Source organism: Apteryx mantelli, chromosome 2 (genome assembly GCF_036417845.1).
Source record: "Apteryx mantelli isolate bAptMan1 chromosome 2, bAptMan1.hap1, whole genome shotgun sequence".
Taxonomy (NCBI): Eukaryota; Metazoa; Chordata; class Aves; order Apterygiformes; family Apterygidae; genus Apteryx; species Apteryx mantelli.
In genome coordinates this window covers 168560598-169521448 of record NC_089979.1, presented here as the reverse complement: position 1 = coordinate 169521448, position 960851 = coordinate 168560598, and the positions used below count along the sequence as shown (strand labels likewise).

The 960851-nt window shown below is 44.3% G+C and overlaps 13 protein-coding genes across 14 annotated transcripts; 5 read left to right on the top strand and 8 right to left on the bottom strand.

Annotated features, from left to right (window-relative positions):
• Window positions 1-127820: 127820 nt before the first annotated feature.
• On the bottom strand, window positions 127821-153108 carry LOC136991307 (5-beta-cholestane-3-alpha,7-alpha-diol 12-alpha-hydroxylase-like). 2 transcript variants are annotated; one of them, XM_067292024.1, is made up of 2 exons: window positions 151162-152884; window positions 127821-128017 (listed from the first exon to the last, which is right to left on the bottom strand). In XM_067292024.1, exon 1 carries the CDS (start codon window positions 152816-152818, stop codon window positions 151286-151288), a length of 1533 nt encoding a protein of 510 aa, XP_067148125.1. In that variant the 5' UTR covers window positions 152819-152884; the 3' UTR covers window positions 127821-128017; window positions 151162-151285. The 2 variants fall into 2 exon arrangements, with proteins under 2 accessions (XP_067148125.1, XP_067148126.1); XM_067292025.1 differs by lacking the exon at window positions 127821-128017 and adding an exon at window positions 149739-150221 and having other exon boundaries at window positions 151162-153108.
• A 1285-nt stretch (window positions 153109-154393) lies between these two features.
• LOC136991353 (obscurin-like) lies at window positions 154394-293441 on the top strand. Its single transcript, XM_067292220.1, is given in 106 exon segments — window positions 154394-154420; window positions 155101-155248; window positions 157533-157796; window positions 158086-158361; window positions 159835-160110; window positions 161979-162254; window positions 163065-163409; window positions 164566-164835; window positions 165055-165318; window positions 178732-178998; window positions 179545-179657; window positions 180421-180574; window positions 182187-182348; window positions 182909-183013; window positions 183697-183963; window positions 184597-184866; window positions 185976-186242; window positions 187560-187826; window positions 191032-191298; window positions 192232-192501; window positions 193386-193652; window positions 194152-194418; window positions 196302-196574; window positions 197971-198237; window positions 198965-199228; window positions 199733-199996; window positions 200571-200837; window positions 201235-201498; window positions 202430-202696; window positions 203563-203829; window positions 205041-205304; window positions 206054-206320; window positions 207157-207420; window positions 210028-210291; window positions 210638-210901; window positions 211216-211479; window positions 212042-212305; window positions 213756-214019; window positions 214524-214790; window positions 215765-216031; window positions 216729-216995; window positions 218358-218624; window positions 219814-220086; window positions 220535-220801; window positions 222343-222609; window positions 223155-223424; window positions 224387-224653; window positions 224998-225264; window positions 226049-226315; window positions 227027-227299; window positions 230220-230486; window positions 232523-232795; window positions 234843-235115; window positions 236012-236299; window positions 237837-238109; window positions 240154-241509; window positions 242122-242400; window positions 243201-243279; window positions 243662-243780; window positions 244714-244911; window positions 245628-245660; window positions 245767-245865; window positions 246320-246538; window positions 246864-246930; window positions 247802-247830; window positions 248139-248273; window positions 249098-249237; window positions 249955-250155; window positions 250498-250580; window positions 251329-251502; window positions 251913-252072; window positions 252455-252571; window positions 253927-254091; window positions 254848-255006; window positions 256287-256464; window positions 256904-257017; window positions 257770-257937; window positions 258207-258309; window positions 258928-259057; window positions 260218-260323; window positions 265518-265775; window positions 267716-267839; window positions 268145-268278; window positions 268623-268735; window positions 270970-271138; window positions 271623-271704; window positions 272524-272724; window positions 273328-273388; window positions 274453-274530; window positions 274672-274844; window positions 275667-275693; window positions 276209-276375; window positions 277145-277188; window positions 277791-277868; window positions 279762-283440; window positions 284138-284260; window positions 285565-285675; window positions 285813-285980; window positions 286712-286834; window positions 288816-288986; window positions 289894-290014; window positions 290410-290649; window positions 291322-291545; window positions 292397-292472; window positions 292924-293073; window positions 293210-293441. Coding segments are annotated over 106 exon segments (25614 nt in total). The 3' UTR covers window positions 293388-293441.
• A 6407-nt stretch (window positions 293442-299848) lies between these two features.
• On the bottom strand, window positions 299849-301398 carry LOC136991317 (5-beta-cholestane-3-alpha,7-alpha-diol 12-alpha-hydroxylase-like). Its single transcript, XM_067292037.1, has one exon. It carries the CDS (start codon window positions 301379-301381, stop codon window positions 299849-299851), a length of 1533 nt encoding a protein of 510 aa, XP_067148138.1. The 5' UTR covers window positions 301382-301398.
• Window positions 301399-306534: 5136 nt separating this feature from the next.
• On the bottom strand, window positions 306535-307808 carry LOC136991313 (atypical chemokine receptor 2-like). The gene has a single exon (XM_067292032.1). It carries the CDS (start codon window positions 307672-307674, stop codon window positions 306592-306594), a length of 1083 nt encoding a protein of 360 aa, XP_067148133.1. The 5' UTR covers window positions 307675-307808; the 3' UTR covers window positions 306535-306591.
• A 1774-nt stretch (window positions 307809-309582) lies between these two features.
• On the top strand, window positions 309583-456622 carry LOC136991352 (obscurin-like). The gene is given in 106 exon segments (XM_067292219.1): window positions 309583-309793; window positions 313317-313580; window positions 313870-314145; window positions 315621-315896; window positions 317766-318041; window positions 318853-319197; window positions 320354-320623; window positions 320843-321106; window positions 341053-341319; window positions 341867-341979; window positions 342744-342897; window positions 344510-344671; window positions 345232-345336; window positions 346020-346286; window positions 346920-347189; window positions 348302-348568; window positions 349881-350147; window positions 353353-353619; window positions 354553-354822; window positions 355707-355973; window positions 356473-356739; window positions 358626-358898; window positions 360295-360561; window positions 361289-361555; window positions 362060-362323; window positions 362898-363164; window positions 363563-363826; window positions 364756-365022; window positions 365889-366155; window positions 367369-367632; window positions 368382-368648; window positions 369485-369748; window positions 372356-372619; window positions 372966-373229; window positions 373553-373816; window positions 374379-374642; window positions 376095-376358; window positions 376868-377134; window positions 378105-378371; window positions 379071-379337; window positions 380700-380966; window positions 382157-382429; window positions 382881-383147; window positions 384689-384955; window positions 385501-385770; window positions 386516-386782; window positions 387127-387393; window positions 388178-388444; window positions 389156-389428; window positions 392102-392368; window positions 394401-394673; window positions 396721-396993; window positions 397890-398177; window positions 399715-399987; window positions 402032-403387; window positions 404000-404278; window positions 405079-405157; window positions 405540-405658; window positions 406592-406789; window positions 407506-407538; window positions 407645-407743; window positions 408198-408416; window positions 408742-408808; window positions 409678-409706; window positions 410015-410149; window positions 410974-411113; window positions 411831-412031; window positions 412374-412456; window positions 413205-413378; window positions 413791-413950; window positions 414333-414449; window positions 415805-415969; window positions 416723-416881; window positions 418162-418339; window positions 419600-419713; window positions 420466-420633; window positions 420903-421005; window positions 421624-421753; window positions 422915-422996; window positions 422999-423019; window positions 428239-428496; window positions 430445-430568; window positions 430874-431007; window positions 431352-431464; window positions 433699-433867; window positions 434351-434432; window positions 435252-435452; window positions 436056-436116; window positions 437182-437259; window positions 437401-437573; window positions 438397-438423; window positions 438939-439091; window positions 439872-439917; window positions 440520-440597; window positions 442467-446145; window positions 446843-446965; window positions 448270-448380; window positions 448518-448685; window positions 449417-449539; window positions 451520-451690; window positions 452602-452722; window positions 453117-453356; window positions 454030-454253; window positions 455105-455180; window positions 455632-455781; window positions 455918-456622. Coding segments are annotated over 106 exon segments (25638 nt in total). The 3' UTR covers window positions 456096-456622.
• Window positions 456623-462579: 5957 nt separating this feature from the next.
• LOC136991318 (5-beta-cholestane-3-alpha,7-alpha-diol 12-alpha-hydroxylase-like) lies at window positions 462580-464129 on the bottom strand. The gene has a single exon (XM_067292038.1). The coding sequence runs from the start codon at window positions 464110-464112 to the stop codon at window positions 462580-462582; it is 1533 nt and encodes a 510-aa protein (XP_067148139.1). The 5' UTR covers window positions 464113-464129.
• Window positions 464130-465696: 1567 nt separating this feature from the next.
• Window positions 465697-611708, top strand: LOC136991351 (obscurin-like). The gene is given in 107 exon segments (XM_067292218.1): window positions 465697-465723; window positions 466404-466551; window positions 468836-469099; window positions 469389-469664; window positions 471138-471413; window positions 473283-473558; window positions 474370-474714; window positions 475871-476140; window positions 476360-476623; window positions 496582-496848; window positions 497396-497508; window positions 498272-498425; window positions 500038-500199; window positions 500760-500864; window positions 501548-501814; window positions 502448-502717; window positions 503830-504096; window positions 505409-505675; window positions 508853-509119; window positions 510058-510327; window positions 511212-511478; window positions 511978-512244; window positions 514131-514403; window positions 515800-516066; window positions 516794-517060; window positions 517565-517828; window positions 518403-518669; window positions 519065-519328; window positions 520259-520525; window positions 521392-521658; window positions 522873-523136; window positions 523886-524152; window positions 524989-525252; window positions 527860-528123; window positions 528470-528733; window positions 529057-529320; window positions 529883-530146; window positions 531599-531862; window positions 532372-532638; window positions 533609-533875; window positions 534575-534841; window positions 536204-536470; window positions 537661-537933; window positions 538385-538651; window positions 540191-540457; window positions 541003-541272; window positions 542018-542284; window positions 542629-542895; window positions 543680-543946; window positions 544658-544930; window positions 547604-547870; window positions 549903-550175; window positions 552223-552495; window positions 553392-553679; window positions 555216-555488; window positions 557533-558888; window positions 559501-559779; window positions 560580-560658; window positions 561041-561159; window positions 562093-562290; window positions 563007-563039; window positions 563146-563244; window positions 563699-563917; window positions 564243-564309; window positions 565180-565208; window positions 565517-565651; window positions 566476-566615; window positions 567333-567533; window positions 567876-567958; window positions 568707-568880; window positions 569291-569450; window positions 569833-569949; window positions 571305-571469; window positions 572226-572384; window positions 573665-573842; window positions 575103-575216; window positions 575969-576136; window positions 576406-576508; window positions 577127-577256; window positions 578417-578498; window positions 578501-578521; window positions 583751-584008; window positions 585949-586072; window positions 586378-586511; window positions 586856-586968; window positions 589203-589371; window positions 589855-589936; window positions 590756-590956; window positions 591560-591620; window positions 592686-592763; window positions 592905-593077; window positions 593901-593927; window positions 594443-594595; window positions 595376-595421; window positions 596024-596101; window positions 597971-601649; window positions 602347-602469; window positions 603774-603884; window positions 604022-604189; window positions 604922-605044; window positions 607025-607195; window positions 608107-608227; window positions 608622-608861; window positions 609535-609758; window positions 610610-610685; window positions 611137-611286; window positions 611423-611708. Coding segments are annotated over 107 exon segments (25602 nt in total). The 3' UTR covers window positions 611601-611708.
• Window positions 611709-618084: 6376 nt separating this feature from the next.
• Window positions 618085-619633, bottom strand: LOC136991316 (5-beta-cholestane-3-alpha,7-alpha-diol 12-alpha-hydroxylase-like). Its single transcript, XM_067292036.1, has one exon. It carries the CDS (start codon window positions 619615-619617, stop codon window positions 618085-618087), a length of 1533 nt encoding a protein of 510 aa, XP_067148137.1. The 5' UTR covers window positions 619618-619633.
• A 1569-nt stretch (window positions 619634-621202) lies between these two features.
• Window positions 621203-779008, top strand: LOC136991350 (obscurin-like). Its single transcript, XM_067292217.1, has 106 exons — window positions 621203-621229; window positions 621910-622057; window positions 624342-624605; window positions 624895-625170; window positions 626646-626921; window positions 628766-629041; window positions 629853-630128; window positions 631354-631623; window positions 631843-632106; window positions 652067-652333; window positions 652883-652995; window positions 653760-653913; window positions 655526-655687; window positions 656248-656352; window positions 657036-657302; window positions 657936-658205; window positions 659321-659587; window positions 660901-661167; window positions 664373-664639; window positions 665578-665847; window positions 666732-666998; window positions 667498-667764; window positions 669651-669923; window positions 671320-671586; window positions 672314-672580; window positions 673085-673348; window positions 673923-674189; window positions 674585-674848; window positions 675779-676045; window positions 676912-677178; window positions 678394-678657; window positions 679407-679673; window positions 680510-680773; window positions 683381-683644; window positions 683991-684254; window positions 684569-684832; window positions 685395-685658; window positions 687113-687376; window positions 687886-688152; window positions 689123-689389; window positions 690086-690352; window positions 691715-691981; window positions 693163-693435; window positions 693887-694153; window positions 695699-695965; window positions 696511-696780; window positions 697742-698008; window positions 698352-698618; window positions 699403-699669; window positions 700381-700653; window positions 703326-703592; window positions 705623-705895; window positions 707941-708213; window positions 709110-709397; window positions 710935-711207; window positions 713251-714606; window positions 715220-715498; window positions 716299-716377; window positions 716760-716878; window positions 717812-718009; window positions 718726-718758; window positions 718864-718962; window positions 719417-719635; window positions 719961-720027; window positions 720901-720929; window positions 721238-721372; window positions 722197-722336; window positions 723063-723263; window positions 723606-723688; window positions 724437-724610; window positions 725021-725180; window positions 725563-725679; window positions 727043-727207; window positions 727961-728119; window positions 729400-729577; window positions 730840-730953; window positions 731707-731874; window positions 732144-732246; window positions 732865-732994; window positions 734153-734258; window positions 751034-751291; window positions 753232-753355; window positions 753661-753794; window positions 754139-754251; window positions 756486-756654; window positions 757138-757219; window positions 758039-758239; window positions 758843-758903; window positions 759968-760045; window positions 760187-760359; window positions 761179-761205; window positions 761718-761870; window positions 762651-762696; window positions 763299-763376; window positions 765270-768948; window positions 769646-769768; window positions 771073-771183; window positions 771321-771488; window positions 772221-772343; window positions 774326-774496; window positions 775408-775528; window positions 775923-776162; window positions 776835-777058; window positions 777910-777985; window positions 778437-778585; window positions 778722-779008. Exons 1-106 carry the CDS (start codon window positions 621203-621205, stop codon window positions 778898-778900), a joined length of 25536 nt encoding a protein of 8511 aa, XP_067148318.1. The 3' UTR covers window positions 778901-779008.
• A 6358-nt stretch (window positions 779009-785366) lies between these two features.
• On the bottom strand, window positions 785367-787208 carry LOC136991310 (5-beta-cholestane-3-alpha,7-alpha-diol 12-alpha-hydroxylase-like). The gene has a single exon (XM_067292029.1). The coding sequence runs from the start codon at window positions 786916-786918 to the stop codon at window positions 785386-785388; it is 1533 nt and encodes a 510-aa protein (XP_067148130.1). The 5' UTR covers window positions 786919-787208; the 3' UTR covers window positions 785367-785385.
• Window positions 787209-788381: 1173 nt separating this feature from the next.
• LOC136991349 (obscurin-like) lies at window positions 788382-946211 on the top strand. Its single transcript, XM_067292216.1, has 106 exons — window positions 788382-788417; window positions 789201-789348; window positions 791633-791896; window positions 792184-792459; window positions 793934-794209; window positions 796053-796328; window positions 797139-797414; window positions 798640-798909; window positions 799129-799392; window positions 819354-819620; window positions 820170-820282; window positions 821047-821200; window positions 822813-822974; window positions 823535-823639; window positions 824323-824589; window positions 825223-825492; window positions 826608-826874; window positions 828188-828454; window positions 831660-831926; window positions 832865-833134; window positions 834019-834285; window positions 834785-835051; window positions 836938-837210; window positions 838607-838873; window positions 839601-839867; window positions 840372-840635; window positions 841210-841476; window positions 841872-842135; window positions 843066-843332; window positions 844199-844465; window positions 845681-845944; window positions 846694-846960; window positions 847797-848060; window positions 850669-850932; window positions 851279-851542; window positions 851857-852120; window positions 852683-852946; window positions 854401-854664; window positions 855174-855440; window positions 856411-856677; window positions 857374-857640; window positions 859003-859269; window positions 860451-860723; window positions 861175-861441; window positions 862987-863253; window positions 863799-864068; window positions 865030-865296; window positions 865640-865906; window positions 866691-866957; window positions 867669-867941; window positions 870614-870880; window positions 872911-873183; window positions 875229-875501; window positions 876397-876684; window positions 878220-878492; window positions 880528-881883; window positions 882496-882774; window positions 883576-883654; window positions 884037-884155; window positions 885088-885285; window positions 886002-886034; window positions 886141-886239; window positions 886694-886912; window positions 887238-887304; window positions 888189-888217; window positions 888526-888660; window positions 889485-889624; window positions 890351-890551; window positions 890894-890976; window positions 891725-891898; window positions 892309-892468; window positions 892851-892967; window positions 894323-894487; window positions 895241-895399; window positions 896681-896858; window positions 898121-898234; window positions 898989-899156; window positions 899426-899528; window positions 900147-900276; window positions 901437-901542; window positions 918311-918568; window positions 920510-920633; window positions 920939-921072; window positions 921417-921529; window positions 923764-923932; window positions 924416-924497; window positions 925317-925517; window positions 926121-926181; window positions 927246-927323; window positions 927465-927637; window positions 928458-928484; window positions 929000-929152; window positions 929933-929978; window positions 930581-930658; window positions 932528-936206; window positions 936904-937026; window positions 938331-938441; window positions 938579-938746; window positions 939478-939600; window positions 941584-941754; window positions 942666-942786; window positions 943181-943420; window positions 944093-944316; window positions 945168-945243; window positions 945695-945844; window positions 945981-946211. The coding sequence occupies exons 1-106, from the start codon at window positions 788382-788384 to the stop codon at window positions 946156-946158; spliced, it is 25545 nt and encodes an 8514-aa protein (XP_067148317.1). The 3' UTR covers window positions 946159-946211.
• A 6420-nt stretch (window positions 946212-952631) lies between these two features.
• Window positions 952632-954454, bottom strand: LOC136991309 (5-beta-cholestane-3-alpha,7-alpha-diol 12-alpha-hydroxylase-like). The gene has a single exon (XM_067292028.1). The coding sequence runs from the start codon at window positions 954162-954164 to the stop codon at window positions 952632-952634; it is 1533 nt and encodes a 510-aa protein (XP_067148129.1). The 5' UTR covers window positions 954165-954454.
• A 4840-nt stretch (window positions 954455-959294) lies between these two features.
• Window positions 959295-960475, bottom strand: LOC136991315 (atypical chemokine receptor 2-like). The gene has a single exon (XM_067292035.1). The coding sequence runs from the start codon at window positions 960432-960434 to the stop codon at window positions 959352-959354; it is 1083 nt and encodes a 360-aa protein (XP_067148136.1). The 5' UTR covers window positions 960435-960475; the 3' UTR covers window positions 959295-959351.
• Window positions 960476-960851: the final 376 nt, after the last annotated feature.

Here is a 960851-nt window from a genome sequence, read left to right as displayed (position 1 = left end):
CATCATTGCCCCACTTCTTTCCTTGCCCACTTCTGTTTCTAGTGTTAAAGGATCCCCTGCTATCTATTTTAACTTCCTTCGCAAGCCTGGATCCAGCCTGACTTTTGGCAAATCTTGCTTTACCGCTACAGTTCTTGACCTCAGAGACGTAGTTTTTTTGCAGAGCTGTGCTTTCTTCCATTCCTTATTTGTGTTTTGCCTTATAAAGGATTTTAGAGGATAGTTCAGCGACTTTTTAGCCGGCCAGTCCTTTCCTTTCTGTTCTTCCACTGCGATGAAGATTTCAAGGATATCAGATCCCGCATTGAGTCTTGAACAAATAGCTCTTTTCTTCACTGATCAGTTCTCATAATTCAACCAAGTTTGCCACTTTTAAATAAGTGTATTATAAAGATATTTTTGTTAATCCCTCCGTTCACTTTAAAGTAGATGGTCTTATGGTCACTAGATCCAAGGTTATTTCCTATGCCCAACTTTTAAAATGATGTCCTTAGGATATACCAAAACCAAGACTAAAATCAAATTACTTTTGTTAATTCAATGTCTGCTTGGTAGAGAAATTTGCCAGTTATTACATCAGGAAATCCAAAAGGCTGTTGGAGCAACTCCAGTGGAAGCCTCCATGATAATAGGGGGTTGGAGCACATGACATATGAGGAGAGGCTGAGGGAACTGGATTTGTTCAGCTTGGAGAGGTGGAGGCCAAAGGGGAGATCTTATTCTCTAGTCATGTAATGGGAGGATGTAGAGACCATGAGTCCAGACTCTTCTCAAAGGTGCACCGTGATAGGACAGGAGGCAAAGTACACAAGCTGGAACATGGGTTGTTCCGATAAGATATTAGGGAAAACCTTTTCACCATGGGAGTGGTCAAGCACTGAAATGGGAGCCCAGAGACGTTGCGGAGTCTCCATTCTTGGAGATACTCAGAACTTGACAGGGCCCTGAGCAGCTTGAGCTAATTTGGCCTGCTTTGAGTGGGGAAATTGGCCTGGATGACCTCCAGAGATTGCTACCAACCTGAATTATTCTATGACTCTCTGATTTTATCCTGTTGTTAGTAGCACACATTTTGTAGAATATATCCTGGAAGTTACGCTGTTCCGTAAGGACACAACTCCATATAAATCTTTGTGAAGGTAGTCCAGATGTTATGCAGCTATTTCATAACCCTTACCATTTTTTCCAAAAACAATTTAGACCCAGGTAGGGGGACAGCGTTGGCAAATGAATGATCCTGTCTGCAGCAGGTGCTGTTTGCTGTGAACATGCAGCCTGGTCTCTTCTGCAAGTGAACAGAATGTGTCGTTCTTCCCAAGAGTGCCCACCCTGCTTGGCTTGCGGAGACTGACCCTGCACAGCATGTGCAGGAAAGCTGGTGTACACCTAGCGATCAGGCACCGTAATTCTGCTGGCAGCCTGCTTGCTGTCCAAGTGAGCAGCAGCCAGGAACTGTGCTGTTTGGAAGCAAACTGTTCCTGCCAGTGTTTCCACAAGCATTTTCTTAATAAGCCTTTTTTTCGTTTTACAGTTGGTTTATTTAAATCATAATCTACCAGACAATCTCCCATTGAAAACCCCATACAACAGGAACCTGGAGACAAAGCTTTAAAGCATCATAGGTTTCTTAAAATCTACCTGCAGCTTCACTGAAATTGTTTGGAAACATGTCTAACCTTGCATGAACTCTGTTCCAAGGTGAAAATGAAACTTGAAAGACCATCCTGTCATTCTTTTATGCAGCCCTGATGGCCTGGGTGTAATTTTTCCTTCTTTGCAATCTTGCAGATGATGTGTTTGAAGATAAAATGCAGAATGAGGTGAAGGCTGTCCTGAAAGAGAATGCCTTGATGAGCTGTGATGTGACCCAGGAGAAGGCTGAGGTGAAATGGTACAAGGAGGGGAAGCTGATCACCTCAAGTGAGAAGTTCAGGGTAGAGTCGGAGGGCAAAGCACGGTGGCTGGTGGTGCATCAGGTGGAAAAGACAGACGCTGGCGAGTACACCTGTGAGGCTGCTGGCCAGAAAGTGGTCTTCCAGATGGTTGTCACAGGTGAGAGAAAGTTCTTTGGTCCATCCTTCCTATTTCTTGAATATTTAGGAAACTGATATAGATATATATATATTTTATATATATATATAAAATCTTTGTGTGATTAATGACAAAGCAGCTAAAAGATTCTTTAAAAAAAAAAAAAATCACAATCCACATGTCCTTCCGATAGGTTTAGATGGATATCGTCAAGCCAGAGAGGTGGTTTCCAGTATTCCCTGTGAGCTATGATACAGAGTTTAGGAAACTTCAGCTCAGGGATGCACTTTGAATTAATCTCTCTTTTCAGAGCCAGAAGTTGTGTTTACAAACAAGGACAGGGTGCAGAAGGAGGTGCAGGCAGCCCTGAAAGAGAAGGCCACGCTGAGCTGCGAGGTGGCCCAGAGGGGGACCGAGGTGAAATGGTACAAGGAGGGGAAGCTGATCACCTCAAGCAAGAAGTTCAAGGTGGAGTCAGAGGGCAAATTGCGGCAGCTGGTGGTGGAGCAGGTGGAAGAGAAAGATGCTGGCGAGTACACCTGCGAGGCTGCTGGCCAGAAACTGACCTTCAAGATTAACGTCACAGGTGAGAGAAAATTCTTTGGTCCATCCTTCCTATTTCTTGAATATTTAGGAAACTGAATATCTTTCCATAAGAATCTTTCCTATTAGGGTTTAAATTTTTGGAGAAAATCATTGGGACGGCCTAGCTCTGGTAGGAAAATGGGCCAAGGAGTTAGGAATACAGTTCTCTTCATATTGTTTATATAAAACATTCTACAATCTTTAGGAGAGGAAGCTCCATCCTTTAAAACGTTTGGGAGCTAGCCATCACTGTGCAAACAGGGCCATAAAAAGTACTGATTTTTCCTCTCCATCCCTGTGAGGGATCTTGGGAAACTGCGTAGACAAAGATATTTGCATGAGAAGCGGTAGAGTAGGCGTAGCGGAAGATCACGCGGTGTGACGCGCAGACTAGGGGTGGGAACGAATTGCAACTGTAGGTAAGCTTGAGTGTAGCTCACAATAAACGCCGTTTTAGCATCTCTCACATTGAGGTCTGTGCTTTGTGGCCCTGCAGCAGGAAGCTGCAGTGCTCCCCTGGTGGCGCCATGGGACCGAGCGAGAGCGCGGCAACACATCCCCACACCCTGGTACAGCTAGGACAGCTCTGCAACTCGGCTGATTCTCAGGAAGTTTCAGAGCAAGGGCGTAGTGGAGAGCCAGAGGGTATCTGCGGGGTGCACCTTTTGTTCCTCTTGAAAGTGCTCATTTCAGCCTGGAGGGGAGGGTAGGAGACAACAGAGGAATGTAACAGTAAGCTTTTATGGAAGTTCAGGTCTCTAAGGCATCGGGCAAATGGCAGATAGGGGAAGAAAGTGGCATGGAGACTCATTCAAGGCGAATCCCTGCACTGGGACTCCAGAATGAGGGGATGGATTCAGTTTTCCAGCTCGCTCCCTACCTCCTAATCCTCTTGCTAGCAGCCTAAAGTAATGGACCTTCTGTAGGGGAAGGGATTTCACCAGTTGGATGTAAGGATGAGAGGTGGGCTGGGATTTTCTCAAGGTCGCATTGGAGATAATGCGCAGTCTTGAACACTTAAGTCCTGGTCCAGTGCCCTAAGTACTGTATGAAATGACCTAGTGCCAAGCCTGTGGGACAGCAGAGGCAGCAATCTGGAACAAAAGAAATCAGAGATATGGGGCTTTGACACAGCAGGAGGCAGTTGCTGCCGCTAAGAATTCATATGCTTTTACTCAACTTCAACCAAAAGAAATCTTCCCTTGGCTGGGGCCTGCCATCTAATGCTACTATGAACCATCCATCCAAAGTCCTAGCTTGCTGACACAGATATTATTAATCTTTGTGTGATTAATGACAAAGCAGCTAAAAGATTCTTTAAAAAAAAAAAAAATCACAATCCACATGTCCTTCCGATAGCTTTAGATGGATATCGTCAAGCCAGAGAGGTGGTTTCCAGTATTCCCTGTGAGCTATGATACAGAGTTTAGGAAACTTCAGCTCAGGGATGCACTTTGAATTAATCTCTCTTTTCAGAGCCAGAAGTTGTGTTTACAAACAAGGACAGGGTGCAGAAGGAGGTGCAGGCAGCCCTGAAAGAGAAGGCCACGCTGAGCTGCGAGGTGGCCCAGAGGGGGACCGAGGTGAAATGGTACAAGGAGGGGAAGCTGATCACCTCAAGCAAGAAGTTCAAGGTGGAGTCAGAGGGCAAATTGCGGCAGCTGGTGGTGGAGCAGGTGGAAGAGAAAGATGCTGGCGAGTACACCTGCGAGGCTGCTGGCCAGAAACTGACCTTCAAGATTAATGTCATGGGTAAGACTGATACTCTTTTCAAAATTTCAGTAGAGGATAATAAAATAATAATTGTGATTCCATATTACACAATGACCCAATTGCAATAGTCTGGGCTCTACTGCAGTCTGTAAAGTTTATCTGATTTGCTGTGTGCTGGGTCTGGTATATACTGAAATATTTGGTTTTATCATGTCACAAAGGCTTGTCACATTCTTAAGTAGTCTATATAATAATAATTGCAGAAATGAATAGAATAGAAATAATAGTCAGCATGTTGTTCAAATCTTTCCCATTCCTGGGATCCCAAAGGGTGATTCTTGTGCACTGAACCTCTTGACAAAGACAAGCACGTGTGATAGGAGTGTGCATTTTGCATGAAGCATGTCAAGGGAGGAGTAACATGAGCTCCACCAAGCAGCACGTTACCCCATTTACAATGCCGTTGAGTAGGAAGTCACAATCAGATAAGTGAGTCTGACATTCATTGTGTGAGGCTTGATCGGTCTGTATTGGAACTGCAAGTAAAACAGACTATCTGTAAAACACGCAAGGAATAAAGGATTGGCTTTGCCAGCCAAGAAAAGGAGGAATAACTTAAGAACCATCAGTGTGAGGACTAAAGACTTTCAGAATTTTCAAAAGAAATTTGGAAAGAGAGTGATGAAGAGGTACTCACCTGGGCTGTTCCAGCCACAGGCATTTCTGAGCGTAGTGCTGGACTAGCAGTGGTGAGCCTGAAACCAGTTGAACTGTGAGAGGAATTGCTGAGGCTTGATGAGTGTTAATCAGTAAAAAAGTACAGATTAAATGAAAACTAGCCCAGACTGTTAGAAAACAAGGTGGCTAGTTAGATAGCAATTAAATAGGTTTTTTTTCTGCATTCTGCTTCATCTGTTTCTTCTGCATCCAGCTGTAAAGCCTCTAGTTACCACAACAAAGTTCTCCTCAGAAACATATTTTCTGGAAAACACAGAAGTACTTGGTCATGTGCTTTTCTGTTGTAGTATTTCAATCCTGAAATGAAATTCGTTCAAAAATCCTTTCCTTGTTAGATTTCCACACCCAGTTCTAAAAACTGAGAGGTTGGAATGTGCTCTGCCATTTGCAGTTTTAACAGCAGAATTTATAGAGATGGACTGAAAACTCAGCACTTTTTTGAACTCATGCTATTGTGTATTTGAGGTCCTAACCTTCTGAGATGCTTGTAACACTTCTGCTAGATGCTAAATGCCCCTTTGTCTTGAAAGATTCCTAGTACTTGGTCTTTTAGAACTGGATTCAGAAGGTTCCCAAACTGTTCTAAGCGTGTGATGTTGAAGGGAGTGTTGAAGTTGTAGACATGCTTGAGTACCTTGCCGCCCACAGTCCTGGGCTAACTGACTGCTGTAGGGAAATTGTATTCCTTTGTCATTTTGACCGTCACATTTGTGACAGTGGAAGAGACTATGAAGAGTGTTCCAGAAGCCAACAGTACTGTGTTGGGTTAGGATGGACAAGTGAACCAGGAGACCATCATTTCTGCTATGACATGTTACAGTTGTGTCCTTGATAATTCACTGTAGGTCTTAATGAAAAGATATTGGGGGGGGGGGGTTGGTGATGTGCAGGAAAGATATTCTGTGGAAGTTTCTGAATTTGACATTTTTTGCATGCTTGCAGTCGTGGGAGTGGTATCAAGGACCCTTTGGTCCTTTCCATTCCTGGACTCTTACTCCCCTAATTTCCACGTTGCAGTTTGCTCACACAGAAGGGTAGATACTGTCCAATGAAGACATTTGGTTTTAACATAAGTGGTAACCTTGATGTTTTCCAGGCCTGTGCACACAGATGGGTAAGATGGCCTCATTTGAATCCCTCTGTCAATATTCTCTCCTTTTTCTGCACTCAGAGCCGACACCTGTGTTTATAGACCAGGAGAAGGTCCAGAAGGAGGTGCATGCTGTCCTGACAGAAAGTGCCAGCCTCAGCTGTGAGGTAGCAGAGGACACAACTGAAGTGAAATGGTACAAGGATGGAAAACTGCTCATTTCCTCTAGAAAATTCCAAATCGAGACTCTGGGCAAAACCCGTCGTCTGCTTATAGAGCGGCTGGAGAAGAAAGATGCTGGCGAATACATCTGTGAGGCTGCAGGCCAGAAGCTGACCTTCAAGCTTGGAGTTACTGGTGAGTTTTCACTTTGGGCATGTTATGCAGCTTTGCTGGGTGGCTAAGATGAATAGTGATTATTCTGTACCTAATGGCCACGGTGCAGCTACGATCTCTCCTGGAGCAATACCTGTGAACCATGCTGCACATGAATTTGGCCATTTGAATTTAGCAGTGTTGAGGAGGAGAAACTGGTTGGAGACTCCTTGGCTAAAGCGATGCTAAATAGTTTTTTTTTTGTTTGTTTATCATCTCCTTCACACACGTTATCATACAACCTTTTCCAGTGATGGGTAGCTGAAAATGAGCTGGAAGTGGGAAGTTTTAAAGCACAGAAATAGAGCTGTGGGGAAAGGCTGCTAAGAAAAACTAGATTGCCACTGTGTGCGCCCTGTTCTGGGGCAAAGCATTGTACAAGGTAGAGGAGAATGGGAGTAAAGCAAACAGATAAGAAAAGAGGCTGTAAATTCAGGATTAGCATATTAATATTTCTTCTTAATTAGATCTAGAATCATCCAAATAAGAGAAGAAAGATTATATAGGTAATTTTACCACTAAGAAAGAAGCATTTTATGAGTGGCAGATAAAATGTATATTTGCATTTCCTTTTCTTGGCTCCTCTTATAAGCAGAAGCTCTGAGTTACCTGACAGATTATTTTCTCAGCAAAAGTTTATACCAGTCACAAATATTCATCCATATTTCCTGGGTTGTTACAGATTATGCCATGAACTGGAACCCTATTGTGAGAAGAGACAGTAACTGAATATTGCTGGGTTAAGGACCTGGAAATGAAGCTAATAGTTTGTCTTTTTTAATGCCTTTCCTAGAACCAGAGGCCAAATTTGAAAAGAAGGTTGTCCAGAAAGAGCCCCTCATTGTTCAAGAACATGAAAACATCACTCTGACTACTTCAGTAACGCCTGAAACTGCTTCAGTCAAGTGGCTGAAGGATGGAATAGAAATCAAGGCGAGCAAGAAGTATGAGATCAAGAGTGAGGGGGCTTCCCGGACCCTGACGGTGAACCTGGCTAAGAGCACGGACACTGCTGTGTACACCTGCTGCACAAAGAATGACAAGCAGGAATTCCAAGTGAAAGTGCAAGGTGAGCAGGCAGCTGCCCCCAGGTCATGTCCCTGCCTAACAGCTCCATTTCCCTCGCGGGAGGATGGAGGTGAAGGAGTCCAAACTCCCCCTAAAACTGCTCTAGGCTCAAGACCTGAACTGCTGTTGCTGCTACTGTGGCTCCCATGCCATGGGCTAGCAAAGCTCCTCCTGCCTCTAAAGACCCAGTTGATGTCCTTTGCTGGGCTTTCGCTCAAGGGAACAAGAAGGCCTCCGATGGGTGCTTTTCCTGGTGTTTGCTTTCCACAGTCATCACAGCATTCCTGTCACCTCCTAGCCTAGTGGCTGGGGAGCGGGCAGGGCTTTAGCTCTTCCCCACTCTGTCCTCCAGCATGACAAAGCTGATGAGGAAGATGTACAGGGATGTTGTGTGAGGGTAACGTTTGTAAGCTGGTCCTGTGGGAGGACCTAAGCAGGGCCTAAACTGTCGCCTCTGTTCCTGGGACAGTGCACAGGGTTGCTGCTCCCTCATCAAGGCTAAGGCTCTAAATTGACTGTCTCATCAGAAGGATGGGGTGCAGCTGGTGCTCACACAGAGAGGAGAGGGTTGATGTCCAGGACCAAAGGGCTAATTGGGCCCACTGCTGCAGTATCTGCCCCCAGGCAATAACTCTGTATCCCTTTACTGTCCCCAACAGCAGAGCATCATAAAGTCCAGCCAAAGAAAGGAAGGTGCTGTGCAGTGCAGTGGCAGGGAGACACACAGGCTAGGGTTCATCTCCTTTCTCCTCAGACATCCACACAAGATGTCTACAGCTGGGATGCACCCCCTCAGCTCTCTTTGGAGTCAGCGGAGAGGAACGGTTGCTAGTAGGTCAGAATTCGTCCGACCTATTGAAACATCTACTTCAGGATGAGATGAATCACGCCCTGGATTCGTTTAACTCCACTGTCTGTGTCTCCAGGGACGGAAGAGACAAAGGTGGATGGGGCTTATGCCTCTACAGATTTTTTTATCTAGTCAGGCAAATGAAGCTCTGATGTGAAAGAACAGATGATCTCATTTGGTAAAAGATGAGAAAGAAAGAAAGGCAAAACCAAAGCCTGTTTAAGGCACTGTTATTGCTCTACAGAATAATATTAATAATAACAAAATTCCATGTCAGAGGAATCTCCCTAAGTTTCCACATCTCTGGTTTGTCTCACACCATGTTCACACCATGTCTCAAAGACATGCTCCTAAGTGTTTTCTTCCTTTCCATCAGCTCCCCGAGTGGTGAAATTCATTACGAGTCTCAACAGCGTGGTCTCTGAAGAAGGAAAAGAGGCTGTGTTCAAGTGTACCGTCTCTCCCAGTGATGCTGTGGTTACATGGCACACGAATGGTGTCAAGATTGAAGCCAGCAAGAAGTATGTGATCTCGCAGAGTGACACCAACCACAGCCTGACGATCACTGATCTGACGGTGGAAGACGCAGCTGAAATCTCTGCCAATGCTGAGGGTGTAGAAAGCAGTGCCAACCTCAGGGTGCGAGGTAAGAGACAATAATGTCCCTTTGACAGGCTATCACTGATGCTGTGATCTCTGCTTTATATGGCCTTCCCCTTGACGGATTATATTCGTAGTAGGGGATTGCTGCTTTCAGTTTATTAAATAAAGATGCCCAGAATGCATGGGCCACTATTTTAATTCCTCCCGATAGCCCGTTTTCTGGATCCTGCACGTTTTTGCTAATATCTTTCTCCTTTGGCAGAGGCCCCAGTCTCATTCAAGAAGAAACTGGAGCCCAGAACAGTTGAAGAGAGGGACACAGTGATCCTGGAGGTTGAGCTGACCAAGGCTGCAGAGGTGAAGTGGATGAGGAACAAAACTGTGCTGAAGCCCAGTGAAAACATAGAGATCAAAGCTGAGGGAACGAAGCATATCCTCGTGGTTAAGAACATCTCCTTCGCAGAAAGGGGCTTCTACTGCTGTGAGAGTCCTGATGACAAGACCCAAGCCAAGATCAATGTGGAAAGTAAGTTGAACGGTTTCCCATTCTGTAATTCCCCTGGATAGGGTTTGGAGATGGATTCTGGTCTCTTCCATGACAATTACCCGTCAAATGACTGAGAGAAGGTGGAAGCAAGGGCAGTACAAAAGGAACAACTGGCTGCTTTTTGTTGCCTCCATCTCATTGCACCGGCTTTCAGTCATGCTGTCGACCATTAAGCCTCCTAGCTCATTCTTCTCCCTCCTCTGAAATTTCTCCCTCTCTGGTTGACTCTGTTTTCTCCATCTTAGGGCTTTTAGCAAGCCATTCCCTGTTCAGCCATCTGTTGCCCTAATTCTCCTCTGTAAAGCACCTCTTTCAGAATGTCTCTTTATAGTCAGTCAGGGTTAGAAAAACTACAAGAGTAAATCTTCTATCCGTGGGTGCTGCCCTTTCAAGTAAACGAATGGTCTCTTGGCTGTAGCTCTGTACTTGTATCCTCTTTCCTACATCCTTTTGTCATGTTTGTTACAGGATAAATGAAGACAGGATTTAAGCACTTAAGGGCTCTCTAATTTTGTCTTTAAAGCCCCTGCCACCAATTGGTGCTAAGTCATAAATAATAGGTAAGGAAGGACTTGATAACAGACTTCAAGTACCTAAAAGGCTGTTGTAAAGTGGAAGGGAACAATCTGTTCTCCATGCGGAAATAATGACAGGAAATAATGGGCTTCAATTGCAATGAGAAGGATCCAGGTTGTACAGTAAAAAAGCTTTCTGTTGGTTGGATGACTGAATAGAATCATCTGAAGAGGTTTTGGAGCCTCCATCATGGGCTTAAGAAAAGGTTAGTGAAATATCTGTCTGGAATTACATAAAGAGCTGAGCATGTCCTAGAGCAGGGGAGAAGGGCTGGATGATCTTTCTAGGTCTTTCCAGCCTCATGTTTTTGTGATTTTTTTTTTTTTTTTGGATGGTGTGAGTACATACCTTTACACAAGATGAAGAGACTGATTTGATGCATTGGTTCAGATCTTTGTTTTAGATTTTCATCAGTGCACAGAGGTCTAGGGCAAGGTTAAAATAGGTTAAGTTCTGAGTAATTGTGACTTTGCACTGAAATAATGGGGAATTTTTGGATTTGGGTGATTCAGCATCATCTTTTTGTTGTTTTGGATGTGGTTAGACCCAGATGAACAGGAATCTGAGCCCAGGAAAATATAAGCAAAAACTTCTGCAAAGTAAGCAAACTCTTGTAACTCATCTCTAATCTGCTTAGCTCTAGAATAGCCTTATGGTTCCCCTCTCTAAGATTTCTTGTACATACCGACTGCTTAATTTTAACTCCTGCTGCAGGACTTCTCGTGAAATAATTGGTAAGAGTCTCTCATGAGGCTGGAATCTTTGCCGTTGTCCTTTGCTTCGTGACTCTGTGCAGCTGCATGTGCCCTATAGCTAAAAGCTGCTTTTCCTCGAGGACACCTGTGATTTCCTGTCATTCCTCAAGTTAATCCACCTTAGTCTTTCTGCTAGTACAGATGTATTTTGGTTATGCCCCTGCTGTGAAGTGTCTTTCTCTACTGGCTATTTGAGGAACCACGGGGGACTGAGATCCTGATTTAGAACTAGACTTAGGCTTACTGTTTCTGTTAAATGGGATGAACTGGGATTGTAGAGCGTAGAGCAGTGTAGCACTTCCATGTTCACAATGTCTTACTCCATCCTCTTTCACATGTTGCACCCCAAAGCATTTTTTCCGACTCTGGGTGATATCCAGTTTCCTCCCAGCAAGGTGTTTCATCACCACTAGCTGTAGCTTCAGTTACTCCTGTTTGTAGGCACTGGCTGTTGCTATAGCCAAGTGTAAAAATGAAAGTGATGGAAGAGTGTTTGTACAGAAAGGAATTGGTTAATCCTGATTGCTACCAACAGTGTTTTACACTGTTTTGGATAAGGTGAGTCGTGTAAGCATAAATGGGTATCTGACTCTGGTTTAGAAACTTCCCACTCTGAGGGAGGAAGGGGGAATTGGTACCAGATCATTCTGGGTCTTGTGCTTCCCAGACTTTCTTATCCCTTATGCTTAGTGTCACTATAAAAGGTAGCTCCACTGATCGACTGAGACTGTTTTGTGCAGTGACTGAAACTCAAGGTGATCTGAGATGAACCGTGAACACCTCATTGCATCAGGGAATGTTCCTGTCTAATTAATTTTATGTCGGGGACAAAGAAGTCCACGGTAATGGGCAAAAGAGATTCTTTTTGTGGATGCAACAGGAAAGGTGGCCATATGCAAGAATATCATTAGAACATATGCATTCTATATCCAAGTCCTCCAGAGCTCTCGCTCTGCTTTACAGCACAAGCAAAACTCTAAAAAGTATGAGTTTAAAATTATGTTCCATTTTTTGGCATTTAAGACCATGGCCTGTTTTTTTTAGATGAATACATAAGAGCTTATATTGAGGTCAGCAGAAGCTTTTTAAATGCTCACAATCTGGGGAACTGGGCTACTATTACTTGGTGCTTGGCTTTGGACTGAGAAGCCTGATTTTGGATGACCTTTTTTTAAACACCAGACTGGACTGATACTCTTTGGCTTGAGCCTGCGTACAGTGCTAGGTAAACAAGGAATAATTATGTGAAACTATGTTGATTTACTCCAGTATAAAAGATGCTCAATCAAAAAATAAGGCTCTGTCCTGATCTTAGGATGTCAGGAGAGCCTAAAAACAACTGAGCTGATCAAACCAACAGCCTGTCTGTGTGAATACTTTATTTTCAACTGTGACAAGGAGGAGATGTTTGAGGAAGGCTTCAGTATGTAAGTCATGGGTAAAGTGATCCTTCCTCTGATATACCTATAAACATTCAGCAGGGAAAAGCATAATTAGGTTAGTTAATTACAGCAGAAATTATACTGAGAACATGGGTATGAAATTTCAAATCCCTTGACATGAAATACAGTCTATTAAATCCGGTAAAAATTCCATCATTCCCCAACTGTCTGCTACTTTATAAAAGACAGACCTTTGCAAAAATGATTTTTTTTCAGTCCTATATACAATACAAGCTGAGGCTATGCCTAGGAGGTAACTTACTGAGTTAGGAATTGCTATTTATTTACTTGACGTTTTTGAAAATCACTTTCCCTTCCTCTCCAGAATAACTGCAGTTTGATTCGCAGCCCATTCACTGTTTGAAAGGTTGGAATATCTGTTAACCGAGATGAAAGGTTAGACTGTCACAGGTAGACTGTGTTTAGTTTGGTGAGCAAGGTAACCGGGAAGGGTTAGGGACCGGCTGCTAACTGAGATGAGAAATCGGGAATGGATGCAACTTCAAAGAGAAAAGCCGGGAGAGTTGGTGTCTTAGTTCGGGAAGGAAAGAACGAGCTTCTTCCCGCATTTGTGAGGTTCCAAACACGTTCTTGGGGCAAATTTGTGCTTATGCAGTTGAGGCCCGGGAGGGGACCGTGAACGGGGAGCCAGTGTGGTTTCCTTGGGAGAGGAGTTGGATAGGATCCCGCATGTGGAAGAATGGTTAAGTGAAAAGGGGCATGATCTCTTAGAAGTGAGCAATCCTGTCTTCACGATGGAGGGAGGATCCCACGGCTGTGTGAACTGTCCTTGAACATTCCTAGACCATTACAAAAGGGGAAGGCAAGTAGTGGTAAACAAGTCAAGGAGGGGGCCGACAAGCCCCTTCACGTGAACAGCAACTTTGCACCAATCATGTATTCGCTTTAGGCGCGTGAACAGAGACTGTAAACCAATCATACAGCTGTTGCTAGCGCATGCTCTATCGCCTGTCTATATATACTCTGTGTAAGCTCTAATAAAGGGAGAACGACCATACTCATATTGAGACTCATCATTACTCCGGGCCCGTCCCCCCACTCCGACATCTGGTAGCAGAGGATGGTTTACTTCCGTGACTACCGATAAGAGCTCCGAGACTGCGGTAAGCAGCGAGAGGACGGGAGTGGGGATTGTACGGCTGAGAGGAGTGCTGGTTGTATGCCGCTAGCCAACCAGACACTGGTCTTCGGGGTCGCTCCCCGCCTCTCAGGAAGCAGCAACGGAGGCTGATGCTGCTGCCACCTTGCTCGCCGGGATACTCTCTAAGAGAGGGATTGACGCCCCGGTAAAGCAGTTGCACCGATTGATTAAGCTAGGGCAAAAATGGGGTCATTTTTCCGACACCCATATGCTATTTTCCGTATCGGAATGGCGAGATTTCGGAGAGACAATGTGGCAGAAGACGATTGGGGGAGGCGAGAAGGAGGAGAGGGCAATAAGAGCTGTTTGCGCACTTTGGAACACCGTACTAGAGACTTTAACGGCAATGAGCCGGTCTGTCGGGGAGGCACTGCAAAGGGTGCGGGAGAACTCTGAGGGGGAGGCATCGACAGCGCCGTCACCCGCTGCGTCCCAGAAAGCGGAGGTTTCCTCAGAGCCGGCCGGTCCGAGCTCCGAGGCGAACGCGGAAGTGCACCCGGAGGAGGCTCAAAGAGGGGCGGTGGCCACGCCCCTTGCTGACCTCATAGACTCGGGCGGGAAGGAGTGCCGACCCCCTCCTAGCGCTCCTCCCCCGCCGCTGCCTAGCAACAGTCCCCTGTACCCACCGTTGCCGCTGCGTACGCCACCTCAGCGGCCGCCTCTACCCTCCTTCAACGAGACCACCCGCTCACGCCAGACTCCATCAGAGCACCCCCCACTGCTTTCGTCCAGCGAGTCTTCGGGGGACAACACGCCTGGCACCAGAAATAAAGTACCGCCGTCACCAGAAGAAACCGTAAGAGTGCTACAGGAGCTATCGGAACGCCTGAAAAAAGTGGAGCTGCAGGCGCAAGAGAAAGAGGGAGGAGTACCTCCCTGCTTAATGAATCCCCTCGCCGGACCTCCAAGGGAGTCCTGCTGGAGTGGTATTATCAAGGACGCTATAATAGAAGGACAATGGAAGCCTGTTGCGGGGTCCGAGGGCCCCACAGCACTGGCGTTCCCCGTGCTACAACAGAATGGTCAGGGGAAATGGGAACCACACGACTGGAAAATTTTACAACAAGCCGCCAAGGGTTGGGAGCCTGTAAGGCTCCGGCGGGGGCGACGCCTGGACTCCCAGCAGGAACAGATACACAAACACAAGGCACACTAAGGTCAATGCTGAGCGTTTATTACCTCTGCGTCTGAGCGGGGGTTCCCCAGCGATTTCCCGATCGAGGCAATAAAGGAGCGGGAGAGTCCCTGGCACCGCTGAGCGTCGGTCCATGGCGAGGAACACCGGGGGGGGGGCACTATACGTGGGTTTTGTGTACTACACACATGCGCAGTGGGCACATTGAGCTCATCGCTAATCTCGAGTCAAAGCCCAGGTGCACACCACACTGGCATAGGCCCAGCTACATGGCTATGGGTCAACATGTCCTGTTGATGCTCCTTTTCCCACGGAACGGTCTGGCTAGCTTCCATCGCCTATCTCCTCGACATTCTTCCGCACTTTCCCATACACTCCACCCCTGCGATGGAGAGCTGGTTACAGGCCCTTCCAGTCTTCAGAAGGGCGTGTGGTATGAGGGCAAGGGAATTTACAAAGTAATGAAATCAAAACATAACATAATATAATGCGAAAGATAAACAAGAGTTCTCCTTGTATGAGGTGGCCCGGCCATCCCCTTAGGGAGCCAAACCAATTAGCCAGCCAGGCATCTCCGCCATTCTGCCAGGTATGTTGGATAATGCTCTGTAAGTGGCTGATATCAGTCTCAGTAGATGCTGATTCTTCAGTGATGGTAAAGCAGCACATCCCGGCAAAGTCAGGACATCTATGGTTGTAACACAGTAGGAGATAGTCAATCACTAGATGGTCTTGCAGTGTTTCTTGCCGTACTGCTCCCAACTATTTATTTAAAAGAGGCAATGGCTCTAGATGTCCAATTTAAGCCTTGAGCTAAAGCACAGACAACATGCTCTAACCGTTTACAATCATGCGCCACCACCCCCGGGATCCCAACTAGGCTTAGCAATAGGCCTAGGGCTTCCGCATGACAAAATAAACTTACATGGAGGTTACAAATGGCATCTAGGATATGTCACGGGGTCCTTCGCTGCTCCATCATAAAGGGAAGGATGCTTAGAGTAACACAATCTACAGTGCATGGGCCACCTGTGGCGTTGGCTGGCACATATGTATATGCTGTAGTGACACACAGAAGGAACCAACCTAAGGGTAGTATAATGTGAGCAGATGCATAAGCAATATTTATAGTGTCATTACAAATTAACTGTGTATTGGTTACATACCGCAGAACAGAGGTAGCATTTACAAAGCGAAAGCAAATATATGCTTTAGACATGTTAGCTATACAAAAAGAGTAAGTCCAAGGTGTCATCTTTTGGGAAACAATACCCAAATTGTATGAATTCATGGGAGTAACAGAAATACCCTTTTTTTGTATATAACTCTGTAGTACCATGAGTGGAGCTGGTACACCTATGTAACACATGGTTAAGACATCATCCACTGATCGTCCTCCTGCAATACAGAAAGCAGAGAGGTTAGCTGATCTTTGTGTGAGCCAAATCCATGTATTTACATGGGAAGCTGGATGGTCTTGTAGATTAACGGCATCTGTCGTGGTCAACAAGAGGCAACATCTCAACAGTAGCTTACAGATGCCGGCGTGATAACCTGTTGATGGGAAGATAGAAAGGCATAGTATCACCATCAGGAAGAACTAGAGCAGTGGCTCCTGGACCATCTGCTAGAACAGTGCCAGGCCGCTTTTCCTTTTGAGGAGTTAGTATCCACACACTGGCTAAAGAGTGTGTTGAGGGTGTTTGCTGAACTTGAGGCACTCCGGCACTGTGGATCAGAATTCCTCGCAGTATCGGTGCTCCCTGTGCAATATTCACTGGCGTGGATACGGATACCTGGAAAGATAAATCTTGAGAAGAGGTCAATAAGAGTGGGGCTATTTGGACAGGTATCAAAGGTGTAAACAGCCATACACACTGTGAAGGGCAGTCAAGTCTTAAATGTAAGCTTATAACCCTTTGTTCAGTAATCGTGAGTTGCTCCGGTGTATAGAATCCTACCTCCCCGGAGGCGAGTATGCAGGGGGCAATTCCCCCTTCCATTACGGATATCCGAGCAGGAGTTGCTAGAGTCGGTTTGGCTTGTACTCGCTCATAGGGAGTAAGCATTCCAACACGCCTGTTGTTAAGCATAAACAGCGCTTGTGGGAGCATGCTCATCCACCCCCTTAAGGTTTGCGTGGTGGTAAGCTTTCGAATTTGTTCTTTTAGCAGGCCATTCATTCTCTCTATTAATCCACTATCTTGAGGGTGGTATGGTATATGCAAGACCCAGGTGATCCCCAAGTCCTTTGCCCATTCTTGTACTACATGGCCTGCAAAGTGGGTACCTTGGTCACTCTGTATTTCTTTTGGTATACCATAAGTATACATGAGCTGCTCTAAGCCCCGTACAGTAGAGGATTGATTCGCATGGGAGGTAGGATATGCATACATAAGGCCTGTGTAAGTGTCTGCAGCAGTCGATATATACTTTCGCCCCTGTGAGGGGGGTAACGGGCCTACATAATCTACCTGCCAGGTCGCAAAGGGTTGTTCGCCTCGCTTGATGCGACCATATGTGCTGGTGAAAGGCACTTTTGTTATCTTCATACAAACGGGACAGTTAGCACGGGCTGTCTTATACCAATGTAGGGCTAACATGGGATGGCCTTGTGATAGATCCCAAGCCTGAGCTGTGATGGGGCCACGATGCCCTGATCGTTCATGCGCTTGCCAAGCTTGCTTTAACTCTGAGGGAGTTGCCATCTGGTCGACTGCTGTATTATGCTGAGTTTCGAGGGTCTCCTGCTTCTGATGGGCATCGACATGTCGCACAGACACAGCTTTAGTTTGCACAATGTCCCAAATCCTTTCCCACAAGGGGCTCCCCCAGAGTTCCTTATCATGTATCTTCCACTGTGCAGCGGCCCATGTTGGTAACCAGGTTCGCAGACCCTTGTATACTACCCAGCTATCCGTATAGAGGTAGCGTGCATCTCCCTCATCGAGAGCTATAGCTGCAGCCTTTAGTTCAGCCCACTGACTTGAGTATCCCGTTCCTGAGGCAAAACAGATAGTATCTATGGCAGGATTATATGCTACAGAGCGCCACACTCGCTCTCCTGCCCAGGAATACACCGCACTGCCATCAGAAAACCAGGCCCACTCTCGTTGCTCAGGAGATAACGTCTCAAAAGGAGGGGCCTCTTGGACAGGCGATGGCTCTATTGGGGGAGCAAGGGGGGGCAGCCCCTCTGGCTCTGACAAGAGAGGCACGTGCTCAAAACGTACCTCCCCTAACAAGGTTGCATGCGGGGTGCTCATGTCCTTTCTCCCTGCCTTAAACCGGGCTTGTAAATAGTGTTTCCATTTCCACTGAGTTGCAGCTTGGGCCACCCCCACATGGGCCCTGATGGTATCATCTGTCACCCATGCCTGAATGGGGATGGGGGTGTGTACGGTCACTGGGTCACGTCCTGTAACTTGTTCGGTATCCTGCAAAGCCCACACCACAGCCAAGAGCTGTTTTTCTAAAGGTGTATAATTTGCTGTGGCCCCTTGCAGGGAACGGGACCAGAAACCTATAGGTTCCCGCCTTGCGTGGGCACATTGCTGCCACAACCCCCAAGACACCGTATCCCCCATGACCGTTACCTCCAGCTCGAAAGGTCGTCCCTCATATGGAGTGAATAGTTCGCAATGTTGGACCACCGCCTCCTTGCACAGGTCGAAGGCTTGCTGGTGTTCTTTAGTCCGTTGCCACTGGCTACTTTTTTTGGTCAAACGCTGTAGCGGCCGCATTAAATATGCTAAGTGGGGTATAAAGGTCCTCCAGAACCCCAAAAGGCCCAAAAAAGCTTGTAGTTGTCTCACAGTAGTGGGGACAGGGTACTGTTGAATGGTATTGCGCACTTTCTCAGGGATAGCTTTCGTCTGCCCCCTCCAGACTATCCCTAAGAATTGCACACTGATGTCTGGCCCCTGTACCTTCTTAGGGTTTACAGCCCACCCCCGCTCCTGTAGGGTCTGTACCAGCAATGATAACTGCTCACGGACTTGTTCTTCAGAAGGTCCCATTATCAAAATATCATCGATATAATGATGGATGGTACACTCTGTAAGTGGGGGGGGAAGATCAGCTGAGATCATCTGGTGGCAAATAGTGGGGCTATGTTTATAGCCCTGAGGAAGGACTTGAAATGTATATTGCTTATTATCCCATGTAAACGCAAATTGGTCTTGCGATTGCGGGGATATAGCGATAGAGAAGAATGCATTTGCCAAATCAATGACAGCTTTCCATTCTTGCAGATGTTTCCCTATGCCTTCCAGCAGAGTTACCATGTCAGGTACTACGGCTGCTAATGGTGGGGCGACTTTATTTAGCTCCCTATAATCCACAGTCATACGCCATGAGCCATCAGGCTTCCGAACAGGCCAAATAGGACTATTGAAAGCCGACAGGGCAGGGCGTATTATTTGGGTATGCAATAAAGCATCTATAGTTTCCTGAATTTCCTGTTCCCCACCAGGAATTCTGTATTGCTTCACTTGCACTACAGTGGGGGGAACCGGTAGATCCACTGGGTCCCATTTTGGATACCCTCTAATCAAAGTAATGGATCGCAACTGCGGTAACGCAGAACTTTTTCCAAAGGAGAACAATCCTTACAGGGTCTGAATATCTCTGCCCAGTAGCACATCGATCCCCAAGATACACTCGTGAATCAGTGCTAATAAAACAGTGGCAGAAAATGGGGGGGTTTTGCCAATTGCTAACGTAACTACAGCCTGTCTCGCCGGGGTGGCTGATCCTCCCAACCCACATATATGGGTAGTGGCCTTCCCCGGAGCTACCGCACTATGTAGTGCAGTAGCTTCTGCCCCAGTATCTACTAAAGCAAGCACAGCAATTTCTCCTCCAGAGCGCCAGCGAATTCGCAAGGGTACATAAGGGCATCGGTCCCCCCGATGGTAAGCCGCAACTGACGCTCGTATTGCAGGGGACCCGCCTCCCCCTCATTGTCTTTTGGCCGGCAGCTTCCACGCTGTGGCTGGAGCAGGGGGGGCGGTAGGCTGTGTTCGATATTGCTGATTAGCAGGTAGCCGCTGCCACCGCTTGAATAAGTCAGCAGTAGAAAGACCATTTATCTCATCACGTAATACCCTTGCCTGCAGCAAATCAGTCCACATCTGCCGCCTCGTTACCTTTCCACTCAATTTAGTAGTCCCTGCCAATTTTCTTCCTTTGGAATTCCGAACTGCTCTCGCTTGCTTAGTATCTGGTTCACCAACAAGTGTCAAATCCCTTATATTGTGTATTAAAGCCCCCACTGTTCCAGTTGCAGGCATTACTATGCCAAATAGTAAGGGCTTTAAGGCACTTGGAGCCCCCCTTAATAACTGGGTCTTCATCTGCCGCGTTATTTCCACACCGTCCGGTCCTTCTCCATCTGCTAATCCGATTGCTACCCCTAGCCGCCGCAACACGTTGATCCCTTCCTCCAAAGTACGCCACGCTCCCACTGTGGCGACTAACTCATCGGTGGACGGATAAGCACCTAGCACAGCAGCACATAACCATTGATATAATGTTGGAGCTACGATAATATTTCCTGCCCCGTCCCACGGAGCAGTTAATTGGGTAAGATAATACTGAACTTGAGCATCGGTTGATAAGGGGCTCATTAAATTCAGCTCCTCTCTTACGAGACTAAGCGATCCGGCACCTGCATCCCATGCTCTCACTAACCAGGCTAACAAAGACTCCCCGTGCTGCTGCTGGAAAGCAGTTAAAAACTCACGCAATTCCTTCGGGGTATACGTCCTAGATTGCTCCACTGTATTCCCGTCTACTTGCCTCTCCCCCTTCAGTTGCACAAGAGGTCAGACCTGGGGAGTAGCCGATTCTCCTTCTAATCCAAATTCAATCTCCGAGTCAGATGAAGTACTCCAAATATTACCATCCCACTCCTCTGGGTCCCAGGAAGGTCTAGTTATTATTGCTCTCACCTGTGCAACTGTAGCTGGGGCTTTACCATAGCGCACACGGCGCTTGTTAGCCATTCGTAAAGCTAATCGCTCTACCCTATGGGTTAATTCCTGACTCTTTTCAGCTTGGCTCGTGATCAACTCCTGTGCTACCGCCCTCGCATCACGCAAATCTCCATTCTCCTTCTCCAGATCTTTTACTCGTTGCTGCAAAGATGATACCTCATTATCTAAGGCTCGAATGCCCGTCAACAGCGCCCACCCTAATTGTCCGGCGAGCTTCCGAGCTGCTTCCGAAGCAGCACGAAAGGGCATAGCCTGTAAAGCGGATTCAACCGCCTTCGGGGTAACATTTTCCCCCTGTGCCAACTCTGGCCAGTCCTGGGGGACTGCCAGAGCGGCAAGCAATGCAGCTACCGGCCCCCACCGCTCAGTCTGGGGCCATCCTGGCAGCCGCAGGCGAGCAGTCCCTCCGTGGCTCTCGCCCTCCCCCTTCGCTCTCCTTGGCCACGGCATTGTCGTTTGTGTATCCTGCCGACTACGCCAGTTGTAAGGGTCCGGCGGGGGCGACGCCTGGACTCCCGGCAGGAACAGATACACAAACACAAGGCACACTAAGGTCAATGCTGAGCGTTTATTACCTCTGCGTCTGAGCGGGGGTTCCCCAGCGATTTCCCGATCGAGGCAATGAAGGAGCGGGAGAGTCCCTGGCACCGCTGAGCGTCGGTCCATGGCGAGGAACGCCGGGGGGGCACTATACGTGGGTTTTGTGTACTACACACATGCGCAGTGGGCACATTGAGCTCATCGCTAATCTCGAGTCAAAGCCCAGGTGCACACCACACTGGCACAGGCCCAGCTACATGGCTATGGGTCAACATGTCCTGTTGATGCTCCTTTTCCCACGGAACGGTCTGGCTAGCTTCCATCGCCTATCTCCTCGACATTCTTCCGCACTTTCCCATACACATGCATATTTGGCCCTGTGATAAATTAATACCTAATGTAGATATAAGTGTATGTATTTATTCGTGTCCACACAATTCCTCAAAGCACTGTGTGTCCGTATTTTGTTTCAGCACTTGCAACTTTCATAAATAAAGAGAAAACTGGAGGAATTATCAGAGTCATCACTGGAAAACAGGCTGAATTTGTTTCTGAGACCTCTGAAGCCAACATCATGGTTAAGTGGTACAAAGATGGCAAAGAAATCACAGCAAGCAAGAAATTCACTTTGGAAGATAAGGGCAAACTGCATAAGCTTGTGGCTTCAGCTGTGGCGAAAGAAGATGAGGGAACATACACCTGCAAAACTGGAGATGACACTCTTATTTTTGATTTAAAAGTCTCAGGTAAGTTCATGATCAAAATTTGGGATCAGGTTGTATTACACACTCAGGACTTGGCTCATTATACCTGTTACTTCTTAGATTACCAGTTTTTGGGGCCAGGATTGCATAGTACTATTTCAGAGGCTCTAACCCTATTCAAATCCACAATGCAGGCAAATAATATAACCATGCTGTTATGTATTCAGGTCAGCTCAAGGCTTTACTAGGGTTGGATTCATGACTCAAACCACCTCACTTGTTGGACAGGCTGAGAGCCATGTCTGGCCTGTATTCTTTCAGTTTAACAATTGCTCCACCATTTACGCTGTCTTTGAACCTCCTGACTGAAGTGGTACTAAAGTCTTACTGTGAAAGTCCTGTGTCCTCCTTTGACAAGCTTAACTTCTGATGCAGACAGTCAAGCACCTCCTGTTATTCCTAAAGGACACTGTGATCTCTGAGACAGCTACGTATGCTCCCTTAGGTACTGCAAGTGAAGCCATTAGCTGATGGCACGTGCCCATCAGCATAAAGCACGTGTAAAGCACGTGCCTATCAGGTCAAGTCCAAAAGGGAAATGCCTGCCACTGATGTATTCCAGTGCAGGACAGAGCCGGAGTATAAGATGGCACAAGAAATTCTTTGAAATGCAGTATCTGTGAAATTCAGCTGATTCAATTTGCGTAGCCTGGTGGGAACCTCTCCTCTAAAAGTAGTGTTCTGGCTTACGTTTTCAGCCTAATTTTTACCAAGTCTCAAGATACACATTGAAACACCAGTGAAACTTTCTCACAGTGTGTCTACGTGCTGCAATGCAATACAATTTAAGAGAAGTAACGGTTGAGTGTCATGCAAAGCTACGTGCTTGTGACCTGTACATCCATATTACTATGATGTTCTCCATAGATTAATTAGAAACTCAGCAGGGCTGATTGATCTAGCAAAGCACTGGACTTGAGGGATTGCTAGAGGGTGTACTGAGCTAGAGGAATTGCTTCCAGTTTCCAGCTGTTGTTTGCTCAAGTATTCACGTTGCATCATGCCTCCAGTTCTCTTTGGTTGAGAATCCAATACTTTGCAATTTCACTTTGGGTGTAATTCATAGTCCTTGACTTTACTTATTGGAAAATTGCTCTAAAATAGTCAGCTAGGATCCATCTGAACTGGTTGATGCAGAGTAAAGGTACCCCCAGAGGACAATGTTTATGATCTGATGAGAGGTATTTAGGACAGATTAAAAAATATATATATTTTCTGGAACTGCCTTTACACATCAAGTGTAGAAGGAGTTTGCATGATTACCTGAAACAGGGTACCTAAATTTTTGATGGCTGAATGTAGGTTCAGTGGATCCCCCCTATAGCTCCCATTACAACACATCACGTGGTTCAGACAAATAAAATCAATATCTGCAAAATATCTGTGAATCCCTGTGAACTTCTTGGTGAACAGGGGTTGAACTACAGCCTGTTAACAACACTAGCTAGGACAACTTCCACCTTGTTTCATATTTCACCACAAAAAGTTTCCAGAGTGCTGATAAGAAGCACTGCACAATCAAGGAAGGAAATTAGGGCAGGGAAGTAATCTGCCTTTTATGGTAATGAGTTATCCCATTAATCTTGAACAGCAGGACTCTGGAGGGACTATCCTTCCTTGGTAATCTAATTTTTTAAAATAGATTGCTCCTAGTGATTACAATTTTTAATGAAATATTTGTTCCCTGATGCCACATGCCTGGCATGGGTGCAGCATACCAGTTGTCCTTGGGATACTTCTTAGCGACTGAAAACAACAGTTGCTGCAAAAAGAGATGCAATACTAAGCTAAGGTTGCTTATAACTGATAGCCTTCAGCTTGCTCTTCAGGCAAGCGCTGGTGTGGTGGAGTCAAGCGTATGAAATACCTGACATGCTCATCAGATACTGCTCGTTAGTGAGTGGCAAGGTGTGTTGGATACACTTTCTCACATTTCACAGACAAAGTACCTGTCTCCGCTTAGTTGCCTTCGCTTCTACCTTGAGAAATACATTGGCAAAAAATTAAATGGATAAAAGTGCTGTATCGTTGCTGCATACATGATGCATGCTGTTTGTGTGTGCATATGCACAGCTCATATATATGAGCGCCAGCCTATGCAGCCAGCAGGATGTGAGCTGAGGTATCAAAGCAGGAATCTCTACCGCTGGAGCTAAATGAGTTGTGAGCAGTTGCGAGTTCTCTGCTGTGAGGATCAGTTTCAGCAGGCAGATGTGACTCACATATTACTTGGTCCTCTTGAAAGTGGAGAATGTCTTATCAATGAGATTACCCACATGTACCCTGATCTGGTCTGGGGAAGAATTTATCCAGTGGGACAGGTCATGTGAACGAGGGGTTGCAGATATGGGCTCCGAAATACGTAAAAGAAGGTTTTTCGTCACTTTTAACAAGCTTCTCAGAGACTTCTTAGATCTTCTCAAAACTGTCTGTGGACTCGAACGTCAACACATGTTCCCTAAAGCTTACTTGAAATCAGAAACAGTGAGCGGTGATTAAAGTGTCAGTAACCTGAATGCATCTCAGCTTGATTTGAAAGAGCCGGGAAGCGGGACAGAGGAACGAGACTGAGCTGTTACTGAGAGCAGTTGTCTAAAGATGAGAGAAGGAGCTTGTAGCATCTGTCAGAAAGTTGGGGCATCAACATTTATGTTTGTGATGACACAGGAGCTGTGAAATAAAGCAGAGAGACTTCACCTGTGAGGCTTTATGATCTCGTGATGTTGGGCCAGATTCTGCTCATGGCTATGTGTAGATACGGTTCTGTTAGTAGAAACCACCTTGTCTATGCTCTGTAGCAGCATGCATGCCTGATTCCCAGACAGGAGGCAAGAAATGACCGCACATTAGTTAGGTGGATTTTGGTTATGACTACAGATAGGAATAGATCCACATCTATCTAGAAGCTATTCTCTTCTGACATAGGGCTAAGTATTAATGTCACAGTGTGCACCTGGTAGGCTGATAGCTTGTCAGGGTAGACAGGAGCAGGGTATCAGGAAGTCCACTTGCACTGTAGCTAATCACCACTTCAGAAGAATGAAAATACAATTACAAGCATTTTCCAATTCCGTGTATTTGACCAAAGCGTATTGAGTGTTATTTGTATGAAATTACATGTCGAGGACTGATTCTCCTGCCATTTTACTCATGGAAACAGTCACACTGAATGCGGTGAGGTTTATCATTGTTAATAAAGTATTCTCATATATATATATATATATATATGTGTGTGTGTGTGTGAGAGAGGGATACACACACATATATATGATAGAATAGTTTATTCATATGTATACATATATTAAAGGCCCTAAAGAGACTATGAGCGTGAATTTCTGTATCCCAGACTTCTTTTTTATCAAGGCTTGAGGCAGCTTTTTTGCCTGGATTCATCCATACCCAGCTCCCAAACAGGAAACCAACAGATACCAACTCTCTGGATGATTTAGAACTTGGACAGTGAGTTTCCTAGTGCAGACACCTCTGCTGTAACTTGGAGAGGATTTTTCTGGCTGGTAACCGTAGTTCGTTGTCATCATCACGCTCAGTGACATCATCACGCTCAGCGTCATCGATGACAGACACACTGTCACAATTATGTTGCAACAGCACCTCCCCGCCACCCGTGCCTATATACATTTACTCCTCCGGCGCTGAGCAGTCAGCACGGTGATGTGACTAGCAGAGGAGTAACATCTTTCTTAGCCTTGTGCTGAGTAAGGCTGAGTAAGCCTGAGTCAAAGCAGAAGATGTTTTCTGCTTTGTTTCTTCTTCTTCTTATTATTTTCTTACTTCTTTCAGAGGAACCTAGGAAATTTGTAAACAAGCCCCAAGCGACTCTAGAACTAATAGTCAGTGCTTATGAGAACCTTGAGCTGCTATGTGAGGTGTCAGCAGCAAATGGAGCTGTGGTATGGAAGAAGAACCAAACTGAGATTAAGCAGGACCAGAAATTAGTAGTCACCTCTCAGGGAACACAGTGTAAGCTCACGATCTTGAACGTGACTCAGCAGGACCAAGGGAGCTATAGCTGTGAAACAGAGGATGAAAAACTAACATTCCAAGTCAAAGTCAGAGGTGAGAAAATGTTAGAAATGGCAAAGATAAAGGAATGCGCCGTTTTGGATAGCACCTTACCTTCAGGGGGTCATTTCACCGCCTCTCTGGGGTGAAATATTTCAGCTGTAGTTACTTGATTTTCAGCCAAGTGTCATACCAACATGTGTTTGCTTTTTTTTTTTATACACACATTTTTTTCTTTCATGACTAACTGCAACTGCAGCAAATGGTGGGCATGGAGGCTAATATCTGCACCTCTCGCAATCACCTGATGTGTCTGCAGAAGCACTCCTGCAGAACTACAGTGAAAGGCCATAGCAGCGATAGAGGGGTAGATAAAAAGGGAGGGGGAGGTGAAGAACTCTGGAGGGGGAATCACTGAATTTGAGTGACCCAAATAGGTAGAGGGGACAGCTGGACTATCAATGAAGAATTTTGTTTCGACATAAATTAAAATCTGATAGAGCACAAGTGGTAGATTCTGCAATTAGCAGAGAGAGATTGAACCTCGGAAACAGGTTGGGTCTGGTACATGGGAGAGCCATCTGAAGCATGGTCCTTGAGTAGCCTGGTACTTGAGGTCATAAACACATTGAACAGTTACAGACATGTTCAACTGGATTTGGGTTGAATTTAACAGCCTTTCATCCAACTCTTCCCCAAACATTTCTTTCATCAGAAGCTGTCACTGGCTATGGAACTGTAGTTTTCAAGCCGCGATAAGTGGTCCAACGCTGGTCTACTGAGTGATATTTACGCAGCAGCATTTAGAGGAACCTTATTTCGTTGTGTCTGTACTGAGAAAGTTGGGGAGTTGATAGGGGTGTACTGTCCTAAAAATTTTGAAATAGCTGCGCTAGATGTATCCGTGGCCTGTCGAATCCAAAGGTGATGACTGTTCATTGCGAGTACTGTGTTTGTAATGACCAGTAGTGCGTCCAAAAATGCTTCTTTGTATTTTCATTATTCTCTTTAAACAACTTGATTTGGAGTCAGAGGATTTAGGCCTTTCACTCTGACTACAGTGGAGTTTCCTTTTGTCTCAGTATATTTTTTGCAAGATGTTCAGAGGTGCAGTAAACTTTATCTTAGGCTCCAGATGGCTATGGGCATGTCAGATACGTTCTGAGTGGTCATTTCTGAATTGGCTGATAAGAAGGGCTTTTTGTTTGTTTTATTCAAAGTAATAATACTGTGCTGCCTTTGTTTGTAGGCCAGATGCCTCCCTGTAAACTTTACAGTTCTTGTCTCCAATTCTGACGGAACAGGGAATCTGTTCTCTCTTCTGCTTTCCTATGGCATCAGGCACACTGGGAGCCTAATCCTGGCAGAGGTCTGGCACTTTATCAGCTATGTAGAGGAGCAACCGCACTGGGAATCTATTGACTTTCCTGCTTGCCCGCATGCTAGAGACCTGAAGTCCTTGCAGGACGTAGCTCGCGTTCTGTTCTCTTGTAAAGGTTGCAGTCTTTACTGCTCTCTTAGTGCCTTGGGGCATCCTGCTCTCCTCGGTCTTCTGTGAGCAATATGCAATTGCTCCTGTAGCATAATGCTTTGCTGCTCCCCGTAGCATATGCTATAAACCATCAGCTGTTAGGTGTCCCCACACTGTGCGCTATAGACAGACTGTGAGTTGGGGACCTCAGGCTGTTTCTCCTGAGTTGCACAGCTCATGCTTTTGGCTCTGGAAATTGCCAGCTTCAATGCAGGATGGATAACAGCGAGGATAGGCTTGAGAGACGTCATTCAGAGAAAACGCAAAATGGGCATTAATAGAAAGAGCACGGCACGGTTTGGAGGGAGCTAGGTTCACGCTCAGCTGTTGATGCCAACTTGTCCATTAGTCCAGAGGTGTAGGGGAATTCAGGGTTGTTAGATTTGAATTTCTCTATCTGAGGGCTATTCTTAGCTGTCTGCCTCAGAAACCAAAGGTTTTCAGTTCTCTTTCAAACTGGATGACTTCATGGCTGCGCAGGGTAATGTAACACCTTTCCCCCTCTGTCGTAAGCGGAGAGTGCTTGCCTAGCTACAGTTGCTGTATTTCTCATGTGTACGACTGTAACATGACATGCGAGTCCCGCAGCTCATTGGAAAATGATCTAGTGTGAAAATCAAGAGGGATTATGAGTACTCTTTGAGTGGCTGGCTCCTTCATGCAGAAATCCTCATCTTACCAGGTTATCCCAAAGTGCTGTGGCTTTCCGAATCTTAATTTATCCTGTTACCATTGCGCTCGGAGAGCTTTTCAGAGCTCCTGTGCTCCAGTGTTCCACTGGTAGCACAAAACCTTCCCTTTTAAAGGACAGCTTGAAGGTTAGATGCTCAGTATTGAGTGCTGGGGGTAGCTACTGGCCCTTTGATTTAATGTAGGAAGAAGTGAATGCTGCACACCTTGTGGGCTGAATTAAATATGTGGCTGAAAGAGCTGATTCTGCAAGCTCATTATCTTGAACGTTCACTGCATGCAGTGAATTGCTTTTAAAATCCTTATATGAAGCGGGCCAAAGCTCTGGGGTTTGAAATCCTTTTTTCTCAGTGTTAGTGGAACTTCGTTAACCACTCCCACCTAAGACTTGGAAGTGTCATCTGCAGTGAATACTTGCTTAGCTTGAAAATAGATTTCTGAGGCAAATTAATGATTAGTGGCAGTCATTTGAAGTCAGTCGTTGTTATCTTTGAGATCAGTTTGAATCCAGAAGAACTACTAATCACAAGTCAGACTGATTAAGCTGATTAAAAGATTTAGTCGCATTTTCTCTCATTATAAAAATGTTTAATATTAAAGGAGGAGAATGCAGAACACAAGCAAGTAGCCTATCTGGAATATTCCTGCCCTGCTAATCTGTCATTTTAAACACAACACCCATTTACGCAGACTGATTTGGAACTCATTTGGTTAGTGTGCCATACATGTTCGTGGTCCAATTTGTAGACTGAGGCTGAAATGTTAATATTTTTGCAGCCAGTTTTGCATGCAAACCATGGTGTGCGCTTGAGGTCTTTTAGATGTCTGAATGCTGCTTGAATCTACAAGTCAGCTGAAATGTCCCTTTGGGGAGTTTCACATCACCCACCACAGGCCACGTACTCTTGCCTGTTAATGAGCAAGCCTTGTGGTCTCCAACAGTCCTCCTACAGTCAATGCCAACAGAGGAACTCCTCCGGTTCAGAGCACGTAAGCTGGCTTCCTGCTGCGGCATGCTCCCTGCAGGACCCGTCCCTCTCTGCGGACGGTGCGATATTGTCAGTAAGCCTATGGCGTGGATCCCGGGGTTGCATGTACTGCCGTGGTCAGCAGCATAGGAGCTTGACCTGAACTTACCCCACTCCTTACCCTCCCAGGCAGCTGCTGCCACTCAGAGTGCAGACATGATAGAGACAGCGTGCAGAGAAGTGAAAGTCATCAAGGAGAAGAAGAGGATGGTGCTAGGAGGCTGCAGAGAGTGGCTGGGGGGAGGAAGGCAGTGGCAAAGGTTATTATTGTTTTCCAGTGAGGAAGATCAACCTGATAAAAGGTCTTCAGCCTGTCAAAGTGTGTGAGAAAGGGACCGTCACCTTTGAGGTGGAGGTGTCGCACGAGGACGTGGAAGGAATCTGGCAGAAAGATGGTGTTCGGCTGAAGCCTTCCCCAAATGTCCGTATTGATGTCGTGGGGAAGAAACATTCACTGACTCTCTCTTCTGTGAACCTTGAAGATGCAGGGCTCATCTCCTTCAAGGCAGACGGCATTCATTCATCAGGGAGGCTTGATGTGACAGGTACACAGACCCCAAAGTCTCAGGCTCTGATTGGTGTGGGAAGTGGGTCATTAGCCACAGTGGGATCCCTTTGGACACGTCTGCGATAACGGGTGACTACAAGATGTTTCTGAAGCTATGCACATCAGTGTGTTCTGCAACATTACCACATTTTCCTTCGTGCATTGTACCTGTTGTTTGTAATCTATTACCTGTTATAAAACCCTAAAAATTTTCTCAGTACTGAACGATCAAAAAAAAAAAAGGAAAGGTACAGGTCCTGTCTTTCATGAAGAAGCTGCTCTAGCTGTGCTTTCTTCAAATGCCTTCTGAGGCCTCACGTTTCCATTGGCAACTACATAACAGTCCCTCTGTTATTAACAGGATTGTTGTAATGTAATTGTCAACAGCACAACCAATGATAATGTGCTCAAAAGAACAGGATTTTGTTTTTCACTTAGAAGTTACGTTAAGCATGTAAGATAGGCTGTTATTCCTTGTGCCAGATGCTTCTAGCAAATCTAATTCCCCATTAACTGGACTTCCTTTTCTTTTTGCAGAACTGCCTGTGAAAATCAGCAAGCCTTTGTCAAGCATGAGTGTAACTCAGAAGGACAAGGTCACATTTGAGTGTGAGCTGTCCAGGCCCAATGTGGATGTTAAGTGGTTCAAGGTACAGCACTTAATGGACAGTGACATTTTCACTTCTAATGTCCCTGGAAGTCAATGAGAGCCTTTTATTTCACTTCCAAGAGACGTGGGGCTGAGCCTTTGCTATTTAGCTCTTAATGTGGCTCTCTTGTCCTTATATTCCTTTACTTGCACAGTTTATCTCTCTGTGGGTTATTTATTTACCAGATCATTTTGAGTGCATTTATCAGGTTAAAAGTTAAGCTCCTCTTGAATTTATAGTGAACTCCTGAACTGTTGTTGCACAGAGTGGGAGGCCTGCTGTCGACAGAAGCACAGTCTTGGGATTCACTTCACACGTAGCAGTTCTCACCCAGGATTTTTAGCCAAGTTGGGAATTGAGGTTTAAGGTGAAGCCTTGATTCCTTTTGCACCTGACAGTCTGGAGATGAGCTCAGGCATTACACGTACCTTCCTTGTAGCTCAGCTGATTCTTTGTTTGAGTGGAGATAATAGCATTTCTTCAAAGTAATGTCTTAAGGGGCTAATTGCCAACCCTGTACAGTGCCGTGAGCCTGCAAACAGGTATTTCAGATCAACCAATAATTGATGCATGTTCTCTAACCATTCGTGGTTCTTGAAAAATTTGCACCATGCTTAAATTTTGGCATATGCTGAAGTTACATTAAGCACAATCCCACTAAGTCCCTTGAGACAGGTGAATTAGGCAAAGATCTGAATGCTTGCTTTGCTCAGCGCAGACATGGAATAGTTGATGGTGATTTGGTTTGGCCTTTTCCCTTCTAGGATGGGAAGCAGCTTCAGCAAAGTAAAAACGTGGGGATTATTTCCCAGGGAACTAAGAGAAGCCTTATTATTCACAAGTGCGAATATGAAGACCAAGGAACATATGTATGTGAAGCAGCTGACGACAAGATGTCAGCTACGCTACAGGTTCACGGTATGTTTGACTGAATGAGGAAATGACCCCTAATGCAATATTCGCCTTCACAGCAAGAAATGCTTCATGGGCAGTTTGTGCATTTCTCTGTTACTCGTTATGAGTAATGTTCTCTTCCTAGTGCGAAAATATTGACAGAACTGTCGTGTGCTTGTTTTATCCCTGGATGAGTGTTTTTGGAAGAGATGCTAACATAGTTTTACACTTGTCGTAAGTGTGTTCTACTCTCTGGTTTTAAGTTGTTTCTAGATTGGCAAGTTAACAAATAATAGACGGCCTGGCACAAAGCAGGGATCCGAGGGCTGGCATGCACACAGTTTGGTTCAGCTTCTGCCGCTGTCACACCTGAGTAGGAACTGGACAAGCTCTGGGTATGATCTCAAGATCTGCCCCAGTTTTTATGCTGTAAATGCTAAGGTAGAGTAGGAAAGTGTCACGATTTCTTACTGCATCTCTGCTTTATGCTCAAGACACTTTTCCCTCTGTGTACTGTGCTGTGCAGCTGTTTAGGCACCAGATGGATTTTCTCACCAGCCTCTGAAGCGCCAGAGACAAGCCAGTGCTGAAGGCCAGTTCCTGAATGGATAGGTCTGGTATTCCCTGGCAGATGTTACTTTCCAGGGAGACATCTGAAAATATAGACCAGCTCTTTCCTATTCCTTGCTAGATGCTGTCCTCCTGTGGCCACTTGGGTACAGCGTGAGCAGTATCTTCATGAATGTCCTGTCCTGTTCCATTGCTCTGCTAAACTCCCTTTTTCTCCCTGCCTTTGTGGTTGGGATGGGTTGCTGTTTGAGTGCTGTCTGGTTTACGTCCCGTTGCTGATCCAGGGTTTATCAGGGCCTTCCTTTCCGAAAGGGGAGGGCTGCAGTAACAAACAGAGGCTGGATCGGTTCTGACACAAGTAAGTGCAGGGCTGTGGAGTTAAAGGGGATCATGCCCAGCTGAAGGCGCTCTGAAGCAAAGCATCTCATGCTGTACAACACCTGGTTGAGGTCTCTGTGGCCCTAGGAGATCCAGGTACACTGGAGAAGGTGTGAGAGGGCAGCATGCAGAGAAGGACCGAAACCACGCTGCCGAGGGCAGATAAAACCTCAAAGCGATTGCGCTAAAACATCCTGAGCTGCTTTAAGCCCCATATCCAGTTATCTGCCACTCTCTGCTCTATGAAAAGTGCAGTTGCTGTTTTTAAGAAGATAACAGAAGAGCAGCTTCAACCATCAGCCCAGCAACCAGTTCCCAGTAGTGGCCCGTGGTAGATGCCTAGGAGAAAGCATAAGGTTTGTAGTAACACCAGAGGTTGTAGGCTTGTGTTTAATTTTCCTTGGTGATTATCTTCCATGAATGTGTTTAATTTCTTTTAAAACCCATATAAGTTCTGGCATCCCCAAAATCCTGTTGCAGCAAGCTCCACTGTAGCTGGTAACTCTACCTGCAGATTCAAGGGTAAAATGTATTTACTGTGTTGCAGAGAGAAACCATCCGGGAAAGGAAGTCGGTTTAGAATAAAACACAAGTTGTTATCCCATTTTTCCAAGCAAGCGTGCAGAAGTTAAACATGCTGCACTCAGTTATGGACATGCCGCAATAAATATTTGTCACTATTTCACAGCCCGAGATATCAAGATTATTAAACCACTGGAAGACGTGGAAGTGAATGAATACGAGAGTGCCTCTTTTGTCTGTGAGATTTCACACGATGAGGTCCAAACCCAGTGGTACAAAGATGACAACAAGCTGAAGGCTGCTGACAATATTAAAATGCGTCAAGATGGTAGGGAGTAAAAGGGGGGTGTCATTTTTGAGTGGAGGGGATTGGGGTGGGTGCTGGAAAACACTGAGAAAAGAACTTTTGGTGTTGGATGCTAAGCACAAAGGGCTGACCTTCAAAATCCAGTTAAGAAGGTCCAGCAGGGAGTTGTCCTGTGTTTTAGGGCTGCAGCTAAGCTGGACCTCTGACGCAGTGGGAGCTTTAATGAAGGGAAACCTGACATTAAATAAATAATTAGTGTGTGCACAAGAAAAGAAAAAGGCTCCTGGTCGGTCAGTTCGATCTCTCTAAGGCACAGGAATTTGTATTTGCTGACAGTGGGAGGGGTCCCTCTGTTTCAAGTACTTTCCAGATGGTGGCAACCACAGTCAGTCCATCCTTGGTGGAGCAGAGGCTCGGTTACTCTTTGATGCGGGCTTAGAGGAAGCGGTCAGCCTCGCTGCCGTGAAAACAGGTGGTGATGCACTGAAACCAGACGGGCAGTGCTCGAGCTCGCGGCATGCCTCGGAGGATGGCGTGGCTTCCTCAGAGGAGGATACATGTGCTTGTGTGTCTGTTCTCAGGAAAGACCTATTCGCTGACTTACATGCGTGTCCAAGTCGAGGACGCCGCAGAGATCAAATTTGTAGCGGGAAAGGCAGAATCTTGCGCCCACCTTACGGTGAAAGGTAATTGTACTTTTGATGACAATGGTGCTTAAACTGTCTCTTGTTACAAACTAAGCAATTTCCCTCACTTTTAATGGAAAGAAAATTGAGCATCACCTAGAGTTTTCAGGGAAAGAAGAACCCTTACCTACCATTTTGCGTATGAAATATCAGCCTCACTGTTGGGGATTTCCTTTGGCTAAATAACACAGAATTTATTTTATCAGAAAGGAGATGGTGTTTTTCTACCTTTAGACATTAGGAGTCATGTTTAAACTCTGAGGGAAAACACTGCAGTTTGTCTTTCTCTTGCATTCTCTCTTTTTTATGTTTAAATAGAATACAGCATTTTTTGTGTTTAACTTAGCATAATAAAAAGAGAGAGAACAAACACTTTTAAATTAATACACTGAAGAGCAACCCAGGAAATCTGAGATCAGTCCCTGGCTTTGCTGCAGCACTGCCGTGTAATGTTGAATAAAAGTGTCTCTGCAGTTCAGCCCTCCAAGTGGTAAAACAGAGATAACAAAGACTTCCTTTCCTGAGCTCTTTACTTACTGTGTGTTAGTTCAGGGCTTGATAAAGTGGGGATTCCTGCCATCATCCAAATAACTGATCAGAAAAGAAATATTGCTAATGAGTTTTCATTTGGCAGCCTTCAGTACAACTGCACTGACTATTGCGTATTTTTTAATTCCTTTTAGAGCTGCCTGTAAAAATTGTGAGGCCTTTGCGAGATAAGATTGCTCTTGAAAAGCACCGTGGATTCCTAGAGTGCCAAGTGTCTCGTGCAAGTGCCAAAGTCAGATGGTATAAGAAGGATGTTGAAATTCACCCTGGTGACAAATATGAAATTGTCAGCGATGGTGTCTATCGGAAACTCATCATCAATGATGCAGATTATGAAGATGAGGACACGTACACTTGCGATGCCTTCGATGACAAAAGCAGTGCTCACTTCTTTGTTGAAGGTAGTAAACCATTTTTTCCCTCCAGGATACATTGGAAGAAAAATTGGTTGGTCCAGAAAGCCTTCTTCACTTACCCTAAAACAGGCACTAATTAAAAGTATTTTAATTAAGTGGTGATTTTTTTTCTGAAGTCCATTGGTATTGCTTCCTTTTAGAATTATGAGAGCAGGAACATCCTGAAAAATGAATATATAGTACCTAAGAAAAGTGATGAAATTCCTGTTCCGGAGAACTTTACCAGATGTACTGGAGAAAGTCTGTTGTTCAGAGAAATGTTGCTGTAGCTAACCAAAGACTTTCTTGTTATCAACATCTGCACTTCAGTGAACTTTCTATTCCATCTTCTAATGCCTCGTGTTTGATATCAGGATAGGAAGGTGGCATTCTGTTTTACAAATAGGACGGGGAATCAGGAGATCTGGATTCTCTGGATGCTGTGTCACAGTCTTACAGTCTGATCTGTGACCAGCCCTATATGTTTCTTTAGCTAAAAATGGATGTTTTAAGGCTTATTGAGGTGATAAGTGCAGTATTCAAGTGAAGTAAAGATGATATGAGCATGCAGGATGATCATGAAAGAGTCCTTTCACGACTCCTAAATCCCCTTTTTCTCTTGTTCCCTCCTTCATCCAGAGCAATCCATTAGTATTGTAAAGGAGTTGTGTGATGAGGATGTGACTGAGCCTGAAGAAGCCAGATTTGAATGTGAGATATCCATTCCATCTGTGAAACCCCCGAAATGGTCTCTGTGTGGAGAAGTCTTGCAGGCTAGCAGAAACATTATCATGCAGCAAGAAGGCACCATCCACCGGCTGGCCCTGCTGAAAACCTCTGCTGATATGACAGGCACCATTCAGTTCTCAATTGGCAAATCAAAATCCACAGCAAACCTGCTTGTCAGAGGTAATATGTCCTAGTTTGAATTAGATCATGAGAGATCCCTCCTTCTCCCAGTCCCTGGAAAATAATTGTTCAGGCTTACTGTTTAATGTGCACGCTTCACTGCTTGGGGGCTTGGAAATGTATGTATACCTGGACGATCTGCTTAGTCCCCAGCTGGTTGTTGGACGCAATGTCGGATGCTCTAAATGAGACGACAGTGTCTCAGGAAGTGTCTTAGATTAGATGATGAGTTTGATGTGCTTGGTTTTCAAATCTCTTGAGCTAAGACTAGTTGAGTCACAATAAGATACCATAAAATTAAAGACAAAAGAAGTGCCTCAGGTAGCAGGGAACTGACTTTTGAGACTTTTGGTTGTTGTTTTTTATAATATTCTAAATTGTAGCATTAAAAAATATAGAATTTGTAAGTTTATTAATACCTCTAAAATCAAATCACCGTAAAATCAAGGAAGAAATACCTTAAAGAGTTTGCTCCTTAAAGGGAGCAATCATAATTCAGTTGAGTGCTATCTTTTTGTTCCTTGCTCTATTATTTCTAATTTTTACTCACTAAAAGTGGTTTCCGCTTTTTTTATTATTATTATTATTAACTATACCAAAGTATTCAGAGCAGATTAAATTTGCCAGGAGAGTTTCTTTTGTCCCATTTCTGAACTAGAAATGTTTGATAGCACATTTACTGAATCCATTTTGTCATTGATTTGATCTGAGACAAAGCTTAAAGTCTTTCTGTCTTCTGCTGTCACCGTGGTAAATATCTCCAGTCACCTCCTGTAGTTCTTGTTTTGATTTTAATTCATTCCTATTTGAATAAAATCCTCAATTAGAGAGAAGCTGAATAAACACAGAACGAGAACTTGACCATGCATTTGATAGTTAATATACAGTATTTTCTTATAGAAGTATCATCAGCAGCATTCCCTATAGATTATCATGTCCCTGTAGCTTCAAACTGGCCTCTCAGCAAATCAGCCCTGTGACAGGAACTTGTAGCATCATCTGAACGGTCCCAAAACAGTGGCCTTTGTATTAATTGACATGAAACAGAGATTTGAAACTTTTCTTCAGCTTGCCCTCATCCGTTCTTCTTTTCCAACCCTGCTTTGCAGATTGCAATATACAGATCACCAGGAAGATGGAAGATAAGATAGTTTTGGAACGTCGTTCAGTCATCCTATCATGTGACTTCAAGCCTTCTCCAAAGGCTGTGAAATGGTTCAAGGGCCAAACAGCCATTGAGCCCTCTGAGAAGTACAAAATCAAGCGGGAGAAGCATTCAGCAGAGCTCAAGATTCTCAAGGTGAAGCCTGAGGATGCTGGTGTGTACATGTGCAGGGCGGGAAACGCAGAGACCGAAGCCATGCTGACCGTTGAAGGTACGAGCAGTTTGCAGCAAGCAGGCTGGCCTGTTGCATGTCCTTTCTGATTTAGTATTTCACTCTACGTTTCTCTTCTTGAATTGTGGTCGATTCCCACAGTTCTCTTCTAATTTTATATGAATGTAATGTTTTAAGTGCACTGACTATTTCTGATGTGCACTGTGCTGATATTCCAAGATCCTGAAGTCCAGCACTTACCTGTCAAAGGGATTATGCGTGTGGAAAGGCAGTATTTGGGAGAGGTTTTGGCAGTAGACAGAAGTTCAGGCATCTTTCTCAAGACTTTATTTATTAGTCTCAAGGCTTTCTTTATCTCAAGATTCTTTCTCAAGACTTTATTTTCCATTTCATGCTAGGAACTAGTACACTCTGGTAATTCTAGCTAAAAATGTTCTTTTTTTTTTTTTTTTGAGCTGCTACAGGCCTCTGGTTTTGATGCAAATGCTTGTGGTTTTCATTCAGACCACTGTAGTCATTCGCTGACCACAGTGGTATCTTTTATCACCGCTATATGTTTATTAATCCTAATGGTGTTCTGCCTCATCCTGGTATGGCAGTATTGTTTAGCCAGTTTTTGACCTCTGGAAAAGCTATAAGGAAAGATGATCATAGTGTCACTTTCCACAAGACTTGTAGGTAAGCCTCAGCATCGTTTCCAGAAGTCCATTGAGCATCTCTTGCTAATAGTTTGGCCTAGAAGAGATTCATTCAAATGACCAAATGATTTAATATTCCCAAAGCCTCCTGAGTCAGTTGGTCCTATGAAAAACAGCATTTTTTAAATAGAGTAATTGCAAAGACAAACCTGTGGCCAGTGACTGGAAAAGAAAATAATTCAGTTCTTGTTTCTCCTTAAACCTGAGCAAATTGCTTAATCTCTTTATGCTATCTACTTGTGACTGAAAACATAGTCTTCCCCTCATCCTCCGTAACTATTTCACTGGTGGCAGAGTCAGAGACAATTTAGTTATAACGTGTATACGTGCGTTCAGTGACTAGCACGCAGGGACTTGGAGCTCTGTGGGATATTTCGAGGTCACTGTAATGTTGTTAGCATTTTAGAAAGAATTATTTATTTTTAAATTTAAAAAAAAAGAACCGTTTTATGTGGAAAAGAGAATAGAGGGGGCCGGGCAGCATAGTCTTTTGTAGTGGATGCTTTTTTGCTGGACTGTGAAATGTAATGAGCTGTGATGCACAGGAGATCAGACTAGACCGTCTAATAAACTCTCAACACTATGAAATCTAGCTGTGGAAAGAGTACTGATTCATGATAACACTGATGATGGTGCATTTTGGTTTCCTACAGCCCGCAATGTCGAAATAATCAAACACCTGCAGGATGTGGAAATTGAAGAAGAGAGTTCTGCCGTCTTCTCATGCGAACTGTCCCACGATGACGAGGATGTGGAATGGTTCCTGAATGGCAACCTCCTCTATACCAACAATTTCAATGACATCAAGAGTGTTGGCAATTGCTACACGCTGACCATGAAGCAAGTCAAGCCTGAGGATGCTGGCACAGTGATGATGAAGTCAGACAAGGTGTCAGAGAGTGTGTGTCTGAAGGTGATAGGTGAGTCATGACCACGTTCCTTCTGAAAGCAAACAAGAGATGGAAGGGAGGCTATGGTGTTATTTACCATACCCATGCCGCGGTCCTGCCTCTAAGCTTCACCTCTCTGGGGCGAAGTAATAAGGGTTCAGTTGCTTTCTTCCAGTGTAAGTTTCTACTATAGCTGACGATTTTTCTAAGGAAAATTGTTTTGGTGTCCTGCCAAAATTTTCCATAAATTATCATCGTCCTTTTACTTGTTGTATGGACAGTTTCAAGGGCAATTTCCTTTACTTGTAGCTCTCTTCAGTAGTATATTGTCTATATAGTGTTATTACTAAAGATTTTGATTGCAAGGAGCTGAACTTCAGTGTAGCTTTAAGGGTAGCACATACCTTTCAATGCATCTGTTCCGAGTTAGATGGATTAGACAATAAGAACACACTTCGTTACTGTCCTTAATATGTCTTAGAGCTTCATCACACAGCTGAGTTACTGTGCTTTAACACATTCTCGTGCATCAGCTGAGTAAGTCATGTGAATTATTTTAGGGATGTTAAAAACTTTAGGTAGAACTCTCTTATCAGAGTTTCAGTGAATGCATTTTCTTTTGCCACACACGTGTACATGCATGCTCAAGTAATGCTCAAGTAATTCACCCTGTCCACTCAGAGAGCCCGAAGGATTTGCTCTTCCTGCTGTCTCTGATATCTGGTCAAAATTTTTGCCTCTATACACAAAGAACAAATGTCTTCTGGATCAAATATATGTTAAATTTTATAAAGGGAAGCAACAAAGCAAAGAGACGAGAGGCAAAATGTTTAAGAGAGAGTGTACAGCATGTCCTTTTATTGCCGCTGCCCACTCTGGTGAATTCTGCTTCATGAAATGGCAGTGCTGGCTGTCCAGCTTTGGAAGAGCTACATCCCAATTACTTCCCTTCACGCATTTTTCTTACAACTACCTGAACCCTTTTCAGTTTTAGACTGCTGCGAGGAGAGAGGACATCCCTAATGAACCTTCTCTGCTTCTGTGGCATTATGCACGCAAGTGCTCCCAGAACGCAGCTCCCAGAGGCAGCGAACAGACGCAGCAGTGTTTGGGCTCTGACTAGAACCTGAGGATCTTGCTGGAAGTTGTGGGCTTTCTGAGGACCCCCGAGGAACTAGAACTAGAAGGTGATTGCTGTGAAGAGGAAAGGGGAAGCTAGGCAAGGACAACTGCAGGAGGCCTTGACTTCTCCTGGGAAAAGCTCTAGCTAGGAGTGGCTGCTGCTAACGAGCTCTCTTGGTTGCCCCTGACCAGAGGGAGTTGGGGCCTTTGGTCCCGGTGGCCCTTGATTAGGGCGGTCAAGCACCCTCTCAGCCAGTGCTAGGGAGAGGCCTATATAAGAGCCAGGCCTAAAGCACAGCTCCCAGAGCGCAGTGAACAGAGGCAGCAAAGAGACGCAGCAGTTTGCGCAGAAGGGACGCGCGAAGGTACCTTCGTTTCTGTTCCCTGTGGTGTACGCTTCCTCAAGTATGGTCGTGACACGCCGCACAGCGCGTTCCCCAGTGGCTGTTGGAGTTGCTGTGTCAGAGGCTGGGACCCAGACTGACCCTCTGACGGCAGATGCAGCCCTCCAGGTCTCAGGCCGCAGGGAGTGCTTGGGGCCTCTCCGGGAGGCCTGGGCTGGCAGCCAGCTCTCCTGCAGGAGGTGTGCTGCTGTTGGCGAGCTGTGTCGTCAGCTAAGGGAGTTACGGGAGGAGGTCAGTAGGCTGCGCAGCATCCGAGAAGCGGAGCAAGTGATAGACAGGGTATTTTTGGAGACTGTGCAGCTTCGGGAGTCCCAACCCCCCACAGCAGTGGAGTTGCCGGAGGGCTCTGTGCCGTGTGAAACGGTACATCATAACATCGTAGAAGAAGGCTGGAAACTGGTCACTGCTCGTGGGAGGAGAAAGGCTCCTACTCCTCCCGAAGACCTGAAGCTGAAGAACAGGTTTAGTGCCCTCCAGGATGAGGAGGAGATGGGCATGGCTGCAAGAGAAGTACCTGGGACAACAGACCCTGTGCCTTGCCGGAACGCCCGGAAGAAGCGGCGGGTGATTGGTGGACACCAGGTTAACCATGAGGCAGCAACGTGCCCTTGTGGCCAAGAAGGCCAATGGTATGCTGGGCTGCATCAGGAAGAGTGTTGCCAGCAGGTCGAGGGAGGTGATCCTGCCCCTCTACTCAGCCCTGGTGAGGCCACACCTGGAGTGCTGTGTCCAGTTCTGGGCTCCCCAGTACAAGAGGGATGTGGCACTACTGGAGCAAGTGCAGCGAAGGGCTACAAACATGATTAGGGGACTGGAGCATCTCTCTTATGAGGAAAGGCTGAGAGAGCTGGGCCTGTTCAGCCTGGAGAAGAGAAGGCTGAGAGGAGATCTTATCAACGTGTACAAGTATCTGAAGGGAGGGTGTCGAGAGGATGGGACCAGACTCTTTTCAGTGGTGCCGAGCGACAGGACGCGAGGCAACGGGCACAAACTGAAACACAGACAATTCCATCTGAACATGAGGAAAAACTTCTTCACTGTGAGGGTGGCAGAGCACTGGCACAGGTTGCCCAGAGAGGTTGTGGAGTCTCCTTCTCTGGAGATATTCAAAACCTGCCTGGACGCGATCCTGTGCAACGTGCTCTAGGTGACCCTGCTTGAGCAGGGGGGTTGGACTAGATGATCTCCAGAGGTCCCTTCCAACCTCGGCGATTCTGTGCTTCCTTAAACCTAGTCTGTCTTGTTGAGTATCTGTGCCTCAGAAGTATGAAGTTGTCCCTCTGGCCTTCGCTAAGACTCTTCATGCTTGCCCTCGGCCCTATTCTCTGTGACTACATCTCCCATGGGATGCCAAGACCCTGTATCTGAGAGATGCTGCAACGTAGAGAAAAAAGGAGTCCTCGCAGTCTCATAGCTGCACAGTCATAAATTACAGCACTGCACCACGATTACAGTGCTGAATATCGCTCCCACTCCATGGCCATGCAGGAGGCCTTTCCTGATCCCTGTATCCTCCCATTAATGAATTCTGCTTTCCCCCAAACTCATTCAAATCATGAGGTATGAGAGGTCCTGTACTGGTGTCATCTGCTCTGGTAGGAGTTTACTTAAGCCCTCTTTAAATGCCTGGTAGCAGCTGAAAACGTCTCAACTTAAATATCCTGATCGTTCTCTATTTTGTTCCTGTTAACCTTCAGAGAAGCCTGCTGTCTTCATGAAGTCCTTGGACGATGTTTTTGGTGAGGAGCGAGGTGTGGTTAAACTGGAATGTGAAGTCTCCAAAGAGAAGGTCAAACCCGTTTGGAAAAAGGATGGTGTGGAGCTCACTTCTAGCAACAAATATGAGCAGACGCAGTCTGGGAAGACCCTGTGCCTCCTTATCTGTGACCTCGAAAAGACAGATGCAGGTTTATACACGTGTGATATCGGCACTGATGTTGCCAAGTCAAAGGTTGGCGTTCAGGGTAAGTACTGTAGTCAATGGTGGCCAGTCGAGGGGCGCTGGGAATACGTATGGGTTTGGTCACTTTGTCTCACACCTATTCTTCCATGAGCCTCAAGGGTCTCCACTGTAAACCGGTGTTGCCAGAATTATTATACAACACAATGACGTCTGAACACCCCTTGTTATTCTTCTTTTGTAAGTGTGCCTGGTGTTTTAATGAAAATCACTGGACATATCAAGAACATGCCAATTACGTTTCTTTCCTGAACACCCCTAAAATGGAGAAATGCTCCCAAGAAGAGCTACTAATTTCTTAAAATAAAAGAACCTTGTGTTTCACATGTTTCAGCTATTAGTTCAGTCAGTTGTGGGAATGTAAAAGTCAGAACATTGTCTGTTAAAGACCCGAATAATTCCTCCGGTCCTTTAATCCTTGTGGCTGCCTGTTGGAAGGAGGAGTGTTCAAGGCTTTCAAACTCCTGTTTGGTATTTTTTGAATTCCAGTTTTGAATTCCAGTCCATTTTGAACACCAGGAGGGGTTGGACAGTGAGAAAATAACAAACACAAACATCCCATTTCTCGGATCAGCATGGGCAAAAGCCTTTGTTTCACACAGCATCCCAAAGGCTTCCTAGGTCTGATAGCTTTTCCCCTCTCTAGCCTATTGAATCTTGACTCTGTTCCCCGGAGCAGGCTGTTCTCCACACAGTCATTCCAGAGTGAAGCCAGGAGATTCACATGGTTCTTTTCCTATAGCCTTGCGGTGACTCTGAGGGGAAAGTGTCGGAAAAACTCTTCCCCACGTCGAATGCATCAGTAAGGAATGCAGTGCTGTCCTGCAAATCCTGTAGATAAACGAGCCAGATGAGCTAAAAATGATAACACCACTACTCATGTCAGTCTTTAAAGCCTTTTCTCGTTATAATCATTGTATTAACCTACTTTTTGCCTTCCAGAATTAAACATTGGCATAACCAAACGGCTGAAGAATACTGAAATCCAGGAGGGAGAAGATTGCACTTTTGAGTGTATTTTGTCCCATGAAAGCATCGATGACTTCCACTGGACACTGAATGGGAGCAAAGTGGCAAGCGGTGGGCAATTTGAAGTATTTAACATGGGTCGGAAATATACACTCAATATCAAAAGTGCGACTGTTGCTGATACTGGAGAAGTCATTTTCACTGCCCGTGGTCTAACCTCCAAGGCCTCTCTGGTTGTGAAAGGTAATGAGATCAAACTGATTATGGGGTCTGAGTGTTTTCTTTTCATAGCGTATCTCAGTAAACCATGAGGGCAAACTCCTGACGTGATGGAAGTGAACAGCAACCTTCCCTGTGAGCCCAGAGGCACTGAGAATTTCCCTGAAAAACAAGCGAAAGGCTGAAACTTTTTATAGATGTTTGAAGAGTTGCAGAATGCATTGATTAGTGTTGCAAGTGCACTTCTCTCTACCTCTAGCTCCATTAATAATGGACCAAGAATGATCTGTTCAAATAACTGTAAATGCAAATATCCTTTAAGTCTAAGCTGAAGGGATGGTCTTCATCATATCTAACTGTACACACAGCTGCTACCTAGAATGTGTGCATCTGAAATAGTCCCCCAAGGCTCCCTGGGTAGCCAGCAGAGAGAAGAAATGGGTAGCTTTCGGACATGGTTCCTCTGCCACAGTTGGACATATTTAGGACAGAATGAACTGTTGCCTGAACACCATTGCCTGTACTGAGTAGATCACTGCTGGCTATAAAGGGGACCTGGAGTGGTTGCCTCCACAACATATCTCCATACGGTTGATGTCTGCATTTGGTGAGGTAAATCGCACCCTAAATGCACATGCCAGTAAAGACAAAACGACAGCCTCTGATGTGAATGCCATCCAGACAAGTCTGCAATTCCTATAAATGATCACTACTGTTCACTGAGAGCCCATAACTGCAATGAATGTGCACTAAACAAGAACGCTTCTATTTCCCTCTGTTCCCATCATAACCTGAATCATTCATTGGGCAACATGAAAATTTATTGTATATTTTAGTTGAAAAAACAACAAAACTCCCTATATTGATCATGATTGTAGATTTTTATTCAGGACTCTTTTCTCCTTCAGAAAAACCTACAGAGTTTACAAAACAACTGGAGGATAAAACAGCAGCAGCAGGGCAGGACATCTGCCTGAGCTGCGAATTGTCAAAACCCGATGCAAGCATTCGGTGGTACAAGGATGGCAAAGCAATCCGAAAAAGCCAGAAATACGACTTGCAGCAAGAGGGAACACAAGCCGTTCTGATCATCCATGACTCCACAGTCAAGGACAGCGGGGAGTACACCTGTGAGACAGAGGTCTCAAAAACGAAAGCCAGGATCACGGTGCAAGGTCAGCAGAAGGGCACGCAGGGGCTGGAAAGTATAAAAGTTGGGGTAAAAATTTGCAACCTGCGGGAGATGTTCTTCTCTCCTGTTTCCCTAAACAGGACCAAATTTGGTTTTCAAAGATTTCTATGGATTAATTTTTTTAAAAAAAATCTGCAAAAAAACCTTCTAGGTCCTGAAGAATCTTTTGCATTAATTGATGAGCTAATCAAAAATGTCAATTTGTATTAATTTTTTTTGAATATGGGCATCAAACATTATATGCAGCTTGCCAGATGAGATCTCACGATCACCTGTACAATGTCATTAAGCTTTCCAGATATCTGATAATATTTTACCTGGTACATCCTATGGCAGGAAGTGGGCTTGGTGATCTTCTGAGATCCTTTCCATCTCTGTTTTCTGTGATTCTACTAGTTGGGGACAGAGGAGAGTCAAGATTGCGCTGTTTATGCTGAGGACTTGTCGGGTGACAAATTCTCTCTTTTATTTTCTTCCTGCAGAAAAACCCAATTACTTTGTCAAGGAACTTTCAGATCTGAAAGTCAATGAAAATGGAGTTGCAGTTTTTGTGTGCCAGAGTGAGAAAGCCGCATCCTCTGTGGTCTGGAGGAAAGGCATAGCAGAACTCAGGGCAAGCAGGAAATACGAGATCACCCAGAAAGGCAAACTCCTGCAGCTGACCATAAATAACTTGGAGAAAAATGACAATGACACTTACACCTGCGACATTGGGGATGCCCAGTCCAGAGCGAAGCTAGTCGTACAAGGTAAAATGGGAGGAACATGACTATACAGCCTGTTTCTCCAGCAGGAAGTGTTACCTTGGTGGAACTTGTACATTTATGCCAGATCTCTGAAACTCCAGCAGTCTGGTCTCACCAGCAGCTCTGTGCATGACCTGTGTTGACAGACATGCGGAGGGCAAAACACCCTGGGAGGGAAGGAACTATACAAACTAGCCCAGTGCTTCTGGGTGGCTGCATGGCCAGATGTCTAAGTGCTGCCACCTATGCGTAGGCAGATCTATTTCTCAGCGTACGGCCACTGATTCCTGGCTATATCTGACTCATGGTGTGTATATACAGTGCAGGACGTATGGGCAAAATCTTAGCAACACTGAGAACTGCACTTGCAGAGCAACCTGTTGATCTGAAGCGTTCACACTGGGAATACTTTAGGTCTGATTTAAAAAACAAAATGCTGATGTGAGGAGGTGCTGGTGTTTCTTTCTGGATATATGATTCATAAGATTCGTGGTGCCTGCTGCTGGACAAGGGAAAACTTATTCTGCCTCTAGGCTTTTTTCTCCATGTCTCTTGATGCCCCTTTCCAGTAGTGGCCTCTCAAAGACGATGAGTAGATGAGTGGTCCGGTGCTCGTTGTATGTTTTTAGCATCCCTCTGTGCCTTAGAGGCGAATTGCAGCCTCCACCTGAAAAGCACAGCCCAAGCAGGTTTTGTTTGATGTTACAGGCAGCAAACAAACTGAGGAAGGGGTGAGGTGGCCAGTGCAGATGGCAGGGCAGTACGTACAGGGAATAAATGAAGTTTGGTTGTTACTGCTTCTCACAGTCCACTCGTCACAGCCCCATTTGGGAGAAACTCTTGAGATGAGATAGATGAAGCAATGAAGAGAATAGGAGGAACAATCTGAGAACAGTCACACGGAGCTGCAGTGGCAGCGTGCTGTGAAGTTATTAAAGACTTGGGGGATAAGGCTGAGTCCTGCACCTCTGACCATCTGCCACTGCAGCTTTGAGAAGCAAGGAGGTGTGCTTAATCCCCCTTGTTGCCTCAGGATTTGAGCCGTCTGAATTTGGTTTGAGGTTTCTGACACTTACTTTTTTGAGTGAAAAAACCACTCATCTCTGTCACAGAGCTCAAGATTATTTGGCTCGAAGAGGTAACATGTAAAAAAAACATAAGTCGTGAAGAATATGGCAGCATCGTACTTACGGTTCAGTAAAAACTCCGTCTACTGGTTTTGTAACTAGGAGCAGCATTAGGTATGTCTTTGTGTACAGTGATAACCTTTTATATGTACACACACCCACACACATTATATATATGTATATATATACACACATACACACAGTTTTTCAGGGCTGTTTTGTATTTCCTTTTATTAAAGCTGCACCCAGACAGACGCTCCATTTCCCACTGTGTTTGTGTTCGGGCTGAGCTCAAAGAAGTGGGGAGCTGAGTGGTCATATCCCATAGAGAGAAAGCTATATTTGCTCCAGAAAAATACAATAAGCAGAGGTAGTTCTCATAGGCTCACTGATGTCTAGGACACAGTGGCACTCAGAGCTTCACTTTGTCCCTGTTCCAGGTAGTTCCTTTAGGAGAAAGGTTATAATACTGGGTTTACAATGTACTGAGTACTTGTTCTACTATACGTGTTTTATTATTTTGAAGTTGTCTTCATCCTATTTTGGTGTGTGTCCTGTAAATATGTATATTATCTTCCTGTGAATAATTGTTTTGTTCAGTAACAAGAGAGTTATATTTCAGACTTCTTTATCATGATTCTGTTGTTGTTGTTGTTGTTGTTATGAAATACTCGTGCAAGAAGTCTTGGAATTTTCCGTACCAATTTTCATGCTAGAAGCTGGAGATTCCAGTAATAGATGTATCTATGTTCCTTTCAGGCCAGAAAGTGCTAATAACAGAAGACCTGGAAGATGTCAATGTGTTAGAAGGAGAATCTGCCGTGTTCAAATGCAGAATCTCTCCTGTAGACTATAGCAAAGTGCAGTGGTTTTTGGATAAAACCCCACTCCATACCAATGAACTTAATGACATCCAGTCTCAGCCTGGTGGATATCACTTGCTAACCTTGAAAAAACTCTCACTGAAGGACTCGGGGGTCATTACTTTTGAAGCTGGTGATACGAAAACATCCGCCAGTTTGGTTGTTAAAGGTAATTCAAGCATCAAAACTGCAGGAGAGTTTAGACTAAGTAGAAATAACTGCTAGATAATGTGGATAGGTGAAAAAAAGAGCAAAAATGCTACAAATTAGGCCTCATTGTGCGTTTACCTGTGTATGTTCAAGAATAGTGTTAGGTGTATAATAAAGCTAGAGTTAGGGAATTAATGTTTTGTAATCCTGGAGAACTGCCAGTGTGTTTGTTGGACCTTAGATGGGAATATTATAGTATGGGGATGGTTCACTGCATACCTCCGCTGGTTTTCCTTGAGCAGAGATAGGATGGCACGGCGATGATCAGGGAGAAGACTTGCGCGTTCATAAGCCTGTACTAGAAGACAGCAGAAGACAGCAAGAAACTGTTCTTTCTTTTCACGACCTCAGTAGAGGTTTCTTCCTCCTTCCTCTTCCACAATAAGTGCCTGCTCTACACTAACTCATCTTAAAGCCTGGAATCCCAGGCTGGGATAGAGCCTGAATGGGAATCTCCACCAGGATCCTTTCACTGGCAGCTCTGCTTTCCTCTCTGTGTCTGTTCTGTGCTGGTTTTTAAGCTTGTCCTTCATGTCTGTTAAAAATATGTTGTTGGTTCTCATGATGAGAAATTAGTACCACTGGTCGTGTCAGAAGATGCTTTGTCGTTTCTTTGTGTCCTCCGTGTTATGCATGAGATCGCCTCGGTAAGGTTTTGCAGCTTTTTGTGTCTGTGGTCCAGTTCCAACCAGCAATCCGCAACTCAGTTCAGTGTCTCCCATCCCTGACCAACTTCTGAGAATTGTATCACCAGGAGCTTCTCCAGAAGTTGGTTCGCTGATGGCACTGACCTTTGTTGTTCTGTGTCTTCTCTGCCTCGCTCCATGGATCTGGCTGTCATCCCGGAATGATATGTGGAAGCTGAAGGAGGAAATTTTCTCTTAACGCCTGGGCCCTGGCAGAGTCTCTGCGTTATATTACACCATTTCTGTTTTCCTTTCACTGCTGAGGGCACAGGGAATCAAAATTCAAATAACTAAGTAACTGGCCACTGCTTAAGATCTTTGAGGGCTGAAATTTCACGCTATTCTTTGGAGTGCTGAAACCAATTCCATACTGTTTGTGTCATTAGTAGCAACAGCAGTGTTTAACGCTAGTGCTTACAGTAACAACAGTAATAGTGGCAATGTCTTGAATAGTCCAAATAGTAGTTAAAAGAAAAAAGTATATGGTCTTAAGCATTTTTTTGCTGCTGTGGAGTGCTGAATTGTAAAAAAAATCTATTTAGTTTGCTTGCTAGTTTTTTTTTTTGTTTCTGTAGTTTTGTATCTGAACAAAAAGGGTTGAAACAAAAAGGAAAAAGGTGATTTCCAAGCTCATGCATTTCCTTAAACATTTGCAATATTCCCTTTCAGAGCAACCTGTTCTTTTCAAGCAAGAGCTCCAAAATGAAGAGGCTAAAGAAGGAAAACAAGTCAAGCTGACCTGTGAGCTCAGCAAACCTGATATGCCAGTGAAATGGATGAAGGGAGACACTGTTCTCTATGCCAGCGAGAAGTATGAGTTTAAACAGCACGGTACTGTGGCAGAACTCATTATTCGAGATGTCGAGTCAGTAGACGCTGGGATCTATACCTGCAGCGCTGGGGAACTGAAGACCACTGCTCGGGTGAAAGTAAATGGTAGGCAGACTAGATACGTGGCAACACTTTCCTAATGCATTGTGTAATAGAGTTGCTATAAAGAAACAGCACTTCTTTATTGCAGCAGTGCCATCTGTGAATTCATGGTTAAAATTTAACAATAATATGTATACTTGTAAGTACATTTATGTATTTCTTGAATGTGGTTTCACATTATGTTTCTGGGATTTTAGGCCTGTAACTTCCCACTGAGGTGGAAATAAATGTTAAGGTTTCATGTTCTATACGCTGCATGCCAGAGTTCCCAAACTATTAGCTATTTTACATGGCTGTGGTTAAGACTGGAATTAGAATTGGAGACCTTGAAAAGTAGTACAGGCCACAGAGGAAAGCAGGAGAGAGAGAGGGCGTGAGTACTGTCACAGAGCCCTGCAGCGGCTGGGGATTTGATAGGTGAGGATGCGCAGAGGACCGTGAAGTAGTCCCTACAAAAGATAAGAGAAACTTCTCTCATACCCCAAGGAATCCCTAATGATCTGATAATACCTGGGAGAGAGTTTTCTTCCTGCTCCCAAACAGAGTGACATGGTTGGGAAGAAAACTCTCTGCTGCTGCCTATCCCACTGCTCTGCTCTTATGAAAGAGGACTGGCTGGAAGTGTGTTAGTTTTAAGGAGTGACAGCTGCCCTGGAGTGCTTATTGCACAGCGGGAGAAGAACAGGAGAAGGTACGTGCCATACCTGATCTCTGTGTTTCTGTGCTCTAGCTGTGCCTGTCCTCTTCAAACAAACCCTGGAGAGCACGGAAATGGAAGAGGGGAAAACTGTCTCTTTGCGCTGTGAACTCACAAAACCTGACGCACCTGTGATGTGGAAGAAGGGAGGAGAGACGATCCAGGCAAGTGCCAAATATGAAATGAAGCAGAAGGGGACAGTGGCGGAGCTGGTGATTCATAATGCAGAGGCAGAAGATGCAGGAAGATACACCTGTGACACTGGAGACCAGCAGACCACAGCCCAAGTCAAAATCCATGGTAAGAATAAGATACCGGCTTGTGACTATTTGTTGTTGTTTTTGCCATGGTCCTGCTAGGTCCTGCCAATCAAATATTCCTGGTCTGGTAAAATATCTATCCTTGCTTCTGAAATAACTATTCTGTTTTCTGCTCTGGACAGAGACACTTGTCTGAGCTCTAAGCCAGGAGGTAAGAATGGCCTCGGCTATTTTGTTAGAGACTGTGCAGTTCTTTCCTTCAGCTACTGAGCCATTTTTTTCATGTGTCTGTGACCAACAGTATTTGGGCAACAGAGGAGTTCTTACTTTGATATCAAATTATTGTAAAATAATTATCTTGTTTTTATTTCCCTTGATTTCATGGTGTGCTAATATAAATGCAACTAAAGTCCTGGAAGTGCAGGTGAGTCGCAGTTAATTAGCTGTATACCAAGGGAATTGTTTTTGGCACTGTTTAAGTCCCTTATGAGGTAACCGATTGGTACCGATGCCCCTTAAATAAAATGAACGCTTCATCCCTCAGCCATCTGTGCACTCATCAAAGAAGATCTTAAGAGCTTGGAAGCTTTGGAAGGGGGGACAGCCAGCCTACGCTGCGAGCTGAGCAGGGAGGCCCCCGTGGAGTGGAGGAAGGGGCACACTGTTCTCAGACCAAGTAAGAAGTACAGGATGAAACGAGAGGGTGCTGTGGCTGAGCTGCTGATCCACGATCTGGACTCAAAGGATGCTGGAGACTATACCTGTGTTGTGGGAAACGAAAAAACCACAGCAGCCTTATCAGTGAATGGTAAAAAGTCAGAAATGACCCGTGAAACTCTGGAACGTTTTTGTCCATCCCCTCCATCCTCCTTTCTGCGTAGTTCCTAACAACACCTATCTTTATGTCTCGCTTCTACTTTTTTCATCCTTATTTTTCATGTTACCATGTCACTGCTTTCTCCATTCCCCATCCACCATCAGCGTTCAGTGTGCTCTGTGTTGCATGTATGTGTGTTGTGCTGTCTTCCCGGAGACCTTTCTCAAATGAATGCTGCTGACGTGCTTGTGTGTTTTATTGAATTAGTATGGAAACATAAGACACCTTGGGATTTTCTGTTAAGGAGGGCTTAGCACCCTTAATGATGAGGATAAGTTTGTCAATAATATGTGTGATCCAAACCGAATCAGAGGCTTTGATTCCCAAAGAACAGTTCATTTAAGGGTTTTTTTCTTCCAGCCAGAGAAATGGCAGGATGTGTTTGAGGATAAGAGTGGTGGAATAAGGCCTGGGTAGTTACGTGATAAATCACAGTTCAGCCTTTTACCGGAGGTGCTGGGGTAAGGCTTTGAGTTGCAATGCCTATTCATTGTGCGTCTCTCAGCCCTGCCAGTTCGTTTCAAAAAAGAACTGAAGAACGAGGAAGGCACAGAGAGCGGAACGGCCACTCTGCAGTGCGAGCTGAGCAAGGCGGTTGACTCGGTCGAGTGGAGGAAGGACGAGAAGGTGCTGATGCCAAGCGGCAAATACAAAATGAGACAGGAAGGCCATTTTGCCGAGCTGGTAATCCAGGATCTAGAATTGACGGATGCTGGGAATTACACTTGCGTGTGCGAAGACCAGAAGACAACAGCTGCTTTGCGAGTGAACGGTAAACGTTCTACCCCTGTTTATCATTTAGCCCTTCCCTGAAACTTCGTGTGTTGGACGCTCGGTGTTTTCTGATCTTCTGAGGACCTGCCAGTATGGTTTCTTGGAGAGGTTTCATGTTCTTAGCTCTGTGATGACTATGAGTCACCCTGCTAAAGGACATTTCCCTGTGCTTTTTTGCTTTGACGCAGCATAGCTAGGTTCTGTGCTGTTTTCTCTCATTTCTTTTCCTTTACTGTAGGAGTTCTTCCCCCCCCCCCCCCAAACTTACCACTCTATTCATCTAGCAGTAACGCATGTTTAACTAAATGTATATGCTGCAGTCTGGTAGCTCACGGAAAAGTCCAGGTCATTTCATTCTAGCTCTGATTCCATCTCTGTTGGTATTGCGTCCTTCAGCCTTGCCTATCCTCTTCCAAGAAGAACTGGTGAACAAGAAAGCTGCGGAGGGAGAGGCAGTCGCTTTGCAGTGTAAACTCAGCAAGTCAGCCCCGGCCGAATGGAGAAAGGGGCGTCAGGTTCTCAAGCCAAGTGAGAAATACAAAATAAAACAGGAAGGCCCCTTTGTGGAGCTGATGATCCAGGATTTGGATTTGACAGACGCTGGCGATTACAGCTGCGCGTGTGGAGATCAACAGACTACAGCTGCGTTGATAGTAAATGGTAAAAAGAAATCTGAGGCGCATGCCCCAAGTAAACCTGTATATTCCAGACACTCTTCCTCTTTTTCTCCTATTGCATCTTTTTCCTGTATATTTTCCAGCTCCTCCATTGCTGATTGATTTTCCTTTCCTGTTTTCCTTCTCTCTCTTTTTACCCGATCTCTTCTTGATGTGCTGTTTGTCTTCCTAGATGCTATGTTTAAACAGCAAATGGAGTACAGGTTCCCAACTCAGTACAATCTCCTAGTCCAGTGTAGCTGCTTGTTTAAAAGTTTTCCCACAGGAATTGTCCTAAAAGTGGGACTAATATTTGCTTTGTGTTACTTAGAACGTTGCTCCCAAGACGAGCAAGCTTTTGTCGGTATATGATGCTACACACTGACTGTCTTAATGAAAACGCAGCCTTTTTATGCTCCTGCAGTTCCCACCCCTTTTTTGTTGATTGTTTTTTTAGTCTCCCAAAGCACGTATTTTATCTCTGCAGAAAGCTGGCAGCCTGTTTGTAACTGTTTTATTTGAAGGAGCCCTGTTTATAGAAGTACAGACAGTGCAATAAATCAGGCATTTCTGTAGAACCGCTGGTTCTCTCAAAGGAAACAAAAAGCTTTAGGCCTCGCATTGAAATGTGGCCTCTGGTTTTATGCCTATACTTCTGTTGATGCATATAATAAAGGGTGATGACTCGATCTTGTCAACTAAGGCTGCAGATAGAAAGACAGGCTTTTGAAGCAGATTTTAAAGGGTGAGGACAGGAAATTAAAAGGCAAACTGAAATCTCTTGAAATGCTAGAGATTTTAACACAGTCCTGAAATGTAAAGGTTTTATGGCATCAGTGACATGCAGCTGCAGAGAAATAAGAAAAGAGAGTAAGTTCATGGGTCAGACTTTCTCAGCTTTGATGCCATGTCCATATTGCATTTACTCTACAGTCCTACCTACTCTTTTCATCAAAGAACTGGTGGATGAAGAAGCTACGGAAGGTAAAAGCGTCTCTCTGCGCTGCGAGCTGAACAAGGCTGCCGCTAACGTGGAGTGGAAAAAGGGACTCAAGACCCTCAAATCAAGTGACAAGTATAGAATGAAACGAGAAGGTGTCGTTGCTGAGCTCATAATCCAAAACGTAGACACGGCGGATGCTGGAAATTATTGCTGTGTGTGCGGAGACCAGCAGACTATGGCTGTTTTAACAGTACATGGTAAAACACGCAAACCCAGAAACGTGCTTAAAGTAACTGTAGTGTTTCCTCCGTTCATTTGGATGGGCACCCAGTGCGCCCTGCCACCTCCTTCACTGTGACTTAGCGATTTTTAGGTTTCCAAAAATTCCTAGAAATTAGGTTATTCCCCGATAAGCTTTTTTCAGGGAACTTGCAATCTTACTCCCATACTTCATTCCTGGGACAACAAGGTGCTTTTATACATACGGGCCAGTTGTCATTGTATTCAGTTAGTCTCATGTGTAAAGCAAGCTGAAACCTTCTAGCTGCCAGTCATTCTCAGTGAGAACTTTGATTTTTGCTGAAACGGATGTGTTTGAAAGAGAATGTCAGTTCAGGTAAAAATGTTAGTTTTCCCACCATGTACTGAAATGAATATTTTCATTTCAAACTGACATTTTAGAATGAAACTTCAGTGTTTCATTTTTTATGTCGAATGTCTTTTCATTTGCTTAAATATGTGAAGGCAGAGCGAACATCCTCCTTTCATTTCAGTTTAAAAGTTCATATGAGAAAACCAATTTTTTTTCAAAAATTTCAAATTAAGATTTATTTTTTGCTTGAAATTTTACAGGAAAAAATTGGGTTTTCTACTGATGTTTTCTACTTCTGTCTGTATTGATCTGTGACTCTAAGTACATGTAAAATATCTCTGTGTATTACTGCAACTATTGAGTCCTTGCCTGGTGATACGATTTCTTTCCTCATACTGATTCCTGGAGGCTTGTGACAGTTTATGTTCTTGTATTGGCATATCAGTTCAAGATAATAGGGACAAGGAGGAGGATGTTTAATTTTAACTCTTTGGAGCATTACGTCTCACTGCCCATCTTGCTGTCTCTCAGCTTTGCCTGCGTTTTTCAAAGAAGGGCTGAAGAACAGAGAAGCCACAGATGGTGCAACAGCCACTCTGCGCTGTGAGCTAAGCAAAGTCGGTGTCCCGGTGGAGTGGAAAAAAAGGGACAAGCTTCTCAAACCGAGTGATAAGTGTAGGATGAGACAGGAAGATACTTCTGCAGAACTACTGATACGAGACCTGGAGGTAGAAGATACAGGAGAATATATGTGTGTGTGTGGAGATCAGAAGACCTCGGCTGTATTGACAGTCCATGGTAAAGAAACCAATTCTCGCTTATGGTAGCGGTATCTCAGAGATCCCCCTTTTCTTTGAGATGTCCCTTTCTTGCCTGTTTTGATGTTTTGATTCTGCAGCCTTTTCTTGGTCTGCTGGCTCATTTTAAAGCGAAAAAAGCACCCATATGTAAGGCCAGAAGTGACTAGGCCTCTCACAACATGTTTGTTTTCAGAGAATTTGGCACTCACGTCTCACTTGCATCAGTGGATTTCAATGCTTAACTTGAAGGAAAGTTTGTTTTAAAAATGCTGAGCTCAGTTAGGAAGAGGTGGGTTTTTTTTTCGTTCAGGAATGGATGACTGTGCTTCTTCCTTGCAGGACTGTGATACATCCTGCTGATGGGGAAGAAAAAACCCAAACCATTTTTCTGAAGGTCCTGATTTAAGGAGTAGTGAGAGAAATTTTGTTCCTCCCTCTGCCATGGTGAATAGTGTGACAGTCTTGGTTATGCTTTAGCGGAGGCAATTCACATGTAGTTCCAGTAAATGAAAGAATTGTTTTCATTTGAGATATACCTTAATGCTGAAATGCTTTTAAGGACATGGACAAAACTATGGAGGCAAAACTCTGTCTTCTCTCAGATTTCTCTGCATGCTTTTCCTTCCTCTTCTTTATCCTGATCAAATACACTTCTGTTTTTCCCTTCTTCTAAACTAGCATTTTCTTCCCTGTGCCAGTCACTTGCTGAAAAACCTCCCCCTGCCCCCAGTTCCTGATATTAGAGCCATTATGCCCTTGGAAATTATGGCTTAAAGGTGCACCTAAAGTTAGTTTGCCAGTTTTTTTCTGATCAAGAAAGGGAAATTATGATATCGGGGAAGGTATTTCCTGTAGAGATCTGCAAAAAACAAGGCTGTCATCAAGGGCAATGACTTTCAGTCAAGTGATTAGTGTTCAGGACAGATGGACTCACATGGCAGTAGATACAGAGGACTATTGGAATCAGCTGGGAAATGGTGAGCATGCCGCATAAGTCAACATTAGAAGAAGGTTATTGTGACAATTATCCCTCTAAGGTCCCGCAGTAGTTTTCTAATAGATGCAATTTTCAAGATAGTGCAGGATCACTGTTGAAGGAGACTGTGATTTAGTTTGCTCTAATAGCGAAGGACAGGGCTCAGAACCTAGTCCTGTGCTCCTCAAGGTCTGATTAATGGTTTTGATGGACTCTTTGTTTATATTACATCCCTTAGCTTTGCCTGCATTATTCAAAAAAGAACTCATTAATATGGAAGCCACAGAAGACGGAACAGCTACTCTACGCTGTGAGCTAACTAAATCCGCTCCAGTGGAGTGGAGGAGAGGGCAAGAAGTCCTCAAGCCTAGTGACAAGTACAAAATGAGATTGAAGGATTCCATTGCGGAGTTGACAGTCCATGGCTTGGAGGAGCAAGATGCGGGAGATTACACATGTGTGTGCGGAGACAAGACGACGACTGCGTCATTGACAGTGCATGGTAAAATACATGGGTTTAATAGGGATTTTCTGCATTGTCATCTGTGATCTCAAGCAGGATCACAAACTGATCTTGATTCCATCTATTATTTTAAATTTTATGACAGCTGTACCAAGCGCTGGGGATATCTTTCCCTCACTTGGGGCTGATAAATAGCATCATACAGTCTTTTTAGTCCCTGATTTTTCTTGTTAATACAATCTGGAGGTAGATAATGAAGACCTTGGTGAAGTCATAAATAACACTTTACGTATTTCCAGAGAATTAATTTCTCTAGGTGTATCACTGAGATTTCATTTATTTTTTCTTGAATGGAATTAAAAGGTGATTATCCGTTGTGATAAAATAGAGAAAGACAGGTAGGAATGATACACTGTGTCTTGGAGGTTAAGTAACGGATCGTGTTCATTTTAAGTATTCATCTAATCTTAGCACAGGCTAGAGCTGTGCGTAGTTCCTTGAAAGTTCAGGGTCAGCTTTCTACTATTTATATCTTAAAATGCCTTTAAAGCATATCTTCTGATACTGAGTTTTGCAACACTGATTTCCAGTTCAGTTGTGACAATGCCAAATGTGGCCTATTGCAAAGCAAAAGGCAGGGATGCCCCTGAAATCACTGTAATTTGCCACTCAGGTACTGTATATTTTAATCAAAATTTTTAGAGCTTAAGGGTTTTAATCCGGTGGAGCAATCAAGATGCAGTATTTCCTCATTTTTAAAGTGCTCTCTCTTAACCTATGATCTTCAGCCCTTCCTCCACATTTTAAGAAAGAATTGAAGAACATGGAAGCCACAGAAAGTGGCATGGCCACTTTATGCTGTGAACTGAACAAGCCTGCAGCTTCCGTGGAATGGAGAAAAGGTGACAGAGTCCTGAAGCCAGATGAGAAGTTCACCATAAAACTTGAGGGCTCAATTGCCGAGCTGATGATTCGTGATTTAGATCTGAGAGATGCTGGAGATTACACATGCCGCTATGGAGATCAGGAAACCACAGCTGCACTAAAAGTGAACGGTAAAAAATATATTCCCATTTCAGTGCATTATTTTCAACCATCTGTTTTTTAAAAGCATGGTAGTATCAGCTTTGAAATTGGAACCCTGTTTCTGATCAGTTTAGAAAACTGGATGGACATAGAAATAAGGGCCTGAATGTGCTGGTCAGTATCAGGTACTGGTCAAGCATTCACTGCAAAAATTCCAGGTTCCGTTGGGATATTCGTCTTGGTTCCAACTCACTTTGATGTTCATGTTCAGTAGTAGTTCCTAAAAAAGGACTATCATATGTCATCACTATGTTGATTGTAATGACGTTACAATCCTAAGGCAGAGAATATTACGATTTAATGATGGGATATTTTTGAGATAGTTTTCAGCCTGGTATTAAACATTCTTTGAGAATAATATGACAGTTAAGGTCTACTTAACCGTGTTCTGAGGAGACATCTCATGGAAAAGTGAGATTGATGCCTCAGAGAGCTATCATTTACAAACCTTTTTAGAAATGATTTGCATTGCGATAGAACAGACGTTCCAGTTAGGCTTTATTTTCTGTTTTGCTAGGCAATAGCCAAAGTAATGCAGGACTCAGTCCTGCAGAGTTTGAAGAAATCGAGACTGGTGTGGTTCTCTATTTTCCTTCCACAGAGCAGTCTGTAAGAAAAACCTCTGCCTTGTGAGCAAGGTGTTCTCCACCTTTCTCAAGTCACCATCATGTGGTTCTCAGAGTGATCATTAATCCTGCGTTATTAGGGAAAGCTTTGCTTGTCACATGTAGTCCATGGACCACAGATAAATAGTTATTTGGATAGCTGCTATGGTCATGCATTCTGTTCATTTTGAATTCCTCAGCATTGCCTGTACACTTCAAGGAAGAAATGAAGAATGAGGAAGCCACAGAAGGTGAAACAGCCACACTCCAATGTGAGCTATCTAGGGCTGCCTCTGTGGAGTGGAAAAAGAAGCACAAAGTGCTCAAATCAAGTGAAAAATACACTATGAGACAGGAAGGTACCACTACACAACTGCTGATCCATGCTTTAGAAGTCAAGGATGCTGGGGACTATACCTGCGTGTGTGGAGACAAGAAGACTACTGCAGCACTGATAGTGCATGGTAAAATACCTGAATCAGAAAGTCAGATTTTAATGTGTGACATTTCTCTTACCTCCTCTAGAAGCCTCAATACTGACTCAAAATGAATTCTTTCTCTTGCCATCATTAATTGTTTTTATAATGTGTTTTCTTGCCTTTTTTTTCTGATTTTCATCCATTTCTAACTAGAATTCTAGTTTCATTGGTTATACTAATATTCTTCTCTGTTTTCCTCTTCCTGCTCTGGTTGATGCATGGTTACACTGCTTTATATCACACTTAAAGCTGAAGGATTCCACTTGCTTGCATTTTTTGTTTTGCTTTACCTGCTTTGGACTTGAGCGGGGAGAGATGGAGTAGCTGGTGCATTCATTTTTCTTCACTTGAAATCTAAGATCACTTTATGTTAAGATTTGACAGATAATTTTAAATAACACAAACAGAACTTGATTCTTGAACTTGACAGCGAGGACAGCAAGCAGTAGAGTTACATCCATCTTTCTCACCTGGAAAGTCAACGAATCAGTTTCTTTGCTCTGCTACCAAGACCTTTTCATCTTGATATTTACCAATAAAAAGGATGATTTCAGTCTTGAACCCCCAGTTTAACTATAGAAAATAGAACTGGAAAGGATTCTGCAGATTATCTAGTCCACCCTTGAGCCCCAAGGCACCTCTGCCTAGCCTGTGCTTAAAAACCTCCAGTGGTAAAGAATCCACAATACCTTCAATAACTCACTCCACTGCCTGACTATCATTATTGCTGGAAAGTTCTTCCCAGTGCCAAACCAAAATCTTTCTTAGGTTGGCTTAAGTCATTACTTCTTGTCCCATTTTCTGTGGACATGGAGAAATATTTATTATCATTCTCTTTCTGAAACTCTTCTACAGATTTGAAAACTTTTGTCATGTCTCCATTTTATCTTCTCTTTTCTGGCCTAAGCAACTTCAAGTCTTTTACTTTTTCTGCATAAGTCATGTTTTCTAGACTTTGGCCCACCCTTGTTGCTTTCTGGACCATCTTCAGTTGATCCACATCTTTCTAGAAGTGTGGTGCCCCAAAATGGACAAAAATGCTCCATCCGAGGTTTTACCAGAGTGGAGTAGGATGAAGGAACTTCGTATGTCTTGCATATGACACTCCCGTTTATATATCCTATTATGATGATTGCTTTATTCACATCGAAATTGCACTTTTGACTTGAATTTGCTATGTGATCTCTTGTTAACCCCAAATCCCTCTCTGCAGATCTGCTCCCTATTGCTCCCCATCTTGTACTTGTGTTGCTGACTGCTCCTGAATATATTTTGCACCTGCTCTTGCTGAATTGCAGCCTATTTTTCACACCACTGTTTTGTCAAGATCCTCTTCATCCTAATCCTCTCGCAAAGTGCTTTGAGCTTCTCTTCCTTCCCAGCTTTGTATCATCTGCAAATTTAATAAGACTACTCTGAATTTCATTGTCCACATCACTAAAGAAAATCCTGAATAGTACTGAACTCCAGACAGAGTCTTGAGGAACTTTGCTCAATTCATTCTTCCACTGTGAGTTTCTCCCTCCCTTTGCCCATCAGATGACAGAGCCCAGGAATGAGGGACTGCCCCTGAACTTCTTGAGACATGCAGGGTACCTGGCCTTTCTCATTTTGGCCCTATGTTCTGTAATAATTACTTCACGCTCATTAATATCTCTCGCATTTTATAGGTCTCTTGAGTTTCAGGCCATTGAAGAATTTGTGATTTAGGCAGGCTATTCCTGATGTTTCCTTGAGGAGGGATAGTTTGTAGTTAATATTGTAATTATTGCCCTTGATATTGTTTCTTCAAGAAGTTACCACTTTGTCACACTGCCTTGTCCTGTAAGTTTGTTTCTGCTTGGTCATAAATAACAATTCTTGCATTTATTTAATCTTGCTTTCTTGCTGCAAACAGAAGTTTCCTTTTGTTCTTCTCCATTATTGCTATTTCTAAAAACCATGAGCTCTTCTGCTTCATAATTGGTGTGAGCCCAGTTATCCTCTTCATCCGTAGTCTCAAATATTTATTTCTTACTAGTCAGAGTCAGAACTTGGAGAGCCTTCTCTCCTGTTCTTTCCTACACATTCTATGTACAAAAGTGGTCTTCACGCCATTCCAAAGATTTAGCAGACATTGTCCCATCCTATTGCTTCCCCAACTAATATTACCACATTACCATCCAGTCTTATGCTCCGAATGATTGTTAGCTGTTTCAAAAGGGGGATAGGTATGAGGATACACCTGAACTTCCTGCTGTGATGGCCTTTATCAGATGTCCACAATGGAGACACCCTTCCTCTTCTTTTTCTTTTTTATTATTACCCAAGCACTTTCGAGAGGTCAGTCCAATTCTGCTCCTCAGCTTCATTCTGACTCTTGGGCTAGTTGTGTAGGTATCCTTAGCACATAAGGCAAAACCTTATATATTTTTTCTTTAGCTTTTCTTCCTGACCATGGTGTAACCGGCTATGTTATTTTCTCAGACTGAATTATACTGAGGAAATTAGAGCTTTGTCTATACGTGAAGACTTCCTCCCATTCCTGCTGTTTATTCTTTTTGTTTTGGTGACCAAGTACAGCATGTCATGAAAATGTTTGCTTTGTTCTTAGCCCTTCCTGCTCTCTTCAAAGAAGAATTAAGAAATGAAGAAGCTACTGAGGGTGGAGTAGTCACTCTGCGCTGTGAGTTGACCAAAACGGCTTCAGTGGAGTGGAAAAAGGGATGTACGTTACTCAAACCTAGTGAGAAATACAAAATGAGGCAGAAGGATGCCACTGCAGAACTGGTGATCCATAATCTAAATGAGAATGATGCTGGTGATTATACTTGCGTGTGTGGGGACAAGCAGTGCACAGCTTCCTTAGCAGTATACGGTAATAACCATTATCATGTAGATGTCCTAATTATCAGGCTTATGGGTTGGATTTGTTTTGTTGCCTGTGTCCGTTGTCATCTCTGCATAGTTTCTCTGAGTCTGACTTTACATGTCATGGTCATGAGAATTAATTCACATTTTATGGTTTATTTGGAAAGACCTGCACCCCAACTCCTAATGCAATACATATATTTAGGACCTGATCCTCTTGTGAAGTACATGCAAGATCAGGCCCTAAGGCAGCTCGCCACTCTTCCTCTAGCTTTTCCTTCCCCCACCCCTGCCCTTCACCTGGAGGTTGTGTTTGCTGCTCCATTTTAACACTCTGTCCATTACATCCTCAGCTCTGCCTGCAGGCATCAAGGAAAGCCTGAAGGACGAGGAAGTAACAGAAGGTCAAACAGCCACTCTGCACTGTGAGCTGACCAAAGTCGCTCAAGTAGAGTGGAGAAAGGGGAGCAGTTTGCTTAAAGTCAGCGACAAATACAAAATGAGACAGGAGGGCACGGTCACAAAGCTGCTTATCCATGACGTAGAATTGAAGGATGCTGGAGAATACACTTGCGTGTGTGGAGAACAGGAGACAACAGCTGCCTTGACAGTGCATGGTAAAAACCATATACATCTATCTGTATTGTCAACACCGTGTATTTCTCTACCAGCTCATCTGCTATTTGTTGTGTGTTCACCTGTGGTTGAATTTGTTTCATTTAACTTGTAAGCTGTCTCTAAGATCTGGTTGCATCCAGGCTGATTTTCTTCTTTGTCTATTGGTTTGTTTAATGTCCTAGAATTATGCGGAAACTGTTCCCACCGTAAAGTGTTCTCTGCTTCTGTACCTTAGCAAACTTCTCCCTCTCCCTACCATCAGCTGTGTGGATTTTGTCGTTTTTAATGTCTTTGTCCGTTCTGTGACCTTCAGCCCTGCCTGCAATATTCAAAGAAGAACTGAAGAACCTGGAGGCCATAGAATGCCAAACAGCAACTCTGCACTGCGAGCTGACCAAGGCTGCATCTGTGTCATGGAAGAAAGGGAACAAAATACTCAGAGCAAGTGAAAAATACATCATGCGACAGGATGATGCCGTTGCTGAGCTCGAAATTCGTGAGCTAGATCTGCAGGATGCGGGAGACTACACGTGTGTGTGTGGGAACCAATGCACCACTGCTTCTCTGACAGTGAATGGTAAATTCACCTTGCAGATGTGTGTTTATTTTAATTTGCTTCTCTGAAGGATACTAGTACTGTGTAAATCATTCAGCTACCAGCTTTAGACTTTTTCCTAGGAATTCGTGTGTGCAGGAAAGGAGAACTTCTTGTTCTGCCATCTTAATTTGGTCTGATATCCCTGCAAAGGGAGTAGAGGAAATGGCTGTTTCTCCATGCGGACAAGCTGCTATCCTGTAAATTTAAAGGAATAGTGCCTAGGAATGCTGGTGTTCGACCAGCTGAGATATCCTGCCCCCATGGAGGGTGGCCCTGAGATACATTCTCTAGGTTACATCTTGAATCCATCCAGCCACTTGTATTTTGACACAGTTCTTCTTTCAGCACAGTTCTTCTTTTCCTGCTGTTACTGCTGGGTTCAGTTTTCCAGATCATCGTAGTGATAACCTCAACCTGAATGGCTAGACTAAAGTCCCTGACTTGGCAAGATTTAAACATAAATTAAAAGGGTTCTTGATGCCAACTGCAAACTGCAGAGGTCTTAGTTTAAATACGCTGTGTATTGACTTTCCATTCCCAGCCCTGCCGGCGCTTTTCAAGGAAGAATTGAAAAATGAAGAAGTTACAGAAGGAGCATCAGTTTCTCTGTGTTGTGAACTAAGCAAAGCAGCTCCCGTGCAGTGGAAAATAGGGTCCAAAGTGCTCAAAGCAAGTGACAAATATCAAATGAGACAACTTGGCACTACTGCAGAGCTGGTCATTCATGACCTAGAAGTCAAAGACGCTGGAGATTACACCTGTGTTTGTGGTGACCGGAAGACAACAGCAACCTTAACAGTCCATGGTAAAAAGGCACTATTAAATTAATAACTAGCTCTATGGATAGATATCACTCTGAAATTCAGCTCTTTCAGCCCTGGATCAGTAGCCTGCCTTTGCTTTTTCCCTTTGTCTTCTCTTGTTCTATGCATAGCTCATTTCTTTCTGAAAAAGATTTGCTCAACACAAATTCGGGGGCATTATTAATCCCTCTCCCCCCAAAAGGAGGAAATGAGATGGGTTTTTTTCTTTTCTTCTCAAGCTTCCTGTTCTTGGGCACTTACATTTTCTAGCTTGTTTCCCCCTCATCTCCTTTGTTTCACTTCCTCACTGTTCAAACAAGTAGTGAGGGATGGGGAAGCCCAAGAGGGAGGAGAGGTCACTCTGCTCTGTGACCTGGCCATGGCTGTTCCTGGGGACTGGCAGAAAGGGCACCAGATTTTTAAAATCATAAATGCAAAATGTGATAAGAGGTGCTATTTCAGAGCACTTTATGCTATTTCATAACCTAGGTTTGAAGGATGTGGGGGACTAAACCTCTATGTGGGGACCAGCAAAGTAGAAACTACCTTGACAGTTAGGAATTAAAAAAAAAAAAGACAGGTTTTCAGCAGTTACACTCTTCTTTGTTCTACCAGCTCCCAATAAACCAAATCAGAAATAAATCCTTGTTTTATGTTAATAATCTCATTACCTGATGTTCTGCTCTCCTCTCATTAATGGGCATGTGTTTTAGTGCAGGAACCTTCCTTGGCTTTGAGGAACTGTGGTCAAAGGGACCCAGTTCTGTCCCCACCAGCTTTTTCCAGCAACTTCTAACTCTCTCCTGGGCTTTCCTGAAACATGCTTTTTTTCTGACCTGTCTGAGAAGTGGTCTGTGTTTGCACTCCCTCCCCATTAATATTAGCTGTGCACAAGGCAGGTTTGTGGCTTAGATGTTAAGAATTAGTTTCTTTGAGGTTAATGTTCCTGTAGTTTGTTCTTCCTTCGGCTCAGATTTCCAAAATGGGAAAGTGAGAACCTGAAATTCTCCCGTTGCATGTTATGGCCCTTCAGACTTCAATTTCAAAACAGAAATAGGTTTCTTTTGAACTCTGGATGCTTTCATGTATATAGTTTTCAGTCAAACAAACAAAATCGCTCTACCAGCCTCCTGGAAATCATACCTATCTAAGTAAAATCATACCTATGTAAGTAAAATGCTACTGTATCCAGTAGAACTGTGTATCTCTGTATTGCTTTTTCCCTATGAAAAGCAGCAGACAGTCAGGGAATTAATTGTTGATGGTAAGTGAAACCATGCTCGCATCACGCTTGAAGAAGGATCCTTTCAGAGTTTCTGAACTTGGCTATTGCTAAGCAAGTTTAGAATAGGATGAAAAAGGGAGGCATAAGGGGAAATAATCCCAAGTACCAAAAAGAAATTGGGATTTGAATTCTGCTTTTCTGATGACCACTTGTCCGTGTTGCATCCTTTAGCCCTGCCACCACTTTTTAAGGACGAGCTAATGAACAAGGAAGCAAAAGAAGGTGAAGATGTTGTTCTGCACTGTGAGCTTACCAAAGCTGCTCCTGTGGAGTGGAGGAAAGACCAGCGGATCCTCAAAGCAAGTGAGAAATACAAAATGAGGCAGGAAGGGACCAAGACAGAGCTGATGATTCGTGAAATAGCTGAGAAGGATGCAGGAGACTACATCTGTGTGTGTGGAGAGCACCAGTCTACAGCTGTGTTAACAGTCCAGGGTAAAAATTATCTCCTCTTTCCTGACTAGAAAAGTCTGTCCTCTCCTATCAGGTGTTCTGTTTTCTATCTCTGTTTGTCCAACCTTATTAACTGAAGTTCCATTTATTTGAAATAGTATTCCTTGTCTTTGATGATCTCCAGGCTGTGTATACCTGAAAATATTGTTCTGTATTCTCCTGTGCCCTCCTGCAGATCTGTAGAAGACCTCTTCAGTGATCAGGACACGTCAATTACTTTTATAGTTGGCAAAATCTTCTGCTGCCTTTAGGTCTTAGATTAGATGAAGCCTGTACATACTTGCTGGCCAACGTGACTTCTTGAAATCAACAACTTTGTTCTGCAGATATTCCTATTACCTCTCAGGGAAAATAACCTTGTAGTTTGGATTTAGAGCTTTGATGTTTAGATCCATCTGCAAAAAGCTATTTTGGTGTTTGCAATTTCTTTCTATTTTTTCTTTCCCAAAACCAATTTGCAGTATGTTGCAAGTTATGTTTCTATTTCATAGCCCTGCCGGCACTTTTTAAACAAGAGCTTCAAGATGCCAGTACAGAAGAAGGTGGTACAGTAACACTGAAGTGTGAGCTTACCAAACCCAATGCTCTAGTGGAGTGGAGGAAAGGAGATATTATTCTCTACCCTGGTTTGAAATACGAGATGAAGCAGCAGGGCTCCACTACGGAGCTGGTCATTCATGACTTAGAACTGAAAGATTCAGGAAAGTACACCTGTGACTCTGGACATCAGCAGACAACGGCTGCAGTCACTGTGCATGGTAGGCAGGCAGAGTGCTGACCCTTGACTCAGTAAACACGGAGTGAAAGGAGCGTCTCTCAATGATCCCTACTGCTGTTTATTTGCTTTGTTGCTGGTCTTCGATAGCAGCATACATATTCGACTTGAGCCTGACACATGGTCAGGGTAGAAGGGTTCTGCTTATAGTATCTGGAATGATTAATCAGCATCAAAGCAATTAAACCTTGCCAGGATGTCAAAATATAATGAATCCTTATGCCCTCTGAGTGCAGGGAGTTTGGCTGCATATGGGAATTTGGGGAATGATTGTTCATGGCTTTGGTAGGCCTAAGGGATGCGACGATTGGGCAGAGCTGTGGCTAAAGGATTTCTGTAACATGTTCTGAATGCGCAGTATTATTACTTGAGGCTTTGAGCCTCACGTATGAACTTTGAGTGTAAACTGCTGTGTCCTCATGGGTTTTCCTCAGCCCTTTCTTCCAAATTGAGCAAGACCTTTTCTGAAGTCTGAATTTCCCCTTCCTCTTCCATTTGTTGTCTTATTTTCATCTTACTGTACTATCTATTCCTGTTCTTGAGTGCTGACTTGGTCTTTTAGATGTTGGCAGAAGTTTTATTTGGGGATCAAGTCTGTCAGCCAAATATTGCAAACTCACAGATGTTTATTAAGGAAGAACAAGGGTCCATGTAAGAGAAAGAGCATCCCGCTGTGTCCCCGTGTTCTTTGACTAAACCATCCCTAGCTGGCATGGAGACACTGGCGTGGAGACCGTTCCGTGGACCACTTTGTGAGACCAACTGTGTCCCTAATTTCACAATCTGTCCTCGCCTCTTGTTTCACCTAATGATTCAAGAAGGATGCTACCAAGAAAGAGAGCTGCAGCCCAAGGATTGTGGAATCAGGAGAACAGACCGTTTCTGAAGAACGATGGTAGGATTGGGTCCGTTCAGGAGTAAAGCACTGTTAAAACATTTACCTCTCACATTTTGCAGCCCTGCCTGTCACATTTAAACAACCCCTTCAAAATAAGGAAACTGAGGAAGGAAGTACAGCTACGTTCTGTTGTGAGCTGTCAAAACCCAGTGCCGCAGTGGAATGGAAGAAAGGAGGAGTGGAGCTGCAGCCCAGCCAGAAATATGAAATGAGGCAGAGGGAGTGCTTGGTAGAGCTCTTAATACATAATCTCAAATTAGAAGATACAGGAGAATACAGCTGTGATAGTGGGGATCAGGAAACAAAGGCATCTTTAAATGTGAAAGGTAGGTGGTGTGAGCTGATTCATAAAGCAGTAGATATCATCCCACACAAAGCAACAGCTTGAATATGATTATTTTGAAGTGCATAATATTTTGCCCATAAATACTTCCCTTTGCATCTGATGCACCCGGTTTTTGTTTGTTTTTTTTTTTTAAACGAGAATGGAAGAGGAAGATACTTTGTTATTCCAGTGCTGCATTGGTGTGTTGGGTTATAAGAAGAAACACTTTTTAGCCTTACAGCTTGGGAGAGATTAAAGGAAGAACAAGGCTTTAGCATAATGTCTGGACATTTCACGTGACATGTGACTTATGTATTTAAAAAAGGATTTTCTTCCAAATCCTGGAAAGAGACTCCTAACTACCTTTCTGATTTCTCAAGGCTGTCCGTGGAGTTTTCTGTATTTTTTTTTCTTTTGAGATCTTTGAGATCAACCAAAGGATAAGTTCATTCAAATAATTCAGCCCTGGAAAGGATTTGACCCAAGGAATACAGGAAAGAAACTTTTTAGGTGCAGATGTCTGCTTCTGGTGCAGCAAGATCTGTTACCAGCTCCAGGCAAACTAGAAAACGTGGATCCTGCCTGGGAATGTAGCGCTTGAAAATCACAGTAACTTTGTTCCCCTGAAAGTCAGTCTAGACATGGTAAGCAGGACATGACTCAGGCTCCTGTTTTTTCTTTTTTTCCCCTTCTTTTAGCCTTGCCAGTCCTTTTCAAAAAGGAGCTCAAGGACAAGGATGTGGAAGAAGGAGCTGCAGTGAAATTCCAGTGTGAGCTGACAAAGGATAAGGCAACTGTGGAGTGGAGGAAAGGCACCATGGAGCTCTTCCCATGTGCCAAATATGACATTAGTTTAAACGGTCGCATAGCAGAACTCGTGATCCACAATGTAGAACCAGAAGATGCCTCCGATTATACGTGTGATACAGGAGACCAGCAGAGCACAGCAGTCCTCAGAGTGAATGGTTAGCATTGCACCAAAATGGAGCAGAGGCTAGAAGGGTTTTGTGCAATTGTGTGGTTGATATTCTGTTAAGTCCTTCCAAAAGTAAGATAAAGAGCCAAGCAGGTGCTCAGTGATAAATCAGAAGATGGAGAAATGAATTTTATTGGAAGGGATTCAGAGAATGTCTATTTAAGTCTATAAGGCACAGTATCTAGGCTCATTCCTCTACTATTAATAAAAGCAAGAAACTTTGCATCATGGGGATTTTGAAATTCTAATAGATCTTTATTTTTGGCGCTTTGCATTAATTACTGGTTCAGCTGGATCAATAATTAATCATAGGCCAGTTACAAAAGTGTGTTGTTTTGTATTGCTTTCTGTTTTTCATTGTCCTCTCATGAAAATCCTGAAAACATCGTGCATTTAAACAAACCAGGAATAATGTGTGTTGCTAATCATGGTCTGTGAAAGGTTTGTGACTGTCTCATTTGTTGGCTGGAACTTGTGTTTTCGATCTGAGCCACAGCTTTTCAAACTCCTGGTGGCTGAATCTGAGCCATGAAAGCAGCTGCTGGCTCACCTAGGAGTCCTGTGCTTGCTTTAGATATATCGCAACAGGAGCTAGATAGGAGAACCACAAGCACTGAAATTCCCCTTTTCTCAACTGCTCATGCACATGGGATGGATATTCCCTTCTCGCTTTTGTTGATGACAAGCTGTTGTCTGAGCCTGGTTTGAATGAGCGCGGTGCATTTATTTGTCCATGCGCTGGAAGGACTTACTGTTGACAGTCTAGGGTCTTGGAAAGACAGCAGCGAAATAAAGCATTTGCTTACATTGTTTATAGTGTTGGAAGTGAGGAGTATCTCCATAACATCAACAGATTTAGACTAGTTTTAGTCTAAATTCGTTTTAGTCATCAAGTACCAGATTCTGCTTAGACATGATCTTGATGATCTTCTCTGGAGATATTCAAAAGCCGCCTGGACGCGATCCTGTGCAACATGCTCTAGGTGACCCTGCTTGAGCAGGGGGGTTGGACTCGATGATCTCCAGAGGTCCCTTCCAACCTCAACCATTCTGTGATTCTGTGATTGATCCATTTGAGAATTTTCAGGATCAAGATAAGTTGTGTGAAAGGTACTGTTACAAGGTGGATGCCCTTGCCTTTGAGAAGTGAACACATCTGAGGAGCTGTCTGATCCGCTCCTTTTCTAGATATACAGAATAAAAAAAATTTTTTTTGTCATTATCACGTAATCACCAAATGCACATTTGTTCTGCAGCTTCAGACCCCAGGTTCCTTGTGCTGAGCTGGGCAGAAGCCACATTCGTACATTCAAGCTAATGGGTTGTGCATTAATTGCTCTCAACTTTGCAGCCATCAAACCTCGGCTGAAGCAACAGCTGAAGAGCGAGCAAGTGGAAATGGGAGGAACGGCCAGGCTGCGCTGTGAGATCACCGTAGGCAAAGCAGCGGTGGAGTGGAGCAAAGATGGAGTCGTGCTTCGCCCAAGTTCCAAGTATGAAATGTGGCAGGACGGCACCCTCCGCGAACTGCGTATCCACCACTTGGAGCCTAGCGACGTCGGAGAGTATTCCTGCAAGGCTGGGGATGAGACAACCTCTGCAAAGCTGACTGTGAAAGGCAAGAGCCGTTCACTGGGGCAAGGGGATTTTCAGTTCAACGTGCTAAGATTTTGCAACATGTTACTGTTGTAATACATGCACCCAGAGTACAGGAAGGGTATCATGAAGCCATACAAAATCTTATTATGATCAGTGAATAAATGCACTGGTTTGCTTGGGGGCCCGGAGAGGATGAGGCAGCTGTAAGTTTCTGCTCATGTGGCTTTGAGCGTTTGCTCGACATCATGTGAGTGATCAGATGGGTCGTCCCCAGCTTCCAGTCACCTGCCAACTGCATCTGGCCCTAATTCATTACAGACAGAGCTGTCTTTCAGACTGGGTCACTAGTGTGGAACAATCACTTCTAGCCACTCTATAGGCTGCTCTATATATTATGGATGCTCTATATACTATGCCCAACTGCACCCCTTTTCACACGTAGGGTGACCTCCGTTGTATAAATCTCTATTGTATTTGCTCAAGTGAGGACTGTGTTTCTTCCCCTTCAGTATTGCCCACGAGATTCAGGGTGTAGCTTCTGCCTCGTTGCAGGCTGTGCGATCTTTGCACAGATCTGCAAGTGCCCAGCTGTGATAGAAGCAGGATGCAAACTGAAATGCAAAAGCCCGTTGCTCCTGCTAACCCTGTTGGCCCTGCTGAGGGCACGGTGCCTCCCTGATACCCAGCCAGACTGGAGCACCAGCACAGTGGGATCAGTTTTTGATGTGATTTTAATGTGTTTAACGTAATCTGAAGATGCCTGAGTGCAAACAACAGATATCCAAATCCTGAACTTGGAAGCTGGTATTCAAGGTCTATTCGCCCAATTACAGGATCAAACAATAAGTAATTAAAAAAATTAACGAATGGAACGAATCTCTGAGAGAGAGGAAGAAAGAGTGAGAAAACCACTCCTGAAAGATATTGGCTATGTCACTGAACCCCCTGGCTGAAAGTGGTCACACATCAGAGTTCAAAATATGTAATTTGAGAAGCTGTGATCTCTCCATCCTTGGAGATACTTAAAACTCTGCTGGTCGAGGCCCTGAGCAACCTCCTCTAAGTTGGCCCTGCTTTGAGCAGTGGTTGGATCAGGTGACCTCCAGAGGTCCCTTCCAGCCTAGGTTATTTTATAATTCTATGATTTGGTCCACACTTTGGCTTTCGTGGCTTGACTACTGAACCCTGGACTTTTTGCAGAGCCTGACGTGACCATTGTGAGTGGCCTAAAGGACATGGTGGTGTTTGAGGGGGACGACGTGACTTTTCAGTGCCAAGTTTTTCATGAGAACGCAAGGGACGTTGAATGGAAGCTGCAGGATGTTGCTCTGCAAAACAATGAAATGAATGAAATCTCCGTGGAAAAGGGGAAGATTCACACCCTGACGTTAAGGAAGGTGACTGAGCAGGACATTGGGGCTGTTGCTTTCCGAGTGGGACCACACACATCTACAGCAATGCTCACAGTAAAAGGTAAGAGAGAGGAACAGGACTGGAGAGAATAGGCAGCAATTTGATTTTGCGCGTGCTGGCAGTACAAGGCCCATCCTGTCCATCGTTCACTCCTTGCTAACTGACCGTAGTCAGGTGCTCGTGCTTGAGCTCCAGAGTGATTTGGAGGCAGAAGAAATTCTCAAACGTCCTTCTCCTTCCCTTTTCGAAACTGCTTGCCTGGTCAAAGTCCCCATGCCATCTGAACTAGACAAAATATGTGCAAAATTTTTTATTAGTATTTCCTTAACTTCTAGAAACATCTGCCAATGGCTTTCATTCAAAATCCGTTCACTTGTTTTAACCACCCCAGTATCTTACACAGAAGTTAAAGCTTTTTTTTAATACTTAACTGTTCAACTGTAAGTTGCAACTGTAGGGAAGCAAGATATGGGTGACTGTAAATTCACCTCTGCTGTGTTTGTAATTTCAGTGCCACCTCCAGTCTTTAAGGAGAAATTACAGGACACAGAATTGCAGGAAGAAGAATCGGCCATCCTTCACTGCGAGGTCTCCCAGCCTAATGTCGCGGTGGAATGGAAGAAGGGCTCCCAAGTGATTTCCCCAGGCTCCAAGTATGAAATTAGGCAAGAGGGAACAATCCATACTTTAAAAATTTATCATTTAAAACCAGAAGACTCGGGCAAATACATCTGTGATAATGGAAACCAGCAAACAGCAGCCACTTTAACTGTTAAAGGTAAGCTGTTTTGTTTTGTTTTGAAGAAAGACTTATTCCACTTTCATAACTTAGTACTAGCGTGTGGATGTTATCTACTGTCCTTGACTTCCGATGAACTTTGCTGGCATACAGCAGCTGAGGATGCAGTCTTTTTGCTTTCAGAAGTTGTTTTAAATCCTCTAGTAAGTGTCTTCAGCAATGAACATGGAGAGATGCAGGTGTAATAACTGCTTGCACAGTTCTAGACCCCAGGGGCTTCTGTCTGAGTGACCAGACAGACAATTTTGATCCTTAACCACCTCTGTCCTTTGAGCTGCAGTCCCGCCTGGGCAAATGGTGCTCCAGAGTCCAAGTGCTCAAACTTACCAGGGCACTCAGCTGCAGCTGAGAAGTGAGCCACCAAAGTACTTTCAGTGTCTAGGCTCCTAAAAACAGGTGTAACGTGTCAGTTTGTCTGCTTTTAAAAATCCACCCCGATCCAAATACAACGTTAACGTAGCTTTTCCTGAGATAGAAGATCGACTAATGTAAATAGGGGCCATGAAATTAATGTGAAATGCTGTCTTTTAAAATATCCCATGAGGTCTCTCTCGTGAAGGGCTTGTACCTGCCTGCTCTCACACTAGCTCCAGGATCTAGCAGTGCCTGAATATTTGTCCTATAAGCAGCTGTACTGAGCGTATCTGTCCTTTTGTGTCTCTGTGTGTGGTCCCAGCCATTCCAGCAGTCTTTGTAAAAAAGCTCCAAAACCAGGAAGCCAAGGAAGGCTCTACGGTGACCCTTCATGCTGAACTCTCAAAACATGATGCACCAGTGAGATGGAAAAAAGGGTCGGTCTTGCTCCAAGCCAGCAACAAATACGAGATGAAGCAGATGGGCTCTGTTGTAGGGCTACTCATCCACGAGCTACAGCTGAAGGATGCTGGGGACTACGTCTGTGATTCTGGCGATGAGCAAACTATGGCATCCTTGGTGGTGAAAGGTGACAAAAGGCTTTCACTTCACCTTTTTGGTAGCTCTGTGTTAGTTTAAACGTTCCATAATGTACGTTTCAAGGACAGGGTGGCAGAGAGACTGGTCCTGTTCTGTGATGAGGATTTCAGGCACTTGGATGCTTAAGAATCCATACCAGTGACGGCTCCTGCATAAAATGGAACTCATTTCCAGAGATGCTCGGGGTGTGCAGTCAGTGCCCAGAGATCAGTGGGGAGCACGAAGTGCTTAGTACTCCTGGAAATCCAGCACTTTCTATCATTGCTTGTTTGGGTTTTAAAGACCTTGTAACTGAGATTTGGAATGGTGCTACAGTTTTACTACATGTACCACTTAGGGCTTTAGCAGCCTTTCTGCTTACTAATACTAAAGATGGTACAGAATTAATTCACTTGGTATGGTCACATGTTATCAATATGTCCCGAAAAAAGACTCATATATTCAGAAGCATAGAGGGAAAAGAGCAAATCAGATTACAACTGTGAAGCAGGATCAAGTTCACATGAGTGAATTGGTGAGATACAGTCAGCAATGAAACTTAAACATCTTCCTCTGATTATCTTGGTTTAGCTTTGCCGGTGATCTTTACGCAACCCCTGCAGAACCAGCAAGCAGAAGAAGGAGGTACTATCACTCTGAGCTGTGAAATCTCAAAAGCAAATGCCACTGTGCAGTGGAAGAAGGCTGGGACAGTGCTGTGGCCAAGTGACAAATACAAAATGTGCCAAGATGGTTCTGTGGCTGAGCTGACAATTCGCAACTTGAGCAAAGCTGATGCTGGAGAGTACCTGTGCGACACAGGGGACCAGCAAACCACGGCGGCTGTGCTTGTGAAAGGTGGGACTTCAAGCAGGGAAGGGCTGAACAGAGTTTGTTTCCATGGGAGTGGCACACGATTAAGTAATTTGACACCTAGAGTATGTCCTGTGCCCAGACAGAACGATGGGGATTTCAAAGAGATCAGAGTGATTTCAGAGACATCGGAACCGGGCCTTAAGTCAATGATTCTGTGGTTTAATATTAATATCACCCACTACAAGCTGTTGGCAACGTTTCCACAATATATATATTGCCTTTCAATGTTGTGTATTAGGTATTTCTCCTGTGTGCACACAGTACAGTATAGCATGCATACTTTATAGACTCTCACATGTATTGTGTATGTGCCTAATGTGTGTATATGCACACACATTATGCATCTGTAAGTATGCAACATCACAAATTATGCATGCACATAGATATAGTGTTTAGTGCTTTGTGGACATAAGTTCTTTCAGATAATGCAGTATTGTCAAGAATGAGCATAACAAAATGTTTAATCCAGGAAAATAGGAGACATCATTTGAAAGTATTTATCAAACTCTTTTGACCTTTCCATAAAGAACCAGCAGCAACCATAGTGGAGACACTGAAGGACGTCACTTCATATGAAGGAGAAGATGCAGTCTTTGAATGCAAGCTGTCCCGGGAGACAACTGAAGATGCCCAGTGGTTCCTGGGGGATGTTCCCCTGCAGTCTAATGAAATGAATGAGATCAGAGTTCAAGGGAAGTGTCACACCTTGGTCCTGAGGAAGGTGACACTAGAAGACTGCGGGCCCATCAGTTTCAAAGTCGGGCAGCATACCTCGGGGGCACAGCTAACGGTCAAAGGTGAGCAATCCCCTAGAAAGAAGGGTTTAGGAGGTACTGGTAAGCCCTGCCAATACTGCTTGAGTTACCGGAGAGTGTACGTGGGAGGAAGGGCCTCTGGAAATCTTGTGTGAGATTCAGATAACTTAACTGAGGCAAGAGTTAGATATTTATGTCTGAGCTAGTCGTTTTAGTCCTTTTTATAGTCTGTGGAGTGAAACAGGCTCTCTTTGAAGACTATACATCTCATCCTGAAACAAGCATCCAAGATATGTCAGAATCAGTGCCAAAGAGTGTGTCAAGAATATGCTCTGAATTAATCTCCCATTTATGATGTTTTGGGGATCATCTTTGCTTTTCTTTTAGAAATTCTGAAAAAACATCCATTAAGCTCTATAGAATGATTTTAAAAGATTGGCCAGAACAATAGCTTATATTGTTTCTTCCTCTCTGATCTGGTTCAAAATGTAGATATGTAGATATAAATTAAATGTAGACATGTAGATACGTAGATATAAATTAATACTGCTTTTCAGTGCTGTATGTGTATAAACAATTCAACATGATACTGTTTGGGTGGTCAGAGGTTCTTCCAAACATTACGTTTCATCGAATCAGTGATGTATTAAATATTTTTACTCTGCATTGGCTTAAAAGCTTACTAAGTCATTAAATCAGGCCCATTCGGATGTCCAGAGAGCCAGCCAGTGATATATATGTGCTGCAGACTAGAAACTGTTACCATGTGGCAGGACTGATCCTGCAGACGTTAGAACAAACTGAAGTGACGCTGGAGTTGCCCTGGCACCTGCATGAGATCTAAATTTGTCCTGGCCTTTCTTCTAGCAACGGAACAAAAAAAAAAAATCTGACAATTTGACTGTGACATGTTACGATTTCTTATGGTCACCTGTCAGAGAGCATTTGGGAGTGATGCTGGATTATGCAGCTGCATCACTGTTTGTGTGCTTTTTCCCCGCAGTTGCTCCCGTCACATTTGTAAAGGAGCTCCGCAGCTTGGATCTGCAGGAGGGTGGCACAGCTCACTTGTCCTGTGAGGTCTCCAAGCCTGACATCCCGGTGGAGTGGAAGAAAGGCACGTCTGCAATCCACTCCAGCAAGAAGTGCAGCATCAAGCAGGAGGGGAATGTGCACACACTGGTCATTTACGATTTGAACCGCGAGGACTCAGGGGACTATAGCTGCCATACAGCTGATGGGAAGACCACTGCCAGACTAGAGGTTAAAGGTATGATTTCCTCTTTGCTCAGCAGTTGTGAGATCACAGCTGGAGTACTGTATCCATTTTGGGGGCTCCTCAGTACTAGAAAGACATTGAGGTACTAGAGTGAGTCCGTGGACACCACGCAGTTTGTCAAGGGTGCTGGAGCCCATGTAGTATGAGCAATTCCACCTGGCTTAGACCTAGACATTCCTGCCCCCAGCAGCTGTCCTTCAGGAAAATACAGCAGAATTGTACGTGAACTTCATGAATGCCGTTACCATTTTGGTTCTTAGCAGTACCTTAAAAATAAAACTTTCCTCCACTTTCTGTTTTTGTTTTACACTTTCTTTTCCTCTTTGCACTTCAAGCGGTGCCTGTGCTTTTCAAACACTGGCTGAAAAATGAAGAAGTGGAGGAAGGCCGCACGGCCATGCTGCACTGTGAGCTGACAAAACCTAATGCTCCTGTGGAGTGGAGGAAAGGAGATAAGGTGTTGCAAGCAAGTGACAAGTATGAGATGAGGCAAGAGGGGACATGTGTTGAGCTCTTTATCTGTGGTGCTGAGGCTCAGGATGCTGGCGAATACACGTGTGACTCAGGGGATCAGCAGACCTCTGCATCGTTGCAAGTCAAAGGTAAGAAGATGACCCTTGCTTGGGGGCAGAGAAGTTTTGTCTGTGGCTGTCCTCCACAAAGGTGAAATGGAAGCCTTATTACTGCATTATCGTTAATGCTCTGTGCCTGGGAATTACAACAGGACAGGGTTTGATCCACAATCCGTTCTTCAAAGAATCTAGTGTCTTTTAAACCCAGTTCAATTTCTGCAGTTGCGATTTTGATCTCACTGTGAGAGTTGGGAACAAAACTGCAGCTGCTGCTCATGGAGGGTATGTACAAGAGCATTTAGGAAACTTGCCTGCCACCTGATAATAAGAGAGACTGGAGTATTTCTCTATGCTTAGAATGGGCTTTTATATAGTTTTATTAGGTTTATACTAAGAGTACGGTGTCTTTTAACTCAGGCGACAAGATCTTGCTTTTAGACCCTGTGTTGAGCTGTCACAGCCGGTGTTCTGCTCAGAATGAGTGGTTTCAGCAATTAAATGTCCAAACACTGTGATTTGTGCTGTTGTCCCTCTAACTGGTTACACTGAAAATTGTGGGTGTGCGCACATGAAGCCCTTTAGATGGCCTGTGACCCACAGCGATCCTAGATGAAGCAGCAATGGTGTCCCATCACGGTGTCAGCGGCTGATCTCCATGAGCGTTTGGCCGCGGCAGAACTCAAAAGCCCTGCCGCAGACGTGGCGTTCCCAGCGGGCAAGCTGTGGTTCAGAAAGTTGGGACCTGCCAAGCCGGAGGAGTTGCAAGCGTGTCGCTTAGCCCTGAGTCACTGCTGTGTCTGCTTCTCCATTGCAGTGCTACCGGTGCTGTTTAAGGAGGAGCTGAAAAACGTGGAATCCGAAGAAGGGGGAACGGCTGTCCTGCACTGCGAGATCTCCAAGCCGGACGCACCTGTTGAGTGGAGAAAAGGAGGGACGGTCATTCAGCCCAGTGACAAATATGAGATGAAACTGAAAGGCAGCATCGCTGAGCTAATCATTCACGGCGTGGAGCCTGACGACTGCGGGGATTACACTTGTAGCACCGGATGCGAGATCACCACAGGTTCTGTGTATGTACAAGGTAAGACGAAATGGGATGAAAATGCTCCGACTTCTCTGCCAGAATTTCTCACTCCGGTATCTTTGACAGTAACAGACCAAACTTGTCTCAGGTGGAAACAGCTGAAACTCCATTCTTTTCTCTCCTGATTTCAGGGAAGATGTAAATATTTACGTCCATGCTGAGGTTGGACCAGCGTTTATAAGTGAATGCGGTTCAAAGCACTGACCATACTGTGTACAATAGCAGATGGTGCTGTTGAAATACTATTTGTTTGGAGTAACTGTTATGAAAAATACTGAATTTCTTGTTATGCTTGATTATGGCTTCAATTGTTGTTGATATTTCTGTTAATCTTTTAAAGCAGTTTAAATAAATACCCCATTTAAATCTTAAGCTAGCTTTCTGCCTGCGACTGCATACAATGTCAATGCAGATGGCTGCAACACACAGGACAGTCAGGTATGAACTAGTCATGAAATATAGTGTTCTTTCAATGAAACAGTGTTTGCAGACAAACAAACATACTTCATTTGCAAGCGGGTGAAGGATGGAAGGTGTTTTTTAAACCCTTGAAAGAAATGTAAGGTCTTTTTTTCCCCAGAACAAGCATTACAAATTTAATTTTCCTGGACAACTTGCACTGTCACTTAGGTTATTTCTGCTGGAAGGAACGTGTGTATGTTTATGCTTTTGTTTTCCTTTGGCACCTTCTCTTGCTCTGTTATACAGAAGAAGCAGCAGTCATAGTTTCTGATTTAAAGAACACAGACGTCTTTGTGGGTGAGACAGCCACGTTCACCTGCGAGCTCTCACGCCCGGGCGTGAAGAATGTACAGTGGTGGCTTGATGGATCTCCCCTTCACAACAACTTTGTGACAGAAATCTCTGAGCAGGACGGGACAGTCCACACTCTAACCCTAAAGGATGTGGCATGCCATGACTCAGGCACTGTCACCTTCAGAGCGGGGTCCCTTATATCTTCAGCTAAATTATTAGTCAAAGGTATTTCATTGTGAGAAGACACAAATGGCCACCTCCACAATTGCTCAGTGTGCTAGTGCTTCTGCCTTCCTGGCTACCCTTACTAAATGTCTCCAAAATTCCTCTTTGACACAGCAGTCCTGCAGCCTTCCACCCATACTCATGTCTTGTAGGTACAACCACATCTGCTTTTTGGATGATGCAGGTGAGGAAAGGTTGCAGGGTCAGGGCTGTTGCTTTCACCTGACATCTCAGTAGAGCTGGACCTATTCAGGAGAAGAGGCTGTGCTTTGGTCACTGTGCAGCTACCTGATTCTCCCACCAAGCTGTTTTTATAATACCACAAAACACATGGCCAGAAGTTCACATAATTCGCTATTGTGCTGTACCATAGCTTGGATACTGTCACTATATACTAAGCTCAACATATTCCCAAGTCAAGGTCTTGGGCTCATGCACTGGTGGCTCCAGAGCTCCTCTGGAAGCCGCTGGTATGACCGCGGAGTAGCACGGTGGCAAAGTGGGCCCCAGCAGTTGATTGCTAATGGTTGAATACTAACAGTTAGCGCTGTGCTGGCAAAGCTTTGTTGTCTGTTGAATGAATATTTTCCTCATTTGGTAAGGGTAGCCACAAACTGCAAATAACACTGAGCTCCAGACTTTATGGTAAAGCAAGTTACTTCACATCCAGTCCTTTTATAGCCATCTGGAAAAGCTGTTATTTTTCAGACCAAAATAGCACTTATTCCTCACTTGGGAAAGGGATTTGTATATTAGGTTTAGTATGTAAGGAGGCGTAAAGGATGAAATGTTCTCTTTGTTCAGGTCTTCCTCTGTGTTATAATTATTCACCGTAGCATGGATTGTCCACAATGTGGAATTGTAGTCAGGAATTGTTATCTGCTTCTCTGTCAGTCTGATGTGTCCCTTGTTGGACCTTCAGAAAATTTTGCTCTCTGAGGAGAAGAAATGCCAGATCATTTATATCTGATATCAGAATGGTGCAGCAGCGAGACAGTGTGTAAATATGAGAAATCACATGTCCATTTGCCATCAAATTTGACTTCAGTATTTCCAGAGACAGAATCTAGTTCTGAGCGCTGTAGGCAAAGAGCTCCAGTGGATGTAGAAAATAAATTAAAAATAAATGCGCTGTTAGATATTCAGCCAGATAAAGGGCTCCTGAGAAGTTTTAATTTCATAGAATCACAGAATTGTAGAGGTCTAACACCCAAAGCTCATGCTAGTACAAACATGTATGTGGATATATTGTGCTTCTGCTGAAGTAAAGATTTTTTTTTTTTTTAATGTGAACCGAGTCACAGTATTATATGACTCTAACTGGATTAGGATGAGGAAGGCCTTTTAAAAAACACCCCAGTTATGGTGCTCTGCTCAATAACACTTGATTTAATAGGAAAGTAAAGCACTAGTGAAATTCTAACTGTGCTTGTATTAACAGTCAATTTTCTGCATGGCTGGGCAGCGGGGGGAATGGAGAAGGTTGGAAGAGCTGCCCTCTCCTTCTGACCCCCTTGAGCAGGGGTGAGGATTACAGGCCCCAGTGTACCCCAAGGCCCAGGGTGCTTCCTGTCATGCTGAGGGGGAGACCAGGGCCACCAAGCTCTTAGCTCAGCGGTGGGGCAGTGAGAAAAGGACAGTCTCCTTCTTTTGGAACCAGTGGTGACACTGACTGTGAGGAGCATATTTCTCCATCTTATGGGGATGGTGGTGTAGTCCCCCAATTGCACAGAGATCTTCTTGCTTCTTCAGTCCTTCCTGGAGTCCTTCAGTCTCCAGGATCTGCCATCGATGCCTCCTCTCCATACACACACACGCACACACACAGGGTGGCAGAGGGAGCCTTAGAGAGCAGGATCAAGCCTTGCAACGAAATGCCGAGAGACGTTTCCCAAGCTATCTTTGCTTCCCAAGGTCTGCCAGTAACATTGGAAATCCCTCAGCCCAATGCACAGAGCTTCAGGAGGAGCATTCCAGACAGATGTCTGATCTACAGATCAGCTGGTGAAAAGGAAAAGCTTCTTATTTTTCCCAAACCTATGCCTCTGGCAGAGGGCTAATTAAAAGAGCAAGTACCTCCTCCCTGTGCAGTGCCCTTCCTTGTTAGAGCTGTCCAGGAGCTTTGCTCCGCATGCTGCTGTGAGTGGGCTCTCCGCTGGAGCTTGCCTTTTCAAGCCCCTTCCCCCAGTCCCACTGAACAATGCTGATGTCTTTCTTTTGCCCAAATCAGTCAAGGCAGCCCATCATCCACTGCGCTCCTCCATCTCAGACTTGCGCTCTTGAAATGTTCTGGGAAGCAGAAGTGTTTCACATCCAGCACTGCTTAGGCTAGAGAGTCTCACCAGGGCCGAGAGGAAAACGAATGATGGCAGGAGTGCCAGCAGATGTTCTGCACAGAAGTTCGTGGTCAGGACTGTTAAAGTGCAGGCCTTAACTGCTGCTGGTCCATTTTCCGGTGTGCTAGTTACATTCTAATGCACCAGTTTTGCTTTATCCTGCTTGCTGCTGACCCAAGCAAAGACTAAACCGCTAATCCCTGGTGTGCCCGGTCGGCTTCTTGCTTGCACTCTCCCTCGGCCTGCTTCCTCCAACTCTGTACTTGTCAAAAATCTCCAGGTTGCTATTTCCTTGAGGATCCGCTAATGCATGTCCCTCCTGACGTGTTGGTTGACAGATCCAACCATTGAAGTGGTCAGTCCCATGCAGGATATAACTGTTGATGAAGATGGCACAGCAGAGTTCATATGCCAATATTCTAGGCCAGTGCACGCCATATGGAAGAAAAATGATCAGGAAATACATGCAGATGGGCAGCGAGTCCTTATCGTGCAGGACTGGAATGTAAGCATGCTAAAAATTAAACCTACGGTACCAGAAGACACTGGCATCTATTCTTGTGAAGCTGAAGGCACTAAAGTGGTGGCTGCACTTGATGTTCAAGGTGAGGTCTTCCAGACAAAGAGGAAGACTATCATGGGTCCCAAATATAAAAGGTGGAAAAAATCATGGAAGCGTCTCACAATAAGCTACACATCAGAACCCGTTCTTTGGTGTTCGCTCCAGTGTTGATAGCAGTGCTAAAAATGGATGGGAGTTAATGGGAACTGAATAGGAAACTGCGACACTTCACAGAAGCTTAGTTCTAATTAATGCTCGCTTATTATATCGATTATGTATCTTACCTCCTCTCCGATGAACCGCATTTGGCTCCATCCTCAGTGCAATGGGATGTCTTGCTGAGTTACTGTGATATCGCAGATATAATGCTGGTCCAAAGGAATAGTGAGAATACTTTTTGCTGTTACAGAGTGGTTTTTACATGCACTGCACTTTAAAACCAGTCACTAATGGAGAGAGGGGAATTTAATGTTATTTTCAGTTATTGTCAACTGCAGCTAATCTAGTTCGGTATTTTACTTATTTCAAACACTGATCACTCAGGAAATACCTTCCCACTTGTAAACAGCATTTGTGAGGGCCCCGGAAACAGCAAATAAAAAAATAACAATAGTTATATATTTTATACGGGTGTCTAATAATTCACTTCTGATGTCTGCATAAGGAATTTTTATTTTCAGTCACCAGGTGAACTAATATGATCAGCAGTCATAGTGGTTCTGGTCTGATTTCTGAATTATCATGGTTTGTTAGGCAAAATTGTTCTTTCTGCCTAATTGATTGTGAGTGTAGGAGCAGAGTATTATTTATTATAGTATTTTGTACTTTGATAAGCGCCTTCCATTTTAGGAATTAAAAACAGCTAGCAGATATTAATGAGTATAATCCAAAAGAGGAGATAGGATCCACTTTTTATGCATAGGGAAACTAGGACTCAGAAAGTACTCGAAGAAACAGCTTGGATTGATCCTAACATACTTTATACATTCTGCAAGGGGTTGAAAAACCTTTATTGTTCTCCCTAAGTATTATAAAATATGGAAATCTTTTTAGTAACTCATACATTTTTTTATTTTTTATTTTTTTTTTTGCTAGGGAATAGTTCAGCATTAATTTTCTATGTTTCAAACAGTTCCAGACAGTGGTTGTAGAGATCCTGAGCAGGACTATCTCCGAGTGTTGGTTTATATTATCGATCATGACCATTTTATGGTGTTTGTGTCAGTTATATTTATATGCACATAATCTGTGCATGTGCTTGGTGTGGCACAAATTTTATCCAGGTGCAGCAGCCCACATTTAGTTGTGCCCCAGGCTGATTGCTTATGTACAAATGCCAACCAATGCATGCAATTGCAGTGACTGTGCATGTTTCTGGCCACACGATTCGCCTCACACGTGCAGGAGAAAATAAACCTAATATATTGTCATAAGGCTTTTGTAATAATTCAGAAAATACAGTTTACATAGATGTTGATTTTTCATGTGTTTCCTAGAAGCGGACTGGCGAAATGGTTTGTTAACTTAGTTGGCAGTCCCTATAGCTTTGCAAGCTGTAATATTCTCTTGATGCGTTTATTTTGCATGAAAGGTAGGAAGAATTTATCATAAGCTGTCAGTTGATTCAAATTTCCCCAGTTACGATGTTAATTGTGCCTGCCTGGGAGACCTGAGGGAAATGTTTCCTGTTTGGGGACGGAAGGAATCTGATTATGTCCCCGTACTATCACTTCCTATTGAATATTGGCTTGATTCGTATAAACACCAACATTTTTTTTCTTTATTCATAAAGACAGAAGTCAGGTTTCTGGAGGAAGCCTAGATGAAGCGCTAGAGCTTCTAGAGGTTTTTCATTATTTTTAAACTACCTCACAACTGAAAACGGTTTTGAATATAGCACTGTGTTAGAGCATGGTTGAAATTAGCAGCTAAAGCCGCAAGCATACTTTATCACATCCATATCCTTTCCATCAGCTTTCCAGCAATGGGAATCAGCAGTGCTCCAAGGCTTGTCAATATTCAGCTATGCATAGCCACACAATTAATATTGTTGATGGTTCTCCTTCTCCACTAGCCAAGAACAGCATCGTCCAGGGCCTGGAGAATGTGGAAGCAGTGGAAGGAGGTGAAGCCCTCTTTGAATGCTACCTTTCCAAACCCGAGTGCTACAATTACAACTGGCTGATCGATGATGAGCCTGCCAAAACTACAGAAAACACGGAGATGGTTTACTTTGAAAATGGGCGCAGGCATCTTCTCTTGCTGAAGAACCTAACTCCCCAGGACAGCTGCCGGGTGACTTTTATGTGCAGCGACGCGGTGACCTCCGCCTTCCTGACTGTGAAAGGTAACGGAAGCGGTCTTATGGGGAATCCTAAATTTTTGATTTGCAAGGGCAAATGAACTGGAGAAATGCGATGAGTGGCAGAGAGGAAAAGCTGCATAAGCTGCTTGCTTCATACCCAACTTCTTATTCCCACCCAATGAATGGTTGGTGGTTTATATTTTCCTTTTTTCTTATTGTTCTTTTTGTCATGACCCGGATATAAAGAGCATCATTTAGCAATGAGTTAGAAGCATATGACTGTCTTACAGTAGTGGTGGAGTTGACTTTTCTAGGAACTTACGTTGACTAAGAGAAGCAGCACTCTGCGTTTTTCTCGGCTCTTGACTAGAGACGAATCCTTCTCGGATGTGCTGATAGCTTCTTGTGTCTGCCTCTCATTTGCATTCCCATCTTTCTGACTTGCCATATGTGCAAGCATTACATATCCTATTTAATATGGCCTAATCACAGAATCGGAAAAAACCACACTCCTGTTTCCACTTCCTTTCCATTGTACTGCTTTCTGGGATGTTTTCTAATTGTTCCCACCTTATGCTCAGAAGAGTCTCTTGACAAGGATTTTCATTCTCAAGGAATATTTCCATTTTTTGGCATAAAAGATAACTTCCCATACTTTTGATATCAGTTGCAGAATACTGGAGGTTTGGCTTGGGCTTTCTGCTTAGTCACATTTTATTAAATCTATCGTTTCATTAAACCCATCTGCTTGTACTGATAATTCTGAGATCAAATGGAGGCTTGCTATGAACAAATGTAAATCTTGTCAAACCTTCGCAGTTGCATCTGATTGCATCAGGAGTAGATTTAGCTCCGTTATTTCTTGATGTTTTTGTTATGGTCTATTCTCCAGTGCCGGTGACTGGGGCGCACACCCATATATACACTTCGGCACTAGTTATCCAACAAGAGCACACTGCACAGGCAGCATGAATATTCTCTGCCTCTGTGGTGCTGCAGTCTCTGTCAAATCCACTTACCTCATTTACTTCCTTAAAAAGCATTGCCAAATTAGGTACAAAACCAATAGCAATTTGTCTTAGACCTCTCCTGTTTAACTTAGTTCCAAAAAGAAGCTGGTTTGTGATACAGACATTCTGGTGACCCTTGGGAGTTCATGCAAATGATAGACACATTCTGGTAACTCTTGGGATTTCATGCAAAAAAGTGATAGCTAGAGAATCTGGGTTTAAAAAGGAAACCAATTGAAATGCCTTTCATGACTCAGAAATGTGCAAAGCGGCAGGCTGAGGACCTAGTGTTCTAGGGTCTCGGGAGAGTTTGGACTCTGGTTTGACTAGCACTTGAGCTCTGAGGACCAAATCCATCTTTGAGTTAGTATTTTATTCCATTTGATTTTATAACTATGGTTACTTCATGGTGCTATTTTTACTTTGTGTTATTTTTGTATTTTTGGAGAAAGGGGGAGGTAGCTCTTCCTTTATGACCCTTTATGGGGGTCAGTTGTTTCAGTGCTTCTGGGTTATGCATTTACCATTTACATCAAGGAATGAGAACCAGGATTCACCTTAGGTAATTGCAGGCAATTCTGTGAACTGCATAAATCTACTTGTCCTCGATTCCTCTTGTACTCTGTAAGGAAGAGAGGCATCTTCGGAGTGTTTGCAAATGCTTATCTCACTGAGATACTGAATCTAAAGGGCAAAGGCTGCCCTGTTCCCAGCATTTTTGTGGCAGTGTTCACAAATTGTTCAGTAAAGAAAACACAGGAAAGCAGTGGTTTCCAGTCAGAGATATGTGACTCTCAGTAATGAAAGCTCTGTAAGTTCATTTAAGTTTCTCCAATGTATTTTTCTGCTACTTGGAAAAGGAAGACATTTCTGGATTGGTTTTCACTCCTGAAAGTATCGGAAAGTTGCAGTCCCCAAGGATACCATCTGTTGTAGTGACATATGTAGCCTCTCTATTAATGGTCTCCTTGGTCTTGGAGGCCTGGCTGCCCAGAGATTCAAAACAAATATTCATAATACCTCTTACCAGCATTTATGTCAGTACCTGAGGGCTTGATTACCTGTTTTTATCTGCAGGGTGGCGCTTACGGATCTTGCAGCCTCTCAGAGATGTGGAAGTCTCTCCAGGGGACAAAGCTACGTTTAGCTGCGTCCTGAGTGAAGCGGTGCCGATTAATGAAGTTACCTGGTATTCCAATGACACAGAAATCCAAACAAATGAGGACTGGGAGGTACAAGCAGATGGAAATAAATACGAACTTATTCTGAAAAAAGCCCAACCACATCATTCTGGAGAGGTGACCTTTGCTTCCAGAGAAGCAATTGCATCCGCCAAGTTGGCTGTGATCGGTAAGTTCATACATTGTTTCTGTCTTTCTAGCCCAACGGCACTTGAAATCTCAGACTTTGGTATTGAGGTACTGCATCAAATTTTCTAAGCTTTGCACTGATTTGTTTCTCATGTCCCAAGCTAGCATTCTTAGGCTGAGAAGATGCTGCTCCTGGGCAACTCTGTTCTTCAAACAGAAAAAGTTCACCTCATCACATGAAAATTAGATCAGGCTAGAGATGATCACCAGGTTTCCTTAGCTGCAGTCTTTCATAAAATGTAACATAGAATCTCATGAAAATCAGATTACTGAGAGTTCAGCACCACCCTCTGCAAACATGTGGGTGCTGGAGGGAGCTGAACTAGAGTTCATGTGTATGGAAAATTATCAGGGGCAGCAGAGAACCCTTTGAGGTGTGCTAATCTACTCAAGTAGAGATTTGACTGTAAATAGAGACAGGAAGCTGTGCACCCAAGGTTTGCATGGGGAAAGAAATGTTTGGGGTCTCCAAAATTAAAAAATAAAAATAAAGAAGGACAGCTGTTGACCTTACTTCCCCATAATTTGTTGGATCATTATAGTATATGATGGCAGGTCATTTACTCAGTAAATGCCATACACACATCTTGTTTTCAGCTGGGTGGGAAAAAGTAGTGGGAAAGTATCATAATAACATGTGACATAAGTATCTGAGATGGCTCTTGGAAAATGACTATTTGTCATTAGTAGCATAGATAGATCGGTCCAGCGCAGGTGTGTCGTGGTCACAGGCAGGTAGCCACTCAGCTTCATACTGAGACGGGTGCCGAATGCGTTGCACTTCCTTCTTGTGGCTTGCAGAAGCCTCTCAGTTTGTTGTAGCGTAAAGCACTATCGCTCATGTTATACATCCCTGGAACTTTGTTGTGCCCTCAGCCCACCCTGACCCCCCCGAAGAACCAGAAGTTTTAAGTAAGAACAGTCACTCTGTAACTCTGTCTTGGTACAAGCCGCTGAGCGACGGTGGTTGTGACATCCTAGGCTACAACGTTGAAAGGAAAATCCCAGGTGTTGGCTGGCAGTCATGCAGCGAGGGCATGATTCCAAACACGGAGTTTGTGGTGGACCATCTCACCCCGGGCGAAGCCTACAGATTCCGCGTCTCGGCTGTAAACAAAGTCGGGGCCAGTGAGCCGGTGCACTTCCCTCAAATGGTGCAGCTAGGTGAGAAGGAGAGGTGCCCCCAGGAGGACTGAGAGCTGCTGTAGACCTGTGTTTCGCATGGCATGCCTGCTTCACCCGCTCCAGGGATCTCCTGGAAGAGTCCACTCTGCAACGTGTTTCAGTGCTTTGCTGCCAGCACAGTATAGGAGAACTAGCTTGGAAAAATTGTTCTGGGCTGCTGCGAAGCAAAACTTGCTGCGTTGTTAGGGCTCAAAATTTATTTTCTCCAGACTGCATCAAGCTGTCGTGTGGCCTGCACTGCATCCGTGTTTTGTCTGGTGACCATGAGTTTCTTTTCTGGTGGAGGTCAGATGGAATGAGGCAGAAGGGGCATGCTGGAATGCGTCTGGTGCAGCTGAGGCCCTGGGTGCCTACACAGTGGGTGGGTGGTGTTGTCTTCTTCACCCATCTTTCTCTCTCGTTCTACTATTTGCATATCTTTATATAATAACCCCCATGAAGGAGAGTGCTGGAGGAGACAGTTCCTTTGGTGGCTGTTGGCGAGACTTTGGAAGCCACAGTGAGATGGAGAGCCACTCTTCCAATGTTTCTTTTCTTTTCTTGCGATGCCATCTGTGATAGCAGAGTCCCCAGCAAGTACCTCAAAGGGAAGAGATTATATTAATAAAATAAATAAATAAATAAAATCCCTTTTGCTTGGAGCTCAGGCACACGGTGATGTTTTTGCAACATAACAGCTTCCAGGGTGTCAGCTGCAACCTGATAACTCTGCATACGCTCACTTTGTCTACAACAACTCCAAGGCGTTTTGGGCAATGATCCCCTCACCCCGGTGAAACGTGCAGAGGGGCAGGTGACGTTCAGGACTGTGCTCCTTCTTGGGAGCTCAGCTGTGTGCTTTAGGTCCCCATCAATGGCAGCTGAACATCTGCACGTTTCATGGATTTGTCTTGGCTTCATTTGGAATATCACTGTCATACAAACAGCACATCATTGGCAGGACTCCTTCCAAAGTAAAGAAGATAGAAAAAAAATTTAGAGAAAATCTTTACACTTTTTGAGAATTTTTAATTCTTCAGGAACGAGAGCAAATACTGTTTTCTTTTACTTTCAAGATTGGGATGAAGTCAGCTTTTAATAATCTCTTTTATTCTTTTTATTTTTTTTCTTTATTGTGTCACTTCTTCAAAACTTCCTCATTCTAAACATTATGATCTTCTAGGATATCTAGGGCTGCTTGAATGTTCATTGTGCTGGATAAATGAAGATCACCAAATACAGAAGTAGGAAAAGTGAAACAACTTCTGCATGTATATATTTATCTGAAGTTGGTTTAACCTCTGGGAGAGCTTGTGCAATTAATTTGGTATTATCTTTGGAAGTTGTGAACTTTGGATGCTGCCAGTCACGTTCTTTGATTGTCTGCAACAGTCAAAGAATCTATAAGTTAAGGATGGGATATTTAGTTATTCTACAGAGTGATCTGGAGCACCTTAAAGCCAGTTTATGATATATTGTGTTAATTCTTGTCCCTTCTTTTCTTTTTTTTTTTTTTTTTTTTTTTTTTTGTAATTATAGAGCCTCCACTTACAGTCACTCATCCTTTGGTGGGAGGATCAGTATCAGAAGGGGAGGTGGCTCGCTTGGAGTGCAAGTTATCAAGTGAAATCCAAGAGACAGCGACATGGCTCAAAGGAGAAGAACAAATACAAGCTGGAGGGAGATACGAAATCCTCTCTGATGGAAAAAAGCAGATACTCATTATTCATGAATTTAAACGTGAAGATCAGGACACGTACACCTGCATGGTTTCTCCAGAAGTCAAATCTGTTACCAGCCTGTGTCTTGGAGGTACAGAGTGCATTCCTGTGACCTTAAATCAGTTCTGCTCAGGGACATCTCAGCAGTTTGGTCTTGAATTCATTTTCCTTTACAAGTTGTCTCTCAAATCCACAAAGAATCGTTATCCCTGTTTTGTGTTGCCCAGTATGTTTCTGAATCTGTAATAGCTTTGAGCTGTTCAGATAAGATTTTCCTGATATTTTCCACCTTAACAAATACCCATTGTCACCAAAGTCCTCAACACTTCCTAGCTTAGAATAAAAACAAAACTTTGAAAGAAGAGAGAAAATTGCGTTAAGTTGGAATAATACAGTCTTTTTATAATGCACTGGGCTGAACTCTGACCAAAACTAATCACTACGATTGTTTTGTATAGCTCTTTGTTTCCGTAAGCTTAATAATGATCACTAGATCATTATTGCTATAAGCTCACTGGGAGGCAATTTTTTCCCCCCCCGATGTTTAGGCAACTCACTGTGTCCCAGAGAGTGAGTCAGACTTAGACATTTGAGCATAGGTATCTCCAGGCAGATGTTTCCATGTGAGATGGATGTCTCAGCTCCCATTACAACCAGTGGAGAACTGTTCAAGACAGTCAGTGGAGCCCTGTCTAACTTTAAAATAGGGTGAGCTGAATTGCTTTCTGTGCTCCACTGACTGTCCTAACTAGATACTCAGCAATTGCAACAGGAGCATAGGTGTGAGCTCGTGGGAGACACTTGCAGTTATACATCTTTTTCTACACGCTGGATCTTCTTTCTCCTTTGGCTACAAAAGGAACCAAGAAAATTGGCTTATACTAAATGTCTGGTTTTTAGTTGGCTACAGTTAGGTTAAGTGAATCACACTAATCTCACTACGAAGAGAAAGACCTGACAGTACTGGATAGATTGTGAATGCAGCTGTTTGTTCATTCTTTACAAAATGAGTTTAATTGGTTAAAATGCATGGGCAGATTAAGATACCTGAGGAAGAAACAGTGATGGGTAGATTTCTTAAAAAACAAAAGCAAAAATCTATGTATTTCTGTCGTGCCCTCACTTGAGATCAAGAACTTATTGAGGTCTCCCATTGAAAGACTATCAGTGTTAATCTAGTTGTGTGTGTTATTTTCCATATCCAAGTGTGAATCATACTCTTTTGGGCTGGATGATTATTATTTTTAGCAAAAGCTTTGGCACTTTGCTTCTATTGTTCTCCATGAGAGTGTTTATGTATTTCACAAATAAAAGACAGCTGCAACAGAAAGGACAAAGCCACTGTTTTTTTACGCAGAGGCTTTAGAGATCAAAAACTTTACTATGTGGTAATTCAGACAATACACAATCAACATCGCATTTCCCTGGAGGCATTAGTAAAACTGAGAACTCATCAGGAGATTAAAAAATAGTGTTTGTTTATGTCTTTGAAATTGAAATATTTTTCTGCAGCCCTGGGCAGATGTGTAGAGTAGAATGAGGGAAAAGACATGGAACTCCATTCACTTCTCTGCCTCACCTTGTAGCTTGTGCACTTCCGTGGGTTTTCCAAGGCCAAATTGCAAGCTCTTGTTTTCAAAACATGAGTCTAGCCAAATGCTGGATAGCTTACAGTTTTGGACTATGACTGCATATAAGAAATGGAATTAGACATGAACATAAAGAGTGACAGAATTTGGTTTACTGGGTTCAAATGCATGAGGAAGAAAAAAAAAGTTGATATTTGGCCATATTTTATGTACATGCATAGAATCATAAGATAGTTGAGGTTGGAAGAAGGGTCATCTCTAGATAGCCTAGTCCAATCCACCTGCTCAAAGCAGAGTCAGCTAGAGCAGGTTGCTCAGGACCTTGTACAGTAGGGTTTTGAATGTCTCCAAAGGTGGAGACTCCACAACCTCTCTGAGCAACCTGTTCCAGTATATTAAATTTGTATTTTGTTCTCAATTTAATGTTTAATTAAGTGCCACTGATATTCTTCTGTTGAGACTTTAGTATGATATTTCCATGTGCTTTCTCAGGGCTTAATCATAGACTTTGTCTTTTAACATCTCACCAATCTAATTCTCCTCAGTTCCTACTGTAGCATTGCTAAAAGAGATCGCCAGGGAAGCACCCAGCGCAAGCCAACCGGAAGAGCTGGTGGATGGACATGTCCAGCCCAGCTTGCCCCCTGAGGCTGCTCAGGAGGGAGACCTTCACCTGCTGTGGGAAGCTCTGGCCAAGAAACGCCGGATGAGCCGGGAGCCCACCTTGGATTCCATCAGCGAGGTGCCTGAAGAGGATGAGAAACTTCAGGAACTGAAGAAGGAAGAAGCGGAGATGTCTCACTATTACTCAGAGGAATACTCCACATGTGACGAGCTGGCTAGGACTGGAGAAGCAGATTTCTCTTTCACAAGTTCAGATGATGAGTCTAGAGCTGGGACTCCTTCACTAGTCAACTACCTCAAGAAAGCTGGGAAGACAAGTGTCAGCGTTACTAGCAAGGTTCAATCGGGCTCCACAGGCAAGTTATGGAAGCAGTGGGAGAAATCCAGTGTGGAGACTGCTGTGGCAGTCCCAGCTGCTAAGCCAGCTGAACCAGAAATAACGGATTTAGATGATCCTTCCATGAACAAGGCAGCTGTAAAGATCCAGGCTGCTTTCAAAGGCTACAAAGTCAGGAAGGAGATGAAGCAACAGGAGTGCCCAGTGTTTGCTGAGACCTTCAAAGATTTCTCTGGTGAGCCTGGAAGCACTCTCCACCTTGAGTGTGTGGCCCACAGCAAAAGTGACATGAAAGTCTGTTGGCTGAAAGACGGGGAAGAGCTTTCAGATGGTCGCTACTATCACATAGACAATTACAGTGATGGGACCTGCTCTTTGATTATCACTGGCCTGGATATGAAAGATGCGGGTAAATACACGTGCGAGGCATCTAATAAATTTGGCAAAGTTTCACACAGTGCTAAGGTGACGATCGGCAGTCAGGAACCTCAACTTATTCGTAAAGAGAAGCAAGTTAAACATACCACTGACAGTGAGACTGAGAGCTCGTCTGGCAGTGAGCTGGATGATGCTTTCCGTAAAGCAGGAAGGAGGCTTCACAGACTCTTCAAGGCCAAGATCTCAACGGAGATATCTGACGTGGAGGAAGAGCTCTTTGTCAGTGCAGATGAAGGGGACGTAGAGGTGGTGGACCATCAGACGTATCGTGAGGATGACCAGTACATCTACATCAAGTTTGAAATCTTGTCTGAGGCAAAAACTGCAGCCACTCGATTCAGAGAGATGTTTGGTGCCCTGGGAATCCCTGTGGAAATTGACATTTTGGAACAAGGCCCTAAAAAAATGGAATTGCGTATTGGGAAAGCAACACCACCCGCCGTCGGGAAGTTTGTACCACCAGTAGCAAGACCTCCCCCGCCTTTACTGACTTCTGATACAGGTGAGTAAAGCAAGCTCGTTCTTTCTTTGAAAAAGGTATCTGGAGCAGGTCAGGATGTTATTTTTTTAACTTGTGAATAACTTAAACCTTTGTTTTTCATTTCATGCAGATATTTTCTGGAAATCTTTGCACTTTTGAAAAAATAGATGAAATTTTTCTTTCTTTTTCATTTTTGGGGAGAGGAGGGAGGTCAGTGCTGGAGCAGGGGGTTGCAAAATTCTCACTTTTCTGTAAAGATGCTTTTGTAGTAGCAATTTCCACTATTATAATAATATAGCTATAAATGCTTTTATTGCTATACTTAAGTTAATTAAACAGTTTTCAGAACAGCCCTTAAAGAGGGACAAAAGACATTTTGTCAAGGGGAAGAACTGAGGTGATATATAGTTTGCAGCTGTGAGATTTCAATACTTTTGGCAGTCCAGGGGAATTTTTTCTTAGTGTTTGTCAGGGAGTTTCTACTTGACCTTTATTGTCATGGAGAAAAGATATCACTCTGTTATTTAAAAACCTGCGAAGCAGAAGTCTTCTGGCACTGGGCAGAAGCGCTCCTAAAATACATCTAACGCAACCCAATTTTTCCTTTCTTCTCCCCTAACTACCCTGGATTTAGCGCCCATGTTCATGACTGAGCTTCAAAACCAAGAGGTCCAAGACGGATATCCAGTCAGCTTTGACTGTATTGTCATTGGCAAACCTCTCCCCACGGTTCGCTGGTTCAAGGATGGGAAAGCAATTGAAGAAAATGACCATTACATGATCAGCGAGGACCAGGAAGGGTGCCATCAGCTGATCATCACGGCTGTGGTCCCTGCTGACATGGGTGTTTACCGTTGTCTTGCTGAAAACAACATGGGTGTTGCTTCAACCAAAGCTGAGCTTCGAGTGGACTGTAAGTCTCAAAATAACTGTAGGAAAGCCAGAGGGAAGGGGTCATGCTTAGAGGGGGATAAATATTTTTTAAGAAAAATGCTATTTACATTTTTTTTAAAAATGAACCTCTTGGGTTCCCCCCAACAAATGGGGGGGAAAAGCCTCCAAAATTTTCTTTGCACCAGAAATGCAGCTTTTCAACTGAGTCTGGTTCTTAGAGTGCTGTGGATGCCCTTTTACTAAAGAGCATATATTATTCTAGATTGGCTGACTGAACAGTTTCTACAAGCAAAATGAAGAAATATGGAAGTGCTATCAAACTACTTTTTAAAATGTTTCTGCTAGGATATTGTAAATGTGTTAATAAAATGATAATGATGGTACAAGTGTTAATTATAAGGACAACGTGGATGTCACTAGTATGGGTGAGCTGCTCAGTTGCAGAGCAGAGCTCAGTTATTCCTAAAGGTCAGAGAAACATCTTACTATAGACCATACCCAGTTCGCTGGGATTTCTCTGAGGCTCTGAACACCAGAGAGGCGACAGAGAAGGTGGCCTGGATGTTCCCCTTAGGAAGCCCTTCTGACTATCTCCTGAAGCATCCGTGTTGGATCTTGAAAGGAGCGATAGTTAGCTACCTTTGGAAACACCGCCATGGTGCAACGGTTGTGTAGGTGAAATAACGGATTTTTAATAAGGGAGATCAGCAAAAACTATTCCTCCGAGTTTGGAAACTGTTAGCTCTAGTTGCTGTAATTATTATAAGATGAAATAATTTCAAACTTCAGATTATCTAAAATATTTTTTCTCTTTAACAGTGACCAGCACTGACTATGAGACAGCAGCAGATGCAACAGAGACTTCCTCCTACTACAGTGCCAAAGAGTATATTTCAAGGTAAATCTAACTCTAGTTCTTTGTAACTTCTGACTCGGTAAGATCAATATATTTCTGTAATGTTGCTTTCTGTGTGGAAATACTGAGTCTGTTTTTGCTGTACCTGGCAGGGCCAGTTTAATGTAATAAGGAACAGTCAGATGAGATGAGATTCCAGTTAGAGTAACTACTGCAGCTGGACATTTATCATGGGCTAATTTGCCCTGCTGCTTTCAAGCGAGCCTGGGGATTTCTCCACTGCTTTTAATGATATATAGTACTGCATGTGCTGTTGTGATGACAAAACGCACAGAATGAATTAACCTGAAATAGGTGATCCTGATTTCCTTAACCCTTTGCTGTCTCGGTGACTTTCTTCTTTCTACCTCTAATTGCTTCTTAGCCGCGAGCAGGAGGAGTCTACCACTGAAGAGGAGCAACTGCCTCAGATCCTCGATGAGCTTCATGATATTCACGTGGCACCTGGAGCATCTTTGGCAAAATTTCACCTGAAAGCGAAAGGTGAGGGGAGGCCACAACACTTTGTGTTGTTCCAGGTTTGCTGTCGGAGCGAAGTGCTGGACAAGGTTTTCTTATGTGCTCTTCCACAGTTGTGCTCCCAGTCTGTTCATCTTGCACCATTTTTGCATAAGCCAGCTAGAAGATGATGTATGTGCTGATGAACCTTGGGTTCTGCAGCAGACACAGGCAGATAAAGTGGCCTATTTTGTGCCCATATCTGCAGGCATAATTACAGGCATATGGTGCTGAAAACTGAGTCCTGTAATTCTCTGAGCACACTAGTTATGCAGAAGCAATAAGGAATGAAAAAGCGAGAATATCTCTTTATTCACTTTAATAAATGAAACAGTCCTGGGCTAGGAACTAGTGATGAGTCCTAGACTCATCTTCCCTCTCTGCAGCATTGTCTTACCCTGTTATGAGGGAGTCGCTGCTACAGGCTAAAAACTGCAAAAACTTCTTTCTGCTCTCAGTGGTAGGGAGAGGTAGGGATTCTCCTGCTTTTCCTATTGCTGCCTATTAAAATGGCGAGAGCTGTTTTGCCTTCAGTGTCCTTGGAGCGGGTGTTGAAGTTGTGATACAAACCAAGGGTGACTTAGGTCCACATTTTGCTTCGCTAGGGATTTCAGTGTTTGGCTTTGTGTATGTTGCAAATCGGGCCTGAGCATTACCTTTCGAACCTGGAAGGTATTTGGATATGCAGCAAGTACAGGGAGTGTCAGAAAATGAAGAGAAAGGAAAAAAACCTTCAACAAACAAATAGAATTGAATAAATTTGGCAGTGATTTCTAACGGGGTGAACCCTCAAAACGATAGCACTGGGCAGATCTGAGGTTTCCTCGACTGTTCTGAAGCATGTGGTTGGGTGGAGATGCTCCAAAATGGTCACTGCTAATACGTTCCGTTCTCTGCATCTGTAATTGCTGCCTGCAGGGTACCCAGAGCCTCGCCTCTATTGGTTCAAAGATGGACAGCCGCTAAGTGCCTCGGACCGTATCCTGAAGATTGATAAAAGAGAATTCCACTCCCTGGAAATTCTCAATGTCACCAAGGCTGATGCTGGCCAATACTCAATATTTGTCATTAACTCTGCTGGTTCCGCATATTCATCAGCCAGGCTGGTAGTCAAAGGTAGATTTTTTTGACATGTCCTGGCTCCTGATTATCTTTATTCCAATGACTCACTCTGTTTTATATGGTGGTTGTTCTTGAAAAAGCCTACCAATGTAAGTCAAGGGAGATGAGGAAGTCTGTGGTTAAAACATGATGTATCTTATTCTTAGTTCACCTGTAAGTTTACAGTGTACCCCTAAGGTTAGACATGTCGCTTCTCCAAGGCCTGATTGTGGTCTCAAGTACATAGATTTCATTCCTGCCTAACTTCACCAACTTTAACGGTTAATTTTACTAAAACTGAGGGCCTTCTGCGAATCAAACTTGTGGCTGTTCCAGTAAGACACTGCAGCAATACTAACAAATTTTGAGAGTTGTGGAAGTAGGTGTTTGCAGAGATGATTATGTGTATTTGTATTTATTAGCATAATTCTTCTGGAATTACTAATTAGGTGAGCTTGGTAGGGATGAGTTGTAGTTTATGAAAATTATCCATATAAGCGTGTGTAATATTAGTAATGGAAAACTGAAACAAAATCCATTCCCATGCTATATGACTATTCTTGACATTTTTATTAATAAATATACTTTAGAAAAAGCCTAACATTTTAACAGAACTAATATTTCTGTGCAGTGTGTCCTGCGGTTAGTAATCCCCTGGAATCACGTTTTTTTCTTTGAAACTCATGGACAGAAACATATTTGTAGTTTTGTCTTTCTTCCCTGTTTCACAGGACCTGATGAGAAAGAAGAACCACCAGAAACAGGTGAGAGGCTCCATAGCAGATGGTAACAGAACCCCTGGAAATTTTTCAGTAGTCTCAACTCACACAGAAGGTGTAACCATGTTTCACCAATAATGTCGTTTTCAGATGCCCATGAGCAGCTGATACCACCAAGGTTCCTGGAAAGATTTACTAATAAAAAGGTTAAGAAAGGTGCAAGCATCACATTTTCTGTAAAAGTTGAAGGTAAGTGGTCTAGCTACATAACAATTAAATTGCATAGTTTCATGACGCATTCTTGTCTCTCTTTGGGCCAATTCACTGTAACTTGATCTAGCGTATTGAATCTGAAGTCCGGGGAGCTAGTCCCGACTTTATAAGAGACTTCATGTGCCTCATAGCAAAGCATCCAACTCAACTTCACTTCCATTTTCCTATCTATAAAAACAGGCATAATAATAGTTACTAGTCTTACGAAGATATGTTGGTTAACTGGTTTTATACAGTGCTTTAATGTCCTTAGAGGAGTGTGCTGTAGAAAGGTATGTGTTCCTTCCTTGTATATGGTGACTGTTACTGCTGTAAAAGGATCACAAAACAGGTCAAAAGCAGCGTTCATTACAGCATGGCTCTTGAGGCTTGTAAGAAAGGAGTAACACTGTTAGGAAAATTAGAGCTCCTTGTATTCGTTTTCCTTTAGGATATCCACTGCCAACTATCACTTGGCTGAAAGAAGAGTCTCAGGAAGACATCCTTTGGATCAAACCCGACACTCCTGGGTATAAACTCGCCAGTTCAAACATGCATCACAGTCTAATCCTGTTGGATGTTAAGAAGAAGTACAGTGGGCCGTACACGTGCATTGCTACCAACAAGGCTGGCCAGTCCATCTGCACTGCCACCCTAGAAGTTGCAGATGGTAAGTCTTTCTTGTAGTAGAAGCACATTTTCTGCGTTGCCTTTCATGCAGTGGCTAAGAGAAAAATAAATGTGACTGATAAGGAAATGACACAAATCGTAACCTAGCAGGGTGGAGAAATGCATCTGTATGGACAGGGAGGGGAACGAAGTGTGTTTGCATCATATGAGTGGGAGTTTGTGCCCTGGGTCAGGAGCTGCTAGCAGGACAGCTTCACTACTCTGGTATTTCCAGGAACCCATGTCCAGAAAATGTGCCCCACAGTAAATACATAAAAAAATACTCTTTGTTTTCTGTCCTCTAACGATAAACCCTGATCTTGCAGTGAAAGAGGCTGAAGTTCTGACCCAGGAGCGCGTGATGGTATCAGAAGCCATAATGACCACCCTGGGGTAAGTGTTTTTCTGCCCAGCTTGAAGCACGTTCTGAAGAGTGGGATCCACTTAAGCACACTTTCACTTCTAGAATATATCCAGCCTAAAAGACTTGACCGGACTTCTGGAGCCAATGGAGAGCGATGGGCACTCCCAGAGGATGAATTTCCCTTCCTAAGGGTCTGTTTGCTCTCTGGAAATGTCCGTCTGTCTCTCTCTCCATTGCCTACAAAAGGATCTTAAGTGAAAACCAGAGGAAATTAGTCCTACTTGGCCTAATTGGCACTAGTCTGTACTTACCAAGGGTTTATAGCCGGTATTACACTACAAATGTTCTGTTTGCTACAGTCTTGATAAAACTTGGTAGCTTTCAACTGAAACATTATTTTATTAAAGCATCAAGCTTGCCTGTTAACATTGGAGTTTTATGGCTGATTTGGGGGACTGTCTGCACGGGGAATTTGCTATGAAGAAAGCTCCAGTGTGAAATCAGCTCTTCCACTGCAATCTCGCACATGGATGTACCTGGCCTTTATTAGGCATATTTGGAGATATGCAATTTATTGCTTTGTGAAAGTGGAGTGAGCTTCCTCGTGCTTCCTGTGTACTGACAGCATTGTGCAGAGATTTAGGGCAGATAGCTTGTACTATGAAAATTTATACCCTTGCTGACTTTGTAGTAGTTTCTTCACGTAAACAAGCTCAGATGTCCTAATCCTTCTCTGAAAGTTAACAAAAAAAAAAAAAAAAAAAAAGCGCTCAGATTCTATTTCCTTAAAGGCCTGATATAAATAAATAATTTTTAAAGGTCATAAATCCCACCCAAATTGCCATGATTTTTCATTTTAACTTCTAATCCTGCTTTACTCTTTTTTTTTTTTCCTTTTTCCAGAGCTGTTCATCCCTCTGAAGCAAGAATAGGTAAGAGAAGCTATTTTATATGAACTACTCCTACCTTCCATATCTGCAGCTCGGATTGTCTACATATTTCATTATCACCACCTATTTTTGTTCTTTTTCCTCTTATAAGTTCCTGAAATATTGGAACTTTTCAGGACTGGTCTCTGTTCAGGGGTGAATTATTTGGAGGAAATATGAGCAAACACAGGTTTAGAAGCAGGAGAAGTGAAGAAAATTAGACTTTCCTTCTAGAGAAGCTTTTGTTATTTAAAGAAGCTGACTTTTCAGTGAAGTATTGCATGCTTAATAGAAAGTTCTTTCTTTCCCAGGAGATCTTGATGGTGTAGCTGGTAAAGAAGGTGTACCCCAAAGCCCTGTTTCCTTAGCCGATGTTGGGACAGAAGAGTTCTTCCAGAAACTCACCTCCCGTATCTCAGAAATGGTATCTGCAAAAATAAGTCAAGGTAAGTGACCTGGCAAATGCAATTGAAGTAATACAGAAAATGATGCAAGCTCTTTTTAGGTTTCATTTGATCTTTAAATATCAGTGAGATTTGTGAAGCGGGTTCTGAGACAGTCATCCTGCATAAGTATTTGTGAATGTTTAGGTCTGAGAATTTTTAGCCAGAACCTATCCAAGCTGCTACATCTTCATCCACAATTTTGAACGAAAAAAAAAAGCTCTTAAAATAAACTGACAAGGCTAATGTTCTTTTTAAACATATAGTATTTAATTAAATAAGCAGGAGTAAATGTGAACTTGAGGTGGAGGGCAACTGTAAAAATGGAAGTGCGTTTTGTGCATCTTGGGTGTTTCGAGTTGTTAAGTTAATGCATCACTGCTGAATCTGAAAGCAATCCTGCTTTGCAGGCTTTCCCCATCTTAATTTGAGTTGTAGTTCACAATGGGATTTTAAAATCAAGTCCAGGCTGAAAACTGTGTGTATAGCTGTGCAGTGAACTAATGATTTGTTAAATTAAAATGAAAAATTCCGGTTTGTTTCGTATATCGTAGATTGATTCTCTTGTAGTAGGATTTTATCTTGAAGCAAAGATGAAGTCATACCTCTTGTACAGATATTTTTACTGCGATAAGCATGTAACCTCATGCATTAAAGCATTCTAATTGCTTATGCAGTCCTAAATATTGGTAGGCAATAGCACTAAATGCCGCAAGTTCTCTTCTCGGCAAATATTTAATTTTATTAAATTAAAAGTTAGTATAGATCTGACTCATGTTCAAATACAAGAGCTGCATTTCACACTTCCCTGTCGCTCTGCTTTTCAGCCACACTTCGAGTGCCAGGTGCAGATAGTGACGATGAATCCAAAACTCCCTCTGCATCTCCTCGCCATGGTCGATCCAGGCCTTCATCCATTGCTCAGGAGTCCTCCTCTGAATCTGAAGATGGGGATTCCCGAGGGGAGGTATGTTATCTTTATGGACCAGTTTGATACCAGGAAAAACAGTTATTTAGAATGCTCAATCGCTTGTGTTTCCATACTACTTTATGGGATCTATCTCACTTTAGTAGAGACTGGTATTTAAGTATGGGCCCTGTGATACAGAGCACAGACCTAGCACTGGAGAACAAGATTCTGATGCTCACTATGTGATCTTGAACAAATTGTTCAAGTCAATATGGTCAAAACAGAGCCATTATTCAGCAGTTGTTTCTTTTTTTCATGGCTTAGCTTCAGAAAGTCAGAGCTTGATTTTCTGCAGCCTCAGATAGAGTTTGTCAGAAGAATTTTATTGAGAAGTTGTTCCTGTGAAAAATGACTATTTGGTGGAAATCTGAACTTTTTTAGGTGTTCATTTCAAACAGTTTTTTTTTTTAAATTAAACCTTTAGCAATGTTGACCTATTCTGACATTTTCAGGACCACTGTTTGTTTTGACTTGGGAGCAAAATTCACTGTTTCATGATGTAAATCCAAGATACTGCAGAATGTTTTGAAAATATGTCCAGAGCCTTTCTGAGACTTAGTTTGCCACCTTGTAAAAAGTAAACAGTGATTCTCTGCCGTACAAGGGTTGGAGAATAAAACATTAAACGCAGATGAGCACACTTAGGTTCTGAAGGCGGTATGGTATTGTATTCCCTTTTCAGAGCTCAAAATAACTGTCATTTCATGCGTGCAGATCTTTGACGTCTACATGGTCACCGCTGACTTTGTGCCTGCTGCTCCTGACAAGGAGGCCATCACTTTGAAGGAAGGGCAATATGTGGAAGTCCTTGATTCAGCTCATCCACTGAAGTGGCTAGTCAGGACTAAACCCACAAAATCGAGCCCCTCCCGACAGGGCTGGGTATCTCCAGCTTATCTGGACAAGAAATTAAAGGTAATTGATCGTCCTATGTTTATTTTTCATGTAAAATTGCTTCTTTCTCCTGCAGTTTAGAGCCATCCCTCTAAACTGAAGTGAAGGGTGAGGAGGTCATTGAAGGGGTCTGTAACATGATGGGGCTTTTTCATGTTTTGATTAGACTATGTTTTTGTGTGTGTGGAGGGGTGCCTGGGCTTGAAAGACCTAATCAGTCTCCAGCAAGCAAGAAAGAAGTTTCACACTGCTGCATTAGGGATTGCTGAGGGATTAGGGGTCTTTGAGGGATATTCCTCTGTGCGTATTGGCAAAAGCACTGTTAACCGAGAAGAATAACATGTCCTTTCTCTTGTATTGTAGTTGTCACCAGAGTGGGGATCAACAGAAGCTCCCGAATTCCCTGGAGAATGCGTTTCTGAAGATGAATACAAAAGGAAGCTGACGTAAGCACTTGTCGGATTGTACAGGCACCGCTTAGCCTTGCTGCTGTTTGAACTAACATGAATGTTGGTGTCTAGGTCCCGCCTGAGTCACCCTTTCTGTATCACTGAGGCCTGCCATCTCCCTTTTCCCTCACTTGATTCTCGCAACTTTTGCTTTGCCAGTGATTTCAGCTTGGAAAAATTTCAGCCAATTGAAATCATACTGGAAGGTGGGCTTGAAAGGAGGATTTTCCGTGATGTCCTTCTGGAGGCTCTCCGATTTCACAAAAATCTTAAACTTGTGTTGTCTCTTTTAAGTACCTCTGTACTTTGGGATGCTCTGGATTTGAGCACGATGTCTAAAGAGGGAGTGGAAGTGCTCTAGGAAGACCAGCTACAAACTTGTATTGCTCAGCTGTGTATTACTCCCTTGCAGTGCAGCGCACTACTGAGTGTGCTGTCATAGAGATATTTGCCTCTGTAACATCTTGCTGGTTCCATAACGTGCCATCTAAGTTGCTGCTGTCTACTCTGCACAGGTCCTCCTGTTGCTCGCACTCAGTTTCATCTGGCCCAGCTGTAGATGTCTGTAATGTAGGTGCCTATCTGTAAGCAGAGTGTCTAAAATCCCTTTATAGTCCAGGGAGATCTAGTCAACCTACTCAAAGGAGTCCTCTGACCAAATGTTCATCTCTGTTTTAGAGACATGTCAAAAATAATTGTGCTGATTGTTCTGCGCTTTCTTATCACCTGTTTGTCTCCCCTTCAGCATTGTTATTCAGGAGTTGCTGATCTCAGAAGAGGATTACATTCAAGATTTACAGTTCTTCCAGACTCATCACCTCAAGTACACTGAGACCTGTCGCAACGTCCCAGGAGCTGTTTCCAGTCAGAAATCCACCATCTTCAGAAACATCGATGATATTGCTCGTTTCCATTCCAGGTGGGCATCTCTTCATTTGAGACAGAAGGATAGCTTCTGTACCTGGTGTCAGAGCTACAGTAACTATGGAGGCTATAAAGGATGTGGAGCACTGACAGTTTTGGGGTGTAAAAGAGTCGATGGGCATTTTAGGATGAGATATGATGGCATTGCTTAAGTCAGAGCACAGGGCTGGGACTCCTGTAAGAGTCCCCAGGGCTTCAAGACTTCTCATGTCCTGCTTATTTCTTACCCTTTTGAGTGAATTTAATTGAGAAGTGTTAAACACGGCAATATCCTTCATTCCCTCAGTCCTTCCTTTAATCTGTATTAACCTGAGATTGCCTGGTTTAAAAGTCTGGCTGCTGGGACGGTGTGCTAGCCTTATTCCATCACCTGATCCTCAGAGGTCTTTTTTTTCCCCTCTGCAGTGTCTACCTCCGAGACTTGCAGAAATGTGACACTGATGATGACGTGGCCATGTGCTTTATTAAGCACGAGGCAGAGTTTGATAAGTACATCCAGTACCTGGTGGGGCGGATACAGGCTGAGTCAGTTGTTGTCAGCAAAGCTGTCCAGGATTTCTACAAGGTAAAACAGTAGCCCAAGTACCTACCGAACGTGCATCCGATAACCCACTGTATCGTGAAATATAGGCATTAATTCAAATATGATCCCAAAGAGGATTATTAAATATTTTCATGGGAAATCATTGTCAAATACAGTAGTTTTGTATTTACTGTCTAGCTCTTCCTAGTAGACACAATCAGTATGTCCTTATGAATATTATAAAGATTATATAGATATGAATATGTACATGATTATGTCACTGTTAACAGTATATGATGAAAGTTATATTAAATATAGGAACTTGAGGAAATGCTATTAGTCATATAAAAAAGTCAAACTCTAAATTTTATTTTCTCTAAAACTTTATCTCAATCTTTCCTCATTCTTGTATATATTTCTTTAGAGATATACAGATGAAATTTTAGCTACGGAAGATCCTTCGCAGCCACTTGTCCCACCACTGCAGCACTACCTGGAAAAACCCATAAATAGGATCCAGCAGTATCAGACTATTATCAAGGTAGGAGCTTTTGTTACACACTTTTATCTAATAGGCTTATGTTCTGCTTGGTGTAGCCTCTGAGGAAGAAGACTTCATTCTCCTTTCATATTCTCTGCGTTCATCCTGTTGTAACTCCGCTTGAAAGATGCTTGAGTGAGAAGGACTGTAATTTGGACCAGTGATGGTGATCTCTAAAGCATTCTGTAAATATGAATTCAGGGAGAGGTTCACAGTTTCCAACTCCATAAAGATCAACAAGCTTTATCCGAATGATCTTTAAATATATGTACATGTGCGCGCGCAAATGCACATACACATAAAATGTTTATACACGTAGGTATGGATATGTGCATACATATACACCCATGTGTATATATATATATATATATATGTATGTATGTATATATCCATAACAAGGAGAAATTGCTACACACTCAGCAACAGATCTGTTATAAAAATAAGCAATTTCCAAACTGTAAGATACTGACTTAGCAGTTCCCTCCTTGTATTTCATATACACATTATGGTAAGATTAGACAAAGTTCTGTTTTCTGAAAAGCTTTACACCATTTTACCGTCATGAACTGTTTCACCTCTCACAGCTTTCATCTGTCCTACAGTTTCAGGTTCTGGCCCGTACCACAAAAAAACATTTTTCAAAATAACATTTTTATAGTATTTTTCATGGGAAATAGCATTAGGATATCCAAATATTGGAAAAGTGCCAAAATTGTTACGTGTTCTAACTTGGATCATTTGAAGAAGGTTCAAATTAATTTTCTAATTTTGAACCCCTGCCCCTGAGCACAAACACCAAAGTTTTAATGGTCTCTTGGAAATGAGAGCGAGCATGGGAGCTTCCCATGTCGCCATTGCTGAGAGAGGACAGTAGGAACAAATGTGAGAAGAAATAATGCCGTTTCCTATTTTTTCCATCCTTTCTTAATTTTACCAAATATCTATTGTGTTTTTAGCACTGCCACATGAGTTGCATGCCTCGTATCATTGGCAGGGTAAGGGCAAGACAAATACAATAGATACATTTAGGATTGCTTTGGGGGTTTTATTTATTTATTTATTTTTTCAGTCACTGAAGCATGTCTGGTATATGCTTCAGCTTTGTCTTTGTTCAGTATCAATTGGTGCAGGGAAAAGCTAGGATGGATAGTCAGGGAGGCCCCAGAATGGGCTGGAAAAGAGAGGATTTGGTAGCTAAAGAGCACACAGTGAGAGAATGGGGTAAAAGTTGCTCAGATGCAAGAGCTGGAGGACAGTTTGATATCTGGGAACCTCTTCTGGTATCAAGGAAATGCTCCCCCCTGCCCCTTTTTTTTAAAAAGAAACATCTGCCCTGTAACATCGACTCCATTCATCTACAGGAATTAATCCGAAACAAAGCAAGAAATAGCCAAAACTGTGCCTTGCTGGAGCAGGCTTATGCCATTGTATCTGCACTCACCCGAAGAGCGGAAAACAACCTCCATGTCTCGCTCATTGAGAATTATCCAGGGACCTTGGAAAGCCTTGGTGAACCTATCCGACAGGTACTTGGAATTTCTCACTCAGTTTTATTGCTGCATGTGCCTTCAGTAATTTCCAAGTAGCCTTTGGTCCTAAAAGAAGCTCCTTTATGAATTATATCTGAACAGAGTATTTCCTTATTGCCTTTTTTATTGTTCAATATGTGACACATCCCTGTGCATGTGAGAGATGGGCCTACTGGTTTGATGAAGTTTTGAAGTACCAGAGCTTATGGGCCACTTCACACATAATGTAGTTATTTGCCTTTGCGAGCCACTCACCCGACAGGAGGAGATTTGGTTTGGTCCATATGTGATTTTTAAGCATTTTATTTATTGCCCCTTCTCTCCCCTTATGGGCCAGGTACATGGTCCAACTCCTGAGCTTACTGGCATCAGTGGGGTTTTTTGTGTTGATTGCTGAGGAGTTAGATGCTCACTAGGCATTTTCAGTATAAATTTTCCGTTAGTATCAGTACTGGAGGAGTCTGCCTACCTGAGACAACTGGACTTGAGTTCTGTATTTATCTGACAGGAAAGAATATCATTTAAAGGCCAATGTAGTGATGACCACTGTGTGCCCATGTCTCAGTGCTGTCAGTCTCATGCATCACCCTTAGCATTAGAAACAATCTGCTGTGTTGTAATGAAAATAAAGTGCTTAAGATGAGGATGTAACAGTAAACATTTGTTATCTGTTGGCTGGAAGATGATGGTGAGCCACCGCGGTAATTATTCCAGTTATGGCTAAGCGGTCTTCCTTCTTTTTCCCATCAGGGCCACTTCATTGTGTGGGAAGGAGCTCCAGGAGCCAGAATGGCTTGGAAAGGACACAAAAGACATGTCTTCCTCTTCAAGAATTATATAGTGATCTGCAAACCAAAGCGGGACACGAAAACAGACACGTACAGTTACATCTTCAAGAACATAATGAAGGTCTGTTCCTTACTTCCTCACCTAGTGCATCTCTCTGTCATTGAGGACTTTTATGTCCAGCTTCTGGTCATCTAAAACTAGAACATTTCACTAATTCTTTCAAACTATGTCTTTGTTTCTGAAAGCCTGTGAAGCGCAAGTAAAATCTCTGTCTGTCCCCAAATCCCTCAGTTAGCACTGTTGGAAACATGTCAGACATCATCAGAAGCCCAGGCAGATTTTTACTGTGCAGCAATGAGTTTACAGCTAAAGTGTGTTAATTAATTACATGAAATTGATGTGAATTTTGGTTGGGGTGCTGTCTATAGCATTTGCTAGAGTTCGTAGATCTTTGGTATTCGCAGTCTGTAGGATTGGTAGTAAACTGGAGAAAACGTTGTTTCAATTATATGCTACATTTCCACTAGCTCCTCTCTGCTGGTTACGTCCTTTCCTGAAGCCAATTCCTGTTTAGAAGTCAATGCGACCAACTCATCTTCAAAAATTCAGGGCCCAGATTAAAACTGTACGAAATTGCACATAGAGTTTCCCTAGGGCATTAGATGCTCAGCTCCAGTTAAAACAAACAAAAAAAAAAAGTGGATTTCTGGACCTAGCCCCAGTCAGGGCCTTCTAAAAATACTTACCACTGTCATCACTGATATTCACAGGCTGTTCCTCCCGTCCCCCCTGCAAAAAAGGACGCTTTGTCCAGAGTGCAACTGCTGTGTAATTTCTTTTCATGTAGTGCCCGACTGTGGTGTTCCTTGGTGCTGATGTCAGCCCAACAGCGCTGTGCTCTTGGAATACCCTTTAATTCTGGCTGTTGTTTTCCTGAAATGTGATAATTACTCCCAGACGGAAAATGGGAGAATGTCTGTTTGCTATTCGGAAAGCCAGGTATACTGGAAAAAGGATTGCAAAGAAATCCTGATTGCTCTTCGGCCACTGCCACTTTGCATCGCTCGTGCAGTCTGAAGAATCTTTAAAAGCAGTGTAAATTATCACTATTTCCCCTTTTGCTGTTGGAGCATCTAATATAACTTTAATGGGATTTAGGCATGACTCAAGTCCACTGAAGGGAATATATTCTGGAAGCAGGAGACTTGCTGGTGTCAAATAGTTATTTCCATTTTAAACTTTTATTGAAGATGGTTGTGGTCCACAAAGACTAGGTCCAGATCTGAACTTTCCTGAACTCTGGGATTACTGTGGGGAGCGAGGTAGTGGCCAAAAATCATCTCTAAGTAAAAAGAAAAAAAAAAAGGTGTTGACGTTCTTATGCTCCTGTTGTTACACAGCTGAACAACATAGACGTGAATGACTTTGTGGAAGGAGATGACCGGGCATTTGAAATCTGGCACGAACGAGAAGACTCAGTCCGCAAGTACCTCCTTCAGGCGCGTACAGTGAACATCAAGAATTCCTGGGTGAAGGAAATCTGTGGCATCCAGGAGCGGATCAGTCAGCCTGTCTGGAGTGAGTACAGCCCGAGATGGCCTGAACCTCCCAGTGCTACCTTGGGGATGTCTCCCTGACTCAGGAAGGCGATTTTGTTGCTAGGAGGGAGAGAACCTTCTAGGGTCATCTGCCACCTCAAAAACTAAACTAGGGTTAGAGGTTTTCCTTCAGTCACATCACAGACTGCCATAAATAACAACTCACATGACTAGGCAGCGAGTGTGCTTCAGGTGGAACGATCATAGCTGCTTCACCTGAGCTGGGGCAGGCATCTTTGTCAGCATAGGACAACAGTGTGTTTTAGAAGTTTTAACAAATTGCAGAGTTGGCACTAGAGAGGCATTTGATCTGGCAGGGATTGCAGAAGGGTAACTGACGACAGAATTTGGGGACAAAACCACAGTCCCACTCCATGAAAAGCATCAGACTCCAGTGGGAAGAGTCCCGAGACGTGACCCAGAGACCTACTGGTACCAGTGTGATTTTGTTGGGTATTGAGTCCTCCATTCCAGAGTTCTGGCTTACTTTGTTTTATCGGGACACATGGCTTTGCTTTGGATTTTTATTTTGTCATCCAGGCTGCTTCATCCTCACTGTCATTTAATACTACGCCAATTTTGTGTCCGCAGAATTTATCAGGAGGATATTAAATCCATATTGTCCAGATAGGAGCTAGAAATTATGTCCTTTACTGCATAAGTCAGTCTGGCTTCTTAGAAATCTGAAACAGATCTGTTTTTGGTGTATATGCACTGAAAACAAGTCTGGGCAGTTTATTTTTAAGCTCTTAGTGCGGTGTTCTAATTAGGAAGACTATCAAAATAATTTTACATAGCTTCTTGTGGTAGGAATAAATCAAAAGTCTCTTAACAAAGCATAGACTTTGCTGCATACAGAGCAACAGAATATTGGTTTCGTTATCAGCGGTGCACATTAACTGGGGAATTAACTTAACTGTGACAGCTGTGTGGTGTCTGAATAATGGATGTGCTTATTAAAATCATGGCCTAAAATACTTCCAGATCAGCAACAAATCCAGGATTTTTACGTCCCATCTCTAAAGCCAACAAGCAACTTTTGGCAGGCTCAACTTATTCTCAAATAAGCAAGAACAGCACGTCACCTTGAAAGTCATTACTTGCTAAAATTTTCTTTTCTGGTTCCCATTCTGAACCTCACAGTTCTGCAAAAATTCTGCCTATTGTTACTTTATTTTGCAATAGGCATTCTGTGGACGGAGCCCCCTCCTCAGGCCTGACATGCTTATTCTGATGTTTCAGTACCGCCGGACTTTGAGGAAGAACTGGCAGACTGTACAGCTGAGCTGGGAGAGACAGTCAAGCTGGCTTGCAAAGTTACAGGAGCTCCCAAGCCATCCGTCTGCTGGTATAAAGGTATAAGCAGCAAGTCATATTGCCACGAAATGCGTATTCCAAGACTGTGCTCTGTGCATATTGCTCTTTGTGAAGTTGTCAGTGGATAATCTGTAAGCTGATCACTGGGAGACACCTGAGTCTGGCTTTAAAGAAGTTAGCTACTAGGCAACCAAGCTGCAGTAGCATGGACCTGCCTGTGACTTAATGTACCCTGCTTTTCAGGTTTGCAGATAAGTCCCTACGAAGCCACATCTTGTTGCAGTTAAACAACTTCTTGGAAATGAGTAACTTGTTACACTAGCTCGGACCCTTCTATGTGATAACACAGGCAGCTCTGTGGACACGTTCCTTTTCTCAGCGTAACTATATTGCAGGGGAAACAGCTTTGCAATAAGTTCACACCTCGTAAAAATATGTTCTGCGTGCTTGCAGTCTCTTTATAAGTGTTTCTTTTACTGCACTTGGTAGCAAGTAAGAGCTTCAACTGCACAGCACATACTTTGGGAGAGTTTCATTTTTAAATGAGGATTGATGATGAATGAGATCCCCCAACAGAGCAGAGTGTGACTTGGAGCAGTGCTTTGTTCACAGGATGTACTGCAGAGAGCTGGAGGAGGATGAGCTCGTTGCTCAACTACCAGGTTCAGCTGCAGAAAACAAATACAGCTCTTGGACCTCTGACAAAAGAGCTGGATGCAATTCCTAGGGAGAAAACGTAATTGATACCAAACTATTTACTAAGACTTTTTTTTTCCCCCTGTGTCTTTAAGATGGGAAGCCAGTGGAGGTGGATCCCCATCACATTATAATAGAAGATCCTGATGGTTCGTGCACACTGATCTTGGACAACCTAGCAGGCAGTGACTCAGGACAGTACATGTGCTTTGCTTTCAGTCCTGCTGGAAGTACCAGTACGTTAGGAAAGATCCTTGTTCAAGGTAAAATCCTGCACAGATGCATTGTTTCCAAGGGGTCTGTTATGTAATCCCCTAAACATGAATATTAAGGCAATGAAGAAGTTCGGTATAATATATGCAGTATACTCCCTTGAGAAAGTTCTTTGATGGTACAGTAGTGAATTGTTCCTAGAAAATGGGGTCTTTAGGGTCTTGTGTGGAAGAATTATCTGGTCAGGGACACATCCCTTGCATCTGTCAGGGTGTTGTCATAGTTCCAGCTGTTGGCTACATTTATCCTTGCTTTGCAGTGCCACCACGGTTTGTGAACAAGGTTAGAAATGCTTATTACATTGACGGCGAAGATGCTCAATTTACCTGTACTATTGAAGGAGCACCTAGGCCTCAAATCAGGTCAGTTCTTTAGAAGTCGCTTTGGAACAAATTCTCTTTTCCCATTTTCGGTGGTCAGAACAGTCTCCTGCCCTGTCCTTCAAGGTTATGAACCCTTCATCTCTGTGTCCTCCAGCTTGTCCCCATCCCAATCCTGGCTTTTCCTGGTCCCAACCTTCTTGGCATTCTCATGCAATTTATTCCAGCAAGCACCTGAAAAGAAACACCTACAGAAAATACCTGATATAGGACTGTATCAGATCTAATGCCTTGACAACATTTTATGAATCCTTCATGTTCCCTGCCCTACACTTGAGTTGATTCTATCAGCAACCAGTCTGGGGTATTCAGATAAAAAGCTCAATATAGCTTCTCGGGATTGGGACCACTGCTCCCTGCATTGGCTAATGAGATTTCTTGAGCGGTATCTCATAGGCCTGATGAGTACAAGTATCCATGTGTGATCTATCTGTAGCTCTGTCTGCCAGGAAATTAAAGCCAATGTGGGATCCAGACTTTTCTCTAATGGTTGACTCTTGAGATGTTTGCCTACTGGCCTGATAGGTGGATGAGTGAGCTGGGGACTCCTTGACACTGCATATTTTCTCCTGGTTTACATTCAGTATTTTCCCCATGCAGGTGGTACAAAGATGGTGCGCAGCTGTTGGACACATGTAAATACCAGACTTTCAGTGAACCACGGAGTGGCATGTTAGTCCTGGTGATCAAGAACCCTGCCAGGGAAGATATGGGATACTATGAATGTGAAGTAAGTTCAAAGAGATGTAAAGATCTGCTGTCTGACATGTCATAAATAGGAGAATTCCTTTTCCTCGGAGAGATTGTATGAGATTAGTGGCTGATTAATTGTTGTTGCATGTCATGTCAGAAAAGCTCATCATAAAAGTGAGGTTCTCCTGAAGTGGGCCTGGTCTGTGATCATCCCAAAGCTTCAGAATATTCTGATCTGAGATTTTGGTTGTTCAAATAAGAACAGCTTATTCTGGAGCTTAAAGACAGATCCAGACCTCTAGGGCTACCTCTGTGCAAAGTTTAGGAGCAATTGGACATGAAGTTTTGTTTCTGGACCATTTTTAAATTAAGAACAGATTCATGCTGCTGCAAAGAAAGCATCCAAACCCCAAAGAAAAAATTAGGTTTCAATACAAGTGAAAACCACTGGAATTCCTGTTTATTTAAAAAGTATACCTGGAAGCATCTAAGAGATTAAAATATTTTAAATGTAATACAAAAAAATCTTTTAAAAGTTAGTCACAAGTTATGCATTCATTGTAATAAAATACGAACAAGCTCTCAGGGCTCAGGTATAATAACAGTTGACCATAATTTATGAACTTATCATGGGTCAGCTGAACGATGGTAAATGGCTCTTAGCTCACAGCAGCTTCAGTTATTCTGCATAAATTGCTAGGTAATCTGATATAATTTAATGACTTCTACTAAAAGTTTAGCAAAATTACATTACTTTGCATTTGTGGTAAGCTAAGATCCCCAAATCCCTTATTTCCTGGGCTGAATAAGACTTGGTGGACAAATGGCTGATAAACAAAAACCCCTGTTTGACTACCATTTAAATGGCAGAAGATAGGAATATGTGTCTGTTGGTGGAGATAGAGCCACCTCAGGGCAGAGCCACAGGCTGCAGAGCAACCTGCAAGTAACTGTAGGTTAGCCTATGTGCTGTAACTTGTCTGTGCACACGAGTCATTTGTGCTAAAGCATTATAATGAACTCCGCTGAGCAGCAACGTCTTCATTCAGACCCTAGCTTAGGTTTTGGGGTCACGTCTTCCTCCCTTTCTGCTGAGAGTTGCAATGAATTTCCTAACTTAGCTGCAGTATCGTATAGAAGAGTTGTATCGTATAAAACCATCCTGCATTTTATTCAGTACTGCATGATTCTCTTTAGCTGGTGAACAGATTAGGGTCAGCGAAAAGCGGAGCAGACCTTTACCACCACAGTGCAGCAGCCCTGACTCAGGAGAGGAGAGGAGATCAAGCCATTACCATAGAAGGTATGATCCTTGACCAGCTCTGTGAGTATGTCAGTGATTTACTCGAAAACCATCTCACTGAGGATCGAATATGTTTGCCATCTTATCCATGTTGATTGTCGGTGTACACGTATCTGTATGTCTATCGAGAGGTGCATGGGTATGTTGCAGCTCAGCTCTACAGCCATCACCATCTGTTGATTTCTAAACCTGGCAAATCAACTTCATCATATAATGCTCAAAAGTGCATTATATGGAAAAAGAGGAGCAAGTGAAGGGTATGTCACACCACCACTAATGCAAGAAAATGTTTCTCTTCCCGTTGGAGTACTTGAAAAGGTGTGGGTCAGTTTGGCAGAACATGAGTTAAGGGTTGCTGACAAAAAAACCAGGGTCCTGTAAGTAAAGCTGCAGGTGTATTGTGATCTCTTCCTGAAATACCACTGAGCAGCATCTGGAATGATTGAGAAAGCAGAACTAATAGCTGTATGTCCTGAGCAATATTACTTCACCCGTTAGCAAGGGCTGTTCAGGTATTACACCCCACATAGTCGTAGAACCTATTCCCTTTTTTTCTGCATTTTTTTTTCCAATTGAATTGATAGGGTGATGTGGACTGATCTTACACCCATCCAGTGAGGCATCTCTTTCTTAGCACTTTTACGGTGCGACTGCTTGAAGTTATCTTCTTATTCAGCGTGAATTCAGACTGAGTTTAGATGAGAGGCTTCATCTGAGTAAGGACTGTTCACCGACATGGGAAGCTGGTTGCTGATACTAGTTAGAAGTATGCTTGGCCTACTGGGCATGGGCACAAGCACTGTCCTTGCAGTCCTTTATCAGAAAACCATCAAAAGTTCAAAAGCATTGCAGGGAGAATGGTGTTAGTACAGCAATACCGTAACCGTCTCAGTAGGATAAACCTTGAAGTATTTGAATGCTTTGTCCTTGCTGTGACCTAAAGAGAGAAAAATAAGTTGCACGCAAGACGTAGAGGAACACAGACAAATTACTGTTAGGGCAGCATGTCTTGATGAAGTTTTCTTGTACGGAGGCAGAAGATGTTATAAAAATGAACAAGGGTTGTAAAACAGCGTTAGAAGCATTGCTCAGCTCTCGGGGTTTTAAATATATACATTCAGCCCTGAATTACTCATATGCTGTAATACCCACAGCGATAAAAGATTTTGTGAGGTTGATTGAAGAAACGTGATCTGGAGATTGCCTGGAGGCTGTGGAAGTGTTAGGAAGTCGTTTGTGATCGGTGCTGTGCTGTTGCCCAGACTTGGCTATAGGGAAGGAAATGACTCATCTTCGCAGAGGAATCAAGAGCGAGCTGGTTCAGGACGAAGGGAGCAAAGAGTAGTGCTGAGCCAGGCTCACCCATGAGACAAGATGATTGTTTTGAACAGAATCACGTCAGGGATGAATCTGGCATAATGCCCTTGACCGAAGAGGGATTTTGCCGCTTTCTTGACAACCAAGAACCAGCCTCGATCTAGCTATCGAGGAAATCAGGTTCATCTGGCAGAGAAAAGGAGGACAGATGGATCTCACGAAGGCTTTCTCTTTCCATCTTTATAATCCTTGATTGATTGATCCATTGATTGATGCTCATTTTTTGTTTTTTGTTTTTTGTTTTTTTGTTTTTAAAACAAGCTGGAAAATTGTAGTTCAGATGTCATAGAAGAAATAACTATATTTCAGTTCATTAGTCCAAAGCAATTAACATCTGTTTACATTTTCTTTTGAAATTTAAGCAAAAGAGAATTAATTTAAAGGAATTTTTAAAATCTTGTGTAAGCCTGTTCAAAACCTGAAAGGTTTATGAAAAGTCTCTTACATTTATTTTCAAAATATTTTCCTAGAGGTTAATAATTATGCTTGTAAGTGATTAAACTGTGTAGATAACTAATGAGATGTGTGGGAATTTATTTCGTGTAGATGAAAACATACAGTTGTATTAAAAATTTTAATACAAAGAATGTTTTACTATAATTCCTGCAGATAAATTAAAGAAGTGGAAAGCTCGGTTGGCTTGAGATACAAAACAGCAGGACAAAAAAATCTGAATGCAAGATCTGTTAGCTGCTGACTTAATATCAATAAATGTTCTGTATCACCGGGTTTCTGTGTTTTTGTTTATTAACGGCACTCAGTGCTCCACCAGCTAGTCCACTTCTCCCATTGACTTCAGCAGGAGTTGGGTTGCAACCCAAGAACGTGACTCTAGGTGGGCTCTAGCTGCAGTTTTTAGGGACAGTTTCAGAAGCGTTGAAGCAAAAGAACCTATTTTTAGGGATGCTTCCAACTCAGATTTCAGACTGGATAATTCTGAGCAATGCTCATCCCCTTGCATGCTTCTTCAAGGTTGAACTGGAACTTCAAAACATGTGTCGGTGTTGTGTTCCTGGTTTTTGGCCTGAGAGAGAGAGCGTGGGCCAAAAGGTTCCCATATAACATTTTGGAACCGGGAAAATACCTGTCTGCCACAGGGGTGTCCTCACCGCAGCGTTAGTTTGACTTAACCTCAGCTCAAATTCAAACTCCTCATTTTGGTAGCTTGATTCTGTGTGCCATCACTAAACAGGGAGGAAAGGGGCTGGATGAGCAGCATGGAGGAGCTCTGAATGCCGCAGTAGCTCGCGAGCCAGAAGTGTTGGAGAACCTCTGCCTCAGCAGTCCTCTTAACTTGAGCTTAAAGCACCACTGGTTCGAGCTAGAGGTGCACGCGTGTGACGCAGGGTTGACTTTGAACGAAGCTGTGCTAGCCCCGCGGCCACCACATGTTAACAACTGTCAGGGTCATCCTGCAGGCTCGCATCTATTCCATGTAAAACATCATTGCCCAGTTCTGGTCACGTTATACCTGTTTGCCCAGGGGACGAAGGGCGAGTATATTCATTTGCAAAAAGAGCGTTTAATTGATTTGACCATGATACCATAATTAAATTAAGCCTGGTTAAACTGAAATATATTTTCTCCCCAAGAGATACTAAGAGTGCTTCCTTTATTTCCAAATAGTTCACTTATTGGCAGCTGCCCAGCTCATAGGACAGCACCAGGTGGTGGCAATCGCAGCAGGAACATCAAGGAATCGCAAGATTTATCTAGAGAAACATTTAAGCATCTTCCATCCAGATCAGTGCTGATGAACAATGATGGGTTGGTGGGACATGGAGTGAGCAAGACTTGCTTCTTCCCTCAACAAACCCGGAACTGAAATCTTGCTCATGGGAAGGATATTAAAAACAAAAATCCAGTGAGATGTCTTCAAAGGGGGCTGATGCAAATGCAGGCTTCAACTTTCGCCTGCTGAGGTCTGTCACGAGAATTTATTTTCTCAAGGATGGGAAAGGAGCAGAATGAAAACAGCTACAGGACTTTCCTCTGTGTGAATGACATCAAACAAGTCAGGGCCAAACCTAAAATCAGGCAAAGGCTGAGGGAATCAAGCCCATTTTTGAGGCAGAATTTCTTTTGTTTTTTCATTTCGAGCTTTCCTTTGCTCTGACAAATCCTGCCAAGGAAGAACATCTGATTTTTTGTCTTTATTAAAAAATCCCAACTTCAGGGAAGATGTCTGAGCTTCCCACAGGGTAAGGATGGACAAACAGGAAAAATAAAAAACAAGGAGAAGCACATGTTTTCTGAGATAGTTCTGTGTAGGTTTGGACTTGCAGTATAGTCATCATGGCTATTTGCTGCTAATTATCATTGCTCCTAACAGCTGGAAACTCACTTTATGGGCATTTCAGTGGACATCTGCAAAGTGGGAATTTCCTCATTTGTATGCAAGTGCTCTTATTTTTTCTGTCAGCATGATACCTGCTAACTCTCCTTGCGAATTGGCTCAAAAGGTTGCAGAGCTGGGCCTTTTGGCACATGCTCAACCCTGGGGCAAGGGATTTTATAGGCTGCCAAAAAAACAATCAGAATGCTTTTTTACTACCCACGGGGGTAGTATTTGTTTCTTATTCCTATGGGAAACATTTTTAAAATACTGAAGGTTTAGGCACCAAAACAGGGTGTTTTAAAATGGAGCTTTTTAGCCAGTTTTGTCGTGGCCCAAATTATGGTTTGGGTTGGCACTCTTGCTTTGCAAGCCACATCAGGGACATGAGGAAAAGTCTTAATCTGGCACAGATTTTGTCTATCTTGATAAGTAGTTGAGGATATTGCTAGATATTGTCTGTGCCTTTGTTGTACCTTGTCGAGATTAGTGGAAAGAGTCTTGGGCAGGAGATTGGACTAGATTACCTCTTGAGGTCCTTTCCAATCCAAATTATCCTATCCTATCCTATCCTATCCTATCCTATCCTATCCTGTCCTGTCCTATCCTATCCTCTCCTGCCAGCGCTGACTGGGAATGAAACCATGTTATTTGTCTACGGGGTAGTTGTTCTGCAAGGACATGAGCTTGAGAAGCCATTTATATGTATGAAAAGCTTTTGTCTTCTCTCTGCCCTCAAGACTTTGAGTTGTCTTGAGGTCGGAGTTGCGTCTTCCTCTGTGTAATGCTTCTCTGTGTACAACCTCTGTACATTACTTCATCTGTACCCACCAGCTGACCTAGCCTCTACAGTGCCTTGCAGTGGCACAGTCCTGTACAAATATTTAAATTTCAGCTAGTTTCCAGTGCAGGGCCCAGCAAATCTGGTATTGCAAAGTAGGACAAATAATACATTATTCTGTAAGTGGTAGCTTCACGGTCTCTTCTGCCGTCCTCTCAGGTTTATAAGCTCATTATCAGCCCTGTCATCCTTCCCCCTCCCTTCTCCAGAAGCGCTGGTCAGTCTGGTACCTGCTCACTCCCCTTCCCCTTCTCTGCAGGAATAACATCATTCTTGCACATAAGGCTCCGTATCGGCACAACAGGGCACAGCTGGGTTCATCTCGCTGGTCTTAAGAGAGGTGTTTTTGTCAGAGCAGCCCACGTAGAGTTGAGCTTGGAGCTGGCCTCCTTCGTTCGTTGTTACCGCCCATGTTCTGCAGGTCATCTGATGGGAGGCTGAGTGTGTGCGCAGTGCGGTGCAGTGATTGCAGCATGGTGAGAAACGTCTGCCAGGAGCTCGGTGTGCCGAGCTCCTTATTGCGAGTCCTAGCTAGGGTCCCTCCTGCTGGGATTTCGGCATCAACTCCCTGCTCTAGGGCTGGGGAGAAGGACGCAACTGCAAATGTCTCCTTTGGTTGTGGTGGGTGGGGTGACACTGACACGTTCCTTTTACCTTGAAGAGAGAAAAGCTGTTCTTCTTGTCTATAGGAGAGACTTCCCCACAGTCAGAGACGGAGACTTCTGTCCAGGCCTCACTTGAACGCGCCGATAAGGAGATCAAGACGGCTCTAAGGAAGCTTGTGGATTCAGCGTCACTGCTTGTGACTCTTCCGCCAGGCGCGAGAGGAGGAGCTGGTGGTCTCGGCCTTCTCGAGTCCGTGCCTTCTGCCTGCTCAGAAAGGGGAACTGGGCCTCCTCTGATAGCTCACGAAGCCAGTACCCAAACCCAAATTGCTGCAGGGCATGGTAGGTCTGGAATTAAGCGGGAAAATGTCCTATGGAGTCAAGAGAGACAAAATTGCTGAACTCACCAATAATGATTTTTTCCTAAGTTTTTTTGTTCCTTTGTATTCTGAACAGTTGCAGGTTAAGAGAGAACATTCAGACACCACGACACCTGGGGCTATAGGCTGGGGACACAAGCTTAGCTTCATATCTAAGCAGAGTTTTTAGTCTGCCGCCTCTCCAAAGTGGAGGCATAGAGGATTTTTCCAGTTCTGGACTTGTTTTAATGTTTTGAGGGTATTTTTTTTCCATTGCAATTTCAGAAGTTATTTGGTTTTGGATTTGCTGAGATGGGGGAAGGAAGGTTGCTTCTTTTTTCCTTTTCTATCTCTCTTTCTCTCTCTCTCTTTTTATTTATTCATTTATTTATTTTTTAACTCTTTGCCATTAGCAAGCTGGAAATTTCTTTAACACCCCCTTACCGGCTGCTGTGGATTTTCTAGGATCTTGGGCATGACAACTTCACTTGCGTTTCACTGGCACTGGAGACTTAATAGATTACTCAGCAGTTGCCCTGTGATTAAAACCAATGCTGTGCGTGATTACGTCTTGCTAGGAGAATCTGGCTTTCATGCGTGCGTTGTTTTTAAAAATATGAGTGGGCTGCAGTCCTTCTTCTGCTTCTCCTTATGCTTGCTGCCATAACAACTTGTCTGAGTGGTCGCTGTGTCAAGTCAGAATAACTGTCCTTAAACCAGTGTGACCTAAAAAGGACACTGTCAAGCAGCCTTCAGCCTGCAGACTCCAGATGCTGTTTAAAAAATGGGATCTTTTTGTCTAAAACTTAACAAGAAAAGATGGATTTCATGGAATCAGACCCCAAAATCCAACATGAGAAATGAATGGGCTTTAAAGCCTCTTCTCCTTTTTAGGGGAAAATTATCCATGAAAATAACCTCTGGTAAAGCAGGATGACTCAAAAATCATCAGAAGCAGATGCCAAATAGGACAGATTATTTACTTAGCTGTAACTAAAGAAACGATGGAGCAGTGAATAGCAAATGGAATAGTTTTTCAGTCCTTTAAACAATTGAAGGTGTTATTAACATGGGGAATTATTTTAATAAATTGGAGACTTGACAGCTGTCCCTTTTATCACGCACTTTGATTAAAAAAGAGGCAAATATTTCAACAGTGCTGGCTATAGGAAAGCACAAGTACGTTTCCTATCCACCTGTGCTCTCTGATCCTACCAGTAATGCTGTGAATAACCATGTTTTCCGTCCTGGGAGAGCTGTCCTATGCCGTTCCTGAAAGCTGCTGCTTTTTTTCCAAAACCAGCCATCATTAAACATTCCCAGAGCGCTCCGCCAAAGACCTTTCCTGCTGGGAAGATGATGTCTCTCAATTTGACATTTGACTCCTCAGATGAAAAAGGGGCTGACGCTCTTTATCCTAGGAGGTAGCTCAAACAGTCAATATCAAAGGACAATTGGTTACTTTTGGAATGGAAGATCAAACCAATTTTTGAGGATGCATCTGGTAAAATAATAATGAAAGAATAAGACTATCTAAACTGCCATCGAGCACTGGGCATTTCATCATATCCACATGGTGGAAGTCAAACACACTTAAATTATCTAGTAAAATGGATGCATTGAATAGACATTTTCCTTTCAGTTATCATGTTTCTTGTTGCGTCCCTATTGGCTGCCTTTCCTATTTGTGCCTGTGTGTGTTTCCTCAAAAAAAAGTTAGTTTTGCCCAGTCACCGGTGTTCCATCATTCAGCGTCTCAGATGTTATTCAATCCCTTTGCTGCATGTTGTCTTCTCAAAAGGGCCAAATCCTCCTCTTAGCTTCAGCGATTGCTCTTGGCTGAAGTCAGATGGACTCGATCGGAGACTGGTTTCAGGTGTGCCTTCATCAGTGACGTGTCTAACTTGCCTTATTTCTGCTGCCAGACAAAGCACGAAGCCAAATTCCAACTGAAGAACCAAGTGCAACAAAACCCAGGCCTGGTCCTTCCCGCAAAGAGACGGCTGCTGGAGCGGAAAGGGCTCAGGAACGCACAGTTCCCATCACCAGGTAAATACAGATCCTGCACACAGATTTCTGAACACGGCAGACTTTGTCGTAAGAGAAACAAGTTCTAGTTAAGGAAGTAGGTGGTGACTCAAAGTGATTCTTGTGGGTTTAGTGGAATCCTTAGAGTCCTGTTAACTTGTGTGTCGTGCAAGAAGGATGGAAAAAGTTGGGGAGAAATTAATTCCCCAAACAAAATCTTCTTGTATTAAGTTTAAGTAAATAATGGTAAACTTGAGAGTCTAATCCTATATCTCCGTAGTTGTGTGTGACTGTGTAATGATATTTACTCTTGGTCTTCATGAAAGAACATCACCAGCCATGGAGGCAGGAGACTGGTATAGAAGAGAAGGAGATGTGGTCTGGGATGTGCACAGTGAAGTTTATATTGAGACCACGGAAAGAACTCGTGTGTATAAGACTGAGGAGAAGACCCCAACAAGTAAGGAACAACCTTGTTTTCCTCTCCCTGATCCCATGATTGTCCCGTTGTCTTCTCCTTCGGTGATATCTCTCGGTGTCTGTTTTCTGAAGTACTTGTATTTCTCGAGCAGTAACTATTAAACAAAAAATAACGCATAAGCCAGCAAACAGGAGGGCTAAAGGTAATGCCAGTGAAAATAAACCCATATATGATGCTGTGATATCTCTTGATTTGACATTCAACCAATGTCACATCCTAAATGGCCAGTCCTGGAAATCCCATTTGAGCAACTCAGCTTTCATCAGCAGACCATGAATAAATTTATGGTATCGTGATGGCCGCAAACCCTTGTGTCTCACCAGGTGCACCCTACATGCAAGTGACAATCGAGGATGTGCAGGTGAATTCTGGGGAGCCTGCCAAATTTCAGGCAGTTATTGAAGGAAACCCTCAGCCTACTGTTTTGTGGTTTAAGGTGAGTGAAGATGTTTCCCTGACAGGGAATAAGGACCACAGAAAGGATTACAGAGCAGTATTTTTGTGGGGAATTTCTTTTATTCTTTTATCCTATGCCTCTTACACTGATTCGGGGTCACGTCTATAGACTGTGATACAGAGATTGTCAAATCAGCTTCAGCTGTCTCTGGGACCCGCAAATGCCTGTTGGGTGTTGGAGATATTTTTTCTACCTTCTCTTTCATGTTATCACAGAATAGTTGAGGTTCAAAGGAACCTCTGGAAATCGTCTAGTCCAACCCCACGGCTCAAGAGCTAGAGCAGGTTGCCCAGGACTCTGTCCAGTTGGGTTTTGAATATCTTCAAGGATGGAGAATCCAGAACTTCTCTGGACAATCTTTTCCAATGTTCAACCACCCCCACAGTAAAGAAAGTGTTTTTTTCTTATGTTCAGACAGAATTTCCTGTGTTTCAATTTGTGCCCAGAAGTGCCTTTTCATGAGAGGACAATGTAGGAACAGCTGTACTGGTTCACCACAACCATGCACCTTGACCTGTGTTGTCTCCAGTGTCACTGTAGCCCCTTCAGCAGGGAGGGGCAACCAAGACGGTTTAGGAGACCAAGATGCGCAGAAAGTGGGATCGGTGGCTGCCGGAGACCCACCAAGATGTGTACTGTAGTTTTGGGGTCAGGGATGGGCTCAAGAACGGTTTGTCAACATGACTTCCACGTACTGTATCTTTTCTATAGCAAGTTAGTAAAAAAAACCAGTGACTAATGACCTTGAGTATCCCATGGAAAGGAAAGAGAAATCATTTATTATTCCTCAGAATACTGATGTGCCCCTGAAGTGAGCAAGCATTTTTCAGTAATGATTGCCTGTAACTCTCCTGTCCAACAAACTGGTTTTGTACACATAAGTTTTATTCCAGTTTTTTCTATCTTCCGTCTGGAAAGTGCAAGGATGAGCTACTCAGAGAAGTAAATAAAATACAAAAAAACCCTTAAAAAACAAACAACAAACCAAGAACCTCCCCCTCACACACGCACACACACACACACACGGACAGCTAGGAAAGAATAGCACAAGGCAAGAATATATGATATACCCTCTTAATGCTCTCCCAATCTCTGACATTTTCAGCTCAGAGATATCCTGAACTAGCTGAATTTTATCTATTTACTGACCCACAGTGAAGCTCCCTTCCACATGTTTATGTAGACTCCCCGTGGAGCCACGTAAGCTTCTTGCAAGTACAATCTTCTTTGGCAAAGAGTTCGATCCATCTACAATGTGTTGTGTCCTTCTGGTTGTTCTGTGCATATCTGCCACGAGCTTCACGTGGTGGCCCTTAGTTCTTCCACCAGAAGCAGTTAATCCCTGCCCACTCTCTCCAGGCTATTTGTGATTTTGTAGAGCTCTGTAATATCGTATTGTATCATAGAGCTTCCTTCCAGGCTGAAGAGTCCCAGCTTGCTCCATCAGTCCTCACGTGGAAGCAATTACAGAAAGTGCATTGCCACATCAAGCACCCGTGGCAAACCAAGGATTTACAAGATGATGTTTTCAATCTGATTCTTCATTTCTCCCCTAATAACTTGTAACCTGTGGTATACTTCTGACTACCACCAAGCACTGAGCTGATGTTGCCACGGAGCTACTGTAGCCCAAAATTTTGTTCCAGTGTAATAAGGATCAGCTGTGAGCCCAACATTTCATACGGGAAAATAACGTAGCGTCACTTTACATTTATCTGTATTAAATTTCATCTGGAATTTTATTTCCCACTCAGGCAGTCTAATAGGATCCTTCTGCAAATTGTCATAATCTGCTGTGTAAATTGTGTCATGCACGCCCTCCTTTCAGATCATATATGACTATATTAAGCAGCAGACGAGCCAGCACAAGCTGGAGACCAGGCAGGAGTTAAGCAGATGTTCTTTGGGCTCCCCTGGGCTGACTGCCTCTTGCCTAGGAGAACTGAAGGGAAAACCAGCCCTGGTGATCTCTCCCAAGCCTTTTTCCCTATGAATGGGATGTTAAACAAAAAATGCTAATGAATAGCGTAGAAGCTGAAAAACATTTAGTCGTGGGGGACTTTGTCAGCCAGCGTTTTATTATTGAGGTTTGCTAGCCTAAATGCTTAAAGGGTTTGTGTTTTAGCCCTGCTGGTGTATCTCATTCCTTGAAGAGAAGGAACATCTATTTCTGTCTTGATTTTCAGTGCCACAATATCATTTCTTTCCCTCAGGGCACTTCCTTGTTGACAGACAGCCACAGGCTCCATCAAGTGAAGGAAGGAACAACATATTTCTTAGTCCTGGACAATGTTGTCTCAGAAGACGGTGGTGTTTATACCTGTGTTGCCAAAAACGCTGGAGGAGAGGTTTTGTGCAAAGCAGAGCTTATTGTACATGAAGGTAACTTAATTTTTTCAGCTCCATGAGTTGCTTTCAGTGCCATTGCAAAATATATTCTGTTGCAGTCTTTTTCTGGTATGGTATCTCCCCTGTATTCCTGCTTGGCATTTGCATGCTACCAACATGGTAGGATCCCGTGAGGGTAAATGGTCTAATGAACTACATCTATGAAGAAATAAGCTGGTTTTTTTTCGAGACTAGATGATGAACTGATGCAATGGACCACAGAAGGGGGGGCCATACTTCCGATGGTGTTCCGCTCTTTAGCATGGCTCTTCTGATGTATGTCAGATGAAGATACAGCCCCAAAGTCCATGTTGGCAGGCTCTTTCATCAAACAGCTACACCTAATTGTGTGCAGAAGCTTAGAGAAGGACCCTGATAATTTTCCCTGCCTTAAGTTGTCCTGTGATAGTTTTGCGCATTATTTGCAAGGCATTGTAATCTGAATATTAATCCTTACCTTTTCTTTCATTGCCAAAGCTAAGAAAGACCAAGCAGCGAAGAAAGTGGCCACCCGGAGAAAGCTCCATTCCCTCTATGAGGTTAAGCAGGAGATCGGAAGGTAAATAATTTTCCAGCTTTATAGCGTCCTTGCAGGGAATATCTAACTGCCCGTCTGAGCTGCTGCTTCGGTACAGAGCAAGTCGCTGTCTAAAGAGTCTGAAAGTAAGGAGGACCCATCCCAGCTTTCTGAGCAGCTTGTGAAACAGTGCTGATGCTATCTAGGCAAAGCAATACCCAAAGGGTACCCAGGGAAGGGTGCCCAAGACATGGACCTTAAGTACTGCCACTGGGAAAACCCAGCAGCTTCCTTGGAATACCTGCATTTGCCTGGTGGGACAGCAGCACCCGTTCCCCACCATAACAGATACCTGGTGGCCTGCACAGATGAGGCCAGCATCTGACCCCTCCTCTGATTTCCAGCCTCAATGGGAATAAACAGCAGCTAGAGCCTGGCAAGACAGCTTCTGTACTCGGGGACAGCCCTGTGACCAGCAGGCTGCCTTATCTGCTGGTACCAAACGTGTTCCAGTGGGTCTCTGGGTTGTGATGGACCCACAGCTGCACCCTTGGGTGATATCAGCGTCACAGCCCCATGGCGACGTACGTACAAGCCCCACGTCCATCCCAAGGATCCAGCAGCAAGCCTGCATCACCTGGAACAGCTTTTCACTCCGTGGAAGTTGGTTGTTTAGTTTTGGAGGCAGCCAGGAGAGGGCAATATCACCTCGCACAGAGGAAAATCAGCTTGTGATGTTGGAGAGTTTAAGACCTGAGCAGTAGGCAGCCGTCAAAGGCTGGGACCTGGAAAGGTCTGCAGCTGCTGCGCAGAGGGCTTTGAACCAAGCCTGAGCAGGGCTTGTCCTTTGATTTTGCACAGGGGCTGCTTCAGCTTTGTGAAACGAGTTGTGCACAAAGGGAACAGAGTGTCCTGTGCTGCCAAATTCATACCTCTGCGAAGCAAAACGAAGGCTCGAGCACATCAGGAGAGGGATATTCTTGCCCCCCTGTCCCATGATAGAATTACCAGGCTGCTGGATCAGTTTGAAACACGGAAAACCCTGATTTTGATCCTGGAGTTGTATCCTTTTCTGTGCTGCTTTTCTGAGGAGGCTGGGAAGTACTGGGCAGACCTCGCTGGTAACTAACTGAACAAATAACGATATTTAGTTTTTGCCTGAGGTGAACAAACACCCAGTCTTCCTCCACACTGCAGCATAGCATGGCTCTGTGAGCTCCTCAGGCATTATGGTCACAGCGGTCACTGAAGTATCATGTTCCAGCAAAAGTCCGGGCACTTGTGTGCACAGTGTGAGTGAGTTGTTAAGCACCAAAGCTCTTTTCTGAAATGTCCGGGAGTGAAGGGCTCTGTCCCAGTGAGATCCAGTCTGGGTGAGCACCGGGGAAAAGCCCATACTCAACAGGTACGTTGTAGCACGTGTCTCATCCCTACCATGCCCTGCCTGTGGGGAGCACCAGTTTAGAGCAGGCCAATGCCATTGCACTTCTGGGAGGACACTTCTGCAATAGAGGCCTTCAGGGATCATGTGCGTGTCGCGCTGCCTGAGATACCTTGTGAATTCTGCTCACTCTTACTTCAAACTGTCTCGGTTGGGTGGAGATGGATGCAAAACACAAGTGAGAATTTAACCGTAGCTGCATTTTCCCTTAATGCCACTGCAAGATGCTCCAGCGAAGAGCTCCTCGACCGTTTGTTCAAGAAGGGTGTTGTCACTGAAGCAGAGGTAATCTTTCTCTCTCCTTTCAAAGTCCCAAATTGGTGGGTACCACCTTGCTTCTCCTTCAGCAAAGAGTAGCTTCCCGCTGCATTTTGACTATCAGGAATATCTTTATGAACCAGTGATAATCTATCAAAACAGGGTCGATATTTAAAATGTATCCCCGGCAGCTTTCATTACTAAGTAGAGTGTCTTCAGGCAGTGACTAGAAACAGCCAGAGGTTTTGAACACCAGCCTTGCATCCAGCCTAACGTAGACTGTACTTGTTCTATCAATATTACCATTTCCTTGCCCTCTGTCAGCTGGAGCTCCTGTATCTTGGCTTTTTTTTGATAATGCTCTGTCCCCTTGTGACTTTACTTGTGTCTGGTCCTTTGCAGTCTCCAAACCAAGGGCTGAGATGGTTGTTTCTAAAGTTTTTCAAGATCCTGTGTGCTCAAAGAGCAAAAGGCTTCGCATGGCCCAAGGTCTAGTGGCCAGCTCTCCCATAGTTACTGCTAAAATGGATTTTTCTCAGAAATACTCTGGGAAAATGTCGGTTAACACTATAAAATGTCAAAGCTAGAGGAATGTCAGAGTTGAAGCGAGCTGTGAATCTTCACACCTCGTTCAGGTTTATTTGTATTTGCTCTACACGTGGTCAAGAAAAATGGGTTTACAACACAGTTTTAAAATGTATTTGCTTTTTAAGTCTGTTTGCCTGATTCATATCAAGCCAGAGATGAGTCTGAAATCTAAAGGTAAGGTTCATCAAAGCTGGGAATTTCTGTATCTCTTTTTAGCATGTTTCTATTTTTTTAAGCAAGGGCTTCCTCATATATAAATGGCTCCAGCAGGATAGTGTGGTTGCACACTGGGCACAGCTTCATTCAGCACGGTAATATTTGGTTCACATTTTATTTCACCTACAAGGGCTAATGTAAGAAGTTCATTCCAATTTTAAAAATATTTCTAGTTCAACCTCTGCTTCCTCACACTTATGAAAGATGGCTGGAATCAGGAACCTTCTTTAATTTTAATTATTTAATTGTTTAATGATTAATTGTTGAATAATTGATTTAATTTTTAGGTCAAATTGTATATCAAGCAAATTTTGGAAGGAATCAAGTACCTTCATGACAACAACATCCTTCATTTGGACATTAAGGTAATGTGCAGCGGCACGTCTAGTTTATAGCAGCCACTCAGTCAGGGAACGTGTGTTCTTTATTTGAATTATTCTTATTTACAACATAAAAGATTGCCCTCTTTCAAGGGCAATTGCCCTCCTTTTTGTTTTATTTAATAGCCTCTGAATATCCTCATGGTTTATCCTGAAAGGGAAGACCTCAAGATCTGTGACTTCGGATTTGCTCAGAAGATCACGCCATATGAGCCTCAGATCAGCAAATACGGGTCTCCAGAGTTTGTTGCCCCAGAAATCGTCTCTCAGTCACCAGTCTCAAAAGCGACTGATATCTGGTAACGGGCATCTTTGAAAATAAATTTTGTGCTAAATAGCATGAATTTGAAGCCTCCAGGTTAAAACAGATGTTTCCTTAGGAATATGGCATTGCATTGCATTGCATGTGCGTTCAGCCTTAGGGTAATTTACTGTAGTGTGGTACAGAGAGTCTGTTGTGCAGAAATATTTCTACTGATCATATCCATAATGTTTGCAATACACCACATTCTTACAGGTATAAAAATGGCATTAATGATTGAATTATGCTGTAGGCTGATAAAGCTGGTGCAATTAATAAAGCAGTCTCCATTTATCATTTCATAGATAAATGGAATAGTGATAATAACTGGAAACTGAAAGTGAACATTGGGAATCCAAGACCCATCAGGGCTCTTTAAAGCTCCTTCTGTCTGTTCTGATCAACCGTTATTGAACTCTGACAGCTAATTAATGCCAAGGAGCATCTTAGAGAAGGTGATCTTTGTTGCAGAGGCACCAACTAGAGAGGCTGTTCCTAAGAGTTTTTTTTTTTTAAAAAAAAGCCAAACAAACTCCAAAAATACATTCCAAGTCTTTTATGTGTACTTTGAAAACAGAGGAGTACTCGAGACCAATTTTTAAAAATGCTGTTCTGATCACAGTGAAATGTTTAATGCTATATAGGTGCAATTTCAGCTAAAGGGGAAAAAAAACAAAGCCAGGGTTAAAGCAACAGCTTTGGGGATTTATTTTCCTTTGAAAGATGGGCAAGTGGCAGGAAAAGGGGGCTGTGTGTTTGCAAAGGAGGGAGAAGCAGTGACTGACATCTGACATCAGTGTTCCCTTTCTCCTCAGGGCTGTTGGAGTCATCACATACTTAAGGTAAATAAACCTGCTTGGAGAGACTCATTCAATATCCCTTAGTCCCGCATCAGTCAGAGCCTCCAGCACCTTCAAATGAGGGATTGGAGTGAGTGACGCATGGAGTCCTTCCACGACGAGGGCAATTTCTCTTGTCGTTTTTTCCTTAACTCTTTCCCGTTTGGCAAGGACTTTGGTGATTGTCTCTGCTTAGAGACTTCACGGCCACTCTCATGGGTTGGCTTCAGTCTTCTCCTTGCCCATTCGAGCAACCATCCTCCGGTAGCTGTGCAAAATCAAGCCCTTAATTCCTTACGTGCAAAACAGGAATAAATAATTCGGTCAAGTGCCTTGTCATGCTGGGCTGAAAGATGCTTGGGAGGTGAACGCGCCATTCGCCAGCATTGTGTGTCCCATGCATGAGTCCCTCAGGCATTTTAAAGCTCTGTGTAAGCATTTGTGCTTCAGTCAGCTGAACAGCAAATATGAGTCTAAAATCTATATCTGTTTTTATTTTATGGTGTTAAATAAATAAGCCTAACATGCAAGTCTCCATTTGCTGGAGAGAACGACAGAGGAACCCTTCTAAATATCCAGAACGGTGAAATTTCATGGACCCTTCCTGATTTCGTTCACTTGAGTGAAGACGCAAAGGATTTTATAAAACGGATCCTACAGCAGCGCCCCGCATAAGTGCCTTTTTGTGCTTCCTACGGACAGGGTGCAAAGACGGTGTCTCGGCAGCCAGGCCTGAGCTCAGCGGAGCTGCAGTGGTTTTAAAAAGTGAAAAGCTGAGTGAGATGAGCTGCTTTATGCCCTGATTCCAGCTCTTCTTTATTCGTTACGTGAAAAACACTTGCCTGTAGTTTCCAAAACAGGTCTGCTTCTAGTATGGTGATCGCCTTACTCCCAAGCCCCTCCAGGCAGATGAGTTTCTGAAATGTTTTGGAGAAGTGGGGAGAGCATTAGCAAATACCTGAAGTCGAGGGAGTTTTGCAGGAATTAAATAATATGAGCCACATTGGTTAAGCACTTTCAAGTGCAGAAGGAGGCTTGAAAGCAGGAATGCAGGCGCTCACCTTTTAATTTCATTTATATCCTTTTTGCCTGGTGCCAAAGCTATTTTTGCTCTGGTCACCTGGGGAGTCAAGCTCACTCCTAGGGCTGCTCTTGACTCCCTTAAAGAGGCTCTCTGCGAAGGGGGCCATGGGATCCTTCCAGGCAGGGAGCCTCAGCGCAAGAAACCTTTCCAAGACTGAAAAAGAAGGGTTGTTCTACCTCATGGGAAGAAAACGTTGGATTGAAAGAGTCTTTCTGTCTGGCTTTTTGGTTCCAAAACAGCAGCAAAAAGTCATACCTAGATGTAGGTGTGTGTGCATGCGTCCACGCAATGCAGGCACTCTCAGGAGAATCTTGCCGTGGTGGTTTAAAGTGCCTTGCTCCTAAAAGATCATCTTTTCTCTTACCAGAGCCAGGCCTAGTGCTTTGGACTGTCTGTCCCACAAGTGGTTCATGGTAAGTTTGTCCTGCTTCTTTATTAGAATCATCAAATAATTGAGGTTGGAGGAGACCTCTGGAGGGGCAGCTCTCAAGGCTACGCACCCTGGTTGTTAACCATTTCCTGTTTTATTTTTTCTCTTGATCTCCTACCTCTGTCCTACACAGAAGCTCAGGCCTGGCTCTCCGGAAGTAAAAGACACCTCGATGTTTTCTTGTTAGGATGTCTTTCCTTTCAAAAGATAAAGATTCCTACTGGCATGAGCAGATATAATACGTCTGTGTTGAGAGGAAACTGTGGCTTTGCAGAGAAAATTTGTGGTTTATATTCAAATGCCTGGAATCTCTAATGAAGGATAGGAGTTTAAAAAAAATGAACTGAATTCACATATGTATTGGACAGGGTTTGCTTTTATTGCTGAGAAGCTGTTTGATGTTGTCTTCAGTTTAGCTATGAGGGGATTGTGGGATTGGTCTATTATAATGAAACAAGTGAGTACTTCCCTAAATTAAACAATTCCAGAGTGAGGGAATCCTAAAAACTTCTCAGGATATGAAGTCAGGATTTTTTAATCAAATTTTTTTTTTGCTCATTCTACTTTTAATTTCATTTTTGACAGCATAATCTCCCCCTTGATGCAGCTCATTTCATTAATACCAAGCAGCTCAAATTCATTGTGGCTCGGAGCAAGTGGCAGGTGAGTAGACCTAAACCTATGTTATTTGGTCCTTCTAGTTGTATTTTTTTTTTAACTACATTTGCATCTTTTGAAGTCTACTGGGGTAGGACAGTGAGTGCAGCAGAGATCTTCTCAGGTTGGCTCTGAAGGAGGAATAAGCCCAGGGCAGAGTGGTCAATGGATGTGGCAGAAGGAGATTATCCAGGCTCTTACTGCAGTCGTGGGTTGTGTACTGAGGTCTTCCAGCAGGCGCTGAAAGAGGACTAAGACACCTGCATTTAGGTGTGTACATGTAAGCTAAGTGGGTAAAGTCCTGCTGACATCAGTGAGACCAGTGTAGTCAGCAGAGCCTTGGAAGGGTTCAGCTCACCCAAAAGCAGATGCCTACTGCCAAGGAGCTCAGTGCCTGTATTAGCCACCTCTCCATTGACTATTCTGGAGGCTGTCTCACCTGCAGACAAGTCTGTGTAGACACAAACAAGTGCCTTCATGAGCAAGCTGGATCTCACCCCATGTTCAGCTGACTCATGATAACCATTTGGATGTCCCTTGGCTTAGCCCTCTTCCTCTGAGTGGACTAGGAGTCCTCCCTCTACACTATTAGCAGCACACCCATGGACCCAGCGTGGTCGTGTCTCGGCTGACATGCACTAGCTTGTAAAGTCATGGTAAGTCGATCGTGTGTCACAACTCTCAGTGCACGGGGCACAGGATTCTGTGCCAGTGATTTGAATCTTGGCATTTTAAAGTTTCTGTAAGTTTGGTGTGAGAGTAAGGCTGCAACTCGCATATCCATGCACGCAAATCCTTTCTCTGAGTTAGTATCTCATTGTCAGAGTCCTTGACTCTCCTCAGTTATCAGATGTCCTCAGATAACACCAGTCCTTTTGCCTACTGTGGATAACTCTGGTAAGGTCATGAGCTAACGTTTATAAAAGTCCTCTTATGTGGTAAGTGCTACCAAGATACTTGTTATTTATAGAAAGCGCCCATAAACTTGTCATGAAAATTTGGCTTTTCTTCTGTTTTTTGGTATTTTTATGACGTTCATGGACTGTGCCACTTTTCTTTTTAAGCATTTTGTTTCCTTTCTAATTCCTATAATAAGTACTCATATGAGAGCAGAGGGATTTCACAGAAATATGCCAGTAGAGTGTAAAGTAGGATTTTGAAGTCAAAACGACTGAAGAACATACATGGACAAAATCATCTGTCCTAATGAAAGTGCCCATAGGATACCTGGTTGTGTCTATGTTAGCTAGCCTAGTCTGTCCTTGTAATCAGTAATGAATTATAGACAGGTCCTAAGAAGATTCCTCTTTTCCTGAAAGTTGTCTAAAACAACCAGGTTTATTGCCTTCTGAAGATGCCTGTTTCTCTCTGTTGGCTGTGAAGGAAGACCAGCTGCTCAATTTCAGCTGAGATGTCTTATACCTCAGAAGTTAGAGCAGATGAATCCTACCTCCTCCAGTGTATCAGGTCTTCTGTTGGCCTAAGTCATTATAGGTCATGCTGCAGTCAGTGGAACTAAGGCCGTTCACTCCAAGTAGGCTCTCATCTGATGTGTTCAGTTAAAACTCAGATAGTTATGTCTCATCTTTTCCCATCTGCTTTGAATGGCCAAATATTCTTTGAAAATCTCAGGCAGGATCCTGATTCTCCATTCACAACAGGAAGTATGTTCCCTAAAGATAATATAATATGTCCCCCTAAAGATAATATAGTTTCATCTTTGTGAATAAGAGAAGGGGCAGATTCAGAGAGCAAATAAGGCCTAAACCTACTCTATGTGTTATTAAACTAGTCTGTGTGGTCTTCAAGAATGCAGAAGATAATTTTTGTATGTTTGCTTTTACCATACTCACACCATGCTTCCATCTGATTGTGCTGTATTTTGTTGTGCTTTTTCAGCGGTCTCTGATGTGCTATAAATCCATCCTGGTAATGCGATCCATTCCAGAAATCCTAGAAAGGACTCACGACAACACCTCCCTGGCCATCTCCCGACATCTTATTGAAGAAAGCACTTCCTCCAGTACGAGCGGTTCCTCTTCAGACAATGAGAACTCACACTTCCCCAAGAAGAGACACTTCGGCTCTACCCCTGAACTGCACTTGTCCATCTTTGATGCACCAAGCAGCCAGGAACCTCCAAAACATGCAAGTGAAGAGAAGCACTCCAAAATCTTGGTGCCTCCAGTAAAACCCATGAGGAGGAAGTATGCTTCAGTGAAGAGTGAGGTGGGGGACAAATCACCTACGGAAAGCAAAGAGCTCATGGCAAGTACCGCAGGACAGAAGGAGGAGGAACTCCATCCCAAAATTCGAGATGAAGGAGCAGAGCAGTCCCCAAAAAGCAATGCAGCTGAACCTTCGTCAGTGAAGATTTCCGTAGATGACACATTGGATCTACATCAGAAAGAAAAAACAGACACATTTTTATCTGATAAGGACAAAACTGAAAAGGTTGGGGATGGGACAGAAAAACCACCTATATGTGTTCCTAGAGAGAGTGTCATTAAAAGCACTTTCTACAGCCAAGCAGCTGAGCTTCCTGCACGGGGCTCTTCCTCTCCGGGCAGAGAGCTCAGAAGGCACTTGGACAGAGCCAGGAGGACTTTCCGGAAAGCTGGATATTCAAAAGTGCCCCTCAGTGGTCTCCGTGAACCCCTTCTAGAACAGTTTGAGCTGGAAGAAGAAGAAGAAAGCAAGTCTGATGATGGAGGGCACAGGGAAAGTCTCCTTGGTCCCTTGACCAAATCAGCTTCATTTGACACTGCAAGGAAACCACCGCATCCTGCCATTGCTGGTTCTAGCCGAAGCCGTTCACTGGACGATTACAGGCTGAGGGCCTCAAGGTCAGTGTTGGAACAAGAAATTTTGGAAGAAGACTATGATACAATATCACAGGAAAGTTGCCCTGAAGGCAGTCACCACTGCGACATTTCCGCTGAGCCGGGCAAGGGATGTTCTGTAGATATTTCAAAGCAAGAGGATGCTAGCAGAACCAGAAGGAATTGTTCAGGAGAACAACTCTCTGCTTCCATGCAATGTGAGGGTAATGGATGCCCAGCTGTTACTGTGCAAAGGTTATAGAGACTTCCAGTATCACCTCATAGGAGTGAGAATAGGAAGCATTTACTTAAGAAGTCAAAAGCTGCTCACATGGAGGAGGAAGCTGATGATTTAGAAGGCAAAAGCCCCATTCTGACTGCTCAGCGATCAGATATACCCGCATCCTCAGTTCAAAAGCATGAAGGCATTCAGGCTAAATCTCTCCCTGGGAGTGCTTCTGAGACAGCTCTTCAGGGGGGCGAGCAGTCCATTTCAGCTCTTCCACAGTCAGCGACCACCTCCAAGTCAGCCCCCACAAGTAAGGGAGAAGTGCATCTGCAACAGGAGTCAAAGCCCTCTGCTGACAGCACTGACAGCCATCCTGATCTAAAAGGTGAAAGCTTCCTTATTAAAAGGACTGCTTCAATTCCACCCTGTAAAGACAAAAGCCAGCAGCATTCACTTCAGAAACCTTCTGCTCACAGTGACGCTAAGTCTCATCTCATGGAGCACGATAGGCCTGCTGTTTTAACAAGCCCACAGACAGAAACAGATTCACCTCCAGTATGTAAGGACAAAAGTCCGGAACTTTTTGATCAAAGCGTTCCAGCCACTACTGTCTTGGAGAGCAAAGAGCCAGGTTTCCGAACCGCTCTGCAAACAACTGACAAAGATACTCACCAGAAGCTGAAGACCTATAAAGATGTGCGATCTGCTGTCTTGGAGGATGAAGGACCAGGGATTGCAGGGATTGCTCCAGTATCAGACAGTGATGGCGAAGGCCAAGTGCACAAAAGGCCCTCTGTTCATGTAGGCACAGCATCAGCAGCTCTGAAGGGAAAGAGTCCCGTCGTCCTGGAAGTCCCACCACCGAAACCAACGCCAACTTCCATCTCCGACAGAGCACACCAAGCAGCAAGGAAACGGCCGGCTTATAGCAAGGAGAGGCTTGCTGCTCTGAAGGGCGAAGGTTCAGCCCTTGCAGAGGCTGTTCCCGTTTTGGTCCATGAGGCTGAAATCAAGGGAGCTGTGCACTGGAAGGCTTCTCGGAGCAGTGGCACGGTGCCTGCTGTTCTGGAGGGCAGACCCCCAGCTGCAACTGTTTCGCCACAAGATATTCGCCTCCCTTCAGTGTGTGAGAGTGAAAAGCAAGAACATCCACAGCTAGCACTTCGTAGTGAGGTGAGATCTGTTGTCTCAGGAAGTGGAAGCCCAACTGCTGGGCAGCCTATGCCTGCTTCTTTCTCCAAGACCGAAGGTCAGGCATATGAGCAGCACAAGGCTGCATATCACAGTGGCAAAGCTTCTGCTGCTCTGGAGGGCATGCATCCAGGTATTTTAACTGCTTCGCAGCCAGAAGGTGCCCCAACTTCAGTCTATGAGCAAGAACATGAGGAACACCCAAAGGTTTATGGTGAAGGAAGAGGTGCTGCTTCAGTGAGTGGAAGCTCTGATGCTAGAAAACCTGTCCCACCGTTGCTCCGTGGGAATCAAAGTCAGGAGCTCTCACATCACAGGTCTTCTTTTTACAGTGATGAGGAGTCTGCTGCCCTGGAGGGCTTAGTGGATGAAATGGTTTCGCTGTCTGAAGAGATGGATGTTTGGGCAGAGTCAGTTTCTGCTCAGGAGGAATGCAGAAAGCACATCTCTTCTCCCACAGAAATGTTCTACAAAGAGCCTGGTGGCCAAGCACCCATGGAAAGTCCCTTTCCTTCTGGTCAAAGCAGTAGAGGAGGAGAAGTCTCTGAGCTGGATGATATCACAGAACCCTACCTTGCTGTGCATGAGGAGTCAGATTTACTGAAAGGACAGGAAACACAAATGGCTCCTCATGAATGTGAGCATCTGGAGGACTTAGCGTTTGAAAGCCCCAGTTCTGAACAAGTAAGCATTTCCCAGACTGATAGCTTGGATTCTGGAAAAAAAGCCAGTCAAGTGTCAGTGAACAAAGACACTGGTAAACAGCCAGAAGTGTCTTTAGTGAAAATCAAAGATCTGTCAGATGAAGCACCCAGTCTTGGCAGTGGAACTCCAAAACTTGACATATCAGAGGTAGAGCCCGCCTATTTGAATTTCTCGGATTTGTATGACATTGTCTATTTTCCATTTGAATTTATGAACTTTAGGAAGCCTCCACCCAAAGCAACTGGCAGGCGATTTATACCTTTTAGTGAAAGGGCAAGGTCACCTCCTGCAGGACATTTGCATCAGGATAAAAGACTGTGCATCAGAGAAGAGGCAGACGAGAGGAACAAGCAAAACCATTTGAAACTATCTGAGAATTCAAAGGCAACTAACCTCTTAGCCATGGGGAAAGGGTCAGAGAGTCATAAGGAAATGTACAGCTCCCAAAAGGAGCCGAGCGGTAAGCAGAAAAGCTCCTACAGCAAGCCAGGACTCTTTAAACCCTACGGCAGATCTCATTCAGCAGAGCGGTCAGTGGAGCAAAGTCTGAAGAAGAAAGTTAAAGCTTCTGTTGCCCATATTTCAAGAATGCTGAAAGGAAAGACAGCTGCTGAGCAAGAGACAGAGGAAGGTAAATATTTCATTTTGTACCTTCATAGATCTGCTGGTATAACTGGGCTCCGCTAAACCTGTCTTTTACGTTTTCTGCAGCGTATCTGAGGCCCTGGCTAGACAGTAACTGCAAAACTGGCAGTGGCAGGTTTGGAAATCAGCTGTCCTCAGGCTGTCCCCTAGCTCCCTGTTACTGCCCCTCTTCAGGGCAAAGTCAGCTGAGAGCTCATGGAAGCGGCTTGAATTCACCTGCCTTAATTCGCACAAAAGCAGAGCAGGGCTGGATGACCCAATGTCCCAGCTTCTACCCCACTGACAGAAGAGCAGCAACGTGCGAAGGTTGGGAGATAAAACACTGCAGTTACTTCTGCTGTTGTTGTCTGACCGTGGCCTTAATGACAAATCTTTAAAGCTAAAGAGACTGGGTGAAGTCGGTGAAATTACCGCAGGATGTATACCTAAGTTAATGGTATTCAGGTCTGGACAATACAATCTGTCCTTACTTCTCTGCCTCCCCTAGATATGCCCTGTTCTCCCGTTACATCGTTCTGTTTGTAAAAGCTGTCACAACTTTTTGTGTTGACTAAAGGCTCATTAATAAGGAGGCCTGTGACTGCCGAAATATTTATATGTGAAGTGCAGAACTGTTTGCTGTAAACGTATGCCACGGGGAGAATAGTGGACTTGAATAACTTCTTGTCCTTTCTTTGTAACAGAGATTGGTGTGCTGGGAAGTGAAGCAGTAGAAAAAGAACCATTAACAGGAGCTGAAGGATCTTTGAAGAGGAAACCGGGACTCTCTTCATTCAAGTTATCAAGCCTCATGCCAAAGGAGAAAGGTATTCTTCATTGCCTAAGTCATCAGCTAATTTTATCATGAGATATCACTATGAATACAGCTGCGCAGCTTGAGGCCAGTAGCTAAGGATGGATCTGCATAGCTGTCCTGAGATAGTCCTGGACCAACCCGTACAAAGCGAGCCAGACTCCTCTGTTTATATCATTACTAGTGTCCCTGCTAAAACTCTTCTTGTGGCCATGCTTGCAAATTGGAGCCATTCTAGGAAGCTACTGCAGAGGACTAAACTCGACTTGTACGCTATAAAGAGAAGAAGTGGAGTGTCCAAACACCAGACAGCAGAAGAGGGAATAGTGAAGCTGATATTGGGGAGTTTCCTAGGCTCCAGTCCCGTGTGCACGTGTAAGGGCCAAACAAGCTGTTGCAGGAGACAGAGCTGTGAAGTGAGCAATGTGGGGGCAGCCCCCCTCAGATGTGGCTGCTCAGTGCTGGCTTTTCCTCCGAGGTCTGTCTCTCCAACTAGTCAGGGATCGTGGGCATTTCCAGCCACTGCCTCGACCCTGTTCCTGCAGTCTCACTCGCATTCCCTTTATTCAAGCAGTATTCGGCCAGAGCCCCGACAAGCCCTGGGAAGGGCAGGTGTGTGAAGATGGCAATTAATCCTGGGCACTGTGGATTAACAGCACCACAGAGACACGGAAGAAACCCTGAAGTCTCCCTTTGCCATGGACACAGCAGATTTCATGCTCTAGGGCTGTTTTCTCCTTCCACCTCCAGCTTTTCCCTCCTCCTCTCTCTTCCTGTGTTGTCTTGGTCTGATCCCCTCATCCTTGGGCTGTCATCACTCAGTTTTGCCCACATATATAAGCTAGGCCAGTAGAAAACTCCTGCTGTGGCATATATCTCCTCTGAGGAACTCTGCTGCCTTTGCTGTACCAGCAGGGCTGTGCAATGCAGATGTTCCTCAAGTGCCTTTCAAGGGTCAAATCTGCCCTACTGTCCAAAAACAGTTAAATACATAGTGAGCAATAAAATTCCCAGAGGAAGAGCGTGGTGCCTAGTGTCCGCAGGAAAGTTTGGGACATCAGAGAGAGAGCCGTCTTGGTCATAGTGTATGGGCAGTCATGCTGTGTACGTGGGACTGAAGGGGCCTTCTTTATTTAAACGGAGCCCATATGTTAAATGTCCAGGGGATTCTCGAGAAAACAGTGGTCAAATGAATGCCAGAGCATGAACAAAATGTCCTCAGACTGGTCAAAAATGTTTTTTGATGTTTTGCATGTAACTATTATCAACATAGCTCTGCTGGCCTCTCTGAATAGCTGCTGCTCCTCTTCTTTGCAGCACCTTCATTTGTTGAAGAGCTCATAAACCAGGCTACTGCCGTAGGACAGTGCGTAACTCTGTCGTGCCGGACGGCGGCTCACTCCTCCCTGCACATCAACTGGTTCAGAGGTGACTTTGACACTCCTTTAGAGAGGTCCTAGCCTCCGGGGTAGGCTGGGACGAGGGCGGCTGAACGCAGGAAAATGTTTTAGCCTCCTCAGTATAAATTTGCACGGTTCTTAATTTTCATATCCTCTGCCTTTCAGATGGGATACCCATCCACAGCAGCAGTCGGATCCTCATCTCAGCCACACTCAAAAACTTCCAGCTGTTAACTATTCTCTCTGTTAATGCTGATGATTTTGGTATTTACACCTGTGTGGCCACCAACTCCCTGGGCTCAGCATCCACCTCTTGCATCATAAGAAAAGCTGGTAAGAGAGGAAGTAGCTAGATTTTTTTTTTTTTTTCTGCTTGTGGTAAGTGGTGTATGCAGAATTGGTCAACTCTTGAGGATTTGTTCCTTGGTTTTCCCCCCTGTGCTAGCTGTGAGAACCCAAGTGAAATCAGGAGACCTTGGGACTTGACAGTCAGAAGCAGAGTGGATTTTAAACAAGAGGACCACTGTGATAGCTAATGCAGCTGGCATTCAGGGGCAGGCACAGCAAGATAGATGCTGAAGGTTAACAGAGTTAGCAGACCTAGTTCAGTCTGGCAAGCAGGTTTGGAAGCTGAAGGTTGCCCCAGGTTTGGAAAACAACAGTACTTCTGGCCCTGGAAAAACGTGACTCCCTTCCATGCACTTGGGAGTAGGGTATCTCACCTGAGCTTTCTGTAGATAGGTTCAGGGGAAAGTTTCTCCTTTGCCTGCTCTAGTCCACATCCACAGCCCTTGCCGTTTGGTAGCAGGGCACATTTTGCACTGTGTTCATTCCCTCTTTTCCACTTTTTAGTCTCTCTCCTAGATTCAGAGCCAGTCAAGTAACACTGCAGTTAGAACCAGGTTTTAAAATCTTTGCTGTGTTTAAACTAGGCACAGTTAAGTTACTGTTCCAATAGGAATCATTTTTTAGAAATAGATTATCTGTAACAAAAAATGCCGGGTGTGCAGGAATATGTCACAGCAGTGCTATAGATAACAGTCATTTTCGTGCCTCCTCTCGACAGAAGTTCCTCCAAGCCCTCCACCCCCTGACATCGTGGAGGTCTACAAGGATGGAGTGCAGGTGGTCTGGAAACCTGTGGAAACCAACACCCCCGTCCTCTACACTCTGCAGTGCAAGAGCGAAGGTAAAGTGGAGCCTTATGCCTTACAGAGAACATCTCAGTCTGTATGATCTCTCCACCAGCTGGGTATTTTTTTTTTTTTTCTGAGAAACAACTATTCCTCATTTTAGCATTCTAGTTTAGAGTTAGGAATGAAAATCATACTGCCATGCTTTAGCCACGTAAAAGTTCGATGCTGTGCTGGCTAGCCCTGCATGCAATATGTATACTTATGCATATACTTAAAAGGCTTTGCTAAGGTGTGAATCAAAGTAGGTCTCATGGAAACGGTGACCAAAAAGTGAACTGTCCGTGCAAGAATACGCATGGTTGCACAGGTGGTGCCAAACACGTAGTCCTGAGTAATCCTCTCAAATTGCAGTTACGACGGCATTATACATAATAGCACCCAGCAGCAGTGATTAGCAGTCACTATCATCCTTTACCTGGGTTTTCTTTGCAGTCAGTGGAGAAAGATGGCATCTCAAGAAGGCAATCACCCTCTACTAAATAGGCATACGTTCTTTCTCCATTGACTACAAAGAAAGTTTAGGGTGAACAGCCAGGACAAGATGACAAAAGTTCGGCAAGACTGCGTGCCATCCTTTTGATGCTCTCTTCCAAGGCTTGCTCCAGAATCTGCTGAAGTCAGTGGATGTTTTTGCACTTAATTCCATGAACTTTGATTCAAAGCCCTAAGCCTGTTCTCTCTCATGGGACTGCTTTTGCAGTGCTTATTATGAATACCGCTACTAATAGTCCTTTCTATTGCAGTCCTGCATACACAGTCATTTGAATTGAATGGTTCCATGTTGTTTCTTTTAATTCTCCTAACAGACATGCACTTCATTCTCGATTAACATGAGCATGGGCAGAAGCTTTCTGCCCGTTTACTCTGTGCTTGATGTCAGATGCTTTTCCTCCAACACAGTCTTCTTTATTGTTACTTCTTTTGAAATAACTGAAATAACACAGGCAAGACTTTGGGCAAGATGTTCCTATTAGGAAGAAAAAACAAGAAACAGCATCTGCTATCTTCACTCACATTCTGTGTATTTGGCAGGAACGTGCAAAGTCGTGCTTTTCCATATGCAGGCGGATTAAGATAAACAGAAAACAATTCATTCTCTTGTCCTTTATCTGACAATAGGTTTTTACGCACTGCCTCCGCAGGCATGTCTCTGATTCTGAGCCATGGCTGCTCCTTCTTACACGTGCACACACCATAATTCAATCAGTACCCAGCTAAGTCCTTGACACCTTTGTTGTGGGTGGTGAAATATTGCCTGTGTTACGGCTTGAGATACTCTGTTGTTTTCAGTGTTTATTTGAATGAAAGCATGGGCTTCACCTCAGTCGTGGTCAGGAAGTTTGAGTTCAGCCTTGAGCACGGTGCCAATGTCAACGTGCGGGACACAGCAGCGAGTGAAATGTTTGCAGGGATTTTCCAGCTCCCACCTTAGTCCCATGGGTAATGACTCCAGGACAAACCGTCAATTTTATTTTCTTGAGAAATCACTTGAGCTTCATAACAGTGGAGTGAGCTTGGCCCTGGTTTCAAATACTGGGTTTCCTAGGAGGATGTTAATGGATGGTTCTTTTGTGAAATCCTGCACTTCATGGTTTCAACAGGATTCAAGATAGGACCAAAGGGGAAATACAATGCTTTTTGTCAGGGTTTTGTCTGGAGTTCTTCATGTATGTTTGCACTTGAGGTTGGTGGTATGAATTAGAGAAACAGAAACTGTACAAGCAAGTTGCATCATTCCTCTGTGACAACATTGCCACACCTTGGACTGATTAAATATAAAACAGCTGGCTTCAGAAGAGAGGAGGTTGCCACATGCACAGCTAGTTAAAACATCTGCAGAAGAGGGCCATAACACACGTTTTCCTTCACTTAAAGATTGCACTGCTTTTCCATATTTCTGGCACGTGAATAAAGTTGACGCAAAGAAAGAGTGGCATGACCGTCCTAACCTCTTTCCCTCTTCCCTTGGCCAAGATGGGGAGTGGAAGACCCTTGCTACGGACATTGCTGACTGCTGCTACTACGCAAATAATCTCTCCAGGGGGTTCGTTTACTGCTTCAGGATTGCCTGCATCAGTAAAGCAGGAATGGGCCCTTACAGCGACCCATCTGGCAAAGTGAAGATCAGTGAGCAAGATGAAATGGGTAAGCTACTTGGTTATTGGAAAGCATTTTGCTTTTGCTGCATCGAGACAATTGCACCTTTTTAAATACGGCTTCAGAAGTCAAGGGGGAGCGAATCAAGACCAGTTGCACTTGGCTCAGGGTGTTTTGAGACCTTGGCCTCTTTGGCTGTCTTATTCACAAGTAAATTCTTTCCTAATTCTGGACAGAATTAGCAGAATATCTGTGTAAGGCATCTAGAAACTGTAGATCACGCACTGAAGATAATATGCTTGCTAGGCCTTTGGATACCACTCTGTTTTGAGGTGAGATCATGAGGAAACAGGCCTGGGACAAGAAACTTGTTTCTTGAGGCATTAATCTAATAATACGTGTCTGCCTTCAAGTCACCTATTGTCAAATTCCTTTTTGCAAACGTGTCCAGCATTTCCAAACAGATGCTTTAACGTGTCAGGGAATGTTTTAATATTTCCAGGGAGCCCTCAGATAGAATTGCATGCCAGGACCAGAGCAACTTGTTTCAGCTGATGCCCTGAAATACCCAGCTGAAACAAATTTCTGTTCCTTTGGCAGCATCTTATCATGCACTGATGACTGGTTATGTGAGAAGACAAGAACCAGTAGCTGAATCAATAGTCAGCAATTGCAATGAAAGGTTTGATATCATAGTCATAGGACACAACATACAGTCAGTCTCATATGGTCTGGAGTGATGACACCAGGGAACTGCTGTGTGGTCAGTCCAGGATTTGTTTGCATTAAAATAGGATTTGGTGTCACAAGTGGGAGACAACATGCAAACTTGCCTGGAGAAAGCTCTGCTATTGTAGTTATCTTTGTTCATAAAGAGATAGTGGAGAATGGCTCAGAGAGGCTGTAGTTTCCACACAGAGGTGTTTTGCTGTGTAATCCACATCATTTTTTATCTGCAGAGTTTCATGCTACAATGCAGGACTTCCCATCAACTGCTACTGAAGAAGAGAGTGAAATAATAGCACCGTCCGAACCTTTCCCAACCTACCAAACCTATGCCTTCCAAACAGAGATCAAAAGGTAGGTAACTTAACTGAGTGCTCAACTAACCAGAGTGAAATGCTTCATGTAGCTAGAACTTAGAAAAGTGACTTTTATAAAAGCCCTGCTCAACTACTAGTATGGTATTTTGATGAAAACGCCTCCAGCAGCAATGACATTGGACATAGAAACCTGAGATCATTGGCTGAGCAATCTTTGTTGTGGTTTACTAGGATTCACTCCTGCAATAGAGTGGCTGTACAATTTAGAGGCAGAGGAAGGAAGTGCCGACTGTGACAATAGTTGCGATAACCCAGCATAGGGCATGGATGAAAAATATGCAGTGGGATCCTGTTGACTTTAAAATACAGAAGCTCCTGGCTCTTCCAGAAATAGCAGAAGTTTAACTTGCCTTTGTGTTCCTTTGTACCAGGGGGCGTTTCAGCATCGTCCGACAGTGCAGGGAAAAAGTAAGCGGCAAGACATTAGCTGCTAAAATCATCCCTTACTGGCAAGAAGACAAACAGGCTGTGCTCCTGGAGTACCAAGTCCTGAGGAAGCTTCATCACACAAACATAGCTCAGCTGAAGGGAGCCTATGTCAGCCCACGGCACTTGGTGTTGATCCAGGAGATGTGCGTGGGACCAGAACTACTCCATTCTTTGGCGCTCCGGTAATAACACATGGAGGAACTCCTGGAGGGAAGGGTTTCTGGTCGGGGCTGGTGTCGGCAGCAAAACAGCTGTTGTTTTCATTTGTCATCTTCGATTATCTCTTTCCATCTGTTCCAGTGGGCTGTCATTGCTAGATTTGTAGTGCATTTGTTCTGCGACTTCTTATGACACAAGAAGGTGCTTAACTTCCCTGCCTGGTTGGGGCAGAGGACAATTCAGGGCCATCCAGTTTAGAGGTTGAAAGCATCGTACGGTAGTTGATATGAAACTCTCTCTCCCATAACAAGGAGATTACTGTGGCTCAGGAAGCCTTGTTTCCCCTCCAGATCGTTTCTCATGATGGCTGCAAACAAATCTGCTGAAATCCTCTGATTAAAGGAGTGGGAATGGTGGGCATCAAATCTGCATTTTTATCTCTGCACCACCACTGCTTTCTCTGTAGTGCTGTTCACACAAGCCTCTGAACCTCTTGCATCCATAAACCAGACTCAAAAGAGGGACCAGCCTCTCCATATGTAGTAGATTCCCTAAAATGAGTAGAGTTGCTTTTGCTGGGCTTGCAAGGACCTCATGGGATTAGACTTCCAGGGGAGGATGACAGTGAGTGGAGAGTAGAGCTCTTGAGCATGCAAATAGGACACCTCTGGTTTCTATCCCCTTTCTTCTACCAGGCCCTTCTACTCAGAAGTGGAGGTCCGAGATTACCTGTGGCAGATCCTCAGTGCGGTTGAGTACCTCCATGCCCACAGCATCCTGCACTTGGATCTCAGGTCTGAAAACATGATCATCACTGAGCCCAACCTGCTGAAACTCCTGGACTTTGGCAATGCACAGTTCTACACACAAGACAAAGTTATTACCATGGACAAGTGCATGGACTATGTTGAAACCATGGGTAAGTACAGAGTTGAGTCAGAGCAACCTTGGCCTTTATGCAGTCCATGGTAAATAGAGTCAGACTGGGCAGTTGGCCACGGTGACAGTTTACAGCTGGTCCCAGCAAGCAAGGTCTCCCTGGTGCTGCCTTCTGATAAAAGTCTGTGTCTGCAGGAATGGCTGGCGGTGACAGCTTTGTCACTTGCTGACCATGGGGAACACAGCCAGAGGTCATGGCCAGCACCACTCTGACTGCAATCCATGTGCCCTGAGTTGATGGGTGTAGTGCCACCGTCCTCGCTTTGCCTGGCTGCCGTATGTAGGGCTCAGGAGGAACCACAGACAGCCTGGCATACCCAGGCCTGAGACTCGACTGGCAAACCACAAAGCTGACATCAGGGATGTCCCTGAAAGCCACAGAACCCCTTGTGAACATATGCTATATCCATAGGAATATTCATGCTCTAGCCCTCATATTCCCATTGGTGTCATGGGGTTGATAGGAGAGAAGAGACATCTGTTTTTTACCAGTGAGGAGGAGACCGGGCCCTCAGCATCCCCCGTGGGAAACGTACATGATACATAAAATGGGAAGTAGTAAACCAGCCAGATCAGGAGGTGCAAGAAACCCCAAAAAACAAAGCCCCTTAGAAATGAGCTCAGAGGTGCCCATTGGTTTTATGTTCTCAAAGTTTCATTGCATTTATGACCCATGGAGATGTCCTACCTCGAGCACCTCCCTGTGCTAGATGGTTTTTTTCTCCATCCTTTGGGGAATGTAGCAAAGTACCGAAGTACCTACTGCTTTTGTGCTGATCGTAGTGCTGGAGTGTGGAACAGAGCTTGGTTCACTCGCATTTGCTTTTCTAGCTCCAGAACTGCTGACAGAGCAAGGAGCCCTCCCTCAGACTGACCTCTGGTCCATTGGAATCACAGCATTCATCATGTAAGTCAGTCTGCCACAGTAGTCACTTTAAAAGTGCAATTTCAGAGTCATCAAGCAGGGGTGATGCATTGACTTGGATACCTCAACCTCAGTTATGTCTTTTCTCCTTGGCGATGCCACAGAAGGGTGATGGAGGGTGTGCAGCTGGCTGCCCCGTGCCAGGATGCTCATGGCCCAGAGATGTCTCCAGATGGAGCAACGAGCTGCCTGTATAGCTCCTTTATTCTAAAAGTAGACCCAGCAGCTGCTTGTGTTTCTCACTCAACTTCATTTCAAAAGCCCCAACTTTAACTGGAAAATTTGAATTACACCAAATGGCTAAGCATCCAAAGTCATAAAACCCACTGAAGAACACTGCATGACCTTCCTCTCACTGCTGGGTGGGAATTCCTGGGAGCAGAAGCATCTCTGGAGTGGCCTTTCATGCTGATTAGTTGTTCTTTTGGGTTAGGTTGAGTGCCAACTACCCCATCAGCTCTGACATAGCCTGTGAATTCCTGAGAACGACCAGGAAGGGGAAAGTGAAGCTCACGCGATGCTATGCCGGTCTCTCGGGAGGGGCAGTGTCGTTTCTCCAGAGCACGCTGTGTGCAAATCCCTGGTAAGGCAGTGTCTCCTTTCCCAACAGGACAGTTTATGCAGATCCTGGTTATTGCCCCTTCTTTCTCTCCATTTCTTAGGAGCTTCCTCACCCAGCATGGCTCCTTGACTGATGTTCTCACATTTTTGTGTCCTGGGGGAAGGCCATCAGCCTCAGAGTGCCTTCAGAGCCCATGGCTCCAAGAGACAGGTTTGGACAACAGACAGCAAGCGCTGGTTACCTTTCCCACCACCAAATTGAGGAATTTCCTCATGGAACGGGAAAAGAAAAGGGGCCTGCTGTGCTCCAAGTACGGCCTGATGATTGCACAGTGAAGCAGATGAGAAGACGCCGGTGAATTGTCTCCCTCCCCGCTTCTGCATTTAGTGTTTGGCACTAAAGGATACTGTCAAGTTACTGTGCATCAGCTGAGTTAGGGTAACTGCCTGGAGTTGTGCATTTAGCTCTCTGTGAACGCAGTTTAGCATAACTGTGAACAAATCCAATTCTTGCATTTGCCACAGGGTAGGAATGAATGCCTGGACTGTTAGTATGGCTCATCTGACTGATGGTAACTTGACAGTATGTGTGTCACTTGGCTCCAAGCTTCCTGGAATAACCAGGACGGATTTGTCTAGCCAGTTCTGAATGGGACTAGCTACCATCCCCGAGTAGCTTTGCAAATCCTTCCCTGAAGTCAGGAAAACTCCACGCATGCGAACACAAAGACTTCTGCCCCTTGTCCCAGGACGCGGCACCAGACACCCTTTCAGATGTTACTGCGCTGCTCGTCCCACAGTAACAACCGCAGCAAGGTTTGAGTGATGGATGGGCTTTCTCACCTGCCTGCAATCCAAAAGAAGTCAATAAACAGTTATGATCAGAAAATAGCCCTGAGGCAAGGAGGAGTTAGAGAAGGTGATAATTAGACTGTAGGATGAAATCAGAGTAAATATCAGAAAGCTTCGCCAAGGGGAAATAGTACGAAGTGTAGCACCTGCCTCTTTCTGAGCTGATGGTGAATAGCAGCGTATCTAAGGGCTTTGGACAGAAAGGCCCAACCGGATAAAGCTCTGAGCAGCCTGGTCTGAGCTGATAGCTGACCCTGCTTTGAGCAAAAGATTGGACTGGAGAGCTCCTGAGGTCCCTTCCAACCTGACTTACCCCGTGATCCTATGTATTTGCCAAGTACCAGACAAAAGGGTGAAGTGGTGGGACTCTGCCAGCATCCGTGGGCGGCTGGGCTCAGCATGTTGCTTGCCTGGCCAAGTACACAACCAGACAGCACTGTCCTCACAGGGCCTGACCCCGGCTTAAACACAGGGCTTTGCCACCCAAGCTAGAGGAGAATACTTCTAGCTGTGAAGAAGAACCTCCCTGCAAAGTGTACCTCCCTTTGCAGGAGGAGTAATTAAGCGTTATGTGTGTGACAGTGTTAGCGTAGATGGGGGCTTTCCAGTAACTGATGAGTTGCATCTCTTCCTTTTCCTGATCCTGCAAGTGGCGATAGCTTGCTTGGCTTTGAGCAGAGTTACTGTTCTCCATGAACGCCCAATGTTCATGGTTTGTAAAACCATGAAGCTCTGCTTTTCTTTGGACAGGCATTTGAAGTCTCCCACTAGACCTTGAAGTAGACTTGCCTGTCACATGAGATCTTAAAGCAACCCCTCCCCTGTCTTTCTTTGTCTGCATCCATTGTCTTAGAAGTGTGTTAAAGAGCAAATGTGCAAACCTGTGAAAAAGCAGCTTTGCCAAGCTGTGACTTGGAGTATGGGCTTCTCTAGGAAAGAAGTTCCCAGAGGAGGCGGATGGAGAATTTTAGTTGTGTGGCCTCCCTCACAAGCAGGCTAAAAAGGGCCTGTGCAGCAAGCCCTTTCTGAGCACATCCGAGGCCGTTAGGCAGCTGCCAAGCCTGGAAAGCAGTGTGTGAGTGGGTTGCTGCTGTGAAGTCCCTGCCTTGCTTGGCTCCCCGTAGAAAACGCACTGTTGCACTGTTTCGGATCTGTGCATTCAGCCTGCCGCAGGATATTTCCACATGTGGTGTGACAGGGTGGAAGGAGCTTGGCCACAGGACAAATGCCTGTTCCCAGGCTTGTGGGAGATGTGGCAAAGCCAGGGAATCTCAGTGACATGGTTACGGTCATTTTGCTAAATGCCTGCACATTAAAAGCCGCCCTCTACTAGGGTAATTACCTAGAGCGTTATAAATTTTCAGCACAGCAACCGTGTTGTTGAATGAACTGAAGATCTCTGGCTAGAGGAAACCTGTTTTGACCTGTGTGGTCCAGGTGGTATCTGGATAGAACGTACTCGCTCTGCCATAGCATGTACAGCAACTCTTCTACCGACACGAGCAAAGAGAAATTGGGGCTGGGACTGACCAGCAATTGCACTCAATCACGTAGTAGTGCAGTTCTCACCTTTGCAGGCCACAGACAATAACGTGCCACAGATAACTTTACACTTCACTCTTCCTGTCAGCCTCGGTTTTAGATGCTGAGATTCCTGGAGTCTCAGGGGGGGACATCAAAGACGCTTGCAGGCCGTGTGAACAGTGCGTTGGAGAAAAGTGGGTTAGACGGTGCTTTCGCTTAGGATGGCTTTAAATGTAATTGCACAGCAGTAAAGGCATCAGACGCAATAATGACCACGACCTCGTTATGCGCCGAAGATTTATGGCTAAGAGACCTTGGTAGTTCGAAGCGCAGCGGCTGTTTTCTGGGGGGTGCACAGGCACACCTATCCAGAGACGTGAAAGCAGTGCCGTGGGCAAATGCCGTATGCTTTGATTCTTCAGAAAAATCCAAAGCATCCTCAAGTTTCATGTACCTCTTTGTTCTTCAGAAGCTGCTGAAAGGCACTGCTTTCCTTTACCATGGGTGGTATCAGCTGTATAATTTCTTTGTACTTATAACCTCTGTGTTCCTTTGCGTTTCTGTGAAGTGAAGGATGTATCTGTTGGTTCTGCTGAGTTCCTTGAGTTTTCCTTAGGAGCAGCGTGTGATAGGATGCTTTCTCAGAGCAGCAGCTGGCTGCGTCGAGAGGGAGGAGAACCGGAAATCGGTTCCTGATGTATTACGGTTTAATACCGTCGTGTAGAAGTGACGCTGTTTAAACAGCGGCAGCGCTTTCCATCACATTCAACCCCATACTGTTCGAAACCCAAAGCGTACAGCATTACGAGTCCTCTGGTATAGTACAGAAAGAGTAACTGAGATTAGAGGAGCTTTCACTGTGCTGCGCAGAGCAGACACGGATTAGACTGTAAAGCTTTGAATGTCAAAGTTATCTTGCCTTCATGGTGCACGAAAGAAGAGAAACCAAAGGTTTCAGGGCCAGACTCCATGCCCGATTCTCTGGGGGGCAGAGACATTATGGGAGATGGGCACTGTTATGAGATCCGGCCCATTAAACTTTTCAGAACCCCGGATTCCTTCGGATTTAACTTATTTTACGAATTCAAGGAGGTTTCCGTTGGCACAGCCTCGTTCTTTACTCTTGCTGGAGCACTTTGGGTTGGAAAGCTCAATGTCGGGGGACAACCTGCCTACGCGTAAAACTTGGATTGCCGATTAACTCACCTGGAGCTTTGACGCTCCTCTTTCTTGTATGACTCCAATTAAGTGATTTTTTGCTTCTCACATTTGCATGCACCTGAGCATGTCTGAAGTCTTTTATAGACTCAATATTGTTTTGTTAACTAATGCTAAATAAACCGTTCTGACAAAGAGGTAAAGCTAGATTTTTCTGCGGAACCGTTGTCGTTGTCATTATTTTTATATCCTTCCACAGTATTGTTGTACTGTGTTGCTGCCAGAGACCTTGGGGGTGTGAAACTGCACCCTCGCTATGTAGCTTCTGAATGGCCCAGAAAAAGCTCCTGCCTCATTAGAAATAGAGACTAGCTCTGGATACCGCTGCCAAAGGTACCGGGGTGGTTCTCTTTACAGCGTTTAAAAGGTTCTCTTTAAAGCGGCCATCTGAAAGTTCCCACGTTGCTGCGGTGTTGGAGCTCCCTGAGTCCTTCAGGTCATCGCCCAGCTCTGGGTCACCTCTCCCGGCCTTACCCCAGGGAGCTGCCAGGAGGGGAAGGCCCAGTCGTGCACTGCTAATGTGCCCTCATGGGGAATATGCCTAAGGAAAATGCAACGTATTATGTTGCCTCCATTTCCCAAACTCAGTCCGTGTTTGCTCAGGACCTGTCCAACTCACCCCGACCCAAGCGAGGAGACCCTATGCCATGCAAGTAATGCCGGCATGTATGCACCAGGCCCTAGCCATTTATGACCCTCATGCAAGCCAGCTGCACAAAAAATCCTCTCTAAAGCGTGCCTTGAGGTGGGGATGTCACTTCGTCTTCCCTTCATAACCAGGACCCATATGGGGCTCCCGCACGTGTCTCCTGGTGAGTGAGAGGCTGGAGCAGTCACCAAAGGCTTTGATGCAGCCAGCGCTGGTGGCTGAGCGATGTGGAGTGGTGGGAGAGGTTGGTGAGCTGGCTCGAGCGCTTGGGACGTGTCACCTAACGGCACAACAGCCTCAGCTGGATGCCCACGGTGGCGTGATACGTCTGCCTGTTTCGCCCGGGGGCAGGTGTACAGGAGCTCTGAGGGTTTGAAGAACCCCCATCAAGACCAGAAGGTGCTTCCAGTCTCCCTGAGGTTCTTGCCGTCACTCCTGTCTTACGTGGACGTGTTTTCCTTCTCCCTATCTAATTTTCCTCTCTTTCCTCCACAACAGCCTGAAGATAATGCCAAAGGAAGGGCACCCACTAAGCGATACTTGAAGACAGCGGTGGGACAGAAGGCATCGCAGCCAGCCAACTTCTGCGCCAGTGCCACCTCGCAAGCACGGCTCTGCTTTCTGCCCCTCGCTCGGCATAACCGGATGGGTGCCAGCTCATTGCTGCGAGAGCGTCAGGCCAGTTTTTTGGATAACAGCATTAGCTTCAGGGCCTGACTCTACTGGGAAACGGGGCATTTTTATTTATCCTAGTGGTGCCCCAGGTGCTTGACCACTTCTCTCTGAATTTTCCAGCGCTATAAGGCCTGTAGTTTGCCCTCGAGATGCAGTTACAACATAACTCTGGCCTCCGGAGAATAAAGCCAAATTTGGCTTTGATGTTTTGACACACCTGAAAATGTTTGAGTTGGGTTCCTCGGTCATATGTAATCGCCAAAGTCCAAGGTTAGCATCGGGGTAAAACCAGTCTGCTGTCCCCCGGCAAGGCTGTGCTTTAACTCTTGTAAGAGCTGCTGTGACCGCGGAAGGGAAGAAGCAAAGCAATATTTGCAAGGCAAAGTTTTAGCTTTTATTGGGCTGGCTGTTACAGGTGCATAAAGCAGGGATGTTTTGTGGCCCAGAGGTAGCTGTGGCTGCAGCCCACGGGTGATCGAGGTTGTTATGGTCCTCGCTCCTGCCCCAGTCCTGTCTTCTCCTCCACCACTCCCCGACCGCCACAGCCCCCTCCGGCCGTTGTGGGCTGCTCCGCTGCTGGAGCATGCTGGGGGAAAGAGGGGCCAACGGGAAGCGGGGTCGATGCACCCTGGTGTCCCCCGCTGTCCCCAAGGGCCCGGAGCCCTGGGATGAACCCAGTGTCTGCCCTTGCCATCGCCTTCCCCAAGCGGGACTGGCAAGAGGACAAGAGAACGGGGGCTGAGTTTGGCAGGGGGGAAGCCCTTGCCAGGAAGCATCTTCTGGGCAATGCCACCAGCCCATGGGGCTCAAGACCAGCTCTGCTGGTTAAAACCTTGACCTGGAGAAAATAAAATAAAATTTAATTTTAGCTACACTCTCTTTTCTCTCGCAGGAGGGCAGATCTGCTCCTGGCCAGCCTGCAGACTCGGACATTTCTGGGCACGTTCAACGAGCTGGACTGAACCAGTGATTTGGTTCGGTGCTGTGGGGGAACGAACCCAGCTGTAGGTAGCCACGCTCCAGCCGCGTTACAGCAGGTGGGATGAATCCAAACACACACACACAGATGCAAATACCCTTTTTATCCCCAGCAGCTGTGCACAAGACACTGGGCTTGAACGTGCACCCGCTCGCAGCCCTGGAAAGGCTTAAATCCACGTCTTAAATCATGCAGATGCATGAAAATGGTACCTTAGGTTATTACTGATGTTTGCAACTCCCTTTGCCTCCCAGTAATGTAGCAAATGAGACCAGCAAGCTCTCTCCTCTTCTTAGGTGTGAGCAGTTGTGTGTTGTGGGGGTGTCTGTGGTCAGTAGGTCCTACCTCTGCTCTGAGGGGCGTCTGTCTGGGGACCTCAGGGGAATGCATTTTAACCTGATGCCGAAAGGAGATGACAGGCCAGACAGTGCTAAGCCCACGATGAAACCCTTGCAGCTGCAGAGAGCATATTTATCGTTCTCCAACCTTTCAGTGCCTTTCTGAACGCAGTGAGACGTTTCGGATTGACAAGGGGAAAAGTGGGGAGGAGGGAGACAAATCCCCAGCGTGCGGGCTGATGCCATTCTGCCGCGGATATGCTTCACGCGGAAAATATGCTAGGATCTCTGCTTGCTTCATTTCATTTCAATACATCGTTAAGAGTCTGATAACAAAATAACACAGTCCCAAGGCTAAACTGAAGTAAAAACAATACAATAACCATAGACACAGAGCAGTGAAACGTGCAATGGAAATAAAGAGAAAAGCCACAATAACTGTTAAACAAGCAAGGTCATACCAGCATTCGCTCTCACGAAAGCGCTCTGCACGGATCCGATACCCGTGGGAGGAGTTTTGTGCAGTTTATTTCACCAACAGCTCCTAAACAAGCCAGGAGGCCGAACGTAACGAGGCTTTTCAAATTAAAAGCGCGGCCGGTATCTGAAGCGAACGTCACGAATGGGCTGCATCGTTCCAAATCCCCAGCGGCTGCTGTCTATCGGCGGGATCTCCTCTTCTCCGTCAAGCAGCTCCAAGTCATAGTAAGTCAGCATCAAGAACACAAACAGTTTCATTTCATTGGTCGCGAAGAACCGCCCAGGACAGATGGATATCCCTGCTCCCCAAGGCATGCTGAAATACTTCAGCTTTTTCCCATTCTTGTAGAAATCTTTCCTGGTGCCATCTGGGTTTAGGAACCGGTCATATTTAAATCGGTGAGGCTCGGGATGGATTTCTGGGTCCATCTGCACAGAGGCATGTGGGAACAAAGCCACCCTGTCTGCTTTGCGGAGAGCGTACTCTGTCCCGTCGCTCGTCTTAAGGGTCATGTCCTGCAGGACGGCTCTGATAAGGATTGGGGCTGCAACCAGCCGCAGGGTCTCCTCTAGAGCACTGTCCAGAAGAGGGGTCTGGTTTAACATGTCCCTAGTGACGTTAATTGGTGGCCTACCTGGCTTCACTTCCTGGCCGCTCTCCCTGGAGACTTTATCCACTTCTTCCTTCACAGCCTTCATAGCTTCTGGATGTTTCATTAGATAGAAGAGGAGCCAGAAGGCAGCTGGGCCAGTATTGCCTTGGGATGCCCAGAGGAGCAGAAACATGAAACGATCCCTCATGTACTCGGGAACCCCGTTTTCTGCCAGGGACTGCTCTTGGTCACTTACCCACCCACTGATGTTGTCCTTCTGTCGGCTCTTCTTCACAGACAGCATGCTCCAGAAGAGCCTCTTGAGCCGCTCAGCTTCAGTTTTGTCTTTGGGAGGCAACACGGCATAGGCCAGGCGAGGGAAGAGGCGGTCGTACTTCCGGAATTCATAGAACAGCTCATCAGAGTGAACACGATCGTGCTCGTTAGCTTTCTCCTTGTTGTCTGCCCCTTGGTGTGGCTCACTGCCGTACAAAGCCAGGTACCCAGCTCTGAAGATGATGTTGTAGCAGTAGTTGAAGAGACTGTCCTCTTGCCACGTTCGCTCCCTCTCTCCTGAGTTCATCTTGAAAAGCATCAGCTTCTGCAAGTTCTCCATCATGGCTTGTGTCATGACAACGAGTCCATCCCCCATCAGATGCTTCGTGCTTGATAGCTGAATAATCTTGTGGCTGGCTTCAACGGACTGGTATCCAAAAACCCGGCGGACCAGTTCGGATGCAAACTTCTTAAAGTCTAGTTTGGCTCGCGATTCCTTCACTATGGCGCCAAAGCAAAAGGGGTCCATCACGAAGGTGAAGTAATAGCCTCCGAGTAGCACTGTGAAAATATCCCCGTGTTTTCTCTGCATCCTCTTTAGAAACTCTGAACTGTCCTTTCTGAAATCCAGGGCGTAACCCAGCCACGGGATGTGACCCTTGTCCAGAGGGGGCTCATTGGCTCTCCTCCTTCGAAACGCTCCCAGGAGGTAGAGGCCACCAAGCAGCGATGCTACCAGGGAACAAAGAAGAGTTACCCAGAGAGCCATGAGAGCTCTGCGCCCGTCCGGGGTTTTGACCTGGCCTGGGGCAGGAGAAGGCTCTTTATTCACATCTGGTCGCTGATAAGCTGAGGCACAGCTGACAACCTCAGTCCCTATTGGTGGCAAGTATTTACCCTTCCCCTGCAAAGCTCTGCCGCTTATACCTGCCTTTCCTTTCACTGAAGACAGATGTTTTTGAGCATGGAAAGAGCAGGTACAATCAGGGCAAAGGTACGTTACAGTCACGTTGGAGTGACTGGGCTGCTGAGCGAGGTTGATGGGTTTCAGCGTGTGCTTTGCGGGAACTTAAATTACTTTTTCCAGGCTAAAAGCTGCACCTGCATTGAGCCCTGCTTTTTGAAAAAGAAAAAAAACAGGGGGCAGAGAATTTCACTCTGTGATTGCTGCCCTTAACACCAGGCTATGGGCTGCTGGCTGAATAAAAGAGACTAAGAGATTGGAAATGCTGCTGTCAATGAGTTCAGGAGAGAGGAAGAGGGGTTAAAAACTGAACTGATTCGGTCTTGAAAGCCAAGAGGAGGAAAGAGCGCCAACATTTTGAGGTTCTCCAAAACCCAGTGCCCCATAAGTGTTCTTTTGGCTGTGCGAGCACTGCTAATCCGTACAAGGGCAAAGCAACGCAGGTTCACCTTCCCCAGGGTTGAGGAGGGTTTAAATCAACCACTGACCCAGCTCTGCCCTCCCAGTCCTGGCTCCCTCCCAGCCCCGATCTCTCGCTCGCGCTGCGCAGGCTTGGTCCCCTCTGTGGGTGTCCAGTCCCTGCTGATGTCCCTCTGCCCTCCTCCTCGCTCTGCGCCCCGCAGCCCCCATCCCACCCCATGTCCTGTGCTTTTACCCATTTTCCTTGTGCTTTTACCCATTTTCCCTGTGCTTTTCGGTCTCTCCTGCTCCCCATTCACCCTCCAGACTTTTCTGGGCTCCTTCCTTGCTAGCTCGGATTTTAGCCGCCCCAACTCCACGTCCCCTGCACCCTCCTCTGGCCCGTGCTGGTGGCGGGGGATTTTCCTCCCACGAACCATGTGTGTCGCTGGTTACCCTGCCCAGATTAGAGGGCCAGCGCCTGGCACCGCACGCTGGGACACGCACGGTCCGTCCCCTTGCCTTCCCGTCCAGCCCTGCTCCCCAGGGAGCCGCAGGCTGCACGCCTCCACTGCGTTAGGCTGCAGCACCCGGGAGCCCCAATTCGGCAAAAATTGCTTTTCTCTTTAACCCTTTTTATGCTCCAGGGAAGCTTTTTTTTTTTTCCTTTCTCCAGCTTTCTCAGGCAAATAGTCCACCAGACACACATGGACCATCAGGCAAATATTTCACCCCCAAGCTCTCGGCTGGAGGATGGAGGTATCTCTGTTTTCCTTAGCACTGCTGCAAGCAGGGGAGCAGCCAGCTGCAGATGAAGGAGGGTTTTTGGAGACGTCCCAGTGGGGCTGACGTGTTCAGTAACGGGGAACGTGCATCAACGCAGCTCTCCGGCGTGTCAAGCCGAGGTAGGTCACCCCCCTCTCAGGCTGGGAGAGGAGCACGAGGAGTGTGAAGGGATGAACGGGGACACCCGTGGCCAACATGGGTGATGGGGAGGATGCCACCACCGTAACGGAGCCTACGGCGGTGCGGTTACCCTTGGCAAAGCGGGCAACCAGCTCCGGAGCTGATGATTTTGTCCTCTCGCCTTGTCCTTCCCCTTTCCTCCCAGCCGTCCCACTGCTTTTGCCTCCACCCACAGCTCTTCCTCTTCTGTTTTACCCCAAACTCTCAGTTCCCCACTCCCTGCCTCTTTGTGCCTCCCGGGTTTTTACCCATTTTCCTTCTGCTTTTCTGTGTCTTCTGCCCACAGTGTCCTCCAGACTTGTCTGGGATCCTTGCCTTCTAGCTAGGATTTTAGCCACCACCGAACTTTTGCATGCAAACCATGGTGTGCGCTTGAGGTCTTTTAGATGTCTGAATGCTGCTTGAATCTACAAGTCAGCTGAAATGTCCCTTTGGGGAGTTTCACATCACCCACCACAGGCCACGTACTCTTGCCTGTTAATGAGCAAGCCTTGTGGTCTCCAACAGTCCTCCTACAGTCAATGCCAACAGAGGAACTCCTCCGGTTCAGAGCACGTAAGCTGGCTTCCTGCTGCGGCATGCTCCCTGCAGGACCCGTCCCTCTCTGCGGACGGTGCGATATTGTCAGTAAGCCTATGGCGTGGATCCCGGGGTTGCATGTACTGCCGTGGTCAGCAGCATAGGAACTTGACCTGAACTTACCCCACTCCTTACCCTCCCAGGCAGCTGCTGCCACTCAGAGTGCAGACATGATAGAGACAGCGTGCAGAGAAGTGGAAGTCATCAAGGAGGAGAAGAGGATGGTGCTAGGAGGCTGCAGAGAGTGGCTGGGGGGAGGAAGGCAGTGGCAAAGGTTATGGAAGAGGCTATGTATTGGCTATTTTAAAAGGAGAAGTGTTGGGACCTTGAGGCTCTTGCCCAAGACCGCAGAGGAAGTGTGCTCTAGAACCAGAACTGGAAAATGGATCTTCTGACCCTCTTCTGACCCTCAGAGTTCTGTGATCTCAGATCACCTGTCTTTTTGCCCTGCTGCTAATTAAAGATACAACCGAGTGAGAGCACCAACTAGACTTTGTGTGAACAAGTAGTATTCACCCAAGGGAAAGTCAAATGAGAAACTGAAACCTCACACTGAAGGCAGTTGTCTGCAATGGAACCATAACATGTGAACTTAGGAGTCACTCGTTTAATTAGTAGCTCTATAACCTCTATTGGTTTGTTTCTGCAGGCAAAATATCTACCATAGGCTGAGGGTGAGGTCCAGAGGGAACAAATTAGCCTATAGGAGAATATTTTCTAGGAATTTGCTAGTTGTCTTCAGAGGTGTGATACAAAGAGCTCTGAAACCTGAAGCCCAGCCTCTTTGCATCATTGCCCCACTTCTTTCCTTGCCCACTTCTGTTTCTAGTGTTAAAGGATCCCCTGCTATCTATTTTAACTTCCTTCGCAAGCCTGGATCCAGCCTGACTTTTGGCAAATCTTGCTTTACCGCTACAGTTCTTGACCTCAGAGACGTAGTTTTTTTGCAGAGCTGTGCTTTCTTCCATTCCTTATTTGTGTTTTGCCTTATAAAGGATTTTAGAGGATAGTTCAGCGACTTTTTAGCCGGCCAGTCCTTTCCTTTCTGTTCTTCCACTGTGATGAAGATTTCAAGGATATCAGATCCCGCATTGAGTCTTGAACAAATAGCTCTTTTCTTCACTGATCAGTTCTCATAATTCAACCAAGTTTGCCACTTTTAAATAAGTGTATTATAAAGATATTTTTGTTAATCCCTCCGTTCACTTTAAAGTAGATGGTCTTATGGTCACTAGATCCAAGGTTATTTCCTATGCCCAACTTTTAAAATGATGTCCTTAGGATATACCAAAACCAAGACTAAAATCAAATTACTTCTGTTAATTCAATGTCTGCTTGGTAGAGAAATTTGCCAGTTATTACATCAGGAAATCCGAAAGGCTGTTGGAGCAACTCCAGTGGAAGCCTCCATGATAATAGGGGGTTGGAGCACATGACATATGAGGAGAGGCTGAGGGAACTGGATTTGTTCAGCTTGGAGAGGTGGAGGCCAAAGGGGAGATCTTATTCTCTAGTCATGTAATGGGAGGATGTAGAGACCATGAGTCCAGACTCTTCTCAAAGGTGCACCGTGATAGGACAGGAGGCAAAGTACACAAGCTGGAACATGGGTTGTTCCGATAAGATATTAGGGAAAACCTTTTCACCATGGGAGTGGTCAAGCACTGAAATGGGAGCCCAGAGACGTTGCGGAGTCTCCATTCTTGGAGATACTCAGAACTTGACAGGGCCCTGAGCAGCTTGAGCTAATTTGGCCTGCTTTGAGTGGGGAAATTGGCCTGGATGACCTCCAGAGATTGCTACCAACCTGAATTATTCTATGACTCTCTGATTTTATCCTGTTGTTAGTAGCACACATTTTGTAGAATATATCCTGGAAGTTACGCTGTTCCGTAAGGACACAACTCCATATAAATCTTTGTGAAGGTAGTCCAGATGTTATGCAGCTATTTCATAACCCTTACCATTTTTTCCAAAAACAATTTAGACCCAGGTAGGGGGACAGCGTTGGCAAATGAATGATCCTGTCTGCAGCAGGTGCTGTTTGCTGTGAACATGCAGCCTGGTCTCTTCTGCAAGTGAACAGAATGTGTCGTTCTTCCCAAGAGTGCCCACCCTGCTTGGCTTGCGGAGACTGACCCTGCACAGCATGTGCAGGAAAGCTGGTGTACACCTAGCGATCAGGCACCGTAATTCTGCTGGCAGCCTGCTTGCTGTCCAAGTGAGCAGCAGCCAGGAACTGTGCTGTTTGGAAGCAAACTGTTCCTGCCAGTGCTTCCACAAGCATTTTCTTAATAAGCCTTTTTTTCGTTTTACAGTTGGTTTATTTAAATCATAACCTACCAGACAATCTCCCATTGAAAACCCCATACAACAGGAACTTGGAGACAAAGCTTTAAAGCATCATAGGTTTCTTAAAATCTACCTGCAGCTTCACTGAAATTGTTTGGAAACATGTCTAACCTTGCATGAACTCTGTTCCAAGGTGGAAATGAAACTTGAAAGCCCATCCTGTCATTCTTTTATGCAGCCCTGATGGCCTGGGTGTAATTTTTCCTTCTTTGCAATCTTGCAGATGATGTGTTTGAAGATAAAATGCAGAATGAGGTGAAGGCTGTCCTGAAAGAGAATGCCTTGATGAGCTGTGATGTGACCCAGGAGAAGACTGAGGTGAAATGGTACAAGGAGGGGAAGCTGATCACCTCAAGTGAGAAGTTCAGGGTAGAGTCGGAGGGCAAAGCACGGTGGCTGGTGGTGCATCAGGTGGAAAAGACAGACGCTGGCGAGTACACCTGTGAGGCTGCTGGCCAGAAAGTGGTCTTCCAGATGGTTGTCACAGGTGAGAGAAAGTTCTTTGGTCCATCCTTCCTATTTCTTGAATATTTAGGAAACTGATATAGATATATATATATATTTTATATATATATATAAAATCTTTGTGTGATTAATGACAAAGCAGCTAAAAGATTCTTTAAAAAAAAAAAATCACAATCCACATGTCCTTCCGATAGGTTTAGATGGATATCGTCAAGCCAGAGAGGTGGTTTCCAGTATTCCCTGTAAGCTATGATACAGAGTTTAGGAAACTTCAGCTCAGGGATGCACTTTGAATTAATCTCTCTTTTCAGAGCCAGAAGTTGTGTTTACAAACAAGGACAGGGTGCAGAAGGAGGTGCAGGCAGCCCTGAAAGAGAAGGCCACGCTGAGCTGCGAGGTGGCCCAGAGGGGGACCGAGGTGAAATGGTACAAGGAGGGGAAGCTGATCACCTCAAGCAAGAAGTTCAAGGTGGAGTCAGAGGGCAAATTGCGGCAGCTGGTGGTGGAGCAGGTGGAAGAGAAAGATGCTGGCGAGTACACCTGCGAGGCTGCTGGCCAGAAACTGACCTTCAAGATTAACGTCACAGGTGAGAGAAAATTCTTTGGTCCATCCTTCCTATTTCTTGAATATTTAGGAAACTGAATATCTTTCCATAAGAATCTTTCCTATTAGGGTTTAAATTTTTGGAGAAAATCATTGGGATAGCCTAGCTCTGGTAGGAAAATGGGCCAAGGAGTTAGGAATACAGTTCTCTTCATATTGTTTATATAAAACATTCTACAATCTTTAGGAGAGGAAGCTCCATCCTTTAAAACGTTTGGGAGCTAGCCATCACTGTGCAAACAGGGCCATAAAAAGTACTGATTTTTCCTCTCCATCCCTGTGAGGGATCTTGGGAAACTGCGTAGACAAAGATATTTGCATGAGAAGCGGTAGAGTAGGCGTAGCGGAAGATCACGCGGTGTGACGCGCAGACTAGGGGTGGGAACGAATTGCAACTGTAGGTAAGCTTGAGTGTAGCTCACAATAAACGCCGTTTTAGCATCTCTCACATTGAGGTCTGTGCTTTGTGGCCCTGCAGCAGGAAGCTGCAGTGCTCCCCTGGTGGCGCCATGGGACCGAGCGAGAGCGCGGCAACACATCCCCACACCCTGGTACAGCTAGGACAGCTCTGCAACTCGGCTGATTCTCAGGAAGTTTCAGAGCAAGGGCGTAGTGGAGAGCCAGAGGGTATCTGCGGGGTGCACCTTTTGTTCCTCTTGAAAGTGCTCATTTCAGCCTGGAGGGGAGGGTAGGAGACAACAGAGGAATGTAACAGTAAGCTTTTATGGAAGTTCAGGTCTCTAAGGCATCGGGCAAATGGCAGATAGGGGAAGAAAGTGGCATGGAGACTCATTCAAGGCGAATCCCTGCACTGGGACTCCAGAATGAGGGGATGGATTCAGTTTTCCAGCTCGCTCCCTACCTCCTAATTCTCTTGCTAGCAGCCTAAAGTAATGGACCTTCTGTAGGGGAAGGGATTTCACCAGTTGGATGTAAGGATGAGAGGTGGGCTGGGATTTTCTCAAGGTCGCATTGGAGATAATGCGCAGTCTTGAACACTTAAGTCCTGGTCCAGTGCCCTAAGTACTGTATGAAATGACCTAGTGCCAAGCCTGTGGGACAGCAGAGGCAGCAATCTGGAACAAAAGAAATCAGAGATATGGGGCTTTGACACAGCAGGAGGCAGTTGCTGCCGCTAAGAATTCATATGCTTTTACTCAACTTCAACCAAAAGAAATCTTCCCTTGGCTGGGGCCTGCCATCTAATGCTACTATGAACCATCCATCCAAAGTCCTAGCTTGCTGACACAGATATTATTAATCTTTGTGTGATTAATGACAAAGCAGCTAAAACATTCTTAAAAAAAAAAAAATCACAATCCACATGTCCTTCCGATAGGTGTAGATGGATATCGTCAAGCCAGAGAGGTGGTTTCCAGTATTCCCTGTGAGCTATGATACAGAGTTTAGGAAACTTCAGCTCAGGGATGCACTTTGAATTAATCTCTCTTTTCAGAGCCAGAAGTTGTGTTTACAAACAAGGACAGGGTGCAGAAGGAGGTGCAGGCAGCCCTGAAAGAGAAGGCCACGCTGAGCTGCGAGGTGGCCCAGAGGGGGACCGAGGTGAAATGGTACAAGGAGGGGAAGCTGATCACCTCAAGCAAGAAGTTCAAGGTGGAGTCAGAGGGCAAATTGCGGCAGCTGGTGGTGGAGCAGGTGGAAGAGAAAGATGCTGGCGAGTACACCTGCGAGGCTGCTGGCCAGAAACTGACCTTCAAGATTAATGTCATGGGTAAGACTGATACTCTTTTCAAAATTTCGGTAGAGGATAATAAAATAATAATTGTGATTCCATATTACACAATGACCCAATTGCAATAGTCTGGGCTCTACTGCAGTCTGTAAAGTTTATCTGATTTGCTGTGTGCTGGGTCTGGTATATACTGAAATATTTGGTTTTATCATGTCACAAAGGCTTGTCACATTCTTAAGTAGTCTATATAATAATAATTGCAGAAATGAATAGAATAGAAATAATAGTCAGCATGTTGTTCAAATCTTTCCCATTCCTGGGATCCCAAAGGGTGATTCTTGTGCACTGAACCTCTTGACAAAGACAAGCACGTGTGATAGGAGTGTACATTTTGCATGAAGCATGTCAAGGGAGGAGTAACATGAGCTCCACCAAGCAGCACGTTACCCCATTTACAATGCCGTTGAGTAGGAAGTCACAATCAGATAAGCGAGTCTGACATTCATTGTGTGAGGCTTGATCGGTCTGTATTGGAACTGCAAGTAAAACAGACTATCTGTAAAACACGCAAGGAATAAAGGATTGGCTTTGCCAGCCAAGAAAAGGAGGAATAACTTAAGAACCATCAGTGTGAGGACTAAAGACTTTCAGAATTTTCAAAAGAAATTTGGAAAGAGAGTGATGAAGAGGTACTCACCTGGGCTGTTCCAGCCACAGGCATTTCTGAGCGTAGTGCTGGACTAGCAGTGGTGAGCCTGAAACCAGTTGAACTGTGAGAGGAATTGCTGAGGCTTGATGAGTGTTAATCAGTAAAAAAGTGCAGATTAAATGAAAACTAGCCCAGACTGTTAGAAAACAAGGTGGCTAGTTAGATAGCAATTAAATAGGTTTTTTTTCTGCATTCTGCTTCATCTGTTTCTTCTGCATCCAGCTGTAAAGCCTCTAGTTACCACAACAAAGTTCTCCTCAGAAACATATTTTCTGGAAAACACAGAAGTACTTGGTCATGTGCTTTTCTGTTGTAGTATTTCAATCCTGAAATGAAATTCGTTCAAAAATCCTTTCCTTGTTAGATTTCCACACCCAGTTCTAAAAACTGAGAGGTTGGAATGTGCTCTGCCATTTGCAGTTTTAACAGCAGAATTTATAGAGATGGACTGAAAACTCAGCACTTTTTTGAACTCATGCTATTGTGTATTTGAGGTCCTAACCTTCTGAGATGCTTGTAACACTTCTGCTAGATGCTAAATGCCCCTTTGTCTTGAAAGATTCCTAGTACTTGGTCTTTTAGAACTGGATTCAGAAGGTTCCCAAACTGTTCTAAGCGTGTGATGTTGAAGGGAGTGTTGAAGTTGTAGACATGCTTGAGTACCTTGCCGCCCACAGTCCTGGGCTAACTGACTGCTGTAGGGAAATTGTATTCCTTTGTCTTTTGACCGTCACATCTGTGACAGTGGAAGAGACTATGAAGAGTGTTCCAGAAGCCAACAGTACTGTGTTGGGTTAGGATGGACAAGTGAACCAGGAGACCATCATTTCTGCTATGACATGTTACAGTTGTGTCCTTGATAATTCACTGTAGGTCTTAATGAAAAGATATTGGGGGGGGGGGTTGGTGATGTGCAGGAAAGATATTCTGTGGAAGTTTCTGAATTTGACATGTTTTGCATGCTTGCAGTCGTGGGAGTGGTATCAAGGACCCTTTGGTCCTTTCCATTCCTGGACTCTTACTCCCCTAATTTCCACGTTGCAGTTTGCTCACACAGAAGGGTAGATACTGTCCAGTGAAGACATTTGGTTTTAACATAAGTGGTAACCTTGATGTTTTCCAGGCCTGTGCACACAGATGGGTAAGATGGCCTCATTTGAATCCCTCTGTCAATATTCTCTCCTTTTTCTGCACTCAGAGCCAACACCTGTGTTTATAGACCAGGAGAAGGTCCAGAAGGAGGTGCATGCTGTCCTGACAGAAAGTGCCAGCCTCAGCTGTGAGGTAGCAGAGGACACAACTGAAGTGAAATGGTACAAGGATGGAAAACTGCTCATTTCCTCTAGAAAATTCCAAATCGAGACTCTGGGCAAAACCCGTCGTCTGCTTATAGAGCGGCTGGAGAAGAAAGATGCTGGCGAATACATCTGTGAGGCTGCAGGCCAGAAGCTGACCTTCAAGCTTGGAGTTACTGGTGAGTTTTCACTTTGGGCATGTTATGCAGCTTTGCTGGGTGGCTAAGATGAATAGTGATTATTCTGTACCTAATGGCCACGGTGCAGCTACGATCTCTCCTGGAGCAATATCTGTGAACCATGCTGCACATGAATTTGGCCATTTGAATTTAGCAGTGTTGAGGAGGAGAAACTGGTTGGAGACTCCTTGGCTAAAGCGATGCTAAATAGTTTTTTTTTGTTTGTTTATCATCTCCTTCACACACGTTATCATACAACCTTTTCCAGTGATGGGTAGCTGAAAATGAGCTGGAAGTGGGAAGTTTTAAAGCACAGAAATAGAGCTGTGGGGAAAGGCTGCTAAGAAAAACTAGATTGCCACTGTGTGCGCCCTGTTCTGGGGCAAAGCATTGTACAAGGTAGAGGAGAATGGGAGTAAAGCAAACAGATAAGAAAAGAGGCTGTAAATTCAGGATTAGCATATTAATATTTCTTCTTAATTAGATCTAGAATCATCAAAATAAGAGAAGAAAGATTATATAGGTAATTTTACCACTAAGAAAGAAGCATTTTATGAGTGGCAGATAAAATGTATATTTGCATTTCCTTTTCTTGGCTCCTCTTATAAGCAGAAGCTCTGAGTTACCTGACAGATTATTTTCTCAGCAAAAGATTATACCAGTCACAAATATTCATCCATATTTCCTGGGTTGTTACAGATTATGCCATGAACTGGAACCCTATTGTGAGAAGAGACAGTAACTGAATATTGCTGGGTTAAGGACCTGGAAATGAAGCTAATAGTTTGTCTTTTTTAATGCCTTTCCTAGAACCAGAGGCCAAATTTGAAAAGAAGGTTGTCCAGAAAGAGCCCCTCATTGTTCAAGAACATGAAAACATCACTCTGACTACTTCAGTAACGCCTGAAACTGCTTCAGTCAAGTGGCTGAAGGATGGAATAGAAATCAAGGCGAGCAAGAAGTATGAGATCAAGAGTGAGGGGGCTTCCCGGACCCTGACGGTGAACCTGGCTAAGAGCACGGACACTGCTGTGTACACCTGCTGCACAAAGAATGACAAGCAGGAATTCCAAGTGAAAGTGCAAGGTGAGCAGGCAGCTGCCCCCAGGTCATGTCCCTGCCTAACAGCTCCATTTCCCTCGCGGGAGGATAGAGGTGAAGGAGTCCAAACTCCCCCTAAAACTGCTCTAGGCTCAAGACCTGAACTGCTGTTGCTGCTACTGTGGCTCCCATGCCATGGGCTAGCAAAGCTCCTCCTGCCTCTAAAGACCCAGTTGATGTCCTTTGCTGGGCTTTCGCTCAAGGGAACAAGAAGGCCTCCGATGGGTGCTTTTCCTGGTGTTTGCTTTCCACAGTCATCACAGCATTCCTGTCACCTCCTAGCCTAGTGGCTGGGGAGCGGGCAGGGCTTTAGCTCTTCCCCACTCTGTCCTCCAGCATGACAAAGCTGATGAGGAAGATGTACAGGGATGTTGTGTGAGGGTAACGTTTGTAAGCTGGTCCTGTGGGAGGACCTAAGCAGGGCCTAAACTGTCGCCTCTGTTCCTGGGACAGTGCACAGGGTTGCTGCTCCCTCATCAAGGCTAAGGCTCTAAATTGACTGTCTCATCAGAAGGATGGGGTGCAGCTGGTGCTCACACAGAGAGGAGAGGGTTGATGTCCAGGACCAAAGGGCTAATTGGGCCCACTGCTGCAGTATCTGCCCCCAGGCAATAACTCTATATCCCTTTACTGTCCCCAACAGCAGAGCATCATAAAGTCCAGCCAAAGAAAGGAAGGTGCTGTGCAGTGCAGTGGCAGGGAGACACACAGGCTAGGGTTCATCTCCTTTCTCCTCAGACATCCACACAAGATGTCTACAGCTGGGATGCACCCCCTCAGCTCTCTTTGGAGTCAGCGGAGAGGAACGGTTGCTAGTAGGTCAGAATTCGTCCGACCTATTGAAACATCTACTTCAGGATGAGATGAATCACGCCCTGGATTCGTTTAACTCCACTGTCTGTGTCTCCAGGGACGGAAGAGACAAAGGTGGATGGGGCTTATGCCTCTACAGATTTTTTTATCTAGTCAGGCAAATGAAGCTCTGATGTGAAAGAACAGATGATCTCATTTGGTAAAAGATGAGAAAGAAAGAAAGGCAAAACCAAAGCCTGTTTAAGGCACTGTTATTGCTCTACAGAATAATATTAATAATAACAAAATTCCATGTCAGAGGAATCTCCCTAAGTTTCCACATCTCTGGTTTGTCTCACACCATGTTCACACCATGTCTCAAAGACATGCTCCTAAGTGTTTTCTTCCTTTCCATCAGCTCCCCGAGTGGTGAAATTCATTACGAGTCTCAACAGCGTGGTCTCTGAAGAAGGAAAAGAGGCTGTGTTCAAGTGTACCGTCTCTCCCAGTGATGCTGTGGTTACATGGCACAGGAATGGTGTCAAGATTGAAGCCAGCAAGAAGTATGTGATCTCGCAGAGTGACACCAACCACAGCCTGACGATCACTGATCTGACGGTGGAAGACGCAGCTGAAATCTCTGCCAATGCTGAGGGTGTAGAAAGCAGTGCCAACCTCAGGGTGCGAGGTAAGAGACAATAATGTCCCTTTGACAGGCTATCACTGATGCTGTGATCTCTGCTTTATATGGCCTTCCCCTTGACGGATTATATTCGTAGTAGGGGATTGCTGCTTTCAGTTTATTAAATAAAGATGCCCAGAATGCATGGGCCACTATTTTAATTCCTCCCGATAGCCCGTTTTCTGGATCCTGCACGTTTTTGCTAATATCTTTCTCCTTTGGCAGAGGCCCCAGTCTCATTCAAGAAGAAACTGGAGCCCAGAACAGTTGAAGAGAGGGACACAGTGATCCTGGAGGTTGAGCTGACCAAGGCTGCAGAGGTGAAGTGGATGAGGAACAAAACTGTGCTGAAGCCCAGTGAAAACATAGAGATCAAAGCTGAGGGAACGAAGCATATCCTCGTGGTTAAGAACATCTCCTTCGCAGAAAGGGGCTTCTACTGCTGTGAGAGTCCTGATGACAAGACCCAAGCCAAGATCAATGTGGAAAGTAAGTTGAACGGTTTCCCATTCTGTAATTCCCCTGGATAGGGTTTGGAGATGGATTCTGGTCTCTTCCATGACAATTACCCGTCAAATGACTGAGAGAAGGTGGAAGCAAGGGCAGTACAAAAGGAACAACTGGCTGCTTTTTGTTGCCTCCATCTCATTGCACCGGCTTTCAGTCATGCTGTCGACCATTAAGCCTCCTAGCTCATTCTTCTCCCTCCTCTGAAATTTCTCCCTCTCTGGTTGACTCTGTTTTCTCCATCTTAGGGCTTTTAGCAAGCCATTCCCTGTTCAGCCATCTGTTGCCCTAATTCTCCTCTGTAAAGCACCTCTTTCAGAATGTCTCTTTATAGTCAGTCAGGGTTAGAAAAACTACAAGAGCAAATCTTCTATCCGTGGGTGCTGCCCTTTCAAGTAAACGAATGGTCTCTTGGCTGTAGCTCTGTACTTGTATCCTCTTTCCTACATCCTTTTGTCATGTTTGTTACAGGATAAATGAAGACAGGATTTAAGCACTTAAGGGCTCTCTAATTTTGTCTTTAAAGCCCCTGCCACCAATTGGTGCTAAGTCATAAATAATAGGTAAGGAAGGACTTGATAACAGACTTCAAGTACCTAAAAGGCTGTTGTAAAGTGGAAGGGAACAATCTGTTCTCCATGCGGAAATAATGACAGGAAATAATGGGCTTCAATTGCAATGAGAAGGATCCAGGTTGTACAGTAAAAAAGCTTTCTGTTGGTTGGATGACTGAATAGAATCATCTGAAGAGGTTTTGGAGCCTCCATCATGGGCTTAAGAAAAGGTTAGTGAAATATCTGTCTGGAATTACATAAAGAGCTGAGCATGTCCTAGAGCAGGGGAGAAGGGCTGGATGATCTTTCTAGGTCTTTCCAGCCTCATGTTTTTGTGATTTTTTTTTTTTTTTTGGATGGTGTGAGTACATACCTTTACACAAGATGAAGAGACTGATTTGATGCATTGGTTCAGATCTTTGTTTTAGATTTTCATCAGTGCACAGAGGTCTAGGGCAAGGTTAAAATAGGTTAAGTTCTGAGTAATTGTGACTTTGCACTGAAATAATGGGGAATTTTTGGATTTGGGTGATTCAGCATCATCTTTTTGTTGTTTTGGATGTGGTTAGACCCAGATGAACAGGAATCTGAGCCCAGGAAAATATAAGCAAAAACTTCTGCAAAGTAAGCAAACTCTTGTAACTCATCTCTAATCTGCTTAGCTCTAGAATAGCCTTACGGTTCCCCTCTCTAAGATTTCTTGTACATACCGACTGCTTAATTTTAACTCCTGCTGCAGGACTTCTCGTGAAATAATTGGTAAGAGTCTCTCATGAGGCTGGAATCTTTGCCGTTGTCCTTTGCTTCGTGACTCTGTGCAGCTGCATGTGCCCTATAGCTAAAAGCTGCTTTTCCTCGAGGACACCTGCGATTTCCTGTCATTCCTCAAGTTAATCCACCTTAGTCTTTCTGCTAGTGCAGATGTATTTTGGTTATGCCCCTGCTGTGAAGTGTCTTTCTCTACTGGCTATTTGAGGAACCACGGGGGACTGAGATCCTGATTTAGAACTAGACTTAGGCTTACTGTTTCTGTTAAATGGGATGAACTGGGATTGTAGAGCGTAGAGCAGTGTAGCACTTCCATGTTCACAATGTCTTACTCCATCCTCTTTCACGTGTTGCACCCCAAAGCATTTTTTCAGACTCTGGGTGATATCCAGTTTCCTCCCAGCAAGGTGTTTCATCACCACTAGCTGTAGCTTCAGTTACTCCTGTTTGTAGGCACTGGCTGTTGCTATAGCCAAGTGTAAAAATGAAAGTGATGGAAGAGTGTTTGTACAGAAAGGAATTGGTTAATCCTGATTGCTACCAACAGTGTTTTACGCTGTTTTGGATAAGGTGAGTCGTGTAAGCATAAATGGGTATCTGACTCTGGTTTAGAAACTTCCCACTCTGAGGGAGGAAGGGGGAATTGGTACCAGATCATTCTGGGTCTTGTGCTTCCCAGACTTTCTTATCCCTTATGCTTAGTGTCACTATAAAAGGTAGCTCCACTGATCGACTGAGACTGTTTTGTGCAGTGACTGAAACTCAAGGTGATCTGAGATGAACCGTGAACACCTCATTGCATCAGGGAATGTTCCTGTCTAATTAATTTTATGTCGGGGACAAAGAAGTCCACGGTAATGGGCAAAAGAGATTCTTTTTGTGGATGCAACAGGAAAGGTGGCCATATGCAAGAATATCATTAGAACATATGCATTCTATATCCAAGTCCTCCAGAGCTCTCGCTCTGCTTTACAGCACAAGCAAAACTCTAAAAAGTATGAGTTTAAAATTATGTTCCATTTTTTGGCATTTAAGACCATGGCCTATTTTTTTTAGATGAATACATAAGAGCTTATATTGAGGTCAGCAGAAGCTTTTTAAATGCTCACAATCTGGGGAACTGGGCTACTATTACTTGGTGCTTGGCTTTGGACTGAGAAGCCTGATTTTAGATGACCTTTTTTTAAACACCAGACTGGACTGATACTCTTTGGCTTGAGCCTGCGTACAGTGCTAGGTAAACAAGGAATAATTATGTGAAACTATGTTGATTTACTCCAGTATAAAAGATGCTCAATCAAAAAATAAGGCTCTATCCTGATCTTAGGATGTCAGGAGAGCCTAAAAACAACTGAGCTGATCAAACCAACAGCCTGTCTGTGTGAATACTTTATTTTCAACTGTGACAAGGAGGAGATGTTTGAGGAAGGCTTCAGTATGTAAGTCATGGGTAAAGTGATCCTTCCTCTGATATACCTATAAACATTCAGCAGGGAAAAGCATAATTAGGTTAGTTAATTACAGCAGAAATTATACTGAGAACATGGGTATGAAATTTCAAATCCCTTGACATGAAATACAGTCTATTAAATCCGGTAAAAATTCCATCATTCCCCAACTGTCTGCTACTTTATAAAAGACAGACCTTTGCAAAAATGATTTTTTTTCAGTCCTATATACAATACAAGCTGAGGCTATGCCTAGGAGGTAACTTACTGAGTTAGGAATTGCTATTTATTTACTTGACGTTTTTGAAAATCACTTTCCCTTCCTCTCCAGAATAACTGCAGTTTGATCCGCAGCCCATTCACTGTTTGAAAGGTTGGAATATCTGTTAACCGAGATGAAAGGTTAGACTGTCACAGGTAGACTGTTTAGTTTGGTGAGCAAGGTAACCGGGAAGGGTTAGGGACCGGCTGCTAACTGAGATGAGAAATCGGGAATGGATGCAACTTCAAAGAGAAAAGCCGTGAGAGTTGGTGTCTTAGTTCGGGAAGGAAAGAACGAGCTTCTTCCCGCATTTGTGAGGTTCCAAACACGTTCTTGGGGCAAATTTGTGCTTATGCAGTTGAGGCCCGGGAGGGGACCGTGAACGGGGAGCCAGCGTGGTTTCCTTGGGAGAGGAGTTGGATAGGATCCCGCATGTGGAAGAATGGTTAAGTGAAAAGGGGCATGATCTCTTAGAAGTGAGCAATCCTGTCTTCACGATGGAGGGAGGATCCCACGGCTGTGTGAACTGTCCTTGAACATTCCTAGACCATTACAAAAGGGGAAGGCAAGTAGTGGTAAACAAGTCAAGGAGGGGGCCGACAAGCCCCTGCACGTGAACAGCAACTTTGCACCAATCATGTATTCGCTTTAGGCGCGTGAACAGAGACTGTAAACCAATCATACAGCTGTTGCTAGCACATGCTCTATCGCCTGTCTATATATACTCTGTGTAAGCTCTAATAAAGGGAGAACGACCATACTCATATTGAGACTCATCGTTACTCCAGGCCCGTCCCCCCACTCCGACATCTGGTAGCAGAGGATGGTTTACTTCCGTGACTACCGATAAGAGCTCCGAGACTGCGGTAAGCAGCGAGAGGACGGGAGTGGGGATTGTACGGCTGAGAGGAGTGCTGGTTGTATGCCGCTAGCCAACCAGACACTGGTCTTCGGGGTCGCTCCCCGCCTCTCAGGAAGCAGCAATGGAGGCTGATGCTGCTGCCACCTTGCTCGCCGGGATACTCTCTAAGAGAGGGATTGACGCCCCGGAAAAGCAGTTGCACCGATTGATTAAGCTAGGGCAAAAATGGGGTCATTTTTCCGACACCCATATGCTATTTTCCGTATCGGAATGGCGAGATTTCGGAGAGACAATGTGGCAGAAGACGATTGGGGGAGGCGAGAAGGAGGAGAGGGCAATAAGAGCTGTTTGCGCACTTTGGAACACCGTACTAGAGACTTTAACGGCAATGAGCCGGTCCGTCGGGGAGGCACTGCAAAGGGTGCGGGAGAACTCTGAGGGGGAGGCATCGTCAGCGCCGTCACCTGCTGCGTCCCAGAAAGCGGAGGTTTCCTCAGAGCCGGCCGGTCCGAGCTCCGAGGCGAACGCGGAAGTGCACCCGGAGGAGGCTCAAAGAGGGGCGGTGGCCACGCCCCTTGCTGACCTCATAGACTCGGGCGGGAAGGAGTGCCGACCCCCTCCTAGCGCTCCTCCCCCGCCGCTGCCTAGCAACAGTCCCCTGTACCCACCGTTGCCGCTGCCTGTGCCACCTCAGCGGCCGCCTCTACCCTCCTTCAACGAGACCACCCGCTCACGCCAGACTCCATCAGAGCACCCCCCACTGCTTTCGTCCAGCGAGTCTTCGGGGGACAACACGCCTGGCACCAGAAATAAAGTACCGCCGTCACCAGAAGAAACCGTAAGAGTGCTACAGGAGCTATCGGAACGCCTGAAAAAAGTGGAGCTGCAGGCGCAAGAGAAAGAGGGAGGAGTACCTCCCTGCTTAATGAATCCCCTCGCCGGACTTCCAAGGGAGTCCCGCTGGAGTGGTATTATCAAGGACGCTATAATAGAAGGACAATGGAAGCCTGTTGCGGGGTCCGAGGGCCCCACAGCACTGGCGTTCCCCGTGCTACAACAGAATGGTCAGGGGAAATGGGAACCACATGACTGGAAAATTTTACAACAAGCCGCCGAGGGTTGGGAGCCTGTAAGGCTCCGGCGGGGGCGACGCCTGGACTCCCAGCAGGAACAGATACACAAACACAAGGCACACTAAGGTCAATGCTGAGCGTTTATTACCTCTGCGTCTGAGCGGGGGTTCCCCAGCGATTTCCCGATCGAGGCAATAAAGGAGCGGGAGAGTCCCTGGCACCGCTGAGCGTCGGTCCATGGCGAGGAACACCGGGGGGGGGCACTATACGTGGTTTTGTGTACTACACACATGCGCAGTGGGCACATTGAGCTCATCGCTAATCTCGAGTCAAAGCCCAGGTGCACACCACACTGGCATAGGCCCAGCTACATGGCTATGGGTCAACATGTCCTGTTGATGCTCCTTTTCCCACGGAACGGTCTGGCTAGCTTCCATCGCCTATCTCCTTGACATTCTTCCGCACTTTCCCATACACATGCATATTTGGCCCTGTGATAAATTAATACCTAATGTAGATATAAGTGTATGTATTTATTCGTGTCCACACAATTCCTCAAAGCACTGTGTGTCCGTATTTTGCTTCAGCACTTGCAACTTTCATAAATAAAGAGAAAACTGGAGGAATTATCAGTCATCACTGGAAAACAGGCTGAATTTGTTTCTGAGACCTCTGAAGCCAACATCATGGTTAAGTGGTACAAAGATGGCAAAGAAATCACAGCAAGCAAGAAATTCACTTTGGAAGATAAGGGCAAACTGCATAAGCTTGTGGCTTCAGCTGTGGCGAAAGAAGATGAGGGAACATACACCTGCAAAACTGGAGATGACACTCTTATTTTTGATTTAAAAGTCTCAGGTAAGTTCATGATCAAAATTTGGGATCAGGTTGTATTACACACTCAGGACTTGGCTCATTATACCTGTTACTTCTTAGATTACCAGTTTTTTGGGCCAGGATTGCATAGTACTATTTCAGAGGCTCTAACCCTATTCAAATCCACAATGCAGGCAAATAGTATAACCATGCTGTTATGTATTCAGGTCAGCTCAAGGCTTTACTAGGGTTGGATTCATGACTCAAACCACCTCACTTGTTGGACAGGCTGAGAGCCATGTCTGGCCTGTATTCTTTCAGTTTAACAATTGCTCCACCATTTACGCTGTCTTTGAACCTCCTGACTGAAGTGGTACTAAAGTCTTACCGTGAAAGTCCTGTGTCCTCCTTTGACAAGCTTAACTTCTGATGCAGACAGTCAAGCACCTCCTGTTATTCCTAAAGGACACTGTGATCTCTGAGACAGCTACGTATGCTCCCTTAGGTACTGCAAGTGAAGCCATTAGCTGATGGCACGTGCCCATAAGCATAAAGCACGTGTAAAGCACGTGCCTATCAGGTCAAGTCCAAAAGGGAAATGCCTGCCACTGATGTATTCCGGTGCAGGACAGAGCCGGAGTATAAGATGGCACAAGAAATTCTTTGAAATGCAGTATCTGTGAAATTCAGCTGATTCAATTTGCGTAGCCTGGTGGGAACCTCTCCTCTAAAAGTAGTGTTCTGGCTTACGTTTTCAGCCAAATTTTTAACCAAGTCTTAAGATACACATTGAAACACCAGTGAAACTTTCTCACAGTGTGTCTACATGCTGCAATGCAATACAATTTAAGAGAAGTAACGGTTGAGTGTCATGCAAAGCTACGTGCTTGTGACCTGTACATCCATATTACTATGATGCTCTCCATAGATTAATTAGAAACTCAGCAGGGCTGATTGATCTAGCAAAGCACTGGACTTGAGAGATTGCTAGAGGGTGTACTGAGCTAGAGGAATTGCTTCCAGTTTCCAGCTGTTGTTTACTCAAGTATTCACTTTGCATCATGCCTCCAGTTCTCTTTGGTTGAGAATCCAATACTTTGCAATTTCACTTTGGGTGTAATTCATAGTCCTTGACTTTACTTATTGGAAAATTGCTCTAAAATAGTCAGCTAGGATCCATCTGAACTGGTTGATGCAGAGTAAAGGTACCCCCAGAGGACAATGTTTATGATCTGATGAGAGGTATTTAGGACAGATTAAAAAATATATATATTTTCTGGAACTGCCTTTACACATCAAGTGTAGAAGGAGTTTGCATGATTACCTGAAACAGGGTACCTAAATTTTTGATGGCTGAATGTAGGTTCAGTGGATCCCCCCTATAGCTCCCATTACAACACATCACGTGGTTCAGACAAATAAAATCAATATCTGCAAAATATCTGTGAATCCCTGTGAACTTCTTGGTGACCAGGGGCTGAACTACAGCCTGTTAACAACACTAGCTAGGACAACTTCCACCTTGTTTCATATTTCACCACAAAAAGTTTCCAGAGTGCTGATAAGAAGCACTGCACAATCAAGGAAGGAAATTAGGGCAGGGAAGTAATCTGCCTTTTATGGTAATGAGTTATCCCATTAATCTTGAACAGCAGGACTCTGGAGGGACTATCCTTCCTTGGTAATCTAATTTTTTAAAATAGATTGCTCCTAGTGATTACAATTTTTAATGAAATATTTGTTCCCTGATGCCACATGCCTGGCATGGGTGCAGCATACCAGTTGTCCTTGGGATACTTCTTAGCGACTGAAAACAACAGTTGCTGCAAAAAGAGATGCAATACTAAGCTAAGGTTGCTTATAACTGATAGCCTTCAGCTTGCTCTTCAGGCAAGCGCTGGTGTGGTGGAGTCAAGGGTATGAAATACCTGACATGCTCATCAGATACTGCTCGTTAGTGAGTGGCAAGGTGTGTTGGATACACTTTCTCACATTTCACAGACAAAGTACCTGTCTCCGCTTAGTTGCCTTCGCTTCTACCTTGAGAAATACATTGGCAAAAAATTAAATGGATAAAAGTGCTGTATCGTTGCTGCATACATGATGCATGCTGTTTGTGTGTGCATATGCACAGCTCATATATATGAGCGCCAGCCTATGCAGCCAGCAGGATGTGAGCTGAGGTATCAAAGCAGGAATCTCTACCGCTGGAGCTAAATGAGTTGTGAGCAGTTGCGAGTTCTCTGCTGTGAGGATCAGTTTCAGCAGGCAGATGTGACTCACATATTACTTGGTCCTCTTGAAAGTGGAGAATGTCTTATCAGTGAGATTACCCACATGTACCCTGATCTGGTCTGGGGAAGAATTTATCCAGTGGGACAGGTCATGTGAACGAGGGGTTGCAGATATGGGCTCCGAAATACGTAAAAGAAGGTTTTTCGTCACTTTTAACAAGCTTCTCAGAGACTTCTTAGATCTTCTCAAAACTGTCTGTGGACTCGAACGTCAACACATGTTCCCTAAAGCTTGCTTGAAATCAGAAACAGTGAGCGGTGATTAAAGTGTCAGTAACCTGAATGCATCTCAGCTTGATTTGAAAGAGCCGGGAAGCGGGACAGAGGAACGAGACTGAGCTGTTACTGAGAGCAGTTGTCTAAAGATGAGAGAAGGAGCTTGTAGCATCTGTCAGAAAGTTGGGGCATCAACATTTATGTTTGTGATGACACAGGAGCTGTGAAATAAAGCAGAGAGACTTCACCTGTGAGGCTTTATGATCTCATGATGTTGGGCCAGATTCTGCTCATGGCTATGTGTAGATACGGTTCTGTTAGTAGAAACCACCTTGTCTATGCTCTGTAGCAGCATGCATGCCTGATTCCCAGACAGGAGGCAAGAAATGACCGCACATTAGTTAGGTGGATTTTGGTTATGACTGCAGATAGGAATAGATCCACATCTATCTAGAAGCTATTCTCTTCTGACATAGGGCTAAGTATTAATGTCACAGTGTGCACCTGGTAGGCTGATAGCTTGTCAGGGTAGACAGGAGCAGGGTATCAGGAAGTCCACTTGCACTGTAGCTAATCACCACTTCAGAAGAATGAAAATACAATTACAAGCATTTTCCAATTCTGTGTATTTGACCAAAGCGTATTGAGTGTTATTTGTATGAAATTACATGTCGAGGACTGATTCTCCTGCCATTTTACTCATGGAAACAGTCACACTGAATGCGGTGAGGTTTATCATTGTTAATAAAGTATTCTCATATATATATATATATATATATATATATGTGTGTGTGTGTGTGTGAGAGAGGGATACACACACATATATATGATAGAATAGTTTATTCATATGTATACATATATTAAAGGCCCTAAAGAGACTATGAGCGTGAATTTCTGTATCCCAGACTTCTTTTTTATCAAGGCTTGAGGCAGCTTTTTTGCCTGGATTCATCCATACCCAGCTCCCAAACAGGAAACCAACAGATACCAACTCTCTGGATGATTTAGAACTTGGACAGTGAGTTTCCTAGTGCAGACACCTCTGCTGTAACTTGGAGAGGATTTTTCTGGCTGGTAACCGTAGTTCGTTGTCATCATCACGCTCAGTGACATCATCACGCTCAGCGTCATCGATGACAGACACACTGTCACAATTATGTTGCAACAGCACCTCCCCGCCACCCGTGCCTATATACATTTACTCCTCCGGCGCTGAGCAGTCAGCACGGTGATGTGACTAGCAGAGGAGTAACATCTTTCTTAGCCTCGTGCTGAGTAAGGCTGAGTAAGCCTGAGTCAAAGCAGAAGATGTTTTCTGCTTTGTTTCTTCTTATTATTATTATTTTCTTACTTCTTTCAGAGGAACCTAGGAAATTTGTAAACAAGCCCCAAGCGACTCTAGAACTAATAGTCAGTGCTTATGAGAACCTTGAGCTGCTATGTGAGGTGTCAGCAGCAAATGGAGCTGTGGTATGGAAGAAGAACCAAACTGAGATTAAGCAGGACCAGAAATTAGTAGTCACCTCTCAGGGAACACAGTGTAAGCTCACGATCTTGAACGTGACTCAGCAGGACCAAGGGAGCTATAGCTGTGAAACAGAGGATGAAAAACTAACATTCCAAGTCAAAGTCAGAGGTGAGAAAATGTTAGAAATGGCAAAGATAAAGGAATGCGCCGTTTTGGATAGCACCTTACCTTCAGGGGGTCATTTCACCGCCTCTCTGGGGTGAAATATTTCAGCTGTAGTTACTTGATTTTCAGCCAAGTGTCATACCAACATGTGTTTGTTTTTTTTTTTTATACACACATTTTTTTCTTTCATGACTAACTGCAACTGCAGCAAATGGTGGGCATGGAGGCTAATATCTGCACCTCTCGCAATCACCTGATGTGTCTGCAGAAGCACTCCTGCAGAACTACAGTGAAAGGCCATAGCAGCGATAGAGGGGTAGATAAAAAGGGAGGGGGAGGTGAAGAACTCTGGAGGGGGAATCACTGAATTTGAGTGACCCAAATAGGTAGAGGGGACAGCTGGACTATCAATGAAGAATTTTGTTTCGACATAAATTAAAATCTGATAGAGCACAAGTGGTAGATTCTGCAATTAGCAGAGAGAGATTGAACCTCGGAAACAGGTTGGGTCTGGTACATGGGAGAGCCATCTGAAGCATGGTCCTTGAGTAGCCTGGTACTTGAGGTCATAAACACATTGAACAGTTACAGACATGTTCAACTGGATTTGGGTTGAATTTAACAGCCTTTCATCCAACTCTTCCCCAAACATTTCTTTCATCAGAAGCTGTCACTGGATATGGAACTGTAGTTTTCAAGCCATGATAAGTGGTCCAACGCTGGTCTACTGAGTGATATTTACGCAGCAGCATTTAGAGGAACCTTATTTCGTTGTGTCTGTACTGAGAAAGTTGGGGAGTTGATAGGGGTGTACTGTCCTAAAAATTTTGAAATAGCTGCGCTAGATATATCCGTGGCCTGTCGAATCCAAAGGTGATGACTGTTCATTGCGAGTACTGTGTTTGTAATGACCAGTAGTGCGTCCAAAAATGCTTCTTTGTATTTTCATTATTCTCTTTAAACAACTTGATTTGGAGTCAGAGGATTTAGGCCTTTCACTCTGACTACAGTGGAGTTTCCTTTTGTCTCAGTATATTTTTTGCAAGATGTTCAGAGGTGCAGTAAACTTTATCTTAGGCTCCAGATGGCTATGGGCATGTCAGATACGTTCTGAGTGGTCATTTCTGAATTGGCTGATAAGAAGGGCTTTTTGTTTGTTTTATTCAAAGTAATAATACTGTGCTGCCTTTGTTTGTAGGCCAGATGCCTCCCTGTAAACTTTACAGTTCTTGTCTCCAATTCTGACGGAACAGGGAATCTGTTCTCTCTTCTGCTTTCCTATGGCATCAGGCACACTGGGAGCCTAATCCTGGCAGAGGTCTGGCACTTTATCAGCTATGTAGAGGAGCAACCGCACTGGGAATCTATTGACTTTCCTGCTTGCCCGCATGCTAGAGACCTGAAGTCCTTGCAGGACGTAGCTCGCGTTCTGTTCTCTTGTAAAGGTTGCAGTCTTTACTGCTCTCTTAGTGCCTTGGGGCATCCTGCTCTCCTCGGTCTTCTGTGAGCAATATGCAATTATGCATAATGCTTTGCTGCTCCCCGTAGCATATGCTATAAACCATCAGCTGTTAGGTGTCCCCACGCTGTGCGCTATAGACAGACTGTGAGTTGGGGACCTCAGGCTGTTTCTCCTGAGTTGCACAGCTCATGCTTTTGGCTCTGGAAATTGCCAGCTTCAATGCAGGATGGATAACAGCGAGGATAGGCTTGAGAGACGTCATTCAGAGAAAACGCAAAATGGGCATTAATAGAAAGAGCACGGCACGGTTTGGAGGGAGCTAGGTTCACGCTCAGCTGTTGATGCCAACTTGTCCATTAGTCCAGAGGTGTAGGGGAATTCAGGGTTGTTAGATTTGAATTTCTCTATCTGAGGGCTATTCTTAGCTGTCTGCCTCAGAAACCAAAGGTTTTCAGTTCTCTTTCAAACTGGATGACTTCATGGCTGCGCAGGGTAATGTAACACCTTTCCCCCTCTGTCGTAAGCGGAGAGTGCTTGCCTAGCTACAGTTGCTGTATTTCTCATGTGTACGACTGTAACATGACATGCGAGTCCCGCAGCTCATTGGAAAATGATCTAGTGTGAAAATCAAGAGGGATTATGAGTACTCTTTGAGTGGCTGGCTCCTTCATGCAGAAATCCTCATCTTACCAGGTTATCCCAAAGTGCTGTGGCTTTCCGAATCTTAATTTATCCTGTTACCATTGCGCTCGGAGAGCTTTTCAGAGCTCCTGTGCTCCAGTGTTCCACTGGTAGCACAAAACCTTCCCTTTTAAAGGACAGCTTGAAGGTTAGATGCTCAGTATTGAGTGCTGGGGGTAGCTACTGGCCCTTTGATTTAATGTAGGAAGAAGTGAATGCTGCACACCTTGTGGGCTGAATTAAATATGTGGCTGAAAGAGCTGATTCTGCAAGCTCATTATCTTGAACGTTCACTGCATGCAGTGAATTGCTTTTAAAATCCTTATATGAAGCGGGCCAAAGCTCTGGGGTTTGAAATCCTTTTTTCTCAGTGTTAGTGGAACTTCGTTAACCACTCCCACCTAAGACTTGGAAGTGTCATCTGCAGTGAATACTTGCTTAGCTTGAAAATAGATTTCTGAGGCAAATTAATGATTAGTGGCAGTCATTTGAAGTCAGTCGTTGTTATCTTTGAGATCAGTTTGAATCCAGAAGAACTACTAATCACAAGTCAGACTGATTAAGCTGATTAAAAGATTTAGTCGCATTTTCTCTCATTATAAAAATGTTTAATATTAAAGGAGGAGAATGCAGAACACAAGCAAGTAGCCTATCTGGAATATTCCTGCCCTGCTAATCTGTCATTTTAAACACAACACCCATTTACGCAGACTGATTTGGAACTCATTTGGTTAGTGTGCCATACATGTTCGTGGTCCAATTTGTAGACTGAGGCTGAAATGTTAATATTTTTGCAGCCAGTTTTGCATGCAAACCATGGTGTGCGCTTGAGGTCTTTTAGATGTCTGAATGCTGCTTGAATCTACAAGTCAGCTGAAATGTCCCTTTGGGGAGTTTCACATCACCCACCACAGGCCACGTACTCTTGCCTGTTAATGAGCAAGCCTTGTGGTCTCCAACAGTCCTCCTACAGTCAATGCCAACAGAGGAACTCCTCCGGTTCAGAGCACGTAAGCTGGCTTCCTGCTGCGGCATGCTCCCTGCAGGACCCGTCCCTCTCTGCGGACGGTGCGATATTGTCAGTAAGCCTATGGCGTGGATCCCGGGGTTGCATGTACTGCCGTGGTCAGCAGCATAGGAGCTTGACCTGAACTTACTCCACTCCTTACCCTCCCAGGCAGCTGCTGCCACTCAGAGTGCAGACATGATAGAGACAGCGTGCAGAGAAGTGAAAGTCATCAAGGAGAAGAAGAGGATGGTGCTAGGAGGCTGCAGAGAGTGGCTGGGGGGAGGAAGGCAGTGGCAAAGGTTATTATTGTTTTCCAGTGAGGAAGATCAACCTGATAAAAGGTCTTCAGCCTGTCAAAGTGTGTGAGAAAGGGACCGTCACCTTTGAGGTGGAGGTGTCGCACGAGGACGTGGAAGGAATCTGGCAGAAAGATGGTGTTCGGCTGAAGCCTTCCCCAAATGTCCGTGTTGATGTCGTGGGGAAGAAACATTCACTGACTCTCTCTTCTGTGAACCTTGAAGATGCAGGGCTCATCTCCTTCAAGGCAGACGGCATTCATTCATCAGGGAGGCTTGATGTGACAGGTACACAGACCCCAAAGTCTCAGGCTCTGATTGGTGTGGGAAGTGGGTCATTAGCCACAGTGGGATCCCTTTGGACACGTCTGCGATAACGGGTGACTACAAGATGTTTCTGAAGCTATGCACATCAGTGTGTTCTGCAACATTACCACATTTCCCTTCGTGCATTGTACCTGTTGTTTGTAATCTATTACCTGTTCTAAAACCCTAAAATTTTTCTCAGTACTGAACGATCAAAAAAAAAAAAAAAAAAAGGAAAGGTACAGGTCCTGTCTTTCATGAAGAAGCTGCTCTAGCTTTGCTTTCTTCAAGTGCCTTCTGAGGCCTCACGTTTCCATTGGCAACTACATAACAGTCCCTCTGTTATTAACAGGATTGTTGTAATGTAATTGTCAACAGCACAACCAATGATAATGTGCTCAAAAGAACAGGATTTTGTTTTTCACTTAGAAGTTACGTTAAGCATGTAAGATAGGCTGTTATTCCTTGTGCCAGATGCTTCTAGCAAATCTAATTCCCCATTAACTGGACTTCCTTTTCTTTTTGCAGAACTGCCTGTGAAAATCAGCAAGCCTTTGTCAAGCATGAGTGTAACTCAGAAGGACAAGGTCACATTTGAGTGTGAGCTGTCCAGGCCCAATGTGGATGTTAAGTGGTTCAAGGTACAGCACTTAATGGACGGTGACATTTTCACTTCTAATGTCCCTGGAAGTCAATGAGAGCCTTTTATTTCACTTCCAAGAGACGTGGGGCTGAGCCTTTGCTATTTAGCTCTTAATGTGGCTCTCTTGTCCTTATATTCCTTTACTTGCACAGTTTATCTCTCTGTGGGTTATTTATTTACCAGATCATTTTGAGTGCATTTATCAGGTTAAAAGTTAAGCTCCTCTTGAATTTATAGTGAACTCCTGAACTGTTGTTGCACAGAGTGGGAGCCCTGCTGTCGACAGAAGCACAGTCTTGGGATTCACTTCACACGTAGCAGTTCTCACCCAGGATTTTTAGCCAAGTTGGGAATTGAGGTTTAGGGTGAAGCCTTGATTCCTTTTGCACCTGACAGTCTGGAGATGAGCTCAGGCATTACACGTACCTTCCTTGTAGCTCAGCTGATTCTTTGTTTGAGTGGAGATAATAGCATTTCTTCAAAGTAATGTCTTAAGGGGCTAATTGCCAACCCTGTACAGTGCCGTGAGCCTGCAAACAGGTATTTCAGATCAACCAATAATTGATGCATGTTCTGTAACCATTCGTGGTTCTTGAAAAATTTGACCATGCTTAAATTTTGGCATATGCTGAAGTTACATTAAGCACAATCCCACTAAGTCCCTTGAGACAGGTGAATTAGGCAAAGATCTGAATGCTTGCTTTGCTCAGCGCAGACATGGAATAGTTGATGGTGATTTGGTTTGGCCTTTTCCCTTCTAGGATGGGAAGCAGCTTCAGCAAAGTAAAAACGTGGGGATTATTTCCCAGGGAACTAAGAGAAGCCTTATTATTCACAAGTGCGAATATGAAGACCAAGGAACATATGTATGTGAAGCAGCTGACGACAAGACGTCAGCTACGCTACAGGTTCACGGTATGTTTGACTGAATGAGGAAATGACCCCTAATGCAATATTCGGCTTCACAGCAAGAAATGCTTCATGGGCAGTTTGTGCATTTCTCTGTTACTCGTTATGAGTAATGTTCTCTTCCTAGTGCGAAAATATTGACAGAACTGTCCTGTGCTTGTTTTATCCCTGGATGAGTGTTTTTGGAAGAGATGCTAACATAGTTTTACACTTGTCGTAAGTGTGTTCTACTCTCTGGTTTTAAGTTGTTTCTAGATTGGCAAGTTAACAAATAATAGACGGCCTGGCACAAAGCAGGGATCCGAGGGCTGGCATGCACACAGTTTGGTTCAGCTTCTGCCGCTGTCACACCTGAGTAGGAACTGGACAAGCTCTGGGTATGATCTCAAGATCTGCCCCAGTTTTTATGCTGTAAATGCTAAGGTAGAGTAGGAAAGTGTCACGATTTCTTACTGCATCTCTGCTTTATGCTCAAGACACTTTTCCCTCTGTGTACTGTGCTGTGCAGCTGTTTAGGCACCAGATGGATTTTCTCACCAGCCTCTGAAGCGCCAGAGACAAGCCAGTGCTGAAGGCCAGTTCCTGAATGGATAGGTCTGGTATTCCCTGGCAGATGTTACTTTCCAGGGAGACATCTGAAAATATAGACCAGCTCTTTCCTATTCCTTGCTAGATGCTGTCCTCCTGTGGCCACTTGGGTACAGCGTGAGCAGTATCTTCATGAATGTCCTGTCCTGTTCCATTGCTCTGCTAAACTCCCTTTTTCTCCCTGCCTTTGTGGTTGGGATGGGTTGCTGTTTGAGTGCTGTCTGGTTTACGTCCCGTTGCTGATCCAGGGTTTATCAGGGCCTTCCTTTCCGAAAGGGGAGGGCTGCAGTAACAAACAGAGGCTGGATCGGTTCTGACACAAGTAAGTGCAGGGCTGTGGAGTTAAAGGGGATCATGCCCAGCTGAAGGCGCTCTGAAGCAAAGCATCTCATGCTGTACAACACCTGGCTGAGGTCTCTGTGGCCCTAGGAGATCCAGGTACACTGGAGAAGGTGTGAGAGGGCAGCATGCAGAGAAGGACCGAAACCACGCTGCCGAGGGCAGATAAAACCTCAAAGCGATTGCGCTAAAACATCCCGAGCTGCTTTAAGCCCCATATCCAGTTATCTGCCACTCTCTGCTCTATGAAAAGTGCAGTTGCTGTTTTTAAGAAGATAACAGAAGAGCAGCTTCAACCATCAGCCCAGCAACCAGTTCCCAGTAGTGGCCCATGGTAGATGCCTAGGAGAAAGCATAAGGTTTGTAGTAACACCAGAGGTTGTAGGCTTGTGTTTAATTTTCCTTGGTGATTATCTTCCATGAATGTGTTTAATTTCTTTTAAAACCCATATAAGTTCTGGCATCCCCAAAATCCTGTTGCAGCAAGCTCCACTGTAGCTGGTAACTCTACCTGCAGATTCAAGGGTAAAATGTATTTACTGTGTTGCAGAGAGAAACCATCCGGGAAAGGAAGTCGGTTTAGAATAAAACACAAGTTGTTATCCCATTTTTCCAAGCAAGCGTGCAGAAGTTAAACATGCTGCACTCAGTTATGGACATGCCGCAATAAATATTTGTCACTATTTCACAGCCCGAGATATCAAGATTATTAAACCACTGGAAGACGTGGAAGTGAATGAATACGAGAGTGCCTCTTTTGTCTGTGAGATTTCACACGATGAGGTCCAAACCCAGTGGTACAAAGATGACAACAAGCTGAAGGCTGCTGACAATATTAAAATGCGTCAAGATGGTAGGGAGTAAAAGGGGGGTGTCATTTTTGAGTGGAGGGGATTGGGGTGGGTGCTGGAAAACACTGAGAAAAGAACTTTTGGTGTTGGGTGCTAAGCACAAAGGGCTGACCTTCAAAATCCAGTTAAGAAGGTCCAGCAGGGAGTTGTCCTATGTTTTAGGGCTGCAGCTAAGCTGGACCTCTGACGCAGTGGGAGCTTTAATGAAGGGAAACCTGACATTAAATAAATAATTAGTGTGTGCACAAGAAAAGAAAAAGGCTCCTGGTCGGTCAGTTCGATCCCTCTAAGGCACAGGAATTTGTATTTGCTGACAGTGGGAGGGGTCCCTCTGTTTCAAGTACTTTCCAGATGGTGGCAACCACAGTCAGTCCATCCTTGATGGAGCAGAGGCTCGGTTACTCTTTGATGCGGGCTTAGAGGAAGCGGTCAGCCTCGCTGCCGTGAAAACAGGTGGTGATGCACTGAAACCAGACGGGCAGTGCTCGAGCTCGCGGCATGCCTCGGAGGATGACGTGGCTTCCTCAGAGGAGGATACATGTGCTTGTGTGTCTGTTCTCAGGAAAGACCTATTCGCTGACTTACATGCGTGTCCAAGTCGAGGACGCCGCAGAGATCAAATTTGTAGCGGGAAAGGCAGAATCTTGCGCCCACCTTACGGTGAAAGGTAATTGTACTTTTGATGACAATGGTGCTTAAACTGTCTCTTGTTACAAACTAAGCAATTTCCCTCACTTTTAATGGAAAGAAAATTGAGCATCACCTAGAGTTTTCAGGGAAAGAAGAACCCTTACCTACCTTTTTGCGTATGAAATATCAGCCTCACTGTTGGGGATTTCCTTTGGCTAAATAACACAGAATTTATTTTATCAGAAAGGAGATGGTGTTTTTCTACCTTTAGACATTAGGAGTCATGTTTAAACTCTGAGGGAAAACACTGCAGTTTGTCTTTCTCTTGCATTCTCTCTTTTTTATGTTTAAATAGAATACAGCATTTTTTGTGTTTAACTTAGCATAATAAAAAGAGAGAGAACAAACACTTTTAAATTAATACACTGAAGAGCAACCCAGGAAATCTGAGATCAGTCCCTGGCTTTGCTGCAGCACTGCCGTGTAATGTTGAATAAAAGTGTCTCTGCAGTTCAGCCCTCCAAGTGGTAAAACAGAGATAACAAAGACTTCCTTTCCTGAGCTCTTTACTTACTGTGTGTTAGTTCAGGGCTTGATAAAGTGGGGATTCCTGCCATCATCCAAATAACTGATCGGAAAAGAAATATTGCTAATGAGTTTTCATTTGGCAGCCTTCAGTACAACTGCACTGACTATTGCGTATTTTTTAATTCCTTTTAGAGCTACCTGTAAAAATTGTGAGGCCTTTGCGAGATAAGATTGCTCTTGAAAAGCACCGTGGATTCCTAGAGTGCCAAGTGTCTCGTGCAAGTGCCAAAGTCAGATGGTATAAGAAGGATGTTGAAATTCACCCTGGTGACAAATATGAAATTGTCAGCGATGGTGTCTATCGGAAACTCATCATCAATGATGCAGATTATGAAGATGAGGACACGTACACTTGCGATGCCTTCGATGACAAAAGCAGTGCTCATTTCTTTGTTGAAGGTAGTAAACCATTTTTTCCCTCCAGGATACATTGGAAGAAAAATTGGTTGGTCCAGAAAGCCTTCTTCACTTACCCTAAAACAGGCACTAATTAAAAGTATTTTAATTAAGTGGTGATTTTTTTTCTGAAGTCCATTGGTATTGCTTCCTTTTAGAATTATGAGAGCAGGAACATCCTGAAAAATGAATATATAGTACCTAAGAAAAGTGATGAAATTCCTGTTCCGGAGAACTTTACCAGATGTACTGGAGAAAGTCTGTTGTTCAGAGAAATGTTGCTGTAGCTAACCAAAGACTTTCTTGTTATCAGCATCTGCATTTCAGTGAACTTTCTATTCCATCTTCTAATGCCTCGTGTTTGATATCAGGATAGGAAGGTGGCATTCTGTTTTACAAATAGGACGGGGAATCAGGAGATCTGGATTCTCTGGATGCTGTGTCACAGTCTTACAGTCTGATCTGTGACCAGCCCTATATGTTTCTTTAGCTAAAAATGGATGTTTTAAGGCTTATTGAGGTGATAAGTGCAGTATTCAAGTGAAGTAAAGATGATATGAGCATGCAGGATGATCATGAAAGAGTCCTTTCACGACTCCTAAATCCCCTTTTTCTCTTGTTCCCTCCTTCATCCAGAGCAATCCATTAGTATTGTAAAGGAGTTGTGTGATGAGGATGTGACTGAGCCTGAAGAAGCCAGATTTGAATGTGAGATATCCATTCCATCTGTGAAACCCCCGAAATGGTCTCTGTGTGGAGAAGTCTTGCAGGCTAGCAGAAACATTATCATGCAGCAAGAAGGCACCATCCACCGGCTGGCCCTGCTGAAAACCTCTGCTGATATGACAGGCACCATTCAGTTCTCAATTGGCAAATCAAAATCCACAGCAAACCTGCTTGTCAGAGGTAATATGTCCTAGTTTGAATTAGATCATGAGAGATCCCTCCTTCTCCCAGTCCCTGGAAAATAATTGTTCAGGCTTACTGTTTAATGTGCACGCTTCACTGCTTGGGGGCTTGGAAATGTATGTATACCTGGACGATCTGCTTAGTCCCCAGCTGGTTGTTGGACGCAATGTCGGATGCTCTAAATGAGACGACAGTGTCTCAGGAAGTGTCTTAGATTAGATGATGAGTTTGATGTGCTTGGTTTTCAAATCTCTTGAGCTAAGACTAGTTGAGTCACAATAAGATACCATAAAATTAAAGACAAAAGAAGTGCCTCAGGTAGCAGGGAATTGACTTTTGAGACTTTTGGTTGTTGTTTTTTATAATATTCTAAATTGTAGCATTAAAAAATATAGAATTTGTAAGTTTATTAATACCTCTAAAATCAAATCACCGTAAAATCAAGGAAGAAATACCTTAAAGAGTTTGCTCCTTAAAGGGAGCAATCATAATTCAGTTGAGTGCTATCTTTTTGTTCCTTGCTCTATTATTTCTAATTTTTACTCACTAAAAGTGGTTTCTGCTTTTATTATTATTATTATTATTAACTATACCAAAGTATTCAGAGCAGATTAAATTTGCCAGGAGAGTTTCTTTTGTCCCATTTCTGAACTAGAAATGTTTGATAGCACATTTACTGAATCCATTTTGTCATTGATTTGATCTGAGACAAAGCTTAAAGTCTTTCTGTCTTCTGCTGTCACCGTGGTAAATATCTCCAGTCACCTCCTGTAGTTCTTGTTTTGATTTTAATTCATTCCTATTTGAATAAAATCCTCAATTAGAGAGAAGCTGAATAAACACAGAACGAGAACTTGACCATGCATTTGATAGTTAATATACAGTATTTTCTTATAGAAGTATCATCAGCAGCATTCCCTATAGATTATCATGTCCCTGTAGCTTCAAACTGGCCTCTCAGCAAATCAGCCCTGTGACAGGAACTTGTAGCATCATCTGAACGGTCCCAAAACAGTGGCCTTTGTATTAATTGACATGAAACAGAGATTTGAAACTTTTCTTCAGCTTGCCCTCATCCGTTCTTCTTTTCCAACCCTGCTTTGCAGATTGCAATATACAGATCACCAGGAAGATGGAAGATAAGATAGTTTTGGAACGTCGTTCAGTCATCCTATCATGTGACTTCAAGCCTTCTCCAAAGGTTGTGAAATGGTTCAAGGGCCAAACAGCCATTGAGCCCTCTGAGAAGTACAAAATCAAGCGGGAGAAGCATTCAGCAGAGCTCAAGATTCTCAAGGTGAAGCCTGAGGATGCTGGTGTGTACATGTGCAGGGCGGGAAACGCAGAGACCGAAGCCATGCTGACCGTTGAAGGTACGAGCAGTTTGCAGCAAGCAGGCTGGCCTGTTGCATGTCCTTTCTGATTTAGTATTTCGCTCTACGTTTCTCTTCTTGAATTGTGGTCGATTCCCACAGTTCTCTTCTAATTTTATATGAATGTAATGTTTTAAGTGCACTGACTATTTCTGATGTGCACTGTGCTGATATTCCAAGATCCTGAAGTCCAGCACTTACCTGTCAAAGGGATTATGCGTGTGGAAAGGCAGTATTTGGGAGAGGTTTTTGGCAGTAGACAGAAGTTCAGGCATCTTTCTCAAGACTTTATTTATTAGTCTCAAGGCTTTCTTTATCTCAAGATTCTTTCTCAAGACTTTATTTTCCATTTCATGCTAGGAACTAGTACACTCTGGTAATTCTAGCTAAAAATGTTCTTTTTTTTTTTTTTTTTTTTGAGCTGCTACAGGCCTCTGGTTTTGATGCAAATGCTTGTGGTTTTCATTCAGACCACTGTAGTCATTCGCTGACCACAGTGGTATCTTTTATCACCGCTATATGTTTATTAATCCTAATGGTGTTCTGCCTCATCCTGGTATGGCAGTATTGTTTAGCCAGTTTTTGACCTCTGGAAAAGCTATAAGGAAAGATGATCATAGTGTCACTTTCCACAAGACTTGTAGGTAAGCCTCAGCATCGTTTCCAGAAGTCCATTGAGCATCTCTTGCTAATAGTTTGACCTAGAAGAGATTCATTCAAATGACCAAATGATTTAATATTCCCAAAGCCTCCTGAGTCAGTCGGTCCTATGAAAAACAGCATTTTTTAAATAGAGTAATTGCAAAGACAAACCTGTGGCCAGTGACTGGAAAAGAAAATAATTCAGTTCTTGTTTCTCCTTAAACCTGAGCAAATTGCTTAATCTCTTTATGCTATCTACTTGTGACTGAAAACATAGTCTTCCCCTCATCTTCCGTAACTATTTCACTGGTGGCAGAGTCAGAGACAATTTAGTTATAACGTGTATACGTGCGTTCAGTGACTAGCACGCAGGGACTTGGAGCTCTGTGGGATATTTCGAGGTCACTGTAATGTTGTTAGCATTTTAGAAAGAATTATTTATTTTTAAATTTAAAAAAAAAGAACCGTTTTATGTGGAAAAGAGAATAGAGGGGGCCGGGCAGCATAGTCTTTTGTAATGGATGCTTTTTTGCTGGACTGTGAAATGTAATGAGCTGTGATGCACAGGAGATCAGACTAGACCGTCTAATAAACTCTCAACACTATGAAATCTAGCTGTGGAAAGAGTACTGATTCATGATAACACTGATGATGGTGCATTTTGGTTTCCTACAGCCCGCAATGTCGAAATAATCAAACACCTGCAGGATGTGGAAATTGAAGAAGAGAGTTCTGCCGTCTTCTCATGCGAACTGTCCCACGATGACGAGGATGTGGAATGGTTCCTGAATGGCAACCTCCTTTATACCAACAATTTCAATGACATCAAGAGTGTTGGCAATTGCTACACGCTGACCATGAAGCAAGTCAAGCCTGAGGATGCTGGCACAGTGATGATGAAGTCAGACAAGGTGTCAGAGAGTGTGTGTCTGAAGGTGATAGGTGAGTCATGACCACGTTCCTTCTGAAAGCAAACAAGAGATGGAAGGGAGGCTATGGTGTTATTTACCATACCCATGCCGCGGTCCTGCCTCTAAGCTTCACCTCTCTGGGGCGAAGTAATAAGGGTTCAGTTGCTTTCTTCCAGTGTAAGTTTCTACTATAGCTGACGATTTTTCTAAGGAAAATTGTTTTGGTGTCCTGCCAAAATTTTCCATAAATTATCATCGTCCTTTTACTTGTTGTATGGACAGTTTCAAGGGCAATTTCCTTTACTTGTAGCTCTCTTCAGTAGTATATTGTCTATATAGTGTTATTACTAAAGATTTTGATTGCAAGGAGCTGAACTTCAGTGTAGCTTTAAGGGTAGCACATACCTTTCAATGCATCTGTTCCGAGTTAGATGGATTAGACAATAAGAACACACTTCGTTACTGTCCTTAATATGTCTTAGAGCTTCATCACACAGCTGAGTTACTGTGCTTTAACACATTCTCGTGCATCAGCTGAGTAAGTCATGTGAATTATTTTAGGGATGTTAAAAACTTTAGGTAGAACTCTCTTATCAGAATTTCAGTGAATGCATTTTCTTTTGCCACACACGTGTACATGCATGCTCAAGTAATGCTCAAGTAATTCACCCTGTCCACTCAGAGAGCCCGAAGGATTTGCTCTTCCTGCTTTCTCTGATATCTGGTCAAAATTTTTGCCTCTATACACAAAGAACAAATGTCTTCTGGATCAAATATATGTTAAATTTTATAAAGGGAAGCAACAAAGCAAAGAGACGAGAGGCAAAATGTTTAAGAGAGAGTGTACAGCATGTCCTTTTATTGCCGCTGCCCACTCTGGTGAATTCTGCTTCATGAAATGGCAGTGCTGGCTGTCCAGCTTTGGAAGAGCTACATCCCAATTACTTCCCTTCACGCATTTTTCTTACAACTACCTGAACCCTTTTCAGCTTTAGACTGCTGCGAGGAGAGAGGACATCCCTAATGAACCTTCTCTGCTTCTGTGGCATTATGCACGCAAGTGCTCCCAGAGCGCAGCTCCCAGAGGCAGCGAACAGATGCAGCAGTTTGCGCAGCAGTGTTTGGGCTCTGACTAGAACCTGAGGATCTTGCTGGAAGTTGTGGGCTTTCTGAGGACCCCTGAGGAACTGATTGCTGTGAAGAGGAAAGGGGAAGCTAGGCAAGGACAACTGCAGGAGGCCTTGACTTCTCCTGGGAAAAGCTCGTGGGAAAAGCTCTAGCTAGGAGTGGCTGCTGCTAATGAGCTCTCTTGGTTGCCCCTGACCAGAGGGAGTTGGGGCCTTTGGTCCCGGTGGCCCTTGATTAGGGCGGTCAAGCACCCTCTCAGCCAGTGCTAGGGAGAGGCCTATATAAGAGCCAGGCCTAAAGCACAGCTCCCAGAGCGCAGTGAACAGAGGCAGCAAAGAGACGCAGCAGTTTGCGCAGAAGGGACGCGCGAAGGAACCTTCGTTTCTGTTCCCTGTGGTGTACGCTTCCTCAAGTATGGTCGTGACACGCCGCACAGCGCGTTCCCCAGCGGCTGTTGGAGTTGCTGTGTCAGAGGCTGGGACCCAGACTGACCCTCTGAGGGCAGATGCAGCCCTCCAGGTCTCAGGCCGCAGGGAGTGCTTGGGGCCTCTCCGGGAGGCCTGGGCTGGCAGCCAGCTCTCCTGCAGGAGGTGTGCTGCTGTTGGCGAGCTGTGTCGTCAGCTAAGGGAGTTACGGGAGGAGGTCAGTAGGCTGCGCAGCATCCGGGAAGCGGAGCAAGTGATAGACAGGGTATTCTCGGAGACTGTGCAGCTTCAGGAGTCCCAACCCCCTGCAGCAGTGGAGTTGCCAGAGGGCTCTGTGCCGTGTGAAACGGTACATCATAACATCATAGAAGAAGGCTGGAAACTGGTCACTGCTCATGGGAGGAGAAAGGCTCCTACTCCTCCCGAAGACTTGCAGCTGAAGAACAGGTTTAGTGCCCTCCAGGATGAGGAGGAGATGGGCATGGCTGCCAGGGAAGTACCTGGGACAACAGACCCTGTGCCTTGCCGGAACGCCCGGAAGAAGCGGCGGGTGATTGGTGGACACCAGGTTAACCATGAGGCAGCAACGTGCCCTTGTGGCCAAGAAGGCCAATGGTATCCTGGGCTGCATCAGGAAGAGTGTTGCCAGCAGGTCGAGGGAGGTGATCCTGCCCCTCTGCTCAGCCCTGGTGAGGCCACACCTGGAGTGCTGTGTCCAGTTCTGGGCTCCCCAGTACAAGAGGGATGTGGCACTACTGGAGCAAGTCCAGCGAAGGGCTACAAACATGATTAGGGGACTGGAGCATCTCTCTTATGAGGAAAGGCTGAGAGAGCTGGGCCTGTTCAGCCTGGAGAAGAGAAGGCTGAGAGGAGATCTTATCAATGTGTACAAGTATCTGAAGGGAGGGTGTCGAGAGGATGGGACCAGACTCTTTTCAGTGGTGCCGAGCGACAGGACGCGAGGCAACGGGCACAAACTGAAACACAGACAATTCCATCTGAACATGAGGAAAAACTTCTTCACTGTGAGGGTGACAGAGCACTAGACCAGGTTGCCCGGAGAGGTTGTGGAGTCTCCTTCTCTGGAAATATTCAAAACGCGCCTGGATGCGATCCTGTGCAACGTGCTCTAGGTGACCCTGCTTGAGCAGGGGGGTTGGACTAGATGATCTCCAGAGGTCCCTTCCAACCTCGGCGATTCTGTGCTTCCTTAAACCTAGTCTGTCTTGTTGAGTATCTGTGCCTCAGAAGTATGAAGTTGTCCCTCTGGCCTTCGCTAAGACTCTTCATGCTTGCCCTCGGCCCTATTCTCTGTGACTACATCTCCCATGGGATGCCAAGACCCTGTATCTGAGAGATGCTGCAACGTAGAGAAAAAAGGAGTCCTCGCAGTCTCATAGCTGCACAGTCATAAATTACAGCACTGCACCACGATTACAGTGCTGAATATCGCTCCCACTCCATGGCCATGCAGGAGGCCTTTCCTGATCCCTGTATCCTCCCATTAATGAATTCTGCTTTCCCCCAAACTCATTCAAATCATGAGGTATGAGAGGTCCTGTACTGGTGTCATCTGCTCTGGTAAGAGTTTACTTAATCCCTCTTTAAATGCCTGGTAGCAGCTGAAAACGTCTCAACTTAAATATCCTGATTGTTCTCTATTTTGTTCCCGTTAACCTTCAGAGAAGCCTGCTGTCTTCATGAAGTCCTTGGACGATGTTTTTGGTGAGGAGCGAGGTGTGGTTAAACTGGAATGTGAAGTCTCCAAAGAGAAGGTCAAACCCGTTTGGAAAAAGGATGGTGTGGAGCTCACTTCTAGCAACAAATATGAGCAGACGCAGTCTGGGAAGACCCTGTGCCTCCTTATCTGTGACCTCGAAAAGACAGATGCAGGTTTATACACGTGTGATATTGGCACTGATGTTGCCAAGTCAAAGGTTGGCGTTCAGGGTAAGCACTGTAGTCAATGGTGGCCAGTCGAGGGGCGCTGGGAATACGTATGGGTTTGGTCACTTTGTCTCACACCTATTCTTCCATGAGCCTCAAGGGTCTCCACTGTAAACCGGTGTTGCCAGAATTATTATACAACACAATGACGTCTGAACACCCCTTGTTATTCTTCTTTTGTAAGTGTGCCTGGTGTTTTAATGAAAATCACTGGACATATCAAGAACATGCCAATTACGTTTCTTTCCTGAACACCCCTCAAATGGAGAAATGCTCCCAAGAAGAGCTACTAATTTCTTAAAATAAAAGAACCTTGTGTTTCACATGTTTCAGCTATTAGTTCAGTCAGTTGTGGGAATGTAAAAGTTAGAACATTGTCTGTTAAAGACCCGAATAATTCCTCCGGTCCTTTAATCCTTGTGGCTGCCTGTTGGAAGGAGGAGTGTTCAAGGCTTTCAAACTCCTATTTGACAATGAGACACGTTTTGAATTCCAGTCCATTTTGAACACCAGGAGGGGTTGGACAGTGAGAAAATAACAAACACAAACATCCCATTTCTCGGATCAGCATGGGCAAAAGCCTTTGTTTCACACAGCATCCCAAAGGCTTCCTAGGTCTGATAGCTTTTCCCCTCTCTAGCCTATTGAATCTTGACTCTGTTCCCCGGAGCAGGCTGTTCTCCACACAGTCATTCCAGAGTGAAGCCAGGAGATTCACATGGTTCTTTTCCTATAGCCTTGCGGTGACTCTGAGGGGAAAGTGTCGGAAAAACTCTTCCCCACGTCAAATGCATCAGTAAGGAATGCAGTGCTGTCCTGCAAATCCTGTAGATAAACGAGCCAGATGAGCTAAAAATGATAACACCACTACTCATGTCAGTCTTTAAAGCCTTTTCTCGTTATAATCATTGTATTAACCTACTTTTTGCCTTCCAGAATTAAACATTGGCATAACCAAACGGCTGAAGAATACTGAAATCCAGGAGGGAGAAGATTGCGCTTTTGAGTGTATTTTGTCCCATGAAAGCATCGATGACTTCCACTGGACACTGAATGGGAGCAAAGTGGCAAGCGGTGGGCAATTTGAAGTATTTAACATGGGTCGGAAATATACACTCAATATCAAAAGTGCGACTGTTGCTGATACTGGAGAAGTCATTTTCACTGCCCGTGGTCTAACCTCCAAGGCCTCTCTGGTTGTGAAAGGTAATGAGATCAAACTGATTATGGGGTCTGAGTGTTTTCTTTTCATAGCGTATCTCAGTAAACCATGAGGGCAAACTCCTGACGTGATGGAAGTGAACAGCAACCTTCCCTGTGAGCCCAGAGGCACTGAGAATTTCCCTGAAAAACAAGCAAAAGGCTGAAACTTTTTATAGATGTTTGAAGAGTTGCAGAATGCATTGATTAGTGTTGCAAGTGCACTTCTCTCTACCTCTAGCTCCATTAATAATGGACCAAGAATGATCTGTTCAAATAACTGTAAATGCAAATATCCTTTAAGTCTAAGCTGAAGGGATGGTCTTCATCATATCTAACTGTACACACAGCTGCTACCTAGAATGTGTGCATCTGAAATAGTCCCCCAAGGCTCCCTGGGTAGCCAGCAGAGAGAAGAAATGGGTAGCTTTCGGACGTGGTTCCTCTGCCACAGTTGGACATATTTAGGACAGAATGAACTGTTGCCTGAACACCATTGCCTGTACTGAGTAGATCACTGCTGGCTATAAAGGGGACCTGGAGTGGTTGCCTCCACAACATATCTCCATACGGTTGATGTCTGCATTTGGTGAGGTAAATCGCACCCTAAATGCACATGCCAGTAAAGACAAAATGACAGCCTCTGATGTGAATGCCATCCAGACAAGTCTGCAATTCCTATAAATGATCACTACTGTTCACTGAGAGCCCATAACTGCAATGAATGTGCACTAAACAAGAACGCTTCTATTTCCCTCTGTTCCCATCATAACCTGAATCATTCATTGGGCAACATGAAAATTTATTGTATATTTTAGTTGAAAAAACAACAAAACTCCCTATATTGATCATGATTGTAGATTTTTATTCAGGACTCTTTTCTCCTTCAGAAAAACCTACAGAGGTTACAAAACAACTGGAGGATAAAACAGCAGCAGCAGGGCAGGACATCTGCCTGAGCTGCGAATTGTCAAAACCCGATGCAAGCATTCGGTGGTACAAGGATGGCAAAGCAATCCGAAAAAGCCAGAAATACGACTTGCAGCAAGAGGGAACACAAGCCGTTCTGATCATCCATGACTCCACAGTCAAGGACAGCGGGGAGTACACCTGTGAGACAGAGGTCTCAAAAACGAAAGCCAGGATCACGGTGCAAGGTCAGCAGAAGGGCACGCAGGGGCTGGAAAGTATAAAAGTTGGGGTAAAAATTTGCAACCTGTGGGAGATGTTCTTCTCTCCTGTTTCCCTAAACAGGACCAAATTTGGTTTTCAAAGATTTCTATGGATTAAAATTTTTTTAAAAATTCTGCAAAAAAACCTTCTAGGTCCTGAAGAATCTTTTGCATTAATTGATGAGCTAATCAAAAATGTCAATTTGTATTAATTTTTTTTGAATATGGGCATCAAACATTATATGCAGCTTGCCAGATGAGATCTCACGATCACCTGTACAATGTCATTAAGCTTTCCAGATATCTGATAATATTTTACCTGGTACATCCTATGGCAGGAAGTGGGCTTGGTGATCTTCTGAGATCCTTTCCATCTCTGTTTTCTGTGATTCTACTAGTTGGGGACAGAGGAGAGTCAAGATTGCGCTGTTTATGCTGAGGACTTGTCGGGTGACAAATTCTCTCTTTTATTTTCTTCCTGCAGAAAAACCCAATTACTTTGTCAAGGAACTTTCAGATCTGAAAGTCAATGAAAATGGAGTTGCAGTTTTTGTGTGCCAGAGTGAGAAAGCCGCATCCTCTGTGGTCTGGAGGAAAGGCATAGCAGAACTCAGGGCAAGCAGGAAATACGAGATCACCCAGAAAGGCAAACTCCTGCAGCTGACCATAAATAACTTGGAGAAAAATGACAATGACACTTACACCTGCGACATTGGGGATGCCCAGTCCAGAGCGAAGCTAGTCGTACAAGGTAAAATGGGAGGAACATGACTATACAGCCTCTTTCTCCAGCAGGAAGTGTTACCTTGGTGGAACTTGTACATTTATGCCAGATCTCTGAAACTCCAGCAGTCTGGTCTCACCAGCAGCTCTGTGCATGACCTGTGTTGACAGACATGCGGAGGGCAAAACACCCTGGGAGGGAAGGAACTATACAAACTAGCCCAGTGCTTCTGGGTGGCTGCATGGCCAGATGTCTAAGTGCTGCCACCTATGCGTAGGCAGATCTATTTCTCAGCGTACGGCCACTGATTCCTGGCTATATCTGACTCATGGTGTGTATATACAGTGCAGGACGTATGGGCAAAATCTTAGCAACACTGAGAACTGCACTTGCAGAGCAACCTGTTGATCTGAAGCGTTCACACTGGGAATACTTTAGGTCTGATTTAAAAAACAAAATGCTGATGTGAGGAGGTGCTGGTGTTTCTTTCTGGATATATGATTCATAAGATTCGTGGTGCCTGCTGCTGGACAAGGGAAAACTTATTCTGCCTCTAGGCTTTTTTCTCCATGTCTCTTGATGCCCCTTTCCAGTAGTGGCCTCTCAAAGACGATGAGTAGATGAGTGGTCCGGTGCTCGTTGTATGTTTTTAGCATCCCTCTGTGCCTTAGAGGCGAATTGCAGCCTCCACCTGAAAAGCACAGCCCAAGCAGGTTTTGTTTGATGTTACAGGCAGCAAACAAACTGAGGAAGGGGTGAGGTGGCCAGTGCAGATGGCAGGGCAGTACATACAGGGAATAAATGAAGTTTGGTTGTTACTGCTTCTCACAGTCCACTCGTCACAGCCCCATTTGGGAGAAACTCTTGAGATGAGATAGATGAAGCAATGAAGAGAATAGGAGGAACAATCTGAGAACAGTCACACGGAGCTGCAGTGGCAGCGTGCTGTGAAGTTATTAAAGACTTGGGGGTTAAGGCTGAGTCCTGCACCTCTGACCATCTGCCACTGCAGCTTTGAGAAGCAAGGAGGTGTGCTTAATCCCCCTTGTTGCCTCAGGATTTGAGCCGTCTGAATTTGGTTTGAGGTTTCTGACACTTACTTTTTTGAGTGAAAAAACCACTCATCTCTGTCACAGAGCTCAAGATTATTTGGCTCGAAGAGGTAACATGTAAAATAAACATAAGTCATGAAGAATATGGCAGCATCGTACTTACGGTTCAGTAAAAACTCCGTCTACTGGTTTTGTAACTAGGAGCAGCATTAGGTATGTCTTTGTGTACAGTGATAACCTTTTATATGTACACACACCCACACACATTATATATATGTATATATATACACACATACACACAGTTTTTCAGGGCTGTTTTGTATTTCCTTTTATTAAAGCTGCACCCAGACAGACGCTCCATTTCCCACTGTGTTTGTGTTCGGGCTGAGCTCAAAGAAGTGGGGAGCTGAGTGGTCATATCCCATAGAGAGAAAGCTATATTTGCTCCAGAAAAATACAATAAGCAGAGGTAGTTCTCATAGGCTCACTGATGTCTAGGACACAGTGGCACTCAGAGCCTCACTTTGTCCCTGTTCCAGGTAGTTCCTTTAGGAGAAAGGTTATAATACTGGGTTTACAATGTACCGAGTACTTGTTCTACTATACGTGTTTTATTATTTTGAAGTTGTCTTCATCCTATTTTGGTGTGTGTCCTGTAAATATGTATATTATCTTCCTGTGAATAATTGTTTTGTTCAGTAACAAGAGAGTTATATTTCAGACTTCTTTATCATGATTCTGTTGTTGTTGTTGTTGTTGTTATGAAATACTCGTGCAAGAAGTCTTGGAATTTTCCGTACCAATTTTCATGCTAGAAGCTGGAGATTCCAGTAGTAGATGTATCTATGTTCCTTTCAGGCCAGAAAGTGCTAATAACAGAAGACCTGGAAGATGTCAATGTGTTAGAAGGAGAATCTGCCGTGTTCAAATGCAGAATCTCTCCTGTAGACTATAGCAAAGTGCAGTGGTTTTTGGATAAAACCCCACTCCATACCAATGAACTTAATGACATCCAGTCTCAGCCTGGTGGATATCACTTGCTAACCTTGAAAAAACTCTCACTGAAGGACTCGGGGGTCATTACTTTTGAAGCTGGTGATACGAAAACATCCGCCAGTTTGATTGTTAAAGGTAATTCAAGCATCAAAACTGCAGGAGAGTTTAGAATAAGTAGAAATAACTGCTAGATAATGTGGATAGGTGAAAAAAAGAGCAAAAATGCTACAAATTAGGCCTCATCGTATGTTTACCTGTGTATGTTCAAGAATAGTGTTAGGTGTATAATAAAGCTAGAGTTAGGGAATTAATGTTTTGTAATCCTGGAGAACTGCCAGTGTGTTTGTTGGACCTTAGATGGGAATATTATAGTATGGGGATGGTTCACTGCATACCTCCGCTGGTTTTCCTTGAGCAGAGATAGGATGGCACGGCGATGGTCAGGGAGAAGACTTGCACGTTCATAAGCCTGTACTAGAAGACAGCAGAAGACAGCAAGAAACTGTTCTTTCTTTTCACGACCTCAGTAGAGGTTTCTTCCTCCTTCCTCTTCCACAATAAGTGCCTGCTCTACACTAACTCATCTTAAAGCCTGGAATCCCAGGCTGGGATAGAGCCTGAATGGGAATCTCCACCGGGACCCTTTCACTGGCAGCTCTGCTTTCCTCTCTGTGTCTGTTCTGTGCTGGTTTTTAAGCTTGTCCTTCATGTCTGTTAAAAATATGTTGTTGGTTCTCATAATGAGAAGTTAGTACCACTGGTCGTGTCAGAAGATGCTTTGTCGTTTCTTTGTGTCCTCCGTGTTATGCATGAGATCGCCTCGGTAAGGTTTTGCAGCTTTTTGTGTCTGTGGTCCAGTTCCAACCAGCAATCCGCAACTCAGTTCAGTGTCTCCCATCCCTGACCAACTTCTGAGAATTGTATCACCAGGAGCTTCTCCAGAAGTTGGTTCGCTGATGGCACTGACCTTTGTTGTTCTGTGTCTTCTCTGCCTCGCTCCATGGATCTGGCTGTCATCCCGGAATGATATGTGGAAGCTGAAGGAGGAAATTTTCTCTTAACGCCTGGGCCCTGGCAGAGTCTCTGCGTTATATTACACCATTTCTGTTTTCCTTTCACTGCTGAGGGCACAGGGAATCAAAATTCAAATAACTAAGTAACTGGCCACTGCTTAAGATCTTTGAGGGCTGAAATTTCACGCTATTCTTTGGAGTGCTGAAACCAATTGCATACTGTTTGTGTCATTAGTAGCAACAGCAGTGTTTAACGCTAGTGCTTACAGTAACAACAGTAATAGTGGCAATGTCTTGAATAGTCCGAATAGTAGTTAAAAGAAAAAAGTATATGGTCTTAAGCATTTTTTTGCTGCTGTGGAGTGCTGAATTGTAAAAAAAATCTATTTAGTTTGCTTGCTAGTTTTTTTTTTTGTTTCTGTAGTTTTGTATCTGAACAAAAAGGGTTGAAACAAAAAGGAAAAAGGTGATTTCCAAGCTCATGCATTTCCTTAAACATTTGCAATATTCCCTTTCAGAGCAACCTGTTCTTTTCAAGCAAGAGCTCCAAAATGAAGAGGCTAAAGAAGGAAAACAAGTCAAGCTGACCTGTGAGCTCAGCAAACCTGATATGCCAGTGAAATGGATGAAGGGAGACACTGTTCTCTATGCCAGCGAGAAGTATGAGTTTAAACAGCACGGTACTGTGGCAGAACTCATTATTCGAGATGTCGAGTCAGTAGACGCTGGGATCTATACCTGCAGCGCTGGGGAACTGAAGACCACTGCTCGGGTGAAAGTAAATGGTAGGCAGACTAGATACGTGGCAACACTTTCCTAATGCATTGTGTAATAGAGTTGCTATAAAGAAACAGCACTTCTTTATTGCAGCAGTGCCATCTGTGAATTCATGGTTAAAATTTAACAATAATATGTATACTTGTAAGTACCTTTATGTATTTCTTGAATGTGGTTTCACATTATGTTTCTGGGATTTTAGGCCTGTAACTTCCCACTGAGGTGGAAATAAATGTTAAGGTTTCATGTTCTATACGCTGCATGCCAGAGTTCCCAAACTATTAGCTGTTTTACATGGCTGTGGTTAAGACTGGAATTAGAATTGGAGACCTTGAAAAGTAGTACATGCCACAGAGGAAAGCAGGAGAGAGAGAGGGCGTGAGTACTGTCACAGAGCCCTGCAGCGGCTGGGGATTTGATAGGTGAGGATGCGCAGAGGACCGTGAAGTAGTCCCTACAAAAGATAAGAGAAACTTCTCTCATACCCCAAGGAATCCCTAATGATCTGATAATACCTGGGAGAGAGTTTTCTTCCTGCTCCCAAACAGAGTGACATGGTTGGGAAGAAAACTCTCTGCTGCTGCCTATCCCACTGCTCTGCTCTTATGAAAGAGGACTGGCTGGAAGTGTGTTAGTTTTAAGGAGTGACAGCTGCCCTGGAGTGCTTATTGCACAGCGGGAGAAGAACAGGAGAAGGTACGTGCCATACCTGATCTCTGTGTTTCTGTGCTCTAGCTGTGCCTGTCCTCTTCAAACAAACCCTGGAGAGCACGGAAATGGAAGAGGGGAAAACTGTCTCTTTGCGCTGTGAACTCACAAAACCTGACGCACCTGTGGTGTGGAAGGGAGGAGAGACGATCCAGGCAAGTGCCAAATATGAAATGAAGCAGAAGGGGACAGTGGCGGAGCTGGTGATTCATAATGCAGAGGCAGAAGATGCAGGAAGATACACCTGTGACACTGGAGACCAGCAGACCACAGCCCAAGTCAAAATCCATGGTAAGAATAAGATACCGGCTTGTGACTATTTGTTGTTGTTTTTGCCATGGTCCTGCTAGGTCCTGCCAATCAAATATTCCTGGTCTGGTAAAATATCTATCCTTGCTTCTGAAATAACTATTCTGTTTTCTGCTCTGGACAGAGACACTTGTCTGAGCTCTAAGCCAGGAGGTAAGAATGGCCTCGGCTATTTTGTTAGAGACTGTGCAGTTCTTTCCTTCAGCTACTGAGCCATTTTTTTCATGTGTCTGTGACCAACAGTATTTGGGCAACAGAGGAGTTCTTACTTTGATATCAAATTATTGTAAAATAATTATCTTGTTTTTATTTCCCTTGATTTCATGGTGTGCTAATATAAATGCAACTAAAGTCCTGGAAGTGCAGGTGAGTCGCAGTTAATTAGCTGTATACCAAGGGAATTGTTTTTGGCACTGTTTAAGTCCCTTATGAGGTAACCGATTGGTACCAATGCCCCTTAAATAAAATGAACGCTTCATCCCTCAGCCATCTGTGCACTCATCAAAGAAGATCTTAAGAGCTTGGAAGCTTTGGAAGGGGGGACAGCCAGCCTACGCTGCGAGCTGAGCAGGGAGGCCCCCGTGGAGTGGAGGAAGGGGCACACTGTTCTCAGACCAAGTAAGAAGTACAGGATGAAACGAGAGGGTGCTGTGGCTGAGCTGCTGATCCACGATCTGGACTCAAAGGATGCTGGAGACTATACCTGTGTTGTGGGAAACGAAAAAACCACAGCAGCCTTATCAGTGAATGGTAAAAAGTCAGAAATGACCCGTGAAACTCTGGAACGTTTTTGTCCATCCCCTCCATCCTCCTTTCTGCGTAGTTCCTAACAACACCTATCTTTATGTCTCGCTTCTACTTTTTTCATCCTTATTTTTCATGTTACCATGTCACTGCTTTCTCCATTCCCCATCCACCATCAGCGTTCAGTGTGCTCTGTGTTGCATGTATGTGTGTTGTGCTGTCTTCCCGGAGACCTTTCTCAAATGAATGCTGCTGACGTGCTTGTGTGTTTTATTGAATTAGTATGGAAACATAAGACACCTTGGGATTTTCTGTTAAGGAGGGCTTAGCACCCTTAATGATGAGGATAAGTTTGTCAATAATATGTGTGATCCAAACCGAATCAGAGGCTTTGATTCCCAAAGAACAGTTCATTTAAGGTTTTTTTTCTTCCAGCCAGAGAAATGGCAGGATGTGTTTGAGGATAAGAGTGTTGGAATAAGGCCTGGGTAGTTACGTGATAAATCACAGTTCAGCCTTTTACCGGAGGTGCTGGGGTAAGGCTTTGAGTTGCAATGCCTATTCATTGTGCGTCTCTCAGCCCTGCCAGTTCGTTTCAAAAAAGAACTGAAGAACGAGGAAGGCACAGAGAGCGGAACGGCCACTCTGCAGTGTGAGCTGAGCAAGGCGGTTGACTCGGTCGAGTGGAGGAAGGACGAGAAGGTGCTGATGCCAAGCGGCAAATACAAAATGAGACAGGAAGGCCGTTTTGCCGAGCTGGTAATCCAGGATCTAGAATTGACGGATGCTGGGAATTACACTTGCGTGTGCGAAGACCGGAAGACAACAGCTGCTTTGCGAGTGAACGGTAAACGTTCTACCCCTGTTTATCATTTAGCCCTTCCCTGAAACTTCGTGTGTTGGACGCTCGGTGTTTTCTGATCTTCTGAGGACCTGCCAGTATGGTTTCTTGGAGAGGTTTCATGTTCTTAGCTCTGTGATGACTATGAGTCACCCTGCTAAAGGACATTTCCCTGTGCTTTTTTGCTTTGACGCAGCATAGCTAGGTTCTGTGCTGTTTTCTCTCATTTCTTTTCCTTTACTGTAGGAGTTCTCCCCCACCCCCCCCAAACTTACCACTCTATTCATCTAGCAGTAACGCATGTTTAACTAAATGTATATGCTGCAGTCTGGTAGCTCACGGAAAAGTCCAGGTCATTTCATTCTAGCTCTGATTCCGTCTCTGTTGGTATTGCGTCCTTCAGCCTTGCCTATCCTCTTCCAAGAAGAACTGGTGAACAAGAAAGCTACGGAGGGAGAGGCAGTCGCTTTGCAGTGTAAACTCAGCAAGTCAGCCCCGGCCGAATGGAGAAAGGGGCGTCAGGTTCTCAAGCCAAGTGAGAAATACAAAATAAAACAGGAAGGCCCCTTTGTGGAGCTGATGATCCAGGATTTGGATTTGACAGACGCTGGCGATTACAGCTGCGCGTGTGGAGATCAACAGACTACAGCTGCGTTGATAGTAAATGGTAAAAAGAAATCTGAGGCGCATGCCCCAAGTAAACCTGTATATTCCAGACACTCTTCCTCTTTTTCTCCTATTGCATCTTTTTCCTGTATATTTTCCAGCTCCTCCATTGCTGATTGATTTTCCTTTCCTGTTTTCCTTCTCTCTCTTTTTACCCGATCTCTTCTTGATGTGCTGTTTGTCTTCCTAGATGCTATGTTTAAACAGCAAATGGAGTACAGGTTCCCAACTCAGTACAATCTCCTAGTCCAGTGTAGCTGCTTGTTTAAAAGTTTTCCCATAGGAATTGTCCTAAAAGTGGGACTAATATTTACTTTGTGTTACTTAGAACGTTGCTCCCAAGACGAGCAAGCTTTTGTCGGTATATGATGCTACACACTGACTGTCTTAATGAAAACGCAGCCTTTTTATGCTCCTGCAGTTCCCACCCCTTTTTTGTCGATTGTTTTTTTTTAGTCTCCCAAAGCACGTATTTTATCTCTGCAGAAAGCTGGCAGCCTGTTTGTAACTGTTTTATTTGAAGGAGCCCTGTTTATAGAAGTACAGACAGTGCAATAAATCAGGCATTTCTGTAGAACCGCTGGTTCTCTCAAAGGAAACAAAAAGCTTTAGGCCTCGCATTGAAATGTGGCCTCTGGTTTTATGCCTATACTTCTGTTGATGCATATAATAAAGGGTGATGACTCGATCTTGTCAACTAAGGCTGCAGATAGAAAGACAGGCTTTTGAAGCAGATTTTAAAGGGTGAGGACAGGAAATTAAAAGGCAAACTGAAATCTCTTGAAATGCTAGAGATTTTAACACAGTCCTGAAATGTAAAGGTTTTATGGCATCAGTGACATGCAGCTGCAGAGAAATAAGAAAAGAGAGTAAGTTCATGGGTCAGACTTTCTCAGCTTTGATGCCGTGTCCATATTGCATTTACTCTACAGTCCTACCTACTCTTTTCATCAAAGAACTGGTGGATGAAGAAGCTACGGAAGGTAAAAGCGTCTCTCTGCGCTGCGAGCTGAACAAGGCTGCCGCTAACGTGGAGTGGAAAAAGGGACTCAAGACCCTCAAATCAAGTGACAAGTATAGAATGAAACGAGAAGGTGTCGTTGCTGAGCTCATAATCCAAAACGTAGACATGGCGGATGCTGGAAATTATTGCTGTGTGTGCGGAGACCAGCAGACTATGGCTGTTTTAACAGTACATGGTAAAACACGCAAACCCAGAAACGTGCTTAAAGTAACTGTAGTGTTTCCTCCGTTCATTTGGATGGGCACCCAGTGCGCCCTGCCACCTCCTTCACTGTGACTTAGCGATTTTTAGGTTTCCAAAAATTCATAGAAATTAGGTTATTCCCCGATAAGCTTTTTTCAGGGAACTTGCAATCTTACTCCCATACTTCATTCCTGGGACAACAAGGTGCTTTTATACATACGGGCCAGTTGTCATTGTATTCAGTTAGTCTCATGTGTAAAGCAAGCTGAAACCTTCTAGCTGCCAGTCATTCTCAGTGAGAACTTTGATTTTTGCTGAAACGGATGTGTTTGAAAGAGAATGTCAGTTCAGGTAAAAATGTTCGTTTTCCCACCATGTACTGAAATGAATATTTTCATTTCAAACTGACATTTTAGAATGAAACTTCAGTGTTTCATTTTTTATGTCGAATGTCTTTTCATTTGCTTAAATATGTGAAGGCAGAGCGAACATCCTCCTTTCATTTCAGTTTAAAAGTTCATATGAGAAAACCAATTTTTTTTCAAAAATTTCAAATTAAGATTTATTTTTTGCTTGAAATTTTACAGGAAAAAATTGGGTTTTCTACTGATGTTTTCTACTTCTGTCTGTATTGATCTGTGACTCTAAGTACATGTAAAATATCTCTGTGTATTACTGCAACTATTGAGTCCTTGCCTGGTGATACGATTTCTTTCCTCATACTGATTCCTGGAGGCTTGTGACAGTTTATGTTCTTGTATTGGCATATCAGTTCAAGATAATAGGGACAAGGAGGAGGATGTTTAATTTTAACTCTTTGGAGCATTACGTCTCACTGCCCATCTTGCTGTCTCTCAGCTTTGCCTGCGTTTTTCAAAGAAGGGCTGAAGAACAGAGAAGCCACAGATGGTGCAACAGCCACTCTGCGCTGTGAGCTAAGCAAAGTCGGTGTCCCGGTGGAGTGGAAAAAAGGGGACAAGCTTCTCAAACCGAGTGATAAGTATAGGATGAGACAGGAAGATACTTCTGCAGAACTACTGATACGAGACCTGGAGGTAGAAGATACAGGAGAATATATGTGTGTGTGTGGAGATCAGAAGACCTCGGCTGTATTGACAGTCCATGGTAAAGAAACCAATTCTCGCTTATGGTATCGGTATCTCAGAGATCCCCCTTTTCTTTGAGATGTCCCTTTCTTGCCTGTTTTGATGTTTTGATTCTGCAGCCTTTTCTTGGTCTGCTGGCTCATTTTAAAGCGAAAAAAGCACCCATATGTAAGGCCAGAAGTGACTAGGCCTCTCACAACGTGTTTGTTTTCAGAGAATTTGGCACTCACGTCTCACTTGCATCAGTGGATTTCAGTGCTTAACTTGAAGGAAAGTTTGTTTTAAAAATGCTGAGCTCAGTTAGGAAGAGGGTTTTTTTTTGTTCAGGAATGGATGACTGTGCTTCTTCCTTGCAGGACTGTGATACATCCTGCTGATGGGGAAGAAAAACCCAAACCATTTTTCTGAAGGTCCTGATTTAAGGAGTAGTGAGAGAAATTTTGTTCCTCCCTCTGCCATGGTGAATAGTGTAACAGTCTTGGTTATGCTTTAGCAGAGGCAATTCACATGTAGTTCCAGTAAATGAAAGAATTGTTTCCATTTGAGATGTATCTTAATGCTGAAATGCTTTTAAGGACATGGACAAAACTGTGGAGGCAAAACTCTCTCTTCTCTCAGATTTCTCTGCATGCTTTTCCTTCCTCTTCTTTATCCTGATCAAATACACTTCTGTTTTTCCCTTCTTCTAAACTAGCATTTTCTTCCCTGTGCCAGTCACTTGCTGAAAAACCTCCCCCTGCCCCCAGTTCCTGATATTAGAGCCATTATGCCCTTGGAAATTATGGCTTAAAGGTGCACCTAAAGTTAGTTTGCCAGTTTTTTTCTGATCAAGAAAGGGAAATTATGATATCGGGGAAGGTATTTCCTGTAGAGATCTGCAAAAAACAAGGCTGTCATCAAGGGCAATGACTTTCAGTCAAGTGATTAGTGTTCAGGACAGATGAACTCACATGGCAGTAGATACAGAGGACTATTGGAATCAGCTGGGAAATGGTGAGCATGCCGCATAAGTCAACATTAGAAGAAGGTTATTGTGACAATTATCCCTCTAAGGTCCCGCAGTAGTTTTCTAATAGATGCAATTTTCAAGATAGTGCAGGATCACTGCTGAAGGAGACTGTGATTTAGTTTGCTCTAATAGCGAAGGACAGGGCTCAGAACCTAGTCCTGTGCTCCTCAAGGTCTGATTAATGGTTTTGATGGACTCTTTGTTTATATTACATCCCTTAGCTTTGCCTGCATTATTCAAAAAAGAACTCGTTAATATGGAAGCCACAGAAGACGGAACAGCTACTCTACGCTGTGAGCTAACTAAATCCGCTCCAGTGGAGTGGAGGAGAGGGCAAGAAGTCCTCAAGCCTAGTGACAAGTACAAAATGAGATTGAAGGATTCCATTGCGGAGTTGACAGTCCATGGCTTGGAGGAGCAAGATGCGGGAGATTACACATGTGTGTGCGGAGACAAGACGACGACTGCGTCATTGACAGTGCATGGTAAAATACATGGGTTTAATAGGGATTTTCTGCATTGTCATCTGTGATCTCAAGCAGGATCACAAACTGATCTTGATTCCATCTATTATTTTAAATTTTATGACAGCTGTACCAAGCGCTGGGGATATCTTTCCCTCACTTGGGGCTGATAAATAGCATCATACAGTCTTTTTAGTCCCTGATTTTTCTTGTTAATACAATCTGGAGGTAGATAATGAAGACCTTGGTGAAGTCATAAATAACACTTTACGTATTTCCAGAGAATTAATTTCTCTAGGTGTATCACTGAGATTTCATTTATTTTTTCTTGAATGGAATTAAAAGGTGATTATCCGTTGTGATAAAATAGAGAAAGACAGGTAGGAATGATACACTGTGTCTTGGAGGTTAAGTAACGGATCGTGTTCATTTTAAGTATTCATCTAATCTTAGCACAGGCTAGAGCTGTGCGTAGTTCCTTGAAAGTTCAGGGTCAGCTTTCTACTATTTATGCTTTAAAGGCATTTTAAGATATATCTTCTGATACTGAGTTTTACAACACTGATTTCCAGTTCAGTTGTGACAATGCCAAATGTGGCCTATTGGAAAGCAAAAGGCAGGGATGCTCCTGAAATCATTATAATTTGCCACTCAGGTACCGTATATTTTAATCAAAATTTTTAGAGCTTAAGGGTTTTAATCCAGTGGAGCAATCAAGATGCAGTATTTCCTCATTTTTAAAGTGCTCTCTCTTAACCTATGATCTTCAGCCCTTCCTCCACATTTTAAGAAAGAATTGAAGAACATGGAAGCCACAGAAAGTGGCATGGCCACTTTATGCTGTGAATTGAACAAGCCTGCAGCTTCCGTGGAATGGAGAAAAGGTGACAGAGTCCTGAAGCCAGATGAGAAGTTCACCATAAAACTTGAGGGCTCAATTGCCGAGCTGATGATTCGTGATTTAGATCTGACAGATGCTGGAGATTACACATGCCGCTATGGAGATCAGGAAACCACAGCTGCACTAAAAGTGAACGGTAAAAAACATATTCCCATTTCAGTGCATTATTTTCAACCATCTGTTTTTTAAAAGCATGGTAGTATCAGCTTCGAAATTGGAACCCTGTTTCTGATCAGTTTAGAAAACTGGATGGACATAGAAATAAGGGCCTGAATGTGCTGGTCAGTATCAGGTACTGGTCAAGCATTCACTGCAAAAATTCCAGGTTCCGTTGGGATATTCGTCTTGGTTCCAACTCACTTTGATGTTCATGTTCAGTAGTAGTTCCTAAAAAAGGACTATCATATGTCATCACTATGTTGATTGTAATGACGTTACAATCCTAAGGCAGAGAATATTACGATTTAATGATGGGATATTTTTGAGATAGTTTTCAGCCTGGTATTAAACATTCTTTGAGAATAATATGACAGTTAAGGTCTACTTAACCATGTTCTGAGGAGACATCTCATGGAAAAGTGAGATTGATGCCTCAGATAGCTATCATTTACAAACCTTTTTAGAAATGATTTGCATTGCGATAGAACAGACATTCCAGTTAGGCTTTATTTTCTGTTTTGCTAGGCAATAGCCAAAGTAATGCAGGACTCAGTCCTGCAGAGTTTGAAGAAATCGAGACTGGTGTGGTTCTCTATTTTCCTTCCAAAGACCAGTCTGTAAGAAAAACCTCTGCCTTGTGAGCAAGGTGTTCTCCACCTTTCTCAAGTCACCATCATGTGGTTCTCAGAGTGATCATTAATCCTGCGTTATTAGGGAAAGCTTTGCTTGTCACATGTAGTCCATGGACCACAGATAAATAGTTATTTGGATAGCTGCTATGGTCATGCATTCTGTTCATTTTGAATTCCTCAGCATTGCCTGTACACTTCAAGGAAGAAATGAAGAATGAGGAAGCCACAGAAGGTGAAACAGCCACACTCCAATGTGAGCTATCTAGGGATGCCTCTGTGGAGTGGAAAAAGAAGCACAAAGTGCTCAAATCAAGTGAAAAATACACTATGAGACAGGAAGGTACCACTTCACAACTGCTGATCCATGCTTTAGAAGTCAAGGATGCTGGGGACTATACCTGCGTGTGTGGAGACAAGAAGACTACTGCAGCACTGATAGTGCATGGTAAAATACCTGAATCAGAAAGTCAGATTTTAATGTGTGACATTTCTCTTACCTCCTCTAGAAGCCTCAATACTGACTCAAAATGAATTCTTTCTCTTGCCATCATTAATTGTTTTTATAATGTGTTTTCTTGCCTTTTTTTCTGATTTTCATCCATTTCTAACTAGAATTCTAGTTTCATTGGTTATACTAATATTCTTCTCTGTTTTCCTCTTCCTGCTCTGGTTGATGCATGGTTACACTGCTTTATATCACACTTAAAGCTGAAGGATTCCACTTGCTTGCATTTTTTGTTTTGCTTTACCTGCTTTGGACTTGAGCGGGGAGAGATGGAGTAGCTGGTGCATTCATTTTTCTTCACTTGAAATCTAAGATCACTTTATGTTAAGATTTGACAGATAATTTTAAATAACACAAACAGAACTTGATTCTTGAACTTGACAGCGAGGACAGCAAGCAGTAGAGTTACATCCATCTTTCTCACCTGGAAAGTCAACGAATCAGTTTCTTTGCTCTGCTACCAAGACCTTTTCATCTTGATATTTACCAATAAAAAGGATGATTTCAGTCTTGAACCCCCAGTTTAACTATAGAAAATAGAACTGGAAAGGATTCTGCAGATTATCTAGTCCACCCTTGAGCCCCAAGGCACCTCTGCCTAACCTGTGCTTAAAAACCTCCAGTGGTAAAGAATCCACAATACCTTCAATAACTCACTCCACTGCCTGACTATCATTATTGCTGGAAAGTTCTTCCCAGTGCCAAACCAAAATCTTTCTTAGGTTGGCTTAAGTCATTACTTCTTGTCCCATTTTCTGTGGACATGGAGAAATATTTATTATCATTCTCTTTCTGAAACTCTTCTACAGATTTGAAAACTTTTGTCATGTCTCCATTTTATCTTCTCTTTTCTGGCCTAAGCAACTTCAAGTCTTTTACTTTTTCTGCATAAGTCATGTTTTCTAGACTTTGGCCCACCCTTGTTGCTTTCTGGACCATCTTCAGTTGATCCACATCTTTCTAGAAGTGTGGTGCCCCAAAATGGACAAAAATGCTCCATCCGAGGTTTTACCAGAGTGGAGTAGGATGAAGGAACTTCGTATGTCTTGCATATGACACTCCCGTTTATATATCCTATTATGATGATTGCTTTATTCACATCGAAATTGCACTTTTGACTTGAATTTGCTATGTGATCTCTTGTTAACCCCAAATCCCTCTCTGCAGATCTGCTCCCTATTGCTCCCCATCTTGTACTTGTGTTGCTGACTGCTCCTGAATATATTTTGCACCTGCTCTTGCTGAATTGCAGCCTATTTTTCACACCACTGTTTTGTCAAGATCCTCTTCATCCTAATCCTCTCGCAAAGTGCTTTGAGCTTCTCTTCCTTCCCAGCTTTGTATCATCTGCAAATTTAATAAGACTACTCTGAATTTCATTGTCCACATCACTAAAGAAAATCCTGAATAGTACTGAACTCCAGACAGAGTCTTGAGGAACTTTGCTCAATTCATTCTTCCACTGTGAGTTTCTCCCTCCCTTTGCCCATCAGATGACAGAGCCCAGGAATGAGGAACTGCCCCTGAACTTCTTGAGACATGCAGGGTACCTGGCCTTTCTCATTTTGGCCCTATGTTCTGTAATAATTACTTCACGCTCATTAATATCTCTCGCATTTTATAGGTCTCTTGAGTTTCAGGCCATTGAAGAATTTGTGATTTAGGCAGGCTATTCCTGATGTTTCCTTGAGGAGGGATAGTTTGTAGTTAATATTGTAATTATTGCCCTTGATATTGTTTCTTCAAGAAGTTACCGCTTTCTCACACTGCCTTGTCCTGTAAGTTTGTTTCTGCTTGGTCATAAATAACAATTCTTGCATTTATTTAATCTTGCTTTCTTGCTGCAAACAGAAGTTTCCTTTTGTTCTTCTCCATTATTGCTATTTCTAAAAACCATGAGCTCTTCTGCTTCATAATTGGTGTGAGCCCAGTTATCCTCTTCATCCGTAGTCTCAAATATTTATTTCTTACTAGTCAGAGTCAGAACTTGGAGAGCCTTCTCTCCTGTTCTTTCCTACACATTCTATGTACAAAAGTGGTCTTCACGCCATTCCAAAGATTTAGCAGACATTGTCCCATCCTATTGCTTCCCCAACTAATATTACCACATTACCATCCAGTCTTATGCTCCGAATGATTGTTAGCTGTTTCAAAAGGGGGATAGCTATGAGGATACACCTGAACTTCCTGCTGTGATGGCCTTTATCAGATGTCCACAATGGAGACACCCTTCCTCTTCTTTGTCTTTTTTATTATTACCCAAGCACTTTCGAGAGGTCAGTCCAATTCTGCTCCTCAGCTTCATTCTGACTCTTGGGCTAGTTCTGTAGGTATCCTTAGCACATAAGGCAAAACCTTATATATTTTTTCTTTAGCTTTTCTTCCTGACCATGGTGTAACCGGCTATGTTATTTTCTCAGACTGAATTATACTGAGGAAATTAGAGCTTTGTCTATACATGAAGACTTCCTCCCATTCCTGCTGTTTATTCTTTTTGTTTTGGTGACCAAGTACAGCATGTCATGAAAATGTTTGCTTTGTTCTTAGCCCTTCCTGCTCTCTTCAAAGAAGAATTAAGAAATGAAGAAGCTACTGAGGGTGGAGTAGTCACTCTGCGCTGTGAGTTGACCAAAACGGCTTCAGTGGAGTGGAAAAAGGGATGTACGTTACTCAAACCTAGTGAGAAATACAAAATGAGGCAGAAGGATGCCACTGCAGAACTGGTGATCCATAATCTAAATGAGAATGATGCTGGTGATTATACTTGCGTGTGTGGGGACAAGCAGTGCACAGCTTCCTTAGCAGTATACGGTAATAACCATTATCATGTAGATGTCCTAATTATCAGGCTTATGGGTTGGATTTGTTTTGTTGCCTGTGTCCGTTGTCATCTCTGCATAGTTTCTCTGAGTCTGACTTTACATGTCATGGTCATGAGAATTAATTCACATTTTATGGTTTATTTGGAAAGACCTGCACCCCAACTCCTAATGCAATACATATATTTAGGACCTGATCCTCTTGTGAAGTACATGCAAGATCAGGCCCTAAGGCAGCTCGCCACTCTTCCTCTAGCTTTTCCTTCCCCCACCCCTGCCCTTCACCTGGAGGCTGTGTTTGCTGCTCCATTTTAACACTCTGTCCATTACATCCTCAGCTCTGCCTGCAGGCATCAAGGAAAGCCTGAAGGACGAGGAAGTAACAGAAGGTCAAACAGCCACTCTGCGCTGTGAGCTGACCAAAGTCGCTCAAGTAGAGTGGAGAAAGGGGAGCAGTTTGCTTAAAGTCAGCGACAAATACAAAATGAGACAGGAGGGCACGGTCACAAAGCTGCTTATCCATGACGTAGAATTGAAGGATGCTGGAGAATACACTTGCGTGTGTGGAGAACAGGAGACAACAGCTGCCTTGACAGTGCATGGTAAAAACCATATACATCTATCTGTATTGTCAACACCGTGTATTTCTCTACCAGCTCATCTGCTATTTGTTGTGTGTTCACCTGTGGTTGAATTTGTTTCATTTAACTTGTAAGCTGTCTCTAAGATCTGGTTGCATCCAGGCTGATTTTCTTCTTTGCCTATTGGTTTGTTTAATGTCCTAGAATTATGCGGAAACTGTTCCCACCGTAAAGTGTTCTCTGCTTCTGTACCTTAGCAAACTTCTCCCTCTCCCTACCATCAGCTGTGTGGATTTTGTCGTTTTTAAAGTCTTTGTCCGTTCTGTGACCTTCAGCCCTGCCTGCAATATTCAAAGAAGAACTGAAGAACCTGGAGGCCATAGAATGCCAAACAGCAACTCTGCACTGCGAGCTGACCAAGGCTGCATCTGTGTCATGGAAGAAAGGGAACAAAATACTCAGAGCAAGTGAAAAATACATCATGCGACAGGATGATGCCGTTGCTGAGCTCGAAATTCGTGAGCTAGATCTGCAGGATGCGGGAGACTACACGTGTGTGTGTGGGAACCAATGCACCACTGCTTCTCTGACAGTGAATGGTAAATTCACCTTGCAGATGTGTGTTTATTTTAATTTGCTTCTCTGAAGGATACTAGTACTGTGTAAATCATTCAGCTACCAGCTTTAGACTTTTTCCTAGGAATTCGTGTGTGCAGGAAAGGAGAACTTCTTGTTCTGCCATCTTAATTTGGTCTGATATCCCTGCAAAGGGAGTAGAGGAAATGGCTGTTTCTCCATGCGGACAAGCTGCTATCCTGTAAATTTAAAGGAATAGTGCCTAGGAATGCTGGTGTTCGACCAGCTGAGATATCCTGCCCCCATGGAGGGTGGCCCTGAGATACATTCTCTAGGTTACATCTTGAATCCATCCAGCCACTTGTATTTTGACACAGTTCTTCTTTCAGCACAGTTCTTCTTTTCCTGCTGTTACTGCTGGGTTCAGTTTTCCAGATCATCGTAGTGATAACCTCAACCTGAATGGCTAGACTAAAGTCCCTGACTTGGCAAGATTTAAACATAAATTAAAAGGGTTCTTGATGCCAACTGCAAACTGCAGAGGTCTTAGTTTAAATACGCTGTGTATTGACTTTCCATTCCCAGCCCTGCCGGCGCTTTTCAAGGAAGAATTGAAAAATGAAGAAGTTACAGAAGGAGCATCAGTTTCTCTGTGTTGTGAACTAAGCAAAGCAGCTCCCGTGCAGTGGAAAATAGGGTCCAAAGTGCTCAAAGCAAGTGACAAATATCAAATGAGACAACTTGGCACTACTGCAGAGCTGGTCATTCATGACCTAGAAGTCAAAGACGCTGGAGATTACACCTGTGTTTGTGGTGACCGGAAGACAACAACAACCTTAACAGTCCATGGTAAAAAGGCACTATTAAATTAATAACTAGCTCTATGGATAGATATCACTCTGAAATTCAGCTCTTTCAGCCCTGGATCAGTAACCTGCCTTTGCTTTTTCCCTTTGTCTTCTCTTGTTCTATGCATAGCTCATTTCTTTCTGAAAAAGATTTGCTCAACACAAATTCGGGGGCATTATTAATCCCTCTCCCCCCAAAAGGAGGAAATGAGATGGGTTTTTTTCTTTTCTTCTCAAGCTTCCTGTTCTTGGGCACTTACATTTTCTAGCTTGTTTCCCCCTCATCTCCTTTGTTTCACTTCCTCACTGTTCAAACAAGTAGTGAGGGATGGGGAAGCCCAAGAGGGAGGAGAGGTCACTCTGCTCTGTGACCTGGCTATGGCTGTTCCTGGGGACTGGCAGAAAGGGCACCAGATTTTTAAAATCATAAATGCAAAATGTGATAAGAGGTGCTATTTCAGAGCACTTTATGCTATTTCATAACCTAGGTTTGAAGGATGTGGGGGACTAAACCTCTATGTGGGGACCAGCAAAGTAGAAACTACCTTGACAGTTAGGAATTAAAAAAAAAAAGACAGGTTTTCAGCAGTTACACTCTTTATTCTACCAGCTCCCAATAAACCAAATCAGAAATAAATCCTTGTTTTATGTTAATAATCTCATTACCTGATGTTCTGCTCTCCTCTCATTAATGGGCATGTGTTTTAGTGCAGGAACCTTCCTTGGCTTTGAGGAACTGTGGTCAAAGGGACCCAGTTCTGTCCCCACCAGCTTTTTCCAGCAACTTCTAACTCTCTCCTGGGCTTTCCTGAAACATGCTTTTTTTCTGACCTGTCTGAGAAGTGGTCTGTGTTTGCACTCCCTCCCCATTAATATTAGCTGTGCACAAGGCAGGTTTGTGGCTTAGATGTTAAGAATTAGTTTCTTTGAGGTTAATGTTCCTGTAGTTTGTTCTTCCTTCGGCTCAGATTTCCAAAATGGGAAAGTGAGAACCTGAAATTCTCCCGTTGCATGTTATGGCCCTTCAGACTTCAATCTCAAAATAGAAATAGGTTTCTTTTGAACTCTGGATGCTTTCATGTATATAGTTTTCAGTCAAACAAACAAAATTGCTCTACCAGCCTCCTGGAAATCATACCTATCTAAGTAAAATCATACCTATGTAAGTAAAATGCTACTGTATCCAGTAGAACTGTGTATCTCTGTATTGCTTTTTCCCTATGAAAAGCAGCAGACAGTCAGGGAATTAATTGTTGATGGTAAGTGAAACCATGCTCGCATCACGCTTGAAGAAGGATCCTTTCAGAGTTTCTGAACTTGGCTATTGCTAAGCAAGTTTAGAATAGGGTGAAAAAGGGAGGCATAAGGGGAAATAATCCCAAGTACCAAAAAGAAATTGGGATTTGAATTCTGCTTTTCTGATGACCACTTGTCCGTGTTGCATCCTTTAGCCCTGCCACCACTTTTTAAGGACGAGCTAATGAACAAGGAAGCAAAAGAAGGTGAAGATGTTGTTCTGCACTGTGAGCTTACCAAAGCTGCTCCTGTGGAGTGGAGGAAAGACCAGCGGATCCTCAAAGCAAGTGAGAAATACAAAATGAGGCAGGAAGGGACCAAGACAGAGCTGATGATTCGTGAAATAGCTGAGAAGGATGCAGGAGACTACACCTGTGTGTGTGGAGAGCACCAGTCTACAGCTGTGTTAACAGTCCAGGGTAAAAATTATCTCCTCTTTCCTGACTAGAAAAGTCTGTCCTATCAGGTGTTCTGTTTTCTATCTCTGTTTGTCCAACCTTATTAACTGAAGTTCCATTTATTTGAAATAGTATTCCTTGTCTTTGATGATCTCCAGGCTGTGTATACTGGAAAATACTGTGCTATATTCTTCTGCGCCCTCCTGCAGATCTGTAGAAGACCTCTTCAGTGATCAGGACACGTCAATTACTTTTATAGTTGGCAAAATCTTCTGCTGCCTTTAGGTCTTAGATTAGATGAAGCCTGTACATACTTGCTGGCCAATGTGACTTCTTGAAATCAACAACTTTGTTCTGCAGATATTCCTATTACCTCTCAGGGAAAATAACCTTGTAGTTTGGATTTAGAGCTTTGATGTTTAGATCCATCTGCAAAAAACTATTTTGGTGTTTGCAATTTCTTTCTATTTTTTCTTTCCCAAAACCAATTTGCAGTATGTTGCAAGTTATGTTTCTATTTCATAGCCCTGCCGGCACTTTTTAAACAAGAGCTTCAAGATGCCAATACAGAAGAAGGTGGTACAGTAACACTGAAGTGTGAGCTTACCAAACCCAATGCTCTAGTGGAGTGGAGGAAAGGAGATATTATTCTCTACCCTGGTTTGAAATACGAGATGAAGCAGCAGGGCTCCACTACGGAGCTGGTCATTCATGACTTAGAACTGAAAGATTCAGGAAAGTACACCTGTGACTCTGGACATCAACAGACAACGGCTGCAGTCACTGTGCATGGTAGGCAGGCAGAGTGCTGACCCTTGACTCAGTAAACACGGAGTGAAAGGAGCGTCTCTCAATGATCCCTACTGCTGTTTATTTGCTTTGTTGCTGGTCTTCGATAGCAGCATACATATTCGACTTGAGCCTGACACATGGTCAGGGTAGAAGGGTTCTGCTTATAGTATCTGGAATGATTAATCAGCATCAAAGCAATTAAACCTTGCCAGGATGTCAAAATATAATGAATCCTTATGCCCTCTGAGTGCAGGGAGTTTGGCTGCATATGGGAATTTGGGGAATGATTGTTCATGGCTTTGGTAGGCCTAAGGGATGCAACTACTGGGCAGAGCTGTGGCTAAAGGATTTCTGTAACATGTTCTGAATGCGCAGTATTATTACTTGAGGCTTTGAGCCTCACGTATGAACTTTGAGTGTAAACAGCTGTGTCCTCATGGGTTTTCCTCAGCCCTTTCTTCCAAATTGAGCAAGATCTTTTCTGAAGTCTGAATTTCCCCTTCCTCTTCCATTTGTTGTCTTATTTTCATCTTACTGTGCTATCTATTCCTGTTCTTGAGTGCTGACTTGGTCTTTTAGATGTTGGCAGAAGTTTTATTTGGGGATCAAGTCTGTCAGCCAAATATTGCAAACTCACAGATGTTTATTAAGGAAGAACAAGGGTCCATGTAAGAGAAAGAGCATCCCGCTGTGTCCCCGTGTTCTTTGACTAAACCATCCCTAGCTGGCATGGAGACACTGGCGTGGAGACCATTCGGTGGACCACTTTGTAAGACCAACTGTGTCCCTAATTTCACAATCTGTCCTCGCCTCTTGTTTCACCTAATGATTCAAGAAGGATGCTACCAAGAAAGAGAGCTGCAGCCCAAGGATTGTGGAATCAGGAGAGCAGACCGTTTCTGAAGAACGATGGTAGGATTGGGTCCGTTCAGGAGTAAAGCACTGTTAAAACATTTACCTCTCACATTTTGCAGCCCTGCCTGTCACATTTAAACAACCCCTTCAAAATAAGGAAACTGAGGAAGGAAGTACAGCTACGTTCTGTTGTGAGCTGTCAAAACCCAGTGCCGCAGTGGAATGGAAGAAAGGAGGAGTGGAGCTGCAGCCCAGCCAGAAATATGAAATGAGGCAGAGGGAGTGCTTGGTAGAGCTCTTAATACATAATCTCAAATTAGAAGATACAGGAGAATACAGCTGTGATAGTGGGGATCAGGAAACAAAGGCATCTTTAAATGTGAAAGGTAGGTGGTGTGAGCTGATTCATAAAGCAGTAGATATCATCCCACACAAAGCAACAGCTTGAATATGATTATTTTGAAGTGCATAATATTTTGCCCATAAATACTTCCCTTTGCATCTGATGCACCCGGTTTTTGTTTGTTTTTTTTTTTTAAACGAGAATGGAAGAGGAAGATACTTTGTTATTCCAGTGCTGCATTGGTGTGTTGGGTTATAAGAAGAAACACTTTTTAGCCTTACAGCTTGGGAGAGATTAAAGGAAGAACAAGGCTTTAGCATAATGTCTGGACATTTCACGTGACATGTGACTTATGTATTTAAAAAAGGATTTTCTTCCAAATCCTGGAAAGAGACTCCTAACTACCTTTCTGATTTCTCAAGGCTGTCCGTGGAGTTTTCTGTATTTTTTTTTCTTTTGAGATCTTTGAGATCAACCAAAGGATAAGTTCATTCAAATAATTCAGCCCTGGAAAGGATTTGACCCAAGGAATACAGGAAAGAAACTTTTTAGGTGCAGATGTCTGCTTCTGGTGCAGCAAGATCTGTTACCAGCTCCAGGCAAACTAGAAAACGTGGATCCTGCCTGGGAATGTAGCGCTTGAAAATCACAGTAACTTTGTTCCCCTGAAAGTCAGTCTAGACATGGTAAGCAGGACATGACTCAGGCTCCTGTTTTTTCTTTTTTTCCCCTTCTTTTAGCCTTGCCAGTCCTTTTCAAAAAGGAGCTCAAGGACAAGGATGTGGAAGAAGGAGCTGCAGTGAAATTCCAGTGTGAGCTGACAAAGGATAAGGCAACTGTGGAGTGGAGGAAAGGCACCATGGAGCTCTTCCCATGTGCCAAATATGACATTAATTTAAACGGTCGCATAGCAGAACTCGTGATCCACAATGTAGAACCAGAAGATGCCTCCGATTATACGTGTGATACAGGAGACCAGCAGAGCACAGCAGTCCTCAGAGTGAATGGTTAGCATTGCACCAAAATGGAGCAGAGGCTAGAAGGGTTTTGTGCAATTGTGTGGTTGATATTCTGTTAAGTCCTTCCAAAAGTAAGATAAAGAGCCAAGCAGGTGCTCAGTGATAAATCAGAAGATGGAGAAATGAATTTTATTGGAAGGGATTCAGAGAATGTCTATTTAAGTCTATAAGGCACAGTATCTAGGCTCATTCCTCTACTATTAATAAAAGCAAGAAACTTTGCATCATGGGGATTTTGAAATTCTAATAGATCTTTATTTTTGGCGCTTTGCATTAATTACTGGTTCAGCTGGATCAATAATTAATCATAGGCCAGTTACAAAAGTGTGTTGTTTTGTATTGCTTTCTGTTTTTCATTGTCCTCTCATGAAAATCCTGAAAACATCGTGCATTTAAACAAACCAGGAATAATGTGTGTTGCTAATCATGGTCTGTGAAAGGTTTGTGACTGTCTCATTTGTTGGCTGGAACTTGTGTTTTCGATCTGAGCCACAGCTTTTCAAACTCCTGGTGGCTGAATCTGAGCCATGAAAGCAGCTGCTGGCTCACCTAGGAGTCCTGTGCTTGCTTTAGATATATCGCAACAGGAGCTAGATAGGAGAACCACAAGCACTGAAATTCCCCTTTTCTCAACTGCTCATGCACATGGGATGGATATTCCCTTCTCGCTTTTGTTGATGACAAGCTGTTGTCTGAGCCTGGTTTGAATGAGCGCGGTGCATTTATTTGTCCATGCGCTGGAAGGACTTACTGTTGACAGTCTAGGGTCTTGGAAAGACAGCAGCGAAATAAAGCATTTGCTTACATTGTTTATAGTGTTGGAAGTGAGGAGTATCTCCATAACATCAACAGATTTAGACTAGTTTTAGTCTAAATTCGTTTTAGTCATCAAGTACCAGATTCTGCTTAGACATGATCTTGATGATCTTCTCTGGAGATATTCAAAAGCCGCCTGGACGCGATCCTGTGCAACATGCTCTAGGTGACCCTGCTTGAGCAGGGGGGTTGGACTCGATGATCTCCAGAGGTCCCTTCCAACCTCAACCATTCTGTGATTCTGTGATTAATCCATTTGAGAATTTTCAGGATCAAGATAAGTTGTGTGAAAGATCCTGTTACAAGGTGGATGCCCTTGCCTTTGAGAAGTGAACACATCTGAGGAGCTGTCTGATCCGCTCCTTTTCTAGATATACAGAATAAAAAAAATTTTTTTTGTCATTATCACGTAATCACCAAATGCAAATTTGTTCTGCAGCTTCAGAGCCCAGGTTCCTTGTGCTGAGCTGGGCAGAAGCCACATTCGTACATTCAAGCTAATGGGTTGTGCATTAATTGCTCTCAACTTTGCAGCCATCAAACCTCGGCTGAAGCAACAGCTGAAGAGCGAGCAAGTGGAAATGGGAGGAACGGCCAGGCTGCGCTGTGAGATCACCGTAGGCAAAGCAGCGGTGGAGTGGAGCAAAGATGGAGTCGTGCTTCGCCCAAGTTCCAAGTATGAAATGTGGCAGGACGGCACCCTCCGCGAACTGCGTATCCACCACTTGGAGCCTAGCGATGTCGGAGAGTATTCCTGCAAGGCTGGGGATGAGACAACCTCTGCAAAGCTGACTGTGAAAGGCAAGAGCCGTTTACTGGGGCAAGGGGATTTTCAGTTCAACGTGCTAAGATTTTGCAACATGTTACTGTTGTAATAAATGCACACAGAGTACAGGAGGGGTATCATGAAGCCATACAAAATCTTAATATGATCAGTGAATAAATGCACTGGTTTGCTTGGGGGCCCGGAGAGGATGAGGCAGCTGTAAGTTTCTGCTCATGTGGCTTTGAACGTTTGCTCGACATCATGTGAGTGATCAGATGGGTCGTCCCCAGCTTCCAGTCACCTGCCAACTGCATCTGGCCCTAATTCATTACAGACAGAGCTGTCTTTCAGACTGGGTCACTAGTGTGGAACAATCACTTCTAGCCACTCTATAGGCTGCTCTATATATTATGGATGCTCTATATACTATGCCCAACTGCACCCCTTTTCACACGTAGGGTGACCTCCGTTGTATAAATCTCTATTGTATTTGCTCAAGTGAGGACGTGTTTCTTCCCCTTCAGTATTGCCCACGAGATTCAGGGTGTAGCTTCTGCCTCGTTGCAGGCTGTGCGATCTTTGCACAGATCTGCAAGTGCCCAGCTGTGATAGAAGCAGGACGCAAACTGAAATGCAAAAGCCCGTTGCTCCCGCTGACCCTGTTGGCCCTGCTGAGGGCACGGTGCCTCCCTGATACCCAGGCAGACTGGAGCAGCAGCACAGAGTATATGCAGTTCTGTTTGAAAACAGGCAGTGGTGGGGATCAGTTTTGAATGTGTTTAACATAATCTGAAGTGCAAACACAGCAGGTTTCCAGATCCTGAACTTGGAAGCTGGTATTCAATCTCTATTCGCCCGATTACAGCATACAGGATTACAATAAGTAATTAAAAAAATAAATATGGAGCATATTTCTGAGAGAGAGAAAGAAAGAGTGATCCTGAAAGATATTGGCTGTCACTGAAGCCCCTGGCTGAAAGTGGTCACACATCAGAGTTCAAAATATGTAATTTGAGAAGCTGTGATCTCTCCATCCTTGGAGATACTTAAAACTCTGCTGGTCGAGGCCCTGAGCAACCTCCTCTAAGTTGGCCCTGCTTTGAGCAGTGGTTGGATCAGGTGACCTCCAGAGGTCCCTTCCAGCCTATGTTATTTTATAATTCTATGATTTGGTCCACATTTTGGCTTTCGTGGCTTGACTACTGAACCCTGGACTTTTTGCAGAGCCTGACGTGACCATTGTGAGTGGCCTAAAGGACATGGTGGTGTTTGAGGGGGACGACGTGACTTTTCAGTGCCAAGTTTCTCATGAGAACGCAAGGGACGTTGAATGGAAGCTGCAGGATGTTGCTCTGCAAAACAATGAAATGAATGAAATCTCCGTGGAAAAGGGGAAGATTCACACCCTGACGTTAAGGAAGGTGACTGAGCAGGACATTGGGGCTGTTGCTTTCCGAGTGGGACCACACACATCTACAGCAATGCTCACAGTAAAAGGTAAGAGAGAGGAACAGGACTGGAGAGAGTAGGCAGCAATTTGATTTTGCGCGTGCTGGCAGTACAAGGCCCAACCTGTCCATCGTTCACTCCTTGCTAACTCGCCGTAGTCGGGTGCTTGTGCTTGAGCTCCAGAGTGATTTGGAGGCAGAAGAAATTCTCAAACGTCCTTCTTCCCTTTTCGAAACTGCTTGCCTGGTCAAAGTCCCCATGCCATCTGAACTAGACAAAATATGTGCAAAATTTTTTATTAGTATTTCCTTAACTTCTAGAAACATCTGCCAATGGCTTTCATTCAAAATCCATTCACTTGTTTTAACCACCCCAGTATCTTACACAGAAGTTAAAGCTTTTTTTTAATACTTAACTGTTCAACTGTAAGTTGCAACTGTAGGGAAGCAAGATATGGGTGACTGTAAATTCACCTCTGCTGTGTTTGTAATTTCAGTGCCACCTCCAGTCTTTAAGGAGAAATTACAGGACACAGAATTGCAGGAAGAAGAATCGGCCATCCTTCACTGTGAGGTCTCCCAGCCTAATGTCGCGGTGGAATGGAAGAAGGGCTCCCAAGTGATTTCCCCAGGCTCCAAGTATGAAATTAGGCAAGAGGGAACAATCCATACTTTAAAAATTTATCATTTAAAACCAGAAGACTCGGGCAAATACATCTGTGATAATGGAAACCAGCAAACAGCAGCCACTTTAACTGTTAAAGGTAAGCTGTTTTGTTTTGTTTTTAAGAAAGACTTATTCCACTTTCATAACTTAGTACTAGCGTGCGGGTGTTATCTACTGTCCTTGACTTCCGATGAACTTTGCTGACAGACAGCAGCTGAGGATGCAGTCTTTTTGCTTTCAGAAGTTATTTTAAATCCTCTAGTAAGTGTCTTCAGCAATGAACATGGAGAGATGCAGGTGTAATAACTGCTTGCACAGTTCTAGACCCCAGGGGCTTCTGTCTGAGTGACCAGACAGACAATTTTGATCCTTAACCACCTCTGTCCTTTGAGCTGCAGTCCCGCCTGGGCAAATGGTGCTCCAGAGTCCAAGTGCTCAAACTTACCAGGGCACTCAGCTGCAGCTGAGAAGTGAGCCATCAAAGTACTTTCAGTGTCTAGGCTCCTATAAACAGGTGTAACGTGTCAGTTTGTCTGCTTTTAAAAATCCACCCTGATCCAAATACAATGTTAATGTAGCTTTTCCTGAGATAAAAAATCGACTAATGTAAATAGGGGCCATGAAATTAATGTGAAATGCTGTCTTTTAAAATATCCCATGAGGTCTCTCTCGTGAAGGGCTTGTACCTGCCTGCTCTCACACTAGCTCCAGGATCTAGCAGTGCCCGAATATTTGTCCTGTAAGCAGCTGTACTGAGCGTATCTGTCCTTTTGTGTCTCTGTGTGTGGTCCCAGCCATTCCAGCAGTCTTTGTAAAAAAGCTCCAAAACCAGGAAGCCAAGGAAGGCTCTACGGTGACCCTTCATGCTGAACTCTCAAAACATGATGCGCCAGTGAGATGGAAAAAAGGGTCGGTCTTGCTCCAAGCCAGCAACAAATACGAGATGAAGCAGATGGGCTCTGTTGTAGGGCTACTCATCCACGAGCTACAGCTGAAGGATGCTGGGGACTACGTCTGTGATTCTGGCGATGAGCAAACTATGGCATCCTTGGTGGTGAAAGGTGACAAAAGGCTTTCACTTCACCTTTTTGGTAGCTCTGTGTTAGTTTAAACGTTCCATAATGTACGTTTCAAGGACAGAGTGGCAGAGAGACTGGTCCCGTTCTGTGATGAGGATTTCAGGCACTTGGATGCTTAAGAATCCATACCAGTGACAGCTCCTGCATAAAATGGAACTCATTTCCAGAGATGCTCGGGGTGTGCAGTGCCCAGAGATCAGTGGGGAGCACGAAGTGCTTAGTACTCCTGGAAATCCAGCACTTTCTATCATTGCTTGTTTGGGTTTTAAAGACCTTGTAACTGAGATTTGGAATGGTGCTACAGTTTTACTACATGTACCACTTAGGGCTTTAGCAGCCTTTCTGCTTACTGATACTAAAGATGGTACAGAATTGATTCACTTGGTATGGTCACATGTTATCAATATGTCCCGAAAAAAGATTCATATATTCAGAAGCATAGAGGGAAAAGAGCAAATCAGATTACAACTGTGAAGCAGGATCAAGTTCACATGAGTGAATTGGTGAGATAGAGTCAGCAATGAAACGTAAACATCTTCCTCTGATTATCTTGGTTTAGCTTTGCCGGTGATCTTTACGCAACCCCTGCAGAACCAGCAAGCAGAAGAAGGAGGTACTATCACTCTGAGCTGTGAAATCTCAAAAGCAAATGCCACTGTGCAGTGGAAGAAGGCTGGGACAGTGCTGTGGCCAAGTGACAAATACAAAATGTGCCAAGATGGTTCTGTGGCTGAGCTGACAATTCGCAACTTGAGCAAAGCTGATGCTGGAGAGTACCTGTGCGACACAGGGGACCAGCAAACCACGGCGGCTGTGCTTGTGAAAGGTGGGACTTCAAGCGGGGAAGGGCTGAACAGAGTTTGTTTCCATGGGAGTGGCACACGATTAAGTAATTTGACACCTAGAGTATGTCCTGTGCCCAAACAGAACGATGGGGATTTCAAAGAGATCAGAGTGATTTCAGAGACGTCGGAACCGGGCCTTAAGTCAATGATTCTGTGGTTTAATATTAATATCACCCACTACAAGCTGTTGGCAACGTTTCCACAATATATATATTGCCTTTCAATGTTGTGTATTAGATATTTCTCCTGTGTGCACACAGTACAGTATAGCATGCATGCTTTATAGACTCTCACATGTAATGTGTATGTGCCTAATGTGTGTATAGGCACACACATTATGCATCTGTAAGTATGCAACATTACAAATTATGCATGCACATAGATATAGTGTTTAGTGCTTTGTGGACATAAGTTCTTTCAGATAATGCAGTATTGTCAAGAATGAGCATAACAAAATGTTTAATCCAGGAAAATAGGAGACATCATTTGAAAGTATTTATCAAACTCTTTTGACCTTTCCGTAAAGAACCAGCAGCAACCATAGTGGAGACACTGAAGGACGTCACTTCATATGAAGGAGAAGATGCAGTCTTTGAATGCAAGCTGTCCCGGGAGACAACTCAGGATGCCCAGTGGTTCCTGGGGGATGTTCCCCTGCAGTCTAATGAAATGAATGAGATCAGAGTTCAAGGGAAGTGTCACACTTTGATCCTGAGGAAGGTGACACTAGAAGACTGCGGGCCCATCAGTTTCAAAGTCGGGCAGCATACCTCGGGGGCACAGCTAACAGTCAAAGGTGAGCAATCCCCTAGAAAGAAGGGTTTAGGAGGTACTGGTAAGCCCTGCCAATACTGCTTGAGTTACTGGAGAGGTGTACGTGGGAGGAAGGGCCTCTGGAAATCTTGTGTGAGATTCAGATAACTTAACTGAGGCAAGAGTTAGATATTTATGTCTGAGCTAGTCGTTTTAGTCCTTTTTATAGTCTGTGGAGTGAAACAGGCTCTCTTTGAAGACTATACATCTCATCCTGAAACAAGCATCCAAGATATGTCAGAATCAGTGCCAAAGAGTGTGTCAAGAATATGCTCTGAATTAATCTCCCATTTATGATGTTTTGGGGATCATCTTTGCTTTTCTTTTAGAAATTCTGAAAAAACATCCATTAAGCTCTATAGAATGATTTTAAAAGATTGGCCAGAACAATAGCTTATATTGTTTCTTCCTCTCTGATCTGGTTCAAAATGTAGATATGTAGATATAAATTAAATGTAGACATGTAGATACATAGATATAAATTAATACTGCTTTTCAGTGCTGTATGTGTATAAACAATTCAACATGATACTGTTTGGGTGGTCAGAGGTTCTTCCAAACATTACGTTTCATCGAATCAGTGATGTATTAAATATTTTTACTCTGCATTGGCTTAAAAGCTTACTAAGTCATTAAATCAGGCCCATTCTGATGTCCAGAGAGCCAGCCAGTGATATATATGTGCTGCAGACTAGAAACTGTTACCATGTGGCAGGACTGATCCTGCAGACGTTAGAACAAACTGAAGTGACGCTGGAGTTGCACTGGCACCTGCATGAGATCTAAATTTGTCCTGGCCTTTCTTCTAGCAACGGAACAAAAAAAAAAAATCTGACAATTTGACTGTGACATGTTACGATTTCTTATGGTCACCTGTCAGAGAGCTTTTGGGAGTGATGCTGGATTATGCAGCTGCATCACTGTTTGTGTGCTTTTTCCCCGCAGTTGCTCCCGTCACATTTGTAAAGGAGCTCCGCAGCTTGGATCTGCAGGAGGGTGGCACAGCTCACTTGTCCTGTGAGGTCTCCAAGCCTGACATCCCGGTGGAGTGGAAGAAAGGCACATCTGCAATCCACTCCAGCAAGAAGTGCAGCATCAAGCAGGAGGGGAATGTGCACACACTGGTCATTTACGATTTGAACCGCGAGGACTCAGGGGACTATAGCTGCCATACAGCTGATGGGAAGACCACTGCCAGACTAGAGGTTAAAGGTATGATTTCCTCTTTGCTCAGCAGTTGTGAGATCACAGCTGGAGTACTGTATCCATTTTGGGGGCTCCTCAGTACTAGAAAGACATTGAGGTACTAGAGTGAGTCCGTGGACACCACGCAGTTTGTCAAGGGTGCTGGAGCCCATGTAGTATGAGCAATTCCACCTGGCTTAGACCTAGACATTCCTGCCCCCAGCAGCTGTCCTTCAGGAAAATACAGCAGAATTGTACGTGAACTTCATGAATGCCGTTACCATTTTGGTTCTTAGCAGTACCTTAAAAATAAAACTTTCCTCCACTTTCTGTTTTTGTTTTACACTTTCTTTTCCTCTTTGCACTTCAAGCGGTGCCTGTGCTTTTCAAACACTGGCTGAAAAATGAAGAAGTGGAGGAAGGCCGCACGGCCATGCTGCACTGTGAGCTGACAAAACCTAATGCTCCTGTGGAGTGGAGGAAAGGAGATAAGGTGTTGCAAGCAAGTGACAAGTATGAGATCAGGCAAGAGGGGACATGTGTTGAGCTCTTTATCTATGGTGCTGAGGCTCAGGATGCTGGCGAATACACGTGTGACTCAGGGGATCAGCAGACCTCTGCATCGTTGCAAGTCAAAGGTAAGAAGATGACCCTTGCTTGGGGGCAGAGAAGTTTTGTCTGTGGCTGTCCTCCACAAAGGTGAAATGGAAGCCTTATTACTGCATTATCGTTAATGCTCTGTGCCTGGGAATTACAACAGGACAGGGTTTGATCCACAATCCGTTCTTCAAAGAATCTAGTGTCTTTTAAACCCAGTTCAATTTCTGCAGTTGCGATTTTGATCTCACTGTGAGAGTTGGGAACAAAACTGCAGCTGCTGCTCATGGAGGGTATGTACAAGAGCATTTAGGAAACTTGCCTGCCACCTGATAATAAGAGAGACTGGAGTATTTCTCTATGCTTAGAATGGGCTTTTATATAGTTTTATTAGGTTTATACTAAGAGTACGGTGTCTTTTAACTCAGGCGACAAGATCTTGCTTTTAGACCCTGTGTTGAGCTGTCACAGCCGGTGTTCTGCTCAGAATGAGTGGTTTCAGCAATTAAATGTCCAAACACTGTGATTTGTGCTGTTGTCCCTCTAACTGGTTACACTGAAAATTGTGGGTGTGCGCACACGAAGCCCTTTAGATGGCCTGTGACCCACAGCGATCCTAGATGAAGCAGCAATGGTGTCCCATCACGGTGTCAGCGGCTGATCTCCATGAGCATTTGGCCGCGGCAGAACTCAAAAGCCCTGCCGCAGACGTGGCGTTCCCAGCGGGCAAGCTGTGGTTCAGAAAGTTGGGACCTGCCAAGCCGGAGGAGTTGCAAGCGTGTCGCTTAGCCCTGAGTCACTGCTGTGTCTGCTTCTCCATTGCAGTGCTACCGGTGCTGTTTAAGGAGGAGCTGAAAAACGTGGAATCCGAAGAAGGGGGAACGGCTGTCCTGCACTGCGAGATCTCCAAGCCGGACGCGCCTGTTGAGTGGAGAAAAGGAGGGACGGTCATTCAGCCCAGTGACAAATATGAGATGAAACTGAAAGGCAGCATCGCTGAGCTAATCATTCACGGCGTGGAGCCTGACGACTGCGGGGATTACGCTTGTAGCACCGGATACGAGATCACCACAGGTTCTGTGTATGTACAAGGTAAGATGAAATGGGATGAAAATGCTCCGACTTCTCTGCCAGAATTTCTCGCTCCGGTATCTTTGACAGTAACAGACCAAACTTGTCTCAGGTGGAAACAGCTGAAACTCCATTCTTTTCTCTCCTGATTTCAGGGAAGATGTAAATATTTACATCCATGCTGAGGTTGGACCAGCGTTTATAGGTGAATGCGGTTCAAAGCACTGACCATACTGTGTACAATAGCAGATGGTGCTGTTGAAATACTATTTGTTTGGAGTAACTGTTATGAAAAATACTGAATTTCTTGTTATGCTTGATTATGGCTTCAATTGTTGTTGATATTTCTGTTAATCTTTTAAAGCAGTTTAAATAAATACCCCATTTAAATCTTAAGCTAGCTTTCTGCCTGCGACTGCATACAATGTCAATGCAGATGGCTGCAACACACAGGACAGTCAGGTAGGAACTAGTCATGAAATATAGTGTTCTTTCAATGAAACAGTGTTTGCAGACAAACAAACATACTTCATTTGCAAGCGGGTGAAGGATGGAAGGTGTTTTTTAAACCCTTGAAAGAAATGTAAGGTCTTTTTTTCCCCAGAACAAGCATTACAAATTTAATTTTCCTGAACAACTTGCACTGTCGCTTAGGTTATTTCTGCTGGAAGGAACGTGTGTATGTTTATGCTTTTGTTTTCCTTTGGCGCCTTCTCTTGCTCTGTTATACAGAAGAAGCAGCAGTCATAGTTTCTGATTTAAAGAACACAGACGTCTTTGTGGGTGAGACAGCCACGTTCACCTGCGAGCTCTCACGCCCGGGCGTGAAGAATGTACAGTGGTGGCTTGATGGATCTCCCCTTCACAACAACTTTGTGACAGAAATCTCTGAGCAGGACGGGACAGTCCACACTCTAACCCTAAAGGATGTGGCGTGCCATGACTCAGGCACTGTCACCTTCAGAGCGGGGTCCCTTATATCTTCAGCTAAATTATTAGTCAAAGGTATTTCATTGTGAGAAGACACAAATGGCCACCTCCACAATTGCTCAGTGTGCTAGTGCTTCTGCCTTCCTGGCTACCCTTACTAAATGTCTCCAAAATTCCTCTTTGACACAGCAGTCCTGCAGCCTTCCACCCGTACTCATGTCTTGTAGGTACAACCACATCTGCTTTTTGGATGATGCAGGTGAGGAAAGGTTGCAGGGTCAGGGCTGTTGCTTTCACCTGACATCTCAGTAGAGCTGGACCTATTCAGGAGAAGAGGCTGTGCTTTGGTCACTGTGCAGCTACCTGATTCTCCCACCAAGCTGTTTTTATAATACCACAAAACACATGGCCAGAAGTTCACGTAATTCGCTATTGTGCTGTACCATAGCTTGGATACTGTCACTATATACTAAGCTCAACATATTCCCAAGTCAAGATCTTGGGCTCATGCACTGGTGGCTCCAGAGCTCCTCTGGAAGCCGCTGGTATGACCGCGGAGTAGCACGGTGGCAAAGTGGGCCCCAGCAGTTGATTGCTAATGGTTGAATACTAACAGTTAGCGCTGTGCTGGCAAAGCTTTGTTGTCTGTTGAATGAATATTTTCCTCATTTGGTAAGGGTAGCCACAAACTGCAAATAACACTGAGCTCCAGACTTTATGGTAAAGCAAGTTACTTCACGTGCAGTCCTTTTATAGCCATCTGGAAAAGCTGTTATTTTTCAGACCAAAATAGCACTTATTCCTCACTTGGGAAAGGGATTTGTATATTAGGTTTAGTATGTAAGGAGGCGTAAAGGATGAAATGTTCTCTTTGTTCAGGTCTTCCTCTGTGTTATAATTATTCACCGTAGCATGGATTGTCCACAATGTGGAATTGTAGTCAGGAATTGTTATCTGCTTCCCTGTCAGTCTGATGTGTCCCTTGTTGGACCTTCAGAAAATTTTGCTCTCTGAGGAGAAGAAATGCCAGATCATTTATATCTAATATCAGAATGGTGCAGCAGTGAGACAGTGTGTAAATATGAGAAATCACATGTCCATTTGCCATCAAATTTGACTTCAGTATTTCCAGAGACAGAATCTAGTTCTGAGCGCTGTAGGCAAAGAGCTCCAGTGGATGTAGAAAATAAATTAAAAATAAATGCGCTGTTAGATATTCAGCCAGATAAAGGGCTCCTGAGAAGTTTTAATTTCATAGAATCACAGAATTGTAGAGGTCTAACACCCAAAGCTCATGCTAGTACAAACATGTATGTGGATATATTGTGCTTCTGCTGAAGTAAAGATTTTTTTTTTTTAATGTGAACCGAGTCACAGTATTATATGACTCTAACTGGATTAGGATGAGGAAGACCTTTTAAAAAACACCCCAGTTATGGTGCTCTGCTCAATAACACTTGATTTAATAGGAAAGTAAAGCACTAGTGAAATTCTAACTGTGCTTGTATTAACAGTCAATTTCCTGCACTTTACTTTGTCCAGAAATTTAAAGATCCATCCTCAAGCTATGTGTGTTTCAGTCTATCTAGCTGTCTGTGGCTGGTTCTTCATCAGGCAACAGGTCGTCTCTCTTAGTGCCGTGGTTCTAACCCTATTCTCCTGGCGTGCTTATAACGGGATATCTATTCTATGATGACCAAGATCTCATGACAGCTTTTCTTCTTTGGCCTTCACAATGCCGTTGTCCTACAATTGCATCTGTTCGCTGTCCCAGCATGGCTGGGCAGCGGGGGAATGGAGAAGGTTGGAAGAGCTGCCCTCTCCTTCTGACCCCCTTGAGCAGGGGTGAGGATTACAGGCCCCAGTGTACCCCAAGGCCCAGGGTGCTTCCTGTCATGCTGAGGGGGAGAACAGGGCCACCAAGCTCTTAGCTCAGCGGTGGGGCAGTGAGAAAAGGACAGTCTCCTTCTTTTGGAACCAGTGGTGACACTGACTGTGAGGAGCATATTTCTCCATCTTATGGGGATGGTGGTGTAGTCCCCCAATTGCACAGAGATCTTCTTGCTTCTTCAGTCCTTCCTGGAGTCCTTCAGTCTCCAGGATCTGCCATTGATGCCTCCTCTCCATACACACACACGCACACACACAGGGTGGCAGAGGGAGCCTTAGAGAGCAGGATCAAGCCTTGCAACGAAATGCCGAGAGACGTTTCCCAAGCTATCTTTGCTTCCCAAGGTCTGCCAGTAACATTGGAAATCCCTCAGCCCAATGCACAGAGCTTCAGGAGGAGCATTCCAGACAGATGTCTGATCTACAGATCAGCTGGTGAAAAGGAAAAGCTTCTTATTTTTCCCAAACCTATGCCTCTGGCAGAGGGCTAATTAAAAGAGCAAGTACCTCCTCCCTGTGCAGTGCCCTTCCTTGTTAGAGCTGTCCAGGAGCTTTGCTCCGCATGCTGCTGTGAGTGGGCTCTCCGCTGGAGCTTGCCTTTTCAAGCCCCTTCCCCCAGTCCCACTGAACAATGCTGATGTCTTTCTTTTGCCCAAATCAGTCAGGGCAGCCCATCATCCACTGCGCTCCTCCATCTCAGACTTGCGCTCTTGAAATATTCTGGGAAGCAGAAGTGTTTCACATCCAGCACTGCTTAGGCTAGAGAGTCTCACCAGGGCCGAGAGGAAAACGAATGATGGCAGGAGTGCCAGCAGATGTTCTGCACAGAAGTTCGTGGTCAGGACTGTTAAAGTGCAGGCCTTAACTGCTGCTGGTCCATTTTCCGGTGTGCTAGTTACATTCTAATGCACCAGTTTTGCTTTATCCTGCTTGCTGCTGACCCAAGCAAAGACTAAACCGCTAATCCCTGGTGTGCCCGGTCGGCTTCTTGCTTGCACTCTCCCTTGGCCTGCTTCCTCCAACTCTGTGCTTGTCAAAAATCTCCAGGTTGCTATTTCCTTGAGGATCCGCTAATGCATGTCCCTCCTGACGTGTTGGTTGACAGATCCAACCATTGAAGTGGTCAGTCCCATGCAGGATATAACTGTTGATGAAGATGGCACAGCAGAGTTCATATGCCAATATTCTAGGCCAGTGCACGCCATATGGAAGAAAAATGATCAGGAAATACATGCAGATGGGCAGCGAGTCCTTATCGTGCAGGACTGGAATGTAAGCATGCTAAAAATTAAACCTACGGTACCAGAAGACACTGGCATCTATTCTTGTGAAGCTGAAGGCACTAAAGTGGTGGCTGCACTTGATGTTCAAGGTGAGGTCTTCCAGACAAAGAGGAAGACTATCATGGGTCCCAAATATAAAAGGTGGAAAAAAACATGGAAGCGTCTCACAATAAGCGACACGTCAGAACCCGTTCTTTGGTGTTCGCTCCAGTATTGATAGCAGTGCTAAAAATGGATGGGAGTTAATGGGAACTGAATGGGAAACTGCGACACTTCACAGAAGCTTAGTTCTAATTAATGCTCGCTTATTATATCGATTATGTATCATACCTCCTCTCCGATGAACCGCATTTGGCTCCATCCTCAGTGCAATGGGATGTCTGCTGAGTTACTGTGATATCGCAGATATAATGTTGGTCCAAAGGAATAGTGAGAATACTTTTTGCTGTTACAGAGTGGTTTTTACATGCACTGCACTTTAAAACCAGTCACTAATGGAGAGAGGGGAATTTAATGTTATTTTCAGTTATTGTCAACTGCAGCTAATCTAGTTCGGTATTTTACTTATTTCAAACACTGATCACTCAGGAAATACCTTCCTACTTGTAAACAGCATTTGTGAGGGCCCCAGAAACAGCAAGTAAAAAAATAACAATAGTTATATATTTTATACGGGTGTCTAATAATTTACTTCTGATGTCTGCATAAGGAATTTTTGTTTTCAGTCACCAGGTGAACTAATATGATCAGCAGTCATAGTGGTTCTGGTCTGATTTCTGAATTATCATGGTTTGTTAGGCAAAATTGTTCTTTCTGCCTAATTAATTGTGAGTGTAGGAGCAGAGTATTATTTATTATAGTATTTTGTACTTTGATAAGCGCCTTCCATTTTAGGAATTAAAAACAGCTAGCAGATATTAATGAGTATAATCCAAAAGAGGAGATAGGATCCACTTTTTATGCATAGGGAAACTAGGACTCAGAAAGTACTCGAAGAAACAGCTTGGATTGATCCTAACATACTTTATACATTCTGCAAGGGGTTGAAAAACCTTTATTGTTCTCCCTAAGTATTATAAAATATGGAAATCTTTTTAGTAACTCATACATTTTTTTTATTTTTTATTTTTATTTTTTGCTAGGGAATAGTTCAGCATTAATTTTCTATGTTTCAAACAGTTCCAGACAGTGGTTGTAGAGATCCTGAGCAGGACTATCTCCGAGTGTTGGTTTATATTATCGATCATGACCATTTTATGGTGTTTGTGTCAGTTATATTTATATGCACATAATCTGTGCATGTGCTTGGTGTGGCACAAATTTTATCCAGGTGCAGCAGCCCACATTTAGTTGTGCCCCAGGCTGATTGCTTATGTACAAATGCCAACCAATGCATGCAGTTGCAGTGACTGTGCATGTTTCTGGCCACACGATTCGCCTCACACGTGCAGGAGAAAATAAACCTAATATATTGTCATAAGGCTTTTGTAATAATTCAGAAAATACAGTTTACATAGATGTTGATTTTTCATGTGTTTCCTAGAAGCGGACTGGCGAAATGGTTTGTTAACTTAGTTGGCAGTCCCTATAGCTTTGCCAGCTGTAATATTCTCTTGATGCGTTTATTTTGCATGAAAGGTAGGAAGAATTTATCATAAGCTGTCAGTTGATTCAAATTTCCCCAGTTAGTTACGATGTTAATTGTGCCTGCCTGGGAGACCTGAGGGAAATGTTTCCTGTTTGGGGACGGAAGGAATCTGATTATGTCCCCGTACTATCACTTCCTATTGAATATTGGCTTGATTCATATAAACACCAACGTTTTTTTTCTTGATTCATAAAGACAGAAGTCAGGTTTCTGGAGGAAGCCTAGATGAAACGCTAGAGCTTCTAGAGGTTTTTCATTATTTTTAAGCTACCTCACAACTGAAAACGGTTTTGAATATAGCACTGTGTTAGAGCGTGGTTGAAATTAGCAGCTAAAGCCGCAAGCATACTTTATCACATCCATATCCTTTCCATCAGCTTTCCAGCAATGGGAATCAGCAGTGCTCCAAGGCTTGTCAATATTCAGCTATGCATAGCCACACAATTAATATTGTTGATGGTTCTCCTTCTCCACTAGCCAAGAACAGCATCGTCCAGGGCCTGGAGAATGTGGAAGCAGTGGAAGGAGGTGAAGCCCTCTTTGAATGCTACCTTTCCAAACCCGAGTGCCACAATTACAACTGGCTGATCGATGATGAGCCTGCCAAAACTACAGAAAACACGGAGATGGTTTACTTTGAAAATGGGCGCAGGCATCTTCTCTTGCTGAAGAACCTAACTCCCCAGGACAGCTGCCGGGTGACTTTTATGTGCAGTGACGCAGTGACCTCCGCCTTCCTGACTGTGAAAGGTAACGGAAGCGGTCTTATGGGGAATCCTAAATTTTTGATTTGTAAGGGCAAATGACCCGGAGAAATGCGATGAGTGGCAGAGAGGAAAAGCTGCATAAGCTGCTTGCTTCATACCCAACTTCTAATTCTCAACCAATGAATGAATGGTGGCTTATATTTTCCTTTTTTCTTATTGTTCTTTTTGTCATGACCCGGATATAAAGAGCATCATTTAGCAATGAGTTAGAAGCATATGACTGTCTTACAGTAGTGGTGGAGTTGACTTTTCTAGGAACTTACGTTGACTAAGAGAAGCAGCACTCTGCGTTTTTCTCGGCTCTTGACTAGAGACGAATCCTTCTCGGATGTGCTGATAGCTTCTTGTGTCTGCCTCTCATTTGCATTCCCATCTTTCTGACTTGCCATATGTGCAAGCATTACATATCCTATTTAATATGGCCTAATCACAGAATCGGAAAAAACCACACTCCTGTTTCCACTTCCTTTCCATTGTACTGCTTTCTGGGATGTTTTCTAATTGTTCCCACCTTATGCTCAGAAGAGTCTCTTGACAAGGATTTTCATTCTCAAGGAATATTTCCATTTTTTGGCATAAAAGATAACTTCCCATACTTTTGATATCAGTTGCAGAATACTGGAGGTTTGGCTTGGGCTTTCTGCTTAGTCACATTTTATTAAATCTATCATTTCATTAAACCCATCTGCTTGTACTGATAATTCTGAGATCAAATGGAGGCTTGCTATGAACAAATGTAAATCTTGTCAAACCTTCGCAGTTGCATCTGATTGCATCAGGAGTAGATTTAGCTCCGTTATTTCTTGATGTTTTTGTTATGGTCTATTCTCCAGTCCCGGTGACTGGGGCGCACACCCATATATACACTTCGGCACTAGTTATCCAACAAGAGCACACTGCACAGGCAGCATGAATATTCTCTGCCTCTGTGGTGCTGCAGTCTCTGTCAAATCCACTTACCTCATTTACTTCCTTAAAAAGCATTGCCAAATTAGGTACAAAACCAATAGCAATTTGTCTTAGACCTCTCCTGTTTAACTTAGTTCCAAAAAGAAGCTGGTTTGTGATACAGACATTCTGGTGACCCTTGGGAGTTCATGCAAATGATAGACACATTCTGGTAACTCTTGGGATTTCATGCAAAAAAGTGATAGCTAGAGAATCTGGGTTTAAAAAGGAAACCAATTGAAATGCCTTTCATGACTCAGAAATGTGCAAAGCGGCAGGCTGAGGACCTAGTGTTCTAGGGTCTCGGGAGAGTTTGGACTCTGGTTTGACTAGCACTTGAGCTCTGAGGACCAAATCCATCTTTGAGTTAGTATTTTATTCCATTTGATTTTATAACTATGGTTACTTCATGGTGCTATTTTTACTTTGTGTTCTTTTTGTATTTTTGGAGAAAGGGGGAGGTAGCTCTTCCTTTATGACCCTTTATGGAGGTCAGTTGTTTCAGTGCTTCTGGGTTATTCATTTACCATTTACATCAAGGAATGAGAACCAGGATTCACCTTAGGTAATTGCAGGCAATTCTGTGAACTGCATAAATCTACTTGTCCTCGATTCCTCTTGTACTCTGTAAGGAAGAGAGGCATCTTCGGAGTGTTTGCAAATGCTTATCTCACTGAGATACTGAATCTAAAGGGCAAAGGCTGCCCTGTTCCCAGCATTTTTGTGGCAGCGTTCACAAATTGTTCAGTAAAGAAAACACAGGAAAGCAGCGGTTTCCAGTCAGAGATATGTGTGACTCTCAGTAATGAAAGCTCTGTAAGTTCATTTAAGTTTCTCCAATGTATTTTTCTGCTACTTGGAAAAGGAAGACATTTCTGGATTGGTTTTCACTCCTGAAAGTATCGGAAAGTTGCAGTCCCCAAGGATACCATCTGTTGTAGTGACATATGTAGCCTCTCTATTAATGGTCTCCTTGGTCTCGGAGGCCTGGCTGCCCAGAGATTCAACACAAATACTCATAATACCTCTTACCGGCATTTATGTCAGTACCCGAGGGCTTGATTACCTGTTTTTATCTGCAGGGTGGCGCTTACGGATCTTGCAGCCTCTCACAGATGTGGAAGTCTCTCCAGGGGACAAAGCTACGTTTAGCTGCGTCCTGAGTGAAGCGGTGCCGATTAATGAAGTTACCTGGTATTCCAATGACACAGAAATCCAAACAAATGAGGACTGGGAGGTACAAGCAGATGGAAATAAATACGAACTTATTCTGAAAAAAGCCCAACCACATCATTCTGGAGAGGTGACCTTTGCTTCCAGAGAAGCAACTGCATCCGCCAAGTTGGCTGTGATCGGTAAGTTCATACATTGTTTCTGTCTTTCTAGCCCAACGGCACTTGAAATCTCAGACTTTGGTATTGAGGTACTGCATCAAATTTTCTAAGCTTTGCACTGATTTGTTTCTCATGTCCCAAGCTAGCATTCTTAGGCTGAGAAGATGCTGCTCCTGGGCAACTCTGTTCTTCAAACAGAAAAAGTTCACCTCATCACATGAAAATTAGATCAGGCTAGAGATGATCACCAGGTTTCCTTAGCTGCAGTCTTTCATAAAATGTAACATAGAATCTCATGAAAATCAGATTACTGAGAGTTCAGCACCACCCTCTGCAAACATGTGGGTGCTGGAGGGAGCTGAACTAGAGTTCATGTGTATGGAAAATTATGAGGGGCAGCAGAGAACCCTTTGAGGTGTGCTAATCTACTCAAGTAAAAATTTGACTGTAAATAGAGACAGGAAGCTGTGCACCCAAGGTTTGCATGTGGAAAGAAATGTTTGGGGTCTCCAAAATTAAAAAATAAAAATAAGGAAGGACAGCTGTTGACCTTATTTCCCCATAATTTGTTGGATTGTTATAGTATATGATGGCAGGTCATTTACTCAGTAAATGCCATACACACATCTTGTTTTCAGCTGGGTGGGAAAAAGTAGCGGGAAAATGTCATAATAACGTGTGACATAAGTATCTGAGATGGCTCTTGGAAAATGACTATTTGTCATTAGTAGCATAGATAGATCGGTCCAGCGCAGGTGTGTCGTGGTCACAGGCAGGTAGCCACTCAGCTTCATACTGAGACGGGTGCCGAATGCGTTGCACTTCCTTCTTGTGGCTTGCAGAAGCCTCTCAGGTTGTTGTAGCGTAAAGCACTATTGCTCATGTTATACATCCCTGGAACTTTGTTGTGCCCTCAGCCCACCCTGACCCCCCCGAAGAACCAGAAGTTTTAAGTAAGAACAGTCACTCTGTAACTCTGTCTTGGTACAAGCCACTGAGCGACGGTGGTTGTGACATCCTAGGCTACAACGTTGAAAGGAAAATCCCAGGTGTTGGCTGGCAGTCATGCAGCGAGGGCATGATTCCAAACACGGAGTTTGTGGTGGACCATCTCACCCCGGGCGAAGCCTACAGATTCCGCGTCTCGGCTGTAAACAAAGTCGGGGCCAGTGAGCCGGTGCACTTCCCTCAAATGGTGCAGCTAGGTGAGAAGGAGAGGTGCCCCCAGGAGGACTGAGAGCTGCTGTAGACCTGTGTTTCGCATGGCATGCCTGCTTCACCCGCTCCAGGGATCTCCTGGAAGAGTCCACTCTGCAACGTGTTTCAGTGCTTTGCTGCCAGCACAGAATAGGAGAACTAGCTTGGAAAAATTGTTCTGGGCTGCTGCAAAGCAAAACTTGCTGCGTTGTTAGGGCTCAACGTTTATTTTCCCCAGACTGCATCAAGCTATCGTGTGGCCTGCACTGCATCCGTGTTTTGTCTGGTGACCATGAGTTTCTTTTCTGGTGGAGGTCAGATGGAATGAGGCAGAAGGGGCATGCTGGAATGCGTCTGGTGCAGCTGAGGCCCTGGGTGCCTACACAGTGGGTGGGCGGTGTTGTCTTCTTCACCCATCTTTCTCTCTCGTTCTACTATTTGCATATCTTTATATAATAACCCCCATGAAGGAGAGTGCTGGAGGAGACAGTTCCTTTGGTGGCTGTTGGTGAGACTTTGGAAGCCACAGTGAGATGGAGAGCCGCTCTTCCAATGTTTCTTTTCTTTTCTTGCGATGCCATCTGTGATATCAGAGTCCCCAGCAAGTACCTCAAAGGGAAGAGACTATATTAATAAAAAAATAAATAAATAAAATCCCTTTTGCTTGGGGCTCAGGCACACGGTGATGTTTTTGCAACATAACAGCTTCCAGGGTGTCAGCTGCAACCTGATAACTCTGCATACGCTCACTTTGTCTACAACAACTCCAAGGCGTTTTGGGCAATGATCCCCTCACCCCGGTGAAACGTGCAGAGGGGCAGGTGACGTTCGGGACTGTGCTCCTTCTTGGGCGCTCAGCTGTGTGCTTTAGGTCCCCATCAATGGCAGCTGAACATCTGCACGTTTCATGGATTTGTCTTGGCTTCATTTGGAATATCACTGTCATACAAACAGCACATCATTGGCAGGACTCCTTCCAAAGTAAAGAAGATAGAAAAAAATTTTAGAGAAAATCTTTACACTTTTTGAGAATTTTTAATTCTTCAGGACCGAGAGCAAATACTGTTTTCTTTTACTTTCAAGATTGGGATGAAGTCAGCTTTTAATAATCTCTTTTATTCTTTTTATTTTTTTTCTTTATTGTGTCACTTCTTCAAAACTTCCTCATTCTAAACATTACGATCTTCTAGGATATCTAGGGCTGCTTGAATGTTCATTGTGCTGGATAAATGAAGATCACCAAATACAGAAGTAGGAAAAGTGAAACAACTTCTGCATGTATATATTTATCTGAAGTTGGTTTAACCTCTGGGAGAGCTTGTGCAATTAATTTGGTATTATCTTTGGAAGTTGTGAACTTTGGATGCTGCCAGTCACGTTCTTTGATTGTCTGCAACAGTCAAAGAATCTATAAGTTAACGATGGGATGTTTGGTTATTCTACAGAGTAATCTGGAGCATCTTAAAGCCAGTTTATGATATATTGTGTTAATTCTTGTCCCTTCTTTTCTTTTTTTTTTTTTTTTTTTTTTTTTTGTGATTATAGAGCCTCCACTTACAGTCACTCATCCTTTGGTGGGAGGATCAGTATCAGAAGGGGAGGTGGCTCGCTTGGAGTGCAAGTTATCAAGTGAAATCCAAGAGACAGCGACATGGCTCAAAGGAGAAGAACAAATACAAGCTGGAGGGAGATATGAAATCCTCTCTGATGGAAAAAAGCAGATACTCATTATTCATGAATTTAAACGTGAAGATCAGGACACGTACACCTGCATGGTTTCTCCAGAAGTCAAATCTGTTACCAGCCTGTGTCTTGAAGGTACAGAGTGCATTCCTGTGACCTTAAATCAGTTCTGCTCAGGGACATCTCAGCAGTTTGGTCTTGAATTCATTTTCCTTTGCAAGTTGTCTCTCAAATCCACAAAGAATTGTTATCCCTGTTTGGTGTTGCCCAGTATGTTTCTGAATCTGTAATAGCTTTGAGCTGTTCAGATAAGATTTTCCTGATATTTTCCACCTTAACAAATACCCATTGTCACCAAAGTCCTCAACACTTCGTAGCTTAGAATAAAAACAAAACTTTGAAAGAAGAGAGAAAATTACGTTAAGCTGGAATAATACAGTCTTTTTATAATGCACTGGGCTGAACTCTGACCAAAACTAATCACTACGATTGTTTTGTATAGCTCTTTGTTTCCGTAAGCTTAATAATGATCACTAGATCATTATTACTATAAGCTCACTGGGAGGCAATGTTTTTCCCCCCCCGATGTTTAGGCAACTCACTGTGTCCCAGAGAGTGAGTCAGACTTAGACATTTGAGCATAGGTATCTCCAGGCAGATGTTTCCATGTGAGATGGATGTCTCAGCTCCCATTACAACCAGTGGAGAACTGTTCAAGACAGTCAGTGGAGCCCTGTCTAACTTTAAAATAGGGTGAGCTGAATTGCTTTCCGTGCTCCACTGATTGTCCTAACTAGATACTCAGCAATTGCAACAGGAGCATAGGTGCGAGCTCGTGGGAGACACTTGCAGTTATACATCTTTTTCTACACGCTGGATCTTCTTTCTCCTTTGGCTACAAAAGGAACCAAGAAAATTGGCTTATACTAAATGTCTGGTTTTTAGTTGGCTACAGTTAGGTTAAGTGAATCACACTAATCTCACTATGAAGAGAAAGACCTGACAGTACTGGATAGATTGTGAATGCAGCTGTTTGTTCATTCTTTACAAAATGAGTTTAATTGGTTAAAATGCATGGGCAGATTAAGATACCTGAGGAAGAAACAGTGATGGGTAGATTTCTTAAAAAACAAAAGCAAAAATCTACGTATTTCTGTCGTGCCCTCACTTGAGATCAAGAACTTATTGAGGTCTCCCATTGAAAGACTATCAGTGTTAATCTAGTTGTGTGTGTTATTTTCCATATCCAAGTGTGAATCATACTCTTTTGGGCTGGATGATTATTATTTTTAGCAAAAGCTTTGGCACTTTGCTTCTATTGTTCTCCATGAGAGTGTTTATGTATTTCACAAATAAAAGACAGCTGCAACAGAAAGGACAAAGCCACTGTTTTTTTACGCAGAGGCTTTAGAGATCAAAAACTTTACTATGTGGTAATTCAGACAATACACAATCAACATCGCATTTCCCTGGAGGCATTAGTAAAACTGAGAACTCATCAGGAGATTAAAAAATAGTGTTTGTTTATGTCTTTGAAATTGAAATATTTTTCTGCAGCCCTGGGCAGATGTGTAGAGTAGAATGAGGGAAAAGACATGGAACTCCATTCACTTCTCTGCCTCGCCTTATAGCTTGTGCACTTCCGTGGGTTTTCCAAGGCCAAATTGCAAGCTCTTGTTTTCAAAACATGAGTCTAGCCAAATGCTGGATAGCTTACAGTTTTGGACTATGACTGCATATAAGAAATGGAATTAGACATGAACATAAAGAGCGACAGAATTTGGTTTACTGGGTTCAAATGCATGAGGAAGAAAAAAAATGTTGCTGTTTGGCCATATTTTATGTACATGCATAGAATCCTAAGATAGTTGAGGTTGGAAGAAGGGTCATCTCTGGATAGCCTAGTCCAACCCACCTGCTCAAAGCAGAGTCAGCTAGAGCAGGTTGCTCAGGACCTTGTACAGTAGGGTTTTGAATGTCTCCAAAGGTGGAGACTCCACAACCTCTCCGAGCAACCTGTTCCAGTATATTAAATTTATATTTTGTTCCCAACTTAATGTTTAATTAAGTGCCACTGATATTCTTCTGTCGAGACTTTAGTATGATATTTCCATGTGCTTTCTCAGGGCTTAATCATAGACTTTGTCTTTTAACATCTCACCAATCTAATTCTCCTCAGTTCCTACTGTAGCATTGCTAAAAGAGATCGCCAGGGAAGCACCCAGCGCAAGCCAACCGGAAGAGCTGGTGGATGGACATGTCCAGCCCAGCTTGCCCCCTGAGGCTGCTCAGGAGGGAGACCTTCACCTGCTGTGGGAAGCTCTGGCCAAGAAACGCTGGATGAGCTGGGAGCCCACCTTGGATCCCATCAGCGAGGTGCCTGAAGAGGATGAGAAACTTCAGGAACTGAAGAAGGAAGAAGCAGAGATGTCTCACTATTACTCAGAGGAATACTCCACATGTGACGAGCTGGCTAGGACTGGAGAAGCAGATTTCTCTTTCACAAGTTCAGATGATGAGTCTAGAGCTGGGACTCCTTCACTAGTCAACTACGTCAAGAAAGCTGGGAAGACAAGTGTCAGCGTTACTAGCAAGGTTCAATCGGGCTCCACAGGCAAGTTATGGAAGCAGTGGGAGAAATCCAGTGTGGAGACTGCTGTGGCGGTCCCAGCTGCTAAGCCAGCTGAACCAGAAATAACGGATTTAGATGATCCTTCCATGACCAAGGCAGCTGTAAAGATCCAGGCTGCTTTCAAAGGCTACAAAGTCAGGAAGGAGATGAAGCAACAGGAGTGCCCAGTGTTTGCTGAGACCTTCAAAGATTTCTCTGGTGAGCCTGGAAGCACTCTCCACCTTGAGTGTGTGGCCCACAGCAAAAGTGACATGAAAGTCTGTTGGCTGAAAGACGGGGAAGAGCTTTCAGATGGTCGCTACTATCACATAGACAATTACAGTGATGGGACCTGCTCTTTGATTATCACTGGCCTGGATATGAAAGATGCGGGTAAATACACGTGCGAGGCATCTAATAAATTTGGCAAAGTTTCACACAGTGCTAAGGTGACGATCGGCAGTCAGGAACCTCAACTTGTTCGTAAAGAGAAGCAAGTTAAACATACCACTGACAGTGAGACTGAGAGCTCGTCTGGCAGTGAGCTGGATGATGCTTTCCGTAAAGCGGGAAGGAGACTTCACAGACTCTTCAAGGCCAAGATCTCAACGGAGATATCTGACGTGGAGGAAGAGCTCTTTGTCAGTGCAGATGAAGGGGACGTAGAGGTGGTGGACCATCAGACGTATCGTGAGGATGACCAGTACATCTACATCAAGTTTGAAATCTTGTCTGAGGCAAAAACTGCAGCCACTCGATTCAGAGAGATGTTTGGTGCCCTGGGAATCCCCGTGGAAATTGACATTTTGGAACAAGGCCCTAAAAAAATGGAATTGCGTATTGGGAAAGCAACACCACCCGCCGTCGGGAAGTTTGTACCACCAGTAGCAAGACCTCCCCCGCCTTTACTGACTTCTGATACAGGTGAGTAAAGCAAGCTCGTTCTTTCTTTGAAAAAGGTATCTGGAGCAGGTCAGGATGTTATTTTTTTACTTGTGAATAACTTAAACCTTTGTTTTTCATTTCATGCAGATATTTTCTGGAAATCTTTGCACTTTTGAAAAAATAGATGAAATTTTTCTTTCTTTTTCATTTTTGGGGAGAGGAGGGAAGTCAGTGCTGGAGCAGGGGGTTGCAAAATTCTCACTTTTCTGTAAAGATGCTTTTGTAGTAGCAATTTCCACTATTATAATAATATAGCTATAAATGCTTTTATTGCTATACTTAAGTTAATTAAACAGTTTTCAGAACAGCCCTTAAAGAGGGACAAAAGACATTTTGTCAAGGGGAAGAACTGAGGTGATATATAGTTTGCAGCTGTGAGATTTCAATACTTTTGGCAGTCCAGGGGAATTTTTTCTTAGTGTTTGTCAGGGAGTTTCTACTTGACCTTTATTGTCATGGAGAAAAGATATCACTCTGTTATTTAAAAACCTGCGAAGCAGAAGTCTTCTGGCACTGGGCAGAAGCGCTCCTAAAATACATCTAACGCAACCCAGTTTTTCCTTTCTTCTCCCCTAACTACCCTGGATTTAGCGCCCATGTTCATGACTGAGCTTCAAAACCAAGAGGTCCAAGACGGATATCCAGTCAGCTTTGACTGTATTGTCATTGGCAAACCTCTCCCCACGGTTCGCTGGTTCAAGGATGGGAAAGCAATTGAAGAAAATGACCATTACATGATCAGCGAGGACCAGGAAGGGTGCCATCAGCTGATCATCACGGCTGTGGTCCCTGCTGACATGGGTGTTTACCGTTGTCTTGCTGAAAACAACATGGGTGTTGCTTCAACCAAAGCTGAGCTTCGAGTGGACTGTAAGTCTCAAAATAACTGTAGGAAAGCCAGAGGGAAGGGGTCATGCTTAGAGGGGGATAAATATTTTTTAAGAAAAATGCTATTTACATTTTTTTTAAAAATGAACCTCTTGGGTTCCCCCCAACAAATGGGGGGGAAAAGCCTCCAAAATTTTCTTTGCACCAGAAATGCAGCTTTTCAACTGAGTCTGGTTCTTAGAGTGCTGTGGATGCCCTTTTACTAAAGAGCATATATTATTCTGGATTGGCTGACTGAACAGTTTCTACAAGCAAAATGAAGAAATATGGAAGTGCTATCAAACTACTTTTTAAAATGTTTCTGCTAGGATATTGTAAATGTGTTAATAAAATGATAATGATGGTACAAGTGTTAATTATAAGGACAACGTGGATGTCACTAGTATGGGTGAGCTGCTCAGTTGCAGAGCAGAGCTCAGTTATTCCTAAAGGTCAGAGAAACATCTTACTATAGACCATACCCAGTTCGCTGGGATTTCTCTGAGGCTCTGAACACCAGAGAGGCGACAGAGAAGGTGGCCTGGATGTTCCCCTTAGGAAGCCCTTCTGACTATCTCCTGAAGCATCCGTGTTGGATCTTGAAAGGAGCGATAGTTAGCTACCTTTGGAAACACCGCCATGGTGCAATGGTTGTGTAGGTGAAATAATGGATTTTTAATAAGGGAGATCAGCAAAAACTATTCCTCCGAGTTTGGAAACTGTTAGCTCTAGTTGCTGTAATTATTATAAGATGAAATAATTTCAAACTTCAGATTATCTAAAATATTTTTTCTCTTTAACAGTGACCAGCACTGACTATGAGACAGCAGCAGATGCAACAGAGACTTCCTCCTACTACAGTGCCAAAGAGTATATTTCAAGGTAAATCTAACTCTAGTTCTTTGTAACTTCTGACTCAGTAAGATCAATATATTTCTGTAATGTTGCTTTCTGCGTGGAAATACTGAGTCTGTTTTTGCTGTACCTGGCAGGGCCAGTTTAATGTAATAAGGAACAGTCAGATGAGATGAGATTCCAGTTAGAGTAACTACTGCAGCTGGACATTTATCATGGGCTAATTTGCCCTGCTGCTTTCAAGCGAGCCTGGGGATTTCTCCACTGCTTTTAATGATATATAGTACTGCATGTGCTGTTGTGATGACAAAACGCACAGAATGAATTAACCTGAAATAGGTGATCCTGATTTCCTTAACCCTTTGCTGTCTCGGTGACTTTCTTCTTTCTACCTCTAATTGCTTCTTAGCCGCGAGCAGGAGGAGTCTACCACTGAAGAGGAGCAATTGCCTCAGATCCTCGATGAGCTTCATGATATTCACGTGGCACCTGGAGCATCTTTGGCAAAATTTCACCTGAAAGTGAAAGGTGAGGGGAGGCCACAACACTTTGTGTTGTTCCAGGTTTGCTGTCGGAGCGAAGTGCTGGACAAGGTTTTCTTATGTGCTCTTCCACAGTTGTGCTCCCAGTCTGTTCATCTTGCACCATTTTTGCATAAGCCAGCTAGAAGATGATGTATGTGCTGATGAACCTTGGGTTCTGCAGCGGACATAGGCAGATAAAGTGGCCTATTTTGTGCCCATATCTGCAGGCATAATTACAGGCATATGTTGCTGAAAACTGAGTCCTGTAATTCTCTGAGCACACTAGTTATGCAGAAGCAATAAGGAATGAAAAAGCGAGAATATCTCTTTATTCACTTTAATAAATGAAACAGTCCTGGGCTAGGAACTAGTGATGAGTCCTAGACTCATCTTCCCTCTCTGCAGCATTGTCTTACCCTGTTATGAGGGAGTCGCTGCTACAGGCTAAAAACTGCAAAAACTACTTTCTGCTCTCAGTGGTAGGGAGAGGTAGGGATTCTCCTGCTTTTCCTATTGCTGCCTATTAAAATGGCGAGAGCTGTTTTGCCTTCAGTGTCCTTGGAGCGGGTGTTGAAGTTGTGATACAAACCAAGGGTGACTTAGGTCCACATTTTGCTTCGCTAGGGATTTCAGTGTTTGGCTTTGTGTATGTTGCAAATCGGGCCTGAGCATTACCTTTCGAACCTGGAAGGTATTTGGATATGCAGCAAGTACAGAGAGTGTCAGAAAATGAAGAGAAAGGAAAAAAACCTTCAACAAACAAATAGAATTGAATAAATTTGGCAGTGATTTCTAACGGGGCGAACCCTCAAAACGATAGCACTGGGCAGATCTGAGGTTTCCTCGACTGTTCTGAAGCATGTGGTTGGGTGGAGATGCTCCAAAATGGTCACTGCTAATACGTTCCGTTCTCTGCATCTGTAATTGCTGCCTGCAGGGTACCCAGAGCCTCGCCTCTATTGGTTCAAAGATGGACAGCCACTAAGTGCCTCGGACCGTATCCTGAAGATTGATAAAAGAGAATTCCACTCCCTGGAAATTCTCAATGTCACCAAGGCTGATGCTGGCCAATACTCAATATTTGTCATTAACTCTGCTGGTTCCGCATATTCATCAGCCAGGCTGGTAGTCAAAGGTAGATTTTTTTGGCATGTCCTGGCTCCTGATTATCTTTATTCCAATGACTCACTCTGTTTTATATGGTGGTTGTTCTTGAAAAAGCCTACCAATGTAAGTCAAGGGAGATGAGGAAGTCTGTGGTTAAAACATGATGTATCTTATTCTTAGTTCACCTGTAAGTTTACAGTGTACCCCTAAGGTTAGACATGTCGCTTCTCCAAGGCCTGATTGTGGTCTCAAGTACACAGATTTCATTCCTGCCTAACTTCACCAACTTTAACAGTTGATTTTACTAAAACTGAGGGCCTTCTACGAATCGAACTTGTGGCTGTTCCAGTAAGACACTGCAGCAATACTAACAAATTTTGAGAGTTGTGGAAGTAGGTGTTTGCAGAGATGATTATGTGTATTTGTATTTATTAGCATAATTCTTCTGGAATTACTAATTAGGTGAGCTTGGTAGGGGTGAGTTGTAGTTTATGAAAATTATCTTTGTAAGCATGTGTAATATTAGTAATGGAAAACTGAAACAAAATCCATTCCCATGCTATATGACTATTCTTAGCATTTTTATTCATAAATATACTTTAGAAAAAGCATAACTTTTTAACAGAACTAATATTTCTGTGCAGTGTGTCCTGCGGTGAGTAATCCCCTGGAATCACGTTTTTTTCTTTGAAACTCATGGACAGAAACATATTTGTAATTTTGTTTTTCTTCCCTGTTTCACAGGACCTGATGAGAAAGAAGAACCACCAGAAACAGGTGAGAGGCTCCATAGCAGATGGTAACAGAACCCCTAGAAATTTTTCAGGTAGTCTTAACTCACACAGAAGGTGTAACCATGTTTCACCAATAATGTCGTTTTCAGATGCCCATGAGCAGCTGATACCACCAAGGTTCCTGGAAAGATTTACTAATAAAAAGGTTAAGAAAGGTGCAAGCATCACATTTTCTGTAAAAGTTGAAGGTAAGTGGTCTAGCTACATAACAATTAAATTGCATAGTTTCATGACGCATTCTTGTCTCTCTTTGGGCCAATTCACTGTAACTTGATCTAGCGTATTGAATCTGAAGTCCGGGGCGCTAGTCCCGACTTTGTAAGAGACTTCGTGTGCCTCATAGCAAAGCATCCAACTCAACTTCACTTCCATTTTCCTATCTATAAAAACAAGCATAATAATAGTTACTAGTCTTACGAAGATATGTTGGTTAACTGGTTTTATACAGTGCTTTAATGTCCTTAGAGGAGTGTGCTGTAGAAAGGTCTGTGTTCCTTCATTGTATATTGCGACTGTTACTGCTGTAAAAGGATCACAAAACAGGTCAAAAGCAGCATTCGTTACAGCATGGCTCTTGAGGCTTGTAAGAAAGGAGTAACACTGTTAGGAAAATTAGAGCTCCTTGTATTCGTTTTCCTTTAGGATATCCACTGCCAACTATCACTTAGCTGAAAGAAGAGTCTCAGGAAGACATCCTTTGGATCAAACCCAACGCTCCTGGGTATAAACTCGCCAGTTCAAACATGCATCACAGTCTAATCCTGTTGGATGTTAAAAAGAAATACAGTGGGCTGTACACATACATTGCTACCAACAAGGCTGGCCAGTCCATCTGCACTGCCACCCTAGAAGTTGCAGATGGTAAGTCTTTCTTGCAGTAGAAGCACATTTTCTGCGTTGCCTTTCATGCAGTGGCTAAGAGAAAAGTAAATGTGACTGATAAGGAAATGACACAAATCGTAACCTAGCAGGGTGGAGAAATGCATCTGTATGGACAGGGAGGGGAACGAAGTGTGTTTGCATCATATGAGTGGGAGTTTGTGCCCTGGGTCAGGAGCTGCTAGCAGGACAGCTTCACTACTCTGGTATTTCCAGGAATCCATGTCTAGAAAATGTGCCCCACAGTAAATACATAAAAAAATACTCTTTGTTTTCTGTCCTCTAACGATAAACCCTGATCTTGCAGTGAAAGAGGCTGAAGTTCTGACCCAGGAGCGCGTGATGGTATCAGAAGCCATAATGACCACCCTGGGGTAAGTGTTTGTCTGCCCAGCTTGAAGCACGTTCTGAAGAGTGGGATCCACTTAAGCACACTTTCACTTCTAGAATATATCCAGCCTAAAAGACTTGACCGGACTTCTGGAGCCAATGGAGAGCGATGGGCACTCCCAGAGGATGAATTTCCCTTCCTAAGGGTCTGTTTGCTCTCTGGAAGTGTCCGTCTGTCTCTCTCTCCATTGCCTACAAAAGGATCTTAAGTGAAAACCAGAGGAAATTAGTCCTACTTGGCCTAATTGGCACTAGTCTGTACTTACCAAGGGTTTATAGCTGATATTACTCTACAAATGTTCTGTTTGCTACAATCTTGATAAAACTTGGTAGCTTTCAACCGAAACGTTATTTATTACAGCATCAAGCTTGCCTGTTAACATTCGAGTTTTATGGCTGATTTGGGGGACTGTCTGCACGGGGAATTTGCTATGAAGAAAGCTCCAGTGTGAAATCAGCTCTTCCATTGCAATCTCGCACATGGATGTACCTGGCCTTTATTAGGCATATTTGGAGATATGCAATTTATTGCTTTGTGAAAGTGGAGTGAGCTTCCTCGTGCTTCCTGTGTACTGACAGCATTGTGCAGAGATTTAGGGCAGATAGCTTGTACTATGAAAATTTATACCCTTGCTGACTTTGTAGTAGTTTCTTCACGTAAACAAGCTCAGATGTCCTAATCCTTCTCTGAAAGTTAAAGAAAAAAAAAAAAAAAAAGAGCGCTCAGATTCTATTTCCTTAAAGGCCTGATATAAATAAATAATTTTTAAAGGTCATAAATCCCACCCAAATTGCCATGATTTTTCATTTTAACTTCTAATCCTGCTTTACTCTTTTTTTTTTTCCTTTTTCCAGAGCTGTTCATCCCTCTGAAGCAAGAATAGGTAAGAGAAGCTATTTTATATGAACTACTCCTACCTTCCATATCTGCAGCTCGGATTGTCTACATATTTCATTATCACCACCTATTTTTGTTCTTTTTCCTCTTATAAGTTCCTGAAATATTGGAACTTTTCAGGACTGGTCTCTGTTCAGGGGTGAATTATTTGGAGGAAATATGAGCAAACACAGGTTTAGAAGCAGGAGAAGTGAAGAAAATTAGACTTTCCTTCTAGAGAAGCTTTTGTTATTTAAAGAAGCTGACTTTTCAGTGAAGTATTGCATGCTTAATAGAAAGTTCTTTCTTTCCCAGGAGATCTTGATGGTGTAGCTGGTAAAGAAGGTGTACCCAAAAGCCCTGTTTCCTTAGCCGATGTTGGGACAGAAGAGTTCTTCCAGAAACTCACCTCCCATATCTCAGAAATGGTATCTGCAAAAATAAGTCAAGGTAAGTGACCTGGCAAATGCAATTGAAGTAATACAGAAAATGATGCAAGCTGTTTTTAGGTTTCATTTGATCTTTAAATATCAGTGAGATTTGTGAAGCGGGTTCTGAGACAGTCATCCTGCATAAGTATTTGTGAATGTTTAGGTCTGAGAATTTTTAGCCAGAACCTATCCAAGCTGCTACATCTTCATCCACAATTTTGAACGAAAAAAAAAAGCTCTTAAAATAAACTGACAAGGCTAATGTTCTTTTTAAACATATAGTATTTAATTAAATAAGCAGGAGTAAATGTGAACTTGAGGTGGAGGGCAACTGTAAAAATGGAAGTGTGTTTTGTGCATCTTGGGTGTTTCGAGTTGTTAAGTTAATGCATCACTGCTGAATCTGAAAGCAATCCTGCTTTGCAGGCTTTCCCCATCTTAATTTGAGTTGTAGTTCACAATGGGATTTTAAAATCAAGTCCAGGCTGAAAACTGTGTGTATAGCTGTGCAGTAAACTAATGATTTGTTAAATTAAAATGAAAAATTCTGGTTTGTTTTGTATGTGGTAGATTGATTCTCTTGTAGTAGGATTTTATCTTGAAGCAAAGATGAAGTCATACCTCTTGTACAGATATTTTTACTGCGATAAGCATGTAACCTCATGCATTAAAGCATTCTAATTGTTTATGCAGTCCTGAATATTGATAGGCAGTCGCACTAAATGCTGCAAGTGCTCTTCTCGACAAATATTTAATTTTATTAAATTAAAAGTTAGTATAGACCTGACTCATGTTCAAATACAAGAGCTGCATTTCACACTTCCCTGTCGCTCTGCTTTTCAGCCCCACTTCGAGTGCCAGGTGCAGATAGTGACGATGAATCCAAAACTCCCTCTGCATCTCCTCGCCATGGTCGATCCAGGCCTTCATCCATTGCTCAGGAGTCCTCCTCTGAATCTGAAGATGGGGATTCCCGAGGGGAGGTATGTTATCTTTATGGACCAGTTTGATACCAGGAAAAACAGTTATTTAGAATGCTCAATCGCTTGTGTTTCCATCCTACTTTATGGGATCTATCTCACTTTAGTAGAGACTGGTATTTAAGTATGGGCCCTGTGATACAGAGCACAGACCTAGCACTGGAGAACAAGATTCTGATGCTCACTATGCGATCTTGAACAAATTGTTCAAGTCAATATGGTCAAAACAGAGCCATTATTCAGCAGTTGTTTCTTTTTTTCATGGCTTAGCTTCAGAAAGTCAGAGCTTGATTTTCTGCAGCCTCAGATAGAGTTTGTCAGAAGAATTTTATTGAGAAGTTGTTCCTGTGAAAAATGACTATTTGGTGGAAATCTGAACTTTTTTAGGTGTTCATTTCAAACAGTTTTTTTAAAAAAATTAAACCTTTAGCAATGTTGACCTATTCTGACATTTTCAGGACCACTGTTTGTTTTGACTTGGGAGCAGAATTCACTGTTTCATGATGTAAATCCAAGATACTGCAGAATGTTTTGAAAATATGTCCAGAGCCTTTCTGAGACTTAGTTTGCCACCTTGTAAAAAGTAAACAGTGATTCTCTGCCGTACAAGGGTTGGAGAATAAAACATTAAACGCAGATGAGCACACTTAGGTTCTGAAGGCGGTATGGTATTGTATTCCCTTTTCAGAGCTCAAAATAACTGTCATTTCATGCGTGCAGATCTTTGACGTCTACATGGTCACCGCTGACTTTGTGCCTGCTGCTCCTGACAAGGAGGCCATCACTTTGAAGGAAGGGCAATATGTGGAAGTCCTTGATTCAGCTCATCCACTGAAGTGGCTAGTCAGGACTAAACCCACAAAATCGAGCCCCTCCCGACAGGGCTGGGTATCTCCAGCTTATCTGGACAAGAAATTAAAGGTAATTGATCGTCCTATGTTTATTTTTCATGTAAAATTGCTTCTTTCTCCTGCAGTTTAGAGCCATCCCTCTAAACTGAAGTGAAGGGTGAGGAGGTCATTGAAGGGGTCTGTAACATGATGGGGCTTTTTCATGTTTTGATTAGACTATGTTTTTGTGTGTGTGGAGGGGTGCCTGGGCTTGAAAGACCTAATCAGTCTCCAGCAAGCAAGAAAGAAGTTTCACACTGCTGCATTAGGGATTGCTGAGGGATTAGGGGTCTTTGAGGGATATTCCTCTGTGCGTATTGGCAAAAGCACTGTTAACCGAGAAGAATAACATGTCCTTTCTCTTGTATTGTAGTTGTCACCAGAGTGGGGATCAACAGAAGCTCCCGAATTCCCTGGAGAATGCGTTTCTGAAGATGAATACAAAAGGAAGCTGACGTAAGCACTTGTCGGATTGTACAGGCACCGCTTAGCCTTGCTGCTGTTTGAACTAACATGAATGTTGGTGTCTAGGTCCCGCCTGAGTCACCCTTTCTGTATCACTGAGGCCTGCCATCTCCCTTTTCCCTCACTTGATTCTCGCAACTTTTGCTTTGCCAGTGATTTCAGCTTGGAAAAATTTCAGCCAATTGAAATCATACTGGAAGGTGGGCTTGAAAGGAGGATTTTCCGTGATGTCCTTCTGGAGGCTCTCCGATTTCACAAAAATCTTAAACTTGTGTTGTCTCTTTTAAGTACCTCTGTACTTTGGGATGCTCTGGATTTGAGCACGATGTCTAAAGAGGGAGTGGAAGTGCTCTAGGAAGACCAGCTACAAACTTGTATTGCTCAGCTGTGTATTACTCCCTTGCAGTGCAGCGCGCTACTGAGTGTGCTGTCATAGAGATATTTGCCTCTGTAACATCTTGCTGGTTCCATAACGTGCCATCTAAGTTGCTGCTGTCTACTCTGCACAGGTCCTCCTGTTGCTCGCACTCAGTTTCATCTGGCCCAGCTGTACATGTCTGTAATGTAGGTGCCTATCTGTAAGCAGAGTGTCTAAAATCCCTTTATAGTCCAGGGAGATCTAGTCAACCTACTCAAAGGAGTCCTCTGACCAAATGTTCATCTCTGTTTTAGAGACATGTCAAAAATAATTGTGCTGATTGTTCTGCGCTTTCTTATCACCTGTTTGTCTCCCCTTCAGCATTGTTATTCAGGAGTTGCTGATCTCAGAAGAGGATTACATTCAAGATTTACAGTTCTTCCAGACTCATCACCTCAAGTACACTGAGACCTGTCGCAACGTCCCAGGAGCTGTTTCCAGTCAGAAATCCACCATCTTCAGAAACATCGATGATATTGCTCGTTTCCATTCCAGGTGGGCATCTCTTCATTTGAGACAGAAGGATAGCTTCTGTACCTGGTGTCAGAGCTACAGTAACTATGGAGGCTATAAAGGATGTGGAGCACTGACAGTTTTGGGGTGTAAAAGAGTCGATGGGCATTTTAGGATGAGATATGATGGCATTGCTTAAGTCAGAGCACAGGGCTGGGACTCCTGTAATAGTCCCCAGGGCTTCAAGACTTCTCATGTCCTGCTTATTTCTTACCCTTTTGAGTGAATTTAATTGAGAAGTGTTAAACACGGCAATATCCTTCATTCCCTCAGTCCTTCCTTTAATCTGTATTAACCTGAGATTGCCTGGTTTAAAAGTCTGGCTGCTGGGACGGTGTGCTAGCCTTATTCCATCACCTGATCCTCAGAGGTCTTTTTTTTCCCTTCTGCAGTGTCTACCTCCGAGACTTGCAGAAATGTGACACTGATGATGACGTGGCCATGTGCTTTATTAAGCACGAGGCGGAGTTTGATAAGTACATCCAGTACCTGGTGGGGCGGATACAGGCTGAGTCAGTTGTTGTCAGCAAAGCTGTCCAGGATTTCTACAAGGTAAAACAGTAGCCCAAGTACCTACCGAATGTGCATCCGATAACCCACTGTATCGTGAAATATAGGCATTAATTCAAATATGATCCCAAAGAGGATTATTAAATATTTTCATGGGAAATCATTGTCAAATACAGTAGTTTTGTATCTACTGTCTAGCTCTTCCTAGTAGACACAATCAGTATGTCCTTATGAATATTATAAAGATTATATAGATATGAATATGTACATGATTATGTCACTGTTAACAGTATATGGTGAAAGTTGTATTAAATATAGGAACTCGAGGAAATGCTATTAGTCATATAAAAAAGTCAAACTCTAAATTTTAGTTTCTCTAAAACTTTATCTCAATCTTTCCTCATTCTTGTATATATTTCTTTAGAGATACACAGAGGAAATTTTAGCTACTGAAGATCCTTCGCAGCCACTTATCCCACCACTGCAGCACTACCTGGAAAAACCCATAAATAGGATCCAGCGGTATCAGACTATTATCAAGGTAGGAGCTTTTGTTACACACTTTTATCTAATAGGCTTATGTTCTGCTTGGTGTAGCCTCTGAGGAAAAAGACTTCATTCTCCTTTCATATTCTCTGCGTTCATCCTGTTGTAACTCCGCTTGAAAGATGCTTGAGTGAGAAAGACTGTAATTTTGACCAGTGATGGTGATCTCTAAAGCGTTCTGTAAATATGAATTCAGGGAGAGGTTCACAGTTTCCAACTCCATAAAGATCAACAAGCTTTATCCGAATGAACTTTAAATATATGTATGTGTGCGCGCGCAAACGCACATACACGTAAAATGTTTATACATGTAGGTATGGATATGTACATACATATACATATACACACACATATATATGTGTGTGTATGTATATATCCATAACAAGGAGAAATTGCTACACACTCAGCAACAGATCTGTTATAAAAATAAGCAATTTCCAAACTGTAAGATACTGACTTAGCAGTTCCCTCCTTGTATTTCATATACACGTTATGGTAAGATTAGACAAAGTTCTGTTTTCTGAAAAGCTTTACACCATTTTACCGTCATGAACTGTTTCACCTCTCACAGCTTTCATCTGTCCTACGGTTTCAGGTTCTGGCCCATACCACAAAAAAAAATTTTGGCACTTATCCAAAATTTGGATATCCTAATGCTATTTCCCAAGAAAAATACTATAAAAATGTTATTTTGAAAAATGTTTATGTGTTCTAACTTGGATCATTTGAAGAAGGTTCAAATTAATTTTCTAATTTTGAACCCCTGCCCCTGAGCACAAACACCAAAGTTTTAATGGTCTCTTGGAAATGAGAGAGAGCATGGGAGCTTCCCATGTCGCCATTGCTGAGAGAGGACAGTAGGAACAAATGTGAGAAGAAATAACTGCCGTTTCCTATTTTTTCCATCCTTTCTTAGTTTTACCAAATATCTATTTTTTTTTTTAGCACTGCCACATGAGTTGCATGCCTCGTATCATCGGCAGGGTAAGGGCAAGACAAATACAATAGATACATTTAGGATTGCTTTGGGGGTTTTATTTATTTATTTATTTTTTCAGTCACTGAAGCGTGTCTGGTATATGCTTCAGCTTTGTCTTTGTTCAGTATCAATTGGTGCAGGGAAAAGCTAGGATGGATAGTCAGGGAGGCCGCAGAATGGGCTGGAAAAGAGAGGATTTGGTAGCTAAAGAGCACACAGTGAGAGAATGGGGTAAAAGTTGCTCAGATGCAAGAGCTAGAGGACAGTTTGATATCTGGGAACCTCTTCTGGTATCAAGGAAATGCTCCCCCCTGCCCCTTTTTTTTAAAAAGAAACATCTGCCCTGTAACATCGACTCCATTCATCTACAGGAATTAATCCGAAACACAGCAAGAAATAGCCAAAACTGTGCCTTGCTGGAGCAGGCTTATGCCGTTGTATCTGCACTCACCCGAAGAGCGGAAAACAACCTCCATGTCTCGCTCATTGAGAATTATCCAGGGACCTTGGAAAGCCTTGGTGAACCTATCCGACAGGTACTTGGAATTTCTCACTCCGTTTTATTGCTGCATGTGCCTTCAGTAATTTCCAAGTAGCCTTTGGTCCTAAAAGAAGCTCCTTTACGAATTATATCTGAACAGAGTATTTCCTTATTGCCTTTTTTATTGTTCAATATGTGACGCATCCCTATACGTGTGAGAGATGTCAAACCTACTGGTTTGATGAAGATTTGAAGTACCAGAGCTTATGGGCCACTTCACACATAATGTAGTTATTTGCCTTTGCGAGCCACTCACCCGACAGGAGGAAATTTGGTTTGGTCCATACGTGATTTTTAAGCATTTTATTTATTGCCCCTTCTCTCCCCTTATGGGCCAGGTACATGGTCCAACTCCTGAGCTTACTGGCATCAGTGGGGTTTTTTGTGTTGATTGCTGAGGAGTTAGATGCTCACTAGGCATTTTCAGTATAAATTATCCGTTAGTATCAGTACTGGAGGAGTCTGCCTACCTGAGACAACTGGACTTGAGTTCTGTATTTATCTGACAGGAAAGAATATCATTTAAAGGCCAATGCAATGATGACCACTGTGTGCCCATGTCTCAGTGCTGTCAGTCTCATGCATCACCTTTAGCATTAGAAACACTCTGCCGTGTTGTAATGAAAACAAAGTGCTTAAGATGAGGATGTAACAGTAAACATTTGTTATCTGTTGGCTGGAAGATGATGGTGAGCCACCGCGGTAATTATTCCAGTTATGGCTAAGTGGTCTTCCTTCTTTTTCCCATCAGGGCCACTTCATTGTGTGGGAAGGAGCTCCAGGAGCCAGAATGGCTTGGAAAGGACACAAAAGACATGTCTTCCTCTTCAAGAATTATATAGTGATCTGCAAACCAAAGCGGGACACGAAAACAGACACCTACAGTTACATCTTCAAGAACATAATGAAGGTCTGTTCCTTACCTCCTCACCTAGAGCATCTCTCTGTCATTGAGGACTTTTATGTCCAGCTTCTGGTCATCTAAAACTAGAACATTTCACTAATTCTTTCAAACTATGTCTTTGTTTCTGAAAGCCTGTGAAGCGCAAGTAAAATCTCTGTCTGTCCCCAAATCCCTCAGTTAGCACTGCTGGAAACATGTCAGACATCATCAGAAGCCCAGGCAGATTTTTACTGTGCAGCAATGAGTTTACAGCTAAAGTGTGTTAATTAATTACATGAAATTGATGTGAATTTTGGTTGGGGTGCTGTCTATAGCATTTGCTAGAGTTCGTAGATCTTTGGTATTCGCAGTCTGTAGGATTGGTAGTAAACTGGAGAAAACGTTGTTTCAATTATATGCTACATTTCCACTAGCTCCTCTCTGCTGGTTACGTCCTTTCCTGAAGCCAATTCCTGTTTAGAAGTCAATGCGACCAACTCATCTTCAAAAATTCAGGGCCCAGATTAAAACTGTACGAAATTGCACATAGAGTTTCCCTAGGGCATTAGATGCTCAGCTCCAGTTAAAACAAACAAACAAAAAAGTGGATTTCTGGACCTAGCCCCAGTCAGGGCCTTCTAAAAATACTTACCACTGTCATCACTGATATTCACAGGCTGTTCCTCCCGTCCCCCCTGCAAAAAAGGACGCTTTGTCCAGAGTGCAACTGCTGTGCAATTTCTTTTCATGTAGTGCCCGACTGTGGTGTTCCTTGGTGCTGATGTCAGCCCAACAGCGCTGTGCTCTTGGAATACCCTTTAATTCTGGCTGTTGTTTTCCTGAAATGTGATAATTACTCCCAGACGGAAAATGGGAGAATGTCTATTTGCTATTCGGAAAGCCAGGTGTACTGGAAAAAGGATTGCAAAGAAATCCTGATTGCTCTTCGGCCACTGCCACTTTGCATCGCTCGTGCAGTCTGAAGAATCTTTAAAAGCAGTGTAAATTATCACTATTTCCCCTTTTGCTGTTGGAGCATCTAATATAACTTTAATGGGACTTACGCGTGACTCAAGTCCACTGAAGGGAATATATTCTGGAAGTAGGAGACTTGCTGGTGTCAAATAATTATTTCCATTTTAAACTTTTATTGAAGATGGTTGTGGTCCACAAAGACTAGGTCCAGATCTGAACTTTCCTGAACTCTGGGCTTACTGTGGGGAGCGAGGTAGTGGCCAAAAATCATCTCTAAGTAAAAAGAAAAAAAAAAAAGGTGTTGACGTTCTTATGCTCCTGTTGTTACACAGCTGAACAACATAGACGTGAATGACTTTGTGGAAGGAGATGACCGGGCATTTGAAATCTGGCACGAACGAGAAGACTCAGTCCGCAAGTACCTCCTTCAGGCGCGTACAGTGAACATCAAGAATTCCTGGGTGAAGGAAATCTGTGGCATCCAGGAGCGGATCAGTCAGCCTGTCTGGAGTGAGTACAGCCCGAGATGGCGTGAACCTCCCAGTGCTACCTTGGGGATGTCTCCCTGACTCAGGAAGGCGATTTTGTTGCTAGGAGGGAGAGAACCTTCTAGGGTCATCTGCCACCTCAAAAACTAAACTAGGGTTAGAGGTTTTCCTTCAGTCACATCACAGACTGCCATAAATAACAACTCGCATGACTAGGCAGCAAGTGTGCTTCAGGTGGAACGATCGTAGCTGCTTCACCTGAGCTGGGGCAGGCACCTTTGTCAGCATAGGACAACAGTGTGTTTTAGAAGTTTTAACAAATTGCAGAGTTGTCACTAGAGAGGCATTTGATCTGGCAGGGATTGCAGAAGGGTAACTGACGACAGAATTTGGGGACAAAACCACAGTCCCACTCCATGAAAAGCATCAGACTCCAGTGGGAAGAGGTTCTGATGTTTCAGTACCGCTGGACTTTGAGGAAGAACTGGCAGACTGTACAGCTGAGCTGGGAGAGACAGTCAAGCTGGCTTGCAAAGTTACAGGAGCTCCCAAGCCATCCGTCTGCTGGTATAAAGGTATAAGCAGCAAGTCATATTGCCACGAAATGCGTATTCCAAGACTGTGCTCTGTGCATATTGCTCTTTGTGAAGTTGTCAGTGGATAATCTGTAAGCTGATCACTGGGAGACACCTGAGTCTGGCTTTAAGGAAGTTAGCTACTAGGCAACCAAGCTGCAGTAGCATGGACCTTCCTGTGACTTAATGCACCCTGCTTTTCAGGTTTGCAGATAAGTCCCTACGAAGCCACATCTTGTTGCAGTTAAACAACTTCTTGGAAATGAGTAACTTGTTACACTAGCTCGGACCCTTCTATGCGATAACACAGGCAGCTCTGTGGACACATTCCTTTTCTCAGCGTAACTATATTGCAGGGGAAACAGCTTTGCAATAAGTTCACACCTCGTAAAAATATGTTCTGCGTGCTTGCAGTCTCTTTATAAGTGTTTCTTTTACTGCACTTGGTAGCAAGTAAGAGCTTCAACTGCACAGCACATACTTTGGGAGAGTTTCATTTTTAAATGAGGATTGATGATGAATGAGATCCCCCAACAGAGCAGAGTGTGACTTGGAGCAGTGCTTTGTTCACAGGATGTACTGCAGAGAGCTGGAGGAGGATGAGCTCGTTGCTCAACTACCAGGTTCAGCTGCAGAAAACAAATACAGCTCTTGGACCTCTGACAAAAGAGCTGGATGCAATTCCTAGGGAGAAAACGTAATTGATACCAAACTATTTACTAAGACTTTTTTTTCCCCCCTGTGTCTTTAAGATGGGAAGCCAGTGGAGGTGGATCCCCATCACATTATAATAGATGATCCTGATGGTTCGTGCACACTGATCTTGGACAACCTAGCAGGCAGTGACTCAGGACAGTACATGTGCTTTGCTTCCAGTCCTGCTGGAAGTACCAGTACGTTAGGAAAGATCCTTGTTCAAGGTAAAATCCTGCACAGATGCATTGTTTCCAAGGGGTCTGTTATGTAATCCCCTAAACATGAATATTAAGGCAATGAAGAAGTTCTATATAACATATGCAGTATACTCCCTTGAGAAAGTTCTTTGATGGTACAGTAGTGAATTGTTCCTAGAAAATGGGGTCTTTAGGGTCTTGTGTGGAAGAATTATCTGGTCAGGGACACATCTCTTGCATCTGTCAGGGTGTTGTCATAGTTCCAGCTGTTGGCTACATTTATCCTTGCTTTGCAGTGCCACCACGGTTTGTGAACAAGGTTAGAAATGCTTATTACATTGACGGCGAAGATGCTCAGTTTACCTGTACTATTGAAGGAGCACCTAGGCCTCAAATCAGGTCAGTTCTTTAGAAGTCGCTTTGGAACAAATTCTCTTTTCCCATTTTCGGTGGTCAGAACAGTCTCCTGCCCTGTCCTTCAAGGTTATGAACCCTTCATCTCTGTGTCCTCCAGCTTGTCCCCATCCCAATCCTGGCTTTTCCTGGTCCCAACCTTCTTGGCATTCTCATGCAATTTATTCCAGCAAGCACCTGAAAAGAAACACCTACAGAAAATACCTGATATAGGACTGTATCAGATCTAATGCCTTGACAACGTTTTATGAATCCTTCATGTTCCCTGCCCTACACTTGAGTTGATTCTATCAGCAACCAGTCTGGGGTATTCAGATAAAAAGCTCAATATAGCTTCTCGGGATTGGGACCACTGCTCCCTGCATTGGCTAATGAGATTTCTTGAGCGGTATCTCATAGGCCTGATGAGTACAAGTATCCATGTGTGATCTATCTGTAGCTCTGTCTGCCAGGAAATTAAAGCCAATGTGGGATCCAGACTTTTCTCTAATGGTTGACTCTTGAGTTGTTTGCCCGCTGGCCTGATAGGTGGATGAGTGAGCTGGGGACTCCTTGACACTGCGTATTTTCTCCTGGTTTACATTCAGTATTTTCCCCATGCAGGTGGTACAAAGATGGTGCGCAGCTGTTGGACACAAGTAAATACCAGACTTTCAGTGAACCACAGAGTGGCATGTTAGTCCTGGTGATCAAGAACCCTGACAGGGAAGATATGGGATACTATGAATGTGAAGTAAGTTCAAAGAGATGTAAAGATCTGCTGTCTGACATGTCATAAATAGGAGAATTCCTTTTCCTTGGAGAGATTGTATGAGATTAGTGGCTGATTAATTGTTGTTGCATGTCATGTCAGAAAAACTCATCATAAAAGTGAGGTTCTCCTGACCTGGGCCTGGTCTGTGATCATCCCAAAGTTTCAGAATATTCTGATCTGAGATTTTGGTTGTTCAAATAAGAACAGCTTATTCTGGAGCTTAAAGACAGATCCAGACCTCTAGGGCTACCTCTGTGCAAAGTTTAGGAGCAATTGGACATGAAATTTTGTTTCTGGACCGTTTTTAAATTAAGAACAGATTCATGCTGCTGCAAAGAAAGCATCCAAACCCCAAAGAAAAAATTAGATTTCAATACAAGTGAAAACCACTGGAATTCCTGTTTATTTAAAAAGTATACCTGGAAGCATCTAAGAGATTAAAATAATTTAAATGTAATATAAAAAAATCTTTTAAAAGTTAGTCAGAAGTTATGCGTTCATTGTAATAAAATACGAACAAGCTCTCAGGGCTCAGGTATAATAACAGTTGACCATAATTTATGAACTTATCCTGGGTCAGCTGAACGATGGTAAATGGCTCTTAGCTCACAGCAGCTTCAGTTATTCTGCATAAATTGCTAGGTAATCTGATATAATTTAATGACTTCTACTAAAAGTTTAGCAAAATTACATTACGTTGCATTTGTGATAAGCTAAGATCCCCAAATCCCGTATTTCCTGGGCTGAATAAGACTTGGTGGACAAATGGCTGATAAACAAAAACCCCTGTTTGACTACCATTTAAATGGCAGATGATAGGAATATGTGTCTGTTGGTGGAGATAGAGCCACCTCAGGGCAGAGCCACAGGCTGCAGAGCGACCTGCAAGTAACTGTAGGTTAGCCGACGTGCTGTAACTTGTCTGTGCACATGAGTCATTTGTGCTAAAGCATTATAATGAACTCCGCTGAGCAGCAACGTCTTCATTCAGACCCTAGCTTAGGTTTTGGGGTCACGTCTTCCTCCCTTTCTGCTGTGAGTTGCAATGAATTTCCTAACTTAGCTGCAGTATCGTATAGAAGAGTTGTATCGTATAAAACCATCCTGCATTTTATTCAGTACTGCATGATTCTCTTTAGCTGGTGAACAGATTAGGGTCAGCGAAAAGCGGAGCAGACCTTTACCACCACAGTGCAGCAGCCCTGACTCAGGAGAGGAGAGGAGATCAAGCCATTACCATAGAAGGTATGATCCTTGACCAGCTCTGTGAGTATGTCAGTGATTTACTCGAAAACCATCTCACTGAGGATCGAATATGTTTGCCATCTTATCCATGTTGATTGTCGGTGTACACGTATCTGTATGTCTATCGAGAGGTGCATGGGTATGTTGCAGCTCAGCTCTACAGCCATCACCATCTGTTGATTTCTAAACCTGGCAAATCAACTTCATCATATAATGCTCAAAAGTGCATTATATGGAAAAAGAGGAGCAAGTGAAGGGTATGTCACACCGCCACTAATGCAAGAAAATGTTTCTCTTCCCGTTGGAGTACTTGAAAAGGTGTGGGTCAGTTTGGCAGAACATGAGTTAAGGGTTGCTGACAAAAAACCAGGGTCCTGTAAGTAAAGCTGCAGGTGTATTGTGATCTCTTCCTGAAATACCACTGAGCAGCATCTGGAATGATTGAGAAAGCAGAACTAATAGCTGTATGTCCTGAGCAATATTACTTCACCCGTTAGCAAGGGCTGTTCAGGTATTACACCCCACATAGTCGTAGAACCTATTCCCTTTTTTTCTGCATTTTTTTTTCCAATTGAATTGATAGGGTGATGTGGACTGATCTTACACCCATCCAGTGAGGCATCTCTTTCTTAGCACTTTTACGGTGCGACTGCTTGAAGTTATCTTCTTATTCAGCGTGAATTCAGACTGAGTTTAGATGAGAGGCTTCATCTGAGTAAGGACTGTTCACCGACATGGGAAGCTGGTTGCTGATACTAGTTAGAAGTGTGCTTGGCCTACTGGGCATGGGCACAAGCACTGTCCTTGCAGTCCTTTATCAGAAAACCATCAAAAGTTCAAAAGCATTGCAGGGAGAATGGTGTTAGTACAGCAATACCGTAACCGTCTCAGTAGGATAAACCTTGAAGTATTTGAATGCTTTGTCCTTGCTGTGACCTAAAGAGAGAAAAATAAGTTGCACGCAAGACGTAGAGGAACACAGACAAATTACTGTTAGGGCAGCATGTCTTGATGAAGTTTTCTTGTACGGAGGCAGAAGATGTTATAAAAATGAACAAGGGTTGTAAAACAGCGTTAGAAGCATTGCTCAGCTCTCGGGGTTTTAAATATATACATTCAGCCCTGAATTACTCATATGCTGTAATACCCACAGCGATAAAAGATTTTGTGAGGTTGATTGAAGAAACGTGATCTGGAGATTGCCTGGAGGCTGTGGAAGTGTTAGGAAGTCGTTTGTGATCGGTGCTGTGCTGTTGCCCAGACTTGGCTATAGGGAAGGAAATGACTCATCTTCGCAGAGGAATCAAGAGCGAGCTGGTTCAGGACGAAGGGAGCAAAGAGTAGTGCTGAGCCAGGCTCACCCATGAGACAAGATGATTGTTTTGAGCAGAATCACGTCAGGGATGAATCTGGCATAATGCCCTTGACCGAAGAGGGATTTTGCTGCTTTCTTGACAACCAAGAACCAGCCTCGATCTAGCTATCGAGGAAATCAGGTTCATCTGGCAGAGAAAAGGAGGACAGATGGATCTCACGAAGGCTTTCTCTTTCCATCTTTATAATCCTTGATTGATTGATCCATTGATTGATGCTCTTTTTTTTTTTTTTTTTTTTTTTAAACAAGCTGGAAAATTGTAGTTCAGATGTCATAGAAGAAATAACTATATTTCAGTTCATTAGTCCAAAGCAATTAACATCTGTTTACATTTTCTTTTGAAATTTAAGCAAAAGAGAATTAATTTAAAGGAATTTTTAAAATCCTGTGTAAGCCTGTTCAAAACCTGAAAGGTTTGTGAAAAGTCTCTTACATTTATTTTCAAAATATTTTCCTAGAGGTTAATAATTATGCTTGTAAGTGATTAAACTGTGTAGATAACTAATGAGATGTGTGGGAATTTATTTCGTGTAGATGAAAACATACAGTTGTATTAAAAATTTTAATACAAAGAATGTTTTACTATAATTCCTGCAGGTAAATTAAAGAAGTGGAAAGCTCGGTTGGCTTGAGATACAAAACAGCAGGACAAAAAAATCTGAATGCAAGATCTGTTAGCTGCTGACTTAATATCAATAAATGTTCTGTATCACCGGGTTTCTGTGTTTTTGTTTATTAACGGCACTCAGTGCTCCACCAGCTAGTCCACTTCTCCCATTGACTTCAGCAGGAGTTGGGTTGCAACCCAAGAATGTGACTCTAGGTGGGCTCTAGCTGCAGTTTTTAGGGACAGTTTCAGAAGCGTTGAAGCAAAAAAACCTATTTTTAGGGATGCTTCCAACTCAGATTTCAGACTGGATAATTTTGAGCAATGCTCATCCCCTTGCATGCTTCTTCAAGGTTGAACTGGAACTTCAAAACATGTGTCGGTGTTGTGTTCCTGGTTTTTGGCCTGAGAGAGAGAGAGTGGGCCGAAAGGTTCCCATATAACATTTTGGAACCGGGAAAATACCTGTCTGCCACAGGGGTGTCCTCACTGCAGCGTTAGTTTGACTTAACCTCAGCTCAAATTCAAACTCCTCATTTTGGTAGCTTGATTCTGTGTGCCATCACTAAACAGGGAGGAAAGGGGCTGGATGAGCAGCGTGGAGGAGCTCTGAATGCCGCAGTAGCTCGCGAGCCAGAAGTGTTGGAGAACCTCTGCCTCAGCAGTCCTCTTAACTTGAGCTTAAAGCACCACTGGTTCGAGCTAGAGGTGCACGCGTGTGACGCAGGGTTGACTTTGAACGAAGCTGTGCTAGCCCCGCGGCCACCACATGTTAACAACTGTCAGGGTCATCCTGCAGGCTCGCATCTATTCCATGTAAAACATCATTGCCCAGTTCTGGTCACGTTATACCTGTTTGCCCAGGGGACGAAGGGCGAGTATATTCATTTGCAAAAAGAGCGTTTAATTGATTTGACCATGATACCATAATTAAATTAAGCCTGGTTAAACTGAAATATATTTTCTCCCCAAGAGATACTAAGAGTGCTTCCTTTATTTCCAAATAGTTCACTTATTGGCAGCTGCCCAGCTCATAGGACAGCACCAGGTGGTGGCAATCGCAGCAGGAACATCAAGGAATCGCAAGATTTATCTAGAGAAACATTTAAGCATCTTCCATCCAGATCAGTGCTGATGAACAATGACGGGTTGGTGGGACATGGAGTGAGCAAGACTCGCTTCTTCCCTCAACAAACCCGGAACTGAAATCTTGCTCATGGGAAGGATATTAAAAACAAAAATCCAATGAGATGTCTTCAAAGGGGGCTGATGCAAATGCAGGCTTCAACTTTCGCCTGCTGAGGTCTGTCACGAGAATTTATTTTCTCAAGGATGGGAAAGGAGCAGAATCAAAACAGCTACAGGACTTTCCTCTGTGTGAATGACATCAAACAAGTCAGGGCCAAACCTAAAATCAGGCGAAGGCTGAGGGAATCAAGCCCGTTTTTGAGGCAGAATTTCTTTTGTTTTTTCATTTCGAGCTTTCCTTTGCTCTGACAAATCCTGCCAAGGAAGAACATCTGATTTTTTGTCTTTATTAAAAAATCCCAACTTCAGGGAAGATGTCTGAGCTTCCCACAGGGTAAGGATGGACAAACAGGAAAAATAAAAAACAAGGAGAAGCACATGTTTTCTGAGATAGTTCTGTGTAGGTTTGGACTTGCAGTATAGTCATCATGGCTATTTGCCGCTAATTATCATTGCTCCTAACAGCTGGAAACTCACTTTATGGGCATTTCAGTGGACATCTGCAAAGTGGGAATTTCCTCATTTGTATGCAAGTGCTCTTATTTTTTCTGTCAGCATGATACCTGCTAACTCTCCTTGCGAATTGGCTCAAAAGGTTGCAGAGCTGGGCCTTTTGGCACATGCTCAACCCTGGGGCAAGGGATTTTATAGGCTGCCAAAAAAACAATCAGAATGCTTTTTTACTACCCACGGGGGTAGTATTTGTTTCTTATTCCTATGGGAAACATTTTTAAAATACTGAAGGTTTAGGCACCAAAACAGGGTGTTTTAAAATGGAGCTTTTTAGCCAGTTTTGTCGTGGCCCAAATTATGGTTTGGGTTGGCACTCTTGCTTTGCAAGCCACATCAGGGACATGAGGAAAAGTCTTAATCTGGCACAGATTTTGTCTATCTTGATAAGTAGTTGAGGATATTGCTAGATATTGTCTGTGCCTTTGTTGTACCTTGTCGAGATTAGTGGAAAGAGTCTTGGGCAGGAGATTGGACTAGATTACCTCTTGAGGTCCTTTCCAATCCAAATTATCCTATCCTATCCTATCCTATCCTCTCCTGCCAGCGCTGACTGGGAATGAAACCATGTTATTTGTCTACGGGGTAGTTGTTCTGCAAGGACATGAGCTTGAGAAGCCATTTATATGTATGAAAAGCTTTTGTCTTCTCTCTGCCCTCAAGACTTTGAGTTGTCTTGAGGTCGGAGTTGCGTCTTCCTCTGTGTAATGCTTCTCTGTGTACAACCTCTGTACATTACTTCATCTGTACCCACCAGCTGACCTAGCCTCTACAGTGCCTTGCAGCGGCACAGTCCTGTACAAATATTTAAATTTCAGCTAGTTTCCAGTGCAGGGCCCAGCAAATCTGGTATTGCAAAGTAGGACAAATAATACATTATTCTGTAAGTGGTAGCTTCACGGTCTCTTCTGCCATCCTCTCAGGTTTATAAGCTCATTATCAGCCCTGTCATCTTTCCCCCTCCCTTCTCCAGAAGCGCTGGTCAGTCTGGTACCTGCTCACTCCTCCTTCCCCTTCTCTGCAGGAATGACATCGTTCTTGCACATAAGGCTCCGTATCGGCACAACAGGGCACAGCTGGGTTCATCTCGCTGGTCTTAAGAGAGGTGTTTTTGTCAGAGCAGCCCACGTAGAGTTGAGCTTGGAGCTGGCCTCCTTCGTTCGTTGTTACCGCCCATGTTCTGCAGGTCATCTGATGGGAGGCTGAGTGCGTGCGCAGTGCGGTGCAGTGATTGCAGCATGGTGAGAAACGTCTGCCAGGAGCTCGGTGTGCCGAGCTCCTTATTGCGAGTCCTAGCTAGGGTCCCTCCTGCTGGGATTTCGGCATCAACTCCCTGCTCTAGGGCTGGGGAGAAGGACGCAACTGCAAATGTCTCCTTTGGTTCTGGTGGGTGGGGTGACACTGATACGTTCCTTTTACCTTGAAGAGAGAAAAGCTGTTCTTCTTGTCTATAGGAGAGACTTCCCCACAGTCAGAGACGGAGACTTCTGTCCAGGCCTCACTTGAACGCGCCGATAAGGAGATCAAGACGGCTCTAAGGAAGCTTGTGGATTCAGCGTCACTGCTTGTGACTCTTCCGCCAGGCGCGAGAGGAGGAGCTGGTGGTCTCGGCCTTCTCGAGTCCGTGCCTTCTGCCTGCTCAGAAAGGGGAACTGGGCCTCCTCTGATAGCTCACGAAGCCAGTACCCAAACCCAAATTGCTGCAGGGCATGGTAGGTCTGGAATTAAGCGGGAAAATGTCCTATGGAGTCAAGAGAGACAAAATTGCTGAACTCACCAATAATGATTTTTTCCTAAGTTTTTTTGTTCCTTTGTATTCTGAACAGTTGCAGGTTAAGAGAGAACATTCAGACACCACGACACCTGGGGCTATAGGCTGGGGACACAAGCTTAGCTTCATATCTAAGCAGAGTTTTTAGTCTGCCACCTCTCCAAAGTGGAGGCATAGAGGATTTTTCCAGTTCTGGACTTGTTTTAATGTTTTGAGGGTATTTTTTTTCCATTGCAATTTCAGAAGTTATTTGGTTTTGGATTTGCTGAGATGGGGGAAGGAAGGTTGCTTCTTTTTTCCTTTTCTATCTCTCTTTCTCTCTCTCTTTTTATTTATTCATTTATTTATTTTTTAACTCTTTGCCATTAGCAAGCTGGAAATTTCTTTAACACCCCCTTACCGGCTGCTGTGGATTTTCTAGGATCTTGGGCATGACAACTTCACTTGCGTTTCACTGGCACTGGAGACTTAATAGATTACTCAGCAGTTGCCCTGTGATTAAAACCAATGCTGTGCGTGATTACGTCTTGCTAGGAGAATCTGGCTTTCATGCGTGCGTTGTTTTTAAAAATATGAGTGGGCTGCAGTCCTTCTTCTGCTTCTCCTTATGCTTGCTGCCATAACAACTTGTCTGAGTGGTCGCTGTGTCAAGTCAGAATAACTGTCCTTAAACCAGTGTGACCTAAAAAGGACACTGTCAAGCAGCCTTCAGCCTGCAGACTCCAGATGCTGTTTAAAAAATGGGATCTTTTTGTCTAAAACTTAACAAGAAAAGATGGATTTCATGGAATCAGACCCCAAAATCCAACATGAGAAATGAATGGGCTTTAAAGCCTCTTCTCCTTTTTAGGGGAAAATTATCCATGAAAATAACCTCTGGTAAAGCAGGATGACTCAAAAATCATCAGAAGCAGATGCCAAATAGGACAGATTATTTACTTAGCTGTAACTAAAGAAACGATGGAGCAGTGAATAGCAAATGGAATAGTTTTTCAGTCCTTTAAACAATTGAAGGTGTTATTAACATGGGGAATTATTTTAATAAATTGGAGACTTGACAGCTGTCCCTTTTATCACGCACTTTGATTAAAAAAGAAGCAAATATTTCAACAGTGCTGGCTATAGGAAAGCAGAAGTACGTTTCCTATCCACCTGTGCTCTCTGATCCTACCAGTAATGCTGTGAATAACCATGTTTTCCGTCCTGGGAGAGCTGTCCTATGCCGTTCCTGAAAGCTGCTGCTTTTTTTCCAAAACCAGCCATCATTAAACATTCCCAGAGCGCTCCGCCAAAGACCTTTCCTGCTGGGAAGATGATGTCTCTCAATTTGACATTTGACTCCTCAGATGAAAAAGGGGCTGACGCTCTTTATCCTAGGAGGTAGCTCAAACAGTCAATATCAAAGGACAATTGGTTACTTTTGGAATGGAAGATCAAACCGATTTTTGAGGATGCATCTGGTAAAATAATAATGAAAGAATAAGACTATCTAAACTGCCATCGAGCACTGGGCATTTCATCATATCCACATGGTGGAAGTCAAACACACTTAAATTATCTAGTAAAATGGATGCATTGAATAGACATTTTCCTTTCAGTTATCATGTTTCTTGTTGCGTCCCTATTGGCTGCCTTTCCTATTTGTGCCTGTGTGTGTTTCCTCAAAAAAAAGTTAGTTTTGCCCAGTCACCGGTGTTCCATCATTCAGCGTCTCAGATGTTATTCAATCCCTTTGCTGCATGTTGTCTTCTCAAAAGGGCCAAATCCTCCTCTTAGCTTCAGCGATTGCTCTTGGCTGAAGTCAGATGGACTCTACTGGAGACTGGTTTCAGGTGTGCCTTCATCAGTGACGTGTCTAACTTGCCTTATTTCTGCTGCCAGACAAAGCACGAAGCCAAATTCCAACTGAAGAACCAAGTGCAACAAAACCCAGGCCTGGTCCTTCCCGCAAAGAGACGGCTGCTGGAGCGGAAAGGGCTCAGGAACGCACAGTTCCCATCACCAGGTAAATACAGATCCTGCACACAGATTTCTGAACACGGCAGACTTTGTCGTAAGAGAAACAAGTTCTAGTTAAGGAAGTAGGTGGTGACTCAAAGTGATTCTTGTGGGTTTAGTGGAATCCTTAGAGTCCTGTTAACTTGTGTGTCGTGCAAGAAGGATGGAAAAAGTTGGGGAGAAATTAATTCCCCAAACAAAATCTTCTTGTATTAAGTTTAAGTAAATAATGGTAAACTTGAGAGTCTAATCCTATATCTCCGTAGTTGTGTGTGACTGTGTAATGATATTTACTCTTGGTCTTCATGAAAGAACATCACCAGCCACGGAGGCAGGAGACTGGTATAGAAGAGAAGGAGATGTGGTCTGGGATGTGCACAGTGAAGTTTATATTGAGACCACGGAAAGAACTCGTGTGTATAAGACTGAGGAGAAGACCCCAACAAGTAAGGAACAACCTTGTTTTCCTCTCCCTGATCCCATGATTGTCCCGTTGTCTTCTCCTTCGGTGATATCTCTCGGTGTCTGTTTTCTGAAGTACTTGTATTTCTCGAGCAGTAACTATTAAACAAAAAATAACGCATAAGCCAGCAAACAGGAGGGCTAAAGGTAATGCCAGTGAAAATAAACCCATATATGATGCTGTGATATCTCTTGATTTGACATTCAACCAATGTCACATCCTAAATGGCCAGTCCTGGAAATCCCATTTGAGTAACTCAGCTTTCATCAGCAGACCATGAATAAATTTATGGTATCGTGATGGCCGCAAACCCTTGTGTCTCACCAGGTGCACCCTACATGCAAGTGACAATCGAGGATGTGCAGGTGAATTCTGGGGAGCCTGCCAAATTTCAGGCAGTTATTGAAGGAAACCCTCAGCCTACTGTTTTGTGGTTTAAGGTGAGTGAAGATGTTTCCCTGACAGGGAATAAGGACCACAGAAAGGATTACAGAGCAGTATTTTTGTGGGGAATTTCTTTTATTCTTTTATCCTATGCCTCTTACACTGATTCGGGGTCACGTCTATAGACTGTGATACAGAGATTGTCAAATCAGCTTCAGCTGTCTCTGGGACCCGCAAATGCCTGTTGGGTGTTGGAGATATTTTTTCTACCTTCTCTTTCATGTTATCAGAGAATAGTTGAGGTTCAAAGGAACCTCTGGAAATCGTCTAGTCCAACCCCACGGCTCAAGAGCTAGAGCAGGTTGCCCAGGACTCTGTCCAGTTGGGTTTTGAATATCTTCAAGGATGGAGAATCCAGAACTTCTCTGGACAATCTTTTCCAATGTTCAACCACCCCCACAGTAAAGAAAGTGTTTTTTTCTTATGTTCAGACAGAATTTCCTGTGTTTCAATTTGTGCCCAGAAGTGCCCTTTCATGAGAGGACAATGTAGGAACAGCTGTACTGGTTCACCACAACCATGCACCTTGACCTGTGTTGTCTCCAGTGTCACTGTAGCCCCTTCAGCAGGGAGGGGCAACCAAGACGGTTTAGGAGACCAAGATGCGCAGAAAGTGGGATCGGTGGCTGCCGGAGACCCACCAAGATGTGTACTGTAGTTTTGGGGTCAGGGATGGGCTCAAGAACGGTTTGTCAACATGACTTCCACGTACTGTATCTTTTCTATAGCAAGTTAGTAAAAAAAACCAGTGACTAATGACCTTGAGTATCCCATGGAAAGGAAAGAGAAATCATTTATTATTCCTCAGAATACTGATGTGCCCCTGAAGCGAGCAAGCATTTTTCAGTAATGATTGCCTGTAACTCTCCTGTCCAACAAACTGGTTTTGTACACATAAGTTTTATTCCAGTTTTTTCTATCTTCCGTCTGGAAAGTGCAAGGATGAGCTACTCAGAGAAGTAAATAAAATACAAAAAAACCCTTAAAAAACAAACAACAAACCAAGAACCTCCCCCTCACACATGCACACACACACACACACGGACAGCTAGGAAAGAATAGCACAAGGCAAGAATATATGATATACCCTCTTAATGCTCTCCCAATCTCTGACATTTTCAGCTCAGAGATATCCTGAACTAGCTGAATTTTATCTATTTACTGACCCACAATGAAGCTCCCTTCCACATGTTTATGTAGACTCCCCTTGGAGCCACGTAAGCTTCTTGCAAGTACAATCTTCTTTGGCAAAGAGTTCGATCCATCTACAATGTGTTGTGTCCTTCTGGTTGTTCTGTGCATATCTGCCACGAGCTTCACGTGGTGGCCCTTAGTTCTTCCACCAGAAGCAGTTAATCCCTGCCCACTCTCTCCAGGCTATTTGTGATTTTGTAGAGCTCTGTAATATCGTATTGTATCATAGAGCTTCCTTCCAGGCTGAAGAGTCCCAGCTTGCTCCATCAGTCCTCACGTGGAAGCAATTACAGAAAGTGCATTGCCACATCAAGCACCCGTGGCAAACCAAGGATTTACAAGATGATGTTTTCAATCTGATTCTTCATTTCTCCCCTAATAACTTGTAACCTGTGGTATACTTCTGACTACCACCAAGCACTGAGCTGATGTTGCCACGGAGCTACTGTAGCCCAAAATTTTGTTCCAGTGTAATAAGGATCAGCTGTGAGCCCAACATTTCATACGGGAAAATAACGTAGCGTCACTTTACATTTATCTGTATTAAATTTCATCTGGAATTTTATTTCCCACTCAGGCAGTCTAATAGGATCCTTCTGCAAATTGTCATAATCTGCTGTGTAAATTGTGTCATGCACGCCCTCCTTTCAGATCATATATGACTATATTAAGCAGCAGACGAGCCAGCACAAGCTGGAGACCAGGCAGGAGTTAAGCAGATGTTCTTTGGGCTCCCCTGGGCTGACTGCCTCTTGCCTAGGAGAACTGAAGGGAAAACCAGCCCTGGTGATCTCTCCCAAGCCTTTTTCCCTATGAATGGGATGTTAAACAAAAAATGCTAATGAATAGCGTAGAAGCTGAAAAACATTTAGTCGTGGGGGACTTTGTCAGCCAGCGTTTTATTATTGAGGTTTGCTAGCCTAAATGCTTAAAGGGTTTGTGTTTTAGCCCTGCTGGTGTATCTCATTCCTTGAAGAGAAGGAACATCTATTTCTGTCTTGATTTTCAGTGCCAAAATATCATTTCTTTCCCTCAGGGCACTTCCTTGTTGACAGACAGCCACGGGCTCCATCAAGTGAAGGAAGGAACAACATATTTCTTAGTCCTGGACAATGTTGTTTCAGAAGACGGTGGTGTTTATACCTGTGTTGCCAAAAACGCTGGAGGAGAGGTTTTGTGCAAAGCAGAGCTTATTGTACATGAAGGTAACTTAATTTTTTCAGCTCCATGAGTTGCTTTCAGTGCCATTGCAAAATATATTCTGTTGCAGTCTTTTTCTGGTATGGTATCTCCCCTGTATTCCTGCTTGGCATTTGCATGCTACCAACATGGTAGGATCCCGTGAGGGTAAATGGTCTAATGAACTACATCTATGAAGAAATAAGCTGGGTTTTTTTCCGAGACTAGATGATGAACTGATGCAATGGACCACAGAAGGGGGGGCCATACTTCCGATGGTGTTCCGCTCTTTAGCATGGCTCTTCTGATGTATGTCAGATGAAGATACAGCCCCAAAGTCCATGTTGGCAGGCTCTTTCATCAAACAGCTACACCTAATTGTGTGCAGAAGCTTAGAGAAGGACCCTGATAATTTTCCCTGCCTTAAGTTGTCCTGTGATAGTTTTGCGCATTATTTGCAAGGCATTGTAATCTGAATATTAATCCTTACCTTTTCTTTCATTGCCAAAGCTAAGAAAGACCAAGCAGCGAAGAAAGTGGCCACCCGGAGAAAGCTCCATTCCCTCTATGAGGTTAAGCAGGAGATCGGAAGGTAAATAATTTTCCAGCTTTATAGCGTCCTTGCAGGGAATATCTAACTGCCCGTCTGAGCTGCTGCTTCGGTACAGAGCAAGTCGCTGTCTAAAGAGTCTGAAAGTAAGGAGGACCCGTCCCAGCTTTCTGAGCAGCTTGTGAAACAGTGCTGATGCTATCTAGGCAAAGCAATACCCAAAGGGTACCCAGGGAAGGGTGCCCAAGACATGGACCTTAAGTACTGCCACTGGGAAAACCCAGCAGCTTCCTTGGAATACCTGCATTTGCCTGGTGGGACAGCAGCACCCGTTCCCCACCATAACAGATACCTGGTGGCCTGCACAGATGAGGCCAGCATCTGACCCCTCCTCTGATTTCCAGCCTCAATGGGAATAAACAGCAGCTAGAGCCTGGCAAGACAGCTTCTGTACTCGGGGACAGCCCTGTGACCAGCAGGCTGCCTTATCTGCTGGTACCAAACGTGTTCCAGTGGGTCTCTGGGTTGTGATGGACCCACAGCTGCACCCTTGGGTGATATCGGCGTCACAGCCCCATGGCGACGTACGTACAAGCCCCACGTCCATCCCAAGGATCCAGCAGCAAGCCTGCATCACCTGGAACAGCTTTTCACTCCGTAGAAGTTGGTTGTTTAGTTTTGGAGGCAGCCAGGAGAGGGCAATATCACCTCGCACAGAGGAAAATCAGCTTGTGATGTTGGAGAGTTTAAGACCTGAGCAGTAGGCAGCCGTCAAAGGCTGGGACCTGGAAAGGTCTGCAGCTGCTGCGCAGAGGGCTTTGAACCAAGCCTGAGCAGGGCTTGTCCTTTGATTTTGCACAGGGGCTGCTTCAGCTTTGCGAAACGAGTTGTGCACAAAGGGAACAGAGTGTCCTGTGCTGCCAAATTCATACCTCTGCGAAGCAAAACGAAGGCTCGAGCACATCAGGAGAGGGATATTCTTGCCCCCCTGTCCCATGATAGAATTACCAGGCTGCTGGATCAGTTTGAAACACGGAAAACCCTGATTTTGATCCTGGAGTTGTATCCTTTTCTGTGCTGCTTTTCTGAGGAGGCTGGGAAGTACTGGGCAGAGCTCGCTGGTAACTAACTGAACAAATAACGATATTTAGTTTTTGCCTGAGGTGAACAAACACCCAGTCTTCCTCCACACTGCAGCATAGCATGGCTCTGTGAGCTCCTCAGGCATTATGGTCACAGCGGTCACTGAAGTATCATGTTCCAGCAAAAGTCCGGGCACTTGTGTGCACAGTGTGAGTGAGTTGTTAAGCACCAAAGCTCTTTTCTGAAATGTCCGGGAGTTAAGGGCTCTGTCCCAGTGAGATCCAGTCTGGGTGAGCACCGGGGAAAAGCCCATACTCAACAGGTACGTTGTAGCACGTGTCTCATCCCTACCATGCCCTGCCTGTGGGGAGCACCAGTTTAGAGCAGGCCAATGCCATTGCACTTCTGCGAGGACACTTCTGCAATAGAGGCCTTCAGGGATCATGTGCGTGTCGCGCTGCCTGAGATACCTTGTGAATTCTGCTCACTCTTACTTCAAACTGTCTCGGTTGGGTGGAGATGGATGCAAAACACAAGTGAGAATTTAACCGTAGCTGCATTTTCCCTTAATGCCACTGCAAGATGCTCCAGCGAAGAGCTCCTCGACCGTTTGTTCAAGAAGGGTGTTGTCACTGAAGCAGAGGTAATCTTTCTCTCTCCTTTCAAAGTCCCAAATTGGTGGGTACCACCTTGCTTCTCCTTCAGCAAAGAGTAGCTTCCCGCTGCATTTTGACTATCAGGAATATCTTTATGAACCAGTGATAATCTATCAAAACAGGGTCGATATTTAAAATGTATCCCCGGCAGCTTTCATTACTAAGTAGAGTGTCTTCAGGCAGTGACTAGAAACAGCCAGAGGTTTTGAACACCAGCCTTGCATCCAGCCTAACGTAGACTGTACTTGTTCTATCAATATTACCATTTCCTTGCCCTCTGTCAGCTGGAGCTCCTGTATCTTGGCTTTTTTTTGATAATGCTCTGTCCCCTTGTGACTTTACTTGTGTCTGGTCCTTTGCAGTCTCCAAACCAAGGGCTGAGATGGTCGTTTCTAAAGTTTTTCAAGATCCTGTGTGCTCAAAGAGCAAAAGGCTTCGCATGGCCCAAGGTCTAGTGGCCAGCTCTCCCATAGTTACTGCTAAAATGGATTTTTCTCAGAAATACTCTGGGAAAATGTCGGTTAACACTATAAAATGTCAAAGCTAGAGGAATGTCAGAGTTGAAGCGAGCTGTGAATCTTCACACCTCGTTCAGGTTTATTTGTATTTGCTCTACACGTGGTCAAGAAAAATGGGTTTACAACACAGTTTTAAAATGTATTTGCTTTTTAAGTCTGTTTGCCTGATTCATATCAAGCCAGAGATGAGTCTGAAATCTAAAGGTAAGGTTCATCAAAGCTGGGAATTTCTGTATCTCTTTTTCGCATGTTTCTGTTTTTTTAAGCAAGGGCTTCCTCATATATAAACAGCTCCAGCAGGATAGTGTGGTTGCACACTGGGCACAGCTTCATTCAGCACGGTAATATTTGGTTCACATTTTATTTCACCTACAAGGGCTAATGTAAGAAGTTCATTCCAATTTTAAAAATATTTCTAGTTCAACCTCTGCTTCCTCACACTTATGAAAGATGGCTGGAATCAGGAACCTTCTTTAATTTTAATTATTTAATTGTTTAATGATTAATTGTTGAATAATTGATTTAATTTTTAGGTCAAATTGTATATCAAGCAAATTTTGGAAGGAATCAAGTACCTTCATGACAACAACATCCTTCATTTGGACATTAAGGTAATGTGCAGCGGCACGTCTAGTTTAGAGCAGCCACTCAGTCAGGGAACGTGTGTTCTTTATTTGAATTATTCTTATTTACAACATAAAAGATTGCCCTCTTTCAAGGGCAATTGCCCTCCTTTTTGTTTTATTTAATAGCCTCTGAATATCCTCATGGTTTATCCTGAAAGGGAAGACCTCAAGATCTGTGACTTCGGATTTGCTCAGAAGATCACGCCATATGAGCCTCAGATCAGCAAATACGGGTCTCCAGAGTTTGTTGCCCCAGAAATCGTCTCTCAGTCACCAGTCTCAAAAGCGACTGATATCTGGTAACAGGCATCTTTGAAAATAAATTTTGTGCTAAATAGCATGAATTTGAAGCCTCCAGGTTAAAACAGATGTTTCCTTAGGAATATGGCATTGCATTGCATTGCATGTGCGTTCAGCCTTAGGGTAATTTACTGTAGTGTGGTACAGAGAGTCTGTTGTGCAGAAATATTTCTACTGATCATATCCATAATGTTTGCAATACACCACATTCTTACAGGTATAAAAATGGCATTAATGATTGAATTATGCTGTAGGCTGATAAAGCTGGTGCAATTAATAAAGCAGTCTCCATTTATCATTTCATAGATAAATGGAATAGTGATAGTAACAACTGGAAACTGAAAGTGAACATTGGGAATCCAAGACCCATCAGGGCTCTTTAAAGCTCCTTCTGTCTGTTCTGATCAACCGTTATTGAACTCTGACAGCTAATTAATGCCAAGGAGCATCTTAGAGAAGGTGATCTTTGTTGCAGAGGCACCAACTAGAGAGGCTGTTCCTAAGAGTTTTTTTTTTTTTTTAAAAAAAGCCAAACAAACTCCAAAAATACATTTCAAGTCTTTTATGTGTACTTTGAAAACAGAGGAGTACTCGAGACCAATTTTTAAAAATGCTGTTCTGATCACAGTGAAATGTTTAATGCTATATAGGTGCAATTTCAGCTAAAGGGGAAAAAAAACAAAGCCAGGGTTAAAGCAACAGCTTTGGGGATTTATTTTCCTTTGAAAGATGGGCAAGTGGCAGGAAAAGGGGGCTGTGTGTTTGCAAAGGAGGGAGAAGCAGTGACTGACATCTGACATCAGTGTTCCCTTTCTCCTCAGGGCTGTTGGAGTCATCACATACTTAAGGTAAATAAACCTGCTTGGAAAGACTCATTCAATATCGCTTAGTCCCGCATCAGTCAGAGCCTCCAGCACCTTCAAATGAGGGACTGGAGTGAGTGACGCATGGAGTCCTTCCACGACGAGGGCAATTTCTCTTGTCGTTTTCTCCTTTACTCTTTCCCGTTTGGCAAGGACTTTGGTGATTGTCTCTGCTTAGAGACTTCACGGCCACTCTCATGGGTTGGCTTCAGTCTTCTCCTTGCCCATTCGAGCAACCATCCTCCGGTAGCTGTGCAAAATCAAGCCCTTAATTCCTTACGTGCAAAACAGGAATAAATAATTCGGTCAAGTGCCTTGTCATGCTGGGCTGAAAGATGCTTGGGAGGTGAACGCACCGTTCGCCAGCATTGCGTGTCCCATGCATGAGTCCCTCAGGCATTTTAAAGCTCTGTGTAAGCATTTGTGCTTCAGTCAGCTGAACAGCAAATATGAGTCTAAAATCTATATCTGTTTTTATTTTATGGTGTTAAATAAATAAGCCTAACATGCAAGTCTCCATTTGCTGGAGAGAACGACAGAGGAACCCTTCTAAATATCCAGAACGGTGAAATTTCATGGACCCTTCCTGATTTCGTTCACTTGAGTGAAGACGCAAAGGATTTTATAAAACGGATCCTACAGCAGCGCCCCGCATAAGTGCCTTTTTGTGCTTCCTACGGACAGGGTGCAAAGACGGTGTCTCGGCAGCCAGGCCTGAGCTCAGCGGAGCTGCAGTGGTTTTAAAAAGTGAAAAGCTGAGTGAGATGAGCTGCTTTATGCCCTGATTCCAGCTCCTCTTTATTCATTATGTGAAAAACACTTGCCTGTAGTTTCCAAAACAGGTCTGCTTCTAGTATGGTGATCGCCTTACTCCCAAGCCCCTCCAGGCAGATGAGTTTCTGAAATGTTTTGGAGAAGTGGGGAGAGCATTAGCAAATACCTGAAGTCGAGGGAGTTTTGCAGGAATTAAATAATATGGGCCACATTGGTTAAGCACTTTCAAGTGCAGAAGGAGGCTTGAAAGCAGGAATGCAGGCGCTCACCTTTTAATTTCATTTATATCCTTTTTGCCTGGTGCCAAAGCTATTTTTGCTCTGGTCACCTGGGGAGTCAAGCTCACTCCTAGGGCTGCTCTTGACTCCCTTAAAGAGGCTCTCTGCGAAGGGGGCCATGGGATCCTTCCAGGCAGGGAGCCTCAGCGCAAGAAACCTTTCCAAGACTGAAAAAGAAGGGTTGTTCTACCTCATGGGAAGAAAACGTTGGATTGAAAGAGTCTTTCTGTCTGGCTTTTTGGTTCCAAAACAGCAGCAAAAAGTCATACCTAGATGTAGGTGTGTGTGCATGCGTCCACGCAATGCAGGCACTCTCAGGAGAATCTTGCCGTGGTGGTTTAAAGTGCCTTGCTCCTAAAATGATCATCTTTTCTCTTACCAGAGCCAGGCCTAGTGCTTTGGACTGTCTGTCCCACAAGTGGTTCATGGTAAGTTTGTCCTGCTTCTTTATTAGAATCATCAAATAATTGAGGTTGGAGGAGACCTCTGGAGGGGCAGCTCTCAAGGCTACGCACCCTGGTTGTTAACCATTTCCTGTTTTATTTTTTCTCTTGATCTCCTACCTCTGTCCTACACAGAAGCTCAGGCCTGGCTCTCCGGAAGTAAAAGACACCTCGATGTTTTCCTGTTAGGATGTCTTTCCTTTCAAAAGATAAAGATTCCTACTGACATGAGCAGATATAATACGTCTGTGTTGAGAGGAAACTGTGGCTTTGCAGAGAAAATTTGTGGTTTATATTCAAATGCCTGGAATCTCTAATGAAGGAAAGGAGTTTAAAAAAAATGAACTGAATTCACATATGTATTGGACAGGGTTTGCTTTTGTTGCTGAGAAGCTGTTTGATGTTGTCTTCAGTTTAGCTATGAGGGGATTGTGGGATTGGTCTATTATAATGAAACAAGTGAGTACTTCCCTAAATGAAACAATTCCAGAGTGAGGGAATCCTAAAAACTTCTCAGGATATGAAGTCAGGATTTTTTAATCAAATTTTTTTTTTGCTCATTCTACTTTTATTTTCATTTTTGACAGCATAATCTCCCCCTCGATGCAGCTCATTTCATTAATACCAAGCAGCTCAAATTCATTGTGGCTCGGAGCAAGTGGCAGGTGAGTAGACCTAAACCTATGTTGTTTGGTCCTTCTAGTTGTATTTTTTTTTTAACTACATTTGCATCTTTTGAAGTCTACTGGGGTAGGACAGTGAGTGCAGCAGAGATCTTCTCAGGTTGGCTCTGAAGGAGGAATAAGCCCAGGGCAGAGTGGTCAATGGATGTGGCAGAAGGAGATTATCCAGGCTCTTACTGCAGTCGTGGGTTGTGTACTGAGGTCTTCCAGCAGGTGCTGAGAGAGGACTAAGACACCTTCATTTAGGTGTGTACATGTAAGCTAAGTGGGTAAAGTCCTGCTGACATCAGTGAGACCAGTGTAGTCAGCAGAGCCTTGGAAGGGTTCAGCTCACCCAAAAGCAGATGCCTACTGCCAAGGAGCTCAGTGCCTGTATTAGCCACCTCTCCATTGACTATTCTGGAGGCTGTCTCACCTGCAGACAAGTCTGTGTAGACACAAACAAGTGCCTTCATGAGCAAGCTGGATCTCACCCCATGTTCAGCTGACTCATGATAACCATTTGGATGTCCCTTGGCTTAGCCCTCTTCCACTGAGTGGACTAGGAGTCCTCCCTCTACACTATTAGCAGCACACCCATGGACCCAGCGTGGTCGTGTCTCGGCTGACATGCACTAGCTTGTAAGGTCATGGTAAGTCGATCGTGTGTCACAACTCTCAGTGCACGGGGCACAGGATTCTGTGCCAGTGATTTGAATCTTGGCATTTTAAAGTTTCTGTAAGTTTGGTGTGAGAGTAAGGCTGCAACTCGCATATCCATGCACGCAAATCCTTTCTCTGAGTTAGTATCTCATTGTCAGAGTCCTTGACTCTCCTCAGTTATCAGATGTCCTCAGATAACACCAGTCCTTTTGCCTACTGTGGATAACTCTGGTAAGGTCATGAGCTAACGTTTATAAAAGTCCTCTTATGTGGTAAGTGCTACCAAGATACTTGTTATTTATAGAGAGCGCCCATAAACTTGTCATGAAAATTTGGCTTTTCTTCTGTTTTTTGGTATTTTTATGACGTTCATGGACTGTGCCACTTTTCTTTTTAAGCATTTTGTTTCCTTTCTAATTCCTATAATAAGTACTCATATGAGAGCAGAGGGATTTCACAGAAATATGCCAGTAGAGTGTAAAGTAGGATTTTGAAGTCAAAACGACTGAAGAACATACATGGACAAAATCATCTGTCCTAATGAAAGTGCCCATAGGATACCTGGTTGTGTCTATGTTAGCTAGCCTAGCCTGTCCTTGTAATCAGTAATGAATTATAGACAGGTCCTAAGAAGATTCCTCTTTTCCTGAAAGTTGTCTAAAACAACCAGGTTTATTGCCTTCTGAAGATGCCTGTTTCTCTCTGTTGGCTGTGAAGGAAGACCAGCTGCTCAATTTCAGCTGAGATGTCTTATACCTCAGAAGTTAGAGCAGATGAATCCTACCTCCTCCAGTGTGTCAGGTCTTCTGTTGGCCTAAGTCATTATAGGTCATGCTGCAGTCAGTGGAACTAAGGCCGTTCACTCCAAGTAGGCTCTCATCTGATGTGTTCAGTTAAAACTCAGATAGTTATGTCTCATCTTTTCCCATCTGCTTTGAATGGCCAAATTTTCTTTGAAAATCTCAGGCAGGATCCTGATTCTCCATTCACAACAGGAAGTATGTCCCCTAAAGATAATATAATATGTCCCCCTAAAGATAATATAGTTTCATCTTTGTGAATGAGAGAAGGGGCAGATTCAGAGAGCAAATAAGGCCTAAACCTACTCTATGTGTTATTAAACTAGTCTGTGTGGTCTTCAAGAATGCAGAAGATAATTTTTGTATGTTTGCTTTTACCATACTCACACCATGCTTCCATCTGATTGTGCTGTATTTTGTTGTGCTTTTTCAGCGGTCTCTGATGTGCTATAAATCCATCCTGGTAATGCGATCCATTCCAGAAATCCTAGAAAGGACTCATGACAACACCTCCCTGGCCATCTCCCGACATCTTATTGAAGAAAGCACTTCCTCCAGTACGAGCGGTTCCTCTTCAGACAATGAGAACTCACACTTCCCCAAGAAGAGACACTTCGGCTCTACCCCTGAACTGCACTTGTCCATCTTTGATGCACCAAGCAGCCAGGAACCTGCAAAACATGCAAGTGAAGAGAAGCACTCCAAAATCTTGGTGCCTCCAGTAAAACCCATGAGGAGGAAGTATGCTTCAGTGAAGAGTGAGGTGGGGGACAAATCACCTACGGAAAGCAAAGAGCTCATGGCAAGTACCGCAGGACAGAAAGAGGAGGAACTCCATCCCAAAATTCGAGATGAAGGAGCAGAGCAGTCCCCAAAAAGCAATGCAGCTGAACCTTCGTCAGTGAAGATTTCCGTAGATGACACATTGGATCTACATCAGAAAGAAAAAACAGACACATTTTTATCTGATAAGGACAAAACTGAAAAGGTTGGGGATGGGACAGAAAAACCACCTATATGTGTTCCTAGAGAGAGTGTCATTAAAAGCACTTTCTACAGCCAAGCAGCTGAGCTTCCTGCACGGGGCTCTTCCTCTCCGGGCAGAGAGCTCAGAAGGCACTTGGACAGAGCCAGGAGGACTTTCCGGAAAGCTGGATATTCAAAAGTGCCCCTCAGTGGTCTCCGTGAACCCCTTCTAGAACAGTTTGAGCTGGAAGAAGAAGAAGAAAGCAAGTCTGATGATGGAGGGCACAGGGAAAGTCTCCTTGGTCCCTTGACCAAATCAGCTTCATTTGACACTGCAAGGAAACCACCGCATCCTGCCATTGCTGGTTCTAGCCGAAGCCGTTCACTGGATGATTACAGGCTGAGGGCCTCAAGGTCAGTGTTGGAACAAGAAATTTTGGAAGAAGACTATGATACAATATCACAGGAAAGTTGCCCTGAAGGCAGTCACCACTGCGACATTTCCGCTGAGCCGGGCAAGGGATGTTCTGTAGATATTTCAAAGCAAGAGGATGCTAGCAGAACCAGAAGGGATTGTTCAGGAGAACAACTCTCTGCTTCCGTGCAATGTGAGGGTAATGGATGCCCAGCTGTTACTGTGCAAAGGTTAGAGAGACTTCCAGTATCACCTCCAAGGAGTGAGAATAGGAAGCATTTACTTAAGAAGTCAAAAGCTGCTCACATGGAGGAGGAAGCTGATGATTTAGAAGGCAAAAGCCCCATTCTGACTGCTCAGCGATCAGATATACCCGCATCCTCAGTTCAAAAGCATGAAGGCATTCAGGCTAAATCTCTCCCTGGGAGTGCTTCTGAGACAGCTCTTCAGGAGGGCGAGCAGTCCATTTCAGCTCTTCCACAGTCAGCGACCACCTCCAAGTCAGCCCCCACAAGTAAGGGAGAAGTGCATCTGCAACAGGAGTCAAAGCCCTCTGCTGACAGCACTGACAGCCATCCTGATCTAAAAGGTGAAAGCTTCCTTATTAAAAGGACTGCTTCAATTCCACCCTGTAAAGACAAAAGCCAGCAGCATTCACTTCAGAAGCCTTCTGCTCACAGTGACGCTAAGTCTCATCTCATGGAGCACGATAGGCCTGCTGTTTTAACAAGCCCACAGACAGAAACAGATTCACCTCCAGTACGTAAGGACAAAAGTCCGGAACTTTTTGATCAAAGCGTTCCAGCAACTACTGTCTTGGAGAGCAAAGAGCCAGGTTTCCGAACCGCTCTGCAAACAGCTGACAAAGATACTCACCAGAAGCTGAAGACCTATAAAGATGTGAGATCTGCTGTCTTGGAGGATGAAGGACCAGGGATTGCAGGGATTGCTCCAGTATCAGACAGTGATGGTGAAGGCCAAGTGCACAAAAGGCCCTCTGTTCATGTAGGCACAGCATCAGCAGCTCTGAAGGGAAAGAGTCCCGTCGTCCTGGAAGTCCCACCACCGAAACCAACGCCAACTTCCATCTCCGACAGAGCACACCAAGCAGCAAGGAAACGGCCGGCTTATAGCAAGGAGAGGCTTGCTGCTCTGAAGGGCGAAGGTTCAGCCCTTGCAGAGGCTGTTCCCGTTTTGGTCCATGAGGCTGAAATCAAGGGAGCTGTGCACTGGAAGGCTTCTCGGAGCAGTGGCACGGTGCCTGCTGTTCTGGAGGGCAGACCCCCAGCTGCAACTGTTTCGCCACAAGATATTCGCCTCCCTTCAGTGTGTGAGAGTGAAAAGCAAGAACATCCACAGCTAGCACTTCGTAGTGAGGTGAGATCTGTTGTCTCAGGAAGTGGAAGCCCAACTGCTGGGCAGCCTATGCCTGCTTCTTTCTCCAAGACCGAAGGTCAGGCATATGAGCAGCACAAGGCTGCATATCACAGTGGCAAAGCTTCTGCTGCTCTGGAGGGCATGCATCCAGGTATTTTAACTGCTTCGCAGCCAGAAGGTGCCCCAACTTCAGTCTATGAGCAAGAACATGAGGAACACCCAAAGGTTTATGGTGAGGGAAGAGGTGCTGCTTCAGGGAGTGGAAGCTCTGATGCTAGAAAACCTGTCCCACCGTTGCTCCGTGGGAATCAAAGTCAGGAGCTCTCACATCACAGGTCTTCTTTTTACAGTGATGAGGAGTCTGCTGCCCTGGAGGGCTTAGTGGATGAAATGGTTTCGCTGTCTGAAGAGATGGATGTTTGGGCAGAGTCAGTTTCTGCTCAGGAGGAATGCAGAAAGCACATCTCTTCTCCCACAGAAATGTTCTACAAAGAGCCTGGTGGCCAAGCACCCATGGAAAGTCCCTTTCCTTCTGGTCAAAGCAGTAGAGGAGGAGAAGTCTCTGAGCTGGATGATATCACAGAACCCTACCTTGCTGTGCATGAGGAGTCAGATTTACTGAAAGGACAGGAAACACAAATGGCTCCTCATGAATGTGAGCATCTGGAGGACTTAGCGTTTGAAAGCCCCAGTTCTGAACAAGTAAGCATTTCCCAGACTGATAGCTTGGATTCTGGAAAAAAAGCCAGTCAAGTGTCCGTGAACAAAGACACTGGTAAACAGCCAGAAGTGTCTTTAGTGAAAATCAAAGATCTGTCAGATGAAGCACCCAGTCTTGGCAGTGGAACTCCAAAACTTGACATATCAGAGGTAGAGCCCGCCTATTTGAATTTCTCGGATTTGTATGACATTGTCTATTTTCCATTTGAATTTATGAACTTTAGGAAGCCTCCACCCAAAGCAACTGGCAGGCGATTTATACCTTTTAGTGAAAGGGCAAGGTCACCTCCTGCAGGACATTTGCATCAGGATAAAAGACTGTGCATCAGAGAAGAGGCAGACGAGAGGAACAAGCAAAACCATTTGAAACTATCTGAGAATTCAAAGGCAACTAACCTCTTAGCCATGGGGAAAGGGTCAGAGAGTCATAAGGAAATGTACAGCTCCCAAAAGGAGCCGAGCGGTAAGCAGAAAAGCTCCTACAGCAAGCCAGGACTCTTTAAACCCTACGGCAGATCTCATTCAGCAGAGCGGTCAGTGGAGCAAAGTCTGAAGAAGAAAGTTAAAGCTTCTGTTGCCCATATTTCAAGAATGCTGAAAGGAAAGACAGCTGCTGAGCAAGAGACAGAGGAAGGTAAATATTTCATTTTGTACCTTCATAGATCTGCTGGTATAACTGGGCTCCGCTAAACCTGTCTTTTACGTTTTCTGCAGCGTATCTGAGGCCCTGGCTAGACAGTAACTGCAAAACTGGCAGTGGCAGGTTTGGAAATCAGCTGTCCTCAGGCTGTCCCCTAGCTCCCTGTTACTGCCCCTCTTCAGGGCAAAGTCAGCTGAGAGCTCATGGAAGCGGCTTGAATTCACCTGCCTTAATTCGCACAAAAGCAGAGCAGGGCTGGATGACACAATGTCCCAGCTTCTACCCCACTGACAGAAGAGCAGCAACGTGCCAAGGTTGGGAGATAAAACACTGCAGTTACTTCTGCTGTTGTTGTCTGACCGTGGCCTTAATGACAAATCTTTAAAGCTAAAGAGACTGGGTGAAGTCGGTGAAATTACCGCAGGATGTATACCTAAGTTAATGGCATTCAGGTCTGGACAATACAATCTGTCCTTACTTCTCTGCCTCCCCTGGATATGCCCTGTTCTCCCGTTACATCGTTCTGTTTGTAAAAGCTGTCACAACTTTTTGTGTTGACTAAAGGCTCATTAATAAGGAGGCCTGTGACTGCCGAAATATTTATATGTGAAGTGCAGAACTGTTTGCTGTAAATGTATGCCGCGGGGAGAATAGTGGACTTGAATAACTTCTTGTCCTTTCTTTGTAACAGAGACTGGTGTGCTGGGAAGTGAAGCAGTAGAAAAAGAACCATTAACAGGAGCTGAAGGATCTTTGAAGAGGAAACCGGGACTCTCTTCATTCAAGTTATCAAGCCTCATGCCAAAGGAGAAAGGTATTCTTCATTGCCTAAGTCATCAGCTAATTTTATCATGAGATATCACTATGAATACAGCTGCGCAGCTTGAGGCCAGTAGCTAAGGATGGATCTGCATAGCTGTCCTGAGATAGTCCTGGACCAACCCGTACAAAGCGAGCCAGACTCCTCTGTTTATATCATTACTAGTGTCCCTGCTAAAACTCTTCTTGTGGCCTTGCTTGCAAATTGGAGCCATTCTAGGAAGCTACTGCAGAGGACTAAACTCGACTTGTACGCTATAAAGAGAAGAAGTGGAGTGTCCAAACACCAGACAGCAGAAGAGGGAATAATGAAGCTGATACTGGGGAGTTTCCTAGGCTCCAGTCCCGTGTGCACGTGTAAGGGCCAAACAAGCTGTTGCAGGAGACAGAGCTGTGAAGTGAGCAATGTGGGGGCAGCCCCCCTCAGATGTGGCTGCTCAGTGCTGGCTTTTCCTCCGAGGTCTGTCTCTCCAACTAGTCAGGGATCGTGGGCATTTCCAGCCACTGCCTCGACCCTGTTCCTGCAGTCTCACTCGCATTCCCTTTATTCAAGCAGTATTCGGCCAGAGCCCCGACAAGCCCTGGGAAGGGCAGGTGTGTGAAGATGGCAATTAATCCTGGGCACTGTGGATTAACAGCACCACAGAGACACAGAAGAAACCCTGAAGTCTCCCTTTGCCATGGACACAGCAGATTTCATGCTCTAGGGCTGTTTTCTCCTTCCACCTCCAGCTTTTCCCTCCTCCTCTCTCTTCCTGTGTTGTCTTGGTCTGATCCCCTCATCCTTGGGCTGTCATCACTCAGTTTTGCCCACATATATAAGCTAGGCCAGTAGAAAACTCCTGCTGTGGCATATATCTCCTCTGAGGGACTCTGCTGCCTTTGCTGTACCAGCAGGGCTGTGCAATGCAGATGTTCCTCAAGTGCCTTTCAAGGGTCAAATCTGCCCTACTGTCCAAAAACAGTTAAATACATAGTGAGCAATAAAATTCCCAGAGGAAGAGCGTGGTGCCTAGTGTCTGCAGGAAAGTTTGGGACATCAGAGAGAGAGCCGTCTTGGTCATAGTGTATGGGCAGTCATGCTGTGTACGTGGGACTGAAGGGGCCTTCTTTATTTAAACGGAGCCCATACGTTAAATGTGCAGGGGATTCTCGAGAAAACAGTGGTCAAATGAATGCCAGAGCATGAACAAAATGTCCTCAGACTGGTCAAAAATGTTTTTTGATGTTTTGCATGTAACTATTATCAGCATAGCTCTGCTGGCCTCTCTGAATAGCTGCTGCTCCTCTTCTTTGCAGCACCTTCATTTGTTGAAGAGCTCATAGACCAGGCTACTGCCGTAGGACAGTGTGTAACTCTGTCGTGCCGGACGGCGGCTCACTCCTCCCTGCACATCAACTGGTTCAGAGGTGACTTTGACACTCCTTTAGAGAGGTCCTAGCCTCCGGGGTAGGCTGGGACGAGGGCGGCTGAACGCAGGAAAATGTTTTAGCCTCCTCAGTATAAATTTGCACGGTTCTTAATTTTCATATCCTCTGCCTTTCAGATGGGATACCCATCCACAGCAGCAGTCGGATCCTCATCTCAGCCACACTCAAAAACTTCCAGCTGTTAACTATTCTCTCTGTTAATGCTGATGATTTTGGTATTTACACCTGTGTGGCCACCAACTCCCTGGGCTCAGCATCCACCTCTTGCATCATAAGAAAAGCTGGTAAGAGAGGAAGTAGCTAGATTTTTTTTTTTTTCTGCTTGTGGTAAGTGGTGTATGCAGAATTGGTCAACTCTTGAGGATTTGTTCCTTGGTTTTCCCCCCTGTGCTAGCTGTGAGAACCCAAGTGAAATCAGGAGACCTTGGGACTTGACAGTCAGAAGCAGAGTGGATTTTAAACAAGAGGACCACTGTGATAGCTAATGCAGCTGGCATTCAGGGGCAGGCACAGCAAGATAGATGCTGAAGGTTAACAGAGTTAGCAGACCTAGTTCAGTCTGGCAAGCAGGTTTGGAAGCTGAAGGTTGCCCCAGGTTTGGAAAACAACAGTACTTCTGGCCCTGGAAAAACGTGACTCCCTTCCATGCACTTGGGAGTAGGGTATCTCACCTGAGCTTTCTGTAGATAGGTTCAGGGGAAAGTTTCTCCTTTGCCTGCTCTAGTCCACATCCACAGCCCTTGCCGTTTGGTAGCAGGGCACATTTTGCACTGTGTTCATTCCCTCTTTTCCACTTTTTAGTCTCTCTCCTAGATTCAGAGCCAGTCAAGTAACACTGCAGTTAGAACCAGGTTTTAAAATCTTTGCTGTGTTTAAACTAGGCACAGTTAAGTTACTGTTCCAATAGGAATCATTTTTTAGAAATAGATTATCTGTAACAAAAAATGCCGGGTGTGCAGGAATATGTCACAGCAGTGCTATAGATAACAGTCATTTTCGTGCCTCCTCTCGACAGAAGTTCCTCCAAGCCCTCCACCCCCTGACATCGTGGAGGTCTACAAGGATGGAGTGCAGGTGGTCTGGAAACCTGTGGAAACCAACACCCCCGTCCTCTACACTCTGCAGTGCAAGAGCGAAGGTAAAGTGGAGCCTTATGCCTTACAGAGAACATCTCAGTCTGTATGATCTCTCCACCAGCTGGGTATTTTTTTTTTTTTTCTGAGAAACAACTATTCCTCATTTTAGCATTCTAGTTTAGAGTTAGGAATGAAAATCATACTGCCATGCTTTAGCCACGTAAAAGTTCGATGCTGTGCTGGCTAGCCCTGCATGCAATATGTATACTTATGCATATACTTAAAAGGCTTTGCTAAGGTGTGAATCAAAGTAGGTCTCATGGAAACGGTGACCAAAAAGTGAACTGTCCGTGCAAGAATACGCATGGTTGCACAGGTGGTGCCAAACACGTAGTCCTGAGTAATCCTCTCAAATTGCAGTTACGACGGCATTATACATAATAGCACCCAGCAGCAGTGATTAGCAGTCACTATCATCCTTTACCTGGGTTTTCTTTGCAGTCAGTGGAGAAAGATGGCATCTCAAGAAGGCAATCACCCTCTACTAAATAGGCATACATTCTTTCTCCATTGACTACAAAGAAAGTTTAGGGTGAACAGCCAGGACAAGATGACAAAAGTTCGGCAAGACTGCGTGCCATCCTTTTGATGCTCTCTTCCAAGGCTTGCTCCAGAATCTGCTGAAGTCAGTGGATGTTTTTGCATTTAATTCCATGAACTTTGATTCAAAGCCCTAAGCCTGTTCTCTCTCATGGGACTGCTTTTGCAGTGCTTATTATGAATACCGCTACTAATAGTCATTTCTATTGCAGTCCTGCATACACAGTCATTTGGATTGAATGGTTCCATGTTGTTTCTTTTAATTCTCCTAACAGACATGCACTTCATTCTCGATTAACATGAGCATGGGCAGAAGCTTTCTGCCCGTTTACTCTGTGCTTGATGTCAGATGCTTTTCCTCCAACACAGCCTTCTTTATTGTTACTTCTTTTGAAATAACTGAAACAACACAGGCAAGACTTTGGGCAAGATGTTCCTATTAGGAAGAAAAAACAAGAAACAGCATCTGCTATCTTCACTCACATTCTGTGTATTTGGCAGGAACGTGCAAAGTCGTGCTTTTCCATATGCAGGCGGATTAAGATAAACAGAAAACAATTCATTCTCTTGTCCTTTATCTGACAATAGGTTTTTACGCACTGCCTCCGCAGGCACGTCTCTGATTCTGAGCCATGGCTGCTCCTTCTTACACGTGCACACACCATAATTCAATTAGTACCCAGCTAAGTCCTTGACACCTTTGTTGTGGGTGGTGAAATATTGCCTGTGTTACGGCTTGAGATACTCTGTTATTTTCAGTGTTTATTTGAATGAAAGCATGGGCTTCACCTCAGTCGTGGTCAGGAAGTTTGAGTTCAGCCTTGAGCACGGTGCCAATGTCAACGTGCGGGACACAGCAGCGAGTGAAATGTTTGCAGGGATTTTCCAGCTCCCACCTTAGTCCCATGGGTAATGACTCCAGGACAAACCATCAATTTTATTTTCTTGAGAAATCACTTGAGCTTCATAAAAGTGGAGTAAGCTTGGCCCTGGTTTCAAATACTGGGTTTGCTAGGAGGATGTTAACAGATGGTTCTTTTGTGAAATCCTGCACTTCGTGGTTTCAACAGGATTCAAGATAGGACCAAAGGGGAAATACAGTGCTTTTTGTCAGGGTTTTGTCTGGAGTTCTTCATGTATGTTTACACTTGAGGTTGGTGGTATGAATTAGAGAAACAGAAACTGTACAAGCAAGTTGCATCATTCCTCTGCGACAACATTGCCACATCTTGGACTGATTAAATATAAAACAGCTGGCTTCAGAAGAGAGGAGGTTGCCACATGCACAGCTAGTTAAAACATCTGCAGAAGAGGGCCATAACACACGTTTTCCTTCACTTAAAGATTGCACTGCTTTTCCGTATTTCTGGCACGTGAATAAAGTTGACGCAAAGAAAGAGTGGCATGACCGTCCTAACCTCTTTCCCTCTTCCCTTGGCCAAGATGGGGAGTGGAAGACCCTTGCTACGGACATTGCTGACTGCTGCTACTACGCAAATAATCTCTCCAGGGGGTTCGTTTACTGCTTCAGGATTGCCTGCATCAGTAAAGCAGGAATGGGCCCTTACAGCGACCCATCTGACAAAGTGAAGATCAGTGAGCAAGATGAAATGGGTAAGCTACTTGGTTATTGGAAAGCATTTTGCTTTTGCTGCATCGAGACAATTGCACCTTTTTAAATACGGCTTCAGAAGTCAAGGGGGAGCGAATCAAGACCAGTTCCACTTGGCTCAGGGTGTTTTGAGACCTTGGCCTCTTTTACTTGTGAATAAGACAGCCAATTCTTTCCTAATTCTGGACAGAATTAGCAGAATATCTGTGTAAGGCATCTAGAAACTGTAGATCACGCACTGAAGATAATATGCTTGCTAGGCCTTTGGATACCACTCTGTTTTGAGGTGAGATCATGAGGAAACAGGCCTGGGACAAGAAACTTGTTTCTTGAGGCATTAATCTAATAATACGTGTCTGCCTCCAAGGCACCTATTGTCAAATTCCTTTTTGCAAACGTGTCCAGCATTTCCAAACAGATGCTTTAACGTGTCAGGGAATGTTTTAATATTTCCAGGGAGCACTCAGATAGAATTGCATGCCAGGACCAGAGCAACTTGTTTCAGCTGATGCCCTGAAATACCCAGCTGAAACAAATTTCTGTTCCTTTGGCAGCATCTTATCGTGCACTGATGACTGGTTATGTGAGAAGACAAGAACCAGTAGCTGAATCAATAGTCAGCAATTGCAATGAAAGGTTTGATATCATAGTCATAGGACACAACAGTCAGTCTCATACGGTCTGGAGTGATGACACCAGGGAACTGCTGTGTGGTCAGTCCAGGATTTGTTTGCATTAAAATAGGATTTGGTGTCACAAGTGGGAGACCACATGCAAACTTGCCTGGAGAAAGCTCTGCTATTGTAGTTATCTTTGTTCATAAAGAGATAGTGGAGGATGGCTCAGAGAGGCTGTAGTTTCCACACAGAGGTGTTTTGCTGTGTAATCCACATCATTTTTTATCGGCAGAGTTTCATGCTACAATGCAGGACTTCCCATCAACTGCTACTGAAGAAGAGAGTGAAATAATAGCACCGTCCGAACCTTTCCCAACCTACCAAACCTATGCCTTCCAAACAGAGATCAAAAGGTAGGTAACTTAACTGAGCGCTCAACTAACCAGAGTGAAATGCTTCATGTAGCTAGAACTTAGAAAAGTGACTTTTATAAAAGCCCTGCTCAACTACTAGTATGGTATTTTGATGAAAACGCCTCCAGCAGCAATGACATTGGACATAGAAACCTGAGATCATTGGCTGAGCAATCTTTGTTGTGGTTTACTAGGATTCACTCCTGCAATATAAAGTGGCTGTACAATTTAGAGGCAGAGGAAGGAAGTGCCGACTGTGACAATAGTTGCGATAACCCAGCATAGGGCATGGATGAAAAATATGCGTGGGATCCTGTTGACTTTAAAATGCAGAAGCTCCTGGCTCTTCCAGAAATAGCAGAAGTTTAACTTGCCTTTGTGTTCCTTTGTACCAGGGGGCGTTTCAGCATTGTCCGACAGTGCAGGGAAAAAGTAAGCGGCAAGACTTTAGCTGCTAAAATCATCCCTTACTGGCAAGAAGACAAACAGGCTGTGCTCCTGGAGTACCAAGTCCTGAGGAAGCTTCATCACACAAACATAGCTCAGCTGAAGGGAGCCTATGTCAGCCCACGGCACTTGGTGTTGATCCAGGAGATGTGCGTGGGACCAGAACTACTCCATTCTTTGGCGCTCCGGTAATAACACATGGAGGAACTCCTGGAGGGAAGGGTTTCTGGTCGGGGCTGGTGTCGGCAGCAAAACAGCTGTTGTTTTCATTTGTCATCTTCGATTATCTCTTTCCATCTGTTCCAGTGGGCTGTCATTGCTAGATTTGTAGTGCATTTGTTCTGCGACTTCTTGTGACACAAGAAGGTGCTTAACTTCCCTGCCTGGTTGGGGCAGAGGACAATTCAGGGTCATCCAGTTTAGAGGTTGAAAGCATCGTACAGTAGTTGATATGAAACTCTCTCTCCCATAACAAGGAGATTACTGTGGCTCAGGAAGCCTTGTTTCCCCTCCAGATCGTTTCTCATGATGGCTGCAAACAAATCTGCTGAAATCCTCTGATTAAAGGAGTGGGAATGGTGGGCATCAAATCTGCATTTTTATCTCTGCACCACCACTGCTTTCTCTGTAGTGCTGTTCACACTAGCCTCTGAACCTCTTGCATCCATAAACCAGACTCAAAAGAGGGACCAGCCTCTCCATATGTAGTAGATTCTCTAAAATGAGTAGAGTTGCTTTTGCTGGGCTCGCAAGGACCTCATGGGATTAGACTTCCAGGGGAGGATGACAGTGAGTGGAGACTGGAGCTCTTGAGCATGCAAGTAGGACACCTCTGGTTTCTATCCCCTTTCTTCTACCAGGCCATTCTACTCAGAAGTGGAGGTCCGAGATTACCTGTGGCAGATCCTCAGTGCGGTTGAGTACCTCCATGCCCACAGCATCCTGCACTTGGATCTCAGGTCTGAAAACATGATCATCACTGAGCCCAACCTGCTGAAACTCCTGGACTTTGGCAATGCACAGTTCTACACACAAGACAAAGTTATTACCATGGACAAGTGCATGGACTATGTTGAAACCATGGGTAAGTACAGAGTTGAGTCAGAGCAACCTTGGCCTTTATGCAGTCCATGGTAAATAGAGTCAGACTGGGCAGTTGGCCACGGTGACAGTTTACAGCTGGTCCCAGCAAGCAAGGTCTCCCTGGTGCTGCCTTCTGATAAAAGTCTGTGTCTGCAGGAATGGCTGGCGGTGACAGCTTTGTCACTTGCTGACCATGGGGAACACAGCCAGAGGTCATGGCCAGCGCCACTCTGACTGCAATCCATGTGCCCTGAGTTGATGGGTGTAGTGCCACCGTCCTCGCTTTGCCTGGCTGCCGTATGTAGGGCTCAGGAGGAACCACAGACAGCCTGGCATACCCAGGCCTGAGACTCGACTGGCAAACCACAAAGCTGACATCAGGGATGTCCCTGAAAGCCACAGAACCCCTTGTGAACATATGCTATATCCATAGGAATATTCATGCTCTAGCCCTCATATTCCCATTGGTGTCATGGGGTTGATAGGAGAGAAGAGACATCTGTTTTTTACCAGTGAGGAGGAGACCGGGCCCTCAGCATCCCCCGTGGGAAACGTACATGATACATAAAATGGGAAGTAGTAAACCAGCCAGATCAGGAGGTGCAAGAAACCCCAAAAAACAAAGCCCCTTAGAAATGAGCTCAGAGGTGCCCATTGGTTTTATGTTCTCAAAGTTTCATTGCATTTATGACCCATGGAGATGTCCTACCTCGAGCACCTGCCTGTGCTAGATGGTTTTTTTCTCCATCCTTTGGGGAATGTAGCAAAGTACAGAAGTACCTGCTGCTTTTGTGCTGATCGTAGTGCTGGAGTGTGGAACAGAGCTTGGTTCACTCGCATTTGCTTTTCTAGCTCCAGAACTGCTGACAGAGCAAGGAGCCCTCCCTCAGACTGACCTCTGGTCCATTGGAATCACAGCATTCATCATGTAAGTCAGTCTGCCACAGTAGTCACTTTAAAAGTGCAATTTCAGAGTCATCAACCAGGGGTGATGCATTGACTTGGATACCTCAACCTCAGTTATGTCTTTTCTCCTTGGCGATGCCACAGAAGGGTGATGGAGGGTGTGCAGCTGGCTGCCCCGTGCCAGGATGCTCATGGCCCAGAGATGTCTCCAGATGGAGCAACGAGCTGCCTGTATAGCTCCTTTATTCTAAAAGTAGACCCAGCAGCTGCTTGTGTTTCTCACTCAACTTCATTTCAAAAGCCCCAACTTTAACTGGAAAATTTGAATTACACCAAATGGCTAAGCATCCAAAGTCATAAAACCCACTGAAGAACACTGCATGACCTTCCTCTCACTGCTGGGTGGGAATTCCTGGGAGCAGAAGCATCTCTGGAGTGGCCTTTCATGCTGATTAGTTGTTCTTTTGGGTTAGGTTGAGTGCCAACTACCCCATCAGCTCTGACATAGCCTGTGAATTCCTGAGAACGACCAGGAAGGGGAAAGTGAAGCTCACGCGATGCTATGCCGGTCTCTCGGGAGGGGCAGTGTCGTTTCTCCAGAGCACGCTGTGTGCAAATCCCTGGTAAGGCAGTGTCTCCTTTCCCAACAGGACAGTTTATGCAGATCCTGGTTATTGCCCCTTCTTTCTCTCCATTTCTTAGGAGCTTCCTCACCCAGCATGGCTCCTTGACTGATGTTCTCACATTTTTGTGTCCTAGGGGAAGGCCATCAGCCTCAGAGTGCCTTCAGAGCCCATGGCTCCAAGAGACAGGTTTGGACAACAGACAGCAAGCGCTGGTTACCTTTCCCACCACCAAATTGAGGAATTTCCTCATGGAACGGGAAAAGAAAAGGGGCCTGCTGTGCTCCAAGTACGGCCTGATGATTGCACAGTGAAGCAGATGAGAAGACGCCGGTGAATTGTCTCCCTCCCCGCTTCTGCATTTAGTGTTTGGCACTAAAGGATACTGTCAAGTTACTGTGTATCAGCTGAGTTAGGGTAACTGCCTGGAGTTGTGCATTTAGCTCTCTGTGAACGCAGTTTAGCATAACTGTGAACAAATCCAATTCTTGCATTTGCCACAGGGTAGGAATGAATGCCTGGACTGTTAGTATGGCTCATCTGACTGATGGTAACTTGACAGTATGTGTGTCACTTGGCTCCAAGCTTCCTGGAATAACCAGGACGGATTTGTCTAGCCAGTTCTGAATGGGACTAGCTACCATCCCCGAGTAGCTTTGCAAATCCTTCCCTGAAGTCAGGAAAACTCCACGCATGCGAACACAAAGACTTCTGCCCCTTGTCCCAGGACGCGGCACCAGACACCCTTTCAGATGTTACTGCGCTGCTTGTCCCACAGTAACAACCGCAGCAAGGTTTGAGTGATGGATGGGCTTTCTCACCTGCCTGCAATCCAAAAGAAGTCAATAAACAGTTATGATCAGAAAATAGCCCTGAGGCAAGGAGGAGTTAGAGAAGGTGATAATTAGACTGTAGGATGAAATCAGAGTAAATATCAGAAAGATTCGCCAAGGGGAAATAGTACGAAGTGTAGCACCTGCCTCTTTTTGAGCTGATGGTGAATAGCAGCGTATCTAAGGGCTTTGGACAGAAAGGCCCAACCGGATAAAGCTCTGAGCAGCCTGGTCTGAGCTGATAGCTGACCCTGCTTTGAGCAAAAGATTGGACTGGAGAGCTCCTGAGGTCCCTTCCAACCTGACTTACCCCGTGATCCTTTGTATTTGCCAAGTACCAGACAAAAGGGTGGAGTGGTGGGACTCTGTCAGCATCCGTGGGCGGCTGGGCTCAGCATGTTGCTTGCCTGGCCAAGTACACAACCAGACAGCACTGTCCTCACAGGGCCTGACCCCGGCTTAAACACAGGGCTTTGCCACCCAAGCTAGAGGAGAATGCTTCTAGCTGTGAAGAAGAACCTCCCTGCAAAGGGAGGTACAATTAAGCGTTATGTGTGTGACAGTGTTAGCGTAGATGGGGGCTTTCCAGTAACTGATGAGTTGCATCTCTTCCTTTTCCTGATCCTGCAAGTGGCGATAGCTTGCTTGGCTTTGAGCAGAGTTACTGTTCTCCATGAACGCCCAATGTTCATGGTTTGTAAAACCATGAAGCTCTGCTTTTCTTTGGACAGGCATTTGAAGTCTCCCACTAGACCTTGAAGTAGACTTGCCTGTCACATGAGATCTTAAAGCAACCCCTCCCCTGTCTTTCTTTGTCTGCATCCATTGTCTTAGAAGTGTGTTAAAGAGCAAACGTGCAGACCTGTGAAAAACCAGCTTTGCCAAGCTGTGACTTGGAGTATGGGCTTCTCTAGGAAAGAAGTTCCCAGAGGAGGCAGATGGAGAATTTTAGTTGTGTGGCCTCCCTCACAAGCAGGCTAAAACGGGCCTGTGCAGCAAGCCCTTTCCGAGCACATCCGAGGCCGTTAGGCAGCTGCCAAGCCTGGAAAGCAGTGTGTGAGTGGGTTGCTGCTGTGAAGTCCCTGCCTTGCTTGGCTCCCCGTAGAAAACGCACTGTTGCACTGTTTCGGATCTGTGCATTCAGCCTGCCGCAGGATATTTCCACATGTGGTGTGACAGGGTGGAAGGAGCTTGGCCACAGGACAAATGCCTGTTCCCAGGCTTGTGGGAGATGCGAGGGATCCTCAGTTACGTAGTTACGGTCATTTTGCTAAATGCCTGCACATTAAAAGCCTTCCTTTACTAGGGTAATTACCTAGAGCGTTATAAATTTTCAGCACAGCAACCGTGTTGTTGAATGAACTGAAGATCTCTGGCTAGAGGAAACCTGTTTTGACCTGTGTGGTCCAGGTGGTATCTGGACAGAACGTACTCGCTCTGCCATAGCATGTACAGCAACTCTTCTACCAACACGAGCAAAGAGAAATTGGGGCTGGGACTGACCAGCAATTGCACTCAATCATGTAGTAGTGCAGTTCTCACCTTTGCAGGCCACAGACAATAACGTGCCACGGATAACTTTACACTTCACTCTCCCTGTCAGCCTCGGTTTTAGATGCTGAGATTCCTGGAGTCTCGGGGGGGGGACATCAAAGACGCTTGCAGGCCGTGTGAACAGTGCGTTGGAGAAAAGTGGGTTAGACGGTGCTTTCGCTTAGGATGGCTTTAAATGTAATTGCACAGCAGTAAAGGCATCAGACGCAATAATGACCACGACCTCGTTATGCGCCGAAGATTTATGGCTAAGAGACCTTGGCAGTTGGAAGCGCAGCGGCTGTTTTCTGGGGGGTGCACAGGCACACCTATCCAGAGACGTGAAAGCAGTGCCGTGGGCAAATGCCGTATGCTTTGATTCTTCAGAAAAATCCAAAGCATCCTCAAGTTTCATGTACCTCTTTGTTCTTCAGAAGCTGCTGAAAGGCACTGCTTTCCTTTACCATGGGTGGTATCAGCTGTATAATTTCTTTGTACTTATAACCTCTGTGTTCCTTTGCGTTTCTGTGAAGTGAAGGATGTATCTGTTGGTTCTGCTGAGTTCCTTGAGTTTTCCTTAGGAGCAGCGTGTGATAGGATGCTTTCTCAGAGCAGCAGCTGGCTGCGTCGAGAGGGAGGAGAACCGGAAATCGGTTCCTGATGTATTACGGTTTAATACCGTCGTGTAGAAGTGACGCTGTTTAAACAGCGGCAGCGCTTTCCATCACATTCAACCCCATACTGTTCGAAACCCAAAGCGTACAGCATTACGAGTCCTCTGGTATAGTACAGAAAGAGTAACTGAGATTAGAGGAGCTTTCACTGTGCTGCGCAGAGCAGACACGGATTAGACTGTAAAGCTTTGAATGTCAAAGTTATCTTGCCTTCATGGTGCACGAAAGAAGAGAAACCAAAGGTTTCAGGGCCAGACTCCATGCCCGATTCTCTGGGGGGCAGAGACATTATGGGAGATGGGCACTGTTATGAGATCCGGCCCATTAAACTTTTCAGAACCCTGGATTCCTTCGGATTTAACTTATTTTACGAATTCAAGGAGGTTTCCGTTGGCACAGCCTCGTTCTTTACTCTTGCTGGAGCACTTTGGGTTGGAAAGCTCAATGTCGGGGGACAACCTGCCTACGCGTAAAACTTGGATTGCCGATTAACTCACCTGGAGCTTTGACGCTCCTCTTTCTTGTATGACTCCAATTAAGTGATTTTTTGCTTCTCACATTTGCATGCACCTGAGCATGTCTGAAGTCTTTTATAGACTCAATATTGTTTTGTTAACTAATGCTAAATAAACCGTTCTGACAAAGAGGTAAAGCTAGATTTTTCTGCGGAACCGTTGTCGTTGTCATTATTTTTATATCCTTCCACAGTATTGTTGTACTGTGTTGCTGCCAGAGACCTTGGGGGTGTGAAACTGCACCCTCGCTATGTAGCTTCTGAATGGCCCAGAAAAAGCTCCTGCCTCATTAGAAATAGAGACTAGCTCTGGATACCGCTGCCAAAGGTACCGGGGTGGTTCTCTTTACAGCGTTTAAAAGGTTCTCTTTAAAGCGGCCATCTGAAAGTTCCCACGTTGCCGTGGTGTTGGAGCTCCCTGAGTCCTTCAGGTCATCGCCCAGCTCTGGGTCACCTCTCCCGGCCTTACCCCAGGGAGCTGCCAGGAGGGGAAGGCCCAGTCGTGCACTGCTAATGTGCCCTCATGGGGAATATGCCTAAGGAAAATGCAACGTATTATGTTGCCTCCATTTCCCAAACTCAGCCCGTGTTTGCTCAGGACCTGTCCAACTCACCCCGACCCAAGCGAGGAGACCCTATGCCATGCAAGTAATGCCGGCATGTATGCACCAGGCCCTAGCCATTTATGACCCTCATGCAAGCCAGCTGCACAAAAAATCCTCTCTAAAGCATGCCTTGAGGTGGGGATGTCACTTCGTCTTCCCTTCATAACCAGGACCCATATGGGGCTCCCGCACGTGTCTCGTGGTGAGTGAGAGGCTGGAGCAGTCACCAAAGGCTTTGATGCAGCCAGCGCTGGTGGCTGAGCGATGTGGAGTGGTGGGAGAGGTTGGTGAGCTGGCTCGAGCGCTTGGGACGTGTCACCTAACGGCACAACAGCCTCAGCTGGATGCCCACGGTGGCGTGATACGTCTGCCTGTTTCGCCCGGGGGCAGGTGTACAGGAGCTCTGAGGGTTTGAAGAACCCCCATCAAGACCAGAAGGTGCTTCCAGTCTCCCTGAGGTTCTTGCCGTCACTCCTGTCTTACGTGGACGTGTTTTCCTTCTCCCTATCTAATTTTCCTCTCTTTCCTCCACAACAGCCTGAAGATAATGCCAAAGGAAGGGCACCCACTAAGCGATACTTGAAGACAGCGGTGGGACAGAAGGCATCGCAGCCAGCCAACTTCTGCGCCAGTGCCACCTCGCAAGCACGGCTCTGCTTTCTGCCCCTCGCTCGGCATAACTGGATGGGTGCCAGCTCATTGCTGCGAGAGCGTCAGGCCAGTTTTTTGGATAACAGCATTAGCTTCAGGGCCTGACTCTACTGGGAAACGGGGCATTTTTATTTATCCTAGTGGTGCCCCAGGTGCTTGACCACTTCTCTCTGAATTTTCCAGCGCTATAAGGCCTGTAGTTTGCCCTCGAGATGCAGTTACAACATAACTCTGGCCTCCGGAGAATAAAGCCAAATTTGGCTTTGATGTTTTGACACACCTGAAAATGTTTGAGTTGGGTTCCTCGGTCATATGTAATCGCCAAAGTCCAAGGTTAGCATCGGGGTAAAACCAGTCTGCTGTCCCCCGGCAAGGCTGTGCTTTAACTCTTGTAAGAGCTGCTGTGACCGCGGAAGGGAAGAAGCAAAGCAATATTTGCAAGGCAAAGTTTTAGCTTTTATTGGGCTGGCTGTTACAGGTGCATAAAGCAGGGATGTTTTGTGGCCCAGAGGTAGCTGTGGCTGCAGCCCACGGGTGATCGAGGTTGTTATGGTCCTCGCTCCTGCCCCAGTCCTGTCTTCTCCTCCACCACTCCCCGACCGCCACAGCCCCCTCCGGCCGTTGTGGGCTGCTCCGCTGCTGGAGCATGCTGGGGGAAAGAGGGGCCAATGGGAAGCGGGGTCGATGCACCCTGGTGTCCCCCGCTGTCCCCAAGGGCCCGGAGCCCTGGGATGAACCCAGTGTCTGCCCTTGCCATCGCCTTCCCCAAGCGGGACTGGCAAGAGGACAAGAGAACGGGGGCTGAGTTTGGCAGGGGGGAAGCCCTTGCCAGGAAGCATCTTCTGGGCAATGCCACCAGCCCATGGGGCTCAAGACCAGCTCTGCTGGTTAAAACCTTGACCTGGAGAAAATAAAATAAAATTTAATTTTAGCTACACTCTCTTTTCTCTCGCAGGAGGGCAGATCTGCTCCTGGCCAGCCTGCAGACTCGGACATTTCTGGGCACGTTCAACGAGCTGGACTGAACCAGTGATTTGGTTCGGTGCTGTGGGGGAACGAACCCAGCTGTAGGTAGCCACGCTCCAGCCGCGTTACAGCAGGTGGGATGAATCCAAACACACACACACAGATGCAAATACCCTTTTTATCCCCAGCAGCTGTGCACAAGACACTGGGCTTGAACGTGCACCCGCTCGCAGCCCTGGAAAGGCTTAAATCCACGTCTTAAATCATGCAGATGCATGAAAATGGTACCTTAGGTTATTACTGATGTTTGCAACTCCCTTTGCCTCCCAGTAATGTAGCAAATGAGACCAGCAAGCTCTCTCCTCTTCTTAGGTGTGAGCAGTTGTGTGTTGTGGGGGTGTCTGTGGTCAGTAGGTCCTACCTCTGCTCTGAGGGGCGTCTGTCTGGGGACCTCAGGGGAATGCATTTTAACCTGATGCCGAAAGGAGATGACAGGCCAGACAGTGCTAAGCCCACGATGAAACCCTTGCAGCTGCAGAGAGCATATTTATCGTTCTCCGACCTTTCAGTGCCTTTCTGAACGCAGTGAGACGTTTCGGATTGACAAGGGGAAAAGTGGGGAGGAGGGAGACAAATCCCCAGCGTGCGGGCTGATGCCATTCTGCCGCGGATATGCTTCACGCGGAAAATATGCTAGGATCTCTGCTTGCTTCATTTCATTTCAATACATCGTTAAGAGTCTGATAACAAAATAACACAGTCCCAAAGTTAAACTGAAGTAAAAACAATACAATAACCATAGACACAGAGCAGTGAAACGTGCAATGGAAATAAAGAGAAAAGCCACAATAACTGTTAAACAAGCAAGGTCATACCAGCATTCGCTCTCACGAAAGCGCTCTGCACGGATCCGATACCCGTGGGAGGAGTTTTGTGCAGTTTATTTCACCGACAGCTCCTAAACAAGCCAGGAGGCCGAACGTAATGAGGCTTTTCAAATTAAAAGCGCAGCCGGTATCTGAAGCGAACGTCACGAATGGGCTGCATCGTTCCAAATCCCCAGCGGCTGCTGTCTATCGGCGGGATCTCCTCTTCTCCGTCAAGCAGCTCCAAGTCATAGTAAGTCAGCATCAAGAACACAAACAGTTTCATTTCATTGGTCGCGAAGAACCGCCCAGGACAGATGGATATCCCTGCTCCCCAAGGCATGCTGAAATACTTCAGCTTTTTCCCATTCTTGTAGAAATCTTTCCTGGTGCCATCTGGGTTTAGGAACCGGTCATATTTAAATCGGTGAGGCTCGGGATGGATTTCTGGGTCCATCTGCACAGAGGCATGTGGGAACAAAGCCACCCTGTCTCCTTTGCGGAGAGCGTACTCTGTCCCGTCGCTCGTCTTAAGGGTCATGTCCTGCAGGACGGCTCTGATAAGGATTGGGGCTGCAACCAGCCGCAGGGTCTCCTCCAGAGCACTGTCCAGAAGAGGGGTCTGGTTTAACATGTCCCTAGTGACGTTAATTGGTGGCCTACCTGGCTTCACTTCCTGGCCGCTCTCCCTGGAGACTTTATCCACTTCTTCCTTCACAGCCTTCATAGCTTCTGGATGTTTCATTAGATAGAAGAGGAGCCAGAAGGCAGCTGGGCCAGTATTGCCTTGGGATGCCCAGAGGAGCAGAAACATGAAACGATCCCTCATGTACTCGGGAACACCGTTTTCTGCCAGGGACTGCTCTTGGTCACTTACCCACCCACTGATGTTGTCCTTCTGTCGGCTCTTCTTCACAGACAGCATGCTCCAGAAGAGCCTCTTGAGCCGCTCAGCTTCAGTTTTGTCTTTGGGAGGCAACACGGCATAGGCCAGGCGAGGGAAGAGGCGGTCGTACTTCCGGAATTCATAGAACAGCTCATCAGAGTGAACACGATCGTGCTCGTTAGCTTTCTCCTTGTTGTCTGCCCCTTGGTGTGGCTCACTGCTGTACAAAGCCAGGTACCCAGCTCTGAAGATGATGTTGTAGCAGTAGTTGAAGAGACTGTCCTCTTGCCACGTTCGCTCCCTCTCTCCTGAGTTCATCTTGAAAAGCATCAGCTTCTGCAAGTTCTCCATCATGGCTTGTGTCATGACAACGAGTCCATCCCCCATCAGATGCTTCGTGCTTGATAGCTGAATAATCTTGTGGCTGGCTTCAACGGACTGGTATCCAAAAACCCGGCGGACCAGTTCGGATGCAAACTTCTTAAAGTCTAGTTTGGCTCGCGATTCCTTCACTATGGCGCCAAAGCAAAAGGGGTCCATCACGAAGGTGAAGTAATAGCCTCCGAGTAGCACTGTGAAAATATCCCCGTGTTTTCTCTGCATCCTCTTTAGAAACTCTGAACTGTCCTTTCTGAAATCCAGGGCGTAACCCAGCCACGGGATGTGACCCTTGTCCAGAGGGGGCTCATTGGCTCTCCTCCTTCGAAACGCTCCCAGGAGGTAGAGGCCACCAAGCAGCGATGCTACCAGGGAACAAAGAAGAGTTACCCAGAGAGCCATGAGAGCTCTGCGCCCGTCCGGGGTTTTGACCTGGCCTGGGGCAGGAGAAGGCTCTTTGTTCACATCTGGTCGCTGATAAGCTGAGGCACAGCTGACAACCTCAGTCCCTATTGGTGGCAAGTATTTACCCTTCCCCTGCAAAGCTCTGCCGCTTATACCTGCCTTTCCTTTCACTGAAGACAGATGTTTTTGAGCATGGAAAGAGCAGGTACAATCAGGGCAAAGGTACGTTACAGTCACGTTGGAGTGACTGGGCTGCTGAGCGAGGTTGATGGGTTTCAGCGTGTGCTTTGCGGGAACTTAAATTACTTTTTCCAGGCTAAAAGCTGCACCTGCATTGAGGCTTGCTTTTTGAAAAAGAAAAAAAACAGGGGGCAGAGAATTTCACTCTGTGATTGCTGCCCTTAACACCAGGCTATGGGCTGCTGGCTGAATAAAAGAGACTAAGAGATTGGAAATGCTGCTGTCAATGAGTTCAGGAGAGAGGAAGAGGGGTTAAAAACTGAACTGATTCGGTCTTGAAAGCCAAGAGGAGGAAAGAGCGCCAACATTTTGAGGTTCTCCAAAACCCAGTGCCCCATAAGTGTTCTTTTGGCTGTGCGAGCACTGCTAATCCGTACAAGGGCAAAGCAACGCAGGTTCACCTTCCCCAGGGTTGAGGAGGGTTTAAATCAACCACTGACCCAGCTCTGCCCTCCCAGTCCTGGCTCCCTCCCAGCCCCGATCTCTCGCTCGCGCTGCGCAGGCTTGGTCCCCTCTGTGGGTGTCCAGTCCCTGCTGATGTCCCTCTGCCCTCCTCCTCGCTCTGCGCCCCGCAGCCCCCATCCCACCCCATGTCCTGTGCTTTTACCCATTTTCCTTGTGCTTTTACCCATTTTCCCTGTGCTTTTCGGTCTCTCCTGCTCCCCATTCACCCTCCAGACTTTTCTGGGCTCCTTCCTTGCTAGCTCGGATTTTAGCCGCCCCAACTCCACGTCCCCTGCACCCTCCTCTGGCCCGTGCTGGTGGCGGGGGATTTTCCTCCCACGAACCATGTGTGTCGCTGGTTACCCTGCCCAGGTTAGAGGGCCAGCGCCCGGCACCGCACGCTGGGACATGCACGGTCCGTCCCCTTGCCTTCCCGTCCAGCCCTGCTCCCCAGGGAGCCGCAGGCTGCACGCCTCCACTGCGTTAGGCTGCAGCGCCCGGGAGCCCCAATTCGGCAAAAATTGCTTTTCTCTTTAACCCTTTTTATGCTCCAGGGAAGCTTTTTTTTTTTTTTTTTTTTTCCTTTCTCCAGCTTTCTCAGGCAAATAGTCCACCAGACACACATGGACCATCAGGCAAATATTTCACCCCCAAGCTCTCGGCTGGAGGATGGAGGTATCTCTGTTTTCCTTAGCACTGCTGCAAGCAGGGGAGCAGCCAGCTGCAGATGGAGGAGGGTTTTTGGAGACGTCCCAGTGGGGCTGACGTGTTCAGTAACGGGGAACGTGCATCAACGCAGCTCTCTGGCGTGTCAAGCCGAGGTAGGTCACCCCCCTCTCAGGCTGGGAGAGGAGCACGAGGAGTGTGAAGGGATGAACGGGGACACCCGTGGCCAACATGGGTGATGGGGAGGATGCCGCCACCGTAACGGAGCCTACGGCGGTGCGGTTACCCTTGGCAAAGCGGGCAACCAGCTCCGGAGCTGATGATTTTGTCCTCTCGCCTTGTCCTTCCCCTTTCCTCCCAGCCGTCCCACTGCTTTTGCCTCCACCCACAGCTCTTCCTCTTCTGTTTTACCCCAAACTCTCAGTTCCCCACTCCCTGCCTCTTTGTGCCTCCCGGGTTTTTACCCATTTTCCTTCTGCTTTTCTGTGTCTTCTGCCCACAGTGTCCTCCAGACTTGTCTGGGATCCTTGCCTTCTAGCTAGGATTTTAGCCACCACCGAACTTTAACTGTGATTAATCTATAGTGTGTTAGACCTCACTTATAGCTCATCTCAGGGAGGCGTAGAGCAGGTTGTTTATCTGAGGGGTCCCTGCTAAGGCACAAATTGTGACTTTGGTAGAGATAAGCCTTCTGGTTCACTTTAAAATATAATTCTACAGAGTGATCTTTTAATTAGCTGGTGTGTCACCATCAGGCTTCAAATTTGTCTGGCCAAAAATGAAACTCATTTCTGTGGCAGAGGCAGATCGCAGTGAATACCAGGCAGGTCAAGGTCTCTGTGCAAGGCAGACACAACAGAGGTTGGCCAATAAACCAGATATCTCAGGCCAAAGTAGCACCATCACTTCAGTCAGGTGTTAATCTGGACTGCCACCAAGAAGTAAGTACACTCCTGCCACCCGTCGCCTTCCAGCCCCTCGTTTTTGCTGAGTCCCTCCGCCAGCACCAGCTTTTGTGAGCTGGACTGGGGAGCCCTCCAGGCCGAAAACTAGTCCTCCCTTCCCATTCCCTGCTCGGCAATGGCAATTCGTGTCTTGCACCAATGCTGCAGATCCCTTCTGCTGTGCAGGACTGTGCTGTGACCTGCTACGCCGTGGGCAGGGTGTCTCCTAGGAGGGCTCCTTTGAAAGCCCCACGGCCCAGCCGTTCCTGCGTCCTCTTTCCCACCCCCATGGACAACGCGCCTGAGCTGCCTCCTGTCAGTTTAGCAGGATGAGCAGCTCTGCAGCCACCCCCAGCCCCACTCCCGTTGCTGCCACTTAGACCTCGCAGCACGCACCTGTAGGGCAGAGAGTGATATTACACAGCAAGGTGGTTAAGAAAAAGGATTTCATAAGGAGATGGGCTAGACTGTTGTGGTCGTGCACAGGACTCAGACAAGCGTGCAGCCTGGCGGCTGCTCACACGCAACCGGCTCCTTTTTTTGCTTCCTCCTCTCTATTTTCCCACACTTGCTCTTCCCTGATCTCCCCTCCCCGCTTTCCCCTCCTTTGGCCCTTCCCCTAAGCATCCCATAGTCAGTTTTGCACAGTCCCACAGGCCACCCTCAGCTACCCCATAATGCTCATATTAGTCCTGTTTCCTGCTTCTTATGAGTTGCAGAATTCAGACTGGCCCTCCCCAAGGTGCTGCTGGGTAGTTCCTTAATGGTCCATCAGTCAGTGGCTGAAGAGATTTGGTCTTCATTACCATCTCCGTTATCACCTGCTCCTTAGTGTTTATGTATCTGTGTGTTTAATTTAGCAATTTCCTTGTTACTTGTTATTTCCTTTATGCTGAATAGTCCTTACTCAGATAACGAAATGAAGCAGATGCCCTTTCCTCATTCCCTCATGATCAGATCTGTTGAGTGACATCCATACCAGATCATCACCTGAATAATTATTCTGTTTTATTTCTAAACAAAGAAGTCCCAGCCTCATCATTTTGCAAACACACCTGAGGAATGATGAGAAGAAAAATAACTGCTGCAAAAACAAATCTACCTTTCCAGATTAACTCAAAACCCCTCTCTGTCCTACCAGTAACTCTGTCCTACCAGTAGCTCAGTTCAGCAATAAAACTGAAAGAGTGATGAGGGTTTTCTTTCTAATTCTTAATTTAGTTTTGCACATTTCTAGTCAAAGTTTAACTGGTTTCCAGGCTAGAAAAGGTCCAGATAAGGTTTGACAGTGTTTGTGATGAATAGCATCTTTAAAGGCCAGCCAACTAATAAGCTTGAACTTTAAAACTACACTGGTTAATCAGAATTGGCTAATAGCTGACAGAGCTACTCTATTCAAGGCCATGCTGTCACTAGGTGATGATACAAAGCCAATATTTACAGTATCCACAGCTCTTTTTTATCTTGTCAAAACGTGTCCATAGGAACACAAAATACCTCTGCTCCTGTTCTGCTGAGAACATGTTTTTACTGTTTCTCTCTTTCTCGCTGGTTGTTACTGGTTTAACCTCTATTGCTTTGATGGTCAAACTGATCTTGAAACAAGGAGCTCTGCCTCTCCAGAGGTCATCATCTGATTTCAAAATGCAGCCCTCTGGTTACTGACATCCAGGGTGGAACCGAGCTCACGGAGGAAGGCATTTACTTTTTGGTGGCCCCAGGCGAGCTGGGTGTCTGAGCTCTTCCCATAGTCATCACAGAGCGGTGGGATTCCCGGAGCTGTTGGGTTCACCCAAGAGCAGACACCTATGTTTAGTCATCTGACTTGCTTCCTCGGCTCCACTGACTGCATTGACTAGATCCACGGTGTAATGGAGCTTGCACCTAGATCACTAGGAGATACCTAGAGACAAATGTCTCAGGCTGCAAGCTTAAACCCGCTGCTGAAATTTCAGTCTATCAATTAATTGTTCCCATTGTGAATCACTTCACGTCTTTTGCGTGAGTTGTGTCGAAGCAATATTTTATGCAGCATTGCAAGGCTGAACACCTGCTCATACTGGCCAGACTGTGTCCCCATCAGACTTGCACCCCATTTCTTTCCCCTAAAGTACTCTGTGTGTCTCCCTTTTCTTCTCTTCTGTTTCTGAGATCCAGCCTCCTTCCTTCCTTCCTAGTTAAATCCTCCCCTCGCCAAAGATGCTGAGGGCTTGATTTACCACCCCTCAGACACGCAATATCCTGCTCAATAGATTTGAGTGTGGCGCAGCTCATCCTAATGGAGAAACCCATAACTGGTTGGATGACTCAGAACTTAAAAGTGCCTAATTCCTCCCAAGGTGTCTATTGGTAGACAAAGGGATCAGCTCAGTTGAACACATCTATCTGGCAGATGCCAAAAGCCAGGGGAAACCCCCCTAGATTGGGCTTCTGGCCACCTGTGTTTGGCCTGATGGATGGCCACTGGAAATCCTTCCCCGCCACCTGTACCACGAGCAGTGGGCATCATGAAATTGCTCTCCTTGATCAGTCACTTCGCGATCTATGAGTGAGAATTTCTGCACAAGGTCTCAGGTCTGCAGGTTTCAGTGCACATGGTCTACATAAAATACTCCTTCATTCACTAATGCTTCACCTTTGACATACCCCTGACAGAAAATGGGCTTCTTCCATGACCATAAATGCTGGACAATCCTTTTATAATAACTCTGGTTACAACAAAAAAACCGCACACTTTTAGTTTTCCATTCTGAATGTGGGCAATCCTCATCCTGATGCTGGCTCTAGGATGAGATTTCTGGTTACCCAGTGCTGTGGGCTCACACCAACTCCATCGCATGGCCGGGACCAGTAAAATACATCACAGAGGACATACATGTTCATGCATTTCTTTCAGTGTAATGTAAACATTTATCATGCATTTGTGATACTCAACATTTCTATCTGAGCAGCATATCTGCTACAAGACTGACTTGTTTCTGAAAGCTGCATGTCGAGGAAACCACTTCTTCTCATAATGGCCCTAGGGATCTTCCATAAGTACAACCGAAATCGTTTCTTCACAAAAGCGTAGAGCAAGGGGTTGAGACAGCAATGGACCAAGGACAAACTTTCCGTGATCTGCGTGGCATAGTCCAGTTGCCTACTCCTTTCGCAGTTGCTGATCACACCGACATCTTGCAGGGAGTGAAGGATGAGGACAATGTTGTAAGGGGACCACAGAAGAAAGAAAACACCCACCAGAGTAAAGACTAAGCAGAGTGCTCTCCTTGATCTGGGAATGGCAGAAGTGGTGAGGACACACACTATGCGGGAATAGCAGAACACCATGAAAAGGAACGGAACAAGGAAGCCCAGGATGTTTTGAATGGCCTGAGAAACAACTTTCCAAAATAAGTGTTTCTGACCATAATCATGAGTGCACACGACAGTTTTGTTGTGGATTTGCTTGATGTTTGTGAAGATGCCATCAGGAACAGAGAGAAGTATGGAAAGGATCCAAACCACTGACAAGATAAGGATGGACTTCCTCTGCGTCATTGAGTTGCGAGGAGAGCAAGCATAGACTATCTGCAGGTACATGTCCAGACTCATGCAGCTCACCAAAAAGACACCACTGTAGAAATTCACAGTGTACATGGTGTTTAAGAGCGGGCACAACAGGTCCCAGGTCACCCACTGAGAAATGTATAGGGCCCAAAAAGGAAGGGTTATTAGGAGAAGGAAGTCTGAAATCACCAGGTTCAGGGGATACACCTCAGTCGTCTTCTTTTTCTTCTTGATGTACATAATCAGGACAATAAACAGGAGGCCATTCCCAGCCAACCCAACCAGGAAAACCACAGTGTAAAATGCTGGCAAGAATACTCTGCTAAATGAGAGCGCTTCTTCCTTCGTGCATAGGCCATACAGCATGTAATCTGCCTCGTCCAAGTACTCATAAGAATAGTCGCTCGAATTGGCAGGATAATCTCCGGTATCCAGCAAGGTTGCCATGGGTGTTGTTGCCACATTTGAAGTCACATTTGACAAGTGGCTGCCTGGGAACAAAAAGCAAGCAAAAGGGATCACTGAGGCATTTCCAAGCGTCGTTGCAAATCACATGTGAAAAGCAATCTTCATATGTTAAGTATTCATCATGGAGGCTTTTCCTCTAGTTGGTAGGTATAAATCTCTTTGAGCCTGACAGTCAAGGAACTCTGTCACCTTCTGATAACTATTTCATGTCCTGCACTCCTTGGGCTTTGTCTATGGCCTGGGGAGAGCTGTCTACATTAAAAAAAAAAAAAAAAAATCACTGCTGGCTAGTTTCTGAACAGGAGGTTTAGTGTTCAATAGCCCTGAAGAAAGAGATCTCTCTTGACTAAGCTCAGGTAGCCTGAGACCTTGTGGGAAAGTCTCCTGCTTTACATGCTCTGCTTGAAAAGCACTTGAGACCTGAGCATGGTCCCTTGGCTGAGTGCTGTAATCATCAGACCACAGGGGTATATGGTTAATTCTCTCCTGGCTCAGACACACAGAGAGTTGGTGCGGAGATAATAAATTACTGTATGATAGCTGACCCTCCAGTGGATGCAAGCTACTTTCATCAGAAAATCAGACTCTTCAGTGGTGCCCAGCAACAGGACACGAGGCAACGGGCACAAACTGAAACACAGACAATTCCATCTGAACATAAGGAAAAACTTCTTCACTGTGAGGGTGACAGAGCACTGGAACCGGTTGCCCAGAGAGGTTGTGGAGTCTCCTTCTCTGGGGATATTCAAAAGCCGCCTGGACGTGATCCTGTGCAACGTGCTCTAGGTGACCCTGCTTGAGCAGGGGGGTTGGACTAGATGATCTCCAGAGGTCCCTTCCAACCTCAACCATTCTGTGATTCTGTGATTCTATCTTGTATCTCTGAAATGTCCCAGTTGTACGATGTTTAGCTGACCTCTGTTTAAATCTGTTGAGGATCTGCGCTGAAATGTTTCAGTATAGTGTTGGGGCGGGTTCTTGGTAAGAAATGGAGCAGATGGACTCCTGGCACCAGGTACCTTTTAGGGAGTAGATTTATATTGCTGCACAGGATGCCACATCAGTGTGTAAAGCATTGCAAAATATCGTTACACTCCTCCTTGATACGAAGATGCGTGTGCCACAGGTTGGTTCTTACAGGCACATCTACATTCTTGACTGCAGGGACTTATACCGTTGAAATTCTGGCAGAAGGTTAATACCAGGAGACTTGCAGTATTAGTGCAGATCTGTTCTTTGCAACTATCCCTGTGCAATGATGTCTAGTAAGCAGGTGGATGAAGGGTTTACTCTGCCAAAGTAAGCCCACTGATGTCTCTTGTTTTAGCCTGGATTCACACCGGGGAACTGGAACAGCAGTTTGGTGCATAGAATTCTGAACACCCTCTGATGGTGGCTTACCTGTTGTCCGAGTGAATATATCACATTGAATGTTAATCTGCTTTGCCCAGGAGCCAAACAGGAAGTGGTATGGGTCTGTATTTAGCGCTGAAAAATTAAGCCTATGAGTTGTTCACAGTAAACTCTTTGTGCAGACAATCAGTAAAGCTGTCTAGGAATCACATATGTTTAGCTATTAAGAATATTGTACGTCTTTGTGTAAGGGGTATAATGCAGTCTGGAACTACCTTTTACGGATTCCTTTGCTTTTCCATCTCGCATCAAGGTTTTCCTGAGGTTCATTAACCCTCAATGTCCTTTAGACCCGTGCAAGCTCAGATGATTTTCTTCTGTGAGATACAGTGGATTTTCAACTCTGACACAAATTTCTTGTCCTCTTTTTATTCCTGTGCAGCTCCCAAAAAACCTCCCACGCAACCCCCAGTTGACCCTGTGGTGAAAAATAAAACAGAAACCTCAGTGATGCTAGCATGGTCCCCTCCAAAGATGGACCGTCCCCTTCCAATCGATGGCTACGTAGTGGAACGCAAGAAGCTAACTGGCTTTACCTGGGTGAGGTGTCATGAGTCTCCTGTGCCTGTCCCCGAGTTCACGGTGAGCAACCTGTCAGAAGAGGCTGACTATCAGTTCTGGGTATCTGCAGTCAACACGTATGGACAGAGCCCATATGTGGAATTCCCAGGAAGCATGCACCTTGGTGAGCACAACGCCCCCTAAAAATGGACGGGTCCGTGCTGATTTGCCATGCCAACTCTTTAAAGATATGACCATGACCATGACCATGAGGAGGAGAGAGCAGTAGCATTCAAAAAACTCTTTGCCTTTACTGGTAGTTCTCCTGTCTCATTTCAACCACTGACCACGCATAACAAAAGGGATGCAGGGTGGGGTTGTGTGCTACAACCATGAGGATGCTTATACTCGTCTCTCGCATCAGACTGTGAAAGGCAGAGTACTTCACAATGAATCTTGAGCTTGCAAGTGCTTCTTCCAAAGCTGCTGTGAAAGGAGAAAAAGAGACACGCATTGTGGAGGAATGGTTAAGCGAGAGAGGGCATGATCTGATTGGGATGAGCAATCCCGTTCTCAGGGTAAGGGAAGGAATGTAGGCCAAGGCGAGCGAGCCTTGCAGCGGCCGAGCGAGCCTTGCAGCGACCTTGAGCACTACAAAAGAAGGTATTCACAAAACTGGTAAACAAGTCTGGACGGAACCAGGTTCCATAAATGTCGACGGAGCGCGGACAGCAACCTTGCACCAATCATATATCCGCTTTATGCGCGTGGACAGAAACTGTAACCAATCATGTAACTGTTGCTAGCGCATGCGTATTGCTTGTCGATATATATACTTTGTGTAAGCTCTAATAAAGGGAGAATGACCATACTCATATTGAGACTCCGTCGTTACTCCGGGCCCGTCCCCCCACTCCGACAATGGTGTGCGCTTGAGGTCTTTTAGATGTCTGAATGCGGCTACAAGTCAGCTGAAATGTCCCTTTGGGGAGTTTCACATCACCCACCACAGGCCACGTACTCTTGCCTGTTAATGAGCAAGCCTTGTGGTCTCCAACAGTCCTCCTACAGTCAATGCCAACAGAGGAACTCCTCCGGTTCAGAGCACGTAAGCTGGCTTCCTGCTGCGGCATGCTCCCTGCAGGACCCGTCCCTCTCTGCGGACGGTGCGATATTGTCAGTAAGCCTATGGCGTGGATCCCGGGGTTGCATGTACTGCCGTGGTCAGCAGCATAGGAACTTGACCTGAACTTACCCCACTCCTTACCCTCCCAGGCAGCTGCTGCCACTCAGAGTGCAGACATGATAGAGACAGCGTGCAGAGAAGTGGAAGTCATCAAGGAGGAGAAGAGGATGGTGCTAGGAGGCTGCAGAGAGTGGCTGGGGGGAGGAAGGCAGTGGCAAAGGTTATGGAAGAGGCTATGTATTGGCTATTTTAAAAGGAGAAGTGTTGGGACCTTGAGGCTCTTGCCCAAGACTGCAGAGGAAGTGTGCTCTAGAACCAGAACTGGAAAATGGATCTTCTGACCCTCTTCTGACCCTCAGAGTTCTGTGATCTCAGATCACCTGTCTTTTTGCCCTGCTGCTAATTAAAGATACAACCGAGTGAGAGCACCGACTAGACTTTGTGTGAACAAGTAGTATTCACCCAAGGGAAAGTCAAATGAGAAACTGAAACCTCACACTGAAGGCAGTTGTCTGCAATGGAACCATAACATGTGAACTTAGGAGTCACTCGTTTAATTAGTAGCTCTATAACCTCTATTGGTTTGTTTCTGCAGGCAAAATATCTACCATAGGCTGAGGGTGAGGTCCAGAGGGAACAAATTAGCCTATAGGAGAATATTTTCTAGGAATTTGCTAGTTGTCTTCAGAGGTGTGATACAAAGAGCTCTGAAACCTGAAGCCCAGCCTCTTTGCATCATTGCCCCACTTCTTTCCTTGCCCACTTCTGTTTCTAGTGTTAAAGGATCCCCTGCTATCTATTTTAACTTCCTTCGCAAGCCTGGATCCAGCCTGACTTTTGGCAAATCTTGCTTTACCGCTACAGTTCTTGACCTCAGAGACGTAGTTTTTTTGCAGAGCTGTGCTTTCTTCCATTCCTTATTTGTGTTTTGCCTTATAAAGGATTTTAGAGGATAGTTCAGCGACTTTTTAGCCGGCCAGTCCTTTCCTTTCTGTTCTTCCACTGCGATGAAGATTTCAAGGATATCAGATCCCGCATTGAGTCTTGAACAAATAGCTCTTTTCTTCACTGATCAGTTCTCATAATTCAACCAAGTTTGCCACTTTTAAATAAGTGTATTATAAAGATATTTTTGTTAATCCCTCCGTTCACTTTAAAGTAGATGGTCTTATGGTCACTAGATCCAAGGTTATTTCCTATGCCCAACTTTTAAAATGATGTCCTTAGGATATACCAAAACCAAGACTAAAATCAAATTACTTTTGTTAATTCAATGTCTGCTTGGTAGAGAAATTTGCCAGTTATTACATCAGGAAATCCAAAAGGCTGTTGGAGCAACTCCAGTGGAAGCCTCCATGATAATAGGGGGTTGGAGCACATGACATATGAGGAGAGGCTGAGGGAACTGGATTTGTTCAGCTTGGAGAGGTGGAGGCCAAAGGGGAGATCTTATTCTCTAGTCATGTAATGGGAGGATGTAGAGACCATGAGTCCAGACTCTTCTCAAAGGTGCACCGTGATAGGACAGGAGGCAAAGTACACAAGCTGGAACATGGGTTGTTCCGATAAGATATTAGGGAAAACCTTTTCACCATGGGAGTGGTCAAGCACTGAAATGGGAGCCCAGAGACGTTGCGGAGTCTCCATTCTTGGAGATACTCAGAACTTGACAGGGCCCTGAGCAGCTTGAGCTAATTTGGCCTGCTTTGAGTGGGGAAATTGGCCTGGATGACCTCCAGAGATTGCTACCAACCTGAATTATTCTATGACTCTCTGATTTTATCCTGTTGTTAGTAGCACACATTTTGTAGAATATATCCTGGAAGTTACGCTGTTCCGTAAGGACACAACTCCATATAAATCTTTGTGAAGGTAGTCCAGATGTTATGCAGCTATTTCATAACCCTTACCATTTTTTCCAAAAACAATTTAGACCCAGGTAGGGGGACAGCGTTGGCAAATGAATGATCCTGTCTGCAGCAGGTGCTGTTTGCTGTGAACATGCAGCCTGGTCTCTTCTGCAAGTGAACAGAATGTGTCGTTCTTCCCAAGAGTGCCCACCCTGCTTGGCTTGCGGAGACTGACCCTGCACAGCATGTGCAGGAAAGCTGGTGTACACCTAGCGATCAGGCACCGTAATTCTGCTGGCAGCCTGCTTGCTGTCCAAGTGAGCAGCAGCCAGGAACTGTGCTGTTTGGAAGCAAACTGTTCCTGCCAGTGTTTCCACAAGCATTTTCTTAATAAGCCTTTTTTTCGTTTTACAGTTGGTTTATTTAAATCATAACCTACCAGACAATCTCCCATTGAAAACCCCATACAACAGGAACCTGGAGACAAAGCTTTAAAGCATCATAGGTTTCTTAAAATCTACCTGCAGCTTCACTGAAATTGTTTGGAAACATGTCTAACCTTGCATGAACTCTGTTCCAAGGTGGAAATGAAACTTGAAAGACCATCCTGTCATTCTTTTATGCAGCCCTGATGGCCTGGGTGTAATTTTTCCTTCTTTGCAATCTTGCAGATGATGTGTTTGAAGATAAAATGCAGAATGAGGTGAAGGCTGTCCTGAAAGAGAATGCCTTGATGAGCTGTGATGTGACCCAGGAGAAGACTGAGGTGAAATGGTACAAGGAGGGGAAGCTGATCACCTCAAGTGAGAAGTTCAGGGTAGAGTCGGAGGGCAAAGCACGGTGGCTGGTGGTGCATCAGGTGGAAAAGACAGACGCTGGCGAGTACACCTGTGAGGCTGCTGGCCAGAAAGTGGTCTTCCAGATGGTTGTCACAGGTGAGAGAAAGTTCTTTGGTCCATCCTTCCTATTTCTTGAATATTTAGGAAACTGATATAGATATATATATATTTTATATATATATATAAAATCTTTGTGTGATTAATGACAAAGCAGCTAAAAGATTCTTTAAAAAAAAAAAAAATCACAATCCACATGTCCTTCCGATAGGTTTAGATGGATATCGTCAAGCCAGAGAGGTGGTTTCCAGTATTCCCTGTGAGCTATGATACAGAGTTTAGGAAACTTCAGCTCAGGGATGCACTTTGAATTAATCTCTCTTTTCAGAGCCAGAAGTTGTGTTTACAAACAAGGACAGGGTGCAGAAGGAGGTGCAGGCAGCCCTGAAAGAGAAGGCCACGCTGAGCTGCGAGGTGGCCCAGAGCGGGACCGAGGTGAAATGGTACAAGGAGGGGAAGCTGATCACCTCAAGCAAGAAGTTCAAGGTGGAGTCAGAGGGCAAATTGCGGCAGCTGGTGGTGGAGCAGGTGGAAGAGAAAGATGCTGGCGAGTACACCTGCGAGGCTGCTGGCCAGAAACTGACCTTCAAGATTAACGTCACAGGTGAGAGAAAATTCTTTGGTCCATCCTTCCTATTTCTTGAATATTTAGGAAACTGAATATCTTTCCATAAGAATCTTTCCTATTAGGGTTTAAATTTTTGGAGAAAATCATTGGGACGGCCTAGCTCTGGTAGGAAAATGGGCCAAGGAGTTAGGAATACAGTTCCCTTCATATTGTTTATATAAAACATTCTACAATCTTTAGGAGAGGAAGCTCCATCCTTTAAAACGTTTGGGAGCTAGCCATCACTGTGCAAACAGGGCCATAAAAAGTACTGATTTTTCCTCTCCATCCCTGTGAGGGATCTTGGGAAACTGCGTAGACAAAGATATTTGCATGAGAAGCGGTAGAGTAGGCGTAGCGGAAGATCACGCGGTGTGACGCGCAGACTAGGGGTGGGAACGAATTGCAACTGTAGGTAAGCTTGAGTGTAGCTCACAATAAACGCCGTTTTAGCATCTCTCACATTGAGGTCTGTGCTTTGTGGCCCTGCAGCAGGAAGCTGCAGTGCTCCCCTGGTGGCGCCATGGGACCGAGCGAGAGCGCGGCAACACATCCCCACACCCTGGTACAGCTAGGACAGCTCTGCAACTCGGCTGATTCTCAGGAAGTTTCAGAGCAAGGGCGTAGTGGAGAGCCAGAGGGTATCTGCGGGGTGCACCTTTTGTTCCTCTTGAAAGTGCTCATTTCAGCCTGGAGGGGAGGGTAGGAGACAACAGAGGAATGTAACAGTAAGCTTTTATGGAAGTTCAGGTCTCTAAGGCATCGGGCAAATGGCAGATAGGGGAAGAAAGTGGCATGGAGACTCATTCAAGGCGAATCCCTGCACTGGGACTCCAGAATGAGGGGATGGATTCAGTTTTCCAGCTCGCTCCCTACCTCCTAATTCTCTTGCTAGCAGCCTAAAGTAATGGACCTTCTGTAGGGGAAGGGATTTCACCAGTTGGATGTAAGGATGAGAGGTGGGCTGGGATTTTCTCAAGGTCGCATTGGAGATAATGCGCAGTCTTGAACACTTAAGTCCTGGTCCAGTGCCCTAAGTACTGTATGAAATGACCTAGTGCCAAGCCTGTGGGACAGCAGAGGCAGCAATCTGGAACAAAAGAAATCAGAGATATGGGGCTTTGACACAGCAGGAGGCAGTTGCTGCCGCTAAGAATTCATATGCTTTTACTCAACTTCAACCAAAAGAAATCTTCCCTTGGCTGGGGCCTGCCATCTAATGCTACTATGAACCATCCATCCAAAGTCCTAGCTTGCTGACACAGATATTATTAATCTTTGTGTGATTAATGACAAAGCAGCTAAAACATTCTTAAAAAAAAAAAAAAATCACAATCCACATGTCCTTCCGATAGGTTTAGATGGATATCGTCAAGCCAGAGAGGTGGTTTCCAGTATTCCCTGTGAGCTATGATACAGAGTTTAGGAAACTTCAGCTCAGGGATGCACTTTGAATTAATCTCTCTTTTCAGAGCCAGAAGTTGTGTTTACAAACAAGGACAGGGTGCAGAAGGAGGTGCAGGCAGCCCTGAAAGAGAAGGCCACGCTGAGCTGCGAGGTGGCCCAGAGCGGGACCGAGGTGAAATGGTACAAGGAGGGGAAGCTGATCACCTCAAGCAAGAAGTTCAAGGTGGAGTCAGAGGGCAAATTGCGGCAGCTGGTGGTGGAGCAGGTGGAAGAGAAAGATGCTGGCGAGTACACCTGCGAGGCTGCTGGCCAGAAACTGACCTTCAAGATTAAAGTCATGGGTAAGACTGATACTCTTTTCAAAATTTCGGTAGAGGATAATAAAATAATAATTGTGATTCCATATTACACAATGACCCAATTGCAATAGTCTGGGCTCTACTGCAGTCTGTAAAGTTTATCTGATTTGCTGTGTGCTGGGTCTGGTATATACTGAAATATTTGGTTTTATCATGTCACAAAGGCTTGTCACATTCTTAAGTAGTCTATATAATAATAATTGCAGAAATGAATAGAATAGAAATAATAGTCAGCATGTTGTTCAAATCTTTCCCATTCCTGGGATCCCAAAGGGTGATTCTTGTGCACTGAACCTCTTGACAAAGACAAGCACGTGTGATAGGAGTGTGCATTTTGCATGAAGCATGTCAAGGGAGGAGTAACATGAGCTCCACCAAGCAGCACGTTACCCCATTTACAATGCCGTTGAGTAGGAAGTCACAATCAGATAAGCGAGTCTGACATTCATTGTGTGAGGCTTGATCGGTCTGTATTGGAACTGCAAGTAAAACAGACTATCTGTAAAACACGCAAGGAATAAAGGATTGGCTTTGCCAGCCAAGAAAAGGAGGAATAACTTAAGAACCATCAGTGTGAGGACTAAAGACTTTCAGAATTTTCAAAAGAAATTTGGAAAGAGAGTGATGAAGAGGTACTCACCTGGGCTGTTCCAGCCACAGGCATTTCTGAGCGTAGTGCTGGACTAGCAGTGGTGAGCCTGAAACCAGTTGAACTGTGAGAGGAATTGCTGAGGCTTGATGAGTGTTAATCAGTAAAAAAGTACAGATTAAATGAAAACTAGCCCAGACTGTTAGAAAACAAGGTGGCTAGTTAGATAGCAATTAAATAGGTTTTTTTTCTGCATTCTGCTTCATCTGTTTCTTCTGCATCCAGCTGTAAAGCCTCTAGTTACCACAACAAAGTTCTCCTCAGAAACATATTTTCTGGAAAACACAGAAGTACTTGGTCATGTGCTTTTCTGTTGTAGTATTTCAATCCTGAAATGAAATTCGTTCAAAAATCCTTTCCTTGTTAGATTTCCACACCCAGTTCTAAAAACTGAGAGGTTGGAATGTGCTCTGCCATTTGCAGTTTTAACAGCAGAATTTATAGAGATGGACTGAAAACTCAGCACTTTTTTGAACTCATGCTATTGTGTATTTGAGGTCCTAACCTTCTGAGATGCTTGTAACACTTCTGCTAGATGCTAAATGCCCCTTTGTCTTGAAAGATTGCTAGTACTTGGTCTTTTAGAACTGGATTCAGAGGGTTCCCAAACTGTTCTAAGCGTGTGATGTTGAAGGGAGTGTTGAAGTTGTAGACATGCTTGAGTACCTTGCCGCCCACAGTCCTGGGCTAACTGACTGCTGTAGGGAAATTGTATTCCTTTGTCATTTTGACCGTCACATTTGTGACAGTGGAAGAGACTATGAAGAGTGTTCCAGAAGCCAACAGTACTGTGTTGGGTTAGGATGGACAAGTGAACCAGGAGACCATCATTTCTGCTATGACATGTTACAGTTGTGTCCTTGATAATTCACTGTAGGTCTTAATGAAAAGATATTGGGGGGGGGGGTTGGTGATGTGCAGGAAAGATATTCTGTGGAAGTTTCTGAATTTGACATTTTTTGCATGCTTGCAGTCGTGGGAGTGGTATCAAGGACCCTTTGGTCCTTTCCATTCCTGGACTCTTACTCCCCTAATTTCCACGTTGCAGTTTGCTCACACAGAAGGGTAGATACTGTCCAATGAAGACATTTGGTTTTAACATAAGTGGTAACCTTGATGTTTTCCAGGCCTGTGCACACAGATGGGTAAGATGGCCTCATTTGAATCCCTCTGTCAATATTCTCTCCTTTTTCTGCACTCAGAGCCGACACCTGTGTTTATAGACCAGGAGAAGGTCCAGAAGGAGGTGCATGCTGTCCTGACAGAAAGTGCCAGCCTCAGCTGTGAGGTAGCAGAGGACACAACTGAAGTGAAATGGTACAAGGATGGAAAACTGCTCATTTCCTCTAGAAAATTCCAAATCGAGACTCTGGGCAAAACCCGTCGTCTGCTTATAGAGCGGCTGGAGAAGAAAGATGCTGGCGAATACATCTGTGAGGCTGCAGGCCAGAAGCTGACCTTCAAGCTTGGAGTTACTGGTGAGTTTTCACTTTGGGCATGTTATGCAGCTTTGCTGGGTGGCTAAGATGAATAGTGATTATTCTGTACCTAATGGCCACGGTGCAGCTACGATCTCTCCTGGAGCAATACCTGTGAACCATGCTGCACATGAATTTGGCCATTTGAATTTAGCAGTGTTGAGGAGGAGAAACTGGTTGGAGACTCCTTGGCTAAAGCGATGCTAAATAGTTTTTTTTTTGTTTGTTTATCATCTCCTTCACACACGTTATCATACAACCTTTTCCAGTGATGGGTAGCTGAAAATGAGCTGGAAGTGGGAAGTTTTAAAGCACAGAAATAGAGCTGTGGGGAAAGGCTGCTAAGAAAAACTAGATTGCCACTGTGTGCGCCCTGTTCTGGGGCAAAGCATTGTACAAGGTAGAGGAGAATGGGAGTAAAGCAAACAGATAAGAAAAGAGGCTGTAAATTCAGGATTAGCATATTAATATTTCTTCTTAATTAGATCTAGAATCATCCAAATAAGAGAAGAAAGATTATATAGGTAATTTTACCACTAAGAAAGAAGCATTTTATGAGTGGCAGATAAAATGTATATTTGCATTTCCTTTTCTTGGCTCCTCTTATAAGCAGAAGCTCTGAGTTACCTGACAGATTATTTTCTCAGCAAAAGTTTATACCAGTCACAAATATTCATCCATATTTCCTGGGTTGTTACAGATTATGCCATGAACTGGAACCCTATTGTGAGAAGAGACAGTAACTGAATATTGCTGGGTTAAGGACCTGGAAATGAAGCTAATAGTTTGTCTTTTTTAATGCCTTTCCTAGAACCAGAGGCCAAATTTGAAAAGAAGGTTGTCCAGAAAGAGCCCCTCATTGTTCAAGAACATGAAAACATCACTCTGACTACTTCAGTAACGCCTGAAACTGCTTCAGTCAAGTGGCTGAAGGATGGAATAGAAATCAAGGCGAGCAAGAAGTATGAGATCAAGAGTGAGGGGGCTTCCCGGACCCTGACGGTGAACCTGGCTAAGAGCACGGACACTGCTGTGTACACCTGCTGCACAAAGAATGACAAGCAGGAATTCCAAGTGAAAGTGCAAGGTGAGCAGGCAGCTGCCCCCAGGTCATGTCCCTGCCTAACAGCTCCATTTCCCTCGCGGGAGGATGGAGGTGAAGGAGTCCAAACTCCCCCTAAAACTGCTCTAGGCTCAAGACCTGAACTGCTGTTGCTGCTACTGTGGCTCCCATGCCATGGGCTAGCAAAGCTCCTCCTGCCTCTAAAGACCCAGTTGATGTCCTTTGCTGGGCTTTCGCTCAAGGGAACAAGAAGGCCTCCGATGGGTGCTTTTCCTGGTGTTTGCTTTCCACAGTCATCACAGCATTCCTGTCACCTCCTAGCCTAGTGGCTGGGGAGCGGGCAGGGCTTTAGCTCTTCCCCACTCTGTCCTCCAGCATGACAAAGCTGATGAGGAAGATGTACAGGGATGTTGTGTGAGGGTAACGTTTGTAAGCTGGTCCTGTGGGAGGACCTAAGCAGGGCCTAAACTGTCGCCTCTGTTCCTGGGACAGTGCACAGGGTTGCTGCTCCCTCATCAAGGCTAAGGCTCTAAATTGACTGTCTCATCAGAAGGATGGGGTGCAGCTGGTGCTCACACAGAGAGGAGAGGGTTGATGTCCAGGACCAAAGGGCTAATTGGGCCCACTGCTGCAGTATCTGCCCCCAGGCAATAACTCTGTATCCCTTTACTGTCCCCAACAGCAGAGCATCATAAAGTCCAGCCAAAGAAAGGAAGGTGCTGTGCAGTGCAGTGGCAGGGAGACACACAGGCTAGGGTTCATCTCCTTTCTCCTCAGACATCCACACAAGATGTCTACAGCTGGGATGCACCCCCTCAGCTCTCTTTGGAGTCAGCGGAGAGGAACGGTTGCTAGTAGGTCAGAATTCGTCCGACCTATTGAAACATCTACTTCAGGATGAGATGAATCACGCCCTGGATTCGTTTAACTCCACTGTCTGTGTCTCCAGGGACGGAAGAGACAAAGGTGGATGGGGCTTATGCCTCTACAGATTTTTTTATCTAGTCAGGCAAATGAAGCTCTGATGTGAAAGAACAGATGATCTCATTTGGTAAAAGATGAGAAAGAAAGAAAGGCAAAACCAAAGCCTGTTTAAGGCACTGTTATTGCTCTACAGAATAATATTAATAATAACAAAATTCCATGTCAGAGGAATCTCCCTAAGTTTCCACATCTCTGGTTTGTCTCACACCATGTTCACACCATGTCTCAAAGACATGCTCCTAAGTGTTTTCTTCCTTTCCATCAGCTCCCCGAGTGGTGAAATTCATTACGAGTCTCAACAGCGTGGTCTCTGAAGAAGGAAAAGAGGCTGTGTTCAAGTGTACCGTCTCTCCCAGTGATGCTGTGGTTACATGGCACAGGAATGGTGTCAAGATTGAAGCCAGCAAGAAGTATGTGATCTCGCAGAGTGACACCAACCACAGCCTGACGATCACTGATCTGACGGTGGAAGACGCAGCTGAAATCTCTGCCAATGCTGAGGGTGTAGAAAGCAGTGCCAACCTCAGGGTGCGAGGTAAGAGACAATAATGTCCCTTTGACAGGCTATCACTGATGCTGTGATCTCTGCTTTATATGGCCTTCCCCTTGACGGATTATATTCGTAGTAGGGGATTGCTGCTTTCAGTTTATTAAATAAAGATGCCCAGAATGCATGGGCCACTATTTTAATTCCTCCCGATAGCCCGTTTTCTGGATCCTGCACGTTTTTGCTAATATCTTTCTCCTTTGGCAGAGGCCCCAGTCTCATTCAAGAAGAAACTGGAGCCCAGAACAGTTGAAGAGAGGGACACAGTGATCCTGGAGGTTGAGCTGACCAAGGCTGCAGAGGTGAAGTGGATGAGGAACAAAACTGTGCTGAAGCCCAGTGAAAACATAGAGATCAAAGCTGAGGGAACGAAGCATATCCTCGTGGTTAAGAACATCTCCTTGGCAGAAAGGGGCTTCTACTGCTGTGAGAGTCCTGATGACAAGACCCAAGCCAAGATCAATGTGGAAAGTAAGTTGAACGGTTTCCCATTCTGTAATTCCCCTGGATAGGGTTTGGAGATGGATTCTGGTCTCTTCCATGACAATTACCCGTCAAATGACTGAGAGAAGGTGGAAGCAAGGGCAGTACAAAAGGAACAACTGGCTGCTTTTTGTTGCCTCCATCTCATTGCACCGGCTTTCAGTCATGCTGTCGACCATTAAGCCTCCTAGCTCATTCTTCTCCCTCCTCTGAAATTTCTCCCTCTCTGGTTGACTCTGTTTTCTCCATCTTAGGGCTTTTAGCAAGCCATTCCCTGTTCAGCCATCTGTTGCCCTAATTCTCCTCTGTAAAGCACCTCTTTCAGAATGTCTCTTTATAGTCAGTCAGGGTTAGAAAAACTACAAGAGTAAATCTTCTATCCGTGGGTGCTGCCCTTTCAAGTAAACGAATGGTCTCTTGGCTGTAGCTCTGTACTTGTATCCTCTTTCCTACATCCTTTTGTCATATTTGTTACAGGATAAATGAAGACAGGATTTAAGCACTTAAGGGCTCTCTAATTTTGTCTTTAAAGCCCCTGCCACCAATTGGTGCTAAGTCATAAATAATAGGTAAGGAAGGACTTGATAACAGACTTCAAGTACCTAAAAGGCTGTTGTAAAGTGGAAGGGAACAATCTGTTCTCCATGCGGAAATAATGACAGGAAATAATGGGCTTCAATTGCAATGAGAAGGATCCAGGTTGTACAGTAAAAAAGCTTTCTGTTGGTTGGATGACTGAATAGAATCATCTGAAGAGGTTTTGGAGCCTCCATCATGGGCTTAAGAAAAGGTTAGTGAAATATCTGTCTGGAATTACATAAAGAGCTGAGCATGTCCTAGAGCAGGGGAGAAGGGCTGGATGATCTTTCTAGGTCTTTCCAGCCTCATGTTTTTGTGATTTTTTTTTTTTTTTTTGGATGGTGTGAGTACATACCTTTACACAAGATGAAGAGACTGATTTGATGCATTGGTTCAGATCTTTGTTTTAGATTTTCATCAGTGCACAGAGGTCTAGGGCAAGGTTAAAATAGGTTAAGTTCTGAGTAATTGTGACTTTGCACTGAAATAATGGGGAATTTTTGGATATGGGTGATTCAGCATCATCTTTTTGTTGTTTTGGATGTGGTTAGACCCAGATGAACAGGAATCTGAGCCCAGGAAAATATAAGCAAAAACTTCTGCAAAGTAAGCAAACTCTTGTAACTCATCTCTAATCTGCTTAGCTCTAGAATAGCCTTATGGTTCCCCTCTCTAAGATTTCTTGTACATACCGACTGCTTAATTTTAACTCCTGCTGCAGGACTTCTCGTGAAATAATTGGTAAGAGTCTCTCATGAGGCTGGAATCTTTGCCGTTGTCCTTTGCTTCGTGACTCTGTGCAGCTGCATGTGCCCTATAGCTAAAAGCTGCTTTTCCTCGAGGACACCTGTGATTTCCTGTCATTCCTCAAGTTAATCCACCTTAGTCTTTCTGCTAGTACAGATGTATTTTGGTTATGCCCCTGCTGTGAAGTGTCTTTCTCTACTGGCTATTTGAGGAACCACGGGGGACTGAGATCCTGATTTAGAACTAGACTTAGGCTTACTGTTTCTGTTAAATGGGATGAACTGGGATTGTAGAGCGTAGAGCAGTGTAGCACTTCCATGTTCACAATGTCTTACTCCATCCTCTTTCACATGTTGCACCCCAAAGCATTTTTTCCGACTCTGGGTGATATCCAGTTTCCTCCCAGCAAGGTGTTTCATCACCACTAGCTGTAGCTTCAGTTACTCCTGTTTGTAGGCACTGGCTGTTGCTATAGCCAAGTGTAAAAATGAAAGTGATGGAAGAGTGTTTGTACAGAAAGGAATTGGTTAATCCTGATTGCTACCAACAGTGTTTTACACTGTTTTGGATAAGGTGAGTCGTGTAAGCATAAATGGGTATCTGACTCTGGTTTAGAAACTTCCCACTCTGAGGGAGGAAGGGGGAATTGGTACCAGATCATTCTGGGTCTTGTGCTTCCCAGACTTTCTTATCCCTTATGCTTAGTGTCACTATAAAAGGTAGCTCCACTGATCGACTGAGACTGTTTTGTGCAGTGACTGAAACTCAAGGTGATCTGAGATGAACCGTGAACACCTCATTGCATCAGGGAATGTTCCTGTCTAATTAATTTTATGTCGGGGACAAAGAAGTCCACGGTAATGGGCAAAAGAGATTCTTTTTGTGGATGCAACAGGAAAGGTGGCCATATGCAAGAATATCATTAGAACATATGCATTCTATATCCAAGTCCTCCAGAGCTCTCGCTCTGCTTTACAGCACAAGCAAAACTCTAAAAAGTATGAGTTTAAAATTATGTTCCATTTTTTGGCATTTAAGCCCATGGCCTGTTTTTTTTAGATGAATACATAAGAGCTTATATTGAGGTCAGCAGAAGCTTTTTAAATGCTCACAATCTGGGGAACTGGGCTACTATTACTTGGTGCTTGGCTTTGGACTGAGAAGCCTGATTTTGGATGACCTTTTTTTAAACACCAGACTGGACTGATACTCTTTGGCTTGAGCCTGCGTACAGTGCTAGGTAAACAAGGAATAATTATGTGAAACTATGTTGATTTACTCCAGTATAAAAGATGCTCAATCAAAAAATAAGGCTCTGTCCTGATCTTAGGATGTCAGGAGAGCCTAAAAACAACTGAGCTGATCAAACCAACAGCCTGTCTGTGTGAATACTTTATTTTCAACTGTGACAAGGAGGAGATGTTTGAGGAAGGCTTCAGTATGTAAGTCATGGGTAAAGTGATCCTTCCTCTGATATACCTATAAACATTCAGCAGGGAAAAGCATAATTAGGTTAGTTAATTACAGCAGAAATTATACTGAGAACATGGGTATGAAATTTCAAATCCCTTGACATGAAATACAGTCTATTAAATCCGGTAAAAATTCCATCATTCCCCAACTGTCTGCTACTTTATAAAAGACAGACCTTTGCAAAAATGATTTTTTTTCAGTCCTATATACAATACAAGCTGAGGCTATGCCTAGGAGGTAACTTACTGAGTTAGGAATTGCTATTTATTTACTTGACGTTTTTGAAAATCACTTTCCCTTCCTCTCCAGAATAACTGCAGTTTGATTCGCAGCCCATTCACTGTTTGAAAGGTTGGAATATCTGTTAACCGAGATGAAAGGTTAGACTGTCACAGGTAGACTGTGTTTAGTTTGGTGAGCAAGGTAACCGGGAAGGGTTAGGGACCGGCTGCTAACTGAGATGAGAAATCGGGAATGGATGCAACTTCAAAGAGAAAAGCCGGGAGAGTTGGTGTCTTAGTTCGGGAAGGAAAGAACGAGCTTCTTCCCGCATTTGTGAGGTTCCAAACACGTTCTTGGGGCAAATTTGTGCTTATGCAGTTGAGGCCCGGGAGGGGACCGTGAACGGGGAGCCAGTGTGGTTTCCTTGGGAGAGGAGTTGGATAGGATCCCGCATGTGGAAGAATGGTTAAGTGAAAAGGGGCATGATCTCTTAGAAGTGAGCAATCCTGTCTTCACGATGGAGGGAGGATCCCACGGCTGTGTGAACTGTCCTTGAACATTCCTAGACCATTACAAAAGGGGAAGGCAAGTAGTGGTAAACAAGTCAAGGAGGGGGCTGACAAGCCCCTTCACGTGAACAGCAACTTTGCACCAATCATGTATTCGCTTTAGGCGCGTGAACAGAGACTGTAAACCAATCATACAGCTGTTGCTAGCGCATGCTCTATCGCCTGTCTATATATACTCTGTGTAAGCTCTAATAAAGGGAGAACGACCATACTCATATTGAGACTCATCATTACTCCGGGCCCGTCCCCCCACTCCGACATCTGGTAGCAGAGGATGGTTTACTTCCGTGACTACCGATAAGAGCTCCGAGACTGCGGTAAGCAGCGAGAGGACGGGAGTGGGGATTGTACGGCTGAGAGGAGTGCTGGTTGTATGCCGCTAGCCAACCAGACACTGGTCTTCGGGGTCGCTCCCCGCCTCTCAGGAAGCAGCAACGGAGGCTGATGCTGCTGCCACCTTGCTCGCCGGGATACTCTCTAAGAGAGGGATTGACGCCCCGGTAAAGCAGTTGCACCGATTGATTAAGCTAGGGCAAAAATGGGGTCATTTTTCCGACACCCATATGCTATTTTCCGTATCGGAATGGCGAGATTTCGGAGAGACAATGTGGCAGAAGACGATTGGGGGAGGCGAGAAGGAGGAGAGGGCAATAAGAGCTGTTTGCGCACTTTGGAACACCGTACTAGAGACTTTAACGGCAGTGTGCCGGTCCGTCGGGGAGGCACTGCAAAGGGTGCGGGAGAACTCTGAGGGGGAGGCATCGACAGCGCCGTCACCCGCTGCGTCCCAGAAAGCGGAGGTTTCCTCAGAGCCGGCCGGTCCGAGCTCCGAGGCGAACGCGGAAGTGCACCCGGAGGAGGCTCAAAGAGGGGCGGTGGCCACGCCCCTTGCTGACCTCATAGACTCGGGCGGGAAGGAGTGCCGACCCCCTCCTAGCGCTCCTCCCCCGCCGCTGCCTAGCAACAGTCCCCTGTACCCACCGTTGCCGCTGCGTACGCCACCTCAGCGGCCGCCTCTACCCTCCTTCAACGAGACCACCCGCTCACGCCAGACTCCATCAGAGCACCCCCCACTGCTTTCGTCCAGCGAGTCTTCGGGGGACAACACGCCTGGCACCAGAAATAAAGTACCGCCGTCACCAGAAGAAACCGTAAGAGTGCTACAGGAGCTATCGGAACGCCTGAAAAAAGTGGAGCTGCAGGCGCAAGAGAAAGAGGGAGGAGTACCTCCCTGCTTAATGAATCCCCTCGCCGGACCTCCAAGGGAGTCCTGCTGGAGTGGTATTATCAAGGACGCTATAATAGAAGGACAATGGAAGCCTGTTGCGGGGTCCGAGGGCCCCACAGCACTGGCGTTCCCCGTGCTACAACAGAATGGTCAGGGGAAATGGGAACCACATGACTGGAAAATTTTACAACAAGCCGCCGAGGGTTGGGAGCCTGTAAGGGTCCGGCGGGGGCGACGCCTGGACTCCCGGCAGGAACAGATACACAAACACAAGGCACACTAAGGTCAATGCTGAGCGTTTATTACCTCTGCGTCTGAGCGGGGGTTCCCCAGCGATTTCCCGATCGAGGCAATAAAGGAGCGGGAGAGTCCCTGGCACCGCTGAGCGTCGGTCCATGGCGAGGAACACCGGGGGGGGGGCACTATACGTGGTTTTGTGTACTACACACATGCGCAGTGGGCACATTGAGCTCATCGCTAATCTCGAGTCAAAGCCCAGGTGCACACCACACTGGCATAGGCCCAGCTACATGGCTATGGGTCAACATGTCCTGTTGATGCTCCTTTTCCCACGGAACGGTCTGGCTAGCTTCCATCGCCTATCTCCTCGACATTCTTCCGCACTTTCCCATACACTCCACCCCTGCGATGGAGAGCTGGTTACAGGCCATTCCAGTCTTCAGAAGGGCGTGTGGTATGAGGGCAAGGGAATTTACAAAGTAATGAAATCAAAACATAACATAATATAATGCGAAAGATAAACAAGAGTTCTCCTTGTATGAGGTGGCCCGGCCATCCCCTTAGGGAGCCAAACCAATTAGCCAGCCAGGCATCTCCGCCATTCTGCCAGGTATGTTGGATAATGCTCTGTAAGTGGCTGATATCAGTCTCAGTAGATGCTGATTCTTCAGTGATGGTAAAGCAGCACATCCCGGCAAAGTCAGGACATCCATGGTTGTAACACAGTAGGAGATAGTCAATCACTAGATGGTCTTGCAGTGTTTCTTGCCGTACTGCTCCCAACTCTTTATTTAAAAGAGGCAATGGCTCTAGATGTCCAATTTAAGCCTTGAGCTAAAGCACAGACAACATGCTCTAACCGTTTACAATCATGCGCCACCACCCCCGGGATCCCAACTAGGCTTAGCAATAGGCCTAGGGCTTCCGCATGAGAAAATAAACTTACATGGAGGTTACAAATGGCATCTAGGATATGTCACGGGGTCCTTCGCTGCTCCATCATAAAGGGAAGGATGCTTAGAGTAACACAATCTACAGTGCATGGGCCACCTGTGGCGTTGGCTGGCACATATGTATATGCTGTAGTGACACACAGAAGGAACCAACCTAAGGGTAGTATAATGTGAGCAGATGCATAAGCAATATTTATAGTGTCATTACAAATTAACTGTGTATTGGTTACATACCGCAGAACAGAGGTAGCATTTACAAAGCGAAAGCAAATATATGCTTTAGACATGTTAGCTATACAAAAAGAGTAAGTCCAAGGTGTCATCTTTTGGGAAACAATACCCAAATTGTATGAATTCATGGGAGTAACAGAAATACCCTTTTTTTGTATATAACTCTGTAGTACCATGAGTGGAGCTGGTACACCTATGTAACACATAGTTAAGACATCATCCACTGATCGTCCTCCTGCAATACAGAAAGCAGAGAGGTTAGCTGATCTTTGTGTGAGCCAAATCCATGTATTTACATGGGAAGCTGGATGGTCTTGTAGATTAACGGCATCTGTCGTGGTCAACAAGAGGCAACATCTCAACAGTAGCTTACAGATGCCGGCGTGATAACCTGTTGATGGGAAGATAGAAAGGCATAGTATCACCATCAGGAAGAACTAGAGCAGTGGCTCCTGGACCATCTGCTAGAACAGTGCCAGGCCGCTTTTCCTTTTGAGGAGTTAGTATCCACACACTGGCTAAAGAGTGTGTTGAGGGTGTTTGCTGAACTTGAGGCACTCCGGCACTGTGGATCAGAATTCCTCGCAGTATCGGTGCTCCCTGTGCAATATTCACTGGCGTGGATACGGATACCTGGAAAGATAAATCTTGAGAAGAGGTCAATAAGAGTGGGGCTATTTGGACAGGTATCAAAGGTGTAAACAGCCATACACACTGTGAAGGACAGTCAAGTCTTAAATGTAAGCTTATAACCCTTTGTTCAGTAATCGTGAGTTGCTCCGGTGTATAGAATTCTACCTCCCCGGAGGCGAGTATGCAGGGGGCAATTCCCCCTTCCATTACGGATATCCGAGCAGGAGTTGCTAGAGTCGGTTTGGCTTGTACTCGCTCATAGGGAGTAAGCATTCCAACACGCCTGTTGTTAAGCATAAACAGCGCTTGTGGGAGCATGCTCATCCACCCCCTTAAGGTTTGCGTGGTGGTAAGCTTTCGAATTTGTTCTTTTAGCAGGCCATTCATTCTCTCTATTAATCCACTATCTTGAGGGTGGTATGGTATATGCAAGACCCAGGTGATCCCCAAGTCCTTTGCCCATTCTTGTACTACATGGCCTGCAAAGTGGGTACCTTGGTCACTCTGTATTTCTTTTGGTATACCATAAGTATACATGAGCTGCTCTAAGCCCCGTACAGTAGAGGATTGATTCGCATGGGAGGTAGGATATGCATACATAAGGCCTGTGTAAGTGTCTGCAGCAGTCGATATATACTTTCGCCCCTGTGAGGGGGGTAACGGGCCTACATAATCTACCTGCCAGGTCGCAAAGGGTTGTTCGCCTCGCTTGATGCGACCATATGTGCTGGTGAAAGGCACTTTTGTTATCTTCATACAAACGGGACAGTTAGCACGGGCTGTCTTATACCAATGTAGGGCTAACATGGGATGGCCTTGTGATAGATCCCAAGCCTGAGCTGTGATGGGGCCACGATGCCCTGATCGTTCATGCGCTTGCCAAGCTTGCTTTAACTCTGAGGGAGTTGCCATCTGGTCGACTGCTGTATTATGCTGAGTTTCGAGGGTCTCCTGCTTCTGATGGGCATCGACATGTCGCACAGACACAGCTTTAGTTTGCACAATGTCCCAAATCCTTTCCCACAAGGGGCTCCCCGAGAGTTCCTTATCATGTATCTTCCACTGTGCAGCGGCCCATGTTGGTAACCAGGTTCGCAGACCCTTGTATACTACCCAGCTATCCGTATAGAGGTAGCGTGCATCTCCCTCATCGAGAGCTATAGCTGCAGCCTTTAGTTCAGCCCACTGACTTGAGTATCCCGTTCCTGAGGCAAAACAGATAGTATCTGTGGCAGGATTATATGCTACAGAGCGCCACACTCGCTCTCCTGCCCAGGAATACACCGCACTGCCATCAGAAAACCAGGCCCACTCTCATTGCTCAGGAGATAACGTCTCAAAAGGAGGGGCCTCTTGGACAGGCGATGGCTCTATTGGGGGAGCAAGGGGGGGCAGCCCCTCTGGCTCTGACAAGAGAGGCACGTGCTCAAAACGTACCTCCCCTAACAAGGCTGCATGCGGGGTGCTCATGTCCTTTCTCCCTGCCTTAAACCGGGCTTGTAAATAGTGTTTCCATTTCCACTGAGTTGCAGCTTGGGCCACCCCCACATGGGCCCTGATGGTATCATCTGTCACCCATGCCTGAATGGGGATGGGGGTGTGTACGGTCACCGGGTCACGTCCTGTAACTCGTTCGGTATCCTGCAAAGCCCACACCACAGCCAAGAGCTGTTTTTCTAAAGGTGTATAATTTGCTGTGGCCCCTTGCAGGGAACGGGACCAGAAACCTATAGGTTCCCGCCTTGCGTGGGCACATTGCTGCCACAACCCCCAAGACACCGTATCCCCCATGACCGTTACCTCCAGCTCGAAAGGTCGTCCCTCATATGGAGTGAATAGTTCGCAATGTTGGACCACCGCCTCCTTGCACAGGTCGAAGGCTTGCTGGTGTTCTTTAGTCCGTTGCCACTGGCTACTTTTTTTGGTCAAACGCTGTAGCGGCCGCATTAAATATGCTAAGTGGGGTATAAAGGTCCTCCAGAACCCCAAAAGGCCCAAAAAAGCTTGTAGTTGTCTCACAGTAGTGGGGACAGGGTACTGTTGAATGGTATTGCGCACTTTCTCAGGGATAGCTTTCGTCTGCCCCCTCCAGACTATCCCTAAGAATTGCACACTGATGTCTGGCCCCTGTACCTTCTTAGGGTTTACAGCCCACCCCCGCTCCTGTAGGGTCTGTACCAGCAATGATAACTGCTCACGGACTTGTTCTTCAGAAGGTCCCATTATCAAAATATCATCGATATAATGATGGATGGTACACTCTGTAAGTGGGGGGGGAAGATCAGCTGAGATCATCTGGTGGCAAATAGTGGGGCTATGTTTATAGCCCTGAGGAAGGACTTGAAATGTATATTGCTTATTATCCCATGTAAACGCAAATTGGTCTTGCGATTGCGGGGATATAGCGATAGAGAAGAATGCATTTGCCAAATCAATGACAGCTTTCCATTCTTGCAGATGTTTCCCTATGCCTTCCAGCAGAGTTACCATGTCAGGTACTACGGCTGCTAATGGTGGGGCGACTTTATTTAGCTCCCTATAATCCACAGTCATACGCCATGAGCCATCAGGCTTCCGAACAGGCCAAATAGGACTATTGAAAGCCGACAGGGCAGGGCGTATTATTTGGGTATGCAATAAAGCATCTATAGTTTCCTGAATTTCCTGTTCCCCACCAGGAATTCTGTATTGCTTCACTTGCACTACAGTGGGGGGAACCGGTAGATCCACTGGGTCCCATTTTGGATACCCTCTAATCAAAGTAATGGATCGCAACTGCGGTAACGCAGAACTTTTTCCAAAGGAGAACAATCCTTACAGGGTCTGAATATCTCTGCCCAGTAGCACATCGATCCCCAAGATACACTCGTGAATCAGTGCTAATAAAACAGTGGCAGAAAATGGGGGGGTTTTGCCAATTGCTAACGTAACTACAGCCTGTCTCGCCGGGGTGGCTGATCCTCCCAACCCACATATATGGGTAGTGGCCTTCCCCGGAGCTACCGCACTATGTAGTGCAGTAGCTTCTGCCCCAGTATCTACTAAAGCAAGCACAGCAATTTCTCCTCCAGAGCGCCAGCGAATTCGCAAGGGTACATAAGGGCATCGGTCCCCCCGATGGTAAGCCGCAACTGACGCTCGTATTGCAGGGGACCCGCCTCCCCCTCATTGTCTTTTGGCCGGCAGCTTCCACGCTGTGGCTGGAGCAGGGGGGGCGGTAGGCTGTGTTCGATATTGCTGATTAGCAGGTAGCCGCTGCCACCGCTTGAATAAGTCAGCAGTAGAAAGACCATTTATCTCATCACGTAATACCCTTGCCTGCAGCAAATCAGTCCACATCTGCCGCCTCGTTACCTTTCCACTCAATTTAGTAGTCCCTGCCAATTTTCTTCCTTTGGAATTCCGAACTGCTCTCGCTTGCTTAGTATCTGGTTCACCAACAAGTGTCAAATCCCTTATATTGTGTATTAAAGCCCCCACTGTTCCAGTTGCAGGCATTACTATGCCAAATAGTAAGGGCTTTAAGGCACTTGGAGCCCCCCTTAATAACTGGGTCTTCATCTGCCGCGTTATTTCCACACCGTCCGGTCCTTCTCCATCTGCTAATCCGATTGCTACCCCTAGCCGCCGCAACACGTTGATCCCTTCCTCCAAAGTACGCCACGCTCCCACTGTGGCGACTAACTCATCGGTGGACGGATAAGCACCTAGCACAGCAGCACATAACCATTGATATAATGTTGGAGCTACGATAATATTTCCTGCCCCGTCCCACGGAGCAGTTAATTGGGTAAGATAATACTGAACTTGAGCATCGGTTGATAAGGGGCTCATTAAATTCAGCTCCTCTCTTACGAGACTAAGCGATCCGGCACCTGCATCCCATGCTCTCACTAACCAGGCTAACAAAGACTCCCCGTGCTGCTGCTGGAAAGCAGTTAAAAACTCACGCAATTCCTTCGGGGTATACGTCCTAGATTGCTCCACTGTATTCCCGTCTACTTGCCTCTCCCCCTTCAGTTGCACAAGAGGTCAGACCTGGGGAGTAGCCGATTCTCCTTCTAATCCAAATTCAATCTCCGAGTCAGATGAAGTACTCCAAATATTACCATCCCACTCCTCTGGGTCCCAGGAAGGTCTAGTTATTATTGCTCTCACCTGTGCAACTGTAGCTGGGGCTTTACCATAGCGCACACGGCGCTTGTTAGCCATTCGTAAAGCTAATCGCTCTACCCTATGGGTTAATTCCTGACTCTTTTCAGCTTGGCTCGTGATCAACTCCTGTGCTACCGCCCTCGCATCACGCAAATCTCCATTCTCCTTCTCCAGATCTTTTACTCGTTGCTGCAAAGATGATACCTCATTATCTAAGGCTCGAATGCCCGTCAACAGCGCCCACCCTAATTGTCCGGCGAGCTTCCGAGCTGCTTCCGAAGCAGCACGAAAGGGCATAGCCTGTAAAGCGGATTCAACCGCCTTCGGGGTAACATTTTCCCCCTGTGCCAACTCTGGCCAGTCCTGGGGGACTGCCAGAGCGGCAAGCAATGCAGCTACCGGCCCCCACCGCTCAGTCTGGGGCCATCCTGGCAGCCGCAGGCGAGCAGTCCCTCCGTGGCCCTCGCCCTCCCCCTTCGCTCTCCTTGGCCACGGCATTGTCGTTTGTGTATCCTGCCGACTACGCCAGTTGTAAGGCTCCGGCGGGGGCGACGCCTGGACTCCCGGCAGGAACAGATACACAAACACAAGGCACACTAAGGTCAATGCTGAGCGTTTATTACCTCTGCGTCTGAGCGGGGGTTCCCCAGCGATTTCCCGATCGAGGCAATAAAGGAGCGGGAGAGTCCCTGGCACCGCTGAGCGTCGGTCCATGGCGAGGAACACCGGGGGGGGGGCACTATACGTGGTTTTGTGTACTACACACATGCGCAGTGGGCACATTGAGCTCATCGCTAATCTCGAGTCAAAGCCCAGGTGCACACCACACTGGCATAGGCCCAGCTACATGGCTATGGGTCAACATGTCCTGTTGATGCTCCTTTTCCCACGGAACGGTCTGGCTAGCTTCCATCGCCTATCTCCTCGACATTCTTCCGCACTTTCCCATACACATGCATATTTGGCCCTGTGATAAATTAATACCTAATGTAGATATAAGTGTATGTATTTATTCGTGTCCACACAATTCCTCAAAGCACTGTGTGTCCGTATTTTGTTTCAGCACTTGCAACTTTCATAAATAAAGAGAAAACTGGAGGAATTATCAGAGTCATCACTGGAAAACAGGCTGAATTTGTTTCTGAGACCTCTGAAGCCAACATCATGGTTAAGTGGTACAAAGATGGCAAAGAAATCACAGCAAGCAAGAAATTCACTTTGGAAGATAAGGGCAAACTGCATAAGCTTGTGGCTTCAGCTGTGGCGAAAGAAGATGAGGGAACATACACCTGCAAAACTGGAGATGACACTCTTATTTTTGATTTAAAAGTCTCAGGTAAGTTCATGATCAAAATTTGGGATCAGGTTGTATTACACACTCAGGACTTGGCTCATTATACCTGTTACTTCTTAGATTACCAGTTTTTTGGGCCAGGATTGCATAGTACTATTTCAGAGGCTCTAACCCTATTCAAATCCACAATGCAGGCAAATAATATAACCATGCTGTTATGTATTCAGGTCAGCTCAAGGCTTTACTAGGGTTGGATTCATGACTCAAACCACCTCACTTGTTGGACAGGCTGAGAGCCATGTCTGGCCTGTATTCTTTCAGTTTAACAATTGCTCCACCATTTACGCTGTCTTTGAACCTCCTGACTGAAGTGGTACTAAAGTCTTACCGTGAAAGTCCTGTGTCCTCCTTTGACAAGCTTAACTTCTGATGCAGACAGTCAAGCACCTCCTGTTATTCCTAAAGGACACTGTGATCTCTGAGACAGCTACGTATGCTCCCTTAGGTACTGCAAGTGAAGCCATTAGCTGATGGCACGTGCCCATAAGCATAAAGCACGTGTAAAGCACGTGCCTATCAGGTCAAGTCCAAAAGGGAAATGCCTGCCACTGATGTATTCCAGTGCAGGACAGAGCCGGAGTATAAGATGGCACAAGAAATTCTTTGAAATGCAGTATCTGTGAAATTCAGCTGATTCAATTTGCGTAGCCTGGTGGGAACCTCTCCTCTAAAAGTAGTGTTCTGGCTTACGTTTTCAGCCAAATTTTTAACCAAGTCTTAAGATACACATTGAAACACCAGTGAAACTTTCTCACAGTGTGTCTACATGCTGCAATGCAATACAATTTAAGAGAAGTAACGGTTGAGTGTCATGCAAAGCTACGTGCTTGTGACCTGTACATCCATATTACTATGATGCTCTCCATAGATTAATTAGAAACTCAGCAGGGCTGATTGATCTAGCAAAGCACTGGACTTGAGAGATTGCTAGAGGGTGTACTGAGCTAGAGGAATTGCTTCCAGTTTCCAGCTGTTGTTTACTCAAGTATTCACTTTGCATCATGTCTCCAGTTCTGTTTGGTTGAGAATCCAATACTTTGCAATTTCACTTTGGGTGTAATTCATAGTCCTTGACTTTACTTATTGGAAAATTGCTCTAAAATAGTCAGCTAGGATCCATCTGAACTGGTTGATGCAGAGTAAAGGTACCCCCAGAGGACAATGTTTATGATCTGATGAGAGGTATTTAGGACAGATTAAAAAATATATATATTTTCTGGAACTGCCTTTACACATCAAGTGTAGAAGGAGTTTGCATGATTACCTGAAACAGGGTACCTAAATTTTTGATGGCTGAATGTAAGTTCAGTGGATCCCCCCTATAGCTCCCATTACAACACATCACGTGGTTCAGACAAATAAAATCAATATCTGCAAAATATCTGTGAATCCCTGTGAACTTCTTGGTGAACAGGGGTTGAACTACAGCCTGTTAACAACACTAGCTAGGACAACTTCCACCTTGTTTCATATTTCACCACAAAAAGTTTCCAGAGTGCTGATAAGAAGCACTGCACAATCAAGGAAGGAAATTAGGGCAGGGAAGTAATCTGCCTTTTATGGTAATGAGTTATCCCATTAATCTTGAACAGCAGGACTCTGGAGGGACTATCCTTCCTTGGTAATCTAATTTTTTAAAATAGATTGCTCCTAATGATTACAATTTTTAATGAAATATTTGTTCCCTGATGCCACATGCCTGGCATTGGTGCAGCATACCAGTTGTCCTTGGGATACTTCTTAGCGACTGAAAACAACAGTTGCTGCAAAAAGAGATGCAATACTAAGCTAAGGTTGCTTATAACTGATAGCCTTCAGCTTGCTCTTCAGGCAAGCGCTGGTGTGGTGGAGTCAAGGGTATGAAATACCTGACATGCTCATCAGATACTGCTCGTTAGTGAGTGGCAAGGTGTGTTGGATACACTTTCTCACATTTCACAGACAAAGTACCTGTCTCCGCTTAGTTGCCTTCGCTTCTACCTTGAGAAATACATTGGCAAAAAATTAAATGGATAAAAGTGCTGTATCGTTGCTGCATACATGATGCATGCTGTTTGTGTGTGCATATGCACAGCTCATATATATGAGCGCCAGCCTATGCAGCCAGCAGGATGTGAGCTGAGGTATCAAAGCAGGAATCTCTACCGCTGGAGCTAAATGAGTTGTGAGCAGTTGCGAGTTCTCTGCTGTGAGGATCAATTTCAGCAGGCAGATGTGACTCACATATTACTTGGTCCTCTTGAAAGTGGAGAATGTCTTATCAATGAGATTACCCCCATGTACCCTGATCTGGTCTGGGGAAGAATTTATCCAGTGGGACAGGTCATGTGAACGAGGGGTTGCAGATATGGGCTCCGAAATACGTAAAAGAAGGTTTTTCGTCACTTTTAACAAGCTTCTCAGAGACTTCTTAGATCTTCTCAAAACTGTCTGTGGACTCGAACGTCAACACATGTTCCCTAAAGCTTGCTTGAAATCAGAAACAGTGAGCGGTGATTAAAGTGTCAGTAACCTGAATGCATCTCAGCTTGATTTGAAAGAGCCGGGAAGCGGGACAGAGGAACGAGACTGAGCTGTTACTGAGAGCAGTTGTCTAAAGATGAGAGAAGGAGCTTGTAGCATCTGTCAGAAAGTTGGGGCATCAACATTTATGTTTGTGATGACACAGGAGCTGTGAAATAAAGCAGAGAGACTTCACCTGTGAGGCTTTATGATCTCGTGATGTTGGGCCAGATTCTGCTCATGGCTATGTGTAGATACGGTTCTGTTAGTAGAAACCACCTTGTCTATGCTCTGTAGCAGCATGCATGCCTGATTCCCAGACAGGAGGCAAGAAATGACCGCACATTAGTTAGGTGGATTTTGGTTATGACTGCAGATAGGAATAGATCCACATCTATCTAGAAGCTATTCTCTTCTGACATAGGGCTAAGTATTAATGTCACAGTGTGCACCTGGTAGGCTGATAGCTTGTCAGGGTAGACAGGAGCAGGGTATCAGGAAGTCCACTTGCACTGTAGCTAATCACCACTTCAGAAGAATGAAAATACAATTACAAGCATTTTCCAATTCCGTGTATTTGACCAAAGCGTATTGAGTGTTATTTGTATGAAATTACATGTCGAGGACTGATTCTCCTGCCATTTTACTCATGGAAACAGTCACACTGAATGCGGTGAGGTTTATCATTGTTAATAAAGTATTCTCATATATATATATATATATGTGTGTGTGTGTGTGTGTGTGTGAGAGAGAGAGAGGGATACATACACATATATATGATAGAATAGTTTATTCATATGTATACATATATTAAAGGCCCTAAAGAGACTATGAGCGTGAATTTCTGTATCCCAGACTTCTTTTTTATCAAGGCTTGAGGCAGCTTTTTTGCCTGGATTCATCCATACCCAGCTCCCAAACAGGAAACCAACAGATACCAACTCTCTGGATGATTTAGAACTTGGACAGTGAGTTTCCTAGTGCAGACACCTCTGCTGTAACTTGGAGAGGATTTTTCTGGCTGGTAACCGTAGTTCGTTGTCATCATCACGCTCAGTGACATCATCACGCTCAGCGTCATCGATGACACACTGTCACAATTATGTTGCAACAGCACCTCCCCGCCACCCGTGCCTATATACATTTACTCCTCCGGCGCTGAGCAGTCAGCACGGTGATGTGACTAGCAGAGGAGTAACATCTTTCTTAGCCTTGTGCTGAGTAAGGCTGAGTAAGCCTGAGTCAAAGCAGAAGATGTTTTCTGCTTTGTTTCTTCTTCTTCTTATTATTTTCTTACTTCTTTCAGAGGAACCTAGGAAATTTGTAAACAAGCCCCAAGCGACTCTAGAACTAATAGTCAGTGCTTATGAGAACCTTGAGCTGCTATGTGAGGTGTCAGCAGCAAATGGAGCTGTGGTATGGAAGAAGAACCAAACTGAGATTAAGCAGGACCAGAAATTAGTAGTCACCTCTCAGGGAACACAGTGTAAGCTCACGATCTTGAACGTGACTCAGCAGGACCAAGGGAGCTATAGCTGTGAAACAGAGGATGAAAAACTAACATTCCAAGTCAAAGTCAGAGGTGAGAAAATGTTAGAAATGGCAAAGATAAAGGAATGCGCCGTTTTGGATAGCACCTTACCTTCAGGGGGTCATTTCACCGCCTCTCTGGGGTGAAATATTTCAGCTGTAGTTACTTGATTTTCAGCCAAGTGTCATACCAACATGTGTTTGCTTTTTTTTTTTATACACACATTTTTTTCTTTCATGACTAACTGCAACTGCAGCAAATGGTGGGCATGGAGGCTAATATCTGCACCTCTCGCAATCACCTGATGTGTCTGCAGAAGCACTCCTGCAGAACTACAGTGAAAGGCCATAGCAGCGATAGAGGGGTAGATAAAAAGGGAGGGGGAGGTGAAGAACTCTGGAGGGGGAATCACTGAATTTGAGTGACCCAAATAGGTAGAGGGGACAGCTGGACTATCAATGAAGAATTTTGTTTCGACATAAATTAAAATCTGATAGAGCACAAGTGGTAGATTCTGCAATTAGCAGAGAGAGATTGAACCTCGGAAACAGGTTGGGTCTGGTACATGGGAGAGCCATCTGAAGCATGGTCCTTGAGTAGCCTGGTACTTGAGGTCATAAACACATTGAACAGTTACAGACATGTTCAACTGGATTTGGGTTGAATTTAACAGCCTTTCATCCAACTCTTCCCCAAACATTTCTTTCATCAGAAGCTGTCACTGGCTATGGAACTGTAGTTTTCAAGCCGTGATAAGTGGTCCAACGCTGGTCTACTGAGTGATATTTACGCAGCAGCATTTAGAGGAACCTTATTTCGTTGTGTCTGTACTGAGAAAGTTGGGGAGTTGATAGGGGTGTACTGTCCTAAAAATTTTGAAATAGCTGCGCTAGATGTATCCGTGGCCTGTCGAATCCAAAGGTGATGACTGTTCATTGCGAGTACTGTGTTTGTAATGACCAGTAGTGCGTCCAAAAATGCTTCTTTGTATTTTCATTATTCTCTTTAAACAACTTGATTTGGAGTCAGAGGATTTAGGCCTTTCACTCTGACTACAGTGGAGTTTCCTTTTGTCTCAGTATATTTTTTGCAAGATGTTCAGAGGTGCAGTAAACTTTATCTTAGGCTCCAGATGGCTATGGGCATGTCAGATACGTTCTGAGTGGTCATTTCTGAATTGGCTGATAAGAAGGGCTTTTTGTTTGTTTTATTCAAAGTAATAATACTGTGCTGCCTTTGTTTGTAGGCCAGATGCCTCCCTGTAAACTTTACAGTTCTTGTCTCCAATTCTGACGGAACAGGGAATCTGTTCTCTCTTCTGCTTTCCTATGGCATCAGGCACACTGGGAGCCTAATCCTGGCAGAGGTCTGGCACTTTATCAGCTACGTAGAGGAGCAACCGCACTGGGAATCTATTGACTTTCCTGCTTGCCCGCATGCTAGAGACCTGAAGTCCTTGCAGGACGTAGCTCGCGTTCTGTTCTCTTGTAAAGGTTGCAGTCTTTACTGCTCCCTTAGTGCCTTGGGGCATCCTGCTCTCCTCGGTCTTCTGTGAGCAATATGCAATTATGCATAATGCTTTGCTGCTCCCCGTAGCATATGCTATAAACCATCAGCTGTTAGGTGTCCCCACGCTGTGCGCTATAGACAGACTGTGAGTTGGGGACCTCAGGCTGTTTCTCCTGAGTTGCACAGCTCATGCTTTTGGCTCTGGAAATTGCCAGCTTCAATGCAGGATGGATAACAGCGAGGATAGGCTTGAGAGACGTCATTCAGAGAAAACGCAAAATGGGCATTAATAGAAAGAGCACGGCACGGTTTGGAGGGAGCTAGGTTCACGCTCAGCTGTTGATGCCAACTTGTCCATTAGTCCAGAGGTGTAGGGGAATTCAGGGTTGTTAGATTTGAATTTCTCTATCTGAGGGCTATTCTTAGCTGTCTGCCTCAGAAACCAAAGGTTTTCAGTTCTCTTTCAAACTGGATGACTTCATGGCTGCGCAGGGTAATGTAACACCTTTCCCCCTCTGTCGTAAGCGGAGAGTGCTTGCCTAGCTACAGTTGCTGTATTTCTCATGTGTACGACTGTAACATGACATGCGAGTCCCGCAGCTCATTGGAAAATGATCTAGTGTGAAAATCAAGAGGGATTATGAGTACTCTTTGAGTGGCTGGCTCCTTCATGCAGAAATCCTCATCTTACCAGGTTATCCCAAAGTGCTGTGGCTTTCCGAATCTTAATTTATCCTGTTACCATTGCGCTCGGAGAGCTTTTCAGAGCTCCTGTGCTCCAGTGTTCCACTGGTAGCACAAAACCTTCCCTTTTAAAGGACAGCTTGAAGGTTAGATGCTCAGTATTGAGTGCTGGGGGTAGCTACTGGCCCTTTGATTTAATGTAGGAAGAAGTGAATGCTGCACACCTTGTGGGCTGAATTAAATATGTGGCTGAAAGAGCTGATTCTGCAAGCTCATTATCTTGAACGTTCACTGCATGCAGTGAATTGCTTTTAAAATCCTTATATGAAGCGGGCCAAAGCTCTGGGGTTTGAAATCCTTTTTTCTCAGTGTTAGTGGAACTTCGTTAACCACTCCCACCTAAGACTTGGAAGTGTCATCTGCAGTGAATACTTGCTTAGCTTGAAAATAGATTTCTGAGGCAAATTAATGATTAGTGGCAGTCATTTGAAGGCAGTCGTTGTTATCTTTGAGATCAGTTTGAATCCAGAAGAACTACTAATCACAAGTCAGACTGATTAAGCTGATTAAAAGATTTAGTCGCATTTTCTCTCATTATAAAAATGTTTAATATTAAAGGAGGAGAATGCAGAACACAAGCAAGTAGCCTATCTGGAATATTCCTGCCCTGCTAATCTGTCATTTTAAACACAACACCCATTTACGCAGACTGATTTGGAACTCATTTGGTTAGTGTGCCATACATGTTCGTGGTCCAATTTGTAGACTGAGCCTGAAATGTTAATATTTTTGCAGCCAGTTTTGCATGCAAACCATGGTGTGCGCTTGAGGTCTTTTAGATGTCTGAATGCTGCTTGAATCTACAAGTCAGCTGAAATGTCCCTTTGGGGAGTTTCACATCACCCACCACAGGCCACGTACTCTTGCCTGTTAATGAGCAAGCCTTGTGGTCTCCAACAGTCCTCCTACAGTCAATGCCAACAGAGGAACTCCTCCGGTTCAGAGCACGTAAGCTGGCTTCCTGCTGCGGCATGCTCCCTGCAGGACCCGTCCCTCTCTGCGGACGGTGCGATATTGTCAGTAAGCCTATGGCGTGGATCCCGGGGTTGCATGTACTGCCGTGGTCAGCAGCATAGGAACTTGACCTGAACTTACCCCACTCCTTACCCTCCCAGGCAGCTGCTGCCACTCAGAGTGCAGACATGATAGAGACAGCGTGCAGAGAAGTGAAAGTCATCAAGGAGAAGAAGAGGATGGTGCTAGGAGGCTGCAGAGAGTGGCTGGGGGGAGGAAGGCAGTGGCAAAGGTTATTATTGTTTTCCAGTGAGGAAGATCAACCTGATAAAAGGTCTTCAGCCTGTCAAAGTGTGTGAGAAAGGGACCGTCACCTTTGAGGTGGAGGTGTCGCACGAGGACGTGGAAGGAATCTGGCAGAAAGATGGTGTTCGGCTGAAGCCTTCCCCAAATGTCCGTATTGATGTCGTGGGGAAGAAACATTCGCTGACTCTCTCTTCTGTGAACCTTGAAGATGCAGGGCTCATCTCCTTCAAGGCAGACGGCATTCATTCATCAGGGAGGCTTGATGTGACAGGTACACAGACCCCAAAGTCTCAGGCTCTGATTGGTGTGGGAAGTGGGTCATTAGCCACAGTGGGATCCCTTTGGACACGTCTGCGATAACGGGTGACTACAAGATGTTTCTGAAGCTATGCACATCAGTGTGTTCTGCAACATTACCACATTTCCCTTCGTGCATTGTACCTGTTGTTTGTAATCTATTACCTGTTATAAAACCCTAAAAATTTTCTCAGTACTGAACGATCAAAAAAAAAAAAAAAAAAAAGGAAAGGTACAGGTCCTGTCTTTCATGAAGAAGCTGCTCTAGCTGTGCTTTCTTCCAGTGCCTTCTGAGGCCTCACGTTTCCATTGGCAACTACATAACAGTCCCTCTGTTATTAACAGGATTGTTGTAATGTAATTGTCAACAGCACAACCAATGATAATGTGCTCAAAAGAACAGGATTTTGTTTTTCACTTAGAAGTTACGTTAAGCATGTAAGATAGGCTGTTATTCCTTGTGCCAGATGCTTCTAGCAAATCTAATTCCCCATTAACTGGACTTCCTTTTCTTTTTGCAGAACTGCCTGTGAAAATCAGCAAGCCTTTGTCAAGCATGAGTGTAACTGAGAAGGACAAGGTCACATTTGAGTGTGAGCTGTCCAGGCCCAATGTGGATGTTAAGTGGTTCAAGGTACAGCACTTAATGGACGGTGACATTTTCACTTCTAATGTCCCTGGAAGTCAATGAGAGCCTTTTATTTCACTTCCAAGAGACGTGGGGCTGAGCCTTTGCTATTTAGCTCTTAATGTGGCTCTCTTGTCCTTGTATTCCTTTACTTGCACAGTTTATCTCTCTGTGGGTTATTTATTTACCAGATCATTTTGAGTGCATTTATCAGGTTAAAAGTTAAGCTCCTCTTGAATTTATAGTGAACTCCTGAACTGTTGTTGCACAGAGTGGGAGCCCTGCTGTCGACAGAAGCACAGTCTTGGGATTCACTTCACACGTAGCAGTTCTCACCCAGGATTTTTAGCCAAGTTGGGAATTGAGGTTTAGGGTGAAGCCTTGATTCCTTTTGCACCTGACAGTCTGGAGATGAGCTCAGGCATTACACGTACCTTCCTTGTAGCTCAGCTGATTCTTTGTTTGAGTGGAGATAATAGCATTTCTTCAAAGTAATGTCTTAAGGGGCTAATTGCCAACCCTGTACAGTGCCGTGAGCCTGCAAACAGGTATTTCAGATCAACCAATAATTGATGCATGTTCTCTAACCATTCGTGGTTCTTGAAAAATTTGCACCATGCTTAAATTTTGGCATATGCTGAAGTTACATTAAGCACAATCCCACTAAGTCCCTTGAGACAGCTGAATTAGGCAAAGATCTGAACGCTTGCTTTGCTCAGCGCAGACATGGAATAGTTGATGGTGATTTGGTTTGGCCTTTTCCCTTCTAGGATGGGAAGCAGCTTCAGCAAAGTAAAAACGTGGGGATTATTTCCCAGGGAACTAAGAGAAGCCTTATTATTCACAAGTGCGAATATGAAGACCAAGGAACATATGTATGTGAAGCAGCTGACGACAAGACGTCAGCTACGCTACAGGTTCACGGTATGTTTGACTGAATGAGGAAATGACCCCTAATGCAATATTCGGCTTCACAGCAAGAAATGCTTCATGGGCAGTTTGTGCATTTCTCTGTTACTCGTTATGAGTAATGTTCTCTTCCTAGTGCGAAAATATTGACAGAACTGTCCTGTGCTTGTTTTATCCCTGCATGAGTGTTTTTGGAAGAGATGCTAACATAGTTTTACACTTGTCGTAAGTGTGTTCTACTCTCTGGTTTTAAGTTGTTTCTAGATTGGCAAGTTAACAAATAATAGACGGCCTGGCACAAAGCAGGGATCCGAGGGCTGGCATGCACACAGTTTGGTTCAGCTTCTGCCGCTGTCACACCTGAGTAGGAACTGGACAAGCTCTGGGTATGATCTCAAGATCTGCCCCAGTTTTTATGCTGTAAATGCTAAGGTAGAGTAGGAAAGTGTCACGATTTCTTACTGCATCTCTGCTTTATGCTCAAGACACTTTTCCCTCTGTGTACTGTGCTGTGCAGCTGTTTAGGCACCAGATGGATTTTCTCACCAGCCTCTGAAGCGCCAGAGACAAGCCAGTGCTGAAGGCCAGTTCCTGAATGGATAGGTCTGGTATTCCCTGGCAGATGTTACTTTCCAGGGAGACATCTGAAAATATAGACCAGCTCTTTCCTATTCCTTGCTAGATGCTGTCCTCCTGTGGCCACTTGGGTACAGCGTGAGCAGTATCTTCATGAATGTCCTGTCCTGTTCCATTGCTCTGCTAAACTCCCTTTTTCTCCCTGCCTTTGTGGTTGGGATGGGTTGCTGTTTGAGTGCTGTCTGGTTTACGTCCCGTTGCTGATCCAGGGTTTATCAGGGCCTTCCTTTCCAAAAGGGGAGGGCTGCAGTAACAAACAGAGGCTGGATCGGTTCTGACACAAGTAAGTGCAGGGCTGTGGAGTTAAAGGGGATCATGCCCAGCTGAAGGCGCTCTGAAGCAAAGCATCTCATGCTGTACAACACCTGGTTGAGGTCTCTGTGGCCCTAGGAGATCCAGGTACACTGGAGAAGGTGTGAGAGGGCAGCATGCAGAGAAGGACCGAAACCACGCTGCCGAGGGCAGATAAAACCTCAAAGCGATTGCGCTAAAACATCCTGAGCTGCTTTAAGCCCCATATCCAGTTATCTGCCACTCTCTGCTCTATGAAAAGTGCAGTTGCTGTTTTTAAGAAGATAACAGAAGAGCAGCTTCAACCATCAGCCCAGCAACCAGTTCCCAGTAGTGGCCCGTGGTAGATGCCTAGGAGAAAGCATAAGGTTTGTAGTAACACCAGAGGTTGGAGGCTTGTGTTTAATTTTCCTTGGTGATTATCTTCCATGAATGTGTTTAATTTCTTTTAAAACCCATATAAGTTCTGGCATCCCCAAAATCCTGTTGCAGCAAGCTCCACTGTAGCTGGTAACTCTACCTGCAGATTCAAGGGTAAAATGTATTTACTGTGTTGCAGAGAGAAACCATCCGGGAAAGGAAGTTGGTTTAGAATAAAACACAAGTTGTTATCCCATTTTTCCAAGCAAGCGTGCAGAAGTTAAACATGCTGCACTCAGTTATGGACATGCCGCAATAAATATTTGTCACTATTTCACAGCCCGAGATATCAAGATTATTAAACCACTGGAAGACGTGGAAGTGAATGAATACGAGAGTGCCTCTTTTGTCTGTGAGATTTCACACGATGAGGTCCAAACCCAGTGGTACAAAGATGACAACAAGCTGAAGGCTGCTGACAATATTAAAATGCATCAAGATGGTAGGGAGTAAAAGGGGGGTGTCATTTTTGAGTGGAGGGGATTGGGGTGGGTGCTGGAAAACACTGAGAAAAGAACTTTTGGTGTTGGATGCTAAGCACAAAGGGCTGACCTTCAAAATCCAGTTAAGAAGGTCCAGCAGGGAGTTGTCCTATGTTTTAGGGCTGCAGCTAAGCTGGACCTCTGACGCAGTGGGAGCTTTAATGAAGGGAAACCTGACATTAAATAAATAATTAGTGTGTGCACAAGAAAAGAAAAAGGCTCCTGGTCGGTCAGTTCGATCCCTCTAAGGCACAGGAATTTGTATTTGCTGACAGTGGGAGGGGTCCCTCTGTTTCAAGTACTTTCCAGATGGTGGCAACCACAGTCAGTCCATCCTTGGTGGAGCAGAGGCTCGGTTACTCTTTGATGCGGGCTTAGAGGAAGCGGTCAGCCTCGCTGCCGTGAAAACAGGTGGTGATGCACTGAAACCAGACGGGCAGTGCTCGAGCTCGCGGCATGCCTCGGAGGATGGCGTGGCTTCCTCAGAGGAGGATACATGTGCTTGTGTGTCTGTTCTCAGGAAAGACCTATTCGCTGACTTACATGCGTGTCCAAGTCGAGGACGCCGCAGAGATCAAATTTGTAGCGGGAAAGGCAGAATCTTGCGCCCACCTTACGGTGAAAGGTAATTGTACTTTTGATGACAATGGTGCTTAAACTGTCTCTTGTTACAAACTAAGCAATTTCCCTCACTTTTAATGGAAAGAAAATTGAGCATCACCTAGAGTTTTCAGGGAAAGAAGAACCCTTACCTACCTTTTTGCGTATGAAATATCAGCCTCACTGTTGGGGATTTCCTTTGGCTAAATAACACAGAATTTATTTTATCAGAAAGGAGATGGTGTTTTTCTACCTTTAGACATTAGGAGTCATGTTTAAACTCTGAGGGAAAACACTGCAGTTTGTCTTTCTCTTGCATTCTCTCTTTTTTATGTTTAAATAGAATACAGCATTTTTTGTGTTTAACTTAGCATAATAAAAAGAGAGAGAACAAACACTTTTAAATTAATACACTGAAGAGCAACCCAGGAAATCTGAGATCAGTCCCTGGCTTTGCTGCAGCACTGCCGTGTAACGTTGAATAAAAGTGTCTCTGCAGTTCAGCCCTCCAAGTGGTAAAACAGAGATAACAAAGACTTCCTTTCCTGAGCTCTTTACTTACTGTGTGTTAGTTCAGGGCTTGATAAAGTGGGGATTCCTGCCATCATCCAAATAACTGATCAGAAAAGAAATATTGCTAATGAGTTTTCAGTTGGCAGCCTTCAGTACAACTGCACTGACTATTGCGTATTTTTTAATTCCTTTTAGAGCTACCTGTAAAAATTGTGAGGCCTTTGCGAGATAAGATTGCTCTTGAAAAGCACCGTGGATTCCTAGAGTGCCAAGTGTCTCGTGCAAGTGCCAAAGTCAGATGGTATAAGAAGGATGTTGAAATTCACCCTGGTGACAAATATGAAATTGTCAGCGATGGTGTCTATCGGAAACTCATCATCAATGATGCAGATTATGAAGATGAGGACACGTACACTTGCGATGCCTTCGATGACAAAAGCAGTGCTCACTTCTTTGTTGAAGGTAGTAAACCATTTTTTCCCTCCAGGATACATTGGAAGAAAAATTGGTTGGTCCAGAAAGCCTTCTTCACTTACCCTAAAACAGGCACTAATTAAAAGTATTTTAATTAAGTGGTGATTTTTTTTCTGAAGTCCATTGGTATTGCTTCCTTTTAGAATTATGAGAGCAGGAACATCCTGAAAAATGAATATATAGTACCTAAGAAAAGTGATGAAATTCCTGTTCCGGAGAACTTTACCAGATGTACTGGAGAAAGTCTGTTGTTCAGAGAAATGTTGCTGTAGCTAACCAAAGACTTTCTTGTTATCAACATCTGCATTTCAGTGAACTTTCTATTCCATCTTCTAATGCCTCGTGTTTGATATCAGGATAGGAAGGTGGCATTCTGTTTTACAAATAGGACGGGGAATCAGGAGATCTGGATTCTCTGGATGCTGTGTCACAGTCTTACAGTCTGATCTGTGACCAGCCCTATATGTTTCTTTATCTAAAAATGGATGTTTTAAGGCTTATTGAGGTGATAAGTGCAGTATTCAAGTGAAGTAAAGATGATATGAGCATGCAGGATGATCATGAAAGAGTCCTTTCACGACTCCTAAATCCCCTTTTTCTCTTGTTCCCTCCTTCATCCAGAGCAATCCATTAGTATTGTAAAGGAGTTGTGTGATGAGGATGTGACTGAGCCTGAAGAAGCCAGATTTGAATGTGAGATATCCATTCCATCTGTGAAACCCCCGAAATGGTCTCTGTGTGGAGAAGTCTTGCAGGCTAGCAGAAACATTATCATGCAGCAAGAAGGCACCATCCACCGGCTGGCCCTGCTGAAAACCTCTGCTGATATGACAGGCACCATTCAGTTCTCAATTGGCAAATCAAAATCCACAGCAAACCTGCTTGTCAGAGGTAATATGTCCTAGTTTGAATTAGATCATGAGAGATCCCTCCTTCTCCCCGTCCCTGGAAAATAATTGTTCAGGCTTACTGTTTAATGTGCACGCTTCACTGCTTGGGGGCTTGGAAATGTATGTATACCTGGACGATCTGCTTAGTCCCCAGCTGGTTGTTGGATGCAATGTCGGATGCTCTAAATGAGACGACAGTGTCTCAGGAGGTGTCTTAGATTAGATGATGAGTTTGATGTGCTTGGTTTTCAAATCTCTTGAGCTAAGACTAGTTGAGTCACAATAAGATACCATAAAATTAAAGACAAAAGAAGTGCCTCAGGTAGCAGGGAATTGACTTTTGAGACTTTTGGTTGTTGTTTTTTATAATATTCTAAATTGTAGCATTAAAAAATATAGAATTTGTAAGTTTATTAATACCTCTAAAATCAAATCACCGTAAAATCAAGGAAGAAATACCTTAAAGAGTTTGCTCCTTAAAGGGAGCAATCATAATTCAGTTGAGTGCTATCTTTTTGTTCCTTGCTCTATTATTTCTAATTTTTACTCACTAAAAGTGGTTTCCGCTTTTTTTATTATTATTATTATTATTAACTATACCAAAGTATTCAGAGCAGATTAAATTTGCCAGGAGAGTTTCTTTTGTCCCATTTCTGAACTAGAAATGTTTGATAGCACATTTACTGAATCCATTTTGTCATTGATTTGATCTGAGACAAAGCTTAAAGTCTTTCTGTCTTCTGCTGTCACCGTGGTAAATATCTCCAGTCACCTCCTGTAGTTCTTGTTTTGATTTTAATTCATTCCTATTTGAATAAAATCCTCAATTAGAGAGAAGCTGAATAAACACAGAACGAGAACTTGACCATGCATTTGATAGTTAATATACAGTATTTTCTTATAGAAGTATCATCAGCAGCATTCCCTATAGATTATCATGTCCCTGTAGCTTCAAACTGGCCTCTCAGCAAATCAGCCCTGTGACAGGAACTTGTAGCATCATCTGAACGGTCCCAAAACAGTGGCCTTTGTATTAATTGACATGAAATAGAGATTTGAAACTTTTCTTCAGCTTGCCCTCATCCGTTCTTCTTTTCCAACCCTGCTTTGCAGATTGCAATATACAGATCACCAGGAAGATGGAAGATAAGATAGTTTTGGAACGTCGTTCAGTCATCCTATCATGTGACTTCAAGCCTTCTCCAAAGGTTGTGAAATGGTTCAAGGGCCAAACAGCCATTGAGCCCTCTGAGAAGTACAAAATCAAGCGGGAGAAGCATTCAGCAGAGCTCAAGATTCTCAAGGTGAAGCCTGAGGATGCTGGTGTGTACATGTGCAGGGTGGGAAATGCAGAGACCGAAGCCATGCTGACCGTTGAAGGTACGAGCAGTTTGCAGCAAGCAGGCTGGCCTGTTGCATGTCCTTTCTGATTTAGTATTTCACTCTACGTTTCTCTTCTTGAATTGTGGTCGATTCCCACAGTTCTCTTCTAATTTTATATGAATGTAATGTTTTAAGTGCACTGACTATTTCTGATGTGCACTGTGCTGATATTCCAAGATCCTGAAGTCCAGCACTTACCTGTCAAAGGGATTATGTGTGTGGAAAGGCAGTATTTGGGAGAGGTTTTGGCAGTAGACAGAAGTTCAGGCATCTTTCTCAAGACTTTATTTATTAGTCTCAAGGCTTTCTTTATCTCAAGATTCTTTCTCAAGACTTTATTTTCCATTTCATGCTAGGAACTAGTACACTCTGGTAATTCTAGCTAAAAATGTTCTTTTTTTTTTTTTTTTGAGCTGCTACAGGCCTCTGGTTTTGATGCAAATGCTTGTGGTTTTCATTCAGACCACTGTAGTCATTCGCTGACCACAGTGGTATCTTTTATCACCGCTATATGTTTATTAATCCTAATGGTGTTCTGCCTCATCCTGGTATGGCAGTATTGTTTAGCCAGTTTTTGACCTCTGGAAAAGCTATAAGGAAAGATGATCATAGTGTCACTTTCCACAAGACTTGTAGGTAAGCCTCAGCATCGTTTCCAGAAGTCCATTGAGCATCTCTTGCTAATAGTTTGACCTAGAAGAGATTCATTCAAATGACCAAATGATTTAATATTCCCAAAGCCTCCTGAGTCAGTCGGTCCTATGAAAAACAGCATTTTTTAAATAGAGTAATTGCAAAGACAAACCTGTGGCCAGTGACTGGAAAAGAAAATAATTCAGTTCTTGTTTCTCCTTAAACCTGAGCAAATTGCTTAATCTCTTTATGCTATCTACTTGTGACTGAAAACATAGTCTTCCCCTCATCTTCCGTAACTATTTCACTGGTGGCAGAGTCAGAGACAATTTAGTTATAACGTGTATATGTGCGTTCAGTGACTAGCACGCAGGGACTTGGAGCTCTGTGGGATATTTCGAGGTCACTGTAATGTTGTTAGCATTTTAGAAAGAATTATTTATTTTTAAATTTAAAAAAAAAGAACCGTTTTATGTGGAAAAGAGAATAGAGGGGGCCGGGCAGCATAGTCTTTTGTAATGGATGCTTTTTTGCTGGACTGTGAAATGTAATGAGCTGTGATGCACAGGAGATCAGACTAGACCGTCTAATAAACTCTCAACACTATGAAATCTAGCTGTGGAAAGAGTACTGATTCATGATAACACTGATGATGGTGCATTTTGGTTTCCTACAGCCCGCAATGTCGAAATAATCAAACACCTGCAGGATGTGGAAATTGAAGAAGAGAGTTCTGCCGTCTTCTCATGCGAACTGTCCCACGATGACGAGGATGTGGAATGGTTCCTGAATGGCAACCTCCTTTATACCAACAATTTCAATGACATCAAGAGTGTTGGCAATTGCTACACGCTGACCATGAAGCAAGTCAAGCCTGAGGATGCTGGCACAGTGATGATGAAGTCAGACAAGGTGTCAGAGAGTGTGTGTCTGAAGGTGATAGGTGAGTCATGACCACGTTCCTTCTGAAAGCAAACAAGAGATGGAAGGGAGGCTATGGTGTTATTTACCATACCCATGCCGCGGTCCTGCCTCTAAGCTTCACCTCTCTGGGGCGAAGTAATAAGGGTTCAGTTGCTTTCTTCCAGTGTAAGTTTCTACTATAGCTGACGATTTTTCTAAGGAAAATTGTTTTGGTGTCCTGCCAAAATTTTCCATAAATTATCATCGTCCTTTTACTTGTTGTATGGACAGTTTCAAGGGCAATTTCCTTTACTTGTAGCTCTCTTCAGTAGTATATTGTCTATATAGTGTTATTACTAAAGATTTTGATTGCAAGGAGCTGAACTTCAGTGTAGCTTTAAGGGTAGCACATACCTTTCAATGCATCTGTTGCGAGTTAGATGGATTAGACAATAAGAACACACTTCGTTACTGTCCTTAATATGTCTTAGAGCTTCATCACACAGCTGAGTTACTGTGCTTTAACACATTCTCGTGCATCAGCTGAGTAAGTCATGTGAATTATTTTAGGGATGTTAAAAACTTTAGGTAGAACTCTCTTATCAGAGTTTCAGTGAATGCATTTTCTTTTGCCACACACGTGTACATGCATGCTCAAGTAATGCTCAAGTAATTCACCCTGTCCACTCAGAGAGCCCGAAGGATTTGCTCTTCCTGCTTTCTCTGATATCTGGTCAAAATTTTTGCCTCTATACACAAAGAACAAATGTCTTCTGGATCAAATATATGTTAAATTTTATAAAGGGAAGCAACAAAGCAAAGAGACGAGAGGCAAAATGTTTAAGAGAGAGTGTACAGCATGTCCTTTTATTGCCGCTGCCCACTATGGTGAATTCTGCTTCATGAAATGGCAGTGCTGGCTGTCCAGCTTTGGAAGAGCTACATCCCAATTACTTCCCTTCACGCATTTTTCTTACAACTACCTGAACCCTTTTCAGTTTTAGACTGCTGCGAGGAGAGAGGACATCCCTAATGAACCTTCTCTGCTTCTGTGGCATTATGCACGCAAGTGCTCCCAGAGCGCAGCTCCCAGAGGCAGCGAACAGATGCAGCAGTTTGCGCAGCAGTGTTTGGGCTCTGACTAGAACCTGAGGATCTTGCTGGAAGTTGTGGGCTTTCTGAGGACCCCTGAGGAACTGATTGCTGTGAAGAGGAAAGGGGAAGCTAGGCAAGGACAACTGCAGGAGGCCTTGACTTCTCCTGGGAAAAGCTCGTGGGAAAAGCTCTAGCTAGGAGTGGCTGCTGCTAATGAGCTCTCTTGGTTGCCCCTGACCAGAGGGAGTTGGGGCCTTTGGTCCCGGTGGCCCTTGATTAGGGCGGTCAAGCACCCTGTGAGTCAGTGCTAGGGAGAGGCCTATATAAGAGCCAGGCCTAAAGCACAGCTCCCAGAGCGCAGTGAACAGAGGCAGCAAAGAGACGCAGCAGTTTGCGCAGAAGGGACGCGCGAAGGTACCTTCGTTTCTGTTCCCTGTGGTGTACGCTTCCTCAAGTATGGTCGTGACACGCCGCACAGCGCGTTCCCCAGTGGCTGTTGGAGTTGCTGTGTCAGAGGCTGGGACCCAGACTGACCCTCTGAGGGCAGATGCAGCCCTCCAGGTCTCAGGCCGCAGGGAGTGCTTGGGGCCTCTCCGGGAGGCCTGGGCTGGCAGCCAGCTCTCCTGCAGGAGGTGTGCTGCTGTTGGCGAGCTGTGTCGTCAGCTAAGGGAGTTACGGGAGGAGGTCAGTAGGCTGCGCAGCATCCGAGAAGCGGAGCAAGTGATAGACAGGGTATTTTTGGAGACTGTGCAGCTTCGGGAGTCCCAACCCCCTGCAGCAGTGGAGTTGCCAGAGGGCTCTGTGCCGTGTGAAACGGTACATCATAACATCATAGAAGAAGGCTGGAAACTGGTCACTGCTCATGGGAGGAGAAAGGCTCCTACTCCTCCCGAAGACTTGCAGCTGAAGAACAGGTTTAGTGCCCTCCAGGATGAGGAGGAGATGGGCATGGCTGCCAGGGAAGTACCTGGGACAACAGACCCTGTGCCTTGCCGGAACGCCCGGAAGAAGCGGCGGGTGATTGGTGGACACCAGGTTAACCATGAGGCAGCAACGTGCCATTGTGGCCAAGAAGGCCAATGGTATGCTGGGCTGCATCAGGAAGAGTGTTGCCAGCAGGTCGAGGGAGGTGATCCTGCCCCTCTGCTCAGCCCTGGTGAGGCCACACCTGGAGTGCTGTGTCCAGTTCTGGGCTCCCCAGTACAAGAGGGATGTGGCACTACTGGAGCAAGTGCAGCGAAGGGCTACAAAGATGATTAGGGGACTGGAGCATCTCTCTTATGAGGAAAGGCTGAGAGAGCTGGGCCTGTTCAGCCTGGAGAAGAGAAGGCTGAGAGGAGATCTTATCAATGTGTACAAGTATCTGAAGGGAGGGTGTCGAGAGGATGGGACCAGACTCTTTTCAGTGGTGCCGAGCGACAGGACGCGAGGCAATGGGCACAAACTGAAACGCAGACACTTCCATCTGAACATGAGGAAAAACTTCTTCACTGTGAGGGTGGCAGAGCACTGGCACAGGTTGCCCAGAGAGGTTGTGGAGTCTCCTTCTCTGGAGATATTCAAAACCTGCCTGGACGCGATCCTGTGCAACGTGCTCTAGGTGACCCTGCTTGAGCAGGGGGGTTGGACTAGATGATCTCCAGAGGTCCCTTCCAACCTCGGCGATTCTGTGCTTCCTTAAACCTAGTCTGTCTTGTTGAGTATCTGTGCCTCAGAAGTATGAAGTTGTCCCTCTGGCCTTCGCTAAGACTCTTCATGCTTGCCCTCGGCCCTATTCTCTGTGACTACATCTCCCATGGGATGCCAAGACCCTGTATCTGAGAGATGCTGCAACGTAGAGAAAAAAGGAGTCCTCGCAGTCTCATAGCTGCACAGTCATAAATTACAGCACTGCACCACGATTACAGTGCTGAATATCGCTCCCACTCCATGGCCATGCAGGAGGCCTTTCCTGATCCCTGTATCCTCCCATTAATGAATTCTGCTTTCCCCCAAACTCATTCAAATCATGAGGTATGAGAGGTCCTGTACTGGTGTCATCTGCTCTGGTAGGAGTTTACTTAAGCCCTCTTTAAATGCCTGGTAGCAGCTGAAAACGTCTCAACTTAAATATCCTGATTGTTCTCTATTTTGTTCCTGTTAACCTTCAGAGAAGCCTGCTGTCTTCATGAAGTCCTTGGACGATGTTTTTGGTGAGGAGCGAGGTGTGGTTAAACTGGAATGTGAAGTCTCCAAAGAGAAGGTCAAACCCGTTTGGAAAAAGGATGGTGTGGAGCTCACTTCTAGCAACAAATATGAGCAGACGCAGTCTGGGAAGACCCTGTGCCTCCTTATCTGTGACCTCGAAAAGACAGATGCAGGTTTATACACGTGTGATATTGGCACTGATGTTGCCAAGTCAAAGGTTGGCGTTCAGGGTGAGTACTGTAGTCAATGGTGGCCAGTCGAGGGGCGCTGGGAATACGTATGGGTTTGGTCACTTTGTCTCACACCTATTCTTCCATGAGCCTCAAGGGTCTCCACTGTAAACCGGTGTTGCCAGAATTATTATACAACACAATGACGTCTGAACACCCCTTGTTATTCTTCTTTTGTAAGTGTGCCTGGTGTTTTAATGAAAATCACTGGACATATCAAGAACATGCCAATTACGTTTCTTTCCTGAACACCCCTCAAATGGAGAAATGCTCCCAAGAAGAGCTACTAATTTCTTAAAATAAAAGAACCTTGTGTTTCACATGTTTCAGCTATTAGTTCAGTCAGTTGTGGGAATGTAAAAGTTAGAACATTGTCTGTTAAAGACCCGAATAATTCCTCCGGTCCTTTAATCCTTGTGGCTGCCTGTTGGAAGGAGGAGTGTTCAAGGCTTTCAAACTCCTATTTGACAATGAGACACGTTTTGAATTCCAGTCCATTTTGAACACCAGGAGGGGTTGGACAGTGAGAAAATAACAAACACAAACATCCCATTTCTCGGATCAGCATGGGCAAAAGCCTTTGTTTCACACAGCATCCCAAAGGCTTCCTAGGTCTGATAGCTTTTCCCCTCTCTAGCCTATTGAATCTTGACTCTGTTCCCCGGAGCAGGCTGTTCTCCACACAGTCATTCCAGAGTGAAGCCAGGAGATTCACATGGTTCTTTTCCTATAGCCTTGCGGTGACTCTGAGGGGAAAGTGTCGGAAAAACTCTTCCCCACGTCAAATGCATCAGTAAGGAATGCAGTGCTGTCCTGCAAATCCTGTAGATAAACGAGCCAGATGAGCTAAAAATGATAACACCACTACTCATGTCAGTCTTTAAAGCCTTTTCTCGTTATAATCATTGTATTAACCTACTTTTTGCCTTCCAGAATTAAACATTGGCATAACCAAACGGCTGAAGAATACTGAAATCCAGGAGGGAGAAGATTGCGCTTTTGAGTGTATTTTGTCCCATGAAAGCATCGATGACTTCCACTGGACACTGAATGGGAGCAAAGTGGCAAGCGGTGGGCAATTTGAAGTATTTAACATGGGTCGGAAATATACACTCAATATCAAAAGTGCGACTGTTGCTGATACTGGAGAAGTCATTTTCACTGCCCGTGGTCTAACCTCCAAGGCCTCTCTGGTTGTGAAAGGTAATGAGATCAAACTGATTATGGGGTCTGAGTGTTTTCTTTTCATAGCGTATCTCAGTAAACCATGAGGGCAAACTCCTGACGTGATGGAAGTGAACAGCAACCTTCCCTGTGAGCCCAGAGGCACTGAGAATTTCCCTGAAAAACAAGCGAAAGGCTGAAACTTTTTATAGATGTTTGAAGAGTTGCAGAATGCATTGATTAGTGTTGCAAGTGCACTTCTCTCTACCTCTAGCTCCATTAATAATGGACCAAGAATGATCTGTTCAAATAACTGTAAATGCAAATATCCTTTAAGTCTAAGCTGAAGGGATGGTCTTCATCATATCTAACTGTACACACAGCTGCTACCTAGAATGTGTGCATCTGAAATAGTCCCCCAAGGCTCCCTGGGTAGCCAGCAGAGAGAAGAAATGGGTAGCTTTCGGACGTGGTTCCTCTGCCACAGTTGGACATATTTAGGACAGAATGAACTGTTGCCTGAACACCATTGCCTGTACTGAGTAGATCACTGCTGGCTATAAAGGGGACCTGGAGTGGTTGCCTCCACAACATATCTCCATACGGTTGATGTCTGCATTTGGTGAGGTAAATCGCACCCTAAATGCACATGCCAGTAAAGACAAAATGACAGCCTCTGATGTGAATGCCATCCAGACAAGTCTGCAATTCCTATAAATGATCACTACTGTTCACTGAGAGCCCATAACTGCAATGAATGTGCACTAAACAAGAACGCTTCTATTTCCCTCTGTTCCCATCATAACCTGAATCATTCATTGGGCAACATGAAAATTTATTGTATATTTTAGTTGAAAAAACAACAAAACTCCCTATATTGATCATGATTGTAGATTTTTATTCAGGACTCTTTTCTCCTTCAGAAAAACCTACAGAGGTTACAAAACAACTGGAGGATAAAACAGCAGCAGCAGGGCAGGACATCTGCCTGAGCTGCGAATTGTCAAAACCCGATGCAAGCATTCGGTGGTACAAGGATGGCAAAGCAATCCGAAAAAGCCAGAAATACGACTTGCAGCAAGAGGGAACACAAGCCGTTCTGATCATCCATGACTCCACAGTCAAGGACAGCGGGGAGTACACCTGTGAGACAGAGGTCTCAAAAACGAAAGCCAGGATCACGGTGCAAGGTCAGCAGAAGGGCACGCAGGGGCTGGAAAGTATAAAAGTTGGGGTAAAAATTTGCAACCTGTGGGAGATGTTCTTCTCTCCTGTTTCCCTAAACAGGACCAAATTTGGTTTTCAAAGATTTCTATGGATTAAAATTTTTTTAAAAATTCTGCAAAAAAACCTTCTAGGTCCTGAAGAATCTTTTGCATTAATTGATGAGCTAATCAAAAATGTCAATTTGTATTAATTTTTTTTGAATATGGGCATCAAACATTATATGCAGCTTGCCAGATGAGATCTCACGATCACCTGTACAATGTCATTAAGCTTTCCAGATATCTGATAATATTTTACCTGGTACATCCTATGGCAGGAAGTGGGCTTGGTGATCTTCTGAGATCCTTTCCATCTCTGTTTTCTGTGATTCTACTAGTTGGGGACAGAGGAGGGTCAAGATTGCGCTGTTTATGCTGAGGACTTGTTGGGTAACAAATTCTCTCTTTTATTTTCTTCCTGCAGAAAAACCCAATTACTTTGTCAAGGAACTTTCAGATCTGAAAGTCAATGAAAATGGAGTTGCAGTTTTTGTGTGCCAGAGTGAGAAAGCCGCATCCTCTGTGGTCTGGAGGAAAGGCATAGCAGAACTCAGGGCAAGCAGGAAATACGAGATCACCCAGAAAGGCAAACTCCTGCAGCTGACCATAAATAACTTGGAGAAAAATGACAATGACACTTACACCTGCGACATTGGGGATGCCCAGTCCAGAGCGAAGCTAGTCGTACAAGGTAAAATGGGAGGAACATGACTATACAGCCTGTTTCTCCAGCAGGAAGTGTTACCTTGGTGGAACTTGTACATTTATGCCAGATCTCTGAAACTCCAGCAGTCTGGTCTCACCAGCAGCTCTGTGCATGACCTGTGTTGACAGACATGCGGAGGGCAAAACACCCTGGGAGGGAAGGAACTATACAAGCTAGCCCAGTGCTTCTGGGTGGCTGCATGGCCAGATGTCTAAAGTGCTGCCACCTATGCGTAGGCAGATCTATTTCTCAGCGTACGGCCACTGATTCCTGGCTATATCTGACTCATGGTGTGTATATACAGTGCAGGACGTATGGGCAAAATCTTAGCAACACTGAGAACTGCACTTGCAGAGCAACCTGTTGATCTGAAGCGTTTACACTGGGAATACTTTAGGTCTGATTTAAAAAACAAAATGCTGATGTGAGGAGGTGCTGGTGTTTCTTTCTGGACATATGATTCATAAGATTCGTGGTGCCTGCTGCTGGACAAGGGAAAACTTATTCTGCCTCTAGGCTTTTTTCTCCATGTCTCTTGATGCCCCTTTCCAGTAGTGGCCTCTCAAAGACGATGAGTAGATGAGTGGTCCGGTGCTCGTTGTATGTTTTTAGCATCCCTCTGTGCCTTAGAGGCGAATTGCAGCCTCCACCTGAAAAGCACAGCCCAAGCAGGTTTTGTTTGATGTTACAGGCAGCAAACAAACTGAGGAAGGGGTGAGGTGGCCAGTGCAGATGGCAGGGCAGTACGTACAGGGAAAAAATGAAGTTTGGTTGTTACTGCTTCTCACAGTCCACTCGTCACAGCCCCATTTGGGAGAAACTCTTGAGATGAGATAGATGAAGCAATGAAGAGAATAGGAGGAACAATCTGAGAACAGTCACACGGAGCTGCAGTGGCAGCGTGCTGTGAAGTTATTAAAGACTTGGGGGTTAAGGCTGAGTCCTGCACCTCTGACCATCTGCCACTGCAGCTTTGAGAAGCAAGGAGGTGTGCTTAATCCCCTTGTTGCCTCAGGATTTGAGCCGTCTGAATTTGGTTTGAGGTTTCTGACACTTACTTTTTTGGGTGAAAAAACCACTCATCTCTGTCACAGAGCTCAAGATTATTTGGCTCGAAGAGGTAACATGTAAAATAAACATAAGTCATGAAGAATATGGCAGCATCGTACTTACGGTTCAGTAAAAACTCCGTCTACTGGTTTTGTAACTAGGAGCAGCATTAGGTATGTCTTTGTGTACAGTGATAACCTTTTATATGTACACACACCCACACACATTATATATATGTATATATATACACACATACACACAGTTTTTCAGGGCTGTTTTGTATTTCCTTTTATTAAAGCTGCACCCAGACAGACGCTCCATTTCCCACTGTGTTTGTGTTCGGGCTGAGCTCAAAGAAGTGGGGAGCTGAGTGGTCATATCCCATAGAGAGAAAGCTATATTTGCTCCAGAAAAATACAATAAGCAGAGGTAGTTCTCATAGGCTCACTGATGTCTAGGACACAGTGGCACTCAGAGCTTCACTTTGTCCCTGTTCCAGGTAGTTCCTTTAGGAGAAAGGTTATAATACTGGGTTTACAATGTACTGAGTACTTGTTCTACTATACGTGTTTTATTATTTTGAAGTTGTCTTCATCCTATTTTGGTGTGTGTCCTGTAAATATGTATATTATCTTCCTGTGAATAATTGTTTTGTTCAGTAACAAGAGAGTTATATTTCAGACTTCTTTATCATGATTCTGTTGTTGTTGTTGTTGTTGTTGTTATGAAATACTCGTGCAAGAAGTCTTGGAATTTTCCGTACCAATTTTCATGCTAGAAGCTGGAGATTCCAGTAATAGATGTATCTATGTTCCTTTCAGGCCAGAAAGTGCTAATAACAGAAGACCTGGAAGATGTCAATGTGTTAGAAGGAGAATCTGCCATGTTCAAATGCAGAATCTCTCCTGTAGACTATAGCAAAGTGCAGTGGTTTTTGGATAAAACCCCACTCCATACCAATGAACTTAATGACATCCAGTCTCAGCCTGGTGGATATCACTTGCTAACCTTGAAAAAACTCTCACTGAAGGACTCGGGGGTCATTACTTTTGAAGCTGGTGATACGAAAACATCCGCCAGTTTGGTTGTTAAAGGTAATTCAAGCATCAAAACTGCAGGAGAGTTTAGAATAAGTAGAAATAACTGCTAGATAATGTGGATAGGTGAAAAAAAGAGCAAAAATGCTACAAATTAGGCCTCATCGTATGTTTACCTGTGTATGTTCAAGAATAGTGTTAGGTGTATAATAAAGCTAGAGTTAGGGAATTAATGTTTTGTAATCCTGGAGAACTGCCAGTGTGTTTGTTGGACCTTAGATGGGAATATTATAGTATGGGGATGGTTCACTGCATACCTCCGCTGGTTTTCCTTGAGCAGAGATAGGATGGCACGGCGATGGTCAGGGAGAAGACTTGCGCGTTCATAAGCCTGTACTAGAAGACAGCAGAAGACAGCAAGAAACTGTTCTTTCTTTTCACGACCTCAGTAGAGGTTTCTTCCTCCTTCCTCTTCCACAATAAGTGCCTGCTCTACACTAACTCATCTTAAAGCCTGGAATCCCAGGCTGGGATAGAGCCTGAATGGGAATCTCCACCGGGACCCTTTCACTGGCAGCTCTGCTTTCCTCTCTGTGTCTGTTCTGTGCTGGTTTTTAAGCTTGTCCTTCATGTCTGTTAAAAATATGTTGTTGGTTCTCATAATGAGAAATTAGTACCACTGGTCGTGTCAGAAGATGCTTTGTCGTTTCTTTGTGTCCTCCGTGTTATGCATGAGATCGCCTCGGTAAGGTTTTGCAGCTTTTTGTGTCTGTGGTCCAGTTCCAACCAGCAATCCGCAACTCAGTTCAGTGTCTCCCATCCCTGACCAACTTCTGAGAATTGTATCACCAGGAGCTTCTCCAGAAGTTGGTTCGCTGATGGCACTGACCTTTGTTGTTCTGTGTCTTCTCTGCCTCGCTCCATGGATCTGGCTGTCATCCCGGAATGATATGTGGAAGCTGAAGGAGGAAATTTTCTCTTAACGCCTGGGCCCTGGCAGAGTCTCTGCGTTATATTACACCATTTCTGTTTTCCTTTCACTGCTGAGGGCACAGGGAATCAAAATTCAAATAACTAAGTAACTGGCCACTGCTTAAGATCTTTGAGGGCTGAAATTTCACGCTATTCTTTGGAGTGCTGAAACCAATTCCATACTGTTTGTGTCATTAGTAGCAACAGCAGTGTTTAACGCTAGTGCTTACAGTAACAACAGTAATAGTGGCAATGTCTTGAATAGTCCAAATAGTAGTTAAAAGAAAAAAGTATATGGTCTTAAGCATTTTTTTGCTGCTGTGGAGTGCTGAATTGTAAAAAAAATCTATTTAGTTTGCTTGCTAGTTTTTTTTTTTGTTTCTGTAGTTTTGTATCTGAACAAAAAGGGTTGAAACAAAAAGGAAAAAAGTGATTTCCAAGCTCATGCATTTCCTTAAACATTTGCAATATTCCCTTTCAGAGCAACCTGTTCTTTTCAAGCAAGAGCTCCGAAATGAAGAGGCTAAAGAAGGAAAACAAGTCAAGCTGACCTGTGAGCTCAGCAAACCTGATATGCCAGTGAAATGGATGAAGGGAGACACTGTTCTCTATGCCAGCGAGAAGTATGAGTTTAAACAGCACGGTACTGTGGCAGAACTCATTATTCGAGATGTCGAGTCAGTAGACGCTGGGATCTATACCTGCAGCGCTGGGGAACTGAAGACCACTGCTCGGGTGAAAGTAAATGGTAGGCAGACTAGATACGTGGCAACACTTTCCTAATGCATTGTGTAATAGAGTTGCTATAAAGAAACAGCACTTCTTTATTGCAGCAGTGCCATCTGTGAATTCATGGTTAAAATTTAACAATAATATGTATACTTGTAAGTACATTTATGTATTTCTTGAATGTGGTTTCACATTATGTTTCTGGGATTTTAGGCCTGTAACTTCCCACTGAGGTGGAAATAAATGTTAAGGTTTCATGTTCTATACGCTGCATGCCAGAGTTCCCAAACTATTAGCTATTTTACATGGCTGTGGTTAAGACTGGAATTAGAATTGGAGACCTTGAAAAGTAGTACATGCCACAGAGGAAAGCAGGAGAGAGAGAGGGCGTGAGTACTGTCACAGAGCCCTGCAGCGGCTGGGGATTTGATAGGTGAGGATGCGCAGAGGACCGTGAAGTAGTCCCTACAAAAGATAAGAGAAACTTCTCTCATACCCCAAGGAATCCCTAATGATCTGATAATACCTGGGAGAGAGTTTTCTTCCTGCTCCCAAACAGAGTGACATGGTTGGGAAGAAAACTCTCTGCTGCTGCCTATCCCACTGCTCTGCTCTTATGAAAGAGGACTGGCTGGAAGTGTGTTAGTTTTAAGGAGTGACAGCTGCCCTGGAGTGCTTATTGCACAGCGGGAGAAGAACAGGAGAAGGTACGTGCCATACCTGATCTCTGTGTTTCTGTGCTCTAGCTGTGCCTGTCCTCTTCAAACAAACCCTGGAGAGCACGGAAATGGAAGAGGGGAAAACTGTCTCTTTGCGCTGTGAACTCACAAAACCTGACGCACCTGTGGTGTGGAAGAAGGGAGGAGAGACGATCCAGGCAAGTGCCAAATATGAAATGAAGCAGAAGGGGACAGTGGCGGAGCTGGTGATTCATAATGCAGAGGCAGAAGATGCAGGAAGATACACCTGTGACACCGGAGACCAGCAGACCACAGCCCAAGTCAAAATCCATGGTAAGAATAAGATACCGGCTTGTGACTATTTGTTGTTGTTTTTGCCATGGTCCTGCTAGGTCCTGCCAATCAAATATTCCTGGTCTGGTAAAATATCTATCCTTGCTTCTGAAATAACTATTCTGTTTTCTGCTCTGGACAGAGACACTTGTCTGAGCTCTAAGCCAGGAGGTAAGAATGGCCTCGGCTATTTTGTTAGAGACTGTGCAGTTCTTTCCATCAGCTACTGAGCCATTTTTTTCATGTGTCTGTGACCAACAGTATTTGGGCAACAGAGGAGTTCTTACTTTGATATCAAATTATTGTAAAATAATTATCTTGTTTTTATTTCCCTTGATTTCATGGTGTGCTAATATAAATGCAACTAAAGTCCTGGAAGTGCAGGTGAGTCGCAGTTAATTAGCTGTATACCAAGGGAATTGTTTTTGGCACTGTTTAAGTCCCTTATGAGGTAACCGATTGGTACCGATGCCCCTTAAATAAAATGAACGCTTCATCCCTCAGCCATCTGTGCACTCATCAAAGAAGATCTTAAGAGCTTGGAAGCTTTGGAAGGGGGGACAGCCAGCCTACGCTGCGAGCTGAGCAGGGAGGCCCCCGTGGAGTGGAGGAAGGGGCACACTGTTCTCAGACCAAGTAAGAAGTACAGGATGAAACGAGAGGGTGCTGTGGCTGAGCTGCTGATCCACGATCTGGACTCAAAGGATGCTGGAGACTATACCTGTGTAGTGGGAAACGAAAAAACCACAGCAGCCTTATCAGTGAATGGTAAAAAGTCAGAAATGACCCGTGAAACTCTGGAACGTTTTTGTCCATCCCCTCCATCCTCCTTTCTGCGTAGTTCCTAACAACACCTATCTTTATGTCTCGCTTCTACTTTTTTCATCCTTATTTTTCATGTTACCATGTCACTGCTTTCTCCATTCCCCATCCACCATCAGCGTTCAGTGTGCTCTGTGTTGCATGTATGTGTGTTGTGCTGTCTTCCCGGAGACCTTTCTCAAATGAATGCTGCTGACGTGCTTGTGTGTTTTATTGAATTAGTATGGAAACATAAGACACCTTGGGATTTTCTGTTAAGGAGGGCTTAGCACCCTTAATGATGAGGATAAGTTTGTCAATAATATGTGTGATCCAAACCAAATCAGAGGCTTTGATTCCCAAAGAACAGTTCACTTAAGGGTTTTTTTCTTCCAGCCAGAGAAATGGCAGGATGTGTTTGAGGATAAGAGTGTTGGAATAAGGCCTGGGTAGTTACGTGATAAATCACAGTTCAGCCTTTTACCGGAGGTGCTGGGGTAAGGCTTTGAGTTGCAATGCCTATTCATTGTGCGTCTCTCAGCCCTGCCAGTTCGTTTCAAAAAAGAACTGAAGAACGAGGAAGGCACAGAGAGCGGAACAGCCACTCTGCAGTGCGAGCTGAGCAAGGCGGTTGACTCGGTCGAGTGGAGGAAGGATGAGAAGGTGCTGATGCCAAGCAGCAAATACAAAATGAGACAGGAAGGCCGTTTTGCCGAGCTGGTAATCCAGGATCTGGAATTGACGGATGCTGGGAATTACACTTGCGTGTGCGAAGACCAGAAGACAACAGCTGCTTTGCGAGTGAACGGTAAACGTTCTACCCCTGTTTATCATTTAGCCCTTCCCTGAAACTTCGTGTGTTGGACGCTTGGTGTTTTCTGATCTTCTGAGGACCTGCCAGTATGGTTTCTTGGAGAGGTTTCATGTTCTTAGCTCTGTGATGACTATGAGTCACCCTGCTAAAGGACATTTCCCTGTGCTTTTTTGCTTTGATGCAGCATAGCTAGGTTCTGTGCTGTTTTCTCTCATTTCTTTTCCTTTACTGTAGGAGTTCTTCCCCCCCCCCCCCCAAACTTACCACTCTATTCATCTAGCAGTAACGCATGTTTAACTAAATGTATATGCTGCAGTCTGGTAGCTCACGGAAAAGTCCAGGTCATTTCATTCTAGCTCTGATTCCGTCTCTGTTGGTATTGCGTCCTTCAGCCTTGCCTATCCTCTTCCAAGAAGAACTGGTGAACAAGAAAGCTACGGAGGGAGAGGCAGTCGCTTTGCAGTGTAAACTCAGCAAGTCAGCCCCGGCCGCATGGAGAAAGGGGCATCAGGTTCTCAAGCCAAGTGAGAAATACAAAATAAAACAGGAAGGCCCCTTTGTGGAGCTGATGATCCAGGATTTGGATTTGACAGACGCTGGCGATTACAGCTGCGCGTGTGGAGATCAACAGACTACAGCTGCGTTGATAGTAAATGGTAAAAAGAAATCTGAGGCGCATGCCCCAAGTAAACCTGTATATTCCAGACACTCTTCCTCTTTTTCTCCTATTGCATCTTTTTCCTGTATATTTTCCAGCTCCTCCATTGCTGATTGATTTTCCTTTCCTGTTTTCCTTCTCTCTCTTTTTACCCGATCTCTTCTTGATGTGCTGTTTGTCTTCCTAGATGCTATGTTTAAACAGCAAATGGAGTACAGGTTCCCAACTCAGTACAATCTCCTAGTCCAGTGTAGCTGCTTGTTTAAAAGTTTTCCCACAGGAATTGTCCTAAAAGTGGGACTAATATTTGCTTTGTGTTACTTAGAACGTTGCTCCCAAGATGAGCAAGCTTTTGTCGGTATATGATGCTACACACTGACTGTCTTAATGAAAACGCAGCCTTTTTATGCTCCTGCAGTTCCCACCCCTTTTTTGTCGATTGTTTTTTTAGTCTCCCAAAGCACGTATTTTATCTCTGCAGAAAGCTGGCAGCCTGTTTGCAACTGTTTTATTTGAAGGAGCCCTGTTTATAGAAGTACAGACAGTGCAATAAATCAGGCATTTCTGTAGAACCGCTGGTTCTCTCAAAGGAAACAAAAAGCTTTAGGCCTCGCATTGAAATGTGGCCTCTGGTTTTATGCCTATACTTCTGTTGATGCATATAATAAAGGGTGATGACTCGATCTTGTCAACTAAGGCTGCAGATGGAAAGACAGGCTTTTGAAGCAGATTTTAAAGGGTGAGGACAGGAAATTAAAAGGCAAACTGAAATCTCTTGAAATGCTAGAGATTTTAACAGAGTCCTGAAATGTAAAGGTTTTATGGCATCAGTGACATGCAGCTGCAGAGAAATAAGAAAAGAGAGTAAGTTCATGGGTCAGACTTTCTCAGCTTTGATGCCATGTCCATATTGCATTTACTCTACAGTCCTACCTACTCTTTTCATCAAAGAACTGGTGGATGAAGAAGCTACGGAAGGTAAAAGCGTCTCTCTGCGCTGCGAGCTGAACAGGGCTGCCGCTAACGTGGAGTGGAAAAAGGGACTCAAGACCCTCAAATCAAGTGACAAGTATAGAATGAAACGAGAAGGTGTCGTTGCTGAGCTCATAATCCAAAACGTAGACACGGCGGATGCTGGAAATTATTGCTGTGTGTGCGGAGACCAGCAGACTATGGCTGTTTTAACAGTACATGGTAAAACACGCAAACCCAGAAACGTGCTTAAAGTAACTGTAGTGTTTCCTCCGTTCATTTGGATGGGCACCCAGTGCGCCCTGCCACCTCCTTCACTGTGACTTAGCGATTTTTAGGTTTCCAAAAATTCATAGAAATTAGGTTATTCCCCGATAAGCTTTTTTCAGGGAACTTGCAATCTTACTCCCATACTTCATTCCTGGGACAACAAGGTGCTTTTATACATATGGGCCAGTTGTCATTGTATTCAGTTAGTCTCATGTGTAAAGCAAGCTGAAACCTTCTAGCTGCCAGTCATTCTCAGTGAGAACTTTGATTTTTGCTGAAACGGATGTGTTTGAAAGAGAATGTCAGTTCAGGTAAAAATGTTAGTTTTCCCACCATGTACTGAAATGAATATTTTCATTTCAAACTGACATTTTAGAATGAAACTTCAGTGTTTCATTTTTTATGTCGAATGTCTTTTCATTTGCTTAAATATGTGAAGGCAGAGCGAACATCCTCCTTTCATTTCAGTTTAAAAGTTCATATGAGAAAACCAATTTTTTTTCAAAAATTTCAAATTAAGATTTATTTTTTGCTTGAAATTTTACAGGAAAAAATTGGGTTTTCTACTGATGTTTTCTACTTCTGTCTGTATTGATCTGTGACTCTAAGTACATGTAAAATATCTCTGTGTATTACTGCAACTATTGAGTCCTTGCCTGGTGATACGATTTCTTTCCTCATACTGATTCCTGGAGGCTTGTGACAGTTTATGTTCTTGTATTGGCATATCAGTTCAAGATAATAGGGACAAGGAGGAGGATGTTTAATTTTAACTCTTTGGAGCATTACGTCTCACTGCCCATCTTGCTGTCTCTCAGCTTTGCCTGCGTTTTTCAAAGAAGGGCTGAAGAACAGAGAAGCCACAGATGGTGCAACAGCCACTCTGCGCTGTGAGCTAAGCAAAGTCGGTGTCCCGGTGGAGTGGAAAAAAGGGGACAAGCTTCTCAAACCGAGTGATAAGTATAGGATGAGACAGGAAGATACTTCTGCAGAACTACTGATACGAGACCTGGAGGTAGAAGATACAGGAGAATATATGTGTGTGTGTGGAGATCAGAAGACCTCGGCTGTATTGACAGTCCATGGTAAAGAAACCAATTCTCGCTTATGGTATCGGTATCTCAGAGATCCCCCTTTTCTTTGAGATGTCCCTTTCTTGCCTGTTTTGATGTTTTGATTCTGCAGCCTTTTCTTGGTCTGCTGGCTCATTTTAAAGCGAAAAAAGCACCCATATGTAAGGCCAGAAGTGACTAGGCCTCTCACAACGTGTTTGTTTTCAGAGAATTTGGCACTCACGTCTCACTTGCATCAGTGGATTTCAATGCTTAACTTGAAGGAAAGTTTGTTTTAAAAATGCTGAGCTCAGTTAGGAAGAGGTGGTTTTTTTTTTCGTTCAGGAATGGATGACTGTGCTTCTTCCTTGCAGGACTGTGATACATCCTGCTGATGGGGAAGAAAAAACCCAAATCATTTTTCTGAAGGTCCTGATTTAAGGAGTAGTGAGAGAAATTTTGTTCCTCCCTCTGCCATGGTGAATAGTGTGACAGTCTTGGTTATGCTTTAGCGGAGGCAATTCACATGTAGTTCCAGTAAATGAAAGAATTGTTTCCATTTGAGATGTATCTTAATGCTGAAATGCTTTTAAGGACATGGACAAAACTGTGGAGGCAAAACTCTCTCTTCTCTCAGATTTCTCTGCATGCTTTTCCTTCCTCTTCTTTATCCTGATCAAATACACTTCTGTTTTTCCCTTCTAAACTAGCATTTTCTTCCCCGTGCCAGTCACTTGCTGAAAAACCTCCCCCTGCCCCCAGTTCCTGATATTAGAGCCATTATGCCCTTGGAAATTATGGCTTAAAGGTGCACCTAAAGTTAGTTTGCCAGTTTTTTTCTGATCAAGAAAGGTAAATTATGATATCGGGGAAGGTATTTCCTGTAGAGATCTGCAAAAAACAAGGCTGTCATCAAGGGCAATGACTTTCAGTCAAGTGATTAGTGTTCAGGACAGATGGACTCACATGGCAGTAGATACAGAGGACTATTGGAATCAGCTGGGAAATGGTGAGCATGCTGCATAAGTCAACATTAGAAGAAGGTTATTGTGACAATTATCCCTCTAAGGTCCCGCAGTAGTTTTCTAATAGATGCAATTTTCAAGACAGTGCAGGATCACTGTTGAAGGAGACTGTGATTTAGTTTGCTCTAATAGCGAAGGACAGGGCTCAGAACCTAGTCCTGTGCTCCTCAAGATCTGATTAATGGTTTTGATGGACTCTTTGTTTATATTACATCCCTTAGCTTTGCCTGCATTATTCAAAAAAGAACTCATTAATATGGAAGCCACAGAAGACGGAACAGCTACTCTACGCTGTGAGCTAACTAAATCCGCTCCAGTGGAGTGGAGGAGAGGGCAAGAAGTCCTCAAGCCTAGTGACAAGTACAAAATGAGATTGAAGGATTCCATTGCGGAGCTGACAGTCCATGGCTTGGAGGAGCAAGATGCGGGAGATTACACATGTGTGTGCGGAGACAAGACGACGACTGCGTCATTGACAGTGCATGGTAAAATACATGGGTTTAATAGGGATTTTCTGCATTGTCATCTGTGATCTCAAGCAGGATCACAAACTGATCTTGATTCCATCTATTATTTTAAATTTTATGACAGCTGTACCAAGCGCTGGGGATATCTTTCCCTCACTTGGGGCTGATAAATAGCATCATACAGTCTTTTTAGTCCCTGATTTTTCTTGTTAATACAATCTGGAGGTAGATAATGAAGACCTTGGTGAAGTCATAAATAACACTTTACGTATTTCCAGAGAATTAATTTCTCTAGGTGTATCACTGAGATTTCATTTATTTTTTCTTGAATGGAATTAAAAGGTGATTATCCGTTGTGATAAAATAGAGAAAGACAGGTAGGAATGATACACTGTGTCTTGGAGGTTAAGTAACGGATCGTGTTCATTTTAAGTATTCATCTAATCTTAGCACAGGCTAGAGCTGTGCGTAGTTCCTTGAAAGTTCAGGGTCAGCTTTCTACTATTTATATTTTAAAATGCCTTTAAAGCATATCTTCTGATACTGAGTTTTGCAACACTGATTTCCAGTTCAGTTGTGACAATGCCAAATGTGGCCTATTGCAAAGCAAAAGGCAGGGATGCCCCTGAAATCACTGTAATTTGCCACTCAGGTACCGTATATTTTAATCAAAATTTTTAGAGCTTAAGGGTTTTAATCCAGTGGAGCAATCAAGATGCAGTATTTCCTCATTTTTAAAGTGCTCTCTCTTAACCTATGATCTTCAGCCCTTCCTCCACATTTTAAGAAAGAATTGAAGAACATGGAAGCCACAGAAAGTGGCATGGCCACTTTATGCTGTGAACTGAACAAGCCTGCAGCTTCCGTGGAATGGAGAAAAGGTGACAGAGTCCTGAAGCCAGATGAGAAGTTCACCATAAAACTTGAGGGCTCAATTGCCGAGCTGATGATTCGTGATTTAGATCTGACAGATGCTGGAGATTACACATGCCGCTATGGAGATCAGGAAACCACAGCTGCACTAAAAGTGAACGGTAAAAAATATATTCCCATTTCAGTGCATTATTTTCAACCATCTGTTTTTTAAAAGCATGGTAGTATCAGCTTCGAAATTGGAACCCTGTTTCTGATCAGTTTAGAAAACTGGATGGACATAGAAATAAGGGCCTGAATGTGCTGGTCAGTATCAGGTACTGGTCAAGCATTCACTGCAAAAATTCCAGGTTCCGTTGGGATATTCGTCTTGGTTCCAACTCACTTTGATGTTCATGTTCAGTAGTAGTTCCTAAAAAAGGACTATCATATGTCATCACTATGTTGATTGTAATGACGTTACAATCCTAAGGCAGAGAATATTACGATTTAATGATGGGATATTTTTGAGATAGTTTTCAGCCTGGTATTAAACATTCTTTGAGAATAATATGACAGTTAAGGTCTACTTAACCGTGTTCTGAGGAGACATCTCATGGAAAAGTGAGATTGATGCCTCAGATAGCTATCATTTACAAACCTTTTTAGAAATGATTTGCATTGCGATAGAACAGACATTCCAGTTAGGCTTTATTTTCTGTTTTGCTAGGCAATAGCCAAAGTAATGCAGGACTCAGTCCTGCAGAGTTTGAAGAAATCGAGACTGGTGTGGTTCTCTATTTTCCTTCCAAAGACCAGTCTGTAAGAAAAACCTCTGCCTTGTGAGCAAGGTGTTCTCCACCTTTCTCAAGTCACCATCATGTGGTTCTCAGAGTGATCATTAATCCTGCGTTATTAGGGAAAGCTTTGCTTGTCACATGTAGTCCATGGACCACAGATAAATAGTTATTTGGATAGCTGCTATGGTCATGCATTCTGTTCATTTTGAATTCCTCAGCATTGCCTGTACACTTCAAGGAAGAAATGAAGAATGAGGAAGCCACAGAAGGTGAAACAGCCACACTCCAATGTGAGCTATCTAGGGCTGCCTCTGTGGAGTGGAAAAAGAAGCACAAAGTGCTCAAATCAAGTGAAAAATACACTATGAGACAGGAAGGTACCACTACACAACTGCTGATCCATGCTTTAGAAGTCAAGGATGCTGGGGACTATACCTGCGTGTGTGGAGACAAGAAGACTACTGCAGCACTGATAGTGCATGGTAAAATACCTGAATCAGAAAGTCAGATTTTAATGTGTGACATTTCTCTTACCTCCTCTAGAAGCCTCAATACTGACTCAAAATGAATTCTTTCTCTTGCCATCATTAATTGTTTTTATAATGTGTTTTCTTGCCTTTTTTTCTGATTTTCATCCATTTCTAACTAGAATTCTAGTTTCATTGGTTATACTAATATTCTTCTCTGTTTTCCTCTTCCTGCTCTGGTTGATGCATGGTTACACTGCTTTATATCACACTTAAAGCTGAAGGATTCCACTTGCTTGCATTTTTTGTTTTGCTTTACCTGCTTTGGACTTGAGCGGGGAGAGATGGAGTAGCTGGTGCATTCATTTTTCTTAACTTGAAATCTAAGATCACTTTATGTTAAGATTTGACAGATAATTTTAAATAACACAAACAGAACTTGATTCTTGAACTTGACAGCGAGGACAGCAAGCAGTAGAGTTACATCCATCTTTCTCACCTGGAAAGTCAACGAATCAGTTTCTTTGCTCTGCTACCAAGACCTTTTCATCTTGATATTTACCAATAAAAAGGATGATTTCAGTCTTGAACCCCCAGTTTAACTATAGAAAATAGAACTGGAAAGGATTCTGCAGATTATCTAGTCCACCCTTGAGCCCCAAGGCACCTCTGCCTAACCTGTGCTTAAAAACCTCCAGTGGTAAAGAATCCACAATACCTTCAATAACTCACTCCACTGCCTGACTATCATTATTGCTGGAAAGTTCTTCCCAGTGCCAAACCAAAATCTTTCTTAGGTTGGCTTAAGTCATTACTTCTTGTCCCATTTTCTGTGGACATGGAGAAATATTTATTATCATTCTCTTTCTGAAACTCTTCTACAGATTTGAAAACTTTTGTCATGTCTCCATTTTATCTTCTCTTTTCTGGCCTAAGCAACTTCAAGTCTTTTACTTTTTCTGCATAAGTCATGTTTTCTAGACTTTGGCCCACCCTTGTTGCTTTCTGGACCATCTTCAGTTGATCCACATCTTTCTAGAAGTGTGGTGCCCCAAAATGGACAAAAATGCTCCATCCGAGGTTTTACCAGAGTGGAGTAGGATGAAGGAACTTCATATGTCTTGCATATGACACTCCCGTTTATATATCCTATTATGATGATTGCTTTATTCACATCGAAATTGCACTTTTGACTTGAATTTGCTATGTGATCTCTTGTTAACCCCAAATCCCTCTCTGCAGATCTGCTCCCTATTGCTCCCCATCTTGTACTTGTGTTGCTGACTGCTCCTGAATATATTTTGCACCTGCTCTTGCTGAATTGCAGCCTATTTTTCACACCACTGTTTTGTCAAGATCCTCTTCATCCTAATCCTCTCGCAAAGTGCTTTGAGCTTCTCTTCCTTCCCAGCTTTGTATCATCTGCAAATTTAATAAGACTACTCTGAATTTCATTGTCCACATCACTAAAGAAAATCCTGAATAGTACTGAACTCCAGACAGAGTCTTGAGGAACTTTGCTCAATTCATTCTTCCACTGTGAGTTTCTCCCTCCCTTTGCCCATCAGATGACAGAGCCCAGGAATGAGGGACTGCCCCTGAACTTCTTGAGACATGCAGGGTACCTGGCCTTTCTCATTTTGGCCCTATGTTCTGTAATAATTACTTCACGCTCATTAATATCTCTCGCATTTTATAGGTCTCTTGAGTTTCAGGCCATTGAAGAATTTGTGATTTAGGCAGGCTATTCCTGATGTTTCCTTGAGGAGGGATAGTTTGTAGTTAATATTGTAATTATTGCCCTTGATATTGTTTCTTCAAGAAGTTACCGCTTTCTCACACTGCCTTGTCCTGTAAGTTTGTTTCTGCTTGGTCATAAATAACAATTCTTGCATTTATTTAATCTTGCTTTCTTGCTGCAAACAGAAGTTTCCTTTTGTTCTTCTCCATTATTGCTATTTCTAAAAACCATGAGCTCTTCTGCTTCATAATTGGTGTGAGCCCAGTTATCCTCTTCATCCGTAGTCTCAAATATTTATTTCTTACTAGTCAGAGTCAGAACTTGGAGAGCCTTCTCTCCTGTTCTTTCCTACACATTCTATGTACAAAAGTGGTCTTCACGCCATTCCAAAGATTTAGCAGACATTGTCCCATCCTATTGCTTCCCCAACTAATATTACCACATTACCATCCAGTCTTATGCTCCGAATGATTGTTAGCTGTTTCAAAAGGGGGATAGCTATGAGGATACACCTGAACTTCCTGCTGTGATGGCCTTTATCAGATGTCCACAATGGAGACACCCTTCCTCTTCTTTTTCTTTTTTATTATTACCCAAGCACTTTCGAGAGGTCAGTCCAATTCTGCTCCTCAGCTTCATTCTGACTCTTGGGCTAGTTCTGTAGGTATCCTTAGCACATAAGGCAAAACCTTATATATTTTTTCTTTAGCTTTTCTTCCTGACCATGGTGTAACCGGCTATGTTATTTTCTCAGACTGAATTATACTGAGGAAATTAGAGCTTTGTCTATACATGAAGACTTCCTCCCATTCCTGCTGTTTATTCTTTTTGTTTTGGTGACCAAGTACAGCATGTCATGAAAATGTTTGCTTTGTTCTTAGCCCTTCCTGCTCTCTTCAAAGAAGAATTAAGAAATGAAGAAGCTACTGAGGGTGGAGTAGTCACTCTGCGCTGTGAGTTGACCAAAACGGCTTCAGTGGAGTGGAAAAAGGGATGTACGTTACTCAAACCTAGTGAGAAATACAAAATGAGGCAGAAGGATGCCACTGCAGAACTGGTGATCCATAATCTAAATGAGAATGATGCTGGTGATTATACTTGCGTGTGTGGGGACAAGCAGTGCACAGCTTCCTTAGCAGTATACGGTAATAACCATTATCATGTAGATGTCCTAATTATCAGGCTTATGGGTTGGATTTGTTTTGTTGCCTGTGTCCGTTGTCATCTCTGCATAGTTTCTCTGAGTCTGACTTTACATGTCATGGTCATGAGAATTAATTCACATTTTATGGTTTATTTGGAAAGACCTGCACCCCAACTCCTAATGCAATACATATATTTAGGACCTGATCCTCTTGTGAAGTACATGCAAGATCAGGCCCTAAGGCAGCTCGCCACTCTTCCTCTAGCTTTTCCTTCCCCCACCCCTGCCCTTCACCTGGAGGTTGTGTTTGCTGCTCCATTTTAACACTCTGTCCATTACATCCTCAGCTCTGCCTGCAGGCATCAAGGAAAGCCTGAAGGACGAGGAAGTAACAGAAGGTCAAACAGCCACTCTGCGCTGTGAGCTGACCAAAGTCGCTCAAGTAGAGTGGAGAAAGGGGAGCAGTTTGCTTAAAGTCAGCGACAAATACAAAATGAGACAGGAGGGCACGGTCACAAAGCTGCTTATCCATGATGTAGAATTGAAGGATGCTGGAGAATACACTTGCGTGTGTGGAGAACAGGAGACAACAGCTGCCTTGACAGTGCATGGTAAAAACCATATACATCTATCTGTATTGTCAACACCGTGTATTTCTCTACCAGCTCATCTGCTATTTGTTGTGTGTTCACCTGTGGCTGAATTTGTTTCATTTAACTTGTAAGCTGTCTCTAAGATCTGGTTGCATCCAGGCTGATTTTCTTCTTTGTCTATTGGTTTGTTTAATGTCCTAGAATTATGCGGAAAAAAAATTATGTGTTCCCACCGTAAAGTGTTCTCTGCTTCTGTACCTTAGCAAACTTCTCCCTCTCCCTACCATCAGCTGTGTGGATTTTGTCGTTTTTAATGTCTTTGTCCGTTCTGTGACCTTCAGCCCTGCCTGCAATATTCAAAGAAGAACTGAAGAACCTGGAGGCCATAGAATGCCAAACAGCAACTCTGCACTGCGAGCTGACCAAGGCTGCATCTGTGTCATGGAAGAAAGGGAACAAAATACTCAGAGCAAGTGAAAAATACATCATGCGACAGGATGATGCCGTTGCTGAGCTCGAAATTCGTGAGCTAGATCTGCAGGATGCGGGAGACTACACGTGTGTGTGTGGGAACCAATGCACCACTGCTTCTCTGACAGTGAATGGTAAATTCACCTTGCAGATGTGTGTTTATTTTAATTTGCTTCTCTGAAGGATACTAGTACTGTGTAAATCATTCAGCTACCAGCTTTAGACTTTTTCCTAGGAATTCGTGTGTGCAGGAAAGGAGAACTTCTTGTTCTGCCATCTTAATTTGGTCTGATATCCCTGCAAAGGGAGTAGAGGAAATGGCTGTTTCTCCATGCGGACAAGCTGCTATGCTGTAAATTTAAAGGAATAGTGCCTAGGAATGCTGGTGTTCGACCAGCTGAGATATCCTGCCCCCATGGAGGGTGGCCCTGAGATACATTCTCTAGGTTACATCTTGAATCCATCCAGCCACTTGTATTTTGACACAGTTCTTCTTTCAGCACAGTTCTTCTTTTCCTGCTGTTACTGCTGGGTTCAGTTTTCCAGATCATCGTAGTGATAACCTCAACCTGAATGGCTAGACTAAAGTCCCTGACTTGGCAAGATTTAAACATAAATTAAAAGGGTTCTTGATGCCAACTGCAAACTGCAGAGGTCTTAGTTTAAATATGCTGTGTATTGACTTTCCATTCCCAGCCCTGCCGGCGCTTTTCAAGGAAGAATTGAAAAATGAAGAAGTTACAGAAGGAGCATCAGTTTCTCTGTGTTGTGAACTAAGCAAAGCAGCTCCCGTGCAGTGGAAAATAGGGTCCAAAGTGCTCAAAGCAAGTGACAAATATCAAATGAGACAACTTGGCACTACTGCAGAGCTGGTCATTCATGACCTAGAAGTCAAAGACGCTGGAGATTACACCTGTGTTTGTGGTGACCGGAAGACAACAGCAACCTTAACAGTCCATGGTAAAAAGGCACTATTAAATTAATAACTAGCTCTATGGATAGATATCACTCTGAAATTCAGCTCTTTCAGCCCTGGATCAGTAACCTGCCTTTGCTTTTTCCCTTTGTCTTCTCTTGTTCTATGCATAGCTCATTTCTTTCTGAAAAAGATTTGCTCAACACAAATTCGGGGGCATTATTAATCCCTCTCCCCCCAAAAGGAGGAAATGAGATGGGTTTTTTTCTTTTCTTCTCAAGCTTCCTGTTCTTGGGCACTTACATTTTCTAGCTTGTTTCCCCCTCATCTCCTTTGTTTCACTTCCTCACTGTTCAAACAAGTAGTGAGGGATGGGGAAGCCCAAGAGGGAGGAGAGGTCACTCTGCTCTGTGACCTGGCCATGGCTGTTCCTGGGGACTGGCAGAAAGGGCACCAGATTTTTAAAATCATAAATGCAAAATGTGATAAGAGGTGCTATTTCAGAGCACTTTATGCTATTTCATAACCTAGGTTTGAAGGATGTGGGGGACTAAACCTCTATGTGGGGACCAGCAAAGTAGAAACTACCTTGACAGTTAGGAATTAAAAAAAAAAAAAGACAGGTTTTCAGCAGTTACACTCTTTATTCTACCAGCTCCCAATAAACCAAATCAGAAATAAATCCTTGTTTTATGTTAATAATCTCATTACCTGATGTTCTGCTCTCCTCTCATTAATGGGCATGTGTTTTAGTGCAGGAACCTTCCTTGGCTTTGAGGAACTGTGGTCAAAGGGACCCAGTTCTGTCCCCACCAGCTTTTTCCAGCAACTTCTAACTCTCTCCTGGGCTTTCCTGAAACATGCTTTTTTTCTGACCTGTCTGAGAAGTGGTCTGTGTTTGCACTCCCTCCCCATTAATATTAGCTGTGCACAAGGCAGGTTTGTGGCTTAGATGTTAAGAATTAGTTTCTTTGAGGTTAATGTTCCTGTAGTTTGTTCTTCCTTCGGCTCAGATTTCCAAAATGGGAAAGTGAGAACCTGAAATTCTCCCGTTGCATGTTATGGCCCTTCAGACTTCAATCTCAAAATAGAAATAGGTTTCTTTTGAACTCTGGATGCTTTCATGTATATAGTTTTCAGTCAAACAAACAAAATTGCTCTACCAGCCTCCTGGAAATCATACCTATCTAAGTAAAATCATACCTATGTAAGTAAAATGCTACTGTATCCAGTAGAACTGTGTATCTCTGTATTGCTTTTTCCCTATGAAAAGCAGCAGACAGTCAGGGAATTAATTGTTGATGGTAAGTGAAACCATGCTCGCATCACGCTTGAAGAAGGATCCTTTCAGAGTTTCTGAACTTGGCTATTGCTAAGCAAGTTTAGAATAGGGTGAAAAAGGGAGGCATAAGGGGAAATAATCCCAAGTACCAAAAAGAAATTGGGATTTGAATTCTGCTTTTCTGATGACCACTTGTCCGTGTTGCATCCTTTAGCCCTGCCACCACTTTTTAAGGACGAGCTAATGAACAAGGAAGCAAAAGAAGGTGAAGATGTTGTTCTGCACTGTGAGCTTACCAAAGCTGCTCCTGTGGAGTGGAGGAAAGACCAGCGGATCCTCAAAGCAAGTGAGAAATACAAAATGAGGCAGGAAGGGACCAAGACAGAGCTGATGATTCGTGAAATAGCTGAGAAGGATGCAGGAGACTACACCTGTGTGTGTGGAGAGCACCAGTCTACAGCTGTGTTAACAGTCCAGGGTAAAAATTATCTCCTCTTTCCTGACTAGAAAAGTCTGTCCTCTCCTGTCAGGTGTTCTGTTTTCTATCTCTGTTTGTCCAGCCTTATTAACTGAAGTTCCATTTATTTGAAATAGTATTCCTTGTCTTTGATGATCTCCAGGCTGTGTATACTGGAAAATGCTGTGCTATATTCTTCTGCGCCCTCCTGCAGATCTGTAGAAGACCTCTTCAGTGATCAGGACACGTCAATTACTTTTATAGTTGGCAAAATCTTCTGCTGCCTTTAGGTCTTAGATTAGATGAAGCCTGTACATACTTGCTGGCCAATGTGACTTCTTGAAATCAACAACTTTGTTCTGCAGATATTCCTATTACCTCTCAGGGAAAATAACCTTGTAGTTTGGATTTAGAGCTTTGATGTTTAGATCCATCTGCAAAAAGCTATTTTGGTGTTTGCAATTTCTTTCTATTTTTTCTTTCCCAAAACCAATTTGCAGTATGTTGCAAGTTATGTTTCTATTTTATAGCCCTGCCGGCACTTTTTAAACAAGAGCTTCAAGATGCCAATACAGAAGAAGGTGGTACAGTAACACTGAAGTGTGAGCTTACCAAACCCAATGCTCTAGTGGAGTGGAGGAAAGGAGATATTATTCTCTACCCTGGTTTGAAATACGAGATGAAGCAGCAGGGCTCCACTACGGAGCTGGTCATTCATGACTTAGAACTGAAAGATTCAGGAAAGTACACCTGTGACTCTGGACATCAGCAGACAACGGCTGCAGTCACTGTGCATGGTAGGCAGAGTGCTGACCCTTGACTCAGTAAACACGGAGTGAAAGGAGCGTCTCTCAATGATCCCTACTGCTCTTTATTTGCTTTGTTGCTGATCTTCGATAGCAGCATACATATTCGACTTGAGCCTGACACATGGTCAGGGTAGAAGGGTTCTGCTTATAGTATCTGGAATGATTAATCAGCATCAAAGCAATTAAACCTTGCCAGGATGTCAAAATATAATGAATCCTTATGCCCTCTGAGTGCAGGGAGTTTGGCTGCATATGGGAATTTGGGGAATGGTTGTTCATGGCTTTGGTAGGCCTAAGGGATGCAACGACTGGGCAGAGCTGTGGCTAAAGAATTTCTGTAACATGTTCTGAATGCGCAGTATTATTACTTGAGGCTTTGAGCCTCACGTATGAACTTTGAGTGTAAACAGCTGTGTCCTCATGGGTTTTCCTCAGCCCTTTCTTCCAAATTGAGCAAGATCTTTTCTGAAGTCTGAATTTCCCCTTCCTCTTCCATTTGTTGTCTTATTTTCATCTTACTGTGCTATCTATTCCTGTTCTTGAGTGCTGACTTGGTCTTTTAGATGTTGGCAGAAGTTTTATTTGGGGATCAAGTCTGTCAGCCAAATATTGCAAACTCACAGATGTTTATTAAGGAAGAACAAGGGTCCATGTAAGAGAAAGAGCATCCCGCTGTGTCCCCGTGTTCTTTGACTAAACCATCCCTAGCTGGCGTGGAGACACTGGCGTGGAGACCATTCGGTGGACCACTTTGTGAGACCAACTGTGTCCCTAATTTCACAATCTGTCCTCGCCTCTTGTTTCACCTAATGATTCAAGAAGGATGCTACCAAGAAAGAGAGCTGCAGCCCAAGGATTGTGGAATCAGGAGAACAGACCGTTTCTGAAGAACGATGGTAGGATTGGGTCCGTTCAGGAGTAAAGCACTGTTAAAACATTTACCTCTCACATTTTGCAGCCCTGCCTGTCACATTTAAACAACCCCTTCAAAATAAGGAAACTGAGGAAGGAAGTACAGCTACGTTCTGTTGTGAGCTGTCAAAACCCAGTGCCGCAGTGGAATGGAAGAAAGGAGGAGTGGAGCTGCAGCCCAGCCAGAAATATGAAATGAGGCAGAGGGAGTGCTTGGTAGAGCTCTTAATACATAATCTCAAATTAGAAGATACAGGAGAATACAGCTGTGATAGTGGGGATCAGGAAACAAAGGCATCTTTAAATGTGAAAGGTAGGTGGTGTGAGCTGATTCATAAAGCAGTAGATATCATCCCACACAAAGCAACAGCTTGAATATGATTATTTTGAAGTGCATAATATTTTGCCCATAAATACTTCCCTTTGCATCTGATGCACCCAGTTGTTTTTTGTTTGTTTTTTTTTTAAACGAGAATGGAAGAGGAAGATACTTTGTTATTCCAGTGCTGCATTGGTGTGTTGGGTTATAAGAAGAAACACTTTTTAGCCTTACAGCTTGGGAGAGATTAAAGGAAGAACAAGGCTTTAGCATAATGTCTGGACATTTCACGTGACATGTGACTTATGTATTTAAAAAAGGATTTTCTTCCAAATCCTGGAAAGAGACTCCTAACTACCTTTCTGATTTCTCAAGGCTGTCCGTGGAGTTTTCTGTATTTTTTTTTCTTTTGAGATCTTTGAGATCAACCAAAGGATAAGTTCATTCAAATAATTCAGCCCTGGAAAGGATTTGACCCAAGGAATACAGGAAAGAAACTTTTTAGGTGCAGATGTCTGCTTCTGGTGCAGCAAGATCTGTTACCAGCTCCAGGCAAACTAGAAAACGTGGATCCTGCCTGGGAATGTAGCGCTTGAAAATCACGGTAACTTTGTTCCCCTGAAAGTCAGTCTAGACATGGTAAGCAGGACATGACTCAGGCTCCTGTTTTTTCTTTTTTTCCCCTTCTTTTAGCCTTGCCAGTCCTTTTCAAAAAGGAGCTCAAGGACAAGGATGTGGAAGAAGGAGCTGCAGTGAAATTCCAGTGTGAGCTGACAAAGGATAAGGCAACTGTGGAGTGGAGGAAAGGCACCATGGAGCTCTTCCCATGTGCCAAATATGACATTAGTTTAAACGGTCGCATAGCGGAACTCGTGATCCACAATGTAGAACCAGAAGATGCCTCCGATTATACGTGTGATACAGGAGACCAGCAGAGCACAGCAGTCCTCAGAGTGAATGGTTAGCATTGCACCAAAATGGAGCAGAGGCTAGAAGGGTTTTGTGAAATTGTGTGGTTGATATTCTGTTAAGTCCTTCCAAAAGTAAGATAAAGAGCCAAGCAGGTGCTCAGTGATAAATCAGAAGATGGAGAAATGAATTTTATTGGAAGGGATTCAGAGAATGTCTATTTAAGTCTATAAGGCACAGTATCTAGGCTCATTCCTCTACTATTAATAAAAGCAAGAAACTTTGCATCATGGGGATTTTGAAATTCTAATAGATCTTTATTTTTGGCGCTTTGCATTAATTACTGGTTCAGCTGGATCAATAATTAATCATAGGCCAGTTACAAAAGTGTGTTGTTTTGTATTGCTTTCTGTTTTTCATTGTCCTCTCATGAAAATCCTGAAAACATCGTGCATTTAAACAAACCAGGAATAATGTGTGTTGCTAATCATGGTCTGTGAAAGGTTTGTGACTGTCTCATTTGTTGGCTGGAACTTGTGTTTTCGATCTGAGCCACAGCTTTTCAAACTCCTGGTGGCTGAATCTGAGCCAGGAAAGCAGCTGCTGGCTCACCTAGGAGTCCTGTGCTTGCTTTAGATATATCGCAACAGGAGCTAGATAGGAGAACCACAAGCACTGAAATTCCCCTTTTCTCAACTGCTCATGCACATGGGATGGATATTCCCTTCTCGCTTTTGTTGATGACAAGCTGTTGTCTGAGCCTGGTTTGAATGAGCGCGGTGCATTTATTTGTCCATGCGCTGGAAGGACTTACTGTTGACAGTCTAGGGTCTTGGAAAGACAGCAGCGAAATAAAGCATTTGCTTACATTGTTTATAGTGTTGGAAGTGAGGAGTATCTCCATAACATCAACAGATTTAGACTAGTTTTAGTCTAAATTCGTTTTAGTCATCAAGTACCAGATTCTGCTTAGACATGATCTTGATGATCTTCTCTGGAGATATTCAAAAGCCGCCTGGACGCGATCCTGTGCAACATGCTCTAGGTGACCCTGCTTGAGCAGGGGGGTTGGACTCGATGATCTCCAGAGGTCCCTTCCAACCTCAACCATTCTGTGATTCTGTGATTAATCCATTTGAGAATTTTCAGGATCAAGATAAGTTGTGTGAAAGGTACTGTTACAAGGTGGATGCCCTTGCCTTTGAGAAGTGAACACATCTGAGGAGCTGTCTGATCCGCTCCTTTTCTAGATATACAGAATAAAAAAATTTTTTTTTGTCATTATCACGTAATCACCAAATGCAAATTTGTTCTGCAGCTTCAGAGCCCAGGTTCCTTGTGCTGAGCTGGGCAGAAGCCACATTCGTACATTCAAGCTAATGGGTTGTGCATTAATTGCTCTCAACTTTGCAGCCATCAAACCTCGGCTGAAGCAACAGCTGAAGAGCGAGCAAGTGGAAATGGGAGGAACGGCCAGGCTGCGCTGTGAGATCACCGTAGGCAAAGCAGCGGTGGAGTGGAGCAAAGATGGAGTCGTGCTTCGCCCAAGTTCCAAGTATGAAATGTGGCAGGACGGCACCCTCCGCGAACTGCGTATCCACCACTTGGAGCCTAGCGACGTCGGAGAGTATTCCTGCAAGGCTGGGGATGAGACAACCTCTGCAAAGCTGACTGTGAAAGGCAAGAGCCGTTTACTGGGGCAAGGGGATTTTCAGTTCAACGTGCTAAGATTTTGCAACATGTTACTGTTGTAATAAATGCACACAGAGTACAGGAGGGGTATCATGAAGCCATACAAAATCTTATTATGATCAGTGAATAAATGCACTGGTTTGCTTGGGGGCCCGGAGAGGATGAGGCAGCTGTAAGTTTCTGCTCATGTGGCTTTGAACGTTTGCTCGACATCATGTGAGTGATCAGATGGGTCGTCCCCAGCTTCCAGTCACCTGCCAACTGCATCTGGCCCTAATTCGTTACAGACAGAGCTGTCTTTCAGACTGGGTCACTAATGTGGAACAATCACTTCTAGCCACTCTATAGGCTGCTCTATATATTATGGATGCTCTATATACTATGCCCAACTGCACCCCTTTTCACACGTAGGGTGACCTCCGTTGTATAAATCTGTATTGTATTTGCTCAAGTGAGGACTGTGTTTCTTCCCCTTCAGTATTGCCCACGAGATTCAGGGTGTAGCTTCTGCCTCGTTGCAGGCTGTGCGATCTTTGCACAGATCTGCAAGTGCCCAGCTGTGATAGAAGCAGGACGCAAACTGAAATGCAAAAGCCCGTTGCTCTCGCTGACCCTGTTGGCCCTGCTGAGGGCACGGTGCCTCCCTGATACCCAGGCAGACTGGAGCAGCAGCACAGAGTATATGCAGTTCTGTTTGAAAACAGGCAGTGGTGGGGATCAGTTTTGAATGTGTTTAACATAATCTGAAGTGCAAACACAGCAGATTTCCAGATCCTGAACTTGGAAGCTGGTATTCAATCTCTATTCGCCCAATTACAGGATACAGGATTACAATAAGTAATTAAAAAAATAAATATGGAGCATATTTCTGAGAGAGAGAAAGAAAGAGTGATCCTGAAAGATATTGGCTGTCACTGAAGCCCCTGGCTGAAAGTGGTCACACATCAGAGTTCAAAATATGTAATTTGAGAAGCTGTGATCTCTCCATCCTTGGAGATACTTAAAACTCTGCTGGTCGAGGCCCTGAGCAACCTCCTCTAAGTTGGCCCTGCTTTGAGCAGTGGTTGGATCAGGTGACCTCCAGAGGTCCCTTCCAGCCTATGTTATTTTATAATTCTATGATTTGGTCCACATTTTGGCTTTCGTGGCTTGACTACTGAACCCTGGACTTTTTGCAGAGCCTGACGTGACCATTGTGAGTGGCCTAAAGGACATGGTGGTGTTTGAGGGGGACGACGTGACTTTTCAGTGCCAAGTTTCTCATGAGAACGCAAGGGACGTTGAATGGAAGCTGCAGGATGTTGCTCTGCAAAACAATGAAATGAATGAAATCTCCGTGGAAAAGGGGAAGATTCACACCCTGACGTTAAGGAAGGTGACTGAGCAGGACATTGGGGCTGTTGCTTTCCGAGTGGGACCACACACATCTACAGCAATGCTCACAGTAAAAGGTAAGAGAGAGGAACAGGACTGGAGAGAATAGGCAGCAATTTGATTTTGCGCGTGCTGGCAGTACAAGGCCCAACCTGTCCATCGTTCACTCCTTGCTAACTCACCGTAGTCGGGTGCTCGTGCTTGAGCTCCAGAGTGATATGGAGGCAGAAGAAATTCTCAAACGTCCTTCTCCTTCCCTTTTCGAAACTGCTTGCCTGGTCAAAGTCCCCATGCCATCTGAACTAGACAAAATATGTGCAAAATTTTTTATTAGTATTTCCTTAACTTCTAGAAACTTCTGCCAATGGCTTTCATTCAAAATCCGTTCACTTGTTTTAACCACCCCAGTATCTTACACAGAAGTTAAAGCTTTTTTTTAATACTTAACTGTTCAACTGTAAGTTGCAACTGTAGGGAAGCAAGATATGGGTGACTGTAAATTCACCTCTGCTGTGTTTGTAATTTCAGTGCCACCTCCAGTCTTTAAGGAGAAATTACAGGACACAGAATTGCAGGAAGAAGAATCGGCCATCCTTCGCTGTGAGGTCTCCCAGCCTAATGTCGCGGTGGAATGGAAGAAGGGCTCCCAAGTGATTTCCCCAGGCTCCAAGTATGAAATTAGGCAAGAGGGAACAATCCATACTTTAAAAATTTATCATTTAAAACCAGAAGACTCGGGCAAATACATCTGTGATAATGGAAACCAGCAAACAGCAGCCACTTTAACTGTTAAAGGTAAGCTGTTTTGTTTTGTTTTTAAGAAAGACTTATTCCACTTTCATAACTTAGTACTAGCGTGTGGATGTTATCTACTGTCCTTGACTTCCGATGAACTTTGCTGGCATACAGCAGCTGAGGATGCAGTCTTTTTGCTTTCAGAAGTTATTTTAAATCCTCTAGTAAGTGTCTTCAGCAATGAACATGGAGAGATGCAGGTGTAATAACTGCTTGCACAGTTCTAGACCCCAGGGGCTTCTGTCTGAGTGACCAGACAGACAATTTTGATCCTTAACCACCTCTGTCCTTTGAGCTGCAGTCCCGCCTGGGCAAATGGTGCTCCAGAGTCCAAGTGCTCAAACTTACCAGGGCACTCAGCTGCAGCTGAGAAGTGAGCCACCAAAGTACTTTCAGTGTCTAGGCTCCTAAAAACAGGTGTAACGTGTCAGTTTGTCTGCTTTTAAAAATCTACCCCGATCCAAATACAACGTTAACGTAGCTTTTCCTGAGATAAAAGATCGACTAATGTAAATAGGGGCCATGAAATTAATGTGAAATGCTGTCTTTTAAAATATCCCATGAGGTCTCTCTCGTGAAGGGCTTGTACCTGCCTGCTCTCACACTAGCTCCAGGATCTAGCAGTGCCTGAATATTTGTCCTGTAAGCAGCTGTACTGAGCGTATCTGTCCTTTTGTGTCTCTGTGTGTGGTCCCAGCCATTCCAGCAGTCTTTGTAAAAAAGCTCCAAAACCAGGAAGCCAAGGAAGGCTCTACGGTGACCCTTCATGCTGAACTCTCAAAACATGATGCACCAGTGAGATGGAAAAAAGGGTCGGTCTTGCTCCAAGCCAGCAACAAATACGAGATGAAGCAGATGGGCTCTGTTGTAGGGCTACTCATCCACGAGCTACAGCTGAAGGATGCTGGGGACTACGTCTGTGATTCTGGCGATGAGCAAACTATGGCATCCTTGGTGGTGAAAGGTGACAAAAGGCTTTCACTTCACCTTTTTGGTAGCTCTGTGTTAGTTTAAACGTTCCATAATGTACGTTTCAAGGACAGAGTGGCAGAGAGACTGGTCCCGTTCTGTGATGAGGATTTCAGGCACTTGGATGCTTAAGAATCCATACCAGTGACAGCTCCTGCATAAAATGGAACTCATTTCCAGAGATGCTCGGGGTGTGCAGTGCCCAGAGATCAGTGGGGAGCACGAAGTGCTTAGTACTCCTGGAAATCCAGCACTTTCTATCATTGCTTGTTTGGGTTTTAAAGACCTTGTAACTGAGATTTGGAATGGTGCTACAGTTTTACTACATGTACCACTTAGGGCTTTAGCAGCCTTTCTGCTTACTGATACTAAAGATGGTACAGAATTGATTCACTTGGTATGGTCACATGTTATCAATATGTCCCGAAAAAAGATTCATATATTCAGAAGCATAGAGGGAAAAGAGCAAATCAGATTACAACTGTGAAGCAGGATCAAGTTCACATGAGTGAATTGGTGAGATAGAGTCAGCAATGAAACTTAAACATCTTCCTCTGATTATCTTGGTTTAGCTTTGCCGGTGATCTTTACGCAACCCCTGCAGAACCAGCAAGCAGAAGAAGGAGGTACTATCACTCTGAGCTGTGAAATCTCAAAAGCAAATGCCACTGTGCAGTGGAAGAAGGCTGGGACAGTGCTGTGGCCAAGTGACAAATACAAAATGTGCCAAGATGGTTCTGTGGCTGAGCTGACAATTCGCAACTTGAGCAAAGCTGATGCTGGAGAGTACCTGTGCGACACAGGGGACCAGCAAACCACGGCGGCTGTGCTTGTGAAAGGTGGGACTTCAAGCAGGGAAGGGCTGAACAGAGTTTGTTTCCATGGGAGTGGCACACGATTAAGTAATTTGACACCTAGAGTATGTCCTGTGCCCAAACAGAACGATGGGGATTTCAAAGAGATCAGAGTGATTTCAGAGACGTCGGAACCGGGCCTTAAGTCAATGATTCTGTGGTTTAATATTAATATCACCCACTACAAGCTGTTGGCAACGTTTCCACAATATATATATTGCCTTTCAATGTTGTGTATTAGATATTTCTCCTGTGTACACACAATACAATATAGCATGCATACTTTATAGACTCTCACATGTAATGTGTATGTGCCTAATGTGTGTATAGGCACACACATTATGCATCTGTAAGTATGCAACATCACAAATTATGCATGCACATAGATATAGTGTTTAGTGCTTTGTGGACATAAGTTCTTTCAGATAATGCAGTATTGTCAAGAATGAGCATAACAAAATGTTTAATCCAGGAAAATAGGAGACATCATTTGAAAGTATTTATCAAACTCTTTTGACCTTTCCGTAAAGAACCAGCAGCAACCATAGTGGAGACACTGAAGGACGTCGCTTCATATGAAGGAGAAGATGCAGTCTTTGAATGCAAGCTGTCCCGGGAGACAACTCAGGATGCCCAGTGGTTCCTGGGGGATGTTCCCCTGCAGTCTAATGAAATGAATGAGATCAGAGTTCAAGGGAAGTGTCACACTTTGATCCTGAGGAAGGTGACACTAGAAGACTGCGGGCCCATCAGTTTCAAAGTCGGGCAGCATACCTCGGGGGCACAGCTAACGGTCAAAGGTGAGCAATCCCCTAGAAAGAAGGGTTTAGGAGGTACTGGTAAGCCCTGCCAATACTGCTTGAGTTACTGGAGAGGTGTACGTGGGAGGAAGGGCCTCTGGAAATCTTGTGTGAGATTCAGATAACTTAACTGAGGCAAGAGTTAGATATTTATGTCTGAGCTCCTGATTTTAAAAGATTGGCCAGAACAATAGCTTATATTGTTTCTTCCTCTCTGATCTGGTTCAAAATGTAGATATGTAGATATAAATTAAATGTAGACATGTAGATACGTAGATATAAATTAATACTGCTTTTCAGTGCTGTATGTGTATAAACAATTCAACATGATACTGTTTGGGTGGTCAGAGGTTCTTCCAAACATTACGTTTCATCGAATCAGTGATGTATTAAATATTTTTACTCTGCATTGGCTTAAAAGCTTACTAAGTCATTAAATCAGGCCCATTCTGATGTCCAGAGAGCCAGCCAGTGATATATATGTGCTGCAGACTAGAAACTGTTACCATGTGGCAGGACTGATCCTGCAGACGTTAGAACAAACTGAAGTGACGCTGGAGTTGCACTGGCACCTGCATGAGATCTAAATTTGTCCTGGCCTTTCTTCTAGCAACGGAACAAAAAAAAAAATCTGACAATTTGACTGTGACATGTTACGATTTCTTATGGTCACCTGTCAGAGAGCTTTTGGGAGTGATGCTGGATTATGCAGCTGCATCACTGTTTGTGTGCTTTTTCCCCGCAGTTGCTCCCGTCACATTTGTAAAGGAGCTCCGCAGCTTGGATCTGCAGGAGGGTGGCACAGCTCACTTGTCCTGTGAGGTCTCCAAGCCTGACATCCCGGTGGAGTGGAAGAAAGGCACATCTGCAATCCACTCCAGCAAGAAGTGCAGCATCAAGCAGGAGGGGAATGTGCACACACTGGTCATTTACGATTTGAACCGCGAGGACTCAGGGGACTATAGCTGCCATACAGCTGATGGGAAGACCACTGCCAGACTAGAGGTTAAAGGTATGATTTCCTCTTTGCTCAGCAGTTGTGAGACCACAGCTGGAGTACTGTATCCATTTTGGGGGCTCCTCAGTACTAGAAAGACATTGAGGTACTAGAGCGAGTCCGTGGACACCACGCAGTTTGTCAAGGGTGCTGGAGCCCATGTAGTATGAGCAATTCCACCTGGCTTAGACCTAGACATTCCTGCCCCCAGCAGCTGTCCTTCAGGAAAATACAGCAGAATTGTACGTGAACTTCATGAATGCCGTTACCATTTTGGTTCTTAGCAGTACCTTAAAAATAAAACTTTCCTCCACTTTCTGTTTTTGTTTTACACTTTCTTTTCCTCTTTGCACTTCAAGCGGTGCCTGTGCTTTTCAAACACTGGCTGAAAAATGAAGAAGTGGAGGAAGGCCGCACGGCCATGCTGCACTGTGAGCTGACAAAACCTAATGCTCCTGTGGAGTGGAGGAAAGGAGATAAGGTGTTGCAAGCAAGTGACAAGTATGAGATCAGGCAAGAGGGGACATGTGTTGAGCTCTTTATCTATGGTGCTGAGGCTCAGGATGCTGGCGAATACACGTGTGACTCAGGGGATCAGCAGACCTCTGCATCGTTGCAAGTCAAAGGTAAGAAGATGACCCTTGCTTGGGGGCAGAGAAGTTTTGTCTGTGGCTGTCCTCCACAAAGGTGAAATGGAAGCCTTATTACTGCATTATCGTTAATGCTCTGTGCCTGGGAATTACAACAGGACAGGGTTTGATCCACAATCCGTTCTTCAAAGAATCTAGTGTCTTTTAAACCCAGTTCAATTTCTGCAGTTGCGATTTTGATCTCACTGTGAGAGTTGGGAACAAAACTGCAGCTGCTGCTCATGGAGGGTATGTACAAGAGCATTTAGGAAACTTGCCTGCCACCTGATAATAAGAGAGACTGGAGTATTTCTCTATGCTTAGAATGGGCTTTTATATAGTTTTATTAGGTTTATACTAAGAGTACGGTGTCTTTTAACTCAGGCGACAAGATCTTGCTTTTAGACCCTGTGCTGAGCTGTCACAGCCGGTGTTCTGCTCAGAATGAGTGGTTTCAGCAATTAAATGTCCAAACACTGTGATTTGTGCTGTTGTCCCTCTAACTGGTTACACTGAAAATTGTGGGTGTGCGCACATGAAGCCCTTTAGATGGCCTGTGACCCACAGCGATCCTAGATGAAGCAGCAATGGTGTCCCATCACGGTGTCAGCGGCTGATCTCCATGAGCGTTTGGCCGCGGCAGAACTCAAAAGCCCTGCCGCAGACGTGGCGTTCCCAGCGGGCAAGCTGTGGTTCAGAAAGTTGGGACCTGCCAAGCCGGAGGAGTTGCAAGCGTGTCGCTTAGCCCTGAGTCACTGCTGTGTCTGCTTCTCCATTGCAGTGCTACCGGTGCTGTTTAAGGAGGAGCTGAAAAACGTGGAATCCGAAGAAGGGGGAACGGCTGTCCTGCACTGCGAGATCTCCAAGCCGGACGCGCCTGTTGAGTGGAGAAAAGGAGGGACGGTCATTCAGCCCAGTGACAAATATGAGATGAAACTGAAAGGCAGCATCGCTGAGCTAATCATTCACGGCGTGGAGCCTGACGACTGCGGGGATTACACTTGTAGCACCGGATACGAGATCACCACAGGTTCTGTGTATGTACAAGGTAAGACGAAATGGGATGAAAATGCTCCGACTTCTCTGCCAGAATTTCTCACTCCGGTATCTTTGACAGTAACAGACCAAACTTGTCTCAGGTGGAAACAGCTGAAACTCCATTCTTTTCTCTCCTGATTTCAGGGAAGATGTAAATATTTACATCCATGCTGAGGTTGGACCAGCGTTTATAGGTGAATGCGGTTCAAAGCACTGACCATACTGTGTACAATAGCAGATGGTGCTGTTGAAATACTATTTGTTTGGAGTAACTGTTATGAAAAATACTGAATTTCTTGTTATGATTGATTATGGCTTCAATTGTTGTTGATATTTCTGTTAATCTTTTAAAGCAGTTTAAATAAATACCCCATTTAAATCTTAAGCTAGCTTTCTGCCTGCGACTGCATACAATGTCAGTGCAGATGGCTGCGACACACAGGACAGTCAGGTATGAACTAGTCATGAAATATAGTGTTCTTTCAATGAAACAGTGTTTGCAGACAAACAAACATACTTCATTTGCAAGCAGGTGAAGGATGGAAGGTGTTTTTTAAACCCTTGAAAGAAATGTAAGGTCTTTTTTTCCCCAGAACAAGCATTACAAATTTAATTTTCCTGGACAACTTGCACTGTCACTTAGGTTATTTCTGCTGGAAGGAACGTGTGTATGTTTATGCTTTTGTTTTCCTTTGGCACCTTCTCTTGCTCTGTTATACAGAAGAAGCAGCAGTCATAGTTTCTGATTTAAAGAACACAGACGTCTTTGTGGGTGAGACAGCCACGTTCACCTGCGAGCTCTCACGCCCGGGCGTGAAGAATGTACAGTGGTGGCTTGATGGATCTCCCCTTCACAACAACTTTGTGACAGAAATCTCTGAGCAGGATGGGACAGTCCACACTCTAACCCTAAAGGATGTGGCGTGCCATGACTCAGGCACTGTCACCTTCAGAGCGGGGTCCCTTATATCTTCAGCTAAATTATTAGTCAAAGGTATTTCATTGTGAGAAGACACAAATGGCCACCTCCACAATTGCTCAGTGTGCTAGTGCTTCTGCCTTCCTGGCTACCCTTACTAAATGTCTCCAAAATTCCTCTTTGACACAGCAGTCCTGCAGCCTTCCACCCGTACTCATGTCTTGTAGGTACAACCACATCTGCTTTTTGGATGATGCAGGTGAGGAAAGGTTGCAGGGTCAGGGCTGTTGCTTTCACCTGACATCTCGGTAGAGCTGGACCTATTCAGGAGAAGAGGCTGTGCTTTGGTCACTGTGCAGCTACCTGATTCTCCCACCAAGCTGTTTTTATAATACCACAAAACACATGGCCAGAAGTTCACATAATTCGCTATTGTGCTGTACCATAGCTTGGATACTGTCACTATATACTAAGCTCAACATATTCCCAAGTCAAGATCTTGGGCTCATGCACTGGTGGCTCCAGAGCTCCTCTGGAAGCCGCTGGTATGACCGCGGAGTAGCACGGTGGCAAAGTGGGCCCCAGCAGTTGATTGCTAATGGTTGAATACTAACAGTTAGCGCTGTGCTGGCAAAGCTTTGTTGTCTGTTGAATGAATATTTTCCTCATTTGGTAAGGGTAGCCACAAACTGCAAATAACACTGAGCTCCAGACTTTATGGTAAAGCAAGCTACTTCACATCCAGTCCTTTTATAGCCATCTGGAAAAGCTGTTATTTTTCAGACCAAAATAGCACTTATTCCTCACTTGGGAAAGGGATTTGTATATTAGGTTTAGTATGTAAGGAGGCGTAAAGGATGAAATGTTCTCTTTGTTCAGGTCTTCCTCTGTGTTATAATTATTCACCGTAGCATGGATTGTCCACAATGTGGAATTGTAGTCAGGAATTGTTATCTGCTTCTCTGTCAGTCTGATGTGTCCCTTGTTGGACCTTCAGAAAATTTTGCTCTCTGAGGAGAAGAAATGCCAGATCATTTATATCTAATATCAGAATGGTGCAGCAGTGAGACAGTGTGTAAATATGAGAAATCACATGTCCATTTGCCATCAAATTTGACTTCAGTATTTCCAGAGACAGAATCTGGTTCTGAGCGCTGTAGGCAAAGAGCTCCAGTGGATGTAGAAAATAAATTAAAGATAAATGCGCTGTTAGATATTCAGCCAAATAAAGGGCTCCTGAGAAGTTTTAATTTCATAGAATCACAGAATTGTAGAGGTCTAACACCCAAAGCTCATGCTAGTACAAACATGTATGTGGATATATTGTGCTTCTGCTGAAGTAAAGATTTTTTTTTTTTTTAATGTGAACCGAGTCACAGTTTTATATGACTCTAACTGGATTAGGATGAGGAAGGCCTTTAAAAAACACCCCAGTTATGGTGCTCTGCTCAATAACACTTGATTTAATAGGAAAGTAAAGCACTAGTGAAATTCTAACTGTGCTTGTATTAACAGTCAATTTCCTGCATGGCTGGGCAGCGGGGGGAATGGAGAAGGTTGGAAGAGCTGCCCTCTCCTTCTGACCCCCTTGAGCAGGGGTGAGGATTACAGGCCCCAGTGTACCCCAAGGCCCAGGGTGCTTCCTGTCATGCTGAGGGGGAGAACAGGGCCACCAAGCTCTTAGCTCAGCGGTGGGGCAGTGAGAAAAGGACAGTCTCCTTCTTTTGGAACCAGTGGTGACACTGACTGTGAGGAGCATATTTCTCCATCTTATGGGGATGGTGGTGTAGTCCCCCAATTGCACAGAGATCTTCTTGCTTCTTCAGTCCTTCCTGGAGTCCTTCAGTCTCCAGGATCTGCCATCGATGCCTCCTCTCCATACACACACACGCACACACACAGGGTGGCAGAGGGAGCCTTAGAGAGCAGGATCAAGCCTTGCAACGAAATGCCGAGAGACGTTTCCCAAGCTATCTTTGCTTCCCAAGGTCTGCCAGTAACATTGGAAATCCCTCAGCCCAATGCACAGAGCTTCAGGAGGAGCATTCCAGACAGATGTCTGATCTACAGATCAGCTGGTGAAAAGGAAAAGCTTCTTATTTTTCCCAAACCTATGCCTCTGGCAGAGGGCTAATTAAAAGAGCAAGTACCTCCTCCCTGTGCAGTGCCCTTCCTTGTTAGAGCTGTCCAGGAGCTTTGCTCCGCATGCTGCTGTGAGTGGGCTCTCCGCTGGAGCTTGCCTTTTCAAGCCCCTTCCCCCAGTCCCACTGAACAATGCTGATGTCTTTCTTTTGCCCAAATCAGTCAGGGCAGCCCATCATCCACTGCGCTCCTCCATCTCAGACTTGCGCTCTTGAAATATTCTGGGAAGCAGAAGTGTTTCACATCCAGCACTGCTTAGGCTAGAGAGTCTCACCAGGGCCGAGAGGAAAACGAATGATGGCAGGAGTGCCAGCAGATGTTCTGCACAGAAGTTCGTGGTCAGGACTGTTAAAGTGCAGGCCTTAACTGCTGCTGGTCCATTTTCCGGTGTGCTAGTTACATTCTAATGCACCAGTTTTGCTTTATCCTGCTTGCTGCTGACCCAAGCAAAGACTAAACCGCTAATCCCTGGTGTGCCCGGTCGGCTTCTTGCTTGCACTCTCCCTTGGCCTGCTTCCTCCAACTCTGTGCTTGTCAAAAATCTCCAGGTTGCTATTTCCTTGAGGATCCGCTAATGCATGTCCCTCCTGACGTGTTGGTTGACAGATCCAACCATTGAAGTGGTCAGTCCCATGCAGGATATAACTGTTGATGAAGATGGCACAGCAGAGTTCATATGCCAATATTCTAGGCCAGTGCACGCCATATGGAAGAAAAATGATCAGGAAATACATGCAGATGGGCAGCGAGTCCTTATCGTGCAGGACTGGAATGTAAGCATGCTAAAAATTAAACCTACGGTACCAGAAGACACTGGCATCTATTCTTGTGAAGCTGAAGGCACTAAAGTGGTGGCTGCACTTGATGTTCAAGGTGAGGTCTTCCAGACAAAGAGGAAGACTATCATGGGTCCCAAATATAAAAGGTGGAAAAAATCATGGAAGCGTCTCACAATAAGCGACACGTCAGAACCCGTTCTTTGGTGTTCGCTCCAGTATTGATAGCAGTGCTAAAAATGGATGGGAGTTAATGGGAACTGAATGGGAAACTGCGACACTTCACAGAAGCTTAGTTCTAATTAATGCTCGCTTATTATATCGATTATGTATCATACCTCCTCTCCGATGAACCGCATTTGGCTCCATCCTCAGTGCAATGGGATGTCTGCTGAGTTACTGTGATATCGCAGATATAATGTTGGTCCAAAGGAATAGTGAGAATACTTTTTGCTGTTACAGAGTGGTTTTTACATGCACTGCACTTTAAAACCAGTCACTAATGGAGAGAGGGGAATTTAATGTTATTTTCAGTTATTGTCAACTGCAGCTAATCTAGTTCGGTATTTTACTTATTTCAAACACTGATCACTCAGGAAATACCTTCCTACTTGTAAACAGCATTTGTGAGGGCCCCAGAAACAGCAAGTAAAAAAATAACAATAGTTATATATTTTATACGGGTGTCTAATAATTTACTTCTGATGTCTGCATAAGGAATTTTTGTTTTCAGTCACCAGGTGAACTAATATGATCAGCAGTCATAGTGGTTCTGGTCTGATTTCTGAATTATCATGGTTTGTTAGGCAAAATTGTTCTTTCTGCCTAATTAATTGTGAGTGTAGGAGCAGAGTATTATTTATTATAGTATTTTGTACTTTGATAAGCGCCTTCCATTTTAGGAATTAAAAACAGCTAGCAGATATTAATGAGTATAATCCAAAAGAGGAGATAGGATCCACTTTTTATGCATAGGGAAACTAGGACTCAGAAAGTACTCGAAGAAACAGCTTGGATTGATCCTAACATACTTTATACATTCTGCAAGGGGTTGAAAAACCTTTATTGTTCTCCCTAAGTATTATAAAATATGGAAATCTTTTTAGTAACTCATACATTTTTTTTATTTTTTATTTTTATTTTTTGCTAGGGAATAGTTCAGCATTAATTTTCTATGTTTCAAACAGTTCCAGACAGTGGTTGTAGAGATCCTGAGCAGGACTATCTCCGAGTGTTGGTTTATATTATCGATCATGACCATTTTATGGTGTTTGTGTCAGTTATATTTATATGCACATAATCTGTGCATGTGCTTGGTGTGGCACAAATTTTATCCAGGTGCAGCAGTCCACATTTAGTTGTGCCCCAGGCTGATTGCTTATGTACAAATGCCAACCAATGCATGCAATTGCAGTGACTGTGCATGTTTCTGGCCACACGATTCGCCTCACACGTGCAGGAGAAAATAAACCTAATATATTGTCATAAGGCTTTTGTAATAATTCAGAAAATACAGTTTACATAGATGTTGATTTTTCATGTGTTTCCTAGAAGCGGACTGGCGAAATGGTTTGTTAACTTAGTTGGCAGTCCCTATAGCTTTGCCAGCTGTAATATTCTCTTGATGCGTTTATTTTGCATGAAAGGTAGGAAGAATTTATCATAAGCTGTCAGTTGATTCAAATTTCCCCAGTTACGATGTTAATTGTGCCTGCCTGGGAGACCTGAGGGAAATGTTTCCTGTTTGGGGACGGAAGGAATCTGATTATGTCCCCGTACTATCACTTCCTATTGAATATTGGCTTGATTCATATAAACACCAACGTTTTTTTTCTTGATTCATAAAGACAGAAGTCAGGTTTCTGGAGGAAGCCTAGATGAAACACTAGAGCTTCTAGAGGTTTTTCATTATTTTTAAGCTACCTCACAACTGAAAACGGTTTTGAATATAGCACTGTGTTAGAGCGTGGTTGAAATTAGCAGCTAAAGCCGCAAGCATACTTTATCACATCCATATCCTTTCCATCAGCTTTCCAGCAATGGGAATCAGCAGTGCTCCAAGGCTTGTCAATATTCAGCTATGCATAGCCACACAATTAATATTGTTGATGGTTCTCCTTCTCCACTAGCCAAGAACAGCATCGTCCAGGGCCTGGAGAATGTGGAAGCAGTGGAAGGAGGTGAAGCCCTCTTTGAATGCTACCTTTCCAAACCCGAGTGCTACAATTACAACTGGCTGATCGATGATGAGCCTGCCAAAACTACAGAAAACACGGAGATGGTTTACTTTGAAAATGGGCGCAGGCATCTTCTCTTGCTGAAGAACCTAACTCCCCAGGACAGCTGCCGGGTGACTTTTATGTGCAGTGACGCAGTGACCTCCGCCTTCCTGACTGTGAAAGGTAACGGAAGCGGTCTTATGGGGAATCCTAAATTTTTGATTTGTAAGGGCAAATGACCCGGAGAAATGCGATGAGTGGCAGAGAGGAAAAGCTGCATAAGCTGCTTGCTTCATACCCAACTTCTAATTCTCAACCAATGAATGAATGGTGGCTTATATTTTCCTTTTTTCTTATTGTTCTTTTTGTCATGACCCGGATATAAAGAGCATCATTTAGCAATGAGTTAGAAGCATATGACTGTCTTACAATAGTGGTGGAGTTGACTTTTCTAGGAACTTACGTTGACTAAGAGAAGCAGCACTCTGCGTTTTTCTCGGCTCTTGACTAGAGACGAATCCTTCTCGGATGTGCTGATAGCTTCTTGTGTCTGCCTCTCATTTGCATTCCCATCTTTCTGACTTGCCATATGTGCAAGCATTACATATCCTATTTAATATGGCCTAATCACAAAATTGGAAAAAAACACACTCCTGTTTCCACTTCCTTTCCATTGTACTGCTTTCTGGGATGTTTTCTAATTGTTCCCACCTTATGCTCAGAAGAGTCTCTTGACAAGCATTTTCATTCTCAAGGAATGTTTCCATTTTTTGGCATAAAAGATAACTTCCCATACTTTTGATATCAGTTGCAGAATACTGGAGGTTTGGCTTGGGCTTTCTGCTTAGTCACATTTTATTAAATCTATCATTTCATTAAACCCATCTGCTTGTACTGATAATTCTGAGATCAAATGGAGGCTTGCTATGAACAAATGTAAATCTTGTCAAACCTTCGCAGTTGCATCTGATTGCATCAGGAGTAGATTTAGCTCCGTTATTTCTTGATGTTTTTGTTATGGTCTATTCTCCAGTCCCGGTGACTGGGGCGCACACCCATATATACACTTCGGCACTAGTTATCCAACAAGAGCACACTGCACAGGCAGCATGAATATTCTCTGCCTCTGTGGTGCTGCAGTCTCTGTCAAATCCACTTACCTCATTTACTTCCTTAAAAAGCGTTGCCAAATTAGGTACAAAACCAATAGCAATTTGTCTTAGACCTCTCCTGTTTAACTTAGTTCCAAAAAGAAGCTGGTTTGTGATACAGACATTCTGGTGACCCTTGGGAGTTCATGCAAATGATAGACACATTCTGGTAACTCTTGGGATTTCATGCAAAAAAGTGATAGCTAGAGAATCTGGGTTTAAAAAGGAAACCAATTGAAATGCCTTTCATGACTCAGAAATGTGCAAAGCGGCAGGCTGAGGACCTAGTGTTCTAGGGTCTCGGGAGAGTTTGGACTCTGGTTTGACTAGCACTTGAGCTCTGAGGACCAAATCCATCTTTGAGTTAGTATTTTATTCCATTTGATTTTATAACTATGGTTACTTCATGGTGCTATTTTTACTTTGTGTTATTTTTGTATTTTTGGAGAAAGGGGGAGGTAGCTCTTCCTTTATGACCCTTTATGGAGGTCAGTTGTTTCAGTGCTTCTGGGTTATGCATTTACCATTTACATCAAGGAATGAGAACCAGGATTCACCTTAGGTAATTGCAGGCAATTCTGTGAACTGCATAAATCTACTTGTCCTCGATTCCTCTTGTACTCTGTAAGGAAGAGAGGCATCTTCGGAGTGTTTGCAAATGCTTATCTCACTGAGATACTGAATCTAAAGGGCAAAGGCTGCCCTGTTCCCAGCATTTTTGTGGCAGCGTTCACAAATTGTTCAGTAAAGAAAACACAGGAAAGCAGCGGTTTCCAGTCAGAGATATGTGTGACTCTCAGTAATGAAAGCTCTGTAAGTTCATTTAAGTTTCTCCAATGTATTTTTCTGCTACTTGGAAAAGGAAGACATTTCTGGATTGGTTTTCACTCCTGAAAGTATCGGAAAGTTGCAGTCCCCAAGGATACCATCTGTTGTAGTGACATATGTAGCCTCTCTATTAATGGTCTCCTTGGTCTCGGAGGCCTGGCTGCCCAGAGATTCAACACAAATACTCATAATACCTCTTACCGGCATTTATGTCAGTACCCGAGGGCTTGATTACCTGTTTTTATCTGCAGGGTGGCGCTTACGGATCTTGCAGCCTCTCAGAGATGTGGAAGTCTCTCCAGGGGACAAAGCTACGTTTAGCTGCGTCCTGAGTGAAGCGGTGCCGATTAATGAAGTTACCTGGTATTCCAATGACACAGAAATCCAAACAAATGAGGACTGGGAGGTACAAGCAGATGGAAATAAATACGAACTTATTCTGAAAAAAGCCCAACCACATCATTCTGGAGAGGTGACCTTTGCTTCCAGAGAAGCAATTGCATCCGCCAAGTTGGCTGTGATCGGTAAGTTCATACATTGTTTCTGTCTTTCTAGCCCAACGGCACTTGAAATCTCAGACTTTGGTATTGAGGTACTGCATCAAATTTTCTAAGCTTTGCACTGATTTGTTTCTCATGTCCCAAGCTAGCATTCTTAGGCTGAGAAGATGCTGCTCCTGGGCAACTCTGTTCTTCGAACAGAAAAAGTTCACCTCATCACATGAAAATTAGATCAGGCTAGAGATGATCACCAGGTTTCCTTAGCTGCAGTCTTTCATAAAATGTAACATAGAATCTCATGAAAATCAGATTACTGAGAGTTCAGCACCACCCTCTGCAAACATGTGGGTGCTGGAGGGAGCTGAACTAGAGTTCATGTGTATGGAAAATTATGAGGGGCAGCAGAGAACCCTTTGAGGTGTGCTAATGTACTCAAGTAGAGATTTGACTGTAAATAGAGACAGGAAGCTGTGCACCCAAGGTTTGCATGTGGAAAGAAATGTTTGGGGTCTCCAAAATTAAAAAATAAAAATAAGGAAGGACAGCTGTTGACCTTATTTCCCCATAATTTGTTGGATTGTTATAGTATATGATGGCAGGTCATTTACTCAGTAAATGCCATACACACATCTTGTTTTCAGCTGGGTGGGAAAAAGTAGCGGGAAAATGTCATAATAACGTGTGACATAAGTATCTGAGATGGCTCTTGGAAAATGACTATTTGTCATTAGTAGCATAGATAGATCGGTCCAGTGCAGGTGTGTCGTGGTCACAGGCAGGTAGCCACTCAGCTTCATACTGAGACGGGTGCCGAATGCGTTGCACTTCCTTCTTGTGGCTTGCAGAAGCCTCTCAGGTTGTTGTAGCGTAAAGCACTATTGCTCATGTTATACATCCCTGGAACTTTGTTGTGCCCTCAGCCCACCCTGACCCCCCCGAAGAACCAGAAGTTTTAAGTAAGAACAGTCACTCTGTAACTCTGTCTTGGTACAAGCCACTGAGCGACGGTGGTTGTGACATCCTAGGCTACAACGTTGAAAGGAAAATCCCAGGTGTTGGCTGGCAGTCATGCAGCGAGGGCATGATTCCAAACATGGAGTTTGTGGTGGACCATCTCACCCCGGGCGAAGCCTACAGATTCCGCGTCTCGGCTGTAAACAAAGTCGGGGCCAGTGAGCCGGTGCACTTCCCTCAAATGGTGCAGCTAGGTGAGAAGGAGAGGTGCCCCCAGGAGGACTGAGAGCTGCTGTAGACCTGTGTTTCGCATGGCATGCCTGCTTCACCCGCTCCAGGGATCTCCTGGAAGAGTCCACTCTGCAACGTGTTTCAGTGCTTTGCTGCCAGCACAGAATAGGAGAACTAGCTTGGAAAAATTGTTCTGGGCTGCTGCAAAGCAAAACTTGCTGCGTTGTTAGGGCTCAACGTTTATTTTCCCCAGACTGCATCAAGCTATCGTGTGGCCTGCACTGCATCCGTGTTTTGTCTGGTGACCATGAGTTTCTTTTCTGGTGGAGGTCAGATGGAATGAGGCAGAAGGGGCATGCTGGAATGCGTCTGGTGCAGCTGAGGCCCTGGGTGCCTACACAGTGGGTGGGCGGTGTTGTCTTCTTCACCCATCTTTCTCTCTCGTTCTACTATTTGCATATCTTTATATAATAACCCCCATGAAGGAGAGTGCTGGAGGAGACAGTTCCTTTGGTGGCTGTTGGTGAGACTTTGGAAGCCACAGTGAGATGGAGAGCCGCTCTTCCAATGTTTCTTTTCTTTTCTTGCGATGCCATCTGTGATATCAGAGTCCCCAGCAAGTACCTCAAAGGGAAGAGACTATATTAATAAAAAAATAAATAAATAAAATCCCTTTTGCTTGGGGCTCAGGCACACGGTGATGTTTTTGCAACATAACAGCTTCCAGGGTGTCAGCTGCAACCTGATAACTCTGCATACGCTCACTTTGTCTACAACAACTCCAAGGCGTTTTGGGCAATGATCCCCTCACCCCGGTGAAACGTGCAGAGGGGCAGGTGACGTTCGGGACTGTGCTCCTTCTTGGGCGCTCAGCTGTGTGCTTTAGGTCCCCATCAATGGCAGCTGAACATCTGCACGTTTCATGGATTTGTCTTGGCTTCATTTGGAATATCACTGTCATACAAACAGCACATCATTGGCAGGGCTCCTTCCAAAGTAAAGAAGATAGAAAAAAATTTTAGAGAAAATCTTTACACTTTTTGAGAATTTTTAATTCTTCAGGAACGAGAGCAAATACTGTTTTCTTTTACTTTCAAGATTGGGATGAAGTCAGCTTTTAATAATCTCTTTTATTCTTTTTATTTTTTTTCTTTATTGTGTCACTTCTTCAAAACTTCCTCATTCTAAACATTACGATCTTCTAGGATATCTAGGGCTGCTTGAATGTTCATTGTGCTGGATAAATGAAGATCACCAAATACAGAAGTAGGAAAAGTGAAACAACTTCTGCATGTATATATTTATCTGAAGTTGGTTTAACCTCTGGGAGAGCTTGTGCAATTAATTTGGTATTATCTTTGGAAGTTGTGAACTTTGGATGCTGCCAGTCACGTTCTTTGATTGTCTGCAACAGTCAAAGAATCTATAAGTTAACGATGGGATGTTTGGTTATTCTACAGAGTAATCTGGAGCATCTTAAAGCCAGTTTATGATATATTGTGTTAATTCTTGTCCCTTCTTTTCTTTTTTTTTCTTTTTTTTTTTTTTTTGTGATTATAGAGCCTCCACTTACAGTCACTCATCCTTTGGTGGGAGGATCAGTATCAGAAGGGGAGGTGGCTCGCTTGGAGTGCAAGTTATCAAGTGAAATCCAAGAGACAGCGACATGGCTCAAAGGAGAAGAACAAATACAAGCTGGAGGGAGATACGAAATCCTCTCTGATGGAAAAAAGCAGATACTCATTATTCATGAATTTAAACGTGAAGATCAGGACACGTACACCTGCATGGTTTCTCCAGAAGTCAAATCTGTTACCAGCCTGTGTCTTGGAGGTACAGAGTGCATTCCTGTGACCTTAAATCAGTTCTGCTCAGGGACATCTCAGCAGTTTGGTCTTGAATTCATTTTCCTTTGCAAGTTGTCTCTCAAATCCACAAAGAATTGTTATCCCTGTTTGGTGTTGCCCAGTATGTTTCTGAATCTGTAATAGCTTTGAGCTGTTCAGATAAGATTTTCCTGATATTTTCCACCTTAACAAATACCCATTGTCACCAAAGTCCTCAACACTTCGTAGCTTAGAATAAAAACAAAACTTTGACAGAAGAGAGAAAATTACGTTAAGTTGGAATAATACAGTCTTTTTATAATGCACTGGGCTGAACTCTGACCAAAACTAATCACTACGATTGTTTTGTATAGCTCTTTGTTTCCGTAAGCTTAATAATGATCACTAGATCATTATTACTATAAGCTCACTGGGAGGCAATTTTTTTCCCCCCCTGATGTTTAGGCAACTCACTGTGTCCCAGAGAGTGAGTCAGACTTAGACATTTGAGCATAGGTATCTCCAGGCAGATGTTTCCATGTGAGATGGATGTCTCAGCTCCCATTACAACCAGTGGAGAACTGTTCAAGACAGTCAGTGGAGCCCTGTCTAAATTTAAAATAGGGTGAGCTGAATTGCTTTCCGTGCTCCACTGATTGTCCTAACTAGATACTCAGCAATTGCAACAGGAGCATAGGTGCGAGCTCGTGGGAGACACTTGCAGTTATACATCTTTTTCTACACGCTAGATCTTCTTTCTCCTTTGGCTACAAAAGGAACCAAGAAAATTGGCTTATACTAAATGTCTGGTTTTTAGTTGGCTACAGTTAGGTTAAGTGAATCACACTAATCTCACTACGAAGAGAAAGACCTGACAGTACTGGATAGATTGTGAATGCAGCTGTTTGTTCATTCTTTACAAAATGAGTTTAATTGGTTAAAATGCATGGGCAGATTAAGATACCTGAGGAAGAAACAGTGATGGGTAGATTTCTTAAAAAACAAAAGCAAAAATCTATGTATTTCTGTCGTGCCCTCACTTGAGATCAAGAACTTATTGAGGTCTCCCATTGAAAGACTATCAGTGTTAATCTAGTTGTGTGTGTTATTTTCCATATCCAAGTGTGAATCATACTCTTTTGGGCTGGATGATTATTATTTTTAGCAAAAGCTTTGGCACTTTGCTTCTATTGTTCTCCATGAGAGTGTTTATGTATTTCACAAATAAAAGACAGCTGCAACAGAAAGGACAAAGCCACTGTTTTTTTACGCAGAGGCTTTAGAGATCAAAAACTTTACTATGTGGTAATTCAGACAATACACAATCAACATCGCATTTCCCTGGAGGCATTAGTAAAACTGAGAACTCATCAGGAGATTAAAAAATAGTGTTTGTTTATGTCTTTGAAATTGAAATATTTTTCTGCAGCCCTGGGCAGATGTGTAGAGTAGAATGAGGGAAAAGACATGGAACTCCATTCACTTCTCTGCCTCGCCTTATAGCTTGTGCACTTCCGTGGGTTTTCCAAGGCCAAATTGCAAGCTCTTGTTTTCAAAACATGAGTCTAGCCAAATGCTGGATAGCTTACAGTTTTGGACTATGACTGCATATAAGAAATGGAATTAGACATGAACATAAAGAGTGACAGAATTTGGTTTACTGGGTTCAAATGCATGAGGAAGAAAAAAAATGTTGCTGTTTGGCCATATTTTATGTACATGCATAGAATCCTAAGATAGTTGAGGTTGGAAGAAGGGTCATCTCTGGATAGCCTAGTCCAACCCACCTGCTCAAAGCAGAGTCAGCTAGAGCAGGTTGCTCAGGACCTTGTACAGTAGGGTTTTGAATGTCTCCAAAGGTGGAGACTCCACAACCTCTCCGAGCAACCTGTTCCAGTATATTAAATTTATATTTTGTTCCCAACTTAATGTTTAATTAAGTGCCACTGATATTCTTCTGTCGAGACTTTAGTATGATATTTCCATGTGCTTTCTCAGGGCTTAATCATAGACTTTGTCTTTTAACATCTCACCAATCTAATTCTCCTCAGTTCCTACTGTAGCATTGCTAAAAGAGATCGCCAGGGAAGCACCCAGCGCAAGCCAACCGGAAGAGCTGGTGGATGGACATGTCCAGCCCAGCTTGCCCCCTGAGGCTGCTCAGGAGGGAGACCTTCACCTGCTGTGGGAAGCTCTGGCCAAGAAACGCTGGATGAGCTGGGAGCCCACCTTGGATCCCATCAGCGAGGTGCCTGAAGAGGATGAGAAACTTCAGGAACTGAAGAAGGAAGAAGCAGAGATGTCTCACTATTACTCAGAGGAATACTCCACATGTGACGAGCTGGCTAGGACTGGAGAAGCCGATTTCTCTTTCACAAGTTCAGATGATGAGTCTAGAGCTGGGACTCCTTCACTAGTCAACTACCTCAAGAAAGCTGGGAAGACAAGTGTCAGCGTTACTAGCAAGGTTCAATCGGGCTCCACAGGCAAGTTATGGAAGCAGTGGGAGAAATCCAGTGTGGAGACTGCTGTGGCGGTCCCAGCTGCTAAGCCAGCTGAACCAGAAATAACGGATTTAGATGATCCTTCCATGACCAAGGCAGCTGTAAAGATCCAGGCTGCTTTCAAAGGCTACAAAGTCAGGAAGGAGATGAAGCAACAGGAGTGCCCAGTGTTTGCTGAGACCTTCAAAGATTTCTCTGGTGAGCCTGGAAGCACTCTCCACCTTGAGTGTGTGGCCCACAGCAAAAGTGACATGAAAGTCTGTTGGCTGAAAGACGGGGAAGAGCTTTCAGATGGTCGCTACTATCACATAGACAATTACAGTGATGGGACCTGCTCTTTGATTATCACTGGCCTGGATATGAAAGATGCGGGTAAATACACGTGCGAGGCATCTAATAAATTTGGCAAAGTTTCACACAGTGCTAAGGTGACGATCGGCAGTCAGGAACCTCAACTTATTCGTAAAGAGAAGCAAGTTAAACATACCACTGACAGTGAGACTGAGAGCTCGTCTGGCAGTGAGCTGGATGATGCTTTCCGTAAAGCAGGAAGGAGGCTTCACAGACTCTTCAAGGCCAAGATCTCAACGGAGATATCTGACGTGGAGGAAGAGCTCTTTGTCAGTGCAGATGAAGGGGACGTAGAGGTGGTGGACCATCAGACGTATCGTGAGGACGACCAGTACATCTACATCAAGTTTGAAATCTTGTCTGAGGCAAAAACTGCAGCCACTCGATTCAGAGAGATGTTTGGTGCCCTGGGAATCCCTGTGGAAATTGACATTTTGGAACAAGGCCCTAAAAAAATGGAATTGCGTATTGGGAAAGCAACACCACCCGCCGTCGGGAAGTTTGTACCACCAGTAGCAAGACCTCCCCCACCTTTACTGACTTCTGATACAGGTGAGTAAAGCAAGCTCGTTCTTTCTTTGAAAAAGGTATCTGGAGCAGGTCAGGATGTTATTTTTTTACTTGTGAATAACTTAAACCTTTGTTTTTCATTTCATGCAGATATTTTCTGGAAATCTTTGCACTTTTGAAAAAATAGATGAAATTTTTCTTTCTTTTTCATTTTTGGGGAGAGGAGGGAAGTCAGTGCTGGAGCAGGGGGTTGCAAAATTCTCACTTTTCTGTAAAGATGCTTTTGTAGTAGCAATTTCCACTATTATAATAATATAGCTATAAATGCTTTTATTGCTATACTTAAGTTAATTAAACAGTTTTCAGAACAGCCCTTAAAGAGGGACAAAAGACATTTTGTCAAGGGGAAGAACTGAGGTGATATATAGTTTGCAGCTGTGAGATTTCAATACTTTTGGCAGTCCAGGGGAATTTTTTCTTAGTGTTTGTCAGGGAGTTTCTACTTGACCTTTATTGTCATGGAGAAAAGATATCACTCTGTTATTTAAAAACCTGCGAAGCAGAAGTCTTCTGGCACTGGGCAGAAGCGCTCCTAAAATACATCTAACGCAACCCAATTTTTCCTTTCTTCTCCCCTAACTACCCTGGATTTAGCCCCCATGTTCATGACTGAGCTTCAAAACCAAGAGGTCCAAGACGGATATCCAGTCAGCTTTGACTGTATTGTCATTGGCAAACCTCTCCCCACGGTTCGCTGGTTCAAGGATGGGAAAGCAATTGAAGAAAATGACCATTACATGATCAGCGAGGACCAGGAAGGGTGCCATCAGCTGATCATCACGGCTGTGGTCCCTGCTGACATGGGTGTTTACCGTTGTCTTGCTGAAAACAACATGGGTGTTGCTTCAACCAAAGCTGAGCTTCGAGTGGACTGTAAGTCTCAAAATAACTGTAGGAAAGCCAGAGGGAAGGGGTCATGCTTAGAGGGGGATAAATATTTTTTAAGAAAAATGCTATTTACATTTTTTTTAAAAATGAACCTCTTGGGTTCCCCCCAACAAATGGGGGGGAAAAGCCTCCAAAATTTTCTTTGCACCAGAAATGCAGCTTTTCAACTGAGTCTGGTTCTTAGAGTGCTGTGGATGCCCTTTTACTAAAGAGCATATATTATTCTGGATTGGCTGACTGAACAGTTTCTACAAGCAAAATGAAGAAATATGGAAGTGCTATCAAACTACTTTTTAAAATGTTTCTGCTAGGATATTGTGAATGTGTTAATAAAATGATAATGATGGTACAAGTGTTAATTATAAGGACAACGTGGATGTCACTAGTATGGGTGAGCTGCTCAGTTGCAGAGCAGAGCCCAGTTATTCCTAAAGGTCAGAGAAACATCTTACTATAGACCATACCCAGTTCGCTGGGATTTCTCTGAGGCTCTGAACACCAGAGAGGCGACAGAGAAGGTGGCCTGGATGTTCCCCTTAGGAAGCCCTTCTGACTATCTCCTGAAGCATCCGTGTTGGATCTTGAAAGGAGCGATAGTTAGCTACCTTTGGAAACACCGCCATGGTGCAACGGTTGTGTAGGTGAAATAATGGATTTTTAATAAGGGAGATCAGCAAAAACTATTCCTCCGAGTTTGGAAACTGTTAGCTCTAGTTGCTGTAATTATTATAAGATGAAATAATTTCAAACTTCAGATTATCTAAAATATTTTTTCTCTTTAACAGTGACCAGCACTGACTATGAGACAGCAGCAGATGCAACAGAGACTTCCTCCTACTACAGTGCCAAAGAGTATATTTCAAGGTAAATCTAACTCTAGTTCTTTGTAACTTCTGACTCGGTAAGATCAATATATTTCTGTAATGTTGCTTTCTGCGTGGAAATACTGAGTCTGTTTTTGCTGTACCTGGCAGGGCCAGTTTAATGTAATAAGGAACAGTCAGATGAGATGAGATTCCAGTTAGAGTAACTACTGCAGCTGGACATTTATCATGGGCTAATTTGCCCTGCTGCTTTCAAGCGAGCCTGGGGATTTCTCCACTGCTTTTAATGATATATAGTACTGCATGTGCTGTTGTGATGACAAAACGCACAGAATGAATTAACCTGAAATAGGTGATCCTGATTTCCTTAACCCTTTGCTGTCTCGGTGACTTTCTTCTTTCTACCTCTAATTGCTTCTTAGCCGCGAGCAGGAGGAGTCTACCACTGAAGAGGAGCAACTGCCTCAGATCCTCGATGAGCTTCATGATATTCACGTGGCACCTGGAGCATCTTTGGCAAAATTTCACCTGAAAGTGAAAGGTGAGGGGAGGCCACAACACTTTGTGTTGTTCCAGGTTTGCTGTCGGAGCGAAGTGCTGGACAAGGTTTTCTTATGTGCTCTTCCTCAGTTGTGCTCCCAGTCTGTTCATCTTGCACCATTTTTGCATAAGCCAGCTAGAAGATGATGTATGTGCTGATGAACCTTGGGTTCTGCAGCGGACATAGGCAGATAAAGTGGCCTATTTTGTGCCCATATCTGCAGGCATAATTACAGGCATATGTTGCTGAAAACTGAGTCCTGTAATTCTCTGAGCACACTAGTTATGCAGAAGCAATAAGGAATGAAAAAGCGAGAATATCTCTTTATTCACTTTAATAAATGAAACAGTCCTGGGCTAGGAACTAGTGATGAGTCCTAGACTCATCTTCCCTCTCTGCAGCATTGTCTTACCCTGTTATGAGGGAGTCGCTGCTACAGGCTAAAAACTGCAAAAACTACTTTCTGCTCTCAGTGGTAGGGAGAGGTAGGGATTCTCCTGCTTTTCCTATTGCTGCCTATTAAAATGGTGAGAGCTGTTTTGCCTTCAGTGTCCTTGGAGCGGGTGTTGAAGTTGTGATACAAACCAAGGGTGACTTAGGTCCACATTTTGCTTCGCTAGGGATTTCAGTGTTTGGCTTTGTGTATGTTGCAAATCGGGCCTGAGCATTACCTTTCGAACCTGGAAGGTATTTGGATATGCAGCAAGTACAGAGAGTGTCAGAAAATGAAGAGAAAGGAAAAAAACCTTCAACAAACAAATAGAATTGAATAAATTTGGCGGTGATTTCTAACGGGGCGAACCCTCAAAACGATAGCACTGGGCAGATCTGAGGTTTCCTCGACTGTTCTGAAGCATGTGGTTGGGTGGAGATGCTCCAAAATGGTCACTGCTAATACGTTCCGTTCTCTGCATCTGTAATTGCTGCCTGCAGGGTACCCAGAGCCTCGCCTCTATTGGTTCAAAGATGGACAGCCACTAAGTGCCTCGGACCGTATCCTGAAGATTGATAAAAGAGAATTCCACTCCCTGGAAATTCTCAATGTCGCCAAGGCTGATGCTGGCCAATACTCAATATTTGTCATTAACTCTGCTGGTTCCGCATATTCATCAGCCAGGCTGGTAGTCAAAGGTAGATTTTTTTGGCATGTCCTGGCTCCTGATTATCTTTATTCCAATGACTCACTCTGTTTTATATGGTGGTTGTTCTTGAAAAAGCCTACCAATGTAAGTCAAGGGAGATGAGGAAGTCTGTGGTTAAAACATGATGTATCTTATTCTCAGTTCACCTGTAAGTTTACAGTGTACCCCTAAGGTTAGACATGTCGCTTCTCCAAGGCCTGATTGTGGTCTCAAGTACACAGATTTCGTTCCTGCCTAACTTCACCAACTTTAACAGTTAATTTTACTAAAACTGAGGGCCTTCTGCGAATCGAACTTGTGGCTGTTCCAGTAAGACACTGCAGCAATACTAACAAATTTTGAGAGTTGTGGAAGTAGGTGTTTGCAGAGATGATTATGTGTATTTGTATTTATTAGCATAATTCTTCTGGAATTACTAATTAGGTGAGCTTGGTAGGGGTGAGTTGTAGTTTATGAAAATTATCTTTGTAAGCATGTGTAATATTAGTAATGGAAAACTGAAACAAAATCCATTCCCATGCTATATGACTATTCTTAGCATTTTTATTCATAAATATACTTTAGAAAAAGCATAACTTTTTAACAGAACTAATATTTCTGTGCAGTGTGTCCTGCGGTGAGTAATCCCCTGGAATCACGTTTTTTTCTTTGAAACTCATGGACAGAAACATATTTGTAATTTTGTTTTTCTTCCCTGTTTCACAGGACCTGATGAGAAAGAAGAACCACCAGAAACAGGTGAGAGGCTCCATAGCAGATGGTAACAGAACCCCTAGAAATTTTTCAGGTAGTCTTAACTCACACAGAAGGTGTAACCATGTTTCACCAATAATGTCGTTTTCAGATGCCCATGAGCAGCTGATACCACCAAGGTTCCTGGAAAGATTTACTAATAAAAAGGTTAAGAAAGGTGCAAGCATCACATTTTCTGTAAAAGTTGAAGGTAAGTGGTCTAGCTACATAACAATTAAATTGCATAGTTTCATGACACATTCTTGTCTCTCTTTGGGCCAATTCACTGTAACTTGATCTAGCGTATTGAATCTGAAGTCCGGGGCACTAGTCCCGACTTTGTAAGAGACTTCGTGTGCCTCATAGCAAAGCATCCAACTCAACTTCACTTCCATTTTCCTATCTATAAAAACAAGCATAATAATAGTTACTAGTCTTACGAAGATATGTTGGTTAACTGGTTTTATACAGTGCTTTAATGTCCTTAGAGGAGTGTGCTGTAGAAAGGTATGTGTTCCTTCATTGTATATTGCGACTGTTACTGCTGTAAAAGGATCACAAAACAGGTCAAAAGCAGCATTCGTTACAGCATGGCTCTTGAGGCTTGTAAGAAAGGAGTAACACTGTTAGGAAAATTAGAGCTCCTTGTATTCGTTTTCCTTTAGGATATCCACTGCCAACTATCACTTGGCTGAAAGAAGAGTCTCAGGAAGACATCCTTTGGATCAAACCCAACGCTCCTGGGTATAAACTCGCCAGTTCAAACATGCATCACAGTCTAATCCTGTTGGATGTTAAAAAGAAATACAGTGGGCTGTACACATACATTGCTACCAACAAGGCTGGCCAGTCCATCTGCACTGCCACCCTAGAAGTTGCAGATGGTAAGTCTTTCTTGCAGTAGAAGCACATTTTCTGCGTTGCCTTTCATGCAGTGGCTAAGAGAAAAATAAATGTGACTGATAAGGAAATGACACAAATCGTAACCTAGCAGGGTGGAGAAATGCATCTGTATGGACAGGGAGGGGAACGAAGTGTGTTTGCATCATATGAGTGGGAGTTTGTGCCCTGGGTCAGGAGCTGCTAGCAGGACAGCTTCACTACTCTGGTATTTCCAGGAATCCATGTCTAGAAAATGTGCCCCACAGTAAATACATAAAAAAATACTCTTTGTTTTCTGTCCTCTAACGATAAACCCTGATCTTGCAGTGAAAGAGGCTGAAGTTCTGACCCAGGAGCGCGTGATGGTATCAGAAGCCATAATGACCACCCTGGGGTAAGTGTTTTTCTGCCCAGCTTGAAGCACGTTCTGAAGAGTGGGATCCACTTAAGCACACTTTCACTTCTAGAATATATCCAGCCTAAAAGACTTGACCGGACTTCTGGAGCCAATGGAGAGCGATGGGCACTCCCAGAGGATGAATTTCCCTTCCTAAGGGTCTGTTTGCTCTCTGGAAGTGTCCGTCTGTCTCTCTCTCCATTGCCTACAAAAGGATCTTAAGTGAAAACCAGAGGAAATTAGTCCTACTTGGCCTAATTGGCACTAGTCTGTACTTACCAAGGGTTTATAGCCGGTATTACACTACAAATGTTCTGTTTGCTACAATCTTGATAAAACTTGGTAGCTTTCAACCGAAACGTTATTTATTACAGCATCAAGCTTGCCTGTTAACATTCGAGTTTTATGGCTGATTTGGGGGACTGTCTGCACGGGGAATTTGCTATGAAGAAAGCTCCAGTGTGAAATCAGCTCTTCCACTGCAATCTCGCACATGGATGTACCTGGCCTTTATTAGGCATATTTGGAGATATGTAATTTATTGCTTTGTGAAAGTGGAGTGAGCTTCCTCGTGCTTCCTGTGTACTGACAGCATTGTGCAGAGATTTAGGGCAGATAGCTTGTACTATGAAAATTTATACCCTTGCTGACTTTGTAGTAGTTTCTTCACGTAAACAAGCTCAGATGTCCTAATCCTTCTCTGAAAGTTAAAGAAAAAAAAAAAAAAACAGCGCTCAGATTCTATTTCCTTAAAGGCCTGATATAAATAAATAATTTTTAAAGGTCATAAATCCCACCCAAATTGCCATGATTTTTCATTTTAACTTCTAATCCTGCTTTACTCTTTTTTTTTTTCCTTTTTCCAGAGCTGTTCATCCCTCTGAAGCAAGAATAGGTAAGAGAAGCTATTTTATATGAACTACTCCTACCTTCCATATCTGCAGCTCGGATGGTCTACATATTTCATTATCACCACCTATTTTTGTTCTTTTTCCTCTTATAAGTTCCTGAAATATTGGAACTTTTCAGGACTGGTCTCTGTTCAGGGGTGAATTATTTGGAGGAAATATGAGCAAACACAGGTTTAGAAGCAGGAGAAGTGAAGAAAATTAGACTTTCCTTCTAGAGAAGCTTTTGTTATTTAAAGAAGCTGACTTTTCAGTGAAGTATTGCATGCTTAATAGAAAGTTCTTTCTTTCCCAGGAGATCTTGATGGTGTAGCTGGTAAAGAAGGTGTACCCCAAAGCCCTGTTTCCTTAGCCGATGTTGGGACAGAAGAGTTCTTCCAGAAACTCACCTCCCGTATCTCAGAAATGGTATCTGCAAAAATAAGTCAAGGTAAGTGACCTGGCAAATGCAATTGAAGTAATACAGAAAATGATGCAAGCTGTTTTTAGGTTTCATTTGATCTTTAAATATCAGTGAGATTTGTGAAGCGGGTTCTGAGACAGTCATCCTGCATAAGTATTTGTGAATGTTTAGGTCTGAGAATTTTTAGCCAGAACCTATCCAAGCTGCTACATCTTCATCCACAATTTTGAACGAAAAAAAAAAGCTCTTAAAATAAACTGACAAGGCTAATGTTCTTTTTAAACATATAGTATTTAATTAAATAAGCAGGAGTAAATGTGAACTTGAGGTGGAGGGCAACTGTAAAAATGGAAGTGTGTTTTGTGCATCTTGGGTGTTTCGAGTTGTTAAGTTAATGCATCACTGCTGAATCTGAAAGCAATCCTGCTTTGCAGGCTTTCCCCATCTTAATTTGAGTTGTAGTTCACAATGGGATTTTAAAATCAAGTCCAGGCTGAAAACTGTGTGTATAGCTGTGCAGTAAACTAATGATTTGTTAAATTAAAATGAAAAATTCCGGTTTGTTTCGTATATCGTAGATTGATTCTCTTGTAGTAGGATTTTATCTTGAAGCAAAGATGAAGTCATACCTCTTGTACAGATATTTTTACTGCGATAAGCATGTAACCTCATGCATTAAAGCATTCTAATTGTTTATGCAGTCCTGAATATTGATAGGCAGTCGCACTAAATGCTGCAAGTGCTCTTCTCAGCAAATATTTAATTTTATTAAATTAAAAGTTAGTATAGACCTGACTCATGTTCAAATACAAGAGCTGCATTTCACACTTCCCTGTCGCTCTGCTTTTCAGCCACACTTCGAGTGCCAGGTGCAGATAGTGACGATGAATCCAAAACTCCCTCTGCATCTCCTCGCCATGGTCGATCCAGGCCTTCATCCATTGCTCAGGAGTCCTCCTCCGAATCTGAAGATGGGGATTCCCGAGGGGAGGTATGTTATCTTTATGGACCAGTTTGATACCAGGAAAAATGGTTATTTAGAATGCTCAATCGCTTGTGTTTCCATCCTACTTTATGGGATCTATCTCACTTTAGTAGAGACTGGTATTTAAGTATGGGCCCTGTGATACAGAGCACAGACCTAGCACTGGAGAACAAGATTCTGATGCTCACTATGTGATCTTGAACAAATTGTTCAAGTCAATATGGTCAAAACAGAGCCATTATTCAGCAGTTGTTTCTTTTTTTCATGGCTTAGCTTCAGAAAGTCAGAGCTTGATTTTCTGCAGCCTCAGATAGAGTTTGTCAGAAGAATTTTATTGAGAAGTTGTTCCTGTGAAAAATGACTATTTGGTGGAAATCTGAACTTTTTTAGGTGTTCATTTCAAACAGTTTTTTTAAAAAAATTAAACCTTTAGCAATGTTGACCTATTCTGACATTTTCAGGACCACTGTTTGTTTTGACTTGGGAGCAAAATTCACTGTTTCATGATGTAAATCCAAGATACTGCAGAATGTTTTGAAAATATGTCCAGAGCCTTTCTGAGACTTAGTTTGCCACCTTGTAAAAAGTAAACAGTGATTCTCTGCCGTACAAGGGTTGGAGAATAAAACATTAAACGCAGATGAGCACGCTTAGGTTCTGAAGGCGATATGGTATTGTATTCCCTTTTCAGAGCTCAAAATAACTGTCATTTCATGCGTGCAGATCTTTGACGTCTACATGGTCACCGCTGACTTTGTGCCTGCTGCTCCTGACAAGGAGGCCATCACTTTGAAGGAAGGGCAATATGTGGAAATCCTTGATTCAGCTCATCCACTGAAGTGGCTAGTCAGGACTAAACCCACAAAATCGAGCCCCTCCCGACAGGGCTGGGTATCTCCAGCTTATCTGGACAAGAAATTAAAGGTAATTGATCGTCCTATGTTTATTTTTCATGTAAAATTGCTTCTTTCTCCTGCAGTTTAGAGCCATCCCTCTAAACTGAAGTGAAGGGTGAGGAGGTCATTGAAGGGGTCTGTAACATGATGGGGCTTTTTCATGTTTTGATTAGACTATGTTTTTGTGTGTGTGGAGGGGTGCCTGGGCTTGAAAGACCTAATCAGTCTCCAGCAAGCAAGAAAGAAGTTTCACACTGCTGCATTAGGGACTGCTGAGGGATTAGGGGTCTTTGAGGGATATTCCTCTGTGCGTATTGGCAAAAGCACTGTTAACCGAGAAGAATAACATGTCCTTTCTCTTGTATTGTAGTTGTCACCAGAGTGGGGATCAACAGAAGCTCCCGAATTCCCTGGAGAATGCGTTTCTGAAGATGAATACAAAAGGAAGCTGACGTAAGCACTTGTCGGATTGTACAGGCACCGCTTAGCCTTGCTGCTGTTTGAACTAACATGAATGTTGGTGTCTAGGTCCCGCCTGAGTCACCCTTTCTGTATCACTGAGGCCTGCCATCTCCCTTTTCCCTCACTTGATTCTCGCAACTTTTGCTTTGCCAGTGATTTCAGCTTGGAAAAATTTCAGCCAATTGAAATCATACTGGAAGGTGGGCTTGAAAGGAGGATTTTCCATGATGTCCTTCTGGAGGCTCTCCGATTTCACAAAAATCTTAAACTTGTGTTGTCTCTTTTAAGTACCTCTGTACTTTGGGATGCTCTGGATTTGAGCACGATGTCTAAAGAGGGAGTGGAAGTGCTCTAGGAAGACCAGCTACAAACTTGTATTGCTCAGCTGTGTATTACTCCCTTGCAGTGCAGCGCGCTACTGAGTGTGCTGTCATAGAGATATTTGCCTCTGTAACATCTTGCTGGTTCCATAACGTGCCATCTAAGTTGCTGCTGTCTACTCTGCACAGGTCCTCCTGTTGCTCGCACTCAGTTTCATCTGGCCCAGCTGTACATGTCTGTAATGTAGGTGCCTATCTGTAAGCAGAGTGTCTAAAATCCCTTTATAGTCCAGGGAGATCTAGTCAACCTACTCAAAGGAGTCCTCTGACCAAATGTTCATCTCTGTTTTAGAGACATGTCAAAAATAATTGTGCTGATTGTTCTGCGCTTTCTTATCACCTGTTTGTCTCCCCTTCAGCATTGTTATTCAGGAGTTGCTGATCTCAGAAGAGGATTACATTCAAGATTTACAGTTCTTCCAGACTCATCACCTCAAGTACACTGAGACCTGTCGCAACGTCCCAGGAGCTGTTTCCAGTCAGAAATCCACCATCTTCAGAAACATCGATGATATTGCTCGTTTCCATTCCAGGTGGGCATCTCTTCATTTGAGACAGAAGGATAGCTTCTGTACCTGTGGTGTCAGAGCTACAGTAACTATGGAGGCTATAAAGGATGTGGAGCACTGACAGTTTTGGGGTGTAAAAGAGTCGATGGGCATTTTAGGATGAGATATGATGGCATTGCTTAAGTCAGAGCACAGGGCTGGGACTCCTGTAATAGTCCCCAGGGCTTCAAGACTTCTCATGTCCTGCTTATTTCTTACCCTTTTGAGTGAATTTAATTGAGAAGTGTTAAACACGGCAATATCCTTCATTCCCTCAGTCCTTCCTTTAATCTGTATTAACCTGAGATTGCCTGGTTTAAAAGTCTGGCTGCTGGGACGGTGTGCTAGCCTTATTCCATCACCTGATCCTCAGAGGTCTTTTTTTTCCCTTCTGCAGTGTCTACCTCCGAGACTTGCAGAAATGTGACACTGATGATGACGTGGCCATGTGCTTTATTAAGCACGAGGCAGAGTTTGATAAGTACATCCAGTACCTGGTGGGGCGGATACAGGCTGAGTCAGTTGTTGTCAGCAAAGCTGTCCAGGATTTCTACAAGGTAAAACAGTAGCCCAAGTACCTACCGAATGTGCATCCGATAACCCACTGTATCGTGAAATATAGGCATTAATTCAAATATGATCCCAAAGAGGATTATTAAATATTTTCATGGGAAATCATTGTCAAATACAGTAGTTTTGTATTTACTGTCTAGCTCTTCCTAGTAGACACAATCAGTATGTCCTTATGAATATTATAAAGATTATATAGATATGAATATGTACATGATTATGTCACTGTTAACAGTATATGGTGAAAGTTGTATTAAATATAGGAACTCGAGGAAATGCTATTAGCCATATAAAAAAGTCAAACTCTAAATTTTAGTTTCTCTAAAACTTTATCTCAATCTTTCCTCATTCTTGTATATATTTCTTTAGAGATACACAGAGGAAATTTTAGCTACTGAAGATCCTTCGCAGCCACTTATCCCACCACTGCAGCACTACCTGGAAAAACCCATAAATAGGATCCAGCAGTATCAGACTATTATCAAGGTAGGAGCTTTTGTTACACACTTTTATCTAATAGGCTTATGTTCTGCTTGGTGTAGCCTCTGAGGAAAAAGACTTCATTCTCCTTTCATATTCTCTGCGTTCATCCTGTTGTAACTCCGCTTGAAAGATGCTTGAGTGAGAAAGACTGTAATTTTGACCAGTGATGGTGATCTCTAAAGCGTTCTGTAAATATGAATTCAGGGAGAGGTTCACAGTTTCCAACTCCATAAAGATCAACAAGCTTTATCCGAATGAACTTTAAATATATGTATGTGTGCGCGCGCAAACGCACATACACGTAAAATGTTTATACATGTAGGTATGGATATGTACATACATATACATATACACACATATATATATGTGTGTGTATGTATACATCCATAACAAGGAGAAATTGCTACACACTCAGCAACAGATCTGTTATAAAAATAAGCAATTTCCAAACTGTAAGATACTGACTTAGCAGTTCCCTCCTCGTATTTCATATACACGTTATGGTAAGATTAGACAAAGTTCTGTTTTCTGAAAAGCTTTACACCATTTTACCGTCATGAACTGTTTCACCTCTCACAGCTTTCATCTGTCCTACGGTTTCAGGTTCTGGCCCGTACCACAAAAAAAAATTTTGGCACTTATCCAAAATTTGGATATCCTAATGCTATTTCCCAAGAAAAATACTATAAAAATGTTATTTTGAAAAATGTTTATGTGTTCTAACTTGGATCATTTGAAGAAGGTTCAAATTAATTTTCTAATTTTGAACCCCTGCCCCTGAGCACAAACACCAAAGTTTTAATGGTCTCTTGGAAATGAGAGAGAGCATGGGAGCTTCCCATGTCGCCATTGCTGAGAGAGGACAGTAGGAACAAATGTGAGAAGAAATAACTGCCATTTCCTATTTTTTCCATCCTTTCTTAGTTTTACCAAATATCTATTTTTTTTTTTAGCACTGCCACATGAGTTGCATGCCTCGTATCATCGGCAGGGTAAGGGCAAGACAAATACAATAGATACATTTAGGATTGCTTTGGGGGTTTTATTTATTTATTTATTTATTCAGTCACTGAAGCGTGTCTGGTATATGCTTCAGCTTTGTCTTTGTTCAGTATCAATTGGTGCAGGGAAAAGCTAGGATGGATAGTCAGGGAGGCCCCAGAATGGGCTGGAAAAGAGAGGATTTGGTAGCTAAAGAGCACACAGTGAGAGAATGGGGTAAAAGTTGCTCAGATGCAAGAGCTGGAGGACAGTTTGATATCTGGGAACCTCTTCTGGTATCAAGGAAATGCTCCCCCCTGCCCCTTTTTTTTAAAAAGAAACATCTGCCCTGTAACATCGACTCCATTCATCTACAGGAATTAATCCGAAACAAAGCAAGAAATAGCCAAAACTGTGCCTTGCTGGAGCAGGCTTATGCCGTTGTATCTGCACTCACCCGAAGAGCGGAAAACAACCTCCATGTCTCGCTCATTGAGAATTATCCAGGGACCTTGGAAAGCCTTGGTGAACCTATCCGACAGGTACTTGGAATTTCTCACTCAGTTTTATTGCTGCATGTGCCTTCAGTAATTTCCAAGTAGCCTTTGGTCCTAAAAGAAGCTCCTTTACGAATTATATCTGAACAGAGTATTTCCTTATTGCCTTTTTTATTGTTCAATATGTGACACATCCCTGTGCATGTGAGAGATGGGCCTACTGGTTTGATGAAGTTTTGAAGTACCAGAGCTTATGGGCCACTTCACACATAATGTAGTTATTTGCCTTTGCGAGCCACTCACCCGACAGGAGGAAATTTGGTTTGGTCCATACGTGATTTTTAAGCATTTTATTTATTGCCCCTTCTCTCCCCTTATGGGCCAGGTACATGGTCCAACTCCTGAGCTTACTGGCATCAGTGGGGTTTTTTGTGTTGATTGCTGAGGAGTTAGATGCTCACTAGGCATTTTCAGTATAAATTATCCGTTAGTATCAGTACTGGAGGAGTCTGCCTACCTGAGACAACTGGACTTGAGTTCTGTATTTATCTGACAGGAAAGAATATCATTTAAAGGCCAATGCAATGATGACCACTCTGTGCCCATGTCTCAGTGCTGTCAGTCTCATGCATCACCTTTAGCATTAGAAACACTCTGCCGTGTTGTAATGAAAACAAAGTGCTTAAGATGAGGATGTAACAGTAAACATTTGTTATCTGTTGGCTGGAAGATGATGGTGAGCCACCACGGTAATTATTCCAGTTATGGCTAAGTGGTCTTCCTTCTTTTTCCCATCAGGGCCACTTCATTGTGTGGGAAGGAGCTCCAGGAGCCAGAATGGCTTGGAAAGGACACAAAAGACATGTCTTCCTCTTCAAGAATTATATAGTGATCTGCAAACCAAAGCGGGACACGAAAACAGACACGTACAGTTACATCTTCAAGAACATAATGAAGGTCTGTTCCTTACCTCCTCACCTAGAGCATCTCTCTGTCATTGAGGACTTTTATGTCCAGCTTCTGGTCATCTAAAACTAGAACATTTCACTAATTCTTTCAAACTATGTCTTTGTTTCTGAAAGCCTGTGAAGCGCAAGTAAAATCTCTGTCTGTCCCCAAATCCCTCAGTTAGCACTGTTGGAAACATGTCAGACATCATCAGAAGCCCAGGCAGATTTTTACTGTGCAGCAATGAGTTTACAGCTAAAGTGTGTTAATTAATTACATGAAATTGATGTGAATTTTGGTTGGGGTGCTGTCTATAGCATTTGCTAGAGTTCGTAGATCTTTGGTATTCGCAGTCTGTAGGGTTGGTAGTAAACTGGAGAAAACGTTGTTTCAATTATATGCTACATTTCCACTAGCTCCTCTCTGCTGGTTACGTCCTTTCCTGAAGCCAATTCCTGTTTAGAAGTCAATGCGACCAACTCATCTTCAAAAATTCAGGGCCCAGATTAAAACTGTACGAAATTGCACATAGAGTTTCCCTAGGGCATTAGATGCTCAGCTCCAGTTAAAACAAACAAACAAAAAAGTGGATTTCTGGACCTAGCCCCAGTCAGGGCCTTCTAAAAATACTTACCACTGTCATCACTGATATTCACAGGCTGTTCCTCCCGTCCCCCCTGCAAAAAAGGACGCTTTGTCCAGAGTGCAACTGCTGTGCAATTTCTTTTCATGTAGTGCCCGACTGTGGTGTTCCTTGGTGCTGATGTCAGCCCAACAGCGCTGTGCTCTTGGAATACCCTTTAATTCTGGCTGTTGTTTTCCTGAAATGTGATAATTACTCCCAGACGGAAAATGGGAGAATGTCTATTTGCTATTCGGAAAGCCAGGTGTACTGGAAAAAGGATTGCAAAGAAATCCTGATTGCTCTTCGGCCACTGCCACTTTGCATCGCTCGTGCAGTCTGAAGAATCTTTAAAAGCAGTGTAAATTATCACTATTTCCCCTTTTGCTGTTGGAGCATCTAATATAACTTTAATGGGACTTACGCATGACTCAAGTCCACTGAAGGGAATATATTCTGGAAGTAGGAGACTTGCTGGTGTCAAATAATTATTTCCATTTTAAACTTTTATTGAAGATGGTTGTGGTCCACAAAGACTAGGTCCAGATCTGAACTTTCCTGAACTCTGGGATTACTGTGGGGAGCGAGGTAGTGGCCAAAAATCATCTCTAAGTAAAAAGAAAAAAAAAAAAGGTGTTGACGTTCTTATGCTCCTGTTGTTACACAGCTGAACAACATAGACGTGAATGACTTTGTGGAAGGAGATGACCGGGCATTTGAAATCTGGCACGAACGAGAAGACTCAGTCCGCAAGTACCTCCTTCAGGCGCGTACAGTGAACATCAAGAATTCCTGGGTGAAGGAAATCTGTGGCATCCAGGAGCGGATCAGTCAGCCTGTCTGGAGTGAGTACAGCCCGAGATGGCGTGAACCTCCCAGTGCTACCTTGGGGATGTCTCCCTGACTCAGGAAGGCGATTTTGTTGCTAGGAGGGAGAGAACCTTCTAGGGTCATCTGCCACCTCAAAAACTAAACTAGGGTTAGAGGTTTTCCTTCAGTCACATCACAGACTGCCATAAATAACAACTCGCATGACTAGGCAGCAAGTGTGCTTCAGGTGGAACGATCGTAGCTGCTTCACCTGAGCTGGGGCAGGCACCTTTGTCAGCATAGGACAACAGTGTGTTTTAGAAGTTTTAACAAATTGCAGAGTTGTCACTAGAGAGGCATTTGATCTGGCAGGGATTGCAGAAGGGTAACTGACGACAGAATTTGGGGACAAAACCACAGTCCCACTCCATGAAAAGCATCAGACTCCAGTGGGAAGAGTCCCGAGACGTGACCCAGAGACCTACTGGTACCAGTGTGATTTTGTTGGGTATTGAGTCCTCCATTCCAGAGTTCTGGCTTACTTTGTTTTATCGGGACACATGGCTTTGCTTTGGATTTTTATTTTGTCATCCAGGCTGCTTCATCCTCACTGTCATTTAATACTACGCCAATTTTGTGTCCGCAGAATTTATCAGGAGGATATTAAATCCATATTGTCCAGATAGGAGCTAGAAATTATGTCCTTTACTGCATAAGTCAATCTGGCTTCTTAGAAATCTGAAACAGATCTGTTTTTGGTGTATATGCACTGAAAACAAGTCTGGGCAGTTTATTTTTAAGCTTTTAGTGGTGTTCTAATTAGGAAGACTATCAAAATAATTTTACATAGCTTCTTGTGGTAGGAATAAATCAAAAGTCTCTTAACAAAGCATAGACTTTGCTGCATACAGAGCAACAGAATACTGGTTTCGTTATCAGCGGTGCACATTAACTGGGGAATTAACTTAACTGTGACAGCTGTGTGGTGTCTGAATAATGGATGTGCTTATTAAAATCATGGCCTAAAATACTTCCAGATCAGCAACAAATCCAGGATTTTTACGTCCCATCTCTAAAGCCAACAAGCAACTTTTGGCAGGCTCAACTTATTCTCAAATAAGCAAGAACAGCACGTCACCTTGAAAGTCATTACTTGCTAAAATTTTCTTTTCTGGTTCCCATTCTGAACCTCACAGTTCTGCAAAAATTCTGCCTATTGTTACTTTATTTTGCAATAGGCATTCTGTGGACGAAGCCCCCTCCTCAGGCCTGACATGCTTATTCTGATGTTTCAGTACCGCCGGACTTTGAGGAAGAACTGGCAGTCTGTACAGCTGAGCTGGGAGAGACAGTCAAGCTGGCTTGCGAAGTTACAGGAGCTCCCAAGCCATCCGTCTGCTGGTATAAAGGTATAAGCAGCAAGTCATATTGCCACGAAATGCGTATTCCAAGACTGTGCTCTGTGCATATTGCTCTTTGTGAAGTTGTCAGTGGATAATCTGTAAGCTGATCACTGGGAGACACCTGAGTCTAGCTTTAAAGAAGTTAGCTACTAGGCAACCAAGCTGCAGTAGCATGGACCTGCCTGTGACTTAATGTACCCTGCTTTTCAGGTTTGCAGATAAGTCCCTACGAAGCCACATCTTGTTGCAGTTAAACAACTTCTTGGAAATGAGTAACTTGTTACACTAGCTCGGACCCTTCTATGCGATAACACAGGCAGCTCTGTGGACACATTCCTTTTCTCAGCGTAACTATATTGCAGGGGAAACAGCTTTGCAATAAGTTCACACCTCGTAAAAATATGTTCTGCGTGCTTGCAGTCTCTTTATAAGTGTTTCTTTTACTGCACTTGGTAGCAAGTAAGAGCTTCAACTGCACAGCACATACTTTGGGAGAGTTTCATTTTTAAATGAGGATTGATGATGAATGAGATCCCCCAACAGAGCAGAGTGTGACTTGGAGCAGTGCTTTGTTCACAGGATGTACTGCAGAGAGCTGGAGGAGGATGAGCTCGTTGCTCAACTACCAGGTTCAGCTGCAGAAAACAAATACAGCTCTTGGACCTCTGACAAAAGAGCTGGATGCAATTCCTAGGGAGAAAACGTAATTGATACCAAACTATTTACTAAGACTTTTTTTTCCCCCCTATGTCTTTAAGATGGGAAGCCAGTGGAGGTGGATCCCCATCACATTATAATAGAAGATCCTGATGGTTCGTGCACACTGATCTTGGACAACCTAGCAGGCAGTGACTCAGGACAGTACATGTGCTTTGCTTCCAGTCCTGCTGGAAGTACCAGTACGTTAGGAAAGATCCTTGTTCAAGGTAAAATCCTGCACAGATGCATTGTTTCCAAGGGGTCTGTTATGTAATCCCCTAAACATGAATATTAAGGCAATGAAGAAGTTCTATATAACATATGCAGTATACTCCCTTGAGAAAGTTCTTTGATGGTACAGTAGTGAATTGTTCCTAGAAAATGGGGTCTTTAGGGTCTTGTGTGGAAGAATTATCTGGTCGGGGACACATCCCTTGCATCTGTCAGGGTGTTGTCATAGTTCCAGCTGTTGGCTACATTTATCCTTGCTTTGCAGTGCCACCACGGTTTGTGAACACGGTTAGAAATGCTTATTACATTGACGGCGAAGATGCTCAGTTTACCTGTACTATTGAAGGAGCACCTAGGCCTCAAATCAGGTCAGTTCTTTAGAAGTCGCTTTGGAACAAATTCTCTTTTCCCATTTTCCGTGGTCAGAACAGTCTCCTGCCCTGTCCTTCAAGGTTATGAACCCTTCATCTCTGTGTCCTCCAGCTTGTCCCCATCCCAATCCTGGCTTTTCCTGGTCCCAACCTTCTTGGCATTCTCATGCAATTTATTCCAGCAAGCACCTGAAAAGAAACACCTACAGAAAATACCTGATATAGGACTGTATCAGATCTAATGCCCTGACAACATTTTATGAATCCTTCATGTTCCCTGCCCTACACTTGAGTTGATTCTATCAGCAGCCAGTCTGGGGTATTCAGATAAAAAGCTCAATATAGCTTCTCGGGATTGGGACCACTGCTCCCTGCATTGGCTAATGAGATTTCTTGAGCGGTATCTCATAGGCCTGATGAGTACAAGTATCCATGTGTGATCTATCTGTAGCTCTGTCTGCCAGGAAATTAAAGCCAATGTGGGATCCAGACTTTTCTCTAATGGTTGACTCTTGAGTTGTTTGCCCGCTGGCCTGATAGGTGGATGAGTGAGCTGGGGACTCCTTGACACTGCGTATTTTCTCCTGGTTTACATTCAGTATTTTCCCCATGCAGGTGGTACAAAGATGGTGCGCAGCTGTTGGACACAAGTAAATACCAGACTTTCAGTGAACCACAGAGTGGCATGTTAGTCCTGGTGATCAAGAACCCTGACAGGGAAGATATGGGATACTATGAATGTGAAGTAAGTTCAAAGAGATGTAAAGATCTGCTGTCTGACATGTCATAAATAGGAGAATTCCTTTTCCTCGGAGAGATTGTATGAGATTAGTGGCTGATTAATTGTTGTTGCATGTCATGTCAGAAAAGCTCATCATAAAAGTGAGGTTCTCCTGAAGTGGGCCTGGTCTGTGATCATCCCAAAGCTTCAGAATATTCTGATCTGAGATTTTGGTTGTTCAAATAAGAACAGCTTATTCTGGAGCTTAAAGACAGATCCAGACCTCTAGGGCTACCTCTGTGCAAAGTTTAGGAGCAATTGGACATGAAATTTTGTTTCTGGACCGTTTTTAAATTAAGAACAGATTCATGCTGCTGCAAAGAAAGCATCCAAACCCCAAAGAAAAAATTAGATTTCAATACAAGTGAAAACCACTGGAATTCCTGTTTATTTAAAAAGTATACCTGGAAGCATCTAAGAGATTAAAATAATTTAAATGTAATATAAAAAAATCTTTTAAAAGTTAGTCACAAGTTATGCGTTCATTGTAATAAAATACGAACAAGCTCTCAGGGCTCAGGTATAATAACAGTTGACCATAATTTATGAACTTATCATGGGTCAGCTGAACGATGGTAAATGGCTCTTAGCTCACAGCAGCTTCAGTTATTCTGCATAAATTGCTAGGTAATCTGATATAATTTAATGACTTCTACTAAAAGTTTAGCAAAATTTACATTACGTTGCATTTGTGGTAAGCTAAGATCCCCAAATCCCTTATTTCCTGGGCTGAATAAGACTTGGTGGACAAATGGCTGATAAACAAAAACCCCTGTTTGACTACCATTTAAATGGCAGAAGATAGGAATATGTGTCTGTTGGTGGAGATAGAGCCACCTCAGGGCAGAGCCACAGGCTGCAGAGCGACCTGCAAGTAACTGTAGGTTAGCCTATGTGCTGTAACTTGTCTGTGCATGTGAGTCATTTGTGCTAAAGCATTATAATGAACTCCGCTGAGCAGCAACGTCTTCATTCAGACCCTAGCTTAGGTTTTGGGGTCACGTCTTCCTCCCTTTCTGCTGTGAGTTGCAATGAATTTCCTAACTTAGCTGCAGTATCGTATAGAAGAGTTGTATCGTATAAAACCATCCTGCATTTTATTCAGTACTGCATGATTCTCTTTAGCTGGTGAACAGATTAGGGTCAGCGAAAAGTGGAGCAGACCTTTACCACCACAGTGCAGCAGCCCTGACTCAGGAGAGGAGAGGAGCCAAGCCATTACCATAGAAGGTATGATCCTTGACCAGCTCTGTGAGTATGTCAGTGATTTACTCGAAAACCATCTCACTGAGGATCGAATATGTTTGCCACCTTATCCATGTTGATTGTCGGTGTACACGTATCTGTATGTCTATCGAGAGGTGCATGGGTATGTTGCAGCTCAGCTCTACAGCCATCACCATCTGTTGATTTCTAAACCTGGCAAATCAACTTCATCATATAATGCTCAAAAGTGCATTATATGGAAAAAGAGGAGCAAGTGAAGGGTATGTCACACCGCCACTAATGCAAGAAAATGTTTCTCTTCCCGTTGGAGTACTTGAAAAGGTGTGGGTCAGTTTGGCAGAACATGAGTTAAGGGTTGCTGACAAAAATCAGGGTCCTGTAAGTAAAGCTGCAGGTGTATTGTGATCTCTTCCTGAAATACCACTGAGCAGCATCTGGAATGACTGAGAAAGCAGAACTAATAGCTGTATGTCCTGAGCAATATTACTTCACCCGTTAGCAAGGGCTGTTCAGGTATTACACCCCACATAGTCGTAGAACCTATTCCCTTTTTTTCTGCATTTTTTTTTCCAATTGAATTGATAGGGTGATGTGGACTGATCTTACACCCATCCAGTGAGGCATCTCTTTCTTAGCACTTTTACGGTGCGACTGCTTGAAGTTATCTTCTTATTCAGCGTGAATTCAGACTGAGTTTAGATGAGAGGCTTCATCTGAGTAAGGACTGTTCACCGACATGGGAAGCTGGTTGCTGATACTAGTAAGAAGTGTGCTTGGCCTACTGGGCATGGGCACAAGCACTGTCCTTGCAGTCCTTTATCAGAAAACCATCAAAAGTTCAAAAGCATTGCAGGGAGAATGGTGTTAGTACAGCAATACCGTAACCGTCTCAGTAGGATAAACCTTGAAGTATTTGAATGCTTTGTCCTTGCTGTGACCTAAAGAGAGAAAAATAAGTTGCACGCAAGACGTAGAGGAACACAGACAAATTACTGTTAGGGCAGCATGTCTTGATGAAGTTTTCTTGTACGGAGGCAGAAGATGTTATAAAAATGAACAAGGGTTGTAAAACAGCGTTAGAAGCATTGCTCAGCTCTCGGGGTTTTAAATATATACATTCAGCCCTGAATTACTCATATGCTGTAATACCCACAGCGATAAAAGATTTTGTGAGGTTGATTGAAGAAACGTGATCTGGAGATTGCCTGGAGGCTGTGGAAGTGTTAGGAAGTCGTTTGTGATCGGTGCTGTGCTGTTGCCCAGACTTGGCTATAGGGAAGGAAATGACTCATCTTCGCAGAGGAATCAAGAGCGAGCTGGTTCAGGACGAAGGGAGCAAAGAGTAGTGCTGAGCCAGGCTCACCCATGAGACAAGATGATTGTTTTGAACAGAATCACGTCAGGGATGAATCTGGCATAATGCCCTTGACCGAAGAGGGATTTTGCCGCTTTCTTGACAACCAAGAACCAGCCTCGATCTAGCTATCGAGGAAATCAGGTTCATCTGGCAGAGAAAAGGAGGACAGATGGATCTCACGAAGGCTTTCTCTTTCCATCTTTATAATCCTTGATTGATTGATCCATTGATTGATGCTCATTTTTTGTTTTTTTTTTGTTTTTTTTGTTTTTAAAACAAGCTGGAAAATTGTAGTTCAGATGTCATAGAAGAAATAACTATATTTCAGTTCATTAGTCCAAAGCAATTAACATCTGTTTACATTTTCTTTTGAAATTTAAGCAAAAGAGAATTAATTTAAAGGAATTTTTAAAATCCTGTGTAAGCCTGTTCAAAACCTGAAAGGTTTATGAAAAGTCTCTTACATTTATTTTCAAAATATTTTCCTAGAGGTTAATAATTATGCTTGTAAGTGATTAAACTGTGTAGATAACTAATGAGATGTGTGGGAATTTATTTCGTGTAGATGAAAACATACAGTTGTATTAAAAATTTTAATACAAAGAATGTTTTACTATAATTCCTGCAGGTAAATTAAAGAAGTGGAAAGCTCGGTTGGCTTGAGATACAAAACAGCAGGACAAAAAAATCTGAATGCAAGATCTGTTAGCTGCTGACTTAATATCAATAAATGTTCTGTATCACCGGGTTTCTGTGTTTTTGTTTATTAACGGCACTCAGTGCTCCACCAGCTAGTCCACTTCTCCCATTGACTTCAGCAGGAGTTGGGTTGCAACCCAAGAACGTGACTCTAGGTGGGCTCTAGCTGCAGTTTTTAGGGACAGTTTCAGAAGCGTTGAAGCAAAAGAACCTATTTTTAGGGATGCTTCCAACTCAGATTTCAGACTGGATAATTTTGAGCAATGCTCATCCCCTTGCATGCTTCTTCAAGGTTGAACTGGAACTTCAAAACATGTGTCGGTGTTGTGTTCCTGGTTTTTGGCCTGAGAGAGAGAGCGTGGGCCAAAAGGTTCCCATATAACATTTTGGAACCGGGAAAATACCTGTCTGCCACAGGGGTGTCCTCACCGCAGCGTTAGTTTGACTTAACCTCAGCTCAAATTCAAACTCCTCATTTTGGTAGCTTGATTCTGTGTGCCATCACTAAACAGGGAGGAAAGGGGCTGGATGAGCAGCATGGAGGAGCTCTGAATGCCGCAGTAGCTCGCGAGCCAGAAGTGTTGGAGAACCTCTGCCTCAGCAGTCCTCTTAACTTGAGCTTAAAGCACCACTGGTTCGAGCTAGAGGTGCACGCGTGTGACGCAGGGTTGACTTTGAACGAAGCTGTGCTAGCCCCGCGGCCACCACATGTTAACAACTGTCAGGGTCATCCTGCAGGCTCGCATCTATTCCATGTAAAACATCATTGCCCAGTTCTGGTCACGTTATACCTGTTTGCCCAGGGGACGAAGGGCGAGTATATTCATTTGCAAAAAGAGCGTTTAATTGATTTGACCATGATACCATAATTAAATTAAGCCTGGTTAAACTGAAATATATTTTCTCCCCAAGAGATACTAAGAGTGCTTCCTTTATTTCCAAATAGTTCACTTATTGGCAGCTGCCCAGCTCATAGGACAGCACCAGGTGGTGGCAATCGCAGCAGGAACATCAAGGAATCGCAAGATTTATCTAGAGAAACATTTAAGCATCTTCCATCCAGATCAGTGCTGATGAACAATGACGGGTTGGTGGGACATGGAGTGAGCAAGACTTGCTTCTTCCCTCAACAAACCCGGAACTGAAATCTTGCTCATGGGAAGGATATTAAAAACAAAAATCCAATGAGATGTCTTCAAAGGGGGCTGATGCAAATGCAGGCTTCAACTTTCGCCTGCTGAGGTCTGTCACGAGAATTTATTTTCTCAAGGATGGGAAAGGAGCAGAATGAAAACAGCTACAGGACTTTCCTCTGTGTGAATGACATCAAACAAGTCAGGGCCAAACCTAAAATCAGGTGAAGGCTGAGGGAATCAAGCCCATTTTTGAGGCAGAATTTCTTTTGTTTTTTCATTTCGAGCTTTCCTTTGCGCTGACAAATCCTGCCAAGGAAGAACATCTGATTTTTTGTCTTTATTAAAAAATCCCAACTTCAGGGAAGATGTCTGAGCTTCCCACAGGGTAAGGATGGACAAACAGGAAAAATAAAAAACAAGGAGAAGCACATGTTTTCTGAGATAGTTCTGTGTAGGTTTGGACTTGCAGTATAGTCATCATGGCTATTTGCCGCTAATTATCATTGCTCCTAACAGCTGGAAACTCACTTTATGGGCATTTCAGTGGACATCTGCAAAGTGGGAATTTCCTCATTTGTATGCAAGTGCTCTTATTTTTTCTGTCAGCATGATACCTGCTAACTCTCCTTGCGAATTGGCTCAAAAGGTTGCAGAGCTGGGCCTTTTGGCACATGCTCAACCCTGGGGCAAGGGATTTTATAGGCTGCCAAAAAAACAATCAGAATGCTTTTTTACTACCCACGGGGGTAGTATTTGTTTCTTATTCCTATGGGAAACATTTTTAAAATACTGAAGGTTTAGGCACCAAAACAGGGTGTTTTAAAATGGAGCTTTTTAGCCAGTTTTGTCGTGGCCCAAATTATGGTTTGGGTTGGCACTCTTGCTTTGCAAGCCACATCAGGGACATGAGGAAAAGTCTTAATCTGGCACAGATTTTGTCTATCTTGATAAGTAGTTGAGGATATTGCTAGATATTGTCTGTGCCTTTGTTGTACCTTGTCGAGATTAGTGGAAAGAGTCTTGGGCAGGAGATTGGACTAGATTACCTCTTGAGGTCCTTTCCAATCCAAATTATCCTATCCTATCCTATCCTATCCTATCCTATCCTCTCCTCTCCTGCCAGCGCTGACTGGGAATGAAACCATGTTATTTGTCTACGGGGTAGTTGTTCTGCAAGGACATGAGCTTGAGAAGCCATTTATATGTATGAAAAGCTTTTGTCTTCTCTCTGCCCTCAAGACTTTGAGTTGTCTTGAGGTCGGAGTTGCGTCTTCCTCTGTGTAATGCTTCTCTGTGTACAACCTCTGTACATTACTTCATCTGTACCCACCAGCTGACCTAGCCTCTACAGTGCCTTGCAGTGGCACAGTCCTGTACAAATATTTAAATTTCAGCTAGTTTCCAGTGCAGGGCCCAGCAAATCTGGTATTGCAAAGTAGGACAAATAATACATTATTCTGTAAGTGGTAGCTTCACGGTCTCTTCTGCCGTCCTCTCAGGTTTATAAGCTCATTATCAGCCCTGTCATCCTTCCCCCTCCCTTCTCCAGAAGCGCTGGTCAGTCTGGTACCTGCTCACTCCTCCTTCCCCTTCTCTGCAGGAATAACATCGTTCTTGCACATAAGGCTCCGTATCGGCACAACAGGGCACAGCTGGGTTCATCTCGCTGGTCTTAAGAGAGGTGTTTTTGTCAGAGCAGCCCACGTAGAGTTGAGCTTGGAGCTGGCCTCCTTCGTTCGTTGTTACCGCCCATGTTCTGCAGGTCATCTGATGGGAGGCTGAGTGTGTGCGCAGTGCGGTGCAGTGATTGCAGCATGGTGAGAAATGTCTGCCAGGAGCTCGGTGTGCCGAGCTCCTTATTGCGAGTCCTAGCTAGGGTCCCTCCTGCTGGGATTTCGGCATCAACTCCCTGCTCTAGGGCTGGGGAGAAGGACGCAACTGCAAATGTCTCCTTTGGTTGTGGTGGGTGGGGTGACACTGATACGTTCCTTTTACCTTGAAGAGAGAAAAGCTGTTCTTCTTGTCTATAGGAGAGACTTCCCCACAGTCAGAGACGGAGACTTCTGTCCAGGCCTCACTTGAACGCGCCGATAAGGAGATCAAGACGGCTCTAAGGAAGCTTGTGGATTCAGCGTCACTGCTTGTGACTCTTCCGCCAGGCGCGAGAGGAGGAGCTGGTGGTCTCGGCCTTCTCGAGTCCGTGCCTTCTGCCTGCTCAGAAAGGGGAACTGGGCCTCCTCTGATAGCTCACGAAGCCAGTACCCAAACCCAAATTGCTGCAGGGCATGGTAGGTCTGGAATTAAGCGGGAAAATGTCCTATGGAGTCAAGAGAGACAAAATTGCTGAACTCACCAATAATGATTTTTTCCTAAGTTTTTTTGTTCCTTTGTATTCTGAACAGTTGCAGGTTAAGAGAGAACATTCAGACACCACGACACCTGGGGCTATAGGCTGGGGACACAAGCTTAGCTTCATATCTAAGCGGAGTTTTTAGTCTGCCACCTCTCCAAAGTGGAGGCATAGAGGATTTTTCCAGTTCTGGACTTGTTTTAATGTTTTGAGGGTATTTTTTTTCCATTGCAATTTCAGAAGTTATTTGGTTTTGGATTTGCTGAGATGGGGGAAGGAAGGTTGCTTCTTTTTTCCTTTTCTATCTCTCTTTCTCTCTCTCTTTTTATTTATTCATTTATTTATTTTTTAACTCTTTGCCATTAGCAAGCTGGAAATTTCTTTAACACCCCCTTACCGGCTGCTGTGGATTTTCTAGGATCTTGGGCATGACAACTTCACTTGCGTTTCACTGGCACTGGAGACTTAATAGATTACTCAGCAGTTGCCCTGTGATTAAAACCAATGCTGTGCGTGATTACGTCTTGCTAGGAGAATCTGGCTTTCATGCGTGCGTTGTTTTTAAAAATATGAGTGGGCTGCAGTCCTTCTTCTGCTTCTCCTTATGCTTGCTGCCATAACAACTTGTCTGAGTGGTCGCTGTGTCAAGTCAGAATAACTGTCCTTAAACCAGTGTGACCTAAAAAGGACACTGTCAAGCAGCCTTCAGCCTGCAGACTCCAGATGCTGTTTAAAAAATGGGATCTTTTTGTCTAAAACTTAACAAGAAAAGATGGATTTCATGGAATCAGACCCCAAAATCCAACATGAGAAATGAATGGGCTTTAAAGCCTCTTCTCCTTTTTAGGGGAAAATTATCCATGAAAATAACCTCTGGTAAAGCAGGATGACTCAAAAATCATCAGAAGCAGATGCCAAATAGGACAGATTATTTACTTAGCTGTAACTAAAGAAACGATGGAGCAGTGAATAGCAAATGGAATAGTTTTTCAGTCCTTTCACTTTAAACAATTGAAGGTGTTATTAACATGGGGAATTATTTTAATAAATTGGAGACTTGACAGCTGTCCCTTTTATCACGCACTTTGATTAAAAAAGAGGCAAATATTTCAACAGTGCTGGCTATAGGAAAGCACAAGTATGTTTCCTATCCACCTGTGCTCTCTGATCCTACCAGTAATGCTGTGAATAACCATGTTTTCCGTCCTGGGAGAGCTGTCCTATGCCGTTCCTGAAAGCTGCTGCTTTTTTGCCAAAACCAGCCATCATTAAACATTCCCAGAGCGCTCCGCCAAAGACCTTTCCTGCTGGGAAGATGATGTCTCTCAATTTGACATTTGACACTCCTCAGATGAAAAAGGGGCTGACGCTCTTTATCCTAGGAGGTAGCTCAAACAGTCAATATCAAAGGACAATTGGTTACTTTTGGAATGGAAGATCAAACCAATTTTTGAGGATGCATCTGGTAAAATAATAATGAAAGAATAAGACTATCTAAACTGCCATCGAGCACTGGGCATTTCATCATATCCACATGGTGGAAGTCAAACACACTTAAATTATCTAGTAAAATGGATGCATTGAATAGACATTTTCCTTTCAGTTATCATGTTTCTTGTTGCGTCCCTATTGGCTGCCTTTCCTATTTGTGCCTGTGTGTGTTTCCTCAAAAAAAAGTTAGTTTTGCCCAGTCACCGGTGTTCCATCATTTAGCGTCTCAGATGTTATTCAATCCCTTTGCTGCATGTTGTCTTCTCAAAAGGGCCAAATCCTCCTCTTAGCTTCAGCGATTGCTCTTGGCTGAAGTCAGAGGGACTCGATCGGAGACTGGTTTCAGGTGTGCCTTCATCAGTGACGTGTCTAACTTGCCTTATTTCTGCTGCCAGACAAAGCACGAAGCCAAATTCCAACTGAAGAACCAAGTGCAACAAAACCCAGGCCTGGTCCTTCCCGCAAAGAGACGGCTGCTGGAGCGGAAAGGGCTCAGGAACGCACAGTTCCCATCACCAGGTAAATACAGATCCTGCACACAGATTTCTGAACACGGCAGACTTTGTCGTAAGAGAAACAAGTTCTAGTTAAGGAAGTAGGTGGTGACTCAAAGTGATTCTTGTGGGTTTAGTGGAATCCTTAGAGTCCTGTTAACTTGTGTGTCGTGCAAGAAGGATGGAAAAAGTTGGGGAGAAATTAATTCCCCAAACAAAATCTTCTTGTATTAAGTTTAAGTAAATAATGGTAAACTTGAGAGTCTAATCCTATATCTCCGTAGTTGTGTGTGACTGTGTAATGATATTTACTCTTGGTCTTCATGAAAGAACATCACCAGCCACGGAGGCAGGAGACTGGTATAGAAGAGAAGGAGATGTGGTCTGGGATGTGCACAGTGAAGTTTATATTGAGACCACGGAAAGAACTCGTGTGTATAAGACTGAGGAGAAGACCCCAACAAGTAAGGAACAACCTTGTTTTCCTCTCCCTGATCCCATGATTGTCCCGTTGTCTTCTCCTTCGGTGATATCTCTCGGTGTCTGTTTTCTGAAGTACTTGTATTTCTCGAGCAGTAACTATTAAACAAAAAATAACGCATAAGCCAGCAAACAGGAGGGCTAAAGGTAATGCCAGTGAAAATAAACCCATATATGATGCTGTGATATCTCTTGATTTGACATTCAACCAATGTCACATCCTAAATGGCCAGTCCTGGAAATCCCATTTGAGTAACTCAGCTTTCATCAGCAGACCATGAATAAATTTATGGTATCGTGATGGCCGCAAACCCTTGTGTCTCACCAGGTGCACCCTACATGCAAGTGACAATCGAGGATGTGCAGGTGAATTCTGGGGAGCCTGCCAAATTTCAGGCAGTTATTGAAGGAAACCCTCAGCCTACTGTTTTGTGGTTTAAGGTGAGTGAAGATGTTTCCCTGACAGGGAATAAGGACCACAGAAAGGATTACAGAGCAGTATTTTTGTGGGGAATTTCTTTTATTCTTTTATCCTATGCCTCTTACACTGATTCGGGGTCACGTCTATAGACTGTGATACAGAGATTGTCAAATCAGCTTCAGCTGTCTCTGGGACCCGCAAATGCCTGTTGGGTGTTGGAGATATTTTTTCTACCTTCTCTTTCATGTTATCAGAGAATAGTTGAGGTTCCAAGGAACCTCTGGAAATCGTCTAGTCCAACCCCACGGCTCAAGAGCTAGAGCAGTTTGCCCAGGACTCTGTCCAGTTGGGTTTTGAATATCTTCAAGGATGGAGAATCCAGAACTTCTCTGGACAATCTTTTCCAATGTTCAGCCACCCCCACAGTAAAGAAAGTGTTTTTTTCTTATGTTCAGACAGAATTTCCTGTGTTTCAATTTGTGCCCAGAAGTGCCTTTTCATGAGAGGACAATGTAGGAACAGCTGTACTGGTTCACCACAACCATGCACCTTGACCTGTGTTGTCTCCAGTGTCACTGTAGCCCCTTCAGCAGGGAGGGGCAACCAAGACGGTTTAGGAGACCAAGATGCGCAGAAAGTGGGATCGGTGGCTGCCGGAGACCCACCAAGATGTGTACTGTAGTTTTGGGGTCAGGGATGGGCTCAAGAACGGTTTGTCAACATGACTTCCACGTACTGTATCTTTTCTATAGCAAGTTAGTAAAAAAAACCAGTGACTAATGACCTTGAGTATCCCATGGAAAGGAAAGAGAAATCATTTATTATTCCTCAGAATACTGATGTGCCCCTGAAGTGAGCAAGCATTTTTCAGTAATGATTGCCTGTAACTCTCCTGTCCAACAAACTGGTTTTGTACACATAAGTTTTATTCCAGTTTTTTCTATCTTCCATCTGGAAAGTGCAAGGATGAGCTACTCAGAGAAGTAAATAAAATACAAAAAAACCCTTAAAAAACAAACAACAAACCAAGAACCTCCCCCTCACACACGCACACACACACACACACGGACAGCTAGGAAAGAATAGCACAAGGCAAGAATATATGATATACCCTCTTAATGCTCTCCCAATCTCTGACATTTTCAGCTCAGAGATATCCTGAACTAGCTGAATTTTATCTATTTACTGACCCACAATGAAGCTCCCTTCCACATGTTTATGTAGACTCCCCTTGGAGCCACGTAAGCTTCTTGCAAGTACAATCTTCTTTGGCAAAGAGTTCGATCCATCTACAATGTGTTGTGTCCTTCTGGTTGTTCTGTGCATATCTGCCACGAGCTTCACGTGGTGGCCCTTAGTTCTTCCACCAGAAGCAGTTAATCCCTGCCCACTCTCTCCAGGCTATTTGTGATTTTGTAGAGCTCTGTAATATCGTATTGTATCATAGAGCTTCCTTCCAGGCTGAAGAGTCCCAGCTTGCTCCATCAGTCCTCACGTGGAAGCAATTACAGAAAGTGCATTGCCACATCAAGCACCCGTGGCAAACCAAGGATTTACAAGATGATGTTTTCAATCTGATTCTTCATTTCTCCCCTAATAACTTGTAACCTGTGGTATACTTCTGACTACCACCAAGCACTGAGCTGATGTTGCCACGGAGCTACTGTAGCCCAAAATTTTGTTCCAGTGTAATAAGGATCAGCTGTGAGCCCAACATTTCATACGGGAAAATAACGTAGCGTCACTTTACATTTATCTGTATTAAATTTCATCTGGAATTTTATTTCCCACTCAGGCAGTCTAATAGGATCCTTCTGCAAATTGTCATAATCTGCTGTGTAAATTGTGTCATGCACGCCCTCCTTTCAGATCATATATGACTATATTAAGCAGCAGACGAGCCAGCACAAGCTGGAGACCAGGCAGGAGTTAAGCAGATGTTCTTTGGGCTCCCCTGGGCTGACTGCCTCTTGCCTAGGAGAACTGAAGGGAAAACCAGCCCTGGTGATCTCTCCCAAGCCTTTTTCCCTGTGAATGGGATGTTAAACAAAAAATGCTAATGAATAGCGTAGAAGCTGAAAAACATTTAGTCGTGGGGGACTTTGTCAGCCAGCGTTTTATTATTGAGGTTTGCTAGCCTAAATGCTTAAAGGGTTTGTGTTTTAGCCCTGCTGGTGTATCTCATTCCTTGAAGAGAAGGAACATCTATTTCTGTCTTGATTTTCAGTGCCAAAATATCATTTCTTTCCCTCAGGGCACTTCCTTGTTGACAGACAGCCACAGGCTCCATCAAGTGAAGGAAGGAACAACATATTTCTTAGTCCTGGACAATGTTGTCTCAGAAGACGGTGGTGTTTATACCTGTGTTGCCAAAAACGCTGGAGGAGAGGTTTTGTGCAAAGCAGAGCTTATTGTACATGAAGGTAACTTAATTTTTTCAGCTCCATGAGTTGCTTTCAGTGCCATTGCAAAATATATTCTGTTGCAGTCTTTTTCTGGTATGGTATCTCCCCTGTATTCCTGCTTGGCATTTGCATGCTACCAACATGGTAGGATCCCGTGAGGGTAAATGGTCTAATGAACTACATCTATGAAGAAATAAGCTGGGTTTTTTTCGAGACTAGATGATGAACTGACGCAATGGACCACAGAAGGGGGGGCCATACTTCCGATGGTGTTCCGCTCTTTAGCATGGCTCTTCTGATGTATGTCAGATGAAGATACAGCCCCAAAGTCCATGTTGGCAGGCTCTTTCATCAAACAGCTACACCTAATTGTGTGCAGAAGCTTAGAGAAGGACCCTGATAATTTTCCCTGCCTTAAGTTGTCCTGTGATAGTTTTGCGCATTATTTGCAAGGCATTGTAATCTGAATATTAATCCTTACCTTTTCTTTCATTGCCAAAGCTAAGAAAGACCAAGCAGCGAAGAAAGTGGCCACCCGGAGAAAGCTCCATTCCCTCTATGAGGTTAAGCAGGAGATCGGAAGGTAAATAATTTTCCAGCTTTATAGCGTCCTTGCAGGGAATATCTAACTGCCCGTCTGAGCTGCTGCTTCGGTACAGAGCAAGTCGCTGTCTAAAGAGTCTGAAAGTAAGGAGGACCCATCCCAGCTTTCTGAGCAGCTTGTGAAACAGTGCTGATGCTATCTAGGCAAAGCAATACCCAAAGGGTACCCAGGGAAGGGTGCCCAAGACATGGACCTTAAGTACTGCCACTGGGAAAACCCAGCAGCTTCCTTGGAATACCTGCATTTGCCTGGTGGGACAGCAGCACCCGTTCCCCACCATAACAGATACCTGGTGGCCTGCACAGATGAGGCCAGCATCTGACCCCTCCTCTGATTTCCAGCCTCAATGGGAATAAACAGCAGCTAGAGCCTGGCAAGACAGCTTCTGTACTCGGGGACAGCCCTGTGACCAGCAGGCTGCCTTATCTGCTGGTACCAAACGTGTTCCAGTGGGTCTCTGGGTTGTGATGGACCCACAGCTGCACCCTTGGGTGATATCAGCGTCACAGCCCCATGGCGACGTACGTACAAGCCCCACGTCCATCCCAAGGATCCAGCAGCAAGCCTGCATCACCTGGAACAGCTTTTCACTCCGTAGAAGTTGGTTGTTTAGTTTTGGAGGCAGCCAGGAGAGGGCAATATCACCTCGCACAGAGGAAAATCAGCTTGTGGTGTTGGAGAGTTTAAGACCTGAGCAGTAGGCAGCCGTCAAAGGCTGGGACCTGGAAAGGTCTGCAGCTGCTGCGCAGAGGGCTTTGAACCAAGCCTGAGCAGGGCTTGTCCTTTGATTTTGCACAGGGGCTGCTTCAGCTTTGTGAAACGAGTTGTGCACAAAGGGAACAGAGTGTCCTGTGCTGCCAAATTCATACCTCTGCGAAGCAAAACGAAGGCTCGAGCACATCAGGAGAGGGATATTCTTGCCCCCCTGTCCCATGATAGAATTACCAGGCTGCTGGATCAGTTTGAAACACGGAAAACCCTGATTTTGATCCTGGAGTTGTATCCTTTTCTGTGCTGCTTTTCTGAGGAGGCTGGGAAGTACTGGGCAGACCTCGCTGGTAACTAACTGAACAAATAACGATATTTAGTTTTTGCCTGAGGTGAACAAACACCCAGTCTTCCTCCACATTGCAGCATAGCATGGCTCTGTGAGCTCCTCAGGCATTATGGTCACAGCGGTCACTGAAGTATCATGTTCCAGCAAAAGTCCGGGCACTTGTGTGCACAGTGTGAGTGAGTTGTTAAGCACCAAAGCTCTTTTCTGAAATGTCCGGGAGTGAAGGGCTCTGTCCCAGTGAGATCCAGTCTGGGTGAGCACTGGGGAAAAGCCCATACTCAACAGGTACGTTGTAGCACGTGTCTCATCCCTACCATGCCCTGCCTGTGGGGAGCACCAGTTTAGAGCAGGCCAATGCCATTGCACTTCTGCGAGGACACTTCTGCAATAGAGGCCTTCAGGGATCATGTGCGTGTCGCGCTGCCTGAGATACCTTGTGAATTCTGCTCACTCTTACTTCGAACTGTCTCGGTTGGGTGGAGATGGATGCAAAACACAAGTGAGAATTTAACCGTAGCTGCATTTTCCCTTAATGCCACTGCAAGATGCTCCAGCGAAGAGCTCCTCGACCGTTTGTTCAAGAAGGGTGTTGTCACTGAAGCAGAGGTAATCTTTCTCTCTCCTTTCAAAGTCCCAAATTGGTGGGTGCCACCTTGCTTCTCCTTCTGCAAAGAGTAGCTTCCCGCTGCATTTTGACTATCAGGAATATCTTTATGAACCAGTGATAATCTATCAAAACAGGGTCGATATTTAAAATGTATCCCCGGCAGCTTTCATTACTAAGTAGAGTGTCTTCAGGCAGTGACTAGAAACAGCCAGAGGTTTTGAACACCAGCCGTGCATCCAGCCTAACGTAGACTGTACTTGTTCTATCAATATTACCATTTCCTTGCCCTCTGTCAGCTGGAGCTCCTGTATCTTGGCTTTTTTTTGATAATGCTCTGTCCCCTTGTGACTTTACTTGTGTCTGGTCCTTTGCAGTCTCCAAACCAAGGGCTGAGATGGTCGTTTCTAAAGTTTTTCACGATTCTGTGTGCTCAAAGAGCAAAAGGCTTCGCATGGCCCAAGGTCTAGTGGCCAGCTCTCCCATAGTTACTGCTAAAATGGATTTTTCTTCAGAAATACTCTGGGAAAATGTCGGTTAACACTATAAAATGTCAAAGCTAGAGGAATGTCAGAGTTGAAGCGAGCTGTGAATCTTCACACCTCGTTCAGGTTTATTTGTATTTGCTCTACACGTGGTCAAGAAAAATGGGTTTACAACACAGTTTTAAAATGTATTTGCTTTTTAAGTCTGTTTGCCTGATTCATATCAAGCCAGAGATGAGTCTGAAATCTAAAGGTAAGGTTCATCAAAGCTGGGAATTTCTGTATCTCTTTTTAGCATGTTTCTATTTTTTTAAGCAAGGGCTTCCTCATATATAAATGGCTCCAGCAGGATAGTGTGGTTGCACACTGGGCACAGCTTCATTCAGCACGGTAATATTTGGTTCACATTTTATTTCACCTACAAGGGCTAATGTAAGAAGTTCATTCCAATTTTAAAAATATTTCTAGTTCAACCTCTGCTTCCTCACACTTATGAAAGATGGCTGGAATCAGGAACCTTCTTTAATTTTAATTATTTAATTGTTTAATGATTAGTTGTTGAATAATTGATTTAATTTTTAGGTCAAATTGTATATCAAGCAAATTTTGGAAGGAATCAAGTACCTTCATGACAACAACATCCTTCATTTGGACATTAAGGTAATGTGCAGCGGCACGTCTGGTTTATAGCAGCCACTCAGTCAGGGAACGTGTGTTCTTTATTTGAATTATTCTTATTTACAACATAAAAGATTGCCCTCTTTCAAGGGCAATTGCCCTCCTTTTTGTTTTATTTAATAGCCTCTGAATATCCTCATGGTTTATCCTGAAAGGGAAGACCTCAAGATCTGTGACTTCGGATTTGCTCAGAAGATCACGCCATATGAGCCTCAGATCAGCAAATACGGGTCTCCAGAGTTTGTTGCCCCAGAAATCGTCTCTCAGTCACCAGTCTCAAAAGCGACTGATATCTGGTAACAGGCATCTTTGAAAATAAATTTTGTGCTAAATAGCATGAATTTGAAGCCTCCAGGTTAAAACAGATGTTTCCTTAGGAATATGGCATTGCATTGCATTGCATGCGCGTTCAGCCTTAGGGTAATTTACTGTAGTGTGGTACAGAGAGTCTGTTGTGCAGAAATATTTCTACTGATCATATCCATAATGTTTGCAATACACCACATTCTTACAGGTATAAAAATGGCATTAATGATTGAATTATGCTGTAGGCTGATAAAGCTGGTGCAATTAATAAAGCAGTCTCCATTTATCATTTCATAGATAAATGGAATAGTGAGAGTAACAACTGGAAACTGAAAGTGAACATTGGGAATCCAAGACCCATCAGGGCTCTTTAAAGCTCCTTCTGTCTGTTCTGATCAACCGTTATTGAACTCTGACAGCTAATTAATGCCAAGGAGCATCTTAGAGAAGGTGATCTTTGTTGCAGAGGCACCAACTAGAGAGGCTGTTCCTAAGAGTTTTTTTTTTTTGAAAAAAAAGCCAAACAAACTCCAAAAATACATTCCAAGTCTTTTATGTGTACTTTGAAAACAGAGGAGTACTCGAGACCAATTTTTAAAAATGCTGTTCTGATCACAGTGAAATGTTTAATGCTATATAGGTGCAATTTCAGCTAAAGGGGAAAAAAAAAACAAAGCCAGGGTTAAAGCAACAGCTTTGGGGATTTATTTTCCTTTGAAAGATGGGCAAGTGGCAGGAAAAGGGGGCTGTGTGTTTGCAAAGGAGGGAGAAGCAGTGACTGACATCTGACATCAGTGTTCCCTTTCTCCTCAGGGCTGTTGGAGTCATCACATACTTAAGGTAAATAAACCTGCTTGGAGAGACTCATTCAATATCCCTTAGTCCCGCATCAGTCAGAGCCTCCGGCACCTTCAAATGAGGGATTGGAGTGAGTGACGCATGGAGTCCTTCCACGACGAGGGCAATTTCTCTTGTCGTTTTCTCCTTTGCTCTTTCCAGTTTGGCAAGGACTTTGGTGATTGTCTCTGCTTAGAGACTTCACGGCCACTCTCATGGGTTGGCTTCAGTCTTCTCCTTGCCCATTCGAGCAACCATCCTCCGGTAGCTGTGCAAAATCAAGCCCTTAATTCCTTACGTGCAAAACAGGAATAAATAATTCGGTCAAGTGCCTTGTCATGCTGGGCTGAAAGATGCTTGGGAGGTGAACGCGCCATTCGCCAGCATTGCGTGTCCCATGCATGAGTCCCTCAGGCATTTTAAAGCTCTGTGTAAGCATTTGTGCTTCAGTCAGCTGAACAGCAAATATGAGTCTAAAATCTATATCTGTTTTTATTTTATGGTGTTAAATAAATAAGCCTAACATGCAAGTCTCCATTTGCTGGAGAGAACGACAGAGGAACCCTTCTAAATATCCAGAACGGTGAAATTTCATGGACCCTTCCTGATTTCGTTCACTTGAGTGAAGACGCAAAGGATTTTATAAAACGGATCCTACAGCAGCGCCCCGAGTAAGTGCCTTTTTGTGCTTCCTACGGACAGGGTGCAAAGACGGTGTCTCAGCAGCCAGGCCTGAGCTCAGCGGAGCTGCAGTGGTTTTAAAAAGTGAAAAGCTGAGTGAGATGAGCTGCTTTATGCCCTGATTCCAGCTCTTCTTTATTCGTTACGTGAAAAACACTTGCCTGTAGTTTCCAAAACAGGTCTGCTTCTAGTATGGTGATCGCCTTACTCCCAAGCCCCTCCAGGCAGATGAGTTTCTGAAATGTTTTGGAGAAGTGGGGAGAGCATTAGCAAATACCTGAAGTCGAGGGAGTTTTGTAGGAATTAAATAATATGAGCCACATTGGTTAAGCACTTTCAAGTGCAGAAGGAGGCTTGAAAGCAGGAATGCAGGCGCTCACCTTTTAATTTCATTTATATCCTTTTTGCCTGGTGCCAAAGCTATTTTTGCTCTGGTCACCTGGGGAGTCAAGCTCACTCCTAGGGCTGCTCTTGACTCCCTTAAAGAGGCTCTCTGCGAAGGGGGCCATGGGATCCTTCCAGGCAGGGAGCCTCAGCTCAAGAAACCTTTCCAAGACTGAAAAAGAAGGGTTGTTCTACCTCATGGGAAGAAAACGTTGGATTGAAAGAGTCTTTCTGTCTGGCTTTTTGGTTCCAAAACAGCAGCAAAAAGTCATACCTAGATGTAGGTGTGTGTGCATGCGTCCACGCAATGCAGGCACTCTCAGGAGAATCTTGCCGTGGTGGTTTAAAGTGCCTTGCTCCTAAAAGATCATCTTTTCTCTTACCAGAGCCAGGCCTAGTGCTTTGGACTGTCTGTCCCACAAGTGGTTCATGGTAAGTTTGTCCTGCTTCTTTATTAGAATCATCAAATAATTGAGGTTGGAGGAGACCTCTGGAGGGGCAGCTCTCAAGGCTACGCACCCTGGTTGTTAACCATTTCCTGTTTTATTTTTTCTCTTGATCTCCTACCTCTGTCCTACACAGAAGCTCAGGCCTGGCTCTCCGGAAGTAAAAGACACCTCGATGTTTTCCTGTTAGGATGTCTTTCCTTTCAAAAGATAAAGATTCCTACTGACATGAGCAGATATAATACGTCTGTGTTGAGAGGAAACTGTGGCTTTGCAGAGAAAATTTGTGGTTTATATTCAAATGCCTGGAATCTCTAATGAAGGAAAGGAGTTTAAAAAAAATGAACTGAATTCACATATGTATTGGACAGGGTTTGCTTTTATTGCTGAGAAGCTGTTTGATGTTGTCTTCAGTTTAGCTATGAGGGGATTGTGGGATTGGTCTATTATAATGAAACAAGTGAGTACTTCCCTAAATTAAACAATTCCAGAGTGAGGGAATCCTAAAAACTTCTCAGGATATGAAGTCAGGATTTTTTAATCAAATTTTTTTTTTGCTCATTCTACTTTTAATTTCATTTTTGACAGCATAATCTCCCCCTCGATGCAGCTCATTTCATTAATACCAAGCAGCTCAAATTCATTGTGGCTCGGAGCAAGTGGCAGGTGAGTAGACCTAAACCTATGTTATTTGGTCCTTCTAGTTGTATTTTTTTTTTAACTACATTTGCATCTTTTGAAGTCTACTGGGGTAGGACAGTGAGTGCAGCAGAGATCTTCTCAGGTTGTCTCTGAAGGAGGAATAAGCCCAGGGCAGAGTGGTCAATGGATGTGGCAGAAGGAGATTATCCAGGCTCTTACTGCAGTCGTGGGTTGTGTACTGAGGTCTTCCAGCAGGCGCTGAGAGAGGACTAAGACACCTGCATTTAGGTGTGTACATGTAAGCTAAGTGGGTAAAGTCCTGCTGACATCAGTGAGACCAGTGTAGTCAGCAGAGCCTTGGAAGGGTTCAGCTCACCCAAAAGCAGATGCCTACTGCCAAGGAGCTCAGTGCCTGTATTAGCCACCTCTCCATTGACTATTCTGGAGGCTGTCTCACCTGCAGACAAGTCTGTGTAGACACAAACAAGTGCCTTCATGAGCAAGCTGGATCTCACCCCATGTTCAGCTGACTCATGATAAGCATTTGGATGTCCCTTGGCTTAGCCCTCTTCCACTGAGTGGACTAGGAGTCCTCCCTCTACACTATTAGCAGCACACCCATGGACCCAGCGTGGTCGTGTCTCGGCTGACATGCACTAGCTTGTAAAGTCATGGTAAGTCGATCGTGTGTCACAACTCTCAGTGCACGGGGCACAGGATTCTGTGCCAGTGATTTGAATCTTGGCATTTTAAAGTTTCTGTAAGTTTGGTGTGAGAGTAAGGCTGCAACTCGCATATCCATGCACGCAAATCCTTTCTCTGAGTTAGTATGTCATTGTCAGAGTCCTTGACTCTCCTCAGTTATCAGATGTCCTCAGATAACACCAGTCCTTTTGCCTACTGTGGATAACTCTGGTAAGGTCATGAGCTAACGTTTATAAAAGTCCTCTTATGTGGTAAGTGCTACCAAGATACTTGTTATTTATAGAGAGCGCCCATAAACTTGTCATGAAAATTTGGCTTTTCTTCTGTTTTTTGGTATTTTTATGACGTTCATGGACTGTGCCACTTTTCTTTTTAAGCATTTTGTTTCCTTTCTAATTCCTATAATAAGTACTCATATGAGAGCAGAGGGATTTCACAGAAATATGCCAGTAGAGTGTAAAGTAGGATTTTGAAGTCAAAACGACTGAAGAACATACATGGACAAAATCATCTGTCCTAATGAAAGTGCCCATAGGATACCTGGTTGTGTCTATGTTAGCTAGCCTAGTCTGTCCTTGTAATCAGTAATGAATTATAGACAGGTCCTAAGAAGATTCCTCTTTTCCTGAAAGTTGTCTAAAACAACCAGGTTTATTGCCTTCTGAAGATGCCTGTTTCTCTCTGTTGGCTGTGAAGGAAGACCAGCTGCTCAATTTCAGCTGAGATGTCTTATACCTCAGAAGTTAGAGCAGATGAATCCTACCTCCTCCAGTGTGTCAGGTCTTCTGTTGGCCTAAGTCATTATAGGTCATGCTGCAGTCAGTGGAACTAAGGCCGTTCACTCCAAGTAGGCTCTCATCTGATGTGTTCAGTTAAAACTCAGATAGTTATGTCTCATCTTTTCCCATCTGCTTTGAATGGCCAAATTTTCTTTGAAAATCTCAGGCAGGATCCTGATTCTCCATTCACAACAGGAAGTATGTCCCCTAAAGATAATATAGTTTCATCTTTGTGAATGAGAGAAGGGGCAGATTCAGAGAGCAAATAAGGCCTAAACCTACTCTATGTGTTATTAAACTAGTCTGTGTGGTCTTCAAGAATGCAGAAGATAATTTTTGTATGTTTGCTTTTACCATACTCACACCATGCTTCCATCTGATTGTGCTGTATTTTGTTGTGCTTTTTCAGCGGTCTCTGATGTGCTATAAATCCATCCTGGTAATGCGATCCATTCCAGAAATCCTAGAAAGGACTCACGACAACACCTCCCTGGCCATCTCCCGACATCTTATTGAAGAAAGCACTTCCTCCAGTACGAGCGGTTCCTCTTCAGACAATGAGAACTCACACTTCCCCAAGAAGAGACACTTCGGCTCTACCCCTGAACTGCACTTGTCCATCTTTGATGCACCAAGCAGCCAGGAACCTCCAAAACATGCAAGTGAAGAGAAGCACTCCAAAATCTTGGTGCCTCCAGTAAAACCCATGAGGAGGAAGTATGCTTCAGTGAAGAGTGAGGTGGGGGACAAATCACCTACGGAAAGCAAAGAGCTCATGGCAAGTACCGCAGGACAGAAAGAGGAGGAACTCCATCCCAAAATTCGAGATGAAGGAGCAGAGCAGTCCCCAAAAAGCAATGCAGCTGAACCTTCGTCAGTGACGATTTCCGTAGATGACACATTGGATCTACATCAGAAAGAAAAAACAGACACATTTTTATCTGATAAGGACAAAACTGAAAAGGTTGGGGATGGGACAGAAAAACCACCTATATGTGTTCCTAGAGAGAGTGTCATTAAAAGCACTTTCTACAGCCAAGCAGCTGAGCTTCCTGCACGGGGCTCTTCCTCTCCGGGCAGAGAGCTCAGAAGGCACTTGGACAGAGCCAGGAGGACTTTCCGGAAAGCTGGATATTCAAAAGTGCCCCTCAGTGGTCTCCGTGAACCCCTTCTAGAACAGTTTGAGCTGGAAGAAGAAGAAGAAAGCAAGTCTGATGATGGAGGGCACAGGGAAAGTCTCCTTGGTCCCTTGACCAAATCAGCTTCATTTGACACTGCAAGGAAACCACCGCATCCTGCCATTGCTGGTTCTAGCCGAAGCCGTTCACTGGACGATTACAGGCTGAGGGCCTCAAGGTCAGTGTTGGAACAAGAAATTTTGGAAGAAGACTATGATACAATATCACAGGAAAGTTGCCCTGAAGGCAGTCACCACTGCGACATTTCCGCTGAGCCGGGCAAGGGATGTTCTGTAGATATTTCAAAGCAAGAGGATGCTAGCAGAACCAGAAGGGATTGTTCAGGAGAACAACTCTCTGCTTCCGTGCAATGTGAGGGTAATGGATGCCCAGCTGTTACTGTGCAAAGGTTAGAGAGACTTCCAGTATCACCTCATAGGAGTGAGAATAGGAAGCATTTACTTAAGAAGTCAAAAGCTGCTCACATGGAGGAGGAAGCTGATGATTTAGAAGGCAAAAGCCCCATTCTGACTGCTCAGCGATCAGATATACCCGCATCCTCAGTTCAAAAGCATGAAGGCATTCAGGCTAAATCTCTCCCTGGGAGTGCTTCTGAGACAGCCCTTCAGGGGGGCGAGCAGTCCATTTCAGCTCTTCCACAGTCAGCGACCACCTCCAAGTCAGCCCCCACAAGTAAGGGAGAAGTGCATCTGCAGCAGGAGTCAAAGCCCTCTGCTGACAGCACTGACAGCCATCCTGATCTAAAAGGTGAAAGCTTCCTTATTAAAAGGACTGCTTCAATTCCACCCTGTAAAGACAAAAGCCAGCAGCATTCACTTCAGAAGCCTTCTGCTCACAGTGACGCTAAGTCTCATCTCATGGAGCACGATAGGCCTGCTGTTTTAACAAGCCCACAGACAGAAACAGATTCACCTCCAGTATGTAAGGACAAAAGTCCGGAACTTTTTGATCAAAGCGTTCCAGCAACTACTGTCTTGGAGAGCAAAGAGCCAGGTTTCCGAACCGCTCTGCAAACAGCTGACAAAGATACTCACCAGAAGCTGAAGACCTATAAAGATGTGCGATCTGCTGTCTTGGAGGATGAAGGAGCAGGGATTGCAGGGATTGCTCCAGTATCAGACAGTGATGGTGAAGGCCAAGTGCACAAAAGGCCCTCTGTTCATGTAGGCACAGCATCAGCAGCTCTGAAGGGAAAGAGTCCCGTCGTCCTGGAAGTCCCACCACCGAAACCAACGCCAACTTCCATCTCCGACAGAGCACACCAAGCAGCAAGGAAACGGCCGGCTTATAGCAAGGAGAGGCTTGCTGCTCTGAAGGGCGAAGGTTCAGCCCTTGCAGAGGCTGTTCCCGTTTTGGTCCATGAGGCTGAAATCAAGGGAGCTGTGCACTGGAAGGCTTCTCGGAGCAGTGGCACGGTGCCTGCTGTTCTGGAGGGCAGACCCCCAGCTGCAACTGTTTCGCCACAAGATATTCGCCTCCCTTCAGTGTGTGAGAGTGAAAAGCAAGAACATCCACAGCTAGCACTTCGTAGTGAGGTGAGATCTGTTGTCTCAGGAAGTGGAAGCCCAACTGCTGGGCAGCCTATGCCTGCTTCTTTCTCCAAGACCGAAGGTCAGGCATATGAGCAGCACAAGGCTGCATATCACAGTGGCAAAGCTTCTGCTGCTCTGGAGGGCATGCATCCAGGTATTTTAACTGCTTCGCAGCCAGAAGGTGCCCCAACTTCAGTCTATGAGCAAGAACATGAGGAACACCCAAAGGTTTATGGTGAGGGAAGAGGTGCTGCTTCAGGGAGTGGAAGCTCTGATGCTAGAAAACCTGTCCCACCGTTGCTCCGTGGGAATCAAAGTCAGGAGCTCTCACATCACAGGTCTTCTTTTTACAGTGATGAGGAGTCTGCTGCCCTGGAGGGCTTAGTGGATGAAATGGTTTCGCTGTCTGAAGAGATGGATGTTTGGGCAGAGTCAGTTTCTGCTCAGGAGGAATGCAGAAAGCACATCTCTTCTCCCACAGAAATGTTCTACAAAGAGCCTGGTGGCCAAGCACCCATGGAAAGTCCCTTTCCTTCTGGTCAAAGCAGTAGAGGAGGAGAAGTCTCTGAGCTGGATGATATCACAGAACCCTACCTTGCTGTGCATGAGGAGTCAGATTTACTGAAAGGACAGGAAACACAAATGGCTCCTCATGAATGTGAGCATCTGGAGGACTTAGCGTTTGAAAGCCCCAGTTCTGAACAAGTAAGCATTTCCCAGACTGATAGCTTGGATTCTGGAAAAAAAGCCAGTCAAGTGTCCGTGAACAAAGACACTGGTAAACAGCCAGAAGTGTCTTTAGTGAAAATCAAAGATCTGTCAGATGAAGCACCCAGTCTTGGCAGTGGAACTCCAAAACTTGACATATCAGAGGTAGAGCCCGCCTATTTGAATTTCTCGGATTTGTATGACATTGTCTATTTTCCATTTGAATTTATGAACTTTAGGAAGCCTCCACCCAAAGCAACTGGCAGGCGATTTATACCTTTTAGTGAAAGGGCAAGGTCACCTCCTGCAGGACATTTGCATCAGGATAAAAGACTGTGCATCAGAGAAGAGGCAGACGAGAGGAACAAGCAAAACCATTTGAAACTATCTGAGAATTCAAAGGCAACTAACCTCTTAGCCATGGGGAAAGGGTCAGAGAGTCATAAGGAAATGTACAGCTCCCAAAAGGAGCCGAGCGGTAAGCAGAAAAGCTCCTACAGCAAGCCAGGACTCTTTAAACCCTACGGCAGATCTCATTCAGCAGAGCGGTCAGTGGAGCAAAGTCTGAAGAAGAAAGTTAAAGCTTCTGTTGCCCATATTTCAAGAATGCTGAAAGGAAAGACAGCTGCTGAGCAAGAGACAGAGGAAGGTAAATATTTCATTTTGTACCTTCATAGATCTGCTGGTATAACTGGGCTCCGCTAAACCTGTCTTTTACGTTTTCTGCAGCGTATCTGAGGCCCTGGCTAGACAGTAACTGCAAAACTGGCAGTGGCAGGTTTGGAAATCAGCTGTCCTCAGGCTGTCCCCTAGCTCCCTGTTACTGCCCCTCTTCAGGGCAAAGTCAGCTGAGAGCTCATGGAAGCGGCTTGAATTCACCTGCCTTAATTCGCACAAAAGCAGAGCAGGGCTGGATGACACAATGTCCCAGCTTCTACCCCACTGACAGAAGAGCAGCAACGTGCGAAGGTTGGGAGATAAAACACTGCAGTTACTTCTGCTGTTGTTGTCTGACCGTGGCCTTAATGACAAATCTTTAAAGCTAAAGAGACTGGGTGAAGTCGGTGAAATTACTGCAGGATGTATACCTAAGTTAATGGCATTCAGGTCTGGACAATACAATCTGTCCTTACTTCTCTGCCTCCCCTGGATATGCCCTGTTCTCCCATTACATCGTTCTGTTTGTAAAAGCTGTCACAACTTTTTGTGTTGACTAAAGGCTCATTAATAAGGAGGCCTGTGACTGCCGAAATATTTATATGTGAAGTGCAGAACTGTTTGCTGTAAACGTATGCCACGGGGAGAATAGTGGACTTGAATAACTTCTTGTCCTTTCTTTGTAACAGAGATTGGTGTGCTGGGAAGTGAAGCAGTAGAAAAAGAACCATTAACAGGAGCTGAAGGATCTTTGAAGAGGAAACCGGGACTCTCTTCATTCAAGTTATCAAGCCTCATGCCAAAGGAGAAAGGTATTCTTCATTGCCTAAGTCATCAGCTAATTTTATCATGAGATATCACTATGAATACAGCTGCGCAGCTTGAGGCCAGTAGCTAAGGATGGATCTGCATAGCTGTCCTGAGATAGTCCTGGACCAACCCGTACAAAGCGAGCCAGACTCCTCTGTTTATATCATTACTAGTGTCCCTGCTAAAACTCTTCTTGTGGCCATGCTTGCAAATTGGAGCCATTCTAGGAAGCTACTGCAGAGGACTAAACTCGACTTGTACGCTATAAAGAGAAGAAGTGGAGTGTCCAAACACCAGACAGCAGAAGAGGGAATAGTGAAGCTGATATTGGGGAGTTTCCTAGGCTCCAGTCCCGTGTGCACGTGTAAGGGCCAAACAAGCTGTTGCAGGAGACAGAGCTGTGAAGTGAGCAATGTGGGGGCAGCCCCCCTCAGATGTGGCTGCTCAGTGCTGGCTTTTCCTCCGAGGTCTGTCTCTCCAACTAGTCAGGGATCGTGGGCATTTCCAGCCACTGCCTCGACCCTGTTCCTGCAGTCTCACTCGCATTCCCTTTATTCAAGCAGTATTCGGCCAGAGCCCCGACAAGCCCTGGGAAGGGCAGGTGTGTGAAGATGGCAATTAATCCTGGGCACTGTGGATTAACAGCACCACAGAGACACGGAAGAAACCCTGAAGTCTCCCTTTGCCATGGACACAGCAGATTTCATGCTCTAGGGCTGTTTTCTCCTTCCACCTCCAGCTTTTCCCTCCTCCTCTCTCTTCCTGTGTTGTCTTGGTCTGATCCCCTCATCCTTGGGCTGTCATCACTCAGTTTTGCCCACATATATAAGCTAGGCCAGTAGAAAACTCCTGCTGTGGCATATATCTCCTCTGAGGAACTCTGCTGCCTTTGCTGTACCAGCAGGGCTGTGCAATGCAGATGTTCCTCAAGTGCCTTTCAAGGGTCAAATCTGCCCTACTGTCCAAAAACAGTTAAATACATAGTGAGCAATAAAATTCCCAGAGGAAGAGCGTGGTGCCTAGTGTCCGCAGGAAAGTTTGGGACATCAGAGAGAGAGCCGTCTTGGTCATAGTGTATGGGCAGTCATGCTGTGTACGTGGGACTGAAGGGGCCTTCTTTATTTAAACGGAGCCCATATGTTAAATGTCCAGGGGATTCTCAAGAAAACAGTGGTCAAATGAATGCCAGAGCATGAACAAAATGTCCTCGGACTGGTCAAAAATGTTTTCTGATGTTTTGCGTGTAACTATTATCAGCATAGCTCTGCTGGCCTCTCTGAATAGCTGCTGCTCCTCTTCTTTGCAGCACCGATATTTGTTGAAGAGCTCATAGACCAGGCTACTGCCGTAGGACAGTGTGTAACTCTGTCGTGCCGGACGGCGGCTCACTCCTCCCTGCACATCAACTGGTTCAGAGGTGACTTTGACACTCCTTTAGAGAGGTCCTAGCCTCCGGGGTAGGCTGGGACGAGGGCGGCTGAACGCAGGAAAATGTTTTAGCCTCCTCAGTATAAATTTGCACGGTTCTTAATTTTCATATCCTCTGCCTTTCAGATGGGATACCCATCCACAGCAGCAGTCGGATCCTCATCTCAGCCACACTCAAAAACTTCCAGCTGTTAACTATTCTCTCTGTTAATGCTGATGATTTTGGTATTTACACCTGTGTGGCCACCAACTCCCTGGGCTCAGCATCCACCTCTTGCATCATAAGAAAAGCTGGTAAGAGAGGAAGTAGCTAGATTTTTTTTTTTTTCTGCTTGTGGTAAGTGGTGTATGCAGAATTGGTCAACTCTTGAGGATTTGTTCCTTGGTTTTCCCCCCTGTGCTAGCTGTGAGAACCCAAGTGAAATCAGGAGACCTTGGGACTTGACAGTCAGAAGCAGAGTGGATTTTAAACAAGAGGACCACTGTGATAGCTAATGCAGCTGGCATTCAGGGGCAGGCACAGCAAGATAGATGCTGAAGGTTAACAGAGTTAGCAGACCTAGTTCAGTCTGGCAAGCAGGTTTGGAAGCTGAAGGTTGCCCCAGGTTTGGAAAACAACAGTACTTCTGGCCCTGGAAAAAAGTGACTCCCTTCCATGCACTTGGGAGTAGGGTATCTCACCTGAGCTTTCTGTAGATAGGTTCAGGGGAAAGTTTCTCCTTTGCCTGCTCTAGTCCACATCCACAGCCCTTGCCGTTTGGTAGCAGGGCACATTTTGCACTGTGTTCATTCCCTCTTTTCCACTTTTTAGTCTCTCTCCTAGATTCAGAGCCAGTCAAGTAACACTGCAGTTAGAACCAGGTTTTAAAATCTTTGCTGTGTTTAAACTAGGCACAGTTAAGTTACTGTTCCAATAGGAATCATTTTTTAGAAATAGATTATCTGTAACAAAAAATGCCGGGTGTGCAGGAATATGTCACAGCAGTGCTATAGATAACAGTCATTTTCGTGCCTCCTCTCGACAGAAGTTCCTCCAAGCCCTCCACCCCCTGACATCGTGGAGGTCTACAAGGATGGAGTGCAGGTGGTCTGGAAACCTGTGGAAACCAACACCCCCGTCCTCTACACTCTGCAGTGCAAGAGCGAAGGTAAAGTGGAGCCTTATGCCTTACAGAGAACATCTCAGTCTGTATGATCTCTCCACCAGCTGGGTATTTTTTTTTTTTTCTGAGAAACAACTATTCCTCATTTTAGCATTCTAGTTTAGAGTTAGGAATGAAAATCATACTGCCATGCTTTAGCCACGTAAAAGTTCGATGTTGTGCTGGCTAGCCCTGCATGCAATATGTATACTTATGCATATACTTAAAAGGCTTTGCTAAGGTGTGAATCAAAGTAGGTCTCATGGAAACGGTGACCAAAAAGTGAACTGTCCGTGCAAGAATACGCATGGTTGCACAGGTGGTGCCAAACACGCAGTCCTGAGTAATCCTCTCAAATTGCAGTTACGACAGCATTAGACATAATAGCACCCAGCAGCAGTGATTAGCAGTCACTATCATCCTTTACCTAGGTTTTCTTTGCAGTCAGTGGAGAAAGATGGCATCTCAAGAAGGCAATCACCCTCTACTAAATAGACATACGTTCTTTCTCCATTGACTACAAAGAAAGTTTAGGGTGAACAGCCAGGACAAGATGACAGGAGTTCGGCAAGACTGCGTGCCATCCTTTTGATGCTCTCTTCCAAGGCTTGCTCCAGAATCTGCTGAAGTCAGTGGATGTTTTTGCACTTAATTCCATGAACTTTGATTCAAAGCCCTAAGCCTGTTCTCTCTCATGGGACTGCTTTTGCAGTGCTTATCATGAATACCGCTACTAATAGTCATTTCTATCGCAGTCCTGCATACACAGTCATTTGGATTGAATGGTTCCATGTTGTTTCTTTTAATTCTCCTAACAGACATGCACTTCATTCTCGATTAACATGAGCATGGGCAGAAGCTTTCTGCCCGTTTACTCTGTGCTTGATGTCAGATGCTTTTCCTCCAACACAGCCTTCTTTATTGTTACTTCTTTTGAAATAACTGAAACAACACAGGCAAGACTTTGGGCAAGATGTTCCTATTAGGAAGAAAAAACAAGAAACAGCATCTGCTATCTTCACTCACATTCTGTGTATTTGGCAGGAACGTGCAAAGTCGTGCTTTTCCATATGCAGGCGGATTAAGATAAACAGAAAACAATTCATTCTCTTGTCCTTTATCTGACAATAGGTTTTTACACACTGCCTCCGCAGGCACGTCTCTGATTCTGAGCCATGGCTGCTCCTTCTTACACGTGCACACACCATAATTCAATCAGTACCCAGCTAAGTCCTTGACACCTTTGTTGTGGGTGGTGAAATATTGCCTGTGTTACGGCTTGAGATACTCTGTTGTTTTCAGTGTTTATTTGAATGAAAGCATGGGCTTCACCTCAGTCGTGGTCAGGAAGTTTGAGTTCAGCCTTGAGCACGGTGCCAATGTCAACGTGCGGGACACAGCAGCGAGTGAAATGTTTGCAGGGATTTTCCAGCTCCCACCTTAGTCCCACGGGTAATGACTCCAGGACAAACCGTCAATTTTATTTTCTTGAGAAATCACTTGAGCTTCATAAAAGTGGAGTGAGCTTGGCCCTGGTTTCAAATACTGGGTTTCCTAGGAGGATGTTAATGGATGGTTCTTTTGTGAAATCCTGCACTTCATGGTTTCAACAGGATTCAAGATAGGACCAAAGGGGAAATACAATGCTTTTTGTCAGGGTTTTGTCTGGAGTTCTTCATGTATGTTTGCACTTGAGGTTGGTGGTATGAATTAGAGAAACAGAAACTGTACAAGCAAGTTGCATCATTCCTCTGTGACAACATTGCCACACCTTGGACTGATTAAATATAAAACAGCTGGCTTCAGAAGAGAGGAGGTTGCCACATGCACAGCTAGTTAAAACATCTACAGAAGAGGGCCATAACACATGTTTTCCTTCACTTAAAGATTGCACTGCTTTTCCATATTTCTGGCACGTGAATAAAGTTGATGCAAAGAAAGAGTGGCATGACCGTCCTAACCTCTTTCCCTCTTCCCTTGGCCAAGATGGGGAGTGGAAGACCCTTGCTACGGACATTGCTGACTGCTGCTACTACGCAAATAATCTCTCCAGGGGGTTCGTTTACTGCTTCAGGATTGCCTGCATCAGTAAAGCAGGAATGGGCCCTTACAGCGACCCATCTGACAAAGTGAAGATCAGTGAGCAAGATGAAATGGGTAAGCTACTTGGTTATTGGAAAGCATTTTGCTTTTGCTGCATCGAGACAATTGCACCTTTTTAAATACGGCTTCAGAAGTCAAGGGGGAGCGAATCAAGACCAGTTCCACTTGGCTCAGGGTGTTTTGAGACCTTGGCCTCTTTGGCTGTCTTATTCACAAGTAAATTCTTTCCTAATTCTGGACAGAATTAGCAGAATATCTGTGTAAGGCATCTAGAAACTGTAGATCACGCACTGAAGATAATATGCTTGCTAGGCCTTTGGATACCACTCTGTTTTGAGGTGAGATCATGAGGAAACAGGCCTGGGACAAGAAACTTGTTTCTTGAGGCATTAATCTAATAATACGTGTCTGCCTTCAAGTCACCTATTGTCAAATTCCTTTTTGCAAACGTGTCCAGCATTTCCAAACAGATGCTTTAACGTGTCAGGGAATGTTTTAATATTTCCAGGGAGCACTCAGATAGAATTGCATGCCAGGACCAGAGCAACTTGTTTCAGCTGATGCCCTGAAATACCCAGCTGAAACAAATTTCTGTTCCTTTGGCAGCATCTTATCATGCACTGATGACTGGTTATGTGAGAAGACAAGAACCAGTAGCTGAATCAATAGTCAGCAATTGCAATGAAAGTTTTGATATCATAGTCATAGGACACAACATACAGTCAGTCTCATATGGTCTGGAGTGATGACACCAGGGAACTGCTGTGTGGTCAGTCCAGGATTTGTTTGCATTAAAATAGGATTTGGTGTCACAAGTGGGAGACAACATGCAAACTTGCCTGGAGAAAGCTCTGCTATTGTAGTTATCTTTGTTCATAAAGAGATAGTGGAGAATGGCTCAGAGAGGCTGTAGTTTCCACACAGAGGTGTTTTGCTGTGTAATCCACATCATTTTTTATCTGCAGAGTTTCATGCTACAGTGCAGGACTTCCCATCAACTGCTACTGAAGAAGAGAGTGAAATAATAGCACCGTCCGAACCTTTCCCAACCTACCAAACCTATGCCTTCCAAACAGAGATCAAAAGGTAGGTAACTTAACTGAGTGCTCAACTAACCAGAGTGAAATGCTTCATGTAGCTAGAACTTAGAAAAGTGACTTTTATAAAAGCCCTGCTCAACTACTAGTATGGTATTTTGATGAAAACGCCTCCAGCAGCAATGACATTGGACATAGAAACCTGAGATCATTGGCTGAGCAATCTTTGTTGTGGTTTACTAGGATTCACTCCTGCAATAGAGTGGCTGTACAATTTAGAGGCAGAGGAAGGAAGTGCCGACTGTGACAATAGTTGCGATAACCCAGCATAGGGCATGGATGAAAAATATGCAGTGGGATCCTGTTGACTTTAAAATACAGAAGCTCCTGGCTCTTCCAGAAATAGCAGAAGTTTAACTTGCCTTTGTGTTCCTTTGTACCAGGGGGCGTTTCAGCATCGTCCGACAGTGCAGGGAAAAAGTAAGCGGCAAGACATTAGCTGCTAAAATCATCCCTTACTGGCAAGAAGACAAACAGGCTGTGCTCCTGGAGTACCAAGTCCTGAGGAAGCTTCATCACACAAACATAGCTCAGCTGAAGGGAGCCTATGTCAGCCCACGGCACTTGGTGTTGATCCAGGAGATGTGCGTGGGACCAGAACTACTCCATTCTTTGGCGCTCCGGTAATAACACATGGAGGAACTCCTGGAGGGAAGGGTTTCTGGTCGGGGCTGGTGTCGGCAGCAAAACAGCTGTTGTTTTCATTTGTCATCTTCGATTATCTCTTTCCATCTGTTCCAGTGGGCTGTCATTGCTAGATTTGTAGTGCATTTGTTCTGCGACTTCTTATGACACAAGAAGGTGCTTAACTTCCCTGCCTGGTTGGGGCAGAGGACAATTCAGGGTCATCCAGTTTAGAGGTTGGAAAGCATCGTACAGTAGTTGATATGAAACTCTCTCTCCCATAACAAGGAGATTACTGTGGCTCAGGAAGCCTTGTTTCCCCTCCAGATCGTTTCTCATGATGGCTGCAAACAAATCTGCTGAAATCCTCTGATTAAAGGAGTGGGAATGGTGGGCATCAAATCTGCGTTTTTATCTCTGCACCACCACTGCTTTCTCTGTAGTGCTGTTCACACAAGCCTCTGAACCTCTTGCATCCATAAACCAGACTCAAAAGAGGGACCGGCCTCTCCATATGTAGTAGATTCCCTAAAATGAGTAGAGTTGCTTTTGCTGGGCTTGCAAGGACCTCATGGGATTAGACTTCCAGGGGAGGATGACAGTGAGTGGAGAGTAGAGCTCTTGAGCATGCAAATAGGACACCTCTGGTTTCTATCCCCTTTCTTCTACCAGGCCCTTCTACTCAGAAGTGGAGGTCCGAGATTACCTGTGGCAGATCCTCAGTGCGGTTGAGTACCTCCATGCCCACAGCATCCTGCACTTGGATCTCAGGTCTGAAAACATGATCATCACTGAGCCCAACCTGCTGAAACTCCTGGACTTTGGCAATGCACAGTTCTACACACAAGACAAAGTTATTACCATGGACAAGTGCATGGACTATGTTGAAACCATGGGTAAGTACAGAGTTGAGTCAGAGCAACCTTGGCCTTTATGCAGTCCATGGTAAATAGAGTCAGACTGGGCAGTTGGCCACGGTGACAGTTTACAGCTGGTCCCAGCAAGCAAGGTCTCCCTGGTGCTGCCTTCTGATAAAAGTCTGTGTCTGCAGGAATGGCTGGCGGTGACAGCTTTGTCACTTGCTGACCATGGGGAACACAGCCAGAGGTCATGGCCAGCACCATTCTGACTGCAATCCATGTGCCCTGAGTTGATGGGTGTAATGCCACCGTCCTCGCTTTGCCTGGCTGCCGTATGTAGGGCTCAGGAGGAACCACAGACAGCCTGGCATACCCAGGCCTGAGACTCGACTGGCAAACCACAAAGCTGACATCAGGGATGTCCCTGAAAGCCACAGAACCCCTTGTGAACATATGCTATATCCATAGGAATATTCATGCTCTAGCCCTCATATTCCCATTGGTGTCATGGGGTTGATAGGAGAGAAGAGACATCTGTTTTTTACCAGTGAGGAGGAGACCGGGCCCTCAGCATCTCCCGTGGGAAACGTACATGATACATAAAATGGGAAGTAGTAAACCAGCCAGATCAGGAGGTGCAAGAAACCCCAAAAAACAAAGCCCCTTAGAAATGAGCTCAGAGGTGCCCATTGGTTTTATGTTCTCAAAGTTTCATTGCATTTATGACCCATGGAGATGTCCTACCTCGAGCACCTCCCTGTGCTAGATGGTTTTTTTCTCCATCCTTTGGGGAATGTAGCAAAGTACAGAAGTACCTACTGCTTTTGTGCTGGTCGTAGTGCTGGAGTGTGGAACAGAGCTTGGTTCACTCGCATTTGCTTTTCTAGCTCCAGAACTGCTGACAGAGCAAGGAGCCCTCCCTCAGACTGACCTCTGGTCCATTGGAATCACAGCATTCATCATGTAAGTCAGTCTGCCACAGTAGTCACTTTAAAAGTGCAATTTCAGAGTCATCAACCAGGGGTGATGCATTGACTTGGATACCTCAACCTCAGTTATGTCTTTTCTCCTTGGCGATGCCACAGAAGGGTGATGGAGGGTGTGCAGCTGGCTGCCCCGTGCCAGGATGCTCATGGCCCAGAGATGTCTCCAGATGGAGCAACGAGCTGCCTGTATAGCTCCTTTATTCTAAAAGTAGACCCAGCAGCTGCTTGTGTTTCTCATTCAACTTCATTTCAAAAGCCCCAACTTTAACTGGAAAATTTGAATTACACCAAATGGCTAAGCATCCAAAGTCATAAAACCCACTGAAGAACACTGCATGACCTTCCTCTCACTGCTGGGTGGGAATTCCTGGGAGCAGAAGCATCTCTGGAGTGGCCTTTCATGCTGATTAGTTGTTCTTTTGGGTTAGGTTGAGTGCCAACTACCCCATCAGCTCTGACATAGCCTGTGAATTCCTGAGAACGACCAGGAAGGGGAAAGTGAAGCTCACGCAATGCTATGCCGGTCTCTCGGGAGGGGCAGTGTCGTTTCTCCAGAGCACGCTGTGTGCAAATCCCTGGTAAGGCAGTGTCTCCTTTCCCAACAGGACAGTTTATGCAGATCCTGGTTATTGCCCCTTCTTTCTCTCCATTTCTTAGGAGCTTCCTCACCCAGCATGGCTCCTTGACTGATGTTCTCACATTTTTGTGTCCTAGGGGAAGGCCATCAGCCTCAGAGTGCCTTCAGAGCCCATGGCTCCAAGAGACAGGTTTGGACAACAGACAGCAAGCGCTGGTTACCTTTCCCACCACCAAATTGAGGAATTTCCTCATGGAACGGGAAAAGAAAAGGGGCCTGCTGTGCTCCAAGTACGGCCTGATGATTGCACAGTGAAGCAGATGAGAAGACGCCGGTGAATTGTCTCCCTCCCCGCTTCTGCATTTAGTGTTTGGCACTAAAGGATACTGTCAAGTTACTGTGCATCAGCTGAGTTAGGGTAACTGCCTGGAGTTGTGCATTTAGCTCTCTGTGAACGCAGTTTAGCATAACTGTGAACAAATCCAATTCTTGCATTTGCCACAGGGTAGGAATGAATGCCTGGACTGTTAGTATGGCTCATCTGACTGATGGTAACTTGACAGTATGTGTGTCACTTGGCTCCAAGCTTCCTGGAATAACCAGGACGGATTTGTCTAGCCAGTTCTGAATGGGACTAGCTACCATCCCCGAGTAGCTTTGCAAATCCTTCCCTGAAGTCAGGAAAACTCCACGTATGCGAACACAAAGACTTCTGCCCCTTGTCCCAGGACGCGGCACCAGACACCCTTTCAGATGTTACTGCGCTGCTCGTCCCACAGTAACAACCGCAGCAAGGTTTGAGTGACGGATGGGCTTTCTCACCTGCCTGCAATCCAAAAGAAGTCAATAAACAGTTATGATCATAAAATAGCCCTGAGGCAAGGAGGAGTTAGAGAAGGTGATAATTAGACTGTAGGATGAAATCAGAGTAAATATCAGAAAGCTTCACCAAGGGGAAATAGTACGAAGTGTAGCACCTGCCTCTTTTTGAGCTGATGGTGAATAGCAGCGTATCTAAGGGCTTTGGACAGAAAGGCCCAACCGGATAAAGCTCTGAGCAGCCTGGTCTGAGCTGATAGCTGACCCTGCTTTGAGCAAAAGATTGGACTGGAGAGCTCCTGAGGTCCCTTCCAACCTGACTTACCCCGTGATCCTATGTATTTGCCAAGTACCAGACAAAAGGGTGGAGTGGTGGGACTCTGCCAGCATCCGTGGGCGGCTGGGCTCAGCATGTTGCTTGCCTGGCCAAGTACACAACCAGACAGCACTGTCCTCACAGGGCCTGACCCCGGCTTAAACACAGGGCTTTGCCACCCAAGCTAGAGGAGAATACTTCTAGCTGTGAAGAAGAACCTCCCTGCAAAGTGTACCTCCCTTTGCAGGAGGAGTAATTAAGCGTTATGTGTGTGACAGTGTTAGCGTAGATGGGGGCTTTCCAGTAACTGATGAGTTGCATCTCTTCCTTTTCCTGATCCTGCAAGTGGCGATAGCTTGCTTGGCTTTGAGCAGAGTTACTGTTCTCCATGAACGCCCAACGTTCATGGTTTGTAAAACCATGAAGCTCTGCTTTTCTTTGGACAGGCATTTGAAGTCTCCCACTAGACCTTGAAGTAGACTTGCCTGTCACATGAGATCTTAAAGCAACCCCTCCCCTGTCTTTCTTTGTCTGCATCCATTGTCTTAGAAGTGTGTTAAAGAGCAAATGTGCAGACCTGTGAAAAACCAGCTTTGCCAAGCTGTGACTTGGAGTATGGGCTTCTCTAGGAAAGAAGTTCCCAGAGGAGGCGGATGGAGAATTTTAGTTGTGTGGCCTCCCTCACAAGCAGGCTAAAACGGGCCTGTGCAGCAAGCCCTTTCTGAGCACATCCGAGGCCGTTAGGCAGCTGCCAAGCCTGGAAAGCAGTGTGTGAGTGGGTTGCTGCTGTGAAGTCCCTGCCTTGCTTGGCTCCCCGTAGAAAACGCACTGTTGCACTGTTTCGGATCTGTGCATTCAGCCTGCCGCAGGATATTTCCACATGTGGTGTGACAGGGTGGAAGGAGCTTGGCCACAGGACAAATGCCTGTTCCCAGGCTTGTGGGAGATGTGGCAAAGCCAGGGAATCTCAATGACATGGTTACGGTCATTTTGCTAAATGCCTGCACGTTAAAAGCCGCCCTCTACTAGGGTAATTACCTAGAGCGTTATAAATTTTCAGCACAGCAACCGTGTTGTTGAATGAACTGAAGATCTCTGGATAGAGGAAACCTGTTTTGACCTGTGTGGTCCAGGTGGTATCTGGATAGAACGTACTCGCTCTGCCATAGCATGTACAGCAACTCTTCTACCGACACGAGCAAAGAGAAATTGGGGCTGGGACTGACCAGCAATTGCACTCAATCACGTAGTAGTGCAGTTCTCACCTTTGCAGGCCACAGACAATAACGTGCCACAGATAACTTTACACTTCACTCTTCCTGTCAGCCTCGGTTTTAGATGCTGAGATTCCTGGAGTCTCAGGGGGGGACATCAAAGACGCTTGCAGGCCGTGTGAACAGTGCGTTGGAGAAAAGTGGGTTAGACGGTGCTTTCGCTTAGGATGGCTTTAAATGTAATTGCACAGCAGTAAAGGCATCAGACGCAATAATGACCACGACCTCGTTATGCGCCGAAGATTTATGGCTAAGAGACCTTGGTAGTTCGAAGCGCAGCGGCTGTTTTCTGGGGGGTGCACAGGCACACCTATCCAGAGACGTGAAAGCAGTGCCGTGGGCAAATGCCGTATGCTTTGATTCTTCAGAAAAATCCAAAGCATCCTCAAGTTTCATGTACCTCTTTGTTCTTCAGAAGCTGCTGAAAGGCACTGCTTTCCTTTACCATGGGTGGTATCAGCTGTATAATTTCTTTGTACTTATAACCTCTGTGTTCCTTTGCGTTTCTGTGAAGTGAAGGATGTATCTGTTGGTTCTGCTGAGTTCCTTGAGTTTTCCTTAGGAGCAGCGTGTGATAGGATGCTTTCTCAGAGCAGCAGCTGGCTGCGTCGAGAGGGAGGAGAACCGGAAATCGGTTCCTGATGTATTACGGTTTAATACCGTCGTGTAGAAGTGACGCTGTTTAAACAGCGGCAGCGCTTTCCATCACATTCAACCCCATACTGTTCGAAACCCAAAGCGTACAGCATTACGAGTCCTCTGGTATAGTACAGAAAGAGTAACTGAGATTAGAGGAGCTTTCACTGTGCTGCGCAGAGCAGACACGGATTAGACTATAAAGCTTTGAATGTCAAAGTTATCTTGCCTTCATGGTGCACGAAAGAAGAGAAACCAAAGGTTTCAGGGCCAGACTCCATGCCCGATTCTCTGGGGGGCAGAGACATTATGGGAGATGGGCACTGTTATGAGATCCGGCCCATTAAACTTTTCAGAACCCCGGATTCCTTCGGATTTAACTTATTTTACGAATTCAAGGAGGTTTCCGTTGGCACAGCCTCGTTCTTTACTCTTGCTGGAGCACTTTGGGTTGGAAAGCTCAATGTCGGGGGACAACCTGCCTACGCGTAAAACTTGGATTGCCGATTAACTCACCTGGAGCTTTGACGCTCCTCTTTCTTGTATGACTCCAATTAAGTGATTTTTTGCTTCTCACATTTGCATGCACCTGAGCATGTCTGAAGTCTTTTATAGACTCAATATTGTTTTGTTAACTAATGCTAAATAAACCGTTCTGACAAAGAGGTAAAGCTAGATTTTTCTGCGGAACCGTTGTCGTTGTCATTATTTTTATATCCTTCCACAGTATTGTTGTACTGTGTTGCTGCCAGAGACCTTGGGGGTGTGAAACTGCACCCTCGCTATGTAGCTTCTGAATGGCCCAGAAAAAGCTCCTGCCTCATTAGAAATAGAGACTAGCTCTGGATACCGCTGCCAAAGGTACCGGGGTGGTTCTCTTTACAGCGTTTAAAAGGTTCTCTTTAAAGCGGCCATCTGAAAGTTCCCACGTTGCCGCGGTGTTGGAGCTCCCTGAGTCCTTCAGGTCATCGCCCAGCTCTGGGTCACCTCTCCCGGCCTTACCCCAGGGAGCTGCCAGGAGGGGAAGGCCCAGTCGTGCACTGCTAATGTGCCCTCATGGGGAATATGCCTAAGGAAAATGCAACGTATTATGTTGCCTCCATTTCCCAAACTCAGTCCGTGTTTGCTCAGGACCTGTCCAACTCACCCCGACCCAAGCGAGGAGACCCTATGCCATGCAAGTAATGCCGGCATGTATGCACCAGGCCCTAGCCATTTATGACCCTCATGCAAGCCAGCTGCACAAAAAATCCTCTCTAAAGCGTGCCTTGAGGTGGGGATGTCACTTCGTCTTCCCTTCATAACCAGGACCCATATGGGGCTCCCGCACGTGTCTCGTGGTGAGTGAGAGGCTGGAGCAGTCACCAAAGGCTTTGATGCAGCCAGCGCTGGTGGCTGAGCGATGTGGAGTGGTGGGAGAGGTTGGTGAGCTGGCTCGAGCGCTTGGGACGTGTCACCTAACGGCACAACAGCCTCAGCTGGATGCCCACGGTGGCGTGATACGTCTGCCTGTTTCGCCTGGGGGCAGGTGTACAGGAGCTCTGAGGGTTTGAAGAACCCCCATCAAGACCAGAAGGTGCTTCCAGTCTCCCTGAGGTTCTTGCCGTCACTCCTGTCTTACGTGGACGTGTTTTCCTTCTCCCTATCTAATTTTCCTCTCTTTCCTCCACAACAGCCTGAAGATAATGCCAAAGGAAGGGCACCCACTAAGCGATACTTGAAGACAGCGGTGGGACAGAAGGCATCGCAGCCAGCCAACTTCTGCGCCAGTGCCACCTCGCAAGCACGGCTCTGCTTTCTGCCCCTCGCTCGGCATAACTGGATGGGTGCCAGCTCATTGCTGCGAGAGCGTCAGGCCAGTTTTTTGGATAACAGCATTAGCTTCAGGGCCTGACTCTACTGGGAAACGGGGCATTTTTATTTATCCTAGTGGTGCCCCAGGTGCTTGACCACTTCTCTCTGAATTTTCCAGCGCTATAAGGCCTGTAGTTTGCCCTCGAGATGCAGTTACAACATAACTCTGGCCTCCGGAGAATAAAGCCAAATTTGGCTTTGATGTTTTGACACACCTGAAAATGTTTGAGTTGGGTTCCTCGGTCATATGTAATCGCCAAAGTCCAAGGTTAGCATCGGGGTAAAACCAGTCTGCTGTCCCCCGGCAAGGCTGTGCTTTAACTCTTGTAAGAGCTGCTGTGACCGTGGAAGGGAAGAAGCAAAGCAATATTTGCAAGGCAAAGTTTTAGCTTTTATTGGGCTGGCTGTTACAGGTGCATAAAGCAGGGATGTTTTGTGGCCCAGAGGTAGCTGTGGCTGCAGCCCACGGGTGATCGAGGTTGTTATGGTCCTCGCTCCTGCCCCAGTCCTGTCTTCTCCTCCACCACTCCCCGACTGCCACAGCCCCCTCCGGCCGTTGTGGGCTGCTCCGCTGCTGGAGCATGCTGGGGGAAAGAGGGGCCAACGGGAAGCGGGGTCGATGCACCCTGGTGTCCCCCGCTGTCCCCAAGGGCCCGGAGCCCTGGGATGAACCCAGTGTCTGCCCTTGCCATCGCCTTCCCCAAGCGGGACTGGCAAGAGGACAAGAGAACGGGGGCTGAGTTTGGCAGGGGGGAAGCCCTTGCCAGGAAGCATCTTCTGGGCAATGCCACCAGCCCATGGGGCTCAAGACCAGCTCTGCTGGTTAAAACCTTGACCTGGAGAAAATAAAATAAAATTTAATTTTAGCTACACTCTCTTTTCTCTCGCAGGAGGGCAGATCTGCTCCTGGCCAGCCTGCAGACTCGGACATTTCTGGGCACGTTCAACGAGCTGGACTGAACGAGTGATTTGGTTCGGTGCTGTGGGGGAACGAACCCAGCTGTAGGTAGCCACGCTCCAGCCGCGTTACAGCAGGTGGGATGAATCCAAACACACACACACAGATGCAAATACCCTTTTTATCCCCAGCAGCTGTGCACAAGACACTGGGCTTGAACGTGCACCCGCTCGCAGCCCTGGAAAGGCTTAAATCCACGTCTTAAATCATGCAGATGCATGAAAATGGTACCTTAGGTTATTACTGATGTTTGCAACTCCCTTTGCCTCCCAGTAATGTAGCAAATGAGACCAGCAAGCTCTCTCCTCTTCTTAGGTGTGAGCAGTTGTGTGTTGTGGGGGTGTCTGTGGTCAGTAGGTCCTACCTCTGCTCTGAGGGGCGTCTGTCTGGGGACCTCAGGGGAATGCATTTTAACCTGATGCCGAAAGGAGATGACAGGCCAGACAGTGCTAAGCCCACGATGAAACCCTTGCAGCTGCAGAGAGCATATTTATCGTTCTCCAACCTTTCAGTGCCTTTCTGAACGCAGTGAGACGTTTCGGATTGACAAGGGGAAAAGTGGGGAGGAGGGAGACAAATCCCCAGCGTGCGGGCTGATGCCATTCTGCCGCGGATATGCTTCACGCGGAAAATATGCTAGGATCTCTGCTTGCTTCATTTCATTTCAATACATCGTTAAGAGTCTGATAACAAAATAACACAGTCCCAAGGCTAAACTGAAGTAAAAACAATACAATAACCATAGACACAGAGCAGTGAAACGTGCAATGGAAATAAAGAGAAAAGCCACAATAACTGTTAAACAAGCAAGGTCATACCAGCATTCGCTCTCACGAAAGCGCTCTGCACGGATCCGATACCCGTGGGAGGAGTTTTGTGCAGTTTATTTCACCGACAGCTCCTAAACAAGCCAGGAGGCCGAACGTAACGAGGCTTTTCAAATTAAAAGCGCGGCCGGTATCTGAAGCGAACGTCGCGAATGGGCTGCATCGTTCCAAATCCCCAGCGGCTGCTGTCTATCGGCGGGATCTCCTCTTCTCCGTCAAGCAGCTCCAAGTCATAGTAAGTCAGCATCAAGAACACAAACAGTTTCATTTCATTGGTCGCGAAGAACCGCCCAGGACAGATGGGTATCCCTGCTCCCCAAGGCATGCTGAAATACTTCAGCTTTTTCCCATTCTTGTAGAAATCTTTCCTGGTGCCATCTGGGTTTAGGAACCGGTCATATTTAAATCGGTGAGGCTCGGGATGGATTTCTGGGTCCATCTGCACAGAGGCATGTGGGAACAAAGCCACCCTGTCTCCTTTGCGGAGAGCGTACTCTGTCCCGTCGCTCGTCTTAAGGGTCATGTCCTGCAGGACGGCTCTGATAAGGATTGGGGCTGCAACCAGCCGCAGGGTCTCCTCCAGAGCACTGTCCAGAAGAGGGGTCTGGTTTAACATGTCCCTAGTGACGTTAATTGGTGGCCTACCTGGCTTCACTTCCTGGCCGCTCTCCCTGGAGACTTTATCCACTTCTTCCTTCACAGCCTTCATAGCTTCTGGATGTTTCATTAGATAGAAGAGGAGCCAGAAGGCAGCTGGGCCAGTATTGCCTTGGGATGCCCAGAGGAGCAGAAACATGAAACGATCCCTCATGTACTCGGGAACACCGTTTTCTGCCAGGGACTGCTCTTGGTCACTTACCCACCCACTGATGTTGTCCTTCTGTCGGCTCTTCTTCACAGACAGCATGCTCCAGAAGAGCCTCTTGAGCCGCTCAGCTTCAGTTTTGTCTTTGGGAGGCAACACGGCATAGGCCAGGCGAGGGAAGAGGCGGTCGTACTTCCGGAATTCATAGAACAGCTCATCAGAGTGAACACGATCGTGCTCGTTAGCTTTCTCCTTGTTGTCTGCCCCTTGGTGTGGCTCACTGCCGTACAAAGCCAGGTACCCAGCTCTGAAGATGATGTTGTAGCAGTAGTTGAAGAGACTGTCCTCTTGCCACGTTCGCTCCCTCTCTCCTGAGTTCATCTTGAAAAGCATCAGCTTCTGCAAGTTCTCCATCATGGCTTGTGTCATGACAACGAGTCCATCCCCCATCAGATGCTTCGTGCTTGATAGCTGAATAATCTTGTGGCTGGCTTCAACGGACTGGTATCCAAAAACCCGGCGGACCAGTTCGGATGCAAACTTCTTAAAGTCTAGTTTGGCTCGCGATTCCTTCACTATGGCGCCAAAGCAAAAGGGGTCCATCACGAAGGTGAAGTAATAGCCTCCGAGTAGCACTGTGAAAATATCCCCGTGTTTTCTCTGCATCCTCTTTAGAAACTCTGAACTGTCCTTTCTGAAATCCAGGGCGTAACCCAGCCACGGGATGTGACCCTTGTCCAGAGGGGGCTCATTGGCTCTCCTCCTTCGAAACGCTCCCAGGAGGTAGAGGCCACCAAGCAGCGATGCTACCAGGGAACAAAGAAGAGTTACCCAGAGAGCCATGAGAGCTCTGCGCCCGTCCGGGGTTTTGACCTGGCCTGGGGCAGGAGAAGGCTCTTTGTTCACATCTGGTCGCTGATAAGCTGAGGCACAGCTGACAACCTCAGTCCCTATTGGTGGCAAGTATTTACCCTTCCCCTGCAAAGCTCTGCCGCTTATACCTGCCTTTCCTTTCACTGAAGACAGATGTTTTTGAGCATGGAAAGAGCAGGTACAATCAGGGCAAAGGTACGTTACAGTCACGTTGGAGTGACTGGGCTGCTGAGCGAGGTTGATGGGTTTCAGCGTGTGCTTTGCGGGAACTTAAATTACTTTTTCCAGGCTAAAAGCTGCACCTGCATTGAGGCTTGCTTTTTGAAAAAGAAAAAAAACAGGGGGCAGAGAATTTCACTCTGTGATTGCTGCCCTTAACACCAGGCTATGGGCTGCTGGCTGAATAAAAGAGACTAAGAGATTGGAAATGCTGCTGTCAATGAGTTCAGGAGAGAGGAAGAGGGGTTAAAAACTGAACTGATTCGGTCTTGAAAGCCAAGAGGAGGAAAGAGCGCCAACATTTTGAGGTTCTCCAAAACCCAGTGCCCCATAAGTGTTCTTTTGGCTGTGCGAGCACTGCTAATCCGTACAAGGGCAAAGCAACGCAGGTTCACCTTCCCCAGGGTTGAGGAGGGTTTAAATCAACCACTGACCCAGCTCTGCCCTCCCAGTCCTGGCTCCCTCCCAGCCCCGATCTCTCGCTCGCGCTGCGCAGGCTTGGTCCCCTCTGTGGGTGTCCAGTCCCTGCTGATGTCCCTCTGCCCTCCTCCTCGCTCTGCGCCCCGCAGCCCCCATCCCACCCCATGTCCTGTGCTTTTACCCATTTTCCTTGTGCTTTTACCCATTTTCCCTGTGCTTTTCGGTCTCTCCTGCTCCCCATTCACCCTCCAGACTTTTCTGGGCTCCTTCCTTGCTAGCTCGGATTTTAGCCGCCCCAACTCCACGTCCCCTGCACCCTCCTCTGGCCCGTGCTGGTGGCGGGGGATTTTCCTCCCACGAACCATGTGTGTCGCTGGTTACCCTGCCCAGGTTAGAGGGCCAGCGCCCGGCACCGCACGCTGGGACATGCACGGTCCGTCCCCTTGCCTTCCCGTCCAGCCCTGCTCCCCAGGGAGCCGCAGGCTGCACGCCTCCACTGCGTTAGGCTGCAGCGCCCGGGAGCCCCAATTCGGCAAAAATTGCTTTTCTCTTTAACCCTTTTTATGCTCCAGGGAAGCTTTTTTTTTTTTTTTTTTTTTCCTTTCTCCAGCTTTCTCAGGCAAATAGTCCACCAGACACACATGGACCATCAGGCAAATATTTCACCCCCAAGCTCTCGGCTGGAGGATGGAGGTATCTCTGTTTTCCTTAGCACTGCTGCAAGCAGGGGAGCAGCCAGCTGCAGATGGAGGAGGGTTTTTGGAGACGTCCCAGTGGGGCTGACGTGTTCAGTAACGGGGAACGTGCATCAACGCAGCTCTCTGGCGTGTCAAGCCGAGGTAGGTCACCCCCCTCTCAGGCTGGGAGAGGAGCACGAGGAGTGTGAAGGGATGAACGGGGACACCCGTGGCCAACATGGGTGATGGGGAGGATGCCGCCACCGTAACGGAGCCTACGGCGGTGCGGTTACCCTTGGCAAAGCGGGCAACCAGCTCCGGAGCTGATGATTTTGTCCTCTCGCCTTGTCCTTCCCCTTTCCTCCCAGCCGTCCCACTGCTTTTGCCTCCACCCACAGCTCTTCCTCTTCTGTTTTACCCCAAACTCTCAGTTCCCCACTCCCTGCCTCTTTGTGCCTCCCGGGTTTTTACCCATTTTCCTTCTGCTTTTCTGTGTCTTCTGCCCACAGTGTCCTCCAGACTTGTCTGGGATCCTTGCCTTCTAGCTAGGATTTTAGCCACCACCGAACTTTTGCATGCAAACCATGGTGTGCGCTTGAGGTCTTTTAGATGTCTGAATGCTGCTTGAATCTACAAGTCAGCTGAAATGTCCCTTTGGGGAGTTTCACATCACCCACCACAGGCCACGTACTCTTGCCTGTTAATGAGCAAGCCTTGTGGTCTCCAACAGTCCTCCTACAGTCAATGCCAACAGAGGAACTCCTCCGGTTCAGAGCACGTAAGCTGGCTTCCTGCTGCGGCATGCTCCCTGCAGGACCCGTCCCTCTCTGCGGACGGTGCGATATTGTCAGTAAGCCTATGGCGTGGATCCCGGGGTTGCATGTACTGCCGTGGTCAGCAGCATAGGAACTTGACCTGAACTTACCCCACTCCTTACCCTCCCAGGCAGCTGCTGCCACTCAGAGTGCAGACATGATAGAGACAGCGTGCAGAGAAGTGGAAGTCATCAAGGAGGAGAAGAGGATGGTGCTAGGAGGCTGCAGAGAGTGGCTGGGGGGAGGAAGGCAGTGGCAAAGGTTATGGAAGAGGCTATGTATTGGCTATTTTAAAAGGAGAAGTGTTGGGACCTTGAGGCTCTTGCCCAAGACCGCAGAGGAAGTGTGCTCTAGAACCAGAACTGGAAAATGGATCTTCTGACCCTCTTCTGACCCTCAGAGTTCTGTGATCTCAGATCACCTGTCTTTTTGCCCTGCTGCTAATTAAAGATACAACCGAGTGAGAGCACCGACTAGACTTTGTGTGAACAAGTAGTATTCACCCAAGGGAAAGTCAAATGAGAAACTGAAACCTCACACTGAAGGCAGTTGTCTGCAATGGAACCATAACATGTGAACTTAGGAGTCACTCGTTTAATTAGTAGCTCTATAACCTCTATTGGTTTGTTTCTGCAGGCAAAATATCTACCATAGGCTGAGGGTGAGGTCCAGAGGGAACAAATTAGCCTATAGGAGAATATTTTCTAGGAATTTGCTAGTTGTCTTCAGAGGTGTGATACAAAGAGCTCTGAAACCTGAAGCCCAGCCTCTTTGCATCATTGCCCCACTTCTTTCCTTGCCCACTTCTGTTTCTAGTGTTAAAGGATCCCCTGCTATCTATTTTAACTTCCTTCGCAAGCCTGGATCCAGCCTGACTTTTGGCAAATCTTGCTTTACCGCTACAGTTCTTGACCTCAGAGACGTAGTTTTTTTGCAGAGCTGTGCTTTCTTCCATTCCTTATTTGTGTTTTGCCTTATAAAGGATTTTAGAGGATAGTTCAGCGACTTTTTAGCCGGCCAGTCCTTTCCTTTCTGTTCTTCCACTGCGATGAAGATTTCAAGGATATCAGATCCCGCATTGAGTCTTGAACAAATAGCTCTTTTCTTCACTGATGAGTTCTCATAATTCAACCAAGTTTGCCACTTTTAAATAAGTGTATTATAAAGATATTTTTGTTAATCCCTTCGTTCACTTTAAAGTAGATGGTCTTATGGTCACTAGATCCAAGGTTATTTCCTGTGCCCAACTTTTAAAATGATGTCCTTAGGATATACCAAAACCAAGACTAAAACCAAATTACTTTTGTTAATTCAATGTCTGCTTGGTAGAGAAATTTGCCAGTTATTACATCAGGAAATCCAAAAGGCTGTTGGAGCAACTCCAGTGGAAGCCTCCATGATAATAGGGGGTTGGAGCACATGACATATGAGGAGAGGCTGAGGGAACTGGATTTGTTCAGCTTGGAGAGGTGGAGGCCAAAGGGGAGATCTTATTCTCTAGTCATGTAATGGGAGGATGTAGAGACCATGAGTCCAGACTCTTCTCAAAGGTGCACCGTGATAGGACAGGAGGCAAAGTACACAAGCTGGAACATGGGTTGTTCCGATAAGATATTAGGGAAAACCTTTTCACCATGGGAGTGGTCAAGCACTGAAATGGGAGCCCAGAGACGTTGCGGAGTCTCCATTCTTGGAGATACTCAGAACTTGACAGGGCCCTGAGCAGCTTGAGCTAATTTGGCCTGCTTTGAGTGGGGAAATTGGCCTGGATGACCTCCAGAGATTGCTACCAACCTGAATTATTCTATGACTCTCTGATTTTATCCTGTTGTTAGTAGCACACATTTTGTAGAATATATCCTGGAAGTTACGCTGTTCCGTAAGGACACAACTCCATATAAATCTTTGTGAAGGTAGTCCAGATGTTATGCAGCTATTTCATAACCCTTACCATTTTTTCCAAAAACAATTTAGACCCAGGTAGGGGGACAGCGTTGGCAAATGAATGATCCTGTCTGCAGCAGGTGCTGTTTGCTGTGAACATGCAGCCTGGTCTCTTCTGCAAGTGAACAGAATGTGTCGTTCTTCCCAAGAGTGCCCACCCTGCTTGGCTTGCGGAGACTGACCCTGCACAGCATGTGCAGGAAAGCTGGTGTACACCTAGCGATCAGGCACCGTAATTCTGCTGGCAGCCTGCTTGCTGTCCAAGTGAGCAGCAGCCAGGAACTGTGCTGTTTGGAAGCAAACTGTTCCTGCCAGTGCTTCCACAAGCATTTTCTTAATAAGCCTTTTTTTCGTTTTACAGTTGGTTTATTTAAATCATAACCTACCAGACAATCTCCCATTGAAAACCCCATACAACAGGAACTTGGAGACAAAGCTTTAAAGCATCATAGGTTTCTTAAAATCTACCTGCAGCTTCACTGAAATTGTTTGGAAACATGTCTAACCTTGCATGAACTCTGTTCCAAGGTGGAAATGAAACTTGAAAGACCATCCTGTCATTCTTTTATGCAGCCCTGATGGCCTGGGTGTAATTTTTCCTTCTTTGCAATCTTGCAGATGATGTGTTTGAAGATAAAATGCAGAATGAGGTGAAGGCTGTCCTGAAAGAGAATGCCTTGATGAGCTGTGATGTGACCCAGGAGAAGACTGAGGTGAAATGGTACAAGGAGGGGAAGCTGATCACCTCAAGTGAGAAGTTCAGGGTAGAGTCGGAGGGCAAAGCACGGTGGCTGGTGGTGCATCAGGTGGAAAAGACAGACGCTGGCGAGTACACCTGTGAGGCTGCTGGCCAGAAAGTGGTCTTCCAGATGGTTGTCACAGGTGAGAGAAAGTTCTTTGGTCCATCCTTCCTATTTCTTGAATATTTAGGAAACTGATATAGATATATATATATTTTATATATATATATAAAATCTTTGTGTGATTAATGACAAAGCAGCTAAAAGATTCTTTAAAAAAAAAAAAAATCACAATCCACATGTCCTTCCGATAGGTTTAGATGGATATCGTCAAGCCAGAGAGGTGGTTTCCAGTATTCCCTGTGAGCTATGATACAGAGTTTAGGAAACTTCAGCTCAGGGATGCACTTTGAATTAATCTCTCTTTTCAGAGCCAGAAGTTGTGTTTACAAACAAGGACAGGGTGCAGAAGGAGGTGCAGGCAGCCCTGAAAGAGAAGGCCACGCTGAGCTGCGAGGTGGCCCAGAGGGGGACCGAGGTGAAATGGTACAAGGAGGGGAAGCTGATCACCTCAAGCAAGAAGTTCAAGGTGGAGTCAGAGGGCAAATTGCGGCAGCTGGTGGTGGAGCAGGTGGAAGAGAAAGATGCTGGCGAGTACACCTGCGAGGCTGCTGGCCAGAAACTGACCTTCAAGATTAACGTCACAGGTGAGAGAAAATTCTTTGGTCCATCCTTCCTATTTCTTGAATATTTAGGAAACTGAATATCTTTCCATAAGAATCTTTCCTATTAGGGTTTAAATTTTTGGAGAAAATCATTGGGATGGCCTAGCTCTGGTAGGAAAATGGGCCAAGGAGTTAGGAATACAGTTCCCTTCATATTGTTTATATAAAACATTCTACAATCTTTAGGAGAGGAAGCTCCATCCTTTAAAACGTTTGGGAGCTAGCCATCACTGTGCAAACAGGGCCATAAAAAGTACTGATTTTTCCTCTCCATCCCTGTGAGGGATCTTGGGAAACTGCGTAGACAAAGATATTTGCATGAGAAGCGGTAGAGTAGGCGTAGCGGAAGATCACGCGGTGTGACGCGCAGACTAGGGGTGGGAACGAATTGCAACTGTAGGTAAGCTTGAGTGTAGCTCACAATAAACGCCGTTTTAGCATCTCTCACATTGAGGTCTGTGCTTTGTGGCCCTGCAGCAGGAAGCTGCAGTGCTCCCCTGGTGGCGCCATGGGACCGAGCGAGAGCGCGGCAACACATCCCCACACCCTGGTACAGCTAGGACAGCTCTGCAACTCGGCTGATTCTCAGGAAGTTTCAGAGCAAGGGCGTAGTGGAGAGCCAGAGGGTATCTGCGGGGTGCACCTTTTGTTCCTCTTGAAAGTGCTCATTTCAGCCTGGAGGGGAGGGTAGGAGACAACAGAGGAATGTAACAGTAAGCTTTTATGGAAGTTCAGGTCTCTAAGGCATCGGGCAAATGGCAGATAGGGGAAGAAAGTGGCATGGAGACTCATTCAAGGCGAATCCCTGCACTGGGACTCCAGAATGAGGGGATGGATTCAGTTTTCCAACTCGCTCCCTACCTCCTAATCCTCTTGCTAGCAGCCTAAAGTAATGGACCTTCTGTAGGGGAAGGGATTTCACCATTTGGATGTAAGGATGAGAGGTGGGCTGGGATTTTCTCAAGGTCGCATTGGAGATAATGCGCAGTCTTGAACACTTAAGTCCTGGTCCAGTGCCCTAAGTACTGTATGAAATGACCTAGTGCCAAGCCTGTGGGACAGCAGAGGCAGCAATCTGGAACAAAAGAAATCAGAGATATGGGGCTTTGACACAGCAGGAGGCAGTTGCTGCCGCTAAGAATTCATATGCTTTTACTCAACTTCAACCAAAAGAAATCTTCCCTTGGCTGGGGCCTGCCATCTAATGCTACTATGAACCATCCATCCAAAGTCCTAGCTTGCTGACACAGATATTATTAATCTTTGTGTGATTAATGACAAAGCAGCTAAAAGATTCTTTAAAAAAAAAAAATCACAATCCACATGTCCTTCCGATAGGTTTAGATGGATATCGTCAAGCCAGAGAGGTGGTTTCCAGTATTCCCTGTGAGCTATGATACAGAGTTTAGGAAACTTCAGCTCAGGGATGCACTTTGAATTAATCTCTCTTTTCAGAGCCAGAAGTTGTGTTTACAAACAAGGACAGGGTGCAGAAGGAGGTGCAGGCAGCCCTGAAAGAGAAGGCCACACTGAGCTGCGAGGTGGCCCAGAGGGGGACCGAGGTGAAATGGTACAAGGAGGGGAAGCTGATCACCTCAAGCAAGAAGTTCAAGGTGGAGTCAGAGGGCAAATTGCGGCAGCTGGTGGTGGAGCAGGTGGAAGAGAAAGATGCTGGCGAGTACACCTGCGAGGCTGCTGGCCAGAAACTGACCTTCAAGATTAATGTCATGGGTAAGACTGATACTCTTTTCAAAATTTCAGTAGAGAATAATAAAATAATAATTGTGGTTCCATATTACACAATGACCCAATTGCAATAGTCTGGGCTCTACTGCAGTCTGTAAAGTTTATCTGATTTGCTGTGTGCTGGGTCTGGTATATACTGAAATATTTGGTTTTATCATGTCACAAAGGCTTGTCACATTCTTAAGTAGTCTATATAATAATAATTGCAGAAATGAATAGAATAGAAATAATAGTCAGCATGTTGTTCAAATCTTTCCCATTCCTGGGATCCCAAAGGGTGATTCTTGTGCACTGAACCTCTTGACAAAGACAAGCACGTGTGATAGGAGTGTACATTTTGCATGAAGCATGTCAAGGGAGGAGTAACATGAGCTCCACCAAGCAGCACGTTACCCCATTTACAATGCCGTTGAGTAGGAAGTCACAATCAGATAAGCGAGTCTGACATTCATTGTGTGAGGCTTGATCGGTCTGTATTGGAACTGCAAGTAAAACAGACTATCTGTAAAACACGCAAGGAATAAAGGATTGGCTTTGCCAGCCAAGAAAAGGAGGAATAACTTAAGAACCATCAGTGTGAGGACTAAAGACTTTCAGAATTTTCAAAAGAAATTTGGAAAGAGAGTGATGAAGAGGTACTCACCTGGGCTGTTCCAGCCACAGGCATTTCTGAGCGTAGTGCTGGACTAGCAGTGGTGAGCCTGAAACCAGTTGAACTGTGAGAGGAATTGCTGAGGCTTGATGAGTGTTAATCAGTAAAAAAGTACAGATTAAATGAAAACTAGCCCAGACTGTTAGAAAACAAGGTGGCTAGTTAGATAGCAATTAAATAGGTTTTTTTTCTGCATTCTGCTTCATCTGTTTCTTCTGCATCCAGCTGTAAAGCCTCTAGTTACCACAACAAAGTTCTCCTCAGAAACATATTTTCTGGAAAACACAGAAGTACTTGGTCATGTGCTTTTCTGTTGTAGTATTTCAATCCTGAAATGAAATTCATTCAAAAATCCTTTCCTTGTTAGATTTCCACACCCAGTTCTAAAAACTGAGAGGTTGGAATGTGCTCTGCCATTTGCAGTTTTAACAGCAGAATTTATAGAGATGGACTGAAAACTCAGCACTTTTTTGAACTCATGCTATTGTGTATTTGAGGTCCTAACCTTCTGAGATGCTTGTAACACTTCTGCTAGATGCTAAATGCCCCTTTGTCTTGAAAGATTCCTAGTACTTGGTCTTTTAGAACTGGATTCAGAGGGTTCCCAAACTGTTCTAAGCGTGTGATGTTGAAGGGAGTGTTGAAGTTGTAGACATGCTTGAGTACCTTGCCGCCCACAGTCCTGGGCTAACTGACTGCTGTAGGGAAATTGTATTCCTTTGTCTTTTGACCGTCACATCTGTGACAGTGGAAGAGACTATGAAGAGTGTTCCAGAAGCCAACAGTACTGTGTTGGGTTAGGATGGACAAGTGAACCAGGAGACCATCATTTCTGCTATGACATGTTACAGTTGTGTCCTTGATAATTCACTGTAGGTCTTAATGAAAAGATATTGGGGGGGGGGGGTTGGTGATGTGCAGGAAAGATATTCTGTGGAAGTTTCTGAATTTGACATGTTTTGCATGCTTGCAGTCGTGGGAGTGGTATCAAGGACCCTTTGGTCCTTTCCATTCCTGGACTCTTACTCCCCTAATTTCCACGTTGCAGTTTGCTCACACAGAAGGGTAGATACTGTCCAGTGAAGACATTTGGTTTTAACATAAGTGGTAACCTTGATGTTTTCCAGGCCTGTGCACACAGATGGGTAAGATGGCCTCATTTGAATCCCTCTGTCAATATTCTCTCCTTTTTCTGCACTCAGAGACGACACCTGCGTTTATAGACCAGGAGAAGGTCCAGAAGGAGGTGCATGCTGTCCTGATAGAAAGTGCCAGCCTCAGCTGTGAGGTAGCAGAGGACACAACTGAAGTGAAATGGTACAAGGATGGAAAACTGCTCATTTCCTCTAGAAAATTCCAAATCGAGACTCTGGGCAAAACCCGTCGTCTGCTTATAGAGCGGCTGGAGAAGAAAGATGCTGGCGAATACATCTGTGAGGCTGCAGGCCAGAAGCTGACCTTCAAGCTTGGAGTTACTGGTGAGTTTTCACTTTGGGCATGTTATGCAGCTTTGCTGGGTGGCTAAGATGAATAGTGATTATTCTGTACCTAATGGCCACGGTGCAGCTACGATCTCTCCTGGAGCAATATCTGTGAACCATGCTGCACATGAATTTGGCCATTTGAATTTAGCAGTGTTGAGGAGGAGAAACTGGTTGGAGACTCCTTGGCTAAAGCGATGCTAAATAGTTTTTTTTTTGTTTGTTTATCATCTCCTTCACACACGTTATCATACAACCTTTTCCAGTGATGGGTAGCTGAAAATGAGCTGGAAGTGGGAAGTTTTAAAGCACAGAAATAGAGCTGTGGGGAAAGGCTGCTAAGAAAAACTAGATTGCCACTGTGTGCGCCCTGTTCTGGGGCAAAGCATTGTACAAGGTAGAGGAGAATGGGAGTAAAGCAAACAGATAAGAAAAGAGGCTGTAAATTCAGGATTAGCATATTAATATTTCTTCTTAATTAGATCTAGAATCATCCAAATAAGAGAAGAAAGATTATATAGGTAATTTTACCACTAAGAAAGAAGCATTTTATGAGTGGCAGATAAAATGTATATTTGCATTTCCTTTTCTTGGCTCCTCTTATAAGCAGAAGCTCTGAGTTACCTGACAGATTATTTTCTCAGCAAAAGATTATACCAGTCACAAATATTCATCCATATTTCCTGGGTTGTTACAGATTATGCCATGAACTGGAACCCTATTGTGAGAAGAGACAGTAACTGATTATTGCTGGGTTAAGGACCTGGAAATGAAGCTAATAGTTTGTCTTTTTTAATGCCTTTCCTAGAACCAGAGGCCAAATTTGAAAAGAAGGTTGTCCAGAAAGAGCCCCTCATTGTTCAAGAACATGAAAACATCACTCTGACTACTTCAGTAACGCCTGAAACTGCTTCAGTCGAGTGGCTGAAGGATGGAATAGAAATCAAGGCGAGCAAGAAGTATGAGATCAAGAGTGAGGGGGCTTCCCGGACCCTGACGGTGAACCTGGCTAAGAGCACGGACACTGCTGTGTACACCTGCTGCACAAAGAATGACAAGCAGGAATTCCAAGTGAAGGTGCAAGGTGAGCAGGCAGCTGCCCCCAGGTCATGTCCCTGCCTAACAGCTCCGTTTCCCTCGCGGGAGGATGGAGGTGAAGGAGTCCAAACTCCCCCTAAAACTGCTCTAGGCTCAAGACCTGAACTGCTGTTGCTGCTACTGTGGCTCCCATGCCATGGGCTAGCAAAGCTCCTCCTGCCTCTAAAGACCCAGTTGATGTCCTTTGCTGGGCTTTCGCTCAAGGGAACAAGAAGGCCTCCGATGGGTGCTTTTCCTGGTGTTTGCTTTCCACAGTCATCACAGCATTCCTATCACCTCCTAGCCTAGTGGCTGGGGAGCGGGCAGGGCTTTAGCTCTTCCCCACTCTGTCCTCCAGCATGACAAAGCTGATGAGGAAGATGTACAGGGATGTTGTGTGAGGGTAACGTTTGTAAGCTGGTCCTGTGGGAGAACCTAAGCAGGGCCTAAACTGTCGCCTCTGTTCCTGGGACAGTGCACAGGGTTGCTGCTCCCTCATCAAGGCTAAGGCTCTAAATTGACTGTCTCATCAGAAGGATGGGGTGCAGCTGGTGCTCACACAGAGAGGAGAGGGCTGATGTCCAGGACCAAAGGGCTAATTGGGCCCACTGCTGCAGTATCTGCCCCCAGGCAATAACTCTATATCCCTTTACTGTCCCCAACAGCAGAGCATCATAAAGTCCAGCCAAAGAAAGGAAGGTGCTGTGCAGTGCAGTGGCAGGGAGACACACAGGCTAGGGTTCATCTCCTTTCTCCTCAGACATCCACACAAGATGTCTACAGCTGGGATGCACCCCCTCAGCTCTCTTTGGAGTCAGCGGAGAGGAACGGTTGCTAGTAGGTCAGAATTCGTCCGACCTATTGAAACATCTACTTCAGGATGAGATGAATCACGCCCTGGATTCGTTTAACTCCACTGTCTGTGTCTCCAGGGACGGAAGAGACAAAGGTGGATGGGGCTTATGCCTCTACAGATTTTTTTATCTAGTCAGGCAAATGAAGCTCTGATGTGAAAGAACAGATGATCTCATTTGGTAAAAGATGAGAAAGAAAGAAAGGCAAAACCAAAGCCTGTTTAAGGCACTGTTATTGCTCTACAGAATAATATTAATAATAACAAAATTCCATGTCAGAGGAATCTCCCTAAGTTTCCACATCTCTGGTTTGTCTCACACCATGTTCACACCATGTCTCAAAGACATGCTCCTAAGTGTTTTCTTCCTTTCCATCAGCTCCCCGAGTGGTGAAATTCATTACGAGTCTCAACAGCGTGGTCTCTGAAGAAGGAAAAGAGGCTGTGTTCAAGTGTACTGTCTCTCCCAGTGATGCTGTGGTTACATGGCACAGGAATGGTGTCAAGATTGAAGCCAGCAAGAAGTATGTGATCTCGCAGAGTGACACCAACCACAGCCTGACGATCACTGATCTGACGGTGGAAGACGCAGCTGAAATCTCTGCCAATGCTGAGGGTGTAGAAAGCAGTGCCAACCTCAGGGTGCGAGGTAAGAGACAATAATGTCCCTTTGACAGGCTATCACTGATGCTGTGATCTCTGCTTTATATGGCCTTCCCCTTGACGGATTATATTCGTAGTAGGGGATTGCTGCTTTCAGTTTATTAAATAAAGATGCCCAGAATGCATGGGCCACTATTTTAATTCCTCCCGATAGCCCGTTTTCTGGATCCTGCACGTTTTTGCTAATATCTTTCTCCTTTGGCAGAGGCCCCAGTCTCATTCAAGAAGAAACTGGAGCCCAGAACAGTTGAAGAGAGGGACACAGTGATCCTGGAGGTTGAGCTGACCAAGGCTGCAGAGGTGAAGTGGATGAGGAACAAAACTGTGCTGAAGCCCAGTGAAAACATAGAGATCAAAGCTGAGGGAACGAAGCATATCCTCGTGGTTAAGAACATCTCCTTCGCAGAAAGGGGCTTCTACTGCTGTGAGAGTCCTGATGACAAGACCCAAGCCAAGATCAATGTGGAAAGTAAGTTGAACGGTTTCCCATTCTGTAATTCCCCTGGATAGGGTTTGGAGATGGATTCTGGTCTCTTCCATGACAATTACCCGTCAAATGACTGAGAGAAGGTGGAAGCAAGGGCAGTACAAAAGGAACAACTGGCTGCTTTTTGTTGCCTCCATCTCATTGCACCAGCTTTCAGTCATGCTGTCGACCATTAAGCCTCCTAGCTCATTCTTCTCCCTCCTCTGAAATTTCTCCCTCTCTGGTTGACTCTGTTTTCTCCATCTTAGGGCTTTTAGCAAGCCATTCCCTGTTCAGCCATCTGTTGCCCTAATTCTCCTCTGTAAAGCACCTCTTTCAGAATGTCTCTTTATAGTCAGTCAGGGTTAGAAAAACTACAAGAGCAAATCTTCTATCCGTGGGTGCTGCCCTTTCAAGTAAACGAATGGTCTCTTGGCTGTAGCTCTGTACTTGTATCCTCTTTCCTACATCCTTTTGTCATGTTTGTTACAGGATAAATGAAGACAGGATTTAAGCACTTAAGGGCTCTCTAATTTTGTCTTTAAAGCCCCTGCCACCAATTGGTGCTGTCTAAGTCATAAATAATAGGTAAGGAAGGACTTGATAACAGACTTCAAGTACCTAAAAGGCTGTTGTAAAGTGGAAGGGAACAATCTGTTCTCCATGCGGAAATAATGACAGGAAATAATGGGCTTCAATTGCAATGAGAAGGATCCAGGTTGTACAGTAAAAAAGCTTTCTGTTGGTTGGATGACTGAATAGAATCATCTGAAGAGGTTTTGGAGCCTCCATCATGGGCTTAAGAAAAGGTTAGTGAAATATCTGTCTGGAATTACATAAAGAGCTGAGCATGTCCCAGAGCAGGGGAGAAGGGCTGGATGATCTTTCTAGGTCTTTCCAGCCTCATGTTTTTGTGATTTTTTTTTTTTTTTTTGGATGGTGTGAGTACATACCTTTACACAAGATGAAGAGACTGATTTGATGCATTGGTTCAGATCTTTGTTTTAGATTTTCATCAGTGCACAGAGGTCTAGGGCAAGGTTAAAATAGGTTAAGTTCTGAGTAATTGTGACTTTGCACTGAAATAATGGGGAATTTTTGGATTTGGGTGATTCAGCATCATCTTTTTGTTGTTTTGGATGTGGTTAGACCCAGATGAACAGGAATCTGAGCCCAGGAAAATATAAGCAAAAACTTCTGCAAAGTAAGCAAACTCTTGTAACTCATCTCTAATCTGCTTAGCTCTAGAATAGCCTTATGGTTCCCCTCTCTAAGATTTCTTGTACATACCGACTGCTTAATTTTAACTCCTGCTGCAGGACTTCTCGTGAAATAATTGGTAAGAGTCTCTCATGAGGCTGGAATCTTTGCCGTTGTCCTTTGCTTCGTGACTCTGTGCAGCTGCATGTGCCCTATAGCTAAAAGCTGCTTTTCCTCGAGGACACCTGTGATTTCCTGTCATTCCTCAAGTTAATCCACCTTAGTCTTTCTGCTAGTACAGATGTATTTTGGTTATGCCCCTGCTGTGAAGTGTCTTTCTCTACTGGCTATTTGAGGAACCACGGGGGACTGAGATCCTGATTTAGAACTAGACTTAGGCTTACTGTTTCTGTTAAATGGGATGAACTGGGATTGTAGAGCGTAGAGCAGTGTAGCACTTCCATGTTCACAATGTCTTACTCCATCCTCTTTCACGTGTTGCACCCCAAAGCATTTTTTCAGACTCTGGGTGATATCCAGTTTCCTCCCAGCAAGGTGTTTCATCACCACTAGCTGTAGCTTCAGTTACTCCTGTTTGTAGGCACTGGCTGTTGCTATAGCCAAGTGTAAAAATGAAAGTGATGGAAGAGTGTTTGTACAGAAAGGAATTGGTTAATCCTGATTGCTACCAACAGTGTTTTACACTGTTTTGGATAAGGTGAGTCGTGTAAGCATAAATGGGTATCTGACTCTGGTTTAGAAACTTCCCACTCTGAGGGAGGAAGGGGGAATTGGTACCAGATCATTCTGGGTCTTGTGCTTCCCAGACTTTCTTATCCCTTATGCTTAGTGTCACTATAAAAGGTAGCTCCACTGATCGACTGAGACTGTTTTGTGCAGTGACTGAAACTCAAGGTGATCTGAGATGAACCGTGAACACCTCATTGCATCAGGGAATGTTCCTGTCTAATTAATTTTGTGTCGGGGACAAAGAAGTCCACGGTAATGGGCAAAAGAGATTCTTTTTGTGGATGCAACAGGAAAGGTGGCCATATGCAAGAATATCATTAGAACATATGCATTCTATATCCAAGTCCTCCAGAGCTCTCGCTCTGCTTTACAGCACAAGCAAAACTCTAAAAAGTATGAGTTTAAAATTATGTTCCATTTTTTGGCATTTAAGCCCATGGCCTATTTTTTTTAGATGAATACATAAGAGCTTATATTGAGGTCAGCAGAAGCTTTTTAAATGCTCACAATCTGGGGAACTGGGCTACTATTACTTGGTGCTTGGGTTTGGACTGAGAAGCCTGATTTTAGATGACCTTTTTTTAAACACCAGACTGGACTGATACTCTTTGGCTTGAGCCTGCGTACAGTGCTAGGTAAACAAGGAATAATTATGTGAAATTATGTTGATTTACTCCAGTATAAAAGATGCTCAATCAAAAAATAAGGCTCTGTCCTGATCTTAGGATGTCAGGAGAGCCTAAAAACAACTGAGCTGATCAAACCAACAGCCTGTCTGTGTGAATACTTTATTTTCAACTGTGACAAGGAGGAGATGTTTGAGGAAGGCTTCAGTATGTAAGTCATGGGTAAAGTGATCCTTCCTCTGATATACCTATAAACATTCAGCAGGGAAAAGCATAATTAGGTTAGTTAATTATAGCAGAAATTATACTGAGAACATGGGTATGAAATTTCAAATCCCTTGACATGAAATACAGTCTATTAAATCCGGTAAAAATTCCATCATTCCCCAACTGTCTGCTACTTTATAAAAGACAGACCTTTGCAAAAATGATTTTTTTTCAGTCCTATATACAATACAAGCTGAGGCTATGCCTAGGAGGTAACTTACTGAGTTAGGAATTGCTATTTATTTACTTGACGTTTTTGAAAATCACTTTCCCTTCCTCTCCAGAATAACTGCAGTTTGATCCGCAGCCCATTCACTGTTTGAAAGGTTGGAATATCTGTTAACCGAGATGAAAGGTTAGACTGTCACAGGTAGACTGTGTTTAGTTTGGTGAGCAAGGTAACCGGGAAGGGTTAGGGACCGGCTGCTAACTGAGATGAGAAATCGGGAATGGATGCAACTTCAAAGAGAAAAGCCGGGAGAGTTGGTGTCTTAGTTCGGGAAGGAAAGAACGAGCTTCTTCCCGCATTTGTGAGGTTCCAAACACGTTCTTGGGGCAAATTTGTGCTTATGCAGTTGAGGCCCGGGAGGGGACCGTGAACGGGGAGCCAGTGTGGTTTCCTTGGGAGAGGAGTTGGATAGGATCCCGCATGTGGAAGAATGGTTAAGTGAAAAGGGGCATGATCTCTTAGAAGTGAGCAATCCTGTCTTCACGATGGAGGGAGGATCCCACGGCTGTGTGAACTGTCCTTGAACATTCCTAGACCATTACAAAAGGGGAAGGCAAGTAGTGGTAAACAAGTCAAGGAGGGGGCCGACAAGCCCCTTCACGTGAACAGCAACTTTGCACCAATCATGTATTCGCTTTAGGCGCGTGAACAGAGACTGTAAACCAATCATACAGCTGTTGCTAGCGCATGCTCTATCGCCTGTCTATATATACTCTGTGTAAGCTCTAATAAAGGGAGAACGACCATACTCATATTGAGACTCATCGTTACTCCGGGCCCGTCCCCCCACTCCGACATCTGGTAGCAGAGGATGGTTTACTTCCGTGACTACCGATAAGAGCTCCGAGACTGCGGTAAGCAGCGAGAGGACGGGAGTGGGGATTGTACGGCTGAGAGGAGTGCTGGTTGTATGCCGCTAGCCAACCGGACACTGGTCTTCGGGGTCGCTCCCCGCCTCTCAGGAAGCAGCAATGGAGGCTGATGCTGCTGCCACCTTGCTCGCCGGGATACTCTCTAAGAGAGGGATTGACGCCCCGGAAAAGCAGTTGCACCGATTGATTAAGCTAGGGCAAAAATGGGGTCATTTTTCCGACACCCATATGCTATTTTCCGTATCGGAATGGCGAGATTTCGGAGAGACAATGTGGCAGAAGACGATTGGGGGAGGCGAGAAGGAGGAGAGGGCAATAAGAGCTGTTTGCGCACTTTGGAACACCGTACTAGAGACTTTAACGGCAGTGTGCCGGTCCGTCGGGGAGGCACTGCAAAGGGTGCGGGAGAACTCTGAGGGGGAGGCATCGTCAGCGCCGTCACCTGCTGCGTCCCAGAAAGCGGAGGTTTCCTCAGAGCCGGCCGGTCCGAGCTCCGAGGCGAACGCGGAAGTGCACCCGGAGGAGGCTCAAAGAGGGGCGGTGGCCACGCCCCTTGCTGACCTCATAGACTCGGGCGGGAAGGAGTGCCGACCCCCTCCTAGCGCTCCTCCCCCGCCGCTGCCTAGCAACAGTCCCCTGTACCCACCGTTGCCGCTGCCTGTGCCACCTCAGCGGCCGCCTCTACCCTCCTTCAACGAGACCACCCGCTCACGCCAGACTCCATCAGAGCACCCCCCACTGCTTTCGTCCAGCGAGTCTTCGGGGGACAACACGCCTGGCACCAGAAATAAAGTACCGCCGTCACCAGAAGAAACCGTAAGAGTGCTACAGGAGCTATCGGAACGCCTGAAAAAAGTGGAGCTGCAGGCGCAAGAGAAAGAGGGAGGAGTACCTCCCTGCTTAATGAATCCCCTCGCCGGACCTCCAAGGGAGTCCTGCTGGAGTGGTATTATCAAGGACGCTATAATAGAAGGACAATGGAAGCCTGTCGCGGGGTCCGAGGGCCCCACAGCACTGGCGTTCCCCGTGCTACAACAGAATGGTCAGGAGAAATGGGAACCACATGACTGGAAAATTTTACAACAAGCCGCCAAGGGTTGGGAGCCTGTAAGGCTCCGGCGGGGGCGACGCCTGGACTCCCGGCAGGAACAGATACACAAACACAAGGCACACTAAGGTCAATGCTGAGCGTTTATTACCTCTGCGTCTGAGCGGGGGTTCCCCAGCGATTTCCCGATCGAGGCAATAAAGGAGCGGGAGAGTCCCTGGCACCGCTGAGCGTCGGTCCATGGCGAAGAACACCGGGGGGGGCACTATACGTGGGTTTTGTGTACTACACACATGCGCAGTGGGCACATTGAGCTCATCGCTAGTCTCGAGTCAAAGCCCAGGTGCACACCACACTGGCACAGGCCCAGCTACATGGCTATGGGTCAACATGTCCTGTTGATGCTCCTTTTCCCACGGAACGGTCTGGCTAGCTTCCATCGCCTATCTCCTCGACATTCTTCCGCACTTTCCCATACACTCCACCCCTGCGATGGAGAGCTGGTTACAGGCCATTCCAGTCTTCAGAAGGGCGTGTGGTATGAGGGCAAGGGAATTTACAAAGTAATGAAATCAAAACATAACATAATATAATGCGAAAGATAAACAAGAGTTCTCCTTGTATGAGGTGGCCCGGCCATCCCCTTAGGGAGCCAAACCAATTAGCCAGCCAGGCATCTCCGCCATTCTGCCAGGTATGTTGGATAATGCTCTGTAAGTGGCTGATATCAGTCTCAGTAGATGCTGATTCTTCAGTGATGGTAAAGCAGCACATCCCGGCAAAGTCAGGACATCCATGGTTGTAACACAGTAGGAGATAGTCAATCACTAGATGGTCTTGCAGTGTTTCTTGCCGTACTGCTCCCAACTCTTTATTTAAAAGAGGCAATGGCTCTAGATGTCCAATTTAAGCCTTGAGCTAAAGCACAGACAACATGCTCTAACCGTTTACAATCATGCGCCACCACCCCCGGGATCCCAACTAGGCTTAGCAATAGGCCTAGGGCTTCCGCATGAGAAAATAAACTTACATGGAGGTTACAAATGGCATCTAGGATATGTCACGGGGTCCTTCGCTGCTCCATCATAAAGGGAAGGATGCTTAGAGTAACACAATCTACAGTGCATGGGCCACCTGTGGCGTTGGCTGGCACATATGTATATGCTGTAGTGACACACAGAAGGAACCAACCTAAGGGTAGTATAATGTGAGCAGATGCATAAGCAATATTTATAGTGTCATTACAAATTAACTGTGTATTGGTTACATACCGCAGAACAGAGGTAGCATTTACAAAGCGAAAGCAAATATATGCTTTAGACATGTTAGCTATACAAAAAGAGTAAGTCCAAGGTGTCATCTTTTGGGAAACAATACCCAAATTGTATGAATTCATGGGAGTAACAGAAATACCCTTTTTTTGTATATAACTCTGTAGTACCATGAGTGGAGCTGGTACACCTATGTAACACATGGTTAAGACATCATCCACTGATCGTCCTCCTGCAATACAGAAAGCAGAGAGGTTAGCTGATCTTTGTGTGAGCCAAATCCATGTATTTACATGGGAAGCTGGATGGTCTTGTAGATTAACGGCATCTGTCGTGGTCAACAAGAGGCAACATCTCAACAGTAGCTTACAGATGCCGGCGTGATAACCTGTTGATGGGAAGATAGAAAGGCATAGTATCACCATCAGGAAGAACTAGAGCAGTGGCTCCTGGACCATCTGCTAGAACAGTGCCAGGCCGCTTTTCCTTTTGAGGAGTTAGTATCCACACACTGGCTAAAGAGTGTGTTGAGGGTGTTTGCTGAACTTGAGGCACTCCGGCACTGTGGATCAGAATTCCTCGCAGTATCGGTGCTCCCTGTGCAATATTCACTGGCGTGGATACGGATACCTGGAAAGATAAATCTTGAGAAGAGGTCAATAAGAGTGGGGCTATTTGGACAGGTATCAAAGGTGTAAACAGCCATACACACTGTGAAGGGCAGTCAAGTCTTAAATGTAAGCTTATAACCCTTTGTTCAGTAATCGTGAGTTGCTCCGGTGTATAGAATTCTACCTCCCCGGAGGCGAGTATGCAGGGGGCAATTCCCCCTTCCATTACGGATATCCGAGCAGGAGTTGCTAGAGTCGGTTTGGCTTGTACTCGCTCATAGGGAGTAAGCATTCCAACACGCCTGTTGTTAAGCATAAACAGCGCTTGTGGGAGCATGCTCATCCACCCCCTTAAGGTTTGCGTGGTGGTAAGCTTTCGAATTTGTTCTTTTAGCAGGCCATTCATTCTCTCTATTAATCCACTATCTTGAGGGTGGTATGGTATATGCAAGACCCAGGTGATCCCCAAGTCCTTTGCCCATTCTTGTACTACATGGCCTGCAAAGTGGGTACCTTGGTCACTCTGTATTTCTTTTGGTATACCATAAGTATACATGAGCTGCTCTAAGCCCCGTACAGTAGAGGATTGATTCGCATGGGAGGTAGGATATGCATACATAAGGCCTGTGTAAGTGTCTGCAGCAGTCGATATATACTTTCGCCCCTGTGAGGGGGGTAACGGGCCTACATAATCTACCTGCCAGGTCGCAAAGGGTTGTTCGCCTCGCTTGATGCGACCATATGTGCTGGTGAAAGGCACTTTTGTTATCTTCATACAAACGGGACAGTTAGCACGGGCTGTCTTATACCAATGTAGGGCTAACATGGGATGGCCTTGTGATAGATCCCAAGCCTGAGCTGTGATGGGGCCACGATGCCCTGATCGTTCATGCGCTTGCCAAGCTTGCTTTAACTCTGAGGGAGTTGCCATCTGGTCGACTGCTGTATTATGCTGAGTTTCGAGGGTCTCCTGCTTCTGATGGGCATCGACATGTCGCACAGACACAGCTTTAGTTTGCACAATGTCCCAAATCCTTTCCCACAAGGGGCTCCCCCAGAGTTCCTTATCATGTATCTTCCACTGTGCAGCGGCCCATGTTGGTAACCAGGTTCGCAGACCCTTGTATACTACCCAGCTATCCGTATAGAGGTAGCGTGCATCTCCCTCATCGAGAGCTATAGCTGCAGCCTTTAGTTCAGCCCACTGACTTGAGTATCCCGTTCCTGAGGCAAAACAGATAGTATCTGTGGCAGGATTATATGCTACAGAGCGCCACACTCGCTCTCCTGCCCAGGAATACACCGCACTGCCATCAGAAAACCAGGCCCACTCTCGTTGCTCAGGAGATAACGTCTCAAAAGGAGGGGCCTCTTGGACAGGCGATGGCTCTATTGGGGGAGCAAGGGGGGGCAGCCCCTCTGGCTCTGACAAGAGAGGCACGTGCTCAAAACGTACCTCCCCTAACAAGGTTGCATGCGGGGTGCTCATGTCCTTTCTCCCTGCCTTAAACCGGGCTTGTAAATAGTGTTTCCATTTCCACTGAGTTGCAGCTTGGGCCACCCCCACATGGGCCCTGATGGTATCATCTGTCACCCATGCCTGAATGGGGATGGGGGTGTGTACGGTCACCGGGTCACGTCCTGTAACTCGTTCGGTATCCTGCAAAGCCCACACCACAGCCAAGAGCTGTTTTTCTAAAGGTGTATAATTTGCTGTGGCCCCTTGCAGGGAACGGGACCAGAAACCTATAGGTTCCCGCCTTGCGTGGGCACATTGCTGCCACAACCCCCAAGACACCGTATCCCCCATGACCGTTACCTCCAGCTCGAAAGGTCGTCCCTCATATGGAGTGAATAGTTCGCAATGTTGGACCACCGCCTCCTTGCACAGGTCGAAGGCTTGCTGGTGTTCTTTAGTCCGTTGCCACTGGCTACTTTTTTTGGTCAAACGCTGTAGCGGCCGCATTAAATATGCTAAGTGGGGTATAAAGGTCCTCCAGAACCCCAAAAGGCCCAAAAAAGCTTGTAGTTGTCTCACAGTAGTGGGGACAGGGTACTGTTGAATGGTATTGCGCACTTTCTCAGGGATAGCTTTCGTCTGCCCCCTCCAGACTATCCCTAAGAATTGCACACTGATGTCTGGCCCCTGTACCTTCTTAGGGTTTACAGCCCACCCCCGCTCCTGTAGGGTCTGTACCAGCAATGATAACTGCTCACGGACTTGTTCTTCAGAAGGTCCCATTATCAAAATATCATCGATATAATGATGGATGGTACACTCTGTAAGTGGGGGGGGAAGATCAGCTGAGATCATCTGGTGGCAAATAGTGGGGCTATGTTTATAGCCCTGAGGAAGGACTTGAAATGTATATTGCTTATTATCCCATGTAAACGCAAATTGGTCTTGCGATTGCGGGGATATAGCGATAGAGAAGAATGCATTTGCCAAATCAATGACAGCTTTCCATTCTTGCAGATGTTTCCCTATGCCTTCCAGCAGAGTTACCATGTCAGGTACTACGGCTGCTAATGGTGGGGCGACTTTATTTAGCTCCCTATAATCCACAGTCATACGCCATGAGCCATCAGGCTTCCGAACAGGCCAAATAGGACTATTGAAAGCCGACAGGGCAGGGCGTATTATTTGGGTATGCAATAAAGCATCTATAGTTTCCTGAATTTCCTGTTCCCCACCAGGAATTCTGTATTGCTTCACTTGCACTACAGTGGGGGGAACCGGTAGATCCACTGGGTCCCATTTTGGATACCCTCTAATCAAAGTAATGGATCGCAACTGCGGTAACGCAGAACTTTTTCCAAAGGAGAACAATCCTTACAGGGTCTGAATATCTCTGCCCAGTAGCACATCGATCCCCAAGATACACTCGTGAATCAGTGCTAATAAAACAGTGGCAGAAAATGGGGGGGTTTTGCCAATTGCTAACGTAACTACAGCCTGTCTCGCCGGGGTGGCTGATCCTCCCAACCCACATATATGGGTAGTGGCCTTCCCCGGAGCTACCGCACTATGTAGTGCAGTAGCTTCTGCCCCAGTATCTACTAAAGCAAGCACAGCAATTTCTCCTCCAGAGCGCCAGCGAATTCGCAAGGGTACATAAGGGCATCGGTCCCCCCGATGGTAAGCCGCAACTGACGCTCGTATTGCAGGGGACCCGCCTCCCCCTCATTGTCTTTTGGCCGGCAGCTTCCACGCTGTGGCTGGAGCAGGGGGGGCGGTAGGCTGTGTTCGATATTGCTGATTAGCAGGTAGCCGCTGCCACCGCTTGAATAAGTCAGCAGTAGAAAGACCATTTATCTCATCACGTAATACCCTTGCCTGCAGCAAATCAGTCCACATCTGCCGCCTCGTTACCTTTCCACTCAATTTAGTAGTCCCTGCCAATTTTCTTCCTTTGGAATTCCGAACTGCTCTCGCTTGCTTAGTATCTGGTTCACCAACAAGTGTCAAATCCCTTATATTGTGTATTAAAGCCCCCACTGTTCCAGTTGCAGGCATTACTATGCCAAATAGTAAGGGCTTTAAGGCACTTGGAGCCCCCCTTAATAACTGGGTCTTCATCTGCCGCGTTATTTCCACACCGTCCGGTCCTTCTCCATCTGCTAATCCGATTGCTACCCCTAGCCGCCGCAACACGTTGATCCCTTCCTCCAAAGTACGCCACGCTCCCACTGTGGCGACTAACTCATCGGTGGACGGATAAGCACCTAGCACAGCAGCACATAACCATTGATATAATGTTGGAGCTACAATAATATTTCCTGCCCCGTCCCACGGAGCAGTTAATTGGGTAAGATAATACTGAACTTGAGCATCGGTTGATAAGGGGCTCATTAAATTCAGCTCCTCTCTTACGAGACTAAGCGATCCGGCACCTGCATCCCATGCTCTCACTAACCAGGCTAACAAAGACTCCCCGTGCTGCTGCTGGAAAGCAGTTAAAAACTCACGCAATTCCTTCGGGGTATACGTCCTAGATTGCTCCACTGTATTCCCATCTACTTGCCTCTCCCCCTTCAGTTGCACAAGAGGTCAGACCTGGGGAGTAGCCGATTCTCCTTCTAATCCAAATTCAATCTCCGAGTCAGATGAAGTACTCCAAATATTACCATCCCACTCCTCTGGGTCCCAGGAAGGTCTAGTTATTATTGCTCTCACCTGTGCAACTGTAGCTGGGGTTTTACCATAGCGCACACGGCGCTTGTTAGCCATTCGTAAAGCTAATCGCTCTACCCTATGGGTTAATTCCTGACTCTTTTCAGCTTGGCTCGTGATCAACTCCTGTGCTACCGCCCTCGCATCACGCAAATCTCCATTCTCCTTCTCCAGATCTTTTACTCGTTGCTGCAAAGATGATACCTCATTATCTAAGGCTCGAATGCCCGTCAACAGCGCCCACCCTAATTGTCCGGCGAGCTTCCGAGCTGCTTCCGAAGCAGCACGAAAGGGCATAGCCTGTAAAGCGGATTCAACCGCCTTCGGGGTAACATTTTCCCCCTGTGCCAACTCTGGCCAGTCCTGGGGGACTGCCAGAGCGGCAAGCAATGCAGCTACCGGCCCCCACCGCTCAGTCTGGGGCCATCCTGGCAGCCGCAGGCGAGCAGTCCCTCCGTGGCTCTCGCCCTCCCCCTTCGCTCTCCTTGGCCACGGCATTGTCGTTTGTGTATCCTGCCGACTACGCCAGTTGTAAGGCTCCGGCGGGGGCGACGCCTGGACTCCCGGCAGGAACAGATACACAAACACAAGGCACACTAAGGTCAATGCTGAGCGTTTATTACCTCTGCGTCTGAGCGGGGGTTCCCCAGCGATTTCCCGATCGAGGCAATAAAGGAGCGGGAGAGTCCCTGGCACCGCTGAGCGTCGGTCCATGGCGAAGAACACCGGGGGGGGCACTATACGTGGGTTTTGTGTACTACACACATGCGCAGTGGGCACATTGAGCTCATCGCTAGTCTCGAGTCAAAGCCCAGGTGCACACCACACTGGCACAGGCCCAGCTACATGGCTATGGGTCAACATGTCCTGTTGATGCTCCTTTTCCCACGGAACGGTCTGGCTAGCTTCCATCGCCTATCTCCTCGACATTCTTCCGCACTTTCCCATACACATGCATATTTGGCCCTGTGATAAATTAATACCTAATGTAGATATAAGTGTATGTATTTATTCGTGTCCACACAATTCCTCAAAGCACTGTGTGTCCGTATTTTGTTTCAGCACTTGCAACTTTCATAAATAAAGAGAAAACTGGAGGAATTATCAGAGTCATCACTGGAAAACAGGCTGAATTTGTTTCTGAGACCTCTGAAGCCAACATCATGGTTAAGTGGTACAAAGATGGCAAAGAAATCACAGCAAGCAAGAAATTCACTTTGGAAGATAAGGGCAAACTGCATAGGCTTGTGGCTTCAGCTGTGGCGAAAGAAGATGAGGGAACATACACCTGCAAAACTGGAGATGACACTCTTATTTTTGATTTAAAAGTCTCAGGTAAGTTCATGATCAAAATTTGGGATCAGGTTGTATTACACACTCAGGACTTGGCTCATTATACCTGTTACTTCTTAGATTACCAGTTTTTGGGGCCAGGATTGCATAGTACTATTTCAGAGGCTCTAACCCTATTCAAATCCACAATGCAGGCAAATAATATAACCATGCTGTTATGTATTCAGGTCAGCTCAAGGCTTTACTAGGGTTGGATTCATGACTCAAACCACCTCACTTGTTGGACAGGCTGAGAGCCATGTCTGGCCTGTATTCTTTCAGTTTAACAATTGCTCCACCATTTACGCTGTCTTTGAACCTCCTGACTGAAGTGGTACTAAAGTCTTACCGTGAAAGTCCTGTGTCCTCCTTTGACAAGCTTAACTTCTGATGCAGACAGTCAAGTACCTCCTGTTATTCCTAAAGGACACTGTGATCTCTGAGACAGCTACGTATGCTCCCTTAGGTACTGCAAGTGAAGCCATTAGCTGATGGCACGTGCCCATCAGCATAAAGCACGTGTAAAGCACGTGCCTATCAGGTCAAGTCCAAAAGGGAAATGCCTGCCACTGATGTATTCCAGTGCAGGACAGAGCCGGAGTATAAGATGGCACAAGAAATTCTTTGAAATGCAGTATCTGTGAAATTCAGCTGATTCAATTTGCGTAGCCTGGTGGGAACCTCTCCTCTAAAAGTAGTGTTCTGGCTTACGTTTTCAGCCTAATTTTTACCAAGTCTTAAGATACACATTGAAACACCAGTGAAACTTTCTCACAGTGTGTCTACATGCTGCAATGCAATACAATTTAAGAGAAGTAATGGTTGAGTGTCATGCAAAGCTACGTGCTTGTGACCTGTACATCCATATTACTATGATGCTCTCCATAGATTAATTAGAAACTCAGCAGGGCTGATTGATCTAGCAAAGCACTGGACTTGAGAGATTGCTAGAGGGTGTACTGAGCTAGAGGAATTGCTTCCAGTTTCCAGCTGTTGTTTGCTCAAGTATTCACGTTGCATCATGCCTCCAGTTCTCTTTGGTTGAGAATCCAATACTTTGCAATTTCACTTTGGGTGTAATTCATAGTCCTTGACTTTACTTATTGGAAAATTGCTCTAAAATAGTCAGCTAGGATCCATCTGAACTGGTTGATGCAGAGTAAAGGTACCCCCAGAGGACAATGTTTATGATCTGATGAGAGGTATTTAGGAGAGATTAAAAAATATATATATTTTCTGGAACTGCCTTTACACATCAAGTGTAGAAGGAGTTTGCATGATTACCTGAAACAGGGTACCTAAATTTTTGATGGCTGAATGTAGGTTCAATGAATCCCCCCTATAGCTCCCATTACAACACATCACGTGGTTCAGACAAATAAAATCAATATCTGCAAAATATCTGTGAATCCCTGTGAACTTCTTGGTGAACAGGGGTTGAACTACAGCCTGTTAACAACACTAGCTAGGACAACTTCCACCTTGTTTCATATTTCACCACAAAAAGTTTCCAGAGTGCTGATAAGAAGCACTGCACAATCAAGGAAGGAAATTAGGGCAGGGAAGTAATCTGCCTTTTATGGTAATGAGTTATCCCATTAATCTTGAACAGCAGGACTCTGGAGGGACTATCCTTCCTTGGTAATCTAATTTTTTAAAATAGATTGCTCCTAGTGATTACAATTTTTAATGAAATATTTGTTCCCTGATGCCACATGCCTGGCATGGGTGCAGCATACCAGTTGTCCTTGGGATACTTCTTAGCGACTGAAAACAACAGTTGCTGCAAAAAGAGATGCAATACTAAGCTAAGGTTGCTTATAACTGATAGCCTTCAGCTTGCTCTTCAGGCAAGCGCTGGTGTGGTGGAGTCAAGGGTATGAAATACCTGACATGCTCATCAGATACTGCTCGTTAGTGAGTGGCAAGGTGTGTTGGATACACTTTCTCACATTTCACAAACAAAGTACCTGTCTCCGCTTAGTTGCCTTCGCTTCTACCTTGAGAAATACATTGGCAAAAAATTAAATGGATAAAAGTGCTGTATCGTTGCTGCATACATGATGCATGCTGTTTGTGTGTGCATATGCACAGCTCATATATATGAGCGCCAGCCTATGCAGCCAGCAGGATGTGAGCTGAGGTATCAAAGCAGGAATCTCTACCGCTGGAGCTAAATGAGTTGTGAGCAGTTGCGAGTTCTCTGCTGTGAGGATCAGTTTCAGCAGGCAGATGTGACTCACATATTACTTGGTCCTCTTGAAAGTGGAGAATGTCTTATCAATGAGATTACCCACATGTACCCTGATCTGGTCTGGGGAAGAATTTATCCAGTGGGACAGGTCATGTGAACGAGGGGTTGCAGATATGGGCTCCGAAATACGTAAAAGAAGGTTTTTCGTCACTTTTAACAAGCTTCTCAGAGACTTCTTAGATCTTCTCAAAACTGTCTGTGGACTCGAACGTCAACACATGTTCCCTAAAGCTTACTTGAAATCAGAAACAGTGAGCGGTGATTAAAGTGTCAGTAACCTGAATGCATCTCAGCTTGATTTGAAAGAGCCGGGAAGCGGGACAGAGGAACGAGACTGAGCTGTTACTGAGAGCAGTTGTCTAAAGATGAGAGAAGGAGCTTGTAGCATCTGTCAGAAAGTTGGGGCATCAACATTTATGTTTGTGATGACACAGGAGCTGTGAAATAAAGCAGAGAGACTTCACCTGTGAGGCTTTATGATCTCATGATGTTGGGCCAGATTCTGCTCATGGCTATGTGTAGATACGGTTCTGTTAGTAGAAACCACCTTGTCTATGCTCTGTAGCAGCATGCATGCCTGATTCCCAGACAGGAGGCAAGAAATGACCGCACATTAGTTAGGTGGATTTTGGTTATGACTACAGATAGGAATAGATCCACATCTATCTAGAAGCTATTCTCTTCTGACATAGGGCTAAGTATTAATGTCACAGTGTGCACCTGGTAGGCTGATAGCTTGTCAGGGTAGACAGGAGCAGGGTATCAGGAAGTCCACTTGCACTGTAGCTAATCACCACTTCAGAAGAATGAAAATACAATTACAAGCATTTTCCAATTCCGTGTATTTGACCAAAGCGTATTGAGTGTTATTTGTATGAAATTACATGTCGAGGACTGATTCTCCTGCCATTTTACTCATGGAAACAGTCACACTGAATGCGGTGAGGTTTATCATTGTTAATAAAGTATTCTCATATATATATATATATATGTGTGTGTGTGTGTGTGTGTGTGTGTGTGTGAGAGAGAGGGATACACACACATATATATGATAGAATAGTTTATTCATATGTATACATATATTAAAGGCCCTAAAGAGACTATGAGCGTGAATTTCTGTATCCCAGACTTCTTTTTTATCAAGGCTTGAGGCAGCTTTTTTGCCTGGATTCATCCATACCCAGCTCCCAAACAGGAAACCAACAGATACCAACTCTCTGGATGATTTAGAACTTGGAGAGTGAGTTTCCTAGTGCAGACACCTCTGCTGTAACTTGGAGAGGATTTTTCTGGCTGGTAACCGTAGTTCGTTGTCATCATCACGCTCAGTGACATCATCACGCTCAGCGTCATCGATGACACACTGTCACAATTATGTTGCAACAGCACCTCCCCGCCACCCGTGCCTATATACATTTACTCCTCCGGCGCTGAGCAGTCAGCACGGTGATGTGACTAGCAGAGGAGTAACATCTTTCTTAGCCTTGTGCTGAGTAAGGCTGAGTAAGCCTGAGTCAAAGCAGAAGATGTTTTCTGCTTTGTTTCTTCTTCTTATTATTATTTTCTTACTTCTTTCAGAGGAACCTAGGAAATTTGTAAACAAGCCCCAAGCGACTCTAGAACTAATAGTCAGTGCTTATGAGAACCTTGAGCTGCTATGTGAGGTGTCAGCAGCAAATGGAGCTGTGGTATGGAAGAAGAACCAAACTGAGATTAAGCAGGACCAGAAATTAGTAGTCACCTCTCAGGGAACACAGTGTAAGCTCACGATCTTGAACGTGACTCAGCAGGACCAAGGGAGCTATAGCTGTGAAACAGAGGATGAAAAACTAACATTCCAAGTCAAAGTCAGAGGTGAGAAAATGTTAGAAATGGCAAAGATAAAGGAATGCGCCGTTTTGGATAGCACCTTACCTTCAGGGGGTCATTTCACCGCCTCTCTGGGGTGAAATATTTCAGCTGTAGTTACTTGATTTTCAGCCAAGTGTCATACCAACATGTGTTTGCTTTTTTTTTTTATACACACATTTTTTTCTTTCATGACTAACTGCAACTGCAGCAAATGGTGGGCATGGAGGCTAATATCTGCACCTCTCGCAATCACCTGATGTGTCTGCAGAAGCACTCCTGCAGAACTACAGTGAAAGGCCATAGCAGCGGTAGAGGGGTAGATAAAAAGGGAGGGGGAGGTGAAGAACTCTGGAGGGGGAATCACTGAATTTGAGTGACCCAAATAGGTAGAGGGGACAGCTGGACTATCAATGAGGAATTTTGTTTCGACATAAATTAAAATCTGATAGAGCACAAGTGGTAGATTCTGCAATTAGCAGAGAGAGATTGAACCTCGGAAACAGGTTGGGTCTGGTACATGGGAGAGCCATCTGAAGCATGGTCCTTGAGTAGCCTGGTACTTGAGGTCATAAACACATTGAACAGTTACAGACATGTTCAACTGGATTTGGGTTGAATTTAACAGCCTTTCATCCAACTCTTCCCCAAACATTTCTTTCATCAGAAGCTGTCACTGGCTATGGAACTGTAGTTTTCAAGCCGTGATAAGTGGTCCAATGCTGGTCTACTGAGTGATATTTACGCAGCAGCATTTAGAGGAACCTTATTTCGTTGTGTCTGTACTGAGAAAGTTGGGGAGTTGATAGGGGTGTACTGTCCTAAAAATTTTGAAATAGCTGCGCTAGATGTATCCGTGGCCTGTCGAATCCAAAGGTGATGACTGTTCATTGCGAGTACTGTGTTTGTAATGACCAGTAGTGCGTCCAAAAATGCTTCTTTGTATTTTCATTATTCTCTTTAAACAACTTGATTTGGAGTCAGAGGATTTAGGCCTTTCAATCTGACTACAGTGGAGTTTCCTTTTGTCTCAGTATATTTTTTGCAAGATGTTCAGAGGTGCAGTAAACTTTATCTTAGGCTCCAGATGGCTATGGGCATGTCAGATACGTTCTGAGTGGTCATTTCTGAATTGGCTGATAAGAAGGGCTTTTTGTTTGTTTTATTCAAAGTAATAATACTGTGCTGCCTTTGTTTGTAGGCCAGATGCCTCCCTGTAAACTTTACAGTTCTTGTCTCCAATTCTGACGGAACAGGGAATCTGTTCTCTCTTCTGCTTTCCTATGGCATCAGGCACACTGGGAGCCTAATCCTGGCAGAGGTCTGGCACTTTATCAGCTATGTAGAGGAGCAACCGCACTGGGAATCTATTGACTTTCCTGCTTGCCCGCATGCTAGAGACCTGAAGTCCTTGCAGGACGTAGCTCGCGTTCTGTTCTCTTGTAAAGGTTGCAGTCTTTACTGCTCTCTTAGTGCCTTGGGGCATCCTGCTCTCCTCGGTCTTCTGTGAGCAATATGCAATTGCTCCTGTAGCATAATGCTTTGCTGCTCCCCGTAGCATATGCTATAAACCATCAGCTGTCAGGTGTCCCCACGCTGTGCGCTATAGACAGACTGTGAGTTGGGGACCTCAGGCTGTTTCTCCTGAGTTGCACAGCTCATGCTTTTGGCTCTGGAAATTGCCAGCTTCAATGCAGGATGGATAACAGCGAGGATAGGCTTGAGAGACGTCATTCAGAGAAAACGCAAAATGGGCATTAATAGAAAGAGCACGGCACGGTTTGGAGGGAGCTAGGTTCACGCTCAGCTGTTGATGCCAACTTGTCCATTAGTCCAGAGGTGTAGGGAAATTCAGGGTTGTTAGATTTGAATTTCTCTATCTGAGGGCTATTCTTAGCTGTCTGCCTCAGAAAACAAAGGTTTTCAGTTCTCTTTCAAACTGGATGACTTCATGGCTGCGCAGGGTAATGTAACACCTTTCCCCCTCTGTCGTAAGCGGAGAGTGCTTGCCTAGCTACAGTTGCTGTATTTCTCATGTGTACGACTGTAACATGACATGCGAGTCCCGCAGCTCATTGGAAAATGATCTAGTGTGAAAATCAAGAGGGATTATGAGTACTCTTTGAGTGGCTGGCTCCTTCATGCAGAAATCCTCATCTTACCAGGTTATCCCAAAGTGCTGTGGCTTTCCGAATCTTAATTTATCCTGTTACCATTGCGCTCGGAGAGCTTTTCAGAGCTCCTGTGCTCCAGTGTTCCACTGGTAGCACAAAACCTTCCCTTTTAAAGGACAGCTTGAAGGTTAGATGCTCAGTATTGAGTGCTGGGGGTAGCTACTGGCCCTTTGATTTAATGTAGGAAGAAGTGAATGCTGCACACCTTGTGGGCTGAATTAAATATGTGGCTGAAAGAGCTGATTCTGCAAGCTCCTTATCTTGAACGTTCACTGCATGCAGTGAATTGCTTTTAAAATCCTTATATGAAGCGGGCCAAAGCTCTGGGGCTTGAAATCCTTTTTTCTCAGTGTTAGTGGAACTTCGTTAACCACTCCAACCTAAGACTTGGAAGTGTCATCTGCAGTGAATACTTGCTTAGCTTGAAAATAGATTTCTGAGGCAAATTAATGATTAGTGGCAGTCATTTGAAGTCAGTCGTTGTTATCTTTGAGATCAGTTTGAATCCAGAAGAACTACTAATCACAAGTCAGGCTGATTAAGCTGATTAAAAGATTTAGTTGCATTTTCTCTCATTATAAAAATGTTTAATATTAAAGGAGGAGAATGCAGAACACAAGCAAGTAGCCTATCTGGAATATTCCTGCCCTGCTAATCTGTCATTTTAAACACAACACCCATTTACGCAGACTGATTTGGAACTCATTTGGTTAGTGTGCCATACATGTTCGTGGTCCAATTTGTAGACTGAGGCTGAAATGTTAATATTTTTGCAGCCAGTTTTGCATGCAAACCATGGTGTGCGCTTGAGGTCTTTTAGATGTCTGAATGCTGCTTGAATCTACAAGTCAGCTGAAATGTCCCTTTGGGGAGTTTCACATCACCCACCACAGGCCACGTACTCTTGCCTGTTAATGAGCAAGCCTTGTGGTCTCCAACAGTCCTCCTACAGTCAATGCCAACAGAGGAACTCCTCCGGTTCAGAGCACGTAAGCTGGCTTCCTGCTGCGGCATGCTCCCTGCAGGACCCGTCCCTCTCTGCGGACGGTGCGATATTGTCAGTAAGCCTATGGCGTGGATCCCGGGGTTGCATGTACTGCCGTGGTCAGCAGCATAGGAACTTGACCTGAACTTACCCCACTCCTTACCCTCCCAGGCAGCTGCTGCCACTCAGAGTGCAGACATGATAGAGACAGCGTGCAGAGAAGTGGAAGTCATCAAGGAGGAGAAGAGGATGGTGCTAGGAGGCTGCAGAGAGTGGCTGGGGGGAGGAAGGCAGTGGCAAAGGTTATTATTGTTTTCCAGTGAGGAAGATCAACCTGATAAAAGGTCTTCAGCCTGTCAAAGTGTGTGAGAAAGGGACCGCCACCTTTGAGGTGGAGGTGTCGCACGAGGACGTGGAAGGAATCTGGCAGAAAGATGGTGTTCGGCTGAAGCCTTCCCCAAATGTCCGTATTGATGTCGTGGGGAAGAAACATTCACTGACTCTCTCTTCTGTGAACCTTGAAGATGCAGGGCTCATCTCCTTCAAGGCAGACGGCATTCATTCATCAGGGAGGCTTGATGTGACAGGTACACAGACCCCAAAGTCTCAGGCTCTGATTGGTGTGGGAAGTGGGTCATTAGCCACAGTGGGATCCCTTTGGACACGTCTGCGATAACGGGTGACTACAAGATGTTTCTGAAGCTATGCACATCAGTGTGTTCTGCAACATTACCACATTTCCCTTCGTGCATTGTACCTGTTGTTTGTAATCTATTACCTGTTATAAAACCCTAAAAATTTTCTCAGTACTGAACGATCAAAAAAAAAAAAAAAAAAAAGGAAAGGTACAGGTCCTGTCTTTCATGAAGAAGCTGCTCTAGCTGTGCTTTCTTCAAGTGCCTTCTGAGGCCTCACGTTTCCATTGGCAACTACATAACAGTCCCTCTGTTATTAACAGGATTGTTGTAATGTAATTGTCAACAGCACAACCAATGATAATGTGCTCAAAAGAACAGGATTTTGTTTTTCACTTAGAAGTTACGTTAAGCATGTAAGATAGGCTGTTATTCCTTGTGCCAGATGCTTCTAGCAAATCTAATTCCCCATTAACTGGACTTCCTTTTCTTTTTGCAGAACTGCCTGTGAAAATCAGCAAGCCTTTGTCAAGCATGAGTGTAACTGAGAAGGACAAGGTCACATTTGAGTGTGAGCTGTTCAGGCCCAATGTGGATGTTAAGTGGTTCAAGGTACAGCACTTAATGGACGGTGACATTTTCACTTCTAATGTCCCTGGAAGTCAATGAGAGCCTTTTATTTCACTTCCAAGAGACGTGGGGCTGAGCCTTTGCTATTTAGCTCTTAATGTGGCTCTCTTGTCCTTATATTCCTTTACTTGCACAGTTTATCTCTCTGTGGGTTATTTATTTACCAGATCATTTTGAGTGCATTTATCAGGTTAAAAGTTAAGCTCCTCTTGAATTTATAGTGAACTCCTGAACTGTTGTTGCACAGAGTGGGAGCCCTGCTGTCGACAGAAGCACAGTCTTGGGATTCACTTCACACGTAGCAGTTCTCACCCAGGATTTTTAGCCAAGTTGGGAATTGAGGCTTAGGGTGAAGCCTTGATTCCTTTTGCACCTGACAGTCTGGAGATGAGCTCAGGCATTACACGTACCTTCCTTGTAGCTCAGCTGATTCTTTGTTTGAGTGGAGATAATAGCATTTCTTCAAAGTAATGTCTTAAGGGGCTAATTGCCAACCCTGTACAGTGCCGTGAGCCTGCAAACAGGTATTTCAGATCAACCAATAATTGATGCATGTTCTCTAACCATTCGTGGTTCTTGAAAAATTTGACCATGCTTAAATTTTGGCATATGCTGAAGTTACATTAAGCACAATCCCACTAAGTCCCTTGAGACAGGTGAATTAGGCAAAGATCTGAATGCTTGCTTTGCTCAGCGCAGACATGGAATAGTTGATGGTGATTTGGTTTGGCCTTTTCCCTTCTAGGATGGGAAGCAGCTTCAGCAAAGTAAAAACGTGGGGATTATTTCCCAGGGAACTAAGAGAAGCCTTATTATTCACAAGTGCGAATATGAAGACCAAGGAACATATGTATGTGAAGCAGCTGACGACAAGATGTCAGCTACGCTACAGGTTCACGGTATGTTTGACTGAATGAGGAAATGACCCCTAATGCAATATTCGCCTTCACAGCAAGAAATGCTTCATGGGCAGTTTGTGCATTTCTCTGTTACTCGTTATGAGTAATGTTCTCTTCCTAGTGCGAAAATATTGACAGAACTGTCGTGTGCTTGTTTTATCCCTGGATGAGTGTTTTTGGAAGAGATGCTAACATAGTTTTACACTTGTCGTAAGTGTGTTCTACTCTCTGGTTTTAAGTTGTTTCTAGATTGGCAAGTTAACAAATAATAGATGGCCTGGCACAAAGCAGGGATCCGAGGGCTGGCATGCACACAGTTTGGTTCAGCTTCTGCCGCTGTCACACCTGAGTAGGAACTGGACAAGCTCTGGGTATGATCTCAAGATCTGCCCCAGTTTTTATGCTGTAAATGCTAAGGTAGAGTAGGAAAGTGTCACGATTTCTTACTGCATCTCTGCTTTATGCTCAAGACACTTTTCCCTCTGTGTACTGTGCTGTGCAGCTGTTTAGGCACCAGATGGATTTTCTCACCAGCCTCTGAAGCGCCAGAGACAAGCCAGTGCTGAAGGCCAGTTCCTGAATGGATAGGTCTGGTATTCCCTGGCAGATGTTACTTTCCAGGGAGACATCTGAAAATATAGACCAGCTCTTTCCTATTCCTTGCTAGATGCTGTCCTCCTGTGGCCACTTGGGTACAGCGTGAGCAGTATCTTCATGAATGTCCTGTCCTGTTCCATTGCTCTGCTAAACTCCCTTTTTCTCCCTGCCTTTGTGGTTGGGATGGGTTGCTGTTTGAGTGCTGTCTGGTTTACGTCCCGTTGCTGATCCAGGGTTTATCAGGGCCTTCCTTTCCGAAAGGGGAGGGCTGCAGTAACAAACAGAGGCTGGATCGGTTCTGACACAAGTAAGTGCAGGGCTGTGGAGTTAAAGGGCATCATGCCCAGCTGAAGGCGCTCTGAAGCAAAGCATCTCATGCTGTACAACACCTGGTTGAGGTCTCTGTGGCCCTAGGAGATCCAGGTACACTGGAGAAGGTGTGAGAGGGCAGCATGCAGAGAAGGACCGAAACCACGCTGCCGAGGGCAGATAAAACCTCAAAGCGATTGCGCTAAAACACCCTGAGCTGCTTTAAGCCCCATATCCAGTTATCTGCCACTCTCTGCTCTATGAAAAGTGCAGTTGCTGTTTTTAAGAAGATAACAGAAGAGCAGCTTCAACCATCAGCCCAGCAACCAGTTCCCAGTAGTGGCCCGTGGTAGATGCCTAGGAGAAAGCATAAGGTTTGTAGTAACACCAGAGGTTGGAGGCTTGTGTTTAATTTTCCTTGGTGATTATCTTCCATGAATGTGTTTAATTTCTTTTAAAACCCATATAAGTTCTGGCATCCCCAAAATCCTGTTGCAGCAAGCTCCACTGTAGCTGGTAACTCTACCTGCAGATTCAAGGGTAAAATGTATTTACTGTGTTGCAGAGAGAAACCATCCGGGAAAGGAAGTTGGTTTAGAATAAAACACAAGTTGTTATCCCATTTTTCCAAGCAAGCGTGCAGAAGTTAAACATGCTGCACTCAGTTATGGACATGCCGCAATAAATATTTGTCACTATTTCACAGCCCGAGATATCAAGATTATTAAACCACTGGAAGACGTGGAAGTGAATGAATACGAGAGTGCCTCTTTTGTCTGTGAGATTTCACACGATGAGGTCCAAACCCAGTGGTACAAAGATGACAACAAGCTGAAGGCTGCTGACAATATTAAAATGCGTCAAGATGGTAGGGAGTAAAAGGGGGGTGTCATTTTTGAGTGGAGGGGATTGGGGTGGGTGCTGGAAAACACTGAGAAAAGAACTTTTGGTGTTGGATGCTAAGCACAAAGGGCTGACCTTCAAAATCCAGTTAAGAAGGTCCAGCAGGGAGTTGTCCTATGTTTTAGGGCTGCAGCTAAGCTGGACCTCTGACGCAGTGGGAGCTTTAATGAAGGGAAACCTGACATTAAATAAATAATTAGTGCGTGCACAAGAAAAGAAAAAGGCTCCTGGTCGGTCAGTTCGATCCCTCTAAGGCACAGGAATTTGTGTTTGCTGACAGTGGGAGGGGTCCCTCTGTTTCAAGTACTTTCCAGATGGTGGCAACCACAGTCAGTCCATCCTTGGTGGAGCAGAGGCTCGGTTACTCTTTGATGCGGGCTTAGAGGAAGCGGTCAGCCTCGCTGCCGTGAAAACAGGTGGTGATGCACTGAAACCAGACGGGCAGTGCTCGAGCTCGCGGCATGCCTCGGAGGATGGCGTGGCTTCCTCAGAGGAGGATACATGTGCTTGTGTGTCTGTTCTCAGGAAAGACCTATTCGCTGACTTACATGCGTGTCCAAGTCGAGGACGCCGCAGAGATCAAATTTGTAGCGGGAAAGGCAGAATCTTGCGCCCACCTTACGGTGAAAGGTAATTGTACTTTTGATGACAATGGTGCTTAAACTGTCTCTTGTTACAAACTAAGCAATTTCCCTCACTTTTAATGGAAAGAAAATTGAGCATCACCTAGAGTTTTCAGGGAAAGAAGAACCCTTACCTACCTTTTTGCGTATGAAATATCAGCCTCACTGTTGGGGATTTCCTTTGGCTAAATAACACAGAATTTATTTTATCAGAAAGGAGATGGTGTTTTTCTACCTTTAGACATTAGGAGTCATGTTTAAACTCTGAGGGAAAACACTGCAGTTTGTCTTTCTCTTGCATTCTCTCTTTTTTATGTTTAAATAGAATACAGCATTTTTTGTGTTTAACTTAGCATAATAAAAAGAGAGAGAACAAACACTTTTAAATTAATACACTGAAGAGCAACCCAGGAAATCTGAGATCAGTCCCTGGCTTTGCTGCAGCACTGCCGTGTAATGTTGAATAAAAGTGTCTCTGCAGCTCAGCCCTCCAAGTGGTAAAACAGAGATAACAAAGACTTCCTTTCCTGAGCTCTTTACTTACTGTGTGTTAGTTCAGGGCTTGATAAAGTGGGGATTCCTGCCATCATCCAAATAACTGATCAGAAAAGAAATATTGCTAATGAGTTTTCATTTGGCAGCCTTCAGTACAACTGCACTAACTATTGCGTATTTTTTAATTCCTTTTAGAGCTACCTGTAAAAATTGTGAGGCCTTTGCGAGATAAGATTGCTCTTGAAAAGCACCGTGGATTCCTAGAGTGCCAAGTGTCTCGTGCAAGTGCCAAAGTCAGATGGTATAAGAAGGATGTTGAAATTCACCCTGGTGACAAATATGAAATTGTCAGCGATGGTGTCTATCGGAAACTCATCATCAATGACGCAGATTATGAAGATGAGGACACGTACACTTGCGATGCCTTCGATGACAAAAGCAGTGCTCACTTCTTTGTTGAAGGTAGTAAACCATTTTTTCCCTCCAGGATACATTGGAAGAAAAATTGGTTGGTCCAGAAAGCCTTCTTCACTTACCCTAAAACAGGCACTAATTAAAAGTATTTTAATTAAGTGGTGATTTTTTTTCTGAAGTCCATTGGTATTGCTTCCTTTTAGAATTATGAGAGCAGGAACATCCTGAAAAATGAATATATAGTACCTAAGAAAAGTGATGAAATTCCTGTTCCGGAGAACTTTACCAGATGTACTGGAGAAAGTCTGTTGTTCAGAGAAATGTTGCTGTAGCTAACCAAAGACTTTCTTGTTATCAACATCTGCATTTCAGTGAACTTTCTATTCCATCTTCTAATGCCTCGTGTTTGATATCAGGATAGGAAGGTGGCATTCTGTTTTACAAATAGGACGGGGAATCAGGAGATCTGGATTCTCTGGATGCTGTGTCACAGTCTTACAGTCTGATCTGTGACCAGCCCTATATGTTTCTTTATCTAAAAATGGATGTTTTAAGGCTTATTGAGGTGATAAGTGCAGTATTCAAGTGAAGTAAAGATGATATGAGCATGCAGGATGATCATGAAAGAGTCCTTTCACGACTCCTAAATCCCCTTTTTCTCTTGTTCCCTCCTCCATCCAGAGCAATCCATTAGTATTGTAAAGGAGTTGTGTGATGAGGATGTGACTGAGCCTGAAGAAGCCAGATTTGAATGTGAGATATCCATTCCATCTGTGAAACCCCCGAAATGGTCTCTGTGTGGAGAAGTCTTGCAGGCTAGCAGAAACATTATCATGCAGCAAGAAGGCACCATCCACCGGCTGGCCCTGCTGAAAACCTCTGCTGATATGACAGGCACCATTCAGTTCTCAATTGGCAAATCAAAATCCACAGCAAACCTGCTTGTCAGAGGTAATATGTCCTAGTTTGAATTAGATCATGAGAGATCCCTCCTTCTCCCAGTCCCTGGAAAATAATTGTTCAGGCTTACTGTTTAATGTGCACGCTTCACTGCTTGGGGGCTTGGAAATGTATGTATACCTGGACGATCTGCTTAGTCCCCAGCTGGTTGTTGGACGCAATGTCGGATGCTCTAAATGAGACGACAGTGTCTCAGGAGGTGTCTTAGATTAGATGATGAGTTTGATGTGCTTGGTTTTCAAATCTCTTGAGCTAAGACTAGTTGAGTCACAATAAGATACCATAAAATTAAAGACAAAAGAAGTGCCTCAGGTAGCAGGGAACTGACTTTTGAGACTTTTGGTTGTTGTTTTTTATAATATTCTAAATTGTAGCATTAAAAAATATAGAATTTGTAAGTTTATTAATACCTCTAAAATCAAATCACCGTAAAATCAAGGAAGAAATACCTTAAAGAGTTTGCTCCTTAAAGGGAGCAATCATAATTCAGTTGAGTGCTATCTTTTTGTTCCTTGCTCTATTATTTCTAATTTTTACTCACTAAAAGTGGTTTCCGCTTTTTTTATTATTATTATTATTATTAACTATACCAAAGTATTCAGAGCAGATTAAATTTGCCAGGAGAGTTTCTTTTGTCCCATTTCTGAACTAGAAATGTTTGATAGCACATTTACTGAATCCATTTTGTCATTGATTTGATCTGAGACAAAGCTTAAAGTCTTTCTGTCTTCTGCTGTCACCGTGGTAAATATCTCCAGTCACCTCCTGTAGTTCTTGTTTTGATTTTAATTCATTCCTATTTGAATAAAATCCTCAATTAGAGAGAAGCTGAATAAACACAGAACGAGAACTTGACCATGCATTTGATAGTTAATATACAGTATTTTCTTATAGAAGTATCATCAGCAGCATTCCCTATAGATTATCATGTCCCTGTAGCTTCAAACTGGCCTCTCAGCAAATCAGCCCTGTGACAGGAACTTGTAGCATCATCTGAACGGTCCCAAAACAGTGGCCTTTGTATTAATTGACATGAAACAGAGATTTGAAACTTTTCTTCAGCTTGCCCTCATCCGTTCTTCTTTTCCAACCCTGCTTTGCAGATTGCAATATACAGATCACCAGGAAGATGGAAGATAAGATAGTTTTGGAACGTCGTTCAGTCATCCTATCATGTGACTTCAAGCCTTCTCCAAAGGCTGTGAAATGGTTCAAGGGCCAAACAGCCATTGAGCCCTCTGAGAAGTACAAAATCAAGCGGGAGAAGCATTCAGCAGAGCTCAAGATTCTCAAGGTGAAGCCTGAGGATGCTGGTGTGTACATGTGCAGGGCGGGAAACGCAGAGACCGAAGCCATGCTGACCGTTGAAGGTACGAGCAGTTTGCAGCAAGCAGGCTGGCCTGTTGCATGTCCTTTCTGATTTAGTATTTCACTCTACGTTTCTCTTCTTGAATTGTGGTCGATTCCCACAGTTCTCTTCTAATTTTATATGAATGTAATGTTTTAAGTGCACTGACTATTTCTGATGTGCACTGTGCTGATATTCCAAGATCCTGAAGTCCAGCACTTACCTGTCAAAGGGATTATGCGTGTGGAAAGGCAGTATTTGGGAGAGGTTTTGGCAGTAGACAGAAGTTCAGGCATCTTTCTCAAGACTTTATTTATTAGTCTCAAGGCTTTCTTTATCTCAAGATTCTTTCTCAAGACTTTATTTTCCATTTCATGCTAGGAACTAGTACACTCTGGTAATTCTAGCTAAAAATGTTCTTTTTTTTTTTTTTTTGAGCTGCTACAGGCCTCTGGTTTTGATGCAAATGCTTGTGGTTTTCATTCAGACCACTGTAGTCATTCGCTGACCACAGTGGTATCTTTTATCACCGCTATATGTTTATTAATCCTAATGGTGTTCTGCCTCATCCTGGTATGGCAGTATTGTTTAGCCAGTTTTTGACCTCTGGAAAAGCTATAAGGAAAGATGATCATAGTGTCACTTTCCACAAGACTTGTAGGTAAGCCTCAGCATCGTTTCCAGAAGTCCATTGAGCATCTCTTGCTAATAGTTTGACCTAGAAGAGATTCATTCAAATGACCAAATGATTTAATATTCCCAAAGCCTCCTGAGTCAGTCGGTCCTATGAAAAACAGCATTTTTTAAATAGAGTAATTGCAAAGACAAACCTGTGGCCAGTGACTGGAAAAGAAAATAATTCAGTTCTTGTTTCTCCTTAAACCTGAGCAAATTGCTTAATCTCTTTATGCTATCTACTTGTGACTGAAAACATAGTCTTCCCCTCATCTTCCGTAACTATTTCACTGGTGGCAGAGTCAGAGACAATTTAGTTATAACGTGTATATGTGCGTTCAGTGACTAGCACGCAGGGACTTGGAGCTCTGTGGGATATTTCGAGGTCACTGTAATGTTGTTAGCATTTTAGAAAGAATTATTTATTTTTAAATTTAAAAAAAAAGAACCGTTTTATGTGGAAAAGAGAATAGAGGGGGCCGGGCAGCATAGTCTTTTGTAATGGATGCTTTTTTGCTGGACTGTGAAATGTAATGAGCTGTGATGCACAGGAGATCAGACTAGACCGTCTAATAAACTCTCAACACTATGAAATCTAGCTGTGGAAAGAGTACTGATTCATGATAACACTGATGATGGTGCATTTTGGTTTCCTACAGCCCGCAATGTCGAAATAATCAAACACCTGCAGGATGTGGAAATTGAAGAAGAGAGTTCTGCCGTCTTCTCATGCGAACTGTCCCACGATGACGAGGATGTGGAATGGTTCCTGAATGGCAACCTCCTTTATACCAACAATTTCAATGACATCAAGAGTGTTGGCAATTGCTACACGCTGACCATGAAGCAAGTCAAGCCTGAGGATGCTGGCACAGTGATGATGAAGTCAGACAAGGTGTCAGAGAGTGTGTGTCTGAAGGTGATAGGTGAGTCATGACCACGTTCCTTCTGAAAGCAAACAAGAGATGGAAGGGAGGCTATGGTGTTATTTACCATACCCATGCCGCGGTCCTGCCTCTAAGCTTCACCTCTCTGGGGCGAAGTAATAAGGGTTCAGTTGCTTTCTTCCAGTGTAAGTTTCTACTATAGCTGACGATTTTTCTAAGGAAAATTGTTTTGGTGTCCTGCCAAAATTTTCCATAAATTATCATCGTCCTTTTACTTGTTGTATGGACAGTTTCAAGGGCAATTTCCTTTACTTGTAGCTCTCTTCAGTAGTATATTGTCTATATAGTGTTATTACTAAAGATTTTGATTGCAAGGAGCTGAACTTCAGTGTAGCTTTAAGGGTAGCACATACCTTTCAATGCATCTGTTCCGAGTTAGATGGATTAGACAATAAGAACACACTTCGTTACTGTCCTTAATATGTCTTAGAGCTTCATCACACAGCTGAGTTACTGTGCTTTAACACATTCTCGTGCATCAGCTGAGTAAGTCATGTGAATTATTTTAGGGATGTTAAAAACTTTAGGTAGAACTCTCTTATCAGAGTTTCAGTGAATGCATTTTCTTTTGCCACACACGTGTACATGCATGCTCAAGTAATGCTCAAGTAATTCACCCTGTCCACTCAGAGAGCCCGAAGGATTTGCTCTTCCTGCTTTCTCTGATATCTGGTCAAAATTTTTGCCTCTATACACAAAGAACAAATGTCTTCTGGATCAAATATATGTTAAATTTTATAAAGGGAAGCAACAAAGCAAAGAGACGAGAGGCAAAATGTTTAAGAGAGAGTGTACAGCATGTCCTTTTATTGCCGCTGCCCACTATGGTGAATTCTGCTTCATGAAATGGCAGTGCTGGCTGTCCAGCTTTGGAAGAGCTACATCCCAGTTACTTCCCTTCACGCATTTTTCTTACAACTACCTGAACCCTTTTCAGTTTTAGACTGCTGCGAGGAGAGAGGACATCCCTAATGAACCTTCTCTGCTTCTGTGGCATTATGCACGCAAGTGCTCCCAGAGCGCAGCTCCCAGAGGCAGCGAACAGATGCAGCAGTTTGCGCAGCAGTGTTTGGGCTCTGACTAGAACCTGAGGATCTTGCTGGAAGTTGTGGGCTTTCTGAGGACCCCTGAGGAACTGATTGCTGTGAAGAGGAAAGGGGAAGCTAGGCAAGGACAACTGCAGGAGGCCTTGACTTCTCCTGGGAAAAGCTCGTGGGAAAAGCTCTAGCTAGGAGTGGCTGCTGCTAATGAGCTCTCTTGGTTGCCCCTGACCAGAGGGAGTTGGGGCCTTTGGTCCCGGTGGCCCTTGATTAGGGCGGTCAAGCACCCTGTGAGTCAGTGCTAGGGAGAGGCCTATATAAGAGCCAGGCCTAGAGCGCAGCGAACAGACGCAGCAGTTTGTGCAGAAGGGCGCGCGAAGGAACCTTCGTTTCTGTTCCCTGTGGTGTACGCTTCCTCAAGTATGGTCGTGACACGCCGCACAGCGCGTTCCCCAGCGGCTGTTGGAGTTGCTGTGTCAGAGGCTGGGACCCAGACTGACCCTCTGACGGCAGATGCAGCCCTCCAGGTCTCAGGCCACAGGGAGTGCTTGGGGCCTCTCCGGGAGGCCTGGGCTGGCAGCCAGCTCTCCTGCAGGAGGTGTGCTGCTGTTGGCGAGCTGTGTCGTCAGCTAAGGGAGTTACGGGAGGAGGTCAGTAGGCTGCGCAGCATCCGAGAAGCGGAGCAAGTGATAGACAGGGTATTCTCGGAGACTGTGCAGCTTCGGGAGTCCCAACCCCCCACAGCAGTGGAGTTGCCGGAGGGCTCTGTGCCGTGTGAAACGGTACATCATAACATCATAGAAGAAGGCTGGAAACTGGTCACTGCTCATGGGAGGAGAAAGGCTCCTACTCCTCCCGAAGACCTGAAGCTGAAGAACAGGTTTAGTGCCCTCCAGGATGAGGAGGAGATGGGCATGGCTGCAAGAGAAGTACCTGGGACAACAGACCCTGTGCCTTGCCGGAACGCCCGGAAGAAGCGGCGGGTGATTGGTGGACACCAGGTTAACCATGAGGCAGCAACGTGCCCTTGTGGCCAAGAAGGCCAATGGTATGCTGGGCTGCATCAGGAAGAGTGTTGCCAGCAGGTCGAGGGAGGTGATCCTGCCCCTCTACTCAGCCCTGGTGAGGCCACACCTGGAGTGCTGTGTCCAGTTCTGGGCTCCCCAGTACAAGAGGGATGTGGCACTACTGGAGCAAGTGCAGCGAAGGGCTACAAACATGATTAGGGGACTGGAGCATCTCTCTTATGAGGAAAGGCTGAGAGAGCTGGGCCTGTTCAGCCTGGAGAAGAGAAGGCTGAGAGGAGATCTTATCAACGTGTACAAGTATCTGAAGGGAGGGTGTCGAGAGGATGGGACCAGACTCTTTTCAGTGGTGCCCAGCGACAGGACGCGAGGCAACGGGCACAAACTGAAACACAGACACTTCCATCTGAACATGAGGAAAAACTTCTTCACTGTGAGGGTGACAGAGCACTAGACCAGGTTGCCCGGAGAGGTTGTGGAGTCTCCTTCTCTGGAAATATTCAAAACGCGCCTGGATGCGATCCTGTGCAACGTGCTCTAGGTGACCCTGCTTGAGCAGGGGGGTTGGACTAGATGATCTCCAGAGGTCCCTTCCAACCTCGGCGATTCTGTGCTTCCTTAAACCTAGTCTGTCTTGTTGAGTATCTGTGCCTCAGAAGTATGAAGTTGTCCCTCTGGCCTTCGCTAAGACTCTTCATGCTTGCCCTCGGCCCTATTCTCTGTGACTACATCTCCCATGGGATGCCAAGACCCTGTATCTGAGAGATGCTGCAACGTAGAGAAAAAAGGAGTCCTCGCAGTCTCATAGCTGCACAGTCATAAATTACAGCACTGCACCACGATTACAGTGCTGAATATCGCTCCCACTCCATGGCCATGCAGGAGGCCTTTCCTGATCCCTGTATCCTCCCATTAATGAATTCTGCTTTCCCCCAAACTCATTCAAATCATGAGGTATGAGAGGTCCTGTACTGGTGTCATCTGCTCTGGTAGGAGTTTACTTAAGCCCTCTTTAAATGCCTGGTAGCAGCTGAAAACGTCTCAACTTAAATATCCTGATTGTTCTCTATTTTGTTCCTGTTAACCTTCAGAGAAGCCTGCTGTCTTCATGAAGTCCTTGGACGATGTTTTTGGTGAGGAGCGAGGTGTGGTTAAACTGGAATGTGAAGTCTCCAAAGAGAAGGTCAAACCCGTTTGGAAAAAGGATGGTGTGGAGCTCGCTTCTAGCAACAAATATGAGCAGACGCAGTCTGGGAAGACCCTGTGCCTCCTTATCTGTGACCTCGAAAAGACAGATGCAGGTTTATACACGTGTGATATTGGCACTGATGTTGCCAAGTCAAAGGTTGGCGTTCAGGGTGAGTACTGTAGTCAATGGTGGCCAGTCGAGGGGCGCTGGGAATATGTATGGGTTTGGTCACTTTGTCTCACACCTATTCTTCCATGAGCCTCAAGGGTCTCCACTGTAAACCGGTGTTGCCAGAATTATTATACAACACAATGACATCTGAACACCCCTTGTTATTCTTCTTTTGTAAGTGTGCCTGGTGTTTTAATGAAAATCACTGGACATATCAAGAACATGCCAATTACGTTTCTTTCCTGAACACCCCTAAAATGGAGAAATGCTCCCAAGAAGAGCTACTAATTTCTTAAAATAAAAGAACCTTGTGTTTCACATGTTTCAGCTATTAGTTCAGTCAGTTGTGGGAATGTAAAAGTTAGAACATTGTCTGTTAAAGACCCGAATAATTCCTCCGGTCCTTTAATCCTTGTGGCTGCCTGTTGGAAGGAGGAGTGTTCAAGGCTTTCAAACTCCTATTTGGTATTTTTTGAATTCCAGTTTTGAATTCCAGTCCATTTTGAACACCAGGAGGGGTTGGACAGTGAGAAAATAACAAACACAAACATCCCATTTCTCGGATCAGCATGGGCAAAAGCCTTTGTTTCACACAGCATCCCAAAGGCTTCCTAGGTCTGATAGCTTTTCCCCTCTCTAGCCTATTGAATCTTGACTCTGTTCCCCGGAGCAGGCTGTTCTCCACACAGTCATTCCAGAGTGAAGCCAGGAGATTCACATGGTTCTTTTCCTATAGCCTTGCGGTGACTCTGAGGGGAAAGTGTCGGAAAAACTCTTCCCCACGTCAAATGCATCAGTAAGGAATGCAGTGCTGTCCTGCAAATCCTGTAGATAAACGAGCCAGATGAGCTAAAAATGATAACACCACTACTCATGTCAGTCTTTAAAGCCTTTTCTCGTTATAATCATTGTATTAACCTACTTTTTGCCTTCCAGAATTAAACATTGGCATAACCAAACGGCTGAAGAATACTGAAATCCAGGAGGGAGAAGATTGCACTTTTGAGTGTATTTTGTCCCATGAGAGCATCGATGACTTCCACTGGACACTGAATGGGAGCAAAGTGGCAAGCGGTGGGCAATTTGAAGTATTTAACATGGGTCGGAAATATACACTCAATATCAAAAGTGCGACTGTTGCTGATACTGGAGAAGTCATTTTCACTGCCCGTGGTCTAACCTCCAAGGCCTCTCTGGTTGTGAAAGGTAATGAGATCAAACTGATTATGGGGTCTGAGTGTTTTCTTTTCATAGCGTATCTCAGTAAACCATGAGGGCAAACTCCTGACGTGATGGAAGTGAACAGCAACCTTCCCTGTGAGCCCAGAGGCACTGAGAATTTCCCTGAAAAACAAGCGAAAGGCTGAAACTTTTTATAGATGTTTGAAGAGTTGCAGAATGCACTGATTAGTGTTGCAAGTGCACTTCTCTCTACCTCTAGCTCCATTAATAATGGACCAAGAATGATCTGTTCAAATAACTGTAAATGCAAATATCCTTTAAGTCTAAGCTGAAGGGATGGTCTTCATCATATCTAACTGTACACACAGCTGCTACCTAGAATGTGTGCATCTGAAATAGTCCCCCAAGGCTCCCTGGGTAGCCAGCAGAGAGAAGAAATGGGTAGCTTTCGGACATGGTTCCTCTGCCACAGTTGGACATATTTAGGACAGAATGAACTGTTGCCTGAACACCATTGCCTGTACTGAGTAGATCACTGCTGGCTATAAAGGGGACCTGGAGTGGTTGCCTCCACAACATATCTCCATACGGTTGATGTCTGCATTTGGTGAGGTAAATCGCACCCTAAATGCACATGCCAGTAAAGACAAAATGACAGCCTCTGATGTGAATGCCATCCAGACAAGTCTGCAATTCCTATAAATGATCACTACTGTTCACTGAGAGCCCATAACTGCAATGAATGTGCACTAAACAAGAACGCTTCTATTTCCCTCTGTTCCCATCATAACCTGAATCATTCATTGGGCAACATGAAAATTTATTGTATATTTTAGTTGAAAAAACAACAAAACTCCCTATATTGATCATGATTGTAGATTTTTATTCAGGACTCTTTTCTCCTTCAGAAAAACCTACAGAGGTTACAAAACAACTGGAGGATAAAACAGCAGCAGCAGGGCAGGACATCTGCCTGAGCTGCGAATTGTCAAAACCCGATGCAAGCATTCGGTGGTACAAGGATGGCAAAGCAATCCGAAAAAGCCAGAAATACGACTTGCAGCAAGAGGGAACACAAGCCGTTCTGATCATCCATGACTCCACAGTCAAGGACAGCGGGGAGTACACCTGTGAGACAGAGGTCTCAAAAACGAAAGCCAGGATCACGGTGCAAGGTCAGCAGAAGGGCACGCAGGGGCTGGAAAGTATAAAAGTTGGGGTAAAAATTTGCAACCTGTGGGAGATGTTCTTCTCTCCTGTTTCCCTAAACAGGACCAAATTTGGTTTTCAAAGATTTCTATGGATTAAAATTTTTTTAAAAATTCTGCAAAAAAACCTTCTAGGTCCTGAAGAATCTTTTGCATTAATTGATGAGCTAATCAAAAATGTCAATTTGTATTAATTTTTTTTGAATATGGGCATCAAACATTATATGCAGCTTGCCAGATGAGATCTCACGATCACCTGTACAATGTCATTAAGCTTTCCAGATATCTGATAATATTTTACCTGGTACATCCTATGGCAGGAAGTGGGCTTGGTGATCTTCTGAGATCCTTTCCATCTCTGTTTTCTGTGATTCTACTAGTTGGGGACAGAGGAGGGTCAAGATTGCGCTGTTTATGCTGAGGACTTGTTGGGTAACAAATTCTCTCTTTTATTTTCTTCCTGCAGAAAAACCCAATTACTTTGTCAAGGAACTTTCAGATCTGAAAGTCAATGAAAATGGAGTTGCAGTTTTTGTGTGCCAGAGTGAGAAAGCCGCATCCTCTGTGGTCTGGAGGAAAGGCATAGCAGAACTCAGGGCAAGCAGGAAATACGAGATCACCCAGAAAGGCAAACTCCTGCAGCTGACCATAAATAACTTGGAGAAAAATGACAATGACACTTACACCTGCGACATTGGGGATGCCCAGTCCAGAGCGAAGCTAGTCGTACAAGGTAAAATGGGAGGAACATGACTATACAGCCTGTTTCTCCAGCAGGAAGTGTTACCTTGGTGGAACTTGTACATTTATGCCAGATCTCTGAAACTCCAGCAGTCTGGTCTCACCAGCAGCTCTGTGCATGACCTGTGTTGACAGACATGCGGAGGGCAAAACACCCTGGGAGGGAAGGAACTATACAAGCTAGCCCAGTGCTTCTGGGTGGCTGCATGGCCAGATGTCTAAGTGCTGCCACCTATGCGTAGGCAGATCTATTTCTCAGCGTACGGCCACTGATTCCTGGCTATATCTGACTCATGGTGTGTATATACAGTGCAGGACGTATGGGCAAAATCTTAGCAACACTGAGAACTGCACTTGCAGAGCAACCTGTTGATCTGAAGCGTTTACACTGGGAATACTTTAGGTCTGATTTAAAAAACAAAATGCTGATGTGAGGAGGTGCTGGTGTTTCTTTCTGGATATATGATTCATAAGATTCGTGGTGCCTGCTGCTGGACAAGGGAAAACTTATTCTGCCTCTAGGCTTTTTTCTCCATGTCTCTTGATGCCCCTTTCCAGTAGTGGCCTCTCAAAGACGATGAGTAGATGAGTGGTCCGGTGCTCGTTGTATGTTTTTAGCATCCCTCTGTGCCTTAGAGGCGAATTGCAGCCTCCACCTGAAAAGCACAGCCCAAGCAGGTTTTGTTTGATGTTACAGGCAGCAAACAAACTGAGGAAGGGGTGAGGTGGCCAGTGCAGATGGCAGGGCAGTACGTACAGGGAATAAATGAAGTTTGGTTGTTACTGCTTCTCACAGTCCACTCGTCACAGCCCCATTTGGGAGAAACTCTTGAGATGAGATAGATGAAGCAATGAAGAGAATAGGAGGAACAATCTGAGAACAGTCACACGGAGCTGCAGTGGCAGCGTGCTGTGAAGTTATTAAAGGCTTGGGGGTTAAGGCTGAGTCCTGCACCTCTGACCATCTGCCACTGCAGCTTTGAGAAGCAAGGAGGTGTGCTTAATCCCCCTTGTTGCCTCAGGATTTGAGCCGTCTGAATTTGGTTTGAGGTTTCTGACACTTACTTTTTTGAGTGAAAAAAACACTCATCTCTGTCACAGAGCTCAAGATTATTTGGCTCGAAGAGGTAACATGTAAAATAAATATAAGTCATGAAGAATATGGCAGCATCGTACTTACGGTTCAGTAAAAACTCCGTCTACTGGTTTTGTAACTAGGAGCAGCATTAGGTATGTCTTTGTGTACAGTGATAACCTTTTATATGTACACACACCCACACACATTATATATATGTATATATATACACACATACACACAGTTTTTCAGGGCTGTTTTGTATTTCCTTTTATTAAAGCTGCACCCAGACAGACGCTCCATTTCCCACTGTGTTTGTGTTCGGGCTGAGCTCAAAGAAGTGGGGAGCTGAGTGGTCATATCCCATAGAGAGAAAGCTATATTTGCTCCAGAAAAATACAATAAGCAGAGGTAGTTCTCATAGGCTCACTGATGTCTAGGACACAGTGGCACTCAGAGCTTCACTTTGTCCCTGTTCCAGGTAGTTCCTTTAGGAGAAAGGTTATAATACTGGGTTTACAATGTACTGAGTACTTGTTCTACTATACGTGTTTTATTATTTTGAAGTTGTCTTCATCCTATTTTGGTGTGTGTCCTGTAAATATGTATATTATCTTCCTGTGAATAATTGTTTTGTTCAGTAACAAGAGAGTTATATTTCAGACTTCTTTATCATGATTCTGTTGTTGTTGTTGTTGTTGTTGTTATGAAATACTCGTGCAAGAAGTCTTGGAATTTTCCGTACCAATTTTCATGCTAGAAGCTGGAGATTCCAGTAATAGATGTATCTATGTTCCTTTCAGGCCAGAAAGTGCTAATAACAGAAGACCTGGAAGATGTCAATGTGTTAGAAGGAGAATCTGCCATGTTCAAATGCAGAATCTCTCCTGTAGACTATAGCAAAGTGCAGTGGTTTTTGGATAAAACCCCACTCCATACCAATGAACTTAATGACATCCAGTCTCAGCCTGGTGGATATCACTTGCTAACCTTGAAAAAACTCTCACTGAAGGACTCGGGGGTCATTACTTTTGAAGCTGGTGATACGAAAACATCCGCCAGTTTGGTTGTTAAAGGTAATTCAAGCATCAAAACTGCAGGAGAGTTTAGAATAAGTAGAAATAACTGCTAGATAATGTGGATAGGTGAAAAAAAGAGCAAAAATGCTACAAATTAGGCCTCATCGTATGTTTACCTGTGTATGTTCAAGAATAGTGTTAGGTGTATAATAAAGCTAGAGTTAGGGAATTAATGTTTTGTAATCCTGGAGAACTGCCAGTGTGTTTGTTGGACCTTAGATGGGAATATTATAGTATGGGGATGGTTCACTGCATACCTCCGCTGGTTTTCCTTGAGCAGAGATAGGATGGCACGGCGATGGTCAGGGAGAAGACTTGCGCGTTCATAAGCCTGTACTAGAAGACAGCAGAAGACAGCAAGAAACTGTTCTTTCTTTTCACGACCTCAGTAGAGGTTTCTTCCTCCTTCCTCTTCCACAATAAGTGCCTGCTCTACACTAACTCATCTTAAAGCCTGGAATCCCAGGCTGGGATAGAGCCTGAATGGGAATCTCCACCGGGACCCTTTCACTGGCAGCTCTGCTTTCCTCTCTGTGTCTGTTCTGTGCTGGTTTTTAAGCTTGTCCTTCATGTCTGTTAAAAATATGTTGTTGGTTCTCATAATGAGAAATTAGTACCACTGGTCGTGTCAGAAGATGCTTTGTCGTTTCTTTGTGTCCTCCGTGTTATGCATGAGATCGCCTCGGTAAGGTTTTGCAGCTTTTTGTGTCTGTGGTCCAGTTCCAACCAGCAATCCGCAACTCAGTTCAGTGTCTCCCATCCCTGACCAACTTCTGAGAATTGTATCACCAGGAGCTTCTCCAGAAGTTGGTTCGCTGATGGCACTGACCTTTGTTGTTCTGTGTCTTCTCTGCCTCGCTCCATGGATCTGGCTGTCATCCCGGAATGATATGTGGAAGCTGAAGGAGGAAATTTTCTCTTAACGCCTGGGCCCTGGCAGAGTCTCTGCGTTATATTACACCATTTCTGTTTTCCTTTCACTGCTGAGGGCACAGGGAATCAAAATTCAAATAACTAAGTAACTGGCCACTGCTTAAGATCTTTGAGGGCTGAAATTTCACGCTATTCTTTGGAGTGCTGAAACCAATTCCATACTGTTTGTGTCATTAGTAGCAACAGCAGTGTTTAACGCTAGTGCTTACAGTAACAACAGTAATAGTGGCAATGTCTTGAATAGTCCAAACAGTAGTTAAAAGAAAAAAGTATATGGTCTTAAGCATTTTTTTGCTGCTGTGGAGTGCTGAATTGTAAAAAAAATCTATTTAGTTTGCTTGCTAGTTTTTTTTTTTGTTTCTGTAGTTTTGTATCTGAACAAAAAGGGTTGAAACAAAAAGGAAAAAAGTGATTTCCAAGCTCATGCATTTCCTTAAACATTTGCAATATTCCCTTTCAGAGCAACCTGTTCTTTTCAAGCAAGAGCTCCGAAATGAAGAGGCTAAAGAAGGAAAACAAGTCAAGCTGACCTGTGAGCTCAGCAAACCTGATATGCCAGTGAAATGGATGAAGGGAGACACTGTTCTCTATGCCAGCGAGAAGTATGAGTTTAAACAGCACGGTACTGTGGCAGAACTCATTATTCGAGATGTCGAGTCAGTAGACGCTGGGATCTATACCTGCAGCGCTGGGGAACTGAAGACCACTGCTCGGGTGAAAGTAAATGGTAGGCAGACTAGATACGTGGCAACACTTTCCTAATGCATTGTGTAATAGAGTTGCTATAAAGAAACAGCACTTCTTTATTGCAGCAGTGCCATCTGTGAATTCATGGTTAAAATTTAACAATAATATGTATACTTGTAAGTACATTTATGTATTTCTTGAATGTGGTTTCACATTATGTTTCTGGGATTTTAGGCCTGTAACTTCCCACTGAGGTGGAAATAAATGTTAAGGTTTCATGTTCTATACGCTGCATGCCAGAGTTCCCAAACTATTAGCTATTTTACATGGCTGTGGTTAAGACTGGAATTAGAATTGGAGACCTTGAAAAGTAGTGCATGCCACAGAGGAAAGCAGGAGAGAGAGAGGGCGTGAGTACTGTCACAGAGCCCTGCAGCGGCTGGGGATTTGATAGGTGAGGATGCGCAGAGGACCGTGAAGTAGTCCCTACAAAAGATAAGAGAAACTTCTCTCATACCCCAAGGAATCCCTAATGATCTGATAATACCTGGGAGAGAGTTTTCTTCCTGCTCCCAAACAGAGTGACATGGTTGGGAAGAAAACTCTCTGCTGCTGCCTATCCCACTGCTCTGCTCTTATGAAAGAGGACTGGCTGGAAGTGTGTTAGTTTTAAGGAGTGACAGCTGCCCTGGAGTGCTTATTGCACAGCGGGAGAAGAACAGGAGAAGGTACGTGCCATACCTGATCTCTGTGTTTCTGTGCTCTAGCTGTGCCTGTCCTCTTCAAACAAACCCTGGAGAGCACGGAAATGGAAGAGGGGAAAACTGTCTCTTTGCGCTGTGAACTCACAAAACCTGACGCACCTGTGGTGTGGAAGAAGGGAGGAGAGACGATCCAGGCAAGTGCCAAATATGAAATGAAGCAGAAGGGGACAGTGGCGGAGCTGGTGATTCATAATGCAGAGGCAGAAGATGCAGGAAGATACACCTGTGACACTGGAGACCAGCAGACCACAGCCCAAGTCAAAATCCATGGTAAGAATAAGATACCGGCTTGTGACTATTTGTTGTTGTTTTTGCCATGGTCCTGCTAGGTCCTGCCAATCAAATATTCCTGGTCTGGTAAAATATCTATCCTTGCTTCTGAAATAACTATTCTGTTTTCTGCTCTGGACAGAGACACTTGTCTGAGCTCTAAGCCAGGAGGTAAGAATGGCCTCGGCTATTTTGTTAGAGACTGTGCAGTTCTTTCCTTCAGCTGCTGAGCCATTTTTTTCATGTGTCTGTGACCAACAGTATTTGGGCAACAGAGGAGTTCTTACTTTGATATCAAATTATTGTAAAATAATTATCTTGTTTTTATTTCCCTTGATTTCATGGTGTGCTAATATAAATGCAACTAAAGTCCTGGAAGTGCAGGTGAGTCGCAGTTAATTAGCTGTATACCAAGGGAATTGTTTTTGGCACTGTTTAAGTCCCTTATGAGGTAACCGATTGGTACCGATGCCCCTTAAATAAAATGAACGCTTCATCCCTCAGCCATCTGTGCACTCATCAAAGAAGATCTTAAGAGCTTGGAAGCTTTGGAAGGGGGGACAGCCAGCCTACGCTGCGAGCTGAGCAGGGAGGCCCCCGTGGAGTGGAGGAAGGGGCACACTGTTCTCAGACCAAGTAAGAAGTACAGGATGAAACGAGAGGGTGCTGTGGCTGAGCTGCTGATCCACGATCTGGACTCAAAGGATGCTGGAGACTATACCTGTGTAGTGGGAAACGAAAAAACCACAGCAGCCTTATCAGTGAATGGTAAAAAGTCAGAAATGACCCGTGAAACTCTGGAACGTTTTTGTCCATCCCCTCCATCCTCCTTTCTGCGTAGTTCCTAACAACACCTATCTTTATGTCTCGCTTCTACTTTTTTCATCCTTATTTTTCATGTTACCATGTCACTGCTTTCTCCATTCCCCATCCACCATCAGCGTTCAGTGTGCTCTGTGTTGCATGTATGTGTGTTGTGCTGTCTTCCCGGAGACCTTTCTCAAATGAATGCTGCTGACGTGCTTGTGTGTTTTATTGAATTAGTATGGAAACATAAGACACCTTGGGATTTTCTGTTAAGGAGGGCTTAGCACCCTTAATGATGAGGATAAGTTTGTCAATAATATGTGTGATCCAAACCGAATCAGAGGCTTTGATTCCCAAAGAACAGTTCACTTAAGGGTTTTTTTCTTCCAGCCAGAGAAATGGCAGGATGTGTTTGAGGATAAGAGTGTTGGAATAAGGCCTGGGTAGTTACGTGATAAATCACAGTTCAGCCTTTTACCGGAGGTGCTGGGGTAAGGCTTTGAGTTGCAATGCCTGTTCATTGTGCGTCTCTCAGCCCTGCCAGTTCGTTTCAAAAAAGAACTGAAGAACGAGGAAGGCACAGAGAGCGGAACGGCCACTCTGCAGTGCGAGCTGAGCAAGGCGGTTGACTCGGTCGAGTGGAGGAAGGACGAGAAGGTGCTGATGCCAAGCAGCAAATACAAAATGAGACAGGAAGGCCGTTTTGCCGAGCTGGTAATCCAGGATCTGGAATTGACGGATGCTGGGAATTACACTTGCGTGTGCGAAGACCAGAAGACAACAGCTGCTTTGCGAGTGAACGGTAAACGTTCTACCCCTGTTTATCATTTAGCCCTTCCCTGAAACTTCGTGTGTTGGACGCTCGGTGTTTTCTGATCTTCTGAGGACCTGCCAGTATGGTTTCTTGGAGAGGTTTCATGTTCTTAGCTCTGTGATGACTATGAGTCACCCTGCTAAAGGACATTTCCCTGTGCTTTTTTGCTTTGACGCAGCATAGCTAGGTTCTGTGCTGTTTTCTCTCATTTCTTTTCCTTTACTGTAGGAGTTCTCCCCCCCCCCCCAAACTTACCACTCTATTCATCTAGCAGTAACGCATGTTTAACTAAATGTATATGCTGCAGTCTGGTAGCTCACGGAAAAGTCCAGGTCATTTCATTCTAGCTCTGATTCCGTCTCTGTTGGTATTGCGTCCTTCAGCCTTGCCTATCCTCTTCCAAGAAGAACTGGTGAACAAGAAAGCTACGGAGGGAGAGGCAGTCGCTTTGCAGTGTAAACTCAGCAAGTCAGCCCCGGCCGAATGGAGAAAGGGGCGTCAGGTTCTCAAGCCAAGTGAGAAATACAAAATAAAACAGGAAGGCCCCTTTGTGGAGCTGATGATCCAGGATTTGGATTTGACAGATGCTGGCGATTACAGCTGCGCGTGTGGAGATCAACAGACTACAGCTGCGTTGATAGTAAATGGTAAAAAGAAATCCGAGGCGCATGCCCCAAGTAAACCTGTATATTCCAGACACTCTTCCTCTTTTTCTCCTATTGCATCTTTTTCCTGTATATTTTCCAGCTCCTCCATTGCTGATTGATTTTTCTTTCCTGTTTTTCTTCTCTCTCTTTTTACCCGATCTCTTCTTGATGTGCTGTTTGTCTTCCTAGATGCTATGTTTAAACAGCAAATGGAGTACAGGTTCCCAACTCAGTACAATCTCCTAGTCCAGTGTAGCTGCTTGTTTAAAAGTTTTCCCACAGGAATTGTCCTAAAAGTGGGACTAATATTTGCTTTGTGTTACTTAGAACGTTGCTCCCAAGACGAGCAAGCTTTTGTCAGTATATGATGCTACACACTGACTGTCTTAATGAAAACGCAGCCTTTTTATGCTCCTGCAGTTCCCACCCCTTTTTTGTCAATTATTTTTTTTAGTCTCCCAAAGCACGTATTTTATCTCTGCAGAAAGCTGGCAGCCTGTTTGTAACTGTTTTATTTGAAGGAGCCCTGTTTATAGAAGTACAGACAGTGCAATAAATCGGGCATTTCTGTGGAACCGCTGGTTCTCTCAAAGGAAAGAAAAAGCTTTAGGCCTCACGTTGAAATGTGGCCTCTGGTTTTATGCCTATACTTCTGTTGATGCATATAATAAAGGGTGATGACTCGATCTTGTCAACTAAGGCTGCAGATAGAAAGACAGGCTTTTGAAGCAGATTTTAAAGGGTGAGGACAGGAAATTAAAAGGCAAACTGAAATCTCTTGAAATGCTAGAGATTTTAACAGAGTCCTGAAATGTAAAGGTTTTATGGCATCAGTGACATGCAGCTGCAGAGAAATAAGAAAAGAGAGTAAGTTCATGGGTCAGACTTTCTCAGCTTTGATGCCATGTCCATATTGCATTTACTCTACAGTCCTACCTACTCTTTTCATCAAAGAACTGGTGGATGAAGAAGCTACGGAAGGTAAAAGCGTCTCTCTGCGCTGTGAGCTGAACAAGGCTGCCGCTAACGTGGAGTGGAAAAAGGGACTCAAGACCCTCAAATCAAGTGACAAGTATAGAATGAAACGAGAAGGTGTCGTTGCTGAGCTCATAATCCAAAACGTAGACACGGCGGATGCTGGAAATTATTGCTGTGTGTGCGGAGACCAGCAGACTATGGCTGTTTTAACAGTACATGGTAAAACACGCAAACCCAGAAACGTGCTTAAAGTAACTGTAGTGTTTCCTCCGTTCATTTGGATGGGCACCCAGTGCGCCCTGCCACCTCCTTCACTGTGACTTAGCGATTTTTAGGTTTCCAAAAATTCATAGAAATTAGGTTATTCCCCGATAAGCTTTTTTCAGGGAACTTGCAATCTTACTCCCATACTTCATTCCTGGGACAACAAGGTGCTTTTATACATACGGGCCAGTTGTCATTGTATTCAGTTAGTCTCATGTGTAAAGCAAGCTGAAACCTTCTAGCTGCCAGTCATTCTCAGTGAGAACTTTGATTTTTGCTGAAACGGATGTGTTTGAAAGAGAATGTCAGTTCAGGTAAAAATGTTAGTTTTCCCACCATGTACTGAAATGAATATTTTCATTTCAAACTGACATTTTAGAATGAAACTTCAGTGTTTCATTTTTTATGTCGAATGTCTTTTCATTTGCTTAAATATGTGAAGGCAGAGCGAACATCCTCCTTTCATTTCAGTTTAAAAGTTCATATGAGAAAACCAATTTTTTTTCAAAAATTTCAAATTAAGATTTATTTTTTGCTTGAAATTTTACAGGAAAAAATTGGGTTTTCTACTGATGTTTTCTACTTCTGTCTGTATTGATCTGTGACTCTAAGTACATGTAAAATATCTCTGTGTATTACTGCAACTATTGAGTCCTTGCCTGGTGATACGATTTCTTTCCTCATACTGATTCCTGGAGGCTTGTGACAGTTTATGTTCTTGTATTGGCATATCAGTTCAAGATAATAGGGACAAGGAGGAGGATGTTTAATTTTAACTCTTTGGAGCATTACTTCTCACTGCCCATCTTGCTGTCTCTCAGCTTTGCCTGCGTTTTTCAAAGAAGGGCTGAAGAACAGAGAAGCCACAGATGGTGCAACAGCCACTCTGCGCTGTGAGCTAAGCAAAGTCGGTGTCCCGGTGGAGTGGAAAAAAGGGGACAAGCTTCTCAAACCGAGTGATAAGTATAGGATGAGACAGGAAGATACTTCTGCAGAACTACTGATACGAGACCTGGAGGTAGAAGATACAGGAGAATATATGTGTGTGTGTGGAGATCAGAAGACCTCGGCTGTATTGACAGTCCATGGTAAAGAAACCAATTCTCGCTTATGGTATCGGTATCTCAGAGATCCCCCTTTTCTTTGAGATGTCCCTTTCTTGCCTGTTTTGATGTTTTGATTCTGCAGCCTTTTCTTGGTCTGCTGGCTCATTTTAAAGCGAAAAAAGCACCCATATGTAAGGCCAGAAGTGACTAGGCCTCTCACAACGTGTTTGTTTTCAGAGAATTTGGCACTCACGTCTCACTTGCATCAGTGGATTTCAATGCTTAACTTGAAGGAAAGTTTGTTTTAAAAATGCTGAGCTCAGTTAGGAAGAGGTGGTTTTTTTTTTTCGTTCAGGAATGGATGACTGTGCTTCTTCCTTGCAGGACTGTGATACATCCTGCTGATGGGGAAGAAAAAACCCAAATCATTTTTCTGAAGGTCCTGATTTAAGGAGTAGTGAGAGAAATTTTGTTCCTCCCTCTGCCATGGTGAATAGTGTGACAGTCTTGGTTATGCTTTAGCGGAGGCAATTCACATGTAGTTCCAGTAAATGAAAGAATTGTTTCCATTTGAGATGTATCTTAATGCTGAAATGCTTTTAAGGACATGGACAAAACTGTGGAGGCAAAACTCTCTCTTCTCTCAGATTTCTCTGCATGCTTTTCCTTCCTCTTCTTTATCCTGATCAAATACACTTCTGTTTTTCCCTTCTAAACTAGCATTTTCTTCCCCGTGCCAGTCACTTGCTGAAAAACCTCCCCCTGCCCCCAGTTCCTGATATTAGAGCCATTATGCCCTTGGAAATTATGGCTTAAAGGTGCACCTAAAGTTAGTTTGCCAGTTTTTTTCTGATCAAGAAAGGTAAATTATGATATCGGGGAAGGTATTTCCTGTAGAGATCTGCAAAAAACAAGGCTGTCATCAAGGGCAATGACTTTCAGTCAAGTGATTAGTGTTCAGGACAGATGGACTCACATGGCAGTAGATACAGAGGACTATTGGAATCAGCTGGGAAATGGTGAGCATGCTGCATAAGTCAACATTAGAAGAAGGTTATTGTGACAATTATCCCTCTAAGGTCCCGCAGTAGTTTTCTAATAGATGCAATTTTCAAGATAGTGCAGGATCACTGTTGAAGGAGACTGTGATTTAGTTTGCTCTAATAGCGAAGGACAGGGCTCAGAACCTAGTCCTGTGCTCCTCAAGATCTGATTAATGGTTTTGATGGACTCTTTGTTTATATTACATCCCTTAGCTTTGCCTGCATTATTCAAAAAAGAACTCATTAATATGGAAGCCACAGAAGACGGAACAGCTACTCTACGCTGTGAGCTAACTAAATCCGCTCCAGTGGAGTGGAGGAGAGGGCAAGAAGTCCTCAAGCCTAGTGACAAGTACAAAATGAGATTGAAGGATTCCATTGCGGAGCTGACAGTCCATGGCTTGGAGGAGCAAGATGCGGGAGATTACACATGTGTGTGCGGAGACAAGACGACGACTGCGTCATTGACAGTGCATGGTAAAATACATGGGTTTAATAGGGATTTTCTGCATTGTCATCTGTGATCTCAAGCAGGATCACAAACTGATCTTGATTCCATCTATTATTTTAAATTTTATGACAGCTGTACCAAGCGCTGGGGATATCTTTCCCTCACTTGGGGCTGATAAATAGCATCATACAGTCTTTTTAGTCCCTGATTTTTCTTGTTAATACAATCTGGAGGTAGATAATGAAGACCTTGGTGAAGTCATAAATAACACTTTACGTATTTCCAGAGAATTAATTTCTCTAGGTGTATCACTGAGATTTCATTTATTTTTTCTTGAATGGAATTAAAAGGTGATTATCCGTTGTGATAAAATAGAGAAAGACAGGTAGGAATGATACACTGTGTCTTGGAGGTTAAGTAACGGATCGTGTTCATTTTAAGTATTCATCTAATCTTAGCACAGGCTAGAGCTGTGCGTAGTTCCTTGAAAGTTCAGGGTCAGCTTTCTACTATTTATATTTTAAAATGCCTTTAAAGCATATCTTCTGATACTGAGTTTTGCAACACTGATTTCCAGTTCAGTTGTGACAATGCCAAATGTGGCCTATTGCAAAGCAAAAGGCAGGGATGCCCCTGAAATCACTGTAATTTGCCACTCAGGTACCGTATATTTTAATCAAAATTTTTAGAGCTTAAGGGTTTTAATCCAGTGGAGCAATCAAGATGCAGTATTTCCTCATTTTTAAAGTGCTCTCTCTTAACCTATGATCTTCAGCCCTTCCTCCACATTTTAAGAAAGAATTGAAGAACATGGAAGCCACAGAAAGTGGCATGGCCACTTTATGCTGTGAACTGAACAAGCCTGCAGCTTCCGTGGAATGGAGAAAAGGTGACAGAGTCCTGAAGCCAGATGAGAAGTTCACCATAAAACTTGAGGGCTCAATTGCCGAGCTGATGATTCGTGATTTAGATCTGACAGATGCTGGAGATTACACATGCCGCTATGGAGATCAGGAAACCACAGCTGCACTAAAAGTGAACGGTAAAAAATATATTCCCATTTCAGTGCATTATTTTCAACCATCTGTTTTTTAAAAGCATGGTAGTATCAGCTTCGAAATTGGAACCCTGTTTCTGATCAGTTTAGAAAACTGGATGGACATAGAAATAAGGGCCTGAATGTGCTGGTCAGTATCAGGTACTGGTCAAGCATTCACTGCAAAAATTCCAGGTTCCGTTGGGATATTCGTCTTGGTTCCAACTCACTTTGATGTTCATGTTCAGTAGTAGTTCCTAAAAAAGGACTATCATATGTCATCACTATGTTGATTGTAATGACGTTACAATCCTAAGGCAGAGAATATTACGATTTAATGATGGGATATTTTTGAGATAGTTTTCATCCTGGTATTAAACATTCTTTGAGAATAATATGACAGTTAAGGTCTACTTAACCGTGTTCTGAGGAGACATCTCATGGAAAAGTGAGATTGATGCCTCAGATAGCTATCATTTACAAACCTTTTTAGAAATGATTTGCATTGCGATAGAACAGACATTCCAGTTAGGCTTTATTTTCTGTTTTGCTAGGCAATAGCCAAAGTAATGCAGGACTCAGTCCTGCAGAGTTTGAAGAAATCGAGACTGGTGTGGTTCTCTATTTTCCTTCCACAGAGCAGTCTGTAAGAAAAACCTCTGCCTTGTGAGCAAGGTGTTCTCCACCTTTCTCAAGTCACCATCATGTGGTTCTCAGAGTGATCATTAATCCTGCGTTATTAGGGAAAGCTTTGCTTGTCACATGTAGTCCATGGACCACAGATAAATAGTTATTTGGATAGCTGCTATGGTCATGCATTCTGTTCATTTTGAATTCCTCAGCATTGCCTGTACACTTCAAGGAAGAAATGAAGAATGAGGAAGCCACAGAAGGTGAAACAGCCACACTCCAATGTGAGCTATCTAGGGCTGCCTCTGTGGAGTGGAAAAAGAAGCACAAAGTGCTCAAATCAAGTGAAAAATACACTATGAGACAGGAAGGTACCACTACACAACTGCTGATCCATGCTTTAGAAGTCAAGGATGCTGGGGACTATACCTGCGTGTGTGGAGACAAGAAGACTACTGCAGCACTGATAGTGCATGGTAAAATACCTGAATCAGAAAGTCAGATTTTAATGTGTGACATTTCTCTTACCTCCTCTAGAAGCCTCAATACTGACTCAAAATGAATTCTTTCTCTTGCCATCATTAATTGTTTTTATAATGTGTTTTCTTGCCTTTTTTTCTGATTTTCATCCATTTCTAACTAGAATTCTAGTTTCATTGGTTATACTAATATTCTTCTCTGTTTTCCTCTTCCTGCTCTGGTTGATGCATGGTTACACTGCTTTATATCACACTTAAAGCTGAAGGATTCCACTTGCTTGCATTTTTTGTTTTGCTTTACCTGCTTTGGACTTGAGCGGGGAGAGATGGAGTAGCTGGTGCATTCATTTTTCTTAACTTGAAATCTAAGATCACTTTATGTTAAGATTTGACAGATAATTTTAAATAACACAAACAGAACTTGATTCTTGAACTTGACAGCGAGGACAGCAAGCAGTAGAGTTACATCCATCTTTCTCACCTGGAAAGTCAACGAATCAGTTTCTTTGCTCTGCTACCAAGACCCTTTCATCTTGATATTTACCAATAAAAAGGATGATTTCAGTCTTGAACCCCCAGTTTAACTATAGAAAATAGAACTGGAAAGGATTCTGCAGATTATCTAGTCCACCCTTGAGCCCCAAGGCACCTCTGCCTAGCCTGTGCTTAAAAACCTCCAGTGGTAAAGAATCCACAATACCTTCAATAACTCACTCCACTGCCTGACTATCATTATTGCTGGAAAGTTCTTCCCAGTGCCAAACCAAAATCTTTCTTAGGTTGGCTTAAGTCATTACTTCTTGTCCCATTTTCTGTGGACATGGAGAAATATTTATTATCATTCTCTTTCTGAAACTCTTCTACAGATTTGAAAACTTTTGTCATGTCTCCATTTTATCTTCTCTTTTCTGGCCTAAGCAACTTCAAGTCTTTTACTTTTTCTGCATAAGTCATGTTTTCTAGACTTTGGCCCACCCTTGTTGCTTTCTGGACCATCTTCAGTTGATCCACATCTTTCTAGAAGTGTGGTGCCCCAAAATGGACAAAAATGCTCCATCCGAGGTTTTACCAGAGTGGAGTAGGATGAAGGAACTTCATATGTCTTGCATATGACACTCCCGTTTATATATCCTATTATGATGATTGCTTTATTCACATCGAAATTGCACTTTTGACTTGAATTTGCTATGTGATCTCTTGTTAACCCCAAATCCCTCTCTGCAGATCTGCTCCCTATTGCTCCCCATCTTGTACTTGTGTTGCTGACTGCTCCTGAATATATTTTGCACCTGCTCTTGCTGAATTGCAGCCTATTTTTCACACCACTGTTTTGTCAAGATCCTCTTCATCCTAATCCTCTCGCAAAGTGCTTTGAGCTTCTCTTCCTTCCCAGCTTTGTATCATCTGCAAATTTAATAAGACTACTCTGAATTTCATTGTCCACATCACTAAAGAAAATCCTGAATAGTACTGAACTCCAGACAGAGTCTTGAGGAACTTTGCTCAATTCATTCTTCCACTGTGAGTTTCTCCCTCCCTTTGCCCATCAGATGACAGAGCCCAGGAATGAGGAACTGCCCCTGAACTTCTTGAGACATGCAGGGTACCTGGCCTTTCTCATTTTGGCCCTATGTTCTGTAATAATTACTTCACGCTCATTAATATCTCTCGCATTTTATAGGTCTCTTGAGTTTCAGGCCATTGAAGAATTTGTGATTTAGGCAGGCTATTCCTGATGTTTCCTTGAGGAGGGATAGTTTGTAGTTAATATTGTAATTATTGCCCTTGATATTGTTTCTTCAAGAAGTTACCACTTTGTCACACTGCCTTGTCCTGTAAGTTTGTTTCTGCTTGGTCATAAATAACAATTCTTGCATTTATTTAATCTTGCTTTCTTGCTGCAAACAGAAGTTTCCTTTTGTTCTTCTCCATTATTGCTATTTCTAAAAACCATGAGCTCTTCTGCTTCATAATTGGTGTGAGCCCAGTTATCCTCTTCATCCGTAGTCTCAAATATTTATTTCTTACTAGTCAGAGTCAGAACTTGGAGAGCCTTCTCTCCTGTTCTTTCCTACACATTCTATGTACAAAAGTGGTCTTCACGCCATTCCAAAGATTTAGCAGACATTGTCCCATCCTATTGCTTCCCCAACTAATATTACCACATTACCATCCAGTCTTATGCTCCGAATGATTGTTAGCTGTTTCAAAAGGGGGATAGGTATGAGGATACACCTGAACTTCCTGCTGTGATGGCCTTTATCAGATGTCCACAATGGAGACACCCTTCCTCTTCTTTTTCTTTTTTATTATTACCCAAGCACTTTCGAGAGGTCAGTCCAATTCTGCTCCTCAGCTTCATTCTGACTCTTGGGCTAGTTGTGTAGGTATCCTTAGCACATAAGGCAAAACCTTATATATTTTTTCTTTAGCTTTTCTTCCTGACCATGGTGTAACCGGCTATGTTATTTTCTCAGACTGAATTATACTGAGGAAATTAGAGCTTTGTCTATACATGAAGACTTCCTCCCATTCCTGCTGTTTATTCTTTTTGTTTTGGTGACCAAGTACAGCATGTCATGAAAATGTTTGCTTTGTTCTTAGCCCTTCCTGCTCTCTTCAAAGAAGAATTAAGAAATGAAGAAGCTACTGAGGGTGGAGTAGTCACTCTGCGCTGTGAGTTGACCAAAACGGCTTCAGTGGAGTGGAAAAAGGGATGTACGTTACTCAAACCTAGTGAGAAATACAAAATGAGGCAGAAGGATGCCACTGCAGAACTGGTGATCCATAATCTAAATGAGAATGATGCTGGTGATTATACTTGCGTGTGTGGGGACAAGCAGTGCACAGCTTCCTTAGCAGTATACGGTAATAACCATTATCATGTAGATGTCCTAATTATCAGGCTTATGGGTTGGATTTGTTTTGTTGCCTGTGTCCGTTGTCATCTCTGCATAGTTTCTCTGAGTCTGACTTTACATGTCATGGTCATGAGAATTAATTCACATTTTATGGTTTATTTGGAAAGACCTGCACCCCAACTCCTAATGCAATACATATATTTAGGACCTGATCCTCTTGTGAAGTACATGCAAGATCAGGCCCTAAGGCAGCTCGCCACTCTTCCTCTAGCTTTTCCTTCCCCCACCCCTGCCCTTCACCTGGAGGTTGTGTTTGCTGCTCCATTTTAACACTCTGTCCATTACATCCTCAGCTCTGCCTGCAGGCATCAAGGAAAGCCTGAAGGACGAGGAAGTAACAGAAGGTCAAACAGCCACTCTGCGCTGTGAGCTGACCAAAGTCGCTCAAGTAGAGTGGAGAAAGGGGAGCAGTTTGCTTAAAGTCAGCGACAAATACAAAATGAGACAGGAGGGCACGGTCACAAAGCTGCTTATCCATGATGTAGAATTGAAGGATGCTGGAGAATACACTTGCGTGTGTGGAGAACAGGAGACAACAGCTGCCTTGACAGTGCATGGTAAAAACCATATACATCTATCTGTATTGTCAACACCGTGTATTTCTCTACCAGCTCATCTGCTATTTGTTGTGTGTTCACCTGTGGCTGAATTTGTTTCATTTAACTTGTAAGCTGTCTCTAAGATCTGGTTGCATCCAGGCTGATTTTCTTCTTTGTCTATTGGTTTGTTTAATGTCCTAGAATTATGCGGAAAAAAAATTATGTGTTCCCACCGTAAAGTGTTCTCTGCTTCTGTACCTTAGCAAACTTCTCCCTCTCCCTACCATCAGCTGTGTGGATTTTGTCGTTTTTAATGTCTTTGTCCGTTCTGTGACCTTCAGCCCTGCCTGCAATATTCAAAGAAGAACTGAAGAACCTGGAGGCCATAGAATGCCAAACAGCAACTCTGCACTGCGAGCTGACCAAGGCTGCATCTGTGTCATGGAAGAAAGGGAACAAAATACTCAGAGCAAGTGAAAAATACATCATGCGACAGGATGATGCCGTTGCTGAGCTCGAAATTCGTGAGCTAGATCTGCAGGATGCGGGAGACTACACGTGTGTGTGTGGGAACCAATGCACCACTGCTTCTCTGACAGTGAATGGTAAATTCACCTTGCAGATGTGTGTTTATTTTAATTTGCTTCTCTGAAGGATACTAGTACTGTGTAAATCATTCAGCTACCAGCTTTAGACTTTTTCCTAGGAATTCGTGTGTGCAGGAAAGGAGAACTTCTTGTTCTGCCATCTTAATTTGGTCTGATATCCCTGCAAAGGGAGTAGAGGAAATGGCTGTTTCTCCATGCGGACAAGCTGCTATGCTGTAAATTTAAAGGAATAGTGCCTAGGAATGCTGGTGTTCGACCAGCTGAGATATCCTGCCCCCATGGAGGGTGGCCCTGAGATACATTCTCTAGGTTACATCTTGAATCCATCCAGCCACTTGTATTTTGACACAGTTCTTCTTTCAGCACAGTTCTTCTTTTCCTGCTGTTACTGCTGGGTTCAGTTTTCCAGATCATCGTAGTGATAACCTCAACCTGAATGGCTAGACTAAAGTCCCTGACTTGGCAAGATTTAAACATAAATTAAAAGGGTTCTTGATGCCAACTGCAAACTGCAGAGGTCTTAGTTTAAATACGCTGTGTATTGACTTTCCATTCCCAGCCCTGCCGGCGCTTTTCAAGGAAGAATTGAAAAATGAAGAAGTTACAGAAGGAGCATCAGTTTCTCTGTGTTGTGAACTAAGCAAAGCAGCTCCCGTGCAGTGGAAAATAGGGTCCAAAGTGCTCAAAGCAAGTGACAAATATCAAATGAGACAACTTGGCACTACTGCAGAGCTGGTCATTCATGACCTAGAAGTCAAAGACGCTGGAGATTACACCTGTGTTTGTGGTGACCGGAAGACAACAGCAACCTTAACAGTCCATGGTAAAAAGGCACTATTAAATTAATAACTAGCTCTATGGATAGATATCACTCTGAAATTCAGCTCTTTCAGCCCTGGATCAGTAACCTGCCTTTGCTTTTTCCCTTTGTCTTCTCTTGTTCTATGCATAGCTCATTTCTTTCTGAAAAAGATTTGCTCAACACAAATTCGGGGGCATTATTAATCCCTCTCCCCCCAAAAGGAGGAAATGAGATGGTTTTTTTTCTTTTCTTCTCAAGCTTCCTGTTCTTGGGCACTTACATTTTCTAGCTTGTTTCCCCCTCATCTCCTTTGTTTCACTTCCTCACTGTTCAAACAAGTAGTGAGGGATGGGGAAGCCCAAGAGGGAGGAGAGGTCACTCTGCTCTGTGACCTGGCCATGGCTGTTCCTGGGGACTGGCAGAAAGGGCACCAGATTTTTAAAATCATAAATGCAAAATGTGATAAGAGGTGCTATTTCAGAGCACTTTATGCTATTTCATAACCTAGGTTTGAAGGATGTGGGGGACTAAACCTCTATGTGGGGACCAGCAAAGTAGAAACTACCTTGACAGTTAGGAATTAAAAAAAAAAAAAGACAGGTTTTCAGCAGTTACACTCTTTATTCTACCAGCTCCCAATAAACCAAATCAGAAATAAATCCTTGTTTTATGTTAATAATCTCATTACCTGATGTTCTGCTCTCCTCTCATTAATGGGCATGTGTTTTAGTGCAGGAACCTTCCTTGGCTTTGAGGAACTGTGGTCAAAGGGACCCAGTTCTGTCCCCACCAGCTTTTTCCAGCAACTTCTAACTCTCTCCTGGGCTTTCCTGAAACATGCTTTTTTTCTGACCTGTCTGAGAAGTGGTCTGTGTTTGCACTCCCTCCCCATTAATATTAGCTGTGCACAAGGCAGGTTTGTGGCTTAGATGTTAAGAATTAGTTTCTTTGAGGTTAATGTTCCTGTAGTTTGTTCTTCCTTCGGCTCAGATTTCCAAAATGGGAAAGTGAGAACCTGAAATTCTCCCGTTGCATGTTATGGCCCTTCAGACTTCAATCTCAAAATAGAAATAGGTTTCTTTTGAACTCTGGATGCTTTCATGTATATAGTTTTCAGTCAAACAAACAAAATTGCTCTACCAGCCTCCTGGAAATCATACCTATCTAAGTAAAATCATACCTATGTAAGTAAAATGCTACTGTATCCAGTAGAACTGTGTATCTCTGTATTGCTTTTTCCCTATGAAAAGCAGCAGACAGTCAGGGAATTAATTGTTGATGGTAAGTGAAACCATGCTCGCATCACGCTTGAAGAAGGATCCTTTCAGAGTTTCTGAACTTGGCTATTGCTAAGCAAGTTTAGAATAGGGTGAAAAAGGGAGGCATAAGGGGAAATAATCCCAAGTACCAAAAAGAAATTGGGATTTGAATTCTGCTTTTCTGATGACCACTTGTCCGTGTTGCATCCTTTAGCCCTGCCACCACTTTTTAAGGACGAGCTAATGAACAAGGAAGCAAAAGAAGGTGAAGATGTTGTTCTGCACTGTGAGCTTACCAAAGCTGCTCCTGTGGAGTGGAGGAAAGACCAGCGGATCCTCAAAGCAAGTGAGAAATACAAAATGAGGCAGGAAGGGACCAAGACAGAGCTGATGATTCGTGAAATAGCTGAGAAGGATGCAGGAGACTACACCTGTGTGTGTGGAGAGCACCAGTCTACAGCTGTGTTAACAGTCCAGGGTAAAAATTATCTCCTCTTTCCTGACTAGAAAAGTCTGTCCTCTCCTGTCAGGTGTTCTGTTTTCTATCTCTGTTTGTCCAGCCTTATTAACTGAAGTTCCATTTATTTGAAATAGTATTCCTTGTCTTTGATGATCTCCAGGCTGTGTATACTGGAAAATGCTGTGCTATATTCTTCTGCGCCCTCCTGCAGATCTGTAGAAGACCTCTTCAGTGATCAGGACACGTCAATTACTTTTATAGTTGGCAAAATCTTCTGCTGCCTTTAGGTCTTAGATTAGATGAAGCCTGTACATACTTGCTGGCCAATGTGACTTCTTGAAATCAACAACTTTGTTCTGCAGATATTCCTATTACCTCTCAGGGAAAATAACCTTGTAGTTTGGATTTAGAGCTTTGATGTTTAGATCCATCTGCAAAAAGCTATTTTGGTGTTTGCAATTTCTTTCTATTTTTTCTTTCCCAAAACCAATTTGCAGTATGTTGCAAGTTATGTTTCTATTTTATAGCCCTGCCGGCACTTTTTAAACAAGAGCTTCAAGATGCCAATACAGAAGAAGGTGGTACAGTAACACTGAAGTGTGAGCTTACCAAACCCAATGCTCTAGTGGAGTGGAGGAAAGGAGATATTATTCTCTACCCTGGTTTGAAATACGAGATGAAGCAGCAGGGCTCCACTACGGAGCTGGTCATTCATGACTTAGAACTGAAAGATTCAGGAAAGTACACCTGTGACTCTGGACATCAGCAGACAACGGCTGCAGTCACTGTGCATGGTAGGCAGAGTGCTGACCCTTGACTCAGTAAACACGGAGTGAAAGGAGCGTCTCTCAATGATCCCTACTGCTCTTTATTTGCTTTGTTGCTGATCTTCGATAGCAGCATACATATTCGACTTGAGCCTGACACATGGTCAGGGTAGAAGGGTTCTGCTTATAGTATCTGGAATGATTAATCAGCATCAAAGCAATTAAACCTTGCCAGGATGTCAAAATATAATGAATCCTTATGCCCTCTGAGTGCAGGGAGTTTGGCTGCATATGGGAATTTGGGGAATGGTTGTTCATGGCTTTGGTAGGCCTAAGGGATGCAACGACTGGGCAGAGCTGTGGCTAAAGAATTTCTGTAACATGTTCTGAATGCGCAGTATTATTACTTGAGGCTTTGAGCCTCACGTATGAACTTTGAGTGTAAACAGCTGTGTCCTCATGGGTTTTCCTCAGCCCTTTCTTCCAAATTGAGCAAGATCTTTTCTGAAGTCTGAATTTCCCCTTCCTCTTCCATTTGTTGTCTTATTTTCATCTTACTGTGCTATCTATTCCTGTTCTTGAGTGCTGACTTGGTCTTTTAGATGTTGGCAGAAGTTTTATTTGGGGATCAAGTCTGTCAGCCAAATATTGCAAACTCACAGATGTTTATTAAGGAAGAACAAGGGTCCATGTAAGAGAAAGAGCATCCCGCTGTGTCCCCGTGTTCTTTGACTAAACCATCCCTAGCTGGCGTGGAGACACTGGTGTGGAGACCATTCGGTGGACCACTTTGTGAGACCAACTGTGTCCCTAATTTCACAATCTGTCCTCGCCTCTTGTTTCACCTAATGATTCAAGAAGGATGCTACCAAGAAAGAGAGCTGCAGCCCAAGGATTGTGGAATCAGGAGAACAGACCGTTTCTGAAGAACGATGGTAGGATTGGGTCCGTTCAGGAGTAAAGCACTGTTAAAACATTTACCTCTCACATTTTGCAGCCCTGCCTGTCACATTTAAACAACCCCTTCAAAATAAGGAAACTGAGGAAGGAAGTACAGCTACGTTCTGTTGTGAGCTGTCAAAACCCAGTGCCGCAGTGGAATGGAAGAAAGGAGGAGTGGAGCTGCAGCCCAGCCAGAAATATGAAATGAGGCAGAGGGAGTGCTTGGTAGAGCTCTTAATACATAATCTCAAATTAGAAGATACAGGAGAATACAGCTGTGATAGTGGGGATCAGGAAACAAAGGCATCTTTAAATGTGAAAGGTAGGTGGTGTGAGCTGATTCATAAAGCAGTAGATATCATCCCACACAAAGCAACAGCTTGAATATGATTATTTTGAAGTGCATAATATTTTGCCCATAAATACTTCCCTTTGCATCTGATGCACCCAGTTGTTTTTTGTTTGTTTTTTTTTTAAACGAGAATGGAAGAGGAAGATACTTTGTTATTCCAGTGCTGCATTGGTGTGTTGGGTTATAAGAAGAAACACTTTTTAGCCTTACAGCTTGGGAGAGATTAAAGGAAGAACAAGGCTTTAGCATAATGTCTGGACATTTCACGTGACATGTGACTTATGTATTTAAAAAAGGATTTTCTTCCAAATCCTGGAAAGAGACTCCTAACTACCTTTCTGATTTCTCAAGGCTGTCCGTGGAGTTTTCTGTATTTTTTTTTCTTTTGAGATCTTTGAGATCAACCAAAGGATAAGTTCATTCAAATAATTCAGCCCTGGAAAGGATTTGACCCAAGGAATACAGGAAAGAAACTTTTTAGGTGCAGATGTCTGCTTCTGGTGCAGCAAGATCTGTTACCAGCTCCAGGCAAACTAGAAAACGTGGATCCTGCCTGGGAATGTAGCGCTTGAAAATCACGGTAACTTTGTTCCCCTGAAAGTCAGTCTAGACATGGTAAGCAGGACATGACTCAGGCTCCTGTTTTTTCTTTTTTTCCCCTTCTTTTAGCCTTGCCAGTCCTTTTCAAAAAGGAGCTCAAGGACAAGGATGTGGAAGAAGGAGCTGCAGTGAAATTCCAGTGTGAGCTGACAAAGGATAAGGCAACTGTGGAGTGGAGGAAAGGCACCATGGAGCTCTTCCCATGTGCCAAATATGACATTAGTTTAAACGGTCGCATAGCGGAACTCGTGATCCACAATGTAGAACCAGAAGATGCCTCCGATTATACGTGTGATACAGGAGACCAGCAGAGCACAGCAGTCCTCAGAGTGAATGGTTAGCATTGCACCAAAATGGAGCAGAGGCTAGAAGGGTTTTGTGCAATTGTGTGGTTGATATTCTGTTAAGTCCTTCCAAAAGTAAGATAAAGAGCCAAGCAGGTGCTCAGTGATAAATCAGAAGATGGAGAAATGAATTTTATTGGAAGGGATTCAGAGAATGTCTATTTAAGTCTATAAGGCACAGTATCTAGGCTCATTCCTCTACTATTAATAAAAGCAAGAAACTTTGCATCATGGGGATTTTGAAATTCTAATAGATCTTTATTTTTGGCGCTTTGCATTAATTACTGGTTCAGCTGGATCAATAATTAATCATAGGCCAGTTACAAAAGTGTGTTGTTTTGTATTGCTTTCTGTTTTTCATTGTCCTCTCATGAAAATCCTGAAAACATCATGCATTTAAACAAACCAGGAATAATGTGTGTTGCTAATCATGGTCTGTGAAAGGTTTGTGACTGTCTCATTTGTTGGCTGGAACTTGTGTTTTCGATCTGAGCCACAGCTTTTCAAACTCCTGGTGGCTGAATCTGAGCCATGAAAGCAGCTGCTGGCTCACCTAGGAGTCCTGTGCTTGCTTTAGATATATCGCAACAGGAGCTAGATAGGAGAACCACAAGCACTGAAATTCCCCTTTTCTCAACTGCTCATGCACATGGGATGGATATTCCCTTCTCGCTTTTGTTGATGACAAGCTGTTGTCTGAGCCTGGTTTGAATGAGCGCGGTGCATTTATTTGTCCATGCGCTGGAAGGACTTACTGTTGACAGTCTAGGGTCTTGGAAAGACAGCAGCGAAATAAAGCATTTGCTTACATTGTTTATAGTGTTGGAAGTGAGGAGTATCTCCATAACATCAACAGATTTAGACTAGTTTTAGTCTAAATTCGTTTTAGTCATCAAGTACCAGATTCTGCTTAGACATGATCTTGATGATCTTCTCTGGAGATATTCAAAAGCCGCCTGGACGCGATCCTGTGCAACATGCTCTAGGTGACCCTGCTTGAGCAGGGGGGTTGGACTCGATGATCTCCAGAGGTCCCTTCCAACCTCAACCATTCTGTGATTCTGTGATTAATCCATTTGAGAATTTTCAGGATCAAGATAAGTTGTGTGAAAGGTACTGTTACAAGGTGGATGCCCTTGCCTTTGAGAAGTGAACACATCTGAGGAGCTGTCTGATCCGCTCCTTTTCTAGATATACAGAATAAAAAAAATTTTTTTTGTCATTATCACGTAATCACCAAATGCAAATTTGTTCTGCAGCTTCAGAGCCCAGGTTCCTTGTGCTGAGCTGGGCAGAAGCCACATTCGTACATTCAAGCTAATGGGTTGTGCATTAATTGCTCTCAACTTTGCAGCCATCAAACCTCGGCTGAAGCAACAGCTGAAGAGCGAGCAAGTGGAAATGGGAGGAACGGCCAGGCTGCGCTGTGAGATCACCGTAGGCAAAGCAGCGGTGGAGTGGAGCAAAGATGGAGTCGTGCTTCGCCCAAGTTCCAAGTATGAAATGTGGCAGGACGGCACCCTCCGCGAACTGCGTATCCACCACTTGGAGCCTAGCGACGTCGGAGAGTATTCCTGCAAGGCTGGGGATGAGACAACCTCTGCAAAGCTGACTGTGAAAGGCAAGAGCCGTTTACTGGGGCAAGGGGATTTTCAGTTCAACGTGCTAAGATTTTGCAACATGTTACTGTTGTAATAAATGCACACAGAGTACAGGAGGGGTATCATGAAGCCATACAAAATCTTATTATGATCAGTGAATAAATGCACTGGTTTGCTTGGGGGCCCGGAGAGGATGAGGCAGCTGTAAGTTTCTGCTCATGTGGCTTTGAACGTTTGCTCGACATCATGTGAGTGATCAGATGGGTCGTCCCCAGCTTCCAGTCACCTGCCAACTGCATCTGGCCCTAATTCGTTACAGACAGAGCTGTCTTTCAGACTGGGTCACTAATGTGGAACAATCACTTCTAGCCACTCTATAGGCTGCTCTATATATTATGGATGCTCTATATACTATGCCCAACTGCACCCCTTTTCACACGTAGGGTGACCTCCGTTGTATAAATCTGTATTGTATTTGCTCAAGTGAGGACTGTGTTTCTTCCCCTTCAGTATTGCCCACGAGATTCAGGGTGTAGCTTCTGCCTCGTTGCAGGCTGTGCGATCTTTGCACAGATCTGCAAGTGCCCAGCTGTGATAGAAGCAGGACGCAAACTGAAATGCAAAAGCCCGTTGCTCCCGCTGACCCTGTTGGCCCTGCTGAGGGCACGGTGCCTCCCTGATACCCAGGCAGACTGGAGCAGCAGCACAGAGTATATGCAGTTCTGTTTGAAAACAGGCAGTGGTGGGGATCAGTTTTGAATGTGTTTAACATAATCTGAAGTGCAAACACAGCAGATTTCCAGATCCTGAACTTGGAAGCTGGTATTCAATCTCTATTCGCCCAATTACAGGATACAGGATTACAATAAGTAATTAAAAAAATAAATATGGAGCATATTTCTGAGAGAGAGAAAGAAAGAGTGATCCTGAAAGATATTGGCTGTCACTGAAGCCCCTGGCTGAAAGTGGTCACACATCAGAGTTCAAAATATGTAATTTGAGAAGCTGTGATCTCTCCATCCTTGGAGATACTTAAAACTCTGCTGGTCGAGGCCCTGAGCAACCTCCTCTAAGTTGGCCCTGCTTTGAGCAGTCGTTGGATCAGGTGACCTCCAGAGGTCCCTTCCAGCCTATGTTATTTTATAATTCTATGATTTGGTCCACATTTTGGCTTTCGTGGCTTGACTACTGAACCCTGGACTTTTTGCAGAGCCTGACGTGACCATTGTGAGTGGCCTAAAGGACATGGTGGTGTTTGAGGGGGACGACGTGACTTTTCAGTGCCAAGTTTCTCATGAGAACGCAAGGGACGTTGAATGGAAGCTGCAGGATGTTGCTCTGCAAAACAATGAAATGAATGAAATCTCCGTGGAAAAGGGGAAGATTCACACCCTGACGTTAAGGAAGGTGACTGAGCAGGACATTGGGGCTGTTGCTTTCCGAGTGGGACCACACACATCTACAGCAATGCTCACAGTAAAAGGTAAGAGAGAGGAACAGGACTGGAGAGAATAGGCAGCAATTTGATTTTGCGCGTGCTGGCAGTACAAGGCCCAACCTGTCCATCGTTCACTCCTTGCTAACTCACCGTAGTCGGGTGCTCGTGCTTGAGCTCCAGAGTGATATGGAGGCAGAAGAAATTCTCAAACGTCCTTCTCCTTCCCTTTTCGAAACTGCTTGCCTGGTCAAAGTCCCCATGCCATCTGAACTAGACAAAATATGTGCAAAATTTTTTATTAGTATTTCCTTAACTTCTAGAAACTTCTGCCAATGGCTTTCATTCAAAATCCGTTCACTTGTTTTAACCACCCCAGTATCTTACACAGAAGTTAAAGCTTTTTTTTAATACTTAACTGTTCAACTGTAAGTTGCAACTGTAGGGAAGCAAGATATGGGTGACTGTAAATTCACCTCTGCTGTGTTTGTAATTTCAGTGCCACCTCCAGTCTTTAAGGAGAAATTACAGGACACAGAATTGCAGGAAGAAGAATCGGCCATCCTTCACTGTGAGGTCTCCCAGCCTAATGTCGCGGTGGAATGGAAGAAGGGCTCCCAAGTGATTTCCCCAGGCTCCAAGTATGAAATTAGGCAAGAGGGAACAATCCATACTTTAAAAATTTATCATTTAAAACCAGAAGACTCGGGCAAATACATCTGTGATAATGGAAACCAGCAAAGAGCAGCCACTTTAACTGTTAAAGGTAAGCTGTTTTGTTTTGTTTTTAAGAAAGACTTATTCCACTTTCATAACTTAGTACTAGCGTGTGGATGTTATCTACTGTCCTTGACTTCCGATGAACTTTGCTGGCATACAGCAGCTGAGGATGCAGTCTTTTTGCTTTCAGAAGTTATTTTAAATCCTCTAGTAAGTGTCTTCAGCAATGAACATGGAGAGATGCAGGTGTAATAACTGCTTGCACAGTTCTAGACCCCAGGGGCTTCTGTCTGAGTGACCAGACAGACAATTTTGATCCTTAACCACCTCTGTCCTTTGAGCTGCAGTCCCGCCTGGGCAAATGGTGCTCCAGAGTCCAAGTGCTCAAACTTACCAGGGCACTCAGCTGCAGCTGAGAAGTGAGCCACCAAAGTACTTTCAGTGTCTAGGCTCCTAAAAACAGGTGTAACGTGTCAGTTTGTCTGCTTTTAAAAATCTACCCCGATCCAAATACAACGTTAACGTAGCTTTTCCTGAGATAAAAGATCGACTAATGTAAATAGGGGCCATGAAATTAATGTGAAATGCTGTCTTTTAAAATATCCCATGAGGTCTCTCTCGTGAAGGGCTTGTACCTGCCTGCTCTCACACTAGCTCCAGGATCTAGCAGTGCCTGAATATTTGTCCTGTAAGCAGCTGTACTGAGCGTATCTGTCCTTTTGTGTCTCTGTGTGTGGTCCCAGCCATTCCAGCAGTCTTTGTAAAAAAGCTCCAAAACCAGGAAGCCAAGGAAGGCTCTACGGTGACCCTTCATGCTGAACTCTCAAAACATGATGCACCAGTGAGATGGAAAAAAGGGTCGGTCTTGCTCCAAGCCAGCAACAAATACGAGATGAAGCAGATGGGCTCTGTTGTAGGGCTACTCATCCACGAGCTACAGCTGAAGGATGCTGGGGACTACGTCTGTGATTCTGGCGATGAGCAAACTATGGCATCCTTGGTGGTGAAAGGTGACAAAAGGCTTTCACTTCACCTTTTTGGTAGCTCTGTGTTAGTTTAAACGTTCCATAATGTACGTTTCAAGGACAGAGTGGCAGAGAGACTGGTCCCGTTCTGTGATGAGGATTTCAGGCACTTGGATGCTTAAGAATCCATACCAGTGACAGCTCCTGCATAAAATGGAACTCATTTCCAGAGATGCTCGGGGTGTGCAGTGCCCAGAGATCAGTGGGGAGCACGAAGTGCTTAGTACTCCTGGAAATCCAGCACTTTCTATCATTGCTTGTTTGGGTTTTAAAGACCTTGTAACTGAGATTTGGAATGGTGCTACAGTTTTACTACATGTACCACTTAGGGCTTTAGCAGCCTTTCTGCTTACTGATACTAAAGATGGTACAGAATTGATTCACTTGGTATGGTCACGTTATCAATATGTCCCGAAAAAAGATTCATATATTCAGAAGCATAGAGGGAAAAGAGCAAATCAGATTACAACTGTGAAGCAGGATCAAGTTCACATGAGTGAATTGGTGAGATAGAGTCAGCAATGAAACTTAAACATCTTCCTCTGATTATCTTGGTTTAGCTTTGCCGGTGATCTTTACGCAACCCCTGCAGAACCAGCAAGCAGAAGAAGGAGGTACTATCACTCTGAGCTGTGAAATCTCAAAAGCAAATGCCACTGTGCAGTGGAAGAAGGCTGGGACAGTGCTGTGGCCAAGTGACAAATACAAAATGTGCCAAGATGGTTCTGTGGCTGAGCTGACAATTCGCAACTTGAGCAAAGCTGATGCTGGAGAGTACCTGTGCGACACAGGGGACCAGCAAACCACGGCGGCTGTGCTTGTGAAAGGTGGGACTTCAAGCAGGGAAGGGCTGAACAGAGTTTGTTTCCATGGGAGTGGCACACGATTAAGTAATTTGACACCTAGAGTATGTCCTGTGCCCAAACAGAACGATGGGGATTTCAAAGAGATCAGAGTGATTTCAGAGACGTCGGAACCGGGCCTTAAGTCAATGATTCTGTGGTTTAATATTAATATCACCCACTACAAGCTGTTGGCAACGTTTCCACAATATATATATTGCCTTTCAATGTTGTGTATTAGATATTTCTCCTGTGTACACACAATACAATATAGCATGCATACTTTATAGACTCTCACATGTAATGTGTATGTGCCTAATGTGTGTATAGGCACACACATTATGCATCTGTAAGTATGCAACATCACAAATTATGCATGCACATAGATATAGTGTTTAGTGCTTTGTGGACATAAGTTCTTTCAGATAATGCAGTATTGTCAAGAATGAGCATAACAAAATGTTTAATCCAGGAAAATAGGAGACATCATTTGAAAGTATTTATCAAACTCTTTTGACCTTTCCGTAAAGAACCAGCAGCAACCATAGTGGAGACACTGAAGGACGTCGCTTCATATGAAGGAGAAGATGCAGTCTTTGAATGCAAGCTGTCCCGGGAGACAACTCAGGATGCCCAGTGGTTCCTGGGGGATGTTCCCCTGCAGTCTAATGAAATGAATGAGATCAGAGTTCAAGGGAAGTGTCACACTTTGATCCTGAGGAAGGTGACACTAGAAGACTGCGGGCCCATCAGTTTCAAAGTCGGGCAGCATACCTCGGGGGCACAGCTAACGGTCAAAGGTGAGCAATCCCCTAGAAAGAAGGGTTTAGGAGGTACTGGTAAGCCCTGCCAATACTGCTTGAGTTACTGGAGAGGTGTACGTGGGAGGAAGGGCCTCTGGAAATCTTGTGTGAGATTCAGATAACTTAACTGAGGCAAGAGTTAGATATTTATGTCTGAGCTCCTGATTTTAAAAGATTGGCCAGAACAATAGCTTATATTGTTTCTTCCTCTCTGATCTGGTTCAAAATGTAGATATGTAGATATAAATTAAATGTAGACATGTAGATACGTAGATATAAATTAATACTGCTTTTCAGTGCTGTATGTGTATAAACAATTCAACATGATACTGTTTGGGTGGTCAGAGGTTCTTCCAAACATTACGTTTCATCGAATCAGTGATGTATTAAATATTTTTACTCTGCATTGGCTTAAAAGCTTACTAAGTCATTAAATCAGGCCCATTCTGATGTCCAGAGAGCCAGCCAGTGATATATATGTGCTGCAGACTAGAAACTGTTACCATGTGGCAGGACTGATCCTGCAGACGTTAGAACAAACTGAAGTGACGCTGGAGTTGCACTGGCACCTGCATGAGATCTAAATTTGTCCTGGCCTTTCTTCTAGCAACGGAACAAAAAAAAAAATCTGACAATTTGACTGTGACATGTTACGATTTCTTATGGTCACCTGTCAGAGAGCTTTTGGGAGTGATGCTGGATTATGCAGCTGCATCACTGTTTGTGTGCTTTTTCCCCGCAGTTGCTCCCGTCACATTTGTAAAGGAGCTCCGCAGCTTGGATCTGCAGGAGGGTGGCACAGCTCACTTGTCCTGTGAGGTCTCCAAGCCTGACATCCCGGTGGAGTGGAAGAAAGGCACATCTGCAATCCACTCCAGCAAGAAGTGCAGCATCAAGCAGGAGGGGAATGTGCACACACTGGTCATTTACGATTTGAACCGCGAGGACTCAGGGGACTATAGCTGCCATACAGCTGATGGGAAGACCACTGCCAGACTAGAGGTTAAAGGTATGATTTCCTCTTTGCTCAGCAGTTGTGAGACCACAGCTGGAGTACTGTATCCATTTTGGGGGCTCCTCAGTACTAGAAAGACATTGAGGTACTAGAGCGAGTCCGTGGACACCACGCAGTTTGTCAAGGGTGCTGGAGCCCATGTAGTATGAGCAATTCCACCTGGCTTAGACCTAGACATTCCTGCCCCCAGCAGCTGTCCTTCAGGAAAATACAGCAGAATTGTACGTGAACTTCATGAATGCCGTTACCATTTTGGTTCTTAGCAGTACCTTAAAAATAAAACTTTCCTCCACTTTCTGTTTTTGTTTTACACTTTCTTTTCCTCTTTGCACTTCAAGCGGTGCCTGTGCTTTTCAAACACTGGCTGAAAAATGAAGAAGTGGAGGAAGGCCGCACGGCCATGCTGCACTGTGAGCTGACAAAACCTAATGCTCCTGTGGAGTGGAGGAAAGGAGATAAGGTGTTGCAAGCAAGTGACAAGTATGAGATCAGGCAAGAGGGGACATGTGTTGAGCTCTTTATCTATGGTGCTGAGGCTCAGGATGCTGGCGAATACACGTGTGACTCAGGGGATCAGCAGACCTCTGCATCGTTGCAAGTCAAAGGTAAGAAGATGACCCTTGCTTGGGGGCAGAGAAGTTTTGTCTGTGGCTGTCCTCCACAAAGGTGAAATGGAAGCCTTATTACTGCATTATCGTTAATGCTCTGTGCCTGGGAATTACAACAGGACAGGGTTTGATCCACAATCCGTTCTTCAAAGAATCTAGTGTCTTTTAAACCCAGTTCAATTTCTGCAGTTGCGATTTTGATCTCACTGTGAGAGTTGGGAACAAAACTGCAGCTGCTGCTCATGGAGGGTATGTACAAGAGCATTTAGGAAACTTGCCTGCCACCTGATAATAAGAGAGACTGGAGTATTTCTCTATGCTTAGAATGGGCTTTTATATAGTTTTATTAGGTTTATACTAAGAGTACGGTGTCTTTTAACTCAGGCGACAAGATCTTGCTTTTAGACCCTGTGCTGAGCTGTCACAGCCGGTGTTCTGCTCAGAATGAGTGGTTTCAGCAATTAAATGTCCAAACACTGTGATTTGTGCTGTTGTCCCTCTAACTGGTTACACTGAAAATTGTGGGTGTGCGCACATGAAGCCCTTTAGATGGCCTGTGACCCACAGCGATCCTAGATGAAGCAGCAATGGTGTCCCATCACGGTGTCAGCGGCTGATCTCCATGAGCGTTTGGCCGCGGCAGAACTCAAAAGCCCTGCCGCAGACGTGGCGTTCCCAGCGGGCAAGCTGTGGTTCAGAAAGTTGGGACCTGCCAAGCCGGAGGAGTTGCAAGCGTGTCGCTTAGCCCTGAGTCACTGCTGTGTCTGCTTCTCCATTGCAGTGCTACCGGTGCTGTTTAAGGAGGAGCTGAAAAACGTGGAATCCGAAGAAGGGGGAACGGCTGTCCTGCACTGCGAGATCTCCAAGCCGGACGCGCCTGTTGAGTGGAGAAAAGGAGGGACGGTCATTCAGCCCAGTGACAAATATGAGATGAAACTGAAAGGCAGCATCGCTGAGCTAATCATTCACGGCGTGGAGCCTGACGACTGCGGGGATTACACTTGTAGCACCGGATACGAGATCACCACAGGTTCTGTGTATGTACAAGGTAAGATGAAATGGGATGAAAATGCTCCGACTTCTCTGCCAGAATTTCTCACTCCGGTATCTTTGACAGTAACAGACCAAACTTGTCTCAGGTGGAAACAGCTGAAACTCCATTCTTTTCTCTCCTGATTTCAGGGAAGATGTAAATATTTACATCCATGCTGAGGTTGGACCAGCGTTTATAGGTGAATGCGGTTCAAAGCACTGACCATACTGTGTACAATAGCAGATGGTGCTGTTGAAATACTATTTGTTTGGAGTAACTGTTATGAAAAATACTGAATTTCTTGTTATGCTTGATTATGGCTTCAATTGTTGTTGATATTTCTGTTAATCTTTTAAAGCAGTTTAAATAAATACCCCATTTAAATCTTAAGCTAGCTTTCTGCCTGCGACTGCATACAATGTCAGTGCAGATGGCTGCGACACACAGGACAGTCAGGTATGAACTAGTCATGAAATATAGTGTTCTTTCAATGAAACAGTGTTTGCAGACAAACAAACATACTTCATTTGCAAGCAGGTGAAGGATGGAAGGTGTTTTTTAAACCCTTGAAAGAAATGTAAGGTCTTTTTTTCCCCAGAACAAGCATTACAAATTTAATTTTCCTGGACAACTTGCACTGTCACTTAGGTTATTTCTGCTGGAAGGAACGTGTGTATGTTTATGCTTTTGTTTTCCTTTGGCGCCTTCTCTTGCTCTGTTATACAGAAGAAGCAGCAGTCATAGTTTCTGATTTAAAGAACACAGACGTCTTTGTGGGTGAGACAGCCACGTTCACCTGCGAGCTCTCACGCCCGGGCGTGAAGAATGTACAGTGGTGGCTTGATGGATCTCCCCTTCACAACAACTTTGTGACAGAAATCTCTGAGCAGGACGGGACAGTCCACACTCTAACCCTAAAGGATGTGGCGTGCCATGACTCAGGCACTGTCACCTTCAGAGCGGGGTCCCTTATATCTTCAGCTAAATTATTAGTCAAAGGTATTTCATTGTGAGAAGACACAAATGGCCACCTCCACAATTGCTCAGTGTGCTAGTGCTTCTGCCTTCCTGGCTACCCTTACTAAATGTCTCCAAAATTCCTCTTTGACACAGCAGTCCTGCAGCCTTCCACCCGTACTCATGTCTTGTAGGTACAACCACATCTGCTTTTTGGATGATGCAGGTGAGGAAAGGTTGCAGGGTCAGGGCTGTTGCTTTCACCTGACATCTCGGTAGAGCTGGACCTATTCAGGAGAAGAGGCTGTGCTTTGGTCACTGTGCAGCTACCTGATTCTCCCACCAAGCTGTTTTTATAATACCACAAAACACATGGCCAGAAGTTCACATAATTCGCTATTGTGCTGTACCATAGCTTGGATACTGTCACTATATACTAAGCTCAACATATTCCCAAGTCAAGATCTTGGGCTCATGCACTGGTGGCTCCAGAGCTCCTCTGGAAGCCGCTGGTATGACCGCGGAGTAGCACGGTGGCAAAGTGGGCCCCAGCAGTTGATTGCTAATGGTTGAATACTAACAGTTAGCGCTGTGCTGGCAAAGCTTTGTTGTCTGTTGAATGAATATTTTCCTCATTTGGTAAGGGTAGCCACAAACTGCAAATAACACTGAGCTCCAGACTTTATGGTAAAGCAAGCTACTTCACATCCAGTCCTTTTATAGCCATCTGGAAAAGCTGTTATTTTTCAGACCAAAATAGCACTTATTCCTCACTTGGGAAAGGGATTTGTATATTAGGTTTAGTATGTAAGGAGGCGTAAAGGATGAAATGTTCTCTTTGTTCAGGTCTTCCTCTGTGTTATAATTATTCACCGTAGCATGGATTGTCCACAATGTGGAATTGTAGTCAGGAATTGTTATCTGCTTCTCTGTCAGTCTGATGTGTCCCTTGTTGGACCTTCAGAAAATTTTGCTCTCTGAGGAGAAGAAATGCCAGATCATTTATATCTAATATCAGAATGGTGCAGCAGTGAGACAGTGTGTAAATATGAGAAATCACATGTCCATTTGCCATCAAATTTGACTTCAGTATTTCCAGAGACAGAATCTGGTTCTGAGCGCTGTAGGCAAAGAGCTCCAGTGGATGTAGAAAATAAATTAAAGATAAATGCGCTGTTAGATATTCAGCCAAATAAAGGGCTCCTGAGAAGTTTTAATTTCATAGAATCACAGAATTGTAGAGGTCTAACACCCAAAGCTCATGCTAGTACAAACATGTATGTGGATATATTGTGCTTCTGCTGAAGTAAAGATTTTTTTTTTTTTTAATGTGAACCGAGTCACAGTTTTATATGACTCTAACTGGATTAGGATGAGGAAGGCCTTTAAAAAACACCCCAGTTATGGTGCTCTGCTCAATAACACTTGATTTAATAGGAAAGTAAAGCACTAGTGAAATTCTAACTGTGCTTGTATTAACAGTCAATTTCCTGCATGGCTGGGCAGCGGGGGGAATGGAGAAGGTTGGAAGAGCTGCCCTCTCCTTCTGACCCCCTTGAGCAGGGGTGAGGATTACAGGCCCCAGTGTACCCCAAGGCCCAGGGTGCTTCCTGTCATGCTGAGGGGGAGAACAGGGCCACCAAGCTCTTAGCTCAGCGGTGGGGCAGTGAGAAAAGGACAGTCTCCTTCTTTTGGAACCAGTGGTGACACTGACTGTGAGGAGCATATTTCTCCATCTTATGGGGATGGTGGTGTAGTCCCCCAATTGCACAGAGATCTTCTTGCTTCTTCAGTCCTTCCTGGAGTCCTTCAGTCTCCAGGATCTGCCATCGATGCCTCCTCTCCATACACACACACGCACACACACAGGGTGGCAGAGGGAGCCTTAGAGAGCAGGATCAAGCCTTGCAACGAAATGCCGAGAGACGTTTCCCAAGCTATCTTTGCTTCCCAAGGTCTGCCAGTAACATTGGAAATCCCTCAGCCCAATGCACAGAGCTTCAGGAGGAGCATTCCAGACAGATGTCTGATCTACAGATCAGCTGGTGAAAAGGAAAAGCTTCTTATTTTTCCCAAACCTATGCCTCTGGCAGAGGGCTAATTAAAAGAGCAAGTACCTCCTCCCTGTGCAGTGCCCTTCCTTGTTAGAGCTGTCCAGGAGCTTTGCTCCGCATGCTGCTGTGAGTGGGCTCTCCGCTGGAGCTTGCCTTTTCAAGCCCCTTCCCCCAGTCCCACTGAACAATGCTGATGTCTTTCTTTTGCCCAAATCAGTCAGGGCAGCCCATCATCCACTGCGCTCCTCCATCTCAGACTTGCGCTCTTGAAATGTTCTGGGAAGCAGAAGTGTTTCACATCCAGCACTGCTTAGGCTAGAGAGTCTCACCAGGGCCGAGAGGAAAACGAATGATGGCAGGAGTGCCAGCAGATGTTCTGCACAGAAGTTCGTGGTCAGGACTGTTAAAGTGCAGGCCTTAACTGCTGCTGGTCCATTTTCCGGTGTGCTAGTTACATTCTAATGCACCAGTTTTGCTTTATCCTGCTTGCTGCTGACCCAAGCAAAGACTAAACCGCTAATCCCTGGTGTGCCCGGTCGGCTTCTTGCTTGCACTCTCCCTCGGCCTGCTTCCTCCAACTCTGTACTTGTCAAAAATCTCCAGGTTGCTATTTCCTTGAGGATCCGCTAATGCATGTCCCTCCTGACGTGTTGGTTGACAGATCCAACCATTGAAGTGGTCAGTCCCATGCAGGATATAACTGTTGATGAAGATGGCACAGCAGAGTTCATATGCCAATATTCTAGGCCAGTGCACGCCGTATGGAAGAAAAATGATCAGGAAATACATGCAGATGGGCAGCGAGTCCTTATCGTGCAGGACTGGAATGTAAGCATGCTAAAAATTAAACCTACGGTACCAGAAGACACTGGCATCTATTCTTGTGAAGCTGAAGGCACTAAAGTGGTGGCTGCACTTGATGTTCAAGGTGAGGTCTTCCAGACAAAGAGGAAGACTATCATGGGTCCCAAATATAAAAGGTGGAAAAAATCATGGAAGCGTCTCACAATAAGCGACACGTCAGAACCCGTTCTTTGGTGTTCGCTCCAGTATTGATAGCAGTGCTAAAAATGGATGGGAGTTAATGGGAACTGAATGGGAAACTGCGACACTTCACAGAAGCTTAGTTCTAATTAATGCTCGCTTATTATATCGATTATGTATCATACCTCCTCTCCGATGAACCGCATTTGGCTCCATCCTCAGTGCAATGGGATGTCTGCTGAGTTACTGTGATATCGCAGATATAATGTTGGTCCAAAGGAATAGTGAGAATACTTTTTGCTGTTACAGAGTGGTTTTTACATGCACTGCACTTTAAAACCAGTCACTAATGGAGAGAGGGGAATTTAATGTTATTTTCAGTTATTGTCAACTGCAGCTAATCTAGTTCGGTATTTTACTTATTTCAAACACTGATCACTCAGGAAATACCTTCCTACTTGTAAACAGCATTTGTGAGGGCCCCAGAAACAGCAAGTAAAAAAATAACAATAGTTATATATTTTATACGGGTGTCTAATAATTTACTTCTGATGTCTGCATAAGGAATTTTTGTTTTCAGTCACCAGGTGAACTAATATGATCAGCAGTCATAGTGGTTCTGGTCTGATTTCTGAATTATCATGGTTTGTTAGGCAAAATTGTTCTTTCTGCCTAATTAATTGTGAGTGTAGGAGCAGAGTATTATTTATTATAGTATTTTGTACTTTGATAAGCGCCTTCCATTTTAGGAATTAAAAACAGCTAGCAGATATTAATGAGTATAATCCAAAAGAGGAGATAGGATCCACTTTTTATGCATAGGGAAACTAGGACTCAGAAAGTACTCGAAGAAACAGCTTGGATTGATCCTAACATACTTTATACATTCTGCAAGGGGTTGAAAAACCTTTATTGTTCTCCCTAAGTATTATAAAATATGGAAATCTTTTTAGTAACTCATACATTTTTTTTATTTTTTATTTTTATTTTTTGCTAGGGAATAGTTCAGCATTAATTTTCTATGTTTCAAACAGTTCCAGACAGTGGTTGTAGAGATCCTGAGCAGGACTATCTCCGAGTGTTGGTTTATATTATCGATCATGACCATTTTATGGTGTTTGTGTCAGTTATATTTATATGCACATAATCTGTGCATGTGCTTGGTGTGGCACAAATTTTATCCAGGTGCAGCAGTCCACATTTAGTTGTGCCCCAGGCTGATTGCTTATGTACAAATGCCAACCAATGCATGCAATTGCAGTGACTGTGCATGTTTCTGGCCACACGATTCGCCTCACACGTGCAGGAGAAAATAAACCTAATATATTGTCATAAGGCTTTTGTAATAATTCAGAAAATACAGTTTACATAGATGTTGATTTTTCATGTGTTTCCTAGAAGCGGACTGGCGAAATGGTTTGTTAACTTAGTTGGCAGTCCCTATAGCTTTGCCAGCTGTAATATTCTCTTGATGCGTTTATTTTGCATGAAAGGTAGGAAGAATTTATCATAAGCTGTCAGTTGATTCAAATTTCCCCAGTTACGATGTTAATTGTGCCTGCCTGGGAGACCTGAGGGAAATGTTTCCTGTTTGGGGACGGAAGGAATCTGATTATGTCCCCGTACTATCACTTCCTATTGAATATTGGCTTGATTCATATAAACACCAACGTTTTTTTTCTTGATTCATAAAGACAGAAGTCAGGTTTCTGGAGGAAGCCTAGATGAAACGCTAGAGCTTCTAGAGGTTTTTCATTATTTTTAAGCTACCTCACAACTGAAAACGGTTTTGAATATAGCACTGTGTTAGAGCGTGGTTGAAATTAGCAGCTAAAGCCGCAAGCATACTTTATCACATCCATATCCTTTCCATCAGCTTTCCAGCAATGGGAATCAGCAGTGCTCCAAGGCTTGTCAATATTCAGCTATGCATAGCCACACAATTAATATTGTTGATGGTTCTCCTTCTCCACTAGCCAAGAACAGCATCGTCCAGGGCCTGGAGAATGTGGAAGCAGTGGAAGGAGGTGAAGCCCTCTTTGAATGCTACCTTTCCAAACCCGAGTGCTACAATTACAACTGGCTGATCGATGATGAGCCTGCCAAAACTACAGAAAACACGGAGATGGTTTACTTTGAAAATGGGCGCAGGCATCTTCTCTTGCTGAAGAACCTAACTCCCCAGGACAGCTGCCGGGTGACTTTTATGTGCAGTGACGCAGTGACCTCCGCCTTCCTGACTGTGAAAGGTAACGGAAGCGGTCTTATGGGGAATCCTAAATTTTTGATTTGTAAGGGCAAATGACCCGGAGAAATGCGATGAGTGGCAGAGAGGAAAAGCTGCATAAGCTGCTTGCTTCATACCCAACTTCTAATTCTCAACCAATGAATGAATGGTGGCTTATATTTTCCTTTTTTCTTATTGTTCTTTTTGTCATGACCCGGATATAAAGAGCATCATTTAGCAATGAGTTAGAAGCATATGACTGTCTTACAATAGTGGTGGAGTTGACTTTTCTAGGAACTTACGTTGACTAAGAGAAGCAGCACTCTGCGTTTTTCTCGGCTCTTGACTAGAGACGAATCCTTCTCGGATGTGCTGATAGCTTCTTGTGTCTGCCTCTCATTTGCATTCCCATCTTTCTGACTTGCCATATGTGCAAGCATTACATATCCTATTTAATATGGCCTAATCACAAAATTGGAAAAAAACACACTCCTGTTTCCACTTCCTTTCCATTGTACTGCTTTCTGGGATGTTTTCTAATTGTTCCCACCTTATGCTCAGAAGAGTCTCTTGACAAGGATTTTCATTCTCAAGGAATATTTCCATTTTTTGGCATAAAAGATAACTTCCCATACTTTTGATATCAGTTGCAGAATACTGGAGGTTTGGCTTGGGCTTTCTGCTTAGTCCCATTTTATTAAATCTATCATTTCATTAAACCCATCTGCTTGTACTGATAATTCTGAGATCAAATGGAGGCTTGCTATGAACAAATGTAAATCTTGTCAAACCTTCGCAGTTGCATCTGATTGCATCAGGAGTAGATTTAGCTCCGTTATTTCTTGATGTTTTTGTTATGGTCTATTCTCCAGTCCCGGTGACTGGGGCGCACACCCATATATACACTTCGGCACTAGTTATCCAACAAGAGCACACTGCACAGGCAGCATGAATATTCTCTGCCTCTGTGGTGCTGCAGTCTCTGTCAAATCCACTTACCTCATTTACTTCCTTAAAAAGCGTTGCCAAATTAGGTACAAAACCAATAGCAATTTGTCTTAGACCTCTCCTGTTTAACTTAGTTCCAAAAAGAAGCTGGTTTGTGATACAGACATTCTGGTGACCCTTGGGAGTTCATGCAAATGATAGACACATTCTGGTAACTCTTGGGATTTCATGCAAAAAAGTGATAGCTAGAGAATCTGGGTTTAAAAAGGAAACCAATTGAAATGCCTTTCATGACTCAGAAATGTGCAAAGCGGCAGGCTGAGGACCTAGTGTTCTAGGGTCTCGGGAGAGTTTGGACTCTGGTTTGACTAGCACTTGAGCTCTGAGGACCAAATCCATCTTTGAGTTAGTATTTTATTCCATTTGATTTTATAACTATGGTTACTTCATGGTGCTATTTTTACTTTGTGTTATTTTTGTATTTTTGGAGAAAGGGGGAGGTAGCTCTTCCTTTATGACCCTTTATGGGGGTCAGTTGTTTCAGTGCTTCTGGGTTATGCATTTACCATTTACATCAAGGAATGAGAACCAGGATTCACCTTAGGTAATTGCAGGCAATTCTGTGAACTGCATAAATCTACTTGTCCTCGATTCCTCTTGTACTCTGTAAGGAAGAGAGGCATCTTCGGAGTGTTTGCAAATGCTTATCTCACTGAGATACTGAATCTAAAGGGCAAAGGCTGCCCTGTTCCCAGCATTTTTGTGGCAGCGTTCACAAATTGTTCAGTAAAGAAAACACAGGAAAGCAGCGGTTTCCAGTCAGAGATATGTGTGACTCTCAGTAATGAAAGCTCTGTAAGTTCATTTAAGTTTCTCCAATGTATTTTTCTGCTACTTGGAAAAGGAAGACATTTCTGGATTGGTTTTCACTCCTGAAAGTATCGGAAAGTTGCAGTCCCCAAGGATACCATCTGTTGTAGTGACATATGTAGCCTCTCTATTAATGGTCTCCTTGGTCTCGGAGGCCTGGCTGCCCAGAGATTCAACACAAATACTCATAATACCTCTTACCGGCATTTATGTCAGTACCCGAGGGCTTGATTACCTGTTTTTATCTGCAGGGTGGCGCTTACGGATCTTGCAGCCTCTCAGAGATGTGGAAGTCTCTCCAGGGGACAAAGCTACGTTTAGCTGCGTCCTGAGTGAAGCGGTGCCGATTAATGAAGTTACCTGGTATTCCAATGACACAGAAATCCAAACAAATGAGGACTGGGAGGTACAAGCAGATGGAAATAAATACGAACTTATTCTGAAAAAAGCCCAACCACATCATTCTGGAGAGGTGACCTTTGCTTCCAGAGAAGCAATTGCATCCGCCAAGTTGGCTGTGATCGGTAAGTTCATACATTGTTTCTGTCTTTCTAGCCCAACGGCACTTGAAATCTCAGACTTTGGTATTGAGGTACTGCATCAAATTTTCTAAGCTTTGCACTGATTTGTTTCTCATGTCCCAAGCTAGCATTCTTAGGCTGAGAAGATGCTGCTCCTGGGCAACTCTGTTCTTCGAACAGAAAAAGTTCACCTCATCACATGAAAATTAGATCAGGCTAGAGATGATCACCAGGTTTCCTTAGCTGCAGTCTTTCATAAAATGTAACATAGAATCTCATGAAAATCAGATTACTGAGAGTTCAGCACCACCCTCTGCAAACATGTGGGTGCTGGAGGGAGCTGAACTAGAGTTCATGTGTATGGAAAATTATCAGGGGCAGCAGAGAACCCTTTGAGGTGTGCTAATCTACTCAAGTAGAGATTTGACTGTAAATAGAGACAGGAAGCTGTGCACCCAAGGTTTGCATGTGGAAAGAAATGTTTGGGGTCTCCAAAATTAAAAAATAAAAATAAGGAAGGACAGCTGTTGACCTTATTTCCCCATAATTTGTTGGATTGTTATAGTATATGATGGCAGGTCATTTACTCAGTAAATGCCATACACACATCTTGTTTTCAGCTGGGTGGGAAAAAGTAGCGGGAAAATGTCATAATAACGTGTGACATAAGTATCTGAGATGGCTCTTGGAAAATGACTATTTGTCATTAGTAGCATAGATAGATCGGTCCAGCGCAGGTGTGTCGTGGTCACAGGCAGGTAGCCACTCAGCTTCATACTGAGACGGGTGCCGAATGCGTTGCACTTCCTTCTTGTGGCTTGCAGAAGCCTCTCAGGTTGTTGTAGCGTAAAGCACTATTGCTCATGTTATACATCCCTGGAACTTTGTTGTGCCCTCAGCCCACCCTGACCCCCCCGAAGAACCAGAAGTTTTAAGTAAGAACAGTCACTCTGTAACTCTGTCTTGGTACAAGCCACTGAGCGACGGTGGTTGTGACATCCTAGGCTACAACGTTGAAAGGAAAATCCCAGGTGTTGGCTGGCAGTCATGCAGCGAGGGCATGATTCCAAACACGGAGTTTGTGGTGGACCATCTCACCCCGGGCGAAGCCTACAGATTCCGCGTCTCGGCTGTAAACAAAGTCGGGGCCAGTGAGCCGGTGCACTTCCCTCAAATGGTGCAGCTAGGTGAGAAGGAGAGGTGCCCCCAGGAGGACTGAGAGCTGCTGTAGACCTGTGTTTCGCATGGCATGCCTGCTTCACCCGCTCCAGGGATCTCCTGGAAGAGTCCACTCTGCAACGTGTTTCAGTGCTTTGCTGCCAGCACAGAATAGGAGAACTAGCTTGGAAAAATTGTTCTGGGCTGCTGCAAAGCAAAACTTGCTGCGTTGTTAGGGCTCCACGTTTATTTTCCCCAGACTGCATCAAGCTATCGTGTGGCCTGCACTGCATCCGTGTTTTGTCTGGTGACCATGAGTTTCTTTTCTGGTGGAGGTCAGATGGAATGAGGCAGAAGGGGCATGCTGGAATGCGTCTGGTGCAGCTGAGGCCCTGGGTGCCTACACAGTGGGTGGGCGGTGTTGTCTTCTTCACCCATCTTTCTCTCTCGTTCTACTATTTGCATATCTTTATATAATAACCCCCATGAAGGAGAGTGCTGGAGGAGACAGTTCCTTTGGTGGCTGTTGGTGAGACTTTGGAAGCCACAGTGAGATGGAGAGCCGCTCTTCCAATGTTTCTTTTCTTTTCTTGCGATGCCATCTGTGATATCAGAGTCCCCAGCAAGTACCTCAAAGGGAAGAGACTATATTAATAAAAAAATAAATAAATAAAATCCCTTTTGCTTGGGGCTCAGGCACACGGTGATGTTTTTGCAACATAACAGCTTCCAGGGTGTCAGCTGCAACCTGATAACTCTGCATACGCTCACTTTGTCTACAACAACTCCAAGGCGTTTTGGGCAATGATCCCCTCACCCCGGTGAAACGTGCAGAGGGGCAGGTGACGTTCGGGACTGTGCTCCTTCTTGGGCGCTCAGCTGTGTGCTTTAGGTCCCCATCAATGGCAGCTGAACATCTGCACGTTTCATGGATTTGTCTTGGCTTCATTTGGAATATCACTGTCATACAAACAGCACATCATTGGCAGGGCTCCTTCCAAAGTAAAGAAGATAGAAAAAAATTTTAGAGAAAATCTTTACACTTTTTGAGAATTTTTAATTCTTCAGGAACGAGAGCAAATACTGTTTTCTTTTACTTTCAAGATTGGGATGAAGTCAGCTTTTAATAATCTCTTTTATTCTTTTTATTTTTTTTCTTTATTGTGTCACTTCTTCAAAACTTCCTCATTCTAAACATTACGATCTTCTAGGATATCTAGGGCTGCTTGAATGTTCATTGTGCTGGATAAATGAAGATCACCAAATACAGAAGTAGGAAAAGTGAAACAACTTCTGCATGTATATATTTATCTGAAGTTGGTTTAACCTCTGGGAGAGCTTGTGCAATTAATTTGGTATTATCTTTGGAAGTTGTGAACTTTGGATGCTGCCAGTCACGTTCTTTGATTGTCTGCAACAGTCAAAGAATCTATAAGTTAACGATGGGATGTTTGGTTATTCTACAGAGTAATCTGGAGCATCTTAAAGCCAGTTTATGATATATTGTGTTAATTCTTGTCCCTTCTTTTCTTTTTTTTTCTTTTTTTTTTTTTTTGTGATTATAGAGCCTCCACTTACAGTCACTCATCCTTTGGTGGGAGGATCAGTATCAGAAGGGGAGGTGGCTCGCTTGGAGTGCAAGTTATCAAGTGAAATCCAAGAGACAGCGACATGGCTCAAAGGAGAAGAACAAATACAAGCTGGAGGGAGATACGAAATCCTCTCTGATGGAAAAAAGCAGATACTCATTATTCATGAATTTAAACGTGAAGATCAGGACACGTACACCTGCATGGTTTCTCCAGAAGTCAAATCTGTTACCAGCCTGTGTCTTGGAGGTACAGAGTGCATTCCTGTGACCTTAAATCAGTTCTGCTCAGGGACATCTCAGCAGTTTGGTCTTGAATTCATTTTCCTTTGCAAGTTGTCTCTCAAATCCACAAAGAATTGTTATCCCTGTTTGGTGTTGCCCAGTATGTTTCTGAATCTGTAATAGCTTTGAGCTGTTCAGATAAGATTTTCCTGATATTTTCCACCTTAACAAATACCCATTGTCACCAAAGTCCTCAACACTTCGTAGCTTAGAATAAAAACAAAACTTTGACAGAAGAGAGAAAATTACGTTAAGTTGGAATAATACAGTCTTTTTATAATGCACTGGGCTGAACTCTGACCAAAACTAATCACTACGATTGTTTTGTATAGCTCTTTGTTTCCGTAAGCTTAATAATGATCACTAGATCATTATTACTATAAGCTCACTGGGAGGCAATTTTTTTCCCCCCCTGATGTTTAGGCAACTCACTGTGTCCCAGAGAGTGAGTCAGACTTAGACATTTGAGCATAGGTATCTCCAGGCAGATGTTTCCATGTGAGATGGATGTCTCAGCTCCCATTACAACCAGTGGAGAACTGTTCAAGACAGTCAGTGGAGCCCTGTCTAAATTTAAAATAGGGTGAGCTGAATTGCTTTCCGTGCTCCACTGATTGTCCTAACTAGATACTCAGCAATTGCAACAGGAGCATAGGTGCGAGCTCGTGGGAGACACTTGCAGTTATACATCTTTTTCTACACGCTAGATCTTCTTTCTCCTTTGGCTACAAAAGGAACCAAGAAAATTGGCTTATACTAAATGTCTGGTTTTTAGTTGGCTACAGTTAGGTTAAGTGAATCACACTAATCTCACTACGAAGAGAAAGACCTGACAGTACTGGATAGATTGTGAATGCAGCTGTTTGTTCATTCTTTACAAAATGAGTTTAATTGGTTAAAATGCATGGGCAGATTAAGATACCTGAGGAAGAAACAGTGATGGGTAGATTTCTTAAAAAACAAAAGCAAAAATCTATGTATTTCTGTCGTGCCCTCACTTGAGATCAAGAACTTATTGAGGTCTCCCATTGAAAGACTATCAGTGTTAATCTAGTTGTGTGTGTTATTTTCCATATCCAAGTGTGAATCATACTCTTTTGGGCTGGATGATTATTATTTTTAGCAAAAGCTTTGGCACTTTGCTTCTATTGTTCTCCATGAGAGTGTTTATGTATTTCACAAATAAAAGACAGCTGCAACAGAAAGGACAAAGCCACTGTTTTTTTACGCAGAGGCTTTAGAGATCAAAAACTTTACTATGTGGTAATTCAGACAATACACAATCAACATCGCATTTCCCTGGAGGCATTAGTAAAACTGAGAACTCATCAGGAGATTAAAAAATAGTGTTTGTTTATGTCTTTGAAATTGAAATATTTTTCTGCAGCCCTGGGCAGATGTGTAGAGTAGAATGAGGGAAAAGACATGGAACTCCATTCACTTCTCTGCCTCGCCTTATAGCTTGTGCACTTCCGTGGGTTTTCCAAGGCCAAATTGCAAGCTCTTGTTTTCAAAACATGAGTCTAGCCAAATGCTGGATAGCTTACAGTTTTGGACTATGACTGCATATAAGAAATGGAATTAGACATGAACATAAAGAGTGACAGAATTTGGTTTACTGGGTTCAAATGCATGAGGAAGAAAAAAAATGTTGCTGTTTGGCCATATTTTATGTACATGCATAGAATCCTAAGATAGTTGAGGTTGGAAGAAGGGTCATCTCTGGATAGCCTAGTCCAACCCACCTGCTCAAAGCAGAGTCAGCTAGAGCAGGTTGCTCAGGACCTTGTACAGTAGGGTTTTGAATGTCTCCAAAGGTGGAGACTCCACAACCTCTCCGAGCAACCTGTTCCAGTATATTAAATTTATATTTTGTTCCCAACTTAATGTTTAATTAAGTGCCACTGATATTCTTCTGTCGAGACTTTAGTATGATATTTCCATGTGCTTTCTCAGGGCTTAATCATAGACTTTGTCTTTTAACATCTCACCAATCTAATTCTCCTCAGTTCCTACTGTAGCATTGCTAAAAGAGATCGCCAGGGAAGCACCCAGCGCAAGCCAACCGGAAGAGCTGGTGGATGGACATGTCCAGCCCAGCTTGCCCCCTGAGGCTGCTCAGGAGGGAGACCTTCACCTGCTGTGGGAAGCTCTGGCCAAGAAACGCTGGATGAGCTGGGAGCCCACCTTGGATCCCATCAGCGAGGTGCCTGAAGAGGATGAGAAACTTCAGGAACTGAAGAAGGAAGAAGCAGAGATGTCTCACTATTACTCAGAGGAATACTCCACATGTGACGAGCTGGCTAGGACTGGAGAAGCCGATTTCTCTTTCACAAGTTCAGATGATGAGTCTAGAGCTGGGACTCCTTCACTAGTCAACTACCTCAAGAAAGCTGGGAAGACAAGTGTCAGCGTTACTAGCAAGGTTCAATCGGGCTCCACAGGCAAGTTATGGAAGCAGTGGGAGAAATCCAGTGTGGAGACTGCTGTGGCGGTCCCAGCTGCTAAGCCAGCTGAACCAGAAATAACGGATTTAGATGATCCTTCCATGAACAAGGCAGCTGTAAAGATCCAGGCTGCTTTCAAAGGCTACAAAGTCAGGAAGGAGATGAAGCAACAGGAGTGCCCAGTGTTTGCTGAGACCTTCAAAGATTTCTCTGGTGAGCCTGGAAGCACTCTCCACCTTGAGTGTGTGGCCCACAGCAAAAGTGACATGAAAGTCTGTTGGCTGAAAGACGGGGAAGAGCTTTCAGATGGTCGCTACTATCACATAGACAATTACAGTGATGGGACCTGCTCTTTGATTATCACTGGCCTGGATATGAAAGATGCGGGTAAATACACGTGCGAGGCATCTAATAAATTTGGCAAAGTTTCACACAGTGCTAAGGTGACGATCGGCAGTCAGGAACCTCAACTTATTCGTAAAGAGAAGCAAGTTAAACATACCACTGACAGTGAGACTGAGAGCTCGTCTGGCAGTGAGCTGGATGATGCTTTCCGTAAAGCAGGAAGGAGGCTTCACAGACTCTTCAAGGCCAAGATCTCAACGGAGATATCTGACGTGGAGGAAGAGCTCTTTGTCAGTGCAGATGAAGGGGACGTAGAGGTGGTGGACCATCAGACGTATCGTGAGGACGACCAGTACATCTACATCAAGTTTGAAATCTTGTCTGAGGCAAAAACTGCAGCCACTCGATTCAGAGAGATGTTTGGTGCCCTGGGAATCCCTGTGGAAATTGACATTTTGGAACAAGGCCCTAAAAAAATGGAATTGCGTATTGGGAAAGCAACACCACCCGCCGTCGGGAAGTTTGTACCACCAGTAGCAAGACCTCCCCCACCTTTACTGACTTCTGATACAGGTGAGTAAAGCAAGCTCGTTCTTTCTTTGAAAAAGGTATCTGGAGCAGGTCAGGATGTTATTTTTTTACTTGTGAATAACTTAAACCTTTGTTTTTCATTTCATGCAGATATTTTCTGGAAATCTTTGCACTTTTGAAAAAATAGATGAAATTTTTCTTTCTTTTTCATTTTTGGGGAGAGGAGGGAAGTCAGTGCTGGAGCAGGGGGTTGCAAAATTCTCACTTTTCTGTAAAGATGCTTTTGTAGTAGCAATTTCCACTATTATAATAATATAGCTATAAATGCTTTTATTGCTATACTTAAGTTAATTAAACAGTTTTCAGAACAGCCCTTAAAGAGGGACAAAAGACATTTTGTCAAGGGGAAGAACTGAGGTGATATATAGTTTGCAGCTGTGAGATTTCAATACTTTTGGCAGTCCAGGGGAATTTTTTCTTAGTGTTTGTCAGGGAGTTTCTACTTGACCTTTATTGTCATGGAGAAAAGATATCACTCTGTTATTTAAAAACCTGCGAAGCAGAAGTCTTCTGGCACTGGGCAGAAGCGCTCCTAAAATACATCTAACGCAACCCAGTTTTTCCTTTCTTCTCCCCTAACTACCCTGGATTTAGCGCCCATGTTCATGACTGAGCTTCAAAACCAAGAGGTCCAAGACGGATATCCAGTCAGCTTTGACTGTATTGTCATTGGCAAACCTCTCCCCACGGTTCGCTGGTTCAAGGATGGGAAAGCAATTGAAGAAAATGACCATTACATGATCAGCGAGGACCAGGAAGGGTGCCATCAGCTGATCATCACGGCTGTGGTCCCTGCTGACATGGGTGTTTACCGTTGTCTTGCTGAAAACAACATGGGTGTTGCTTCAACCAAAGCTGAGCTTCGAGTGGACTGTAAGTCTCAAAATAACTGTAGGAAAGCCAGAGGGAAGGGGTCATGCTTAGAGGGGGATAAATATTTTTTAAGAAAAATGCTATTTACATTTTTTTTAAAAATGAACCTCTTGGGTTCCCCCCAACAAATGGGGGGGAAAAGCCTCCAAAATTTTCTTTGCACCAGAAATGCAGCTTTTCAACTGAGTCTGGTTCTTAGAGTGCTGTGGATGCCCTTTTACTAAAGAGCATATATTATTCTGGATTGGCTGACTGAACAGTTTCTACAAGCAAAATGAAGAAATATGGAAGTGCTATCAAACTACTTTTTAAAATGTTTCTGCTAGGATATTGTAAATGTGTTAATAAAATGATAATGATGGTACAAGTGTTAATTATAAGGACAACGTGGATGTCACTAGTATGGGTGAGCTGCTCAGTTGCAGAGCAGAGCCCAGTTATTCCTAAAGGTCAGAGACGCATCTTACTATAGACCATACCCAGTTCGCTGGGATTTCTCTGAGGCTCTGAACACCAGAGAGGCGACAGAGAAGGTGGCCTGGATGTTCCCCTTAGGAAGCCCTTCTGACTATCTCCTGAAGCATCCGTGTTGGATCTTGAAAGGAGCGATAGTTAGCTACCTTTGGAAACACCGCCATGGTGCAATGGTTGTGTAGGTGAAATAATGGATTTTTAATAAGGGAGATCAGCAAAAACTATTCCTCCGAGTTTGGAAACTGTTAGCTCTAATTGCTGTAATTATTATAAGATGAAATAATTTCAAACTTCAGATTATCTAAAATATTTTTTCTCTTTAACAGTGACCAGCACTGACTATGAGACAGCAGCAGATGCAACAGAGACTTCCTCCTACTACAGTGCCAAAGAGTATATTTCAAGGTAAATCTAACTCTAGTTCTTTGTAACTTCTGACTCGGTAAGATCAATATATTTCTGTAATGTTGCTTTCTGCGTGGAAATACTGAGTCTGTTTTTGCTGTACCTGGCAGGGCCAGTTTAATGTAATAAGGAACAGTCAGATGAGATGAGATTCCAGTTAGAGTAACTACTGCAGCTGGACATTTATCATGGGCTAATTTGCCCTGCTGCTTTCAAGCGAGCCTGGGGATTTCTCCACTGCTTTTAATGATATATAGTACTGCATGTGCTGTTGTGATGACAAAACACACAGAATGAATTAACCTGAAATAGGTGATCCTGATTTCCTTAACCCTTTGCTGTCTCGGTGACTTTCTTCTTTCTACCTCTAATTGCTTCTTAGCCGCGAGCAGGAGGAGTCTACCACTGAAGAGGAGCAACTGCCTCAGATCCTCGATGAGCTTCATGATATTCACGTGGCACCTGGAGCATCTTTGGCAAAATTTCACCTGAAAGTGAAAGGTGAGGGGAGGCCACAACACTTTGTGTTGTTCCAGGTTTGCTGTCGGAGCGAAGTGCTGGACAAGGTTTTCTTATGTGCTCTTCCTCAGTTGTGCTCCCAGTCTGTTCATCTTGCACCATTTTTGCATAAGCCAGCTAGAAGATGATGTATGTGCTGATGAACCTTGGGTTCTGCAGCGGACATAGGCAGATAAAGTGGCCTATTTTGTGCCCATATCTGCAGGCATAATTACAGGCATATGGTGCTGAAAACTGAGTCCTGTAATTCTCTGAGCACACTAGTTATGCAGAAGCAATAAGGAATGAAAAAGCGAGAATATCTCTTTATTCACTTTAATAAATGAAACAGTCCTGGGCTAGGAACTAGTGATGAGTCCTAGACTCATCTTCCCTCTCTGCAGCATTGTCTTACCCTGTTATGAGGGAGTCGCTGCTACAGGCTAAAAACTGCAAAAACTTCTTTCTGCTCTCAGTGGTAGGGAGAGGTAGGGATTCTCCTGCTTTTCCTATTGCTGCCTATTAAAATGGTGAGAGCTGTTTTGCCTTCAGTGTCCTTGGAGCGGGTGTTGAAGTTGTGATACAAACCAAGGGTGACTTAGGTCCACATTTTGCTTCGCTAGGGATTTCAGTGTTTGGCTTTGTGTATGTTGCAAATCGGGCCTGAGCATTACCTTTCGAACCTGGAAGGTATTTGGATATGCAGCAAGTACAGAGAGTGTCAGAAAATGAAGAGAAAGGAAAAAAACCTTCAACAAACAAATAGAATTGAATAAATTTGGCGGTGATTTCTAACGGGGCGAACCCTCAAAACGATAGCACTGGGCAGATCTGAGGTTTCCTCGACTGTTCTGAAGCATGTGGTTGGGTGGAGATGCTCCAAAATGGTCACTGCTAATACGTTCCGTTCTCTGCATCTGTAATTGCTGCCTGCAGGGTACCCAGAGCCTCGCCTCTATTGGTTCAAAGATGGACAGCCACTAAGTGCCTCGGACCGTATCCTGAAGATTGATAAAAGAGAATTCCACTCCCTGGAAATTCTCAATGTCGCCAAGGCTGATGCTGGCCAATACTCAATATTTGTCATTAACTCTGCTGGTTCCGCATATTCATCAGCCAGGCTGGTAGTCAAAGGTAGATTTTTTTGGCATGTCCTGGCTCCTGATTATCTTTATTCCAATGACTCACTCTGTTTTATATGGTGGTTGTTCTTGAAAAAGCCTACCAATGTAAGTCAAGGGAGATGAGGAAGTCTGTGGTTAAAACATGATGTATCTTATTCTCAGTTCACCTGTAAGTTTACAGTGTACCCCTAAGGTTAGACATGTCGCTTCTCCAAGGCCTGATTGTGGTCTCAAGTACACAGATTTCGTTCCTGCCTAACTTCACCAACTTTAACAGTTAATTTTACTAAAACTGAGGGCCTTCTGCGAATCGAACTTGTGGCTGTTCCAGTAAGACGCTGCAGCAATACTAACAAATTTTGAGAGTTGTGGAAGTAGGTGTTTGCAGAGATGATTATGTGTATTTGTATTTATTAGCATAATTCTTCTGGAATTACTAATTAGGTGAGCTTGGTAGGGGTGAGTTGTAGTTTATGAAAATTATCTTTGTAAGCATGTGTAATATTAGTAATGGAAAACTGAAACAAAATCCATTCCCATGCTATATGACTATTCTTAGCATTTTTATTCATAAATATACTTTAGAAAAAGCATAACTTTTTAACAGAACTAATATTTCTGTGCAGTGTGTCCTGCGGTGAGTAATCCCCTGGAATCACGTTTTTTTCTTTGAAACTCATGGACAGAAACATATTTGTAATTTTGTTTTTCTTCCCTGTTTCACAGGACCTGATGAGAAAGAAGAACCACCAGAAACAGGTGAGAGGCTCCATAGCAGATGGTAACAGAACCCCTAGAAATTTTTCAGGTAGTCTTAACTCACACAGAAGGTGTAACCATGTTTCACCAATAATGTCGTTTTCAGATGCCCATGAGCAGCTGATACCACCAAGGTTCCTGGAAAGATTTACTAATAAAAAGGTTAAGAAAGGTGCAAGCATCACATTTTCTGTAAAAGTTGAAGGTAAGTGGTCTAGCTACATAACAATTAAATTGCATAGTTTCATGACACATTCTTGTCTCTCTTTGGGCCAATTCACTGTAACTTGATCTAGCGTATTGAATCTGAAGTCCGGGGCACTAGTCCCGACTTTGTAAGAGACTTCGTGTGCCTCATAGCAAAGCATCCAACTCAACTTCACTTCCATTTTCCTATCTATAAAAACAAGCATAATAATAGTTACTAGTCTTACGAAGATATGTTGGTTAACTGGTTTTATACAGTGCTTTAATGTCCTTAGAGGAGTGTGCTGTAGAAAGGTATGTGTTCCTTCATTGTATATTGCGACTGTTACTGCTGTAAAAGGATCACAAAACAGGTCAAAAGCAGCATTCGTTACAGCATGGCTCTTGAGGCTTGTAAGAAAGGAGTAACACTGTTAGGAAAATTAGAGCTCCTTGTATTCGTTTTCCTTTAGGATATCCACTGCCAACTATCACTTGGCTGAAAGAAGAGTCTCAGGAAGACATCCTTTGGATCAAACCCAACGCTCCTGGGTATAAACTCGCCAGTTCAAACATGCATCACAGTCTAATCCTGTTGGATGTTAAAAAGAAATACAGTGGGCTGTACACATACATTGCTACCAACAAGGCTGGCCAGTCCATCTGCACTGCCACCCTAGAAGTTGCAGATGGTAAGTCTTTCTTGCAGTAGAAGCACATTTTCTGCGTTGCCTTTCATGCAGTGGCTAAGAGAAAAATAAATGTGACTGATAAGGAAATGACACAAATCGTAACCTAGCAGGGTGGAGAAATGCATCTGTATGGACAGGGAGGGGAACGAAGTGTGTTTGCATCATATGAGTGGGAGTTTGTGCCCTGGGTCAGGAGCTGCTAGCAGGACAGCTTCACTACTCTGGTATTTCCAGGAATCCATGTCTAGAAAATGTGCCCCACAGTAAATACATAAAAAAATACTCTTTGTTTTCTGTCCTCTAACGATAAACCCTGATCTTGCAGTGAAAGAGGCTGAAGTTCTGACCCAGGAGCGCGTGATGGTATCAGAAGCCATAATGACCACCCTGGGGTAAGTGTTTTTCTGCCCAGCTTGAAGCACGTTCTGAAGAGTGGGATCCACTTAAGCACACTTTCACTTCTAGAATATATCCAGCCTAAAAGACTTGACCGGACTTCTGGAGCCAATGGAGAGCGATGGGCACTCCCAGAGGATGAATTTCCCTTCCTAAGGGTCTGTTTGCTCTCTGGAAGTGTCCGTCTGTCTCTCTCTCCATTGCCTACAAAAGGATCTTAAGTGAAAACCAGAGGAAATTAGTCCTACTTGGCCTAATTGGCACTAGTCTGTACTTACCAAGGGTTTATAGCCGGTATTACACTACAAATGTTCTGTTTGCTACAATCTTGATAAAACTTGGTAGCTTTCAACCGAAACGTTATTTATTACAGCATCAAGCTTGCCTGTTAACATTCGAGTTTTATGGCTGATTTGGGGGACTGTCTGCACGGGGAATTTGCTATGAAGAAAGCTCCAGTGTGAAATCAGCTCTTCCACTGCAATCTCGCACATGGATGTACCTGGCCTTTATTAGGCATATTTGGAGATATGTAATTTATTGCTTTGTGAAAGTGGAGTGAGCTTCCTCGTGCTTCCTGTGTACTGACAGCATTGTGCAGAGATTTAGGGCAGATAGCTTGTACTATGAAAATTTATACCCTTGCTGACTTTGTAGTAGTTTCTTCACGTAAACAAGCTCAGATGTCCTAATCCTTCTCTGAAAGTTAAAGAAAAAAAAAAAAAAAACAGCGCTCAGATTCTATTTCCTTAAAGGCCTGATATAAATAAATAATTTTTAAAGGTCATAAATCCCACCCAAATTGCCATGATTTTTCATTTTAACTTCTAATCCTGCTTTACTCTTTTTTTTTTTCCTTTTTCCAGAGCTGTTCATCCCTCTGAAGCAAGAATAGGTAAGAGAAGCTATTTTATATGAACTACTCCTACCTTCCATATCTGCAGCTCGGATGGTCTACATATTTCATTATCACCACCTATTTTTGTTCTTTTTCCTCTTATAAGTTCCTGAAATATTGGAACTTTTCAGGACTGGTCTCTGTTCAGGGGTGAATTATTTGGAGGAAATATGAGCAAACACAGGTTTAGAAGCAGGAGAAGTGAAGAAAATTAGACTTTCCTTCTAGAGAAGCTTTTGTTATTTAAAGAAGCTGACTTTTCAGTGAAGTATTGCATGCTTAATAGAAAGTTCTTTCTTTCCCAGGAGATCTTGATGGTGTAGCTGGTAAAGAAGGTGTACCCCAAAGCCCTGTTTCCTTAGCCGATGTTGGGACAGAAGAGTTCTTCCAGAAACTCACCTCCCGTATCTCAGAAATGGTATCTGCAAAAATAAGTCAAGGTAAGTGACCTGGCAAATGCAATTGAAGTAATACAGAAAATGATGCAAGCTCTTTTTAGGTTTCATTTGATCTTTAAATATCAGTGAGATTTGTGAAGCGGGTTCTGAGACAGTCATCCTGCATAAGTATTTGTGAATGTTTAGGTCTGAGAATTTTTAGCCAGAACCTATCCAAGCTGCTACATCTTCATCCACAATTTTGAACGAAAAAAAAAAGCTCTTAAAATAAACTGACAAGGCTAATGTTCTTTTTAAACATATAGTATTTAATTAAATAAGCAGGAGTAAATGTGAACTTGAGGTGGAGGGCAACTGTAAAAATGGAAGTGTGTTTTGTGCATCTTGGGTGTTTCGAGTTGTTAAGTTAATGCATCACTGCTGAATCTGAAAGCAATCCTGCTTTGCAGGCTTTCCCCATCTTAATTTGAGTTGTAGTTCACAATGGGATTTTAAAATCAAGTCCAGGCTGAAAACTGTGTGTATAGCTGTGCAGTAAACTAATGATTTGTTAAATTAAAATGAAAAATTCCGGTTTGTTTCGTATATCGTAGATTGATTCTCTTGTAGTAGGATTTTATCTTGAAGCAAAGATGAAGTCATACCTCTTGTACAGATATTTTTACTGCGATAAGCATGTAACCTCATGCATTAAAGCATTCTAATTGTTTATGCAGTCCTGAATATTGATAGGCAGTCGCACTAAATGCTGCAAGTGCTCTTCTCGACAAATATTTAATTTTATTAAATTAAAAGTTAGTATAGACCTGACTCATGTTCAAATACAAGAGCTGCATTTCACACTTCCCTGTCGCTCTGCTTTTCAGCCACACTTCGAGTGCCAGGTGCAGATAGTGACGATGAATCCAAAACTCCCTCTGCATCTCCTCGCCATGGTCGATCCAGGCCTTCATCCATTGCTCAGGAGTCCTCCTCCGAATCTGAAGATGGGGATTCCCGAGGGGAGGTATGTTATCTTTATGGACCAGTTTGATACCAGGAAAAACAGTTATTTAGAATGCTCAATCGCTTGTGTTTCCATCCTACTTTATGGGATCTATCTCACTTTAGTAGAGACTGGTATTTAAGTATGGGCCCTGTGATACAGAGCACAGACCTAGCACTGGAGAACAAGATTCTGATGCTCACTATGTGATCTTGAACAAATTGTTCAAGTCAATATGGTCAAAACAGAGCCATTATTCAGCAGTTGTTTCTTTTTTTCATGGCTTAGCTTCAGAAAGTCAGAGCTTGATTTTCTGCAGCCTCAGATAGAGTTTGTCAGAAGAATTTTATTGAGAAGTTGTTCCTGTGAAAAATGACTATTTGGTGGAAATCTGAACTTTTTTAGGTGTTCATTTCAAACAGTTTTTTAAAAAAAATTAAACCTTTAGCAATGTTGACCTATTCTGACATTTTCAGGACCACTGTTTGTTTTGACTTGGGAGCAGAATTCACTGTTTCATGATGTAAATCCAAGATACTGCAGAATGTTTTGAAAATATGTCCAGAGCCTTTCTGAGACTTAGTTTGCCACCTTGTAAAAAGTAAACAGTGATTCTCTGCCGTACAAGGGTTGGAGAATAAAACATTAAACGCAGATGAGCACGCTTAGGTTCTGAAGGCGATATGGTATTGTATTCCCTTTTCAGAGCTCAAAATAACTGTCATTTCATGCGTGCAGATCTTTGACGTCTACATGGTCACCGCTGACTTTGTGCCTGCTGCTCCTGACAAGGAGGCCATCACTTTGAAGGAAGGGCAATATGTGGAAGTCCTTGATTCAGCTCATCCACTGAAGTGGCTAGTCAGGACTAAACCCACCAAATCGAGCCCCTCCCGACAGGGCTGGGTATCTCCAGCTTATCTGGACAAGAAATTAAAGGTAATTGATCGTCCTATGTTTATTTTTCATGTAAAATTGCTTCTTTCTCCTGCAGTTTAGAGCCATCCCTCTAAACTGAAGTGAAGGGTGAGGAGGTCATTGAAGGGGTCTGTAACATGATGGGGCTTTTTCATGTTTTGATTAGACTATGTTTTTGTGTGTGTGGAGGGGTGCCTGGGCTTGAAAGACCTAATCAGTCTCCAGCAAGCAAGAAAGAAGTTTCACACTGCTGCATTAGGGATTGCTGAGGGATTAGGGGTCTTTGAGGGATATTCCTCTGTGCGTATTGGCAAAAGCACTGTTAACCGAGAAGAATAACATGTCCTTTCTCTTGTATTGTAGTTGTCACCAGAGTGGGGATCAACAGAAGCTCCCGAATTCCCTGGAGAATGCGTTTCTGAAGATGAATACAAAAGGAAGCTGACGTAAGCACTTGTCGGATTGTACAGGCACCGCTTAGCCTTGCTGCTGTTTGAACTAACATGAATGTTGGTGTCTAGGTCCCGCCTGAGTCACCCTTTCTGTATCACTGAGGCCTGCCATCTCCCTTTTCCCTCACTTGATTCTCGCAACTTTTGCTTTGCCAGTGATTTCAGCTTGGAAAAATTTCAGCCAATTGAAATCATACTGGAAGGTGGGCTTGAAAGGAGGATTTTCCATGATGTCCTTCTGGAGGCTCTCCGATTTCACAAAAATCTTAAACTTGTGTTGTCTCTTTTAAGTACCTCTGTACTTTGGGATGCTCTGGATTTGAGCACGATGTCTAAAGAGGGAGTGGAAGTGCTCTAGGAAGACCAGCTACAAACTTGTATTGCTCAGCTGTGTATTACTCCCTTGCAGTGCAGCGCGCTACTGAGTGTGCTGTCATAGAGATATTTGCCTCTGTAACATCTTGCTGGTTCCATAACGTGCCATCTAAGTTGCTGCTGTCTACTCTGCACAGGTCCTCCTGTTGCTCGCACTCAGTTTCATCTGGCCCAGCTGTACATGTCTGTAATGTAGGTGCCTATCTGTAAGCAGAGTGTCTAAAATCCCTTTATAGTCCAGGGAGATCTAGTCAACCTACTCAAAGGAGTCCTCTGACCAAATGTTCATCTCTGTTTTAGAGACATGTCAAAAATAATTGTGCTGATTGTTCTGCGCTTTCTTATCACCTGTTTGTCTCCCCTTCAGCATTGTTATTCAGGAGTTGCTGATCTCAGAAGAGGATTACATTCAAGATTTACAGTTCTTCCAGACTCATCACCTCAAGTACACTGAGACCTGTCGCAACGTCCCAGGAGCTGTTTCCAGTCAGAAATCCACCATCTTCAGAAACATCGATGATATTGCTCGTTTCCATTCCAGGTGGGCATCTCTTCATTTGAGACAGAAGGATAGCTTCTGTACCTGGTGTCAGAGCTACAGTAACTATGGAGGCTATAAAGGATGTGGAGCACTGACAGTTTTGGGGTGTAAAAGAGTCGATGGGCATTTTAGGATGAGATATGATGGCATTGCTTAAGTCAGAGCACAGGGCTGGGACTCCTGTAATAGTCCCCAGGGCTTCAAGACTTCTCATGTCCTGCTTATTTCTTACCCTTTTGAGTGAATTTAATTGAGAAGTGTTAAACACGGCAATATCCTTCATTCCCTCAGTCCTTCCTTTAATCTGTATTAACCTGAGATTGCCTGGTTTAAAAGTCTGGCTGCTGGGACGGTGTGCTAGCCTTATTCCATCACCTGATCCTCAGAGGTCTTTTTTTTCCCTTCTGCAGTGTCTACCTCCGAGACTTGCAGAAATGTGACACTGATGATGACGTGGCCATGTGCTTTATTAAGCACGAGGCAGAGTTTGATAAGTACATCCAGTACCTGGTGGGGCGGATACAGGCTGAGTCAGTTGTTGTCAGCAAAGCTGTCCAGGATTTCTACAAGGTAAAACAGTAGCCCAAGTACCTACCGAATGTGCATCCGATAACCCACTGTATCGTGAAATATAGGCATTAATTCAAATATGATCCCAAAGAGGATTATTAAATATTTTCATGGGAAATCATTGTCAAATACAGTAGTTTTGTATTTACTGTCTAGCTCTTCCTAGTAGACACAATCAGTATGTCCTTATGAATATTATAAAGATTATATAGATATGAATATGTACATGATTATGTCACTGTTAACAGTATATGGTGAAAGTTGTATTAAATATAGGAACTCGAGGAAATGCTATTAGCCATATAAAAAAGTCAAACTCTAAATTTTAGTTTCTCTAAAACTTTATCTCAATCTTTCCTCATTCTTGTATATATTTCTTTAGAGATACACAGAGGAAATTTTAGCTACTGAAGATCCTTCGCAGCCACTTATCCCACCACTGCAGCACTACCTGGAAAAACCCATAAATAGGATCCAGCAGTATCAGACTATTATCAAGGTAGGAGCTTTTGTTACACACTTTTATCTAATAAGCTTATGTTCTGCTTGGTGTAGCCTCTGAGGAAAAAGACTTCATTCTCCTTTCATATTCTCTGCGTTCATCCTGTTGTAACTCCGCTTGAAAGATGCTTGAGTGAGAAAGACTGTAATTTTGACCAGTGATGGTGATCTCTAAAGCGTTCTGTAAATATGAATTCAGGGAGAGGTTCACAGTTTCCAACTCCATAAAGATCAACAAGCTTTATCCGAATGAACTTTAAATATATGTATGTGTGCGCGCGCAAACGCACATACACGTAAAATGTTTATACATGTAGGTATGGATATGTACATACATATACATATACACACATATATATATGTGTGTGTATGTATACATCCATAACAAGGAGAAATTGCTACACACTCAGCAACAGATCTGTTATAAAAATAAGCAATTTCCAAACTGTAAGATACTGACTTAGCAGTTCCCTCCTCGTATTTCATATACACGTTATGGTAAGATTAGACAAAGTTCTGTTTTCTGAAAAGCTTTACACCATTTTACCGTCATGAACTGTTTCACCTCTCACAGCTTTCATCTGTCCTACGGTTTCAGGTTCTGGCCCGTACCACAAAAAAAAATTTTGGCACTTATCCAAAATTTGGATATCCTAATGCTATTTCCCAAGAAAAATACTATAAAAATGTTATTTTGAAAAATGTTTATGTGTTCTAACTTGGATCATTTGAAGAAGGTTCAAATTAATTTTCTAATTTTGAACCCCTGCCCCTGAGCACAAACACCAAAGTTTTAATGGTCTCTTGGAAATGAGAGAGAGCATGGGAGCTTCCCATGTCGCCATTGCTGAGAGAGGACAGTAGGAACAAATGTGAGAAGAAATAACTGCCGTTTCCTATTTTTTCCATCCTTTCTTAGTTTTACCAAATATCTATTTTTTTTTTTAGCACTGCCACATGAGTTGCATGCCTCGTATCATCGGCAGGGTAAGGGCAAGACAAATACAATAGATACATTTAGGATTGCTTTGGGGGTTTTATTTATTTATTTATTTTTTCAGTCACTGAAGCGTGTCTGGTATATGCTTCAGCTTTGTCTTTGTTCAGTATCAATTGGTGCAGGGAAAAGCTAGGATGGATAGTCAGGGAGGCCCCAGAATGGGCTGGAAAAGAGAGGATTTGGTAGCTAAAGAGCACACAGTGAGAGAATGGGGTAAAAGTTGCTCAGATGCAAGAGCTAGAGGACAGTTTGATATCTGGGAACCTCTTCTGGTATCAAGGAAATGCTCCCCCCTGCCCCTTTTTTTTAAAAAGAAACATCTGCCCTGTAACATCGACTCCATTCATCTACAGGAATTAATCCGAAACAAAGCAAGAAATAGCCAAAACTGTGCCTTGCTGGAGCAGGCTTATGCCGTTGTATCTGCACTCACCCGAAGAGCGGAAAACAACCTCCATGTCTCGCTCATTGAGAATTATCCAGGGACCTTGGAAAGCCTTGGTGAACCTATCCGACAGGTACTTGGAATTTCTCACTCCGTTTTATTGCTGCATGTGCCTTCAGTAATTTCCAAGTAGCCTTTGGTCCTAAAAGAAGCTCCTTTACGAATTATATCTGAACAGAGTATTTCCTTATTGCCTTTTTTATTGTTCAATATGTGACGCATCCCTATACGTGTGAGAGATGTCAAACCTACTGGTTTGATGAAGATTTGAAGTACCAGAGCTTATGGGCCACTTCACACATAATGTAGTTATTTGCCTTTGCGAGCCACTCACCCGACAGGAGGAGATTTGGTTTGGTCCATACGTGATTTTTAAGCATTTTATTTATTGCCCCTTCTCTCCCCTTATGGGCCAGGTACATGGTCCAACTCCTGAGCTTACTGGCATCAGTGGGGTTTTTTGTGTTGATTGCTGAGGAGTTAGATGCTCACTAGGCATTTTCAGTATAAATTATCCGTTAGTATCAGTACTGGAGGAGTCTGCCTACCTGAGACAACTGGACTTGAGTTCTGTATTTATCTGACAGGAAAGAATATCATTTAAAGGCCAATGCAATGATGACCACTCTGTGCCCATGTCTCAGTGCTGTCAGTCTCATGCATCACCTTTAGCATTAGAAACACTCTGCCGTGTTGTAATGAAAACAAAGTGCTTAAGATGAGGATGTAACAGTAAACATTTGTTATCTGTTGGCTGGAAGATGATGGTGAGCCACCACGGTAATTATTCCAGTTATGGCTAAGTGGTCTTCCTTCTTTTTCCCATCAGGGCCACTTCATTGTGTGGGAAGGAGCTCCAGGAGCCAGAATGGCTTGGAAAGGACACAAAAGACATGTCTTCCTCTTCAAGAATTATATAGTGATCTGCAAACCAAAGCGGGACACGAAAACAGACACGTACAGTTACATCTTCAAGAACATAATGAAGGTCTGTTCCTTACCTCCTCACCTAGAGCATCTCTCTGTCATTGAGGACTTTTATGTCCAGCTTCTGGTCATCTAAAACTAGAACATTTCACTAATTCTTTCAAACTATGTCTTTGTTTCTGAAAGCCTGTGAAGCGCAAGTAAAATCTCTGTCTGTCCCCAAATCCCTCAGTTAGCACTGCTGGAAACATGTCAGACATCATCAGAAGCCCAGGCAGATTTTTACTGTGCAGCAATGAGTTTACAGCTAAAGTGTGTTAATTAATTACATGAAATTGATGTGAATTTTGGTTGGGGTGCTGTCTATAGCATTTGCTAGAGTTCGTAGATCTTTGGTATTCGCAGTCTGTAGGATTGGTAGTAAACTGGAGAAAACGTTGTTTCAATTATATGCTACATTTCCACTAGCTCCTCTCTGCTGGTTACGTCCTTTCCTGAAGCCAATTCCTGTTTAGAAGTCAATGCGACCAACTCATCTTCAAAAATTCAGGGCCCAGATTAAAACTGTACGAAATTGCACATAGAGTTTCCCTAGGGCATTAGATGCTCAGCTCCAGTTAAAACAAACAAACAAAAAAGTGGATTTCTGGACCTAGCCCCAGTCAGGGCCTTCTAAAAATACTTACCACTGTCATCACTGATATTCACAGGCTGTTCCTCCCGTCCCCCCTGCAAAAAAGGACGCTTTGTCCAGAGTGCAACTGCTGTGTAATTTCTTTTCATGTAGTGCCCGACTGTGGTGTTCCTTGGTGCTGATGTCAGCCCAACAGCGCTGTGCTCTTGGAATACCCTTTAATTCTGGCTGTTGTTTTCCTGAAATGTGGTAATTACTCCCAGATGGAAAATGGGAGAATGTCTATTTGCTATTCGGAAAGCCAGGTATACTGGAAAAAGGATTGCAAAGAAATCCTGATTGCTCTTCGGCCACTGCCACTTTGCATCGCTCGTGCAGTCTGAAGAATCTTTAAAAGCAGTGTAAATTATCACTATTTCCCCTTTTGCTGTTGGAGCATCTAATATAACTTTAATGGGACTTACGCGTGACTCAAGTCCACTGAAGGGAATATATTCTGGAAGTAGGAGACTTGCTGGTGTCAAATAATTATTTCCATTTTAAACTTTTATTGAAGATGGTTGTGGTCCACAAAGACTAGGTCCAGATCTGAACTTTCCTGAACTCTGGGATTACTGTGGGGAGCGAGGTAGTGGCCAAAAATCATCTCTAAGTAAAAAGAAAAAAAAAAAAGGTGTTGACGTTCTTATGCTCCTGTTGTTACACAGCTGAACAACATAGACGTGAATGACTTTGTGGAAGGAGATGACCGGGCATTTGAAATCTGGCACGAACGAGAAGACTCAGTCCGCAAGTACCTCCTTCAGGCGCGTACAGTGAACATCAAGAATTCCTGGGTGAAGGAAATCTGTGGCATCCAGGAGCGGATCAGTCAGCCTGTCTGGAGTGAGTACAGCCCGAGATGGCGTGAACCTCCCAGTGCTACCTTGGGGATGTCTCCCTGACTCAGGAAGGCGATTTTGTTGCTAGGAGGGAGAGAACCTTCTAGGGTCATCTGCCACCTCAAAAACTAAACTAGGGTTAGAGGTTTTCCTTCAGTCACATCACAGACTGCCATAAATAACAACTCGCATGACTAGGCAGCAAGTGTGCTTCAGGTGGAACGATCGTAGCTGCTTCACCTGAGCTGGGGCAGGCACCTTTGTCAGCATAGGACAACAGTGTGTTTTAGAAGTTTTAACAAATTGCAGAGTTGTCACTAGAGAGGCATTTGATCTGGCAGGGATTGCAGAAGGGTAACTGACGACAGAATTTGGGGACAAAACCACAGTCCCACTCCATGAAAAGCATCAGACTCCAGTGGGAAGAGTCCCGAGACGTGACCCAGAGACCTACTGGTACCAGTGTGATTTTGTTGGGTATTGAGTCCTCCATTCCAGAGTTCTGGCTTACTTTGTTTTATCGGGACACATGGCTTTGCTTTGGATTTTTATTTTGTCATCCAGGCTGCTTCATCCTCACTGTCATTTAATACTACGCCAATTTTGTGTCCGCAGAATTTATCAGGAGGATATTAAATCCATATTGTCCAGATAGGAGCTAGAAATTATGTCCTTTACTGCATAAGTCAATCTGGCTTCTTAGAAATCTGAAACAGATCTGTTTTTGGTGTATATGCACTGAAAACAAGTCTGGGCAGTTTATTTTTAAGCTTTTAGTGGTGTTCTAATTAGGAAGACTATCAAAATAATTTTACATAGCTTCTTGTGGTAGGAATAAATCAAAAGTCTCTTAACAAAGCATAGACTTTGCTGCATACAGAGCAACAGAATACTGGTTTCGTTATCAGCGGTGCACATTAACTGGGGAATTAACTTAACTGTGACAGCTGTGTGGTGTCTGAATAATGGATGTGCTTATTAAAATCATGGCCTAAAATACTTCCAGATCAGCAACAAATCCAGGATTTTTACGTCCCATCTCTAAAGCCAACAAGCAACTTTTGGCAGGCTCAACTTATTCTCAAATAAGCAAGAACAGCACGTCACCTTGAAAGTCATTACTTGCTAAAATTTTCTTTTCTGGTTCCCATTCTGAACCTCACAGTTCTGCAAAAATTCTGCCTATTGTTACTTTATTTTGCAATAGGCATTCTGTGGACGAAGCCCCCTCCTCAGGCCTGACATGCTTATTCTGATGTTTCAGTACCGCCGGACTTTGAGGAAGAACTGGCAGTCTGTACAGCTGAGCTGGGAGAGACAGTCAAGCTGGCTTGCGAAGTTACAGGAGCTCCCAAGCCATCCGTCTGCTGGTATAAAGGTATAAGCAGCAAGTCATATTGCCACGAAATGCGTATTCCAAGACTGTGCTCTGTGCATATTGCTCTTTGTGAAGTTGTCAGTGGATAATCTGTAAGCTGATCACTGGGAGACACCTGAGTCTAGCTTTAAAGAAGTTAGCTACTAGGCAACCAAGCTGCAGTAGCATGGACCTTCCTGTGACTTAATGTACCCTGCTTTTCAGGTTTGCAGATAAGTCCCTACGAAGCCACATCTTGTTGCAGTTAAACAACTTCTTGGAAATGAGTAACTTGTTACACTAGCTCGGACCCTTCTATGCGATAACACAGGCAGCTCTGTGGACACATTCCTTTTCTCAGCGTAACTATATTGCAGGGGAAACAGCTTTGCAATAAGTTCACACCTCGTAAAAATATGTTCTGCGTGCTTGCAGTCTCTTTATAAGTGTTTCTTTTACTGCACTTGGTAGCAAGTAAGAGCTTCAACTGCACAGCACATACTTTGGGAGAGTTTCATTTTTAAATGAGGATTGATGATGAATGAGATCCCCCAACAGAGCAGAGTGTGACTTGGAGCAGTGCTTTGTTCACAGGATGTACTGCAGAGAGCTGGAGGAGGATGAGCTCGTTGCTCAACTACCAGGTTCAGCTGCAGAAAACAAATACAGCTCTTGGACCTCTGACAAAAGAGCTGGATGCAATTCCTAGGGAGAAAACGTAATTGATACCAAACTATTTACTAAGACTTTTTTTTCCCCCCTATGTCTTTAAGATGGGAAGCCAGTGGAGGTGGATCCCCATCACATTATAATAGAAGATCCTGATGGTTCGTGCACACTGATCTTGGACAACCTAGCAGGCAGTGACTCAGGACAGTACATGTGCTTTGCTTCCAGTCCTGCTGGAAGTACCAGTACGTTAGGAAAGATCCTTGTTCAAGGTAAAATCCTGCACAGATGCATTGTTTCCAAGGGGTCTCTTATGTAATCCCCTAAACATGAATATTAAGGCAGTGAAGAAGTTCTGTATAATATATGCAGTATACTCCCTTGAGAAAGTTCTTTGATGGTACAGTAGTGAATTGTTCCTAGAAAATGGGGTCTTTAGGGTCTTGTGTGGAAGAATTATCTGGTCGGGGGCGCATCCCTTGCATCTGTCAGGGTGTTGTCATAGTTCCAGCTGTTGGCTACATTTATCCTTGCTTTGCAGTGCCACCACGGTTTGTGAACACGGTTAGAAATGCTTATTACATTGACGGCGAAGATGCTCAGTTTACCTGTACTATTGAAGGAGCACCTAGGCCTCAAATCAGGTCAGTTCTTTAGAAGTCGCTTTGGAACAAATTCTCTTTTCCCATTTTCCGTGGTCAGAACAGTCTCCTGCCCTGTCCTTCAAGGTTATGAACCCTTCATCTCTGTGTCCTCCAGCTTGTCCCCATCCCAATCCTGGCTTTTCCTGGTCCCAACCTTCTTGGCATTCTCATGCAATTTATTCCAGCAAGCACCTGAAAAGAAACACCTACAGAAAATACCTGATATAGGACTGTATCAGATCTAATGCCCTGACAACATTTTATGAATCCTTCATGTTCCCTGCCCTACACTTGAGTTGATTCTATCAGCAACCAGTCTGGGGTATTCAGATAAAAAGCTCAATATAGCTTCTCGGGATTGGGACCACTGCTCCCTGCATTGGCTAATGAGATTTCTTGAGCGGTATCTCATAGGCCTGATGAGTACAAGTATCCATGTGTGATCTATCTGTAGCTCTGTCTGCCAGGAAATTAAAGCCAATGTGGGATCCAGACTTTTCTCTAATGGTTGACTCTTGAGTTGTTTGCCCGCTGGCCTGATAGGTGGATGAGTGAGCTGGGGACTCCTTGACACTGCGTATTTTCTCCTGGTTTACATTCAGTATTTTCCCCATGCAGGTGGTACAAAGATGGTGCGCAGCTGTTGGACACAAGTAAATACCAGACTTTCAGTGAACCACAGAGTGGCATGTTAGTCCTGGTGATCAAGAACCCTGACAGGGAAGATATGGGATACTATGAATGTGAAGTAAGTTCAAAGAGATGTAAAGATCTGCTGTCTGACATGTCATAAATAGGAGAATTCCTTTTCCTCGGAGAGATTGTATGAGATTAGTGGCTGATTAATTGTTGTTGCATGTCATGTCAGAAAAGCTCATCATAAAAGTGAGGTTCTCCTGAAGTGGGCCTGGTCTGTGATCATCCCAAAGCTTCAGAATATTCTGATCTGAGATTTTGGTTGTTCAAATAAGAACAGCTTATTCTGGAGCTTAAAGACAGATCCAGACCTCTAGGGCTACCTCTGTGCAAAGTTTAGGAGCAATTGGACATGAAATTTTGTTTCTGGACCGTTTTTAAATTAAGAACAGATTCATGCTGCTGCAAAGAAAGCATCCAAACCCCAAAGAAAAAATTAGATTTCAATACAAGTGAAAACCACTGGAATTCCTGTTTATTTAAAAAGTATACCTGGAAGCATCTAAGAGATTAAAATAATTTAAATGTAATATAAAAAAATCTTTTAAAAGTTAGTCACAAGTTATGCGTTCATTGTAATAAAATACGAACAAGCTCTCAGGGCTCAGGTATAATAACAGTTGACCATAATTTATGAACTTATCATGGGTCAGCTGAACGATGGTAAATGGCTCTTAGCTCACAGCAGCTTCAGTTATTCTGCATAAATTGCTAGGTAATCTGATATAATTTAATGACTTCTACTAAAAGTTTAGCAAAATTACATTACGTTGCATTTGTGGTAAGCTAAGATCCCCAAATCCCTTATTTCCTGGGCTGAATAAGACTTGGTGGACAAATGGCTGATAAACAAAAACCCCTGTTTGACTACCATTTAAATGGCAGAAGATAGGAATATGTGTCTGTTGGTGGAGATAGAGCCACCTCAGGGCAGAGCCACAGGCTGCAGAGCGACCTGCAAGTAACTGTAGGTTAGCCTATGTGCTGTAACTTGTCTGTGCATGTGAGTCATTTGTGCTAAAGCATTATAATGAACTCCGCTGAGCAGCAACGTCTTCATTCAGACCCTAGCTTAGGTTTTGGGGTCACGTCTTCCTCCCTTTCTGCTGTGAGTTGCAATGAATTTCCTAACTTAGCTGCAGTATCGTATAGAAGAGTTGTATCGTATAAAACCATCCTGCATTTTATTCAGTACTGCATGATTCTCTTTAGCTGGTGAACAGATTAGGGTCAGCGAAAAGTGGAGCAGACCTTTACCACCACAGTGCAGCAGCCCTGACTCAGGAGAGGAGAGGAGCCAAGCCATTACCATAGAAGGTATGATCCTTGACCAGCTCTGTGAGTATGTCAGTGATTTACTCGAAAACCATCTCACTGAGGATCGAATATGTTTGCCACCTTATCCATGTTGATTGTCGGTGTACACGTATCTGTATGTCTATCGAGAGGTGCATGGGTATGTTGCAGCTCAGCTCTACAGCCATCACCATCTGTTGATTTCTAAACCTGGCAAATCAACTTCATCATATAATGCTCAAAAGTGCATTATATGGAAAAAGAGGAGCAAGTGAAGGGTATGTCACACCGCCACTAATGCAAGAAAATGTTTCTCTTCCCGTTGGAGTACTTGAAAAGGTGTGGGTCAGTTTGGCAGAACATGAGTTAAGGGTTGCTGACAAAAATCAGGGTCCTGTAAGTAAAGCTGCAGGTGTATTGTGATCTCTTCCTGAAATACCACTGAGCAGCATCTGGAATGACTGAGAAAGCAGAACTAATAGCTGTATGTCCTGAGCAATATTACTTCACCCGTTAGCAAGGGCTGTTCAGGTATTACACCCCACATAGTCGTAGAACCTATTCCCTTTTTTTCTGCATTTTTTTTTCCAATTGAATTGATAGGGTGATGTGGACTGATCTTACACCCATCCAGTGAGGCATCTCTTTCTTAGCACTTTTACGGTGCGACTGCTTGAAGTTATCTTCTTATTCAGCGTGAATTCAGACTGAGTTTAGATGAGAGGCTTCATCTGAGTAAGGACTGTTCACCGACATGGGAAGCTGGTTGCTGATACTAGTAAGAAGTGTGCTTGGCCTACTGGGCATGGGCACAAGCACTGTCCTTGCAGTCCTTTATCAGAAAACCATCAAAAGTTCAAAAGCATTGCAGGGAGAATGGTGTTAGTACAGCAATACCGTAACCGTCTCAGTAGGATAAACCTTGAAGTATTTGAATGCTTTGTCCTTGCTGTGACCTAAAGAGAGAAAAATAAGTTGCACGCAAGACGTAGAGGAACACAGACAAATTACTGTTAGGGCAGCATGTCTTGATGAAGTTTTCTTGTACGGAGGCAGAAGATGTTATAAAAATGAACAAGGGTTGTAAAACAGCGTTAGAAGCATTGCTCAGCTCTCGGGGTTTTAAATATATACATTCAGCCCTGAATTACTCATATGCTGTAATACCCACAGCGATAAAAGATTTTGTGAGGTTGATTGAAGAAACGTGATCTGGAGATTGCCTGGAGGCTGTGGAAGTGTTAGGAAGTCGTTTGTGATCGGTGCTGTGCTGTTGCCCAGACTTGGCTATAGGGAAGGAAATGACTCATCTTCGCAGAGGAATCAAGAGCGAGCTGGTTCAGGACGAAGGGAGCAAAGAGTAGTGCTGAGCCAGGCTCACCCATGAGACAAGATGATTGTTTTGAACAGAATCACGTCAGGGATGAATCTGGCATAATGCCCTTGACCGAAGAGGGATTTTGCCGCTTTCTTGACAACCAAGAACCAGCCTCGATCTAGCTATCGAGGAAATCAGGTTCATCTGGCAGAGAAAAGGAGGACAGATGGATCTCACGAAGGCTTTCTCTTTCCATCTTTATAATCCTTGATTGATTGATCCATTGATTGATGCTCATTTTTTGTTTTTTTTTTGTTTTTTTTGTTTTTAAAACAAGCTGGAAAATTGTAGTTCAGATGTCATAGAAGAAATAACTATATTTCAATTCATCAGTCCAAAGCAATTAACATCTGTTTACATTTTCTTTTGAAATTTAAGCAAAAGAGAATTAATTTAAAGGAATTTTTAAAATCCTGTGCAAGCCTGTTCAAAACCTGAAAGGTTTATGAAAAGTCTCTTACATTTATTTTCAAAATATTTTCCTAGAGGTTAATAATTATGCTTGTAAGTGATTAAACTGTGTAGATAACTAATGAGATGTGTGGGAATTTTTTTCGTGTAGATGAAAACATACAGTTGTATTAAAAATTTTAATACAAAGAATGTTTTACTATAATTCCTGCAGGTAAATTAAAGAAGTGGAAAGCTCGGTTGGCTTGAGATACAAAACAGCAGGACAAAAAAATCTGAATGCAAGATCTGTTAGCTGCTGACTTAATATCAATAAATGTTCTGTATCACCGGGTTTCTGTGTTTTTGTTTATTAACGGCACTCAGTGCTCCACCAGCTAGTCCACTTCTCCCATTGACTTCAGCAGGAGTTGGGTTGCAACCCAAGAACGTGACTCTAGGTGGGCTCTAGCTGCAGTTTTTAGGGACAGTTTCAGAAGCGTTGAAGCAAAAGAACCTATTTTTAGGGATGCTTCCAACTCAGATTTCAGACTGGATAATTTTGAGCAATGCTCATCCCCTTGCATGCTTCTTCAAGGTTGAACTGGAACTTCAAAACATGTGTCGGTGTTGTGTTCCTGGTTTTTGGCCTGAGAGAGAGAGCGTGGGCCAAAAGGTTCCCATATAACATTTTGGAACCGGGAAAATACCTGTCTGCCACAGGGGTGTCCTCACCGCAGCGTTAGTTTGACTTAACCTCAGCTCAAATTCAAACTCCTCATTTTGGTAGCTTGATTCTGTGTGCCATCACTAAACAGGGAGGAAAGGGGCTGGATGAGCAGCATGGAGGAGCTCTGAATGCCGCAGTAGCTCGCGAGCCAGAAGTGTTGGAGAACCTCTGCCTCAGCAGTCCTCTTAACTTGAGCTTAAAGCACCACTGGTTCGAGCTAGAGGTGCACGCGTGTGACGCAGGGTTGACTTTGAACGAAGCTGTGCTAGCCCCGCGGCCACCACATGTTAACAACTGTCAGGGTCATCCTGCAGGCTCGCATCTATTCCATGTAAAACATCATTGCCCAGTTCTGGTCACGTTATACCTGTTTGCCCAGGGGACGAAGGGCGAGTATATTCATTTGCAAAAAGAGCGTTTAATTGATTTGACCATGATACCATAATTAAATTAAGCCTGGTTAAACTGAAATATATTTTCTCCCCAAGAGATACTAAGAGTGCTTCCTTTATTTCCAAATAGTTCACTTATTGGCAGCTGCCCAGCTCATAGGACAGCACCAGGTGGTGGCAATCGCAGCAGGAACATCAAGGAATCGCAAGATTTATCTAGAGAAACATTTAAGCATCTTCCATCCAGATCAGTGCTGATGAACAATGACGGGTTGGTGGGACATGGAGTGAGCAAGACTTGCTTCTTCCCTCAACAAACCCGGAACTGAAATCTTGCTCATGGGAAGGATATTAAAAACAAAAATCCAATGAGATGTCTTCAAAGGGGGCTGATGCAAATGCAGGCTTCAACTTTCGCCTGCTGAGGTCTGTCACGAGAATTTATTTTCTCAAGGATGGGAAAGGAGCAGAATGAAAACAGCTACAGGACTTTCCTCTGTGTGAATGACATCAAACAAGTCAGGGCCAAACCTAAAATCAGGTGAAGGCTGAGGGAATCAAGCCCATTTTTGAGGCAGAATTTCTTTTGTTTTTTCATTTCGAGCTTTCCTTTGCGCTGACAAATCCTGCCAAGGAAGAACATCTGATTTTTTGTCTTTATTAAAAAATCCCAACTTCAGGGAAGATGTCTGAGCTTCCCACAGGGTAAGGATGGACAAACAGGAAAAATAAAAAACAAGGAGAAGCACATGTTTTCTGAGATAGTTCTGTGTAGGTTTGGACTTGCAGTATAGTCATCATGGCTATTTGCCGCTAATTATCATTGCTCCTAACAGCTGGAAACTCACTTTATGGGCATTTCAGTGGACATCTGCAAAGTGGGAATTTCCTCATTTGTATGCAAGTGCTCTTATTTTTTCTGTCAGCATGATACCTGCTAACTCTCCTTGCGAATTGGCTCAAAAGGTTGCAGAGCTGGGCCTTTTGGCACATGCTCAACCCTGGGGCAAGGGATTTTATAGGCTGCCAAAAAAACAATCAGAATGCTTTTTTACTACCCACGGGGGTAGTATTTGTTTCTTATTCCTATGGGAAACATTTTTAAAATACTGAAGGTTTAGGCACCAAAACAGGGTGTTTTAAAATGGAGCTTTTTAGCCAGTTTTGTCGTGGCCCAAATTATGGTTTGGGTTGGCACTCTTGCTTTGCAAGCCACATCAGGGACATGAGGAAAAGTCTTAATCTGGCACAGATTTTGTCTATCTTGATAAGTAGTTGAGGATATTGCTAGATATTGTCTGTGCCTTTGTTGTACCTTGTCGAGATTAGTGGAAAGAGTCTTGGGCAGGAGATTGGACTAGATTACCTCTTGAGGTCCTTTCCAATCCAAATTATCCTATCCTATCCTATCCTATCCTATCCTGTCCTATCCTATCCTATCCTCTCCTGCCAGCGCTGACTGGGAATGAAACCATGTTATTTGTCTACGGGGTAGTTGTTCTGCAAGGACATGAGCTTGAGAAGCCATTTATATGTGTGAAAAGCTTTTGTCTTCTCTCTGCCCTCAAGACTTTGAGTTGTCTTGAGGTCGGAGTTGCGTCTTCCTCTGTGTAATGCTTCTCTGTGTACAACCTCTGTACATTACTTCATCTGTACCCACCAGCTGACCTAGCCTCTACAGTGCCTTGCAGTGGCACAGTCCTGTACAAATATTTAAATTTCAGCTAGTTTCCAGTGCAGGGCCCAGCAAATCTGGTATTGCAAAGTAGGACAAATAATACATTATTCTGTAAGTGGTAGCTTCACGGTCTCTTCTGCCGTCCTCTCAGGTTTATAAGCTCATTATCAGCCCTGTCATCCTTCCCCCTCCCTTCTCCAGAAGCGCTGGTCAGTCTGGTACCTGCTCACTCCTCCTTCCCCTTCTCTGCAGGAATAACATCGTTCTTGCACATAAGGCTCCGTATCGGCACAACAGGGCACAGCTGGGTTCATCTCGCTGGTCTTAAGAGAGGTGTTTTTGTCAGAGCAGCCCACGTAGAGTTGAGCTTGGAGCTGGCCTCCTTCGTTCGTTGTTACCGCCCATGTTCTGCAGGTCATCTGATGGGAGGCTGAGTGTGTGCGCAGTGCGGTGCAGTGATTGCAGCATGGTGAGAAACGTCTGCCAGGAGCTCGGTGTGCCGAGCTCCTTATTGCGAGTCCTAGCTAGGGTCCCTCCTGCTGGGATTTCGGCATCAACTCCCTGCTCTAGGGCTGGGGAGAAGGACGCAACTGCAAATGTCTCCTTTGGTTGTGGTGGGTGGGGTGACACTGATACGTTCCTTTTACCTTGAAGAGAGAAAAGCTGTTCTTCTTGTCTATAGGAGAGACTTCCCCACAGTCAGAGACGGAGACTTCTGTCCAGGCCTCACTTGAACGCGCCGATAAGGAGATCAAGACGGCTCTAAGGAAGCTTGTGGATTCAGCGTCACTGCTTGTGACTCTTCCGCCAGGCGCGAGAGGAGGAGCTGGTGGTCTCGGCCTTCTCGAGTCCGTGCCTTCTGCCTGCTCAGAAACGGGAACTGTGCCTCCTCTGATAGCTCACGAAGCCAGTACCCAAACCCAAATTGCTGCAGGGCATGGTAGGTCTGGAATTAAGCGGGAAAATGTCCTATGGAGTCAAGAGAGACAAAATTGCTGAACTCACCAATAATGATTTTTTCCTAAGTTTTTTTGTTCCTTTGTATTCTGAACAGTTGCAGGTTAAGAGAGAACATTCAGACACCACGACACCTGGGGCTATAGGCTGGGGACACAAGCTTAGCTTCATATCTAAGCGGAGTTTTTAGTCTGCCACCTCTCCAAAGTGGAGGCATAGAGGATTTTTCCAGTTCTGGACTTGTTTTAATGTTTTGAGGGTATTTTTTTTCCATTGCAATTTCAGAAGTTATTTGGTTTTGGATTTGCTGAGATGGGGGAAGGAAGGTTGCTTCTTTTTTCCTTTTCTATCTCTCTTTCTCTCTCTCTTTTTATTTATTCATTTATTTATTTTTTAACTCTTTGCCATTAGCAAGCTGGAAATTTCTTTAACACCCCCTTACCGGCTGCTGTGGATTTTCTAGGATCTTGGGCATGACAACTTCACTTGCGTTTCACTGGCACTGGAGACTTAATAGATTACTCAGCAGTTGCCCTGTGATTAAAACCAATGCTGTGCGTGATTACGTCTTGCTAGGAGAATCTGGCTTTCATGCGTGCGTTGTTTTTAAAAATATGAGTGGGCTGCAGTCCTTCTTCTGCTTCTCCTTATGCTTGCTGCCATAACAACTTGTCTGAGTGGTCGCTGTGTCAAGTCAGAATAACTGTCCTTAAACCAGTGTGACCTAAAAAGGACACTGTCAAGCAGCCTTCAGCCTGCAGACTCCAGATGCTGTTTAAAAAATGGGATCTTTTTGTCTAAAACTTAACAAGAAAAGATGGATTTCATGGAATCAGACCCCAAAATCCAACATGAGAAATGAATGGGCTTTAAAGCCTCTTCTCCTTTTTAGGGGAAAATTATCCATGAAAATAACCTCTGGTAAAGCAGGATGACTCAAAAATCATCAGAAGCAGATGCCAAATAGGACAGATTATTTACTTAGCTGTAACTAAAGAAACGATGGAGCAGTGAATAGCAAATGGAATAGTTTTTCAGTCCTTTAAACAATTGAAGGTGTTATTAACATGGGGAATTATTTTAATAAATTGGAGACTTGACAGCTGTCCCTTTTATCACGCACTTTGATTAAAAAAGAGGCAAATATTTCAACAGTGCTGGCTATAGGAAAGCACAAGTACGTTTCCTATCCACCTGTGCTCTCTGATCCTACCAGTAATGCTGTGAATAACCATGTTTTCCGTCCTGGGAGAGCTGTCCTATGCCGTTCCTGAAAGCTGCTGCTTTTTTTCCAAAACCAGCCATCATTAAACATTCCCAGAGCGCTCCGCCAAAGACCTTTCCTGCTGGGAAGATGATGTCTCTCAATTTGACGTTTGACTCCTCAGATGAAAAAGGGGCTGACGCTCTTTATCCTAGGAGGTAGCTCAAACAGTCAATATCAAAGGACAATTGGTTACTTTTGGAATGGAAGATCAAACCAATTTTTGAGGATGCATCTGGTAAAATAATAATGAAAGAATAAGACTATCTAAACTGCCATCGAGCACTGGGCATTTCATCATATCCACATGGTGGAAGTCAAACACACTTAAATTATCTAGTAAAATGGATGCATTGAATAGACATTTTCCTTTCAGTTATCATGTTTCTTGTTGCGTCCCTATTGGCTGCCTTTCCTATTTGTGCCTGTGTGTGTTTCCTCAAAAAAAAGTTAGTTTTGCCCAGTCACCGGTGTTCCATCATTCAGCGTCTCAGATGTTATTCAATCCCTTTGCTGCATGTTGTCTTCTCAAAAGGGCCAAATCCTCCTCTTAGCTTCAGCGATTGCTCTTGGCTGAAGTCAGATGGACTCGATCGGAGACTGGTTTCAGGTGTGCCTTCATCAGTGACGTGTCTAACTTGCCTTATTTCTGCTGCCAGACAAAGCACGAAGCCAAATTCCAACTGAAGAACCAAGTGCAACAAAACCCAGGCCTGGTCCTTCCCGCAAAGAGACGGCTGCTGGAGCGGAAAGGGCTCAGGAACGCACAGTTCCCATCACCAGGTAAATACAGATCCTGCACACAGATTTCTGAACACGGCAGACTTTGTCGTAAGAGAAACAAGTTCTAGTTAAGGAAGTAGGTGGTGACTCAAAGTGATTCTTGTGGGTTTAGTGGAATCCTTAGAGTCCTGTTAACTTGTGTGTCGTGCAAGAAGGATGGAAAAAGTTGGGGAGAAATTAATTCCCCAAACAAAATCTTCTTGTATTAAGTTTAAGTAAATAATGGTAAACTTGAGAGTCTAATCCTATATCTCCGTAGTTGTGTGTGACTGTGTAATGATATTTACTCTTGGTCTTCATGAAAGAACATCACCAGCCACGGAGGCAGGAGACTGGTATAGAAGAGAAGGAGATGTGGTCTGGGATGTGCACAGTGAAGTTTATATTGAGACCACGGAAAGAACTCGTGTGTATAAGACTGAGGAGAAGACCCCAACAAGTAAGGAACAACCTTGTTTTCCTCTCCCTGATCCCATGATTGTCCCGTTGTCTTCTCCTTCGGTGATATCTCTCGGTGTCTGTTTTCTGAAGTACTTGTATTTCTCGAGCAGTAACTATTAAACAAAAAATAACGCATAAGCCAGCAAACAGGAGGGCTAAAGGTAATGCCAGTGAAAATAAACCCATATATGATGCTGTGATATCTCTTGATTTGACATTCAACCAATGTCACATCCTAAATGGCCAGTCCTGGAAATCCCATTTGAGTAACTCAGCTTTCATCAACAGACCATGAATAAATTTATGGTATCGTGATGGCCGCAAACCCTTGTGTCTCACCAGGTGCACCCTACATGCAAGTGACAATCGAGGATGTGCAGGTGAATTCTGGGGAGCCTGCCAAATTTCAGGCAGTTATTGAAGGAAACCCTCAGCCTACTGTTTTGTGGTTTAAGGTGAGTGAAGATGTTTCCCTGACAGGGAATAAGGACCACAGAAAGGATTACAGAGCAGTATTTTTGTGGGGAATTTCTTTTATTCTTTTATCCTATGCCTCTTACACTGATTCGGGGTCACGTCTATAGACTGTGATACAGAGATTGTCAAATCAGCTTCAGCTGTCTCTGGGACCCGCAAATGCCTGTTGGGTGTTGGAGATATTTTTTCTACCTTCTCTTTCATGTTATCAGAGAATAGTTGAGGTTCCAAGGAACCTCTGGAAATCGTCTAGTCCAACCCCACGGCTCAAGAGCTAGAGCAGGTTGCCCAGGACTCTGTCCAGTTGGGTTTTGAATATCTTCAAGGATGGAGAATCCAGAACTTCTCTGGACAATCTTTTCCAATGTTCAGCCACCCCCACAGTAAAGAAAGTGTTTTTTTCTTATGTTCAGACAGAATTTCCTGTGTTTCAATTTGTGCCCAGAAGTGCCTTTTCATGAGAGGACAATGTAGGAACAGCTGTACTGGTTCACCACAACCATGCACCTTGACCTGTGTTGTCTCCAGTGTCACTGTAGCCCCTTCAGCAGGGAGGGGCAACCAAGACGGTTTAGGAGACCAAGATGCGCAGAAAGTGGGATCGGTGGCTGCCGGAGACCCACCAAGATGTGTACTGTAGTTTTGGGGTCAGGGATGGGCTCAAGAACGGTTTGTCAACATGACTTCCACGTACTGTATCTTTTCTATAGCAAGTTAGTAAAAAAAACCAGTGACTAATGACCTTGAGTATCCCATGGAAAGGAAAGAGAAATCATTTATTATTCCTCAGAATACTGATGTGCCCCTGAAGTGAGCAAGCATTTTTCAGTAATGATTGCCTGTAACTCTCCTGTCCAACAAACTGGTTTTGTACACATAAGTTTTATTCCAGTTTTTTCTATCTTCCATCTGGAAAGTGCAAGGATGAGCTACTCAGAGAAGTAAATAAAATACAAAAAAACCCTTAAAAAACAAACAACAAACCAAGAACCTCCCCCTCACACACGCACACACACACACACACGGACAGCTAGGAAAGAATAGCACAAGGCAAGAATATATGATATACCCTCTTAATGCTCTCCCAATCTCTGACATTTTCAGCTCAGAGATATCCTGAACTAGCTGAATTTTATCTATTTACTGACCCACAATGAAGCTCCCTTCCACATGTTTATGTAGACTCCCCTTGGAGCCACGTAAGCTTCTTGCAAGTACAATCTTCTTTGGCAAAGAGTTCGATCCATCTACAATGTGTTGTGTCCTTCTGGTTGTTCTGTGCATATCTGCCACGAGCTTCACGTGGTGGCCCTTAGTTCTTCCACCAGAAGCAGTTAATCCCTGCCCACTCTCTCCAGGCTATTTGTGATTTTGTAGAGCTCTGTAATATCGTATTGTATCATAGAGCTTCCTTCCAGGCTGAAGAGTCCCAGCTTGCTCCATCAGTCCTCACGTGGAAGCAATTACAGAAAGTGCATTGCCACATCAAGCACCCGTGGCAAACCAAGGATTTACAAGATGATGTTTTCAATCTGATTCTTCATTTCTCCCCTAATAACTTGTAACCTGTGGTATACTTCTGACTACCACCAAGCACTGAGCTGATGTTGCCACGGAGCTACTGTAGCCCAAAATTTTGTTCCAGTGTAATAAGGATCAGCTGTGAGCCCAACATTTCATACGGGAAAATAACGTAGCGTCACTTTACATTTATCTGTATTAAATTTCATCTGGAATTTTATTTCCCACTCAGGCAGTCTAATAGGATCCTTCTGCAAATTGTCATAATCTGCTGTGTAAATTGTGTCATGCACGCCCTCCTTTCAGATCATATATGACTATATTAAGCAGCAGACGAGCCAGCACAAGCTGGAGACCAGGCAGGAGTTAAGCAGATGTTCTTTGGGCTCCCCTGGGCTGACTGCCTCTTGCCTAGGAGAACTGAAGGGAAAACCAGCCCTGGTGATCTCTCCCAAGCCTTTTTCCCTATGAATGGGATGTTAAACAAAAAATGCTAATGAATAGCGTAGAAGCTGAAAAACATTTAGTCGTGGGGGACTTTGTCAGCCAGCGTTTTATTATTGAGGTTTGCTAGCCTAAATGCTTAAAGGGTTTGTGTTTTAGCCCTGCTGGTGTATCTCATTCCTTGAAGAGAAGGAACATCTATTTCTGTCTTGATTTTCAGTGCCAAAATATCATTTCTTTCCCTCAGGGCACTTCCTTGTTGACAGACAGCCACAGGCTCCATCAAGTGAAGGAAGGAACAACATATTTCTTAGTCCTGGACAATGTTGTCTCAGAAGACGGTGGTGTTTATACCTGTGTTGCCAAAAACGCTGGAGGAGAGGTTTTGTGCAAAGCAGAGCTTATTGTACATGAAGGTAACTTAATTTTTTCAGCTCCATGAGTTGCTTTCAGTGCCATTGCAAAATATATTCTGTTGCAGTCTTTTTCTGGTATGGTATCTCCCCTGTATTCCTGCTTGGCATTTGCATGCTACCAACATGGTAGGATCCCGTGAGGGTAAATGGTCTAATGAACTACATCTATGAAGAAATAAGCTGGTTTTTTTTCGAGACTAGATGATGAACTGACGCAATGGACCACAGAAGGGGGGGCCATACTTCCGATGGTGTTCCGCTCTTTAGCATGGCTCTTCTGATGTATGTCAGATGAAGATACAGCCCCAAAGTCCATGTTGGCAGGCTCTTTCATCAAACAGCTACACCTAATTGTGTGCAGAAGCTTAGAGAAGGACCCTGATAATTTTCCCTGCCTTAAGTTGTCCTGTGATAGTTTTGCGCATTATTTGCAAGGCATTGTAATCTGAATATTAATCCTTACCTTTTCTTTCATTGCCAAAGCTAAGAAAGACCAAGCAGCGAAGAAAGTGGCCACCCGGAGAAAGCTCCATTCCCTCTATGAGGTTAAGCAGGAGATCGGAAGGTAAATAATTTTCCAGCTTTATAGCGTCCTTGCAGGGAATATCTAACTGCCCGTCTGAGCTGCTGCTTCGGTACAGAGCAAGTCGCTGTCTAAAGAGTCTGAAAGTAAGGAGGACCCGTCCCAGCTTTCTGAGCAGCTTGTGAAACAGTGCTGATGCTATCTAGGCAAAGCAATACCCAAAGGGTACCCAGGGAAGGGTGCCCAAGACATGGACCTTAAGTACTGCCACTGGGAAAACCCAGCAGCTTCCTTGGAATACCTGCATTTGCCTGGTGGGACAGCAGCACCCGTTCCCCACCATAACAGATACCTGGTGGCCTGCACAGATGAGGCCAGCATCTGACCCCTCCTCTGATTTCCAGCCTCAATGGGAATAAACAGCAGCTAGAGCCTGGCAAGACAGCTTCTGTACTCGGGGACAGCCCTGTGACCAGCAGGCTGCCTTATCTGCTGGTACCAAACGTGTTCCAGTGGGTCTCTGGGTTGTGATGGACCCACAGCTGCACCCTTGGGTGATATCAGCGTCACAGCCCCATGGCGACGTACGTACAAGCCCCACGTCCATCCCAAGGATCCAGCAGCAAGCCTGCATCACCTGGAACAGCTTTTCACTCCGTAGAAGTTGGTTGTTTAGTTTTGGAGGCAGCCAGGAGAGGGCAATATCACCTCGCACAGAGGAAAATCAGCTTGTGGTGTTGGAGAGTTTAAGACCTGAGCAGTAGGCAGCCGTCAAAGGCTGGGACCTGGAAAGGTCTGCAGCTGCTGCGCAGAGGGCTTTGAACCAAGCCTGAGCAGGGCTTGTCCTTTGATTTTGCACAGGGGCTGCTTCAGCTTTGTGAAACGAGTTGTGCACAAAGGGAACAGAGTGTCCTGTGCTGCCAAATTCATACCTCTGCGAAGCAAAACGAAGGCTCGAGCACATCAGGAGAGGGATATTCTTGCCCCCCTGTCCCATGATAGAATTACCAGGCTGCTGGATCAGTTTGAAACACGGAAAACCCTGATTTTGATCCTGGAGTTGTATCCTTTTCTGTGCTGCTTTTCTGAGGAGGCTGGGAAGTACTGGGCAGACCTCGCTGGTAACTAACTGAACAAATAACGATATTTAGTTTTTGCCTGAGGTGAACAAACACCCAGTCTTCCTCCACATTGCAGCATAGCATGGCTCTGTGAGCTCCTCAGGCATTATGGTCACAGCGGTCACTGAAGTATCATGTTCCAGCAAAAGTCCGGGCACTTGTGTGCACAGTGTGAGTGAGTTGTTAAGCACCAAAGCTCTTTTCTGAAATGTCCGGGAGTGAAGGGCTCTGTCCCAGTGAGATCCAGTCTGGGTGAGCGCCGGGGAAAAGCCCATACTCAACAGGTACGTTGTAGCACGTGTCTCATCCCTACCATGCCCTGCCTGTGGGGAGCACCAGTTTAGAGCAGGCCAATGCCATTGCACTTCTGCGAGGACACTTCTGCAATAGAGGCCTTCAGGGATCATGTGCGTGTCGCGCTGCCTGAGATACCTTGTGAATTCTGCTCACTCTTACTTCAAACTGTCTCGGTTGGGTGGAGATGGATGCAAAACACAAGTGAGAATTTAACCGTAGCTGCATTTTCCCTTAATGCCACTGCAAGATGCTCCAGCGAAGAGCTCCTCGACCGTTTGTTCAAGAAGGGTGTTGTCACTGAAGCAGAGGTAATCTTTCTCTCTCCTTTCAAAGTCCCAAATTGGTGGGTGCCACCTTGCTTCTCCTTCTGCAAAGAGTAGCTTCCCGCTGCATTTTGACTATCAGGAATATCTTTATGAACCAGTGATAATCTATCAAAACAGGGTCGATATTTAAAATGTATCCCCGGCAGCTTTCATTACTAAGTAGAGTGTCTTCAGGCAGTGACTAGAAACAGCCAGAGGTTTTGAACACCAGCCTTGCATCCAGCCTAACGTAGACTGTACTTGTTCTATCAATATTACCATTTCCTTGCCCTCTGTCAGCTGGAGCTCCTGTATCTTGGCTTTTTTTTGATAATGCTCTGTCCCCTTGTGACTTTACTTGTGTCTGGTCCTTTGCAGTCTCCAAACCAAGGGCTGAGATGGTCGTTTCTAAAGTTTTTCACGATTCTGTGTGCTCAAAGAGCAAAAGGCTTCGCATGGCCCAAGGTCTAGTGGCCAGCTCTCCCATAGTTACTGCTAAAATGGATTTTTCTTCAGAAATACTCTGGGAAAATGTCGGTTAACACTATAAAATGTCAAAGCTAGAGGAATGTCAGAGTTGAAGCGAGCTGTGAATCTTCACACCTCGTTCAGGTTTATTTGTATTTGCTCTACACGTGGTCAAGAAAAATGGGTTTACAACACAGTTTTAAAATGTATTTGCTTTTTAAGTCTGTTTGCCTGATTCATATCAAGCCAGAGATGAGTCTGAAATCTAAAGGTAAGGTTCATCAAAGCTGGGAATTTCTGTATCTCTTTTTAGCATGTTTCTATTTTTTTAAGCAAGGGCTTCCTCATATATAAATGGCTCCAGCAGGATAGTGTGGTTGCACACTGGGCACAGCTTCATTCAGCACGGTAATATTTGGTTCACATTTTATTTCACCTACAAGGGCTAATGTAAGAAGTTCATTCCAATTTTAAAAATATTTCTAGTTCAACCTCTGCTTCCTCACACTTATGAAAGATGGCTGGAATCAGGAACCTTCTTTAATTTTAATTATTTAATTATTTAATGATTAATTGTTGAATAATTGATTTAATTTTTAGGTCAAATTGTATATCAAGCAAATTTTGGAAGGAATCAAGTACCTTCATGACAACAACATCCTTCATTTGGACATTAAGGTAATGTGCAGCGGCACGTCTGGTTTATAGCAGCCACTCAGTCAGGGAACGTGTGTTCTTTATTTGAATTATTCTTATTTACAACATAAAAGATTGCCCTCTTTCAAGGGCAATTGCCCTCCTTTTTGTTTTATTTAATAGCCTCTGAATATCCTCATGGTTTATCCTGAAAGGGAAGACCTCAAGATCTGTGACTTCGGATTTGCTCAGAAGATCACGCCATATGAGCCTCAGATCAGCAAATACGGGTCTCCAGAGTTTGTTGCCCCAGAAATCGTCTCTCAGTCACCAGTCTCAAAAGCGACTGATATCTGGTAACAGGCATCTTTGAAAATAAATTTTGTGCTAAATAGCATGAATTTGAAGCCTCCAGGTTAAAACAGATGTTTCCTTAGGAATATGGCATTGCATTGCATTGCATGCGCGTTCAGCCTTAGGGTAATTTACTGTAGTGTGGTACAGAGAGTCTGTTGTGCAGAAATATTTCTACTGATCATATCCATAATGTTTGCAATACACCACATTCTTACAGGTATAAAAATGGCATTAATGATTGAATTATGCTGTAGGCTGATAAAGCTGGTGCAATTAATAAAGCAGTCTCCATTTATCATTTCATAGATAAATGGAATAGTGAGAGTAACAACTGGAAACTGAAAGTGAACATTGGGAATCCAAGACCCATCAGGGCTCTTTAAAGCTCCTTCTGTCTGTTCTGATCAACCGTTATTGAACTCTGACAGCTAATTAATGCCAAGGAGCATCTTAGAGAAGGTGATCTTTGTTGCAGAGGCACCAACTAGAGAGGCTGTTCCTAAGAGTTTTTTTTTTTTGAAAAAAAAGCCAAACAAACTCCAAAAATACATTCCAAGTCTTTTATGTGTACTTTGAAAACAGAGGAGTACTCGAGACCAATTTTTAAAAATGCTGTTCTGATCACAGTGAAATGTTTAATGCTATATAGGTGCAATTTCAGCTAAAGGGGAAAAAAAAAACAAAGCCAGGGTTAAAGCAACAGCTTTGGGGATTTATTTTCCTTTGAAAGATGGGCAAGTGGCAGGAAAAGGGGGCTGTGTGTTTGCAAAGGAGGGAGAAGCAGTGACTGACATCTGACATCAGTGTTCCCTTTCTCCTCAGGGCTGTTGGAGTCATCACATACTTAAGGTAAATAAACCTGCTTGGAGAGACTCATTCAATATCCCTTAGTCCCGCATCAGTCAGAGCCTCCGGCACCTTCAAATGAGGGATTGGAGTGAGTGACGCATGGAGTCCTTCCACGACGAGGGCAATTTCTCTTGTCGTTTTCTCCTTTGCTCTTTCCAGTTTGGCAAGGACTTTGGTGATTGTCTCTGCTTAGAGACTTCACGGCCACTCTCATGGGTTGGCTTCAGTCTTCTCCTTGCCCATTCGAGCAACCATCCTCCGGTAGCTGTGCAAAATCAAGCCCTTAATTCCTTACGTGCAAAACAGGAATAAATAATTCGGTCAAGTGCCTTGTCATGCTGGGCTGAAAGATGCTTGGGAGGTGAACGCGCCATTCGCCAGCATTGCGTGTCCCATGCATGAGTCCCTCAGGCATTTTAAAGCTCTGTGTAAGCATTTGTGCTTCAGTCAGCTGAACAGCAAATATGAGTCTAAAATCTATATCTGTTTTTATTTTATGGTGTTAAATAAATAAGCCTAACATGCAAGTCTCCATTTGCTGGAGAGAACGACAGAGGAACCCTTCTAAATATCCAGAACGGTGAAATTTCATGGACCCTTCCTGATTTCGTTCACTTGAGTGAAGACGCAAAGGATTTTATAAAACGGATCCTACAGCAGCGCCCCGAGTAAGTGCCTTTTTGTGCTTCCTACGGACAGGGTGCAAAGACGGTGTCTCAGCAGCCAGGCCTGAGCTCAGCGGAGCTGCAGTGGTTTTAAAAAGTGAAAAGCTGAGTGAGATGAGCTGCTTTATGCCCTGATTCCAGCTCTTCTTTATTCGTTACGTGAAAAACACTTGCCTGTAGTTTCCAAAACAGGTCTGCTTCTAGTATGGTGATCGCCTTACTCCCAAGCCCCTCCAGGCAGATGAGTTTCTGAAATGTTTTGGAGAAGTGGGGAGAGCATTAGCAAATACCTGAAGTCGAGGGAGTTTTGTAGGAATTAAATAATATGAGCCACATTGGTTAAGCACTTTCAAGTGCAGAAGGAGGCTTGAAAGCAGGAATGCAGGTGCTCACCTTTTAATTTCATTTATATCCTTTTTGCCTGGTGCCAAAGCTATTTTTGCTCTGGTCACCTGGGGAGTCAAGCTCACTCCTAGGGCTGCTCTTGACTCCCTTAAAGAGGCTCTCTGCGAAGGGGGCCATGGGATCCTTCCAGGCAGGGAGCCTCAGCGCAAGAAACCTTTCCAAGACTGAAAAAGAAGGGTTGTTCTACCTCATGGGAAGAAAACGTTGGATTGAAAGAGTCTTTCTGTCTGGCTTTTTGGTTCCAAAACAGCAGCAAAAAGTCATACCTAGATGTAGGTGTGTGTGCATGCGTCCACGCAATGCAGGCACTCTCAGGAGAATCTTGCCGTGGTGGTTTAAAGTGCCTTGCTCCTAAAAGATCATCTTTTCTCTTACCAGAGCCAGGCCTAGTGCTTTGGACTGTCTGTCCCACAAGTGGTTCATGGTAAGTTTGTCCTGCTTCTTTATTAGAATCATCAAATAATTGAGGTTGGAGGAGACCTCTGGAGGGGCAGCTCTCAAGGCTACGCACCCTGGTTGTTAACCATTTCCTGTTTTATTTTTTCTCTTGATCTCCTACCTCTGTCCTACACAGAAGCTCAGGCCTGGCTCTCCGGAAGTAAAAGACACCTCGATGTTTTCCTGTTAGGATGTCTTTCCTTTCAAAAGATAAAGATTCCTACTGACATGAGCAGATATAATACGTCTGTGTTGAGAGGAAACTGTGGCTTTGCAGAGAAAATTTGTGGTTTATATTCAAATGCCTGGAATCTCTAATGAAGGAAAGGAGTTTAAAAAAAATGAACTGAATTCACATATGTATTGGACAGGGTTTGCTTTTATTGCTGAGAAGCTGTTTGATGTTGTCTTCAGTTTAGCTATGAGGGGATTGTGGGATTGGTCTATTATAATGAAACAAGTGAGTACTTCCCTAAATTAAACAATTCCAGAGTGAGGGAATCCTAAAAACTTCTCAGGATATGAAGTCAGGATTTTTTAATCAAATTTTTTTTTTGCTCATTCTACTTTTAATTTCATTTTTGACAGCATAATCTCCCCCTCGATGCAGCTCATTTCATTAATACCAAGCAGCTCAAATTCATTGTGGCTCGGAGCAAGTGGCAGGTGAGTAGACCTAAACCTATGTTATTTGGTCCTTCTAGTTGTATTTTTTTTTTAACTACATTTGCATCTTTTGAAGTCTACTGGGGTAGGACAGTGAGTGCAGCAGAGATCTTCTCAGGTTGTCTCTGAAGGAGGAATAAGCCCAGGGCAGAGTGGTCAATGGATGTGGCAGAAGGAGATTATCCAGGCTCTTACTGCAGTCGTGGGTTGTGTACTGAGGTCTTCCAGCAGGCGCTGAGAGAGGACTAAGACACCTGCATTTAGGTGTGTACATGTAAGCTAAGTGGGTAAAGTCCTGCTGACATCAGTGAGACCAGTGTAGTCAGCAGAGCCTTGGAAGGGTTCAGCTCACCCAAAAGCAGATGCCTACTGCCAAGGAGCTCAGTGCCTGTATTAGCCACCTCTCCATTGACTATTCTGGAGGCTGTCTCACCTGCAGACAAGTCTGTGTAGACACAAACAAGTGCCTTCATGAGCAAGCTGGATCTCACCCCATGTTCAGCTGACTCATGATAAGCATTTGGATGTCCCTTGGCTTAGCCCTCTTCCACTGAGTGGACTAGGAGTCCTCCCTCTACACTATTAGCAGCACACCCATGGACCCAGCGTGGTCGTGTCTCGGCTGACATGCACTAGCTTGTAAAGTCATGGTAAGTCGATCGTGTGTCACAACTCTCAGTGCACGGGGCACAGGATTCTGTGCCAGTGATTTGAATCTTGGCATTTTAAAGTTTCTGTAAGTTTGGTGTGAGAGTAAGGCTGCAACTCGCATATCCATGCACGCAAATCCTTTCTCTGAGTTAGTATGTCATTGTCAGAGTCCTTGACTCTCCTCAGTTATCAGATGTCCTCAGATAACACCAGTCCTTTTGCCTACTGTGGATAACTCTGGTAAGGTCATGAGCTAACGTTTATAAAAGTCCTCTTATGTGGTAAGTGCTACCAAGATACTTGTTATTTATAGAGAGCGCCCATAAACTTGTCATGAAAATTTGGCTTTTCTTCTGTTTTTTGGTATTTTTATGACGTTCATGGACTGTGCCACTTTTCTTTTTAAGCATTTTGTTTCCTTTCTAATTCCTATAATAAGTACTCATATGAGAGCAGAGGGATTTCACAGAAATATGCCAGTAGAGTGTAAAGTAGGATTTTGAAGTCAAAACGACTGAAGAACATACATGGACAAAATCATCTGTCCTAATGAAAGTGCCCATAGGATACCTGGTTGTGTCTATGTTAGCTAGCCTAGTCTGTCCTTGTAATCAGTAATGAATTATAGACAGGTCCTAAGAAGATTCCTCTTTTCCTGAAAGTTGTCTAAAACAACCAGGTTTATTGCCTTCTGAAGATGCCTGTTTCTCTCTGTTGGCTGTGAAGGAAGACCAGCTGCTCAATTTCAGCTGAGATGTCTTATACCTCAGAAGTTAGAGCAGATGAATCCTACCTCCTCCAGTGTGTCAGGTCTTCTGTTGGCCTAAGTCATTACAGGTCATGCTGCAGTCAGTGGAACTAAGGCCGTTCACTCCAAGTAGGCTCTCATCTGATGTGTTCAGTTAAAACTCAGATAGTTATGTCTCATCTTTTCCCATCTGCTTTGAATGGCCAAATTTTCTTTGAAAATCTCAGGCAGGATCCTGATTCTCCATTCACAACAGGAAGTATGTCCCCTAAAGATAATATAGTTTCATCTTTGTGAATGAGAGAAGGGGCAGATTCAGAGAGCAAATAAGGCCTAAACCTACTCTATGTGTTATTAAACTAGTCTGTGTGGTCTTCAAGAATGCAGAAGATAATTTTTGTATGTTTGCTTTTACCATACTCACACCATGCTTCCATCTGATTGTGCTGTATTTTGTTGTGCTTTTTCAGCGGTCTCTGATGTGCTATAAATCCATCCTGGTAATGCGATCCATTCCAGAAATCCTAGAAAGGACTCACGACAACACCTCCCTGGCCATCTCCCGACATCTTATTGAAGAAAGCACTTCCTCCAGTACGAGCGGTTCCTCTTCAGACAATGAGAACTCACACTTCCCCAAGAAGAGACACTTCGGCTCTACCCCTGAACTGCACTTGTCCATCTTTGATGCACCAAGCAGCCAGGAACCTCCAAAACATGCAAGTGAAGAGAAGCACTCCAAAATCTTGGTGCCTCCAGTAAAACCCATGAGGAGGAAGTATGCTTCAGTGAAGAGTGAGGTGGGGGACAAATCACCTACGGAAAGCAAAGAGCTCATGGCAAGTACCGCAGGACAGAAAGAGGAGGAACTCCATCCCAAAATTCGAGATGAAGGAGCAGAGCAGTCCCCAAAAAGCAATGCAGCTGAACCTTCGTCAGTGACGATTTCCGTAGATGACACATTGGATCTACATCAGAAAGAAAAAACAGACACATTTTTATCTGATAAGGACAAAACTGAAAAGGTTGGGGATGGGACAGAAAAACCACCTATATGTGTTCCTAGAGAGAGTGTCATTAAAAGCACTTTCTACAGCCAAGCAGCTGAGCTTCCTGCACGGGGCTCTTCCTCTCCGGGCAGAGAGCTCAGAAGGCACTTGGACAGAGCCAGGAGGACTTTCCGGAAAGCTGGATATTCAAAAGTGCCCCTCAGTGGTCTCCGTGAACCCCTTCTAGAACAGTTTGAGCTGGAAGAAGAAGAAGAAAGCAAGTCTGATGATGGAGGGCACAGGGAAAGTCTCCTTGGTCCCTTGACCAAATCAGCTTCATTTGACACTGCAAGGAAACCACCGCATCCTGCCATTGCTGGTTCTAGCCGAAGCCGTTCACTGGACGATTACAGGCTGAGGGCCTCAAGGTCAGTGTTGGAACAAGAAATTTTGGAAGAAGACTATGATACAATATCACAGGAAAGTTGCCCTGAAGGCAGTCACCACTGCGACATTTCCGCTGAGCCGGGCAAGGGATGTTCTGTAGATATTTCAAAGCAAGAGGATGCTAGCAGAACCAGAAGGGATTGTTCAGGAGAACAACTCTCTGCTTCCGTGCAATGTGAGGGTAATGGATGCCCAGCTGTTACTGTGCAAAGGTTAGAGAGACTTCCAGTATCACCTCATAGGAGTGAGAATAGGAAGCATTTACTTAAGAAGTCAAAAGCTGCTCACATGGAGGAGGAAGCTGATGATTTAGAAGGCAAAAGCCCCATTCTGACTGCTCAGCGATCAGATATACCCGCATCCTCAGTTCAAAAGCATGAAGGCATTCAGGCTAAATCTCTCCCTGGGAGTGCTTCTGAGACAGCCCTTCAGGGGGGCGAGCAGTCCATTTCAGCTCTTCCACAGTCAGCGACCACCTCCAAGTCAGCCCCCACAAGTAAGGGAGAAGTGCATCTGCAGCAGGAGTCAAAGCCCTCTGCTGACAGCACTGACAGCCATCCTGATCTAAAAGGTGAAAGCTTCCTTATTAAAAGGACTGCTTCAATTCCACCCTGTAAAGACAAAAGCCAGCAGCATTCACTTCAGAAGCCTTCTGCTCACAGTGACGCTAAGTCTCATCTCATGGAGCACGATAGGCCTGCTGTTTTAACAAGCCCACAGACAGAAACAGATTCACCTCCAGTATGTAAGGACAAAAGTCCGGAACTTTTTGATCAAAGCGTTCCAGCAACTACTGTCTTGGAGAGCAAAGAGCCAGGTTTCCGAACTGCTCTGCAAACAGCTGACAAAGATACTCACCAGAAGCTGAAGACCTATAAAGATGTGCGATCTGCTGTCTTGGAGGATGAAGGAGCAGGGATTGCAGGGATTGCTCCAGTATCAGACAGTGATGGTGAAGGCCAAGTGCACAAAAGGCCCTCTGTTCATGTAGGCACAGCATCAGCAGCTCTGAAGGGAAAGAGTCCCGTCGTCCTGGAAGTCCCACCACCGAAACCAACGCCAACTTCCATCTCCGACAGAGCACACCAAGCAGCAAGGAAACGGCCGGCTTATAGCAAGGAGAGGCTTGCTGCTCTGAAGGGCGAAGGTTCAGCCCTTGCAGAGGCTGTTCCCGTTTTGGTCCATGAGGCTGAAATCAAGGGAGCTGTGCACTGGAAGGCTTCTCGGAGCAGTGGCACGGTGCCTGCTGTTCTGGAGGGCAGACCCCCAGCTGCAACTGTTTCGCCACAAGATATTCGCCTCCCTTCAGTGTGTGAGAGTGAAAAGCAAGAACATCCACAGCTAGCACTTCGTAGTGAGGTGAGATCTGTTGTCTCAGGAAGTGGAAGCCCAACTGCTGGGCAGCCTATGCCTGCTTCTTTCTCCAAGACCGAAGGTCAGGCATATGAGCAGCACAAGGCTGCATATCACAGTGGCAAAGCTTCTGCTGCTCTGGAGGGCATGCATCCAGGTATTTTAACTGCTTCGCAGCCAGAAGGTGCCCCAACTTCAGTCTATGAGCAAGAACATGAGGAACACCCAAAGGTTTATGGTGAGGGAAGAGGTGCTGCTTCAGGGAGTGGAAGCTCTGATGCTAGAAAACCTGTCCCACCGTTGCTCCGTGGGAATCAAAGTCAGGAGCTCTCACATCACAGGTCTTCTTTTTACAGTGATGAGGAGTCTGCTGCCCTGGAGGGCTTAGTGGATGAAATGGTTTCGCTGTCTGAAGAGATGGATGTTTGGGCAGAGTCAGTTTCTGCTCAGGAGGAATGCAGAAAGCACATCTCTTCTCCCACAGAAATGTTCTACAAAGAGCCTGGTGGCCAAGCACCCATGGAAAGTCCCTTTCCTTCTGGTCAAAGCAGTAGAGGAGGAGAAGTCTCTGAGCTGGATGATATCACAGAACCCTACCTTGCTGTGCATGAGGAGTCAGATTTACTGAAAGGACAGGAAACACAAATGGCTCCTCATGAATGTGAGCATCTGGAGGACTTAGCGTTTGAAAGCCCCAGTTCTGAACAAGTAAGCATTTCCCAGACTGATAGCTTGGATTCTGGAAAAAAAGCCAGTCAAGTGTCCGTGAACAAAGACACTGGTAAACAGCCAGAAGTGTCTTTAGTGAAAATCAAAGATCTGTCAGATGAAGCACCCAGTCTTGGCAGTGGAACTCCAAAACTTGACATATCAGAGGTAGAGCCCGCCTATTTGAATTTCTCGGATTTGTATGACATTGTCTATTTTCCATTTGAATTTATGAACTTTAGGAAGCCTCCACCCAAAGCAACTGGCAGGCGATTTATACCTTTTAGTGAAAGGGCAAGGTCACCTCCTGCAGGACATTTGCATCAGGATAAAAGACTGTGCATCAGAGAAGAGGCAGACGAGAGGAACAAGCAAAACCATTTGAAACTATCTGAGAATTCAAAGGCAACTAACCTCTTAGCCATGGGGAAAGGGTCAGAGAGTCATAAGGAAATGTACAGCTCCCAAAAGGAGCCGAGCGGTAAGCAGAAAAGCTCCTACAGCAAGCCAGGACTCTTTAAACCCTACGGCAGATCTCATTCAGCAGAGCGGTCAGTGGAGCAAAGTCTGAAGAAGAAAGTTAAAGCTTCTGTTGCCCATATTTCAAGAATGCTGAAAGGAAAGACAGCTGCTGAGCAAGAGACAGAGGAAGGTAAATATTTCATTTTGTACCTTCATAGATCTGCTGGTATAACTGGGCTCCGCTAAACCTGTCTTTTACGTTTTCTGCAGCGTATCTGAGGCCCTGGCTAGACAGTAACTGCAAAACTGGCAGTGGCAGGTTTGGAAATCAGCTGTCCTCAGGCTGTCCCCTAGCTCCCTGTTACTGCCCCTCTTCAGGGCAAAGTCAGCTGAGAGCTCATGGAAGCGGCTTGAATTCACCTGCCTTAATTCGCACAAAAGCAGAGCAGGGCTGGATGACCCACTGTCCCAGCTTCTACCCCACTGACAGAAGAGCAGCAACGTGCGAAGGTTGGGAGATAAAACACTGCAGTTACTTCTGCTGTTGTTGTCTGACCGTGGCCTTAATGACAAATCTTTAAAGCTAAAGAGACTGGGTGAAGTCGGTGAAATTACTGCAGGATGTATACCTAAGTTAATGGCATTCAGGTCTGGACAATACAATCTGTCCTTACTTCTCTGCCTCCCCTGGATATGCCCTGTTCTCCCATTACATCGTTCTGTTTGTAAAAGCTGTCACAACTTTTTGTGTTGACTAAAGGCTCATTAATAAGGAGGCCTGTGACTGCCGAAATATTTATATGTGAAGTGCAGAACTGTTTGCTGTAAACGTATGCCACGGGGAGAATAGTGGACTTGAATAACTTCTTGTCCTTTCTTTGTAACAGAGATTGGTGTGCTGGGAAGTGAAGCAGTAGAAAAAGAACCATTAACAGGAGCTGAAGGATCTTTGAAGAGGAAACCGGGACTCTCTTCATTCAAGTTATCAAGCCTCATGCCAAAGGAGAAAGGTATTCTTCATTGCCTAAGTCATCAGCTAATTTTATCATGAGATATCACTATGAATACAGCTGCGCAGCTTGAGGCCAGTAGCTAAGGATGGATCTGCATAGCTGTCCTGAGATAGTCCTGGACCAACCCGTACAAAGCGAGCCAGACTCCTCTGTTTATATCATTACTAGTGTCCCTGCTAAAACTCTTCTTGTGGCCATGCTTGCAAATTGGAGCCATTCTAGGAAGCTACTGCAGAGGACTAAACTCGACTTGTACGCTATAAAGAGAAGAAGTGGAGTGTCCAAACACCAGACAGCAGAAGAGGGAATAGTGAAGCTGATATTGGGGAGTTTCCTAGGCTCCAGTCCCGTGTGCACGTGTAAGGGCCAAACAAGCTGTTGCAGGAGACAGAGCTGTGAAGTGAGCAATGTGGGGGCAGCCCCCCTCAGATGTGGCTGCTCAGTGCTGGCTTTTCCTCCGAGGTCTGTCTCTCCAACTAGTCAGGGATCGTGGGCATTTCCAGCCACTGCCTCGACCCTGTTCCTGCAGTCTCACTCGCATTCCCTTTATTCAAGCAGTATTCGGCCAGAGCCCCGACAAGCCCTGGGAAGGGCAGGTGTGTGAAGATGGCAATTAATCCTGGGCACTGTGGATTAACAGCACCACAGAGACACGGAAGAAACCCTGAAGTCTCCCTTTGCCATGGACACAGCAGATTTCATGCTCTAGGGCTGTTTTCTCCTTCCACCTCCAGCTTTTCCCTCCTCCTCTCTCTTCCTGTGTTGTCTTGGTCTGATCCCCTCATCCTTGGGCTGTCATCACTCAGTTTTGCCCACATATATAAGCTAGGCCAGTAGAAAACTCCTGCTGTGGCATATATCTCCTCTGAGGAACTCTGCTGCCTTTGCTGTACCAGCAGGGCTGTGCAATGCAGATGTTCCTCAAGTGCCTTTCAAGGGTCAAATCTGCCCTACTGTCCAAAAACAGTTAAATACATAGTGAGCAATAAAATTCCCAGAGGAAGAGCGTGGTGCCTAGTGTCCGCAGGAAAGTTTGGGACATCAGAGAGAGAGCCGTCTTGGTCATAGTGTATGGGCAGTCATGCTGTGTACGTGGGACTGAAGGGGCCTTCTTTATTTAAACGGAGCCCATATGTTAAATGTGCAGGGGATTCTCGAGAAAACAGTGGTCAAATGAATGCCAGAGCATGAACAAAATGTCCTCAGACTGGTCAAAAATGTTTTTTGATGTTTTGCATGTAACTATTATCAACATAGCTCTGCTGGCCTCTCTGAATAGCTGCTGCTCCTCTTCTTTGCAGCACCTTCATTTGTTGAAGAGCTCATAGACCAGGCTACTGCCGTAGGACAGTGCGTAACTCTGTCGTGCCGGACGGCGGCTCACTCCTCCCTGCACATCAACTGGTTCAGAGGTGACTTTGACACTCCTTTAGAGAGGTCCTAGCCTCCGGGGTAGGCTGGGACGAGGGCGGCTGAACGCAGGAAAATGTTTTAGCCTCCTCAGTATAAATTTGCACGGTTCTTAATTTTCATATCCTCTGCCTTTCAGATGGGATACCCATCCACAGCAGCAGTCGGATCCTCATCTCAGCCACACTCAAAAACTTCCAGCTGTTAACTATTCTCTCTGTTAATGCTGATGATTTTGGTATTTACACCTGTGTGGCCACCAACTCCCTGGGCTCAGCATCCACCTCTTGCATCATAAGAAAAGCTGGTAAGAGAGGAAGTAGCTAGATTTTTTTTTTTTTTCTGCTCGTGGTAAGTGGTGTATGCAGAATTGGTCAACTCTTGAGGATTTGTTCCTTGGTTTTCCCCCCTGTGCTAGCTGTGAGAACCCAAGTGAAATCAGGAGACCTTGGGACTTGACAGTCAGAAGCAGAGTGGATTTTAAACAAGAGGACCACTGTGATAGCTAATGCAGCTGGCATTCAGGGGCAGGCACAGCAAGATAGATGCTGAAGGTTAACAGAGTTAGCAGACCTAGTTCAGTCTGGCAAGCAGGTTTGGAAGCTGAAGGTTGCCCCAGGTTTGGAAAACAACAGTACTTCTGGCCCTGGAAAAACGTGACTCCCTTCCATGCACTTGGGAGTAGGGTATCTCACCTGAGCTTTCTGTAGATAGGTTCAGGGGAAAGTTTCTCCTTTGCCTGCTCTAGTCCACATCCACAGCCCTTGCCGTTTGGTAGCAGGGCACATTTTGCACTGTGTTCATTCCCTCTTTTCCACTTTTTAGTCTCTCTCCTAGATTCAGAGCCAGTCAAGTAACACTGCAGTTAGAACCAGGTTTTAAAATCTTTGCTGTGTTTAAACTAGGCACAGTTAAGTTACTGTTCCAATAGGAATCATTTTTTAGAAATAGATTATCTGTAACAAAAAATGCCGGGTGTGCAGGAATATGTCACAGCAGTGCTATAGATAACAGTCATTTTCGTGCCTCCTCTCGACAGAAGTTCCTCCAAGCCTTCCACCCCCTGACATCGTGGAGGTCTACAAGGATGGAGTGCAGGTGGTCTGGAAACCTGTGGAAACCAACACCCCCATCCTCTACACTCTGCAGTGCAAGAGCGAAGGTAAAGTGGAGCCTTATGCCTTACAGAGAACATCTCAGTCTGTATGATCTCTCCACCAGCTGGGTATTTTTTTTTTTTTCTGAGAAACAACTATTCCTCATTTTAGCATTCTAGTTTAGAGTTAGGAATGAAAATCATACTGCCATGCTTTAGCCACGTAAAAGTTCGATGTTGTGCTGGCTAGCCCTGCATGCAATATGTATACTTATGCATATACTTAAAAGGCTTTGCTAAGGTGTGAATCAAAGTAGGTCTCATGGAAACGGTGACCAAAAAGTGAACTGTCCGTGCAAGAATACGCATGGTTGCACAGGTGGTGCCAAACACGGAGTCCTGAGTAATCCTCTCAAATTGCAGTTACGACGGCATTATACATAACAGCACCCAGCAGCAGTGATTAGCAGTCACTATCATCCTTTACCTGGGTTTTCTTTGCAGTCAGTGGAGAAAGATGGCATCTCAAGAAGGCAATCACCCTCTACTAAATAGACATACGTTCTTTCTCCATTGACTACAAAGAAAGTTTAGGGTGAACAGCCAGGACAAGATGACAAAAGTTCGGCAAGACTGCGTGCCATCCTTTTGATGCTCTCTTCCAAGGCTTGCTCCAGAATCTGCTGAAGTCAGTGGATGTTTTTGCACTTAATTCCATGAACTTTGATTCAAAGCCCTAAGCCTGTTCTCTCTCATGGGACTGCTTTTGCAGTGCTTATCATGAATACCGCTACTAATAGTCATTTCTATCGCAGTCCTGCATACACAGTCATTTGGATTGAATGGTTCCATGTTGTTTCTTTTAATTCTCCTAACAGACATGCACTTCATTCTCGATTAACATGAGCATGGGCAGAAGCTTTCTGCCCGTTTACTCTGTGCTTGATGTCAGATGCTTTTCCTCCAACACAGCCTTCTTTATTGTTACTTCTTTTGAAATAACTGAAACAACACAGGCAAGACTTTGGGCAAGATGTTCCTATTAGGAAGAAAAAACAAGAAACAGCATCTGCTATCTTCACTCACATTCTGTGTATTTGGCAGGAACGTGCAAAGTCGTGCTTTTCCATATGCAGGCGGATTAAGATAAACAGAAAACAATTCATTCTCTTGTCCTTTATCTGACAATAGGTTTTTACGCACTGCCTCCGCAGGCACGTCTCTGATTCTGAGCCATGGCTGCTCCTTCTTACACGTGCACACACCATAATTCAATCAGTACCCAGCTAAGTCCTTGACACCTTTGTTGTGGGTGGTGAAATATTGCCTGTGTTACGGCTTGAGATACTCTGTTGTTTTCAGTGTTTATTTGAATGAAAGCATGGGCTTCACCTCAGTCGTGGTCAGGAAGTTTGAGTTCAGCCTTGAGCACGGTGCCAATGTCAACGTGCGGGACACAGCAGCGAGTGAAATGTTTGCAGGGATTTTCCAGCTCCCACCTTAGTCCCACGGGTAATGACTCCAGGACAAACCGTCAATTTTATTTTCTTGAGAAATCACTTGAGCTTCATAAAAGTGGAGTGAGCTTGGCCCTGGTTTCAAATACTGGGTTTCCTAGGAGGATGTTAATGGATGGTTCTTTTGTGAAATCCTGCACTTCATGGTTTCAACAGGATTCAAGATAGGACCAAAGGGGAAATACAATGCTTTTTGTCAGGGTTTTGTCTGGAGTTCTTCATGTATGTTTGCACTTGAGGTTGGTGGTATGAATTAGAGAAACAGAAACTGTACAAGCAAGTTGCATCATTCCTCTGTGACAACATTGCCACACCTTGGACTGATTAAATATAAAACAGCTGGCTTCAGAAGAGAGGAGGTTGCCACATGCACAGCTAGTTAAAACATCTACAGAAGAGGGCCATAACACATGTTTTCCTTCACTTAAAGATTGCACTGCTTTTCCATATTTCTGGCACGTGAATAAAGTTGATGCAAAGAAAGAGTGGCATGACCGTCCTAACCTCTTTCCCTCTTCCCTTGGCCAAGATGGGGAGTGGAAAACCCTTGCTACGGACATTGCTGACTGCTGCTACTACGCAAATAATCTCTCCAGGGGGTTCGTTTACTGCTTCAGGATTGCCTGCATCAGTAAAGCAGGAATGGGCCCTTACAGCGACCCATCTGACAAAGTGAAGATCAGTGAGCAAGATGAAATGGGTAAGCTACTTGGTTATTGGAAAGCATTTTGCTTTTGCTGCATCGAGACAATTGCACCTTTTTAAATACGGCTTCAGAAGTCAAGGGGGAGCGAATCAAGACCAGTTCCACTTGGCTCAGGGTGTTTTGAGACCTTGGCCTCTTTGGCTGTCTTATTCACAAGTAAATTCTTTCCTAATTCTGGACAGAATTAGCAGAATATCTGTGTAAGGCATCTAGAAACTGTAGATCACGCACTGAAGATAATATGCTTGCTAGGCCTTTGGATACCACTCTGTTTTGAGGTGAGATCATGAGGAAACAGGCCTGGGACAAGAAACTTGTTTCTTGAGGCATTAATCTAATAATACGTGTCTGCCTTCAAGTCACCTATTGTCAAATTCCTTTTTGCAAACGTGTCCAGCATTTCCAAACAGATGCTTTAACGTGTCAGGGAATGTTTTAATATTTCCAGGGAGCACTCAGATAGAATTGCATGCCAGGACCAGAGCAACTTGTTTCAGCTGATGCCCTGAAATACCCAGCTGAAACAAATTTCTGTTCCTTTGGCAGCATCTTATCATGCACTGATGACTGGTTATGTGAGAAGACAAGAACCAGTAGCTGAATCAATAGTCAGCAATTGCAATGAAAGTTTTGATATCATAGTCATAGGACACAACATACAGTCAGTCTCATATGGTCTGGAGTGATGACACCAGGGAACTGCTGTGTGGTCAGTCCAGGATTTGTTTGCATTAAAATAGGATTTGGTGTCACAAGTGGGAGACAACATGCAAACTTGCCTGGAGAAAGCTCTGCTATTGTAGTTATCTTTGTTCATAAAGAGATAGTGGAGAATGGCTCAGAGAGGCTGTAGTTTCCACACAGAGGTGTTTTGCTGTGTAATCCACATCATTTTTTATCTGCAGAGTTTCATGCTACAATGCAGGACTTCCCATCAACTGCTACTGAAGAAGAGAGTGAAATAATAGCACCGTCCGAACCTTTCCCAACCTACCAAACCTATGCCTTCCAAACAGAGATCAAAAGGTAGGTAACTTAACTGAGTGCTCAACTAACCAGAGTGAAATGCTTCATGTAGCTAGAACTTAGAAAAGTGACTTTTATAAAAGCCCTGCTCAACTACTAGTATGGTATTTTGATGAAAACGCCTCCAGCAGCAATGACATTGGACATAGAAACCTGAGATCATTGGCTGAGCAATCTTTGTTGTGGTTTACTAGGATTCACTCCTGCAATAGAGTGGCTGTACAATTTAGAGGCAGAGGAAGGAAGTGCCGACTGTGACAATAGTTGCGATAACCCAGCATAGGGCATGGATGAAAAATATGCAGTGGGATCCTGTTGACTTTAAAATACAGAAGCTCCTGGCTCTTCCAGAAATAGCAGAAGTTTAACTTGCCTTTGTGTTCCTTTGTACCAGGGGGCGTTTCAGCATCGTCCGACAGTGCAGGGAAAAAGTAAGCGGCAAGACATTAGCTGCTAAAATCATCCCTTACTGGCAAGAAGACAAACAGGCTGTGCTCCTGGAGTACCAAGTCCTGAGGAAGCTTCATCACACAAACATAGCTCAGCTGAAGGGAGCCTATGTCAGCCCACGGCACTTGGTGTTGATCCAGGAGATGTGCGTGGGACCAGAACTACTCCATTCTTTGGCGCTCCGGTAATAACACATGGAGGAACTCCTGGAGGGAAGGGTTTCTGGTCGGGGCTGGTGTCGGCAGCAAAACAGCTGTTGTTTTCATTTGTCATCTTCGATTATCTCTTTCCATCTGTTCCAGTGGGCTGTCATTGCTAGATTTGTAGTGCATTTGTTCTGCGACTTCTTATGACACAAGAAGGTGCTTAACTTCCCTGCCTGGTTGGGGCAGAGGACAATTCAGGGTCATCCAGTTTAGAGGTTGGAAAGCATCGTACAGTAGTTGATATGAAACTCTCTCTCCCATAACAAGGAGATTACTGTGGCTCAGGAAGCCTTGTTTCCCCTCCAGATCGTTTCTCATGATGGCTGCAAACAAATCTGCTGAAATCCTCTGATTAAAGGAGTGGGAATGGTGGGCATCAAATCTGCGTTTTTATCTCTGCACCACCACTGCTTTCTCTGTAGTGCTGTTCACACAAGCCTCTGAACCTCTTGCATCCATAAACCAGACTCAAAAGAGGGACCGGCCTCTCCATATGTAGTAGATTCCCTAAAATGAGTAGAGTTGCTTTTGCTGGGCTTGCAAGGACCTCATGGGATTAGACTTCCAGGGGAGGATGACAGTGAGTGGAGAGTAGAGCTCTTGAGCATGCAAATAGGACACCTCTGGTTTCTATCCCCTTTCTTCTACCAGGCCCTTCTACTCAGAAGTGGAGGTCCGAGATTACCTGTGGCAGATCCTCAGTGCGGTTGAGTACCTCCATGCCCACAGCATCCTGCACTTGGATCTCAGGTCTGAAAACATGATCATCACTGAGCCCAACCTGCTGAAACTCCTGGACTTTGGCAATGCACAGTTCTACACACAAGACAAAGTTATTACCATGGACAAGTGCATGGACTATGTTGAAACCATGGGTAAGTACAGAGTTGAGTCAGAGCAACCTTGGCCTTTATGCAGTCCATGGTAAATAGAGTCAGACTGGGCAGTTGGCCACGGTGACAGTTTACAGCTGGTCCCAGCAAGCAAGGTCTCCCTGGTGCTGCCTTCTGATAAAAGTCTGTGTCTGCAGGAATGGCTGGCGGTGACAGCTTTGTCACTTGCTGACCATGGGGAACACAGCCAGAGGTCATGGCCAGCACCATTCTGACTGCAATCCATGTGCCCTGAGTTGATGGGTGTAATGCCACCGTCCTCGCTTTGCCTGGCTGCCGTATGTAGGGCTCAGGAGGAACCACAGACAGCCTGGCATACCCAGGCCTGAGACTCGACTGGCAAACCACAAAGCTGACATCAGGGATGTCCCTGAAAGCCACAGAACCCCTTGTGAACATATGCTATATCCATAGGAATATTCATGCTCTAGCCCTCATATTCCCATTGGTGTCATGGGGTTGATAGGAGAGAAGAGACATCTGTTTTTTACCAGTGAGGAGGAGACCGGGCCCTCAGCATCCCCCGTGGGAAACGTACATGATACATAAAATGGGAAGTAGTAAACCAGCCAGATCAGGAGGTGCAAGAAACCCCAAAAAACAAAGCCCCTTAGAAATGAGCTCAGAGGTGCCCATTGGTTTTATGTTCTCAAAGTTTCATTGCATTTATGACCCATGGAGATGTCCTACCTCGAGCACCTCCCTGTGCTAGATGGTTTTTTTCTCCATCCTTTGGGGAATGTAGCAAAGTACAGAAGTACCTACTGCTTTTGTGCTGATCGTAGTGCTGGAGTGTGGAACAGAGCTTGGTTCACTCGCATTTGCTTTTCTAGCTCCAGAACTGCTGACAGAGCAAGGAGCCCTCCCTCAGACTGACCTCTGGTCCATTGGAATCACAGCATTCATCATGTAAGTCAGTCTGCCACAGTAGTCACTTTAAAAGTGCAATTTCAGAGTCATCAACCAGGGGTGATGCATTGACTTGGATACCTCAACCTCAGTTATGTCTTTTCTCCTTGGCGATGCCACAGAAGGGTGATGGAGGGTGTGCAGCTGGCTGCCCCGTGCCAGGATGCTCATGGCCCAGAGATGTCTCCAGATGGAGCAACGAGCTGCCTGTATAGCTCCTTTATTCTAAAAGTAGACCCAGCAGCTGCTTGTGTTTCTCATTCAACTTCATTTCAAAAGCCCCAACTTTAACTGGAAAATTTGAATTACACCAAATGGCTAAGCATCCAAAGTCATAAAACCCACTGAAGAACACTGCATGACCTTCCTCTCACTGCTGGGTGGGAATTCCTGGGAGCAGAAGCATCTCTGGAGTGGCCTTTCATGCTGATTAGTTGTTCTTTTGGGTTAGGTTGAGTGCCAACTACCCCATCAGCTCTGACATAGCCTGTGAATTCCTGAGAACGACCAGGAAGGGGAAAGTGAAGCTCACGCAATGCTATGCCGGTCTCTCGGGAGGGGCAGTGTCGTTTCTCCAGAGCACGCTGTGTGCAAATCCCTGGTAAGGCAGTGTCTCCTTTCCCAACAGGACAGTTTATGCAGATCCTGGTTATTGCCCCTTCTTTCTCTCCATTTCTTAGGAGCTTCCTCACCCAGCATGGCTCCTTGACTGATGTTCTCACATTTTTGTGTCCTAGGGGAAGGCCATCAGCCTCAGAGTGCCTTCAGAGCCCATGGCTCCAAGAGACAGGTTTGGACAACAGACAGCAAGCGCTGGTTACCTTTCCCACCACCAAATTGAGGAATTTCCTCATGGAACGGGAAAAGAAAAGGGGCCTGCTGTGCTCCAAGTACGGCCTGATGATTGCACAGTGAAGCAGATGAGAAGACGCCGGTGAATTGTCTCCCTCCCCGCTTCTGCATTTAGTGTTTGGCACTAAAGGATACTGTCAAGTTACTGTGCATCAGCTGAGTTAGGGTAACTGCCTGGAGTTGTGCATTTAGCTCTCTGTGAACGCAGTTTAGCATAACTGTGAACAAATCCACTTCTTGCATTTGCTACAGGGTAGGAATGAATGCCTGGACTGTTAGTATGGCTCATCTGACTGATGGTAACTTGACAGTATGTGTGTCACTTGGCTCCAAGCTTCCTGGAATAACCAGGACGGATTTGTCTAGCCAGTTCTGAATGGGACTAGCTACCATCCCCGAGTAGCTTTGCAAATCCTTCCCTGAAGTCAGGAAAACTCCACGTATGCGAACACAAAGACTTCTGCCCCTTGTCCCAGGACGCGGCACCAGACACCCTTTCAGATGTTACTGCGCTGCTCGTCCCACAGTAACAACCGCAGCAAGGTTTGAGTGACGGATGGGCTTTCTCACCTGCCTGCAATCCAAAAGAAGTCAATAAACAGTTATGATCATAAAATAGCCCTGAGGCAAGGAGGAGTTAGAGAAGGTGATAATTAGACTGTAGGATGAAATCAGAGTAAATATCAGAAAGCTTCACCAAGGGGAAATAGTACGAAGTGTAGCACCTGCCTCTTTTTGAGCTGATGGTGAATAGCAGCGTATCTAAGGGCTTTGGACAGAAAGGCCCAACCGGATAAAGCTCTGAGCAGCCTGGTCTGAGCTGATAGCTGACCCTGCTTTGAGCAAAAGATTGGACTGGAGAGCTCCTGAGGTCCCTTCCAACCTGACTTACCCCATGATCCTATGTATTTGCCAAGTACCAGACAAAAGGGTGGAGTGGTGGGACTCTGCCAGCATCCGTGGGCGGCTGGGCTCAGCATGTTGCTTGCCTGGCCAAGTACACAACCAGACAGCACTGTCCTCACAGGGCCTGACCCCGGCTTAAACACAGGGCTTTGCCACCCAAGCTAGAGGAGAATACTTCTAGCTGTGAAGAAGAACCTCCCTGCAAAGTGTACCTCCCTTTGCAGGAGGAGTAATTAAGCGTTATGTGTGTGACAGTGTTAGCGTAGATGGGGGCTTTCCAGTAACTGAGGAGTTGCATCTCTTCCTTTTCCTGATCCTGCAAGTGGCGATAGCTTGCTTGGCTTTGAGCAGAGTTACTGTTCTCCATGAACGCCCAATGTTCATGGTTTGTAAAACCATGAAGCTCTGCTTTTCTTTGGACAGGCATTTGAAGTCTCCCACTAGACCTTGAAGTAGACTTGCCTGTCACATGAGATCTTAAAGCAACCCCTCCCCTGTCTTTCTTTGTCTGCATCCATTGTCTTAGAAGTGTGTTAAAGAGCAAATGTGCAGACCTGTGAAAAACCAGCTTTGCCAAGCTGTGACTTGGAGTATGGGCTTCTCTAGGAAAGAAGTTCCCAGAGGAGGCGGATGGAGAATTTTAGTTGTGTGGCCTCCCTCACAAGCAGGCTAAAACGGGCCTGTGCAGCAAGCCCTTTCTGAGCACATCCGAGGCCGTTAGGCAGCTGCCAAGCCTGGAAAGCAGTGTGTGAGTGGGTTGCTGCTGTGAAGTCCCTGCCTTGCTTGGCTCCCCGTAGAAAACGCACTGTTGCACTGTTTCGGATCTGTGCATTCAGCCTGCCGCAGGATATTTCCACATGTGGTGTGACAGGGTGGAAGGAGCTTGGCCACAGGACAAATGCCTGTTCCCAGGCTTGTGGGAGATGTGGCAAAGCCAGGGAATCTCAATGACATGGTTACGGTCATTTTGCTAAATGCCTGCACGTTAAAAGCCGCCCTCTACTAGGGTAATTACCTAGAGCGTTATAAATTTTCAGCACAGCAACCGTGTTGTTGAATGAACTGAAGATCTCTGGATAGAGGAAACCTGTTTTGACCTGTGTGGTCCAGGTGGTATCTGGATAGAACGTACTCGCTCTGCCATAGCATGTACAGCAACTCTTCTACCGACACGAGCAAAGAGAAATTGGGGCTGGGACTGACCAGCAATTGCACTCAATCACGTAGTAGTGCAGTTCTCACCTTTGCAGGCCACAGACAATAACGTGCCACAGATAACTTTACACTTCACTCTTCCTGTCAGCCTCGGTTTTAGATGCTGAGATTCCTGGAGTCTCAGGGGGGGACATCAAAGACGCTTGCAGGCCGTGTGAACAGTGCGTTGGAGAAAAGTGGGTTAGACGGTGCTTTCGCTTAGGATGGCTTTAAATGTAATTGCACAGCAGTAAAGGCATCAGACGCAATAATGACCACGACCTCGTTATGCGCCGAAGATTTATGGCTAAGAGACCTTGGTAGTTCGAAGCGCAGCGGCTGTTTTCTGGGGGGTGCACAGGCTCACCTATCCAGAGACGTGAAAGCAGTGCCGTGGGCAAATGCCGTATGCTTTGATTCTTCAGAAAAATCCAAAGCATCCTCAAGTTTCATGTACCTCTTTGTTCTTCAGAAGCTGCTGAAAGGCACTGCTTTCCTTTACCATGGGTGGTATCAGCTGTATAATTTCTTTGTACTTATAACCTCTGTGTTCCTTTGCGTTTCTGTGAAGTGAAGGATGTATCTGTTGGTTCTGCTGAGTTCCTTGAGTTTTCCTTAGGAGCAGCGTGTGATAGGATGCTTTCTCAGAGCAGCAGCTGGCTGCGTCGAGAGGGAGGAGAACCGGAAATCGGTTCCTGATGTATTACGGTTTAATACCGTCGTGTAGAAGTGACGCTGTTTAAACAGCGGCAGCGCTTTCCATCACATTCAACCCCATACTGTTCGAAACCCGAAGCGTACAGCATTACGAGTCCTCTGGTATAGTACAGAAAGAGTAACTGAGATTAGAGGAGCTTTCACTGTGCTGCGCAGAGCAGACACGGATTAGACTGTAAAGCTTTGAATGTCAAAGTTATCTTGCCTTCATGGTGCACGAAAGAAGAGAAACCAAAGGTTTCAGGGTCAGACTCCATGCCCGATTCTCTGGGGGGCAGAGACATTATGGGAGATGGGCACTGTTATGAGATCCGGCCCATTAAACTTTTCAGAACCCCGGATTCCTTCGGATTTAACTTATTTTACGAATTCAAGGAGGTTTCCGTTGGCACAGCCTCGTTCTTTACTCTTGCTGGAGCACTTTGGGTTGGAAAGCTCAATGTCGGGGGACAACCTGCCTACGCGTAAAACTTGGATTGCCGATTAACTCACCTGGAGCTTTGACGCTCCTCTTTCTTGTATGACTCCAATTAAGTGATTTTTTGCTTCTCACATTTGCATGCACCTGAGCATGTCTGAAGTCTTTTATAGACTCAATATTGTTTTGTTAACTAATGCTAAATAAACCGTTCTGACAAAGAGGTAAAGCTAGATTTTTCTGCGGAACCGTTGTCGTTGTCATTATTTTTATATCCTTCCACAGTATTGTTGTACTGTGTTGCTGCCAGAGACCTTGGGGGTGTGAAACTGCACCCTCGCTATGTAGCTTCTGAATGGCCCAGAAAAAGCTCCTGCCTCATTAGAAATAGAGACTAGCTCTGGATACCGCTGCCAAAGGTACCGGGGTGGTTCTCTTTACAGCGTTTAAAAGGTTCTCTTTAAAGCGGCCATCTGAAAGTTCCCACGTTGCTGCGGTGTTGGAGCTCCCTGAGTCCTTCAGGTCATCGCCCAGCTCTGGGTCACCTCTCCCGGCCTTACCCCAGGGAGCTGCCAGGAGGGGAAGGCCCAGTCGTGCACTGCTAATGTGCCCTCATGGGGAATATGCCTAAGGAAAATGCAACGTATTATGTTGCCTCCATTTCCCAAACTCAGCCCGTGTTTGCTCAGGACCTGTCCAACTCACCCCGACCCAAGCGAGGAGACCCTATGCCATGCAAGTAATGCCGGCATGTATGCACCAGGCCCTAGCCATTTATGACCCTCATGCAAGCCAGCTGCACAAAAAATCCTCTCTAAAGCGTGCCTTGAGGTGGGGATGTCACTTGGTCTTCCCTTCATAACCAGGACCCATATGGGGCTCCCGCACGTGTCTCCTGGTGAGTGAGAGGCTGGAGCAGTCACCAAAGGCTTTGATGCAGCCAGCGCTGGTGGCTGAGCGATGTGGAGTGGTGGGAGAGGTTGGTGAGCTGGCTCGAGCGCTTGGGACGTGTCACCTAACGGCACAACAGCCTCAGCTGGATGCCCACGGTGGCGTGATACGTCTGCCTGTTTCGCCTGGGGGCAGGTGTACAGGAGCTCTGAGGGTTTGAAGAACCCCCATCAAGACCAGAAGGTGCTTCCAGTCTCCCTGAGGTTCTTGCCGTCACTCCTGTCTTACGTGGACGTGTTTTCCTTCTCCCTATCTAATTTTCCTCTCTTTCCTCCACAACAGCCTGAAGATAATGCCAAAGGAAGGGCACCCACTAAGCGATACTTGAAGACAGCGGTGGGACAGAAGGCATCGCAGCCAGCCAACTTCTGCGCCAGTGCCACCTCGCAAGCACGGCTCTGCTTTCTGCCCCTCGCTCGGCATAACTGGATGGGTGCCAGCTCATTGCTGCGAGAGCGTCAGGCCAGTTTTTTGGATAACAGCATTAGCTTCAGGGCCTGACTCTACTGGGAAACGGGGCATTTTTATTTATCCTAGTGGTGCCCCAGGTGCTTGACCACTTCTCTCTGAATTTTCCAGCGCTATAAGGCCTGTAGTTTGCCCTCGAGATGCAGTTACAACATAACTCTGGCCTCCGGAGAATAAAGCCAAATTTGGCTTTGATGTTTTGACACACCTGAAAATGTTTGAGTTGGGTTCCTCGGTCATATGTAATCGCCAAAGTCCAAGGTTAGCATCGGGGTAAAACCAGTCTGCTGTCCCCCGGCAAGGCTGTGCTTTAACTCTTGTAAGAGCTGCTGTGACCGCGGAAGGGAAGAAGCAAAGCAATATTTGCAAGGCAAAGTTTTAGCTTTTATTGGGCTGGCTGTTACAGGTGCATAAAGCAGGGATGTTTTGTGGCCCAGAGGTAGCTGTGGCTGCAGCCCACGGGTGATCGAGGTTGTTATGGTCCTCGCTCCTGCCCCAGTCCTGTCTTCTCCTCCACCACTCCCCGACCGCCACAGCCCCCTCCGGCCGTTGTGGGCTGCTCCGCTGCTGGAGCATGCTGGGGGAAAGAGGGGCCAACGGGAAGCGGGGTCGATGCACCCTGGTGTCCCCCGCTGTCCCCAAGGGCCCGGAGCCCTGGGATGAACCCAGTGTCTGCCCTTGCCATCGCCTTCCCCAAGCGGGACTGGCAAGAGGACAAGAGAACGGGGGCTGAGTTTGGCAGGGGGGAAGCCCTTGCCAGGAAGCATCTTCTGGGCAATGCCACCAGCCCATGGGGCTCAAGACCAGCTCTGCTGGTTAAAACCTTGACCTGGAGAAAATAAAATAAAATTTAATTTTAGCTACACTCTCTTTTCTCTCGCAGGAGGGCAGATCTGCTCCTGGCCAGCCTGCAGACTCGGACATTTCTGGGCACGTTCAACGAGCTGGACTGAACGAGTGATTTGGTTCGGTGCTGTGGGGGAACGAACCCAGCTGTAGGTAGCCACGCTCCAGCCGCGTTACAGCAGGTGGGATGAATCCAAACACACACACACAGATGCAAATACCCTTTTTATCCCCAGCAGCTGTGCACAAGACACTGGGCTTGAACGTGCACCCGCTCGCAGCCCTGGAAAGGCTTAAATCCACGTCTTAAATCATGCAGATGCATGAAAATGGTACCTTAGGTTATTACTGATGTTTGCAACTCCCTTTGCCTCCCAGTAATGTAGCAAATGAGACCAGCAAGCTCTCTCCTCTTCTTAGGTGTGAGCAGTTGTGTGTTGTGGGGGTGTCTGTGGTCAGTAGGTCCTACCTCTGCTCTGAGGGGCGTCTGTCTGGGGACCTCAGGGGAATGCATTTTAACCTGATGCCGAAAGGAGATGACAGGCCAGACAGTGCTAAGCCCACGATGAAACCCTTGCAGCTGCAGAGAGCATATTTATCGTTCTCCGACCTTTCAGTGCCTTTCTGAACGCAGTGAGACGTTTCGGATTGACAAGGGGAAAAGTGGGGAGGAGGGAGACAAATCCCCAGCGTGCGGGCTGATGCCATTCTGCCGCGGATATGCTTCACGCGGAAAATATGCTAGGATCTCTGCTTGCTTCATTTCATTTCAATACATCGTTAAGAGTCTGATAACAAAATAACACAGTCCCAAAGTTAAACTGAAGTAAAAACAATACAATAACCATAGACACAGAGCAGTGAAACGTGCAATGGAAATAAAGAGAAAAGCCACAATAACTGTTAAACAAGCAAGGTCATACCAGCATTCGCTCTCACAAAAGCACTCTGCACGGATCCGATACCCGTGGGAGGAGTTTTGTGCAGTTTATTTCACCGACAGCTCCTAAACAAGCCAGGAGGCCGAACGTAATGAGGCTTTTCAAATTAAAAGCGCAGCCGGTATCTGAAGCGAACGTCACGAATGGGCTGCATCGTTCCAAATCCCCAGCGGCTGCTGTCTATCGGCGGGATCTCCTCTTCTCCGTCAAGCAGCTCCAAGTCATAGTAAGTCAGCATCAAGAACACAAACAGTTTCATTTCATTGGTCGCGAAGAACCGCCCAGGACAGATGGATATCCCTGCTCCCCAAGGCATGCTGAAATACTTCAGCTTTTTCCCATTCTTGTAGAAATCTTTCCTGGTGCCATCTGGGTTTAGGAACCGGTCATATTTAAATCGGTGAGGCTCGGGATGGATTTCTGGGTCCATCTGCACAGAGGCATGTGGGAACAAAGCCACCCTGTCTCCTTTGCGGAGAGCGTACTCTGTCCCGTCGCTCGTCTTAAGGGTCATGTCCTGCAGGACGGCTCTGATAAGGATTGGGGCTGCAACCAGCCGCAGGGTCTCCTCCAGAGCACTGTCCAGAAGAGGGGTCTGGTTTAACATGTCCCTAGTGACGTTAATTGGTGGCCTACCTGGCTTCACTTCCTGGCCGCTCTCCCTGGAGACTTTATCCACTTCTTCCTTCACAGCCTTCATAGCTTCTGGATGTTTCATTAGATAGAAGAGGAGCCAGAAGGCAGCTGGGCCAGTATTGCCTTGGGATGCCCAGAGGAGCAGAAACATGAAACGATCCCTCATGTACTCGGGAACACCGTTTTCTGCCAGGGACTGCTCTTGGTCACTTACCCACCCACTGATGTTGTCCTTCTGTCGGCTCTTCTTCACAGACAGCATGCTCCAGAAGAGCCTCTTGAGCCGCTCAGCTTCAATTTTGTCTTTGGGAGGCAACACGGCATAGGCCAGGCGAGGGAAGAGGCGGTCGTACTTCCGGAATTCATAGAACAGCTCATCAGAGTGAACACGATCGTGCTCGTTAGCTTTCTCCTTGTTGTCTGCCCCTTGGTGTGGCTCACTGCCGTACAAAGCCAGGTACCCAGCTCTGAAGATGATGTTGTAGCAGTAGTTGAAGAGACTGTCCTCTTGCCACGTTCGCTCCCTCTCTCCTGAGTTCATCTTGAAAAGCATCAGCTTCTGCAAGTTCTCCATCATGGCTTGTGTCATGACAACGAGTCCATCCCCCATCAGATGCTTCGTGCTTGATAGCTGAATAATCTTGTGGCTGGCTTCAACGGACTGGTATCCAAAAACCCGGCGGACCAGTTCGGATGCAAACTTCTTAAAGTCTAGTTTGGCTCGCGATTCCTTCACTATGGCGCCAAAGCAAAAGGGGTCCATCACGAAGGTGAAGTAATAGCCTCCGAGTAGCACTGTGAAAATATCCCCGTGTTTTCTCTGCATCCTCTTTAGAAACTCTGAACTGTCCTTTCTGAAATCCAGGGCGTAACCCAGCCACGGGATGTGACCCTTGTCCAGAGGGGGCTCATTGGCTCTCCTCCTTCGAAACGCTCCCAGGAGGTAGAGGCCACCAAGCAGCGATGCTACCAGGGAACAAAGAAGAGTTACCCAGAGAGCCATGAGAGCTCTGCGCCCGTCCGGGGTTTTGACCTGGCCTGGGGCAGGAGAAGGCTCTTTGTTCACATCTGGTCGCTGATAAGCTGAGGCACAGCTGACAACCTCAGTCCCTATTGGTGGCAAGTATTTACCCTTCCCCTGCAAAGCTCTGCCGCTTATACCTGCCTTTCCTTTCACTGAAGACAGATGTTTTTGAGCATGGAAAGAGCAGGTACAATCAGGGCAAAGGTACGTTACAGTCACGTTGGAGTGACTGGGCTGCTGAGCGAGGTTGATGGGTTTCAGCGTGTGCTTTGCGGGAACTTAAATTACTTTTTCCAGGCTAAAAGCTGCACCTGCATTGAGGCTTGCTTTTTGAAAAAGAAAAAAAACAGGGGGCAGAGAATTTCACTCTGTGGTTGCTGCCCTTAACACCAGGCTATGGGCTGCTGGCTGAATAAAAGAGACTAAGAGATTGGAAATGCTGCTGTCAATGAGTTCAGGAGAGAGGAAGAGGGGTTAAAAACTGAACTGATTCGGTCTTGAAAGCCAAGAGGAGGAAAGAGCGCCAACATTTTGAGGTTCTCCAAAACCCAGTGCCCCATAAGTGTTCTTTTGGCTGTGCGAGCACTGCTAATCTGTACAAGGGCAAAGCAACGCAGGTTCACCTTCCCCAGGGTTGAGGAGGGTTTAAATCAACCACTGACCCAGCTCTGCCCTCCCAGTCCTGGCTCCCTCCCAGCCCCGATCTCTCGCTCGCGCTGCGCAGGCTTGGTCCCCTCTGTGGGTGTCCAGTCCCTGCTGATGTCCCTCTGCCCTCCTCCTCGCTCTGCGCCCCGCAGCCCCCATCCCACCCCATGTCCTGTGCTTTTACCCATTTTCCTTGTGCTTTTACCCATTTTCCCTGTGCTTTTCGGTCTCTCCTGCTCCCCATTCACCCTCCAGACTTTTCTGGGCTCCTTCCTTGCTAGCTCGGATTTTAGCCGCCCCAACTCCACGTCCCCTGCACCCTCCTCTGGCCCGTGCTGGTGGCGGGGGATTTTCCTCCCACGAACCATGTGTGTCGCTGGTTACCCTGCCCAGATTAGAGGGCCAGCGCCCGGCACCGCACGCTGGGACACGCACGGTCCGTCCCCTTGCCTTCCCGTCCAGCCCTGCTCCCCAGGGAGCCGCAGGCTGCACGCCTCCACTGCGTTAGGCTGCAGCGCCCGGGAGCCCCAATTCGGCAAAAATTGCTTTTCTCTTTAACCCTTTTTATGCTCCAGGGAAGCTTTTTTTTTTTTTTTTTTTTTTCCTTTCTCCAGCTTTCTCAGGCAAATAGTCCACCAGACACACATGGACCATCAGGCAAATATTTCACCCCCAAGCTCTCGGCTGGAGGATGGAGGTATCTCTGTTTTCCTTAGCACTGCTGCAAGCAGGGGAGCAGCCAGCTGCAGATGAAGGAGGGTTTTTGGAGACGTCCCAGTGGGGCTGACGTGTTCAGTAACGGGGAACGTGCATCAACGCAGCTCTCCGGCGTGTCAAGCCGAGGTAGGTCACCCCCCTCTCAGGCTGGGAGAGGAGCACGAGGAGTGTGAAGGGATGAACGGGGACACCCGTGGCCAACATGGGTGATGGGGAGGATGCCACCACCGTAACGGAGCCTACGGCGGTGCGGTTACCCTTGGCAAAGCGGGCAACCAGCTCCGGAGCTGATGATTTTGTCCTCTCGCCTTGTCCTTCCCCTTTCCTCCCAGCCGTCCCACTGCTTTTGCCTCCACCCACAGCTCTTCCTCTTCTGTTTTACCCCAAACTCTCAGTTCCCCACCCCCTGCCTCTTTGTGCCTCCCGGGTTTTTACCCATTTTCCTTCTGCTTTTCTGTGTCTTCTGCCCACAGTGTCCTCCAGACTTGTCTGGGATCCTTGCCTTCTAGCTAGGATTTTAGCCACCACCGAACTTTTGCATGCAAACCATGGTGTGCGCTTGAGGTCTTTTAGATGTCTGAATGCTGCTTGAATCTACAAGTCAGCTGAAATGTCCCTTTGGGGAGTTTCACATCACCCACCACAGGCCACGTACTCTTGCCTGTTAATGAGCAAGCCTTGTGGTCTCCAACAGTCCTCCTACAGTCAATGCCAACAGAGGAACTCCTCCGGTTCAGAGCACGTAAGCTGGCTTCCTGCTGCGGCATGCTCCCTGCAGGACCCGTCCCTCTCTGCGGACGGTGCGATATTGTCAGTAAGCCTATGGCGTGGATCCCGGGGTTGCATGTACTGCCGTGGTCAGCAGCATAGGAACTTGACCTGAACTTACCCCACTCCTTACCCTCCCAGGCAGCTGCTGCCACTCAGAGTGCAGACATGATAGAGACAGCGTGCAGAGAAGTGGAAGTCATCAAGGAGGAGAAGAGGATGGTGCTAGGAGGCTGCAGAGAGTGGCTGGGGGGAGGAAGGCAGTGGCAAAGGTTATGGAAGAGGCTATGTATTGGCTATTTTAAAAGGAGAAGTGTTGGGACCTTGAGGCTCTTGCCCAAGACCGCAGAGGAAGTGTGCTCTAGAACCAGAACTGGAAAATGGATCTTCTGACCCTCTTCTGACCCTCAGAGTTCTGTGATCTCAGATCACCTGTCTTTTTGCCCTGCTGCTAATTAAAGATACAACCGAGTGAGAGCACCGACTAGACTTTGTGTGAACAAGTAGTATTCACCCAAGGGAAAGTCAAATGAGAAACTGAAACCTCACACTGAAGGCAGTTGTCTGCAATGGAACCATAACATGTGAACTTAGGAGTCACTCGTTTAATTAGTAGCTCTATAACCTCTATTGGTTTGTTTCTGCAGGCAAAATATCTACCATAGGCTGAGGGTGAGGTCCAGAGGGAACAAATTAGCCTATAGGAGAATATTTTCTAGGAATTTGCTAGTTGTCTTCAGAGGTGTGATACAAAGAGCTCTGAAACCTGAAGCCCAGCCTCTTTGCATCATTGCCCCACTTCTTTCCTTGCCCACTTCTGTTTCTAGTGTTAAAGGATCCCCTGCTATCTATTTTAACTTCCTTCGCAAGCCTGGATCCAGCCTGACTTTTGGCAAATCTTGCTTTACCGCTACAGTTCTTGACCTCAGAGACGTAGTTTTTTTGCAGAGCTGTGCTTTCTTCCATTCCTTATTTGTGTTTTGCCTTATAAAGGGTTTTAGAGGATAGTTCAGCGACTTTTTAGCCGGCCAGTCCTTTCCTTTCTGTTCTTCCACTGTGATGAAGATTTCAAGGATATCAGATCCCGCATTGAGTCTTGAACAAATAGCTCTTTTCTTCACTGATGAGTTCTCATAATTCAACCAAGTTTGCCACTTTTAAATAAGTGTATTATAAAGATATTTTTGTTAATCCCTCCGTTCACTTTAAAGTAGATGGTCTTATGGTCACTAGATCCAAGGTTATTTCCTATGCCCAACTTTTAAAATGATGTCCTTAGGATATACCAAAACCAAGACTAAAACCAAATTACTTTTGTTAATTCAATGTCTGCTTGGTAGAGAAATTTGCCAGTTATTACATCAGGAAATCCAAAAGGCTGTTGGAGCAACTCCAGTGGAAGCCTCCATGATAATAGGGGGTTGGAGCACATGACATATGAGGAGAGGCTGAGGGAACTGGATTTGTTCAGCTTGGAGAGGTGGAGGCCAAAGGGGAGATCTTATTCTCTAGTCATGTAATGGGAGGATGTAGAGACCATGAGTCCAGACTCTTCTCAAAGGTGCACCGTGATAGGACAGGAGGCAAAGTACACAAGCTGGAACATGGGTTGTTCCGATAAGATATTAGGGAAAACCTTTTCACCATGGGAGTGGTCAAGCACTGAAATGGGAGCCCAGAGACGTTGCGGAGTCTCCATTCTTGGAGATACTCAGAACTTGACAGGGCCCTGAGCAGCTTGAGCTAATTTGGCCTGCTTTGAGTGGGGAAATTGGCCTGGATGACCTCCAGAGATTGCTACCAACCTGAATTATTCTATGACTCTCTGATTTTATCCTGTTGTTAGTAGCACACATTTTGTAGAATATATCCTGGAAGTTACGCTGTTCCGTAAGGACACAACTCCATATAAATCTTTGTGAAGGTAGTCCAGATGTTATGCAGCTATTTCATAACCCTTACCATTTTTTCCAAAAACAATTTAGACCCAGGTAGGGGGACAGCGTTGGCAAATGAATGATCCTGTCTGCAGCAGGTGCTGTTTGCTGTGAACATGCAGCCTGGTCTCTTCTGCAAGTGAACAGAATGTGTCGTTCTTCCCAAGAGTGCCCACCCTGCTTGGCTTGCGGAGACTGACCCTGCACAGCATGTGCAGGAAAGCTGGTGTACACCTAGCGATCAGGCACCGTAATTCTGCTGGCAGCCTGCTTGCTGTCCAAGTGAGCAGCAGCCAGGAACTGTGCTGTTTGGAAGCAAACTGTTCCTGCCAGTGCTTCCACAAGCATTTTCTTAATAAGCCTTTTTTTCGTTTTACAGTTGGTTTATTTAAATCATAACCTACCAGACAATCTCCCATTGAAAACCCCATACAACAGGAACTTGGAGACAAAGCTTTAAAGCATCATAGGTTTCTTAAAATCTACCTGCAGCTTCACTGAAATTGTTTGGAAACATGTCTAACCTTGCATGAACTCTGTTCCAAGGTGGAAATGAAACTTGAAAGACCATCCTGTCATTCTTTTATGCAGCCCTGATGGCCTGGGTGTAATTTTTCCTTCTTTGCAATCTTGCAGATGATGTGTTTGAAGATAAAATGCAGAATGAGGTGAAGGCTGTCCTGAAAGAGAATGCCTTGATGAGCTGTGATGTGACCCAGGAGAAGACTGAGGTGAAATGGTACAAGGAGGGGAAGCTGATCACCTCAAGTGAGAAGTTCAGGGTAGAGTCGGAGGGCAAAGCACGGTGGCTGGTGGTGCATCAGGTGGAAAAGACAGACGCTGGCGAGTACACCTGTGAGGCTGCTGGCCAGAAAGTGGTCTTCCAGATGGTTGTCACAGGTGAGAGAAAGTTCTTTGGTCCATCCTTCCTATTTCTTGAATATTTAGGAAACTGATATAGATATATATATATTTTATATATATATAAAAAATCTTTGTGTGATTAATGACAAAGCAGCTAAAAGATTCTTTAAAAAAAAAAAAAATCACAATCCACATGTCCTTCCGATAGCTTTAGATGGATATCGTCAAGCCAGAGAGGTGGTTTCCAGTATTCCCTGTGAGCTATGATACAGAGTTTAGGAAACTTCAGCTCAGGGATGCACTTTGAATTAATCTCTCTTTTCAGAGCCAGAAGTTGTGTTTACAAACAAGGACAGGGTGCAGAAGGAGGTGCAGGCAGCCCTGAAAGAGAAGGCCACGCTGAGCTGCGAGGTGGCCCAGAGGGGGACCGAGGTGAAATGGTACAAGGAGGGGAAGCTGATCACCTCAAGCAAGAAGTTCAAGGTGGAGTCAGAGGGCAAATTGCGGCAGCTGGTGGTGGAGCAGGTGGAAGAGAAAGATGCTGGCGAGTACACCTGCGAGGCTGCTGGCCAGAAACTGACCTTCAAGATTAACGTCACAGGTGAGAGAAAATTCTTTGGTCCATCCTTCCTATTTCTTGAATATTTAGGAAACTGAATATCTTTCCATAAGAATCTTTCCTATCAGGGTTTAAATTTTTGGAGAAAATCATTGGGATGGCCTAGCTCTGGTAGGAAAATGGGCCAAGGAGTTAGGAATACAGTTCTCTTCATATTGTTTATATAAAACATTCTACAATCTTTAGGAGAGGAAGCTCCATCCTTTAAAACGTTTGGGAGCTAGCCATCACTGTGCAAACAGGGCCATAAAAAGTACTGATTTTTCCTCTCCATCCCTGTGAGGGATCTTGGGAAACTGCGTAGACAAAGATATTTGCATGAGAAGCGGTAGAGTAGGCGTAGCGGAAGATCACGCGGTGTGACGCGCAGACTAGGGGTGGGAACGAATTGCAACTGTAGGTAAGCTTGAGTGTAGCTCACAATAAACGCCGTTTTAGCATCTCTCACATTGAGGTCTGTGCTTTGTGGCCCTGCAGCAGGAAGCTGCAGTGCTCCCCTGGTGGCGCCATGGGACCGAGCGAGAGCGCGGCAACACATCCCCACACCCTGGTACAGCTAGGACAGCTCTGCAACTCGGCTGATTCTCAGGAAGTTTCAGAGCAAGGGCGTAGTGGAGAGCCAGAGGGTATCTGCGGGGTGCACCTTTTGTTCCTCTTGAAAGTGCTCATTTCAGCCTGGAGGGGAGGGTAGGAGACAACAGAGGAATGTAACAGTAAGCTTTTATGGAAGTTCAGGTCTCTAAGGCATCGGGCAAATGGCAGATAGGGGAAGAAAGTGGCATGGAGACTCATTCAAGGCGAATCCCTGCGCTGGGACTCCAGAATGAGGGGATGGATTCAGTTTTCCAGCTCGCTCCCTACCTCCTAATCCTCTTGCTAGCAGCCTAAAGTAATGGACCTTCTGTAGGGGAAGGGATTTCACCAGTTGGATGTAAGGATGAGAGGTGGGCTGGGATTTTCTCAAGGTCGCATTGGAGATAATGCGCAGTCTTGAACACTTAAGTCCTGGTCTAGTGCCCTAAGTACTGTATGAAATGACCTAGTGCCAAGCCTGTGGGACAGCAGAGGCAGCAATCTGGAACAAAAGAAATCAGAGATATGGGGCTTTGACACAGCAGGAGGCAGTTGCTGCCGCTAAGAATTCATATGCTTTTACTCAACTTCAACCAAAAGAAATCTTCCCTTGGCTGGGGCCTGCCATCTAATGCTACTATGAACCATCCATCCAAAGTCCTAGCTTGCTGACACAGATATTATTAATCTTTGTGTGATTAATGACAAAGCAGCTAAAAGATTCTTTAAAAAAAAAAAAAATCACAATCCACATGTCCTTCCGATAGCTTTAGATGGATATCGTCAAGCCAGAGAGGTGGTTTCCAGTATTCCCTGTGAGCTATGATACAGAGTTTAGGAAACTTCAGCTCAGGGATGCACTTTGAATTAATCTCTCTTTTCAGAGCCAGAAGTTGTGTTTACAAACAAGGACAGGGTGCAGAAGGAGGTGCAGGCAGCCCTGAAAGAGAAGGCCACGCTGAGCTGCGAGGTGGCCCAGAGGGGGACCGAGGTGAAATGGTACAAGGAGGGGAAGCTGATCACCTCAAGCAAGAAGTTCAAGGTGGAGTCAGAGGGCAAATTGCGGCAGCTGGTGGTGGAGCAGGTGGAAGAGAAAGATGCTGGCGAGTACACCTGCGAGGCTGCTGGCCAGAAACTGACCTTCAAGATTAATGTCATGGGTAAGACTGATACTCTTTTCAAAATTTCAGTAGAGAATAATAAAATAATAATTGTGATTCCATATTACACAATGACCCAATTGCAATAGTCTGGGCTCTACTGCAGTCTGTAAAGTTTATCTGATTTGCTGTGTGCTGGGTCTGGTATATACTGAAATATTTGGTTTTATCATGTCACAAAGGCTTGTCACATTCTTAAGTAGTCTATATAATAATAATTGCAGAAATGAATAGAATAGAAATAATAGTCAGCATGTTGTTCAAATCTTTCCCATTCCTGGGATCCCAAAGGGTGATTCTTGTGCACTGAACCTCTTGACAAAGACAAGCACGTGTGATAGGAGTGTACATTTTGCATGAAGCATGTCAAGGGAGGAGTAACATGAGCTCCACCAAGCAGCACGTTACCCCATTTACAATGCCGTTGAGTAGGAAGTCACAATCAGATAAGCGAGTCTGACATTCATTGTGTGAGGCTTGATCGGTCTGTATTGGAACTGCAAGTAAAACAGACTATCTGTAAAACACGCAAGGAATAAAGGATTGGCTTTGCCAGCCAAGAAATGGAGGAATAACTTAAGAACCATCAGTGTGAGGACTAAAGACTTTCAGAATTTTCAAAAGAAATTTGGAAAGAGAGTGATGAAGAGGTACTCACCTGGGCTGTTCCAGCCACAGGCATTTCTGAGCATAGTGCTGGACTAGCAGTGGTGAGCCTGAAACCAGTTGAACTGTGAGAGGAATTGCTGAGGCTTGATGAGTGTTAATCAGTAAAAAAGTACAGATTAAATGAAAACTAGCCCAGACTGTTAGAAAACAAGGTGGCTAGTTAGATAGCAATTAAATAGGTTTTTTTTTCTGCATTCTGCTTCATCTGTTTCTTCTGCATCCAGCTGTAAAGCCTCTAGTTACCACAACAAAGTTCTCCTCAGAAACATATTTTCTGGAAAACACAGAAGTACTTGGTCATGTGCTTTTCTGTTGTAGTATTTCAATCCTGAAATGAAATTCATTCAAAAATCCTTTCCTTGTTAGATTTCCACACCCAGTTCTAAAAACTGAGAGGTTGGAATGTGCTCTGCCATTTGCAGTTTTAACAGCAGAATTTATAGAGATGGACTGAAAACTCAGCACTTTTTTGAACTCATGCTATTGTGTATTTGAGGTCCTAACCTTCTGAGATGCTTGTAACACTTCTGCTAGATGCTAAATGCCCCTTTGTCTTGAAAGATTCCTAGTACTTGGTCTTTTAGAACTGGATTCAGAAGGTTCCCAAACTGTTCTAAGCGTGTGATGTTGAAGGGAGTGTTGAAGTTGTAGACATGCTTGAGTACCTTGCCGCCCACAGTCCTGGGCTAACTGACTGCTGTAGGGAAATTGTATTCCTTTGTCTTTTGACCGTCACATCTGTGACAGTGGAAGAGACTATGAAGAGTGTTCCAGAAGCCAACAGTACTGTGTTGGGTTAGGATGGACAAGTGAACCAGGAGACCATCATTTCTGCTATGACATGTTACAGTTGTGTCCTTGATAATTCACTGTAGGTCTTAATGAAAAGATATTGGGGGGGGGGGGTTGGTGATGTGCAGGAAAGATATTCTGTGGAAGTTTCTGAATTTGACATGTTTTGCATGCTTGCAGTCGTGGGAGTGGTCCTTTCCATTCCTGGACTCTTACTCGCCTAATTTCCACGTTGCAGTTTGCTCACACAGAAGGGTAGATACTGTCCAGTGAAGACATTTGGTTTTAACATAAGTGGTAACCTTGATGTTTTCCAGGCCTGTGCACACAGATGGCCTCATTTGAATCCCTCTGTCAATATTCTCTCCTTTTTCTGCACTCAGAGCCGACACCTGCGTTTATAGACCAGGAGAAGGTCCAGAAGGAGGTGCATGCTGTCCTGACAGAAAGTGCCAGCCTCAGCTGTGAGGTAGCAGAGGACACAACTGAAGTGAAATGGTACAAGGATGGAAAACTGCTCATTTCCTCTAGAAAATTCCAAATCGAGACTCTGGGCAAAACCCGTCGTCTGCTTATAGAGCGGCTGGAGAAGAAAGATGCTGGCGAATACATCTGTGAGGCTGCAGGCCAGAAGCTGACCTTCAAGCTTGGAGTTACTGGTGAGTTTTCACTTTGGGCATGTTATGCAGCTTTGCTGGCTGGCTAAGATGAATAGTGATTATTCTGTACCTAATGGCCACGGTGCAGCTACGATCTCTCCTGGAGCAATATCTGTGAACCATGCTGCACATGAATTTGGCCATTTGAATTTAGCAGTGTTGAGGAGGAGAAACTGGTTGGAGACTCCTTGGCTAAAGCGATGCTAAATAGTTTTTTTTTTGTTTGTTTATCATCTCCTTCACACACGTTATCATACAACCTTTTCCAGTGATGGGTAGCTGAAAATGAGCTGGAAGTGGGAAGTTTTAAAGCACAGAAATAGAGCTGTGGGGAAAGGCTGCTAAGAAAAACTAGATTGCCACTGTGTGCGCCCTGTTCTGGGGCAAAGCATTGTACAAGGTAGAGGAGAATGGGAGTAAAGCAAACAGATAAGAAAAGAGGCTGTAAATTCAGGATTAGCATATTAATATTTCTTCTTAATTAGATCTAGAATCATCCAAATAAGAGAAGAAAGATTATATAGGTAATTTTACCACTAAGAAAGAAGCATTTTATGAGTGGCAGATAAAATGTATATTTGCATTTCCTTTTCTTGGCTCCTCTTATAAGCAGAAGCTCTGAGTTACCTGACAGATTATTTTCTCAGCAAAAGATTATACCAGTCACAAATATTCATCCATATTTCCTGGGTTGTTACAGATTATGCCATGAACTGGAACCCTATTGTGAGAAGAGACAGTAACTGAATATTGCTGGGTTAAGGACCTGGAAATGAAGCTAATAGTTTGTCTTTTTTAATGCCTTTCCTAGAACCAGAGGCCAAATTTGAAAAGAAGGTTGTCCAGAAAGAGCCCCTCATTGTTCAAGAACATGAAAACATCACTCTGACTACTTCAGTAACGCCTGAAACTGCTTCAGTCAAGTGGCTGAAGGATGGAATAGAAATCAAGGCGAGCAAGAAGTATGAGATCAAGAGTGAGGGGGCTTCCCGGACCCTGACGGTGAACCTGGCTAAGAGCACGGACACTGCTGTGTACACCTGCTGCACAAAGAATGACAAGCAGGAATTCCAAGTGAAGGTGCAAGGTGAGCAGGCAGCTGCCCCCAGGTCATGTCCCTGCCTAACAGCTCCGTTTCCCTCGCGGGAGGATGGAGGTGAAGGAGTCCAAACTCCCCCTAAAACTGCTCTAGGCTCAAGACCTGAACTGCTGTTGCTGCTACTGTGGCTCCCATGCCATGGGCTAGCAAAGCTCCTCCTGCCTCTAAAGACCCAGTTGATGTCCTTTGCTGGGCTTTCGCTCAAGGGAACAAGAAGGCCTCCGATGGGTGCTTTTCCTGGTGTTTGCTTTCCACAGTCATCACAGCATTCCTGTCACCTCCTAGCCTAGTGGCTGGGGAGCGGGCAGGGCTTTAGCTCTTCCCCACTCTGTCCTCCAGCATGACAAAGCTGATGAGGAAGATGTACAGGGATGTTGTGTGAGGGTAACGTTTGTAAGCTGGTCCTGTGGGAGGACCTAAGCAGGGCCTAAACTGTCGCCTCTGTTCCTGGGACAGTGCACAGGGTTGCTGCTCCCTCATCAAGGCTAAGGCTCTAAATTGACTGTCTCATCAGAAGGATGGGGTGCAGCTGGTGCTCACACAGAGAGGAGAGGGTTGATGTCCAGGACCAAAGGGCTAATTGGGCCCACTGCTGCAGTATCTGCCCCCAGGCAATAACTCTGTATCCCTTTACTGTCCCCAACAGCAGAGCATCATAAAGTCCAGCCAAAGAAAGGAAGGTGCTGTGCAGTGCAGTGGCAGAGAGGCACACAGGCTAGGGTTCATCTCCTTTCTCCTCAGACATCCACACAAGATGTCTACAGCTGGGATGCACCCCCTCAGCTCTCTTTGGAGTCAGTGGAGAGGAACGGTTGCTAGTAGGTCAGAATTCATCTGACCTATTGAAACATCTACTTCAGGATGAGATGAATCACGCCCTGGATTCATTTAACTCCACTGTCTGTGTCTCCAGGGACGGAAGAGACAAAGGTGGATGGGGCTTATGCCTCTACAGATTTTTTTATCTAGTCAGGCAAATGAAGCTCTGATGTGAAAGAACAGATGATCTCATTTGGTAAAAGATGAGAAAGAAAGAAAGGCAAAACCAAAGCCTGTTTAAGGCACTGTTATTGCTCTACAGAATAATATTAATAATAACAAAATTCCATGTCAGAGGAATCTCCCTAAGTTTCCACATCTCTGGTTTGTCTCACACCATGTTCACACCATGTCTCAAAGACATGCTCCTAAGTGTTTTCTTCCTTTGCATCAGCTCCCCGAGTGGTGAAATTCATTACGAGTCTCAACAGCGTGGTCTCTGAAGAAGGAAAAGAGGCTGTGTTCAAGTGTACCATCTCTCCCAGTGATGCTGTGGTTACATGGCACAGGAATGGTGTCAAGATTGAAGCCAGCAAGAAGTATGTGATCTCGCAGAGTGACACCAACCACAGCCTGACGATCACTGATCTGACGGTGGAAGACGCAGCTGAAATCTCTGCCAATGCTGAGGGTGTAGAAAGCAGTGCCAACCTCAGGGTGCGAGGTAAGAGACAATAATGTCCCTTTGACAGGCTATCACTGATGCTGTGATCTCTGCTTTATATGGCCTTCCCCTTGACGGATTATATTCGTAGTAGGGGATTGCTGCTTTCAGTTTATTAAATAAAGATGCCCAGAATGCATGGGCCACTATTTTAATTCCTCCCGATAGCCCGTTTTCTGGATCCTGCACGTTTTTGCTAATATCTTTCTCCTTTGGCAGAGGCCCCAGTCTCATTCAAGAAGAAACTGGAGCCCAGAACAGTTGAAGAGAGGGACACAGTGATCCTGGAGGTTGAGCTGACCAAGGCTGCAGAGGTGAAGTGGATGAGGAACAAAACTGTGCTGAAGCCCAGTGAAAACATAGAGATCAAAGCTGAGGGAATGAAGCATATCCTCGTGGTTAAGAACATCTCCTTCGCAGAAAGGGGCTTCTACTGCTGTGAGAGTCCTGATGACAAGACCCAAGCCAAGATCAATGTGGAAAGTAAGTTGAACGGTTTCCCATTCTGTAATTCCCCTGGATAGGGTTTGGAGATGGATTCTGGTCTCTTCCATGACAATTACCCGTCAAATGACTGAGAGAAGGTGGAAGCAAGGGCAGTACAAAAGGAACAACTGGCTGCTTTTTGTTGCCTCCATCTCATTGCACCGGCTTTCAGTCATGCTGTCGACCATTAAGCCTCCTAGCTCATTCTTCTCCCTCCTCTGAAATTTCTCCCTCTCTGGTTGACTCTGTTTTCTCCATCTTAGGGCTTTTAGCAAGCCATTCCCTGTTCAGCCATCTGTTGCCCTAATTCTCCTCTGTAAAGCACCTCTTTCAGAATGTCTCTTTATAGTCAGTCAGGGTTAGAAAAACTACAAGAGCAAATCTTCTATCCGTGGGTGCTGCCCTTTCAAGTAAACGAATGGTCTCTTGGCTGTAGCTCTGTACTTGTATCCTCTTTCCTACATCCTTTTGTCATGTTTGTTACAGGATAAATGAAGACAGGATTTAAGCACTTAAGGGCTCTCTAATTTTGTCTTTAAAGCCCCTGCCACCAATTGGTGCTGTCTAAGTCATAAATAATAGGTAAGGAAGGACTTGATAACAGACTTCAAGTACCTAAAAGGCTGTTGTAAAGTGGAAGGGAACAATCTGTTCTCCATGCGGAAATAATGACAGGAAATAATGGGCTTCAATTGCAATGAGAAGGATCCAGGTTGTACAGTAAAAAAGCTTTCTGTTGGTTGGATGACTGAATAGAATCATCTGAAGAGGTTTTGGAGCCTCCATCATGGGCTTAAGAAAAGGTTAGTGAAATATCTGTCTGGAATTACATAAAGAGCTGAGCATGTCCTAGAGCAGGGGAGAAGGGCTGGATGATCTTTCTAGGTCTTTCCAGCCTTATGTTTTTGTGATTTTTTTTTTTTTTTGGATGGTGTGAGTACATACCTTTACACAAGATGAAGAGACTGATTTGATGCATTGGTTCAGATCTTTGTTTTAGATTTTCATCAGTGCACAGAGGTCTAGGGCAAGGTTAAAATAGGTTAAGTTCTGAGTAATTGTGACTTTGCACTGAAATAATGGGGAATTTTTGGATTTGGGTGATTCAGCATCATCTTTTTGTTGTTTTGGATGTGGTTAGACCCAGATGAACAGGAATCTGAGCCCAGGAAAATATAAGCAAAAACTTCTGCAAAGTAAGCAAACTCTTGTAACTCATCTCTAATCTGCTTAGCTCTAGAATAGCCTTACGGTTCCCCTCTCTAAGATTTCTTGTACATACCGACTGCTTAATTTTAACTCCTGCTGCAGGACTTCTCGTGAAATAATTGGTAAGAGTCTCTCATGAGGCTGGAATCTTTGCCGTTGTCCTTTGCTTCGTGACTCTGTGCAGCTGCATGTGCCCTATAGCTAAAAGCTGCTTTTCCTCGAGGACACCTGTGATTTCCTGTCATTCCTCAAGTTAATCCACCTTAGTCTTTCTGCTAGTGCAGATGTATTTTGGTTATGCCCCTGCTGTGAAGTGTCTTTCTCTACTGGCTATTTGAGGAACCACGGGGGACTGAGATCCTGATTTAGAACTAGACTTAGGCTTACTGTTTCTGTTAAATGGGATGAACTGGGATTGTAGAGCGTAGAGCAGTGTAGCACTTCCATGTTCACAATGTCTTACTCCATCCTCTTTCACGTGTTGCACCCCAAAGCATTTTTTCAGACTCTGGGTGATGTCCAGTTTCCTCCCAGCAAGGTGTTTCATCACCACTAGCTGTAGCTTCAGTTACTCCTGTTTGTAGGCACTGGCTGTTGCTATAGCCAAGTGTAAAAATGAAAGTGATGGAAGAGTGTTTGTACAGAAAGGAATTGGTTAATCCTGATTGCTACCAACAGTGTTTTACACTGTTTTGGATAAGGTGAGTCGTGTAAGCATAAATGGGTATCTGACTCTGGTTTAGAAACTTCCCACTCTGAGGGAGGAAGGGGGAATTGGTACCAGATCATTCTGGGTCTTGTGCTTCCCAGACTTTCTTATCCCTTATGCTTAGTGTCACTATAAAAGGTAGCTCCACTGATCGACTGAGACTGTTTTGTGCAGTGACTGAAACTCAAGGTGATCTGAGATGAACCGTGAACACCTCATTGCATCAGGGAATGTTCCTGTCTAATTAATTTTATGTCGGGGACAAAGAAGTCCACGGTAATGGGCAAAAGAGATTCTTTTTGTGGATGCAACAGGAAAGGTGGCCATATGCAAGAATATCATTAGAACATATGCATTCTATATCCAAGTCCTCCAGAGCTCTCGCTCTGCTTTACAGCACAAGCAAAACTCTAAAAAGTATGAGTTTAAAATTATGTTCCATTTTTTGGCATTTAAGCCCATGGCCTATTTTTTTTAGATGAATACATAAGAGCTTATATTGAGGTCAGCAGAAGCTTTTTAAATGCTCACAATCTGGGGAACTGGGCTACTATTACTTGGTGCTTGGCTTTGGACTGAGAAGCCTGATTTTAGATGACCTTTTTTTAAACACCAGACTGGACTGATACTCTTTGGCTTGAGCCTGCGTACAGTGCTAGGTAAACAAGGAATAATTATGTGAAACTATGTTGATTTACTCCAGTATAAAAGATGCTCAATCAAAAAATAAGGCTCTATCCTGATCTTAGGATGTCAGGAGAGCCTAAAAACAACTGAGCTGATCAAACCAACAGCCTGTCTGTGTGAATACTTTATTTTCAACTGTGAGAAGGAGGAGATGTTTGAGGAAGGCTTAAGTATGTAAGTCATGGGTAAAGTGATCCTTCCTCTGATATACCTATAAACATTCAGCAGGGAAAAGCATAATTAGGTTAGTTAATTACAGCAGAAATTATACTGAGAACATGGGTATGAAATTTCAAATCCCTTGACATGAAATACAGTCTATTAAATCCGGTAAAAATTCCATCATTCCCCAACTGTCTGCTACTTTATAAAAGACAGACCTTTGCAAAAATGATTTTTTTTCAGTCCTATATACAATACAAGCTGAGGCTATGCCTAGGAGGTAACTTACTGAGTTAGGAATTGCTATTTATTTACTTGACGTTTTTGAAAATCACTTTCCCTTCCTCTCCAGAATAACTGCAGTTTGATCCGCAGCCCATTCACTGTTTGAAAGGTTGGAATATCTGTTAACCGAGATGAAAGGTTAGACTGTCACAGGTAGACTGTGTTTAGTTTGGTGAGCAAGGTAACCGGGAAGGGTTAGGGACCGGCTGCTAACTGAGATGAGAAATCGGGAATGGATGCAACTTCAAAGAGAAAAGCCGTGAGAGTTGGTGTCTTAGTTCGGGAAGGAAAGAACGAGCTTCTTCCCGCATTTGTGAGGTTCCAAACACGTTCTTGGGGCAAATTTGTGCTTATGCAGTTGAGGCCCGGGAGGGGACCGTGAACGGGGAGCCAGTGTGGTTTCCTTGGGAGAGGAGTTGGATAGGATCCCGCATGTGGAAGAATGGTTAAGTGAAAAGGGGCATGATCTCTTAGAAGTGAGCAATCCTGTCTTCACGATGGAGGGAGGATCCCACGGCTGTGTGAACTGTCCTTGAACACTCCTAGACCATTACAAAAGGGGAAGGCAAGTAGTGGTAAACAAGTCAAGGAGGGGGCCGACAAGCCCCTTCACGTGAACAGCAACTTTGCACCAATCATGTATTCGCTTTAGGCGCGTGAACAGAGACTGTAAACCAATCATACAGCTATTGCTAGCACATGCTCTATCGCCTGTCTATATATACTCTGTGTAAGCTCTAATAAAGGGAGAACGACCATACTCATATTGAGACTCATCGTTACTCCAGGCCCGTCCCCCCACTCCGACATCTGGTAGCAGAGGATGGTTTACTTCCGTGACTACCGATAAGAGCTCTGAGACTGCGGTAAGCAGCGAGAGGACGGGAGTGGGGATTGTACGGCTGAGAGGAGTGCTGGTTGTATGCCGCTAGCCAACCGGACACTGGTCTTCGGGGTCGCTCCCCGCCTCTCAGGAAGCAGCAATGGAGGCTGATGCTGCTGCCACCTTGCTCGCCGGGATACTCTCTAAGAGAGGGATTGACGCCCCGGAAAAGCAGTTGCACCGATTGATTAAGCTAGGGCAAAAATGGGGTCATTTTTCCGACACCCATATGCTATTTTCCGTATCGGAATGGCGAGATTTCGGAGAGACAATGTGGCAGAAGACGATTGGGGGAGGCGAGAAGGAGGAGAGGGCAATAAGAGCTGTTTGCGCACTTTGGAACACCGTACTAGAGACTTTAACGGCAATGAGCCGGTCTGTCGGGGAGGCACTGCAAAGGGTGCGGGAGAACTCTGAGGGGGAGGCATCGACAGCGCCGTCACCCGCTGCGTCCCAGAAAGCGGAGGTTTCCTCAGAGCCGGCCGGTCCGAGCTCCGAGGCGAACGCGGAAGTGCACCCGGAGGAGGCTCAAAGAGGGGCGGTGGCCACGCCCCTTGCTGACCTCATAGACTCGGGCGGGAAGGAGTGCCGACCCCCTCCTAGCGCTCCTCCCCCGCCGCTGCCTAGCAACAGTCCCCTGTACCCACCGTTGCCGCTGCCTGTGCCACCTCAGCGGCCGCCTCTACCCTCCTTCAACGAGACCACCCGCTCACGCCAGACTCCATCAGAGCACCCCCCACTGCTTTCGTCCAGCGAGTCTTCGGGGGACAACACGCCTGGCACCAGAAATAAAGTACCGCCGTCACCAGAAGAAACCGTAAGAGTGCTACAGGAGCTATCGGAACGCCTGAAAAAAGTGGAGCTGCAGGCGCAAGAGAAAGAGGGAGGAGTACCTCCCTGCTTAATGAATCCCCTCGCCGGACCTCCAAGGGAGTCCTGCTGGAGTGGTATTATCAAGGACGCTATAATAGAAGGACAATGGAAGCCTGTTGCGGGGTCCGAGGGCCCCACAGCACTGGCGTTCCCCGTGCTACAACAGAATGGTCAGGGAAAATGGGAACCACATGACTGGAAAATTTTACAACAAGCCGCCAAGGGTTGGGAGCCTGTAAGGGTCCGGCGGGGGCGACGCCTGGACTCCCGGCAGGAACAGATACACAAACACAAGGCACACTAAGGTCAATGCTGAGCGTTTATTACCTCTGCGTCTGAGCGGGGGTTCCCCAGCGATTTCCCGATCGAGGCAATAAAGGAGCGGGAGAGTCCCTGGCACCGCTGAGCGTCAGTCCATGGCGAGGAACGCCGGGGGGGGCACTATACGTGGGTTTTGTGTACTACACACATGCGCAGTGGGCACACTGAGCTCATCGCTAATCTCGAGTCAAAGCCCAGGTGCACACCACACTGGCACAGGCCCAGCTACATGGCTATGGGTCAACATGTCCTGTTGATGCTCCTTTTCCCACGGAACGGTCTGGCTAGCTTCCATCGCCTATCTCCTCGACATTCTTCCGCACTTTCCCATACACTCCACCCCTGCAATGGAGAGCTGGTTACAGGCCATTCCAGTCTTCAGAAGGGCGTGTGGTATGAGGGCAAGGGAATTTACAAAGTAATGAAATCAAAACATAACATAATATAATGCGAAAGATAAACAAGAGTTCTCCTTGTATGAGGTGGCCCGGCCATCCCCTTAGGGAGCCAAACCAATTAGCCAGCCAGGCATCTCCGCCATTCTGCCAGGTATGTTGGATAATGCTCTGTAAGTGGCTGATATCAGTCTCAGTAGATGCTGATTCTTCAGTGATGGTAAAGCAGCACATCCCGGCAAAGTCAGGACATCCATGGTTGTAACACAGTAGGAGATAGTCAATCACTAGATGGTCTTGCAGTGTTTCTTGCCGTACTGCTCCCAACTCTTTATTTAAAAGAGGCAATGGCTCTAGATGTCCAATTTAAGCCTTGAGCTAAAGCACAGACAACATGCTCTAACCGTTTACAATCATGCGCCACCACCCCCGGGATCCCAACTAGGCTTAGCAATAGGCCTAGGGCTTCCGCATGAGAAAATAAACTTACATGGAGGTTACAAATGGCATCTAGGATATGTCACGGGGTCCTTCGCTGCTCCATCATAAAGGGAAGGATGCTTAGAGTAACACAATCTACAGTGCATGGGCCACCTGTGGCGTTGGCTGGCACATATGTATATGCTGTAGTGACACACAGAAGGAACCAACCTAAGGGTAGTATAATGTGAGCAGATGCATAAGCAATATTTATAGTGTCATTACAAATTAACTGTGTATTGGTTACATACCGCAGAACAGAGGTAGCATTTACAAAGCGAAAGCAAATATATGCTTTAGACATGTTAGCTATACAAAAAGAGTAAGTCCAAGGTGTCATCTTTTGGGAAACAATACCCAAATTGTATGAATTCATGGGAGTAACAGAAATACCCTTTTTTTGTATATAACTCTGTAGTACCATGAGTGGAGCTGGTACACCTATGTAACACATAGTTAAGACATCATCCACTGATCGTCCTCCTGCAATACAGAAAGCAGAGAGGTTAGCTGATCTTTGTGTGAGCCAAATCCATGTATTTACATGGGAAGCTGGATGGTCTTGTAGATTAACGGCATCTGTCGTGGTCAACAAGAGGCAACATCTCAACAGTAGCTTACAGATGCCGGCGTGATAACCTGTTGATGGGAAGATAGAAAGGCATAGTATCACCATCAGGAAGAACTAGAGCAGTGGCTCCTGGACCATCTGCTAGAACAGTGCCAGGCCGCTTTTCCTTTTGAGGAGTTAGTATCCACACACTGGCTAAAGAGTGTGTTGAGGGTGTTTGCTGAACTTGAGGCACTCCGGCACTGTGGATCAGAATTCCTCGCAGTATCGGTGCTCCCTGTGCAATATTCACTGGCGTGGATACGGATACCTGGAAAGATAAATCTTGAGAAGAGGTCAATAAGAGTGGAGCTATTTGGACAGGTATCAAAGGTGTAAACAGCCATACACACTGTGAAGGACAGTCAAGTCTTAAATGTAAGCTTATAACCCTTTGTTCAGTAATCGTGAGTTGCTCCGGTGTATAGAATTCTACCTCCCCGGAGGCGAGTATGCAGGGGGCAATTCCCCCTTCCATTACGGATATCCGAGCAGGAGTTGCTAGAGTCGGTTTGGCTTGTACTCGCTCATAGGGAGTAAGCATTCCAACACGCCTGTTGTTAAGCATAAACAGCGCTTGTGGGAGCATGCTCATCCACCCCCTTAAGGTTTGCGTGGTGGTAAGCTTTCGAATTTGTTCTTTTAGCAGGCCATTCATTCTCTCTATTAATCCACTATCTTGAGGGTGGTATGGTATATGCAAGACCCAGGTGATCCCCAAGTCCTTTGCCCATTCTTGTACTACATGGCCTGCAAAGTGGGTACCTTGGTCACTCTGTATTTCTTTTGGTATACCATAAGTATACATGAGCTGCTCTAAGCCCCGTACAGTAGAGGATTGATTCGCATGGGAGGTAGGATATGCATACATAAGGCCTGTGTAAGTGTCTGCAGCAGTCGATATATACTTTCGCCCCTGTGAGGGGGGTAACGGGCCTACATAATCTACCTGCCAGGTCGCAAAGGGTTGTTCGCCTCGCTTGATGCGACCATATGTGCTGGTGAAAGGCACTTTTGTTATCTTCATACAAACGGGACAGTTAGCACGGGCTGTCTTATACCAATGTAGGGCTAACATGGGATGGCCTTGTGATAGATCCCAAGCCTGAGCTGTGATGGGGCCACGATGCCCTGATCGTTCATGCGCTTGCCAAGCTTGCTTTAACTCTGAGGGAGTTGCCATCTGGTCGACTGCTGTATTATGCTGAGTTTCGAGGGTCTCCTGCTTCTGATGGGCATCGACATGTCGCACAGACACAGCTTTAGTTTGCACAATGTCCCAAATCCTTTCCCACAAGGGGCTCCCCCAGAGTTCCTTATCATGTATCTTCCACTGTGCAGCGGCCCATGTTGGTAACCAGGTTCGCAGACCCTTGTATACTACCCAGCTATCCGTATAGAGGTAGCGTGCATCTCCCTCATCGAGAGCTATAGCTGCAGCCTTTAGTTCAGCCCACTGACTTGAGTATCCCGTTCCTGAGGCAAAACAGATAGTATCTGTGGCAGGATTATATGCTACAGAGCGCCACACTCGCTCTCCTGCCCAGGAATACACCGCACTGCCATCAGAAAACCAGGCCCACTCTCGTTGCTCAGGAGATAACGTCTCAAAAGGAGGGGCCTCTTGGACAGGCGATGGCTCTATTGGGGGAGCAAGGGGGGGCAGCCCCTCTGGCTCTGACAAGAGAGGCACGTGCTCAAAACGTACCTCCCCTAACAAGGTTGCATGCGGGGTGCTCATGTCCTTTCTCCCTGCCTTAAACCGGGCTTGTAAATAGTGTTTCCATTTCCACTGAGTTGCAGCTTGGGCCACCCCCACATGGGCCCTGATGGTATCATCTGTCACCCATGCCTGAATGGGGATGGGGGTGTGTACGGTCACCGGGTCACGTCCTGTAACTCGTTCGGTATCCTGCAAAGCCCACACCACAGCCAAGAGCTGTTTTTCTAAAGGTGTATAATTTGCTGTGGCCCCTTGCAGGGAACGGGACCAGAAACCTATAGGTTCCCGCCTTGCGTGGGCACATTGCTGCCACAACCCCCAAGACACCGTATCCCCCATGACCGTTACCTCCAGCTCGAAAGGTCGTCCCTCATATGGAGTGAATAGTTCGCAATGTTGGACCACCGCCTCCTTGCACAGGTCGAAGGCTTGCTGGTGTTCTTTAGTCCGTTGCCACTGGCTACTTTTTTTGGTCAAACGCTGTAGCGGCCGCATTAAATATGCTAAGTGGGGTATAAAGGTCCTCCAGAACCCCAAAAGGCCCAAAAAAGCTTGTAGTTGTCTCACAGTAGTGGGGACAGGGTACTGTTGAATGGTATTGCGCACTTTCTCAGGGATAGCTTTCGTCTGCCCCCTCCAGACTATCCCTAAGAATTGCACACTGATGTCTGGCCCCTGTACCTTCTTAGGGTTTACAGCCCACCCCCGCTCCTGTAGGGTCTGTACCAGCAATGATAACTGCTCACGGACTTGTTCTTCAGAAGGTCCCATTATCAAAATATCATCGATATAATGATGGATGGTACACTCTGTAAGTGGGGGGGGAAGATCAGCTGAGATCATCTGGTGGCAAATAGTGGGGCTATGTTTATAGCCCTGAGGAAGGACTTGAAATGTATATTGCTTATTATCCCATGTAAACGCAAATTGGTCTTGCGATTGCGGGGATATAGCGATAGAGAAGAATGCATTTGCCAAATCAATGACAGCTTTCCATTCTTGCAGATGTTTCCCTATGCCTTCCAGCAGAGTTACCATGTCAGGTAACTACGGCTGCTAATGGTGGGGCGACTTTATTTAGCTCCCTATAATCCACAGTCATACGCCATGAGCCATCAGGCTTCCGAACAGGCCAAATAGGACTATTGAAAGCCGACAGGGCAGGGCGTATTATTTGGGTATGCAATAAAGCATCTATAGTTTCCTGAATTTCCTGTTCCCCACCAGGAATTCTGTATTGCTTCACTTGCACTACAGTGGGGGGAACCGGTAGATCCACTGGGTCCCATTTTGGATACCCTCTAATCAAAGTAATGGATCGCAACTGCGGTAACGCAGAACTTTTTCCAAAGGAGAACAATCCTTACAGGGTCTGAATATCTCTGCCCAGTAGCACATCGATCCCCAAGATACACTCGTGAATCAGTGCTAATAAAACAGTGGCAGAAAATGGGGGGGTTTTGCCAATTGCTAACGTAACTACAGCCTGTCTCGCCGGGGTGGCTGATCCTCCCAACCCACATATATGGGTAGTGGCCTTCCCCAGAGCTACCGCACTATGTAGTGCAGTAGCTTCTGCCCCAGTATCTACTAAAGCAAGCACAGCAATTTCTCCTCCAGAGCGCCAGCGAATTCGCAAGGGTACATAAGGGCATCGGTCCCCCCGATGGTAAGCCGCAACTGACACTCGTATTGCAGGGGACCCGCCTCCCCCTCATTGTCTTTTGGCCGGCAGCTTCCACGCTGTGGCTGAAGCAGGGGGGGCGGTAGGCTGTGTTCGATATTGCTGATTAGCAGGTAGCCGCTGCCACCGCTTGAATAAGTCAGCAGTAGAAAGACCATTTATCTCATCACGTAATACCCTTGCCTGCAGCAAATCAGTCCACATCTGCCGCCTCGTTACCTTTCCACTCAATTTAGTAGTCCCTGCCAATTTTCTTCCTTTGGAATTCCGAACTGCTCTCGCTTGCTTAGTATCTGGTTCACCAACAAGTGTCAAATCCCTTATATTGTGTATTAAAGCCCCCACTGTTCCAGTTGCAGGCATTACTATGCCAAATAGTAAGGGCTTTAAGGCACTTGGAGCCCCCCTTAATAACTGGGTCTTCATCTGCCGCGTTATTTCCACACCGTCCGGTCCTTCTCCATCTGCTAATCCGATTGCTACCCCTAGCTGCCGCAACACGTTGATCCCTTCCTCCAAAGTACGCCACGCTCCCACTGTGGCGACTAACTCATCGGTGGACGGATAAGCACCTAGCACAGCAGCACATAACCATTGATATAATGTTGGAGCTACGATAATATTTCCTGCCCCGTCCCACGGAGCAGTTAATTGGGTAAGATAATACTGAACTTGAGCATCGGTTGATAAGGGGCTCATTAAATTCAGCTCCTCTCTTACGAGACTAAGCGATCCGGCACCTGCATCCCATGCTCTCACTAACCAGGCTAACAAAGACTCCCCATGCTGCTGCTGGAAAGCAGTTAAAAACTCACGCAATTCCTTCGGGGTATACGTCCTAGATTGCTCCACTGTATTCCCGTCTACTTGCCTCTCCCCCTTCAGTTGCACAAGAGGTCAGACCTGGGGAGTAGCCGATTCTCCTTCTAATCCAAATTCAATCTCCGAGTCAGATGAAGTACTCCAAATATTACCATCCCACTCCTCTGGGTCCCAGGAAGGTCTAGTTATTATTGCTCTCACCTGTGCAACTGTAGCTGGGGCTTTACCATAGCGCACACGGCGCTTGTTAGCCATTCGTAAAGCTAATCGCTCTACCCTATGGGTTAATTCCTGACTCTTTTCAGCTTGGCTCGTGATCAACTCCTGTGCTACCGCCCTCGCATCACGCAAATCTCCATTCTCCTTCTCCAGATCTTTTACTCGTTGCTGCAAAGATGATACCTCATTATCTAAGGCTCGAATGCCCGTCAACAGCGCCCACCCTAATTGTCCGGCGAGCTTCCGAGCTGCTTCCGAAGCAGCACGAAAGGGCATAGCCTGTAAAGCGGATTCAACCGCCTTCAGGGTAACATTTTCCCCCTGTGCCAACTCTGGCCAGTCCTGGGGGACTGCCAGAGCGGCAAGCAATGCAGCTACCGGCCCCCACCGCTCAGTCTGGGGCCATCCTGGCAGCCGCAGGCGAGCAGTCCCTCCGTGGCCCTCGCCCTCCCCCTTCGCTCTCCTTGGCCACGGCATTGTCGTTTGTGTATCCTGCCGACTACGCCAGTTGTAAGGCTCCGGCGGGGGCGACGCCTGGACTCCCGGCAGGAACAGATACACAAACACAAGGCACACTAAGGTCAATGCTGAGCGTTTATTACCTCTGCGTCTGAGCGGGGGTTCCCCAGCGATTTCCCGATCGAGGCAATAAAGGAGCGGGAGAGTCCCTGGCACCGCTGAGCGTCGGTCCATGGCGAAGAACACCGGGGGGGGGGCACTATACGTGGGTTTTGTGTACTACACACATGCGCAGTGGGCACATTGAGCTCATCGCTAATCTCGAGTCAAAGCCCAGGTGCACACCACACTGGCACAGGCCCAGCTACATGGCTATGGGTCAACATGTCCTGTTGATGCTCCTTTTCCCACAGAACGGTCTGGCTAGCTTCCATCGCCTATCTCCTTGACATTCTTCCGCACTTTCCCATACACATGCATATTTGGCCCTGTGATAAATTAATACCTAATGTAGATATAAGTGTATGTATTTATTCGTGTCCACACAATTCCTCAAAGCACTGTGTGTCCGTATTTTGTTTCAGCACTTGCAACTTTCATAAATAAAGAGAAAACTGGAGGAATTATCAGAGTCATCACTGGAAAACGGCTGAATTTGTTTCTGAGACCTCTGAAGCCAACATCATGGTTAAGTGGTACAAAGATGGCAAAGAAATCACAGCAAGCAAGAAATTCACTTTGGAAGATAAGGGCAAACTGCATAAGCTTGTGGCTTCAGCTGTGGCGAAAGAAGATGAGGGAACATACACCTGCAAAACTGGAGATGACACTCTTATTTTTGATTTAAAAGTCTCAGGTAAGTTCATGATCAAAATTTGGGATCAGGTTGTATTACACACTCAGGACTTGGCTCATTATACCTGTTACTTCTTAGATTACCAGTTTTTTGGGCCAGGATTGCATAGTACTATTTCAGAGGCTCTAACCCTATTCAAATCCACAATGCAGGCAAATAATATAACCACGCTGTTATGTATTCAGGTCAGCTCAAGGCTTTACTAGGGTTGGATTCATGACTCAAACCACCTCACTTGTTGGACAGGCTGAGAGCCATGTCTGGCCTGTATTCTTTCAGTTTAACAATTGCTCCACCATTTACGCTGTCTTTGAACCTCCTGACTGAAGTGGTACTAAAGTCTTACTGTGAAAGTCCTGTGTCCTCCTTTGACAAGCTTAACTTCTGATGCAGACAGTCAAGCACCTCCTGTTATTCCTAAAGGACACTGTGATCTCTGAGACAGCTACGTATGCTCCCTTAGGTACTGCAAGTGAAGCCATTAGCTGATGGCACGTGCCCATCAGCATAAAGCACGTGTAAAGCACGTGCCTATCAGGTCAAGTCCAAAAGGGAAATGCCTGCCACTGATGTATTCCAGTGCAGGACAGAGCCGGAGTATAAGATGGCACAAGAAATTCTTTGAAATGCAGTATCTGTGAAATTCAGCTGATTCAATTTGCGTAGCCTGGTGGGAACCTCTCCTCTAAAAGTAGTGTTCTGGCTTACGTTTTCAGCCAAATTTTTAACCAAGTCTTAAGATACACATTGAAACACCAGTGAAACTTTCTCACAGTGTGTCTACATGCTGCAATGCAATACAATTTAAGAGAAGTAACGGTTGAGTGTCATGCAAAGCTACGTGCTTGTGACCTGTACATCCATATTACTATGATGCTCTCCATAGATTAATTAGAAACTCAGCAGGGCTGATTGATCTAGCAAAGCACTGGACTTGAGAGATTGCTAGAGGGTGTACTGAGCTAGAGGAATTGCTTCCAGTTTCCAGCTGTTGTTTACTCAAGTATTCACTTTGCATCATGTCTCCAGTTCTGTTTGGTTGAGAATCCAATACTTTGCAATTTCACTTTGGGTGTAATTCATAGTCCTTGACTTTACTTATTGGAAAATTGCTCTAAAATAGTCAGCTAGGATCCATCTGAACTGGTTGATGCAGAGTAAAGGTACCCCCAGAGGACAATGTTTATGATCTGATGAGAGGTATTTAGGACAGATTAAAAAATATATATATTTTCTGGAACTGCCTTTACACATCAAGTGTAGAAGGAGTTTGCATGATTACCTGAAACAGGGTACCTAAATTTTTGATGGCTGAATGTAGGTTCAGTGGATCCCCCCTATAGCTCCCATTACAACACATCACGTGGTTCAGACAAATAAAATCAATATCTGCAAAATATCTGTGAATCCCTGTGAACTTCTTGGTGAACAGGGGTTGAACTACAGCCTGTTAACAACACTAGCTAGGACAACTTCCACCTTGTTTCATATTTCACCACAAAAAGTTTCCAGAGTGCTGATAAGAAGCACTGCACAATCAAGGAAGGAAATTAGGGCAGGGAAGTAATCTGCCTTTTATGGTAATGAGTTATCCCATTAATCTTGAACAGCAGGACTCTGGAGGGACTATCCTTCCTTGGTAATCTAATTTTTTAAAATAGATTGCTCCTAGTGATTACAATTTTTAATGAAATATTTGTTCCCTGATGCCACATGCCTGGCATGGGTGCAGCATACCAGTTGTCCTTGGGATACTTCTTAGCGACTGAAAACAACAGTTGCTGCAAAAAGAGATGCAATACTAAGCTAAGGTTGCTTATAACTGATAGCCTTCAGCTTGCTCTTCAGGCAAGCGCTGGTGTGGTGGAGTCAAGCGTATGAAATACCTGACATGCTCATCAGATACTGCTCGTTAGTGAGTGGCAAGGTGTGTTGGATACACTTTCTCACATTTCACAGACAAAGTACCTGTCTCCGCTTAGTTGCCTTCGCTTCTACCTTGAGAAATACATTGGCAAAAAATTAAATGGATAAAAGTGCTGTATCGTTGCTGCATACATGATGCATGCTGTTTGTGTGTGCATATGCACAGCTCATATATATGAGCGCCAGCCTATGCAGCCAGCAGGATGTGAGCTGAGGTATCAAAGCAGGAATCTCTACCGCTGGAGCTAAATGAGTTGTGAGCAGTTGCGAGTTCTCTGCTGTGAGGATCAGTTTCAGCAGGCAGATGTGACTCACATATTACTTGGTCCTCTTGAAAGTGGAGAATGTCTTATCAATGAGATTACCCACATGTACCCTGATCTGGTCTGGGGAAGAATTTATCCAGTGGGACAGGTCATGTGAACAAGGGGTTGCAGATATGGGCTCCGAAATATGTAAAAGAAGGTTTTTCATCACTTTTAACAAGCTTCTCAGAGACTTCTTAGATCTTCTCAAAACTGTCTGTGGACTCGAACGTCAACACATGTTCCCTAAAGCTTGCTTGAAATCAGAAACAGTGAGCGGTGATTAAAGTGTCAGTAACCTGAATGCATCTCAGCTTGATTTGAAAGAGCCAGGAAGCGGGACAGAGGAACGAGACTGAGCTGTTACTGAGAGCAGTTGTCTAAAGATGAGAGAAGGAGCTTGTACCATCTGTCAGAAAGTTGGGGCATCAACATTTATGTTTGTGATGACACAGGAGCTGTGAAATAAAGCAGAGAGACTTCACCTGTGAGGCTTTATGATCTCGTGATGTTGGGCCAGATTCTGCTCATGGCTATGTGTAGATACGGTTCTGTTAGTAGAAACCACCTTGTCTATGCTCTGTAGCAGCATGCATGCCTGATTCCCAGACAGGAGGCAAGAAATGACCGCACATTAGTTAGGTGGATTTTGGTTATGACTACAGATAGGAATAGATCCACATCTATCTAGAAGCTATTCTCTTCTGACATAGGGCTAAGTATTAATGTCACAGTGTGCACCTGGTAGGCTGATAGCTTGTCAGGGTAGACAGGAGCAGGGTATCAGGAAGTCCACTTGCACTGTAGCTAATCACCACTTCAGAAGAATGAAAATACAATTACAAGCATTTTCCAATTCCGTGTATTTGACCAAAGCGTATTGAGTGTTATTTGTATGAAATTACATGTCGAGGACTGATTCTCCTGCCATTTTACTCATGGAAACAGTCACACTGAATGCGGTGAGGTTTATCATTGTTAATAAAGTATTCTCATATATATATATATATATATATGTGTGTGTGTGTGTGTGTGTGTGTGAGAGAGAGAGGGATACACACACATATATATGATAGAATAGTTTATTCATATGTATACATATATTAAAGGCCCTAAAGAGACTATGAGCGTGAATTTCTGTATCCCAGACTTCTTTTTTATCAAGGCTTGAGGCAGCTTTTTTGCCTGAATTCATCCATACCCAGCTCCCAAACAGGAAACCAACAGATACCAACTCTCTGGATGATTTAGAACTTGGACAGTGAGTTTCCTAGTGCAGACACCTCTGCTGTAACTTGGAGAGGATTTTTCTGGCTGGTAACCGTAGTTCGTTGTCATCATCACGCTCAGTGACATCATCACGCTCAGTGACATCATCACGCTCAGCGTCATCGATGACACACTGTCACAATTATGTTGCAACAGCACCTCCCCGCCACCCGTGCCTATATACATTTACTCCTCCGGCGCTGAGCAGTCAGCATGGTGATGTGACTAGCAGAGGAGTAACATCTTTCTTAGCCTTGTGCTGAGTAAGGCTGAGTAAGCCTGAGTCAAAGCAGAAGATGTTTTCTGCTTTGTTTCTTCTTCTTCTTTTCTTACTTCTTTCAGAGGAACCTAGGAAATTTGTAAACAAGCCCCAAGCGACTCTAGAACTAATAGTCAGTGCTTATGAGAACCTTGAGCTGCTATGTGAGGTGTCAGCAGCAAATGGAGCTGTGGTATGGAAGAAGAACCAAACTGAGATTAAGCAGGACCAGAAATTAGTAGTCACCTCTCAGGGAACACAGTGTAAGCTCACGATCTTGAACGTGACTCAGCAGGACCAAGGGAGCTATAGCTGTGAAACAGAGGATGAAAAACTAACATTCCAAGTCAAAGTCAGAGGTGAGAAAATGTTAGAAATGGCAAAGATAAAGGAATGCGCCGTTTTGGATAGCACCTTACCTTCAGGGGGTCATTTCACCGCCTCTCTGGGGTGAAATATTTCAGCTGTAGTTACTTGATTTTCAGCCAAGTGTCATACCAACATGTGTTTTTTTTTTTTATACACACATTTTTTTCTTTCATGACTAACTGCAACTGCAGCAAATGGTGGGCATGGAGGCTAATATCTGCACCTCTCGCAATCACCTGATGTGTCTGCAGAAGCACTCCTGCAGAACTACAGTGAAAGGCCATAGCAGCGATAGAGGGGTAGATAAAAAGGGAGGGGGAGGTGAAGAACTCTGGAGGGGGAATCACTGAATTTGAGTGACCCAAATAGGTAGAGGGGACAGCTGGACTATCAATGAAGAATTTTGTTTCGACATAAATTAAAATCTGATAGAGCACAAGTGGTAGATTCTGCAATTAGCAGAGAGAGATTGAACCTCGGAAACAGGTTGGGTCTGGTACATGGGAGAGCCATCTGAAGCATGGTCCTTGAGTAGCCTGGTACTTGAGGTCATAAACACATTGAACAGTTACAGACATGTTCAACTGGATTTGGGTTGAATTTAACAGCCTTTCATCCAACTCTTCCCCAAACATTTCTTTCATCAGAAGCTGTCACTGGAAATGGAACTGTAGTTTTCAAGCCGTGATAAGTGGTCCAACGCTGGTCTACTGAGTGATATTTACGCAGCAGCATTTAGAGGAACCTTATTTTGTTGTGTCTGTACTGAGAAAGTTGGGGAGTTGATAGGGGTGTATTGTCCTAAAAATTTTGAAATAGCTGCGCTAGATGTATCCGTGGCCTGTCGAATCCAAAGGTGATGACTGTTCATTGCGAGTACTGTGTTTGTAATGACCAGTAGTGCGTCCAAAAATGCTTCTTTGTATTTTCATTATTCTCTTTAAACAACTTGATTTGGAGTCAGAGGATTTAGGCCTTTCACTCTGACTACAGTGGAGTTTCCTTTTGTCTCGGTGTATTTTTTGCAAGATGTTCAGAGGTGCAGTAAACTTTATCTTAGGCTCCAGATGGCTATGGGCATGTCAGATACGTTCTGAGTGGTCATTTCTGAATTGGCTGATAAGAAGGGCTTTTTGTTTGTTTTATTCAAAGTAATAATACTGTGCTGCCTTTGTTTGTAGGCCAGATGCCTCCCTGTAAACTTTACAGTTCTCGTCTCCAATTCTGACGGAACAGGGAATCTGTTCTCTCTTCTGCTTTCCTATGGCATCAGGCACACTGGGAGCCTAATCCTGGCAGAGGTCTGGCACTTTATCAGCTATGTAGAGGAGCAACCGCACTGGGAATCTATTGACTTTCCTGCTTGCCCGCATGCTAGAGACCTGAAGTCCTTGCAGGACATAGCTCGCGTTCTGTTCTCTTGTAAAGGTTGCAGTCTTTACTGCTCTCTTAGTGCCTTGGGGCATCCTGCTCTCCTCGGTCTTCTGTGAGCAATATGCAATTATGCATAATGCTTTGCTGCTCCCCGTAGCATATGCTATAAACCATCAGCTGTCAGGTGTCCCCACGCTGTGCGCTATAGACAGACTGTGAGTTGGGGACCTCAGGCTGTTTCTCCTGAGTTGCACAGCTCATGCTTTTGGCTCTGGAAATTGCCAGCTTCAATGCAGGATGGATAACAGCGAGGATAGGCTTGAGAGACGTCATTCAGAGAAAACGCAAAATGGGCATTAATAGAAAGAGCACGGCACGGTTTGGAGGGAGCTAGGTTCACGCTCAGCTGTTGATGCCAACTTGTCCATTAGTCCAGAGGTGTAGGGGAATTCAGGGTTGTTAGATTTGAATTTCTCTATCTGAGGGCTATTCTTAGCTGTCTGCCTCAGAAACCAAAGGTTTTCAGTTCTCTTTCAAACTGGATGACTTCATGGCTGCGCAGGGTAATGTAACACCTTTCCCCCTCTGTCGTAAGCGGAGAGTGCTTGCCTAGCTACAGTTGCTGTATTTCTCATGTGTACGACTGTAACATGACATGCGAGTCCCGCAGCTCATTGGAAAATGATCTAGTGTGAAAATCAAGAGGGATTATGAGTACTCTTTGAGTGGCTGGCTCCTTCATGCAGAAATCCTCATCTTACCAGGTTATCCCAAAGTGCTGTGGCTTTCCGAATCTTAATTTATCCTGTTACCATTGCGCTCGGAGAGCTTTTCAGAGCTCCTGTGCTCCAGTGTTCCACTGGTAGCACAAAACCTTCCCTTTTAAAGGACAGCTTGAAGGTTAGATGCTCAGTATTGAGTGCTGGGGGTAGCTACTGGCCCTTTGATTTAATGTAGGAAGAAGTGAATGCTGCACACCTTGTGGGCTGAATTAAATATGTGGCTGAAAGAGCTGATTCTGCAAGCTCATTATCTTGAACGTTCACTGCATGCAGTGAATTGCTTTTAAAATCCTTATATGAAGCGGGCCAAAGCTCTGGGGTTTGAAATCCTTTTTTCTCAGTGTTAGTGGAACTTCGTTAACCACTCCCACCTAAGACTTGGAAGTGTCATCTGCAGTGAATACTTGCTTAGCTTGAAAATAGATTTCTGAGGCAAATTAATGATTAGCGGCAGTCATTTGAAGTCAGTCGTTGTTATCTTTGAGATCAGTTTGAATCCAGAAGAACTACTAATCACAAGTCAGACTGATTAAGCTGATTAAAAGATTTAGTCGCATTTTCTCTCATTATAAAAATGTTTAATATTAAAGGAGGAGAATGCAGAACACAAGCAAGTAGCCTATCTGGAATATTCCTGCCCTGCTAATCTGTCATTTTAAACACAACACCCATTTACGCAGACTGATTTGGAACTCATTTGGTTAGTGTGCCATACATGTTCGTGGTCCAATTTGTAGACTGAGGCTGAAATGTTAATATTTTTGCAGCCAGTTTTGCATGCAAACCATGGTGTGCGCTTGAGGTCTTTTAGATGTCTGAATGCTGCTTGAATCTACAAGTCAGCTGAAATGTCCCTTTGGGGAGTTTCACATCACCCACCACAGGCCACGTACTCTTGCCTGTTAATGAGCAAGCCTTGTGGTCTCCAACAGTCCTCCTACAGTCAATGCCAACAGAGGAACTCCTCCGGTTCAGAGCACGTAAGCTGGCTTCCTGCTGCGGCATGCTCCCTGCAGGACCCGTCCCTCTCTGCGGACGGTGCGATATTGTCAGTAAGCCTATGGCGTGGATCCCGGGGTTGCATGTACTGCCGTGGTCAGCAGCATAGGAACTTGACCTGAACTTACCCCACTCCTTACCCTCCCAGGCAGCTGCTGCCACTCAGAGTGCAGACATGATAGAGACAGCGTGCAGAGAAGTGGAAGTCATCAAGGAGGAGAAGAGGATGGTGCTAGGAGGCTGCAGAGAGTGGCTGGGGGGAGGAAGGCAGTGGCAAAGGTTATTATTGTTTTCCAGTGAGGAAGATCAACCTGATAAAAGGTCTTCAGCCCGTCAAAGTGTGTGAGAAAGGGACCGTCACCTTTGAGGTGGAGGTGTCGCACGAGGACGTGGAAGGAATCTGGCAGAAAGATGGTGTTCGGCTGAAGCCTTCCCCAAATGTCCGTATTGATGTCGTGGGGAAGAAACATTCGCTGACTCTCTCTTCTGTGAACCTTGAAGATGCAGGGCTCATCTCCTTCAAGGCAGACGGCATTCATTCATCAGGGAGGCTTGATGTGACAGGTACACAGACCCCAAAGTCTCAGGCTCTGATTGGTGTGGGAAGTGGGTCATTAGCCACAGTGGGATCCCTTTGGACACGTCTGCGATAACGGGTGACTACAAGATGTTTCTGAAGCTATGCACATCAGTGTGTTCTGCAACATTACCACATTTCCCTTCGTGCATTGTACCTGTTGTTTGTAATCTATTACCTGTTATAAAACCCTAAAAATTTTCTCAGTACTGAACGATCAAAAAAAAAAAAAAAAAAAAAAGGAAAGGTACAGGTCCTGTCTTTCATGAAGAAGCTGCTCTAGCTGTGCTTTCTTCAAGTGCCTTCTGAGGCCTCACGTTTCCGTTGGCAACTACATAACAGTCCCTCTGTTATTAACAGGATTGTTGTAATGTAATTGTCAACAGCACAACCAATGATAATGTGCTCAAAAGAACAGGATTTTGTTTTTCACTTAGAAGTTACGTTAAGCATGTAAGATAGGCTGTTATTCCTTGTGCCAGATGCTTCTAGCAAATCTAATTCGCCATTAACTGGACTTCCTTTTCTTTTTGCAGAACTGCCTGTGAAAATCAGCAAGCCTTTGTCAAGCATGAGTGTAACTGAGAAGGACAAGGTCACATTTGAGTGTGAGCTGTCCAGGCCCAATGTGGATGTTAAGTGGTTCAAGGTACAGCACTTAATGGACGGTGACATTTTCACTTCTAATGTCCCTGGAAGTCAATGAGAGCCTTTTGTTTCACTTCCAAGAGACGTGGGGCTGAGCCTTTGCTATTTAGCTCTTAATGTGGCTCTCTTGTCCTTATATTCCTTTACTTGCACAGTTTATCTCTCTGTGGGTTATTTATTTACCAGATCATTTTGAGTGCATTTATCAGGTTAAAAGTTAAGCTCCTCTTGAATTTATAGTGAACTCCTGAACTGTTGTTGCACAGAGTGGGAGGCCTGCTGTCGACAGAAGCACAGTCTTGGGATTCACTTCACACGTAGCAGTTCTCACCCAGGATTTTTAGCCAAGTTGGGAATTGAGGTTTAGGGTGAAGCCTTGATTCCTTTTGCACCTGACAGTCTGGAGATGAGCTCAGGCATTACACGTACCTTCCTTGTAGCTCAGCTGATTCTTTGTTTGAGTGGAGATAATAGCATTTCTTCAAAGTAATGTCTTAAGGGGCTAATTGCCAACCCTGTACAGTGCCGTGAGCCTGCAAACAGGTATTTCAGATCAACCAATAATTGATGCATGTTCTCTAAGCATTCGTGGTTCCTGAAAAATTTGCACCATGCTTAAATTTTGGCATATGCTGAAGTTACATTAAGCACAATCCCACTAAGTCCCTTGAGACAGGTGAATTAGGCAAAGATCTGAATGCTTGCTTTGCTCAGCGCAGACATGGAATAGTTGATGGTGATTTGGTTTGGCCTTTTCCCTTCTAGGATGGGAAGCAGCTTCAGCAAAGTAAAAACGTGGGGATTATTTCCCAGGGAACTAAGAGAAGCCTTATTATTCACAAGTGCGAATATGAAGACCAAGGAACATATGTATGTGAAGCAGCTGACGACAAGACGTCAGCTACGCTACAGGTTCACGGTATGTTTGACTGAATGAGGAAATGACCCCTAATGCAATATTCGGCTTCACAGCAAGAAATGCTTCATGGGCAGTTTGTGCATTTCTCTGTTACTCGTTATGAGTAATGTTCTCTTCCTAGTGGGAAAAAATTGACAGAACTGTCCTGTGCTTGTTTTATCCCTGGATGAGTGTTTTTGGAAGAGATGCTAACATAGTTTTACACTTGTCGTAAGTGTGTTCTACTCTCTGGTTTTAAGTTGTTTCTAGATTGGCAAGTTAACAAATAATAGACGGCCTGGCACAAAGCAGGGATCCGAGGGCTGGCATGCACACAGTTTGGTTCAGCTTCTGCCGCTGTCACACCTGAGTAGGAACTGGACAAGCTCTGGGTATGATCTCAAGATCTGCCCCAGTTTTTATGCTGTAAATGCTAAGGTAGAGTAGGAAAGTGTCACGATTTCTTACTGCATCTCTGCTTTATGCTCAAGACACTTTTCCCTCTGTGTACTGTGCTGTGCAGCTGTTTAGGCACCAGATGGATTTTCTCACCAGCCTCTGAAGCGCCAGAGACAAGCCAGTGCTGAAGGCCAGTTCCTGAATGGATAGGTCTGGTATTCCCTGGCAGATGTTACTTTCCAGGGAGACATCTGAAAATATAGACCAGCTCTTTCCTATTCCTTGCTAGATGCTGTCCTCCTGTGGCCACTTGGGTACAGCGTGAGCAGTATCTTCATGAATGTCCTGTCCTGTTCCATTGCTCTGCTAAACTCCCTTTTTCTCCCTGCCTTTGTGGTTGGGATGGGTTGCTGTTTGAGTGCTGTCTGGTTTACGTCCCGTTGCTGATCCAGGGTTTATCAGGGCCTTCCTTTCCGAAAGGGGAGGGCTGCAGTAACAAACAGAGGCTGGATCGGTTCTGACACAAGTAAGTGCAGGGCTGTGGAGTTAAAGGGGATCATGCCCAGCTGAAGGCGCTCTGAAGCAAAGCATCTCATGCTGTACAACACCTGGTTGAGGTCTCTGTGGCCCTAGGAGATCCAGGTACACTGGAGAAGGTGTGAGAGGGCAGCATGCAGAGAAGGACCGAAACCACGCTGCCGAGGGCAGATAAAACCTCAAAGCGATTGCGCTAAAACATCCTGAGCTGCTTTAAGCCCCATATCCAGTTATCTGCCACTCTCTGCTCTATGAAAAGTGCAGTTGCTGTTTTTAAGAAGATAACAGAAGAGCAGCTTCAACCATCAGCCCAGCAACCAGTTCCCAGTAGTGGCCCGTGGTAGATGCCTAGGAGAAAGCATAAGGTTTGTAGTAACACCAGAGGTTGGAGGCTTGTGTTTAATTTTCCTTGGTGATTATCTTCCATGAATGTGTTTAATTTCTTTTAAAACCCATATAAGTTCTGGCATCCCCAAAATCCTGTTGCAGCAAGCTCCACTGTAGCTGGTAACTCTACCTGCAGATTCAAGGGTAAAATATATTTACTGTGTTGCAGAGAGAAACCATCCGGGAAAGGAAGTTGGTTTAGAATAAAACACAAGTTGTTATCCCATTTTTCCAAGCAAGCGTGCAGAAGTTAAACATGCTGCACTCAGTTATGGACATGCCGCAATAAATATTTGTCACTATTTCACAGCCCGAGATATCAAGATTATTAAACCACTGGAAGACGTGGAAGTGAATGAATACGAGAGTGCCTCTTTTGTCTGTGAGATTTCACACGATGAGGTCCAAACCCAGTGGTACAAAGATGACAACAAGCTGAAGGCTGCTGACAATATTAAAATGCGTCAAGATGGTAGGGAGTAAAAGGGGGGTGTCATTTTTGAGTGGAGGGGATTGGGGTGGGTGCTGGAAAACACTGAGAAAAGAACTTTTGGTGTTGGATGCTAAGCACAAAGGGCTGACCTTCAAAATCCAGTTAAGAAGGTCCAGCAGGGAGTTGTCCTATGTTTTAGGGCTGCAGCTAAGCTGGACCTCTGACGCAGTGGGAGCTTTAATGAAGGGAAACCTGACATTAAATAAATAATTAGTGTGTGCACAAGAAAAGAAAAAGGCTCCTGGTCGGTCAGTTCGATCCCTCTAAGGCACAGGAATTTGTATTTGCTGACAGTGGGAGGGGTCCCTCTGTTTCAAGTACTTTCCAGATGGTGGCAACCACAGTCAGTCCATCCTTGGTGGAGCAGAGGCTCGGTTACTCTTTGATGCGGGCTTAGAGGAAGCGGTCAGCCTCGCTGCCGTGAAAACAGGTGGTGATGCACTGAAACCAGACGGGCAGTGCTCGAGCTCGCGGCATGCCTCGGAGGATGGCGTGGCTTCCTCAGAGGAGGATACATGTGCTTGTGTGTCTGTTCTCAGGAAAGACCTATTCGCTGACTTACATGCGTGTCCAAGTCGAGGACGCCGCAGAGATCAAATTTGTAGCGGGAAAGGCAGAATCTTGCGCCCACCTTACGGTGAAAGGTAATTGTACTTTTGATGACAATGGTGCTTAAACTGTCTCTTGTTACAAACTAAGCAATTTCCCTCACTTTTAATGGAAAGAAAATTGAGCATCACCTAGAGTTTTCAGGGAAAGAAGAACCCTTACCTACCTTTTTGCGTATGAAATATCAGCCTCACTGTTGGGGATTTCCTTTGGCTAAATAACACAGAATTTATTTTATCAGAAAGGAGATGGTGTTTTTCTACCTTTAGACATTAGGAGTCATGTTTAAACTCTGAGGGAAAACACTGCAGTTTGTCTTTCTCTTGCATTCTCTCTTTTTTATGTTTAAATAGAATACAGCATTTTTTGTGTTTAACTTAGCATAATAAAAAGAGAGAGAACAAACACTTTTAAATTAATACACTGAAGAGCAACCCAGGAAATCTGAGATCAGTCCCTGGCTTTGCTGCAGCACTGCCGTGTAATGTTGAATAAAAGTGTCTCTGCAGTTCAGCCCTCCAAGTGGTAAAACAGAGATAACAAAGACTTCCTTTCCTGAGCTCTTTACTTACTGTGTGTTAGTTCAGGGCTTGATAAAGTGGGGATTCCTGCCATCATCCAAATAACTGATCAGAAAAGAAATATTGCTAATGAGTTTTCAGTTGGCAGCCTTCAGTACAACTGCACTGACTATTGCGTATTTTTTAATTCCTTTTAGAGCTACCTGTAAAAATTGTGAGGCCTTTGCGAGATAAGATTGCTCTTGAAAAGCACCGTGGATTCCTAGAGTGCCAAGTGTCTCGTGCAAGTGCCAAAGTCAGATGGTATAAGAAGGATGTTGAAATTCACCCTGGTGACAAATATGAAATTGTCAGCGATGGTGTCTATCGGAAACTCATCATCAATGATGCAGATTATGAAGATGAGGACACGTACACTTGCGATGCCTTCGATGACAAAAGCAGTGCTCACTTCTTTGTTGAAGGTAGTAAACCATTTTTTCCCTCCAGGATACATTGGAAGAAAAATTGGTTGGTCCAGAAAGCCTTCTTCACTTACCCTAAAACAGGCACTAATTAAAAGTATTTTAATTAAGTGGTGATTTTTTTTCTGAAGTCCATTGGTATTGCTTCCTTTTAGAATTATGAGAGCAGGAACATCCTGAAAAATGAATATATAGTACCTAAGAAAAGTGATGAAATTCCTGTTCCGGAGAACTTTACCAGATGTACTGGAGAAAGTCTGTTGTTCAGAGAAATGTTGCTGTAGCTAACCAAAGACTTTCTTGTTATCAACATCTGCATTTCAGTGAACTTTCTATTCCATCTTCTAATGCCTCGTGTTTGATATCAGGATAGGAAGGTGGCATTCTGTTTTACAAATAGGACGGGGAATCAGGAGATCTGGATTCTCTGGATGCTGTGTCACAGTCTTACAGTCTGATCTGTGACCAGCCCTATATGTTTCTTTATCTAAAAATGGATGTTTTAAGGCTTATTGAGGTGATAAGTGCAGTATTCAAATGAAGTAAAGATGATATGAGCATGCAGGATGATCATGAAAGAGTCCTTTCACGACTCCTAAATCCCCTTTTTCTCTTGTTCCCTCCTTCATCCAGAGCAATCCATTAGTATTGTAAAGGAGCTGTGTGATGAGGATGTGACTGAGCCTGAAGAAGCCAGATTTGAATGTGAGATATCCATTCCATCTGTGAAACCCCCGAAATGGTCTCTGTGTGGAGAAGTCTTGCAGGCTAGCAGAAACATTATCATGCAGCAAGAAGGCACCATCCACCGGCTGGCCCTGCTGAAAACCTCTGCTGATATGACAGGCACCATTCAGTTCTCAACTGGCAAATCAAAATCCACAGCAAACCTGCTTGTCAGAGGTAATATGTCCTAGTTTGAATTAGATCATGAGAGATCCCTCCTTCTCCCAGTCCCTGGAAAATAATTGTTCAGGCTTACTGTTTAATGTGCACGCTTCACTGCTTGGGGGCTTGGAAATGTATGTATACCTGGACGATCTGCTTAGTCCCCAGCTGGTTGTTGGACGCAATGTCGGATGCTCTAAATGAGACGACAGTGTCTCAGGAGGTGTCTTAGATTAGATGATGAGTTTGATGTGCTTGGTTTTCAAATCTCTTGAGCTAAGACTAGTTGAGTCACAATAAGGTACCATAAAATTAAAGACAAAAGAAGTGCCTCAGGTAGCAGGGAATTGACTTTTGAGACTTTTGGTTGTTGTTTTTTATAATATTCTAAATTGTAGCATTAAAAAATATAGAATTTGTAAGTTTATTAATACCTCTAAAATCAAATCACCGTAAAATCAAGGAAGAAATACCTTAAAGAGTTTGCTCCTTAAAGGGAGCAATCATAATTCAGTTGAGTGCTATCTTTTTGTTCCTTGCTCTATTATTTCTAATTTTTACTCACTAAAAGTGGTTTCCGCTTTTTTTATTATTATTATTATTATTATTAACTATACCAAAGTATTCAGAGCAGATTAAATTTGCCAGGAGAGTTTCTTTTGTCCCATTTCTGAACTAGAAATGTTTGATAGCACATTTACTGAATCCATTTTGTCATTGATTTGATCTGAGACAAAGCTTAAAGTCTTTCTGTCTTCTGCTGTCACCGTGGTAAATATCTCCAGTCACCTCCTGTAGTTCTTGTTTTGATTTTAATTCATTCCTATTTGAATAAAATCCTCAATTAGAGAGAAGCTGAATAAACACAGAACGAGAACTTGACCATGCATTTGATAGTTAATATACAGTATTTTCTTATAGAAGTATCATCAGCAGCATTCCCTATAGATTATCATGTCCCTGTAGCTTCAAACTGGCCTCTCAGCAAATCAGCCCTGTGACAGGAACTTGTAGCATCATCTGAACGGTCCCAAAACAGTGGCCTTTGTATTAATTGACATGAAACAGAGATTTGAAACTTTTCTTCAGCTTGCCCTCATCCGTTCTTCTTTTCCAACCCTGCTTTGCAGATTGCAATATACAGATCACCAGGAAGATGGAAGATAAGATAGTTTTGGAACGTCGTTCAGTCGTCCTATCATGTGACTTCAAGCCTTCTCCAAAGGCTGTGAAATGGTTCAAGGGCCAAACAGCCATTGAGCCCTCTGAGAAGTACAAAATCAAGCGGGAGAAGCATTCAGCAGAGCTCAAGATTCTCAAGGTGAAGCCTGAGGATGCTGGTGTGTACATGTGCAGGGCGGGAAACGCAGAGACCGAAGCCATGCTGACCGTTGAAGGTACGAGCAGTTTGCAGCAAGCAGACTGGCCTGTTGCATGTCCTTTCTGATTTAGTATTTCACTCTACGTTTCTCTTCTTGAATTGTGGTCGATTCCCACAGTTCTCTTCTAATTTTATATGAATGTAATGTTTTAAGTGCACTGACTATTTCTGATGTGCACTGTGCTGATATTCCAAGATCCTGAAGTCCAGCACTTACCTGTCAAAGGGATTATGCGTGTGGAAAGGCAGTATTTGGGAGAGGTTTTGGCAGTAGACAGAAGTTCAGGCATCTTTCTCAAGACTTTATTTATTAGTCTCAAGGCTTTCTTTATCTCAAGATTCTTTCTCAAGACTTTATTTTCCATTTCATGCTAGGAAATAGTACACTCTGGTAATTCTAGCTAAAAATGTTCTTTTTTTTTTTTTTTTTGAGCTGCTACAGGCCTCTGGTTTTGATGCAAATGCTTGTGGTTTTCATTCAGACCACTGTAGTCATTCGCTGACCACAGTGGTATCTTTTATCACCGCTATATGTTTATTAATCCTAATGGTGTTCTGCCTCATCCTGGTATGGCAGTATTGTTTAGCCAGTTTTTGACCTCTGGAAAAGCTATAAGGAAAGATGATCATAGTGTCACTTTCCACAAGACTTGTAGGTAAGCCTCAGCATCGTTTCCAGAAGTCCATTGAGCATCTCTTGCTAATAGTTTGGCCTAGAAGAGATTCATTCAAATGACCAAATGATTTAATATTCCCAAAGCCTCCTGAGTCAGTCGGTCCTATGAAAAACAGCATTTTTTAAATAGAGTAATTGCAAAGACAAACCTGTGGCCAGTGACTGGAAAAGAAAATAATTCAGTTCTTGTTTCTCCTTAAACCTGAGCAAATTGCTTAATCTCTTTATGCTATCTACTTGTGACTGAAAACATAGTCTTCCCCTCATCTTCCGTAACTATTTCACTGGTGGCAGAGTCAGAGACAATTTAGTTATAACGTGTATATGTGCGTTCAGTGACTAGCACGCAGGGACTTGGAGCTCTGTGGGATATTTCGAGGTCACTGTAATGTTGTTAGCATTTTAGAAAGAATTATTTATTTTTAAATTTAAAAAAAAAGAACCGTTTTATGTGGAAAAGAGAATAGAGGGGGCCGGGCAGCATAGTCTTTTGTAGTGGATGCTTTTTTGCTGGACTGTGAAATGTAATGAGCTGTGATGCACAGGAGATCAGACTAGACCGTCTAATAAACTCTCAACACTATGAAATCTAGCTGTGGAAAGAGTACTGATTCATGATAACACTGATGATGGTGCATTTTGGTTTCCTACAGCCCGCAATGTCGAAATAATCAAACACCTGCAGGATGTGGAAATTGAAGAAGAGAGTTCTGCCGTCTTCTCATGCGAACTGTCCCACGATGACGAGGATGTGGAATGGTTCCTGAATGGCAACCTCCTTTATACCAACAATTTCAATGACATCAAGAGTGTTGGCAATTGCTACACGCTGACCATGAAGCAAGTCAAGCCTGAGGATGCTGGCACAGTGATGATGAAGTCAGACAAGGTGTCAGAGAGTGTGTGTCTGAAGGTGATAGGTGAGTCATGACCACGTTCCTTCTGAAAGCAAACAAGAGATGGAAGGGAGGCTATGGTGTTATTTACCATACCCATGCCGCGGTCCTGCCTCTAAGCTTCACCTCTCTGGGGCGAAGTAATAAGGGTTCAGTTGCTTTCTTCCAGTGTAAGTTTCTACTATAGCTGACGATTTTTCTAAGGAAAATTGTTTTGGTGTCCTGCCAAAATTTTCCATAAATTATCATCGTCCTTTTACTTGTTGTATGGACAGTTTCAAGGGCAATTTCCTTTACTTGTAGCTCTCTTCAGTAGTATATTGTCTATATAGTGTTATTACTAAAGATTTTGATTGCAAGGAGCTGAACTTCAGTGTAGCTTTAAGGGTAGCACATACCTTTCAATGCATCTGTTGCGAGTTAGATGGATTAGACAATAAGAACACACTTCGTTACTGTCCTTAATATGTCTTAGAGCTTCATCACACAGCTGAGTTACTGTGCTTTAACACATTCTCGTGCATCAGCTGAGTAAGTCATGTGAATTATTTTAGGGTTGTTAAAAACTTTAGGTAGAACTCTCTTATCAGAGTTTCAGTGAATGCATTTTCTTTTGCCACACACGTGTACATGCATGCTCAAGTAATGCTCAAGTAATTCACCCTGTCCACTCAGAGAGCCCGAAGGATTTGCTCTTCCTGCTTTCTCTGATATCTGGTCAAAATTTTTGCCTCTATACACAAAGAACAAATGTCTTCTGGATCAAATATATGTTAAATTTTATAAAGGGAAGCAACAAAGCAAAGAGACGAGAGGCAAAATGTTTAAGAGAGAGTGTACAGCATGTCCTTTTATTGCCGCTGCCCACTATGGTGAATTCTGCTTCATGAAATGGCAGTGCCGGCTGTCCAGCTTTGGAAGAGCTACATCCCAATTACTTCCCTTCACGCATTTTTCTTACAACTACCTGAACCCTTTTCAGTTTTAGACTGCTGCGAGGAGAGAGGACATCCCTAATGAACCTTCTCTGCTTCTGTGGCATTATGCACGCAAGTGCTCCCAGAGCGCAGCTCCCAGAGGCAGCGAACAGATGCAGCAGTTTGCGCAGCAGTGTTTGGGCTCTGACTAGAACCTGAGGATCTTGCTGGAAGTTGTGGGCTTTCTGAGGACCCCTGAGGAACTGATTGCTGTGAAGAGGAAAGGGGAAGCTAGGCAAGGACAACTGCAGGAGGCCTTGACTTCTCCTGGGAAAAGCTCGTGGGAAAAGCTCTAGCTAGGAGTGGCTGCTGCTAATGAGCTCTCTTGGTTGCCCCTGACCAGAGGGAGTTGGGGCCTTTGGTCCCGGTGGCCCTTGATTAGGGCGGTCAAGCACCCTCTCAGCCAGTGCTAGGGAGAGGCCTATATAAGAGCCAGGCCTAAAGCACAGCTCCCAGAGCGCAGTGAACAGAGGCAGCAAAGAGACGCAGCAGTTTGCGCAGAAGGGACGCGCGAAGGTACCTTCGTTTCTGTTCCCTGTGGTGTACGCTTCCTCAAGTATGGTCGTGACACGCCGCACAGCGCGTTCCCCAGCGGCTGTTGGAGTTGCTGTGTCAGAGGCTGGGACCCAGACTGACCCTCTGACGGCAGATGCAGCCCTCCAGGTCTCAGGCCGCAGGGAGTGCTTGGGGCCTCTCCGGGAGGCCTGGGCTGGCAGCCAGCTCTCCTGCAGGAGGTGTGCTGCTGTTGGCGAGCTGTGTCGTCAGCTAAGGGAGTTACGGGAGGAGGTCAGTAGGCTGCGCAGCATCCGGGAAGCGGAGCAAGAGATAGACAGGGTATTCTCGGAGACTGTGCAGCTTCGGGAGTCCCAACCCCCTGCAGCAGTGGAGTTGCCAGAGGGCTCTGTGCCGTGTGAAACGGTACATCATAACATCATAGAAGAAGGCTGGAAACTGGTCACTGCTCATGGGAGGAGAAAGGCTCCTACTCCTCCCGAAGACTTGCAGCTGAAGAACAGGTTTAGTGCCCTCCAGGATGAGGAGGAGATGGGCATGGCTGCCAGGGAAGTACCTGGGACAACAGACCCTGTGCCTTGCCGGAACGCCCGGAAGAAGCGGCGGGTGATTGGTGGACACCAGGTTAACCATGAGGCAGCAACGTGCCATTGTGGCCAAGAAGGCCAATGGTATCCTGGGCTGCATCAGGAAGAGTGTTGCCAGCAGGTCGAGGGAGGTGATCCTGCCCCTCTGCTCAGCCCTGGTGAGGCCACACCTGGAGTGCTGTGTCCAGTTCTGGGCTCCCCAGTACAAGAGGGATGTGGCACTACCGGAGCAAGTCCAGCGAAGGGCTACAAACATGATTAGGGGACTGGAGCATCTCTCTTATGAGGAAAGGCTGAGAGAGCTGGGCCTGTTCAGCCTGGAGAAGAGAAGGCTGAGAGGAGATCTTATCAATGTGTACAAGTATCTGAAGGGAGGGTGTCGAGAGGATGGGACCAGACTCTTTTCAGTGGTGCCGAGCGACAGGACGCGAGGCAACGGGCACAAACTGAAACACAGACAATTCCATCTGAACATGAGGAAAAACTTCTTCACTGTGAGGGTGACAGAGCACTAGACCAGGTTGCCCGGAGAGGTTGTGGAGTCTCCTTCTCTGGAAATATTCAAAACGCGCCTGGATGCGATCCTGTGCAACGTGCTCTAGGTGACCCTGCTTGAGCAGGGGGGTTGGACTAGATGATCTCCAGAGGTCCCTTCCAACCTCGGCGATTCTGTGCTTCCTTAAACCTAGTCTGTCTTGTTGAGTATCTGTGCCTCAGAAGTATGAAGTTGTCCCTCTGGCCTTCGCTAAGACTCTTCATGCTTGCCCTCGGCCCTATTCTCTGTGACTACATCTCCCATGGGATGCCAAGACCCTGTATCTGAGAGATGCTGCAACGTAGAGAAAAAAGGAGTCCTCGCAGTCTCATAGCTGCACAGTCATAAATTACAGCACTGCACCACGATTACAGTGCTGAATATCGCTCCCACTCCATGGCCATGCAGGAGGCCTTTCCTGATCCCTGTATCCTCCCATTAATGAATTCTGCTTTCCCCCAAACTCATTCAAATCATGAGGTATGAGAGGTCCTGTACTGGTGTCATCTGCTCTGGTAGGAGTTTACTTAAGCCCTCTTTAAATGCCTGGTAGCAGCTGAAAACGTCTCAACTTAAATATCCTGATTGTTCTCTATTTTGTTCCTGTTAACCTTCAGAGAAGCCTGCTGTCTTCATGAAGTCCTTGGACGATGTTTTTGGTGAGGAGCGAGGTGTGGTTAAACTGGAATGTGAAGTCTCCAAAGAGAAGGTCAAACCCGTTTGGAAAAAGGATGGTGTGGAGCTCGCTTCTAGCAACAAATATGAGCAGACGCAGTCTGGGAAGACCCTGTGCCTCCTTATCTGTGACCTCGAAAAGACAGATGCAGGTTTATACACGTGTGATATTGGCACTGATGTTGCCAAGTCAAAGGTTGGCGTTCAGGGTGAGTACTGTAGTCAATGGTGGCCAGTCGAGGGGCGCTGGGAATACGTATGGGTTTGGTCACTTTGTCTCACACCTATTCTTCCATGAGCCTCAAGGGTCTCCACTGTAAACCGGTGTTGCCAGAATTATTATACAACACAATGACGTCTGAACACCCCTTGTTATTCTTCTTTTGTAAGTGTGCCTGGTGTTTTAATGAAAATCACTGGACATATCAAGAACATGCCAATTACGTTTCTTTCCTGAACACCCCTAAAATGGAGAAATGCTCCCAAGAAGAGCTACTAATTTCTTAAAATAAAAGAACCTTGTGTTTCACATGTTTCAGCTATTAGTTCAGTCAGTTGTGGGAATGTAAAAGTTAGAACATTGTCTGTTAAAGACCCGAATAATTCCTCCGGTCCTTTAATCCTTGTGGCTGCCTGTTGGAAGGAGGAGTGTTCAAGGCTTTCAAACTCCTATTTGGTATTTTTTGAATTCCAGTTTTGAATTCCAGTCCATTTTGAACACCAGGAGGGGTTGGACAGTGAGAAAATAACAAACACAAACATCCCATTTCTCGGATCAGCATGGGCAAAAGCCTTTGTTTCACACAGCATCCCAAAGGCTTCCTAGGTCTGATAGCTTTTCCCCTCTCTAGCCTATTGAATCTTGACTCTGTTCCCCGGAGCAGGCTGTTCTCCACACAGTCATTCCAGAGTGAAGCCAGGAGATTCACATGGTTCTTTTCCTATAGCCTTGCGGTGACTCTGAGGGGAAAGTGTCGGAAAAACTCTTCCCCACGTCGAATGCATCAGTAAGGAATGCAGTGCTGTCCTGCAAATCCTGTAGATAAACGAGCCAGATGAGCTAAAAATGATAACACCACTACTCATGTCAGTCTTTAAAGCCTTTTCTCGTTATAATCATTGTATTAACCTACTTTTTGCCTTCCAGAATTAAACATTGGCATAACCAAACGGCTGAAGAATACTGAAATCCAGGAGGGAGAAGATTGCACTTTTGAGTGTATTTTGTCCCATGAAAGCATCGATGACTTCCACTGGACACTGAATGGGAGCAAAGTGGCAAGCGGTGGGCAATTTGAAGTATTTAACATGGGTCGGAAATATACACTCAATATCAAAAGTGCGACTGTTGCTGATACTGGAGAAGTCATTTTCACTGCCCGTGGTCTAACCTCCAAGGCCTCTCTGGTTGTGAAAGGTAATGAGATCAAACTGATTATGGGGTCTGAGTGTTTTCTTTTCATAGCGTATCTCAGTAAACCATGAGGGCAAACTCCTGACGTGATGGAAGTGAACAGCAACCTTCCCTGTGAGCCCAGAGGCACTGAGAATTTCCCTGAAAAACAAGCGAAAGGCTGAAACTTTTTATAGATGTTTGAAGAGTTGCAGAATGCATTGATTAGTGTTGCAAGTGCACTTCTCTCTACCTCTAGCTCCATTAATAATGGACCAAGAATGATCTGTTCAAATAACTGTAAATGCAAATATCCTTTAAGTCTAAGCTGAAGGGATGGTCTTCATCATATCTAACTGTACACACAGCTGCTACCTAGAATGTGTGCATCTGAAATAGTCCCCCAAGGCTCCCTGGGTAGCCAGCAGAGAGAAGAAATGGGTAGCTTTCGGACGTGGTTCCTCTGCCACAGTTGGACATATTTAGGACAGAATGAACTGTTGCCTGAACACCATTGCCTGTACTGAGTAGATCACTGCTGGCTATAAAGGGGACCTGGAGTGGTTGCCTCCACAACATATCTCCATACGGTTGATGTCTGCATTTGGTGAGGTAAATCGCACCCTAAATGCACATGCCAGTAAAGGCAAAATGACAGCCTCTGATGTGAATGCCATCCAGACAAGTCTGCAATTCCTATAAATGATCACTACTGTTCACTGAGAGCCCATAACTGCAATGAATGTGCACTAAACAAGAACGCTTCTATTTCCCTCTGTTCCCATCATAACCTGAATCATTCATTGGGCAACATGAAAATTTATTGTATATTTTAGTTGAAAAAACAACAAAACTCCCTATATTGATCATGATTGTAGATTTTTATTCAGGACTCTTTTCTCCTTCAGAAAAACCTACAGAGGTTACAAAACAACTGGAGGATAAAACAGCAGCAGCAGGGCAGGACATCTGCCTGAGCTGCGAATTGTCAAAACCCGATGCAAGCATTCGGTGGTACAAGGATGGCAAAGCAATCCGAAAAAGCCAGAAATACGACTTGCAGCAAGAGGGAACACAAGCCGTTCTGATCATCCATGACTCCACAGTCAAGGACAGCGGGGAGTACACCTGTGAGACAGAGGTCTCAAAAACGAAAGCCAGGATCACGGTGCAAGGTCAGCAGAAGGGCACGCAGGGGCTGGAAAGTATAAAAGTTGGGGTAAAAATTTGCAACCTGCGGGAGATGTTCTTCTCTCCTGTTTCCCTAAACAGGACCAAATTTGGTTTTCAAAGATTTCTATGGATTAAAATTTTTTTAAAAATTCTGCAAAAAAACCTTCTAGGTCCTGAAGAATCTTTTGCATTAATTGATGAGCTAATCAAAAATGTCAATTTGTATTAATTTTTTTTGAATATGGGCATCAAACATTATATGCAGCTTGCCAGATGAGATCTCACGATCACCTGTACAATGTCATTAAGCTTTCCAGATATCTGATAATATTTTACCTGGTACATCCTATGGCAGGAAGTGGGCTTGGTGATCTTCTGAGATCCTTTCCATCTCTGTTTTCTGTGATTCTACTAGTTGGGGACAGAGGAGAGTCAAGATTGCGCTGTTTATGCTGAGGACTTGTTGGGTAACAAATTCTCTCTTTTATTTTCTTCCTGCAGAAAAACCCAATTACTTTGTCAAGGAACTTTCAGATCTGAAAGTCAATGAAAATGGAGTTGCAGTTTTTGTGTGCCAGAGTGAGAAAGCCGCATCCTCTGTGGTCTGGAGGAAAGGCATAGCAGAACTCAGGGCAAGCAGGAAATACGAGATCACCCAGAAAGGCAAACTCCTGCAGCTGACCATAAATAACTTGGAGAAAAATGACAATGACACTTACACCTGCGACATTGGGGATGCCCAGTCCAGAGCGAAGCTAGTCGTACAAGGTAAAATGGGAGGAACATGACTATACAGCCTGTTTCTCCAGCAGGAAGTGTTACCTTGGTGGAACTTGTACATTTATGCCAGATCTCTGAAACTCCAGCAGTCTGGTCTCACCAGCAGCTCTGTGCATGACCTGTGTTGACAGACATGCGGAGGGCAAAACACCCTGGGAGGGAAGGAACTATACAAACTAGCCCAGTGCTTCTGGGTGGCTGCATGGCCAGATGTCTAAGTGCTGCCACCTATGCGTAGGCAGATCTATTTCTCAGCGTACGGCCGCTGATTCCTGGCTATATCTGACTCATGGTGTGTATATACAGTGCAGGACGTATGGGCAAAATCTTAGCAACACTGAGAACTGCACTTGCAGAGCAACCTGTTGATCTGAAGCGTTTACACTGGGAATACTTTAGGTCTGATTTAAAAAACAAAATGCTGATGTGAGGAGGTGCTGGTGTTTCTTTCTGGATATATGATTCATAAGATTCGTGGTGCCTGCTGCTGGACAAGGGAAAACTTATTCTGCCTCTAGGCTTTTTTCTCCATGTCTCTTGATGCCCCTTTCCAGTAGTGGCCTCTCAAAGACGATGAGTAGATGAGTGGTCCGGTGCTCGTTGTATGTTTTTAGCATCCCTCTGTGCCTTAGAGGCGAATTGCAGCCTCCACCTGAAAAGCATAGCCCAAGCAGGTTTTGTTTGATGTTACATGCAGCAAACAAACTGAGGAAGGGGTGAGGTGGCCAGTGCAGATGGCAGGGCAGTACGTACAGGGAATAAATGAAGTTTGGTTGTTACTGCTTCTCACAGTCCACTCGTCACAGCCCCATTTGGGAGAAACTCTTGAGATGAGATAGATGAAGCAATGAAGAGAATAGGAGGAACAATCTGAGAACAGTCACACGGAGCTGCAGTGGCAGCGTGCTGTGAAGTTATTAAAGGCTTGGGGGTTAAGGCTGAGTCCTGCACCTCTGACCATCTGCCACTGCAGCTTTGAGAAGCAAGGAGGTGTGCTTAATCCCCCTTGTTGCCTCAGGATTTGAGCCGTCTGAATTTGGTTTGAGGTTTCTGACACTTACTTTTTTGGGTGAAAAAACCACTCATCTCTGTCACAGAGCTCAAGATTATTTGGCTCGAAGAGGTAACATGTAAAATAAACATAAGTCATGAAGAATATGGCAGCATCGTACTTACGGTTCAGTAAAAACTCCGTCTACTGGTTTTGTAACTAGGAGCAGCATTAGGTATGTCTTTGTGTACAGTGATAACCTTTTATATGTACACACACCCACACACATTATATATATGTATATATATACACACATACACACAGTTTTTCAGGGCTGTTTTGTATTTCCTTTTATTAAAGCTGCACCCAGACAGACGCTCCATTTCCCACTGTGTTTGTGTTCGGGCTGAGCTCAAAGAAGTGGGGAGCTGAGTGGTCATATCCCATAGAGAGAAAGCTATATTTGCTCCAGAAAAATACAATAAGCAGAGGTAGTTCTCATAGGCTCACTGATGTCTAGGACACAGTGGCACTCAGAGCTTCACTTTGTCCCTGTTCCAGGTAGTTCCTTTAGGAGAAAGGTTATAATACTGGGTTTACAATGTACTGAGTACTTGTTCTACTATACGTGTTTTATTATTTTGAAGTTGTCTTCATCCTATTTTGGTGTGTGTCCTGTAAATATGTATATTATCTTCCTGTGAATAATTGTTTTGTTCAGTAACAAGAGAGTTATATTTCAGACTTCTTTATCATGATTCTGTTGTTGTTGTTGTTGTTGTTGTTATGAAATACTCGTGCAAGAAGTCTTGGAATTTTCCGTACCAATTTTCATGCTAGAAGCTGGAGATTCCAGTAATAGATGTATCTATGTTCCTTTCAGGCCAGAAAGTGCTAATAACAGAAGACCTGGAAGATGTCAATGTGTTAGAAGGAGAATCTGCCATGTTCAAATGCAGAATCTCTCCTGTAGACTATAGCAAAGTGCAGTGGTTTTTGGATAAAACCCCACTCCATACCAATGAACTTAATGACATCCAGTCTCAGCCTGGTGGATATCACTTGCTAACCTTGAAAAAACTCTCACTGAAGGACTCGGGGGTCATTACTTTTGAAGCTGGTGATACGAAAACATCCGCCAGTTTGGTTGTTAAAGGTAATTCAAGCATCAAAACTGCAGGAGAGTTTAGAATAAGTAGAAATAACTGCTAGATAATGTGGATAGGTGAAAAAAAGAGCAAAAATGCTACAAATTAGGCCTCATCGTATGTTTACCTGTGTATGTTCAAGAATAGTGTTAGGTGTATAATAAAGCTAGAGTTAGGGAATTAATGTTTTGTAATCCTGGAGAACTGCCAGTGTGTTTGTTGGACCTTAGATGGGAATATTATAGTATGGGGATGGTTCACTGCATACCTCCGCTGGTTTTCCTTGAGCAGAGATAGGATGGCACGGCGATGGTCAGGGAGAAGACTTGCGCGTTCATAAGCCTGTACTAGAAGACAGCAGAAGACAGCAAGAAACTGTTCTTTCTTTTCACGACCTCAGTAGAGGTTTCTTCCTCCTTCCTCTTCCACAATAAGTGCCTGCTCTACACTAACTCATCTTAAAGCCTGGAATCCCAGGCTGGGATAGAGCCTGAATGGGAATCTCCACCGGGACCCTTTCACTGGCAGCTCTGCTTTCCTCTCTGTGTCTGTTCTGTGCTGGTTTTTAAGCTTGTCCTTCATGTCTGTTAAAAATATGTTGTTGGTTCTCATAATGAGAAATTAGTACCACTGGTCGTGTCAGAAGATGCTTTGTCGTTTCTTTGTGTCCTCCGTGTTATGCATGAGATCGCCTCGGTAAGGTTTTGCAGCTTTTTGTGTCTGTGGTCCAGTTCCAACCAGCAATCCGCAACTCAGTTCAGTGTCTCCCATCCCTGACCAACTTCTGAGAATTGTATCACCAGGAGCTTCTCCAGAAGTTGGTTCGCTGATGGCACTGACCTTTGTTGTTCTGTGTCTTCTCTGCCTCGCTCCATGGATCTGGCTGTCATCCCGGAATGATATGTGGAAGCTGAAGGAGGAAATTTTCTCTTAACGCCTGGGCCCTGGCAGAGTCTCTGCGTTATATTACACCATTTCTGTTTTCCTTTCACTGCTGAGGGCACAGGGAATCAAAATTCAAATAACTAAGTAACTGGCCACTGCTTAAGATCTTTGAGGGCTGAAATTTCACGCTATTCTTTGGAGTGCTGAAACCAATTCCATACTGTTTGTGTCATTAGTAGCAACAGCAGTGTTTAACGCTAGTGCTTACAGTAACAACAGTAATAGTGGCAATGTCTTGAATAGTCCAAACAGTAGTTAAAAGAAAAAAGTATATGGTCTTAAGCATTTTTTTGCTGCTGTGGAGTGCTGAATTGTAAAAAAAATCTATTTAGTTTGCTTGCTAGTTTTTTTTTTTGTTTCTGTAGTTTTGTATCTGAACAAAAAGGGTTGAAACAAAAAGGAAAAAAGTGATTTCCAAGCTCATGCATTTCCTTAAACATTTGCAATATTCCCTTTCAGAGCAACCTGTTCTTTTCAAGCAAGAGCTCCGAAATGAAGAGGCTAAAGAAGGAAAACAAGTCAAGCTGACCTGTGAGCTCAGCAAACCTGATATGCCAGTGAAATGGATGAAGGGAGACACTGTTCTCTATGCCAGCGAGAAGTATGAGTTTAAACAGCACGGTACTGTGGCAGAACTCATTATTCGAGATGTCGAGTCAGTAGACGCTGGGATCTATACCTGCAGCGCTGGGGAACTGAAGACCACTGCTCGGGTGAAAGTAAATGGTAGGCAGACTAGATACGTGGCAACACTTTCCTAATGCATTGTGTAATAGAGTTGCTATAAAGAAACAGCACTTCTTTATTGCAGCAGTGCCATCTGTGAATTCATGGTTAAAATTTAACAATAATATGTATACTTGTAAGTACATTTATGTATTTCTTGAATGTGGTTTCACATTATGTTTCTGGGATTTTAGGCCTGTAACTTCCCACTGAGGTGGAAATAAATGTTAAGGTTTCATGTTCTATACGCTGCATGCCAGAGTTCCCAAACTATTAGCTATTTTACATGGCTGTGGTTAAGACTGGAATTAGAATTGGAGACCTTGAAAAGTAGTGCATGCCACAGAGGAAAGCAGGAGAGAGAGAGGGCGTGAGTACTGTCACAGAGCCCTGCAGCGGCTGGGGATTTGATAGGTGAGGATGCGCAGAGGACCGTGAAGTAGTCCCTACAAAAGATAAGAGAAACTTCTCTCATACCCCAAGGAATCCCTAATGATCTGATAATACCTGGGAGAGAGTTTTCTTCCTGCTCCCAAACAGAGTGACATGGTTGGGAAGAAAACTCTCTGCTGCTGCCTATCCCACTGCTCTGCTCTTATGAAAGAGGACTGGCTGGAAGTGTGTTAGTTTTAAGGAGTGACAGCTGCCCTGGAGTGCTTATTGCACAGCGGGAGAAGAACAGGAGAAGGTACGTGCCATACCTGATCTCTGTGTTTCTGTGCTCTAGCTGTGCCTGTCCTCTTCAAACAAACCCTGGAGAGCACGGAAATGGAAGAGGGGAAAACTGTCTCTTTGCGCTGTGAACTCACAAAACCTGACGCACCTGTGGTGTGGAAGAAGGGAGGAGAGACGATCCAGGCAAGTGCCAAATATGAAATGAAGCAGAAGGGGACAGTGGCGGAGCTGGTGATTCATAATGCAGAGGCAGAAGATGCAGGAAGATACACCTGTGACACTGGAGACCAGCAGACCACAGCCCAAGTCAAAATCCATGGTAAGAATAAGATACCGGCTTGTGACTATTTGTTGTTGTTTTTGCCATGGTCCTGCTAGGTCCTGCCAATCAAATATTCCTGGTCTGGTAAAATATCTATCCTTGCTTCTGAAATAACTATTCTGTTTTCTGCTCTGGACAGAGACACTTGTCTGAGCTCTAAGCCAGGAGGTAAGAATGGCCTCGGCTATTTTGTTAGAGACTGTGCAGTTCTTTCCTTCAGCTGCTGAGCCATTTTTTTCATGTGTCTGTGACCAACAGTATTTGGGCAACAGAGGAGTTCTTACTTTGATATCAAATTATTGTAAAATAATTATCTTGTTTTTATTTCCCTTGATTTCATGGTGTGCTAATATAAATGCAACTAAAGTCCTGGAAGTGCAGGTGAGTCGCAGTTAATTAGCTGTATACCAAGGGAATTGTTTTTGGCACTGTTTAAGTCCCTTATGAGGTAACCGATTGGTACCGATGCCCCTTAAATAAAATGAACGCTTCATCCCTCAGCCATCTGTGCACTCATCAAAGAAGATCTTAAGAGCTTGGAAGCTTTGGAAGGGGGGACAGCCAGCCTACGCTGCGAGCTGAGCAGGGAGGCCCCCGTGGAGTGGAGGAAGGGGCACACTGTTCTCAGACCAAGTAAGAAGTACAGGATGAAACGAGAGGGTGCTGTGGCTGAGCTGCTGATCCACGATCTGGACTCAAAGGATGCTGGAGACTATACCTGTGTAGTGGGAAACGAAAAAACCACAGCAGCCTTATCAGTGAATGGTAAAAAGTCAGAAATGACCCGTGAAACTCTGGAACGTTTTTGTCCATCCCCTCCATCCTCCTTTCTGCGTAGTTCCTAACAACACCTATCTTTATGTCTCGCTTCTACTTTTTTCATCCTTATTTTTCATGTTACCATGTCACTGCTTTCTCCATTCCCCATCCACCATCAGCGTTCAGTGTGCTCTGTGTTGCATGTATGTGTGTTGTGCTGTCTTCCCGGAGACCTTTCTCAAATGAATGCTGCTGACGTGCTTGTGTGTTTTATTGAATTAGTATGGAAACATAAGACACCTTGGGATTTTCTGTTAAGGAGGGCTTAGCACCCTTAATGATGAGGATAAGTTTGTCAATAATATGTGTGATCCAAACCGAATCAGAGGCTTTGATTCCCAAAGAACAGTTCACTTAAGGGTTTTTTTCTTCCAGCCAGAGAAATGGCAGGATGTGTTTGAGGATAAGAGTGTTGGAATAAGGCCTGGGTAGTTACGTGATAAATCACAGTTCAGCCTTTTACCGGAGGTGCTGGGGTAAGGCTTTGAGTTGCAATGCCTGTTCATTGTGCGTCTCTCAGCCCTGCCAGTTCGTTTCAAAAAAGAACTGAAGAACGAGGAAGGCACAGAGAGCGGAACGGCCACTCTGCAGTGCGAGCTGAGCAAGGCGGTTGACTCGGTCGAGTGGAGGAAGGACGAGAAGGTGCTGATGCCAAGCAGCAAATACAAAATGAGACAGGAAGGCCGTTTTGCCGAGCTGGTAATCCAGGATCTGGAATTGACGGATGCTGGGAATTACACTTGCGTGTGCGAAGACCAGAAGACAACAGCTGCTTTGCGAGTGAACGGTAAACGTTCTACCCCTGTTTATCATTTAGCCCTTCCCTGAAACTTCGTGTGTTGGACGCTCGGTGTTTTCTGATCTTCTGAGGACCTGCCAGTATGGTTTCTTGGAGAGGTTTCATGTTCTTAGCTCTGTGATGACTATGAGTCACCCTGCTAAAGGACATTTCCCTGTGCTTTTTTGCTTTGACGCAGCATAGCTAGGTTCTGTGCTGTTTTCTCTCATTTCTTTTCCTTTACTGTAGGAGTTCTCCCCCCCCCCCCAAACTTACCACTCTATTCATCTAGCAGTAACGCATGTTTAACTAAATGTATATGCTGCAGTCTGGTAGCTCACGGAAAAGTCCAGGTCATTTCATTCTAGCTCTGATTCCGTCTCTGTTGGTATTGCGTCCTTCAGCCTTGCCTATCCTCTTCCAAGAAGAACTGGTGAACAAGAAAGCTACGGAGGGAGAGGCAGTCGCTTTGCAGTGTAAACTCAGCAAGTCAGCCCCGGCCGAATGGAGAAAGGGGCGTCAGGTTCTCAAGCCAAGTGAGAAATACAAAATAAAACAGGAAGGCCCCTTTGTGGAGCTGATGATCCAGGATTTGGATTTGACAGATGCTGGCGATTACAGCTGCGCGTGTGGAGATCAACAGACTACAGCTGCGTTGATAGTAAATGGTAAAAAGAAATCCGAGGCGCATGCCCCAAGTAAACCTGTATATTCCAGACACTCTTCCTCTTTTTCTCCTATTGCATCTTTTTCCTGTATATTTTCCAGCTCCTCCATTGCTGATTGATTTTTCTTTCCTGTTTTTCTTCTCTCTCTTTTTACCCGATCTCTTCTTGATGTGCTGTTTGTCTTCCTAGATGCTATGTTTAAACAGCAAATGGAGTACAGGTTCCCAACTCAGTACAATCTCCTAGTCCAGTGTAGCTGCTTGTTTAAAAGTTTTCCCACAGGAATTGTCCTAAAAGTGGGACTAATATTTGCTTTGTGTTACTTAGAACGTTGCTCCCAAGACGAGCAAGCTTTTGTCAGTATATGATGCTACACACTGACTGTCTTAATGAAAACGCAGCCTTTTTATGCTCCTGCAGTTCCCACCCCTTTTTTGTCAATTATTTTTTTTAGTCTCCCAAAGCACGTATTTTATCTCTGCAGAAAGCTGGCAGCCTGTTTGTAACTGTTTTATTTGAAGGAGCCCTGTTTATAGAAGTACAGACAGTGCAATAAATCGGGCATTTCTGTGGAACCGCTGGTTCTCTCAAAGGAAAGAAAAAGCTTTAGGCCTCACGTTGAAATGTGGCCTCTGGTTTTATGCCTATACTTCTGTTGATGCATATAATAAAGGGTGATGACTCGATCTTGTCAACTAAGGCTGCAGATAGAAAGACAGGCTTTTGAAGCAGATTTTAAAGGGTGAGGACAGGAAATTAAAAGGCAAACTGAAATCTCTTGAAATGCTAGAGATTTTAACAGAGTCCTGAAATGTAAAGGTTTTATGGCATCAGTGACATGCAGCTGCAGAGAAATAAGAAAAGAGAGTAAGTTCATGGGTCAGACTTTCTCAGCTTTGATGCCATGTCCATATTGCATTTACTCTACAGTCCTACCTACTCTTTTCATCAAAGAACTGGTGGATGAAGAAGCTACGGAAGGTAAAAGCGTCTCTCTGCGCTGTGAGCTGAACAAGGCTGCCGCTAACGTGGAGTGGAAAAAGGGACTCAAGACCCTCAAATCAAGTGACAAGTATAGAATGAAACGAGAAGGTGTCGTTGCTGAGCTCATAATCCAAAACGTAGACACGGCGGATGCTGGAAATTATTGCTGTGTGTGCGGAGACCAGCAGACTATGGCTGTTTTAACAGTACATGGTAAAACACGCAAACCCAGAAACGTGCTTAAAGTAACTGTAGTGTTTCCTCCGTTCATTTGGATGGGCACCCAGTGCGCCCTGCCACCTCCTTCACTGTGACTTAGCGATTTTTAGGTTTCCAAAAATTCATAGAAATTAGGTTATTCCCCGATAAGCTTTTTTCAGGGAACTTGCAATCTTACTCCCATACTTCATTCCTGGGACAACAAGGTGCTTTTATACATACGGGCCAGTTGTCATTGTATTCAGTTAGTCTCATGTGTAAAGCAAGCTGAAACCTTCTAGCTGCCAATCATTCTCAGTGAGAACTTTGATTTTTACTGAAACGGATGTGTTTGAAAGAGAATGTCAGTTCAGGTAAAAATGTTAGTTTTCCCACCATGTACTGAAATGAATATTTTCATTTCAAACTGACATTTTAGAATGAAACTTCAGTGTTTCATTTTTTATGTCGAATGTCTTTTCATTTGCTTAAATATGTGAAGGCAGAGCGAACATCCTCCTTTCATTTCAGTTTAAAAGTTCATATGAGAAAACCAATTTTTTTTCAAAAATTTCAAATTAAGATTTATTTTTTGCTTGAAATTTTACAGGAAAAAATTGGGTTTTCTACTGATGTTTTCTACTTCTGTCTGTATTGATCTGTGACTCTAAGTACATGTAAAATATCTCTGTGTATTACTGCAAATATTGAGTCCTTGCCTGGTGATACGATTTCTTTCCTCATACTGATTCCTGGAGGCTTGTGACAGTTTATGTTCTTGTATTGGCATATCAGTTCAAGATAATAGGGACAAGGAGGAGGATGTTTAATTTTAACTCTTTGGAGCATTACGTCTCACTGCCCATCTTGCTGTCTCTCAGCTTTGCCTGCGTTTTTCAAAGAAGGGCTGAAGAACAGAGAAGCCACAGATGGTGCAACAGCCACTCTGCGCTGTGAGCTAAGCAAAGTCGGTGTCCCGGTGGAGTGGAAAAAAGGGGACAAGCTTCTCAAACCGAGTGATAAGTGTAGGATGAGACAGGAAGATACTTCTGCAGAACTACTGATACGAGACCTGGAGGTAGAAGATACAGGAGAATATATGTGTGTGTGTGGAGATCAGAAGACCTCGGCTGTATTGACAGTCCATGGTAAAGAAACCAATTCTCGCTTATGGTATCGGTATCTCAGAGATCCCCCTTTTCTTTGAGATGTCCCTTTCTTGCCTGTTTTGATGTTTTGATTCTGCAGCCTTTTCTTGGTCTTCAGGCTCATTTTAAAGCGAAAAAAGCATCCATATGTAAGGCCAGAAGTGACTAGGCCTCTCACAACATGTTTGTTTTCAGAGAATTTGGCACTCACGTCTCACTTGCATCAGTGGATTTCAATGCTTAACTTGAAGGAAAGTTTGTTTTAAAAATGCTGAGCTCAGTTAGGAAGAGGGTTTTTTTTTTTTCGTTCAGGAATGGATGACTGTGCTTCTTCCTTGCAGGACTGTGATACATCCTGCTGATGGGGAAGAAAAACCCAAACCATTTTTCTGAAGGTCCTGATTTAAGGAGTAGTGAGAGAAATTTTGTTCCTCCCTCTGCCATGGTGAATAGTGTGACAGTCTTGGTTATGCTTTAGCGGAGGCAATTCACATGTAGTTCCAGTAAATGAAAGAATTGTTTTCATTTGAGATATACCTTAATGCTGAAATGCTTTTAAGGACATGGACAAAACTGTGGAGGCAAAACTCTCTCTTCTCTCAGATTTCTCTGCATGCTTTTCCTTCCTCTTCTTTATCCTGATCAAATACACTTCTGTTTTTCCCTTCTTCTAAACTAGCATTTTCTTCCCTGTGCCAGTCACTTGCTGAAAAACCTCCCCCTGCCCCCAGTTCCTGATATTAGAGCCATTATGCCCTTGGAAATTATGGCTTAAAGGTGCACCTAAAGTTAGTTTGCCAGTTTTTTTCTGATCAAGAAAGGTAAATTATGATATCGGGGAAGGTATTTCCTGTAGAGATCTGCAAAAAACAAGGCTGTCATCAAGGGCAATGACTTTCAGTCAAGTGATTAGTGTTCAGGACAGATGGACTCACATGGCAGTAGATACAGAGGACTATTGGAATCAGCTGGGAAATGGTGAGCATGCTGCATAAGTCAACATTAGAAGAAGGTTATTGTGACAATTATCCCTCTAAGGTCCCGCAGTAGTTTTCTAATAGATGCAATTTTCAAGATAGTGCAGGATCACTGTTGAAGGAGACTGTGATTTAGTTTGCTCTAATAGCGAAGGACAGGGCTCAGAACCTAGTCCTGTGCTCCTCAAGGTCTGATTAATGGTTTTGATGGACTCTTTGTTTATATTACATCCCTTAGCTTTGCCTGCATTATTCAAAAAAGAACTCATTAATATGGAAGCCACAGAAGACGGAACAGCTACTCTACGCTGTGAGCTAACTAAATCCGCTCCAGTGGAGTGGAGGAGAGGGCAAGAAGTCCTCAAGCCTAGTGACAAGTACAAAATGAGATTGAAGGATTCCATTGCGGAGTTGACAGTCCATGGCTTGGAGGAGCAAGATGCGGGAGATTACACATGTGTGTGCGGAGACAAGACGACGACTGCGTCATTGACAGTGCATGGTAAAATACATGGGTTTAATAGGGATTTTCTGCATTGTCATCTGTGATCTCAAGCAGGATCACAAACTGATCTTGATTCCATCTATTATTTTAAATTTTATGACAGCTGTACCAAGCGCTGGGGATATCTTTCCCTCACTTGGGGCTGATAAATAGCATCATACAGTCTTTTTAGTCCCTGATTTTTCTTGTTAATACAATCTGGAGGTAGATAATGAAGACCTTGGTGAAGTCATAAATAACACTTTACGTATTTCCAGAGAATTAATTTCTCTAGGTGTATCACTGAGATTTCATTTATTTTTTCTTGAATGGAATTAAAAGGTGATTATCCGTTGTGATAAAATAGAGAAAGACAGGTAGGAATGATACACTGTGTCTTGGAGGTTAAGTAACGGATCGTGTTCATTTTAAGTATTCATCTAATCTTAGCACAGGCTAGAGCTGTGCGTAGTTCCTTGAAAGTTCAGGGTCAGCTTTCTACTATTTATATCTTAAAATGCCTTTAAAGCATATCTTCTGATACTGAGTTTTGCAACACTGATTTCCAGTTCAGTTGTGACAATGCCAAATGTGGCCTATTGGAAAGCAAAAGGCAGGGATGCCCCTGAAATCACTGTAATTTGCCACTCAGGTACCGTATATTTTAATCAAAATTTTTAGAGCTTAAGGGTTTTAATCCAGTGGAGCAATCAAGATGCAGTATTTCCTCATTTTTAAAGTGCTCTCTCTTAACCTATGATCTTCAGCCCTTCCTCCACATTTTAAGAAAGAATTGAAGAACATGGAAGCCACAGAAAGTGGCATGGCCACTTTATGCTGTGAACTGAACAAGCCTGCAGCTTCCGTGGAATGGAGAAAAGGTGACAGAGTCCTGAAGCCAGATGAGAAGTTCACCATAAAACTTGAGGGCTCAATTGCCGAGCTGATGATTCGTGATTTAGATCTGACAGATGCTGGAGATTACACATGCCGCTATGGAGATCAGGAAACCACAGCTGCACTAAAAGTGAACGGTAAAAAATATATTCCCATTTCAGTGCATTATTTTCAACCATCTGTTTTTTAAAAGCATGGTAGTATCAGCTTCGAAATTGGAACCCTGTTTCTGATCAGTTTAGAAAACTGGATGGACATAGAAATAAGGGCCTGAATGTGCTGGTCAGTATCAGGTACTGGTCAAGCATTCACTGCAAAAATTCCAGGTTCCGTTGGGATATTCGTCTTGGTTCCAACTCACTTTGATGTTCACGTTCAGTAGTAGTTCCTAAAAAAGGACTATCATATGTCATCACTATGTTGATTGTAATGACGTTACAATCCTAAGGCAGAGAATATTACGATTTAATGATGGGATATTTTTGAGATAGTTTTCAGCCTGGTATTAAACATTCTTTGAGAATAATATGACAGTTAAGGTCTACTTAACCGTGTTCTGAGGAGACATCTCATGGAAAAGTGAGATTGATGCCTCAGATAGCTATCATTTACAAACCTTTTTAGAAATGATTTGCATTGCGATAGAACAGACATTCCAGTTAGGCTTTATTTTCTGTTTTGCTAGGCAATAGCCAAAGTAATGCAGGACTCAGTCCTGCAGAGTTTGAAGAAATCGAGACTGGTGTGGTTCTCTATTTTCCTTCCAAAGACCAGTCTGTAAGAAAAACCTCTGCCTTGTGAGCAAGGTGTTCTCCACCTTTCTCAAGTCACCATCATGTGGTTCTCAGAGTGATCATTAATCCTGCGTTATTAGGGAAAGCTTTGCTTGTCACATGTAGTCCATGGACCACAGATAAATAGTTATTTGGATAGCTGCTATGGTCATGCATTCTGTTCATTTTGAATTCCTCAGCATTGCCTGTACACTTCAAGGAAGAAATGAAGAATGAGGAAGCCACAGAAGGTGAAACAGCCACACTCCAATGTGAGCTATCTAGGGCTGCCTCTGTGGAGTGGAAAAAGAAGCACAAAGTGCTCAAATCAAGTGAAAAATACACTATGAGACAGGAAGGTACCACTACACAACTGCTGATCCATGCTTTAGAAGTCAAGGATGCTGGGGACTATACCTGCGTGTGTGGAGACAAGAAGACTACTGCAGCACTGATAGTGCATGGTAAAATACCTGAATCAGAAAGTCAGATTTTAATGTGTGACATTTCTCTTACCTCCTCTAGAAGCCTCAATACTGACTCAAAATGAATTCTTTCTCTTGCCATCATTAATTGTTTTTATAATGTGTTTTCTTGCCTTTTTTTCTGATTTTCATCCATTTCTAACTAGAATTCTAGTTTCATTGGTTATACTAATATTCTTCTCTGTTTTCCTCTTCCTGCTCTGGTTGATGCATGGTTACACTGCTTTATATCACACTTAAAGCTGAAGGATTCCACTTGCTTGCATTTTTTGTTTTGCTTTACCTGCTTTGGACTTGAGCGGGGAGAGATGGAGTAGCTGGTGCATTCATTTTTCTTCACTTGAAATCTAAGATCACTTTATGTTAAGATTTGACAGATAATTTTAAATAACACAAACAGAACTTGATTCTTGAACTTGACAGCGAGGACAGCAAGCAGTAGAGTTACATCCATCTTTCTCACCTGGAAAGTCAACGAATCAGTTTCTTTGCTCTGCTACCAAGACCTTTTCATCTTGATATTTACCAATAAAAAGGATGATTTCAGTCTTGAACCCCCAGTTTAACTATAGAAAATAGAACTGGAAAGGATTCTGCAGATTATCTAGTCCACCCTTGAGCCCCAAGGCACCTCTGCCTAGCCTGTGCTTAAAAACCTCCAGTGGTAAAGAATCCACAATACCTTCAATAACTCACTCCACTGCCTGACTATCATTATTGCTGGAAAGTTCTTCCCAGTGCCAAACCAAAATCTTTCTTAGGTTGGCTTAAGTCATTACTTCTTGTCCCATTTTCTGTGGACATGGAGAAATATTTATTATCATTCTCTTTCTGAAACTCTTCTACAGATTTGAAAACTTTTGTCATGTCTCCATTTTATCTTCTCTTTTCTGGCCTAAGCAACTTCAAGTCTTTTACTTTTTCTGCATAAGTCATGTTTTCTAGACTTTGGCCCACCCTTGTTGCTTTCTGGACCATCTTCAGTTGATCCACATCTTTCTAGAAGTGTGGTGCCCCAAAATGGACAAAAATGCTCCATCCGAGGTTTTACCAGAGTGGAGTAGGATGAAGGAACTTCGTATGTCTTGCATATGACACTCCCGTTTATATATCCTATTATGATGATTGCTTTATTCACATCGAAATTGCACTTTTGACTTGAATTTGCTATGTGATCTCTTGTTAACCCCAAATCCCTCTCTGCAGATCTGCTCCCTATTGCTCCCCATCTTGTACTTGTGTTGCTGACTGCTCCTGAATATATTTTGCACCTGCTCTTGCTGAATTGCAGCCTATTTTTCACACCACTGTTTTGTCAAGATCCTCTTCATCCTAATCCTCTCGCAAAGTGCTTTGAGCTTCTCTTCCTTCCCAGCTTTGTATCATCTGCAAATTTAATAAGACTACTCTGAATTTCATTGTCCACATCACTAAAGAAAATCCTGAATAGTACTGAACTCCAGACAGAGTCTTGAGGAACTTTGCTCAATTCATTCTTCCACTGTGAGTTTCTCCCTCCCTTTGCCCATCAGATGACAGAGCCCAGGAATGAGGGACTGCCCCTGAACTTCTTGAGACATGCAGGGTACCTGGCCTTTCTCATTTTGGCCCTATGTTCTGTAATAATTACTTCACGCTCATTAATATCTCTCGCATTTTATAGGTCTCTTGAGTTTCAGGCCATTGAAGAATTTGTGATTTAGGCAGGCTATTCCTGATGTTTCCTTGAGGAGGGATAGTTTGTAGTTAATATTGTAATTATTGCCCTTGATATTGTTTCTTCAAGAAGTTACCACTTTGTCACACTGCCTTGTCCTGTAAGTTTGTTTCTGCTTGGTCATAAATAACAATTCTTGCATTTATTTAATCTTGCTTTCTTGCTGCAAACAGAAGTTTCCTTTTGTTCTTCTCCATTATTGCTATTTCTAAAAACCATGAGCTCTTCTGCTTCATAATTGGTGTGAGCCCAGTTATCCTCTTCATCCGTAGTCTCAAATATTTATTTCTTACTAGTCAGAGTCAGAACTTGGAGAGCCTTCTCTCCTGTTCTTTCCTACACATTCTATGTACAAAAGTGGTCTTCACGCCATTCCAAAGATTTAGCAGACATTGTCCCATCCTATTGCTTCCCCAACTAATATTACCACATTACCATCCAGTCTTATGCTCCGAATGATTGTTAGCTGTTTCAAAAGGGGGATAGGTATGAGGATACACCTGAACTTCCTGCTGTGATGGCCTTTATCAGATGTCCACAATGGAGACACCCTTCCTCTTCTTTTTCTTTTTTATTATTACCCAAGCACTTTCGAGAGGTCAGTCCAATTCTGCTCCTCAGCTTCATTCTGACTCTTGGGCTAGTTGTGTAGGTATCCTTAGCACATAAGGCAAAACCTTATATATTTTTTCTTTAGCTTTTCTTCCTGACCATGGTGTAACCGGCTATGTTATTTTCTCAGACTGAATTATACTGAGGAAATTAGAGCTTTGTCTATACATGAAGACTTCCTCCCATTCCTGCTGTTTATTCTTTTTGTTTTGGTGACCAAGTACAGCATGTCATGAAAATGTTTGCTTTGTTCTTAGCCCTTCCTGCTCTCTTCAAAGAAGAATTAAGAAATGAAGAAGCTACTGAGGGTGGAGTAGTCACTCTGCGCTGTGAGTTGACCAAAACGGCTTCAGTGGAGTGGAAAAAGGGATGTACGTTACTCAAACCTAGTGAGAAATACAAAATGAGGCAGAAGGATGCCACTGCAGAACTGGTGATCCATAATCTAAATGAGAATGATGCTGGTGATTATACTTGCGTGTGTGGGGACAAGCAGTGCACAGCTTCCTTAGCAGTATACGGTAATAACCATTATCATGTAGATGTCCTAATTATCAGGCTTATGGGTTGGATTTGTTTTGTTGCCTGTGTCCGTTGTCATCTCTGCATAGTTTCTCTGAGTCTGACTTTACATGTCATGGTCATGAGAATTAATTCACATTTTATGGTTTATTTGGAAAGACCTGCACCCCAACTCCTAATGCAATACATATATTTAGGACCTGATCCTCTTGTGAAGTACATGCAAGATCAGGCCCTAAGGCAGCTCGCCACTCTTCCTCTAGCTTTTCCTTCCCCCACCCCTGCCCTTCACCTGGAGGTTGTGTTTGCTGCTCCATTTTAACACTCTGTCCATTACATCCTCAGCTCTGCCTGCAGGCATCAAGGAAAGCCTGAAGGACGAGGAAGTAACAGAAGGTCAAACAGCCACTCTGCACTGTGAGCTGACCAAAGTCGCTCAAGTAGAGTGGAGAAAGGGGAGCAGTTTGCTTAAAGTCAGCGACAAATACAAAATGAGACAGGAGGGCACGGTCACAAAGCTGCTTATCCATGACGTAGAATTGAAGGATGCTGGAGAATACACTTGCGTGTGTGGAGAACAGGAGACAACAGCTGCCTTGACAGTGCATGGTAAAAACCATATACATCTATCTGTATTGTCAACACCGTGTATTTCTCTACCAGCTCATCTGCTATTTGTTGTGTGTTCACCTGTGGTTGAATTTGTTTCATTTAACTTGTAAGCTGTCTCTAAGATCTGGTTGCATCCAGGCTGATTTTCTTCTTTGTCTATTGGTTTGTTTAATGTCCTAGAATTATGCGGAAACTGTTCCCACCGTAAAGTGTTCTCTGCTTCTGTACCTTAGCAAACTTCTCCCTCTCCCTACCATCAGCTGTGTGGATTTTGTCGTTTTTAATGTCTTTGTCCGTTCTGTGACCTTCAGCCCTGCCTGCAATATTCAAAGAAGAACTGAAGAACCTGGAGGCCATAGAATGCCAAACAGCAACTCTGCACTGCGAGCTGACCAAGGCTGCATCTGTGTCATGGAAGAAAGGGAACAAAATACTCAGAGCAAGTGAAAAATACATCATGCGACAGGATGATGCCGTTGCTGAGCTCGAAATTCGTGAGCTAGATCTGCAGGATGCGGGAGACTACACGTGTGTGTGTGGGAACCAATGCACCACTGCTTCTCTGACAGTGAATGGTAAATTCACCTTGCAGATGTGTGTTTATTTTAATTTGCTTCTCTGAAGGATACTAGTACTGTGTAAATCATTCAGCTACCAGCTTTAGACTTTTTCCTAGGAATTCGTGTGTGCAGGAAAGGAGAACTTCTTGTTCTGCCATCTTAATTTGGTCTGATATCCCTGCAAAGGGAGTAGAGGAAATGGCTGTTTCTCCATGCGGACAAGCTGCTATCCTGTAAATTTAAAGGAATAGTGCCTAGGAATGCTGGTGTTCGACCAGCTGAGATATCCTGCCCCCATGGAGGGTGGCCCTGAGATACATTCTCTAGGTTACATCTTGAATCCATCCAGCCACTTGTATTTTGACACAGTTCTTCTTTCAGCACAGTTCTTCTTTTCCTGCTGTTACTGCTGGGTTCAGTTTTCCAGATCATCGTAGTGATAACCTCAACCTGAATGGCTAGACTAAAGTCCCTGACTTGGCAAGATTTAAACATAAATTAAAAGGGTTCTTGATGCCAACTGCAAACTGCAGAGGTCTTAGTTTAAATACGCTGTGTATTGACTTTCCATTCCCAGCCCTGCCGGCGCTTTTCAAGGAAGAATTGAAAAATGAAGAAGTTACAGAAGGAGCATCAGTTTCTCTGTGTTGTGAACTAAGCAAAGCAGCTCCCGTGCAGTGGAAAATAGGGTCCAAAGTGCTCAAAGCAAGTGACAAATATCAAATGAGACAACTTGGCACTACTGCAGAGCTGGTCATTCATGACCTAGAAGTCAAAGACGCTGGAGATTACACCTGTGTTTGTGGTGACCGGAAGACAACAGCAACCTTAACAGTCCATGGTAAAAAGGCACTATTAAATTAATAACTAGCTCTATGGATAGATATCACTCTGAAATTCAGCTCTTTCAGCCCTGGATCAGTAGCCTGCCTTTGCTTTTTCCCTTTGTCTTCTCTTGTTCTATGCATAGCTCATTTCTTTCTGAAAAAGATTTGCTCAACACAAATTCGGGGGCATTATTAATCCCTCTCCCCCCAAAAGGAGGAAATGAGATGGGTTTTTTTCTTTTCTTCTCAAGCTTCCTGTTCTTGGGCACTTACATTTTCTAGCTTGTTTCCCCCTCATCTCCTTTGTTTCACTTCCTCACTGTTCAAACAAGTAGTGAGGGATGGGGAAGCCCAAGAGGGAGGAGAGGTCACTCTGCTCTGTGACCTGGCCATGGCTGTTCCTGGGGACTGGCAGAAAGGGCACCAGATTTTTAAAATCATAAATGCAAAATGTGATAAGAGGTGCTATTTCAGAGCACTTTATGCTATTTCATAACCTAGGTTTGAAGGATGTGGGGGACTAAACCTCTATGTGGGGACCAGCAAAGTAGAAACTACCTTGACAGTTAGGAATTAAAAAAAAAAAAGACAGGTTTTCAGCAGTTACACTCTTCTTTGTTCTACCAGCTCCCAATAAACCAAATCAGAAATAAATCCTTGTTTTATGTTAATAATCTCATTACCTGATGTTCTGCTCTCCTCTCATTAATGGGCATGTGTTTTAGTGCAGGAACCTTCCTTGGCTTTGAGGAACTGTGGTCAAAGGGACCCAGTTCTGTCCCCACCAGCTTTTTCCAGCAACTTCTAACTCTCTCCTGGGCTTTCCTGAAACATGCTTTTTTTCTGACCTGTCTGAGAAGTGGTCTGTGTTTGCACTCCCTCCCCATTAATATTAGCTGTGCACAAGGCAGGTTTGTGGCTTAGATGTTAAGAATTAGTTTCTTTGAGGTTAATGTTCCTGTAGTTTGTTCTTCCTTCGGCTCAGATTTCCAAAATGGGAAAGTGAGAACCTGAAATTCTCCCGTTGCATGTTATGGCCCTTCAGACTTCAATTTCAAAACAGAAATAGGTTTCTTTTGAACTCTGGATGCTTTCATGTATATAGTTTTCAGTCAAACAAACAAAATCGCTCTACCAGCCTCCTGGAAATCATACCTATCTAAGTAAAATCATACCTATGTAAGTAAAATGCTACTGTATCCAGTAGAACTGTGTATCTCTGTATTGCTTTTTCCCTATGAAAAGCAGCAGACAGTCAGGGAATTAATTGTTGATGGTAAGTGAAACCATGCTCGCATCACGCTTGAAGAAGGATCCTTTCAGAGTTTCTGAACTTGGCTATTGCTAAGCAAGTTTAGAATAGGGTGAAAAAGGGAGGCATAAGGGGAAATAATCCCAAGTACCAAAAAGAAATTGGGATTTGAATTCTGCTTTTCTGATGACCACTTGTCCGTGTTGCATCCTTTAGCCCTGCCACCACTTTTTAAGGACGAGCTAATGAACAAGGAAGCAAAAGAAGGTGAAGATGTTGTTCTGCACTGTGAGCTTACCAAAGCTGCTCCTGTGGAGTGGAGGAAAGACCAGCGGATCCTCAAAGCAAGTGAGAAATACAAAATGAGGCAGGAAGGGACCAAGACAGAGCTGATGATTCGTGAAATAGCTGAGAAGGATGCAGGAGACTACATCTGTGTGTGTGGAGAGCACCAGTCTACAGCTGTGTTAACAGTCCAGGGTAAAAATTATCTCCTCTTTCCTGACTAGAAAAGTCTGTCCTCTCCTATCAGGTGTTCTGTTTTCTATCTCTGTTTGTCCAACCTTATTAACTGAAGTTCCATTTATTTGAAATAGTATTCCTTGTCTTTGATGATCTCCAGGCTGTGTATACCTGAAAATATTGTTCTGTATTCTCCTGTGCCCTCCTGCAGATCTGTAGAAGACCTCTTCAGTGATCAGGACACGTCAATTACTTTTATAGTTGGCAAAATCTTCTGCTGCCTTTAGGTCTTAGATTAGATGAAGCCTGTACATACTTGCTGGCCAATGTGACTTCTTGAAATCAACAACTTTGTTCTGCAGATATTCCTATTACCTCTCAGGGAAAATAACCTTGTAGTTTGGATTTAGAGCTTTGATGTTTAGATCCATCTGCAAAAAGCTATTTTGGTGTTTGCAATTTCTTTCTATTTTTTCTTTCCCAAAACCAATTTGCAGTATGTTGCAAGTTATGTTTCTATTTCATAGCCCTGCCGGCACTTTTTAAACAAGAGCTTCAAGATGCCAATACAGAAGAAGGTGGTACAGTAACACTGAAGTGTGAGCTTACCAAACCCAATGCTCTAGTGGAGTGGAGGAAAGGAGATATTATTCTCTACCCTGGTTTGAAATACGAGATGAAGCAGCAGGGCTCCACTACGGAGCTGGTCATTCATGACTTAGAACTGAAAGATTCAGGAAAGTACACCTGTGACTCTGGACATCAGCAGACAACGGCTGCAGTCACTGTGCATGGTAGGCAGAGTGCTGACCCTTGACTCAGTAAACACGGAGTGAAAGGAGCGTCTCTCAATGATCCCTACTGCTCTTTATTTGCTTTGTTGCTGGTCTTCGATAGCAGCATACATATTCGACTTGAGCCTGACACATGGTCAGGGTAGAAGGGTTCTGCTTATAGTATCTGGAATGATTAATCAGCATCAAAGCAATTAAACCTTGCCAGGATGTCAAAATATAATGAATCCTTATGCCCTCTGAGTGCAGGGAGTTTGGCTGCATATGGGAATTTGGGGAATGATTGTTCATGGCTTTGGTAGGCCTAAGGGATGCAACGACTGGGCAGAGCTGTGGCTAAAGGATTTCTGTAACATGTTCTGAATGCGCAGTATTATTACTTGAGGCTTTGAGCCTCACGTATGAACTTTGAGTGTAAACAGCTGTGTCCTCATGGGTTTTCCTCAGCCCTTTCTTCCAAATTGAGCAAGATCTTTTCTGAAGTCTGAATTTCCCCTTCCTCTTCCATTTGTTGTCTTATTTTCATCTTACTGTGCTATCTATTCCTGTTCTTGAGTGCTGACTTGGTCTTTTAGATGTTGGCAGAAGTTTTATTTGGGGATCAAGTCTGTCAGCCAAATATTGCAAACTCACAGATGTTTATTAAGGAAGAACAAGGGTCCATGTAAGAGAAAGAGCATCCCGCTGTGTCCCCGTGTTCTTTGACTAAACCATCCCTAGCTGGCGTGGAGACACTGGCGTGGAGACCATTCGGTGGACCACTTTGTGAGACCAACTGTGTCCCTAATTTCACAATCTGTCCTCGCCTCTTGTTTCACCTAATGATTCAAGAAGGATGCTACCAAGAAAGAGAGCTGCAGCCCAAGGATTGTGGAATCAGGAGAACAGACCGTTTCTGAAGAACGATGGTAGGATTGGGTCCGTTCAGGAGTAAAGCACTGTTAAAACATTTACCTCTCACATTTTGCAGCCCTGCCTGTCACATTTAAACAACCCCTTCAAAATAAGGAAACTGAGGAAGGAAGTACAGCTACGTTCTGTTGTGAGCTGTCAAAACCCAGTGCCGCAGTGGAATGGAAGAAAGGAGGAGTGGAGCTGCAGCCCAGCCAGAAATATGAAATGAGGCAGAGGGAGTGCTTGGTAGAGCTCTTAATACATAATCTCAAATTAGAAGATACAGGAGAATACAGCTGTGATAGTGGGGATCAGGAAACAAAGGCATCTTTAAATGTGAAAGGTAGGTGGTGTGAGCTGATTCATAAAGCAGTAGATATCATCCCACACAAAGCAACAGCTTGAATATGATTATTTTGAAGTGCATAATATTTTGCCCATAAATATTTCCCTTTGCATCTGATGCACCCGGTTTTTGTTTGTTTTTTTTTTAAACGAGAATGGAAGAGGAAGATACTTTGTTATTCCAGTGCTGCATTGGTGTGTTGGATTATAAGAAGAAACACTTTTTAGCCTTACAGCTTGGGAGAGATTAAAGGAAGAACAAGGCTTTAGCATAATGTCTGGACATTTCACGTGACATGTGACTTATGTATTTAAAAAAGGATTTTCTTCCAAATCCTGGAAAGAGACTCCTAACTACCTTTCTGATTTCTCAAGGCTGTCCGTGGAGTTTTCTGTATTTTTTTTTTCTTTTGAGATCTTTGAGATCAACCAAAGGATAAGTTCATTCAAATAATTCAACCCTGGAAAGGATTTGACCCAAGGAATACAGGAAAGAAACTTTTTAGGTGCAGATGTCTGCTTCTGTTGCGGCAAGATCTGTTACCAGCTCCAGGCAAACTAGAAAACGTGGATCCTGCCTGGGAATGTAGCACTTGAAAATCACAGTAACTTTGTTCCCCTGAAAGTCAGTCTAGACATGGTAAGCAGGACATGACTCAGGCTCCTGTTTTTTCTTTTTTTCCCCTTCTTTTAGCCTTGCCAGTCCTTTTCAAAAAGGAGCTCAAGGACAAGGATGTGGAAGAAGGAGCTGCAGTGAAATTCCAGTGTGAGCTGACAAAGGATAAGGCAACTGTGGAGTGGAGGAAAGGCACCATGGAGCTCTTCCCATGTGCCAAATATGACATTAATTTAAACGGTCGCATAGCGGAACTCGTGATCCACAATGTAGAACCAGAAGATGCCTCCGATTATACGTGTGATACAGGAGACCAGCAGAGCACAGCAGTCCTCAGAGTGAATGGTTAGCATTGCACCAAAATGGAGCAGAGGCTAGAAGGGTTTTGTGCAATTGTGTGGTTGATATTCTGTTAAGTCCTTCCAAAAGTAAGATAAAGAGCCAAGCAGGTGCTCAGTGATAAATCAGAAGATGGAGAAATGAATTTTATTGGAAGGGATTCAGAGAATGTCTATTTAAGTCTATAAGGCACAGTATCTAGGCTCATTCCTCTACTATTAATAAAAGCAAGAAACTTTGCATCATGGGGATTTTGAAATTCTAATAGATCTTTATTTTTGGCGCTTTGCATTAATTACTGGTTCAGCTGGATCAATAATTAATCATAGGCCAGTTACAAAAGTGTGTTGTTTTGTATTGCTTTCTGTTTTTCATTGTCCTCTCATGAAAATCCTGAAAACATCGTGCATTTAAACAAACCAGGAATAATGTGTGTTGCTAATCATGGTCTGTGAAAGGTTTGTGACTGTCTCATTTGTTGGCTGGAACTTGTGTTTTCGATCTGAGCCACAGCTTTTCAAACTCCTGGTGGCTGAATCTGAGCCAGGAAAGCAGCTGCTGGCTCACCTAGGAGTCCTGTGCTTGCTTTAGATATATCGCAACAGGAGCTAGATAGGAGAACCACAAGCACTGAAATTCCCCTTTTCTCAACTGCTCATGCACATGGGATGGATATTCCCTTCTCGCTTTTGTTGATGACAAGCTGTTGTCTGAGCCTGGTTTGAATGAGCGCGGTGCATTTATTTGTCCATGCGCTGGAAGGACTTACTGTTGACAGTCTAGGGTCTTGGAAAGACAGCAGCGAAATAAAGCATTTGCTTACATTGTTTATAGTGTTGGAAGTGAGGAGTATCTCCATAACATCAACAGATTTAGACTAGTTTTAGTCTAAATTCGTTTTAGTCATCAAGTACCAGATTCTGCTTAGACATGATCTTGATGATCTTCTCTGGAGATATTCAAAAGCCGCCTGGACGCGATCCTGTGCAACATGCTCTAGGTGACCCTGCTTGAGCAGGGGGGTTGGACTCGATGATCTCCAGAGGTCCCTTCCAACCTCAACCATTCTGTGATTCTGTGATTGATCCATTTGAGAATTTTCAGGATCAAGATAAGTTGTGTGAAAGGTACTGTTACAAGGTGCATGCCCTTGCCTTTGAGAAGTGAACACATCTGAGGAGCTGTCTGATCCGCTCCTTTTCTAGATATACAGAATAAAAAAAATTTTTTTTGTCATTATCACGTAATCACCAAATGCACATTTGTTCTGCAGCTTCAGACCCCAGGTTCCTTGTGCTGAGCTGGGCAGAAGCCACATTCGTACATTCAAGCTAATGGGTTGTGTATTAATTGCTCTCAACTTTGCAGCCATCAAACCTCGGCTGAAGCAACAGCTGAAGAGCGAGCAAGTGGAAATGGGAGGAACGGCCAGGCTGCGCTGTGAGATCACCGTAGGCAAAGCAGCGGTGGAGTGGAGCAAAGATGGAGTCGTGCTTCGCCCAAGTTCCAAGTATGAAATGTGGCAGGACGGCACCCTCCGCGAACTGCGTATCCACCACTTGGAGCCTAGCGACGTCGGAGAGTATTCCTGCAAGGCTGGGGATGAGACAACCTCTGCAAAGCTGACTGTGAAAGGCAAGAGCCGTTCACTGGGGCAAGGGGATTTTCAGTTCAACGTGCTAAGATTTTGCAACATGTTACTGTTGTAATACATGCACCCAGAGTACAGGAAGGGTATCATGAAGCCATACAAAATCTTATTATGATCAGTGAATAAATGCACTGGTTTGCTTGGGGGCCCGGAGAGGATGAGGCAGCTGTAAGTTTCTGCTCATGTGGCTTTGAGCGTTTGCTCGACATCATGTGAGTGATCAGATGGGTCGTCCCCAGCTTCCAGTCACCTGCCAACTGCATCTGGCCCTAATTCATTACAGACAGAGCTGTCTTTCAGACTGGGTCACTAGTGTGGAACAATCACTTCTAGCCACTCTATAGGCTGCTCTATATATTATGGATGCTCTATATACTATGCCCAACTGCACCCCTTTTCACACGTAGGGTGACCTCCGTTGTATAAATCTGTATTGTATTTGCTCAAGTGAGGACTGTGTTTCTTCCCCTTCAGTATTGCCCACGAGATTCAGGGTGTAGCTTCTGCCTCGTTGCAGGCTGTGCGATCTTTGCACAGATCTGCAAGTGCCCAGCTGTGATAGAAGCAGGACGCAAACTGAAATGCAAAAGCCCGTTGCTCCTGCTAACCCTGTTGGCCCTGCTGAGGGCACGGTGCCTCCCTGATACCCAGCCAGACTGGAGCACCAGCACAGTGGGATCAGTTTTTGATGTGATTTTAATGTGTTTAACGTAATCTGAAGATGCCTGAGTGCAAACAACAGATATCCAAATCCTGAACTTGGAAGCTGGTATTCAAGGTCTATTCGCCCAATTACAGGATCAAACAATAAGTAATTAAAAAAATTAACGAATGGAACGAATCTCTGAGAGAGAGGAAGAAAGAGTGAGAAAACCACTCCTGAAAGATATTGGCTATGTCACTGAACCCCCTGGCTGAAAGTGGTCACACATCAGAGTTCAAAATATGTAATTTGAGAAGCTGTGATCTCTCCATCCTTGGAGATACTTAAAACTCTGCTGGTCGAGGCCCTGAGCAACCTCCTCTAAGTTGGCCCTGCTTTGAGCAGTCGTTGGATCAGGTGACCTCCAGAGGTCCCTTCCAGCCTAGGTTATTTTATAATTCTATGATTTGGTCCACACTTTGGCTTTCGTGGCTTGACTACTGAACCCTGGACTTTTTGCAGAGCCTGACGTGACCATTGTGAGTGGCCTAAAGGACATGGTGGTGTTTGAGGGGGACGACGTGACTTTTCAGTGCCAAGTTTCTCATGAGAACGCAAGGGACGTTGAATGGAAGCTGCAGGATGTTGCTCTGCAAAACAATGAAATGAATGAAATCTCCGTGGAAAAGGGGAAGATTCACACCCTGACGTTAAGGAAGGTGACTGAGCAGGACATTGGGGCTGTTGCTTTCCGAGTGGGACCACACACATCTACAGCAATGCTCACAGTAAAAGGTAAGAGAGAGGAACAGGACTGGAGAGAATAGGCAGCAATTTGATTTTGCGCGTGCTGGCAGTACAAGGCCCATCCTGTCCATCGTTCACTCCTTGCTAACTGACCGTAGTCAGGTGCTCGTGCTTGAGCTCCAGAGTGATTTGGAGGCAGAAGAAATTCTCAAACGTCCTTCTCCTTCCCTTTTCGAAACTGCTTGCCTGGTCAAAGTCCCCATGCCATCTGAACTAGACAAAATATGTGCAAAATTTTTTATTAGTATTTCCTTAACTTCTAGAAACATCTGCCAATGGCTTTCATTCAAAATCCGTTCACTTGTTTTAACCACCCCAGTATCTTACACAGAAGTTAAAGCTTTTTTTTAATACTTAACTGTTCAACTGTAAGTTGCAACTGTAGGGAAGCAAGATATGGGTGACTGTAAATTCACCTCTGCTGTGTTTGTAATTTCAGTGCCACCTCCAGTCTTTAAGGAGAAATTACAGGACACAGAATTGCAGGAAGAAGAAACGGCCATCCTTCACTGTCAGGTCTCCCAGCCTAATGTCACGGTGGAATGGAAGAAGGGCTCCCAAGTGATTTCCCCAGGCTCCAAGTATGAAATTAGGCAAGAGGGAACAATCCATACTTTAAAAATTTATCATTTAAAACCAGAAGACTCGGGCAAATACATCTGTGATAATGGAAACCAGCAAAGAGCAGCCACTTTAACTGTTAAAGGTAAGCTGTTTTGTTTTGTTTTTAAGAAAGACTTATTCCACTTTCATAACTTAGTACTAGCGTGTGGATGTTATCTACTGTCCTTGACTTCCGATGAACTTTGCTGGCATACAGCAGCTGAGGATGCAGTCTTTTTGCTTTCAGAAGTTGTTTTAAATCCTCTAGTAAGTGTCTTCAGCAATGAACATGGAGAGATGCAGGTGTAATAACTGCTTGCACAGTTCTAGACCCCAGGGGCTTCTGTCTGAGTGACCAGACAGACAATTTTGATCCTTAACCACCTCTGTCCTTTGAGCTGCAGTCCCGCCTGGGCAAATGGTGCTCCAGAGTCCAAGTGCTCAAACTTACCAGGGCACTCAGCTGCAGCTGAGAAGTGAGCCACCAAAGTACTTTCAGTGTCTAGGCTCCTAAAAACAGGTGTAACGTGTCAGTTTGTCTGCTTTTAAAAATCCACCCCGATCCAAATACAACGTTAACGTAGCTTTTCCTGAGATAAAAGATCGACTAATGTAAATAGGGGCCATGAAATTAATGTGAAATGCTGTCTTTTAAAATATCCCATGAGGTCTCTCTCGTGAAGGGCTTGTACCTGCCTGCTCTCACACTAGCTCCAGGATCTAGCAGTGCCTGAATATTTGTCCTATAAGCAGCTGTACTGAGCGTATCTGTCCTTTTGTGTCTCTGTGTGTGGTCCCAGCCATTCCAGCAGTCTTTGTAAAAAAGCTCCAAAACCAGGAAGCCAAGGAAGGCTCTACGGTGACCCTTCATGCTGAACTCTCAAAACATGATGCACCAGTGAGATGGAAAAAAGGGTCGGTCTTGCTCCAAGCCAGCAACAAATACGAGATGAAGCAGATGGGCTCTGTTGTAGGGCTACTCATCCACGACCTACAGCTGAAGGATGCTGGGGACTACGTCTGTGATTCTGGCGATGAGCAAACTATGGCATCCTTGGTGGTGAAAGGTGACAAAAGGCTTTCACTTCACCTTTTTGGTAGCTCTGTGTTAGTTTAAACGTTCCATAATGTACGTTTCAAGGACAGAGTGGCAGAGAGACTGGTCCCGTTCTGTGATGAGGATTTCAGGCACTTGGATGCTTAAGAATACATACCAGTGACGGCTCCTGCATAAAATGGAACTCATTTCCAGAGATGCTCGGGGTGTGCAGTCAGTGCCCAGAGATCAGTGGGGAGCACGAAGTGCTTAGTACTCCTGGAAATCCAGCACTTTCTATCATTGCTTGTTTGGGTTTTAAAGACCTTGTAACTGAGATTTGGAATGGTGCTACAGTTTTACTACATGTACCACTTAGGGCTTTAGCAGCCTTTCTGCTTACTAATACTAAAGATAGTACAGAATTAATTCACTTGGTATGGTCACATGTTATCAATATGTCCCGAAAAAAGACTCATATATTCAGAAGCATAGAGGGAAAAGAGCAAATCAGATTACAACTGTGAAGCAGGATCAAGTTCACATGAGTGAATTGGTGAGATACAGTCAGCAATGAAACTTAAACATCTTCCTCTGATTATCTTGGTTTAGCTTTGCCGGTGATCTTTACGCAACCCCTGCAGAACCAGCAAGCAGAAGAAGGAGGTACTATCACTCTGAGCTGTGAAATCTCAAAAGCAAATGCCACTGTGCAGTGGAAGAAGGCTGGGACAGTGCTGTGGCCAAGTGACAAATACAAAATGTGCCAAGATGGTTCTGTGGCTGAGCTGACAATTCGCAACTTGAGCAAAGCTGATGCTGGAGAGTACCTGTGCGACACAGGGGACCAGCAAACCACGGCGGCTGTGCTTGTGAAAGGTGGGACTTCAAGCGGGGAAGGGCTGAACAGAGTTTGTTTCCATGGGAGTGGCACACGATTAAGTAATTTGACACCTAGAGTATGTCCTGTGCCCAAACAGAACGATGGGGATTTCAAAGAGATCAGAGTGATTTCAGAGACATCGGAACCGGGCCTTAAGTCAATGATTCTGTGGTTTAATATTAATATCACCCACTACAAGCTGTTGGCAACGTTTCCACAATATATATATTGCCTTTCAATGTTGTGTATTAGGTATTTCTCCTGTGTGCACACAGTACAGTATAGCATGCATACTTTATAGACTCTCACATGTATTGTGTATGTGCCTAATGTGTGTATATGCACACACATTATGCATCTGTAAGTATGCAACATCACAAATTATGCATGCACATAGATATAGTGTTTAGTGCTTTGTGGACATAAGTTCTTTCAGATAATGCAGTATTGTCAAGAATGAGCATAACAAAATGTTTAATCCAGGAAAATAGGAGACATCATTTGAAAGTATTTATCAAACTCTTTTGACCTTTCCATAAAGAACCAGCAGCAACCATAGTGGAGACACTGAAGGACGTCACTTCATATGAAGGAGAAGATGCAGTCTTTGAATGCAAGCTGTCCCGGGAGACAACTCAAGATGCCCAGTGGTTCCTGGGGGATGTTCCCCTGCAGTCTAATGAAATGAATGAGATCAGAGTTCAAGGGAAGTGTCACACCTTGGTCCTGAGGAAGGTGACACTAGAAGACTGCGGGCCCATCAGTTTCAAAGTCGGGCAGCATACCTCGGGGGCACAGCTAACGGTCAAAGGTGAGCAATCCCCTAGAAAGAAGGGTTTAGGAGGTACTGGTAAGCCCTGCCAATACTGCTTGAGTTACTGGAGAGGTGTACGTGGGAGGAAGGGCCTCTGGAAATCTTGTGTGAGATTCAGATAACTTAACTGAGGCAAGAGTTAGATATTTATGTCTGAGCTAGTCGTTTTAGTCCTTTTTATAGTCTGTGGAGTGAAACAGGCTCTCTTTGAAGACTATACATCTCATCCTGAAACAAGCATCCAAGATATGTCAGAATCAGTGCCAAAGAGTGTGTCAAGAATATGCTCTGAATTAATCTCCCATTTATGATGTTTTGGGGATCATCTTTGCTTTTCTTTTAGAAATTCTGAAAAAACATCCATTAAGCTCTATAGAATGATTTTAAAAGATTGGCCAGAACAATAGCTTATATTGTTTCTTCCTCTCTGATCTGGTTCAAAATGTAGATATGTAGATATAAATTAAATGTAGACATGTAGATACGTAGATATAAATTAATACTGCTTTTCAGTGCTGTATGTGTATAAACAATTCAACATGATACTGTTTGGGTGGTCAGAGGTTCTTCCAAACATTACGTTTCATCGAATCAGTGATGTATTAAATATTTTTACTCTGCGTTGGCTTAAAAGCTTACTAAGTCATTAAATCAGGCCCATTCTGATGTCCAGAGAGCCAGCCAGTGATATATATGTGCTGCAGACTAGAAACTGTTACCATGTGGCAGGACTGATCCTGCAGACGTTAGAACAAACTGAAGTGACGCTGGAGTTGCACTGGCACCTGCATGAGATCTAAATTTGTCCTGGCCTTTCTTCTAGCAACGGAACAAAAAAAAAAATCTGACAATTTGACTGTGACATGTTACGATTTCTTATGGTCACCTGTCGGAGAGCATTTGGGAGTGATGCTGGATTATGCAGCTGCATCACTGTTTGTGTGCTTTTTCCCCGCAGTTGCTCCCGTCACATTTGTAAAGGAGCTCCGCAGCTTGGATCTGCAGGAGGGTGGCACAGCTCACTTGTCCTGTGAGGTCTCCAAGCCTGACATCCCGGTGGAGTGGAAGAAAGGCACGTCTGCAATCCACTCCAGCAAGAAGTGCAGCATCAAGCAGGAGGGGAATGTGCACACACTGGTCATTTACGATTTGAACCGCGAGGACTCAGGGGACTATAGCTGCCATACAGCTGATGGGAAGACCACTGCCAGACTAGAGGTTAAAGGTATGATTTCCTCTTTGCTCAGCAGTTGTGAGATCACAGCTGGAGTACTGTATCCATTTTGGGGGCTTCTCAGTACTAGAAAGACATTGAGGTACTAGAGCGAGTCCGTGGACACCACGCAGTTTGTCAAGGGTGCTGGAGCCCATGTAGTATGAGCAATTCCACCTGGCTTAGACCTAGACATTCCTGCCCCGGCAGCTGTCCTTCAGGAAAATACAGCAGAATTGTACGTGAACTTCATGAATGCCGTTACCATTTTGGTTCTTAGCAGTACCTTAAAAATAAAACTTTCCTCCACTTTCTGTTTTTGTTTTACACTTTCTTTTCCTCTTTGCACTTCAAGCGGTGCCTGTGCTTTTCAAACACTGGCTGAAGAATGAAGAAGTGGAGGAAGGCCGCACGGCCATGCTGCACTGTGAGCTGACAAAACCTAATGCTCCTGTGGAGTGGAGGAAAGGAGATAAGGTGTTGCAAGCAAGTGACAAGTATGAGATGAGGCAAGAGGGGACATGTGTTGAGCTCTTTATCTATGGTGCTGAGGCTCAGGATGCTGGCGAATACACGTGTGACTCAGGGGATCAGCAGACCTCTGCATCGTTGCAAGTCAAAGGTAAGAAGATGACCCTTGCTTGGGGGCAGAGAAGTTTTGTCTGTGGCTGTCCTCCACAAAGGTGAAATGGAAGCCTTATTACTGCATTATCGTTAATGCTCTGTGCCTGGGAATTACAACAGGACAGGGTTTGATCCACAATCCGTTCTTCAAAGAATCTAGTGTCTTTTAAACCCAGTTCAATTTCTGCAGTTGCAATTTTGATCTCACTGTGAGAGTTGGGAACAAAACTGCAGCTGCTGCTCATGGAGGGTATGTACAAGAGCATTTAGGAAACTTGCCTGCCACCTGATAATAAGAGAGACTGGAGTATTTCTCTATGCTTAGAATGGGCTTTTATATAGTTTTATTAGGTTTATACTAAGAGTACGGTGTCTTTTAACTCAGGCGACAAGATCTTGCTTTTAGACCCTGTGTTGAGCTGTCACAGCCGGTGTTCTGCTCAGAATGAGTGGTTTCAGCAATTAAATGTCCAAACACTGTGATTTGTGCTGTTGTCCCTCTAACTGGTTACACTGAAAATTGTGGGTGTGCGCACATGAAGCCCTTTAGATGGCCTGTGACCCACAGCGATCCTAGATGAAGCAGCAATGGTGTCCCATCACGGTGTCAGCGGCTGATCTCCATGAGCGTTTGGCCGCGGCAGAACTCAAAAGCCCTGCCGCAGACGTGGCGTTCCCAGCGGGCAAGCTGTGGTTCAGAAAGTTGGGACCTGCCAAGCCGGAGGAGTTGCAAGCGTGTCGCTTAGCCCTGAGTCACTGCTGTGTCTGCTTCTCCATTGCAGTGCTACCGGTGCTGTTTAAGGAGGAGCTGAAAAACGTGGAATCCGAAGAAGGGGGAACGGCTGTCCTGCACTGCGAGATCTCCAAGCCGGACGCGCCTGTTGAGTGGAGAAAAGGAGGGACGGTCATTCAGCCCAGTGACAAATATGAGATGAAACTGAAAGGCAGCATCGCTGAGCTAATCATTCACGGCGTGGAGCCTGACGACTGCGGGGATTACACTTGTAGCACCGGATACGAGATCACCACAGGTTCTGTGTATGTACAAGGTAAGACGAAATGGGATGAAAATGCTCCGACTTCTCTGCCAGAATTTCTCACTCCGGTATCTTTGACAGTAACAGACCAAACTTGTCTCAGGTGGAAACAGCTGAAACTCCATTCTTTTCTCTCCTGATTTCAGGGAAGATGTAAATATTTACGTCCATGCTGAGGTTGGACCAGCGTTTATAAGTGAATGCGGTTCAAAGCACTGACCATACTGTGTACAATAGCAGATGGTGCTGTTGAAATACTATTTGTTTGGAGTAACTGTTATGAAAAATACTGAATTTCTTGTTATGCTTGATTATGGCTTCAATTGTTGTTGATATTTCTGTTAATCTTTTAAAGCAGTTTAAATAAATACCCCATTTAAATCTTAAGCTAGCTTTCTGCCTGCGACTGCATACAATGTCAGTGCAGATGGCTGCGACACACAGGACAGTCAGGTATGAACTAGTCATGAAATATAGTGTTCTTTCAATGAAACAGTGTTTGCAGACAAACAAACATACTTCATTTGCAAGCGGGTGAAGGATGGAAGGTGTTTTTTAAACCCTTGAAAGAAATGTAAGGTCTTTTTTTCCCCAGAACAAGCATTACAAATTTAATTTTCCTGGACAACTTGCACTGTCACTTAGGTTATTTCTGCTGGAAGGAACGTGTGTATGTTTATGCTTTTGTTTTCCTTTGGCGCCTTCTCTTGCTCTGTTATACAGAAGAAGCAGCAGTCATAGTTTCTGATTTAAAGAACACAGACGTCTTTGTGGGTGAGACAGCCACGTTCACCTGCGAGCTCTCACGCCCGGGCGTGAAGAATGTACAGTGGTGGCTTGATGGATCTCCCCTTCACAACAACTTTGTGACAGAAATCTCTGAGCAGGACGGGACAGTCCACACTCTAACCCTAAAGGATGTGGCGTGCCATGACTCAGGCACTGTCACCTTCAGAGCGGGGTCCCTTATATCTTCAGCTAAATTATTAGTCAAAGGTATTTCATTGTGAGAAGACACAAATGGCCACCTCCACAATTGCTCAGTGTGCTAGTGCTTCTGCCTTCCTGGCTACCCTTACTAAATGTCTCCAAAATTCCTCTTTGACACAGCAGTCCTGCAGCCTTCCACCCGTACTCATGTCTTGTAGGTACAACCACATCTGCTTTTTGGATGATGCAGGTGAGGAAAGGTTGCAGGGTCAGGGCTGTTGCTTTCACCTGACATCTCAGTAGAGCTGGACCTATTCAGGAGAAGAGGCTGTGCTTTGGTCACTGTGCAGCTACCTGATTCTCCCACCAAGCTGTTTTTATAATACCACAAAACACATGGCCAGAAGTTCACGTAATGCGCTATTGTGCTGTACCATAGCTTGGATACTGTCACTATATACTAAGTTCAACATATTCCCAAGTCAAGATCTTGGACTCATGCACTGGTGGCTCCAGAGCTCCTCTGGAAGCCGCTGGTATGACCGCGGAGTAGCACGGTGGCAAAGTGGGCCCCAGCAGTTGATTGCTAATGGTTGAATACTAACAGTTAGCGCTGTGCTGGCAAAGCTTTGTTGTCTGTTGAATGAATATTTTCCTCATTTGGTAAGGGTAGCCACAAACTGCAAATAACACTGAGCTCCAGACTTTATGGTAAAGCAAGTTACTTCACATCCAGTCCTTTTATAGCCATCTGGAAAAGCTGTTATTTTTCAGACCAAAATAGCACTTATTCCTCACTTGGGAAAGGGATTTGTATATTAGGTTTAGTATGTAAGGAGGCGTAAAGGATGAAATGTTCTCTTTGTTCAGGTCTTCCTCTGTGTTATAATTATTCACCGTAGCATGGATTGTCCACAATGTGGAATTGTAGTCAGGAATTGTTATCTGCTTCCCTGTCAGTCTGATGTGTCCCTTGTTGGACCTTCAGAAAATTTTGCTCTCTGAGGAGAAGAAATGCCAGATCATTTATATCTGATATCAGAATGGTGCAGCAGTGAGACAGTGTGTAAATATGAGAAATCACATGTCCATTTGCCATCAGATTTGACTTCAGTATTTCCAGAGACAGAATCTAGTTCTGAGCGCTGTAGGCAAAGAGCTCCAGTGGATGTAGAAAATAAATTAAAAATAAATGCGCTGTTAGATATTCAGCCAGATAAAGGGCTCCTGAGAAGTTTTAATTTCATAGAATCACAGAATTGTAGAGGTCTAACACCCAAAGCTCATGCTAGTACAAACATGTATGTGGATATATTGTGCTTCTGCTGAAGTAAAGATTTTTTTTTTTTAATGTGAACCGAGTCACAGTATTATATGACTCTAACTGGATTAGGATGAGGAAGACCTTTTAAAAAACACCCCAGTTATGGTGCTCTGCTCAATAACACTTGATTTAATAGGAAAGTAAAGCACTAGTGAAATTCTAACTGTGCTTGTATTAACAGTCAATTTTCTGCATGGCTGGGCAGCGGGGGGAATGGAGAAGGTTGGAAGAGCTGCCCTCTCCTTCTGACCCCCTTGAGCAGGGGTGAGGATTACAGGCCCCAGTGTACCCCAAGGCCCAGGGTGCTTCCTGTCATGCTGAGGGGGAGAACAGGGCCACCAAGCTCTTAGCTCAGCGGTGGGGCAGTGAGAAAAGGACAGTCTCCTTCTTTTGGAACCAGTGGTGACACTGACTGTGAGGAGCATATTTCTCCATCTTATGGGGATGGTGGTGTAGTCCCCCAATTGCACAGAGATCTTCTTGCTTCTTCAGTCCTTCCTGGAGTCCTTCAGTCTCCAGGATCTGCCATCGATGCCTCCTCTCCATACACACACACGCACACACACAGGGTGGCAGAGGGAGCCTTAGAGAGCAGGATCAAGCCTTGCAACGAAATGCCGAGAGACGTTTCCCAAGCTATCTTTGCTTCCCAAGGTCTGCCAGTAACATTGGAAATCCCTCAGCCCAATGCACAGAGCTTCAGGAGGAGCATTCCAGACAGATGTCTGATCTACAGATCAGCTGGTGAAAAGGAAAAGCTTCTTATTTTTCCCAAACCTATGCCTCTGGCAGAGGGCTAATTAAAAGAGCAAGTACCTCCTCCCTGTGCAGTGCCCTTCCTTGTTAGAGCTGTCCAGGAGCTTTGCTCCGCATGCTGCTGTGAGTGGGCTCTCCGCTGGAGCTTGCCTTTTCAAGCCCCTTCCCCCAGTCCCACTGAACAATGCTGATGTCTTTCTTTTGCCCAAATCAGTCAGGGCAGCCCATCATCCACTGCGCTCCTCCATCTCAGACTTGCGCTCTTGAAATGTTCTGGGAAGCAGAAGTGTTTCACATCCAGCACTGCTTAGGCTAGAGAGTCTCACCAGGGCCGAGAGGAAAACGAATGATGGCAGGAGTGCCAGCAGATGTTCTGCACAGAAGTTCGTGGTCAGGACTGTTAAAGTGCAGGCCTTAACTGCTGCTGGTCCATTTTCCGGTGTGCTAGTTACATTCTAATGCACCAGTTTTGCTTTATCCTGCTTGCTGCTGACCCAAGCAAAGACTAAACCGCTAATCCCTGGTGTGCCCGGTCGGCTTCTTGCTTGCACTCTCCCTCGGCCTGCTTCCTCCAACTCTGTACTTGTCAAAAATCTCCAGGTTGCTATTTCCTTGAGGATCCGCTAATGCATGTCCCTCCTGACGTGTTGGTTGACAGATCCAACCATTGAAGTGGTCAGTCCCATGCAGGATATAACTGTTGATGAAGATGGCACAGCAGAGTTCATATGCCAATATTCTAGGCCAGTGCACGCCGTATGGAAGAAAAATGATCAGGAAATACATGCAGATGGGCAGCGAGTCCTTATCGTGCAGGACTGGAATGTAAGCATGCTAAAAATTAAACCTACGGTACCAGAAGACACTGGCATCTATTCTTGTGAAGCTGAAGGCACTAAAGTGGTGGCTGCACTTGATGTTCAAGGTGAGGTCTTCCAGACAAAGAGGAAGACTATCATGGGTCCCAAATATAAAAGGTGGAAAAAATCATGGAAGCGTCTCACAATAAGCTACACATCAGAACCCGTTCTTTGGTGTTCGCTCCAGTATTGATAGCAGTGCTAAAAATGGATGGGAGTTAATGGGAACTGAATAGGAAACTGCGACACTTCACAGAAGCTTAGTTCTAATTAATGCTCGCTTATTATATCGATTATGTATCATACCTCCTCTCCGATGAACCGCATTTGGCTCCATCCTCAGTGCAATGGGATGTCTTGCTGAGTTACTGTGATATCGCAGATATAATGCTGGTCCAAAGGAATAGTGAGAATACTTTTTGCTGTTACAGAGTGGTTTTTACATGCACTGCACTTTAAAACCAGTCACTAATGGAGAGAGGGGAATTTAATGTTATTTTCAGTTATTGTCAACTGCAGCTAATCTAGTTTGGTATTTTACTTATTTCAAACACTGATCACTCAGGAAATACCTTCCCACTTGTAAACAGCATTTGTGAGGGCCCCGGAAACAGCAAATAAAAAAATAACAATAGTTATATATTTTATACGGGTGTCTAATAATTCACTTCTGATGTCTGCATAAGGAATTTTTGTTTTCAGTCACCAGGTGAACTAATATGATCAGCAGTCATAGTGGTTCTGGTCTGATTTCTGAATTATCATGGTTTGTTAGGCAAAATTGTTCTTTCTGCCTAATTAATTGTGAGTGTAGGAGCAGAGTATTATTTATTATAGTATTTTGTACTTTGATAAGCGCCTTCCATTTTAGGAATTAAAAACAGCTAGCAGATATTAATGAGTATAATCCAAAAGAGGAGATAGGATCCACTTTTTATGCATAGGGAAACTAGGACTCAGAAAGTACTCGAAGAAACAGCTTGGATTGATCCTAACATACTTTATACATTCTGCAAGGGGTTGAAAAACCTTTATTGTTCTCCCTAAGTATTATAAAATATGGAAATCTTTTTAGTAACTCATACATTTTTTTATTTTTTATTTTTTTTTTTTGCTAGGGAATAGTTCAGCATTAATTTTCTATGTTTCAAACAGTTCCAGACAGTGGTTGTAGAGATCCTGAGCAGGACTATCTCCGAGTGTTGGTTTATATTATCGATCATGACCATTTTATGGTGTTTGTGTCAGTTATATTTATATGCACATAATCTGTGCATGTGCTTGGTGTGGCACAAATTTTATCCAGGTGCAGCAGCCCACATTTAGTTGTGCCCCAGGCTGATTGCTTATGTACAAATGCCAACCAATGCATGCAATTGCAGTGACTGTGCATGTTTCTGGCCACACGATTCGCCTCACACGTGCAGGAGAAAATAAACCTAATATATTGTCATAAGGCTTTTGTAATAATTCAGAAAATAGTTTACATAGATGTTGATTTTTCATGTGTTTCCTAGAAGCGGACTGGCGAAATGGTTTGTTAACTTAGTTGGCAGTCCCTATAGCTTTGCCAGCTGTAATATTCTCTTGATGCGTTTATTTTGCATGAAAGGTAGGAAGAATTTATCATAAGCTGTCAGTTGATTCAAATTTCCCCAGTTACGATGTTAATTGTGCCTGCCTGGGAGACCTGAGGGAAATGTTTCCTGTTTGGGGACGGAAGGAATCTGATTATGTCCCCGTACTATCACTTCCTATTGAATATTGGCTTGATTCGTATAAACACCAACATTTTTTTTCTTTATTCATAAAGACAGAAGTCAGGTTTCTGGAGGAAGCCTAGATGAAGCGCTAGAGCTTCTAGAGGTTTTTCATTATTTTTAAACTACCTCACAACTGAAAACGGTTTTGAATATAGCACTGTGTTAGAGCGTGGTTGAAATTAGCAGCTAAAGCCGCAAGCATACTTTATCACATCCATATCCTTTCCATCAGCTTTCCAGCAATGGGAATCAGCAGTGCTCCAAGGCTTGTCAATATTCAGCTATGCATAGCCACACAATTAATATTGTTGATGGTTCTCCTTCTCCACTAGCCAAGAACAGCATCGTCCAGGGCCTGGAGAATGTGGAAGCAGTGGAAGGAGGTGAAGCCCTCTTTGAATGCTACCTTTCCAAACCCGAGTGCTACAATTACAACTGGCTGATCGATGATGAGCCTGCCAAAACTACAGAAAACACGGAGATGGTTTACTTTGAAAATGGGCGCAGGCATCTTCTCTTGCTGAAGAACCTAACTCCCCAGGACAGCTGCCGGGTGACTTTTATGTGCAGCGACGCGGTGACCTCCGCCTTCCTGACTGTGAAAGGTAATGGAAGCGGTCTTATGGGGAATCCTAAATTTTTGATTTGCAAGGGCAAATGAACTGGAGAAATGCGATGAGTGGCAGAGAGGAAAAGCTGCATAAGCTGCTTGCTTCATACCCAACTTCTTATTCCCACCCAATGAATGGTTGGTGGTTTATATTTTCCTTTTTTCTTATTGTTCTTTTTGTCATGACCTGGATATAAAGAGCATCATTTAGCAATGAGTTAGAAGCATATGACTGTCTTACAGTAGTGGTGGAGTTGACTTTTCTAGGAACTTACGTTGACTAAGAGAAGCAGCACTCTGCGTTTTTCTCGGCTCTTGACTAGAGACGAATCCTTCTCGGATGTGCTGATAGCTTCTTGTGTCTGCCTCTCATTTGCATTCCCATCTTTCTGACTTGCCATATGTGCAAGCATTACATATCCTATTTAATATGGCCTAATCACAGAATCGGAAAAAACCACACTCCTGTTTCCACTTCCTTTCCATTGTACTGCTTTCTGGGATGTTTTCTAATTGTTCCCACCTTATGCTCAGAAGAGTCTCTTGACAAGGATTTTCATTCTCAAGGAATATTTCCATTTTTTGGCATAAAAGATAACTTCCCATACTTTTGATATCAGTTGCAGAATACTGGAGGTTTGGCTTGGGCTTTCTGCTTAGTCCCATTTTATTAAATCTATCATTTCATTAAACCCATCTGCTTGTACTGATAATTCTGAGATCAAATGGAGGCTTGCTATGAACAAATGTAAATCTTGTCAAACCTTCGCAGTTGCATCTGATTGCATCAGGAGTAGATTTAGCTCCGTTATTTCTTGATGTTTTTGTTATGGTCTATTCTCCAGTCCCGGTGACTGGGGCGCACACCCATATATACACTTCGGCACTAGTTATCCAACAAGAGCACACTGCACAGGCAGCATGAATATTCTCTGCCTCTGTGGTGCTGCAGTCTCTGTCAAATCCACTTACCTCATTTACTTCCTTAAAAAGCGTTGCCAAATTAGGTACAAAACCAATAGCAATTTGTCTTAGACCTCTCCTGTTTAACTTAGTTCCAAAAAGAAGCTGGTTTGTGATACAGACATTCTGGTGACCCTTGGGAGTTCATGCAAATGATAGACACATTCTGGTAACTCTTGGGATTTCATGCAAAAAAGTGATAGCTAGAGAATCTGGGTTTAAAAAGGAAACCAATTGAAATGCCTTTCATGACTCAGAAATGTGCAAAGCGGCAGGCTGAGGACCTAGTGTTCTAGGGTCTCGGGAGAGAGTGGACTCTGGTTTGACTAGCACTTGAGCTCTGAGGACCAAATCCATCTTTGAGTTAGTATTTTATTCCATTTGATTTTATAACTATGGTTACTTCATGGTGCTATTTTTACTTTGTGTTATTTTTGTATTTTTGGAGAAAGGGGGAGGTAGCTCTTCCTTTATGACCCTTTATGGGGGTCAGTTGTTTCAGTGCTTCTGGGTTATGCATTTACCATTTACATCAAGGAATGAGAACCAGGATTCACCTTAGGTAATTGCAGGCAATTCTGTGAACTGCATAAATCTACTTGTCCTCGATTCCTCTTGTACTCTGTAAGGAAGAGAGGCATCTTCGGAGTGTTTGCAAATGCTTATCTCACTGAAATACTGAATCTAAAGGGCAAAGGCTGCCCTGTTCCCAGCATTTTTGTGGCAGTGTTCACAAATTGTTCAGTAAAGAAAACACAGGAAAGCAGTGGTTTCCAGTCAGAGATATGTGACTCTCAGTAATGAAAGCTCTGTAAGTTCATTTAAGTTTCTCCAATGTATTTTTCTGCTACTTGGAAAAGGAAGACATTTCTGGATTGGTTTTCACTCCTGAAAGTATCGGAAAGTTGCAGTCCCCAAGGATACCATCTGTTGTAGTGACATATGTAGCCTCTCTATTAATGGTCTCCGTGGTCTCGGAGGCCTGGCTGCCCAGAGATTCAAAACAAATATTCATAATACCTCTTACCAGCATTTATGTCAGTACCTGAGGGCTTGATTACCTGTTTTTATCTGCAGGGTGGCGCTTACGGATCTTGCAGCCTCTCAGAGATGTGGAAGTCTCTCCAGGGGACAAAGCTATGTTTAGCTGCGTCCTGAGTGAAGCGGTGCCGATTAATGAAGTTACCTGGTATTCCAATGACACAGAAATCCAAACAAATGAGGACTGGGAGGTACAAGCAGATGGAAATAAATACGAACTTATTCTGAAAAAAGCCCAACCACATCATTCTGGAGAGGTGACCTTTGCTTCCAGAGAAGCAATTGCATCCGCCAAGTTGGCTGTGATCGGTAAGTTCATACATTGTTTCTGTCTTTCTAGCCCAACGGCACTTGAAATCTCAGACTTTGGTATTGAGGTACTGCATCAAATTTTCTAAGCTTTGCACTGATTTGTTTCTCATGTCCCAAGCTAGCATTCTTAGGCTGAGAAGATGCTGCTCCTGGGCAACTCTGTTCTTCGAACAGAAAAAGTTCACCTCATCACATGAAAATTAGATCAGGCTAGAGATGATCACCAGGTTTCCTTAGCTGCAGTCTTTCATAAAATGTAACATAGAATCTCATGAAAATCAGATTACTGAGAGTTCAGCACCACCCTCTGCAAACATGTGGGTGCTGGAGGGAGCTGAACTAGAGTTCATGTGTATGGAAAATTATCAGGGGCAGCAGAGAACCCTTTGAGGTGTGCTAATCTACTCAAGTAGAGATTTGACTGTAAATAGAGACAGGAAGCTGTGCACCCAAGGTTTGCATGGGGAAAGAAATGTTTGGGGTCTCCAAAATTAAAAAATAAAAATAAAGAAGGACAGCTGTTGACCTTACTTCCCCATAATTTGTTGGATCATTATAGTATATGATGGCAGGTCATTTACTCAGTAAATGCCATACACACATCTTGTTTTCAGCTGGGTGGGAAAAAGTAGTGGGAAAGTATCATAATAACATGTGACATAAGTATCTGAGATGGCTCTTGGAAAATGACTATTTGTCATTAGTAGCATAGATAGATCGGTCCAGCGCAGGTGTGTCGTGGTCACAGGCAGGTAGCCACTCAGCTTCATACTGAGATGGGTGCCGAATGCGTTGCACTTCCTTCTTGTGGCTTGCAGAAGCCTCTCAGGTTGTTGTAGCGTAAAGCACTATTGCTTATGTTATACATCACTGGAACTTTGTTGTGCCCTCAGCCCACCCTGACCCCCCCGAAGAACCAGAAGTTTTAAGTAAGAACAGTCACTCTGTAACTCTGTCTTGGTACAAGCCGCTGAGCGACGGTGGTTGTGACATCCTAGGCTACAACGTTGAAAGGAAAATCCCAGGTGTTGGCTGGCAGTCATGCAGCGAGGGCATGATTCCAAACACGGAGTTTGTGGTGGACCATCTCACCCCGGGCGAAGCCTACAGATTCCGCGTCTCGGCTGTAAACAAAGTCGGGGCCAGTGAGCCGGTGCACTTCCCTCAAATGGTGCAGCTAGGTGAGAAGGAGAGGTGCCCCCAGGAGGACTGAGAGCTGCTGTAGACCTGTGTTTCGCATGGCATGCCTGCTTCACCCGCTCCAGGGATCTCCTGGAAGAGTCCACTCTGCAACGTGTTTCAGTGCTTTGCTGCCAGCACAGAATAGGAGAACTAGCTTGGAAAAATTGTTCTGGGCTGCTGCGAAGCAAAACTTGCTGCGTTGTTAGGGCTCAAAATTTATTTTCTCCAGACTGCATCAAGCTGTCGTGTGGCCTGCACTGCATCCGTGTTTTGTCTGGTGACCATGAGTTTCTTTTCTGGTGGAGGTCAGATGGAATGAGGCAGAAGGGGCATGCTGGAATGCGTCTGGTGCAGCTGAGGCCCTGGGTGCCTACACAGTGGGTGGGTGGTGTTGTCTTCTTCACCCATCTTTCTCTCTCGTTCTACTATTTGCATATCTTTATATAATAACCCCCATGAAGGAGAGTGCTGGAGGAGACAGTTCCTTTGGTGGCTGTTGGCGAGACTTTGGAAGCCACAGTGAGATGGAGAGCCACTCTTCCAATGTTTCTTTTCTTTTCTTGCGATGCCATCTGTGATAGCAGAGTCCCCAGCAAGTACCTCAAAGGGAAGAGATTATATTAATAAAATAAATAAATAAATAAAATCCCTTTTGCTTGGAGCTCAGGCACACGGTGATGTTTTTGCAACATAACAGCTTCCAGGGTGTCAGGTGCAACCTGATAACTCTGCATACGCTCACTTTGTCTACAACAACTCCAAGGCGTTTTGGGCAATGATCCCCTCACCCCGGTGAAACGTGCAGAGGGGCAGGTGACGTTCAGGACTGTGCTCCTTCTTGGGAGCTCAGCTGTGTGCTTTAGGTCCCCATCAATGGCAGCTGAACATCTGCACGTTTCATGGATTTGTCTTGGCTTCATTTGGAATATCACTGTCATACAAACAGCACATCATTGGCAGGACTCCTTCCAAAGTAAAGAAGATAGAAAAAAAATTTAGAGAAAATCTTTACACTTTTTGAGAATTTCTAATTCTTCAGGACCGAGAGCAAATACTGTTTTCTTTTACTTTCAAGATTGGGATGAAGTCAGCTTTTAATAATCTCTTTTATTCTTTTTATTTTTTTTCTTTATTGTGTCACTTCTTCAAAACTTCCTCATTCTAAACATTACGATCTTCTAGGATATCTAGGGCTGCTTGAATGTTCATTGTGCTGGATAAATGAAGATCACCAAATACAGAAGTAGGAAAAGTGAAACAACTTCTGCATGTATATATTTATCTGAAGTTGGTTTAACCTCTGGGAGAGCTTGTGCAATTAATTTGGTATTATCTTTGGAAGTTGTGAACTTTGGATGCTGCCAGTCACGTTCTTTGATTGTCTGCAACAGTCAAAGAATCTATAAGTTAAGGATGGGATATTTAGTTATTCTACAGAGTGATCTGGAGCACCTTAAAGCCAGTTTATGATATATTGTGTTAATTCTTGTCCCTTCTTTTCTTTTTTTTTTTTTTTTTTTTTTTTTGTAATTATAGAGCCTCCACTTACAGTCACTCATCCTTTGGTGGGAGGATCAGTATCAGAAGGGGAGGTGGCTCGCTTGGAGTGCAAGTTATCAAGTGAAATCCAAGAGACAGCGACATGGCTCAAAGGAGAAGAACAAATACAAGCTGGAGGGAGATACGAAATCCTCTCTGATGGAAAAAAGCAGATACTCATTATTCATGAATTTAAACGTGAAGATCAGGACACGTACACCTGCATGGTTTCTCCAGAAGTCAAATCTGTTACCAGCCTGTGTCTTGGAGGTACAGAGTGCATTCCTGTGACCTTAAATCAGTTCTGCTCAGGGACATCTCAGCAGTTTGGTCTTGAATTCATTTTCCTTTACAAGTTGTCTCTCAAATCCACAAAGAATCGTTATCCCTGTTTTGTGTTGCCCAGTATGTTTCTGAATCTGTAATAGCTTTGAGCTGTTCAGATAAGATTTTCCTGATATTTTCCACCTTAACAAATACCCATTGTCACCAAAGTCCTCAACACTTCCTAGCTTAGAATAAAAACAAAACTTTGAAAGAAGAGAGAAAATTGCGTTAAGTTGGAATAATACAGTCTTTTTATAATGCACTGGGCTGAACTCTGACCAAAACTAATCACTACGATTGTTTTGTATAGCTCTTTGTTTCCGTAAGCTTAATAATGATCACTAGATCATTATTGCTATAAGCTCACTGGGAGGCAATTTTTTCCCCCCCCGATGTTTAGGCAACTCACTGTGTCCCAGAGAGTGAGTCAGACTTAGACATTTGAGCATAGGTATCTCCAGGCAGATGTTTCCATGTGAGATGGATGTCTCAGCTCCCATTACAACCAGTGGAGAACTGTTCAAGACAGTCAGTGGAGCCCTGTCTAACTTTAAAATAGGGTGAGCTGAATTGCTTTCTGTGCTCCACTGACTGTCCTAACTAGATACTCAGCAATTGCAACAGGAGCATAGGTGCGAGCTCGTGGGAGACACTTGCAGTTATACATCTTTTTCTACACGCTGGATCTTCTTTCTCCTTTGGCTACAAAAGGAACCAAGAAAATTGGCTTATACTAAATGTCTGGTTTTTAGTTGGCTACAGTTAGGTTAAGTGAATCACACTAATCTCACTATGAAGAGAAAGACCTGACAGTACTGGATAGATTGTGAATGCAGCTGTTTGTTCATTCTTTACAAAATGAGTTTAATTGGTTAAAATGCATGGGCAGATTAAGATACCTGAGGAAGAAACAGTGATGGGTAGATTTCTTAAAAAACAAAAGCAAAAATCTATGTATTTCTGTCGTGCCCTCACTTGAGATCAAGAACTTATTGAGGTCTCCCATTGAAAGACTATCAGTGTTAATCTAGTTGTGTGTGTTATTTTCCATATCCAAGTGTGAATCATACTGTTTTGGGCTGGATGATTATTATTTTTAGCAAAAGCTTTGGCACTTTGCTTCTATTGTTCTCCATGAGAGTGTTTATGTATTTCACAAATAAAAGACAGCTGCAACAGAAAGGACAAAGCCACTGTTTTTTTACGCAGAGGCTTTAGAGATCAAAAACTTTACTATGTGGTAATTCAGACAATACACAATCAACATCGCATTTCCCTGGAGGCATTAGTAAAACTGAGAACTCATCAGGAGATTAAAAAATAGTGTTTGTTTATGTCTTTGAAATTGAAATATTTTTCTGCAGCCCTGGGCAGATGTGTAGAGTAGAATGAGGGAAAAGACATGGAACTCCATTCACTTCTCTGCCTCACCTTGTAGCTTGTGCACTTCCGTGGGTTTTCCAAGGCCAAATTGCAAGCTTTTGTTTTCAAAACATGAGTCTAGCCAAATGCTGGATAGCTTACAGTTTTGGACTATGACTACATACAAGAAATGGAATTAGACATGAACATAAAGAGTGACAGAATTTGGTTTACTGGGTTCAAATGCATGAGGAAGAAAAAAAAAGTTGATATTTGGCCATATTTTATGTACATGCATAGAATCATAAGATAGTTGAGGTTGGAAGAAGGGTCATCTCTAGATAGCCTAGTCCAATCCACCTGCTCAAAGCAGAGTCAGCTAGAGCAGGTTGCTCAGGACCTTGTACAGTAGGGTTTTGAATGTCTCCAAAGGTGGAGACTCCACAACCTCTCTGAGCAACCTGTTCCAGTATATTAAATTTGTATTTTGTTCTCAATTTAATGTTTAATTAAGTGCCACTGATATTCTTCTGTTGAGACTTTAGTATGATATTTCCATGTGCTTTCTCAGGGCTTAATCATAGACTTTGTCTTTTAACATCTCACCAATCTAATTCTCCTCAGTTCCTACTGTAGCATTGCTAAAAGAGATCGCCAGGGAAGCACCCAGCGCAAGCCAACCGGAAGAGCTGGTGGATGGACATGTCCAGCCCAGCTTGCCCCCTGAGGCTGCTCAGGAGGGAGACCTTCACCTGCTGTGGGAAGCTCTGGCCAAGAAACGCCGGATGAGCCGGGAGCCCACCTTGGATTCCATCAGCGAGGTGCCTGAAGAGGATGAGAAACTTCAGAAACTGAAGAAGGAAGAAGCGGAGATGTCTCACTATTACTCAGAGGAATACTCCACATGTGACGAGCTGGCTAGGACTGGAGAAGCAGATTTCTCTTTCACAAGTTCAGATGATGAGTCTAGAGCTGGGACTCCTTCACTAGTCAACTACCTCAAGAAAGCTGGGAAGACAAGTGTCAGCGTTACTAGCAAGGTTCAATCGGGCTCCACAGGCAAGTTATGGAAGCAGTGGGAGAAATCCAGTGTGGAGACTGCTGTGGCGGTCCCAGCTGCTAAGCCAGCTGAACCAGAAATAACGGATTTAGATGATCCTTCCATGAACAAGGCAGCTGTAAAGATCCAGGCTGCTTTCAAAGGCTACAAAGTCAGGAAGGAGATGAAGCAACAGGAGTGCCCAGTGTTTGCTGAGACCTTCAAAGATTTCTCTGGTGAGCCTGGAAGCACTCTCCACCTTGAGTGTGTGGCCCACAGCAAAAGTGACATGAAAGTCTGTTGGCTGAAAGACGGGGAAGAGCTTTCAGATGGTCGCTACTATCACATAGACAATTACAGTGATGGGACCTGCTCTTTGATTATCACTGGCCTGGATATGAAAGATGCGGGTAAATACACGTGCGAGGCATCTAATAAATTTGGCAAAGTTTCACACAGTGCTAAGGTGACGATCGGCAGTCAGGAACCTCAACTTGTTCGTAAAGAGAAGCAAGTTAAACGTACCACTGACAGTGAGACTGAGAGCTCGTCTGGCAGTGAGCTGGATGATGCTTTCCGTAAAGCAGGAAGGAGGCTTCACAGACTCTTCAAGGCCAAGATCTCAACGGAGATATCTGACGTGGAGGAAGAGCTCTTTGTCAGTGCAGATGAAGGGGACGTAGAGGTGGTGGACCATCAGACGTATCGTGAGGATGACCAGTACATCTACATCAAGTTTGAAATCTTGTCTGAGGCAAAAACTGCAGCCACTCGATTCAGAGAGATGTTTGGTGCCCTGGGAATCCCTGTGGAAATTGACATTTTGGAACAAGGCCCTAAAAAAATGGAATTGCGTATTGGGAAAGCAACACCACCCGCCGTCGGGAAGTTTGTACCACCAGTAGCAAGACCTCCCCCGCCTTTACTGACTTCTGATACAGGTGAGTAAAGCAAGCTCGTTCTTTCTTTGAAAAAGGTATCTGGAGCAGGTCAGGATGTTATTTTTTTAACTTGTGAATAACTTAAACCTTTGTTTTTCATTTCATGCAGATATTTTCTGGAAATCTTTGCACTTTTGAAAAAATAGATGAAATTTTTCTTTCTTTTTCATTTTTGGGGAGAGGAGGGAGGTCAGTGCTGGGGCAGGGGGTTGCAAAATTCTCACTTTTCTGTAAAGATGCTTTTGTAGTAGCAATTTCCACTATTATAATAATATAGCTATAAATGCTTTTATTGCTATACTTAAGTTAATTAAACAGTTTTCAGAACAGCCCTTAAAGAGGGACAAAAGACTTTTTGTCAAGGGGAAGAACTGAGGTGATATATAGTTTGCAGCTGTGAGATTTCAATACTTTTGGCAGTCCAGGGGAATTTTTTCTTAGTGTTTGTCAGGGAGTTTCTACTTGACCTTTATTGTCATGGAGAAAAGATATCACTCTGTTATTTAAAAACCTGCGAAGCAGAAGTCTTCTGGCACTGGGCAGAAGCGCTCCTAAAATACATCTAACGCAACCCAATTTTTCCTTTCTTCTCCCCTAACTACCCTGGATTTAGCCCCCATGTTCATGACTGAGCTTCAAAACCAAGAGGTCCAAGATGGATATCCAGTCAGCTTTGACTGTATTGTCATTGGCAAACCTCTCCCCACGGTTCGCTGGTTCAAGGATGGGAAAGCAATTGAAGAAAATGACCATTACATGATCAATGAGGACCAGGAAGGGTGCCATCAGCTGATCATCACGGCTGTGGTCCCTGCTGACATGGGTGTTTACCGTTGTCTTGCTGAAAACAACATGGGTGTTGCTTCAACCAAAGCTGAGCTTCGAGTGGACTGTAAGTCTCAAAATAACTGTAGGAAAGCCAGAGGGGAGGGGTCATGCTTAGAGGGGGATAAATATTTTTTAAGAAAAATGCTATTTACATTTTTTTTAAAAATGAACCTCTTGGGTTCCCCCCAACAAATTGGGGGGAAAAGCCTCCAAAATTTTCTTTGCACCAGAAATGCAGCTTTTCAACTGAGTCTGGTTCTTAGAGTGCTGTGGATGCCCTTTTACTAAAGAGCATATATTATTCTAGATTGGCTGACTGAACAGTTTCTACAAGCAAAATGAAGAAATATGGAAGTGCTATCAAACTACTTTTTAAAATGTTTCTGCTAGGATATTGTAAATGTGTTAATAAAATGATAATGATGGTACAAGTGTTAATTATAAGGACAACGTGGATGTCACTAGTATGGGTGAGCTGCTCAGTTGCAGAGCAGAGCTCAGTTATTCCTAAAGGTCAGAGAAACATCTTACTATAGACCATACCCAGTTCGCTGGGATTTCTCTGAGGCTCTGAACACCAGAGAGGCGACAGAGAAGGTGGCCTGGATGTTCCCCTTAGGAAGCCCTTCTGACTATCTCCTGAAGCATCCGTGTTGGATCTTGAAAGGAGCGATAGTTAGCTACCTTTGGAAACACCGCCATGGTGCAACGGTTGTGTAGGTGAAATAACGGATTTTTAATAAGGGAGATCAGCAAAAACTATTCCTCCGAGTTTGGAAACTGTTAGCTCTAGTTGCTGTAATTATTATAAGATGAAATAATTTCAAACTTCAGATTATCTAAAATATTTTTTCTCTTTAACAGTGACCAGCACTGACTATGAGACAGCAGCAGATGCAACAGAGACTTCCTCCTACTACAGTGCCAAAGAGTATATTTCAAGGTAAATCTAACTCTAGTTCTTTGTAACTTCTGACTCGGTAAGATCAATATATTTCTGTAATGTTGCTTTCTGCGTGGAAATACTGAGTCTGTTTTTGCTGTACCTGGCAGGGCCAGTTTAATGTAATAAGGAACAGTCAGATGAGATGAGATTCCAGTTAGAGTAACTACTGCAGCTGGACATTTATCATGGGCTAATTTGCCCTGCTGCTTTCAAGCGAGCCTGGGGATTTCTCCACTGCTTTTAATGATATATAGTACTGCATGTGCTGTTGTGATGACAAAACGCACAGAATGAATTAACCTGAAATAGGTGATCCTGATTTCCTTAACCCTTTGCTGTCTCGGTGACTTTCTTCTTTCTACCTCTAATTGCTTCTTAGCCGCGAGCAGGAGGAGTCTACCACTGAAGAGGAGCAACTGCCTCAGATCCTCGATGAGCTTCATGATATTCACGTGGCACCTGGAGCATCTTTGGCAAAATTTCACCTGAAAGCGAAAGGTGAGGGGAGGCCACAACACTTTGTGTTGTTCCAGGTTTGCTGTCGGAGCGAAGTGCTGGACAAGGTTTTCTTATGTGCTCTTCCACAGTTGTGCTCCCAGTCTGTTCATCTTGCACCATTTTTGCATAAGCCAGCTAGAAGATGATGTATGTGCTGATGAACCTTGGGTTCTGCAGCAGACACAGGCAGATAAAGTGGCCTATTTTGTGCCCATATCTGCAGGCATAATTACAGGCATATGGTGCTGAAAACTGAGTCCTGTAATTCTCTGAGCACACTAGTTATGCAGAAGCAATAAGGAATGAAAAAGCGAGAATATCTCTTTATTCACTTTAATAAATGAAACAGTCCTGGGCTAGGAACTAGTGATGAGTCCTAGACTCATCTTCCCTCTCTGCAGCATTGTCTTACCCTGTTATGAGGGAGTCGCTGCTACAGGCTAAAAACTGCAAAAACTTCTTTCTGCTCTCAGTGGTAGGGAGAGGTAGGGATTCTCCTGCTTTTCCTATTGCTGCCTATTAAAATGGCGAGAGCTGTTTTGCCTTCAGTGTCCTTGGAGCGGGTGTTGAAGTTGTGATACAAACCAAGGGTGACTTAGGTCCACATTTTGCTTCGCTAGGGATTTCAGTGTTTGGCTTTGTGTATGTTGCAAATCGGGCCTGAGCATTACCTTTCGAACCTGGAAGGTATTTGGATATGCAGCAAGTACAGGGAGTGTCAGAAAATGAAGAGAAAGGAAAAAAACCTTCAACAAACAAATAGAATTGAATAAATTTGGCAGTGATTTCTAACGGGGCGAACCCTCAAAACGATAGCACTGGGCAGATCTGAGGTTTCCTCGACTGTTCTGAAGCATGTGGTTGGGTGGAGATGCTCCAAAATGGTCACTGCTAATACGTTCCGTTCTCTGCATCTGTAATTGCTGCCTGCAGGGTACCCAGAGCCTCGCCTCTATTGGTTCAAAGATGGACAGCCACTAAGTGCCTCGGACCGTATCCTGAAGATTGATAAAAGAGAATTCCACTCCCTGGAAATTCTCAATGTCACCAAGGCTGATGCTGGCCAATACTCAATATTTGTCATTAACTCTGCTGGTTCCGCATATTCATCAGCCAGGCTGGTAGTCAAAGGTAGATTTTTTTGACATGTCCTGGCTCCTGATTATCTTTATTCCAATGACTCACTCTGTTTTATATGGTGGTTGTTCTTGAAAAAGCCTACCAATGTAAGTCAAGGGAGATGAGGAAGTCTGTGGTTAAAACATGATGTATCTTATTCTTAGTTCACCTGTAAGTTTACAGTGTACCCCTAAGGTTAGACATGTCGCTTCTCCAAGGCCTGATTGTGGTCTCAAGTACATAGATTTCATTCCTGCCTAACTTCACCAACTTTAACGGTTAATTTTACTAAAACTGAGGGCCTTCTGCGAATCAAACTTGTGGCTGTTCCAGTAAGACACTGCAGCAATACTAACAAATTTTGAGAGTTGTGGAAGTAGGTGTTTGCAGAGATGATTATGTGTATTTGTATTTATTAGCATAATTCTTCTGGAATTACTAATTAGGTGAGCTTGGTAGGGATGAGTTGTAGTTTATGAAAATTATCCATATAAGCGTGTGTAATATTAGTAATGGAAAACTGAAACAAAATCCATTCCCATGCTATATGACTATTCTTGACATTTTTATTAATAAATATACTTTAGAAAAAGCCTAACATTTTAACAGAACTAATATTTCTGTGCAGTGTGTCCTGCGGTTAGTAATCCCCTGGAATCACGTTTTTTTCTTTGAAACTCATGGACAGAAACATATTTGTAGTTTTGTCTTTCTTCCCTGTTTCACAGGACCTGATGAGAAAGAAGAACCACCAGAAACAGGTGAGAGGCTCCATAGCAGATGGTAACAGAACCCCTGGAAATTTTTCAGTAGTCTCAACTCACACAGAAGGTGTAACCATGTTTCACCAATAATGTCGTTTTCAGATGCCCATGAGCAGCTGATACCACCAAGGTTCCTGGAAAGATTTACTAATAAAAAGGTTAAGAAAGGTGCAAGCATCACATTTTCTGTAAAAGTTGAAGGTAAGTGGTCTAGCTACATAACAATTAAATTGCATAGTTTCATGACGCATTCTTGTCTCTCTTTGGGCCAATTCACTGTAACTTGATCTAGCGTATTGAATCTGAAGTCCGGGGAGCTAGTCCCGACTTTATAAGAGACTTCATGTGCCTCATAGCAAAGCATCCAACTCAACTTCACTTCCATTTTCCTATCTATAAAAACAGGCATAATAATAGTTACTAGTCTTACGAAGATATGTTGGTTAACTGGTTTTATACAGTGCTTTAATGTCCTTAGAGGAGTGTGCTGTAGAAAGGTATGTGTTCCTTCCTTGTATATGGTGACTGTTACTGCTGTAAAAGGATCACAAAACAGGTCAAAAGCAGCGTTCATTACAGCATGGCTCTTGAGGCTTGTAAGAAAGGAGTAACACTGTTAGGAAAATTAGAGCTCCTTGTATTCGTTTTCCTTTAGGATATCCACTGCCAACTATCACTTGGCTGAAAGAAGAGTCTCAGGAAGACATCCTTTGGATCAAACCCGACACTCCTGGGTATAAACTCGCCAGTTCAAACATGCATCACAGTCTAATCCTGTTGGATGTTAAGAAGAAGTACAGTGGGCCGTACACGTGCATTGCTACCAACAAGGCTGGCCAGTCCATCTGCACTGCCACCCTAGAAGTTGCAGATGGTAAGTCTTTCTTGTAGTAGAAGCACATTTTCTGCGTTGCCTTTCATGCAGTGGCTAAGAGAAAAATAAATGTGACTGATAAGGAAATGACACAAATCGTAACCTAGCAGGGTGGAGAAATGCATCTGTATGGACAGGGAGGGGAATGAAGTGTGTTTGCATCATATGAGTGGGAGTTTGTGCCCTGGGTCAGGAGCTGCTAGCAGGACAGCTTCACTACTCTGGTATTTCCAGGAACCCATGTCCAGAAAATGTGCCCCACAGTAAATACATAAAAAAATACTCTTTGTTTTCTGTCCTCTAACGATAAACCCTGATCTTGCAGTGAAAGAGGCTGAAGTTCTGACCCAGGAGCGCGTGATGGTATCAGAAGCCATAATGACCACACTGGGGTAAGTGTTTTTCTGCCCAGCTTGAAGCACGTTCTGAAGAGTGGGATCCACTTAAGCACACTTTCACTTCTAGAATATATCCAGCCTAAAAGACTTGACCGGACTTCTGGAGCCAATGGAGAGCGATGGGCACTCCCAGAGGATGAATTTCCCTTCCTAAGGGTCTGTTTGCTCTCTGGAAATGTCCGTCTGTCTCTCTCTCCATTGCCTACAAAAGGATCTTAAGTGAAAACCAGAGGAAATTAGTCCTACTTGGCCTAATTGGCACTAGTCTGTACTTACCAAGGGTTTATAGCCGGTATTACACTACAAATGTTCTGTTTGCTACAGTCTTGATAAAACTTGGTAGCTTTCAACTGAAACATTATTTTATTAAAGCATCAAGCTTGCCTGTTAACATTCGAGTTTTATGGCTGATTTGGGGGACTGTCTGCACGGGGAATTTGCTATGAAGAAAGCTCCAGTGTGAAATCAGCTCTTCCACTGCAATCTCGCACATGGATGTACCTGGCCTTTATTAGGCATATTTGGAGATATGCAATTTATTGCTTTGTGAAAGTGGAGTGAGCTTCCTCGTGCTTCCTGTGTACTGACAGCATTGTGCAGAGATTTAGGGCAGATAGCTTGTACTATGAAAATTTATACCCTTGCTGACTTTGTAGTAGTTTCTTCACGTAAACAAGCTCAGATGTCCTAATCCTTCTCTGAAAGTTAACAAAAAAAAAAAAAAAAAAAAGCGCTCAGATTCTATTTCCTTAAAGGCCTGATATAAATAAATAATTTTTAAAGGTCATAAATCCCACCCAAATTGCCATGATTTTTCATTTTAACTTCTAATCCTGCTTTACTCTTTTTTTTTTTTCCTTTTTCCAGAGCTGTTCATCCCTCTGAAGCAAGAATAGGTAAGAGAAGCTATTTTATATGAACTACTCCTACCTTCCATATCTGCAGCTCGGATTGTCTACATATTTCATTATCACCACCTATTTTTGTTCTTTTTCCTCTTATAAGTTCCTGAAATATTGGAACTTTTCAGGACTGGTCTCTGTTCAGGGGTGAATTATTTGGAGGAAATATGAGCAAACACAGGTTTAGAAGCAGGAGAAGTGAAGAAAATTAGACTTTCCTTCTAGAGAAGCTTTTGTTATTTAAAGAAGCTGACTTTTCAGTGAAGTATTGCATGCTTAATAGAAAGTTCTTTCTTTCCCAGGAGATCTTGATGGTGTAGCTGGTAAAGAAGGTGTACCCCAAAGCCCTGTTTCCTTAGCCGATGTTGGGACAGAAGAGTTCTTCCAGAAACTCACCTCCCGTATCTCAGAAATGGTATCTGCAAAAATAAGTCAAGGTAAGTGACCTGGCAAATGCAATTGAAGTAATACAGAAAATGATGCAAGCTCTTTTTAGGTTTCATTTGATCTTTAAATATCAGTGAGATTTGTGAAGCGGGTTCTGAGACAGTCATCCTGCATAAGTATTTGTGAATGTTTAGGTCTGAGAATTTTTAGCCAGAACCTATCCAAGCTGCTACATCTTCATCCACAATTTTGAACGAAAAAAAAAAGCTCTTAAAATAAACTGACAAGGCTAATGTTCTTTTTAAACATATAGTATTTAATTAAATAAGCAGGAGTAAATGTGAACTTGAGGTGGAGGGCAACTGTAAAAATGGAAGTGTGTTTTGTGCATCTTGGGTGTTTCGAGTTGTTAAGTTAATGCATCACTGCTGAATCTGAAAGCAATCCTGCTTTGCAGGCTTTCCCCATCTTAATTTGAGTTGTAGTTCACAATGGGATTTTAAAATCAAGTCCAGGCTGAAAACTGTGTGTATAGCTGTGCAGTGAACTAATGATTTGTTAAATTAAAATGAAAAATCCCGGTTTGTTTCGTATATCGTAGATTGATTCTCTTGTAGTAGGATTTTATCTTGAAGCAAAGATGAAGTCATACCTCTTGTACAGATATTTTTACTGCGATAAGCATGTAACCTCATGCATTAAAGCATTCTAATTGCTTATGCAGTCCTAAATATTGGTAGGCAATAGCACTAAATGCCGCAAGTTCTCTTCTCGGCAAATATTTAATTTTATTAAATTAAAAGTTAGTATAGATCTGACTCATGTTCAAATACAAGAGCTGCATTTCACACTTCCCTGTCGCTCTGCTTTTCAGCCACACTTCGAGTGCCAGGTGCAGATAGTGACGATGAATCCAAAACTCCCTCTGCATCTCCTCGCCATGGTCGATCCAGGCCTTCATCCATTGCTCAGGAGTCCTCCTCTGAATCTGAAGATGGGGATTCCCGAGGGGAGGTATGTTATCTTTATGGACAAGTTTAATACCAGGAAAAACGGTTATTTAGAATGCTCAATCGCTTGTGTTTTAAGGATCTCCATCCTACTTTATGAGATCTATCTCACTTTAGTAGAGACTGGTATTTAAGTATGGGCCCTGTGATACAGAGCACAGACCTAGCACTGGAGAACAAGATTCTGATGCTCACTATGTGATCTTGAACAAATTGTTCAAGTCAATATGGTCAAAACAGAGCCATTATTCAGCAGTTGTTTCTTTTTTTCATGGCTTAGCTTCAGAAAGTCAGAGCTTGATTTTCTGCAGCCTCAGATAGAGTTTGTCAGAAGAATTTTATTGAGAAGTTGTTCCTGTGAAAAATGACTATTTGGTGGAAATCTGAACTTTTTTAGGTGTTCATTTCAAACAGTTTTTTTTTTTAAATTAAACCTTTAGCAATGTTGACCTATTCTGACATTTTCAGGACCACTGTTTGTTTTGACTTGGGAGCAAAATTCACTGTTTCATGATGTAAATCCAAGATACTGCAGAATGTTTTGAAAATATGTCCAGAGCCTTTTTGAGACTTAGTTTGCCACCTTGTAAAAAGTAAACAGTGATTCTCTGCCGTACAAGGGTTGGAGAATAAAACATTAAACGCAGATGAGCACACTTAGGTTCTGAAGGCGGTATGGTATTGTATTCCCTTTTCAGAGCTCAAAATAACTGTCATTTCATGCGTGCAGATCTTTGACGTCTACATGGTCACCGCTGACTTTGTGCCTGCTGCTCCTGACAAGGAGGCCATCACTTTGAAGGAAGGGCAATATGTGGAAGTCCTTGATTCAGCTCATCCACTGAAGTGGCTAGTCAGGACTAAACCCACAAAATCGAGCCCCTCCCGACAGGGCTGGGTATCTCCAGCTTATCTGGACAAGAAATTAAAGGTAATTGATCGTCCTATGTTTATTTTTCATGTAAAATTGCTTCTTTCTCCTGCAGTTTAGAGCCATCCCTCTAAACTGAAGTGAAGGGTGAGGAGGTCATTGAAGGGGTCTGTAACATGATGGGGCTTTTTCATGTTTTGATTAGACTATGTTTTTGTGTGTGTGGAGGGGTGCCTGGGCTTGAAAGACCTAATCAGTCTCCAGCAAGCAAGAAAGAAGTTTCACACTGCTGCATTAGGGATTGCTGAGGGATTAGGGGTCTTTGAGGGATATTCCTCTGTGCGTATTGGCAAAAGCACTGTTAACCGAGAAGAATAACATGTCCTTTCTCTTGTATTGTAGTTGTCACCAGAGTGGGGATCAACAGAAGCTCCCGAATTCCCTGGAGAATGCGTTTCTGAAGATGAATACAAAAGGAAGCTGACGTAAGCACTTGTCGGATTGTACAGGCACCGCTTAGCCTTGCTGCTGTTTGAACTAACATGAATGTTGGTGTCTAGGTCCCTCCTGAGTCACCCTTTCTGTATCACTGAGGCCTGCCATCTCCCTTTTCCCTCACTTGATTCTCGCAACTTTTGCTTTGCCAGTGATTTCAGCTTGGAAAAATTTCAGCCAATTGAAATCATACTGGAAGGTGGGCTTGAAAGGAGGATTTTCCGTGATGTCCTTCTGGAGGCTCTCCGATTTCACAAAAATCTTAAACTTGTGTTGTCTCTTTTAAGTACCTCTGTACTTTGGGATGCTCTGGATTTGAGCACGATGTCTAAAGAGGGAGTGGAAGTGCTCTAGGAAGACCAGCTACAAACTTGTATTGCTCAGCTGTGTATTACTCCCTTGCAGTGCAGCGCACTACTGAGTGTGCTGTCATAGAGATATTTGCCTCTGTAACATCTTGCTGGTTCCATAACGTGCCATCTAAGTTGCTGCTGTCTACTCTGCACAGGTCCTCCTGTTGCTCGCACTCAGTTTCATCTGGCCCAGCTGTACATGTCTGTAATGTAGGTGCCTATCTGTAAGCAGAGTGTCTAAAATCCCTTTATAGTCCAGGGAGATCTAGTCAACCTACTCAAAGGAGTCCTCTGACCAAATGTTCATCTCTGTTTTAGAGACATGTCAAAAATAATTGTGCTGATTGTTCTGCGCTTTCTTATCACCTGTTTGTCTCCCCTTCAGCATTGTTATTCAGGAGTTGCTGATCTCAGAAGAGGATTACATTCAAGATTTACAGTTCTTCCAGACTCATCACCTCAAGTACACTGAGACCTGTCGCAACGTCCCAGGAGCTGTTTCCAGTCAGAAATCCACCATCTTCAGAAACATCGATGATATTGCTCGTTTCCATTCCAGGTGGGCATCTCTTCATTTGAGACAGAAGGATAGCTTCTGTACCTGGTGTCAGAGCTACAGTAACTATGGAGGCTATAAAGGATGTGGAGCACTGACAGTTTTGGGGTGTAAAAGAGTCGATGGGCATTTTAGGATGAGATATGATGGCATTGCTTAAGTCAGAGCACAGGGCTGGGACTCCTGTAATAGTCCCCAGGGCTTCAAGACTTCTCATGTCCTGCTTATTTCTTACCCTTTTGAGTGAATTTAATTGAGAAGTGTTAAACACGGCAATATCCTTCATTCCCTCAGTCCTTCCTTTAATCTGTATTAACCTGAGATTGCCTGGTTTAAAAGTCTGGCTGCTGGGACGGTGTGCTAGCCTTATTCCATCACCTGATCCTCAGAGGTCTTTTTTTTCCCCTCTGCAGTGTCTACCTCCGAGACTTGCAGAAATGTGACACTGATGATGACGTGGCCATGTGCTTTATTAAGCACGAGGCAGAGTTTGATAAGTACATCCAGTACCTGGTGGGGCGGATACAGGCTGAGTCAGTTGTTGTCAGCAAAGCTGTCCAGGATTTCTACAAGGTAAAACAGTAGCCCAAGTACCTACCGAACGTGCATCCGATAACCCACTGTATCGTGAAATATAGGCATTAATTCAAATATGATCCCAAAGAGGATTATTAAATATTTTCATGGGAAATCATTGTCAAATACAGTAGTTTTGTATTTACTGTCTAGCTCTTCCTAGTAGACACAATCAGTATGTCCTTATGAATATTATAAAGATTATATAGATATGAATATGTACATGATTATGTCACTGTTAACAGTATATGATGAAAGTTATATTAAATATAGGAACTTGAGGAAATGCTATTAGTCATATAAAAAAGTCAAACTCTAAATTTTATTTTCTCTAAAACTTTATCTCAATCTTTCCTCATTCTTGTATATATTTCTTTAGAGATATACAGATGAAATTTTAGCTACGGAAGATCCTTCGCAGCCACTTGTCCCACCACTGCAGCACTACCTGGAAAAACCCATAAATAGGATCCAGCAGTATCAGACTATTATCAAGGTAGGAGCTTTTGTTACACACTTTTATCTAATAGGCTTATGTTCTGCTTGGTGTAGCCTCTGAGGAAGAAGACTTCATTCTCCTTTCATATTCTCTGCGTTCATCCTGTTGTAACTCCGCTTGAAAGATGCTTGAGTGAGAAGGACTGTAATTTGGACCAGTGATGGTGATCTCTAAAGCGTTCTGTAAATATGAATTCAGGGAGAGGTTCACAGTTTCCAACTCCATAAAGATCAACAAGCTTTATCCGAATGATCTTTAAATATATGTACATGTGCGCGCGCAAATGCACATACACATAAAATGTTTATACACGTAGGTATGGATATGTGCATACATATACACCCATGTGTATATATATATATATATATATATGTATGTATGTATATATCCATAACAAGGAGAAATTGCTACACACTCAGCAACAGATCTGTTATAAAAATAAGCAATTTCCAAACTGTAAGATACTGACTTAGCAGTTCCCTCCTTGTATTTCATATACACATTATGGTAAGATTAGACAAAGTTCTGTTTTCTGAAAAGCTTTACACCATTTTACCGTCGTGAACTGTTTCACCTCTCACAGCTTTCATCTGTCCTACAGTTTCAGGTTCTGGCCCGTACCACAAAAAAACATTTTTCAAAATAACATTTTTATAGTATTTTTCATGGGAAATAGCATTAGGATATCCAAATATTGGAAAAGTGCCAAAATTGTTACGTGTTCTAACTTGGATCATTTGAAGAAGGTTCAAATTAATTTTCTAATTTTGAACCCCTGCCCCTGAGCACAAACACCAAAGTTTTAATGGTCTCTTGGAAATGAGAGAGAGCATGGGAGCTTCCCATGTCGCCATTGCTGAGAGAGGACAGTAGGAACAAATGTGAGAAGAAATAATGCCGTTTCCTATTTTTTCCATCCTTTCTTAATTTTACCAAATATCTATTGTGTTTTTAGCACTGCCACATGAGTTGCATGCCTCGTATCATCGGCAGGGTAAGGGCAAGACAAATACAATAGATACATTTAGGATTGCTTTGGGGGTTTTATTTATTTATTTATTTTTTCAGTCACTGAAGCATGTCTGGTATATGCTTCAGCTTTGTCTTTGTTCAGTATCAATTGGTGCAGGGAAAAGCTAGGATGGATAGTCAGGGAGGCCCCAGAATGGGCTGGAAAAGAGAGGATTTGGTAGCTAAAGAGCACACAGTGAGAGAATGGGGTAAAAGTTGCTCAGATGCAAGAGCTAGAGGACAGTTTGATATCTGGGAACCTCTTCTGGTATCAAGGAAATGCTCCCCCCTGCCCCTTTTTTTTAAAAAGAAACATCTGCCCTGTAACATCGACTCCATTCATCTACAGGAATTAATCCGAAACAAAGCAAGAAATAGCCAAAACTGTGCCTTGCTGGAGCAGGCTTATGCCATTGTATCTGCACTCACCCGAAGAGCGGAAAACAACCTCCATGTCTCGCTCATTGAGAATTATCCAGGGACCTTGGAAAGCCTTGGTGAACCTATCCGACAGGTACTTGGAATTTCTCACTCAGTTTTATTGCTGCATGTGCCTTCAGTAATTTCCAAGTAGCCTTTGGTCCTAAAAGAAGCTCCTTTATGAATTATATCTGAACAGAGTATTTCCTTATTGCCTTTTTTATTGTTCAATATGTGACACATCCCTGTGCATGTGAGAGATGGGCCTACTGGTTTGATGAAGTTTTGAAGTACCAGAGCTTATGGGCCACTTCACACATAATGTAGTTATTTGCCTTTGCGAGCCACTCACCCGACAGGAGGAGATTTGGTTTGGTCCATATGTGATTTTTAAGCATTTTATTTATTGCCCCTTCTCTCCCCTTATGGGCCAGGTACATGGTCCAACTCCTGAGCTTACTGGCATCAGTGGGGTTTTTTGTGTTGATTGCTGAGGAGTTAGATGCTCACTAGGCATTTTCAGTATAAATTTTCCGTTAGTATCAGTACTGGAGGAGTCTGCCTACCTGAGACAACTGGACTTGAGTTCTGTATTTATCTGACAGGAAAGAATATCATTTAAAGGCCAATGTAGTGATGACCACTGTGTGCCCATGTCTCAGTGCTGTCAGTCTCATGCATCACCCTTAGCATTAGAAACAATCTGCTGTGTTGTAATGAAAATAAAGTGCTTAAGATGAGGATGTAACAGTAAACATTTGTTATCTGTTGGCTGGAAGATGATGGTGAGCCACCGCGGTAATTATTCCAGTTATGGCTAAGCGGTCTTCCTTCTTTTTCCCATCAGGGCCACTTCATTGTGTGGGAAGGAGCTCCAGGAGCCAGAATGGCTTGGAAAGGACACAAAAGACATGTCTTCCTCTTCAAGAATTATATAGTGATCTGCAAACCAAAGCGGGACACGAAAACAGACACGTACAGTTACATCTTCAAGAACATAATGAAGGTCTGTTCCTTACTTCCTCACCTAGTGCATCTCTCTGTCATTGAGGACTTTTATGTCCAGCTTCTGGTCATCTAAAACTAGAACATTTCACTAATTCTTTCAAACTATGTCTTTGTTTCTGAAAGCCTGTGAAGCGCAAGTAAAATCTCTGTCTGTCCCCAAATCCCTCAGTTAGCACTGTTGGAAACATGTCAGACATCATCAGAAGCCCAGGCAGATTTTTACTGTGCAGCAATGAGTTTACAGCTAAAGTGTGTTAATTAATTACATGAAATTGATGTGAATTTTGGTTGGGGTGCTGTCTATAGCATTTGCTAGAGTTCGTAGATCTTTGGTATTCGCAGTCTGTAGGGTTGGTAGTAAACTGGAGAAAACGTTGTTTCAATTATATGCTACATTTCCACTAGCTCCTCTCTGCTGGTTACGTCCTTTCCTGAAGCCAATTCCTGTTTAGAAGTCAATGCGACCAACTCATCTTCAAAAATTCAGGGCCCAGATTAAAACTGTACGAAATTGCACATAGAGTTTCCCTAGGGCATTAGATGCTCAGCTCCAGTTAAAACAAACAAAAAAAAAAAGTGGATTTCTGGACCTAGCCCCAGTCAGGGCCTTCTAAAAATACTTACCACTGTCATCACTGATATTCACAGGCTGTTCCTCCCGTCCCCCCTGCAAAAAAGGACGCTTTGTCCAGAGTGCAACTGCTGTGTAATTTCTTTTCATGTAGTGCCCGACTGTGGTGTTCCTTGGTGCTGATGTCAGCCCAACAGTGCTGTGCTCTTGGAATACCCTTTAATTCTGGCTGTTGTTTTCCTGAAATGTGATAATTACTCCCAGACGGAAAATGGGAGAATGTCTGTTTGCTATTCGGAAAGCCAGGTATACTGGAAAAAGGATTGCAAAGAAATCCTGATTGCTCTTCGGCCACTGCCACTTTGCATCGCTCGTGCAGTCTGAAGAATCTTTAAAAGCAGTGTAAATTATCACTATTTCCCCTTTTGCTGTTGGAGCATCTAATATAACTTTAATGGGATTTAGGCATGACTCAAGTCCACTGAAGGGAATATATTCTGGAAGCAGGAGACTTGCTGGTGTCAAATAGTTATTTCCATTTTAAACTTTTATTGAAGATGGTTGTGGTCCACAAAGACTAGGTCCAGATCTGAACTTTCCTGAACTCTGGGATTACTGTGGGGAGCGAGGTAGTGGCCAAAAATCATCTCTAAGTAAAAAGAAAAAAAAAAAGGTGTTGACTTTCTTATGCTCCTGTTGTTACACAGCTGAACAACATAGACGTGAATGACTTTGTGGAAGGAGATGACCGGGCATTTGAAATCTGGCACGAACGAGAAGACTCAGTCCGCAAGTACCTCCTTCAGGCGCGTACAGTGAACATCAAGAATTCCTGGGTGAAGGAAATCTGTGGCATCCAGGAGCGGATCAGTCAGCCTGTCTGGAGTGAGTACAGCCCGAGATGGCGTGAACCTCCCAGTGCTACCTTGGGGATGTCTCCCTGACTCAGGAAGGCGATTTTGTTGCTAGGAGGGAGAGAACCTTCTAGGGTCATCTGCCACCTCAAAAACTAAACTAGGGTTAGAGGTTTTCCTTCAGTCACATCACAGACTGCCATAAATAACAACTCACATGACTAGGCAGCGAGTGTGCTTCAGGTGGAACGATCGTAGCTGCTTCACCTGAGCTGGGGCAGGCATCTTTGTCAGCATAGGACAACAGTGTGTTTTAGAAGTTTTAACAAATTGCAGAGTTGGCACTAGAGAGGCATTTGATCTGGCAGGGATTGCAGAAGGGTAACTGACGACAGAATTTGGGGACAAAACCACAGTCCCACTCCATGAAAAGCATCAGACTCCAGTGGGAAGAGTCCCGAGACCTGACCCAGAGACCTACTGGTACCAGTGTGATTTTGTTGGGTATTGAGTCCTCCATTCCAGAGTTCTGGCTTACTTTGTTTTATCGGGACACATGGCTTTGCTTTGGATTTTTATTTTGTCATCCAGGCTGCTTCATCCTCACTGTCATTTAATACTACGCCAATTTTGTGTCCGCAGAATTTATCAGGAGGATATTAAATCCATATTGTCCAGATAGGAGCTAGAAATTATGTCCTTTACTGCATAAGTCAGTCTGGCTTCTTAGAAATCTGAAACAGATCTGTTTTTGGTGTATATGCACTGAAAACAAGTCTGGGCAGTTTATTTTTAAGCTCTTAGTGCGGTGTTCTAATTAGGAAGACTATCAAAATAATTTTACATAGCTTCTTGTGGTAGGAATAAATCAAAAGTCTCTTAACAAAGCATAGACTTTGCTGCATACAGAGCAACAGAATATTGGTTTCGTTATCAGCGGTGCACATTAACTGGGGAATTAACTTAACTGTGACAGCTGTGTGGTGTCTGAATAATGGATGTGCTTATTAAAATCATGGCCTAAAATACTTCCAGATCAGCAACAAATCCAGGATTTTTACGTCCCATCTCTAAAGCCAACAAGCAACTTTTGGCAGGCTCAACTTATTCTCAAATAAGCAAGAACAGCACGTCACCTTGAAAGTCATTACTTGCTAAAATTTTCTTTTCTGGTTCCCATTCTGAACCTCACAGTTCTGCAAAAATTCTGCCTATTGTTACTTTATTTTGCAATAGGCATTCTGTGGACGGAGCCCCCTCCTCAGGCCTGACATGCTTATTCTGATGTTTCAGTACCGCCGGACTTTGAGGAAGAACTGGCAGACTGTACAGCTGAGCTGGGAGAGACAGTCAAGCTGGCTTGCAAAGTTACAGGAGCTCCCAAGCCATCCGTCTGCTGGTATAAAGGTATAAGCAGCAAGTCATATTGCCACGAAATGCGTATTCCAAGACTGTGCTCTGTGCATATTGCTCTTTGTGAAGTTGTCAGTGGATAATCTGTAAGCTGATCACTGGGAGACACCTGAGTCTGGCTTTAAAGAAGTTAGCTACTAGGCAACCAAGCTGCAGTAGCATGGACCTGCCTGTGACTTAATGTACCCTGCTTTTCAGGTTTGCAGATAAGTCCCTACGAAGCCACATCTTGTTGCAGTTAAACAACTTCTTGGAAATGAGTAACTTGTTACACTAGCTCGGACCCTTCTATGTGATAACACAGGCAGCTCTGTGGACACGTTCCTTTTCTCAGCGTAACTATATTGCAGGGGAAACAGCTTTGCAATAAGTTCACACCTCGTAAAAATATGTTCTGCGTGCTTGCAGTCTCTTTATAAGTGTTTCTTTTACTGCACTTGGTAGCAAGTAAGAGCTTCAACTGCACAGCACATACTTTGGGAGAGTTTCATTTTTAAATGAGGATTGATGATGAATGAGATCCCCCAACAGAGCAGAGTGTGACTTGGAGCAGTGCTTTGTTCACAGGATGTACTGCAGAGAGCTGGAGGAGGATGAGCTCGTTGCTCAACTACCAGGTTCAGCTGCAGAAAACAAATACAGCTCTTGGACCTCTGACAAAAGAGCTGGATGCAATTCCTAGGGAGAAAACGTAATTGATACCAAACTATTTACTAAGACTTTTTTTTTTCCCCCTGTGTCTTTAAGATGGGAAGCCAGTGGAGGTGGATCCCCATCACATTATAATAGAAGATCCTGATGGTTCGTGCACACTGATCTTGGACAACCTAGCAGGCAGTGACTCAGGACAGTACATGTGCTTTGCTTCCAGTCCTGCTGGAAGTACCAGTACGTTAGGAAAGATCCTTGTTCAAGGTAAAATCCTGCACAGATGCATTGTTTCCAAGGGGTCTGTTATGTAATCCCCTAAACATGAATATTAAGGCAATGAAGAAGTTCGGTATAATATATGCAGTATACTCCCTTGAGAAAGTTCTTTGATGGTACAGTAGTGAATTGTTCCTAGAAAATGGGGTCTTTAGGGTCTTGTGTGGAAGAATTATCTGGTCAGGGACACATCCCTTGCATCTGTCAGGGTGTTGTCATAGTTCCAGCTGTTGGCTACATTTATCCTTGCTTTGCAGTGCCACCACGGTTTGTGAACAAGGTTAGAAATGCTTATTACATTGACGGCGAAGATGCTCAATTTACCTGTACTATTGAAGGAGCACCTAGGCCTCAAATCAGGTCAGTTCTTTAGAAGTCGCTTTGGAACAAATTCTCTTTTCCCATTTTCGGTGGTCAGAACAGTCTCCTGCCCTGTCCTTCAAGGTTATGAACCCTTCATCTCTGTGTCCTCCAGCTTGTCCCCATCCCAATCCTGGCTTTTCCTGGTCCCAACCTTCTTGGCATTCTCATGCAATTTATTCCAGCAAGCACCTGAAAAGAAACACCTACAGAAAATACCTGATATAGGACTGTATCAGATCTAATGCCTTGACAACATTTTATGAATCCTTCATGTTCCCTGCCCTACACTTGAGTTGATTCTATCAGCAACCAGTCTGGGGTATTCAGATAAAAAGCTCAATATAGCTTCTCGGGATTGGGACCACTGCTCCCTGCATTGGCTAATGAGATTTCTTGAGCGGTATCTCATAGGCCTGATGAGTACAAGTATCCATGTGTGATCTATCTGTAGCTCTGTCTGCCAGTAAATTAAAGCCAATGTGGGATCCAGACTTTTCTCTAATGGTTGACTCTTGAGATGTTTGCCTACTGGCCTGATAGGTGGATGAGTGAGCTGGGGACTCCTTGACACTGCATATTTTCTCCTGGTTTACATTCAGTATTTTCCCCATGCAGGTGGTACAAAGATGGTGCGCAGCTGTTGGACACAAGTAAATACCAGACTTTCAGTGAACCACGGAGTGGCATGTTAGTCCTGGTGATCAAGAACCCTGCCAGGGAAGATATGGGATACTATGAATGTGAAGTAAGTTCAAAGAGATGTAAAGATCTGCTGTCTGACATGTCATAAATAGGAGAATTCCTTTTCCTCGGAGAGATTGTATGAGATTAGTGGCTGATTAATTGTTGTTGCATGTCATGTCAGAAAAGCTCATCATAAAAGTGAGGTTCTCCTGAAGTGGGCCTGGTCTGTGATCATCCCAAAGCTTCAGAATATTCTGATCTGAGATTTTGGTTGTTCAAATAAGAACAGCTTATTCTGGAGCTTAAAGACAGATCCAGACCTCTAGGGCTACCTCTGTGCAAAGTTTAGGAGCAATTGGACATGAAGTTTTGTTTCTGGACCATTTTTAAATTAAGAACAGATTCATGCTGCTGCAAAGAAAGCATCCAAACCCCAAAGAAAAAATTAGGTTTCAATACAAGTGAAAACCACTGGAATTCCTGTTTATTTAAAAAGTATACCTGGAAGCATCTAAGAGATTAAAATATTTTAAATGTAATACAAAAAAATCTTTTAAAAGTTAGTCACAAGTTATGCATTCATTGTAATAAAATACAAACAAGCTCTCAGGGCTCAGGTATAATAACAGTTGACCATAATTTATGAACTTATCATGGGTCAGCTGAACGATGGTAAATGGCTCTTAGCTCACAGCAGCTTCAGTTATTCTGCATAAATTGCTAGGTAATCTGATATAATTTAATGACTTCTACTAAAAGTTTAGCAAAATTACATTACTTTGCATTTGTGGTAAGCTAAGATCCCCAAATCCCTTATTTCCTGGGCTGAATAAGACTTGGTGGACAAATGGCTGATAAACAAAAACCCCTGTTTGACTACCATTTAAATGGCATATGATAGGAATATGTGTCTGTTGGTGGAGATAGAGCCACCTCAGGGCAGAGCCACAGGCTGCAGAGCGACCTGCAAGTAACTGTAGGTTAGCCTATGTGCTGTAACTTGTCTGTGCACGAGTCATTTGTGCTAAAGCATTATAATGAACTCCACTGAGCAGCAACGTCTTCATTCAGACCCTAGCTTAGGTTTTGGGGTCACGTCTTCCTCCCTTTCTGCTGAGAGTTGCAATGAATTTCCTAACTTAGCTGCAGTATCGTATAGAAGAGTTGTATCGTATAAAACCATCCTGCATTTTATTCAGTACTGCATGATTCTCTTTAGCTGGTGAACAGATTAGGGTCAGCGAAAAGCGGAGCAGACCTTTACCACCACAGTGCAGCAGCCCTGACTCAGGAGAGGAGAGGAGATCAAGCCATTACCATAGAAGGTATGATCCTTGACCAGCTCTGTGAGTATGTCAGTGATTTACTCTAAAACCATCTCACTGAGGATCGAATATGTTTGCCATCTTATCCATGTTGATTGTCGGTGTACATGTATCTGTATGTCTATCGAGAGGTGCATGGGTATGTTGCAGCTCAGCTCTACAGCCATCACCATCTGTTGATTTCTAAACCTGGCAAATCAGCTTCATCATATAATGCTCAAAAGTGCATTATATGGAAAAAGAGGAGCAAGTGAAGGGTATGTCACACCGCCACTAATGCAAGAAAATGTTTCTCTTCCCGTTGGAGTACTTGAAAAGGTGTGGGTCAGTTTGGCAGAACATGAGTTAAGGGTTGCTGACAAAAAACCAGGGTCCTGTAAGTAAAGCTGCAGGTGTATTGTGATCTCTTCCTGAAATACCACTGAGCAGCATCTGGAATGATTGAGAAAGCAGAACTAATAGCTGTGTGTCCTGAGCAATATTACTTCACCCGTTAGCAAGGGCTGTTCAGGTATTACACCCCACATAGTCGTAGAACCTATTCCCTTTTTTTCTGCATTTTTTTTTCCAATTGAATTGATAGGGTGATGTGGACTGATCTTACACCCATCCAGTGAGGCATCTCTTTCTTAGCACTTTTACGGTGCGACTGCTTGAAGTTATCTTCTTATTCAGCGTGAATTCAGACTGAGTTTAGATGAGAGGCTTCATCTGAGTAAGGACTGTTCACCGACATGGGAAGCTGGTTGCTGATACTAGTTAGAAGTGTGCTTGGCCTACTGGGCATGGGCACAAGCACTGTCCTTGTAGTCCTTTATCAGAAAACCATCAGAAGTTCAAAAGTATTGCAGGGAGAATGGTGTTAGTACAGCAATACCGTAACCGTCTCAGTAGGATAAACCTTGAAGTATTTGAATGCTTTGTCCTTGCTGTGACCTAAAGAGAGAAAAATAAGTTGCACGCAAGACGTAGAGGAACACAGACAAATTACTGTTAGGGCAGCATGTCTTGATGAAGTTTTCTTGTACGGAGGCAGAAGATGTTATAAAAATGAACAAGGGTTGTAAAACAGCGTTAGAAGCATTGCTCAGCTCTCGGGGTTTTAAATATATACGTTCAGCCCTGAATTACTCATATGCTGTAATACCCACAGCGATAAAAGATTTTGTGAGGTTGATTGAAGAAACGTGATCTGGAGATTGCCTGGAAGCTGTGGAAGTGTTAGGAAGTCATTTGTGATCGGTGCTGTGCTGTTGCCCAGACTTGGCTATAGGGAAGGAAATGACTCATCTTCGCAGAGGAATCGAGAGCGAGCTGGTTCAGGACGAAGGGAGCAAAGAGTAGTGCTGAGCCAGGCTCACCCATGAGACAAGATGATTGTTTTGAACAGAATCACGTCAGGGATGAATCTGGCATAATGCCCTTGACCGAGGAGGCCTTGACCTTGACCGATTTGCTGCTTTCTTGACAACCAAGAACCAGCCTCGATCTAGCTATCGAGGAAATCAGGTTCATCTGGCAGAGAAAAGGAGGACAGATGGATCTCACGGAGGCTTTCTCTTTCCATCTTTATAATCCTTTCTATTTTTGAAAATAGGATTATTGGTAGCTTCGCCAAGAAGACAACGTTACTGCTGCATGGTATTATTCCATTAGAAAATAGTAATACTGTGTCTGTTTTGTAGCTCACCTGCTAGACCTTAGTGGGTCTAAGTTTTACCTGATTTCTCCTTGGTTCTATGAAGTGGTTACTGCTGGAGCCTCTTGAGGCCCCCAAGGGGCTTCAGTTGCAATTATTTTAGTTTTTCGTCTCTTGTCTTTCTGTGCTGTTTATTATGCTGAGCAAAACCTATGGGCACAATTTGAAATATCGTATTAGTCCAGTGGTTTACAGGCCCCGACCTGCAGTCAGTGGCAGGGTTTTCATGTCCCGTCACCATGAGTCTGCAAAACAAACCTGTTGTCATTAGATTTAAATTCACGGTATGGGAATTTGGACACCCACTGGAAGAACCAAACCCCAAAAGGATGAAAACCACTGGACTAAGGAATCCCTTTTGTGAGCAGCTGGCAACTCAGGCTGCAAGCCTGAAACGCGGAGGTCTGCCTTCAGGTACGCCTGGTCGCTGCGCTGAAGTCAATGGAGAGTTGCTTTAAAAATCCGCTTTTGGTGGATATTGGAAGGACTTTAGACACTTTAAAAAAAAAAAAAGTAACTGAAAGAAGATCCATCTCTTTGACTTCAAGTTGAGTACGTGCTTTGTGGGCAACCGTCTTGCTGCTTCATCTGCATACGGCAGATCTGTCCTGACATGGGCTGGCTTGCGGTGGCTCTGGCATTCCTTTTTTAACGTATTAACATTGTGATCGAGTACGCCAGGTTCACTAACTTGTGAAAGTCCTGCATTCCTGAAAGGTGTTGAATTCTCATCCAGGCTGGCATGTCCTGGCCGTACAACGAGACAGTCAATGGTGAGGGAATGGGTTGGCACCACAAGTGGAGATGAGCAGAAGCTTAGAGAAGAGAGATGCCCAGAATATACCATTTAGAGCAGGGAAACAGGAATCTCTTTGTAGTTCTGCCTTAGTTCTCCTTGCAGAGCTTTGGACAAGTTACTTAGGACCTTATACCTCCGACTTTTGGTAATATCGGTCTCGCAGGATAAAGCTAAATATTCTGAGGCTTTCAAATACAACATTTCTTTAAGAGCTAGAGAGACATTGTATCTCTTAGTGCTACCCTCTTACTGAAGAAATGGGGAATATGAGTTTGTCCCCCTGACCTTTTTAAAGTTCCCTGGTCGGGGTGATGATTAGGATAGTTTCCTCATTGCTTTTATTCTGTTATCGTTCTTGGTTAGTCTCAATTTTTGGCTGGTCGTATGTTTTTCAGTGCATAACGTGAGTGAGCACAGTCTGTCTTTAGGATCGTCTTGGTCACTGCAAGAGTGAAACATTTTTTTTCCCTTTCCAGAAAGTGCAAAACATTGACATTTCTTTCATGCAATTTAGAAAACTGCAGTGTGTCCACAAGTTGTTCAAATTGAAAATAGCTTCAGCAGTTGATGCTGGATTAAATATATCGGCCATCGCACGTTAAGCACTGAAATGTAGCAGAAGAGGGGTGAAAGCAGAGCAGCGTTCCTGTGGTTTCCGCAAAGGAAAAATAGATTTAGGCTTCTGTGAGGGGAGAAAGTGGAAGGTAGAGTTTGTAGTAAGGGCCGTGCTGGAAACTGCATTTCATCCGTTCACATCCACCAAGAGTCGACTTTCATTCAGAGTTACCCTAAATGTTTCATAACTTGTGAGTCGATCATTTAATGCATTAACCAAAGAAGAGTCTGGTCCTGCAGAAGCACTGGCTGATCCTAATGCTTACAGCTTTTAACCTGCTTATCAGGAGCTCCTGCTTTGCAAAGCTGTTTTCCTAAAATGCTCTCAAACAAGTTGAAATGATAAATCCGGTGCAAAAACCGATGCAGGGTGTTTTTCTCTCGGAAGAGGCAACCCAAATTACTCTCATCCTACTTTCGTGTGGTTCTGTCCTTCACATAGGATTGCTTAAATCCTCTCTCATACCTTGGGTCGTACATATAAAATTCCTCTGTCATGCACTAAACTGCAGGTCCTCAGGACGCCTTTACTCTGTGCCGTTTACAGCTTTCTCGTGCCCAGGGCTGCTGAACTTTTGCATACTGAATCCCTTTGACATCCGCTGCATATGGAAATACTGCAATTGATGTCATTTGGATGGACGGCAAGAACAGGCATTAATAAAGCAAGGCATGCAAGAGAATTCCTCTTACAGACACTGAGGAAGTTCATTAAATACATATTTAATTATCAGCTACGTGTAGCTGCTGTTAAAACAACCCTCTAAAAGCCCTTTGTTTATGTATGTAATCAAATTAATGAATGCCCTATTTACAGCAGGACTGATTCTCTTGCTGCTTATGGATTCATCTCGTTACGTTATTTGATGAGATTTTCTAAAAGTTATGTTGTGTATAAGTTGCACAATATTGATTTAAAGGTTTAAAAATTCAGTGAAAATTTCTAACTTGGGTGCAGTGAGTTATTCGAGCGCTCAGCTCATCTTCCATCACTGAGCAATACTCATTTCATAATTAAAAAGAGATGTTTTAAAGTGTTTTAAAATTATGATCTAATGATAGGTAAAAAAGGCTATATTGTACTTGCATTCAGAGATAAACATTTGAAAACAATCTTGTCCTTTACTTACCTGATAAACTCTAATTCCCCAGATTATTTTGTTTAAACCTACGTAACTCTGGAGTGACATGCCTGAGTCTATTGGGTTTGTTCCAGATTTGTACACACGTAAATAAGACAAGGCTCTGCAAAGAAAACTTCAAGCTCTAGGTCAGATATTAACATCAATATTTGCACAAAATTCTCCGTAGTCATGGTGGGATTTCCAGTTTTACTTAGTGGTAGCAGAGAGCCCTTGGAAGTTAAGTTATATCTAATACTGTAAGTATTTTTAATTTCCAGTCAGTGCAGTTTTTGGCCAGTACTGCAAACATCAGCATTTACCATAAGCTCTATCAGAGAAAACACAGATACTACAAGTTCCCTCTGCAATAACTATGATTTTATGGAAACAGCACAATAGCAAGTTTGGTAAATGTTACTTTTTTGATGGCCATAGCTGTTATCAGAGTGAGAAAGACTAGGGACTGCAAACAGATTTCTTCTATTTTTTTTGTTTAAGCTGCATTTCACTTTTAATTGTACCAACTAAAAATTTTATTTACTATATAGGGTGGTCTGGAAGATTGCAAAACAATTGCTGGAAAAACACTTTGAGATTAAATTAATTTTTTTTAGGAACTTTACTAACTTAGAATTAAATAAAAAGTGGGTCATGCTGCTGTTTTTTTCCTAGGTCCCAAATAGACTCAGCTGTTCAGAACATAATCAAAACAGTCTGGTTCAAATGGTGCCTTAATTTTAGGCCAGCAGATAGGTTGGGAAACTGCTGAAAATCTTTATGAAGCCTTCAAATGTTACCTTTCTTATTTTTAAAATGTCCATTTTAAGAGATGTATGAAAAATCATTACTTTTTTTTTTATTTTTTTGGTCTTGATATGCCTCAAGAACTTCCAGTTCTTTATGAGACAAGAGCTAGAAAAAATTGTAAATGATAGCAAAAGCCAGCTGCAGTAGACGTAAATATATTACCAAGCTGCCCCTGGATTTCCTAGGGATTTTGTGATGCTGATTTTTCTGTGCTGATGATAATGATTTTAGTTTTCATTGTTATCAGTATGGGGTTTGCATCTAGTCTGCAAAAGCCTGGAAGCTGACTGTTGAGTGTTTTGGGGCAACTCTTTTTCTGATAAAAGCTTCGCAGCTTAAAGGATTTCAGCTCTCCAGGATTTTCCATAGCAATGTTTCTTAAACCATCACCATCTTATTACAGGGGGAAAAAAAAAGGGGCAGAAAAACCCCTCCTTGTTTTCTAGCTTTGATGTTTCAAACAAAAATGTCAGGATCTCATGGTAGAAAAAACAGTATTTGCAATATGGATAGCCACAAAACAAAAAACCTGTGCAAATCTAAATTCTTCATTATTCAGGCAGCACCCTGAATGCTCATTCTTGGTCAGAAACACGAAAGGTGATGCTGGAAGTAACCACAGAAAGCATGGATGGGATGGTACAGGTGTTTTTCTTCACTCAAGTTTATTCTGATTAACTAAAAAAGTTAATTTAATCATTTCAGCTTTTGCCTTATTTAACCCCATGCTGTTCATACTGTTTTCTTTGTAGTCACTGAGCAAGAGACTAAAGTGCCCAAGAAAACCATCATCATGTAAGTGCTGACTTTTTTTTTTTTTTTTTTTTTTTTTGGTAACTTCTGTGTTTTGCCTTGCTGCCTATGCATGATCCAATAACAAGCTTGTGTTTATTGGCCATGCAAGTGTGTTCATTCCCATCCCACCAGATCTCATGTTATTTTGTGTTACGCAAAGTCACAAGCTGAAAAATCTTACCGTCCCTTTCCAAAAATAGCAACACTGGTGTTAGACACAGCCTGGGCCAGTTTTTTTATGATATTATGTGAGAATAAATTACAGTGAAACCTGCAGGAGTCGCATAAGAGCTCGAGAAAGGCAGGACCTGTCCCAGTCTTGAAAGGAAGCTGCTTCTGAGCTCTGCCCGCTCAAAAGATGCACAAATACAACGAATATCTCATAGCTTACGAGTATTTCCTCCTGCTTCCTGTTTTAAATTCTTAAGAAAAGCCTTTTATGATGAAGCAGGAGGAAGTTTAATAATGTTGCGCATTTCTCCTCTCTGTGGGTCTATATTTCTAATATGAAGTATCATCCTGGTAGCGACTTGGGATTTTTGGATACTTTCAGCCTGGTTTATGTTGGGTGCCTGTAATATATAAAGATAAATCAGAGCAAAATGAGTACTTTCTCAGTCATATGTAGACCAGAAGCTAATCGGCCATTGAAATCTTACAGTATCTTCTTAAGTATCATAAATAAATACGTAGTAGAATTGTTTTATGTGCTGGAAGGGGGACATTGTCTTTCCATGTTAGGCCTCCAAGCAGAGCTATACAGACCACATCCTAATGGTGAAAGGTGCTTATGCAATGATATTTTGGGGAGACACATTCCCACAAGAGTCATAACTTTGCTACAACCACTTCTCGACTTTGACATGATTCTGATAGTTGACTGTTTTTTAAATTTTTTTAACCTTTGTTAAGTGATGAGGAGGATGCGTGAAATGACAGCTGAGATATGTTTAAGCAACGGCTCTACCTTTCATCTCTTACTATTTTTTATGATGATTATTAGTTATTATCTGTGCCCTTTGCCCATTTTGAGCTAACAGTCTATAAGAACACGTCCCTCCTCCTAGCAGCCCCGAGGGAGGTTGGTACATTTATGAGTAGGATCACAAAACAACAGAAATTCGCCTCCTTTTGCTCTGGGGTCATGAACTCAGTAGAGTGGACCTCAGCTTGAAGTGGGACAGTGATGGGATACAGTTTGGGAACGAGTGTGAAAGGGCACATTTCAGCTCTCCTTCAAATGAAGCAAGCTGAGCAACAGAAGCAGCTTTGAAACTTTACCAGCAGAGTATAAATTCATGAATAATTTAGAGACGGGGGTGACCAAAGTCTAGATATGCAAATCCTAGACCTTAGGAACACACCAAAAAAGCATTTTAACCTTGCAACGTAAAACAAAGTCTTTAGTGCAGCTATATTCTCATCTTTTTCAGCAGTGATTTACTCTCATGTAATTCAAAATGGCACCATGGTAGTTATAAAGGCTGTAAAAAAGCCTTCAAGCCTTAAAGCTCTGTAGCAGTCAGACAGCAGACAAGCCCAACGTGGGCTGGAGGAGTAGAAAAGTGCTGATAACTTGGAGGAAAGAGTGAAGCAGTAGCAGTTCTGGGAAGGGAGTGCTCTGGATTAAAGATAGTCTCACCGTAGCTGATCCAGTCCTGGACTTTACTGCATCCTCAAAGGGATGGATTGACAGTGAAAAGAAGTCTGGTCTCCATAGGAGAAGACAATACCAGGCTGGGTCTAGTCTCCAAAGATGAGAATGATAAATGAGAAAGGTTACAAGATCTCTAAGACAATTTGTCTTCCAGCCTGGTTAGACAATGGCAAGAGGACAAAGAGGTTGTCCTTTCACAAGGACTCTTTCCGCCCTGCCCTGTAGCTCTGCTCTGGAGCCAAAGCAGAGATGGCTGGAGAGCAGAGCTCTTGGCTTTCAGTGGCAGAGTGGTCAGACTAGAGCATGAGGTTGATGAGGAAACGGAGAGAAAGAGAGGAATGAAAAAGCAGCTATTTTGATTCGTAAATGTTCCTTCTTGATTCAGGCCACTGTCTTTTTATCCTTTAGTTATTCCACTTTTTTTATTCTCTGTGGCTTAGAGTTAGAAGCAGAATCTCAACACAGAAACAAAATTGGCTTTACCTGTTATTTTCACTGAACCAATTACCTCTGCTGTAGAGCATCCGCTTCCATCTACGTCCAAAGCAAATACCATCTTTCCCTTTGACTTTTTCCGTGAAAAAAACATTGAAAAATCTGTATGAAAACCTGTGTGTTAAACATGTAAATTAAGATTAGTGTAGTCTGGGTTCACAGACGTTCCTGTCCCCAAATTTTAAAGCCGTTTAATGCAGTTTCATCTCTAGCTCACTTAAAGTCCCAGCTTGTCCTGGGATGGGAGCAGAAGTTGTGTATATCTATACAGGGATGCTGAGAAATCCCAGCTGCTTTGGATACCCCCAGAAATCTAAAGAAAGACCAACAGAATTATTCTGAGAAATAGTTATCATGCATATCAGACCAATCTGGTGCTCCCGTATCAATTGCTGGTAGCAGGATCAGGCTGTGTCTGCAATAACAATATTATGGCAAGTAAGAACAGGTACATTTTGGCATGGGTGACTTCTGCAGGAAAATCTTCTAACTCTCTTTTCCTGGCTTCCACAAATGCTTAATGCCCTTTTAATATAACTGTTCTGTGTGTGAAAATGCAGTTCTCTGCTTCTCAGAAACACAGATAATACTTCCTCTCAAAATACTCGTTTTAATCAATAAAATAGAAATATAGATAGATACATTTATTAAAAAAGAGGGGTAAGCTACTGACCCTTCTGAAATAAAGGGCATTTTGCCATTAAGTTGGATAAAACTGGGGTTTTAGCCAAGAAGACTCAGGAAAAGATTAAACTCCTTGAGTGTTGAAGATCTTCGGGTGAAACTGCTATATGGGTCCGAAGTAGCATAGCAAATGGTCAACACAGGCAAATGATATATAGCAGCATCCAGAAGAACATTTCCCAGCTGGACATACTCATGGTGTGTCCATGCACTCAAGGAGGCTAGTGGCACTTGGATCCATGTGGGAGGAATGGCTTTGAGGTTTTGCCTGATTCAGAAAGTAAGCTGGAGATGGGCATGTGGGTGTGCGTGTGGGTGTGCGTGTGGGTGTGTACCCCTTCCAAAATGACACGCTCTTCACAACAAGCTGAAGTGCTTACAAAACTAACACCACTGTAGTGCCTTGATCAACCATGGCATGTGCTGACACGGAGTGTGGCTCCCAGAAAAGTCTTGTCTTCCTGCCAACTCCATTTCAACCATTTCTGTCATCAGAGAGGAAACAATAACCACTGTGGTGAAGAGCCCAAGACAAAAGGGAAGGGTTTCTCCTGCACGTCCTTCTTCAGGTTATTCGCCTTCCCGCTCGCCAAGAGCGGAGCCAACTCCAGAACCAGTTTATGTTTCAAAGATCAGACAGCCAGTCCACAGACACGAGCAGGAGGCAACGCCAAAGTCTGCTGTCCCCGTGCTTTTTGTAACAGAACCAGAGGACAGGCAAGGAGCAGCAGCTAGAGATATCGTCATAGAGACCCAGGTGGAAGAGCAAAAGCCCAAATGGGTTGAAGTCGAAGAAATAATTGAATTCAAGATGAAAAAATCACCAAAACCTATGAGGAGAAGAGGGTCTTCCCCAGCAAAACAAGAAAAAGATGACTCGGGGGTGTTAACATTCACTTTTCCCAGCTCTAGGCCTAGGCGTTCCCCAGAAGATGATCCAAACACAAACAACTCCAACAATAAATTAGTGGAACAGCCAAAATCTTCTTTGCCCAAAGACAGTCTCTCTGATGTTGATATCCAGCCCCGGCATATGCAACCGATCAGGAAGGACCTCCAGTCAGCAGTGAAGACAGGAGTTCTCCGTGTGGATCTGAACAGCTAGGAAGCAATTCATTTATCGATTATGGAACTGAAGGAAGGGGATACACTCAGGAAACAAGTGCTAACTATGTTTCAGAAGTCACTTCCCCGTTGCTTGCCTGTGGGGGTGAGCCTTTGGTCTTCAGTTTTGAGACAGCTGCTGCAGACAAGCCTGAACTTCTGTTCTCACCAATGAGTGCAGAGGTTAAAGAAGAGGCAGACGAATTAGACGCGTCTTGGCCTGCTGGAGAAGAGGTACCAGAAGTAACGCAAGATATGCTTCCGGAAGAGGATAATGTCATTATAGTTGATGAACCAGAGGAACTACAGACAGATGACATTAGCACCCGGGACCGCAAAATCCTAACCCACAATGGAAAAGTACTAACTTTGGAGGATCTTGAAGATTATGTTCCTGAAGAAGGTGAGACCTATGGGTGTGATGATCAGAGCCATACGGCAGACAAACCCTGCGAAATCTCTGTGCTCCAGACAGAGATTAATGAGCCAACGATTGGGAAGCCAGTGCTGCTGAATCTGGGGAGACGTGTTGTTTCCAAGCCAAGGCAGAGATTTTTCAGCAAGTTTGAGGAGCACGTTCCGGGAGGCGTGTTTGTGTCAGCCTCCAGAGTAACTGGCGTGCAGTCTGTAGGCCCCTCAAACATCTCTTTCCACGTCAGCGATACCTGCATGGCAGTGACGCCTGGAGCGCATGCAGCAGCAGCAGCAGCAGCGGCTCCTGGTCCCTCCTTCACAGTGAAACCGTCATTCTGCACCGAAGTCCAGCTCTCGGCAGACAACGGGCAGTCAAGCTTTAAAACTGAAGTTTCCACAAGAACCCTCAGCTATGGGACGATTGGCGAGCCTGTTACGTTGCATATCAGCACAGAAGACCTCTCCCAGAGCTGAACAGATACAAGCATAATTTTAAAAACAAAAGAAAGCAGCATTTAAAAAAAAAAAAAGAAAAGAAAAAGAAAATGTTCTAGGTGAAGGGAATTGGTGGTGAGGATTGCAAGGAAACATGTGCGAGGCAATACCTTTGAGAAAATGTATTTAAATATGACATGTAGAGCTTTTCCAGTCTTAAAGGGAACATGTGTGTCAGATCAGTTTATAATTTTAAAAGCTTTGATCAAGGTGAACATATATCATTCCATAGTGAAACAGTGATGGTAGGTTTAGGAAAAGCCTGATTCTCCTGCCTGTGACGAAAATATAAATGACAGTTTTGTCCATGAACTTAAAAATGATTTAAAGTGCTAATTTGTAAATTATGGTGTAGCAAGAAGGTGAAAGTATCTAAGCTTTTCAACATCTTTCAGCAGCCAGGGTGGGAGAAGTGTTTTCACCTAAAGCAATCTCCCGTCACTGTGTATGCCAGAAGGTCATGAAGCTTCACACTGCTTTGACTTTACTGTACACTTTTGACACCAATTAGCTCTACCAAAAATTCCTTCATAAACCTTTCAACATGCACAGTCTGGTTAAAATTATTCTAAACTTCTACTGCAGAATGAAACATAGAGAAAATACTGCGTTTACTAGGAATGTAAAGGGCTGCTCAAACCTTTTGGTTGAAATCCTGATTTGACTGAAGTCAGTGGTCAAAGTCCCACTGACTTGAGGAAGACAAGGATTTCACTACTCTTTTCCAATTTAAGTAAAAAAAAAAAAAAAAAAAAGCTTTTTAAAATTACTCCTATTTTCAAGTCCACTTCCTAGTTGTCTAAAGATAGAGGTTTCATTATTCTGCATTTGAGCATTGTGGATTTATAAACCGTACCTGTTAAGATACAGATTTGCCTAATGTGCGCCAAAAGGCTAAAGGACAGCACAAAATGCTTACTGCATCTATAATCAGAAGCTAATACACATAAAGAATGACAAATGTGGTCTTTGTGACGAAACATTAGAAGGATAAACCAGAGTATTTGATCTCCTGTACATGCCAGTGGTTAAACGGTACTGTTAACGGTTTGATGGTTAATGTCTCCTAAATTTGCTAAAAGGAATCTGCCACTGAGCTACAGCAAAATACAGGAGCACAAAGACAATAAAAAAAGAAAAAGAAAGAAGAGAGAACTTTACCACAAATATCTGGTTGAAAAATACACCTGGTTGTAACGTTATAATGAATTGGGCTGCTTGGAAGCACTGCCAGTTGCAATTGCATCGTATTACTGTAGCCATGTGTGTTTAGCTGTGTCGTAGAGGTCACCCCTCCCGTGCTGGGTTGGGTTGTCTTGGAGCTTTGCCACGGGAGTGCCAAATGCACGGGGAAGGCTAGGAATATGGTTAAGAACACGGTCCTTCAAGGGACTGAATGCCACTGAGATATGCTGAGCATGGCCCATTCCTGTTGGCTTCACCGAAAACAGGTGTTGCACAGACCTTCCAAAAGTCGCTCAGTCCTGGAAAGAAATGGGCTCATAGGTCCTAGTATTGGCTCATAGGCCCAGCCAAATATTGGTTGAAGTCAGCTGGAGTTTGTCATTGCTCTCAACAGGAGCAAGCGCTGGCCCTGTCTATCTGACGGAGGTATGAGGCGAGAAGTCCAACGTCTTTTCCCAGCTGAGCTGTGTGCAACAAATGTTTTCTTTTGGAAGGTGCAGGAAAACCAGAAATGCTCAGGCACGGTTGAATTTCTAACTAGCCTGAAGGGGTTTGAGTGAGTTTTTGCCTTGGAAATGTTGGTGTGTGATGGTCTGTCTCGGTGTTTCCCAGCTAGGTAATATCGTGAAACTTGTTCTAGAGTCCTCCGGGGGATATTGCCCCTAACGGGGATTGAATTTAAGAAAGGTGCTTGTAGAAAAGAATACTTTTTTTTTTTTCCCCTCTCTCCTGTGGCTGCACCTTGATTGTGTGGTGACTGAAATGAATGCATTAATTTTGCAGCCTTTTTCATTGCAATATCTGGACAGAATATTATGTGTAATAACATGTGCACTACCCTCATGATACAGGACACTTTTCCAGTGATTACATGTGGTGAAAGAAATCAAGCCTCTTTAGTGTTACTCTTCTGTTTTTGATAGCAACTCTTTGGTTTATACTGTTCATTTTATAATTAAGCAATACAATGGATATATATTAGTGCTTTTTCATATATTGCACTGTATATGGGAAAGTAGCAGACATACAACACGGAAATCCCTTTGAAACTGAAAATATTTCTTTCTTATTGGGACTGATTCTGATCTCAGGTATTCCATTATCAATCCCGAATAATTCCACAGGACTAAGTGGATTTGATTCAGATTTACATAGATGCTGCTGAGAAAAGAATTTGTCCTTTAATAGTCTTTAAAAATAGAATATTCATCCATAAGGCTGATCCAGATGTATAAAGGAATGTAGAGGTTTCCTCCTGATCTGATTGATGCTCATTTTTTGTTTTTTTGTTGTTTTTTGTTTTTAAAACAAGCTGGAAAATTGTAGTTCAGATGTCATAGAAGAAATAACTATATTTCAATTCATCAGTCCAAAGCAATTAACATCTGTTTACATTTTCTTTTGAAATTTAAGCAAAAGAGAATTAATTTAAAGGAATTTTTAAAATCCTGTGCAAGCCTGTTCAAAACCTGAAAGGTTTATGAAAAGTCTCTTACATTTATTTTCAAAATATTTTCCTAGAGGTTAATAATTATGCTTGTAAGTGATTAAACTGTGTAGATAACTAATGAGATGTGTGGGAATTTATTTCGTGTAGATGAAAACATACAGTTGTATTAAAAATTTTAATACAAAGAATGTTTTACTATAATTCCTGCAGGTAAATTAAAGAAGTGGAAAGCTCGGTTGGCTTGAGATACAAAACAGCAGGACAAAAAAATCTGAATGCAAGATCTGTTAGCTGCTGACTTAATATCAATAAATGTTCTGTATCACCGGGTTTCTGTGTTTTTGTTTATTAACGGCACTCAGTGCTCCACCAGCTAGTCCACTTCTCCCATTGACTTCAGCAGGAGTTGGGTTGCAACCCAAGAACGTGACTCTAGGTGGGCTCTAGCTGCAGTTTTTAGGGACAGTTTCAGAAGCGTTGAAGCAAAAGAACCTATTTTTAGGGATGCTTCCAACTCAGATTTCAGACTGGATAATTCTGAGCAATGCTCATCCCCTTGCATGCTTCTTCAAGGTTGAACTGGAACTTCAAAACATGTGTCGGTGTCGTGTTCCTGGGTTTTGGCCTGAGAGAGAGAGAGTGGGCCGAAAGGTTCCCATATAACATTTTGGAACCGGGAAAATACCTGTCTGCCACAGGGGTGTCCTCACCGCAGCGTTAGTTTGACTTAACCTCAGCTCAAATTCAAACTCCTCATTTTGGTAGCTTGATTCTGTGTGCCATCACTAAACAGGGAGGAAAGGGGCTGGATGAGCAGCGTGGAGGAGCTCTGAATGCCGCAGTAGCTCGCGAGCCAGAAGTGTTGGAGAACCTCTGCCTCAGCAGTCCTCTTAACTTGAGCTTAAAGCACCACTGGTTCGAGCTAGAGGTGCACGCGTGTGACGCAGGGTTGACTTTGAACGAAGCTGTGCTAGCCCCGCGGCCACCACATGTTAACAACTGTCAGGGTCATCCTGCAGGCTCGCATCTATTCCATGTAAAACATCATTGCCCAGTTCTGGTCACGTTATACCTGTTTGCCCAGGGGACGAAGGGCGAGTATATTCATTTGCAAAAAGAGCGTTTAATTGATTTGACCATGATACCATAATTAAATTAAGCCTGGTTAAACTGAAATATATTTTCTCCCCAAGAGATACTAAGAGTGCTTCCTTTATTTCCAAATAGTTCACTTATTGGCAGCTGCCCAGCTCATAGGACAGCACCAGGTGGTGGCAATCGCAGCAGGAACATCAAGGAATCGCAAGATTTATCTAGAGAAACATTTAAGCATCTTCCATCCAGATCAGTGCTGATGAACAATGACGGGTTGGTGGGACATGGAGTGAGCAAGACTTGCTTCTTCCCTCAACAAACCCGGAACTGAAATCTTGCTCATGGGAAGGATATTAAAAACAAAAATCCAATGAGATGTCTTCAAAGGGGGCTGATGCAAATGCAGGCTTCAACTTTCGCCTGCTGAGGTCTGTCACGAGAATTTATTTTCTCAAGGATGGGAAAGGAGCAGAATGAAAACAGCTACAGGACTTTCCTCTGTGTGAATGACATCAAACAAGTCAGGGCCAAACCTAAAATCAGGCGAAGGCTGAGGGAATCAAGCCCGTTTTTGAGGCAGAATTTCTTTTGTTTTTTCATTTCGAGCTTTCCTTTGCTCTGACAAATCCTGCCAAGGAAGAACATCTGATTTTTTGTCTTTATTAAAAAATCCCAACTTCAGGGAAGATGTCTGAGCTTCCCACAGGGTAAGGATGGACAAACAGGAAAAATAAAAAACAAGGAGAAGCACATGTTTTCTGAGATAGTTCTGTGTAGGTTTGGACTTGCAGTATAGTCATCATGGCTATTTGCCGCTAATTATCATTGCTCCTAACAGCTGGAAACTCACTTTATGGGCATTTCAGTGGACATCTGCAAAGTGGGAATTTCCTCATTTGTATGCAAGTGCTCTTATTTTTTCTGTCAGCATGATACCTGCTAACTCTCCTTGCGAATTGGCTCAAAAGGTTGCAGAGCTGGGCCTTTTGGCACATGCTCAACCCTGGGGCAAGGGATTTTATAGGCTGCCAAAAAAACAATCAGAATGCTTTTTTACTACCCACGGGGGTAGTATTTGTTTCTTATTCCTATGGGAAACATTTTTAAAATACTGAAGGTTTAGGCACCAAAACAGGGTGTTTTAAAATGGAGCTTTTTAGCCAGTTTTGTCGTGGCCCAAATTATGGTTTGGGTTGGCACTCTTGCTTTGCAAGCCACATCAGGGACATGAGGAAAAGTCTTAATCTGGCACAGATTTTGTCTATCTTGATAAGTAGTTGAGGATATTGCTAGATATTGTCTGTGCCTTTGTTGTACCTTGTCGAGATTAGTGGAAAGAGTCTTGGGCAGGAGATTGGACTAGATTACCTCTTGAGGTCCTTTCCAATCCAAATTATCCTATCCTATCCTATCCTATCCTATCCTATCCTATCCTATCCTCTCCTGCCAGCGCTGACTGGGAATGAAACCATGTTATTTGTCTACGGGGTAGTTGTTCTGCAAGGACATGAGCTTGAGAAGCCATTTATATGTATGAAAAGCTTTTGTCTTCTCTCTGCCCTCAAGACTTTGAGTTGTCTTGAGGTCGGAGTTGCGTCTTCCTCTGTGTAATGCTTCTCTGTGTACAACCTCTGTACATTACTTCATCTGTACCCACCAGCTGACCTAGCCTCTACAGTGCCTTGCAGTGGCACAGTCCTGTACAAATATTTAAATTTCAGCTAGTTTCCAGTGCAGGGCCCAGCAAATCTGGTATTGCAAAGTAGGACAAATAATACATTATTCTGTAAGTGGTAGCTTCACGGTCTCTTCTGCCGTCCTCTCAGGTTTATAAGCTCATTATCAGCCCTGTCATCCTTCCCCCTCCCTTCTCCAGAAGCGCTGGTCAGTCTGGTACCTGCTCACTCCTCCTTCCCCTTCTCTGCAGGAATAACATCGTTCTTGCACATAAGGCTCCGTATCGGCACAACAGGGCACAGCTGGGTTCATCTCGCTGGTCTTAAGAGAGGTGTTTTTGTCAGAGCAGCCCACGTAGAGTTGAGCTTGGAGCTGGCCTCCTTCGTTCGTTGTTACCGCCCATGTTCTGCAGGTCATCTGATGGGAGGCTGAGTGCGTGCGCAGTGCGGTGCAGTGATTGCAGCATGGTGAGAAACGTCTGCCAGGAGCTCGGTGTGCCGAGCTCCTTATTGCGAGTCCTAGCTAGGGTCCCTCCTGCTGGGATTTCGGCATCAACTCCCTGCTCTAGGGCTGGGGAGAAGGACGCAACTGCAAATGTCTCCTTTGGTTGTGGTGGGTGGGGTGACACTGATACGTTCCTTTTACCTTGAAGAGAGAAAAGCTGTTCTTCTTGTCTATAGGAGAGACTTCCCCACAGTCAGAGACGGAGACTTCTGTCCAGGCCTCACTCGAACGCGCCGATAAGGAGATCAAGACGGCTCTAAGGAAGCTTGTGGATTCAGCGTCACTGCTTGTGACTCTTCCGCCAGGCGCGAGAGGAGGAGCTGGTGGTCTCGGCCTTCTCGAGTCCGTGCCTTCTGCCTGCTCAGAAAGGGGAACTGGGCCTCCTCTGATAGCTCACGAAGCCAGTACCCAAACCCAAATTGCTGCAGGGCATGGTAGGTCTGGAATTAAGCGGGAAAATGTCCTATGGAGTCAAGAGAGACAAAATTGCTGAACTCACCAATAATGATTTTTTCCTAAGTTTTTTTGTTCCTTTGTATTCTGAACAGTTGCAGGTTAAGAGAGAACATTCAGACACCACGACACCTGGGGCTATAGGCTGGGGACACAAGCTTAGCTTCATATCTAAGCAGAGTTTTTAGTCTGCCACCTCTCCAAAGTGGAGGCATAGAGGATTTTTCCAGTTCTGGACTTGTTTTAATGTTTTGAGGGTATTTTTTTTCCATTGCAATTTCAGAAGTTATTTGGTTTTGGATTTGCTGAGATGGGGGAAGGAAGGTTGCTTCTTTTTTCCTTTTCTATCTCTCTTTCTCTCTCTCTTTTTATTTATTCATTTATTTATTTTTTAACTCTTTGCCATTAGCAAGCTGGAAATTTCTTTAACACCCCCTTACCGGCTGCTGTGGATTTTCTAGGATCTTGGGCATGACAACTTCACTTGCGTTTCACTGGCACTGGAGACTTAATAGATTACTCAGCAGTTGCCCTGTGATTAAAACCAATGCTGTGCGTGATTACGTCTTGCTAGGAGAATCTGGCTTTCATGCGTGCGTTGTTTTCAAAAATATGAGTGGGCTGCAGTCCTTCTTCTGCTTCTCCTTATGCTTGCTGCCATAACAACTTGTCTGAGTGGTCGCTGTGTCAAGTCAGAATAACTGTCCTTAAACCAGTGTGACCTAAAAAGGACACTGTCAAGCAGCCTTCAGCCTGCAGACTCCAGATGCTGTTTAAAAAATGGGATCTTTTTGTCTAAAACTTAACAAGAAAAGATGGATTTCATGGAATCAGACCCCAAAATCCAACATGAGAAATGAATGGGCTTTAAAGCCTCTTCTCCTTTTTAGGGGAAAATTATCCATGAAAATAACCTCTGGTAAAGCAGGATGACTCAAAAATCATCAGAAGCAGATGCCAAATAGGACAGATTATTTACTTAGCTGTAACTAAAGAAACGATGGAGCAGTGAATAGCAAATGGAATAGTTTTTCAGTCCTTTAAACAATTGAAGGTGTTATTAACATGGGGAATTATTTTAATAAATTGGAGACTTGACAGCTGTCCCTTTTATCACACACTTTGATTAAAAAAGAGGCAAATATTTCAACAGTGCTGGCTATAGGAAAGCACAAGTACGTTTCCTATCCACCTGTGCTCTCTGATCCTACCAGTAATGCTGTGAATAACCATGTTTTCCGTCCTGGGAGAGCTGTCCTATGCCGTTCCTGAAAGCTGCTGCTTTTTTTCCAAAACCAGCCATCATTAAACATTCCCAGAGCGCTCCGCCAAAGACCTTTCCTGCTGGGAAGATGATGTCTCTCAATTTGACATTTGACTCCTCAGATGAAAAAGGGGCTGACGCTCTTTATCCTAGGAGGTAGCTCAAACAGTCAATATCAAAGGACAATTGGTTACTTTTGGAATGGAAGATCAAACCAATTTTTGAGGATGCATCTGGTAAAATAATAATGAAAGAATAAGACTATCTAAACTGCCATCGAGCACTGGGCATTTCATCATATCCACATGGTGGAAGTCAAACACACTTAAATTATCTAGTAAAATGGATGCATTGAATAGACATTTTCCTTTCAGTTATCATGTTTCTTGTTGCGTCCCTATTGGCTGCCTTTCCTATTTGTGCCTGTGTGTGTTTCCTCAAAAAAAAGTTAGTTTTGCCCAGTCACCGGTGTTCCATCATTCAGCGTCTCAGATGTTATTCAATCCCTTTGCTGCATGTTGTCTTCTCAAAAGGGCCAAATCCTCCTCTTAGCTTCAGCGATTGCTCTTGGCTGAAGTCAGATGGACTCGATCGGAGACTGGTTTCAGGTGTGCCTTCATCAGTGACGTGTCTAACTTGCCTTATTTCTGCTGCCAGACAAAGCACGAAGCCAAATTCCAACTGAAGAACCAAGTGCAACAAAACCCAGGCCTGGTCCTTCCCGCAAAGAGACGGCTGCTGGAGCGGAAAGGGCTCAGGAACGCACAGTTCCCATCACCAGGTAAATACAGACCCTGCACACAGATTTCTGAACACGGCAGACTTTGTCGTAAGAGAAACAAGTTCTAGTTAAGGAAGTAGGTGGTGACTCAAAGTGATTCTTGTGGGTTTAGTGGAATCCTTAGAGTCCTGTTAACTTGTGTGTCGTGCAAGAAGGATGGAAAAAGTTGGGGAGAAATTAATTCCCCAAACAAAATCTTCTTGTATTAAGTTTAAGTAAATAATGGTAAACTTGAGAGTCTAATCCTATATCTCCGTAGTTGTGTGTGACTGTGTAATGATATTTACTCTTGGTCTTCATGAAAGAACATCACCAGCCACGGAGGCAGGAGACTGGTATAGAAGAGAAGGAGATGTGGTCTGGGATGTGCACAGTGAAGTTTATATTGAGACCACGGAAAGAACTCGTGTGTATAAGACTGAGGAGAAGACCCCAACAAGTAAGGAACAACCTTGTTTTCCTCTCCCTGATCCCATGATTGTCCCGTTGTCTTCTCCTTCGGTGATATCTCTCGGTGTCTGTTTTCTGAAGTACTTGTATTTCTCGAGCAGTAACTATTAAACAAAAAATAACGCATAAGCCAGCAAACAGGAGGGCTAAAGGTAATGCCAGTGAAAATAAACCCATATATGATGCTGTGATATCTCTTGATTTGACATTCAACCAATGTCACATCCTAAATGGCCAGTCCTGGAAATCCCATTTGAGTAACTCAGCTTTCATCAGCAGACCATGAATAAATTTATGGTATCGTGATGGCCGCAAACCCTTGTGTCTCACCAGGTGCACCCTACATGCAAGTGACAATCGAGGATGTGCAGGTGAATTCTGGGGAGCCTGCCAAATTTCAGGCAGTTATTGAAGGAAACCCTCAGCCTACTGTTTTGTGGTTTAAGGTGAGTGAAGATGTTTCCCTGACAGGGAATAAGGACCACAGAAAGGATTACAGAGCAGTATTTTTGTGGGGAATTTCTTTTATTCTTTTATCCTATGCCTCTTACACTGATTCGGGGTCACGTCTATAGACTGTGATACAGAGATTGTCAAATCAGCTTCAGCTGTCTCTGGGACCCGCAAATGCCTGTTGGGTGTTGGAGATATTTTTTCTACCTTCTCTTTCATGTTATCAGAGAATAGTTGAGGTTCAAAGGAACCTCTGGAAATCGTCTAGTCCAACCCCACGGCTCAAGAGCTAGAGCAGGTTGCCCAGGACTCTGTCCAGTTGGGTTTTGAATATCTTCAAGGATGGAGAATCCAGAACTTCTCTGGACAATCTTTTCCAATGTTCAACCACCCCCACAGTAAAGAAAGTGTTTTTTTCTTATGTTCAGACAGAATTTCCTGTGTTTCAATTTGTGCCCAGAAGTGCCTTTTCATGAGAGGACAATGTAGGAACAGCTGTACTGGTTCACCACAACCATGCACCTTGACCTGTGTTGTCTCCAGTGTCACTGTAGCCCCTTCAGCAGGGAGGGGCAACCAAGACGGTTTAGGAGACCAAGATGCGCAGAAAGTGGGATCGGTGGCTGCCGGAGACCCACCAAGATGTGTACTGTAGTTTTGGGGTCAGGGATGGGCTCAAGAACGGTTTGTCAACATGACTTCCACGTACTGTATCTTTTCTATAGCAAGTTAGTAAAAAAAACCAGTGACTAATGACCTTGAGTATCCCATGGAAAGGAAAGAGAAATCATTTATTATTCCTCAGAATACTGATGTGCCCCTGAAGTGAGCAAGCATTTTTCAGTAATGATTGCCTGTAACTCTCCTGTCCAACAAACTGGTTTTGTACACATAAGTTCTATTCCAGTTTTTTCTATCTTCCGTCTGGAAAGTGCAAGGATGAGCTACTCAGAGAAGTAAATAAAATACAAAAAAACCCTTAAAAAACAAACAACAAACCAAGAACCTCCCCCTCACACACGCACACACACACACACACGGACAGCTAGGAAAGAATAGCACAAGGCAAGAATATATGATATACCCTCTTAATGCTCTCCCAATCTCTGACATTTTCAGCTCAGAGATATCCTGAACTAGCTGAATTTTATCTATTTACTGACCCACAATGAAGCTCCCTTCCACATGTTTATGTAGACTCCCCTTGGAGCCACGTAAGCTTCTTGCAAGTACAATCTTCTTTGGCAAAGAGTTCGATCCATCTACAATGTGTTGTGTCCTTCTGGTTGTTCTGTGCATATCTGCCACGAGCTTCACGTGGTGGCCCTTAGTTCTTCCACCAGAAGCAGTTAATCCCTGCCCACTCTCTCCAGGCTATTTGTGATTTTGTAGAGCTCTGTAATATCGTATTGTATCATAGAGCTTCCTTCCAGGCTGAAGAGTCCCAGCTTGCTCCATCAGTCCTCACGTGGAAGCAATTACAGAAAGTGCATTGCCACATCAAGCACCCGTGGCAAACCAAGGATTTACAAGATGATGTTTTCAATCTGATTCTTCATTTCTCCCCTAATAACTTGTAACCTGTGGTATACTTCTGACTACCACCAAGCACTGAGCTGATGTTGCCACGGAGCTACTGTAGCCCAAAATTTTGTTCCAGTGTAATAAGGATCAGCTGTGAGCCCAACATTTCATACGGGAAAATAACGTAGCGTCACTTTACATTTATCTGTATTAAATTTCATCTGGAATTTTATTTCCCACTCAGGCAGTCTAATAGGATCCTTCTGCAAATTGTCATAATCTGCTGTGTAAATTGTGTCATGCACGCCCTCCTTTCAGATCATATATGACTATATTAAGCAGCAGACGAGCCAGCACAAGCTGGAGACCAGGCAGGAGTTAAGCAGATGTTCTTTGGGCTCCCCTGGGCTGACTGCCTCTTGCCTAGGAGAACTGAAGGGAAAACCAGCCCTGGTGATCTCTCCCAAGCCTTTTTCCCTGTGAATGGGATGTTAAACAAAAAATGCTAATGAATAGCGTAGAAGCTGAAAAACATTTAGTCGTGGGGGACTTTGTCAGCCAGCGTTTTATTATTGAGGTTTGCTAGCCTAAATGCTTAAAGGGTTTGTGTTTTAGCCCTGCTGGTGTATCTCATTCCTTGAAGAGAAGGAACATCTATTTCTGTCTTGATTTTCAGTGCCAAAATATCATTTCTTTCCCTCAGGGCACTTCCTTGTTGACAGACAGCCACAGGCTCCATCAAGTGAAGGAAGGAACAACATATTTCTTAGTCCTGGACAATGTTGTCTCAGAAGACGGTGGTGTTTATACCTGTGTTGCCAAAAACGCTGGAGGAGAGGTTTTGTGCAAAGCAGAGCTTATTGTACATGAAGGTAACTTAATTTTTTCAGCTCCATGAGTTGCTTTCAGTGCCATTGCAAAATATATTCTGTTGCAGTCTTTTTCTGGTATGGTATCAACCCTGTATTCCTGCTTGGCATTTGCATGCTACCAACATGGTAGGATCCCGTGAGGGTAAATGGTCTAATGAACTACATCTATGAAGAAATAAGCTGGTTTTTTTTCGAGACTAGATGATGAACTGACGCAATGGACCACAGAAGGGGGGGCCATACTTCCGATGGTGTTCCGCTCTTTAGCATGGCTCTTCTGATGTATGTCAGATGAAGATACAGCCCCAAAGTCCATGTTGGCAGGCTCTTTCATCAAACAGCTACACCTAATTGTGTGCAGAAGCTTAGAGAAGGACCCTGATAATTTTCCCTGCCTTAAGTTGTCCTGTGATAGTTTTGCGCATTATTTGCAAGGCATTGTAATCTGAATATTAATCCTTACCTTTTCTTTCATTGCCAAAGCTAAGAAAGACCAAGCAGCGAAGAAAGTGGCCACCCGGAGAAAGCTCCATTCCCTCTATGAGGTTAAGCAGGAGATCGGAAGGTAAATAATTTTCCAGCTTTATAGCGTCCTTGCAGGGAATATCTAACTGCCCGTCTGAGCTGCTGCTTCGGTACAGAGCAAGTCGCTGTCTAAAGAGTCTGAAAGTAAGGAGGACCCATCCCAGCTTTCTGAGCAGCTTGTGAAACAGTGCTGATGCTATCTAGGCAAAGCAATACCCAAAGGGTACCCAGGGAAGGGTGCCCAAGACATGGACCTTAAGTACTGCCACTGGGAAAACCCAGCAGCTTCCTTGGAATACCTGCATTTGCCTGGTGGGACAACAGCACCCGTTCCCCACCATAACAGATACCTGGTGGCCTGCACAGATGAGGCCAGCATCTGACCCCTCCTCTGATTTCCAGCCTCAATGGGAATAAACAGCAGCTAGAGCCTGGCAAGACGGCTTCTGTACTCGGGGACAGCCCTGTGACCAGCAGGCTGCCTTATCTGCTGGTACCAAACGTGTTCCAGTGGGTCTCTGGGTTGTGATGGACCCACAGCTGCACCCTTGGGTGATATCAGCGTCACAGCCCCATGGCGACGTACGTACAAGCCCCACGTCCATCCCAAGGATCCAGCAGCAAGCCTGCATCACCTGGAACAGCTTTTCACTCCGTAGAAGTTGGTTGTTTAGTTTTGGAGGCAGCCAGGAGAGGGCAATATCACCTCGCACAGAGGAAAATCAGCTTGTGATGTTGGAGAGTTTAAGACCTGAGCAGCAGGCAGCCGTCAAAGGCTGGGACCTGGAAAGGTCTGCAGCTGCTGCGCAGAGGGCTTTGAACCAAGCCTGAGCAGGGCTTGTCCTTTGATTTTGCACAGGGGCTGCTTCAGCTTTGTGAAACGAGTTGTGCACAAAGGGAACAGAGTGTCCTGTGCTGCCAAATTCATACCTCTGCGAAGCAAAACGAAGGCTCGAGCACATCAGGAGAGGGATATTCTTGCCCCCCTGTCCCATGATAGAATTACCAGGCTGCTGGATCAGTTTGAAACACGGAAAACCCTGATTTTGATCCTGGAGTTGTATCCTTTTCTGTGCTGCTTTTCTGAGGAGGCTGGGAAGTACTGGGCAGACCTCGCTGGTAACTAACTGAACAAATAACGATATTTAGTTTTTGCCTGAGGTGAACAAACACCCAGTCTTCCTCCACATTGCAGCATAGCATGGCTCTGTGAGCTCCTCAGGCATTATGGTCACAGCGGTCACTGAAGTATCATGTTCCAGCAAAAGTCCGGGCACTTGTGTGCACAGTGTGAGTGAGTTGTTAAGCACCAAAGCTCTTTTCTGAAATGTCCGGGAGTGAAGGGCTCTGTCCCAGTGAGATCCAGTCTGGGTGAGCACCGGGGAAAAGCCCATACTCAACAGGTACGTTGTAGCACGTGTCTCATCCCTACCATGCCCTGCCTGTGGGGAGCACCAGTTTAGAGCAGGCCGATGCCATTGCACTTCTGCGAGGACACTTCTGCAATAGAGGCCTTCAGGGATCATGTGCGTGTCGCGCTGCCTGAGATACCTTGTGAATTCTGCTCACTCTTACTTCAAACTGTCTCGGTTGGGTGGAGATGGATGCAAAACACAAGTGAGAATTTAACCGTAGCTGCATTTTCCCTTAATGCCACTGCAAGATGCTCCAGCGAAGAGCTCCTCGACCGTTTGTTCAAGAAGGGTGTTGTCACTGAAGCAGAGGTAATCTTTCTCTCTCCTTTCAAAGTCCCAAATTGGTGGGTACCACCTTGCTTCTCCTTCAGCAAAGAGTAGCTTCCCGCTGCATTTTGACTATCAGGAATATCTTTATGAACCAGTGATAATCTATCAAAACAGGGTCGATATTTAAAATGTATCCCCGGCAGCTTTCATTACTAAGTAGAGTGTCTTCAGGCAGTGACTAGAAACAGCCAGAGGTTTTGAACACCAGCCTTGCATCCAGCCTAACGTAGACTGTACTTGTTCTATCAATATTACCATTTCCTTGCCCTCTGTCAGCTGGAGCTCCTGTATCTTGGCTTTTTTTTGATAATGCTCTGTCCCCTTGTGACTTTACTTGTGTCTGGTCCTTTGCAGTCTCCAAACCAAGGGCTGAGATGGTCGTTTCTAAAGTTTTTCACGATTCTGTGTGCTCAAAGAGCAAAAGGCTTCGCATGGCCCAAGGTCTAGTGGCCAGCTCTCCCATAGTTACTGCTAAAATGGATTTTTCTCAGAAATACTCTGGGAAAATGTCGGTTAACACTATCAAATGTCAAAGCTAGAGGAATGTCAGAGTTGAAGCGAGCTGTGAATCTTCACACCTCGTTCAGGTTTATTTGTATTTGCTCTACACGTGGTCAAGAAAAATGGGTTTACAACACAGTTTTAAAATGTATTTGCTTTTTAAGTCTGTTTGCCTGATTCATATCAAGCCAGAGATGAGTCTGAAATCTAAAGGTAAGGTTCATCAAAGCTGGGAATTTCTGTATCTCTTTTTAGCATGTTTCTATTTTTTTAAGCAAGGGCTTCCTCATATATAAATGGCTCCAGCAGGATAGTGTGGTTGCACACTGGGCACAGCTTCATTCAGCACGGTAATATTTGGTTCACATTTTATTTCACCTACAAGGGCTAATGTAAGAAGTTCATTCCAATTTTAAAAATATTTCTAGTTCAACCTCTGCTTCCTCACACTTATGAAAGATGGCTGGAATCAGGAACCTTCTTTAATTTTAATTATTTAATTGTTTAATGATTAATTGTTGAATAATTGATTTAATTTTTAGGTCAAATTGTATATCAAGCAAATTTTGGAAGGAATCAAGTACCTTCATGACAACAACATCCTTCATTTGGACATTAAGGTAATGTGCAGCGGCACGTCTAGTTTATAGCAGCCACTCAGTCAGGGAACGTGTGTTCTTTATTTGAATTATTCTTATTTACAACATAAAAGATTGCCCTCTTTCAAGGGCAATTGCCCTCCTTTTTGTTTTATTTAATAGCCTCTGAATATCCTCATGGTTTATCCTGAAAGGGAAGACCTCAAGATCTGTGACTTCGGATTTGCTCAGAAGATCACGCCATATGAGCCTCAGATCAGCAAATACGGGTCTCCAGAGTTTGTTGCCCCAGAAATCGTCTCTCAGTCACCAGTCTCAAAAGCGACTGATATCTGGTAACAGGCATCTTTGAAAATAAATTTTGTGCTAAATAGCATGAATTTGAAGCCTCCAGGTTAAAACAGATGTTTCCTTAGGAATATGGCATTGCATTGCATTGCATGCGCGTTCAGCCTTAGGGTAATTTACTGTAGTGTGGTACAGAGAGTCTGTTGTGCAGAAATATTTCTACTGATCATATCCATAATATTTGCAATACACCACATTCTTACAGGTATAAAAATGGCATTAATGATTGAATTATGCTGTAGGCTGATAAAGCTGGTGCAATTAATAAAGCAGTCTCCATTTATCATTTCATAGATAAATGGAATAGTGATAATAACTGGAAACTGAAAGTGAACATTGGGAATCCAAGACCCATCAGGGCTCTTTAAAGCTCCTTCTGTCTGTTCTGATCAACCGTTATTGAACTCTGACAGCTAATTAATGCCAAGGAGCATCTTAGAGAAGGTGATCTTTGTTGCAGAGGCACCAACTAGAGAGGCTGTTCCTAAGAGTTTTTTTTTTTTGAAAAAAAAAGCCAAACAAACTCCAAAAATACATTTCAAGTCTTCTATGTGTACTTTGAAAACAGAGGAATACTCGAGACCAATTTTTAAAAATGCTGTTCTGATCACAGTGAAATGTTTAATGCTATATAGGTGCAATTTCAGCTAAAGGGGAAAAAAAACAAAGGCAGGGTTAAAGCAACAGCTTTGGGGATTTATTTTCCTTTGAAAGATGGGCAAGTGGCAGGAAAAGGGGGCTGTGTGTTTGCAAAGGAGGGAGAAGCAGTGACTGACATCTGACATCAGTGTTCCCTTTCTCCTCAGGGCTGTTGGAGTCATCACATACTTAAGGTAAATAAACCTGCTTGGAGAGACTCATTCAATATCCCTTAGTCCCGCATCAGTCAGAGCCTCCGGCACCTTCAAATGAGGGATTGGAGTGAGTGACGCATGGAGTCCTTCCACGACGAGGGCAATTTCTCTTGTCGTTTTCTCCTTTACTCTTTCCCGTTTGGCAAGGACTTTGGTGATTGTCTCTGCTTAGAGACTTCACGGCCACTCTCATGGGTTGGCTTCAGTCTTCTTGCCCATTCGAGCAACCATCCTCCAGTAGCTGTGCAAAATCAAGCCCTTAATTCCTTACGTGCAAAACAGGAATAAATAATTCGGTCAAGTGCCTTGTAATGCTGGGCTGAAAGATGCTTGGGAGGTGAACGCACCGTTCGCCAGCATTGCGTGTCCCATGCATGAGTCCCTCAGGCATTTTAAAGCTCTGTGTAAGCATTTGTGCTTCAGTCAGCTGAACAGCAAATATGAGTCTAAAATCTATATCTGTTTTTATTTTATGGTGTTAAATAAATAAGCCTAACATGCAAGTCTCCATTTGCTGGAGAGAACGACAGAGGAACCCTTCTAAATATCCAGAACGGTGAAATTTCATGGACCCTTCCTGATTTCGTTCACTTGAGTGAAGACGCAAAGGATTTTATAAAACGGATCCTACAGCAGCGCCCCGAGTAAGTGCCTTTTTGTGCTTCCTACGGACAGGGTGCAAAGACGGTGTCTCAGCAGCCAGGCCTGAGCTCAGCGGAGCTGCAGTGGTTTTAAAAAGTGAAAAGCTGAGTGAGATGAGCTGCTTTATGCCCTGATTCCAGCTCTTCTTTATTCGTTACGTGAAAAACACTTGCCTGTAGTTTCCAAAACAGGTCTGCTTCTAGTATGGTGATCGCCTTACTCCCAAGCCCCTCCAGGCAGATGAGTTTCTGAAATGTTTTGGAGAAGTGGGGAGAGCATTAGCAAATACCTGAAGTCAAGGGAGTTTTGCAGGAATTAAATAATATGAGCCACATTGGTTAAGCACTTTCAAGTGCAGAAGGAGGCTTGAAAGCAGGAATGCAGGCGCTCACCTTTTAATTTCATTTATATCCTTTTTGCCTGGTGCCAAAGCTATTTTTGCTCTGGTCACCTGGGGAGTCAAGCTCACTCCTAGGGCTGCTCTTGACTCCCTTAAAGAGGCTCTCTGCGAAGGGGGCCATGGGATCCTTCCAGGCAGGGAGCCTCAGCTCAAGAAACCTTTCCAAGACTGAAAAAGAAGGGTTGTTCTACCTCATGGGAAGAAAACGTTGGATTGAAAGAGTCTTTCTGTCTGGCTTTTTGGTTCCAAAACAGCAGCAAAAAGTCATACCTAGATGTAGGTGTGTGTGCATGCGTCCACGCAATGCAGGCACTCTCAGGAGAATCTTGCCGTGGTGGTTTAAAGTGCCTTGCTCCTAAAAGATCATCTTTTCTCTTACCAGAGCCAGGCCTAGTGCTTTGGACTGTCTGTCCCACAAGTGGTTCATGGTAAGTTTGTCCTGCTTCTTTATTAGAATCATCAAATAATTGAGGTTGGAGGAGACCTCTGGAGGGGCAGCTCTCAAGGCTACGCACCCTGGTTGTTAACCATTTCCTGTTTTATTTTTTCTCTTGATCTCCTACCTCTGTCCTACACAGAAGCTCAGGCCTGGCTCTCCGGAAGTAAAAGACACCTCGATGTTTTCCTGTTAGGATGTCTTTCCTTTCAAAAGATAAAGATTCCTACTGACATGAGCAGATATAATACGTCTGTGTTGAGAGGAAACTGTGGCTTTGCAGAGAAAATTTGTGGTTTATATTCAAATGCCTGGAATCTCTAATGAAGGAAAGGAGTTTAAAAAAAATGAACTGAATTCACATATGTATTGGACAGGGTTTGCTTTTGTTGCTGAGAAGCTGTTTGATGTTGTCTTCAGTTTAGCTATGAGGGGATTGTGGGATTGGTCTATTATAATGAAACAAGTGAGTACTTCCCTAAATGAAACAATTCCAGAGTGAGGGAATCCTAAAAACTTCTCAGGATATGAAGTCAGGATTTTTTAATCAAATTTTTTTTTTGCTCATTCTACTTTTAATTTCATTTTTGACAGCATAATCTCCCCCTTGATGCAGCTCATTTCATTAATACCAAGCGGCTCAAATTCATTGTGGCTCAGAGCAAGTGGCAGGTGAGTAGACCTAAACCTATGTTGTTTGGTCCTTCTAGTTGTATTTTTTTTTTAACTACATTTGCATCTTTTGAAGTCTACTGGGGTAGGACAGTGAGTGCAGCAGAGATCTTCTCAGGTTGTCTCTGAAGGAGGAATAAGCCCAGGGCAGAGTGGTCAATGGATGTGGCAGAAGGAGATTATCCAGGCTCTTACTGCAGTCGTGGGTTGTGTACTGAGGTCTTCCAGCAGGCGCTGAAAGAGGACTAAGACACCTTCATTTAGGTGTGTACATGTAAGCTAAGTGGGTAAAGTCCTGCTGACATCAGTGAGACCAGTGTAGTCAGCAGAGCCTTGGAAGGGTTCAGCTCACCCAAAAGCAGATGCCTACTGCCAAGGAGCTCAGTGCCTGTATTAGCCACCTCTCCATTGACTATTCTGGAGGCTGTCTCACCTGCAGACAAGTCTGTGTAGACACAAACAAGTGCCTTCATGAGCAAGCTGGATCTCACCCCATGTTCAGCTGACTCATGATAACCATTTGGATGTCCCTTGGCTTAGCCCTCTTCCACTGAGTGGACTAGGAGTCCTCCCTCTACACTATTAGCAGCACACCCATGGACCCAGCGTGGTCGTGTCTCGGCTGACATGCACTAGCTTGTAAAGTCATGGTAAGTCGATCGTGTGTCACAACTCTCAGTGCACGGGGCACAGGATTCTGTGCCAGTGATTTGAATCTTGGCATTTTAAAGTTTCTGTAAGTTTGGTGTGAGAGTAAGGCTGCAACTCGCATATCCATGCACGCAAATCCTTTCTCTGAGTTAGTATGTCATTGTCAGAGTCCTTGACTCTCCTCAGTTATCAGATGTCCTCAGATAACACCAGTCCTTTTGCCTACTGTGGATAACTCTGGTAAGGTCATGAGCTAACGTTTATAAAAGTCCTCTTATGTGGTAAGTGCTACCAAGATACTTGTTATTTATAGAAAGCGCCCATAAACTTGTCATGAAAATTTGGCTTTTCTTCTGTTTTTTGGTATTTTTATGACGTTCATGGACTGTGCCACTTTTCTTTTTAAGCATTTTGTTTCCTTTCTAATTCCTATAATAAGTACTCATATGAGAGCAGAGGGATTTCACAGAAATATGCCAGTAGAGTGTAAAGTAGGATTTTGAAGACAAAACGACTGAAGAACATACATGGACAAAATCATCTGTCCTAATGAAAGTGCCCATAGGATACCTGGTTGTGTCTATGTTAGCTAGCCTAGTCTGTCCTTGTAATCAGTAATGAATTATAGACAGGTCCTAAGAAGATTCCTCTTTTCCTGAAAGTTGTCTAAAACAACCAGGTTTATTGCCTTCTGAAGATGCCTGTTTCTCTCTGTTGGCTGTGAAGGAAGACCAGCTGCTCAATTTCAGCTGAGATGTCTTATACCTCAGAAGTTAGAGCAGATGAATCCTACCTCCTCCAGTGTGTCAGGTCTTCTGTTGGCCTAAGTCATTATAGGTCATGCTGCAGTCAGTGGAACTAAGGCCGTTCACTCCAAGTAGGCTCTCATCTGATGTGTTCAGTTAAAACTCAGATAGTTATGTCTCATCTTTTCCCATCTGCTTTGAATGGCCAAATTTTCTTTGAAAATCTCAGGCAGGATCCTGATTCTCCATTCACAACAGGAAGTATGTCCCCTAAAGATAATATAATATGTCCCCCTAAAGATAATATAGTTTCATCTTTGTGAATGAGAGAAGGGGCAGATTCAGAGAGCAAATAAGGCCTAAACCTACTACATGTGTTATTAAACTAGTCTGTGTGGTCTTCAAGAATGCAGAAGATAATTTTTGTATGTTTGCTTTTACCATACTCACACCATGCTTCCATCTGATTGTGCTGTATTTCGTTGTGCTTTTTCAGCGGTCTCTGATGTGCTATAAATCCATCCTGGTAATGCGATCCATTCCAGAAATCCTAGAAAGGACTCACGACAACACCTCCCTGGCCATCTCCCGACATCTTATTGAAGAAAGCACTTCCTCCAGTACCAGCGGTTCCTCTTCAGACAATGAGAACTCACACTTCCCCAAGAAGAGACACTTCGGCTCTACCCCTGAACTGCACTTGTCCATCTTTGATGCACCAAGCAGCCAGGAACCTCCAAAACATGCAAGTGAAGAGAAGCACTCCAAAATCTTGGTGCCTCCAGTAAAACCCATGAGGAGGAAGTATGCTTCAGTGAAGAGTGAGGTGGGGGACGAATCACCTACGGAAAGCAAAGAGCTCATGGCAAGTACCGCAGGACAGAAAGAGGAGGAACTCCATCCCAAAATTCGAGATGAAGGAGCAGAGCAGTCCCCAAAAAGCAATGCAGCTGAACCTTCGTCAGTGAAGATTTCCGTAGATGACACATTGGATCTACATCAGAAAGAAAAAACAGACACATTTTTATCTGATAAGGACAAAACTGAAAAGGTTGGGGATGGGACAGAAAAACCACCTATATGTGTTCCTAGAGAGAGTGTCATTAAAAGCACTTTCTACAGCCAAGCAGCTGAGCTTCCTGCACGGGGCTCTTCCTCTCCGGGCAGAGAGCTCAGAAGGCACTTGGACAGAGCCAGGAGGACTTTCCGGAAAGCTGGATATTCAAAAGTGCCCCTCAGTGGTCTCCGTGAACCCCTTCTAGAACAGTTTGAGCTGGAAGAAGAAGAAGAAAGCAAGTCTGATGATGGAGGGCACAGGGAAAGTCTCCTTGGTCCCTTGACCAAATCAGCTTCATTTGACACTGCAAGGAAACCACCGCATCCTGCCATTGCTGGTTCTAGCCGAAGCCGTTCACTGGATGATTACAGGCTGAGGGCCTCAAGGTCAGTGTTGGAACAAGAAATTTTGGAAGAAGACTATGATACAATATCACAGGAAAGTTGCCCTGAAGGCAGTCACCACTGCGACATTTCCGCTGAGCCGGGCAAGGGATGTTCTGTAGATATTTCAAAGCAAGAGGATGCTAGCAGAACCAGAAGGGATTGTTCAGGAGAACAACTCTCTGCTTCCATGCAATGTGAGGGTAATGGATGCCCAGCTGTTACTGTGCAAAGGTTAGAGAGACTTCCAGTATCACCTCATAGGAGTGAGAATAGGAAGCATTTACTTAAGAAGTCAAAAGCTGCTCACATGGAGGAGGAAGCTGATGATTTAGAAGGCAAAAGCCCCATTCTGACTGCTCAGCGATCAGATATACCCGCATCCTCAGTTCAAAAGCATGAAGGCATTCAGGCTAAATCTCTCCCTGGGAGTGCTTCTGAGACAGCTCTTCAGGGGGGCGAGCAGTCCATTTCAGCTCTTCCACAGTCAGCGACCACCTCCAAGTCAGCCCCCACAAGTAAGGGAGAAGTGCATCTGCAGCAGGAGTCAAAGCCCTCTGCTGACAGCACTGACAGCCATCCTGATCTAAAAGGTGAAAGCTTCCTTATTAAAAGGACTGCTTCAATTCCACCCTGTAAAGACAAAAGCCAGCAGCATTCACTTCAGAAGCCTTCTGCTCACAGTGACGCTAAGTCTCATCTCATGGAGCACGATAGGCCTGCTGTTTTAACAAGCCCACAGACAGAAACAGATTCACCTCCAGTATGTAAGGACAAAAGTCCGGAACTTTTTGATCAAAGCGTTCCAGCAACTACTGTCTTGGAGAGCAAAGAGCCAGGTTTCCGAACCGCTCTGCAAACAGCTGACAAAGATACTCACCAGAAGCTGAAGACCTATAAAGATGTGAGATCTGCTGTCTTGGAGGATGAAGGACCAGGGATTGCAGGGATTGCTCCAGTATCAGACAGTGATGGTGAAGGCCAAGTGCACAAAAGGCCCTCTGTTCATGTAGGCACAGCATCAGCAGCTCTGAAGGGAAAGAGTCCCGTCGTCCTGGAAGTCCCACCACCGAAACCAACGCCAACTTCCATCTCCGACAGAGCACACCAAGCAGCAAGGAAACGGCCGGCTTATAGCAAGGAGAGGCTTGCTGCTCTGAAGGGCGAAGGTTCAGCCCTTGCAGAGGCTGTTCCCGTTTTGGTCCATGAGGCTGAAATCAAGGGAGCTGTGCACTGGAAGGCTTCTCGGAGCAGTGGCACGGTGCCTGCTGTTCTGGAGGGCAGACCCCCAGCTGCAACTGTTTCGCCACAAGATATTCGCCTCCCTTCAGTGTGTGAGAGTGAAAAGCAAGAACATCCACAGCTAGCACTTCGTAGTGAGGTGAGATCTGTTGTCTCAGGAAGTGGAAGCCCAACTGCTGGGCAGCCTATGCCTGCTTCTTTCTCCAAGACCGAAGGTCAGGCATATGAGCAGCACAAGGCTGCATATCACAGTGGCAAAGCTTCTGCTGCTCTGGAGGGCATGCATCCAGGTATTTTAACTGCTTCGCAGCCAGAAGGTGCCCCAGCTTCAGTCTATGAGCAAGAACATGAGGAACACCCAAAGGTTTATGGTGAGGGAAGAGGTGCTGCTTCAGGGAGTGGAAGCTCTGATGCTAGAAAACCTGTCCCACCGTTGCTCCGTGGGAATCAAAGTCAGGAGCTCTCACATCACAGGTCTTCTTTTTACAGTGATGAGGAGTCTGCTGCCCTGGAGGGCTTAGTGGATGAAATGGTTTCGCTGTCTGAAGAGATGGATGTTTGGGCAGAGTCAGTTTCTGCTCAGGAGGAATGCAGAAAGCACATCTCTTCTCCCACAGAAATGTTCTACAAAGAGCCTGGTGGCCAAGCACCCATGGAAAGTCCCTTTCCTTCTGGTCAAAGCAGTAGAGGAGGAGAAGTCTCTGAGCTGGATGATATCACAGAACCCTACCTTGCTGTGCATGAGGAGTCAGATTTACTGAAAGGACAGGAAACACAAATGGCTCCTCATGAATGTGAGCATCTGGAGGACTTAGCGTTTGAAAGCCCCAGTTCTGAACAAGTAAGCATTTCCCAGACTGATAGCTTGGATTCTGGAAAAAAAGCCAGTCAAGTGTCCGTGAACAAAGACACTGGTAAACAGCCAGAAGTGTCTTTAGTGAAAATCAAAGATCTGTCAGATGAAGCACCCAGTCTTGGCAGTGGAACTCCAAAACTTGACATATCAGAGGTAGAGCCCGCCTATTTGAATTTCTCGGATTTGTATGACATTGTCTATTTTCCATTTGAATTTATGAACTTTAGGAAGCCTCCACCCAAAGCAACTGGCAGGCGATTTATACCTTTTAGTGAAAGGGCAAGGTCACCTCCTGCAGGACATTTGCATCAGGATAAAAGACTGTGCATCAGAGAAGAGGCAGACGAGAGGAACAAGCAAAACCATTTGAAACTATCTGAGAATTCAAAGGCAACTAACCTCTTAGCCATGGGGAAAGGGTCAGAGAGTCATAAGGAAATGTACAGCTCCCAAAAGGAGCCGAGCGGTAAGCAGAAAAGCTCCTACAGCAAGCCAGGACTCTCTAAACCCTACGGCAGATCTCATTCAGCAGAGCGGTCAGTGGAGCAAAGTCTGAAGAAGAAAGTTAAAGCTTCTGTTGCCCATATTTCAAGAATGCTGAAAGGAAAGACAGCTGCTGAGCAAGAGACAGAGGAAGGTAAATATTTCATTTTGTACCTTCATAGATCTGCTGGTATAACTGGGCTCCGCTAAACCTGTCTTTTACGTTTTCTGCAGCGTATCTGAGGCCCTGGCTAGACAGTAACTGCAAAACTGGCAGTGGCAGGTTTGGAAATCAGCTGTCCTCAGGCTGTCCCCTAGCTCCCTGTTACTGCCCCTCTTCAGGGCAAAGTCAGCTGAGAGCTCATGGAAGCGGCTTGAATTCACCTGCCTTAATTCGCACAAAAGCAGAGCAGGGCTGGATGACCCAATGTCCCAGCTTCTACCCCACTGACAGAAGAGCAGCAACGTGCGAAGGTTGGGAGATAAAACACTGCAGTTACTTCTGCTGTTGTTGTCTGACCGTGGCCTTAATGACAAATCTTTAAAGCTAAAGAGACTGGGTGAAGTCGGTGAAATTACCGCAGGATGTATACCTAAGTTAATGGCATTCAGGTCTGGACAATACAATCTGTCCTTACTTCTCTGCCTCCCCTAGATATGCCCTGTTCTCCCGTTACATCGTTCTGTTTGTAAAAGCTGTCACAACTTTTTGTGTTGACTAAAGGCTCATTAATAAGGAGGCCTGTGACTGCCGAAATATTTATATGTGAAGTGCAGAACTGTTTGCTGTAAACGTATGCCACGGGGAGAATAGTGGACTTGAATAACTTCTTGTCCTTTCTTTGTAACAGAGATTGGTGTGCTGGGAAGTGAAGCAGTAGAAAAAGAACCATTAACAGGAGCTGAAGGATCTTTGAAGAGGAAACCGGGACTCTCTTCATTCAAGTTATCAAGCCTCATGCCAAAGGAGAAAGGTATTCTTCATTGCCTAAGTCATCAGCTAATTTTATCATGAGATATCACTATGAATACAGCTGCGCAGCTTGAGGCCAGTAGCTAAGGATGGATCTGCATAGCTGTCCTGAGATAGTCCTGGACCAACCCGTACAAAGCGAGCCAGACTCCTCTGTTTATATCATTACTAGTGTCCCTGCTAAAACTCTTCTTGTGGCCATGCTTGCAAATTGGAGCCATTCTAGGAAGCTACTGCAGAGGACTAAACTCGACTTGTACGCTATAAAGAGAAGAAGTGGAGTGTCCAAACACCAGACAGCAGAAGAGGGAATAGTGAAGCTGATATTGGGGAGTTTCCTAGGCTCCAGTCCCGTGTGCACGTGTAAGGGCCAAACAAGCTGTTGCAGGAGACAGAGCTGTGAAGTGAGCAATGTGGGGGCAGCCCCCCTCAGATGTGGCTGCTCAGTGCTGGCTTTTCCTCCGAGGTCTGTCTCTCCAACTAGTCAGGGATCGTGGGCATTTCCAGCCACTGCCTCGACCCTGTTCCTGCAGTCTCACTCGCATTCCCTTTATTCAAGCAGTATTCGGCCAGAGCCCCGACAAGCCCTGGGAAGGGCAGGTGTGTGAAGATGGCAATTAATCCTGGGCACTGTGGATTAACAGCACCACAGAGACACAGAAGAAACCCTGAAGTCTCCCTTTGCCATGGACACAGCAGATTTCATGCTCTAGGGCTGTTTTCTCCTTCCACCTCCAGCTTTTCCCTCCTCCTCTCTCTTCCTGTGTTGTCTTGGTCTGATCCCCTCGTCCTTGGGCTGTCATCACTCAGTTTTGCCCACATATATAAGCTAGGCCAGTAGAAAACTCCTGCTGTGGCATATATCTCCTCTGAGGAACTCTGCTGCCTTTGCTGTACCAGCAGGGCTGTGCAATGCAGATGTTCCTCAAGTGCCTTTCAAGGGTCAAATCTGCCCTACTGTCCAAAAACAGTTAAATACATAGTGAGCAATAAAATTCCCAGAGGAAGAGCGTGGTGCCTAGTGTCCGCAGGAAAGTTTGGGACATCAGAGAGAGAGCCGTCTTGGTCATAGTGTATGGGCAGTCATGCTGTGTACGTGGGACTGAAGGGGCCTTCTTTATTTAAACGGAGCCCATATGTTAAATGTGCAGGGGATTCTCGAGAAAACAGTGGTCAAATGAATGCCAGAGCATGAACAAAATGTCCTCAGACTGGTCAAAAATGTTTTTTGATGTTTTGCATGTAACTATTATCAACATAGCTCTGCTGGCCTCTCTGAATAGCTGCTGCTCCTCTTCTTTGCAGCACCTTCATTTGTTGAAGAGCTCATAGACCAGGCTACTGCCGTAGGACAGTGCGTAACTCTGTCGTGCCGGACGGCGGCTCACTCCTCCCTGCACATCAACTGGTTCAGAGGTGACTTTGACACTCCTTTAGAGAGGTCCTAGCCTCCGGGGTAGGCTGGGACGAGGGCGGCTGAACGCAGGAAAATGTTTTAGCCTCCTCAGTATAAATTTGCACGGTTCTTAATTTTCATATCCTCTGCCTTTCAGATGGGATACCCATCCACAGCAGCAGTCGGATCCTCATCTCAGCCACACTCAAAAACTTCCAGCTGTTAACTATTCTCTCTGTTAATGCTGATGATTTTGGTATTTACACCTGTGTGGCCACCAACTCCCTGGGCTCAGCATCCACCTCTTGCATCATAAGAAAAGCTGGTAAGAGAGGAAGTAGCTAGATTTTTTTTTTTTTTCTGCTCGTGGTAAGTGGTGTATGCAGAATTGGTCAACTCTTGAGGATTTGTTCCTTGGTTTTCCCCCCTGTGCTAGCTGTGAGAACCCAACTGAAATCAGGAGACCTTGGGACTTGACAGTCAGAAGCAGAGTGGATTTTAAACAAGAGGACCACTGTGATAGCTAATGCAGCTGGCATTCAGGGGCAGGCACAGCAAGATAGATGCTGAAGGTTAACAGAGTTAGCAGACCTAGTTCAGTCTGGCAAGCAGGTTTGGAAGCTGAAGGTTGCCCCAGGTTTGGAAAACAACAGTACTTCTGGCCCTGGAAAAACGTGACTCCCTTCCATGCACTTGGGAGTAGGGTATCTCACCTGAGCTTTCTGTAGATAGGTTCAGGGGAAAGTTTCTCCTTTGCCTGCTCTAGTCCACATCCACAGCCCTTGCCGTTTGGTAGCAGGGCACATTTTGCACTGTGTTCATTCCCTCTTTTCCACTTTTTAGTCTCTCTCCTAGATTCAGAGCCAGTCAAGTAACACTGCAGTTAGAACCAGGTTTTAAAATCTTTGCTGTGTTTAAACTAGGCACAGTTAAGTTACTGTTCCAATAGGAATCATTTTTTAGAAATAGATTATCTGTAACAAAAAATGCCGGGTGTGCAGGAATATGTCACAGCAGTGCTATAGATAACAGTCATTTTCGTGCCTCCTCTCGACAGAAGTTCCTCCAAGCCCTCCACCCCCTGACATCGTGGAGGTCTACAAGGATGGAGTGCAGGTGGTCTGGAAACCTGTGGAAACCAACACCCCCGTCCTCTACACTCTGCAGTGCAAGAGCGAAGGTAAAGTGGAGCCTTATGCCTTACAGAGAACATCTCAGTCTGTATGATCTCTCCACCAGCTGGGTATTTTTTTTTTTTTTTCTGAGAAACAACTATTCCTCATTTTAGCATTCTAGTTTAGAGTTAGGAATGAAAATCATACTGCCATGCTTTAGCCACGTAAAAGTTCGATGCTGTGCTGGCTAGCCCTGCATGCAATATGTATACTTATGCATATACTTAAAAGGCTTTGCTAAGGTGTGAATCAAAGTAGGTCTCATGGAAACGGTGACCAAAAAGTGAACTGTCCGTGCAAGAATACGCATGGTTGCACAGGTGGTGCCAAACACGTAGTCCTGAGTAATCCTCTCAAATTGCAGTTACGACGGCATTATACATAACAGCACCCAGCAGCAGTGATTAGCAGTCACTATCATCCTTTACCTGGGTTTTCTTTGCAGTCAGTGGAGAAAGATGGCATCTCAAGAAGGCAATCACCCTCTACTAAATAGGCATACGTTCTTTCTCCATTGACTACAAAGAAAGTTTAGGGTGAACAGCCAGGACAAGATGACAAAAGTTCGGCAAGACTGCGTGCCATCCTTTTGATGCTCTCTTCCAAGGCTTGCTCCAGAATCTGCTGAAGTCAGTGGATGTTTTTGCACTTAATTCCATGAACTTTGATTCAAAGCCCTAAGCCTGTTCTCTCTCATGGGACTGCTTTTGCAGTGCTTATTATGAATACCGCTACTAATAGTCCTTTCTATTGCAGTCCTGCATACACAGTCATTTGAATTGAATGGTTCCATGTTGTTTCTTTTAATTCTCCTAACAGACATGCACTTCATTCTCGATTAACATGAGCATGGGCAGAAGCTTTCTGCCCGTTTACTCTGTGCTTGATGTCAGATGCTTTTCCTCCAACACAGTCTTCTTTATTGTTACTTCTTTTGAAATAACTGAAATAACACAGGCAAGACTTTGGGCAAGATGTTCCTATTAGGAAGAAAAAACAAGAAACAGCATCTGCTATCTTCACTCACATTCTGTGTATTTGGCAGGAACGTGCAAAGTCGTGCTTTTCCATATGCAGGCGGATTAAGATAAACAGAAAACAATTCATTCTCTTGTCCTTTATCTGACAACAGGTTTTTACGCACTGCCTCCGCAGGCACGTCTCTGATTCTGAGCCATGGCTGCTCCTTCTTACACGTGCACACACCATAATTCAATCAGTACCCAGCTAAGTCCTTGACACCTTTGTTGTGGGTGGTGAAATATTGCCTGTGTTACGGCTTGAGATACTCTGTTGTTTTCAGTGTTTATTTGAATGAAAGCATGGGCTTCATCTCAGTCGTGGTCAGGAAGTTTGAGTTCAGCCTTGAGCACGGTGCCAATGTCAACGTGCAGGACACAGCAGCGAGTGAAATGTTTGCAGGGATTTTCCAGCTCCCACCTTAGTCCCATGGGTAATGACTCCAGGACAAACCGTCAATTTTATTTTCTTGAGAAATCACTTGAGCTTCATAACAGTGGAGTGAGCTTGGCCCTGGTTTCAAATACTGGGTTTCCTAGGAGGATGTTAATGGATGGTTCTTTTGTGAAATCCTGCACTTCATGGTTTCAACAGGATTCAAGATAGGACCAAAGGGGAAATACAATGCTTTTTGTCAGGGTTTTGTCTGGAGTTCTTCATGTATGTTTACACTTGAGGTTGGTGGTATGAATTAGAGAAACAGAAACTGTACAAGCAAGTTGCATCATTCCTCTGTGACAACATTGCCACACCTTGGACTGATTAAATATAAAACAGCTGGCTTCAGAAGAGAGGAGGTTGCCACATGCACAGCTAGTTAAAACATCTGCAGAAGAGGGCCATAACACACGTTTTCCTTCACTTAAAGATTGCACTGCTTTTCCATATTTCTGGCACGTGAATAAAGTTGACGCAAAGAAAGAGTGGCATGACCGTCCTAACCTCTTTCCCTCTTCCCTTGGCCAAGATGGGGAGTGGAAGACCCTTGCTACGGACATTGCTGACTGCTGCTACTACACAAATAATCTCTCCAGGGGGTTCGTTTACTGCTTCAGGATTGCCTGCATCAGTAAAGCAGGAATGGGCCCTTACAGCGACCCATCTGACAAAGTGAAGATCAGTGAGCAAGATGAAATGGGTAAGCTACTTGGTTATTGGAAAGCATTTTGCTTTTGCTGCATCGAGACAATTGCACCTTTTTAAATACAGCTTCAGAAGTCAAGGGGGAGCGAATCAAGACCAGTTCCACTTGGCTCAGGGTGTTTTGAGACCTTGGCCTCTTTGGCTGTCTTATTCACAAGTAAATTCTTTCCTAATTCTGGACAGAATTAGCAGAATATCTGTGTAAGGCATCTAGAAACTGTAGATCACGCACTGAAGATAATATGCTTGCTAGGCCTTTGGATACCACTCTGTTTTGAGGTGAGATCATGAGGAAACAGGCCTGGGACAAGAAACTTGTTTCTTGAGGCATTAATCTAATAATACGTGTCTGCCTTCAAGTCACCTATTGTCAAATTCCTTTTTGCAAACGTGTCCAGCATTTCCAAACAGATGCTTTAACGTGTCAGGGAATGTTTTAATATTTCCAGGGAGCACTCAGATAGAATTGCATGCCAGGACCAGAGCAACTTGTTTCAGCTGATGCCCTGAAACACCCAGCTGAAACAAATTTCTGTTCCTTTGGCAGCATCTTATCATGCACTGATGACTGGTTATGTGAGAAGACAAGAACCAGTAGCTGAATCAATAGTCAGCAATTGCAATGAAAGTTTTGATATCATAGTCATAGGACACAACATACAGTCAGTCTCATATGGTCTGGAGTGATGACACCAGGGAACTGCTGTGTGGTCAGTCCAGGATTTGTTTGCATTAAAATAGGATTTGGTGTCACAAGTGGGAGACAACATGCAAACTTGCCTGGAGAAAGCTCTGCTATTGTAGTTATCTTTGTTCATAAAGAGATAGTGGAGAATGGCTCAGAGAGGCTGTAGTTTCCACACAGAGGTGTTTTGCTGTGTAATCCACATCATTTTTTATCTGCAGAGTTTCATGCTACAATGCAGGACTTCCCATCAACTGCTACTGAAGAAGAGAGTGAAATAATAGCACCGTCCGAACCTTTCCCAACCTACCAAACCTATGCCTTCCAAACAGAGATCAAAAGGTAGGTAACTTAACTGAGTGCTCAACTAACCAGAGTGAAATGCTTCATGTAGCTAGAACTTAGAAAAGTGACTTTTATAAAAGCCCTGCTCAACTACTAGTATGGTATTTTGATGAAAACGCCTCCAGCAGCAATGACATTGGACATAGAAACCTGAGATCATTGGCTGAGCAATCTTTGTTGTGGTTTACTAGGATTCACTCCTGCAATAGAGTGGCTGTACAATTTAGAGGCAGAGGAAGGAAGTGCCGACTGTGACAATAGTTGCGATAACCCAGCATAGGGCATGGATGAAAAATATGCAGTGGGATCCTGTTGACTTTAAAATACAGAAGCTCCTGGCTCTTCCAGAAATAGCAGAAGTTTAACTTGCCTTTGTGTTCCTTTGTACCAGGGGGCGTTTCAGCATCGTCCGACAGTGCAGGGAAAAAGTAAGCGGCAAGACATTAGCTGCTAAAATCATCCCTTACTGGCAAGAAGACAAACAGGCTGTGCTCCTGGAGTACCAAGTCCTGAGGAAGCTTCATCACACAAACATAGCTCAGCTGAAGGGAGCCTATGTCAGCCCACGGCACTTGGTGTTGATCCAGGAGATGTGCGTGGGACCAGAACTACTCCATTCTTTGGCGCTCCGGTAATAACACATGGAGGAACTCCTGGAGGGAAGGGTTTCTGGTCGGGGCTGGTGTCGGCAGCAAAACAGCTGTTGTTTTCATTTGTCATCTTCGATTATCTCTTTCCATCTGTTCCAGTGGGCTGTCATTGCTAGATTTGTAGTGCATTTGTTCTGCGACTTCTTATGACACAAGAAGGTGCTTAACTTCCCTGCCTGGTTGGGGCAGAGGACAATTCAGGGCCATCCAGTTTAGAGGTTGAAAGCATCGTACAGTAGTTGATATGAAACTCTCTCTCCCGTAACAAGGAGATTACTGTGGCTCAGGAAGCCTTGTTTCCCCTCCAGATCGTTTCTCATGATGGCTGCAAACAAATCTGCTGAAATCCTCTGATTAAAGGAGTGGGAATGGTGGGCATCGAATCTGCATTTTTATCTCTGCACCACCACTGCTTTCTCTGTAGTGCTGTTCACACAAGCCTCTGAACCTCTTGCATCCATAAACCAGACTCAAAAGAGGGACCAGCCTCTCCATATGTAGTAGATTCCCTAAAATGAGTAGAGTTGCTTTTGCTGGGCTTGCAAGGACCTCATGGGATTAGACTTCCAGGGGAGGATGACAGTGAGTGGAGAGTAGAGCTCTTGAGCATGCAAATAGGACACCTCTGGTTTCTATCCCCTTTCTTCTACCAGGCCCTTCTACTCAGAAGTGGAGGTCCGAGATTACCTGTGGCAGATCCTCAGTGCGGTTGAGTACCTCCATGCCCACAGCATCCTGCACTTGGATCTCAGGTCTGAAAACATGATCATCACTGAGCCCAACCTGCTGAAACTCCTGGACTTTGGCAATGCACAGTTCTACACACAAGACAAAGTTATTACCATGGACAAGTGCATGGACTATGTTGAAACCATGGGTAAGTACAGAGTTGAGTCAGAGCAACCTTGGCCTTTATGCAGTCCATGGTAAATAGAGTCAGACTGGGCAGTTGGCCACGGTGACAGTTTACAGCCGGTCCCAGCAAGCAAGGTCTCCCTGGTGCTGCCTTCTGATAAAAGTCTGTGTCTGCAGGAATTGGTGGCGGTGACAGCTTTGTCACTTGCTGACCATGGGGAACACAGCCAGAGGTCATGGCCAGCACCACTCTGACTGCAATCCATGTGCCCTGAGTTGATGGGTGTAGTGCCACCGTCCTCGCTTTGCCTGGCTGCCGTATGTAGGGCTCAGGAGGAACCACAGACAGCCTGGCATACCCAGGCCTGAGACTCGACTGGCAAACCACAAAGCTGACATCAGGGATGTCCCTGAAAGCCACAGAACCCCTTGTGAACATATGCTATATCCATAGGAATATTCATGCTCTAGCCCTCATATTCCCATTGGTGTCATGGGGTTGATAGGAGAGAAGAGACATCTGTTTTTTACCAGTGAGGAGGAGACCGGGCCCTCAGCATCCCCCGTGGGAAACGTACATGATACATAAAATGGGAAGTAGTAAACCAGCCAGATCAGGAGGTGCAAGAAACCCCAAAAAACAAAGCCCCTTAGAAATGAGCTCAGAGGTGCCCATTGGTTTTATGTTCTCAAAGTTTCATTGCATTTATGACCCATGGAGATGTCCTACCTCGAGCACCTGCCTGTGCTAGATGGTTTTTTTCTCCATCCTTTGGGGAATGTAGCAAAGTACAGAAGTACCTACTGCTTTTGTGCTGATCGTAGTGCTGGAGTGTGGAACAGAGCTTGGTTCACTCGCATTTGCTTTTCTAGCTCCAGAACTGCTGACAGAGCAAGGAGCCCTCCCTCAGACTGACCTCTGGTCCATTGGAATCACAGCATTCATCATGTAAGTCAGTCTGCCACAGTAGTCACTTTAAAAGTGCAATTTCAGAGTCATCAACCAGGGGTGATGCATTGACTTGGATACCTCAACCTCAGTTATGTCTTTTCTCCTTGGCGATGCCACAGAAGGGTGATGGAGGGTGTGCAGCTGGCTGCCCCGTGCCAGGATGCTCATGGCCCAGAGATGTCTCCAGATGGAGCAACGAGCTGCCTGTATAGCTCCTTTATTCTAAAAGTAGACCCAGCAGCTGCTTGTGTTTCTCACTCAACTTCATTTCAAAAGCCCCAACTTTAACTGGAAAATTTGAATTACACCAAATGGCTAAGCATCCAAAGTCATAAAACCCACTGAAGAACACTGCATGACCTTCCTCTCACTGCTGGGTGGGAATTCCTGGGAGCAGAAGCATCTCTGGAGTGGCCTTTCATGCTGAATAGTTGTTCTTTTGGGTTAGGTTGAGTGCCAACTACCCCATCAGCTCTGACATAGCCTGTGAATTCCTGAGAACGACCAGGAAGGGGAAAGTGAAGCTCACGCGATGCTATGCCGGTCTCTCGGGAGGGGCAGTGTCGTTTCTCCAGAGCACGCTGTGTGCAAATCCCTGGTAAGGCAGTGTCTCCTTTCCCAACAGGACAGTTTATGCAGATCCTGGTTATTGCCCCTTCTTTCTCTCCATTTCTTAGGAGCTTCCTCACCCAGCATGGCTCCTTGACTGATGTTCTCACATTTTTGTGTCCTGGGGGAAGGCCATCAGCCTCAGAGTGCCTTCAGAGCCCATGGCTCCAAGAGACAGGTTTGGACAACAGACAGCAAGCGCTGGTTACCTTTCCCACCACCAAATTGAGGAATTTCCTCATGGAACGGGAAAAGAAAAGGGGCCTGCTGTGCTCCAAGTACGGCCTGATGATTGCACAGTGAAGCAGATGAGAAGACGCCGGTGAATTGTCTCCCTCCCCGCTTCTGCATTTAGTGTTTGGCACTAAAGGATACTGTCAAGTTACTGTGCATCAGCTGAGTTAGGGTAACTGCCTGGAGTTGTGCATTTAGCTCTGTGTGAACGCAGTTTAGCATAACTGTGAACAAATCCAATTCTTGCATTTGCCACAGGGTAGGAATGAATGCCTGGACTGTTAGTATGGCTCATCTGACTGATGGTAACTTGACAGTATGTGTGTCACTTGGCTCCAAGCTTCCTGGAATAACCAGGACGGATTTGTCTAGCCAGTTCTGAATGGGACTAGCTACCATCCCCGAGTAGCTTTGCAAATCCTTCCCTGAAGTCAGGAAAACTCCACGCATGCGAACACAAAGACTTCTGCCCCTTGTCCCAGGACGCGGCACCAGACACCCTTTCAGATGTTACTGCGCTGCTCGTCCCACAGTAACAACCGCAGCAAGGTTTGAGTGACGGATGGGCTTTCTCACCTGCCTGCAATCCAAAAGAAGTCAATAAACAGTTATGATCATAAAACAGCCCTGAGGCAAGGAGGAGTTAGAGAAGGTGATAATTAGACTGTAGGATGAAATCAGAGTAAATATCAGAAAGCTTCGCCAAGGGGAAATAGTACGAAGTGTAGCACCTGCCTCTTTTTGAGCTGATGGTGAATAGCAGCGTATCTAAGGGCTTTGGACAGAAAGGCCCAACCGGATAAAGCTCTGAGCAGCCTGGTCTGAGCTGATAGCTGACCCTGCTTTGAGCAAAAGATTGGACTGGAGAGCTCCTGAGGTCCCTTCCAACCTGACTTACCCCGTGATCCTATGTATTTGCCAAGTACCAGACAAAAGGGTGGAGTGGTGGGACTCTGCCAGCATCCGTGGGTGGCTGGGCTCAGCATGTTGCTTGCCTGGCCAAGTACACAACCAGACAGCACTGTCCTCACAGGGCCTGACCCCGGCTTAAACACAGGGCTTTGCCACCCAAGCTAGAGGAGAATACTTCTAGCTGTGAAGAAGAACCTCCCTGCAAAGTGTACCTCCCTTTGCAGGAGGAGTAATTAAGCGTTATGTGTGTGACAGTGTTAGCGTAGATGGGGGCTTTCCAGTAACTGATGAGTTGCATCTCTTCCTTTTCCTGATCCTGCAAGTGGCGATAGCTTGCTTGGCTTTGAGCAGAGTTACTGTTCTCCATGAACGCCCAATGTTCATGGTTTGTAAAACCATGAAGCTCTGCTTTTCTTTGGACAGGCATTTGAAGTCTCCCACTAGACCTTGAAGTAGACTTGCCTGTCACATGAGATCTTAAAGCAACCCCTCCCCTGTCTTTCTTTGTCTGCATCCATTGTCTTAGAAGTGTGTTAAAGAGCAAATGTGCAAACCTGTGAAAAAGCAGCTTTGCCAAGCTGTGACTTGGAGTATGGGCTTCTCTAGGAAAGAAGTTCCCAGAGGAGGCGGATGGAGAATTTTAGTTGTGTGGCCTCCCTCACAAGCAGGCTAAAACGGGCCTGTGCAGCAAGCCCTTTCTGAGCACATCCGAGGCCGTTAGGCAGCTGCCAAGCCTGGAAAGCAGTGTGTGAGTGGGTTGCTGCTGTGAAGTCCCTGCCTTGCTTGGCTCCCCGTAGAAAACGCACTGTTGCACTGTTTCGGATCTGTGCATTCAGCCTGCCGCAGGATATTTCCACATGTGGTGTGACAGGGTGGAAGGAGCTTGGCCACAGGACAAATGCCTGTTCCCAGGCTTGTGGGAGATGTGGCAAAGCCAGGGAATCTCAATGACATGGTTACGGTCATTTTGCTAAATGCCTGCACGTTAAAAGCCGCCCTCTACTAGGGTAATTACCTAGAGCGTTATGAATTTTCAGCACAGCAACCGTGTTGTTGAATGAACTGAAGATCTCTGGATAGAGGAAACCTGTTTTGACCTGTGTGGTCCAGGTGGTATCTGGATAGAACGTACTCGCTCTGCCATAGCATGTACAGCAACTCTTCTACCGACACGAGCAAAGAGAAATTGGGGCTGGGACTGACCAGCAATTGCACTCAATCACGTAGTAGTGCAGTTCTCACCTTTGCAGGCCACAGACAATAACGTGCCACAGATAACTTTACACTTCACTCTTCCTGTCAGCCTCGGTTTTAGATGCTGAGATTCCTGGAGTCTCAGGGGGGGACATCAAAGACGCTTGCAGGCCGTGTGAACAGTGCGTTGGAGAAAAGTGGGTTAGACGGTGCTTTCGCTTAGGATGGCTTTAAATGTAATTGCACAGCAGTAAAGGCATCAGACGCAATAATGACCACGACCTCGTTATGCGCCGAAGATTTATGGCTAAGAGACCTTGGTAGTTCGAAGCGCAGCGGCTGTTTTCTGGGGGGTGCACAGGCACACCTATCCAGAGACGTGAAAGCAGTGCCGTGGGCAAATGCCGTATGCTTTGATTCTTCAGAAAAATCCAAAGCATCCTCAAGTTTCATGTACCTCTTTGTTCTTCAGAAGCTGCTGAAAGGCACTGCTTTCCTTTACCATGGGTGGTATCAGCTGTATAATTTCTTTGTACTTATAACCTCCGTGTTCCTTTGCGTTTCTGTGAAGTGAAGGATGTATCTGTTGGTTCTGCTGAGTTCCTTGAGTTTTCCTTAGGAGCAGCGTGTGATAGGATGCTTTCTCAGAGCAGCAGCTGGCTGCGTCGAGAGGGAGGAGAACCGGAAATCGGTTCCTGATGTATTACGGTTTAGTACCGTCGCGTAGAAGTGACGCTGTTTAAACAGCGGCAGCGCTTTCCATCACATTCAACCCCATAGTGTTCGAAACCCGAAACGTACAGCATTACGAGTCCTCTGGCATAGTACAGAAAGAGTAACTGAGATTAGAGGAGCTTTCACTGTGCTGCGCAGAGCAGACACGGATTAGACTGTAAAGCTTTGAATGTCAAAGTTATCTTGCCTTCATGGTGCACGAAAGAAGAGAAACCAAAGGTTTCAGGGCCAGACTCCATGCCCGATTCTCTGGGGGGCAGAGACATTATGGGAGATGGGCACTGTTATGAGATCCGGCCCATTAAACTTTTCAGAACCCCGGATTCCTTCGGATTTAACTTATTTTACGAATTCAAGGAGGTTTCCGTTGGCACAGCCTCGTTCTTTACTCTTGCTGGAGCACTTTGGGTTGGAAAGCTCAATGTTGGGGGACAACCTGCCTACGCGTAAAACTTGGATTGCCGATTAACTCACCTGGAGCTTTGACGCTCCTCTTTCTTGTATGACTCCAATTAAGTGATTTTTTTGCTTCTCACATTTGCATGCACCTGAGCATGTCTGAAGTCTTTTATAGACTCAATATTGTTTTGTTAACTAATGCTAAATAAACCGTTCTGACAAAGAGGTAAAGCTAGATTTTTCTGCGGAACCGTTGTCGTTGTCATTATTTTTATATCCTTCCACAGTATTGTTGTACTGTGTTGCTGCCAGAGACCTTGGGGGTGTGAAACTGCACCCTCGCTATGTAGCTTCTGAATGGCCCAGAAAAAGCTCCTGCCTCATTAGAAATAGAGACTAGCTCTGGATACCGCTGCCAAAGGTACCGGGGTGGTTCTCTTTACAGCGTTTAAAAGGTTCTCTTTAAAGCGGCCATCTGAAAGTTCCCACGTTGCTGCGGTGTTGGAGCTCCCTGAGTCCTTCAGGTCATCGCCCAGCTCTGGGTCACCTCTCCCGGCCTTACCCCAGGGAGCTGTCAGGAGGGGAAGGCCCAGTCGTGCACTGCTAATGTGCCCTCATGGGGAATATGCCTAAGGAAAATGCAACGTATTATGTTGCCTCCATTTCCCAAACTCAGTCCGTGTTTGCTCAGGACCTGTCCAACTCACCCCGACCCAAGCGAGGAGACCCTATGCCATGCAAGTAATGCCGGCATGTATGCACCAGGCCCTAGCCATTTATGACCCTCATGCAAGCCAGCTGCACAAAAAATCCTCTCTAAAGCGTGCCTTGAGGTGGGGATGTCACTTCGTCTTCCCTTCATAACCAGGACCCATATGGGGCTCCCGCACGTGTCTCCTGGTGAGTGAGAGGCTGGAGCAGTCACCAAAGGCTTTGATGCAGCCAGCGCTGGTGGCTGAGCGATGTGGAGTGGTGGGAGAGGTTGGTGAGCTGGCTCGAGCGCTTGGGACGTGTCACCTAACGGCACAACAGCCTCAGCTGGATGCCCACAGTGGCGTGATACGTCTGCCTGTTTCGCCCGGGGGCAGGTGTACAGGAGCTCTGAGGGTTTGAAGACCCCCCATCAAGACCAGAAGGTGCTTCCAGTCTCCCTGAGGTTCTTGCCGTCACTCCTGTCTTACGTGGACGTGTTTTCCTTCTCCCTATCTAATTTTCCTCTCTTTCCTCCACAACAGCCTGAAGATAATGCCAAAGGAAGGGCACCCACTAAGCGATACTTGAAGACAGCGGTGGGACAGAAGGCATCGCAGCCAGCCAACTTCTGCGCCAGTGCCACCTCGCAAGCACGGCTCTGCTTTCTGCCCCTCGCTCGGCATAACTGGATGGGTGCCAGCTCATTGCTGCGAGAGCGTCAGGCCAGTTTTTTGGATAACAGCATTAGCTTCAGGGCCTGACTCTACTGGGAAACGGGGCATTTTTATTTATCCTAGTGGTGCCCCAGGTGCTTGACCACTTCTCTCTGAATTTTCCAGCGCTATAAGGCCTGTAGTTTGCCCTCGAGATGCAGTTACAACATAACTCTGGCCTCCAGAGAATAAAGCCAAATTTGGCTTTGATGTTTTGACACACCTGAAAATGTTTGAGTTGGGTTCCTCGGTCATATGTAATCGCCAAAGTCCAAGGTTAGCATCGGGGTAAAACCAGTCTGCTGTCCCCCGGCAAGGCTGTGCTTTAACTCTTGTAAGAGCTGCTGTGACCGCGGAAGGGAAGAAGCAAAGCAATATTTGCAAGGCAAAGTTTTAGCTTTTATTGGGCTGGCTGTTACAGGTGCATAAAGCAGGGATGTTTTGTGGCCCAGAGGTAGCTGTGGCTGCAGCCCACGGGTGATCGAGGTTGTTGTGGTCCTCGCTCCTGCCCCAGTCCTGTCTTCTCCTCCACCACTCCCCGACTGCCACAGCCCCCTCCGGCCGTTGTGGGCTGCTCCGCTGCTGGAGCATGCTGGGGGAAAGAGGGGCCAACGGGAAGCGGGGTTGATGCACCCTGGTGTCCCCCGCTGTCCCCAAGGGCCCGGAGCCCTGGGATGAACCCAGTGTCTGCCCTTGCCATCGCCTTCCCCAAGCGGGACTGGCAAGAGGACAAGAGAACGGGGGCTGAGTTTGGCAGGGGGGAAGCCCTTGCCAGGAAGCATCTTCTGGGCAATGCCACCAGCCCATGGGGCTCAAGACCAGCTCTGCTGGTTAAAACCTTGACCTGGAGAAAATAAAATAAAATTTAATTTTAGCTACACTCTCTTTTCTCTCGCAGGAGGGCAGATCTGCTCCTGGCCAGCCTGCAGACTCGGACATTTCTGGGCACGTTCAACGAGCTGGACTGAACCAGTGATTTGGTTCGGTGCTGTGGGGGAACGAACCCAGCTGTAGGTAGCCACGCTCCAGCCGCGTTACAGCAGGTAGGATGAATCCAAACACACACACACAGATGCAAATACCCTTTTTATCCCCAGCAGCTGTGCACAAGACACTGGGCTTGAACGTGCACCTGCTCGCAGCCCTGGAAAGGCTTAAATCCACGTCTTAAATCATGCAGATGCATGAAAATGGTACCTTAGGTTATTACTGATGTTTGCAACTCCCTTTGCCTCCCAGTAATGTAGCAAATGAGACCAGCAAGCTCTCTCCTCTTCTTAGGTGTGAGCAGTTGTGTGTTGTGGGGGTGTCTGTGGTCAGTAGGTCCTACCTCTGCTCTGAGGGGCGTCTGTCTGGGGACCTCAGGGGAATGCATTTTAACCTGATGCCGAAAGGAGATGACAGGCCAGACAGTGCTAAGCCCACGATGAAACCCTTGCAGCTGCAGAGAGCATATTTATTGTTCTCCGACCTTTCAGTGCCTTTCTGAACGCAGTGAGACGTTTCGGATTGACAAGGGGAAAAGTGGGGAGGAGGGAGACAAATCCCCAGCGTGCGGGCTGATGCCATTCTGCCGCGGATATGCTTCACGCGGAAAATATGCTAGGATGTCTGCTTGCTTCATTTCATTTCAATACATCGTTAAGAGTCTGATAACAAAATAACACAGTCCCAAGGCTAAACTGAAGTAAAAACAATACAATAACCATAGACACAGAGCAGTGAAACGTGCAATGGAAATAAAGAGAAAAGCCACAATAACTGTTAAACAAGCGAGGTCATACCAGCATTTGCTCTCACGAAAGCGCTCTGCACGGATCCGATACCCGTGGGAGGAGTTTTGTGCAGTTTATTTCACCAACAGCTCCTAAACAAGCCAGGAGGCCGAACGTAACGAGGCTTTTCAAATTAAAAGCGCGGCCGGTATCTGAAGCGAACGTCACGAATGGGCTGCATCGTTCCAAATCCCCAGCGGCTGCTGTCTATCGGCGGGATCTCCTCTTCTCCGTCAAGCAGCTCCAAGTCATAGTAAGTCAGCATCAAGAACACAAACAGTTTCATTTCATTGGTCGCGAAGAACCGCCCAGGACAGATGGATATCCCTGCTCCCCAAGGCATGCTGAAATACTTCAGCTTTTTCCCATTCTTGTAGAAATCTTTCCTGGTGCCATCTGGGTTTAGGAACCGGTCATATTTAAATCGGTGAGGCTCGGGATGGATTTCTGGGTCCATCTGCACAGAGGCATGTGGGAACAAAGCCACCCTGTCTCCTTTGCGGAGAGCGTACTCTGTCCCGTCGCTCGTCTTAAGGGTCATGTCCTGCAGGACGGCTCTGATAAGGATTGGGGCTGCAACCAGCCGCAGGGTCTCCTCCAGAGCACTGTCCAGAAGAGGGGTCTGGTTTAACATGTCCCTAGTGACGTTAATTGGTGGCCTACCTGGCTTCACTTCCTGGCCGCTCTCCCTGGAGACTTTATCCACTTCTTCCTTCACAGCCTTCATAGCTTCTGGATGTTTCATTAGATAGAAGAGGAGCCAGAAGGCAGCTGGGCCAGTATTGCCTTGGGATGCCCAGAGGAGCAGAAACATGAAACGATCCCTCATGTACTCGGGAACACCGTTTTCTGCCAGGGACTGCTCTTGGTCACTTACCCACCCACTGATGTTGTCCTTCTGTCGGCTCTTCTTCACAGACAGCATGCTCCAGAAGAGCCTCTTGAGCCGCTCAGCTTCAATTTTGTCTTTGGGAGGCAACACGGCATAGGCCAGACGAGGGAAGAGGCGGTCGTACTTCCGGAATTCATAGAACAGCTCATCAGAGTGAACACGATCGTGCTCGTTAGCTTTCTCCTTGTTGTCTGCCCCTTGGTGTGGCTCACTGCCGTACAAAGCCAGGTACCCAGCTCTGAAGATGATGTTGTAGCAGTAGTTGAAGAGACTGTCCTCTTGCCACGTTCGCTCCCTCTCTCCTGAGTTCATCTTGAAAAGCATCAGCTTCTGCAAGTTCTCCATCATGGCTTGTGTCATGACAACGAGTCCATCCCCCATCAGATGCTTCGTGCTTGATAGCTGAATAATCTTGTGGCTGACTTCAACGGACTGGTATCCAAAAACCCGGCGGACCAGTTCGGATGCAAACTTCTTAAAGTCTAGTTTGGCTCGTGATTCCTTCACTATGGCGCCAAAGCAAAAGGGGTCCATCACGAAGGTGAAGTAATAGCCTCCGAGTAGCACTGTGAAAATATCCCCGTGTTTTCTCTGCATCCTCTTTAGAAACTCTGAACTGTCCTTTCTGAAATCCAGGGCGTAACCCAGCCACGGGATGTGACCCTTGTCCAGAGGGGGCTCATTGGCTCTCCTCCTTCGAAACGCTCCCAGGAGGTAGAGGCCACCAAGCAGCGATGCTACCAGGGAACAAAGAAGAGTTACCCAGAGAGCCATGAGAGCTCTGCGCCCGTCCGGGGTTTTGACCTGGCCTGGGGCAGGAGAAGGCTCTTTATTCACATCTGGTCGCTGATAAGCTGAGGCACAGCTGACAACCTCAGTCCCTATTGGTGGCAAGTATTTACCCTTCCCCTGCAAAGCTCTGCCGCTTATACCTGCCTTTCCTTTCACTGAAGACAGATGTTTTTGAGCATGGAAAGAGCAGGTACAATCAGGGCAAAGGTACGTTACAGTCACGTTGGAGTGACTGGGCTGCTGAGCGAGGTTGATGGGTTTCAGCGTGTGCTTTGCGGGAACTTAAATTACTTTTTCCAGGCTAAAAGCTGCACCTGCATTGAGGCTTGCTTTTTGAAAAAGAAAAAAAACAGGGGGCAGAGAATTTCACTCTGTGATTGCTGCCCTTAACACCAGGCTATGGGCTGCTGGCTGAATAAAAGAGACTAAGAGATTGGAAATGCTGCTGTCAATGAGTTCAGGAGAGAGGAAGAGGGGTTAAAAACTGAACTGATTCGGTCTTGAAAGCCAAGAGGAGGAAAGAGCGCCAACATTTTGAGGTTCTCCAAAACCCAGTGCCCCATAAGTGTTCTTTTGGCTGTGCGAGCACTGCTAATCCGTACAAGGGCAAAGCAATGCAGGTTCACCTTCCCCAGGGTTGAGGAGGGTTTAAATCAACCACTGACCCAGCTCTGCCCTCCCAGTCCTGGCTCCCTCCCAGCCCCGATCTCTCGCTCGCGCTGCGCAGGCTTGGTCCCCTCTGTGGGTGTCCAGTCCCTGCTGATGTCCCTCTGCCCTCCTCCTTGCTCTGCGCCCCGCAGCCCCCATCCCACCCCATGTCCTGTGCTTTTACCCATTTTCCTTGTGCTTTTACCCATTTTCCCTGTGCTTTTCGGTCTCTCCTGCTCCCCATTCACCCTCCAGACTTTTCTGGGCTCCTTCCTTGCTAGCTCGGATTTTAGCCGCCCCAACTCCACGTCCCCTGCACCCTCCTCTGGCCCGTGCTGGTGGCGGGGGATTTTCCTCCCACGAACCATGTGTGTCGCTGGTTACCCTGCCCAGATTAGAGGGCCAGCGCCCGGCACCGCACGCTGGGACACGCACGGTCCGTCCCCTTGCCTTCCCGTCCAGCCCTGCTCCCCAGGGAGCCGCAGGCTGCACGCCTCCACTGCATTAGGCTGCAGCGCCCGGGAGCCCCAATTCGGCAAAAATTGCTTTTCTCTTTAACCCTTTTTATGCTCCAGGGAAGCTTTTTTTTTTTTCCTTTCTCCAGCTTTCTCAGGCAAATAGTCCACCAGACACACATGGACCATCAGGCAAATATTTCACCCCCAAGCTCTCGGCTGGAGGATGGAGGTATCTCTGTTTTCCTTAGCACTGCTGCAAGCAGGGGAGCAGCCAGCTGCAGATGAAGGAGGGTTTTTGGAGACGTCCCAGTGGGGCTGACGTGTTCAGTAACGGGGAACATGCATCAACGCAGCTCTCTGGCGTGTCAAGCCGAGGTAGGTCACCCCCCTCTCAGGCTGGGAGAGGAGCACGAGGAGTGTGAAGGGATGAACGGGGACACCCGTGGCCAACATGGGTGATGGGGAGGATGCCACCACCGTAACGGAGCCTACGGCGGTGCGGTTACCCTTGGCAAAGCGGGCAACCAGCTCCGGAGCTGATGATTTTGTCCTCTCGCCTTGTCCTTCCCCTTTCCTCCCAGCCGTCCCACTGCTTTTGCCTCCACCCACAGCTCTTCCTCTTCTGTTTTACCCCAAACTCTCAGTTCCCCACTCCCTGCCTCTTTGTGCCTCCCGGGTTTTTACCCATTTTCCTTCTGCTTTTCTGTGTCTTCTGCCCACAGTGTCCTCCAGACTTGTCTGGGATCCTTGCCTTCTAGCTAGGATTTTAGCCACCACCGAACTTTTGCATGCAAACCATGGTGTGCGCTTGAGGTCTTTTAGATGTCTGAATGCTGCTTGAATCTACAAGTCAGCTGAAATGTCCCTTTGGGGAGTTTCACATCACCCACCACAGGCCACGTACTCTTGCCTGTTAATGAGCAAGCCTTGTGGTCTCCAACAGTCCTCCTACAGTCAATGCCAACAGAGGAACTCCTCCGGTTCAGAGCACGTAAGCTGGCTTCCTGCTGCGGCATGCTCCCTGCAGGACCCGTCCCTCTCTGCGGACGGTGCGATATTGTCAGTAAGCCTATGGCGTGGATCCCGGGGTTGCATGTACTGCCGTGGTCAGCAGCATAGGAACTTGACCTGAACTTACCCCACTCCTTACCCTCCCAGGCAGCTGCTGCCACTCAGAGTGCAGACATGATAGAGACAGCGTGCAGAGAAGTGAAAGTCATCAAGGAGGAGAAGAGGATGGTGCTAGGAGGCTGCAGAGAGTGGCTGGGGGGAGGAAGGCAGTGGCAAAGGTTATGGAAGAGGCTATGTATTGGCTATTTTAAAAGGAGAAGTGTTGGGACCTTGAGGCTCTTGCCCAAGACCGCAGAGGAAGTGTGCTCTAGAACCAGAACTGGAAAATGGATCTTCTGACCCTCTTCTGACCCTCAGAGTTCTGTGATCTCAGATCACCTGTCTTTTTGCCCTGCTGCTAATTAAAGATACAACCGAGTGAGAGCACCGACTAGACTTTGTGTGAACAAGTAGTATTCACCCAAGGGAAAGTCAAATGAGAAACTGAAACCTCACACTGAAGGCAGTTGTCTGCAATGGAACCATAACATGTGAACTTAGGAGTCACTCGTTTAATTAGTAGCTCTATAACCTCTATTGGTTTGTTTCTGCAGGCAAAATATCTACCATAGGCTGAGGGTGAGGTCCAGAGGGAACAAATTAGCCTATAGGAGAATATTTTCTAGGAATTTGCTAGTTGTCTTCAGAGGTGTGATACAAAGAGCTCTGAAACCTGAAGCCCAGCCTCTTTGCATCATTGCCCCACTTCTTTCCTTGCCCACTTCTGTTTCTAGTGTTAAAGGATCCCCTGCTATCTATTTTAACTTCCTTCGCAAGCCTGGATCCAGCCTGACTTTTGGCAAATCTTGCTTTACCGCTACAGTTCTTGACCTCAGAGACGTAGTTTTTTTGCAGAGCTGTGCTTTCTTCCATTCCTTATTTGTGTTTTGCCTTATAAAGGGTTTTAGAGGATAGTTCAGCGACTTTTTAGCCGGCCAGTCCTTTCCTTTCTGTTCTTCCACTGTGATGAAGATTTCAAGGATATCAGATCCCGCATTGAGTCTTGAACAAATAGCTCTTTTCTTCACTGATGAGTTCTCATAATTCAACCAAGTTTGCCACTTTTAAATAAGTGTATTATAAAGATATTTTTGTTAATCCCTCCGTTCACTTTAAAGTAGATGGTCTTATGGTCACTAGATCCAAGGTTATTTCCTATGCCCAACTTTTAAAATGATGTCCTTAGGATATACCAAAACCAAGACTAAAACCAAATTACTTTTGTTAATTCAATGTCTGCTTGGTAGAGAAATTTGCCAGTTATTACATCAGGAAATCCAAAAGGCTGTTGGAGCAACTCCAGTGGAAGCCTCCATGATAATAGGGGGTTGGAGCACATGACATATGAGGAGAGGCTGAGGGAACTGGATTTGTTCAGCTTGGAGAGGTGGAGGCCAAAGGGGAGATCTTATTCTCTAGTCATGTAATGGGAGGATGTAGAGACCATGAGTCCAGACTCTTCTCAAAGGTGCACCGTGATAGGACAGGAGGCAAAGTACACAAGCTGGAACATGGGTTGTTCCGATAAGATATTAGGGAAAACCTTTTCACCATGGGAGTGGTCAAGCACTGAAATGGGAGCCCAGAGACGTTGCGGAGTCTCCATTCTTGGAGATACTCAGAACTTGACAGGGCCCTGAGCAGCTTGAGCTAATTTGGCCTGCTTTGAGTGGGGAAATTGGCCTGGATGACCTCCAGAGATTGCTACCAACCTGAATTATTCTATGACTCTCTGATTTTATCCTGTTGTTAGTAGCACACATTTTGTAGAATATATCCTGGAAGTTACGCTGTTCCGTAAGGACACAACTCCATATAAATCTTTGTGAAGGTAGTCCAGATGTTATGCAGCTATTTCATAACCCTTACCATTTTTTCCAAAAACAATTTAGACCCAGGTAGGGGGACAGCGTTGGCAAATGAATGATCCTGTCTGCAGCAGGTGCTGTTTGCTGTGAACATGCAGCCTGGTCTCTTCTGCAAGTGAACAGAATGTGTCGTTCTTCCCAAGAGTGCCCACCCTGCTTGGCTTGCGGAGACTGACCCTGCACAGCATGTGCAGGAAAGCTGGTGTACACCTAGCGATCAGGCACCGTAATTCTGCTGGCAGCCTGCTTGCTGTCCAAGTGAGCAGCAGCCAGGAACTGTGCTGTTTGGAAGCAAACTGTTCCTGCCAGTGCTTCCACAAGCATTTTCTTAATAAGCCTTTTTTTCGTTTTACAGTTGGTTTATTTAAATCATAACCTACCAGACAATCTCCCATTGAAAACCCCATACAACAGGAACTTGGAGACAAAGCTTTAAAGCATCATAGGTTTCTTAAAATCTACCTGCAGCTTCACTGAAATTGTTTGGAAACATGTCTAACCTTGCATGAACTCTGTTCCAAGGTGGAAATGAAACTTGAAAGCCCATCCTGTCATTCTTTTATGCAGCCCTGATGGCCTGGGTGTAATTTTTCCTTCTTTGCAATCTTGCAGATGATGTGTTTGAAGATAAAATGCAGAATGAGGTGAAGGCTGTCCTGAAAGAGAATGCCTTGATGAGCTGTGATGTGACCCAGGAGAAGACTGAGGTGAAATGGTACAAGGAGGGGAAGCTGATCACCTCAAGTGAGAAGTTCAGGGTAGAGTCGGAGGGCAAAGCACGGTGGCTGGTGGTGCATCAGGTGGAAAAGACAGACGCTGGCGAGTACACCTGTGAGGCTGCTGGCCAGAAAGTGGTCTTCCAGATGGTTGTCACAGGTGAGAGAAAGTTCTTTGGTCCATCCTTCCTATTTCTTGAATATTTAGGAAACTGATATAGATATATATATATTTTATATATATATATAAAATCTTTGTGTGATTAATGACAAAGCAGCTAAAAGATTCTTTAAAAAAAAAAAATCACAATCCACATGTCCTTCCGATAGCTTTAGATGGATATCGTCAAGCCAGAGAGGTGGTTTCCAGTATTCCCTGTGAGCTATGATACAGAGTTTAGGAAACTTCAGCTCAGGGATGCACTTTGAATTAATCTCTCTTTTCAGAGCCAGAAGTTGTGTTTACAAACAAGGACAGGGTGCAGAAGGAGGTGCAGGCAGCCCTGAAAGAGAAGGCCACGCTGAGCTGCGAGGTGGCCCAGAGGGGGACCGAGGTGAAATGGTACAAGGAGGGGAAGCTGATCACCTCAAGCAAGAAGTTCAAGGTGGAGTCAGAGGGCAAATTGCGGCAGCTGGTGGTGGAGCAGGTGGAAGAGAAAGATGCTGGCGAGTACACCTGCGAGGCTGCTGGCCAGAAACTGACCTTCAAGATTAACGTCACAGGTGAGAGAAAATTCTTTGGTCCATCCTTCCTATTTCTTGAATATTTAGGAAACTGAATATCTTTCCATAAGAATCTTTCCTATTAGGGTTTAAATTTTTGGAGAAAATCATTGGGATGGCCTAGCTCTGGTAGGAAAATGGGCCAAGGAGTTAGGAATACAGTTCTCTTCATATTGTTTATATAAAACATTCTACAATCTTTAGGAGAGGAAGCTCCATCCTTTAAAACGTTTGGGAGCTAGCCATCACTGTGCAAACAGGGCCATAAAAAGTACTGATTTTTCCTCTCCATCCCTGTGAGGGATCTTGGGAAACTGCGTAGACAAAGATATTTGCATGAGAAGCGGTAGAGTAGGCGTAGCGGAAGATCACGCGGTGTGACGCGCAGACTAGGGGTGGGAACGAATTGCAACTGTAGGTAAGCTTGAGTGTAGCTCACAATAAACGCCGTTTTAGCATCTCTCACATTGAGGTCTGTGCTTTGTGGCCCTGCAGCAGGAAGCTGCAGTGCTCCCCTGGTGGCGCCATGGGACCGAGCGAGAGCGCGGCAACACATCCCCACACCCTGGTACAGCTAGGACAGCTCTGCAACTCGGCTGATTCTCAGGAAGTTTCAGAGCAAGGGCGTAGTGGAGAGCCAGAGGGTATCTGCGGGGTGCACCTTTTGTTCCTCTTGAAAGTGCTCATTTCAGCCTGGAGGGGAGGGTAGGAGACAACAGAGGAATGTAACAGTAAGCTTTTATGGAAGTTCAGGTCTCTAAGGCATCGGGCAAATGGCAGATAGGGGAAGAAAGTGGCATGGAGACTCATTCAAGGCGAATCCCTGCACTGGGACTCCAGAATGAGGGGATGGATTCAGTTTTCCAGCTCGCTCCCTACCTCCTAATCCTCTTGCTAGCAGCCTAAAGTAATGGACCTTCTGTAGGGGAAGGGATTTCACCAGTTGGATGTAAGGATGAGAGGTGGGCTGGGATTTTCTCAAGGTCGCATTGGAGATAATGCGCAGTCTTGAGCACTTAAGTCCTGGTCCAGTGCCCTAAGTACTATATGAAATGACCTAGTGCCAAGCCTGTGGGACAGCAGAGGCAGCAATCTGGAACAAAAGAAATCAGAGATATGGGGCTTTGACACAGCAGGAGGCAGTTGCTGCCGCTAAGAATTCATATGCTTTTACTCAACTTCAACCAAAAGAAATCTTCCCTTGGCTGGGGCCTGCCATCTAATGCTACTATGAACCATCCATCCAAAGTCCTAGCTTGCTGACACAGATATTATTAATCTTTGTGTGATTAATGACAAAGCAGCTAAAACATTCTTAAAAAAAAAAAAAATCACAATCCACATGTCCTTCCAATAGCTTTAGATGGATATCGTCAAGCCAGAGAGGTGGTTTCCAGTATTCCCTGTGAGCTATGATACAGAGTTTAGGAAACTTCAGCTCAGGGATGCACTTTGAATTAATCTCTCTTTTCAGAGCCAGAAGTTGTGTTTACAAACAAGGACAGGGTGCAGAAGGAGGTGCAGGCAGCCCTGAAAGAGAAGGCCACGCTGAGCTGCGAGGTGGCCCAGAGGGGGACCGAGGTGAAATGGTACAAGGAGGGGAAGCTGATCACCTCAAGCAAGAAGTTCAAGGTGGAGTCAGAGGGCAAATTGCGGCAGCTGGTGGTGGAGCAGGTGGAAGAGAAAGATGCTGGCGAGTACACCTGCGAGGCTGCTGGCCAGAAACTGACCTTCAAGATTAATGTCATGGGTAAGACTGATACTCTTTTCAAAATTTCGGTAGAGAATAATAAAATAATAATTGTGATTCCATATTACACAATGACCCAATTGCAATAGTCTGGGCTCTACTGCAGTCTGTAAAGTTTATCTGATTTGCTGTGTGCTGGGTCTGGTATATACTGAAATATTTGGTTTTATCATGTCACAAAGGCTTGTCACATTCTTAAGTAGTCTATATAATAATAATTGCAGAAATGAATAGAATAGAAATAATAGTCAGCATGTTGTTCAAATCTTTCCCATTCCTGGGATCCCAAAGGGTGATTCTTGTGCACTGAACCTCTTGACAAAGACAAGCACGTGTGATAGGAGTGTACATTTTGCATGAAGCATGTCAAGGGAGGAGTAACATGAGCTCCACCAAGCAGCACGTTACCCCATTTACAATGCCGTTGAGTAGGAAGTCACAATCAGATAAGCGAGTCTGACATTCATTGTGTGAGGCTTGATCGGTCTGTATTGGAACTGCAAGTAAAACAGACTATCTGTAAAACACGCAAGGAATAAAGGATTGGCTTTGCCAGCCAAGAAATGGAGGAATAACTTAAGAACCATCAGTGTGAGGACTAAAGACTTTCAGAATTTTCAAAAGAAATTTGGAAAGAGAGTGATGAAGAGGTACTCACCTGGGCTGTTCCAGCCACAGGCATTTCTGAGCATAGTGCTGGACTAGCAGTGGTGAGCCTGAAACCAGTTGAACTGTGAGAGGAATTGCTGAGGCTTGATGAGTGTTAATCAGTAAAAAAGTACAGATTAAATGAAAACTAGCCCAGACTGTTAGAAAACAAGGTGGCTAGTTAGACAGCAATTAAATAGGTTTTTTTTCTGCATTCTGCTTCATCTGTTTCTTCTGCATCCAGCTGTAAAGCCTCTAGTTACCACAACAAAGTTCTCCTCAGAAACATATTTTCTGGAAAACACAGAAGTACTTGGTCATGTGCTTTTCTGTTGTAGTATTTCAATCCTGAAATGAAATTCATTCAAAAATCCTTTCCTTGTTAGATTTCCACACCCAGTTCTAAAAACTGAGAGGTTGGAATGTGCTCTGCCATTTGCAGTTTTAACAGCAGAATTTATAGAGATGGACTGAAAACTCAGCACTTTTTTGAACTCATGCTATTGTGTATTTGAGGTCCTAACCTTCTGAGATGCTTGTAACACTTCTGCTAGATGCTAAATGCCCCTTTGTCTTGAAAGATTGCTAGTACTTGGTCTTTTAGAACTGGATTCAGAAGGTTCCCAAACTGTTCTAAGCGTGTGATGTTGAAGGGAGTGTTGAAGTTGTAGACATGCTTGAGTACCTTGCCGCCCACAGTCCTGGGCTAACTGACTGCTGTAGGGAAATTGTATTCCTTTGTCTTTTGACCGTCACATCTGTGACAGTGGAAGAGACTATGAAGAGTGTTCCAGAAGCCAACAGTACTGTGTTGGGTTAGGATGGACAAGTGAACCAGGAGACCATCATTTCTGCTATGACATGTTACAGTTGTGTCCTTGATAATTCACTGTAGGTCTTAATGAAAAGATATTGGGGGGGGGGGGTTGGTGATGTGCAGGAAAGATATTCTGTGGAAGTTTCTGAATTTGACATGTTTTGCATGCTTGCAGTCGTGGGAGTGGTCCTTTCCATTCCTGGACTCTTACTCCCCTAATTTCCACGTTGCAGTTTGCTCACACAGAAGGGTAGATACTGTCCAGTGAAGACATTTGGTTTTAACATAAGTGGTAACCTTGATGTTTTCCAGGCCTGTGCACACAGATGGCCTCATTTGAATCCCTCTGTCAATATTCTCTCCTTTTTCTGCACTCAGAGACGACACCTGCGTTTATAGACCAGGAGAAGGTCCAGAAGGAGGTGCATGCTGTCCTGACAGAAAGTGCCAGCCTCAGCTGTGAGGTAGCAGAGGACACAACTGAAGTGAAATGGTACAAGGATGGAAAACTGCTCATTTCCTCTAGAAAATTCCAAATCGAGACTCTGGGCAAAACCCGTCGTCTGCTTATAGAGCGGCTGGAGAAGAAAGATGCTGGCGAATACATCTGTGAGGCTGCAGGCCAGAAGCTGACCTTCAAGCTTGGAGTTACTGGTGAGTTTTCACTTTGGGCATGTTATGCAGCTTTGCTGGGTGGCTAAGATGAACAGTGATTATTCTCTACCTAATGGCCACGGTGCAGCTACGATCTCTCCTGGAGCAATATCTGTGAACCATGCTGCACATGAATTTGGCCATTTGAATTTAGCAGTGTTGAGGAGGAGAAACTGGTTGGAGACTCCTTGGCTAAAGCGATGCTAAATAGTTTTTTCTTGTTTGTTTATCATCTCCTTCACACACGTTATCATACAACCTTTTCCAGTGATGGGTAGCTGAAAATGAGCTGGAAGTGGGAAGTTTTAAAGCACAGAAATAGAGCTGTGGGGAAAGGCCGCTAAGAAAAACTAGATTGCCACTGTGTGCGCCCTGTTCTGGGGCAAAGCATTGTACAAGGTAGAGGAGAATGGGAGTAAAGCAAACAGATAAGAAAAGAGGCTGTAAATTCAGGATTAGCATATTAATATTTCATCTTAATTAGATCTAGAATCATCCAAATAAGAGAAGAAAGATTATATAGGTAATTTTACCACTAAGAAAGAAGCATTTTATGAGTGGCAGATAAAATGTATATTTGCATTTCCTTTTCTTGGCTCCTCTTATAAGCAGAAGCTCTGAGTTACCTGACAGATTATTTTCTCAGCAAAAGATTATACCAGTCACAAATATTCATCCATATTTCCTGGGTTGTTACAGATTATGCCATGAACTGGAACCCTATTGTGAGAAGAGACAGTAACTGAATATTGCTGGGTTAAGGACCTGGAAATGAAGCTAATAGTTTGTCTTTTTTAATGCCTTTCCTAGAACCAGAGGCCAAATTTGAAAAGAAGGTTGTCCAGAAAGAGCCCCTCATTGTTCAAGAACATGAAAACATCACTCTGACTACTTCAGTAACGCCTGAAACTGCTTCAGTCGAGTGGCTGAAGGATGGAATAGAAATCAAGGCGAGCAAGAAGTATGAGATCAAGAGTGAGGGGGCTTCCCGGACCCTGACGGTGAACCTGGCTAAGAGCACGGACACTGCTGTGTACACCTGCTGCACAAAGAATGACAAGCAGGAATTCCAAGTGAAGGTGCAAGGTGAGCAGGCAGCTGCCCCCAGGTCATGTCCCTGCCTAACAGCTCCGTTTCCCTCGCGGGAGGATGGAGGTGAAGGAGTCCAAACTCCCCCTAAAACTGCTCTAGGCTCAAGACCTGAACTGCTGTTGCTGCTACTGTGGCTCCCATGCCATGGGCTAGCAAAGCTCCTCCTGCCTCTAAAGACCCAGTTGATGTCCTTTGCTGGGCTTTCGCTCAAGGGAACAAGAAGGCCTCCGATGGGTGCTTTTCCTGGTGTTTGCTTTCCACAGTCATCACAGCATTCCTGTCACCTCCTAGCCTAGTGGCTGGGGAGCGGGCAGGGCTTTAGCTCTTCCCCACTCTGTCCTCCAGCATGACAAAGCTGATGAGGAAGATGTACAGGGATGTTGTGTGAGGGTAACGTTTGTAAGCTGGTCCTGTGGGAGGACCTAAGCAGGGCCTAAACTGTCGCCTCTGTTCCTGGGACAGTGCACAGGGTTGCTGCTCCCTCATCAAGGCTAAGGCTCTAAATTGACTGTCTCATCAGAAGGATGGGGTGCAGCTGGTGCTCACACAGAGAGGAGAGGGTTGATGTCCAGGACCAAAGGGCTAATTGGGCCCACTGCTGCAGTATCTGCCCCCAGGCAATAACTCTGTATCCCTTTACTGTCCCCAACAGCAGAGCATCATAAAGTCCAGCCAAAGAAAGGAAGGTGCTGTGCAGTGCAGTGGCAGAGAGGCACACAGGCTAGGGTTCATCTCCTTTCTCCTCAGACATCCACACAAGATGTCTACAGCTGGGATGCACCCCCTCAGCTCTCTTTGGAGTCAGTGGAGAGGAACGGTTGCTAGTAGGTCAGAATTCATCTGACCTATTGAAACATCTACTTCAGGATGAGATGAATCACGCCCTGGATTCATTTAACTCCACTGTCTGTGTCTCCAGGGACGGAAGAGACAAAGGTGGATGGGGCTTATGCCTCTACAGATTTTTTTATCTAGTCAGGCAAATGAAGCTCTGATGTGAAAGAACAGATGATCTCATTTGGTAAAAGATGAGAAAGAAAGAAAGGCAAAACCAAAGCCTGTTTAAGGCACTGTTATTGCTCTACAGAATAATATTAATAATAACAAAATTCCATGTCAGAGGAATCTCCCTAAGTTTCCACATCTCTGGTTTGTCTCACACCATGTTCACACCATGTCTCAAAGACATGCTCCTAAGTGTTTTCTTCCTTTGCATCAGCTCCCCGAGTGGTGAAATTCATTACGAGTCTCAACAGCGTGGTCTCTGAAGAAGGAAAAGAGGCTGTGTTCAAGTGTACCATCTCTCCCAGTGATGCTGTGGTTACATGGCACAGGAATGGTGTCAAGATTGAAGCCAGCAAGAAGTATGTGATCTCGCAGAGTGACACCAACCACAGCCTGACGATCACTGATCTGACGGTGGAAGACGCAGCTGAAATCTCTGCCAATGCTGAGGGTGTAGAAAGCAGTGCCAACCTCAGGGTGCGAGGTAAGAGACAATAATGTCCCTTTGACAGGCTATCACTGATGCTGTGATCTCTGCTTTATATGGCCTTCCCCTTGACGGATTATATTCGTAGTAGGGGATTGCTGCTTTCAGTTTATTAAATAAAGATGCCCAGAATGCATGGGCCACTATTTTAATTCCTCCCGATAGCCCGTTTTCTGGATCCTGCACGTTTTTGCTAATATCTTTCTCCTTTGGCAGAGGCCCCAGTCTCATTCAAGAAGAAACTGGAGCCCAGAACAGTTGAAGAGAGGGACACAGTGATCCTGGAGGTTGAGCTGACCAAGGCTGCAGAGGTGAAGTGGATGAGGAACAAAACTGTGCTGAAGCCCAGTGAAAACATAGAGATCAAAGCTGAGGGAATGAAGCATATCCTCGTGGTTAAGAACATCTCCTTCGCAGAAAGGGGCTTCTACTGCTGTGAGAGTCCTGATGACAAGACCCAAGCCAAGATCAATGTGGAAAGTAAGTTGAACGGTTTCCCATTCTGTAATTCCCCTGGATAGGGTTTGGAGATGGATTCTGGTCTCTTCCATGACAATTACCCGTCAAATGACTGAGAGAAGGTGGAAGCAAGGGCAGTACAAAAGGAACAACTGGCTGCTTTTTGTTGCCTCCATCTCATTGCACCGGCTTTCAGTCATGCTGTCGACCATTAAGCCTCCTAGCTCATTCTTCTCCCTCCTCTGAAATTTCTCCCTCTCTGGTTGACTCTGTTTTCTCCATCTTAGGGCTTTTAGCAAGCCATTCCCTGTTCAGCCATCTGTTGCCCTAATTCTCCTCTGTAAAGCACCTCTTTCAGAATGTCTCTTTATAGTCAGTCAGGGTTAGAAAAACTACAAGAGCAAATCTTCTATCCGTGGGTGCTGCCCTTTCAAGTAAACGAATGGTCTCTTGGCTGTAGCTCTGTACTTGTATCCTCTTTCCTACATCCTTTTGTCATGTTTGTTACAGGATAAATGAAGACAGGATTTAAGCACTTAAGGGCTCTCTAATTTTGTCTTTAAAGCCCCTGCCACCAATTGGTGCTGTCTAAGTCATAAATAATAGGTAAGGAAGGACTTGATAACAGACTTCAAGTACCTAAAAGGCTGTTGTAAAGTGGAAGGGAACAATCTGTTCTCCATGCGGAAATAATGACAGGAAATAATGGGCTTCAATTGCAATGAGAAGGATCCAGGTTGTACAGTAAAAAAGCTTTCTGTTGGTTGGATGACTGAATAGAATCATCTGAAGAGGTTTTGGAGCCTCCATCATGGGCTTAAGAAAAGGTTAGTGAAATATCTGTCTGGAATTACATAAAGAGCTGAGCATGTCCTAGAGCAGGGGAGAAGGGCTGGATGATCTTTCTAGGTCTTTCCAGCCTTATGTTTTTGTGATTTTTTTTTTTTTTTGGATGGTGTGAGTACATACCTTTACACAAGATGAAGAGACTGATTTGATGCATTGGTTCAGATCTTTGTTTTAGATTTTCATCAGTGCACAGAGGTCTAGGGCAAGGTTAAAATAGGTTAAGTTCTGAGTAATTGTGACTTTGCACTGAAATAATGGGGAATTTTTGGATTTGGGTGATTCAGCATCATCTTTTTGTTGTTTTGGATGTGGTTAGACCCAGATGAACAGGAATCTGAGCCCAGGAAAATATAAGCAAAAACTTCTGCAAAGTAAGCAAACTCTTGTAACTCATCTCTAATCTGCTTAGCTCTAGAATAGCCTTACGGTTCCCCTCTCTAAGATTTCTTGTACATACCGACTGCTTAATTTTAACTCCTGCTGCAGGACTTCTCGTGAAATAATTGGTAAGAGTCTCTCATGAGGCTGGAATCTTTGCCGTTGTCCTTTGCTTCGTGACTCTGTGCAGCTGCATGTGCCCTATAGCTAAAAGCTGCTTTTCCTCGAGGACACCTGTGATTTCCTGTCATTCCTCAAGTTAATCCACCTTAGTCTTTCTGCTAGTGCAGATGTATTTTGGTTATGCCCCTGCTGTGAAGTGTCTTTCTCTACTGGCTATTTGAGGAACCACGGGGGACTGAGATCCTGATTTAGAACTAGACTTAGGCTTACTGTTTCTGTTAAATGGGATGAACTGGGATTGTAGAGCGTAGAGCAGTGTAGCACTTCCATGTTCACAATGTCTTACTCCATCCTCTTTCACGTGTTGCACCCCAAAGCATTTTTTCAGACTCTGGGTGATGTCCAGTTTCCTCCCAGCAAGGTGTTTCATCACCACTAGCTGTAGCTTCAGTTACTCCTGTTTGTAGGCACTGGCTGTTGCTATAGCCAAGTGTAAAAATGAAAGTGATGGAAGAGTGTTTGTACAGAAAGGAATTGGTTAATCCTGATTGCTACCAACAGTGTTTTACACTGTTTTGGATAAGGTGAGTCGTGTAAGCATAAATGGGTATCTGACTCTGGTTTAGAAACTTCCCACTCTGAGGGAGGAAGGGGGAATTGGTACCAGATCATTCTGGGTCTTGTGCTTCCCAGACTTTCTTATCCCTTATGCTTAGTGTCACTATAAAAGGTAGCTCCACTGATCGACTGAGACTGTTTTGTGCAGTGACTGAAACTCAAGGTGATCTGAGATGAACCGTGAACACCTCATTGCATCAGGGAATGTTCCTGTCTAATTAATTTTATGTCGGGGACAAAGAAGTCCACGGTAATGGGCAAAAGAGATTCTTTTTGTGGATGCAACAGGAAAGGTGGCCATATGCAAGAATATCATTAGAACATATGCATTCTATATCCAAGTCCTCCAGAGCTCTCGCTCTGCTTTACAGCACAAGCAAAACTCTAAAAAGTATGAGTTTAAAATTATGTTCCATTTTTTGGCATTTAAGCCCATGGCCTATTTTTTTTAGATGAATACATAAGAGCTTATATTGAGGTCAGCAGAAGCTTTTTAAATGCTCACAATCTGGGGAACTGGGCTACTATTACTTGGTGCTTGGCTTTGGACTGAGAAGCCTGATTTTAGATGACCTTTTTTTAAACACCAGACTGGACTGATACTCTTTGGCTTGAGCCTGCGTACAGTGCTAGGTAAACAAGGAATAATTATGTGAAACTATGTTGATTTACTCCAGTATAAAAGATGCTCAATCAAAAAATAAGGCTCTATCCTGATCTTAGGATGTCAGGAGAGCCTAAAAACAACTGAGCTGATCAAACCAACAGCCTGTCTGTGTGAATACTTTATTTTCAACTGTGAGAAGGAGGAGATGTTTGAGGAAGGCTTAAGTATGTAAGTCATGGGTAAAGTGATCCTTCCTCTGATATACCTATAAACATTCAGCAGGGAAAAGCATAATTAGGTTAGTTAATTACAGCAGAAATTATACTGAGAACATGGGTATGAAATTTCAAATCCCTTGACATGAAATACAGTCTATTAAATCCGGTAAAAATTCCATCATTCCCCAACTGTCTGCTACTTTATAAAAGACAGACCTTTGCAAAAATGATTTTTTTTCAGTCCTATATACAATACAAGCTGAGGCTATGCCTAGGAGGTAACTTACTGAGTTAGGAATTGCTATTTATTTACTTGACGTTTTTGAAAATCACTTTCCCTTCCTCTCCAGAATAACTGCAGTTTGATCCGCAGCCCATTCACTGTTTGAAAGGTTGGAATATCTGTTAACCGAGATGAAAGGTTAGACTGTCACAGGTAGACTGTGTTTAGTTTGGTGAGCAAGGTAACCGGGAAGGGTTAGGGACCGGCTGCTAACTGAGATGAGAAATCGGGAATGGATGCAACTTCAAAGAGAAAAGCCGTGAGAGTTGGTGTCTTAGTTCGGGAAGGAAAGAACGAGCTTCTTCCCGCATTTGTGAGGTTCCAAACACGTTCTTGGGGCAAATTTGTGCTTATGCAGTTGAGGCCCGGGAGGGGACCGTGAACGGGGAGCCAGTGTGGTTTCCTTGGGAGAGGAGTTGGATAGGATCCCGCATGTGGAAGAATGGTTAAGTGAAAAGGGGCATGATCTCTTAGAAGTGAGCAATCCTGTCTTCACGATGGAGGGAGGATCCCACGGCTGTGTGAACTGTCCTTGAACATTCCTAGACCATTACAAAAGGGGAAGGCAAGTAGTGGTAAACAAGTCAAGGAGGGGGCCGACAAGCCCCTTCACGTGAACAGCAACTTTGCACCAATCATGTATTCGCTTTAGGCGCGTGAACAGAGACTGTAAACCAATCATACAGCTATTGCTAGCACATGCTCTATCGCCTGTCTATATATACTCTGTGTAAGCTCTAATAAAGGGAGAACGACCATACTCATATTGAGACTCATCGTTACTCCAGGCCCGTCCCCCCACTCCGACATCTGGTAGCAGAGGATGGTTTACTTCCGTGACTACCGATAAGAGCTCTGAGACTGCGGTAAGCAGCGAGAGGACGGGAGTGGGGATTGTACGGCTGAGAGGAGTGCTGGTTGTATGCCGCTAGCCAACCAGACACTGGTCTTCGGGGTCGCTCCCCGCCTCTCAGGAAGCAGCAATGGAGGCTGATGCTGCTGCCACCTTGCTCGCCGGGATACTCTCTAAGAGAGGGATTGACGCCCCGGAAAAGCAGTTGCACCGATTGATTAAGCTAGGGCAAAAATGGGGTCATTTTTCCGACACCCATATGCTATTTTCCGTATCGGAATGGCGAGATTTCGGAGAGACAATGTGGCAGAAGACGATTGGGGGAGGCGAGAAGGAGGAGAGGGCAATAAGAGCTGTTTGCGCACTTTGGAACACCGTACTAGAGACTTTAACGGCAATGAGCCGGTCTGTCAGGGAGGCACTGCAAAGGGTGCGGGAGAACTCTGAGGGGGAGGCATCGACAGCGCCGTCACCCGCTGCGTCCCAGAAAGCGGAGGTTTCCTCAGAGCCGGCCGGTCCGAGCTCCGAGGCGAACGCGGAAGTGCACCCGGAGGAGGCTCAAAGAGGGGCGGTGGCCACGCCCCTTGCTGACCTCATAGACTCGGGCGGGAAGGAGTGCCGACCCCCTCCTAGCGCTCCTCCCCCGCCGCTGCCTAGCAACAGTCCCCTGTACCCACCGTTGCCGCTGCCTGTGCCACCTCAGCGGCCGCCTCTACCCTCCTTCAACGAGACCACCCGCTCACGCCAGACTCCATCAGAGCACCCCCCACTGCTTTCGTCCAGCGAGTCTTCGGGGGACAACACGCCTGGCACCAGAAATAAAGTACCGCCGTCACCAGAAGAAACCGTAAGAGTGCTACAGGAGCTATCGGAACGCCTGAAAAAAGTGGAGCTGCAGGCGCAAGAGAAAGAGGGAGGAGTACCTCCCTGCTTAATGAATCCCCTCGCCGGACCTCCAAGGGAGTCCTGCTGGAGTGGTATTATCAAGGACGCTATAATAGAAGGACAATGGAAGCCTGTTGCGGGGTCCGAGGGCCCCACAGCACTGGCGTTCCCCGTGCTACAACAGAATGGTCAGGGAAAATGGGAACCACATGACTGGAAAATTTTACAACAAGCCGCCAAGGGTTGGGAGCCTGTAAGGGTCCGGCGGGGGCGACGCCTGGACTCCCGGCAGGAACAGATACACAAACACAAGGCACACTAAGGTCAATGCTGAGCGTTTATTACCTCTGCGTCTGAGCGGGGGTTCCCCAGCGATTTCCCGATCGAGGCAATAAAGGAGCGGGAGAGTCCCTGGCACCGCTGAGCGTCAGTCCATGGCGAGGAACGCCGGGGGGGGCACTATACGTGGGTTTTGTGTACTACACACATGCGCAGTGGGCACACTGAGCTCATCGCTAATCTCGAGTCAAAGCCCAGGTGCACACCACACTGGCACAGGCCCAGCTACATGGCTATGGGTCAACATGTCCTGTTGATGCTCCTTTTCCCACGGAACGGTCTGGCTAGCTTCCATCGCCTATCTCCTCGACATTCTTCCGCACTTTCCCATACACTCCACCCCTGCAATGGAGAGCTGGTTACAGGCCATTCCAGTCTTCAGAAGGGCGTGTGGTATGAGGGCAAGGGAATTTACAAAGTAATGAAATCAAAACATAACATAATATAATGCGAAAGATAAACAAGAGTTCTCCTTGTATGAGGTGGCCCGGCCATCCCCTTAGGGAGCCAAACCAATTAGCCAGCCAGGCATCTCCGCCATTCTGCCAGGTATGTTGGATAATGCTCTGTAAGTGGCTGATATCAGTCTCAGTAGATGCTGATTCTTCAGTGATGGTAAAGCAGCACATCCCGGCAAAGTCAGGACATCCATGGTTGTAACACAGTAGGAGATAGTCAATCACTAGATGGTCTTGCAGTGTTTCTTGCCGTACTGCTCCCAACTCTTTATTTAAAAGAGGCAATGGCTCTAGATGTCCAATTTAAGCCTTGAGCTAAAGCACAGACAACATGCTCTAACCGTTTACAATCATGCGCCACCACCCCCGGGATCCCAACTAGGCTTAGCAATAGGCCTAGGGCTTCCGCATGAGAAAATAAACTTACATGGAGGTTACAAATGGCATCTAGGATATGTCACGGGGTCCTTCGCTGCTCCATCATAAAGGGAAGGATGCTTAGAGTAACACAATCTACAGTGCATGGGCCACCTGTGGCGTTGGCTGGCACATATGTATATGCTGTAGTGACACACAGAAGGAACCAACCTAAGGGTAGTATAATGTGAGCAGATGCATAAGCAATATTTATAGTGTCATTACAAATTAACTGTGTATTGGTTACATACCGCAGAACAGAGGTAGCATTTACAAAGCGAAAGCAAATATATGCTTTAGACATGTTAGCTATACAAAAAGAGTAAGTCCAAGGTGTCATCTTTTGGGAAACAATACCCAAATTGTATGAATTCATGGGAGTAACAGAAATACCCTTTTTTTGTATATAACTCTGTAGTACCATGAGTGGAGCTGGTACACCTATGTAACACATAGTTAAGACATCATCCACTGATCGTCCTCCTGCAATACAGAAAGCAGAGAGGTTAGCTGATCTTTGTGTGAGCCAAATCCATGTATTTACATGGGAAGCTGGATGGTCTTGTAGATTAACGGCATCTGTCGTGGTCAACAAGAGGCAACATCTCAACAGTAGCTTACAGATGCCGGCGTGATAACCTGTTGATGGGAAGATAGAAAGGCATAGTATCACCATCAGGAAGAACTAGAGCAGTGGCTCCTGGACCATCTGCTAGAACAGTGCCAGGCCGCTTTTCCTTTTGAGGAGTTAGTATCCACACACTGGCTAAAGAGTGTGTTGAGGGTGTTTGCTGAACTTGAGGCACTCCGGCACTGTGGATCAGAATTCCTCGCAGTATCGGTGCTCCCTGTGCAATATTCACTGGCGTGGATACGGATACCTGGAAAGATAAATCTTGAGAAGAGGTCAATAAGAGTGGAGCTATTTGGACAGGTATCAAAGGTGTAAACAGCCATACACACTGTGAAGGACAGTCAAGTCTTAAATGTAAGCTTATAACCCTTTGTTCAGTAATCGTGAGTTGCTCCGGTGTATAGAATTCTACCTCCCCGGAGGCGAGTATGCAGGGGGCAATTCCCCCTTCCATTACGGATATCCGAGCAGGAGTTGCTAGAGTCGGTTTGGCTTGTACTCGCTCATAGGGAGTAAGCATTCCAACACGCCTGTTGTTAAGCATAAACAGCGCTTGTGGGAGCATGCTCATCCACCCCCTTAAGGTTTGCGTGGTGGTAAGCTTTCGAATTTGTTCTTTTAGCAGGCCATTCATTCTCTCTATTAATCCACTATCTTGAGGGTGGTATGGTATATGCAAGACCCAGGTGATCCCCAAGTCCTTTGCCCATTCTTGTACTACATGGCCTGCAAAGTGGGTACCTTGGTCACTCTGTATTTCTTTTGGTATACCATAAGTATACATGAGCTGCTCTAAGCCCCGTACAGTAGAGGATTGATTCGCATGGGAGGTAGGATATGCATACATAAGGCCTGTGTAAGTGTCTGCAGCAGTCGATATATACTTTCGCCCCTGTGAGGGGGGTAACGGGCCTACATAATCTACCTGCCAGGTCGCAAAGGGTTGTTCGCCTCGCTTGATGCGACCATATGTGCTGGTGAAAGGCACTTTTGTTATCTTCATACAAACGGGACAGTTAGCACGGGCTGTCTTATACCAATGTAGGGCTAACATGGGATGGCCTTGTGATAGATCCCAAGCCTGAGCTGTGATGGGGCCACGATGCCCTGATCGTTCATGCGCTTGCCAAGCTTGCTTTAACTCTGAGGGAGTTGCCATCTGGTCGACTGCTGTATTATGCTGAGTTTCGAGGGTCTCCTGCTTCTGATGGGCATCGACATGTCGCACAGACACAGCTTTAGTTTGCACAATGTCCCAAATCCTTTCCCACAAGGGGCTCCCCCAGAGTTCCTTATCATGTATCTTCCACTGTGCAGCGGCCCATGTTGGTAACCAGGTTCGCAGACCCTTGTATACTACCCAGCTATCCGTATAGAGGTAGCGTGCATCTCCCTCATCGAGAGCTATAGCTGCAGCCTTTAGTTCAGCCCACTGACTTGAGTATCCCGTTCCTGAGGCAAAACAGATAGTATCTGTGGCAGGATTATATGCTACAGAGCGCCACACTCGCTCTCCTGCCCAGGAATACACCGCACTGCCATCAGAAAACCAGGCCCACTCTCGTTGCTCAGGAGATAACGTCTCAAAAGGAGGGGCCTCTTGGACAGGCGATGGCTCTATTGGGGGAGCAAGGGGGGGCAGCCCCTCTGGCTCTGACAAGAGAGGCACGTGCTCAAAACGTACCTCCCCTAACAAGGTTGCATGCGGGGTGCTCATGTCCTTTCTCCCTGCCTTAAACCGGGCTTGTAAATAGTGTTTCCATTTCCACTGAGTTGCAGCTTGGGCCACCCCCACATGGGCCCTGATGGTATCATCTGTCACCCATGCCTGAATGGGGATGGGGGTGTGTACGGTCACCGGGTCACGTCCTGTAACTCGTTCGGTATCCTGCAAAGCCCACACCACAGCCAAGAGCTGTTTTTCTAAAGGTGTATAATTTGCTGTGGCCCCTTGCAGGGAACGGGACCAGAAACCTATAGGTTCCCGCCTTGCGTGGGCACATTGCTGCCACAACCCCCAAGACACCGTATCCCCCATGACCGTTACCTCCAGCTCGAAAGGTCGTCCCTCATATGGAGTGAATAGTTCGCAATGTTGGACCACCGCCTCCTTGCACAGGTCGAAGGCTTGCTGGTGTTCTTTAGTCCGTTGCCACTGGCTACTTTTTTTGGTCAAACGCTGTAGCGGCCGCATTAAATATGCTAAGTGGGGTATAAAGGTCCTCCAGAACCCCAAAAGGCCCAAAAAAGCTTGTAGTTGTCTCACAGTAGTGGGGACAGGGTACTGTTGAATGGTATTGCGCACTTTCTCAGGGATAGCTTTCGTCTGCCCCCTCCAGACTATCCCTAAGAATTGCACACTGATGTCTGGCCCCTGTACCTTCTTAGGGTTTACAGCCCACCCCCGCTCCTGTAGGGTCTGTACCAGCAATGATAACTGCTCACGGACTTGTTCTTCAGAAGGTCCCATTATCAAAATATCATCGATATAATGATGGATGGTACACTCTGTAAGTGGGGGGGGAAGATCAGCTGAGATCATCTGGTGGCAAATAGTGGGGCTATGTTTATAGCCCTGAGGAAGGACTTGAAATGTATATTGCTTATTATCCCATGTAAACGCAAATTGGTCTTGCGATTGCGGGGATATAGCGATAGAGAAGAATGCATTTGCCAAATCAATGACAGCTTTCCATTCTTGCAGATGTTTCCCTATGCCTTCCAGCAGAGTTACCATGTCAGGTAACTACGGCTGCTAATGGTGGGGCGACTTTATTTAGCTCCCTATAATCCACAGTCATACGCCATGAGCCATCAGGCTTCCGAACAGGCCAAATAGGACTATTGAAAGCCGACAGGGCAGGGCGTATTATTTGGGTATGCAATAAAGCATCTATAGTTTCCTGAATTTCCTGTTCCCCACCAGGAATTCTGTATTGCTTCACTTGCACTACAGTGGGGGGAACCGGTAGATCCACTGGGTCCCATTTTGGATACCCTCTAATCAAAGTAATGGATCGCAACTGCGGTAACGCAGAACTTTTTCCAAAGGAGAACAATCCTTACAGGGTCTGAATATCTCTGCCCAGTAGCACATCGATCCCCAAGATACACTCGTGAATCAGTGCTAATAAAACAGTGGCAGAAAATGGGGGGGTTTTGCCAATTGCTAACGTAACTACAGCCTGTCTCGCCGGGGTGGCTGATCCTCCCAACCCACATATATGGGTAGTGGCCTTCCCCAGAGCTACCGCACTATGTAGTGCAGTAGCTTCTGCCCCAGTATCTACTAAAGCAAGCACAGCAATTTCTCCTCCAGAGCGCCAGCGAATTCGCAAGGGTACATAAGGGCATCGGTCCCCCCGATGGTAAGCCGCAACTGACACTCGTATTGCAGGGGACCCGCCTCCCCCTCATTGTCTTTTGGCCGGCAGCTTCCACGCTGTGGCTGAAGCAGGGGGGGCGGTAGGCTGTGTTCGATATTGCTGATTAGCAGGTAGCCGCTGCCACCGCTTGAATAAGTCAGCAGTAGAAAGACCATTTATCTCATCACGTAATACCCTTGCCTGCAGCAAATCAGTCCACATCTGCCGCCTCGTTACCTTTCCACTCAATTTAGTAGTCCCTGCCAATTTTCTTCCTTTGGAATTCCGAACTGCTCTCGCTTGCTTAGTATCTGGTTCACCAACAAGTGTCAAATCCCTTATATTGTGTATTAAAGCCCCCACTGTTCCAGTTGCAGGCATTACTATGCCAAATAGTAAGGGCTTTAAGGCACTTGGAGCCCCCCTTAATAACTGGGTCTTCATCTGCCGCGTTATTTCCACACCGTCCGGTCCTTCTCCATCTGCTAATCCGATTGCTACCCCTAGCTGCCGCAACACGTTGATCCCTTCCTCCAAAGTACGCCACGCTCCCACTGTGGCGACTAACTCATCGGTGGACGGATAAGCACCTAGCACAGCAGCACATAACCATTGATATAATGTTGGAGCTACGATAATATTTCCTGCCCCGTCCCACGGAGCAGTTAATTGGGTAAGATAATACTGAACTTGAGCATCGGTTGATAAGGGGCTCATTAAATTCAGCTCCTCTCTTACGAGACTAAGCGATCCGGCACCTGCATCCCATGCTCTCACTAACCAGGCTAACAAAGACTCCCCATGCTGCTGCTGGAAAGCAGTTAAAAACTCACGCAGTTCCTTCGGGGTATACGTCCTAGATTGCTCCACTGTATTCCCGTCTACTTGCCTCTCCCCCTTCAGTTGCACAAGAGGTCAGACCTGGGGAGTAGCCGATTCTCCTTCTAATCCAAATTCAATCTCCGAGTCAGATGAAGTACTCCAAATATTACCATCCCACTCCTCTGGGTCCCAGGAAGGTCTAGTTATTATTGCTCTCACCTGTGCAACTGTAGCTGGGGCTTTACCATAGCGCACACGGCGCTTGTTAGCCATTCGTAAAGCTAATCGCTCTACCCTATGGGTTAATTCCTGACTCTTTTCAGCTTGGCTCGTGATCAACTCCTGTGCTACCGCCCTCGCATCACGCAAATCTCCATTCTCCTTCTCCAGATCTTTTACTCGTTGCTGCAAAGATGATACCTCATTATCTAAGGCTCGAATGCCCGTCAACAGCGCCCACCCTAATTGTCCGGCGAGCTTCCGAGCTGCTTCCGAAGCAGCACGAAAGGGCATAGCCTGTAAAGCGGATTCAACCGCCTTCAGGGTAACATTTTCCCCCTGTGCCAACTCTGGCCAGTCCTGGGGGACTGCCAGAGCGGCAAGCAATGCAGCTACCGGCCCCCACCGCTCAGTCTGGGGCCATCCTGGCAGCCGCAGGCGAGCAGTCCCTCCGTGGCCCTCGCCCTCCCCCTTCGCTCTCCTTGGCCACGGCATTGTCGTTTGTGTATCCTGCCGACTACGCCAGTTGTAAGGCTCCGGCGGGGGCGACGCCTGGACTCCCGGCAGGAACAGATACACAAACACAAGGCACACTAAGGTCAATGCTGAGCGTTTATTACCTCTGCGTCTGAGCGGGGGTTCCCCAGCGATTTCCCGATCGAGGCAATAAAGGAGCGGGAGAGTCCCTGGCACCGCTGAGCGTCGGTCCATGGCGAGGAACGCCGGGGGGGCACTATACGTGGGTTTTGTGTACTACACACATGCGCAGTGGGCACATTGAGCTCATCGCTAATCTCGAGTCAAAGCCCAGGTGCACACCACACTGGCACAGGCCCAGCTACATGGCTATGGGTCAACATGTCCTGTTGATGCTCCTTTTCCCACAGAACGGTCTGGCTAGCTTCCATCGCCTATCTCCTTGACATTCTTCCGCACTTTCCCATACACATGCATATTTGGCCCTGTGATAAATTAATACCTAATGTAGATATAAGTGTATGTATTTATTCGTGTCCACACAATTCCTCAAAGCACTGTGTGTCCGTATTTTGTTTCAGCACTTGCAACTTTCATAAATAAAGAGAAAACTGGAGGAATTATCAGAGTCATCACTGGAAAACGGCTGAATTTGTTTCTGAGACCTCTGAAGCCAACATCATGGTTAAGTGGTACAAAGATGGCAAAGAAATCACAGCAAGCAAGAAATTCACTTTGGAAGATAAGGGCAAACTGCATAAGCTTGTGGCTTCAGCTGTGGCGAAAGAAGATGAGGGAACATACACCTGCAAAACTGGAGATGACACTCTTATTTTTGATTTAAAAGTCTCAGGTAAGTTCATGATCAAAATTTGGGATCAGGTTGTATTACACACTCAGGACTTGGCTCATTATACCTGTTACTTCTTAGATTACCAGTTTTTTGGGCCAGGATTGCATAGTACTATTTCAGAGGCTCTAACCCTATTCAAATCCACAATGCAGGCAAATAATATAACCATGCTGTTATGTATTCAGGTCAGCTCAAGGCTTTACTAGGGTTGGATTCATGACTCAAACCACCTCACTTGTTGGACAGGCTGAGAGCCATGTCTGGCCTGTATTCTTTCAGTTTAACAATTGCTCCACCATTTACGCTGTCTTTGAACCTCCTGACTGAAGTGGTACTAAAGTCTTACCGTGAAAGTCCTGTGTCCTCCTTTGACAAGCTTAACTTCTGATGCAGACAGTCAAGCACCTCCTGTTATTCCTAAAGGACACTGTGATCTCTGAGACAGCTACGTATGCTCCCTTAGGTACTGCAAGTGAAGCCATTAGCTGATGGCACGTGCCCATCAGCATAAAGCACGTGTAAAGCACGTGCCTATCAGGTCAAGTCCAAAAGGGAAATGCCTGCCACTGATGTATTCCAGTGCAGGACAGAGCCGGAGTATAAGATGGCACAAGAAATTCTTTGAAATGCAGTATCTGTGAAATTCAGCTGATTCAATTTGCGTAGCCTGGTGGGAACCTCTCCTCTAAAAGTAGTGTTCTGGCTTACGTTTTCAGCCAAATTTTTAACCAAGTCTTAAGATACACATTGAAACACCAGTGAAACTTTCTCACAGTGTGTCTACATGCTGCAATGCAATACAATTTAAGAGAAGTAACGGTTGAGTGTCATGCAAAGCTACGTGCTTGTGACCTGTACATCCATATTACTATGATGCTCTCCATAGATTAATTAGAAACTCAGCAGGGCTGATTGATCTAGCAAAGCACTGGACTTGAGAGATTGCTAGAGGGTGTACTGAGCTAGAGGAATTGCTTCCAGTTTCCAGCTGTTGTTTACTCAAGTATTCACTTTGCATCATGTCTCCAGTTCTGTTTGGTTGAGAATCCAATACTTTGCAATTTCACTTTGGGTGTAATTCATAGTCCTTGACTTTACTTATTGGAAAATTGCTCTAAAATAGTCAGCTAGGATCCATCTGAACTGGTTGATGCAGAGTAAAGGTACCCCCAGAGGACAATGTTTATGATCTGATGAGAGGTATTTAGGACAGATTAAAAAATATATATATTTTCTGGAACTGCCTTTACACATCAAGTGTAGAAGGAGTTTGCATGATTACCTGAAACAGGGTACCTAAATTTTTGATGGCTGAATGTAGGTTCAATGAATCCCCCCTATAGCTCCCATTACAACACATCACGTGGTTCAGACAAATAAAATCAATATCTGCAAAATATCTGTGAATCCCTGTGAACTTCTTGGTGAACAGGGGTTGAACTACAGCCTGTTAACAACACTAGCTAGGACAACTTCCACCTTGTTTCATATTTCACCACAAAAAGTTTCCAGAGTGCTGATAAGAAGCACTGCACAATCAAGGAAGGAAATTAGGGCAGGGAAGTAATCTGCCTTTTATGGTAATGAGTTATCCCATTAATCTTGAACAGCAGGACTCTGGAGGGACTATCCTTCCTTGGTAATCTAATTTTTTAAAATAGATTGCTCCTAGTGATTACAATTTTTAATGAAATATTTGTTCCCTGATGCCACATGCCTGGCATGGGTGCAGCATACCAGTTGTCCTTGGGATACTTCTTAGCGACTGAAAACAACAGTTGCTGCAAAAAGAGATGCAATACTAAGCTAAGGTTGCTTATAACTGATAGCCTTCAGCTTGCTCTTCAGGCAAGCGCTGGTGTGGTGGAGTCAAGCGTATGAAATACCTGACATGCTCATCAGATACTGCTCGTTAGTGAGTGGCAAGGTGTGTTGGATACACTTTCTCACATTTCACAGACAAAGTACCTGTCTCCGCTTAGTTGCCTTCGCTTCTACCTTGAGAAATACATTGGCAAAAAATTAAATGGATAAAAGTGCTGTATCGTTGCTGCATACATGATGCATGCTGTTTGTGTGTGCATATGCACAGCTCATATATATGAGCGCCAGCCTATGCAGCCAGCAGGATGTGAGCTGAGGTATCAAAGCAGGAATCTCTACCGCTGGAGCTAAATGAGTTGTGAGCAGTTGCGAGTTCTCTGCTGTGAGGATCAGTTTCAGCAGGCAGATGTGACTCACATATTACTTGGTCCTCTTGAAAGTGGAGAATGTCTTATCAATGAGATTACCCACATGTACCCTGATCTGGTCTGGGGAAGAATTTATCCAGTGGGACAGGTCATGTGAACAAGGGGTTGCAGATATGGGCTCCGAAATATGTAAAAGAAGGTTTTTCATCACTTTTAACAAGCTTCTCAGAGACTTCTTAGATCTTCTCAAAACTGTCTGTGGACTCGAACGTCAACACATGTTCCCTAAAGCTTGCTTGAAATCAGAAACAGTGAGCGGTGATTAAAGTGTCAGTAACCTGAATGCATCTCAGCTTGATTTGAAAGAGCCAGGAAGCGGGACAGAGGAACGAGACTGAGCTGTTACTGAGAGCAGTTGTCTAAAGATGAGAGAAGGAGCTTGTACCATCTGTCAGAAAGTTGGGGCATCAACATTTATGTTTGTGATGACACAGGAGCTGTGAAATAAAGCAGAGAGACTTCACCTGTGAGGCTTTATGATCTCGTGATGTTGGGCCAGATTCTGCTCATGGCTATGTGTAGATACGGTTCTGTTAGTAGAAACCACCTTGTCTATGCTCTGTAGCAGCATGCATGCCTGATTCCCAGACAGGAGGCAAGAAATGACCGCACATTAGTTAGGTGGATTTTGGTTATGACTACAGATAGGAATAGATCCACATCTATCTAGAAGCTATTCTCTTCTGACATAGGGCTAAGTATTAATGTCACAGTGTGCACCTGGTAGGCTGATAGCTTGTCAGGGTAGACAGGAGCAGGGTATCAGGAAGTCCACTTGCACTGTAGCTAATCACCACTTCAGAAGAATGAAAATACAATTACAAGCATTTTCCAATTCCGTGTATTTGACCAAAGCGTATTGAGTGTTATTTGTATGAAATTACATGTCGAGGACTGATTCTCCTGCCATTTTACTCATGGAAACAGTCACACTGAATGCGGTGAGGTTTATCATTGTTAATAAAGTATTCTCATATATATATATATATATATATGTGTGTGTGTGTGTGTGTGTGTGTGAGAGAGAGAGGGATACACACACATATATATGATAGAATAGTTTATTCATATGTATACATATATTAAAGGCCCTAAAGAGACTATGAGCGTGAATTTCTGTATCCCAGACTTCTTTTTTATCAAGGCTTGAGGCAGCTTTTTTGCCTGAATTCATCCATACCCAGCTCCCAAACAGGAAACCAACAGATACCAACTCTCTGGATGATTTAGAACTTGGACAGTGAGTTTCCTAGTGCAGACACCTCTGCTGTAACTTGGAGAGGATTTTTCTGGCTGGTAACCGTAGTTCGTTGTCATCATCACGCTCAGTGACATCATCACGCTCAGTGACATCATCACGCTCAGCGTCATCGATGACACACTGTCACAATTATGTTGCAACAGCACCTCCCCGCCACCCGTGCCTATATACATTTACTCCTCCGGCGCTGAGCAGTCAGCATGGTGATGTGACTAGCAGAGGAGTAACATCTTTCTTAGCCTTGTGCTGAGTAAGGCTGAGTAAGCCTGAGTCAAAGCAGAAGATGTTTTCTGCTTTGTTTCTTCTTCTTCTTTTCTTACTTCTTTCAGAGGAACCTAGGAAATTTGTAAACAAGCCCCAAGCGACTCTAGAACTAATAGTCAGTGCTGATGAGAACCTTGAGCTGCTATGTGAGGTGTCAGCAGCAAATGGAGCTGTGGTATGGAAGAAGAACCAAACTGAGATTAAGCAGGACCAGAAATTAGTAGTCACCTCTCAGGGAACACAGTGTAAGCTCACGATCTTGAACGTGACTCAGCAGGACCAAGGGAGCTATAGCTGTGAAACAGAGGATGAAAAACTAACATTCCAAGTCAAAGTCAGAGGTGAGAAAATGTTAGAAATGGCAAAGATAAAGGAATGCGCCGTTTTGGATAGCACCTTACCTTCAGGGGGTCATTTCACCGCCTCTCTGGGGTGAAATATTTCAGCTGTAGTTACTTGATTTTCAGCCAAGTGTCATACCAACATGTGTTTGTTTTTTTTTTTTATACACACATTTTTTTCTTTCATGACTAACTGCAACTGCAGCAAATGGTGGGCATGGAGGCTAATATCTGCACCTCTCGCAATCACCTGATGTGTCTGCAGAAGCACTCCTGCAGAACTACAGTGAAAGGCCATAGCAGCGATAGAGGGGTAGATAAAAAGGGAGGGGGAGGTGAAGAACTCTGGAGGGGGAATCACTGAATTTGAGTGACCCAAATAGGTAGAGGGGACAGCTGGACTATCAATGAAGAATTTTGTTTCGACATAAATTAAAATCTGATAGAGCACAAGTGGTAGATTCTGCAATTAGCAGAGAGAGATTGAACCTCGGAAACAGGTTGGGTCTGGTACATGGGAGAGCCATCTGAAGCATGGTCCTTGAGTAGCCTGGTACTTGAGGTCATAAACACATTGAACAGTTACAGACATGTTCAACTGGATTTGGGTTGAATTTAACAGCCTTTCATCCAACTCTTCCCCAAACATTTCTTTCATCAGAAGCTGTCACTGGAAATGGAACTGTAGTTTTCAAGCCGTGATAAGTGGTCCAACGCTGGTCTACTGAGTGATATTTACGCAGCAGCATTTAGAGGAACCTTATTTTGTTGTGTCTGTACTGAGAAAGTTGGGGAGTTGATAGGGGTGTATTGTCCTAAAAATTTTGAAATAGCTGCGCTAGATGTATCCGTGGCCTGTCGAATCCAAAGGTGATGACTGTTCATTGCGAGTACTGTGTTTGTAATGACCAGTAGTGCGTCCAAAAATGCTTCTTTGTATTTTCATTATTCTCTTTAAACAACTTGATTTGGAGTCAGAGGATTTAGGCCTTTCACTCTGACTACAGTGGAGTTTCCTTTTGTCTCGGTGTATTTTTTGCAAGATGTTCAGAGGTGCAGTAAACTTTATCTTAGGCTCCAGATGGCTATGGGCATGTCAGATACGTTCTGAGTGGTCATTTCTGAATTGGCTGATAAGAAGGGCTTTTTGTTTGTTTTATTCAAAGTAATAATACTGTGCTGCCTTTGTTTGTAGGCCAGATGCCTCCCTGTAAACTTTACAGTTCTCGTCTCCAATTCTGACGGAACAGGGAATCTGTTCTCTCTTCTGCTTTCCTATGGCATCAGGCACACTGGGAGCCTAATCCTGGCAGAGGTCTGGCACTTTATCAGCTATGTAGAGGAGCAACCGCACTGGGAATCTATTGACTTTCCTGCTTGCCCGCATGCTAGAGACCTGAAGTCCTTGCAGGACATAGCTCGCGTTCTGTTCTCTTGTAAAGGTTGCAGTCTTTACTGCTCTCTTAGTGCCTTGGGGCATCCTGCTCTCCTCGGTCTTCTGTGAGCAATATGCAATTATGCATAATGCTTTGCTGCTCCCCGTAGCATATGCTATAAACCATCAGCTGTCAGGTGTCCCCACGCTGTGCGCTATAGACAGACTGTGAGTTGGGGACCTCAGGCTGTTTCTCCTGAGTTGCACAGCTCATGCTTTTGGCTCTGGAAATTGCCAGCTTCAATGCAGGATGGATAACAGCGAGGATAGGCTTGAGAGACGTCATTCAGAGAAAACGCAAAATGGGCATTAATAGAAAGAGCACGGCACGGTTTGGAGGGAGCTAGGTTCACGCTCAGCTGTTGATGCCAACTTGTCCATTAGTCCAGAGGTGTAGGGGAATTCAGGGTTGTTAGATTTGAATTTCTCTATCTGAGGGCTATTCTTAGCTGTCTGCCTCAGAAACCAAAGGTTTTCAGTTCTCTTTCAAACTGGATGACTTCATGGCTGCGCAGGGTAATGTAACACCTTTCCCCCTCTGTCGTAAGCGGAGAGTGCTTGCCTAGCTACAGTTGCTGTATTTCTCATGTGTACGACTGTAACATGACATGCGAGTCCCGCAGCTCATTGGAAAATGATCTAGTGTGAAAATCAAGAGGGATTATGAGTACTCTTTGAGTGGCTGGCTCCTTCATGCAGAAATCCTCATCTTACCAGGTTATCCCAAAGTGCTGTGGCTTTCCGAATCTTAATTTATCCTGTTACCATTGCGCTCGGAGAGCTTTTCAGAGCTCCTGTGCTCCAGTGTTCCACTGGTAGCACAAAACCTTCCCTTTTAAAGGACAGCTTGAAGGTTAGATGCTCAGTATTGAGTGCTGGGGGTAGCTACTGGCCCTTTGATTTAATGTAGGAAGAAGTGAATGCTGCACACCTTGTGGGCTGAATTAAATATGTGGCTGAAAGAGCTGATTCTGCAAGCTCATTATCTTGAACGTTCACTGCATGCAGTGAATTGCTTTTAAAATCCTTATATGAAGCGGGCCAAAGCTCTGGGGTTTGAAATCCTTTTTTCTCAGTGTTAGTGGAACTTCGTTAACCACTCCCACCTAAGACTTGGAAGTGTCATCTGCAGTGAATACTTGCTTAGCTTGAAAATAGATTTCTGAGGCAAATTAATGATTAGCGGCAGTCATTTGAAGTCAGTCGTTGTTATCTTTGAGATCAGTTTGAATCCAGAAGAACTACTAATCACAAGTCAGACTGATTAAGCTGATTAAAAGATTTAGTCGCATTTTCTCTCATTATAAAAATGTTTAATATTAAAGGAGGAGAATGCAGAACACAAGCAAGTAGCCTATCTGGAATATTCCTGCCCTGCTAATCTGTCATTTTAAACACAACACCCATTTACGCAGACTGATTTGGAACTCATTTGGTTAGTGTGCCATACATGTTCGTGGTCCAATTTGTAGACTGAGGCTGAAATGTTAATATTTTTGCAGCCAGTTTTGCATGCAAACCATGGTGTGCGCTTGAGGTCTTTTAGATGTCTGAATGCTGCTTGAATCTACAAGTCAGCTGAAATGTCCCTTTGGGGAGTTTCACATCACCCACCACAGGCCACGTACTCTTGCCTGTTAATGAGCAAGCCTTGTGGTCTCCAACAGTCCTCCTACAGTCAATGCCAACAGAGGAACTCCTCCGGTTCAGAGCACGTAAGCTGGCTTCCTGCTGCGGCATGCTCCCTGCAGGACCCGTCCCTCTCTGCGGACGGTGCGATATTGTCAGTAAGCCTATGGCGTGGATCCCGGGGTTGCATGTACTGCCGTGGTCAGCAGCATAGGAACTTGACCTGAACTTACCCCACTCCTTACCCTCCCAGGCAGCTGCTGCCACTCAGAGTGCAGACATGATAGAGACAGCGTGCAGAGAAGTGAAAGTCATCAAGGAGGAGAAGAGGATGGTGCTAGGAGGCTGCAGAGAGTGGCTGGGGGGAGGAAGGCAGTGGCAAAGGTTATTATTGTTTTCCAGTGAGGAAGATCAACCTGATTAAAGGTCTTCAGCCCGTCAAAGTGTGTGAGAAAGGGACCGTCACCTTTGAGGTGGAGGTGTCGCACGAGGACGTGGAAGGAATCTGGCAGAAAGATGGTGTTCGGCTGAAGCCTTCCCCAAATGTCCGTATTGATGTCGTGGGGAAGAAACATTCGCTGACTCTCTCTTCTGTGAACCTTGAAGATGCAGGGCTCATCTCCTTCAAGGCAGACGGCATTCATTCATCAGGGAGGCTTGATGTGACAGGTACACAGACCCCAAAGTCTCAGGCTCTGATTGGTGTGGGAAGTGGGTCATTAGCCACAGTGGGATCCCTTTGGACACGTCTGCGATAACGGGTGACTACAAGATGTTTCTGAAGCTATGCACATCAGTGTGTTCTGCAACATTACCACATTTCCCTTCGTGCATTGTACCTGTTGTTTGTAATCTATTACCTGTTATAAAACCCTAAAAATTTTCTCAGTACTGAACGATCAAAAAAAAAAAAAAAAAAAAAAGGAAAGGTACAGGTCCTGTCTTTCATGAAGAAGCTGCTCTAGCTGTGCTTTCTTCAAGTGCCTTCTGAGGCCTCACGTTTCCGTTGGCAACTACATAACAGTCCCTCTGTTATTAACAGGATTGTTGTAATGTAATTGTCAACAGCACAACCAATGATAATGTGCTCAAAAGAACAGGATTTTGTTTTTCACTTAGAAGTTACGTTAAGCATGTAAGATAGGCTGTTATTCCTTGTGCCAGATGCTTCTAGCAAATCTAATTCGCCATTAACTGGACTTCCTTTTCTTTTTGCAGAACTGCCTGTGAAAATCAGCAAGCCTTTGTCAAGCATGAGTGTAACTGAGAAGGACAAGGTCACATTTGAGTGTGAGCTGTCCAGGCCCAATGTGGATGTTAAGTGGTTCAAGGTACAGCACTTAATGGACGGTGACATTTTCACTTCTAATGTCCCTGGAAGTCAATGAGAGCCTTTTATTTCACTTCCAAGAGACGTGGGGCTGAGCCTTTGCTATTTAGCTCTTAATGTGGCTCTCTTGTCCTTATATTCCTTTACTTGCACAGTTTATCTCTCTGTGGGTTATTTATTTACCAGATCATTTTGAGTGCATTTATCAGGTTAAAAGTTAAGCTCCTCTTGAATTTATAGTGAACTCCTGAACTGTTGTTGCACAGAGTGGGAGGCCTGCTGTCGACAGAAGCACAGTCTTGGGATTCACTTCACACGTAGCAGTTCTCACCCAGGATTTTTAGCCAAGTTGGGAATTGAGGTTTAGGGTGAAGCCTTGATTCCTTTTGCACCTGACAGTCTGGAGATGAGCTCAGGCATTACACGTACCTTCCTTGTAGCTCAGCTGATTCTTTGTTTGAGTGGAGATAATAGCATTTCTTCAAAGTAATGTCTTAAGGGGCTAATTGCCAACCCTGTACAGTGCCGTGAGCCTGCAAACAGGTATTTCAGATCAACCAATAATTGATGCATGTTCTCTAAGCATTCGTGGTTCCTGAAAAATTTGCACCATGCTTAAATTTTGGCATATGCTGAAGTTACATTAAGCACAATCCCACTAAGTCCCTTGAGACAGGTGAATTAGGCAAAGATCTGAATGCTTGCTTTGCTCAGCGCAGACATGGAATAGTTGATGGTGATTTGGTTTGGCCTTTTCCCTTCTAGGATGGGAAGCAGCTTCAGCAAAGTAAAAACGTGGGGATTATTTCCCAGGGAACTAAGAGAAGCCTTATTATTCACAAGTGCGAATATGAAGACCAAGGAACATATGTATGTGAAGCAGCTGACGACAAGACGTCAGCTACGCTACAGGTTCACGGTATGTTTGACTGAATGAGGAAATGACCCCTAATGCAATATTCGGCTTCACAGCAAGAAATGCTTCATGGGCAGTTTGTGCATTTCTCTGTTACTCGTTATGAGTAATGTTCTCTTCCTAGTGGGAAAAAATTGACAGAACTGTCCTGTGCTTGTTTTATCCCTGGATGAGTGTTTTTGGAAGAGATGCTAACATAGTTTTACACTTGTCGTAAGTGTGTTCTACTCTCTGGTTTTAAGTTGTTTCTAGATTGGCAAGTTAACAAATAATAGACGGCCTGGCACAAAGCAGGGATCCGAGGGCTGGCATGCACACAGTTTGGTTCAGCTTCTGCCGCTGTCACACCTGAGTAGGAACTGGACAAGCTCTGGGTATGATCTCAAGATCTGCCCCAGTTTTTATGCTGTAAATGCTAAGGTAGAGTAGGAAAGTGTCACGATTTCTTACTGCATCTCTGCTTTATGCTCAAGACACTTTTCCCTCTGTGTACTGTGCTGTGCAGCTGTTTAGGCACCAGATGGATTTTCTCACCAGCCTCTGAAGCGCCAGAGACAAGCCAGTGCTGAAGGCCAGTTCCTGAATGGATAGGTCTGGTATTCCCTGGCAGATGTTACTTTCCAGGGAGACATCTGAAAATATAGACCAGCTCTTTCCTATTCCTTGCTAGATGCTGTCCTCCTGTGGCCACTTGGGTACAGCGTGAGCAGTATCTTCATGAATGTCCTGTCCTGTTCCATTGCTCTGCTAAACTCCCTTTTTCTCCCTGCCTTTGTGGTTGGGATGGGTTGCTGTTTGAGTGCTGTCTGGTTTACGTCCCGTTGCTGATCCAGGGTTTATCAGGGCCTTCCTTTCCGAAAGGGGAGGGCTGCAGTAACAAACAGAGGCTGGATCGGTTCTGACACAAGTAAGTGCAGGGCTGTGGAGTTAAAGGGGATCATGCCCAGCTGAAGGCGCTCTGAAGCAAAGCATCTCATGCTGTACAACACCTGGTTGAGGTCTCTGTGGCCCTAGGAGATCCAGGTACACTGGAGAAGGTGTGAGAGGGCAGCATGCAGAGAAGGACCGAAACCACGCTGCCGAGGGCAGATAAAACCTCAAAGCGATTGCGCTAAAACATCCTGAGCTGCTTTAAGCCCCATATCCAGTTATCTGCCACTCTCTGCTCTATGAAAAGTGCAGTTGCTGTTTTTAAGAAGATAACAGAAGAGCAGCTTCAACCATCAGCCCAGCAACCAGTTCCCAGTAGTGGCCCGTGGTAGATGCCTAGGAGAAAGCATAAGGTTTGTAGTAACACCAGAGGTTGGAGGCTTGTGTTTAATTTTCCTTGGTGATTATCTTCCATGAATGTGTTTAATTTCTTTTAAAACCCATATAAGTTCTGGCATCCCCAAAATCCTGTTGCAGCAAGCTCCACTGTAGCTGGTAACTCTACCTGCAGATTCAAGGGTAAAATATATTTACTGTGTTGCAGAGAGAAACCATCCGGGAAAGGAAGTTGGTTTAGAATAAAACACAAGTTGTTATCCCATTTTTCCAAGCAAGCGTGCAGAAGTTAAACATGCTGCACTCAGTTATGGACATGCCGCAATAAATATTTGTCACTATTTCACAGCCCGAGATATCAAGATTATTAAACCACTGGAAGACGTGGAAGTGAATGAATACGAGAGTGCCTCTTTTGTCTGTGAGATTTCACACGATGAGGTCCAAACCCAGTGGTACAAAGATGACAACAAGCTGAAGGCTGCTGACAATATTAAAATGCGTCAAGATGGTAGGGAGTAAAAGGGGGGTGTCATTTTTGAGTGGAGGGGATTGGGGTGGGTGCTGGAAAACACTGAGAAAAGAACTTTTGGTGTTGGATGCTAAGCACAAAGGGCTGACCTTCAAAATCCAGTTAAGAAGGTCCAGCAGGGAGTTGTCCTATGTTTTAGGGCTGCAGCTAAGCTGGACCTCTGACGCAGTGGGAGCTTTAATGAAGGGAAACCTGACATTAAATAAATAATTAGTGTGTGCACAAGAAAAGAAAAAGGCTCCTGGTCGGTCAGTTCGATCCCTCTAAGGCACAGGAATTTGTATTTGCTGACAGTGGGAGGGGTCCCTCTGTTTCAAGTACTTTCCAGATGGTGGCAACCACAGTCAGTCCATCCTTGGTGGAGCAGAGGCTCGGTTACTCTTTGATGCGGGCTTAGAGGAAGCGGTCAGCCTCGCTGCCGTGAAAACAGGTGGTGATGCACTGAAACCAGACGGACAGTGCTCGAGCTCGCGGCATGCCTCGGAGGATGGCGTGGCTTCCTCAGAGGAGGATACATGTGCTTGTGTGTCTGTTCTCAGGAAAGACCTATTCGCTGACTTACATGCGTGTCCAAGTCGAGGACGCCGCAGAGATCAAATTTGTAGCGGGAAAGGCAGAATCTTGCGCCCACCTTACGGTGAAAGGTAATTGTACTTTTGATGACAATGGTGCTTAAACTGTCTCTTGTTACAAACTAAGCAATTTCCCTCACTTTTAATGGAAAGAAAATTGAGCATCACCTAGAGTTTTCAGGGAAAGAAGAACCCTTACCTACCTTTTTGCGTATGAAATATCAGCCTCACTGTTGGGGATTTCCTTTGGCTAAATAACACAGAATTTATTTTATCAGAAAGGAGATGGTGTTTTTCTACCTTTAGACATTAGGAGTCATGTTTAAACTCTGAGGGAAAACACTGCAGTTTGTCTTTCTCTTGCATTCTCTCTTTTTTATGTTTAAATAGAATACAGCATTTTTTGTGTTTAACTTAGCATAATAAAAAGAGAGAGAACAAACACTTTTAAATTAATACACTGAAGAGCAACCCAGGAAATCTGAGATCAGTCCCTGGCTTTGCTGCAGCACTGCCGTGTAATGTTGAATAAAAGTGTCTCTGCAGTTCAGCCCTCCAAGTGGTAAAACAGAGATAACAAAGACTTCCTTTCCTGAGCTCTTTACTTACTGTGTGTTAGTTCAGGGCTTGATAAAGTGGGGATTCCTGCCATCATCCAAATAACTGATCAGAAAAGAAATATTGCTAATGAGTTTTCAGTTGGCAGCCTTCAGTACAACTGCACTGACTATTGCGTATTTTTTAATTCCTTTTAGAGCTACCTGTAAAAATTGTGAGGCCTTTGCGAGATAAGATTGCTCTTGAAAAGCACCGTGGATTCCTAGAGTGCCAAGTGTCTCGTGCAAGTGCCAAAGTCAGATGGTATAAGAAGGATGTTGAAATTCACCCTGGTGACAAATATGAAATTGTCAGCGATGGTGTCTATCGGAAACTCATCATCAATGATGCAGATTATGAAGATGAGGACACGTACACTTGCGATGCCTTCGATGACAAAAGCAGTGCTCACTTCTTTGTTGAAGGTAGTAAACCATTTTTTCCCTCCAGGATACATTGGAAGAAAAATTGGTTGGTCCAGAAAGCCTTCTTCACTTACCCTAAAACAGGCACTAATTAAAAGTATTTTAATTAAGTGGTGATTTTTTTTCTGAAGTCCATTGGTATTGCTTCCTTTTAGAATTATGAGAGCAGGAACATCCTGAAAAATGAATATATAGTACCTAAGAAAAGTGATGAAATTCCTGTTCCGGAGAACTTTACCAGATGTACTGGAGAAAGTCTGTTGTTCAGAGAAATGTTGCTGTAGCTAACCAAAGACTTTCTTGTTATCAACATCTGCATTTCAGTGAACTTTCTATTCCATCTTCTAATGCCTCGTGTTTGATATCAGGATAGGAAGGTGGCATTCTGTTTTACAAATAGGACGGGGAATCAGGAGATCTGGATTCTCTGGATGCTGTGTCACAGTCTTACAGTCTGATCTGTGACCAGCCCTATATGTTTCTTTATCTAAAAATGGATGTTTTAAGGCTTATTGAGGTGATAAGTGCAGTATTCAAATGAAGTAAAGATGATATGAGCATGCAGGATGATCATGAAAGAGTCCTTTCACGACTCCTAAATCCCCTTTTTCTCTTGTTCCCTCCTTCATCCAGAGCAATCCATTAGTATTGTAAAGGAGCTGTGTGATGAGGATGTGACTGAGCCTGAAGAAGCCAGATTTGAATGTGAGATATCCATTCCATCTGTGAAACCCCCGAAATGGTCTCTGTGTGGAGAAGTCTTGCAGGCTAGCAGAAACATTATCATGCAGCAAGAAGGCACCATCCACCGGCTGGCCCTGCTGAAAACCTCTGCTGATATGACAGGCACCATTCAGTTCTCAACTGGCAAATCAAAATCCACAGCAAACCTGCTTGTCAGAGGTAATATGTCCTAGTTTGAATTAGATCATGAGAGATCCCTCCTTCTCCCAGTCCCTGGAAAATAATTGTTCAGGCTTACTGTTTAATGTGCACGCTTCACTGCTTGGGGGCTTGGAAATGTATGTATACCTGGACGATCTGCTTAGTCCCCAGCTGGTTGTTGGACGCAATGTCGGATGCTCTAAATGAGACGACAGTGTCTCAGGAGGTGTCTTAGATTAGATGATGAGTTTGATGTGCTTGGTTTTCAAATCTCTTGAGCTAAGACTAGTTGAGTCACAATAAGGTACCATAAAATTAAAGACAAAAGAAGTGCCTCAGGTAGCAGGGAATTGACTTTTGAGACTTTTGGTTGTTGTTTTTTATAATATTCTAAATTGTAGCATTAAAAAATATAGAATTTGTAAGTTTATTAATACCTCTAAAATCAAATCACCGTAAAATCAAGGAAGAAATACCTTAAAGAGTTTGCTCCTTAAAGGGAGCAATCATAATTCAGTTGAGTGCTATCTTTTTGTTCCTTGCTCTATTATTTCTAATTTTTACTCACTAAAAGTGGTTTCCGCTTTTTTTATTATTATTATTATTATTATTAACTATACCAAAGTATTCAGAGCAGATTAAATTTGCCAGGAGAGTTTCTTTTGTCCCATTTCTGAACTAGAAATGTTTGATAGCACATTTACTGAATCCATTTTGTCATTGATTTGATCTGAGACAAAGCTTAAAGTCTTTCTGTCTTCTGCTGTCACCGTGGTAAATATCTCCAGTCACCTCCTGTAGTTCTTGTTTTGATTTTAATTCATTCCTATTTGAATAAAATCCTCAATTAGAGAGAAGCTGAATAAACACAGAACGAGAACTTGACCATGCATTTGATAGTTAATATACAGTATTTTCTTATAGAAGTATCATCAGCAGCATTCCCTATAGATTATCATGTCCCTGTAGCTTCAAACTGGCCTCTCAGCAAATCAGCCCTGTGACAGGAACTTGTAGCATCATCTGAACGGTCCCAAAACAGTGGCCTTTGTATTAATTGACATGAAACAGAGATTTGAAACTTTTCTTCAGCTTGCCCTCATCCGTTCTTCTTTTCCAACCCTGCTTTGCAGATTGCAATATACAGATCACCAGGAAGATGGAAGATAAGATAGTTTTGGAACGTCGTTCAGTCGTCCTATCATGTGACTTCAAGCCTTCTCCAAAGGCTGTGAAATGGTTCAAGGGCCAAACAGCCATTGAGCCCTCTGAGAAGTACAAAATCAAGCGGGAGAAGCATTCAGCAGAGCTCAAGATTCTCAAGGTGAAGCCTGAGGATGCTGGTGTGTACATGTGCAGGGCGGGAAACGCAGAGACCGAAGCCATGCTGACCGTTGAAGGTACGAGCAGTTTGCAGCAAGCAGGCTGGCCTGTTGCATGTCCTTTCTGATTTAGTATTTCACTCTACGTTTCTCTTCTTGAATTGTGGTCGATTCCCACAGTTCTCTTCTAATTTTATATGAATGTAATGTTTTAAGTGCACTGACTATTTCTGATGTGCACTGTGCTGATATTCCAAGATCCTGAAGTCCAGCACTTACCTGTCAAAGGGATTATGCGTGTGGAAAGGCAGTATTTGGGAGAGGTTTTGGCAGTAGACAGAAGTTCAGGCATCTTTCTCAAGACTTTATTTATTAGTCTCAAGGCTTTCTTTATCTCAAGATTCTTTCTCAAGACTTTATTTTCCATTTCATGCTAGGAAATAGTACACTCTGGTAATTCTAGCTAAAAATGTTCTTTTTTTTTTTTTTTTTGAGCTGCTACAGGCCTCTGGTTTTGATGCAAATGCTTGTGGTTTTCATTCAGACCACTGTAGTCATTCGCTGACCACAGTGGTATCTTTTATCACCGCTATATGTTTATTAATCCTAATGGTGTTCTGCCTCATCCTGGTATGGCAGTATTGTTTAGCCAGTTTTTGACCTCTGGAAAAGCTATAAGGAAAGATGATCATAGTGTCACTTTCCACAAGACTTGTAGGTAAGCCTCAGCATCGTTTCCAGAAGTCCATTGAGCATCTCTTGCTAATAGTTTGGCCTAGAAGAGATTCATTCAAATGACCAAATGATTTAATATTCCCAAAGCCTCCTGAGTCAGTCGGTCCTATGAAAAACAGCATTTTTTAAATAGAGTAATTGCAAAGACAAACCTGTGGCCAGTGACTGGAAAAGAAAATAATTCAGTTCTTGTTTCTCCTTAAACCTGAGCAAATTGCTTAATCTCTTTATGCTATCTACTTGTGACTGAAAACATAGTCTTCCCCTCATCTTCCGTAACTATTTCACTGGTGGCAGAGTCAGAGACAATTTAGTTATAACGTGTATATGTGCGTTCAGTGACTAGCACGCAGGGACTTGGAGCTCTGTGGGATATTTCGAGGTCACTGTAATGTTGTTAGCATTTTAGAAAGAATTATTTATTTTTAAATTTAAAAAAAAAGAACCGTTTTATGTGGAAAAGAGAATAGAGGGGGCCGGGCAGCATAGTCTTTTGTAGTGGATGCTTTTTTGCTGGACTGTGAAATGTAATGAGCTGTGATGCACAGGAGATCAGACTAGACCGTCTAATAAACTCTCAACACTATGAAATCTAGCTGTGGAAAGAGTACTGATTCATGATAACACTGATGATGGTGCATTTTGGTTTCCTACAGCCCGCAATGTCGAAATAATCAAACACCTGCAGGATGTGGAAATTGAAGAAGAGAGTTCTGCCGTCTTCTCATGCGAACTGTCCCACGATGACGAGGATGTGGAATGGTTCCTGAATGGCAACCTCCTTTATACCAACAATTTCAATGACATCAAGAGTGTTGGCAATTGCTACACGCTGACCATGAAGCAAGTCAAGCCTGAGGATGCTGGCACAGTGATGATGAAGTCAGACAAGGTGTCAGAGAGTGTGTGTCTGAAGGTGATAGGTGAGTCATGACCACGTTCCTTCTGAAAGCAAACAAGAGATGGAAGGGAGGCTATGGTGTTATTTACCATACCCATGCCGCGGTCCTGCCTCTAAGCTTCACCTCTCTGGGGCGAAGTAATAAGGGTTCAGTTGCTTTCTTCCAGTGTAAGTTTCTACTATAGCTGACGATTTTTCTAAGGAAAATTGTTTTGGTGTCCTGCCAAAATTTTCCATAAATTATCATCGTCCTTTTACTTGTTGTATGGACAGTTTCAAGGGCAATTTCCTTTACTTGTAGCTCTCTTCAGTAGTATATTGTCTATATAGTGTTATTACTAAAGATTTTGATTGCAAGGAGCTGAACTTCAGTGTAGCTTTAAGGGTAGCACATACCTTTCAATGCATCTGTTGCGAGTTAGATGGATTAGACAATAAGAACACACTTCGTTACTGTCCTTAATATGTCTTAGAGCTTCATCACACAGCTGAGTTACTGTGCTTTAACACATTCTCGTGCATCAGCTGAGTAAGTCATGTGAATTATTTTAGGGTTGTTAAAAACTTTAGGTAGAACTCTCTTATCAGAGTTTCAGTGAATGCATTTTCTTTTGCCACACACGTGTACATGCATGCTCAAGTAATGCTCAAGTAATTCACCCTGTCCACTCAGAGAGCCCGAAGGATTTGCTCTTCCTGCTTTCTCTGATATCTGGTCAAAATTTTTGCCTCTATACACAAAGAACAAATGTCTTCTGGATCAAATATATGTTAAATTTTATAAAGGGAAGCAACAAAGCAAAGAGACGAGAGGCAAAATGTTTAAGAGAGAGTGTACAGCATGTCCTTTTATTGCCGCTGCCCACTATGGTGAATTCTGCTTCATGAAATGGCAGTGCCGGCTGTCCAGCTTTGGAAGAGCTACATCCCAATTACTTCCCTTCACGCATTTTTCTTACAACTACCTGAACCCTTTTCAGTTTTAGACTGCTGCGAGGAGAGAGGACATCCCTAATGAACCTTCTCTGCTTCTGTGGCATTATGCACGCAAGTGCTCCCAGAGCGCAGCTCCCAGAGGCAGCGAACAGATGCAGCAGTTTGCGCAGCAGTGTTTGGGCTCTGACTAGAACCTGAGGATCTTGCTGGAAGTTGTGGGCTTTCTGAGGACCCCTGAGGAACTGATTGCTGTGAAGAGGAAAGGGGAAGCTAGGCAAGGACAACTGCAGGAGGCCTTGACTTCTCCTGGGAAAAGCTCGTGGGAAAAGCTCTAGCTAGGAGTGGCTGCTGCTAATGAGCTCTCTTGGTTGCCCCTGACCAGAGGGAGTTGGGGCCTTTGGTCCCGGTGGCCCTTGATTAGGGCGGTCAAGCACCCTCTCAGCCAGTGCTAGGGAGAGGCCTATATAAGAGCCAGGCCTAAAGCACAGCTCCCAGAGCGCAGTGAACAGAGGCAGCAAAGAGACGCAGCAGTTTGCGCAGAAGGGACGCGCGAAGGTACCTTCGTTTCTGTTCCCTGTGGTGTACGCTTCCTCAAGTATGGTCGTGACACGCCGCACAGCGCGTTCCCCAGCGGCTGTTGGAGTTGCTGTGTCAGAGGCTGGGACCCAGACTGACCCTCTGACGGCAGATGCAGCCCTCCAGGTCTCAGGCCGCAGGGAGTGCTTGGGGCCTCTCCGGGAGGCCTGGGCTGGCAGCCAGCTCTCCTGCAGGAGGTGTGCTGCTGTTGGCGAGCTGTGTCGTCAGCTAAGGGAGTTACGGGAGGAGGTCAGTAGGCTGCGCAGCATCCGAGAAGCGGAGCAAGTGATAGACAGGGTATTCTCGGAGACTGTGCAGCTTCGGGAGTCCCAACCCCCTGCAGCAGTGGAGTTGCCAGAGGGCTCTGTGCCGTGTGAAACGGTACATCATAACATCATAGAAGAAGGCTGGAAACTGGTCACTGCTCATGGGAGGAGAAAGGCTCCTACTCCTCCCGAAGACTTGCAGCTGAAGAACAGGTTTAGTGCCCTCCAGGATGAGGAGGAGATGGGCATGGCTGCCAGGGAAGTACCTGGGACAACAGACCCTGTGCCTTGCCGGAACGCCCGGAAGAAGCGGCGGGTGATTGGTGGACACCAGGTTAACCATGAGGCAGCAACGTGCCATTGTGGCCAAGAAGGCCAATGGTATCCTGGGCTGCATCAGGAAGAGTGTTGCCAGCAGGTCGAGGGAGGTGATCCTGCCCCTCTGCTCAGCCCTGGTGAGGCCACACCTGGAGTGCTGTGTCCAGTTCTGGGCTCCCCAGTACAAGAGGGATGTGGCACTACCGGAGCAAGTCCAGCGAAGGGCTACAAACATGATTAGGGGACTGGAGCATCTCTCTTATGAGGAAAGGCTGAGAGAGCTGGGCCTGTTCAGCCTGGAGAAGAGAAGGCTGAGAGGAGATCTTATCAATGTGTACAAGTATCTGAAGGGAGGGTGTCGAGAGGATGGGACCAGACTCTTTTCAGTGGTGCCGAGCGACAGGACGCGAGGCAACGGGCACAAACTGAAACACAGACAATTCCATCTGAACATGAGGAAAAACTTCTTCACTGTGAGGGTGACAGAGCACTAGACCAGGTTGCCCGGAGAGGTTGTGGAGTCTCCTTCTCTGGAAATATTCAAAACGCGCCTGGATGCGATCCTGTGCAACGTGCTCTAGGTGACCCTGCTTGAGCAGGGGGGTTGGACTAGATGATCTCCAGAGGTCCCTTCCAACCTCGGCGATTCTGTGCTTCCTTAAACCTAGTCTGTCTTGTTGAGTATCTGTGCCTCAGAAGTATGAAGTTGTCCCTCTGGCCTTCGCTAAGACTCTTCATGCTTGCCCTCGGCCCTATTCTCTGTGACTACATCTCCCATGGGATGCCAAGACCCTGTATCTGAGAGATGCTGCAACGTAGAGAAAAAAGGAGTCCTCGCAGTCTCATAGCTGCACAGTCATAAATTACAGCACTGCACCACGATTACAGTGCTGAATATCGCTCCCACTCCATGGCCATGCAGGAGGCCTTTCCTGATCCCTGTATCCTCCCATTAATGAATTCTGCTTTCCCCCAAACTCATTCAAATCATGAGGTATGAGAGGTCCTGTACTGGTGTCATCTGCTCTGGTAGGAGTTTACTTAAGCCCTCTTTAAATGCCTGGTAGCAGCTGAAAACGTCTCAACTTAAATATCCTGATTGTTCTCTATTTTGTTCCTGTTAACCTTCAGAGAAGCCTGCTGTCTTCATGAAGTCCTTGGACGATGTTTTTGGTGAGGAGCGAGGTGTGGTTAAACTGGAATGTGAAGTCTCCAAAGAGAAGGTCAAACCCGTTTGGAAAAAGGATGGTGTGGAGCTCGCTTCTAGCAACAAATATGAGCAGACGCAGTCTGGGAAGACCCTGTGCCTCCTTATCTGTGACCTCGAAAAGACAGATGCAGGTTTATACACGTGTGATATTGGCACTGATGTTGCCAAGTCAAAGGTTGGCGTTCAGGGTGAGTACTGTAGTCAATGGTGGCCAGTCGAGGGGCGCTGGGAATACGTATGGGTTTGGTCACTTTGTCTCACACCTATTCTTCCATGAGCCTCAAGGGTCTCCACTGTAAACCGGTGTTGCCAGAATTATTATACAACACAATGACGTCTGAACACCCCTTGTTATTCTTCTTTTGTAAGTGTGCCTGGTGTTTTAATGAAAATCACTGGACATATCAAGAACATGCCAATTACGTTTCTTTCCTGAACACCCCTAAAATGGAGAAATGCTCCCAAGAAGAGCTACTAATTTCTTAAAATAAAAGAACCTTGTGTTTCACATGTTTCAGCTATTAGTTCAGTCAGTTGTGGGAATGTAAAAGTTAGAACATTGTCTGTTAAAGACCCGAATAATTCCTCCGGTCCTTTAATCCTTGTGGCTGCCTGTTGGAAGGAGGAGTGTTCAAGGCTTTCAAACTCCTATTTGGTATTTTTTGAATTCCAGTTTTGAATTCCAGTCCATTTTGAACACCAGGAGGGGTTGGACAGTGAGAAAATAACAAACACAAACATCCCATTTCTCGGATCAGCATGGGCAAAAGCCTTTGTTTCACACAGCATCCCAAAGGCTTCCTAGGTCTGATAGCTTTTCCCCTCTCTAGCCTATTGAATCTTGACTCTGTTCCCCGGAGCAGGCTGTTCTCCACACAGTCATTCCAGAGTGAAGCCAGGAGATTCACATGGTTCTTTTCCTATAGCCTTGCGGTGACTCTGAGGGGAAAGTGTCGGAAAAACTCTTCCCCACGTCGAATGCATCAGTAAGGAATGCAGTGCTGTCCTGCAAATCCTGTAGATAAACGAGCCAGATGAGCTAAAAATGATAACACCACTACTCATGTCAGTCTTTAAAGCCTTTTCTCGTTATAATCATTGTATTAACCTACTTTTTGCCTTCCAGAATTAAACATTGGCATAACCAAACGGCTGAAGAATACTGAAATCCAGGAGGGAGAAGATTGCACTTTTGAGTGTATTTTGTCCCATGAAAGCATCGATGACTTCCACTGGACACTGAATGGGAGCAAAGTGGCAAGCGGTGGGCAATTTGAAGTATTTAACATGGGTCGGAAATATACACTCAATATCAAAAGTGCGACTGTTGCTGATACTGGAGAAGTCATTTTCACTGCCCGTGGTCTAACCTCCAAGGCCTCTCTGGTTGTGAAAGGTAATGAGATCAAACTGATTATGGGGTCTGAGTGTTTTCTTTTCATAGCGTATCTCAGTAAACCATGAGGGCAAACTCCTGACGTGATGGAAGTGAACAGCAACCTTCCCTGTGAGCCCAGAGGCACTGAGAATTTCCCTGAAAAACAAGCGAAAGGCTGAAACTTTTTATAGATGTTTGAAGAGTTGCAGAATGCATTGATTAGTGTTGCAAGTGCACTTCTCTCTACCTCTAGCTCCATTAATAATGGACCAAGAATGATCTGTTCAAATAACTGTAAATGCAAATATCCTTTAAGTCTAAGCTGAAGGGATGGTCTTCATCATATCTAACTGTACACACAGCTGCTACCTAGAATGTGTGCATCTGAAATAGTCCCCCAAGGCTCCCTGGGTAGCCAGCAGAGAGAAGAAATGGGTAGCTTTCGGACGTGGTTCCTCTGCCACAGTTGGACATATTTAGGACAGAATGAACTGTTGCCTGAACACCATTGCCTGTACTGAGTAGATCACTGCTGGCTATAAAGGGGACCTGGAGTGGTTGCCTCCACAACATATCTCCATACGGTTGATGTCTGCATTTGGTGAGGTAAATCGCACCCTAAATGCACATGCCAGTAAAGGCAAAATGACAGCCTCTGATGTGAATGCCATCCAGACAAGTCTGCAATTCCTATAAATGATCACTACTGTTCACTGAGAGCCCATAACTGCAATGAATGTGCACTAAACAAGAACGCTTCTATTTCCCTCTGTTCCCATCATAACCTGAATCATTCATTGGGCAACATGAAAATTTATTGTATATTTTAGTTGAAAAAACAACAAAACTCCCTATATTGATCATGATTGTAGATTTTTATTCAGGACTCTTTTCTCCTTCAGAAAAACCTACAGAGGTTACAAAACAACTGGAGGATAAAACAGCAGCAGCAGGGCAGGACATCTGCCTGAGCTGCGAATTGTCAAAACCCGATGCAAGCATTCGGTGGTACAAGGATGGCAAAGCAATCCGAAAAAGCCAGAAATACGACTTGCAGCAAGAGGGAACACAAGCCGTTCTGATCATCCATGACTCCACAGTCAAGGACAGCGGGGAGTACACCTGTGAGACAGAGGTCTCAAAAACGAAAGCCAGGATCACGGTGCAAGGTCAGCAGAAGGGCACGCAGGGGCTGGAAAGTATAAAAGTTGGGGTAAAAATTTGCAACCTGCGGGAGATGTTCTTCTCTCCTGTTTCCCTAAACAGGACCAAATTTGGTTTTCAAAGATTTCTATGGATTAAAATTTTTTTAAAAATTCTGCAAAAAAACCTTCTAGGTCCTGAAGAATCTTTTGCATTAATTGATGAGCTAATCAAAAATGTCAATTTGTATTAATTTTTTTTGAATATGGGCATCAAACATTATATGCAGCTTGCCAGATGAGATCTCACGATCACCTGTACAATGTCATTAAGCTTTCCAGATATCTGATAATATTTTACCTGGTACATCCTATGGCAGGAAGTGGGCTTGGTGATCTTCTGAGATCCTTTCCATCTCTGTTTTCTGTGATTCTACTAGTTGGGGACAGAGGAGAGTCAAGATTGCGCTGTTTATGCTGAGGACTTGTTGGGTAACAAATTCTCTCTTTTATTTTCTTCCTGCAGAAAAACCCAATTACTTTGTCAAGGAACTTTCAGATCTGAAAGTCAATGAAAATGGAGTTGCAGTTTTTGTGTGCCAGAGTGAGAAAGCCGCATCCTCTGTGGTCTGGAGGAAAGGCATAGCAGAACTCAGGGCAAGCAGGAAATACGAGATCACCCAGAAAGGCAAACTCCTGCAGCTGACCATAAATAACTTGGAGAAAAATGACAATGACACTTACACCTGCGACATTGGGGATGCCCAGTCCAGAGCGAAGCTAGTCGTACAAGGTAAAATGGGAGGAACATGACTATACAGCCTGTTTCTCCAGCAGGAAGTGTTACCTTGGTGGAACTTGTACATTTATGCCAGATCTCTGAAACTCCAGCAGTCTGGTCTCACCAGCAGCTCTGTGCATGACCTGTGTTGACAGACATGCGGAGGGCAAAACACCCTGGGAGGGAAGGAACTATACAAACTAGCCCAGTGCTTCTGGGTGGCTGCATGGCCAGATGTCTAAGTGCTGCCACCTATGCGTAGGCAGATCTATTTCTCAGCGTACGGCCGCTGATTCCTGGCTATATCTGACTCATGGTGTGTATATACAGTGCAGGACGTATGGGCAAAATCTTAGCAACACTGAGAACTGCACTTGCAGAGCAACCTGTTGATCTGAAGCGTTTACACTGGGAATACTTTAGGTCTGATTTAAAAAACAAAATGCTGATGTGAGGAGGTGCTGGTGTTTCTTTCTGGATATATGATTCATAAGATTCGTGGTGCCTGCTGCTGGACAAGGGAAAACTTATTCTGCCTCTAGGCTTTTTTCTCCATGTCTCTTGATGCCCCTTTCCAGTAGTGGCCTCTCAAAGACGATGAGTAGATGAGTGGTCCGGTGCTCGTTGTATGTTTTTAGCATCCCTCTGTGCCTTAGAGGCGAATTGCAGCCTCCACCTGAAAAGCATAGCCCAAGCAGGTTTTGTTTGATGTTACATGCAGCAAACAAACTGAGGAAGGGGTGAGGTGGCCAGTGCAGATGGCAGGGCAGTACGTACAGGGAAAAAATGAAGTTTGGTTGTTACTGCTTCTCACAGTCCACTCGTCACAGCCCCATTTGGGAGAAACTCTTGAGATGAGATAGATGAAGCAATGAAGAGAATAGGAGGAACAATCTGAGAACAGTCACACGGAGCTGCAGTGGCAGCGTGCTGTGAAGTTATTAAAGGCTTGGGGGTTAAGGCTGAGTCCTGCACCTCTGACCATCTGCCACTGCAGCTTTGAGAAGCAAGGAGGTGTGCTTAATCCCCCTTGTTGCCTCAGGATTTGAGCCGTCTGAATTTGGTTTGAGGTTTCTGACACTTACTTTTTTGGGTGAAAAAACCACTCATCTCTGTCACAGAGCTCAAGATTATTTGGCTCGAAGAGGTAACATGTAAAATAAACATAAGTCATGAAGAATATGGCAGCATCGTACTTACGGTTCAGTAAAAACTCCGTCTACTGGTTTTGTAACTAGGAGCAGCATTAGGTATGTCTTTGTGTACAGTGATAACCTTTTATATGTACACACACCCACACACATTATATATATGTATATATATACACACATACACACAGTTTTTCAGGGCTGTTTTGTATTTCCTTTTATTAAAGCTGCACCCAGACAGACGCTCCATTTCCCACTGTGTTTGTGTTCGGGCTGAGCTCAAAGAAGTGGGGAGCTGAGTGGTCATATCCCATAGAGAGAAAGCTATATTTGCTCCAGAAAAATACAATAAGCAGAGGTAGTTCTCATAGGCTCACTGATGTCTAGGACACAGTGGCACTCAGAGCTTCACTTTGTCCCTGTTCCAGGTAGTTCCTTTAGGAGAAAGGTTATAATACTGGGTTTACAATGTACTGAGTACTTGTTCTACTATACGTGTTTTATTATTTTGAAGTTGTCTTCATCCTATTTTGGTGTGTGTCCTGTAAATATGTATATTATCTTCCTGTGAATAATTGTTTTGTTCAGTAACAAGAGAGTTATATTTCAGACTTCTTTATCATGATTCTGTTGTTGTTGTTGTTGTTGTTGTTATGAAATACTCGTGCAAGAAGTCTTGGAATTTTCCGTACCAATTTTCATGCTAGAAGCTGGAGATTCCAGTAATAGATGTATCTATGTTCCTTTCAGGCCAGAAAGTGCTAATAACAGAAGACCTGGAAGATGTCAATGTGTTAGAAGGAGAATCTGCCATGTTCAAATGCAGAATCTCTCCTGTAGACTATAGCAAAGTGCAGTGGTTTTTGGATAAAACCCCACTCCATACCAATGAACTTAATGACATCCAGTCTCAGCCTGGTGGATATCACTTGCTAACCTTGAAAAAACTCTCACTGAAGGACTCGGGGGTCATTACTTTTGAAGCTGGTGATACGAAAACATCCGCCAGTTTGGTTGTTAAAGGTAATTCAAGCATCAAAACTGCAGGAGAGTTTAGAATAAGTAGAAATAACTGCTAGATAATGTGGATAGGTGAAAAAAAGAGCAAAAATGCTACAAATTAGGCCTCATCGTATGTTTACCTGTGTATGTTCAAGAATAGTGTTAGGTGTATAATAAAGCTAGAGTTAGGGAATTAATGTTTTGTAATCCTGGAGAACTGCCAGTGTGTTTGTTGGACCTTAGATGGGAATATTATAGTATGGGGATGGTTCACTGCATACCTCCGCTGGTTTTCCTTGAGCAGAGATAGGATGGCACGGCGATGGTCAGGGAGAAGACTTGCGCGTTCATAAGCCTGTACTAGAAGACAGCAGAAGACAGCAAGAAACTGTTCTTTCTTTTCACGACCTCAGTAGAGGTTTCTTCCTCCTTCCTCTTCCACAATAAGTGCCTGCTCTACACTAACTCATCTTAAAGCCTGGAATCCCAGGCTGGGATAGAGCCTGAATGGGAATCTCCACCGGGACCCTTTCACTGGCAGCTCTGCTTTCCTCTCTGTGTCTGTTCTGTGCTGGTTTTTAAGCTTGTCCTTCATGTCTGTTAAAAATATGTTGTTGGTTCTCATAATGAGAAATTAGTACCACTGGTCGTGTCAGAAGATGCTTTGTCGTTTCTTTGTGTCCTCCGTGTTATGCATGAGATCGCCTCGGTAAGGTTTTGCAGCTTTTTGTGTCTGTGGTCCAGTTCCAACCAGCAATCCGCAACTCAGTTCAGTGTCTCCCATCCCTGACCAACTTCTGAGAATTGTATCACCAGGAGCTTCTCCAGAAGTTGGTTCGCTGATGGCACTGACCTTTGTTGTTCTGTGTCTTCTCTGCCTCGCTCCATGGATCTGGCTGTCATCCCGGAATGATATGTGGAAGCTGAAGGAGGAAATTTTCTCTTAACGCCTGGGCCCTGGCAGAGTCTCTGCGTTATATTACACCATTTCTGTTTTCCTTTCACTGCTGAGGGCACAGGGAATCAAAATTCAAATAACTAAGTAACTGGCCACTGCTTAAGATCTTTGAGGGCTGAAATTTCACGCTATTCTTTGGAGTGCTGAAACCAATTGCATACTGTTTGTGTCATTAGTAGCAACAGCAGTGTTTAACGCTAGTGCTTACAGTAACAACAGTAATAGTGGCAATGTCTTGAATAGTCCAAACAGTAGTTAAAAGAAAAAAGTATATGGTCTTAAGCATTTTTTTGCTGCTGTGGAGTGCTGAATTGTAAAAAAAATCTATTTAGTTTGCTTGCTAGTTTTTTTTTTGGTTTCTGTAGTTTTGTATCTGAACAAAAAGGGTTGAAACAAAAAGGAAAAAAGTGATTTCCAAGCTCATGCATTTCCTTAAACATTTGCAATATTCCCTTTCAGAGCAACCTGTTCTTTTCAAGCAAGAGCTCCAAAATGAAGAGGCTAAAGAAGGAAAACAAGTCAAGCTGACCTGTGAGCTCAGCAAACCTGATATGCCAGTGAAATGGATGAAGGGAGACACTGTTCTCTATGCCAGCGAGAAGTATGAGTTTAAACAGCACGGTACTGTGGCAGAACTCATTATTCGAGATGTCGAGTCAGTAGACGCTGGGATCTATACCTGCAGCGCTGGGGAACTGAAGACCACTGCTCGGGTGAAAGTAAATGGTAGGCAGACTAGATACGTGGCAACACTTTCCTAATGCATTGTGTAATAGAGTTGCTATAAAGAAACAGCACTTCTTTATTGCAGCAGTGCCATCTGTGAATTCATGGTTAAAATTTAACAATAATATGTATACTTGTAAGTACATTTATGTATTTCTTGAATGTGGTTTCACATTATGTTTCTGGGATTTTAGGCCTGTAACTTCCCACTGAGGTGGAAATAAATGTTAAGGTTTCATGTTCTATACGCTGCATGCCAGAGTTCCCAAACTATTAGCTATTTTACATGGCTGTGGTTAAGACTGGAATTAGAATTGGAGACCTTGAAAAGTAGTGCATGCCACAGAGGAAAGCAGGAGAGAGAGAGGGCGTGAGTACTGTCACAGAGCCCTGCAGCGGCTGGGGATTTGATAGGTGAGGATGCGCAGAGGACCGTGAAGTAGTCCCTACAAAAGATAAGAGAAACTTCTCTCATACCCCAAGGAATCCCTAATGATCTGATAATACCTGGGAGAGAGTTTTCTTCCTGCTCCCAAACAGAGTGACATGGTTGGGAAGAAAACTCTCTGCTGCTGCCTATCCCACTGCTCTGCTCTTATGAAAGAGGACTGGCTGGAAGTGTGTTAGTTTTAAGGAGTGACAGCTGCCCTGGAGTGCTTATTGCACAGCGGGAGAAGAACAGGAGAAGGTACGTGCCATACCTGATCTCTGTGTTTCTGTGCTCTAGCTGTGCCTGTCCTCTTCAAACAAACCCTGGAGAGCACGGAAATGGAAGAGGGGAAAACTGTCTCTTTGCGCTGTGAACTCACAAAACCTGACGCACCTGTGGTGTGGAAGAAGGGAGGAGAGACGATCCAGGCAAGTGCCAAATATGAAATGAAGCAGAAGGGGACAGTGGCGGAGCTGGTGATTCATAATGCAGAGGCAGAAGATGCAGGAAGATACACCTGTGACACTGGAGACCAGCAGACCACAGCCCAAGTCAAAATCCATGGTAAGAATAAGATACCGGCTTGTGACTATTTGTTGTTGTTTTTGCCATGGTCCTGCTAGGTCCTGCCAATCAAATATTCCTGGTCTGGTAAAATATCTATCCTTGCTTCTGAAATAACTATTCTGTTTTCTGCTCTGGACAGAGACACTTGTCTGAGCTCTAAGCCAGGAGGTAAGAATGGCCTCGGCTATTTTGTTAGAGACTGTGCAGTTCTTTCCTTCAGCTGCTGAGCCATTTTTTTCATGTGTCTGTGACCAACAGTATTTGGGCAACAGAGGAGTTCTTACTTTGATATCAAATTATTGTAAAATAATTATCTTGTTTTTATTTCCCTTGATTTCATGGTGTGCTAATATAAATGCAACTAAAGTCCTGGAAGTGCAGGTGAGTCGCAGTTAATTAGCTGTATACCAAGGGAATTGTTTTTGGCACTGTTTAAGTCCCTTATGAGGTAACCGATTGGTACCGATGCCCCTTAAATAAAATGAACGCTTCATCCCTCAGCCATCTGTGCACTCATCAAAGAAGATCTTAAGAGCTTGGAAGCTTTGGAAGGGGGGACAGCCAGCCTACGCTGCGAGCTGAGCAGGGAGGCCCCCGTGGAGTGGAGGAAGGGGCACACTGTTCTCAGACCAAGTAAGAAGTACAGGATGAAACGAGAGGGTGCTGTGGCTGAGCTGCTGATCCACGATCTGGACTCAAAGGATGCTGGAGACTATACCTGTGTAGTGGGAAACGAAAAAACCACAGCAGCCTTATCAGTGAATGGTAAAAAGTCAGAAATGACCCGTGAAACTCTGGAACGTTTTTGTCCATCCCCTCCATCCTCCTTTCTGCGTAGTTCCTAACAACACCTATCTTTATGTCTCGCTTCTACTTTTTTCATCCTTATTTTTCATGTTACCATGTCACTGCTTTCTCCATTCCCCATCCACCATCAGCGTTCAGTGTGCTCTGTGTTGCATGTATGTGTGTTGTGCTGTCTTCCCGGAGACCTTTCTCAAATGAATGCTGCTGACGTGCTTGTGTGTTTTATTGAATTAGTATGGAAACATAAGACACCTTGGGATTTTCTGTTAAGGAGGGCTTAGCACCCTTAATGATGAGGATAAGTTTGTCAATAATATGTGTGATCCAAACCGAATCAGAGGCTTTGATTCCCAAAGAACAGTTCACTTAAGGGTTTTTTTCTTCCAGCCAGAGAAATGGCAGGATGTGTTTGAGGATAAGAGTGTTGGAATAAGGCCTGGGTAGTTACGTGATAAATCACAGTTCAGCCTTTTACCGGAGGTGCTGGGGTAAGGCTTTGAGTTGCAATGCCTGTTCATTGTGCGTCTCTCAGCCCTGCCAGTTCGTTTCAAAAAAGAACTGAAGAACGAGGAAGGCACAGAGAGCGGAACGGCCACTCTGCAGTGCGAGCTGAGCAAGGCGGTTGACTCGGTCGAGTGGAGGAAGGACGAGAAGGTGCTGATGCCAAGCAGCAAATACAAAATGAGACAGGAAGGCCGTTTTGCCGAGCTGGTAATCCAGGATCTGGAATTGACGGATGCTGGGAATTACACTTGCGTGCGCGAAGACCAGAAGACAACAGCTGCTTTGCGAGTGAACGGTAAACGTTCTACCCCTGTTTATCATTTAGCCCTTCCCTGAAACTTCGTGTGTTGGACGCTCGGTGTTTTCTGATCTTCTGAGGACCTGCCAGTATGGTTTCTTGGAGAGGTTTCATGTTCTTAGCTCTGTGATGACTATGAGTCACCCTGCTAAAGGACATTTCCCTGTGCTTTTTTGCTTTGACGCAGCATAGCTAGGTTCTGTGCTGTTTTCTCTCATTTCTTTTCCTTTACTGTAGGAGTTCTCCCCCCCCCCCCAAACTTACCACTCTATTCATCTAGCAGTAACGCATGTTTAACTAAATGTATATGCTGCAGTCTGGTAGCTCACGGAAAAGTCCAGGTCATTTCATTCTAGCTCTGATTCCGTCTCTGTTGGTATTGCGTCCTTCAGCCTTGCCTATCCTCTTCCAAGAAGAACTGGTGAACAAGAAAGCTACGGAGGGAGAGGCAGTCGCTTTGCAGTGTAAACTCAGCAAGTCAGCCCCGGCCGAATGGAGAAAGGGGCGTCAGGTTCTCAAGCCAAGTGAGAAATACAAAATAAAACAGGAAGGCCCCTTTGTGGAGCTGATGATCCAGGATTTGGATTTGACAGATGCTGGCGATTACAGCTGCGCGTGTGGAGATCAACAGACTACAGCTGCGTTGATAGTAAATGGTAAAAAGAAATCCGAGGCGCATGCCCCAAGTAAACCTGTATATTCCAGACACTCTTCCTCTTTTTCTCCTATTGCATCTTTTTCCTGTATATTTTCCAGCTCCTCCATTGCTGATTGATTTTTCTTTCCTGTTTTTCTTCTCTCTCTTTTTACCCGATCTCTTCTTGATGTGCTGTTTGTCTTCCTAGATGCTATGTTTAAACAGCAAATGGAGTACAGGTTCCCAACTCAGTACAATCTCCTAGTCCAGTGTAGCTGCTTGTTTAAAAGTTTTCCCACAGGAATTGTCCTAAAAGTGGGACTAATATTTGCTTTGTGTTACTTAGAACGTTGCTCCCAAGACGAGCAAGCTTTTGTCAGTATATGATGCTACACACTGACTGTCTTAATGAAAACGCAGCCTTTTTATGCTCCTGCAGTTCCCACCCCTTTTTTGTCAATTATTTTTTTTAGTCTCCCAAAGCACGTATTTTATCTCTGCAGAAAGCTGGCAGCCTGTTTGTAACTGTTTTATTTGAAGGAGCCCTGTTTATAGAAGTACAGACAGTGCAATAAATCGGGCATTTCTGTGGAACCGCTGGTTCTCTCAAAGGAAAGAAAAAGCTTTAGGCCTCACGTTGAAATGTGGCCTCTGGTTTTATGCCTATACTTCTGTTGATGCATATAATAAAGGGTGATGACTCGATCTTGTCAACTAAGGCTGCAGATAGAAAGACAGGCTTTTGAAGCAGATTTTAAAGGGTGAGGACAGGAAATTAAAAGGCAAACTGAAATCTCTTGAAATGCTAGAGATTTTAACAGAGTCCTGAAATGTAAAGGTTTTATGGCATCAGTGACATGCAGCTGCAGAGAAATAAGAAAAGAGAGTAAGTTCATGGGTCAGACTTTCTCAGCTTTGATGCCATGTCCATATTGCATTTACTCTACAGTCCTACCTACTCTTTTCATCAAAGAACTGGTGGATGAAGAAGCTACGGAAGGTAAAAGCGTCTCTCTGCGCTGTGAGCTGAACAAGGCTGCCGCTAACGTGGAGTGGAAAAAGGGACTCAAGACCCTCAAATCAAGTGACAAGTATAGAATGAAACGAGAAGGTGTCGTTGCTGAGCTCATAATCCAAAACGTAGACACGGCGGATGCTGGAAATTATTGCTGTGTGTGCGGAGACCAGCAGACTATGGCTGTTTTAACAGTACATGGTAAAACACGCAAACCCAGAAACGTGCTTAAAGTAACTGTAGTGTTTCCTCCGTTCATTTGGATGGGCACCCAGTGCGCCCTGCCACCTCCTTCACTGTGACTTAGCGATTTTTAGGTTTCCAAAAATTCATAGAAATTAGGTTATTCCCCGATAAGCTTTTTTCAGGGAACTTGCAATCTTACTCCCATACTTCATTCCTGGGACAACAAGGTGCTTTTATACATACGGGCCAGTTGTCATTGTTTTCAGTTAGTCTCATGTGTAAAGCAAGCTGAAACCTTCTAGCTGCCAATCATTCTCAGTGAGAACTTTGATTTTTACTGAAACGGATGTGTTTGAAAGAGAATGTCAGTTCAGGTAAAAATGTTAGTTTTCCCACCATGTACTGAAATGAATATTTTCATTTCAAACTGACATTTTAGAATGAAACTTCAGTGTTTCATTTTTTATGTCGAATGTCTTTTCATTTGCTTAAATATGTGAAGGCAGAGCGAACATCCTCCTTTCATTTCAGTTTAAAAGTTCATATGAGAAAACCAATTTTTTTTCAAAAATTTCAAATTAAGATTTATTTTTTGCTTGAAATTTTACAGGAAAAAATTGGGTTTTCTACTGATGTTTTCTACTTCTGTCTGTATTGATCTGTGACTCTAAGTACATGTAAAATATCTCTGTGTATTACTGCAAATATTGAGTCCTTGCCTGGTGATACGATTTCTTTCCTCATACTGATTCCTGGAGGCTTGTGACAGTTTATGTTCTTGTATTGGCATATCAGTTCAAGATAATAGGGACAAGGAGGAGGATGTTTAATTTTAACTCTTTGGAGCATTACGTCTCACTGCCCATCTTGCTGTCTCTCAGCTTTGCCTGCGTTTTTCAAAGAAGGGCTGAAGAACAGAGAAGCCACAGATGGTGCAACAGCCACTCTGCGCTGTGAGCTAAGCAAAGTCGGTGTCCCGGTGGAGTGGAAAAAAGGGGACAAGCTTCTCAAACCGAGTGATAAGTATAGGATGAGACAGGAAGATACTTCTGCAGAACTACTGATACGAGACCTGGAGGTAGAAGATACAGGAGAATATATGTGTGTGTGTGGAGATCAGAAGACCTCGGCTGTATTGACAGTCCATGGTAAAGAAACCAATTCTCGCTTATGGTATCGGTATCTCAGAGATCCCCCTTTTCTTTGAGATGTCCCTTTCTTGCCTGTTTTGATGTTTTGATTCTGCAGCCTTTTCTTGGTCTTCAGGCTCATTTTAAAGCGAAAAAAGCACCCATATGTAAGGCCAGAAGTGACTAGGCCTCTCACAACATGTTTGTTTTCAGAGAATTTGGCACTCACGTCTCACTTGCATCAGTGGATTTCAATGCTTAACTTGAAGGAAAGTTTGTTTTAAAAATGCTGAGCTCAGTTAGGAAGAGGGTTTTTTTTTTTTCGTTCAGGAATGGATGACTGTGCTTCTTCCTTGCAGGACTGTGATACATCCTGCTGATGGGGAAGAAAAACCCAAACCATTTTTCTGAAGGTCCTGATTTAAGGAGTAGTGAGAGAAATTTTGTTCCTCCCTCTGCCATGGTGAATAGTGTGACAGTCTTGGTTATGCTTTAGCGGAGGCAATTCACATGTAGTTCCAGTAAATGAAAGAATTGTTTTCATTTGAGATATACCTTAATGCTGAAATGCTTTTAAGGACATGGACAAAACTGTGGAGGCAAAACTCTCTCTTCTCTCAGATTTCTCTGCATGCTTTTCCTTCCTCTTCTTTATCCTGATCAAATACACTTCTGTTTTTCCCTTCTTCTAAACTAGCATTTTCTTCCCTGTGCCAGTCACTTGCTGAAAAACCTCCCCCTGCCCCCAGTTCCTGATATTAGAGCCATTATGCCCTTGGAAATTATGGCTTAAAGGTGCACCTAAAGTTAGTTTGCCAGTTTTTTTCTGATCAAGAAAGGGAAATTATGATATCGGGGAAGGTATTTCCTGTAGAGATCTGCAAAAAACAAGGCTGTCATCAAGGGCAATGACTTTCAGTCAAGTGATTAGTGTTCAGGACAGATGGACTCACATGGCAGTAGATACAGAGGACTATTGGAATCAGCTGGGAAATGGTGAGCATGCCGCATAAGTCAACATTAGAAGAAGGTTATTGTGACAATTATCCCTCTAAGGTCCCGCAGTAGTTTTCTAATAGATGCAATTTTCAAGATAGTGCAGGATCACTGTTGAAGGAGACTGTGATTTAGTTTGCTCTAATAGCGAAGGACAGGGCTCAGAACCTAGTCCTGTGCTCCTCAAGGTCTGATTAATGGTTTTGATGGACTCTTTGTTTATATTACATCCCTTAGCTTTGCCTGCATTATTCAAAAAAGAACTCATTAATATGGAAGCCACAGAAGACGGAACAGCTACTCTACGCTGTGAGCTAACTAAATCCGCTCCAGTGGAGTGGAGGAGAGGGCAAGAAGTCCTCAAGCCTAGTGACAAGTACAAAATGAGATTGAAGGATTCCATTGCGGAGTTGACAGTCCATGGCTTGGAGGAGCAAGATGCGGGAGATTACACATGTGTGTGCGGAGACAAGACGACGACTGCGTCATTGACAGTGCATGGTAAAATACATGGGTTTAATAGGGATTTTCTGCATTGTCATCTGTGATCTCAAGCAGGATCACAAACTGATCTTGATTCCATCTATTATTTTAAATTTTATGACAGCTGTACCAAGCGCTGGGGATATCTTTCCCTCACTTGGGGCTGATAAATAGCATCATACAGTCTTTTTAGTCCCTGATTTTTCTTGTTAATACAATCTGGAGGTAGATAATGAAGACCTTGGTGAAGTCATAAATAACACTTTACGTATTTCCAGAGAATTAATTTCTCTAGGTGTATCACTGAGATTTCATTTATTTTTTCTTGAATGGAATTAAAAGGTGATTATCCGTTGTGATAAAATAGAGAAAGACAGGTAGGAATGATACACTGTGTCTTGGAGGTTAAGTAACGGATCGTGTTCATTTTAAGTATTCATCTAATCTTAGCACAGGCTAGAGCTGTGCGTAGTTCCTTGAAAGTTCAGGGTCAGCTTTCTACTATTTATATCTTAAAATGCCTTTAAAGCATATCTTCTGATACTGAGTTTTGCAACACTGATTTCCAGTTCAGTTGTGACAATGCCAAATGTGGCCTATTGGAAAGCAAAAGGCAGGGATGCCCCTGAAATCACTGTAATTTGCCACTCAGGTACCGTATATTTTAATCAAAATTTTTAGAGCTTAAGGGTTTTAATCCAGTGGAGCAATCAAGATGCAGTATTTCCTCATTTTTAAAGTGCTCTCTCTTAACCTATGATCTTCAGCCCTTCCTCCACATTTTAAGAAAGAATTGAAGAACATGGAAGCCACAGAAAGTGGCATGGCCACTTTATGCTGTGAACTGAACAAGCCTGCAGCTTCCGTGGAATGGAGAAAAGGTGACAGAGTCCTGAAGCCAGATGAGAAGTTCACCATAAAACTTGAGGGCTCAATTGCCGAGCTGATGATTCGTGATTTAGATCTGACAGATGCTGGAGATTACACATGCCGCTATGGAGATCAGGAAACCACAGCTGCACTAAAAGTGAACGGTAAAAAATATATTCCCATTTCAGTGCATTATTTTCAACCATCTGTTTTTTAAAAGCATGGTAGTATCAGCTTCGAAATTGGAACCCTGTTTCTGATCAGTTTAGAAAACTGGATGGACATAGAAATAAGGGCCTGAATGTGCTGGTCAGTATCAGGTACTGGTCAAGCATTCACTGCAAAAATTCCAGGTTCCGTTGGGATATTCGTCTTGGTTCCAACTCACTTTGATGTTCACGTTCAGTAGTAGTTCCTAAAAAAGGACTATCATATGTCATCACTATGTTGATTGTAATGACGTTACAATCCTAAGGCAGAGAATATTACGATTTAATGATGGGATATTTTTGAGATAGTTTTCAGCCTGGTATTAAACATTCTTTGAGAATAATATGACAGTTAAGGTCTACTTAACCGTGTTCTGAGGAGACATCTCATGGAAAAGTGAGATTGATGCCTCAGATAGCTATCATTTACAAACCTTTTTAGAAATGATTTGCATTGCGATAGAACAGACATTCCAGTTAGGCTTTATTTTCTGTTTTGCTAGGCAATAGCCAAAGTAATGCAGGACTCAGTCCTGCAGAGTTTGAAGAAATCGAGACTGGTGTGGTTCTCTATTTTCCTTCCACAGAGCAGTCTGTAAGAAAAACCTCTGCCTTGTGAGCAAGGTGTTCTCCACCTTTCTCAAGTCACCATCATGTGGTTCTCAGAGTGATCATTAATCCTGCGTTATTAGGGAAAGCTTTGCTTGTCACATGTAGTCCATGGACCACAGATAAATAGTTATTTGGATAGCTGCTATGGTCATGCATTCTGTTCATTTTGAATTCCTCAGCATTGCCTGTACACTTCAAGGAAGAAATGAAGAATGAGGAAGCCACAGAAGGTGAAACAGCCACACTCCAATGTGAGCTATCTAGGGCTGCCTCTGTGGAGTGGAAAAAGAAGCACAAAGTGCTCAAATCAAGTGAAAAATACACTATGAGACAGGAAGGTACCACTACACAACTGCTGATCCATGCTTTAGAAGTCAAGGATGCTGGGGACTATACCTGCGTGTGTGGAGACAAGAAGACTACTGCAGCACTGATAGTGCATGGTAAAATACCTGAATCAGAAAGTCAGATTTTAATGTGTGACATTTCTCTTACCTCCTCTAGAAGCCTCAATACTGACTCAAAATGAATTCTTTCTCTTGCCATCATTAATTGTTTTTATAATGTGTTTTCTTGCCTTTTTTTTCTGATTTTCATCCATTTCTAACTAGAATTCTAGTTTCATTGGTTATACTAATATTCTTCTCTGTTTTCCTCTTCCTGCTCTGGTTGATGCATGGTTACACTGCTTTATATCACACTTAAAGCTGAAGGATTCCACTTGCTTGCATTTTTTGTTTTGCTTTACCTGCTTTGGACTTGAGCGGGGAGAGATGGAGTAGCTGGTGCATTCATTTTTCTTCACTTGAAATCTAAGATCACTTTATGTTAAGATTTGACAGATAATTTTAAATAACACAAACAGAACTTGATTCTTGAACTTGACAGCGAGGACAGCAAGCAGTAGAGTTACATCCATCTTTCTCACCTGGAAAGTCAACGAATCAGTTTCTTTGCTCTGCTACCAAGACCTTTTCATCTTGATATTTACCAATAAAAAGGATGATTTCAGTCTTGAACCCCCAGTTTAACTATAGAAAATAGAACTGGAAAGGATTCTGCAGATTATCTAGTCCACCCTTGAGCCCCAAGGCACCTCTGCCTAGCCTGTGCTTAAAAACCTCCAGTGGTAAAGAATCCACAATACCTTCAATAACTCACTCCACTGCCTGACTATCATTATTGCTGGAAAGTTCTTCCCAGTGCCAAACCAAAATCTTTCTTAGGTTGGCTTAAGTCATTACTTCTTGTCCCATTTTCTGTGGACATGGAGAAATATTTATTATCATTCTCTTTCTGAAACTCTTCTACAGATTTGAAAACTTTTGTCATGTCTCCATTTTATCTTCTCTTTTCTGGCCTAAGCAACTTCAAGTCTTTTACTTTTTCTGCATAAGTCATGTTTTCTAGACTTTGGCCCACCCTTGTTGCTTTCTGGACCATCTTCAGTTGATCCACATCTTTCTAGAAGTGTGGTGCCCCAAAATGGACAAAAATGCTCCATCCGAGGTTTTACCAGAGTGGAGTAGGATGAAGGAACTTCGTATGTCTTGCATATGACACTCCCGTTTATATATCCTATTATGATGATTGCTTTATTCACATCGAAATTGCACTTTTGACTTGAATTTGCTATGTGATCTCTTGTTAACCCCAAATCCCTCTCTGCAGATCTGCTCCCTATTGCTCCCCATCTTGTACTTGTGTTGCTGACTGCTCCTGAATATATTTTGCACCTGCTCTTGCTGAATTGCAGCCTATTTTTCACACCACTGTTTTGTCAAGATCCTCTTCATCCTAATCCTCTCGCAAAGTGCTTTGAGCTTCTCTTCCTTCCCAGCTTTGTATCATCTGCAAATTTAATAAGACTACTCTGAATTTCATTGTCCACATCACTAAAGAAAATCCTGAATAGTACTGAACTCCAGACAGAGTCTTGAGGAACTTTGCTCAATTCATTCTTCCACTGTGAGTTTCTCCCTCCCTTTGCCCATCAGATGACAGAGCCCAGGAATGAGGGACTGCCCCTGAACTTCTTGAGACATGCAGGGTACCTGGCCTTTCTCATTTTGGCCCTATGTTCTGTAATAATTACTTCACGCTCATTAATATCTCTCGCATTTTATAGGTCTCTTGAGTTTCAGGCCATTGAAGAATTTGTGATTTAGGCAGGCTATTCCTGATGTTTCCTTGAGGAGGGATAGTTTGTAGTTAATATTGTAATTATTGCCCTTGATATTGTTTCTTCAAGAAGTTACCACTTTGTCACACTGCCTTGTCCTGTAAGTTTGTTTCTGCTTGGTCATAAATAACAATTCTTGCATTTATTTAATCTTGCTTTCTTGCTGCAAACAGAAGTTTCCTTTTGTTCTTCTCCATTATTGCTATTTCTAAAAACCATGAGCTCTTCTGCTTCATAATTGGTGTGAGCCCAGTTATCCTCTTCATCCGTAGTCTCAAATATTTATTTCTTACTAGTCAGAGTCAGAACTTGGAGAGCCTTCTCTCCTGTTCTTTCCTACACATTCTATGTACAAAAGTGGTCTTCACGCCATTCCAAAGATTTAGCAGACATTGTCCCATCCTATTGCTTCCCCAACTAATATTACCACATTACCATCCAGTCTTATGCTCCGAATGATTGTTAGCTGTTTCAAAAGGGGGATAGGTATGAGGATACACCTGAACTTCCTGCTGTGATGGCCTTTATCAGATGTCCACAATGGAGACACCCTTCCTCTTCTTTTTCTTTTTTATTATTACCCAAGCACTTTCGAGAGGTCAGTCCAATTCTGCTCCTCAGCTTCATTCTGACTCTTGGGCTAGTTGTGTAGGTATCCTTAGCACATAAGGCAAAACCTTATATATTTTTTCTTTAGCTTTTCTTCCTGACCATGGTGTAACCGGCTATGTTATTTTCTCAGACTGAATTATACTGAGGAAATTAGAGCTTTGTCTATACGTGAAGACTTCCTCCCATTCCTGCTGTTTATTCTTTTTGTTTTGGTGACCAAGTACAGCATGTCATGAAAATGTTTGCTTTGTTCTTAGCCCTTCCTGCTCTCTTCAAAGAAGAATTAAGAAATGAAGAAGCTACTGAGGGTGGAGTAGTCACTCTGCGCTGTGAGTTGACCAAAACGGCTTCAGTGGAGTGGAAAAAGGGATGTACGTTACTCAAACCTAGTGAGAAATACAAAATGAGGCAGAAGGATGCCACTGCAGAACTGGTGATCCATAATCTAAATGAGAATGATGCTGGTGATTATACTTGCGTGTGTGGGGACAAGCAGTGCACAGCTTCCTTAGCAGTATACGGTAATAACCATTATCATGTAGATGTCCTAATTATCAGGCTTATGGGTTGGATTTGTTTTGTTGCCTGTGTCCGTTGTCATCTCTGCATAGTTTCTCTGAGTCTGACTTTACATGTCATGGTCATGAGAATTAATTCACATTTTATGGTTTATTTGGAAAGACCTGCACCCCAACTCCTAATGCAATACATATATTTAGGACCTGATCCTCTTGTGAAGTACATGCAAGATCAGGCCCTAAGGCAGCTCGCCACTCTTCCTCTAGCTTTTCCTTCCCCCACCCCTGCCCTTCACCTGGAGGTTGTGTTTGCTGCTCCATTTTAACACTCTGTCCATTACATCCTCAGCTCTGCCTGCAGGCATCAAGGAAAGCCTGAAGGACGAGGAAGTAACAGAAGGTCAAACAGCCACTCTGCACTGTGAGCTGACCAAAGTCGCTCAAGTAGAGTGGAGAAAGGGGAGCAGTTTGCTTAAAGTCAGCGACAAATACAAAATGAGACAGGAGGGCACGGTCACAAAGCTGCTTATCCATGACGTAGAATTGAAGGATGCTGGAGAATACACTTGCGTGTGTGGAGAACAGGAGACAACAGCTGCCTTGACAGTGCATGGTAAAAACCATATACATCTATCTGTATTGTCAACACCGTGTATTTCTCTACCAGCTCATCTGCTATTTGTTGTGTGTTCACCTGTGGTTGAATTTGTTTCATTTAACTTGTAAGCTGTCTCTAAGATCTGGTTGCATCCAGGCTGATTTTCTTCTTTGTCTATTGGTTTGTTTAATGTCCTAGAATTATGCGGAAACTGTTCCCACCGTAAAGTGTTCTCTGCTTCTGTACCTTAGCAAACTTCTCCCTCTCCCTACCATCAGCTGTGTGGATTTTGTCGTTTTTAATGTCTTTGTCCGTTCTGTGACCTTCAGCCCTGCCTGCAATATTCAAAGAAGAACTGAAGAACCTGGAGGCCATAGAATGCCAAACAGCAACTCTGCACTGCGAGCTGACCAAGGCTGCATCTGTGTCATGGAAGAAAGGGAACAAAATACTCAGAGCAAGTGAAAAATACATCATGCGACAGGATGATGCCGTTGCTGAGCTCGAAATTCGTGAGCTAGATCTGCAGGATGCGGGAGACTACACGTGTGTGTGTGGGAACCAATGCACCACTGCTTCTCTGACAGTGAATGGTAAATTCACCTTGCAGATGTGTGTTTATTTTAATTTGCTTCTCTGAAGGATACTAGTACTGTGTAAATCATTCAGCTACCAGCTTTAGACTTTTTCCTAGGAATTCGTGTGTGCAGGAAAGGAGAACTTCTTGTTCTGCCATCTTAATTTGGTCTGATATCCCTGCAAAGGGAGTAGAGGAAATGGCTGTTTCTCCATGCGGACAAGCTGCTATCCTGTAAATTTAAAGGAATAGTGCCTAGGAATGCTGGTGTTCGACCAGCTGAGATATCCTGCCCCCATGGAGGGTGGCCCTGAGATACATTCTCTAGGTTACATCTTGAATCCATCCAGCCACTTGTATTTTGACACAGTTCTTCTTTCAGCACAGTTCTTCTTTTCCTGCTGTTACTGCTGGGTTCAGTTTTCCAGATCATCGTAGTGATAACCTCAACCTGAATGGCTAGACTAAAGTCCCTGACTTGGCAAGATTTAAACATAAATTAAAAGGGTTCTTGATGCCAACTGCAAACTGCAGAGGTCTTAGTTTAAATACGCTGTGTATTGACTTTCCATTCCCAGCCCTGCCGGCGCTTTTCAAGGAAGAATTGAAAAATGAAGAAGTTACAGAAGGAGCATCAGTTTCTCTGTGTTGTGAACTAAGCAAAGCAGCTCCCGTGCAGTGGAAAATAGGGTCCAAAGTGCTCAAAGCAAGTGACAAATATCAAATGAGACAACTTGGCACTACTGCAGAGCTGGTCATTCATGACCTAGAAGTCAAAGACGCTGGAGATTACACCTGTGTTTGTGGTGACCGGAAGACAACAGCAACCTTAACAGTCCATGGTAAAAAGGCACTATTAAATTAATAACTAGCTCTATGGATAGATATCACTCTGAAATTCAGCTCTTTCAGCCCTGGATCAGTAGCCTGCCTTTGCTTTTTCCCTTTGTCTTCTCTTGTTCTATGCATAGCTCATTTCTTTCTGAAAAAGATTTGCTCAACACAAATTCGGGGGCATTATTAATCCCTCTCCCCCCAAAAGGAGGAAATGAGATGGGTTTTTTTCTTTTCTTCTCAAGCTTCCTGTTCTTGGGCACTTACATTTTCTAGCTTGTTTCCCCCTCATCTCCTTTGTTTCACTTCCTCACTGTTCAAACAAGTAGTGAGGGATGGGGAAGCCCAAGAGGGAGGAGAGGTCACTCTGCTCTGTGACCTGGCCATGGCTGTTCCTGGGGACTGGCAGAAAGGGCACCAGATTTTTAAAATCATAAATGCAAAATGTGATAAGAGGTGCTATTTCAGAGCACTTTATGCTATTTCATAACCTAGGTTTGAAGGATGTGGGGGACTAAACCTCTATGTGGGGACCAGCAAAGTAGAAACTACCTTGACAGTTAGGAATTAAAAAAAAAAAAGACAGGTTTTCAGCAGTTACACTCTTCTTTGTTCTACCAGCTCCCAATAAACCAAATCAGAAATAAATCCTTGTTTTATGTTAATAATCTCATTACCTGATGTTCTGCTCTCCTCTCATTAATGGGCATGTGTTTTAGTGCAGGAACCTTCCTTGGCTTTGAGGAACTGTGGTCAAAGGGACCCAGTTCTGTCCCCACCAGCTTTTTCCAGCAACTTCTAACTCTCTCCTGGGCTTTCCTGAAACATGCTTTTTTTCTGACCTGTCTGAGAAGTGGTCTGTGTTTGCACTCCCTCCCCATTAATATTAGCTGTGCACAAGGCAGGTTTGTGGCTTAGATGTTAAGAATTAGTTTCTTTGAGGTTAATGTTCCTGTAGTTTGTTCTTCCTTCGGCTCAGATTTCCAAAATGGGAAAGTGAGAACCTGAAATTCTCCCGTTGCATGTTATGGCCCTTCAGACTTCAATTTCAAAACAGAAATAGGTTTCTTTTGAACTCTGGATGCTTTCATGTATATAGTTTTCAGTCAAACAAACAAAATCGCTCTACCAGCCTCCTGGAAATCATACCTATCTAAGTAAAATCATACCTATGTAAGTAAAATGCTACTGTATCCAGTAGAACTGTGTATCTCTGTATTGCTTTTTCCCTATGAAAAGCAGCAGACAGTCAGGGAATTAATTGTTGATGGTAAGTGAAACCATGCTCGCATCACGCTTGAAGAAGGATCCTTTCAGAGTTTCTGAACTTGGCTATTGCTAAGCAAGTTTAGAATAGGATGAAAAAGGGAGGCATAAGGGGAAATAATCCCAAGTACCAAAAAGAAATTGGGATTTGAATTCTGCTTTTCTGATGACCACTTGTCCGTGTTGCATCCTTTAGCCCTGCCACCACTTTTTAAGGACGAGCTAATGAACAAGGAAGCAAAAGAAGGTGAAGATGTTGTTCTGCACTGTGAGCTTACCAAAGCTGCTCCTGTGGAGTGGAGGAAAGACCAGCGGATCCTCAAAGCAAGTGAGAAATACAAAATGAGGCAGGAAGGGACCAAGACAGAGCTGATGATTCGTGAAATAGCTGAGAAGGATGCAGGAGACTACATCTGTGTGTGTGGAGAGCACCAGTCTACAGCTGTGTTAACAGTCCAGGGTAAAAATTATCTCCTCTTTCCTGACTAGAAAAGTCTGTCCTCTCCTATCAGGTGTTCTGTTTTCTATCTCTGTTTGTCCAACCTTATTAACTGAAGTTCCATTTATTTGAAATAGTATTCCTTGTCTTTGATGATCTCCAGGCTGTGTATACCTGAAAATATTGTTCTGTATTCTCCTGTGCCCTCCTGCAGATCTGTAGAAGACCTCTTCAGTGATCAGGACACGTCAATTACTTTTATAGTTGGCAAAATCTTCTGCTGCCTTTAGGTCTTAGATTAGATGAAGCCTGTACATACTTGCTGGCCAATGTGACTTCTTGAAATCAACAACTTTGTTCTGCAGATATTCCTATTACCTCTCAGGGAAAATAACCTTGTAGTTTGGATTTAGAGCTTTGATGTTTAGATCCATCTGCAAAAAGCTATTTTGGTGTTTGCAATTTCTTTCTATTTTTTCTTTCCCAAAACCAATTTGCAGTATGTTGCAAGTTATGTTTCTATTTCATAGCCCTGCCGGCACTTTTTAAACAAGAGCTTCAAGATGCCAATACAGAAGAAGGTGGTACAGTAACACTGAAGTGTGAGCTTACCAAACCCAATGCTCTAGTGGAGTGGAGGAAAGGAGATATTATTCTCTACCCTGGTTTGAAATACGAGATGAAGCAGCAGGGCTCCACTACGGAGCTGGTCATTCATGACTTAGAACTGAAAGATTCAGGAAAGTACACCTGTGACTCTGGACATCAGCAGACAACGGCTGCAGTCACTGTGCATGGTAGGCAGAGTGCTGACCCTTGACTCAGTAAACACGGAGTGAAAGGAGCGTCTCTCAATGATCCCTACTGCTCTTTATTTGCTTTGTTGCTGGTCTTCGATAGCAGCATACATATTCGACTTGAGCCTGACACATGGTCAGGGTAGAAGGGTTCTGCTTATAGTATCTGGAATGATTAATCAGCATCAAAGCAATTAAACCTTGCCAGGATGTCAAAATATAATGAATCCTTATGCCCTCTGAGTGCAGGGAGTTTGGCTGCATATGGGAATTTGGGGAATGATTGTTCATGGCTTTGGTAGGCCTAAGGGATGCGACGACTGGGCAGAGCTGTGGCTAAAGGATTTCTGTAACATGTTCTGAATGCGCAGTATTATTACTTGAGGCTTTGAGCCTCACGTATGAACTTTGAGTGTAAACAGCTGTGTCCTCATGGGTTTTCCTCAGCCCTTTCTTCCAAATTGAGCAAGATCTTTTCTGAAGTCTGAATTTCCCCTTCCTCTTCCATTTGTTGTCTTATTTTCATCTTACTGTGCTATCTATTCCTGTTCTTGAGTGCTGACTTGGTCTTTTAGATGTTGGCAGAAGTTTTATTTGGGGATCAAGTCTGTCAGCCAAATATTGCAAACTCACAGATGTTTATTAAGGAAGAACAAGGGTCCATGTAAGAGAAAGAGCATCCCGCTGTGTCCCCGTGTTCTTTGACTAAACCATCCCTAGCTGGCGTGGAGACACTGGCGTGGAGACCATTCGGTGGACCACTTTGTGAGACCAACTGTGTCCCTAATTTCACAATCTGTCCTCGCCTCTTGTTTCACCTAATGATTCAAGAAGGATGCTACCAAGAAAGAGAGCTGCAGCCCAAGGATTGTGGAATCAGGAGAACAGACCGTTTCTGAAGAACGATGGTAGGATTGGGTCCGTTCAGGAGTAAAGCACTGTTAAAACATTTACCTCTCACATTTTGCAGCCCTGCCTGTCACATTTAAACAACCCCTTCAAAATAAGGAAACTGAGGAAGGAAGTACAGCTACGTTCTGTTGTGAGCTGTCAAAACCCAGTGCCGCAGTGGAATGGAAGAAAGGAGGAGTGGAGCTGCAGCCCAGCCAGAAATATGAAATGAGGCAGAGGGAGTGCTTGGTAGAGCTCTTAATACATAATCTCAAATTAGAAGATACAGGAGAATACAGCTGTGATAGTGGGGATCAGGAAACAAAGGCATCTTTAAATGTGAAAGGTAGGTGGTGTGAGCTGATTCATAAAGCAGTAGATATCATCCCACACAAAGCAACAGCTTGAATATGATTATTTTGAAGTGCATAATATTTTGCCCATAAATATTTCCCTTTGCATCTGATGCACCCGGTTTTTGTTTGTTTTTTTTTTAAACGAGAATGGAAGAGGAAGATACTTTGTTATTCCAGTGCTGCATTGGTGTGTTGGATTATAAGAAGAAACACTTTTTAGCCTTACAGCTTGGGAGAGATTAAAGGAAGAACAAGGCTTTAGCATAATGTCTGGACATTTCACGTGACATGTGACTTATGTATTTAAAAAAGGATTTTCTTCCAAATCCTGGAAAGAGACTCCTAACTACCTTTCTGATTTCTCAAGGCTGTCCGTGGAGTTTTCTGTATTTTTTTTTTCTTTTGAGATCTTTGAGATCAACCAAAGGATAAGTTCATTCAAATAATTCAACCCTGGAAAGGATTTGACCCAAGGAATACAGGAAAGAAACTTTTTAGGTGCAGATGTCTGCTTCTGTTGCGGCAAGATCTGTTACCAGCTCCAGGCAAACTAGAAAACGTGGATCCTGCCTGGGAATGTAGCACTTGAAAATCACAGTAACTTTGTTCCCCTGAAAGTCAGTCTAGACATGGTAAGCAGGACATGACTCAGGCTCCTGTTTTTTCTTTTTTTCCCCTTCTTTTAGCCTTGCCAGTCCTTTTCAAAAAGGAGCTCAAGGACAAGGATGTGGAAGAAGGAGCTGCAGTGAAATTCCAGTGTGAGCTGACAAAGGATAAGGCAACTGTGGAGTGGAGGAAAGGCACCATGGAGCTCTTCCCATGTGCCAAATATGACATTAATTTAAACGGTCGCATAGCGGAACTCGTGATCCACAATGTAGAACCAGAAGATGCCTCCGATTATACGTGTGATACAGGAGACCAGCAGAGCACAGCAGTCCTCAGAGTGAATGGTTAGCATTGCACCAAAATGGAGCAGAGGCTAGAAGGGTTTTGTGCAATTGTGTGGTTGATATTCTGTTAAGTCCTTCCAAAAGTAAGATAAAGAGCCAAGCAGGTGCTCAGTGATAAATCAGAAGATGGAGAAATGAATTTTATTGGAAGGGATTCAGAGAATGTCTATTTAAGTCTATAAGGCACAGTATCTAGGCTCATTCCTCTACTATTAATAAAAGCAAGAAACTTTGCATCATGGGGATTTTGAAATTCTAATAGATCTTTATTTTTGGCGCTTTGCATTAATTACTGGTTCAGCTGGATCAATAATTAATCATAGGCCAGTTACAAAAGTGTGTTGTTTTGTATTGCTTTCTGTTTTTCATTGTCCTCTCATGAAAATCCTGAAAACATCGTGCATTTAAACAAACCAGGAATAATGTGTGTTGCTAATCATGGTCTGTGAAAGGTTTGTGACTGTCTCATTTGTTGGCTGGAACTTGTGTTTTCGATCTAAGCCACAGCTTTTCAAACTCCTGGTGGCTGAATCTGAGCCATGAAAGCAGCTGCTGGCTCACCTAGGAGTCCTGTGCTTGCTTTAGATATATCGCAACAGGAGCTAGACAGGAGAACCACAAGCACTGAAATTCCCCTTTTCTCAACTGCTCATGCACATGGGATGGATATTCCCTTCTCGCTTTTGTTGATGACAAGCTGTTGTCTGAGCCTGGTTTGAATGAGCGCGGTGCATTTATTTGTCCATGCGCTGGAAGGACTTACTGTTGACAGTCTAGGGTCTTGAAAAGACAGCAGCGAAATAAAGCATTTGCTTACATTGTTTATAGTGTTGGAAGTGAGGAGTATCTCCATAACATCAACAGATTTAGACTAGTTTTAGTCTAAATTCGTTTTAGTCATCAAGTACCAGATTCTGCTTAGACATGATCTTGATGATCTTCTCTGGAGATATTCAAAAGCCGCCTGGACGCGATCCTGTGCAACATGCTCTAGGTGACCCTGCTTGAGCAGGGGGGTTGGACTCGATGATCTCCAGAGGTCCCTTCCAACCTCAACCATTCTGTGATTCTGTGATTGATCCATTTGAGAATTTTCAGGATCAAGATAAGTTGTGTGAAAGGTACTGTTACAAGGTGCATGCCCTTGCCTTTGAGAAGTGAACACATCTGAGGAGCTGTCTGATCCGCTCCTTTTCTAGATATACAGAATAAAAAAAATTTTTTTTGTCATTATCACGTAATCACCAAATGCACATTTGTTCTGCAGCTTCAGACCCCAGGTTCCTTGTGCTGAGCTGGGCAGAAGCCACATTCGTACATTCAAGCTAATGGGTTGTGTATTAATTGCTCTCAACTTTGCAGCCATCAAACCTCGGCTGAAGCAACAGCTGAAGAGCGAGCAAGTGGAAATGGGAGGAACGGCCAGGCTGCGCTGTGAGATCACCGTAGGCAAAGCAGCGGTGGAGTGGAGCAAAGATGGAGTCGTGCTTCGCCCAAGTTCCAAGTATGAAATGTGGCAGGACGGCACCCTCCGCGAACTGCGTATCCACCACTTGGAGCCTAGCGACGTCGGAGAGTATTCCTGCAAGGCTGGGGATGAGACAACCTCTGCAAAGCTGACTGTGAAAGGCAAGAGCCGTTCACTGGGGCAAGGGGATTTTCAGTTCAACGTGCTAAGATTTTGCAACATGTTACTGTTGTAATACATGCACCCAGAGTACAGGAAGGGTATCATGAAGCCATACAAAATCTTATTATGATCAGTGAATAAATGCACTGGTTTGCTTGGGGGCCCGGAGAGGATGAGGCAGCTGTAAGTTTCTGCTCATGTGGCTTTGAGCGTTTGCTCGACATCATGTGAGTGATCAGATGGGTCGTCCCCAGCTTCCAGTCACCTGCCAACTGCATCTGGCCCTAATTCATTACAGACAGAGCTGTCTTTCAGACTGGGTCACTAGTGTGGAACAATCACTTCTAGCCACTCTATAGGCTGCTCTATATATTATGGATGCTCTATATACTATGCCCAACTGCACCCCTTTTCACACGTAGGGTGACCTCCGTTGTATAAATCTCTATTGTATTTGCTCAAGTGAGGACTGTGTTTCTTCCCCTTCAGTATTGCCCACGAGATTCAGGGTGTAGCTTCTGCCTCGTTGCAGGCTGTGCGATCTTTGCACAGATCTGCAAGTGCCCAGCTGTGATAGAAGCAGGACGCAAACTGAAATGCAAAAGCCCGTTGCTCCTGCTAACCCTGTTGGCCCTGCTGAGGGCACGGTGCCTCCCTGATACCCAGCCAGACTGGAGCACCAGCACAGTGGGATCAGTTTTTGATGTGATTTTAATGTGTTTAACGTAATCTGAAGATGCCTGAGTGCAAACAACAGATATCCAAATCCTGAACTTGGAAGCTGGTATTCAAGGTCTATTCGCCCAATTACAGGATCAAACAATAAGTAATTAAAAAAATTAACGAATGGAACGAATCTCTGAGAGAGAGGAAGAAAGAGTGAGAAAACCACTCCTGAAAGATATTGGCTATGTCACTGAACCCCCTGGCTGAAAGTGGTCACACATCAGAGTTCAAAATATGTAATTTGAGAAGCTGTGATCTCTCCATCCTTGGAGATACTTAAAACTCTGCTGGTCGAGGCCCTGAGCAACCTCCTCTAAGTTGGCCCTGCTTTGAGCAGTGGTTGGATCAGGTGACCTCCAGAGGTCCCTTCCAGCCTAGGTTATTTTATAATTCTATGATTTGGTCCACACTTTGGCTTTCGTGGCTTGACTACTGAACCCTGGACTTTTTGCAGAGCCTGACGTGACCATTGTGAGTGGCCTAAAGGACATGGTGGTGTTTGAGGGGGACGACGTGACTTTTCAGTGCCAAGTTTCTCATGAGAACGCAAGGGACGTTGAATGGAAGCTGCAGGATGTTGCTCTGCAAAACAATGAAATGAATGAAATCTCCGTGGAAAAGGGGAAGATTCACACCCTGACGTTAAGGAAGGTGACTGAGCAGGACATTGGGGCTGTTGCTTTCCGAGTGGGACCACACACATCTACAGCAATGCTCACAGTAAAAGGTAAGAGAGAGGAACAGGACTGGAGAGAATAGGCAGCAATTTGATTTTGCGCGTGCTGGCAGTACAAGGCCCATCCTGTCCATCGTTCACTCCTTGCTAACTGACCGTAGTCAGGTGCTCGTGCTTGAGCTCCAGAGTGATTTGGAGGCAGAAGAAATTCTCAAACGTCCTTCTCCTTCCCTTTTCGAAACTGCTTGCCTGGTCAAAGTCCCCATGCCATCTGAACTAGACAAAATATGTGCAAAATTTTTTATTAGTATTTCCTTAACTTCTAGAAACATCTGCCAATGGCTTTCATTCAAAATCCGTTCACTTGTTTTAACCACCCCAGTATCTTACACAGAAGTTAAAGCTTTTTTTTAATACTTAACTGTTCAACTGTAAGTTGCAACTGTAGGGAAGCAAGATATGGGTGACTGTAAATTCACCTCTGCTGTGTTTGTAATTTCAGTGCCACCTCCAGTCTTTAAGGAGAAATTACAGGACACAGAATTGCAGGAAGAAGAAACGGCCATCCTTCACTGTCAGGTCTCCCAGCCTAATGTCACGGTGGAATGGAAGAAGGGCTCCCAAGTGATTTCCCCAGGCTCCAAGTATGAAATTAGGCAAGAGGGAACAATCCATACTTTAAAAATTTATCATTTAAAACCAGAAGACTCGGGCAAATACATCTGTGATAATGGAAACCAGCAAAGAGCAGCCACTTTAACTGTTAAAGGTAAGCTGTTTTGTTTTGTTTTTAAGAAAGACTTATTCCACTTTCATAACTTAGTACTAGCGTGTGGATGTTATCTACTGTCCTTGACTTCCGATGAACTTTGCTGGCATACAGCAGCTGAGGATGCAGTCTTTTTGCTTTCAGAAGTTGTTTTAAATCCTCTAGTAAGTGTCTTCAGCAATGAACATGGAGAGATGCAGGTGTAATAACTGCTTGCACAGTTCTAGACCCCAGGGGCTTCTGTCTGAGTGACCAGACAGACAATTTTGATCCTTAACCACCTCTGTCCTTTGAGCTGCAGTCCCGCCTGGGCAAATGGTGCTCCAGAGTCCAAGTGCTCAAACTTACCAGGGCACTCAGCTGCAGCTGAGAAGTGAGCCACCAAAGTACTTTCAGTGTCTAGGCTCCTAAAAACAGGTGTAACGTGTCAGTTTGTCTGCTTTTAAAAATCCACCCCGATCCAAATACAACGTTAACGTAGCTTTTCCTGAGATAAAAGATCGACTAATGTAAATAGGGGCCATGAAATTAATGTGAAATGCTGTCTTTTAAAATATCCCATGAGGTCTCTCTCGTGAAGGGCTTGTACCTGCCTGCTCTCACACTAGCTCCAGGATCTAGCAGTGCCTGAATATTTGTCCTATAAGCAGCTGTACTGAGCGTATCTGTCCTTTTGTGTCTCTGTGTGTGGTCCCAGCCATTCCAGCAGTCTTTGTAAAAAAGCTCCAAAACCAGGAAGCCAAGGAAGGCTCTACGGTGACCCTTCATGCTGAACTCTCAAAACATGATGCACCAGTGAGATGGAAAAAAGGGTCGGTCTTGCTCCAAGCCAGCAACAAATACGAGATGAAGCAGATGGGCTCTGTTGTAGGGCTACTCATCCACGAGCTACAGCTGAAGGATGCTGGGGACTACGTCTGTGATTCTGGCGATGAGCAAACTATGGCATCCTTGGTGGTGAAAGGTGACAAAAGGCTTTCACTTCACCTTTTTGGTAGCTCTGTGTTAGTTTAAACGTTCCATAATGTACGTTTCAAGGACAGGGTGGCAGAGAGACTGGTCCTGTTCTGTGATGAGGATTTCAGGCACTTGGATGCTTAAGAATCCATACCAGTGACGGCTCCTGCATAAAATGGAACTCATTTCCAGAGATGCTCGGGGTGTGCAGTCAGTGCCCAGAGATCAGTGGGGAGCACGAAGTGCTTAGTACTCCTGGAAATCCAGCACTTTCTATCATTGCTTGTTTGGGTTTTAAAGACCTTGTAACTGAGATTTGGAATGGTGCTACAGTTTTACTACATGTACCACTTAGGGCTTTAGCAGCCTTTCTGCTTACTAATACTAAAGATAGTACAGAATTAATTCACTTGGTATGGTCACATGTTATCAATATGTCCCGAAAAAAGACTCATATATTCAGAAGCATAGAGGGAAAAGAGCAAATCAGATTACAACTGTGAAGCAGGATCAAGTTCACATGAGTGAATTGGTGAGATACAGTCAGCAATGAAACTTAAACATCTTCCTCTGATTATCTTGGTTTAGCTTTGCCGGTGATCTTTACGCAACCCCTGCAGAACCAGCAAGCAGAAGAAGGAGGTACTATCACTCTGAGCTGTGAAATCTCAAAAGCAAATGCCACTGTGCAGTGGAAGAAGGCTGGGACAGTGCTGTGGCCAAGTGACAAATACAAAATGTGCCAAGATGGTTCTGTGGCTGAGCTGACAATTCGCAACTTGAGCAAAGCTGATGCTGGAGAGTACCTGTGCGACACAGGGGACCAGCAAACCACGGCGGCTGTGCTTGTGAAAGGTGGGACTTCAAGCGGGGAAGGGCTGAACAGAGTTTGTTTCCATGGGAGTGGCACACGATTAAGTAATTTGACACCTAGAGTATGTCCTGTGCCCAAACAGAACGATGGGGATTTCAAAGAGATCAGAGTGATTTCAGAGACATCGGAACCGGGCCTTAAGTCAATGATTCTGTGGTTTAATATTAATATCACCCACTACAAGCTGTTGGCAACGTTTCCACAATATATATATTGCCTTTCAATGTTGTGTATTAGGTATTTCTCCTGTGTGCACACAGTACAGTATAGCATGCATACTTTATAGACTCTCACATGTATTGTGTATGTGCCTAATGTGTGTATATGCACACACATTATGCATCTGTAAGTATGCAACATCACAAATTATGCATGCACATAGATATAGTGTTTAGTGCTTTGTGGACATAAGTTCTTTCAGATAATGCAGTATTGTCAAGAATGAGCATAACAAAATGTTTAATCCAGGAAAATAGGAGACATCATTTGAAAGTATTTATCAAACTCTTTTGACCTTTCCATAAAGAACCAGCAGCAACCATAGTGGAGACACTGAAGGACGTCACTTCATATGAAGGAGAAGATGCAGTCTTTGAATGCAAGCTGTCCCGGGAGACAACTCAAGATGCCCAGTGGTTCCTGGGGGATGTTCCCCTGCAGTCTAATGAAATGAATGAGATCAGAGTTCAAGGGAAGTGTCACACCTTGGTCCTGAGGAAGGTGACACTAGAAGACTGCGGGCCCATCAGTTTCAAAGTCGGGCAGCATACCTCGGGGGCACAGCTAACGGTCAAAGGTGAGCAATCCCCTAGAAAGAAGGGTTTAGGAGGTACTGGTAAGCCCTGCCAATACTGCTTGAGTTACTGGAGAGGTGTACGTGGGAGGAAGGGCCTCTGGAAATCTTGTGTGAGATTCAGATAACTTAACTGAGGCAAGAGTTAGATATTTATGTCTGAGCTAGTCGTTTTAGTCCTTTTTATAGTCTGTGGAGTGAAACAGGCTCTCTTTGAAGACTATACATCTCATCCTGAAACAAGCATCCAAGATATGTCAGAATCAGTGCCAAAGAGTGTGTCAAGAATATGCTCTGAATTAATCTCCCATTTATGATGTTTTGGGGATCATCTTTGCTTTTCTTTTAGAAATTCTGAAAAAACATCCATTAAGCTCTATAGAATGATTTTAAAAGATTGGCCAGAACAATAGCTTATATTGTTTCTTCCTCTCTGATCTGGTTCAAAATGTAGATATGTAGATATAAATTAAATGTAGACATGTAGATACGTAGATATAAATTAATACTGCTTTTCAGTGCTGTATGTGTATAAACAATTCAACATGATACTGTTTGGGTGGTCAGAGGTTCTTCCAAACATTACGTTTCATCGAATCAGTGATGTATTAAATATTTTTACTCTGCGTTGGCTTAAAAGCTTACTAAGTCATTAAATCAGGCCCATTCTGATGTCCAGAGAGCCAGCCAGTGATATATATGTGCTGCAGACTAGAAACTGTTACCATGTGGCAGGACTGATCCTGCAGACGTTAGAACAAACTGAAGTGACGCTGGAGTTGCACTGGCACCTGCATGAGATCTAAATTTGTCCTGGCCTTTCTTCTAGCAACGGAACAAAAAAAAAAATCTGACAATTTGACTGTGACATGTTACGATTTCTTATGGTCACCTGTCGGAGAGCATTTGGGAGTGATGCTGGATTATGCAGCTGCATCACTGTTTGTGTGCTTTTTCCCCGCAGTTGCTCCCGTCACATTTGTAAAGGAGCTCCGCAGCTTGGATCTGCAGGAGGGTGGCACAGCTCACTTGTCCTGTGAGGTCTCCAAGCCTGACATCCCGGTGGAGTGGAAGAAAGGCACGTCTGCAATCCACTCCAGCAAGAAGTGCAGCATCAAGCAGGAGGGGAATGTGCACACACTGGTCATTTACGATTTGAACCGCGAGGACTCAGGGGACTATAGCTGCCATACAGCTGATGGGAAGACCACTGCCAGACTAGAGGTTAAAGGTATGATTTCCTCTTTGCTCAGCAGTTGTGAGATCACAGCTGGAGTACTGTATCCATTTTGGGGGCTTCTCAGTACTAGAAAGACATTGAGGTACTAGAGCGAGTCCGTGGACACCACGCAGTTTGTCAAGGGTGCTGGAGCCCATGTAGTATGAGCAATTCCACCTGGCTTAGACCTAGACATTCCTGCCCCGGCAGCTGTCCTTCAGGAAAATACAGCAGAATTGTACGTGAACTTCATGAATGCCGTTACCATTTTGGTTCTTAGCAGTACCTTAAAAATAAAACTTTCCTCCACTTTCTGTTTTTGTTTTACACTTTCTTTTCCTCTTTGCACTTCAAGCGGTGCCTGTGCTTTTCAAACACTGGCTGAAGAATGAAGAAGTGGAGGAAGGCCGCACGGCCATGCTGCACTGTGAGCTGACAAAACCTAATGCTCCTGTGGAGTGGAGGAAAGGAGATAAGGTGTTGCAAGCAAGTGACAAGTATGAGATGAGGCAAGAGGGGACATGTGTTGAGCTCTTTATCTATGGTGCTGAGGCTCAGGATGCTGGCGAATACACGTGTGACTCAGGGGATCAGCAGACCTCTGCATCGTTGCAAGTCAAAGGTAAGAAGATGACCCTTGCTTGGGGGCAGAGAAGTTTTGTCTGTGGCTGTCCTCCACAAAGGTGAAATGGAAGCCTTATTACTGCATTATCGTTAATGCTCTGTGCCTGGGAATTACAACAGGACAGGGTTTGATCCACAATCCGTTCTTCAAAGAATCTAGTGTCTTTTAAACCCAGTTCAATTTCTGCAGTTGCAATTTTGATCTCACTGTGAGAGTTGGGAACAAAACTGCAGCTGCTGCTCATGGAGGGTATGTACAAGAGCATTTAGGAAACTTGCCTGCCACCTGATAATAAGAGAGACTGGAGTATTTCTCTATGCTTAGAATGGGCTTTTATATAGTTTTATTAGGTTTATACTAAGAGTACGGTGTCTTTTAACTCAGGCGACAAGATCTTGCTTTTAGACCCTGTGTTGAGCTGTCACAGCCGGTGTTCTGCTCAGAATGAGTGGTTTCAGCAATTAAATGTCCAAACACTGTGATTTGTGCTGTTGTCCCTCTAACTGGTTACACTGAAAATTGTGGGTGTGCGCACATGAAGCCCTTTAGATGGCCTGTGACCCACAGCGATCCTAGATGAAGCAGCAATGGTGTCCCATCACGGTGTCAGCGGCTGATCTCCATGAGCGTTTGGCCGCGGCAGAACTCAAAAGCCCTGCCGCAGACGTGGCGTTCCCAGCGGGCAAGCTGTGGTTCAGAAAGTTGGGACCTGCCAAGCCGGAGGAGTTGCAAGCGTGTCGCTTAGCCCTGAGTCACTGCTGTGTCTGCTTCTCCATTGCAGTGCTACCGGTGCTGTTTAAGGAGGAGCTGAAAAACGTGGAATCCGAAGAAGGGGGAACGGCTGTCCTGCACTGCGAGATCTCCAAGCCGGACGCGCCTGTTGAGTGGAGAAAAGGAGGGACGGTCATTCAGCCCAGTGACAAATATGAGATGAAACTGAAAGGCAGCATCGCTGAGCTAATCATTCACGGCGTGGAGCCTGACGACTGCGGGGATTACACTTGTAGCACCGGATACGAGATCACCACAGGTTCTGTGTATGTACAAGGTAAGACGAAATGGGATGAAAATGCTCCGACTTCTCTGCCAGAATTTCTCACTCCGGTATCTTTGACAGTAACAGACCAAACTTGTCTCAGGTGGAAACAGCTGAAACTCCATTCTTTTCTCTCCTGATTTCAGGGAAGATGTAAATATTTACGTCCATGCTGAGGTTGGACCAGCGTTTATAAGTGAATGCGGTTCAAAGCACTGACCATACTGTGTACAATAGCAGATGGTGCTGTTGAAATACTATTTGTTTGGAGTAACTGTTATGAAAAATACTGAATTTCTTGTTATGCTTGATTATGGCTTCAATTGTTGTTGATATTTCTGTTAATCTTTTAAAGCAGTTTAAATAAATACCCCATTTAAATCTTAAGCTAGCTTTCTGCCTGCGACTGCATACAATGTCAGTGCAGATGGCTGCGACACACAGGACAGTCAGGTATGAACTAGTCATGAAATATAGTGTTCTTTCAATGAAACAGTGTTTGCAGACAAACAAACATACTTCATTTGCAAGCGGGTGAAGGATGGAAGGTGTTTTTTAAACCCTTGAAAGAAATGTAAGGTCTTTTTTTCCCCAGAACAAGCATTACAAATTTAATTTTCCTGGACAACTTGCACTGTCACTTAGGTTATTTCTGCTGGAAGGAACGTGTGTATGTTTATGCTTTTGTTTTCCTTTGGCGCCTTCTCTTGCTCTGTTATACAGAAGAAGCAGCAGTCATAGTTTCTGATTTAAAGAACACAGACGTCTTTGTGGGTGAGACAGCCACGTTCACCTGCGAGCTCTCACGCCCGGGCGTGAAGAATGTACAGTGGTGGCTTGATGGATCTCCCCTTCACAACAACTTTGTGACAGAAATCTCTGAGCAGGACGGGACAGTCCACACTCTAACCCTAAAGGATGTGGCGTGCCATGACTCAGGCACTGTCACCTTCAGAGCGGGGTCCCTTATATCTTCAGCTAAATTATTAGTCAAAGGTATTTCATTGTGAGAAGACACAAATGGCCACCTCCACAATTGCTCAGTGTGCTAGTGCTTCTGCCTTCCTGGCTACCCTTACTAAATGTCTCCAAAATTCCTCTTTGACACAGCAGTCCTGCAGCCTTCCACCCGTACTCATGTCTTGTAGGTACAACCACATCTGCTTTTTGGATGATGCAGGTGAGGAAAGGTTGCAGGGTCAGGGCTGTTGCTTTCACCTGACATCTCAGTAGAGCTGGACCTATTCAGGAGAAGAGGCTGTGCTTTGGTCACTGTGCAGCTACCTGATTCTCCCACCAAGCTGTTTTTATAATACCACAAAACACATGGCCAGAAGTTCACGTAATGCGCTATTGTGCTGTACCATAGCTTGGATACTGTCACTATATACTAAGTTCAACATATTCCCAAGTCAAGATCTTGGACTCATGCACTGGTGGCTCCAGAGCTCCTCTGGAAGCCGCTGGTATGACCGCGGAGTAGCACGGTGGCAAAGTGGGCCCCAGCAGTTGATTGCTAATGGTTGAATACTAACAGTTAGCGCTGTGCTGGCAAAGCTTTGTTGTCTGTTGAATGAATATTTTCCTCATTTGGTAAGGGTAGCCACAAACTGCAAATAACACTGAGCTCCAGACTTTATGGTAAAGCAAGTTACTTCACATCCAGTCCTTTTATAGCCATCTGGAAAAGCTGTTATTTTTCAGACCAAAATAGCACTTATTCCTCACTTGGGAAAGGGATTTGTATATTAGGTTTAGTATGTAAGGAGGCGTAAAGGATGAAATGTTCTCTTTGTTCAGGTCTTCCTCTGTGTTATAATTATTCACCGTAGCATGGATTGTCCACAATGTGGAATTGTAGTCAGGAATTGTTATCTGCTTCCCTGTCAGTCTGATGTGTCCCTTGTTGGACCTTCAGAAAATTTTGCTCTCTGAGGAGAAGAAATGCCAGATCATTTATATCTGATATCAGAATGGTGCAGCAGTGAGACAGTGTGTAAATATGAGAAATCACATGTCCATTTGCCATCAGATTTGACTTCAGTATTTCCAGAGACAGAATCTAGTTCTGAGCGCTGTAGGCAAAGAGCTCCAGTGGATGTAGAAAATAAATTAAAAATAAATGCGCTGTTAGATATTCAGCCAGATAAAGGGCTCCTGAGAAGTTTTAATTTCATAGAATCACAGAATTGTAGAGGTCTAACACCCAAAGCTCATGCTAGTACAAACATGTATGTGGATATATTGTGCTTCTGCTGAAGTAAAGATTTTTTTTTTTTAATGTGAACCGAGTCACAGTATTATATGACTCTAACTGGATTAGGATGAGGAAGACCTTTTAAAAAACACCCCAGTTATGGTGCTCTGCTCAATAACACTTGATTTAATAGGAAAGTAAAGCACTAGTGAAATTCTAACTGTGCTTGTATTAACAGTCAATTTTCTGCATGGCTGGGCAGCGGGGGGAATGGAGAAGGTTGGAAGAGCTGCCCTCTCCTTCTGACCCCCTTGAGCAGGGGTGAGGATTACAGGCCCCAGTGTACCCCAAGGCCCAGGGTGCTTCCTGTCATGCTGAGGGGGAGAACAGGGCCACCAAGCTCTTAGCTCAGCGGTGGGGCAGTGAGAAAAGGACAGTCTCCTTCTTTTGGAACCAGTGGTGACACTGACTGTGAGGAGCATATTTCTCCATCTTATGGGGATGGTGGTGTAGTCCCCCAATTGCACAGAGATCTTCTTGCTTCTTCAGTCCTTCCTGGAGTCCTTCAGTCTCCAGGATCTGCCATCGATGCCTCCTCTCCATACACACACACGCACACACACAGGGTGGCAGAGGGAGCCTTAGAGAGCAGGATCAAGCCTTGCAACGAAATGCCGAGAGACGTTTCCCAAGCTATCTTTGCTTCCCAAGGTCTGCCAGTAACATTGGAAATCCCTCAGCCCAATGCACAGAGCTTCAGGAGGAGCATTCCAGACAGATGTCTGATCTACAGATCAGCTGGTGAAAAGGAAAAGCTTCTTATTTTTCCCAAACCTATGCCTCTGGCAGAGGGCTAATTAAAAGAGCAAGTACCTCCTCCCTGTGCAGTGCCCTTCCTTGTTAGAGCTGTCCAGGAGCTTTGCTCCGCATGCTGCTGTGAGTGGGCTCTCCGCTGGAGCTTGCCTTTTCAAGCCCCTTCCCCCAGTCCCACTGAACAATGCTGATGTCTTTCTTTTGCCCAAATCAGTCAGGGCAGCCCATCATCCACTGCGCTCCTCCATCTCAGACTTGCGCTCTTGAAATGTTCTGGGAAGCAGAAGTGTTTCACATCCAGCACTGCTTAGGCTAGAGAGTCTCACCAGGGCCGAGAGGAAAACGAATGATGGCAGGAGTGCCAGCAGATGTTCTGCACAGAAGTTCGTGGTCAGGACTGTTAAAGTGCAGGCCTTAACCGCTGCTGGTCCATTTTCCGGTGTGCTAGTTACATTCTAATGCACCAGTTTTGCTTTATCCTGCTTGCTGCTGACCCAAGCAAAGACTAAACCGCTAATCCCTGGTGTGCCCGGTCGGCTTCTTGCTTGCACTCTCCCTCGGCCTGCTTCCTCCAACTCTGTACTTGTCAAAAATCTCCAGGTTGCTATTTCCTTGAGGATCCGCTAATGCATGTCCCTCCTGACGTGTTGGTTGACAGATCCAACCATTGAAGTGGTCAGTCCCATGCAGGATATAACTGTTGATGAAGATGGCACAGCAGAGTTCATATGCCAATATTCTAGGCCAGTGCACGCCGTATGGAAGAAAAATGATCAGGAAATACATGCAGATGGGCAGCGAGTCCTTATCGTGCAGGACTGGAATGTAAGCATGCTAAAAATTAAACCTACGGTACCAGAAGACACTGGCATCTATTCTTGTGAAGCTGAAGGCACTAAAGTGGTGGCTGCACTTGATGTTCAAGGTGAGGTCTTCCAGACAAAGAGGAAGACTATCATGGGTCCCAAATATAAAAGGTGGAAAAAATCATGGAAGCGTCTCACAATAAGCTACACATCAGAACCCGTTCTTTGGTGTTCGCTCCAGTATTGATAGCAGTGCTAAAAATGGATGGGAGTTAATGGGAACTGAATAGGAAACTGCGACACTTCACAGAAGCTTAGTTCTAATTAATGCTCGCTTATTATATCGATTATGTATCATACCTCCTCTCCGATGAACCGCATTTGGCTCCATCCTCAGTGCAATGGGATGTCTTGCTGAGTTACTGTGATATCGCAGATATAATGCTGGTCCAAAGGAATAGTGAGAATACTTTTTGCTGTTACAGAGTGGTTTTTACATGCACTGCACTTTAAAACCAGTCACTAATGGAGAGAGGGGAATTTAATGTTATTTTCAGTTATTGTCAACTGCAGCTAATCTAGTTTGGTATTTTACTTATTTCAAACACTGATCACTCAGGAAATACCTTCCCACTTGTAAACAGCATTTGTGAGGGCCCCGGAAACAGCAAATAAAAAAATAACAATAGTTATATATTTTATACGGGTGTCTAATAATTCACTTCTGATGTCTGCATAAGGAATTTTTGTTTTCAGTCACCAGGTGAACTAATATGATCAGCAGTCATAGTGGTTCTGGTCTGATTTCTGAATTATCATGGTTTGTTAGGCAAAATTGTTCTTTCTGCCTAATTAATTGTGAGTGTAGGAGCAGAGTATTATTTATTATAGTATTTTGTACTTTGATAAGCGCCTTCCATTTTAGGAATTAAAAACAGCTAGCAGATATTAATGAGTATAATCCAAAAGAGGAGATAGGATCCACTTTTTATGCATAGGGAAACTAGGACTCAGAAAGTACTCGAAGAAACAGCTTGGATTGATCCTAACATACTTTATACATTCTGCAAGGGGTTGAAAAACCTTTATTGTTCTCCCTAAGTATTATAAAATATGGAAATCTTTTTAGTAACTCATACATTTTTTTATTTTTTATTTTTTTTTTTTGCTAGGGAATAGTTCAGCATTAATTTTCTATGTTTCAAACAGTTCCAGACAGTGGTTGTAGAGATCCTGAGCAGGACTATCTCCGAGTGTTGGTTTATATTATCGATCATGACCATTTTATGGTGTTTGTGTCAGTTATATTTATATGCACATAATCTGTGCATGTGCTTGGTGTGGCACAAATTTTATCCAGGTGCAGCAGCCCACATTTAGTTGTGCCCCAGGCTGATTGCTTATGTACAAATGCCAACCAATGCATGCAATTGCAGTGACTGTGCATGTTTCTGGCCACACGATTCGCCTCACACGTGCAGGAGAAAATAAACCTAATATATTGTCATAAGGCTTTTGTAATAATTCAGAAAATAGTTTACATAGATGTTGATTTTTCATGTGTTTCCTAGAAGCGGACTGGCGAAATGGTTTGTTAACTTAGTTGGCAGTCCCTATAGCTTTGCCAGCTGTAATATTCTCTTGATGCGTTTATTTTGCATGAAAGGTAGGAAGAATTTATCATAAGCTGTCAGTTGATTCAAATTTCCCCAGTTACGATGTTAATTGTGCCTGCCTGGGAGACCTGAGGGAAATGTTTCCTGTTTGGGGACGGAAGGAATCTGATTATGTCCCCGTACTATCACTTCCTATTGAATATTGGCTTGATTCGTATAAACACCAACATTTTTTTTCTTTATTCATAAAGACAGAAGTCAGGTTTCTGGAGGAAGCCTAGATGAAACGCTAGAGCTTCTAGAGGTTTTTCATTATTTTTAAGCTACCTCACAACTGAAAACGGTTTTGAATATAGCACTGTGTTAGAGCGTGGTTGAAATTAGCAGCTAAAGCCGCAAGCATACTTTATCACATCCATATCCTTTCCATCAGCTTTCCAGCAATGGGAATCAGCAGTGCTCCAAGGCTTGTCAATATTCAGCTATGCATAGCCACACAATTAATATTGTTGATGGTTCTCCTTCTCCACTAGCCAAGAACAGCATCGTCCAGGGCCTGGAGAATGTGGAAGCAGTGGAAGGAGGTGAAGCCCTCTTTGAATGCTACCTTTCCAAACCCGAGTGCTACAATTACAACTGGCTGATCGATGATGAGCCTGCCAAAACTACAGAAAACACGGAGATGGTTTACTTTGAAAATGGGCGCAGGCATCTTCTCTTGCTGAAGAACCTAACTCCCCAGGACAGCTGCCGGGTGACTTTTATGTGCAGCGACGCGGTGACCTCCGCCTTCCTGACTGTGAAAGGTAACGGAAGCGGTCTTATGGGGAATCCTAAATTTTTGATTTGTAAGGGCAAATGACCCGGAGAAATGCGATGAGTGGCAGAGAGGAAAAGTTGCATAAGCTGCTTGCTTCATACCCAACTTCTTATTCCCACCCAATGAATGGTTGGTGGTTTATATTTTCCTTTTTTCTTATTGTTCTTTTTGTCATGACCTGGATATAAAGAGCATCATTTAGCAATGAGTTAGAAGCATATGACTGTCTTACAATAGTGGTGGAGTTGACTTTTCTAGGAACTTACGTTGACTAAGAGAAGCAGCACTCTGCGTTTTTCTTGGCTCTTGACTAGAGACGAATCCTTCTCGGATGTGCTGATAGCTTCTTGTGTCTGCCTCTCATTTGCATTCCCATCTTTCTGACTTGCCATATGTGCAAGCATTACATATCCTATTTAATATGGCCTAATCACAGAATCGGAAAAAACCACACTCCTGTTTCCACTTCCTTTCCATTGTACTGCTTTCTGGGATGTTTTCTAATTGTTCCCACCTTATGCTCAGAAGAGTCTCTTGACAAGGATTTTCATTCTCAAGGAATATTTCCATTTTTTGGCATAAAAGATAACTTCCCATACTTTTGATATCAGTTGCAGAATACTGGAGGTTTGGCTTGGGCTTTCTGCTTAGTCACATTTTATTAAATCTATCATTTCATTAAACCCATCTGCTTGTACTGATAATTCTGAGATCAAATGGAGGCTTGCTATGAACAAATGTAAATCTTGTCAAACCTTCGCAGTTGCATCTGATTGCATCAGGAGTAGATTTAGCTCCGTTATTTCTTGATGTTTTTGTTATGGTCTATTCTCCAGTGCCGGTGACTGGGGCGCACACCCATATATACACTTCGGCACTAGTTCTCCAACAAGAGCACACTGCACAGGCAGCATGAATATTCTCTGCCTCTGTGGTGCTGCAGTCTCTGTCAAATCCACTTACCTCATTTACTTCCTTAAAAAGCATTGCCAAATTAGGTACAAAACCAATAGCAATTTGTCTTAGACCTCTCCTGTTTAACTTAGTTCCAAAAAGAAGCTGGTTTGTGATACAGACATTCTGGTGACCCTTGGGAGTTCATGCAAATGATAGACACATTCTGGTAACTCTTGGGATTTCATGCAAAAAAGTGATAGCTAGAGAATCTGGGTTTAAAAAGGAAACCAATTGAAATGCCTTTCATGACTCAGAAATGTGCAAAGCGGCAGGCTGAGGACCTAGTGTTCTAGGGTCTCGGGAGAGTTTGGACTCTGGTTTGACTAGCACTTGAGCTCTGAGGACCAAATCCATCTTTGAGTTAGTATTTTATTCCATTTGATTTTATAACTATGGTTACTTCATGGTGCTATTTTTACTTTGTGTTATTTTTGTATTTTTGGAGAAAGGGGGAGGTAGCTCTTCCTTTATGACCCTTTATGGGGGTCAGTTGTTTCAGTGCTTCTGGGTTATGCATTTACCATTTACATCAAGGAATGAGAACCAGGATTCACCTTAGGTAATTGCAGGCAATTCTGTGAACTGCATAAATCTACTTGTCCTCGATTCCTCTTGTACTCTGTAAGGAAGAGAGGCATCTTCGGAGTGTTTGCAAATGCTTATCTCACTGAGATACTGAATCTAAATGGCAAAGGCTGCCCTGTTCCCAGCATTTTTGTGGCAGTGTTCACAAATTGTTCAGTAAAGAAAACACAGGAAAGCAGCGGTTTCCAGTCAGAGATATGTGACTCTCAGTAATGAAAGCTCTGTAAGTTCATTTAAGTTTCTCCAATATATTTTTCTGCTACTTGGAAAAGGAAGACATTTCTGGATTGGTTTTCACTCCTGAAAGTATCGGAAAGTTGCAGTCCCCAAGGATACCATCTGTTGTAGTGACATATGTAGCCTCTCTATTAATGGTCTCCTTGGTCTCGGAGGCCTGGCTGCCCAGAGATTCAACACAAATACTCATAATACCTCTTACCGGCATTTATGTCAGTACCTGAGGGCTTGATTACCTGTTTTTATCTGCAGGGTGGCGCTTACGGATCTTGCAGCCTCTCACAGATGTGGAAGTCTCTCCAGGGGACAAAGCTACGTTTAGCTGCGTCCTGAGTGAAGCGGTGCCGATTAATGAAGTTACCTGGTATTCCAATGACACAGAAATCCAAACAAATGAGGACTGGGAGGTACAAGCAGATGGAAATAAATACGAACTTATTCTGAAAAAAGCCCAACCACATCATTCTGGGGAGGTGACCTTTGCTTCCAGAGAAGCAATTGCATCAGCCAAGTTGGCTGTGATCGGTAAGTTCATACATTGTTTCTGTCTTTCTAGCCCAACGGCACTTGAAATCTCAGACTTTGGTATTGAGGTACTGCATCAAATTTTCTAAGCTTTGTACTGATTTGTTTCTCATGTCCCAAGCTAGCATTCTTAGGCTGAGAAGATGCTGCTCCTGGGCAACTTTGTTCTTCAAACAGAAAAAGTTCACCTCATCACATGAAAATTAGATCAGGCTAGAGATGATCACCAGGTTTCCTTAGCTGCAGTCTTTCATAAAATGTAACATAGAATCTCATGAAAATCAGATTACTGAGAGTTCAGCACCACCCTCTGCAAACATGTGGGTGCTGGAGGGAGCTGAACTAGAGTTCATGTGTATGGAAAATTATCAGGGGCAGCAGAGAACCCTTTGAGGTGTGCTAATCTACTCAAGTAAAAATTTGACTGTAAATAGAGACAGGAAGCTGTGCACCCAAGGTTTGCATGGGGAAAGAAATGTTTGGGGTCTCCAAAATTAAAAAATAAAAATAAAGAAGGACAGCTGTTGACCTTACTTCCCCATAATTTGTTGGATCATTATAGTATATGATGGCAGGTCATTACTCAGTAAATGCCATACACACATCTTGTTTTCAGCTGGGTGGGAAAAAGTAGTGGGAAAGTATCATAATAACATGTGACATAAGTATCTGAGATGGCTCTTGGAAAATGACTATTTGTCATTAGTAGCATAGATAGATCGGTCCAGCGCAGGTGTGTCGTGGTCACAGGCAGGTAGCCACTCAGCTTCATACTGAGACGGGTGCCGAATGCATTGCACTTCCTTCTTGTGGCTTGCAGAAGCCTCTCAGGTTGTTGTAGCGTAAAGCACTATTGCTCATGTTATACATCACTGGAACTTTGTTGTGCCCTCAGCCCACCCTGACCCCCCCGAAGAACCAGAAGTTTTAAGTAAGAACAGTCACTCTGTAACTCTGTCTTGGTACAAGCCACTGAGCGACGGTGGTTGTGACATCCTAGGCTACAACGTTGAAAGGAAAATCCCAGGTGTTGGCTGGCAGTCATGCAGCAAGGGCATGATTCCAAACACGGAGTTTGTGGTGGACCATCTCACCCCGGGCGAAGCCTACAGATTCCGCGTCTCGGCTGTAAACAAAGTCGGGGCCAGTGAGCCGGTGCACTTCCCTCAAATGGTGCAGCTAGGTGAGAAGGAAAGGTGCCCCCAGGAGGACTGAGAGCTGCTGTCGACCTGTGTTTCGCATGGCATGCCTGCTTCACCCGCTCCAGGGATCTCCTGGAAGAGTCCACTTTGCAACGTGTTTCAGTGCTTTGCTGCCAGCACAGTATAGGAGAACTAGCTTGGAAAAATTGTTCTGGGCTGCTGCGAAGCAAAACTTGCTGCGTTGTTAGGGCTCAAAATTTATTTTCTCCAGACTGCATCAAGCTGTCGTGTGGCCTGCACTGCATCCGTGTTTTGTCTGGTGACCGTGAGTTTCTTTTCTGGTGGAGGTCAGATGGAATGAGGCAGAAGGGGCATGCTGGAATGCATCTGGTGCAGCTGAGGCCCTGGGTGCCTACACAGTGGGTGGGCGGTGTTGTCTTCTTCACCCATCTTTCTCTCTCGTTCTACTATTTGCATATCTTTATATAATAACCCCCATGAAGGAGAGTGCTGGAGGAGACAGTTCCTTTGGTGGCTGTTGGTGAGACTTTGGAAGACACAGTGAGATGGAGAGCCGCTCTTCCAATGTTTCTTTTCTTTTCTTGCGATGCCATCTGTGATATCAGAGTCCCCAGCAAGTACCTCAAAGGGAAGAGACTATATTAATAAAAAAATAAATAAATAAAATCCCTTTTGCTTGGGGCTCAGGCACACGGTGATGTTTTTGCAACATAACAGCTTCCAGGGTGTCAGCTGCACCCTCATAACTCTGCATACGCTCACTTTGTCTACAACAACTCTAAGGTGTTTTGGGCAATGATCCCCTCACCCCAGTGAAATGTGCAGAGGGGCAGGTGACGTTCGGGACTGTGCTCCTTCTTGGGCGCTCAGCTGTGTGCTTTAGGTCCCCATCAATGGCAGCTGAACATCTGCACGTTTCATGGATTTGTCTTGGCTTCATTTGGAATATCACTGTCATACAAACAGCACATCATTGGCAGGACTCCTTCCAAAGTAAAGAAGATAGAAAAAAAATTTAGAGAAAATCTTTACACTTTTTGAGAATTTTTCATTCTTCAGGACCGAGAGCAAATACTGTTTTCTTTTACTTTCAAGATTGGGATGAAGTCAGCTTTTAATAATCTCTTTTATTCTTTTTATTTTTTTTCTTTATTGTGTCACTTCTTCAAAACTTCCTCATTCTAAACATTACGATCTTCTAGGATATCTAGGGCTGCTTGAATGTTCATTGTGCTGGATAAATGAAGATCACCAAATACAGAAGTAGGAAAAGTGAAACAACTTCTGCATGTATATATTTATCTGAAGTTGGTTTAACCTCTGGGAGAGCTTGTGCAATTAATTTGGTATTATCTTTGGAAGTTGTGAACTTTGGATGCTGCCAGTCACGTTCTTTGATTGTCTGCAACAGTCAAAGAATCTATAAGTTAAGGATGGGATATTTAGTTATTCTACAGAGTGATCTGGAGCACCTTAAAGCCAGTTTATGATATATTGTATTAATTCCTGTCCCCTCCTTTTTTCTTTTTTCTTTTTTTTTTTTTAATAATTACAGAGCCTCCACTTACAGTCACTCATCCTTTGGTGGGAGGATCAGTATCAGAAGGGGAGGTGGCTCGCTTGGAGTGCAAGTTATCAAGTGAAATCCAAGAGACAGCGACATGGCTCAAAGGAGAAGAACAAATACAAGCTGGAGGGAGATACGAAATCCTCTCTGATGGAAAAAAGCAGATACTCATTATTCATGAATTTAAACCTGAAGATCAGGACACGTACACCTGCATGGTTTCTCCAGAAGTCAAATCTGTTACCAGCCTGTGTCTTGGAGGTACAGAGTGCATTCCTGTGACCTTAAATCAGTTCTGCTCAGGGACATCTCAGCAGTTTGGTCTTGAATTCATTTTCCTTTACATGTTGTCTCTCAAATCCACAAAGAATCGTTATCCCTGTTTTGTGTTGCCCAGTATGTTTCTGAATCTGTAATAGCTTTGAGCTGTTCAGATAAGATTTTCCTGATATTTTCCACCTTAACAAATACCCATTGTCACCAAAGTCCTCAACGCTTCCTAGCTTAGAATAAAAACAAAACTTTGAAAGAAGAGAGAAAATTGCGTTAAGTTGGAATAATACAGTCTTTTTATAATGCACTGGGCTGAACTCTGACCAAAACTAATCACTACGATTGTTTTGTATAGCTCTTTGTTTCCGTAAGCTTAATAATGATCACTAGATCATTATTGCTATAAGCTCACTGGGAGGCAATTTTTTCCCCCCCTGATGTTTAGGCAACTCACTGTGTCCCAGAGAGTGAGTCAGACTTAGACATTTGAGCATAGGTATCTCCAGGCAGATGTTTCCATGTGAGATGGATGTCTCAGCTCCCATTACAACCAGTGGAGAACTGTTCAAGACAGTCAGTGGAGCCCTGTCTAACTTTAAAATAGGGTGAGCTGAATTGCTTTCCGTGCTCCACTGACTGTCCTAACTAGATACTCAGCAATTGCAACAGGAGCATAGGTGCGAGCTCGTGGGAGACACTTGCAGTTATACATCTTTTTCTACACGCTGGATCTTCTTTCTCCTTTGGCTACAAAAGGAACCAAGAAAATTGGCTTATACTAAATGTCTGGTTTTTAGTTGGCTACGATTAGGTTAAGTGAATCACACTAATCTCACTATGAAGAGAAAGACCTGACAGTACTGGATAGATTGTGAATGCAGCTGTTTGTTCATTCTTTACAAAACGAGCTTAATTGGTTAAAATGCATGGGCAGATTAAGATACCTGAGGAAGAAACAGTGATGGGTAGATTTCTTAAAAAACAAAAGCAAAAATCTATGTATTTCTGTCGTGCCCTCACTTGAGATCAAGAACTTATTGAGGTCTCCCATTGAAAGACTATCAGTGTTAATCTAGTTGTGTGTGTTATTTTCCATATCCAAGTGTGAATCATACTCTCTTGGGCTGGATGATTATTATTTTTAGCAAAAGCTTTGGCACTTCTATTGTTCTCCATGAGAGTGTTTATGTATTTCACAAATAAAAGACAGCTGCAACAGAAAGGACAAAGCCACTGTTTTTTTACGCAGAGGCTTTAGAGATCAAAAACTCTTCTATGCGGTAATTCAGACAATACACAATCAACATCGCATTTCCCTGGAGGCATTAGTAAAACTGAGAACTCATCAGGAGATTAAAAAATAGTGTTTGTTTATGTCTTTGAAATTGAAATATTTTTCTGCAGCCCTGGGCAGATGTGTAGAGTAGAATGAGGGAAAAGACATGGAACTCCATTCACTTCTCTGCCTCACCTTGTAGCTTGTGCACTTCCGTGGGTTTTCCAAGGCCAAATTGCAAGCTCTTGTTTTCAAAACATGAGTCTAGCCAAATGCTGGATAGCTTACAGTTTTGGACTATGACTACATACAAGAAATGGAATTAGACATGAACATAAAGAGCGACAGAATTTGGTTTACTGGGTTCAAATGCATGAGGAAGAAAAAAAAAGTTGATATTTGGCCATATTTTATGTACATGCATAGAATCCTAAGATAGTTGAGGTTGGAAGGGACATCTCTAGATAGCCTAGTCCAATCCACCTGCTCAAAGCAGAGTCAGCTAGAGCAGGTTGCTCAGGACCTTGTACAGTAGGGTTTTGAGTGTCTCCAAAGGTGGAGACTCCACAACCTCTCCGAGCAACCTGTTCCAGTATATTAAATTTATATTTTGTTCCCAACTTAATGTTTAATTAAGTGCCACTGATATTCTTCTGTCGAGACTTTAGTATGATATTTCCATGTGCTTTCTCAGGGCTTAATCATAGACTTTGTCTTTTAACATCTCACCAATCTAATTCTCCTCAGTTCCTACTGTAGCATTGCTAAAAGAGATCGCCAGGGAAGCACCCAGCGCAAGCCAACCGGAAGAGCTGGTGGATGGACATGTCCAGCCCAGCTTGCCCCCTGAGGCTGCTCAGGAGGGAGACCTTCACCTGCTGTGGGAAGCTCTGGCCAAGAAACGCCGCATGAGCCGGGAGCCCACCTTGGATTCCATCAGCGAGGTGCCTGAAGAGGATGAGAAACTTCAGAAACTGAAGAAGGAAGAAGCGGAGATGTCTCACTGTTACTCAGAGGAATACTCCACATGTGACGAGCTGGCTAGGACTGGAGAAGCAGATTTCTCTTTCACAAGTTCAGATGATGAGTCTAGAGCTGGGACTCCTTCACGAGTCAACTACCTCAAGAAAGCTGGGAAGACAAGTGTCAGCGTTACTAGCAAGGTTCAATCGGGCTCCACAGGCAAGTTATGGAAGCAGTGGGAGAAATCCAGTGTGGAGACTGCTGTGGCGGTCCCAGCTGCTAAGCCAGCTGAACCAGAAATAACGGATTTAGATGATCCTTCCATGAACAAGGCAGCTGTAAAGATCCAGGCTGCTTTCAAAGGCTACAAAGTCAGGAAGGAGATGAAGCAACAGGAGTGCCCAGTGTTTGCTGAGACCTTCAAAGATTTCTCTGGTGAGCCTGGAAGCACTCTCCACCTTGAGTGTGTGGCCCACAGCAAAAGTGACATGAAAGTCTGTTGGCTGAAAGACGGGGAAGAGCTTTCAGATGGTCGCTACTATCACATAGACAATTACAGTGATGGGACCTGCTCTTTGATTATCACTGGCCTGGATATGAAAGATGCGGGTAAATACACGTGCGAGGCATCTAATAAATTTGGCAAAGTTTCACACAGTGCTAAGGTGACGATCGGCAGTCAGGAACCTCAACTTATTCGTAAAGAGAAGCAAGTTAAACATACCACTGACAGTGAGACTGAGAGCTCGTCTGGCAGTGAGCTGGATGATGCTTTCCGTAAAGCAGGAAGGAGGCTTCACAGACTCTTCAAGGCCAAGATCTCAACGGAGATATCTGACGTGGAGGAAGAGCTCTTTGTCAGTGCAGATGAAGGGGACGTAGAGGTGGTGGACCATCAGACGTATCGTGAGGACGACCAGTACATCTACATCAAGTTTGAAATCTTGTCTGAGGCAAAAACTGCAGCCACTCGATTCAGAGAGATGTTTGGTGCCCTGGGAATCCCTGTGGAAATTGACATTTTGGAACAAGGCCCTAAAAAAATGGAATTGCGTATTGGGAAAGCAACACCACCCGCCGTCGGGAAGTTTGTACCACCAGTAGCAAGACCTCCCCCACCTTTACTGACTTCTGATACAGGTGAGTAAAGCAAGCTCATTCTTTCTTTGAAAAAGGTATCTGGAGCAGGTCAGGATGTTATTTTTTTACTTGTGAATAACTTAAACCTTTGTTTTTCATTTCATGCAGATATTTTCTGGAAATCTTTGCACTTTTGAAAAAATAGATGAAATTTTTCTTTCTTTTTCATTTTTGGGGAGAGGAGGGAGGTCAGTGCTGGGGCAGGGGGTTGCAAAATTCTCACTTTTCTGTAAAGATGCTTTTGTAGTAGCAATTTCCACTATTATAATAATATAGCTATAAATGCTTTTATTGCTATACTTAAGTTAATTAAACAGTTTTCAGAACAGCCCTTAAAGAGGGACAAAAGACATTTTGTCAAGGGGAAGAACTGGGGTGATATATAGTTTGCAGCTGTGAGATTTCAATACTTTTGGCAGTCCAGGGGAATTTTTTCTTAGTGTTTGTCAGGGAGTTTCTACTTGACCTTTATTGTCATGGAGAAAAGATATCACTCTGTTATTTAAAAACCTGCGAAGCAGAAGTCTTCTGGCACTGGGCAGAAGCGCTCCTAAAATACATCTAACGCAACCCAATTTTTCCTTTCTTCTCCCCTAACTACTCTGGATTTAGCCCCCATGTTCATGACTGAGCTTCAAAACCAAGAGGTCCAAGACGGATATCCAGTCAGCTTTGACTGTATTGTCATTGGCAAGCCTCTCCCCACGGTTCGCTGGTTCAAGGATGGGAAAGCAATTGAAGAAAATGACCATTACATGATCAACGAGGACCAGGAAGGGTGCCATCAGCTGATCATCACGGCTGTGGTCCCTGCTGACATGGGTGTTTACCGTTGCCTTGCTGAAAACAACATGGGTGTTGCTTCAACCAAAGCTGAGCTTCGAGTGGACTGTAAGTCTCAAAATAACTGTAGGAAAGCCAGAGGAAAGGGGTCATGCTTAGAGGGGGATAAATATTTTTTAAGAAAAATGCTATTTACATTTTTTTTTAAAAATGAACCTCTTGGGTTTCCCCCAACAAATGGGGGGGAAAAGCCTCCAAAATTTTCTTTGCACCAGAAATGCAGCTTTTCAACTGAGTCTGGTTCTTAGAGTGCTGTGGATGCCCTTTTACTAAAGAGCATATATTATTCTGGATTGGCTGACTGAACAGTTTCTACAAGCAAAATGAAGAAATATGGAAGTGCTATCAAGCTACTTTTTAAAATGTTTCTGCTAGGATATTGTAAATGTGTTAATAAAATGATAATGATGGTACAAGTGTTAATTATAAGGACAACGTGGATGTCACTAGTATGGGTGAGCTGCTCAGTTGCAGAGCAGAGCCCAGTTATTCCTAAGGGTCAGAGAAGCATCTTACTATAGACCATACCCAGTTCGCTGGGATTTCTCTGAGGCTCCGAACACCAGAGAGGCGACAGAGAAGGTGGCCTAGATGTTCCCCTTAGGAAGCCCTTCTGACTATCTCCTGAAGCATCCGTGCTGGATCTTGAAAAGAGCGATAGTTAGCTACCTTTGGAAACACTGCCATGGTGCAATGGTTGTGTAGGTGAAATAACGGATTTTTAATAAGGGAGATCAGCAAAAACTATTCCTCCGAGTTTGGAAACTGTTAGCTCTAATTGCTGTAATTATTATAAGATGAAATAGTTTCAAACTTCAGATTATCTAAAATATTTTTTCTCTTTAACAGTGACCAGTACTGACTATGAGACAGCAGCAGATGCAACAGAGACTTCCTCCTACTACAGTGCCAAAGAGTATATTTCAAGGTAAATCTAACTCTAGTTCTTTGTAACTTCTGACTCGGTAAGATCAATATATTTCTGTAATGTTGCTTTCTGCGTGGAAATACTGAGTCTGTTTTTGCTGTACCTGGCAGGGCCAGTTTAATGTAATAAGGAACAGTCAGATGAGATGAGATTCCAGTTAGAGTAACTACTGCAGCTGGACATTTATCATGGGCTAATTTGCCCTGCTGCTTTCAAGCGAGCCTGGGGATTTCTCCACTGCTTTTAATGATATATAGTACTGCATGTGCTGTTGTGATGACAAAACGCACAGAATGAATTAACCTGAAATAGGCGATCCTGATTTCCTTAACCCTTTGCTGTCTCGGTGACTTTCTTCTTTCTACCTCTAATTGCTTCTTAGCCGCGAGCAGGAGGAGTCTACCACTGAAGAGGAGCAATTGCCTCAGATCCTCGATGAGCTTCATGATATTCACGTGGCACCTGGAGCATCTTTGGCAAAATTTCACCTGAAAGTGAAAGGTGAGGGGAGGCCACAACACTTTGTGTTGTTCCAGGTTTGCTGTCGGAGCGAAGTGCTGGACAAGGTTTTCTGATGCGCTCTTCCACAGTTGTGCTCCCAGTCTGTTCATCTTGCACCATTTTTGCATAAGCCAGCTAGAAGAATATGTATGTGCTGATGAACCTTGGGTTCTGCAGCAGACACAGGGAGATAAAGTGGCCTATTTTGTGCCCATATCTGCAGGCATAATTACAGGCATATGGTGCTGAAAACTGAGTCCTGTAATTCTCTGAGCACACTAGTTATGCAGAAGCAATAAGGAATGAAAAAGCGAGAATATCTCTTTATTCACTTTAATAAATGAAACAGTCCTGGGCTAGGAACTAGTGATGAGTCCTAGACTCATCTTCCCTCTCTGCAGCATTGTCTTACCCTGTTATGAGGGAGTCGCTGCTACAGGCTAAAAACTGCAAAAACTTCTTTCTGCTCTCAGTGGTAGGGAGAGGTAGGGATTCTCCTGCTTTTCCTATTGCTGCCTATTAAAATGGCGAGAGCTGTTTTGCCTTCAGTGTCCTTGGAGCGGGTGTTGAAGTTGTGATACAAACCAAGGGTGACTTAGGTCCACATTTTGCTTCGCTAGGGATTTCAGTGTTTGGCTTTGTGTATGTTGCAAATCGGGCCTGAGCATTACCTTTCCAACCTGGAAAGTATTTGGATATGCAGCAAGTACAGGGAGTGTCAGAAAATGAAGAGAAAGGAAAAAACCTTCAACAAACAAATAGAATTGAATAAATTTGGCAGTGATTTCTAACGGGGCGAACCCTCAAAACGATAGCACTGGGCAGATCTGAGGTTTCCTCAACTGTTCTGAAGCATGTGGTTGGGTGGAGATGTTCCAAAATGGTCACTGCTAATACGTTCCGTTCTCTGCATCTGTAATTGCTGCCTGCAGGGTACCCAGAGCCTCGCCTCTATTGGTTCAAAGATGGACAGCCACTAAGTGCCTCGGACCGTATCCTGAAGATTGATAAAAGAGAATTCCACTCCCTGGAAATTCTCAATGTCACCAAGGCTGATGCTGGCCAATACTCAATATTTGTCATTAACTCTGCTGGTTCCGCATATTCATCAGCCAGGCTGGTAGTCAAAGGTAGATTTTTTTGGCATGTCCTGGCTCCTGATTATCTTTATTCCAATGACTCACTCTGTTTTATATGGTGGTTGTTCTTGAAAAAGCCTACCAATGTAAGTCAAGGGAGATGAGGAAGTCTGTGGTTAAAACATGATGTATCTTATTCTTAGTTCACCTGTAAGTTTACAGTGTACCCCTAAGGTTAGACATGTCGCTTCTCCAAGGCCTGATTGTGGTCTCAAGTACACAGATTTCGTTCCTGCCTAACTTCACCAACTTTAACGGTTAATTTTACTAAAACTGAGGGCCTTCTGCGAATCAAACTTGTGGCTGTTCCAGTAAGACACTGCAGCAATACTAACAAATTTTGAGAGTTGTGGAAGTAGGTGTTTGCAGAGATGATTATGTGTATTTGTATTTATTAGCATAATTCTTCTGGAATTACTAATTAGGTGAGCTTGGTAGGGGTGAGTTGTAGTTTATGAAAATTATCTTTGTAAGCGTGTGTAATATTAGTAATGGAAAACTGAAACAAAATCCATTCCCATGCTATATGACTATTCTTGGTATTTTTATTCATAAATATACTTTAGAAAAAGCATAACATTTTAACAGAACTAATATTTCTGTGCAGTGTGTCCTGCGGTTAGTAATCCCCTGGAATCACGTTTTTTTCTTTGAAACTCATGGACAGAAACATATTTGTAATTTTGTCTTTCTTCCCTGTTTCACAGGACCTGATGAGAAAGAAGAACCACCAGAAACAGGTGAGAGGCTCCATAGCAGATGGTAACAGAACCCCTAGAAATTTTTCAGGTAGTCTTAACTCACACAGAAGGTGTAACCATGTTTCACCAATAATGTTGTTTTCAGATGCCCATGAGCAGCTGATACCACCAAGGTTCCTGGAAAGATTTACTAATAAAAAGGTTAAGAAAGGTGCAAGCATCACATTTTCTGTAAAAGTTGAAGGTAAGTGGTCTAGCTACATAACAATTAAATTGCATAGTTTCATGACGCATTCTTGTCTCTCTTTGGGCCAATTCACTGTAACTTGATCTAGCGTATTGAATCTGAAGTCCGGGGCGCTAGTTCCGACTTTGTAAGAGACTTCGTGTGCCTCATAGCAAAGCATCCAACTCAACTTCACTTCCATTTTCCTATCTATAAAAACAGGCATAATAATAGTTACTAGTCTTATGAAGATATGTTGGTTAACTGGTTTTATACAGTGCTTTAATGTCCTTAGAGGAGTGTGCTGTAGAACGGTATGTGTTCCTTCATTGTATACCGTGACTGTTACTGCTGTAAAAGGATCACAAAACAGGTCAAAAGCAGCGTTTGTTACAGCATGGCTCTTGAGGCTTGTAAGAAAGGAGTAACACTGTTAGGAAAATTAGAGCTCCTTGTATTCGTTTTCCTTTAGGATATCCACTGCCAACTATCACTTGGCTGAAAGAAGAGTCTCAGGAAGACATCCTTTGGATCAAACCCGACACTCCTGGGTATAAACTCGCCAGTTCAAACATGCATCACAGTCTAATCCTGTTGGATGTTAAAAAGAAATACAGTGGGCCGTACACATGCATTGCTACCAACAAGGCTGGCCAGTCCATCTGCACTGCCACCCTAGAAGTTGCAGATGGTAAGTCTTTCTTGCAGTAGAAGCACATTTTCTGCGTTGCCTTTCATGCAGTGGCTAAGAGAAAAATAAATGTGACTGATAAGGAAATGACACAAATCATAACCTAGCAGGGTGGAGAAATGCATCTGTATGGACAGGGAGGGGAACGAAGTGTGTTTGCATCATATGAGTGGGAGTTTGTGCCCTGGGTCAGGAGCTGCTAGCAGGACAGCTTCACTACTCTGGTATTTCCAGGAACCCATGTCTAGAAAATGTGCCCCACAGTAAATACATAAAAAAATACTCTTTGTTTTCTGTCCTCTAACGATAAACCCTGACCTTGCAGTGAAAGAGGCTGAAGTTCTGACCCAGGAGCACGTGATGGTATCAGAAGCCATAATGACCACCCTGGGGTAAGTGTTTGTCTGCCCAGCTTGAAGCACGTTCTGAAGAGTGGGATCCACTTAAGCACACTTTCACTTCTAGAATATATCCAGCCTAAAAGACTTGACCGGACTTCTGGAGCCAATGGAGAGCGATGGGCACTCCCAGAGGATGAATTTCCCTTCCTAAGGGTCTGCTTGCTCTCTGGAGGTGTCCATCTCTCTCTCTCCATTGCCTACAAAAGGATCTTAAGTGAAAACCAGAGGAAATTAGTCCTACTTGGCCTAATTGGCACTAGTCTGTACTTACCAAGGGTTTATAGCTGATATTACTCTACAAATGTTCTGTTTGCTACAATCTTGATAAAACTTGGTAGCTTTCAACCGAAACGTTATTTATTACAGCATCAAGCTTGCCTGTTAACATTTGAGTTTTATGGCTGATTTGGGGGACTGTCTGCACAGGGAATTTGCTATGAAGAAAGCTCCAGTGTGAAATCAGCTCTTCCACTGCAATCTCGCACATGGATGTACCTGGCCTTTATTAGACATATTTGGAGATATGTAATTTATTGCTTTGTGAAAGTGGAGTGAGCTTCCTCGTGCTTCCTGTGTACTGACAGCATTGTGCAGAGATTTAGGGCAGATAGCTTGTACTGTGAAAATTTATACCCTTGCTGACTTTGTAGTAGTTTCTTCACGTAAACAAGCTCAGATGTCCTAATCCTTCTCTGAAAGTTTAAAAAAAAAAAAAAACAAAAAAACAAAAAAAACCTCAGATGCTATTTCCTTAAAGGCCTGATATAAATAAATAATTTTTAAAGGTCATAAATCCCACCCAAATTGCCATGATTTTTCATTTTAACTTCTAATCCTGCTTTACTCTTTTTTTTTATTTTTTTTCCTTTTTCCAGAGCTGTTCATCCCTCTGAAGCAAGAATAGGTAAGAGAAGCTATTTTATATGAACTACTCCTACCTTCCATATCTGCAGCTCGGATGGTCTACATATTTCATTATCACCACCTATTTTTGTTCTTTTTCCTCTTATAAGTTCCTGAAATATTGGAACTTTTCAGGACTGCTCTCTGTTCAGGGGTGAATTATTTGGAGGAAATATGAGCAAACACAGGTTTAGAAGCAGGAGAAGTGAAGAAAATTAGACTTTGCTTCTAGAGAAGCTTTTGTTATTTAAAGAAGCTGACTTTTCAGTGAAGTATTGCATGCTTAATAGAAAGTTCTTTCTTTCCCAGGAGATCTTGATGGTGTAGCTGGTAAAGAAGGTGTACCCCAAAGCCCTGTTTCCTTAGCCGATGTTGGGACAGAAGAGTTCTTCCAGAAACTCACCTCCCGTATCTCAGAAATGGTATCTGCAAAAATAAGTCAAGGTAAGTGACCTGGCAAATGCAATTGAAGTAATACAGAAAATGATGCAAGCTCTTTTTAGGTTTCATTTGATCTTTAAATATCAGTGAGATTTGTGAAGCGGGTTCTGAGACAGTCATCCTGCATAAGTATTTGTGAATGTTTAGGTCTGAGAATTTTTAGCCAGAACCTATCCAAGCTGCTACATCTTCACCCACAATTTTGAACGAAAAAAAAAAGCTCTTAAAATAAACTGACAAGGCTAATGTTCTTTTTAAACATATAGTATTTAATTAAATAAGCAGGAGTAAATGTGAACTTGAGGTGGAGGGCAACTGTAAAAATGGAAGTGTGTTTTGTGCATCTTGGGTATTTCGAGTTGTTAAGTTAATGCATCACTGCTGAATCTGAAAGCAATCCTGCTTTGCAGGCTTTCCCCATCTTAATTTGAGTTGTAGTTCACAATGGGATTTTAAAATCAAGTCCAGGCTGAAAACTGTGTGTATAGCTGTGCAGTAAACTAATGATTTGTTAAATTAAAATGAAAAATTCTGGTTTGTTTTGTATGTGGTAGATTGATTCTCTTGTAGTAGGATTTTATCTTGAAGCAAAGATGAAGTCATACCTCTTGTACAGATATTTTTACTGCGATAAGCATGTAACCTCATGCATTAAAGCATTCTAATTGTTTATGCAGTCCTAAATATCGATAGGCAATTGCACTAAATGCTGCAAGTGCTCTTCTCAGCAAATATTTAATTTTATTAAATTAAAAGTTAGTATAGACCTGACTCATGTTCAAATACAAGAGCTGCATTTCACGCTTCCCTGTCGCTCTGCTTTTCAGCCACACTTCGAGTACCAGGTGCAGATAGTGACGATGAATCCAAAACTCCCTCTGCATCTCCTCGCCATGGTCGATCCAGGCCTTCATCGGTTGCTCAGGAGTCCTCCTCTGAATCTGAAGATGGGGATTCCCGAGGGGAGGTATGTTATCTTTATGGACCAGTTTGATACCAGGAAAAACAGTTATTTAGAATGCTCAATCGCTTGTGTTTTAAGGATCTCCATCCTACTTTATGGGATCTATCTCACTTTAGTAGAGACTGGTATTTAAGTATGGGCCCTGTGATACAGAGCACAGACCTAGCACTGGAGAACAAGATTCTGATGCTCACTATGTGATCTTGAACAAATTGTTCAAGTCAATATGGTCAAAACAGAGCCATTATTCAGCAGTTGTTTCTTTTTTTCATGGCTTAGCTTCAGAAAGTCAGAGCTTGATTTTCTGCAGCCTCAGATAGAGTTTGTCAGAAGAATTTTATTGAGAAGTTGTTCCTGTGAAAAATGACTATTTGGTGGAAATCTGAACTTTTTTAGGTGTTCATTTCAAACAGTTTTTTTAAAAAAATTAAACCTTTAGCAATGTTGACCTATTCTGACATTTTCAGGACCACTGTTTGTTTTGACTTGGGAGCAAAATTCACTGTTTCATGATGTAAATCCAAGATACTGCAGAATGTTTTGAAAATATGTCCAGAGCCTTTCTGAGACTTAGTTTGCCACCTTGTAAAAAGTAAACAGTGATTCTCTGCCGTACAAGGGTTGGAGAATAAAACATTAAACGCAGATGAGCACACTTAGGTTCTGAAGGCGATATGGTATTGTATTCCCTTTTCAGAGCTCAAAATAACTGTCATTTCATGCGTGCAGATCTTTGACGTCTACATGGTCACCGCTGACTTTGTGCCTGCTGCTCCTGACAAGGAGGCCATCACTTTGAAGGAAGGGCAATATGTGGAAGTCCTTGATTCAGCTCATCCACTGAAGTGGCTAGTCAGGACTAAACCCACAAAATCGAGCCCCTCCCGACAGGGCTGGGTATCTCCAGCTTATCTGGACAAGAAATTAAAGGTAATTGATCGTCCTATGTTTATTTTTCATGTAAAATTGCTTCTTTCTCCTGCAGTTTAGAGCCATCCCTTTAAACTGAAGTGAAGGGTGAGGAGGTCATTGAAGGGGTCTGTAACATGATGGGGCTTTTTCATGTTTTGATTAGACTATGTTTTTGTGTGTGTGGAGGGGTGCCTGGGCTTGAAAGACCTAATCAGTCTCCAGCAAGCAAGAAAGAAGTTTCACACTGCTGCATTAGGGATTGCTGAGGGATTAGGGGTCTTTGAGGGATATTCCTCTGTGCGTATTGGCAAAAGCACTGTTAACCGAGAAGAATAACATGTCCTTTCTCTTGTATTGTAGTTGTCACCAGAGTGGGGATCAACAGAAGCTCCCGAATTCCCTGGAGAATGCGTTTCTGAAGATGAATACAAAAGGAAGCTGACGTAAGCACTTGTCGGATTGTACAGGCACCGCTTAGCCTTGCTGCTGTTTGAACTAACATGAATGTTGGTGTCTAGGTCCCGCCTGAGTCACCCTTTCTGTATCACTGAGGCCTGCCATCTCCCTTTTCCCTCACTTGATTCTCGCAACTTTTGCTTTGCCAGTGATTTCAGCTTGGAAAAATTTCAGCCAATTGAAATCATACTGGAAGGTGGGCTTGAAAGGAGGATTTTCCGTGATGTCCTTCTGGAGGCTCTCCGATTTCACAAAAATCTTAAACTTGTTTTGTCTCTTTTAAGTACCTCTGTACTTTGGGATGCTCTGGATTTGAGCACGATGTCTAAAGAGGGAGTGGAAGTGCTCTAGGAAGACCAGCTACAAACTTGTATTGCTCAGCTGTGTATTACTCCCTTGCAGTGCAGCGCGCTACTGAGTGTGCTGTCATAGAGATATTTGCCTCTGTAACATCTTGCTGGTTCCATAACGTGCCATCTAAGTTGCTGCTGTCTACTCTGCACAGGTCCTCCTGTTGCTCGCACTCAGTTTCATCTGGCCCAGCTGTACATGTCTGTAATGTAGGTGCCTATCTGTAAGCAGAGTGTCTAAAATCCCTTTATAGTCCAGGGAGATCTAGTCAACCTACTCAAAGGAGTCCTCTGACCAAATGTTCATCTCTGTTTTAGAGACATGTCAAAAATAATTGTGCTGATTGTTCTGCGCTTTCTTATCACCTGTTTGTCTCCCCTTCAGCATTGTTATTCAGGAGTTGCTGATCTCAGAAGAGGATTACATTCAAGATTTACAGTTCTTCCAGACTCATCACCTCAAGTACACTGAGACCTGTCGCAACGTCCCAGGAGCTGTTTCCAGTCAGAAATCCACCATCTTCAGAAACATCGATGATATTGCTCGTTTCCATTCCAGGTGGGCATCCCTTCATTTGAGACAGAAGGATAGCTTCTGTACCTGGTGTCAGAGCTACAGTAACTATGGAGGCTATAAAGGATGTGGAGCACTGACAGTTTTGGGGTGTAAAAGAGTCGATGGGCATTTTAGGATGAGATATGATGGCATTGCTTAAGTCAGAGCACAGGGCTGGGACTCCTGTAAGAGTCCCCAGGGCTTCAAGACTTCTCATGTCCTGCTTATTTCTTACCCTTTTGAGTGAATTTAATTGAGAAGTGTTAAACACGGCAATATCCTTCATTCCCTCAGTCCTTCCTTTAATCTGTATTAACCTGAGATTGCCTGGTTTAAAAGTCTGGCTGCTGGGACGGTGTGCTAGCCTTATTCCATCACCTGATCCTCAGAGGTCTTTTTTTTCCCTTCTGCAGTGTCTACCTCCGAGACTTGCAGAAATGTGACACTGATGATGACGTGGCCATGTGCTTTATTAAGCACGAGGCAGAGTTTGATAAGTACATCCAGTACCTGGTGGGGCGGATACAGGCTGAGTCAGTTGTTGTCAGCAAAGCTGTCCAGGATTTCTACAAGGTAAAACAGTAGCCCAAGTACCTACCGAACGTGCATCCGATAACCCACTGTATCGTGAAATATAGGCATTAATTCAAATATGATCCCAAAGAGGATTATTAAATATTTTCATGGGAAATCATTGTCAAATACAGTAGTTTTGTATTTACTGTCTAGCTCTTCCTAGTAGACACAATCAGTATGTCCTTATGAATATTATAAAGATTATATAGATATGAATATGTACATGATTATGTCACTGTTAACAGTATATGGTGAAAGTTGTATTAAATATAGGAACTTGAGGAAATGCTATTAGTCATATAAAAAAGTCAAACTCTAAATTTTAGTTTCTCTAAAACTTTATCTCAATCTTTCCTCATTCTTGTATATATTTCTTTAGAGATATACAGATGAAATTTTAGCTACTGAAGATCCTTCGCAGCCACTTGTCCCACCACTGCAGCACTACCTGGAAAAACCCATAAATAGGATCCAGCAGTATCAGACTATTATCAAGGTAGGAGCTTTTGTTACACACTTTTATCTAATAGGCTTATGTTCTGCTTGGTGTAGCCTCTGAGGAAGAAGACTTCATTCTCCTTTCATATTCTCTGCGTTCATCCTGTTGTAACTCCGCTTGAAAGATGCTTGAGTGAGAAGGACTGTAATTTGGACCAGTGATGGTGATCTCTAAAGCGTTCTGTAAATATGAATTCAGGGAGAGGTTCACAGTTTCCAACTCCATAAAGATCAACAAGCTTTATCCGAATGATCTTTAAATATATGTACATGTGCGCGCGCAAATGCACATACACATAAAATGTTTATACACGTAGGTATGGATATGTGCATACATATACACCCATGTATATATATATATATATATGTATGTATGTATATATCCATAACAAGGAGAAATTGCTACACACTCAGCAACAGATCTGTTATAAAAATAAGCAATTTCCAGACTGTAAGATACTGACTTAGCAGTTCCCTCCTTGTATTTCATATACACGTTATGGTAAGATTAGACAAAGTTCTGTTTTCTGAAAAGCTTTACACCATTTTACCGTCATGAACTGTTTCACCTCTCACAGCTTTCATCTGTCCTACAGTTTCAGGTTCTGGCCCGTACCACAAAAAAACATTTTTCAAAATAACATTTTTATAGTATTTTTCATGGGAAATAGCATTAGGATATCCAAATATTGGAAAAGTGCCAAAATTGTTACGTGTTCTAACTTGGATCATTTGAAGAAGGTTCAAATTAATTTTCTAATTTTGAACCCCTGCCCCTGAGCACAAACACCAAAGCTAATGGTCTCTTGGAAATGAGAGCGAGCATGGGAGCTTCCCATGTCGCCATTGCTGAGAGAGGACAGTAGGAACAAATGTGAGAAGAAATAATGCCGTTTCCTATTTTTTCCATCCTTTCTTAATTTTACCAAATATCTATTGTGTTTTTAGCACTGCCACATGAGTTGCATGCCTCGTATCATCGGCAGGGTAAGGGCAAGACAAATACAATAGATACATTTAGGATTGCTTTGGGGGTTTTATTTATTTATTTATTTTTTCAGTCACTGAAGCGTGTCTGGTATATGCTTCAGCTTTGTCTTTGTTCAGTATCAATTGGTGCAGGGAAAAGCTAGGATGGATAGTCAGGGAGGCCCCAGAATGGGCTGGAAAAGAGAGGATTTGGTAGCTAAAGAGCACACAGTGAGAGAATGGGGTAAAAGTTGCTCAGATGCAAGAGCTGGAGGACAGTTTGATATCTGGGAACCTCTTCTGGTATCAAGGAAATGCTCCCCCCTGCCCCTTTTTTTTAAAAAGAAACATCTGCCCTGTAACATTGACTTCATTCATCTACAGGAATTAATCCGAAACAAAGCAAGAAATAGTCAAAACTGTGCCTTGCTGGAGCAGGCTTATGCCATTGTATCTGCACTCACCCGAAGAGCGGAAAACAACCTCCATGTCTCGCTCATTGAGAATTATCCAGGGACCTTGGAAAGCCTTGGTGAACCTATCCGACAGGTACTTGGAATTTCTCACTCAGTTTTATTGTTGCATGTGCCTTCAGTAATTTCCAAGTAGCCTTTGGTCCTAAAAGAAGCTCCTTTATGAATTATATCTGAACAGAGTATTTCCTTATTGCCTTTTTTATTGTTCAATATGTGACACATCCCTGTGCATGTGAGAGATGGGCCTACTGGTTTGATGAAGTTTTGAAGTACCAGAGCTTATGGGCCACTTCACACATAATGTAGTTATTTGCCTTTGCGAGCCACTCACCCGACAGGAGGAGATTTGGTTTGGTCCATATGTGATTTTTAAGCATTTTATTTATTGCCCCTTCTCTCCCCTTATGGGCCAGGTACATGGTCCAACTCCTGAGCTTACTGGCATCAGTGGGGTTTTTTGTGTTGATTGCTGAGGAGTTAGATGCTCACTAGGCATTTTCAGTATAAATTTTCCGTTAGTATCAGTACTGGAGGAGTCTGCCTACCTGAGACAACTGGACTTGAGTTCTGTATTTATCTGACAGGAAAGAATATCATTTAAAGGCCAATGTAGTGATGACCACTGTGTGCCCATGTCTCAGTGCTGTCAGTCTCATGCATCACCCTTAGCATTAGAAACAATCTGCTGTGTTGTAATGAAAATAAAGTGCTTAAGATGAGGATGTAACAGTAAACATTTGTTATCTGTTGGCTGGAAGATGATGGTGAGCCACCGCGGTAATTATTCCAGTTATGGCTAAGCGGTCTTCCTTCTTTTTCCCATCAGGGCCACTTCATTGTGTGGGAAGGAGCTCCAGGAGCCAGAATGGCTTGGAAAGGACACAAAAGACATGTCTTCCTCTTCAAGAATTATATAGTGATCTGCAAACCAAAGCGGGACACGAAAACAGACACGTACAGTTACATCTTCAAGAACATAATGAAGGTCTGTTCCTTACCTCCTCACCTAGAGCATCTCTCTGTCATTGAGGACTTTTATGTCCAGCTTCTGGTCATCTAAAACTAGAACATTTCACTAATTCTTTCAAACTATGTCTTTGTTTCTGAAAGCCTGTGAAGCGCAAGTAAAATCTCTGTCTGTCCCCAAATCCCTCAGTTAGCACTGTTGGAAACATGTCAGACATCATCAGAAGCCCAGGCAGATTTTTACTGTGCAGCAATGAGTTTACAGCTAAAGTGTGTTAATTAATTACATGAAATTGATGTGAATTTTGGTTGGGGTGCTGTCTATAGCATTTGCTAGAGTTTGTAGATCTTTGGTATTCACAGTCTGTAGGGTTGGTAGTAAACTGGAGAAAACGTTGTTTCAATTATATGCTACATTTCCACTAGCTCCTCTCTGCTGGTTACGTCCTTTCCTGAAGCCAATTCCTGTTTAGAAATCAATGCGACCAACTCATCTTCAAAAATTCAGGGCCCAGATTAAGACTGTACGAAATTGCACATAGAGTTTCCCTAGGGCATTAGATGCTCAGCTCCAGTTAAAACAAAACAAAACAAAAGGTGGATTTCTGGACCTAGCCCCAGTCAGGGTCTTCTAAAAATACTTACCACTGTCATCACTGATATTCACAGGCTGTTCCTCCCGTCCCCCCTGCAAAAAAGGACGCTTTGTCCAGAGTGCAACTGCTGTGTAATTTCTTTTCATGTAGTGCCCGACTGTGGTGTTCCTTGGTGCTGATGTCAGCCCAACAGCGCTGTGCTCTTGGAATACCCTTTAATTCTGGCTGTTGTTTTCCTGAAATGTGATAATTACTCCCAGACGGAAAATGGGAGAATGTCTATTTGCTATTCGGAAAGCCAGGTGTACTGGAAAAAGGATTGCAAAGAAATCCTGATTGCTCTTCGGCCACTGCCACTTTGCATCGCTCGTGCAGTCTGAAGAATCTTTAAAAGCAGTGTAAATTATCACTATTTCCCCTTTTGCTGTTGGAGCATCTAATATAACTTTAATGGGACTTACGCGTGACTCAAGTCCACTGAAGGGAATATATTCTGGAAGTAGGAGACTTGCTGGTGTCAAATAATTATTTCCATTTTAAACTTTTATTGAAGGTGGTTGTGGTCCACAAAGACTAGGTCCAGATCTGAACTTTCCTGAACTCTGGGCTTACTGTGGGGAGCGAGGTAGTGGCCAAAAATCATCTCTAAGTAAAAAGAAAAAAAAAAAAGGTGTTGACGTTCTTATGCTCCTGTTGTTACACAGCTGAACAACATAGACGTGAATGACTTTGTGGAAGGAGATGACCGGGCATTTGAAATCTGGCACGAACGAGAAGACTCAGTCCGCAAGTACCTCCTTCAGGCGCGTACAGTGAACATCAAGAATTCCTGGGTGAAGGAAATCTGTGGCATCCAGGAGCGGATCAGTCAGCCTGTCTGGAGTGAGTACAGCCCGAGATGGCGTGAACCTCCCAGTGCTGCCTTGGGGATGTCTCCCTGACTCAGGAAGGCGATTTTGTTGCTAGGAGGGAGAGAACCTTCTAGGGTCATCTGCCACCTCAAAAACTAAACTAGGGTTAGAGGTTTTCCTTCAGTCACATCACAGACTGCCATAAATAACAACTCGCATGACTAGGCAGCAAGTGTGCTTCAGGTGGAACGATCGTAGCTGCTTCACCTGAGCTGGGGCAGGCACCTTTGTCAGCATAGGACAACAGTGTGTTTTAGAAGTTTTAACAAATTGCAGAGTTGTCACTAGAGAGGCATTTGATCTGGCAGGGATTGCAGAAGGGTAACTGACGACAGAATTTGGGGACAAAACCACAGTCCCACTCCATGAAAAGCATCAGACTCCAGTGGGAAGAGTCCCGAGACCTGACCCAGAGACCTACTGGTACCAGTGTGATTTTGTTGGGTATTGAGTCCTCCATTCCAGAGTTCTGGCTTACTTTGTTTTATCGGGACACATGGCTTTGCTTTGGATTTTTATTTTGTCATCCAGGCTGCTTCATCCTCACTGTCATTTAATACTACGCCAATTTTGTGTCCGCAGAATTTATCAGGAGGATATTAAATCCATATTGTCCAGATAGGAGCTAGAAATTATGTCCTTTACTGCATAAGTCAATCTGGCTTCTTAGAAATCTGAAACAGATCTGTTTTTGGTGTATATGCACTGAAAACAAGTCTGGGCAGTTTATTTTTAAGCTCTTAGTGTGGTGTTCTAATTAGGAAGACTATCAAAATAATTTTACATAGCTTCTTGTGGTAGGAATAAATCAAAAGTCTCTTAACAAAGCATAGACTTTGCTGCATACAGAGCAACAGAATATTGGTTTCGTTATCAGCGGTGCACATTAACTGGGGAATTAACTTAACTGTGACAGCTGTGTGGTGTCTGAATAATGGATTTGCTTATTAAAATCATGGCCTAAAATACTTCCAGATCAGCAACAAATCCAGGATTTTTACGTCCCATCTCTAAAGCCAACAAGCAACTTTTGGCAGGCTCAACTTATTCTCAAATAAGCAAGAACAGCACGTCACCTTGAAAGTCATTACTTGCTAAAATTTTCTTTTCTGGTTCCCATTCTGAACCTCACAGTTCTGCAAAAATTCTGCCTATTGTTACTTTATTTTGCAATAGGCATTCTGTGGACGGAGCCCCCTCCTCAGGCCTGACATGCTTATTCTGATGTTTCAGTACCGCCGGACTTTGAGGAAGAACTGGCAGACTGTACAGCTGAGCTGGGAGAGACAGTCAAGCTGGCTTGCAAAGTTACAGGAGCTCCCAAGCCATCCGTCTGCTGGTATAAAGGTATAAGCAGCAAGTCATATTGCCACGAAATGCGTATTCCAAGACTGTGCTCTGTGCATATTGCTCTTTGTGAAGTTGTCAGTGGATAATCTGTAAGCTGATCACTGGGAGACACCTGAGTCTGGCTTTAAAGAAGTTAGCTACTAGGCAACCAAGCTGCAGTAGCATGGACCTTCCTGTGACTTAATGTACCCTGCTTTTCAGGTTTGCAGATAAGTCCCTACGAAGCCACATCTTGTTGCAGTTAAACAACTTCTTGGAAATGAGTAACTTGTTACACTAGCTCGGACCCTTCTATGCGATAACGCAGGCAGCTCTGTGGACACATTCCTTTTCTCAGCGTAACTATATTGCAGGGGAAACAGCTTTGCAATAAGTTCACACCTCGTAAAAATATGTTCTGCGTGCTTGCAGTCTCTTTATAAGTGTTTCTTTTACTGCACTTGGTAGCAAGTAAGAGCTTCAACTGCACAGCACATACTTTGGGAGAGTTTCATTTTTAAATGAGGATTGATGATGAATGAGATCCCCCAACAGAGCAGAGTGTGACTTGGAGCAGTGCTTTGTTCACAGGATGTACTGCAGAGAGCTGGAGGAGGATGAGCTCGTTGCTCAACTACCAGGTTCAGCTGCAGAAAACAAATACAGCTCTTGGACCTCTTGACAAAAGAGCTGGATGCAATTCCTAGGGAGAAAACATAATTGATACCAAACTATTTACTAAGACTTTTTTTTTTCCCCCTGTGTCTTTAAGATGGGAAACCAGTGGAGGTGGATCCCCATCACATTATAATAGAAGATCCTGATGGTTCGTGCACACTGATCTTGGACAACCTAGCAGGCAGTGACTCAGGACAGTACATGTGCTTTGCTTCCAGTCCTGCTGGAAGTACCAGTACGTTAGGAAAGATCCTTGTTCAAGGTAAAATCCTGCACAGATGCGTTGTTTCCAAGGGGTCTGTTATGTAATCCCCTAAACATGAATATTAAGGCAATGAAGAAGTTCGGTATAATATATGCAGTATACTCCCTTGAGAAAGTTCTTTGATGGTACAGTAGTGAATTGTTCCTAGAAAATGGGGTCTTTAGGGTCTTGTGTGGAAGAATTATCTGGTCAGGGACACATCCCTTGCATCTGTCAGGGTGTTGTCATAGTTCCAGCTGTTGGCTACATTTATCCTTGCTTTGCAGTGCCACCACGGTTTGTGAACACGGTTAGAAATGCTTATTACATTGACGGCGAAGATGCTCAATTTACCTGTACTATTGAAGGAGCACCTAGGCCTCAAATCAGGTCAGTTCTTTAGAAGTCGCTTTGGAACAAATTCTCTTTTCCCATTTTCGGTGGTCAGAACAGTCTCCTGCCCTGTCCTTCAAGGTTATGAACCCTTCATCTCTGTGTCCTCCAGCTTGTCCCCATCCCAATCCTGGCTTTTCCTGGTCCCAACATTCTTGGCATTCTCATGCAATTTATTCCAGCAAGCACCTGAAAAGAAACACCTACAGAAAATACCTGATATAGGACTGTATCAGATCTAATGCCTTGACAACATTTTATGAATCCTTCATGTTCCCTGCCCTACACTTGAGTTGATTCTATCAGCAACCAGTCTGGGGTATTCAGATAAAAAGCTCAATATAGCTTCTCGGGATTGGGACCACTGCTCCCTGCATTGGCTAATGAGATTTCTTGAGCGGTATCTCATAGGCCTGATGAGTACAAGTATCCATGTGTGATCTATCTGTAGCTCTGTCTGCCAGGAAATTAAAGCCAATGTGGGATCCAGACTTTTCTCTAATGGTTGACTCTTGAGTTGTTTGCCCACTGGCCTGATAGGTGGATGAGTGAGCTGGGGACTCCTTGACACTGCATATTTTCTCCTGGTTTACATTCAGTATTTTCCCCATGCAGGTGGTACAAAGATGGTGCGCAGCTGTTGGACACAAGTAAATACCAGACTTTCAGTGAACCACGGAGTGGCATGTTAGTCCTGGTGATCAAGAACCCTGACAGGGAAGATATGGGATACTATGAATGTGAAGTAAGTTCAAAGAGATGTAAAGATCTGCTGTCTGACATGTCATAAATAGGAGAATTCCTTTTCCTTGGAGAGATTGTATGAGATTAGTGGCTGATTAATTGTTGTTGCATGTCATGTCAGAAAAGCTCATCATAAAAGTGAGGTTCTCCTGAAGTGGGCCTGGTCTGTGATCATCCCAAAGCTTCAGAATATTCTGATCTGAGATTTTGGTTGTTCAAATAAGAACAGCTTATTCTGGAGCTTAAAGACAGATCCAGACCTCTAGGGCTACCTCTGTGCAAAGTTTAGGAGCAATTGGACATGAAGTTTTGTTTCTGGACCGTTTTTAAATTAAGAACAGATTAATGCTGCTGCAAAGAAAGCATCCAAACCCCAAAGAAAAAATTAGGTTTCAATACAAGTGAAAACCACTGGAATTCCTGTTTATTTAAAAAGTATACCTGGAAGCATCTAAGAGATTAAAATAATTTGAATGTAATACAAAAAAATCTTTTAAAAGTTAGTCACAAGTTATGCATTCATTGTAATAAAATACGAACAAGCTCTCAGGGCTCAGGTATAATAACAGTTGACCATAATTTATGAACTTATCCTGGGTCAGCTGAACGATGGTAAATGGCTCTTAGCTCACAGCAGCTTCAGTTATTCTGCATAAATTGCTAGGTAATCTGATATAATTTAATGACTTCTACTAAAAGTTTAGCAAAATTACATTACTTTGCATTTGTGGTAAGCTAAGATCCCCAAATCCCTTATTTCCTGGGCTGAATAAGACTTGGTGGACAAATGGCTGATAAACAAAAACCCCTGTTTGACTACCATTTAAATGGCAGATGATAGGAATATGTGTCTGTTGGTGGAGATAGAGCCACCTCAGGGCAGAGCCACAGGCTGCAGAGCGACCTGCAAGTAACTGTAGGTTAGCCGACGTGCTGTAACTTGTCTGTGCACATGAGTCATTTGTGCTAAAGCATTATAATGAACTCCACTGAGCAGCAACGTCTTCATTCAGACCCTAGCTTAGGTTTTGGGGTCACGTCTTCCTCCCTTTCTGCTGTGAGTTGCAATGAATTTCCTAACTTAGCTGCAGTATCGTATAGAAGAGTTGTATCGTATAAAACCATCCTGCATTTTATTCAGTACTGCATGATTCTCTTTAGCTGGTGAACAGATTAGGGTCAGCGAAAAGCGGAGCAGACCTTTACCACCACAGTGCAGCAGCCCTGACTCAGGAGAGGAGAGGAGATCAAGCCATTACCATAGAAGGTATGATCCTTGACCAGCTCTGTGAGTATGTCAGTGATTTACTCTAAAACCATCTCACTGAGGATCGAATATGTTTGCCATCTTATCCATGTTGATTGTCGGTGTACACGTATCTGTATGTCTATCGAGAGGTGCATGGGTATGTTGCAGCTCAGCTCTACAGCCATCACCATCTGTTGATTTCTAAACCTGGCAAATCAACTTCATCATATAATGCTCAAAAGTGCATTATATGGAAAAAGAGGAGCAAGTGAAGGGTATGTCACACCGCCACTAATGCAAGAAAATGTTTCTCTTCCCGTTGGAGTACTTGAAAAGGTGTGGGTCAGTTTGGCAGAACATGAGTTAAGGGTTGCTGACAAAAAACCAGGGTCCTGTAAGTAAAGCTGCAGGTGTATTGTGATCTCTTCCTGAAATACCACTGAGCAGCATCTGGAATGACTGAGAAAGCAGAACTAATAGCTGTATGTCCTGAGCAATATTACTTCACCCGTTAGCAAGGGCTGTTCAGGTATTACACCCCACATAGTCGTAGAACCTATTCCCTTTTTTCTGCATTTTTTTTTCCAATTGAATTGATAGGGTGATGTGGACTGATCTTACAGCCATCCAGTGAGGCATCTCTTTCTTAGCACTTTTACGGTGCGACTGCTTGAAGTTATCTTCTTATTCAGCGTGAATTCAGACTGAGTTTAGATGAGAGGCTTCATCTGAGTAAAGACTGTTCACCGACATGGGAAGCTGGTTGCTGATACTAGTTAGAAGTGTGCTTGGCCTACTGGGCATGGGCACAAGCACTGTCCTTGTAGTCCTTTATCAGAAAACCATCAAAAGTTCAAAAGCATTGCAGGGAGAATGGTGTTAGTACAGCAATACCGTAACCGTCTCAGTAGGATAAACCTTGAAGTATTTGAATGCTTTGTCCTTGCTGTGACCTAAAGAGAGAAAAATAAGTTGCACGCAAGACATAGAGGAACACAGACAAATTACTGTTAGGGCAGCATGTCTTGATGAAGTTTTCTTGTACGGAGGCAGAAGATGTTATAAAAATGAACAAGGGTTGTAAAACAGCGTTAGAAGCATTGCTCAGCTCTCGGGGTTTTAAAAATATACGTTCAGCCCTGAATTACTCATGTGCTGTAATACCCACAGCGATAAAAGATTTTGTGAGGTTGATTGAAGAAACGTGATCTGGAGATTGCCTGGAAGCTGTGGAAGTGTTAGGAAGTCATTTGTGATCGGTGCTGTGCTGTTGCCCAGACTTGGCTATAGGGAAGGAAATGACTCATCTTCGCAGAGGAATCGAGAGCGAGCTGGTTCAGGACGAAGGGAGCAAAGAGTAGTGCTGAGCCAGGCTCACCCATGAGACAAGATGATTGTTTTGAGCAGAATCACATCAGGGATGAATTTGGCATAATGCCCTTGACCGAGGAGGCCTTGACCTTGACCGATTTGCTGCTTTCTTGACAACCAAGAACCAGCCTCGATCTAGCTATCGAGGAAATCAGGTTCATCTGGCAGAGAAAAGGAGGACAGATGGATCTCACGGAGGCTTTCTCTTTCCATCTTTATAATCCTTTCTATTTTTGAAAATAGGATTATTGGTAGCTTCACCAAGAAGACAACGTTACTGCTGCATGGTATTATTCCATTAGAAAATAGTAATACTGTGTCTGTTTTGTAGCTCACCTGCTAGACCTTAGTGGGTCTAAGTTTTACCTGATTTCTCCTTGGTTCTATGAAGTGGTTACTGCTGGAGCCTCTTGAGGCCCCCAAGGGGCTTCAGTTGCAATTATTTTAGTTTTTCGTCTCTTGTCTTTCTGTGCTGTTTATTATGCTGAGCAAAACCTATGGGCACAATTTGAAATATCGTATTAGTCCAGTGGTTTACAGGCCCCGACCTGCAGTCAGTGGCAGGGTTTTCATGTCCCGTCACCATGAGTCTGCAAAACAAACCTGTTGTCATTAGATTTAAATTCACGGTATGGGAATTTGGACACCCACTGGAAGAACCAAACCCCAAAAGGATGAAAACCACTGGACTAAGGAATCCCTTTTGTGAGCAGCTGGCAACTCAGGCTGCAAGCCTGAAACGCGGAGGTCTGCCTTCAGGTACGCCTGGTCGCTGCGCTGAAGTCAATGGAGAGTTGCTTTAAAAATCCGCTTTTGGTGGATATTGGAAGGACTTTAGACACTTTAAAAAAAAAAAAGTAACTGAAAGAAGATCCATCTCTTTGACTTCAAGTTGAGTACGTGCTTTGTGGGCAACCGTCTTGCTGCTTCATCTGCATACGGCAGATCTGTCCTGACATGGGCTGGCTTGCGGTGGCTCTGGCATTCCTTTTTTAACGTATTAACATTGTGATCGAGTACGCCAGGTTCACTAACTTGTGAAAGTCCTGCATTCCTGAAAGGCGTTGAATTCTCATCCAGGCTGGCGTGTCCTGGCCGTACAACGAGACAGTCAATGGTGAGGGAATGGGTCGGCACCACAAGTGGAGATGAGCAGAAGCTTAGAGAAGAGAGATGCCCAGAATATACCATTTAGAGCAGGGAAACAGGAATCTCTTCGTAGTTCTGCCTTAGTTCTCCTTGCAGAGCTTTGGACAAGTTACTTAGGACCTTATACCTCCGACTTTTGGTAATATCGGTCTCGCAGGATAAAGCTAAATATTCTGAGGCTTTCAAATATAACATTTCTTTAAGAGCTAGAGAGACATTGTATCTCTTAGTGCTACCCTCTTACTGAAGAAATGGGGAATATGAGTTTGTCCCCCTGACCTTTTTAAAGTTCCCTGGTTGGGGTGATGATTAGGATAGTTTCCTCATTGCTTTTATTCTGTTATCGTTCTTGGTTAGTCTCAATTTTTGGCTGGTCGTATGTTTTTCAGTGCATAACGTGAGTGAGCACAGTCTGTCTTTAGGATCATCTCAGTTGCTGCAAGAGCGAAACATTTTTTTTTCCCTTTCCAGAGAGTGCAAAACATTGACATTTCTTTCATGCAATTTAGAAAACTGCAGTGTGTCCACAAGTTGTTCAAATTGAAAATAGCTTCAGCAGTTGATGCTGGATTAAATATATCGGCCATCGCACGTTAAGCACTGAAATGTAGCAGAAGAGGGGTGAAAGCAGAGCAGCGTTCCTGTGGTTTCCGCAAAGGAAAAATAGATTTAGGCTTCTGTGAGGGGAGAAAGTGGAAGGTAGAGTTTGTAGTAAGGGCCGTGCTGGAAACTGCATTTCATCCGTTCACATCCACCAAGAGTCGACTTTCATTCAGAGTTACCCTAAATGTTTCATAACTTGTGAGTCGATCATTTAATGCATTAACCAAAGAAGAGTCTGGTCCTGCAGAAGCACTGGCTGATCCTAATGCTTACAGCTTTTAACCTGCTTATCAGGAGCTCCTGCTTTGCAAAGCTGTTTTCCTAAAATGCTCTCAAACAAGTTGAAATGATAAATCTGGTGCAAAAACCGATGCAGGGTGTTTTTCTCTCGGAAGAGGCAACCCAAATTACTCTCATCCTACTTTCGTGTGGTTCTGTCCTTCACATAGGATTGCTTAAATCCTCTCTCATACCTTGGGTCGTACATATAAAATTCCTCTGTCATGCACTAAACTGCAGGTCCTCAGGACGCCTTTACTCTGTGCCGTTTACAGCTTTCTCGTGCCCAGGGCTGCTGAACTTTTGCATACTGAATCCCTTTGACATCCGCTGCATATGGAAATACTGCAATTGATGTCATTTGGATGGACGGCAAGAACAGGCATTAATAAAGCAAGGCATGCAAGAGAATTCCTCTTACAGACAGTGAGGAAGTTCATTAAATACATATTTAATTATCAGCTACGTGTAGCTGCTGTTAAAACAACCCTCTAAAAGCCCTTTGTTTATGTATGTAATCAAATTAATTAATGCCCTATTTACAGCAGGACTGATTCTCTTGCTGCTTATGGATTCATCTCGTTACGTTATTTGATGAGATTTTCTAAAAGTTATGTTGTGTATAAGTTGCACAATATTGATTTAAAGGTTTAAAAATTCAGTGAAAATTTCTAACTTGGGTGCAGTGAGTTATTCGAGCGCTCAGCTCATCTTCCATCACTGAGCAATACTCATTTCATAATTAAAAAGAGATGTTTTAAAGTGTTTTAAAATTATGATCTAATGATAGGTTAAAAAGGCTATATTGTACTTGCATTCAGAGATAAACATTTGAAAACAATCTTGTCCTTTACTTACCTGATAAACTCTTAATTCCCCAGATTATTTTGTTTAAACCTACGTAGCTCTGGAGTAACATGCCTGAGTCTATTGGGTTTGTTCCAGATTTGTACACACGTAAATAAGACAAGGCTCTGCAAAGAAAACTTCAAGCTCTAGGTCAGATATTAACATCAGTATTTGCACAAAATTCTCCGTAGTCATGGTGGGATTTCCAGTTTTACTTAGTGGTAGCAGAGAGCCCTTGGAAGTTAAGTTATATCTAATACTGTAAGTATTTTTAATTTCCAGTCAGTGCAGTTTTTGGCCAGTACTGCAAACATCAGCATTTACCATAAGCTCTATCAGAGAAAACACAGATACTACAAGTTCCCTCTGCAATAACTATGATTTTATGGAAATAGCACAATAGCAAGTTTGGTAAATGTTACTTTTTTGATGGCCATAGCTGTTATCAGAGTGAGAAAGACTAGGGACTGCAAACAGATTTCTTCTATTTTTTTTGTTTAAGCTGCATTTCACTTTTAATTGTACCAACTAAAAATTTTATTTACTATATAGGGTGGTCTGGAAGATTGCAAAACAATTGCTGGAAAAACACTTTGAGATTAAATTAATTTTTTTTAGGAACTTTACTAACTTAGAATTAAATAAAAAGTGGGTCATGCTGCTGTTTTTTTCCTAGGTCCCAAATAGACTCAGCTGTTCAGAACATAATCAAAACAGTCTGGTTCAAATGGTGCCTTAATTTTAGGCCAGCAGATAGGTTGGGAAACTGCTGAAAATCTTTATGAAGCCTTCAAATGTTACCTTTCTTATTTTTAAAATGTCCATTTTAAGAGATGTATGAAAAATCATTACTTTTTTTTTATTTTTTTGGTCTTGATATGCCTCAAGAACTTCCAGTTCTTTATGAGACAAGAGCTAGAAAAAATTGTAAATGATAGCAAAAGCCAGCTGCAGTAGACGTAAATATATTACCAAGCTGCCCCTGGATTTCCTAGGGATTTTGTGATGCTGATTTTTCTGTGCTGATGATAATGATTTTAGTTTTCATTGTTATCAGTATGGGGTTTGCATCTAGTCTGCAAAAGCCTGGAAGCTGACTGTTGAGTGTTTTGGGGCAACTCTTTTTCTGATAAAAGCTTCTCAGCTTAAAGGATTTCAGCTCTCCAGGATTTTCCATAGCAATGTTTCTTAAACCATCACCATGTTATTACAGGGGGAAAAAAAAAGGGGCAGAAAAACCCCTCCTTGTTTTCTAGCTTTGATGTTTCAAACAGAAATGTCAGGATCTCATGGTAGAAAAAACAGTATTTGCAATATGGATAGCCACAAAACAAAAAACCTGTGCAAATCTAAATTCTTCATTATTCAGGCAGCACCCTGAATGCTCATTCTTGGTCAGAAACACGAAAGGTGATGCTGGAAGTAACCACAGAAAGCATGGATGGGATGGTACAGGTGTTTTTCTTCACTCAAGTTTATTCTGATTAACTAAAAAAGTTAATTTAATCATTTCAGCTTTTGCCTTATTTAACCCCATGCTGTTCATACTGTTTTCTTTGTAGTCACTGAGCAAGAGACTAAAGTGCCCAAGAAAACCATCATCATGTAAGTGCTGACTTTTTTTTTTTTTTTGGTAACTTCTGTGTTTTGCCTTGCTGCCTATGCATGATCCAATAACAAGCTTGTGTTTATTGGCCATGCAAGTGTGTTCATTCCCATCCCACCAGATCTCATGTTATTTTGTGTTACGCAAAGTCACAAGCTGAAAAATCTTACCGTCCCTTTCCAAAAATAGCAACACTGGTGTTAGACACAGCCTGGGCCAGTTTTTTTATGATATTATGTGAGAATAAATTACAGTGAAACCTGCAGGAGTCGCATAAGAGCTCGAGAAAGGCAGGACCTGTCCCAGTCTTGAAAGGAAGCTGCTTCTGAGCTCTGCCCGCTCAAAAGATGCACAAATACAACGAATATCTCATAGCTTACGATTATTTCCTCCTGCTTCCTGTTTTAAATTCTTAAGAAAAGCCTTTTATGATGAAGCAGGAGGAAGTTTAATAATGTTGCGCATTTCTCCTCTCTGTGGGTCTATATTTCTAATATGAAGTATCATCCTGGTAGCGACTTGGGATTTTTGGATACTTTCAGCCTGGTTTATGTTGGGTGCCTGTAATATATAAAGATAAATCAGAGCAAAATGAGTACTTTCTCAGTCATATGTAGACCAGAAGCTAATCGGCCATTGAAATCTTACAGTATCTTTTTAAGTATCATAAATAAATACGTAGTAGAATTGTTTTATGTGCTGGAAGGGGGACATTGTCTTTCCATGTTAGGCCTCCAAGCAGAGCTATACAGACCACATCCTAATGGTGAAAGGTGCTTATGCAATGATATTTTGGGGAGACACATTCCCACAAGAGTCATAACTTTGCTACAACCACTTCTCGACTTTGACATGATTCTGATAGTTGACTGTTTTTTAAATTTTTTTAACCTTTGTTAAGTGATGAGGAGGATGCGTGAAATGACAGCTGAGATATGTTTAAGCAACGGCTCTACCTTTCATCTCTTACTATTTTTTATGATGATTATTAGTTATTATCTGTGCCCTTTGCCCATTTTGAGCTAACAGTCTATAAGAACACGTCCCTCCTCCTAGCAGCCCCGAGGGAGGTTGGTACATTTATGAGTAGGATCACAAAACAACAGAAATTCGCCTCCTTTTGCTCTGGGGTCATGAACTCAGTAGAGTGGACCTCAGCTTGAAGTGGGACAGTGATGGGATACAGTTTGGGAACGAGTGTGAAAGGGCACATTTCAGCTCTCCTTCAAATGAAGCAAGCTGAGCAACAGAAGCAGCTTTGAAACTTTACCAGCAGAGTATAAATTCATGAATAATTTAGAGACGGGGGTGACCAAAGTCTAGATATGCAAATCCTAGACCTTAGGAACACACAAAAAAAGCATTTTAACCTTGCAACGTAAAACAAAGTCTTTAGTGCAGCTATATTCTCATCTTTTTCAGCAGTGATTTACTCTCATGTAATTCAAAATGGCACCATGGTAGTTATAAAGGCTGTAAAAAAGCCTTCAAGCCTTAAAGCTCTGTAGCAGTCAGACAGCAGACAAGCCCAACGTGGGCTGGAGGAGTAGAAAAGTGCTGATAACTTGGAGGAAAGAGTGAAGCAGTAGCAGTTCTGGGAAGGGAGTGCTCTGGATTAAAGATAGTCTCACCGTAGCTGATCCAGTCCTGGACTTTACTGCATCCTCAAAGGGATGGATTGACAGTGAAAAGAAGTCTGGTCTCCATAGGAGAAGACAATACCAGGCTGGGTCTAGTCTCCAAAGATGAGAATGATAAATGAGAAAGGTTACAAGATCTCTAAGACAATTTGTCTTCCAGCCTGGTTAGACAATGGCAAGAGGACAAAGAGGTTGTCCTTTCACAAGGACTCTTTCCGCCCTGCCCTGTAGCTCTGCTCTGGAGCCAAAGCAGAGATGGCTGGAGAGCAGAGCTCTTGGCTTTCAGTGGCAGAGTGGTCAGACTAGAGCATGAGGTTGATGAGGAAACGGAGAGAAAGAGAGGAATGAAAAAGCAGCTATTTTGATTCGTAAATGTTCCTTCTTGATTCAGGCCACTGTCTTTTTATCCTTTAGTTATTCCACTTTTTTTATTCTCTGTGGCTTAGAGTTAGAAGCAGAATCTCAACACAGAAACAAAATTGGCTTTACCTGTTATTTTCACTGAACCAATTACCTCTGCTGTAGAGCATCCGCTTCCATCTACGTCCAAAGCAAATACCATCTTTCCCTTTGACTTTTTCCGTGAAAAAAACATTGAAAAATCTGTATGAAAACCTGTGTGTTAAACATGTAAATTAAGATTAGTGTAGTCTGGGTTCACAGACGTTCCTGTCCCCAAATTTTAAAGCCGTTTAATGCAGTTTCATCTCTAGCTCACTTAAAGTCCCAGCTTGTCCTGGGATGGGAGCAGAAGTTGTGTATATCTATACAGGGATGCTGAGAAATCCCAGCTGCTTTGGATACCCCCAGAAATCTAAAGAAAGACCAACAGAATTATTCTGAGAAATAGTTATCATGCATATCAGACCAATCTGGTGCTCCCGTATCAATTGCTGGTAGCAGGATCAGGCTGTGTCTGCAATAACAATATTATGGCAAGTAAGAACAGGTACATTTTGGCATGGGTGACTTCTGCAGGAAAATCTTCTAACTCTCTTTTCCTGGCTTCCACAAATGCTTAATGCCCTTTTAATATAACTGTTCTGTGTGTGAAAATGCAGTTCTCTGCTTCTCAGAAACACAGATAATACTTCCTCTCAAAATACTCATTTTAATCAATAAAATAGAAATATAGATAGATACATTTATTAAAAAAGAGGGGTAAGCTACTGACCCTTCTGAAATAAAGGGCATTTTGCCATTAAGTTGGATAAAACTGGGGTTTTAGCCAAGAAGACTCAGGAAAAGATTAAACTCCTTGAGTGTTGAAGATCTTCGGGTGAAACTGCTATATGGGTCCGAAGTAGCATAGCAAATGGTCAACACAGGCAAATGATATATAGCAGCATCCAGAAGAACATTTCCCAGCTGGACATACTCATGGTGTGTCCATGCACTCAAGGAGGCTAGTGGCACTTGGATCCATGTGGGAGGAATGGCTTTGAGGTTTTGCCTGATTCAGAAAGTAAGCTGGAGATGGGCATGTGGGTGTGCGTGTGGGTGTGCGTGTGGGTGTGTACCCCTTCCAAAATGACACGCTCTTCACAACAAGCTGAAGTGCTTACAAAACTAACACCACTGTAGTGCCTTGATCAACCATGGCATGTGCTGACACGGAGTGTGGCTCCCAGAAAAGTCTTGTCTTCCTGCCAACTCCATTTCAACCATTTCTGTCATCAGAGAGGAAACAATAACCACTGTGGTGAAGAGCCCAAGACAAAAGGGAAGGGTTTCTCCTGCACGTCCTTCTTCAGGTTATTCGCCTTCCCGCTCGCCAAGAGCGGAGCCAACTCCAGAACCAGTTTATGTTTCAAAGATCAGACAGCCAGTCCACAGACACGAGCAGGAGGCAACGCCAAAGTCTGCTGTCCCCGTGCTTTTTGTAACAGAACCAGAGGACAGGCAAGGAGCAGCAGCTAGAGATATCGTCATAGAGACCCAGGTGGAAGAGCAAAAGCCCAAATGGGTTGAAGTCGAAGAAATAATTGAATTCAAGATGAAAAAATCACCAAAACCTATGAGGAGAAGAGGGTCTTCCCCAGCAAAACAAGAAAAAGATGACTCGGGGGTGTTAACATTCACTTTTCCCAGCTCTAGGCCTAGGCGTTCCCCAGAAGATGATCCAAACACAAACAACTCCAACAATAAATTAGTGGAACAGCCAAAATCTTCTTTGCCCAAAGACAGTCTCTCTGATGTTGATATCCAGCCCCTGGCATATGCAACCGATCAGGAAGGACCTCCAGTCAGCAGTGAAGACAGGAGTTCTCCGTGTGGATCTGAACAGCTAGGAAGCAATTCATTTATCGATTATGGAACTGAAGGAAGGGGATACACTCAGGAAACAAGTGCTAACTATGTTTCAGAAGTCACTTCCCCGTTGCTTGCCTGTGGGGGTGAGCCTTTGGTCTTCAGTTTTGAGACAGCTGCTGCAGACAAGCCTGAACTTCTGTTCTCACCAATGAGTGCAGAGGTTAAAGAAGAGGCAGACGAATTAGACGCGTCTTGGCCTGCTGGAGAAGAGGTACCAGAAGTAACGCAAGATATGCTTCCGGAAGAGGATAATGTCATTATAGTTGATGAACCAGAGGAACTACAGACAGATGACATTAGCACCCGGGACCGCAAAATCCTAACCCACAATGGAAAAGTACTAACTTTGGAGGATCTTGAAGATTATGTTCCTGAAGAAGGTGAGACCTATGGGTGTGATGATCAGAGCCATACGGCAGACAAACCCTGCGAAATCTCTGTGCTCCAGACAGAGATTAATGAGCCAACGATTGGGAAGCCAGTGCTGCTGAATCTGGGGAGACGTGTTGTTTCCAAGCCAAGGCAGAGATTTTTCAGCAAGTTTGAGGAGCACGTTCCGGGAGGCGTGTTTGTGTCAGCCTCCAGAGTAACTGGCGTGCAGTCTGTAGGCCCCTCAAACATCTCTTTCCACGTCAGCGATACCTGCATGGCAGCGACGCCTGGAGCGCATGCAGCAGCAGCAGCAGCAGCGGCTCCTGGTCCCTCCTTCACAGTGAAACCGTCATTCTGCACCGAAGTCCAGCTCTCGGCAGACAACGGGCAGTCAAGCTTTAAAACTGAAGTTTCCACAAGAACCCTCAGCTATGGGACGATTGGCGAGCCTGTTACGTTGCATATCAGCACAGAAGACCTCTCCCAGAGCTGAACAGATACAAGCATAATTTTAAAAACAAAAGAAAGCAGCATTTAAAAAAAAAAAAAGAAAAGAAAAAGAAAATGTTCTAGGTGAAGGGAATTGGTGGTGAGGATTGCAAGGAAACATGTGCGAGGCAATACCTTTGAGAAAATGTATTTAAATATGACATGTAGAGCTTTTCCAGTCTTAAAGGGAACATGTGTGTCAGATCAGTTTATAATTTTAAAAGCTTTGATCAAGGTGAACATATATCATTCCATAGTGAAACAGTGATGGTAGGTTTAGGAAAAGCCTGATTCTCCTGCCTGTGACGAAAATATAAATGACAGTTTTGTCCATGAACTTAAAAATGATTTAAAGTGCTAATTTGTAAATTATGGTGTAGCAAGAAGGTGAAAGTATCTAAGCTTTTCAACATCTTTCAGCAGCCAGGGTGGGAGAAGTGTTTTCACCTAAAGCAATCTCCCGTCACTGTGTATGCCAGAAGGTCATGAAGCTTCACACTGCTTTGACTTTACTGTACACTTTTGACGCCAATTAGCTCTACCAAAAATTCCTTCATAAACCTTTCAACATGCACAGTCTGGTTAAAATTATTCTAAACTTCTACTGCAGAATGAAACATAGAGAAAATACTGCGTTTACTAGGAATGTAAAGGGCTGCTCAAACCTTTTGGTTGAAATCCTGATTTGACTGAAGTCAGTGGTCAAAGTCCCACTGACTTGAGGAAGACAAGGATTTCACTACTCTTTTCCAATTTAAGTAAAAAAAAAAAAAAAAAAGCTTTTTAAAATTACTCCTATTTTCAAGTCCACTTCCTAGTTGTCTAAAGATAGAGGTTTCATTATTCTGCATTTGAGCATTGTGGATTTATAAACCGTACCTGTTAAGATACAGATTTGCCTAATGTGCGCCAAAAGGCTAAAGGACAGCACAAAATGCTTACTGCATCTATAATCAGAAGCTAATACACATAAAGAATGACAAATGTGGTCTTTGTGACGAAACATTAGAAGGATAAACCAGAGTATTTGATCTCCTGTACATGCCAGTGGTTAAACGGTACTGTTAACGGTTTGATGGTTAATGTCTCCTAAATTTGCTAAAAGGAATCTGCCACTGAGCTACAGCAAAATACAGGAGCACAAAGACAATAAAAAAAGAAAAAGAAAGAAGAGAGAACTTTACCACAAATATCTGGTTGAAAAATACACCTGGTTGTAACGTTATAATGAGTTGGGCTGCTTGGAAGCACTGCCAGTTGCAATTGCATCGTATTACTGTAGCCATGTGTGTTTAGCTGTGTCGTAGAGGTCACCCCTCCCGCGCTGGGTTGGGTTGTCTTGGAGCTTTGCCACGGGAGTGCCAAATGCACGGGGAAGGCTAGGAATATGGTTAAGAACACGGTCCTTCAAGGGACTGAATGCCACTGAGATATGCTGAGCATGGCCCATTCCTGTTGGCTTCACCGAAAACGGGTGTTGCACAGACCTTCCAAAAGTCGCTCAGTCCTGGAAAGAAATGGGCTCATAGGTCCTAGTATTGGCTCATAGGCCCAGCCAAATATTGGTTGAAGTCAGCTGGAGTTTGTCATTGCTCTCAACAGGAGCAAGCGCTGGCCCTGTCTATCTGACGGAGGTATGAGGCGAGAAGTCCAACGTCTTTTCCCAGCTGAGCTGTGTGCAACAAATGTTTTCTTTTGGAAGGTGCAGGAAAACCAGAAATGCTCAGGCACGGTTGAATTTCTAACTAGCCTGAAGGGGTTTGAGTGAGTTTTTGCCTTGGAAATGTTGGTGTGTGATGGTCTGTCTCGGTGTTTCCCAGCTAGGTAATATCGTGAAACTTGTTCTAGAGTCCTCCAGGGGATATTGCCCCTAACGGGGATTGAATTTAAGAAAGGTGCTTGTAGAAAAGAATACTTTTTTTTTTTTCCCCTCTCTCCTGTGGCTGCACCTTGATTGTGTGGTGACTGAAATGAATGCATTAATTTTGCAGCCTTTTTCATTGCAATATCTGGACAGAATATTATGTGTAATAACATGTGCACTACCCTCATGATACAGGACACTTTTCCAGTGATTACATGTGGTGAAAGAAATCAAGCCTCTTTAGTGTTACTCTTCTGTTTTTGATAGCAACTCTTTGGTTTATACTGTTCATTTTATAATTAAGCAATACAATGGATATATATTAGTGCTTTTTCATATATTGCACTGTATATTGGAAAGTAGCAGACATACAACACGGAAATCCCTTTGAAACTGAAAATATTTCTTTCTTATTGGGACTGATTCTGATCTCAGGTATTCCATTATCAATCCCGAATAATTCCACAGGACTAAGTGGATTTGATTCAGATTTACATAGATGCTGCTGAGAAAAGAATTTGTCCTTTAATAGTCTTTAAAAATAGAATATTCATCCATAAGGCTGATCCAGATGTATAAAGGAATGTAGAGGTTTCCTCCTGATCTGATTGATGCTCATTTTTTGTTTTTTTGTTGTTTTTTGTTTTTAAAACAAGCTGGAAAATTGTAGTTCAGATGTCATAGAAGAAATAACTATATTTCAATTCATCAGTCCAAAGCAATTAACATCTGTTTACATTTTCTTTTGAAATTTAAGCAAAAGAGAATTAATTTAAAGGAATTTTTAAAATCCTGTGCAAGCCTGTTCAAAACCTGAAAGATTTATGAAAAGTCTCTTACATTTATTTTCAAAATATTTTCCTAGAGGTTAATAATTATGCTTGTAAGTGATTAAACTGTGTAGATAACTAATGAGATGTGTGGGAATTTATTTCGTGTAGATGAAAACATACAGTTGTATTAAAAATTTTAATACAAAGAATGTTTTACTATAATTCCTGCAGGTAAATTAAAGAAGTGGAAAGCTCGGTTGGCTTGAGATACAAAACAGCAGGACAAAAAAATCTGAATGCAAGATCTGTTAGCTGCTGACTTAATATCAATAAATGTTCTGTATCACCGGGTTTCTGTGTTTTTGTTTATTAACGGCACTCAGTGCTCCACCAGCTAGTCCACTTCTCCCATTGACTTCAGCAGGAGTTGGGTTGCAACCCAAGAACGTGACTCTAGGTGGGCTCTAGCTGCAGTTTTTAGGGACAGTTTCAGAAGCGTTGAAGCAAAAGAACCTATTTTTAGGGATGCTTCCAACTCAGATTTCAGACTGGATAATTCTGAGCAATGCTCATCCCCTTGCATGCTTCTTCAAGGTTGAACTGGAACTTCAAAACATGTGTCGGTGTTGTGTTCCTGGGTTTTGGCCTGAGAGAGAGAGAGTGGGCCGAAAGGTTCCCATATAACATTTTGGAACCGGGAAAATACCTGTCTGCCACAGGGGTGTCCTCACCGCAGCGTTAGTTTGACTTAACCTCAGCTCAAATTCAAACTCCTCATTTTGGTAGCTTGATTCTGTGTGCCATCACTAAACAGGGAGGAAAGGGGCTGGATGAGCAGCATGGAGGAGCTCTGAATGCCGCAGTAGCTCGCGAGCCAGAAGTGTTGGAGAACCTCTGCCTCAGCAGTCCTCTTAACTTGAGCTTAAAGCACCACTGGTTCGAGCTAGAGGTGCACGCGTGTGACGCAGGGTTGACTTTGAACGAAGCTGTGCTAGCCCCGCGGCCACCACATGTTAACAACTGTCAGGGTCATCCTGCAGGCTCGCATCTATTCCATGTAAAACATCATTGCCCAGTTCTGGTCACGTTATACCTGTTTGCCCAGGGGACGAAGGGCGAGTATATTCATTTGCAAAAAGAGCGTTTAATTGATTTGACCATGATACCATAATTAAATTAAGCCTGGTTAAACTGAAATATATTTTCTCCCCAAGAGATACTAAGAGTGCTTCCTTTATTTCCAAATAGTTCACTTATTGGCAGCTGCCCAGCTCATAGGACAGCACGAGGTGGTGGCAATCGCAGCAGGAACATCAAGGAATCGCAAGATTTATCTAGAGAAACATTTAAGCATCTTCCATCCAGATCAGTGCTGATGAACAATGACGGGCTGGTGGGACATGGAGTGAGCAAGACTTGCTTCTTCCCTCAACAAACCCGGAACTGAAATCTTGCTCATGGGAAGGATATTAAAAACAAAAATCCAATGAGATGTCTTCAAAGGGGGCTGATGCAAATGCAGGCTTCAACTTTCGCCTGCTGAGGTCTGTCACGAGAATTTATTTTCTCAAGGATGGGAAAGGAGCAGAATCAAAACAGCTACAGGACTTTCCTCTGTGTGAATGACATCAAACAAGTCAGGGCCAAACCTAAAATCAGGCGAAGGCTGAGGGAATCAAGCCCGTTTTTGAGGCAGAATTTCTTTTGTTTTTTCATTTCGAGCTTTCCTTTGCTCTGACAAATCCTGCCAAGGAAGAACATCTGATTTTTTGTCTTTATTAAAAAATCCCAACTTCAGGGAAGATGTCTGAGCTTCCCACAGGGTAAGGATGGACAAACAGGAAAAATAAAAAACAAGGAGAAGCACATGTTTTCTGAGATAGTTCTGTGTAGGTTTGGACTTGCAGTATAGTCATCATGGCTATTTGCCGCTAATTATCATTGCTCCTAACAGCTGGAAACTCACTTTATGGGCATTTCAGTGGACATCTGCAAAGTGGGAATTTCCTCATTTGTATGCAAGTGCTCTTATTTTTTCTGTCAGCATGATACCTGCTAACTCTCCTTGCGAATTGGCTCAAAAGGTTGCAGAGCTGGGCCTTTTGGCACATGCTCAACCCTGGGGCAAGGGATTTTATAGGCTGCCAAAAAACCAATCAGAATGCTTTTTTACTACCCACGGGGGTAGTATTTGTTTCTTATTCCTATGGGAAACATTTTTAAAATACTGAAGGTTTAGGCACCAAAACAGGGTGTTTTAAAATGGAGCTTTTTAGCCAGTTTTGTCGTGGCCCAAATTATGGTTTGGGTTGGCACTCTTGCTTTGCAAGCCACATCAGGGACATGAGGAAAAGTCTTAATCTGGCACAGATTTTGTCTATCTTGATAAGTAGTTGAGGATATTGCTAGATATTGTCTGTGCCTTTGTTGTACCTTGTCGAGATTAGTGGAAAGAGTCTTGGGCAGGAGATTGGACTAGATTACCTCTTGAGGTCCTTTCCAATCCGAATTATCCTATCCTATCCTATCCTATCCTATCCTATCCTATCCTATCCTCTCCTCTCCTGCCAGCGCTGACTGGGAATGAAACCATGTTATTTGTCTACGGGGTAGTTGTTCTGCAAGGACATGAGCTTGAGAAGCCATTTATATGTATGAAAAGCTTTTGTCTTCTCTCTGCCCTCAAGACTTTGAGTTGTCTTGAGGTCGGAGTTGCGTCTTCCTCTGTGTAATGCTTCTCTGTGTACAACCTCTGTACATTACTTCATCTGTACCCACCAGCTGACCTAGCCTCTACAGTGCCTTGCAGTGGCACAGTCCTGTACAAATATTTAAATTTCAGCTAGTTTCCAGTGCAGGGCCCAGCAAATCTGGTATTGCAAAGTAGGACAAATAATACATTATTCTGTAAGTGGTAGCTTCACGGTCTCTTCTGCCGTCCTCTCAGGTTTATAAGCTCATTATCAGCCCTGTCATCCTTCCCCCTCCCTTCTCCAGAAGCGCTGGTCAGTCTGGTACCTGCTCACTCCTCCTTCCCCTTCTCTGCAGGAATAACATCGTTCTTGCACATAAGGCTCCGTATCGGCACAACAGGGCACAGCTGGGTTCATCTCGCTGGTCTTAAGAGAGGTGTTTTTGTCAGAGCAGCCCACGTAGAGTTGAGCTTGGAGCTGGCCTCCTTCGTTCGTTGTTACCGCCCATGTTCTGCAGGTCGTCTGATGGGAGGCTGAGTGTGTGCGCAGTGCGGTGCAGTGATTGCAGCATGGTGAGAAACGTCTGCCAGGAGCTCGGTGTGCCGAGCTCCTTATTGCGAGTCCTAGCTAGGGTCCCTCCTGCTGGGATTTCGGCATCGACTCCCTGCTCTAGGGCTGGGGAGAAGGACGCAACTGCAAATGTCTCCTTTGGTTGTGGTGGGTGGGGTGACACTGATACGTTCCTTTTACCTTGAAGAGAGAAAAGCTGTTCTTCTTGTCTATAGGAGAGACTTCCCCACAGTCAGAGACGGAGACTTCTGTCCAGGCCTCACTTGAACGCGCCGATAAGGAGATCAAGACGGCTCTAAGGAAGCTTGTGGATTCAGCGTCACTGCTTGTGACTCTTCCGCCAGGCGCGAGAGGAGGAGCTGGTGGTCTCGGCCTTCTCGAGTCCGTGCCTTCTGCCTGCTCAGAAAGGGGAACTGGGCCTCCTCTGATAGCTCACGAAGCCAGTACCCAAACCCAAATTGCTGCAGGGCATGGTAGGTCTGGAATTAAGCGGGAAAATGTCCTATGGAGTCAAGAGAGACAAAATTGCTGAACTCACCAATAATGATTTTTTCCTAAGTTTTTTTGTTCCTTTGTATTCTGAACAGTTGCAGGTTAAGAGAGAACATTCAGACACCACGACACCTGGGGCTATAGGCTGGGGACACAAGCTTAGCTTCATATCTAAGCAGAGTTTTTAGTCTGCCACCTCTCCAAAGTGGAGGCATAGAGGATTTTTCCAGTTCTGGACTTGTTTTAATGTTTTGAGGGTATTTTTTTTCCATTGCAATTTCAGAAGTTATTTGGTTTTGGATTTGCTGAGATGGGGGAAGGAAGGTTGCTTCTTTTTTCCTTTTCTATCTCTCTTTCTCTCTCTCTTTTTATTTATTCATTTATTTATTTTTTAACTCTTTGCCATTAGCAAGCTGGAAATTTCTTTAACACCCCCTTACCGGCTGCTGTGGATTTTCTAGGATCTTGGGCATGACAACTTCACTTGCGTTTCACTGGCACTGGAGACTTAATAGATTACTCAGCAGTTGCCCTGTGATTAAAACCAATGCTGTGCGTGATTACGTCTTGCTAGGAGAATCTGGCTTTCATGCGTGCGTTGTTTTTAAAAATATGAGTGGGCTGCAGTCCTTCTTCTGCTTCTCCTTATGCTTGCTGCCATAACAACTTGTCTGAGTGGTCGCTGTGTCAAGTCAGAATAACTGTCCTTAAACCAGTGTGACCTAAAAAGGACACTGTCAAGCAGCCTTCAGCCTGCAGACTCCAGATGCTGTTTAAAAAATGGGATCTTTTTGTCTAAAACTTAACAAGAAAAGATGGATTTCATGGAATCAGACCCCAAAATCCAACATGAGAAATGAATGGGCTTTAAAGCCTCTTCTCCTTTTTAGGGGAAAATTATCCATGAAAATAACTCTCTGGTAAAGCGGGATGACTCAAAAATCATCAGAAGCAGATGCCAAATAGGACAGATTATTTACTTAGCTGTAACTAAAGAAACGATGGAGCAGTGAATAGCAAATGGAATAGTTTTTCAGTCCTTTAAACAATTGAAGGTGTTATTAACATGGGGAATTATTTTAATAAATTGGAGACTTGACAGCTGTCCCTTCTATCACGCACTTTGTTTAAAAAAGAGGCAAATATTTCAACAGTGCTGGCTATAGGAAAGCACAAGTACGTTTCCTATCCACCTGTGCTCTCTGATCCTACCAGTAATGCTGTGAATAACCATGTTTTCCGTCCTGGGAGAGCTGTCCTATGCCGTTCCTGAAAGCTGCTGCTTTTTTTCCAAAACCAGCCATCATTAAACATTCCCAGAGCGCTCCGCCAAAGACCTTTCCTGCTGGGAAGATGATGTCTCTCAATTTGACATTTGACTCCTCAGATGAAAAAGGGGCTGACGCTCTTTATCCTAGGAGGTAGCTCAAACAGTCAATATCAAAGGACAATTGGTTACTTTTGGAATGGAAGATCAAACCAATTTTTGAGGATGCATCTGGTAAAATAATAATGAAAGAATAAGACTATCTAAACTGCCATCGAGCACTGGGCATTTCATCATATCCACATGGTGGAAGTCAAACACACTTAAATTATCTAGTAAAATGGATGCATTGAATAGACATTTTCCTTTCAGTTATCATGTTTCTTGTTGCGTCCCTATTGGCTGCCTTTCCTATTTGTGCCTGTGTGTGTTTCCTCAAAAAAAAGTTAGTTTTGCCCAGTCACTGGTGTTCCATCATTCAGCGTCTCAGATGTTATTCAATCCCTTTGCTGCATGTTGTCTTCTCAAAAGGGCCAAATCCTCCTCTTAGCTTCAGCGATTGCTCTTGGCTGAAGTCAGATGGACTCGATCGGAGACTGGTTTCAGGTGTGCCTTCATCAGTGACGTGTCTAACTTGCCTTATTTCTGCTGCCAGACAAAGCACGAAGCCAAATTCCAACTGAAGAACCAAGTGCAACAAAACCCAGGCCTGGTCCTTCCCGCAAAGAGACGGCTGCTGGAGCGGAAAGGGCTCAGGAACGCACAGTTCCCATCACCAGGTAAATACAGATCCTGCACACAGATTTCTGAACACGGCAGACTTTGTCGTAAGAGAAACAAGTCCTAGTTAAGGAAGTAGGTGGTGACTCAAAGTGATTCTTGTGGGTTTAGTGGAATCCTTAGAGTCCTGTTAACTTGTGTGTCGTGCAAGAAGGATGGAAAAAGTTGGGGAGAAATTAATTCCCCAAACAAAATCTTCTTGTATTAAGTTTAAGTAAATAATGGTAAACTTGAGAGTCTAATCCTGTATCTCCGTAGTTGTGTGTGACTGTGTAATGATATTTACTCTTGGTCTTCATGAAAGAACATCACCAGCCACGGAGGCAGGAGACTGGTATAGAAGAGAAGGAGATGTGGTCTGGGATGTGCACAGTGAAGTTTATATTGAGACCACGGAAAGAACTCGTGTGTATAAGACTGAGGAGAAGACCCCAACAAGTAAGGAACAACCTTGTTTTCCTCTCCCTGATCCCATGATTGTCCCGTTGTCTTCTCCTTCGGTGATATCTCTCGGTGTCTGTTTTCTGAAGTACTTGTATTTCTCGAGCAGTAACTATTAAACAAAAAATAACGCATAAGCCAGCAAACAGGAGGGCTAAAGGTAATGCCAGTGAAAATAAACCCATATATGATGCTGTGATATCTCTTGATTTGACATTCAACCAATGTCACATCCTAAATGGCCAGTCCTGGAAATCCCATTTGAGTAACTCAGCTTTCATCAGCAGACCATGAATAAATTTATGGTATCGTGATGGCCGCAAACCCTTGTGTCTCACCAGGTGCACCCTACATGCAAGTGACAATCGAGGATGTGCAGGTGAATTCTGGGGAGCCTGCCAAATTTCAGGCAGTTATTGAAGGAAACCCTCAGCCTACTGTTTTGTGGTTTAAGGTGAGTGAAGATGTTTCCCTGACAGGGAATAAGGACCACAGAAAGGATTACAGAGCAGTATTTTTGTGGGGAATTTCTTTTATTCTTTTATCCTATGCCTCTTACACTGATTCGGGGTCATGTCTATAGACTGTGATACAGAGATTGTCAAATCAGCTTCAGCTGTCTCTGGGACCCGCAAATGCCTGTTGGGTGTTGGAGATATTTTTTCTACCTTCTCTTTCATGTTATCAGAGAATAGTTGAGGTTCCAAGGAACCTCTGGAAATCGTCTAGTCCAACCCCACGGCTCAAGAGCTAGAGCAGGTTGCCCAGGACTCTGTCCAGTTGGGTTTTGAATATCTTCAAGGATGGAGAATCCAGAACTTCTCTGGACAATCTTTTCCAATGTTCAACCACGCCCACAGTAAAGAAAGTGTTTTTTTCTTATGTTCAGACAGAATTTCCTGTGTTTCAATTTGTGCCCAGAAGTGCCTTTTCATGAGAGGACAATGTAGGAACAGCTGTACTGGTTCACCACAACCATGCACCTTGACCTGTGTTGTCTCCAGTGTCACTGTAGCCCCTTCAGCAGGGAGGGGCAACCAAGACGGTTTAGGAGACCAAGATGCGCAGAAAGTGGGATCGGTGGCTGCCGGAGACCCACCAAGATGTGTGCTGTAGTTTTGGGGTCAGGGATGGGCTCAAGAACGGTTTGTCAACATGACTTCCACGTACTGTATCTTTTCTATAGCAAGTTAGTAAAAAAAACCAGTGACTAATGACCTTGAGTATCCCATGGAAAGGAAAGAGAAATCATTTATTATTCCTCAGAATACTGATGTGCCCCTGAAGTGAGCAAGCATTTTTCAGTAATGATTGCCTGTAACTCTCCTGTCCAACAAACTGGTTTTGTACACATAAGTTCTATTCCAGTTTTTTCTATCTTCCGTCTGGAAAGTGCAAGGATGAGCTACTCAGAGAAGTAAATAAAATACAAAAAAACCCTTAAAAAACAAACAACAAACCAAGAACCTCCCCCTCACACACGCACACACACACACACACGGACAGCTAGGAAAGAATAGCACAAGGCAAGAATATATGATATACCCTCTTAATGCTCTCCCAATCTCTGACATTTTCAGCTCAGAGATATCCTGAACTAGCTGAATTTTATCTATTTACTGACCCACAATGAAGCTCCCTTCCACATGTTTATGTAGACTCCCCTTGGAGCCACGTAAGCTTCTTGCAAGTACAATCTTCTTTGGCAAAGAGTTCGATCCATCTACAATGTGTTGTGTCCTTCTGGTTGTTCTGTGCATATCTGCCACGAGCTTCACGTGGTGGCCCTTAGTTCTTCCACCAGAAGCAGTTAATCCCTGCCCACTCTCTCCAGGCTATTTGTGATTTTGTAGAGCTCTGTAATATCGTATTGTATCATAGAGCTTCCTTCCAGGCTGAAGAGTCCCAGCTTGCTCCATCAGTCCTCACGTGGAAGCAATTGCAGAAAGTGCATTGCCACATCAAGCACCCGTGGCAAACCAAGGATTTACAAGATGATGTTTTCAATCTGATTCTTCATTTCTCCCCTAATAACTTGTAACCTGTGGTATACTTCTGACTACCACCAAGCACTGAGCTGATGTTGCCACGGAGCTACTGTAGCCCAAAATTTTGTTCCAGTGTAATAAGGATCAGCTGTGAGCCCAACATTTCATACGGGAAAATAACGTAGCGTCACTTTACATTTATCTGTATTAAATTTCATCTGGAATTTTATTTCCCACTCAGGCAGTCTAATAGGATCCTTCTGCAAATTGTCATAATCTGCTGTGTAAATTGTGTCATGCACGCCCTCCTTTCAGATCATATATGACTATATTAAGCAGCAGACGAGCCAGCACAAGCTGGAGACCAGGCAGGAGTTAAGCAGATGTTCTTTGGGCTCCCCTGGGCTGACTGCCTCTTGCCTAGGAGAACTGAAGGGAAAACCAGCCCTGGTGATCTCTCCCAAGCCTTTTTCCCTATGAATGGGATGTTAAACAAAAAATGCTAATGAATAGCGTAGAAGCTGAAAAACATTTAGTCGTGGGGGACTTTGTCAGCCAGCGTTTTATTATTGAGGTTTGCTAGCCTAAATGCTTAAAGGGTTTGTGTTTTAGCCCTGCTGGTGTATCTCATTCCTTGAAGAGAAGGAACATCTATTTCTGTCTTGATTTTCAGTGCCAAAATATCATTTCTTTCCCTCAGGGCACTTCCTTGTTGACAGACAGCCACAGGCTCCATCAAGTGAAGGAAGGAACAACATATTTCTTAGTCCTGGACAATGTTGTCTCAGAAGACGGTGGTGTTTATACCTGTGTTGCCAAAAACGCTGGAGGAGAGGTTTTGTGCAAAGCAGAGCTTATTGTACATGAAGGTAACTTAATTTTTTCAGCTCCATGAGTTGCTTTCAGTGCCATTGCAAAATATATTCTGTTGCAGTCTTTTTCTGGTATGGTATCTCCCCTGTATTCCTGCTTGGCATTTGCATGCTACCAACATGGTAGGATCCCGTGAGGGTAAATGGTCTAATGAACTACATCTATGAAGAAATAAGCTGGGTTTTTTTCGAGACTAGATGATGAACTGACGCAATGGACCACAGAAGGGGGGGCCATACTTCCGATGGTGTTCCGCTCTTTAGCATGGCTCTTCTGATGTATGTCAGATGAAGATACAGCCCCAAAGTCCATGTTGGCAGGCTCTTTCATCAAACAGCTACACCTAATTGTGTGCAGAAGCTTAGAGAAGGACCCTGATAATTTTCCCTGCCTTAAGTTGTCCTGTGATAGTTTTGCGCATTATTTGCAAGGCATTGTAATCTGAATATTAATCCTTACCTTTTCTTTCATTGCCAAAGCTAAGAAAGACCAAGCAGCGAAGAAAGTGGCCACCCGGAGAAAGCTCCATTCCCTCTATGAGGTTAAGCAGGAGATCGGAAGGTAAATAATTTTCCAGCTTTATAGCGTCCTTGCAGGGAATATCTAACTGCCCGTCTGAGCTGCTGCTTCGGTACAGAGCAAGTCGCTGTCTAAAGAGTCTGAAAGTAAGGAGGACCCATCCCAGCTTTCTGAGCAGCTTGTGAAACAGTGCTGATGCTATCTAGGCAAAGCAATACCCAAAGGGTACCCAGGGAAGGGTGCCCAAGACATGGACCTTAAGTACTGCCACTGGGAAAACCCAGCAGCTTCCTTGGAATACCTGCATTTGCCTGGTGGGACAGCAGCACCCGTTCCCCACCATAACAGATACCTGGTGGCCTGCACAGATGAGGCCAGCATCTGACCCCTCCTCTGATTTCCAGCCTCAATGGGAATAAACAGCAGCTAGAGCCTGGCAAGACAGCTTCTGTACTCGGGGACAGCCCTGTGACCAGCAGGCTGCCTTATCTGCTGGTACCAAACGTGTTCCAGTGGGTCTCTGGGTTGTGATGGACCCACAGCTGCACCCTTGGGTGATATCGGCGTCACAGCCCCATGGCGACGTACGTACAAGCCCCACATCCATCCCAAGGATCCAGCAGCAAGCCTGCATCACCTGGAACAGCTTTTCACTCCGTAGAAGTTGGTTGTTTAGTTTTGGAGGCAGCCAGGAGAGGGCAATATCACCTCGCACAGAGGAAAATCAGCTTGTGATGTTGGAGAGTTTAAGACCTGAGCAGTAGGCAGCCGTCAAAGGCTGGGACCTGGAAAGGTCTGCAGCTGCTGCGCAGAGGGCTTTGAACCAAGCCTGAGCAGGGCTTGTCCTTTGATTTTGCACAGGGGCTGCTTCAGCTTTGTGAAACGAGTTGTGCACAAAGGGAACAGAGTGTCCTGTGCTGCCAAATTCATACCTCTGCGAAGCAAAACGAAGGCTCGAGCACATCAGGAGAGGGATATTCTTGCCCCCCTGTCCCATGATAGAATTACCAGGCTGCTGGATCAGTTTGAAACACGGAAAACCCTGATTTTGATCCTGGAGTTGTATCCTTTTCTGTGCTGCTTTTCTGAGGAGGCTGGGAAGTACTGGGCAGACCTCGCTGGTAACTAACTGAACAAATAACGATATTTAGTTTTTGCCTGAGGTGAACAAACACCCAGTCTTCCTCCACATTGCAGCATAGCATGGCTCTGTGAGCTCCTCAGGCGTTATGGTCACAGCGGTCACTGAAGTATCATGTTCCAGCAAAAGTCCGGGCACTTGTGTGCACAGTGTGAGTGAGTTGTTAAGCACCAAAGCTCTTTTCTGAAATGTCTGGGAGTTAAGGGCTCTGTCCCAGTGAGATCCAGTCTGGGTGAGCACCGGGGAAAAGCCCATACTCAACAGGTACGTTGTAGCACGTGTCTCATCCCTACCATGCCCTGCCTGTGGGGAGCACCAGTTTAGAGCAGGCCAATGCCATTGCACTTCTGCGAGGACACTTCTGCAATAGAGGCCTTCAGGGATCATGTGCGTGTCGCGCTGCCTGAGATACCTTGTGAATTCTGCTCACTCTTACTTCAAACTGTCTCGGTTGGGTGGAGATGGATGCAAAACACAAGTGAGAATTTAACCGTAGCTGCATTTTCCCTTAATGCCACTGCAAGATGCTCCAGCGAAGAGCTCCTCGACCGTTTGTTCAAGAAGGGTGTTGTCACTGAAGCAGAGGTAATCTTTCTCTCTCCTTTCAAAGTCCCAAATTGGTGGGTACCACCTTGCTTCTCCTTCAGCAAAGAGTAGCTTCCCGCTGCATTTTGACTATCAGGAATATCTTTATGAACCAGTGATAATCTATCAAAACAGGGTCGATATTTAAAATGTATCCCCGGCAGCTTTCATTACTAAGTAGAGTGTCTTCAGGCAGTGACTAGAAACAGCCAGAGGTTTTGAACACCAGCCTTGCATCCAGCCTAACGTAGACTGTACTTGTTCTATCAATATTACCATTTCCTTGCCCTCTGTCAGCTGGAGCTCCTGTATCTTGGCTTTTTTTTGATAATGCTCTGTCCCCTTGTGACTTTACTTGTGTCTGGTCCTTTGCAGTCTCCAAACCAAGGGCTGAGATGGTCGTTTCTAAAGTTTTTCACGATTCTGTGTGCTCAAAGAGCAAAAGGCTTCGCATGGCCCAAGGTCTAGTGGCCAGCTCTCCCATAGTTACTGCTAAAATGGATTTTTCTCAGAAATACTCTGGGAAAATGTCGGTTAACACTATAAAATGTCAAAGCTAGAGGAATGTCAGAGTTGAAGCGAGCTGTGAATCTTCACACCTCGTTCAGGTTTATTTGTATTTGCTCTACACGTGGTCAAGAAAAATGGGTTTACAACACAGTTTTAAAATGTATTTGCTTTTTAAGTCTGTTTGCCTGATTCATATCAAGCCAGAGATGAGTCTGAAATCTAAAGGTAAGGTTCATCAAAGCTGGGAATTTCTGTATCTCTTTTTAGCATGTTTCTATTTTTTTAAGCAAGGGCTTCCTCGTATATAAATGGCTCCAGCAGGATAGTGTGGTTGCACACTGCGCACAGCTTCATTCAGCACGGTAATATTTGGTTCACATTTTATTTCACCTACAAGGGCTAATGTAAGAAGTTCATTCCAATTTTAAAAATATTTCTAGTTCAACCTCTGCTTCCTCACACTTATGAAAGATGGCTGGAATCAGGAACCTTCTTTAATTTTAATTATTTAATTGTTTAATGATTAATTGTTGAATAATTGATTTAATTTTTAGGTCAAATTGTATATCAAGCAAATTTTGGAAGGAATCAAGTACCTTCATGACAACAACATCCTTCATTTGGACATTAAGGTAATGTGCAGCGGCACGTCTAGTTTATAGCAGCCACTCAGTCAGGGAACGTGTGTTCTTTATTTGAATTGTTCTTATTTACAACATAAAAGATTGCCCTCTTTCAAGGGCAATTGCCCTCCTTTTTGTTTTATTTAATAGCCTCTGAATATCCTCATGGTTTATCCTGAAAGGGAAGACCTCAAGATCTGTGACTTCGGATTTGCTCAGAAGATCACGCCATATGAGCCTCAGATCAGCAAATACGGGTCTCCAGAGTTTGTTGCCCCAGAAATCGTCTCTCAGTCACCAGTCTCAAAAGCGACTGATATCTGGTAACGGGCATCTTTGAAAATAAATTTTGTGCTAAATAGCATGAATTTGAAGCCTCCAGGTTAAAACAGATGTTTCCTTAGGAATATGGCATTGCATTGCATTGCAGGTGCGTTCAGCCTTAGGGTAATTTACTGTAGTGTGGTACAGAGAGTCTGTTGTGCAGAAATATTTCTACTGATCATATCCATAATGTTTGCAATACACCACATTCTTACAGGTATAAAAATGGCATTAATGATTGAATTATGCTGTAGGCTGATAAAGCTGGTGCAATTAATAAAGCAGTCTCCATTTATCATTTCATAGATAAATGGAATAGTGATAATAACTGGAAACTGAAAGTGAACATTGGGAATCCAAGACCCATCAGGGCTCTTTAAAGCTCCTTCTGTCTGTTCTGATCAACCGTTATTGAACTCTGACAGCTAATTAATGCCAAGGAGCATCTTAGAGAAGGTGATCTTTGTTGCAGAGGCACCAACTAGAGAGGCTGTTCCTAAGAGTTTTTTTTTTTTGAAAAAAAAGCCAAACAAACTCCAAAAATACATTCCAAGTCTTTTATGTGTACTTTGAAAACAGAGGAGTACTCGAGACCAATTTTTAAAAATGCTGTTCTGATCACAGTGAAATGTTTAATGCTATATAGGTGCAATTTCAGCTAAAGGGGAAAAAAAAAACAAAGCCAGGGTTAAAGCAACAGCTTTGGGGATTTATTTTCCTTTGAAAGATGGGCAAGTGGCAGGAAAAGGGGGCTGTGTGTTTGCAAAGGAGGGAGAAGCAGTGACTGACATCTGACATCAGTGTTCCCTTTCTCCTCAGGGCTGTTGGAGTCATCACATACTTAAGGTAAATAAACCTGCTTGGAGAGACTCATTCAATATCCCTTAGTCCCGCATCAGTCAGAGCCTCCGGCACCTTCAAATGAGGGATTGGAGTGAGTGACGCATGGAGTCCTTCCACGACGAGGGCAATTTCTCTTGTCGTTTTCTCCTTTGCTCTTTCCAGTTTGGCAAGGACTTTGGTGATTGTCTCTGCTTAGAGACTTCACGGCCACTCTCATGGGTTGGCTTCAGTCTTCTCCTTGCCCATTCGAGCAACCATCCTCCGGTAGCTGTGCAAAATCAAGCCCTTAATTCCTTACGTGCAAAACAGGAATAAATAATTCGGTCAAGTGCCTTGTCATGCTGGGCTGAAAGATGCTTGGGAGGTGAACGCGCCATTCGCCAGCATTGCGTGTCCCATGCATGAGTCCCTCAGGCATTTTAAAGCTCTGTGTAAGCATTTGTGCTTCAGTCAGCTGAACAGCAAATATGAGTCTAAAATCTATATCTGTTTTTATTTTATGGTGTTAAATAAATAAGCCTAACATGCAAGTCTCCATTTGCTGGAGAGAACGACAGAGGAACCCTTCTAAATATCCAGAACGGTGAAATTTCATGGACCCTTCCTGATTTCGTTCACTTGAGTGAAGACGCAAAGGATTTTATAAAACGGATCCTACAGCAGCGCCCCGAGTAAGTGCCTTTTTGTGCTTCCTACGGACAGGGTGCAAAGACGGTGTCTCAGCAGCCAGGCCTGAGCTCAGCGGAGCTGCAGTGGTTTTAAAAAGTGAAAAGCTGAGTGAGATGAGCTGCTTTATGCCCTGATTCCAGCTCTTCTTTATTCGTTACGTGAAAAACACTTGCCTGTAGTTTCCAAAACAGGTCTGCTTCTAGTATGGTGATCGCCTTACTCCCAAGCCCCTCCAGGCAGATGAGTTTCTGAAATGTTTTGGAGAAGTGGGGAGAGCATTAGCAAATACCTGAAGTCGAGGGAGTTTTGTAGGAATTAAATAATATGAGCCACATTGGTTAAGCACTTTCAAGTGCAGAAGGAGGCTTGAAAGCAGGAATGCAGGTGCTCACCTTTTAATTTCATTTATATCCTTTTTGCCTGGTGCCAAAGCTATTTTTGCTCTGGTCACCTGGGGAGTCAAGCTCACTCCTAGGGCTGCTCTTGACTCCCTTAAAGAGGCTCTCTGCGAAGGGGGCCATGGGATCCTTCCAGGCAGGGAGCCTCAGCGCAAGAAACCTTTCCAAGACTGAAAAAGAAGGGTTGTTCTACCTCATGGGAAGAAAACGTTGGATTGAAAGAGTCTTTCTGTCTGGCTTTTTGGTTCCAAAACAGCAGCAAAAAGTCATACCTAGATGTAGGTGTGTGTGCATGCGTCCACGCAATGCAGGCACTCTCAGGAGAATCTTGCCGTGGTGGTTTAAAGTGCCTTGCTCCTAAAAGATCATCTTTTCTCTTACCAGAGCCAGGCCTAGTGCTTTGGACTGTCTGTCCCACAAGTGGTTCATGGTAAGTTTGTCCTGCTTCTTTATTAGAATCATCAAATAATTGAGGTTGGAGGAGACCTCTGGAGGGGCAGCTCTCAAGGCTACGCACCCTGGTTGTTAACCATTTCCTGTTTTATTTTTTCTCTTGATCTCCTACCTCTGTCCTACACAGAAGCTCAGGCCTGGCTCTCCGGAAGTAAAAGACACCTCGATGTTTTCCTGTTAGGATGTCTTTCCTTTCAAAAGATAAAGATTCCTACTGACATGAGCAGATATAATACGTCTGTGTTGAGAGGAAACTGTGGCTTTGCAGAGAAAATTTGTGGTTTATATTCAAATGCCTGGAATCTCTAATGAAGGAAAGGAGTTTAAAAAAAATGAACTGAATTCACATATGTATTGGACAGGGTTTGCTTTTATTGCTGAGAAGCTGTTTGATGTTGTCTTCAGTTTAGCTATGAGGGGATTGTGGGATTGGTCTATTATAATGAAACAAGTGAGTACTTCCCTAAATTAAACAATTCCAGAGTGAGGGAATCCTAAAAACTTCTCAGGATATGAAGTCAGGATTTTTTAATCAAATTTTTTTTTTGCTCATTCTACTTTTAATTTCATTTTTGACAGCATAATCTCCCCCTCGATGCAGCTCATTTCATTAATACCAAGCAGCTCAAATTCATTGTGGCTCGGAGCAAGTGGCAGGTGAGTAGACCTAAACCTATGTTATTTGGTCCTTCTAGTTGTATTTTTTTTTTAACTACATTTGCATCTTTTGAAGTCTACTGGGGTAGGACAGTGAGTGCAGCAGAGATCTTCTCAGGTTGGCTCTGAAGGAGGAATAAGCCCAGGGCAGAGTGGTCAATGGATGTGGCAGAAGGAGATTATCCAGGCTCTTACTGCAGTCGTGGGTTGTGTACTGAGGTCTTCCAGCAGGCGCTGAGAGAGGACTAAGACACCTGCATTTAGGTGTGTACATGTAAGCTAAGTGGGTAAAGTCCTGCTGACATCAGTGAGACCAGTGTAGTCAGCAGAGCCTTGGAAGGGTTCAGCTCACCCAAAAGCAGATGCCTACTGCCAAGGAGCTCAGTGCCTGTATTAGCCACCTCTCCATTGACTATTCTGGAGGCTGTCTCACCTGCAGACAAGTCTGTGTAGACACAAACAAGTGCCTTCATGAGCAAGCTGGATCTCACCCCATGTTCAGCTGACTCATGATAACCATTTGGATGTCCCTTGGCTTAGCCCTCTTCCGCTGAGTGGACTAGGAGTCCTCCCTCTACACTATTAGCAGCACACCCATGGACCCAGCGTGGTCGTGTCTCGGCTGACATGCACTAGCTTGTAAAGTCATGGTAAGTCGATCGTGTGTCACAACTCTCAGTGCACGGGGCACAGGATTCTGTGCCAGTGATTTGAATCTTGGCATTTTAAAGTTTCTGTAAGTTTGGTGTGAGAGTAAGGCTGCAACTCGCATATCCATGCACGCAAATCCTTTCTCTGAGTTAGTATGTCATTGTCAGAGTCCTTGACTCTCCTCAGTTATCAGATGTCCTCAGATAACACCAGTCCTTTTGCCTACTGTGGATAACTCTGGTAAGGTCATGAGCTAACGTTTATAAAAGTCCTCTTATGTGGTAAGTGCTACCAAGATACTTGTTATTTATAGAAAGCGCCCATAAACTTGTCATGAAAATTTGGCTTTTCTTCTGTTTTTTGGTATTTTTATGACGTTCATGGACTGTGCCACTTTTCTTTTTAAGCATTTTGTTTCCTTTCTAATTCCTATAATAAGTACTCATATGAGAGCAGAGGGATTTCACAGAAATATGCCAGTAGAGTGTAAAGTAGGATTTTGAAGTCAAAACGACTGAAGAACATACATGGACAAAATCATCTGTCCTAATGAAAGTGCCCATAGGATACCTGGTTGTGTCTATGTTAGCTAGCCTAGTCTGTCCTTGTAATCAGTAATGAATTATAGACAGGTCCTAAGAAGATTCCTCTTTTCCTGAAAGTTGTCTAAAACAACCAGGTTTATTGCCTTCTGAAGATGCCTGTTTCTCTCTGTTGGCTGTGAAGGAAGACCAGCTGCTCAATTTCAGCTGAGATGTCTTATACCTCAGAAGTTAGAGCAGATGAATCCTACCTCCTCCAGTGTGTCAGGTCTTCTGTTGGCCTAAGTCATTATAGGTCATGCTGCAGTCAGTGGAACTAAGGCCGTTCACTCCAAGTAGGCTCTCATCTGATGTGTTCAGTTAAAACTCAGATAGTTATGTCTCATCTTTTCCCATCTGCTTTGAATGGCCAAATTTTCTTTGAAAATCTCAGGCAGGATCCTGATTCTCCATTCACAACAGGAGGTATGTCCCCTAAAGATAATATAGTTTCATCTTTGTGAATGAGAGAAGGGGCAGATTCAGAGAGCAAATAAGGCCTAAACCTACTCTATGTGTTATCAAACTAGTCTGTGTGGTCTTTAAGAATGCAGAAGATAATTTTTGTATATTTGCTTTTACCATACTCACACCATGCTTCCATCTGATTGTGCTGTATTTTGTTGTGCTTTTTCAGCGGTCTCTGATGTGCTATAAATCCATCCTGGTAATGCGATCCATTCCAGAAATCCTAGAAAGGACTCATGACAACACCTCCCTGGCCATCTCCCGACATCTTATTGAAGAAAGCACTTCCTCCAGTACGAGCGGTTCCTCTTCAGACAATGAGAACTCACACTTCCCCAAGAAGAGACACTTCGGCTCTACCCCTGAACTGCACTTGTCCATCTTTGATGCACCAAGCAGTCAGGAACCTGCAAAACATGCAAGTGAAGAGAAGCACTCCAAAATCTTGGTGCCTCCAGTAAAACCCATGAGGAGGAAGTATGCTTCAGTGAAGAGTGAGGTGGGGGACAAATCACCTACAGAAAGCAAAGAGCTCATGGCAAGTACCGCAGGACAGAAAGAGGAGGAACTCCATCCCAAAATTCGAGATGAAGGAGCAGAGCAGTCCCCAAAACGTAATGCAGCTGAACCTTCATCAGTGAAGATTTCCGTAGATGACACACTGGATCTACATCAGAAAGAAAAAACAGACACATTTTTATCTGATAAGGACAAAACTGAAAAGGTTGGGGATGGGACAGAAAAACCACCTATATGTGTTCCTAGAGAGAGTGTCATTAAAAGCACTTTCTACAGCCAAGCAGCTGAGCTTCCTGCACGGGGCTCTTCCTCTCCGGGCAGAGAGCTCAGAAGGCACTTGGACAGAGCCAGGAGGACTTTCCGGAAAGCTGGATATTCAAAAGTGCCCCTCAGTGGTCTCCGTGAACCCCTTCTAGAACAGTTTGAGCTGGAAGAAGAAGAAGAAAGCAAGTCTGATGATGGAGGGCACAGGGAAAGTCTCCTTGGTCCCTTGACCAAATCAGCTTCATTTGATACTGCAAGGAAACCACCGCATCCTGCCATTGCTGGTTCTAGCCGAAGCCGTTCACTGGATGATTACAGGCTGAGGGCCTCAAGGTCAGTGTTGGAACAAGAAATTTTGGAAGAAGACTATGATACAATATCACAGGAAAGTTGCCCTGAAGGCAGTCACCACTGCGACATTTCCGCTGAGCCGGGCAAGGGATGTTCTGTAGATATTTCAAAGCAAGAGGATGCTAGCAGAACCAGAAGGGATTGTTCAGAAGAACAACTCTCTGCTTCCATGCAATGTGAGGGTAATGGATGCCCAGCTGTTACTGTGCAAAGGTTAGAGAGACTTCCAGTATCACCTCATAGGAGTGAGAATAGGAAGCATTTACTTAAGAAGTCAAAAGCTGCTCACATGGAGGAGGAAGCTGATGATTTAGAAGGCAAAAGCCCCATTCTGACTGCTCAGCGATCAGATATACCCGCATCCTCAGTTCAAAAGCATGAAGGCATTCAGGCTAAATCTCTCCCTGGGAGTGCTTCTGAGACAGCTCTTCAGGAGGGCGAGCAGTCCATTTCAGCTCTTCCACAGTCAGCGACCACCTCCAAGTCAGCCCCCACAAGTAAGGGAGAAGTGCATCTGCAACAGGAGTCAAAGCCCTCTGCTGACAGCACTGACAGCCATCCTGATCTAAAAGGTGAAAGCTTCCTTATTAAAAGGACTGCTTCAATTCCACCCTGTAAAGACAAAAGCCAGCAGCATTCACTTCAGAAGCCTTCTGCTCACAGTGACGCTAAGTCTCATCTCATGGAGCACGATAGGCCTGCTGTTTTAACAAGCCCACAGACAGAAACAGATTCACCTCCAGTACGTAAGGACAAAAGTCGGGAACTTTTTGATCAAAGCGTTCCAGCAACTCCTGTCTTGGAGAGCAAAGAGCCAGGTTTCCGAACCGCTCTGCAAACAGCTGACAAAGATACTCACCAGAAGCTGAAGACCTATAAAGATGTGAGATCTGCTGTCTTGGAGGATGAAGGACCAGGGATTGCAGGGATTGCTCCAGTATCAGACAGTGATGGTGAAGGCCAAGTGCACAAAAGGCCCTCTGTTCATGTAGGCACAGCATCAGCAGCTCTGAAGGGAAAGAGTCCCGTCGTCCTGGAAGTCCCACCACCGAAACCAACGCCAACTTCCATCTCCGACAGAGCACACCAAGCAGCAAGGAAACGGCCGGCTTATAGCAAGGAGAGGCTCGCTGCTCTGAAGGGCGAAGGTTCAGCCCTTGCAGAGGCTGTTCCCGTTTTGGTCCATGAGGCTGAAATCAAGGGAGCCGTACACTGGAAGGCTTCTCGGAGCAGTGGCACGGTGCCTGCTGTTCTGGAGGGCAGACCCCCAGCTGCAACTGTTTCGCCACAAGATATTCGCCTCCCTTCAGTGTGTGAGAGTGAAAAGCAAGAACATCCACAGCTAGCACTTCGTAGTGAGGTGAGATCTGTTGTCTCAGGAAGCGGAAGCCCAACTGCTGGGCAGCCTATGCCTGCTTCTTTCTCCAAGACCGAAGGTCAGGCATATGAGCAGCACAAGGCTGCATATCACAGTGGCAAAGCTTCTGCTGCTCTGGAGGGCATGCATCCAGGTATTTTAACTGCTTCGCAGCCAGAAGGTGCCCCAACTTCAGTCTATGAGCAAGAACATGAGGAACACCCAAAGGTTTATGGTGAGGGAAGAGGTGCTGCTTCAGGGAGTGGAAGCTCTGATGCTAGAAAACCTGTCCCACCGTTGCTCCGTGGGAATCAAAGTCAGGAGCTCTCACATCACAGGTCTTCTTTTTACAGTGATGAGGAGTCTGCTGCACTGGAGGGCTTAGTGGATGAAATGGTTTTGCTGTCTGAAGAGATGGATGTTTGGGCAGAGTCAGTTTCTGCTCAGGAGGAATGCAGAAAGCACATCTCTTCTCCCACAGAAATGTTCTACAAAGAGCCTGGTGGCCAAGCACCCATGGAAAGTCCCTTTTCTTCTGGTCAAAGCAGTAGAGGAGGAGAAGTCTCTGAGCTGGATGATATCACAGAACCCTACCTTGCTGTGCATGAGGAGTCAGATTTACTGAAAGGACAGGAAACACAAATGGCTCCTCATGAATGTGAGCATCTGGAGGACTTAGCGTTTGAAAGCCCCAGTTCTGAACAAGTAAGCATTTCCCAGACTGATAGCTTGGATTCTGGAAAAAAAGCCAGTCAAGTGTCCGTGAACAAAGACACTGGTAAACAGCCAGAAGTGTCTTTAGTGAAAATCAAAGATCTGTCAGATGAAGCACCCAGTCTTGGCAGTGGAACTCCAAAACTTGACATATCAGAGGTAGAGCCCGCCTATTTGAATTTCTCGGATTTGTATGACATTGTCTATTTTCCATTTGAATTTATGAACTTTAGGAAGCCTCCACCCAAAGCAACTGGCAGGCGATTTATACCTTTTAGTGAAAGGGCAAGGTCACCTCCTGCAGGACATTTGCATCAGGATAAAAGACTGTGCATCAGAGAAGAGGCAGACGAGAGGAACAAGCAAAACCATTTGAAACTATCTGAGAATTCAAAGGCAACTAACCTCTTAGCCATGGGGAAAGGGTCAGAGAGTCATAAGGAAATGTACAGCTCCCAAAAGGAGCCGAGCGGTAAGCAGAAAAGCTCCTACAGCAAGCCAGGACTCTTTAAACCCTACGGCAGATCTCATTCAGCAGAGCGGTCAGTGGAGCAAAGTCTGAAGAAGAAAGTTAAAGCTTCTGTTGCCCATATTTCAAGAATGCTGAAAGGAAAGACAGCTGCTGAGCAAGAGACAGAGGAAGGTAAATATTTCATTTTGTACCTTCATAGATCTGCTGGTATAACTGGGCTCCGCTAAACCTGTCTTTTACGTTTTCTGCAGCGTATCTGAGGCCCTGGCTAGACAGTAACTGCAAAACTGGCAGTGGCAGGTTTGGAAATCAGCTGTCCTCAGGCTGTCCCCTAGCTCCCTGTTACTGCCCCTCTTCAGGGCAAAGTCAGCTGAGAGCTCATGGAAGCGGCTTGAATTCACCTGCCTTAATTCGCACAAAAGCAGAGCAGGGCTGGATGACACAATGTCCCAGCTTCTACCCCACTGACAGAAGAGCAGCAACGTGCGAAGGTTGGGAGATAAAACACTGCAGTTACTTCTGCTGTTGTTGTCTGACCGTGGCCTTAATGACAAATCTTTAAAGCTAAAGAGACTGGGTGAAGTCAGTGAAATTACCGCAGGATGTATACCTAAGTTAATGGCATTCAGGTCTGGACAATACAATCTGTCCTTACTTCTCTGCCTCCCCTGGATATGCCCTGTTCTCCCATTACATCGTTCTGTTTGTAAAAGCTGTCACAACTTTTTGTGTTGACTAAAGGCTCATTAATAAGGAGGCCTGTGACTGCCGAAATATTTATATGTGAAGTGCAGAACTGTTTGCTGTAAATGTATGCCACGGGGAGAATAGTGGACTTGAATAACTTCTTGTCCTTTCTTTGTAACAGAGATTGGTGTGCTGGGAAGTGAAGCAGTAGAAAAAGAACCATTAACAGGAGCTGAAGGATCTTTGAAGAGGAAACCGGGACTCTCTTCATTCAAGTTATCAAGCCTCATGCCAAAGGAGAAAGGTATTCTTCATTGCCTAAGTCATCAGCTAATTTTATCATGAGATATCACTATGAATACAGCTGCGCAGCTTGAGGCCAGTAGCTAAGGATGGATCTGCATAGCTGTCCTGAGATAGTCCTGGACCAACCCGTACAAAGCGAGCCAGACTCCTCTGTTTATATCATTACTAGTGTCCCTGCTAAAACTCTTCTTGTGGCCTTGCTTGCAAATTGGAGCCGTTCTAGGAAGCTACTGCAGAGGACTAAACTCGACTTGTACGCTATAAAGAGAAGAAGTGGAGTGTCCAAACACCAGACAGCAGAAGAGGGAATAGTGAAGCTGATATTGGGGAGTTTCCTAGGCTCCAGTCCCGTGTGCACGTGTAAGGGCCAAACAAGCTGTTGCAGGAGACAGAGCTGTGAAGTGAGCAATGTGGGGGCAGCCCCCCTCAGATGTGGCTGCTCAGTGCTGGCTTTTCCTCCGAGGTCTGTCTCTCCAACTAGTCAGGGATCGTGGGCATTTCCAGCCACTGCCTCGACCCTGTTCCTGCAGTCTCACTCGCATTCCCTTTATTCAAGCAGTATTCGGCCAGAGCCCCGACAAGCCCTGGGAAGGGCAGGTGTGTGAAGATGGCAATTAATCCTGGGCACTGTGGATTAACAGCACCACAGAGACACAGAAGAAACCCTGAAGTCTCCCTTTGCCATGGACACAGCAGATTTCATGCTCTAGGGCTGTTTTCTCCTTCCACCTCCAGCTTTTCCCTCCTCCTCTCTCTTCCTGTGTTGTCTTGGTCTGATCCCCTCATCCTTGGGCTGTCATCACTCAGTTTTGCCCACATATATAAGCTAGGCCAGTAGAAAACTCCTGCTGTGGCATATATCTCCTCTGAGGAACTCTGCTGCCTTTGCTGTACCAGCAGGGCTGTGCAATGCAGATGTTCCTCAAGTGCCTTTCAAGGGTCAAATCTGCCCTACTGTCCAAAAACAGTTAAATACATAGTGAGCAATAAAATTCCCAGAGGAAGAGCGTGGTGCCTAGTGTCCGCAGGAAAGTTTGGGACATCAGAGAGAGAGCCGTCTTGGTCATAGTGTATGGGCAGTCATGCTGTGTACGTGGGACTGAAGGGGCCTTCTTTATTTAAACGGAGCCCATATGTTAAATGTCCAGGGGATTCTCGAGAAAACAGTGGTCAAATGAATGCCAGAGCATGAACAAAATGTCCTCAGACTGGTCAAAAATGTTTTTTGATGTTTTGCATGTAACTATTATCAGCATAGCTCTGCTGGCCTCTCTGAATAGCTGCTGCTCCTCTTCTTTGCAGCACCGATATTTGTTGAAGAGCTCATAGACCAGGCTACTGCCGTAGGACAGTGTGTAACTCTGTCGTGCCGGACGGCGGCTCACTCCTCCCTGCACATCAACTGGTTCAGAGGTGACTTTGACACTCCTTTAGAGAGGTCCTAGCCTCCGGGGTAGGCTGGGACGAGGGCGGCTGAACGCAGGAAAATGTTTTAGCCTCCTCAGTATAAATTTGCACGGTTCTTAATTTTCATATCCTCTGCCTTTCAGATGGGATACCCATCCACAGCAGCAGTCGGATCCTCATCTCAGCCACACTCAAAAACTTCCAGCTGTTAACTATTCTCTCTGTTAATGCTGATGATTTTGGTATTTACACCTGTGTGGCCACCAACTCCCTGGGCTCAGCATCCACCTCTTGCATCATAAGAAAAGCTGGTAAGAGAGGAAGTAGCTAGATTTTTTTTTTTTTCTGCTTGTGGTAAGTGGTGTATGCAGAATTGGTCAACTCTTGAGGATTTGTTCCTTGGTTTTCCCCCCTGTGCTAGCTGTGAGAACCCAAGTGAAATCAGGAGACCTTGGGACTTGACAGTCAGAAGCAGAGTGGATTTTAAACAAGAGGACCACTGTGATAGCTAATGCAGCTGGCATTCAGGAGCAGGCACAGCAAGATAGATGCTGAAGGTTAACAGAGTTAGCAGACCTAGTTCAGTCTGGCAAGCAGGTTTGGAAGCTGAAGGTTGCCCCAGGTTTGGAAAACAACAGTACTTCTGGCCCTGGAAAAACGTGACTCCCTTCCATGCACTTGGGAGTAGGGTATCTCACCTGAGCTTTCTGTAGATAGGTTCGGGGGAAAGTTTCTCCTTTGCCTGCTCTAGTCCACATCCACAGCCCTTGCCGTTTGGTAGCAGGGCACATTTTGCACTGTGTTCATTCCCTCTTTTCCACTTTTTAGTCTCTCTCCTAGATTCAGAGCCAGTCAAGTAACACTGCAGTTAGAACCAGGTTTTAAAATCTTTGCTGTGTTTAAACTAGGCACAGTTAAGTTACTGTTCCAATAGGAATCATTTTTTAGAAATAGATTATCTGTAACAAAAAATGCCGGGTGTGCAGGAATATGTCACAGCAGTGCTATAGATAACAGTCATTTTCGTGCCTCCTCTCGACAGAAGTTCCTCCAAGCCCTCCACCCCCTGACATCGTGGAGGTCTACAAGGATGGAGTGCAGGTGGTCTGGAAACCTGTGGAAACCAACACCCCCGTCCTCTACACTCTGCAGTGCAAGAGCGAAGGTAAAGTGGAGCCTTATGCCTTACAGAGAACATCTCAGTCTGTATGATCTCTCCACCAGCTGGGTATTTTTTTTTTTTTTCTGAGAAACAACTATTCCTCATTTTAGCATTCTAGTTTAGAGTTAGGAATGAAAATCATACTGCCATGCTTTAGCCACGTAAAAGTTCGATGCTGTGCTGGCTAGCCCTGCATGCAATATGTATACTTATGCATATACTTAAAAGGCTTTGCTAAGGTGTGAATCAAAGTAGGTCTCATGGAAACGGTGACCAAAAAGTGAACTGTCCGTGCAAGAATACGCATGGTTGCACAGGTGGTGCCAAACACGTAGTCCTGAGTAATCCTCTCAAATTGCAGTTACGACGGCATTATACATAATAGGACCCAGCAGCAGTGATTAGCAGTCACTATCATCCTTTACCTGGGTTTTCTTTGCAGTCAGTGGAGAAAGATGGCATCTCAAGAAGGCAATCACCCTCTACTAAATAGACATACGTTCTTTCTCCATTGACTACAAAGAAAGTTTAGGGTGAACAGCCAGGACAAGATGACAAAAGTTCGGCAAGACTGCGTGCCATCCTTTTGATGCTCTCTTCCAAGGCTTGCTCCAGAATCTGCTGAAGTCAGTGGATGTTTTTGCACTTAATTCCATGAACTTTGATTCAAAGCCCTAAGCCTGTTCTCTCTCATGGGACTGCTTTTGCAGTGCTTATTATGAATACCGCTACTAATAGTCCTTTCTATTGCAGTCCTGCATACACAGTCATTTGGATTGAATGGTTCCATGTTGTTTCTTTTAATTCTCCTAACAGACATGCACTTCATTCTCGATTAACATGAGCATGGGCAGAAGCTTTCTGCCCGTTTACTCTGTGCTTGATGTCAGATGCTTTTCCTCCAACACAGTCTTCTTTATTGTTACTTCTTTTGAAATAACTGAAATAACACAGGCAAGACTTTGGGCAAGATGTTCCTATTAGGAAGAAAAAACAAGAAACAGCATCTGCTATATCTTCACTCACATTCTGTGTATTTGGCAGGAACGTGCAAAGTCGTGCTTTTCCATATGCAGGCGGATTAAGATAAACAGAAAACAATTCATTCTCTTGTCCTTTATCTGACAATAGGTTTTTACGCACTGCCTCCGCAGGCACGTCTCTGATTCTGAGCCATGGCTGCTCCTTCTTACACGTGCACACACCATAATTCAATCAGTACCCAGCTAAGTCCTTGACACCTTTGTTGTGGGTGGTGAAATATTGCCTGTGTTACGGCTTGAGATACTCTGTTGTTTTCAGTGTTTATTTGAATGAAAGCATGGGCTTCACCTCAGTCGTGGTCAGGAAGTTTGAGTTCAGCCTTGAGCACGGTGCCAATGTCAACGTGCGGGACACAGCAGCGAGTGAAATGTTTGCAGGGATTTTCCAGCTCCCACCTTAGTCCCATGGGTAATGACTCCAGGACAAACCGTCAATTTTATTTTCTTGAGAAATCACTTGAGCTTCATAAAAGTGGAGTGAGCTTGGCCCTGGTTTCAAATACTGGGTTTCCTAGGAGGATGTTAATGGATGGTTCTTTTGTGAAATCCTGCACTTCATGGTTTCAACAGGATTCAAGATAGGACCAAAGGGGAAATACAATGCTTTTTGTCAGGGTTTTGTCTGGAGTTCTTCATGTATGTTTGCACTTGAGGTTGGTGGTATGAATTAGAGAAACAGAAACTGTACAAGCAAGTTGCATCATTCCTCTGTGACAACATTGCCACACCTTGGACTGATTAAATATAAAACAGCTGGCTTCAGAAGAGAGGAGGTTGCCACATGCACAGCTAGTTAAAACATCTACAGAAGAGGGCCATAACACACGTTTTCCTTCACTTAAAGATTGCACTGCTTTTCCATATTTCTGGCACGTGAATAAAGTTGACGCAAAGAAAGAGTGGCATGACCGTCCTAACCTCTTTCCCTCTTCCCTTGGCCAAGATGGGGAGTGGAAGACCCTTGCTACGGACATTGCTGACTGCTGCTACTACGCAAATAATCTCTCCAGGGGGTTCGTTTACTGCTTCAGGATTGCCTGCATCAGTAAAGCAGGAATGGGCCCTTACAGCGACCCATCTGACAAAGTGAAGATCAGTGAGCAAGATGAAATGGGTAAGCTACTTGGTTATTGGAAAGCATTTTGCTTTTGCTGCATCGAGACAATTGCACCTTTTTAAATACGGCTTCAGAAGTCAAGGGGGAGCGAATCAAGACCAGTTCCACTTGGCTCAGGGTGTTTTGAGACCTTGGCCTCTTTGGCTGTCTTATTCACAAGTAAATTCTTTCCTAATTCTGGACAGAATTAGCAGAATATCTGTGTAAGGCATCTAGAAAGTGTAGATCACGCACTGAAGATAATATGCTTGCTAGGCCTTTGGATACCACTCTGTTTTGAGGTGAGATCATGAGGAAACAGGCCTGGGAGAAGAAACTTGTTTCTTGAGGCATTAATCTAATAATACGTGTCTGCCTTCAAGTCACCTATTGTCAAATTCCTTTTTGCAAACGTGTCCAGCATTTCCAAACAGATGCTTTAACGTGTCAGGGAATGTTTTAATATTTCCAGGGAGCACTCAGATAGAATTGCATGCCAGGACCAGAGCAACTTGTTTCAGCTGATGCCCTGAAATACCCAGCTGAAACAAATTTCTGTTCCTTTGGCAGCATCTTATCATGCACTGATGACTGGTTATGTGAGAAGACAAGAACCAGTAGCTGAATCAATAGTCAGCAATTGCAATGAAAGGTTTGATATCATAGTCATAGGACACAACATACAGTCAGTCTCATATGGTCTGGAGTGATGACACCAGGGAACTGCTGTGTGGTCAGTCCAGGATTTGTTTGCATTAAAATAGGATTTGGTGTCACAAGTGGGAGACAACATGCAAACTTGCCTGGAGAAAGCTCTGCTATTGTAGTTATCTTTGTTCATAAAGAGATAGTGGAGAATGGCTCAGAGAGGCTGTAGTTTCCACACAGAGGTGTTTTGCTGTGTAATCCACATCATTTTTTATCTGCAGAGTTTCATGCTACAGTGCAGGACTTCCCATCAACTGCTACTGAAGAAGAGAGTGAAATAATAGCACCGTCCGAACCTTTCCCAACCTACCAAACCTATGCCTTCCAAACAGAGATCAAAAGGTAGGTAACTTAACTGAGCGCTCAACTAACCAGAGTGAAATGCTTCATGTAGCTAGAACTTAGAAAAGTGACTTTTATAAAAGCCCTGCTCAACTACTAGTATGGTATTTTGATGAAAACGCCTCCAGCAGCAATGACATTGGACATAGAAACCTGAGATCATTGGCTGAGCAATCTTTGTTGTGGTTTACTAGGATTCACTCCTGCAATAGAGTGGCTGTACAATTTAGAGGCAGAGGAAGGAAGTGCCGACTGTGACAATAGTTGCGATAACCCAGCATAGGGCATGGATGAAAAATATGCAGTGGGATCCTGTTGACTTTAAAATACAGAAGCTCCTGGCTCTTCCAGAAATAGCAGAAGTTTAACTTGCCTTTGTGTTCCTTTGTACCAGGGGGCGTTTCAGCATCGTCCGACAGTGCAGGGAAAAAGTAAGCGGCAAGACATTAGCTGCTAAAATCATCCCTTACTGGCAAGAAGACAAACAGGCTGTGCTCCTGGAGTACCAAGTCCTGAGGAAGTTTCATCACACAAACATAGCTCAGCTGAAGGGAGCCTATGTCAGCCCACGGCACTTGGTGTTGATCCAGGAGATGTGCGTGGGACCAGAACTACTCCATTCTTTGGCGCTCCGGTAATAACACATGGAGGAACTCCTGGAGGGAAGGGTTTCTGGTCGGGGCTGGTGTCGGCAGCAAAACAGCTGTTGTTTTCATTTGTCATCTTCGATTATCTCTTTCCATCTGTTCCAGTGGGCTGTCATTGCTAGATTTGTAGTGCATTTGTTCTGCGACTTCTTATGACACAAGAAGGTGCTTAACTTCCCTGCCTGGTTGGGGCAGAGGACAATTCAGGGCCATCCAGTTTAGAGGTTGAAAGCATCGTACGGTAGTTGATATGAAACTCTCTCTCCCATAACAAGGAGATTACTGTGGCTCAGGAAGCCTTGTTTCCCCTCCAGATCGTTTCTCATGATGGCTGCAAACAAATCTGCTGAAATCCTCTGATTAAAGGAGTGGGAATGGTGGGCATCGAATCTGCATTTTTATCTCTGCACCACCACTGCTTTCTCTGTAGTGCTGTTCACACAAGCCTCTGAACCTCTTGCATCCATAAACCAGACTCAAAAGAGGGACCAGCCTCTCCATATGTAGTAGATTCCCTAAAATGAGTAGAGTTGCTTTTGCTGGGCTTGCAAGGACCTCATGGGATTAGACTTCCAGGGGAGGATGACAGTGAGTGGAGAGTAGAGCTCTTGAGCATGCAAATAGGACACCTCTGGTTTCTATCCCCTTTCTTCTACCAGGCCCTTCTACTCAGAAGTGGAGGTCCGAGATTACCTGTGGCAGATCCTCAGTGCGGTTGAGTACCTCCATGCCCACAGCATCCTGCACTTGGATCTCAGGTCTGAAAACATGATCATCACTGAGCCCAACCTGCTGAAACTCCTGGACTTTGGCAATGCACAGTTCTACACACAAGACAAAGTTATTACCATGGACAAGTGCATGGACTATGTTGAAACCATGGGTAAGTACAGAGTTGAGTCAGAGCAACCTTGGCCTTTATGCAGTCCATGGTAAATAGAGTCAGACTGGGCAGTTGGCCACGGTGACAGTTTACAGCTGGTCCCAGCAAGCAAGGTCTCCCTGGTGCTGCCTTCTGATAAAAGTCTGTGTCTGCAGGAATGGCTGGCGGTGACAGCTTTGTCACTTGCTGACCATGGGGAACACAGCCAGAGGTCATGGCCAGCACCACTCTGACTGCAATCCATGTGCCCTGAGTTGATGGGTGTAGTGCCACCGTCCTCGCTTTGCCTGGCTGCCGTATGTAGGGCTCAGGAGGAACCACAGACAGCCTGGCATACCCAGGCCTGAGACTCGACTGGCAAACCACAAAGCTGACATCAGGGATGTCCCTGAAAGCCACAGAACCCCTTGTGAACATATGCTATATCCATAGGAATATTCATGCTCTAGCCCTCATATTCCCATTGGTGTCATGGGGTTGATAGGAGAGAAGAGACATCTGTTTTTTACCAGTGAGGAGGAGACCGGGCCCTCAGCATCCCCCGTGGGAAACGTACATGATACATAAAATGGGAAGTAGTAAACCAGCCAGATCAGGAGGTGCAAGAAACCCCAAAAAACAAAGCCCCTTAGAAATGAGCTCAGAGGTGCCCATTGGTTTTATGTTCTCAAAGTTTCATTGCATTTATGACCCATGGAGATGTCCTACCTCGAGCACCTCCCTGTGCTAGATGGTTTTTTTCTCCATCCTTTGGGGAATGTAGCAAAGTACAGAAGTACCTACTGCTTTTGTGCTGATCGTAGTGCTGGAGTGTGGAACAGAGCTTGGTTCACTCGCATTTGCTTTTCTAGCTCCAGAACTGCTGACAGAGCAAGGAGCCCTCCCTCAGACTGACCTCTGGTCCATTGGAATCACAGCATTCATCATGTAAGTCAGTCTGCCACAGTAGTCACTTTAAAAGTGCAATTTCAGAGTCATCAACCAGGGGTGATGCATTGACTTGGATACCTCAACCTCAGTTATGTCTTTTCTCCTTGGCGATGCCACAGAAGGGTGATGGAGGGTGTGCAGCTGGCTGCCCCGTGCCAGGATGCTCATGGCCCAGAGATGTCTCCAGATGGAGCAACGAGCTGCCTGTATAGCTCCTTTATTCTAAAAGTAGACCCAGCAGCTGCTTGTGTTTCTCACTCAACTTCATTTCAAAAGCCCCAACTTTAACTGGAAAATTTGAATTACACCAAATGGCTAAGCATCCAAAGTCATAAAACCCACTGAAGAACACTGCATGACCTTCCTCTCACTGCTGGGTGGGAATTCCTGGGAGCAGAAGCATCTCTGGAGTGGCCTTTCATGCTGATTAGTTGTTCTTTTGGGTTAGGTTGAGTGCCAACTACCCCATCAGCTCTGACATAGCCTGTGAATTCCTGAGAACGACCAGGAAGGGGAAAGTGAAGCTCACGCGGTGCTATGCCGGTCTCTCGGGAGGGGCAGTGTCGTTTCTCCAGAGCACGCTGTGTGCAAATCCCTGGTAAGGCAGTGTCTCCTTTCCCAACAGGACAGTTTATGCAGATCCTGGTTATTGCCCCTTCTTTCTCTCCATTTCTTAGGAGCTTCCTCACCCAGCATGGCTCCTTGACTGATGTTCTCACATTTTTGTGTCCTAGGGGAAGGCCATCAGCCTCAGAGTGCCTTCAGAGCCCATGGCTCCAAGAGACAGGTTTGGACAACAGACAGCAAGCGCTGGTTACCTTTCCCACCACCAAATTGAGGAATTTCCTCATGGAACGGGAAAAGAAAAGGGGCCTGCTGTGCTCCAAGTACGGCCTGATGATTGCACAGTGAAGCAGATGAGAAGACGCCGGTGAATTGTCTCCCTCCCCGCTTCTGCATTTAGTGTTTGGCACTAAAGGATACTGTCAAGTTACTGTGCATCAGCTGAGTTAGGGAGTTGTGCATTTAGCTCTCTGTGAACGCAGTTTAGCATAACTGAGAACAAATCCAATTCTTGCATTTGCCACAGGGTAGGAATGAATGCCTGGACTGTTAGTATGGCTCATCTGACTGATGGTAACTTGACAGTATGTGTGTCACTTGGCTCCAAGCTTCCTGGAATAACCAGGACGGATTTGTCTAGCCAGTTCTGAATGGGACTAGCTACCATCCCCGAGTAGCTTTGCAAATCCTTCCCTGAAGTCAGGAAAACTCCACGCATGCGAACACAAAGACTTCTGCCCCTTGTCCCAGGACGCGGCACCAGACACCCTTTCAGATGTTACTGCGCTGCTCGTCCCACAGTAACAACCGCAGCAAGGTTTGAGTGATGGATGGGCTTTCTCACCTGCCTGCAATCCAAAAGAAGTCAATAAACAGTTATGATCAGAAAATAGCCCTGAGGCAAGGAGGAGTTAGAGAAGGTGATAATTAGACTGTAGGATGAAATCAGAGTAAATATCAGAAAGCTTCACCAAGGGGAAATAGTACGAAGTGTAGCACCTGCCTCTTTTTGAGCTGATGGTGAATAGCAGCGTATCTAAGGGCTTTGGACAGAAAGGCCCAACCGGATAAAGCTCTGAGCAGCCTGGTCTGAGCTGATAGCTGACCCTGCTTTGAGCAAAAGATTGGACTGGAGAGCTCCTGAGGTCCCTTCCAACCTGACTTACCCCGTGATCCTATGTATTTGCCAAGTACCAGACAAAAGGGTGGAGTGGTGGGACTCTGCCAGCATCCGTGGGCGGCTGGGCTCAGCATGTTGCTTGCCTGGCCAAGTACACAACCAGACAGCACTGTCCTCACAGGGCCTGACCCCGGCTTAAACACAGGGCTTTGCCACCCAAGCTAGAGGAGAATACTTCTAGCTGTGAAGAAGAACCTCCCTGCAAAGTGTACCTCCCTTTGCAGAAGGAGTAATTAAGCGTTATGTGTGTGACAGTGTTAGCGTAGATGGGGGCTTTCCAGTAACTGATGAGTTGCATCTCTTCCTTTTCCTGATCCTGCAAGTGGCGATAGCTTGCTTGGCTTTGAGCAGAGTTACTGTTCTCCATGAACGCCCAATGTTCATGGTTTGTAAAACCATGAAGCTCTGCTTTTCTTTGGACAGGCATTTGAAGTCTCCCACTAGACCTTGAAGTAGACTTGCCTGTCACATGAGATCTTAAAGCAACCCCTCCCCTGTCTTTCTTTGTCTGCATCCGTTGTCTTAGAAGTGTGTTAAAGAGCAAATGTGCAGACCTGTGAAAAAGCAGCTTTGCCAAGCTGTGACTTGGAGTATGGGCTTCTCTAGGAAAGAAGTTCCCAGAGGAGGCGGATGGAGAATTTTAGTTGTGTGGCCTCCCTCACAAGCAGGCTAAAACGGGCCTGTGCAGCAAGCCCTTTCTGAGCACATCCGAGGCCGTTAGGCAGCTGCCAAGCCTGGAAAGCAGTGTGTGAGTGGGTTGCTGCTGTGAAGTCCCTGCCTTGCTTGGCTCCCCGTAGAAAACGCACTGTTGCACTGTTTCGGATCTGTGCATTCAGCCTGCCGCAGGATATTTCCACATGTGGTGTGACAGGGCGGAAGGAGCTTGGCCACAGGACAAATGCCTGTTCCCAGGCTTGTGGGAGATGTGGCAAAGCCAGGGAATCTCAATGACATGGTTACGGTCATTTTGCTAAATGCCTGCACGTCAAAAGCCGCCCTCTACTAGGGTAATTACCTAGAGCGTTATAAATTTTCAGCACAGCAACCGTGTTGTTGAATGAACTGAAGATCTCTGGATAGAGGAAACCTGTTTTGACCTGTGTGGTCCAGGTGGTATCTGGATAGAACGTACTCGCTCTGCCATAGCATGTACAGCAACTCTTCTACCGACATGAGCAAAGAGAAATTGGGGCTGGGACTGACCAGCAATTGCACTCAATCACGTAGTAGTGCAGTTCTCACCTTTGCAGGCCACAGACAATAACGTGCCACAGATAACTTTACACTTCACTCTTCCTGTCAGCCTCGGTTTTAGATGCTGAGATTCCTGGAGTCTCAGGGGGGGACATCAAAGACGCTTGCAGGCCGTGTGAACAGTGCGTTGGAGAAAAGTGGGTTAGACGGTGCTTTCGCTTAGGATGGCTTTAAATGTAATTGCACAGCAGTAAAGGCATCAGACGCAATAATGACCACGACCTCGTTATGCGCCGAAGATTTATGGCTAAGAGACCTTGGTAGTTCGAAGCGCAGCGGCTGTTTTCTGGGGGGTGCACAGGCACACCTATCCAGAGACGTGAAAGCAGTGCCGTGGGCAAATGCCGTATGCTTTGATTCTTCAGAAAAATCCAAAGCATCCTCAAGTTTCATGTACCTCTTTGTTCTTCAGAAGCTGCTGAAAGGCACTGCTTTCCTTTACCATGGGTGGTATCAGCTGTATAATTTCTTTGTACTTATAACCTCTGTGTTCCTTTGCGTTTCTGTGAAGTGAAGGATGTATCTGTTGGTTCTGCTGAGTTCCTTGAGTTTTCCTTAGGAGCAGCGTGTGATAGGATGCTTTCTCAGAGCAGCAGCTGGCTGCGTCGAGAGGGAGGAGAACCGGAAATCGGTTCCTGATGTATTACGGTTTAATACCGTCGTGTAGAAGTGACGCTGTTTAAACAGCGGCAGCGCTTTCCATCACATTCAACCCCATACTGTTCGAAACCCAAAGCGTACAGCATTACGAGTCCTCTGGTATAGTACAGAAAGAGTAACTGAGATTAGAGGAGCTTTCACTGTGCTGCGCAGAGCAGACACGGATTAGACTGTAAAGCTTTGAATGTCAAAGTTATCTTGCCTTCATGGTGCACGAAAGAAGAGAAACCAAAGGTTTCAGGGCCAGACTCCATGCCCGATTCTCTGGGGGGCAGAGACATTATGGGAGATGGGCACTGTTATGAGATCCGGCCCATTAAACTTTTCAGAACCCCGGATTCCTTCGGATTTAACTTATTTTACGAATTCAAGGAGGTTTCCGTTGGCACAGCCTCGTTCTTTACTCTTGCTGGAGCACTTTGGGTTGGAAAGCTCAATGTCGGGGGACAACCTGCCTACGCGTAAAACTTGGATTGCCGATTAACTCACCTGGAGCTTTGACGCTCCTCTTTCTTGTATGACTCCAATTAAGTGATTTTTTGCTTCTCACATTTGCATGCACCTGAGCATGTCTGAAGTCTTTTATAGACTCAATATTGTTTTGTTAACTAATGCTAAATAAACCGTTCTGACAAAGAAGTAAAGCCAGATTTTTCTGCGGAACCGTTGTCGTTGTCATTATTTTTATATCCTTCCACAGTATTGTTGTACTGTGTGGCTGCCAGAGACCTTGGGGGTGTGAAACTGCACCCTCGCTATGTAGCTTCTGAATGGCCCAGAAAAAGCTCCTGCCTCATTAGAAATAGAGACTAGCTCTGGATACCGCTGCCAAAGGTACCGGGGTGGTTCTCTTTACAGCGTTTAAAAGGTTCTCTTTAAAGCGGCCATCTGAAAGTTCCCACGTTGCTGCGGTGTTGGAGCTCCCTGAGTCCTTCAGGTCATCGCCCAGCTCTGGGTCACCTCTCCCGGCCTTACCCCAGGGAGCTGCCAGGAGGGGAAGGCCCAGTCGTGCACTGCTAATGTGCCCTCATGGGGAATATGCCTAAGGAAAATGCAACGTATTATGTTGCCTCCATTTCCCAAACTCAGTCCGTGTTTGCTCAGGACCTGTCCAACTCACCCCGACCCAAGCGAGGAGACCCTATGCCATGCAAGTAATGCCGGCATGTATGCACCAGGCCCTAGCCATTTATGACCCTCATGCAAGCCAGCTGCACAAAAAATCCTCTCTAAAGCGTGCCTTGAGGTGGGGATGTCACTTCGTCTTCCCTTCATAACCAGGACCCATATGGGGCTCCCGCACGTGTCTCCTGGTGAGTGAGAGGCTGGAGCAGTCACCAAAGGCTTTGATGCAGCCAGCGCTGGTGGCTGAGCGATGTGGAGTGGTGGGAGAGGTTGGTGAGCTGGCTCGAGCGCTTGGGACGTGTCACCTAACGGCACAACAGCCTCAGCTGGATGCCCACGGTGGCGTGATACGTCTGCCTGTTTCGCCTGGGGGCAGGTGTACAGGAGCTCTGAGGGTTTGAAGAACCCCCATCAAGACCAGAAGGTGCTTCCAGTCTCCCTGAGGTTCTTGCCGTCACTCCTGTCTTACGTGGACGTGTTTTCCTTCTCCCTATCTAATTTTCCTCTCTTTCCTCCACAACAGCCTGAAGATAATGCCAAAGGAAGGGCACCCACTAAGCGATACTTGAAGACAGCGGTGGGACAGAAGGCATCGCAGCCAGCCAACTTCTGCGCCAGTGCCACCTCGCAAGCACGGCTCTGCTTTCTGCCCCTCGCTCGGCATAACCGGATGGGTGCCAGCTCATTGCTGCGAGAGCGTCAGGCCAGTTTTTTGGATAACAGCATTAGCTTCAGGGCCTGACTCTACTGGGAAACGGGGCATTTTTATTTATCCTAGTGGTGCCCCAGGTGCTTGACCACTTCTCTCTGAATTTTCCAGCGCTATAAGGCCTGTAGTTTGCCCTCGAGATGCAGTTACAACATAACTCTGGCCTCCGGAGAATAAAGCCAAATTTGGCTTTGATGTTTTGACACACCTGAAAATGTTTGAGTTGGGTTCCTCGGTCATATGTAATCGCCAAAGTCCAAGGTTAGCATCGGGGTAAAACCAGTCTGCTGTCCCCCGGCAAGGCTGTGCTTTAACTCTTGTAAGAGCTGCTGTGACCGCGGAAGGGAAGAAGCAAAGCAATATTTGCAAGGCAAAGTTTTAGCTTTTATTGGGCTGGCTGTTACAGGTGCATAAAGCAGGGATGTTTTGTGGCCCAGAGGTAGCTGTGGCTGCAGCCCACGGGTGATCGAGGTTGTTATGGTCCTCGCTCCTGCCCCAGTCCTGTCTTCTCCTCCACCACTCCCCGACCGCCACAGCCCCCTCCGGCCGTTGTGGGCTGCTCCGCTGCTGGAGCATGCTGGGGGAAAGAGGGGCCAACGGGAAGCGGGGTCGATGCACCCTGGTGTCCCCCGCTGTCCCCAAGGGCCCGGAGCCCTGGGATGAACCCAGTGTCTGCCCTTGCCATCGCCTTCCCCAAGCGGGACTGGCAAGAGGACAAGAGAACGGGGGCTGAGTTTGGCAGGGGGGAAGCCCTTGCCAGGAAGCATCTTCTGGGCAATGCCACCAGCCCATGGGGCTCAAGACCAGCTCTGCTGGTTAAAACCTTGACCTGGAGAAAATAAAATAAAATTTAATTTTAGCTACACTCTCTTTTCTCTCGCAGGAGGGCAGATCTGCTCCTGGCCAGCCTGCAGACTCGGACATTTCTGGGCACGTTCAACGAGCTGGACTGAACCAGTGATTTGGTTCGGTGCTGTGGGGGAACGAACCCAGCTGTAGGTAGCCACGCTCCAGCCGCGTTACAGCAGGTGGGATGAATCCAAACACACACACACAGATGCAAATACCCTTTTTATCCCCAGCAGCTGTGCACAAGACACTGGGCTTGAACGTGCACCCGCTCGCAGCCCTGGAAAGGCTTAAATCCACGTCTTAAATCATGCAGATGCATGAAAATGGTACCTTAGGTTATTACTGATGTTTGCAACTCCCTTTGCCTCCCAGTAATGTAGCAAATGAGACCAGCAAGCTCTCTCCTCTTCTTAGGTGTGAGCAGTTGTGTGTTGTGGGGGTGTCTGTGGTCAGTAGGTCCTACCTCTGCTCTGAGGGGCGTCTGTCTGGGGACCTCAGGGGAATGCATTTTAACCTGATGCCGAAAGGAGATGACAGGCCAGACAGTGCTAAGCCCACGATGAAACCCTTGCAGCTGCAGAGAGCATATTTATCGTTCTCCGACCTTTCAGTGCCTTTCTGAACGCAGTGAGACGTTTCGGATTGACAAGGGGAAAAGTGGGGAGGAGGGAGACAAATCCCCAGCGTGCGGGCTGATGCCATTCTGCCGCGGATATGCTTCACGCGGAAAATATGCTAGGATCTCTGCTTGCTTCATTTCATTTCAATACATCGTTAAGAGTCTGATAACAAAATAACACAGTCCCAAGGCTAAACTGAAGTAAAAACAATACAATAACCATAGACACAGAGCAGTGAAACGTGCAATGGAAATAAAGAGAAAAGCCACAATAACTGTTAAACAAGCGAGGTCATACCAGCATTCGCTCTCACGAAAGCGCTCTGCACGGATCCGATACCCGTGGGAGGAGTTTTGTGCAGTTTATTTCACCGACAGCTCCTAAACAAGCCAGGAGGCCGAACGTAACGAGGCTTTTCAAATTAAAAGCGCAGCCGGTATCTGAAGCGAACGTCGCGAATGGGCTGCATCGTTCCAAATCCCCAGCGGCTGCTGTCTATCGGCGGGATCTCCTCTTCTCCGTCAAGCAGCTCCAAGTCATAGTAAGTCAGCATCAAGAACACAAACAGTTTCATTTCATTGGTCGCGAAGAACCGCCCAGGACAGATGGATATCCCTGCTCCCCAAGGCATGCTGAAATACTTCAGCTTTTTCCCATTCTTGTAGAAATCTTTCCTGGTGCCATCTGGGTTTAGGAACCGGTCATATTTAAATCGGTGAGGCTCGGGGTGGATTTCTGGGTCCATCTGCACAGAGGCATGTGGGAACAAAGCCACCCTGTCTCCTTTGCGGAGAGCGTACTCTGTCCCGTCGCTCGTCTTAAGGGTCATGTCCTGCAGGACGGCTCTGATAAGGATTGGGGCTGCAACCAGCCGCAGGGTCTCCTCCAGAGCACTGTCCAGAAGAGGGGTCTGGTTTAACATGTCCCTAGTGACGTTAATTGGTGGCCTACCTGGCTTCACTTCCTGGCCGCTCTCCCTGGAGACTTTATCCACTTCTTCCTTCACAGCCTTCATAGCTTCTGGATGTTTCATTAGATAGAAGAGGAGCCAGAAGGCAGCTGGGCCAGTATTGCCTTGGGATGCCCAGAGGAGCAGAAACATGAAACGATCCCTCATGTACTCGGGAACCCCGTTTTCTGCCAGGGACTGCTCTTGGTCACTTACCCACCCACTGATGTTGTCCTTCTGTCGGCTCTTCTTCACAGACAGCATGCTCCAGAAGAGCCTCTTGAGCCGCTCAGCTTCAGTTTTGTCTTTGGGAGGCAACACGGCATAGGCCAGGCGAGGGAAGAGGCGGTCGTACTTCCGGAATTCATAGAACAGCTCATCAGAGTGAACACGATCGTGCTCGTTAGCTTTCTCCTTGTTGTCTGCCCCTTGGTGTGGCTCACTGCCGTACAAAGCCAGGTACCCAGCTCTGAAGATGATGTTGTAGCAGTAGTTGAAGAGACTGTCCTCTTGCCACGTTCGCTCCCTCTCTCCTGAGTTCATCTTGAAAAGCATCAGCTTCTGCAAGTTCTCCATCATGGCTTGTGTCATGACAACGAGTCCATCCCCCATCAGATGCTTCGTGCTTGATAGCTGAATAATCTTGTGGCTGGCTTCAACGGACTGGTATCCAAAAACCCGGCGGACCAGTTCGGATGCAAACTTCTTAAAGTCTAGTTTGGCTCGCGATTCCTTCACTATGGCGCCAAAGCAAAAGGGGTCCATCACGAAGGTGAAGTAATAGCCTCCGAGTAGCACTGTGAAAATATCCCCGTGTTTTCTCTGCATCCTCTTTAGAAACTCTGAACTGTCCTTTCTGAAATCCAGGGCGTAACCCAGCCACGGGATGTGACCCTTGTCCAGAGGGGGCTCATTGGCTCTCCTCCTTCGAAACGCTCCCAGGAGGTAGAGGCCACCAAGCAGCGATGCTACCAGGGAACAAAGAAGAGTTACCCAGAGAGCCATGAGAGCTCTGCGCCCGTCCGGGGTTTTGACCTGGCCTGGGGCAGGAGAAGGCTCTTTATTCACATCTGGTCGCTGATAAGCTGAGGCACAGCTGACAACCTCAGTCCCTATTGGTGGCAAGTATTTACCCTTCCCCTGCAAAGCTCTGCCGCTTATACCTGCCTTTCCTTTCACTGAAGACAGATGTTTTTGAGCATGGAAAGAGCAGGTACAATCAGGGCAAAGGTACGTTACAGTCACGTTGGAGTGACTGGGCTGCTGAGCGAGGTTGATGGGTTTCAGCGTGTGCTTTGCGGGAACTTAAATTACTTTTTCCAGGCTAAAAGCTGCACCTGCATTGAGGCTTGCTTTTTGAAAAAGAAAAAAAACAGGGGGCAGAGAATTTCACTCTGTGATTGCTGCCCTTAACACCAGGCTATGGGCTGCTGGCTGAATAAAAGAGACTAAGAGATTGGAAATGCTGCTGTCAATGAGTTCAGGAGAGAGGAAGAGGGGTTAAAAACTGAACTGATTCGGTCTTGAAAGGCAAGAGGAGGAAAGAGCGCCAACATTTTGAGGTTCTCCAAAACCCAGTGCCCCATAAGTGTTCTTTTGGCTGTGCGAGCACTGCTAATCCGTACAAGGGCAAAGCAATGCAGGTTCACCTTCCCCAGGGTTGAGGAGGGTTTAAATCAACCACTGACCCAGCTCTGCCCTCCCAGTCCTGGCTCCCTCCCAGCCCTGATCTCTCGCTCGCGCTGCGCAGGCTTGGTCCCCTCTGTGGGTGTCCAGTCCCTGCTGATGTCCCTCTGCCCTCCTCCTCGCTCTGCGCCCCGCAGCCCCCATCCCACCCCATGTCCTGTGCTTTTACCCATTTTCCCTGTGCTTTTCGGTCTCTCCTGCTCCCCATTCACCCTCCAGACTTTTCTGGGCTCCTTCCTTGCTAGCTCGGATTTTAGCCGCCCCAACTCCACGTCCCCTGCACCCTCCTCTGGCCCGTGCTGGTGGCAGGGGATTTTCCTCCCACGAACCATGTGTGTCGCTGGTTACCCTGCCCAGATTAGAGGGCCAGCGCCTGGCACCGCACGCTGGGACACGCACGGTCCGTCCCCTTGCCTTCCCGTCCAGCCCTGCTCCCCAGGGAGCCGCAGGCTGCACGCCTCCACTGCGTTAGGCTGCAGCGCCCGGGAGCCCCAATTCGGCAAAAATTGCTTTTCTCTTTAACCCTTTTTATGCTCCAGGGAAGCTTTTTTTTTTTTTTTTTTTCCTTTCTCCAGCTTTCTCAGGCAAATAGTCCACCAGACACACATGGACCATCAGGCAAATATTTCACCCCCAAGCTCTCGGCTGGAGGATGGAGGTATCTCTGTTTTCCTTAGCACTGCTGCAAGCAGGGGAGCAGCCAGCTGCAGATGAAGGAGGGTTTTTGGAGACGTCCCAGTGGGGCTGACGCGTTCAGTAACGGGGAACGTGCATCAACGCAGCTCTCCGGCGTGTCAAGCCGAGGTAGGTCACCCCCCTCTCAGGCTGGGAGAGGAGCACGAGGAGTGTGAAGGGATGAACGGGGACACCCGTGGCCAACATGGGTGATGGGGAGGATGCCACCACCGTAACGGAGCCTGCGGCGGTACGGTTACCCTTGGCAAAGCGGGCAACCAGCTCCGGAGCTGATGATTTTGTCCTCTCGCCTTGTCCTTCCCCTTTCCTCCCAGCCGTCCCACTGCTTTTGCCTCCACCCACAGCTCTTCCTCTTCTGTTTTACCCCAAACTCTCAGTTCCCCACTCCCTGCCTCTTTGTGCCTCCCGGGTTTTTACCCATTTTCCTTCTGCTTTTCTGTGTCTTCTGCCCACAGTGTCCTCCAGACTTGTCTGGGATCCTTGCCTTCTAGCTAGGATTTTAGCCACCACCGAACTTTAACCGTGATTAATCTATAGTGTGTTAGACCTCACTTATAGCTCATCTCAGGGAGGCGTAGAGCAGGTTGTTTATCTGAGGGGTCCCTGCTAAGGCACAAATTGTGACTTTGGTAGAGATAAGCCTTCTGGTTCACTTTAAAATACAATTCTACAGAGTGATCTTTTAATTAGCTGGTGTGTCACCATCAGGCTTCAAATTTGTCTGGCCAAAAATGAAACTCATTTCTGTGGCAGAGGCAGATCGCAGTGAATACCAGGCAGGTCAAGGTCTCTGTGCAAGGCAGACACAACAGAGGTTGGCCAATAAACCAGATATCTCAGGCCAAAGTAGCACCATCGCTTCAGTCAGGTGTTAATCTGGACTGCCACCAAGAAGTAAGTACACTCCTGCCACCCGTCGCCTTCCAGCCCCTCGTTTTTGCTGAGTCCCTCCGCCAGCACCAGCTTTTGTGAGCTGGACTGGGGAGCCCTCCAGGCCGAAAACTAGTCCTCCCTTCCCATTCCCTGCTCGGCAATGGCAATTCGTGTCTTGCACCAATGCTGCAGATCCCTTCTGCTGTGCAGGACTGTGCTGTGACCTGCTACGCCGTGGGCAGGGTGTCTCCTAGGAGGGCTCCTTTGAAAGCCCCACGGCCCAGCCGTTCCTGCGTCCTCTTTCCCACCCCCATGGACAACGCGCCTGAGCTGCCTCCTGTCAGTTTAGCAGGATGGGCAGCTCTGCAGCCACCCCCAGCCCCACTCCCGTTGCTGCCACTTAGACCTCGCAGCACGCACCTGTAGGGCAGAGAGTGATATTACACAGCAAGGTGGTTAAGAAAAAGGATTTCATAAGGAGATGGGCTAGACTGTTGTGGTCGTGCACAGGGCTCAGACAAGCGTGCAGCCTGGCGGCTGCTTACACGCAACCGGCTCCTTTTTTTGCTTCCTCCTCTCTATTTTCCCACACTTGCTCTTCCCTGATCTCCCCTCCCCTCTTTCCCCTCCTTTGGCCCTTCCCCTAAGCATCCCATAGTCAGTTTTGCACAGTCCCACAGGCCACCCTCAGCTACCCCATAATGCTCATATTAGTCCTGTTTCCTGCTTCTTATGAGTTGCAGAGCTCAGACTGGCCCTCCCCAAGGTGCTGCTGGGTAGTTCCTTAATGGTCCATCAGTCAGTGGCTGAAGAGATTTGGTCTTCATTACCATCTCCGTTATCACCTGCTCCTTAGTGTTTATGTATCTGTGTGTTTAATTTAGCAATTTCCTTGTTACTTGTTATTTCCTTTATGCTGAATAGTCCTTACTCAGATAACGAAATGAAGCAGATGCCCTTTCCTCATTCCCTCATGATCAGATCTGTTGAGTGACATCCATACCGGATCATCACCTGAATAATTATTCTGTTTTATTTCTAAACAAAGAAGTCCCAGCCTCCTCATTTTGCAAACACACCTGAGGAATGATGAGAAGAAAAATAACTGCTGCAAAAACAAATCTACCTTTCCAGATTAACTCAAAACCCCTCTCTGTCCTACCAGTAACTCTGTCCTCCCAGTAGCTCAGTTCAGCAATAAAACTGAAAGAGTGATGAGGGTTTTCTTTCTAATTCTTAATTTAGTTTTGCACATTTCTAGTCAAAGTTTAACTGGTTTCCAGGCTAGAAAAGGTCCAGATAAGGTTTGACAGTGTTTGGGATGAATAGCATCTTTAAAGGCCAGCCAACTAATAAGCTTGAACTTTAAAACTACACTGGTTAATCAGAATTGGCTAATAGCTTACAGAGCTACTCTATTCAAGGCCATGCTGTCACTAGGTGATGATACAAAGCCAATATTTACAGTATCCACAGCTCTTTTTTATCTTGTCAAAACGTGTCCATAGGAACACAAAATACCTCCGCTCCTGTTCTGCTGAGAACATGTTTTTACTGTTTCTCTCTTTCTCGCTGGTTGTTACTGGTTTAACCTCTATTGCTTTGATGGTCAAACTGATCTTGAAACAAGGAGCTCTGCCTCTCCAGAGGTCATCATCTGATTTCAAAATGCAACCCTCTGGTTACTGACATCCAGGGTGGAACCGAGCTCACGGAGGAAGGCATTTACTTTTTGGTGGCCCCAGGCGAGCTGGGTGTCTGAGCTCTTCCCATAGTCATCACAGAGCGGTGGGATTCCCGGAGCTGTTGGGTTCACCCAAGAGCAGACACCTATGTTTAGTCATCTGACTTGCTTCCTCGGCTCCACTGACTGCATTGACTAGATCCACGGTGTAATGGAGCTTGCACCTAGATCACTAGGAGATACCTAGAGACAAATGTCTCAGGCTGCAAGCTTAAACCCGCTGCTGAAATTTCAGTCTATCAATTAATTGTTCCCATTGTGAATCACTTCACGTCTTTTGCATGAGTTGTGTCGAAGCAATATTTTATGCAGCATTGCAAGGCTGAACACCTGCTCGTACTGGCCAGACTGTGTCCCCATCAGACTTGCACCCCATTTCTTTCCCCTAAAGTACTCTGTGTGTCTCCCTTTTCTTCTCTTCTGTTTCTGAGATCCAGCCTCCTTCCTTCCTTCCTAGTTAAATCCTCCCCTCGCCAAAGATGCTGAGGGCTTGATTTACCACCCCTCAGACACGCAATATCCTGCTCAATAGATTTGAGTGTGGCGCAGCTCATCCTAATGGAGAAACCCATAACTAGTTGGATGACTCAGAACTTAAAAGTGCCTAATTCCTCCCAAGGTGTCTATTGGTAGACAAAGGGATCAGCTCAGTTGAACACATCTATCTGGCAGATGCCAAAAGCCAGGGGAAACCCCCCTAGATTGGGCTTCTGGCCACCTGTGTTTGGCCTGATGGATGGCCACTGGAAATCCTTCCCCGCCACCTGTACCACGAGCAGTGGGCATCATGAAATTGCTCTCCTTGATCAGTCACTTCGTGATCTACGAGTGAGAATTTCTGCACAAGGTCTCAGGTCTGCAGGTTTCAGTGCACATGATCTACATAAAGTACTCCTTCATTCACTAATGCTTCACCTTTGACATACCCCTGACAGAAAATGGGCTTCTTCCATGACCATAAATGCTGGACAATCCTTTTATAATAACTCTGGTTACAACAAAAAAATCCCACACTTTTAGTTTTCCATTCTGAATGTGGGCAATCCTCATCCTGATGCTGGCTCTAGGATGAGATTTCTGGTTACCCAGTGCTGTGGGCTCACACCAACTCCATCGCATGGCCGGGACCAGTAAAATACATCACAGAGGACATACATGTTCATGCATTTCTTTCAGTGTAATGTAAACATTTATCATGCATTTGTGATACTCAACATTTCTATCTGAGCAGCATATCTGCTACAAGACTGACTTGTTTCTGAAAGCTGCATGTCGAGGAAACCACTTCTTCTCATAATGGCCCTAGGGATCTTCCATAAGTACAACCGAAATCGTTTCTTCACAAAAGCGTAGAGCAAGGGGTTGAGACAGCAATGGACCAAGGACAAACTTTCCGTGATCTGCGTGGCATAGTCCAGTTGCCTACTCCTTTCGCAGTTGCTGATCACACCGACATCTTGCAGGGAGTGAAGGATGAGGACAATGTTGTAAGGGGACCACAGAAGAAAGAAAACACCCACCAGAGTAAAGACTAAGCAGAGTGCTCTCCTTGATCTGGGAATGGCAGAAGTGGTGAGGACACACACTATGCGGGAATAGCAGAACACCATGAAAAGGAACGGAACAAGGAAGCCCAGGATGTTTTGAATGGCCTGAGAAACAACTTTCCAAAATACGTGTTTCTGACCATAATCATGAGTGCACACGACAGTTTTGTTGTGGATTTGCTTGATGTTTGTGAAGATGCCATCAGGAACAGAGAGAAGTATGGAAAGGATCCAAACCACTGACAAGATAAGGATGGACTTCCTCTGCGTCATTGAGTTGCGAGGAGAGCAAGCATAGACTATCTGCAGGTACATGTCCAGACTCATGCAGCTCACCAAAAAGACACCACTGTAGAAATTCACAGTGTACATGGTGTTTAAGAGCGGGCACAACAGGTCCCAGGTCACCCACTGAGAAATGTATAGGGCCCAAAAAGGAAGGGTTATTAGGAGAAGGAAGTCTGAAATCACCAGGTTCAGGGGATACACCTCAGTCGTCTTCTTTTTCTTCTTGATGTACATAATCAGGACAATAAACAGGAGGCCATTCCCAGCCAACCCAACCAGGAAAACCACAGTGTAAAATGCTGGCAAGAATACTCTGCTAAATGAGAGCGCTTCTTCCTTCGTGCATAGGCCATACAGCATGTAATCTGCCTCGTCCAAGTACTCATAAGAATAGTCGCTCGAATTGGCAGGATAATCTCCGGTATCCAGCAAGGTTGCCATGGGTGTTGTTGCCACATTTGAAGTCACATTTGACAAGTGGCTGCCTGGGAACAAAAAGCAAGCAAAAGGGATCACTGAGGCATTTCCAAGCGTCGTTGCAAATCACATGTGAAAAGCAATCTTCATATGTTAAGTATTCATCATGGAGGCTTTTCCTCTAGTTGGTAGGTATAAATCTCTTTGAGCCTGACAGTCAATGAACTCTGTCACCTTCTGATAACTATTTCATGTCCTGCACTCCTTGGGCTTTGTCTATGGCCTGGGGAGAGCTGTCTACATTAAAAAAAAAAAAAAAAATCACTGCTGGCTAGTTTCTGAACAGGAGGTTTAGTGTTCAATAGCCCTGAAGAAAGAGATCTCTCTTGACTAAGCTCAGGTAGCCTGAGACCTTGTGGGAAAGTCTCCTGCTTTACATGC

Bases quoted from the DNA above. Each gene is read 5' to 3' on its own strand.
- LOC136991307 (XM_067292025.1), bottom strand. From the start codon at position 152,818: ATGGCTCTCTGGGTAACTCTTCTTTGTTCCCTGGTAGCATCGCTGCTT.
- LOC136991318 (XM_067292038.1), bottom strand. From the start codon at position 464,112: ATGGCTCTCTGGGTAACTCTTCTTTGTTCCCTGGTAGCATCGCTGCTT.
- LOC136991313 (XM_067292032.1), bottom strand. From the start codon at position 307,674: ATGGCAACCTTGCTGGATACCGGAGATTATCCTGCCAATTCGAGCGAC.
- LOC136991315 (XM_067292035.1), bottom strand. From the start codon at position 960,434: ATGGCAACCTTGCTGGATACCGGAGATTATCCTGCCAATTCGAGCGAC.
- LOC136991309 (XM_067292028.1), bottom strand. From the start codon at position 954,164: ATGGCTCTCTGGGTAACTCTTCTTTGTTCCCTGGTAGCATCGCTGCTT.
- LOC136991349 (XM_067292216.1), top strand. From the start codon at position 788,382: ATGCATCAACGCAGCTCTCTGGCGTGTCAAGCCGAG. The intron at 845,945-846,693 runs GTAAAATACATG...TATGATCTTCAG, and splicing joins TGCGTCATTGACAGTGCATG to CCCTTCCTCCACATTTTAAG. The intron at 939,601-941,583 runs GTAAAGTGGAGC...CCCTTGGCCAAG, and splicing joins TCTGCAGTGCAAGAGCGAAG to ATGGGGAGTGGAAGACCCTT.
- LOC136991317 (XM_067292037.1), bottom strand. From the start codon at position 301,381: ATGGCTCTCTGGGTAACTCTTCTTTGTTCCCTGGTAGCATCGCTGCTT.
- LOC136991310 (XM_067292029.1), bottom strand. From the start codon at position 786,918: ATGGCTCTCTGGGTAACTCTTCTTTGTTCCCTGGTAGCATCGCTGCTT.
- LOC136991316 (XM_067292036.1), bottom strand. From the start codon at position 619,617: ATGGCTCTCTGGGTAACTCTTCTTTGTTCCCTGGTAGCATCGCTGCTT.
- LOC136991350 (XM_067292217.1), top strand. From the start codon at position 621,203: ATGGGTGATGGGGAGGATGCCACCACC. The intron at 674,190-674,584 runs GTAAACGTTCTA...TGCGTCCTTCAG, and splicing joins AGCTGCTTTGCGAGTGAACG to CCTTGCCTATCCTCTTCCAA. The intron at 758,240-758,842 runs GTATCCTTTTCT...TGCCACTGCAAG, and splicing joins CTGATTTTGATCCTGGAGTT to ATGCTCCAGCGAAGAGCTCC.